Source organism: Acinonyx jubatus, chromosome B3 (genome assembly GCF_027475565.1).
Source record: "Acinonyx jubatus isolate Ajub_Pintada_27869175 chromosome B3, VMU_Ajub_asm_v1.0, whole genome shotgun sequence".
Lineage (NCBI taxonomy): Eukaryota > Metazoa > Chordata > Mammalia > Carnivora > Felidae > Acinonyx > Acinonyx jubatus.
Window position 1 is genome coordinate 72,196,422 of NC_069386.1, and position 1,068,683 is coordinate 73,265,104.

A 1,068,683-nucleotide genomic window follows, 5' to 3' on the forward strand; every position below is an offset into this window, starting at 1 on the left:
GCCCAGGTCCCCACTAGCAGCTCCCTGACTCCAGGGGCTCCCAAGGCACTTTTCAGCAAAATGAATCTCCTTAGGCACCAGTCATTTGTTTTCCAAACTCCCTTCTCCAATCTCACTAATTCCCAATTTCCCTGCATTTGACAAATGCAATTAACAAGCCTCGATCAGTTCCTGGCTGACAGCCCTCATCAATCAATATGCGACTGCATGAGGCTGAGGGGGAAGGGAAGGTACAAGAAGGGAAGGTATCCGCAGTCCAGGCAGAGGAGGCCTTACCCCCTCTATTGCTCAAACCCCTCTGCCTCAAAATGGGACGCTGGGTTGTCACCCTCACCAACCACTTTCCCCTTCCTGCTAACTATAAAAACAAAGCAGTATTGTTTTATACCCTCCTCTCCCATCTTTTAAAGGTTTTTCCCATCAACCTCCTCTATCTCCCCTATGCTTATGTCTTCTCTTTAACAGAAGGCCTTGCCATCTGCTGCCACCATAGCTTGGGAAGCCCCTCAGTGCTGGGTGTGATAAATCAGCCATTTTTCTGCTCTCAGAAGGGCCTCTTCTCCACCCACACGTCCCAATGACAATTTTGTGCTGCTTCCTGTCCAGAAGGCTCTAAGCCCACCACCAACCGCTCTGTCCCCCACACCTACACACACTGGAGCGCCAAAAGGACAAGGATCACCAACCTTGGGGTCACTACCGCTTTCACACTCACCTCTGTGTCCTCTTTTCCCAGGGTCCAAAACTTCCCTTCCCAATTGGTTCAAGATGCAAGATTCACCCTCTTCACCTTTCTGCTCTGCATGTAGCACTAGCCTCCCCTCCCCCACCACAAAGTGAAAGCTTTTTCCTCCGCAGCTCTGGCTCATACAGCCCTATGCATCTTTCCACCTCATCAACTTTTCATCTCTTTGCAAACAGAATCGGGAAGTCTCTCCCTCCTCCCTTGCCTCTCTCTCCTTCTCCTTTGTTATTAGCTTCATGAGTGGGGATGCTAATGTATTCACTAGACAATGTCTTCACACCACTGTTTCCTGTAATTACAGTCAGTGCCCTCCCACTGTCCTGGCTTATTTGGCTGTAAAGTGCTTGGAGGAGGGACAGTGTGGACAAAAGACACAACACAGACTGTGGTCAAGTAGTGTAATGTTAACATCCAAGAAAGTAAAACGATCACCTCTGCAGCAGCAGGTCATTAACAACTGGTAACATAGAGAGGTCAACGGCACCAGAGCTTAAAAAAATTATCAATACAATTGAGGACCACTCCACTATAGGATGGGGAGCTGTATCCACATTACCAACAATAGTCACCCCAAGAAATGCAAGCAGCCACATCTGCCCTCTTTCAGGGGGTAGATCCACTATATTTGTCATGTAGATCAGCTACATTGTCACTGGAGACTCGGATCCAGCCATCCTCTCGGACATGGTAGAGGTTGACTGCACCTCCTGAGTAGGCATCTCTATAGGTGGCTTGGTAGATGGCTCGACGGGCCAGGTCATAGGCCTGTTCCACCTCTAGGTCATAGGAGTAACCCCGATCCATGACCCCATAAGCATACACAGAGCCAGAACCTACAGAGAAGGTGGCCCCTGAGATCCGGTTTCCTTCACTGTCCACATAGTAGAGGCCTGGAAAGAGAGGTGAGGTTGTTAGCAGGACAAAAAGAAAAAAAAAATGACCACCCCTTCTGACATCTAATTCATTTTCCAAGAACAGTTCTTTAGCTCTTTTGAAACCCAGGGGAGACCAACAGATATATGTAAGAAAATAGCACTTTGGGGTGCCTTGATGGCTCAGTCAGTTAAGCATCTGACTCTTGGCTCAGGTCATGATCTCATGGTTCATGGGTGTGAGCCCCACGTCAGGCTCAGCACTGACAGCACGGAGACTGCTTAGGATTCTCGCTCTCAAAATAAATAAAGACTCCAGGATCCTACAATATACCATCTCATCTAACCTCACATTACAGTAACTCCTTTCTTGTCCTTGCTGTATAAGCAAAAAGTATAATCCAAATGACTTAGGTTTCAAACACAGAACTTCAGGCACTGTGGGAGATGTTTAACACGATTCTAGCCCTCAAACTTCAGACTATCTGAAGGACAAGACATACATCATACAGTAGGAGAAAGCCTGGAGTTTTGAATCATATTGCAAAGACCTGCACTGTCCAGTATGGGAGCCACTAGACACGTGACTACTGAGCATTTGAAATGAAGCTGGTACCACATGCTGACATGATAACACTTTGGATCCATTTGGATCCACGAAATAAAATATATTATTAAAATTAATTTCCATTAATTTTTTTTTAACGTTTATTCATTGAGAGACAGAGTGTGAGCAGGGGAGGGGCAGAGGGAGAGGGAGACACAGAATCTGAAGCAGGTTCCAGCTGTCAGCACAGGGCCCGACGCGGGGCTCAAACTCACAAACCACAAAATCATGACCTGAGCCAAAGTCGGACACTTAACTGACTGAGCCACCCAATGGCCCCAAATTAATTTCCATTTTTAATTTTTAGGATGTAGCTATTACAAAATTTAAAAATACACATGTATTACTCACATTTTATTTCTATTGGACAGTGCTGCCTGTTTTTGTAAACAAAGTTTTACTGCAACACTGCCATACCCATTTGTGTACATAGGGTCTATGACTGCTTTTGTGCTAAAACAGGAGAGTTAAGCAGTTGAGACAAAGACCAGATGGCCTGCAATCCTAAGTTATTTACTATTTGGCCCTTTATGAAGAAGTTAGCTGATTTTTAGTATATATGAAAATTTAGACAAAGATTTTAATAAAATTTTTATCAATCCCAAATGCCTGCTGGACCTTTCCAACAGAATGCCCTTCTCATCAAGTTCAGATTCAAACTTCCTATCTTCAAATACTTTCAGTGGCCCTCCATTACCAACCAAACTCATGTCTCATGTGCTGCACCAGCCCGCATTGCCAATGGCATCGTTAATCTTTTTCCTACTTCAGTGGTTCCCATCTCTCACTATGTATCAGAATCCTCTAAGGAAGCTTTTTAAAAAGATGCCCAGGACCTACCCCAGGTATTCTTTTTCAATTGGTCTGGGGTGGGGAGTAAGTATGGAGCTTGTGTTTTGAGTTCTTCAGGTGATTCTAAAGCAAGCCAGTAGAGAACCACAACTCATCTCAGCTTTTGGGTTCGAAGGATTCCAATGTCTACCCCCAACTAGCCCCTTCCGGGTCCCACAGCCACCGCCTTGCCTAGCTGGCTCACTAGGTGGTTCCAGATTACCTCTCTGGCTTTATGGATCCCTAACTCCTCTTCATACAACCTTAGTTGCAATTAAAGTGGGCTTTCAGTTACTCCCCCCAAAACGCATGCTTGTTTCCTCCCTTCCTTTGTTCACTAGCCTTCCCCTCTCTGATATGTACATCTTGGACAAATGCCACCTACCCATGAAGTCTTTCCAAGTTCCTCCCATCAGAAGTAATCCCCTCCTTCTCAAAATTCCCTCAGCATCATATTGGTTCTTTTAAAAACAGCACTCATCTCATTTAGCCTTGTACTAAGTAATCTGTGATCCTTTCTCAATCTTTTTTGAAAAAAATTTTTTTTTTAAGTTTGAGAGAGACAGAGATAGTGCGAGTGGGGGAGGGGCAGAAGAGAAGGAGAGAGAATCCCAAGTAGGCTCTGCACTGTCAGCATGGAGCCCGACTCGGGGCTCAAACTCTTGAAACCCTGAGATCATGATGTGAGCTGAAACCAAGAGTCAGATGCTGAACCGACTGAGCCACCCAGGTGCCCCTCTCAGTCTCTGCTTCTTGGAGAAAGGGGCTGACTCATCCTGAATGGGACAGGTTGTCAGGAAGGCTTTTTTTTTTTTTTTTTTTTTTTTTTTTTTTTAAGGTAGGCTCCATGCCTTGTGTGGAGCCCAATGCAGGGCTTAAACTCATGACCCTGAGATCAAGACCTGAGCTGAGATCAAGAGTTGGATGCATGCGGCACTTGCATGGCTCAGTCGGTTAAGCAACTGACTCTTGATTTTGGCTCAGGTTATGATATCATGGGTTCGTGAGTTCGAGCCCCACACTGGGCTCTATGGTGACAGTGCAGAGTCTGCTTGGGATTCTCTTTCCCTCTCTCTCTCTCTCTCTCTCCTGGGTATCCTACAGTTGTTTGATAGAGGAAAACTAGGCACTCAGTAAGCAGGCGAACGAATGAAGCAAAAAAAGGAAGAGGAAAGAATAAACTATCTTCAAGCATTGAGGGGGAAAATGACACAGAAAGTGACTGGCTGTATTCCAGCTTGACTAAAGAAACAGACATTCAAATCTGGTTAAAAAACTGGGTTCCTCGCTGGCTCAGTCAGAGGAGCATGTAACTCCTGATCTTGGGGTCATGGGTTTGAACCCCATGTTGGGTGCAGAGATTACTCAAATACATAAAACTTCAAAACAAACAAACAAACAAACAACTGGTTGAAAAGGAAGAGACATTAGATACAAGGTTAAACTTCCTGGCAAGGTCTCTATATACTAGAAAGAGAAAAAAGGCTAAGGAATTTATTTTCAGAGATGACAGAACAGGACCTAGGATCCTAGGGTATTATATCAAGCAAGGAGAGGGTGAGTCCCAAAAGCCCCTTCTAGGTCAAAGACTCTCTAAAGGGAAAAAGGGAAGAGAAATAACTAAGTTTACAGTAGCTACTTGTATAGTAGAATTTCACTGTCCAACACAGTGGTCACCAGCAACATATGGCTATTGAACACTTGAAAGGGGGCTAACACACATGCAAAAATGTTACTATTTTAGGTATTTTGTATTAAATAAATGGTTAAAATTAATTTCCCAATCTTTTTGCTTTTTAAATATATCCATTAGACAATCTTTAAAAATTTTAATTATTATTAAAAAATTTTTTTTAATGTTTATTTATTTTTGAGAGAGAGAAAGAGAGAGAGAGACAGAGCATGAGCAAGGGAGGGGCAGAGAGAGAGAGGGAGACATAGAATCTAAAGCAGGGTCCAGGCTCCAAGCTGTCAGCACAGAGCCTGACGCAGTGTTCGAACTCACAAATAGTGAGATCATGACCTGAGCCGAAGCCGGATGCTTAACCAACTGCACCACCCAGGCACCCCAGTTATTATTTTTTAAGTAAGCTCTAAACCCAACATAGGGCTTGAACTCATGACCCTGAGAACAGGAATTGCATTCTCTGTTGACTAAGCCAGCCAGGTGCCCCTCCGTTAGACAATTTTATTAAAAAAAAAAAAAAATTTTTTTTTAATGTTTATTTTTGAGACAGAGAGAGACAGAGCATGAACGGGGGAGGTTCAGAGAGAGGGAGACACAGAATCTGAAGCAGGCTACAGGCTCTGAGCTGTCAACACAGAGCCCAACGTGGGGCTCGAACTCATGGACTGTGAGATCATGACCTGAGGTGAAGTCGGATGCTTAACTGACTAAGCCACCTAGGCGCCCCTAGACAATTTTAAATGACATATGCAGCTCACATCATATTTTTATTAGAAAGCACTGACTGGTTTTTAATGTCTATTATCCAATTTCACTCTCAAATACACTCTTCATAGGTATTATTATTATTATTATTATTATTATTATTATTTTAAAGTTTATTTATTTTGAGAGAGAGAGAAAAAGTGCGAGAGCAGGGGAGGGGCAGAGAGAGAGGAGAGAGAGAATCCCAAGCAGGATCCATGCCATCAGGGCAGGGCCCGAAGCAGGGCTTGATCCCTTGAACTTTGAGATCATGACCTAACCTGAAACCAAGAGTCAGATGCTCAGCCCAATGAGCCACGCAGGTGCCCCTGTAGATCTTATTATTTTACAGGAGAGAGAACAGAAGGAAAAACATTATGTGCCAAACACTACATGCTTTACGTGTATTACTTCATTTAACCACTGCAACAGATGATGAAACTAACTGGGAAAATGAGTGACCTGTGTAAGGTCACATGGGTAGTCAATGACACAGCTAATCTAAGCTCCATGCCCTCTCCTACACTGTAGTGCCTTCCTTGAACATAGAGAAGAGCCAAAACCTAATAAACACATCCTCAGCACTGACACAAAGCCCTTTCATTCACCTGTTCATCCAACCCCTCCTCTCTGTAGTGTCAGCCCAAGAATCATGTGGTTGCAGCTTAACTCACCAGGGCCTCTCTTATCCCAGCCACAGATCATGGTGCCCATGGACAGCCCCATGCCTTTATACTGATACACCATGTTGGCAAGCAGCTTGGAGGCAGCTGCTACAGAGATGCGTTCCTTGTTTCGAAGCTCATAGATTCGACATTGACGAGCCAACAGGCGCTCCCAGAAGCTGCAATCCGCTGCGCCCCCAGCCATGGTGCCCAGCAGGTAGGGATTGATTTCTATCACCTTCTTTACTGTCTGGGAGGCTATATAGGCACCCGCTGTGGCGCGAGAGTCCGCTGCAACAATGACTCCATGTTGAAACTGTTAAGATCAGAGGAAAACACAAAGCAGGCCACATCAGACCACAGAAACATCTTGACATTTCTTTTTGCATCAATGGAAACCCAGAACATCTTTTTCTCTATCGTTTTACACTTCACAATATGCTTTCCACATATTACTATCAACTAAACTTCCCATCAATCCCTCGATGGGATATAACCGGTATTAACTTCCAATTTCATTTTATAGATCAGGAAACAGGTTCAATGAGATCGAATGACTTGCCCAAGATCCTAGAGCTAGTTATTGCAAAGCTGGATCAGGAATCCCAATTGTCTGGCTCCCACTACAGTGCTCCCTCCCACCAACCTTCCCTCTCAAAAGACGCAGCTTTTCGGTTACCCTCGCCTAGCGGGGACCCAGTTTCCAAAACCTTTGGTTAATGGTTACAATACCCCACCCCCTGTCAGTGTTCATTGCTGCTGCGGCCTCCCCTTTCCTGGCCACCTGGGGTTGCCTAGGAATCAACCCAAGCAGCCTCGGTTTCTTCTTCCACTTAACCCCGGCCACACGGTCCTGCGGCGCGAGAATCAAGGTCTCCCGGGGCAATGAGACAGCGAAACCATCGGGACCGGGACGAGAGGACCGAGGCTCCCACTAGGCTTCGTGGTCGCGGCCCCCGCGAGCTCCGGTCCAGCTGAGAGGCTAGGAAGGGCGCGGGCGCGCGGGACTAAGCCCGGCGCGGCGGCTGGGTCCGCACCTTGAAGGCCAGGGTGGTGGTTCCATGAAGCATTTCGATTCTCGGCTCCTCTGGGACACCCCGGTGGGGTGCGGCCAGGCTCAGCCCATCGCTGGGACTCCCTGGACCCAGATCCAGCAGATCCGCACGACCCCCGAGTCCGAAAAACCCGAGCCCGTTCACCGGTAGCGGCCTCTCCAACACGCTGGCCAGCGCCATGTCTAGTAAGGGCACAAGGAACGCCCGGCGAGAACGCCTACCAGAGAGCAGTAGGGCAACGCTTCGCCGTCACAGCTTCACTTCCTATTAAAGCTATCCCAGGGAGGAACCATTTTAACTCCTGGCAACCACGCCTCCCAAAACAAGATCCAGACACGAGGGACTATATTAACGGAAGGGTAAAAAAATAAATGGATTAATTTATTCTAAATTTAAAGGGACGCTGTTGTCATCTTGACTTTAGTCATGCAAGCAGTACTGGATTGAGTTACCCTACAATTCACAGGAAATTGTCCATGTTGCGTGAGGGAAGTGAGGCCGGCCATCTTTGAGACGGGCGTGACTAGTTGAAAATCCTTTCCGAACCCTTAACGCTAAGTCGTCCCCGCCCTGCCGGGTGTCTGAGCGATACTTTACATCTTTGCGGCTTTAGCATCCTATTAATTCGACTGACGTTGCCATTTTGTTTAAGGGCACCCTCTAATACTAGGTAAAATAATGATCTACTCTGAAGCCATTTTCTTGTGAAGTTAGTTAAACCACAGTACTTTGTGGTAAAAATCGCAACAAAATAAAAGTGCTATACCTCTTGTTGTCTGGTAACATTAATCACCACACTACCCACATTCTGTAACCAATTTTTAAGATTTAATATTCTCTTTACTCCCACCCTGTGGTGGAAATGCTAATAAGTAATGTATCGCCAAAGATGAAAAATAAAGAAGGAAAAGTACGGGACTCAGTTAATCCACAAACTAGATTCTCAATTCAGCTGCGAATAACTGAGTCAATAGTCATTTACCATTTTAGAGCCTGGAGGAGGGTTGACGCTCTATAAAGATGTTCCAAGAGATTCTCTAACTTAAGCTTGCTAAGACGAGCTCTTTATTAATACAGGAATGTGGTATTTATCATTGTCTCTCCTTCTCTCCACCCACCTCCATTTTTCAACCCTTTTGGGACCCATAACAAACAAGGAAGTGGGCAAAGGTATGAAATGTTGCCTCCTGCTTTATGGTTCTATGAAGTCAGTGTCTGGCCTTTCTTGTTGGATTCCAGCAGCAACATCCATCAATATCTAAATTCCACTTTCCTCTGATGCCCAACTCAGCCCCTCCTCTTCCCCAGTAGACTCTGCATATGTTGTATTTTTAATGCTGAAATTTGGCAACCCTTTCCAAGCCCAACCATCAGAATGTAATGAAGCAGAAGATCTTTATCTGCGTCTCACACTTGGATGGTGTCGAAAATGCGGAGTGCCTCTGTTTATAGATCAGGTATTATTTTGCGGTCCCCCCTGCAATGTAACTAGTCCTCTTTCTGACTTTTCCCTGTGGTTCCTTCACACTGCCACTAATGGCATTTGTTCGTCTCTGAAGACACTTTTGCAGTTTACCTGGCTGTTAAGTGTACATTTATCTCCTAATTGATTGTGAGTTTCTAAAGACAGGTATTTCTGCACTATTCATCTCAGCGCCCACTGTATGCTTAGGTAATGCTTGCCAAATGAATACATGAGAGCATGACAACAATGTTCTTCCAGTCACAGAGGCTTGAAGCCCCGGCTCATCTCTGACAACTCCTCTTCCTTTCCTCCACATTCAGTAAGTTGTCAAATCCTGTTGATTTTTCCTCTACGATGCTTCTCATGTCCTTTTTCATTGCAACTGATATCACCTTATTTGCTCGCCTCTGATTACTGAAATAGTCTCCCACCTGATTTTCGGGGCCCAAACTGTACTCTCTAATTCATTTTGCACAGCATCAGATTGATTTTCCTAAAATATTCTCTTAATCTTTTTTTTTCCTATTTTTTTTTTTTTTTTAGTTTATTTATTTATTTTGAGAGAGAGGGCACATGGGGTAGGGGCAGAGAGAGAGGGAGACAGACCTCCAAGCAGGCTCCACACTGACACACTGCAGAGCCTCATGTGCGGCTCAAACTCACAAACCATGAGATCATGAGCCAAAATCAAGAGTCAGACCCTTAACCAACTAAGCCACCCAGGTGCCTCATTCTCTTAATCTTATCACTTGCCTGCTTAAATATGTTCTGTAAAATTCAACAGCTCAGCATGGCATTCAAGGCCTTCTGTAATCTGTTTCCAGCTTACCTTATATTGGTTCAATAGATAGATAGATGGATAGATAGACAGACATAGATATATGTATATCATCTGTCTCTATATCTATCTGTATCTATATATAGAGAGATATATGTCACACAGAGAAAGACAAACACTGTATGATCTCACTTATATGATGAATTTAACAAAGCCAAACTCATAGAAACAGAGAATAGATTGGTGGTTATGGGGGGTTGTATGGTAGGGGAAATGGGGAGATGTTGGTCAAAGGGTACACACGTCCAGTTATGAGAAGATTAAGTTCTGGGAATCAAATGTACAGCATTGTGACTATAGTTAACGATGCTGCACTGCATTATATACTTATAAGTTGCTAAGAGAGTAGATTTTTTTTAATGTTTATTTATTATTATTTTTTTGAGAGAGAGAGAGAGAGTGTGTGAATGGGGTAGGTGCAGAGAGAGAGGGGGACACAGAATCCAAAACAGGCTCCAGGCTCCGAGCTGTCAGCACAGAGCCCAACGCGGGGCTGGAACAAACCATGAGATTGTGACCTGAGCCGAGGTCAGATGCTTAACCGACTGAGCCACCCAGGCAACCTTAAGAGAGTAGATTTTAAATGTTCTTCCCACCACCACAAAAATGGTTAATTATGTGAAGTGAAGGATGTGTTAACTAACTTTATTGTGGTAAACATTTTGCAGTATATACATGTATCAAATCATTACACTGTACTCCTTACACTTACACAATGTGATATGTCAATTTTATCTCAATAGAGTGGACTTGGGGGAAAAATGATAACTATTGTGGTTCGGAGGTGAGAGAGGAGATTAATACAGTTTGGGTTGAGGTTGGGAGACCAAGAAGGCTTTGCTAAGGAGGTGTGGATTCGTTTCCCTAAACACCACTTGGGTCCCATTGTTCCTCAAACCAACAGCCTCTCCTTTCTCAGACCAGAAGGATTTTCAGAGTAGATGATACTTAAGCCAGGCTTTTAAGGATAGGATTCATATTGATAGATGGGAGGGGCACCTGACTGGCCCATTCGATACAGCGTTCAAATCTTGATCTCGAGGCTATAAGTTTGAACCCCACATTGGGTGTAGAGATTCCTTAAAAGTAAATAGTAAAGGGGCGCTTGGATGGCTCAGTTGCTTAGGCATCTGACTCTTGATTTCGACTCAGGTCATGATCTCACAATTCATGAGATCGAGCCCCATGTTGGGCTCTGCGCTGACAGCACGGAGCCTGCTTTGGATTCTCTCTCTCCCTCTCTTTCTGCCCCTCTCCCACTTGCATTCTCTCCCTTCCTCCCCTCTCTCTCAAAATAAATAAACAAACATTAAAAAAATAGATGAAAAAGGTAGATAAAGGGGGAGTGTGAGATGTGTTAGGAATAGCATGAAAAGAGGTTGTGGTGGATGGATCAGGGTTGCACCATAGTGGGTCTTAAATGCTAGCCTGGGGAGGAGAAGGTGGTTTGGGTTTGATCTTGTAGCCCTTCAAGGTTTCTTAGTAGGGAAGACACAAGATTTGAGTGATATTTTAGGAAAACATGTCAGTGTGGAGGATAAGATTAGAGGGGAGACTGGAGGATGGCCAATTAGAAGGCCATTCAACTGTCCAGATCTGACTTGAGAATGGCTTGACCTAAGGAGGTGACAATCCATTCATATACGAAACATCTAAGGCTTAGTCTTTAAAATCAGTAGACATTCTGGGGAACCTGGGTGGCTCAGTCAGTTAAGCGTCTGACTCTTGGTTTTGGCTCAGGTCATGATCTCGTGGTTTGTGGGTTCGAGCCCCGTGTCGAGCTCTGTGCCGACAGCTCAGAGCCTGGAGCCTGCTTCGGATTCTGTGTCTCCCTCTCTCTCTGCCCCTCCGCAGCTCACACTGTCTCTGTCTCAAAAATAAACGTTTAAAAAAATTAAAACAAAACAAAACAGGAGACATTCTTATCTGTCTAGTAAGAGAGGGAGAAAGACTGGTTGGACTTTACTGTGACATCCTGGTTTCTCTGGTCTTCCCATGACATGTTTGCACTTGCCATTATAGCGACTCCACGGCCCTGTCATCATGGTATCTGGAGGGCCTGGGATCTTTCTCTTGTGTGTGTGTCTGTTTCTTTGACTAAACCCATTTCCACAGCACCCCTTTGAGCTGCAGTGTTTGGTAAAATATAGTCCAGATGGTGCTGGAAGAAGTTGCAGCTTGCTGCTCTGTCCCAATCTACTTTGTCTTTCTGAAGGGCCAGCTGTCAGGGTCTACTAACCCCACCCCTTGACCACCCCTGGTTGGTCTAAGACTTAGACTCAGCGTTATGGGGACAAGGTCAGTTGTTTCTCTTGCCTTGGAACTACAAATATCTCTCTTGCTATTGTTAACTATTGGGCAGAAGGGGGCGGGGAGAGGGAAGGCCATTAGATGCTTTCAGCTACATCCTCAGAACTTTTACATAATCAGAGAAGCTAGACTGCCAGAGAACTGTCAGGAACTCTCTCTCTGTCTTTATGCAGATGGAAGTTCATATTCACCTCCAAAGCAGAGTTGAACGAGAGCTCCACATTCTAGGTTCCCTTTACCCTGGCCCCTCCATACCTTGCCTTTGTGGAAGGTATTTGAGCTCCCCTCCTCCTCACATAAGACTTTCTGGAGGTGCCTGGGTGACTCAGTGGGTTAAGAGGCCGACTCTTGATCTCAGCTCAGGTTATGATCTCATAGTTTCTGAATTTGAGCTGGGTTCTGTGGTGATGGCTCAGAACCTGCTAGGGATTTTGTCTCCTTCCCTCTGCCCCTCCCCTACTCTCATGCTTGCGTGTGCACTCTCTCTCTCTCAAAATAAATAAAAAAATAAACTAAAAAAAAAAAAAACTTTTCTCTTGGTCTAGGTCCATTTCTTTTTCTCCACCTGACTGGAAAGTGAAGGTGTGAGCTGAGCTTTAGAGTTCCCTGGGCCCAGACCCCTGAAGAGAGAACTCAACATCAAAGACTCCTGCCTTGGTGGGCCCACAGCACTCTATTCTTTTCTTTTAAGTAAGCTCTATATCAAACATGGGGCTCACAACCCTGATATCAAGAGTCACATGCTCTACCAACGGAGCCAGCCAGGTGCTCCTCACAGCATTCTATTCTGATTCCATCAGAGATCCACTTGTCTTTACCTCCTCCTAGGCTGGGAGCTCTTTCCAGACAGGGACAGAGCTTTATCTGTCTCTGCAAGCCCAATGCGCCCCACAGGAAAAATAAGAGGGACCCAGATGTGCTCCTTACACTCTTGCCTCCCTTCCTTTGAGGTTACCCCCGACCCCACTCCGCTCCAAGTGCTTGGAGGATGATGGACAGGGGACTCCTTGGGTGACGCTCGGATGTGTCACGAGCAGCATCTTCCCAACAGTGGAGACTTCACCGGCCTCGTCCTGTCTCCCCTTAGCAATCCTCTGAGAAGGAGGAGGCTGCTTCTCAGCCAGTCCCAAAGCCTGATTTGGGGTTAGGGAGAAGCGAAGCCACAGATCACATGCCTCTCTCACCAGTTCTGGCCGCAGCCCAGCTTCTCTTTAGCGTCTCTTTCCCCACTTGACTCCAGCCCACAAATCCCTGCCTTGTTCCTTCCAACCATCACTCAGCCCCAGGGATGGCCCTGCAGGATGTGTGCAAGTGGCAGGCCCCCAACACCCAGGGACCATCACCTCACCTGCCTCAGCCTGGGGCCTGGGCTGTGCCCCCAGGCTTCGATCCTCAAACCTTCTTGCAGATCCATGGCCCCAGGCTGGCCCATGGCACCACCACCTTGGCCTTCCTCTTCCGGCATGGAGTCATCGCTGCTGCTGACACACGTTCCTCCTGCGGCAACTATGTGGAGTGTCCAACCTCACGCAAGATCATCCCTGTACACCAGCACCTCCTGGGCACCACCTCTGGCACCTCGGCCGACTGTGCCGTATGGTACCGCGTGCTACGACGGGAGCTGCGGCTTCGGGCACTGAGGGAGGGTCAGCTGCCCAGCGTGGCCGGTGCTGCCAAGCTCTTGTCGACCATGATGTCCTGCTACCGGGGCCTGGATCTGTGTGTGGCCACGGCCCTGTGTGGCTGGGACCGCTCTGGCCCTGCCCTCTTCTATGTCTACAGTGACGGCACCCGCCTGCAAGGGAACATCTTCTCTGTGGGTTCTGGATCTCCCTATGCCTATGGCGTGCTAGACCGCGGCTACCGCTATGACATGACCCCCCAGGAAGCCTATGCCCTGGCTCGCTGTGCCGTGGCCCACGCCACCCACCGCGATGCCTACTCCGGGGGTTCTGTAGACCTTTTCCACGTGCGGGAGAGTGGATGGGAGTATGTGTCACGCAACGATGCCTGTGTGCTGTACTCGGAACTGCAGAAGCTTCCGGAGCCAGACAAGGAAGAGGAGGAGGCCAGCCGGGACCATCCGGAGCCCGCCAGCCGGCACCAGAGACTCTAGGATGCCCGCAGAGACTGAGATTCTCTGAGAAGCGGCAGGACTTGGAGGGGGCTCAGCCCAGGGAGGGGGGGGGGGATGGGCCACCAGAGGAGCAGCCTCACAGCATCTGACTCCCTCCTGTACGGGTTGCCAGCTCCATTTGTTCCAAGTCTCCATCCCTTTCTGCCTCCCAGTGCTATGGATGGCTCTGTCCAGCATGTTCTTATGGATGCCGGATGGATTGGTCCGGCGTCCTTCCCACCACCAAGTTCTCCTCTCAGCAAATACTCCTGTCGTGTGCCTGCTGCACGCCAGACACGGGGCTGGGGGCTAAACCCTCTTTCTCACCACCCTCTTTGCTGCTTTTTCCCACCAGATCCCTGCTCTCTTTTCTTCCCGTTCCTGTGCTCATCTCGGTTTCAGAGTTTATCACTGTCACCTTGTGAGGGGGGTGGCTGGAAGAGGAATAAGGTGGGGAGAGTCACCCAGAGCACCCAGGCTAGGGGTAGGGCGGGGCAAAGTGGAGCCTGCGGTGGTAAGGAGGGTTTCTCCCAGCTGCTTCCCCTTTGCCCCCTCCCTGCTGCACGGAACTCTAATGACTACAGTTGCTGCTTCTTATTAAATGCCCTTCTCATGATAACTTGGAGGTAATAATTATCCTCACCTTACAGAAGAGGAAGCAGGTTCAAAGGGTTATGTGACTTGCTGGGGTCACACAGTAAGTGGCAGAGAGGAGGCTTGGATCCAGGCCTTCTGCTCCAGAGCCGAGATCCTTCGGCACAGCGTGTCCTCCCAGGTCCTCTTTCTTGCCTTCTCTCTCTGTCCAAGGCCTTGCAGGCCTCCGGGAATGAAGAGAAAGGGAGAGAGCAGCTGGGCCAAGCCCCTGCCTGGGGTGAATGAACCCAGAGGAGCCTGAGGGCCTGGAGGCCAGCCACCCCCATGACATACCGGGGCCTAGAGCCTTGGCCACCGTTTGCTCTGGTCTTTTGGCCTGTCTCTGTTGCTGCCAGACTTCTCTCCTCTTTCCCCTTTCTTCTTTCTTCCCTCTGCCTTCTTTCCATCCTCTCCTTCCTGTCACTCTCTCTGGGGAATGAAGAAAAGAGCAAGGTGGCTGTGCCAGTGGGAAACGTTGGGTTAGCACACCTCCTCCTGCCCTTCCTGCCCCTCCCCCAGCTCCCCTGTAAGCCCTGACTTGGCGGGTGCAGGCAGCCGGTCCAGGAAGGATGCTGTCCCTGCCCTGCCCCTCCCCAAGCAAAGTTGAAGGGGGGGTGGGTGGGAAGCACAGTCAACCAAGAGATGGGACTGCCTGGAGGGAAGGTTGCTGAACCTTCTTTCTCTCTCATCCCACTCCCACAGAGCGTCCAGTCTCAAGATTAACAGCCTCCATTTAGTCCCCCTGGATGCCTCTCCTCTCAGCCTCCAGCCCAGCCCTGAGCTCCAAGCCCCAAGCCCCAACCCTGAACTTCCTGCTAAGAATTCCTCCCGGGCTGGAGCTGCCCAGAGGGAGGAGACCTCCAGGCTCTGGCCTTCAGGGCATGAGTAGGGAGGAGGAGGGAGGAAAGGCCAGAGAGTCTCAGGAAGGAAAGCAGTGGAGGCAGAGGGAGGAAAAGGTGGTGGTGGGGACCTTTGATTCAAGCATTTGATTGACTCGGGCCTAAGAGGGTGCATCTCCAAGTACAGAGATTTATGTGGACATGTGTCCTGGTGTGAGTGACCCAGTAGAAGTGTGTGCACCTGCGTGTGGTAGGTGATGCATGTGCTGTCCTGTGTCCGGAGCCAGGAAACAGACTGGAAGAGAAACACTGACACGTGGATAGGGAGAGCGGGCCCTCCTCAGAGAGAAAGCCAGGCCTTGCCATTTATTTTGGAAAAATGGTCCAAAGCAGAGAGGAAGTGGGGGCAGAGCTCACCCCACTAGTTCACCACCTCTGCATCTTCACAGCCCTATCCTAAAGCCCTAGGAATGAGAAAAAGTGTATATGTCTGTGTGGGTGGCTAGCAGCTGGGGTGGGGGGGGTGGGGCCGCCCGAGCCCAGCCAAGGCTCAAAAACTGCCTGCGTCTCACTCCCCTGGGATGCTCTGCGCCCCTCCCCTCCGCATAAACTGGGGAAGGACTGAACCCAGCTAGAGAGGGCAGAATAGGAGGGGAGCCCCTTCTTCTGGTGTCTCCTTCTCCCATCACCTTGCCCCTTCTCTCCCTTCTTTCCTTCCACGGTCCTGCCCCTCTTCACTCCCTTTGATAAGTTCTATCCTTCGAGATGATGAGGTATTTGAGACCAGAGATGCACCCAGAGGTCTTGCTGACAGGCCTGCTTCCCTGTGCCCTGTTTTTTCTTCTAAGTTTAATGGAATCGGGGTGGACCAGGAGAGCAGGTAAAGGCCCGTGTCCCACCTCAGTGCACCCTTTACCACCAAGGAACGGCCCACAAGTCTGTCCTTCTTTTTCTCCACTTATTCCTGAAGGCTTGATGCAGATGTCAGGGTGAGACCAAAGGGACAGAGAGCTTGCCCATCCTGCCCTGAACTGGAAAACCCTGTCCCTCCGACACCGTGCTTGGGGTGCTGCCTCTTAATCGTCTCCTTCAGAGACAGCCAGCCGGCTCTGGCACAGACCTTTGGCCAGTCAGGGGTCCGGGTCCACCCTTCAGCGCAGCAAATGACAAATCCAGCCCCGGGGGCAGGGGTCCTGTTCTCTAACCACCTAGTTGCCCTAACCAAGCAGCATGAGAGGTGTTGAGGGGCACCTGGGTGACTCAGTCGGTTAAGCGTCTGACTCTTGATTTCAACTCAAGTCATGATCTCACAGTTCGTAGTTTGAACCCCGAGTAGGGCTCTGTGCTGACAGCGTGGAGCTTGGTTGGGATTCTCTCTCTCTCCCTCTGCCCTCCCCTGCTCATGCTCTCTCTCCCTCTAAAAATAAATGAATAAACTTAAAAAAAAAAAAAGTGAGAGAAGGCATCTTCATTGGAGTAGTTTCCTCCGATGGCCAGCAGCCTACACTTGGAGAGGAGGGTCACAAGGACCTGTCCTGACCCATCTACTCGAATCTCCAGGAGCCCTGACTGGAGCTAGGAACTCCCTTGTCTGCTCAGGGAGTGCACAGTGAGAAATGATGGCCCTCTGCTTAGCTCCCACCCCAAATGACTTTGATTTGGTCAGTTGGCCCCTCAATAGCTCACTTCCCTGGTCCCTCTTCCTCCTCCTTTGTGTTCCATGGAGAGTAAGATGAGGACCAGGGAGAATTGAAGTTGGGGCCGGGCCCAGAATCAATGTGACCGGCGGTCTCACCCCAGCCACCCTCTCCTGACGGGCACCACAGGCCACAGGAGGACTGGCTTGCCCCCCTCTGCTGCCCCCCAGCCACATTTTTTCCCTGGTTTGAAAACCACTCTTTCCCTCCTTTCATCTCTCCTCTATTCTTCCCAATAGCTCTCACCCCCCCTTCTCCTTTCCACTCTCCCCTCTGGCCAATCCCTCTTAGTTCCCTTGGACATTTTGAGACCAACAGGAAACAGGGGAGTTGGCAGTGGGAGTGGGGGTGCTTACTTCCTGAATGGAATCAACTCAAACCCTCCTCAGGCTAGAGGGGCTTGAAGTGGACTGCCCCCCAAAGGAGAGAGGAGAGTGAGCCAGAGGGGATGGGCTAGGCCTCTCCTCCCACCCTATGGCACAGTGAAGCTCTGCACAGAAACCTGCATGTGGAACTGAAAACAGGGCTCCAGCTTTAGAAAATAAAGTGTTTGTTTATTATGAAATTAGAGATGGAGGCCTCTCCCCTTCCTCCCTTTTTCCCCTTCCCCAGCTGCCTCCCTCTTTCCTTTCCTTCCCTCCCCTCCCCCTGGGGCCTGGGAAGCACACAAGACAATGCCCAGAGCTGGGATGCCCAAGGCAGGCCAACAGCTGGGCAGAGCTCCAGGGAGGCGGCCATGGCGGGAGTGGGGTGTGCTGGAGCTCTCGCCCTGGGAGGTGGGCTGGCACCCTCTCTCTGCTGGAGGCCAGTGGAGCCAGGATGAGGCCATGAGTGATGGATGGAACCATGCGGGCAGGTCTGTAAAGACAGGAGAGCCCGGGGTCGAGGTGGTGAGTGGAGGAGGGCTTCAGGCCATCCCTGTGCCCCCAGGCCCATCATCTAGGGACACTGACCTGGGGCCGAACATCCCCTGCAGGAGGGTGGGCAGCAGTGGCTGGAAGTTTCTCTTGCTTTTGGGACGGTCAACAGAAAAAACCAAAAAGCCAGTCACAGGGACCCAGAGAGAATGCAGGCAGATGTGGGCAGGAGACAGACACAGAGCATGTATGTGGGCAAGGGAGACAGAGAGAGGGTGTGAGAGAGATTTAGAATCCGGGAGACAAAAACAGAGTCACAGAGAGAGTGGAATCACAGTGAAAGAACAGATTCAGAGTGGAGCCACACAATCCAGACCCAGACAGGAGAGCGTTACAGAAAGAGACAGAGATCCCTGGAGGGAGACACACAGACTCAGGAGGAGGGAGGTAAGAAGGAGGTTGCCCTGGGGAAGCTGGGAGGAGGGACACAGGGAGGAAAGGAGGCCTGGTGGCCCCTGGGCTGCTGCCGCCTGCCTGGACCCCGGGGGAGCTCACTCAGAGGGCCTGCGCGGGCTGCCCCACCGCGGCGGGCAGGGCCAGGGCCGGCTCTCAGGGGGCCGGGGGCTCCTTGGCCCCGTACAGCTCAGCCAGGGTGCGGAAGAGCGGCCCCCAGTCGTCCAGTGGTTCGGTGGGGCCGGAGGCGCCCCCCGCTTCGCTGCCGGAGCCCAGGGAGCTGAGGGAGCCGCAGGAGGAGCCCCGGCCCTCGTAGCCGTACACCTGCACCGAATCGTAGGGCGGCACGCTGGGGTCATCGTCCGCCTCGCGGAGCCGCAGCGCCAGGAGCTGGGCCACGTCAGAGGGGCCGGGGGGCCTGGGCTGGCGTGGCGCCCGGGCCCGGGGCAGCACGTCGCGGCGCGCTGGAGGGCCCGGGTTCGGTGGGCCCGCCCCGTCGGGGTTCTGCAGTGCGCTGATGTCGAAGGCCTCGGTGTCCTCTTCGCCGCCGCCCTCGTCATCGTAGGTGATGATGTTCTCGCGGACGTCCTCCTCCTCCAGCACCATCAGCGCTTCCTGCTTTTGCCGCCGCAGGGCCACAAAGAGCACCACCAGCGCTGGGGGAGAGGCGCACACAGGGCGCTGAGCCCGCAGGGCCCGGAACAGGGCACCTGGTTCCGTTCTGAACCGCAGGCAGGTTGGGAGACAGAGGAGACAGTGTGGCCTAGGGGTGGCAAGACCTTGGTCTGACATCTGGCAAACCTCGTTTGAGTCCTGACTTCACCCCTTACTAGCTGTGTGACTGTGGGAAGTTGCTTGGCTTCTGTGAACCTCTGTGACCCTTTAGAGGGTTTATGTGGAAAACAGGGAAAAGAAATTTACCTCTTAGAGCTGTTCAAAGGATGAAAGGAAATAGCATGAGTGATGTGCTGGGCACCACACGTGGTCCTGAGTCAGGGTTCAATAAACAGTTTTTATGGCTTGTTGCTGTCATTGTGGATGGGTATGTCAGGGAAATGAGGCCAGAGCTTTTCTCTTGGACATATGAGGCAGTGGGAAAATCCAGGCATGATGCTTCCTTCATGCCCTAGGGTGGATTTCCCTGTGTCCAGGGATCTGGCTCCTCTCTATACCCCCTGCAGCCTTGGACCCCACATCTATGTCCCATGGTGGCCTGACTCACCAAGCAAGGTGCCCATGCAGGTGATGATGGCAAGCAGGGCCCCAGTGCTGAGCCCAGCAGGGGAGAGCTGCGCCTCGGGCCGGCAGGACGCCACAGAGCCATCAGGACGGCAGCGGCACACGCTGACAGTCACTGTGGCAGTGCTGCTCATAGCTGGCTGTCCCCAGTCCCACAGCTCTATGGGAACCAGATAGGGTGCCTGGCGGGGCGGAGCAGGACGAGAGGGCAGCAGCAGGCTGGCAGAGCCATCTGTGGGAGAGGGAAGGTGTTGGCTATCTCCGGGGACACCTCCCCTGTAGGGTGGGTGCGACCCACGGAGACAGCTTCCGATGGGGAAGGTTTGCAAAGAGCAAAAACGTGCAAATCCCCATCCACTTTCTGTTGAGTGGAGGGCCCAGATATGTGGGTCAGGAGTCAGGCTGACTGGGCTAGGGGGTGGCCGAGGAAGAGAAGAGCAGGGAGACAGGCACAGGCACAGTGGTAGAAGGCTACCCACCTCGGTTGTCTCGGACAGTGAAGTTGGCATCAGGGCCCAGAGGCCCTTGAAGGGAGACACGGCTACTGTTGCCAACTTCATCTCTGTCCAGAGCCCGGATGACCTGAATCAGCTGGGAGGAAGAAGAGAGGCCTTGTATGGAGTGGGCAGCTGGAGGTCTTGAGGTCCCAACCCTGCTGCCTCAGCATCTCACCTGGCCAGGGGCTGCAGAATCACACACAAAGGTGTCGTAGGGCTCGGCCAGCTGGGGGGCGTTGTCATTCTCATCCAAGGTCTGGATGGCCACTTGCACGCGGGAGGCCTGTGCGGAGCTGTCTGAAGCCAGAACACGAACACATACACCCCACACACGCACACACGCCACAGTTTACACACAGCACACAGGGTGCACGGGCATGGATGCCACATGCAGCACACAGCATGCACGTGCAACACACAAGAAATGCACGCAATATGCGAGTGAGAAATAGCGTTGTGAAATGAAAGGAGCAACACAATGTGCACACAACATTCCCGTGGTAGCCAAGATATGTGCAATGCAGCACACACATTCGGCAGGAGGGAAGCACCCACAATACATACATACAATAACCCACATGCAGGGCACATGAACCGTGAATGAAAGGTAGACACAAAGTGCATACAAGATGCACACATACAATAGTCATGAAATAAACACATTCATACCATATATTCGATGTACACTCAGCATTTAAAGCAAATACAACACACACGAAGTGGATGTTGGATATATACAGTGAATACAGTGTCACCAGCCCCCCGGGTCGAGAGAATGCATTTTCATACACAGCGTGCGTGGGACAGAGACAGACACACGTGCGCGCGTGCGCGCGCACACACACACACACACACACACACACACACACACCATCAGAGGTCCGGGAGGCCATGGTATAGCAATGAGTATCACTTAGAGCTGGCCTTGGGGAGCCAGGCCAGCCTGGGTACCAGAGCTAGACACAGGCCCCCTTCTTCATGCATCCCTTTATCAGGTGGCTTCATCATTGCCCTGCCTTGCTCCTCACTGCCAATGCCATCCAAGAGAGAATGGAAAACAGGTACCCCTGCCCACCCTGGTGCTCACCTCTCCTGGTTGAGCCTCCCACATTCTTTAGTCCTTCTCCAGGTGGGGAGAGAGCTGGCTAGCCCTGGTGAAGGGGCTAAGGTCCCAGCCTGGGCAAGGGAGGCTGAGTGGGCTCCCCAGCCAAGGGTTTGGGGCTCCATTCCTTCTCTGCAGTCAAGACCCGGGGCCTGCTACTTGATATTGGGGTTCGTTGCAGAGCAGGATTTGGTGGGAGGGTGAGAAGGCAGGGAGGGGAGCATGCGCGTGCACACACGCGCGCGCGCGCACACACACACACACACACTCACACGGCTACGTATACACAGGCAACTACAAATACACTATGTAAACACGCAGGGGCATTCCCATGGACAGATACACAAGCACTTCTATGTAACACACAGCGACATGGGCATAAACATAAGCCCATACACAGAAAATTCTACACTGAGAGGAGATAACTGCTCTGATTCTGCAGCCTGACTGGGTCTGATGGCTCTTCCACTTAACGTCTGTGTGACCTTGGGAAGTTACTTAACTTCTCTCTGCCTGAGTTTCCTTATTTTCAAATGGGGAACTAATCATACCTCCCACATAAAGTTGTAGTGGTGATTACATTAATTCATTCACATTTGGTACTTAGAACAGTGCCTGATACACAATAAGTAATAAATTACCTGTCCGCAAACACTCACACATGCAAAACGATATATATAAATGGCCACTTGTACCCTATTATCATATACATCAAATTACACATATGCACAAATATTCTATACTCAACTACATATACACACAAATACGTGTATGTATTTTCACACACACAGAATTATACACACATGTAAGTACACACTCACACGTACACATACTATATAGTTCTTCACTGACACGTACAAACATCTGTGCACACAGTTACAACTCCCACAGACAGGACACAGAGAGAAAATGTAGGAGACCCTGGGGCGTGAACAGGGGTGAGATGGGGGGGTTCACAAAGGGGAAGGAAGTCTTCCTATCTCCGGTGGCCATGGCTGCCCAGAGGTAGTCAACCCATGCTGCTGGTGACTGGTAGCTGACAGGGGCAGGAGCTGGGCCCTCTCTTCTACCTTGAAGGCTCTCTGTGGGGCTTCCCTGAGAGGGGCTTCTGGGGCCCCCCCCAGTCAGCCCCCAGAGGAGGGACCCAGCCCTTCCCTGAACCCTGGCTTCAGCCTGCAGCAGACAGTGGGAAGGGCAGGGTCTGCCAAGGTGCAGGTTGGGGTTTGTTAGGGGTTGGAAGCTATCTGAGGTTAGGTTTGTTTCCCAGTTGGGGAAAGTCAGGCATGGGAGTGAATTTAAAGTCAGGGGAATGTGCAGGCAGACCCACTGTGCCCAGGCCAGCCCAGCCTCAGAGACCAGAAGGCCTGCCTGGTGGTGATGATCCAGGCTGGGGACCCGGCGCTGCACACAGTGAGGAGTGGTGGCAGTGACTGCCCCTCCCTCCCCCCCCAACTCCCCCTGCTCAGGGACAGCTCCTCTGCCAGGAGGCTGCTGCTTTCCCCTCTCCTGGGGGCCCAGGGCTCCTCACCGAGCTCTGTGGCCAACACTGTGAGGTTGTGCCAGACACGAGTCTCGCGGTCCAGGGGCACCACCGTGCGGATGGTGCCGTCTTCAGGCTCGATAGAGAAGCAGCGCTCTGGATCCGAGTGGGGGAGGATGGAGTATCTGGGGAAGATGGAGTGGAGCTGGGGGCTGATCTGGGGCAGGGCCGGAGCTGGCTGCTACCCCTCCCTCCCTTCTGTTTGCCTTGCTGGGACTCTTGGCTCTTCTGGGCAGAGGGCCCGAGCTCGTCTGGGCTGAGCCTGCCCCGTGTACCCAGAGCCATGATTCACATTAGGGTCCCCTTAAAAAACAAATCATTTGGGGAAGTCATAAACATTAAACACCTGTCCTAAGACTCAGGGGGACTGGGTTTCATGGGGTTGGGAGAGGAAGAGGTGGAAAAGGGGTAGATATGATCTGTCTGTCAGACTCTTGGGCTCTGTTTTGGGGACCCAGGGACCTGTGTTTCAGCTTTGCTTTGCCTGAGACCAGCTGTGTGACCTTGGGTGAATCGTTCAACCTCTCCTTACTTAACCACAAAATGGCAATGACGCCAGCACCTCCCTCATTCCTGTGACAGGGATGCCCAGAGGTGGGAAGAGTGGCTCTTCTCAAGGCAGACAAATCCAGATTTGGATCCCAACTCTGGCGATGTAACCTTGGGCAAGTAACTTAAGTTCTCGGGGCCTTGTCTCTAAAACAACGGGTGATGATCATGCCTACTTCATGGGGCTGTCGTGAGAATTGAATGTGGTCAAGCGTTTGGTAAAATGTGAAGCAATAGTGGTAGCCATCACCCACCCACCAAGCTCCTCCCAAGAGATTGCATTTGCTTGCACCGCCACTGGCACCGCCATTGGAGAGCGGTAATTAGCCAGGTCCTCCAGCCCTCCCCTGGCCCCCAGTCCCGCAGAGTGGGCTCCTGCAGCCAGAAGGTGAGTGTGATTTTTCCATGAAGGGGACCCATCCTCAGTGGGAATAGCCTGCTGCTGAGCTCCTTCCCTGAGTCCCGGCCCTTCCCCTGCCCACACCCCAGCTCACCTGATTGGGCTGGCTGGGGAATCCAGGTCAGAGGCTGAGACCTGGCCCACCAGCGTCCCGGGAGCTTTGTTCTCAGGCACTGCCAGGTGATAGGCAGCCTGGGCGAAGGCAGGGGGCTCTGGGGCATCCTGCACAGCCACGCGTACCGAGGCCACGTCCTTGAAGGGCCCTCGCCGCAGGTAAGCTGGGTCGATGAGGGTGTTGGTGGCCTCCACACGGAAGGAATAGGAGCGCCGGGTCTCAAAGTCTAGGGGCTATGGGGAGGGGACGGGGAGTGACTGAGGCACGTGGAAACCAGGGCAGGCCCAAGCTCCCGGGAGATAAGAGAGATGTTCCCTCTCCATGCAACCAGTGCTCAGCCCACCTGACAGGAGAGGTGGGCACCTGAGAGGCAGTGGCCTCGGTGGTCAGAGTGAGGCAGATGACTTAGTCCGTAACTCTAGGTGTGGCTCCAGCTTCACCACAGACTGGCTACATAAAAAGTCCTGAGCCAGTCATTCCCCCTTGCTGGGCCCCAGTCCCTCATCTGAAAGAGGACTAGATGACCATGATCCCTAAGCTCCAACGGTGGTCCCGAGTCTGTTGTAGACCAGTTAGAGGGGTGCCTCATGGGGCAGGAGGCATGCATGAGTGAGTCTGCAAGTGTTAGCAGACAGGAGACTAACCTTGCGGACGGTGAGAAGCCCATCTCGACCCTGGGAGTCTGTGCTGATGCTGAAGGCCTCGGACCCCTCTCCGTCCAGGATGCTGTATGCCATGAGGGCGTTGTCCCCCAGGTCTGGGTCCTGGGCCCGCAGACGGCCCACTAGGGTGCCTGGCCCAGCAGTCTCCACCACAGAGAACTGGTACAGGCCTTGGGTGTGGATGGAGAGGAAACATTCTTAGAGGGGTCCCAGCCCTCCTCCCTCCCCCAGCACTTCCTTCTCCTGGGGGCTGGCTAAGGGAGGGGCGGGAGAGAAGACTTCTCCAGAGGCCGTAGGGGGTGGGGCGGTCAAAGGATGGGTCAGGTGGCAGCACTGGCCCCTTACTTTGAGGGAACTTGGGGGGGTTGTCGTTGACATCGCTGAGGGTGACTGTCACTGTAGTGCTGCCCGACAGCCCCCCCATGTGGCCGCCCATGTCCTTGGCCTGAATCACCACCAAGAACTCCTCCTGTGTCTCCCGGTCCATGTTGGGTATGGCGGTCCGCACCACTCCTGGGGAGAGACGAGGGGTCAGGGGGTGCCTGTTCCCATGGCTGCCCCCCCAGGTTCCTGAGCCCTATTCTCACCAGTCTGGGGGTCGACAGAGAAGAAAGGCAGTCCATCCAGCACGGTGTACACCAGCTTGGCGCTGTTCCCGTAGCTGGGGTCATCAGCATCGTGAGCCGTCACCTGGATCACTGACGTCCCTGTGGGGTGTCCCGGCACCCCCACTCAGCAGGGGCAGGGCCAGGTGGGAAGGAACAGCAGATGAGGGGGACCCAGACATGACGGCAATGAGGGAAGGAGAGGTGAGGGACGGCAATGTGGGAAGGAGAGGTGAGGGTGCTCTAGGAGACGGACCCCGGGATGGTCAGAGTTGGGGTACTCACCGACATTGGACATCTCGGGCACTGTGGCGTGGTAGGGACCGAGGGGAAAGATAGGTGGATTGTCGTTGATGTCTTGCACCTTGATGATAAACTCTGAAGGGGGCTCCAGAGGCCGGTTTGAGGCTCGGTCCACGGCTTGTGCAAGCAGCACATACTGTGCCTTCTCCTCTCGGTCCAGGCTCTTGGTGACATGGATATTGCCTGTGGCCTCATCAATCACAAATACAGTGCCTGCCCCCTCCCCGGTCAGCAGGTACTTGGTGCGGCCCTCGCCCCTGTCCACATCCGAGTGCAGCTGTAGGGGTCAGGGAAAAATGGCAGCGGGTTCCAAGCATAGGGACAGAAGGTTAAAGAGTCTAAGTCTATGACTGGGTGGAGCGTTGGGAGTCCTGAGGGACCAAGGTCATTGTAGAAGTGGTGAAGTTGCAGGGCAGGGCCTAAGGGCCTCAAGAGTCAAGGTAGACATGGGAAGGGCTGATCCTTACCTTACCAATAAGGACGGGCTCTGGACCGGCATATTCCTCAATGACAAAGAACTGGTTCCACACCCAGCTCCTTCGGTTCCGTAGCAGTACTGGTCCTGGGCCCCCCCGGGACCCTGCCCAGGCCTGGGCTGGGGCTGCCAGGCGCCCCATGCAGCCCCAGCCACCCAGCCAGGCCAGGAGGAGCCTTACCAGACCCCACATGTTTGGGCTCCAGCCGGGGCTCTGTTCACTGTCCCTGGGTACTGAGGCATGAGCTGGCCGGGGCAGAGGGGCAGATGCGTTGGAGCTACCCCATGGATCCACACCTGTAGGACAGGTAGTTGTTCAGGGTCAAAGAAACCCTTCTCTCCCCACCCCCCAACCAAAGTTAGATGCTGAAGATCAGACCTCCAAGGAACCAGACATCCCACTGCCCAGAACCCAGACTGAGACAGAGCAGACAGTTTGATCCTTCTCTCCACCCAGGCTCTGCCTGTATTCACCTCCAGCCCTACAAGCTGATAAATCTCTGGCCAGTCAACTCTGAGTCGAGAAGCTGGGGAAGAAAACAGGAGAGGGGATGCCAGAAGGGTTTAGAACCCTAAATGTGGCTCCTGTTCTCCCAGGTTGGGCATGCAGCCAGGGGGTTGGAGGAGATGGGGACTACCAGAGAAAGGGCTTAAAATCCAGAGGCTGGGACTCATGAAGGTGTGGTGTCAGGGTGTCTAGGGTCAGGCTGAGCAATGACAAGGAGTGCAGCCGAAGACAGGGTTGCGAGCCTGTGAAAGTCCCTCTTTCACGGAGAACCCCACCTCTCCAGAACCTGCCCCCAGCTCATACTGCCAGCTGAAGTCCTTGAAGGGGGACTCCAGAGTGGAGGGCCAGCCCTGAAAGAAGAGGGGGTAGAGTTGGGGGCCAGGGCCAGGAGGCTGGGAAGGGAGAGCAGAGAGTACAGATACAACGTTACTGAGGGTGAGACCCAGACTCAGGCACTGTCCGGCACAGACTGAGACAGAATGGCAGCAAGAGACACAAGGAAAGAGATCAAAGGAGGCAGCCTGGATGTGTGATAGGCAGAGAGGAGTCATAGGTAACAGGCTTGGGAATGGTTGGGAGGGGGGCAGAGGGGCTTTCTGTGTGTGATGGGCAGACAGGGGCAGCCCTCAGCTATGGGGGGTTAGGCCAGGCCTGGAGAACTTCAATCTGGGAGAGGGGGGTGGCCAGGAGGGGCTTCGGGAAGGGAGCTGGAGAGAGGACCCTTCCCACTGCTGTCTCCTCCCTCTCCTCCTGGGGGGCATCCCTCAGGTAGCTGTGGCTGCCACCCCTCCTTCCCCAGAGCAGAAACACACCTGCCAGTCCTTTGCCCCCCCGAGGGAAGAGGGAAGCCGGAGGGAAGCCGGAGGGAAGCCGGGGGACCAGAGCGGGAGGCGGGACGAGGAGAAGGGAAGGGCTGGAGGAGTGGGAAACAGGATAGCGGGAAGGGAAGAGGAGGCGAAAGGGAAGGGACGGGGAAAGGAAAGGAGAGCGGGAAAAGGCAAAGAGAAAGGAAAGGAAAGGTAGGGGAAGGAAAAGGCAAAGAGGAAGAGGAGATGGAGAAAGACAGGGCAAGAGGGAGAGGGAAGAGGCGGAGGAGGCAAACAGGCAGAGAGAAGGCAGGATGAAGAGAAATCAAGGGAGAGGAAAATGGGGAAAGGAGGGAGAGTAGGTGCGAGGGAAGAAGGGAAAGAGGTAGAGCGCGGGAGACGGGAGCGGGCAGTGGGCTCCCAGCCGCGGAGCGCACCGCTCTGAAGACACCCGCAGGCTGCGGGCCCCCTGCTGCCCCTCCGCGGGTTGTCGACCCCGGGCTCCGGGGCAGGCGCCCTTACCTGGCAGTGCCGAGGGGCCCAGGCCGGCGGGGAGCGTCCCCGCCCGCCCCCGTCGCCGGGTCCCGGGGGCGCAGCCCCGAGCGTATCGGAACGGGCGCCGCGGCTCCGCTGCAGGTCTGAGCGGCCCCGGCGAGAACAAGGGAGCGAGACGGAGGGGGCGGGGGAAGGAGGCTCCGCCTGCGGAGGAGCGAGGCGGCTCCGCGGCGCGCGGGAGAGAGCCCAGCCTCCGACCCTCCCCGGCCAGCCCGGGCCCGCGCGGCGGGGGCGGGGGCGGCGCTGCCGGGCCGCCGGGCGCATACAGATGCAGCGCCCCTCCCGGGCCGGGCCCGCAGCGCCCGGCGGGCCACTTGGGCGGGAGGACGTCCAGGCCCCGGCGCCAGGCCGTCTTTCAACGGCTGGCGAAGAGGGTGAAGCCGGGAGCGCCGAGCGGCCCCCGCACACCGCCCGCAGCGGGGCGAAGGGCGAGCGTGTGGTGAGGCGGGGAATTAGGAGCTCGCTGCGGAGAGGCCCGGCTCCAGCTCCCGGGGCGGCCTCCGGGGCGGCTGTAAACCCCGGCCACAAGGCGGCGGCATTTGGGGGGCCGGTGCGGAGCACCAGAGCGGGCCGACTGGGGCAGCGCTTAAGCCCGGCAGAAGGGTCCAGGGACACCGCGGGCTGAGCCCAGGGAACAGGTCAGGGCCCGAGGCACGCCAGCAGCGGGAGGGGACGGAGGTGGGGAGTGGAACCTTTTTGGGAAGCTCCTTTACAGGTTCCCATTGAGCTAGTGGCTGCCGCCCCCTGGCGGCAGCCGTGGGAGGCGCCTTGAAGGAGGCGAGCAGGTGACCAAAAGCCTACACCACAGGAAGGACTGGGAACCTCCTCAACCCTCCAACCAACACTCCTCTTGGCAGGGGTCTTCCCCTCTCTGCCCTCCAGTGAGTTAGATCCTCTGTGGCGACGTGGTTACAGCCAAGGCAGAGATGGAGGGCGGGAATTCCCTGCTCCAGGAAGCAGCAGGCTTCCTGAACAAGTGTAGGGAGTGCAAACAGTGGTGCTTCCATGCTACCAGTCCTCTTCAACTCAATTTGGCTCTCCCCCACGCCCTGCCCAAGGAAGGCCAGTAACACACACTAGTTAAAACTAAGTCAGATTTTTATTATTTTCCATAGACCACATCATTTAATAATAAAAAAAATAAAAATAAAAATTGAACAAAAGGAAAAGGTGGATATAAAGTGGAACCGGTGGGCAAGAGGCAAGGACTGCAGGACAGAAGAGACTGGGAACTGCAGGGGCCCTGGGACTCAGGAGGAGATGCTGATTCAGCTCATAGGTGACCCAGTCCTGGCCCCGGCTGTTCCCAAGAGGGGGGTGTGAGTACCCAAAGGAGGTGGTGAGCAGGATGGAGGAAAAATGAAAGAGGTGTGGGGCTCCTGGCTGTTCCCCGCCTCTGGGCCAACCACCTTCCTCCCTAACCTAGCTCTTCCCTCTCAGATTTATCATGGGAAATGAGAGGGAGAAGAGGGCGAACTCCCAAGAGATAGGTTATGGGGGTGGGGCTTTGGGGGGGAAAGATGGCCACTACTCCATTTGGTATGTGGGGACAGGTGGCAGCCATACTTCAGCACTGGGTAAAAGATGTGAAAGACCCCTGGTTATAGGGTGGTAGAGATTGTACCTATCCCTCTGTGGCCTCGAACCCCCCAGGGCAGGGTGGCTGATGCCTGCAGCTCTCCCTCTCAAGTTTTCCCAGCTAGCGGCGCCCGCCCCGGTCCCGCACAGGTGTGCTCCGACTCCGGCTCCTGCTGTGGCGCTTGGTGTCTCTGCGGTCCCTCTCCCTGCCTCGCTCCCGGTCCCTCTCCCTATCCCGATCTCTATCACCCCTGTCACGCTCCCTTTCCCTCTCTCTTTCCCTGTCCCTCTCTCTGCTGTGCTCTCGACGCTTCTCCCGCTCCAGCTGTCGGTTCCTTTCCCGCTCTGCTTCCTTCTCCCGCTCCTTTTGCTCTTCCTCCTCTTGCTCCTTTCGCCGCTTCTCCCGCTCCTTGGCCCGTTCAGCCCGCTCTGCCTCCTTCTGAACAATCTGCAGCAGGCAGCAAATGTAGAGAATAGGCATCTTGGCCCTGCTCATGCCAGTCCCGCTTTGTCTATCTGCATCTGGACCCTGCCCTCCTAGCTCAGGGTCACTGTCAGCTCTGCTGTTAAGCAAGAAGTGTCAGCAATCACATCTGTCTTGGGGTCTTAATTCAAGTTTTTACCTTTTATACCCACAACAGGTAGTGGCACCAGTCATGCCTGGCCTCTGGTATTTCCCTAGCTACCTAGATGTGAACAAACTACTTTTCTGTTTAGTTGAGTAATATCAGCCTCAAATTCCCAAAAGGCCCATCACTAAGAAACTTAAATTTAAAAAGCAAAAAATCCAAGTAAACAAACAAACAAGTAAAAAGCAAAAAATCCTAGTGGTGCTTGGCTGGTTCAGTCAGAAGAGCATGCAATTCTTGATCCTGGGGTTGTGAGATTGAGCCCCACACGGGGTGTAGGGATCACTTAAATAGATAATTAAAAAAAAAAATGTTCTTAATTTTTTTATTTTTGAGAGAGAGAGAGAGAGAGAGAGCGAGCATGCGCACAAGCAGGGCAGGGGTGGGGGCGGAGGGGGACAGAGGATCCAAAGTGGGCTGTGCGCTGACAGCAGCGAGCCCAATGTGGGGGCTTGAAACTCTTGAACTGTGACATCATGACCTGAGCTCAAGTCAGACATGGAACCAACCGAGCCACCCAGGTGACCAAAATAAATAAATAATAATAAAAAAAAAAGTCCTAGAAATAAAAAAGCAGAGAAGTGGATGAATCTAGAAAATGGATTTCTTGGGGCGCCTGGGTGGCTCGGTCGGTTAAGCGTCCGACTTCGGCTCAGGTCATGATCTCACAGTCTGTGAGTTTGAGCCCCGCGTCAAGCTCTGTGCTGACAGCTCGGAGCCTGGAGCCTGTTTCAGATTCTGTGTCTCCCTCTCTCTCCGCCCCTCCGCTGTTCATGCTCTCTCTCTGTCTCAAAAATAAATGAATGTTAAAAAAAAAATTTTTTTTTAAAAGAAAATGGATTTCTTGGCTAACAGAAATCAATTTCCAAGAGGCATGGCTGACACAACTATATAAACCCAGTTCCTGTCTTCGTGTCAACCTTTACCCTCTTGGGTTTGGCTTCTCTGTGGCATACTTGGCACGTGGTTCTTAAAACTACCTCTTTCTGTGATGCTTAGTTTCTCCCCTTACTATCCTAAGCCAACACCTGGGCCTACTCAACCCTCTAGTCACGTGACTCTCTCTGCAGACTGCCGGCAAGACTGGGTGCTACTCTGAGTGGAGCAGGAAGGTGAGCACTCACCTGGCTGTCAGTCAGAGGGAGCCAATAGATGCAGGGAGCTGCCTTGGTTTTACGGAAAAGGTCATCCAGCAGCTTGGCAGGTGGTTCCTCCTGAGCTTTCTCTGAAGTGGAAGAAAGCAAGTCAGACTTTATGCCTCTGACCCTGTGTCCCATCCCATTTGGACCCCTGCTAACGGGTGTGTATGCCCCCACCACTAAGTACCTTTCTTCTCACTCTTCTTTTCTTTAGACTTCGCACGTTCCTTGCGGCGGCGGTCACGGGACCGTGATCGGGAGCGGGGCCCTTCTCGAACTTTGTCCCGATCCCATTCACGCTCTGATCGAGTTCGCTCCCGCCGCTCCATTTCCCGTTCCCGCTCTGCCCACTGTTCCCGCACCGCCCTCTCCTGCTCCCGCTGTTCTGCCCGGGGATGCTGTGGTGGCTGGGCTGGGGGTGGGGGCGGGGGGTGCAGGGGCCGTGGTACCCCCTGCTCCTCTGTCTTAGTTTCAGAGGGACGGTCCACCAAGAGGCCCCGGTGATAATCCAGCTGTGGGTAGAGGAGGGACAAGGACAGTCAGGATGGAGATGATATCACTCCCACTGAAGGAGCCCAGGTACCAGGGCATACAGATTTTGGAGCCCCATGGTTCAACCAAAGGAACCAAGGGGGAGGGAGAAGAGGGAGAAGGAATCTCAATGACTGCAGGTTTGGCCAGGATCTCAGCTGGTTTCTAGCAGATAATGGCCTCCCCTGCCCCTCCTTCCTTTCTCTAGGTTTCTTACCTCCTCTTGCTCAGCATAGTCAGCACAAAGGAATTTGGGGTTGGACTGGGGCCACTTGACCCCATGTAGAGCTGTGCGGGTGGCAACTGCTTCCTCTACTGTTGAGTACTGGTGGAGGAAGGGAGAAGGTGGAGGGTCACAACAGGCCTCAATCCCTCCCACTTGCCACAGGGCCCTCAATTCCACCCACATTAGTCACAGAAGGAAATCTATGCCACAACCTAGAGGATCAGCATCCTTTCCTCACCGTTACAAAGCAGTGAGATTTGATCTTGTCAATCCAGAAGGCCTCTTCCACCAGAGTTCCTGTCCGTCCCAACAATTCCTTTAGTTGGCCTAAAGTAAAGGGACGCACCTGCCAGCGAAAACGGAGTTTCAGAGTCTTAAAGAAAGCAAGAACAACACTGTAACTAGTATTCAGATTCCCCAAATCTCTGGCACAGGAGGACAGCTTCAAAGTCTGGGTGAGGGCAAAGGGGTCAGGAACTCTCTTGCATGGGAAGCGAGAAGAGTGGTAACAGAGGTACTATGTGCCAGGCCCTCCACAAATCCTCCAGACAAACCTTACAGGCTGATACTTTGTCCCTATTTTTCAGGTGAGGAAACTGGTTGTGAGAGATTAAGTTCAGTTGCTCAGTGAATAACTGACAGATCTAGGAGCTGAAGCTAAGAAACAGGAACCCAAAGCTCAAACTCTTAACCACTGAACAATGTGCTGTGGGGAAACAACGCCGACTCACCAAATTGGAGATGTGGACGATGTTACTGATCTTGCCCCGGGGCGGGGAGGGCACCTGAGCAGTTCGGACTGGGTCATCAATTGTAATGGAAACTCCAGACTTTTGCTGGCTAATGGAACGTCGAGTTAAGGTATCTCCTAAAGTCACTATCAAAAAGAGCACACAAACGGTTTTCAGCAGGGAGCAATGCTGGCTCTTTCACCTCTGATACGCCTTTCTTTTCTCTTATTCTCCACCACGTAGTCCTCTTCCACCTAATGTGCTGAACACCTATAATGTGCAAAGTGAAGCTCCATATTATGGAGATTGAAAGATTCTAACCTAGCTCTCATGCAGCTTAGTAACAAGGAGGCAGAAGTAAAACAGATATGCAAAATACTAAAATAAAAGGCAGAAAACATTAAATGCTTTAAAAGAGGTCCAAATAAAGTGCTCTGGGAATTCAGAACTGCATGCTTCACCTACCTTTCTTTACTTCATGCTCCACAGGAGGGGGCAAGGCCACCTCTACTGAAACCTGGGGAGGTATAGGCGGTTCTGCTTCGGGCTCCTTCTCTTCTTCCTCTTCTTCCCTCTGCCCATTCTCTTGGCCTTCGGCAGGTACTACCTGTAAGTATCAGACAATGGAGGAATTCTTAAACACCAAACTGGCACATTCTTTTCAGCCTCTTGTTCCTAAGAGGGGTGGTACGTTTAACCTAGCATGCTCTCTCAACTAGGAGAAAGATTAAGTTCTCTTCCACCAGATCCTGGGATTATTAATGGTTCAACTGTCATGAGGAAAACTAAGACAGGAATGGGCAAATTTTTTCTGTATATGGCAAGATAATATTTTTAGGCCTTGTGAGTAATACAGTTTCTGTTGCAACTATTCAACGCTGATGTTCTAGCACTTAAGCAGCCAGAGAGATAAGAATAAATTGGTTGGCATAGCCTTGTTCCAATATGACTTTATTACAGACAACAGGTTAGATTTGGTAGTCTGTTGATCCAAAAGGGCAATTAACCCAACCCTCTGCACAGAGGGCAGATTTCCCTTCTAAGACTCCACCTTAGTTGCTTGCTCTGAGTCCACTGCCCCCTCCCGACACTGGGGTGCAGAAGCCTTACCTGGGTGACAGTCCGGCATATTTTCAGCCCCTTGTCATGTGTCCCATCGTCACCATTACGCTCTGTCTCATCCTCAGAGATTCGGGAGTCATCAGCATGAAGATCCACAATAGCCTCCTGCCCCGCCAGGGGTTTGATGTCGGGGATGAGGCTCTGGGACACAGATACCCCCCACCCCGTTACACTGGGCCCGTGTCTACTCCCACCTCAAAGTGTCTCGTCCTCCCTTCCCCGGCTCCTCCCACCTCACCTTGAGTGATTCAGTGGTGATACTGATGGAGGGCTTCTTCTGTGTGGTGGCTGTGCTGGCTCCCCAACGCCGCTTCCGACCAGGCTGGCCCCCCTCTGTGTCACTGTTTCCAGCTGGCACCCCCTTGGTAGCTGCTGTCCCCAAGAAACAGGACCCAACAGTTAGATGGTCTCAGGTCCTCTGCTGGTTCACACCATAACACATACAGATAGCCTTCGACTGGAATTTCAGTAAAAGGTTAACTTAAGGAAATTTTATTTGGGGACTGGGAAACATTGCTTCAGAGTGAACAATAAAAGGACTGGAGCTACTTCCTGACAGATAAAAACTACTAATCTCTAAAGGCAATGAGGGATGGGTAACTAGGGTGGTGTGAAGTTTAAACTTTTAGTGGCAAAAACAGCTAACATACTGGAGAAGGCAGACTGAGAAGGACATATGAATACAAGAAAACACGGCTATGTGATACCAATATCTAAGTAAAGGTAAGACTGTGACATATCTAATCATGCTTCGCATTCATTTTCACACTACGATCTCATATTTAAGTTACAAAGATTTATTACGCTTTTATGGATTTAGAACTTCTTGGTGGGAAAATGTTAAAAATGTTACTGTTTGAGGTGTGAGCACTCTTAAGACTCTCTCTCAGAAGAAAACATAAACTGATAAGCATTATATGGGAATCCCTCAAACCTACTCCTGGTTCTGAGGGTTCAGATACCGGGACAAGGAAATGCATGTAGGGCTAAACAGGAAATGGTGAGACACCTTGCAGTGTGTCTCATTAGTTAAGAAAGAAATGTGACCTAGGAAAAATGACAGGGATTGTCTGAAGTTTTGAATTACAAAATGGCCAAGATGGAAATCTGCTGGGTACAGGGAGTGGGATGGGAAGAGGTGACCCAAGAATGCCATGGAGAAAGAATGGGAACCGATTTCTCTATAAACTCATTTTTATGGTTACTTTTGACCTTTATCAGGGATTTGGGGCTAGACTTACAGACAACGGAGATCTTCCTCTTGAATGATTTGGGCAGCGAGCTCTGTATAGAGAAGAAAAGGGGGAAAAAAAAAGAGAAAGAGACACACCCCACAGAGAGGGGGGAAGGAGGTTAGATGGGGCAGTCTTAGCATAGGCTCCAAAGACACAGAGAGAGAAAGACACAGAGACAGACAGAGACCAAAACAGAAGCGGCAAACGGCAAAAACGAAGCAGAATCAATGCAAGTTAGAGAAAAAAAAAAAATCAAACATCACAGCAGGGAAAAGTCATCTAGTCCATACCACACCTGTGTATTAGCTTAACCAGAAATAAGCTGGAAGAGGAATTGAGGAGCCTCCCAGCCCTTTAAAGGCATTGGTCATGCCCTCTTCCATGGTCTCTAGGGGTCAAGAGGACACCAAGCCCAATAAGGTATGCCCAGAACTGGGTCATCTAGTCCTCTCAGAAAACATGAGGAAACAAGGAAAACCACCTTTGGAATAACTGTCCAGCCTGACACCCACTGACACTGGCAGTGAGTCACTTGGACAGCAGACTGTTAAGACTGTCCGCACCCCTACAGGGCAGCACCAGACCCACTGGAGATGAGGCTCCCTGGTCAACTGCCAGCAGAAAGAATTTAAAGGTGCCTTTGGTACAGAAAGGTTTTTATGATGGGCAGATTGTCCCCAGGGAGCCTCAGACTTTCTAACCACTGTACAGAGCTCTAGCAGAGCCTTCCTGGTTCCTTTCAACCGGGGCTTAAGGCTTAGGGGCTCTGCCAAGGACTAGAAACTCCCAAACCTGCTTTGGAGCAAATTTCTACCCCAAACAGTGGGAAAAAGACTATGGACAGAGCAAAAAGAGGAAGAGAGAGAAAAGGGGATTAGAGCATTTTGAGATTTCAGTGCTTATTTCTGGAAAAACTAAGACCTACCACCCTTCTAAAGGGTAGGGCAGGACCCTCTTGATGAAATCCCCTTTCCCCATCCACCCCCCAGCCCCGTTTGTGTCGTCTAACCAAGTCTCCTTGGTCTCCGTTAAGGGCCAGCCTGACCCCTAGCCGGGCCGCTCTCGATGGGTAAGTTAGTGAGAGGAAAAAAAAAAAAAAAAAAAAAAAAAAGAGGTCTTAATTAAAACAGGAAAAACATGAACCAAATAAATAAATCCAATAAAGAAATCAGAAAAATAAAGAAAAAGAAAATAATTAAAATAAAATATTAAATAAAAAGAAGAAGAAAATAAAGAAGAAAATAACTAGGAATATGACAAATGTTCCAGGTACCATCTCACACCTGGGATCTTCAGTTCAGCCAATCGCACCTCACTGTGTACTGTATCTAGTCAACCGCCGGTCCAATCAGAATGAGCCCTCCCTGCTAGGCGCTGTGCAATTGGTGGGGGGTTGGGTTGGCAAAAAAGGTGGGCGCACGGCGTGGTGGTCAGCACGGCACTGCCAGAGTCCTCCCAGGGGCGCAGGGGGGGCGGGAGGAAAACGTGTGGGGGGACGCTGCCCAGTTTCCATGATGTCAAGACAGTTCACTGGTGGTGGCCAGGCTCAGCGAGGGGTACGGGGGGAAAGGGGGCAGAGACATCAGTCCCAGCCCTGTAGGGGCATCATCTTGCAGTCCCTGATGAGATGGCCTGTGAGTAGCAGGAATAGTCCTGGCCTTTTATCGTGACAGGCAGGCAGGACCCTATGTCCACCAGTGGCAAGATGCAGCAATACCACCACCCAATACTTGGAATCCAGGTGATGACTCCAGAGTCCCTTTCTCCTCTGCCTGTAAATGGGGAGGGGGTCCTCTCACCGAGTGGGATCATGGAGCCTCTGATGAAGGCAGGCTGGGGGTAGTAGGTGGACAGCCCCAGGACCTGGCACACATTCAGCAGCAAGGTCAGAATACTTTTCTTCTGAGAGTTGTGTGTGGCATCTCCTCAGGGACTCCAGCTGAGACAGTGGTTCCAGTCAGGTGGATGGATGAGGCCCTGCCTCCAGGGATGGAGGAGAAGCCGGAGCAACCAACATGCTGCCCTTCACCATGGACAACAGGGACCAAAGGAAAGTCCTTCTGATGAGCAAGTGGTGATACATGGCTGGGCTGTCATCAGCATTAAATCCCTGGGCTCAAACCCTAGACTTCTCTGCAGGGTTCCTAGTCGTCACAGCTTAAGCCGAGAGCCTCCACTTGGAATTTTACAGCATGGCACTGTGATCACAAACATTGACTCTTTAGGAGGTCTTGGTGCCCTAGATGGGGATCCCAACAGTCTGCAGCAAACAAGGCAACCCACAGTCCTCAAAAGGGTTAAGGGCATGTGGGCAGGCGCCCCAGCACTGACACAAGCTCTTCTTGGGGTGTCCCAAATAGGGAGATGATGCAAGTCCACCCCTTTCCAAATGTTTTTTGCTTTCTCAATACAAGTCTCTCCAGAACAGTGCTCTTCTTGGCCCCCTGATGTAAGCAAAGCAGGGAGGCAAAAGGGGGCCCATCACAGGATCCCATATACATGCCCCCCTCTGGCCAAGACACCTGGATAGCAGACTCGGCTCTGATTGGGCAGCTCAGTAGCAGCGGGTGGGTCCAGAGGAAGAGGCGGCATCAGCGATTGGCCAGTTGGGCAGGGTTTTATTTTACGGGCGGATTACCGTACATGAGGTACTTGGACAAAGTTTTACGGGGAAGAAGGACCTTGTAATAAATAATATTCTGCACATCAAATCACTTTCACCGGCCCCCACCCCCGCAACACACACCAAAGAAAGGCTACACACACGACAGTCCCTCCCATCCTGTTAACCCACTCCCAAACCCAGCTAACTCCTTCTCTATTACTTTAAGAGCCAAGAAGACTTCGCTGGCTCCGATGGGGGGAACCCCCTGAATTGGGTGCAGGACACAAGATAATATATATGCCAAAAAAAGGAAGCAGAGGGGTCAGAGAAATGGAGAAGGGGCCTCCGGGCTCACCCAAGTGCTGGCTTAAGTAGCTATATCTCTGCAATATGACCACTAGAGGGCAGAGGAGGAACAAAAATTCCTCAGCATGGCTGGTCAGCTGAGAACCACCACAGCCCACTAGATGGCGTTGAACTCCCACAGGCTTTTAAAAAGGAGGGAAAGCTAACAGTTACTACAGGGAGAAGCTAGAGAGGGTAGCAGGAAAAGCTGGGCCTGGGTCTTAGATAAAGGGCCATTAATTGACGTTTCCTTTCGTTACAAACTTCCAACAGTCTGCACTACACTACTTCCCCAACAGGAAAAGGGGAACCAATGAGCCCTGTCCCCATCACAAGGGGTCTCCCTTGCTAAACCAGCGAATTCTCCCTTGGCCCTTATCCTGATCCAAGTCTGTCTAGTCCCTTCTTTTTAAAGCTATCCCACTGTGTAAGAGGGATCATCAAAGTGGTCTACTCTCTCCCCTAGGCCCGTTCCTGCCCGCCCACCCCAACAGGTGGCTTGGAAATTTACCTCTTTCTTCTCCTCATCTTCGGCACTGCCCTCTGGGCGGTCATCATTGCTGACTTGGTCTGCAATAGGCACGGGGGGTTCTGGAACCTCATTTTCAGGTCTGTTTTCACTTGTGTCCATGGTCACTTCCTCCTTCTCCTCACTGACAGTATGGGGAGAGGTACGGAGGGAAGGGCAGGAAAGAACCAAGGGGAAGAGAGAGCAAGACGTTAGGTTTTGGGTCAGGAAACCCCCATGCCTCATCACTTGGGTGGGGTTGGGAGGGCTGCTTTTCAGATCAGACTAGAGACCATGCCCCCACAGGAAAAGTGAGAAACTGTTTTCTTTGGGAAAAGAGCACAGATTGTAGCATCCACATCCACTCACTGCTCAGATAGGATAAAGGTGTGATGAGTGAGGTCAGGACTCCCAACTGTTTTTAGGTAATTCACCAGAGTACTCTTATATGGAAAGGAGTAACATCCCTCTCTGAAACAGTCCCTCAAAAGTCATTGTGATTTGCCCACAATCCTGTGGCCTCCCTATCCCCTGGCCACAGGCATCTTTAACAAAATTGCATGAGAAATTAAAGGAAGCTTGACTGCTTAAAAACACGAGAAAGAATGTCCGTGGCTGTGGCAAATGATTCCAACCTTGTGTTTATTATAATCAACTGCTTAATAAAACCTACTGACCCACAGGATCTGGAAACATCAGGAATGGAGAAATTGTGGGGGAGGGGGCTGCAGGGAAAGCAGGGCTGATGAAGGTTCAAGCTTCAACAAGGACCCTCTGTCATCCAAAAAGAAAAAGCTACAATTGCTGGAGTTTGAAAGCTCAGAGAAGAATCAGGCCACTTTTACCTGCTCAGAGGTGTAGGAATTGTTCTTATATTCGGCTTTCGCCCAGTTTCTCCCACTCCCTCATTCCAACTTCCAAGAGATAAAGAGAGCAGGCCTCCTAGTCAAGACACACCCTCCCCCCACACCATGTATCGCCCCCCCAATATTGAATCCCCCTACGCCCACTCTGAATCACACAAGTTAGCTCCCATTTCAGGCAATGAATCCCAGAGATTCACTTCAGATAAACTATCTTTCTATCCCCTTTTTCTGTTTTCATCCCTAACTTCTATCTCTAACCTCACCCTCACTACCACCAAACACTGGGGTTCCCAGTGTTTGGGTTCCCCCAAATTAAGATGAGCAGGAGCCTAAGACTCAGGAGAGGGCAAACCAAGCCCCCCACCGATAACCACCACCAGAAAATTCAGCATTCCCAACGGGCTGACTGACACTCAGAGGTCAGAACAGCCTCCCCAGAGCAGGCAGGGAGGGATGCATGGGAAGGGGGAGGGGAAAATCGGAACTGTGCCCCCAGCTAACCGGCCCCCACAGAAACACGCGATTCAACTGCCTAAATCTAAAGAAAAGACTTATCCCAAAAATACCTATTTCCCACACGGAGAGGGCAAGTTGGGCCAATTAGAAATCAGGCAGGAAGGACAAAGAGGGAAAGCAGAGTGATTGAAAACAAACCAAAACGAAAGACGGAATGAAAGCCATGGGGAAGAGAAGGAAGATGAGGTGGGCTAAAGTGGTGGGGTAAAGGGATACATGGAAATGTGAGGCTCTCACCCTTCTTTGCTTTCTGATAACATGATTTTTTTTCTCCCCCTGGAAGTGCTGTTTATCCCTTTCTGGAATGGAAGAAATAACAAAAACCAAAGAAAAAAAATCCTAAAAAATTATAAAAAAAAAAAAAAACAACCAAAAAACCACAACACCTTCCTTGTCCCAAGAGCCCACCACCTCCTCCCCAGCCACCCGATCCAGAGAGAGAAAATCGAGATGCAGCAACTGGGGATCCAAAAAATGGTAAATGGAAGGGGAGGTGGTGGTGGTGGTGAGGGGAGGCTAAAATAGATCTGGCTTTTAAGAGATAAGCGTTAAGTCCTCACGGCAAACCCCGAGTTCGGCTGGATTGGTCTCTCTGGAGAAGGAGGAGGAAGAGGGCCAGGCTGCTGGTAGTGGCTGGCTCTATTGTATTGGCGGAGCGGCGGCGATCAGCCGGAGACATGCAGGGGAGCCATCTTGCCACTTACCCAGCAGCCCGTGTGTGCGGATGGGGGAGGGCCCTGCTGCAGCAGGGGAGGGGAAAGAAAAAAAGGGAGGGCGCTGAGTGAGCAAGGTTCTTATCCTCTGGCAGGCCACAGGGAGCTCACTGCTGGCTCAATAGGCCTGGCCTTTTTCCTTCTTTTCTCAGGTTACAACAGCTATCCAGGCCTATCCCCACAGGGAGAGGGTGCGCTCTCCTTGTCTTCCCAGGGGGAGGAGGAGGGGGCTGGGTGGAGAGGGCATACAAAGTTACAGCGGCTTGCTTGGAAGATTCCAGAGAATAGATGGAAGGGAAACAGCAGAGCTGGGAGTGAAAAATGATTAAAGGAAGACAACAAAGCCAAAGTTGAAAGAGACACAGAATGGAGGGTCCTGAGCAATTTTTTATGTGTCTCCCTCCCCCCCCCCCATCCTAGAAGCCAGTCAGCTGTTCATGGCAGGGAGGTGGGATGAGAACTGGCACTATCCAATCACTATAGCAGCTAGCTAGCTGCTCACCCCAAGCAATGACCACGTGTTATTACTCCAACCTGTCCTTTCTCTAGGGATGGTGGGAGGAGTGGATAGCAGAGATAGTTCCTTTTTGAGTTACCAGTAGAGAGGGGGAGAGGTGTCTCTAAAGAGATGACAGACAACTTTGTTTCAAAGAGTCTTTAATAAGGTCACCCTTCCCCGGGGTCCACTGGAGCCAGAAAGGAAAAGGATAAACAGGGCAAGGGGGACCTTGGGTAGCTGTAGCACGAAGGCCACATTTTGGAGCAAGGACTCCAAGGTGAAGGCTTGAAGTAGATGAGAAACTGAAGACAGCAGTTACCTGGGGCAGGGGTGGGGGGATATCTGTTGGGTCGAAAGCGTTTAGGAACTAAACAGAAACTATTAATCATGGGCATCTTCACCAGACTACATGTGAAATAGGAAGCTGACTCTAACCATTCAAAGAAAGCACTCAGGAGATGTTCAAAAACACTGCTTTGTTGAATGCAAAGGTGCTCCTTTTGTGTCCTAGTGGCAGCAGAGGTTTAACACTAAGACAAGCTCCTGGGTACTTAACCAAAAGCTTGGTATTATCTCATCTGTAATACCAGAGCTTTTAGCTAGGAATAAAACTTACTCCCCAATGCTTAAAATCTCATACATGCCAACCACATGCTAAAGTGGTCATGTTTACACATTACACATTTCCTTTCACTTAGTGGTCCTTGTCTGCCCAGTAAGACTGAGAGCTCTGCAGTCAAACTGGCTAGGGCCTAGTCATGGCCTGCCCCAGCTCCCATAAAAGTTCTGTGATTTTGGGCAAATCTCTGATTCTGTGTATCTCTTTCTTAATCTGTAAAGTGGGGATAACAATAATACCTATCTCATGGAAGTGTGATGAGTTCGCCCTTAAGAGTCTGGCTTGGATGACTTTTGACTCCAAGTCAAGGTAAAGATATACATAAACACATGTACATTTAATAGGTCATTATCTCATTTGATGCCACCTATGGAACTTTTTCTGAGTTTTCTCAAAGAGTAGACTGCTTTTTCTCTGACGTGAAGGTATTCGGTAGTTGGTCTGACAGGTTTTCAGCAAACACCTCATCACTCTGTATAATAACCGCTGGTTGACTTGCCCCTCACCTCCACCTTGCAGGGTTCCTCAAGGTCAGGGGCTACATCCCTAGCCCAGGGCCTAACACAAAGAAATGCTCCATAAATATTTAAGACTGTCACTGGGGGTACTAGGAGGACATTTTAATAATTGCTTGCTGAGTGGCACCTGGGTGGCTCAGTCAGTTAAGCATCTAACTCCTGATTTCGGCTCAGGTCATGATATCACGGTTCAGAGTTCGAGCCCCATGTTGGGCTCTGCGCTAGCAGCAAGGACAACTGCTTGGGATTCTTTCTCTCTCTGCCCCTCCCCCACCCCCCAAATAAGTAAATAAACATTAAAAAAAAAAATCATTGCTTGCTGAACTAAAAGTTTTCTTCCTCTTTTTTTTAAAGCTCTATGCCCAATGTGGGGCTCAAACTCTTGACTCCAGATCAAGAGTCACACCCTCTACTGACTGAGCCAGACAAGCACCCCTAAGTTTTCTTCTTAAAAATTACTGTAGATGGAATTCCTACAGAAAACGTTACCTCACGAAGAATGTTAGCTTCCAACATCCTCAGATAAATGTTCCCTGTCCATCAAATGTCCTAAAATAGTTTGGACTGCCAATATGCCTCTCCAGAAGTGGCTTCCTTGGAGGAAGAATATTTCTTTCTTGGAAATTCTATCTCATTTTTTCAAGAATAAGAATTTTACCATGTTATCCTTGGCTTTCTTAAGACACAGTGAGTTTGTGCCATCTATTTCCCCACAAAAAATTCTGTGGGATCCAAGATTCCCAAGACTTTATTTTCATAAGAAAAAGATGAATCCTTCGAATTGCCCCCCAAAGGGGCTCAATCTACTTGCGGGCCCAGTCCCAAAACCTTGTTAGCTACTTGTCAGAGCCCCATGCAGCTTTTCTTTGTAGCTCCTTTTAGACAAAAAGCATCCAGGCATCTCCCTTCCCACATCAAGTTCTTGCACAAATATTTCTGAGATCTTTGAAAAATCTGTGAAATTGCATGGGGGCTGGGGGTCGGAGATATCTATCTATAATTAAAGAGCACACAAAGCATTTGTAGGCCAGAAGAACCGAACTACTTGGAGACTAGTAACATATTATATAGTTCATATCAAGAGTCAGAGAAACTGATGGGAAAGGAAATTTCTATAGGCATACATGTCTCAATTTTAGTTACTGTAGAACATTCATGAGCTGAAGACCTGATATGAAACTTACTAAGAAATAACGGGATGTGACTACTCCCAGGCAGTGAAACTTAAATACATAATCCTGTAGGAGCATACTAGTTCCAAGATAACCAAGAACAGAATGATTTGGGGAGTTATGTCTTTAGATCCTCATTTCTCAGTGAGCGAACGCTATTGAGAATAATACATTTTACTTTTTAAAATTATGCATCATTTGCATACTGGCACTGTAGGTCCCCTGGAGAGTAACCATTACGCTGTCATACTGGCTTAAAGGACCATTTCCTTCCTTCATACTCAGGCAAGCCAAAAGTCCAAAACTGCTATTGCCTGCAAGGGTTGTGTCCTCAGGAAGGTTGTATTCAGAAAAATTCAAGTTTGAATTAACTACTGCTGGATGATACAGCTGCCCACACGAAAGTTCTTATTTCTCCTCTATTTTTTTAATGTAAAAGAGAGTAGCATTATTTTCTGCTGTCTGAGGACATTTTTGTTATATCCATAGCAGGCAAAGATTGGATTTTGGAACATAGCCCAAACGAAATAGGACTGAGGGCTCACAAATTACTATTCCAAGCAATGACAAGATACCTTACCTCATAAATTTAGAATTCCTCAGGACACAATCAGAATGGATTTAACAAAGCACGGAAAAAGTTACGCAATTTCTTCCAGGTGCTGAGAGGTCCATGAAGTCTTTTTTTTTTTTTTTTTAACATTTTACTGAATCAACAGGCCCTAGCTCTCTTGTTGAGACACACTGGAAAACCAAGGTTAAGCCACAAATAGTCTTTTCCATTTAGCACTGCTGATCCCACTTTTAAAATTGGCCAGGGGCCCCAGTGGTCACCAGGCTGAACACTAGGACTCTAGAGGGGTGAAGGACTAGGAGGAGTGTTGTGATTCGGTTGAGCCTCCAGAAATGTAGGCAAACTTTTCTCAAAGATTCATTTATCAAATCCAATGCCAGAATAGCCTACAGGTTTTGGCCGTTGGGCATATCTTTTTATTAGGCTGCTGAACAGACCGTCTGGAAGACAGGCAGAGGGAAAGTAAGTAAAGGGGATGTGTGTGTGAGTTACTCCTGAGGCCAGATTGCATTTCTAATCTATAGGCTGCTCCACTGAAGCTTGCCTAGGCAACAATGGACAATGTCAGTATTTGCCCAAGGTGCCACTTGCCTATCACCTTGTTGGAATCAATGTAACTAGATTGCTTGCCTCAGTTGTAAAATGAAAGATCAAAGCCACCTTTATGTGGGGAGAAAAACTCTATATGACTCCAAGCTTCACTTGTCCCAGGCTTACATGCAAAAGTACAGAAATAAAGATGTTTCAAAATGGCATGAAGTGCCGTTTTGTAGCCAGGATCTCACAGACCAACTGAATATTAGGGCAAACAAAACCTTTTCAGAAAATTACTTGCCTCTCAAGGTGCATAGGAGGCAGTTCCTCAGGCCCAATTAGTAGCAAGTTGTCAACACCTACTTTGAAACTGCCATTACACAAAGGACATGCTGTACCCCCCCATGGGATGGGGTAGAGGAGGGCAGGTATTATCTCTGCTTGATGGATATGGAAGGGAAGCTGTCACCCCATTTCCTCATCGATGGTGTAGCTGGGGAATCCTGAACACCTTCCAGAATCCGCTGGGTTTTCACTTTATGGTCCTAGAAGAAAAACCCCTCTCCAAAGGATAACGTACCCATCCCCAAAGGGAAAAACAAAAACTTTTCAAAGTCGAGTGAACTTTTGACATTCAAACCAAAAAATGGCCACAAGATGGCAGCAGAGGCAAGACCATTAGACTGAACAGCAGCAAGGGTATATCCCAAGGCAAAAACTATACAGATAAAGAGTACGAAACTAGTATTAAAGTCATAAGGAAATGAGGTAATCAATCGCCTGCCCACCACCCTCCAAAATCTGAGGCAAGATAGTCCGAAACTCTCATAAGAGAGTAAATTATTAGACTTTTCCATAAAAGGGAAAATCATACTGATAGTATTAGTGTTAAAACGACATAAAACCAACATGGAACAACTTTAGGTCAACTGTCTACACAGGATGTTCACTAAAGCAGTACAGGATTCTTGATGTCCAAAAGCTAAGCAATCTTATTTCCACAATGCTTTGCTTTTCATTTCCCATGGGACTCTGAAGCCAGGAATTTGGGTTCAAATGCTTCTTAATTTATAGTACCTAGCTCAGAATACTGAATGATATACCTGTTCTTACCTGTATTTTTCTAAAAATAAATACAAGGAATAAAAAGTTCAAATTATATAAATGGTAAAAATCAATCCAAGGGTCTTAAGGGGCCCCCAAATAAACTTCTGACTTCCTTCATGTACACTTCATATTTTGCTGTATCGTATCCAGTAAAAACTACGATGGATTATGCTTAATAAAAAGACAGCTAACAACCAGGGAAAACAGCGAAAACTCAAAAGCAACCCCCCTGTGCCTTTCTCAGTAGACTTTTGATATCCTTTATTAAACTGTGTTCCCAGGCTCAGATGTAGCTGGAAAATGTGAATTAAAGATTGAGTTAAGCTGACCTGAGTCAACTCCCTCACTGTCTTGAGTTTGGAAACCAAAGTCCCTACCGCCTGTTCCTTAAAGGACCTAACTATTTTGGTCAGAGGATCCCAGAAATGGGTTTCCTTATGCTCTAACCACCACTTTTCAGACTACCTTAAGAATTCTGGTGGCAGCTCTTAATGTAACAACTGAAACCTAGACTTTGTCCAGATAAAGCTCTGCCTTCTGTTTTAAAAGGAAACTAGGACTGCGTAGTCGAAGAACCCCAGGGAGTGAAGAACTACCCCTCACTCCCAGTTCCTTGTTATACCCCAGACAAGATCGATTACTTACACAGTGTGATGAATCCTTTCTGATTCTGGTAGGTGAGAAGTCTGGGTCTCTGAGGTTTGGGGCTGTGTGGCAGCTGGTGGCTCTGCCTCTTCAGCTTCACACTTCTTTGGGCTCCCCTGTCAGGACAAACATAGCAAAACAACATAGCAACGTACTTAAATCTGCTTGGTTCCTTTTCTTTAACCTGGAGCTGGTAAAAGGCAGAGCAGGACTTACACAGTAGCAGCTCCACACTTAGCCCTATATATCTTCATTATTTTAGTTTAGAAAGTGGAATGGAATGCCACTTCAAGAATTTCTATGCCAGCAATCATTTTATTAGAATTTTTTTGAGAGAACTGAGAAAAGGCTTCCTTTGGGGCAGAAAAAAAGGAGACATTCTACAGAAGTGACTCTGGGAGCCCTAGAGATGAGAACCTTGCTGCTTAGCCTCACATAGAGCTTTCATGAACCAGGGAGCCGGAACGGAGTTCAGTGGAATCTTCCATGTATCCCCAAATATCAACGTTTCTATCGAACCTTATCCAGACCGACCTTTCAGTTTTACAGCTAACACAAAAGGGAAAATCATGCCTAATCCTCCATCTCCCACTAGGGAGGGGGCATAACAGCCTACCCGCTCAGGTTGTAACCTCTGGGTCACATGCTTTTCGGCTGGCTCAGGTTGGCTTAAACGCCTCATTCGAATAGAGGATGAGGTGGAAGTCCTCTCCTTTGGCTCAAGGACCTGCAGTTGTGGCACTGGTGGAGTTGCAACCTCCTGACCAGAAGAGGGATCTTTGGTTTCAGTGTAGCTGGTGCTGCTGTCTCTGGAGACTCCAGGGCTCAGAGACTAAAGAAATGAAGCACATAAAGCAAATTATTTTATATGATTATGTATTTAGTACATCACTGAGTTTTCCAATTTCTGCTGACTCAGTTTAATACTTTAGACCCTTCTGTCTCTTATGTTTATTCCTGTTTGAGTTAGTGATCTCTTGAACTTCCTAGCGTATTTGCCAAATTATTTATTAAGTCCCAACTAAGGTGCTGAGATGCTGGGATACTAGAATACACACGTAAAAAGGCATGTCCATGTCCTCAAGTTTACAGTCTAGTGAAGAAGACGGGTAAATGATTCAACTTCAGAATCAAAGGGACTCAAAAAATGAAAAAGAACTTAGGGATCAATGGGTTGAAAATCAGACTCAGAGATGATAGGAAAGTGACCTGGGGAGTAAAAGTAGTTTTTCCCATTCCTGCCAGGAATTATAATAGGTTCTCCTGGGGTTGAAAAACACTGGAGTACAAGATAAAAAAACATCAATGCACCCAAGATTCTCCCACACTTACTTTTCTGCTGTTGCTTGACGCTGAACGGGAACGGGAACGTGACCTGGACTCTGACGTTGATCTGGAGTCCATCTCAGATCTACCACGAGGGTTGGTGTGAGTACGTGCCCGAGATCCATCTCTCTGCTTGGATCTTGGAGATGAGTGAGATTGAGAGCCTGAGCTGTCAGGAGAGCGGGATCTTGATCTAGAACTGGAGGATGAAGAGGAGGACCGGCTTGAGGATGAGTCAGCTGACTGTTTCAATCTGTGGCTTGGGAGAAGAGTATGAGAAGCCCTTCTGCCTTCCTTCTGTTCCAAAGACAGCTGTTTCAGAGACTCCTCAGTGATCCCTTTGGCCGGTGCTAATTCCTCAATTTTTAGAGGGAGTGGTTGAACAGATTTTTCTGACTCAGTTTCAAGACCCTTCTGGGTTGAGCATTCAGCTAGTGTGCTTTTCTGAACTAGAGGCAGGACACTCTCCTCTGGCACTTTCTCTGCTAGAGATTCTGCTTTGGTGTCTGCAAGACTGGACAAAGGAGACAGGCCTCCCACCAACTGGACAGTATGCTGAGATATTAATAGCTCCCTGGCCTCAGCATCTGTATTATGAGGAGATAGCTGAATGAGGACAGGGGGAGCTGGGCCTTCCATTGGCTCTATTTCTTCTTCACTCTGGAGTTGTGTATTAGATGGTGGAGAAGATGCTTCCTTGGTAAGTAAAGGTGGGGGAGTTTCCTCCTCACTGGCATTTTGCTCTGGTTGTAGCACAAGAGGGGCCTTCTCCAGATCTTCAGTCAGTCGCGGAGGGGAAGGGGATTTCGATTTTTCCTCGAAGCCTTTTAAAATTTTTACTTCCTTTTCTTCCTCCTCAAGAGAAGAAACTGTTTTCATCTCTTTCTCCTGCTGATGTCTGGCCATATGACTTCTTCTGGCCTCCTCCTGGGACCTTGTAACTCTCCCTCCTCTCTCTAACCCCTCCTGTTCCTGGGATCTTATGGTTTGGGATCTCTCATCTATCACCTCCTCTGGTTTTGCTCTGGGTATCTCTTCCCTCTCTTCTGTTTCCTCAAACTGTTTCAGGACTGGTACATCCCTAGATTTTTGTCCCTCATCATCTTCTTCCTCTTCCTCATCTTCCTCCTCTTCCTCCTCCTCTTCTTCTTCCTCCTCTGTTTTCAAATTTCGATCTGCTCTGACCCGCAGATTTCTGGAAGGTGCCTCTTGGTCCTCTTCCTCTTCAGCAGCCTGGCTGCACTCAGAGAGTTTAGCTGCTCTTGCCTGAAAAAAAAAAAAAAAAAAAAAAAAGTTATTTGTTTATTTATTTAAAGTAGGCTCCATGGCTAACGTGGGGCTCAAACTCACAACCCTGAGATTAAGAGTCACATGCTCTACCCACTAAGCCAACCAGGTGTCCCGGAAAGGAAAGATATACAATAGTTCCAAGTATATTTGCTCACTATCAACAGAGGAGAAAAAGTATCTCACAAGATACACATAGGAAGGAGAAACTCAAAGACATGTGTTTTCAGCAACATAAACAAGTGTCTCAGTAAACAAGCATGACTTATCGAGCTGTTACAGGAATCAAAATAGTGACCAAAAGGAATACAATAATGAAACTGCTACTAGTTTTTAGTTTCAAGCTTTAAAAATAAACTGAACGTCTTTGGACGCCTGGGTGGCTCAGCTGCTTAAGTGTTGGACTTCAGCTTAGGTCATGATCTCACGGTCTGTGAGTTTGAGCCCCGCGTCCGGATGTGTTGACAGCTCAGAGCCTGGAGCCTGCTTCAGGTTCTGTGATTCCCTCTCTCTCTGCCCCTCCCCTGCTCGCACTGTCTCTCTCTCAAAAATAAACAAACATTAAAAATAAATAAATAAAAATAAACTGAACATCTAGAAAGTAGCAGGGCAGGTGGGGGAACTGACGTAACATCACTTAATGTAATTATTCTTATCGTTTTGGTATATTTAATTTTTTCCCCACTTTTTTTTTTCCATACTCATAATTATACCACAAATATCCTTTTGTATTCTGCTCACTTAATACTGTATCATATGGCTTTAAAATTTTTTTGTTTGTTTTAAAGATTTTAAGTAATCGCTACACCCAACATGGGGCTTGAACTCACAACCCCGAGATCAAGAGTCATATACTCTACCGATGAAGACAGCCAGGTGCCCCTGGCTTTAAAGTTTTAATTAAATAACTGTATCTTTTCTAATAATGTATTTTAGAAATACAGACCAGCCTGTTAATTTTCACAATTAAATTTTAATTTTTATATATTTGCTTAATTTTATATATTTGCTTCTATGCAGATTTGCTTAGAAATCTGAACATCAGAGCAGATCTAAATTAAAAAAAGCAGGGTGGCTCACTTGGTTAAGCGTCCGACTTCAGCTCAGGCCATGATCTCGCGGTCCGTGAGTTCAAGCCCCGCATCAGGCTCTGAGCTGACCGCTCAGAGCCTGGAGCCTGTTTCGGATTCTGTGTCTCCCTCTCTCTCTGACCCTCCCCCGTTCATGCTCTGTCTCTCTCTGTCTCAAAAATAAATAAATGTTAAAAAAAATTTTTTTTTAAAATTAAATTAAAAAAAACCAAAGCAAAAAAAAAAAAAAAAAAAGATAAGAGACGAGAAAGAAGATAACTACAGAAATCTAAAGAGACACCAACTCTGAAAAAGTCTGAGGAAGAGAAGGAGAAGATAGCCAAAGCAATACCCGAAGAGGTGATAGATGTTTTAAGAGATATTTGAATTACCTGTCTGACCCTGGATGATCGTCTTTCTCCTTTCCTTGGTTTATCATCATCAGATTCACCTTTCTCTTCAGAAATAGAGGAGCTTTTTCCTATCAAATGAAAGAAAATCAAGTCAGACTCAAGCATAAACACTCGTTCAAGGCTGCTTTCTAAAATTCAATCAATCATAGCATATGAGTGGGGCGCCTGGGGGCTCAGTTGGTTGAGCGTACAACTTCGGTTTAGGTCATGATCTCACGGTTCATGAGCGTCAGGGTCTGTGCTGACAGCTCAGAGCCTGGAGGCTGCTTCACATTCTGTGTCTCTCCCACTTCTCTCTGGCCCTCCCCTGCTCACACTCTGTCTCTCAAAAATAAATAAACATTAAAAAAAAATTTTTTTTTAAATCATAGCGTACGAGCTAGCCAATATATATCTGTATCAATTTCTTTGACTTCTAAGCAGAAGACCATATCAAGTTCTAAGACTCAAGGTCTTATTGATAATTCCTGCTATGCATGTCTGGAATATTTTCAGTATCTCAAAGCCGATTCACAGATTACAAATAACTCAAATAAATATATGTAAAATAACTACCAGGGGCTTCAAACTGTTTAGCAGGGATGTACAAATACAAAGTATACTTATTTCTATAAAATGTTTTGTCACCATTTTTCTGGATTGCCTGACAAACCAGTTTGTGAGACAACAATCTCATGAAATAAGTACTTAAATGAATTGTTTTCAGGCCCTAAGTTTCTAGAAATTACTTCAAGCCCTGCACAGGGCTTTAGAAATGGGCTATAAAGAGCTCAAGGTAAGATTTCTTTTTGGAAGGAAAAATAAGTTCAAGAAAACTTGAAAACCACTAGTCTAGGTCATTTCAAAAGAACTCCATGTAAAGCTGGAAAAAATTTCATTCATATTCCACAAAGGAAGGTAATGGTACATAAATCATTTAAACAATCTGAGTCTCAATGTCTTAACTAAGAAAAAGGCAGAGATGGATCAAAAGATTTCTAAGTTCCCTACCAGGATTAAAATATTACACAGAATACAATGCAAATATCGATGAGAACCACCTTAGAAAGCAGCCTAAACATTATTCCAGATACTTAGGTAGATTGGGCTCAATTTTAATATAGTACAAAACCTAAATGATCCATAAAACCATCTCCTACACTAAAAGTATTTAAATTGGTGCCAATAAAGCAGATGGTGTGAGGTCTAATTCAGTCTTCTTATTTCTATATCCCAACAATTTGGGGCACCTGGCTGACTCAGTTGGTAGAAAATGTGACTCTTGATCTCAGGGTCATGAGTTCAAACCCCGCATTAGATGCGGAGCTACTTAAAAAAAATAAAATAAATATATACCAAAGAACTAAAATGAACTAGTCTTTGCTTCTGTAACTGTAAGAAGAAACAGGGGCACCTGGGTGGTTCCTCTGGTTACACATCCAACCTGCTCAGGTCATGATCTCATAGTTTGTGGGTTCGAGCCCCTAATTGGGCTCTCTGCTGTCAGTACAGAGCCCACTTCTGATCCTGTCACCCTTTCTTTCTGCCCCTTCCCTGCTTGCACTTTCAGGCTCTTTCAAAAATAAACATTAAAAAAAATAAACATAAAATGAACTAGAAGACTGCACATATTTTGTAAAACTTTACTCCATCATCACTTGACTAATAAGATCTCTGAATATATACCATTTTACATCTGGGTTAGTGAATAAACACCTGCATTATGGGTATGTGGTTAGGATATATAATGACAGGCCAGACTCTCTAGCAAACATCTGAAGGATAATCTGTAGGAAATTAATAAATAATGTGATTATAATAATCAAAAGGAATTTAGTAATTAAGTGGCCTGAAATAGGTTAAATTACAATTTGAATAAACCAAAAAAAGATTGTTTTCCATTAATTTCAGATAAAGCTCCTTTACAAAAGTTTAAAAGAAAGAAGTTATTTTTGTAGTTTAACAAAAAAAAAAAAAAAAAAAAAAAAAAGGCAGAGGCTGGGGGCGGGAGGGCTGAACAGGCAGAGCACAGAGAACTTTTACAACAGTGAAAATACTCTATATGATACTGGAGTGATGGGTACATATTATACATCAATCCAAACCCACAAAATGTACAACTTAAGAGTGAACTCTAAGGTAAACTATGGATCTTGGGTGATTATGACTTGTCAATGTAGGTTCATCAATTTTAAGAAATGTACCACAATGATGGGGGATGTGGGTAACAGGAGAGACTACGCATGGGTGGGAACAGAAGGCATACAGGAAATCTCTATACCATCCTCTTAATTTTGCCCTGAACCTAAAATTGCTCTAAAAAAAAATAATGTCTTGGGGCATCTGGGTAGTTTAGTTAAAGCATCCGAATCTTGATCTCAGCTCAGGTCTTGATCTCAGGGTTGTGGGTTCAAACTCCACGTTGGGCTCCAACCCCATGTTGGGTTCCACGCACAGCATGAAGCCTACTTAAAAAATAAAAAATAATTCAAAAATAATGTCTTAGGAGGCACCTGGCTTGCTCAGTTGGTAAAGCATGCAACTCTTAATCTTAGGGTTTTGAGTTTGAGCCCCTTGTTCAGTGTAGAGATTATTTAAAAATAAAAATCTCAGGGGCACTTGGGTGGTGGCTCTGTCAGTTAAGTGTCTGACTCTTGATTTCAGCTCAGGTCATGATCTCACAGTTCTTGAGATCAAGCCCCATGCTGGACTCTACACTGACAGCAAGAAGCCTGCTTGGGATTCCCTCTCTCCTTCTTTCTCTCTCTGTCCCTCGCCCACTCTCTCACTCTCTCAGAATAAATAAGTAAGCTTAAAAAAAATCATGCAGGGGCACCTGGGTGGCTCAGTTGGTTAAGTGTCTGACTTTGGCTCAGGTCATGAGCTCCTGCCCATGCTCTGTCTCTCTCAAAGGTGAATAAACACTTAGAAAAAAAATCATCCAGATGCTCAAAAAAAAGAAAAAAAAAACAGTTAACCAGGTCAGAGGTAATGTAAAGATTTGAATTTTGTAGACATTTTAAGCTTATACACAGACAAAGAAAAGATGGGGAAAATTATACATCAAAATATCAGCTGAGGTTTTTTTAGTGTGTAGGACTATGGATGATTTAAAAACTTGTTTTCTCGGGGCGCCTGGGTGACTCAGTCGGTTAAGCATCCGACTTCGGCTCGGGTCATGATCTCACGGTTCGTGGGTTCAAGCCCTGTGCTGGGCTCAGTGCTGACAGCTCAGAGGCTGGAGCCTGCTTCAGATTCTGTGTCTTCCTCTCTCTCTGCCCCTCCCTTGCTCATGCTCTCTCTCCTTCTCTCTCCCAAAAATAAAAAACATAAAAAAAAAAAAAAACTTGTTTTCTCTAGTTTTTCCAAATTTTCTTTAATAAATACATACTTTTGTAATAAAACAATAAATATTATTATAACTTTTTTTTTTTTAATGTTTATTTATTTTTGAGAGAGAGAGTCACAGTGTAAGCAGGGGAGGGACAGAAACAGAGGGAGACACAGAATCTGAAGTAGGATCCAGGCTCTGAGCTGTTAGCACAGAGCCCGATGGAGGGCTCGAACTCATGAACCATGAAATCATGACCTGAGCCGAAACTGGACGCTTAACTGACTGAGCCACCCAGGTGCCCTGACAATAAATATTATTAAAAAGATAAAATCCTATCCTCTGGAAGAAAAAAAATACTCCTCAAATCCTATAAATAGCTAAAATTCATAGGCCTCGCCATCCCAAGTATTCGTTTTTATCACTGCAAGTTCTGAGAACCATTCTCTGTTTTCTTTTCAATTCATAAACAGAAATTATATGCACATATTTAAAGCCATACTAAAATGCTTTGTGGTGAAAAACAGGCTTTCAGTAAACACACATATGCTCTGAATAAACAAATGTGATTTTAATGGGTGGGAAAAAGACATGTTTTATAAAGCTGGCCAGATTAATGTGTTATACAGGTCAAAGAGTTCTAGAGTTGTGATTTTAAAATTTATGAACAAGCAAAGAGCCTTTTTCTCTACCTATTGAAAGTTGAGTGCTATTTATAACTTGGATCATAATGTTGTCCGGATGCTGTAAAACTACAGTGATAGGATTCTAAATGTTAACCCTCTGGAAGCACTTGATTCATCAAAGAGACGTGGGCCATTCAGAAAGTTTTGGTCATGACTGTTTAGCAAAAGAAGTGACAACTTGGAGGGGACCCTCAGACATAAAATAGGAACTCAACAGGCAATACAAAATATAAAGAAAAAAATAAAGAAAGAAATCAGGAATCACTTTCTAGCTCTTAGTAAGGAGCTGATCTGATGCAGACAAGCTTCTGGGAAAGGGGACATCTTCTATGATGGGCACAAGATGTCTTAACGTAAGTGTCTTAAGCCAGATGTTAACAGTATATGTAGAAACTGAGTACCTTTAGCAAAGGATGGAGCCAATGTATTTTAGGAGTTGAAAAGCAAGTCAGAGTAAATGTAAGATTTCTAAGATTCCAAAGCCAGAAGCCTTCAGGACAAAGTGTAAGGTGGCTGTTAGACAGTGGAGAAGTGAAGAACGTTTAAGGTCCACATAGGAAAGCAGTATCTTCATTCTAGAAGATAAATCCATGGGCAGGACTGGCAGGACCCAAGTAAGGTAGTTAGAGATCACATCAAAGCCTGTGTACAAAGGGTATCCTTGGGTATGAATGAGAAGCAGGAATTAAGAGAAGAGAACTGGCAATGATGCCAAACCTAAATCTGACTCATGGCAGCTGAGTAAGTAACTTAACTAGCGTTTCTCTAGAATCTCAGCTTTCAGATTTAATACAAGAAAAAGGAACGAGGACTGTATGCCCTATAAGCAAAAGGCTAGTTAAGATTTCCTAAAGCTATACCTTTGTTAAAGAACCTGTATTCTGATATCCACTTTTAAATGTTTTTGTATTTTCCTAGATTGGACTCTTTTTGAAATAACTAATGGCGGCAGTAAGAATTTCTGTATACCCAATCACGACCTAGAGGTGAGTCCAGACAACTTCTGACTATGGACTCCCCACACCTCAGAAAAATCTGAAGAAAGTGGTAGAAAGAGAAGTCAAGAAGGAAAGCCAGGGAGGATTTTATATACCAATTCTTCCCTATTTGGGAGATTGCTGGAATATAAGCCAAAGATCCTCATCAAATATAATATTGAAAAATTATTCTTTCAGTTAGTCATTCACAAATTGAGTTGATTAACAAAACTACCAGGGGACTTTTAAAAACATGTAGAATCCCAGACTCCCATTCCCTGAGACTCTTGGGGTAAGGCCCAGGAAGCCACATTCTTAAAAAAAGTAATACAAAAAAAAAAAAAAAAAATCAGATCATCAGGTGCCACTACCGATTAGCAAAATATGTCACTAGAAACCTAAAATCAAAATCTTAAAAAAAAATTTTTTTTTAACGTTTATTTATTTTTGAGACAGAGAGAGACACAGCATGAACGGGGGAGGGGCAGAAAGAGAAGGAGACACAGAATCAGAAGCAAGCTCCAGGCTCTGAGCCATCAGCCCAGAGCCTGACGCGGGGCTCGAACTCGCGGACCGCGAGATCGTGACCTGAGCTGAAGTCGGACGCTTAACCGACTGAGCCACCCAGGCGCCCCTCAAAATCTTAATTAAAGAGAGGATTCCCAAAACATCCAAATAAGCTGGTATCTCAATAGTTTCCTGGCGTATGGCAGATTAACACAGCGAACCTTGAAAGAATCTAATTTTCTGGGTAAACTCCAGGCATTACCACTGCTCCAAATACACACTACTAGAACTCCAAACTACCACTTCGTTGAGGATCTTGCCCAAATTTTGTACGACATCTATGAGATCCATATTCTAACCAAGATCAGAGGTAGGAAGTTTATGGTAGACAGTACAATGAAGAGCACAAATGGCAATTGTTAGCTGCGCTCTACAATTTACTTCAGTTATCTCTTCTAATTTATTTGCTTTTGAAACCTTATTTGTTTCAGGATCCATTTCTTATTTTCATTTCAAATTACATTCAGAACTGAGACTCTTTTATTTAAAGAGAGTTCTTCATCAAATCATGCTCCTATTAAGAATTTTCAGTGGTTTCTCCTTACTTTAGAATAAAAAACCTCATATTCATTGAATTAACATTCAAAGACCTTTGCACTATTATCCCAATCTACCTTACAAGTTGTTTCTCTGTTCTTTTTTTAATGTTTATTTCTGAGAGAGAGAGAGAAAGAGCACAAACAGGGGAGGGACAGAGACAGAGAGGGAGACACAGAACCCAAAACAGGCTCCAGGCTCTGAGCTGTCAGCACAGAGCCTGACGTGGGGCTCGAACTCAGGACAGTGAGATCATGACCTGAGCCGAAGTCGGATGCTTAACCGACTGAGCCACCCAGCCCTTCTGACTATTTTTGAATATGTAAGACCACTTCACTCTGGCTGCACTAATTCATTACTTCTCCTTTAAAAATATCATATCCAGGGGCACCTGGTGGCTGTTGGTTGAGCATCCGACTTTGGCTCAGATCATGATCTCCTGGATCTCATGAGTCTGAGCCTCATATAGGTAAAAACAAACAAACAAACAAACAACAACAACAAAAAAAACCCCAGAAAACAATCCACAAGCCCTGCACCAGCCTTGCTACCATCAGCCCAGAACCTGCTTTGGATCCTCTGTCCCTCTCTCTCTGCCCCTCCACCTCGACCCCCTCAAAGATAAATAAACATACAAAAATAAAAATACCACATTCATTATTTCTATGCATTTGTTCCTTCCTAAAAATATTCTCTTGTTTCCTCTGAGCCAATTCAAATCCTACTTATTTCTAGGGCTCAGTTCAAATCCTACACCTTTTTCATGAAGCTCTCTCTCATCACTGTAATCCTCAGGGAACTTTTATTTTGTATTCTTATGGTCCATGTGTTTGTACTATTTATATATCACTTTAAAGCACACCACCTTCTCTTGATGGCTGTATGTGCAATTTTCCTCTCCCAAAAAGACTTTATAATGTGTTAACGCCCCCTATACTCACAGCAGAAACTTAATACTTTCTTGACTGACTTCTGAAAACACTGACAACTAATCTAGAAGAGTTTTCCCCCTTCCTTCTGGCTTTACAATCATGGGGAAAAGAGTGTTAGGAGCAAAATGGATCAACTGAGACTCTGCTACTTTTGTACTTGAGAAGAAAAGAGATCTCTAAAATAACTTATTTTTCTCTTACCGTTAAATATCTGCTAAAAAAAAAAAAATCTATGTTCAGAAAGGAATTCTATATTCATCAGAAGAGGTAGTAACTTCTACATGTCCTAAAAATATTAAATATGGAGTGATCACCTTCCCCATGACCACTAACATTAAAAATGATTCACAATCCTTTTAATTACAAATGGTTTTAATATATTTATTGTCCACATCCTATATACATGTTCCCCTAAAAGTATACTGTCTTAGGTAGTTTAGAAAACAAAGGCTGTGTTTACAGGCATTTGCTTGAGATACTATGCGAAACTGGGTGCTTAATTTTTATGTGAAAAACTAATCTTGCCTGAACCCACTCTACACAGTGAGTTAGAGCTCCCTGTAATATGCTCACATGATATTCTGCACTGCCTCTGAGAGCACAGAGCACAACAGTAATAATTATGCAATAACCTGACTAATGTCTATCTCTTCACTAAACTATACATTTCATTAGGGCAGAGACTTGTCCTTGCTCTCCTATATTCCTGGTGCCCAGCATGTGCCTAGCATACAAAAGGCACTTAATGAAAATTTGTTGAATGAATTAATAAACTACAGCAGATGTCCATTGGTGGGGGACACTGGATGGGCAACACGTAACCCATACAACTGGTGAAAAGATGACAAAGTTGTGACTCCTGTAAATTCAGAAGTAGAGGAGGTTAAAGAGGTACAGATGCGAAGAAAAATCATACTGCCTTTAAAACACTCTGAGAGGTTGTCACAACACAGAGGTGAAAGCAGACTTCAAAAAGGACATAATTCCCATGACAAACAGATGTGAAGTATCAATGTCACAGAACTGCCCTGGGACTTTAACGGAGGCTTAGCATGAAAGGAGGCGTAACTACCTCCCCCCACCAACTACGCAGGATTGACAAAACAGCGCAGTGGGGAGGGAGATACGTACTGGGTGAATGTCTGCTGAGCTCCAGCTCTGGTCTCTCCAGGCTGCTCTGAAAGTCAGGAGGCAGCAGGGAAGCCACTCCCTCAGGATGGATCATCTCGTCCTCCGACTCAGCTGAAGCTTCTGCAAAGCACAGATTGGGTCGGGGCAGGGAGGGAGTGAAGGGCTCAGCATGTGGGAATATGTAGAGGAGCGAAGGAGATCAGGCAAAGTCACGGGACACAAGAGTACATACTAAAGAGAGCACTGTACATAGAGAAAAAACTCCCTGGGATTAAGATCTACCTCATTTAAAGGGCAGCTTAATTTACTTATAATTCTTCCTGTTGGCAGGAATCCTTTTCTAACAGTCAAATTAAGTGTCTTCTTCCCTGACAAAAAGTAAATAACAACTCACTTGGCTTAACTACCAAAGCAAGTAAGTAGCAGTTTCAGCCTGACTTACTCCTGAAATTGCCTACTTAAACAGGCCTATCTATTCAGTGACAGGAATAAGAATGAAGAACTCCTTGAAAGAAGTGACAGTCTGGGCTTACCTTCAAGTTCTGCAGCTTCTCGGGCTTCACGTTCCAGACGCTGCCTAAGTAGCTCCTGCTGCTTTTCCAGATACTGCTTTATGAAACTGTTCTGGCTCATTTCCTCGCCAATCTGTGTAGAAGACATGGAAAAAGAAAGTCGAGGAAAGCAAACCAGGAAAACACAAGGAAGAAAATTCCATGGAGCAAAAGTCTACTCCTTATATTTGAACCCAAGAAAGATAATCAAAATGTTGGAAGGCCCTTTTCTAATTATGGTGAGGACCAAAATAAATAACCCTATGATTCAGAAAAGATGGCAAAAAGAGGAACTGCACATAATTTCTTATCTTGAATATTTAGTTCCCAACCAAAGAGTGATGCCCAAATTAAAATAAAAATTCCTGCAAAATTATGTTTTAATCCAAATTTTAATCTAAAATGTTATTTAAAGATAATCTAAATTTTCTTTTTAGTAATATCAAGAACTGAAAGGAAAAAATACAAGTTCCTACTAGGTCATTTTTTTGTTGATAAAAAAAGGTAAATCTCCACCTATCCAGGGATCATTTTGTTAAACAACTCCAAAATTTACATACGGCACTTAAACTATGTAAGAGATTAAGAAAAGGGATGTCTATTCATTATTTAAACAGAGTTTTAACTTCCTTTTTCTTTGGGTGGGGATAAATTCTTGGTAACAACATTAAAATCCAGGAGCTTAATCCCTTTTCCCATTTTTTCCTGTAACACAGAGTCCCACATCACTCTTCTGTCACAAGTCCTTCCCAGAACCTTCTTGCTTAGCAAGTCCTACTAGAACGCCAAAAAAGGGAAAAAATCTGAAGATTGTTTGTTTTTAGTCATCTTTCCTAAGCATGGTAAATGTTTACTCTCACTTAAAGTAGAGATGCATCTCTTGGTACTCAATGAACATTGATAAAGTGTGGGTTGCATTTATTAGAGAACGTACAGATTTACTGCAAAAATCCTATGTTAATAAAGCAAAGCTTCAAAGACTAAAATGCAATGAATAAATGGAATATAATCATAAACTGATTAACTCATGTAGTTTCTTACACTTATACTTAACTAAACTTCCATAAACAGACTAGATTATGACATAGCTTAATGAAGTGGTAACAAGGGACTAGGAAGGCTCTCTTGTTTTTCCATAGTATCTTGGGACTTCACCTAGTACTGGAGCTGCACAACACTGCACTAACAAAGACCTAGATTTTTCCTTTAAGTACATAACATACTATAATGAGGGGATTTTAAAAGCTGAAAGAATCTTATGAAATTGCAGTCTAAGAATTTTATTTTTTTAAACTGTGGAATTGTTTCTTCTAAAAAAAATCTTACACTGAAACTCAATATGTAAGACAGATAAAAGAAGATCGAATTTAGTTAGGTGGGGAATATGAGCACCTGCCCACTTGGGAAGAAGGTTATCTTCCCCAGAAATCCCCCAAAAGCAGGTCTACAAAACTAAAGTAGAGCAGTTATAAAACTATGGATATAGTCCAACCTTTTCTAATATTATACATAGAAATTGTGGAATCCAAGGCGTCCAAAGGTTAAGTTTCTTGCCCTAAGTAACAGAGTAATTAATGATATTTACAAGTAAGTGCACAGTTAGCATTAACACTAGTAATGGTGGATGATTTCCAAAGGACTGAATTCTTGGAAAATCTATGTCAACACAAGAATTCTTCTTGATCAGCAAGTATCATCCTACACTGCCCTATTGATTGTCTACTTCATGTCTCCATTCAAAGACATCAACTACTTTTTCCAAATCAATGGCAAATGAATGGCTCCAGATTCTTGTACTACACTTAATCAACAATTGGAACCACATCTTTTTGTACACATCATTGCAAGTATCAGAAATTAACTAATAGCTCTTCTAATTCTGTTTCTGAATTTTTTTATTAGAATTCAACTGATCTGGTATGAGGACTTTTCCAACTCAGGGAATTCAGAAAAATACTGGTGAGGAATTAACCATCAAATATACATCATTACGTCCTTCCATATGTCTGTGCATCCAAAGAGCCCACCCTATCTAATAAATCTTTTTCCTTACCTGGGAATTTGGCTGGAATGCAGCATGGGGTGTTGAGTGTTTCTGCAAATTTTCTAGCATTAGAGCCTGGTATAGAGAATGGCAAAAGTCAGAAACTTGGGGGAAAAAACCCACCACTCCCCAATCTCTTCATTGAATGCAATGACTAACCATACACACTTAAACTGTACTCCTTTTCCAGGAACCTAAAAGCCCTTTACTAATACTGTTCTTACTCATCTTCAGAAGACCCTTGAAAGTAGCCATGGTTACTGCTCCCAAATGTACAAATGTAAAATGCAGGCACATGAAGAAAATGAGCGACCTGGCTATGTAATAAAATCAGTGACAGTGACAGAACCAGTACTACAATCTCTATTATCTTCTGCACTTCTGACTAATGTCCCTTCTAAATCTGGCCATGCAGGTAAAATGACTTCAAATACTCAAGTCAGCTTCAAATACAGGAAACCAACATGGGGCTGCTGGTTTTGGCTTGACTGAATTACTTGGTCCGTTACCCAGGGCTAGATCTACTTGAGGGAATTTGTATTGTTTCCAACAGAGTGGCACCTAGATTTATCAAGTCTATAAAAATTTCAAAAAGGAGGCTATAGAACAAAAAGACCACAGACTCTAAACTGTGGCTGACCCAATCCACACACACGAAACCGTCAGCTCTGTACAGGCAGGCAACGGTCTGTCAATTTAACCCTTGAGCCAACTCAGCCCTAATGGGTACTACACACCATGTATCCTAACTAACCCCAATTAAAACCATGACATCCTCACACTGCTTCCATTTACACCAAATCTATACACACAAATCCATCCACCTCATGACGATCCCACCCTAAACTACTCAAATCGATTCAAAACCCCCAACATATAACAACCTGCCCCACCTCTCTCACCAATATTCACCAAACTCTTATCCACCCAAATTGCTTCTGGATAAATCATACACCCCTCTACAACCGAGTCCCTTCAAGTCAAGGTCTCTCTTCATCTCACCTCCTAATCAGGTAGGCATTTTACCCTATCCCAATCCTATTCCTCCGGATACCGACACCAGCCCCATTAACCCCTCCGCCCAACTATACCCCTAACTCTGACCCAGCCCAATTCGCCCCCCTCAGGCCAGCAACGCCGGTGGTAGTGGTGGGATTTAACTCCTTCTGCAGCGCATGCGCCGAAACCACAGACACAAACAAGGAGGGGGTGGGGGAAGGAGGAAGGAGCTTAAGACACTCCGGGAGAGTAGCGCGCACCCTCCCATTTTGGGCTCGCGCCGCTGCCGTTAAGGCGGGAACCGGCGCTGTCTCTATTCCAGCGCGAGCCTCACCAACCACCGTGCGCGCGGTTCCGGAGGCTCGCGCTGGCGGCCTGAGCGAGCTCGCGCGGAGCCCGGACACTGCGCCTGCGCCGCGGCAGAGACTCGTCTCTACCGGGTCCGCTCCCCTCCGACACCCCGGCAACGCCGTCTTCTCACCCCTTTGAGCCGCTTGACCAGGGCACTCTTCTGCCCGCTCTTGGCTAGGCCTCGCTGCTCCAGTGCGGCCTTCAGGTCGGTCACCCGCAGCGCCTGAAGAGGCTTCCCGTCCAGAGTCACCTCCTCCAGCTCCGCCATCTTGCGTGAGGTACTCGGGTCCGTCCCGACGGCTTCGGGCATCTTCGGTAATTTCCGCCAACGCCCTTCGAACGTACCGAGCTGACCCCGCCCACTGCCATAGTCAACCCCTCGATTACCACTCAGAACTCCTCGGGTTCCTCCGGAATTGCTCGGGTATTTCCGTCTCCACATCGGCACCAATCAGTTCTTCCCATCCTCCCAGCCTCTCCGCCTTCCTCACGCTGCCTTCAGAACTCGGTTATCTTCGTCTTACCGAGGCTTTGAATCGAATGTACTCGGAAGCCCTCGACTCTGGCCTAACCAAAATCGGAGTTAGTCGGCTATCTCCGAACGTAAGACTGAGGCGCTGAGGCGCTTGGGTTTTTGGGGCTGCTCCGGGACCGGAAGTGCGTGGGCTGCCGGGCTGGCCCTGCTTATGGTTTTCAGGAAACATGGAAGCGGCGGCGACAGTTGGGGTTTAAGCACTTTGTGACGGTCTCCAGGTGCCCTGTGAGAGGAAAGGGGAGGTAAGCGGGGTAGAAGCCCCTCCCTGGGCCGGGTCAGACTCGGTGTTTGCGGGCTACCCTAGTAGGGCACACTTCCCGCTCTCCTACCGGTACAGCTGCCGCCTCCCGATATCTGAATCCCCGCCACTCCCATCTAAGGCTACGTTGCTCTTTGGGATCTTAGAATGCCAGGCTCCGTGGCCTCCAGAGTGGGCAAGTGGCGGCACCGTGTTTTTGGGCCCAGACTGTGAACTAATTCAAAATTATTGAACTTGAGTTTGCTGTGGAGGCCATGTCGCAAGACTAGGCAAAAGTTTCTCCTTTCCCCGAGTAAGAATAAAGTTCCTTTAGGAGGGATTGCTTCTTGGAGGAGCTCTGTGAAAAAGGCAACCTCCCTGTACTGTTTGGGTACTGAACTGATGTTACTTGCTTACGGATTCTTCTCTTTGTCACTACAAATACTCCAACCTGCAGCAGAAGAAACACAAACAGTAAAATGGGTCATAGACAAGTAGTTTAAAGTTTTCATTGTTAGACATTCAAACTGTGGAACTCAAACTATTCAAGTCGACTGACCTTCCATTTGCATTGCTGATGCAAATCAATGACAAGGCATCAATAGGTATTATATATTAAACCTTAAGGAAAATGTTCAAAGACATAAATTGTCATACATCTCCAGCAGTATAATACTTGTTGCACTCCTAAGTCATCAAACCAACTAGACTTTTTTCAGTCTTGAATAAACACGTGGCTTCTTCTATTTTTTCCTCTCTGTGTTATCTTATTTTGGGTGAGGCACGCTCACTTACTTTGGTCTTTAATTTTTCCTGGTGCTTTAACAGGAAATATAAGGAAGTAATGGATGTTATGAAGCTCTTGGCATATCTCAGAGGCTATGTACACATTACAAAGAAGACTTATCATATATGATTTTCACCATTGATAGCTCTGTGATTATTAGCAGCTAGGCCCTCACCAGCTGCATGTACTAGATTAAAAAAATATGTACTTTTTTTCATTTTAAGGAAGATGAGGTGGACCAACATTATCATTTTTCTTTACTCAACCTGGAACATAGAAGTAGGCCAGAGAGAGTGAACAAGAAATGTGTTGGTTATTTTTAGATTCTTTATAAGAATAATGGAGAGAAGCAGTGGTTGGGGAGGCTAATGGGTTTGAAAGGGAGGGAGGTTGGCAAATATGAAGTTATTTTGGGGTGACTTCTCTAAGGTAGTTGGAGAATAACCTATGTGAAGTACCCTATTGTTTTCTTGTAAATTGAATTGGTGAAAAATAACTTTATCCGTAGATGGTGATTTTTGGTAAGATTCTTTGTTGGGAAGTTGTATTTTGGTTGCCCTATCTAGAGAGTATATAACAGTGCTTTTATGTTTCAGGATGCCACTGGAATCATCTTCCTCTTCGATGCCACTATCCTTCCCTACTCCCTTACCCTCAGTACTAGACAGTATTACTAACTCTTCCCCACCCCCAATGTCTTACATCACTTCCCAGGAGATGAAGTGTATTCTTCACTGGTTTGCCAGTTGGTCAGGTCCCCAGCGTGAACGTTTCCTACAGGACCTGGTAGCTAAGGCAGTGCCGGGAAAATTACAGCCACTGCTGGAAGGTCTGGAGCAGCTTAGTGTGTCTGGAGCAAACCGACCGCCTTGTATCTTTGAGTGTCAGCTACGTCTTTGGGATCAGTGGTTTCGAGGTTGGGCTGAGCAGGAGCGCAACGAATTTGTCAGGCAGCTGGAGGTCAGTGAGCCAGACTTCGTGGCAAAGTTTTACCAAGCCGTGGCTGCTACAGCTGGTAAAGATTGATGGGCTTTAAAATCAAAGAAGATAATCATATCTGATGGAGCTGCAACTTTACAGTGAGAACTTCAAATATGTCACTTAACAGTCTAGGGATGGTATCCTGATCAACTGACTGACCTTGTTGACCAGGACAGGCTTGGTTATTTCAACTTTAATAGCCTATCAACTGGACTCCCAGCAGAAATGTTTTCCATCTAAGTAAATTCAGATCAGTCAGCCTCCTAGCTTGCTCCTTTCTACATGTCAAACCCTCAAGAACTCAATGGCTTCTTTTGCGAGTATAACCAAAAGGAACCTACATATTATATAACTCAAGCCTATTGCTGGCCCATGAGGCTATAAAGTAGAGCCTTCCTGCTCCAGAAACAGGAGAGAAGGACGATAAAAGGTCACGTTTTTATAGTTTAACTGGATTCAGATGGCTGATTTCACCACTCTTACCAGATTCTGGCATAATTGTGTGACATCCCATCTAAGCTTCCCTAGTGATGATTTTGTAAAAGTATGTAAAAGTCAGGAGAGGGAGATAATTGTTACTCCTTCCATGCTGACGTTTGTTTGAATCCAAATAGCAATGGCTTTTTCTAAAGCATATTGTGATATCCTTGGAGCTGGTAACAAATACCTGTTCTGTAAGTTTGCTCTCCAATATGAAAACAAGTGACACTCTTTATAGGTTGAAGTGTTTATTTTTTGTATCAAAATAAAGAATCTTCAGAACCATAAGTCTCTGGAATTTTTTCATTACAAGGCTAGAATAGAGTTGATACCTAGAGAAAGAGGCATTCTGAGAAAAGTATAGACTTTCTATCCAGTTGTCTTCCAAGAAATAATCTGCCCTATCTATCCTGTCATGTCACATCTCTCTTATTCCTTCAACTGGGCCCCTTGTTTCTTGGAGCTCTGGTGAATGGTGAGGGGCAGCTGGTGCCACCTGGAGAATAGCTCTTCTCTGATAGGCCATGGTTCCCAGTGCACCCACCAGGATAAGCAGTGTTAGGCAGAGTCCCATGGACAGCCCTAGATGAGTCATGGAGGAATTATGGTCCAAGGTAACCAGTGACCTAGGAACATAGAGGTAATATTTGGCTTGAAATAATGCTCAGGCTTAGGAGGTGAAGGGCTTCACTTTTATCATAATATACAGAGCTCATGAAACTGCTTCATCCAATCAAGCTACACAGGAAATCAGGAATATAGATCCTGAAAGTAGGAAAAAGGCCAAGATCCAAGTCTCCTAGCAACTTAAATTGTTGGAAGGAGACCTAACCTGGCAGTGAGGTGTTGGCAGTTAGACTATGGTGTTTAGGTAACTAGACATAGTAGCCTGTTAGTACTTTAGGGAGGAAGAGGACTAGGATCCCTATGTCCTACGGATGGGGAACTCCATCATTGTGGAGGGAAAGTTGTCCCATAGTGCTAGGTCTGAGGTGATCACACTCGTTTTCCAAAATAAGCCTAGGACACACATGAGTGCTTCCTGCAATTTCAAACATCTGGACTCCAGGACTTTGAAAGAAAGCTACTTGGAATATTGTCTTACTTGATGTGTTCTGTGGTAAAGCTGGCTCCTCCATAATATACTTCCAGGGGCTTCTTCTGGAGACTCAGGGTCAGGGCCCTGTGCAGCATACCAACCGAAGGCCCGTGGCAGCCAGAGGACTTCCACATGTACACAGTGAACACCAGTCCAGTGCTGGTGGAGGGGCTGTGGAAATAGCACCTACAGGGACATTTGGATCGCTTAAGGGAGATAGAGTCCCTGGAAGAGTATATCTCCTGAAACAGGTGCAGGCTTCGGAATGGCACAAAGTTTTCAGAGGAGAGTGGTGAAGTAACCAACTTAGGCAGTCTCCCTGGCCCACTGTGTACATCCTCAGTCTGAACTGTCCCTTTACCTGCCAGTGTGGCCTCTGCTCACCAGAGCCTGTAGTACTGCTTCAGTCAGCTCTTCTAGCGTTTCTTTCCCCACAGAGTGGCCTGGGGGCCCAGCTAATTGTAAAGACAGATGGAATAACGGGTCTTGGGTGGCAAGACTCACAGGTGGGGAAGTAACAGCATTGGTACCTTCATTTGTTTGACACAGCCGACCCCGGGGACAGAAGAGAAGACCATGGTACCCAGGTATCTGCAAGGAAATACATAGTAGGGTATAGTTATGACCTCAATTGTTTGCTCAAGCCTTTCTAAGGAAATTGTACAATCTAGATCAGAGTCACAAACTCGGTGGGTACTTAGAGAAAAATGAATGAACATCTAAATGTACTAACTCCCATACAAGCATTGTCAAACTTCCTTTTGCCAAGGGCTCTGTAGCTTTTCACTTATGATACCCACCTGAATAGCCTTTCCAGGAAGGCATGAGGCCCAGGGTGACCCCTCTACCTGCACATTGTATGCTCCCCTTTCTGTGCATTGATGTAAGTAGCAGCGGCCAGTGAGCTCTGCTTCCTTCAGGTGTGGGATCTGAGAGGGACGCCTGGTCTCGTCCCCACGGAGCAGTTGTGAAGTGAGGTTGGCAAGGAAGCAACGACTCTGGGAATGGTAAATTTCCCCGTGGGGGTTGTCTGCCCCAGGTGGGAATCCATTTTCCTTCTTCCAGCATTCACTCTGAAAGGTGGGACAGGAGGCAGAATAGTGTTTGCCTAGATGCCTTAGACGTTGACTCCTCTCCAGGCCCACTCACTTCCATTCTGTCTTCTCCGGTTGTCTCACCCCATTGGCCAGGGGCTTGTACATGCGGCAGCCTTCCAGCATGGGGTCTGAGGAACAGCTCCCCTTGTCCAGGTGCAGGTAGTGGCAGCCCAGTCCGCTGTGTGGAAGGGATGGCAGCTGACACCAGGGTCCCCGACAGCTGTACAGCCCCTCAACCACTCAGCACACACACCTGCCAGTACAGAAGAAGTCTGAGGAGCCAGCCCCACATGTGGTCACCAGGCCAAATTCCAGGCCAGATCCTGCTTGAGAGGTGGGAAGAGAAAGAGCCCTCAGAACAAGTGAAGCCCCCAACACCCCTCAGCGCTGGCTGTGCTTATGCTTCAGCTACACGTCTGCAGCAGATAACCCCTTCCAACCTCTCTCGCTGCCCCCAAGCTGACTCAGGTGGTGAGGGCCCCTATGCGATTTTCCTTTGTTCTCACCCCGGCCCCACAACAGCTCCTCTGCAGCACTGTGGTTGACTTGGTACCAGCCTGAATCTTTGAAGGCAGCAAGAGTGACGGGATCAAGTCGAGTGCGCCGGGCACCATTGAAGGTAGCGGTCATTACAGAACCCTGGAGCAGTCGGGCCTCCCAGTGTGAAGACAAAGCGCCCTAGGGAGGAGGTAGCCTGTTGCCACCTGATGACCCCCTCTTCCTTCCAGCACCCCGAGGTGTTCTCAGTCTCACCTCTTCTTCCAAGGGAACACCCAGTGAAGCCCCCAGCACTCCCAAGTGTTTGGCCAGGCTGTGGCTAACAGCTGGGGTAGTGAGAAGCAGCTGTCCCCACTCATCACGCCTTGTGACTTGTGGCCTTGTAGAACAGTTCTCTGGAACTGAGCACAGAAAGTGAAGGAGGCAATATGAGGAGAGGAAAACTCAGAAAGGGTGGAGCAGAAATGGAGGGAAGGAGTTGGTAGGATGGTAGTGATCCCCTCTCTTTGACATTGTGGGAAGGCTGGCTCTCACTCCTCTCATTTACCACCGGGTCCTGAGGGGCAATCCCGCCACTTCTTGAAGAGCTGTCCAGAGAAACCCAGAGCATGGAGCAATTCATGTAGTGTGGCCTAAGGACAAATGACCGCACGGTGAGGGGGACTGGGTGTGGAATAGATTGACCAGCCATTCCATAGCCCCTCTGCCCAATCAGCTCTTCTTAGAGTCTGAGGCACCTTCTCCTCCAACCTTAATAGATTCTTCCACTTCATGGGAAGCTGAGTGACCTGTCCCCTATCCCCAACCTGTTTGCATCTTCCTATTCATCATGCAGCAGTTACCGTGATGATGTCACTATGGCTGAGGCTGGGGCTGGCAAGATGTTGGGCACAGTAGACAATGGTACCAGCAAGGGGCCTGTCTTCTGAGTCCAGCTGGCAGCAGGCAGCATAGGCTATGATAGAAGGCTGTGGATGGGCCAGGACAAGGTAGCGGTGGAAAGCAGGGATGTGGGGGAACACAGAAGAAATCTTTCTGAAAATAGACACCCACGGAACTCAGCAGGGATGGTCCCAAGGGATTACTTGAAGGGGTTTAGCTCCCACCCAAACTTCATCAACACGACCCAAGTTACCTCAAATGAGCACAACTTTTAATAAAAATTGCTTTTATGCTCCCTCCCCCTCCCCAGGATATTTAAGACTAGGAGAGACAGAACACGGAAAAGGACTTGATTTGGGCCTCACCTCTCCATGGCACTTGGAAGTGTGGGCAATCCGCACATACAGGAGAAAATCAGTGTTTTGGACCCCAGGCCCATCTGGCTGGACCAGTTGTGGGGGACCCTGCTCTGGCCACAGTGCGTAACCACGGAGATGGGCATCAGGGATCTGGCAGGGAGTGGAATGTAGCATCTAGTTTAGCAGATGGGGACAATAGGAAACTGGGTACTAGGAGTGAGGAGTGGACAGTCTCTGTCTTTAGTCTGCCTTAGTGTCATGTAGGCAGCTGGTCAGAATAGGGACTCCTGCCACCTTCCCTCCCCATCTCTGATTTTATAAATTACCAGGGTGAGAAGGGGCTCAGGAATCTGCATTTATTAGGAAGGATATTAAACAATTTTGGTGCTAATAATGGTCTTGGGGAAGTCTAGGCAGGCTAGAGATCTTCAGATCCCCAAATCTCACCTTTACTCCCAGGCAACTCTCTCCTTTGTACCCTGGGTTCAAGAGGCTGCACCTGCCAAGAATGAATACCTGTAGGTGAGCTGGAGACATTTCTGGGTACCGCCGAAGAGGCACCGTGTACATTCTCAATGACGTGAACTCACCTGTGGTAGTTTGGGGTGTCTGGGTCTCCCCAGACAGCATGGCAGTACTGTGCAGGGTCTCGACTCAGAAGCAGGGGTCCTTGCACTGGAGGGACTTAAAAAGACAAGAAGTCGATTTCACCTCAACATCTTTAGAGTTCCTTTTCGCTGGTTGTCTTCCTCCATAGCCCTCTGACCCTCAGCCCTCCCTGACTCCCTTTGGTTTCCCTACTTACCTGCGAGGACACCCTGGAGTCGCCTAGCGGCCTGTCTGGCAGCCACCAGGGCATGAGGTACTCCTCTCCTTCCGGCTCCCTCAGTATCCCAAGCCCCATCTGATACAGGATCTCTGATATAGCAGGTTCGGATTCTCAGGGGCTGAGGATCACGAGAGCCAGGGTGGGTGAAGGAAGCAGAACGGAAGTCTGGGGCAAGTTGGGAGAGAGGGGGCCTGAGCAGGCTCACAGACTTCTGTGTCTCATCGTGTAGGCATCTGCTTGCAGCAATCCCCAGGAACAGCAGCAGCAACATCTCACAAGTGGTCCTCCCTAACGTGCCCTGGATCCTGTCTTCTGCTCCTCTCTTCCTTGCCTCACTTACTTCTGGCTGCCCTCTCTTTACTATCTCTCTCCATACCCTCTCCACCACTCTTGCTTATTTTTTTTTTAAGATTGGAGTCTTGTTGACTAAATCTATAGTTACCCCCAGGAGGTCGGATGTGAAGCGCAAGGATCAAAGCTGCGCCCCCCCCCCCACCCCCCATGCCAGAGTGGAGAGCTGGGGGGCAGGGCAGTGTTATTCCTAAAGCCTCAACTGATCTTTCCAAACAGGAGCCTGTGCCATCTGGGAAACCCTCCTAACCCTCTTTCATCTCTCATCCTAATTCCCCTGCCTTTCTGAGTGGACAACCTTGGAACCTTCCTAGAACTAAAAAGTTGGTGTTAATATAAGGGTGTGTGTGTGTGGTGGGGGGGGGGTACTCTGTGCTTCACAGATGCCTACTTACTTCATTGGAGATGGGCAAACAAGGCTTCTGCATGGCACTACCCCCGGTATCAGAACTGGGTGGACTCTAACCAGACTGCAAGACTTTTAGGCATCATCCCCATCTGTATAGGGCACTTAGTAGGTGCTCAACAAACACATGTTGGTTGACTGACACCTCCTAGGAGAGGCTGTTGTGTTAGCTCTGTGAGGCTTCACAGATAGGCATGCTGCAGGGGAAAGTCAACTCTTACAGTGGACATTAAGAGAAGATGTTCAAAGATGTTCTCACCCAGCTCTTGGAAGTCCCTCTGTTTTCTTTGCTCACACTGTGTTTTCACATCCTCCCCCCCCCCCCTTTCCTGCCTGCCTGGCTAATTCCTACCTCCCCTATAATTACTTCGGGAAGCTTTTCTTACTTAACACCTCCTGCCCAAATTCCACTCTCGCTCTGGGGAGGGGAGGAGGCCCACTTCACAGAAGGCCTCCCCTTCCCTTCCTTCTATAATTTGTTGGCTTAGAGGCACTCCCTCCACATCCTGCACTCCTTCAAGGTAAGCCTGCTTCCTGGCTGGCTTTGTAGTCACAGCACTCGGCACAGTCCCGAGGGCCTAGTCATCCGTCTGTGTTGTGGATGAAGGAACAGAACCTAACCCCATTGTTTAACTTTTGAAGAAACAGGTCAGGGGTGAAATGACATAAAGCAACACTGCTAATTCCTGACAGGATGAGAGTTTCCAGAAGGGCTGCTGACTTCCTAGGGAGGCTGGATTTGAGACTTTGACACGCCACAGCTGTGGCTGGAAAGGTGATTACAAGGGAGGCAGCCAAAGGCTGGAGCCAAACCAACTCTGCCACTTTCTGCCTATGCAGCTTTGGCCCAGTGCCTCCGTGTTCCCATCTGCAAAAGGGGGGTGATTATACTTACCTGACAAGGCTACTCTGAGGAGAAAGCAAAGATTTGTAAAGTGCTGAGAACAGTGTCCATGCTCATGGTAAATACCAAGTCACGTCAACAGTACATATTCCACAGACACTTCCAACTCGGTGGAGAGCTGTTCTGTTCTTATCAACATGTGTACAAATCTTTAGGGGACTCTTGTTCTTTTTCCAAGACAAACCCTATTCTGCACGTTATCAGACTCCCTCTTTTTCCTGGCAGGGCAGCCTATTTGGGGAAAACCCTTGTGGTGAGGCTTGGGGCAAGGGAGTCCAGGTCTGTGTGGCTTTCCGTTTTCCGGCCCCTCCGCAGCCGCTCCTGATGCTTTGCTGCCCCCTTATGGCCGCGCAGAGGAGGGGCACCCCCACCAGGGCCGGGGGTCAGGCTAACTTCTTCACACACGCATGCAGAACTTCGTACCTTCCAGCAGAAACAGCACAAGAAACACCTCATGTTTCTTCTGCTGGAATACCTCTGTCCTGCCTTTGCCTGGCAAATTCCTCCCCATCCTCCTAGAGCCAGCTCAGAGGGTATCCGCCTGCTGAGTTTTTTCTTTACTCCCCCAGGCAGAGGTGGTTTGCAGAGCCCCTGTTCTCCAATAGCAGCTCTTGCGCATCTAGCACTTATTATATTCTCTTGACATTTATTTCTGTGCTTGTTCCCCTGCTAGACTGTGGGCAGGGGCTGAGTCTGATTTCGCCTGTGCCTCTTTGAAGAGGTGTGAAGTCGGCACAGAGGGATAATGGAGGTGGGAAGGTGGCTGGGAGGAAAGAGAGGAGGAAAGGAGAGAGGGTGAGAATAACAGTCATTGGAGCATTCCCTTTGTGCCCAGACATCTTCCAAGTAATTTAGACTCACATATTCCTTTTGGCAACCTTCCAGGGTACGTATTATTATAAATACCCCAATTTTACAACCGAGGCACGGCAAAATTAGGCAAAGTGAGTAGGTGGTGAGTGTGGGGTTTAACCCAAAATGCAATAGTGTTCTCAAGGGCATAGCATGATCGTGATCGATTGGAGGGGCAGGATGAGAAAGAGGGGGCAAGGAGAATAGGTGGAGATTGGAGGGAAGCAGCATAAGAAGAGGATGAGGCATGGGAGAGGGTGGGGCAGATCCCAGAGGGGAAGAGGTGAGAAGAGGGTGCAGAGGGAGGAAATTAGAGACTGGGAGGGATGTGCTGAGGAGGAAGGGGAGGAAGGGAAAGCCAGCTAGGACGAGGGCGGGGTGTGGGAGAGGATGGGACTGAACAGAGGATGTCTTGGTGGTGGTGGTGCCTGTGTGGATGCTCTGTCCAGCACACTGACCTCTCAGTTCCTTCACTCTCCCATCTCTAACATTCTCCATTCCACCCTCACAAGCCACTCCCGGGAGCCTTATCATCACCAGAAACTGCAGCACCTATGAAATAACTGAATCAAACATCGTGCTGTCTGATATGATCTCCTTTCCTTACGGTTTGTTTGCTCAAGTAGGCTTACTGCAGCTGTTCTAGGGGCTCATGGAAGGACCGCTGGCCCTTCCTGTCTTTTCATCTTCGGCCTTGGGTTCCATGCTCATCACTAAATCCCTCCTTCGAAGTACCCCCCCCTTCACTGTCTATCCTGTCCATCCTGCCTCCCAACATTTGACTTCTCTACCCTGGCCCCCAGAAGCTAAGGACCACAGAGGGAAATCACCCAGGAGAACAGTCTGTTGTCACTCCATTGTCATCATTGACTTCAGCAGAGGCATGCTCTCCAGTCAGAAATCTCAGTCCTCTTTCCTCTCATCACCTGAGGTCTTACACCTTGAAGCCTGCTTCTCAGAGCCTCCTGCTTCATCGCTGACACTCACCTCTTTTCATGGTGAAAACAGACAGAACTGGCCACAGCCTGCTACATCCTACCTGTGCCTGTATCTGTGTCTGCTGCTGTCCGGCTGTCCCTTCTTTCTCCTTGGAGGAGAGGAAATGTCCACCTCCCTTGGGAGGTGGTTCCTGCCTCTGATGCTCTGGATCCCATCAGAGGGAGATCTGGTCTCAGCCCCTCTCTGACTTGGTCTGTCCCCCAGCCACTGTCAGTGACCAGGAAGGGCCTGCCTGGGGCCTTGGCATACATTTCTCCATCTGCTGGGAACCCCTGCTCTTTGCCAGACCAACTACTCACCTTTTAGAGATATCTGTATATTACTTCCTTGAAGAAGCCTTGCCTGACCTTCACCTTTAAGTCAGGTGCCCTTGGTAACATCCATCCCAGTTGCCCCTTTACTTTTGCCACATAGCAGTGCCCATTTAGAATTATCAATTTATTTGTGGTGTTATGTCTGGCCCCCTCATGAATCTGTAAGCTCCATGAGGGCAGGGACTATTCTCTTTGTGTATCCTGTAGCTTCTAGAACAAGCAAAGTGCCCAGCCTGGAGTAGGTGTTATAACTATTCTTTGAGCAAATGAATACATGAATGGGTGTGATGAGGAGACAGGAGGGATGTGAGGGGGAAGGAAGGATGGGGATGGGAGGTGAAGAGAGCAGATGGCCAGTGCAGGGAGAGGGTGGTAGTGACAACGCGCAGAGGTGAGGCTGGGGATGGAGGGGAAAGGTAGGGAGGGGAGGACCAGGCAGAAGGCATCTCTGTGCTGGTGCTGGGCCTGAGTGAGGCTTCCCAGGAGCTCTGTCTCTTGGCCATGCTGCCTGAGAAGTTTGAAGGCAGAGCCAGTGGGCGGGGCTAGACTTTATCTTAGGGCGCAGTCCTAACCTCAGATGGTGACAGAGCGGGAGCTAGCAGGGGTTTTGCAAACCGTCCCGATTGCAGCAGGCCAGCAGTCTCGCTCTGGAGGGCGGGTGGGGCCTGGGCTTATCTCCCAAGTACAGTCCTAACCTCAGATGGTGACAAAGCGGGAGCTAGCAGGCGTTTTGCAAACCGTCCCGATTGCAGCAGGGCTGGATGGCCTGGCCAGGGGCAACAGTGCTAGGCGTGGGGGGCAACAGAGGGTTGGACAGTTTGGGGCCTTGGGTTGAAGTTTGGCTTTTGGGGTCTGGGGGATCCATTCTACCTATGGCTTGCCTTCACCTACCTTAGATCTCTGTTTCTACAACCACAGGGGGAGGCTATGGCTCTGTAGGTGGGGTTCTCCCTGTTAGGAAGCCTGGCTTTTCCCAAGTCCTAGGACCCTTCTGCTACTTCCAGAAGTCAGAATTGATGGCCAGTTGCAGCCATTTTCCCACAATGTCTCCAGCAGGGTTGCCTCAGGGAATTTCTCATGAGTCAAGGAAGTTTCTCTGGGGCTGGGCCTGCTTATAGGAGCAGCTGACAAAGTCCAGTCAGGAGTCCTGCCCAAGTATAACCATTCCCACTTAGGAACAGCGCAGGCTGAGAGGAGAGGTCTGCTTGCCAGGGGCCAGCGAGGGTGACAGGAAGTGACTGGCCTGTCAGAGAGGAGGTGCACAGGCCCTCAGCCAGCCCTGGCTATTGTTGCCTCAGCATCTCCTATACAGCCCCCTGCATCCCAGAGCCCCCTCCCTGGCTGGCACAGGGTAGGGGTGGAGGTGAAGAGGCCCCTTTCCACCCCCACTACCCCAACCGGGATCTTGCAACACTGGGATGGGGGCCCTGGGGGCCCAGGCGTGTGGCAATCCATGGGGGGTGGGGTGGGGAGGTGTGCACTGAGCAGGGGAGCAGCTTTCACAAGCAGCCACTGCAGGACTGACCTTGGCTGCCTCACCTTGGGCAGCTTCCTCTCTCTTCCCGGTATCACCAAGTAGCGTTCCTTCTCCTCAGCCGTTTCCCAGGGGCCTGAGGTCCTGTCTCTCAGCTCAGCACTCTCATCCCGGTCCCCAGTTCAGCTCATGAAGGAAAAGCGGGCCTGAGCCCACTGTGGAGGCTAAAGCAATGGGACGCATGTGTGTGCTGTTTGGACCTTGATTTGCTGGTTTCTTAAAGTCACCGCAGCCCAAGGATGAGCACTTCTTTCTGCCTCTTCTTTCTCTGAGGCAGCTCTGCTTTGGGGGGTGAGGGTGGGTTGGAGAAGGGGTTTGGGTGCTGGATGCTTGCTGTCTGTGACACCTCAGTTTCTTAGGGACTGTCCTGTCCCACAGAGGGAATGGGAATGGGAGAGAGAGTCCTTTGCAATTCCATTCTAGACAGAGGGAGGTGCTTTCTTGTTTACCCTTTTCCTTCTTCTTTCCATTCAGCCAGCCTCACTTGGCTTGCTTTCTTCTTCTTGATCACCCAGATTTTAGAGCCTTCACCTTTTGCTCTCCCCTCTGCTCACCCTTCCACCCCAATTTGGCACATCTGCCTCCTCCTTGAAATGTTTTAGGTTTCAACTCCAGTCACTTTCTCAGAGAAGCCTTCCTTGACCACCCCAGCTAAAATAACCTCCCTCCTAGGGCGCCTGGGTGGCTCAGTCGGTTAAGTGTCTGACTTTGACTCAGGTCATGATCTTGCGGTCTGTGAGTTCGAGCCCTGCATCGGGCTTTGTGCTGACAGCTCGTGCTGACAGCTCGGAGCCTGCTTCAGATTCTGTGTCTCCCTCTCTCTCTGCCCCTCCCCCACTTGTGCTCTGTCTCTCAAAAATGAATACATGCAAACAAAAAGTTTTTTTTTTAAATAAATAAAATAACCTCCCTCCCTGTTTATCCATTTGGTTTCCCCAAATGGAGGTATTAATAGATTGACTGAAGGGATTAAGGGAAAGTTGCAAGGAGAGATGAAGAAACTGGCTAGCTGCAGTGAGGGTCCATTACAGCCCCCAGGGCCATAAGGGCAGGGAGCCTGTGAAAGAGAGCCTTGGGCAGCACCTGTCCCCTACCGCAGAGAGGGTGCCCTCCTGCTGCTCTCCAACGTCCAGTCATGCCTGGAACACAGCAGGATGACTAAGGGTAGGGGGCACCTAGAAAGGCAAAGGAAGATAGTGCACTCGCTTGTTGTCCTTTTCTTCCTACTCCTTCAGTGAAGAGCTGGGTCTGTCTGGGTCACTACCGTGTTCTCAACACCTTGCAAGAGCCTGGCACAGGGACAGATGCTCAACAAATACTTGTTGAATAAGTTACTTTGGCCCAAACCAGAGGAGATCAGGTTAGAAGCCTCATTCAGAAAGTGTGACCCCTGGCTATGTGTCATCCCCCTGGGATGTGATCTGCCAGAGCACTGGGGCATGCTCAACACTCCTTGTCACGCAGGCACCAGGTGTGTTCTTTTCTCACAGCGGCTCTGGGACCCTTCTCCAGCCCTGGTGCCAAGCACCTGCCCAGAGGATGGTGGACGGCTGGGCGGAGACCCATTTCAGAGCTGTGGGAAAGAAGCACGGAGTTGGTGCTGAACAACCCAGGTCCCATCACCCAGAACCTTGAAAATAAGTCAAGGGGCAGTGGTCTTGAGCTGAGAGGAGGAAATCCGGAGGTTGAGTCACTTACCATGTTCTGTACAAACCCCCCTTATGCAACCCCATCCCCCTGGGCTAAAAGGAAGGTGCGGGATTCTCCCGGACATCCACAGAGACTGGCGCCTCCCCCTTACAAACTCAGAAGGCCCCACGGCTGAGGAACAAACCAGCTATTGACATTCAGATCTGTCTGTGCAGACCAGATCTGTGGCAGTGGGATCCAAGGAGAGATGTAGGACAGGATGCCTGAGGGACACAGAGGCAAAGGCAGGAAAAGGGACCGAGTCCTGGGTGAGGCTGGTGTGCTGCCCACGGATGCCCAAGATGTAGGAAGTCTCTGCCCCTGGGGATGTGGAGATGAGGGGAAGGGAGAGAGAGGGAGAGACTGGGAAGATTCAGTCTTTCCACCTGTCAGAAAGTTATTCCTTAGTGTCTAACTTGGGCTTTCTCAGCAGTGGCCTACAAGTCACTGGCTGCCCAGGAGAGACTCTAGCCCCTATTGTGTCTTATGTCTCTCATGTGCCCATAATTCCTGGTTACTTATTGAAGGGACTCTCAGGCCCACCCTATGTGCCTCTGTGGGGAGGGTGTGAGCAAGGAGTAGAGACAAGTGCCATGTAATGACACAGCAAAGGGACTGAGAGAGCCTCAGGAGAACGTCTCTTATCCCCTCTGGCTTTATCTGTAAGATGTGGCTCGCACTATCTTGCTTGTCTGAGGCCAAAGCCCACCAGCCGATCTCTTGAGGTCTCTTCCAGCACCTCTTGAGATCTGTGATTTTTGTGGAGCTGTTTTTGATTCTGCCTCTAAGCAATCCTGTGACTCTGGCTAAGTCCCTTTCTCTTCCTGAGGCCTCAGTTTCCTCACCTACAAAATGAGAAGTTTAGATGAGATCCTGAGGTCCTTCCGGTTCTAGTAAAGTGGAATAATAACAACTACTCATCTCACCATATGCCAGGCCCTGTTTATCTATGAACATAACAACACTGTGAGATGGGTATTAATCCTACTCCCATGGTACAGATGAGGAAATTGAGGCATAGAGGGAAGTCACTGGTTCAGGTCACACAGCTTGGAAGAACCGGAGGGAGATTCAACTGGAGCCTCTTAAGAGGGCTAGAGTTCTAGCAAGAAAGAATACTTTGCACAAAGGATTTCACTGGTAGAGGTGCCTGGGTGGCTCAGTCGGTTGAGTGTCCAACTTCAGCTCAGTCACTATCTCACGGCTTGCAAGTCTGAGCCTGGTGTCAGGCTCTGTGCTGACAGTTTGGAACCTGGAGCCTGTTTCACATTCTGTGTCTCCATCTTTCTCTGCCCCTCCCCTGCTCATGCGCATGCTTTGTTTCTCTCTCAAAAATAAATCAACATTAAACAACAACAACAACAACAACAACAACAACAAAACCAAGGGGTTTACTGACAGAGGTGATCTTGTCATTATCAACTTTCTTTCATACACACAGGTCTCAGGCCTTTCCCAACGGAGTCCTCCCCCAGGCACTCAGATTCTAGGGCTTTGGAGAACTCAAGCCCCAGGGAATGAGGGGCAAAGAGGGAGTGGGTGGATAGGAGCCATGTGTGGGGGGGCTGTCAGCCTGGTGGGCTCAAGCTGTGGAACTGGAGAGAAAAAGTTGAGTCCTGGATTAAGAGCTAGGGGACCATAAATGTGGCAGAGCCATCTGGAAGCTGACAGGAGCTCCCAGACCTATATATCAAGGTGCTGGGGTCAGCAGGCCTAGACACAGGGACTGGGAGGTGCTGGGATCCCCCCACAAAACACAGAACTCTGTTAGGGAAACATCCAGAGGCTGTTCCAGTCCTGTGGGATTGCAGGGGTGGTGTGCCTTCATCATTCAGAAGGATAGAGTGGGTTGGGCTAGGGGCAGGGGGAGAGCGGAGCAGAGTGACAGACACGCAGCTTGGCCGTGTGGCGTGTCAGGGGAGAGCTGTGGGCAGTGTATCTGTATTCTTGGATATTCATTTGTGCATGGAACCGAGAGGTATACAGACCCAGCCATATGCATTCCCTGCCCTTGAGGCCCCCATGCCACACATGCAACACCCCCCCCCCCCACCCCCGGCACTGGAGAAGGCCAAGGCCCAGTGTGCAGGCCCATTACTGAGTCATAGTGCAATTTTATTCAGCCATAGAATCATCATGCTGGGGTCTGCCCTCTTCCCTTGCCACCCGCTGCCATTTGTCCACGGTCTATGTCTCAGGCTCAACCTGTGAGGGCTCTAGGGCCCCAGCAGGGTCAGGCCGGGGGCTGGTGTCACAGTCTGCCAGCTGGGCTCAGCTGCAGCCCCCCACGCCCTTGATGAGGTTGGCAGCCTCGGGGATCTGGCGGAAGAGGTTTCGGAGGGTGTCCAGCTCCTGGGTCAGCTGCTCCACGCGGCTGCGGAGGCGCTCGTTCTCTGCCATGTACTCCAGCACCTTCTGTTGCGTCTCCAGGATGCGCCTCTTGGCCTTGTCCCTGCTCTTGCGCACAGCAATGTTGTTCCGCTCCCGCCGAAGCCGGTACTCCAGGCTGTCCTTGTTCACCGCCTTCTTGCCTTTGTGTGAGGGGCCAGCTGGGGATGGCGCCTTGAGGAGGGGGCTGCAGGGGGGTGCGGCGGCGGCCACAGGGGCCTGGAAGGGACACAGAAGGACCAGAGGTGAGGCTCTGGCCAGGAAGCAGAGTGGAGGCAGGGCAGGAATCCCAGCAGCACAGGCACACTTGGGCGTCAAAGAGATACGGGATCCAGAGCCAGCTTTTGGCTCTCAGTGAGAACAGCCACTGCCCTGCCGCATGCAGAGGGTCCCCCGCTCTGACCAAAACTTCCTTTCATGTTCCCACAGGGTCTGAGGACACTTTCCTTCAGTCTCTCTCGAGTCTCTAGTCCTACGACCAGTAGGTGTTTTCTCTTCTAGAAGCAGGTGGCAGAGAAACAAGAGGAAAGGGCTGATGGGCAGCAGAGAAGCTGGTGGGACCTGAGGTCAGGGCAGGTCGGCTGGCCACAGGGGCTGCAGGACACACTGGGTTCCAACCATACGGTAGGGTCTAGGATAAGCGTGAATTCACAGAGAAGCAAAGAGGGGTCCTGGTCGGGGGGGAGGGCGTAGTGGTGAGCACAGAGGGCTTTGGGCTGGGTCAGTTCCACACAGCAACATCAAACATAGACTGGTTAGTGTAAGCGGGGAGTTCAGAGTCCTGCACCAGCACGGGCCTCTCTCCAGCTCCTGGGTGCCAGGGACGGGATTTGACCTGCTCTTACCTTGAGGACGCGCAGGGGCTGGCTGGGCGCTGCCAGGGCTGGGGGCAGGTGCATGGCCGTCTGCCCACAGTGTGCTACTTGGTACTGCAGAGGATTGTAGCCACCACGGCTGGCCCCTCGGCTGCCCTCTGGTCCCCGGGGCTCCTCCTTCACGGCCACAGCCCTGGGGTCGTAGCTCCCTGGGCTGCTGTAGATGCCAGGCCCCAGTGCCTTCCTGTCAGGGCCGAAGGTATGTGGCGGGTAGGCGAAGGGCCGTGGGTCGGGCGGCAGGTAGTGGGGGAAGGCAGGGGTTCCAGGTCCCTTAAGCCCTCTGGCCTCAGGTGCTGGCTTCACAGTGAAGAGGTCAGAGAGGAGCTGTTCCTCCCCAGACTCGATGTAGGCGGAGAGGTCGATGGAGGCCTCATGCTCACACATGTCCCCCAGCTCTCCAGGCCCCGCTCTGCCCCCTGAGAACTCGAGTGGCTGCTGGCCAGCCCGGGGCTCACACTCGTAGTAGGTCCCGTGGGACATGGCCGGCCCGCCCCCTCAGCTCCCCGCCCCTGCAGCCCTGCTCTTGGGGCACCCTCTGGGATGCTCGACCTGCCCTCTCCCTATCTCCCCCTGCCCTAGATCTGCCCTAGATCTGCCCTCTCCGGACTCCTCTGTCACCCACTCTTGTGTGGCCTCTCTCCTCCCTCCTCTGCTGTTTCCTTTTCCTTCCTCAGTAGTCAATGCCTCTTTTCTCTTCCCTTTTTTCCTCCTCTCTCCTTGGGGTGACTCAGGGAGGGGCAGGGCGCACCCCGGAGGAAGGGATGCAGGGCTTAGAGAAAGGGGGCCCCTGGCCTATTTAGCAGTTGGGAGCACTCTTTGGTCAGGGTCCAAGCCAGGGTTCTCAGACGCCTGGGAGCTGATGCTTCTGGGAATGCCTCCCCCCTCCCTGTTGAGTCCAGGGGATTCCAGAGTCCTCCCTGAGGGTAACACCTCACTCTGAGTGTCCTCCTCCCTCCGACTTCTAAAAAGTTCTGTGCAGATGAGGTGCCAAGTCAGAATGAACAGAGAAAACCCTCTGCCAGTGCCGACCCCAGCCGGATCTGAGCTCCTCCCTTGACACGCCTCCCTCTCTGCCCCCCGCCCCCCCAACCCAGCGCTGGGCTCCACCTACCCCCAGGGGGAGTCAGTTCCTTTTGTAGCCCCACCTCCCAGGGCATTTTCTTGGGTACAGGCCAGGGGGTGTTGTTTGAGGGGTTTACGAAGTAGTGACAGGTTCTGGGACCAAGCCTGCACTGTGGTGCAGAGCATTTGCTAAGTTTTTGTGCAATAGCCCGAACCCCCTTATGTTTCCAGCCCTGGGTAGCCCTTGCAGCCTGGCACTATCCCTGACTGCCAAGGCTTGGCTGAGGCACCTGCTCAGGACTTGGGCCCCGTGCCCCAGAATCAGGCAGGCTGCTGACCCAGGAGCCGACAGCTGCACTCCTCCAGTGACTCCAGTGCTCTCTCTTCCAGCTGCCCTGCACTGCTAGAGCCTCAGGCTGGCACTGTGCCCCCACCCCCCCATCTGATCCTGGGGCTCTGCCCTGTTTCCTGTGCCTTGTGCCGCAGGGCTCAGGCACTCACTGCAGCTCGGTTTGCTGTCTTTCCTTCTGCATAGCCGTTCTCTGACCTCGATGCGTGTCTCTTGGGTCCACTTCCTCTTGCAAGTCTTGAGAAGACTTCTCTTTTTGTCATCACCTCTTCCTGGGACTCTGTTGCAGGGTTTCCAGGAGAAGCCCAACCTCGGCACGTTTTGTCTCATGCTGAGCCCCCTCTCCCTTCCCTTTTCTTTTTGCTCTGGGAACTCCCCACTCTCTCCTGTTAGAGGTATTGCAGTTGCTCTGTGTTTACCTATTGAATTTCTCCTACAAAAGGGACTATAGGTCCAGAAAAGGAAAGGACACAGAAATGTGTCACCAACTCTTTTATCACCAGCAGATGCTGTGAGTACCCTGTGGAGGCCAGAAGGTTTGATAAGTAGGGTACATGAAGGGCCAGGGCAAATGCAGAGGGGATATGTGTGGCATTGAACATTAAAGTAAAGTATGCAAATGTAGACATGGCTGCCTACCCGTCAGGCTAGTTAGCATCTTCCTTCCTCCCTCCCATCTCCAAGGGCACAGCTTAAGGTACTTCCTCTGAAAGCCCTGTCCTGGCATGGGGAGATCTGCGTGTATCCTGGAGACAGATCTCAGGGACCAGATGGGGAGATTTCTATCTGATCTCCTTTTCAAAGGACCTTGGGTCAAACAGGTACCAGAGCTGAAGTACTTCAGTTTGGCAGGAGTGCCTCTGTTGACCACCAGGTGGCAATGTTGGTCCAGAATTCAGGACTTGGGTTGCTGTGGTCAGGCATCTGGGGGCCGACAGAGGGCAGCCTCCCACAGCCATGACAAGGGCAAGCCGCTGCTGGGCCCCCAGAAGGAGGAAGAAGAATCACCGCGGGGTGGGGGCTTGCAGTGTAGTTACCAGGAGGGTGGGTAGGCTGAGAGGACTGGGGCCAGGGCCTTGTCTTAATGAGGAGAAATTCTAGCCCTCTCCGACTTTGGAATAGTGATGATGGCTAAGGCCTGGCATTTTCTGGGGTTACGCTTTTTTGATCATTGAAACATTTACTTTTCCATGCTGACCATTTCCCTGTGAGTTAAGGGGGAAGGTAAGCAAGACAGAGGGTATTTTTATCTCTGCCTTATAAAAGAGGAAAACAAGGCTGAAAGGCCAAACCTCCCAAGGTCACACAAGGATGCAGTATTGGTCCTGGGGGATAGGGCTGTAGGCTAGTTCTTGAAACCCCCAGGCAAGAAGGGGTGTGGAAATGGGGAGCTGTGTGACTCAGAGAGCCATGTTTGCCCTCAGTCAGCCCTCCTGAGGGGAGCGAGAGACCGTGTCAGTAGCCAGTAGCCAGTGAAGGGGGGGCGGGGGAGGGGGCGCTGGAGGAAGCAGGGAAGTGTGCAAATAGAGCTGGCAGGAAATGAGAAAGGCTGGGGCCAGTAGGAGATAAGTGATCTCGGTCTCTCACCTCCCAGGCTGGTGGCTGACGTTGCTGGAGTACTGACATCAGTGTTTCCCAGTAACCGAGGGGCTTGGTGGGGGTGGGGCAGGTTGCATTCTGGATGTCCCTGCAGGGGAGGAGTGGGTACTGGACAGGAACAGGAGGGGAGGGCAGTGCCAGCTAAGAGCAGGGGGCTTCTTGGATTCCATGGAGTTACTCAGGAGTGGAAAGAAGCCTCCTTGGCCAGCAGGATCATTTCCTCCTGTGCTGCTTCAGTTGCTACCTGTTTGCATTAACTGAAACAATGCATGATATATTATCTTAGTGACTTTGTAACAGGCCTCAGTTCAAAAGTCACCTCCTTCACCAGGTCCTTCCAACAGGGAGGCAGCCAAACATGGCAGTCAAGTGTGAGAGAGAACTGGGCTTACATCCTGCCTCTGTCACTTCCCAGCTGGGGGGCCTCAGGCAAGTTACTTAATCTTACTTGTAAAATGGCAGTAGTAAAGTCTACTTTGCTGGATTGTTTAATTACTTTGAATAAGATAATGTATAGAGAGCAACTTATCAGTAAATGTTCAGTCTTCTTCTGCCCTTCCTCTGACCACCTCTTGTGGTTTATCTGTGTCTCCTAAGTAGACAAACTATCTGTAGCCTCATCCGATGCCTTAACTTGACAGGTATTTTGGGGCATGTAGGCACCAGGCACCATACAGATTCTGGGGATCTGGCGGACTCAGCTTGAAGTCCACCTGGTGTGGGCAATCAGCCATGCCCGAAAGTGCACATGTACATGTCATGTGCCTTCTTTCCATCATAGACTATTTGCTCCTTGAGGGTAAGGTCAGATCCACTTTTTGGACTTCTTCAGCTGACCATATTGCCTGAATTATAATTAGTAGAGGTGGATTGTCAAGTATGAATATTTTCATGGAGTCAACGGGACTAAGTATTTGAAATCTGTGCTGATTTGGAAAATTCAGGAGTAAGTTTGCTATTCTCATAGCATATAACAAACCCCTTGGACACGATGGTTCTAAGATATGTTGTGCGACTAACAAATGAATGCTAAAGCAGCTATGATTTCAGTGACCTCCAAAGTCCCTAAGGTCAGAGCATCTGAATTCCTACCATTAGACTAACAGGGTTAAGACAGGGTAAAAGCCCAGGTTAAAAATAAATGCATGTTGCCCAGGAGGAGACTACATTTTCCCATTTGACCAGGTTAAAAAGGTCAGCAAATGTCACCTTAGGGGGATGGTGGCAGTGGATAGGAACAAGTGTCTCCACAGGGTGAGAGGGGACTGGGAAGGGCCAGACTTGCTGGAATGAGGCAACATGGAGAATATACTGGCAGCCATGGGAAGGAAAAGTATGTGCATTGGGGCAGAGGGGGTTCAAAAGGGTGGATTTGAGTCCTGGAGAGAAGCCTCTTGCACAAGACTGGCCTCTGCCCAGTTTTGCCCTTGCTCTCTGGGGACAACCTTGGGCTGGGAGATTGAAGGACTCTTTGAGAATAGGTTTAATCCTTTTTTTTTTTTTTTCTTTTCCTTTTCTCTAAAAGTGCTATATAGGTTAAGTGACTTGCCCAAGGACACAAGCTGTTTAGTGGCTGCTGACCTGGGACTCAGAGCCAAGCATCTGTACCCCTGTGACTGGCACACCTCCAGTCTGAGTCTAGAAGAAATGCCAGCCATAAATGAGGAGTGTTGGGGCCAGGCCAGGACTGGGAGTGGAGGCATTTTGCCTGCCTGTGTCCTCACGTGTCCTAGATGGTAGAGGGTGATGTCTTAATAACCCCCTCCCCTGCCCGTGTCTGCCAGAAGTACTGGCTCTGGAGTAATGCAGCCCCAGGACAGGCAGCTGGGAGGCTGCCCACAAAGGAGGCACTGCAAGCAAGGACTGGGCCTAATCCCATCAACTTCCTCCAGCAATTAACCCAAAGCACGAGGCGAACTTGTTCCTACTGTACCTGCTCCCTCCTTTGTCCTCACTCAGCAGCCTTCCTAGTCTTCTAACTAGACACGGTCCTCTCAGTCTGCTCTGTGCAACTGAGGGGGACTGTGTCTCACCTCCTAGTCCCTCCTGTCAAACCCCTTGTATCTGGCTGGGTGTTTTCCTAAGTCTCCCTGGCATCTCTCCACAAGCTCAGCCTGTCCCTTCCTTTCCCACCTGGTGCCAGCTGTCCTGGTGCCAGAAGCCTTTGCTGATCCGGCCTTGGGGAACCACTCTGCCTTTGCCTCCCTCCACTCAACTTAGTGCTGTCTGTCATCCATGTCCCCAACTGGGCAGTGAGGAGGTTCTTCTTCCCAGCTAGTTTGTGGGCTCTCGGTAAAGTAGGAACTTTAACACTTTCTGATTTTACTGAAGCAATGAGAAAGTTTTTGGTTCAAAACGAGAGGGAGTTAAAACAACAACAACAACAACAACAACAACAACAACAACAACAAACCCAAAGAGGTGGTATTTGTACTGGCACTGAGTCCCTGGAACAGAGCAAGGGCCATTCTGGGGTGAAGCTGGCAACCAAAGCATCCTCATGAGATAGGAAACACCTGGGGACTTTGTTTCAGAAGATCACTGAGTTATTACCACCAACAACTTCATTTCCATTTAAAATTTTATTACATCAAAAGAAAAAACAAAAACAAAAAACAAAAAACCCTCCACAAACCGAACTCTAACCCTCAACCAACTCAACGACAGAAGATTATTATTCAGGTATAACTAAGGCCCTCCCCCCACCCCAAACAACCTTACATTAAAAAATCCAAAAGAAATAGAAATACCAGCTTCAAAAATATTTATCCAAAAAAGTAAGGCATTCACTTTATGAAACAAACAAACAAATCAACCCCAACAATTGAAGGAGGGATGGAGGTTGGAGGAATGAGAACAGAGAACAGGAGGACGGTTCCCTGACCCTTGAGGGGCCAGCCCTATCCTGCCCTCCACTTGGAAGGGACCAGAACTCAAACCAAACCTGGCAGCTCACCAATGGGGGGTCAGGCAGGCCAGGTGGGGAGTTGGTGGAGCCAAGCAAGCCAGGAGCACTCCCCACGTGTTCTAGTCTAAGCAGATGGTACAGGGAGGTAGGAAAGAGGGGATCCTGCTTTGTGATGAAAAGATCCTAGTCCTTAGCACAGCAAGTGTGGCAGGAAGGGCAAACATGGTGGCCTTCCTCTGGAGTGCAGGGAAAGGCAGCCTCTGCCCACAGGATGGCCAGAAGTCCACATACCATAGAGAATGTGTCTCCAAAATGGGTACCTTCTGCCACTGCCCTTTCATCCTGTCTTGGAGGCTGTCTAAAGACAGGCAGTGGTGGGACTAAAAATGGGGGGTATCTGAGTAGGGGAGGAGGGATGAACTAGCCTTCAGAAGACACTCTCTCCCCAAATAGTCTTCCAGCTTATGGGATGGGCACTTCTGGGGGGTGGGTGGGAAAGCACCCTCCATTCCAGGAAGGCTTTTCATACCAGGTCTGTCCTGAGGGTTAGAAATCAGGGAGTATTTTTAGGTCCAGTTCTTGGATGGGAGGTGACTTAAGGCTGATTTGGCTTGGGTTTCAGGCCTGAAGGGCTTGGGGAGCCTTCACATTGGTTGGTCCCAGAGCCAAGCCAGAGAGGAGGAAAAGGACATGATGGGGGTGCCAGCAGGGGGCATGTTGGGGGCATGGCTGCAGGGATAATGGAGTGACTGCTTCTTCTCGTGGGAGTAGGGAGGGAAGAGGAGCTGAGCAGCTTTGCCATCAGGAGAAAAATGTCCACTACACTGAAAACAAGACTTTCTGGCTTCAGGAAGCTTTGGCACCGAATGGCGGTCAGGATGCAGGAGACAGGGGCAGGGCTGGGTTTCTGCAATTTGAGCCTTTCCCAATCTCTTCCACAGGCCTGGCTTGGGGTTAGGAGGAGGGGGCAGTTCTCCTGCTCATTGGTCCTTAGCTCAGTAGGAAGGTGGTGTCCCAACAGGAACCTTGCTCTAGCCAGGGAGCCCAAGCTGGGGTGGGGGGAGGTACACGGGGAGGGGGAGAGGAGAGAACTGAGGGAAGCATCTCTCTGATTTCTTGGGTCCCTAGTGAAGGGAGAGGGATATGGGTCTCTCCAGTTGACCTTTAAAGATGACAGATTTGCTTGAGTCTGTCCCGCCCCAAAAGACTCACTGTTGCTTCCAATTCTCTGAGCAGAGGCCTCCCTTGGGCTCAGGAATGGGGAGGGAAGGCAGTACTGAATTGGGCTCCTGAGGAGGCAAGTGAGGGTTTGAGCCCACAGGGTGGTACAGGAAGGCCCTGTAGGATACCCCCAGCAGCTCCACTCTCCTCCCACTGCTTGAAGCAAACCCTCACAAGGGTTTTGGACATAGGCCCTGGTGGTAAGAAGCTGGTTCTTTGGGTACAAATGTCAGTGTCTTTGTTTATAGTTTTTTACACCCACATCCAGGTCCTGCCCCTGCTTGACAGAAGCAGAGGGGTGTGTGTGTGTGTGTGTGTGTGTGTATGTGTGTGTGTGTGTGTGTGTGTGTGTGTGTTGGGGTGGGACCTAGCCCGGGAAGGAGGGCAAAAAGGGGGTATAGGAAGAAGAAGCCAGTTGAGAGGGGATGGTGGTCCTCAGGGCTGGGGCTGCTCCGAGTCCTTGTCCTTGCAGGCAGTGGGTTGGTAGATGGGCTGCCGCTGTTCTTCTGTGTCCTCATTTAGCTCCTCTGTCCCTGAGCCCCCCTCCACCTCGGGGTACACAACCACACACATCTTCTGGCTCACCAGGGTTAGCAGCTCTATGGGAGGTTACACAGAACAGGTCAGTGCTGAGCATCCCACCAACACAGCCAACCAGGCTATGGCCCTGCCCAGATCTCCTGCCCCAGATGTAGACTCAGCAGAGCTGCCAACACCTTCAGGAGACTTCCATTCCAGGAGACAGCCACCTTACCACCTCCTCTGTCTCTGGGAAGCCTGTTTGTTGGCTGCCCATTCCCATAAAAGCCTTAGTCCTGCACCTTCCCTACACTTGCTGACCACCAGTTCCAGGGTCTTCCCTGGCCTCTACCTCAGGCAGCTCCTGCAGGATGGCTGTCAAGTTGCCTATTTTCTTATAGTTCTAAGGTCTGTGTGCAAACCTCAGTTGTTCTCCCCTCCTCAGAGGTTTCTGGGAAGGCACCCACCCTTTCTCATCCTGTCTTCTACTACGGAGCTCTGTGGACCAACCTAGGACTCCTGACCAGGAGACCCAGTCCAGACCAGAAGGCCCTCTATCCATCCAGTGCCCTCAACAACTCACCAATGAAGTTATTGAAACACTTGGGCTTGTGTTGCCAGTAAACACCCAGGAAATAGACGGGCACTCCTGTCAGCATGATGGCCAGGCCAGTGCCACACACCACAGGCTCCGACAACAGGCTAAAGATCAGCAGGAAGGCCCAGAACAACAAGTAGATGATGGGGAACAGCAGGTTGATCTGTGGAGCAGAGGTGCTGTTAGCTGTGTGGACCCCAGGGGCCCCAGGATCAGGGAATCCTCCTTCTTCTCAACCTACAAGGGAGGCATCTTTGAGGGCAAAGGGTAGACTTCACTCAGCTCTGTGGCTTCCACACCCTTAGGCCTGACAGATCAAGTGCTATGTCAACAAATGTTGGTGAACTTGGGTAGTGGGACAGGAATAGAAGAGAGGAACTAGGGAAGGAATGATTTTCACTGGATCTTCTCTTCAGGGAAGGATGCAACAACACCTTGTCATCCATGCCATGTGTTTGTGGCAATAATAGAAGCCCATGGGGATCGATAAGCTTGCTGGTATATTGGTATATATTTGCTGAGGTCCTAGGGTGGAGGAGAAGTGGAGGAATGAGGGAGAGGAAAGAAGGAACTGGCCTGGATCTGTCAGGTTCCTTACCCTTGCCCGGTTCTAGGCAGGGCCCTCATCTGGGCACCATGTGGGCAAATGTCCATCCCTCTCAATGTGAAAGATCTAATCCCAGGATCAGTCTCAATGTGTCTCTCTCAAGCAATTTGAGAAGATAAATCTGCCAAGGTCCAAGAAATCAGGAAACCTACCATAGTATAAGACAGTCAGGGGCCTCAGTTTTTTCAAAAAGAAGCATCAGCTCTATGGGCTTCATCCCATCTGGTTGGCCACAGGTGGGAGTTCCCAGTAGAGTCTTCTTCAAGACTCTAGATTCAGCTGCCTTTCTCTTCCCTGTCATCTCTTCTCAGAGGGTATGCAAGGGTTGGGGGAGGGATGGGTTATTCTACGTTGTCATTCTAGCAGGCTTTCTAAGAGTGGTAGGAAAGTGGTGGTGGAAAACAGATGTGGAGAGCTGGAATTCCTCAGCTGGAAGAATCTTCTGGAAGGATCTAGTCTTCTCTGTTTCTAGAATAGGATTGTTCAAATAGCTCAGGGATATACTCTATTCTTCCAATTTGCAGGAGAACCCAGAGTGCTCTCACATATTTTTTTCTGAGCAACCCCATTCATTCCCACCACACAATTATCTCGTGTAGCCATCAATAGGTTCACCAAGCACCCTACTACCTATAGGGCCCTAGTAGTTTAACAAGAGAGGCACATGGAGGGTTGGGGTGGACTGGGAAGCTTCAGGGAAGAGGAGGAACTTGAGGCCTATGTGGAAAATGGTTAGGATTTGGATAGGCAGATGGGAGAAGGAAACTCATTCTGGGATGGAGACATAGCTCAAGTAAACTCAGCTATCTGGAGGGATAAGGAGGAGACTGGACAGACCAGCAGATTCAGGGAAATGTCGGAGAGATAAGGGAGTCTGGAAAAATCAACTGGAGTTTATAAGAGTCATAGGAAACAAAGAAATGACCTGATGAAAGTACATTTAATCTAACTTATTCTTCCAGCTGCAATTTGTTCTGGTCCTGTCTCCAGTGGAAAATGGAAATGGCTGCCCCATTTATACATAACCCTTGCTTCCCAGAGGGTCTGCTACCATCATAGAAATTATGATCTGTGGTCAGCAGCTGATAACAAGGTGATTTAAAAATCTGGGCTGCAGCTAGAACCAGTAGAGGAGATGGAGGGGGTCCCAAGGGCAGCACCTTGATAGGGCGGGGGATGTCAGGCTTCTTCCAGCGAAGAACTATCTGTCCAGCAATTGTGACTCCATAGAAGAGGTAGTTGATGAAGCCCACGTAGTTGATGAGTGTGTACATATCGCTGGTGACCAGCATCAGCAGGGTTGAGATGCACTGTAGAGAATGCGAGAAACTCATCAGTAATCAGAAAGATATTTGGACACTGGAGGAGCTATTTACAGGTCAGGGGACTGTTCTGCCTCTAGGAAGACAACACCATTTTATGATGAATGTCTCAAAATTGAGACTTTACAGCATCCCCTAGTCACCCTGGCCATTGCTAACACCTTCGTTGCCAGTAAGTTCTTTCTTATTGCAGGAGTGATAAGAAAAATATTTAAGCACTGGTATGGCATGGGCACTAACCAATCAGAACAGATACTGGCTGTAAACAACTGGATTGGCCACACTGGCAACAGTGGCTCTATGTCTGCCCTGGTCTCATTTATATTTCTTCCTTGGTTGTAGCTCAAGCTGGTTTTTTTTTGTTTTGTTTTGTTTTGTTTTTAGTCCCTTAGGGAAGATTGTTAACTGCAGATTAAAGCTTTATTCTTACCCTCAATCTCTTCTCCTCAGTCATTTTCCTCCCTCCCCCCCTCCCCGCTTTTTTAAATATCACAGTTTTTTATAACAATCCCAGCCAAAAAAAAAAACAAAAAAAAAAAAACCTGTTTATAACAGTTATAAAGCACTTACTAGGTGCCGAGCCCTGTTCTTAATGTTCTACAAATATTAACCCATCTAATTCTCATAACAGCCCCATGAGGTTTTCTCGACAGAGTCCACTTTCCAACTTCAAAATCATCTCAGTGGCTCTCTCAGAACCATGTTCTGCCCCTTTGTTAATTTGTTAAGGCCAAGAGAAGGTTCAGTTCTCTTGTAAGATCTGATGGTGAAAATAATCTAGAAGATTTTAACAGGCAAATAAGCCAGATTCTGACTATACTTGCCTTGCAGTCACAGGACTTCACCAATGGCTCAAACTGGAAACAAGTCTGTGGGTCACTGGGAGCACTAGGTGGTCTCTAGGCACCTTTCACAGCTAACCAATCAGATGGCCTTCATCCTGTATCTGAACATTCTGAAACTCCCCTCATGTTGTACAATGTTTCCACTTGACTCCTGAGAACTCTATTATCCTGGTCTAACTGCTTCTCTGATGGAACAAAATCATTTTTAATACTGTATTCAGGATACAGAAAGGAAAAAAAAAATAACTCAAAAGACTCAGTGGGGACAAGTCTTTGCTCTTTCTTTTTACCCCTCCAAATGAGTCTACTCGGGGCCATTTTGCCCTCATTTCTTCCCTGTCCCAAGTTTCCTTTTCTTCATTTTCAGTTACTAGTCTTCTTTTCTTTATGATTTTCTTATTTGGTGTACCTACGCATAACACTGAATTTGTTTCAGTCATGTTTTCCAAGAGGTAGGCAGAGCCTCCTGGGGTAAGAAGACTGAGGGGAGTGCTGGGAGTGTGCAGCAATTGGTCAGGAGCAGGGGCCCAAAGCTGCAACTCCGTGAGCAGCAGGTGTAGGGGAAAGCCAAGAAAGGAGAAGTTTCTTTATGAGGCTGTAGAGTCATGAGACAGTCCCTTCAGTCTGACCCAAAAGGATGGGAGAATAGAAATGAGCCAGGGTGAGAGCCTGAAGGTGTTTCATGACTCAGGGTTTTTCCTTGTTCTTTCTCTTGATATTCACAAAACCCACTCATGCCATTTGCCAGATTATCTAAGACCCAGTGAAACCTAGGAGCAGGCCAGAGGGGGACAGGGGTGTGTGGGGGAAGTGTGAACTCCCAGCTCAGATCGAGTGCAAAGAGAAAGGGTGTATATAGGACTGGCAGAAGGAGGGGCCCTTACTGTGAAGAGCAAGGCTGGGATTGGAGTGCAGCGCTTCACATGGATCATGGCCAACACACTGGGAAGGTGGCCTTCCCTGGCTCCAGCAAAGAATAGCCTGGTAGAAAGAAAAGGAAGTCAGCCTGGGATGGCCCATGGACCACCTAAAGAAGGTCCCTCCCCAGCCCAGTCTCCCTCATCCATGCCTACCTTCTGCTCACACAGGAGCATCTTCCCCACCCCAACCAGGTACCCACCTTCCCATGCACACTCCAGCCCACTTGTCACAGGACCCACGTTCACAAGTGCAGGTGCAGGCAGACCAGAGGCAGCCAGTGGATAATGGATGGATTCTGGGTGCACGGAGACCCCGAGTATGGTCTGAGTGGTTTGGGGTTACTGATGATTGTGCCTTCACTTTGCGGGTCTCACAATGCTTTAATCCCTCTAAAAATGTGCTTCCCCCATTCTCAAGGGATACAGGTTCTCTGATACATGGGGACTGAACTGTCTGTCCATGGAAAGCCTTAAAAACACTGATATCCTAGTCAAGAAGTAGTTGCTACTTTGGGGGTGGAGAATGGGTGGTACACCAGAAAGGGAAACTTGGGTGATACATGGAAATATTTTATATCTCATTTTGGGTGGTGCTTACATGGCTGTATACATCTTTCAAAACTCATCAATCTGAACACTTACATCTGTGTATTTTATTGTATTGTACGTATTGTATTTTATTATACCTAAAAATTTATATATCCTTAAGCTACTTTTTCTATTCCCCAAAAAGCCATCCTAAGGAAATGAATAGTGAGTTAGTAAAAGGTATGTATACAAAGATAGTCTAATGATAAAAAAGATTGGAAATATCCTAAATGCCCAAAAGTAAGAGATTGATTACATAAATTATGGTGTATATATAATATGGAATATTTTACAGTCATAATAATGTTAAAAAAATTGATCACATGAGAACATGCTCACAATACAATGTCAAACGGTAAAAGCAAGATAGAAAACTGTATGGTTCCATACAGTATGGTTCCAATTAATTTAGAAATTATGGACATGTAAAAACATACCAACTGATTATCTCTGGGTGATAGGATTATGAGTAATTTTAATTATCTTCCTTAGACTTTATTAAAAAATTAATTTCTAAAATAGACAAGGAATTTATAATTGGAATAAAAACTATTTTTTAAACTTTTTAAAAATTAAACTTTTTTGGGGAGAGAATTGTAGATTCACAGTCAGTTGGAATAAATAATACAGAGAGATCCTAGGTATCCACCCTGTTTCTACTGGTAACATACTGCCAAACTATAGTACAATATCATGGTCAGGCTACTGATGTCTAAAAATTAATTAAAGTTTGTTTAATGTTTATTTAATTTTTGAGAGAGAGAGAGAGAGAGAGAATGAGCAGGGGAGGGGCAGAGAGAGAGGGAGACACAGAATCCAAAGCAGGCTCCAAGATCTCAGCACAGAGCCCAATACGGGGCTCGAACCCACAAACTGTGAGCCAAAGTCAGACACTTAACCGAATGATCGACCCAGGTGCCCCTAAAAGTTAATTTAAAAAAATGTTTATTTATTAAAATTTTTTTTAATGTTTATTTTTGAGAGAGAGAGATATAGCATGAGTGGGGGAGGGACAAAGACAGTGGGGAACACAGGATCTGAAGCAGACTCTGTGCTGAGAGCAGAGAGCCCAATGTGGGGCTTAAATTCATGAACTGTGAGATCATGACCTGAGCTGAAGTCGGACTCAACCGACTGAGCTACCCAGGTGCACTAAAAGTTAATTTTTAAAAAGAGAAGTTTTAACATAAGGGAACGCTTCTTCTCTGTCCCTTTTCTGAGAGAAAAGAATACAAGAAGCTGTTGGGAGTCATTTACATATTAGTGTGGATTAGCTTTTTCTTTTCTCTAGAATTTTGTAGGGAGAAAGAAACACCTAGAGGTAGGAGGAAGGGGATGGTGTAATGGGGACAGAAAGGACAGAATCAGCATGCTAGGTGTTCTGAAAAAAACTGTCACTTACATTGTAATTTGTGTGTGAGGGGGATGGAGCTAACAGCAGCAGTTTGGTAGAAGTGTGGGAGTCCATTATGGCCCCAAGTACCCATGTGCATCACCATCAGCTGCCATCATCAACCTCCTAGGCCACTGTCACTAGTTTCATGCAGCCACACAATATCGCCCCTCTATGGTGCAGCCTCATGCACCCAACTGAGCCACAGGTGCTCTGTGGGCCTCATCATGCACATAGCCAGGGCTTTGCATTCACATCCCTCCTCCACATGCAGCCAGGACCATGTGTAACTGTCCAGGTCCAACAGCATTTGCAAGTGTCAAGTTCACAAGAGACAATTCTTGCCCAGCTAGCTGACAACGGAAGAGACGATGACATTAAGCATGACACATGCCACACACACTCCTATTCCTCAGGAAGGATCATCCTCTCCATACACCAAACATAAAAGAATAAGAGAGAGGAGGGAAGGAGGGGGAAGGAAGGAAGGAACTGGAAAGATGAGCAGAGGAGGCCTGGTGGGTGAGCTGTGCCTCTGAATCAGAGGTCTCACATACCAGGGCCACTGTGTCCTGCATGCATACACAGCTATACCACATGCATGCAGACCACTGCTTGGCCTGCCTGAGGGACAAACCCCACTCTATAGTGACTATAGCCAGTCACTCTCCTTCCAATAGTTCTCAGAGAGCCTCATGGGTCACTGCTCTTCCACTGCTCGCCCTCGGTTGAGGCCTCCAGGTGGCCACTGCTCCTGTGTAATACGCACACGAGGTTGCTGTGGGTGAGTCTCATAGGGTCCTGGGGTAAAGAGGATACCTACACTCCCTCTTCCCTGCCCTGGATCCTGAAAACATGGCACTCCCTTGACATTTCATGAGAACTCCTCCCTGATGGGATAGGTGGCTTTGGAAGCAGCTAAACCCAGGGACACCACTTTTACTGTATCTTTTCAGTAGAACTGTGCCCTGGGGGCAGGGAACTTTCTAAGAAAACTGGGAGAACCCCTTGAACCACACCAATGGAAACTATCCAGTGTCTGCCGGCCTCAATAGCCCATTCCGGAGATAGTAAGAAGAGACACTGAGGAGGGGCCAGATTCCTAGAGGTGTGGAGGCAGGAGCTAAGGATTCCTGGACCCACTTGAGCTTCTGGCTTCCCTGAGAATTTGGGAGTTTGGGGCATGGCTTTGGACAAATGCTTTCTTTTAGCTCTTCCACATTTCTCTTACTTCACACACTCTGCCCTAGTCTCCTGAGCGACCATGAGAAGGCTGCCCACAGCCACATGTCTGTTGAGCAGGGAGAAGCTGCAGGGCACTCAGAGATGATCCATCCCACCTATGGGCTGGTCCCAGAACTTCCATGAGACACCAGCCCAGAAGCCCCAGGCCCATGCTCCTCCTGGTCCCTTGTAGAGTGGGGTTCCTTTCTAGCCAGCATAGCCTGTTTCTAGTCAAGTAGCAAAGGGGCTCTGAGGCTGCAGCTGAGACACTGTCCTGCTGCCAATCACAGTGCTCAGACCTAGGACTGCATCAGGTGGCCTGGGACGTCCTCAGCCCTGGGCTCCTACTGAAATGAGGTGGGATGGGGCTTCTCGCCACTACATGTGAAGCCACACACATCGCAGGTAACCACGTGAGCAGCACACACCCCTCTGCATCCAAGCTGACACACATCTGCCCTTATGTGAGCAATCACCCCCTACCAGGTCACCACCCAGGTGCCCACACAGACCCTTGCTGATGGAGACAAATACCCCACATATACACAGAGCAATAAGCACAGCAGAATGGCCCCTGGTCCAGGAAAGGCCTGGACAACACTCACCGGGAAGAGGTGAAGAGAGACCCATTTACTCCTCCAAATGTGGACAGGGCAACAGAAATGGGCATGATCCAGGCCATGACCCCTAGGAGCTTCTCTCCAAAAGTCTGGGAGAGAAAACAAGGGGGTGAGCAGAAAAGGAGAGGTTACAACCCTCCACTTGTACATCATTCTTGGGAATGTTCCCTCCCATCTCTACCCTTGCTGAGTCTCTCTGACTAGGGTCCTGAGGGGAGGGTTGCAGGCCCCAGGCCCCTCCTGCACCATACTGCCACTTCCCTTCCCATGTTGATCACCACACAGTGGGCATTTAATCAGTGTTTTGGGCTATTAACTGAAGGAGACAGTGCATGGTGGTAATAATAATACTAATAATAACAACAACAACAACAATGACAATGATGTGGTAACATTTGTTTTCCTTGTCTTATGGATGAGAAAACTAAGGCACAAACTGAGATCACAAACCCAGAAAGTGGAGGGCCAGGACTAGAAGCCAGCTGTGTGAGTCTGGGCCTCATGTGCATTATACACGAGTGAGACAGGCAGGCCCAACAGTTTGGAGCTCTGAGACCCTGAACAAGGTCCTTAATTTTTGAGCCTCAGTTTTCCCATCTGTAAAACAGAAATGGATCCTAATTCATAGAATGAGAATTTCTAAATTTATAGAAATAATATGCTAAGAAGGGAAAAATGATAACAAGCCACTACATAGGCTGAGAAAGAAAAGACAGTGAAGCTATAGACTAGTTTTCATATATTGAAGGAATATAAAATGTCAGGGGACTAGCCTTTTCTATGTTTTCGGAGCCAAGTACACATTCAATTTCTAGCACGTTATGGGGGAGGGGTTGTTTAGAGTAGATGTCCTGCTGGGTTAGGCTGGTTGGTGGTCATGGAAACAGGCTACCACTGAAGGACCTCTTTCTTTACAGTCCTCTGAGATAAGCCATGTGATGACAGCTTGGCAGGGTGGCATCCAGGCCCAGGTGAAGCCAGGTGAGGGAACGGCATGGCTCCCAGGTCTTTCCTGGATATCAAAGACCCCAGTGCCTTGGATCTACATGATCTCTTTCCCCAAAAAGCACAAACCATTCCTACTTTCTCACTATTTACTGGCACACACTTTTCCCTGATGAGGGAAGGAATCAGGCTGCATGATTTCCCGAGGAAGAAATGAAGGCAGAGAGAAATGGTGTTGTCTTCTGCTAGATTATATCTTTCTGAGGAGGAGCCTGCCTCCTTTATATAATCATCACATTTAGAGTTTAAAGTGCCCCAGATCAGGAGTTAGCAAACTTTTTCTGTAAAGGGTCAGATAGTAAGTAATTTGGCTTTGCAGGCCATACAGTGTTTGTGGCAACTAGACAGCTCTGCCGTTTTTGCTGTTGTAGGTACAACACGGCTGTCAGTTTGCTCCTTGGCACTTGAAGATATGGTTTCTGCCCTGAGTACTTGGGTTGACTTCCAATTCCACAAATCCATGGATCAGGGAAAAGTGAGTGGGGCTAATCAGGCAAGTCTATGTCAACATTCCTGGTTTGAAGGACTGTGAGTTTGATTTCTTACCACAGCGACTGCGTTTGATGCCAGCAGCTCCTGAGGGGACATTGCAGTGACATAAGCGACATTGGCAAAGACATACACAAATGTGACCAGTGGGATGGAGATGAAGATGGCTCTGGGAAGGTTCCTGTAGAGGGAGAGGAGGTGAGAGGGGGAAGGCCTGGCACCTGGGACCACCTGCTTGTGATGGGATCTGGGGAGTGCCTTTTGTCTTTCTGCACACAGCTGACTTTGCAGGGCAGCTGACTTTACACTTTCCTGTGATGCTCCCTCTCCCTGGGGGGGGGGGGGTGGATTTGTCTCAATATGGGCAGGACAATTTAAAGGAAATGAAACAGCGTAGGCTGGGAATATGCTCCATACTGTTGCTCCCTTCCTGACTGGAATCTCCATGACGTACCTCTCTCTCCTGCCTCAAGACACAAAGACCCTCCTGTCCCAAGACAGGTAAATAAGATGTCTGGAGGCCTCTCAGGGCACATTTCATCCTCTAAGGCAGTGGTGTTTCCTCAGCCCTGTTTCAACTTTTTAATCTGCTCTGGGACTGTCATGGCATCATTTTTCTCCTCCTGGCAGGGTGTATGGCAAATGGTTAAAGTTCCTGGGAAATAACTCTTTCTTTAGAATAGACCAGGTCATGGTCAGATGGGGCTGGAGGTGGAGAAGTGGCCAGGGGACACCTGGCTCCCTTTTCCTAGTAGCAGGTGCCATGGCCTTTTGAGGGATTTGGGAAGAGCTGGGCTATTTCAACTCACTTGTAGGGATCAACAAGTTCCTCAGTCACGTAATTAAGAAAGTTCCAGCCTCCGTAGGCAAAGGAGCCCTGAAGGAAAGCCAGTGCGATGAGGCCGATGTTGGGTTCTTGGAAATTCTCAAATGCGTTCTTTGGCTCCAGCCAGAAATACTCTCCTGTGGACGCAAGGGGCAGGAGGCTGCTCAGAGAGATAAGCCAGAGGCCTGGCGGCCCTTAGCCTGCCTAGTCCCGTCTTGGCCCCTCCCTGCAGTGATGGTCCAGCTCTTTGTCTTGTTTCCAGTGAACCCCACACATCGGAGAAGTGGGACCAAAAGGAGCAGGGAAATAGAGATCTAAGACTTCCCCAGAACCTGTTAACCAGGAGTCCAAATGGGGATTCAGGTTCAAAGCACAGTGCTCAATGTTCTTTTAAAAGGCAAATTTACTTGGAAAGAAAGGCCAGGGGTGGTCACTGGTTAGGGCAGGGTAAATCTGGGGCAGGTGGGGAGGTGGGGGGCTGGCTTGTTGAGATTTGGAGATACAGGATTAGGGTCATTGGCAGTCTCCTGACCACCTTCCTTTGTATCTAAGATATACCTATATCTACTTTTTTTACGAATGTAAACAGTTTTATTTAGAAACAGATAGGTACCTGTTTGTATTGTAGAATATAAAACTTGATTTACACTCTATAAAAAATGACCAGTATCCAAATTCAAGAGAGCTAGCATTCACAGAACATACAATGTGGGTGTGTAGCTACTGCTCACCAGCCTCAGTCTTGACTTAAACCAAAAAGATAATCCAGGGGGATTATTAGAGATTAGAGTACAATGCTTGCTGCTGAGCACCCAGCATCCAGAAGTTGCCGTTTTAGCATATGAAGGTTTGCTTTCTAAGTGCATGACTTTAATAAGGTCTAGGTGCTCTGTACCTAGTGAGCTGTGAGGCTCTCCTGCCACACAGTTTTCACAAAGCATGAAGAACAACAAACACTCACACATAAACTCCTATAATGCCATTATTAGTTCATGCTTGCTCTTTCTTTGTCAATATCCTCCTATCTCTTTCTAAGGTGTGTGTCTGGTCTCCCTCTTCATGGTATAGATTCCCTGAGGACAAGGTCCTTCAGCAAAGAGATTTTCTACTGCCTTCCCAACCCTTAGCACAGGGTCCTGTACACAGCGGGCCCTCAAGAAAGGTTGCTGATGACACTGTAATGAGACATGGATTAACTGCCCATATTTTATTTATTCATCTGTAATCCAGCATTTGGACAGGAAATAAGATTACAGTGATCAGGAGAAAGCACTGGGACCAGAATAGGAGGAACTTACTATCTCTGAAAAGATAGCACAGTGATTTCTTTCTTTCTTTCTTTTAGGGGAAAGCATGAGCATAGTCCCCACTACCACAAATTATGTAATCATGTTTCTCACATTTGGAGAAATCGCAGGGGTCAACACATCCGGAGTACAATGGATAAGACTCGCCCTGGGAATACCACCTTCATGATCATGGTATCTCCCCTGCCAGGTAAGTACATACAACAATTTCTTTAAACAATATAACCTGCTAAAGAACTTAACATAACTGGTTGAAATAACAGCAAACTTTAATTAGTTTCCTGGAGTAAATATCCAGGCACCCCACAAGGCCTTTAGAGCTTGTAGGCAGATGGGAGGTCTCTCTGTTTGTCATCTGACCTTCTCCAGGAGGCAGTGACACTGGGCAGAGCCTAGTGGTTCCCATGGAAGCCAAATACAGACTCGGGCTTGGAAAGGACCAAATCCAGTGGGGAATGTTGGCAGGGGCCCCAGGAATGTCGAGCTCTCTCTTGTAGAGATTATGAGTAATTTTGAAATGTGTAAAAATCTCCTCCATTCCTCATTTTAAGATACGGACAACATACAATATAAGATGCAGGGAGCTTTCCTGGGGCTGGGGCAAGAGGGCAACAGGAGTCCAGAGATCTGGGGTCTTTACCTAGCTATGCTAGAGCCATGAGGTCAGCATGGGAGAACTAAATTCTGCAACCCAGGTGGGGCATGCTCAACTTCCAACCACCCCAGGAATAATGGTTTCTTTTTCCCTTTGTCAAGCAAGTGAAGAAGAAAAATCATTCAAGGCCAGAACTAGGAAATCTCAGGGTGTGCACATGTTCAAAGACAGTGTGAAGGGGTATGTACTTGCAAGGGGTGGAGAATTGGGTAGGGCCCTGATGTTCAGGTGATACTCACCTTTGCAGATCTGTACAACTCCCATGATGATGATCAGGGCCAGGGCCAGGAGCTTCCCAGCTGTGAAAATGTCTTGAACCCGGGTGGCCCAGCGAACACTGGAACAGTTGACCCATGTGAGGAGCACTGAAATGACAGATCCCCAAACATACCCTCAGGGATATAATGAGGCCCTCTGCACAGAAACAGAAATGCTCCTTGCTCCTGATGATGGGATTGTAACGGGCAAGCCAAATTTCCCTAAAGCTCAGCCCAGTGTCCAGAAACCTTGGCTAGGTTAATGGGTTACAAATGGGGATTATGTGCCACAAATTAGAGCTTGGTCAGAGCATGCCCTGCCCAGGGCTGAAAGCCAGAAGCAGGCATGTAAGTGTGGGCACTGGCTTTGGGGAAAATCAGCATCTGACCAGGGTGCAAGTGTGGGCTTTGTTTTCAGGTCACTATGCTCAGGAGGAGCCCTGAGCAGCTGGTAGATCCTGAATGTCATCTTCCTCAGCCTGAATTTGGGGCAATGGAGGTTAGGGGAATCTTTTGTTACCTGAGGTATAATTTACATAGAGTGAAATTCATTTTTCTAAGTGTACAGTTTGATGAGATTCAACAAACATGTTTCATTATTTAATCACTTCCACATTCTTTGATGTGTATTTACTTACGAGAGAGATGGAGCACGAGCGGGGTAGGGGCAGAGAGAGGGAGGCACAAAATCTGAAACAGACTCCAGGCTCAGAGCAGTCAGCACAGCACCTGATGTGGGGCTCAAACCCCAAACTGCGAGATCATGACCTGAGCTGAAGTTGGACGCTTAACTGACTGAGTCGCCCAGGTGCCCCACTTCCTCACTCTTTATATGGAACATTTCCAACACCCTAAAAAGTGCTCTCTCTTGTACACTGTGCTCCTTTGAGGTCAGTCCCCTTCCCCTACCTCTGGTAACCATTAATTTGGCTTCTGTCACTAAAGTTTTGCGTTTTCTAGCATGTCACATGAACAGAATCATATAATATGTAGCCTTTTGTGTCTGGCTTCTTTCACTTTATGTGATGCTTTTGAGATCCATTCATGTATGGCTGTGTATGTCAATAGTCTGGGCCTTTTATTGTCAAGTAGTAGTCTATTTTATGTATCAGTTTTCTATTCACTGGCTGATGGACATCTGGGTTGCTCCCAGTTTGGGGCTATGATGAATAAAGCTGCTATAAACACTTGCACAGAAGTCTTTAAGTGGATTGTAGATATCTTTGAGAAGGGTTTTCATTGCTCTTGAGTAAATACCCAGGAGTGAGATTTTGAGTCATAAGGTAAATTATTATTATTTTTAAAGTTTATTTATTTATTTTGAGAGGGGGGCAAGGGAGAGGAGAGAAAGAATCCCAAGCAGGCTCTGCACTGTCAGCGTGGAGTCCAACATAATGCTCGAACCCACGAACCATGAGATCATGACCTGAAGTCAAGAGTTGGATGCTTAACTGACTGAGCCACCCAGATGCCCCTAACTTTATTATTTTTTAAAGGTTTTATTATTAAATAAACTTAAAAAAAATTTTTTTAATTGAGAGAGACAAAGATAGCATGAGCAGGGGAGGGGCAGAGAGAGAGGGAGATATATAGAGAGAATCCCAAGCAGGCTCTGTATGACAGTGCAGAGCCAGATGCGGGGCTCGATCTCATGAACCTGTGAGATCATGACCTGAGCAGAAACCAAGAGTGGGACGCTTAACTGACTGAGCCACCCAGACGCTCCAAAGATTTAATTTTTTTAAAAGTAATTTCTACATCCAGTGTGGGGCTCAAGCTCACAATCCTGAGACCAAGAGTCATATGCTCTACTGACTGCGTGACCCAGACGCCCTCTGAATGTATGTTTAACTTTATAAGAAACAGTCACACTGCTTTCCAGAGTGGCTATATCAGTTAGTATTCCCACCAGTGACAACAGGTAGTTGTGGCTATATCAGGTGGTATTCCCACCAGTGACAACAGGACGAGTTCCTGTTGCTCTGCATCCTTTCAGCATTTGGTATTGTCAGCTCCAAAAGTTGGGCTATTCTAGTGGGTATGTAGTGGTATCTCATTGTGGTTTCCATTTGCATTTCCCTAGTGAGTAATGATGTTGAGTATGTTTTCATGTGCTTATTTGCCACTATCCCTATATCTTCTTTGGTGGCATGAGGGCTTTTAACTCTGTTTTATTTCCTAGGAGTCACAGGGCTCTCACAGAGATCCCAACAACCTAGAGCCTCCAAGGGCTGGAAGAGAGTTGAGAGGCTGAATCCTACCACCACACTCACCAAGCAACCTGGGGGAGCCTGTGCCATAGGAACAGGACTCATACATGCTTAGGAAGAGCTTGAGAACAAAGGGAAGTTAAAATCCTCTTATTTCTCCCCCTAGTCCTCTAAAGGTAAAAGTCATACATGTAAAAGCACCAGATCTCATTTGCAACTACATGAATGGAACTAGAGGGTACTATGCTAAGTGAAATTAGTCAGTCAGAGAAAGCCAAATACCATATGACTTCACTCATATGAGGAATTTAAGATACAAAACAGATGAACATAAGGAAAGGGAAGTAAAAATAATATAAAAACAGGGAGGGGGACAAAACATAAGAGACTTTTAAATACAGAGAACAAATTGAGAGTAGCTGGAGGGGTTGTGGGAGGGGGGGATGGGCTAAATGGTTAAGGGGCATTAAGGAATCTACTCCTGAAATCATTGTTGCACTATATGCTAACTAAATAAATAAATTATTAAAAAACAAAAACAAAAAACACCAGATCTCTTCTCAAGCTCTGGCCAGGCCTCTGACTTCACTTGAACAGCTAATCAAGTTATATCAATACTTGATCCTTAAACTGCCCTTTTACTTTTCAAGAGTTTTCCAACCTTACTTGATTCTGAGAGCGTTTCAGTAAGGGGTTCAAATGTTATTATCTGCCTGTAACCTTTCTCCCTGCACCTCTTCTACCTGGCAAGCTCCTTCTCATCTTTCAAGATCCAGCTCAAATGTCACCTGTTCGTGAGTCTTTATTATTTTACTTATTCCTGACAATGTGACTGCAAGGTAAGATACACCAGCTGCATTTTATAGACAAGGAACAAAGTTTGACCCTCCTCTCTACCCCCAGACCACTTTCTTTATATTTAGTTTTGGCATCTAGTTCTTTGTATTATAATGATTTGTTCCTTTTTCTCTGTCTTCATGTAGGCCAGGAAGGCGGGGACTGTGTCTTTTCAAGCTTTTAATCCCAGGGCATCATTAGTGCCTGCAAATAGCAGGTGCTCAACAAATATTTAATACTTGGATAAAGAAAATGTCCCATATCATTAGACCTGTAATCTCATTTTAGTCTACACATTCTACAATGCACAGAATCTCCCCTGTTCCCCAGGAATCTCATCAAAAGAAGACACAATCCCAAGATGGTTGTACAGAGCCAAAAGGGCAACAGGAAACTTGACTTCAAGAGTAGAAACTCTTGACTCCTCATGGAGGAGCTGTTATCCAAGATGGTGTCATATAAGGAGAACCAAAACATGTTGTCAGAGGAAGGATTTTAAGTGCTTGAACAGGGAGAACATCTTGTAAATACTCGAATGTTCCAGATGGACTGAGACATCCTGATAAACACACATTTGGTTTATCTTACTCAATTCAAAAAGGATTTCAGGATCACATGCCTGGTGACAATCCAACCCAAGTCACTCTAAGCACCGGGGCCTGTGATCTGCTTCTCCTCAGGGCCCTGAGGCTTGCTAAATACAAGGCTGGGCCCCCGGGGCCCTAGGAATTCAGGCAGACACAAGCAATGACTTAAGGATAAAAGAGACTGATACATGAAAAGAAGATTAGGACACAATACCCATGAGGCTCAGGGATAGGTAAGGATTACAGATTAAGGAACCAGATTGTGATCACAGAGAAGAAAATTATCCTCTACCAAAGGGGAGGAGAGGGCATGGTGGAGAGGAGACAGCAAAGTACTTGGAGGGAAATAAGAGATGAGCAGGACAACTCACAGAAACTCCTCTCCCCCAGCAGGTGGGGGGTGGGGGGGGGGATGTGGCCACCTCCTGGTAGGCTGGGATAAAAAACACAAAATCATCTCCTTAGGAGGGGACTTTGTTAAGGCAACCAGAAAGATAACTTCAGTCAGCTCCACAGTAGTGCTGGGGGATGGGAGATGTTTGAAGGAAGGGATAATTTGTCAAATAAACTTGCTGTGGGTGTCTTCTGTCCCACCTGAGCTTATCTCCACAATTTCACAAGAACCCAGCCCTTGACTAATATTTAACCTTTTACCTTTACAGGGATCTTTCAGAAATAAAAAGAGAAATCCTGAGAATGAGGTGGAGAGACAGGCTGCCTGTGACACTAATCTCCTTAGAACAATGGCTGCAGGCCCTATATCTGACCCTTTACCCTGAAGTTGGGTGATCACAGCATGTGACTGAGGGGAAAGAGGGCACTGTGAGTCTCCTGCTACACAGGACACCTTTCCTCACAGCAGGCTGAAACCCGAGCCTCCAACCAGAGAGGAAAGGTCAGTGACTGGAGGCAACACAGTCGGGTGCTTGCCAAGTCCCTGCCCTGCTCAGGCCTTCTGTCTCTGCCTGTCTGCTACCCAGAACCCCTTTCTGTTGTTGATGACCGTGTCCCCTCTCTCTTCTCAGCCAGACCCTGCATTATGCATGTTTGAGAGACAGTGACCTCAGAGAAGCCACATGTAGATGGGGACTAGCGGCCAACTACAGCTTGAAATGTGAGGAGTTTCTTCCATCCATCTATCCGTTCATTCATTCATCCATCCATCCATCCATCCATCCATCCAAACATCATCTATAAAGGGCCTACATATTCTAAGCACTCTGGTAGAGTGCCTAGGGGAGTTATAAGTAAGACACAAGTTCCTGCCCACAGGGAGTTGACAGCCTAAGGGGGGATGTTGGATGAGCTAAAAGATAATCATGCAACAATGATCATGCCACAATGTGGTGGCAGCAGAGCTCTTCATGGAAGCCAGTGGGCTAATTCAGCCCAGGGGAATCAGATGCTTCCTATAGGAGGGAGAGACCCTAACAGAAAGAAGAATTTTATAATTTTGGCCCAGCTGGATAAAATAAATAAGAAGGCATAAGACTCTTGTTCTTGTCCATTGTAATCTGGCTGTGAGGTGGTTGCTGCTTCTCTAGAGGCCTCCATGGAATCTTAGACTTATCTGTATTTCTTGGGCATTTTCTCCTCTCTCTTTTGTTTCCTTTCTGTTTGCTGGGTTAAAAAAAAAAAGGCTATCAAGAAGACGATACTTCAAGAAGATGCTGAAGTCAGGAGTTGGTTACTTAATCTGCCAAGTTGGAAAAGGTGACAAGGTGACACCTTAATGTCAAGGAACAGGAGGGGTACAAAAAACAAGACAGGCAGGAGTAGGGAATTTAGAACCCAGCAATCTTTTTTTTTCTTTTAAGTTTACTTACTTATTTTGAGAGAGAGAGTGTGTGAGCAGGGAAGGGGCAGAGAGAGAGGTAGAGAGAGAATCCCAAGCACACTCTACACTATCAGAGTGGAGCCCAATGCAGGGCTCAATCCCATGAACTGTGAGATTATGGCCTGAGCCAAAATCAAGAGTCAGATGTTTGACTGACTGAGCCACCTAGGTGCCCCCCAGCAATCTTGTGCCCTGCTCAGAGCACAGGGCCTCTCAACTGCCAGATAGGAGAGGTGGGCTCAGTACTTCCTGTCCATGGGAAAACTGTAAGACTGAAAGAGAGATGCAGAGTCCTCGGGTCGATGACAATGCAGATCCTGTCACCGACCTGGACAATGTCCACTGTGGAGAGGGTTGGCAAGCTCCTGTTTCCTGCAGAGAAGACTGAGTCCCCTCCCAGCCCTGATCCTCAGACTCTGATCCCTTGGGGACTCACAGAAATTTCTCCTTCACTTCCTCCCTCTGATGATGACATCAGAACTCATGGGGCCAGTGGTAGGCAGAGAAATGACCATCCCAGAGATGTCAACATTCTAATCTTGTTAGCAGGTTACTTTATATGGCAAAAGAAAATTTGCAAATGTGAGTAAATTAAGAAACTTCAGATGGGGAGATTATTGAGGATTATCTGAATGAGTGCAATGTAGTCACAAGAGTTCTTATAAGAGGAAGGCAGGGAGGGTCAGAGTTAGGAAAAGAGACATGATGTCAGAAACAGAAGTCAGAGAGGGAGAAAGAAAGATCTGAAGAAGCCATGCTGCTGGCTTTGAAGATGGAAGAAGGGGCCATGAATCAAAAAATGTTAGGGAGTCTCCAGAAGCTGGAAAACACATGGAAACAACTGTTCCCAGAGCCTCTAGAAAGAACACAGCTTTGCTGACACCTTGAGTTTAGGACTTCTGACCTTTAGAAGTATAAGACACCAAATCTGTGTAGTTTTAAGTCACTAAGTTTGTGATAATTTGTTGTAGCAGCAATAGGAAGCTAATACAGGGCCAGGTACCATACAGAAAGACCAGAAGGCAGGTGGCACACCTTGAAAGAGCAAACCTTTTAAAGAGTAACCAGACAGCATATCCAAGACCCCAAAGGAGTGCCTGTCCACAGACCTTGCAGAACACCTGTGGAGGAAAGAGGTGGGGCCCTCTAGAAGTGGTCAGTAAAAGTGAAGTCATGTATGTGCTGACCTAGCTGGCAAATTTCCACACCAAATGACAGCATCCCAACTCTTCCACACCCCCAGGATCCTATAGCTAAAGTGTTACTGCCTCCTGTTCCTTCCCTTTGTAATTCTATACAGTAGTAAACAGGCTCACCCTCCAATAACTCTAGCTGTAATTTTCTTTTCTTTTTAGTTTTTTAATGTATTTATTTTTGAGAGAGAGAGTGCAAGCTGGGGAGAGGCAGAGAGAGATGGAGACACAGAGTCCGAAGCAGGGTCTAGGCTCTGAGCTGTCAGCACAGAGCACGACATGGGGCTCAAACTCACGAACCATGAGATCATGACCTGAGCCGAAGTCAGACACCTAATTGACTGAGCCACCCAGGCACCCCTAGCTGTGATTTTCTTCTCACAAAAATTTGGGGCAAAAAAACACTCCTAGTATCCCTCCTTCATGCAACCCCGGGTTCTCATCCAGTTTCCTCTATATTTCATGAAACTTCAGGCCCACACACACAACCCAGATATACATACAAATGGAAGCCCAAGAGTCTTAAACTTCTTACAAGGTGGGTATAGCCCTGGGATGCTCACAAACATGGCTCCTTTGTTCTCTGCCCCCATGGTTTTATTGGTCTCCTAATTTTACTGACCAGAGGCTATAATCACAGACATAGAGGAAGTCAAGATGAAAAGCTAAGAGATGGGCTCAAGTGTCCTGAGACTGGGTTCCTTCCTCAAGTCAAAGGATAGAGTGGCCACAATGTGCACTATCTTGCAGTGGACAACACTGAAAGCGCCCTGGCAGAGCCCGTTCTGGGACTTTCCCAGGTTGAGTCAACCCAACCCAACCCCCAGGAAGGGAGGCGAGGTTAAAGGATTAACAAATTTTAGAAGGGAAGAACATGAACAACATGTTTTGGGAACCTTTACCTTAGATGGATATATTATAGATTATAGGTAAAAGAGACAATTTAAAATTAATCTCTCTAGTCCATCTTTAAACAGAACATCAGTGACTTGCAAGCATAAAATAACTAAAATCTCCATTTAGAAAATGGGTTAGGGAATGGTGGGGCTGGTTTTAAGTGTCTGCAACCAGCACAGGCCAGGTTTTGTCTTCAGGTACTCCCTTGCTTCTGGACACAGGACTCTGGCCTCTTGCTGAGCTGGGCTGGCAAAGGGTCATTTTATGTCTTCATCAGAGGCCAAGTGAAGACCTTCCCACATGGAACCCCAATCTCATTCCTTTTGCTAAGCCAGCTCTGCTCCATGTACCATGTCGTTCGGGTGTGATGAGGTGAAAGCCAGGATGGGGCCATTTGGATAGGGGGCTGGTTAAAAAATTTTTTTCTAAATGTTTATTTATTTTTGAGAGAGAGAGAGAGACAGAGTGTGAGCAGGGGAGGAGAAGAGTGAGAGGGAGACACAGAATCTGAAGCAGGCTCCAGGCTCTGAGCTGTCAGCACAGAGCCCGATGCAGGGCTTGAACTCATGAACTGTGAGATCATGACCTGAGCCAAAGTCGGATGCTTAACTGACTGAGCCACTCAGGTGTCCTCCCCCACAAAAAATTTTTTACATTTATTTATTTTTGAGAGAGAGAGAGAGAGAGAGAGAGAGAGACAGTGGGGTAGGAGCGGTGGGGGAGAGGGGTACAGAGGATCCAAAGCAGGCTCTGTGCTGAGAGCAGAGAGCATGATGTGGGGCTTGAACCCACGAACTGTGAGATCATGACCTGAGCTAGAGTCTGACGCTTAACCAACTGAGCCACCCAGGTGCCCCTGTAACAGTGATCAGGGAGCGTGTGGGTAGTTCAGTTGGTTGAGCTTCCAACTCTTGATTTTGGCTCAGGTCATGATCCCAGGGTCATGGGATCAAGCCTCGTGTCTGGCTCCACACTGAGCATGGAGCCTGCTTAAGATTCTCTCTTTCTCTCCCTTTGTCCCTCTTCTCCACTCACACTTTCTCTCTAAAAAAAAAAAAAAAAGAAAGAAAAAAGAAAAAGAACTGTGCTCAGAAGAATGAACTAGTTGGGGCTCTCCTTGTAGAAAGCCCCCAAACTAGGGGGAAATGTTTGAGGCTTTTGCCCTACTATCCAGAGGCACATTTCTAGCCTTATGGGCAATCAGAGCCAGGAACTGACCTGAGAGACTCAGAACATCATTTTATACAGAGTGGAGTAAGACCCCAACTAATGTCCTCCTGGCCCCCAGTTTCTCAGTTGCTTATTCTCCCACTACATCAGCCTTTATTTTATCATATACACATTGCCCTGCATTCCCTTTGCCCATTCCTACATTCTCTTTCTCCTGCTCCTGTCAGTGGTACTCAAGATCATTGCTGAAGTGCCACTCTGAGTCAGTCACCTGAAGATACTAGTTAGTCTGCTTTCAGGCTAGCAGGAAATGAGATGCCAATGTGGCAAAGGGGAAGACTAAGATGGCTACCCCTCAGAAACCAAAAGAGTCGCCTCCGTTGCTCCTAGAGCTTTAGAAAATTATTTCCCACTGGCAGTCTTGGTTCTCTGCCTTTGTATCCCCTTCTCTGGCCCCTTGTCAATGTCACCATCACTTGTTCTCTTGAACTCTGGGAACTTCTTTAGGATTTCTTGGTCTTGCTGTCTCATACCTTTCTCAGGAATGAGCTGGAGGCAGCTTGGAACAACTTGTTTTTGTTTAGCACTTCCAGAACTAGGCCTCTCTGTCTTTTCAGATAAGAGAAAACAGGCAGTAGAAAGTGGGGGGAAATGCCCAGACTTGCCAAAGTCCCTAAAGACAGGTGATGAAGAAGAGAGGGAAAGAGAGAGCCTGAGAAACAACAGTGGGGAGGAAGGAAGAGGAGGGACAGTACACATCGATATGAGTAAGGGAGAAAGAGCCTGAGAGATGCAGCACAAAGAAGGCCAGGACAGAAAAAAGATATAATGCACTAAGCAAACAGCTGCTGAAAGGGGAAGCTGTGACGCCACTTTGTAGAAATCAGAACACCCTGTTCCTCTCCAGAGCTTCAAAATAAGCACCTTTCCGGGATGGAGCTCCCAGACCTCTGAAGCAGCCATAAATTTCACCTGGGTCATAGGCATTGGTTTCTTAGTCTCACCTTTTGCTGGGGCACACACTTCTCCTTCTTCCGCCTTCTGCCATGCTCTGCCAGCTCCCCCTAACTCCCTCCCTCCAGACCTGGAGCAAAAGGGGCAAGGTGACGCCCCTTAGACCAGCCCTCCGGTGCCCAGGCTGGAGCAGCATGCCTGTGAGCACTCAGCCCGCAGGAGGGGGTGTGGTGACACTGAGCTCTGTGATAGGCTAGACAGGGCTCCTTGGCTACGTCTCCCGTCCTGCTCTTGGAAGGATCTGGGCACGTGTTTCTAATTGTGGAGAGGCTGCTTGGGCTTGGCTTGCCTAACCTCAGCCATTTCCAGAACTAGGAGGTTACCAGTGCCGGCTGCCAAAAGACACTGATACGCAAAGAAAACAGAGAGCCCTGTTTGAGTTCTAACAAACACAACCCAAGGCTCTGATAAGGTTCCAGGTTTGCCCACACGGGCCAGACTGAGCTATCTTTCCTTCTATGAGTCCTCAGAGAGAACTGGGGGGAAAGGGGTGTGAGTGGAAAGACACAGCCAGCTTCCTAGAATCCTTCCCTGTTCACCCAGGGTGAGACATTTTTCACACGGGGTGAGGAGCTGTATTATAAAGTCTCAAGTTGTTGCCTATCTAAAACAAAGGCTGGTATTATGGGAAGTATAAATAACTTGACTGATGAAAGACAAAAACATCAAAACAAAGCAACAGCAATAACACCAAAATCAATCAAAGCAGCCCTTTCCTATAAACTAAGCCTGATCCCAGCTTCTGTAAGGTCCACAATGGGGCTGTGAAACAGATCTTGCACCATGCTACAGTAACATTTTGTTCTTCTCCAGCCCTTTACATCTGGAAGCATTCTTCCAGCTAAGTTCCCACCCATGCTGCCCTACCCCCCTCCCTGGCTCTCTCTTCCCCTTCCTTCTTATCCTGACCCCTCTGTGCCAGTTGCTAGACCTGGAGTTTCTGCTGAATCACCATCTGGTACTTAGTTTAGCCAAGAAGCCCAAACTCCCAGCTCAGCATTTTCCAAGAGCTGAGTAGTTCTCTCTTCAGCATGAACTAAACATGGCTTCTGAGCTAGGGTAGGGATGGGGTGGGGTGGGGGGAGAGAAAAATGGAAAGCAGCTGGAAAGCAGGGGAGACAGACCTAGTGCACCATGCCACCTCTGAGAGTTACATTTTAATCCTACTCATTATTGTCTCAGCACTGGCCTCAAAAATTCCTGTTATCTCATCCCCCCAATTCTCAGGGCAGATGCCTCCCAGACAAAATGGGAAAGGGAATGGGGCAGGTTCTGTGGGGTCTGCACAGAACTCAAGAGGGCTAGCCTCACTTTTCATCACCCTCAGCCTTGGAGGAAAGGGTGTGAGTCTTGGGAGGTCTGGTTGGTTCTTGGACTAGAACACTTGTGGGCTCTGTTGGTGTCACTGAAGCTTATAAGCATGGACCCAGGCTGCAAAATTCCCAGGATTGGTTCAGTTATAACCCTATTCCAATGGCAGGTAGTACTTATACTTGCTAAACTCTCAAAAGCAAATCTTCCCTCTCATCTTTACCCCAAAATTCCCTGTAACATTAGGCCCCACTCCCAGCAGTCTTCTAGTTTTATATTCTTGGGTATGTGAAATAAATGTGAGCTTCATAAACCACAGGCTCTGGCTCCTCTTGGTAAAACAAAGTCAGCAACAAAAGGCCAGAAGAGAATTTAATCTGCAAGTCTCGTTTGAGAAAGTTAGCAAGCTGTTTCCATCCTAGTGGAAGCTGAACTACTAGAAAACTCCCTGTTTTAGGAAGCCTCAATCCCATTTATTACTCTCTCAAGTAGGGCTGGACACATTCCCAGGAACAAGTTCCTCATTCCCCAATTTCCAGGACTTTGGCTGTTTGGGCCCTTTGAACAGCAAACTCCAGTCTAAGAGTGAAAGCTGGAGACTAGAAGAGACACTATGGGAATCCAGGAAAGAAGAGGTGATCGGGACCAGGAATTGAAGCATATTGAAACTAAAAAGAAGACAAAGAAACTGATCTGAGAACAGAACTAGATTTAGACTAATGGATGGAAGTGTCCAACAACCAATGGATCTCTAGATCCAAACTCTAGAATTTGCTGTGATATTTATAATTGCTTACTATGATATATAAACTATAGAGCACTTATTGGTAGTTGTTCTTATTAGAGCTCAAGATTGGATCGCTCTTAAGAAATGTTAAGATGAGGGTAATAGGCACAAAAGATACTCCAGAGGTCTTATAGGGCAGGGAGGAGGTGAAATGGCACTGAAGAGCAGGTGTTTACTCTGCCATTATAGGCATGAATTCTAAAAGCATATGGAATGCCTTCCTCAAGTCCCAGCAACAGATCATGAGTATTGGAGAGTGAATGGGAAGGGTGAATGGGAAGGGAAGTAAATCGTGAGTATTGGAGAGACAGATGGACCAACTCAACACAGTATGAACCACACCAATGACAAGGCATTAAAATATAATCTAGTGTTATCCTCAATTTATTTCACTTGCATTCCAATGAGAATGTGCCATCCTTGACTCCCCAATCATCATAATCACCAGGTCCTATAAATTCTACCTTGTAAATGCCAAATACATCTATTTCTGTATACCCCCACAGCTCCATCCCTAATTCATATCACTGTCATCCCTATCCTGGATTCCTGTAACCACATTATAACTGGTCTTCTTGCCTCTGATCTTATTCCCCTCTCCAATTCATCCTTTACTCTGGCAGCCATGAGTTTTCTAAAATGTAAATATAATCATATCAATTTTCTGAAACCCTTTAATGCTGTCCCACTGCTCCTAGAGTAAAGCCCAATCTCTCTGGCATGGCCCAGAAGGCCCTTTCATGGCTGAGTCTTCACTTCTATCTACATTTCCTACCTCTTAGTCTATGCTGTGGCTATACTGAATCACCTGAGGTTCCCCTAAGGGGGAATGTTTTTTCCTGTTCCTAGATCTTGGCACATGCTAATCCTCCCTGCTATAACATTCTCCCTGTCCCATCCCATTCCACTTTTCTCTCCATGCTGAATGTTGCCCTATCTCCAACTGGTCTTTCCTCAACTTATATGTAATTTTCTCCAAGATTTTCCTCAACCACAGTCCCTACTCCCATTTCTTTTTTTTTTTTTTAATTTTTTTAATGTTTATTTATTTTTGAGAGAGAGGCAGAATGTGAGTGGGGGAGGGGCAGAGACAGAGGGAAACACAGAATCTGAAGCAGACTCCAAGCTCTGAGCTGTAAGCACAGAGCCCAATGTGGGGCTCGAACTCACGAACCACAAGATCATGACCTGAGCTGAAGTCGATGCTTAACCGATTGAGCCACCCAGGTGCCTCTACTCCCATTTCTGTTATATCTAGCTCTGCTTGGATGTTGTCCTCTTGGGGAATTTACGAGTTAAAACTGAAATTCCTTGTGTCTTTGTCAGAATCATCCATTGGACTGTGGGTTCCTTGGTACAGGAACGAAGTATCCTCATGTCTAACACAGTCCCTGAAGCAGAACAGACACTCAGTTATTCGAGAATAATTGAATGATTCTGTATCCCCTCTGGTACCTGGAAGACACACATGTGGACTCAGTAAATGTTTATTAAGTCTTAATTTCCTGCTGCTGCCACCGCAAATGAGAATGAGGTTTTTTGGTTTACTGTTGTATCTCCTGTGTCTCAAACAGTATCTAGCACATCATGGGCACTTGATAAATCTTTGTTAAATGAACAAAGTGTTGAGATTCTCGTTTATATAATGCTTCCCAAGAGTCCCAACTCCTTTCTAGGTTGTATTGCTCTACAGCAGACTTTTGAGCAACAACCTGGGGTAGCCACCCTGAGGAAGGCTTCCAGCCAAAGACCTGCTCAGTGCTCCCCAGGGCTTTGCGGAGGTGATGGAAGGCAGAAATAGAGAACACATTGTGAATGCTCATCACAAACACTAGACAGTTGAAACATTTCATTTTGATTCGTCCTAGATAAACTACATTGCTCCCTCTTAGTAGTCCATCACCATGTCCAGCTGATTCTACTCCTAAATCTTTCTGGTTTTTGTCACCTTGTAACTTCATTTTTATTTCAGGCCAGGATTTCACTGGCCTGGACAAATGTTTAGCCTGCTAACTCGTCTTCCTGCTTCAAGTGTCACAGTCTTCACTCAGATGTGAGCCTAATCATGTTACTCATCTGCTCAATATCCTTCAGTGGTTCCCCATGCCTTGGATGAAGCCTGCTCTCTCCTGTATGATATATAAGATTCTTCGAGATCTGGCCCCTTCTCACCCGTTCAACCTCATCTCCTATCACTCTCCTGGGCTCCATCCACACAAAAGTACTTGCTTTTCTCCAACATGTCATTTCTCTCTTGACACAAAGTCTTTCCTGTGCCCATCCCTCTACCTGGCTGTTCTATTTCATGCCTATCTGGAGCCCACCTACTTACCTTTTTAGATGTGGCTCAATCTGGGAGCCTTACCTAGCATTCCTCTCGCAACTTTGAAGGACATTTCTTTGTGTTGCACACACTTTTGTCATCACATTGTATTGTAATTATTTGTTTGTACACCAATGTCTTCATTAGCCTTTAACCTCTTCCCAGACTCCATAAATAATGCCTTATATCGCCCCTCAGTGTTGGAGCTCAATATGGTGATTAACTGATAGATTTGCAGTTTCTTTCTTTTTTGAAAAGCCACTTACAAAATAATTTTAGTCTCTATGAATCATAAAAATGAAAAACGAGATTTTAGTCAAATTGACAACTGAGTAAAAAATTAAGAGATTTTCAATATGCAGGTGACCCTTGAACGATATGAGTTGGAGCGTCACAGGCCCGCTAAAATGTGGATTTGTTACAGCACAGCACTGTAAATGTATTTTCTCTTCCTTATGATTTTCTTAACGTTTTTAGCTTACTTTATTGTAAGAATACAGTATATATAATCCAAACAACGTACACAATATGTGTTAATTGGCTGTTTATGTTACTGGTAAAGCTTCTAGTCAATAGTAGGCTAAGTGTAGTTAAGTTTTTGGGAAGTCAAAGTTATATGTGGATTTTCAATTGTTCAGGGAGTCAGCATCCCTAACCCCTCCATTGTTCAAGGGTCAACTGTATTTAGATCTTATTTATTTATTTTTTAATAAAAATTTTTTTAACGTTTATTCACTTTTGAGAGAGAGAGAGAGAGAGAGAGAAACAAAGTGTGAGCGGGGGAGGGGCAGAGAGAGAGGAAGACACAGCATCTGAAGCAGGCTCTGGACTCTGAGCTGTCAACACAGAGCCTGACACAGGGCTCGAACCCATGAACCATGAGACCATGACCCGAGCCAAAGTCAGACTGAACCACCCAGGAACGCCCGTATGCTAGACGATGTATGGGGAAAGAAGACAACCTGGATATACATGGATTAAATCTGGGCAGTCTGTTTGTCTGGATTCATACATATAAGGATTATGAGACATCCAGAGAACTCCGGGAATTAGGGAGGGCAAGAAAGCAATGCTGTCCAGGCATCTGAGGCAACAGGTTTAGTAAATGGAGATAAATTTGGGGTTAGAGAATGTGAAAGAAACCTCAAAGGAAAATGAACCAAGACTAAGGGATTTAGAAATTAGGAAAGACTAGAACCCTCTGATGTCAAGGTATTAATTTGCAAGAGACTTGCAAAACAATACACACGTTTATCTATCATAGCATCCTGCATCAAGGACCTGGAAGCTTTCCACAGAGGAATTGCAGAGCAAATCAGAGTTAAAAGTTACACAAATAGTAAAGTTCTTTCTCTTCCAAGCTGCTCAAGGAAGAAGAAAAAGAAGGAAAAAGAGAAAAAGAAGAAAAAAAAGGAGGAGGAGAAGGAGGGAAAGGAGAAAAGCAGAAGCAGGAGGAGGAGGAGAAATCTGAAGCCCTAAAAGACTAGCCTCTTAGGAATCTCAGTAGAAAGATAGAAAATAAGATAAGAAGCATTTTTTACTTGTGAAATGCATGCAGCGCACTCTTGTCCCCTCAGGGTGAGAAAGGAGAAGGAGCTTTTTTAGGACAGGCATTCAGGGGGGAAAGGGTACTTGAATGAGAAGAAAAAATTCTACTTCAGCTTCTGGACATGACCCTAGCTCCCAAAGCCAGGAAGGAGACCAAGAGCTGCTTGAGTGAAAGGTGGCCCAGTCCCAAGGAAAGGGAGACAGATCCCAAAGGAAAACCCAGTGTTAGGAAGCAAGAAGCACAAATGGGGGACCCCAGAACACCTGAAGCTCCTTCAGTGTCAATGGGACCTCTTTGTTTATAACTAGAAACTCAGGCAATAGCCAAAAGATATAACTAAATGATAAAAGAGCAAGCTGCAGAAATAACCTGTCAATATGTTTGTCTATATGTCCAGACACATACATGGAGCGATGTATTTTATTTAGAATTAGAAAGATACCTATCAACTGTTAGCACGGCCACTGGGCAGGGGAAGACTGTGACACTAAGGGGAAGTTTTCACAGTCGACCAACTTTATATAACTACTTGAATCTTTTACCTAGAGAATATAGTCATTTATAAATTAGTAAAAAGACAAAGAAAGAAGAGAGAAACACTCAAGGAAATCACAGAAGGCATCAAAGCCAAGTTTCAACACCTCCTGTTCCCTCTCTTTCTTAAGTCCTTCCTCCCACTCTAGAGAAGGGAGAAAGGCTTTTCATTTCATTAGAATGTAAAATACATTCTTTTTTCCTTACTGCCTGGTGGCAAGGGATATTCTGCTTACTCAGCAGTGAATAATCAGCTTTGACCTACATAATAGAATAACTCAAAGTGGCAGCTGCAGTTGCATAAGCAGATCCAGCTCTGCAGTTCCTTCTCCCTCCCCACCCCCCACCCCCAACCTGCCAGGCTCCTAGCAGGCAAGCCAGTTACAGCAGGTTCTCTCCACCTCCAACTGGCTGTCCCACCGCCATTTCTCAACTGATCTATTTTGGCCCCAACACAGAACCAGACTTGACCTCATCTCTTCCCTCCCACGGCCAACTCCAGCCAGGGGCCCATGGGGTCTCCCTGCCAGGCTGCCCACCCAGTCTTCCTGCTCCCTCCATGATATACCTCTTCACAGAGGGTGGCCTTAAAAATTCTCATCCTACAGTGGGTTAGGCCTGTCATCAGTATACCAAAATGACACAGCAGAAAGCAGAACTTTTAATTTCAGTACATTCAGACCATCCCAAACTTTCTACTGATTCTCTCAAAAACCTGACTAGACTGGGCCACTCTTGGCTCTACTGCCAAAGAACACTGGGCCTATTTTTACACAGCTGGCTTGCCTGGCACCTGCAAAGAGGACAGGGTGCTGGAATAAAAGATAATAGCATTTAAGGAAAGTAGCATCCATCAAGCCTTTTGGACAGTTGGTTCCTTTTTCACTGAATACCTTAAGAGATGATTAGAGGGCCTATAGAAGTGGATTCCAAAAACAGAAGAAAAAAAAAGTATTCAACAAACCAGAAAACAGAACTTTCTTTGCACAGACTCAAAGCAGCTGGTAGCATCTGGTGAGAAAATGTGAGTGTGTGGCTATGTCTGCACGTACACCCCTGCCGGGAGAGGGGTCATGGGCTCCACATGGCCTTCACATTTGGGAAGAAGTGGGTAGCACAAGGGGTTAGGTAAGGAGCTATTTTCCATTTCTGCCAAAAGAAATAAGGAGAAATAAGTTTGGGTTTTAGATTTTTCTGCTTATGAAGGTGAAAAAGTACTTGAATACCTAGCTCAAGGACAATGAAAAATTCCTGTCTCTGGAGAACAAGATTGACCAATGTTAAGTTGGAGATAATCTCCCTGCAGTTCTACTTAGGAGGCAGAGGACAGGTCAGATAAGCTTTATTGAACCTTTAATGGCAGGAATTAGGAGAGGAGAGGACTTTGTCATTTTGTCATCAGAGTTTCTAAATTCCTCCTTGGCTTGGTGCTAGCAGCGTCCAGTTGAGGAGTGGGCTGTGGAGGGGACAATGCACAACTGTGTTTCCAGAGCTGGGCTATAGGCAGGAGATAACCTGAGGGGGTATCTATGGGGCTATACAACTGCAGAGGGTCTTGGCACAAGGGATCAGCTACCCTTGGCAGTTTGGGGGAAGGCAAAGGAGGCTGTGGGGTCAGCTGCCAAGGCAACTCCACTGTGTGGCCTGGTTTTTCTCTGCGGGGACAGAGTGACCAGTCTCATGGTTGTCAATTTCTTGTTGGAGAGTAAGGGTGGCCTCCTGTCTGAGATACTTTAGCAGTATCAGCAGGAAAAAGGAAGCCGAGGCTGTGCGCACGAGACACTGAAATAGCAGTGGCCAGCACTTATGTGGTCCTCCTTCCTACCTCCATTAACCTGTCTGATAGCAGAAATAGCAACTCTTCCTGCATTCCCACGCCACCTTCCCCCTCCCCACACTTCTCCCAGCTCTGGATTCAGCTAGCAAGCAAGGACTGAATGACCACCCTCAGTGACTACGTGACCCTGTGCTAAGAACATTTATTATCTCATGCAATCCTTACAACCATGACCTCCTGTGCAGGCAGGATTACAACCTCCATCTCACAGCAGGGTGGGGTGGGGAACTTTGCCAAGCACTTGCCACAATTAGAAAGTGGTGCAGAGATGCAGCCTCAGGCAACCTGGTTCTGGAGTCCACATTCCTTTGCCTCTAGGGCCATGAGCAGGCCTGACCAAGCACAGGGAATATACCCCAAATAAGTATCTTGGCCCCATAGTACCACCTGCTTGGATGGTAGGGGTCTCTCCTAGAGCTGTATACCACTGCCAAAGAGGGCATGCTTGCCAAGGAGACTACCCCTGTGAGAGGCCTCGGGGTGGGCAAGTGACCCCTCCTCTTCTTTTCCACCAGCCTGACAGAGGGAAAACATCAAGATCTGGGAAAAAGTGTGGCCCAGATGGTCACTGCCCTCAGCTAAGTGTATGTGTGTTGAAAGGTACGAGAAGGCAGGGATCATGTTAATTCCAAAAAGTGGAGCCTGGAAAAAATCCAAATATTTTCTTTAAAAATTAGTTTTTGGTTAAAATATATAAAATATCTCAATCTATTGAGATCCCTGAGACTTCCTAAAAATATGAGTTGCAGAATTTCTCTACACAAATCTCTAACCTATTCCAGCTCACAAACATCTTTCCTTCTTCTCTGAATTTTTAAAAAAATGTTTATTTTTGAGAGAGAGATAGAGAGAACAGGGTGGGGGCAGAGAGAAAGGAAGACAGAGGATCTGAAGCAAACTCTGGGGCTTGAACTCACGAACTCATGAACCATGAGATCATGACCTGAGCAGCAGTCAGACACTTAATGGACTGAGCCACCCAGGCACCCCTGCCCCTTCTCTGAAATTTTACTGAAATTGAATCCTTACTACAGAACCTGTTTCTGTGGCTCTTCTCCCCAGTTAGGTAGAAAGCATATTAAGGGTAGAGACCATAGACAATGCACTTATTTTCTCCCAACTCACAGCTTTACACTCTCCTCCCAAAGAGTTTTAAGCTGTGAACTGGCAGATTGAGGTAGAGATGGATGAAGCCAGAAAAAAAATCTTCCTACAAGCATCAGGGAGCCTCCACAGTGTATGTGCTGGAAAGAGAAGGAATTAGGAGATCTGGGCTCCACTCAGGGCCTGCCACCTTGAGTATTCATTTGCCTCGCTCTTGTACTTACCTGCTCTAGGAAAGTGATAATATTGGCCCCGCTTACCTCATGGATTTGTCATGAGGCTCAGATTAGATAATATAGGTGAAAGTGCTGTGTATGATGTAAAGAACCTTGCTGGTGAAAATTACTGTGCCCCTGAGCAGCTATTTACGTTTCTCCTTCTTCTTCTTTTTTTTTTTTTTTTTTGAAAATTTTTTAATGTGAGAGACACACACACACACAGAGAACGTGAGTAAGGGAGGGGCAGAGAGAGATGAAGACACAGAATCTGAAGCAGGCTCCAGGCTTTGAGCTGTCAGCACAGCCCGACGCAGGGCTCGAACTCACGAGCTATGAGATCATGACCTGAGCCGGTTAGATGCTCAACTGACTGAGCCACCCCAGGCATCCTAGTTTCTTCTTTTTTAACACCAGATAATTATATGCATAATCAATTCATCCAAGGCACACATGTTGGAAAAGTAATGGTGGGGGGGGGGGCGTGGAAATAAAGGAGGGAAGGAAAGAAAGAGGGAGAAGAAGGAGAATCAGAGACAAGCGGACCACCAGGAAGGCCAAAAGAGGCCGTCCTAGGAGCAAGGCCCAGATGGCACTTACATAAGCAGATGGCAGCCAGGAGTCGAAGGCCAGACTCTGGGGGGAAGCAGGTGGGGAAGAGAGGCTGCAGCACATAGTTGGAGAAGGTGAGGGCGATGACAGCCTGGTTGGTGGGATAGATCACCAGCACCGCAATCCAAAGCCTCAGGAACCTGAAGGGGGAACAGGACAGAACTTGACCCAAGACAGCCACAGAGACTCCCACCCCAATGACATGCATGGCAGGGATTCAGGAGTCATCAAAAGAAACCTGGGCAAGTCACTGGGCAGTAGAGGTGGGTGGGCTAAAGGGGTATGTTTCCTTTTCATTTTCAGGGATGCTGAGGACCCCAACCCCTGCTCAATGAGACAGTTGGTCCTCTGCAATGACAATAAAGTGGTTTGACGACGAGGAGCTAAGTGTCTGCTAGTGCGAACACATGTCTCGGCATTCTTCTCTCTCCCCTCTCCTTTTATCATCTCTTCTCTGAGCCCTGGCTCCTAGAATCCAGTGGTGGAAAATAAAATAGGCAACCTGAGAATTCTGACAGCCAGGACATGCTTAGGGTGTGGCCACTTTAAGCAACTGCCAGGGGCGGCACTGAGTGGGGGCATGAGGGGAAAGTGCCCTCCACATTCTTGGCCCCCTGGTAAGGGTTCAGCTCCTCAGTAGCAGGGCTGCAGAAGCTGAGGAAATTCAAGACCAGGGGCTGACTCTGCTGGGAGGCCTCATCCTTGATAGTGTGAGAAGAGGGTACCCCATTTCTTAGGTGGTCACTCTAATTTGTAAAACAAAAGGGCTTTGTTTTGTGATGTGCTTTCTCTGTGAGTCTATGGTCAGAGTTGTCATAAAGCCCAATTTGTTACCACTCATAGAATCTTGCCCACTGAAATCAACAAAGAGGTAAAAATACAACCTGGTTCTTCTGCCATCCTCAGAAGAATCAAGGGGACACACAGCTACATTAGTGACCATGACAGGGAAGCAAAAGAGGAATCCTATTCTTTAGCTCTCCTAGGCACACTGGAAACCACTGGCCTTGGCTTCTAGACAACACAGGCCTTTGTGGGTCCTCTTACCCAGCCAGTCCTCCAAAGATGTCCTTGACATAGGAGTAGTCACCTCCAGATTTGGGGATGGTGACACCAAGCTCAGCATAGCACAGGGCTCCCACAGCTGTGATGAGACCAGTCACAATCCAGACAATGAGAGCAAGGCCCACAGAGCCGGCGTTCTCCAGCACACCTTTTGGCGAGACGAAGATCCCAGAGCCAATGATGTTCCCTGCAGGAGGCACCAAGGTTGTCAGGGAAGACAGTGGAGTCAGCACAATTGGCAAGACTGGCATTTGCAGCAGTGGTCTCATCTCTGGTTTGATCCTAAAATGCCTTTGGAACACACCTTCAGGCAGGTGTGTCTAGTAATGATTTACATGTCTCCTTTGGTCCTCAGGATACCCCTATGGAGTCAGATATAATTTTATCCATTTTACAGAGGAGGAAACTGAGTCTCAGAGATATCAAGTGCATTGTCCAAGTCTACATGGTAGCAAGTAGTGGCTCAGGTATTGAACTTTAAGACCCTCTTACTGGGCTACTCGAGGCAACAGAAATCTTAAGACTAACTGGAAACGGCAGGACTGGAAAAGCAATCTATTCCCAGAGACAATCTGCAGGGTAGAAAGCTTCAAAAATGAGCCTAAGGGCCATAAATTTTGTATAGATTGTGGTCATACCCCATGCCTGGGGTTTTTTAAGACCCAGGAGCATCGATAGCACTTCTAGAGGCTGGCTTTTACCCCAGACGTTACAGCCCCACCCTTGGTAAGAAATATGAAATAACCCTATAAAAACAGTCCTAGTAGCTTGGAAGTGGTTTGTAGGAGTGCAATACGTGCAAAGGTTCAGCACTATATTCTTCCAAAGGTCATTCCCCTCCATTGTTTCTTGCGACCCTCACAAAAACCTTACGAAATTCAGGAAGAAGAGGAAGAATAGGTATTTCTCTCTTTATTTTACAAAAAGGCTAAGACATCGAGGGGTTAAGTGACTTTTTCCAAATTCCACGGCTACTGATGGGTAAAATTGGATCTAGAAGTCAGTCTCCTGATGCTTAATCCAGTGCATTTTCCACTAATCTATTTCTGCTTCTGTGTGCAGAAAGGCCAGCTTTCTCCTGAGAGGTGAGACGGGTAGCAAGGACTGAATAGTTGGCTACTGGGATGTGTATATTGGGCAGGGGAGGAACAGATGGGTGGGGGGAGCTCCTGACATGCTCCATCCCAAGCTTTCCTCTACTTCTTGTGATTCAAGGTGATCAGGGTGCACTGCACAGGTTCTTTGAAAGAAAGCTCTTTGAGGGCTGAGGGAAGAATCAGAGACTAAGTGAATGCAGGTAGAAAATCAGAACTGGAGTATTATGAGGCCAGCTTGGTTTGACAATGTTCTGAGGACATCTGAAACTCCCAACACCTCTCTTAGGGGGTTTGGAACCATATCTGGGCTGAACAAGATGCAGAGTATGAGATTTTACACTCAACTTTCAAAAACGACTTTCAGATCTCAACCACAACTCAACCTCAGTCCAGTCCTGGAACTTTCACATCTAAACCAAAATTCATGCATCTGGTTATTTCAGTGAAAGGGAACATTCTATTCCAGTGAATAGTCACATTCTAAAAATAATACATCTTTGGGGCCCCTGGGTGGCTCAGTCGGTTGAGCGTCTGACTTCAGCTCAGGTCATGATCTCACAGTTCATGAGTTCGAGCCCCACATCAGGTTCTGTGCTGACAGCTCAGAGCCTGGAGCCTGCTTCGGATTCTGTGTCTCGCTCTCTCTCTCTGCCCTCCCCCATTCATGCTCTCTGTCTCGAAAATAAATAAACATTAAAAAAAATTGTTTTAAATAATACATCTTATTCCTCTTGGATAAAGAATGCTTTTCACACTAAAAAATTGCAGCTTCAGATGACTAATGGGAGAGGAAAGGGGTCTAGGCAGGTATGACAGCAGCAACCGTGAGACTGACATACAGCGTCTGCAGCTAGATTCAGATGGTAAGGAAACACATTTGTCTCAAACTTGCCTTGCTTCTGTGCAGATAGTCTATCCCAACAGAACCAGGCTAAATACACAGATGAAGCTAAAAGAAGGAACAATCCCTTATGTTCAGCTTTGTGATCTAAACATCAGGCAAAGAGAGATAGAAAAATGAGATTCTGGGCCCCATTAGTTCTTAAAGACTTTTCCTTTTCTTGTACATTTACTTAAAGTCCTACGGGGCGCCTGGGTGGCGCAGTCGGTTAAGCGTCCGACTTCAGCCAGGTCACGATCTCGCGGTCCGGGAGTTCGAGCCACGCGTCAGGCTCTGGGCTGATGGCTCAGAGACTGGAGCCTGTTTCTGATTCTGTGTCTCCCTCTCTCTCTGACCCTCCCCCGTTCATGCTCTGTCTCTCTCTGTCCCAAAAATAAATAAACGTTGAAAAAAAAATTAAAAAAAAAAAAGTCCTATATGATAGGAACAGCCTCCCTCTCTCCTCCACCAGTCTCCATATGTGTTTTGCATGAAGGTTAGGCTAGTGGAGACTAGAAGGCCTTCTGGTAGTGTGCTAAGACTCAGGACACAGTTACCCTAGCAAGTGACCCTTAACTTGCCAAACGTAACGTGCTCCTATCCTCTGAAAGACACCAAGTGCCGGGAGTTGAGAACAAGGGATGGGGTTGCTAACAATGCTGAAAAGTGATAGTAAACTCCTTGCCTAGCAGGAATTTATCAGAAAAGTAATTTGTAGGGCATTTCAAAGCCAGCCAAGAGGAGAGTAATACAGCTAGAGTTATAAAACTAGTTCAAGGGGTTAGAAAAATAATCAATACAGGAGAAAAACAAGGTTTGACTTTGGTCTTTAAGGTGCTGGAAAGGGAGGTGGTGGAGGAATGGGTAGGTGTTTCTCAGAGCTAGGAATGGCTGTCACAAGGAGGAAGTGGGAGTGAACGTTATCAAAGAGATTCCGTCTTCTCAGGAATTAAGTGTCAATGTTCCACCAAGGATTCTTGGAAAACAAATACTGCAGTGGGGATCTGTAAGCATTTCTGTTCTCCAGCCTTTGTTCTGGCATTTCCAGAGTGTGTGCTCCTTTTCTCATTCCAGAGGCAGGCAGCTGCTGGAAAATGGGATGTGCAACACCAACAGCCCTTTGCGAGTCTGATCACTTAACTGTGTCTCCTTATTCTTGGATAACGTGTTCTTCTGTGGAGCTGCTGAGGTGATGGTGAGGGTCATAATGGGTTGACATTGGGACAAGAGTCTTTACTTTATAAAAATTTGACTCTACCCCCTGCCCTGAAATCTTAACTTTGACCAAACTAAAATTACAAAGATATAAGCTTAAAAAAAAAAAATTATGCTAGCCAAAACAGAGTGCTAGAGAACAGGAAGAAGAGGAATGTCTCTCTGATACTAGGAAGCCGCTACCTAGAAAACCAGAATCAGATAACTTTTCCTCCACCTTAGTGGCCTCTGGAGCTTCTGCAGGGGAAGGAATGTTACACAGAGCTGTGTTCTGAAGCTGAAAGAACATTCACATTACATTTAGTCAAGAGTAATGCCTACTATTTACTGCATCCTCTCACTTGTAAAGTGTCACACAGTAGACACTCCATAAATGTTTACTGAATGAATGATGTCAGACATCCATCTAGAACCTATGTCCACAGAACAATTTAATGTACACGTTTCTTTGGAAACTCCAAATCCTGTAAAGTAGGTCAATTGTGTTTTTTAGGCAAATGAGTAAAGCAACCCACTTCTTTCACTGCTGAAGAGAGTGATCTGGCTATTATTACTGTCTCCAATTTATAGGGGAAGAAAATAGGGCAACTATTACTCCCATTTTCCAAATGGGAAAAAATGAGAGAGGTATTACTATCCTTATTTTATGGATGAAGAAACTGAGACCCAGAGAGGTAGTTATTTGCCTAAATCACAGAGTAGGTTAGTAGTAACTGGATTAGAACCTAAATCTTCTGTCACACAGCCTCAAGCTTTTCCCAGGAAATAGTCAGCTTTACTAAGATGATACTTATTAAGATAAGATGCTTATTAAGGAATTACAACACAGATCTGATTCCTTCTTTCTACTGTACCACCTTCGATGGTGATTTACAAAGTGTTCACATTCATTACTTTATTTGATTCTCAGAACTACTTTCTTAGGTGCACAGGGCAGGTACTATCATTTATATTTACCTTTGCTAAGACTGAGTTTTAGAGAGGCGAGGAGACTTGACCAAAGTCACATATTGCATAGGCAGCAAGGACTGCACAAGCAGTCCAAGTCCTTGGACTCCCAGCCTGGGTTTTCTCCACTATTCTACAGGGCCTCTCCTCTAGAAATTGCACAATAGAGACTTTAACTGGAGGGCTTTTACACTTGTACCCTGTCCAAATGTGTTTTTTCTGGAGTGGCTTTGAAAAAGGAGAAGTGGAGGGGCGCCTGGGTGGCTCAGTTGGTTGAGCGTCCGACTTCAGCTCAGGTCACGATCTCGCGGTCCGTGGGTTCAAGCCCCGCGTCGGGCTCTGAGCTGATGGCTCGGAGCCTGGAGCTTGCTTCCGATTCTGTGTCTCCCTCTCTCTCTCTGCCCCTCCCCTGTTCATGCTCTGTCTCTCTCTGTCTCAAAAATAAATAAACGTAAAAAAAAAAATTTAAAAAAAGAAAAAGGAGAAGTGAGAAAGGTCTTTTCTATCTTGACTATGGACCTTTCTTGATGAGAGGTTGAAAGAAAGTTGATTACTGTAGGGTTGCTTTTCTCCATTGTTTTACTCTTAGACTCATTGTCTATAAAACCATTTAAGAATGAGATGCCCATTCATCTGGTATAGCCAAGGTTTCAATCTTTCCTTTCATCCATCCCAATTAGTAATATAATCACCTTATCATATAGATCTTCTTTGGTAAAAAATGAGTCCTAGGATGCCTGGACAATGAGGCCCAACTTGGCTTCTTCTGTCAAAGAAAAGCCAAGCAAACCACTCCAGGTTATATTAGTGGGCAAGTCTTCACCAGAAAAAAATTTGGAATTAAGAAAATCCACATTTGCCATGTATAACTTGATTTCCCCACTTGTGGGCCAATGTTCATGTGACTCTTATTAAGGCCTTACTCATATCCAGGCCTGTCCACACTAGAATGCTGTAGGCATCAAAGAATTTCCTACGGCATGGAATTACAGACTTCTAATGCCCAACAGACCCTCTAATCCAAAAGCTTTTGGCCTTCCTTAATAGCTCATGCTAGTCTTAGAGTCTAATCAGAGATCCTCTTAGGGCTTAGAGGTTCTGTCCATTTCTATAATGTTTAGAGAAAGCCAGGTGAACTTTCTTTATGCTTCTTCCTTAAACTGGCTGAGAAGATCTCAGGATTTTCAGGACTGGGGGAAGTGTGGAAGCAGGATCTGGTATATTGGGGGCCTTGATCCTCATGGCAGGAAGCTCACCATGTTTCCTACCCTGTATAGACTTTCCCATTAGGACCATACAAATAGTTACATCAGGGTGACAACAGGTCAAGACTGACATGTGCCCTGCAGAGTTGCTATCTCTGGCAGAATAAACATGTGGAAGGTGCTGCAGGACTCTGCTGTTTTGGATTCCTTACTGAAAAATGAAAAGGGCGGAAGGCTCAGAATTGGGGGAGCCATTGATTCCTTGCTTTGCCACTCACAAGTTGTGTGACCTGAATTTTTCTGACAGCCCTTTCCTTTGCCTGCTGAATGGGAATAATTGTTCCTGCCCTGACTACCTCACAAGGTTGTTATGGGAATCAAGGGAGGTCACATATGAAAAAAAAAAGGAGGGTGGAGGTCATGTATGTGTGGGAGCACTTTATAGTCTGTAAAATGCTAGCAAATATAAGGAATTGCTAGGATTTATAGCAGTAGAGATAGAGTCTATATCTAGAAGAATCCAATGGGCTTGCTTTGGAAGCTTGGCTCCAAAACAGCGCTGTAGAGCCAGGACCATGAAGCATTCTCTGAGTCATTTGTCTGCCTGTCTAGGTATAATTTTTAGATGCTGTAAGTGGGCAGCCAGCAGGTAATTGCATCTCAAAAAGTATTTATTGAGCACCCACTCTGTACATGCTTGCTTTAAAAGGTAATTGGGAAGCACTTGTTCACACATGGACTTTTAATGACAAGACGGAGCCAACCACCACCCACCAGCCCCTGAAAAGCATAGCATCCTGGCTTGAAGGGCTACAAGTGCTGCATCCTCACATATGCCCACTAACATTCACATCTAACCTCCAGCATCTCCCTGTCTTGTTGGGGAAGAAGGCACTAGCAGAGACAGGTTTTTTCTACAACAGTGGTTCTCATCCAGGGGCAATTTTGCACCATGTCCCCCAGCCCCAGGGGACAGTTGGCAATGACTGGAGACACTCTTGATTGTTACAACTGGGGGAGGGGGTGCTATGGCATCTACTGAGTAGAGGCCATGGCTGATGTTAAGCATTCATCCTTCAATACATGTGACAGCCCCCCACAACCAAAAAGTGTCTGGCCCAGAAGGTAACAGTGCTGACATTGAGAAACACTGTTCTAACTTCAAGCCTCATTGTCATTATCTGGCTAATCCCTAAAATCCCTTTTAGATTGGAACTTGGATGATTTTTTTTTATGCCAAGCACAAACATTTACTGTTCATGGGAATAACCCAATTTTAAGCTAAAGAATATTTTGTTGTAGTAAAAGACATATAACATTATATTTACCATCTTAACCATTTTTAAATGTACAGTTCAGGGGTGCCTGGGTGGCTCAGTCGGTTAAGTGTCAGACTTTGGCTCAGGTCATGATCTCGCAGTCCGTGAGTTCAAGCCCCGTGAGTTGGGCTCTGTGCTGACTGTTCACAGCCTGGAGCCTGCTTCAGATTCTGTGTCTCCCTCTCTCTCTGACCCTCCCCCATTCATGCTCTGTCTCTCTCTGTCTCAAAAATAAATAAATGTTAAAAAAAAAAAAAGAATCTGAAGATGGTACCTTCTTGATAAAAAAAAAAAAGTGCAGTTCAGTAGCATTAAGTATATTTACATTGTTGGGAAATATCTCCAGTGGATGATTTGTTTTTAACTGGCTGCTATTATTCAACAAATACTTTCTAAGCATTTGCCATGTGCCAGGCTGAATACTCAGGGATGTGAAAATGAGTAACGCTGAGTCTTTACCCTCAAGGAAGTGTATGAAGTGAGGGCATGTAAGTGGACATGGAGCTGACAACAACTGTGCTGTATGACAGGATACCAAGGATGGAAAGGCCCACCGGCGTGGGCCACACACAACAAGCTTCCTGGAAGAGGGGAAGTACAAGATGGATGCTGATGAGTAAGAAGACTCAAATCAGCAGAGAGGAAGGGGAAAGCGTTGGCTGGTTGATAAGCAGGTCAGGTTTGAACTGAGTTGGCCAGTTCTTCTCTTGCCTGATCAGTCCAATTTAAATTTCTTTCTTTCTTTTTTCATTTGGGGGGGGGAGGGAGGGAGGGAGAGAAAGCAAGCGGGCACTGGAGGAGTGGCAGAAGGAGAGAGAGAGAGAGAGAGAGATTGAGAGAGAGAGTGAATCCCAAGCAGGCTCCATGGTGAATGTGGAGCCTGACTCAGGGCTTGATCCCATGACCCTGGGATCATGACCTGAGCCGAAATCAAGAGTTGGAGAGTTGGATACTCAACTAAATGAGCCACCCAGGCACCTCCCAACCTAAATTTCTGAACCAGAATTAATGAGTGCGTGTCAGGGGACTGGAGGTGGGAGGGGAAGTAAGGGTAGTGGTGGAGGAGGAGGAGCTCAAGGAGAGAAAGAAACTAATATTTATTGAATATATATCATAGGATACCAGCTTTGTTTTAATACTTCACAAAAAACTTCTGTTCTACAGGTAAGTAAACTGATAATTAACTTGTTGCAGGTTATGAAGCTTATAAATAGGCAAGCATCTTGCAAACCTAAGACTCTCTTCAAAGCCCCTCCCCTTCTGCTACATCATTTATGCTTCTTCCCTTTCAACAACACTCTGATACAAATCATGGACAAATTCATTATACCTCTTCTACTACAGCATCAGGATCTACTTAACAAATGATTCCTTATCTCTAAGGCAACATGACCTGTGTGTATTAGCTGCTTTCTAAATACTCTATGCAGAATTGTACTCTAAAGAAGCAGCTAAAGCATTTATGCATTTCATAGATATACAAACAGGTACCTTTAAAATCTACATATAGATGAAAAAAGTATACTGATAATTCTGCAGCAAGGGTACTCTCTCTGGATAATCCACCTTCACACATGAAGCGTGGTGTGAGGTTGCCTGGAACATCTTCTGGCATATTGTGAAACCATCTCCCCAGAAGTGACGTCAGTGCTAATGCTGAGGATATTTAAGGTAGGGAGCAAACCAATGGGAATACTTGTGACTGTGACAAAGAATGAGGGATGAGATGTAATCAACAAAGCTTCTTAGCTCAAACTTCATTCATTCTATAAATAAAATAGCTTAAAATAAACCTGAAGCATAATTTTGCTTCTTAGAAATAAAATTGACCAGTGCTCAGCACATGATCCAGCATATAATATGCTCGGTGAGTGCTGAATGTTAAAATATGGACGAGTCTCAAATCCTATAACCAGCAGCTCCCATTTCTGTCCCCAGCAGCAACCTGCAGTTTATCATTTCCAGATCTCCAGAGAGAAGCAACTCAGGGTGCCTCATCCGTAGGTGTGTTCTGGGAGGGGAGCAAGCATAGTCTTTCTTGCTCTATATGCTCAGCCAAGAGTTAAAGATTGCAAAGGAACAATTCCTAGTTCCCTGGGCTCTACATCGTTGTTATTTTGGGGGTTCAGAATATATTCTTGGGATTATTTGCTCATGCCTGCTTTTTTGACACTCCCTTATCACCCCAAACATTAACAACAAAACAAGAGCAACAAAAGAATCTCCTGAGGCATTTCTTTATAGGCAGCTGTGATGCTGGATTAACCCTCAGAAGAAAGCCAAAAACCCTGGTAACCAGGCAATTTGAGAAACACCAATCTGTATGCCCCTTACCTCCACACCACTTTAATAAGCTGTTTTAATTCAGAAAAGATATATATATGGTGCCAGCCTGTCCCAGAAGGTCATTTGATCTGGGTACAGGGTATTTTTGATGTTGTTGTTTTTCTAAATAAGATGAGCTATTTGGTTTTGTTTCTTGGACATACTTTTTTTACCTTCTGGGTTCCTATTTTCTTCTCCCGATCCCAAGAGTCTCTTGCTAGTCACTCAATCTGCATAACTCTGCTCTTTGGGAGAACATATTATAGTCCTGCCAGTAGCAGCCTCAACCAGATTGCTCCTTGAGCTCCGTGTTTCCTGGAGGCAGGAAGCATGCAACAGGATCCCTGTCCCCAGCTGCCCCATGTTACATGCTGTGGAGAGCTTTGGTTAAGCCCAATGGCTTCAGAGTTCAATGACATGGGGGGAATCCTGGGTCTGTCATTGCCCACTTATTCACTCAAACCCTTCCTTTTTATGACAGTACTAATTACAAGGTATTAGAAGAGTATATTCATTTAAAACAATTTTTTTAATGTTTATTTATTATTGAGAGACAGAGAGAGACAGAGCATGAGCATGGGAGAGGCAGAGACAGGGGGAGACACAGAATCTGAAGCAGGCTCCAGGCTCTGAGCTGCCAGCACAGAGCCCAACGTGGGGCTTGAACTCACAAACCGCGAGACCATGACCTGAGCTGAAGTTGGATGCCCAACCAACTGAGCCACCCAGGCGCCCCTAGAAGAGTATATTCATAAAGCACTGACCAAGATACTACTATCAGTGCATAGTAGTGCTCAGTAAATGGTAGCTACTTACTATTATTATTATTATTATTATTTAAATATTTATTTAGTTTTGAGAGACAGAGTGAGACAAAGTGAGACTGGGGGAGGGGCAGAGAGAGAGGGAGACACAGGATTGGAAACAGGCTCCAGGCTCTGAGCTGTCAGCACAGAGCCTGACGCGGGGCTCGAACCCACAGACTGTGAGACCATGACCTGAGCCGAAGTCGGACGCTCAACTGACTGAGCCACCCAGGCGCCCCGCTACTTACTATTATGATTACACTGCTGGGTAAGCCTTTCTCTACTAACCAAGATGTGTTTCTTTTGACAAGCCTCCTACTTGGCTTCTGTCTCAGTGTTTTCTCTGAGAACAATGAGTTTTAAACATGTTTGCATCCTGAATGAATCAAATTTTAATCCCTCCATGTTTTTTAAAAAAGTTGTAGTGCAAACTCAAGAAGAAATTTTCACACTCCAAGCCTCTGTTTAACATCCAATAGACATTTGGGGGATTAGAAAGCTAATACATCATACTAGAGACTAAAATATAAAATCTTCTAAAGTGGTATAAAACACATGGGTCTGAAAATCTTTTGGACTTGAAAATTTTCCAAATCAGCCTAGTGCCATTTTGATACGGTTATACAGATAGCCACACTTTTTTGTTGACAAATAGCCTTAAAAAAAAAAAAATGTTTTCCCCCAGCCTTTTCAGTACCAGACATCCATGGTCTTTACTGGCTCTGATGCTCTGATGTCATAGTTATGGTCTTCCGTGGCCCACTCCCCCACCACACAATACACACTGGCCTTACTCCTTTTTCTCTCTGTTACTGATTAGAAATAAAGAATAGCTAAAAGCTTTGGCCCTGGAGTCAGACCATCTCAGTAATCAGTTGTGTGACCACTGGCAAATTACCTACCAGTTCTGTGACTCAATTCCACATGTTTAAAAATAGAGGGGCGCCTGGGTGGCTCAGTGGGTTAAACATCCCACTTTAGCTCAGGTCATGATCTCTTGGTTCATGGGTTTGAGCCCCACATTGGGCTCTGTGCTGACAGCTCAGAGCCTGGAGCCTGCTTCAGATTCTGTGTCTCCCTGTCTTTCTGCCCCTCTCCCACTCGACACTGTCTATATTTCTCTCAAATATAAATTAACATTAACAAATTTTTTTTAATTAAAAAAATTGAGATAGTCATAATATCTACTTCCACGGGATTATGGTCAGGATTAAATAAGGTAATATGCATAAAAACTCATAGCAGAGGAACTGTGGGCATTTAGTAAGAGCTCAATAAATAGTACTCTTTTATCTTTACTCTTTCAAAGATTTTATTTTTAAGTAATCTCTACACCCAATGTGGGGTTTGAACCCACAATCCAAGATCAAGAGTTGCATGCTCCACCAACTGAGCAAGCCAGGAACCCCAATAAATACTATTTTAAAAAAATATCTCAGGGGTGCCTGGGTGGCTTAGTCCATGGAGCATCTGATTCTTGATTTCAGTTCAGGTCATGACCTCATGGTTGTGAGATCAAGCCCCAGGGCGGGCTCCAGGCTGGGTGTGGAGCCTGATTAAGATTCTCTCTCTTTCCCTCTGCCCCTCCTCCATGTGTGCGTGCACTCTCTCTCTCTCAAAAAGAAAGAAAGAAAGAAGAAAGAAAAAGAAAGAAAGAGAAAAAGAAAAAGAAAAAAACCCTATATATATATATATATATATATATATATATATATATATATACACTCACTTTGTTTATATATATATAAACAAAGAGGGACCTCTGCCCAGGGTCTAAAGGAAAACACTCCTTTAGAACATAAAAGTAGAAATAGTAGAGAATAATGCTTAAAAGTTCAATTCAGAATTGGGACAAGCTCTAGGTTTGAATCTCGCCTTCAATACTTTTTAGCTATGTGATCTTCAACAAGTTGCTTATCCATCTGAGCCTCCATTTCCTTATCTGGAGAAAGAGATAAGTGCCTACCATGCCAGGTATGGTGAGGGATAAATAGGATAATGATGTTGGGTAACTGCACAAGTGTCTGGCGTATATTAAGTGCTTAATAATGATAGCTCTTGGGGATTCAGTCAGTGGAATGTGCGACTCTTGATTTTGAGGTTGTAGGTTTGAGCCCCATGTTGGATGGAGATAATTGCTTAAAAAGTAAAATCTAAAAAAAAAAAAAAGATAGCTCTTAACAGTAACTTCGGTATCATTAGATGAATTTTGCTGCTGTGTCACACTCTCTTTAGATTTGGGGGGGAACTACACATTCATAGTGAAATCTAAATTCATCTGTTGTCACCAGATTTCCTTAGCCAAGTACATGGAGAACAATAGACTGGTTAGATTAAGGTAAAGGTGATATTAAAAATTAAAATGGCCTGGGATGCCTGGCTGGCTCAGCCAGTGGAACATGCAATTCTTAATCTCAGGTTTGTGAGTTCAAGCCCCATGTTGAGTGTAGAGCTTACTTAAAAAAAAAAATTTTTTTTAATGGCCCAACCTAATTGTCTATGTTGATGAAATTATTCCTTGCTTAAAGATTTTCAAGCCAGGTTCCCAACAGTCCTTCAGATAAACACTTCTTATTACTACTATATGCAGACCTTTCCCAAGAGCCAATAAAGTCCAACAATCATTTGAGTTATTGTTCCATATAGGGCTAAACACTAAAGATTCAGAGATGTAGAAGATACATTTTTTTTTGTTTGTTTTTGCTCAAGGGAATAACAGTTTAGTTGTTAACATTTTAAAGTTTCTTTTTTTTTAATGTTTATTTATTTTTGAGACAGAGAGAGACAGAGCATGAACGGAGGAGGGTCAGAGAGAGAGGGAGACACAGAATCTGAAGCAGGCTCCAGGCTCTGAGCTGTCAGCACAGATCCTGACGCGGGGCTCGAACTCATGGACCGTGAGATCATGACTTGAGCCGAAGTCGGACGCTTAACCGAATGAGCCACCCAGCTGCCCCTAGTTGTCAACGTTTTACCTATGAAATCTCCTAGAATCATCTTCTCTATTCCATCTTTTCCAACATCCTCAAGATGTTTCTTAATCTAGTGCTGGATGAGACTTCTCTCCTTGTGCTTCCTACCATTCACCTAACTTTGACCTTATTCAGCTCTTACACAACTCAACTATTTCATTAATTTCATTATTTGTTTAATGTATATGAATGTCATCTCTCCAGTCAGATTATAAGTAACTCTAGGGCATGGGTTTCTATTAGTTCAGTCTACATTCTTGTAACACCTACCATTCTATTATTCCTACTTTAGATCATCAATGATGCTTGTTAATAAAATTTTATGAGCTTGTATGAAACATATAGTTTAACTTATCCCTCTAAGTCAATTGGGTATGAGATAGTTGGATTTGGGGCAGATGTTACTTTCCCATACCATATCACCGGACTCACTTAGGAAATTTCTTTCCTCTTTTTGCCTTCTAATTTTCTTTCTTCCACAGTCTTGATGTTGAACACCAGATCACTGAATTCTGCATGGAAAATGCCATTTCTATTTTTGCATTTGGTCTTGAAAAAACTTGAATCACTATAATCCACTCAGAAACCCCTCTAGAAGAGAATGGGGCTGCTGTTCAGCATATCTGCAATTCAACAGCCATGCAGGAGGGGAAGCAAGAAGAATTTTTTTCCTGGAAGCAGATGTCCTTCTGACAAAAGCAGAAAAAATTTTGCCCCCATATAATCCTAGAGAAAAATCTGTGTCTCACCCTAGTTTAAATGGAGCTAGAATAGTGCCTATTAACTCTACAAAGATTCTCACACTTTGGAAAAATATCCTGATTTCTCTGAAATCACCTATTTGGGATCTCCCTTTACCTTAGAGTTATTATTCTTGTCACTGTAATGTCAATGGGAATATTGGGACTATTTTCACACTGAAGCTCAATCTATGAGATTGTGGGTAAAGCAGTAGTAATATTTACCCAACTAAGATTGTATTTCTTCAACATTTAGAAACCTGTTGAAGAAAGAGACAAGAACAACCTCAGGATATAGAGAAATGTCCTCCACCCTTGAATACCTGCACATATACAGAGGTGGGTGAGCAAGGCTGAGGCAGGAAAGGTTTGATTGTACTTGTGTGCATGTAGGTGTACACATCTGCATATGAATAAGAGAAGGAAAATGCTTAATCCTATCAGTCAAACTGGTGAAAGAGGTAACAGGCTCTGGGCTATTTATAGACCATAAATTGGCATGTGCTGTACGTATTGAGTACTTTGCTGATCTCATTTTTTGAGCAATTGAGATAAAGGAGAAGCAAAGAAAAGGTAATGAGAGATTCAGATCATGATTGTAATTTTCTAAAATAACATTACATTTCTTTTAACTGTAAATGTCTGGAAAACCTCCCAGAGTCAAGAGAATTAGATAGAATGGGATTCCATTTTGAAAACAGAGTGGAGATAACATGATCACCAAAGTCTGGGTGTAGAGGTGAAGAGGATTATCTGAATACTATACTGATTTTATTTGATTTCAAGGGCGTTCTCCAATGTCATTATTGCTCGGGTGCCAAAATGCCTCTGTGCATGTAATATGGGCTCATCCAGAGACACTGATTCATGGGCAGTAGGACAATAGGGCAATAGGGCAATAGAAAAAAGTTCAAAAGGAACTTTGGAGAGAGGACACAAACATGTCTGGCCTGACCATCCCTCACCCCATTCTCTGGGAAGTCTGTAAAACCTTCGACCAAAAACAGAAGAAATGCTCACTCTCTGAAGTAATGAGCCATTGCCCATCCATCTCCAGGGCCTCTCTGGAAAGAGGAAGATGTGTTGTCTAGAGACAGAACCATATTTGGGACCCTCTGCCAAGCAGTGTGTGGTTAGGGGGTTGGAGTGGCCTATACTGGCACTCTCAGGAACACTCAGGCCGCCCAGCCTCAAAGTCAAAGTCTTCCAGCTGGGACCCATTTTAACCATCGGTTCCTCCTTGACTCCACGTTCTAGTCATTCTTTGAGAGCCTCATAAGGTCTTCCATGAATGTTAGGAGGTGGGCAGACTCACAAGCAACTAGAGAAACTGCAAACTGTCTGTTTACAGAGAGGCACAATCTGTCTCTTCCTTTCTCCATAATTTATTTCCTCATCTGTGAAATGGGAATAACAGCCCCATCACATCTACTTTACAAAGTGAAAGTGCTGCATAAGATGAAAAAAGCTATAGGAAGGCAAGGTATTATTAGCGCCGTTGTAGCCATTTTTATTATCCATTCCCTAGGCCCCCTATGTTTCATAGGACATAAAACAACCAAACATCTACTAAATGTCTCAAGACAGTCCCCAACCTACTAAAGAGATGGCTGCATGAAACCCTGTTAAAAATTCAGGTTCCCTAGCCCCACTTTAAGCCAACTGGATCAGAACCTTCAAGTGTGGAGCCAGAAGACTTGTATTTTCAACAAGCTCCCAGGCAATGCTGACCATCAGCCAGGTGTGTGAACCCTCTTTGCTCCATTCTATGAACACTGGACAGAACTGCTCAGCCTGCTTTGAAGGAAGAGATGCAAGACATACACAGCTTCCTAGACCCATCAAATATGACCGCTGGGGATGGGTTACAGCACAGGTGAATGACAATCCTTTTCTAAGGGAGTAGGAAGCAAAAATAGCACTTTAGAGGGGGCATAGGTTCCACAAGAGGACCACCAGAGAAGGGGAGGAGTGGTGGATGGGAAAGGAAATTGGACTCACCTACAATGATACCACAAGCACTGACCAATCCAATCTCTTTCTTCAGGGCTACTCCGCCCCCTCCAGAACCAGACTCCGGGGTGGTATCCGATTTGCTCCCACCTGGGTGGTTCTTTTCAGTGTTGTTTCGGTGCCTGGCTCCTTTTTCCATCTTTACCATTGGATTTCAACCTCCGAAAGGTATCTCTCTTTCTAAATATGTGTGGGTGTAAATATATTTTAAGAGATTGTCTTTCAAATTGAAATGTCCTTTTCTGAAATAAGGACCACTCCTACCCTCTTAAAAAAGACTCAGGCAGATAAAAGAAAAAACTGAAAATCTTCCTATTCTGTATTGACACTTTCTTGTCACTCGTGCTTACAAACAAGGAAAGGGTTGTTAAAAGTGGGGGGGAAAGAGACATAGATATTTAAATATAAAAATAGAACTGTGCCAGCTACTCCAGCTGGAATTTTCCTGAAGGGGATGTAGATCTTCAGAGACCAGAATGGTTCTGCAATGTGTACCAGGCAGTGGCTTATTTTAGCCGCTTCAAAGAGCTAATCTGGGTTTCATTCAGCTCTGCCCCCAAGAAAACAAAGATTGTCTTTACCTCCCCTTAGCCTTTTCTTTTATGATGAAGATAAGAGTTTTCATTAACTGAAGGAAAAAAAGGCAGTCCTCCGGTACTTTTTTCTCTTCCAGAAAAACAACTGTGGACCAGACCGGTTTGCTCTAGATCTTGTTTCCACCTGCTGTGGGTTTGTTTTCCCCTCCCTGTCTTCTGCCTTCCGCTTTCTCCAGATGTCCTCTTATGTCTCGTTTGTTTTCCTGTCCTTGTTTTCTTTCTTCCAAGCTCCGTCCTCACGGCACAGACTGCCCCATCTCTCTAGGTTACGGGAGAGTGACCCTGGCACACACGAATGTGCTTCCCTTTTAGCATGGGGTTTTATAGGCTGAGCTAGCTCCGCCCCCATCTCCTCGGCTTCTCTCCATCCTCAGTCCGTCTCCTCCCTCCTCTTCAATTTAAATATTAGCACACAGCCCCCAAAGATCACCGAGAAGATGGATTAAGATATTCTGCTTTGTAATCGTCTCTCATTCTCCATCTTTCTCCTTGTGAGAAGTGGAAGTAAAATCCTTCCATGTCAACTGTTCTGGGAGAGATCATTAGCTGGTATAGCATTACAGGTCATACAGCATTTGTGAGCTTTATAAATAAGGGACCGGTTGTGCAGACACTTCCTCAGAAATACACAGGCGACTGTGCTAAAATATTTATATCTGGATCATTTGAGGATACAGGAGAGAAGGTTGTAGGGACCTTGTCTTCAAGTTTCTGAAAGTAGAAGGAAATGCGCGGCTGGGGGAGGGGAATGGAAAGAATTAAGAATAATGGAAAAGAGGTTCATTTAGTAGAATTGTGAGCTGTGAAGAGCATAGGTGAAACAGAATCACCAGGAAGAGGTAGTAGCCTTACTGTTCACAGCTCTATTCTGTGTTAGCTAAGGCAGGATGAAAATGACTCCCGCTCTGGACCCAGGAAAGAATGACACAAAATCTGGTAGGATGGAGCCTTTCACAGCTTCTAGTATTTTTTGCATGCATAAATTATCTGAAAGACAGCTTGGGGAAGGAGTGAAGAGCTATCAAGACCTCTCTGATCACAAAACAGAGTGTTGATGTTAAGAAATGACCAACTGGGGCCCCTGGGTGGCTCAGTCGGTTGAGCGACTGACTTTGGCTCAGGTCATGAACTCACAGTTTGTGAGTTCAAGCCCCAGTCGTGCTCTGTGCTGATTACTCAGAGTCTGGAGTCTGCTTCAGATTCTGTGTCTCCCTCTCTCTCTCCTCCTCCCCCTGCTCACGCTCTGTCTCTCTCTCACTCTCAAAACTAAATAAATGTTAAAAAAAAAAAAACTTTAGAAAAAAGAAAAAAAGAAATTACCAACTTATCATGTTGATATTGTGTCTTGGCTTCCATGAAGAATTTCACCCAGGAACTGCTGCCTTATGGTGAGAGCAATGATACCTATTTATAATTGTAAAGTACTTTGAAAAAAACAGCAAGAAGCAATATAGCAGACCACACTATAAATCTAAACTAAAATTATTTCTTTAAAAAAAATTTTTTTTAATGTTTTTTAATTTATTTTTGAGACAGAGAGACACAGAGCATGAGCAGGGAAGGGGCAGAGAGAGAGGGAGACACAGAATCCGAATCAGGCTCCAGGCTCTGAGCTGTCAGCACAGAGCCCAACACAGGGCTCGAACTCACAAACCAAGAGATCATGACCTGAGCCGAAGTCAGACGCTTAACCGACTGAGCCACCCAGGCACCCATAAGCTAAAATCATTTCGAATCCATATTAAATATATTATGCAAAAGTACTTGATTTTAAAGTGGGTCTAAAAAACAAAGGTCCCCAAGCTGACTGCTAAATACAGAAATTCAGTTTTTGGAAAATGTTCCAAAAGACTCTGCATTTTAAGAAAAATAAATACTTAATTCCTTTTAATAAGGATGGTTGAGCTATTGTAGCAAAGACTTTCCAAATAAGATAAAGTCCAATCCACAATATTTTCACTTTGCCCTTAAGCACTCAGCAAGTACTAAGAAGTTTCAAAGGTTCGGAGTTCAACCTCTTCTCCTTTTGCCACTTCAAGATACAGCAAATTGAAAGCCTCAGCTAAATACATACATACATACATAAATAGCATTTTCAATCAAAAGAACAGAGAAGTAAGGAATATATAGCACAAAACTCCACGGTAGGGCATGAGTCATGGCAATTTTGAGTTGCTTCTGGCCTTTCCTGAAGGACAAAGCATTGAGGAAAAATTTGATGGATTCATTTTTAAACAGTATGATTTGAAGACTTCTGCCCAAATTTCAACATTGAGGTATAAAACAAATAATCTTTCTCCTTCCCAAACATGAGTTCTTTCAGTTACATTTATATTTCTAATTTAAATGTGTCAATTTAATATGAGATAAAACATGAATGTGATGAATTTGAGTTCTCTTGCCGAAATCAGTGCAAACCGACCACAAAATGGCAGGCTTTAGCCAGCTGAATTTATGATTAAAGAAGTTAAGGAGGGTAGGGGCGCCTGGCTCAGGTGGTTAAGTGTCGGACTCTTGATTTCAGCTCAGGTCATGATTTCATGATTTTGAGCCCCTGCCAGTGCAGAGCCTGCTTGGAATTCTCTCTCTCTCCCTCTCTCTCTGCCCTTCTCCCACTTTCTCTCTCTCTCTCTCTCTCTCAAAAAAACCAAACTTTTAAAAAAATTTTTAAAAAAGAAGTTAAGGAGGATTGTGGGATCAAATCCATTCTTGGGATATAGTGGTACTAAGCACACCACTAAAGTACTTAGTACTTAGGACTATTCCCTCTTTTAACAGAACCTTTTATTCATATTACATGGCTCTCTTGATGTTGGATTCTTTTTGTGAAATAAACCCTAGGTGTGTCAAAATTCCACATGACTAACATTGAACACAAAAGAGTAAAAACAGTCTTGGTGTAACATGCTGAAAAAATCTATAGAAATTATTAACTGACGTTTCTTAAATTTTGAGCACTGAATTATTTTTATTCATAACTATTCTACATTTGCCTTTGTATCTTTTGTTCTACTTTCTGCATTTCAACAGTGCTTTACAGTCTACAAACTGTTTTATGCACAACATCTGGGTTTTTTCTCCTCCTTATTAAATACTTTGGATAGAGAAGCCACTTACTTTTTCCTCTTACAAAGATTAGGAAGCTGAGGCTCAGAGAAGTGTCTTGCCTGAGGTCAAAGACAAGACAATCTACTTCTGGGCAAGTGGGATGTCAATATTTTACACATGCAGAGCTTTTCCCAGGACACTATAGCTACTTAAAGACTTTGATCAGGGCCATGTCCACATCTTCTTAAATTGGTGTCATAACTGTGCCTTTTAGAGAGCCACCTTGATGTTAACATCTGTTCAGTGACTCACAGAACTTCTGCCCTCTCCTCAATATTTGTCACCTCCTTCACATAGTCCTCAGTTTGGCCATTTTCCAACTGCATTAGCACAACTCTGTTTCCAGTATCTGGGTGACTGTTTATTATTGATTTGCATGCTTAGGATGGGAAGAAGGTGATCCTTTTAACCTGGGAAAGGGTGGGTAAGAGGGTCATTTTCTTATGAACAAGGACTTAGCAAGAGAAAGTCTGTGTGAGGCTGACACCTACTGCACAAAGGAAGGTATGGCACGGAAATATGCTACTTGTACATAGTGAACAAAAAGTTCTGTTGCCATATTCCCTTTAGCAACAACAGCTAAGGAGTATCTGTTTTTTCTTTTTAATTTTTTAATGTTTATTTTTGAGAGAGAGAGAGAGAGAGAAACAAGGCATGAGCAGGGGAGGGACAGAGAGAGAGGGAGACACAGAATCTGAAGCAGGATCCAGGCTCTGAGCTGTCAGCACAGAGCCCAAGGCGGGGCTCAAACCCAGGGACCGTGAGATCATGACCTGAGCCAAAGTTGGACGCTTAACCGACTAAGCCACCCAGGTGCCCCAAGAAGTATCTGTTAATGCAGAGGAATACAGCACAAAGCTCATTTACTCCATTTTTTTTTTCTGGGCCCAGTAGACATGCACATTATTTATTCATTGTAACAAAGCTGTGAACTCTGAGATCAAAAGAGAGGACCCAAATCTCTTCTTGGAGGAAACTCATAGTCCAAATTCACACTCCTCTCTTCTTCTTGCACCTAAATGCCCAGAGTCAGAGGAAACCCTGCTTTCAATTAAAGCCAGCTTTCTTCCTGAAGTTGCAGTGACCACTGCCTATGGTCAAACATGGCTTCCTGAGCTAGCATTCTAGGACCTTTTATTTCATTAAAGTAAAGAGCAGATGAAAATTAGTGAGCAAAGAGGAAAGAAATAAAAAAGAAAAAGACAAAACAGGTCAGAAAGAAAGGAAGATAAAATGAGAAGATGTAGTTAGTTAATAAACTCTTTTTAGTGTATGCTGTTTGCCTTTTGGACATATTTATGAGTTCAAAGGAAGTTGTATCTTCTAGGGTTTATGTAGTCCTGAGAATTTGGATGGGGCAGATCCTGTTTTGTTATGATGGTCAATGAATTCATGCTCTTCTGGAGATAATGATGAATCCTTGCTCTGACAATAAAGACAAAAATTCCAGCAGATTACTCTTCTGTCTGCTGCACTTGGATGGATTCCAGAGGGCTAGCCCAGCACTAGTGGGAAAGAAATAAAGGTGCATTCCCTGAGGCAGCTGCATGTGCTTAACTCCTTTGCTGGGCCCAATCTGTCTCAGGGCTTTGGTATTCTTTCTAAGCCTTTAGGCGAATCAAGTTCTGAGTACTTAAATGTGGAAACTTCCAGTTTCTAATTGGTTTTTGCTGAGGATTTATGTTTACCAAAGATGAAAGCTCATATATTTTAGGATATGGAAAATAAGTTCCCTGAAATTAGACATTTGTTTTATTCTCTGTTGTAACCCCAGTACCTAAAATGGTGCCTAGAACTCAAAAAATATGATTGAATGAATGAATGAATGGTAATGTACATTAATTCATAATAAATAAATTAAATAATAGATGATGGACTGATGTGTGGATTAATTGTAGTAAGATGCAGTCAAGTCCTCAGTGCTTGGAGAGGAGCTGAACTCTAGACGGAGGAGAAAAACACAATTAAAGGTTTGACTTTGAAGATCATTTCATATGGAACACAGATCTCAAGGAGGCCCCCAACACTGCCTGGCATTCCAACACTGCGGGCAACTGACTCTTCCATTCACTGTCATTCTCCTCTCTGCAAATACCATCCCTCAAATCCGCACTTTCAGTTGATGTCCTTGCCTATTATTTCATGGAGAAAACAGAATGGCAGAAGGAACTTCCACATCCTCCAACCACTAACTCTGTCAATATGCCATAAGCTGCACCCACATACTCTGCCTTCTCTCCCATAGAAATGGATGTGCTGTACTTGCTCCTGTGTATCTCCCTGACTTGTACACCAGCTTCCCTGACCTAGCTCACCTACCCAGGGACTTTGCTCCTGCAATTATTCCTCTCTCCTGCATCATCAGCTTTTCACGCTCTAGGGGATTATTCCTATCAGTATACTAACATGCTATAATGGCTTCCATAAAAAACAAAAACAAACAAACAAAACCCCAACCCTAACAACTTCCCTTGACTTTATATTCCTTTTCAGCTGCCACCCAACTTCTTTGATCCCTTTTTACTTCTTCAACCCTTATGCATCCACTACATTTAAGCTTTTATCCCCATCACTCCACTGAATCTATTCTTGTCAAGTTCACCAATAGCCACCACAGAGTCCAATCTTGTGACCATTTCTCAGTCTTCATCTTACTGATCTCACAGAAGCATGGCTCTTGGACATCCCCTCTCCTGGGGAAGGGCTTTCCCCTTCCTCACTGGCCTCTTCTCAGGCTCCTTGACTGGATCTTTTTTTTTTTTTTTTTTTTTTTGAGAGAGAGAGAGCACACAAGAATGCAGAGAGAGAGAACATGAGATCATTACCTGAGCTGAAATCAAGAGTCAGATGCTTAACTGATGCTTAACCCAGGCACCCCAGCTGGATCTGTTTTCTTCCCAACCTCTCCTCTTCTCTATCCTCCCTAACTGGGTGATTTCATCCAGCCCTATGACTTTTAGAAAGTCATAGGACTTTCAGCCCTAGGACATCTCAGATATTTCTCAAATGTTTAGATCCAGCCCTCATCTCGCTCATAAACTCTAGATCTAGTCATCTAATTGATATCTCTGTTTGGATGTTTAATAGGCACCTCAAACTTAATATATCTTGTGCCTGCAAGTCCCTCTAAACCTGTTCTTCTTCCAGTATTCCCCACTTTAGGAAATGGCACTAGTTGGTCAGGCCAAATATTCTGAAGTCAACTTTGACTTGGGTTTCTCTCACATGCCCTACATTTTTTGTCTTGTCAGCCAATCCTGTTAGCTGTAGATTTACTCTTATCTAGAAATAAATAACTTCTTATTATATCATCTCCACCGCTACTGCCCAAGTTTATCACCACTTTACCATCGGCAATCCCCTGGACTACTGCAGTAGCTTTCTTTTTTTTTTAATTTTTAAAAAAAATGTTTATTGTAGACCGAGACAGAGTGCAAGTGGGGGAGGGGCAGAGAGAGAGGGAGACACAGGATCCAAAGCAGGTTCTAGGCTCTGAGCTGTCAACACAGAGCCCTACACGGGGCTCAAACCCATGAACCGTAAGATCATGACCAGAGCCAAAGTCGGACACTTAACTGACTGTGCCACCCAGGCGCCCCTGCAGTAGCTTTCTAATCAGTCTCCCCGTTTCTATATTTGTTCTGTGACAAATGTCCTCCTCTACACTGTTCTCGACACAGCAGCCAGAATGATCCTTTATAATCATAAATCAGGTCATGTCACTCCCCTGCTCAAAACCTTCCAGTGGCTGTCCATCATACATAATAAGAATCAGATCTGAAGTCATCTTTATCATGGCCCCAGTGGCCACTCCAAATTTATATCCTTCTTTTCTTCTTTCCACTTAGCCCTACCAGGCTCATAGGCCTTCTTACTATTCTTTGAACACTGAGCTCTGCCTCAGGCCTTTGCACTAGCTGGAGCCTCTCAGGAACACTTCCTCCAGACAGTCACATGCCTTGCTCCCTCATGTTATACATGTTCCTCAGTAAATGTTGCCTCCTTAACAGAGGGTTGCTCTGACCACCAAATGGACCTTATTTTTATCATCACTGCTTAATATCATTTGGTTTTTTGCTTGTTTGTTCCTTGTTTGTGTCTCCTATTAGAATGTAAGCTCCAGATTATTAAACTGATAAGAACAGATACTACACTTGATCTTAGCCAAAAGGCCAAGAAGCAATGTAAGCTCCAGATTATTGAATTTGTTGTTGTTTTTTTAATGTTTATCTACTTTTGAGAGAGAGATAGAGTGTGAGCGGGGAAGGAGCAGAGAGAGAGGGAGACACAGAATCCAGAGCAGGCTCCAGGCTCCGAGATGTCAGCACAGAGCCCAACACAGGGCTCGAACTCAGAACTCATGAACCACGAGACCGTGACCTGAGCTGAAGTTGTATGCTGAACCGACTGAGCCACCCAGGTGCCCCGAATTTGTTGTTTTTAGGTGGGTTATGGTTATGGTTAAAGAGTACTTCTCTTTTAGAGATATATGCCAATATATTTATGGATGAAACAATATGACATCTTCAATTTGCTTCAAAATAATATAGGGGGAGGGATAGAGAGGTAGGTTAGTAATGAAAGAAGGTCAACTATGAGTTGATATTATTTAAGATGGATGGTGTGTAGATCGAAGTCACTTTGTATATGTTTACATTTGTATACGTTTACATTTTTTCATACAAACAAACATAAAACTTGGCTTGTTTCTTCACCATTATATCCCTAATGCCTAGAGCAGTGCTTGGCATATAGGAGGAATTTGTTAAAGAAAAAAAAGAGACAACAGGTTCAAAATGGAGTCACTTGTGCTAAGTCCCATGTCAGCAAACCAAGGATTTATATCTAATCTAATTGCAGTTTCAGCCTCTCCCAGAAATGTGACCTTTAACCAGTCAATCTGGTATTACTTAATCAGCACTAGTGAGGTAATCTTCTTGATAGACCCCCTGCCCTTCCCTCAAAGGAAGGTGACCTTGCCTGAAATAATCCACTGTTGGTTAGAAAATTCTTTTTTCTGCCTCCATCCACCTATAAAAGACTTTCATTATGTACAGCTCCATGGAGCTCCTCTTCCCCTTTCTAGATGGCATGCTGCTTGATTCATGAATTGCTGAATAAAGCCAATTTGATCTTCATATTCAGTTAAATTTTGCTTTTTCACAAATTCATAAATATATATTCATTCAACAGTCATTGCATGTTGAATCAGTTAGAAGAGTAAAGGTATATTTCCAAAATAAATTTTAATCATTTACTGCCAATTGTTATAAAGGTATATTTTCAAAATAAATTTTAATCACAATGCCAATTGTTGAAAATCTAAATTTTAAGTTCCAAAGGAGGATTTTACAAAGACTACCCGATTCCAGGCACTGAGTTCAAGAATGTCCTAATTGTGGGAATGCCAGAACTATAGTGGCTAATTTGGTGATAGCTATGCCTTTAATTTTTCTCCTCAAGACCACTTTTAAAAAATATACCTTTATTTCTTCTTTATTCTTTCTCACCAAATCATGATTATTAGCTGTGATCTCCTATGCTAGAAATGCGTAGCAAAGTTGGAAAGAAAATACAAAAGTCTAGGTAGGTGAAAATTTATGGATCCAATCACTTGCAACTTTTGCCAGCCTATGGTGTGGAAATCACTGATGCAGAATATAAAATCCCAAGAAGAAAATGTGGTCTTTTAGGAAATTTCCAATACTACACAATTCATTAGGCTAATAGAGAAAAAAATTCTAGTAGAAACTGGATTATATGTAACTGGGTGTACTCAATTTCATTAACATATTCAGCCAATCCGATCAACTGTTTACTGTGCTAGATACTGGGAATATAATGGTGAGCAAAGACCTTCTGCCTTCAAAGACCTCAAGCACTGTGATGACTAATGTTATGTGTCAATTTGACTGTCCACAGGGTGCCCAGATTAAAGATTACTTCTGGGTGTGTTTTTGAGTGTTTCTGGATGAGATTAGCATCTGAATCAGCAAACTCTGTAAACTGCTCTCCCCAATGTGACTAGGCATCAGCCACTCTGTTAAGGGCTTGAATAGAACAAAAGGCAGAAAACAGAGCAATTTGCCCTTTTTTGCCTGTTTTAAATCTGCCTGCTGGAGTTGGGTCGTCTCATCATCTCATCTCTAGCCTTCAGATTGGGATTTTAACCATTGCCTCCCATGATTCTCAGGCCCTTGGACTAACTGAATTACACTACCAGCTTGCCTGGTCTCCAGTTTGCAGACAGCAGATTGTGGGATTTCTCAGCCTTCATAATTGCATGAGCCAATTTATCATAATAAACCTCCATCTCTGTCTCTGTTTCTGTCCTATTTCTATCTCTGTCTCTATCTAGACGTCTACCACTACCTATATCCTTACAGGCATACTTTGGAGATATCATGGGTTTGGTTCCAGTAAAGCAAATATTGCGAGTCAAATGAATTTTTTGATTTCCCAGTGCATCTAAAAGCTAACATTTACACTACATTGCAATCTATTACATGTGACAGCATTATATATTTAAAAAGCAATGTATATGTCTTAATTATAAAATGCTTTATTGCTAAAATATGCTAACCATCATCTGAGCTTTCATCAAGTTATACTCTTTTTGTTGAGGGAGGGTCTTGCCTTGATGTTGACGGTTGCTGACTGATCACTGTGGTGGTTGCTGAAGGCTGAAGGTGGCTGTGTCAATTTCTTAAAATAAGACAACAATGAAGTTTGTTACATTGATTGATTCATCTTTTTACAAAAGATTTTTCTATAGCATATGATGCTCTCTAGCTATGAAAGTCCTACATGGTGGGCCGCCTGGGTGGCTCAGCTGGTTAAGCATCTGACTTCAGCTCAGGTCATGATCTCACAGTTCATTAGTTGGAGCCCCACATCAGGCTCTGTGCTAACAGCTCAGGATTTGGAGCTTGCTTCCGATTCTCTGTCTCCCTCTCTCTCTGCCCCTCCCCTGCTTGCTCTCTGTCTGTTTCTCTCTCAGAAATAACTAAACATTAAGAAAAAAAAAGAGAAAGTCCTAGATGACATCTTCTTCCAATATAAGGCTGTTTTACCTACATTGAAAATCTGTTTTTTAGTATAGCCAGTTTTAAATTTTAAATTTAAGTTAAAGGCACTTCTTTAATTAGCTAGATCTTCTGGATAACTTGCTGCAGCTTCCACATCAGCACCTGCTGCTTCACCTTGTACTTCTATGTTATCGAGACAGCTTCTTTCTTTAAACCTCATTAACCAACCTCTTCTAGCTGTGAACTTTTCTTCTGCAGCTTCCTCAGCTCTCTCTCTGTCTTCAAAGAACTGAGAGGTAGGGGTTTGCTCTGGATTAGACTCTGGCTTGAGGGAATGTTGTGACTGGTTTGATCGATCCAGACCACTAAAACTTTTTCCATATAAACAACAAGTCTATTTTGCTTTCTTATCATTTGTGTCCACTGGAGTAGCACTTTTAATTTCAAGAACTCTTCTTTGAATTCACAACTTGACTAAGTGTTTGGAATAAGACACCTAGCTTTCAGCCTATCTTGGCTTTTGACATGTGTTCCTCACTAAACGTCATCATTTCTAGCTTTTGATTTAAAGCGAGCGATGTGCAACTCTTGCTTCCACTCGAACATTTACAGATCATTGTAAGGTTACTAATTGGCCTTATTTCAATATTATTGTGTCTCAAGCAATAGAAAGGTCCAGGGAGAGGTTAAAGAGATAAAGGAATGGCTAGTCAGTAGAGTAGTCAGAACACACACAACATTTAACAATTAAGTTTGCTATTTTATTTGAGGGCTGTTCATGATGCCCCCAAAACAATTATAATAGTAATATCAAAGATCAATGATCACAGATCACATAACAAATATAATCATAATGAAAAATTTGGAGTATTGTGTGAATTACCGAAATATGACACAGAGACACCAAGTGAACAAATGCTGTTGGAAAAAATGACGCTAGCATTGCCACAAACCTTCAATTTGTAAAAAATGCAGTACCTATGAAGTACAATAAAGCAAAGTGCAATACAACTAGGTATGCCTCTATCTCCATCCATCCATCCATCCATCCATCCATCCATCGTTCCCTACTGGTTCTGTTTCCTTGCAGAACACTCCATAATACAAGGGCCTTAGATACAGACACTTTAGGTGTTTCTCTTTCCTCCTTTCTGGACTCCCAAGAACCAAGTTACATGGACTCCCCAACAAAGGATCCTTGAGCATTTGAGGAAAGCCCTATCATGAAAGCCACAGACAATAAAAAACATAGATGATGCAAGGAGCAGAAGAAAGCTTCCAAAAAGTTACAATTCATATACTCAAAAAAGGTGCTTAGAGTGAGAATAGAGGACCCAGCTATGAGCCCTAATTTTAGCCCCAACAGGTCATACCAGTCATTGATTTCAAAACCACACTCCTCTAAGTTCCCCCAGACAAAGTTGTTCTTCTCTCTTGTGTTCCCACTTACAGCCATGGCCATAACATCTTGCTATCATAGCATCATGGTTTTAATAATTTAGGCCTAAGACCTTCATCTTTTTCCCTCCCTTTCCCTCCATAGCCCCATATCCAATTGGTAACCAAGTCCTGTTGGTTCTGCCTCTGAAAATTGCCTCACAACTGTCTTCTTATTCTATAGTTGCTGCCCTATTCCAGAACTTCTCTTTTTCTAGTCCCGCTGCTATAGGCTACCAACTAATCTCCCTTCCTGTGACCGTCCATCCCTTCATTCTGTCCTTAGAATTACAAAATATGGGATTAATCATGTTTCTCTCCTGCTCAAAGCCTCTGATGGTTCTCTACTGTATAAAGCAGGGGTTCCTACGGCTGGCTAAGTGAGCACCACAATCACTTGAGGAAATATATACTTGGCATAGGGGAAGTGCTCAATAATTTCTCAGGTAGACCTTCTCCTATGGTACCCTCTGGTGGCAACTTCGTGCAATGGCGTATCTTCATTTCACCCACCAAATTCAATTCAATGGATCTAATTCTAATTTAATGGATCTGCTTATTGCTCAAGGGAACCACTAGCTTAGAAAATAAAGTTTAGGGGCGCTTGGATGCCTCAGTCGGTTAAACGTCCGACTTTGGCCCAGATCGTGATCTCGGGGTTCATGGGTTCGAGCCCCGCATATGGCTCTGTGCTAACAGCTGGAGCCTAGAGCATGCTTTGGATTCTGTCTCCCTCTCTCTCTGCCCCTTCCCCACTCCCCAAAATAAAAAATAAACATTAAAAAAAAGAAAATATAGTCTAAAGTCTTTAGTGGCTTCAATTCATCTCTCCAGCTTTTCCTCATAACATCTTTGTCTCACCATCCCTCTTTATGTCCCATTTCACTCTTCCCTTCAATCACACTGGACTACCCTGTACTTTCCCATATTGACATCCTTACTGATGCTTTCCCTTTGATTGGAATTACCCCCCTCCTGCTGTAGGATGAAACTTTCACATTGTTTTAGGCTCATTCATATATCTATTCATCTGGAAACCTGTCTGAATTAACCTGACCTCTCCTTTCTCTGTGTTCCCACAGCACTCCACACTTCCTCAAGGAAGCCTTCCTGAATTATATGCTTTCATAGTTCCTGGGGTTTTGTCTTTTATGACTATAGTTAATGTATTTAATGGTTATATATTTATTTGTGAGATTTAAAAAAATACATGTCTTTTTCTCCTATTATACTGTGCCTTGAAAGCAAGAGCATATCTGTTACCATAGCCAGTTGGTACATAATATACAAACTCAATTATTTTTTGACTGGGTAAATTAATGTTTTGGAAATGATCAATATTCTGCTTTGTAGTATATATACATTTGGATTCCCTTGTTAGGTCTCAGGCTTTTTAAAGGGACAGATAATATCTCTTATGTCTTTGTTACCTTTCCCCTATCCCCATGTAGCTTTCTGCTTGGGATACAGTAGGAGCTTAGATACAACTGCCCCACTAGAACTCCAGTGGAATGCAAACTCCATGAGAACCAGGACTTTATCTTTTTTCCTTGCTATATCCCCAGGGGCTAGAATAGTGCTTGCCCTGTAGCATTTGCTCAGGAAATATCTATTGAATGAATAATTCAGTTGCCAGACAGAGCCTTTTCCTGCAAATGGTGGCAACTTTATATAATCACCAATGTTCTCATTTTACCCCTAAATTTCTCTTTTCCCATTGAGTTGTATATCCTGTTTGAGTATGCTAAAGTGAGTCTGGAAGCAAGATAACACCTGATAATTTCTTTTCATATTCGATCACTTATCAAGTATTTAATAAATACCTACTACTTATATTAGATACTGTAGAAGGGCTGGTAATCCCAAAGTGAATATATATATAGTCCCAGTCTGGTTGGAGAGAGAGAGAAGTGAACAATTATAGCACAGTGAGACAAGGGCCATGATAGAGATATGCACAGGATGCTCTGGGAGTTCCACTCTGTGGGCAGGCCAGAGTAGGAATCTGGAGAAAGTGATTTTTGAGCTAAGTCTGAAAGGATGAATAAAAGTTAATGAGGAAGATATGCCAAGCAAAGGAAACAGTTTGCACAAACTGTTGAATTAAATTCAGTGTGATTGAAATGCAGGGTGACCAAACATTGAGGGATGCAAAAAGAAATGTAGATCGTGAAGAGCTTGAGTGCCATGCTCTGTATATGATCTTGAAAATGTTGGGCAATTTTAAGCAGAAGAGTGATTGGATCTGGCAGCAGCCATAGGATGGAATGGAGTTGGGAAAATCCAGAGGCAGGGAGCAGTTAGGAGGCAATTAATCAAAACAAGGAATAAAGGGAGACTAAAAGAAAGCAAGAGTGGTAAAAATGGAAAGATGCTGGATTCAAGATATATTTATAAAATGTATACAAAAGGGGTGCCTGGGTGGCTCAGTTGGTTAAGTGTCTGACTTCAGCTCAGGTGGTGATCTTATGGTTCGTGGGTTCAAGCCCTGCGTTGGGCTCTGTGCTGACAGTTAAGAGCCTGGAACCTGCTTAGGGTTCTGTGTCTCCCTCTCTCTCTGCCCCTCCCTAACTCTCTCTCTCTCTCTCTCAGAAAATGAATAAACATTAAAAAAAATTTTAAGAATGATATATAAAAAAATGAAATATTAACTAAAAACAAATTGTAGGTATTATGTATAATTTCATATTTTTGTTTAAAGATATATAACATATACGTGTGGTCTGTGTTGGTATATGTATTGAAAGAAATTCTGGAAGGATTTATATAAAGGTTGTCAAACATGTTTGTCTTTGGGGAATAGGATCAAGGGCAATAGGTTTTCACTTTCCAATTTATAAACTTGTGTTTTAATTTTTTTTAACGGACAACTAATTTTTTTAATGCAACATATGATTCTGAATAGAAAAACAATTTTTCTCTCTTTCTATAAAGGACATTTATGGGACAATTGGTGAAATTTGAGTAAGGTTTCTAGATTAGATAATAGTACCATATCAATGTTAATTTCTTGATTTTGATAATGGTACTGTGTTTATGGAAGATAATGCCCTTGTTTATGGGAAACATACACTGAAATATTTAGGAGTAATGAGGCATTATGCCTGCAAATTATTCTCGAATGGAACAGAAAAAAATAAAAATAGAGAATAACAAAGCAAATGTGGTCAATGCTAACATTTGGAGAATCAGAACTAAAGTAAACAGAAATTCTATGAACTTTTCCATAAGTCTGAAATTATAAAAAGTTTAAAAAAGGTATAGAATAGGATATAAAGTATGCTACTATTTGTGTGTGTGTGAAAATGGAATATATACATATTTTTGCAAATATAGAAATCATCTGTGAAAAGATACACAAGAACCAACACTATTAATACCTTTGGAAGTCAGAATTTGGTGGCTGGGAACAAGGGGAAAAGGAAGACTAATTTTCATGTTATATCTTCTGATAACTTTTGAATTTTCACTAAGTAAATAATTTGCCTACCAAAAATAAATATAATTTACAGTAATAAAACATTTTGTAAAATGAAGAACTTCAAACATACTCAAAAGCAGAAAGAAGAGTACAGTGAACTCCCATATCCCAGGATCATTACCCATATTCTACAATTATCAAGATTTTGCCAATTGCTTTATCCATACTTTCCTCCTTTATTTCTTTTGTTCTCCTTTGCTGAAATATTTTAAAGAAAATTCCAAATATCATTCCATCCCTACATATCTTATGAAGCAAATCTTAAAAATATGGAAATTTTCTTATATAACCACAAGTCATTATCATACCTAAAAAATTAACAATAATTCTTTAGTATCAACTAACACCAGTCCATAATCAAACTTCAAGTATCAAAAAAGGCCCACATACTATATATAAACACTGCACTCTAGCTGGTAAATTTATTTCTCAAGGTTCTCACTGTCAGAAAAGAAAGAAGGGAAGAAAGTAAGCAAGAAGGGAAGAAAGTAAGCCTAGAATGAATTGTGGTAATGAATTAGAATTGGAGACATCAGTATGAACTTGTGTTTAACTTCATATACATAGATTAAAAGACAGAAACAGGAGCACCTGGGTGGCTCAGTCCCTTGAGCCTCTGACTTCTGCTCGCATCATGATCTTGAGTTAGTTAGAGCCCCGCATAGGGCTTGCTGCTATCAGCGCAGAGCTTGCTTCAGATCTTCTATCCCCCTCTCTTTTTGCCCCTCCCCCCGACTCACGCGCTCTCTCTCTCTCTCAAAAATGAATAAACATTAAAAAAAAGACAGAAACAATGAAAGAAATGTGTGCATACATCAATTAGTATACATACATATATTACCTAGGCCTGTCCACTGAGAGGGCCTAGAAGCACTGGCATTCCTACAGGAATGGTCACACCTTGTGCTCAGATTTTGGTTTCAAAATGCCATTCTCCAATAAAAGAAACCAAGGATCCCTGGAGAAATGTCTGATTTTAAAGATTTTTTTTTAATTTATGTTTATTTTTGAGAGAGAGAGTGAGTGGGAGAGGGGCAGAGAGAAAGTGAGAGAAAGAGAATCCCAAGCAAGCTCCACACTGCCAGCGTAGAACCCAACACGGGGCTCAAACCCACAAACCATAAGAGCATGACCTGAGCAGAGATCAAGAATTGGATACTTAACCAGCTGAGCCACCCAGGCACCCCAAAAATGTCTGATTTTAGAGCTGGTACAAGGAAAACACAAAAGTCTGGAGCATCTTGTGATACCAGAAAGGAAAGGAGTTTCAGAGGATTGAAGGAATCAACCTGAAAGAGCTCCCCAATATCCAAATGGAATAATTTGAACAATAAATAGTGTAGTATTTGCTATAATCCAAAAAGTGTAAAATAAACATAGATATGTCTATATTAATATAAATAAATGACTGAAAACATAACTGAATGGTGGAGGAGAAATACATTTTCTTTATAGAAGAATTCCAAATAATGTATGTAGATATTCTTCCTTACAGGAGGTGGTGCTTAACCACGTCTCCCCGACTTTATGGAATATAGAAAGGGGATAATATTTGAACTTTGAAGGCAGAAGTCTGGTAAACACTACCTTAACTAAGTCAACAAAATTAACATCACCAGTTTGTTGTGGATATCGTTAACTTCCTGATGTGATGAGAAGAGCACTGCATCTATGTGGTATTCTTTTTAAAGTTGTGTCATCACAGCATTGTGCAACAATTACCTCTAGTTCCAAATTTTTTTACCATCTCAAACTCTACTCATTAAACAGTAACTGCCCATTGTCTCTTCCCGCTCCATGTCAACCTCTAATCTACTTTCTCTATAAATTTGACTATTCTAGATATGTCATATAAGTGAAATTATACAATATTTGTCCTTTTATGTCTGGCTTATTTCACTTAGCATGTTCCCAACTTTCCTTCATGTTGTGTCATGTATCAGAACTTCATTCCTTTTTATGGCTGAATAATATTCCATTGTATGGATATAGCACATTGTTTATCCATTCATCTGTTGATGGACACTTGTGTTGTTTCCACCTTTTGGCTATTGTGAATAATGCTGCATTAATACTGTGAACATTGATGTACAAGTATCTGGTTGAGTCCCTGTTTTCAATACTTTGGGGCATATACCTAGGAGTGGAATTGTTGCATCATATGGTAGGGTACCTATACGTTTAATTTTTTGAGAAACCACCAGATTGTTTTCCAGCAAAGGCATCTTGTACATTCTCACCAATAATATACTGGGGTTTTGATTTCTCCATATCCTCCCCAACACTGTTTTCCTCTTGAAAAAAAAAATAGTCATCCTAATAGAAGTGAAATGTTATCTGATTGTGGTTTTGATTTTCATTTCCCTAATGAGTAATGATATTGAGCATCTTTTTATGTGTTTATTGGCTGTCTGTATCTCTCCTTTTAGAAATGTCTATTCAAATCATTTGCTCTGTTTTTAACAGAGTTGCCTTTTTGTTGTTGAGTTGTAGAAGTTCTTTATACATTCTGGATATTAAACCTTTATCGATTATATGATTTTCAAATATTTTCTCTCATTCTGTGGATTGCCTTTTTGCTCTCTTGGTAGTGTTCTTTGATACACAAAAGTTTAAATTTTTTTTAATCTTTTTTTAATGTTTACTTATTATTGAGAGATAGAGAGAAATAGGGCATGAACGGGGGAGGGTCAGAGAGAGAGGGAGACACAGAATCTGAAGCAGGCTCCAGGCTCCAAGCTGTCAGCACAGAGCCCCATGCGGGGCTCAAACCGCGAGCCGTGAGATCATGACTGGAACTGAAGTCAGACCATTTAACTGACTGAGTCACCCAGGCGCCCCCAAAAGTTTTCAATTTTAATTTTTCAATTTAAGTTTTTAATTTTTAATTTTAATAGAGTCCCACATCCATTTCTTCTTTTGTTGCTTGTGCTTTTGTCGTATTTAAAAACCATCGCCAAATCCAAGGCCATGAAGATTTGCCCTTACGTTTAGATGTTTGTTTGATTTTTAGTTAATTTTTGTATATATCATAAGGTAAGGGTCCAACTTTATTCTTTTTAAAATATTTTTTTAATGTTTATTTTTGAGAGAGAGAGAGACAGCGTGAGTTGGGGAGGGGCAGAAAGAGAGGGAGACACAGAATCAGAAGCAGGCTCCAGGCTCTGAGCTGTCAGCACAGAGCCTGATTTGGGACTTGAACTCACAAACTATGAGATCATGACCTAAGCTGAAGTCGGACACTTAACCAAATAAGCCACCCAGGCATCCCATAAGTATTTTATTCCTTTTGATTCTATCGTAAATGGAATTGTTTTCTATGGACAGCTAATTTTTTCAAGTTTATTTTCATTTATTTTGATAGAGATGTAGAGAGCAACTGGGGGAGGGGCAGAGAGAGGGACACAGAATACCAAGCAGACTCTGCACTGTCAGCACAGAGCCTGATGCAGGGCTTGAACTCACTAACCATGAGATCATGACCTGCACCGAAATCAAGAGTCAGATGCTTAACTGACTGAGCTACCCAGGTGCCCCCAGGCAACTAATTTTTTTTTTGACAATTTTGTTGAGGAAAGATAATCCTTTCTTTTCGTTTCTTTTTTTTGAAAAGATAATCTTTTCAACAAATGGTGCTGGAACAATTGGATACATATGCAGAAAACAAAATCAAAACAACACACTCATGCACATGAAAGAATTTTAATCCATAGCTCATACCATATAGAAAAATCAACTCGAGGGGTGCCTGGGTGGTTCAGTCGGTTGAGCATATGATTTTGGGCCAGGTCATGATCTCATGGTTCTTGGTTTCAAGCCTCATGTCGGGCTTTGCGCTGATAGTGCGGAGCATGCTTAGGATTTTCTGTCTCTGTCTCTGTCTCTGCCCCTCCCCTGCTCGCTTGCTCTCTCTCTAAAATAAATAAACATTAAAAAAATTAACTTGAAGTGAATCATATTCCTGATTACAAATTCAAAAGTATATAGTCCAGATTTCTAGAGTTTCTAGAAGAAAACATGGGAAAATCTTTGTGAGCTTGGGTTAGGCAAAGATATCTTAGATATGACACCAAAAAGTGCTCCATAAAAGAACAAATTGATAAGTTGGACTTTATCAAAAGTAAAACCTTCTGCTCTTCAAAAACCACTATTCTGAGACTGAAAACACAAGTCACAAACTGGGCATATATTTGATAAAAGAGTTTCTTCTGAATATATGAAGAATTCTCAAAACCAGTAATAAGAAAATAAACAACCCAATTAAAAATGGGCAAAAGAATCAGACACTTCACCAAAAATATATACATAGATGGCCAATAAGCACATGAAAAGATGTTCCTCATCATTAGTCATGAGGAAAACACAAATTAAATCACAATAAGGACCTATTACATACCTACTAGAATCTTTAAAATTAAAAAGACTAGGGGCTTGAGTATCTGACTTTCAATTTCGATTTCAATTTTGGCTCAGGTCATTATTCCAGGGTCATGGGATCAACCCTCATACTGGACTCTGTGCTGAGCACGGAGCCTGCTTGGGATTCTCTCCCCACCCTTCCTCCTCTGCCTCTTTCCCCCATGCTCTCTCTTGTTCTCTCTCTTAAAAAGAAAGAAAGAAAGAAAGAAAGAAAGAAAGAAAGAAAGAAAGAAAGAAAGAAAGGAAGGAAGGAAGGAAGGAAGGAAGGAAGAAAGAAAGAAAGAAAGAAAGAAAGAAAGAAAGAAAGAAAGAAAGAAAGAGAAGACTGAACATATTAAGCACTGGCAATAACGTGGAGAACTTGAAACTCTGATACATTGCTGGTGGGAATGTAAAACAGTACATCCTCTGTGGATAAGTCTGGCAGTTTCTTCAAAAATTAAACATATACTTACCACACCTACTATATGATCTAGCCATTCAGCTTCTAGCTAATTACCCAAGAGAAAAAGAGCATAGATCCAAAGATTTGTGCATGAACATTTATAGCAGCTTTATTTGCTATAATAGCTCTCAACTGGAAACAACTCAAATGTTCATCAACAGATGAATGGATAAACAAACTGGTATATACATACTGCTCTATATAAAACGAAACGTGAAATGAAGTAAAGTGAAATACTAGTCAGCAACAAAAATAAAAGAACTATCAATACATGCAGCAACATGGATGGGTTTCAAAATAGGTAAGCTGAATGTAAGAAACCAGACCAAAAAAGAGTACATACTATTCTATGTAGATAAAACTCTAGACAATGAAAACTGATTTGTGGTGATAGAAAGTACCCTGGTTACCTGAGGAGTGAAGTGTGGGGAGGGTTCAGAGGAATGGTTTACAAAGGAGCATGGAGATCCTTTTGGGGATGATGGATATCACTTCATTATCTTTATTGTTGTGATAGTTTCAAGGGTATATATGTGACAAAACTTATCAAACTGTGCATTTTAAATATAGACAGTTGATTGTATGCCAATTCTATCTCAATAAACTTGTTTAAAAAGTTACCAATTTGATGTACAGTTAAAGTCATTTGTTTCAGTCCCCATCCCCCCCCCCCAATTTTTAGGAATTGCTTTTAAATTATTTTTTTGAATATGTAAACCAATTATATTTTCAAAGATGAAATCATGTAATGAATTAAATTCAGAAATTCTAATCTCAGAAACACTAGAAGATAAAACAAATTACTAAAAAAGGTTATTTAGAGAAGCAGGGAGGGAACATTATAGAGGTGATGATACAGAATTATTTGTTAACTTAATTTTAATTAAATTCTTTTTGGGGTGCCTGGGTGGCTCAGTCGGTTAAGCAGCCGACTTCGGCTCAGGTCATGATCTCGCGGTCCGTGAGTTCGAGCCCCACGTCGGGCTCTGTGCTGACAGCTCAGAGCCTGTTTCAATTCTGTGTCTCCTTCTCTCTGACCCTCCCCCATTCATGCTCTGTCTCTTTCTGTCTCAAAAATAAATAAACGTTAAAAAAATTTTTTTTAAATAAATTTTTTTAACTTTTTAATTTTTTTAAACATTCTTTTTGAAGTTTATTTATGTTGAGGTGGGGGAGGGGCAGAGGGAGAGAGGGAGAGAGAAAGAATCCCAAACAGGGTCCATGCTGCTAATACAGAGCCCAATGAGGGGTTCAAACCCATGAACCGTGAGATCATGACATGAGCCGAAATCAGGAGTCAGACACTTAACCAACTGAGACACCCAGGGGCTCCTGAGCAATAGCTACTTAATATCACCTTTAATTAGAATTTAATGAGAATTCAGGGTGCCAAATTCTGCCTGGGATTCTATCTCTCCCTCTCTCTGCCTCTCCCTTGTTCTCTCTCTCTCAAAATAAATAAATAAATTTTAACAAAAAATACCTTTGCTCAAATTTCTATTAAGTCATTGGCTTTCTTTTTAAAAAAGATCTTTGTATATTAAAGCTGTATATTAAGGCTTTGTATATTAGTCCTTTGTGAGTTAAGTAGAAGATATTATTTCCCAATTTGTCACTCAGTTTTTGACTTTATGGTGAGTTTGGCCATGCAAATGCAAAAGCTCTTCTTTTAGTCAGAATTATCATTCTTTTCCATTATTGTTTCTAGATTTTTGAATTTTTAAAAAATGTTTATTTATTTTTGAGAAACAGAGAGAGACAGAGTGTGAGCGGGAGAGAGGCAGAGAGAGGGAGACAGAATTCGAAGCAGATTCCAGGCTCTGTGCTGACAGCCCAACACGGGGCTCAAACTCACAAACTATGAGATCATGACCTGAGCCAAAGTCAGATGCTTAACCGACTGAGCCACCCAGGTGCCCTGTTTCTAGATTTTTGAATCATAGGAAGGTTTACCCACTTCATGGTTATAAGTTTTCATCTGATGTCCTCTTCTTGTACTTGTACATTTCATTTCTATATTTAGATTTCTGAGCCATTTGATACTTAGTCTGATTAATGATGTAAAATAGAGACCTAATTTTATTTTTTTCCAAATGGCTATCCAGTTGTCCCAATTCTATTTATTAAAAAACTCAGCTCCCCTCCCAATTGAATTCCCCACATTTAGCATACCTTTTCCAAAGGTACATGGTTCTATTTCTGGACTTTCTAGTCTACTAAATTGGTCTGGATGTTCATCCATGCACCAATATCATACTTTTTAAATTATAATGCCTTCATAATACATTTTAATATTGGATGCAGCTAGCTATCCATGACATAGGACACTGAAAATTTTCAGGGTTTTCCTGAATATTCTTGTTTGTTTTAGTCATTTTTTTTTATGTGAACTTTATGATCAATTTGTTTAATTCCAGAAAACAGCCTGCTGGTGTTCGTTACTGTGATCATGTTACATTTATAAATTAACTTAGAAAGAACTGACATCATTAGGATGTTGACTCTTCCTATCTAAAAACAAGACTTACTTGGGGCGCCTGGGTGACTCAGTCAGTTAGGCATCTGATTTTGGCTGGATTGGTGGGTTCGGGCCCCGCGTCGGGCTCTGTGCTGACAAGCTCAGAGCCTGGAGCCTGCTTCAGATTCTGTGACTCTCTCTGTGTCCCTCCTCTGCTTGGGGCTCTCTGTCTCTCTCTCAAAATAAATAAATAATAATTAAAAATAAAGAAATAAAAATAAAAAATAAAAACAAGACTTACTTTTCCATTTATGTTTTTTGTCTCTTTCAGTAATGTTTTAAAGTTTTCTTCATATACATTTGCATATTTCTGTTGAGTTATTGCCTAACCATTTTACCTGCTTTGCTGCAGGTAAAGACTCTATTTTAAATAGAGTCTTCTTTCCTATTATGTCTTCTGATTATTATTTGAATATGGAAAGGTTACTGTATTTCTTTTTATTAATTTTATAACGTTATTCTTTACTAAATTTTCTTTTTATTTACATTTTCCTATTGATTCTTTTCGATCTTTCAGATATACATCATATAATCAGCTAAAAAGATATTTTTATCTTATCTTAAGTGACAGTGGCATTCTTGTCTTATTCCTAACTAGCAAGAAAGAATGTCTTAAGTGTTTCCTCATTTCAAAACATGCTAGCTTTTGTGCACATGTGCATATACACACACACACTTTCTAATCATGTTAAGGAAATATCCACTGATTTCTACTTCAATGAGATTTTAAATCAGAAATGCTTTACTGGCAACTGTGGAGATCATCATGGTATTTCTTCTTAGAAATATCACTATAATAAATAACATTAATGGATTTTGTAATTTTGAACCATCATTTCATTCCTGTAATGAACATCACTTGGTTGTAATGTATACTTTTTACAATGTGTTGTTGGATTCTATTTGCTAATATCTAATTTAAATTGTGGGGTGCCCAGCTCTTGATTTCAGCTCTGGTCAGATCTCATTGTTCATGGGATCGAGTTCAGCATTGAACCCCATGTCGAGCTCCATGCTGACAGCATGGAGCCCGATTGGGATTCTCTCTCCCCCTCTCTTTCTGCCCCTTCCCCACTGGTACATGTGCACTCTCTCTTCCTCTCTCTCTCTCAAAATAAGTAAACTTAAAAAGAATATTTTTGCATCAATAGTCTCAAGTGAGACTGTTCTGTTGTTTTATTCATGTATATAATCTTTATCATTTTTTGCTATCAATGTTAATTTAAGTTTGTTTCATAAAAATTTTTAAAAGTCTCCTTTTTCTATGATCCAGAATATTTAAGTAGAATTAAGACGATATTTAGAAAAAAACATTTATGTGATGGTTTGAGTTGTGAGCTGAACTAACTTATTTTATGGAACATCATTTTTACTTGAAAGAACAACTAACAAACTATGGTTATTCCAACTTGGGTATTTGGTAGAAATTTTCTCAAAAATAAACCAAATGAACTTCTCACTTCAAGGAAAACAGTGACAGTATTTGTTGACAATAATAAAATTCAAGCTTTCAGACAAATACTAGAATTTTGGAAAACTTGTATCTGCAACTGTAAGCCTGAGAGCATCCCAGTATTCAAAGACTTTTCTGACGAAATAAGTAGTGATATATTACAAAGTGATTTGGGGGGCACTTGGGTGGCTCAGTCGGGTAAGCTTTCGACTTTGGCTTAGGTCATGATCTCATGGTTCTTGGGTTTGAGCCCCACGTCGAGCTCTGTGCTGACAGCTCAGAGCCAGGAGTCTGCTTCAGACTCTGTGTCTCCCTTGCTCTCTCTGCTCCTCCCCCACTCATGTTCTGTCTCTCTCAAAAAAATGAATAAACGCTAAAAAAAATTTAAGTTATTTTTAAGTCTTACATAATAAAATGTGTCGATACTTAATATTGTATGTCAATCTGCATAACTCAGTGAACCAGTATTTTCCAAATGACCAGTTTGGTCCAAATGTAGGATGTTACATGTTCATTGCATGGTGTTAGACCACACATTGCAACTAGCTTTTAACAAGCTCCCACTTCTTGCATTTTGGTGGAATAGGAAAGACAAATATTCACAATTATCTGAATAGGCTATTAAAATGGTACTGCCTTTTCCAACTACATATTTGGGAGAGTTTCAGATCTTCTTCACACACTTCAACCAAAACAGCATATACTGCAACAGCGTGAATGTAGAAGCTAAGTTCTTGTGCCAATTCTGCTTTGTGTAAATTCGGATAGTAAGAGATTATAAAACTAAAACACCACCAATCTTCTCACTAAATTGTTTTTATTTTGGAAGATATATTAATTTTTCATAATTTATATTAATATTTAATTGACTTATTGTTTTCAAATGAACTAATAAATATTTTTAAATTTCTTGGTTTTAAATGCTAATACTGTAAATATTGATAGATACAATCCACATAAATAAAAGTTTTTTGGCAAGAGGGCCTTCAATATTTTTTTTAATGTTTCTTTTTGAAAGAGAGGGAGAGAGCGTGTGAGCAGCAGAGGGGCAGAGAGAGGAGAACAGAGGATCTGAAGCAGGCTCTGTGCCGACAGCAGACAACCCGATGGGGGACTCGAACTCATGAATCATAAGATCATGACCTGAGCCCAAGCTGGACGCTTACCCAACTGAGCCACCCAGGCATTCCAATAATTTTCAAAATGTAAAGGAGTTCTGAGGCCAAAAAGTTTGAGAACCACTAGTGGATTCCTCAGGAAAAGCTCACATTCATTTTTTGTCAGCAGCCTTTATACCTGAACACAACGTAAGGAGAAAAATGTAAGGAGAAAGTTCTTGGGTCATATTTTCTTTTTGAAAATCTTGAAAATGCTATTTCACTGTTTGTAGCATAAAATGCTACTGTAGAGAAGTCTGATGACAGTCTATTTTTCTTTCCCTTATAAGTGACTTGTACTTTTTTGTCTGGATGTTCAAAGGGGTTTTCCTTACTTTTAAGACCAATCGTTTTATTAGAAAATGTTTTGGTTTTGACTGTTCTGGGTCAGTTTTCTCCTATACACAGTATGTATGTAGAATTAAGTCTTATTTTATTTCAGGAAAACTTGTTCCAAGTTTTGTTTTAAACATTTGTTCTGATACATTGCACTCTGGTTTTCTTTGGGGGAATAAATGTACGTGAGTTTGTGTGTAAAATCTCTTTTGCTTGTTTTCTATATCCATCACTTTCTCTTAAAACCTTGTATTTTTTAAAAGAAAAACTATTCTCCTTTCAGCCCTTACTTGTGCTTTTTTCCTCATTTTTTTATTTCAGAAAAAAAGTTATAATTTTTTTTCCTGATATGTTACTTCTTATTTAAAAATGTTTTTAATGTTTATTTTTCAGAGAGAGAAAGAGACAGGCAGAGTGTGACTGGGAGTGGGTCAGAAAGAAGAGGGAGACACAGAATCTGAAGCAGGTTCCAGGCTCCGAGCTGTCAGCACAGAGCACTGCGCAGGGCTCGAACTCATGAACCATAGCCAACCCGAGTGAGCCGCCCAGGCGCCCATTGTTAGTTCTTATTTAATGTCTGTTCTCTATCCATATCACTTTGTAACTTTTCTATTTCGGATTTATACTATTCTTTCAAACACCCATTATTTTCTTTCATTAAAAAATACTGGTTGAAGCTTTCATCTGCTTTGTGACCAAATTTTTTCTAGTGTGTTATTATCTATAGGAACATTATTAAGTTTATTCTTACCCCGTTTCCACAGTAACCTGAATGGGATTAGGCCATATTCTTCTTGTTCCCATTCTCAAACGAAGAAAAATTTCCTCGGCTACTAAGAAGAGGCAAGTGCTCTTGCCTCTTGCCGGCTACCAAGAGCCCAACTTTTGCGCCCAGTACGCAGTCGGGACCTCTGCCCACGCCTCGCGCCCGCACCAGGCCACGCCCACTCACTTAGCACACCGCCCGGGGCCCCGCCCAGGGCTCTCGCACGCTGCCGCGGGCCACGCCCACCCTCTTGCCTCTCGCAGGTGCCAGGCTTGCTGTGTATTTTCCCGCCCTTTCCAGCTCTTCGTGAGGAGAACTGGATGATTTAGGTGAGATACCAGGGCTTTTAAGATCATGGCGGCCAAGCGGGTAGGGAATGTAGTTAGAAAAGAACTACTGGTCTTGAGACTGCTAAGTCCCCCTACCCCCTTGAAAACCGGCAAGCGTTGTCCTCACAAACGCTTAACTGCCCTTCTTATAAGGGCCAACCTATTTGATTAACATTGTTGTTGCTGCCCTTGTACAAAGCCGGATATAGATAGTGGGGCCTTTTCAGCAATACTTCAGACTCCCCTCCTGATAGAAGTTAGTATATTGTGAGCAATAAATGGAAACCTAAAGTGCATGGCTCTGTATAATGCCCTTGCACTGAACCGATTATTCAGCAAGATTTTATCGTGAATCTTGCTAAAAATGTTAAAGGGTGGTGCAAACGAGCCATCATTCTTGTAGCAAACCTTTCCATAAACTACTTAAAAACTTTTTTAAAGAAAATACTTAGGTGGGGAAAAAAAGTTACCTTCTGTTTTATTTTCCTAATGTAATTTTAAAGGAAATCAAACTAATGTTATATTCTTAAATAACATATTCTTGGAATTAAACATGTGAATTCATTATACGTATGAACTAATTGCAGCTCAGTGTGTATCAGCTCAATTATGTACTTTTAATATGTCAATTTCTTCATTTAAAATCTTACAAAGTCACATTAATGTAATTATGTATTTCACCAATTATATGGAATTAGTATTGGCAGAAAATATAGGATGTATGGGTGCCATGTCTAACACCAAGGTGTACTTGATGTGGTAGCAAGAACTTGACACAGGGAGTAAGAAGATTCAGGTTCTAATCCTAGAGTTGACATTAACTAAAGATGGAACTTTGGACAAGTCGTTAAATTTCAGTGAACATCAGGTATATCTTTTGAAAAATTATGGTATTGGATAAAATGTGAAATGATTTTTGAAGTCCCTCCCAGATCTATGATTCTGAGTGTCTTAGAGTAGAAGGGAAAGTGTATAAGCTGAGACAACATTATCATTCACAAACCATGTTTCCCTTATATAAAATATGTCCCAAGTGGCTCATATGAGATCTTCTATTATTTGGTCCAGTACTTCCTCCGTGTTCCATCTTACTGTGTCACAGGGAATTATTAGGAAAGAAATTTTTTTTTTTAATTTATTTTGAGAGAGAGAGAGAGAGAGAGAGAGTACAAGCAGGGGGTGGGGAGGCAGAAAGAGATAGAATCCCAGGCAGGTTCCTCACCATCAGCACAGAGCCTGATGTGGGGCTAAAACTCACAAACTGTAAGATCATGACCTTAGCCAAGATCAAGAGTCAGATGCTTAACTGACTGTGCCACAAGAGGTGCCCTGACAGACCGTTCTTTTTTTTTTTTTTAAGATTTTTTTTCTGATTACAAATTGGTACATGAATTAATCTAGGAAATTTGGGGGGAAAAAGTGTAAAGGCGACACACACACAAATACCCATGATCTCACCATTAAAAAAAAAAAAAATCTCATTGTCCCATTACTTTTCTAAATACATATGTATATACTTTTTCTAAATATATATATTTTTTCTTTTTTAAAACTGTATAGCAGAGTTTGTAGTCTGCTTTTTTCACTTCAGTGATATATGTACTTCCTTATAACCAACAGGAATACCCACAGTAATAGTGCCTACGTCTCCAAAAGATAACAGAAGCTAAGCAAACATTGTTACATAGATTTTGGAACAGCTATAATTATATAATGCTCCAGGTTATTTTTAATCTTTCTCTTTATCTGTTCCAGAATGGATTGGTTTCACTGTAACTGGTGTTTTCGAAAAGATGGAGACAATTTCTTTGTCACCAGCTGTGGCCATATTTTTTGTAAAAAGTGTGTGACTCTGGGTGAGTGACTTAACTGTTTTCAAATTCAGGCAAAAAATATTTTTAACCTAGTAATAATTATTAGCCATTTCTCTGTGTGACTTGGGATAAAAATCACATATTGGGCCAAAGGTTGTATAGACACAGTAGGAAACTCTTGATTATGGAAATTTTAGGCACCCATTGATAAAGAATGATTTAGCAAATGGAATATCTATTACTTGAACACCAAAAGGTACTTGCCAGTGTTTTGACAAGTGGCAGGGAAAGCCAAGGTTATCAGACTAATTAGAGAAAAGAGAAAAAAAAAATAACAGTAATGAATAGGAATTGGGGAAAGTTTGGTTGATAACAAGAGTAATTCTAATGGGAAATGGTCTAGCCTGTGAAATCAATTTGATTAGAAATGATGATGATGATGAAGATGATAATAGTGGTGATAGTGATACATTTGCAGTTTAAAAAATATTTTCCACATGTACAAATTTTATATATCCTTACCACAATTCCAAGAGGTAATTATTAGTAGACCCATTTTACAAATAAGGAACTGGTTCAGATAGGATAAGTGATTTGACCAAGTTCCTGCAGTGATTAAGTCTAGAAATTAGACCTGAATTTGAGGGTTTTTTTTTTTAATGCCAAAATGCTTGATTAGGGAAGATTTCATAGAAGAGCTGTTGCTTCAGTAGAGTTTTGAATAATAAACTGGAGTTGCCAAGTAGATAAAGCAGGGAAGATCATTATAGTTTAAGAGAACATCGTGTGTAAGGGCATACATACCACACTATAAAACCATACTGCAGGGGATTGGTAGAGCATAGAGAATAAAGAAAGAAGTGGGTAAGAGATGAGGCTGGAGAGGTAGGCAATGGCCAGGTGATGGGAGGGTATTATATACAAAACTGAAGAGCTTGAACTTTATCCTGCAGGTGATGGAGAGCTGGGGAAATTTCTTTGTTTTGTGTTTTTCTTAAACAGAAGAATGATTCCTACTTGCTAGCTCACTCTGGCAATAATATGGAGGGAAGGCTGGGAAAAACCTTTAGTCCTCAAGGAAAGAAGGGTGAGGTTACTAGCCTCTGAAGATGTTTTTCTCTTGTTGGATCTCATGACCCTTTTAAGTTATCTGCTAATGTAACAAAACCATTTTATGGTAACAGCAGCTCACCTTGAAGAGGTTTGTCTCGGTAAAGCATTTGCCATGTGATATTTTCTCTTGACATGGCATTTATCTTAACAATAACCAACACCACTAAAATTTCAACTTAAAGATTTAAGAATTTTAATTTTTATTCTTTCAGATTCGATTAATTAGAGAATGAGAGCAGGAGAGCTTCAAAGCAAGTTCCAAGCAAATTAGCAAAGTGAGAACAGGGCAGGAATAATTCGGTTTCTTATAGTATCTACAGTGTGCCCACTGTCAGGTAGGTGGGGGGAAAAAGAGCAACTTACACCCGAAACCATTAGTACTCTTGTGTTCTTCCTAGTACTACTTGCTGGGGGGTTAGAACTGCCCTTCATCTGCAGAAGAAAATTGGGAATGTATAAAGAGGAAATGGGTAGAGGTACAGTGTGAAAGCCTTATTTGTCAAAAACATACAAGTTTGCAAATATTGATTTTGAGAACAGAGCTCAAGGTGTCCTTTTGTAGCACAAAGATACTCTAAGTTTAGTAAGAGCCTGTTTCTTGCTAGCCTACTTGGCTATTACCATGTATTTTAGGAAGAACATACCTCTTGACCGTAAAAACTGAACATTTTTTTCCCTTCCCCCCTTAGAAAAATGTGCTGTTTGTGGAACTGCCTGCAAGCATCTGGCTCTTTCTGATAATGTAAGTTTTTCTTCTCCAACCACAAACCATTTTATCCCATTCCTGGCCTATAAGAAGTATACAAAAAGTACAGTTGATGAGTGACTAAGCACTGAAATTTTTAAGAAAGAAAGAAGGAAGGAAGGAAGGAAGGAAGGAAAGAAAGAAAGAAAGAAAGAAAGAAAGAAAGAAAGAAAGAAAGAGAAAGAAAGAGAAAGGAAGAAAAGAAAAGAAAAACTTGCAGATAGCAGTTGTTATATATTTTTTAAAAAGGGCAAACAACAGAAGAATTGTTTGTGGCTGTTGCTATCGAAGCACGAGGTAAGGAGGATTAAAACATATAGTCTACATCTCCTAGGGCAGTGGTGAGCATCCTCATATTTAGGATAGTGAAATAATAACTCATGCTTTAGGAAGTCGTGGTACATCCTTTGCCATATTTGCTGGTATTTTATTTCATTCTGTTGTGGATATGTTCAATATTTGTCTTACTGTCTTTATAGCTGAAACCTCAGGAGAAGATATACTTCAAAAGCCCTGTGGAGACAGCTTTGCAGTATTTTAGTCACATCTCTCAGGTATGAGAAACAAAAGTGAAGAAAACCAGATTCTCCAGGCAAATTCTTTTTTTTCTTTTTTTTTTTTTAACGTTTATTCATTTTTGACAGACACAGAGGGACAGAGTGCAAACAGGGGTGGGGCAGAGAGAGAGGGAGACACAGAATCCAAAGCAGGCTCCCGGTTCTGAGCTTTCAGCACAGAGCCCAGTGCAGGGCTCGAACTCATGAACCGTGAGAGCATCATCTGAGCCGTAGTCAGATGCTTAACCAACTGAACTACCCAGGCGCCCCCCACTCTCCAGTTCTCCACTGAGATTATTTCATAGCCTAATGGGATTTCTATCTTGGCATGTTTCTTGAGATTTTATCACTGTTTTTCTTCTCCACTCCTGTGAGTGTATTCCTTTCCTAAACATAAACATGATCCTTTGTCATATTCTGGCTGAAGATAGTGGATTTAATTTTTCTTTGCTGTCTCAGCACTCAATCCTAACCCTGGTAATAGAAGAAGGGGAATTAGGCTTTCACTACATTCTGCTTTTAGCTGCTTGGGTGAGCCATCATATTTGAGATACTATTTAACATTATGGGGAGATAAAATCTAGCTGAGACTCAGGGAGAAATGAAAACAAGGTCACATGAACCAGAGAAGGAGCAGACCTTTGGTTAATAACTAAACCCAGGATTAGTTAATGATCAGTAGAGAAATTATATGTAGTCTAAATTCTAACCTGCCTAATCAAGGGACCAATTACACATGGTCAAAAAATCAAGATAAAATAAATGGAAAGGGTGAGTTAATCATCACTTTAGTGAAGGGACAGTTTGGTAAAGTCAGCAATGTCTGAAAATGTGTTTTCCTGTCTGTGAAGTTGAACAACTGATCCAAGTAATATCTAGATTGTTTCATTCAGGCCTCTGCTCAAATTTTTCTTCCTCAGTCAGACTTTTACTGACTCTCATATCTCAAATGGTAGCCCCAGCACTGTCTACTTCTTACCCTGCTTTATTTTTCATCGTAGCTCTTACCTCTAACATTATATACTTGTTTAATGTCTGAATCCTGCACTGAAATGTAGGGCCCATAAATTCAGATATTTGGTAGGTTTTTTTATTGTTATATAACCAGCTCTTTGGATAAATTTTAACATATAGTGGACACTCAAAAAATTATTATATGAATGAATGGCACGTTGATCTAAATATCCACTTGTGTTTTAATCATCCCAGATCGCTCGAGTGACCTGCCAAGGGCTTTTTTCTGCTGTCCTACTCCATGACCAATAGTTAATCACACTGCCCTAGCCTGTGAGCTTTCTTCTAATCCTGGGTCATAGACTACACCCTTATCCATAACTAGCCATCTTTCAAATGCATACCACTAATTGTTCCTTCTTTGGTAAAGCCTTCCCTGATTCCTGTAGGCAAATTTTTGCGCAGACTTTTGTAATCCTATCCCACCTGCTCTTAACTCTGTGAAAGTGTTTTATTTGTTCTTTGTTTCTCTCACTAAACCAAAACCTTTGAAAGACAGGTATCAGCTTCGTATTGCCTAATGGCTAATGAGGTACCTGGTACAAATTAAGTAAATAAGAAATGTTTGTTAAATGAATGCATGCACCTTGGGGTGTGTCCGACTTCGGCTCAGGTCATGATCTCGTGGTCTGTGAGTTTGAGCCCCGCGTTGGGCTCTGGGCTGACAGTTCAGAGCCTGGAGTCTGCTACGGATTCTGTGTCTCCCTCTCTCTCTGCCCCTCCCCCGCTCATGCTCTGTCTCTCTCTCTCTCTCTCTGTCAAAAATAAATAAACATAAAAAATAAAAATAAATGAATGAATGCACCTTAAGGCTGGGGGGGGTTGGGGGGAATGATTCAAGTCAAGGTCAGAGAAAGAGGCTTGAACATATAGGAACTTGTAGGTCATGGTAAGGGTTTTAAGCACAGAAATGGTGTTATCTGATATAAATTTTATTTTATTTTTATTTATTTTTATTTTATTTTATTTTTTAAATAGATATTTATTTTTGAGAGAGAGGGGGGAAGAAAGAGAGGGAGACACAGAATCCAAAGCAGGCTCCAGGCTTTAAGCTGTCAGCACAGAGCCTGACGTGGGGCTTGAACTCATGAACCTGTGAGATCATGACCTCAGCTGAAGTCAGACACTTAATTGACTGAGCCACCCAGGCGCCCCATCTGATATGTAATTTTAAAAGAGAATCTGGCTGCTGAGTGGAGAATGGATCATAGAGAAGTTAAGAGTAGAAGCAAAGAGACTACTTAAGAGGCTATAGGAGAAATCTAAGCAAGACTTCTTGAGCTAAAATGGTAGCAGTAGAAATGGAGAAGGGTAGTCAAATCTGAGATATTTTCTAGGAAGAAACGTTGTTGATTTGGATGTGGAAGATGAGAAAAAGAGAGGAATCAAAGAAGATGTCTGGGTTTTTGTCTTGAACAGCTGAGTGGGATGATTGTACTCTTTACCAAGGCTGAGAAGACCATTTGAGGGAAAATACCATTTTGGATATTAGGTTATAGATGCTTGTTAGAACTCCTGTAGGATAAATCACAAAGGCAGATAAATTTATCATTCTGAAGCTCAGGACATAGGTCAAGGATAGAGATATAAGTATGGAGCTCATTAGGATGAGTTTTTAAAGCCTTGGGACTTGATGAGATCGCCCAGAGAAGGATCCCCTTCAAAATCTAGTGATTAGGTGTGGAGTTAACAAAGAGAAGCAATGAATGAGTGAAAGCAAGGAGAGTGTGATATCACAGGAAACTAAGAAAGGGAAATGTTCCAAAAAGAAAGAAATAATCAGTGTCCCCCCCCCCCCCGCCCCGGCCGCCCCGCTTCAGACATATATCCATTTGCTGCCTTGATATCTTCACTAATCTTCCATATGTCCCAAACTGAACTCAGTATTCTTAACACCCTCCACCCTGCTCACCCTCCAATACACACAGGAAAATAGGCTACTTACTCTTCCTGTTTCTATATAAATGATAACCATTATCCACATAACAATCAAACCAAAAATCTAGGAGTCATTCTTGATTCCTTTTTCTCTTTGCATATCCAATCCATTATTAAATCATGTCAGTTCTGTCTCTCTAAAATACTTGAATACTCTCTATCTCCAGCCTTCTAGTTTAATCTATCATTGTTTCTTTCCTAAATTACTATAGTAGCTTCCTAACTGTTCTTTTGACATCCAGTCCCTCCTTTTCCTATCAATTCTCCATATTGAGGCCAAGAAACCGTTCAAAATATAGGTATGATTAGTTCATTTCCCTATTTAAAACTATTCAATACAACCATTGCTTTGAGAATAAAGTCCAATGTTCAACATGGTCCATAGGGCCAGGTCTGCTTTGGTCCCTGCTTATCCCTTTAGTCTCACCTCTTTTCATCTCCCCCTATCCCACTATATACAGACATATTGAATCTATTTTAACTGTTTATATAAATATTTTCTCTCTTGTTTCTGGACCTTTGTATGTGCTGTTTCATCTGTCTAGAACATTATATCCTCAAACATATATAGGGATAAGTACACACAGTACCTACAATATAATACCATATTGCCATATCGTATTATAATTTTTTGTTTGCTCATGTTGTCCTATGAGGATAGGGGCAGTATTAATCTTACTCATCTTCTATATAACTTCCTAACATAGTACCAGGAACACAGCAGGATTCAGTAAGTATTTTTTGAAAGAATCAATAGAATAATCTTTCCTATTGAGGTTTTCCTTTAATATAGTATATGAAGTATGGTAAAGGGATAATACTGGGAAAACTATTGAAGTAGAAATATTGAGACCAAATCTGCCTGCTAGCTTGCAACCATTTCTTTGAACCATTCATATTCCTTCACATGTAATGTGAAATAATAATACTCATCTTAGTTCTTATAAAGATCAAGTGAAATAATGTTATGAAAATATTCTTAAAGTTGTAAAGTACTGTATTAGTTTAAAGAATAATGTGGAGGGGCACCTGGGTGGCCCAGTTGGTTAAGCATCCAACTCTTGATTTCAGCTCAGGTCATGATCTCATGGTTCATGGGTTCAAACCCCACATTGGGCTCTGCACTGACAATGTGGAGCCTCCTTGGGATTCTCTCTCTCTCTCTCTCTCTCTCCCTCTCTCTGTTCCTCTCCTACTTGTGCTCTCTCTCTCTCTCAAAATAAATAAATAAACTTAAAAAATTAAAACAGAATAATGTGGAGAACTCATAGTAGATTATGGAAGGTCACAAACCTGCAGGAAAATAATTAAAGACCATATAAGTAAAAAAAAGTTTGGATTTTTAAATTATTTTCAAAGTATAAAATACATGTCTACTTTTTAAATACCAACTTTATAGACATGTACCTTATGTACCAAATTTGCCCCTTTGAAGTTTTCATTTTAGTGTTTTTAGTATATTCACATAATTGTGCAATCACTACTACCTAATTTTAGAGTATTTTTATTACTCCTGGAAGAAACCCTATATCTATTAGCAGGCACTTCCCAAATCCTCTCCACCCTCCCCAACCCTAGGCAATCACTAATTTACTTTCTATCCCTATAGGTTTGCCTATTCTGGACATTTCATAAATATGGAATTAATGTGTGATCTGTTGTGACTGACTTCCTTCACTAAATATGATGTTTCTAGGATCATCCACGTTGTAACATATATTAAGACTTCAGTAGCACTTCACTCTTTTTATAACCAAATAATATTCCATTATATAAACGGGTATATGTTTCATGTATCCATTCATCAGTTGAGAGATATTTGGGTTGTTTCTACTTTTCGGCTATTATGAGTAATTCTGCTATTAACATTTGTGTGTAAGTTTCTGTGGGGGCATATATTTTCATTTCTCTTGGATGTATATGTAGAAGTTGAATTACTGAGTCAAATGGTAACTATGTTTAACTTTTCGAGGAAATGTCAGACTGTTTTCTCCAGTACTGACACTATTTTACATTCTAATCTGCAGTGTTTGAGGGTTTTGATTTCTCCATATCTTCACTAACTCTTATAAACTCTTAACTGTCTTTGATTATAACTATCCTAGTGGAGTGAAGTGGTATCTCATTGTGGTTTTGATTTGGGATTCCTCTCTTGACAAATGATGTTGAGCATCTTTTCCTGTGCTCACTGGCCATTTGTATATCTTCTTTAAAGTTCTGTTCAGAGGCACCTGGGTGGCTTAGTTGGGTAAGCATCCAACTTCAGCTCAGGTCATGATCTTGCAGTTCATAGATTTGAGCCCCGCATCAGGTACTGTGCTGACAGCTCAGAGCCTGGAGCCTGCTTCAGATTCTATGTTTCCCTCTCCCTCTGCCCCTCCCCAGCTTGTGCTCTGTCGCTTTCTCTCTCTCAAAAATAAATTTAAAAATTTTTTAAATAATAATTCCTTAATCTTATCCAATTCTGCAGCTGTTATAATTATTTTAAAACTTTGTTTAAATTGGGTTTATATAAGGTCTATATAGTTCAGTTGGTTGTTAATGTCTCAAGTTTCTATTTAACTATAAGTTTCCTTTCGTTTCTTTTTTTATTAGTACTGAAGAAAATGTTCTTTTGTCTTATAGAGTTTTCTCCAGTGTGGATTTTGTTCATTGTATCCCCGTGGAATCATTTAACAATGCTTGTTTGTGCTCTGTATTTCCTTAATCAGAATCATTTGATTGGGGGTGAGTGGGAGGCAAGACTACTTTACAGCAGTGTTGTGTTCCACCAAGAGGTACATAAGGGTCTTCTGTCTCTTGTTTTGTGTGATGGTAGCCAATGATGAACTTTACATTGATCCATTAAGTAATTAGGAGTTGCAAAATGCTGGGGTCCCTGGATGGCTCAGTCAGTTGGGTGTCCGACTTTGGCTCAGGTCAAGGTCTTGCGGTCTATGAGTTCGAGCCCTGCATTGGGCTCTGTGCTGAGAGGGATCAGGGCCTGGACCCTGCTTTGGATTCTGTGTCCCCCTCTCTCTCTGTACTCTCCTGCTCTCTGTCTCTCTGTCTTTCTCTCTCAAAAATAAATAAACATTGAAAAAAAATTTTTTTAAGGAAGTACAAAATGCTAATATTTAATTCTGTCATTTCTATCTCATGTTTTTTAGGTGGAATATGTCTATAAAAAGAAACTTCCTTTTCTCAACAGTATGATTACCTTGAGATATAATTTAAAATACTAAGACTTTTAGGGGAACCTGGGTGGCTCAGTTGGTTAAGCGTCCGACTTTGGCTCAGGTCATGATCTCACAATTCCTGGGTTCGAGCCCCTCATCAAGCTCTCTGCTGTCAGCACAGAGCCATTTTGGATCTCTTTCACCTTCTCTTTCTGCCCCTCCTCCACTCATTTTCTCTCTCTCTCTCTTTCTTTCTCTCAAAATAAATAAACTTAAAAAACTTACTAAGACCTTTAGATACAATGGAACGAGGGAGTCAGTTTCATAAAAGATAGATAAGACAAACCAATAGGTTATGAGAGTCAAAGGTAGATAATGAGTTTACCAATGCCTTTGAAGTAAATTTCTAAAACTTAGCAACATCTTTACAAATATTCAAAACATTAAAATTGTATCAGAATATAAATATTCAACTAAAAACTCTGACATTTAAAAATAAGACTTAGGAAATCAATTCTTAGTACAAAAAAGTTGGTCAAGCTAATATTCATTTCCACGGTATATATCGATTTTTATAAACAAACAAATATCTTTTTTTAAAAATCATCAGGCAGCAAAATGCATACCCCACATTGGACCAAAATATCTTGTGTCCTATCATAATAAACTACTGAGCTTCCCCTTTCCTTCCATTGTGATTCCTCTTCCGGTATCTTTTAGTGGTTTCTCCCTTGCTTTCTCCAGGCCCTTGTCATTAACTGGACCTATTTCAGAACTGAAGTTTTAGAATACTGTCTTCAGCAAATGAAGTAAAAATTATGTTCCATGTTACCAATTCTAAAAAGAGAATCCTGAGCCTGAAGACCAGGATACCCTTACCTGGTCCTAGTATGGAGACACAGGAAAGGAATCTGGGTCTAGAAATAAGTAGTTTCATACATTGTTCCAATAAAATAAACAGTATTTAATACTTTGGCATCATCTAGACAGCATTTATGTTATCAACAGAACTACTTTTATTACTGTCTGCTCTATGTTATATTAACGAAATAATCCCAATTTAGAAAAGAAGTCACCAAAATTTGTCCTTCTTCAGGAAAAAAAAGAAGCCAAACTCTTTTTTTTAATGAGGCTGAAGAATTTGAATGAGACAGAATAATGAGTTTGCTAATGATCAAGATTTCTTAAATACTGAAATTCATTTCTGAGTTAGATTTTAGAGTCTATTTTGATGGATGTATTCGAAATAGGCTAAACATTTGTATTCCAACATCAGGCAAAAGCGTGTGTTCCTCTCCTATAACACTTCTTGCTAGTGGTTGTTTTCTGGATTTGTCTTTCCTCTTCTTGGAATGGTCAAATCTAGGATTTGGGTTTGAGTTTTTGGGTAAGTAGTCCTGCTCAGGCCTAGGCAAAAGGCCCTTCAGTAGTCTATTCTAGACTCCTGGAGTTGCAGAGGGGGATCTATTTCCTGTGCACAGAGTGGGGGAGGTGGGCAAGTCTGGGAAGGCAAAAGAAGTTCTCAGACAAAAGAAAAAACGGAGAAGCTTGGGTAGATCAGTCGATTGAGTATTTAACTCTTGATTTCGGCTCAGGTCATGATCCCAAGGGTTATGGGGTATAAGGCTCACTTCACTGAGTATGGAGCCTGCTTAGGATTCTCTCTCTCTCCCTCTCTCTGCCTCTCTCCCCCTGCTCATGTGTGTGCATGGTCTCTTTCTCTCTCTCTCAAAAAAATTTTTTTAAATAAATAAATAAAAGAAAAAACAGACCAAAATTCTTTTAGCTCAGAAAAAAACATGTGGTGGTGGAGTTGGAAGTGTGGGGGAAATTTGGAAATTAGACAAATTTGCTATTGATTTGAATTAAAATAAAAATTAAGGTTGGATAAATTCTTCCTCCTGAAGAATCTAGAAAGACAAGGCAGTAACATGTACTCATGGGTGATTATTAGGAGGGGAGTAGTTTAAATCAGTTTATTTAGATGGGAAAGAGAGGAACTTAAAAGGGGAATTCTTTTTCTCTTAAGTTTTATTTCCTTTTAAACAGCCATCTGTCATGTGTTCTATCTAGTTTGAGAGGAGATTGCCAATTGCTCCCTATCTTTTTCTTATCCTTTTTGAGGACTTAGCTCAGTAAGTTAAAATGATTAACTTTTTATGAGACAAATGGGACCTTTGATGATCTCTAGAGGAAGAATAACTGGTCTAGGGCAGGATTTGGGTTTTCTTGGCCCAAGGTTGATCCTAACTTAATTTTGCTGCAAACTAATTGCAAGAATGGATTAAGATGTTTGGGATACTGTCTCTCGGCTAAACATTACACTTATCTTAAAATCTATTGCTCCCCAACCCCTCGCCACTTTAGGTAACTCCTGGGATTCTGAGCGCCTTTTCCTGCATCTGCACTGCTCAAATTTTAAAAAGTTAACATGTTTTATTTTTGTGAAAACAACCACTTAAAAAAAACAACTAAAGAAGACTATAATGAAATCTTACCTAACTAGAATTAGTTCAGTTTGTTTGTGAGTAGAAAGGAAACAGGGTAGAAGCTATATAAACTGTTTTTTAAGTTTATTTATTTATTTTGAGAGAGAGAATGAGCACAAGCAGAGGAGGAACAGAGAGAGAGGGAGAGGGAGAGAATCCTAAGCAGGCTCTGCACTGTTAGCACAGAGCCCAGTTCGGGGTTCAAACTCCAGAACCGTGAGATCATGACCTGAGCCAAAGTCAAGAGTCGGATGCCCAACTGACTGAGTCACCCAGGCACCCCTATAAACTTTTAAGTTCAATTCTGTAGTAGGGTGGTAAAAGCAACTCACAAATTAGGTGAAAAACAAAAAGTTTATGACAAAAATACCAAGATTTAGGGAAGGACCTTAGAGAAAAGGTTTATAGTCTGAATAGGGAGGAAGCAGATGAGACATAAACACTGCTGTGTGTTCAGAAGTAGAGCCTGACAAAGCTAAAACACTTTCTAAATATTAACTTTTGCTCTGAGTCAGTAATCCTCTGATAGGCACATCAGTATATCAAATGGTAAAGCAAAACAAAAGATAAAATTATTTGCCCATGCCCAGAAATAAAATTCAGGAATAGATAATCTCCTCCTGTGCTTCTTTGCCCTTTACTGTAGCAGCATAAACAGGCTGCAAGTGCCCCTGTGGGTGTCTCAGGGAAAGTAAATTGGTTACCAGTGCTCTGTAATAGCTAGGAATGTGGAAGCTGAGGCCAAACTAATAGTAGACAAGTTAGATCAGAACCAACTCTAAGCCTAAAAAAGTTTTTTGAGTATCACTCTTCTTGTGCAAGATGAAAGATTATATTTTTAAAGGGCCATTCTACCATGCCAGAATATTCTCATAAAGATTTTAAGAAGTGGGGCACCTGGGTGGCTCAGTCAGTTAAGCGTCCAAATTGGCTCAGGTCGTGATCTCATGGTTCTTGGGTTCCAGCCTGCATCAGGCTCTATGCTGACAGTTCAGAGCCAGGAGCCTGCTTCAGATTCTGTCTCTCTCTCTCTCTCTCTCTCCCTCTCTCTCTCCCTCCCTCTCTCTCTCTCTCTCTCTGTCTCTTTCTCCGCCCCTCCCCCACTCATCCTCTGTCTCTCTCAAAAATAAATAAACACTAAAAAAAATTTTTTTTAAGATATTAAGAAGCCATTTTCCTGGAAATGAGAAGCTTTGGCTTTCTCTAGTGCCAAATCGTCTACTTTGGGGGAGACATGAATTAGGCCAGATGCTCCAGAAGAAAATGATCATTAAAGGATGAATTGGTAGATTTCTCTTTGTTGCCAGAAGTAAGGGGAAAGGAGTTATGGGGGTGTGTGTCAAAGACCTGTTTTTCCCTAGTAGGTGTGGAGTTTCCAGAAGAAACAAACAGATCTCCTCATCGCCTTTTATAAGCATAGAATTACAAAGTTAGAAGCAGCCATGCAGGAGGCACAGCAGACGGTGACCAGCCAGGAAAAGTAAGTGACAAATCAAATCACCAGAGAGCATTTTTTCTTTTAGAGAAGCTGTAGCCCTTATTTCCTTATGGTTGCAAAGCCTCGAAATTGCTCTATGTGTGTTTGTGTTTGTCTTGGGTAAATCAGGTACCAAATTTTTGGTCCCCTCAATCTCCATTTTGTTTTTCTCTTTCTTCCCTCAAGGGGCCCTGCTAACCTTATAGTTTCCTCTTGTACTTCCTTGTCAAAAATTGCTTCTTTGGGGAGATGAGGCATAGCTTTTCAATATAAAGACGAGAGACAACATTTCAGATGTTACCTCCAGGAGGGCATATTTGGAAATCTTAAGCTAAAAGATGGAATCCTTGATGGAAGTTTTCAGACAGCAGCAGGCCAGGGGTATGTGTGGAAGGGAAATGGAACTGTGTGTAAACTCCTCTGAAATCATACCAAGTGACTGCTTATTTTGTCCACCTGATTCTTCTAGCCGTCAAACTCAGCTCCTATCTCCTGAATCCCTAGATCTCTGATAGAAATACCTTGTACAGTGGCAGGCATCTCTCTGTATTAACTAGATATTAACGATAAAAATCAGGGTTTTTTTTATCCCATTGACCTGATGGAGATGATTATTTCCATCTTTTGCCTAGAGAGCTGTCAGTCTTAAAGAAGGAGAATGGAGAACTGAAGAAATTTCTTGCCATCCTAAAGGTGAATGAAACAGATTTTCCTTACTATTATTTTCTCTCCTACTTTTCCCGTATATCCAATTGACATGTAGAATAGTGTTTCCTAACCTTTTTCACATCCTGGGATAAATAACTGATAATATTTGTACAAGTACACTCTGGTAAATGGTCGAGGCCCCAGAACACCTTGGACTGAAAGGATCAACATGTAACACTGGTAACCCATTCTCGAACATCAGTGAGTCAGGACATACCATTTGGGAAACTCTCTTATAGAAGAGACATCTATTATAACTTAAAATTTCTCTTTAAGAATCCCAAGGCACCTTGGGGCGCCTGGGTGGCTTGGTCGGTTAAGCGTCCGACTTGGGCTCAGGTCATGATCTCACAGTCCGTGAGTTCCAGCCCTGCGTGGGCTCTGTGCTGACAGCTCAGAGCCTGGAGCCTGTTTCAGATTCTGTGTCTCCCTCTCTCTCTGCTCCTCCCCTGTTCATGCTCTGTCTCTCTCTGTCTCAAAAATAAATAAACGTTAAAAAAAAAAAAGAATCCCAAGGCACCAAAAAAAAAAAAAAAAAAGAATCCCAAGACACCTCAGGACCTTTCCTCTTCCTCCAATCCACCTCTATTTCCTAGACGTTTCTTTCTTCCTAAGAATGTTCTTTGTATTTATATAATTTTCCTATTGATCCTACTCCTGAAACTATTCTAGCACATTTATCCTGCCATTTTCCCTTCCCTCCCCCATAGACTCTCCATATTTTCCCAGGTAAATCAGTCTTCAGGATTCCCAATGTGTTTTTATGAAGAGTAACTAAATGTTTATCCTGCCAAAGCTAATAATTTCCTAGGGAAGCATTGCTGCTTCCCTCTAGCATAACAGCTAGAGGACATTGCAGCTTAGTTATCTAGCAAGTAACATTCATTCGTTAGGACCTTTGAGCTGCAGCTTCCTTCACTCCCATTTTTTTCACTTACAGGAATCTCCAAATTGGTACCAAGGAAGCAGGTCAGTTTTATCAGGTCCCATACTAGCCCTGTTTGAAAATTGCTGTTCTTTCTTAACTCTAGGCTGCAACACACCTGTGTGGGCTGTAAGGTGGAGGAAATGGTTGATGAAGTTATCTTTCACTTCTCCAGTTACTCACAGAAAAGTGCTCAAGTAAAGTCTTGAATGTAATGTTCACTCTTATGAAATCCTACTCATCCTTCAAAATTCAACTCATATGTCACTTCCTGTGTCAAGACTTCACTAGGCAGAGTTCAATATTTTATTAATCATTTATTCAATAAATACTAATTGCCTATTGTTTATCAGGTGCCATATTAGGTGCTGTGTGTACATCACCAGTTAGTCTCATTGGTAATGTCCGTACCCTACCAACTATTAAATTATTTTTTTTTAATCTCAGCCCTGTTTTGGTGTGTTAAGAGACATGGTTCCTGCACCCACAGAAGTGACAGTCTAGTGTTCTTTCATGCTTCTGTACTTCTGATACACCAATTATAATACTTAAACATTGCTTTTATTTATCTTTTTATCTCTCCAACCTCTCAAATATAGGAACCTATTCTAGTTACATTTGTAATCTCAGGATCTAGGATGTATAAGCACTAAATAAATGCTTGTTGAAGAGATGGATGAGGGGATGGAAGGAGTGAGGGAATGATGGATTTATGCATGGATGAACAGGTGGATAGATACGTGTAAAACTGAGAGTACTTTGTAGGCCTTGAGGGAAAGAAGAAAGGAGAACTTCAAAATTTCTCCTATTACAGGCAGTAGAGAAGGTTTCACTTAGGAAATTAGAGAGCCAAGGAGTCTCATATGGAAACTTTGCCTCCATATTTTGCAGTGATACCTGTAATACATGATAGTAAGCAATCTGTGTGCTCAGAGAGTAAGCTGTTACTTCTATAAACAATGATCTGATCGATCCTCTTAGGGGGTACTTAACTTCTGCTGCTGCTTTTTTTTTTTTTTCCTTTCAGGTCAGCCACACCTCGACCAGTAGGCATTACTTCTCCATCACAGTCAGGTAGTGAACATTTTTTGCCCAAATACCTGTGTGAGGTGAATAAATATCCTTTTCCCATATGGAAGATAGTTCCCTCTCAGAGACTGTAATGTGATTTTCTAATCTTGTGTATGGTATGAAAAGATCATATAACCAGATACCCACTTGTGACAGATTGGGTAGGCAAGGCAGCGGGCACACCATTGATGGCTACTTTTCATACTTCACTTTATTCTCTTTCAGTTACTCCACGACCCAGTTCTCAGCACAGCAGCCAAGTGGTCAGGTGAGTAGACAGCCTACACAGCCATATTAAAACTGTTGGCAAGAGTTGGAATATGAAAGAAATACCTAGATATGGCAGAGATAGGGACTAAAGAGACTTTAGGTCTATGTAGAGTTTAACACCAGGTTTGTTTGTTTTCTTTCTGTCTCACCTTATACAGTCGATCCTCCTCAGTGGAGTCTGTCCCTTACAGAATGTCTGGATTTACTAGCTTGGGACAAGTAAGTGATACTTTACTTTCTCTTCCCAGAATGAGATTTCTAATGCTAATTGAAAGCAAAGATTTCTGGCAAAAATATTAACCTTATATTGGTTTTGGTATAAATTATCTGATGCCATGCCTGACTTTCTTTTCTTTTGGCAATGCAGCCCTGATGTTAGAAGCTAACACAGAGAATAAGTGGGGTGAAAGTAGTGGAAATGTTTAAAGACTGAGTTGATAGTAATAGTTCATTTTGGAAGTAATAAAGTGTGGATCCTCCTTGGACTACCATGCCCATTCTGGGAGAACAATATATGCTTCAATGTGCAGATATAGAGAAATAGCAAAGAATATGGAAGCCAGAGAATGGGGATGTATTTATTAATTGATGTTTATTGTTTGTCCATCAGGGAGTCAGAGGCCTACAAGGAAAAAGTACTCCCAGAGACTCATATATTGGTGAGAGGGGGGCTGGGAAAGGATCAGAAACCAACATATATTCAGTACAGATACCAGAAGATTTCTGGTTTACTCTGCATGTATAATGCTATTATGCATTTTCTGTGCATAATATAAGGCAATTAATTTTTTTCCAGACACTGACTGATTCCAGGTATCCAGAGATATATTACTGATTTTCAAAGAATGATATTTCTGTTCTCAAACTGATAAGGAGAAACTTTTTTTGAGCAATGGAAAGTCATTGAAAGCCTCTGGTCAAGAGATAGGGGAGATAGTCTCTGGTCAAGAGACACCCAGGTGTATCAGTCAGTTAAGGTCACAATCTCACAGCTTTGTGCTGAAAGCTCAGAGCCTGCTCAGGATTCTCTCTCTTCCTCTCTCTCTGCGCCTCCCCTGCTTGTGATCTGTCTGTCTCTCTCTCTCAAAGTAAGTAAATAAAGAGAGAGATGGGATAACTTGAGTAAAATAGATTTGGATTTTTAAAATTGCCACAAGATGGCAGTAGAAGTTAGGTCTAAAAGATGCCCGTTGTGTTAGCCTGAAGGGGAATCCAGCTTCTTCACTATGTATTAAAAATTCCAGTGAAGGATACCCACTTAATTTCTTGTCTCTTTCCTCTTAGAACTATTATTGTTATTACTATTTTCAAGGGCATTATCCAGTCCATAGAGAATACTTATCAGAGAGGATTTCCCTTTCTTTCACAAGAGGCAGGGGTGAAATTTGCACATTTCTTTCTGTATAATCATTTTTTAAAATCACCAAAATAGTTTCCCTCCAATTCTTTCATATTCACCCTTTAAAAAATGTAGAAGTCCTAGAAAATTTATTTCTGTCAGGTTAATAGTAATATTTTTTATTTTGTTCCTGATTTTAGTTATTTGAAGCTTTCTACTCTTTTCTTGTAGAAAAAAGTTGGCTGAAGACTAGCCAATCTAGTTGAACATTTCAAAGAACCTACTTTTGGTTTTATTGATTTTCTCTGTTTTTCTATTCTCTATTTCATTTATTTCTGCTCTAAGCTTTATATCTTTCCTTCTGCTTATTTTGAGTTTAGTTCTTTTTTTAGTTTCGTAAGATAAAAGGTTGGATTATTGATTTGAGATGTGCTTTTTAAATGTAGACATTTTTAGTTATAAATTTCACACTAAGCACTGCTTTCATTGCATCCTAAAAGGTTTAGTATTTTCTGGTTTTGTTTTCACTCATCTCAAAGTATTTGCTAGTTTCTTTTGTGATTTTTTTTTCTTTGAACCATTGTTTTTTTTGGCAGTGTGTTGTTTAATGTTAACATATTTTGAATTTCACAAATTCCTCCTGTTACTGATTTTTAGTTTCATTTCATTGTGGTTGGATGAAATACTTTGTGTGATTTAAAATATATGGCCTAACAGATGGTTTATCTTGGGGAATGTTCCATGTACACTTTAGAAGAATGTGTATTCTGCTGTTATTGGGTGGAGTGTTTGTTCTAAAGAAGTCTTTAGATTTAGTTGGTATATAATGTTGTTCAAATCTTCTATTCCATTGCTGATCTTCTGTCTAGTTGTTCTATTCATTATTGAAAGTGGAATATTGAAGATTCCAATAGTTTCTCTCCAGTTCTCTTCAATTCTGTCAGTTTTTGTTTCTTGTATTTTAGAACTCTGTTGTTAGATGAATATATGTTTATAAGTGTTGTATCTTCTTGATGGGCTGACCCTTTTACCATTGACCTTTGTCTCAAAGTGCATTTGTCTGATATAAGCCACTCTGCCCTCTTTTGTTTACAGTTTGCATGGAATATTTTTTCCATATTTTTACTTTCAACCTACATGTGTCTTTGAATTTAAGATGAGTGTTGTATAGATAGTGTATAGTTGGATCTTTTTTGTTCGTCATTCTGCTCCATTTCATTGTGCTGTTATCATAAATTACATCTGTATAAGTTGTATACTCATCAACACAAAGTTACAGTTTTATACAATTGTCTTTATAATCATATAGGAGAGGGGAACCTGGGTGGCTTAGTCGGTTGAGTGTCCGACTTCAGCTCACGTCGTGATCTCACGGTTTTGTGAGTTTGAGCCCCTCATTGGGTTCTCTGCTGTCAGCCCAGAACCCACTTCAGATCTTCTGTCCCCCTCTCTCTCTGCCCCTCCCCTGCTCATGCTCTCTCTCTCTCGCTCACTCGCTCTCAAAAATGAATACATATTTAAAAAATCAGATAGGAGAAAAAAGTTACAAACAAAAATACACATATACTTTTGTATTTACCAATGTAATTGCCTTTGCCAGTGCTCTTTATTATTTCTTCATGAAGATCTGAGTTACTGTCCAGTGTCCTTTCAGGTAAGCCTGAAGGACTCCCTTTAGTGTTTCTTGTAAGGCAGATTTGATAGTGATGAATTCTCTCAGTTTTTGTTCACCTGGGAACGTCCTAATTTCTCCATCTTTGATGTTTATTTATTTTTGAGACAGAGAGTGTGAGTGCAAGGGGGGTGGGGTGGGTGGGAAGAGGATCCAAAGCAGACTCTGTGGTGAAGCAGAAAGCCCCATGTGGGGCTCAAACTCACAAACTGTGAGATCATGACCTGAGCTGAAGTTGGACACTCAACTGACTGAGCCACTCAGGCACCCCTTTCTCCATCTTTGAAGAATAGTTTTGCTGGATTTAAAATTTTTGGTTGACAGTCTTTCTTTTAGTATTCTGAATATGTTATCTGCCAGTGTTCTTGCCTCCCTGGTTTCTGAGGAGAAATCAATGCTAATTTTATTGAGAATCCCTTGCATGTTATAAGTGACTTCTTTCAAGTTTCTTTTTTTTTTTTTTTTTGGTCTTTGACTTTCAGTAGTTTATGATATGTCTAGATGTGGATCTCTTTAACTGGAGTTAGTTGAGTTTCTTGGATGTGTAGATCAATTTTTTTTCATCTAATTTGGGAAGTTATCAGCCATTATTTCTTCAAATATTCTTTCTGTCCTGTTCCTCTTTTCTTCTTCTAGAACTCCCATTATGCATATGTTGATATACTTGATGGTATTTCACCAAGGTCTCTGAGGCTGTCTGTTCATTTTTCTTTATTATTTTTTCTTTCTCTTCCTCACATTATATAACCGCAATTGGCTTCAAATTTGCGGATTTTTTTCTTTTGTCCATTTGTATGTACTGATGGGCCCCTCCAGTGAAATTTTCATTTTAGCTATTATACTTTCAATTCCAGAATTTATATTTGGTTCTTTTAAATATATTTTGTCTTTGGGGCGCCTGGGTGGCTTGGTCGGTTGAGCGTCCGACTTCAGCTCAGGTCATGATCTCACGGTCCGTGAGTTCGAGCCCCGCGTCGGGCTCTGTGCTGACAGCTCAGAGCCTGGAGCCTGTTTCGGATTCTGTGTCTCCCTCTCTCTCTGCTCCTCCCCTGTTCATGCTCTGTCTCTCTCTGTCTCAAAAATAAATAAACGTTAAAAAAATTTAAATATATTTTGTCTTTATTAGTATTCTCTATTTGTTGAGACACCATTCTCATACTTTAGTGCTTTAGACATGGTTTCCTAAGATATTTGAACATATTTAAAATACCAGATTTAAATGTTTGTCTAAAAAAAGTCTAGTCTGGGCTTAGTCCAATGTCTGGGCTTCCTCAAGGACAGTTTCTATTGATTGCTTTATTTCTTTATATGGGTCATACTTTCCTATTTGTTTGCATACCTCATAATTTTCTGTTGGAAACTGGACATTTAAAATAATGTAACAGGGCAACTATAGGAATCAGATTATTCCTCCTCCCCAGGGTTTTTTGATGTTGCTGTTTATAGTTAGTTAGTGACTCTTTAAAACTAAGTCTGTAAAATCTGTATTGTCAGGGCACCTGGCTGGCTCAGTCAGGTAAGCATCTGACTCTTGATTTCGGCTTGGATCATGATCTAATGGTTTGTGAGTTTGAGTACCACATTGGGCTCTGCACTGATGTTACAGAGCCTGCTTGGAATTCTCTCTCCCTCTCTCTGCCCCTCCCCTGCTCGTGCTCTGTCTCTCAAAATAAATAAATCAATTAAAAAAAAAATCTGTATTGTCATGGAATGCCACCAAGTCTCTATTCAGTTAGCTTAGTGGTAAGCTAATGATTGGACAGAGATTTCCCTTAAACACCTGGAACCAGTAAGTCTCTCAGTCTTTGCTGAAGGGTTGTGTGTGTGTGTGTGTGTGTGTGTGTGTGTGTGTGTTGGGGTTCACTTTCAGCACTTAGCCAGACAATTGAGAACTGTGCCTTAGCTTTCATCCTGCTTATATGACCTCAAGGTAAGAGATTAAGGCCTTTTCAGGTCTCTTCTGAGCATGCACATAGTCCTGCACATGCATATGGTCTAGATCCCAAGAACGTGTTGTTTTCAGAGTTCTTACCAACTCATTCCCCATCTCTTCCATCTATGCTTTTTGGTTAGCCTATTGTTTGCCCCAATTAATATTCACATCCTCAGGCAACCTAAAGAAGTGCTTTTAATTGTTTACAACAAACACTTCTGGGGAAAAGGCTTTTCACACATCGTAAACTCTAAGCTCTAAGTCATGATGAGTTTGTGCTACAAGTCAAGTCACATAAAGGCAGTCTTGCAAGTAGAGTCTTCCGGCAAACCACTGGACAGGTCAAGTGATTATTCTCTGGGAATGAGACTGTAAGAGTCCCAACCCCATTCCATCCCCACAGTGACTGCCAGAATGTTGGTTTTCAAGGCTACCATGGAGCTGGAGGAGAAATGGGAATGGGGCAAGTTAAAATGCCCTCTTCTTAGCTTCATTTGGCTATTTTTTCTGGAATAAACATTCCCCAGACTGTTGCAAGGCTTTTGTTAATTTCTGGAGTTCTGAAAAAATTGGTTCTGACAATTTTTGCTAGTTTTCTCTTTCCTCTTATGGAGAGAATTTTTGGAGGTCCTTATGCCACCGTTTTTGCTGTCACTCCCAACCAATTTAATGACCCTTTGTCTTTAGCCATTCTTCCTAGTAATCCCCATCTTAGAGGGGAAACCAAGACACAGATACATTAGAACACATCAAGGCAGTACTGGGTCCTGGCCCACAAATCCATGAGAGGGAGGAAAGCAACTTTCACTGCTAGGTGATTTGTGAGGTTTTTTTACTTGTTGTTAGTCCCTAAGCCTAACATATACACTAAAAATCTTTGGTCCCCAATTTCTTTCCCTGGCCCCAAGTATACCTGAATAAATCTCTTCTCCAGCTCATGGGTTATCTCACAGGCTGACTTTTATGTTTTCCAGAAACCCCTTCACCAGCTTCCACTCACAGCCTATCTTATAGGTAAGTAGCACTGTGCTTCCTTTCACTTGGGATCTGTTCACACTGACACTCTGCTAGCAGCCCTGGGGTTACTTCTACTAGCCTATACCCCTGACATTTATAAATCTACCTTGTAAACAAGAGAGCATTGAATAGTACTGTGTCTAATATACATCAGAATTATTTTATTTTTAGTTGCAAGCAGGGGATTTATTTCCTGTCTTGTCTAAATATATAGGCTGTCCCTTTAAATATACTTTTTACCTTTACCTTCGTTTTCTTTGCTGATGCTTTTATTTCCCCTCCTTAGGCCTTCACCTGCCTCTTCTGGACAGGGGATTTTTTCTTTCAGACCATCCCTAAATGGTGGGGATTCAGGCCACAGAAGAGCCCTTACCCCCAGTAATTCAGGTATGTTAAATGTCATTCCCAAAGGAATGGAACTTCAATCATTGACATGTATACTAAAATGAGGATTTTCAAGGTGAAAGAAGTTAGGAAAAGAATGACTTTATAGCATGCCTCTTAAATTGCTTAGCTAAGTCTTTTTCCCTTCTGAGTGGTGTTCTACAGATTAAGACCTACCTATTTACCCTGACCCATAAGTAACATTGCCAAAGAACTGCCCAAGGAAGTTATCTTTCACCATTCCAATTCTGTCCTTCAGGTCAGAGGGAAAGCAGAACCCCACTAGAGAGTCTTCCTGGTTTCCAGCTACCAGTCCAGCAGGTGAGCCCTGGCTAGTCTAACTTGCCTGTGTATGAAAAACTTACATGGTTGGGCCTGTGCACAACATACCCTTTTGGTCTCCTCTTAAGGTGGTAAAATGTAACCAGTGGAGAATGATACGGGTTTCAAGTGTGGTAACCAAATGTTCACAATTTTCCAGAATGGTTTCAATTTCAAAGATTCTTTCCTACTATCAGATTAGCTTCCTGTTTTGGGGTTTAAAAATTAGGTCACATGGTAGCGAATGCCTTTAAACTGAGAGGTCTGGGCCAGTGTGAACTAAGTGCGTAGACACAACTGACATTCCCAGAAGCTCCACAAAAAAGTATTTCAATGGAATATATCTTTTGGATAGAGGTACTACTTGAACTAGGAAAAATCACATGTACTTCTCTAGAGATGGTTAGAATAAGGCTTTATAAATTTATGGGACTATGATATGTCAGCAACAAGAGGAAGAAGGGATGGGAATAAGGAGAGAGGTTTGTAAGGAGCTCTACATGCCAAGTCCAGTCTTGCCTTTTAAGTTAACTTTTATGGCCCAGGTTTTGAGGATATTTAGGCTCTTTTCCATGCCAAGCTCCTGGTGAGCCCAAGGACATACTAAGGTGGGTAAATATTTTGCTCTCATATTCCAAATGCCCTTTATTTTCATTGGCAAGGAATTAGGGTCTAAGCCGCAAGAGGCAACACTGGGGAAATAACATCCCTGAGATCCTTACAAATGGAGGGATTAACCTACAGATGAAAAAAGACTTAAGGGACATATAAACCAGCTGCAAACATATGGCCCCTATTGGAGCCTGATTAAAACTGTATAACACACACACACACACACACACACACACACACACACACACATTTATGAGAAAGTTGAAAACTGAATACCTGTTGGACATTTGATATTTTCTTTTTTTTAATGTTTATTTTTTATTTTTTGAGAGAGAAAGAGCACACATATGTGTGCAGTAAGGGAGGGGCAGAGAGATGGGGACAGAGCATCTGAAGCAGGCTCTGAGCTGACAGCAGGGGCTTGATCTAACTCACAAACCGTGAGATCTTTACCTGAAGTCAGACGCTTAACTGACTGAGTCACACAGGCACCCCAATATTAAGGAATTCTTAGTTTTTGTGTGTGGGCATACTACTATTGTGGTTGTTTTTAAAAATAGTCTATCTTTTGGAGATCCATACTAGCGTATTTAGAAATAGGAAGTTAAGGGATTGTCTGGGTTTTGCTTTAGTATATAATCTAGTGGACATGGGGCAGAGAGAGTAGAAATGAAAAAAATTGGCCATAAGCTATTTGTTGAAGTTGGGTGATGGATACTCATCAGTCCATTATACTACTTTACTTTTGTATTTTTTGAAAATTTCAGTAAGATTAAAAAAAAAAAAAAAGCTATTGAAGTTAAGTGCCACCTCCCCAGGGCATAAGAATCCTGCCTCCCTGGTAAGCACATTTCAGCATAGTAGTCATAGGTTCCAGGTCTTCCAAAGTAGTTCTTTAAATACTCTGCCTTATTATCACCATAAGCCACTCAGATGTTGTAGAGTTTCATAATTAGCAACAAAGGCTTTGTCACAGATGTATCAAATCTTAGTACAAATCTTGGAACAGTTATCATGCAATGGAGAAAACTATGGGGAAGCACAGTGGTGGTTTGCTGTCTTAATAAACTTCATAAAGTGGTTTAAGAGGGCCCTATTTGCCCTTTTTGTTATAAATGCCCATATCTGCCTTCCTGTCCTCTGCTGCAGACTCTGTACGAACAGAGACAGATGGGATTAGCCAGGGCAAGAGAAGCATGGACTACTTCCAGATAGATCGTCTTCAAGGTCCAATCCATATATATTGTTTAAGGAAGGCATATAGCATCCCATACTCATTAAGTGTGATGGTTTTGGAAAATGTTTCCCTGCTTTCCACATTTCACTGTGTACCCTTATCTGCTTTGTTCTTTACCATATACACCCTATATTACCTCCTAGGAAAACGACCAGCATTATATAAGGCTAGTTCTTCAGGAAGATGTTTAGATCTCTCCCACACTCATATGTAGCTCTCTCATTTCCTACAACTTAAAACAAATAATGTAAAAAAATTCTTGGCTCACTGGAGGTGCGAAATCATACACTTGTTAAGTAAGTTTTATTTCTAGATTTCATTTTTTAAGCTTTGGATGTATTCACCTATTGCCAAAGCTAATAAACAACTCTGTTCCTTGTCCTAATTTATTATACTACTTCTGTTTGCCTATTGTTTCCTCTATGCCTAGTTAACTATGTTGATTTTCCTTTCTGTCTGATAACAGCTGGAGACCCAAACTTTCAGCTTACTAAAGTACACAGATAAAATAAAGATGTCCTTTTATTGTTATTGCAGCTCTATTGGTACTATATTACAAGCTCTAGAATGGTGGAATGGGCAAAGAACACCACCAGTGAGATGGAACATGTATTCTTCTTTGGGTATTAAAGAGTAGAAATGAGGAATTAAATGGGTTGGCCAGTGGCAGGCAGGCCATAAGCAAAAATTTTGAAAAAAAATATAAAGATAGCAAACATCTGCCAGAAATAAATGGAGTCCTGGGAATGACCATGAGGCTGAACTAGCATTCCCTACCCTTTCTGGAACTCTTGAGTTTATTTTTAAAGGTATTTCTAGACATCTTTTCTGGGAAGAGCCTGTCCTATAGCAGTATAGGAAACAAATCTTCCCAGTGATAAGATACTGATGTATTGCCTTTTAAAGTTTTATTCTTTTAACCTACTTCAATATATCCTGATTCTTAAAAAAAAAAAAAAAGTATACTAAGTCAGAATGTTAATAGATTTGGCTCCATTAATTTCTAAACCATAGAAGTGGCAAAGTGGAGGAGAAACAATTTTATTTTTGGCCTTTTATTATTCTAGCAATTTGGGGCTTCCACTCTTATTTCTAGATGGTTAACCCATTGATATCTTTATATCGGACTCCAACTGATGAAAACCATTCTAAAACATCAATAATCAATTCAGTTAAGACCAGGGTCCCTCTGTCCCCAAGACAGATCCTACAAAGAGGGGAAAAAGTCTCTATTATAGACACACATTGAGCCAACACCAAAAAGATGAAAAATTAGTCTTTGTCAAGCTAGGCAGGAGGAAGTTTCAGATTTGTAAAACCAAACCTGCAACCTACCTGCACCCACCTTCTGAACAGTAGAAATCATCCCTCTCTTCTATCCCTCTGTAACCTAATTCTACTTTTTAAAAGGACATTTCCCCCCCAGTTCCCACATCCAATAAATATCCAGTCTAAATTATTCTCCACCCAATTATTAAACTTTTTCACAAGCTCCATGGGGAAGATTTACCCTGAGACAAATAGCGAACAGAATGAGGGATTTTGGAAAAAGATTAAAAAGTACAAGGCAAAATGGTCCCAGTATCAGAAGTGAAAACATTCTGCTACCTGTGCAACTCAGTAATGAAGCAGGGAAAACCCAGCGTCAAGTTGGTGTGCATGAAGGAAACACCTGTAGTGAGACTGGGACACACTAAGACTCTCAGCTGTATTATGCACGGACTCGTGCTCAGAGAAGAAAGGGGTGTGAGGCAGCCTTATATTCCAGGGAAAATGGTGAGACTGGGGGATGCACTAGAATCATCAAATGAATCAAAATTCTTTACTCCTCCTTTCCAGTACTAAAGACGTGGGGCCAATGTCTGGCCTCTCCTTAGTACAATAAGGGGAAAGAACAGACATGAAGAGAGCAAGAACTGTTTCCCAGCCCATGGTTTGGACCAGATCCTTAGCACTCTCTTCACCGAGACTAAAGGCCTGATTTCTGCCCAACCAATCCTCACCTCTCTTTGGGTCCTATGGTCATCCTCCCTGGTCCACCCTCACTACATCCCCCATCCCCCAACCTCAAGAACACAAAGCTTTTTAGTTCTTTGCCACAAGGTAATTAAAAAAATGTGGTTTCTTTGTTTAAACAGTTACTAAGTTGGTTCATCTTTTAGTAACAGACCTCCCCTCCCCTCCCCCACCCCTCAGTCTTGTATGATCACATCATCATCCTCGTCATCATCTTCCTCCTCCTCCTCCTCTTCATCCTCATCATCTTCTGGCAGTTCCTCCTCCTCCTCCTCCTCTTCTTCATCTAGACAAACCACCACCTCAGCTGGCTCAGGTAAACGAGAGTCAAACCAATCCAGTACCTGCTGGGTGCTAAGCCTTGATGCCTGACTCAGTTGAGGGATATCACTTTCCCGAAGCTGTTGGTGGGCTGCCCAGTACCTCTCCAAGGGTCGTATATCCGGTGGGGGTGGGGGGTTTGGCAAAGGTGGTGTCTCAGCCCATTCATTCAAGGAGCGGGTTGAAGGTGGGGGTGTGGGAATTGCTGGGTCCTGGAAACTAGGGGCACCAGGTACTGCGTTGTCCCGAAACCATTTTAGTTGCCCATGCTTCAAAGCATAGCGTGTGTCACCAAACCACTGAATAATCTCAGGCCGAGGTAAGCCAGTGATCTGTTCTAATTTATGGTAATCCTCACGCCGTGCCCATTGGCACTGTAAAAAGAAAGATTTGAGGATAGCCAGCTGCTCTTTGGTTTTGCGCTTGGTCTTTCGCTGGCGTTGCATATCTGGGGAAAGGTACTCTGCAGGGCCAACCCTACCTGGTACTGAGTTATGTCTTAGCCCCTGGGGCCAGGCTGGCTCCAGATGTGGGGGCAGTGCCTGTTCATTGGGTGACAGTGGCTGTGAGATACAGCCCAATGACTGGAGGGGTTTAGAGGTGGCAGTAGCTCCATTAGCCAGTACCTGGAAAGTGGAAGAGGTAGAGGAAGAAGAAGGAGTCATAATAGACGCTGACTCCTGCTTACAACTACTGGCAAGTAATGAGATTGGTGGGGGCTTATCCCGAGCACGTGGCTGGTGGACAGCTGTGGAGTGGTTCCAGGAAGCAGAACCTAGGCCATGTGACTGATTGGGACCCTTGCCTGCCTGCTCCTTAGAGAGGCCACTGCTTTGAAGATCCTGCCAAAAATCTGATTGGTGGGAGAATGTCCCACTGCCAGGTGCCATCAGGGGTTCCTTTGCTTTCTGGTGACTCAGCAGCTCTGAGGACTCCTCAGGCTCTACCTTCAATCCTTTCATCTGGGTAGGCTCGCTAAGAGTCAAGGGCACTATTCCAAGACCCATTTGTTCTGGAGGTGGCACAGGAGAAGGAGGCACCTCCTCAGGGGGCCGCCCTGCGTGATGAGTAAAAGAGAGAAGGGATTTGAAATGGAGCTGGTCCCGATGGTAGACCACTCGGGCTCGAGTCTCTTCTATTTCTTCAGATGACCAACTAATGCCGCAGCGGAGGCGCTGGGCCATGAACCAAGTCTTGACTTTTTCCATCTGCAGCCCATAGCGTAAGCAGAGAAGAGCAATGTCTGCTAGACTGGGATAGGGAAAGTAGCTGAAGGTTTGTAGCAAGTGTTCATTGCCATCCAGCTCACTGGTCTGGGCTGCCTGGGTCCACACAAGCTGTAGCTCCTCGGAGATTGGAGGGAGGCAGATGAGCCCCGCGGGGGAGCTATTAAGACTGCTGGCCTCTTTATTAGGAGGCATGGTGCTTTCTGACTTGTGCCCTTCAGAGATAGCTGTAATAAGAAGAGAAACAGCTCAATCACTGGGGCTCCTCTTTCAGCCCATTGCTCATTTTCTGCCAAACAAAATGTTGGACTCCAATACAATCAACTGTCTATTGTGTACTGTTTTGGATTGCTTTTAAAGTGCTTTAAAAAAATTTCTCATTTAGTTTTCATAACCTTAGGAGCCTGTTATAATTCCTATCATATGTATGGAAAAAAACAAAGTCCATAGAAGTTCATTACCCCAAGTCACGTGACTAGTGAAATCTGTCTTTAGAGGTTAAGGAGGAACACGCATCCTTATATTGCCTTTATTCTTCTGATGCAAACTCACTTCACCCTCTAAGATCATGGAACAGGAGTCACAAAATGGAAACTCAACCACAAAAACATGAAGTGCAGTAATCTCAGAACTGATGCAAATGCTTTAGCTCCTGACAATTTATGATTACCTTTAGAATGTGGAGACAGATGGGGAATCCAAGAGAGGAATTTCTAGAAGGCAGGACAGATAGGACTGTCCTTCTGCCTAGCCCCCGCCCCCATTCCTTTTCTCTTCTTGGTGGTGAAGTCCTGCAGGCAGAGGAATGATAGTACCTTCAAGCCCTAAACCCAAATCTGCTAAGCTTTATTTTCTCTCTGTAGGATAATTGATAGATAGGGTATCTGGGATAAATGGGGTTACTCCCCCTGGGTCTTTGGGGGTAGAGAGAGGGAACTGTTTCCACCTCCAAGTCCTCCACGGAACAAAGGTTAGCCCCTCCCTCCCTCCCCCCCTCCCCCCCCCCCCCCCCAGCCTTTGTCTCTTCAACAGCTCAGTGTCTCTCCGGGGGAGTTGGGAAGAGCTCCTTCAGACTGTAACAGCTCCTCCACACAGGGCAGAGGGCCTGCAGCTCTTATCTCTGCAGCCCAGCTTTCTTCCCAGGGCCAGGTAGGCAGATTCATTAGGAATTGCAGCCAGGTCCTGCAAGCTCCCCAGCAGCACCACTGCTCCCAGGTCTGTGGATATGGGGGCTGCAGGGAGAGGCCCTGACTCTGGCCTTCCTGAAACACCTGCTTGGGTTATTTCCCAGAAAGTTCTGTTGACCAAATTTTAACTCAGCTCCCTGTCTGGGCATTAGAAATAGAAACTCTTTAACACATCTGTTACCCTTTCCACTTAGAGGAATCCCACCCGGGTTTATAAATATTTACCTCTGATATGTTAAGGATGGGACAGGATTCCTATGTATATGCTACATGATGAACTGAGAAGAATCTCAAGCCCAGGAAGTTACAGTGCAGTGTGGTATCAAAGGATTTTATATGACGATTAGAAAAATTTGGTAGCATTTTGATGTGTCACCATTTCCTTTTAAAAAGCAGATTTAATGAACCGAAGGCCATGCAGATCCTAAAGGCTATACAGCTTGAAGAGAACGTTAAGAGGGTAAACAGAGACAGCATAGCAGAGTGGATAGAAATATGATCCTTGAGTAAAGCCAACCTGCAGTTTGAATCCCAGTTCCGCCACTTACCAGCTATGTGATTTTGGACAAGTTGCTAAATGAGCTTTAGTTTCTTCATGTGTAAAAAATGCATACAGGGCCAAGTGTATGTAAAGTTATATATTTTTACCAAGCACCTACTATGCACTAGGTGTCCTGCGTAGGCAAGGCCTAAAGCAGCTGTTGGGGTGGAGGCCTGAGGTGAGGCAGTTTTGAGATTAATTGCAGCTCCACCAATTCCCAGAATGCTGCTGTCCTTGGACAAATTATTTAACTTCACTAAGCCTCAGTTTCCCATCAGAAAAAAAGGAGGTCAGAACAGCACCTTCCTTGCAAGTTTATGACTAAATTAAAAAAACGCAGTTGACATGATGCCTACAACAAAGTAAAGGCTCAACAAATAGCTTTCCTCATGACTTCAACCTCACAGGGTGATTCTGATATATGGTAATGCTCCTTTTCTAGACACAAGGAGGGAAATGCAGCCAAGGCTGAATTCTTTAAAATCCTTGTTTTCTATCTGTTTTTGCAGGGTCCTAATTCTAATGAGCAGTGGAAGAAACTAGGGTATATATGATTTTATGCTTTCTGTATTTTGGGAGTTGGATAGAATTCCCGAATGGATTTTGTTGTTTAAAAAAAAAAAAAAAAAAAAAAGGATGAAAACAACAGCTTTAGGAGAATTGAATCCATAATTTGGATATAAATCCTTTTTGATTTCCAGATGAATTGCCAATTTAGTAGTAGCTCTACCTTCACCCTGTAGGTTCATCCCAGACACAGCTACATGGCCTATGAACAAATGCTTGCACAGCTAGGTGCTAAACTACCATTTAGACATTGTGGCCCACCAGGAACACCACCAATTTTAAGCTGGACAATACTTAATGACTGCAACACTTGACATCTACTAACCTTATTTGTGTCTTGTTTTTTAAGGACACAATAACATTTTAGATATGAGAAAAATGTAGCATAAGGAAGAAAGCAGTCCAGTGTAAGGATGAAGACTGCCAGACAGGAAATAAGGCAGGCACAGCTATAAGCCTTACAAGGAAGCATTTTGCTTTCATTCATGTGGGTTGCTATCCTCCAGATTCTCATGACATCAGTTTGATGTTTCAATATAACATGTAGTAATACAAATACCATATTTGGTGTACTATATACATCCAGTTTTCCAATTACACAAAACACAAATTGTGGAAGACTTCCTGATATAGAATGGTGGCTTAAATTAAGGCACAGCTGTATAGCTACCTGGTGCCTTCCTGGAAGAATCTGCTTTGGCATAGGAAGAAGCTACAATCAGAGAGTGGCTCATGAGAGATATTAACAAAGAGAGTAGGCCCCACAGTAATCAAAACCACCATGAAGGCACTATGAGGTCTTGTGTTCTTGTGCCTCCATTTGGAGAGGTCAGAAAAAGAAGGGAAATCAAAACTGGAGAAAAAAGGACTCCTGTGGGCAGAGATGGTAGTAATGGTGGGATTATCAATTCTGAATAATTACTAAATTTGATCCTTATTGAATATGTTGGATTTGCCCTATTGCTACTTTAAGTAGCTAATAAAAAATATAATCAGAAAAACATAGAGAGAGGATATCACCCCTCTTTCCCTTTGGGCTTTCCATGCCCGTGGACAGATGGCAGAAAAGAATGGACTGCCTTAAACTTCATGTAGGTGTCCATACAATCCTAGGAAAAAGGTGTTCACAACTTTAGGCTTGATCTAATTAGGCTTATGGTTAAAGCAGGAGACAGTTGAAATGAGAGACTAGATATGATCCTGCGTAAATTCCCTAAATCTTTATTCACAGAACTGCAGTGCTGCCTGAAATGTGTTTTGGTGATAGTTTTAAGGGCCTTAAAGAATTTTTAGTGGTATTCAACTTACATGTTTCTCAACTTTTTGGGTCATGAACTTCTTTGGGAATCAGATAAAGGTATGGACCCTCAGAAAGTTATGACTACCCGCCCCCCCCAATAAACATCCAAACATATATATATAATCTCAGAGGGCTCACTGCCCAGAAGCCCAGGTTACGAACCTCTGCCTTATGTCCTCCCAACTGAAAAGGCAGCGGTGGTAATTGCTTAAAGAGTAACATACATCTTGATGTGAATGAATGGAAAGAGTGGATGGAAAGACTCAACAGAATTTAAATAGGTCTAGAAGGGACTGGGTATTGGTGATACTAGTTGGAGATAGTGGAAGGGAGGGGTGTTCAGCTGGGCCAGGAGCCTGGCCTAAGTGACCCACTGGATTATATGACCAATACCCACAGTGTGCTACATCCTAGAGCCTGGTAGGCTACTCTCTAGTGTGCCAAAATCATCTGCTTCTTTCAGCTGCCCTGTGTGCTTGGGCCAAGTTGTATATGATTCCAAACCTGTTTATGCCTGTTTGTATTTTTTATTTATATAATAACATAATTAAATATCACATAAACCTATGAAAAACTAGTGCATTAAAGATTGTTTCTACGAAAACAAAGTCAAATGCTTTGGAAAGACATAACACAACGAGTGTACAATTGTTGAGTTGGGAATAGTAGGCAACTGTAAAACATTGGAGGGGCAGGGGACTTAAAAATCTCAAAAGTATTCTACATTCAGATTGCTTCAAAAGTGTTTAAATTCTCACTCCATTTTAAATAAACCAAACCTGGAAATCATAGATGATGAGAGGCAGTGGCACATTAGAATTACCTGGGAAATTTAAACCAGGGAACCTTCCTCCTCATTCTGACTTAATTAGTCTGGACTGGGGCTCAGGCATCAGTACTTTTAAAAGTTCTCAGGGTGCAGCCAGATTTGAGATTTGCTTGTGTAGTTTATACCAGAAAGGCAGTTGGGAACTCCAGTCAGCAGACTTATAAAGAAAACGCCTGGATATTACCCCAAAAGATTGGTGAAATGAATATACTTTTAATGACAATGCTTAAGAGATGTATGCATCATTTAAAAAATTCCCAAGTTTAACTGGCTTTTTTTTTTTTTTTCCCAATCATTGCCATCTACCTGTCCTAATCATATAATATAAAAGGGCTTCAAATGTATGGTGAGAAGGAGGTTTGTATGTAAAAGATCTCCTGATCTGGGCCCACATTACCAAACAGGTCTCAGCTTGAGTCTTCTTTCAGTTTAGAAGTCTCATATTAGGACGCAAAACCAGGAACCTATGAGGATTTGGGTTCTTTTACCTGGTTTGTTTTCTGAGTATGGCTGGGTAGGGGGGTCAGGGGCAGTTTCTCCCAAACCTTTCATTCCCAAAGACCACTGCTCCCCAGAAGTAAGGCCAGATTTCTGTGCGTGTGCTGAGGTCGCCAGGAGGTAGTCGTGGGGGGGAGGTGGAGGCCTGGGAAGGAAACGTTTCTCCTATCCTCCATTTCGCAGGCAGTCTACAAGGCTCCAAACTGGGTCAGAGAACAAAAAGTTGCTGCACTTGGGGCGATGAGCCCCAGGGAGCAGGCGAATCTCAATCCTCCCCTCGCCGAGACCGTCCCAATCCAGCCTTCCCCTCCTCCCTACACACCCACTCACCCTCCCCCAGTTACAACAGGGAACCGAAAAGTCCAGAGGAGAAAGAACCAGGCGACTTCGAGCCTAGAATCCTCCTCCCCCCAGCGCGGGGATGGGGCTCCGGAGGTCGGAGATCGTATAGGGGCTAGGAGGGGAAGTCGAAGGGGCTGGGGATCACTCACCGCGGTCCGGCCCGGGCGGCGGCTCCCAGCCTCGCACCATGGGCCGGGGGGAAAGGGGGAGAAAGGGCAGGGGGCCTCCGGGGTGGGAGTGGGGTTCCCGCCCGGTGCGGCCTGCTCCAAGCCCACCCGCGCGGAGGGCCGGGACCGGGACTGCCCCCCCTGTCCCCGAGAGCGCGCCCGTCTAAGCCCAACCCTGCTCGAGCGAGTTGGGGGCGGGGCGGATGGGTGGGGGGTGCTCCAGGGGCGGTGCCAAGGTGGCCCGAGTCCGGATTGGTAGACGCAGGCAGGCGGACACTGGCGGAACGCACTGGGCCGACCATTGGCTGCGTGAGTCTCGGCTGAAGTCGGCTATTGGCTGCGTCGGCTTCAGCCGGGGTGGCTATTGGCTGCGTGGGGCAGGGAAGATGTCCCCCGGGGCCAGGGTGCTGTGAATGGTACCTCCCCCCGCCTTCGACCTTTCCGCGCCGGACCTTCGGAGCACTGCTAGCCCTGGTCGTCCCGAAATTCCCCTGGGAATTCACAGCAGTTTGTTGAATTGCCTTACAATTATTCCCTATTTGTTCCTCCTGAAGGAAGACTTTTTTCAGCACCCCCTTGTCAGACTTACGCACGAGCTGAGCCGCGCCCGCCCAGCCGAGGGCCCAACCGCCGTCAGCAGCGTCGTTGTAAATGTAGCGCCTAGAGCAACCGGGAACTTGTTCTACAGATGGATCAAATGTCTTGCCACCTGAAAGACGAGGATCCTAGCTGTCCGGCGCCTTCGGAACACTGCACAGGTGTTCCCAAAGACGAAGTGTCAGAAGGGGGCACTTGTTTGGGACCTACCAGATCCCCAGGTCCCCTTTCTGTCCCAGTGAAGAGGACCTGGAACTCCACCTCATATCTGGGGACCTTGGTTTTCTCTTGTCTAGAAAGGGATGGCAATGAAATGGACTTTTCACCAAAGTGGTAGTCCACACCCCGAAGTTCTGGGCCAAAAGTTTGTATATTTAGGATTCTCCGTCTTCGACTAAAACTTGGGAATGGTACTTTCTGAAGTGATTCTTTTGTTCTCACGCTGGTCTTTGAAACTGTCTTCTTGCCTATTTAGGTCACTTAATAGCTTATATAGCCACAGTAATTTATAAAAAAATTTCAGACTTTGCCCTGTATTCCGCAGATAGACCTCACCCCTCTCTATATACTCCCCCAAAACACCACTACTCATTATTACTCCAATTTAAGGTCTAGAGCTCTTTCAAGGTTGTCAGACATCAGAAATTTATTTCCTAGGAAAGAAAGAAAGAAAGAAAGAAAGAAAGAAAGAAAGAAAGAAAGAAAGAAAGAAAGAAAGAAAGAAAGAGAGAAAGAGAGAAAGAGAGAGAGAGAGAGAGAGAGAGAGAGAGAGAGAGAGAGAGAAAGAAAGAAAGAAAGAAAGAAAGAAAGAAAGAAAGAAATTTATTTCCTCTTCAGCATTGAGCCCTATTTTATGTTACTATCCCTGTGTTTACCCCTGCCTGCCCCCAGCCCCATTACATTTAATAAAACTAAACTTCTAAGAGCCAGCCCTACATCCTTCAAACTAGTATCCGGCAAAAACATCATAGGAGTAAAAAAAGCAAAGATATATATACTCAGCTTTAGAGTTAGAAACTTCTGATCCCTCAGGGTTTAAGCCAGGGCTGGTGGTATATACAAAGTTTGTCCTAAATCATGACTACTACAATGCCCCGATGGTTTGTAAGTGATGAAAGGAAAAGTGAAACATTGTAGGCAGCAGCAGCCCTCAGTTTTCAGTGGAGAGGTTGTTCTTTCATAATCTAAAAAAATAAGACTGGGTTGTCTGGTTGACATGCTTATCTGGCTGGAAAGTCAGGCAGGCAACGTCTGTGGGAACATAGTGCCAGTCCCTAGAGGATTCAATTAGGCATTCTGGGCATCACTGATCATGGGCTTGGAAATATGAAAGGTGGGCAAATGTGCTACCTTTCAATTCTCAGAAACACGCTCCTGAGACAGAAGTAGGGAGCAGAATTGAAGACAGGTTTAGGAGAAGGAAAATCCAAGGACAGAAGAAACTCCTCTGCCCTAGTTTTGGAGTACAGGCTGAAGCCTCCCTCTTTGATGTGGATTTCACCCTAAAGCTTTAGAAGATGGAGTGTCCTGTGGTGGGGATTGGAAGAGAGGAAGAGATCCAGGCTGACAATATCAGAGAAAGGAGGGCCTCACCTTTAGCAAGACACTAACCCTCCCAGCTCTTCCTGGGACTAGTGCAGAAGAGTGGGGACTCATGTTATCCTCAATGTAGAGATGTTAATCCCCCATCTTTGGTGAAAATTCTGTTTCTGTTTGCATGGTTCAGATACTAGCATGACTGACAAGAGACACATTTGCCCTATAGGTAAAGAAACTGAACTTTTAGGACCATCCCTTGCACAGACCTCTTCTAAAGCACTGGAGGTGCACTAGAGCCCCAGCAATGTGATAATGTGGTCATGGCTTTTTGTAAAATATTTTGAACAAAATATTTAAACTGCAATTGGTTAAGATTGAGGTCCCTTTTCTTTCTGACTTCCCCTCCATTACACTTCTTCTTTTGTCAGGTGGCAGTGGAAATGCCATGGATATTTGGGGATTGGCTAGGGAAGTTAATTTGAGGATACGTTTAGTTTGGGGTTAGTAGTTTATTAGTAAGTAGTTTAATATTAAGCATAGTGTTATAGGCTGAATGGTGTTGTCCCCCCCCCCCCATTCATATAGTAAAGTCCTAATTCCTAGTACTTTAGAATGTAAGTGTATTTGGAAATAAGGTCTATAAAGAGGTAATTAAGTTAAAACGAAGTCTTCAGGGTGAGTCCTAACCCAATATGACTGGTGTCTTTACAATAGGAAATTTGGACACAGACATGAACATAGGAAAGACCATGAGAAGCTAGGGAGAAGATGTCTGTCTATAAGCCAAGGAGGGGAACCTCAGAATCAAGTCAACTCTGCCAATGCCTTGATCTCAGACTTCTATCCTCTACACTGTGGGAGAATTTCTGTTGTTTAAGCTACCCAGTCTGTTGTATTTTGTATGGCAACTCCAGCAGACTAATACATATAACTTCTAGGCATAATCCTAATGTCAACAATTCAGAGTATATGGCATTAATCATTACAAATTTGAAGTGCTCTGAAATTTTACACCACAAATATCAAAGAAATTTGAGTGTTTTCTTCAAGTTTGACAAAAATCCTAAAAATTATGACATTACCACTTATAAAGTGCGAAGGTGAACATTTTCTAAATCACTAAGAATTTTTAAAAAGTGATCATGTAGAAGACTGAATTACCTTTCTATACTCCTTATAGAAAACATTATATATATAAGCATCATATGAAAAAATATTAAAGAGTATGCAGCCAAAAACAAAATTGTAAAAAAATATGTTAAGTAGACACTTAAAAAATTGTGTTATTTTTCTTGATTTTATGTTATATTTGTCAGCTCTTTAAAAATTATAATTTAGGGGCACCTGAGTGGCTCAGTCGGTTAAGCGTCCGACTTCAGCTCAGGTCATGATCTCACAGTTTGTGAGTCTGAGCCCTGCGTCAGGCTCTGGAGCCTGCTTCAGATTCCGTGTCTCCCTTTCTCTCTGCCCCTCCCCTGCTCACACTCTGTCTGTCTGTCTCTCTCTCTCTCTCAAAAAATAAACAGTAAAAAAATTTAAAGAAATAAAAATTATAATTTATATTTTCTCATTCTAAAGCACTTTCATTGTTGGGCCTAATGCATTTATTTTTCTTTTCAAAAGGCTCTGAAAGTTGTATGTTTCAAGCACCCAAAAACTTCGATCTACCTCTGGGACTACCCAAATGGATATGGTGAGTTTCTGCCTCATTTAGGGGAACCATCCTCCACTGTTCTGTGCCTTGTCTCCTGAGAAATACAAAAGCTGAGTGCTAACCAATCAGAACTGCAAGTCTTGAGGAACTTGGGATATCAAAAGCTGCAGTGAAGGAGTTTGTGAAAGGATTTCAGAAAGACCTACCACTAAACTAAGATGTGAGACGTCTGGAAAGACATTAGGGCCACAGAGGGACCTTAGGCAATAAGCCATGGAGAAAACTCCTGCAACGCCCCCACTTACCTCTCCTTGGGTGTCTGCTCCTCATGCTGACTCTACCCTTTAGCCTATCTGGTTTCACAATATAAGTATGGGTGCTCTGCAGTGACATCACAACTTGGCCATTATGATGTAACGCAGAGGCCTCTGATTCTTCTCAGGCTAGGGCTTCCCTATTAGAAATGTCCTCTCGTTACTTTGTGGGTAATTGAATTTTCTCATCGTTCAGGTGATATGGAAATCAATTTTATGTTAGAACTTAATTTTTTCAAGGATACCTCACTTTAATCTATTGTTCCATTCTGGATTAGACAGAGGTCCTTGCTTTCCCTCTCCATCATATTTCTCATCTTTTGCCTTAGGGTTGCCCTTGATAGAGAAAAGGGCTTTCCTCTTCCCTCCAGTGCTTAAGGAGAAATGTAACTTAGATTGCCTCCTTAAGGAAGAATAGCCACCCCACCCCACCCAAGGGGAAATTTAGGGCTTCTACCCAAGCAGTACCTTTTAACTGCACCAGGAATTGGCACTGGGTGCCAGGGAACTAAAGCTGGACCCTCGTAACTTTCCCACCACTACCCAAAATGGTGGCAGGATTATACCGGGGTGTGTCATACCAGGGCTGTCCAACTCCTCCATATCTTCTGCCCATCCAACTTTTGCATAGCAATAGGACACCAGCAAGTAGAGAAATGAGATGACCAAGAAATGGGGGTTGGGAGAGAGGAATCTTGCCTCTGGGTTTCTTGCCACCCTCCACCCCAAACAAACAATTTCTCAATATTATATGATATACTTTCATATTTTGACTTTATTTCACATATGAGGTCTTTTATCCAGAAAGAAGGGTAGTTGCATGTGGAAGCTGAAGTGAGGCACAGAACTAGTGGGTTTGGGGCCCAGTGAACATGGCTACACTGTGAACGGTATGAGGATGCTCTGGGAGGGCCTGATGAGAACAGTGGTTTGGGGGAATTCACAAAGCAAACTTTAATTTCCTCTCCAGGTTAGTCAATGGGTGGATTATACCATGTTTTTAGCAACTTCACTGTTCCTCAGCAATATCACCCAAAGAAGTGCCAAGGCTGGGAAAACAAAGAAAACTACAAGTGCCTTTTGTTTCTTTTCATGCCTGGATGGGGAAGGGAATGGAAACTAGCAGGAGAAAATGAAACATTTCTGATAGTATCCCTTGCCATGAAAAATCACAGATCTAACTATGTAGAGGCCTGTTTTATAGCCCAGGAATGGCATGTGTGCAGAAGGGTTGAGGGTAAGACCCATCTTGAGCTGCACTAACAAATTCTCTGACCCTGCTGAAGTCACTTCTCATCTCTGGACCTGTGTCCTCATCTGTAGTGGAGCATGGACCCAGTAATCTCTAAAGACAAGTTTTTCCTGGTCTCTGATTCTATGACCTTTGGATTGCAAGGATCCAGAGAAACTCCAGAGAAACACAGGTGTTAGAAGCAAGAAAATGTGGGAGTTAGATTGGAGAGTTCAGAAGTTATGACTTATTGTGACAATAAATGATGCGCTACATTCATAAAGAGAAACAAAAGAACAAGGAAGGCTATCAGACAGCTAAGTGTAGGAAGATATCTAAGATCTGGATAGGAGAAACAGGCAAAGTGGTCCAGCTGTGTTGCTTCAAGGACCCAAGCCCCTGACCAGCGTAATGTTTTTTCTTATATAACACTTCCTCATCTATGGCTGACATGTTATACACCAAATTGCTCCTGTTCATATAGTCATCAGCCTTTAGGGGAAAGTCCCTATCCCAATGCCTAACACATACCTTCCTAAAGATTCCACCAAACTCCTAGTGTTTCCCATATCAGATTAGACTGTCAGTTTACTCCCAGGCCCTGGGGCAGCTCTATATGGGAAAACTAGAAGATTCATGTGTTGGCTCCATAAAGCTGAGAATGGGGGGTGGGTGAGCCATGGTGCTTCTTACTGAGAAAGCTCAGGGAAAAATGGATTATTCTTCATTCCATCTCCAACCAGTTTACATTTATCTACTCAGTAATACCAGGGCTTGCAGAGAGGGTCCAAGCACAGATCATTCAGCAACTGTCCTAGTCAGGGATACTTTCTAGTGGAAACTTTAGGGATTGGTCAGTTCAAAACTATTCGGGGGAGTGGAAAGGGGCATAACACACCAACACGTGTAGAGAGTTGGTTAGGGCCAGGAGAGAATCCCAATGTATGGAAAAGCTGGAGTTCAGGTGGGCTCCCAAGTTCTCTAGCAGGCAGGCAGGATGGTCCCTTGCTGATTCTGCAGAGCTGGGACACTGGTACAGGAGACAGCAGCAAGCTCCTGGATGGAACTTGGGACCCCTCAGTGCTTTGCCTTCTCTATGCCAGTTCAGGAGACTGGGAGGATAGGAAGGCAGAGCAGTTAGAAACTGTGGTCTTTTCCTAATAAGAGACTATATATGGCAAAGTTGTCAGTTTTGTTTTTAAAGGAAGAACTATAATCAAATGGTTATGCACAGAACCTCTGGAGATATCTTGAGTTCACAATCCCAGCTATGCCATTTACTAGCTATGTGATCTTGAACAAATTACTGAGCTTTTGTGAGCTGTTTCCTAAGCTCTAAAATAGGGATATTACTCAACTGATAGGGTTGTTTTGAGGGTTGTATTGCATGCAAGACACCAGATTTTAGCAGATAAGTAAATGTGAGCTATTATGATTGTTGATACAACATAATAATAATGCATACACATTAGGCAAGAGATTATTATACACTGAGCCTCAACCCAGTCTCCCTCTCCATCAACCTCCCTTGGGCTCTTCACTGATGACTAAAAAGCGCATTGCTTTGTGGCTTCTAGCAGTTTCTTTCTTCACTCTGCTGGTACTTTGACCTGAAGGTGTTCCACAAGATGCATGAAATTCTTTGTTTTCTTCATTAGATAAGGATGATGTTTAAGCCAGCATTTCTTTGAGAAGTGACTTGGAGTTCCTCTCTTTCAGCCATCTTCCTTCAAAGGACTAAGGCTTTGGACAGGAGGGGCAGGGTAACTAGCCCCCATACTGTGTTCTAAATGCATGTATGGGCTTTTGTGCATGCACTCTCTTAGTAATAAGGAGGAGAGGGATTCAGAAATTTTTGAGAAATTAGTTAACAGATAGAAAAGGGTGCAGGGAGCTGGTTACCTGGGAGCAGTTGTTCATGTGCATCAGGAACTGCTTCTTTTCCCTCTTCTCCTTTCTAGAAGACTGTCAAGAAGGAGCCTGAGGGAGGAAGGTGGCTCAACCATGGTCTTGGAGAAAAGGAAGTGGGTTCTCCACCCCTTCTGGAGGGAGAAGGAACAGCAGAGATCAACAAGAATGAAGAGGGAGACAAATGGAAAAGAGAAAACGAAGGTAAATACCCTATATGCTAAAAGAGTGAAAGTGATGAGAGAGAGAAACAAACAAACAAAAAGGCAAAGAGCTTAGGAATAGGGTAACAGGAAAGGAAAAACTACCAGTAGAGGTTAACCAGGAGGGGAAACCTAAGGCATGACTGTGAATGGGTAGAAGAGTCCTGCTTTCCCATTTTACTTGCTCAGGGTATAGAACACACTGCCATCTTCTGGTGCCACTTAATTATTCAGTAGCTTTGTTTTTTTATTTGAAATGTTCTCCATTTCTTATATCCATAATTCTTTATCCTCAAGAGAGCCTCAACATTGTTTCCTTTCATCTCTGGGGCTCCCAAACATCATTTTCCCCAACAGAGATGCACCTACTCAAAGTTGTCTCAGAGCACCTAGACTGGGAGTCTGTGGGGGCAAGAGCAAAAGGCAAGGGGCAGAGGATGAGCTGCAGTTTGAAAAAGGTGTTGGAATACCATAAGGCTGCAAGCTGGTTATGGGGTGCTTATTGGCCTCTGGAGTATCTGTGTCAAAACTGGAGGACCCATCCTTGGCCTCAATCCAATGCTGGGATGCTTTGTGTTCTGACCTGTGGTACTCCAACTGTAGGTTGGAGAATGTGGCTTCTCATCCACACTCTGCCACTCAGTAGATCATAAAATGTCAGAGCAAGAATCGGCTGTATGAGATCACTTAATCAAAATCTAATTTCCCAAGTTGGAGACTGGGGCCCAGAGAGGTGAAGTAACATTGCCCAAAGTAATACAGCTAGTCAGTGACTCTTTCCTTCTGAGGCAGAATTAGAGTGATTCTTGTGACTCACTGTTCCTTGACAAATGCATTCCATAAAGTGCTTAGGGGTCATTAAAAGGCACCCCAGAAAGGTAAGGCTGGCATTTTTCTGGAAGCCCCTGAGTGTACCAACTCCTCAGGCACGACATTATTTGGCTACAAGGACAGGCCTGGAGTTGGTTTTGCCTTCATTTTAATCCCCAGGACTGCCTGGGGGTGGCGGGGGTCTGCCACCACTCCCCAGCCAGTCAGGGAAGAATGAAGCCTGGGATCTTTGGGAATAACAGGGGACTTATCCTGGGACTTAAGCAAGGCAATTATGGCTGAGTTAAAGCTTAGGATGGGCAGGGCTAGGGACTTGAGGTGGCAAAGGCGGGTAAGAGAGGGAATGAGCTGGCACTCCAAATGACTTCAGTAGGGTGGGCTCATATTTCAAACATAATACCTCCTCAATCCCAAAGAGATAACCTTAACCTTCAACTTCCCAGGCCTGACGAACCCACTTACTTTCTCCCAGTGCCAGCTCACGGAATAGGACATCATCATCAACCCCCATCTTGGCTTTTTTTTTCCTAATCCCCCCAGAGCCTTTTCTGGTTTTCGTTCCTATATGCGTTGGGTTACTATCACTCACATCCAACTAATGTTTTCCACCACCTCCCGACCTTCCTCGATTCCGCCCACTCCCACACCCCTTTGAATTCTCCCGTCCTCCTCGCCCTCCCCACTTGATTCTCTTGGACAGCTCCCAGCCAATTTCGGTTTCTTTCTTTCTTCCCAGCCAAATCTTCGTGCTCCCCCGGCCCCTGGGTGCCTTTGCGTTTTGCGCCGTCGGCCGCAGGAGTCTCAGATAAAGTGGATCCAGCCCTGGGGCTCCGGGGCTCCGCCACTCCCGGGGTGCTCGGGCCCCCGTAGAGCATAGTCACGGCCGCCGTTGTTGTCCCAGAACTCGTGGCCGGTCACGCGGTATCGCAAGGCGAAAAGCAGGGCGCCCCCAATGGGTGGCGCCGGAAGACGGAAGGCGAAGCGATCCGCGCGCGGCGGGGGCGGGGCCGGACCGGCGTAGGAGGCGGGGGCCTCGCGTTGGCTCCGCCAGCCGTCGGCGCTCCAGCGCACACTCACGCGCTTCTCGTAGGCAAGGTCCAGCACACGCGCGCTCCCGGCCACGCCCAGCGGGCCCGCCTCGGCGCGTTCCAGGCAGATGCGCTGCGCCTGCAAGCGGGCGGCGAAGCCGGGCTCGCTGGCCGGCTCTAGGGCGGCGCGCGCCTCCTGAGGGGGTGGGGAGGAGAGGAGAGACAGGGGGCGGGGTCAGGGTGAGGCACTGGACCAATCCGAAGCGGACCCCGGCGTCCAGCAGTCGGAGTGGAGCCCAGCTGGGAGAGTGGCACCAAAAGGGATGAGCGAGAACAAGCCTAGGGTTGGGGATGGAGATGGGTGTTCCTTGATAAATCGGCCGCCTGCTGCGGCCGGGTAGGGGAGGTGCCGGGGAAGGGGCGTGCCGATGCCGCCCGCCTACCTGGAGGCCGCGGGCGCGAGGCTGGCACGGCGCGAAGTGGCGGAGGGCGTCTCTCTGCAGCTGAACTTGCACGTGGCGGGGCACCCGGGGCAACTCTCCGGGGCGGAAGCGGCGCACCGCGGCCAGCTCCAGCCCAAGCGCGTCGGCGAAACGCACTCTCTTGCGGGTGTCGGGGCTGCGGCTGCGAGGCACCCGAACTCCGCCGCCTCCGGCTGGCGCAGAGAGGGCCCGGCGACCCCGACTCGGAGCGTGAGCTCGGGACCGGGCCCCGAGGCGCGTCCCGCCCTCGCCTGGCTCCACCTCTGGCTCCTCCTCGAGGCTGGGCCGCTGGCTGCGGTAGTAGGCACGCTCCGTCAGCGCGGCTATGAAGCTCAGGTTGCGCGGGATGTCGGTGCGGGGGGGCCGCTCTCGAGACATGGCACCCCCCCGCCCTGGCGGAGCCCGCCCGCAGCGCCGCGGCGCTGCCCTGCCTTCTCTCGCCCGACCGCCCGGCGTCCTCGCTGGAGCTGCCCCTCGCGGTTGCGTACTCTCCTTGCTGTCACCTCCAGGATCCCCCACCTCCTGTAGCTCTGCCTCCCTTCCGTGACTACCTTTCCTCTCGCTCTGGCCGTCAGCTCCCAGGGTTTTAGACCATCATCTCTTGCCTCCTGCGAACTGTCTGCTCTGAGCGTGCGCTCAGCGGCGCTCACCCTCTGGTCCCGCGGCCCTCTCGGTCCCGGCCCCCGCCCACAGTCCTCTGACAGGTGGCTCCCCATCTGTCTTCGCTGCTTTACCAGGGGGCGGGGATCTACCCTTTCGGTCCTGAGTGAGACCACTCAGGTTTTTTGTTTTTAAACGGCCTCAACCTCTCCGGCACAGGAAGAGTTAATGCTGGGAGACCAGAGTAACCTTTCCTTTTCTTGCAGAGGATGGTTCAAAATACCCAGTGTGTGACTTTCTCTTCAGGGCTCACCGTTTTCTTTTCTAAATCCTAGGCTCCAGGTTTGGGAGCGAGGGTGACAGTGGGTGCACAGAAGGGAGGGTCATGAAAACTAGGTAGTATCTCAAATAGTAGCTGAGATGTGACCCTCAAAAGGGTGGGGTGGTCAATTGGAAAAGAGTTCTGAACTGAGTTGTGGGAAAACGCTCTGGTCTCACCTCTGATGATATTTTGCTGTGTGACCTTGAGCAAGGCATAACTTCTCTGGACCTCAGTTTTCTCATCTGTGAAAAAGTAGATTAGAGTTCTGATCTCTAACCCCACTGCAAGGCCTTTGAGGGCAGAGGGTGTGTCTGATTCCTGGTCAGTTACAGCACATACTAGGCTCTTAAATTATTGAATGAATGGACACACAACTCTTTTGGAGCTACAACTGTGGGGTTCTAGTTCCAGTGGGAGCTTCCAACAGGGGCACAGAGCTGGCTTTTTTTCTCCTTCGTTTTGTTCTACATTAGTGAAAAAAGATGTGAAGTATCTTGTATAGTTTTTTTTTCCCTAAATTCCCTGATTTTTTTTTTTTTAGGTTTATTTAGTTATTTTGAGAGAGAGAGTGCAAGCAGGGGAGGGGCAGAGAGAAAATCCCAAATATTCATCGAATCCCCTAAATTCCCTACTGATTTTGTATAACACTTACAATGTACTAGGTACAGTTTTAAGAGTTTTACAAATATTAACCCATATAAACAGCCATCAAAATAGCAGGGAGTATTATTATGCCTACTTGACAGATGAGAAAATTGAGGGAGAGAGGAGATAGGACTCTTGTCCTGGGTCATGTACATAATAATTGAGGAGCTGGGATTAGAACATCAGCAGTCCAGCTCTAGAGCCCACTCTCGTACCCACTTGGTTCTATAAAACATTTAGTAGTAGTAGTAGTTAACATCTTCAGAGTACTGTAATGAGGAATCTTAGAGTATAAATGGAATTTCTTTTTTTTTTTTTAATGTTTATTTATTTTTGAGAGAGAGAGAGACATCAAGTGGGGAAGGGCAGAGAGAGAGAGAGAGAGAGAGAGAGAGAGAGAGAGAGAGAGAGGGAGACAGTATCTGAAGCAGGCTCCAGAAACCTTGAGAGCCTGACCTGAACCAAAGCCGGATGCTTAACTGAGTGAGCCACCCAGGTGCCCTAGAAATGGAATTTCTAAATTTAAAGCAGCAGGATAGTTTAACTGTAAAATCCCAAGTGACTGAGTTGGAAATAAACAGTGAGACACATACTATCTTATACAATTCATTCCTGTTCGCATTTTAACTCCACTATTAACCTTAGCAAAGCCAGGAGGGCTATTGAATTTTATTTTCCTATTTTATACATACATATACACACACACACACACACACACACACACATATATGTATATATGTGTGTATATATACATATATATGTATATACTTTTCCTATTTTAGACATTATACTAATTTGTGTTAGTCAATCATTTTAATTATATTTTATTTTTTTATTTTTTATTTGTTTAAATAGAGATCTAGAGAGCAAATGGGGGAGAGGGAGAGGGAGACAGAATACCAAGCAGGCTCTGCTGCTGTGAGCGCAGAGCCTGATGTGGGCTCAAACTCATGAGATCATGACCTGAACCAAAATCCAGAGTTGGCCACTTAACTGACTGAGCCACCTATACTCCCCTACAGTCAAGCATTTTGTAAAACTCTTCCACATAACTATGTAAGGAGCAATAAATTAAATTAAATGTTGTAAAATAAAAACTGTCTTCCTTGCTCTTGTAAAATGTATCATTGAAGGAATAGATAAGGTTCAAAGTGGGCCTATATGGCCTGAGGTTTTCTATTAAAACACTTTGCTTTGTCTATAGTTTGAATTGCCATTCCCTGGCTACATAATATTGGTCTGGGAAGATTCTTGAGATACACAGCTTTGGACTAGGTATAATTTGTGTTGGTCCAGCTGCTATGTTCTGGCTGCTCAGACCGACACTGAACCTCTATTCCAAATCAATCTTTGTTTCTTTCTTTTTTCTTGTCTTCCTCTTTACAGTTCAGTCTTTGTTTCTTAAATAGCCACTATGGTTATCTTTAAGCATCAGTGTTGGCCTACTCAATAACTGGCCAGAGGCATTGAATGATTTGTTCAATAAACATTTACTGAGGGCTTATTAGGCCAGAAGGACATAAAAGTGAATAAAATTCTGTTCCTGCTCTCACAGAGCTTATAAATAAATGGGCAGGCATATAGAAATATATTTGGATCCTGAGACTTAAAAATGTTTTTATTTCAAGTAAGTGTCTTAGAAGAAATTAGTATTGCACAGGAAGGACTGGACTAGGTTATTCTCTAAAGAAGAAGGCAGCCTTGCTGGTGGCAGCTGGAATGATCAGCCTAAGAGCAAAGAAGAAAGGATGGTTGAAAGGATACAGTCATAAAGGTGTGGAATCTGCTGTACATTCAGAATGGAAGGGATAACTGAGTTTAGCCTTGTAAATGGTGTTAAAACAACATTGATTACCTGAAGCAGAAGAGATGACATTATAGCAATATAGGTAAGGTTAAGACAAACTTGAAAGTGAGACAAAATTGAGGGGCACCTAGGTGGCTCAATTGATTAAGTGTCTGACTTCAGCTCAGGTCATAATCTCGTGGTTTGTGGGTTCGAGCGTTGTGTCCAACTCTACGCTGACAGCTGGATCCTGGAGCCTGCTTGGGATTCCGTGTTTCCCTTTGTCTCTGCCCCTCTCCTGCTCGTGCTCTCTCTCTCTCTCTCACACACACACACACAAAAATAAATAAACATTAAAGTCAGACAAAATTGAGTACAATTTCTAAGTATATGGCTTTGGGTAAATTAACCTCTCCAAGCCTCACTTTCTTCACCCACAGAATGGGGATAAAACAGCATAGGGATTGGCGTAAGGATAAAATATCATGCACAAAAAGAAAGTACCTAATTAGCTATTAGCTATTAGCTATATTAGCACCTAATAAGTCCTCAAAATGTATTAGTTGTTACGATCATTGTTATAGATATGACCTTTCTTCTCCAGTGACTGTAGGGGCAGGTAGGAATATCAAGACTTGAACTGGAGGTAGAAGCAAAGGGAACCAGCAGGAAAGGAGAACTGGGTTGCCTCTTTCTAGCCTCTGGCTAGAGATCCCTCTAAATGGAGCCTAAGGAAATGCCAGCTGCAAGAGCCAGCGGGGCCCAGGGGCCCAGTCAGAATGCTCAAGGGCCCTCCTGAGGATCACCTGTGGTCAGACTGCTTCATATCCTGTGAACTGTTTTGTATAAATATATTGCCATGTATAAATAATAGGTCTATCTATTATCTATCTATCTATCTATCTATCTATCTATCTATCTATCTATCTATCTATCTGAAAGGGTAAACAGCAACCTTGACATTGGTAACCTCCAGGAAGGGAGGTGGATTTGTGCAAAGGGTAGAAGGAGGGAGATTGAGGACTCGTATTTTTTTCCCCTTATACCTTTATATTGTTTGAACTTGTCATAATGAGAATAAGTTCACGTGTTGAGTAAAGAGAAGTAAAAAGAAAACCAATCTGATTACAAAAAAAAAGAAAAGAAAAGAAAAAAGGTGAAGAAAAGTTACCTGCAGAAACTACTTGCGATCCAAGTCTTGATGCCTGGTTAAAGCCCCAGCCTCTGAAGCGACTACTGGGTTAAAGTTCCTGGAGAAAAGAGGAAGTGAAGTGTCCGGTGTCTATTGTCATGTCTGCCAGTACCACAGGGCGAGGCACCTGGCAGGCAGCTCCCAGTGGAATGAACTGCTCCTCTAATTCAGGCATCCACTGTAAGGCTGGAAAAATTCAACAAGTGCGTGTAACATCAGAGACCTTCTGGAAATGCTGAATTTGCTCTGAGGTTTCCTGAGGCCTAGCCGGCTTCTCTGGGCAGTCTTCAGGCTCAGGAGCCCAACCTGGCCCTCTGTCTCCTGTCCACCCTGCTCCTCTTGGCCTCCAGCAGCCCTCTCTCTTCCGGAGTTGTGGCCTTCCCAAGCTTGCTTCCCAGCTCCGCCCCTCTCTCTGGACGCATCTCTGGGCCCCATCATCACCCGGCGCCGGGCCCTCCCTCCCACCCCCCTTTCTCCTCCCTCCTTCCTTCCCTCCCTTCCTCCGTCTCTCCCTCCCTCCCAGCTCCTGCACCAGGAAACAGCCCGGATCCTGGCAGCGGCCTGACCCGTGAGATCCCTAACCTGGCAGGCAGGAGGGGTTGGAGACTTGCTGAGGGTGGGGGTAAAGGAGGAGCTGGGCTGTTGGACTGCACTGGGGGGAGCCGGGAGTAGATACGGTGTCGGCAGGAAGCCCTTGGCCCTGGGTTTCCTGGGAGGACAGTCATTAAACATGGATTCGGCCACACAGCTGGTAGAACGTTGGGGGCAGGGGCCGGTCCCGGGAGCTGCACCCCCAGTCTTCTCTGTCCAGACTGTGATCCATGGCCTTCCCCGCCTAGCTCTGCTCTCCCCCTCCCCTTCCCAGGGCTCCACGCAGGCCAGGAGGATGAAAGGCCCCAGCTGGGGGCTCCTTGCCACCAGCGCTGGGTCCTAAAAGCTGCCATCCAGGCTGGGTGAGTGTCCCCTTCCTTCTCTGTCCCTGGCAGCCCTTTGCTTCTCCCACCTTTTCCTTCAGCTCCTGTCTCCTCCCCCATCTTGTGCCTCTGCCAGCATCTTCACATCTTCCCTCTGGGGAGGTACTAAGACCCTAAGCTAAAATGGTGTGTATTGTGGAAAGGGGGTTTGTAGGGGGGTTATAGAGTTGGTGTTTTTTTATTATGGAAAGAATCTAAAGTATTTTAAAAATAAAATTTATTTGTTTTACATTTAATTTAACACATTACAAATTAATGGTCAGCCCCTCATGCTCTGGCCTCTCACCTTGACTTAATTCCCACATTCTTGCCCCTCCCTGCTCAGTGGTCTCTGAGCATTTCCTCCCACCTCTCACTGGGTTGGCTAAGCCTGAAGTGCCCCTTCTGGCTCTCTGACCATATATTCATGCCAGTCTTTCATCCTTGACTCTTACAGCTGCCCGGATGGCGACCCCAGCCTCAGCCCCAGACACACGGGCTCTAGTGGCAGACTTTGTAGGCTATAAGCTGAGGCAGAAGGGTTATGTTTGTGGAGCAGGCCCTGGGGAGGGCCCAGCAGCTGACCCACTGCACCAAGCCATGCGTGCAGCTGGAGATGAGTTTGAGACCCGCTTCCGGCGCACCTTCTCTGATTTGGCAGCCCAGTTGCATGTGACCCCTGGGTCAGCCCAGCAACGCTTCACCCAGGTCTCTGATGAACTCTTCCAAGGGGGCCCCAACTGGGGCCGCCTTGTGGCCTTCTTTGTCTTTGGAGCCGCACTGTGTGCTGAGAGTGTCAACAAGGAGATGGAGCCACTTGTGGGACAAGTGCAAGAGTGGATGGTGGCCTACCTGGAGACACGGCTGGCCGACTGGATTCACAGCAGTGGGGGCTGGGTAAGAAGCTTCTCAATTGCTGCTCTGCACACCCCTCTGCAAAGATGGTCTCCAGAGGGAAGACAGGGGTTCTGGCTGGAGGCTGGGGTCTGAGTCTCCCTATTTGGGTGGAATCAGATGCTCTCACCATGGGTGTCACGCACTCCAGGGCTGCCATGCAGTCATCACTGGATGGGCTCATGGTCCAAAGCAGAGGACAGAATACACAGTGCCTGCAGGGAAATGGCATCCAGCCATCAGGAGCTTTTTACACCAGACTATGTGGCATGGGTTGGGGGGGTGTCAGAGGGTCAGGAAAGCCTTGGCAAAGGATGCCAGTTCTGAGCAAAATGTTTGGCCAGGGAAAGGCTGGGATTCACTTGAGGCAGAAAGGGCAAATGAGCCAGGCGCTCATGGGGGATGATCGGGGCTTGCAGCCAGTAGAGCTTTGGCTGGAGAGGAGCTGGGTATGGGGTAGTGCTTGTAGTGGATGGAACTGGAACTCTTCCTCTCCTCTTTCCTCCACTCTTTCCTCTCCTGATATCCCTTTCTCCTTTCTCTCCTACTTCCCTTCTCTCCCACAGGCGGAGTTCACAGCTCTATACGGGGACGGGGCCCTGGAGGAGGCGCGGCGTCTGCGGGAGGGGAACTGGGCCTCAGTGAGGACAGTGCTGACAGGGGCCGTGGCACTGGGGGCCCTGGTAACTGTAGGGGCCTTTTTTGCTAGCAAGTGAGAAAGTCCAGGGCCAGGTGGGGCTAGGTGTAGTTGGGGGACAAGAGAGCAGGAACAGAACAAGAGAAATGCCCTTGGAAGAAGTGGGTGAATGGATGGGTATGGAATGGGGATGGGAAGGGGCAGGGTACTGTGGGAAGGAGCTGTGTGTGCCAGGCAGGCAGTCGGAAGGATGAGCTGGAGACATTAGGGGATGTGTTTGGAAAGCAAGCAGGCCAGGAGATGGAGGCATTCCAGGGTTGGGAGGAGGTGGGAGAGATCATGCCTATAGGTATAGGCACACAAAACTATAACTAGAGCTTATTTTGTAGCCCTAAAGAAGGAGGATTTGCATAAGGGGTTGTGTCTCCATTGGATGAGTGAGATTTGGGGAAAAACACCGAAGGCACATCCCTTTGGAATGGAAGCTTGGAGTTCTCAGGTGATAGGGAGAGGTGGCTGTGATGTTGGGCTGCTTGGACATGTGTATGCATGTGCACGCGTGCTTGTGTGCATGCTAGGCTGCTTGTCTAACATGGTGGTGGCCGTATTCACAGAGAAAACATTCCCTGTTGAAGTGGCAAGAACAAGGGGCAGCTCTCTGCCCCTCCTCCCAACTCCCTTCTCCCCCTCTCTTTGTCCTGATGCCTCAAGGCTATGGGAAAAACACTGTATCCAGAAGAGGGCTTTGGGCACTTTTCCACAGAAAATCATTTGCAGGGCTTTGGAGATAAGTTCTGTAGCTGGCCCTGTTGCTTCACCGTCCCTATTCCTTGTGCATCATGCACTTGCTGCTGCCTCCTGGGCTCTGACAGAAAACAGGGCCGTGGAGCCTGCAGTGGGGGTGGGTGGGGAGCTGGACCTACCTGCCGCCCTCCTCTCCCACTGGGGCACACTGGTGCCTAAAGTGTTCCCTGTCTCTGGGACTTTCTGCACCCAAACTCAAACTCTAAATTGGGACTCTAATTTTCCTTGTGAGTGTGTGGAGGTAAATGCTGATCTAGAGTACAGTCTGGGTCTTGCACTGTGTCTCAGTGAGACTGCTGATGCCTTGAGAGGAACATTCCAGCTCTGAACCCCATAGGTGTGAGGGTGACCTATACTCCGTGACTGGCCTATTCTGTGTAGTGGGCTTTGGTGCTGCTTTATCAAGGGCCAGATATATGGGTTCTAGAGTACCTACCATGACCTAGAAGCATTTATATTTTCTTTGAAGCCACGCTGTTTGCATGGGTGTTACTTGTCTGTACCTCTGAGTCTGAGGACGTTAGAGCTCATAGTCCTCTAGAACAGATTCCACTTATAGCTTTTTCTTTTGAGAAAGAAATGATTTCACTCCAGATGCATGCCCTGAGCCAGACCTCACTGCTGCACTTCCCAAGGTGCTAAAATTGCTGCTCTCCAATGCTGACTTCAGACACAGTGCTCTAGAACCCTGCCCTTGATCCTGAGCACTGATCAGCTTAGCTAGACCATGGTTGACTCTTCTTGGGATTTTCATTTGGTCCCAAAATGTGGCAACATAGTTGTACTCACAAGAATGTGGGACCAAAATTGGCCTCAGGTGTTTAGCCCAGACTTTTGCTTTTGAGAGAGGGCTGCACTTTTTAATGGTATTTATAGGGGAGGCAGAAGACTGCATGTGCCACTTGGTCCATCGTGAGTATGCTGATACCAGAAACTCAGAGCTGGTCTGTGGCAGGCAGTTGGGGTGGGGTGGGGGGTCTCTGACTTGCTCAGGACAAACTAGACCAGTGGTTTTCAGGCTGCTTGGCAGAGCCCTGAGGTTTCCTAGGGGTTGCCTCAGGAGGCCTTGGGGAGGTGAAGGGAGGGGGTGCTGAGCAGGCTGGGCTACTTGTCCTTAAACAGAATAGCTCCCCTTGTAGCTGTCTTACATATCGGGGTTCAGGGTAAGATTTTATTTGCATTAAGGGGTTTGCTGCTGAAAAAAAAAGTTGGAAAACCACTGACTAGACCATCAGCTCCAAATTGGAGCCTGTGCTCCCCCAGGTTTGGGGCAGACTCCAGCCTCCCCTCTACCACAAGACCACCTATCCCTGTTAACTCTCCTGGGGACCTTTAGCAAACAGGAGCAGCAGGGACCGTGGTCAGGTAACTGAAATGCCCTGCTCTGAGGCCTTCACACCTTGGTAGAAGGAGAAGTTGTTTTCTGAAAGGGTAAAGGGCTTGGATTCCCAGAAGCATAGCTTGAATGGGACCGTAGTGGGCAGTTTTGATCTGTCCTGTCCTTGAGGGGCAATGGAAACCCCAGAGACTCTTCTGTCAGGGAAAACTAGAGACTCTTCTAGAGCCATATAGTTCCTTGGGATTAGCTCTTGGCCAGGAAGGCTGAGTATGGCTCCCAATTTTTAAATCTATTTCATTTTTTAAAAAATAAGGGAAATAAATCTAATTGCCATTTTTCAGAGATTAAATAGGTAGAGAGGGTGTTTCTTGCTCTCCAGAGTTCAAAGGGACATATAGGGATTTTGCTTAGGCCAAGGAAGGAGCAGAAGTAGGGCAACTAGGTCCTGCGATTATTAATCCTACTCCCCACTTATTCTAGGGTATATACTATTTTACTTTTTTAAATCATAAAATTGCGAGAGAACAGATTTGGTTAGTTTAGAAGAAAAGAAAAAGCTCTATAAATATAAATATATATTCCTGTATTTTTATTTAATAATTTATAAATATCAAGTTCATTTGACTTTTATTTTTGTGTAATATGTAATGGTCGTATTAAAAAAAAATAAAGCCCAGAAGTTTAATGAGAAGGACTGAGCAGGGTTTGTGACTTCTACACTCTATAGCCTGGTGTCAGGACATTTCTTGATCTAATCATCTCTTCATGACCTTGTTAATGGCAAGAATTAGAGTAACAAGGACTTGGGAAAGTGTTGAGACCATAAAGAAAAGAAAATCAGAGTTGTTCCCCATCTCCTAACCCCTGCCAAATGCCCAAAGCCAAGAGCTCCATCTATGTCAACCCAAATCTTTTTTTAATTTTATTTATTTAAAAACAGGCTTTTTAAAGTTTATTTTTGCGAGAGAAAGACAGAGTGCTAGTGGGGGAGGAGCAGAGAGAGGAGAAGAGAGAGAGACGCAGAATCTGAAGCAGGTTCCAAGTTCTAACTGACTGAGCCACCCAGGTGCCCCTATGCCAACCCAAATCTTAAGAGGGTGGGTATATACAGTACTTTGGGATGGCTATAAACCAGAAACAAACCAAAACAAGGAAAACTTACCCCAAATCTTTGTGTGATGGTGACCAAGTCCTCACTTGTGGTTCGGCCTCTAATGACAATGAGCATTTCTCCCCAGTACTCACTTCACTTCTGATATTCATTAACATAACATTTCATGTTATGAAGTGATAAATGCTATAAAGAAAAATAATTCATTAGCATGGAATTAGGAAAGTGTAACTATAAATTTCAATGTTAAATAGAATAGTCAGGGAAAACCCTCATTTCTAAGGTGACTTTTGAGGAAAGTCATGAAAAATGAAATTGGAAAAATATTTTTATTGATACGGAAAGATGTTTCTATCTTGGTAAAAAAGAAAATAGAAAACAATATATACAGTATGATCCCATTTTGCTAAAATAAATATGTAAATATGTGTGTGTGTACATGCCTCTGTATGTATTTATGTACTGAAAATTTCAGGAAGGATATATGCCAAAATATCATTAGTGATCATCTGTGGGTGTTGGATTTTACTGGTGTTTTATTTTGTTCTTTTTACTGTCAGTATTTTCTGATTTTTTTTTTTTATAAAGAACACATATTTCTGGTACAGCATATTAAAATAAGTTTAAGTTTTTAAAAAGTTAACGAAGCAGAATAGAAAATAAGCAGCCCAAAGGAGGTTCTTTCTCATTTAAGTGCACACCTCACTTCCCTGCAAGGACAGACCTAAGGAATTAAGGTAGGCGAGGCTAGACTTTGCATTAGAAAATAATTGAGAGTTGGCTCCACGATAGAGGTAAGTCTATGATAAAGGTTTCAAGGTTCTGTATCAGCACTGTCCAACAGAAATATAACGCAAGCCATACATGTAGTTTTACATTTTCTAGTAGTCTCAGTAAAACAAAAAGGAACAAGGGCGCCTGGGTGGCTCAGTCAGTTGAGCGGCCGACTTCGGCTCAGGTCACGATCTCGCGGTCCGTGAATTCGAGCCCCCTTCGGGCTCTGTGCTGACAGCTCAGAGCCTGGAGCCTGTTTCGGACTCTGTGTCTCCCTCTCTCTGACCCTCCCCCGTTCATGCTCTGTCTCTCCCTGTCTCAAAAATAAATAAACGTTAAAAAAAATTAAAACAAAAAAAAACCCAAAAAGGAACAGTTATAAAACTAATTTTCACAATGTTTTACTTAGTCCAGTGTAAAAATTATTATAGTTTCAACCTATAATTAATATTAAGTAATTATTAATTTATTTTACAGTCTTTTGTTCATACAGAGTCTTGCAATTCCGTGTATATTTGATACTTTCAGTACATCTCCAGTCAGACTACTCATGTTCCAAGTGCTCAAACCATTTGTGACTAATAGGTACCATATTAAATAACGTAGTTCTAGATTATAGAGAATTATTGCAGCATGCAAAAAAAGCAAGAGTTACAAGGAATGAAACTACCAAAAAGCCAAGTATTTATGTTGTTTAGTGAGAAAACTTTTCCCTTTTGTACAGAACTGGAGTTGCCCTCATCCCTTTTTAGTGATTTAATTCTTTTTTTTTTTTTTTAAGTTTATTTGAGAGAGAGAGAGAGAAAGAGAACGCACACATGGTGCATGGGAGGGGCAGAGAGAGACGGAGAGAGAGAATCCTAAGCAGGCTCCGCACCGTCACCATGGTGCCCGATGCGGGTTTTACACTCACAAACCATGAGATCCTCTGACCTGAGCTGAAAACAAGAGACAGACACTTAACCGACTGAGCTACCCAGGCACCCCTAATTCTCCTTTTTTTCCACTATCCATTCACTTCTATTAGCACATTTTTCCTTCTTCTGGCACACAGCATCAATGAGTTTCCATTTTCCCAAAATTCCATGGCCCTCTATTGAGAGGTTACTAATGAAGGAAAATTATACTCATAATGGGTAGATTTCACATCATTGCATAATAATTTTTTACAAATTCATTCTTAGAAACTTATCTCTTTGATGTTCTCTATGCATCAACAACAGGTAAGATATTAAAATTATTACGGAAGATCATTAATTCAGTTACCATTTATTGAATACAGAGTGATGGGCAATGAGAATACAAATATACTTACAATGATGTCCCTGCCTTTTACAGTTTACAGTCTAATAGGGAAGTATCTTACTTTACAAGTCACCATTCAAATATCTTTTTAAATGTGTTTGTAAAAGTAATCATGCTTATTAATTTGGGAGTTGGAAGGTTTTTTAATTTTAAACAAAAATAATATATGATATTGTGGAAAAAAATCATAGAACATAGAAAATTATGAGTCAGTTATAATCCTACTACTCAGAAATTACTACTATTAATATTTTGGCGTATTTCTTTCCCATCTTCTGTCCGTGCTTATATTTTATGATCATACTGTATATACAATTTTCTATACTATAATTCTGCTTACCATTATATTGTAGTTTTTCCTTGTTACTAAAAATGTTTTGAAGGCATAATGACCATATAAAATTACATCTATGTGTATTATAATAATTTTCCTGAGTATGTCACTTGGACATTCAAGTTACTTACATTTTTTTCACTCTGATGAATGTCTTTATTCTCAAATGTTTATCCAGTTTTTAGATTATTTCTTTAGAGCAGATCATAAGAAATACAATTACTGGTTTAAGAATCTCAACATTTTGAAAGCTTTTAGTACATATTACCAAAGGAAACATCGAACTGATTCTTGCTCCTTTTTTTCCCCTGAAGTCCAAGTTATTTTTTCAGTCCAAATTATTTTTTTATTTTAATTTTCTTAAATGTTTATTTATTTTTGAGAGAGAGAGAGAGAGAGAGAGAGAGAGAATGAGCGTGGAGAGGCAGAGAGAGTGAGAGACACAGAATCCAAAGCAGGGTCCAGGCTCTGAACTGGCAGCACAGAGCCCAACACGGGGCTCAAACTCACAAACTGCAAGATAATGACCTGAGCCGAAGTTGGAAGCTTAACGGACTGAGCCACCCAGGTGCCCCAGTCCAAATTATTTTTTCAAAAAATAAGACATCATAATGATACTTTAATCATACTTTATATACAATTTTATATTTACTTCTTTGGCCTAACATAATACTTTTGCATGTTATTACACACTATGTGTAAACCTTTTAATAGGTGCATAATAATCTTTGGATATAATAACAACTTGCCTAAACATTTGTCTATTGTGGGAATTTAGTCTTTTTCCGAATTTCAACATCATACATAATGTAATTTTTGTGTATTAAAGCAGACCTTGTAACAATTTTGATCTAAGTTTCGAAAGTTGGCTCTGAATTCCCTGCTCATTTTTTTCTTTTTTTAAAAAATTAAAAAAAAATTTTTTTTATGTTTATTTATTTTTGAGAAACAGTGAGACAAAGCGTGAGCGGGGGAGGGGCAGAGAGAGGAGACAGAATTTGAAGCAGGCTCCAGGCTCTGAGCAAGCGGTCAGCACAGAGCCTCATGTGGAGCTTGAACCCACAAACTGTGAGATCATGACCTGAGCAGAAGTCGGACGCTCAACCGACTGGGCCACTCAGGCACCTCCAAAATTTTTTAAAATGTTTATTTATTTTTGAGAGAGAGAAAAAGAGCGAGAGATAAGCAGGGGAAGGGCAGAGAGAGGGAGACACAGAATCTGAAGCAGGCTCCAGGCTCTGAGCTATCAGCACAGAGCCTGACACAGGGCTCTAACTCCTGAATGGGGAGGTCATGACCTGAGCTGATCAGATGTCCCACCACTTTTTACCACCTACTCACTGCTAATTAGTTCCATGACTTGGGTGTTACTTCACTCTTTCTTCATGCCTAAAACAAGTTATAGTTTTGGAAATATTTGCTTCATAGAGTTGTTGTTAAGGATTCAATGAGATATAATAAGGAATCTAGGATTGTAACTATTACAAAATCAAGTGCTCAACAAAATTAGGATTTGAAGCATTATTTAAAAAAATCACATTTCCCTTGATTTGCCTGATTAGCTTAAATCAGGCACCAATAAAACATCAACATCTTGATTAGGTTAAGATTAGTAGAAAACCTTTTTCTTCCAGCGACTTCACAATCTTTTAGGGTTTGTCTTCGGTGCTCACGTTAGTTCTCCCAGACCACTGGAGCTGCGATGGCTGCTGAAGTAATTTTCAGTGAAATTTTAAGAACTATGACTGCTCAGAATTCCCCTGTTCCTGAGGTAAGGATTTTTGAGAAGTGAGGGTGAGGGGAAGAATGGGGTATATTGAAAAGCTTTTGACTTTTTGGTTTGATCTCCTCTTGTCCAAATCCCTGCCCCAGCCATACACATCCTATTGGGGTTGTCTGATTTAACTAATTTGAATGGCCTCATTTGAATCCGGCTGTCAAACCGTAGCTTGGTCTGGCCACAAATAACCCTTTTGCAAACTTAACACCGTCATTCCTTACTTTTTAAAAAATGCGTAGTAACACTGCTACAATAGGGCAACCCTGCTTTCCAGGACTAGGTCTCATTGGTTATCTCAGAGTACAAACGTGTGTTGGGAACCTGCGAGGAGGAATTCCTCTGCGGACTGAAGGAAGGTTTGGGGGCTGGGAAAGCGTTGAAAAATGAGGGTGGCACCCAGATCCCCAATAAATGCAAACATTTATTGGACATCTATTAGGTACAAAGCATACTGCCCCACAGTGGGGTTGCAAATATAAGTAGGATCCAGCCACTCATTCCCAAACTCACAATGCAGGACAAAATGAGCGCACATTGGGAGTAGGCCTGCTTGTCATGGGAAAGGAGAGGGTAGTGAAAGGTTCTTCAGTAGAGGTGATGCTGGGGCTTGCAGTGTACATGGGTACACTGCGTGTAGAGGTACAGACCTGTGTGCAGGTACACCCCCCTGGAACGAGAAGAGTGGAAATAACATTTGCGAAGTAGGCTGGTCCTGAGATCTCTTAAGGCCACGGTAAAGTTTTATTTTTACCGGGCCAGCAAAAGGGAGCCGGCTCTAAGTAGCGGCGAGGCTTGGAAAGATGACTGGAAGCTGAGAGACCTATTAGGGAGCTGTAGCAAACAGTCCAAGAAAAAGGCTAAAACTGGGGTATGAACAGGGGTTTGTAAAGTATGCCTGTCCAAGGAAGACAGATTAGACAGGGCTAGTAGCTCTGGAGTGAGGATTCCTCCCAGCTTTTTGGTTTGGGAGAATTGGTTGGTGGATGTTGGTACCAATAACCTGGATGGGAAAAGTAGGCTTACTGGAGAGCGCCATTCAGAACCTCCATTTCCAGCAATATCCCATCTACTGGTTCTTTCCTGGTCAGCAAACCAGATTCCAGAAACCGCCTCAATGTTTCCGGCCTCTGCCTTCCAACAGCTCTCTAGTTGGCAACCAGTAGTGTCAAAATGGCGGCCTCCCTAAGGACTAGTCATGTGACCTCGGGTTTCCCTTGATGGAAGCCTGGCCGTCCGTTGCGGGGCAAGGTTCACCTGTCACGAAACGGGTGTTAGCCCTTCAAATCCCGCGAGCCAATCGGCATCTGAGACGGCCGGTGCGGCAAGGCGATCGGAAGACTGGTTCTTTCCCCTCACCCAGCCAGCAGCCAATCCCCGAACGTCATATACTTCGCGGATCCGCCTGGAGGCGGGGCGGGAAGCAGGAATGTCGTCACAGCTCTGGCGGTATTGTTACCTAAGGACTTGAGTGGAGGTGGGACATATGTTGATTGACAGACCAATTCCCCTACCGGGATTTGAGAATTTGGTGCAATATCCCGCCTTAAGGGTGGGATCTTATTTGATTGTCAAGTAATATTCCCCAATGGAGTCCTAGCTGGTGGTGACGGGCAGGCCTCTAGACTAATGAATCCTCGGCGTGCCCGGCGCAGTTCTCCAATCGCCGGGCGGCGGGCCCCAGTCTGAGCGGCGATGGCGGCGGCGGCGGCGGCGGCAGCAGCAGCGGGGGCTGCGGGCGGTCGGGGCTCCGGGCCGGGGCGGCGGCGCCATCTTGTGCCCGGGGCCGGTGGGGAGGCCGGGGAGGGGGCCCCGGGGGGCGCAGGGGACTACGGGAACGGCCTGGAGTCTGAGGAACTGGAGCCTGAGGAGCTGCTGCTGGAGCCCGAGCCGGAGCCCGAGCCCGAAGAGGAGCCGCCCCGGCCCCGCGCCCCCCCGGGAGCTCCGGGCCCTGGGCCTGGCTCGGGAGCCCCCGGCAGCCAGGAGGAGGAGGAGGAGCCGGGACTGGTCGAGGGTGACCCGGGGGACGGCGCCATTGAGGACCCGGTGAGGGAAGGAGGGCGAACGAGCAGGGCCGTCCGTGTCACGGGAGGCCCAGAGCTTGGGCGAGCGGGAGGCAGGCGGGAGGCAGGCGGGGGGTGGGGGTGGGCGGGGAATAACGTGGCTGGGGCAGGGCCGGGGACGGATCCTCGACCGCCAGAAGGGGCCTAGCCGGGTTGATTCGGGCGTTATGGGTGCTTAGTGTTGTTTTAGAGAAGGTAGCTTGCTTTTCTTTTCGTCGTGACCCGCGTGTGGGGCGAGGGAAATGGCCGAGCATGAGGCCGCGCTCGGACGGAGAGCTGGGCGCAGCCCTTGCGTTGGTTCCTGTTAAGCTCTTCTCCATACCCTCTCCACTCATTGTAGGAGCTGGAAGCGATCAAAGCTCGAGTCAGGGAGATGGAGGAAGAAGCCGAGAAGCTAAAGGAGCTACAGAACGAGGTAGAGAAACAGATGAATATGAGTCCACCTCCAGGCAATGGTGAGTAACTGGCGGTTGCACGCGGAACCCGGGTCCTCGGAAGGGTTATGCGAACACGGGTTGTATGGGATTAGATGCTCGGGACTTTGAGGCTGCTTGTCTGAGCAATTACTGGGCAGGTGCTGTGGTCATTGTCCATTGTGTGTTCCTCTGACCTTAGTGAGGCAAAAACCTGTTTTGATGATGGTAATCTTGTGCCTTTCTTTGTCCTTTTTACATGTGTGTTGCTCTTTGTTCTTTATTCTACCTCTACTCTTTGTGGAGGTTTCCAATTGGCATTTGACCTTCAAGGCTCATGGTTCTTTTAGTTTGAGACCTTTTAAGAGTCCTAAGAAATTGCTCCACTACGGGGGCTTTCCCTTTAATCCAGAAATGTTGAGTTTGGGTTCCCTTGATTTTGTTCACTTTTCAAATGATTTCACTCAAAGTTATTCAATAAACAGGGACTTGGTTTGGGGGAAGGAGGGAATTCCTGTACTGTTCTCTCTGGTTTTTAGGACTGTGTTAATCTGTTGCTGATTTGTCAGATGTTCACTGAGTACCTATTGTGTGTTAGATGGTGTTCTTGATAATGGGTACAGCAGGGAACAGAGCAGACCTAAATCTTTGCCTTCACTGTAGCACTGGTGGTGGGAGGGGTACACTTATTGGTCAAATAGAAAACTAGCTTTGTTTTCCCCTCCGATTTCTTTTTTCTTCAAAGCTGGCCCAGTGATCATGTCCATTGAAGAGAAGATGGAGGCTGATGCCCGTTCCATTTATGTTGGCAATGTATGTATTAGGGCCCTGATTGGTGTTGGGGGAAGCTCTTGTTTTGGGAGTTGCTTAGTAGGAGTATTGAAAGGAACATCTCAAGGATAGGTGGTGGATTTGGGGAATATTGGGAGGGTTTGGAGGAGGTAAAAGGTACTGGTGATCAGCAGAGGCTTTAGGGTTGGGAAGAGAAAAGGATTAATTTCTTAAAGAATCAGATTTGACGTGCCTTGGTGTATATGGTGGCCCAGCCCAGAGGCTCGGCAGAGATACCTGTTGAGATGGGAGCTTGTTTGCCCAGTACCTGTGAAACATAACCCCTTTATCCCTACAGGTGGACTATGGTGCAACAGCAGAAGAGCTGGAAGCACACTTTCATGGCTGTGGTTCAGTCAACCGTGTTACCATACTTTGTGACAAATTTAGTGGCCATCCTAAAGGGTAAGTAGGGAAGTAAGTTGAGGTTATTTTAATCACATTTTAAAAGTAGACAAAATGTTTTATATTGAACAGTGAGTTAACTTGCTGTTAAAGTAAGTGGTGTTCATCTTACGAGGAATTAATGTTGATATATATCAGGGGTTGCACGTAAATGCTTTCAGAGGCCTTTAGATAAAGATGAAGGTTAGTGTGGGTGTATTCGTGGGCTAGAAGAGAGAGGGACAGCTTCTGCTTAGCCCTAACTGGTTCTGCTATATGGAAATCCAGGCCCTGTGGATACTGTTTTATAATTTTCCAAGAGTAGCTAGAAATTTGGATTGAAATCTTGCATTTAAGAATTTTTTGAAAAGTAATAAAAAATGTGGATGTGTTATTGCTTGAGTAAAGCATGCCTAAAAATTGGATTTGACACGTAAGCTGCTTTTTTAAACTTCAGATAGATAAAATGACTATTATTCTTTTCAGGTTTGCATATATAGAGTTCTCAGACAAAGAGTCAGTGAGGACTTCCTTGGCCTTAGATGAGTCCCTATTTAGAGGAAGACAAATCAAGGTAAGCCCCATGCCCATTGCTGTTCTGGTTCTGTGTAAACTCTCCAGGCTTATTTTGAGGCTTTTTGTTGTACATCCGTCGCTGTCAGGTGATCCCAAAACGAACCAACAGACCAGGCATCAGCACGACAGACCGGGGTTTCCCACGAGCCCGATACCGTGCCCGGACCACCAACTACAACAGTTCCCGCTCTCGATTCTACAGTGGTTTTAACAGCAGGCCCCGGGGTCGCGTCTACAGGTCAGGATAGATGGGCTGCTCCTCTCCCCCCGCCTCCCATGAGCCCTGTATGTTTCCTTCTCTCCTGATCTGAGGAATCTCCCTCACTTACCCTCCCCTTGGTCTCCAGGGACTTGGTCTCCTGCCTGTGCAGGGTGAGGAAGGTAGTTGCAGGCCAGGCCAGGAGGCCAGTCTCATCATCGTTTTCTGGAGCAAGAGTTGGTGATAAGGGCTGGATCTCTCCACTTTGTTCTGAGAGATGGTTCTTCCCCCAGCCTTTTTTCCCTTGAGAGTTGGTGGCAGTGAAGGTGTTTACAAAACAGGCCAGGAAGAATGGCCTCAGAGTAGTGAAGGCACTGCTTGGACATTTGCTACTTTTCCCAGAGTTAAGGAGGAGTTGAAGATTGAACCTCCCTTGGAAGAATACCAGAGGCTAGTTGATCCTTTTCAACAGCCATGTGGGAGGATAATGAGATACTTACTCTTTAACTGAGCCAGTGTTTTACAAGGTTAACTTTTTCTCTGGGCCTAGTGTGATGCCCATGTTGTTGCTTTATTATCATCTCTCTGCCTTTAAATAGACAGGATAAGCATATAGACCTTGGCTTTTCATAAGATTTACTTATCTACTCCCAGGAATTAGGGAGGATCTGATGGTGAAGGCCTGGGGTTTAGAGCTGTGGAGAACTGACTGAAAAGTGGATAAACAATAAGCCCGTTTTCTTGCCCCTATTATTTCAGATATGCTTTTTTGCCAATGGCAAGGTGTTCTGTTAAATTGTCCCCTCCCATTTGCCAGGTGTGTCACTATTTCTGGGATAATGGGGTCAGTTTTAGGATACTTGGAAACTTCTTTCCCCCCATTCCCTGCACTATAACTGGGGCAAGGGCCCATGGGGAGGGGCTTGTGCTGACTCTTAAGTGATTATGTTAACACCTAACTCTCCTTCTTTCTTCCAGGGGCCGGGCTAGAGCGACATCATGGTATTCCCCTTACTAAAAAAAGTGTGTATTAGGAGGAGAGAGAGGAAAAAAAGAGGAAAGAAGGAAAAAAAAAAAAGAATTAAAAAAAAAAAAAAGAAAAACAGAAGATGACCTTGATGGAAAAAAAAATATTTTTTAAAAAAAGATATACTGTGGAAAGGGGGGAGAATCCCATAACTAACTGCTGAGGAGGGACCTGCTTTGGGGAGTAGGGGAAGGCCCAGGGAGTGGGGCAGGGGGCTGCTCATTCACTCTGGGGATTCGCCATGGACACGTCTCAACTGCGCAAGCTGCTCCCCTTGTTTCCCTGTCCCACTTCACCACCTTGGGGGCTGCTCAAGGGTAGGTGGGCATGGGTGGTAGGAGGGGTTTTTTTACCCAGGGCTCTGGAAGGACACCAAACTGTTCTGCTTGTTACCTTCCCTCCATCTTCTCCCTAACTTTCACAGTCCCCTCCTGCCTGCTCCTGTCCTGCCAGGTCTACCACCCATCCCACCCCTCTTTTCCGGCTCCCTGCCCCTCCAGATTGCCTGGTGATCTATTTTGTTTCCTTTTGTGTTTCTTTTTCTGTTTTGAGTGTCTTTCTTTGCAGGTTTCTGTAGCCGGAAGATCTCCGTTCCGCTCCCAGCGGCTCCAGTGTAAATTCCCCTACCCCTTGGGGAAATGCACTACCTTGTTTTGGGGGGTTTTGGGGCGTTTTTTTGTTTTTCAGTTTTTTGTTTTGTTTTGTTTTCCTTTGCCTTTTTTTCCCTTTTATTTGGAGGGAATGGGAGGAAGTGGGAACAGGGAGGTGGGAGGTGGATTTTCTTTATTTTTTTAGCTCATTTCCAGGGGGTGGGAGTTTTTTTTTTAATATGTGTCATGAATAAAGTTGTTTTTGAAAATAAAAATTGTTTGGCCTTTTGGGTGTAAGGGTTATTTATCTATTTTCCTATTTTCTCTTAGATCCCAGATGGCTGTTAATTCTCCTTTGTGGAAGTGCTGGTGTTGTGGAGGGGAAGTTCTCATTTACGAATTAAGGAGTAGGAGTTAAAATTACAACTAACAGGAACATTGTGTATTTAGTTGAGGATGATGAGTTTTCTGGGTAGCATGTAGCCCTGATTGGCATTTGAGGTAAATCAAATGAGCCTGGGAATGTAAAAGAACGGCCAGAAGAGAGTAATCTGATGGCACTTCAGTGTGTACTCCTGAGTAAATTTAACATGCAAGTGAATTATCCACACCAGCAGCACTAGATTCTTAGGGGTATCTGGGTAGCTTTTCTTGTCTTTACCCCAAAGTCAGCTCAAAAAATGAGGGAAAAAGTAGTTAACTAACAAAGACCATGGCAATATCTTTTCTAGCCATGAAGTGACCACTTACTCTGTTCAGCTAACTCATTTTGAATCATTCCATTAATTAGGACTTAACTAACTGGCTTTTACTGATTTAATATCCTTAAGTTTAGTAGTTGGTCACATTAACACCAAATTTCTCTATTTTGTATTATGTCAAATCGGTATCCAGATTCCTTGGGTACTACTACATTGTGTTCCTGCCCCTCTGGCCCTGCTCAAGTCTTCTCCATTACTTAGAGGATTTCTAAATTTAAACCTTTATATATTCTGTTGCACCATTAACCTCTGTTCCCAGAATATTTTGTGATTGCCTCTGACCTAGGTATTCTCTTCAGTAATCTTAGGTTAAAGAAATGAGTGTCCTATATATCTCTGAGCCTTAACCCACTTCTCCAATGGCTTTGTATTCTGAATTCTCAGGTCAGTATTGACCACTTAAGTATTTGCTCATTTATTGTACTGTTCCTGTTGTGTCATTTGTTAAGCATTCTGCAGCGGGGGGGATATCTGTCTGCTCTAACAACATTCAGCTAGAATAGTGTGGAGATTGCTGCAGAGGCTGATTAGTAGGAGTCTGGTAGTGATGGTTTCAATATTTGCTAGAATGTGAGAGGTCTGAAGTAGCTTGATGATGTTAATGTTGGGAAGGTCTCTATCCACCAGGGGGCGTTAAGTGGCTATCTGCAAACCCCTTCCAAATTGCTGGATCTTGGACAGGCGATTGTCATTTTTTGGACCCTTCTTTGTTTTTAATTTTATATGTCCAGTCAGTTCTGCATATCCTGCCCATTCTTTCTATGCTATTTTAATTGCTTGAGCAACTCCCCATCTTAAAGTGGGCTCCTGGTAGATGTCTGACTCCACAAACTTAATGTTGCCAGAAACGCCCCTGTTCTACCACCAGTCATTGTAAACGCAGATGTGGAATGAAGTCCTTTCCCAATTTAATTCTGATTAGATTTCCCTGTCACATCTTGTTCTACATGTGATGCCCTGTGCATTGCAGTTAATTTTATTATATTTCATTTATTGCTCATGCTGTGCCCATTCCATCTGCTCTTTCAGAATCGTAATGTGTAAAGCCAGGCACTACAGCCAGAAACCTTTCTTCGTTCCCTAGTCATTATGAATCACTCCTGCACTCAGGGCAAATTGCTTCTATCTCTGTTTAGTACTTCATAGCTTTATAATTAAAACAATTACATCCCTGTTTCCCCACTAGACTGCAAACTCCTTGAGGGTGTGGATTGTGCCTTTGTATAACTTAGGTGCTCAGAAGGTGTTAATTCACCTTGGGGGTTCCCTTTATCTTGGACCTGCTAGTTCTTATCCTCACAAGCATCAGATTTCTTTCCTTACTTGGTCTTTTCATTTTTCCTGCATCATCCTCAGTGATTTTAGAGGAAGTAGCATGAAAGGAAAGTTGCTTTCCTTGGGAAAGATTGCTTGTTTTTTGGTCAGTCACTCCTGATGAGCTCCCTCTTATCTGAGGGATTGGAATGAACCTAGTCTCACAGAGCTCTTTCAGACGGGATTTGCCCAACCTGACATCAGCAATAAAGAAAAGTGGTTGCTGTTTTTTTCCGATAACAGCCTTCCTTTTATGTATGGTTGAAATGAGTGGCCTTTCTTAAATCAAGACCTGATTTTAAAACATCTTTCAATTCTGCTAATCTCAAATGCCTTTTTCCCTTTCTTTATGCTTGTGGTAATCATTGATTCAACAAACATTTACTGAGTACCCAGCAAGTGCTGTTCTAGGTGCTAGCATTTGTTAAAGAGAAATCATTTAGTAAGAGAACTTTAATTTTATTCGCTGTAGAAAAGTGTCAGTTTGCCATACCTCTGGCATATCCCACTGAAAAGCTATATGGGTTTTGTTGTTAGATATAATTCACATACCATAAAGAATTACCTTTTAAGTGTACGATTCAATGGTATTTAGTGCAATATATATTAACCATCATCACTACCTAATTTTATTAACTATTTTCATAACCCCCCAAAGAACCCTATACCCATTAGCAAGCCCCCCTAATTTTCCCTCCCTCTAGCCCCTAGCAACTATTAATTTCTGTCTCTATGACTTTACCTGTTCTGGATATTTCATATAAATAGAATCATACAATATGTGGCATTTTGTGTCTGGCTTCCTTCACTTAGCATAGTGTTTTCAAGATTCATGTTGTAGCATGTATCAGCACTTCATTCCTTTTCATAGCTGAATAATAATTCCTTGTATGGATTGGCCACATTTTGACTATCCATGAGTTGATGGACATTTGCATTATTTCCTTTTTTTTTCTTTTTTTTACTATTAGGAACAGTGCTGCTACAAGCTACATGTTTTTTTGTGAGCATACATTTTCGTTTCTCTTAAATACATACCTAGGAGTGGAGTTGCTAGATTATAAAGTAACTAACTATGTTTAACCTTTTGAGGAACTACAGGGCTGTTCAAAAGCAGCTGCATCATTTTACATTTCTGCCAGCAGTGTATGAGGGTCAGTTTCTCCAGATTCTCACCTAACTTGTTACTGTCCATCTTTTTTATTATAGCCATCTTAGTGGGTATAAAGTGGTATCTCATGTTTTTTATTTGCATTTCTCTAATGACTAATGATGTTGAGCATCTTTTCATGTGCTTCCTGGCCATTTGTATATCTTCTTTAAAGAAAAATGCTCAAATTATTTGCCCACTTTTTAATTGGCTTGTCTGTCTTTTTATTATGAATTGTAAGAGTTCTTTATATATTCTGAGTATTAGACCTTTATCATATATTTGATTTGCAAATATTTTCTCCCATTTTGTTGGGTTTTGTTTTGTTTTTTTCCACTTGATAATATCCTTTGAAACAGAAAGGTCCTGGAGATTTATGCCTGTGTTTTCTCCTAAGAGTTTTATAGTTTAACTCTTACATTTAGGTCTTTGATCCATTTTAAATGAACTTTTGTGTATGGTGTGAGGGAGGGGCCACTTCATCTTCTGCATGCAGATGATGCATTTGTCTCAGCACCATTTGTTTAAAAAGCTACTCTTTCCCCCATTGAATGGTGTTGGTACCCTTGTTGAAAATGAATTAACCAAGAATGTGCAGGCTTATTTCTAGAGTCTGAAATCTATTCCATTGATCTATATGGATGTCCTATGCCATTACTACACTGTGTTCATTACTGTACCTTTGTAATAAGTTCTAGAAGTGGGAAGTATGAGACCTCCAATTTTGTTCTTTTTCAAGATTGTTTAGCTACTCTGGGTCTTTTACATTTCATATGAATTTCAGAATCAGCCTGTCAGTTTCTGCAAAAAAGAAAGCCAGAATGTTCATAGTGATTACATTGAATCTGTAGAACAATTTGGGGAGGATTGCCATTGTAACAATACTAAGTCTTCCAAACTATGAACACAGTATGTCTATTTATTTAAGTCTTTGATTTCTTTTAACAATGTTTTGTAGTTTCCAGTGTATAAGTCTTAGACTTCTTTTATTACATTTATTCTTAAGTATTGTTTTTTGCTATATTAAATGGAACTTTCTGCATTTTGCTTTCAGAATGTTCATTGCTATTGTATAGAAATACAATTGATTTTGTACATTGATCTTGTACAAGTTTAACTAAGTTTAGTAGCCTTACTGAACTTGTTTGTTTAGTTCTAACAGGTGTGTTTGTGTATTTCTTAGGATTCTCTATATACAAGATCATGTCATCTGCAAATATAGAGTTTTACATTGTCCTTTACATTCCAGATGTCTTGTTTTTCATTTTCTTGCCTCATTTCCCTAGCCAGAACCTCCAGTACAATGTTGAATAGAAGTGGTGAGAGCAGACATCCTTGTCTTGCTCCTGATCTTCGGGAAAAGCTTTCAGTCAGTCATGATAAATAAGGTGTTAGCTGTGGGTTTTTCATAGATTACTTTTATATCATGGATGTTTAAACACTTGACTCCACACCATCCATGTTCTGTTATACCTCTGGACTTGGCACTGTTTCAGTCCAAATATCCAAGAAGCTTTCCTTGACTGTCTCCAAAAGAGCAGATCCTTCCTCCTCAGAGCCAATGAAGCGCTTTTACATCTCCACATTTTCCACGTAGGATTGTAATGATTTGTCTCACAGTCTTCAGAGCCCTTGCAGGGAAGGACCATGCTCCCTCCCCCAGAGCTGAGGCAGCACCAAACAGTGGGTAATCAGCAAAAAATGGTTATGTGTTGGCCAGGCTAGGTTGACTGAATGAGAGGAATGAGAGTGGCCTTCATGTCACTTAATGTAACTTAAGCTTAGAAATGTACCCTGTATATACTTTTAATTTTCCTCTGAATAACCCATTATGGCTCGTAGTTGCGAATCCAATGAAAACGTTTCTACAGTGTTTCATGTTCGTGAAAGTAGTCACTTCCTTATTTTCCTAAAAACGATCTCCAAGTTCCTGGGTTGTCTTCTAAACTGACTACAGGAGAATTAATATTTTCGTGGTGTTTAGAAATATTTTCTATCTGGTGTACAGGAAGAAGGTTGCAGGCTCTCAGTTCTCAAAATCTGGCTACTCTACTTACTTAAGAGTCACATAACCTTGAATAAGTTACCTTTTCAAACCTCAGTCTCCCCATTTGTAAAACCCTAAACCATGAGAACTGTTTCTCATGGGGTTATTGATCAGGCAGGGTCCAGTGAGATTATGTGGTTGGTGAATTTTAGAGCAAGATGCCAGTTGTGTTAGTTATACATGCTGACCCTTTTCACCTAGATTATGAATTTCTTAGGGGTGAAGGACTATGTTTTCCCCTGTGCTTCACTGATACTTCTTGAATGCTTTCATTTTCGTTGTCTCTACCTTTTTGGTTGGAGTCCGAGAATCTGGTTCTCTTTCAACTACGCTCCTACAGGAGTTGCTCTAACTTACTGAGTGTTTTTTACTTTTTTTCCCCTGCCCTTCTTCCAGCAGTGTACAAAGACTGGATTTGCTGGAATGCCCCGTTGATACCATTCCTCACAATATGTACCGGACGATGTCATTAGTGTACGAATAACTCCTTGTACTTCCAAAAAGTACAGAACTTTCTTACCTACCGTCAGGTTGGTTTTCACCGAATCGCTGGAGACAGTAGTATGATCTCTCATTTATCATTGGGGCTACCCAGAACTAAAAAGTGAACATTGGAATCAGTTACATTGTTCACAGACATTGTTCTACAGAATGTGGGGTACACAGTACATAACTGTGAAGGAACTAGTGGAGTTGAAAGAGCAGCCAGAAGGCCGGGTTTTGAGTCCTGGCTCTGCCATCTAATGGCAGATCCTTCCATTTCTCTCATTTCCATGTCCTCAGTAGTTAAATAGGATAAAAATAACAAAACCAATTTCAGAGGGCTGTGAAGATTAAATGAGAAGGGTTCTTACGAGTTCTCCACTAATGCAATTAGTATGGAGACCCCAGCAGCATGGCTTAGTTCACAGAGCTTTGGGCCTTAGATTTGGATTGGCAGAGAGGAAGGAGATAGGACCCTGGGTGCTGCAGGAATCTGTGGAGAACAGGTCTCCCTTCTCTGGAAGAGACTGGCCTCAACACTTCAGTTTCCCCAAGAATCTTTTCCAGGACTGCCTCACCCATTTCCTACCTCCAGGCCTTTGCTGTCCCTATATCCTTTGGGTCGAAAGCACTGTACTTTTCTCCTAAGCCTTTGCGTGAGGGTTTCCTGACTCTGAGTGAAGTCTCACCTGCTTCAGGATGCAGCTGTTTAGTGCCCCAAACCACTGGTCTCTCTCCTCATTACTATTCCTAGTATTAGATGGATCTTAAGGTCCCTGAAGGATGGCCTATGCCCTAAATATCCAGGATGGTAACTGGTTCGTAAGTTGGGCACAGGAAACATTTGCTGAAAGAATGAACAAACAATAACTTTTTCAATGTCTATCATGTGTCAGGCTTTTGTGTTTTTAAATTGAGAAAGAGTTCTTGCCCTCAAGGAGCTTACCATCTAGTGGTAAATCAGTTTAAGAGACATATATAAATACATTATCTTGTTTAATCTCCCAGCAACCCTTGAAGGAAGCTGGATGTTAAGAGATTTGCCCAAAGTGGTCAAGCCAGGCCAGGGCTAGTCTGAGAGGCAGGTCCTGGCACTGATGTGGAAGACCTAGTCACCTACTGCCAACTCCTGGGGTGCCTTGAGACTCCTCGCTTCCAAGGGTAATGCCTAAAGATTGGAAGGGGTTAGAAAGGTGGCCATAGTGTGCATCAGTGAAGAGCTCCAGCTCCAGGATCTAATTATGTCCCAGCTCTGTCACTCATTAGCTTTGTAACCTTGAGCAGGTTACTGAGTCTCTCTGAGCATCAGTTTTCTTATCTGTAAAAGAAGAAGAATACTATAGTGGGCATCCATTGTTTTTACCTGCGCAACATCCTGTCCTACTTCTGCTAACAACACACGGTTGCTGCCTTCTGTCTCCCCAGTTGTCAGTAATATGGATGGGGGTGCAGCCATGTTAACTCAAGTTAGCCAGTCATTTGCTCTCTGGAAATGACTCTTAAGTGGAATGACCCAAAGATGGAACCCCAGTGGAGGTCATTCATCCAGATGAAGTCATACTTCCCAGACTAGGGAGCCTGTCTGGTTCCTGACCTTTCATGACTAGTTCCGCCTCTTCTGTGAGCTCCCTACTACAACCTGCCCCACCAAATCCCTCTAATAAATTCCCATTTTCGTTTAAGTTTATTATGGTCAGTTTTCATTGCTTGCAACAACAACAAAAACTTTTAATTGACCCAACACCTACCTTGCAGTGTTGGAAGGGACTAAATGATTAAGTGAAGTTTGTAAAGTGCCTAGCCCAGTCTTTAGCTGCATAGCAAGCCATCAGTAAAGGGTGGTGGCTGTCTGTAAAGTAACATGGGGTGGGGGGAGGGGGGAAGGCCCAGGGGAAGGGGGAAGGGAGATTGTTGCTGATTTTGGTTCCACTAAGAGAAACCTTCCCCGAAGAGACAGTACAACAGAAGGGAGGGAAGTCCAGGCTATGATATGCTCATTTATTCAAAATGTCTTTATTGAAACAGAATGATAGAGCAAGAAAGAACGAGGTCTGGGAGGATGTCTTTGGGCACAGGATGGAGCCCAGACCTAGTGGTTACACTGTGGAGCTCGCTCCCTGTCCCCTGACTCTTGCCAAGGAAGTGAACACAAAGCAGCAGGGAGGAGATGGGGGTGGGGACAGCCCTCTGAGCTCTCCTCGATGGCTGGCATGAGGTGCCTCTGAGCCTTCTGGACAGCCCTGCCTTCCTCACTCAGTCCTCCCAATCGGTTCGCCAGGGCCTTATACCACCTTTCCGTACAAGCCAGCCTCCTGCCAGGGTGCTCAGAGGCCACTCAGAGGGCAGGGTTGGGGGTGGCAAGCAGTGGGACATGGTCACAGCGGTTAGGGGGTGGCTGCCGCAGCAGGGAAGGCCGGCGGCACAGCTCCCCATCCCGCAGCACTTCGGGCAGAAGTTTGCGCTTGGTCTCCGGCAGAAGCATGATGCTGAGGATGCAGAGGAGGGCACAGGCCGCCAGCACCACATGCTGCAGGAAGGCTCCGTGGCCCATGTGGAGGCGCTGGGCTGGGCCACTCAGCCCTCCAAGAGCTCCCAGTGCCATGATCAGGCCCAGGCCTCGGCCCCTGGGAGAGATGGAGGAGGCACTCAGCCTCTAACCATGGGCCTAACCCCAACCCTTCTCCAGCACTTTCCCCTCCCTCCCTCAGGCCCTTCCTCAGCCCCAGCAACACTGCGCTCACCGGACAGTGGTAGGGATGACTTCAGCAGCGAGGAGGGTGCTGAGGATGCCAGCAGCTTGGGAGGAGAAGAGGCCAAGGACAGAGAAAGTGGTGATGGCAGCCTCATTCAGATCTGGAGGGCCAAGAGGGAGGATGTGAATGGAAGTGAGGAGATCACGTGTGGCCTAGTCCCTGGCTTCATCCCCTTGGTTCTCTGATCCCATGGCTCTAGCCAGGTGGGCTCTCTGGGCATCCACTAATTGACTAGGGAGAACAGACAGGGTTGTGTGGTCTGGTGGGGAGGATTGTGGAAGATCTGGGCAGGGTCTGGTCTGGACTTGGGAGGTAGTGGCTGAGCCTGCCTGAGGCACCTCTGCTGGGGTTCCTTTGCTCAGCCCACACTGTGGGGAAGGGAAGATGCTCACAATCCCACAGGCCCAGCAGGACCAGGGACGCAATGCCAGTGAGGGTCATTGAGAGTAGCAGGATGCCCCGGCGGCCAAATCGGTCCACGGTAACCCCCAGGAAGACGCAAGCCAGGGCTGCTGTGCCACTGGCCAGCAGAGAGCACAGGTAGAAGTCCGATGGGCTCCCTCCTCCTCCCACAGGCTGGTAGCAGTGGCGAATGGCATGGGCAATAAAGCTGTGAGAAGGGGGACAAAGCAAACAGCAGTGTCTGAATCCCCATCCACAGCCTTCCACCACCCTGGCTGCCCTTGGCAGGGGTCCTCAGGCCTTCCCCACCCAGCCAGCCCCCATTCCAGCTACTGGCCTGGCCCTTGGCTCAGACACCCAGGCTCACTTGGTGAAGCCCAGGATAAGCAGATTTTTCCAGATGTTGCGGTAGTTGAGGAGGGAGGCGAAGGAAAAGGAGGATGTTGCAGGGAGAGGGCAGGTGTTCTCCAGGTCTTTGGGAAAGAGAGAGGAGCTGTCTGTTAGAAGAAACAGCTGAACCCAGGGTCCTCCACATGGGTGGTGGGGACCCTGAGAGGTGGCACAGCTGTAACCGTGGAGAGGGCACTGTCATGTGTACATGTGAAGCATCACCTGTAGGGACCCCTGTCTCTTACCCTGCAGGGCCTCCTGGGCCTCCTCTCCCAGCATCTGCCCATGGGGCCGGTTCCGCTCAGCCAGGATCCTCAGCACGGATTGTGCCTCCTCAATCTGTCGCTTCACTATTAGCCACCTCGCAGACTCCAGAAACAAACCAGGCCAGCTAGGGGTGGGGGTGGGGGTGCACTCTGAGGTCTCCTGATCCAGGGGTGGGAAACTCCCACCTCTGAAGGGCTAGGGCTGGGGCAGGCCTGGACAAAGGGCAGTGGAGAAGAGGAAAGGTCTCCAGGCTAGAGCCAGGCTGGAGATAGAGGTGGAAATGGCCAAACAGGTGGAGGATGATACTAACCCATAAAACAGGAAGAGGATGCAGGGAGCGGTGATCATTCGCTGCAGAAATCGCCAGTCCTTAGAGACAAGGGCCAGGCCCAGGAACAGGAAGTGCCCCCCCACCCCCACCAACTCCCCTGCCAGGGCCACCCGAAGCCTCTGGGTTGGGTCGCACAGTTCCAGGCCTAGAGATACAGCAGGGACAGGGAGGAGATGCCAGGGAGGAAGGAGGCATGGGAGAGAGGAGAAGAAAGGGAGGGAGGACAGAGAGCAAAGTCAGACCCAGAGTGGAGGCTGTAGTCATCACCTCCCACAGACTAACCTCTGAGTGGCAAAGAGTGGAGAGACTGTTCAGTCCTCTCTCCTCTCCTCAAACTTGGGAGGGCTCAAGGGTCAGAGTCCCTGGTGGGTTCAGCATTCCCAGTTTACAGGGCCTTTCACATCAGGCCTCTTATTTGACCTTCATATCAACCCTTGTTCAAGGACATACAGCTAGTCAGGATTTCATTTTTAAATAAAGCTCCATTCCCTGACAGCAGTAAGTCAAGGGCAAGGAAGGCCTTAAAGATTGGAGGGCTGGCAGGGAGGGGTGTGGAGAAAAGCAAAGTCCCTGGATCCTTCAAAGGCTGGGGCAGAAAGGCAGCTGAGATCCTGGACAGCTGAAATTGGGGACTGAAAAGGGACTGAGGGGATCCTAGGGGGCAGTGGGAACAGCCTGGGAATGCAGACAGGCAGGCATGAGCCCCAAGGGAAGGACATCTGGGAAGTTGCCACTCACGCATTAGGTAGACACCAAGGTCAACTCCGGCAAGCAGAAAGCCCAGGAGGAATCGGAGGGCCATGACACCTGTGGAGGAGCCTGCGGCAGCCCCTCCCACTCCGCAGGGGCCCACCAACCCCAAGGTCAGCAGCACAATCCCTCGACGGCCAAACCTGGAAAGTGGGGAGGGCCTCTGGTCACCCAGACTCCCTGGGAGAGGAGTTGCTGGGTGGAGCCCAGCTGCCCCCTTCAAACTTGGAGGTATGAGGACTGGGGTAAAAAGTTGGACTGAGGCTAGAGAAGATGGGAAGGGAAGGGGACCATGGATAAGTGATGTCTGGCCACTGACCACTGGGATGTAGTTATGGTTCTGCAGGGGTGGGACCATGGACTCTTGTGGATGGGGCTATTGGTCAGAGATGAGAGCATGGAAGCGAGACCAACCATTAGAGGGACAGGATATTGTTTAGGAGACTTAGAACCATTGATTTCTGGGGATAGATTGGTTAGTGGGGATAGAGCTTGTCTTGCTCATACTGGTCAGGTCAGTGGGGATAAAGCTTGTGCTCATACTTGTCAGAGGAGATGAAGTCACTGATATACGGGGTTGGGACTATAGATCTCTGAAGGTGGGGCCATTGGCTACTTATGCATGGGGATAGTATTAGTGAAATGTAGCTATTGATCTTAGGGGACTGATTGATTTGGGGGGATATGGCCATTGTTCTATGGGCTGTTTCATGGGTCAATTAACCCATAATGATGGTCAGTGGGGATAGGGTCCTTTGCCAGAAGATCCACTGATCCATGGGAATGGAACTATTTATTAATACATGGGGTAAAAGTATTGATCAATGGGGATGGGGTGGGAACATTAGTCCTTGGGTGGATGGGGCTATTGGTCAGTGGGGATGAACCTATGGGGATATGAATTCATGGGGATAATCCGTAAGTAGGGGGGGGTCACAGACCAGAGAAGCTGAGACTATTGGTCAGTGGTGATGGTCACTGAGTATGAGTCAGTGGAGGACAGGACTACTGATCCTTGACAGGCTGGGCTATTGATCTTTGGGGATAAGACCACTGATCTATGGGGATGAAGATAGGGGTCACTGATCATTGGGAAGGGGGACTGATCTCTGAGAGTGAAACTACTGACCCACACAATGGGGCCATTTTTCCATGGGGGTGAGCTTATTGGTTAATGAGGCTAAGGGTACCGAACTTAGGAAACTGAATTATTGGAATTTGGGGATGAGGGTATTATTCTATAGGAATGATGCTATTGGTCTATGGGAATGAGGCCACTGATGCATGAGAATGGGCTGTTGACCTGTGGGTATGTGACTATTAGGCAGTGAGGATAGGTATTGATTTTAGGGATTATTGACTGTTGGGTTGTCTTTGATCCGTGGAAGTTGAGCTATTAACCCATTTGGATGGGACTGTATATGGGTGGAGATGAGTCTAATAATCTATGAGGATGATCAGTGGAGATGCAATACTTGGTCAGTGGTGATGGTGTCAAGAATTAGAAGAATTGGGAGTTTTGATCCCTGGGAAAAGCTATTGGTTGGTGGGGATAGGCTGTTGACTTTTGAGATAAGGCCATTGATTCATGCAAATTGGGCTTTTGATCTGAGAGGATCTAAGAGCACTGAAGACCCATGAGGATGGGACTATTAATCTCTGGGGGAGGGGGTGCTATTGTGGTCATTGATCTATGGGGTTTGGACAACTGACCCATAAGGGTGGAGTCATTTGTTTGTAGAATTGAACTATACAGGTCAGTGGGATTGTGGCTGTTGATACTTAGGAATTAATGTAATGATCTATAGGAATAAGGCCCTCGAGATGGAATCCATCATGTGGACGGGGCTATTAGTGGGGATGGGTCTGTGAAGATGGAGAGGGAGGTGGTTAGTGATGACAGGCACAATAGAGGAGGAGCTAGGACTTTTGATCTGTGGAGATAGTTTTTGATCAGTGGGGATGGGGCTATTGTCTTTGGAGATTAGCCACTGATCCAAGGATATGGGGATGGGGAATATGTGGTAGTGTCCCCTTGTGCAGAAGAGGTATGGAAGGAGTATTTCTTGATGGGGAGTGAAGTTGAGACAGGGATGGGCTGCATATCATTGAACAGAAGTCCAGAAGACTGTAGAGTCCAGCGGATCCTCTTCGACCTCTTGGAAAGGCCACTTGCCTGGGCTAGCCACCCTAGCACCCCCTCCTCTCTACTTGCCCCATCCCCACGGCAGCCCTCACCTGTCCGCCGGGTAGCCCAGGAACAGGTAGCCAGAGGCAAAGCCCAAGATGAAGAGGATCTGCTCCAGGATCACCTGCCAGCCCAGGTCACACACTAGATCCCACTGGGGATGTGAGAGGGATACAGGGGGCTTGAGGCCCTTTGCTCCGCGCTCTCGGCCCGCCCCCAGACCCGCGGCCCAGCAGGCTGCCTCACCTGGCCAATGGCGTTGGTGGTGAGCACCGGCAGACCGTTATAGTCCCAGTCCTTGAGACAATGGTTGAAGTCCGGCGGGGCAAAGCCGCTGCACGAGGGGTCCGTACTGGTGGCGACGCGGCTGGCGGCGCTGGCTGCTAGGGCCGCGCTGGCGACGCTGACGCCGCTGGCGTTAGGGGGCTGCTCCCAGCCGGAGGCGTTGGGGGCGAAGCCTCCGTAGTGGCAGTGCAGTGGGGGCGCCAGGGTGAAGATGGGGTCCGAGGCCATGCCCAGCGCCACGAAGAGCACGGGCAGGCAGCAGAGGCCGAGCTGCAGCTGCTGGCCGCCGCCCAGCGCCCCCACCTGGGCGAGCAGCGCTTCAAAGCTGAGGGGGCCGGGGGGCACGGCCAGCGACAGGCTGCTGCCCATTCCGTCGCCGCCCGCGTCGCCCTCCCCCTCCCGCTCCCTTTCGCGCTCCCGCTCACCCTGCAGCTGCTCCGTGGGCACCGCATCTCCGAGGGTCCCGACCTGCTGGGGGGTGGGGGGTGAAGGGTGAAGCGGAGAAAGCCGCAGAGCAAGGGAGGAGAGCCGGCGCGAGGAAGGCGGTCAGGGGCCGGGAGTGCGCGGGAGGAAAATGCCAGGCTTTCGGCGCGGGTGCGGGGGGATGATGGCGTAGCCCCGGGGGCGCGGGCACTTACTCCGTTGGGGCTGGGAGTGATCTCTACAGTGCTGTCGATTTTGCTGCCGCCCCCGCCATTGGGCTCGGGGGTCCCGGTGGCCACCCGGGGAGCCAGCTTGCCGACCGCGGAGGCCTTGTCGACCCGCACCAAAAGGATGCGCTGTCCTTTGGCCCAGTGGGGGCACCGATGCCCGGATACAGAGGCTGGAGAGACCCCGCTCTGCAGCTCTGCAGCCGCGGGCGCCTCCTTCGTCTCTGCGATCTCTGAGCTGCTTTCCCCTCCCCTTCCTCCAGACTCTCCTCCCCTTCCCACGTCAGCAGAACCTTCGGTCCAGACTCTTCGTCAGAGAGAGGAAGGGGGGCCAGGGCCCAGGGGCTCTGTCTCCGTTCTCTGGGTCTGCGGGCCATTGCGGTAAAAGGAAAGAAAGCTGAAGGATAGTAGCTAGTCCAGGCAGTTGCCAGAGATACCTCATTTGCTTCCAATTCTTCCTCCTCATTCATCCAACCATCCATCCATCGTTCCATGCATCCACTCATTCATCAGTAAAATTTATTAAGCATCTATTACGTGCCTGGCCTTGTGCTAGGCTTTGGGACATAACAGGATGGACAAGACCCACCCTGGAGTAGCTTACTGGGGAGACAGCCATTTATACTGGCGACTACAGTACAGGGGATGAACATGGAGGGCTGGGCTGGGCTCTGTACTCAGCCCTGGCTGCAGTCCTCTACAAGACCACATCTCTGGGTTTCAGCACCCGCACCCTGGCAGAGTCTTCCTCATCCTCAGCATCATTTGGCACTGTTGACCACCCCTTCCTCTAAACACTTTCTTTTTTGGCTGCTAAGTCTCACACTCTCCTGGTTTTCTTTCTCTTGCTCCTTTTTTCTCCATGGCAGGCTCCTCCTCCACCTCTTCACCATCATTCAGTGTCTTCAAACCTGAGGCTTGGTCCTGGGCCCTCCTCTCATTTCATTGTTCTTTCCACCTTGGGATCTCACCCATGCTCACAGCCTCGGCCTCATTCACCCCCAATGTAAACAATACAAACCTAATCCCTGGATTTACACCTCTAGCTCACACCTCTCTTTTGAGCCCCAGACCTATGTAGTCACCTCTTATTCATCTTCTTAACCTTGGGTGACTCACAAGGACCTCAAACTCAATACATCCAAGACCAAACTCACGCTCTTCCCCTGTAACGTCTTCTAGTGCTTCTTTGCCTTGTGAATGGTACCCTCACCATTCAACTGTGACCATATGTTCAAGGTGACAGCCCTTACAAGGACTCCTCCTTACCCCCATATCAAATCGTTTACAAAACCCTGTCCATTTTCCTTCCTGCATAGTTCTCAGATACTCTGCTTTTCTACCATTAGTCAAGCTACCTGTTGCACAGACTACTTGGGCCTCCTAACTGGTGTTCTGCATCCACTGTTTCTGCCCTGTTCCCTTATCTGTATTTATAGTGCAGATGGAGTGTTTGGTTTTTTTCATAATGCAGATCTGTTCATGTCCCTTTCCTGCTTAACAGCCTTCAGTGGCTTCTCCTCACCGACAAGGTATAAATAAATACTAATGTTCCAGGAGCCTCATACATGCTCCTGCAGGCCTGGTCCCATGCTCCCTGGTGCTCCACCTCGCTTCTTTCCCCAAACTGCACTCATCACACTGCACTTCTTTCAGGTTTTTTTTCAAAGTCACAGGGCCCTTGGACAAGTTAATCTTTATGGCTTGAAGGCTTGTCCTCTCCTAGTCAGTTCTCCTCATCCTTCAGCATATTTGCACATTTGTCTCAGAGAAGCCTTCCTTAACCCCTAGAATTACTACTCAAAAGTGTGACTTACAGACTAGAGCTCCCAGGTCATCCAGGAGCTTGTCAGAAATGCAGAATCCAAGCCTTTGAATCATAATCTCCATTTTAACCAGATCCCCATGAATAGGTACATTCAAGTTAGAGGTACACTTCTCTAAGAGATTTGATACCTAACAGATACTTGATTCTTCATCTAAGGTAAGGGCTATAGAGGAGTGTCCTGTTAGTCTCAGCCAGGAAATCCATTGCTTCTTCTCTCCACTGGACCGCACTTCCAATTTGCCTCCTCTGTTCAGAAAATTCCCAGATATGAGAAGCCAATACATTAAGCAGCTTCCCACTGCTCCCCTCCGCGCCCCCCCCCCCCCCCGGCTCATTTCAGTATCTCTTTAGGATTTACTTTGGTGCTGTCACAGTCAGCATTCCTTGGGGATTCATTTGTCTGTGCCCTTATGTCTGCCCTGGAATTATAATCCCTTAACTTTATGTGGCTCTGGGCCCTTCACATGTATTATCTTGTATGGCCTCTCAACAACCCTGTGAGACCATTATGATCATCCTCATATTAAAGATAAGCTCAGGACTCAGAGGGACTCACAGGATTTACCCACAGACACATGGGTACATGGCAGATCTGGGACTTGCACTGAAACCTCTGACTTGATTTCCAGGTTGATTTACATTCTTCCTGGGAGATGGAGGACAGCCCTGTTATAAGTCTTCAATACATAGTGTGCATTTTGGTGACCCCAGAATCTGGAAGTGAGTTTTCTTTAAGGGTGATATGAGAAAGAAGGAACCCAAAATGGAGAAGGCAAATGCATAGAGGGTGCCAAGAGACCTGAACTGTGACTGAAGCTTGGGGTGCCTCTAATCCAGTCACTGTGCTAAAATGTCATTTGGGAAAAAGCACAAATGAAGCAATGCATCTGTGGCTTGGATTTCTTCCCTGTGGTAAATGGCTGGAGCGATCCCCCATCTAAGCCATGGCTCATCAATTTCACCAAAGCATGAGGACTATGGACTAATTGCATTCACCTGCCCCTCGGCTCCTCTAAAAGAAGGTGTGTCTAGAAAGGCAGTGAGCAGGAGGACTGGGAAGGAAGGTTTAAGGGGCCAGACCTTCTTGGGTTAATCTAAGGCGGAGGGTGCCCAGGCCAGCCAGCAGCACTTTCCAGTTGGCCAGAGCGGTCCTGTGGTGCCAAGCTGAGAACAGGCCTTCACCGGGATGATGTCTTCAGCATGGCACCTTTCAAGGCTCTTGTGAGGCCAACCTCTCCACAAGTGCAACTCTCTAATGACATCATATGATAATGAAGTCTTGGTGGAAAAGCCCCCATCACTAACAGTGTCTGCCTTCTGGGAATGCTAGTTCTCAGACTCTTCTCAGTTCTCTCATCCCTGGGGCCTCAGCTCAGCTATTACTCTCAACCATCCCATCTAAAGTCTCCTTCAACAGCCTCTCCTTCATCCAGTTAGTCCCTCACATCACCCTGTTCATTTCCATTACCAGCAACTGTCAAATCTGTGGCAGGTATTCTTTTTTATTTACTTATTTTAACTGACTCAGTTATATCCATCCCACCCCCACAATGTACCTTCAGAACTGTGCTTGGCACATCATGGGAGGTGAAACCCACCGAATGAATAGTTTTTGGAAAAAAACAGCAAAATCTTCCCCCCAAACCTAAAGATATCCTGCCCACAGTGTGTATTCCATAGGTTTGGCCTAGGGGTGCCAGGCCTGGCCCCTCCCCCAGGTGCCCAAGAAGCAGAGTCAGAGAACCAGACAGCAGGGCTTATTGAGGCCCAGTTCTGTCCTGCCTGCTGTGGGGAGGAGCCCTTAGGCCTCTCCCAGACCTCCACATTCTGGGTGGTCAAAATCATGCCGTCACTTTCAGCTAACAGTAAGGTGCTGATGTCCTAGAGCCAAGAACCAGGACAAAAAAAGGGATCTGGATGGCTCCAGGTTTCAGCCACCCGAATCTCTGGGGGGCCAAGCTTTCAGAGGTGGGTGGCAGTGCAGTGACCAAGAACTTCCACCCCAGGCTGAGGGAAAGAGTCCAGTTCCTCCCTGCCCCAAGGGGCCTGGCACCTGCCCCTGACAAAGCAGGGAATAATATTAAATATAAATAATTTATACAAAATGGCTCGTACAAAAAGCTGTGGGGGGAGGGGGGAGGGACATCTCTGTGAGAGGCTGAGATGACTGGAAGGGGAGAGATGTCCCCACCTCTCCTGGTCCCTAAAAACAGAGCCCTCCTGCCACCCAAGGCCCAAAAGGGGGCTCTGGCAGGCAGGAGAGGGACAGAGCAGGACCCTCAGGGGGCCAGGCTGGAGAGCAGAGTGGTGAACTGCAGGGCCTGCCCTGCCAGCTCTGCCACACGCTGTGTCATCTCTTGGGCCGCAAGGTGGGACGGGTAGCCCAGGGCGGCCCCCTTGACAGCCAGCACAGTGGCTCGCAATGCCTGGCCCAGTGCTGTACCTGCAGCCCCGACCTGTGCTCGCAGAGGGGCGGAGGCTGCCAGCCGGCCCAGGGTGTCCCCAACAAACACCAGGCGGTGAGCGGCCACCACCACCCGCTTGCCATGGGGCACGAAGAGGGGTGGGGGCTGGTTGGCCTGGGTGCTGGACATCAGGGCTGCCACGGCTGCCTGCAGTGCTGAGTAGTGGCTCTGGCACTGCCCGGCGTAGAAATGCAAGAGCTGTAGATCTCCGGTGGGCAGATCCAGCGGCTCCCCTGCAGACAGGGCCTCCTGAGGGCAAGAGGAGTGGTTGGCGGGATGCTCTCAGTAGTGCCACTTTTGCAATCGTTTTCTCCCTCCTTCCCTCCCTCTGTTCCTCATTCTATCCTTTCTACCTGAGCTCTTCCCTCTGCTCATTAGAAAATTTAAATTCTCACAGCCAGTGGCAGGAAAGTGCCCAGAGGTGATGTCAGATAAATCTAGATTCAAACTGAACTTGTTTCCTTATAATCTAAAATGGAGAATCTGATACCATGCTGTCCAGGATCAACATAATGTAAACCACATGTGTAATTAAATTTTTTCTAGTAGCCATGTTAAGAAAAAGAAACAAACTGGAATGTTTTAACTCCAGATATAAAAATTGTAATTTCAACCTATAATCAACATATAAATTACTTAGATTTCTTCTCATACTAAGCCTGCAAAACCTGGTGTGCGTTTTATAGTTACAGCACTTTTCTGCCTCCCAAGGCTGTGGTGCAGTTAATGATGCAGCATATAGAAAGAGCTTAGAACAGAACACTGTACATTGTGAGCACCATATGAGTACTAACTATGGCTGTGATTAGTGTTGACACATGCGATGTGCTTATTAGCACAGGGTCCGTAGTTGGTAAATACCCGATAAACAGTAGCTACTACGCTCAGGACCGGTCCACACAGTTGAGGAGGCCACCTCACTTTCCTGAGGCCCAGAGAGATTATCTGGTGGCTTCAGGGCCCCTGGCTGCTTACTGGTGGAGCCGGGATTAGAAGCCAGGTCTCTTAGGAACCCAGGAATTCACAGTTGGAAGGAGCCTCAGAAGTTACCTGGCCTAGCTCTGACCCACATCCCAGAACTCTCTCTGCTTCCCTGGCTGCTCGGTTTTCTGATTCCTCTCCAACACATTCTTTCCCCTCTTTCTGAATTCCTAATACTCTTTTTCAGGTCCCAGCTCCTTCATGCTGACGCCTCTGTACTCCAGCTCTGGCTCACCGAGCTCTTACCCCCATCCTAATCTCTCTCCCTTGATGGTTCCTCTTCCTGGTCCCCCTTCTCTAGCACTGACCCACAGGGTTACCTGCTGCTCCAGTGGCCCCCTCTCCAGCAGTTCAGGATCCCCTGGGAAGGCTTTATCCAGGGGCCTAGATCCCTGAGCTTTATCCATGCCCTGCAGGAGGGATCAGGGTCTCAGTGCAGTGGTGGGGGAGCAGGGAAGGTGGCCTCCCCATGTTCCTGCCCCTTCCCCCTCCGCCTTCCTTCCTGAGGTTTCTTCCGCCATCAGAGATTCCAGTCCCTTGACTCCAGGTCTGGGAGAAGCCCTGGTGGCAGGTCAGATGACTTGGGGACCCTAGGCTGGGTTTAGAAGGAATGTGGCACCAGTACAAGTGGTGGGACCAAGTACTGGTGACCCAGGCCATAAGGTGCAGGGCCAGTGAAGAAAGGGAGGGTCCCTCTGGGTCCCAGACCTTCTCACTCCTCCCCTTGGCTCTCTTGGGGGCATTTCCGTTGGGGGTGTTGGGAGGTGAGCTCACCTTCAGGTGGACATAGTCATATTCCTCGGCCATCGGGATGCCCTCATACTCATTGTGGTGTCCTGCTGGATCATCCTCTACCTCCCCACCTTCTGGATCCCCCTCAACCTTGGGGCCCCCATAGCCAGGCAGGCGAGGTGGGGGTGGGGGCAGAGGCCGGTCCTGGATGCTGCCCTTTCGGCCTGGAGCAGGAGAGGGAGCTGGGGAAGGGTTGGGGGCCTCAGGAACAGGCAGGGCAGGCAGAGGGCGGCGGGACAGGCTCTCAGCTGAGGGCAAACGGGGCCTGTGTGGGAGTGGGGGGCTTCTGGCCAGAAGCAGGGCCAAGGTGTCCAGGTCATTGGAGGCAGAGGCTCCTGGGGGCTCTGGAGAAGGGGGTGCCTCCGGCCCGAGCAGGGGCACATCGTAGATGCCCTCATCAGTGCCTCCACCTTCCCCATCTGCTAGCAGTTCCTCTGGTGCTTCATACAGATTGAGCAGGGCTGATGCCCGTTTCAGGTTGGAGGGGGCAGCGTAGAGGGGAGGCTCTGGTTCCCGGCCTCCCTCCCACTCCAGATCTGGCTCCAGTTCTGACGGTGGCTTTGGGGCCAAAGGCACATCATAGGGAGCTTCATCCTCTTCAGGAGCCTGTGAGGCAACCCGGGCTACAGGGCGGGTAAAGGAGGCAGGGGAGTCGTAGGGGCCACTGGAGGGAACTCGGAGGGCAGTGGGGGGCACATCATAGACCTGGAGAGGGAGCAGAGCCACCAGTTACCCTCAGCCTCAGCAGTGGACCCCACTGAGAGCCCTCTGTTCCCTGACCAACATACACAGACCTCTGGTCCTCACCTCCAAGGCATCTCCAGGGGCAGCTGATTGGGTCCCACTCCCTCTGGGGACCTTGTAGATGGGATCAGGGGAGGGCAGGCAGGGTCCAGGTGAAGGTCCTAAGGTAGGACAGGGCCGAGCTGGGGGTGGTACCACATATACCTGGGGGATCAAGACAGATGCGTGGGTCAGGACCAGGAAGAAGATAATGTATGCCTTACAGGAGCTTAGATCCCTTCTAGCCCCCACCCCGTACCAATGGGGAAACAGAGCCGAGGAAGGGTTGGCAGGCAGGTTTCACATAGTACAGGATCAGTGAAGAGCTGTGGTCTCAGGGATTGCCCTGCCCCACCTCGCCGCAGGCACCAGTGAAGGGGAACTAGGCTCTTCTGGTTTGGGGATGGGAGGGCTCTAGCTCTCACCTCCTGGTCCTCATTGCTGTGCTCTGGGGCTGGATGTGGTGAGCCATGCTGGGCTGGGAGCACCTGGGTGAGGCTGGACTGGGGTGCCGGGCCAGGAGGAAGGAGCTTCACTCTGTTGGCGGGCACAATGCCCTGCTGGCCATGCAGGGAACAGAGGCACCAGCCGTCCAGCCCACCAGCGCCCTCCCTCTGCAGTACCCGTAGAACATCCCCTCGGCGGAAGGACAGCTCCTGGGGGGACTCAGCGGTGTTGTCGTAGAGTGCCCGAGCCAACTGGGCCTGGTGGGTGAGGTGGGAATGGGGAGATGGGTCTCACACATATATATCAGGTCATGACATTCCTTGCTCAAACATTATGGAGCTCCCCATTTCCCACAAGCTAAAAATGTGACCTCCTGACTCCGCTCTTCCTGACTGGTCCTGCCTGGTCTCCAGCTGCATCCCCTGCATTCCTCCTCTTCCTTTCTATTCCTTGAACTAAAGAAATTCTCACCTCAGGGCCTTTGCACTTGTGGTTTCCTTGACCCAGAATGCTCTTGCCCTGACTCGTCATCTGACTGGCCCTTTTTTTATCCTTAAGTTCTCCTTAAGTGACTCCTTCTCGAAGAGGTCTTTTCTTCACTCTTCTCCCCACCCCATTCTGTGTCATCTCCACTATTGTTCCCTTCATAATACTTTACACTACTTGCCTATTTCATTTCTTATCTATTTATTCCCCTGCCCTATAAGCTCTGGGGAGCAGGGACTAATGTATTCCTAGCCCCTGCAATAGGGCTCCACCTGGAATCAGTGCTCAGTGAACATATATTGAATGAATTTCCTCCAAAGCTTTGTGTACATGAGAAAGCCCTAATAATGTCTCCCATAGAATCTTCTTCACCCTTCCTGTTTCCCAGTCAGCATCCCCCACAAGCAGAAGGTTAGATTAAGTGGCAGCAGACACCCATCAATCTGAGGGAGACTGGGAAAAATGCAGCCCAGACAGTGCCTAGGCATAAAAAGGAAGAAAACAGAAACTGAAGCAATGCTTTTGTTCTCAGTCTGAGCAAATAAGGTTCTATCAGAGGAAGTTGAGGTTACCATGGAGAGGAGAAAAGTGTATACACTCCAGTGTGTGTGTGTGTGTGTGTGTGTGTGTGTGTGTGTGTGTGTGTGTGTGTTGCGGGACTAGCAGACCAACCAAGAGCAAGCATTTACCGTCCTGTTTCCAGTCCTGTCTGGTCGGGACATCTAAGTTTTTTTCCTCCAAGAGTCACATGCTAAGGTGGTAAGTCACAGATATTAAGTGCAAATTATGTCTCCAGACACTGTGCAAGTCATTACACTAATCATCTCATCTCATTTAATCCTTAAAACAACCTTATAAGTGGGGCGCCTGGGTGGCTCAGTCAGTCAAGCATCCAACTCTTAATTTTGGCTCAGGTCAAGATCTCATGGCTCAAGAGATCGAGCCCTGCATCGGGCTCTATGCTAACAATGTGGAGCCTGCTTGGGATTCTTTCTCTCTCCCTCTCTCTCTGCTCCTCCCCCACTCTCTTGCTCTCTGAAAATAAATAAATAAACTTTAAAACAACAACAACAAAAACAAGCTTATGGTGCTCCTGGGTGGCTCAGTCAGTTAAGCGGCTGGCTTTGGCTTAGGTCATGATCTCATGGTTTGTGAGCTCGAGCCCTGCATCAGGCTCTGAGCTGACAGCTCAGAGCCAGGAGCCTGCTTTGGATTGTGTATCTCCCTCTCTCTCTGTCCCTCTCACTCTCTCAAAAATAAAAATAAACATTAAAAAAAATTAAAAGATAAATAAAAAATTTTTAAAAACAAGCTTATGAGGAAGGAGCCTTCATTATCCCCATTTGGAAAGGAGACTGGGACAGAGAGAGTAGGACTTTGCCTACAACACATGAACCCCAGGCTGTTTGACTCCAGAGTCTGCGTTCTCAATCACCCCCTATTACCTCTCTACAATCACAAACGTAAGGTTCTACTTTTCTTCTTCATATGTTAGTAACTTAACCTCTTGGTTAAGTAGAGTCCATGACTCAAACATGACTCAAATACATTATGAAATCTTCATTATTCCCAATTTCCCTTTGGTAGCCACCCCTCACAGGGCTCTGGTTCCATGTTGTTCTTTGGTAGAATCAAGCTTACACCACTCACAATATCAAAATATATTCTGGTTTGGTTATGTTTGCTAAATGACTGCGCCTGCTGGCAGGATCCCAGGCAGTGGTGGTGGAGAGCAGATAGTTAGTAGTTAGACATAACTACCTAATAGGTAATTCATGTGGGCTAATTCAGTAAAACATCTCAAGCTAAAGATCTCTGGCAGACTGCATTTGGCCACCCTGGAGAAGGAGGCCCTGCTCAACCAGCATGAGTGCATGTTCCTCTTGACTGACATTTCCCTTGGGTGGAGAGGTTGTCCAGCCCTTCATGGCTTGGTGATTTTAACAACAAACTGACTTTTTTCCTCTTGCCTCATTCCAAACTCCTCAAACTATTTTCTGATTATATTTTGGCTTCTAAATGATATTGTTTGGGGCGCCTGGGTGGCTCAGTCAGTTAAGCATCCGACTTAACTCAGGTCATGGTCTCGCAGTTCGTGGGTTCAAGCCCTGTGTCGGGCTCTCTGCCATCAGCGCAGAGCCTGCTTCAGATCCTGTGTCCCCCTCTTTCTGCCCTTTCCTGGCTTGTGTGCACATCTGCTCTCTCAAAAATAAATAAACTTAAAAAAAAAAAAGGATATTGTCCCACAGAAAGAAAACATGCCAACCAGATGACACAAACTCCTGGTTAGGTCCACACTTTTCTAAGTGTAAATTAGAAATTAGTACTTTGGATTAGACAGTGGGTTAAAAGCACAGTTCTGAAGCAGACAGACTTGCGTTTAAGTCCTGGCCCTATCCTTTTCTAGCTGGGTGACTCTGGGTAGGTTGTTTAACTTTCCCAAGCTTCAGTTTCCTCCTTTGTGCCATTTTATATCCATATCCAAATATCCATTTTCAGGGCACACAGGTGGCTCAGTTGGTTAAGCATCTGACTCTTGATTTCTGCTCAGGTCATGATCTCACAACTCATGGGATGGAACTCTGAGTTGGGCTCTGCACTGACAGCATGGAGACTGCTTGGGATTCTTTCTCTCTCTATCTCTCTTTCTCTCTCTGCCCCTCCCCTGTTCACATGTGTGTGTGTGCTCTCTCTCTCTCAAAATAAATAAACTAGGGCCAGTAAATACTCGATAGATATTAACTGTTATTAGGATCCTGTGAGTTTGATTGGCACAAATGCCACCTCCCACCTCTAGGTAAAAAGAAAAATCTACCTCCTGGGACCACAAAGCTGACAAGCTGACCAGCTTCTGTGCCAGCATCTTTATGTCAGAATACCCCCACCATTTTCAGGCTCTGAGCTAATCTTACCATAACACAGATTGAGGAGCTAAAAGGAGTTTGGTCTGAGAGTGATAATCGAACTCCTTGAGGGGTATGGGAGAATGTCAGGAGCCATGCTTCCAGCCTCATAAATCTCCTTCTCAGAGCACCCATTCAGAGGGGGCCAGAAGGCACACAGCAGACTAGCTTTCCCTGGGGAATCACAGCGTCTAGGGAACGGTGGAAAGGGGACAGAGTTGTTTGAAATCAGACTATAAGGTGCACTGGACAGAAAGCAGAGGTGGGGCTGTGGAGAGCTCCTCTTTGTGCTCAGGTCTGAATTCCATCCAATGGGGCCAGACCTCTGGGCCTTACAATTTCGGGAACCCAGGCCAGAGTTGCTGATAGACTGACTGATGATGGGTGTGGCCACCTCTGCTCTATCCCCTCCTCAGGGGCCCAGCTGACTTGTGAGGGAGTGGCTGCCTTAACTGGGGATGGGGGTGGGGTGGGCGGGTAGAGTGGCAGTGGGCCACACACTCTCTAGGAGGCCTCCCACTGTCCCATCATGCCAGCTGTCTCCTCCCTTTGTCCCCAGTCCCCGGAAAGTGGCCAGAAGCTGGCTGACATCACCTCTCCTCCTCCCTCTATTTTTTCTGTCTCCCTAACAGATCTCCTTCTTTGGCTCAATTTCCCCCCTTTCCTCCATACTTCCTCTAGAGAAGGGCCTCTTTGGCCTCTCCTCCTTTCCTGGAGCCACCTCCATTCAGCCCCCTCCCAACCTTTTACTTGCCTCCCAATCACAAGCCCCTGCGACCACCGGTGGCCATCTGTTCCCGCCCGTAAAACAGCAGATAGGACTCGGGCTAGACTTGCCCCCTCCCCTCCATCCAGAGGCAGCCACCAGAAAGAAAAGAGGAGAATGGGGAGGAGGAGGGGAGATGGGGGAACCTAGACCCAGAAGGAGCTGGGGATGAGGAGTGAGAGGGAGAAAGGGAAACAAAAGTGGGTTGGGGGGGGGCGGGGGGGGGGAGACACAGCCTCCCGGAGGAGAAAGGGCCCAGGGAGAGAGACAAAGAGAAAGCAGAAATAAAAGTGACAGGAGTGCAGGGCAGACCGTGGAGGCCAATAGCCCGCATCCTCCTTTCCCTGGTGGACTCACCGACGTGGCTATGGCCATGGCCTTGGCCTCCTGTGTGGCCTTCTCCAGGCCAGGCTCGGTTTCGCTGAGTTCAGCAGCGGCCGACCCGCACCATGGAGGCGGCTCCCAGCTGCGGCGCCTGAGTCGTGGCCTCCGCGGAGGTTGGAGGAGGAGAAAATAAGCCCACAAAACTCCCCAAATGGGAGGCAGCTTGGCCGGGCAGGAGGAGGAGCGGGGCGGGCCGGGGCGTCGCTGCGGGACCTCATCCAAGGGCGCGCGCTCCGTGCTGTCCCGGGGGCCACGGGGTTGGCCAGGCCCCCGGAGCTGCCTGCCCTAGGCCGCGGAGGGACCCCGGGTCTGCATGGCCCGAAAGCTCCCACCCAGAGCTGGGGCAGGCGAGGAGGCGGGAGCTGGGGCCGCGCTCGACGACTCGCCAGGCCGCTCAGGACGGCCCCGAGGGCTGGGAGAAGCCGCAGAAGCGGTTGGGCTGGACGAGCGAGTTCAGAGGCCAACCCTCCCCACCCGGGGGCCGCGGCGGAGAGCGGTGCTCCCAGGGCTGTGGTCGGGGCGGCCCGGGGCCCTGCGGCGGCCCGGCTGCGAGGGGGTGGGGCGAGCGAGCGCTGAGACGTTCGCCCCTCTTCAAACTCGCCCAAGTTGGCGAAAGAAGGCCAGGCTGGCGCCGAAGGCCTCCGAGAGCGTGGCCGTTGGGCTGCGTTGCCCGAGTGGTTGCGTTCGGCCCAGACACTCGCACCCCCCGCGGCGAGGCGGCTTCACACTCACGCACACTCTCCCTCAGGACGCCAGGGGCTGGGGGGGCGCCGCGACGGAACCTCGCTCTCCGCACGCGGGCTCGGCCCGAAGGGGCGGGACGGCCTTCCTCGCGCCGTCTCGGGGCCCACCCGCGCGCCGCCACACCTCAGCCCGCTCACGCGCACCCCCGGCAGGGCCCCTCGGCGCGCCGCGGAGCTCTGGGCAGCTCTCAGGTGTCTCTGGGGACGGAGAGGAAAGCCACAAAGCAAAGGAAGCAGCAAAGAGAAGGCGAAGGAGGAGCAGGGGCCAGGGTCCTGTGGACTCGCCTGGAGTGGGTAGGGGGAACACTGAAGGGGCTGCGAAGGCTCCGGGGGGTCGCGCGTGGCCTTCGGGCTCAGCCCCCACGCGCAGTTCCCCTTCCCTCCCCTTCCCGGGCTCCTGGCTCCCTCTCAGGGCAGTTTCTTCCTCCTCCCCTCGGGCCCTCTCAGCTCCGGCGCGGGACTCAGTCCTGGGGATTAAAAGAAAGGAGGGAGGGGAAAAGGGAGGGGAAGGGAAGGGGCGGAGGAGAAAGGAGGACGAGCCCTCCAAAGGCGGGTGTTGAGTTTCAGCTCGGGACCCTCGGGCCAAACTGCACGCCCCCTCCCGGGCCCTGTACGCGGCGCCTCTTCCTCTCTCCGTCGCGGAGGACCTCCCTGTCGTGTGGTCTGCTTTCTCCCGGGAGCTTCCCTCACCCCGCCACGCCCCCGCTCTGCCCGGCCAGCCCCGCGCCGCTGTCTGCCTCCCTTTCGTGAGCCCCACATCTGTCTTTCCCTTGGGAGGGAGCGCGCTCCTTCTCCTTTCTGGGGTCCTCAGCGGAGCGTCTCTTCTCTCTTGGCGTTACCACCGCAGGGGTGGCAGGGGTGACCGGCCGTTCTTGCGGGGGACAAGGACGGGGAGCTGCGGCTGGACATGGATTCTGGCCCTGGCGAGAGAACATGAGCCTGGTCCCAGAGCTGCAGGCTGGCGGGTTATGCCGCTCTTACACTTCTCTGCCAGTCTGGGCCTGTCCCCCGCCCTCACTCTGTCTGCTACCACGCGGAGCAGGAGTGCGAACTGCGGGAACAAAAGGGCAGACCTCTTTCAGAGGAGCTGGGATCAGCTGCAAGAACAGGGTTCTTGGGTTCCCACACCTCTCCTGACCTATTACTACTCCTTAGTGTGTGCTGTTCCCTCCAGCTACCCCTACCTCCTGCTTCTTCCTATTGAGACACACATCAAGGCCTCTTAGGCTGAAGGGAGCCTTCCTTCTTCCATTTTTGAGATTCCTAGTATTTAAAAAAAATTAGATGCTAAACAGGATTAAAAAGCTGTAGTAGATTTTCAGTGTTTACAGTTAACAAATTAACACTTCAAATACATGAAACAGACAATGACTCTAGGTATAACTTCATTTGTAGATAACATCAGAAGTCTAATTTAAGGCCCTTTGTGAACCCGAGGCTCCCTCCTTCTCTCCTCACATTCCACAGGCCCACACATCCAGACATTTCCTAGGAGGGGAGGGGGATACCTGGCCTGGCTCCCCCTCCCTGTCACCTGGGCACCTGTGAAGAGCCCTGGGGGACCTATGGGGTGGGTTAGGAAGAGATTCTGTTCTGGTCTTGGCTCAGAATTGGGTGCAGACCTATGGGTGGGCCTGGGAACTCCAAACAGACTTAGATGCCCTTAGGGCAGTAGAGGAACTTACAAATTTCCAGATGCATCTGAAGGGAGAGCTCCTCATCCCAGCTCCAGCCCCATCCAATCTCCTCCAGACCCCAGCCCTGGGGGTCCTGGCTGCCTGGAACACAGACATTCAGCTGCTGGGGAGTGACTTGGTATGCTCTGTCCGGAGGACTGTCAAGGCAAATGGGGGCCCAAGATGGAAGTGGGCAGAAAATCCAATTCCCAAAGATGAATGCTCAGACAGGCACAAGGAGAAATAGATGGAGGTCAGAAGACTAGGCAGAAGAGAAGTGCTAGGACCAGGCAGAATGGCGGTTTGGGAGGCAGGCATTGGGGCTCACTGCCTGTAGTTCAGTGCCTGGGGAAATAAATGTAGATGAGGGGGAAGCAGAGTACAAACCTGCAGGAAAATAAGAATATGCTTCTGGAGTGCTCAGGCATGGAATGTAGCTTGTGAGACTCAAGAATGAATCCTGTTTTATTAGCTATGTGATTTTGGCCAAGTTATATAACATCTCTGAGTCTCAGGTCCTCATCTGTAACAGTGTCTTTTGGTGAAGAGCAAATATATGTAAAATGCCTGGGGCAAAGATCTCCCTCCATGACTTTTCTTCATCTTGCTGCCCCCCCACCCCCCACTTTACTTTCATGAAAATTGGAAGTGTTTCTTTGTTGAGGCCAGGAAGAGCCTTTCTCTGTCCTTATCTCATCTTTGCCTTCTCCTTTGCAGAGGTTTAAGGCGATTCTACCTTCTTCAGGGAGAGCTCTGGGCTCCAGGTAAGGTTGGAGAAAACCCAGGCTGGCAGTTAGACCCTGGTTGGGCAACAGCCTCAGGCCGCTGGGCCCTCAGCTTCAGGGCTTACCCTGGTCATATTCAAGGGGCAGAAAGGAAGGAACCCCTTCATCTGGCTTTCTGGGCCCCAGCTTCTCTCCCCTTCCCAGCAGGGCCAACTGCTAGTCTCTTCCATCCCACACCATGACTTCCTTGACCTGTTTTTACTCCTCTTGCTGCTCAAAACTCAGGCGCTCAAGAATTCTTCCAGTTCTCCTCTCTTTGGACCCCACAGCACCCAGATTGCCTGGATTCTACTCCTGGTTTCAACACTAGTTAGTGACCTTGGCATGGAGCCAAGGCTCTTGGAGCCTCTGGTTCCCTGTCTATAAAGTGGGGATAATAATGGAACCAATAGCATCAGGCTTGTTGTGAGGTTAAGAAATTCCTTAAAAAAGGGCACCTGGACGGCTCAGTTTGTTAAGCATCCAACTCTTGATTTCAGCTCAGGTCATGATCTCAGAGTTCATGGGGTCCAGCCCCACATCGGGCTCTGTGTTGGCAGCATGGAGTCTACTTGGCATTCTCTGTCTCCCTCCCCCCCTCTCTCTGCCTCTTTCTTCTTCTCAAAAATAAAAATAAATAAACATTAAAAAAAATGAAAAGAAATTCCTGAGAACAGTACCTGGCCCATGTTGTGTAAATGTTGGGTAAAAGCAACTATTATTATTGTTATTTGATGGCAGTCCTATGGGGGCAGCAGAAGGTCAAGGAAACCGTGCGTGCCCTTGAGAAACTTACCTCACATAGATCATACTCGAATCCAGTCAGTACCTTCCCCCTTACCTTGGAATAAAGTCCAAATGCTCTACCACAACCTGGAAGACCTTGTGTGATCTGGCCCCTGCCTACCTCTTTACCTTATCTCATCCCACCCTCCCCCTTATCCTTCGTTTTCTATCCACACTGTCCTTTCTGTTTCTCAAATATGCCAAGCTCTTTCCCACTTCTAGGACTCTGCATGTCCTGCTGCCTCTGCCTAGACCACTCTTCCCCCACATGCTTTCCATCATCATGTCAAATTCTGCATTCTCAGAATGGCTTTCCCTGGCTTTCGAAGTTAAAGCAGCCCCCTTCTTCCATTCCCCTCAGCCCTCTAGCTCATAACACTGTTTCATTTTCTTCGTAGCACTAATTATCCGAAATTATCTTGTTTCCTTGTTTATCATCCGTCTCCTCCTAAAACGTAAGCTTCATGAGGCAGAGAACTTATCTGGCTTGTCCTCCTCTGCATTCCTGTTAGCATTTAGAATAGCGGCTGGCATATAGTAGGTGCTCAATAAATAGCTAGTGAGTGGATGAATGAACAGGGCAGCCACGACTGTAGAACAAATCTGAGTAAGCCCAGGGCCCTCCATGGGCAGGCACCAGTGCTGGGCTGGGGGAGGGACTTGCTGGGTCCAGCTCACTCTGATTCTCCACGTGTCGCCCAGGCCAGATGAGGTTCTCTTTGAAGGCAGGCTCCTAAGCCTAAACATTTTTGTACTTAAAGGGATAGTATAAATAGGTAGCAACCATACCATTATCACTTACTAATCAGGACACGGGAGCAGTATTCTGGAGACCCCCATCTGGACCAGGCATTCAGTTGCTGGATCACAGGCAGGTTGTGATATAGAATGCACCCCCACCCCTGGGCTGAGGACAGCATGCATTTACCAGCAGGGGCAGAAGCATTTCAGCATTTTAACGACCAATGCCCCTACCTCACATCAGATGTGAGCAGATGAGCCTCAGCAGACTCTGCTGAGTCCTGTGGTTTCAGCATTATTTCAGGAGCTGGGGTCCAGAGCAGCTGAGCTGGTTGGCGCTTTTGTGTTCAACCAGGTTACCCCCTCAAAAACAAAAAACAAAAACCCTTCTACAAATGAGCAGAATGGTCCAGAGAGGGCCTAAAATCAAGATATGACCAGAGGCAGTGTCAGGACTTCAAGGCAGCAGGTGAGGACTGGGATGTCTTTTTGCGAAAGGGCAGAACAGTCCCATTCTAGCTTTCTGAAAGCCCCCAGAGCTTTTCTTGGCCAAAGGTGGGGATATGTTCCATTACATCTCCCCTGCCCTTTCCTTCTGGGTGCCGATCCCTCTTCCCAGGGACTCAGCCAACCCCTCCTGGCTGCCAGTTGGGCCCAGGCAGGTGAGGACAGGTGTGTGGTGAACTTACCTTTGTTTCCGCCTCCAGCATTCTTCCCATTGCCACCCCTTTCTCCCCACACCCTCAAGGATTCCCTGGAAGCTGAAGTGACTCAGGGATTCCAAAACTAGTTACCCCAGGAGGAAAACCCTCTGGAAAATGTTTCTCATGGCAGGGGATCACCCTAAGGAGTCTCACAGAGCTGCTACTGAGATAAGGGCAGAGGCTGAGCAAACCGGAGGGGTGGGGTGTGTGTGACTCAGAGCACAGGTTCTCAGGTCAGAACTGATCATCATAGTGGGGGAAAGGCCAACCTGAGGAGCGACTGTGTGCTTGGAGGGGGCCCCCTCTGCCTTTTAGGGGTTTCCTCAGAGGACATCCTAGTACAGAGGTAGGGGAACACCCCAAAGGCTTCTCCTGAAGGGCAATGGGGGTCTTTTGCAGCATCAATAAGTGAAACAAGTAGCTGGGATCACTTCCAGCTCTTCCGAGCACCCCTTCCTGGACAGGGCCAAGATGGGAAGATCTGGGCCAATGTCAGGTCTGTGGCTGTGATTGGTTTGGGGAACACCCAGAGGAATCCAGCTCTTGTGGGAGGGTAGTGCACCCTCAGAGCCTTTTCTGGGGTTGGGGGTTTCTCAGGAACACCAAAAGCCACCCTGGTGGCCATGTGCCAGACCAAATTCTGAGGAATAAGGAGCTAGAGCAGTGGATCCCAGCCAGCAGGGCTGAGTGCCTGAGTGGGCAGGAACATCCCATGGCCTCTGGCAGGTTCAAGTGAGACCTGTCCTGGCCCAAGCCTTGGTAAGTAGGAAAGCACATACTGCTGCGGGGGCTTCTCATCCATTTGCAGCTTACTGGGTGTCAGCACAGTGTGTCATCTCCATGCCAGGAGATTAGGTTTGGAGTTGCTCAGGGCTGGAGTGGAAAGCCAGCTCTGCCGCTCCCTAACTGCAAGCTTAGGTAGATTACTAAATTTCTTTGAGTCTTAGCTTTCTCATCTGTAATATGGGGATTATAGTTTCCACCTCATGGTCTTATTGTAAGGATAAAATGAGCTGGTGCATGTACAAAGCTTGGCACCATCCTGGCACGTGACACACAGGAGCTGAGGCCAGTGGCATGCAGAAATGAGAGGGTGTCAGGGAGCATAGCGCAGACAGTGGGTCAATGGGAGTGGGGTGATGTGTTCCCGGCCTCAGTGCTTTTCCTAAGAGCTCCTGCTCTCCCAGCCACCACCTATTTCCCCTAAGTTCCCACCTCACCCCTAATTCCAGGCTTCCCCCAAACCACCAGAACAGCTTCTCCCAATTTTCCAGACTGCCCCCTGTCCTTATCACTCCTCTGCTTTGGGGCTGCTCTGCCCTACAACATTTGAAGGATTCCTCCTCATTCTGCAGTTTAAGTTCTTCCTGGTTCCCTTTGTTTATTTTCTGAGTCCCTGGTTACTAGAGGAGTATTTTCTAAGGGAAAGTACATGCAAATCAGAAAACATCATTCTAGAGACCATGTCTGTGTATGAGTGTGTTGGGGTTGGGGGGGTTGTGGGTGTGGGGGATGAGGGGGGTCGATGGGCAAGGATGGAAGGAAAAGACCCGGAGGGAAGTAGGTGGCCTGCTCTCAATGCAGTGTATCCCAGGAGGGGTGACCCCTGGCTGACCCATGTCTTTGCGATCAGGTCTAGTTAAAGCATTTCTGAGCACACATGCTCCCCCAGTGGCCCAGGGAGCTGGGGGTGGGCTGAGGCTGGGTGGGCTTGCCCCATTGCCTGAGAGGGGCAGCTAACCTTGCTATGGCCTTTGTCCCCAATGCCCTGTGAGTGGGGGTAGGGGCAGATCTGTTCTGGAGGTGGGACCTCACGTTGGGTCTTAGTGAGGCTGTTAATTACCGAGGCCTTTCTCTTCCTGGCCTCACCTTCTCATTTATGCAATGGAAGCAACCACCTACATCTTCTTCCATCAGACCCTGAGCATCCAGTCAACAAACTGATGGGGTCAGGGTATTCCTGGCAGTCCTGTGGGGTTAGACCTGTATCCCTGGCCCAGAGAAGTTCAGGGAAGGGTGGGATGGGGGGGGGGGGGGTGGGGCAGCTACTGGAGAGGGCGAGGGGAAGTTAGGGAGTGGGTAATGGACAACAAGGAAGAAATCTTAGATGATGAGGGTCCTAGAAGTTGGGGTCATTGAAGGTGAGGAAGGTCACTGAAGGTCAGAGAACAGAAGGGTTGAGGGTCAACAGAGAGAGAGGGAAAGGTTCACTGAAGTGAGCGATCAGGAGGCTGTCTGAGAAGAAAGGGAATGGTGAAGACAAGGCCCTGGGTGGGAGCATGGAAATGAGGCTTCCTGAAGACAAACCAGATGATGTTCCCTAATTTGGAGTACCAAGCCAGCCAGGGAAATTCCCATAATGCCAATTCTCAATGCCCCGAATAGCAGAATACCATTAGTTTGACCCCATGCCAGGAAAGGTGCAAAGAACAAAGTGTCCCAAATAGGCTATCAAGGTGTGATGTGAATTATAACTTCCATGCAGATGGCATTTGAGCAGCTTTTGAAAACACTTTCAGGGTTTTTTGATTTTGTTTTGTTTTTTAATGTCAGGTCACTCCCTGCAAAAGGTTGTGGAAATAAATTTGAATAAACAAAACAGGTTTGCTGAAAATAAAACCAGGACGCCCAAGCTGCTCCAGTCAGCCTTCTTCCACAAGGCCCCACCTGTCAGCCAGTGCAGAACCTTGGCTGAGCGAGCAGCATCCATCATGAACCAGGTGAGTGCAAGGGGGCCTGGCAGGTGCTGAGATGTTGCTGTGGGCGGAGAGAGGCCAGGCTCTGGGTTTGGGGCTGGGGATCAGGTGGAGCTGGAAACCAGGATCTCAACTGGGAACAGCTGGGGAAGGAGTACCCAGATTAGTTGAGAGCAGGTCTCTTACTGGCCTTTTCCTATAGGTGATCGTGTTCTTGGTAATGGCCATGGGAACCCACACCCTCAGTATTCGGATCAAGAAGGACTGCATCCACTGGTCCAGCTGCTGCCCCAGCAAAGGGCAGAACCCCACTCATGAATGGCTGACGCAGAACACTGTGCTCATGACCCCGCCAGAGAGCGCTAGCCTCATCCACTCCCTAGAATCCTGCAGGGCCAGTGAAGATGGACCCCTCAACAGCAGGTCTATCTCCCCCTGGAGATATGAGTGAGTCTGCAGCCCCCTCCCAAATTCTTGCATGTGTTCCTATCAGAGTATATGCGAGGGTCTGGGGAGTTCCACACAATTCCAGCCTGCCTGCCCCTTTTTATCTGAGACTCCATAAAGATTTGAGTGTTTCACAAGGCCTAGTCTGGGTAGCTCTGACTCTTACTGGGTGATAGCCAATTACCCAAGATTTCAAAGCTCAGCTTTTTCTTTTTTCTTTTCTTTTCTTTTCTTTTCTTTTCTTTTCTTTTCTTTTCTTTTCTTTTCTTTTCGAGAGCGCACACATAAGGGAGAGGAGCAGAGGGAGAGACAGAGACAGAGAGAGCGAGAGGGAAAGAGTCTTAAGCAGCCTCCATACTGAGTGCAGAGCCCTACTCAGGACTTGATCCCACAACCCTGGGATCATGACCTGAGCCGGAATCAAAAGCCAGATGTGCAACTGCCTGAGCTACTCAGTCAGTTGAACCTTTGATTATGGGCAGTCTTACTCTTTCATTTGGTGTGCTACACATATATTAAAATTTTCTATTTGTGCCATGATGTAAAAAAATATTAGGAAGCACTGAAATCAGGACAACAAAACAATATATTAAAAATTAGGGCTTAAGGGATCTCTATCCTGTGTCTTCTTGGGGTGTCTGTGTTCCCATTCCCCATAAATGTAACTCTGGGATGGGTGGACAAGTTCAGGGGGAAGGGAGAAGGTCAGCTTTGATTGAGACCAGATCCAGGGAGGAGACTGCAGGTCACCATGCTTTGAAGTGGTCTTAGAAGTCTGGCTTGGTCCTGGGCTAAATCCAAAAGAGGTGGGAGCCCCTTTGGGGAGGCTGGGTGCCTGATGGCTGACTTGGCTGGGGTCCAGACCCCTTGTTTGGAGGCCATGACCCCCTGAAGACTACGTGGCTGATCTTCCCCAAAGTGTTCTTTGTGATACTTGTCCCACATTAATCAGAAATTAATGATGACAGTTAAGTGTGGGAAAAGCTGCTTGAGCCCTCACCCCTCAGAGATTCATAATGTGCTCAGAGCGTTAAAGGTTGCAAGAAGTCTGTGGAAAAGAAGACATAAATTCAGTATTTCCCAAACTCATTTGGCCACAGGCCTCTTTTCTTGCAGGGTAGTTATGAGGGAACCTACTCTGGGAAATGCTGTGCCAGCTGAGCCCCAGCTCAGGAGGGCTTGTCTGTAGGAGAATGGCCTTACAACCGAGCGACTGTTTCCTGCTAGCCTTTGGGAGTCTCAGACCTTTGGAGCATCTGCTTTTAAAGTCTTGTTTTGGCCACAGAATCCTTTCAGAATGAGTAAATAAGTGTTACCATGCACGCTTATGTGTGTTTATAATACATGCATGAAAAGTGTCTGGAAGGATGTGCAGTAAATAGTTGACAGTGGCTCCCTCTGGGGAGTGGGACTGGTAGGGAGACAGTGAACTTTACAGTTTTTTTAATACTTGGACGTAAGAGCAGTTTTTACTTTATAAAAGAATACTGAAAGTGTAATGACAATTACAAAAAGAAACCTCATGCCTGAGCCCAGCATGACTATCAGATGGAAGGAGAGCCTGTTTGGTGGAGGCTGCTAGCCTTCCCCTGCCTCTGCAAGGACTCCCAGGCCCAGAAAACCACTCTTCTTTCCCCGATCCTCACTTACAGGAGGTGAAACAAATCCCAGAGAGGAGGGGGTGACTTGCTTAAAGTCACTCAGCAAGTGGGTGCAAGAGCTGAGACAAACAGCCAGGCCTGCCTCACTACATTTCCATGTTGGGCCCTCCCTGCTTCCAGCCCATCCCCTTGTCTGTCCAGCCAGTCTCCCTCCAGAGTCTGATGAGTGCCACCCCCACAGGTTGGACAGGGACTTGAACCGGCTCCCTCAGGACCTGTACCACGCCCGTTGCCTGTGTCCACACTGTGTCAGCCTACAGACTGGCTCCCACATGGACCCCCTGGGCAACTCGGAGTTGCTCTACCACAACCAGACTGTCTTCTACCGGCGGCCATGCCCTGGGGAGCAGGGTACCCGTGACGGCTACTGCTTGGAACAAAGGCTCTACCGCGTCTCCTTGGCTTGTGTGTGTGTGCGGCCCCGAGTGATGGCCTAGTCATGTGCCCATAGCTGGTTCCCGGGTGGAACACTGGAACTGGGTGCATGACCACCTGCCATGGTGAGCCAGGAACCCGAATGCTCAACCCTTACAAAACACTACAGGAGCAGCAGGATTGTGGGACAGGGTGGAGGACTTTGGGAGGATCCGCACGTTTCACCATTTGGAGTGGATGGGAAATGCAGGGTGAAGCAATGGAGCTGTTTATGCCCGCTAAAAGAGAGCATCCTGCATTTCCTCTTGGGAAAGGTCATAAAGGCCCTCCTCGTTTCTGGAGGCCGCCACCCCCATCTCTTCCTTTTCTCCCATCCCCAGCTGCCATGGCACAGCACAAGCACTTTCTTGCTACTTTCCTTGTTGTCAGTGGAGAGGCCCTCATTTCATTTGTTTGTTCATCTGTCCATCCATGCCTCCATGCCTCCATGCCTCCATGCATCCATCCATCCATCCAACACTCAGTGAGCATCTCCTTTGCACATACCTTGGTTCAGTTACTAGGCTCTGAGGAAGAGGCTGCTATTGAGCGTGGAGACATTTATCCAAATAAATAATCTGTATTTAAAACGGCCTAAATTGTCTTGGCGTCCCTGGTGCCTGAACACCAAGCTCCCCAGCCTGGTTCCTTCTCTTCCCCACCTTCAGTCCTTACCTACTGCCCTGTTCTTCTGCCTTCCAGAGTTTCTGCTGTGGCCTCCCATCCCTCCCCTTCTCTGGCTCCCTGGCCTACCCCTGAACACTGGGGTGGGGGTCAGGCTGCCCTCCTGGCATGCTGGAAAGACAGAGGCCCATTGAGGCACTGCAGCAGGCACACAGCGCCCCCTTGTCCCCCCAACAATCTGCCTTTGTCCTCAGTCTTGGCTGCTACAGCCTGGTCCTGGGGGGTGCTGCCTGGGCCGGGCTCCAGCTCCCACCATCCCTAAAAGGAAAAGGGAGAAAGGACAGCCAGGAAGAGAGGAGTTAGGGGAGGGGGATGCAAACTTCTTCAGGCCCGGGTCCTTGGGGGGCTCCTAGTCTAGCCTATTTCTCGGCTACCACCTGGCTCCTCCCGGTTTCTTTGTGGACCTCCTCCTTTTCCCCCCCTCCTCCCTCTCCCCTTCTCTGGGCGGGGTTGGTCTCCAGTAAGGGGAGGGCTGACCACTCCTCCCTGCCCCGCCCCACCCCTTCCCATGTGCTTCCTGGGGGGCTGTTGCAGGCCCCAGCAGGGGCACTCTGGGCAGCTGGGAGAAGACCCATCTGGGCAAGCCTCCCTGCGGCCCCACAGCCAGCCTGCCTACTTCTCTTTCAGGTTTCTCCAAGTGCCTCCCTGCTCCTGTTTGCTTCCCCATCTCTCCAGGTTTCCGTCTTCCCAGTTCCCTTCCTGGGCTGGTGGCAGTGGGGGCTGTGCCTGGTGGGCCCCACAGAGATGCTCAGTGCTCGGGATCGCCGGGACCGGCCCCCCGAAGAGGGGGCAGCTGCAGTGCTCCAGGGCTTCGCCGTGGACAAGACCTTCCTCTCCTCCCTCAAAGGCATCTTGCTGGAAACTGAGCTGGTAACAGCCACCTCCCCAACCTGGCGCCTCTATCTCTCCCAGTGTTATCCCACTCCTCCCTCTCCCCATCCCAGGGCCCCCACTGGGCTCACTCCTCAGCCGCCTCCTTTCCCAGGCTTTCTGGACACCCCTGCTCTCCCCAGCTGCCCTGCCCTCACCTCCTACCCTGCCTTCTTGCTGCCTCTCCATCTGAAGGCAGTTATAGCAGGTTTAGGTGCAGCAGGAAGAACTGAAGTTAGACCGGACATAAAAGGGCAGATTTCCTGCAGTCCCACTGTATCTGTTGTCTGCTCCCCATGAACATCTATTCTCAGGAAAGGATCTTCCCTTGTCACTTAGCAAGACCTTAGTGTAAACTGAAGTCCATTGCATATATGTCATCCTACATTGCCAGAGCCCAGGGACCCTTAAAGTCCATCTGCCTTCTAAACCTTGTCTCTGGGTGTAGAACCAAAGGCCTTGTTTTGGTCCTTGTTTAGAGGAGTTTCTGATATCTGGGAGTGGGGAAAGTATTATGGCATAGGGGGTCCCTCTGGGGGTGCAGGACTGCTGTGGGCATGACTCCAGAGGCTGGAGTTCACCCTGTACCCTGTGCTTCAGCAGGACACCTCTTTTGTGGTTTCCATAGAATGGTGTTCCCTGGGGCAGTGCAGCTGGGCCACACTGCTGGGGTTGCTGGGATCCAGGGCAGAGGGAAGTGGGAAGCTGGAGACTTCCCTCAATGGGCAAACGCCCTGGAGTATGGCTCCCGGTACCAGAGATGGGGAGGCCTCCAAGGATGGGTGGTGGGGGCCAGCCTGGGGGAGTTCCTCAGGAGGGGAAGGCAAAAATCTGGCCATGCCTATGTCCCCTTCCTGGCAAGCTTCACATATTTGGTCCCACAGGCCCTGACCTTCATCATCTTCATCTGCTTCACGGCCTCCATCTCTGCCTACATGGCTGCAGCACTACTTGAGTTCTTCATCACACTCGCTTTCCTCTTCCTCTACGCCACCCAGTACTATCAGCGCTTCGATCGGCTGAACTGGCCCTGTCTGGTGAGGGACCCTGCCTCCCCTACCATATTCTGGTCCCTTTCTTCTCTGAATCCTAAGTTTTCCTTTTCCCTCCCAGCCTCTCTCCTTTTCCTGGGTCAGTAAGGGGCCCAGCCCTGACCCTGATTTCACTGTTGTCACTGACAACAAGGATGCAGATCACTTAGAGTTGCTCTTCCACTCACCAAAGGTCAAGGTCCAGGTCCAGGTCCAGCCCTGCCCTGGCCCTCCTGGCTGGCATGCCCCAGCCCTGTGCCACCCAGGGCCTGGCTTCTTGTCCTGGTCTCTTTGCATTCACCTGTATCCCTTCCCTGGTTAGCAGTGGGGTCTCTGTCTCTCTCTCTCTTTCTCTCAAGTGCTTTATATTGTGTCCAGGGGTATCTCCATGCAGGGATTCATAGTGTCTGAGGGTCAAGCTGCTGACCAGCCTGGAAAACCTCAGGGTGATGTTCCCTTGCCCTCTGACTTCCCTTTGACCCTGCACCCCCGACCCCCCAGGACTTCCTCCGCTGTGTCAGTGCCATCATCATCTTCCTGGTGGTCTCCTTTGCTGCTGTGACCTCCCGGGATGGAGCTGCCATTGCTGCTTTTGTGAGTCCAGCCCCACAGAGCTCCCCAGGCCCTAAGGACCTCTGGCTGGTGTTTGCACACTCTCTGTGCCTCCCCACAAGCCCAAGCCAGTGCCCAGGCCTCTGGCTCACACCTTGCCCCATACCACCCATCTCCTTCTGCCTAATAGATGGTGGCCAATGGCCTTTATTGTGCCATCCCTGATTCTACTCCCACAGGTTTTTGGCATCATCCTGGTTTCCGTCTTTGCCTATGATGCCTTCAAGATCTACCGGACTGAGATGGCACCCAGGACCACCCAGGGTGAGTGTCCGTGCTCTGGGGAGAGAAGATGCCCCCTCTATCCTTTGCTCCAGCTACCCCATCCTGATATGCCCTTCCCTGCCTGCCTCCATATTCACAGATGACCAGCAGTGACCCTGAGCTACCTGGCTCCCAGGCCCAGCCAGACAAAGGCAACAGTGCACATTTCCTTTGGTTTCACTAGCCCACAGCCTACTACCTCCCAGCCAGGCCTACAGAGATGGATTCTGGCCTGAGAAGTCACCAGATACTTGTCTGTGGGGCTCAGTGCTCTGATGAAGCTCCAACAGGAAGGAGGTGTTTTGGGGAGGGAGGGCAGGAGGAAGCTGGTCATTCCCAAATTAAAAGATTCAAATCCTACTGGTGAGTCTTTTTCTTCCCCAGAAATCAGGCAGATTAGGAAAGCCAGGGAGTATTCATAGAAATGCTGCCTGGAGCGGGTCATGGTCCCTCTTCTGCAACCAGGTCTGAGCAGTGAGGAAGGGCAGCTGCACTGAAGGTGCTGAAAAGTTCCTTAAACACAAAACTTCCTCTCCACATTCTCTGTGTGCCAGGCCTTTGCGGAGTGCCTGGTGGCTGGGTTCCCAGAGTCCTGTGTCTGAGAAGGCACAAGCCTTCCCCATGTAAGTGCCCACCTGCCATACCTGCACACCCAGGTTCGTTGGTGGGTTTGGGACCAGGTGCTTGCCTGGGGTGTGTGTAGAGCTCCCCCTTGTGGTGTGGGGAGGACTTGGCCCACAGGCCACAGGAGCGAGGTCAGCCTGCGGCACCAGATGAGGGCAGAACTTCCCAAAATGCTGGCTCTGGAAGAGCCCTTAGACATCAGCTGGTCCGATGACTTCATTTCACAAAAGAGAAAACAAGCCTAGTCACAGGGAGCGACCTCTTTACTTGTGACAGAGCTGGGACTAGAACCCAGCTTGCCTAACACCTATCTGTAAGGGTGATCTGGATACTGTACTAAACTCCTATAGTTCAGGAAAAAAATGGCCCAGCCTCATCTCCAGCTCCCTCCACCAGTGGGTCCAGTCTTCCAGCTTACCAGCGCCTCATCAAATATTTCCTGAGCATCTCCTGTATGCAGGCCCTGTGCTGGGCCCCAGGGATTCAGGAGTGACAGGTGGGCCTGTCCTTGAGCTCTCACAGACTGGGAAGGAGACAGGCTAGTCATGACTGCCCACATAAATGCTGTGGGAGAGTTTGGCTAAGGGGGTTTGGAGAACAGGCACTGCCACAGCCCAGGAATCAGCTCTGCCTGGCCCATGATAGTCCAGCACAGCTGGGATGTCCCTGCATAGCCCTATAGAGCCCACATGACCTAGCTCAGTGGCTTGCTCTACCTCTAACGCTGGTTTGCTCCCACCCTGAAATAACTTCCTTTTCTCTGGGGTGCTCCTTCCAGATGCAGCCCCCAACCCCAACCCCTGCCTGAACCTTGGAATTCTGGAAGAGCTGCTCTGCTCCCTTTGGTGATAATCATGGGTCTCTCTTGGTCTGACTGCTCCGATTTTCCTGTCCTCATGTCCTCCCTGGCTTCTCACCAGTACTGGCAGCCTCTCCAGAGCTAGAACCAGTCAGATTTTGTATTTTTCTGGTTTCTCCACATTCTCAGGGCTCCATGCACAGTCCATTCTCCACCCTTGGGGGAGTTGGGATCAAGGCTTCAGAGGAGGCATAGGAGGGGCTTAGCCAGGTCAGTTCAGGAGATGGGGCGCCAGGCGAAGGGATGAGAAGATGGTCAGGAGAACCTGAGCGCATAAAGCCCAGCAGGGGGCAGGCATTTGCTTGGAGCAGAATGGGAGAGGGGCCAGCCCTGCCTGTCCCCTGGGCAGTTGTATGACCTGGGCCAGAGTGTCCCTGGTGGGAGCTCGGAGAGAGTGGGAGTGTAATCTGTGGTGCGCACCTGCACATACACCTGTGCTCATCTGTGCCCGTTTGGAAGGCCAAACTAAAACGAGCAATGCCCAGCTTTGTTCCACAGTGCCTGTTGATTCAGGGTCAGCGGCAGCTGGCTCCAGTGTCTCGGGATCCCCTCATGATGAGGGGCTGACCATAGAGGCTGAGGTCAGACCTGGGCCCCAGCTGACTATGCCTGAGGATGATAGGGAGGGGGGGGCACCCTGTGGGTTACTCATAAGGGGCCTGTGTCAACCCTTTTATGAACTTCCATCCCCAGCGAGCCCTGAGCCTCTCTAGTGTCAGTGGGAAATTCATTTAGGAGGGAATGGGTATCTCAGGACACCTGTAACCCCTGCAGCCTCAGAGCTGGGGTAGGTGGAGGGTAGCTTCAGCTTTGACACTAAAATTCTGTCTCCCAGCACATAGAATTAGCTCACCCCTCCGGTGCCTTTGTTTTCTCTCCTGACATTTCTCCTTCTCCTCCCTTGTATGGTTGACTGAGCAGAACTGGGACTCAGGGAGGACACCTCACTTCTCTGGGCCTTGGCTTCCTCCTCTGTAGATGTGGAATGCTTTGGTTCCCACAGCTCTGACACAGGGACAGGGACTCCCTCTTCTCAGGAGCTTTAAGAGCTCCAGGCTGGCGGTGGAAAGGACAGGGAGCAGGCAGAGTCTGGCACTCATCTTTATTACAGGTTGGCAAGAATGAAGTTCCAGAGGCAGTGTCACTCCTCATCATGCAGTTTTTGCTGAGAAAGGAATAAAAGGTGTGAGGGGGCAGCTGGCAAGAGGGAGGAAGGGTGTGGGGAAGAATCTCCAGGGCTCCAGGCCTAAAGGGGATGCTTTTAGGGGGAGAGGTTCTGGCCTCAGGGATCTTGGTTCTCATTTGCAGGTCTTTGTAGTTTAGGGGGTGGAACTGGGCTTTCTTCAGAGGTGCCAGTCTGTACGGGCCACTCTGAGTAAGAAGGGGATTCTTAGGCATGGGAGCTGTGGGACCCCCAGGTCTGTCACACTATAGGGTAAGGAGTGCCCACTCTGAGGGGCACTGATATTGGCGGGTGTGTTGACATGGGGTGACTAGTGGGGCCCAGAGGAGTGACCCACCTTGGCGCCGATGTCGCGGCTCTTGGCCCGCAGCTTGTTGACCTGGGACTCGGCGATGTCCGCCCGCTCCTCTGCCTCATCCAGCTCGTGCTGCACCTTGCGGAACTTGGACAGGTTGGTATTGGCCTGCTCCTCCTGCAGGGGCGGGGGTTAGGGCGGGGGAGGATGAAGTGAGAGGCAGCGGGGGTTGGAAATACTGAGCATCCCAATCTGAGGGACTCCCTGTCCCCGAGCTAGGGGCTTGGTGTTCTCACCCCCAACTATGTTCCCCTACCAGCTTTGCCAAGGATATCCTGCTCCTGGCTTGGCATCCTCCTCAACTTGCCCAGAATTCAGAATCCTTCATGGCCACCCACTGCCCAAGATGCATTAGATACTGTCTGGTCTGGTTTCTTTCAGAACCCAGCCTCACTGCACCTGCTCAACCAGAACTCTGATAGATGCTCCCAACTGCAGGGTTCCTGCACACATGTGAGCATTAACACCTTATTTGCACACTTTGCAGCCCACCCGGAGTCCTCCCCACTGCTCTATGGTCAGGTCCTTCTCTGGGCCCAATTCCATAGCCACCTTCCAGCCTTCAGCACTGTCTGGCCCCCTGGCCTGCTTAGCAGTGGCACTGCTTTCTCTTGGGTCTACTGGTGTATGGATTATAAGCAGTTTGTAGGCAGGTCCTGGGTCTATTTGACCCAAAAGCATTGCTTTTGTTTGCTCAGGGTGCCTGACATAGCTCTGAGCACCCAGAGCACGTGGAACGTCCAGTCCCCATGCTGAGGCAGACACCTGCCAATTCTCACACATGAGAGGTATGTTGACAGAGAATGGAGAAAACCATGAACTCACTGCCTCCTCTGCCTGGCGCTTGTAGGCCTTGACCTTCAGTTGCAGCTTGTCCACCAGGTCCTGCAGCCGCAGCAGGTTCTTCTTGTCCTCCTCCGTCTGGGGGTGGATGGATGGGAGAAGCCAATTGAGAGGAGGAGCAAGTAGAATCATTGTTCCCTCCCTCAATATATCACTTTCCTCCCTAGGCCTTAGTTGCCTCTCCCTCCCATGGGCCAGGTCAATGAGGGGGTGGGGGATTCTACCTCTGTTGCTACTTATAGGTCAAAGGACCACAGCAAGGTCCTCAGTCCAGATCTAAAAGGCAAAGAGGGCTGTAGCGCTAAAGTTGGAAGTGGGGGAAGGGGCCCAGAACCAAACAGAATTCTTTCATCTGATAACATGGAGACATCGGGGCTGTGTCAGTTCCAACCTGGAGCACTGTAGATGCTCCTGGCCAGTGGTTTTAGAGTGAGCTGAGAGGACTAATGAGGAACCCCGAACAAAGGGTATTATCATAGTCCAGACCATTCTGACCTATCATATATATATTGTACTGGGTCAGATTTGGGCACTGTACAGGATCACTGTCACCTGATCATTCCTATCTCCACATCATTGCATGTGCTAGGATACCACTTGCCCTTAGGATTGCAGTACATCTGCAGTTCTATAGCTGTGTCTCCTTCTTGTGCCTCTCATATCCAACTGTCAAATGAATCAATACCCCCTTTCTCTGTCCTTCCTTCCCAGGCACACTGTGAAAACAACAGGTCAAGGGCAAAAGCTCTGAGCTATGCAGATGCAGGTCTTAGAACATTTGGGATCTTCTTTATCTAAGGCCTTCTATCTGTTGTTCCAGAAACCCCTTGGAAGATGAGTCTTTTCCCATCTCTGACTTTTATCCCTAAAGTGCTACACTATGTCCCCCCCTTTCAGGCCAGTAGAAGCGTTCCTTGGACTGTGCTAAAGCCTTAATGGTAGCACTTTAGGTTATTAAAAAAAATCCTGAGGAAATTGCTGGTTAAAAGATTTTCAGGAAGTAGAGGGAGGTTCTGCATTCACTAGGAAAAATCATGGACTCAAGACAAATTGACTCCAGGGAATGTGAAAGAAAATTAATCTAAAGATAGCTTCTTAAGACATGGGTTCCAGGGGGGTCGGGTGGCATTCCTGGAAAGTGCATGTGCGTGGGGCCTGTGTGGGTTGGGAGGTGGGACTAGAGAAGCACTTTCACATTCGCTCTCAACTGCCCCCTAGAGCAGCTCCCACGCCCACACCTGGTAGGTCAGCTCCTTGATGCGGCGCTCACTCTTCCTCATGCCCTTGACCGACTCCGCGTTGCGCTTCTGCTCGGCCTCCAGCTCATTCTCCAGCTCCCGCACCCGGGCCTCCAGCTTCTGCAGCTGCTTCTTGCCGCCCTTGAGGGCGATCTGCTCGGCCTCATCCAGCCTGTGCTGCAGGTCCTTGATGGTCTGCTCCATGTTCTTCTTCATGCGCTCCAGGTGGGCGCTGGTGTCCTGCTCCTTCTTCAGCTCCTCTGCCATCATGGCAGCCTGGGGACGGGAGACGCGTGTAAAAGAACAGAGGCCCGGGGCCTCTTGTCCCTTGAGGATCACCTTTTTCCCATCGTGGCGTTTGTTTCCCGAGGCCCTCAGACTCACGCAGCTACAGAGTCAACTTGCCACGGCACAGTGGCCTGGCCTGGACCCAGGGCCCCATGTCTTTAGCGGGGGCAGGAAGGGGAGCAGTCACTCACATCCGTGATGGCCTTCTTGGCCTTCTCCTCGGCGTTCCTGCACTCCTGCACGGCCTCCTCCACTTCAGTCTGAAGCTGGGACAGGTCTGACTCCATCTTTTTCTTTTGGTTGATGAGGCTGGTGTTCTAGATACACGTAGAGAAAACTATCAAGTAGATACTTTGTTATTTGATTCTACACCTGTATCCACAGAAAATTAAAACCAGTCATTTTTTTAAAGTCTTGTTTTTATTTATTCCTTGTATCCTTTGTTATTGTGTATTCCATGTTTTGTATCAGCTTTCCCTTTTCTTATGAAAACGGATATGTTCTTGAGGTTTACCTAAAATTACTCAGCTCTGAAGAAAGACTTCAAGCAGCGAAAGGTCTGCAATTCTTCTCCTGACATCTTTGGTAATGTGTCTATTCAGGAGCATGAAAATATTGCAGGGAAAATGGGAACAACTTTTTACCAGGACAATATCCTGGAAATGATTACAGTTGCAGAAAGAATATAGTAGAGTAATGAAGAGGGGGTGGAGTCAGTGGATGATATCATTCCCACACATACTAGATTACAGCAAAAAGGCCCACAGGACCCTGCAGTAAGATGGACACGAAAACTCATTGCAGAGAAGAGCTGACGTCACTGTGTATGGGACTGCAGAAAAATGGTGTTCCGTTGAGAATATGGCTTACAAGTAGATGCACTTGTACTTCGTTAAATGCCCCACATCTCCCTCTACAGAGCAATCTGGGGGCTGTCCTCTAGATCAGGGATGCCAGATGACAGCACGCATTTCACCACTCCCAGATTTGTGACTTTGGTGGATCTCGCCAACCAATCACGACCCCATTAGCTTTTAAGTGTAGGCCCTCTTCTCAAGGTAGTGATTCCGACAGCCATGACTGACAGATGAGAGATGGCCCAACAGATGAAGCAATTTGCCATTCTGGTTGGACATACTCACTCAGAGCATCTGGTTCAGAAGCTTCAGTGGTGTCCCGGCCTCTGCCACTCAGCAGGTTTGTCCACACGGCCCCTGACCTCCTCACCTGGGAGTGCAGCAGCTGCACCCGCTCGCTGGTCTCGATCAGCTCCTGCTCCGCCAGCTTCCGAGACCGTTCCGTCTGCTCCACCACGGCCCGCAGCTCCTCCAGCTCAGCCTGCAGCAGGTTGTTACGCCGCTCCACGATGGCGATGTTCTCCTTCAGGTCGTCGTTGGCACGGACTGCGTCGTCCAGCTGGATCTGGGTGTCCTGCGGGGGAAAGCATGTGAGAGACCTGCACCCATCCCATCAAGGCTTCCTATTTGGGGTCTGACACACCCTATGCCATGTTCAAACCCTCGGTCCAGTAGAGGGCAAAGGGGCACATCCCCTCATCTATTCTCTAAGCCTGGAAGCTGGACTGGTCCAGGACATGCTTAGGATCTGGTCGCTTTTCTTTCCTCAAGCCTCCAAGTCCAGGAGGTGGGTGGCTCCCACTTTCTCATTTGTGTCAGCCCAAGGCCCTCATCATACCTGTGGGCAGCTCCCTTCTGAGCGTCCCAACCTCTTTTACCTTCAGATGGGCCTGGGCAATCTTCAGGTGCTTCTGGGCCTCTGAGGCTGTCCTGTTGGCCTGGCTCAGCTGGATCTCCATCTCATTGAGGTCGCCCTCCATCTTCTTCTTCACCCGCAGGGCCTCGTTGCGGCTGCGTGTCTCTGCATCCAGGGAGGTCTGCAGCGAGTCCACCACCCGCAGGTGGTTGCGCTTGGCCTGCTCCATCTCCTCGTCCTTCTCTGCCAGCTTCCGCTCGATCTCTGCCTTGATCTGGTTGAACTCCAGCTGGGCCCGGAGGATCTTGCCCTCCTCATGCTCCAGGGAGGCCTGGGAGAGGGTGGGGAGAGAGGGTCCAAGGCAGACAGTCAGGGCACAGGGCAAGGTGGGGAGGGAGGCCAAAAGTATGCAGGGTATCAGCCAGGACTACGGCCTCTGGAGAGGAAGGCCTGGGAAAAGATGCAGGAGGTGAGACCTGCATCCCAGACCACCAGGGTGCCCTGGCAGAGAAAGTGCAGGATGCTCTGGGTTTCCTCTGTCAAGGAAAGGGTTTGAACCTCACAATTGCCAAAACACTCTAGCACTGCGTAATCCTGACCCTCTAAACATCATAGAAAAGTGGAAGATTTTTCGGGGCCCCTGGGTGGCTCAGTCGGTTAAGTGTCCGACTTCAGCTCAGGTCATGATCTCACGGTTTGTGGGTTCGAGCCCCGGGTCAGGCTCTGTGCAGACAGCTCAGAGCCTGGAGCCTGCTTCTGATTCTGTCTCTCTCTGTCTGTCTCTCTGCCCCTCCCTTGCTCACGCTCTGTCTCTCTCTGTCTCTCAAAAATAAATAAATGTAAAAAGAAAAGTGGGAGATTTTTATGACCACATATTCCAAACTTTATCTTTGTTTCTGGCTCACTTACCCTTTAGTGAAAAATGTTAGAAACCCCCTAACTCAGGACTTTCCCTAGGTTCTTAGAAATGAACAGTAATAATAGCAAATATATATTAAGTGCTTAAGTTTGTTACCTCATTTAATCTTAGTAATAACGCATAAAATCTTATTAGGTATGTACAATTAATTCCATTAGAGATAAGTAAAAGAAGGTACAGAGAGGTTAAGAAACTGGCCCAATGACACAGTGGAGGTTCTGAAGCCAAATTTCACATTCAGATCTGTTTGACTCTGAAGCCCACTTAATGTCTGAGGGGTTATTATGATAACCACTTTATAAACATGATAGGAAACATAACCTTATGACTTATAATCAGACTGGGATGATTTTCTGGGTGCAGACCTTGGCTTTGGAGGTAGTCATGGGTACCAGATAGTAGGTAGACTAAAAAAGGAGCTAATAAATTTTGTCTTGGGGTCAGCACCACCCCCAGGTGAAGGAGAGTGGGGAGTCAGAAACAAGACAGGGTAGGTAGGAGAGGGTATGAGGTAGGGGTGTGGGCAGAAACAGCCTCTCACTTCTGCCTCCTCCAGGGCCGATTGCAGCTCCAACTTCTCCACTTCTAGCTGCTTGCGGACCTTCTCCAGCTCATGTGCATTCTTCCCTCCTTCTCCCAGCTGCTCAGTCAGGTCAGAGATCTCCTCTGGGGGTCAGAGGGCCAGAAAGCCCAAAGCCTGAGTTTTCCCTGCCCAGTGTGGCCCTCCCCGTCCCCCCCTCCCCCGCCCCTCCCTGGTCTCTCAGGCCTCAGCGCACCCTGAAGGTTTTTGTTCTCCCGCTTGAAGGTCTCCAGGTGCTCCAGGGACTCCTCGTAGGCATTCTTGAGCTTGAAGAGCTCTGTGCTGAGGGAGCGCGCCTCCTTCTGCGAGGACTCCAGCTCTGACTGCGACTCCTCATACTTCTGCTTCCACTCGGCCAGGATCTGCGGGGACCTGGCTCACTGCGTGGCCCCCAGCCCCGCCCCAGCCCCGCTCCAGGGCCTGCCCAGGTCCCTGGGCTGGGCTCAGCCTCCTCCCCTGCCCTCAAGGAGGAGGTCCCAGTCTTCACGGTGACGTTGGCCTCCCTGCTCCGCCCCTGGCTGCTCCGCCCCTGGCTGCGGCCTCCAGCTCGGGCCCACCTTGTCGAAATTCCTCTGCTTCTTGTCCAGGGCTGCGGCGGCTGCATTGGAGCGCTCCACATCCACCATCAGGTCCTCGATCTCATTCTGCAGTCGGTGCTTGGTCTTCTCCAGGGATGAGCACTTGGCGTTGACGGCCTCCACGGCCTCCTCGGCGTCCTGCAGCCGCTGGGCCAGCTTCTTCCTGCCCGGGGCAGTTAGTGTGTGTGTGTGTGTGTGTGTGTGTGATTCTACCTGGGAACAGTGGGACCTTGGAACCACCTCCTCCCCAGACCAGGTTGACCCAATCCTCCTCCCCACAATACCTTGGGACCCTGAACAGCCCTTTAGGCCCTGCGTCCCTAGCCTCGAGCAACCTAAGCCTGCGAGTGCCTAGGACAGAATGTCTTCCCTACGTGCAGTGACCTCTGGGTGACAACCCCCACCCCTCCCCATACCAGGCTGATCGATGGAAGCTCCTCTGACCAACAAGCTTTTTGCTCGTCTTATACGTGAGCATCAGGTATAACCCGAGCCAAAAGCTCATGCGTCACAGGAAGTGAGTCAGGGCCAGCCAGGTTCACTCAGAACACAAGATCCAGGCTCCCTTTCAATCATCTCTGTTAGCCCCCATGCTTCTTCCACCCTCCTCAGATCTCCTTCCCATGCCCACTCTGCCTGTCTTGCTCCTTCCTCTCTTAGAATTGGGTGGGGGACTGCCCTGAACTTACTTGGCCTCTTCGAGCTCTTCAGTCCTCTGGATGGCATCTGTCTCGTACTTGGTCCTCCACTGGGCCACCTCTGAGTTGGCCTTGGACAGGACGCGCTGCAACTCAGCCTTGGCCTCTGTCTCCTCCTCGTACTGCTCCCGCAGCAGGTCACAGTCATGTCGGGCTGACTGCAGTGCATGGGCCAGGGCGTTCTTTGCCTGGGGAGGGGTGGGCACTGACAGACAGGCTCATTTCCGAGGAAGGGAGGAGGGAATGCCCCACCACCATCATTCTCTAGATCCTTTTCATATCCATGGACTTCAAACAAGCCCAGCCTCAATTAGAGTGAGGGCTGGTGTGGAATCTCAGCATCTTGGAGTAGCCTCCCAGTTTGCCCACCCCACCCCCTTACAAATAAGGAAAGAGGCATTCGATGATGTTGAGGTGTGGCTTAGCTGGAGTGTAGAGGAAGCTAGATTGGGGCTCTTTCCACCACAGAGGATTCTCTCCAGTCTCTAGGCCCCTATTCCTGGTCTTGATGTTAATTGTCCAGCACTGCCATCAAGCCTGTCCCACTGTCCCTAGCTGCGCCTCACCTTGCCCTCCTCCTCCAGCTGCCTCTTGAGGTCCTCCAGCTGCTGGGTGTAGGAGAGCTTGCCTCGGGTCAGCTGGGATATCAGTGCCTCCTTCTCATCCAGCTGCCGAGACAGCTCCCCTGGAGGTGGGAACAAGAGGGAGGAATTTGTGGGCTACGGAAGGGGGCAACTAGTACCTGACCCTCAGGAAGGCGCAGGGCTGGTGAGGGGCACCCACCGTTTTCAGTCTGCAGCTTAGCTCGCTGGGTGGTGAGGTCATTGAGGGAGCGTTGGGTCTCTTCCAGCTTTGCACGGTACTCATTGGCCTGGTCCTCCAGTGTCCGGGACACCTTCTCCAGGTTTGCCTTCAGGCAGTAAGGGACAACTTGTCATGGAAAGGGACTGGGTGGACCAGAGAAAGGATGGGAAGGCCAAGGTGGGGAGAGCACAGGGATCAGGGGGGTGAAAAAGAGAGGTGCTGACAGGAACAGTCTGAAAGGGGTACATGAACTAAAGGAGAGATGGTGAAGAGCTGTGGGCAGAAGGAGGGAGGGTGAGGGAGAGAGCAAGACAGAGACCAAGAGGTGATGAAGGGGTGACGATGAGAAGACAGGGCAGAGACAGTGGAAGGAAAGCCACCGAGACAGAGAAGGGGGCAAGAAGGGTGAGAGGGCAGCCCACCTTGGCCTTGATGATCTGCTCCATGTTGGAGGTGACATCATCCAGCTCCAGCTTGAACTCGCTCTTCTCCTTCTCCAGCTTCTGCTTCACACGCTGCAGGTTGTCGATCTGCTCGCCCAGCTCGGCCACGCTGTCGGCGTGCTTCTTGCGCAGGGCCGCCGCCGTGGCCTCGTGCTGCAGCGTGGCCTCCTCCAGGTCCCGCCTCATCTTCTGGAACTCGGCCTCGCGTTTCTTGTTCATCTCGATCTGCACGGACGTGGCCCCGCCGGCCTCTTCCAGCCGCTCGCTGATCTCCTCCAGCTCCCGGGACAGGTCTGAGCGCAGCTTCTCCACCTTGGCCCTGGCGGTGCGCTCAGCCTCCAGCTCCTCCTCCAGCTCCTCGATGCGAGCCTGGGCCGGGACACAGAAAGCTCAGACCCACCGCCTGCAGACCCCACCCCAGGGCTCTAGAACACGCAGGTCTCTCCAGAGCAATGGTTCTCAACTAGGGAAAGTTTTGTGCCATGGGGGATAGTTGGCAATGTGTGTAGACATTTTTGCTTGTCATGACTTGCCATCTAGTGGGTAGAGGCCAGGGGTGCTGCTAGACATTCTGTGATGCACAGACCATCAATATCAATTTGGTTGAAGCTGAATCCTCAAAGCACTTCCTAGAGACATTTAGACTCAGTCTGAGAATCTGCAGCCCTGAATCCAGAGAATCTGTGTTCAGATGGGGATTTGGAGCTCCTGTGAGATCCTGAATCTCAAAGATTCCACAGATTCACTAGACTCTGCTCTGCTAAACATAAGGCAGGAAAGCTGGTGCTTGTATCTTACAAACAGTTGCAATAATATGCCTGAAAACAATCAAAATGTTTATAATCCGGGCTCCCGGGTGGCTCAGTCAGTTGAGCATCTGACCTCAGCTCAGGTCATGATCTCACGGTTCGTGAGTTAAAGCCCCACATCGGACTCTGGGCTGACAGCTCTGGAGCCTGGAGCCTGCTTCCGATTCTGTGTTTCCCTCTCTCTCTGCCTTTCTCCCACTTACGCTCTTTCTCTCTCTCTCTCTCTCTCTCTCTCTCTCTCAAAAATAAACATTAAAAAAAATTTTTTTAATGCTTGTAATCTTCCAGGTTCACCACGAAGTCCAGTCAACCATACTCCTCACTCTCCAGGGGTTGCCTTATTTATGTCTAGGGTGGGTTCTACTTTTGTTGTTCCCTTCCAGGCCAGGTGAGTGCTAGAAAGTTGGCCTTTTCATCATCATGCCCCTACCTCATTTTTCTGGCCTTTTCCTTGGCCTTGACTAAATTGGGAGAATGTCCCATCTTTCATTTTGATCTGTTCCCTGACCAGCCAGGAGCAAAAGGGAGTATCAATCAGTGGAATCCCTGAATCTGTGGTTGAGGACAGTGTTAATGGAATGTGTGTGGGTGGGCCCTGGGAGCAGGAGAGAGAGGGCCACCATGCCTCTGCTCTCAAGATGAGGAAGGTAGGACTATGTGCAAGAGCTTGGGCAGGAAGAAGGAGGGCCTCAGCCTACGGCCAAGACCTGGTGAGGATAATAGCACTGTTGTTCTGGGTCTAAGGGCCAAAGAGTTTGCCTAGACCCAAATAGAAGAACCTGGAGAATGTCCTAATATTCTGACTATAACTGAGAGGGGCACCCAAGAAAATGGAAGGGTAAATTATCACTGAAGGCAGGCTAGCCCCTGAGCAGCTCCCCAAATGAGTGGAATTGTGTTCATGAATCACTTGTAGCCTGGACCATGGGCCCCGAATGCTGAAGAGAGATCAATGCTCTCCAATAGCCACAGTGTGACCAGAAAATCAGAGGATAAGGCCTTGCCTGTAATAGTTGAGTACCTGCTGTCTTTGTGGCCACTATGTCCAGACCTGGCCATGCAGCTTCTGTAGCTATAAAATGGGATCTCAGTACCTGTCTGCCTTGCTTCCAGGGCTCTTCTGACAAACACAGGGCTCTTCTGACTAAAAGCACGTTAAAATTCAGGGTGCACTAAAAGTAAGGGTGGCTATGGCTGTTAATTTAATCTCCTCCTGAAGAGGGATGAGAAGGCCATGGAGAAAATAAAAGAACACCTTCTAGCTAGTGGCAGGCTGACTGCTAGCTGTCTAAGTGGTTTTATAAACATTATCTCCTCTGGCCTTCTGTAAGGCGGGTGCTATCATCTCATTTCACAGGTGAGAAGAGAATCTGAGACTCAGCAAGGGGAAGTGAATTGCTCAGGGTTGTAGGAGTTGACTGAATACCATAGGGTCAGTACCTGGGAAGAGTATGATCAGAGCACTCCATAGGAAGGTGCTCCATGAAGGCCCTCCTCACCTCCATGTAGAGGGGAAAACGTACCAGAAGAAGAGCAAGAGGAGACTTGAACCCTGTCATTTGTGCTGGAGGAAAAAAACCCATGAGACAGGGCACAGCTCATCAAGAGAGCCCTTTTAGTAGACTTGTTTGCCTCCCAAAATAGCCCTGCTGAAATAAGACTCATTGCTCTAATGGGGGAAGGCTGGTGTTCCCAAGTGCCAAGTCAGGGGGCATGGTGTCTCCAAGGCCGCCTGGAGTTGTAGATGCTGTCTGGAACCCTACAGAGCTCTTGCAGCCTCAGCTGCCTCACCACTGAGCTCCCCATTTGGCTGCACCAGGAAGAACTTCACCTGGTTTTCCTTCAGTTTCTTCTGCAGCTGAAGGGCCAGTGCCTGCTCATCCTCAATCTTACTGTTCTGCTGATTAATGTCAAACTCCTTCCTGGAAGAGAAGGGAGGGGTGACAGGTGGTCTTCCGTCCTCTGTGCCCATTCTCTTCTCTTGCCTGGCATGCTAGGACAAGTCCCCTCCCCACTGGTGCAGAGGGTGAATGAGGGAGGGCTGTTTGACTTCCTCATTCACACTGTGCCCGGGACAGTCATGGCCAGTGGGGTTGTGGCATCCTGTGCTCTAACCCTCAGGCCAGACATCTCCATTTGCCCCTCTGGGACACCCCAGGCTCCTACTTCTTGAGTTTTTCTTCAAGCTGCTGCTTGTCATTCTCCAGGTCCATGATGCTTTCCTGGGTCAGCTTCAGGTCACCCTCCAGCTTCCGCTTTGCTCGCTCCAGGTCCATACGAACCTTCTTCTCCTGCTCCAGGGATCCCTCCAGCTGGTGGAGAGAAGAAAATAAACAAGGTATAGAAAACATGAGATCCACAGTACATGATCTTCTGCTCTCTTCTAAAGTCAAAGTCCAGCGGGATTGGAGGTCAAACTAGCAGAGAAATCCCTGCAAGCACAAAAAATTCTGAGTCCTAGTCTAGTGAGGAATTGCAGAGGGCAAAGAGGCTTCAGGGGTCATAGAGGTTAGCTCTAAGTACTGGGAACTCCTTGGCCATTGATGTTGCCTGCAAAATCCTGACCTGAGAGAGACAGAGCATGGCTCTTACTACTCACATCATCCACCTGCTGCTCCAGTTTGACCTTAGACTTAGTCAGTGTGTTGGCCTTGTCCTCCTCAGCCTGAAGGTCATCTAGGGCTTGCTGGTGGGCCTCCTGCAGAGCCTTCTTTTCCTTGGTCAGCTTGGCGATGATTTCATCTAGTCCAGCCATCTCCTCTGTCAGGTTCTTCACCTGCCAACCAAGAACCCCATCCCACTCAGGGTCAGAGGTCACCAGCCTGGAGATGTCTATGGGTATGTCCAATGCCAAGGACCAGGACCACCTTGTGGTTTGGGAATTCTGAGGAGACCTGGGCTGGAGCCAGAAGGAGCTGCCCTCACCTTGTTCTCTGTTGCATGCTTCTCCTTCTCCACCTTGGCCAGTGTCAGCTCCAGGTCATCAATGTCCTTCTTGAGCTCAGAGCACTCATCTTCCAGCTTGCGCTTCTTGGCAGTGAGCTCTGCATTCATCTCCTCCTCGTCCTCCAGCCTCTCTGTCATCTCCTTCACCTTGGCCTCCAGCTGGATCTTGTTCTTGATCAGCTGGTCACAGCGCTCCTCTGCATCATTGAGGTTATCTTGTTCCTGGGAGATGAGGAAGGAGAGCAGAACTGGTGATTAAAGAGAGAAGAGACACAGGACCTTAGTCCCTGGGGATGAGATGGGCTATAATCCAGGGGAGTAAAGGGGGAGGCATGAAGAGATAATTGTGTGGCTTTACTGCCTGCACTTGGAGCTGGAGGTCATTCTTCTCCTGCAGCAGGGACACCATCTTCTCCTCCAGCTCCTTGCGGCGAGCCTCTGACTTCTCCAGCGCCTCTTTGATGCGCCCAAACTCCTCCTTCATGGTGGCCATCTCCTTCTCTGTCTCTGCGCTCTTCAGCAGCGGCTTGATCTTGAAGTAGAGCTTCATCCAGGGCCAGTTCTTAACCCCCATGAAGGCCCGAATGTTCCACTGGATTACCAATAGGGCATCCCTGGGAAGGAAACATGGAGGTAGGAAAGAGCATTCAGAAAGAGCACTTCCCAAACATGGGACCGACTGCAGTTGGCTCCCAGCCCATCTAAGCAAGTTCGCAGGCACCAGAGGGCTGGAGCCCTGTCTTGTGCCTTGATATACACCCCCACTCCAACATTACCTCACTGATCATGGAGCTACTCAATAAATATTTATTAATTGAACAATTCAACCAGAGGACAGTTTATATCTTCCCTGCTGGGGCACTAGTACTAATGAAAGTTACGCCACTCAGAATGCCTACTAAGTTCAGTGTTTTTAATCCCATAAGAACTGCAAATGTGTTAAAACTTGTATTTCACAGGTAAGAATATCTATAGCATATATGTAAATTATGAAGCATGAAATAAAATCACGAACCATGAACCTATCAATTGTTCAAACAACAACTAGAGCCATTATCAGTGTTGATTCAACCTGTGTGCTTCTCTCCATCCTCTTTCCTGGTCCCCCCACCAGAAGTAGCCACTATCCTGAATCTTGTGTTTTTCATTTCCTTACTTTCTCAAAACATACTTTAACTCAATGCGTATGTGTCTTTAAACAATATGTCACTGTTTTTTGTTATCTCTGAGTTTTATAAAAATTGCATTACACTGTATGTATCCTTCTGTAACTTGCTTTTGTTCACTCAACAGTATGCTTTTGAGGCTCATACACATTGTACCATGTAGTTGTAAGTCCCTCCTTTCATTGCTTTATAATATTCCACTGAACAACTATTCTACTATTTACCCATTCCCCCGGGGATGAAAATTGGAGTTGTTTCCAAATCTTTGCTGCTCGTCAACGATGCTATATTCTTTTTTTGTCTCATGTTGTACATGTGCAGGAGTTTCTGCGGGAATGCACTTAGAAGTGGAATTGGAAGGTATGCAATAGTCCATCTTTTTTTTCTTTTTAAGTGATGCTATGCCCAACACAGGACTCAAACTCACAACCCCGAGATCAAGAGCCGCATGCTCTACCAACTGAGCCAGCCATGTGCCCCTACAATTGTCCATCTTTATATTTGTTTTTTTAATATTTTTAAACGTTTATTTATTTATTTTGAGAGAGACAGAGAGAGTGTGAGCAGGGGGTGGGGGAGAAGGGCAGAGAGAGAGGGAGAATCCCAGGCAGACTCTGCGTGGTCAGCGCAGAGCATGATGTGGGGCTTGAACCCATGAAACTGAGATCATAACCTGAGCTGAAATCAACAGCCAGACACTTAACCAACTGAGCCACCCAGGTGCCCCACAATAGTCCATCTTTTTTTTTTTTAACATTTATTTATTTTTGAGAGAGAGAGAGAGACAGAGCATGAACAGGGGAGGGTCAGAGAGAGAGACACACAGAATCTGAAGTAGGCTCCAGGCTCTGAGCTGTCAGCACAGAGCCTGACGCGGGGCTCGAACTCACGGACAGCGAGATCATGACCTGAGCCAAAGTCGGCCGCTTAACCGACTGAGCCACCCAGGCACCCCATACAATAGTCCATCTTTAAGAGATAATACATTGTTTTTTCAGGGAGGTTGCACTAATTTACAGACTTCTTGATTTTTGTCAATCTAGTGTTTTTAAATGGTATCTCATTGAAGCTCAATTTGCATATGCTTATGAAGAATTTTCTTTTTTTCTTTTTCAAAGAATTCAAAATGAGACCCAGAGTGGTAAAGTCACTTGCTCAAGCCAGCTAGTGAGTGGTGAAGCCAGGATTTGAACTCAGGTCATCTGACCCACACCAGTTAGCACTGCTTGTTTGCCTCTTATATATCTGGGAGAGCCTTTCCTTTTCCTTCACCTCACCTGCGTTCCACGATCTTCTTGAACTCAATGCGCATGAGCTGGCCCCGGGCTTGTGCTTGGATGCGGGTGATGATGCGGCTCAGCCTCTCGTCCCGCATCTCCTCCAGCAGACCCAGCAGCCCCGCCTTGAAGAACACCTGTGGGCAAGAGAGCCACAGCCTCAGAGAAGGGTAGCTAGGGTGGAGGAAGTGGGTGGGAGGTGCTGACTGAGCTCCTAGGGAATCCATCACCCATATATCCTAGACCTCAGAGTGAAATATGAAAAAGAAGACAGAAAGGAAGCCTGGGTTCCAGCCCTTGGGTTGATTCAGGAAGCCAGGATTCAGAGGCCTGCCTTCTAAACTCCTAGCTGCTCCGCTTAACATGGCTGGGCGTCCTGCAACTCCATGCTGTGGGGCTTTAGACCCACCTTGGTGTGGCCGAACTTGTACTGGTTGTGGTCAATGTCCAGGGAACCCAGCAGCTTCTCTGCCCCTTTCCTGCTGTCAATGAATTGGCCCTCAGGGATGGCCGTTGGGTTCAGGATGCGATACCTGGAGAGGGAGGTGCCCCAAGTCACCCACGTTCTGTGCTGACCTGCTCTGCCCACAGCATTCAGGGCCACCTGTGGACTCCCCTCCCCACCAGGTCTTCCCAGTTTCCCCCTGTTTCCTCAGCTCCAGGGCACCCTGTATGCACCTCTGCCGGAAATCTCCATAGAGGATGCGGTTGGGGAAGCCCTTCCTGCAGATGCGGATGCCCTCCAGCACACCATTACAGCGCAGCTGGTGCATGACCAGGGGGTTGTCCATCACCCCTGCAGCAGGAAAAGAGGAGAAAGGGTCAACCTCAAGGCAAGTGGATACCAAGTACCCTCTCTAGATTAGACCCTTACACATTGCTCACCCGGAGCCTTCCTTTCATTGGGGATGATGCAGCGCACAAAGTGAGGGTGGGTGGTCCTCAGGTTGGTCATAAGCTTATTCAGATTCTCCTGGGGGTGGATGAGAGTGGGGACTCAGAAGCCACAAGAACCATCTTTTTGGTTCCTGAGCCCCTGACAGCCTGTCTCCAGAACTCTCCAAGGGACAGAGAGTTGACATATAATTTATGATGTGAATTCAGGCTTGTGTACAACTCCCATGCCCAAAATGACCACATAACTCTAACTTCTTTCATTCCCAAACTCAGAGCATCAGGTTAGGGTGACAGCCAAAGGACTGGGCCTGCCCACCATGGGCCTCTTGGCATCTCTGTGTCCTTCTTACCCGGTGGAGGGCTGACACTGTCTGAAAGGATGAGCCTTTTTTCTTCCCTCCTTTGCCTTTACTGCTGTCCCCTAATAACAAGAAAAGAGATGAGAAGCCAGAGCCTGAAAGTGGAGGAACCCTTTGGCAGGGGCAGGGTTCTGCCCCTCACTAGCCATGTGACTTCACAAAGTGATTCTCCATGTCTTAGGTTTTCCAGGAGGAGAATGGTAACTGCCTCTAATAGATGTGATGAAGATTAGATAAGTTGGCTTGCTACATGGTATATGCTGAAATAATACCAGTGCTTTTCTCCCACCTTCTAACTCCGCCCTTCATGCTTACATCTTTCCATGGTCTACCTTCCTTCTCATAGTTCATCCTCCTCATTCCAATCCACACCCTCTCTTTTCCTTCTCTGAACGGGACACTCACTTGTTCTACCAGATGTTCAGTGATCCTCCTACAAGCATGACTATGCTGGGCCTGGTGCAGTGATGCATGACACCCTCACTGACCTCCAGTTGCTCACAGTCTTGAGGAGACACACGACATGTACACCAATATCCATAGCACAAAGTGGAAAATGGCACTTTCAGAGATCAGGTACAGATGGATGCCTGTGGTATCTCCTGACCCCCATCCTGTGACTGGAAAGCAGGCTCCCTTCTGCCTCTATGGTCACATGGTTTGAAGCAGTGAGACCCTGGCCCCTCACAACTTAAGAATTGCTCTGGCCCAATACAGGGGCTGCCCTCTTACCAACATCAGCAGAAGCATATGAGGAGAAGAGTGTGGCCATGAGCTTGAGGGAGGACTTCTGGTACAAGCCCACCACTGTCTCATTGAGTGGGTCTTTGTTCTTCTCCAGCCAGCCCAGGATGTTGTAGTCCACGGTGCCAGCATAGTGGATCAGGGAGAAGTGAGCTTCCTGCTTCCCCTTGACATTGCGTGGCTTCTGGAAATTGTTGGACTTGCCCAGGTGGTTGTCATACAGCTTGGCCTTGAAGGTCATGTCAGTGGCCTTGGGGAACATGCACTCCTCCTCCAGGATAGACATGATGCCCATGGGCTGAGAGCAAGGGGAGGAAGCAGAGAGAGCATCATTGCATGCACTCCCAGGATTCCAGAGTCCCACACCCTACCAGAGGAAAGACTACAGCCCAGTATAGCGGGCAGGCTACAGAAACTCTGTGCCTAGCACCTTCTGTCACAGTATAGGAACCTAATATTCTTGGAATCAACCTAAATCCAATTCTATTCTGGCCTACATAACCTCTTTTTGCCCCAGTGGACCTAACAAAGAGCCCTGTGCTCCCAGTTGTCCTGCAAGGTCCCAAGGCCTTGCAGCAAGTCCCTTCGTCTTGTAAGACTCCTTGCCCCAGGGCAAGGAGTATGTATGTGTCAGAGGTGCCAGACTAAGGGACAGGCCAGAACCCTGTCTATGTGATGGGTAACAGTTCTTCAAGGGATTGTTAGAGGGATCCAGGTTCTGTACAACATCCTGCTCTTCAGAAAGGATGGTAATTCTTGACTTTTCTTGGGGCAGGAATTGTAATGAGAATTTGATTAAGCTAAAGATGTCTCCCTGGAAAAAGGCATGTTCATTCTCTCTCTCTCTCTCTCTCTCTCTCTCTCTCTCTCTCTCTCTGTTTCTCTTTCCCATATAATTTCAGGCAATTCTGAGGCTTCTGGAAGAGCAGCACCCTGGATAACCACCCAAAGCTTCTGGTAAGCTCGCATTTTCTGAAGGGCAATGGCTGGCTGGGTGAGGGTAGTTATTCCAAGCTCTGGTCTGTATCAACAAAGTGCAAAGGCACACTGAGAACAAGCCAGCACTGGGAGCCTCACACCTCACATCCTGTCTCTTCTGAGTCTATAGACAAGAGGGGCTGAAACAGGCTTATTCTCTGCTATCAGGAAGAGGAGGGAAAACCAAATGTCTCCAGTTTCAGCCTAGGATCTTTCCATGAATGATGCTTCTCATGGAAGTCAGAGGGACCAAGAGTCCTCTCCTCACTAAATCTCTTTCTTAGGACTCTGGGAGGTGACCACCGTGCAGGACAAGTTCTTAGGTCCTGGGGAGAGAAGAAAAGGGCTCATCCTCTGTATGCCCATGACTTTACAGTGGGTAGAAGCTGGGTCTGAGAGAGGCTTGGGATTCTGGGGACTCCAGTATCCTGGTTGTAGAAGGGACAGTACTGCCACTCTGTCTGGGATGACAGGGGAAGGTGACACACACAGGTGGCAAGATGGAGGCAGCACCTTCTCGATGAGGTCGATGCAGGCCTGCAGGTCCATGCCAAAGTCGATGAACTCCCACTCGATGCCTTCCTTCTTGTACTCCTCCTGCTCCAGCACGAACATGTGGTGGTTGAAGAACTGCTGCAGCTTCTCGTTGGTGAAGTTGATGCACAGCTGCTCAAAGCTGTTGAACTGCGGGGGGCAGGGGTGGAGCGGGTCAGGCAGGCAGGGGTCTGAGAGGACAGTGGGGTCAGCCCAGGCCTGTGCCCCAGCCCAGTTAGGAGTGTGGCCGGACCCCTCCTCTGTCAGGCCAGGGAGAGGGAGCCCCCACTGGAAGACAGGATGATGTGTTTATCACCGCTGAGCCCCACCGCCTTTCCCACTCCTGGCCATGATGGTCACAGGTGCGAATGAGTGAGTTACTGTTCCCCCCACACCCAGGCTCCCCCAACTCACATCGAAGATCTCGAAGCCGGCGATGTCCAGGACCCCTATGAAGTATTGGCGTGGCTGCTTGGTCTCCAGGGTGGCATTGATCCGTGTCACCATCCAGTTGAACATCTTCTCGTACACTGCCTTGGCCAGCGCCCCAATGGAATAGTACACCTGCTGGACGCTCTGCCCCTTGGTGACGTACTCATTGCCCACTTTCACCCGAGGGTGGCACAGCCCCTTGAGCAGGTCAGCTGAGTTCAGCCCCATGAGGTAGGCAGACTTGTCGGCATCTGGTGGGGAAGGAAATAACTAAGCAAGCACTTTCCACAGACCTCCTTTGCCTGCCCCAGAGCTTTTCTGAAGCATTGAGTCTGACCCCTGTCACTAAAGAATTGCAAATCCAGGCCTGGAAGGGCACAAGTCTTGCCAGGGGCACCCAGCCCAGGCCTCTCCATCTGTCCAGAACTTCCCACCACCCAGCAATTCCTCTTGCCTCTGTCTTTGCATCTACTGGGCATCCCTGGGCGAGGCCCTTCACCAGCACAGCTGTGAGCTCATCCTTGCCCTCACTGTCCCTTCATGTCTCCAGGGCAGACACTGTGGTTGACAGAAGAGACATGTGCTGCTCCCTGCCTCCTTTCTTCCCTCCCAGGATCTGGCCCAGGATTGGGCCCATTCTACTCTTAATCCATGTGGGGTTTTTTGGGTTTGTTTTTGTTTTTGTTTTGTTTTGTTTTTAATATGTATGTATGTATGTATGTATTCTTGAGAGGGGGTGTGAGTGAGCGATAGGCAGAGAGAGAGGGAGAGAGAGAGAATCCTGAGAGGGGCAGAGAGAGGGGAAGGAGGAGAGAGAGAATCCCACGAAAGCTCTGCACTGTCAGCATGGAACATGAAGTACCTTGAGCTGGAGCTCACCCCATGCAAGACTCAAACTCACAAACCGTGAGATGATGATCTGAGCCAAAGTCAGATGCCTAACCAACTGAGCCACCCAGGTGCCCCAATCCATGTGTTGACCAACTTGACCAGCTGGGAAATCAAGGTTTCTAACAACGTGTTACATCCCCCCCAACATACAATCTCTGTTTAGAGGAAATTTATTTGATTTAATTTCAAGAATTTTATGGTAGCTTGTAACATGCTGTCATGAAACCCAGGCTTGGCATTTTGATATGGATAGACACAGATAAGTGGTCCTTGAAGATAGGCTAAGAGGAACGTTCTTAGGCATTTGTCTAGCCCTGTACACCTCATATCTCCTTCTCCATGAAATGTTACCATAGTCCTGGAGTGAGCTAGGAGGGACTGTTGTTCCATTTCACTAAGGAGGAAACTGAGGTCCAGTGAAATGTGTGACATGTCGATGTCAAGCTGTATTTTGACCCCTGGCCTTTGCCTCCCAAACAGGACATGGCACAGAGTCCGAACAGGGCTCACCCAAGGATTGGGGACCCTTTGCATACATACCGCATTAATGATCAGGATGCACAGAGCTCAGAGTCCGCTTTCCTGAGCTTGGGTGAGTCTTGGGCCCAGGAGGAAGCATCCCCAACTCATAGTTGGGATTGAAGAGTTGGCAAGATTGTGGGGGACCTCCCTGTCTGCCCACCTCCCCCATGTCCCCGCCCCTCCCTGGCTCTCACCCCATCCATCTACCCTACAAGCCTCAGGTCCCTAGGGAGCAGGCCTGTCTGGGGAGAGTGGGTGGCCTCTGGCTAGGCTCTAACAAGGAGAAAGCCTGTTGGTAGGGGTGGATGGGGTGAGGGTGAGGGCAGAGCCTCCTTCTGGAAAAAAGTGCTGCCCTCTAACCATGTACTTCTCGTACTTCTGGTTTCCTCTAACTTTCTCTATTTTATGGTCCTAATAGTCTTAATAAATTAGGTTGTCAGCTCTTGAAGAATTTTTGAAAGATACCACTTTTGGATGCAGCTTGGGAGACCCTGCTCCCAGTGGACTATCTCCTCATGACAAGTGAACGCCCAGCACCTCAGGCCTTTACAGCACCTGCCTTCCCTGCCCCACCTTCAGTGCCATCTGGCTCGGCCTGCTCCTCCCGCTGCTTCTGCTTGAACTTCATGTTGCCGTAGTGCATGATGGCACCCGTAAGCTTGTAGACGCCGGCTTTCTCCTCAGGAGTGAAGCCCAACACATCAAAGGCACTCTGGGAAAGAGCAAGAGAGGCAAAGAGGGTGGTTGGATTGGGTGGTACAGGAGCCCTCAGGAGCTTTCACTCTGCCTCCTTACTCACATCCGTGGCCACGAGCTCCTCGGAGTCATCGATGGAGGCCACGGACACCTCTCCCTGAGACACGAAGGCGTAGTCGTAGGGGTTGTTGGTGACCAGCAGCATATCTGTCCAGGCAAGGAGCAGGGCAGGGGACAAGGGGATGGAAGAGGATAGAGACAGACAGAGAGGGGTTGGGAGAGGGACACCGTGGGGGTGGGGCAGGGATAATAGAGGAGAGGACCGGGAGCAGGGAGAGAGGAGGAGAGTCAGCAAGGACCATGCAGAGAATCAAAAAGACATGAAAAGGTAGACAGGAGACCCAGGGAGGGAGGACAGTGGGAGAATGATACCTGGGAGTAGGGCAGGCACAAAGAGGAGAAGGAAGAAACCAACCAGGAGGAGGAGAAGAAATATGACAAAGAAAAAGTAGGAAAGGAAGCAAGAGGAGACTCAGGCAGGTCTGAGATGGGGGAGGAAGAGAAAGCCACTGAGCAGACCAAAGGAGGAGGGAGGTGAGCAGGAGCAAGTAAGGAGAAGGAGGGTACCCGCCCTGTAGGGGAGGGCAGTGTGGGCATTGAGGCATCAGGTGGCCTCACCCAGCATCTCTGGCTTCTTGTTGGACAGGATCTGGTAGAAGATGTGGTAGTTTCTTTCAGCCTTCAGCTGGAAGATCACCCGAGACTTCTCCAGGAGATCTGAAGTGCGGAGATGGGGGGAAGGCAGGTAAGAACAGAGAGAGTCAATCCAACAAAATGATGGAGATTAGGGAAGAAAGGCTCTTATAACAAAATGGAGAAAGCAGGGGAAGAGGCAAGGAGATGCAGAGGGAATGTTAAGATAGGGTCGCCCAGCTAGCTGGGAAAGAAGGCAGAGATAGAGGACACAGAGAGGTGGGCAGGGCTCCCTGTCATACTCACAGGTCTCTATGTCTGCAGAAGCCAACTTTCCAGTGGCTCCAAAGTGGATCCTGATGAATTTCCCCTGGGGGCGGATGGGACAAACAGTGAGGGATCTGACCAGAAGGGACAGAATGGAGATCTTGGACTTCAACACAACCCAAAAAGCCCTGAATAGTTCTGGAAATGTTAATGACTTATTTGGTGTCCCAATTTACTATCAGGAAAACAGAGAAAAGGATGCCTATTCCCCTATTACCAAATATCTCTGAGCAGAAACAACAACATGGGAATGAAGGTAAATATTACTACCTTTGTTTCCTTTTTAAAAAATATTTATTTTTGAGAGAGATGGGGGAGGGGCAAAAGAGGGGGAACAGAGGATCCCAAGTGGGTTCTGTGCTCACAGCAGAGAGTCCAATGTGGGGCTCAAAATCATGAACCTTGAGATCATGATCTGAGCCAAAGTCGTACACTCAACTGACTGAGCCACCCAGGTGCCCCACTACCTCTGTTTAGAGGTAGGGAGTTTAGATAAGGGAGCTGGGACTTAAGCATGGAGACTTTCTGGGTAGGTGGAAAACTCGGAAATCAGCTCCAGCACCTATACTCTCTTCCCCCTTCCCATGTGGAAGAGCTTTGTAAACAGTCATTAGGAAAATCTAGAATGTGACAAAAATCAGCTCCATTACTTGGCTATGAAACAGCCATGGTGACTCTGGGTCTTTTTTCTTGAGTTCTCAGAGCTCAGGGAGGCAGACTGAGTGGGGAGGGTTTGGGATGTGTGTGTGTGTGTGTGTGTGTGTGCGCGCGTGCACACACACACACACACACACACACTTGCTGGTAACCAAAAGCCAAACACAGGATGATCAATTGGGTGTAGTGACTGTTAGGAAAACAGTGCCCCCCTTTTCTTGTCAAGGCCAGATGAGGCCAGTTGGCAGTCATCAAGGGCACTCACGAAGCGGGAGGAGTTGTCATTCCGAACTGTCTTGGCGTTGCCAAAGGCCTCCAGGGCGGGGTTGGCCTGGATGATCTGGTCTTCCAGGGTGCCCTGCAAAAGCAGCAAAACCTCGAGGGTTTATCTTCTGTCCACCTCCAGCAGTGGAGAGGGCAGGAGGCTGCTCTGGTCCCGGGAAATAGAGGTGGGCCTGTGGCTCCAAAGGGCCATATTTGGACATCAGAGTGTGTGTCTCCTGCCAGGAAGATCTTGAGCATTGGGCTTAGTGGTGCTGTCCCCACTGTTCCCCAGGGCAAGGCTGGGGGTCCCCTGGGTCAGCCTGCCCACAGGCCCCCTCTGCTGAGCCTGTGGCCCACTCCATACCTTGTTGGCATTGGCATTGTCCTTCTTGCCACGGTCACCTATGGCCGCAATGCTGGCAAAGTACTGGATGACACGTTTTGTGTTCACAGTCTTCCCTGCACCGGATTCTCCACTGGAGGCAACAGGGACCCATCAGAACCCAAGATCCCCTCTGTGCTCCATCCAGAGTTCAGCATTGCACCCTCCTCCCTCAGAATCCCGGTCATCTAACCTCCTCCACTGGGGTCTTGCAGAGTTTGCATATCATTGTAGGTCACTCCGGCACCCCTCTGGAAACCCAGCTCCCCACACTCCTGACAGTCACACCCTCTGTACCCCCAGGAATCAGCCTGGATCCTCCCCAAGTCCCTGTGTGGGTAGATGGCATTTGCTCACGTGATGAGGATGGACTGGTTCTCCCTATCTGGAAGAGGAAAGAAGAGAGGCAACAGAGTCAGGTCCATGGGGTACTGGGCTGAGGGGGCACAGGTCAGGGCTGCTAGACTCACCTGTCAGCATGTACTGGTAGGCATTGTCAGAGATGGAGAAGATGTGGGGTGGTGCCTCACTCCTCTTCTTGCCCCGGTAGGCAGCCACCACCTCTGCATTGTACACAGGCAGCCACTTGTAGGGATTGACGGTGACACAGAAGAGGCCAGAGTAGGTCTGGAATAGGAGAGAGGGCAGACATGAGGGGCTAAAGTGGTAAGCCTGGGGCAGATGGTGACAGGCAGGGGAGTCTCTTGCTTATCCCAGCTGGCTCCTCTCTTCCTGCAGCTACCAGGGGTAGGAAGGGGGCAAAGGGGAGCTTGGCCCCATGGGCGAGTTCTGACCCCTATCCTTGAGAGAGTTGCCCTGGCCTCCTTTGGCCTCTATCCAAGGCTGGCATCCTGTCATGTATACTCACGTAGATCATCCAGGCTGCATAGCGCTCCTTGAGATTGAAGAGTACAGCGGGCTCGTGCAGGAAGGTCAGCATGGCCATGTCCTCGATCTTGTCAAACTTGGGTGGGTTCTGCTGCAATACCTGGTCCTCCTTCACGGTCACCGTCTGGGGAAGGTGCATGGACAGGGATGACCACACTCCTACCAGAACCCTTGCTATTGTGTACTCGCCAGCCTCACCCACTTACCTCCTCCCAGGACACGGCACAACCTGGCCTCGATCTCCCAGCTCTTCTCTGACCAGTGCCCATAGCTCCCCCACAACTCTTTCCCCACATAACTTACTGCTCACTCTCCCTCCCATCCTAGGTACTGTCCTAGAGTCCCTGTGTCTTGCCAGGACCCCAGAGCTTGTGCCCTTGAGCAGCACTTTTCCATCCCTGCTTCAACCGTCTAGGGGCAAACTTGGCGGGGCTGGCAGCTCTCCTGTCTGTGCACACACCTTACCTGACTCCTGGGGGCAGTGCTTGAGGGTGTCAGTTGCTTAGGGTCAACCTTGCCCTGCTGGAAAACATCTCACCCACCTTTCCTACACCTCCTTGCTCTGCATTGGTCACTATCAGTGTGGTTTGATTGGCACCAGTTTGCATGCCCTAATGTCATTAGATCCCACAGGTAGGCATTCTAGCATTGTTTTCTTTCTTTTTCTTTTTTTTTTTTTACAGTGGAGGAAGCTGTGAATAGAATAATTAAATGGTTTACTGGCAGGGTGGATAGCCAGTGGCAAGGCTGGGATCAGAGTCAAAGCTCCCAGCAGGCTGTGGGCTGTCATAGCACACCTTGTTGGGACACAACATTCAGTCACCATGTCTCAAGGCAAATGGTTCTGAGCTGCTGCTAGTGACCAGTGGCGATTCTCATGGCTGGCCTGAGGAAGCAGGGACTATGGACATCTGAGTGCTAGTCCCCAGCTCTGGGACTGAGCGTTCAGCTCAAGAGTTCCTGCTTTTTTGATGAACCACGGGAATCTACTCCCAAAACCAAGAGCACACCGTACACACTGTATGTTAGCCAATTTGACAATAAATTATATCGATCTATCAATAAACATTAAAAAATAAAGAGTTCCCACTTTTTGTGTTCCTCTGGGCCTAAGACTTTGCTCTTGGTTTGGGTGAGGTTGTGGTTTGGGGGAGTTGGTCCGTGGAGGAAACTGAGGCACAGAGGGGAGGGATACACATTCAAGAGGGAGCTTTACTTGATGCTGTGTCTGTGTCTTCTTTATCTACAGGACCCCTCTGAGGCCAAAACCAGTGGAGGTCCCCCCATCCCCGCCCCAGCATCCTCTCTGGCAAAGGATTTGCATCCCTGGGATGGTGCCCTGTTACATCTGCTCAGGTCCATCTGAGAAAGGTCAGAGTTCTCACTCAAATGTTGGGCTCCTCTGGGGGTGGCGTGTCCTACACCCTTGCTGGCTTTGGGTCTCCTACAGAGCCCCTCAGCTCCCATTGCAAGTGGCCCCACTCTTTATACACCCCCCACCAAACCTTCTCTCCCTTTCCCTGGTGCTCTGCCCCACACACCTTGCCATTTTCTGTCTCAGCAGTGACCTTGCCCCCTTCCCGGGACAGGATCTTGGCCTTCACAAACTCCTCCTTGTCGTCGGGCACAAAGCACTCAGTGCGGATATCGAAGGGCCGGGTCTGGGCCTCCAGACGCTCCTTCTCTGATTTGCGGAGGTACTGGGCTGCTGCCCCAAAATCAGCCATCTGGGCATCAGTCATTTTGGTGCTCCTTTGTGCCTGAGACCAGAAGACCCAAGCCTCAGTGAGTGGCACTGCCCTCCACACCCTCACTCCCTGCCACACTTCCTTATCACCTGGGTCCTATTGCTCTCCCCCACCGCTGAGAGGATCCTCGCCTGGGTCCCTTGCCCTGTGACATGATGCTGGAGGAGAATCTCTAAGGAGTTTGCTAAGGGGAGGTGCTGAGCTGCTTGGAGAAAGGACGGGGGCCCTGGTCCAGCAACCTGGCTCCCAAGAGATAATTGGGAGGCTCTCACCTAGTTATCTCTTCACTGAGAATCCTGAAGACTCTGAACCATGTGTGGAGCCACAGAGGCACAGCCAGGCAGAGGGAAGACCAGACAAAGAGAGTGAAAAATAATGGAGGCAGGTCAACAGGAGGAAGTGAGCCAGGAGGCTCGACCCAAAGAGCCAAAGAGCAGGACAGACCGAAGTGGGGAGTTAGGGAGATAGAAGAGGCAGCGAGGCAGGAAAGAAAGGACACAGTGTTAGTGAAAGTGCCAGGGGTGGAGGATGAATCAGACTTGGAAACAAAGAGAGATAAGGAGATGAGAACGCACAGACAGGAAGAAAAGACAAAGGGGACAGACAAAGAAGGACCATAGTGACAAGTATTGACAAAGAGGAAGGACAAAATAAAAGCCATCCAAGGAGGGATCAGGATGAAGACAGAGCATGGAGAATATGGAAAGTAGATAACAGAAGCAGGGAAAGAAATGCAGGTCAGAGGGGAAAAGAGGTTTTGGGCTTTTCCCTTGGAACCTCCCCTCAGTCCGTGGGAACTCCCAGGGGTTGGAGTGAGGCAGTTCTAGCAGAACCCTTGGGCCTCTGACCAACCTGCTCCCCACTCCCTGAGGAGGCAGAGTCCCTCAAGGCTGGGGGGATATCTGAGGGTTGACCACGAAGGCCCCCAAAGAGCCTCTTACCTGGTTCAGAGGAGTAGGTCTGTCTGTCCTCGGGAGCCATCTCCTTTATATCCCACTGCCCCCACCCCTTGCCTAAATTTGGAGTCCTTCCGGAGGAACCCTCCCTCCCACCTCTCTCGCCTTCCAGCTCCTCCTCTCTTGATCCCTTGGCTCTGGAGGTGACAGGAGGACAGCAGGGCCTCTAGATTTGCCCATGAAAGGTCTGTCGCCCTAGCCCCTCTGGCTCCAGGGCCTTTTTTTAGTCCTTGGGCACATTCCTTCCCTCCAAAGAACTGATGGGCAGATAGCAGGAAGACAGGACTTTCTCACACAACCGCCCCTGCCCGCCAGGCCCTTACCTTGGTTATTTTTAACCTGAAGAGTGAGTTGAGCACACTGGGCAAGAGTCACCTTCTCCTGCAGGCCAGATGCTTGTCCCCTGCCCCCCAGACATGGGCTCCCCTCCCTCCTACCCATTTCCACCCTGGCCTGTCCTCACACAGCCCCGGGCTAGGAGCATCTCCCCACCCTCTCTGACCTACAGTCCCACAGTGCCAGGGGCTGGGAGCTGGAGCCATGATGCCCAAGAAAAGGAATCTGCTGCCCAGCTCCACGACTCAGTTTCCTTTTATCAGGAAACAAACGTCTGTGCTGCTCTTTCTCTGCACAAATGCAGTACCTGGTTTCCTTCTGTTCCTCAAGTCTCCAGGCAGGTGTCCTCCTGGAGACTTGAGGCTGTACTGCTTTGGGGATACATCTGAAGCTGTCCAGCCCCTCCCCTGAGGCTTCTGATATGGTGGCCACCAGCTATCCTCTCAAAGAAGAAGGAATTTTCCCACGCCACCATAGCAGATTTGCACTCAGATCTACAGTCCAGTACCCTCACACATTCACTTGACCACCACACACCCATGTGCATTCTAAGCCACACACATGCAGATTTTTCACATTTTACATGCTTATGATCGCAGGTTTTCCTACTTGCTCTTGTGCACACCAACACACACATTTGCACACCCACATCCACACCCAGAAGTTTTACCCTCCACTGCCACCCTCTGGTCCTGGTGTGGGGCAGGGAGGGGGTGGGGAGAGACAGGAGGCATTAATCCCAGCGCCTGAGGGAGGAGGGGTGGGGGTGGGGGGCTGCTCCCTTCCGCCTTTCTGGGCTGCCAGAGGGTGCAGGTGCTGCTGAGGCTGGCTGGGGCGCCTGGCAGGCCCAGGGATTTACACCAGCTGGGCCCCAGGCTCTACATTCCAGGGGGTGGGGGTGGCAGTGGTGGGAGGCCGGGGGGGGGGGGGGGGGGGAGGGGCTCTGTAGTCTGTCCTCCTCCCCAGGGAGAATTCTGGTGTCGCCTCCCAACTGTCCCGGGGCTCATACTCACAATACCCTTCTTTGTGGGCATCCCAAATCCCAGGCCCTCAAGGGCCCCCACCCTGTCCTCCAGTGATGCCCCCTCTCAGAGGCAGTAGGTGTCAGGTCTTCAGCAGGCCGTGCCTGTTATGATTAAGTGGACATTGTGTTCAGGAAACAAAGCCAGACTCCCCTGCTCTGGCTTTCCCCCACACCCTCAAACGCAGGAACATTCTCCCAACTCCCCCCTCCCACCCCATCCACTGTCACCTCTCAATATAGCTCTAGAGTGTGGAGGTGGGTAGGACAGACAAGGGTCAGTTTCTCCGGGTAGGAGAGGTGTCCATTGAATATTTGGTTTCTCCTGCGAGATCCACAACTCCCTAGGACCCTCCACTGCCCCCATTATTAGACTCAGGGATACACACCCATCTCCATAGGACTTATACCCTATACCTAGTGTCCTTGGGAGTGACCTAAGTCAACTCCACATCCACATCTCCTGCAGGTACATACACCAAAATGTTACCCCCAAGGGACGCAGGCCACCTGTTCCCAGCTCTAGGTCACTTGAGGCCCCAGTGTGCAAGCTGGGGGGTTAGCCCAATGCGTCACTGCCTGGTTCCCACTGCCCTGGGGATGTGATAAGGGACTAAGAACACCAGGTCAGGCTGGGTCAGGTCCAGCTGACAAAGACTAGGCTTTGTCCTCAGGGAACCCTGTGTCCTGAGCAGGCCAGACTCAGTAGAGGTGACAGGTGAAGGGTAGGCTGACAGCGCCCACTGTCTCCAATGGAAGGAGGAAGAGGGAAGAGGTTAAGTTGATTCCAGGGCTCTGCCCCCCTGTCTGGTCCATTTGCCCTCCTCTTCCTTCCTGATAGGTCCCCACCTAGCTCCAGGCTCTCACATCCATCCCTGTGCTCCATCCTCCCTCATCTGCCTCCTACAGAGCTCTTCATTGTGCTGGAAGTCCTGGAGCACAAGGGCATGTGATGGAGGCTCCTGCCACAGGTGAGGGACACCGGGTCACCTCCCTGTGCCTGGCTCCTTGGATCTCCGTCTGTCTCTGTCTGACCTCCCTTTCCCTCTGCCTGGTTTCCTGTCTCAAAGTTGGACCTGGCCTCCGATTCTCCCTGGCGCCAGGTTTCTGCCCAACTTGGAGTCTGCCAGGCCTGCATTTCCAAGAGTCTCTGCTTTCTCTCAGCTCGACCTCCGCTCACCCTCTGCCTGTCTCTTCTCTGCTTCCACGTCTCACTCCGAGGTCTTTGTCCACCCCTCTCTAATGTCACTATTCCTGGCCTTGCTGATTTACCTCACATCTGAAGGTGACCCAGATTTCTTCCCTTGCTCAGTGTCACCTCCCTCAGCTCTTGCAGCATCTGTCTTCAAGGCCCACCCTGCCCTTCTGCTCTCCCACCCATCAGCCCCCTCCTCCTCTCTCTCCTCCTACTGCTGGCTGCCAGGCTCTGCTGCTGTCTGCCATGTGGTCTCCACTGTGTCTCCAGCCTCTCTTCTCTGCTCTGGGAGCTTATGTCCTCAGGGTATCCCTGCATCTCCCTTTTCTCTACCAATCTCCTCCTTGTTCCCAGGTGGTCCTAGGGCAGGTGAATGGAGGGGGCCTCAAGGAGAAGGGTGGGAACCCGTGAAGGCCTCCTCACTACTTGTATTTTTTCTTTGTTGGTTCCCCTGGTCCTCTGCCCCCTCGATTTCTTGGGTCTCCCCACTCTCTCTGATGTCTGTCACCCTCCTCAGTTCTTTCCTTTTTCCTTCCCTATCCCCTTTCTCCCTGCTTCCCTGTCCTCCTATTCTCTGATTCTTCCTGGGGTAGGCCTTCTTTCTGGCTGCTCAGAGTAAGGGTGACCAGGAGCCTGGCTGGGATGGCTGTGTGGTAAGGTGCAGGAGATTCAGTCCAGGGCTAGCCAGGCCTTCTGGGGTTCCCAGTGGGTGGCTGACTGCCCCATTCCTTGCAAGATGCTGTGACCCATAGGCCCAGGCCTTCTCTAAGCAGCCCAGGTGTGGCAGTGACTCCAGGGGGCCAGGCTTGTTTAGTTGGGGAGAGACTTGCTCCTTTCTCCACTCCCGAGCCCTCTGGCCGCCCACCCTCCCCTCCCCAGAGTCCTGCTCACTTGGGACTCTCCTCTCCACAGTCCCTTATCTGTCTGCCTCCCCTCCATATGGCTGGCCATAAATGGGCCAAAGATCCTCCATCTTCCAGCAAGCAAGGTGAAGAGGATCTTGGGAAAGGAAGATACAGCAAGAAGAAGTGAAGGAGAAGAAAGAAGTGCTGTGGAGAGAGGGGGATAGGAGGAAGATAAGAGGAGGAGAGGAGGAGAGGAGGGTGGGCCCAGGGTACAGTTCTGACTGTGATGAGGAAGGCACCCTGGCCTTAGGTTGCTTAGAGACAGAGGTGGCTGCATCTGTAAGGATGATGGGCTACAGCCATGAGTCCGTGTGCCCTCTCAGAGACCTGCTGTAGACTGGGACTTAGAAGTCACTACCCCACACATCAGAGGGTACCCCTACACACTAAACCTCCTCCTGGAGGCTCAGGCCTGGTGCTGTTAGGGGTGGTGGGGGGTAGTGTCAATCAGCTGGGATATAAGTCCATAGCTGATGGGCTCTGCCTGCTCTAGGCAAGACTTAAAGGTTTTCCTAAATTTCCCTTAACCCTGAGGGTCTCTGGGCCAGGGAGAGGACTGGGAGGAGAGGTGTCACCTGCTGAGAAGGAGGCGTCTGGGTCAGTCCTGCACCAAGGATGCTCAGAGACTCAGTTTTCCAGGAAGGCCTCCTTGGGCTGTGTATAAAGCCGCCCCTCCTCTCCTGGATTCCCACCCCCCATCCCCCTGACCCTGTTCATGTCCCCATGGCTGGAAGGCTTTGAAGAAGAGTCTGAAGGCAAGATATTGGCTTCAAAGAAAATAGCTTTATTCTGCTTCATCCAAAGGGGCTGCTATATAGACTCTGGAACTGGGGGCTTCGTCAGCACCCTCGGGACTCGGCAGATCAAGAAGATGTGGCAAAGCTATTCCTCATTCAAGCCCTTGTGAAAGGAAACAAAGTCCAAATTAGCTATGGGGAGGTGGGGGTTGGGCAGGGATGGGCACAGAAAACAAAGGGGAGACGGGGCACCTGATGGAGTGGAGGACTGCTGTGGGCCTGAGGGAGGCCCCCATGTGAGGGATGTGTCCTAAGGGCTGGTGTGGAGGAGTGAGGGCTGGAGGGCAGTGCTCTGAGAGGCCAGAGGGAATAAGCCTGGGCAAGGACAAAAGGGTCCTCTGGGATGTCCATTTTAGGACTGAGTTATAAGGCTGTAGGCCTAAACTAGGTGGAAAACAAGAGGAGGCCAGCAGTTGAATTGAGACATAGACACAGTGGGTATATACAAATTGGCACCTACTAGGGTTGCTGACCACCTTAGGGCTGGGATTCACAAAATCATTGAAAGTTGGAGTTGGAAGAATCTTAGAAATCACAGAGGATGGCATTACCTCACCCTCTGTGGCTTCATGGTTCAATTGTGGGGAATGAATGAAAAGGAAGCATCCCTGATGTGAGGGGGCTCTGTCTGGGGGACGCTGATGTTGGCAGGTGTGCTGACATGCGGTGACTAGTGGGGCCCAGAGGAGGGACCCACCTTGGTGCCGATGTCGCGGCTCTTGGCCCGCAGCTTGTTGACCTGGGACTCGGCGATGTCCGCCCGCTCCTCTGCCTCATCCAGCTCGTGCTGCACCTTGCGGAACTTGGACAGGTTGGTGTTGGCCTGTTCCTCCTGCAGGGGAGTTTGAAGGGGGGGAGGATGAGGTGAGGGGAGGCCAGAGATTCTTTCAGCCTCCCAGCCTGGAGGACTGGCTCAGCAATGTTCCTCAGGCCCCTAGCAGAGCTACTCACCGCCTCCTCGGCCTGGCGCTTGTAGGCCTTGACCTTCAGCTGCAACTTGTCCACCAGGTCCTGTAGCCTCAGGAGGTTCTTCCTGTCCTCCTCCGTCTGGGGGTCGGGGCGGGGGCAGGGTTAGGAGTGACGAGGGCACACTCATTGGAGGCAGCGCACCCCTCCCCCGCCGTGGTCGTTACCCTGAATGTAGCATCCTCACCCGATTCTACATTCTGATCCCCAACAAACACTTGCACTCTCCTTATAATTTTTATGGTAAAAAATTATTTAATTTAATAATTAAATTTAAAAAGTAACTAATTAAATTAAAATATTAAATAAATTAAATTAAATTAATTAAATTATTTTTAAAATAATTTTTTCACCATAAAAATTATAATTTTTTAATGGTTTGTGCCAGGAGAGCGTCTAGGGAGCTGCTGGGACTCCTGAAATTGTGCACAAGCTCATGTGTGTGCACTGTTCTGAGGAGCAGGTCCTTAGGGGTCCTGGGGCCCCGGGGAGAAAAATTCTCCTGCTCTAGAACCCAGCATGACGTGTGTATAGAGAGATGGTAACTTTTTGGATTAGAGCAAAAACAAAATCTAATTAGGAGTCTGATTCTAGAAAACATAATGGAAAGGTAAAGTCTATATCTCTATAGGTAAACAAAAAATTCTGAGGTTTGTTGAATGACTTTGGTGTATTTTTGGTGTATTTTGGTGGTCATGGCACCCAACCAGAATTTGGCAACATATTTGCTTTCTGGTAATCTGCATTGGGTGAGCTCTGTCTGGAGCTTTCAGTGTTGTCCCCAGGGGACAGGGGGAGGGTGAAGGTTGGAGGTAGAGCTCCTAGGCCAGGGGGCTCAGAGGCTGAACTCTAGCCGGGGGACAGTTCGGGTAGAAGACAGCTAGGCAGGGTGGAAATGGGGCAGCCAGGGGCTGCATTCCCACTCCTTGTCCTGGAGGAGGCTACGAGAGAGCGCTTCATCCCTCGTGGTGGTGTGTCCCTGGCTTCAGGTCACGGTGCAGAGGGTCCAGCCGCAGAGCAGCCCCCACGCCCGCACCTGGTAGGTCAGCTCCTTGATGCGGCGCTCACTCTTCCTCATGCCCTTGACCGACTCCGCGTTGCGCTTCTGCTCGGCCTCCAGCTCATTCTCCAGCTCCCGCACCCGGGCCTCCAGCTTCTGCAGCTGCTTCTTGCCGCCCTTGAGGGCGATCTGCTCGGCCTCATCCAGCCTGTGCTGCAGGTCCTTGATGGTCTGCTCCATGTTCTTCTTCATGCGCTCCAGGTGGGCGCTGGTGTCCTGCTCCTTCTTCAGCTCCTCTGCCATCATGGCAGCCTGGGGACGGGAGACGCGTGTAAAAGAACAGAGGCCCGGGGCCTCTTGTCCCTTGAGGATCACCTTTTTCCCATCGTGGCGTTTGTTTCCCGAGGCCCTCAGACTCACGCAGCTACAGAGTCAACTTGCCACAGCACAGTGGCCTGGCCTGGACCCAGGGCCCCATGTCTTTAGCGGGGGCAGGAAGGGGAGCAGTCACTCACATCCGTGATGGCCTTCTTGGCCTTCTCCTCGGCGTTCCTGCACTCCTGCACGGCCTCCTCCACTTCAGTCTGAAGCTGGGACAGGTCTGCATCCATCTTCTTCTTCTGGTTGATGAGGCTGGTGTTCTGAGGACCAAGGTGGGCAGAGCATGAAAAGTACTGAGCATTCATGGGTGGCTTCCAAACCTCACGTGCTGAGTCCGGCCAGCCCGTGCTTCCCTCCAGGAATGCCCAGGGGAGTTGCTCACCTGGGAGTGCAGCAGCTGCACCCGCTCGCTGGTCTCGATCAGCTCCTGCTCCGCCAGCTTCCGAGACCGCTCAGTCTGCTCCACCACGGCCCGCAGCTCCTCCAGCTCAGCCTGCAGCAGGTTGTTACGCCGCTCCACGATGGCAATGTTCTCCTTCAGGTCGTCGTTGGCACGGACCGCGTCGTCCAGCTGGATCTGGGTGTCCTGCAGATCAGGAGGGTAGGCATGAGAGAGCGGCTGGCCTCTGGGCCCATTGGAAGGCTGTTACACTAGGATGGATGCCGGTGCGGAGCCCAATGTGGTGGGTCAGGAGGGCCTGTGAGATGTCTCTGCAGTGGCCAGGGGACATCACCACCAACTTGGCCACATGGAGGCCAGTCTGTCTCTGAGTAAGGTGACTTCCTGCATCAGGAGTCTCCATGTACCTTCAGCAAGCTCTGGAGACCCTTGACTTGCTTCTGGGCCTCAGCGGCCATGCGATTGGCATGGCTCAGCTGGATCTCCATCTCATTGAGGTCGCCCTCCATCTTCTTCTTCACCCGCAGGGCCTCGTTGCGGCTGCGTGTCTCTGCATCCAGGGAGGTCTGCAGCGAGTCCACCACCCGCAGGTGGTTGCGCTTGGCCTGCTCCATCTCCTCGTCCTTCTCTGCCAGCTTCCGCTCGATCTCTGCCTTGATCTGGTTGAACTCCAGCTGGGCCCGGAGGATCTTGCCCTCCTCATGCTCCAGGGAGGCCTGGGAGAGGGTGGGGAGAGAGGGTCCAAGGCAGACAGTCAGGGCACAGGGCCATAGGCAGGGGTCTGTCCATGAATCATGGATACAAAGTGAGTTCAAGAGTGGTATTAAGTGGTTAAGGCAAAGAAGCAGAAGGAGGGAGAAGAAAAGCGAATTTAAAAGAAAAAAAAACAGGCCTAAGAGAAGGTGATTCAGACCCTCACAGAGAAGAGCGAGCTGTGAAGACAAAGAGGAAAATGAAAGGAAAGGTGTTGCCAAGGAAACCAACCGCAATCAGGCTCAGAATGTAAAAAAATGCTGAAGTGGAAGGCAGAGGCGGAAAGGAGAGGGGAGTGGAAATGGGAAATCTTGACTAAGACGTAATGGGTAAAATGTTTGTGTGAAGGAACAGAGTGACCTGTCCATTCACTCATTCATTCATTCATTCATTCCACAATGTTTGTTGAGTGGCTGTTATGTACCAGGCACTGTTCTAGGCTCTAAGGATGGAACGGTGAACAAAACAGACAATAGGGAGATGAGAACAGTGACCACAGCCTAGGGCTCGGCTCCCCCCCCCCGCCCCCAACCCCGTGCCACCTGGCACACACACACACCTCAGCCTCTTCCAGGGCTGACTGCAGCTCTAGCTTCTCAGCTTCCAGCTGCTTGCGGACTTTCTCCAGCTCATGGATGGTTTTTCCACTGGAACCCAGCTGCTCAGTGAGGTCGGAGATCTCCTCTGTGGAAGGAACGGGGCCACTCAGCTGGGGGCTGCTGTGGTCCAAAATGTGGAGCACACATCTTGGAGCCCCTGGGTGGCACCACATGTGGACACTACCCCCCGCCCCTCCGTGGTCTCTCAGGCCCTAGCGCACCCTGAAGGTTCTTGTTCTCCCGCTTGAAGGTCTCCAGGTGCTCCAGGGACTCCTCGTAGGCATTCTTGAGCTTGAAGAGCTCTGTGCTGAGGGAGCGCGCCTCCTTCTGCGAGGACTCCAGCTCTGACTGCGACTCCTCATACTTCTGCTTCCACTCGGCCAGGATCTGCGGGGACCTGGCTCACTGCGTGGCCCCCAGCCCCGCCCCAGCCCCGCTCCAGGGCCTGCCCAGGTCCCTGGGCTGGGCTCAGCCTCCTCCCCTGCCCTCAAGGAGGAGGTCCCAGTCTTCACGGTGACGTTGGCCTCCCTGCTCCGCCCCTGGCTGCTCCGCCCCTGGCTGCGGCCTCCAGCTCGGGCCCACCTTGTCGAAATTCCTCTGCTTCTTGTCCAGGGCTGCGGCGGCTGCATTGGAGCGCTCCACATCCACCATCAGGTCCTCGATCTCATTCTGCAGTCGGTGCTTGGTCTTCTCCAGGGATGAGCACTTGGCGTTGACGGCCTCCACGGCCTCCTCGGCGTCCTGCAGCCGCTGGGCCAGCTTCTTCCTGCCCGGGGCAGTGGGGGTGTGGCAGATGGGAGAGGGTGGGGAAGATGGAGGGTATAGATTTGGACAAGGGGAAACAACGTGAGTGTTCTAGAAAACAATCCTTGAAAATTCAGAAGCATTGTTGGAAAAGCTGAGGACAGGCCCCAGGAGGCTGAGAGGCGGGCAGGCAGAGGGTCTTGGTGGCAGGTTGTGAAGACCCACAGAACCCAAGAGGGCCTTCCAGATGGTCTCCCCTGACCCTGGGCCAGCCTCTATGCTGCAGACATGGAGGACGCATGGGCTACTACAACACCCCCCCCCCCCGCATCCCCCATCCCACCACAGCACCCTGCCCCAGGTGGGAGCACTCTGCCCTCAGACAAACCTTTTGTTCGTCTTATATTCGGATGAGAAACATAACGCGAGCAAAAAGCTTCCCTGAGAGGAGAAAGAAGTGGGGGGCCCCCAGACAGAGTTCTCCTGTGTTGTCAAAACCTGGCCAAACGTCTATCCCAAGGTGCAGAATCTTCCCAGGTCTGGGCAGGGTTGTGTCCTGCCTGCAGAGGGGCCTCAGTGAGAGGCAGGCCACCAGGGACTCACTTGGCTTCTTCAAGTTCCTCTGTCCTCTGGATGGCATCTGTCTCGTACTTGGTCCTCCACTGGGCCACCTCCGAGTTGGCCTTGGACAGGACGCGCTGCAACTCAGCCTTGGCCTCCGTCTCCTCCTCGTACTGCTCCCGCAGCAGGTCACAGTCGTGTCGGGCTGACTGCAGTGCGTGGGCCAGGGCGTTCTTCGCCTGGGGAGGGGTGGGCACCGGAAGGTGGGCTCAGCTTTCTCCAAAGTACAACCCCAGACAGCGCCCACATGCTCACCCTAGTTTCTCCATCCTCCCCGGGACCTCACCTATTTCTAAATCCCCCATGGGCCCGGAAAAGTCTACTGAGGACTAATAACAAAGCGTGTCCATATAGTATTGTACAGTTCACACAATGTGTCATGCCCACCACTCCTTGCTCTTCACTGCAGCAGGCATTATTGACCTCGTCCTCTTTTACGGGGGCTCAAAGAGGTTAGGTGGTTCCCCCAAGATTACCAAGCTCTAAGGGACAGGTCACGATGGAAGCCCTGGCCTTTTTAAAAAAGTCATATTCTCCCCCACCCCTTTTCTTTAAATTTTTAAAAAATGTTTATTTTTGAGAGAGAGACAGAGCTGGAGAGGGGCAGAGAGAGAGGGAGACACAGAATCTGAAGTAGGTTCTAGGCTCTGAGCTGTCAGCACAGAGACTGACATGGGGCTCAAACCCACAAACCACAAGGTTGTGACCTGAGCTGAAGTCAGGCACTTAACCAACTGAGCCACCCAGGTGCCCCTAGTTTCTTTCTCTAGTTTTCAGATTGCCCTCCTAATCCCAAGACCTATTTGTACTGTTCCTTCATCCCATACTTGTGCCCAGCCAAGACAATCATTCCTCCCTAGTTTATTTCCTCTTCTCTGCCTCACTTTCCCCAACCCAGGCATCCTTATCCCATGCCCCTCTTCCTCCAGGGATGGCAACAGAAAGGCAGAGGGCCTCGGCCTGGGCAATAGATTTAGGAAGCATGTGGTAGGCTCTGGGCTATTATTCCTTTTGGAAAATGGGAGAACAGTGAAAAACAGCAAGCCTCATTCTTGGGACCTGCTTGCTCCCTGCCTGGACCTAGTGGCCTGAGTCTCGGCCTCACCTTAACTTCTTCCTCCAGCTGCCTCTTGAGGTCCTCCAGCTGCTGGGTGTAGGTGAGCTTGCCTCGGGTCAGCTGGGAGATCAGTGCCTCCTTCTCATCCAGCTGCCGAGACAGCTCACCTGGAGAAGAACCCAGGCACACTCAACTCCGGAAGGTCAGTCACCTCTCTCCCCAACCCTTCCCTTAACTGTTAGGCCCCACTCTTTGGAGGTGTGTGTGTGTGTGTGTGTGTGTGTGTGTGTACACGTATGTGAGTGTCTCCCTAAGGCTGGGTGGCTTAGAAATGGGGGAGGTGGAGGGTGACTTACCATTCTCAGTCTGTAGCTTGGCCCGCTGGCTGGTGAGGTCGTTGACAGAACGCTGGGTCTCCTCGGCCTTGCTTCGGTGCTCATTCATCTGGTCTTCCAGGGTCCGGCACATCTTCTCCAGGTTAGCCTGATGGAGGAAGGGGAGTGGATACGGTGGATGAAGGGTTGTAAGGGGTGTATGTACAGAAGTGAAGAGGAGAGGCATGGTAGGGAGAGGATGGGAGAACAGGGTGGAAGAAGAGAGGTGGGAAACTGGACCATCAGAGAAGAGAGGAGACATGCACAGAAAGTGAAGGTGGGTGGAGGGAATTGGGTGCAAGGAGGGTGAGCGGGCAGCCCACCTTGGCCTTGATGATCTGCTCCATGTTGGAGGTGACATCATCCAGCTCCAGCTTGAACTCGCTCTTCTCTTTCTCCAGCTTCTGCTTCACACGCTGCAGGTTGTCGATCTGCTCGCCCAGCTCGGCCACGCTGTCGGCGTGCTTCTTGCGCAGGGCCGCCGCCGTGGCCTCGTGCTGCAGCGTGGCCTCCTCCAGGTCCCGCCTCATCTTCTGGAACTCGGCCTCGCGTTTCTTGTTCATCTCGATCTGCACGGACGTGGCCCCGCCGGCCTCTTCCAGCCGCTCGCTGATCTCCTCCAGCTCCCGGGACAGGTCTGAGCGCAGCTTCTCCACCTTGGCCCTGGCGGTGCGCTCAGCCTCCAGCTCCTCCTCCAGCTCCTCGATGCGAGCCTGGGCCGGGACACAGAAAGCTCAGACCCACTGCCTGCAGACCCCACCCCAGGGCTCCAGAACATTCCTGGCCTGTCTGGAATAGCAAGTCAGTTCAGTTTTATCAGCAGAGAGGTGGAAATAAAAGATTTAGGGAAGATGTTTTGGCTGCTGAGCTAGCCCTCCTTCAGTCCCAAACATTATACATTGTCTGTTGGAAGGACAGGGGGTTGAAGCTCACACTTTAAGAGGGACAAAGAGACTTATGTTCTAGGGATATTTTAAGCAGTTTAGGAGCAAAACTATCAAAAGTTTAGAATGAGAGAGCCATGTTTATCTAAAGACCTAACATGGTGTCTTCTTTAGGGTAAGAATAGAAGTCAAAGATTGTCAGGGCTAAAGGGACTTAAAAGCCATTGGTAACAGGGGAGACACAGAGACTCAGAGATCTGGAGTGGGCTCCCTGCGGTCACCAGCTAAGCCAGAGTTGAGACAGGAAGCCAGGATTTCTGCCTCCTACACCTGTGACCTTTTCAAGGTCTCTTCCTATGTCATCCCAGCCCCTCCAAGGGGTGCTTCATGGGTGTGCTGGAGTAGCTCAGCGTCTCTCCTCATGGACACATAGCAAGTGCCTGTAATGCTGGGGAGGACGTCCTGGAGGAGGGGGTCGAGGACGCCGACAGCCAGCCCAGGGACCCCAGCCTAGGCATCCCACACCTCACCTGAAGCTCTTTGAGCTTCTTCTGCAACTGGCTGCCGAGGGCCTGCTCATCCTCAATCCTGGCATTGAGGGCATTCAGTTCAAAGTCCTTCCTGTAGAGAAGCGGGGAGGGTAAGGTGAGGAAGGTTGGTTGGGCACCTGGAGGGCCCACCAGTGGTTGGAAATGGTAATACAAAAAATGAAGAGCAGGATTTCACTAGAAAAATAGCATCTGGGGCTGATGTAGAGTCCCTGAAAATGTAACACATGCCGAAAGGCTGAAGTCCAACAAGAAATGTAATTGGCAGAGCACCGCAGGTGGAGTGACAAGACCTGGGCTCTGTGGGACTTCCTCTCTGTGGTTCTGTAGAATGAGGCATTGGATAAGATGGTTTCAAAGGCCCCTTTTTGCTCTGATGGCCTTTAATTCTGTTACTGTTACTTTAGACCCTTTGGTTAACCTTTCTGAACCTTCATTTCTGCTTTGGTAAAGTGGGCCTCAAAATACCACTCTTAGAAGGTGGTTTGAGGGTCCATGGCATGATATAGTCATTAGTTCATTCAACAAATGCTGCGTCTGGAGAAGTGTAAAGATTGCTGAACAGAAGCAAGCCCAATGAGGATATAATCATGATAACTCTCAGAGCCTTTCGAAATCCTGACCCTAAAGCACCATAAGATCCTTGATTGTCCAAATACATCCTGCAGGTTCAGTTTCCCAAGTGTGGAAAGTGGATCTATACATTTTGGTAGAATTTGCAATAAGGATTAGATCCACAAGTTCATAGGACCCTGCACTGCTCAAGTGTGGCAGCTGACCCGTTTCTCTGTGGTCCTCCAGGTTCTCTGTGAAGGACCTGAAAAGCCTTTCCTGAGAGGCTTTTGTGTGGAACCTTCCTCAGTGTTAAGCAACTGGTCTCCAAAGAGACTTGTGTCAAAAAGGAGGTGAGCTGTTATTTTCCATCTCTTCACTCCCCAACAGGAAGAAAAGGTTTGAGGGATCCAAGTTCAAGTTTTTGCCAGGGAGGACTGCGGGGCCTGGCTACACGTGTCTGGGGGAGGAAGGCCCTCTTCCTGGAGGCCTCTGCCCACAGTTTTGTAGCCACTGATGGAGCCTGCGTGGGGTTCTGAGGGTGGGTGTCTTGGGGCAGCATGTACTGTCATGGGCAGAACAGTCCGCTGAGCTGAGGGGGAGGAAGGGCACCAGGGAGGGGAGCACGCTACTTTTTCAGCCGCTCGTCCAGCTGCTGCTTGTCGTTCTCCAGGTCCATGATGCTCTCCTGGGTCAGCTTCAGGTCGCCCTCCAGCTTCCGCTTTGCTCGCTCCAGGTCCATGCGCACCTTCTTCTCCTGCTCCAGGGACCCCTCCAGCTGGTGGAAAGAAGGACCAGTGTGCCCCGTAAGACCAATCGTCCTGATTTGGTGATTTGGAAGCTCAGTCACTCCAGGGTTAGGGAATCCTAAGAAATGTCCAGGACTCAGAAAAGCTTCCCCAGAGTGGGCGAGAGGACTGGGAGAGTGCCTGGTATAGAGGGATGCTCAGTAACCATTTGATAAATGATTTAATGAATGGCTGTGTGCTGAAACCCCAAAGCTGCCTTCATTCATTCAGCATCCCGTGAGCTTCTGCAGACCTGTGCTAGGCACTTTAGACACAACCCTGAATAAATCCAAGTTCTACCTAAAGGCAGCTTTTGGTCTTAGGGCTGAGACAGATACTTCAGTAATGATAACATGGGGTGATAAGTGATCCCATGGACATATGCACAGAGAACTATCTGCAAAACAATGATCACTGAGGACTAGATCCTGCCTAAAATATTAGAGGTCCAAAGATCCTCCTTGAGGAGTCTCACAAATTTCCCAAAGAAATGTATCACGTTTTTATGTGATATCTCTCTAATCCTATGGTTGAAGGTAGAGATATAAAGGCCTGACCCTAAATCGAGAAAAGGAAGCCCATCTCTACTGTTGATCATATCAGTAGGATGAAATGGATAACTCATAATTGATCACCCTTCCCCTTTGCTATTCCCCAGCTCCTTTTTAGAAAGTTATCAGGGGAGGGAATACTCTCCAATCCCATCCTTCTAAACATATACACACAAATACACATGGACATGGACATGGTATATCTAGGCCCTGTGACAATCTACTTACATCGTCCACCTGCTGCTCCAGCTTGACTTTGGCCTTGGTCAGGGTGTTGACCTTGTCCTCCTCGGCCTGAAGGTCATCTAGGGCTTGCTGGTGGGCCTCCTGCAGAGCCTTCTTTTCCTTGGTCAGCTTGGCGATGATCTCATCTAGCCCAGCCATTTCCTCTGTCAGGTTCTTCACCTGCCAACCAAGACCCCCATCCCCTTTAGGGTCACAGGTCACCAGCCTGGAGATGTCTATGGGGATGTCCAGTGCCAAGGACCAGGACCACCCTGTGGTTTGGGAATCCTGAGGAGACCTGGGCTGGAGCCAGAAGAAGCTGCCCTCACCTTGTTCTCTGTTGCATGCTTCTCCTTCTCCACCTTGGCCAGTGTCAGCTCCAGGTCATCAATGTCCCTTTTGAGCTCAGAGCACTCATCTTCCAGCTTGCGCTTCTTGGCAGTGAGCTCTGCATTCATCTCCTCCTCGTCCTCCAGCCTCTCTGTCATCTCCTTCACCTTGGCCTCCAGTTGGATCTTGTTCTTGATCAGCTGGTCACAGCGTTCCTCTGCATCAGCCAGGTTGTCTTGTTCCTGAGGACAAGGCACAGAGGGGAGGCTGATCAGTGGGTGGGGTGGCTGCCCTAACAGATGCAGGGAGGGAGAGGCTCAGCCTTCACTGTAGGAGGGGAGCTCCAGGATATCCCAGCTGAGAGAAACCTCAGAAGAATGAGGAAGGGAAGAATTTCAGGACAATATGATGGGAACATTGGGGGATGGAAGTAGAGAGGAAGGGAATCAGAAGTCTCTTTAGTTGGCCTTCTTCCTCTGGTCTACTCCACTGAAGGGAAGACACTACATTTGCTGATGCCAGCACTTCACATATTTACAACCTAGTGAGATGGGCAGCTTTATCCTCCGTCCAGAGATGAGGTCATTGAGACTCAAAGATAACATGTGGTTTGCTCAGGGCCAAAAAATTATTAAGCTGTGGATCCAGGCTGAATCCAGGTGGAAAGTCTGTTTTTAAAAGGTAGTTCTTTTCCCCTTCCCATTCATTCTCTGGAGGGACCTCCTTAGAGGTGTTTGAAGTATTGACCCTAGAATCCTGTGCCTATGAAAGGAGAAGGTGAGCCCCAGGCGGGAAAGTACAGGGTGTGTGGAAGATGTTGGCTGAGCAGGGCAGGCAAGCTAGCAAAGGCCCAGGAGCCTCACCGCCTGCACTTGGAGCTGGAGGTCATTCTTCTCCTGCAGCAGGGACACCATCTTCTCCTCCAGCTCCTTGCGGCGAGCCTCTGACTTCTCCAGCGCCTCTTTGATGCGTGCAAACTCCTCCTTCATGGTGGCCATCTCCTTCTCTGTCTCTGCGCTCTTCAGCAGCGGCTTGATCTTGAAGTAGAGCTTCATCCAGGGCCAGTTCTTAACCCCCATGAAGGCCCGAATGTTCCACTGGATTATCAGCAGGGAGTCTCTGCAGGGGCCCAGCAAGGGGTGGTGAGAGAGTCCCCTCTCTCCTTCCTGTCCTAAGGCCCTGACTCCTAAGTAATGGCCCTTCCTTCCTCTATGCCGCTCTGGCTGTGAAGCCCACCCTGGGTCTGTAGGAGCCCCTCCTGCTGGTCTGCTTGCTTGAAATTTCAGTGAGCTTTCTCCTGACACTGCCCCTGAACCAGCCTGGCCTTAGATGGTCAGGAGCCTCCTTCTGAAGCTCTCACCTGCGTTCCAGCAGCTTCTTGTACTCCATTCTGGAGAGCACACCCCGGGACTGGGCCTGGATGCGGGTGATGATGCGGCTCAGCCTCTCGTCACGCATCTCCTCCAGCAGCCCCAGTAGCCCAGCCTTGAAGAACACCTGTGGGCGAGGGGTGGGTGGGCCAGGAGGGGAAAGAAGAGAGGGTTCTTTTAAGGAGTGTGACACCCTAGGAAAGAACTGGAGGGAAGAGGTCAATGGCAGCTAGAGCTGGGATGGGGGTGGTGCTGGAGGGTTCACAGGGAAGGAAGCATGCCATTCAGAGATGGTCCTAAGATGATTGGTCAAAGGGAAGGAGGTACGAGGTGAGAAGCCAAAGGACGAGAGAAGTCTTTCTGTAACCAGCTTGTCTCCTCCCTTCCCTTACCTTGGTATGGCCGAACTTGTACTGATTGTGGTCAATGTCTAGGGAGCCCAGCAGCTTCTCTGCCCCTTTCCTGCTGTCAATGAATTGGCCCTCGGGGATGGCCGCTGGATTCAGGATGCGATACCTGGAGAGGGAGGTACCCAGAGTCACCCACATTCTGTGCTGACCTGCTCTGCCCACAGTATTCAGGGCCACCTGTGGACTCCCCTCCCCACCAGGTCTGCCCAGGCTCCCCCTGTTTCCTGAGCTCCGGGAGACCCTGTACCCACCTCTGCCTGAAATCCCCGTAAAGGATGCGGTTGGGGAAGCCCTTCCTGCAGATGCGGATGCCCTCCAGCACACCGTTACAGCGCAGCTGGTGCATGACCAGGGGGTTGTCTATCACTCCTGCAGCAGGAGATGGGGGGAGGAAGGTGTAGGGAGAGTACTGGACCAAACCAGAAGTTCTGGGCTCTGATCCTTGCTCTGTCACTCACTAGTCCGTAACCTTAGCAAGTCATTTAATAATGGAAAGTGGTCCTTTTTTTTTTCATTTTGTTCATAGCTATGCTCTTTTATTAACAAATTTTTTTTAATGTTTTGTTTATTTTTGAGAGAGAGAGAGAAAGACAGAGTGTAAGCAGGAGAGGGGCAGAGAGAGAGGGAGACACAGAATCTGAAGCAGGCTCCAGGCTCTGAGCTGTCAGCACAGAGCCTGATGTGGGGCTCCAACTCACAGACCGCAAGATCATGACCTGAGCCGAAGTCAGATGCTTAGCCGACTGCTTAACCAGGCGCCCCTTCCTAGCTATACTCTTAAGAGTAACCAAAAGACTTTCACATTCTGTATTTTATATTGTGTTTATTATCATAGGTGGTAGCCAGGGCAAATATATCCCATTTTCTAGAGAAGAAATTAATCCCAGAGGAGTTAAGCCCAGAGAGTTTAAGGGACTTCACCAAGGTCACTAAGCTGACCAGAGCAGAGTTAGCCAAGCCTTGAATCCAGGCCCCTGAGACTCCAACTCCTAATCAGTCAAAAAAGGGTAAGCAATCTCTAAATGTCTCACTGGGGGGCTGCATGACATGAGGCGATGCCCATTTAAGTGCACTACATGGCCCCCGAATCACACAGCAAATGCAAGGAAATGGGGGTGGATGAGAGTAGTCTACTATCTCATAGGGGATGGGAGGAGAGTGTCATTTGGAAACCACCATTGTGGGGGATTAGGAGATGGCTTAGGAGGCCCTGTCCCCAGGGCCTGGGGCATGTGGCCAGCAGTGGCAAGTTCTGGGGCTCACCTGGAGACTTTGTCTCATTGGGAATGATGCAACGCACGAAGTGGGGATGTGTAGAGCGCAAGTTGGTCATCAGCTTGTTCAGATTTTCCTGTGGCCCAAAGTGCAGGAGGGAAAAGTAATGCAAGTGAAGGAGAGGGATGTAGGGAAGGGAGAGGAGAGGAGGGAAGGGAAAGAAAGACGGAGAGAATGAAGAAATGTTGGGGAGGACATGGAGGAGGGGACAGCCCGAGACCAGAGGGAAAGGGAGATATTGAGATGGGAGAAGAGGAGAGGAGAGGGCAGCCCACAAAGGGGGAGAGAATGGAGAGAAAGAAAGACAAAGAAGGAAAGGGGTCACAAGGGAAGGAGGAGACAGGGGAGTCAGGGATGGAAAGGCAGGAAGGAGCAGGGCTGGTGGGTGCTGGGGAGCCTAGCTGGGTGGGGGCTGGGCTCACAGACTCACCCTGTGCAGAGCTGACACAGTCTGAAAGGATGAGCCTTTCTTGGCTTTGCCTTTGCCTTTATCAATAGCTGTGGAGGGAGAGTCAAAGAAAGGGGCCTGAGTGGGCATGTGGGAGGCCAGAGTTGGGGGGTGGACAATCACAGGCTCTCTTTATGTCTTTGCAAGCATTTGGCCACAAGGTGAGGGTCTTCACTATGGGGGCCTCTGCCTCTCCACCCCCATTCTATCTCACTGATCCTGTACCCCTTGGGGGCAAACCTGACACAAAAGTGGTGGAATGTGCAATGAACCTGTCTCAGAACCAGGTCAGAAACGCTGCTTTGTAGTCCCCAGAGTCCCTGTCTCTACTTACGTGCATCAGCGCCCGCATAGTTGGCAAACAGGTTACTGAGCATCTTGAGGGAGGACTTCTGGTACAAGGCCACCACCGTCTCGTTGAGTGGGTCTTTGTTCTTCTGCAGCCAGCCCAGGATGTTGTAGTCCACGGTGCCGGCGTAATGGATCAGGGAGAAGTGGGCTTCCGGCTTCCCCTTAATGTTGCGTGGCTTCTGGAAGTTGTTGGACTTGCCCAGGTGGTTGTCATACAGCTTGGCCTTGAAGGTCATATCAGTGGCCTTGGGGAACATGCATTCCTCCTCCAGGATGGACATGATGCCCATGGGCTGAGGGTCGAGGAGAAAACATCGTTGAGCATGCTTCATGCAGATGCAGATGGATCCTACTCTAAGGTCAATATTTGTTTATGGTGATGCCTCTTTTGGGTGTTAAGGTATCAGGTTCAGCTTTCAGTACAGTTATTTACAAACTTGCACCTGTTCAAGCTTTCCCAAGGTGGAAGACTTTGTGTGATTTCAGAGGGACTTTTGTGAAAGTCTGGGAATGTGGATACTCTAGGTGCTTTACACACCACTGCATTGCCCAGATCCCTAAGATGTTGGGGTTGAAAACAGATACATTGTTTTTCCCTGCCCCGGGCTCAAACCAGGTTAAACCAGGGCTTTTAAACATACTGATATGAGAGGGTTTCCTGGAGCTGCCTGTCCTCCCTGTGTCCATTCTCAAGCCCCTGGGACCTTGGCTCTCCTGTGCCATCCTGTCCTGGGTGGTCAGGACAACACAGGACTCTGGAAACTAGGGCTTGGGATCGAGATCATGTTCCCCAGCAGAGAGAGGGGCTGCCATTTTGTCTGGGGCATTCATGTAGGGCGTGAGTGGGTAGTTTAGGCAGCAGGTGGAGGCAGCACCTTCTCGATGAGGTCGATGCAGGCCTGCAGGTCCATGCCAAAGTCGATGAACTCCCACTCGATGCCTTCCTTCTTGTACTCCTCCTGCTCCAGCACGAACATGTGGTGGTTGAAGAACTGCTGCAGCTTCTCGTTGGTGAAGTTGATGCACAGCTGCTCAAAGCTGTTGAACTGCGGGGGGCAGGGGTGGAGCGGGTCAGGCAGGCAGGGGTCTGAGAGGACAGTGGGGTCAGCCCAGGCCTGTGCCCCAGCCCAGTTAGGAGTGTGGCCGGACCCCTCCTCTGTCAGGCCAGGGAGAGGGAGCCCCCACTGGAAGACAGGATGATGTGTTTATCACCGCTGAGCCCCACCGCCTTTCCCACTCCTGGCCATGATGGTCACAGGTGCGAATGAGTGAGTTACTGTTCCCCCCACACCCAGGCTCCCCCAACTCACATCGAAGATCTCGAAGCCGGCGATGTCCAGGACCCCTATGAAGTATTGGCGTGGCTGCTTGGTCTCCAGGGTGGCATTGATCCGTGTCACCATCCAGTTGAACATCTTCTCGTACACTGCCTTGGCCAGTGCCCCGGTGGCATATGCCACCTGGGAGGTAAGGGAGGGACCCAGATGAGCAGAGTTAGTGGGGACAGTGAATTCCAAAGCCCCCAGTGCAGCATGCCAGCACCCTCCTCATTTATCTCCTAAAGATGACCCACCTGCTGGACATTCTGCCCCTTGGTGACATATTCATTGCCCACTTTCACTCGAGGGTGGCACAGCCCCTTGAGCAGGTCAGCTGAGTTGAGCCCCATGAGGTAGGCAGATTTGTCAGCCTCTGAAAGGAGAGGGCAGGCAGCCAAGTTGGTAAAGGGTTGACTCCTCTACAGATGTAGCCCTCAGTGACTCCACAGCTGCCCTCCAGCATCCAGACTCCTACCTTCAGTGCCGTCTGGCTCAGCCTGCTCCTCTCGCTGCTTCTGTTTGAACTTCATGTTTCCAAAGTGCATGATGGCACCCGTCAGCTTGTACATGGAGTTCTTCTCCTCTGAAGTGAAGCCCAGCACATCAAAGGCATTCTGTAGGCAAATCCCATATTGGTGGACCCCGGAGTAGGAAGTATGGTACATAAATGAGATCCCGCTTCAGTTGGAGACAGAACTTCTTTCCTGAATCCTTGTGGCTTCTGATACTCCCATACCCGGTAGGAAACTCCAACACCAAGATGGGCAGTACAAGAGCAAGATGGTGTGCATACTGCCCCAGATCTGGCATCTGTGGTCACAACTGTCCTCTGGGGTTGCCTTGTTTACCCACTCATGATTTCTACTTTTGTCCTTCATCTGGGCCCTATACTTGCTTCCCTGCTGGAACCATTTATACCTATCTCTGGTCTTCACCTAACAGCCTGCCCCAGCCCCATGGTGACTGCATGACCTACCCCTCTTCCCTGGGTGATGCCTTGCTTCTTGTCTTGTCTGCTTCTCTGTCTCATGGTGTTCAGCCCTTTTTTGCTTGAACATCAAATACTGGCCACCACTGTCTCATCACACCTATTTCCCAACACATAGTGGTCATAATGCTTGTTCTGCCCCATGGGGAGGGCCATACCACTTTGAATAAGAGATAGACAGTGTCTAAGCTCTCCTACTGAGCCATTGAACTGGCCTCATTTACCCCTCACTGCCTGTCCCCTCACCTCTCAACCAGGTTCTCACACACTTACATCAGTGGCCATGAGCTCTTCAGCGTCATCAATGGAGGCCACCGTGGTCTCTCCTTGGGAGATGAATGCATAATCATAGGGGTTGTTGGTGATCAGCAGCATGTCTGGGAAGAAAAGATGTGGTTAGGATGAGGCACAACTCCCTGGCTCTCGCTGGGGCTGCCTACCACAGCACAGGACTCGCAGGAAAGCACATGACAAGGCTTAATGTGGTCCCACATCCCACAGAACTGAATCCAGCAGTGCCATAAACCCAGGACATGCTAGCAAGCAGCCTCAAGCAGAGGGGACAAGGTTGCCATGGAGATAGTTGGTCTCAGTTGGTAGCTCTGACTCACCCAGCAGCTCGGGCTTTTTGTTAGACAGGATTTGGTAGAAAATGTGATAGTCTCTCTCCGCTTTCAACTGGAAAATAACTCTGGATTTTTCCAGAAGGTCTGTGAACAGTAATGGGAGAAAAAAGAGAAATGTTGGGATTTAGGTGCAAGGAAATAGAGGGGAATGAATGATAAGCATAGCAAGCAAAAGGCAGAGGGAAAGGGAGAGACAAAGAGAGAGGTTCCCATACAGACATGCAGAGACAGAGGTGGAGAAAGACCAGAGGGAGTCTCAGAGAGAGACAAATATATAGACCTAGAAACACAAAAGAGACAGAGACAGAAAGGCAGACAGACAGAGAGAGAAGAGAGACAGGTTGGGATCATGATGACTTAGAATGAGGGTGAGCTCAAGTTGAGTCCTAGCAGATTCATGGCACTCACAGGTCTCTATGTCTGCAGACGCCAACTTTCCGGTCGCCCCAAAATGGATTCGAATGAATTTCCCCTAGAGAGATGGAGGAGAGTGGTGATGAGTGGAGGCCAGGCTCATGTTTGACACCATCCCTTCACCAGCCCAAGTCCCAAACCCAAGGTCAGGGACCACTCACAAAGCGGGAGGAGTTGTCATTCCGGACTGTCTTGGCATTGCCAAAGGCCTCCAGGGCAGGATTGGCCTGGATGATCTGGTCCTCCAGAGTGCCCTGCAGAGGTCAGGAAGGATGGCTGGTAAGAGGTCTCCCCTTCCCTTTTTGCAGTGCAGGCCCGTGGAGGATAACAGGCCTACCTTCCCTGGGGTCTGCTCCTTCTTGCGATCCCCAATGGCGGCAATAACAGCGAAGTACTGGATGACCCTCTTGGTGTTGACAGTCTTTCCTGCCCCAGATTCCCCACTGTCGGGAGAGGCAGGGGCTCATTAGGCAATGAACAGATACCGCTTGAGACAAACAGGCCTCAAATCAGGAGAGAATGTCTGGTCCTACTCGACAGTGGGAGCCCTGAAGCAGGAGCTTCCGGGTAACGTGCATCCTAAGCACACAGCTGTACTCCGACACGCATGGTGTCAGGGAGAGCACCAGGAAGGATGACAGGAAAATGCCGGGTTTGCTGGTCTCAGATAGCCAAGGTCAACATGAGGCAATGGGCCTGGGCCATTTTGGAAAAGAATGGGGGGCGGTGGGCGTGGCAGAATGGGGAAAGATGAAAGAAAGTGTGGAGGGGAAGAAGATATGGTGACGCTGGGCTTATGGATAAGAGAGCCATGAGTTGGAGGAGAGAGAGTGAAGGGAAGGAGAGAGGAAAACTGCCACAGGAGTGGGAAGCAGAAAGGAAGCAGGGGAGCAAAGGCAAAGGTAAAAGTCACTGGAGAAAGAAGAGCTGGCATGAAGGTAGAGGGAAAAGAGAATGGCGGGTCCTTGATGGGATCTGGGGTCCCTGATGGGGGCTGGGGTCAGGGAGGTTCTGGAAGGGACCAGGGTAGGAGGTACACTCACGTGATCAGGATGGACTGGTTTTCTCTGTCTGTTGGAAGAAAGTGGGGAGGAAAAATCAGGAGACACACAGGATGCTTTTGCCTGGCATCCACCCACCCTACCACCCCACCTCCCTGCCTCTCTCCAGGCATCTCCCAGTGGCCCAAACCAATAGGCCCATTCCCTCCCATGGGGTTCCCCAGAAAACCCTCCAGTCAAGGCCTGCCACCTGTCAGCATGTACTGATAGGCGTTGTCAGAGATGGAGAAGATGTGGGGCGGTGCCTCGCTCCTCTTCTTGCCCCGGTAGGCAGCCACCACCTCTGCATTGTATACCGGCAGCCACTTGTAGGGATTGACGGTGACACAGAAGAGGCCTGAGTAGGTCTAGGGTAGAAAAGGAGGCTTGAGTTTTTGGCAATGAAGAGGGGAGGATGGCAGATTTCAGAGTTAGAGAACCATTCCAGGAGGGGAAGAGGAGAAAGGAAAATCTATGAAAGCACTAAATCTGAGTAATCCCAGCCTGGGGGGGGTATTAGAACTGAACCAGGGAGGCAGGGGCCCAGATAGAGTGCTGTAATGGCTGCACACAAAGAACAGAAACCTGGGGTTCCAGGAGGCAGGCCTGTGCAGACCAGGAAGCTACTAGATTCAGAGGATGTCCTGGAGGGCGCACTCACGTAGATCATCCAAGAGGCATAGCGCTCCTTGAGGTTGTAGAGCACGGCAGGTTCGTGCAGGAAGGTCAGCATGGCCATGTCCTCGATCTTGTCAAACTTGGGTGGGTTCTGCTGCATCACCTGGTCCTCCTTCACGGTCACCGTCTGCAACAGTCCACATGCAGGCCGTACGGTCAGCCCTCCCTCCTCCCAGAAAGGAGTCAGGTGAGTTCTAGGACAGTGGTGTTCAAGAGAGAACCACCGGTGATCATAGAGAAGACAGACAGGATGTTGGGAAGGAGAAGGGCTATTTGGCAGGTGTGGATCCCTGCCAGAGGAAGGGGAAATCGGACTGTCCTCAGGTTTGCATGGGGTGGGTCCTGGTGGCAACCCTCTCTGTGTACCCCAGCTATGGGAGGAGTCCAGGAGGGCCACTCATACCAGCCCTGCTGCCCACCTTGCCATGCTCAGTCTCAGCAGTGACTTTGCCACCCTCTCGAGACAAAATTTTGGCCTTGACGAACTCCTCTTTGTCATCAGGCACGAAGACATCCTTCTTGAGGTCAAAAGGTCGGGTCTGGGCTTCCAGCCGCTCCTTCTCTGACTTTCGCAGGAAGGGGGCGGCGGCCCCAAAGGCGGCCATCTCCGCATCCACCATGGCTGTGCCTGCAGTGGGTGGGAGCTGGAGAAGATGCTGGCTGCCCTCCTGTCCGCCCACCCTCCACTCCCTTCCCTGGGTTATCTGTTTCAGTGGGAGCCCCAGAGCCTAGCACCGTACTCATGAGTCAGGGGGGTCACTGTGAGTCCCTGGTTCCCTGAGCTTATCCCTCAACCACGTAATAGCCTAGCAAACCTGTCAGGCAGAAAGGGAGGCTAACTTTTGTTCAGCTTGGGGCACTCCTAGAGGAGGGAGGAGCGTTCTGGGCTTCTCATGGGAGCAGAAAGTTAACTCCATCCATCTCTTATCCTTATTCCTCCTTGGCACCTCCTCTCTAGTCACAGGCAAGGAGCTCTTGGTTACCAAGACATACTCCCCAAGGCAAGGCAGAAACAGAGTCCCATGCCTGGCTTTGGGGCTGTCATGGCCAATCTTCCCAGATTCCCCCACACTCCATCTTCCGCTTTCCTTACCTTGGTTTCTCGAATGTGTGTACTAGATGAAAGGGGCTCAAGCCTGCAGGGGACCTGGAAAGAGGGAAGGCTGTGTCAGGGCCATCTCCCTGCTGCTCTCTGGCTCTGCCCCTCAGCACCTGCCCCTCCCCTAGGTCTGAAAACAGGTGGGGAGTGGTGGCCAGCTTCTCTGGTCCTGTCCTCTGTCTGGCTTTCCAAACACTGTTGCCCTTTCTCCTGGGCAATAGATCTGACAGTTTCCTGATGTCCATTCATCTTCCTCCCACCTGGAGATGGTCTTTCCCTTGCCTATACTCATCTAGTGAAACTTGCCTTCTTTGAGCCACCTGAGAAACAACTAATGCTCACATCTGTTCAGTCCTTTACAGTCTACAAAGCATTTTTATGCACACTCTCTTACTCAGTCTTCACCCTGTTCTACAGATGAAGAAAGCAAGGTTAAGGGGCTTTCTTGTCAAAGAACACACAACTATTTAGTGGTGGAGCCAGGCCTTTAGCCCCATGTCTCATGACTAAATCTAGTTCTCTTCCATTCTGTTCCCATTTGATTGTCAGTCTTGGTAGACCCTCTCAGAGAGGAGACCCTTGTGGGCATCCTCTCATAGGCACACCCATCACACAGCCAAATGCTCTCCATATGTCCTCTGATGAACACATATGCCCGCTGCTCACACACATGCCTCATACAGACACGCTTCCTTCCTCTACCTCGGCACATACTTCCCTCCCACTGTGCCATCATGCCTGGGCAACAGACACACATGTTAAATATCCAGTATAAATAAGCCCATATCACTGTACATTCTCAAGTATACAAACACTTGGGTCAGGCACACCACACGCCTGTGAGCTCCTTTTGCAGGGTGTACACATGCTGTAGCAGTCTCGACTTCTGAATGTGCACACAAGCACCTCCATGTGCATGGATATAGGTAGTCACTCATTACGGACCCCGTAGAACTAGCTTTGAAGCATATGTGCTTCCTCAGTAATTCTTCTCTGCCATCCTCTTCTCCCTCCCCTCAAATGGACCAGCTATCCTCAGGTGTGATCATAAACATGTCTCCCACTTGACATTTTTGTATCTTAATTAGGCAGTAAGGTACATACCCTCCCTCACCATGCATTGAGACTGCATGCTTGTACACAAAACACACACGCACGCACACACACACACACGCGCGCGCGCACACACCTCTAATGCATAATGCATTCTGGTCCCATATGTTCAGATATAGACATCCACACACACTCCCAACACATGAGCCCTCCCACTCCCAAGGCACCTACACTCATGTTTAGACCTGCACATGTGTGCTCAATGATCAGACCTGTACTCTGCATGAAGCCCTGCATGCAGCTTGCTGTTCCTAGAGGAGCCCCTTCCTGAAACTGGGGCCCCCTTATCCCAGAGGAAGGCCTCCTGCTTGGCGCTCCTACCTGAGAGCAGCAAGGAAAGACAGAGCACAGGGGAGAGCCGTGGAGCTTGACCTGGTCAGGGGCTGTATATATCAGGCAGCAGGCACCCCCACCCCCACCTGCACCCAGTCCCTAGCCGGATTTAGAAAGGGCTGTTGTCACTAGAAGCATTTCCCCCAGGCTCCCCCCCTTTCCCCAAAGTGCTCTCCCCACCCCCACCCCCCCAGCTAGGAAACAATTGGAAGTGGTCGTCATTGTTATGGCATGGAGTGTACAGGGTCTGAGTTCCAGGGGGCGGGGACGGCTCAAAGTGCAGCCAAAATATCTCCCAGGCCAGGCTTCACATTCCATAGCTGGCAGGAGAGGGGACTGGTCAGACCACCATGACCTCAGGCAGGCAGGGCCCTGGCCCTCCCCCAGGGCTCTCCTGGCCTCTGACACTGCTGCCCCTCCTGCTCTACCTCCTCCGCTGGCCCAGCCCCACTTGCATAGTGTCCTCTCTGCTTCCAGGCCTGGGTCCTGCATCCAACAGTGAGACGGGAGGGGACTGAGTGTCAATAGCAGAGGGGTATGGCAGAGTTGGGGGCATGGCCCTTGGGAGGGGGCTAGACTGGGGCAGCTGGCAGAAGGTTTCCAAGCCAAGTGGAATGACCAAGGGAGCTTAGAGATGGGGACGCTGGGTTGGGCACTGATTTCCCTGGACCAGCCAGGCAATGTGTTGAGGTCACTGAACCTCAGAGCCAAGCAGGCCATTCGTTAGTCCTTCATTTTATGGAGACGGGAAGTGCCTTCTTTAAGGTCATGCAGCTAGTCGGGGCAGTAAGACTCAAGGGGGTGGAGGGAGCTGAGCAGATGGGGGATGGAGGCGAGCCCGTGGAGGGAGGGCTAGAAGTCCAACCAGGCAAGGACCCACTGTGCTCAGAGGGCTGACCTGGCTGCTGCCTGATGGTCCTCGTGGAGCCCCCTGCCTGACTCATTTTCCTAGCTCAGCCTTCAGCTGAACGCTCTAGCCCAGAGTCAGACACTCTTGGTGCCAGAGATAATACAGCTTCTCTCAGCTAGGAGACCCCTGACCAAGACAGCTGCTGTGTGGCCCACCTATCCTCTTGTGTTCTGTGGAGTGATCTATCTCCAGAGCCGGTGAGACTGGTGTTCTGGCAAGTGGGGCAGAAGGACAGGAAAAATGTCCCCCTTTTCCTGCAGGCCTCAGAAGCAGCCACAAAGTAGGTGAGGAAAGAGGACTGGAGCTCAGCCCATGAGCACAGAACATAGTTAATGCCACCCTCTTCTAGCCACCGCGTGTGCAAGCTTCACTGGCTCCGTGTCCAGGCAACCACTGTGTGGTTTGCTTTGAAATGCATCCCCCCCACCCTCCTTTCCCAAGCACAGCTCTTCAGCGCATGCGGATTAATCTATCTGATTAGCTGTCAGCCTGGGAGGAGAGCAGCAGGCCTGGGGGACGGCGGGGGGGGGGGGGGGGGGGGGGGGGGGGGGAGGGGGGGAGTGGGGGAGCACAGTGCAGAACAGGTACATTTTGAAGGTGGAGTAGGCACAGCAGGGAAGGGCAAACCCAGGTGGGGGCCCCCGTGGGGGCTGCTTGGTAACCAAGGCACAGTCTGTGGGCATTGAACAGCCGTGGGGTGGAGGAGGGTGCGGGCAAGGGGAGGTACATCACGAAAGCAGCAGGGACTGCGGCGATGCCGTGCAGCTGCGCAGTGCCGAAGTCTACAGCTGCTGCGGCGGCCCACGCAGGCTCTGCTGCTAACAGACCTGGAGGAATAAACTCTGTGGGTCTGGACCAGGCCCTCCCAGGTGCCGAGGAATTAGGCCCGCTGCTAGAAACCTCAGGGTTTGGTGACAAAGGGCAAGATCTCTTTTTATCCTCCCCTTCCGGCTTCCCAAGTTCAAAGCTGCAGATGCAGGCAACGGAGCACACATGCAGGCAACTGAGATGCCCAAAGGATGGCGAGCCATTTCAAAGTCGGTGTCTTCACTGTGGGCCAACCGTCTTGGCTGTGGAGTTGGGAAACCTTTTCTACGTATAGTAAATTAAACTTTGTTTCCCCCTTTGGGCCTTGGGAAGGCACTGACCTACTGGTGTTACAGCATTACTGTGTTCGAGCACTCCATTGCAGACTGGAACTTATCTCTCTGCTGCTAGGCAGAGGCTCTGCCTCATGTCCCCACGATCGGGAGACAGATTGGAGGGTCTGATGTCTTTAAAGACCCCCCCACTCACTCCCCAGCCCTCCAGCACCTGCCCTTAGCTCTATTATGATTCTCTGCCTTCCACTAGCTACTGTCTGAAGACTGAGCAGCAGCTTTGCTAATTCCTTCACTCAGCAAGTATTTACTGAGCGCCTAATGTGGCATTGTTCTCATCAATAAGGATCTAAGGGGTGACCAAAACAAAGACCCTTCCTCTTGGCAGCTCTATTCAACTGTTTGTAGAAGTGGAATCTGGGCCTCAGCTCCTAGCCAGCGCCTTTGCTCACATGCACATTCCTGGTGGGGAGAGTGAGGGGCCGGGGCCCCACCATGTGGGGGTGGGTGGGGAGAGTTCAGAGTGTACTACAGAGTGAGAGCAGACAAGACAAAGGCGAGCAGAGCAAAATGCTATAAATAAAGAGGGGCTAGAGGGAGGGCGGCTTCACCAAGGTAGACCAAATAAGGCCTGGAGAGAAAGGAAGGTGATCTGTCTCCCCTGCCCTGCCCTGCCCTGCCCTCCCCTCCCCTCCCCTCCCCTCCCCGGCATGGTGCCTGCTTTGTCTGAGCTCTGTCACCACCCTGATCAAGTGTCAGGCCCAAACAGGGGCCATTTGCTGTGACATGCCAGCAGGAGTTCAGAGGAAAAGTTGCTAAAATTACTCCAGGAATGGGGAAGGAGGGAGTGCACTAGGGCAGGTTAGAGTGGACCTCAGTATGGAAAGAGGGAAATTAGAAAGGAGGCCCCAACCCCAAAGATGGGAGCAGAGGGGGATAGGAAGAGGCAGGGGGCTTGGCCCAGGGAGAGGAATGAGGCACCAGTTGTTTGAGTGCCTGGGAGAAGGGACCCACCCCAGAGTGGGGCCAAGTGCTCCTATCTGCCCACCCCTAGAATCTCTGACCTTGGGGGCCCCCTACCCTGGCTCCACGAGAGCCTGGAATTAGGGCCTGAGCTTTGTGCCTGTCTCAGGTTTCCCTTTACAAACAGCTGTTCCTTCTTGTCATTCTTTTGTCTTCTTGCTAGCTCCAAAATCTTTTGTACCCCTCTGCACCCTGCCCCCACTCTCTACTCGAGAGTCTCCACTTTCTGATAGACAGTGGACAACTGGAAAGAGAAGTGGGGAGAAGGCAGTGACTGGGTCTAGCCCTATTTAGTTTGGGGTACTTGAGAAGGTGGGTCTTGCCTTCAGAGAGTGTTTGTAGCCTCACCAAAAGGGAGGCTTTGTGGGGCATGGCCAGTTTAGATGCAAGGCTGGAGGCCTCAGAGGGCATGCAAGGAGCAGCCTGGTGACCTTTGGGGTCAGTCACAAAGATCCACTTTGAAACCCAATGGAAGAGTTGGAAAATGGAAAATGGAAAAGTGCCATTTTCCAGCTGTGTGTTCAATGTCAGTCACAGAACCTCTCTGAGTCAGTTTTATTATCTGTACCATGGGAAATGTGACCATCCCTTCCAGGAATATTAAGTTCTAATATAGGGTTTGCATAGGTAAAGGGCCCAGCATAGCTCAGATACATAGTAGACCCTCGTGAAGTGGCAGTTTTTACTGTTAGGAACATAGACCTGGCTGCCAGGTGGTAGGACTGGTTACCTTGCCATAGGTTCTTTGCCCCACATCTCTCTTAGCCCCACTAAGTCAATTTGGTGTGAGGGATGGTCCAGGCCAGGGTGGATCAAAGATCCAGCAATCCTGTGGTCTCTTCTACCCAAATCATAGCTGCCACACCATGATCAGGGAACATTGTGACCAGGAGGCCCAAGTGTTCAAGCTGTCCTAGGCTCAGTCTAGGCCTATAGTCCAGCCTTGGGGCCAGGAGAGGCAGCAGTGCCTGACTGCTTCTCATGGACTTGCCCTCATGGCAGGCCAACATGCTGAACTGAGGCCCACCAGGAGTCACCCATCTAAGTGGTGGTATTGACCAGGGACACTTGATGGGAACGGAGGCCCCCCCAGGTGGAGGCTGCTTGGCCATTCCAGACAATTGTCATCTAGATTGTTCTGTGTACGCCCTGGCTGAAGATCTTAGAGATCCCACTACCTGGTGGAGCTGGGCTGGCTCTAGGATCTGGGAACTGGGTTGTGGGAAGGAGGCAGATTAAACTGAGGCCCTCAGAGATGGGGCTGACCTGGGTTCCTTCAGCAATCCCAATCACCCCTTAGCTAGAGCCAGACTTAGGATACAGAGGGGCTAGAAACTCATGGAAAGCGAATGGCCAAGGTATTGTGATGTGAAATAATTAGGCAAACCAAGAAACAGCATCCCGGAGTTGCCTGCTGGACGGACACTTTGGTGTCTAGACCTGGAGCCCTACACGGGTCTCTTTATGTTGGGCCCCAGCTGGGGACCCAGCACAGGCCCCAGCTCCACCCAAGGACCTGTGCTCTGGTCACAGTTATCCTGTAGCTTCCAGGCCTGAATCAGCCCAAGATACGGACAGACCATGCAATTTACTACGAGCAGATGGTAATTGCTCAGAGAGGAGCCAACAGGCTGAGTAATTAGCTGCCCCCCTTCCCAAGGGGAGAAGGGGTTCTCTACTTCATTCTCTCTGTCAGAGGCCCTACTTCCCTAAGCAGGCTTCCCTGGGCCCATCATCTATCTTTCTACCTCTACCCACCACTGTACATGCAGATGAGTGCACACAAACACACATGCCTGGACACATACACACACACATATGTGTGTGCGTATATGCACGCACACACCTATGACAGGGTCTGAACTACTTTCTACAGCCAGTCTGAAGACAAAGCACTGGTATTTGTGAAATTGCCAGGAGTGCCTCCCTCCCAGCTTTCAGCCTATTTCATCCTTCCTTCCCTCCAGCTGGTTCCCAGTCAGTCATTTCATCAGATGCCTTGCTGACCCTGCTGAATACCCAGCTTTGTGGGTACTACAGAAGGATACATGGCCTCTGACTCACAGGTGTTCCCATCAGCTCAGGAAGCCACAGGTAACATACCAGAAACCAAGGGAGAATGGTTCAGGGCTACACAGTGTGGCCCGGATCCAGAACAACCCAAGGGCAGAGAAGCTCTTGATCAGTAAGGGTTGACACTGTCAAAGATTTCTAGGTGGTGGCCTGAAACTGGGGCTTGAAGGAAGGGTAGGGCTTTGAGAAGCATTGGGAGTGGGGATGTGGTATAGGTGGTGGTGAGAATCACAGCATGACAGAAAGCATGGCAGACAAATGGCATGGTGAAGTCATGAAGACTCAGAGAACATATGCCTTGTTGGACTATGGGGAAGGGGTCTTGAGATTCGGGGGGGGGCACACTGTACAAGAGGGGAAATGGCTGTTTGTTTGTGGAATGCCAACCTGTGCCAAGCACAATGCACTGTGTTTTATACGTATTACACTTGCCTGCCAATTAAATTGAATTTTATGGTTGAGCAACAAGGTTCAGAGAGGCCAAGATATTTGCTGAAGGTTAAGGCCAAGATGTCTGCCGAAGGTCAACAGTAAGTATGGCACTGGGATTCAAACCCAGGTCTCTCTTGCTCTGAGGTTCTTTCTACTGACACTGCCATGTTTCCCAAACCAGCAAAATGGACAATATCCTGGAGGCAATGAAAAATAATTAAAGCCCTGAACCAGGGGCAGTCACTGTGACATCATGACAGCAGAACTAGAGGAACTGAGCAGGATATTATTGGGTGCTTTAAGGGAGAAGAGGCTGAAGGCAGGGAAACCCAGAGTAGGACAGAGTAACAGTCAAGGCTGGGAGGAAGGCAGAGCCAGAAGACATGAAGAGGAAGGGGCAAGGCTGGAAAGGGTTTCTAAGGAAGAAATAAAATGCCTTGCTGGGAGACTGGACACAGGAAACAAGGAAGGAAGACTCATGACTGCACAATGTTGGCAAGGATGGGAGTGGCAGCAATGGGGATGAGCTCTTCAGCAGATGGGAGAAAGGACAAAAATGTTTGGTGTGGGGGCGTCAGAGGTGACCATGGGGCAGCTGTTGGAGGATGGAGGACGTTTTGCATCCTTGTAGGAAGTTGAAATGATGGGATGGGCTGACAGGGCTGGTGCCTGAGATCCACTGCCTCAGGGGGCCCAGGGAAGAAGCCATGAGGTTGCAGGCAAGAGGGAAAGCCCCAGGAAATACTCCCAGTGCAAATATGGGAGAAGGAAGAGAAGCTCACAGAGAAGGGAGAAGGTGACCCAAGGAGAGCCAAGGAGCACAGAAAAAAAGAGAAGTTTCCTAGAAGCCAGAAGATGTGTTTCAAGAGGAGCAGGTGGCCACAGTGTCAGATGCCAAAGAAAGACTGAGTGACAGGGAGACAGAGGAGGAACTTGGGTGACTTTGGAGCAAGGACCTTAAGCAGAGTCACAGGGCAGAGCAAGCTGCAGAGAAGTATCAGGAAAAAGATGAGTGGCCAGGCTGTAAAGGCAGTGGGTGGGCACCGTGCATTTGAGGAGCTTGGCAGTGAAGTAAAAGAGATTAGACAGCAACCAGAAGGGAAGAGAGTCAAATAACATGGTTTGCTGTGTTTTTAAGATCGGGCAATCCCAAACTCATGAAGAGGGGGTAATAAGAGATGCCCTTATTTTGTCTCCCATTCCCTTTTGCATTTTCTGGTTCTGTTTTCCTATTCCTGCCTCTGTCTCTCTGGAAGACTGAGCGGTGGTTTGGGAATATCTGGAGAGTTGGGGTGCCTCCTGCCATAAGCAAAAGGCTCAGCCAGTTCCCCCGCATCTCCAGATGTGCTTGTAGGGAGCTCAGAGCAGAGCCTGGGGCAGCCACGCCATCATCCTCTGGCCCTCACCAACTTGCCTGAGAAAGTTCTTGGGTCTTGGCCTCCAGTGTTCCAGGGTATGAGGACAAAGTAGGGCTGGAGGGCAGCGAGTAACCCTTGAGAGTGTTCTGGAAACACAAGTGGCACCTGTGAATTGGATTCTTCTGCTTGCTAATGCCTCCGAATTTTTATTTTACCTGGAAAGATGATGTTGCTGCTTTGACCATGCAGGTGCCTCTATGTACCCCAGCCCCACAAACTGGCCAGGGGATAGCTGCTGGTCTCTTGGAGCACAGCTCTTGCTGGGGTTCCAAGAGAATGCAAGGTGGAAGGCTGACCTCCTGTGCAGCATTCCTGCCGCTGAGTGTGTGAGCAGGGGTTTAATTCCAGTCCTTTGCTGCACATGCCTCAAAGTCCATACAGCTATTAGAAACTGATTAAGAGAGGCACCTCAGTCAGTTAGGCATCTGACTTCAGCTCAGGTCATGATCTCACAGTTCGTGGGTTCGAGCCCTATGTTGGGCTCTGAGCAGAGCCTGCTTCGGATTCTCTCTCTCCCTCTCTCTCTGCTCCTCCCTGACTTGCACTCTTTCTCACAAAAATAAATAAACATTTAAAAAATGTATTTTTTTTTAAAAAAGAAAGAAACTGATTAAGAACACAAAGAGATACACACTTTTCGCCTTCCAGCCCTGGGGGCGGGTGGTAAGGACCTCCCTGTGTCTGATTTGGAACGGAGGAGGAGCCCAGAGAGCTGGCTGCTGTTTTCTCCCAAGGGAGCTTTTCAGGGGCAGCAGGCAACCTGACTGCCAGATCACCTCTGGACCAGAGATGAGACTAAAGACTGAGAGCTGGTCAGGCTTCTCCACCCTGAAGGGACCAAATCTGGGGGCTTAGCTTCCCCACCTGCAGCAAGGAAGGAAGGACCTTTATCAAAGGGCTTTGGATTTACTAAATCAAAACAGCCTGAACCATTCTGAGCAAGAAGAGGGGGAGGAAGCAAGATGGTGAAGTAGTTGGTTTGTTTGGAGTGGGGAAGAGCCAGTGAAGGGTCCTTTGGGAGCTGGAGAGAGAGGGGCGGGCCAGGAGGTGCAGTGGAGGAGTAGGGGGTGGGGCCGGCAGATCGGAGGGTCAGCTGTGGAGTGAATAGGCCAAGAATGCAGAAAGAGTGGCAGAGAGAGTGGCAGAGCAGTGTGGCTGTGTGTCTGTGTGTTGTGGGGGGAGATGACCTTGCCCCAAGGGCAGAGTCTCATGGCTCTGAGAAGCCAGGGCAGGGGGCACAGGCTCCAGCCTGGCTTCCCCGTGCCTGGGCCCCCTGTCTCTGAGATTACAGCTTGGCTGCCAAGAGCAGTTCCATGGGGGTGGTGTGAAACAAAGCAAAAGGCCTTTTTGTGGTACTGGGTTCCTAAAAATAGCTGTGGCTGGCCTCAAGGAGGTGTCTCCTGTGGCCTGCATGTCCCAGGTCTTGTTCTCAGAGGTGTCCCAATGCCTGGTGTCTGGTGGGGAATGGAGGCTATCAGTCTACTTCAATCTCTGTTACCTATACTTGTCCAGCTCAGCTTTGAGGGAGGGCAGAGCAAGGGGACACAGGCAGGAGAGGGAGAAACTGGCTCAAATGTGTTGGGAAAGGGGAGACAAAGGCCACCAGCTTGGAAAGCAAGTCTGGTGCCTGAAGCTGAAGACAGTGGGGAACCTGGGAGGAGGAGAGGGGGTGCGGCGGTGGGGGCCAAGAGGGAGACAGAAGTGGGCAGGAAGGCTATGTAGGAAGGACTTTGTGGGAAGCAGTGGAAGGAAGCAGATCAAGGCAGAGAAGTCAGGAAAATCAGTGCAGGAGACAGAAAAGGGGTGAGGAATGAGGACGGGCTGGAGAGGCCCTGCGGCTGGGCAGACAGGGTAGGGAGAGATCGGTTGGGGGTTAACAGAGAAGAGCAGATGGAAAGAGGGGAGAATGAAGTGGTGAAAGGCGGTGAGCACTCCTTCAGAGACACAGGGCAGAGGAGGGGGTGGTGCCGCTCTTGGAAGAGCTTGGAAAAAGGCTCTCAAAGGCCATTCCTGTGAGATAACAATGCAGTTCAAATCCCTCCCTAATCTCCCCTCCTATTATTAGCCCTGTGCCCTCTCAAAGAAGAGGCCACAGGTCCCTGGGCTCTGTCCTTTCCCCCATGCCCTTGGCTAGAATTAGACAGCCGTGCCTGCATGGTCATCTGCTAACCGTGGTCCCTGTGACTTCTGGCAGTGTCACTGGAGAAGAGCATGGAGAGGTGGTGGGAAGGGGACAGGAAGGTCACTGCATACTCTTTGTGGACCAGGCAGCACCTAGACACTGAAAGGGGTCAAGAGAGAGGTCAGAGGCCTCCTTGTCCTCAAAGAATTTTCAGATCGATGAACACATGGCCAACATGATCACAGGTCCAGAGTGACAACAGTTGACAAATGCAAAATAACTGAAAAATTGAGGACATAACTACAGGAATGAAGGAATGCCATCATTGAGGGCAGAGCAGCAGGGCAAAGGGCAATTAAGGGAGGCTTCCGTGGAAGGTGAGCTCGAGATGGATCCTGAACAGAGTTGTGTCTTAAGCAACGACATCCACAGCCACTGGCCCACGCTGTGGGCATTCTGGAGGAAAAAGGGAGACAAGGGCTTCTAGGTTTACCTTTCTGGCCCAACCTTTAGGGAACCAGGTATCACAGCTTAAGCAAGGAGTAGTGGCCTCCTGGGGTTTTTAAGCAGACTGGTATGTGTTGCTATTTATTCCAACCTGTTGTTTCTTTCTTGCTCTGTATGTTCTTCTTATGTTTTCCCCTTCTCCCACCTCTTTACCTCTAGTCTCCCTAAATGTAGTTCATTGATTCAATATTTATTTTTATTTACTTATTGTATTTATTTTAATTTTTTATTTTAATTTTTATTTATCTATATTTATGTATTTACTTACTCCTTCTTACTTATTTTTAAAGGCCTTATTTTTTAAAGTAATTTCTACACCCATTGTAGAAATGTAGGCTCCAACCTACAACCCCAAGATCAAGAGTTGCATACTCTACCCTACCAACTGAATAAGCCAGGCGCCCCCCATTTTGATATTTTAAATGACCAAAAGTTATTATGTATATTTTTATCTTGAGCTCTTTCAACTCTGACAAATTGAAATCAAATAAATACATGATGAATAATGTACCAAAGAAGGTGGACAGCTGCTGTTCTCTGTTCCTATGAGGGCTCCAATTGCTCCTGGAGGATGAGGGACATAGAAGAGATTCCCTGGATCTTATTCAGGGAGAGGGTGGAGGGAGCTCCTCTTCCTTCCTTCTCTTTCTTTCTTTCTTTCTTTCTTTCTTTCTTTCTTTCTTTCTTTCTTTCTCTCTTTCTCTGTCTCCCCTTCTTTGTATTTTTGCCTTTCTGTATTTTCTTCTCTCTTCCACATTTCTGTCTCCTTCTTTCCTCCCTCCTTTCCCCTTCTTCCTTCTCTCCTTTGTCCCCAGTTGTAAAAGTAATGCTCATGACTTTGAACATTCAAACAATGAATCTTCTATAACACAAAAGAAGTGAAGCCCCTTCCACTATTCATGGTCCCATTCCACAAAGATAACCGTGGTTAGTAGAGGGTATCCATTCAGACCCTTTTGTGTATGTGTATAAAATATACATTGAGATTTTTTTTTTAACTGGGACACTTAAATTTAAATGTTGGTAGTTTTTGGAGGCTTATCAAGCCATGAATGATTCTAGGGGGTCTCTCTTCAAGTAACTTGCATTTGAATGATTAACAGAGTCTCCAGGGGCTAACCGATAATCAGCTCTCAAAAATGAACCAAAATGAAATTTAAAATAACTCAAGGAAAAGAATGAAATATGCCTTTTGTAGCAATATGTATGGAACTGGAGAGTGTTATGCCTAATGAAATAAGTCATACAGAGAAAGGCAGATACCGTATGTTTTCACTCTTATGTGGATCCTGAGAAACTTAACAGAAGACCATGGGGGAGGGGAAGGAAAAAAAAAGTTAGGGAGGGAGGGAACCAAACCATAAGAGGCTCTTAAAAACTGAGGATAAACTGAGGGAAAGTGGGTGATGGGCATTGAGGAGGGCACCTGTTGGGATGAGCACTGGGTGTTGTATGGAAACCAATTTGACAATAAATTTCATATTTAATTAATTAATTAATTAATAACTCAAGGAGGCCAAAAAAGGATATCTAAGAGGAGAGGGGACTGGCTGGCTCAGTTGGTGGAGCATGTGACTCTTGATCTCGGGGTTGTAAGTTTGAGCCCCATGTTGGGTGTAGAGATTACTTAAAAATAAAATGTTTTTAAAAAAGTATATCTAAGAGGATGCTGACAAACAGTGTCTTTCTGCCTTGGCTCTTCTTTGCCCCTTGGACATCATCCTCTTGGGAGAAGGGGTCACTTGGACAGAGAGACCCTGCTTGTGGGCAGAAGTGACAGTAAGCACATGGTGGGTTCTCAGGTCATGGGAAATTATCCTAGTATAGCAGAGGCTATAATATCTGTATCTGCATAAAAGACTTTTTTCACAACGCTGATATTGACATGATAGTGTCTGAGCATTCTTTAGCAAAGCCAAATGTCCTTGGCTGAAATGTCTCATTTTTCATGCTCAAAAATTTATCTGGTCATTTTTTTCTGTTTGGGGCTTTGTAACTAATCCTTTAGGTCACATTTGTACCTGTCCTTTGTTGTGGAAGTTCTGAAGTGGCCTTTAGCCAAAAGTCAATCAAAAGTTCTGTCCAAGATCCTAATATAGCTGATGACTCTGATGCAGCTCTTGAGCTGACAGCTGGTGCAGCGTGGATAGCTGCTTTCCTGACACAAAAGCATAAGCCCAGAGGCATCTAAAATACTCCACTCTATTCTCACCCTTCTCTGTGCTGCTCCCATGGGTCCCCCATGCCCCACTGCAGACCCCAAACTGAGTCAATACTAGTGTCTCTGTTTTCTGCCACTTCCCAAACACCCACCCTATGCCCTGGCCAATCAAAGGGAGCATGTCAGGATGGAAAAAAAAAGGAAAGAAAAAGCAAAGGCAGTTATTATGGGTCCTGACAGAACAAGGTCAATAAGATAAGGGCCTGAAACATGGAACCATCCTGTCATACAAACAGGGAGTGTGCACATGGAGGACTGTGGTGGGAGGAAGGCTTGGAATCAAGAGAATGGAAGGTGAGCAAGGAGAGTGCAGGGAATGGATTCTATAGCTCCCAAGGATATGGGTGAGCCCTAGGAAGGCCTAGCCTCTCTGGGGAGTGCCAAGGATCCTGGGGAGCAAGGTATGAAGGATAGCCTGGCTCCCAACCCTCTGTCCATTTTCTCCTCTGCTATGCCTTGTTGCACGTGCAGGGGCAGTCCTATCCCTGATTAGGTCCCATGCAAGAGGGATAGAACGAGCTCTGGCCTAACTTGGAGTCTCAGCATCCAGTTATCCTTGCCCCCATGCAATAGTTCCAGAAACTTAGCTTCTGTCTTGTTCCTAAGACTTGGGCCCCACCCTGTGCCCCAGTGTGGTAACTGACCCTGGTCATGTTACCTCTGTCAGAAGCCCTGTTTTGATAACTCTTTTAGTTTTTCTGGCTCCCATCTACTCAGAGATTAGATGTTTCCCTCAAGCCCCAGACTGGAAGCTGGTGGCCCTGTCTCCTGATAATAAGAGGAGATAACACATCTTAATATCTAAGAGCATAGGTTTTGTAGTCAAATAGACCTGTGTTCAAAAACTCTGGCTCTGCTAAGGACCAGCTGCGTGACTTGGGTGATTTACTTCACCTCTCTGAGAAAAAAAGTATCATTCAAAGTCTTGTGACTCAGTGTCATCCATGGACTGATGAATTTGTATCCATGGGAGGTTGTTGGAACTGCAGAATCTCAGGCCCCAACCTAGGCCTATTGAAACATAATCTGCATTTTAACAAGACTGTCTCAGGTGATTTAATGCACATAAAAGTTTGACAAGAACTATTCTCAAGAGCACAGGCTTTGGAACCAGGAAGATTTGGCTTTGAACCCCAGCATTAAACCTCAGCTTTATCTGTAAAATGTGGATGGTAGGGGTGCCTGGGTGGCTCAGTTGGTTGAGCGTCCCACTCTTGATTTTGGCTCAGGTCATGATCTCCCAGTTTGTGAGGCTGAGCCCTGCGTTGGCCTCTGTGCTGACAGCAGAGAGTTGGCTTGGGATTCTCTCGCTCCCTCTCTCTCTGTTCCTCCCCCTGCTCACTCGTGCATTCTCTTTCTGTCTTAAACAAATAAACAAATATTTTTAAAACTTATCTCTCTCCCCCTCTGCCCCTCTCTCCCACTCATGCTCTCTCTAAAATAAATAAATAAATAAATAAATAAATAAATAAATAAAATTATTTACAAAATGTGTATGGTAATATCTAGCCCATTTGCTTGGCTTAAGGATTATGTATATGGAGTTATTTTAAAAAATTGGTTACAGCCATTATGGAAAATAGTATGGAGGCTCCTCAAAAAGTTAAAAATAGAACTATCACATGACCCAGTGTTCCCACTTTTGAGTATATATCGAAAGGGAATGAAATCACCATCTCAAAGAGATATCTGCACCCCCATGCTCATTATAGCATTATTTATGATAGTCAATCCATGGAAAAAACCTAAGTGTTAGTCAAAGGATGAATGGATAAAGAAAATCTAAAAAAAAAAAAAAAAAAAAGAAGAAGAAGAAAAGAAAAAAGAAAATCTGATTCCACACACAAGGAATATTACTCAGTCTTTAAAAAGAAGGAAACCTTGTTATTGTGATGACATGAATGAAACTGGAGGACATTGCGATAAGTGCAATAAGTCACAAAAAGACAAATACTATATGATTTCACTTATAAAATAAGTGGAAAATAAAAGGCCAAACTCTGAGAAACAGGGAGTAGAATGGTGGGTACCAACAGCTAAAGGGTAGGGGAAATGTTCAGAGGACAAAATTCCAGGTATGAAAGATGAATGGGTTCTGTTGATCTGATGTACATCAGAGTGTCTATAGTTAACCATACTGTATTGTGTACTGGAAATTTGCTAAGAGTAGATCTTAATTGTTCTCATCACTAGACCCACCCCCCCCCCAAAGAAAGAAAAAAAAAGGTAACTATATGAGGTAATAGATTGGTTAATTAGCTTGATTGTGGTAATCATTTCACAATGTAATCATATATTTACACATCACATAGTACATCTTAAATACATACGATTTTTATTTGTCAACTATACCAGAAGAAAGCTAGGGGAAAAAAAAGAAGTTACAAGCATAGCTCCCAACAAACAGTGAGTGCTCAGTGAGTGGTATCTATTGTTACCACTAGCCTGCTAGGCTTTCCAAACCTGTCCTAGTGCCGTCTTGTTACAACATGCTCCTGACTCTGACTGTTTAATGGACTAATTCCTTTTATAAGCTTCCAGGCTGGTCTGGACTTCCTTCCAGCATCTGCAATGACAATGTTCTCCAGAACTTGCCCCATCTCAGTGGGCCCCATCTAGTAATTCTCAGCTCCTTGCAGTCTACCTGTTCAGCTAGGCCCCTTTTCATACCTGGATAATTGCAACAGCACCTTGACTAGTCTTCCAGCTGCTCATTTCACCAAATGACTGGCAGACTCAATTTTCTAAAGTATCACTTCTTACATATCTTACATATCTGTCATGAATAGAAGCCTCCAGGGCCTATGTTGTATCTGAGACAAAGCCTAGGCCCCCCCTGGCTGGCATTTAAATTGGTCACAGCTTATACCATCTTATCCTTTCACAGCCTCCCACCTCCAGGTCTGACTAGTCTACCAATACTCCCCCACCCCAGGCTGGGCTTTCCCACCTTCCTGACTTGATTGGGACTCTCCCTGTCTTTCCCTAGCTAAATATGGCCGTTGAGGACTTGGAATGTATTAAGAAACACTGAGAAACTGAATTTTAATTTAATTAAAATTTAAAACTAAACTAGAGCAATTGATTTTCAACAAAAATCCCAAAGCAATTGGGTGAAAATGTCTTTTCAACAAGTGATGCTGAATATCCACATGCAAAAAGATAAATGTAGAACCTTACCTCACACCATACACAAAAATAATTTAAAATGGGCCATACACCTAATTTTAAGATCCAAAGCTATAAAACTTTTAGAATAAAACATAGGGAAAGTCTTTGGTTAGACACAAATTCTTACATATGATACTAAAAGCTCAATCCATAAAAGAAAATATTGATAAATTATACTTCATAAAAATTAAAAACTTTTGTACCTAAAAGATACTATTAAGAAAATTAAAATTAAAGTTTAAGTCTCAGACTTGGAGAAAATATTTGGAAGTCATATTTCTGATAAAGGACTTCTGCTAAGAATATACAGAGAACCTTTACAACTCAAGAAGACAGTTGAGTTTTAAAATGGTCAAAATATTGCAGCACCTTGGTGGCTCAGTTGGTTGAGCATCTGACTTTTTTTTAATGTTTATTTTTGAGAGGCAAGAACGTGAGTAGGGAAGGTGCAGAGAGAGGGAGACACAGAACCTGAAGCAGGCTCCAGGCTCTGAGCTGTCAGCACAGAGCCCGACATGGGGCTTGAACTCACGAGCTGTGAGATCATGACCTGAGCTTGAAGTTAGATGCTCAACTGCCTGAGCCACCCAGGCTCCCCAGCATCTGATTCTCGATTTCCACTCAGGTCAATGATCTCACACTCAAAAACTCAGAATCATTATGCTTAGTGAAAATAGACAGATGAAAAAGACTACATACTATATGATTCCATTTACGTGCAATGTATAGTAAAGGAATACCTATAAAGACAGAAAGTAGTGATTGCCTAAGGCTAGATAGAAATGAGAATGATGATAAACTGCAAATGGGCATGAGGGATGGTGGTAATGTTCTAAATTGTTTTCTGGTGATGGTTGTATAACTCTGTAAATTTTCTTTAAACATTATTGAGTTATACATTTAAAACACGTGAATTTTATGGTATATAAATTATACCTCAATAAAACTCTTTTTTAAAAAACTAAGTCAGTGTAGATAACTTTTCTGTAAAATACAACTTTATTCTTTTTTTTTAATTAGTTTATTTTGGGAGGGGGCAGAGAGAGAGGGAGAGAGAGAGTCCTAAGCAGGCCCCAAGCCCAGCACAAGCCTAAAGTGGAGCTGAATATCACAACCATGAGATCATGATCTGACTCGAAATCAAGAGTCAGACACGTAACCGACTGAGCTACCCAGATGCCCCTAGCTTTATTATTTTTTTCATTGTTTTTATTGAAATTCCAGTTAGTTAACCTACAATGTAATATTAGTTTCAGGTGTACAATACAGTGATTCAGCACTTCCATAAAACACCTGGTGCTCATCACAAGAAGTTCACTCCTTAATCCCCATCACCTATTTAATCCCTCTCCCACCCACGTCCCCCCTGCTAACAGTCAGCTTGTTCTCTATAGTTAAGAGTCTATTTCTTGGTTTGCCTCTCTCTTTTTCCCTTTTCATTGTTTCTGTTATTTCTTAAATTCTACATATGAGTGAAATCATATGGTATTGTCTTTCTCTGACTGACTTATTTTGTTTAGAATAATACTTTTTAGATCCATCCACGTCCTTGTAAATGGAAAGATTTCATTCTTTTTTATGGCTGAGTAATATTCCAGTGTGTGTGTGTGTGTGTGTGTGTGTGTGTATGTGTGTGTGTGTGTGTACCACATATACACATATGTATGTATACCACATCTTCTTTATCCCCTCATCAGTTGATGGACACTTGGGCTATTTCCATAATTTGGAACTAATCTTTAGGGCACCTGGGTGGCTTAGTCGGTTGAGCATCTCTTGATTTCGGCTCAGGTCAAGATCTCACTGTGCGTTCAAGCGCCATGTTGGGCTCCGTGCTGACAGTAGGGAGCTTGCTTGGGATTCTCTCTTTCCCTCTATCTGCCCCTTCCCCATTTGCATTCCCTCTCTCTCTCTCTCTCTCTCTCTCTCTCTCTCTCTTAAAATAAATAAATAAACTTAAAAAAATTAAAAAAGAAAACGCTGAGCAGGATGGATACCAAAAAAACAAAAACCTAAAACCAAAAAAACCCCATACATAGGCATACCATGTTGAAACTGCAAAAGCCAAAGACAGAAAAATCCTGAAAGAAATCAGAGAGAAAAAAAATCTTATATCTAGAGGAATGGACAGGAAGTACAGTACATGCAAATGTTATTAATGACTAACAGTTTATGGAATTGTTGGAATAGAAAACAATAAATTTAATAATCTTGTGTTCTCTGCCAATACTTGTTGGTTGAATCCTGGAAGAATTTTACAAAGACTTAGTGTACTGTTAACTCCAAGATTTTCTTGTAACGAAAAGAATGATTAATAAGTATTTAATAATCAAAACCAAAACAAAGTAGTGTAATTTGTTCTTTGCTGACATCATAATGCATGGGAACAGATTAATTTCAAGTCCCAAAGAAAAGAAAAGCTTCCTTGTAACCTAACAAGACAAGTACGAGAATTTATGTTGAGATGGAAATTTTTCATAATACAGATCCTGACAAACGGTACAAAAATTATTGGTTAGGGGAGCCTGGGTGGCTCAGTCAGTTAAGCCACCAACTTCATTGCTTGTCAGGATCTCACGAGTTCCAGACCCACTTGAGGCTCTGGGCTGACAGCTCAGAGCTTGGAGCCTGCTTCAGATTCTGTGTCTCCCTCTCTCTCTCTCTCTCTCTCTGCCCTTCCCCACTTGTGCTCTGTCTCTCTCTCTCTCAAAAATAAATAAACATTAAAAACTTTTTTTTAAATTATTGGTTAATTGAATGAATAGGCTGTCAAGGCACCCTGAGCTTCCATGGTGGGCCTGAAGCAGCAAAACAATGTTAAGAGATATGGTGATTGGATACAACCCCTACCTATTCTTCCTGGGTCCAACAAAAGATTTAGAAACCAGGATTTTCCCACCCTGGGTGCAGAGATACAGGGGTTATTCCTTCCTTAGTTCCAGAAGACAGTTCCAAGTCAGGAGATCTGATTTCTAGTCCTAGGTCAGCTTGGACAAATTCAAGACCATTATTAACCTTTTGCAGTGCTTATTTCTTAAGGCAGGTGATGGAAGCAAGTAATACCCACGCAAATTACTTTATCAGCTTGTGAGAAGCAGGAGTTGACATATTTTAAAGTATTGAGAAAAGATGAGGCAGGGCATAATGAAATACGGGGTGGGTTTGGGCCAAATTCGGCTGCGAAATTGTGTGACAGGGGGCAAGTCACATAAATCTCAACTGGCTTCCTCATGTGTAAAACGTGCTCCCTTTTAAGTCCCCAAATAGATAGGGATGAGGAGTGTTGGGGCTGCATCTGGGGGGGGGGGGGGTTCTTTCCGCAGTGTCCCCAGTAAACACGATGAGGGACATGAGCGCCAAGTGTCGGTGTGTCCGTTTCTAAACGCTGGCTCTGGGCTTCTCTGGCTCAACTGTCTTATTTACAGATGAAAAAAATGTCAGAGACCGAGTGACTTCTCCAGGGTCACACAAGAGTGTATCACAAAGTCTATGCAAGGGCCTTGAAGCCGGTGGGGAACCTCGCGTGGTCCGCGTTGGAACAACAGACAGCTTTGGCGGATCCGCAACACTGCCGTCTCAGAGCAAAGCCAAGGACTGCCACCTAGCGGTAGATTGTGGCCACGCAAGGGCAGCGTAGTGAAAAAGACTGGGTCCTGCGGCATCCGGGGAGCCAATACGCTATCAGTTTGCTCAGCAAACTCCTTTTTTCCATAGGGTCTTTCTAACTGTCGATCAATCGCTTGCCCCGTTTTTATTGGTTTAGCTTCCATCATTCTCCTCAATATACTAATCACGCGCCCCTTTCCACGAGTAATTTTACGTCATTGGATCTTCCCCTAAGTCTGACGAATTTAGTCAGTTCTTCCATTCTATTGGCTGGGCGTGGCTTCTCCTCCCCACATCCTGTTCGGGGCGGAAGTGAGAGGCCCTTATTTCTATTGGCTTAGATTTGCAAGCGGGAGTTGTCTATCAAGTCTATCAGATAAGGTTGGTTCTCCGAAAGTACCGCCCCGGAACAGGCGGGGTTTGTGAAGATGGCGGCGCCTGGGAATCTTGTGCGTTTGCTTCGTTGTGTAGGCATTTCCTTACTTCAGCGGCTCTGGGCAAATAATTGGCGCGAGGGAAAGGAGGTGACGAAAGTAGCTTCAGAGAAGCAACTTCCCTGATACAGCAGGATAAAAGCAGCAGTAGGGTGAGGGGGCTGAAGTTACCGCTTCTCCTAGAAACCTGGAGGGCTGGCCGACTGTGAAACGAGTCTGCGAAAAGTCGGGAATGTGGGGTGTCTGAAGGGGAAGAGGGTTTTCCTCCCCATACGTCCAGTCTTCTAATAATCCTGAGGAAATAAGTGCTTTTCTTTAATTCTCTCTCCCTCTCATAGGCGGTGCTGGAGTCAGACCTGCAAAGTGCCGTGACACTTTTGAAAAACCTTCAGGATCAGGTGAGTCATGTCACCCCCTTGGGGATGGGTCACTGACGGATTGGCTTTCGTTTTGTGTGCTTCACCTCCAAACTTTGGTCGTTTGAGGGACATATATTTGAATGATACCAAATTCCTTAAGAGCCAAGTGACTTAATGAAAAAACCTTTTCGGGCTAGAATTCAAAGTAATTTATTTCTGCATCTAAAGCAATACAGAAAACTCCAAAAAGAAGTTATCTGAATGTATTTCCTTTATTCTCATAGTTAAAGAAACCAATGCTGGGAAAGGTGATAGGATTTGCCCTTTGGGTAGCCAGCTGTATTGGTTGATTCAGCCAGTACAGATAAGGTACAGTCTCCCCACATCACCACTGACCCAGTTCCCATCCCTTCCCCATGGTTTGATAAAATGATTTCTTTAGCTTTAAGAAGTGGAAATTTTTTTGTACTTTATGAAAAAGTATCAGAAACCATCTTTCCTATACTGTCTGAGAAGAAAGGTAGTAACAATATTTTAGGCTTTGTTTCAGGTGATTTGTTTAGTTTTTGCCCTTCCATGCTCAGAGATGACTAGGTGTATTCTCGTCAGCGATTTTATTTGGACTAATTTCAGGTGATGGCTGTAACTGCACAAGTACAAGCTCTGACAAAAAAAGTTCAAGCTAGAGCCTATCCTACAGAGAAGGTAAGACGTATTTGAAGAGTCAGCATTCCCTGACTTCTTCTCAACAGCTGTTTCATCATAAATTTATTGTGTTGTATTGGAATTTCAAAGATGAATAAGATCCAGTTTCTGTGCTGAAGTCTAGGAGAGGAGACAGATCAAAACAATAGGTATAAGCAACAGCAGAATTGCTGATGAGTCATAATGAGTACTGTGCAAGCCCAGGAGAGAGATTAAATAATTGCCAGAGGAACAGAGGAAGTCAGGGAAGGCTTCTCACAGGTGGTAACAGGATTGTGCGGAATAAATAGGACTCCAGGGAACAGAAAGAAACAGCATGTACAAAGGGAGAGAGTCCTGAAAGCATGGCGATATACTGGGAAAGGAGGTCATTTAGTGTGGTTGGATGTACAGTGTGGGGGAGTAGGAAGTAAGACTAGGAAAGTAGTCACTCTGTGAAGAGCCTTGTAGGCCAACTGAGGAGTTACTATTGTATTTCATCCAATCTAATGCTGTTAATTTGGGACCTGCCACTTATTTTGTATACAAAAAAAAATTCGACCTGTTAACATATGACATAACATTAAGGTACCATTGATTAAAAGATACATCCTGACTTTAGAGATGTGAAAATATGAAAACGATATGCATGTTAAAATTGAAATATGGTGGTTTTTAATTTAAGGTCTTGTAGAACCTTCTTAGGGATCATTGAATATGGAGCAGTATAGAAGGAGGGCTTTGGAATCCTTCTTGAAGGATCCTTGAAGTGGAAAACTCTTGTTTTATATGTGGAGTTTTTGTTCTAAGATATTACTTAATATACTCCATAGGTCAACAAAAGTATGAAAATCATTGTGGTAACTTAATAAGAGTCACTGAAAGATTTTTAAATATGGGATTTACAGAAGATTTATGCTTTAGAAAGATAGCTAATAGAATTTTTTTTTTAATGATTTTATTTTGGGAGGCACCTGGCGGGCTCCATTGGTAGAGTATGTGACTCATGATCTTAGGGTCATGAGTTCAAGCCTCACGATGGGTGTGGAGCCTACTTAAAAAAAAAAAAAAAAAAGATTTTATTTTTTAAGTAATCTCTACACCCAGTGTGGGGTTCAAACTTCCAACCTAGGGATCAAGAGTAACGTGCTTCACTGACTGAGCCAGCCAACGCGCCCCTAGAGCTAATAGAGTTTCTAATATGTTCTCTTTGCCTTTTCTATCTCATTATTCAGTTTTGTTCTCACCTATTTTTATTTTTATCTTTGTGTTTTCTTCTTTTTGATTTTTTTCTCATATGCTTATAACTCTATTTGAACTTGACAGAGTCCAAGCTAGTCAGGAAGAACCTACTTCTCAAATTCTTGGCTGGTTCTGGGCTGCCAGTATATATGTTAGATCACTATATATTTGTTTATTCATTGAACAGAATTTAGTAACTTATCTTTCAGGACCGAAAATTACTAAGTGCTTTACAGACTATAGAGTTCTTTCATATTATCTTTTTTAAGCTCGTACTTACTCTTCGGGGCAGAAAGGAAATATATGTTTCCTTTATATATGTTTTCCTGTATATGCTATAGATGAGGAGACTGGGGTCATGAGATTGAGTTACCCATTATTTGACTACCAAATGCCTAATTCAGAGGTTAAACTCAGTTTGTCTTTAAATTCTTTGCGCCTCCACCTGTTACCACACTAGTGCTGATCTCCAGCAGCTTCCCATGATTGTTTAAAAATACCCAGGGCTTTGGAGTTGGAGTCAGACTGAGTTTGAATCCCATACTCCTCTAATACATGTGTAATTTTAGGCAGAGTATTTAACCTGTCTGAAATAAAATAGGTCTTCCAAGGGCTGTTAACTTTTTCAGTTTCATTTTATGTAGTCACAAAGACTTTTTTTTTTTAATGTTTATTTATTTTTGAAAGAGAGAGAGAGAGCACAAGCAGGGAGGGGCAGAGAGTAAGGGAGAGACAGAATCTGAAGCAGGCTGCAGGCTCCAGATATCAGCACAGAGCCCAACGTGGGGCTCAAACCCACAAACCATGAGATCATGACCTGAGTTGAAGTTGGATGCTTTACCAACTGAGCCACCCAGGCACCCCAACTTCTTTAACAACTGTAACTTAAGTGCCCTCCTGTGTTACTCATATGATATTTGCTTGATTATCTGACTGTAAATGTAATGTGATTTTAATTTTAGAAAGTTTGGAAGATGCATAGAAGCATAAAGAAGAAAATTTAAAACCAATATAATCACCATTCTGAGATAACCACTGGGGTATATTTTTGGGAAATGTATTTTATTGTAAAAGTAATGTATGCCTGATGAAAAATACTTTCACAATACAAATGCTCCATTTCTTCCTTTTCCTCATTTTGATCCCCATGGAGAGCAGTTGTTACTAGTGTGTTGTCTTCCAAAGATTTTTCTCTGTGTATAAAATGTGTGCGTCAGGGGCACCTGAGTGTCTCGGTCAGTTAAGCGTCTGACTTCAGCTCAGGTCACGATCTCATGGTTTGTGAGTTCCAGCCCTGCGTCTGATTCTGTGCTGACAGCTCAGAGCCTGGAGCCTGCTTCGGATTTGGTGTCTCCCTCTCTGTTCCTCCCCTGCTCGCACTCTCTCTCTCAAAAATAAATAAAGATTAAAAAAAAATTGAAATAGGCTGATGGGGGGTGGGAGGGAGAGGAGAGTGGGTGATGGGTATAGAGGAGGGCACCTTTTGGGATGAGCACTGGGTGTTGTATGGAAACCAATTTGACAATAAATTTCATAAATAAATAAATAGAAAGAGACCCCTTAAAAAAATAAATAAAAATTAAAAAAAATTGAAATAAATAAAATGTGTGCATTATACTCTCCCTGCCTTAACTGAAACCATACTGTAGTGTAGAAAGTGCTGACATAGAATTAAGTCCATGTCAGTATGTATAGATCATTGTTTTTAACTGTGTCACATAATTGTATGGGGATAAAAACCAATAATTGTTTTGATTAAAGATTGAACATCATATGGTGACAAAATTTGTCAAAATTTGGAACGGCCTTAAAGGTAGAAGCCAAGGATACTGTTTTCCACACAGACTCCACAATAAACAATTGCCCATTCCCATATGTTAATGGCCCTGAGATTGAGAAACCCTACCATAGTAGTTTTGGGGACATTTTATTGATTTTTGTGCTCTTACTGTCTTGCAGTAATTCTCAGAGCTTTGCTTCTCTCATAATTTTCTTAGTGGCCATTTTAGGTACAGTCACGTCCTTGAGACTACTCCAGATACCTTGTATAAACTGATGAGGGGAAAACTGAACTTGGAAAAAATTACCCTGTTTACCCTAGGCTCTCCTCCTGTTTCTTTGGCTAAAACTGAATTGGCATCTCTTACTCTTTTGTTCTCAGGGTCTCAGCCTCTTGGAAGTGAAGGACCAGCTACTGCTCATGTACCTTATGGATTTAACCCATCTCATCCTGGACAAAGCCTCAGGAGGGTCTCTTCAGGGACATGCTGCAGTTCTGAGACTGGTAGAGATCCGCACGGTATGAAGCATTTCGCATCTTAGCGTTCTGGGTTTCCACAGCCTGAACCCTAGGACTGTCACACAATAGCTCTCATTTAAGTGGGTGTTCTCATGATTAAGTGAGGAAACCAAATGAAAAAAGTATTTTTTTTTCACTTGCTCTACTTTGTTTATATTTTAGATGCTTTATCTGGCAAGTTAATATAGAGGCTTTGACATGTTTAATTTGGGGAAGGGAACGTAACCCTATTTAACCACATTATAGGTTTTGGAAAAGCTTCGTCCCTTGGACCAAAAACTGAAGTATCAGATTGACAAGCTAGTCAAGACTGCAGTGACAGGCAGCCTCAGTAAGTGGCAGAAGCTGTAAGATTATGTGGGGACTATCATAAATTTCCAAACCTTGTAAAATCCCTTGTTTGTGCCCCCTCCCCCCCCCCCCAGGTGAGAATGACCCTCTCCGTTTTAAGCCTCATCCCAGCAATATGATGAGCAAGGTAAGGGATTGCATTCACCTGATTTTCCTGAGGGCTCAAAGCCTGAATGAGCCTCATGGTGATCCTGGATCTCCTGGGATTCTCTTATTACTGTTGACTCCTGTCTTGTGCTTTAGAATGTAGAGTATGAGATTTTCCTTTCTCCCCTTTGTTTATATTCCCAACTCCCCAGGGTACTCTAGCTTTGGTTTTACTTAGTGTCTAACACTTGCTGAGTTTATGGATTTTGCATTCCTTTTGTAGTTGAGCTCTGAGGACGAGGAGGAAGATGAAGCAGAAGGCCAGTCTGAAGCTTCAGGAAAGAAATCTGTAAAAGGAACAGTTAAGAAATACGTTCCACCACGCTTGGTTCCAGTACATTATGGTATGAACTGTGTCTACTGCTTCCTCGGCATAAATTGTGTCTCTTTTATCTTTTTCTCTGTTCTGGGATAACCCTCGCTGATTTTTATCATATAGATGAAACAGAAGCTGAGAGGGAAAAGAAACGCCTAGAACAGGCCAGAAAACGGGCATTGAGCAGCTCTGTCATTCGTGAACTTAAGGAGCAGTACTCAGATGCTCCAGAGGAAATCCGTGATGCTCGGCATCCTCATGTCACCCGTCAGAGTCAGGAGGATCAACACAGGTCTGAATCCTTGCAATTGGAAATTGTTTTCTGCCCCATGGAGACCTGTCCTTATGCTTTGGATGGATATGATTAAGTCTGGTACCAAGAGAATTCACATTATAGAGAAAGTAGAATGGAAAATGGGCTGATAGTTTCTAAGAATTAGGGTTGGTAAGTACAGAATAGGAGCTCGGGAAAAAATATCTTCCCAAGTGTTTAGGCTGAGCAGATGCTATACGAAGAGGAATATGTGCAGTTCTGCCTAGTGGGACTTTAAAAATTCCGTATTTCACTGTCACAACTCTCACTTCTGTGCAGAAGCGAATAAAGTCAAGTTTTTATAGTGGCATCAAGAATGCTAGACAGGTTCAGGAAAGAAAAGCAGGAAAGTGACTGTAACGTGAATACAGACTCATCAACTTTGCCTGGGCGGCAGTCTCCACCGTTGATAGATTTGAGTGAAGGGGCTCATGTAGGAATTCTGTTCCTGAAGGTGCAAGTTTTTTGGTATAATAGTTTAAATATTCTTATGGATGGGCTATGAGTTCATCTCTAGGGAGGAGGGAATTTCTAGCATAAAGAACATTTCATTGAGGAAGCTCAATATGTGCATTGATTGTTCTTAAATATTGACTTGCTGTGAAATTTCTTGAGAACTATTTCAAGAAGGGGTGAAGATTTTTAGCTGCAGCTTTCTGTGTGTAGATTGAACATGTTGTAAACTGTGTTTCTGTGGCAGGATTAACTATGAGGAGAGCATGATGGTGCGTTTAAGTGTCAGTAAGCGCGAGAAAGGACGACGAAAACGAGCAAGTGTTATGAATTCACAACTTCATTCCCTCACACACTTTAGTGACATCAGTGCTTTGACAGGAGGAACACCTCATCTTGATGAGGTAAGGCTGCGATACAGTGGTGGGAAAGCAGCCTCCTTGATTTCAGCCAGGTGCATGTGGGGCTCATTACCATGAGGAACATGGAAAGGGGTGCTGACACCTGGAAGCACCTGCCATTCCTTCACTTTTCCATCTGTCTCCAGGACCAGAATCCTATTAAGAAGCGTAAGAAGATACCTAAGAAAAGTCGAAAGAAGAAAGGTCAGTGAATGGCTACGACTTGGATGGTTAAGTGCAGAGTAGGGAGTACGAATTGGGATGTCAGCTGTCTGGATTTGCCATCTTAGGTCTCAGACCAACCCCTGTAGTTACCTCTTCCAGACTGAGCATTGATTTTTTAGAAGTGGGCTTTCTCTTTTTTGCCAAGCTGAAAATCAGCATCATTCACAAAAAAAAAAAGATTTCTGGGTTCTGTTTCTAAGGTCCCACAGTTGGTGTGCAGGCTTCCTTAAGTAGGACTATGAAAATGTCACTTGAAGGAACTGTTTTCCAAGTTTAGTCTCATTCCTACTTCTAGTCCTTTGTCCTGGGAGGATGTACAGAGTACTGTCTAGGGGGACCCAACCTTCTTGAGCCCTTTTCTCTAGGTTTCTTTTTTTCTGTCCCCTCAGCTTTTCCAACTGTCCTTTGCCTTATTCTTGGTTTCCCTTCCTTTCAGGTTTTCGGAGGCGGCGGTGATGATGGGTGTACATATTTGTATATCTGTTGTTATCCAGGGATACTTCTAATTTCACTGTATGTAGGTTTTGTTTTTTTTTTTCCTTGAAATTCATTAATTGTTTGCTCTGGATATGTGGAAAGATCTTTATGAATAAAATTGATTTTACTTACGAAATGAATCTGCTTTTGCATATGTATTGTATGACTGGAATCACTGGGTGTGGGGTTTTTCTGGTGAGATGGTAATAAAAGGATAAAGGGAAAGATGAAATTTTGCAGGGGGAGTGAGAGAAGGTTGGCTTTATAGTTTGTTTTGGTAGTTTACTTTTCTCAGAAGCTATAAATTGGTTCCTTAGCAAAAAATATTGAGAGATTAGAGTAGTGTAATCAACTCTTCTGGCCCACGTGGCCATAAGTTCGTGTATGATTTATTGTAATAGAGTGCAAGTCATCATAAGATATGTGGGTTTTGTTAATGTAACTTGCTGGCCACCAGATGGGGTCAGTGATTCAGGAAACCTTTGGTTCATGACTAGCAAAAGCTGTATTGTAGAACCTTTTCTCATTGTTAAGTTACTCATATCTCCACTTCTGAATGTTTTTCTTTTCTTCCTAAAATAAACATAGGGCTGATCTTTGGTCAGTTATAGGGAGAGAGTTTATCCAGAGAGAACAGAGTGAATGAGCAGACTAGAGTATGAAGAATCAGTATAGTCTTGTGTTTTGCAGCCTCTTTGACCTTCCTTTAACTAAGGTCTTAGTTCACCAGTCAGTTAAAGGCCAGTCCTTTTATAAATGCTTGCAAAGGAGTGCCAAAAAAATAGGCAGATTGAAAATTCCTAGCTTGAAGATCAAAAGAATGAAAATGTCACCAAAATATCTGCCCAAGTCAAGAGACTGGTAGGAGTTACATATCTGAGATCTTGTATTCTGTCCAGAGAACGACCTCTGTTGGTGGGAGAGCCTTTAGGCTTGGATAATACAGAAGGTGAAAAGGGGAACCGGAAAGGACAGAAGTTGAAGAATCTGTTGAATAAATTTACTACAGTTTTTTTAAGTGCTTAGGATTTCATGAAGACCTAATTTTGTGTCTGTATTCCTGGGCAGTGTCATGGAGAGAAGTAGAATTGGGTTATTGCATCACTAAATCCTTGGTTCTGAGTCCTGTAAATTTGGACTTCTACTAGTCTGCCTGATCAGGGCAGGGTGTGTTTTTAGTTGGCTGTAGCCTGATAGAAAGTAGGAGTCAACCTAGTATTGTCTCCTGTTAACTTGAGCAGATCACTTAACATTCCTGGCCTTTGATTTTCCTTAGCTGAAAAATGAAGGTGTTAGACTGAATCTCTGAGATTTCTTCCAGAATGGGCTTATTTCTAGGGCCTTGAACTTTTAGTCCGTTGTAGTCTGAGTGAGCCTGACCTGCCTAGGGCCCTAATACTTCTGTTTCTTCAAGTGAATCTAAACAAAGAGCCACGGAACAGGTTTAGAGATTCTTTTCCCTTTCTGGCTGAACTAAGTGGACAGGAGGTTCAGTTCAAAAATACTTAGTTAGGACCACCTCATTTGCTTCTTAGGACTGACTCTTGCATTGGCTTCTCATTTATTAAGATTTTTGGGTTACAGGAACTGCCAAGGAAAAGGAAGTGGTGGTGGTTTTTTTCTCCTAAGATCTTACTTTGTGTTACATACTGAGCTAAGAGCTTTATACATAATCCTTACAAATTATAGATCATCTCTATTTTACCAGTAAGGAAACTGAGACACTTAGGCAGTCTGCCCAAGGTTACATTGCTAATAAATGAAGAGAACCAGTACTTGAAGAACACAATTGTGTGGAGGCCCTCAAGTATCCTGGGGTTCATGAAAGTCTTCAGGTTGTTTTTCCTTTTTAAAAATACTGGTAGGTAGGTTATAGAGTTTAGCTCCCTCTTCCCTACTGCCCCACTCCTGTTCAAAGTCTTGTCTTCAAAGAAACCACAAGTTCCAGATACTGTTTTGCCCTCTTGGTGTTATACCAGTGATTTGAACAAACAAAAACCTGTACCTTTGTGGATCTTCTATTAATTCAATCCAGTCTTTATTCCCAGGATATCTTGTTATCCCTGGTTTCTAGATGATAGGCACTATTTGAAAAAGGTTTTCAACAAAATGTTGAATAATTTCTGAGAATATCTGCCCCAGAGTCATCAAATACTGTTTAGAGTATGCTGCTGACAAAATTTTATTTGGATTCTCAAAATGGGAAAGAGGCATAAGTGAAGTTACTTTAGTTAAAGTGAGGATGAAGAAGCCTAGAGCTCTATGTTCTCATAGCCTGCTTTTCCCAAGATTTCTGAATAGCTGCAAGCAACCTTTAAAACTCCATAGAATGGGGTACCTGGGTGAGTTAGTCATTAATCATCTGACACTTAGTGAGCTTGAGTCCCACTTTGGGTGTGCTCAAGCCCCATTTCAGAAAAGCTTGTGCCCTGCTTTGGATGAGCACGAGTCCCGCTTCCAGTGGACATGAGCCCCACTTCTCTCACTCTCTTTGTCTCTCTCTCTCTGCCCCTCGCGCTCACTTGTGCCCTCTCTCTCAAAAAAAAATACAAAAAAAAAAAACACATAGGATATAGTTTGATAACCACTGTTAACAGTAGTAGAGCAAGGGAATGAAGCATTCAAATCTTAGGGTTTCTTTATGGCTGATGTTTGCTTCTCTTGTATCCTGTATTCCTGCTCAGAGATTCACTCCTCTGATTGTTGAGACCAAATGAATGTCCTATTTCGTCAATGCACTGCTAACAACAGATAATTTCCAGTGTTCACTAAGTGATATCTGTCACTAGTTCACATGAGCATCTTGTGATAGTAAAGAAAGTCTTGGCCTTGTTCTAGTCAAATAATGTAGTGTTTCTGCCTTAGTTTTTTCATCTGAGGAGGGGGGAAGAGGGTTTGACCAAGACCTGTTTTTCCTTATTAGCTTTGTTTTGTTATGATTTTATGAAGAATTGGGGAGATGTCTGTCAGGAGTTCACAGCAGTCTTCATGGATGTATTTTTTTCATTAGAAAAATATTTTTTGGTTATAAGGAAGGGATGACCTGATTGTGTTCATTTTCAGTACCATGGAGAGTTCAGGCTTTCCTGTCTCATTCCTTTCCTTGGGTTGGCGGAAGGTACATAGCTAAACCAATCCATAGAGCTGCATGGTATAGATCTGCCACTTTGCAGAGCCCAGTTTATCTATCCAGTCTCCAGTTCTGATTGGTAGCAGATTGAGTGAGAGTCAACAACAGTCCTGAGTATCCCCATCCTCCCTGGGAGCTATTAGATGTGTAAAGCTCAGATCCTTGTTTAGACTTATCCAAACATGGAGGCGTGTGAGTGAACTCCTGCCTTCTGCTTTGTTGGTAACATCATTCATATTGTGATGCGCAAGATTTTTAACAGCGCTTGAGAAGAACTCTGTCCCCTATTCTTTGCTTACAGACCCTTGAGGAGACTTAAACTTGCTGTTTCATTTCTTGGCCTCAGCTTCTCTTTATGCCTCTGCATGGAGAAAGGCATCACTGCTCTGGCTCTCTGCCCAGTCTTGCTTTTGTATTTCTTTGATCTCATTGTTGAGAGGGTCTCAGAGAAGCCCCAAGAGTCGTGCCTTCGCATGTTTAAGCTATTGATGCTCTTGAAATAACAGAGCGTCGCTGTGTAAGAAGTATATTAAAGGTCTGTCCTGAACAAATTTGGGTCAATAGGTGGCAGTAGTCACCTAGTCCCGAGGCCCTGACACCCCCTGAACACAAGCACATTTGATGGCCATTATATTTAAGGTTTTGAGAAAGGAGGTCACATTGAAATAAAAATGGGGGGAAAACAGCCCTTTTTGGTGGGATCCAGGGAATGCTGAAACGTACTGGATTAGTTCTGTGGGGGTGTTGTACGGGGGAGATTGCCGTCAGCTTGAAGAGCCCTGGTAGGAAAGCAGGGCCTCAGGATTGGGGGAGGACTCCGTGGGTACTAAGGTTTCTGAGAGCTGGAGAAAGACCATGTTAAACGAGGACCAGTGCTGAAAAGAGAGTCTAGGGTTGGGGGGGGGTTGGCAAGTAGAGACAGAGAGAGTGGTGGAGGAGGGAGGAGCAGAGCTGTGTGAAGGGACCAGGGAAAGGGTGGGCTGTGATGGGGAGGACTGCGGTTAGAGGGGGAGGGGGAGGCTGCTGCAATACTGAGCCTATCTAATGGGGGAGGGGAGAAGAGGGGAGGGGGATATTGGTCTGTGCTGCAGCTGCATTGGCTCCCCTCCCCCACACTTCCCAAGGAGCTGGAGCAGTGCTGGCAAATCTGTCTTCATGTATTTATTATTATTAAAAATGTGACGGATCCTTCCTCCCTGGAAGTACAACAAATACCACTGATCACATTTCTCTCTCTCCTCCCTCTGAAGAGCTTTTGCATTCTCCCTTTCATTCTTTCCACCCTGTCCCCCTCCCAGGTCTGTTTGACTGGTGGGGGTGGACCCTTCCTTTTCCTTTTCTGAGCTTGGTGGCTCCCTGGGGGTTTCTAATGATGGTTGGGAGTTTCAAGGCAATACTGGGAGGAAGCAGCTGAGTGAGGGGCATCCATGGCCCCAGGGAGGGAGCTGTACTCCAACATCCAGTGGGGAAAGGAAATCACTTGGAAATAGAGATCAAATCCTTTCTCCAGCTAATGAAAGAAGCAGGCACACTCGTCCTTTACAGTACCTGGCATTCCTTCCTTTTCATACCCTTTTCTCCTGCCTGAATTCTGAGGGGAAAACCCCCTTGGAATGGAAAAAGCCAGGAGTTACGTGGCCTCCCTCCCTTTCCTTGTTAAGACCTTCTTTTCCCAGGAGAGCCATCTAGAATTTATTCTTCTAGCCTGCGTGTTGGTTACTGAGAGGTTTGAAGGGCAGAAGCCATGGCTTTCTCCCTTCCCATCCGCACCCCAGACTTCCATGCCCAGGTGGGGGCCTCTTTTGTTGCTGTCTGTAACCCTTCATCATGCCCATAGGTGGTGCTGCTGTTGCTCTGCATGCTAGGCCCTCCTCCCCAACACCATTCCTCCCACCCCCTGGCGCCCTCCCTCTTTCCCCAGCCCTCTACTGCCTGATTGTTATTCCACCGACGTCTCCTCTACTGTTCCCTTCCTCAAATTAATTTTGTGGCGCTCTTTTTTCCGCAGTGCCATCTTCCCCTCCCCCCCGCTCCAGCTCTCTTGCTTTCTCTATTTCTCTCTCTCTCTCCTCCTCTCTGTCTGAAGGGTTTCTGTCTCCTACCCCTATATAAAATCTGCACTCTTCCTTACTCCCTTTCTTTTTCTTTATCTCTTCTACTGTTGGCGTCTTACAGATGAGTCTCCTAATGAAAAGGGGCTATGAATGAGTGGGTGAGAAGAGAGCAGGGGATCTAAGGGGTCAGTGTCGAGGTCTAGGTCAGGAGAATGACAAGTTCTGTGAGGGAAGTGAATGCAGGTGTGAAGTAAAGGTATCCTTTGCTGTCCAAATCTATTCATTTCCTGGATTTGGATAATTAGAACTCAGCTGGCAAGGGAATACTCTGCTATCTGAATTCACAGAATTTGATTCCATGTGCTGGGAAAATGCGAGATGGGGGGATCACAAGAATTCAGATAATAAGGGCTTCATCCAGAAACTTCTGGTTTCGATTGCTAAGGATAGCTGTGGTTTTGTTACCCTGTTTTTGAAGACTCTGGAAGAAAACCATGCTCTAAAACCTGTTCTCTGGTCCCTCAGGAGATGCCCTGTTACTGACCTTTTGAGTCCTGAGAAGGTGCTTTCCAGGACAGCTGTGATGCCTACTTGAGGGGCATCCTGGCTGTAGGACCTCAGTGTGCTCCTGTAGCCTGCTTCCTCCTTCTGTCATTCCATGTCTCCTTTATCTCAGCCAAGTTGATATGGTCGCCTTACTCAGCCATAGCTGCCTTTATTGTTTATTGTTTCCAGAATATAGCCCAAATTGATCAGACTACTATCCCAGCTCTTGCCCCACCTTGCTTCTTAACTTTGTCTGGAGACTGCTCATTGTGTGACCAGTACAGTCCCTCAGCTAACTCAGCAGTGTTGTTGATTGTAAGGTTATCCAATTTCTAGGATGGCTAACTTCCCTCTTATTGAATTATTTTTATGGATTACTAGCATCCTAGCAACTCTCTGGACAATAGTGCTGAGTCTTTGCCTTGTGTGTGCCCTAGGAATTATGGACGGACATGTGGCCTCCTTCCTTCATTTTCTGGTGGCAGGAGATCTTCCTTAGCATAAGTGGCATCCCCAGAGTCACTAGCTCCCACTTCCCTAGCATGTGTGGGTCAAGGCTGCCTCCTAGACTATGGAGAGAGGCAGAGTTGCCTGCCCGGCAGAGTGCAGGAAAGATCCTCTGTGAAAACGGGAGCTAAAACACTACACCCTTCACTTTATTATCTGAGCCTTGCAGGTAGGTGCCTGTGAAAACCTCTCTTTTGCCTGCCTCCTGCTTTCCTAAGGTGTGTGTATTGACAGAGGCGGATAGGCCAGTGGACTCTTTGTTTCCACAGTTGTGTTTCTACTGCCCTTTTTCAGAATTCTAGTTAGAGTCATGGACTCATGTTAATATAGCAGTGATCCCTCTCTTGAAAGCACAAGGCTCAATATTTGTTGTACTGAATGGTAGGAACTTTTCAGCTTTAGTACCCTTCTAAAAGAGTTATAAATTAAGTTTTAACTATTTCTGGGGCCCCTGAGTGGCTCAGTCGGTTAAGTGTCCGACTGCGACTCAGGTCATGATCTTACAGTTCGTGAGTTCGAGCCCCGCATCTGGCGCTGTGCTGACAGCTCAGAGCCTGGATCCTGCGTCAGATTCTGTGCCTCCCTTTCTCACTCCCCCTCCCCTCCTCACACTCTGTGCCTCTTTCAAAAATAGATAAAAACATTACACAAAAAAATTTTTAACTATTTCTTCCCCTGGTGCTATAGCTAAAATTGGTCGATTTTTGTTTTCTTTCACTCAAGCCTTATAGAGGGAAGTGATTTGTCCAAAGCTGTATAAATAAATCATTGACAGAGCTGGCATTAGAGCCTATATCTTCTCCAACAGCTAGGTCTGACTTTGTTGACTACCTCTTGGAAACCAATGTTCCAATTTCATCCCCAGAGTCACAGACAGCCTTGAAGCCAGCAGCCCGGTCAGATTTTATGTCTAGGTTAAGCCAGCCTTGGTTGCCCTGCTGAGGGAGAACATCAGCAGTGGGAGAGCTGGGGTATGTGGGCTGGATGAGGGAGCTGGCCAGCACTCTTCTTGTGCATTTCATAGCCCAGCCTAGCGGAGGGGCCTCAACAGTGCCAAGGTAGGGGATTTCCAAAGCCCTGGCTTCTATTTGCCTTTCCAGATTTAATTTGACCTTAATGCTAACTAATATGCCCCATTCCCCTAAGATTTCTCCCTCTCAAAAATATCTTGGAGCTAGATAGCTCCAGCTTTTGCTGGTGGATGCTGGAAACTCTGATCTCTGCTCTTTCCTTGCTGCTCGTTTGCAACTAACTCTTCAGTTCCAGGACCACTACAATTACAAAAAGCTCTGTGGACCACCTGCTTCCTCATACTAGTGCCTGTGATCCTAAGTCTAGTGTAAAACCGTCACTGTGGCTATATTAATAAATGTCCTTATAATTTTTATTGTTAATTAAAACCTAGACTAGAAAGTAGGCTCAGAAAGCATTCATGTGTTTGCATTCTGACTCAGCCTGTAGCAACTTACTCTGAGAACTGCTTTGTCTCATCTGCCAGCTTTGGGTTTAGCCCCACGGTTGAACTCTGAAGAATAAAGAGCCCCTGAGTTTCTACTTCCTCTCTCCCAATTGTGATTCACTCACTGCTAGCTGTTGCAGGAAGCCCTAGGTGGTAAAGAGATCAAATCAGAATTCCTAGCCAGGAAAACCCTGTCTCTTAGCTACAATGACCCCTGTCTGCCATTGCATTCAGCTCTATGGCAGTTAACACCAGAAAAGCTTCATCTGGCTTCACACCCTCCTTCTGTTTCGTTCAGTCAAGCCTTATGTAATCTATCACTGATGGCAGACTTCCTTCTTGCCCTCCTTTATTCCCTCCAAGGCTTTAAGCTCCAAAGCTTCCTAGATGCCTCCCACCAACGGGGTGCTTTCTGAAGCCCAGCCTTTTCTGTCTTTATCATCCCTCAAATCCTCAAATCAACCCCCTAATGGATGTATTTCCCTCCGTATCAGATGACACTCTTAGAGAGCCAGCTGGGTGGTGCTAAAAATCCCATTCCTCACCCATCTCCCCGCTGGAGCTCCTGGAATCGGGTTCTGCAGCCTCCTGTCATCCTAGCCTCCTTTTCTGTTCATTTGGAAGCTTTTCTCCATTGCTTTTGATAAATTCCTGGTTTGGCAGCAATATCCAGTATTTAGGAAAGTCCTGCAGGATGAGTTCCCTGTCTCCGACATCTTAGTTGATCCTCAGAAGGATCTGCTCCTGCCCCTCCCTGCCTTGATGCCATTCCCTGTCTGCCTGGCCTAGGCTGGACGAAATCAGTATGTGGAAGTCCTCTGCTCAGATACTCCATCCCTCTTTATCCATCGTGACAAACAAAGCATGGCTCTGCCCCTCACTTCCTCCTCCAATATTTATTTCTTCTCCTTTACCTTCTCCCACTTCTCCCTTCCCTCCTCATGTACACTCTTCATTCCTCTTCCTTTAAATCTCCTTCTTGTTCACTTACTCCCTGTCATCCATCTGTGCCTACTACCTCCACCCTTCCCCCTCCCCCTCGCCACCATCTTTCATTTTCATCTATCTTCCTCATTGCCTGTACATGCTGAGGAAACAGCCTGGTATGGGAAGAAGGGCTGCAGAGTGGGTCCCTGGTTGTCAGAGTAAGCTGTCCCTTGTTCTCCAGAGAATTAGTGGCTATCTTTTCCCATCTTGTCCTCAGTGGTCCTTAGGGGCCAGGGAACCCCAAGATGCTGGCTCTGAACAATCTCTCCTCTTTGCTTCATCCTTTGTTGAAGAGGAGAGGAGTCATTGGATCCGATGCCCTCTTCTTTTGCTCTTCCCGAGTACAGGTCTGACCGTGTTTCTCCCCTCTTTTCTTGTTTTCTCCCTCTTTCTGTCTCTCCCCATCACAAAGCAGCGGCAGGACTGAATGAGTCTGTCTAGAGGCTCTGCCAGTCTGTGCCCCTCACTCTTGCCCCTCCCCCATCTCTGTGCGTGCTATGAGGGGGGGAGGGGGGGCTGGAGGGCGGTGGCATGGTGCCAGCCAACCCAGAACCATCTCCGGTGCCTTCTGCACTGAGGCGGGCTCTGTTTCTCCCGCCCTCCTCCTCTCCCACTCTTCCTCTCCCATTTTTAATTAGCTACTGAATTAATTAAATCCCACATGCTAATTAACATTCCTACAGGGAAGAATGCCAGGTCAGAAAAGCAGGGGGTGGTAAAGCAAGACTTGTACCCATCTAGGATAAGAGATTTGTGGGTGGGAGGTAGGGGGAAAGGGGATAAAGGGTAGATGAGGAAAGAATCTATGAGTGCAAAGAAACCTGAGAGAGATAGGAAGAGACAGAGAAAGGAAATCATGGAGAGTGGAACCTATTGAAAAGGAAAATAATTAGAGTAATTAACATGGGGGAAATGAAAGTGTCTTGAAGTCTCTGAAGGTTAGAAGGTAGAACTGAGGGTCTCAAACATTAGCATGCATAAATAACCTGAGAAATAATGATACAAAGGATGCTGACTTGCTGCCTTGAATGTCTTCCAGAGAAATAAATCTCAATTTTAATAGGAATATTTTAGATTACAAACGAAGGAGAACTTCCAGGGGCACCTGGGTGGCTCAGTCAGTTAAGTGTCCGACGTCAGCTCAGGTCATGATATCACAGTTTGTGAGTTCGAGCCCCACATCAGGCTCTGCTGACAGCTCAGAGCCTGGAGCCTGCTTCAGATTCTATGTCTCCCTCTCTCTCTGACCCTCCCCCACTCACACTCTGTCTCTGTCTCTCAAGAATAAATAAACATTAAAAAAAAAATTTTTTTTAAAGAAACAAAAGAGAACTTCCTCCTTGCAACGCAGTGGCATACTCTGCAGAAGAAACTCTTTGGGAGATAAATGATCTGTCTAGAATGGTTAAAGTTTGCCCAAAACCAGAGGAGATGATGAACTTCGAAGGTTTTTTCTAGATACATAGATGTTAATCCCTAAGTGTGTATCTGTTCTGGAGAAACAAGAAAATCCAGGATGGGAAAATTCGGGATTCATTCTCAATTCCCTTTCCTTATTGCATTCCAGGTGAACTTTGAGTTTGCTCTCTGTGGTCTGGTTAGCTTTTTAGGGGTGAGCCTTCTCTTCAAATCAGAAATTGCTTCGCTGGGAGGCTTAGAGCAGTAATTCTTAGCGAGTACTTCAGAAAGATGAGTGCCTTATGGCTAGCATGGCTTCTGTCCTTGACCAAGGGGTAGAGAGGAGAATGGCTAGAGTTACATAGAGGGCAGAAAAGGAAGGTTGGTGTGGATTGACAAGGGTGTGTCTGGCACCAGGGATTTCATTAAGGTCACTACTGTGGCCCAACCTGAAAAAAAATAGGGACAGCTTGCTTGTCATTGCTTTTGTCCTCTGGAGAGTAAAGAAAACTATATTCAGTACAGATCTAAACTCACCCCCTCTTTAGCCCCCTACCAAGAACTGAAGTCTGGGAGGAGTCCAGCAGGTTAGAAGAATATTTCCCAACCATTTTGAGTCTGAAATATGTCAGGAGCAAGTGCTGTGTTGTCTACACCCCTAACCGTGGTTCAGTTAGATGGCATTCCTCACCAGTATACTGCAGTAATTGATTCATTCAAAAATATTTGCATACGAGCTGTGCAGGGCATAGAGTATCATTAATTTAAAAGACATTTATTAAGCACCTACTGTCTGCCAGACACACTAGGCATTAGGTTTAGATAAAACTATTACATCTAAGGAATTTATATTTTGGTTCAGGGAAAAAAGATGTATTACAGTAAAGTGCAGTAACTCACTCTGTGTATATGTGTAAATATGTGTGTGCTCCTATAGCACCTGGTACCTGTGCTGCTTTTGTGTCCTCTTATGTGGTTACTTATTCCTTCTTATATCTGTGTCTTATCTGTCCACAGAGATGATAGCTCCTTGAGAAACCAGGTCTGTAGGTGGAGTACACGTAGCACTACCCTGAAGCCTTATGTGTTAACATACAGCCATGTATGCAGGTTTAAGAGTTGCTTTAGAGTGTGTGACATTCCTAATTGTGGCAAATATTTTCCTCTGAAGGGACCTCTTATTTTTTAAAGTTACAAAAATTGTGACGGTGAGTAAGATAATTATGTGACAAGTAAGGTAAGTGACTTGACAGGGTAAAAGTGCTTATGCTCCTCGATGGGATTTGAAGCCAGTTCCTAAAGAGGGGCCGGCCTGAGGAGAGGCAGTGGAGTGTGGAGAACAGGGCACAGGCTTGGTTTTTTTGAGGGGGCACAGGGGTGCGGGGGAGGAGAGCAATAGGCTTGTGTACTGTGTACTGTGTTTCCTTTTACTTTTTTGTAGACGTCTCCCATCATCTTCCCACTCCCCAAATTATGATTAGGCCATTTGTACACATTTACATCCTATTTTGTCCTCTTAATGTTGTGTCATATTCTCCTACGCTATTAAAAAAAACAGGTGAAAATATACTTCACGAACATGTAATATTCTATCATGGATATGCCATAATTTGTAAAACCATTTCTTATTGTTGTACATTTAGGGTGTTTCCAGGTTTGTTATTGTTTTTTCCTTCTGTAGTGGACATCCACATCTTTATATGTAAATCTTACAACTTTCTGAAATGGAATTTCTGGGGCAAAGAATAAAGACCTCCATTCTGGTTTGTGGGTTGACTGCATTTGATTCACCTAGGGAAGCTTATTATTATTTAATTTTTAAAAGTGATTTATTTTTGATTAGGTAAAAAATTCAGACCCTACATAAGGGAACATAGTGCAATTTTCTCCCACCTTTCTCCCTCATTTCCCTCCCCAGAGGTATTCTGTGCATGTATATGTATATGTATAGATATGGAAGGTTTGTAAAAAATAGAACTCATTCAGTCCCACCTCCCAGAAATTCTAATCTCATCTGAGGAGGAGCCTTGGAATGTGTGTCCTCATTTATTTCCCCTCCCCTGCCCCCTACTCGCTAATAGCTTTCTAGCTAATTCTGCTGTGCAGCCTTATATGGGAACCACCAAGTCAGATGAACTCTTGGGATCCTTTCCAGCTCTAAAATTTAATGACTGAAACTCAGAGAATTAGTAATTTAAAAAATAATAATGATTAATGTTAAGGCTAAATCATAATCAAGTGTCATAAAGATTCTCTTTGAAATGATCTCAGGGATCCAATTTTTGTTACTGAATTTATTATTATTAATACAAATAATGGCTACCATTTATGGAGTGCTTGTCTGTGCCAGGCTTTTAGAAAGTACTTTAAACATTCTCACTTAAACCTTATAGCACCCCATGAGCTAGCTATTTCTTAAACCAAGGCTTTGGAAAGATTAAGTAGTGAGCCTATGATCAAGAGACCATTAAGTGGCAGAATGAAGATTTGAACTGAGGCCTTTACCTCTGGTGTTCGTTCACTTCCACCCTACCCCCACCCCGTCATGAAATTATACTCTGCCTGGTATTTGGTAACTTGCTTTTTTCACTAAAACATATCTTGGATATCTTTTGTTTCAAATATAAAGGTGGTATTTGTATTTTGTTTTTAGGTGCTTTTTCTTTTTTTTTTCTTTTTTTTTTTTTTCATTCACTACACATAAATACATTTCTAAAACGAAAAATTCAGGAAGTACAGATGAGGGAAACTCCCTTGATCCTCACTCTCCCAATTCTTGTAACCTCTGTTGCCAGATTCATGGGTATCTGGGCCTTTTTCCATGCATTTATGTATGTACAAAAAATGTATGTTGTTTTGAGTTTTGTAGTTATTTTTTCATAAATGGGAGTACACTATACATAGGGTTTTGTAAGGTACTTTTTTATTCAATATATCTTGAAAATCTTTCCAGGTCTTTGAACATCTTCCTCACTTATTTAATTGCTATATAATGTCTATAGTTTATGTAGCCATTTTGCTAATGATGGGAATTATCATAAACACTGCTATTGTGAAGAATATGAAGTTATTTTTCTCATAGCTGCCTAGAAGTAGAAATGCTGGCTAGAAGTTTTAAATGTTAATGGAGACTGAAGTTGCCCTCCAGAAAGGCTAAACGAGTTTCTGCTTCTACCAGCAGTGTATGAGAGTGGTATTTCCCTTGCCAGTACCGGACACACTGCAGCTCTTCCCCTGAATTTGCTTTATGTTAATTGCTTCTTCTGGATGGTCTCTTGCAGAACAAGCCAAATATTGACAGATCTCTTTTGATTAAACTCTAGGGTAACTTTTCGCCTATTATTTCTGACCTCTGTACTGGGCCTGTTCTCTGAGACACATAGACTTTTTTTTTTTTTTTAAGAATCTAATTGTCTAAATCTGTGTCTCTTCTGGAATGTCCTCATGCCTGTCTGCATCTCCCTTTTGCAGTTGTTAATATGCCTGGAATGGTTTAGGCATAACCCTGCTCACGGCCAGAATGCTTCTTTCAATTACCTATTGGCACAAGAAGAAGCAAGTCAAAGAATTACATAACACTTTGTTTTAACACATTGTTTATGCTCTGTTTTAACACTTTCTTTGTTTTATAGCTATTATTATTCTTCCTGTTGGTAATCTTTTTAGAATGTGTGAGTCCAGGTATCTTGAGTGGAAGCACTAAAGGGTGGGATCATTATCAGTTCATCAGGAGGCCTCTTGATTATAAGGCAGTGTTGTCTAGTGCCTAGAGTGAAAGGGCCTGCCCTAATGAGAAGGAGCACAGGCAGCTTCAAGCCTTACTGACTTTTGGATCACAAACAGGAATAAACAACGAAGAAAAACAAACAATACTAAAATTAAATGGGAAGAAATAAACGTTGCTGCATACAAGTTCAGTTGCCTTAATAGTTCTTAGAGGAAAAATAAAGGAGGTGGGCAAACGTAAGAAGCGTTCTTTCTATTCCTTAAGACCTTCCTTGATTCTTCACCTGTGTGAGTAATGGAAGGGCAAATATGTGGAAGGCTAAGAGGTCTCTTCCAGCCCTGAGGGTCTAGGATCCTTGGATAATTTGGAGTGTTTGCCTCCGTGGCTACAGAAAGTGGCAGTTGGGCAGTTTAGCTTCCAGATCTTGACGCTGTCAACTGATGAAGGAAAGAACCTGACAGTGACAGAAGGGATAATCTAAGAAATTTCAGATAATGCTGAAAGGGAGTTTGGAGGTTGTTTAATAATGGCATATGTTTTTAGTGGGTTTTGGGATCTGAAAAAAACTGACCTTGAAATTCAACCACTTCCTCAGTTACTTTGTTTGCAAAATAAAGAAAAGAGCTACTTTGTAGGATTTTTATGAGGAATAGAAACAAATATAAAGCCCTCCTTGTAGTGACTTGCATGTGGAAGGTACTTAGTGCATGTGGCTATCATACGGCTCATTTTCATGAGGAAATGGGCTCCGGGAAGTGAGATGGACAGCCCAAAGTCACAGAACTTCTGAGTAGCAGAGCCAGGCCCTGGATTTAGACTTTTAGACTTTTGGCCCAGTTTCCTTTTTAACACCCCACAATGCAGTCTTTGTTCATTCTTTTCTTTATTAAACGAAAAAGCATGCTGCTCCCCCCTTCTTCTTTGTCCTTCTTCATTTGTAGAGAGATAATCGGGACAGGGACTCTACAGAGGTGCAGGATAGGAGGACGTATTCTGTTGGAGAAACTTAACTGACCTGCTTATCAAAATGTCTTAGCAAGCTGATGGAAAACCGGTTGATCCTGGATCCAGCTCTGGCTGTAAGCAGTGAGAAATGTACTTTGAGCTCCTCCACTCCCTCCCCCCTTATTTCCTACTGTGCCCTCAGGCTCTGGTTGGCCAAGACTTGTGAGTGGACGAGGCTGATTTGAGCCAGGATCCTATTGGCCAGCTCTGTTTCCTCCTAACTGGGAGCTGCCGAGAGGAAAATGGCTGGTTGGCCTTTGGGATGTTTCTGTAATCTGCAGAGGGAAGAAGGGAAGAGGAGGTGAAACTGGAAGGTCCAAGGCCGAGAGTCTGATGTCAGCAAAAAAATGCAAGTGTGTGGGAATCCTTGGCTCTCCTGTTGCTGAATTCTGTGCAGAGATTGCCCTGGATGGATACAGTTGGCAGCACTTAACCCACTCTCCTTCCTGAGTCTCCGTCAAGGACTGCTGTATCCTGTGCTGACCAGGATGGCTGCCAGATCCCTCTTCACCGTGACACCCTGTGCCCTGGACCTTTACCTGCCTTTCTCAATAGTATTTTATATTTTCCTACTCCCATTCCCAGAAGGCTTTATTTCTGTTAGGAGACAGTAAATAAATGAAACCAGCTGATCTTTGCTAACTAGTTTGATTTCTCATTATATCCTTCTCAGGTGACATAATGCCTGAACATAGGTAAGAGAAGCATGTCTATGTGCAGAAGGCTCTACGTGACTCCGGGCATGGGCAGTTTGGGCAGCGTGGTACCTATAACAGGTAGCATTTGCTAGGCACACACTGACTCTCTCTGACCTCTGCTTTTTCTAGTAGGCACTGTGCTAGGTGCTGGCATAATACACAAACTCTGGCTTATGGAAGAATTCAGTTTGGAAGGGAGTCGGGCGTATTCGAATAGTCATTATGATATTGGGTGTGCTCTGGAGCAGACCATTTGTGTAGGGTCCTATGTAAGGTCAGCTGGGCAGATCCATTAGACATGTTGGGGAGATTGCAGAGCCTCAGTCCAGACCTGCATGGTAGCAGTGGGGGGGCCTGCCCTTTAGTTGTCTGTAGAATCAGAATCATGTGGAAAGCGGATACTGTGGTGGAAGCAGAACTCTTCAGGGGAGTTTATGTTGGAACAAGCATAACCTGTGTCTAAGAGGAATTTTTTTTGGTGGAGCAGAAGCCTTGATAGCATTGTTGAGTCACATCCAGGGGTGGGGACGATCTTCACATGCTTTCACCCAGTTCTGGTGTGGCATAGTGGCAAGAACTCTGGGGAATAATATGACGTAGGTTGAAGTCTTCAGTTTTCTTACCTAGAGCTAGAACAATTATAACTTTACTGAGCACCTACCATGTGCAAGGAGGGTATGGGAATCAGGCGTATAGACTCCTTTCCTGATCCCAAAAGCCCATAGTCAAGATTCGGGGCAAAGGCTGCATGGCCTAAAGAGGAGGAAGGATAAGCAATTCAGTAATTACTATTAAAACAACTTAATGGCAGGAACCAAGTTACCTGTAATTACTTTTTTAAAATAGGTATTCTATAGCTCTTTGCTTGGAGCTAGATACTTAGCAAAGCCCTTGGTAAATAGTAGTTGACTAAGATTTGTCATTGAAAGGAAATCCGCTTCCAAGGGTCTTGGTGAAGTGCGTTGCATCATTTGAGAACAGAAACTCCCTCAGCTCTTATATGTGTCTGTAGTGCTTTAGGATCCTTGGAGGGAAATGGTGAACTAAATGCAGATGCCATCATTAGTCCGGCCATGCCATTGGGAAACCTTTGTCCCATCATGAGATGTGACATGCCTATGACTTCAGTCTAGGCCACTTTGGGGTAGAGGTGAGTATCTTGAACCATGAGTCAGAAGGCCTGGCTTCCAGTCCCACTTCTGCCTTTGCCAGCTGGGTGAATCTGGGGGAGTTGGCCTTGCAGTTGCTGCGTAAAGGGAATTACATCTACCCTACATTAATATAGTAGTACCCCTTTATCCACAGTTTCATTTTCTGAGGTTTCAGTTACACGCAGTCACCTACAGTCCAGAAGCAAGATGATCCTTCTTTTGATGTACCATCAGGTCAGTACTGGCCTAGTGCCGCATCACAAGGTCTGTGTCATTCACCTCACTGTTTCATCTCATCAATAGGCGTCTTATCATCTCACATCATGGCAAGAAGAAGAAAGGTAAGAGAGACCACATTCATGTAACTTTGAGTATAGTCTATTGTTATAATTGTTCTATATTATTATCAGTTATTATTGTTCATCTCTTATTGTGCCTAATTGATAAACTTTGTCATAGGTGTGTATGTATAGGAAAAAACATGGTATGTGTAGGGTTTGCTACTGTCTGTAGCTTCAGGCATCCACCGGGAGTCATGCCAATATATCCCCTATGGATAAGGGGGGGCATATGGAACAGAAAATCTCCAAAGCAGAGCTTAAAGGATAATGTGTTCCTATCCACAAAGGTACCCTACTCAGAAGCATTCACCCTCTAAAGTATCCCTGCTCTATAGATGAAGTAATGAGGTCTAGAAATGCTAAATGACTTGCAGATTATGTTTTGAGCTGATCATATCTTTGTTTCAGAGAAAGAGATCTTTGCTCAAATGTCACCTTCTCTGTGTTTAAAATTGCCTCTTGCTCCTCCCTCTGTACACACCCCAGCTCCCTTTCCTGCCTTATTTTTCTCCCTAATGTCACCACAAATTAACACTGGGAGAAAAATAAGGCACATACTTCATATATATATATATTATATATCAATGTAACGAATCATGTATACAGAGATGGCTTGCCTGCTGGACATTGCCTGAGGGGGCATTTCAGAAGGAGAGGAAAGAGGTGTGGTGTAGTGATTAAAGTTGGCCCTAGACATTTGAGCCATCAGCTCTGTCTTCTGGCTGAGGAGGGATTCTGCCAAATAAATGGATCTTGGAAGCTTGCTTAGCTGGTTTCAGCTTCTAGGTCAAGAGTAAAGCTAGTAGTAGGTAATGTTTGGAAAAAGAGATCTGAAAAATAGGGCTCTTGGGTTCTTTTGCTTTTACACTTGGTCCTGGGTTCTGTCATACTGGTGGTGGCCAAGAGGATCCTGGGGACTCAGCTTCCTTGGAGTGAATTTTCCTATAGGCTTGTCCAGTTAGGAACAAGGCTACTGTATTAAAACTTCAGGTTTATGCAAGATGTAATGATTAATGAAAGAGGGATTATTTACTTATAAAAGGATTCTGGACATTTGTGTGCTGTGGATGACAAAACCCTGGACTGAGCCTTAGCAGCCCTAGGTTCCAGTCTCGGCTTTGCAGCTAATTTTCTGGGTGATCTTTGGTCAGGCACTATACTTCCTTAAAGCTCTAGGTTTTAAGAATCGTGTAAGATTGCAGCTTTAAGTCTTGAAAGCCTATAAAGGAAGGAAGGAAATTACTGTTAGCATTTATTAGGTGACTCCTAAGAGCCAGCTACAGTGGAAGATGTTTTCATCAGGAAAATCAGCTCATTTAGCCTTCACAACCATTGGAACCATTTTACGACCATTTTATAGATGAGGGAATGAGGCTCAGGGATTTGTCTTCATAGGGTCGGTAATGTTTTCAGGGTTCTGGGTCTACTGCATGGGCTCCTACCTTAGATGTGGGTCTTTGCCCTCAAGAGACTTCCAGGTAACCCCACCCTGGCTCCTCGTTGGTTCAGTGCTGCTTGTCCTAGCATGATTCTCTACTGAACTTTAAGGTGAATAAGTAAATTGTTTTTGTTATTCAGTGGTATTAAAAGGGGGATCATGAAACACAGCAGTCCCAAGCAGTGTTTTCTGTGTCAGCAGCCTGCAAGGCATAGATTAGAGTGGTCCCAAGATCTTAGCTTTGTCCAAACACAGCGGGTCTCAACATTTGACCTGTCGACCTCTTCTTCTTGAAACTCTTCTCTCTTGGCTTCTATGACACACTCTCCCATGTGTCTTTGTATCACTCTGTTCCTTCTTGGTCTCTTTTGGCACAGGCACCTCTTCCACCCCTTATATGTTAAGATATCTTACGAGTCTGCCTCTTCTTTACTTCTCACTCAGCATTTTCTCCCTGGGTGATAGCATTCATTCCCAAGGTTTCAACTCCACCAATTGCCTGTTAATTCCTGCATCTCTATCTTTGGCTCAGATTTCTCCCTTGACCTTCCAGCTCCTCTATTCAAACTATGCTTGATGGAGCACCTGGCTGGCTCAGTTCTGGTAGAGCCCACAACTCTTGGTCTCGGGGTTGTGAGTTCAAGCCCCACATTGAGTGTGGAGATTAATTAAAAATAAATCTTAAAAAAATTCTACTTGATGGGTGTGTCCACCTGGATGATCTAAACAAACTTTAGCTAGACTTCTAGCTTCAGACTTGTACTTTTAGCTTAATTTGTAAAGTCACCTCCATTTTTTCCTCATCAAATCTACTTTTATTCACTCTCCCTAGTAACTATATCCACTCTCTTCTTGATTGCCAAGCATGGGACCTGAGCATCTTTCTCGGGATTTTTTTTCTTCACTCACCCCTACATACCACCAGTTAAGGAAAGCCGATATTAACTCTCCTATTACCACTGTTTCTGTTCAGTTTCTAGTCATCTCTGACCTCAACTAGCTACAGCCTCCTGTTATCCCTGCCTCTGGTTTCGTCCCCATTCGAATCTGGCCTCCAGTGACCCTCCACAGTAATCTCTCTGAAGCACATATCTTACCCTCATCTCCTGCTTAAATCCTTCCATTGCTGTCAATAGCCTTCAGGGTAACATTTGCATCTGCAGATGTGGTATATGTACATGAAGGTGCTTTCTCCTCTGCCTTCTGCATATCTTTGCCTTCTCCTTTATGCTGTGTAACAGCAGTCTGCTCATAGTTCCTTGTGTTCATTAGCTAAATGATAGTGAAATAGCAAATGTGAGACCCACTGGACTAGAAGTATCCCAGACTCAAAACTTCTAGAATAGGATATCAGGGAATGAACTTAGCTAGGGAGACTTAAAGTTTCTCTGAGGGTATGTGTAACCCCAGTGACTTTTCTGCTCTTGATTCCGAGTCCCAGCACTGTCCTGAGATTCAAGACACTTAGACCTAGTCTTGAATCTGTCATTTAGGGCAACTCCCACCCCATTTCTAGTCCAGAATCAGTAGGTGAGCAAGGCAGTTAGGAGAATGGGCTCTGGAGCCCAGGCTGCCTGATTGGAAAGGACTCCAGCAGCTGGCTCAGTTCTGACTCAGCTCCTTTTCAGTCCTTAGTGGTGGGATTCAATTATGACTGAATAACTCAGTCTTCCCTGTCTATGGAATGGGCAGGAATAATGCTTGCCTCCAGCAAGTTTCCAAAGAGTGGAAGATCCAAAGAAGAAAGAGAAAGAACAGAGGTGAAAGAAGACCTAATGGGTATTCCCCATCCCATTTTGCCTCCTCCACCTAGATGCTTTTACACATAGCATCCCAGAGCCCTCGTCTTGTTCCTAGGACCCTGGGACAACCATGCTATCCCTTCTTGCTGCTGACTTGTTTCCATTGTCCCAAGTTCTGTCTTGAGGATCCAAGAACCTCTGTGCTGAGGTTTGATTGATGGTGATGATGTCACCCCTTTGGGAACATCTGCTTGACTGTCACTGTTCCTGGACAGAGTTGCCCTAAGAAGTAATGCCCTTGGTGGCGGAACATTGAGTCCTCTTCAGTTCTGATCATGAGAGCCTGTCTTGGGCAATAGTCCGGCACTTGGAAGCACTCCAGCTGAGTTGAGTCCCCGGCCACTCGCCTGGTTCGTGCTAGATTTCCCCACATAAAATAGACAGAGGGAGATACTTCCATCATTCTAGACATGCTCATTTTCATCTGTTTACTTGCTAAGAGGAGATATTTAAACTTAGCACCTAATTTCTGAAGAAGCTATCAAAAATAGAAGGTTCAGAGTTAGGACATTCTGGGACATGGCTTCACATTAGCTCCACGCTGCTGCCATCCTCTACTTCCTCGGTTTTTTCCATATTTCTCTAAGTGCTGTTTTAAATTTTTGTAGCTCTATGGAAAGAAATTGGCAAGCCTTACAGATCCATTTCTTTTGGTCCTAATCCTAGGCAGAGCCCTATCCTGGAGTTAGGTAGAATCAGAGCAGAGACAGCATTAAGGCTCACTTAATAAGTTCCCTCGCTCTCTGTCTGCACTGAAGTTCCTCACAGTGTGGCCCAAATAACACCTGTCATGATAGTCATCTTGAGGGTTGGGGAAAGTTGTTAAAAATGCTTCCCTGTTTTATTGAATCAGTCTCTGGAAGGTAGTCTAGCAGTAAGTGTTACAAGCTTATCTGGTGATTCTTATGTTTACCCAAGTTGGAGTATCATGGTGTTAGAAGTTGGACTTTTAGTCTGGGATGGCCTGGAATGGGGTCCTGAAGTATGGACCAGAGGTGACCTGACTGAGTGCAAGTCAGGAAGGTGCTTGGGTTCAGCAGTAAACATCTCACTTAAATATCAGGTTTTCCTGAGTGGCATGTTCTTTAAGGCTATGATGAGAATGGAGGAGGATATGGGGGCATCCACCAGCCATCCTGCTTAGAAGGTAGAGAGCACTGAAATGGCAACCCATCTCTCCCTGCTCCCATCCCCAAATGTGAGGTTAGTCAGATAGGTCTGATCAAAACATACACCATTCTAACCTTAGCTTCATTTTTTCAACAAATATTTATTGAGCACCTTCTATGCGTCAGGCGCTGTTATTGGTGCTTGGGATACATTCACGAATAAAGCAAATATCCTGACCCTTGTGGAGTTTACATGCCAGAAGTAAGAAATAGAAAATAAACAATATACATAATAAAGTCAATTATATGTTAGAAGGTAATAGACGCAAGAGAAGAAAATAAAGAGTAGAGCAGGGTCAAGGGGCTGGGTGGGGGAAGTGTCTGTACTAAATAGGGTGATCAGGTAGGCCTCCTGGGCAAAGAGCACCTGTCTAGGGAAATGCACACCAGCACAGAGAACAGATAGTACAAAGGCCCTGGTGTGGAGAGCAGATCTAGGGCTCAAGGTCTTAAACCGTTTTCCTAGAAAACTTAGTCCTATGACCCTGTTTCCATTTGGGTGTCAGGCCCTAAAAGAAATGTGCTCTTTTAAATTTTTTTTTTTAACATTTATTTATTTTTGAGAGACAGAGCAAGACAGAGCATGAGTCCGGGAGGGGCAGAGAGAGGGGGATACACAGAATCCAAAGCAGGCCCCAGGCTCTGAGCTGTCAGCACAGAGCCTGACGCAGGGCACAAACTAATGGACTGCAAAATCATGACCTGAGCCAAAGTGGCTGCTTAACCGACTGAGCCACCTAGGTGTCCCAGAAATGTGCTTGCTCTCTTAGAAGATGTGCTAAACAGTTGAATTAGAGAAGGTTAATGCTGGACTGAAGTTTAGGTACATTCCCTTCTCTTTAATGCAAATACTGGGAAGTTAAGTGCCATTGAAAGCCTGGCAGAGATGGGACTAGAGTATAGGCCCCTTTCCTGTTCGCCATTGTTAGACTTTTCTAGACAGCTTTGTTTAAGACTAACCCTCCAGAAGAACAAGTCAGGACAGAGCCTGAGGAGTCAAAGTAGGCTGGTTCATGTTGGGGGCTGTAGAAGGGGTGGGCTCTGAGGACTTCATCTACCCCAAAGTTTCTGGGCCCCTTTGTTTTTCCCTCTGCCTAGTTTCCCTGCCCCCCAGGGCCATCACTAACCATATCTCCCTCTTCTTTGCCACTAATGGTGGAAAGCTTAAGAGAGTAGCTGTCAAGCAGAGTGATGGTTCTAGAAGACAATATACAGTTTATCAATATTGAATTTTGTAGCTTGCCTCTGCCACTACCATTGTAGGGAGCCGGCCGGGCTTGGCAATGTTATTTGATAATAGAATAATCATCATTTATATCGCAGCTCTGGAGAGCTTCTGCTACTGACAGTGGCTTGGTGCCTGGGTGTTAAAGAGGTAAAACAGGCTCCAGAAGGGAAAGTGAACCGGGTTGAAATCCTTGACACTGGAAAGCTAGACTTTGGCCTCTGTCACTGACCACTGAGAGGGGGTAATTTAACAAAGATGGCACCCAATAAAAGCAGCCCCAAAATGCTTTCTTTAAAAATGTGTCCTATGAGAACATCTAAGTTTACCTCTGGCTGTCTAGTTGGGTAATTGACTCTACTTTGTCCTCCCTTTATTAGATGGTCCCTCAGCTGGAGGTGTAGCTAGCAGGTGGACAGTGGGTCACACTCAAGTGGCTCTGTCAGCCCAGGGCCAAAGGGTTATCCTGTCAGAAACATGGGAAGAAAGGAGGAGATGGGGTTAGCGGGTGTGTTCATAGACTTTTAGAGCTCCAAAGGAAGGACCTTATCATTCCTGGATATTTTTTTTTAATGTTTATTCATTTATTTTGAGAGAGAGAGAGAGAGAGTATGTGCATGTGCCACCCAGGTGCCCCATTCTCAGATATTTGGATGTAAATCTTTTTTGGCAAATCAAACTTGTATTTCACAGCTATTCTCTCTTTAAAATGGGGGTGGTGAGTATCTTGTGAAGAGAGTCATCAGTCTTGTGAAGTTGTTGGGGCCGGGGTGGGTGTGAAGTGGGATGGATTTCACATATAGGACCCAGAAAGCAAAAGCAATTCAGTAATGTTCTTCGACATTTGAAATAAGCTGGACTCCACCTTTCTCCATTGTTTCCAGTTCCCTGAAGGGCCTTGCAAGAAAAGAGGGGCTCACACTGTAGCAGGAGGGTGGATGTTCAGAAGCTCAAGGAGGCTGTGGGTCCTGGAAGGTCTCTGAAGCTGGCTCCAGGGTCTCCTCACTAGTGAGTCATGTATCCCTGCAACTTGAAGACAGCCTGCCCTCTCAAAGACTCTGATGGAGAAGTTAAGTGACCTCAGGGACTCCATATGCCAAAGTGAGAAGGAGAGGCAAAGGGAACGTTGCTAAGAATACAGTAGGAAATGTCCCAGGAGGCATTTGGGGTTTCTTGACCAGAATAAGGTTAAGGTCATGAGAGAGTAGAATCTTTGGGTTGAAAGCAATAGTATATGGGGGTAGGGGGGAGCAGGGACAGGGCACCCTAGAAGACAAGTTCTGAATCCAGGGTATCAGGAGCACTTGGGAGCTTTTGTAAAACACAAACTCCTGCCCCCATCCCCACTTCCACAGAAAGATAGGTTAGACTCTCCAGAGGCAGGGAAATGCTGCAGGGTTCCAAAGGTGGGGGTGAAGAGAGGGGGCAACGGGGGGAAAAGACTAGGCCTGGGCCTTAGTCAACAGAGAGAAGGAGTCTGGGTGAAGCTCTTTAAGAGTATATGTAACTGATAAATCCTATGTCGGGCTGGTCCTAGAGTTTTAAGTCCTCTCCTATTCTAAAGGTCAGGAAATTCTGGTCCTAATGTCAGTGTTGTCATCTAGTGGCTCTGTGATCTTAACCAAATCACTTCACCTTTCTGAGTCTCAGTTGCTTCTGTTGTAAAATTAAGGAATGGTTGCTAAGGTCTCTTTCCAGCTCTGAAAGTGTAAGTCTATGGTGCTAAAGATTGTTATGGCTTCTCCATCATGAGCTGGATCATGAGCTCCATCATGAGCATCACATTCAGAAGACTAGAGCCTAGGTGCTCTTCCTTTCTTTGTGGACTGTTGGGATTCAGCTGACCTGGGACCAGCTAGTCTGTCTGCCAGCTTCCAGGCCAGAGCCATGCCTAATTACTTGATAGAGCTTTCCCCAAAGTGGAGCACTGCTTCTGTGTGAATAGAATTAATTAAATTAGAAAATATAAAATGAGGGTTCCATGGCCCAATGAATTTGAGTATCTGGGTTAAACACATTTAACATTTTCTTTTTTCTCAGGACTTCTCAGAGCATCAACGAACCAATATGCATTTTGAATTTCTTAAAGGGGGAATAAACAGAATTTCCCAAACAAATTTGATCGTGGGATCCACTTTTCTAAGGAGCAACAACCCTTAAAAACAGCAACAACTCCAAGTTAGATGGTCCTTACTCCCTTTTTCCACAAATTCTTGACCTTCAAGATGGGAAGGAGTGTTTCCACTCTTCCTCCTCTGGAATCCCAAAGGCAGTCAGTCTTTTGTCACAGTCTCCCTAGCGCAGCCTTGCAGGCAGTGCCAATGATTTTTGCTAATTGCTATTGAATTCCCATTGAATTGACACCCCTCACAGTTCCCCATGTCAGTCCCCCATGCCTCCCTGCAGCAGATGCTCACAGATTGCCCCCTTTACCTCAATATCTGAGAGGTAGAGACAGACAAGTCAACATGGGCTCCTCTGAGCCCAGAGCTTCCTCTTGGTGGCTTGGTCTGAGGATCACTGTGGCTGGATTGACAGGTAGTAGCTGTTGATTCTCTGGTTTGGGGTTAATTTTCTATAAGAGACAGGAAGAAAGCTGCCAGAGTCCCTCACCTTAGGAATATATACGTCCTGGGACGGAAAGGTAAGCTTGGTGAGAAGAATTGGCTCTGTCTTATTTGGGCAGGAAAGGTGGGTTGCTCTCCTTTGGACTCCGTTTTTACACCCCATTTTCCGTGTTCATGTCTCATCACTCTGCCCTCTTTCTCCTCCATCCTTCTTGGGTTCTTTTCATCTTCCCCCTGCTCTTCTAAGCAGACTGGCTCTCCTTCCTCTTCCCCCATCCCAATCTCCCAATCCCCTCTTCACACCCCCGCTGCCCTCCCAGCCTGGCAGCGTGCCCTGTAGGAATGTTAATTAGCATTCACGATTTAATTAATTCAGTAGCTAATTAATGACGGGGTGGGGTGGAGAGCTGGGGTGCTGGGGAGCTGGGGGCTGGAGGGGACAAGGAGAAAGCGGAGGCTGCAGAAGGCATCGCAGATGGCTGTGTGGTGGCTGGCACAGTGCCCACCGCCATGGATGCAAACACTCACACGCACGCACACGTACGTACACACACATACACACACACACACACACGCACGCACACCAAAAAAAGGAAAGGGTGATCAAGGAATAAAATCAAAAGCAGGGAGAGAAGGGCACAGGGGCCCTGGGAACTGGGGGTGGGGAAGGCTCTAGATCTATTTGAATCTGCTCCGGAAGTGGAAGAGGAGAAAAAAAAAAGAAACCACCACAGGCGCAGAGAGAAGAGAGCTCTCCCGATACCCCACCCCACCCCCACCCCACCCCAGCCACCCCTCCTCCCTGGCATGGGATTCATGGGCACCAGCTGAGGACAGGGTCCCCTCCCTCTGCTTGCCATAAATATTGGCACCGAGGACCCAGACTCAGAAGGACAGGACATTCCCAAAGAAAAAAAATTTTTTTAAGTTGCTTTTTAAAATATACATGTATATATATTTTTAAAACATTGCACCCGTTTTGGTATGAGGGCGAAGGCGAGTGAAAGAAGGTGGCTGAGCCAGGAGGAGAGAGCACAGATGGCTTGGTGGTGGTATGGTGTGGTGAGTTGTGGGGAGGAGAGGGGGTCTGGCAGAGGTTGGGGGTGGGCGGAATGAGGACCCTGTTTTCTTCTTTTCGGTTTGCTGTGGATGAAGGAGGGAGAGAGAAAGAGAAAGGGGGTGGGGAGAGAAGCGAGACAGATGGCAGAGTGGAGAGGCGGCAGCCAGTGCCGGCACTGCCCAGCCTGGGCGGACCCAGCTCCCCCCCCTGCCAGCTTTCCAAATGCCACCCTTCCCCCATCCTCCCCTCACCCCATCCCCCCAGCTTGGCACTGATCTCCGAGAGAGAGGGAGAGAGGCTGGGCAAAGAGCATCTGTTCCCTCCATTTTCCCAGCTCTATCGGCTGCCAACCTAGGGCCATCGCCTGCCTCCATCACCCCTCCGCCCGCCTGCCCGCCCGCCTACCCACCCAATCCCAAACGGGTGCTGGATCAGGTGCCGAATCTGGCTGCCTCCTCGGGTATACCCGTCACTGTGCATTGCTGTGTGTCTGCCACCGCTGCCTGGCACTCATGGGGCCGTGTGTATGTGTGTGTGTGTGTGCGCATGTACATGTACGCATAAACGCGTGCTGTATGTGAGCCTCCTGGGCATGGGTGGGGGTTGGCACTGCGGTTGCCAATCTAGTGTCCAACCAGAAGGACAGGGGGATGGAGTGGAAGGAGGGGAGAGGGTTGAGGCCTGGGAGGGCAGAAGAGGGTGCATGAGTTGCTTCATGCTGCCTGCTTACACGCATTGGCACTGCAGCTGCCACCCTTGTGCCCGCGGAGATGGGAGGAAGCGAATGGGGAGGGGGACAGCCGCAGGAGTCCTGGTGGTCTGAGAGGGAGACTCGGTACCTGGGAGCCATTGGCATCACACCCGTCAGGCTGGTGCCCCGAGCTGGGGCAGTGGGAACAGGGGCCCCAGGAGGCAGAGAGGAGGGGCAGAGATGTGTTAATGATGTTTCTGTCTCTCTGGAGCTCAGCTCTGAGAAACAGTTGGACTATGAGGTAGTTAGCCTTCTTCTAGTCTGGGAAAGTGAAGTGGTGGAAAGAGTAGCCAGGGAAGTGCCAAGAAAGTGTCTAAGAGCAGGAGAAGGGATCGTGCCACTGCTCCCTGGGGGAGCTCCTCAGGGCTGGCCTTTGTGAAAAGCACGGGGATGTGGGCGTGAAGCAATGGGTGCTGGCACTGCCCACGGAGCCTGGCAGAGGCTCTGGCATTGTGTGGAATGGAGGAGGGTAGAAGTGCCTCTTGCCAATCTGGTTGAGAAGATTGCTGTGTGCCAGGAATGAGAAGGGAGGTGAGATGGTGTGTGTGTGTGTGTGTGTGTGTGTGTGTGTGTGAGAGAGAGAGAGAGAGAGAGAGAGAGAGAGAGAGAGAGAGAGAGTTGTTTGGGAGAACAGACTTGTTTTCTGCCAGGACCTCCTTCCTGTTCCCTCTTAGGCATGGGGAGCGGAGCGACAGACGGAGAGAGGCTTGAGGACACAAAGGAGGAAGCGTGCCATTGCCAAGACCCCAAGGAAGAAGGACAGAGAGCGCTGGCAGTCCTGTCTGGCCCCCAGCCAGTTTCCTGCTGAAGATGGCCAAATCCTCTTGCCTGGTCTGTGTATGTCACCGTGCGAGCATGGTGGGAGCGGGGGGGTGGCTTGCTTGCTGAGCTGGGATCTAGAATGGGAAGGGCACCTTTCTGTGGATCTCGTTTGGACTTTCCACTCTAACAAGTGAGGTATCTGATTTTCTCCCTGGTGCCTTCCTCTCCTCCCCCTCCCTCCACTCCACCCCTCTTTCATCTCTCTATCACCATCTGGGTCCTACTGCTTGGCACCCAACCAACTAGATGCCGCCACGCTTGGTAGTGCTGCACTGGCACGTGAACAGTGTCTCAGATCCTGGCACTGCGGCAAACCCAAAGCCGCCAAACAATGCTCACGACCGCCACTTGGCGGCAGAGGGAGAGGGGGCAGCGCACATGGGCACTCCGGGCATCAGGCGGAGCTCTGCTGGGGAGTGGCATGAGATGGCACCCTCAACAGCTTGCTGCATCAGTACTTGCCAGCCAACCTCAAGTAGACACCCACCTCCCTCCTACCTAACTGCCTCCAAGAAAGGGATTTAACTGCTACCACAGTCAGTGTTGGAGTAGCTATTTCAAGGGAACCTGGAGAACAGAGGGACAAGGGCATAGGCAAGAAACCAAATCCAAGGCTCCAGGCCAGTGGCCTGTATGCCTCTCTGGGCAGTGAAGACAGAGAAAATGCTAGCAGGGCAAATGAAAGCTGTAGAGAGGACAGCCAGCTATGTTGTCACAAAGCTGGTGCCAGAAGAGATTAGAAGAGAAGTAGGAAGGAGGGACCCTCAGGCCTTGCTGTTGGTTGTGGGGTGGTTTATGCCTGTATATATTTTGTCTGCCCTATATCTTGTGATTGGCTGAGCTGTGGTTGAGATGAACCAGTTCTTCCTCCCTCATTAAAAGGCCCATATTCAGTAACAGTCCCAGGAAAATGAAGAGGTGCTCTAGGCCTACAGAGGTAGATAAGTATAAGGAAAACAAAGGCACCTGGGACTTGTCCTTCCAGAAAGAGTGTTTGCGGAGATTTAGGAATTTCTCAATGGCACCGCAGTTAGGTAGAATTGGATAAATGTCCATGTCTTTGAAATTCACCCCTGAAAGGGAATCCACAGATCAGCAATGAACCCTCATAGAGAGGAAGGCTCCTAGAAGGAGAGTCCCCAGCATCTGTGGTGACACAGACCAGCCCTATGCCTTCAGAGGCAGTGCCTTTGGCAGAGCCATAAAACTGCACCTTGGGCCTCAATCTGGAAGAAATTCCAGTAGGTTGGGCTTTCCTTGCTTTCTGAGTAGCCAGAGGCTGTGGATTAGTAACTAGGAAGATCTTCAAGTAGAAGATTTGGCTCTGGGTAATGTTGGGGGAGGCTGGGTGGGTCCGATGGAGGAGAAGACCTGCCCAGAAGGAAATCAAACCATTACTATGTTACTGAGCTGCTTAGGGTTGGGGGGAGTTCTGGTTTCAGCATCTCTGGAAGTGGATGCGAGCTTCAGAAGAAGGGAGGTGGTTTCCACAGCAGAGGAAAAAGCAGGGAGACACTCAGCCGAATGGGTGAGTGGATGATGTTTCTTGTCTCCTGTTCAAGAACAGCCTGTTGGCAGAAGACACAGATTTCCCAGATGTTGGAGGTGGGGGTGATGGCAGGGTAATGAAGCAAACAATTCCGAGGTGATGCTAGGCGCCTGGTGGGAGCCCCTGGTGTAGCAGGATAGGGCCCTGAGTGCTGGAAAGTTCCAGGCAGGTCACAGACGTATATGGGCTGAGCAGCCCAAATCAGGGGTTCTTAAACTAATCTGAAATGTGTTTCAGGAATGTGCATTTTAAGCCAGCACAGGTGACCACGATGCGGGTGAACAGAACTTTGAGAAACTGTTTTAAGAGACAGCAGTCACCTTGTAGAACAGTTACTCTAGATTGGATTTCTCTAGGCTTTTTGCATCTTTCTTCTTCCTCCCCAACCACAGGCCTGTCTTTATGCTGCCATGCATGTGGGGTGTGTGTAAATGTGTTTTGGGTAGGAGCAGCAGGAGGAATAGGATGGATTGTGAGGTCAAATCACGCAGGTTTAGCTTGTCAGAACGGTGCTTCTCCCTGGCAGTAGTTATCACAAAAGAATCCCTTAGGGAACACTTTCAAATTCTGATGGTAGGCCGCCCTTTGTTTCTGAAACTTTACCACTGAGAACCACCAGGTTAGGAGCATGGCCAGAAGATGGCTCTCTGTGGTCCAGCAAGATTTGTGTGGATTCTATGCTTGGTACAGGATGAATCCTAATTACTCTTCTTCTTGGAGACAGATCTGGGTCCTGGGTAGTGGAAGGAGGGGTCAGCAGAGTACAGGGCCTAGCCGACTGTGGATACTTAGCAAGATGCAGACGATACTGTTGTTTGAGCACTCGGTGGGAATGAGCACAGTGTGGGTCATTCTTCAAGTCCAGGTGAAAAGACATGGTACAAGGCTGAGTATCAGGGAAGGACTGTGGATGTGGGGCATGCTGAGCTCCTACAGATTACCCATTTCAGTGTTTTAGCCATTGTTTGTGTAAAAGTGCGTGTTTGCTTGGATAGGATTAAGAGTTAACCCCAGGAGGGCGCCTGTGTGGCTCAGTTGGTAGAGCATCTGACTCTTTTTTTTTTTTTTAAGTTTATTTATTTTGAGAGGGAGAGGGAGAGAGAACATAAGCTGGGGGAGGAAGAGAGAGAGGGAGAGACAGAATCCCCAGCAGGCTTCGTGCCATCAGTGTAAAGCCCGACATGGGGCTCAAACTCACAGTGAGATCATGACATGAGCCAAGATCCAGAGTCAGAGGTTAACTGACTGAGCCAGCCAGGCACTCCACATCTGACTCTTGAACTTGGGGCCATGAGTTAGAGCTTCATGTTGGGTGTAGAGGTTACTTAAAAAAAAAAAAAAAAAAAAAAAAGAGTCAATCCCAGGGCACCTTTCCCCATTACCTTCCTTCTGGTCCACGTAAGCAGGTCCAGCCTGCTTCCCCATGAGTTTCTAGCCAGACAATTCTCTGGCTGGAGAGCTGCAGGAAACACCAGGTTCAGACTACTGACAGGGAATAATGCCACTTACCCCTTTGTGTGGAAGGTTGTCTGAGACCTCTGTATCATGGAGAATGACAGAGTAGGACCTCACCCAATTTTATGTTCTTCCTGTATAGTCTTGCCTGGGAATCACTTCCCATCGCTCCCCAAACTTGACGAGTTACGGTCTAGGTCTTCTATGGATGTCCTCTATCTCGCTTTTCCTTCATCTGCCCTTTTCACAATGTATATAAGCTATAATCCTGCAGACTGGGTCTGTAGCCCTTCTTGTTGTAGCAAAGGTTTCCTTGGTATTTGGGGCATTTCTTCCTTAGTCCTAAATGACATCCTCACGGCTCACAAGTTTCTCACTAGTTGCTCCCAGATGGTGGTTTGAGCTTTGCACCACAGCCTAGAGAGAAAGGTTCCTCAGTGCCTACCCTTCCTATAACACAGGGTCCCAAACCAGTTTATTTCTGTGTTTCATGAGTTTTCCCTAAAGTTTCCTCCTGATTTCTCTTCTACCTCTCCCCTCCCTAGTGTCACAGTGCAGAGAAATTGAAAGTCCTTTCCCCATGGATTATAACACTTGGTCACCCTTTCTGATACTGGTTACATTTCCCCCTGACTGTTCATAAGCTTTTCAAACCCACTGTTTTTATGTGAAGAAAATGAGTATGTCCTGGAGGGTGGTTCTACTTATGTGAAGTGTAGGTGATAGGTCTAAAGGCATGTCCTTTGTGCCTTTGTGCCCATGGGGCCCTTCCTTAGGGCATGTATGTATCCCTGTAGCTCTCTCCATGGTTCTGCTGCAGTTGCTGACAGTGTGTGTGCTTGTTCCATTGGTGCAGTTATACAGACAGAGTTCTGTATTTCAGGTGCAAGTTCCTATATATATTTCTATTGGATGGAAAAATGCATCTTAAAACAGGTTGGTGGAGGTTTGGGGGATTGGTGATCTGATTGTTAAGCCCTGAAAGTGACTAAGGAACAAATAGAAGGAATTAAGTAGATGGGTGCTACCATGGCTGGAATACTTGGCTTTCTTGGTTCTTGTGCATGCTTCTGTAAGTACACTCCAGGGGCTAGAGAGCTGGAGAAAGAACGGGTTTCTTTTAGTGGTCCTATTGCACATTCTACCCCATTTGGCTGCTGCAGCTTCAGATTTTGCCATATTCTTGCAGAAGACTTGGAGTTCTGTTCCTAGTTGAGAATGGGGTACCTTAAAGCCATCCCATAATGATTCTGGTTTAGAGCAAAAACAGCCAAGCTCATTGCCACCTCCTGTCTCCTGGTACTGATCCTAGCGGTAAGTAGGGTAGACCAGAATTTGGATGCCTTAGGACCCATGTGTGTCAGACCCTAGACCTTTGCCCCAGGCCGTGGAAGACCAATCATAGGAGCCATGGATTGAAGCTCACTTTAGGGTTGTTGGGGTGGAGCCTATACTACAATATAGCTGTTGATGTGCCAGGTGCTTGAGTTGGGTCTACTGCTCCCCAGGAGAAGCAGCACGACCTGGTGCTCACCTCTAGCATTCTGCATAGGGCCTACTGACTTCTGTCTACTAGAGTGGCCCACTGCGCATTTCTGAAGCAGGAGCACTGCTCCTGTGGACTTCTGGTCTGAGAATGGGGTTAGGGAGGAATGCTTCCGGGCACTGGGAACATGGAATGGGAAACCTAACTCCACAGTCAGCCCTGCTCTTTTGTCTCAAACTGCAGGGTTCCTGGTTAGGACAGTTGCTTAGAGTCAGTTGCTGTCTACTGCTATGCATGTACATGGTGTCTCCAGACCAGGGTATCCAGGTGTAAGGGAACACGTTTGAGGGCAAGAGGAGGAGGAGGGATATCTGGCTCTCTTAACTCCCACTAAAAATATACACAGTTCGAACTTAAGCCAACCTGTCCTGGTTGTGAACTCGTAAAATGCATGACACCACACCCCTAATCATCCCATACCAGGTGTTTGCCATGGTTTTCTTTAAAATGTTTATCTTTTTTTTTTTTTTTTTTTTTTTTTTTTGGTTTTCAACTTTTATACACAAGTCATATTCCCTGAAAGCACACAGTGAAAAAGCTTCTTTTCTCACACATGTTGCTAAGAAAGTAGTTTTATACACAGAATCTCAACAGGAGAAAGTAAAGGATAGGGAAGGAGGGAGGGCGGGGTGTAAAAGAGATGCTGAGTGGTGGGAAGGTTGGCAGCAAGATTGAGACCACAGTAGGGCCTGCATTTATACCTGACATCATCAGAATGATTGGCTCTGCCCCACCCCAGTTGGCTAGAGTAGGAGCTTTTAATTTTAGAAATGGACCAGAAGTGCGATTCGCAGAACCTGTGGGCACTAGGGACTCAGCTGACTTTTCCCTCCCCCACTCTCCCCTCCCATCTTCTGGGCACATAAGCCACCGCTTTGGTATTAACCAGTTCACAGGGTGGAGTGACGGGCCAGGAAGTCAAAATCCTAGGGCTGACTGAATTTGTGTGTCTGCATATTAAATGGATGATGGTAGTGGAAGAAGCCTGAAGGGAGAAAGTTTGCAAAGAGACTCCCTTGAGAGGGGAAGTCTGGGGCAAGGGGAGTAGCAGAAATTACCTGGAGGACTAGGAGCTTTTGCAAGCTTTTCTTTGTTGAAATAAAGCACCTGCTTTTCTACCCTGTGCCAATTTAGCTGGGCTTTGGGGTGGCCAGTTACCACCTGATCCTGGCAGGAACAATGAGGTTAGAGGTGGGGGACTCTCTTCTAGCTCATTCCTCTTTCGTTGGTCCCCTTGGTGACAGCACCCTATCAGACATTCTTCACCTTGTGCTTCAGTCACCTCCTTGCCCACCCACCCCCTCATCTGTCATGAGCTCCAGAGCCGTGTGGGCCTCCTGGACAGCCTGACTCCTTTGGTGGCACCTCCAGCAGCTGCTGCTTGCTGGTGGGAAAAAAGGCAAGGGCAGAGGATGAGGGAAGAACACATATGGAGAGCAAGGGACCCCACAAAGGCAAGGAGTCCAAGAAGTGACCAGAAATGGGAAGGGAGATAGAAGGGTTTTGTGAAAGAAGCAAAAGGAAGTGGTGGTTAGCTGCACAAAAGAGAGGCTTACCCAACTGCCCTGTCCACCCCTTTCTTCCTTGGAATATCCCCTTTCTTCCGGGATACATCTGGTGGTACTGACTTTTCTAACTAGCAGCTAGGAATGAGGGGATGTTACCTGTCCTGATAAATACTCAGTTCAGGGGCAAGGGTAGGTCTCCCCCGTGTCTGAGCCCGTCTCCCCATTACCAGCCCCCACCTGAGGCTGGGCATGACCAAGGCCAGGCTGCATGGCTTTCCATCTTGAGGATCACCAAACCCACACAAGGACTTAAAGCCATTAGATCTTCCAAAGACCAGTGGTTTAAAGAAACCCTCAACATGGAGGGGAAGGTAACACAAACAGGAAAAAAACACTTGTTTGATGGGAGACTTTTCAGTTTTTTTTTTTTTCTGTATTTTCCAAGTTTGTGTTTTACTTTAGTTCATTCCTCTGTCTCCATCTCTCTCCCGTGCACATGTGCGCGCGTGGTCTCTCTCGCTGTTTTTTTTTTTTTTTTGGTCGTGTCTGTGTTTCAGTTTTTTGTTTTTTTTTTTTTTTTTTAAATAAAAGAACTTTGGATTTGCCGTTGGTGGGCAGCGCCGGTCCCGGAGGCTGGACCCCCACGTGGCAGGGATGGGACAAGGGGCAGGCCCACGGCTGCTGAGAGGATCTCTGTGTTTAAAGCCTTTGAGAATATGCTACTGCAGTTCCCAGGGTGCAGGGTGGGGGCTGGCAGAGGGGTTCCTGGCGGCGGCTTCCCCTAGAGTCCAGGCCGCAGGGGCTCCCCTGTCAGGCGAGGAGAGGGTTAGGAGGGAGGGGTGTGGGGAGAGTGAGCTGCAAGCACTTCTCCCCCTGCCGGCCTCCAGTTTGGTTCGAGTTTTGTGGGCTCCCTGCCCGTCCCAGGCTCCAACCTTGGGAGCCAACTGGGTATTTGGAAAGTTTGTGAGCTGTGTGACGCTCTAGACAAGGGGGTAAGGAGAAGGGGGAGTAGCAATGTTTGTTTTCCTTACCCCTTCTTTGCCTTGGGTTTTCTTTTTTATTTTCTTCCTTTTTTTTTTTTTTTTTTTTTGGTGTTTTCTCAGTCAGAACAGCATGGGATAACATGTACTTGTGTGTTCGCGGGGGTTGACTGTGTTTTGTTGGGGTGACTGGGAATTCAGTGGGGAAAAGGTTGTAGGAAGATGGACTCAAGGATAGATCTTGTGTGTGGCGGGCAGGGCAGAGATGAGTGGACCATCAGGAGGACAAAGTGGGTGTCTGTGAAGATGGGGCAATGAGCCGCAGAGGATCAGTGTGTGTCTGGGGGCAGGGGAGGAGGCAGGACTCTGCTGGAGGTGGGGTGTGTGAAGCCCACTGAGGGTGGGAATTTAAATATTCCTGTGAGGTGGGCGGAGCTGAGGGTTGGGGTGAGGGATTTGAGCTCCCACCGAACACCCCTTGGAGTAAGGGAGGGAGCCCTGAGGCCTTCCCCTCTCCCCCCATCTTGGTTTATCTGTTTATAAAGCTAGAAGTGTAGAGGTAGTAGTAGTTTTTGGGTTGGAGTCCGTGTGAGGTAATCTTGCTTCCTCTTTGGCAAAAGCCACGGCAGCCGTGGCGGCAGTGGCGGCGTTGGTGACGGTGATGGGTGGGCCCCCTGGGGGTGGGGCCGCCTTGCGCCTGTGGGCCGAGGAGCGCAGGTGGGAGGCCAGGGCTTCGTGCCCACTCAGCAGCACCTCACATGCCAGGCAATGGTAGGTGCAGATGGGCACCCGCAGCGGGGGGGGCACAGAACCCCCTGAGCCCCGCCCAAAGAAGCAGAAGGATCTCTGATGAGCCGTGGCCGGGGCCTCCCCATCAAATGCCATCTTGCACTGGCGGCACAGATAGCGGTGGGTCACATCCACGGTGGAGATGCCGGTACTGCCTGACAGCAGCTCATCCGCCTCCCCGGCCTCCCCCTCCCCTGGAGCAGGCAGTTCGGGCGGCTTTGGAGGTGCTGTGGCTGTGGGCTCAGGGGGCTGGGGTGGTGGCTGGAGGAGGGCGTTGGGGAGCAGTCCGATGAGGGTCTGAGGTATCACGGGGTTCATGGGAAATAGCCCCTTCTTCATCCCATAGAGCTGTTGGAAGTAGGCCCCCTGTAACTGGGGGCCAAAGACAGCTGGTGGTGTTGCCCCCCCTGCGGGGGGCAATGGGAAGGGCAGAAATTGGCCCCCCAACAGGGCTGGGACTGTAGCCTTCAGTGCTTTGAGGTTCTTGAGGGCGTCAGTGGAGGAGTTGGTGGGCGCTGCAACTGGCTTGCGCTCACCAGAGACCTTGTCCCCGGAGGGCTCAGTAGGGGGGCCTGGGGCAGGGTCAGTGGTGCCTGCTGTGGAGTTGTTAGTTTGTTCGGGCACAGGTCTCTGAGGTAAGGGGCAGCCTGGGCCAGCAGTCTGGACCACTGTGGTAGCAGGCAGGACTGAAGTGGCGAGGCCCAGGAGGCCCGAGGAGGCTGCAGGGCCTAGGAAGACGAAAGGAGGGATGAAGGGTTAGCCACCTACTGGCCTGGTGTCCATCCTGCCACCTCCAGCCACACCCTCGCCCATTCCCACCACCTAGCTGCCTTGCTCCCTTCCCTCCCTTCTCTCCCCCAAGAGCTTGAAACTAAGGAGGCAACAGGAGATTGGAGGTGGAAGAGTCCAGGAGAAAAAAGAGGGGCATGTCATTAGAGAGAGATGCTTTCTGAAGTCCAACCCCTCCCAACTGCCCACTCACCTGAATTGAAAGGAGCTAGGCTGCCCAGCGGGGGTTGGGCCAGAGCTGGACCAGACAAGAGGACCGGGGCCAGGCGAGGCAGGGCCGGGCCAGCTCCAAGGGGCACAGAGGCAGGTGTGGTGGCCGGTGGGGCCTTGGGAGCTGGGGGCGCCTCAGGTGCTGGGGCCAACTCGTAGCACTTGCTTTCACTCTTCAGCTGGGCTCGGACTGCCTCTTTGAGCTTGGCCAGGTGCTGGCGGGAAAAGAGATGGCCTCGGCAGGAGACATAGAAATCATACTTGATGTCACAGTAGGGGCAGTCGGTGCGCTGGGCTCCCAAGGGGCCCTCACCGTTGCCCCCAGCCCCACCAACTGCTGCCCCCTGCAGTTTGGCCTTCTTTTCCTTGGCACGAGCATTCTGGAACCAGACCTGGATGACTCTCTTGGGCAGCCCAATCTCCTCCCCCAGCACCTCGCACTCCTGCATGGTTGGGGTACGGTAGGCTTCATAACAGGCTTTCATGATCTTCAACTGCAGGCTGCTCATCTGGGTCCTGTAGCGCCGCTGCCCCATTCCATCTGGAACCCCGACCCCACTTCCTGTCCCTCCACTGCTTCCCCCAGCCCCAGGAGACTCTGGTTCGGCCAGACTGGAAGCAGACGAATCGCTGAGATCCCCTGCAGATGGACTGCAAGCCTCGCTCTCTGGTGAAGCTTTAGAAGGTTCCTCTGTAGCCTCTTCCTCACTGGGTGGAGGGGGAGGTGGGAGAGGTAGAGGTGGCTCTGGTGTTGGGGTGGTGGCCTCCTTCCCAGGTGGTAGGAAAGCCAGGGGCCCGGCAGCAGGAGTAACTGGTGGGTAGGGAAAAGCAGGTGCTTCCCGCTTTGGGGCTTCCCTCCCAGATCCATCATCTACCTTGCCCAACAAGAGGTTGAACTTGGGGAAGGCTGCAGGGGCAGGAGTGATGGGGGGCTTGACTGCTGGATTGGGCACCCCACCCGGGGTGCTTCGAAACTGGCCTTTCCTCTCCCGGGCCCTGGTGTTCTGGAACCAGACCTGCACCACCCGCTTTTTGAGTCCCACCTCCTCGGAGATGCAGTCGAGCATCTTGCGCGTTGGGTTAGAGTCTTGCATGTACCAACGGTACAGGATCTCCAGCTGCTCGGGCAGGATGGTGGTACGTAGGCGCTTGTCCCTGGGGGGCTCGCCCTCCCCTCCACCCCCTGCCTCACTGCCCGTTGGGGACAGGCTGCCCTCCTCATGCTTCCGTTTCAGCAGTGGCCCTGGGGCCTGTGGAGCACCTGCCACCAGGGGGCTTCGCTCCCCAAACACCAGCAATGGCAGATCTAGGAGGTGGGGTGCAGCACCGGGCTGCAGGGATGGCATGAAGTGTAGCCGGCGGTGACTGGTCAGGAGGTCTTGGCTGGGGAAAGACATGGTGCACTGGTCACAAGCGTGGACTGGGGAAGGCGAGGGAGGGGCCCTCCCTTCAGGCTCTTTGCCTCCTGGGTTTGTTGCCTCTGCTTGGCTCAGCTCTTCCCTGTCTGCAGGTTCAGGTGATGGGCCCCCGGGGCGTGCGGGGGGTTCCAGGCTCTGTTCCTCCTCTGCATCCTCCTCCTCTACCTCTTCTTCTTCTTCCCCCCTCTCTGCCTCTTCCTCCTCCTCTTCAGGGGGCTGGTCATCATAGCATTTCTTGAGGTGCCGCACCAACTCAAAAACACAAGAGAAGGTGGCATGGCAGCGCCTGCAGCCAGAGGCTCCCCCGCTGCCCCCTCCGGTCGGCACAGGCCCCCCCTCGATGGCATTTTTGCGTGCTTTCTGGCGGGCATTCTGGAACCACACTACCACCACACGGGTAGCCAGGCCCAAGAGACTTGCAAGCCGCTCCACTTCTCCGTCCTTGGGGTAGGCACTGGTCTCGAAGAAAGACTGCAGGGCTTGGGTCTGGAACTCTGTGAACTTGGTTCTGGAGAACCGGCGGCCTGCAGGCAGTAGGGGAGGCAGATTCCCTCTGGAGCTTTCTTCCTCCTCTGGTGGCCAGCGTCCTCCTGCCCGGCTTCGCTCCTCAGAGGGACGGGCCCCCCCTGCCTCAGACTCTGGGACCAGGAAGGGAGGGCCCAGTTGGGGAGCTGGTGAATCCAGGGACCCATCAGGAGGTTTGGGGGGCTCTGCAGGGGGTGGGTATAGGCTATCGTAGCTCTTTCGAAACTGAGCAGCATAACGGCTCAGGGCCTCAAAGGGCAGAAATCGGCGGTGGACATGCTCCTCATGTGTCTTGAGGATAAGCATATTGGAGAAGAGTTTCCCACAGGCCCCACAGGCCAGCTTCTCTCCACCCCCCAGGGCCTCTGGTGGGGGTGGGGTCGGGGGAGGGGGCACAGCCTGCTTCCCCTCGTTGTACTGGATCACCAGCTCAAAGCCAAAGTTTTCTAGAAGGGCTTTGGCTGCAGTGCGGGCTGCTTCATTGGGCGTGGAGTTGGGGGGCGAGGCGGGCCCTGCCTCATTCCCCTCTTCCACCATGGGGGGCCGCTCCCACTCCCGCTCAGCCAGCTCAGCCTTAGAGGGCGGGGGAGGAGGAGTGGCAGCTGGCAGAGACAGCAGGGGTGCGGGCCCAGCCAATGCCAGCTTGGGCCCCACCTTGAGGTCATGGAGGTAGAAGGGCAGGAGCAGCTGTTGCTGCTGGAGCTTAAGCAATGATTCCGGCACCAGAGGGAAGGGGGGCAAGACTGGTGGGGTGAAGAGGGGTGCTGGGAATCGGTGTAGGTCCAAGGGGGGTGGGGGAGGCGACAGGAAGGGCAACCCAGATACGAAGCCACCAGGGTCAGGGCCCTTCTTCTCTGTGCCAGTCTCCCCCTCAGTCTCACCCTCCTTGGGCTCTTCTTGGCCACGCTCTGGCCCCTCGGCCTTGGCGTCAGTCTTGGTCCCCCGAGAGCGAGTCTGGTGCAGAACTGAGCGCATATGGATCTCTAGGGTGGAGCTCTGGTTGTAGGAGACTCGGCAGACAGTGCACTTAAAGGGCTTGTCTGTGGCAGCAGCAGTGGGAGGCGCAGCACCTGCCTCTCCTCGGGCAGGGCCGGACGGGTCAATGGCAGCCTTCTTCATCTTGTGCAGGTGGGAGACAGAGTTGTAATGGACCAGAAGGATATTCTTCTGTGTGAAGGACTCCTTACACACAGTGCACTTATAGGGCCTGGCAGGGTCAAGAAACTTGTCCAGGGCAAAGTTGGTGGTCTTCCGATAGGTCAGAGGGTGGCGAGAGTCAGATGGAGCTGGCTCTGCAGGGCGGGGCTCCCCCACACGTCCCTCTTCCTCCTCAGCCATGGTGGGTGGAGGGGCCAATTCTTCCGCCAGGACATCAGGCCGAGAGGCTGGCGATGGGGCTGGAGAAGGGGGTTGATCAGGGCTTCCTGGGGGCTTGTCTGGGGCCTCAGCTAAGGGTGGGGGAGGCTCAGGAAGAGGATCAGGACTGGCTTCTGGGGTCAGCTGAGGGCCTTCTGAAGGAAAGAGAAGGGTGCCATGAGAAGGTAACTGTCTGAAGTCAGACCCCACCCACCCCATATCAAGGACAACTGATCCCTGCCTCAGTTGTCTTCAGACCCTCTTGGTCCATGAAGCTCACGTCCCCTTTCTTACCTGCTCCTTGTTCTCTGCTGGGTTCAGGCTCTGGCCCCGGAGCAGGGGGCTCTGGGGCATCCCCCAGTGGGCATAGAGTGGGCCCAGGCAGCACTTTGGTCGTAAAGGTCATCTCTACAGTTGTTGCCTGCAATGGAACAAAGCCCAGTGACTCCCCTGTGCTGACCCACCCTGCTACTCCTCACGCCCTGCTGTGCACCTGGGCTTGTGCCCAGCTCCTGTCCAGGGCTCCAGTCTCCTCCTGGAAACACTCCCAGAACTTTGGCTTTTCCCCAGAGGGGAGGGCCTGGGCTGCTGCCTCTCCTGCACCAAAGCCCATGCCTCCCGTTGAACAGCTCTTATCAGGACCTAATGGAAATGAAGGAAATGCTTGGCTTCCTCACCAACATTGTCCCCGCTAAACCCATACTTGCCTGGACGCCCCTGCCTCTTCTTCCCCTCCTGGCCCAAACAGGGCCTTCTGGATGGGTCCTCACCCAGCCAGTACTCACCACAAGCAGCAGCTTCTCAACGCACTCGGGCACCACATTGTGAAGGTGGCTAAGGTGGAAGTGCAAGGCAGGTCGGCCCACCAGCTGCTCCTGGCACAGCGGACACCTGTACTTGGGCTGCACTGCATGCTGGGAGAGGGTGTGAGCCCTCACCTGTTCGGGCTCAGGGTTCAGGAAGCTGCAGTATGGACAGCAGAATACCTGGGGGCACATGGGTTGGGGAGGAGGTGTCAGAGAAGGATGGGGCCCACCATCACCCAGCCCTTTGTGTTCTTGGACACAGCGTGATCCCCCACTCCCAATTTAGGAGTGAGCCGCATTCAGAGGCATCAAGGCATCACCACGGACCCAGCCAGAAGCAAGAAGCTGGCTCCTCCCTCATTTCCCTTCCACTGGGACAAAGGCCTAGGCTAGACTTTCCCCTTGCCTGCCGCCTTTGTCCGGCCCTCTCCCTCCATCCTGACCTGTCTTTCCTTGGTCTTTGCCTCTCTCTGCTACCTTGCCTAGTACTCCAGCTACAGTATGACCCTGTACCTATCTCCCCAGGATTTAGTTTTCTTACCCACCCACACCCTGCCCGTGTCTTCCCCGTGAGATGGCGCCCCTGCCCTCTGGCACATCTGGACCCAGAGGTTGCTTTATCCCTGCCCACTCTGCCTCCCCAAGGTCCCTAACCTGAGTGTCTCCTGAAGAGGGGCCCTCCCTACCTGTCTGTTCAGAAGCCGGCTCATCTCCCAGCGGCTCAGCAGCTCCCACTTTCTTTTCCTTTTCCCCTTCTTAATGTAAACAAACGCCACAGCTCCCCCAGCGGCCCAGGAAAATTCTGTCCTGCTCTGCAGGCACATTCTCGCCCACACCTCTAGAGGGGTGGAGCCAAGGGAAGGCCCTGTCTCCACCTTCGTCACCTGACTGCCTGACCTCCAGCCTATCTTCATCTCCCTGGCTCAGTTCCTCTCCTGCCCCCTGTGCCACTGGTCCAGGCCTGCATACTGGGACAGGATGGCCATAAAGGAAGGGCATCCAGATGCTCATTTTAATGCACTTGGCCCTCGGAACAGACATCTGGAATCGGTCTGCAGGAGAAAACAGGAGTGAGGAGGGTCTGGCCAGCACTGCTTCAGTCTGTGGGAATGTAGTAATCCTGCCTGTTGAGGTCCCATTTGGAGAGCTGTGCGGGAGGGGCAGCATGGAGCCTCAGGGACCCAGTCTGGGAGTCCCCTCGGAATCCACACTCTCAGGCCACAAAGCTAAAACACACAGGTCCTGCCTAGGCCAGGCAGAGGCCCAAGGCTGGGAAACTTGGAGAGCTTCAGGGTTTGCTATTTGGGTCAGTCATCTGGGCTGGGGCCTCTACCCTCAGGAAGGAGGTGCCCAGATGGTTCCATGCAAGCTTAGGGCCTTCTGCAGGAGATGACCATCCGTGTCTAGTTGTCTTTCTGCTCCTGACAGGAATAGAGAGCTGGGCAGCAGGCTAGCCTTTTGGTTTGGGCTTTCTCTTTTCATTTCTTCACTTTTGTCTTCCCTCCTCCCCTCCTTCCTCCACCTGCTTCCAGCTTTTCCTACCTTGGGACAGCTTCTGTCTTCACTTTTCCCTCAACTCCTGCCCTCCCTTCTTGTCTTCTCCCTCTGTGCTCCACCCCTGGGGCCAGCTCTGCTCCCTGTATGGTGCTAAACATATAACTGGCCCTAGGTGGCATCTCTTAATGTGTTTTGAGACAAGTCACAAGCATGACAAAACTAGGTCTGCCATTAGTCTGAAATCTGGCTGTAAAGCTCTACTGATAAGAATTTCAGGCTTTAGAATATGAACAAATTTCAGTAAAACCAGGCCCTGCCCTACCCCCGCCCAGCTATTCCCAATTACCCCAGTTCTGACCGTGGTCTGGTTGGCACTGTCTCCTCGAGAGCCAGACTTGTTCTCGACCTCTTCAGAAGCTGAAAGGAGAAGAGATTAAGAGACTCTGACAGCCTTCCCTCTTTCTTTCCAGACCCCCAGCCCTTAAGATTACCTGACTTGTAGCAAAGAGCCTCCAGGGTAGGGGGCTGGGCTGGGGGGAAAGGGCAGGAAGGCACAAAGCTGTACACAGTACAGGGAAAGGAGGCCCAGCAGGGCTGATCCCAGGTTAGCGGGATGGCCAGATTTAAGCCTTTTGTGGCTCCCCCCTCCTTTCCCTCTGATGAGCCCTTTCTTGTATCAGTTTGGCTCCATGCACCTAGAAGGCCTCGCTGGGCAGCTGGATTACTGCAGAATCCCATGTACACCTCAGAATGTATGAGGATGGGGCGGAGGGTGGGGGACAAGGGGCAGGGATAGAGGGAAAATGGACCAGATGAGCAACTCACCCAATTGCTCTGTCTTGTTCTGAGCGTCTTTTTCAGGGGTGGGCAGCTCAGCTAAGGGGGTGACAGGAGGCTTCCCTGTGTGGGATGAGGGGAGAGCCAACTTAAAAGAGTGAAGCATCAGGAAAGGGAGGACATAGGGCAGAGGAAGCAGGACACGCAGCCAGGAGAAGGAGAAAATGGATGGATGAGTCAAAAAGCTGCCAAAAAGAAACGGATGACGAAGAAGTGACAGGGTTGGAGCTGGGAGAGCCTAAGAGATTAAGTACCCAGCCCCCATCATTTAAAGATGAGGAAACAAGTCTGGCCATAGACAGCAGAGACAGGCCAACTGGGCTCCCTGCCTACTGGTCCCAGAAACAGGGAGCCCAGAGACATAAAGGGAGGGGCACTGAAGAAGGAAAGTGAAGTTGAGTGGAGGCAGGTGCGGCAAGCAGGAGGCGGCAGGTCTAGCTGGGAGAGGAGATTACCACTCAAGTAAGAATTGACAGATGTGTAGGAATTTATTTTCGGTGGCAGCCTAATTAAAGTGTTAAAGTTCCTTAACTCCATTCAGCCCTGCGCCAGGATCATTAGCTATTGATCTGGGCCCCTCCGGCACTTAACTCCAGCCAGCATATTGGCAATTCAATTAGCACCAGTCAATGCTGCCTGTTCCTGGTTCCTGCTGCCCGTACCCTCACCCTCGCCCACCGCCAGCCCCTACAAAGCCCCGATGCCCATGCCCACCTCTGACAGCCCCTTCCAGGCTCTTCTCCTGCACCCTCTGGATCAATGACGCCTGGCGGGCTGTTCCTGGTCTCTGCTGGTACAACCTCAGCTGCCTAAGGGGGACCCTAAGCCCAGCCTTCGGGCTGAAGACCTCCTAGGAGACAGGAAGAGGCTGGGGAACTTGTCAAGGGCTTCCTATCCCTGCAACCTTCGGGCCAGGCCCACAGCTCCCATCTTCTTCTGACATACCCTGACCCAGCACGAAGTGGATTCCATTCTTCTGCTTTTCTAGTTCTCTCCTTCCTGACCAGCTCCTGCCGCTCCCCACACCCAGTGTTGCTGGGACGCTGGTCACGATTCGGAATCAGCGGGTGATTCCTCCTCATCTGCTTTCCTGTTCTCTGCTTTCCACCCAGCAAAGCCCTTGCCCTTCACTGCCTCCTCCCTCCAGCAGCCTCTTGCTCCTTGCTTCACTGGGCAGCCTCACTCTTCCCCAAGTCCGGTTTTATCTCCCTTCACAGCTGGCCCCTTCCCACTTGCTCTTGACTGCCCACAGACCCGTTTCTCCTCACTGGTATCACCTCACCACCCCCAGCTCCCACACCTGCTGCCCGCCCTGCCCCGTCCCCTCTTCCTCACCGGGAGTCCGGAGCTGCCCATGGCTGAAGCTCAGGATGCTCTGAAGAGCCGAGAGCCCTTCCTCGGCTGCGGGGCCACTCTGCAGCAGCTGCAGACGCCGCTGGGCCTGGGCGTCGCGGTGGGCTGGTGCACGTAGGTGCTGCAGCACAGCCAGGCGGGAGGGGGTCTCCCATGCACACAGCAGGCAGCGGAACAGCCCCAGCTCAGCCCCTGCCGCGGCCCCCTCCATCTCCAGCAAAAACTGGAAGCACAGAAAGAGGATGCTCAGGCCCAGAAGGGACAGACACCTTGAGATCTCACCTCCCCCAAGGGAGCCTGACCAGCAGCAGCCCCTCCCTACCCATCCCTTCCGCCCTCTTCAGCCCCCTCCCCTTTCCCTCCTGTGGCCACCTGAATATTACTGCCTTTTCTCCCCTGTCTCCTTCTCTTCCTCCTACCAATCCTGGACTCCACCCTAGTAGGTGAATGGAATCTGGTTCCAACCTCTTGAACAGATGACAAGATGGCCTGAGCAGACACTCCCCTCCAGTCCCGAACATCAGAAAAGCCGAATAAAGTACTGGATTCATTTTATCAGAGTCCACCATCCTTTGGCCTCCCCTCCACGACTATCTCCAAAAAGTTGATTATCCCAGTACATACTTGCCACTGTATCCAGTCCTGGGTCTTCCCATCGCTCTCCCACTCGGCATCTCTTTGATCCGTCCCCATGCCCTTCTCTTCTCTCCCCCCAGAGGCTCTGTGCTGCTCCCCTCAAGTCCCAGAGGCTCCCTGCCCCACTCTCACCTTATAGATCTGGCTATTTTCTTCATGGGCTGCGCCCCGGGCATGTAGCTGCATCTTCTCCTTGCTGTTGGACTCAAAGTCACAGATGTTGCAGCGCAGGTGCAAGGGGGGAACGGAGCCATAAGGAGCCCCATCTCCCAGGGGCACTGGGGAGGGGGTGCCCACGGCCCCACCCCCCTCCCTCAGGTGGGCTGCCAGCTGGTACTTTTGAGCATGTTTGTCAGTCTTGAGGTGGAGTTGAAAGTTGGCCTTGAGCTGAGTGCCATAGCAGCAGAGCTTGCAGCGGTGGGTGTCACCGGCCACCTCCTTCCATTCAGCCTCCGGGAGGCTTCGGCCCACGCTGCAGTGGTAGAGCAGCAGCTCCAGGTTGTCTGTGCTGAAGGCCTGGCACACTAGGCAGCGGAACACCTTCAGGGATGGGCTGTCATCTGGGGGTGGTGAGGTGGGCAGGCTGTCAGACAAGGAGCCCAGGAGCTGACTTGGAGGCAGGTGGGTGTCCGGGGAGAGGCTGCCAGGGGCTGGGGGACAGAAGCAGGTTAGAGGCCCAAGGAAGGAATGGGGCAGTTGGGTAAATGGGGATAGCACCAAGGGAGCTGGGGTTACCCAGTGGGGGGCTGGCCCTTAGGAGGGAGCAGAGGCTCGAGTCTGGCCCTGGGGAAGGGAGAAGGGGAAACAGGTGCAGACCCCAGGCTGCTTACCTGGTGGGGGGAACTTGCGAGCAGGCGCTCCGAGGTGGTGGAAGCCGTTGAGAAGCAGCTGGGCTTCCAGGGGCTTGTCTGGCCTCAGCCCAGGGCCAGGCAAGGGAGCCTGAGGCTGCCCCAGGGCCTGCGGTCCGAAGTACTGGAAGAGCTCAGGGGGGGTGGCAGGGGCAGCTCCTGCCGGGGGAGGGGGCCCCGGCCCTACCAGTCCAGGCGGCAGGCCCAGCGGCAGCCCCTGGTGCAGCATGAGGACATTCTGCATGTGCTTCTCAGAGGTCATGTGGATGCGCAGGTTGCGGGAGATGTTGGTCTCGTAGCTGCACACCTTGCACTGCCAGGATGATTTGGTCTTGGGCTCCTTGTCCCCGGCAGAGGATGGGAGTGGCGCCTCCGGGGGGCTGCCCTGCCCACCGGGGCCTGCCTGGAAGCCCTGCAGGTTGGCCAGGTGCTTGTCAGACTGCATGTGGATGCTGAGGTTGCCCTTGGTGGTGGTGGAGTAGTTGCAGACATCGCAGCGGTAGGGCTTGTAGCCACAGTTGTAGCTCTCTCCACGGGCGAGGCGGGGGTGGGCGCCCCCGGCGCTGCAGTAGCTGCAGTGGCTATTGCTCTCAGGGTGCTTTTCCCGCATGTGTACGTCCAGGGTCTGCTGGTACTTGTAGTGCCAGTTGCACTTGGGACACTTGAGCGTCTTGCAGGAGTTGCGAGAGTGTAACAGAGACATGTGGCTGGACAGGCTGAGGCCCTGGAAGGCCGCAGGGGCTGGGGTGTAGTCTTCAGCTAGGCGGTAGGGCTGGGGTGGGTCGCTGGGGTCTTCAGGGGAGCCGACTGGGGCAGAGAGAGTGCCCCCCTCCTTAGAGGCAGGTGAGCTTTGGTTCAGTGGGGGGCAGAGCCCTCCCTCCTCTTCTTGCCCCTCCGGGAACCAATCTGGCCCTGCCTCGCCAGCTGCCATTGGCGATTCTTTGGCTTGGGTTGGGCTGGGGTCCCAGGTGGCGGGAGTTGTTGCGGGGGAGGGTGGGCTAAGTGCCCTGACTTCTTCCGCAGGCAGGACAGGAGCTTCTGCCTCAGGGGGACCATCCTCAGTCTGGGCTACATTGGCCTCTGTGTTCACCATGCTGCTATTATCAAGGGGCATTTCTAAAGGGGGGCGAGCAGGTGGTTTTGGTTCCAGAAAGCTTAGGAGGGCCATGCGGCCCTCATCTCCCACCTGAAGCACAGCTGCATTACTGGGCAGGCCCAGATGTTGAGCAGGGGTTAGCTTCACCCCATGAGACTGTGTGTGACCCATAAAGGCCTGGGCCCTGCTGAAACCCAGGCGGCACAGGAGGCAGAGCCAGAAGAGTGCCCTGTGGTCTCCTCCCCTGCTCCCCATAGGGCCATCTTTGGGATCTCCGGGTGGGTTTGGAGCCAGCTGGTAGCTCCAGAAGGCTCCATCCCTTCCCTCACAGGTGGCCGGAGATGGCGCTGAGGTATCATGGGACAGAATTTGGTCAGAAGAGCTAAAGCCTTGGATTGGGTCAAAGCCATGTTGGATGTGAAGGGCAGTGAGGTGTGCAGAGGGTAGGTGGGCAAGGAGGGGCAAGCTGGGCTCCTCCTTGATTCCCACCTCGCCCCAGGGGAAGCCCTTTGGTAACAGGAGTTCACTGCCACCTGACAGGGACAGCTTGGCTACTAGGTAGGCCTCACCACCAGCTGTGAAGAATAAATGGTTGCTTAGGTCCACGGGAGGGAGCCCTCCTCCTTCCTCCTCCTGCTCCTTGTCCTCTTGCACTCCTAGGTCCTTTGGTGAGAAGCCACCACAGCCAGCCTCTTCTCGGGGCTCCCCAGTCTCCTTTGGTGGGACGAGGCCACAGCCCGACTCCAGGGCCTGTCCTCCTGGCTCTGAGGGCCTCATGCTCTCAGAGGTGGAGGGGGCAGCAGGGGGATCTTTGGTGACAGGATCAGCGGGGGTGCCAGGGGGGGAGGTGTCCGGAGGCGGAGACGGGGCATTGTGTCCAGGGGTGGGGGTGGTGCCAGTGGTAGAGGATGAGTTAAGGGTGGCCATGGCAGACGGAGGAGTGCCGGGGGTTCATTTCAGCGTGACGGCAAGTACCCTGGGGGGAAACATGGAGAGAGCAGGGCTGTGAGGTGGCAGGAGACACCCAGACAGGCCCTTGACTCTCCAGGTACTCCAGCCCCATTCTCTTCCCTGAGCACCAGACTCAGCTACCCACCTGCCAACCTGAAGCTTCACCTTAGTGCTAACACACTTCAAACATAACATGTCCAAAATCAGAACTCTCTATTTCTCCTCCCGAACTCGTTCTTCCCATCTTCTCTATCTCAAAACTTGGGACCACCATTTATCTGGTTGCTAGGCTAAAAACCTAGAAGCTTCCTCTTGCCCGCTCCCCACATACAACAGGACAGCAACCTCTCAGACAGGCGTCCTATCCCTCCGCTAGCATCGTCTCCAGTAGCATCAGCGTCGCCCCAGCCATGGTCTTTCCTGAACCAGTGTGCCGAGCTCCACGGCGGCTTCCGTTTCCACTGCTGCCCCTACAGCCCAGTCTCCTTCCATCCAGCCGCCAGAATGACCTTTCATTTAATTCTCAATTATGAAAAATGCCAGACCTATATAAAAGTAGACCAAATAACATAAGGTACCCTTTTGTACTCATGACTCAGTTTCAACAGCCACCAACACATGGCCGATCTTGGTTCATCCATATCTTTACCCACTTTCCCTTTTCCTGTATTGTTTTAAAGCAAATTTCAGGTATCTTAAACATCTTTTAAAAGGTAAATTGTGGGGCGCCTGGGTGGCTCAGTCGCTTAAGCGTCCGTGACTCAGGTCATGATCTCACAGTCCGTGAGTTTGAGCCCCGCATCGGGCTCTGTGCTGACAGCTCAGAGCCTGGAGCCTGCTTTGGGCTCTGTGTCTCCTTCTCTCTCTGCCTCTCATGCTCTCTCTCTGTCTCTTTCAAAAATAAACAAACATTAAAAAAATTCTTTAAAAAAAAAGGTAAACTGTAGGGTGCCTGGGTGACTTAGTCGTTTAGGTGTCTGACTCTTGATTTCAGCTCAGATCATGATTTCGTGGTTTGTGAGATCAAGCCCCACATCAGGCTCTGTGCTGACATTGCGGAGCCTGCTTGGGATTCTCTCTCTATCCCTCCCCTCGCTCTCTCATAAATAAATAAACCAAAAAAAAAAAAAATGTCAATTGTCCTATATCCTTAAGAACCCATCCGTGATTTCTCACTGTACAATGAATAAGATCCAAAAGGATTCTGATCTACAAAAGGATCTATCTGATCTGATGCCGGCCTACTTCTGACACATCTTAATACTCTCCACCCTGCCTGGCTGGCTGCCTCCAGCCCACTGGCCGCCTTTTCTTCAAACACACCAAGTCCATTCCCACCTTAGGGCCTTGCCTAAGCTAAACAGCTTACTCCGTCAGCCAGGAAGACTCTTCCCCAGACCTCTGCATGGCAAATTCTCATTCAGGTGTCTGCTTAAATATCACCTTTTGCAACAGGCTTTCCCTTCCTATGGAAGCTAACATGCTCCGGGAGGTTACTTTCTTCAGAGATTTCTCACCACCTGATATTTCCTGGTTTACTTACTTCTCCCTTCTAGACGGTAAGTTCCATGAGAGTAGGAACCCTACTTTCTCTATCATTAGCACCAAGAAAAATGCCCGCCACACAGTCAGTACATGTGTGTTGAATGAATGAACTCTAGGAAAGACCCTCAGATTTTCCACTCACTGAGGGGGTAGTTTCCCTAAGTCAAGGTCCTCGAGCCAGAGAGGCCACAGTGAATTTCTGCTGGCCTGCAGGCCCGGTGCTGCTCTCACAGATGCCCTCCAGGGCCATCTCTGGTCACAAGCATGTGAAATAGGCGGAGGCTTCCCTGGCCAGTTGGAAGACAACCGATTCTATGTGATTAGCTTCCTCCCCCACAAAGAGATTAAAAAAAATAATAACAGTAATATTACTAAAAGCTATTAAGGTACATATGCCATGGTCCTGGCACTGTGCTAAATGCTTTCATCAATTATTTCATTTAATCTTATTTTGCAGATGAGGCGGCCAAGAAACAGGTTGAGTGAGCTGCTAACTGTCGCACAACTCCAAGGAGGGGAAACCAGAGGACTGGCGGGGCACAGAGACCTGGGCCCTCCATCTACCTGGATCGTCCCTCAGACCCAGGAAAGGCCAAATGAGCCTCCAGAGGTCTAGCAGTCAGAATTCCGGGGCTCCCTCCAGCTACTAGAAACGCCAGGCCTCCCACGCTGTTCCCAGCCTTTTTACCTTGATTACCACACCTTCCTCCCCCTCCGCAACCCCCCCCACCCCGCTTCCCGTCCCCACCAAACTCACCAGTTCCCCATGCTTCACCATTCCATACTTTTCCCAATGTCCCAAGTGGTTTGCATCCACTCCAGGTCTTAATTATCAGCCAATCTCTAATGATTAAACCTTTAGCGTTCAAGCCCATGCTTCCAGAAGGGATGTGGTCTCTCCTTCCTTCCTTGGGCCACCTCTAACGCTCACCTTCAGATTCTTTGATTAGGAATGGGTCTTCGGCCTGGCCCCACCCAGCCTGCAGGCCCCCTTTCCCACTTCCCCCCCTCCTCCTAGGGGGCTAGCCAGGCGTGAAGTCAGAGCCATTAAGTAGCTCCGCGTGGGGCTGGATCAGCATGCTAATGAAATGCAAATCAGCACCTGGGCAAGGGGTGGAGGGCTGGGGGGTGGGGGGAGGTAGCTGGAGAACCGGGAGGAAAGTAAAGGTATTAGATGGAGGGGTTATCCTAGATAACCAGAAAGCAGAAGCCCGAAACTGGGAGAAAGGTGTCTCTCCTACGGAATCCTTGGGGGTAGGGGGTAAAAGCGCTGGATCACGAGGGTCTGACAGTCCACTGTTAGCCCTCACAGTGGGGGCCCACCACCCTTTTGCTGCCCCACCTGGTGGGAAGAAGTGAGGCTGGGCAAGCCGGGCTTCTCCCGGGCCCTGCCACCGAGGCCTGACCCGGGTGGTGCTTCATCCCCGCTGGGCCACCGCGCCTACATCACATCGATCAGCTGCTTCCTCCTGGCTCCTGATTCACAACTCCAGATCTAACTTCAGAGGAGGTGCTAGAACGACCTAAGCCCCAAATCCTCTCTCCAAAGCTTCTACTTCCCAGGACTGGAAAAAGACCCAGCTGATTCTTAGTTAGAAACCAAAGGAGTTTAGCTCTGGGCTAGCTCGTGGGCGAGACCCAGACCGCCAAGGGTAGGTCGGCAGCTGTTTAAAATTGCAAATCTCTTCCCCACCTCCCTCCTCCTCCTCTACAGGAAAGAATTTCAATTGCAAATTTATCTCTGCCTCAGTGCACCCCCCCAGCTCCCCCCCTTTTCTTCTCCACGCTTCTCCCATCACCCTCTATTTATTACAAACCTTTAACTGCAGCAATGATTTTTTTTTTCACCTTTTCTTTCCTCCTTCCATTTCCCTCCTCCTCAATCTTTTCCTCCTTCCCTCTCTGAATCTCTGTGTCCCTCTCTTTGCCCTTCCTACCTTGAACTCAGTTTTCAGCTCTTTCTGGAGATGATGCAGAGCCGGATGACAGACCAAGTCACCCTCCACCTACCACCTCCAGGCCAAGAGTCCTGTTCACCCTCAGACCACTGCCATTCCTCCTGTAGTTCCGGGCTTTCCTTAAGGGCGTCTCCTCTCCCTTGGGGCACATCTCAGAGGTGGGGAAGGGGAGAAGGCCACCCTCAAGGGCCCTGGCACTCCCGCCTCTGGGGAAGGGAGGGAGGAAGAGGGCGGTCCAGGTGTAGGGTGGACGTGGAGGGACAGTCAAAGGAGAGGTGGCTGCAAGGGCTGGGGCCCAGGAGGAGAGGGGTTAGGGGAGACAGCAGGCAGTGGCGGCGGTGTGATTAGAGCGGAGATTGATGTGAAGGGGCGCCACAGACGGCAGAGAGAGTCAATAAAACGAGAGGATCACATTAGAGGCGACAGAGAGAGCTTTAAATTACAAGGCTGCTGCCACCGAGGGGGATGGGAGGAGGCAGGCCTGGAGCCAAGGGAGGGTGGAGAGTTCTGAGGGTGTAGTCATCCCCTGAGATGAATCTTCCAGCTCCAAAATGGCTCAGTCTCCAGAGCTCCCCTGCTGCCCCTTCATTCCATTTCCATCCCTAATGTTTCCTTCCCTCACAGGGGGAGGAGAGGAGTAAGGGGAAGATGGAGAGAAAGCTATGGAGGAATAGAAGTGTGTGTGTGTGTGTGTGTTGTTTTGTTTTACTATTGCCCTCTTCCTCTTTCCAGAGCCGGGTCCATGGTTATTGCTCAGGATGAGAAGGGAAGGCTGGAAGTGCTACTTTCAAAGCTCAGCTAGGGAGGAGTTGCCCCCCAAACATAATCACTGAACTGCAAACATTGTTCCATGGGAGGTGTGCAGAAATGCACCCAGTAAATAGCTGGACAAGAATTCCTCCTTCTTGACAAATGCTCCCTATTCGGGGGGCAGATCCACCGTGCTTAAAACAGGAAGAAGCCGGGGAGCTGGGAGGCTCCAAGACGGACAGTAGACCCAGAAAGCTACCGAGAGAGAGAAAGATGTTAAGAGATGGACTGAAAGGCTTGGATATGAAATTACGGACGTCTGAAAAGGTGGGCTCTGAGACCGCACAAGGCAGGGAGAACACAGTGAGGCACAAGAGCCAAAGGAGCAAGGGCAAAGGAAGGACCGAAGAAACGCGGCCGGAGGACAGAGAGACTCTATCCCTCCCCGAGGAGGAACCTGGGCACGGGTGCAGCAAATGGAGGCAAAGCCAGCGACGGGAGCTCCCGTCTGGAGCCCGGCAAGACCAGGGCTACCCTTGGATGGCGCCCCCTTCCGCCCCAAGCAGGCCACCGAGAGGAGAAGAAACACTACTGCTCCCTAGTGGTTATGGGAGGAACATCACCAAGGAGAAAACATGCCAGGCCGGGCGAACAGATTGCCTTTCTCTTCCCCACTCCCCGCCTTAAACCAGAATCCCACTTAAAGCAAAATCCCACTCCCTTCTTTTCTCCAGACGCAAGGACATGGCAAAGACCTTCCCAGAAAGTCTACCAGATGCCACCAGCACATTTGCTTAAAATTTGCATACAATGATTTCCACATCAGAGCCTTCCAAACAGTTTTGCCTTTCACTTTTCCAACTGTTGGACCTATCCCCTCTCCCTTACTGAAGAGTCCATTTTTAGGACCTTTCCTTTTCTTTTTCCTCTCTCTGAAATTCTTGCCTAGGGCACTGCCCTCTTCCACACTCATTTTGCCTCTTGCCCCTTTTTGTCTCAACCTGTTGCTTTTAAGAGGCAGAAGCCTTGGAGAAGAGGGGAAAAGAAAAAGGAAATATAGAGTGCCCTGCCTAACAGGGATTGTTTGGTATAGACAATAAACTCTAACTTGATGAGCTTGATTTTTAAAGCAGTGTAAGAACATGGCTATGGATTCATGCAGCCCCAGGTTCAGTGCTGGGCTGCTTCCCCCACTCACCAGCTATGCAACCTTGGTAAGTTACTTGCAACCTGGGAAAATGGGAAGAATGATCCCTTCCTTCCTGGCCTTCTGGGTGATCAGTCAGGCTGGTTCTTTTCCTTCTCTCTTGGCTAGCTCCTCCCACAGAGTGAGGTGTTCCCAGGTGGGTGACAACTTTCCTTCTGCTTCGCTCCTTCTTGACCAGGACTCATCCTCTAATTTCTGCCCTTTTCAAAAACGGAGGGGAGAGTCTTCAGTGGCCAGGATTTAAAGCTAAGTCTGCCCAGCAGCAGAGTTCATTTCTCACTTGGCCCTCTCGATTGCCAGGCCTCGAGACACCCCATCATCTGAGAGCAGAGAATGGAAGCCTTGCCCAGGCTCACAGTTGGACTGGGTGCAAAAGCGGTTAATACCTGGATCAAAACTATATGGCCACTCCCTTCATTTAAAACTATCATTTTCTCAGGGCGCCTAGATGGTTCAGTCGATTAAATGTCCAACTCTTGAGTTTGTGGGTTCCTTGCTGACAGTGTGATGCCTGCTTGGGATTCTCTCTCTCTGCCCCCTCCCCTGCTCTCTCTCGCTCTCTCAAAATAAACAAACTTTCATTTTCCCCCTCACACTCCCCCCCCCCAAAAAAACGAAAAACACTATCATTTTCTATCTCTAAATCTTCCCTTCCTATTCAAAAGGAAACAAGAGGTACACCTATTCCTCCATTCTTTTTTTTCATATTTCAAGTTTTTATTTAAATTCTAGTAAATAACAGAGGCGCCTGGGTGGCTCCATCGGTTGGGCGTCCGATCAGCTCAGGTCATGATCCCACAGTTTGTGGGTTCAAGCCTCATGTCAGGCTCTGTGCTGACAGCTCAGAGCCTGGAGCCTGCTTCGGATTCTGTCTGTCTCTCTCTCTCTCTCTGCTCTTCCCCCACTCATGCTCTGTCTCTCTCAAAAATAAAAAAATAAACATAAAAAATTTTAAAAAAATAAATTCTAGTAAATAACATATTGTAATATTAGTTTCAGCAGTACCTATTCCACCATTTCAATCCTACCTACCTCTCCTAGACCTCTCCATCTCCCCCCACCCCAAATATTTGGGAGTGTTTACTTTGTGAAATATGTCCAAAAGACAGAAAATGAGAGTTGGCAGGGAATGAAGCACTTAGGCAGGAGAAGGTGTGTCATAGAGGGTAAAGAAAGAGACAGCTAAGGTAGAGAGGAAGAGGGAAGAAGAAGGGAGGGAAAGGGAGAGGCAGGGAAGTTGGGGGACGGGGCCAAATCTTGATCCACAAGTGTGATTATTGAATCTCATGGAGGCCTCCCGGCTTTGGCATCAGATTGGGCAGGTGGCCTGTCCCCAGTGAGAGGGATGGAGCCCGGGAACTGTGTCTTACACCTTGCAAGATGCTTCAGGTGGGCATAATGGAACTAGGTGAGATGTGAGGAGAAAGCAGAGGCAGAGAGGAGGAAGATGGGGATAGGCTGGGAGCAGACGGGTCAAAGGGAAGCCGTGGACTAAAACCACAACCAGCTAGTGGAACATCCATCCACATTTGCATGACTTTGTTGAGTGGGCTGCAGGGTGTCTGCTGCTGGAGGGGTGGAAGTGCTGGAGAGGAGTGGATCCTCTTGCCCAAGCATCTCCTTTAATGACACCACAAGGATTAGGACAGCCGTGTGGAGCTGTGTGATCTTGTAGGTGCCCCTGGGAGACTCAGGCTCGGACAACTCCACAAGGCCAGCTCTGAACCCTTTTATATGAGGGCAGGGAGTAGTGTTCTTGAGTTCAGATTCAGGAACCTATCTGCTCCTGGCATAGAGGACCTCTGTAGAAGGTCCCTGCACTTGAAAGGAATTACACACAATTCTTTAGAATTAATAGAAAGAATACCATTGTAATATAAATAAAACCTTCTGATTCTTGGAGTCTACGTGAACCTTGTCATAGTAATGGCTCCATTTAAATAGTGTTACAACAAGACAACTAATAATAATAGTATCCTTAAATGTTTACCACGTGCCAGCACTGTGCCAAGCCCTGGAAATTGCATCCCCTAATTCTCCACTACAATCTGATGAAATAGATACAGCCATTCATCCCCATTTTACAAACATGGAAACAGACATTGATGGGGAAAGGAATTTTCAAGGTCTCACACCTGGAAAGATGTGGAGTCTAGACTGGACTCCCGTAGCCTGACCCCAGCACTCGGCTCTTGGGTTAATTTGTTAGCTTCTGAACTCTAGCTGCTGTGCATTTTGAATAAGGTCTTTGAGGTTTTTGTGTGTTACTCTGTCCTATGTGTGTCCCCTTGAGCATATAAGCTGTCAGGCTCCTCTTTGAGCTTGAAGGTGTTAGATGGCTGCTCTCAGTTTCTTAGTAAAAGATGAGCCAGAACAGGACCACTGCTTTGTGCAACTCCAGGGGGTGCTATTCACATTGCAGTCAATGAGGGGCTCTGGCCATTCCTTTTGTGTGTTTGTGTTTGGGGGGTGGCTGGAGATAGAAATCAAAAGGTAGGGGATATGCGTATTAATTTGTGATAATGTCTCTTAAAGCTGGAGGTCTACACATATGCATCCATAATAACATATGAGCTTCAAGACAAGCAGCAGAGCATTCTTGTAGAACTTGGCCTTTAGGGTCAGACAGACCCGGAATCAAATTTTAGTTGTCTGCATTATGTAAATGACCTCAGGTGGGTTGCTTAAAAACTGTTTCTTCGTATACAGAATGGGGAATAGCTCCTCATGGAGTGGTGTCCGTTGAGATGATCATTATCCAGGCCAGCACTTTGGGATCAATAAATAGAAATGATAATTATTCACTCACGTGCCTTATTTCCTGAGTTGGGGTGTACGTGTGTGTTCACTGCTTTCTGATTGCGTGCGTGGCTGAGGGCGTACGTGTCTGTCCCGGCACATCTTCGGGGTTCGTGAAGGCGCTAGCTGTCAGACCTCCAGCTGGGGCTGGGTCTCCCCAGGCCCTAGTTCTTGCCCGCGTGGGCCCGGGGCTGCTCGCTGGGCCGCGGGCGGCGGGGCTGCCCGGTGCGGGTGTGTTGCCGCGTGCCTGTTTGTGCTCGGCGGCCCGGCTGGCGCGGGCGTGTTTGGGGTGGTGGTAATTACTGGGATGGCCCAGCCCTAATGAGTATGATCCCGTTACACTCTCGCCGCCTCTAATGGAGCTAACCTCATTTCACAGCCATTAGAGATGGAGATGAGGCCCCGCCCACTGGCCCCGCCAGCTGCAGCTCCCGCAGCCCCGGCCACGTTCTTTCCCTCCGGCTCGCCATTTCCCGGTGCCAGCTCTCCTTCTCCCGCCCGGTCTTCTGCTCCTCCTTCCAGGCTTCCCTGCCCTGTTCTCCATTGTTCTTTTCCCTCCCATCTTGCCGCCGCTCTCTCCTCTCCCCTACTCTTGGCGCGTCCCCTTCCCTCGGCCTCCTCCCTGCCTGAGTTCCTCCTCCTCGCTCGGGTCCGCTCGGCCCCCGCGTCTCCACTTCCCGGTCCTCTCCTCCGCGCCCCTCCCCCGCCCTTCCCCGCCGATGGCCCTCCCCTCCCCCACGTTGCCCCGTCTGGCCAGAGGACAAATCTCAAGGGGAAACCAGCAAAGACAAACAAGGAGCAGTGACTTCATTATCGTCGTTAATTTGCCACTTCAGTTCCTCCCACAAGGGTCAAAGCCAGCACGGCTTGAACTCAGGACTGCCACAGAGGCTGAGCCAGAGCTGCCTTTTCCGCCTGAAGCCTCTCCCCAGCCACTCTCCCTCCCTCCTCCTCCCCACAGCCTTCGTTTCCCGGCAGGGGGTCAGGCTCCCGGTTTTGCTCTTCCCATTTCTTTACCCGGCCGCGCAGTCTACCGCCCTCCTTTCTTTTTCATTTAAATTGTGGCCTTCACGTCGGCTCCAAGTCACATGGTTTTTACCTCGGACTCCCTTCCTCGGTCATACTCAGCCTGCCCCCGCTTCTCCCACTCCTGCCTGCCCTTATCCGTCCCACACTCCTTTCTTGGCCTGCCCCGGTCTCTCTTCCTAACCTCAAGTGCACTCCTCTCCCGGAAGCACCAGGATTTACCTCTGGGTTTTGAAAATCGGGTAGCTGGGAGAAACAAGATGGAAGAAGGCATTCCGGCCCAAGTAGGCCAGTGGTCCAGAACCTGGAAGTGGCTGGACAGAAAGGAAGACAGTTGCCAGGGGGGCAGACAGGCCCATGAGTCAGAGGAGGTAGCAGAATCTAGATTCAGACACCCCACACCCAAGACACACTGGGCCTCAGAGAAACAACCTCCCAGAGACCAGAGAGAAAAAGGAGGACAGAGCCATAAGACTGAGCTGGGGGGGTGGTCACTAGCAAAACAAGGACTGAAAATTTTGAGGATAGAAAGGGCATGTATCCCATTCGTTCCTCAGGGAAACCCCATCTAACACTTCTGTCCCACCCTCTGCCTTCCTTCACTGAGAAGCCAAATGACTGGCAATTGACTCTTAACCTTTTGTCCAATCCCAGCCCCAGGGGGAGAGGCTGAGGGTAGCTGGCTGTGACTGGAGGAGGCACTAGGGAAATGTCCACACATGAAGTAAAAATTTCTGACCCACACCCATCCTGCCCCACTGCCTGCAGGTCAACACACTACACTGAACTAGACACTGCATACATTTACCTTCTTCTCTGAGAAGAGAGCTCTTGCTACTATGTCCTCCTAATTGCACAGGCGCCTGTGCAAGCACCGTTCCAGTGGATGGCCCTGATGTGACTCCAAGGCTAGAAGCTTAGCTTTAATGTAATCCCTTATTCCTGTCCAAACACAGAGGCCGCTCCTGTTCTCTCACTTGACTTTGAAAGAAAAATTTTAAGGGATACAAAGCTGTGTCAGGACGAATTAGAAAAAGATGTCTCCTTCCAGGGACATGCAGCCTGCACTTCAGTGGTATAGCTTGGTGACAGAACAGGTGGATCTTAGCCCTGTCCCCTCTTAACTGGGCATCCTGAACGACCTAACAGAGGCCCTGGTCTCTGGACTAGTTCCTACAAGAGGGGGCTACTGAGAACCAATGGGATTACCTCGGTGGTGGGGGGGGGAGGGGGGAGGGGGGGTGCTAGAAGCCCCTCTAAATCTTTAACCCCTGTCACATGAGCCTGGGGTGGAGGAGGGGTGGGCAGGCAGTCCCCTGGGGCATTCCCCAGAGAGGCAAGGGGCTCTGGGAAAGTGAGTGGTGGGATGACTGAGAAGCCAGAGAAGAAAGATGGAAAAATCAATGAAATGAGTTTCTAACTGTGAGGTAAAGGACCGCCGTGTCGACAGCCTGTCGCCTGCTGCAAAATATGAGCTGCCCAAGTCCATGGTGGCGGCTGACAGTGCACCCAGCCGCCACTGCCCTCCCTTCGGGGTGCCCCCCTCCCCAGGACTCTCCAGTCACCCTGGCCTTTCTTATTATAGCCAGATTCTCTCCCCCAGGGCTCCCAGGTTGCTTGCTCCCTTCCAGGTCTTCTTTCCTAGAGTCCCAATCCATTCAGAGTCCTTCGGACTCTTCACCACAGAAACGGGACAGGTTATAATCCCTGACTAGTGCATCTTTCTCTAAACCTTCTGTGTATTGAGACCTCTCTGCAGATTTCATTCAGAGTTGTGGTGAGCTCTGCATCACTTGCCTCCCTCCCCACCTTCCAGATACCTCTGGACTCTTTCAACAGTGAGCAATCAGGCATCAAGGCCATCCCTCACCGGGTTCTTACATCCAGGTCTGTGCCTCCTGCTTGTTGGCCTACTTGGCCAATGCTGACTTCCTTGGAGTTGCCTGGATTGGGACAAGGTGTTTAGGATGGCCCTGGTGTTGCTTTATGAACTCTTTGTCACATGGCGGGAAGGGCAGGGGTATGATGGGTTCAATTGTGGTTTCATCATTGGGAATGCAGTCGGCCCGGGATGCCACTTCCAATTCAAATCCACCCACTCTGTCTTTGGAAACAGCTCCCAACCTTTTCTGGAAACCACCCCCTTTCTCCACCCTCCTCCACATCTTCCTCTTGGGCTCCTAAGATTGTTCATTCATGTTTTCTTCCTATTATCTCTACAAAGATTCCCCGGATCAGACCCTGGAGTCAACCCTCCAAGTGTGGCTGCCCTGAGCTGACTCCGGGTGTGCCCCTGACCTAGTCTCTCCTCCCTCTACCTGAGATCTCAGTGTTGATCAGAAAACTCCCCTCCAGACCTTTCCTTCAGTTTCTACTTTCCCGACTTGCCCACTTATGCAGACTTAGGCCTGAAGGTTGGGGTAAGAGGGAGGTGGGAAACTCTTTTCCCTAGCTTTTCCCTATTATTCAACATTCGATCAACAGATATGAAGCATCTTCTATGTGACAGACGCTGGGCGAGGTGCTGGGAAAACAGTCGGAAAGTAGATGGACAAGGCCCCTGCTCATAAGACCATCATGACTCACCCTGGGTCTCTCACCCAACAGCTTCATCTCTCCAACTTAAAGCAGCCCCAGCCAAATTCCACTGTGCCCGCTGCCATTTCAGAACCCTCCTCTTTATCCCTGCATCAGGTTACATTCACACAGCTCTGATCTCTTCTCTTTGCATTTACAGCTTCAGTCTCCACTCCTAAACCCAGAGCTAGGTTCATCTTACATTTTCAATAACTCTCCTCCCTGCTCATAACGCCCGTCTCATGTTCTGTAACTGCCATTTCCAGTTTTCTTCCTTTTTTGCCTGTCTTTCAGTCCTACCACCCAGTCTTCAATGCCCCCTGTCTCCCAAGTTCCCGTCTCTTGCTCCTGCAGGATCTAGTGAACCTTGGGCAATCAAATACAAGATCTCACTCTGAGCTAAGACCCAGGAATCCTACACATCAGACTCGGGCCCCGGCCCCATACGTGTACAGCTCCAGCAAAGCAGCAAGTTCTTCCTCTATGTGTTTCAAGGTAACACCAGCTGCTCTGACATCATGGAGGGAGGAACCCTGTCAGGTTGCCAAGGCAACACCAGCAATTTATGACATCAGAGGCTTGAGATCTTTGGTTCTCAGGGGGCTAGAAAGATTCAAGTTCCTGTCAGGTAAAGTAAATGGGATTTCTACTTTTTTCATCTCTTTGCTTGGGTCCCCCTGGCTTGGGAATGAAATGCAAAGGCCTCTGGTGGGGTAGTGAGGGATGTGCCCAATGGAATGAATGCTCAGAAGCTTCTCTTTCTGTCTCTCTTCACCAGTATCTCTGAGGGTTCTCTGCCTCTCCTTTGGCATCTCTCTCTTGTGGGGCTTCACCCAATGGTATTTCTGCTATGCCTTTTTCCAAATCACTCCTCCTGCGGCGCTCTCTTTGCACCGGTCACGCTGTGTCCCCCTCACACCAGAGGCATTTGTTTCCTTTGATACCTCATCCTCTCCTTTTTTCCCCCTACCAAGCTCTGTGCAGCTCTGATCTGCTTCAGCACTCCTCCGCTTGCCTTCCATTTACCTTCTTTGTACCATACTCTTTTTCCACCTCATATTATTCTTCAGTTCCTCCCTTCCCCCACTTTACAATTGTATTCATTGCATATTGCCTTTTCTGTTGACCTCCTCTTGAGGAATACTCTATCATTTCTCTCCATCTTCTCTATCGCTATCAAGTCATGTTTTATTTCATTCTCCCAATCACCCCTCGGTTCCTTCCCTGCCCCCATTCCGCATGGATTTTCTTCCCTTCCTTTTGCACATCCCTCACGTCATGCATTTCTCTACCCCATACATTTATTGCACCCAGCCTCTCCTTCCTTTCTGGAACACTGTTCACCTCGGAAATCTTCCATCTTCTGCCCCTATCTACCTCCTCCTTTTACCCTTGCAAGCTCCAAGGGCTGGAAAACAATGATGGGCTTAACACAAGGTAAACTCCCCAGACTCTTTATCCACCTTTCCCATTCTTTAGGCTGAATGAACCTGGCCTCTTGCACAAGATAGCTTCTGTCATATGAATGAAAACGGCCACATAAAGGATCGTGCTGAATCCAAATATGATAATAACAGGGGGGCCAGGAAGAAGATGAACTAGAAAGTGAAGAAAAAGCCACTGATATCTAGAATGACCTGAAGGATGAGAGGCAACCAAGCAGGGTGGAGTTCAGAGTCCTAGAGAATGCCCCCTTACAAAATCAAAGTTGACAGTTAATGGACATAATGGCCCTGACTGATGAAGGGGTTATATGCCCCTGGAAGCCCATTAAATTGATTTCTTGGCCTGTTTATGTGCCTTCACAAACCATACTCCCTACCTCTCCCAGCCCCTTCCTCTCTGGTACCTTTTGCTGCTGAGGTTAAAATGCTCAGTGAGAGGATAAGGGATAAGAGGGAATTAGGGTGATCAAGGAGAAAAGGTAGGCAGAGGGCAGGTTATGGGAACAAAGGTAAGGAATAGGCAAGGGAGACCACGGGAGATAGGAATGCAAAAAAAGGGGTGAAACAAAATGGGGAAATGAAAAAATATACAATGGCCAAGTGAGGGAAGGGAGGAAATCAAGTCAGCAAGGAAGAGGTTTGCGGTGGGAAGCTCCTGGAGAGGCAGATGACACACAGGAGACCAAAGGTCCTGGTGGGTGAGACAGGCACATGGCAAAGGAGACAGTCAACAATGCTAGAAGTTCCAAAGCTTCCCGGGTGAAGGTGGAAGAGGAGTCGGTCTTGGCTGTGCTGAAAGGGTACCTGAGTCCTTGGGAGAAATACATCTGCTCCATCCCTCAGACTCTTTGCAGGCCCCTGACCAGTGACTACCACAACCATAAGCATGAAAAAAGTAGCCTGAGAAGGCCAGCGATATCATAAGGACCCCAAAAGAGAGGGCATGGAGTCCTAGATGGTCCTAGACAGACAAGTCAGGGAGCCAAGGCATGACAGTGACAGGGACACACAGCAAGAGGATCACTCGGATAGGAAGTCACATGCGGAGACAGTGACACACAGACCCAGGGATGGATGGGTGGGGAGAATGAATGAGGTGAAAAAATGACAAAATCAAGAGGCAGGGACACATGGACAGAGATCAGCCGGGCTACAGGCACATCGAGAGCACGCGTGGTCCAGCGCTCAAAAATGATAGGGTTACTCTGAGAGGGGGGCAGACAAGAGCGCATGGAGAGTTGGGGGGCCAGGAGAGACACACTTCACCTTGAATGGAGCAGTGGCCTCCCCTCACCTACTCGCACCTTTCCAAAAAAAAAGGCAAACAAACAAACAAACAAAAAACCCCAGCTCAACTTCAGGCAAAAACGAAGATCGAAGATTAAGAGTATCCATATCCCCTCCCACCCACCCCCACCCCCACGCCCACCCCCACCCCCAGCACGCTAGCCCATCCATCAGCCCGTCCGCCTGCCGCGGTTCCCGATCCCGCAGCCGGCGGGGGGCGGCCGAGACCCAGGCCCCTCCGGGCTGACAGTTCCGAGCCGTCACTCACCCGGCCTCCCCTTCCCTCCGGGACCCCCGCTACCCGCACACCTCGGCGCGGTCCGTCTAGGCTCTCGTTACCCTCCGTCTGTCCGGCTGGCTCCTGGACCAGCCTCGATGCCTTTCCCTTCGCCGTCTCTCCCTCCACCCCTGCATCTCTATCACCCACCCACCACCATCCTCGCTCGCACGCCCCCTCCCCCCTACCCGTGCCCCTCCTCCTCAGGCTCTCGGTCTGTCTGTCCGTCCGTCCGTGTCCCCTCCCCCAGCCCCTTCCCGTCCCTCTCCGTGCCCTCCAGCGGCAGTCTCCGAGTGCCTCCTCTCCCCTCCGTCTTCAGCTTCCAAAGAGCAAGGAAAGGAAGAAGAGAGAGAGGGAGAGGAGAAAAAAACCAACCCAGCAGCATCGGAAATCGATGCACTTACACCTCAGCTGGAAGCAGGGACGGGAGTCGAACCGCGGCCGCCGAGCAGCGCGAGGCGGGGAGGGGAGGGGGCGGCTCTTGGAAGGGACTTCTCCGATGTGTTGATTCCTTTTTTTTTCCCCTCCTCCTCCCTCCCTCCAGCGCTCACTCCGGGGCGTCGGGGACGGAGATGGAAAAAAATAAATAAATAAATTCACGGCGGTGAGGGAAGTGAAGGAAAATAATCAATGCTATTTGGCTGCGGCTGAAGTGTTTTCCCGGCTTCGTGAGGGGGTTTCCATTGATTCACCCTGGGCACTCGCTCGCTCCCTGCCTCCTCCTCCTCCTCGCCCTCCTCCTCCTCGCCCTCCTCCTCCTCCTCGCCCTCCTCCTCCTCCTCCTCCTCCTCCTCCTCCTCGCCCTCACTCCTCCGCCTCATTCACTGGCTGGAGCCGAGGCGTCCCACACAATGGAATAATCAATACCCAGGCGCCCGGGGCGGCCCCACTGAGCAGGTGCAGCGGCCCGCCCGCCGCAGTGAATGCCGGTAGTTGTAGTCCATCCGTCCCCGCTCCCACCCAGCGGCCAGCGAGCGCTGAGTGCCTGCGCTGGACCTGATACCCCAGGGCAGGCCAGCCAGCGGGCGGGGCCACTTTGCAAGATTGTGGCGCCAGGTCCAAGCCAGTGCTTGCAAAGGGGGCCGGAGCCTTTAAACTCTTTCTGGTGTTTTTCTCTTTTTTTTTTATCCTGCCTACAGAAACCATACATGTGTTTTGTTGTTTTGTTTTAAATCAGCTCTAGAGCAAGCCCCGGCTTTTACCAACCTCCCAAAGCCACCCCAGGCCTATCTCTCTCTTTTTTTTTTTCCACTCCCTTCTTCCTGCCTTATTAGTCCCCCTCCTTTCCAGTTGGGTATTAGAAACTTCTCTTCCACAGCAGTTACTCTTAAGTCTTTGAGAGCTTGTCTCCACAGAGAGTTGGATGGGGGAAGGGGAGGTTCTGGCTCCTGGTCCTCATCTTCAGTTTATAAGCTCTTTTATATTGTAATAATAATAACTGCTAAGGTTTATTGAGTGCACAGAAACAGTTTCCAAGACCTTTTATGTATATTAACTTACTTAATCCTCACAACTAGTCCCATTTTACGGTTGAGGAAACCAGGACACAAACAAATTAATTAGGTGGCCCAAGGTCACATGGCCATTAAGTGACGGCTCCAGGATTCAAACCTCAAAAGTCTGACTCTAGAGCTCACAATTGCTGCTATAAGCTACTCCTCTTAAAAATAAAAAAATAAAAAGAACAGGAAGGAAGGAAAGAAAGGAGAGAAGGGAAAAGAGAAAGAACCCTTGAGTTCACAGGAAAAAGGAAGTAGAAAGAAAGTAACATTTTTAATCTCTAGGTTGTGACAGTTTATCATTGGATCCTCACACATAACTGTGGCAGTTCACATTCTACCATGGAGAAATGAGACGTTTAGGGAGGTGGAGTAGCTTGCCCAAGACAAAACACCTGGAAATCCAAGCTGGGAGTCAACCTCAGGTCTGTCTGGTTCCTGAGTCTGGTCTTTCAGTTAAACTGCTGCCTCTGCCCGACTGGACTGGACATTGTAACCCATAACCTTATAATTCAGGGGAAGAGGTCTTTTTCCCCAGGGAAGAAAACTGCAAAGCAAAGGATGCATGAAAAGTAGGCCAATGATTGGAGCGAGGGGCTGGAGGCCCTCCCCTCCTTGGTGCCTGTTATGGGGTGGAGGAGGGATGCATCCATCACATCCCATGTTCAAGATGTCATGTCTGTGAATCAGTGCCTTCCCCATAGTACTTCCCACAGGTCATTTGTTTCCAAAAAGATACTGGGAAGATGTCCAATATTGAGAACCTGGCACTTCTCACCCATCGTAGGAGTTGACAAGAGCCACTGTTCCTCAGCAAGCTACCTGACCCAGAGTATCAGACACACAGTGACATCTCCAGGTTATCACAGTCCTCAGAGGGAGTAAGGAGAAGGAGCCTTCTCTATTTTGTCTCCCAAAGCAGTCAAAGGGTCACCCCAATGTCTTCCTGTATTTTAAGCGAACATGAGTATATTTCTCCCACTCCAGACCAAGCCTGCTCAGGGGCCACTGGCAACTCAGTGACAAATTCCTCAGTCTGGCTGGCACTCGAGGCCATTTCCAACGTACTCTTCAACTGTATTTCTAGCCTCATGTCCTTCGCCTTACACACTGGCCAGGTGCTCTCCAGCTTCTTGGTCTTTGCTCTTGCTGTTCCTGTCTCCATCCATGTCTCTAACTGTTGAAATCCCACAGTGTCTTTAGTTCCTATCCAAAATACCAGTTCCTCCTCTGACAGAACGTTTTCCACCCTTACCCTAAACTTTCATTCTAGGGTGTATTATCCCCTCTAAACCTCCAGAGTAGTTAAACTGGCCTGAGTTATCCCCTTTTTCAACCCATTGCCACTGGCCTGTACTTGTGGGCCGCCATAATAGTCAATAAAATATCTGTTGGGACAGCAGCGTCTGAGTGAGTTACCTGGATTTCAGGCCCATCTGCCTAGGGAGTGAGGGGGAGGGACACAGGACTTGGTCTCAGCTCCTTCCATCCGACTGTCCATACCGCCCCTTCTCAACTTTAGACAGTGTTGGGGCACTAATCACAGCTTTCCTGTCACCATAGCGACGAATGAGGCGAGAAAGCAAAATCTCCCTTTGGAACTACACCTCCCATCATGCACCTGGACCCCCCGGGGTGCCGGGCTCAGCCTGAGGCCTGAGACCCGGGCCGACCCACGGGAGCCGGGAGGGGTCGGACACGAGTAGCAGAGCGCGGGGAGAACCTCTGCGCTCCCAGCCCACCGCCGAGGTCGCGGCACCCCTATCACGTACCTAGCCTCTCAGGCCCCGGCCTGTCCTCGGTACCGCCACATCACGCCTAATATGGCCGCTTGTGCTGGGACCGGCCCGGTGCACAGAGAGCCGGGCCGAGGTCCGAGGCCAGGTACTGCTCCCGGCATTCCTCGCTGGCGTGGTGTGGGGTCCCCTCTCCATCTCCAGGTCCCCGGGGAGGGAGGCCCTCGGGGTTTGAGGTGAGACCCGGGGCTCCGCTACCCGGTGCTGTGGCGAAGGGCGGGGTTGTTCCGGGAAGTGAGCCACCGGCCACCCGGGCTAGCAAGGTATAGAAGACAAGTACTGAAAGGAGGACACCCACTACAGTTCTCTAGGAAGCCCTTTGAATTGACATCATGAACGGTGTAAGGGATTACCTGGAGATCTGTCACTGTTGCAGGGCTTTAGAACATCAGAGACAGAGGGGACCATCCATCACTAGGCAGGGAGAAAGGGCTGTAGCCCCAACAGAGAGCCCTGTGACAGTGTGTCCCTCGTAAGTTCTTCCCCGGGGTTGGGGGGGGGGGTGGTTACTGAATTGTCCCCCTGCAAGGCCAAGCATCCTTGGGAGCTCAGCAAATTGTCATTGACTGATTGCAGGTATCATGGCCCACGCCTTGATTGAGGTGGAGCGAAAGTTCATTCCTGGGCCTGGCACAGAGAAGCAGCTGCAGGAGTTGGGGGGCATCTTAGAGCACCAGGTCACCTTCTGGGACAGATACTATGACACGCCTGAGCTGAGCCTCATGCGGGCTGACTACTGGCTGCGGCAGCGAGAGGGTAGTGGATGGGAGCTCAAATGTCCTGGAACAGCAGGTGTCTCAGGACCCCACCAGGAGTATGTGGAACTCACAGTTGAGCCTGCAGTTGTGGCCCAGCTCTGTGAGGTGCTGGGGATTGAGGTCCTGGGGGCAGGAGGTGTGGCAGCTGTGCTGGGCCCACTGGGGCTGCAGGAAGTAGCTAGTTTTGTGACTAAGCGTAGTGCCTGGAAGTTGGTGCTCTCTGGAACTGATGAAGAGGAGCCTCCGCTCAGGGTGGACCTGGATACAGCGGACTTTGGCTACACCGTGGGTGAGGTAGAGGCCCTGGTGCACGAGGAGGCTGAAGTCCCAGTTGCCGTGGAGAAGATCCACAGTGTCTGCAGCATGCTTGGTGAGGGAGACAGGCCCTTGTGTGCGTTCTTTGCCTTCATTATCTGTCTTCTGGGTGTACCCACTGAATGGGTTCATGGGGAGGGTCTTGGGGTTATTTCTGTACTGGGGATTGTTTGAGCAGTTTTTTGGAAGACCCAGTTTGCTCTTATAGTAGCTGCCTAACCTGAGTCAAGTCCTTCCAGGTCTCTAATCTCTCTCAGTCCTTGCCTCATTTAGTTCACACACCTCCAGCCACTCCAAGTTTGCATCAGTTCTCTGCTTTAATCCATCCGCCCATCCTTCTCTCCCCCAAATCCCGTCCTCTTATTTTTACAACTACCTGGAGCCCTCATTTAATTTGTCCTGTTGACTTTGACTAAAAGGCGAGAACAGTGTATTTATGTGACAGGCAGCAAGACAAGTGTTGGCTGATTTCTTTTTCTGTAGACAGTTCATCCACAGAAGTATGAGTTTGTGCATCCCATGAAGCCTTAAAGCTGTGGAATGCTGTTCTCGCTATCTCAACAAACATACGCTGAGTTCACCACTATATGCCCAGCATGCTGCCAGGCACTAACAATAAGATACTGACTTATTATGGTTCCATACCACCATTCTAGATGCTAGAATTCTATGTGAGTCCCACCCCACAGCTATAGCTACTTCTGTCATTTCTTCTATATCCCTTGGGTTCTCTGTGTGTACCTCTGCATGTGCTTCATTACCAACCCAATGAGCTTTGGCCTGCCTAGACGGGCTTTAATCTCAATTGAGGGATGGAGCAATAACTGAAATGAGTGGATATTGAGGCACCCTCTTGTCTTCATGGCACCTGAACGCCTCCTCACCATTTCTCCTTGCTGGAGGAGAGGCTCACGCTTGGCTTCCCAGCCCCACTCCTACCTGAAGTGGTCCTTGTAGGCCCCACTTCCACAGGCCAGTCAGGGTGAGGGCTGGTGGGTTATAGAAGCTGGTCGGGTGGCATTCAGAATCCCAGTGCTGCCTTGGAAAGAACTCTGGGGTCTGGCTATCTGGACAGGGAGCAGAGTCAATGCATTTGAAGCTCTGTCTGGTTCTCTCCTCCTTCCCCTTTTGCCTGTAGGTGTGCCCGTACAGGAGACAGCACCTGCCAAGCTGATGGTATACCTACAGCGTTTCCAGCCTCAGGACTATCAGCGCCTGCTACAAGTACACAGACTCAGAGAGAAGCCACAGGGGACTAAGGATCCTGAAGGCAACTTGGGCTAGGGTGTCACTTCCTCAACAGGGAAGAGTCTGAGTCTAACAGGGTTCCCTCCTGGGCTCACTATGCCTCTTCCCCTGGCCTCCTTCTCACACTGACTCCCCTCTCTCCAGCCCTTCCTGTTCTTTCACCTTACCCTCAGCTATCCTTCCTTGAGCCCTCCCTGGCTGCCTCCTTTCCCTCATCCGTCAGATGCAATCTGTGGGCCGCCCCTCTCCCCTGGCCGCTAAGCAGCCTCCATTGATTTCCGCTCGTGTTTATAGGATTTCCACTTAGCTGTGATCAGTAGTTAAGCACAGGAAAATCCCTTGCCACCCCCCTCCCTTGGTCGATGCCATTGATTCTGCCAGCGGCTCCTAAACCGCCTTACAGCTGAGTTAGAGATGAGGGGAGGGATTTCCCTGCCTTGGGGTGTGGGAAATAGCAGCAGGTTGGGGAAGTGGGTGAGAATCTGTCAGAAATCTAGAAGTTCTGGTTTTACTTTTCGCTCCTGCGCCCTACTCTGGCCCAGATGGTAGAGTGTCTCCTATGGAGGTTTAGAGGCAAATTTGCTCCCCATCCTGGAAGGGGTAGAAAGAAAAGTCCTCAATTGTTCAAACAGGTTCCTAAGGCTCAAAGGAAGATACATACTTTAGTTTTTGGATAAGAAAACTCTTCCCTTCTATGATTCATAAACACTTTCTATCTCAAATATACCCAAATATGGCTTTTGCCCCTCAGGCTTTATTGGGCTTTCATTATTGGGAAGGCAGGCCCCCACAGTTTTTGCAGAGGCAAGCACAGGCCCAGAGCACCACCTGCTGGTAGCCAATCACCAGGCTCCAAGTGGCTGGGACCCTGGGGGGGTTCAGGACACAGGAGGATTTCAGACCGTGAGTGGAGGTTGAGTTACTGCCATGTCTCCACAGGCAAGTTGTTCACCTCAAAGATCTCCTGCACCGACTGGCCAAAGTGGTTGTAGGTAAGGCGCAGCTTTAGCCTCAAGGGGGCCTAGGAGTATGAGAGTGGAGACCAAGGTTAGCACCTGTGATTTGTACTGTCCCTGGGCCTTATCAACAGGAAGGGGTTGTGGGTGGGTGCTCTTGAGCTCACCTTGTTAGGATTGAGGATTCTGAGGAGCTGGGTCACTGGAAGGCCACCCTGAGCTGGAAGTGTGTCCCCACTGGGGGCCTGTAGCTGCAGCTGGAAACTCTGAACACAGGAGATTGGGCAGAGCACAGTAAGGCAGCTAGCTGGGCTCAGGCAACCCCTCCACACCCGAGAGTCTCAAACCCTCTTCCCATAACTTCCCAAGTGCTTGTCCCTGCATTGTCATTTCCTTCTCGTTCTTCCTCCCACCCACCCCCTCTACTTAGCCTTTTCTCCTCAAGTGCCCAGGCCACCTCAAATCCTGGTCTTCCACAAACCTTGGGCACAGCAGCCTGGCAGATGAAGTGGGTGACATCAGCTCCTGAGGTGTTGGTAGCAGTGACCATGATTAAGAGCAAAGTAGGAGTTCCAGAGGGTCGAACAAAAGACAGATTCAGCTGTAGTCCTTCCCGCTCAAACACTCTGAGATTTGGGATGGAAGCTGGAATATGGAGAGAGAAGCAGCTCAGTGTATGGGCGAAGATAACAAGCTCATTCATTCATTCAACAGAAATGAAGTGAACACCCACTGGGTGCAGGGCAGTGCTTGAGATGCTAGTGACAAAGTGGACAAGAAGATGGAACTCATAGTCCAGTGGGCAGAAAAAAACAATAAACAAGAAAACAACCAAGATAATCACAGACCAATTTGTGCTGTAAAGAAAATAAACGATGTCAGAATAACTGGGGAGAACTAACTTAAATAGGAGTGGTGGGGGAAGGCATCTGACATTGTAGCTGAGGCCTGAGAAATGAGAATGAGCCAGTCGTTTGGTGTGCTGGGCAAGAACATTCATGTAAAAGGAACACGAACTGCCAAGGGCTTCAGATGAGAGGGTCTGAGATGCTGACGGGCCAGTGGAGGGGGTAGCGGGGAAAGAAGATGAGATGCGCTGGGAGGAAGCCGGGCCCCACAGGTGAGGGTAAGAAGTCTGGAACAAAGGGAAGGCATTGAGGGGTATCTGAGAGGGAACAGGCACAAGCTAATGAACACTTACCTATCAAGAGGGGATGTGATTTTGGCAAAGAAGGAGAACCAGCACATTTCCACCCCTCCTTTTCTTAAGTCGTCTCCCATCTCCCCCTGCTTTCTTTTTTTAAAGTTTATGTATTTATTTTGAGAGAGAGCGTGTGTGCGTGCATGTGCAGGAGGGGTAGAGAGAGAGAGAATCCCAAGCAGACTCCACTGTCAGAGCCTGACATGGGACTCCATCCTGTGAACCTCGAGATCATGACCTGAGCCGAAATCAGGAGTTGGACGCTTGGGGCACCGGGTGGCTCAATCAGTTAAGCAACCAACTCTTGATTTCCACTCGGGTCATGATCTCACAGTTCATGGGATGGAGCCCTACGTGAGCCCCGCATCGGGCTCTGTGCTGACAGTGCAGAGACTGCTTGGGGATTCTGTCTCTCTCTCTCTCTCAAAATAAATACATAAACACTTTTAAAAAAGAGTCGGACGCTTAACTGACCGAGCCACCCAGGTGCCCCTCCCATCTCCCCTTTGCTGAGGCTTACGTGGGGGTAGAGGTGCACCAGGAAGGTCGAGGAGGTGTACTAAAGCGCCTCCTGGGGAGGGATCCAGAGGGGGTGGGGGCTGGGCATCCCCAGAAGTGCCATCCAGGAGATCTAACAGATCCAAGAGCTTGGAAGCCTAGGGGAAAGGGCAGAAGGAGCAGGGCTGGGTGTGGAAGCCCGACCAAGTCCTCATCCCCCTGCGGCTTCCGGCCTCCTCACCTGGGGCTCTGTGGACACAAGGGCTGTTTCCGAAAGCTGGGCTTCTTTGCTTTCCTTTGCTTCCCCATCAACCTGAGACCCACCTCTCTCCACAAGAGGCATCTTTTCCAGGATGGCGGCCCTGAGAGAATGGAATACAGGTGTGTCCCTCTGAGTGGACCCTGGGCTTTTCATAACAAGCATGGGGGAGGGAAGGGTGAGACCATGCAGAACCCTGGGCACATGGTGGGTCAGAGTGCCTTTCTGATTTCCTAAGAGGGCACACGGTTGCCAGTTTTCAGATGAGCAAGGAGGGTTGGAAGCCAACTTAGCTTCAGTGAACTACAGGCAGGAGGCTCTGACTGTGAAGGAGTAAGGACGCAGGTGAGGATGAGACCCTTGTGCCCAAAGAGGGGCACTGGGGAGAGGACAGGTGAGGAGGGGGCAGGGGTGTGGGTCCTACGCCAATCGCACCTCATGTGGTCATACTTCTGGAAGAGCGTGTTGTACTCCACAGCCCGCTGCTGCAGCTCCACGTCCAGGCAGCTCCCGTAGATGGACACCACCTGGCGGATGCGGCTGGGCCACAGGGTGGTGTGTGAGTGGGGATGCAACCTGCCCCGCCCTTCAACTCCAGGATATGGCAGGGAAGGGAAAGGCCCCACGGAGCAGGGGGATGCCCACAATACTTGGCTCAAAAAGAAGAACCTAAGGATTGTGGGAACTGGGATGTGTGTATGGAGAGAAACTCAGAAGCCGGTGGGCACAGTGAAGGGACATCTGTCCCTGGAGACACCAAGAAGAAGGTCTCTGGAGGGGCTGGGACCCTTTCTTACTTGCTGTCTCCACGGAGCCGGGTGCTGAGCTTCATGAGGGCTGTCAGGGCATATCCTCGGGTGGCTGGCTGGGACACATGGGACTGCAGCACCTTTTCCAGCAGTGCCAACACCTCCTCTTCCTCCACCTTCAGCAGGGACAAAGGTAGTAGCCCTGGGGCATCTTGCCTCTCCTGCTGAGTCCCTCCTTGGTGTACTCCCAATGGAGGTTTTACCTGAAGGGGCTCTGTTTCCTCACAGCTCCCTTCCAGCAGGAGGTCCCCGTATTCTCCAATGCACCAAGCTGCCACTTGCACCAGTGGTTGCTGCATGGGATAAGAAACATGGTAGGCCAGGTTCTGGGTCCCCTCCTCAGCTTCCAACACCTGTGACCTCCCTTTATGCAGCACAGAGGTAATGGGGTTTGGAGGGGTGGGGAAAGGGAAAAGTCTTGCCCTGGAACAGTTATGTAAGTTTGTTTCCCCGCTGGCTCTGTCCTGGCTCTTGGACAACTTCTGCCCTCTGGTGGCCACGCATGAGAACTACATGGCTTCATCAAAACGGGCTCAGCGAGAGGGAAGCAAGAGGGTCCTTCCCTCGAAGGGGTACCATGGTTTCTGCCCATTCTATTTGGATAATATGGAGAAATGACTACAGATAGTGGCTAGCTTCTGTTAATCCACTCGGAATTCAAGATAATAAAGCCTGATACATGAAGAAAGAACTCTATCTCATTTGACACTCAAGACTGCTCTGGGAGGTACACAGCTGAGTACACTGAGCATAAGGAGACTTAAATAAGTCATCTGTAGTTACACAGCCAGTAGATACCAGAGCCAGTTCAAAAGTCTAGGTGCTCTAACTAAAAACAGGGCTGTGTCCTTGAGTGTCTCTGCGAAGTAGGTAGCTGTGACTTCCAGGGAGAAACAGTTAGGACTCCGGTTGGGGGAGTAGGTGGCCCAGGAAGGGCTAAGAGGGTTGGGCGGCCCTGGGTCTGGGTGGTGGGAACAGTACTTGGGAGATGTCCTCTGCTAGGGCGCTGTACAGGCGGCGCACAGAATAGGCATGTAGCTCCTGGGCCTCCCCAATCAGCTGGGTCAGGTTGGCCACTGCATCATCCCGTACATAGATGCCTGCCTGGAAGAGGTGAATGGGGCCAATGGGGCCAAGTCAGGGTGGTGAGCCCTGCCCACTCCCTCCCAGCTCTCTTAGTCCAGTCCCTGCCTCACCGTTGTCAGCACGCGCAGGATGGTATCTATGTGCCACCGCTTGGTTGGGGCAAACCTAGGGGACACATGGCTCTTCAGCCCTGGTGCTGACCCTCCCCAGATTCTACCATCTTTGCCTCCTGGTCTTTGCCTACTGGGCACCTGTCACCTCACCTCTCTGCTGCCAGCAGGATGCCTGAGGCACAGTCGGCCCGTAGATCTGGGGGGCAGGATTCCAGAAAGCTCTGCAGCTCTTGTGTCATAGCTCGCACGTTGGAGCTATTCACCAGAGCCAGGCTCAGTTCCAGGGCCCGCCTATCAAGAGAAAGAGGTCTGTCTATACGGAGTAGCCAGGTCACCCCAAGACATATCTCAGGCCCTCCCTTCTCCAGGCACTGGAGTGGCACCTGTCTCCTTAATCCCCCTACTTCAGCTGTCTGATCCCATCCAGGTCTTGGCTACCACGTGCTGGGCCCTCTGCCCCGTCTTCTCTTTCGTCTGTCCCACTCACCGGCTGAGGGAGGCATCAGGTTCCCGCAGACATTCGACCACAGTGGGCCGGTGCCGCTGCACAGCGCTGTGATCAGACTGCACCATACGCAGCAATGACGTCAGGGCTACATACCTGGCCAGAGTGGGAGAGGCCCTATCACACCATGGCCATCAGCCCCCTCCCTGCCCCATCCTGCCCTGAGTATTGGAATAAGAGGTAGGTGAATCAGGAGGCCCTGGAAGAAGCAGGGGCGAGGGCCAGGTGCTCAGTGGCACAGCCCAGCCAGACACCTGGGACTATCACCTAATGTTCTTGTCATTGTTGAGCAGGAAGCGGCCAAGAATGTTGACAGCTAGAACCTATGGGAGGCAAAGGTTGAGGACAGTCAGGGAAGGAGCAACTGTCCTTGTTAAGGAGTGGGGAACTTTGTGGCACAGGATGATGGGTGGGGAGGAGAAACCGGTGAATAGGACCCATCTGCCTGGCTGGGGCTGGTGAGTGGGGCCCCAGTGGGAGAGGCATATGGGAGGATACCCGAAGGCCAGGTGCAGAGCGGATGTCCATGATGGTCAGCACTGTCTCAAACAGGACTGCACTGCCCGCATTTCGGCTGGTATCTGTGTTAGTGGCCACCTGAGTGGGTGGGAGAGAAGGTGCAGCTAGAAGGGGCTCTGTCCTCTCCTCCGGTCTCTGGAGGGTATCCACCGTGTCATCCCTCCATCATCTAACGAAGTTCCCTGAGCCCCCACGATGTGTCAGGGACTACCACACTGAGACAGACTGTGTCCCTGTCCTCATGGAGATCCCAGTCTAGAGGGAAATGGAGATGTGACTATACGGCCACCACAGAATGGGTGGTCACGTGAGGGATGCCTGGGGCTGGTGGGATCTCAGAGCCACACACCTAACCGGTGCCCCACTCCAGCCCCAACCTGAGCCAGCAAGTCATTCATGGTCTCACTGCTCTCTTCGTGGTTCCGGCCCAGAATCCGAAGGAGACGAAGTATCCGGACCTGAAGTTGGGTTAAAGGTTGAAAGGTGGAGGGGTTCAGAGGGTGAGAAGTCGGGCTGAGAAAAATCCAACACTGAAGAAAGTATCATGAGGGGTCTGGCTGGTTTCCTAGAGCTTCCCTGCCCCTGCGTCCCTTGGGTCCTGGGAGATCAGACGTGTGTGAGGCTCAGGGATTTGGAGACAGGCTTTTTTGTTGTCATTGTTACCAAACTGGATTTTCTGACCTTTAGGTATCCCCATTCCAGCACTGGTCTCGGGATGACCTGTGCAATCCTGTGTCTGCCATCTTCCTGCCTAAGACACTGACTGACCCAAAGGGTTCTCTGGGAGGTGACCGATAGCCATGGGCTTACTGCTAAGCTCTCTGTTCCAGGGATACAGCAGGAAAGGATCAGCCCACCTGCAGGAAGGGGTCGCTGACTCCAGATATACTGTGTTCTGTGGAATATCCCGTTGTCACCAGAGTCCGGAGGATCTTCACCAGCTGGGGCACCACCTGGAGGGAGGGCACAGCCTTACTGGGCATTCTTCCTCAGCCTTTCAACCTTCAGCCCCATTCCAACCCCATTGCCCCTCTTTTCCTGGACCAGGGCCTGCCCCTTTCACCAGCCCACCTTTCGAAAATGCTTGAGGGCTGCAGGGCTTCGTTCACAGAGCTCCGTGATCAGCGTGATGGTGCCCAGCAGGATGCCTGGTGTGGGGGTAGGGAGTGAATGGTGGGCCAGGGGCACAGGAGAGCCTACTGCGCGTGTGTGTTTGTGTGCACATGCTACCCCTTCTCCTATGGGCTGGTGTTCCTGTCCCATTTTTCACTTCTGTCCATAGCCAGAGGTAAGGCAGGGGACAGGGAGCCCTGTGGCCTTACCATGGTGGCGTTCATGAAGCAGTTGGGCACAGGGTGGGAGGAAGATGTTGGAGAGCTCAGGGACCTTCCGGATCATGTGCACTGCAGTCAGAACAGCCTGCAGAGATCAGGGGACTCAGAAGAGGGCAGGGGTCTGCCAGGATGGACCTCCCACCTTTAACACATGGCCAACAGGACAGTTTCTGGTGGGGCAAGGGCCTGCAGTCCTGCCATCTCACCTTCTTGCGCACATAGGAGCTAGGCTGCAGGAGCAGTTTCTCCACCTCAGTGGCCAGGTCCCGGCACATTTCAGCAGAGCCCATAGTGCTCAGAGTGCACAGGGCCAGGCCTTGTACTGCCTGAATCCCCTGGCTCAGGTCACTGCAGAGTTGGGGAGGGTGGTCAGTCAAGCTCTGAGAAATCTACCCTGCCCAGTACCTACATTAGGCAGCCCCCTGGGATTTCCCAGTTCCCCACTCTTCCCATCTCCCTGATTCCAAGTGGTTCCCAGAACCCTCTCACTTCTTGATGCTGTTGGTAATGAGCAGGTGGGCATCCTGCCTCTCATCCAGTAGAAGCATGGCCCCCAGGTAGCCCACCCTCTTGTCTGTGAATCTGGGGGAGGCAATCAGTTTCAGGCACTCCATCTACAGGGAAGGAGGCAGAACAGGAAGGGGCAGGGGTGAAACTGGGAGGCACTAACATCCCTTTTCTATCTTCTTTACCACTAGATTAACTTATGGTAGCACCATTTCCCATCACCCTCCCTTCAACAAGAGGAAAGGCTTAGGAAATTCAGAGTTCGCGGGTAGTTTTGAGGAACCAGGAGTCAAGGAGGATGGGAGAAGGAGGTGACTTGAATGGGGCTGACCAGAGAATGGAAGTGTTCAGTACAGCTTATGACCCATAGGGGTTGTAATAAGGACAGGGGTCAGCAGTGCATGCTGTGAGGGAGGGCTCAGAATCTTTGTAGAATTAAAAAAACAAAAAGCAAAAAACCCCACAACAACCAGGGCACAACTAGGTGAGGGTGTCCAAGACCCTGCTCTATTAGTCTTCTTCATCAAACTCAGAAGGGAGGAGGGCCTGCCCAATACCTGTCCAAAGTGGGCGGGGTAGCCCAACATGTGGACGTAGAGCAGTTTGGCCAGCTGGCGGTGCCTGTGCAGAGGGTCCCCATCGCGGAAGGAGGCGCGGATGTGGGCGCACTCCTTTTGGATCACCTCCCGCTCCTGTGCCTGGGTCTTGGCCCCACGTATCTCCTCGATTAGATCTTGAAGCTTCAGTGAAGGCACCACCATCCTGAAGGGGCAGAGCCCGGAAATGGAGAGGGCTTTAAACCCCTCGGGCCGAATACCTGGCCTTCTAGTCCAGGCTTGCCCTGTGCCATCCTGAGGGACCGGGCCCCGAAGCTACCCTAAAACCGAGCCCATATTTACCTTTGCCCACGTGGGTCTCCACATCCCACCCCTTCCACACTGCGGGAGGAGATTCCACACCACGCATGCGTGCCCGCCCCACCTCTGCTCCCGTTCGTACTGAGCATGTGCCAGAGCCCCGCCTATTTCCCACCCTACCCCCCCCCACCCAGCCTCCAGCCCCACCTGGTTTCCCATCCCTAGCTCGGCCATTCATTTCCTTTCAGGGCCTCGAGCTACCTCTTTCGTGGTATTCTTCCCCAGGGTCACACCTCAGGCGGCCTCAGCTTCACACCAGGGCGCCAGCCCTAAAGACAGCCTCACCTGCCTGGTCTCAACTCCGCTCCTTTCCCCCCAGCGCTTCCGGGTACAGGGCCCGACAGGGGTTGGTCCTTCGACTGGTCCTTCCCTCTTCCCGCCCTCTTCACGGGACCCCGCCCCTCCCGGGCAGCCCCACTGAGCCGTCTAGAGTATACAGTACTCTGACCTCAGGCCTCAGGCTTTGGAGTGGGGGGAAGGAGCTCTTCTGGCAGCAAGACTGCATGGTAGGCCTGGGGTTCCCCAAGAGGGCTCTTTGTACATTCTCATCACCCAGAGAGCCTCAGAGAGCTTGGATTTGAAGCCATCGCACCCCAAAGGAGATGACAGTCCCCCCCCTTTTTTGAACTTTTTTATTAATATATTTTTTGTTAAATTTCTTTGTATTTTTTTCCTGCAAGACTTGGTGTTGGCGGCACTGTTGTAGTTTAACTTCAATCCCAAATTCCATGAAATAGAAATCAGAAGTAAAGGTTTAGAGGGGAGGGAGGGAGGCAGGCCAAGGAGTAAACAGAGTTTGACTAGAAAAAAAGAAGAGGGTATGTATGGTGGGCATTCCCAGGCAAGGCCATTCCTTGAGGGGAGGGGGTTGGCAGGCAGCTTGCGTCTGCCTCATGCAGGGGAGGGAGGAAAGATCCCCTGGGGACCCTACAGAGGGGTCCCCCTCTTCCTAGGGCTTCCTGCCCCCAGGGGAAAGCTATTAACAGGGATCAGCCACAATCTCAAACAGGGCTCTCCACCCACCTCTCACCCTGGTTTGACTGCCACCTCTGCCCTGCCTGGAAAGTGTGTGAGAGATTGGCTTCCTTTGATCCCTCTTTCTGTTGTTTTCCCATTTCACAAGATCCTGATGTGATGGGGGGAAGGGATATAACCCATTTAGACTACTAAACTTGTCACAGCTTCTGCTGCTCTGTGAGTTCCTCTTATCTAGGCTGGTTGTGTTCCCCAAAATGCCTCCCTGCAACCCGCACACCACAACTGCCAGAGTTGGGGAGTGGGGTCCTAGCTCAAGTGCCTCTAACCCTCGGCAATAGAAATGTCTTCTTCAGGCCCCTTAGAAGTCTAATCAAAGGCCACAAGTGAGTCCAGACCAACCAAATAAATTTTAGGGGGGGAGAAGAGGGTGGGAGAGGTCAGTGGGTAGACGTGACTGCGTTAGACATTTTCTTTCCTTTACACATTGCTCTTGACAAGGCATGCCACCCTAGGGGGGTTGGACGAGAGGCTGGCTGTTGAGGAAAGGAAGAGGGAGATCCTAGGGAGTCATTCTACTTTTCATCTCCCCTATCTCCTTCAGGGAAGGATGGAGTTAGGCAAGAACCTAGTTCAGTGCTTGGAGGTGAGATCGGATCCTCCAGGGTCAGAGATGGAGGCCATACCTCCTCCAGCTCTTCCACTAGGCCTCAGAGGGACACCAGGCCCCTTGGGTCAGGGAGCCACAGCAGCTCAGCCAGTGCCTTGCCCAGTATACAGTCATCCCTTCTCCATTTTCTTCTTCCTTCCCACTCAGCTTCCAGGAGACCCCTCAGGATACCAAACCCCCACCCTCACCGAAGTTCAGGTCTAAAGAAAAGGCGGGGAGGACATGGGGCAATGGTCTGACTTAGATTTGTGTGTCTCAGAGAAGAGAGCAACTCTGAGCGAGAAAAGCCCTTCATATGTAAACAATCTAGAGAGAGAGGTGGGGCAGGGTGGGGAGGAGAGTGAGGAAGACAGAGACAGATCCAGAATAAATGAGAGAATCTGAAAGGACAGCTGGAAAGAAAAAGCAAAAGACAAAAACAAAGGGGGAACAGAAAAGAATGGGAAGGGAGAAGAGAAAGAAAGAGAGGAGAAAAAAACAACCAGGAGGAGGAAAAGAGAAAAAGGCAGGTCAAAGAAGTGAAGAGGCAGCAACCGAAGCCAGAACTAGGCTGGGCAGGAGCCTCAGGTGAGGAGCTGGGAGAACAGGAACGCCAGGCTGAGGTCCAGGAGGGCCACGGCTCCCACCACCAGGGGGTTGGCAGCTCCCTAGAGAGATAAGGGGAAGGAAATGCAGTCTCAGTCCCTAAGGACCGTGTCCAGCGACAGGTCCCAACTTCCTGCCCTGGCAAGTGGCAAAGCTGAAGGGTCCCAGGCACCTCTCCTCAGAGGTCAGAGCAGGGGCGTGTCCAACCTTTGTTTTAGATTGCAGAAACACCTCTCTTCTCCCAGGCAGGGCCCCGCCTTCTCTCAGGCTCCCTCAAGTCGGGAACAGCCCTTCCTCCCTCCTCCCTCCACTCCCCTCCCACTAGCAGCATGTCACGTGGCCCAGGCAGAAGGTGCCTGGCCTTAGTAGCAGACGCTGGCAGCAGCAGCCAGTACTGCAGTAAAGCAGAGAGGGATGAAGGGGTAAGGATGTAGTTGCTAGGAAACAGGAGAGGCCTGGCATCCAATCAGAGTAGAGGGTTCTGGGGAAACTCCACCCCTCCCAGTTTTCTGCCTCCTTTCCCATTTCCCTTCTTCCCAGGAGAGGGAGGGAGACTCAGGGTAGGGAGGGAACAAGCTTTTCCTTTTTTATTTCTGGGCACCAAAGAGAGAAACTGTGGAGGTGGGGGTGGGGGTGGAGTAGGAAACGAGGAGCTGGAAATGATATGGAAGGAGAACAGGGAAAGATGTTTTGGCTCTACCATTACTTATTGGTAACCTTCGGCAAATTACTTTAAGTGCTCTGGGCCTCAGTTTCCCCATCTGTCAAACGAGGGAGCTGGAGATGAAGGTTTCTAAGGTTGCTTGCAGTTCACAAGTTCCCTTTTTTTTTTTTTTTTTTTTAAGGTGGGATATGGTCCAAGACTGGGCAGGCAGAAAGGAATCTGAGTCCAAATCGGAGCCCCTAAAGGGATCAGAGAGATGTCTGGAAAGGATGAGAGGCAAGGCTTTGAGGAGAAAAGGGGCCACAAAGCGGGGATGGAGGGCATCTCACCGGCTGGACGGGCCTCTCCGTTGCAGCAGGCTCCTCAAACTCTTCCATCAGGCACCCGGCTTCAGGACCCCTTGAGAATGGGCCCCTCAGGACTGGCGTGGCCATGGGCTCAGGCTCCAAGCGCCCTGGGGTTCTCAGCTGGGGCAAGGGCTCTTCGTCTTCCCCTTCCTCCTCTCGAAGACTTCCAGAGCTGTCACTGCAGCCTCCGAGGAGTGGGGAACCGTCTCTGGGCCCTGGGCCCTGCATCCCAGCCTCATCCTCGGCCTCATAGCCAGCTAGTTCCTCTGCCTGCTCACCTGGCCCCCCCCACTCCTCAGGCCAAGCTTTGGGGCTGGAGAAGGGACCCCGGTCCCCTCCAGGAGGCAGTGGGCTCCGGCGGGCAGGGGGTCGCCAGGGTTGGCGGGAGGAGGCAGGACTGCTGGGCAGTTCAGGGGAGCCCTCTGAGGGGGTCAGTCCATTCTCGTATACCCCAGGGCTGTCCTCATCCAAGGGTTCTGTGTCGGAACCTTCTGAGTCTTGCCGGGGTCTGCGGCCTGCAGCAGGGATAGCTGAGAATCAGAGGGGCCTAACTGGCCTTGGGAAGCAAGAGCTATAGCTTTATCCCTCTCTCTGGGCACCCCCCAGGACTTTGCATCCCCAGGCTTACAGCCTCTCATAGCCAGACCCCAAGCCCCTAGTCCTTATTACTAAATTTCATAAGTTCCCGGTTGCACTCTCCAAACAACTGGGTGTCGCCCCCCTCTTCATCCCCTTGGACCCTCATACCTTGGCTTTTTCATCCCCAGTCCTCTGTAGGGACTTCCTTCCCTTTCCCCACACCTGAGCCCCTCCAGCTCCCCAGGCTGCCCACGCCTCACCTGGGGCCTCTAACATGGGTTGCAGGTCCTGGGCTATCAGTTTGGCCATTCGAGCTGCCTCCACAGCCTTCTCAGCGACGCTGCTGGCTGCCACTGCCTTTAGAAGGGCATCTGCCGCCCTGTCGGGTTCCAGGGGCAGGGACTTAGCAGACCTGCTCCGATGCTCCAGCCCCCTGGCCCATGTCCCTGCCACATCATGTCCTCTGGATTTGAGCTCACCTCTGGAGTCCTCACTCTTGCTCACGCACTGCTGGCTGCTCCCTTCCCTGGCCTGGCAGGGCAGCTGGCTTCTGGTTTCCTCTCCTAGACCTGGGCTGTGACTGCTCTCATCACACTTTCTTGCTCCTTTCATACCTGCCACCATCATGTCCTGTAGTAACACCTTCCTTCTTCCAGCAACAGGGGCCAGGCCCTCCCTGGCTGCCCTCAACTCTGTTATCCCAGCCCCATCCTGCTCCCTTCCCAGGGACAGAGGAGACCTCATGCTCTTAGCACATCTCTCTGTAGTTGCACCTGCTTGGTACTTCCCAGCAGCTTTCCCTGCATTGCCCCTTGTTCTGGGCCATCTGCTCCCTGTGCTAGGAGCCTTTGCCTCCTTTCCCCTTACTGCTACTAACCCTGCCTCTTCATTGCAGACTTCCTAACATGAGAATTTCACAGGTTGCTTTTCTTCAGCCTCTTCTGTTATCACACTGTTCTTGCCTCTTGGTCATTGCCTCTGTCTCCCTGCACCATCACCTCCTTTCTGAGTTCTGGAACTGGGATAAGCATGGGTCTCCCCTTTCTGTTTTTCCTACTTCTTCTCCCAGCTACCATGCATGCTTTCTCACTATGGTGTTTACATCTTCTGAGGAAGCTCTTAGTTTCCTTCCCTTTCACATGTCTCTCCCATTGTGCCCTGCTCTGTGGGTACAGGCCACCATGAAGCATTATCAGTCCTTTCCCCATGGTTGTTTTCCAGTTCTCCCTCTGATGTCAGATGCTTCCTCAATTTACCTTCCCTTTCAACTTCTGCTGTTAATCACAGATGCCCTGTGATCATTAAATTAGTTCTGTAATCCTGACTGAAGGTGGGGCACAAAGGAACAGAGATAAAGGTAATCAGATATACTTGGGCTTAAATGGATCAAGACCCCTCTGGTCCCAGGCTTGTTTCATCTGGCTTAGGAAGGCAGACTGGGTATGGGGGTAGGGAGAAGTGTGGTGGTGTTCCTTGTAGTCTTAAGTCTATCCCCTCTTGATGTACCTCAGGAGATATGGTCAGCCTCCTCCCCTCAAATCTGCTGGGTTAAGGACTTTTAGAGCCTGTTTGGAGGGACCTCAGATAACCATGTTCTTCTGTCTTTGCACTGTTAGACTCTATATGGCTAGTCCCTTCCTGAAAGTAAGCTGGTCTCAGGGTTTAGGGCAGGGGATGATGATCACAGTCTTGGGTTGCATGGAATTCTATCGGCGGCCAAAAAACTGCAACACTGACAACTCGAGCCTTTTTCTGAGTTTGGAGGGTGTCGATGAGCAAGTCCTAGGCAGCAGAATCAGTCATCAGGCTACCTGGCAGAGGCACCTGCTGCTGAGGCTCTGCTGTTTCCATGGTAGCTGGTAACCAATCAGGTTTGCCAGGCCTGTTGCTGGGGAGAATAACCAGCCTCCTCCCACTGACTGATCTCTCAGCTCCTGGGATCAGTTTTTCCTGCCCATGCCTGTTCCTCATCTAGGCTAAAGTGCTCCCTGGTGCCCTGCCCTCCCCCTTCCCTGGCTTAAGGCTCTGGACTCTAACCACCCAGACACTGAGATGTATCTACAGATGGACATCTCTGGCTCAGGCATCTACTTTGGAAATGACACGTTCCTACACATAACTTGATCACCCATTATACAAACTCACTGAAGCATATTTGGACATATCTTGGCCTCTGATCCTCTGAAACAGTCTCAAATTTAAACAAAATCCTTCAACTGTACACTCCCCTTTAAAGAAAATCCAACATATGAAAATTTACATGTATGAGTTATATAAATTAGGGGCCTGTGAATCGCATTACAAATGGGTTTTTGGCTTTCTTTAGATCTGTGCTATCGAATCCAGCATTTAAAATGTAGCTAGTCTGATTTGAAATTATGTGCTATACATAGAAAATATATATACTAGATTTCAAAGGCTTAGTAAAAAAAGTAATGTAAAATCCCTCATTAGTAATTTTATGTTGATTATATGTTGAAATCATCAAAATTTGGCTATACTGGTTTAAATAAAAATGTACTATTTAGGGGGCACCTGGCTGGCTCACTCCGCAGAATGTGCGATTCTTGATCTCAGGGTCATTTGGGTTCAAGCCCCGTGTTGGGCCTAAGACTTACTTAAAAAAAAAAAGTACTATTTAAATTCAATTTACCTGTTTCTTTTTATCTTTTCACATGGCTACTAGAAGATTTAAAATTATATATTTGGCTTACATTATATTCCTACTGCACAGTGCTGCTTTAGATAATAAGGTCCTCTATATGCATGGAAATGTAATCTGAATTACAGAAAGAAAATTTCATTTACAGGCAAGCCTTCTCCCCTCAAACCTTTATCAGTTGGGTAAAGGAAGGCAGAGGAGGCAAAGCTGACAGGAACTATCTTTTCATGTGGATAGATCAGCTGTACAAACTAGATCTCCTCAAGGCCCAAGGCTGGAATTCTATCAGTCTGGTGGGCACGCTAGGGGGTGGCTAGGAATGCACACTCCGTCTCCCTGCCCCAGGCTGCTGCCCCCAGCTGCAAGAGGAAGACTAGGGACATGTCTGACTTCCAAGAGGTTTCTGAGCCTGTATAAGCCAGCGCTCATTGCTACTCCCACACACAACAATGACACACATCCCCACAAAAGACACTAAGACACACTTATAGTCTAACACGGCTTCCCTCAAATACCCAGCCACCCACAATTACACCCACATCCACCTGTAGCCTCAGATATAAACACTCCCGGTACCCAGGGCTACAACTGCTTGGCCCTAGGCCTGTTCTTCCCCACCAAGCCCTAGGCCTTTGGTCATGGCCCTCCTTTAGGCACTAACTACCCATCCCCCACCCAACTGTCCCCAGGGTACCTTCTCCACTTAGCCCAGCTTTGGCCTCTGCAGCGGATGCCCACCTGGCAGCAGCGATCTCCTGACGCTGGCGGGCAGCGCTCACGGCTCGACGGGCGCCTTCGACAGCCCTGTCCACCTTCTCCTTGACTTTGCCCCGCCGAAGGGCCAGAGGCAGGAGGCTGCGCACGCGCCCCCCGTGCACCAGCCGGTTGCGCTTGTACTTGCCCTCCTCGCGGGAGCCGTCCGGGCGGGTGGTTCGTCCGTAGCCGTGCCGCCGGTTGCCCAGCCACTCGCCCTCGTAGCGCAGCCCGTTGGAGCGCTGGCTCACACCATAGCCGCTGCGCCGGTCGGCGCGCCATTCGCCCGCATACACCTCAGTGGCAGAGCCCTCGATGAGGGCGGGCGGAGCTGGGGCCGGGGGCCCGCTGGCTTCGGAGCCCGGGGGTCCTGTGCTGCCCACCTCACTGCTCACCTCGCTGCGCAGGGAGCCCCGCTTGCTGCCCAAGGAGCTGCGGCGCCCGCCAGCCCGGAGCCCGCTGAGCAGCAGCGAGCGGCGGAAGAACCCGCCGGCCGCGGGAGTGCGCTTGCGGGTGGACGCGCCTTCGGCGTCCCCCGGCCCGGCCAGCACGAAGCCGCCCCGGGAGCCTGAGGCCGGGCTGCCTCCCTCGTCGCCCGGCAGGGGCAGGGGTGGGGGCGGTGTCGGGGGGTCGCTGTGGCCGGAGTCCAGGGAGGTGCGGCGGGGCGAGCGCAGCAGCGCCGCCTGATGGTAGGGCACACTCTGGCGCACCCCGTAGCCGTGGCGCTTCCCGGCCTGCCACTGGCCCTGGTAGGTGCCTGTGGGCGGGGTAGGACGGGGAGAAAGGGTCAGGACCCGCTGCTTCCTGCACCTTAGGCCCCAAGCGCCCCCGAAGGCCCAAGTGTAGGGAGGGAGTGGTGGGGACAGCTAGCGTGGAGGTCGGGGAAAAGCACTAGGAGCTGGGACAGGCCAGGTTGGGTCAGAAGGTGTGGGAGAACACGGTGAAGACCGACAGGTAGTAGGAGATCTGTGGATTTGGGGCGTGCAGGTAGACAAGGGAAAGGGGTAGGGGATGGGCAGGCTGCGGTGTATGAAGGACAGATAGTCCAGAGGGTGTGAGGGACAGGCTGACGGGGTGTTTAAGATAGTCATGTGACAGGCAGACAGGACTATGAGGAGCAAGCTGACTGAGGAAATGTGAGGGGACAGGCGGAGCAGAGGTGTTATGGACAGGCAGGTGGAGAGGGGAGGTGTGGGACAGGCAGCAGGGGTGGAAGGGGCAAGCAGATGGAGGGTGTGAGAGTCAGGTAGATGGGGGGGGGATGTGAGGGACAGGCAGACAGGGAAGAGGTGAGGGCAGGCAGACTGCAGACTGGGTAGAGGGAGAAGCAGGCAGGGGCCAGACAAATGAGAGAGACGTGTGCGATGGGAGGAGAGGGCAACAAGATGGGAGCACGGGGCGCATATGAATGGGGAAGGCATACAGGAGGACAGCGGGGCACGGGTGCAGATGGTGGGGAAGGCGTACGCGGGACAGGCCGACGGGAAGGCGCACGCGGACGAGCAGACAGACAGTAGTGGGCCGGGCCCCGCACCTCCGTCGGAGTAGGTCTCGGTGCCGTAGCCGTCCTGGAAGCCGTCCTTCCAGAGCCCGGCGTAGCGCAGGCCCGACACGCTCTCCCACACGCCGCTGCGCCCCTTCAGCCCGCCCAGCCACTCGCCGCGGTACGTCCAGCGGCTCTTGCGCTCCACGCCCAGCCCTTCGCGCTTGCCCTGCTGCCAGTGGCCCTGGTAGCTGTGTCCGCCGGGCCCCGTGAAGACGCCCAGTGACTCGAAGCCGTGCGCCCAGCAGCCGCTGTACTCGCCCTGGGCGCCGGGCCCCGTGCACACGCCGTAGCCATGTGCCCGCCCCGCCTCCCAGCCCCCCACGTAGCAGCCCCCGTCGTCAAAGTCGAACTTGCCCCCGGGGGACATGCATGTAGTTGGCGCGGCCTCAGCCCCCCGGCGGCTCAGCGCATCCTGGGGCTGGAGAGCCGGCTGGGGGCCTGCGAGCGGGGCGAGGCCTGGGGGCGGGGGCAGTTAGACCGGGGCCGGGCGGGGGGGCCCCAGCGCGGGCTGGCAGGGCCGGACCCTCATCCTGAGTGGCTGCGGAGAAAGAGGGGGGAAGTGGCGAGCGAGGCCCCTCCTCTTTGCCCGCCGCTCCCTGGCCCAGAGGCTCTGGGGCATCAGCACCGCCCCCCAACCCCCCACCCTTCGGCAGCATCTTCCAGCAGCTCTTAAGCTTTGGGGGCATGGGGGCTCCCCCACCCCTCCCTCCTATTGAGAGCCCCTCCCAGGACTTGGGGCCCCAACCCCAAGCAGGAGTCCTGTTTCTCCAGCCTGGAATCCCAAAGTGTCGGGTGTGGATGGCAGTTGCTGGGGCGGGCGGGGGGTGGGGGTGGGGGTCCTGAGAGGGGGTTGGGCAGAGTCGTAGGCCGTCCGCTCCTCTGGCTGCTGTCAGGACCCTTCTGCCCCGATTCTCTGGCTTCCCAGGCAAGGGGTGGAGGATGAAAATGTAGGGGGGGGTAGATCGGACCAAGGTGGGCAGTGGGTTTGGTGGGGGGAAAGATGGGGATGGAGGAGGCTCCGCAGGGAAAAGACGAGGGTGGGGATGGGCAGACAGGCGGAAGGGAGGGGGCAGGTTACTCACCATGTGGGCTGGGGCTCAGGCTGCCTCCCAGGCACAGCATCCATGGCAGGATACCTCCACTCCCACCTCGTCCCGGCAAGTCAAAGCCCCCTCCCCTTCCGGAGAGACTGCTCCTACCCAGAGAGCGAAGGTGGGGGAGCCGCAAGAGAGTCCCCTCTCTCCCCAGCTGGAGGAGCAGGCGATGGGGGTGGGGGGCGAGGTAGTGGCAGGGGTGGGGGGGGGGGATGAGAATAGTGGAGGGGAAAAATTTTGCCTTGGATGGAGATAGGGAAGAGGAGCTGGGAACTGGATGGGAAAGGAGAGGGGGCTATCAAAAGGAGGTGTTTTTTATTATTTTTTTCCCTTCTTATGGTTGGGAAAGGAAAAAAAAATCAAAATTCCGATTCCATCCCAGCACAAATCAATGTTTGCTCCATCCCAGCATCACGGGGGAGGCTGGGCCAGGCAGATTTAAAGGGGCAGGGAGAAGAGAGAAGAGGAGAGGGTGGGGAGAGAAGGAGAGGAAGAAGACACAGTGGCGATGTTAGCAGTGTGTGTGGGGGACCCAGGCAGGAAAGGATGGGTGCTGGCTAAATCTGAGGTGAAAGTAGAGGCAGGTAGAGAGGAGAATGAGGGGCACAGAGACCCCCCCTAGGGTGGAAAGAAACCCAGGGATGCCGGCGGCGGGGAGTGGGGTGAGACCGAGGGTTGGGGGAGAGGGGGAGGGGAGCACAGCGAGAGGGAGGAGACTGAGCTGAAGATGGGGAGGCTGGGGGAGGCTGAAGGCAGGCGGGGGAGGAGAGATACAGGCGAGGCCGGGAGAGGGCGAAAGGAATACAAAGAAAGGTGCAGGGGTGAGAGCTAAGGAGGGGGAGATGCTGTGGGGGAGGGAGGGAGGACCCATTCTGGGACTGCTGAGGGTTGGCAAGGAGGAGAGAAGCAGGGGAGGAGGAGGAGGGAGAAAGAAATAGATAGGGAGAGTGCGAGTGAATAAGGGTTGTAAGGGAGAGCGAGAAAGCTCTGCACAGGGAAGGCCTGGCATGGGCATAGAAATCCAGGCAGCTAGAGCCCAAGCAGAGACAGGAGGGCCGGAAGTGGTGTTCGTGGGGCTCTAGGGAGAAGGATGAACCTGCCAGCCGCTTGGACTGAAGCCAGGAAGCCTTTGGGCATGGATGCCTGTGTCCACCAAACCCACTGTCCTCCAGAAGTAACTGCTGCAGGGGGCCAGAAAGCTCCCCTGCTTGCACTTTCTGGGGAAGCCTGAGATGGGGCCCTGCAGGAAGCCTGGCTTCACCAGTGCTTTTCCAGGTCTCACCATCTTCCACCTCTGCTGACTATTTCTCCCTGGGTTGTCTCTCCGAAGGGGGAAGGGTGGTATGAGGGGTGTATTGTTTTTGAATGGTGAACAAGCGTTCGTCCTTGGTAGTGCCATGAAGACTCTGGGGCTTTGGAGCCTTTTGTAAACCTAGGGGCTAAGACACATAGACATGTTTGGGTGGGTCCTTATTGTGGTAAGCCCCCCTTTGGTCGACCACCACTCCAACCACTCACTAGAGGGGCAGCACATCCTGGGCCTTCCTTTTTACAGACTGAAATAGGCACATGCTGTCTTCCTGCCCCCCAGCTTACTGATGCATCTATCCTGCACCTAAGCATTTAGGAGGGAAGATACTGTCCAATTACACACAATGGGGTAAATAGTCAGATATACCCAACTGCTTTTATTTTCATACAAAATCAGGCCCATCCATTTTACAAAGAGAACTGAGGCCCAGAGGGGAAAGTCATTCACTGGAGGTTACACAGCTGAGGTGGCAGAGCTAGGATTAGAACGCTAGACTTCAGACCTCTGAGCCCTATAATTCTTCCCAGGATTCCATGTACTTGGGAACCTCCCTCAGACTCAGGAGCTCCGTTTTGAGTACTTTAGTAAAATAAAGAACATGAGGTTTGGAATAAACAGGAATTACCCTTGCAATGTATTTTCCCAAAGATGGATACAAAGTTGGAGAAATGTGTATATTTTAAGTCTCCAGGGCAGGGATCGCATCTTCTAAGTGCTTTGCACAGAACAGGGCAGCTGTGAGTCTACTTGGGCCAAGACTACCAAGTCTACTTGGTAGAGAGGACTTTCCTCCCTCCCTCCCTGCCTCCCTCTCTTCTTTCCTTCCTCCCTCCCTCCCTTCCTTCCTCCCTTCCTCCCTCCCTCCCTTCCTGCCTCCCTCTCTTATTTCCTCCCTCCCTCCCTTCCTCCCTCCCTCCCTCCCTCCCTCTCTTCCTTCCTTCCTTCTTTCCTCCCTCCATTTTGCCATTTAGCAGACATTTACATAGTTTACTGTGTACCAGGCACATTGCTAGGTGCTAGAGATCGAGTATCGTCCTCATGGAGCTTACTAGCAAAAAACTAAGCAACTCACTAGTAAACTAACAAGTAACTCTAGTGTAGTTAGTGCTATAACAGTTTCGAGGGGTAGAAGTAGAGTAGAGATGGAAACTAAGTTAGGCTGGCTCCCTAGGGAAAGAGGTATCTTAAAGGATGAATCCAGAAAGGATTCTGGAGCAGCCCAACCACCCTCACATTCCTCACCCTCAGATATTCAGGACTTCCTTCTCCACACAGGGCCTCTTTCTACTCAGCCCCTAAGATTTTCCTGTTCTCCAAGAAAAGGGAAGAATAAGAAATCTACAGGACTGGTGAGACCTGTGCCCTGTTCTTTAGGGAGAAAGGGTGGGAGGGGTAAGTGGAAGGTAGGAATTGATGCCTGCTCGGTGAAGTGACTCTGGACGGAATTCCAGGCTGCAAAGCAATGTGTAGAGCTGATGAAGCCCTGAAGAAGTCACTGGCAGAACTACCCTGGAATTTGGCACACTGTCCCAGCCCCCATATCTCCCTGAGTGAGGCAGTCTTCCAGCCCCAGTCTGGTTTGTCCCTGCAGATCCTATAATCCCTTCTTTTAAATCAGAGATGCTTTTTTTTGGAGGGTGCACTGGTTTGTTTTGCCACAATGTACCATTATGCTGAGGTCATAGAAAAGGGAACCAACCAGTAGAGCAGCTCTGTGCTTGGAGCCGGGCACTGTGTGTGGCACTTTACCTGCATTCAGTCCAATGGAAATGTAACTGTAGGGGCGCCTGGGTGGCTCAGTTGGTTGGGCATCCGACTTCGGTTCAGGTCATGATCCTGTGGTCCGTGAATTTGAGCCCCGAGTTGGGCTCTGTGCTGACGGCTCAAAGCCTGGAGCCTGCTTCAGATTCTATGTCTCCCTCTTTCTCTGCCCCTCCCATGCTCATGCTCTGTCTGTCTGTCAAAAATAAATATATATAAAAAAGAAAGAAAGCAAAAAGAACTGTAACCATAAGCAGACCAGGCTGAAGAGTCTGAGAACAGGGCTTTCAAAGATGGTCAGATCTATGTCTGAATCCCACCTGTACTGTTTATTAGATGGGTAAAACTGAGCACATTCCCTAATTTTCCTGAGCCACAGTTCGTGTAGTTCTTAAGATGGCAGTGCCCTAATCTACTCCAGAGCTTATTGTAAGGATTGAAATGACCATGTATGAATGGTGTGTGTGATTGTATATGCAGAACCCCCCCCCCCCCCCAAGCAGACTGCCTAGGACATAGTGAAGACCCAGTAAATGGTGCTTGAAAAATAGGTTGGTGTTATGCCAGTTTTATAGGTGAGAAATCTGGGACCCAGATGTGAATTTCTCAATGTTGCACGGCTAATACATGGCAGTCCTTGGAGCTGAATGTATCTCAGACCCCCAAGTTGGTATACTTCCACAAAGGCAATTTGGGGACCTATTTATAAAAGACATGCTTATTGTAGAATTAAGAAAATAAGGGACAATATCAAGAATAAAAATGATCCCTAGTCTCACTGTATAACAAACATGTTAGTGTATTTTCATACAGTTTCCTTCTATGCACTTTTTATTTTTTTTATTTTTTTAGAGAGAGAGCCAGCATGAGTGGGGAGGGGCAGAAGCAGAGGCAGAGAGAATCTTAAGCATTCTCCACCCTGCCACATGCCTTGATGTCACAATTTTGGGATCATGACCTCAGCCAAAACCAAGAGTCAGACAACCAACTGAGACACCCAGGCACCCCTATGCACTTTTCATTTAACATACTCAGTTAAATTCTACATATGCAATTTTGATTCCTACTTATTTGCTTTGCATCACGTAAGCATTTTTCCACATCATGAAAACACTCTTGCATTTTTAACGGCTGCATAATATCCCACTATTTGGATGCAGCATAATTTGTTTAACCATCCCAGCATAGCACTTTTTTTTGCCATTTGCAGTTTTTGCTATTAAAAATTAACATCTTTTATACAAATCTTTGCATCTCTTATGCTTTCTTCTAAAAATATCATGGCAAATTCACAGCATATAGCAAAGCAGACAAAAACAAAACAAAACAAAACAGAATAAAGAACTGTCATGTAATCATCATCCAGCCTCAGTGATGATCACGCTTGGCTTATCTTGTTTTTTCCTCTCCCATTTATTTCAAATTTTGGGTTTCATGTTATTTGAATATTGATTTTTTTGAAGCTGGATTCCTAACAGAATTACTGGGTCAGAGGATAGAATGCTTAGTAAGATTTTGGATTTATTTTGCTCAGATCACTTGCAGAAGGGTTATACAAATTTGTACTCTCAAGAATTGTGCATGAGAGTGCTGGTCTTATTGCACCCCAGCCTGCATTAACTTTTAGTTATAACACACACACACACATTCACACAGACACACACCTCTTTTTTAACACACCTTTTGCCAACTTAGCAGATGAAAGGGCTTTCTTTATATACATTTGTTTAATTGGTCTCTGGACTTACATTGAGAAGGCACCTGGTGACCACAGTGGAGTAAACCCTCCTGAAAAACCCCTAGGAAACACACTTGTACTTCCTGGGGACCCTAGCCAGGACCTGTGGGGTGGGGGATTCATTTTTCCTGCTATGCTGGGACCAGGGCAGGGAGGAGCTTGGGAAGAATGTTCACCTCATCCCACGGGCAGCCACCAGGGGTCAGGATGGGGCCAGAGATCCTGATGGTGGGAGCGAGGGTAAGAATGGCCAGCAGCCAGACCCTGCATTTCCTCTGTCTGACCACGGCTGGCTGCACACACAGCTCCCCTCTGCTCCTCAGATGGTGATTCCAGAATGTTCTGGATGGCTGTCCCCTGCCTGATCGCTCCTGCCTCTGGCTGCTCCAAGGTTTGGCTTGCTAAAAAGAGAAAGGATGTTTGAGAATTCTGTTTCTCTCTCTACACACTGTGAGACCAAGTTCACCAGGAGCAGGGCTTTTTAACCGGAGGGCCATAGACTAAGGGACTCAAATAAAATGGGCAAGTGGGGCATGAATATCCATTCCCCACTCCTCCCTTGGGGAGAGGACAATATTTGTTTTGTGAGATTCTGAGAGGGGGATCCATGCCCCTCTAAGTCCAGCATTTTCTGGTACCCCCACATGCCTCCTAAGCCCATTTGCTTCCTGTGGGTGCTGTGAAGGGAGCAGGTTAGTGTTGAAAACAGGGGTGGTCTTGGAGGTTATGCTAAGGGGTTGAACCTTCTGTATTATGCAGTGGAGCTGAGAGATAAGAGTCTGGGGGAGCCTGGGTGGCTCAGTCAATTGAGCGTCAAACTCTTTTTTTTTTGAAAGAGAGAGCAAGAGAGTGAGAGCCGGAGAGGGGCAGAGAGAGAGAGAATCCTAAGTAGGCTTTGCACTGTCAGTGCGGAGAGCAATGTGGGGCTCAAACTAATGAACTGCAAGATCATGACCCAAGCTGAAATCAAGAGTCAGATGCTTAACCAACTGAGCCACCGAGGTGCCCCAAGCATTCGACTCTTGATTTTGGCTCAGGTCATGATCCCAGGGTCGTGGGATTGAGCCCCACATCAGGACCCACATTGAGCATGAAGCCTGCTTGAGATTCTTGATCTCTCTCTCTTTCTCTCTCCCCATCTGCCCACCCCTCTCTTTCAAAATGGGGAGGGGGGAGCTGAATTTTTCCTAGGGTGGGGTGGGGTGGGAGAAGGGAGGTGGACACTCTAACCATCTGAGCAGTCAACGGGGCTGCATTAGATTTGGGTACACACCGACGTACCCTGCCTCACACTGTGTTTATGTGTGTTAAATGACTGGCATGGTGAGCAGAGGATCAGGGGAAGGAAGGCTGATCCCAGGCCAGTGGTGGCCAGTGGATCTTGGAATCTGTACCTCTGAGCCATGGGTGGCAACAGGGACAAGATGTCCAAGGGGGAGATAAACCAGTCAGGTTACTATCTGCCAGGGCACTGCTCTGAGCCTTACCTCAGCACTGCTGGCTCTCACAGCCCCTGCACCTGTGCGTCTGCAAGGTGGGGTTAGGGCCCCCTGGGATTCTCAGACCGATGCTGGCTGGCCCCATGGGTGCAGCTGGGGTCTTGGAGAGGCTGAGAGTCAAGGCCAGAGTTATCCAGCACATCAGATATGAAGGAAAATTCATGAGCATTCCTAAATCCCACATTAGTACTCCATTTTACTTCATAATAATGGTTTCAATTTGTATGTAAAGATAACCTGAAGATACAGCAAATTGTGATTATTACCCACATCCCTGTTTGGCAGCCATGGGAAGGGAAGGAGGCAACCATTTAAACTACAATGATCATACTTATGTGCATACAGGACATTTGGCTTCAGGCTTCCTGGTGTCTGGTCTTCATTCTGGACTTAGCAGTTCACCCGTCTTATTTTCCAGGGCAGAATTTCACCTCTCGAGGCTGCAACTGCTTCTTCTCACAGAACTTCCTTATTAAATGGGGAACGAGCACATGTGAAAGGCACATTCACATCTAGTTGACTCTTTCTCTATGATGAAAATAGAGAAATTGAAAAAATATTTTAAAAGTGACATCTTCGAAGTAAACTGGGAACAACTGTTCAAAATGCTGTGTGCCAAGAATAAGTGTGGGGAGATTTCCACACCTGGGAAATTTGTTTTCAGGTAAAGAAGTTCATCCTTCTGGCCTGGGGAGCCTGCAGGGGCCCCACCCTTTCCTCCCTTGCCCTTGTGTGAGGCCTCCTTCCAGACATGGCAGCAGCAGACCCGGTTCCTGCTGTTTACACTCCAGGTTCTCCGTGGCAAGGCTGCTCTTGGTAACCATAGAGACCAGGAGGTGCCCCTGCACTGAGTGTTAGGTGGAAGAGAACAAGGGCTTTCACACCAGGAGGTCACCCCCCCTCCCACATACCTCCCTAATGAATCTCTGTTTACACAAGCACATTTACCTGTCCCATCTGTTGTTTGATTCATAGCTTTCCAACCACCCTGGAATAGGTCAAGATGGTGCAGGCCGATCATCATGTGAGGCACGGAGAAGCTGAAGGCGATTTCATCCTTCAGTGCGGACTAAGCAGCCAGCATGTCCCTGTTCGTGGTGTGGATCGCTCGCCAAGCAAAACATGGGGCTGTATGCCTAGGTCAGCTCTAGAGTTTCTTATGTGGTATTATTTGTGGTTGTGCTGCCCTCCACCCCCTACCCCTTGGCTCTGGAGGGCAGGGGCCCCAATTCAGTGCTAAGCAAGGCCTGAGGAGCAATAAGAAGCCAAAGGCAGTCACATGACCTCCGGTGTTGTTAGCCTCTTCCCAGGTCCCCCTGGGCTACTGGGTTCTCTGGATTTGTTCTAAAATTCAAAGCTCAAGCTACTCCAGCCAAATCCCCATGCTGGTGAGGAGGAGGCAGTCAGGGAGAGGGGAGATGAGGTGTGGGGGCGCAGCAAAGCTGTGACGAGCTGGGGACTGTTCCTTATGCTAGGCTCCAATGGCGTGGGAATCTGCTGCAGAAAGGAGAGGGAATGTTGGTGGGAGGCAGACAAAGAAGCCCAAAGCACTAAAGGTTGGGACAAACCTCTAGCAGCTGTGGTAGCTACGACTGGGCTGGACCCCCCTCCCTTTGGAATGCATTCGTACTAGTAAAACCCATTATCCGATGGGTTTGGGATGTGGCCAGCTTAGGGTGAGAAGGGCAGAAGGGTGGGGGTACCTGTAGGAGACAGGAGTGGAGTGAGGGTAAGGGGTGAAGTCACTTGACATTCAACTGTCCAGTAACTCCTCATGATAGACACGACTTGGATGTTAGGCGTGAGCTTGACCACAGACTCCACACAGGTAGCTGGGGCCCTTGACAAGGCTGCAGGGGCCTCTTCCCAGCAGCCTCGGTGTCTGAACAGGCTCTGGAGTCTGTAGATCGTGTGTTTTGGGGAAAGTTGTGTGACCTGAGACTCAGATTTATTATCTATTAAGTTGGACATAGTCCTGCCTCACGAGTGTGAAGAGAGTTAAGCTGCACGGCCCAGGGAAGAGCGTGGCAGAGTGGTTGCCACAAGCCTGGTCCAGCAGTCCTTGCTCCGGACCTCCCCTTCCTTCCTGGACTCTTGCTCCTGCCACTTAGAGGCCATGCAGCTAATACACAGCTCTCTGCCACAGCTTCTGGGCCAGGAGCTTCGTCCCCAGCCCCTGTGGTCTCCCAGAGCCTTTGGCTGGTTGTGTCTAGTCTCCAGGACTCTGCCTGGGGCTCTGGAGCAGGAGGCTGGACACAGAGCCACAGACCTTTGGGAATCCGCAAGGCTGGCATCTCCAAGCTCTGGAGAAGGAACCTTTCCCTGCCTCTTGGCAGGGTAGAAACTAGCTCCAGTCTCTGGTCCAAATAAGCCACTTCAAGGTTTCATTCTCATTGGACCCAAGGCTAGACTGGGCCTTTCTTCTCTGTTACCTAAGAGGGAAGGAGATAGGGATTGGCTGTGACCCTGGCCCTGCTCTGACCATGTAGGACCTGAGCTTGCCAGGAAAAAAGGCCCCGTTTGGAGGTGGAACGGGGAGAAGTTAAAGAGTCCTCGACTCCTTGCACCATTCTGCCAACCCTGGCCCTGTTTTTCTTCACCTGAGACTGAGACTAGGTTGCCAGTCCCGACCCAAACTGAAGCCAGTGATTTTGGGCTGTAGAGAAGTCCTTTGTCTGGCAGGGCAGACATTCCAAGAGTGCATCTGTGAGAGGTGGAGAAAAAGCCCTCAGTTAGAGGGCAAACCAGAAGGGGCTAACAAGAGAGATTTGTGCCAACAGCAGACAGAGCTCTCTAGGCGCAATTAACAAAAGATTCAAGCTCCAAGTCCTTATCAGAGACTCTCCTGTGGCGTTCTTCATTAAGTTTTACACATGGTAGTTGCTGAATGAATGACAGCATTAGAGGCACAGCCAGAAGAGAAGGGAAAACAGTGGGAGAAAACACTTATGGAGAGAACAGGCCTGTGTGCAGCCTGGGCCGTGGGACAGGTGGGAAGCATTGTAAGCATAAGGCAGCTGTGTGCTAGGGGGCCCTGTGTAGGCCAAATGTGGCACAGAGTCAGTGTCCTAGTCTTCATGGGTCAGATGTCACATATTGCAGGATTGCCTGGTTTACCACACTACTGTCTCAACTCTGACCTATAGCTTTTCTTCTATTATTCTTGGTACCCAGCCAGTTGAGCACCAGCCTGTATTTGTGGGGTTTGACTTTTATTCCTATCTATAGTAATATTGTTCTAAGAATGGAGGGATCATCTCAACCCCCTATAGTGTCTTTTCCACACACTAGTCACTGTCAACCTTTTACAGTGAATATCAGATACATCACTTCTCTGCTCAAACCCTATTCTTATCCTCCCCTTCAGTCCATCCACTCTAGCTACACTGGCTTCCTTGCTGTTTCGTGAATGATACCACACACCTGACTCTGCCTTAGTGTTTCCTGCTGTCCAGAACATTCTGTACTCTCCCACTTCCTTCAGGCCTTTGCTCACTTACTGCTTTATCATCTTTTGCCCGACCTGGCCTGATATGAAACACCCCATCCCACATTCCCCAGCCTCCTCACCTTGTTTTGTTTTGTTTTCCAGAGCACTTGTCAGCATCTGCCCTTTTGTGTTTCTTTCTTGATTACCTGTCTCCCTCCACAGGAATGTAAGCTCCTCCTTGAAGGAATAGACTTTTTAGTTTAGTTTTTATTTTTTTTATTTTTTAAAAGTTTATTTATTTATTTATTTATTTTGAGAGAGAGGAAAAGAGAAAGAATCTCAAGCAGGCTCCACACTGTCAGCATGGAGCCTGACAGAGGGCTTGGTCCCACAAACCATGAGAGCATGACCTGAGCCGAAATCAAGAGTCGGACGCTTAACCGACTGAGCCACCCCTAATTTAATTTTTAAAAAGATTTTATTTTTAAGTAATCTTTGCACCCAGTGTGGTGCTCAAACTTACAACCCAGAGATCAAGAGTTGTACATTCTACTGACTGAGCCAGCCAGGTGCCCAGAGGAATAAGCTTTTAAAAACTCACTGTTGTGGGTGCCTGGGTGGCTTAGTCGTTTGAGCATCAGACTCTTGGTTTCCGGTCAGGTCATGATCTTATGGTTTGTCAGTTCCAGCTCTGCATCTGGCTCTGCACTGACAGTGCAGAGCCTGCTTGGGATTCTCTCTCCCCTCCCCCCGCCCCCCAGCCCCCTCTCTGCCCCTCCCCCACACCTGCTCGCTTTCTCTTTCTCTCAAAAATAAGATAAACATTAAAAAGAAATAACTCACTACTATATCCTTAGCACCTAGAGTAGCACTTGGCACATAAGAGGTGCTGAATAAACATTTGCTGAATTAATAAGTCATGAAGACTTTGAAAACACCCCTCTTGCAGGGTGTTCCTGGCTGCCATACTATGGTTAGTCCTCTGCAGGGGCTGAGAGGTGGCCATTGGCAATCTGCCTGTGTTTGCCTATCCATAAGGGTGTTACCGGACAAGGGGCCATTGCCCAATGCCCAGTAAGCCAAACACCCACATGGATTTTGTGGCACCACATCAGACACTTCCCTCAAGCTGCCTGCTCTTCACAGTCTCCCAAGAGGAGACCGAGTCTTTCTCTAGCTTGTTCCTACCCCCGCCATCCCCAGGGGCTGCTTCTGGAAGGTCTGGCCATTCTTCCTCTCCTCTAATCATCAGCCTCTTCTCATGCTTCCTCCTCTCTCAGGGTCAGTGACTCCTGCTCACCATTCCCAAACATTTTTTCCCTTTCATTCCTTTTTTTTAATGTGTATTTATTTTTGAGAGAAAGAGAGTGCACATGAGAGGGGGAGTATCAGAAAGAGGGAGACAGAGAATCTGAAGTGGGCTCCACACTGTCAGTTCAGAGCCCCGAACACACCAACCGTGAGATCACCACCTGAGCCACTCAGTCGCCTCTTCCCTTCAGTTTCGAGACACACTTACTTTGCCTCTTGCCTCTCTGGCTCCTTTTCAGCTTTCTTTTCCTCTTCCCACCCCTAAAACAGAAGGATTTTTGTGTCAGTCTGGACCCATCCAGGAAAATGAGCCCACACAAGGCACTCCATATAGGCTGTGTGTGCAGGGAATGGCTAGTCCAGTGTTGGAGGGCTGGAAGAGCAAAGGGAGGCACTGTGGTGACCAGATGTGGTGACTACAGGAAGCACTATTACCCCGGGCTGGAGGAACAGAGAGAAGAGGTGGTGTCACCAGAACCCCTGGGCCCAGAGGAGCAGCCTCCCAAACCACAGAACAAGGAGGCGCTGTGACTCCTGTATGGGTCTTTGGTGGCATGCACTTGGTGACCGTGCTGATGTCTCTAAGGAGGTGCCCTTCAGTGGCTGTTAACGCCTAAATTGGGAGCCAGAGCAGGGCGAGCTACAACTCCTAGGCCAAGTCCGGCTGCCACCTATTTCTCTATGACCCATGAGAATCTTTTTACATTTTTATTAAAAAAATTTTTTTTAAATTAAGCTCTATACCCAACATGGGGCTTGAACTCAGGACCCCAAGATCCAGAGTCACATGCTCTACAGACAGAGCCAGGTGCCCCAAGACTGAGTCTTTATAAGATCTGTGATCATTTTCCTCCTCTTTCCTTTCCCAGAACCATCATCTGGGGTTGAGCCATCATTACCTTTTGCCTAGGCTACAAATATGGCCTAATTACGGACACTACTCCACGTGAGTTTCAGTCTAGTTCACCCCCTCGTAGTCACCAAGTTCATCTTTTGAATCATCATGTTCAAAGGTCCTCCCAGCTTCCTTTCATATGGGTTGGCCAGGCATTTACAGCTTTCCATATAGTCCAAATGACTACAATTTGGTTTCCCAACTTTGTTTTCTATTTCTTCCTTTCCTATACTTTGATATACACCTCCCCCCCCCCCCACCCCAGGTTCTGTGCCCTTTACACTCTCCCCTCTGTGGGAATGGATTTGGTACCCATGAAAATTAGTTCAGCTATGAGTGACCGAAAACCGAGTGTAAGGGGCCTGTTGAGATTGTACTGGATCCCCTTGGACCTGTTTATCATTTCCCACAGTTTCTGCATATGCAGAGGGCCTGGGAGCAACCTTTAGCTTGAACTAGTGAGGAAGGACAAAAGCCCAGTCCCTTGTCTCAAATTAAGACAAACTCTGAGGTGTAATTTGTGCTCCGGAGCTCCCTTTCAGGATCAGCCTGAGGCTGGCACTTTGCTTGAAAGCACACCCTTGTTTTCCCCTTTCCTGTCTTGCTTCCCACACTCCCTTACTTGTTCCTCCTGGGAACATTTAATAGTTCACTTGCAAGTGAAGCCTGGTCTCAGGATCTATTTCAGGCAGCCCACCCTAAGACATAAACACAACAGCAGCTTAAACAAGACCATGGTAGGTCTCATATGGTCTTTATGATTTTCATGGACCTGGACTGATTCAACCCTATAGTGCAGCATTCTCAATGTGTAGCTTCCTCTTAGGTCAAAGGTAGCTGCTCCAGCTCATTATTAAGTTCACATTCTAGCCAGCAGGAGGGAGAGAAAGAAAGGAAGAGCATGCCCCCTGCTTTGAAGAATACTTCCTAGAAATTGAATACCTCACTTCTGCTATATCCTTTTATCCAGAATTTGGTCATGTGGCCATGCCTGGCTGAAAGGGAGGCTGGGAAATGTAACCTTTATTCTGGGTGTCCAGTTGCACAGCTAAAATTTTGGGGGCATGACTACTGATGGAACAGATATTAGGGGACAACAAATCATCTCAGTTATCCCCTCCTTATCTCTGCCTGTCCAGATTGTTCAAAAGTCAGTACAAATGCCATTTTCTTCATGGATTCTTCTGTTAAGAAACAAAATTCAACTGAGTAAATTTGAAGATCGAATTGGCTTATTGAAGGATTCATGAATCAGGCAGCATCTCATCTAGCAAGTAGAGGAGAGCTCCACTGAGCTAAACAAAAGAAGGATTTTCAAAGGCATAAGAAAAAAAAGAAGAAAGGAATTTATTAGCAAGGAGTGCATTGTTTAGGCAATGTTGCCCTCCTAAAGGGAGGGGAAGGGAGCCATCAGGAAATTTTCTAGTATTGGCCAGGAAATTCTTTGTTGATTGGTTAAACATTACATTCCTGGAGGGTTAAAAGTGCAGTTAGGTTAGGCTTTAAGTCTTGGCTTACTGACTTGGGGCCTTAACCTGATTGATGCCGTTTGGGTCCTGTGTTTTGTTTTGTTTTTTAATGTTTATTTTTGAGAGAGAGAGAGGAAGAGAGAGTGCAAGCAGGGGAGGGGCAGAGAGAGGGAGACAGAGAATCCCAAGCAGGCTTCACACTGCCCAACGTGGGGCTGGAACTCAGTAACCATGAGATCATGACCTGAGTTGAAGTTGGACGCTTAACCAACTGAACCACCCAGGTGCCCCTGTGGTTTTCTTTTTAACGTAGCCCTACTTGAGGATAAAATTACTCTTTTTTCCCTCAACAAAAGTGCATCTCTGGGGGGTGGCTGGCTGGCTCAGTTGATAGAGCATGTGACTCTTAATCTCAGGATTGTGAGTTCAAGCCCCATGTAGGGCATGGAGGCTACTTAAAAAAAAAAGTGCATCTGTCATACCTTGTCTTAATGAAAAGATATTTTATTTTCCCAGGAAGTAGAGATGCTTATCTTACTTTTAGTAGCTTTTATTACATACCTTAATTAGAATTCTTAACCCTTAGAAACCTTAATTTCTAAGTGAAAACTAATAAGTAAGTGGGACACCTGGCTGGCTCAGTCGGTAGAACATGAGACTCTTGATCTCAGGGTTGTGCACGCTGGGCATGGAGCCTACTTAAAACAAACAAACAAACAAACAAATAAATAATAACAACGACCACTAAAGAAGTAAGTAATTGTGAACTGCCTGTTATACTGATGAGGTTTTGGGGTGATGGTGGGGTTTGGAGCTATTGACCAAGAAAAAATTCTTAATGTCTTTGGTGCAAAGATTTTATTGAAGTGGGGATGGGGGGAGTGGGAGGGGAACAAGAGTTGCCCTGGGGTTGTGGAGAGTGGCTCATTATACACTATGGGGCTGGGGGAGGTAAAGACAAGAGGAAGTTTCCAAAGAAACTTTCATATGCTAAAGACTCACAGATTATTGGAGGCCTAGCTATTGTCAAGCTAAGGTTATTTTTCCCTCTAGCAAAGCATTAAGACAGTAGGGAGTTCCTGGAGAAATGTTTTACTCTGCCTGCCTCAAGTATTTGTCAATGGGCTGCAGGTTATAAGGAAATTTAATTTTATCTGCCATTTCCTTCTTGCCTCTGTTCCCCACATCACTGTGGAGGGGAGGGTGATGTTGGGGTTCCAGGAAACTGAGTCTATAGGTTTCTGGAGATTAGGCTATTGATAAGATTGCCTTTTTCTTGTAATTTACCAAGACATTTGTAGACTGATGGAGACTGTCAGTTTAACCATTTGTTTTCTTTCTTTTCCTTTGTTTTGGGCAGCCAGGAGTGCCTGAGGAATACCATACATATTCTACCTGGGGGGAGAGAGAGTGGTGTGCTAGCTTGTACTTTGTCCTCAGCCCGCCTTATGCTCCCTCACCAATACCAGCATTCTTTAAATTTGCAAATGTATAAATACCTTTCATAATTTTTAGAAGCATTTGTCTTTTAAAAATTTCCTAATATAGCACTAACACATCCCAATATCTTTTAGTTTCCCTGTAATAAGAAGTCAAAAGTAGATAGCCTATGTTCAGTAATTATGATGAAGTTTTGGTGTGATGGAGGGGCGGGGCGGGGGGGGGGGGTGGTTTCATGGGTCCAGAGCTGATGGTCAAGAAAGAATTCTTGAAGACATCTTTGGTGCAAAAATGGTGATTTTATTAAACCATGGAGACAGGACCCATGGGCAGGAAGAGCTGCACTGGGGTCGTGAAGGGTACCTCATTATATACCCTCAGGTTGGGAGGGGTCAGGGATTAAGTAAATCTCTAAGGTATTTTGGAAGCAAGGTTTCCTGGACCTTGAGGGGCTAGCTGTTGCTAGGGAAACACCATTTATCACCATTTAATAAAACCCCAGTCATGAGACCCCTCAGATGCATATGGGGGGCATGGGGCATAAACTTGGAGCTTGATTGCCAGCATATATCCTGGGGCAGTTGAGATAAAGGAAGTAGATTTACAGGATTCTCAAGGTTGGAACAATATTAAGCCAAAATTCTCTTTTGCCCCTAGCAAAGTGTCATCTTTGAGACAGCAGAGCTCCTAGAGGGAGGTCAGTCACTCTGTTGGTCTCAAGGACTTGTCAATGGACTATAGGCAGTAAGGGAATTTAATTTTTCATTTGCCTTAGTTTCCCACATCACCATGGCTAGCACTTAAACCCCTTTCCTTTGTTCTTGGGGAGCTAGGAGTGTCAGAGGAATATCACACGGATTCCACCTGGGGGTGGGGGGATGGGGTGCCAGCCTGTATTTTGCCCTCAGCTTGCCTCATGCTCCTACATCAATTAATGATTTATTATTTTATCTTCTTGGGAAATGGTCCTAAGATGGGGATATTCAATGATGTTAAATGAACTCACCACTTAACTTTTAAGTTTTAGGTTAGCAAAGACTTTAGGTTACTAAAAAGATTTGGGGGAACTATTTAAGTAGACAAATATTGCTGAAAAGTTCATTGATAAACTTTTATGTTGCTCACATCTATTTAATTCACTTGTTTTTAAGAATTGTTTAGGTTACTGTGGTGCCTGGGTGGCTCAGTCGGCTAAGCGTCTGATGCTTGATTTTGGCTCAGGTCATGATCTCATGGTTGTGGTATTGGGCCCCCCACACTCCCAGTCAGGGTCTGCTCTGACAACTGTGGAGCCTGCTTAGGATTCTCTCTCTCTCTCTCTCTCTCTCTCTCTCTTTTTCTGTCTCTCCCCTACATGCACACACATGCCTATCTCTTTCTCTCAAAATAAACACACATAAAAAAAAAAAAAAAAAAAAAGAATTGTTTAGGGCACCTGGGTGGCTCAGTTGGTTGAACATCCAACTTCAGCTCAGGTCATGATCTTGCAGTTCACGAGTTCAAGCCACACATCGGGCTCGCTGCTGTCCCCCTCTTTCTGCCCCTGCCCTGCTTGCACTCTCTCGCTCTCAAAAATAAATAAACATTGAAAAAAAGAGAATTGTTTAGATTACACACAAAAGCTTTATTAGACAAAATCAGTCATTATCCCAAGCTATTTTTTTGGCAGATCTTGTAAGAGATAACATGAACTTATTTGGCTAGTAAACTCAAGTGGAAAAGAAGTTTTATATTTGATGTTAACTCTAAAGACATGCCTGTTTATGGGGCGCCTGGGTGGCTCAGTCGGTTAGGTGGCCGACTTCGGCTCAGGTCATGATCTCGCAGTCCGTGAGTTCGAGCCCCGCGTCGGGCTCTGTGCTGACAACTCAGAGCCTGGAGCCTGTTTCGGATTCTGTGTCTCCCTCTCGCTGACCCTCCCCTGTTCATGCTCTGTCTCTCTCTGTCTCAAAAATAAATAAAATGCTAAAAAAAAAAAATAAATAAAGACATGTCTGTTTTAATTAAACCAATGAGTTTAAACTTTAATTTACTGAAGATTATCCTAGATCGCATTGTTATGCCCAGAATTCGTGATCCCCAAAGACCACTAGGGGAGCCGAGTCCTATGCAAAAGCAAAAGAGTCTTTATTCGAGCTAGCTCAAGCTCAATCCCCTACCTGCACCGACACAGTGGTGAGATACCGGAGAGAGAGAGCGAGTTTCAAAAGCACAAAGGTTTTATAGGGGTCTAGGGGCAGTTGGTGAGGTAAAGGCTGTGGCCTCAGCTGATTGGCTGGGGAAGGGTCGGAGTCCTCTTACGCAGGTCACTGGCGTGTTTTGATCAGGAAGTTTGAACGGGTGAGTGGGAGGTTACTCAAGGGGAGGAGGCGTGGTCTAGGTGAAGGACACAGAACAAGATGGAGTGGCTGGCATAGGCCCGTCCTTTCAACGTGAACTTGAAAGACATTTGGATTAGTTTCTATCTTTTTGAGAATTTTATTTTATGTTTAAAAATTTTTTTTAACATTCATTTAATTTTGAGAGACAGAGCACAGGTGGGGGAGGAGCAGAGAGACACAGAATCCGAAGCAGGCTCCAGGCTCTGAACCATCAGCACAGAGCCTGGCGTGGGGCTTGAACTCATGAACCACGAGATCATGACCTGAATCGAAGTTGGATGCTCAACTAACTGAGCCACCCAGGTGCCCCTTTTTGAGAATTTTAGAACCTTCAAGTCTTACAAGTGCTTACTTTCAAACCAACTAGAGCTCTTTAGAAATTAATTTTAGTAATGCTATCCGGAGGTAGAACAAGACCTCACATGTACAACATATGTATATAGACAAACACACAGACAGATATAAAGACCTTATAGTTACTAATATTTGTGGATAAGACTTTTGAAGATTTGTATGTGTCTTTGGACAATGAATCTTAAGGAGGCTGTGCTAGCATTTGCAGACCACAGCCCTTTTAGAAGTTTGTGTTTTAAAAAGGCCTTTTCTCTCTTTTCTCCTTCAGTCTCAGGTGATTGTGGGCTGTGTTTACATATCCTTTTTTTTTTAAAACATTTTTAAAAAATGTTTATTTATTTTTGAGAGAGACAGAGACAGAATACGAGTGGGTTAACAATGCGAGTGGGTTAGGGGCAGAGAGAGAGGGAGACACAGAATCTGAAGTAGGCTCCAGGCTCCGAGCTGCCAGCACAGAGCCTGACACGGGGCTAAAACTCACGAACTGTGAGATCACGACCTGAGCCAAAGTCGGACGCTCAACTGACTGAGCCACCCAGGCGCCCTTGTGTTTACATTTCAAAGACGTGATAATGGATAGAGAAAGAATAGAAGTTCTTCAAGAATGACTTTGGTTTGCTAAGGCCAATGATTTCCAAGTCTTTTGCATTCAACAAGGTAAGTTTTGGGATTTGTAAAGAAGTAGGTGAATTTTGAATTGCCTCCTAGAGCTGATTTTTGTTTTGTCAAAGATTTGTTGCTCTCACATACTCAAAGAATCGGGTTGTAATTTAAATGCTATCATATCCAATGACATTATCTTCAATTTGCTTCTTTCCCTCTGGGTACCTAATTTTAATTTTAAATATTTCAGGCAATATTGAATAACCCTGCTTGGATCCAAAAAGACGGTGCAAAGGATATTAACTTGTCAAAACTCGGAGTCATTTCCAAGGATAGCCAAAAGAAAGAACCAACAATCTGCAAATTCCAAGCCAGCAGAAAACCAAGTCCAGTTATGCAAACAAGAAGGCAATAACTATTGTTGGGAGAGAAAGAATAAATAATGGGTCTGGATTTGCAAAGGGAGGGATGTGACATTTTATTTTCCTCTCTGGACTGGGTGCTCCAGACAGAAATTTAGAAGAATTGATTCTGGTAAGCATTTTTACCTTTGGCTGTCCTTTGCCAGTTTTTCCAGGATCCCCTCTGCAAGATCTGGTATCTACCAGCATTTCCCCTTGGCTGTTTAAAGGAATAATATAGCAGTTTACCAGGAAATCCTTCAGTTTGGACAACACTAGAAGGGGTTCAAATGAGGCCTCCCTTGAAGGTAGATATGGGGGTGTCTGTAAAGCCATGAACTTGGCAGATTTTTGTTTATGGTTGTGTAGTCTTTTCAGAGTGGAAAAACAAATCAGACAATGAATACTTGAAGGAAGGAAGAGGGGAGCAGTCTTTTCCCTTATGTGCCTTTTATATCTTTACTTTTTTTTTAGCCTTTTGCAGTGAATCTTTCAATAAAACTGCTTTGGAATTTTGAAGTCTTTGGAGGAGTGTGCTTGCCAATTTAAATGGGTATTCCATTCTGTTTAATTTGGGAACCCTTGCTTTCAAGTGCGTGTCTTAAATGATGGAATTGAAACGTTCCCCATAAAGGCCATTATAATTCCATGTTATTTTTAGTAAAAATTTCCATCTTGCTAGACATCCACAGATTCTAAAATGCTGGTCCTTAAACACAAAATAAGCAGGTGTGCCAGATAGGAGCTGGCCGTGGAGGGGCGTTGGGATTTGTGGGGTGTTTATAGTGTGCCTCATTACATGGAAACTTTCTTGAGATTGGCAGATGACATAGTGTCAATCTAACCCATTTAATCAGCTTATCCTAACATGGGAGTCTGAGTTAGGTGACAAGCGTTCTAATAGCTCTTAAATGCCCAACCTGAGCCCACCAAATTTTGCAGCTTTTGGCCTCTGAGACCCCCACTAGCGGTGGCTTTTATTTACACAAGAGAAGCAAACATGTGCAAACAAATCTTAACTCACCTCAGTCACCAAAACATGTCGTTCAGACTGTCCAAGAGAAGACCATGCAATTGTGAACATAGACTAACCCAGCTGACTCCATTATGAAGACTACAGACAGGAAATGGGGAAAGGGCTAATGCAGCAAACCCCAGTAAAGGGTAACTCTGGGCTGGAACTAGGACAGGGTTCCAACGTGGAATTATGGACTGAACCAAGGGTTAAGGAATGACACTCTGTTAGAGGCTCCTGTCAGTCTACACTGACCCGTTAATCCTGGGCTGGAAAGCCAATGAGATCGGTAGCCCAAACACAACAAGAGGATTTGAAACCCAGAGGACTTACCAACGGCCTCATGGGGAGAAAGACTGAACTCAAAATGTTTCCTGGGGCACCACCCCTGTGTTTCTCATTGTCCTCAAATGCTGTCACAAGTTTGCATTAGATCTCAATGCTGCCGCCAATCTGTTAAAATACAAAATTCAGGGGTGCCTGGGTGGCTCAGTCGGTTGAATGTCCGACTTAGGCTCAGGTCATGATCTCATGACTTGTGAGTTCTAGCCCCTCATCAGGCTCTGTGCTGGCAGCTCAGAGCCTAGAGCCTGCTTCGGATTCTGTCTCTCTCTCTCTCTCTCTGCACCCCCCCCCCACCCGCTCTCTCTTGCTCAAAAATAAACATTAAAAATAAATAAAATAAAATATAAAATTCAGCTGAGTGAATTTGAAGACCTTATTAGCTTTATTAGATGATTCACAAATGGACAGCATCCCATCTAGCACGTAGAGGGGGCTCTGAGGACAAGTACAAAATGGAAGGTTTTTATAGGAAGGGGGGGGGTGCAAGAATGTTGCTAGCAAAATAAAAGAATTGTTTCAGGCCTGATAGCCTCCCCATAGGGGGACCAGCAGGGGGTCTTATCATGCAGATTACCTCAGTTTGGTAGGGGGCAGAGAAGGAGAGAGCCCACGAGGCAGATTCACTGATACTGATCAGAAAATCCCTGACTGATCTGTTAAGACTACATTTCTGGAAGAGGTTAAAACTCCAGTTAGGTCAGGTATTAAGCCCTGGTTTGGGGACTCTGCCCAAGTGATGCCATTTGGGACCTGAGGTTTTCTTTCTAACAGTTCCCTGAACTTCAGTGAAAAGTTATCAACTCCTGAGCAGAACCTCATGGCACTTTGAGTGTCCCTCACTTGTGGTGCTTATATTTTGCTACTTTGCTTCTTTGTTATTTGCATATGCATTTCCCAGGAGATTGTAAACATCTTTAGGGGAGACGGCAAATTTCAATGAATTTCTGGTTTGAACCTAGTAATTCTCCAGTTCCTATACTCTGGAAATGAGGGTTTGGAGTCCAGACCACTCTGGCTCAAAAGCAGGCTTGTTTTGCAGCATTCATTTGTGTATCCTAGGGAGATTAATTGGTGCTTTTTCTCTGCCAGGCTCTGTTAAAGCTGCTATAGACATGGCAGAGGACAATACAAATAAGGGCCCCACTCTCTTGACGGTCATAAAGCAGGAGGGTTAAAAGCACACACTTCACAGCCAGATTACTTGGGCTTGTATCTTAGCTTCACTGCTTACAAGCTGTGTAACCCCTGGGCAAGTTACTTTGCCTCTCTGTACCTGAGATTCATCCTCTGAAACATGAAAATGTTCATAGTGCAGCTATTCAGGATTACGGTGAGGATTAAGTGAATGTACATGTGTAAAGAGCTTACAACAGTGCCTGGTGCAAAAATAATTGCTACATAAGCATTACTTATTATTACGAGTTTTGCAGAGCTTGTGTCCTAGTAGGGGAGGTAATAAAGAAGAAGAAATATTAGGCAGTGATGAGTGCTATGAAGAAAATAAAAGATTTGCAAGGACGTGGAGAAAAGGAATCCTCATGTGCTGTTGGTGGGAAAGAAAATTGGTGCAGCCACTGTGGAAAACCGTGTGAGGTTTCTTAAAAAATTAAAAATAGAAATACCATATGATCTAGTAATTCCACTACTGGGTATTTCCCCAAAGAAAACGAAAACACTAATTCAAAAAGATATATACACCCTTATTTTATGGCAGCATTATTTACAGTAGCCAAGATATGGAAGGAGCCCAAGTGTCCACCAACAGATGAATGGATAAAGATGTGGTATATATACACAATAGGATATTACTCAGCCATAAAAAGAATGAAATCTTGCCATTTGCAATGATGTGGCTGGAGCTAGAGAGTATTAATACGAAGTGAAACAAGTCAGTCAGAAAAAGACAAATACCATATGATTTCACTTATGTGGAATTGAAGAAACCAAACAAATGAACAACCAAAGGAAAAAAAAGAGACAAACAAAAAAACAGACTTAAATACAGAGGACAAACCGGTGAGTGCCAGAGGGAAGGTGGGTGGAGGGTGGAATAGGTGAAGGGGATTAAGAGAACACTCAATTATCACCAGGAACATTATACACCAGTAATGTATAGAATTATTGAGTATTACATTGTACACCTGAAACTAATATAACACTGGATGTTAATTATACCTTAAAAAAAAAAAGAAAAGAAAAGAAAAGAAAAGGAAAGAAGAAAAGAAAGGAAAAGAAAAGTGGAGAGCCTGGGTGTCTCAGTCAGTTAAGTATCCGACTTCAGGTCATGATCTCATGGTTCGTGAGTTTGAACCCAACATCAGGTCTGTTATGACAGCTCAGAGCCTGGAGCCTGCTTCGGATTCTCTCTCTGCCCCTTCCCCTGCTCTCACTCTGTCTCTCTCTCTCTCTTAAAAATAAATAAACATTTAGAAATACTAAAAAAAGAAAGAAAGAAAAGAGAATGGTAGAAGTGCTTCTGAGGGTCTGCCTTGTGCCGGATGATCAGGGAAAGTCTCTACAAGGAGGTGACATTTAGGGACCATGAAATGTAGGTGGTGAGAGTTTTCAGGAAATAGCAAATGCAGAAGCTATGAAGGCAGGCCTGAGCTGTCAGGTCTGGGGTAGAAAAAAAGCCTGTGGGCCAGAGCATGCTGACCAAGGGGAGAGCAGAAGAGATGGTCTCAGAGATACTTGGGAACCAGATTCTTCAGGGCTTTGCAAGATGGGAAAAAATTTAAGTTTTGGTTCTAAGTGCAGTGGGAAGACATTGGAGAGTTTTAAACAGAAGAGAGTGTTATGCCCAGAATTCGTGATCCCCAAAGACCACTAGGGAGCCGAGTCCGATGCAAAAGCAAAGAGCCTTTATTTGAGCTAGCTCGAGCTCAATCCCCTACCTGCACCGACTCAGCGGTGAGATACCAGGGAAAGAGAGCGAGTTTCAAAAGGACAAAGGTTTTATTGGGGCCTGGGGGCAGTTGGTGAGGTAATGGCTATGGCCTCAGCCGATTGGCTGGGGAAGGGTCGAGTCCTGTTAGGCAGGTGAGGGGGGGGGGGTTACTCAAGGGGAGGAGGTGTGGTCAAGGTGAAGGACACAGAACAAGACGGAGTCGGCTGGCGTAGGCCCGCCCTTCAGAGAGTTCTTTTCAAAAAGATAATTTTAGCTGCTCCTGCAATGGTAGTATGGATGATAGAGAACAGAGAGGATTTGACACATGTTTTGGGGGCGAAATCAACAGGAGTTGCTGATGTATTAAATGTGGGACTTAAGGTGAAGAGAAAACTCAAAGGCAATTCTCAAAGTTTTGATTGGAACACCTTCCTGGGATAGGAACATGTGGAAAGACAGATTTTAGGGTGGATGGGAATCAAGACTTCTACTTTAGCTGCATTCAGTTGGGCAAATCACTTAAACTGTCTGTTATTTAGAGTATGAAAAGAATACTAATGTCCCCATAGAGAAGGGTATTGTGGTTAAAAGAACAGATACCTGGGGTGAAATCCTGAGCCTGCCATTTATTAGCTCTGTGGCCTTATGTAAGTTATTTTATCATTTGTAAAATAGGGATAATCAATAGATAGCACTTACTTCAAATAATGGTTGTATAAGGATGAAAAGAATTAATGTTTACAAAGTGCTTAGAATAGTTTCTGACACATAGTAAAAGCAATACCAGTATTATGGAAATAAAAAAAAAAAATAGGGCAGAATCGAGCCTTGTATTAGAAAAGTGGCTTGCCTCCTCAAGATAATCATTAACTATGTGGAAGGAAGGAAGGAAGGAAGGAAGGAAGGAAGGAAGGAAGGAGAGAAGGAAGGAATGAAGGGAAGGAGAGGGACAGATGGACCTGTTCCTCTGAAGCATGGTATATAAATTCAACCAGTTCGACATAATCTCTTGTAGAAATAGAAAAGGAGGGGAAAGTTCTCCAACTTATTTTATGAAGCTAGTATGATCTTGATACTAAAATCAGAAAAAGACAATATTAAAAAAAGGAAAAAGAAAACTACAGCCCAATATCCCTGAATATACACACAAAAACCCTTAACCAAATATTACCAAATAGAATTCAGCAATATATAAAAATTATTATACATCATAACCAACCAGGGATGCAAGGGTTCTTTCAATATTCAAAATAAAACCCATGTAATTTACTGTATTAATAGGCTAAGGAAGATTCTTCTATGTTTTCTTCTAAAAGTTTTATAGTTTTATGTTTTACCTTTAAATCTGTGCTCCATTTTCAGTGAACTTTTGTGTATATATGAGATTTTGGAGGAGGCTGACTTATTAGATGTACCTGGAGCTGGGAACCCAGGAGGGGTGGGGAGCACCAAAGGTGAGCAGAGTCCCAGGACATTCCATATATTACATTGTAAATTAAACACTTCACTGATTCCTAGAGAATAATTTATGACTCCGCAACAATTTGTTGAGTCAATACCTAGAATTAACAGGGAGATTATATCCTCAGGAAAAAGGAGGGTGGAGATAAAATCTCCTAAAGGTCTTTGGTATTTAGGACATGTCCTCAGTCATTTCCCTAGTGACCTGTAATCTCCAGGAGCCTGGCCTGTATTCAACTGGGAAAGGTCCTGGGGTAAATAGGCTTTGATAGACCTTCAGTTAGGGTAGAGTCTCCTAGAGGAGGAAGTTGGACCTTCTTGCCTGTGGGGGTTGGTAGGAACGGGTAGATGTGTGGGGAGCCTGTTCTCTCAGTAATTTCCCTTATACAGGACCTGGGTGGTCAGGATCTGTGGAGAGTTCTTGTCAAGGGGCCTTACTCCTCTGCCCCTCAGGTGGCAGAGTGGACCTCTCAGATCTGAGAGACAGGGTGGGAAGGCTGGCGGGGGCATGGCTTCAGGAAGTTTCAGGCGGGTACAGGCTGGCAAATAGGATAAAACCTGAGTGAAAATGGAGACCCCCAAATAGGCCTCAGGAAGTTTGGGGTAATGGCACCAGATTCCCTTGTCAGATCTTTTGTAAGGCAAGAGACTGCATCTTCCTGTCATTGCTACTCCCCTGCAGGGAGTTGGGGACTGGGACTTCTCTGTGCTCCAGCATTAGGTGTCCCAAAGTATTGAGGCAGGCCACACAATGAAGGGGAAAGCAGGGGAAAGGGAATTGCCACCTGATCAATGCCTGGGATGCCTGCAAGCATGCTGCTTGGCACTTCGCAGATATTACCTGACGAACTCACTGCAGTAGTCCTAGATGACATCTTCACCTCCATTTGCAAGAAATCGATGTGCTAAGAGTGTGAACATGTTCATTTTATCAGCAGTGTGTTCTGTTTCCCTTTGCCAACATCACTGCGTCTGATTCTGCAAGCCTTGTCGGAGTGGGTCCAGCATAGCCTTTCTGACCACGCTTTCTATTGATGGTGACAATCCCAGGGAGTTCCTGATTTATCCACATCCACCATCCAAAGGGCACTGTTACCCTGGCCTTTCACTCTTACCCACGAATCAGAAAGACCTATGATAACCACTAATTACTTTGATTTAGAATGCTTTTCTTGATTAAAAAGATTTTCTTGTATTGTATACAAAGAGATATGTACAAAGATGCTTATTACAGAACTGCTTGTAGGAAAATAAGGGAATAAACAAAATGCCCATCAATAGGGGAATAGTTATATAAACTAGGGTAAGCAGCATTCTCAAACTTTTCTGTCTCAGGGTCCCTACATGTTCTTTTCTTTTTCTTTTTTTTTTTAAGTTTTATTTATGTATGTATGTATGTATGTATGTATGTATGTATGTATGTATTTATTTGAGGAAGGGTGAGAGCAGGGGAGGGGGGCAGAGGGAGAGAGAGAGACAGAGAGAGAGAGAGTCTTAAGCAAGCTCCAAGGTCAGCATTGAGCCCAACATGAGGTTTGATCCCATGATCTGGAGGTCATGACCTGAGCTGAAATCAAGTGAGAAGCTCAACCGACTGAGTCAGCCAGGCACCCCAGATCCCCTATGGTCTTAAAAATTATTGAGGACTCTGAAGAGCTTTTGTTTATGTGAGTTATATCTGTCAATATTTACTATAATAGAAATTAAAACTAAGAAATTTAAAAATATGTATTATTTATTAAAAACAATAAACCAAGGGGCACCTGGGTGGCTCAGTTGGTTAAGCGTCCGACTTTGGCTCAGGTCATGATCTCGCAGTTTGTGAGTTCAAGCCCTGTGTCAGGCTCTGTGCTGACAGCTTGCTCAGAGCCTGGAGGCTGCTCCGGATTCTGTCTCCCTTTCTCTCTGCCCCTCCCCTCCTCACACTCTGTCTCTGTCTCTCTCAAAAATATATACACATTAAAATAATAATAATAATAATAAACCCATTGTATGGTCACATAAATAACATTTTCCAGCTTTACTGAGGTATAATTGACAAATAAAATTGTAAGATATTTAAGGTGTGCAGCATGGTGATTTGATACATGTATACACTATGAGAGTTATGTATACATTATGAGAGGGCTTGTCCCATCGAGTTAATTAACACACCTATCACTTCACATAGTTTTCTTTTTTTGTGTGTGAGAATATTTAGGTTCTACTCTTTTAGTAGATTTCAATTATACAATACAGTGTTATCAGCTATAGTCATCATGTTGTATCTTAGATCCTCAAAACTTACTCATCTTATAACTGAAAGCGATACCTTTTTAGCAACTTCTCTCTATTTCCCCCACCCCAGCCGCTGGAAACCACTTTTTTACTCTCTGTTTCTTTGAGTTTGGCTTTTTTTTTAGGTTCCACATATAAGTGCTACCATTTAGCATTTGTCTTTCTGTCTGGCTTATTTCATTTCATGTTGTTGCAAATGACAATATTTCCTTCATTTTTAAGGCTGAAATATCATGTGTATTGCCCCATTCATCCACAGATAGACACTTAGGTTGTTTCCATCCCTTGACTATAGTGATCATATACTGCGATGAACACAGAAGTATAGGCATCTCTTCAAGATAATGGTTTTATTTCCTTTGGATATTTATCCAGATGTGGGAGTGCTGGATCATGTGGTACTTCTATTTTTAATTTTTTGAGGAACTTCCATGCTGTTTTCCATGATGGCTGTATCAGTTTACATTCCTGCATAAACATTATTTTAAATGAAAAATGGCCATATTTTCTAAAATATGAAAATATGAAAATAAAATAAGAAAAATTAATGAGAAGAGTGGCATTGTTGTACATCGAAAAAATATCTTTGATGTCTGGTTTAATAGAAAACAGCTGGAATCTCATAGTTGCTTCTACATTTAATGTTACGATGTGTCTATTTTTAAAATCTTTAATGTTTTATTTTTTATTTTTTGAGAGACAGAGAGAGATAGAGTGTGAGCAGGGGAGGGGCAAAGAGAGGGAGTTACAGAATCCGAAGCAGGCTCCAGGCTCTGAGCTGTCAGCACAGAGCCCAACGTGGGGCTCAAACCCACAAACCATGAGATCATGACCTGAGCTAAAGTCGGGTGCTTAACCGACTGAGCCAGCCAGAGGCCCCTGTGTTTATTTTTTTAAATTACATCCAAGTTAGTTAGCATATAGTGCAATAATGATTTCAGGAGTAGATTCCAGTGATTCATTCCCTATGTATAACACCCAGTGCCCATCCCAGCAAGTGCCCTCCTTAATGCCCCTTGCCCATTTAGCCCATCCCCCCTACCCACAACCCCTCCAGCAACCCTCAGTTTGTTCTCTGTATTTAAGAGTGTCTTGGAGTGCCTGGGTGGCTCAGTCGGGTAAGCATCCGTCTTCGGCTCAGGTCATGATCTTACGGCTCGTGAGTTTAAGCCCCGTGTTGGGCTCTGTGCTGATAGCTCAGAGCCTGGAGCCTGCTTCATGTTCTATGTCTCCCTCTCTCTCTACCCCTCCCCTGCTCATGCTGTCTCTCTCTGTCTCTCAAAAATAAATAAACATTAAAAAAAAAAAGTCTCTTATGTTTTGTCCCCCTCCTTGTTTTTATATTATTTTTGCTTCCCTTCCCTTATATTCATCTGTTTTGTTTCTTAAATTCCTCACGTGAGTGAAGTCGTATGATATTTGTCTTTTTCTGACTAATTTTGCTTAGCATAATACCTTCTAGTTCCAGCCACGTAGTTGCAAATGGCAAGATTTCATTCTTTTTGATTGCTGGGTAATACTCCATTGTATATATATACCACATCTTCTTTATCCATTCATCTGTCGATGGACAGTTGGGCTCTTTCCAAACTTTGACTATTGTTGATAGTGCTGCTATAAACATGGGGGTGCATGTGCCCCTTTAAAACAGCACACCTGTATCCCTTGGATAAATACCTAGTAGTGCAATTACTGGGTTATAGGGTAGTTCTATTTTTAACTTTTTGAGGAAACTCCATACTGTTTTCCAGAGTGGCTACACCAGTTTGCATTCCCAACCTACTTCTATTTTAGCATGTAGCACTCTGCACTACATTTGTTTAACTTCTCCATTAGACTGTAAGCTTCTCAAGGTGGACTGTTCCTTCATTATTTTGGTGTTCACAGTACTTAATGCAGTGCCTGGCAGGAAGTAGGTGCTCATTCAAATATTTGCGCCTAGGTGACAGCCTGGGGTGGTGGGTGGACACCTGAATACAAAAGTACATCTAGAACTCTACAGCCATCTGTCCTGTATAGTGCCTGGGGCCTGATCCCCGATCTGGCTTTGGGGCTGAGGCCTGCAGTCTCTTCTCTGTGCTTGTAGAAATATCTTCGTGGCTTTGTACCCAGTGCTGCCTCCCCAGCCAGCTAAGCCTGTAGGCCCCACAGGTTGGGGTCTGTCTGCTTCTATTGTGTGAGTGTCTGGGGACAGGTGGACTGATAGGACTGGCTTCCTGGTGAATGGCGTGAGGGGCATTCAAGTCCTGCATTTTCCCCCAAGCCACCCCCGAGGAGCTTCCTTGCCAGCTGTGGGGGAGGACTTTTCTCATCACCGCCTTTCATAATTCTAGGAAGGTAGATTCCAAGAATCCTTGAGTTTATCAGATGGAGTAACAGTGCCTGAAACTCAGCCTGTTGTTTCCTCACATCTTCACACTCAGTCAGCTGCAGGCTCCACAGCCGAAGGGTTCCTGACCTGCACTCAGGAACGACGACGAGAGCATCGCCAGGTAAGACCAGAGCAGGGACAATGTGGCCCAATGTAAGGCTGGCTGGGCTGGGGTCCCTGTCACTACTACTGCCCACCTTCACCCTTTTTTTTATTTTTTGTGCTGATGCTTCCTTCTCCCTGGCTCTGTCTGCAGCTGTCTTTATTTCTTCTTTGATTCTCATAATAAAGCTCTTGGGGGCTATCAGAGCCCTTAGGGCCACCCAACTCAGCACCTCATCTTACCCAGGTGCAGATGGAGCCAGAGTGGGGAACAGACTTGCCCAAATCATGCACCTTCTGTTGAAATCTCCCTCATCTCTCTCTTTCCTGATTGTCAATGTTTCTAACTACTAGCTCTCCCCTAATCTTTTCTTTGCTTTTCCCTTTCCTTTTCTCTTTGGTGAGGGCCATCCATCTCCAAGATGGGACTAAGTTGAGGGTGTGTCCACTTGGCTTCCCCACCTCCACTTCTGGGCAACTGAACTGATCAGCATGGTAAGGGGCATCAGAGTGGGCAGTGCCAGGCTCAGAGACCACTCTAAGCTCCCAGGACCTGTGGTTGACTCTGGCCTAGCTGGCCCAACTGACTGCTCCAGAGGAAAGCAGAAGTGGGGATGAGGGCAGAGTGAGTGGGAGCCTGGACCCTTGGAAGCTGCTCAGTCTCAGGGAAAGAAGGACCTGGAATGGGAAGGGGAACCAAGACAGACAGATGGGGCCTGATCAGTTTCTCCATGCTCTACCTGCAATAGGCCACAGCTGCTTTTCCCTACAAGTAGGGAAGCTTTCCTGCAAACCATCTCGTGGCAAGTTTAGAAAGGAGCAGGGCTTGGTAAGGACTGTTGTAGAACAGAGGGGACAGCCACGGACTTGCTGGTATGGGAACAGCATCTCAGATGTGCCATAACTCTGGTCTTCCAGCAGGGGGCGGCCCGTCCTGACAAAATTCGAGTCCCTCTTTTTCCTGCTGCCCTCCCAGCCAAGGAGACCAATTCCCTTGACACTTGGTGGGGTTAATCTGTGCTCACAGCTGGGGGTAGAGAAGTCCCCCAGGGGTCATAACAGTGTTTAGAATCTGGTGTCCTGTTTAGGAAAAGTAGAATAATCAGAAGCTGAAACCCCTCATCCTCTGGAATGGAAAGGCTATAGGTATGACCTTGCAGAAAAGAGAGAGCATGTGAGAGAGAAGAGAATGACAGCAGCCAGGACAAAAAGGAGAGGAGGTCAAGGACCTGCAAAGGGTGTCTTTGGAAATACGGTATCCGAAGAGACATAAATTTGAAACCAAGGCTGTCTCTCTTAAAGCAGAGCATTTGGTTACCTTCATTATGGCACTCATACAGACTGATATTTAATCTGAAATTTCTCCCTAATTCCTGAGCAGCACCCATTCATTTGTTATTATAGATAAGGACCCCTAACTGGAGGGAACTGGGTTATGTAAAGGTTGGTTGCTAAGAAACAAGGGAGATGCAGTAGGTATGGCAGGGGTTGCTTAGTAACAAGGAGTCCCTTGGTGTTAGAGTGGCCAAGGCAGGTCTGGAACAGATGAGGGTCTGCAGACGGTCAGCCCACACCAGAATCTCCTGAAAGTGCGTGTCTGATGGCCCCTGCAGTCCAAGCTGCCAGAAACTGCATCTCTTCAGCTTCCTGGCACTATCTTACATGAAAAGTACATCCCGAGTCGCTGTGTATCCTCAGTGACCCTTTTCTCCAACCATTCCTTCCCTCCCACCTCCGCAGGAAACAGATCACACTCCTAGATTCGGGACCCCACAGGGCTCCTGGGCAGGCAAATGGGAATCTCACACTGGGGGGAGGCAGGAGCCTCTGGGCTCACATTGATGTGGAGCTGGGAAATTTGGGGTCTTGGCGAAAGAGGATCCCCTACACAAGCATCTCTCCTGTATTTCCAGTTCATAGACAGTGTCTGCATATGTGAGTCTCCCACGCCAGGTCCTCACCCTGCCTTCACACTTGTGCAGACCTACCCCTACCCACACTTGCGAAAGCCTACCCCTTTCCTTCCTGAGGGTGTCCTGAGGGCATGGGTCTGCACCCTGCAGCCTGGTGTGGGGCTGCCTTGTCTGTCTCAGGCTCCTCACAGCCTCTATGCAATTAGCTTCACTTCAGCACAGCCTGGTGAGGACGTTATGCAGGCGCTCAGAACCTTGGTCTACTTTCTCTGGCATGTTGCAAGTGCTCAGTGCTTGGTCGTGGAATGAATGGGAAGATAACCCTGTCTGCTGAATGGTGGGTCTCACACTCTAATTTGCCTGTTTTATAAATAGAGAATTTTCACAGAGTTTGCCTGACCTGAGGCTCACGTGTTTGAAATTCACCCTGACTAGCTCGACTCTCTCTGGCTCTCTGCTGCTGGCCTTGTCTGTCTGAAGGAGCTGGAGGTAGATTGCCATCACGCTCACTAATGGCATCAGTGATAGTTGAAGTTGATTCTCTCCTCCAGGGCCAAGTTCAGCAGGAAGCAGAGACAGGAACTGGCCTCCATGCTCCCAACAGTGGCCTGCATCCACAGAGGCTTGTTCCGTTCCTGTGCTGGACTCTCTGTGCGCATGATCAGCAGGGGGATAGGCCAAAAGGGCATCCTGGCCAATCGGGTGGCCGTGGTCACGGGGTCCACTGATGGGTAAGTGCCCTGATTGCCCTATGGGTCTTGACCCCTCACAAGGATTTTCGCTTCCACAGAGAGACCTCAGGGTTGTAGATTAGGACACAGCCTTATTGGCTTCCGTGGGTCGAGGGACCACGGTGGCAAGAGGCTGAGGCTGTCTTGTTCCCTCCATTTCTGCCACAGGATCGGCTTTGCCATCGCCAGGCGCCTGGCCCGGGACGGGGCCCAAGTGGTGGTCAGCAGCCGGAAGCAGCAGAAAGTAGACCGGGCAGTGGCGGCGCTGCAGGGGGAGGGGCTGAGCGTGGTGGGCACCGTGTGCCACGTGGGGAAGGCCGAGGACCGGGAGTGACTGGTGGCCACGGTGAGGGGCCACAGGGGTGGAAGGACATAGGGAGGAGAGTGCACAGAGCCTTTCCCACTTTGCTCAGCCCTGGGTGGGGCAGACACCCGGATCGGGGTTGGGAGGCCCTGCAACAGTCTTGAAACCAGGATTGTTCATGGTCTAAGCGGGTAGACCTCATTGTTCACGCTGGCTTTCTGGAAAGTGGCTCGTTCGTGAAAGGACCCTCACCCCCACCCCCACCTGGAGAACTGCGGTTGAGGAGGAATCTAAAGGGATTCCCCATCCCGGGTATATAGACGGATTCCTGGAGAAGACAGACCTTCCTCTCCTGAGGCCCTCAGCTCTGCAGAGCCTGTCCTTGGGCCTACCTAGGGCATTGCCTTCACCAGTGTTTGGTTCTCACACTGGCTTTGTGACCATTCCTGGTTGAGACAGTATCTAATTAGCAAGTGTTGTCTCAATGCCCTGTGCACCTGGCAGCAGTGCTGGGCGGGTGAGGCCTCCTCGGGCCATCTCCACACTTATGCCCTTCATGTCACTCTTTCTCCCAGGTCGTGGAGCACTGTGGGGGTCTCGACTTCCTGGTGTGCAGTGCAGGTGTCAACCTGCTGGTGGGAAGCACTCTGGGGGCCAGTGAGCAGGTGTGGGACAAGGTGAGAGGCCGCTGGGGGGAGCTGGCAGAGGGTCTGAAGCGCTCCCCGGTTGAGCCCCCCCTCCCAAAGTTACTGTAAAAACAGGCACTGACCACTTGTCCCCTGGAGTGTGCTGCGGTGCTCCTTTCCAATTTGTGTGTTTTTAAAGTGGCTTCCTACATTCCTTCTGCCATCTTTTCTCTTCCCATCCTTTTTGCATTTATTCGTTTAGCAAATATTTACTGAGGGTTTGCTATGTGCCAGGCACGGTTCCAGGCTCTAGCTTTACAGCTGTGGGGGTAGGTCTCTGCTTTTGGTAAGAGTCAAGAATAGTAAGGTCTCTGCTCTTTGTCAACAGCAGATATATTTTCCTTTTTTTTTTTTTTTTGGTGATTTTGCTCCTTTTTGGTGACCTGTACCTGCCACTGAGATTCTTTCTTCACCCTTCCTAGATGAGGCTTCCTTACTGTCCCTCAGATGAACCTGCTACACCTGTCAGGCCTGGGCCTGGCCACTGGCTTCCTATGAGCTCAGACATTCCAACCCACCTCGTCCACCTAATGATCCTGCCACCTGAGCCACAGGGTCCAGAAGAGGCCTTGCAAAATGTCTTGAGGTCCATTTTGGGCCTTGTTATCCTATGACTTCTGTTCCATTCACTCCTGTCTTTGGTTCCTGAGTCTGTCAGACAAGACGGACTGCAATGAAATCACCTTGTTACCACCCCCCTCCCTACCAAGCACTGGCCAGAGCATTCCCTTCTGCCTTCCCCAGCAATCCGCGCTCTGTAGACATCGTTCTCGAGCCACCTCTCCTGTGCATCTGCCCTTGGCGGCTTGCCCTTTCCTCCATCCTCAGAGATGGCCTGAAATCTGAGCTCCCTGCAGCCGCTGCTAGCAGCCTCCCCAGGCTCCTCAGATTCCTGATGCTGCCGAACGACCATTTGTGATTAGGTGGCTGGGACTGCATGGCTGACCATCTCCTAACCCCCCTGAGTCATACTTCCTTATAGTGTCTTAGGTCATGGGATCATGACTCTCTTTTTCTCAGAACCCGTTTCAAATCTTCTCTCCTGAAGCCGAGCGCGCTTGCCCACGGTCCAGCCTTACTTTCTCTGCCGCTACCCTGTTTTCCAAGGTCTTGCTAGTCCACAAGCCGTCTGCCCCACTGGGCAGGAGTCATCTCCAGTCACATTCGCCACCACCTCAGAGGTGAAATGGTTACAAAACGAGTGTGACATTGACCTGCTGCTCTATCTGCATGCGGTTTTCAGCAGGTGTCCTGGGAGTTCCTTCTTGTTCACCTTATCCCTGGGCTGGCTTGAGCGCCTCCCCAGGCAGACCCCCGTTTTCTCCAGCTGGTTGGGAAATCTCCCATCTCCCATTCCACCGCCTCTCCTCCACCCTTCTCCTGCCTGAGGACTCTCCAGCACCCATTCTTCTCAGGCCCACAGTCTATACTCAGGACTTCGTGGCACTCAGAGATACTCTACCCGATTTTCTAAGAGGGCAGTCCTCTTCAGCCCGGGAGGGGCTGTAACTTTTCCTTGGCTCATGTTTGGTTGCCAAGTCTAGGAGTGGCCTTGTCTGAGCCCATCACCCAGCCCGACATACATGGAGCTTAGGGCAGACATTGGTGGGGTGGCAGGGGTCTGTTTCGAACAGAGAATGACCAGGAATACCCTTAGTCTAACCCTCAATTCCTTCTTATTGGGGATCTCATGCTGGTCCCCCCTTTAGACATCTGAGCCACTTCTTACAGTCTTGGGGGTCATCCCCAACACTGGCAACTTGTCATCACACTGGCCTCAGCCGCTCTCCATTGAAGCATTTCCCCTGCCCACATCCAATGGGGTGGTTGGGTGTGGGATGAAAACGTGGGAAGGCATTGCAGATGTGCAGCCTCACTCCCTAGAGACATAGACACACTGACCTCACTCGAGGTGGTGCCCCACAGGAGGGATCCTGCTCCCATGTTAGTCCCAACTGGTACTCTGGCCTAGCCCCCAGCCCAGTTTCTGCATCTTTCTCTGTCGGCTCCTCTCATACTTTTCCTCTGTCCCCAGTGCCACCAGACAGAGTTCCCAGACAGAGGGTCAGGGACCCTTAAGTCTGAGCCCAGATCCAGGTTTTAGCTGCAGGCAGGCCCAGCGTGGGCACCCACCTCCCAGAATGGCAATTCTCTGTTGTGTCTCCCTCTTTGTGGTGGCCGTAGGAAAGCTTGGAGCCAAGTTTGCAATAAACTGGCATGCATGTAGGCCCTCACAGCTTGCATTTTTGTGAACGAATAATAGACTAATATTCAGTCCTTACCACATGCTGTGAACTGTGGGCACCAACCTTACTCTTGCTTTTTCTTATTTTTCTACACTTATTTTTTACTGTTCTCCATTTCTTCACACATAATACCTATTTGATTTGTTTTATGCTGTTGCATTGTGAGTACGCCTTTAATTCTATTGGGACAAGACAAGGACATAAACAAGTAAAAACACAGACAAAGACAACTCTTCCAGAAATCTCCTTTGCTCCCAGCACCTACATTCCCTCCATCTGTTCTACTTTCAGTCTTTTTCCAGTGGCCTCTGCTTATAGCTTCTGTCTGCACAACCAGAACATAGTCCAGTTTCTTTAAAAGGCCTGAACATTGCCTTCCTTCACCCCAATCCTGCACAATTCACATTTTCAGGGCTCTGTTCACAGGCCTGTCACTTAGCCTGCCTGCCTGTTAAACCATTAGCAAGTGGGAAGCACCTCTTGTCCTGATCAGAAGGGGAACTGATCTCAGATCTGCACGTATCTGGGTTTACCGCACAAATTCTAGGACCCCATGTGTCTTATGAGAACAGGTCCTGGGCTGGGGGCTGACTATGTGTCTCTGACCTCCACCATGCCTCTGCTCTGACTTCAGATCCTGGAAGTGAATGTGAAGGCCCCGGCCCTGATGCTGAGCCAGCTGCTGCCCCACATGGAGAAGAGGGGGTAGGTTGCAGGGTGGGGGTGGGGACTGGTGGGGAGCCAGGGCATGAATTGAGTCTAGAGAACATGGGGCCATAGCTGGGAGGGGAGGACAAAAGAGGTGTCCCTGAGGCCTCCACACCCCCCTCCCTCTGTTCTGCCTCACCTTTTGTACAGCTATGGCTTCTAATTCTAGTGGCCGTATGATGAGGGTGATGTCCAGGGGCTCAGGCATGCTCTCGTTGGCCTTGACATCACCATGTTTGGGAAAGGGCTGTGCTTTTAGCTCCTTAGCCTTGGGCAGGTCATTTTCACCCTCACCTACTCTGATTCTCTCGCAGCTGGACAATGCCTTTTCACCAGCTTACAGTCTGGGACAGGGTCTGCCCCTTTGCTCCCGGCAGGGAGAGGTCCATCCCACGCCCCTCCTCACTCCCTGCTTCTCAGTCTCCAGGGAGCCTGCTGTTCTAGGCAGGACCTGTTCTAGGTCTTGCATATCTGACTGCACTCCACACATAGTCTCAGGGGTCTGAGGTTAGGGACTTGGGCCACCACCTCCCTCAGCACGTAGCTACTCCTCCAGTATGTCCTCCATGCAGACATACCCTTCAGGAACTGGCCTGGGGACTGTCTTGGATAGAAGGAAAAACTCCTGACTCATTTCTTGTCTCTTCCCGCCCCATCTACTTGTCAGAGGCCGCCCATTGATAGGCATTCACTGTCACCAAGGCCATTCTGGCCCCTTTCCCAAGCACCTGGCTGTCTGTTCTTCACTACCCCAGGGATAGGCAGAAGAGTGTAATGGTTCAAAGTAGAGACATTGGGTCAGAGAGAGATAGGGTTGGAGTCCCAGCTCTGCCACTTATTGGCTCTGTTGCTAAGCCCTGCTGAGCCTGTTTGCTCAGCTGGGAAATGGGGATAATAACAGGAACTGTATGGCTGTTGTGAGGACCGCATTATTCAATGACTATAATCATTAAAATGTTATAATTATAATTTTTTATCTTTTAAAAATAATAGTGGCACCTAAGCCCGTGGTAAGTTATTGGTTTCCTGTGTCCCCTGTGTCTGTCTGTCTCTCAGGAGGGGGGCGGTCATCCTGGTCTCCTCCATTTCAGCATATGTACCACATGTGGTGAGTTGTTGCTTATGTGCTCCTGGTAGGATTAGGGGAAGGGGTCCCCACAACGCCACAGGGACAACGTTTGGGATAGACCCACACTTTACTCCTGCTGCCCTAGGCTGAGCTGATGCCCATGTGGCTGCTGGGTCCCTAAGATCCAACTTCTGTTCTCAGACCAGGCTGGGGAGAGTGTGTCTGAGTTCTGTGCTTGGGCCAGGGTGGGATCATCTGTAGGAGAGAAATCCAACTGATGTGTTCCTCTGCTTCCCTATATCCTTAAAAAAAATTTTTTTTTAAGTTTATTTATTCATTTTGAGAGAGACAGTGTGGGAGGGAAGAGAGAGAGAATCCCAAGCAGGTTCTGCACTGTCAGCACAGGCCCTGATGTGGGGTTCAAACCCATGAACCATGAGATCATGACCTGAGCCGAAGCCAAGAGTCGGACACTTAACCGACTGAGCCGCCCAGGTGCCCCTGCTTCCCAATATCCTAATCACTGTCTTGATTCCCTTCCCAGGAGCTGGGTCCCTACAACATCAGTAAGACAGCCCTGCTGGGCCTCACCAGGACACTGTCATTGGAGCTGGCCCCCAAGGGCATCCGGGTGAACTGCTTGGTTCCAGGAATAATCAAGACTGACTTCAGCAAAGTGGTGAGGACTGGGGCATGTCCTCCATTTCTCAGCCTGGCTTGGCGAAACCTCCCCAATGACTAAGTGATGAAGGAGTGACTGGAGCTTCAGATCAGCATCCTTAACAGCTGAGGTCCTTGCTGTCCTCTGAATTCAGCCATGACTCAGTCCCTCTCCCCTGAGAAAGGCAAATCTGCTATGGGATCACCTTGGTCCCTGCTCATCTCCTTGTTTTAGCTAGCACTGACTCTTTCATGTTTTCTCTTTGCCCAGGCATACAAGAATGAGGTTTTCTGGAACAACTTCAAGGAAGATCACAAAGTTCAGAGGCAAGTTGGGTTTGGAACCTCGGTAATCTGGGTACAGTTGGGGAAGAGGGGCTGGTCTATCTCACTAGCTGACCCCTCCCTGGGCACTGGTCATTCCTTTAGCTGAAGTCTGGTTTCTGCAGAGCCCTGGAGGATGCAAGTAGCCCTGCCAGGTCCACCCTGTCCCCTCTTGGAGTCCACTCCCACCAGAACAGCAAAACCAGAGTCTGAGATCATTGACATGTGTTCTGTCCTCCTTCTGTCCAGGATTGGGCAGCCTGAGGACTGCACAGGACTTGTGTCCTTCCTGTGCTCTCCAGACGCCAGCTACATCACCGGCGAGAACATCGCGGTGGCCGGCTTCTCCTCTCGTCTCTGATGGAGCTAAGGGGGTCTGGGCCTAGGAGCCTGGGGCTCATGAAGATCTGAAGCTCTGCCAGACAATAAAGCTGGGGGCTTGTTTGTGCCAGGCTCGAGGAAGGACCCCCAGTATTCTCATCTGCGTGACTGTTGTTGATTTAGCTGCTGTGATTCGACCAACATGTGGGTTCTTGGTGTGGGGCTGTGGAGCTGACTGAGTTCATGGGGCTGGCACTTCGGAGGAACCGTAAGGGAAAGGAACAGAGACTCCTCTGGCAGCAGGCCCCTGATGTATGCTGGCTTCTTCTCTCTGCCTCTTGTGCTTTAAACATTTTTTTCCCCAAATAAACTCAAATTTATCCTCGAGCCTGGAAACTCCTGGTAAGGGCAGAGCCAAGGGGAATGAGGCTGAGTACAGGCCTCTCCTGTCTCCTGACTTCTGCCTGAGCGTGTTCACAGACCCATGGTGGTGGTCAGTGAGTGTTCACAGCAGGCTCTGCTCCATTCTCTGAGCAGGCTGGTGGGAGTGGCGGGAGTGGCAGGAGGGAGTGGGAGAATTCTGGAACTCCCGTCGGGATTCTCCAGGCTAGCGGTTCTTAATGTTTTCTGGGCCATACAGGCCTTTGAGACCCAAAGAAAACCACCAAATCTTGCATACGATTCCAGGTTGAGAACTTCTAATTCAGACAAAAGAGAGAAGTCAGTGTGAAGTTCTTCTTAAGGTTGTCTCCTCTTGGCAAAGGTTCTTTTTATTGTCCTGAGTCATGTTCATGGGCACCATCCTACTTTGTGTACATGTCCAAGGCTCAGCGGAGTTGGGGAGGAACAGTGGCACTGAGAACGCCTCTCTTCCTCTCTTGCCATCCATAAGGGGTGCCTAAGCGAGGGCCTGAGACAAGGCTTCCACCCTGCCCACCAGCCTTCACCTCACCGAAGCCCCTCACCACCGCCCCCTCTCTGGACCTCTTGGGCATGGGTCTTTGTCTTGAGACTGATTCTATTAAAAGCTTTATTTATCCCTACCTTGTACATTGGACCACACAACCTGGAGAACATAAATATAAAAAAGACCCAACCTCCCTCAAGTTCCTTCATTATGGTAGGAAAACAGGGGTTTAAAATAAGGCAGAATGTATTCATTCATTCATTCATTCATTCATTCAATGAATTTAGTGCCAAAGCACCACTCCCTACCAGGCACCGTTCTAGGAACTCAGGGGGTGACTGTGAACAAAACAAGGATCATTTCCCTACAGAGCTTACACTCTCGTGGCGGAGGGGTACAATAAGCAACAAACATGTTAAAAAATAAATTATATAGTGTCTTAGTAGGTACAGAAGAAAAAGACTAAGAGTAGGGTAGGGGTACAATTCTGTAGCCAATTCTTTTTTTCTTTTTTAATCCGTGTAAATTTTTGTGCTTTTCGTTATTTTTTTTAGTTTGTTTATTTTATTTACTTTTTGAGAGAGACAGAGACAGTGTAAGTTTGGGAGGGGGAGAGAGAGGAAGAGAGAGACTCCCAAGCAGGTTCTGAGCTGCCAGTGCAGAGCCCAACTTGGGGCTCAAATTCATGAAACTGTGAGATAATGACCTGAGCTGAAACCAAGAGTCGGACGCCTAACCAATCGAGCCACCCAGGTGCCCTTGTACCTAATTCTTTTTTTTTTTTTTAATGTTTATTTATTTTTTTTGAGAGAGAGAGAGAGACAGACAGACAGAGCATGAGTTGGAGAGGAGCAGAGAGAGAGGGAGACACAGAATCTGAAGCACGTTTCAGGCTCTGAGCTGTCAGCACGGAGCCCGACATGGGGCTTGAACTCATGAACTGCGAGATTGTGACCTGAGCCTAAGTCAGCCACTTAACTGACTGAGCCACCCAAGCACCCCCCCTGGTACCTAATTCTAATGTGTGGGCTCTTCTCCCATACCAAGCAGTTCTCTAACACCAGCTGCATGTCTCACAATTCAACTTAATTCTGACACCATCTACCTGGAGATAGGATGAGATCCCATAGGTCAAGGGTTCAGTTCTACAAGACCAGCCCTCACCCCACTAGCCAATCACAAGTCCCTGTTGTCACCTGTGCTCTGACTATAGCTTGGAGATTCCAACAGCCTCCTCCTTGGGTTTGATTAGTTTGCTGGAGTGGCCCACAGGACTCGGAGGAACATTTTTCTTGCTAGATTACCAGTTTATTATAAAAGCTTATCGCTCAGAAACAGCCGGATGGGGGAGTTCCATCCGGCACGGTATGGGGAAAGGTATGGAGCTTCCATGTCTGTTGCCACTCTCCCCAACCCAAAAGCTCTCTGAACCCTGCCCTTTAGGGTTTTATGGAGGCTTCATCAGGCACACTTGGCAACTGATTCAACCTCCAGCCCCTCTCCCCTCCACAGAGGTCAGGGGAGTGGGACTGAAAGTTTCAACCCTCCAATCATATGGTTGGTTTCCCTGGCAACCAGCCCATCCTTAGGTGTTTTCCAAAAGTTACCTCATTAACATAAACTGAGGTATAGTTGCGAGGAGGTTGTTATGAATATTGAGACACCTTTATTACTCTCATCACTTACGAAATTCCAAGGGTTTTAGGAATTCTGTGGCAGAAATGGGGACAGTGAGGTCTCCCTAGGGTTGGCACTTGTCCAGGCCACAGGTGCAGGGCTAAGGTGCCACCAGAAGTGTCCTGAATGAGGCGTCTGAGGTGGGGAATCAGAATACAACAGTAAAGCAAGAGCATAAAGCTCAGGCTGAAGGCCTTGGTTGGGAAGGTGGGGGGTTTGGGCATCAAGGTGTAGTGGGAAGATGCAGACAGGCAGAGCAGGACAGGATTCTACAGGTGAGAAAGCCAGGCCCCAGAGGGGAGACTCTGGAGGTTCCCACAGCTCTAGAATAGCCACGGCAGAGGGCAGAAGCTTGTTATGGGTTCTCCAGCCCCATGACCCCTTCTACACTCTGTGGGGGCAGAGTTAGAGAAAGACAGGGAAGTGGCCAGGCAAGCAGGGACAGTGCCCTTTAGGCTGGCAGGGAGGGCACCCACAGTGGTGCAGAGGATGACAGGGACCCCCAAGGGGAGAGAGCAGCCTGAGGGTGGGGCAGGGGCTGCCGAGCCCTCTCCCTCCCAGGATGAAAGCAGTGGAAGAAGGTGAGGGTATGTTACTGGGAAGGAAGGCCCTAGTTCTGGACCCAGTGCTGGAGGCAGGGCATTGAGGCCGAGGGAGAAGAGAACTTTGCAATGGAGCAGTGCTCAGAGAGGGGATTTGGTGTCCCAGTGATACATGCTGTGTGTTTGTTATAGCGAGTGTGTGTCCCTGGTAGAGTGCGACTGACCTCGGCAAGGAGAAGGGGCTGGGAGAGAGAGCAGGTGAACATATTGGGGAGTGAAAGGATGGTTGGCACTCAGTTTATGGTTCTTGCCCTTCTTCTGTTGAGAAGTGTCTGGAAAAGCCTACTCTGGGCCCACGTTGCCCAGGGCATGCCAGGAATGGGAGGGTGCAAGGATGGAGAGAAGGAGAGGCCCGTTGCTCTGCTCCCATGCTATTCTTGCCTTACAGCCACACAAGTGGATGGGGGCTATGGACTGGGTTGAGTAAGGACCAGGGCCAGACTGAGTCTCCCCCTCCTGTCTCCTCAGGCTGTTTCCAGCCAGGAGACAGCAGGTCACAGACACCCGAACATAAGTTCTTCCTTGGGATAAATAACCTCAGTATTTTACTGGGTTCTCAACAGCCCTTGGGTGGCACTGAGATGCTTTCACCTGGGCTAATAAGTGAAAAACAAAACAACAGCAGCCAAGCTTGGCTCATCAGAGGGTTTCTGCTGGCTTGGAGTACTTGTGTGCTTGAGGGATGGGGAAGGAGGGAGAGGAGGAAATGGAGCCGGGTGAGTGGGGACTTGTAATATCTGACTCTCCACCTGGGAGCATTTTGTCTGTATTTATACATTTCAAGTTAACCCCTTCATCTCTGATTCTTAAGGAAAGATCTGGAGGAAAAAAGTATCAGGGTACTGGGGAATTCTAGGGTATCCAGGGATGGCCATAGGTAAGGATTATGATAAACTGAGTGATGGCAATCCAGTCTGAGGATTCTGTGTCTTATGACTCTCGAGGGTACCCAACCTTGATTGGATGCTGTGGCCCCAGGGGAATAAACAGCTGCAGTCCCTGGCCTGGTTTTTTCTTATTTATTTTCCAGACTACACTGTAGTGGGTCTCTTGTCCCACCACACTGTATATCACTCACTCCTGCAATGAACATCCAGGCTGTGTCTGTCCAGGCCTCACCTGTGGGCTGGGCTCACAGGTGGGAGGGCAGTTTGAAGGGCAATGCCAGGGCAGAGGGTCCTGGTGCTGCATTGGAAAAGAAGGGGTGGTTCCAGAGTGGCCCAAAGCAGTGGAGCTAAGCGGAGGTTTTGTGGAGGCTGGGTTTTGTGGGGTGAGGTGAGGACAAAAAATGGGTGAATGCCCAAGGCTATGCTTGTTCACCGCTGACTCCACCAGTGAAGGTCTTGCATTAGATTTTACCAAGGAGATGAACTCTTTCCATCTAAAGCAAAAAGTCCCCTTGGCCAATTAAACAATGGGGTAAACGTTACCAGAATAAACGAAAGATTGAGAGTAGGATGGAAATGGAGGAAAAGAGCAATCAGATGACACAAGTGCCCTTGGGTTTCCTCACCTGTGGGGCTGGGACCCTGGGAGCAGGGGTGAGGGGGGCACTGAAGTTGCTATGCAAGGCTGGGCTGCTGTGTGTACTCTCAGTGGCTGGACTCAAGTTTACAGTTTCTGTTCCTTTAGCCCTTGAAGGCCCAAAGATGCGTTCCTCCATGTAGGAAGGGTCCTCATGAATCCCAGTCGTAAAATGACTCCATATGCTGATCATTTTAATGGGGACCTTTGACATTTCCTAATGGCTACCTGCTCCAGAGAGGTTAGTTTGTGTAGATATGTGCATCTTGTAGGAAGGCATTGCTGAGATTTGAATCCGAGTCTGTCTCTCAACCACTTTCCATGACAAAATGATGGCCAAGTCTCTGTCAGCCTAATTCTCTCTGGCATATCTGTCTTAGTTTGGTTTCTCTTGTAAGCAGAGCCTAAGACAAGAGCTTTCAGACAGGAGATTTGCGGGAGCAGAAGCATGGGGGTGAGCAGGGAAATAAGGGGTCAGCTAGGGAGGATGCCACTGCATGCCATAAGTTCTCTCGATCTCCCAAGAAGAGCATAGACTCCCTCACAAACATACTTTAGAGTATGTCCACCCTAAAGATGGCAGGTGGAGCATTTATCCATGTGCTCTCACCTCCTATCCACTGAGGGCTGCCTCTGGGGATTATTAACTGGGCCACACTTCCAGTCAAAGAGGAAGGTGCTGTCCAAAGTGCAGTGAGTCAGGCCTACAAGAAATGGCTCACCCCAGCCATGTCAGAAGTCATGCAGGTGACAGCAAGAGGGCCTGAGTCAGGACACCGAAAGTGTCTGATACAAGGTCTTTAGGATGTAAGCACCCCAGGTCTCAAATTTGTTTAAGAACCAAAACTCTCAGGGTGCCTAGGTGGCTCACTCGGCTAAGCATCTGACTTTGGGTCAGGTCAGGATCTCAAGGTTCGTGGGTTTGAGCCCTGTGTCAGGTTCTGTGCTGACAGCTCAGAGCCTGGAGCCTGCTTCGGATTCTGTGTTTCTATCTCTCTCTCTGCCTGCCCCCCGCCCCCCAAAAAATATAAACATTGAAAACAAAACAAAACTCTCAACCCTTTTGCTCTTGTGAAGCCCCAGGGAGAAACAGTCTCTCCTCTTCCCAAAATAACAATTAATCCACTTCCCCCAAGGGACGTCCATCAGAAATTTTCACTGAGGCTTTCAAGCTGCCAGATCTTAAATCTCCAGTTACTGGTTTGAGTGGTGCACGTGACTATTCCGCAGGGTTCCCAGAAGACTGAAGAGAGAGGAAGGCAGGAAAGGAAGATCAGAGAGGAAACTCTTAATAAACTAATCACACACACAAAGAGCTTCGGTCTCTCAACAACTGGATGTTCTACTTGTTAAAAAATGAAAATTTAAAATGTAACACTCAATGTCATTAAATTTACATACCAATTTAAAAACTCTCTTTACTTCTCCCTAAGTAAAAAATCAGGATGGTTTTAGAATGTGAGGTCCTGAGAGGGAAGGAATCCAGGGTCACCTTTGTCCCATTTCTGGCAACCCAGCTTCTGGAGGCAATTGACAAAAGATGCTGGTGGTAAAGATGGGTCCTTGGTGACCTGAAACACCACAGGTGTGGGGATGAGATGTGGGGCCTTGGAGTTTAATGAATGGATAACTCAGTGGCAAGCCCAACCCGAACACCAGGCATTTTGGGTCTTGAATGTCCTGCATCAGATTCTACCAAGAAGATGACGGTCTTTCATCCAAAGCAAGTGGTCCCCTTGGCCAATTAAACAGCTTACAGACAGCACTGTTAGCTCACATCTAGAGAGTGTCTTTCAACTGGCAGAAGGATGGAGTATGGAATGCCAAGCAAAAGAAGCTATTACCCAACCCCCAACTTCAGAATAGCCCACCTCAGATGGAGCCATTTCCAGAATTCTCTTCTACCCCCTTTCTTCTCTTTCCTGTCCTGAAGTTTGTCAGCTAACTAACTCCATGCCAATCCTTTAGGGGACGCTCGTTCTCCTCCTGTCTTGCTTCATTTGCTGGGGGTTAAGAACTGACGCAGGTGTAGGGAGGTGTAGCTCTCTGAGTCCATGAGATCTAAGCCCACTCGCTTGTCATGGAGGCTATGTTTTTCCTGCCAGATATGCTGGCTTCTCTCCAGTGCACCTGGTCTCTTGCTTTTACCAGAAGAGGTTGAAATGGGCTCATCATCTGCCTTTGGAACAGTTGTGCCCCAGAATCACAGAAAAGGTCATACAAATGATCTGGTTTACTTCCCCCTTCCCTCGCCCTGCCATTTTACAGATGAAGAGACTGAAGCCCATGGAGGGGAAGGAGCTTGGCCAAGTGGTGGGCTGGTGGGAAAACTGATCCAGAGACTAGGTTCCCTGATCCTCAGTCTGGGCTTGCCGTGAGAAAGTCCTATGCCTGGTTCACTTGGCCCATTAACTGTCCAACTGATGATCCCCTAAGAAGTTCTCTTTCCCAGGGCAGGAGTTTCTGCATTTGAACAGGGAGTGCTGTGGACTGAAAGTCTATCTACCCCTAAAATTCATATATTGAAATCCTAATCCCTAATATGATGGTATTTGGAGATGGGCCTTTTTTTTTTTAAGTTTATTTTTATTTATTTTGAGACAGAGATAGAGAGTGAGCAGGGGAGGGGCAGATAGAGAGGGAGACCGAATCCCAAGGAGGCGCCACATGACCAGCGCCTTAATACGGGGCTCCAACTCAAGAACCATGAGGTCGTGACCTGAGCTGAAATCAAGAGTTGGAGGCTTCATTGACTGAGCCACCTGGGTGCCCCAGGAGATGAGGCCTTTGTAATTTGGGTTAGATGAGGTCATGAGAGTGTAGCCTTCATGATGGAGTGAGTGCTCTTATAAAAGGGACATGAGGGGCGCCTGGATGGCTCAGTCGGTTAAGTGGCTCACTCTTGATTTTGGGTCAGGTCATGATCTCACGGTTCGTGAGTTTGAGTCCCACATCGGGCTCTGTTCTGACAGCGTGGAGCCTGCTTCGGATCCTGTCTCCTTCTCTCTGCCTGTCTCCTACTTGTGCTTGCACTCTTTCTTTCTCTCTCTCTAAAATAAATGTTAACAACAAATTAAAAAAACGGGGTGGTGGTGGTGGGATATGAGATCTCTCTCTCTCCACCAGGTGAGGATAGAGCAAGAAAATGGCCATTGGAAACCACGAAAAGTGCTCTCACTTAGATCCTGACTAGGGAGGCACCCTGATCTCAGATTCTGAGCCTCCGGAACTGTGAGAAATAAATGTCTGTGTTAAGCCAGCCCATCTATGGTATTTTGTCATAGCAGCCCAAGCTAAGACTGTGGAGCTGACACTAACCCCTGCCCATGTGACTTCGCTATGGTGTTGATGGGTCAGAGAGCCTGGCCATCTGTGCCAGCCACCAGTGGTCCCATTTTCAGGGACCTTCCCCAGCTCAGGCTTTAGAATATACTGTATTAAAGCTTGCGGGGCGCCTGGGTGGCTGGTTGGTTAAGCGTCCGACTTTGGCTCAGGTCATGATCTCACGGTCCGTGAGTTCGAGCCCCGCGTCGGGCTCTGTGCTGACAGCTCAGAGCCTGGAGCCTGTTTCAGATTCTGTGTCTCCCTCTCTCTCTCTGCTCCTCCCCTGTTCATGCTCTGTCTCTCTCTGTCACAAAAATAAATAAACGTTAAAAAAAAAATAAAAAAAAAAAAGCTTGCTGGTATCTCATAAAAAGTTGCTAAAGTGATCCTTACTTAGTGTTGAGTCCATATTTAAAAAAAATTGGCTCAATTTCTATACTACTCAGGCAGTATAGTGAAAACAACTAATTGAATTAATATCTGTACTCTTTAGTTTGAAGGGTGCTTAGAAAGAGAGGAGCAGCCGCTGCTAGCCTGGAGCTGACTTGGCACAATTAGCCAGGCCTTGGTGCTGATGGCCTGGCCTCCCAGCTAGGTGAGGGTGTTCAGTTAGACATAAGCAATTCTGGGGGATACCACCACCAGACAAGCCCACTCTGTTCACTTGATGAATGAAGACAAAAACAAGATCACTCTGTAATCATGTCTGAACACAGAAAAATTATTTTTTTAAGGGAGATTTTTTTTTTACAGTTTACTTATTTATTTTGAGAGAGTGTGTGAGAGAGTTAGCAGGGAAGGGACAGAGAGAGAGAGAGAATCCCAAGCAGGCTCCATACTGTCAGCACAGAGCCTGATGTGGGGCTCAAACTCACAAACTGTTGAGATCACAACCTGAGCCAAAATCAAGTCAGATGCTTAACCGTTTGAGCTACCCAGGAGCCCCTGAACACAGACAAATGATTGTCCAAACTACAAAAATCTGAACATCCATCCTCCATCCTGAATAATGAGTGACAGCTGCTGCTTTGTCAACAGCTCCCATAACTTTTCTCTTTTCTTCTCTCCTTCTATGTACAAATTAAGATACTTATGATTAAGATTCTAGTCATAGAGTTATCCCAGTATCCAACCCAGAGCAAAGACTTGCTTCTTTGAATCCTCCTCAAAATCACCTGAAATAAGCCTGATTTGATTAAGTCCTTTCTAACATTCTGTTAATGAGACACCCCACGTCCCCATAGGGTATGTTCTCCCTCATTTGCTAAGAGTCAATAAACCCAAGTTTATTTGACTACGATTGTATTGGTGGTGGTCTTTGGCTGGAGGGTATTGACAGTACATGCATTTATTTTTAAGAAGTATTTTATTTATTTATTTACTTACTTACTTATTTATTATTATTATTTTTTAATGTTTGTTTATTTTTGAGACAGAGGGAGACAGAGTGCGAGTGGGGGAGGGGCCGTGAGAGAGGGAGACACAGAATCCGAAACAGGCTCCAGGGTCTGAGCTATCAGCACAGAGCCTGATGCGGGGCTTGAACCCACGAACCGTGAGATCATGACCTGAGCTGAAGTTGGACGTTTAACCGACTAAGCCACCCAGGCACACCTTTAAGAAGTATTTTAAATGAACATGGTAACAAATTGAAGTACTTCAAAAGGGTGAGAAGCGGAAGGTGAGTCTCCCTTCCACACTTGAACTCTAGAATCTGCTTCCCTTCCCCGCAGGCCATAGCTGTTCCCAAAGACAGTCTGGGCACGTATAAGCACATATGTGTATTTATCCAGTTTCAGTGCTCATCTCATCTATCGTTATTACCACTGTTTGGCCTTCCTTTCATCCACCTGTCCACCCAATATTTATTGTACCTGGGACTCCACAGCAGTGCTACGAACTTTCTCAGTGGAGTTATAAAGGTGACTCAGGATACTGAGTGGACGATTTTTCAGTAAGCAGAAGAGGAAGAAAGGGCTCATGGCTAGCCGTGTTTTAAGCAGAGGCCCAAACTTTATTGGCAGAGAGGTTTGCTGGTTGCTTTCCATTCTCCCTTCACTTCTAAGATAGTCGGGGATATCATCGTTGATGCAAGAGCTACAGCTTTTACAATGATGAGGGGCTACACAGAGGGGTATGGAGTAAGTCCTGTGGTGAAGATAGCTTTCCATCAGCCTCAGGATGAGAGCCAAATTTCTCTGTGTAGGGAACACCTCCTCAGATCCTGACCTCTGCCTCCTTTGTCACTCTGTTTTTTCATTTTGTTTTGCTTAAAAAAATTTTTTTTAAGTTTATTTATTTATTTTGAGAGAGGGAGAGAGAGCACAGAAGTGAGGGAGGAGCAGAGAGAGGGGCAGAGACAGAATCCCAGGCAGGCTCTGCGCTGACAGTGAGAGCCCCCTGCGAGGCTCGAACTCACAAACTGTGAGATCATGACCTGAGCCAAAATCAAGAGTCAGACACTTGGGGTGCCTGGGTGGCTCAGTCGGTTGAGCATCCAACTTTGGCTCAGGTCATGACCTCATGGTCCATGAGTTCGAGTCCCGTGTCGGGCTCTGTGCTGACAGCTCAGAGCCTGGAGCCTGCTTCAGATTCTGTGTCTCCCTCTCTCTCTGCCCCTCCCCTGCTCATGGTCTGTCTCTCTCTTTCAAAAATAAATAAACATAAAACAAAAAAAGTCAGCCGCCTAACTGACTGAGCCACCCAGGAGCCCATCACTCTGTTTTTTAAACTATCACTTGCCCTCGGGAGCTTTACTCTTTTTGGTGGAAGGATTCACAGTCCCCCATGGGCTGTGCTCTCTCTTGCTTGAGGTCTCCACACACACTGCTGCCTTTGGCAGAACCCATCCTCCAAGGGCAGCCGCTCCTGTGGCACTTACTGTAGTGCGTGGGCATCGTTGTCAGCGTGTTCTGTTTTCTTCTTCAGTTGCCCAGAGATGGTCTTGTATCTCTGAAGCCCCAGCCTCTAGCAGAAAGCTCAGCACCTAGAAACTTTTCAATGCAGGTTTGTTGAATAGTTGACTGGATTGTGAATGAATGAATTCCTCTTCTGGAGGGTGAATCTGGTGTGTCTAGCTCTTCCTGCTTCTGGGAACCCCTTCTTAGACCCTAAATTCCTGGAAATGGCAGAGGCAAACCATATAAGGAAATGGTTCCTTCTAGAAAAAGCAAGATTTTCCTCTCCAGCCACTCTGGAGCTACAACCCTTTCTGCCTCTTGCACTCCAGAAAAAGTTTGTCTTCCATTCCCTTTGGGAAAGGAAGGAAAAACTCTTAAGAGTTTTCTAGACCCAGAACTCAGGCTGCTTCCTCAGGATTCATCTCCCAAATGACTTCCAGTCCTGCCCAATCTGGGTCCTGCCAAAGAGAGGGGGTGGGGTGGGAAACAGACCCCCAGGGCCTTAGTGCAACATAGGTGACCCCCACGGTCCCCAGTCACAGGAAGAGTAGTAGCTGCCACTTACTGAGCCTTATTCTGGATCAAGAACAGTGCTAAGTGCTTCTCAAGAATTCTCTCTTTTAAAGATAGTAACAACTCTGTGAGGCAGGGCAGATCTTAGCCCCATTTTACCTGTGGAGAACCTGAGATTCTAGAAAAATTCAGTAACGTGCCAAAGTGTGGCCACATCCCCTCAGTCCACCTCAGATGTCAGCCACAGCATAGATGGACAGTACTCGCCCCACAACACCTACCATGAATCATCTGCTTTTCTGCCCAGGGGAGTACACAGGGAGTCCTGCATGTCGGTGGTGGCGGGGGGGGGGGGGGGGGGGAGGGGGGTGACTGCCAGGGGCAGGGGCAGCCTCGGCCAGTGGGGAACCCTGTGGGAGGAGGAACAGGAAGGCATCCTACTTTCTCAGTGAGTCTGTGTGGAGTCCATTCCCATGGCCCAGAGGCTGCCCTGTCTCTCTTCCCGCCCCCTCACTTCTGTGCCCCATGACCACATCACAAAGGATTTACTTAGGCTTTGCTTTTGGAAGAATTCAAGTAAAGACAGTCACGTAGTGAAATAAGTGGCACAGCTGGTACCTGAACTGAAGTGTACTTGATGAAGTCCTTTCTGATTTGTTTTCAGGAAGTGAGAAGTCCCAGAAGGAACCCAGGATTACTGAGCAGAGGAGGGGAGGGGAGGTAGGGTGGGGTGCCTTGCCCCCCTGCAGGCTGCTCTGTAGGTGTGGTGGTGGCTATGAGGCTGTGCTCTTGGGTTGCTAACGAGGAAGCAGTGATATCAGGCAGTGAACATAAAGTCCTCTGTGGTGACACCACGCCTAGCTTTAGTGTAGCAGAATTTTATGAAATCACACTCCTTGGCTTAAGAACTAGAAGTTAAAGCAAAACAGACCCTTTATTGTCCAAGGGAGTCAGCAAGTGCAAAGAAACGCTTTGGAAGAAAGAAGATCCACATCACTTCTTTCTTTTTCTAAGAGCAAAGTCCAAACTCTACTCTTATGGCACTTGTCCTTTGAACTGGTGGCTGAAAGTCCACTTAGGAGCTCATTCCTTACAATTTAACTTCTGACCTCCCTGAGAGAATCCGCTTTTATCTGTCATTGCTCACATTCAAGTGTGAATGCATTTGTGATTCCTCTGTGAGAACAAGGATTGATGGGGAGAGGGAAGGGGTCACTGGGTACCTGAGGTAGGTGGGGGAGACAGATTCCTGCCTGGGAGGCTGAGGTAGAAAAGGCCATAGCCCAGCCCAGCCTGATTCCAGTTGTGCAGGTGTCGGGTTAGAAAGGGATTAGGAGCAGGGTGCTTGGGTGGCTCAGTTGGTTAAGTGTCCAACTTCGGCTCAGGTCATGATCTCACAGTTCACCAGTTCGAGCCCTGTGTCAGGCTCTGTGCTAACAGCTCAGAGCCTGGACCCTTCTATGGATTCTGTGTCTCCCTCTCTCTCTGCCCTTCCTCTGCTTGTACTCTGTTTCTCTCCCTCTCAAAAATAAATAAAAACATTTAAAAAATTAAAAAAAATAAAGGGATTAGGAGTTTCAGAGAACCCTAGTGCCCTCCCTGTGGGAACCATGCCAAAGCTGAGATTCGTGGTGTGAAAAGCAGGAGAGAAAGGCACACATGCAGGGCAGAAATGTCTCCCAAGGACTGCAGTGGGCTAGTTGAGATCTGTTGTTCTTATTATGGAAGATCCTATGATAACACACAAGCATCTGGGGGCAGGGGAGGCACTGTTTCATCTGTATCTGCTCACACTTTAGCAAGGAGGAGTGGGCCCAGGGTCCTGTCAGATGGGAGAGAGACTTTGAGGAGAAGCAGAGCGGGCAGGGAAGCTGGCTGTGCGGCACAACCGGGTCAGGCATTCTCTACACCAACCGTGCTGTCCAGACCAGCAGTTTTTATGGGTTCAACCAGGGATCTGGGTTGGGCTTCCTCTATGGCTGGAGGGTAGACAGAGATGGTGGCATCGCTGTTGGAAACCTGAGCTTCCCAAGGCTGCTGGAACGGCTAAAGAACTTCGTCTCCACGAGGGGCATCTCTCCTGACCTCTCAGGAAGAGCTAATTTCCCAGGAGGGTTCTTGTGAGTTCATTTCCAAGGCCAACGTCCTTCCTCCACAGATTCTTTTCATTGCCATGGAGACAGTCTGATGCTCTGTCCAGTGAGGAGTCTGAGCAGTAGACACCATGACAACCTGTGGGGGTTGGAAGGACAGCTCTAAAGCACCTCGCAGACCAGAGCAAGGACAGAGGGCCTGGGACATTATGATTGTCACAGGTGCAGCTGATGAAAGGTGGACAGCTCTATTTTTTTTAATGTTTATTTATTTTTGAGAGAGAGAGAGAGAGAGACAGAGCATGGGTGTGGGAGGGGCAGAGAGAGGGAGACACAGAACATGAAGCAGGCTCCGGGCTCCAAGCTGTCAGCATAGAGCCTGAAGTGGGGCTTGAACTCACGAACCGTGAGATCACGACCTGAGCCGAAGTTGGACGCTTAACTGACTGAGCCACCCAGGCACCCCAGGACAGCTTGATTTTTGACCTCCTTCTTCTCAGTGAGCAGTGAGGGAGGGATGGGTATGGTGGATGGGCCCGGGGCTGGCAGCACTGAGGTCTTGTGCTGCCAAAGGCAGTCAGCTTCATTCTTTTTCTGACTGCATGTTTTGCTTGTCCAGGCCAGGCCAGCAGATTCGTGCCTGGAGACATGCCAAAGCCAGAGAAGGTCAGATCTGTCTAGCCCCGGGTGGGGAGAGGGGCTGGGGAGGACAAAGTAGTACATTCTTAGGAGATGACCCACAGCAAAAGCAGTGCTTTTCTGCAGAAATCACGCCACCCCTCCCAAGCTGGTGGAGGCAAAGGGCTTGCTGTCGAGTTGAAATGAAGCAAATCCCATTCCCATGTTGGGACATCCCAGCTTCTCCAATGGGGGAGGTTTGTTTGTAGTATGAGGCCGGACACCTGCCACACCCTCCCCATTTGTCCCCAGTGTTTGCCTGACTCCTGCTGGAACCTGCCCAACATAGGGGGATCCAGTGACCTCTGTGTTCAGCCCATAGCTGGTTACTTTGCAGAGCCCATCTCCTTCCTTCCTTCTCAGCTGTCTTTCCATCCCGTCTGCCTCAGCCCTGAGCTTCCTGACTCCTAGGTCAGTGCTCTTACTCCCACTATTCCATGGTTGGGTATTCAGAGAAGCGGCTTATATCTCTACTGCAGTCCAGCCCTCACTCTGGAGGGCCAGGGTGGAGAAGCTTGGTGCTGAGATCTGCCCATTCCTAGAGGGGTTTAGGAAAGTCCCAGATATGGCCATCATCCTGCTGGGGGTTATCCTTGTGAAGACCACATCTTAGAGGACAGCAGGTGATCTGTAAAAGCATCCCCTAGGGTTAAATGGATGATCAAATTTTGATAATAGATGCAAGTTACGTGACTTCAATTCTGGAGGGTTAACCTCTCTGTGAGTCAGTTTCTCTTGTATAAAATGGGGTTAAATTTGCAGGGCTGTGAGGGGAATCAAATGAATTAATGCCTGGCGTGGTTATGGTAGATATTAGCTGTTATTATGACGTCTTATTCCCAAGTCCTTATGCAGAGCTTGGAAACATGACTTACTGTTCAGTTATTCCCTGTAGATGCCCCCACCCCTGCCCAGCAAGAGATTTACTTGTTCCCAGCAACTCCAGCACTAAGGAGAAGCTTTTGCCCTCTTCTGCTATGCACACCGATTACTTGGGGATTGGCCATCCCACCCCAGAACTATTTCTCCTCATCTCCCAGGGATCTCCAGCTAGTAGGGCTTACACTTCAACCCATCTGGATAAGAGAGCATTTTCCTCAGATGATCCTTAAACTTGACTAGGTTCCCAGCTCACATTTCTCTCTGTGGCATCCTCTATCTGCTCTCTACCAGACATGGACAGAAGCTTCCACCTGTACACCATAGGCCCTTTATATTCTCATATAACCAAAGGTTGGTTCTGCATTCAGAGCTCTGGTCTGACCCCGGCTGGCCTTGCCTCCTCGGACATTACCCCGCCTAACACTAGAACATGCCTCCATTCCCTCCAGCCCAAGGCCAACCCAATTAGCCTGCATCCACCAATGGCACATCTTCCGAACCAGCCCACAGGGAACGCCTCACATACATCACCCACAGTTTGTCTTCAGAAGCTCCTCCATCCTGGGTCATCCCCATTTAGTTCATCCCATGACCGTAATCATGTGATATCTTTCTCCCCTCCCCAGGTCAGAACGTCATTCAGATGCATGACTTTTAGGACTTAGACACTGAGAGTTAAGACATCCAGGGAGCCACCCTTAATGCGGTAGACTGACTGCATGCTCATAAACACACCTGATGGTGTGCCACAGTGAATGCTGTTGGTCGTCACCATCACCACTGTCACTGGTAATGTTTATAAGCACCAACTATGTGCTGGGTAAGATATTTGGCCATCGTAGAGTATAGTGGCCAACATTTTTACTGAATTTCTACCTCATTTGTAACCAAAATTCCAGAAGGACCAAGGATTTGCATGGAATGTAATATAACTTATGTTGAGATTTGTGGGCAAGCATACACTTTTCAGCCCCATGCATAATAGCAAAAGACAGGAAACCACCTAAATGCCCACCAACAGGGGATGATTAAATAAGGTAGAGTAGATCCATTTATGGAATACTCTAAATCTGTTAAGAAGAATGGTTATAGGTCTGTAACTAGTGATAATGGAACAATCTCCAGGAAATAAATTAAAGGGAAGAAAAGCAAGGTGTAGGACAGTATGTAGAGTATGCTACTGCATGTATAGTGAAAGCAACTCTATAGAAAGGAATATGCACATGGCCTTGAGTGAATCAGTTACCCATTTCCAGTCTCCTCCTCTGCAGGAGGGGAGTAATGGCACCTACCTCTTGGGCTATGGTGAGGATTAAGGGGGATAGTGCCTGTCAAGTTCTCAGCACAGTGCCTGGCCCAAAGCAAACTATCAGTCGTGAGGTGGTTCACATAATTATCTCTAATTATCACTCCAGGTTCAGTGCATTCAACTAAGCTATGTACTGTGCATCAGCACCCAGCAAAATCTGCCGATACAAAAGCAACGGGAGAGTTGGACAGTGGACAACCAACAATAACCATCCAGGAACAAAATGCTATAGGACTTCAGAGGAAAGCATGTCTAACAATGCCAGAGGGATACAGGCTAGGAGTCCAGGAAGTGTTCACTAAAGAAGTAACACCTGAGATCTGATTTCACAGGACGAGAAGGAACAGCTCCAGCAGACAGACCTCACATGAAAAAAGGCACAGGTGGGAAGGCTTGGGGCTCGGGGCGCTCTGTCCCTGCCATTAGAGTGCAGAGGGTGTGGAGGGAGGGGCAGAACCTCAGTGTTGGGGATAGAGGCAAAGGGCATCAGTTCCTCTCAAAAGCAGTACCTTGTTCCCCTTTTGCCTGTGGTCATCTCCTTGAGACCCTAACCTGTTTCATGTTGCTGCAGTGGAATCTAGGGCAAAAGTACTGGGGGCCTTTATGCAAATGTGCTTTGGGGACTTCTTTTCTAGCCACAGCCCCCATCTCACGTTAGCTGGGGAAGTAACCCAGTGACCTGTGTTCTTTAGGGCAGGAGTGTTTCTATCCCACACGCTTCTAATACTGCAGTCAGTGCCCAGAGACATTTTTCTCCCCCAAAAGATTCACACACGGGATTTGTGTGGATGCTCTGTTTTCTCTGTCAATTATGTATCTGTCTATAAAATATAGATATGTTTCTCCCTCTCTGCTTAAGAAGGGAAGGATCACACTTCTGGGAATAGGAAGAGCCAGAACAACCGATGGGCTCTGGTAGTGACCCTACAACAAGAAGAGAGAGACCCGAGAGTGTATTGTCAGATGATGGATGAGCCACGCCTACGGAAGACAGCTGAGTGCGCAGCTCCAGCACTGTCTCCTGGGCAACGAAGCCTCCAGATGACCCCGCCAGCAATAATGAGATGAAAATGAAGAGCACTGCAGTATAATGAGCACGACAAAAATAGAGACATTGCTAAGTAATGGGTCGGCCATGGTTGAGGAGCGGGAGGAGGAAGACAGGACCCTCCCTGTGTGGTCTCCTAGCCAGACTCCGCTGAGTGTGGCTGAGACTCAACCAGGCCAAGGCCAGTTTGGACTCCGCAGTGGCAAGGATGTCAGAGAGGGATTAAAAAGTGGGCCTAGATGAAAAGCACAGCAGACTCTATCCCGCTCCCTGTGGGGGAGGGACGTGTGGCCTGCTGATGGCAGTAGTGAAGTTGTGGCCTTTAGCATGAATCCCTTACCTGCCTGTGAGTATCAGGAAATGGTCTAAGAGTTAATGTGCCAGATTTCTTTCAAAATATTGCGTCTCATGTCTGCAGTGTATAGTGGGAGAAGCTTGTCAGTTATGGTTTTGTTCAATTGGCAGTTTGGTGTATCTGCCAGGAAAGGTGGCCGTGCCCGGGGAAGGAGGGATTTGGGTGCTGCAGGGACAGCTGTCTGGGAAGCCTTCTGGCACGGAGTCCCTCTGCGGTCTTTATTTTTCATTATTTTCTAAAAAATTCAATTAAAAATTATTTTTGAGGAAGGGCGGGGGCAAAATAAAAATTCAAAAAAATGATTTTTGAATAAGCAATACATGCATAAAGTACATAATTCAAAAGGAACAAAAAGGCTAACAGTAAAACTAGATATTCCTTCCTGCTGCTCTCCAACCCCAGCCACCGCTTCCTTCCAAAAGCAACCACTGTGAGCAGCTTCTTGTGCAGTTTCCTAGAGACACTAAGCACACATTAAGTGCATGTGTCCCCCTCCTCAACAGACATACGCTTTTATTATTATGATCTAAAATTTTTTTAAATGTTTATTCATTTTTGAGAGACAGAGCACGAGCGGGGTAGAGACACAGAGAGAGGGAGACGGAATCCGAAGCAGGCTCCAGGCTCTGAGCTGTCAACACAGAGCCCCATGTGGGGCTTGAACCCACAAACCATAACATCATGATCCGAGCCAAAATCCAACGCTTAACCGACTGAGCCACCCAGGCGCCCTTATTATTATTATTATTATTATATTTTTACCTCAGTGCTAATATACCGTATCAGTCAGAGTCCTGACAGAAAACAGATGGCCCACATAAAGTGAGTCATTTGAGTCAAACATAATGAATGGACTGTTTACAGAAGCGTGGGCCAGCCACAGGAAAAGCACAAGAGATAGTGCAATACCCAGGGCCAGCAACAGTGGAGGGAGACAGCACAGTGACTCCTGTGAGCAGCACAGCCAGCAGGGCGTCACAGGGAGGAGGCCAGGGGCATATACCCACTCTTCCTCTCCTCCCTCTGTCTGCCCTCCTGCTGCTGTACTGCAAGGGCTGAACCCAACATGAGCCAGAGAACAAGACAATCTGTTGCTGTCATTTACAGAGGTCACTCTCAGACAGGAGAGAGGGGGTGAGTGAGGAGAGCAAGCGGTGGCATGATACCCACACACGCGCTCAGCACCTTGTTACACATTTCATTGTTTTCCACTTAGCAGTCTGCCTGTGCCTATAGCCTCATTCTTCTGCTGGCCTAGAGCATTCTGCAGTACTTCTGCTGTGGAATACTTGATCACATATATAGTATGTGTAACATTTATATGTATATAATATATAATAATACAAACTGCATATATATGTTCATATATATAGAAAACGAATCCCTCACTGATGGACTTTTATGATTGTTTCCAATCTTCTGCTATTACAAACAGTGCTGCAAGGCATATCCTTTTACTTAGTCATTTCACATGGCCAGGATATGTACAGAATAAATTTCTGGGGAAGAGATGGCTGGATCAAAGAGTGTATGCTTTTAAAATTTTGATAGACACTGCCACATGCCCTGCATTGAGTTGGTACAAATTTACACGTGCATCAGCAACGGATGACATTCCTGTGCAGTGTTTAAACATCTGGGTTATGAAGACATGGGTAAACTTATTAGAGCATCTCTCCAGCAGTGTCTGTCACCTTCACAAAGTATAAATTCCTCTTTTGTGGGGGGGGGGGGGATTATGAAAATCTACATTTCCCCTGTGTTTCTGTCATTTCTTTCAGAATGATTCAACAGGGATAAAATTTCTCCATTCTTGAATGGAGTGCTGCTCACTCTTCGGGAACAGTCTTGTGTCAATTTAAGTTATAAATAACAGCCTCAATTTAAAAGTTAAAAGTTTCCAGTTTATCTTCCTAGGCACAAACACATCAACTGTATTTTTATTTTTATTAAAATGTTTTAAAAAATGTTTATATTTGAGAGAGAGAGAGCGCGCGAGTGCGCCAGTGGGGAAGGGGCAGAGGGAGACCGAGACAGAATACAAAGCAGGCTCCAGGGTCTGAGCTGTCAGCACAGAGCCCGACTCAGGGCTTGAACTAACCGTGAGATCATGACCTAAGCTGAAGTTGGATGGTTAACTGACTGAGCCACCCAGGTGCCCCCATCAACTGTATTTTGTATTTATTTATTTTTAAATTTTAAAAAATGTTTTTATATTATTTTTGAGAGAGAGAAACAGAGCACGAGTGGGGAAGGGGCACAGAGAGAGAGGGAGACACAGATTCCAAAGCAGGCTCCAGGCTCCGAGCTGTTGTCACAGAGCCCGACATGGGGCTTGAACCCAGGAACCATGAGATCATGAACTGAGCCGACGTTGGACGCTCAACCAACTGAGCCACCCAGGCGCACACCCCCCCCCCCACCCCCGCTTCAACTGCATTTAAAAAAATTTTTTTTAATGTTTATTTATTTTTGAGACAGAGAGAGACAGAGCATGAACAGGGGAGGGGCAGAGAGAGAGGGAGACACAGAATCTGAAATGGGCTCCAGGCTCTGAGCTGTCAGCACAGAGCCCGACGCGGGGCTCGAACTCACGTACCGTGAGATCATGACCTGAGCCGAAGTCGGACACTCAACCGACTGAGCCACCCAGGCGCCCCTCAACTGTATTTTTTAAAGAAGACATCTTGGAGACAGCTAAGAAAACCATATATGTCTTGGGCATCAGGGGACTCCAAAAAAATCACCATTAATCCCACTGTGGGCGACGGTGTTGCTGGAGCATACAAGAATATGTTCCTGGGGACGCCTGTGACTTGGTTAGGCGTCCGATTTCAGCTCAGGTCATGATCTCACAGTCTGTGAGTTTGAGCCCCGTGTCAGGCTCTGTGCTGTCAGTTCTGAGCCTGGAGCCTGCTTCAGATTCTGTGTCTCCCTCTCTCTCTGCCCCTCCCGCACTCATGCTCTGTCTCTATCAAAAAATGAATAAACATTTTAAAAAAATTAAAAAAAAAAAGAAAAGAAAATGTTCCTGTTCTCTGAAAAGACGGTGTGGAGTCCCCAGGAATGTGAAATGATAGATGTTCTGCAATTTACCCCAAAAAACCTTTGGAAAAAAAAGATGGAGCAGATACACAAACATTAACTATCATTAAATCTAATGACAGACACCTTCCCACATGCTCAGAAACCCTTGTAACAGAAAAACTTAACAAAATGTCCAACCAAGATAATAATCAGCATTTCACCCTTTATCCAAAGGTAAGACTTCTTGTCCTTCTCCTTTGCTTCTAACCCCTCTTCTCTAGCTTCCGTTCCTCTGGTTGCTGCACCCATGTTGCTCCAGCCCTGTTCTTGTGGTCCACAGCACACCAGCAAACAGACACTATTCATTCTCCACACGGTCTTCTTGTAGGAGAGTATAAAGTGGCTCCAGCCTGGGTTTCCCTCTGCTGAGTGGCAAACACTTGTTGCATGGAAAGGCCTCAACTCTCCAACAAAATGTAGGCTCCGTGCCCTGTCCCACATGCCACAGCTTCAGCTTCCCCATGCCTGAGTTAGGCGGGTGTCAAGGACCACCCCCATCTTCAACTGCAGAGAACACACACTAAGCTTTCAGTGTGCCCTGAGAGCCCCTTCTCAGTATTTGTGGTTTATGTTGGAAAGTAGCTTCCTGTCCTCTCCCTGGAGATGGGGGAGTGAGAAAGTATCAGCGTTCCCCAAAGAAATCATATAAACCCTCCCAATATATCTCTTGGATAAGATAACTTCCCCCACCACAATGTTCCCTCCCCACCCATGATACTGAATATATCTTAGTATAATTAATCTTTTACTTTCTATCACATGTGTTTAGAGATTTGTCCATATTTACATAGTAGGGTTTATGACATTAAACTCCATTTGTTTGTAATTGTGCTATAGAACGTTATTTTATTATCTATTGCTACAGTGGCTTAAAACAACAAACATTTATTATCTCAAACAGCTTCTGAGAATCAGGAATCCAGGACTGGTTTATTTGGGTGTTTCTGGCTCAGGATCTCCCATGAGGTTGCAATCAAGATGTTGGCCAGGACGGTAGTCATCTGAAGGCTTGACTGAGGCTGGAGGATCCACTTCTAAGAGGGCTCACTTACATGGCTGAACCTCAGTTTCTCTCAGCTTATTTGGAGACCTCCATTTCTCACCAAGTAGTCTTCTCCATAGGACTGTTCAAAATATGGCAGCCAGTTTTCCCCTGAGCAAGAGATCTGAGGGAACAAGGGAGAAGGCATGATATCTCTTATGACCTAGCTCCAGAAGTGACATGCCATGCTCCTGCTATTGGTCACATGGATCAACCATGGTGCACGTGGGAGGAGACAAGAATGTGAATACCAGGAGGCAGGGACCACTGGGGCCATCTTGGAGGCTGGTCACCTTGCCTACTGACATCATCCTGCGTGTCCTCAGAGCTGTCAGTGTAAGTTGTGACACATGGATCCATTCCCCACAGAGTTGTATTCCATGGCGGGGGGAAATTCCTACAAGGTTTTGAGTGTGGCACTTGGTCACTGCGTACCAATACCAAGTAAAGTCTGTGTCTCTCAGAGATCATAGTGAAAACAGCACCATCACTCTCTGTGGTGAGTCTGGGCCAGAGGATACATTTTCCAGGCAGATCCTGTTCTGTGCTTCTAATCTCCTGTCATAGTGCCCCGTGCTCTCTTGTGCCCTTACCATCGAATCTCTTATAAAAGAAGGCCCCGGGGTGAGGGGGGGGGGTGGATTGTGCCTGGGGGGCTCAGTCGGTTGAGCATCTGACTTCGGCTCAGGTCATGATCTCAGAGTTTGTGAGTTCAGGCCCCGCGTTGGGTTCTGTGCTGACAGCTCGGAGCCTGGAGCCTGCTTCGGATTCTGTGTCTCCTTCTCTCTCTGCCCATCCGCCACTTGTGCTCTGTCTCTCTCTGTCTCTCAAAAATAAGTAAATAAATGTAAAAATTTTTTTTTAAAAAAAGAAGGCCCTGGGCGGCCCAGCATGCAAACATGACTGAATCCTAGCAGAGATTAGCCTCAAATCAGGGTATTCCTAACTGCTCCCTCCCAACCCTGAAGTACCCTGGGATAAGGAGCCTTATCTGCAGTGATCAGTGTGAGAAATGAGACAAAGCAAGGAGGGGAGCGGCATTCTAGTTGGGGCAGAGGGTGTCTATCTTCCTGTCACAGAAGTGAATCCTAACACAGGAAGTCTTCAGTGGATGAGAAGAGAAGGCACCAAAAGCAAAGGCACAGAGTACACACGATACTCCCTACAGAGTACCTTCAAAGAATCTATGAATTCAGTGGTCCTGCGACATCAGGAGAAGAAAGGGGTAAGAGAAAGGAAACTTTCTTTTTTTTCTTTGTTTTAAAGATTTTATTCTTTAAAAAAAAATTTTTTTTAACGTTTATTTCTTTTTGAGACAGGGAGAGACAGAGCATGAACAGGGGAGGGTCAGCGAGAGGGAGACACAGAATCCGAAACAGGCTCCAGGCTCTGAGCTGTCAGCACAGAGCCTGATGTGGGGCTAGAACTCACGGACCGCAAGATCATGACCTGAGCCGAAGTCGGCTGCCTAACCGACTAAGCCACCCAGGCGCCCCTTAAATATTTTATTCTTAAGTAATCTCTATACCCTACATGGGGCTTGAACCTACATCCCTCAGATCAAGAGTCACACACTCTATTGACTGAGCCAGCCAGGCACCCCAAAGAAAATTTCTTTTTGAGTCTAGAGAGAAACTGTCTGCTTGGCACTTATACTAACTTAAAAAAAAGAAATTACATTTGTGTTTGCATATCAATTTCTTACAGTTTTGGTTTGTGCAAATTCATTTCCCTGGGGGTAAAAATGAGAACTGAGAAGTAGGCCATGGGCTGAGATGGTACTGCCTGTGGAGAGGGGCAGTACTGTGTGATGACGGGTCTTCGTCTTAGTTACCAAAGGCTCGCCATGTCCGGACTGTGGAATCTAGTTTAGCCAGCCCCCAAACTTGGAGAGACAGCATTGCTCTTTTTATTCCATAGGTGAAGAAACAGTCCTGTGGAAGAGAAATAACTTGCTAAGTTGCTCTTAAAACTCGAGAGGAGGTTCGTATCCAGACAAAGCTCCCATGATTTTCACCAGTGTTTTTCACTTTCTTTACAAACCATTATCAATTGTCCCTTCTCAGCAATACCTTTCAAGTTACTATGAAGAAACAGCAATCTGAACTGATGCACCCACTTTGTGGGTCATTCTCATTTCCTGTCCTGACCTCCACTAGCATTGGGCTTACTGCCATTAACTGTTGCTGCAGGTGCTGGCCAAGGTGTAGTTTCCACAGGGGCCATTCCCAGAGAGGTCACAGTGAAGCCAAAAGAATAAATGGTGTGCCTTTTCAAACAGTATTTATTTGGATTAAAAAAAGTCGACCTGAGGCACCCCATTTTTTTAAAAAAATAAGTTTAGTTTGCACATTTTTTTTTTTTTTTTGCAATTCCTGTTGTATGTATTTGGACATATTTCTCCTTTACCAAGGTTTTCCTCCCCATTTCTTTTCTCCTATCTTGCCTTTTGTTGGATTAATGAAGTTTCTTTGGTTCTTTCGTTGGTTATAAGTACTACATGGTATTTCTACATCTATTTTTGGGACTTGGTGAAATTTTTTTAATTGTTTTTATTTATTTTTAAGAGACAGAGAGACAGAGCACAAGCAGGGGAGGGGCAGACAGAGAGAGGGGGAGACACAGAATCCAAAGCAGGCTCCAGGCTCTGAGCTGTCAGCACAGAGCCCGATGTGGGGCTCAAACTAATGAGCTGTGAGATCATGACCTGAGCCGAAGTCAAACACTTAACCAACTGAGCCACCCAGGCACCCTGAAACTTTTTTTTTTAACACCCATACTTAATTCTATTTTTCTATATAAGTCAAAAGTTCATTAAAGGGGTGATCCTGCTCCTCAACTAAAGACATAGAATACCTTACTTTCCCTCTGCAGTTTTTTCTGACTTCCTTATTGTAGGCCTCTGGTATTTTAATACCCCTATGCTTTTAACCTCTCAATAGTTATGATTTACCATCAATCAAGGATTAGATTTGCCAACATGTTTTATCACTCTTGGCCACTACTGCTTCTCACAGCCCATTCTTCCTTTCTGGCTCATTTTCTTTTCTGCTGAAGTAATACTTCTGAAGTTCTTTCAAGTTATTCTTTTTCTTTGATGTTTTGTGATAAAACTCTGATGTCTCCAGCCAAGGTGAGGATTGTCTTTAATTATGTTCCTTAATGTTTGGTGTATTCTGTTAATTCTGGAAACCCTCAGCCATTATTTCTCAACAGGGCAATGTCGTAGAAGTATCAGGAAGTGGAGACAACATGACATGGGATGGTCAAGGAAATGTCTCTGAGGAGGTGATGTGGGAACGGAGATCTAAATGATGAGAAAGAGCCAGCCCTGGTGAGAAGAGTGTTCCAGACAGAAGGAAGAGCAAAGTCAAGGGCTTGGCAGGATTTGGGAATTGAAGGAAGGCCCCTGAGACTGAGGTGGGGGAGTGAGGCGTGTGGTATGTGGCCGGAGGTTAGGTTAGATCAGAGAGGGAGGCAGGAGCCTGCTGTGTAAGGGTTCCTGAGCTCTTTATGGGAGTTTGAGTTGAATGCAACCCAGAGGACCTTGGCAAAGGAACCTGAAGTCCTGTGGATCACATGAGGGAAGGCTTGAATGTTTAGGGTAGTATTAGATTTTACAGACTAATAGTGCCTTGCTGAGACAGAACAGCTTGCTGAGGGGGTAGTGCTCTTCAACACAAGAAGCAATCACGACCCAGAGAAATTAGCTGCTCTGCCCAAAGACACTCAATGGCAAAGATCAGATTATAAACCAGAACTCCCAGTTTCTAGTCCAGGTTCTATTCTGGGGACAGCAGGAAGGGAGATGGGGAGAGTTGGAGGAGAGAGGTGAATGAGTCTGCATTTAGATTCATTGGTCACCTAGGGCTGCGCTCTTCACTGGTGCTTTAGGACACCTCGGCAAGAACTTTAATTAGCTGCGTCTTGAATTCTTTAGACAAGTCTATTCTCCCTCCCCATGGCTGAGGACACTTACATCCCGAAATGATGCTTTGGGCTCTGTATCGGTTTAGAGCCTTAGCAGGAAATGAGTAACAACTCAAACTGGGTAATTGTAAATACTCCTTTTATTAAACTCCCTTCAAAGGTATGGTGGGGTTTAAGAAACCAAGTAGGATGGTGCAGTGCCCTGGGGCCTGTGATGGTGGAAACCATTGTCTCCTGTAAGTCTGAAGGGGTTTATTGATTTCCCATCAGTGCTGTAACAAATTACGACAAATCTGGTAGCTGGAAACAGCACAAATTTATTCTCTTACAGTTCTAGGGGGTCAGAAGTCTAAAATGGGTCTCACTGGATCAAACTCTAGGGCCATGTTTCTTTCTGGAGATTCTAGGGAAGGGTAGTTTCCTTGCCTTTTGTAGCAGCTTCTTCTAGATGCTATCTGTATTCTTTGGTCCATAGCCCCCTTCCATCTTCAAAACCAGCAGTGGCTGGTCAAGTGTTTCTAATGATGTCATCTCTCCACTTCTGACTCTTATGAGTCCTTCCTCCACATTTAAAGGACGCTTGTGATTACATAGGGCCAAACTGGATAATTCAGAATAATTCCCCTTACTTGAAAGTCAAGTGGTTGACAACCTTAATTCCATCTTCAAACTTAATTCTCCCCTTGCCATACAACCTAACATATTCACAGGTTCTGGGAATTAGGATGGGGACATCCTTGGGAGCCATTATTCTGCCAACAATAAAGGGGCAGACATGAAACAGTTACTAGAACCCAGAAGATGTAGCTGTGTGAAGTCCTGCGACTAGAATGTGACCTTTGGTAGAGAAATGGGTCCCCCAAATTAGGAGTGGTAGATATCATCTGGCCAGTTTTCTATCTGGCCACAGTGAACCAGGAAGCAAAGGAAAGACTTATTGCACTGGTTGGGTAATCAATCCTGATTAGCATGAGGAACTAGGGTTATTGCTACACAAGGGGATAGTAAAGAGAATTTCCAGAACTCAGGGCCTTTATTTGGGTGTCTCTTAGTACTTCTATGTCCTGTAATAATCATGGGAATGCAGAAACCACAACCCACCAAAGGCAGGGAAAATAAAGGGCCAAAAGGTCTCAATCAACTTGCACCAGCCTGAATGCTGTCAGGGGAGGAGGGAAATTTAGAATGGGTGTGGAAGAGAGAGATGATGAAAATCAGATACGACCAGGGACCAGCTTACAATAACAAGTACTCTTGTTTCTGAATTTTTCCAGGAGTTTGCAACTAGGAACCACTTTGAGGGACTCTGATTCAGACCCAGACCTCCCTCTAGGGCAAGGAATAGGATATCTTGTACTCACGAGAAATGAAATCCCTACAATAATATAGTATAGGAGTCAATACAATGGAGAATGAGTAGATTGGAGTGGTAGGAGAAGTGGGTTGTATCTGATGCAAATCTATGTTCGTCCTTAGATTTCCTCAGCACTAATAGCCTCCGTGACTCTGTTGACACTACCAGAGGTTGATCATCACTCTCTCTGGGAACACTAAGTCCTTCACCTTGACCTCCATCATGCAGCTAGGCCAAACAGCCATGAACCCAGAGTTTCTGGCTCCTCCCACAACTTCTAGACTTAGGTGAAACGCCACATTGATTCTTGCTACAGAAAAGGCCACTTGGCAACCCGTGGAAGTGCTGGGAAGTTAACTTCCTGTGGACTGAGTCTACTAATGGAAAACAGGAGATGAGAGATTGGCAGATAAATTCCCCGTCCTCCTCCCTCCCGTGGCCTATTCCAAAGTGCCATTTCTCTCTGCAGCCTGTTTGGAGCAGAACCATCTGCCAACCAGACACGCTTGCTGAGTAACCTGCTGTGATCTTGGAGGCTTCTCATGAAGTGTCAGCCAGAATGACAACGTACCATTTCACACTTCCTCATGTCTTTTTTGCTTCACTTCCCCTTTCCTCATCTTTGCTGCCTTCCTTGTACTTCCCAAGTGGAATGGTTAATTTTATGTGTCAATTTGTCTGGGCCATGGTGCCCAGATATGTGGTCACACATTTTTCTGAATGTTTCTGTGAGGGTGATTTTTGGATGAAATGAACATTTGACCGAGTGGACTTTGGGTAAAGCACATCATTCCCCATATGTGGGTGGGTTCTGTCTAAACAACTATAGGCCTGATGAGGACAAAAAGATGACTTCCTCTAAGCAAAAGAAAATTCTATAGCAGATAGCTTTCGAATGTCAAATGTAATATCAAGATGTCCCTGGCCTCCAGCCTGCTGGCCCACCCTGCAGACTTTGGACTTGTTAGCCCCACAATTGCATGAGCCAATTCCTTTTTATTTACTTATGTATTTAGTTAGTTATTTTATTTTTTTTTTAATTTTTTAAATGTTTATTTATTTCTGAGACAGAGAGAGACAGAGTATGAGTGGGGAAGGGGCAGAGAGAGAGGGAGACACAGAATCAGAAGCAGGCTCCAGGCTCTGAGATGTCAGCACAAAGCCCGACGCGGGGCTCAAACTCACAAACCGTGAGATCATGACCTGAGCCGAAGTTGGTCGCTCAACTGACTGAGCCACCCTGGAGCCCCAGTTAGTTTATTTTAGAGAGAGAGAGTGTGAGCAGGGGAGAGGGACACAGGAAGAGAGAGAGAATCTCAAGCGGTCTACATGCTCAGCATGGAGCCTGATGCAGAGCTTGGAATCATGACCCGAGCTGAAATCAAGAGTCAGACGCCCAACTCACTGAGCCACTCAGGCACCCTGCATGAGCCAGTTCCTTAAAATAAGTCACTTCCTATATAAATATACATCCTACTGGTTGTTCTTGGGAGAACCTTGACTAATAACACCAAGTAAGGCTCTAGCTCTTTCATCTTTGCTTTAGCCTATGTTTTAGAGGGAATCAATCCAGCCAAGACAAGGTCCCTACCTTTCATGGACCTGAGACTTCATCTCCATCCCCATGTGAATATTAAAACCCCAGGCCGTAGACCCTAAGGGTCTATCTCCAGGTCTATACTCCACTGACTGCCCTAGTTTCTTCATCTTTCTTACCACACTCGCTTTGGGTTCCTTATTTTTTTCTGGGTCTTGAGAATTTCTTATTATTTTATAATAAAATTTCCTTTTATTATTTCCTTTATTTTATTCCTCAACTAATAATGTTATACACTATTCAGTATCTCTTTGTATTTGTAGCAGGAAGGTAACCCTGTCTCTATATAGCACACTGACTGGATTTCCTCATGCAATTTGTCTTTGTACGTATAAAATTAGTAAACAATCACAAATTCTGTGTGTGTGTGTGTGTGTGTGTGTGTGTGTGTATGTCTCACAATTTCCATTGTATGGGATTCCTTTTTGCTAACTATTTCACTAGTGTTGGATATTTAGATTGATTTTCATTTTTACTATTAAAATTCATTTTCTGCTGAATATATTTATGGTTAAAACTCTTTAGTTATGTGGCATTATGCCCCTAGTATAGATTCCAAAAAGTAGAATCACCACATCAAAGAATATAAACATTTTAAAATCCAAATCGCTCTCATCAATTATGCCTTCATGTGACTTCACTCTAGACATCTTGATTGAAGTTTGGCATTGACTTGTCTCTTCCGACTTTGATCTGTTCCTTAAGGTGAATTCTTTAGATAGCTACTCTCATCCATTAAAGATTTCTTTTCACTGGTTTAAATCTCAGAGGGCAGTCATCTGCAAGTTTTATCTTTTTGGTTGTAAAGACACAGTTATGTTAATGAACAAAATATTCCACATGCTCTTAACATAGCGATTGCTTTGGATTACACCCTACCACCATGATATGTGTGTGGACATTTTACTTTTGCTTGCTAGAAAACACACTTCACAGCAGCATGGTTAAGGGTCTGAGCTCTGAGGTCAGATCTGCCTAGATACAAATCATAGCTCCACTGCTCACTTGTTTTGTCACTTTGGCAAATCATTTACCCTCACTGAGCTTTAGATTTTTTATCTGTCAAATGAGAATAACAACAGTACGTAATTCAAACGGCTGCCATGAGAATTAATTGAGATAACACACCTAAAGCCACATCCCTTAATTGGATACACACAAAAGAAGGACCACAACAAGCCCCCATAAGTGTAGCACTCTTTAAAAGTGTTTATTTACTTATTTTTGAGAGAGAGTGAGTGGAGAAGGGGCAGAGAGAGATGGAGAGAGAGAGAGAATCCCAAGCAGGCTCCATGCTGTCAGTGCAGAGCTCAACACAGGGCTCGATCTCACAACCGTGAGATCAGGACCTGAGCCGAAATCAAGAGTCTGACACTTAACCAACTGGGACATCCAGGCACTCCAGGAGCTGTTATTAACCATCAGACTTCAGCACATGATGAATCTCCCTGTGGCCCCGGAGGTATCCTAGTGGTAGACAGTGGCCGTGGAGAGCCTGACTCACCCCCCAAGGCTCCGTTTGTCATCCCTCTTTTCTGCTTCTGCTTTTTTTTTAAAAATGTTTTTATTATTTATTTTTGAGAAAGACAGAGTGTGAAGGGGAGAGAGAGGGAGACACAGAATCTGAAGCAGGCTCCAGGCTCTGAGCTGTCAGCACAGAGCCCAATGCAGAGCTTGAACCCATATACTGCGAGATCATGACCTGAGATGAAGTTGGACACTCAACCAACTGAGCCACCCAGGCACCCCCCTCTTTTCTGCTTCTAACAGTACTTTACAGATTAACTAAGTGTAACATAATTATTTGTCTTATTCTATTTTCATTTTAGTGTTGTAAATTTTTTTTTTAGTTTTTTAAAAGCTAAGGCATTATAAATACCACTAAAGTCCCTTTTTTTCTTAGGCTTTTAAACATTTTTTTAAATGTTTCTTTATTTTTGAGAGAGAGAGTGAGTGCACAAGAGGGGTGGGTAGAGAGAGAAGAGGACAGAGGATCCGATCATGATGTAAGTCAAAGTCCAATGCTTAACCCACTGAGCCACCCAGGCACCCCTCCAGAACTCCTTTCATCTTGTAAAACTCAAACACTATACCCGTTAAATAACTCCCATACTCCCTACTCTAGCCCTGGCAACCACCATTCTACTTTCTGTCTTTACGAAGTTGACTCCTCTAAGTACCTCATATTAGTGGAATCATACAGTGTTTGTCTTTTTGTGACTGGCTTATTTCACTTAGCATGATGTCCTTAAGGTTCATCCATGTTGTTGTCAATGTCAGAATTTCCTTCCTTTTTAGGCTGGATGATATTCCACTGTACATATTTACCACATTGTGTTTATCCAGCCACACTAAAGCCACTTTGACTACCCTCCTACCCTCCAACCCCTCTCCCTCATACCCAAGTTGATCACACTCATAAACTTAGTTTTTCCTTCCAGACTTAAAAAAAATTTTTTTATTCAACTACTTGTACTTACAGAAAATGCATACAATATGTGTGGTGTTTTGCATAATCAGTATCAGACCCCATATGATATTTTGCATCTTGTACTTTTCACTTAATGGTTTTGAATTTATCCATGCTGATACATATGGATCTAGTTGCTCCATTTTAACACTGCATAATTTTCCATTTTATGTATACACTCCATGCTTTATTTACCCACTGTCCTATTGACCCCTAGGATTTGAGCCCAGTAGTTTTTGATGGCTTTCTGAAACTTTAAAATACATTAAAAATAATTTGTCCAGTTTTTTTAGTCCTCAGAGGAAGAGCTGGTCCTGGCTTTGTTTGTGGCTCTTCACGCTACAAAACAAAGGTTCAAAATGTACGCACAGAATGTTTTACGATGTCAAGCTCCAGACAAATTTTCTGCCAGAGAGAGAGTCAACGACAGTCTCTGACTTCAATTCAGCAAAATGAGAAATGGAAATAAATTTTAAGGAGCACGTCATAAGTACCAGGCACAAATCCAGACTCTAAACATACTAAGCTATCAAATCTCATTCAATTAACAATAAGCCCATGAAGTGGGAAAAGTGTTATCATACACAGATGAGGAAATGGCAGTGAAATGACTTGCCCAAGTCCTCACAGGGTTTTATGGGTGGAGCAAGGATTCAAAACAGAGCAGCTGTCTGATTCCATTGTGCTTAATCATTTCGTTATACTACTATATTGAAAGTAGAATTAGAAAAAAGAAATAATAGTTGCAAATTAAAAGTCAAAGGAGAATAAGTGGATTGGAAGACACTATGGGAAATATTGTAGCACAGAGGGGCTCCTGGCTGGCTCAGTTGATAGAGCATGCAATTCTTTTTTATTTTATTTTTTTAATTTTTTAAAATGCCTGTTTATTTTTTGAGAGAGAGAGAGACAGACAGAGAGACAGAGAACAAGCAGGGGAGGAGCAGAGAGAGAGGGATACACAGAACCTGAAGCAGTCTCCAGGCTCTGAGCTATCAGCACAGAGCCTGAAGTGGGGCTCGAACTCATGAGCTGCAAGATCATGACCTGAGCCGAAGTTGGACGCTTAACCCCCTGAGCCACCCAGGTGCACCTAGAGCATGCAACTCTTGATCTCAGGGTCATGAGTTCAAACCCCACATTGGGCATGGAGCTTACTTAAAATAAAGATTAAGAAAAATTTTTTAAAGAAGATGCTGTAGCATAGAGAGGAAAAAAGAAAAGAAGACAAAAATAGACTAAAAGACTCAAAATACATCTACTGGACAACTGGAAGCCTAACTTACTAAATGAAAGTAAACTAAGAGGGAAGATGTAGGAAGCAAGAAGCAATGGAATTATTGAGTTTTGTAAAACACTTTCATAAATGTAATTCTAAATTGACAGTAAATTTCTTAACATATTTGGTGTGTTATTTTGAAAGTGAAAAGAATCTCCATACAAGTAGTGTCCAAAATAGGGTGCACATGTCCCAGAGGGTTAGCAAGGTAATCTTTTTGTGCTCAGAAAGAAAATATCAGAATTTTTCATCTTTATATATTTATCTATTTTTATCTTTTCATATATATTGTACAATTTACATAATACATTGGAAAGTGACGTGTGTCTATAATTTATAAATAAATGAATGAAGAAGTAAATATTGCAGATGGGTGCTCAAAGTTTATTAATTGGGTATTGAAATTTTTGGACACCATTTCTAGGCAAAATAACAAAAAAGAGGGGTGCCTGGGTGGCTCAGTTAAGCATCGGACTCTTGATTTCAGCTCAGGTCACGATCTAACAGTTCATGAGTTTGAGCCCCACATTGGGCTCTGAGCTGACAGTACAGAGCCTGTGTGGGATTCTCTTTCTCCCTCTCTCTGTCTCTCTCCTCCTCTCGCTCTCTCAAAAATAAATAAAAAATAAACATTTAAAAAATAACAAAAAAGACTGGGTTCAGGTTTATTCAGTGGGAAATAAAAGTATGCTAATTTGGGGGATCCTTTCTGTGAAAGAATGGAAATACCAAAAAACCACAGAATTTATTAGAAAATTTTATGACTAAAAAAATAGTTTAAAAAAAGGGGCACCTCAGTGGCTCAGTCAGTTGAGCATCTGACTCTCAATTTTGGCTCAGGTCATGATCCCAGGGTCATGATCCTAGAGTCGTGGCAATGAGCCCCGAGTCAAGGGCCAGGTTGGGCTTGGAGCCTGCTTAAGATTCTCTCTCTCCCCCTGCCCACCCCCTCTCTCTTTCTCTCTCTCTTTTCTCTCTCTTTCTCATGTGAATGTGCACAGGGCTCTTTCTCACTCAAAAAAAAAAAAAGGTAAAAAAAGTTTTATCACTATATGCATGTTAAAATTTAAGGATACTTACCGAAATTAATGTAAATATCTAATACTTTCTGAACAACTAGAGGTAAAAAGATAAATCTTTATCAATCTGACAGTCAAGGAAAGAGGGGGAATAACAGAAGAATAAGGAATAAAGATGGTGTACAGTGGGTTGAGCCCCTTAAAAATATGTTCATATCCTAATCCCTGGAATTTGTGAATGTGACCTCATTTGGAAAAAAAATCTTTACACATGAAATGAAGCTAAGGATCCCTAGATGAAATCATCAGTTATCTGGGTGGGCCCTAAATCCAAATTAAATGTAGGGAGTGGAATGCTGGTCATATGAAGACAGAGGCAGAGATTGGAGTGATGCACCTGCCAGCCGAGGAATGCCGATAGCCACAGAGGCTGGATGAGGCAAGGGACAGAATCTCCTCCGGAGCTTCAGGAGGGAACTCAGCCCTGCCGACACCTGGATTTCAGACTTCTGGCCTCTAGAACTGTGACAAAAAAATTTCTGTTTTTTTAAGTTCACCCCATTTTGTAGCAATTTGTTCTAGCAACCTTAGGAAATTAATATAGCTGAGAGAAAACACAGTAACATATGGTTGAAATAAGTCCAAATTTATCGATAATCACAAGCAAGTAAACTAATCTATTTAGACTAGCAGATTGGATGAGATAAAGCAATACAAAATCCAGTTGTATGCTGATGACAAGAAGCTGAGTGAAAAAAGTGGTTGCAAAGGTTGTAAATATAAGGACGGAAAAGATATAGTGGTCCATTATTAACCGAAGGAAGCTAGAGTAGCAACATTATATAAGTCAGACCATATAAAATTCAAGGCAATAAAGAATTAATGAGAATAAGAAATGATAGTACATAATTATATAGGGAGGACTCCACCAAGAGGGCTTTATTTATTTGTAAGTAACTTTAAAATACAAATAACAAACTGGAGAAAAGTATTTGCAACTCACAGGATAGGCTAAGGCCTTATTTTCCTAATGCATAAAGAACTACAAATTAATAAGAAAAGACAGAAACTCTTAGAAAAAAAAATGGGGAAGGGATATGAATAGATGTTCACAGAAAATGCTCCATTTCAGCAGTGCGGAAATGTAGTTTCAAACTATGCTGAAATACCATTTCTATTTCATTTATTTATGAAAACATTTTTATTATTGAAGTATAGTTGACATACAACATTTTATTAGTTTCATGTGTACAACAGAGTGACTCCATGATTCTGTACATTATGCAGAGCTCACTATGATGGGTGTGGTTACCATCTGGCACCACATTATGTTATTGGAATGCTATTGACTGTATTCCCTATGCTGTACTTTTCATCCCCGTGATTTATTTTGTAACTGGAAGTTTGAACCTCTTAATCACCTTCACCATTTTTAAATGATCAGATTGGTAAAGATCCAATAAGTTGATTCAACACTGGTTTAGCCAGTGTTTAGGGTGTGATGACACAGTTCCCCTCACACGTGGCAAGCAGCAGGGAAAATCAATACAACATCTGTGGATGACAATTTGGCAATATGGAATAAAATAATATCAGAATATTCCTCTTGACCTATCAATTCCACTTCTCCTAATTTATTCTACAGATAGAAATAAAATGATGTATGAAAAAGGCTATTAATTATACTATTTATAAAAATGAAAGATTGATTACAATTTAGTGAACAGTCATAAAATACAAATACTGTGTGTAACTATTAATAAGAACAAGGGGGCGCCTGGGTGGTTCAGTCAGTTAAGTATCCGACTTAGGCTCAGGTTATGATCTCATGGTTCAGGGGTTCCAGCCCTGTATCGGGCTCTGTACTAACAGCTCGGAGCCTGGAGCCTGCTTCGGATTATGTGTCTCCCTCTCTCTCCACCCCTCCCCTGTTCACACTCTGTCTCTCTCTCCCTCAAAAATAAATAAACATTAAAAAATTTTTTTTAAAGAATGAGGACTGGGGTGCCTGGGTGGCTCAGTCGGTTAAGCATCCAACTTCAGCTCAGGTCATGATCTTGCAGTTTGTGAGTTCGAGCCCCACGTGGGGCTCTGTGCTGACAGCTCAGAGCCTGGAGCCTGCTTCAGATTCTCCCCCTCTCTCTGTCCCTTCCCTTTCCTGTTCATGCTCTGTGTCTCTCTGTCCCTCAATAGTAAATAAATGTTAAAAAAAATTTTATAAAAAAAAAATAATGAGGACCCTCGGTATGTAGTGATTCATAATCATCTCCAGTATGTATCATTAAATGAAGAAAGTAATGGACAGGACAGTGTGCACAATATGCCACTCTTTTATAATAAGGAGTTACAGCTACACAAGTACGATTTATAAATGTCCATAGCTGCTCATACATGCACAAAATCTTGCTGAAATGATAGGTAAAAAACTAACCGGTAACACTGGTTGCCACTGGAGGGAAACCCAGAGGCTGGTGGAGGGGAATGGGAGGGAGACTGAGAACGAACCAACCACCAAACCAAACAACAACTACACCAAACCACCACCATCATCCTCCCATCTCTATAGAATGGAAAAACTGTCGAGGGGCGCCTGGGTGGCTCAGTCTGTTAGGCGTCCGACTTCAGCTCAGGTCATGATCTCATGGTTCGTGAGCTGGAGCCCCGCATCAGGCTCCGTGCTGACAGCTCAGAACCTGGAGCCTGCTTTGGATTCTCTGCCCCACCCCTGGTCATGCTCTCTTTCTCTCTCTCTCTCAAAAAAAAAAGTTAAAAAAAAAATTAAAAAAAAAAAAAGAAAAAAACTGTAGAGATAATTGGCAAAACTGAGAGCTGGTTCTTTTTTTTTTTTTTTTTTTTGGAGAGAGAGAGAGGGAGAACACACATGAGCATGTGAGCAGCAGGGGAAGGGGAAAAGGGCAGAGGGAGAGACAGAATCTCAAGCAGGCTCCACGCTCAGCACAGGAGCCCAACTCAGGGCTCGATCCCACCCTGGGATCACGACCTAAGCCAAAATCAAGGGTCAGACGCTCAGCTCACTGAGCCACCCAGGTGCACCAGGGCTGGTTCTTTGAAAATGACTGATAAAATAGAAAAACCTATGGGGAAAGCTGATCAAGGAAAAGAGAGAATGTGCAAATAGTATTTGGTGAGCTGTGTTCATTGTTGGTCCCCACCTATTGTGTGTCAAGGCTGTGGGTGACTTCCATGTCACCTAGAACAAGTCAAGGCTTTCTTGGTAAAGGGATCACTTCCAAAGCCAAGCTGTCAAGAGAAGGCAGGAGTCCCCTCTTCTTCATCCCACAGAGGCATGCCTCAGTCCCCACAGTGTGCATCTCTTCCCCTTGTAACCTTCCCTTAAAAATGCAAATGTAGGAGCAACCTTATCAGTGAAAGAACAAATGGATCATTCGGCATCAGGAAAACTTGAAAAAATAAAAAATTATTAGAGAAAAGGAATCAATAGTTAATCAAACTCTGTCTTCTGTCCTCTCTCAATAAAAGGAGAGATGGTTTTAGAGATGTGTTTTACAAACTAGAAATGGATCATTTAAAAAAAAATAGAAACTGTTTTAGAGAAGAGATGGAGTCAGAGAGAGAGAGAAAGAGAGAGAGAGAGAACTATGATACTCATTTATATCCCCCCAATTTTGACATATTTGTGTTTTCATTTTCATTCAATTAAAGTTTTTCTAATATTTCTTGTAAATCACTGTTGATGTGTGAGTATTTAGCAGAGCATTGTTTCATTTCAAGATGTTTAGAGATTTTCCAAATATCTTTGTTATTTACTTCTAGCTTAATCCTGTTGAGGAGGCCAGAGGACATGCTTGTAATATTTCAGTCTTGTTAAATGTGTTGGGATTTGTCTTATGGTCCAGGATATGGTCTATCATGATGAATGTTTCATGTGTGCTTGGGGGAAAAAAATGTATATTTTGCTCTTGTTGAGCGGAGTGTTCTATATATGTCAACAAGGTCAAGTTAGTTGATAGTATTGTTCAGGTCTTCCATATCTTCATTGATTTTCTGTTTACTTGCTCTATCAATTACTGAGAGAGGGGTGTTGAGGTCTTCAACTATAAATGCGTATTATCCTATTTCTCCTTCTAATTCTAACAGTTTTTACTTTATGTATTTTGAAGTTCTGTTTTTAGATGCATACACATTTAGGACAGTTACATCTTCTTGCTAATGTGATCCCTTTTTCGTTGTGTAATGTTCCTCTTTATCCCTGGCTTTGTTCTGAAGTCTATTTTTTTTTTAATACTAATATAGCTCCTCCAGCTTTCTTTTGAGCAGTGCTTGCATGATTTTCCTTTTCCACCTTTTTACTTTTAAACCATTTCTTGTTTTTAGAATGAGTTTCTTGTAGACAACATATTTGTTTTGTCAGAGATCTGGCAATCTCTGTTTTTTAATTTAGGGTTCTCTCTGCCACTGTCCTTTACATCAGTACTAGGTGAAGGCCCTTGGAAAAGAGCTTGTGAGACACCCTGTGTCTGGGTGTCTACTGTTCTAAACCAGTGGCTCTCAATCAGGGGCATTTTGCCCCCCAAGGGATATTTGGTAATGTCTGAAGACACTTTTGATTATCACAACTAGGGGAGTGGGTACCACTGGCATCTAGGAGGTAGACGCCAGGAATGCTGCTAAATATTCTACAATGCCTGGGACAACCTTTGACAACAAATAATTATCCTCCCCAAAATATCAATAGTGTTAATGCTGAGAAACCCTGTTCTAAATTGCATGTTAGCCCACACTAGGCCTTAAGGAATTCATTAACATTTTAGCTGCTTTCTTCCTACCCACTTTTATGGCAGCCACCTCTTCCTCCCCTGCTTTAACAAAAGTGAAACAGTTCATGTATCCCATGTTTCTTTCGAGGGTCTTCTCAGTCTTCAGAATTCAGTTTGCATGGTTGTTTCAGCTTTCTGATGGAGTCTAGGAAAGTTATGATTCTGTAGATGATCTATTTTTCATTCCTAGGGTGGCAATTGATGTTTTCTTGTGCCTTTGTGCATTCTAAGTGGAAGCTAAACTTCCATTTGTTTGTTTTGAGAGAGAGATGGCATAAGTGAGCGAGGGGCAGAGAGAGAGAGAGAGAGAGAATCCCACGAGAGGCAGAAAGAGAGAGACAGTGAGAGAGAGGGAGAGAGAGGGAGAGCAAAGTGGGGCTCATGTGAAGCAGGACTCTAACTCATGAGCCATGAGATCATGACCTGAGCTGAAGTCAGATGCTTAACTGACTGAGCCACCCAGCTACTCCCCCGCCATTTGTTTTTTAAATAATCAGTTCTAAACCAGGATAAGGACAATTATCAACCAGTCTCAATGAGGAACATAGATGTAAAAATTCCAAAGTTGTAGTAGCAGTATATAGTATATAGTATATACAAAATAGAGAACAGCAGCTGGAAGTTGATCTCATCCCATGTTCAGAGATAAAAGGGTTAACCATTAATTCCATTATTTTCTGCGGATGAGTCCTTTTTTCATACTGAAATCTGATGGCAATTAAATTCTGATATTTTTCCAAGCTACTGTATGAAGGGGACGCTGAAGGCCATCACTATACAGTATACGGCAACATAAGGACTCTGCTGTTCACCAGTCCCGGTGCAGTAGTATATACAAAATAAATCTTGGCCATGTAGAGTGTATCCCAAGAACACAAGGATGTTCACCAACAGAAAATTTATCACCATAATCCAGTTTCTTAGGAGATCAGAGGAGCAATCCATATGATCATTTCAATAGAAGCAAAAACATTTTTTCTATAGAATTTAGTATCTATTCAGGATAAAAAAAAAAAAGAACCTCTTAGCAGACTAGGACTAGAAGGGAATTTTATTAACCCAATATAGAATCCTAACAAACATCTATAATAAATAGCATTTAAAAATGAATCGTAACTATATTCCCATTGAAGTCAGTAATAAGACAAGGATGCCTGTGGCACCCCTACTATTCAACTATACTGGAGGTTTTAATCAATACAATAAAATAAGTGGAGGTAAGATGTAAGAATTCATAAGGAAGAGAAAAAGTCAATATTTGTCAATGCATAAAATCTATGACAAGATATTAGAATAAGTCAGCAGTTTTCTAGCTGTAAGATCAACATGCAAAATCAGTAATGTCCTACAACACAATAACCACTTAAAAATATTAAAGAGAAAAGGTACCATTCATAAAATCTTTAAGATATCTAAGAATAAAAATAACATAGAATTTTCTCTTTAAAAAATATACATATAGAGAGAGTAAGCATGAGTCGGGAAGAGGGGCAGAGGGAGGAGAGAGAAAAATCTCAATAGTCTCCACACCCAGCGCACAGCCCCAAGTGGGGATTGATCCCACAACCCTGGGATCATGATATGTGCCAACTGGACACTCAACCGACTAAGCCACCTGGGTGCCCCAGAATTTATTCTATCTTTATGGAGAAACATATAAAATCTTTTTGAAGAATAAAACGAAGATCTGAGTAAGAGGGGAGATATGTATGGAAAGGCTTGGTAACATGAAGATGTCCATTTGACCCCATTTTAACTTATGAAGTCAATGTAATTCTGATCAAAATTTCAATAGGTTTTTTTAAGTGGAATTTAAATGGAAGAATGAAACTTCAAGAATAGCAAAAACAATTTTGATGAAGAAAAAAAGATGGGAATACTTGCCTTACTGTATATCAAGACTTACTAAAATGCTGTGGTAAATAAAATAGACAAATAGACCAATAGAACAGCATAAAGAGCCCAGCAACAAACTTTCAGATGGATGAAAATTTGGGAAATGACATGAGTGAGCTTATACAAGTTTATGGAGGAAAGGAAAGACTAGCCAATAAATACCAATGGCATGATTCGTTTTCCACATAAAAACAAATTAGATCCTTATTTCAAATCATATACAAAAATAAAGTTGAATTAAAACTACATTTGAGAATACAAAACTGTAAAACCTTTCTATCTTCCTTCCTTCCTTTCTTTCTTTCTTCCTTTTTTTCTTTTCCTATTTATTATGTTTTAATTTACAGCCAAGTTAGTTAGCATATAGTGCAATAATGATTTCAGGAGAGGAATCCAGTGATTCATCCCCTACATATAGCACCCAATGCTCATCCCAACAAATGTCCTCCTTAATGACCCTTGCCCATTTAGCCCTTCACCCCACCCAAAACCCCTCCAGCAACCCTCAGTTTGTTCTTTGTATTTAAGAGTCTCATACACTTTGTGCCCCTTCCTATTTTTATGTTACTTTTGCTTCCCTTTCCTTATGTTCATGTGTTTTTTATCTTACATTCCACATAATTGAAGTCATATGATATTTTTTTTCTCTAATTTCACTTAGCATAATACACTCTAGTTCCATCCACGTTTTGCAAATGGCAAGATTTCATTCATTTTGATTGCTGAGTAATACTCCATTGTGTTTGTGTGTGTATGTATGTGTGTGTGTGACACACATACATACACATACATACACACACACCACATCTTCTTTATCCATTCATCCATTGATGGACATTTGGGCTCTTTCCATACTTTGGCTATTGTCTATAGTGTTGCTATAAACATTGGGGTGCATGTGCCCCTTCGAAACAGCACACCTGTATCCTTTGGATAAATACCTAGTAGTGCAATTGATGGATTATAGGGTAGTTCTACTTTTTATTTTTTTTAGGAACTTCCATATTGTTTTCCAGAGTGGCTGCACCAGTTTGCGTTTCCACCAGCAGCACAAAAGGGTTCCTCTTTTTTCACATCCTCGCCAACATCTGTTGTTGAATGAATTGTTAATTTTAGCCATTCTGACAGGTGTGAGGTGGTATCTCATTGTGGTTTTGATTTGTATTTCCCTGATGATGAGTGATGTTGAGCATTTTTTCATGTGTCTATTAGCCATCTGGATGTCTTCTTTGGAGAAGTGTCTATTCATGTCTTTTGCCCACTTCTTCACTGGGTTATTTGGTTTTTGGGTGTTGAGTTTGATAAGTTCTTTATAGATTTTGGATACTAACCCTTTATCCAATATGTCATTTGCAAATATCCTCTCCCATTCTGTTGGTTTCCTTTTAGTTTTTCTGATTGTTTCCTTCACTGTGCAGAAGCTTTTTATATGGATGAGGTCCCAATAGTTCATTTTTGCTTTTGTTTCCCTTGCCTCCAGAGACATGTTGAGTAAGAAGTCGCTGCAGCTGAGGTCAAAGAGGTTTCTGCCTGCTTTCTCCTCTAGGATTTTGATGGCTTCCTGTCTTATCTTTAGGTCTTTCATCCATTTTGAGCTTATTTTTGTGTATGGGGTAAGAAAGTGGTTCAGGTTCATTTTTCTTCATGTTGCTGTCCAGTTTTCCCAGCACCATTTGCTGGAGAGACTGTCTTTATTCCATTGGATATTCTTCTTGCTTTGTCAAAGATTAGTTGGCCCTACATTTGTGGGTCCATTTCTGGGTTCTCTTTTCTGTTCCACTGATCTATGTGTCTGTTTTTGTGTCAGTACCATACTGTCTTGATGATCTCAGTTTTGTAATACATCTTGGAGTCTGGAATTGTGATGCCTCCAGGTTTGGTTTTCTTTTTCAGGATTGCTTTGGATATTTGGGGTCTTTTCTGGTTCCATACAAATTTTAGGATTGTTTGTTCTAGCTCTGTGAAGAATGCTGGTGTTATTTTTATAGGGATTGAATTGAATATGCAGATTGCTTTGGGTAGTATCGATATTTTAACAATACTTGCTCTTCCAATCCATGAGCACAGAATATTTTTCCTTTTTTTTTTTTTTTTGCCTTCTTCAATTTCTTTCATAAGCTTTCTATAGTTTCCAGTGTATAGATTTTTTTACTTCTTTGATTAGGTTTATTATGAAGTACTTTATGGTTTTTGTGCAATTGTAAATGGGATCGATTCCTTGATTTCTCTTTCCGCTGCTTCATTATTGGTGTATAGAAATGCAACCTATTTCTGTGCATTGATTTTATATCCTGTGACTTTGCTGAATTCATGGATCAGTTTTAGCATTTTTTTGTTGGAATCTTCTGGGTTTTCCATACAGAGTACCATGTTGTCTGTGAAGAGTGAAAGTCTGACTTCTTCCTTGCCACTTTGGATACCTTTTATTTCTTTGTGTTGTCTGATTGCTGAGGCTAGGACTTCCAAGACTATGTTGAATAACAGTGGTGAGAGTGGACATCCTTGTTGTGTTCCTGACCTTAGCAGGAAAGCTCTCAAAAAACTGTAAGAAAAATAATTTGTCCATTTGTTCATTCATTCAGCAAATATTTATTGAGCTTCTGTTATATACCTAGCCTCGTATTGAAGATATAGCAGTGAATAAAATAAAGTCGATGCTCTTGTGATTGTTTGCATTCCCAACAAACAAATAAATATATGTCAGGTGATGGTAAGTGCCAGGGGAAAAAGAAAGTAGGATAATGGGATAGAGTATAGAGTGGGGCTGCTATTTTATAGGGGTGGCTGGGGAAGGCCATACTGATAAGGTGAGTCTGGCATGTGGGAATCCAAGAAGAAATTTTCAGGCAGAATGCCCAGGCTGAGTGGTAGCTCTGAAGCAGGAGTATACCTGGTCTTGAGGAACAAGAAGGCCAGCGTATCTGGAGGAGGTAGGGGGAAAGAGTGATAGAAAATGAGGTAGAAGAGGAAATAGGGGGACTGGGTATGCAGAATCTTGAAGGCCATTGATAAGGACATCTGAAAAGTGTGGGAAACCACTGGAGGATCTGAGCTAAGGGATGACAAGATACAGCCAACAGTTTATAGGTATTACTCTAGCTACCGTTTGGAGGGTGGACTAGGGAGGGGTAACGGTGGGTTAACGGCGAGTAAGTCATTCTAATAATCCAGGCAAGAGACAATGACTTGCCTCTGGATGATGGTAGTAGAGGTAGTAACAAGTGCATGTGTTCTGATGTAATTTGAAGGTAGAGAAGACAGAATTTGCTGACACAGGGTGGGAGAGAAAGGGAGAAGTCCAAGTGTAGAGACTCCCAGGCCTCAGCAACTGGGTTAACAGTGGTGGTTTTTTTTTTTTTTTTAATGTTTACTTATTTTTGAGACAGAGAGAGACAGAGCATGAACGGGGGAAGGTCAGAGAGAGAGGGAGACACAGAATCTGAAGCAGGGTCCAGGCTCTGAGCTGTCAGCACAGAGCCCAATGTGGGGTTTGAACTCACAGATTGTGATATCATGACCCAAGCCGAAGTCGGACGCTTAACCGACAGCCACCCGGGCACCCCAACAGTGGTGCTTTTTAATAAGATGGTGAACTCTGCAGGAGGAAGAGGCCTGTGGGAGAGAGCATTAAGAACCTGGCTGTAAGAGAGGTTAACCTGGTTGTCAAGTTAGAGATGCTTATCAGACATCAAGTATAAGTATCAAGTAGGCCGCTAAATAGTATGTGAGTCTGGAGTTCAGGCAAGAAGATGAAGCCAGAGATGTCAATCTGAGTGGTCAAATTCACACAAATATGGTGTGTGAAACCGTGGGCTGGATGAGATCCCCTAATGAAATACTGTTCATAGAGGACAGGAGGTCTGAGGCCTGAGCTCCAGGGTACTTTAGTTTTATATTTTTATTTTTGTATAAAGCTTATTTATTTTGAGAGACAGTGCAAGCAGGGTAGGGGCAGACAGAGAGGCAGAGAGAGGGGATCCCAAGCAGACTCTGCACTGGCAGCACAGAGCCTGATGTGGGGCTTGAACCCATGAACTGTGAGATTATGACTTGAGCTGAAACCAAGAGTTGGACACTTAACCGACTGAGCCACCCAGGTGCCCTGGGATACTTTTGTTTTAGACCTGAAAAGGAAGAGAAGGAACCAGTAAAGGAATATTCAATGCGTTTTGAAGAGAACCAAAGTGAAGGAGGCATTTCAAGAAGGAGGGAACAACTATGTCACATGCTGCTGAGAGGCTGAGTAAGATGAGGATGGAGCATTTGTCATTAGATGTGGCAAAGGGGAGGTCACCCACAGCACTGCTGATAGTTGCAGCGAGTAGCAGTAATGAAAGCCCATTGGGACTAGTTTCAAGGAAGGACAGAAGAGCAAGCAGAGAGGATGAGTATAGATGATCTTTTTGAGGAGTTTCCCTTAGAGGGAGGAGGGAAAATGGATGGTAGTTGAGAGAGGACATGTATTAAAGGAATTTGGGGTCTTGTTTTTCATTTTTTAACATAGGAGACATACAGAGTGTATACCAATGGGAATGATCAGTACAGACAGTATCTTTGAGGAAGTGAGAAGGAACAGGACCCAGGGCAAAAGTGTAAGCATTGGCTTTGCATGGGAGCGCTGACAGTTTATCCACTGTAAGAGAAGGGAAAGAAGAGGATTGGGGTTGGTAATACATTTTAGATTGCTTCTATATGCTTCGTACATTCAGAAGCAAGGTCATCAGCTAAAAGTGAGGACGTGGAAGGAGTTGGAAATTTGAGGGAAGGGGAAAAGTTATGAAGTAATTGTCCATGAGGATTCGAGACAGTGAATCAATTAGGGAAGTGGAGCAGGACTGAAGGACAGCACTGAAGACCCTCCTGAGGGAGGTCATGAATTCACTGTGATTGTGTGTTTTTCCCTAGCAAATATCATTTGCTGTTGTGCTATTGGGGAGTGAGTGGAGAGTTATATTTGTTCAGTGTTGGGGGTTTTCCAGAAAAGTTCAAGGGAGAAAAAGAGAAGAAAGGGAACAACCACACAAATAGGGAATGGACTATAATGATGGATGGTGGATTCTAAGCCAGACAAGATCAGAGGTAAGGACTTGAAGGGGTGTGGGATATTAAAAATTGGCACGTCAATGGATACCAGGTTCCATTAGAGTTGAAGAATTATTGAAGCCAGGCTTTTGGAGGCCATGTGCTGAAAAAGGGGGATGCTTGTCATCAAGATAACGGAGGGAATGTGATTATTGATAATTGGCGAGGTCAGGCATGACTGGAAAGGGGTGACTTAGGAAAGGGTGAAGACAGGATCACTGGGAGCGAGGGAATCAGGAACCAAGAACATCCTCATAGGTATTGAAATCCCTAGTAATTGAGTACTGGAAAGAGACAAGGAACCAGGTACTAAAACCTTCAAGGAATAAGGAGTGACAACCTGGAGGTCAGATGACTGCAAAAAGTAGGAGTAAAGTGAGTAGTCTACTAAAACTAGCACTCAGAATGTGCAAATAACCCTTAGAAATGAATGAGAAACAAACAGCCCAATAAACAGTGGACAGGGAATGAACAGCCCATCAATTTACAAAAGAGTTACCCTGAATGGACATCGAACATGTAAAGAGGACCAACTGCATTGGTAATCAGGAAAATGCAAACCAAAATGAGATGCTATTTCACATCTAGGAGAATGATGAAAATGGAAATGTCTGAGAATACAACCATTAAGAATGATGTGGAGGAATAGGTGCTCTCATACAGGTGTAAGTTGGTACAACGGTTTTGGAAAACAAATTGGTAATATACAGTAAAGATCAAGATGTGTGTGCTCTCTGGCCCATCTTCCCCTTCCAATATAAACTCTATGGTGTGGGGGTGCCTGGGTGGCTCAGTGGGTTTGAGCCCTGCATCCAGCCCTGCGCTGACAGCTCAGAGCCTGGAGCCTGCTTCAGATTCTGTGTCTCCCTCTCTCTCTGCCCCTCCTCCACTCGTGCTCTGTCTCTCTCTCTCAAAAATAAATAAACATTAAAAAAAATTTTAAACTCTATGGTGTGTGTGGAGATGTGCGCAGGATGTTGACAGCAGCATTTTATGGAATAGGTAAAAATTAAAGCAATGCCAATGTCCATCAACATGAAAATGGATAATTGTGTCTGTTCATACAATAAGATGCTGTGCTGTATGCAGTGAAAGTGAGTGGACTAGAGATGCGAGTGTTGCGTATGGTACAATTCCAAAAACGTAAAGTTGATAAAAACCAACAAATTGCAGCATGATAGGTACAGTGTGGTAATACTGTTTTTGTTAAAGTGTAAAAACAAGCAAAACAATCCATATGATTTATGAATGTAAGTGTAATAAAAATGTAAAAACGTGGACAAGAAGTATACACACAATTTTAGGATGGCAGCCTCTTCTGGGGAGAGTGGAGGGAGGGGAACAGTATCTTAGAGAAGCACAAAAGGGGATTTCTACTCAATTTGTAATATTTTACTTTTTTTTTTTTTTTTTAAGTAGGCTTGATGCCCAGTGTGGAGCCCAACACAGGGATTAAACTCATAACCCTGAGATCCAGACCTGAGCTGAGATCAAGAGTCAGACACTTCACCAAATGAGCCATCCAGGCACCCCTGTAATGTTTTACTTTTTTAAAAAAATATATGAAATAGGGGAAAATGCTAATATTTGTGAAATATGGGTGTTGGTTGTATTACACTGTTCTTTTCCATTCATTTGAAATATTTTACAATAGAAAAGTCCATGGCATATGTAAGATGACAGCACTTTCAGAGATCAGATAAACATTTTTAAGGCTCATGTAATCCCGCTGTTCAGCAACAATCTGTCAATTTGTAAGGACTTCTGGAGCACCTAAAAATTGCATAATAGTGCTCCTGGTGTCAGGACAGCCACAGAGGATGAGCAGAATTTGCAAACAGATGTCAGGAATATGAACCTGCCACTTGTGGAAACATAGAATTCATCATGACAAATGTACATCAAGAGGAGATGGTACTGGTAGCTTGGTCTAGAATGGGCTGAAATTGACAAAAACCTACTGAAAGATTTCTCTGTGGCCACAGCTCTCCAGTGCTCCAGTCTGTGACTCTCCTTTCCCCTCAGGCTCTCTCTAGGCCATTCACGGGCATTTGGATACTTGCCTCTCCTTTTTCTGTGTGACATATAAATATTTATTTAACAAATAGATACTTTTGGCTTCCTGTCAGTCTTGTGCGTGTGCACACACACAGCCCGTGTACTGTGCACTCCCCTTCCTGGGTCCTCTCCCTATTACTGCAACTATTACCCCATGCCCCCTGTCTGCACTCTCCTGGGAATGTGAACCCCTGTCTTCCTCCAGGACTTTTTGCTACTAGGAATCTAGTTGGAGATGCAGGACCTTGCCTTAGGAGGGGTTATTCAGGGATATTACAGGTGAGACTAAGGATATCACATTTTGATTAGCGTTTTCATGACTCAAAAAAGGGCTAGGGAATGTGGTGGGCAGGGAACAGGGTGAGCTTAAGGGGAGTGTCCCCAAAGGTGAGAGGAAATGGGATGAAGCTCTTTTTTTTTTTTTAATGAAATTTATTGTCAAATTGGTTTCCATACAACACCCAGTGCTCATCCCAACAGGTGCCCTCCTCAATACCCATCACTCACCCACCCCTCCCTCCCACCCCCCATAAACCCTCAGTTTGTTCTCAGTTTTTAGGAGTCTCTTATGTTTTGGCTCCCTCCCTCTCTAACCATTTTTTTTTCTTCTCCTCCCCCATGGTCTTCTGTTAAGTTTCTCAGGATCCACATAGAAGTGAAAACATATGGAATCTGTCCTTCTCTGTATGACTTATTTCACTTAGCATAACACTCTCCAGTTCCATCCACGTTGCTACTAAAGGCCATATTTCATTCTTTCTCATTGCCACGTAGTATTCCATTGTGTATATAAACCACAATTTCTTTATCCATTCATCAGTTGATGGACATTTAGGCTCTTTCCATAATTTAGCTATTGTTGAGAGTGCTGCTATAAACATTGGGGTACAAGTGGCCCTATGCATCAGTACTCCTGTATCCCTTGGGTAAATTCCTAGCAGTGCTACTGCTGGGTCATAGGGTAGGTCTATTTTTAATTTTTTGAGGAACCTCCACACTGTTTTCCAGAGCAACTGCACCAGTTTGCGTTCCCACCAACAGTGCAAGAGGGTTCCCATTTCTCCACATCCTCTCTAGCATCTATAGTCTCCTGTTTTGTTCATTTTAGCCACTCTGACTGGCATGAGGTGATATCTGAGTGTGGTTTTGATTTGTATTTCCCTGATGAGGAGCGATGTTGAGCATCTTTTCATGTGCCTGTTGGCCATCTGGATGTCTTCTTTAGAGAAGTGTCTATTCATGTTTTCTGCTCATTTCTTCACTGGATTATTTGTTTTTCGGGTGTGGAGTTTGGTGAGCTCTTTATAGGTTTTGGATACTAGCCCTTTGTCTGATATGTCATTTGCAAATATCTTTTCCCATTATACTGGTTGCCTTTTAGTTTTGTTGATTGTTTCCTTTGCTGTGCAGAAGCTTTTTATCTTGATGAGGTCCCAATAGTTCATTTTTGCTTTTAATTCCCTTGCCTTTGGGGATGTGTCAAGTAAGAAATTGCTGTGGCTGAGGTCAGAGAGGTTTTTCCCTGCTTTCTCCTCCAGGGTTTTGATGGTTTCCTGTCTCACATTTAGGTCCTTTATCCATTTTGAGTTTCTTTTGTGAATGGTGTGAGAAAGTGGTCTAGTTTCATCCTTCTGCATGTTGCTGTCCAGTTCTCCCAGCACCATTTGTTAAAGAGACTGTCTTTTTTCCATTGATGTTCTTTCTTGCTTTGTCAAAGATGAGTTGGCCATACTTTTGTGGGTCTAGTTCTGGGGTTTCTATTCTATTCCATTGGTCTATGTGTCTGTTTTTGTGCCAATACGATGCTGTCTTGATGATTACAGCTTTGTAGGAGAGGTTAAAGTCTGGGATTGTGATCCTTCCTGCTTTGGTCTTCTTCTTCAAAATTACTTTGGCCATTCGGGGCCTTTTGTGGTTCCATACGAATTTTAGGATTGCTTGTTCTAGCTTCGAGAAGAATGCTGGTGCAATTTTGATTGGGATTGCATTGAATGTGTAGATACCATGCATACTTTCAGACCATAATGCGATGAAGCTTGAAATCAACCACAAGAAAAAGTCTGGAAAACTTCCAAAAGCATGGAGGTTAACACCCTACTACGGAATGAATGGGTCAACCAGGCAATTAGAGAAGAAATTAAGAAATATATGGAAACAAATGAAAATGAAAATACAACAATCCAAACACTTTGGGATGCAGCAAAGGCAGTCCTGAAAGGAAAATACATTGCAATCCAGGCCTATCACCAGAAACAAGAAAAACCCCAAATACAAAATCTAACAGCACACCTAAAGGAAATAGAAGCAGAACAGCAAAGACACCCGAAACCCAGCAGAAGAAGAGAAATAATAAAGATCAGAGCAGAAGTAAACCATATAGAATCTAAAAAAACTATAGAACAGATCAATGAAACCAAGAGTTGTTTTTTTGAAAAAATAAACAAAATTGATAAACTTCTAGCCAGGCTTCTCAAAAAGAAAAGGGAGATGACCCAAATAGATAAAATCATGAATGAAAATTGAATTATTATAACCAATCCCTCAGAAATACAAGCAATTATCAGGGAATACTATGAAAAATTTTATGCCAACAAACTGGACAACCTGGAAGAAATGGACAAATTCCTAAACACCCACACACTTCCAAAACTCAAACAGGAAGAAATAGAAAGCTTTAACAGACCCATAACCAGCAAAGAAATGGAATCAGTTATCAAAAATCTCCCAACAAATAAGAGTCCAGGACCAGATGGCTTCCCAGGGGAATTTTACCAGACATTTAAAGCAGAGATAATACCTATCCTTCTCAAGCTATTCCAAAAAATAGAAAGGGAAGGAAAACTTCCAGACTCATTCCATGAAGCCAGCATTACTTTGATTCCTAAACCAGACAGAGACCCAGTAAAAAAAGAGAACTATAGGCCAATATCCCTGATGAATATGGATGAAAAAATTCTTGATAAGATACTAGCAAATCGAATTCAAAAGCATATAAAAAGAATTATTCACCATGATCAAGTGGGATTCATTCCTGGGCTGCAGGGCTGGTTCAACATTTGCAAATCAATCAATGTTATACATCACATTAATAAAAGAAAAGATAAGAACCATATGATCCTGTCAATCGATGCAGAAAAAGCATTTGACAAAATTCAGCATCCTTTCTTAATAAAAGCCTTCGAGAAAGTCGGGATAGAAGGAACATACTTAAACATCATAAAAGCCATTTATGAAAAGCCCACAGCTAATATCATCCTCAATGGGGAAAAACTGAGAACTTTCTCCCTGAGATCAGGAACACGACAGGGATGTCCATTCTCACTGCTGTTGTTTAACATAGTGTTGGAGGTTCTAGCATCAGCAATCAGACAACAAAAAAATCAGACAACAAAAAGACAACAAAAAAATCAAAGGCATCAACATTGGCAAAGATGGAAGTTAAGCTTTCACTTTTTGCAGATGACATGATATTATACATGGAAAATCTGATAGACTCCACCAAAAGTCTGCTAGAACTGATACATGAATTCAGCAAAGTCGCAGGATACAAAATCAATGTACAGAAATCAGTTGCATTCTTATACACTAATAATGAAGCAACAGAAAGACAAATAAAGAAACTGATCCCATTCGCAGTTGCACCAAGAATCATAAAATACCTAGGAATAAACCTGACCAAAGATGTAAAAGATCTGTATGCTGAAAACTATAGAAAGCTTATGAAGGAAATTGAAGAAGATATAAAGAAATGGAAAAACATTCCATGCTCATGGATTGGAAGAATAAATATTGTTAAAATGTCAATACTACCAAAGCTATCTACACATTGAATGCAATCCCAATCAAAATTGCACCGGGATGAAGCTCTTAAATAGCAGAATACTCAGGGTGATCAGCAGAGTTTCATGACTGCTATAGCCCCAGGCTTCCATTCAAGGATCAGAGAAAGGCACCTGAGTTCATCGGCCCCAGGAGCCTCTATTTCATCCACCAATATCCCTGAAGACAAAGGGCTATAGAGACTGGAGAGGCCAGAACCTCATCTCAGCACAACCCCTGCTTTGAAACGCTTAAGATTGGCTGGGTTGGTGGGTGGGCTGGTGGGCATTGGTCACCACCAGGAGGGCCAGACTCAAGTCCTTATCAGAGGAAGAGCTAACCTCCTTATTTCTAGTGTACCCAGAGATATCAGCTCAAAACCCTACTCCCTGTTGTGGCAGCAAGTATCAGCCATGCCAGAGACACCACAGGGCCAATTGTCCCCATCCTCAGCATGCCAGGAGGGCTCCTGCATGGGAGGAAGGAGAAGGTTCCATCTGAGCCCTTCTGTGAATCCTGCCGCCTTGGAATTATGTCTAGACGTTTCCACGGTGTAACGGGAGCATATTATTTCAGAAAGTTTAGGAACAGTCCAATTTTCATGAAAGTTACCTAGAATCTCTAAATGTACAGCTAATTTAAAGTTGTAAAATTTTAGTAACAGATTTTTACTATTCATAGCTTTAATAATCATTGCCAAATTCTATATTCAAAATCCTCTAAGGTATGTATAGTTGGTAAAAAAAAAGTTTTTTTTAATTAGCTTCTTATTTTGGAATAATTTTAGATTTACGGAAAAGTTGCAAAGCTAGTACACAGAGTTCCTGTACACTCTTCATTTGGCTCCTCTAATGTTAACATTTTATGTAAAACAATGGCACATTCATAAAAATTAAGAAATTCACACTGGTACAGTATCACACTAAACTACCTGCTTTATAGGTAGCTCTCCAATTTTTCCACTAATGTCCTTTAATTATGCCAGGATCGGATCCAGGATGCCACATTGTATTTAATCCTCATGTCTCCTTAGTCCTCTCCTTTCCCAGACATTTCCTCAGTCTTATTTTTCATGACCTTAACAGTTTTGAAGAGTATTGTTCAAGACATTGTAGAATGTACCTCAGTTTGGGTTTGTGTGATGTTTTCCTCATCATTAGGCAGAGATGATGGGCTTGGGGGAAGAATACCCCGAAGGTGAAGTGCCCTTCATATCTCATCATATCAGGGAGTACATGACAGCGCATGACTTACATGATGATGTTAACCTTGATCACTTGGTTAGGGCAGTGTCTGCTGTGTTTCTGCACCATGAATTTAATATTGTTCCTTTTCTACATTTGATTCTTTGGAAGCAAGACTCCAAGTCCAGCCTATCATCAAGCTGGGGGAGGAGGGATTCCTCTCCAGCTCATGCAAAGGAAATATTCTTTAGAATTCCCCTAGATAAGGGTGCCTGGGTGGCTCAGTCGGATGAGCATCTGACTTCGACTCAGGTCATGATCTCATGGTTAGAGAGTTTGAGCCCCACGTCGGGCTCTGTGCTGACAGCTCGGAGCCTGGATCCTGCTTCGGATTCTGTGTCTCCCCTCTCTCTCTGCCCCTCCTCCACTCATAGTCTGTCTCTCTCTCAAAAATAAATCAACATTAAAAAAAATGTTTAAAAAATAATTCCTCTAGATAGAAGTCTTTTTCTTCTTCATCATTTAGTTATTTACTTAGTCATTTTTTGGTATCAATATGGACACATATATATATATTTATTTTATATGTTAGATTAAAATTCAATACATTATTTAAAAAAATTTTTTTAATGTTTATTTATTTTTGAGACAGAGAGAGACAGAGTGTGAGCAGGGGAGGGGCAGAGAGAGAGGGAGACAGAATCCAAAGCAGGCTCCAGGCTCTGAGCTGTCAGTGCAGAGCCCGATGCGGGACTTGAACTCACAAACCGCAAGATCATGACCTGAGCCGAAGTTGGACACTCAACTGATGGAGCCACCCAGGTGCCCCAATACTACATGATTTATTACGTTGCTCATCTGTTTCAGCTTTGGTCACTGGGGGCTCTTTCAATTTGACTCCTTTGCCCTTTGACATCCCTCCAACCTTTTTTTCTTACTTTCCCTTTTTTTTCCCTCTCTTTTTATTTTATTATTATTATTTTTTGCAACTGTTTACTTTCTGACAGAACACAATGCTGCAGGCTCACCTTGTATTTTTCTTGCTCCAGCCCTAGCATCAGCCATTTCTCTAAGAAGGAACTGGGTATTTTATTTTATTATTATTTTTAGTGTTTATATGTATTTTTGAGACAGAGACAGAGATAGAGCACAAGTGAGGGAGGGGCAGAAAGAGAGGGAGACACAGAACCCGAAGCAGGCTCCAGGCTCTGAGCTGTCAGCACAGAGACTGACGTAAGGCTCGAACCCTGAACCGTGAGATCATGACCTGAGCCAAAGTTGGACACTCAACCAATTGAGCCACCCAGGCGCCCTAGAACTGGGCATTTAAAAATAGTCGACTTCTAAATATAAAAGCAATGTATACTTTTTATAAAAAATTCTGGGAAGTAGATAAGAGTAAAAATTCAAGGGGAAAAAAAAATCACAGTCCTACTACCAAAGGAAAACCATCTTTAGAATTTGGTGTATTTCTTTTCCATTCACTTGTTGATTTTCTTTGTTTTCAATTTCATAATTTCTGTTTTTGTTTATTTATTTTTGCTTTTATTTATTTTTTATTCTTGCCACTTTGGGTTTATTGGTGTTTTTCTTTTACTGTCTTCTTGAGTTGAAAGCTCATGCTATTGTTTTCAGCTATCTCCTGTCTGAAAAATTGTACTTTGTCCTCCGACTAATGCTTTGACCATATTCCATAGGGTTTTGTTCTTCTGCAAAGTGCTGATGTTATTGTTCATTTCTAAATAGTGATTTCTGCTTTGATTTCCCCATTTTTTTTTTAAGGAACACATTTTATTGAAGTTTATGGATTATTTTATGGAAGACAAAGATAGGAAGGCCTTTCAAGGGATGGAGCCAGATCCTGGAAAATCCTTTTTTTTTTTTTTTTAATGAATTCTTCTTTACTAGTGTTTTCCTTTTCTTTTTATTTGACTTTTAATTTTATTTTTTATTTTTTAAAATTTACATCCAAATTAGTTAGCATATAGTGCAATAATGATTTCAGGAGTAGATTCCTTAATGCCCCTTACCCATTTAGCCCATTCCCCCTCCCACAACCCCTCCAGTAACCCTCAGTTTGTTCTCCATATTTATGAGTCTCTTCTGTTTTGTCCCCCTCCCTGTTTTTATATTATTTTTGTTTGTCTTCTCTTATGTTCATCTGTTTTGTGTCTGAAAGTCTTCACATGAGTGAAGTCATATGACTTTTGTCTTTCTCTGACTAATTTCACTTAGCATTATACTCTCCAGTTCCATCCACATAGTTGCAAATGGCAAGATTTTATTCTTTTTGATTGCCAAATAATACTCCATTGTATATATACATACCACATCTTCTTTACCCATTCATCCATCGATGGACATTTGGGCTCTTTCCATACTTTGGCTATTGTCGATAGTGCTGCTATAAACATGGGGGAGCATGTCTCCCTTCCAAACAGCACACCTGTATCCCGTGGATAAATGTCTAGTAGTGCAATTGCTGGGTCGTAGGGTAGTTCTATTTTTAGTTTTTTGAGGAACCTCCATGCTGTTTTCCAGAGTGGCTGCACCAGCTTGCATTCCCAGATTTCCTCTTCTGAAAGTCATTTTAAAAGGGGACTTAAAATTGTTATCTATATAATATTTGGGGGGGTGGTTAATTTCTGTATTTATTGCACGTAGTGAATGTGGATGACCCACATGATTTCTGCTCTTAAGGATTTATTAAGATTTCTCTGTCAATTATTATTTAAATTCCTCTATATTTTCTTACTTATATCTTGTCTGTTGAAGTGTGATTTCAGAAATATACATGTTACAGTTACTAACCTTGTGAATTTGCCAATTTTAAACTTACATGTTAAGGACATAAAGGTTAATGACTATTATAATTTTTATTTCTTATATATTTTATTAATATCAATTATTAATCAGTTTCCATCTTAATGCTTTTTGCCTTGAATTATATTTTGTCTAATTATACTATTGTCATACTTGTTTGCCTTTTGATATTTGCCTACTATTCCTTTCTTGTCAATCTTCCTATGCCATGTTCCAGCTGTGTCTCTTGTGAAGTACATTTAGCTGGGTTTCAAAAAGATTTCATATGGGAAATCTCATGGTTTGTGAGTTTGAGCCCTATGTCAGGCTCTCTGATGTCAGTACAGAGCCCACTTCAGATCCTCTGTCTCCCTTTGTCTCTGCTCCCCCCCTCAAGAATAAATAAACATTTAAAAATAAAAAAAAATTAAAAAAAATATCTCATTTGAGAAACGTAACTTTTAAATAGAGGAATTTAACCCATGCTCATTTATTGTAAATATTCACATACATTCAGAATTATTCCTTTTTTTGTTTGTTTTTTTGAGAGAGAGAGAGAGAGAGCACGTGCGAGCATGAGCAGGGAGAGGGGCAGAGGGAAAGAGTGAGAATCCCAAGCTGGTTCCATGCTCAGCACTGAGCCTAATGTAGGGCTTGAACCAACGACCCTGGGATCATGACCTGAGCTGAAATCAAGAGTCAGACACTCAACCCACTGAGCCACCCAGTAGGCCATCCAGGTGCCCCTGGACTTATTCTTAAAATCTTTTTTTTTTTTAATTTATTTATTTTGAGAGAAAGAGAGAGAGCATGAGTCGGGGAGGAGCAGAGAGAGAGGGAGAGAGGGAGAATCCCAAGCAGGCTCCAGCGAGGTCAGTGACTGACAGGGGGCTCCAAACCATGAAACCATGAGATCATGACCTGAGCTGAAATCAAGAATTATAAGCCTAACTGACTGAGCCGCCCAGGTGCCCCTATCTTATTTTGTGCTTTGCATTATGCTTTTTATTTCTTCTTTCATTCCTTTTATTGTGTTAACCAAATTGCTTCTGGCCTTCTTATGATTACCTTCTTAGCATTGATGCTTTTTCTGAAGAGGTGCTTGGCAAAATGGCAGTGATTTGGAGAAGAGATAATGGCCTGGCTTCTCCAAATCCAAGTACCTGTGTTGTGACAGTTGCCCAGGCTCCTCCTCCTCTGTCTGCTGCCTCTGAGCTTGGAGCTCCTACAGCTGCTCCTGCTGTTTACTATTGTCCTCCCTGAAGGCAGGTTGGACTGTGGTTTCACTTGCAAGGTGACCCTATCTATCTTTCAAGAATTCCTCATAATTTTTATAAAGTTTTTTTAAACTGTATTGCTTTGGATTTGTTTTCTTTCTTTCTTAAAAATAACTTTTCATCTAGTGATTTGTGGTGAAGGGGAAGGCGAAGTACATATTTAATCTGTCACTTTTATTCCATCACAGCTTATTTACTTTCAAGCCTTTTTCTATGTAGACATTTATGTTAATATAATTTCAGTCATTCTGTATATAAAAGTTTGTGTCGTGATTTTTCAGCTAGCGTTTTAACCGAAGCATTTCCATATTATTATAAACTACTTATAAACACCATTTTTAATGGCTGCATATATCCCATCAAGTGACATACCATATTCAGCATTTAAATTTTATCTATTTTTCACCTGTTACAAATACGACAATAAATGTTCCTGTTCATAAATCTATTTTTTACATAGAAAATGTTTTGGGTGGATGTCAAGATTTTTGCAGATTCCCAGCAAATCCCAGTTAGGTCATTACAGATCTACTAACAAACAACATGTAAAGACATATCATATATTACACATATTTGTGCATTTATGTACATTACATGTACATAGCATGCATAAAACCTATACACATATTTCTCAGAACATACAAATCTCTGTATGTTATCATGGTTCTTTTGGATTCTATGTCTTTGAAAACTAACGTAGTAAATCAACTCTATACTAGGCAGAATCCAAGAGTGAGAATGAGAAATATTATATCGAATGAATGAACCAGCAACCGCTGGTTATGTCATTCTCTTTGGGAGGGGGAGATGCAGCAATAGTGACCACATTTTCTGGACCAAAAGTAGGGACACATATTTTTATGATCAGTGTCAGAAGATCAGGGATGGAATTTGAAAACACAGATATGTTTGCTTTCTACCACCTCTTGCCATATACCTTTGACATTCTGATCCTATTCTATACTATGGAAGCTCAGTCCATTTTACTTGCATCACCAGAGATACCTTTGCTTTCTTCAAATTTGTGAATCTGAGGCTCACAGTTTCCTTTCTTTCTTTTTTTAAAAAAGTTTATTTATTTATGTTGAGAGAGAGAGGGAGAGGGGCAGCGAGAGTCCAAAGCAGGCTCCACACTCTCAGTGCAGAGCCTGAGTTAGGGCTTGAATCCACAAACCATGAGATCATGACCTGAGCTGAAATCAAGAGTCAGACACTTAACTGACTGAGCCGCCCAGGAGACCTTCCTTTCTATTCTCTATCTCCTGGATTTTTTTTGTTTGTCAGAAACCTGTAGTGTACCTTTTTCATTAAGAGAAAGGTTGAGGGAGATTAACAGGTAACAATGTAAGGTTATTATAATATTAAGGAACATTACTGAGATTTGTTCTTATATTAGTCTCCTAGGGCCGCCATAATGAAAATGCCACAGACGGGGCTTAAACAACAGAAATTTATTTCTCATAGTTATGGAGGCTGGAAATCCAAGATCAAGGTGTTGGCAGATTTGGTTTCTCCTGAGGCCCCTCTCTTTGGCTTGCAGATGGCTGCTTCTCACTGTGTCCTCACATGGCCTTTTCTTTGTGTGTGCACACATCCCTCGTGTCTCTTTTGTGTGTCCAAATGTCCTCTTCTTACAAGGACAGCAGTCAGATTGGATTAAAGCCTATCCCAGTGGCCCCATTTTAACTTAATCACCTCTTTAAAGACCCCATCTCCAAACACAGTCATACTCTGAGGTAATGGAGGTTAGGGCCTCGACATATGAATTTGGGGGTGGGGGTGGGGGGACACAATTCAGTCCATAACACTTCTTGAAATCAAGATTGTACTTGTTTCAAAACCCAGAGATTTAAGGAGAAAGCGCATGGTTGTTTCAAGCTTTTATGTTGAATACAAATGTGACCTTGTCTGTTCTCAGAGTCCTATGATTTTATTCCCTAAGAAGGGTTAGGTTAGCTATCTGCATTAATGCTCCACTTGTGTAGGAGTTTCATGCTGGTAGAAAGTCTGTGACAAACCACTCAGAAAGTGGAATAAGAATTAAGACTAAAGAAGGAGCACCAGAGAAACAAGTATTAGCTATTTCAGCCATATGCCTCCTTGAGTGTGATCACTTATATAAAATCATTTATCGATTTTTAAAACCTCCATGAGCTTTTTTTTTGTCCACCAGAGAAAGCCCCAAATCCCATGGCCTTACCTCAGCATCCCACCTTACCTAGGCCCTCTGCTGTATCTCTGCTGGCTGCCTCTTAATCCCACCTCAGGTCCACTCTAACTAGACTCTTCTTGGAGCATTCTCAGCCCTGGCTACCATGATTAGGTGGCTCATAGCTTCAAGCTCCACCCCATTTCTTTTCACACGTGCTTTCTTACCCCTTCTGGCTCTGGGTGCTCACTCTGAGTCTCACTTCATCTCCTGGAGACCAGGCGCTTGTTTGTATGGTGCTATGTTTCAACAGCCCAGCCTGTGCCTCATTTCCCAGCTCTGTCAAATTGTAAAGACTCATAATTAATGGGGTTCTTCCCCTGTTAAGAGGCAGGGGCTAAATATTGCAGAGTTGATGTCTGCTTTAATAAACTAGTTGCTTTAAAATGATTCTAGAAATATAAAAATAGCCCCGATGGATGAATTTGTATTTTATTCTTCTATAGATCTTAGTTCAGTTGTTTCCTATAAGTCAAAGCCAAGTGCATTTCTTTAGAAGCTTTTAGTTTGAAATAGTTTTAGATTCAGGAGAAGTTGCAAAAATAGTACAGAGAGGTCCTGTGTACCCTTCATCCAAAATTTCCTATTTTCTATCCATCTTCTAAATGATAGTACAGTATTTAAAAAATATTTTTTTTAATGTTGGGGTGCCTGGGTGTCTCAGCTGGTTAAGCGTCCGACTTCAGCCCAGGTCATGATCTCACCATTCGTTTGTGAGTTCAATCCTAGTGTCGGGCTCTGTCCTGACAGCTCGCAGCTCAGAGCCTGGAGCCTGCTTCAGATTCTGTCTCCATCTCTCTGCCCCTCTCCTGCTCGCACTCTCTCTCTCTCTCGCAAATATAAATAAAACATTAAAAAAAAGTTCTGGGGAGATCAAGGAATAATTGTCTTAGGTTGGCCCTGCCAAAAATTTTTAATGTTTTATTTATCTTTGAGGAGGGGAGGGGCAGAGAGAGAGGGAGACACGGAATCCAAAGCACTCTCCAGGCTCCGAGCTGTCACCACAGAGTCCAACACGGAACTCGAACTCATGAAGGGTGAGATCATGACCTGAGCCAAAGTCAGATGCTTGACCGAATGAGCCACCCAGGTGCCTAAATGATAGTACAGTATTAAAACCAGGAAATGGACACTGATACAATCCACAGATCTTATTCAGATTTCACCAGCTTCATGTGCAATCATTTGCATGTGTAACGCTGGCCTATTATCACACGCAGATTTGTGAAGCCACCAGTACAACTGAGATACAGAATTGTTCCAGCAGCACAAAGATCCCTCACGCTACCTCTTTATAGCCATACCCATCTGCCTCATCCTTAACCCCATCCTTAACCTCTGGCAATCACAAATCTCTTCTCCATATGTATAATTTTGTCCTTCGAGAATGCTATATTAATGGGATCATTAATGGAACTGCCTTTTTCACTCAGCATAATTTCCTTGAGCTATATCCAAATTGTTGCTCCTATCAGTAATGTGTTCCTTTTTATTGCTCTGGAGTGTTTTCTCACACCAACCAATTCTGCTGGGTGTCCAATAATCTAATTCAATTGTGACATTAACTAGTTAGTGTCAGATGCCACAGCTTTAAGGGTTTGGTCCCACACAACTGCCTCTAGTTTAGAAACCAACTGCAAGTCCCAAGTCACTCATGCTTCTGACCAACCAGCTATAAATCAGGAATCTCCATAACATCCTTCTCAGGTCTGATGATTTGCTGATATGACCCTGCAAAGCTCAGGAGAACACTTTACTTACTTGTGTTTATTGGTTTATTATAAAGGATACAACTTAGGAACAGTCATATGGAATTTATGTACAGGGCAAGGTACAGGTGAGTGAGCGAGTGTTTAGTTTTAATATCTTTTTCTGGAAGCTCTCTGAATCTCATTATTCAAGAGCTTTTATAGAGCTCCTCCTCCAGCTCCTCTCTCTCTCTTCCTGAGGTGGGTGGGTGGAGGTGCCGTTTCCAACTTTCTCATTGTAGATCTTTCTGGTGACCAGCCCCATCCTAAGGCTATCTAGGACCTCCACCTTAAGTCACCTGACTAGCATGAACTCAGGTTGTGATTGGAAAGGGACTCCTATGAATAACAAAAGATATCCCTATCACTCAAAAAAAAAAAAAAAAAATCCCAAGGGTTTTAGGAACTCTGTCCCAGAACCAAGGATAGAGACCAAATATATTTTCTTTTTTACCATTGGGTAGATGTACCACACTTGGCTCAACCATTCATTGAAGGACTTTTGAGTCATCTCCAGTTTTGGTTAATACAAATAAAGCTTCTATAAATGTTCATGTGCATGATGTTGTGTGGACATATGTTTTCATTTCTCCAGGATAAATGCCCAGGAGTACAATTGTTGGTCATATGGTAAGTATATGTTCATTTTTAAAGTTTGAGGGTAGCCAAGACAAATATATAAATTCTGTGGGCTCAGAACAAGTGGCCCCTCCCATAGAATTTAGATATTAAAATTGCAAACTATATTCAGTAGACTTGGTTTTGAACCTGAGGTTTCTCTTTCTGGTGAGAGATTGAACAATTTATCTCTTTGTTTCTGTTCACAGTTCTGCAACATGTGGAAGATAACTGTCCTTCACTCAAAATGCTATCATGAGTATTAAATTAAAAAAATCATATAAAGTGCATAGCACTATGCTTATGGTGTAATGATCCATAGATGTGACCTATGTAACAGACGCTGTTGGTGCCCTGCTTACGTCCCCTCAGCACTCACCTTGCTGTACATGGAAGCCCAAAGTCCAACAGCAAGCAGCTGTGACTTTTCCTGAAGGTTTCTGAGCACAGGAGGGGCAGGTTGAAAGTGCTATGGGATTAATGCTGCTCAGGAACAGTCCTCAACAAATGACTGACAGGAGTTGGATATAAACTCTCATGAGATTAACCAAATGTCCTGGTTTGACTAGGACTGAGCAGTTCCATGGAATATGGCTCTTTCTGTGCTAAAACTTGCAGTGCTGGGAAACTGGAATGGTTGGTCACCCTAAGTTCCCATCGCCCATGCCTTTTGGGTGGGATAACTGTGAAACTCAAAACTATCGCTCGGAGTTCCTCAGCCCAACTGACTTTCAGATCCCCATCGAGGTAACTCATTTGATAAGGCACCTCTTATGGACAATCTTCCCTTCTGTCTCTCTCCCTCCATTCCCCTAAAATTGCTTCCCCAGGCCATCTGCAGGGCCAACCTAAGACAATTATTCCTTGATCTCCCCAGAAGGGGGTGAAGGATATGGACTGAGCGAAAGTTCTGGGAGAAATGATGTGTTGCTGATGCACTTGCAATGACGTAGGTGTCATGGGATCTTTGGCAGGTGGGCCAGAACTGTAATGGAGGAGGGGTGAGGGTAGAGACTCACAGAAGTTTTGGAACCAGAAGAGAGTGGTTTTATCTACAGTTCGATGAGAGTCATTTGTGATGGGGGGGGGGGGGGAACCAACTTGCCTGTCAAATGCTGACAAGTTTGGTAAACCTGGTGCAGGGGCTAAAGCTGTTGCTTCAGTCGGGAGCTGAGAAAAGAGGAGGTTGGGGCAGATTGGAGAGATGACAAGAGCTTGGGCCATGTGGTTGCAGCAGGCTGGGGAAAGTTGAGAAAAAGTTCAAAGCTGTTTTTTGTGGAAGAATGGATGTGTGGAGGGAAATACAGAGGTGACTCTAAGAAAAATACAGTGATATTCCTTGTTTGGGGGTGTGGAGGAGTTAGGCAAGTATCACTCAGGCGTCTACCAGGATCCCAGCACCATGGCTAGCCACATGTGCTGTGGCGGTGTGATTCACTATGACGAGGAAGCCCATTAGGGGATAAGTAGTGGAAAGGCATGAGATGCTCTACCACCCTGGGAAGTTTGAAGGATAGGTAGACATCTATCAGAGACGTCAGTGGAGCCCTCCTAATGTATTGCACAATGTGATTGTCTTCCCAGGTTTGTCCTTAGTGTGGGTACAGATGGAGAAAGGCCAGTGATCACCATGTTCAGAGAGCTGTGTCGTGGGCCTTCAGGGGTCTTCATCGTTTCTTGGTCCCTCTCCCAGCAAGAACAAGCAGCAATATGGCAGACAGGAGCTGTGCTCCAGCTGAGAAAGTGGCTGTGATCACTGGGTCCACAAAGGGGTGAGCAAATAGGAATCCCTCACTGGTGTACCACCACAAGATGTTAGCATCCCCATCCCAGAGCAAGCTCCAAAGTCAATGGCCTCCTCACACATCCCTGCCTGACACCCCCACAGCACTAGCATTTACAATGAACTCTTCCCTTATCACCAGCTCTCACCTCTGAGACCTTACCCCCTCCTCCTTTCCTTCTCACCCTTCCCAGGGAAATCAGAAATTGAGCAGGATACTTTCTATCTGCCCCTGCTTTATTTTTTACCTTTCAGGTCTCAGATCAAACAGAACCTTCTCTGAGATACTTTCCCTTGATCACCCTATGTAATGTTGCTCCCACTTTCTATGTCACTTTCTATGACATCATCTGCTTTCTTTTCTTCACAGCATTTTTAACTCTTTGACTTTACTTGAATGTTTGCTTGTTTGTTATATACTTTATTCATTCAAATGTAGGTTCCGTAAGACCAGGCATCTTGTCGGTTGTGTTCATAGCAATGAACACTTTGCATAAAAAGATGCTCAATAAATATTTGTTGAATGAATTCACTGCCATCTTCCATTCTGGCTCAGGGTTTCTCCTTCTCGTGTTTCAGATTGAGACTCATCCATCTACTCAAGGTCATCTACTAAAGGTCACCACAAATAGATGAAACACTCATTTCTGGATTGGCCAAGATTTTTCTTTCTCTGATGTCCCACCTTCCAATATAATTTTGACTTCTAATATCATCTGGCGAACTTTCTACATGGTCTTACTCAGGACCATCTCCCTTTCCCTTCAACGTGTATTGAAACAACAGATATTTCTTTTCCCTCACAGTTTTGGAAGTTAAAAGTCTGAGATCAAGGTGTCAGCGGGATTGATTTCTTCGGAGGCCCCTCTCCTTGCCTTGCAAATGGCTGCCTCTTCCCTCTGTCTTCACATAGTCTTTCCTCAGTGCACCTCTGTGTCCTAATCTCTCCTGATAAGGACACTGGTCATCTTGGGTTATGGTCCCCCCCCCCCCAAGACCTCCTTTTACCTTATTTCCCCTTTAAAGACCCTATCTCTGAATATGCTCACACCTAGAGGTGCTAGGGGTTAGGACCTCACCATAGGAATTGGAGGTGGGGACACAGTTTAACCTACAACCTGAATCTCCTCAAGTCCACTGCTGTACCACCCCAACCCCATATGCATAGAGGAGGCAGAAACAATGACTTGGGAACTCCAACTTCTTGTCCCTCCTGCTGTCTTATGAATTTGTCTGTGAAAAGCTCTCTCCCTTCCCCCCTCCCCTCAGTGAAGGGCGCCCTCCCCCATTCTGCCCTAACCCAAGGTGGCTCCCGTCTCTGCTCTAGCTGGTCTTCTCTTCCCATCCCCTTGAGGTGAGTGAGCTGCCAGTTACTCTCTTATGTGTTTCTTCAGGACCTCAACTGGCAAATTTCAGCCAGAGTGCTTGATCTACCGCACCTGGCTCCACAGATCTCTGCACCCATGACGGGCCCTTTTCATGTTATTTTGTGTTTGGGACACTGCTGTGGGCTATGGGCTTCTTGCCTGAAGCAGGTGTTCCATGCAGTTATTTCCCCAGAGTGTCTCAGGAGTGGAAGGAAACTCACCTAATGGCTTTTCCCTTCCAGTGCCTATATTCGCTCTCCCTTTGGGGATGGGGGTAGGTGGGGAGGCCCAGCTGGGCAGTTCAGTAAGTACTAGCTCACTCCTGGTTTGGGGGGCCTCTGGCAGTCACTCTTCTTCCTGAGTCAGGAGGAAGAGCTGTGGGCTCCCAGAACTTTTTGCTCCCTTCTTGGCTTCCTCGTTTCCAGAACCAGCCATACTATCCCCTCCCGTACAAAACCATGTTCATTCCATGTCAGAAAAATCATTTGAAATTTGCAAATAGGCAGAAGAGCTGGCAGGATATTTTCTGTGCACTGCTGGGCTTGACTTACTGTCATCTCTGAGCAAAGGATAACGTGGAGGTTTTTATCAGAGATGAAAATCATTCTATTAGAACAGATGATCCCAAAAGTTACAGTTTATTGTCTTGTTGGACATCAAGCAGTTTTCTGTCTAACCCCAAAATGTTATTCTAACATTCTCTATAAGACCCTAGCTTCTCAAATGTTCTTTGAATTAATCTTAACATTTTATTGGTTCTCCCACTAATTGATGAGGTGAAGAAGATTTTGACACCTGTTCATTTTATATTTGTATGAGAATCATGATATTATTATTTTTTTTTTTGAAAATTACGTTAACACTGTTTTATTGTATTCAGGGATAAACAAAAAGGAGAGGGTTAGACTTTGCAGTATAACCATTTTTATAAATTATGCTGCTGAACTTCTCTCTTCCTATTATTTACTTTTCACATGAAAAATTGTTTAGGGGCGCCTGGGTGGCTCAGTCGGTTAAGCGGCCGACTTCGGCTCAGGTCATGATCTCATGGTCCGTGAGTTCGAGCCCCGCGTCAGGCTCTGGGCTGATGGCTCAGAGCCTGGAGCCTGTTTCCGATTCTGTGTCTCCCTCTCTCTGACCCTCCCCCGTTCATGCTCTGTCTCTCTCTGTCTCAAAAATAAATAAACGTTAAAAAAAAATTAAAAAAAATTGTTTAAATCCTCTTTTCATTTATAAAGAGAAAGCCCCCAGTAATCCTCTACCATTCTGTAGCTGCCATATAATACTCCCTTTGTTCGACAAAGTAGTTTTAAAAAGTTGTGTGAGTTGTTTAAAAAGTTGTCTCAGACCAAAATCTAAGGCAATCCATGAAAAATATCATTGAATATACAAAGTTAGTGGTAGATGGGTGTGAAAATTTTCATGCCTACGTGAGGTAATTACAACGACAAGAAAGGAGTTCTTAATGCTTTCCCACTGACTCTGCGCAAAGTTTTGACCTCAGCTGGACAGTTTCAGGATCTCCACTGACCCTTTACCTCAGTCAGTTTTAACTACCTCTCATAGTAAATGAAAGTTTCCAGTTGCAACACCTCTGCACAGACTTTCTCTTGTATCACCATAGAAACAAGACCCTCACTGTAGAGGAAAAAAGAATCCACATTATAATGAGGAAGATTGCTGTAAGATATGGATTAATGAGCTGAACAGCAAACACAGTGGAAGTTGTAGCAGGAGGGAACCGAGTGACAGCAAGGACGGTTGGAGGAAGGAGACAGGATGTTTTGTTGACCTCGGAAGGGAGAGACAAGATGTAGAGTCTAACTCCTGTTCTGTGCGCCTGAGTTCTCACACATCGCGATACTTACAAGGAGGCTCCCGCTATGGTGATGGACCAGTGATAGCAAGAAGCATACTCATGACCCTGGCTTCACATTATTTTGGGGGATCCGGCAAAACTGATACATGAGATTTAATAAGTGTTATGGACTGAATGTTTGCGTTCCCCCAAAATTACATGTTGAAATCTAATCCCCAGTGTGGTGGTATTTTGGAGGTGGAGGCTTTCAGAGGTAATTTGGTCCTCCTGATGAAGCCCCCACAATGGGCTCAGTGCCCTCTAAGAAGAGGACAGAAGGCTAGCTTGTTCTCTTTCCACCCTGTGAAGGCACAATGAGAAGTCAGCAATCCGTAACTGCAAATAGGGTTTTCACCAGAACCTGACCATGCTGGCACCCTGATCTCAGACCAACAGCCTCCAGAAATGGGAGAAGTAAGTTTCTGTTGTTTGTAAGTGACCCAGTCTATAGCTACTTTCTTATGGCAGCCCAAATGAAGACAATAAGCTTAACAAAGAGAGTGTGCAAATTAACAAGAAAAATAATTTTTAAGCAGACAAGTGGGCAAAATTTATGAAAAATAGTGCATAACGAGGAAATGTAACTGGCCAACAAACATATGAAAAAATTCAACTTAATTAATAATTAAGGAACTATAAGTAAAACTCACAATGCCTTACCATTTTGCCCAACAAATCGACAAAGATTTTCAAAGGATAATATTTAACCGTGACGAGGGATGAGATGAGTACATTCATACATTTTTGGTGGAGATGGAATCTCTGCAACTTTTTGGGAAAGTGATTTAGTATTATAAGTCAAGAACTTCAATCCACTTATTTGTTTGTTTGTTTAAAAGTTTATTTATTTTGAGGGGCACCTGGGTGGCTTAGTCGGTTGAGCATCCAACTTTGGCTCAGGTCATGATCTCTTCGGTTTGTGAGTTTGAGCCCTGCATCGAGCTCTATGCTGATAGCTTGGAGCCTAGAGCCTGCTTAGGATTCTGTGTCTCCTCCTCTCTCTGCCCCTCCCATGCTCATGCTCTGTCTCTGTCTCTCAGTAATAAATAAACGTTAAAAAAAAAAAAAAAGGTTTATTTATTTTGAGAGAGAGAGAGAGTGTGTGTGTGTGTGCATGCACTCGTGCACACATGCAGGGAAGGATAGAGAGAGGGAGAGAGAGACTCCCAAGCAGGCTCCACTGAGCTGCAAGTGCAGAGTCCAATGTGGGGCTCAAACTCACAAGCCATGAGATCATGACCTGAGTTGCAATCGCTTTGGAGACTCAATCGACTGAGCCACCTAGGCGCCCCCAAAACTTCAATCCATTTAATCTAGGATTTCCACTTATGGGTGCCTATACTAGAGAAATAGTTTATGAACTGTTGAGTGTAAAAATTATTTATAAAATCAAAATATTGGTAAAAGCCTGAGCGCTCCCAAATAGGGAAACTGTTCATTGTGTATATTTGCCAGTCTCCCCTTGCTCACTTCACTTCAACCACGTTGCGCCCCAGCTTCTCTGTGAGCAGGACAGGCTTGCTCCAACATTAAGATAATTGCTCTTGCTGTTCGCTTTCCTTGGAATACTCTCCCCCACAGATACCTGCGTGGTTGGCAACCTTTGCTCATCCAGGTCTTCATGCAAATGTCATTTTCTATGTGACACCCTTTTAAAAACTGCACCCCTCTACTATATTCCTTTCCCTGGCTTCATTTTTCTTCCTAGCCTTTATCCCCATCTAACATGCTATGTAGGACTTCGATTACAAGTCAATCTATCTACAAAGTTCATCATTGTCTAGTGGCTTGAAAAGGTTTTAAATTTTAAAGCCCAATTAAATTCTACATTTCATTGCACTGCAAGTTATTGCATGTTTCTAAAAATAAGACAGAAAGATGGACCTTTGAGTCAAATCAAGATTTAAAAGGGCAGAGACTCCAAAATGTGAAATTGGCTGAGTGAGAAGCCATCTTTCCTTGTGATGTGATAGTGACGTAGCTGGTTAAACTATTCCTCGCTGCAGTCCAGGACATTAGAAAATACTGGCTGCGTAGAGGAGGAAAAATAAATTTCCCTCTATCCTCCTAGGTTTTTGGCTGAGATACCCCCCTGGAACAAAAGAGAGATTAACAGGAGAAAAACAAATTTAATTTCATACCTACAGGACCCCAGAGATATGAGGCCCAAAGAAGTGACCAAAGCAGGCAGCTTTTATTTTATGTGTTGACAAGTAAAGGATAAATTTGTGAAGAATGGACAAGACAGAGAAGTTAGAGCTGGGGGTAAATTAGAGAGAAAGTAAAAAGGTTTGTTTACACAGTCTTTTCAGCTCCAAATTCCCTGTCTCTGGTGATAAGGACGTTCCCTTTCCTCCTGGCACAAAGAGGGTACATTTCCCAGGGGAGATTTCTTTTCTGCTTTTAGGGAGACAAAGTACGGTCAGAGTGTCCTTCTTATATGGGCTGTTTCTTACGCAATTCTAATTCAAACTAATCAATATGCACATTTTGGGGTGGCCCGCCCTGAATCCCCTCAGCTGTTTCTTGCCGCTTTTAGAAAGGTCTTACAAAACAGAAACAAGCTTTGATCTGAACTGACCTGGTTGAAAGCAGAAAGGGGACAGCACACAGCTTTGTTAATAGAGACCCCTCTGCCCACGGCAAGATTGCTAAGGTTCAGTTAGTTACTTATGCTTCTTGTGGAACTGCAAAACCCAGACTTTCCTGCCCTGTTCTAAAATTAGCATAAAAGGCAAGCGGTGGGGGGAACACCACAGGGACACCTGAGAGGCCAGAGAAATGAAGGAAGCCAGATTCCTTGGGCCCTTCCCACATACCTTCTTCTTGGAATATGATTTAGGTAATCCTTCCTGCTGTCAGGGTCAGACAGTGGGCTATAGCCTGATCACAGGCACAGATTATTCTGCCTCGGCTATTGTTTCACAATGCCAAGAGAGAAACAGTTGGATTTATAAGAGCTCCTCCCAACTCCCCCTTTCCTCCATAAAAGAGTGTTCCTCTCTTTCGTTCTCCAGACTTGCTGATGGTTTTGCTGTAGCTTGCATGTACCAAATTGCAATTCTCTGTTATTCCCCAATAAACCCATCTTGCTGGTCGAATAACTGTCAGTTTTATTTTGATAAATTTTCATAAATTTTATAAACTTATTATTTTCTAATAAATCCCTTTCTTGGTAAATAAATTTGAGTTGGATTTCTGACTTGTAAGAGAAAGGCTCCTGCCTCATACAGTAACTGACCATCCGATCTTCCATGTACCACAACCTGGCTTTGGTCCCAGGATGTCCACAACTGCTCTTGCCATTCACCATTGACTTTCTGGTTTCTAAATCTGATGAACCCTTTTCGATCTTTAACTCCCTGGATCTATTTATTGAGTTTGATGCTATTTATGACTTTTTTTTCTTCTTTGAAATTCTCCTCCATTGACTTTGAAGAGACATTGGCTTTTTTTTTTTTTTTTGGTGGTTGTTCCTACTTTTTTGTTTCTCCTTAATTTATTTTCCAGACCAGTGCTTTTCTCTAAAATGATTTGCTCCCAGTGTTATGCTCTTGACCTTTTTATTGTCTCATGAGACAAGTTCTCTCTGGGTGACACCGTTCATGTCCAGAGCTTCAGGATCTTTACCTTTTGACTCTTGACTTCTAGACTCATATAGTCCACTGCCAACTGGAGGTCTCCTCTCAACTTGCCTCAGACATCCTCAAAAGTAACATCTCTCAAATCCAATCTCACTGTTTATCAACCCAAATACGCCCTTCTTCTTGCGTTCCAGTCACAGTGACTGGTACCACATTTAAGTATTTGTCTTTGTTAGAAATCTGAGTGTTGTTGCTGGCTCTACCTCTTCTTTAGCCTTTCATCCAATTCTGTCAAATATTTCTCAAATCCGTAGCTGAATCTCTTACTGTTTTTGCCTTAGTTTGGTCCAGGACTATGTAGGCTCTGCATCGCATGACTCCAGGAGCATCAAGGTAACCTCACGGTGAATGGAGTTATGATGGTAATGGCCCTGATTTAGGCCCTCATAATTTCTCACTTGGGCTTCTACTGCTTCTTTCTAATGTTCTCCTCACCTCCAGGCTCATTTCTCTTTAACCCTTTCTCCAGGTGGGGTGAAAGATTTCTTCTAAATGCAAATGGGTGTATATTAATTTTCTGCTACAAATTTCACTGCTTGCCATACTTTTCTACCTTAATCTTCCACCAATTCAACTTTCTTTCGGTGCTTTAGTCTTACCAAGTATTTGGATTTCCCCAAATGTTCCCTGCTTTTTTCTGCTCGATGCATTTGCATGTATGCCCCCAGTGCTTTGAAAATACATCCTTCCATCTTGCTAACTTATTTAACTACCTTCCTGATTCAGTCAAGGATTAGTGTCCCAGACCACCCCAGTTTGAATTGGTGACCTTTCCTATCTATGTCTTACATTTATCTCCATCATGCACACATCACACTGTGTTGAAATATGTAGTTACTTATCAGTCTTGTCCATTAGATGTAGAGGGAAGAGACCTTGTGTTATTTATCTGAGTTATTTATTCTCAGGTCTTGGTATGTCACTTGGTGCATATTAAATGTTCAATAATTTTTAAAAAATAGTAAAAAGTTAACAATTTTTGGCATCTGGCATTCAGCCAGTCCAGTCACATATGTTGTGAATATATGTATGAAATTATCTATATCTATATCTATATATCTATATGACAAAACCCATAAAATTTAAAGATAAAAACATAAACAAAATTAAAATCTAGAGTAATATTTAGGGATAACCTTAAATTGGATGAGATTTTTTTAAAAAAGATTTTATCTTTAAGTAATATCTACACCCAACTTGGGGCTCGAACTCATAACCCCAAGATCAAGAGTCACATGCTTCACTGACTGAGCCAACCAGGCACCTCTGGATGAGATATTCTTAAATATGGCATGAAACCCAGAGCTCATGAATGAGAAAGATAAATGCAAAAGATAAATATATTTGGCTACATAACAGTTCAACATTTTTGCATAGCAAAAGACACCATAAACAAAGACAAATGATAGCCCTGGAGCAAATATGTGCAACACATACAATTGATTATATAACGAGCTCCTATAAATCGATTCCCCCCAGACCCCAAACAGTTCAATAGAATAATGGGGAAAATATGAAATAAAAAATTCACAGAAGCATATAATCAAAATGATCAATAACATGAAAAGATATTAATTTCTAGCAGTAAAGAAAATTCAAATTTAAGTAAATATGCAATACCAGTTTTTTTTGAGATATATATTTTACTTCTTCTCCTTCGTGATAAAAGCATCCTCCTCCTCAGCCTGCTTTGCTTTTTTTATATTGCCCTTTATCTTATTTTTCCTTCCATTCCCCTATGTTCATCTGTTTTGTTTCTTAAATTTCAGAGATGACTGAAATGATATTTATCTTTCTCTGACTGACTTATTTTGCTTAGCATAATACCCTCAAGGTTTCATTCTTTTTGATTATGCAATAACACTATTAATGTATGGCATAATCTTCACCCTCTTTCCTAAATAAAAAGGAATCTGAAACTAAAAGCCTGGTGTCTACCTTTTGCAACTTTCTCTATGTTCAAAAATATATGCAAAGTATGATTACAAATACATAGAGTTTTGTTGCTGATTTTTTTTTTAGTCGTAAGGATTTATTTGGTGTCTCATATTATCTTTTTTATTGAGGTATGGTCTATATACAATATTATATTAGTTTCAGTGTACAACATAGTGATTCAACTTTTTTTGAGAGAGAGAGAGCGAGAAAGAGAGTACGTGCGAGCATGAGAGGGGCAGAGTCAGAGGTAGAGAGAGAATCTCAAGCAGGCTCTAGCCCAGGGTGGAGCCCAACACAGGGCTTGATCTCATAACCATGAGACCATGACCTGAGCCAAAATTAGGAGTCAGGCACTTAACTGACTGAGCCACCCAGGTGCTCCATGATTCAACATTTATATACATTACAAAATGATTCCCATAATAAGGTACATACCATCTGCACCATACAAACTTATTATATTACTATCTTCCTCATGATGTACTTCACATCCTCGTGATTTATTTATTCTATAACCGGAAATTCATATCCTTTAATCACCTTTATCTATTTCACACACCTCCCCACACCCTCACATCTGACAACCACCTGTTTGTCTCTGTATTTATGACTCTGTTTCTGTTTTTTTGTTTTGTTTTTTTTTTGTTCTTTCAATTCCACATGTAAGTGAAGTCATAATGGTATTTGTCTTTCTCTATCAGATATTTGTTTTTGTAAAAATGGTACCCATTTCTCTGCAATTTGCTTTTCTCACTTGATAATATATAAGGAACATCCTTATATATAAGGAAATATATAAAGAAATAATATATGCATGATTCATTATTTTGAAATCCTGCATAATAATCTCTTGAGTGGATATGTTACAATGTATTTAGCTTTTTGTTAATTTATCCACAGAAAGAAGAGTAAGTAGTTTACAAAAAATAAGAATTAGATTGGCATCAGATTTGTCAGCAATAATGGATGCTAGAAGACAATGTGTTTAAGGAAGGATGTTTTCAACAGATAAAATTTTACAGTTCCTGAAGAAGCTGCAACAGTTATGAACGTTTATGCCCCCAATACAATGGCAGCCTAGTGACTTTTGCAAGGCCATGTAACCCAGACATGACCATACTGGGCTTGCATACTCTGAATTTCTGTGCACATCAATACCAAAATAAGCAAAATTTGAATAGCCAGTGTTACAAATAGTAAAGGAAATGGGTCCTGTTTCCTGTTTTCACTGCTGTTAAGGATAAAATGGTACATGGGGCGCCTTGGTGGCTCAGTCGGTTAAGCGTCCGACTTCGGCTCAGGTCATTATCTCACAGTTCCTGGGTTCGAGCCCTGCGTAGGGCTCTGTGCTGACAGCTCAGAGCCTGGAGCCTGTTTCAGATTCTGTGTCTCCCTCTCTGTCTCTGCCCCTCCCCTGATCATGCTCTGTCTCTGTCTCAAAAATAAACATTAAAAAAATTTTTTTAAAGGATAAAATGATACAGGCTTTCTGAAAAGTAGTTGGACAGCTGCTTCAAGACTTTAAACTATTCATACCTGTCTCCTAGAAGTGCTACTTATCTGTCTTTAGCCTAAAGATTTAATTAGGTGGAGAAGCAAAGCTTTATCAACAAAGATGAGCATAGCATATATGTAATAAGGAAAAACTGAAAAAAATGTAAATAATTCAACAATAGGGAAATTGCTAATTGCAGATCATTTATGAGGTGACATATACATCTTCTAAAAACCATACTTTTTAAGACTGTCGAATGCTGGGAAGACTGCTCAGGGTATAATATTAATGGTAAAAACAGCAAAACCAAAGACAAACATGGGTTTCATGGTAAAATATTTTGTACCCTGTAAGTATGTTACTGTAATATCTACTTAATACTTGGTTATAAAATTAAACAAACCATCACAGAACACTAGGACCAACCGCAAACTTAGAAAAACTAGATATTCAAGGAGAAGGTGTTGGAAAATTTCATTGCATATGAAGGTACATTGATTGGTGTTTCTGCAGAGAACAAGAGGGCCCCTTTCACTGAATTGTAGTTTGTTCTGTTAATCTGTTAAGCACCTAGCAGTGCATAACAATGTTCTGAGTGTGGTGCTAACACCACACACAAAAAGCAGTCACTGTCTCAAAGGCATTTAATGTCAAATGTCAGAAATACAGATGAGTATGTTACCAACTGAAATAAGTAGTTATAGTCTTTACAAACATGCACTGAGTGAAATAGAGAATTACGGTTGTGTTGGTGGCTTGAACATGAAATGACACTCCTGATGTGGGACTCAGATTGCTTCTAAAATCTTCCCATCATTACCATTTTCCTCCCCTAACTTTGCACTTATTCCCACTTGGGGCGCTCCCACTATGAATATGAAGCAGGCTCCAAGCTGTCAGCACATAGCCTCACGTGGGGCTTGAACTCATGAACTGCAAGATCATGACCAGAGCCGAAGTCTGACGCTCAACTGACTGAGCCACCCAGGCACCCCACGAGACAGGCTTCAAGCATAGAATACAGACTAGTTTCCAACGCTCAGTATGCAGAATGAATCATTTTTATATTCATTATAGATTTAAATGGTAACATTTTGGATATAATTAAACATTAAATTTCATATGCTTCTTTTGTTTTTTAATGTAGCTGTCAGAAAAGTTTTAATTACATATGTGTTTCCATTTCTGGATCACATTAATCTATAGCCTTTTTAAAATTTGAACTATTAATTTCAGAGATAGGTGTGTTAAATTAATCTGCTAAGATTGGGATTTAACAACTTTGAAGTTACACTGCCAGGTCCCAAAAGATTCGTAACATATTACCTTGGGGGGGGGTGTACCTTTTATTAATATAAAAAACTATCCTTATTTGTCCCTTTTTAGTGCTTCTTGCCTTGAATTCTGTTTTCTCTGATTTTAACATTTCTATTTGCTTTCTTTTCGTTAGCATTTTACATAGTTATCTTTCCCTATTCCTTTTCAAATGTCCTGCATCATTTTGTTCTAGGTATATGTTTTGTAAACTGCGTACAATTATTATTTTTAAATACACTTTGACAGGCTCTTCTTTTCAATCTATTAATTCAATTCATTTGCCTTTATTGTGATTATTAACATATTACAACTGGTTCCTGAACATTTCTTTTGCATTTCTGATTACAGAGACATTGTTCCCTCTTTCCTGACTTCTGATTTATTGGATCAGTGCCCTTCCCTTCTCATTCTTACATTGGAACTGACACCTGTGCTCCTGGCTGCCTGGCAGAAGGGCAGAGACTAGAGAAGAAACATCCTTCCAATACAGCATCTGCACAGTCACCCTGACTACTGGCCTCTCCTGCTGCCTCCCATGTCTGCTGCTTCCTGGCTCAGAGCACCATAACCTTCTCATCTTTTGACAGAGTCCTCTTTTCTGGGACTTGGGACTATGGTTCCATCTTTAAGATGGCTCCTCATTCCTCACAAATTCTAGATCATCAAGAACACCACTTCATATTTATATGTGCTTCTATTGATTTTGTTAACCTTAAAAATAAAACTGCCAGTTATTTTATCAGCAACAGTGGGTTTATTCAGGAATAGTAGAGAATTGCAACTCGGGACATGTAAACTACTACAAAACCACCAGCAAATTCCAGGAACAAGAGAGGAACACTCTTTTATACAGGAAAGGGGGAAGCTGGGAGCAGTTGGAAGTATCATGGCTTCTCATTGGCTGAGTTGTGACTGTCTCTCATTGGCTGCACCATTACTGGGGGAAAAGAAAATCTTCCTTCTGGTGGGGTTGTAAAGTAGCATAGGCTTGCAAGGTAAGTCTCTTCCTGTTGGTGTCTACAATTGTCAGTGAGTGGTAGGGCTGAGAGTTTCCCTTCTGGCCTCCTGACTCCCCTTTAGTGAGGTTTCCTTTTATTAATTTTCCCAATTTTTTCTTTGTTCTCTTAATATTTTTCACAATATCTAGTGATTTCATGTGGAGAGACAAGCAGAAGTATGGTTTAATTTATTGTCATCTCACTATGATATATTTACTTTCTGCTTTTTTCCTGTATCTGTTTTTTGTCTTAATATAATTTTAGTCCAATATTTGCATACATAATTTTGTGTCTTGATTTTCCACTTAGTATTTTAAGTTTTTTCCCCATACTATTATACATATTTTAAAACTTCATTTTAAATGTCTGTATAATAAATACAGGGCACCTGGGTGGCTCAGTCGGTTAGGCATCTGATTCTTGGTTTCAGCTCAGGTCATGATCTCAAGGTTTATGAGATTGAGCCCCACATCAGGCTCTGTGCTGACAGCATGGAGCCTGCTTGGGATTCATTCTCTCCCTCCCTCTCTGCCCCTCCCCAGCTCTCACCCTTTCTCTATCTCTCTCAAAAATAAAAAAATAATAAATGTTTGTCTAATATCTCATTAAGGAAAAATATCCAACATTTCCCTGTTATTAGGAATTAAGGTTATTTGCATTTATCTGCTGTTAAAAATGATAAAGTTACTGGTACATATAGCTATATTGTATATTTTGAATTGCAGTCTTGGGTGGGGTGCTAAGGTTCGTATAATTGCTAGCAAAGAGTTTAGGTCTTTCCAGATTTACTCTAATTTTAACAATTAGACAATATATGTGTGTGCTTAGAGCATGCAGATTTCTCTGTGCTATTGCAGTTCTTTTAGATCACCTGTCACTGAACACCAGGAGACGAGAACAACTCCTCCATAGGCATAGATCTGGATTTGGGATGTAGTATTCAATCTATGTGGATGCCCATGGGTACAGAGTGTTCTCTGTTTCAAAACTCTCAGAAGGGTGAGTTATAGCAACGTTGACCACATTTTTCTGGACCACAACAGGAACACATCTCATATATTGTCCTGGTCTGACAAATGTTCTATATCTGTACTATCCAATAGGATAGTCATTAACCACATGTGCCTAGTGAGTGCTTGAAATGTGGCCAGTATGAGTTCAGAACTGGGGTAAATGTAAACTACATACTGGGTTTCAAGGACTTGGTATGAAAAAAAGTAAATTGTATCATTAATAACTTTTTACATTGATTACATATTGAAATAATAATATGTGGCTCACCTTGTAGTTTCATTGCCAACATTTTTCTATTTCATGCCATTTGGGATCAGGGATGTGTGAAACCATGGATACAGCTGTTTCTTATCTCTTCTTGCCATAACACTTTGTCATTAATTTCCTGAAACTCCCAGTCCACACTGCAGAGGCTCACTCTATCTCACCTGCATCAGGGTCAGCTTCTGCTAGCCCCGCCCCACCCCCACCCCTGCTTTTTTTTGAGAGAGAGAGAAAAGCATGCTCACATGCACACACATGCACTTGGGGGGGGGTGGGCAGAAGAGGGGAGAGGGGAGAGGGGGGAGGGGAGAGGGGAGAGTGGGGAGAGAGAGAGAGAGAGAGAGAGAGAGAGAGAGAGAGAGAGAATCTTAAGCAGGCTCCATGCTCAGTGTGGAGCTTGATGTGGGGCTTGATCCCAAGACCCTTGGGATCATGACCTGAGCCAAAATCAAGAATCAGACACTCAACCAACTGTGCCACGCAGATGCCCCTCTTCTGCTAGCCTTTTAGCTTGAGCATTTGAGAATTTGAGAATCTAAGGATCATGATTTCCCTCCTGCCCTTGACTTCCTAGCATTTCTGCTTGCTGAAGGTCAGTGCAGGAAGTTAGTGGGCCCTAATGTTAGGTGCTGAGAAGCATTCTTAAGTTTTTCTCCCTGAGGTATACAAGTTTGAAATAACTGAAACTGAGAGCTTTAGATTAAAAGTGCACAAATACAGAAAGCTCTTGTATAGGGATATGTAGATTGGCCCATTAATTTATTCATTCACTTATTCATTCAACAAATATTTATTGAATGCATACTCTGTGTCAGTCACTGTTCTAGGCACTTGGGATACATCAGTCAACAAGACAAAGAGCTTACTTTCTAGCAGGAGATATAGACAATAAACAGGAGACATTATAAATAAGTAAATTAAATAGTATGTTGGAAATATAGTGTAGTGGAAAAGAAAAAGTAAAGCGGTTTAAGAGGGATCCAGTGTGCTAGAAGGATAGAGGAATACAGAGTGGCCAGGCTTGGCTTCATTGAGAAGTGACATTTAAGCAAAGACTTGCAGAAGGGGAAGGTGATAAGTGTGAAGATATCTTGGGGAAAGGCATTTCAGGAAGAGGTAACAGTCAATGAAGAAGCCTTAAGGCAGAAGTATGTTTGTCATGTTTGAGGAACACAAGGCCAGTGTGGCTGGGAGGATAGTAGCAATGAAGTCAGAGAAGTAAGGAGACAGCACAGTACATTTAGACCCTTCTAGAACATGGTAAGGATTTGGACTTTGCTATGGTGTGAATGTTTGTGTCTCCTCAAAATTCGTATGTTGAGATGAACCCCAAGTTGATGGTATGAGGAGGTGAGGCATTTGGGATGTCCTCAGGTCATGAGGGTAGAGCCCTCACGTCATGAATGGGACTAGTGCCCTTATGAAAGAAGCCTGAGAAAGCTGTCTATGAACCAGCAGGCTAGCCATTACCAGACACCAAATTTGCCAGCACCTTGATCTTGAACTTCCCAGCATCCAGATGGCAGAAAATGAACGTTTTGTCACTTAGAAGCCACTAGTCAATGGTAATTTTGTTATAGCAGTCCAAGTGGACTAAGACAGACTTCTACCCTGAATGATAAAACTGCAAGTCTTCAAGAAAAGGAATCACCTGGGGGTATCTGGATGGATCATTTGGTTAAGTGTCTGACTCTTGATTTCAGCTCAGGTCATGATCTCACAGTTCATGGATTAGAGCCCCGCTTTGGGCTCTGGGCTGGTGCTGGTGGCATGCAGCCTGCTTGGGATTTGCTCTCTGCCCCACCCCCACTTACACGTACCTTTTCTCTCTCTCTCAGAATAGATAAACATTTAAAAGAAAGAAAGAAAGAAAGAAAGAAAGAAAGAAAGAAAGAAAGAAAGAAAGAAAGAAAGAAAAAAAGAAAGAAAGAAGGGAAGGAGGGAGGGAGGAAAGAAAGAAAAGGAATCATGTGCTCTGGCTGATGTGTTTAAGGATAACTAGACCCCTATGTCGAGGAGGGACTTTAGGCAGGCTAGGATAGAAGGGAGAGAGCTAGCGGTGGCTCCCACCAGCTGGTAGCAGTGCAAGTGGTGACAGTATTACATTTCGATAGAGAGAGAGGGGTAGAATCAATAGGATTTCCTGACAGAGTGGATGTGAGGTATGAGACAGAGAGGCTGTTGACATCCTGACGTCCACCTTATAAGAACACCCAAGCCAGAACCACCAGGTCAGCCACTCCTGAATTCTTGCCCCATGAGACTCTGAGATAATAAATGATTGTTGTCCGAAGTCACCAAATATCAGTGTATTTTGTTATGTGGAAATTGGGTAACTAATACGGTCTCCAGACCAAACTCCTCCTGTTTCCCCCAAATGTGTTCTAGCTGCAGTTTTCTCTACCTCAGATGATGGTGATGTCATTCTTCCAACTGCCCACGCTTCAGACTCTGGAGTCATTCTTGGTCCCTCTCTTTGTAGCTGGCATCTGAAGTGGGGCAGTCTGGTGGGGCCGAGTCCTTACCTCATAGGGTCTGCGCTAACTCCTGTTCATGTCAAAATTGGATGGAATTGTTGGACACACAGTTGGTGTCAGAGAACTGGAGATTGGTGTGGAAGAATGACAAGTGTTTGGTGTTGGAAAAAACCACAAGTTCAGCGTCAGAGAACATCGCACATTTTCCACCGGGGAAGGGGGAGTCTTAGGTCCCAGCTGGCAATTTGTCCAGGCAGCCAAGAGTGGGGTCCCATGACCATTTTCAGACAATGAACTTGTTATATGACAAGTGTAGCTTTCCTCCTGGGCAGGGTTCTTGAGAGCACTGTAAAAGAATAGGACGGACCATCCAGAATGGGGAAGAAAATTAAATGTATAAAAGATGGACTATAGAAGAAGAGTGAGTAGCCACTTCTATTAACTGGGACCTAGAATAAATTTTGAGTATGATGATTTGTCATTTATCACACTGAAGGAGATCAGCGCTTCCCTAACAAGGATCACGCCTTACTTAGTCTGTTCGAGGTGCTATAACAAAATACCATAAGCGGGACTGATTAAAAACAGCAGAAATGTATTTCTCACCATTCTGGGGGCTACAAGTCTTGAGATCAGGGGCTAGTGTGGTCGGGTTCCAGCGAGGGCCTACCTCCCCACTGCAGGGGACTGACGTCTCATATCCTCAGAGAGCAGGGAGAGGAAGCAAGCTCTCCCATGACTCTTACAAGGGCACTGATCCCATTCTTGAGGGTTTCTACCCTATGACCTTGTCTAATCCTATGACCTCCCAAAGGCACTCCATCCTGATCCCATCATGTTGGGGTAGGTTTCAACATATGACTTGTGGGGGGACACAGACATTCAGCCCACAGCACCCACTCCTCTGTCCTAGCTGGTGAACATTCCCACCTCACCATTCTACAAGTGAATGGTGCCCGGAGGGCCCCACAGCCCTCTCCACCAAAATATATCCTGCTCTTTCCTCAAGCCTCTTCCTGCATAGGCCCTTCCTGCCCTCCATCCCTGGGGGATCACACTTGGCCCTTACACTAGACATTTGGACATCTGACTAGTTACTGTCACGTTATTGTTAATCACTTCCCATGGGATCAAATGAGACCATACATGTCCCAAGGGCAGAGAGGAGGCTTTTATGTTGCTTGTCCCCAGGCACCACTTGTTGAATCTCACAGACAAAAGACTGAGCATGAGCCTGGTTTCTTAAGAAGCAGGAGTTGAATGGTACAAAAGAATAGATGCTTCTTCAAACTAAAAAATGGCTTAAATAGATTTTAGAAATATCAGTCAACCCTTTAAATGAAATTTTATAAGGATTTTCTTTGATAGATTTTTTTTTTTTTTTTTTTTACCCACAAGTGTTCTACACGTCAAAAGTAAGTGACTTCTTAGGGTAACAAGGATAGAAAGATCATTTGTAGGTCTTCAGGAAAGGTCGACCCAAGGATTGCACTGCCAGGAGTGAGAGGACGTATTGAACCTGAATTCTGACTGGCCTCTGGCTGAGTCAGTACTCCTCCCCTTATGGCTTTGAGAGCTTGAGCAAGTTAGCAAACTTCTCTGAGCCTCAGTATCCTCATCTTTGAAATGGGAGTGATAATAACAATGTCTACCTCACAGGACCAAGGAGAAGATGACGGAAGAAAATGCATGTGGAATGCTTAGCACGACAGCCCCTCCCAGGGAAAATGCTCAATAGAAGAGAGCCATTATTATCGTTATTACTATTTTCCAATCTTCTCCAGGAGGCAGGGGAAGCTGGAAGGAGAGGGAGCGGAACCAGGGCGGCATTAGGAGGGAGACTTGTTTTGAGACAAGGCTGTGAGAAGGACAGCAAACTCCCAGTGGGATCTTGGAGCAATGGGCCTGAGCTGTTCCAAGGGCATGGCCTGGGGTCAGTGGGGGTGGGGGTAGGGAGGAGAGGCCTGGAGGGCTGCCTGGAGCACCCCTAGGAAAGTCTACAAGCCAAGGGGAGTGGCTGGGCTTTGTCCACAGCTGGATGAGAGCCATCAGAGAGGAGGGGATAACGTGGTCCCTGAGGCCCATAGAGAAGACACGTCTGGGGTCCGGGCTGAGGTGAGGATGGTGGGAAGAGGAAGTTGCCATAACATGAGGAGAAAATGAAGACAGGGGCTGGGGCGATGGCTACACAATGTAGAGGAAGGATAGAAACAAGAGATAAGCAGAACAAGGGATGTGGTCAGGTAATGCGGTGGGGGGGTGGCGGGGGTGGGGGGCAAGGAATGGAGAAGTGAGCTCTGCTCCTTGCATGGGACTTTGGTGACCCTCTAAACAAGAACCACTTGGGTGTGACCATGTTCGCTCTGATGATGGAGTGGTCCACTGAGAAGTGGGAAGCTGGTCTGAGGGCTGGGTTGAGGACCACTCTGCATATTCCCTGTGAGACTGCAGGGAGTTTAGGGGATCCATGGGAGATACCACAGAGACACCACCATAAAGACACAGCTTCCACCATGCCAACTGCCTTCCTGGGGTTGGGTTCAGCAAGAGGGAGGCCTGACAACTGGCCACCATGCCTGGGGCTGCATCACGGACTTTAGGACTCTTCGTTGCTCCTTGGCCTCTCTCTCAGTGAGCATGCACAGCAGCAAGGCAGGCAGGAGTGGTGTGCTGGCTGATAAAGTGGCTGTGGTCACTGGGCCCACAAAGGGGTGAGTAAATGGGAGACCCTGGCTGGCGTGTGCCAAAGGATGCAGTGTCCCCATTACAGGGTGGGCTCTGCCATCAACTCCCTTCTCCCACGTCCCTGTCCAATCCCCCCATTCCATCACCAGCTCTGGTAATCATCATCTTTCCAAGGGTGAGCTCTCTCATTAAACTCTCCTGTATCCCAGGAGCCAAGTAAGAAGGTGGAAAGGGCAGGTGCTTCGGACTCAGACCTGGATTTGAATGGGCTCCACGTTTATTTACCTGAGCAATTTTGACTTTACTTAACCACTTCTGTAAAATATGATAGTAATTGGATAATAATGCCTTTATGGTAGAGTGGATAATAGGATGGTGTTTAGGCCTATAAATGTTAGTTCTTCTTTCCTGCTCAAAAGATTTGGAGGCTGGGACGCAGGAGAATGTATTAAGATCAGGATCCCAGGAGGAGGGTGGGAGGGGTTTTGCACATGGGTTGGGATGGGTCACGTGGTGGTCAGCAGCCGGAAGCAGCAGAACGTGGACCGGGCAGTGGTGGCACTGCAGGGGGAGGGGCTGAGCGTGGTGGGCACCGTGTGCCACGTGGGGAAGGCCAAAGGCTGGGAGCAGCTGATGGCCACGGTGAGGGACCACAGGGGCCTGAGGGTTGAGATGAAAACACATAGATCCAGTCTGGGGGAGGAGGGCTCTAAGTTAAAATGCTCCTCTCCTTAACATATTTTTGAATATTTACTATGTGCCAGGCATATACTAACACCCTGTCACATTAGTATGTGAAGCACTCGATGTTGTTATAACAGCTTTATGGTGGGAAACAGACCTGGAAAGGTTAAGTGGCAGGGATAATTTTGAACCAAGGTCTGCCTGACTCCCAAACCCACATTCCTAACCACCACTGTGGCTCTGCACCTGGGGGACACTGCAGGGAACCGACACTGGAAGCCCAGTGAAGCTGGGACGACGTCTGTGACAGGGGCAGGTCTGTGGGCTGGACCAAGGGAGATGCCAGGTTAGGGAGCCCATCGTGGTCACTGCGGGAGTGGGGATTGTCCAGATATGTTTTCCAGAGAAGAGACTCCAGGTGTATGGGGCTTGGAGAGTGAAGATTTTCAGAAATGAGGGAGAGTTAAGAAGAGCCGTCTGCCTGGAAGGACAGAGGGGGAGAGGAGAGAGCTCAGCAGGGCTGGGAACACGGAGCTCAGGTCAAGTACAGGGTGGTGACTTAGGCACTGTCCATTTTTCTCTCAGAGTTAAGTGTTAGGGTGAGAGAAATCAGCATGAGGCCCCATTGGAGGCTGCAGAAATGCTGCTCAGTGTTCTAGGACCCATCCGACAGGGAGCCTTCTCAGATGACTGTGGAGGGAAGGAGAAGGTTTCTGATCCAGAGTTTCGACTCTTCCTCATCCTCTGTGCTTCCTCTGCCTCGTCCCAGGCCCAGGAGCACTGTGGGGGTGTGTAACACTGAGGTCAACCCCCTGGTGTGGGGGTACCCTGGGGGCCATGGGCAAGTATGGGACAAATTGAGGCCTGGGGAGCATGGAGCTGGGAGGTTTTTCCCTGTCTCCCATCTCTGCTCACACACCTGCAATGTTCCCAGCTGCTACCCGTGTATCTTGGGAGCCCACAGTCCCTAGTTCCATTGGGTGGAGGCACCTGGGTCAGTCTGCCCAGGTGGCCAATGATACCGCAGATCTCTTCCAAGATCTGAAGGGACACACCCTGCTCTGGGCCAGAGCTTCTCTGCTGCCTCAGGGTTCTGAGGCTGTCTCAGTCTGGACTCACCGACACCCACTCTGATCTACCCTGGCTGTCCCAGGGACACCTTACCCATCCACAGACACAGCAGAGAGGAGGGACCCCCATCCACACCTGCCATCCCACTAGAGCCCACCAAGCATTCTAGGGGCTCCTGCTGCTCCTGCTGTCTGAAGGCCCCCTGAAGGGGGGTCTGCACAGTCCTGGCCCACCCCCTCTCCGGACACTGTCAGTAGAGATGGGTCCAATGGTCAGGGTGAGCCATTTCCTCCTCATGGAGTCTTGTTCTTCTGACCAGCCCTGCTGTTCTGTCCTTAGACCCTGACCCATCTTCTCTGTTCAGTTCTCACATTCCCTGGCCTTCCTGGCTTAGCTTCTTGCTCACCCTCCTCAGCCCAGCCTCCAGCTTCTATAGGACACTCAAATTTCAGCACCAGCCTTGAACAGTGCCCCACACAGAACTGTGGGTATTTACACAGTCTGAATTCTCACTCTCCTTATGAAAGCAGACGTTAATACACCAGCTTTCCTAATGTCCTTTCCTGATACTATTTTCACCGATGTGCTTTTCTGGAGAGTGATGTGCCCTGCAGAGAATCTGTGCAGTGAATAACAGTGAGGGGGTTCTTAGGCTAAGAATTCCTGGTGGACAGAGCAGGCCCCTCAGCCCCCTTCTCTTCTTCCACTCTGGGGCCACATGGAGAAGAGCAGTGCACACCCCCAGCTCCCTTCCACAGCCAATCTGGCCTGTGGAACTGCAAGACAGAGAGGCCAGGGTACCTCACAGATCCCCTCTGCCCCCTCCTCTGATTTCAGATCCCAGACATGAAGGTGAAAGCCCAGTCCTGCTGCCGAGCTGGCTGCTGCCATACATGGACAAGAGGAAGTAAGGGTAGGGAGGGTCCATGGAGTTGGGGTGACTGCCTTGATTCCCTCTACGCCAAGGGGACCCTTGGAGAAGGGGCCACTAAGTAGAGTAGCCCAAAGATAGCAGGTCTGGATGCCAGACCCATCTCCTGTCACCTCCTGAACCACATCTTTAGGGTCCCCAGGGGATGTGGCCAACACAGTGAAAGGGAACATTTGGAGGGAACGTGGAGGGAAGATTCCAAACCCACAGAGGAGCCCCTGGTCATCTCTGATGTGCTCTGTCCTTGAGAATGGCAGAGGCAGCTGCAAGAGACAGGGGCCTCATGGTATAACCCAGAGTGCTTAACCCCTCCAAAGAGGCCAGAGGAAGTATTTCCCCTGCTCGCCAACTTTCTCCCTACTTTTGCTCTTCATCTCTTCCTGTGACCATCAGCAACTAGTTCCTGCTCTTGCTCTCAATTCAGACTTGGAACTTGGGTGACTCTATGCATTTCCCCTCCTATGGGAGTGGCCTTCCCTGGGGCTACTCTGACCTTGTACATGGCTGGCTCCATATTCCTGGATCTGTTCTCCAGAGATCTAGCTGCTTATTGATCTCTGCTCACGGGACTGATTCCAGCAAGTCCTGGATTTCCCAGCCAGGGAAACTGTGGCAGCACCCTCCCAGGTCCTACCTCCCCAGAGACCCTGGCACCATCTCCACTCTCCCTTCTTCTCATGCCTCAGTTCTGCCTCCTCAGCACTTGGGAGCCCATTTTCTGGAAGCATTGGGCTTCTCGGTTATGCCTACCTTCTACCTTGTCACACCTGTCTGTCTCCTCACAGGGAAGGCTCTGTGGTGCTGATCACCACTGCTCACCTCAAACAGTGAGTGGGGAGCTTTGGAAAGGGCGGTGTGGTAGATGCCATGGTGTAGGGGAAGTGAATACTAATCCTGTGTTGTAATAAAATTCAAATGAATTGAATGCCATCCTGCCCACATTTAAAATTATGCTCATTGCCCTTATCTCATCCAGTCCCCACAACCCCGGGACGACTACATATGATTATGAGGCTGTTCACCATGCAAGAGAATCAAACCCAGGGACAAGCTGGGGCTGAAATCCAGTCTACGCTCTCCCTGCTGAGCCACGCACTGTGACCGGGCACTACATTTGCCAGAAGAAAGGAGATGCCTCTAACATTTGTATTTACCAAGTCAGGCTTCTGTGGAGCTGTAGTGTACATTAGAGAGTTCTTTTTAAAATTCACACGAGGGGAAAAACAGGAAAAAAAAAAAAAAAAAGGAAAGGAAAGGAAAAGAAATTCACACCAGGGGGCAGTATAGGCTCTCAGTGTCCCTACAAAACACTCTTGTGACTATCTATAGCAGAGCTCACATATTCCATGTGGCAGATGAGGAAATTGAGCCCTAGGTTGGCTGGTTCCTGGTACAGCAGGGATCCGGCCTCAGGGCTTTGCAGCCCAGTTTCCCCGACCCGGCCCGGAAGCTCCTCTCCCTGGGTCAAGGAAACATGGGCAAACATGGCCTCTGCCTGGCTGACTTTTCTTTAAGCCCAGGCTTCACCCAGCTCCTGCTCAGATTTTGTTCCTTGGTACTTCCCAGGGGCAGATTGGGAGAAAGGTCTGAGCAGGGCCTAGAAGTGAGCAGGTTCATCCTCCACAGCCCAGGAGGTCTGGCCGGAGCCTCTCCTCCCACCTATTGTGTATTTGTTCCGATTCATGTTCCTTCCTAGATGTTGGGGGCATGCACTGCCAGCAAAACTGCCCTGCTATTTACCAAGTCCTTGGCTGTGGAGCTGGCACCAAAGGGGATGCCGGTGAACTGCCCATCTCTAGGACTTCAGCCTTGCTGTGAGGATTCAGTAGTTCCCAGGCCAAACACCCTGTGCATTTCCCGGCCTAGCCACGCTCCCCGAGACACATGCTTAGGCTGCTCACTCTGAGACCCAGGCCTGCAGACACTGAGACCGGCCACTTCTCACTTCTCTGTACAGAATCACACTTCTGCCAAGGGCAGTCTCTGTTTTGCCCTTCACAACCTTATCTAGTACTGACCCTCTGAATTTTTTCAGGTTGAAGATAACCTGGCACTGCAAAATTCTTTTAAAGAAAAATCTCTATAGATGTAGTAGGGGGGTGCCTGGGTGGCTCAGTTGGTTAAAGCATCCGATTTTGGCTCAGGGTCATGATCTCGTGGTTTGTGAGTTCAAGTCCTGCATGGGGCTCTGTGCCGACAGCTCAGAGCCTGGAGCCTGCTTTGGATTCTGTGTCTCCCTCTCTCTCTGCCCCTCTCCTGCTCGCACTCTGTGTCTCTCAAAAATAAATAAACATTAAAAAAAAATCTCTATGGATGCAGTGGAAGGTGGTCTCTGCAGAGGAGACAGGACTGTCTGACTGCATGCTTGTTCATGGGCCCTTCCTCTCACAGTATCTGGGGTTGCACAGCCCAGGATCTGGGATCTGGAGGGCAGGAAGGGCCCCACTATATCCCTTGAAATGGGATCCAGGGGTGGAGGGTATGCTGGGCCTCCAGCCAAGTTAGCGGGGCCACAGGTCAGAGTTCATTAGCACAAGAGCCAAGACCTCAGGGCTGTCCTCCTTCCATGGAGGCAGGGCAGCCAGAGGACCATGGGGACTTATGCCCTTCCTGGGCTCTCTAGGCACCAGCTACATCATCTGTAGAACATTGTGGGGGTTGGCTTCTCTTTGAGGCCTTGATGTCCCCCACCAGGACTGGAAGCTCTCACTCTGGGTATAGATACCACATTTTGCCCTGGGAACCAGATGGTGATTGGATAGGAGAACAAAGTCCACCTCGGGGGTGTCCCAGCCCCAGGTGCTAGTTGACAAACAGAATTCTGAGACAGATCTAGTGTAGGGCATGATAGGTTATGGGACAGAATTGCTGCTGAGCAGTTACTGAGGTATAATCTACCTGATCTTTTTTTACTGGCCATTAACTTGTTTTGAAACTCTTAACCTTGTCTTCCTGTGAGGCTGGCAAATACAAGCAGCTGCTTTGCCTACAAATGCTGGCCCTACGTCAGTGTTCCCTTTCCTCCACTGTCCCCATCCTTAGGAAGCCCTTCCTCCACCCTTGTTACCAGCACTTGAGTATCCTGAGAAGTGGGAGAAGAGAGGTTTTTTTGTTTGTTTGTTTTTTGTTTTGTGTGTGTGTGTGTGGTTTTGTGTTTTTGTTTTTTTTTTTGTTTGTTTGTTTTTTGTTTTTTTGGCCTGAGAAGCTGAGGCGTGGATAAGTAAATGTCATGCCCACTGGCCCACCCAGGAGCATGAACAAGAGCTTGTCCCTTGGAAGGCTGGTGGCTCTAAGAAGAGATTCACCCAGTTCTCTCCCTCCCCATGCCCAGCCTGGGAGCCATAGAAATAATCCTGGGTTAGGAAAGGGCCATCTTCTGAGAGCCCCTTCTGCTACCGCCTTTACCTCTCTGGGCCTCAGTGTCCTCAGCTCTCAAATAAGGGGTTGGATTGATAACCTCCATGCCCTCTTCTCTGGCTTTCTGTCAGACTCACTCAGTGTTGCCTGATCCTGTAACCTCTAGGTCATGATAGTCTCAGTTCTGGCTCCCTTTGGCACGTGCCACTTAGTCTTGCCATCATTATGAGGTGATGGCCTCTCTCAGAATCAGGTTTCTGTCAGGGAGCAAAGAAAATGGGGGAAATCTGGGGCCCTCAAAGGGCAGTTGGCTCAGACCCCCAGCCTCACCCCACATAGGGTTGCCCTTCTGGTCCAGTCACTATGAAACTCCAGCCCTTGTCCAGTTCCTCCCGAGCTCTCACCACCGGCCCCACCACTTTGCACTAATGCCTTGCTGTGACCCTTCCCTCACGCCCCTCCCTTGGCTGGCTCAGCCCCTCAGGTCTCTCACTGTTTTCCCCAATGGCCTTTTAAAACTGCCATCGCTTCCCCACAGCTTCACTTCTGTTCACTTTAAGCAATGACCTTGTTGCATACTTCACAGAGAGAACAGTGGCAATAAGATGCTACGTGTCAACTTTCCCCACTCTATTCAAGATATACTGGTGTTTGCTTCTATTCTTCTCTGGAAGGCATCGGTGGGAATAGGTGTATCTTTCCTCTGCAAGGGAACCCTTCCATATCCCCTGGGGATCCTACCCTCTCCACCCCCTCTGCACACCTCATTCCACAAACCATCTTCTCCCTTATCTGCAACTTGATTGATCGATTGATTGGTTTCACTTTAGAGAGAGAGCTCAAGCAGGGGAGGGGCAGAGGGAGAAGAAAAGGGAGAATCCTAAACAGACTCCACGTTCCACAGAGCCCAAGGCAGGGCTCAATCCCATGCATTACCTGAGCTGAAATCAAGAGTTGGACAATCAACCGACTGAGCCGCCCACACGCCACCCCCCCCCCCCACATCTGTAGCTTTAAAGACAAAAGCAACCAACAAACAAAACTCAGACTCTCATCTCTCTATCCTAGAGCTGCTATATTGCTTCCCCCCTTCTTGTAAGTAGTCCCTCTCTCTTGTGCCTCTGTAGGTTTCTTCATTATCAACGCACATGCTGAGGTTCCATTTTCCTGCCTTTGGGGCATTTAGGAATTTAACAAGCAGGTCCTTGCTGCTCTCCACATGCTCAAATACTCAGTAGGGTCTTCAAGGATTCTTCCCCAATTGTAGCCTCCATCTAGCCTCCAAGCCTGTTGCTCTCTTACTTTTTTTTTCTCTTCCATCCCCAAAATTGGTCATTTCTGCACTATGTCTACAGTGTGGCTGCTATCATGGGCTTAACTGCCTGCCCAATCGCCTATTCTATTATTTCAGTCCCACTCCGAGGAAACTTTTCCTAGGTCTCTGGGGAGTGAGGGAGAGGATGTCTGCAAAGGATTTCCTTTGTGGAGACAAGTTAGTGTCCATAAATGTCACTTTCCAGATGAGCTTCCAAGATATACTCCTGATCCTTCTGAAGAGAGTGTAAATCATCCCACCCCTTAGCTCAGTAGGCTCCTCTGCCTGATGTTTCAGGGCCTCAGTGGTCCATCCGTGGGCTCCAACTAGGCAAAGAGGTTTCCCCTACTCTCCCCTGGTTGGCATCTTGAGACTCATGAAAGGGCAGTCTGAATCCTAAGGCCCCAGCGATAAAGCATTTTGTCACCATGATTAGGAGTCATGCCTGAAACTGAGAAGCAGGAAATCTCACAGCCACCTGGGAAGCACCGGAATTTACAATGTTAGAATCCCTTCGGTAGGGCCTCCAAAATATGGACTGGGATTTCGAAGCTATCTAGATGTCTGTGTGTAGAAGAAGGGTCGTAACAAGAGTCACAAATCATTATTTCTTTGGCTCTACCCTATCAGCTCCCAAGATGCTCCACGGGCCTCACAGACTTATACAGGAGGGACCTTTCTCATCTTTTCTACATACTCCTGCTTTTGTTCATAAAAGAGGACACATTGTACAGTAATTCAGCCCTTTCACAAATGTTGGTGAGGAAACATCCACCCTTCACTCCACTGCCTTGTTTATCTCTCCCTGTAGTCTGAAGAATAGCTAAACTGATTGGTCCACTTTACTGGTGGGGGCTTACACAAGCAAGGCAGAGTGCCCTGTCTCCTTCCCTTGGGCCACCTGCACTTAGACGTGGCAGGCTCAAGTAACATTTTGAGTCTCCAGCCAGCAGGGCTTGCTTCTGCTCTATCCATCCAGGTCTCTGCTCTGGGTTAGAGACATTTTACCTAAAACTTGCTGGGTACATCAGGTCAACTCTACTCTGCCAATTACCTTCAATTTAGAGAGGCAGTGGTAGCAAGCTTTGCTCTCCAATTCAGTACTAACGGTGTGAAGGTGACCTTGGCTTTGATTCTGTCTCCTCTTAGCTACTTAGAACCCACTAGGGAAGGAGGTAAGTGACTAGCTCCTTCTATGACTATCCTGTGGTAGGACACATTCCTCTCTGCTCCATTTTGATGTTGTAAGAACTCCTGGCTCTGCCAAGGTTGTCCAAAGATGAAACTCCTGCTGGAGCCACCTCTGCTTGTGGCCACAGGCATTGGCACAAATGTGAGGTATGCATGTCTGAGCTAAGTGTTCTACTTCTCATTTGCTGCCAAAACGTTTCATGCAGTCTCTTATTTTTGCGAAAGCCAAAGGACTTGGCTTCCATTGCCAATGGATACCAGTTCTTGGGAGGGATTGTGTTCTCACACACAGCACCTCAATTTATTTATTTGTTTCTTTATTTGTTATCACATTGCTTCAGAAATTATATAGCTTCGTTTTTGGAATTCCTTGAAGTTTTCAGGAGTGTTTGGACTTAGATTGGAGGAAAGCTAATCAGTGCTGCGCAGGATCAGTGGGAAGTCAAAGTTCTTCTAAGACTACTTGTTCAACTGGGCATAATCATTGCTCTTTAGATGATGAGTCTGCTTCCTTTGGGCTGGCCTGCTTGCTTTTCCAGAATTATATGTTAATCTGAATGTTTTTAACAACAAGGATGTCCCAGCTCCATCTTGATTTTTCTGTCCTGTAAGGCAGCACTTGGAGAAGCTATGATTCTTGCAGTAAAATACAATGAAATGCAATGAGCTGCAGGGATGTTGCAGAGGCACATATGAACACATGGTGCTGAGAAAAATAAGAAGCAGAGTGAAATCTATATCACTGTATCATTTATGTAATAAAAAATATGGATAGAAAGTGACAATACAGATTTTAATAAGAATGTATACAAATCCAGAGCTACAAATCAAGTATATTAGATTAGAATCCTAGGGGTGCCTAGGTGGCTCATTCCTGTTAAGTGTCCTGCTCTTGATTTTAGCTCGGGTCATGATTTTATGGTCAGTCGTGAGATTGAGCCCTGTGACACTTAAGATTCTCTCTCTCCCTCTACCCTCCCTCTGCTTGCACATGCATTCATGCTCTCAAAAGAAAGAAAGAAAGAAAGAAAGAAAGAAAGAAAGAAAGAAAGAAAGAAAGAAAGAAGAAACAGAATGGAATCGTTTGAGGAGAGGGAAATGGGAGTGGAGGTTGGGGATTAAAAAAAAGAAGTAAATAAGTAAAAGAACAGTGGAGCCGTGGACAGACCAGTGGTAAGAATGCACCCCAAAGTCAGGAAAATGAATGATAATCCTCTCTTCCTGTGATTTAAAAAAGTTGGAAAGACAGAATAAACCCTGAGTCCTGGGATTGGACATTACAGCCAAATGAGGTCCCCAAACAGTGGAACCATAGAACTTACAACTCCTCCCCTCAGTCCCTCAGGAAGTAAGGATCCTGTTGCTTGGCTGTGGGGCCACTGCTGTACCATGAGAGTTCTAGCAGAACTGTGAAGTGAGAGGAGACAGACTGTCCCATAAGCAGAAGGCAGGGAGCTACTGCAGAAATAAAAGCAAACAGCCAGACGTTGAGAAAAGTTCGCAGGGAATGGGGAGGGGAGAGAGAGAGAGAGAGAGAGAGAGAGAGAGAGAGAGAGAGAGAGAGAGTTGTATATATGTGAGAGAGAGCCATCAGTTGTACATATGTGAGAAAATACTGATATGTAGAACTTGAAGTTGCTGGGCCCCAGAGAGCAAGGACCCCAGGAGCATTCTGGGAGGAGAGCAGTAAGACCCACATTCCTTCTTGATGGATTTAAAATCAGGTTACCCAAGACAACTTAACCAAAGCCCAATAAAGCTTCTAGCATATAATATAGGAGAATATATTCATGATCTCCTGGTAAGAAAAGATTTCTTTAATGGAATAGAAGAATACCAACCATACAGAAAAGACTAAAACATCTGATTACATTAAAAGTGAGAACTTCTTGGGGCGCCTGGGTGGCGCAGTCGGTTAAGCGTCCGACTTCAGCCAGGTCACGATCTCACGGTCTGTGAGTTCGAGCCCCGCGTCAGGCTCTGGGCTGATGGCTCAGAGCCTGGAGCCTGTTTCCGATTCTGTGTCTCCCTCTCTCTCTGCCCCTCCCCTGTTCATGCTCTGTCTCTCTCTGTCTCAAAAATAAATAAACGTTGAAAAAAAAAAGTGAGAACTTCTTTTCATCGAAAGACAGTAGTAAGATGGTAAAAAAATAAGCCCCTGCATGGGAGAAAACACAACCAAGAAACAACTCAAGGGGCACCTGGGTGGCTCAGTCAGTTAAGCATCCAACGTCAGCTCAGGTCATGATCTCACAGTCTGGTCTGTGGGTTTGAGCCCACATCAGGCTCTGTGCTGACAGCTCAGAGCCTGGAACCTGCTTTGTATTCTGTGTCTGCCTCTCTCTCTGCCCCTCCCCTGCTCATGTTCTGTCCCTGTCTCTCTCAAAAATAAATAAACACTAAGAAACAACTCAAAAGAAAATGGGCAAAAGATTCAAACACTTTACAAATTAGGATTTCCAAATGACCCACAAACATATGGAAAAGTACTCAGCCACATTGGTAATCAGGAAAATTCAAATAAAAAAAACACAATGAGGGGCACCTGGAAGGCTCTGTCGGTTGCACGTCAGACTCTCGACATCAGCTCAGGTCATGATCTCATGGTTGTGAGATGAAGCCCACTGTTAGGCTCCATGCTTGGTATTCTCTCTCCCTCCTCTCTGCCCCTCCCTCCCTCACTGCCTCTTTCTCTCTCAAACTAAATAAATAAACTTAAAAAAAAAAAAAAAAACGCACACAATGAGATGAAAGTTAGAAAAAACCTGACAATTTCAAGTGTTGGTAGAGCAACCAGAATGCAAATACACTTGGGCCAGTTTAAATTGATGCCACCACAGAAAACAATATAGCATTGTCCACCAAAGTTGAACATTCCTTATGGAACAGTGATTCCACTTCTAGGTACATAAACAACAGAAATGTGTGCACCTATGTAGCTTTGTCTGTAATAGGCCTAAACTGAAACAACCCATGCCTATCAAGAGTGGAATGTAGAAATCAATTGTGGTCTAGCCATATAATGGCATACTCCACAGACATGAAATGAAATGAACACGGACTGTTCCTTAACAAGGAAAGAACATATAGTAACATGGACTCTGTATTTTCTCAAATGTAACATTGAGTCGAATTAGTGAGTCACAAAAGAGTACATATTGTATGATTCCATTTATGTGAAGTTAAAAGAAAAAATGCAAAACTAAACCATAGGGTTTAAAGATGCACTGAGGGCTTAGATGGTAGAAATATAAAGAGAAGCAAGTCAGGGCACCTGGGTGGCTCAGTCTGTTAAGCGCCCACCTTCAGCTCAGGTCATGATCTCACATTTCGTGAGTTTGAGCCCCACATTGGGCTCTCTGCTGTCAGCACAGAGCCTGCTTTCGATCCTCTGCTCCCCCTTCTCTCTCTCTGCCCCCGACTCCTGGTACCCTCTCTCTCAGGATAAAACAAATAAATTTAAAAAAAGAGAGAAGCAAGGTAATGACTGCCATAGCCCTCAGAACACTGAGGGAGTTGTTGTGGAAAGAAGGGGTGCAAAGTGCTTAGGAAGGAAGATTCAAGGGCTTTTGGGGTGCTGGCAATTTCTGTTTATTGCCCTGGGTGGTAGTTGTTTGAACTTGATTGTTCATTGTGCTTGCTGTGTATTTTTATCTTGGGCTCTCCTTTTGTATGTGTGCTCTACTTGGCAATTTAAAAGTTAAAAAAATTACTTTACCTTAATAACAAAGGAAATACAGTTGCTTGTAGTGGACCTGCTTACAAAACTCTGGTAGTTGTAGGTTTTTGTTTTTTGTTTTTCTTGCGGGTTGGTAGGAGAAAGTGGTGGCACTTTATTCTTGGGAGCTGCAGTTGGAGTCACTTTTCTCTCCACCATCTTTCTGTTGGGGCTTTTCAGCACCCATTTGTGGCCTGGAAATCTGGCTCTGAGTGAGCATAAAGGACCTGGTTATTCACCTAAAGAAAATGATTCATTCTGACCATGTTCAGAGTATACATCAAGGATTCAAGTTCTCTAGACATGGCATTATACTCCATAAATGCTGCTCCAAAGTGTCTATAAAGAAACCAAAGCCATTCTCCCAGAGCCCAAGAATAGTGTATGGACATGGAAGCTTGTTGCCTTATAGCATGGCTGCAAATGTTGATTCTGTTGGTTTACATTGGGTCTCAGATCTGGCGCTCTGAGACAATAGACTTTGAAATCAAAACTGCTAAAGAAGAAGATGGTAAATCATTCTTAAAGGCTGTACGGTATAGGATTCTTGGAAGTATGGGCTAGCTTTCATGTTTGTCCCGAATGACAAATTGTAGAAAGTAGATATGGAAAGAGAGCAAATTGATTGGGTTTAATACTTACCATACATCATTAGGAACCACTGACCAAAAAGAAATTCCTCTGTGTCTTTATTCCGGTCATATCATGTTTACACAGTGTTTAGGGGAAACTCCATAAGAGAGGACTGTTATCAATTGTTTATACATTTTAACTAATGGCCCGGAATACTTCTTATATTTCACTTTGGGAGAAAGTGATAAATAATAACTGTGACTCCATGGGGGCAGATTAGCTCAGGCAAGTTGATAAGCCATCACATTTATGAGCTATTTTACAAAACCCTAAGATGTACTTATAGATTATTTAAAAATAAAATATCCTATTTGTACTTAAGTGGTATATACAATTTTGTACAGTTCAATTACTAACAGTTCAGTACTATTAGAGATTTTGTTATAAATGTTGAAGTGAGAGCAGGTTAGGAATAGGGTTGGTGGCATGGATTGGCTGTCATGAGTGCTGATGTCGTTCTCATGGACTTCTGCCCATCTCATTTTTTGGTCCTTGATCTCCCTCAGACCAGCCTTTGCTACTAGAAAGAGGCACATGTGCCTTAAATAACTGATGTATTGTCAAAATAAATATAATTGATCTGTACATGCCTAACTTACCACTTCTTTGTTTTTATATCTACCTACCTATGCATATTTCTTTTTTTTTTAATTTTTTAAAATATTTATTTATTTTTGAGACAGAGGGAGACAGAACGCGAGTGGGGGAGGGGCAGAGAGAGAGGGAGACACAGAATCGGAAACAGGCTCCAGGCTCTGAGCGGTCAGCACAGAGCCCAATGCAGAGCTCGAACCCATGAACTGTGAGATCATGACCTGAGCTGAACTCAGATGCTTAACCGACTGAGCCACTCAGGAGCCCCAGCATATTTCTTTTTTAATTTTTTTTTAATTAAAAGAAATTTTTTTTTAAACAGGCCTCAAGCCCAGCATAAGCCCAACACAGGCCTCTGAGATCAGGACCTGAGCTGAGATCAAGAGCTGAATGCTTAACTGACTGAGCGACCCAGGCACTCTTACCCAACAATCATATCTATCTTTTTATCTATTTATCTTCTAGATAAGGGGCAACTTCCTATGGTTCAGCTAAATGTCTATCCTTAATCCATCCTGCTATTTGTTCAGATAAGGACCTGTTCCCTTTAGGACCCACATGCTCCAAACAGCCATCTCATCCGCTCCTAAGAGGGGTTGTGGAGGGGGGTGATAAAGGCCTGTCTGAGTCTGAGCTCCAGAGCCGCTGCACCTGTCCGTCTTACACCCCACCCTGCCAAGCATGTGTTTGGCACTGAGGGTGACAAGTAATCCACCAGAAGTGCCCAGAACAAGTGGGGAGGGATTCACAGGCTGGATGGCTCTGGGAAGAGGAACTGAGGGTATGTGTGAAAGGAAAAGGGGTGGGTGGAAATGTCTCCAAACTTCAATTCTGTTCCTGAATGGCTTACCCTGTGGGGTCCAGGTCCTAATCAGAGGCTCTCTTTGCTTCCTTCTCTTCTGCTCCTGGCTATTCCTGGGGGCAGGCAGTCACATCCCCAACAACAGCCAGATGAACGAACAGGAGCCACTACCCACCCCCCTCCCCAAGTATCCCCTGTCTTCCTAACCTGACCTGGGGCTCCCACCACATGAGCACTGGGAATGCTGTTGTAACATTTGGAGGTGAAGATACCTCAGTCTTAAGCGTCCTCCTATCTTTCTTGCTAAAAGTAAGGTCAAATATTCCATTATGATTTTGGGTAAGAGGCAAAAGACTAGCCCTATTTGTGCCAAATTAGTCAGAATGAGTAGCTGATTGACAATGAGGTTTTTTGTTGTTTTTTGTTTTTTAATGTTTATTTATTTTTGAGAGAGAGAAAGACAAAGCACGAGCAGGGGAGGGGCAGAGAGAGGAGGGTAAGATACAGAATCTGAAGCAGGCTCCAGGCCCTGAGCCATCAGCACAGAGCCCAATGCGGGGCTCGAACTCACGAACCGAATGGTGAGATCATGACCTGAGCCAGTCAGATGCTCAACGGACTGAACCACTCAGGTGCCCCAAGACAAGCCCCAAGTTTAAGGAAGGCATTTTACTCATCTTTACTAATACAACTTCAACAACTGCAGTTAAATCTTACATGTAGTCAAATGGAGATACAAACTTTAAAAATTGTAGGTGCTGTGAAATTTCTAAATGTTTACAATAGTGATACATTTTTGAACGTTTTTAGGTCAGATGCTTGGTTAAATATAAGGCTGCTTATCATGAACCTAACATAGCATTCAGGGCTGAAATTGGATATTTAACAACACTCACATTTTCTTAAACAAAATAGAGACATATGGTTCAAAAACTGTATGCTTATTTGTGGGGAAAATGGAACAAACACTGGAAAGTGGAACTTTTCTGGGAAAACTGGGTCATATAGTTGTGTATTTTTTAGAGGATCCAGGTGCCATCAGCAGAACCCAAATGGTCTAAGAACTGAGCCTTCCCACTTGGCTTTGTGCTGAGCAAGCCCAAGTGCTCCTGCTGCTCTGGGCTAAGGTGCAGCTGATGATAGGTTGGCTTCAAAGGCGAAAGAAATTAACATTCTCTACCCGCTACTAAAAATTCAAATACAATATAAGTTATATGTAGTTCTTTTAAATCAAATATCCATAAATAAGAGTAAAACAACTCTTCTACACATGTAGTTGTTGTTATATTCACTAGGGCTTGGATTCTTAGTAATTCACTGAGCCATTTACCAGTTTCTATTGAGAACCAAATTAAGTGCCAAGTACTGCCATGAGGTTTAGGGATATGGAATACAGACTGGTCCCTGACCCTGGGGTGCACCCAATGTACTAGGTAAACAGATATCTTGGCACATCAGAGTAAGTGCTGCAACTGAGGAGTGTGCTGGGTTTGAAGGACAAGCACGTAGGAGGGAGTACCACCTCCTACTCCAGGTGGGACAAGAAGAGTTGGAAGGTAAAAGGTGCAGGCATTCAGCCAGGGAAACAAGGCAGAGAATGGCACTCCTACAGAGGAAACATCACGTGTGAAATCATGAGGCATTTATGGAACTTGCTTTGGTATACCTGGGGCTCAAACACAATGTAAAAGGGGCAGTGGGAAATAAGGATACAGATGAGAGCAGAGGCCAGAGCAAGAAATCCCTTAATGTCAAGCCAGGGATGTTGGACCCAGTCTTGAGGACAATGAAGAGCCAATGGAGGGTTTCTCTTATCTTTGTTTTATGCATGAGACAACCCTCTGTGGCTCCCAGCTTTATGCAAGGAGCTCAGATTGAGTTCTTGGCCATGCTCAGGCCTGAAACATGATCTTCTGCCCCATAGGGTTGTTAAAGCACTAGCCTCTATGTTTCTAGGCTCTCCATTCATTCATCATTGAGTATCTACTCTGTGCTTGGCATCACACTGGATACTGTTGATACAAGATTAATAAGAAAAGTGAATTGACTAATGTAGTACTCTGCTATAGCATATAAACTCTAAAACTGTAATAGCTTTTTCAAAAAAATGTTTGTATATTTTTCAGAGACAGAGCATGAGTGGGTCAGGAGCAGAGAGACAGGGAGACAGAATTCGAAGCAAGCCCCAGGCTCTGAGCTGTCGGCACAGAGCCCAGCACGGGGCTTAAACCCATGAACTACAAGATCGTGACCTGAGCCAAAGTTGGACACTTAACCGACTGAGCCACCCAGGTACTCTGAACACTGCAGTAGCTTAATACAGGGGTCTGTCTATTTCTATAGATAAAGATTTATGGAACATGGCCATCTATGCTCATGCATTTATGTAATGTCTGTGGTTGTTTTCACATGATGATGGCAGAGTTGAGTAGTTGCAGCTGAGATTGCATAGCTTGCAAAACCTAAATATTTACCATCTGGCCCTTTACAGAAAAAGGTTGCTAACCCTTGCCTTAATATGATCTTAATATGATAGAAGTTTATTTTTCTTTCATGGAAAGTCCAATTGGAGTCAGAGAGTAGTTCTGCTCCACAAAATCACTCAGAGATCAACCGGGCTGATGGGAGCCATTGTCAACATGTCAACATTTCCACGCTAGCACTGACACCAACGTCTGGGAAGCCAAGAAGTGAGAAGGGGAGAGGAGGACAACGTGTGAAGGTTTTATAGGCCCTCCCCTGATAGGTGCTTCTGGGGTGAAGCTGACTCAAGCTGAGAAGGGAAGAAGCGTTCACTTGGAATAGATTCCAGAAGTTTTATTATTATATTGGACTGAAGCAATCAATTACTAAAGTGAGACTATGCTGTGACTGAAGGGGACTGGAGGGCTTTATTAAGAGGCACTCCATCCAGCATCATCAATGCTGTGCCTCTGAAAGCCAGCTGTCTCTGCAGCCATAGTAGCGGCAAAATGAGGAACTTGTGTGTGCTTATTTCATTCACATCTGGATGGAAGTCTTGCACGGGGTCCTCTGATTGGCAGAGCCAATGCCCATGTCCTACTGCAAAGGAGGCAGGGACGTTGTTTTCTGGCTCATTGGTCAGAAATTCTCCAAACATTAGAAGAGTCTTCAAAAGGTGCCAGGCATCCAGAAAGACTTCAGTGGTCCAAGTTTTAATATGAGTTTAAAAAAATAAGTGTTTATCCAGGATATGTTGGACACAGTTGGTATAGTACAAAGATCAGTGACTCTGCACTCAGAAGCAGTTTAATCTATTAAAGGAGAGACTGAGCTAAATAATTTCATCCTATCTTCAGAAGGAAAGAGCTGTATGTGCACTTGTCAAACACTTTTAAGCCAATCAGAACCTGAGGACAGGCTTGTGTCCTCCCACAAGTTTGGAAAGGGGACTTGGGGCCTCATGCAGACATGGGGACAACTTCATCAAAGATGAGTCTAATCTCAGAGAATACGACAGTGAATTATAAGGACTCACCAAATTCTGATTTGCACTTTGAGATGTCACTTAATTTGCATTTGGGCATATCTTTACTGCACTTTTTTTTTTAATTTCTTATTTACTTTTGACATGTGGGGGGGGAGAGAGAGAGAGAGAGAGAGAGAGAGAGAGAGAAAGGGGGTGAGGGGCAGAGAGAGAGAGGGAGACACAGAATCTGAAGCAGAGTCCAGGCTCTAAGCTGTCAGAGTCTGACATGGCACCGAACCCACAAACCGTGAGATCATGACCTGAGCCGAAGTCAGATGCTTAACCAACTGAGTCACCCAGGCGCCCCTGCAGTGTCTCTTCCACTCACTGCTGGTGAAGACGGTGGTGGTGGCTAACCCACTGAAAACAGAATCAGACTGAACCTTGTTGAGCTTGGTTTTCTCCTCCTCCATCCCCACTCCATCTCCCAGTTTCCGTCACCTTCTCCCACTCCCCAGGAGACCTCTGTTCCCTCAGGTAATTTTAGCTGTTGATTGCTAGAAACTCAGAATTATATGACATGTCGCCTTCAAAGATTATCTTAAAGCAGTATAGCAGAATTCCTTAGGAATAGGGGCAAGGGCTCCTATAAACGCCAGTGGTATCCCAGAAAAGGCTGACCTTTAATTTTGTTTTTGTTTTTTAAATAAAATCATGCTGGACTTCCTGGTCCTAGAACAGTTCCCTTAGGTCAACAATGGTGATGCCCATTGGTCTCTGAGTCTTTGGACAGGAGGGTACTGATGTGGCAAATGAGTTTCTGACATGCAGTCCCCATCCTCCCTCATGTACCTTCAATTTCACACTTGAACTATGGGTCTAGAGGAGTAAGTGCATTGAATGTGCAAGGGGAAGGCACAAATGACCAAGACCCACTTTTTATGGTCAGGAGGACATTTAATGTTCTGAGTAAGGATGAGATGTCAAACTAATTTTTACCATCAAATCAGTTGCCCAGCAGTGTGGGAAGCAGCAGAGAAGTAATGTTGGAATATGTAAAAGCCTCTTAGGAAGGTGGAAGTCCATTTTAAAAACGAGTTAATTGGGGGTGCCTGGTGGCTCACTCTGTTGATCATCTGACTTCAGCTCAGGTCATGATCTCATGGGTGAGTTCAAGCCCCACATTGGGCTTGCTGCTGTCAGCATAGAGCTCACTTCATATCCTCTGTCCCCCTCTTTCTCTGCCCCTCCTCTGCTCATGCTCTGTCTCTCAAAAATTAAAAAATAAATAAACAGTGAATTCGAATAACTTAGTGGCAAGTGGGGACCTTAGAATTATAAGACACAGAGATGAATTTAGCAAACCACTTTCCTTGATGAAAGTAACTGTAGTAACTTATGTTCAATGTATTTCGAATGAGTAGAAATCTAGTAATACCGTCTAAGATATCATGTCCACAGGAAAGTCATGGGAACTAGAAATCCAAGACTCCATAGTTAATTGGGCTCAAATTATTTCTACATTTTTTGCACTTCCAATGAAAGGCCTTTAGATAAGAAAGAGGAGCTTAGTGGATTTGGGGTTTGCAAAGAATGGACAAATATATATGCTGGGAGCATTGGTAAATGCAAGGGGTTGTTGGTACTTCCTCTGAAGTCATATTTGTCTTTGAAAGAATTTATCATATGACTCAAACCAATGGCAAGAGATATGTCATTGACAATGTCCTCAAGAAGATTCCTACAAGAAATAGAGTATCTGGTTTCATAACCCCCAGTCTGCTGATTGATCACAGAAGAAAGACCAGATCTGAAGTATAAACATAGAAAAGATATATGCTTATTACAGGTGTTTGTCAAACAATTCTGGTAGGGAGATAAAATAAGTGAAAGGTAGGATAAGTCCTTCCACACTCATAAAACTGGCCGTTGTGCTCCCAATGATTTCTGTTACTCAGCTCTTTCTGGCCGGTCAGGCAATGCTTGTCAGTCCCTGCCCAATCTCAACCATTCCCATCTTCCCTCCCATGTCTCAATCCTGCTGGTCCATGGATGCATGTGGCCAGCTCTCCCACCATCTTTCAACCCTCCAAGTTGGCTCAGCCACCAGCCAGGGCCTCTAGGTTCAGGATCGAAATCTAGGACTTGCCCTGAACCCCACATAGGTAGATAAGATCCTTCTGCCCATGGATAGATAGCCTAGGTCACAATCATGTGACCCATGAAACAATGAAAACAATCAGGATAATCCCTACTGATGACCAACCCCCCCCCCCCCCCCCCCCCGCCCAACTAGAAATGCCACTGCAAGCCCTGGTGTGACTCACATCTTCATTTGCTGTGTTCTTTGCACGCTTTACTTCACACACGGAGCTGAACTTTCAGAGTCCCCTTTGGACAGTTTGGTCATGTCAAGAACTTACCCATCATTGCCTTCTAATTACATCAGATATATTTTGCAGGCTTATGAAAAATTTCTTAAAGACTATGGAGAAGTGAGATCTGCAACAGATTCCACCTGCTCTGTGTTTACCTACAGTTGTTCACCACCTTTAGCAAAGGAGGAACCTGTAAATCCTCTGCCCTGTTTGAGAAATGGATCAATGGCCCAGCTGCCAGCATCATTCCAGATTGAGCCAAACAGGTGTCAGCTGGTAGTCATTAAAATAAGGCCTCCCTGTTTGACAATTGTCATTCTATGTAGCTGCTTTCTATTAAAGAATCCATTTGCCCCCTCTCGTCTTATCCATAATTCCAATATTCAGAATTGAAAAGGAATGGAAAAAGCAAGAAAACAATTCAAGAGAAGCTGTTAAATTTGGAGACTGAATTCTCAAATATAAGGGGTTTCCAACAGTGGGGGGGAAAGGATCAAAATCAATACTCAAAGAAAACAAGAGAAAACATATTATGTTTGAAAAAAATTCAGAGGGTATGTCCAAAGTCCCAGGCAAAATCAATAACAAAAGCAACACTATGACATAGTTTCATAAAAATTTTAAACTATAAGGGGAAAAAAAGAATTCTGCAAGTCTCCAAGCAGAAAAAGTAGGTCATTTTCAAAGAGCAAAATATGAGACTAGCTTTGGCTTTTTCCACTGCACTGAGCAATACCAGATGACAATGCGATGACATCTTCCATGGGAGGGGTAAGCTGCAGCTCAAGAATAATGGGCAACATCAAGCCCCTTGTACAGGGAGGCAACAGAAGGACATTCTCAGACAAGCCCGGTTTCAAAAACTGTGGCAGCTGGGGGCCCTTTTTTGAAAAGATTGCTCAAAGCTACAATACATATAGTATGCAAGGCTAAAATTAGAGAAAGAAATTTGAATGGATAATGGCTAGAAAAATGAACCCATGATAATTATTGATACCAACTATTGTTTAAGAAGTAAGGATAACAGTGGAAGAGTTATTTCTGATACCAGGGCAATCATTTGAAGAAAAGTAAGACACAGAAAGCATGAAAGAAACATGAAAGAGAAAAAAGTGAGAACTATCACATTTAATTATGAATGTGAAATTAGAGTAGGCAGTAAAAAGAGCCGACAAAGAGCAGTGTCCTTTGTCTTCTGTACAGGAAAGCAGAGGAGGCTTTTGATTAGGAAAAGAGACCTAGAATACTTATAGAATGTTTTAAGATATTGAACACATATGGCTTTAAAATGGGGGCTTTTTGGGGGCACCTGGGTGGTTCAGTCGGTTAAGTGTCCAACTTTGGCTTGGGTTGTGATCTACAGTTCGTGGGTTAGAGCCCCGCACTGGGCTCTGTGCTCACAGCTCAGAGCCTGGAGCCTGCTTTGGATTCTGTGTTTCCCTTACTCTCTGCTCCTCCCCCACTCATGCTCTGTTTGTCTCTCTCTGTCTTTCAAAATAAATAAACATTAATTTTTTTTTAATAGGGGCTTTTTGTCCTCCAAAACATATTAAAAGATAAAGGGGAAAATAGAGTCCATATAACTTAAGAGATAATAAAGATACCTATTATACTTCAAAAGGATCAAAGCCAAGTATACCAAATACTAGATTTACTATAAATAATTAAAACCCACCATTAACAGGCTGCTTCTGCCTAAATCATAAGCAAAATTAATACCCCAAAAGGTGATAGCTAGAAAGGTTGGTGCAAGATAGGTCGTTTCAAAACAGTAAAGAAAGTAACAGAGAAAAAAAGAAATTAAAGTTGATAAAAAAATATCAGATAATAGAGCTGAGAACAAAACTGATTAAACACGATGGAAAGTTTCAATAATGAAAGCTACAAATATCCAATTAAATGGAACTGTAAGACAACAAACGTTAGGAATACAAGAAATTTTCCATTGCTATATTCTACCCTATAGTAAACTAAACCAAGCACAGCAAAAGATTGCTTTTTACTTTCATTGGTCTGTTATACACCTCTTTTGTGATTCTATGGGCAGAAACTAATTATATGAACAAGATGTTATTCTTGGCTATTAATATTTCTGCAAACTTGTATGCTAAGCTCAATACAGTTGTGAGGGTCAGGAGGTGGACACACATAAAGACTACAATTGAGTCATGTTGATTAAAGATGGTTAATTTTATAAACTATTAAAAACATCATAGAGTGATGTTCACCAGGCTTTTGGTAAACTTGATAAGTATTTCCATGAACTCTGGTTTAGTTTAGTGTAATGGCCAAAGTGAATATTGAGGTTAGAAATAGATCTTTCTTGTGTATCATTGTATAGGCACTAATTTTCTCATTTGGGTTAATATTAAGGTAACTGGAAAGACAGTATCACTCATTCATAGCTTTTTTGTGTTTTTCTGGGTGGGTGGGGTGGTTGGATAGGAGAATAATATATCCTCACAGGAACAACCCCATTCCATTTACAGAGATTACCAGAAAATAGAGACTCTGCAAAAGAATGACCCTGCTTCTCAAATAAGAAAAACTTTAATTTGAAAGGGTAAATGGTCCTGAAACCCATCACTTATCAAGCCCTGAGGCATGTTCCGAAAGAAGAGGTGTGAACAAAGGGGACCATCCAGGGTTCTATACAACAAAGAGCCAGGTCTGGCTTGGGTCAGGGTGAAGGAGCTAAGGGAAACATTCTGCTTAAGAATCTTCATTTAGGCTGTAAAGTCTTGAGCTATAATGTCTCCTTGGGAGGTGTGTGTGTGTGTGTGTGTGTCCGTGTGTGTGTGTGCGCGCATGCGCGTGCATGCACGTGCGGTCAGTAGTTACCCATGGCATGGTTAGCATTAATGAGAAGATATATAGGCTTCACAATGCAAGAGCCTCCGGGAGGACAGGCTTTGGAGGTGAATCTCACCCAGACATTTCTACTAGACTTCCTGCTACTAGAAGTGCTTGTGATTATTGACACAGCATAGCCAGCCTTTGGAAAGTGGGCTGTGGGGTTATTACTGTGTCTCACTGAAAGGGGGAGAGGGTATTAGGCCATTAGATCCGGCTTTCTAATAAACATTAAAAATCCAGAGGTAGTAAAAAGATACCAAAAAACAAGCAAACCAGGGCTCCCAGGAGAAATGGTTGATTCCAGGACCGGGATAGGGAAAATACACAATGATCCTGTAATATGTTGCTGGGACAGTAAGAAAGTTATTAAATAAAAGAAAGTTGGAAATATTTTGAAAGGACACAGAAGCCCACCTGAAGGGGCTCCCAGTGGCCAAAGCTGGATTAATTTGAACAAGAACATCAATGCTGATAGCATTAGATTACAACCCATAGTATAAAATATATGTCCATGAGTCCATATTGATACCAATGAATGACTGAATAAATAAATTAGGGGGGAGAAACAGGAAAGTGCAATTATTAAATGTAGGAGTGAAGAAATAGAGACTTATCACCAGGCAAACAGCACAGTATAATTGTTGCAGGCATGATCCGTTTACAGATTCTAAAATTAGTGGGGTGCCTGGGTGGCTCAGTCGGTTAAGCGTCCGACTTCGGCTCAGGTCATGATCTCGCGGTCCATGAGTTCGATCCCCGCGTCCGGCTCTGTGTTGACGGCTCAGAGCCTGGAGCCTGTTTCCGATTCTGTGTCTCCCTCTCTCTCTGCCCCTCCCCCGCTCATGCTCTGTCTCTCTCTGTCCCAAAAATAAATAAACGTTGAAAAAAAAATAAAAAAAAAATAAAAAATAAAAACAGCATTAATATATTAAGCACCTATAAATGAGAAGAACAAGAAATTCAAAGATTTATAAAAATCCTTTCTATTTCTTATACTTTAAATATGTAGTTCTTTAAGGAAATTTATCTCCATAAAACTGTAACAAAAAAGAGATTTTAATTGTGAGTTTAATTAAAAGTCTCAGTTACTAAAGAAGTAAATATAAATAACTTTAAAGCTTTAATATCTGCTATATAATTGCACACAAAACATGCAATATTCCTAATTGAGATATCTCTTTGGACAAATTAAACTGATTTACTAATTTTGATTTAAAAGCTATTCTACATCTTCTCCCTGACTTACACCCTGTCAAAATGTTAACACATTCTAGTTTACGAAAGTCCTGGGTTTATTTTCTCATGAAAAGCTTTAGTAATTTGAATTTCCTGAATTTCCTCTACTAATTTTGCTGGTCAAATAAACTAACATCATTTTACATTTATAAAACTGCAAAAGTATGTGTTCAACTCAATTACTTGATAATATGTAATGTCCTTCTAAAAAGAGGTTAATTTTTATGATTCTACAAATGACTTAACACGTCAACTAAAACTGTAGATTCTAAGTTAATTTTCAGTCCTTAAGCCAATGTAAATTTGTGTTAACTAATAAATAATCTTTGGACAACATAATTTTAATAAACCTGTGCTCTTTAATTCTTTATATGGTAGCATCAATCACTAGATTTAAAAGGATGTTAAAATACCTTTGGGTTAAAAACAGATACTTGTTTTTATAATGGGCCTTCTTGGGGCGCCTGGGTGGCTCAGTCGCTTGAGCATCTGACTTTGGCTCAGGCCATGATCTCACGGTTCATGGGTTTGAGTCCCGTGTCGGGCTCTGTGCTGAATGCTTGCTTAGAGCCTGGAGCCTGCTTCGGATTCTGTGTCTCCTTCTCTCTCTGCCCTTCCCCTGCTCATGCTCTGTCTCACTGTATCTCTCAAAAATAAATAAATGTATAATGGACCTTGTTCGTCACCGCGAGTTAGTACCTGAGAATAGATCTGCCCCCACATCTTTCATTCATATTCCTGACTAGAATGTAAAACAGTCTGTATAACTTGAGATTTTTGATGTGTGGAGGCTGGATTTGGGAGGACACACAAGTATTTAAAATAATACATGATATCAGGAAGTTTGTAGTGATTGACTGGAGATATTTGGAAGCAAATTTTGGCTTTTGCTTCATTAGAGTATCAAAGAAGAGTTAAGGCTCCTACTACATGAATACCAAAAGCTTCTCTTCCTGAAAACAGGTGCTACACACCCCAGTGCTGGAGGGAAGGTGGTATAGTGTTTGTAGGGAGTCATTTGGCAATATTTATTCTAACCGGTTTGTTGAATATGCTGGTCTTAGTGGGGTGCAAGCTGCAGGAGAAAAATCATGATATTTATTTATTCACAACACTAACTTTCTTCCATGCTACATTGAATCTCCATTCTGTCCACTCTCCACTCTAATGAAATCTTGGGTAGATCCAATAGCTTTTCCAATCACTTCCAGTTATTAGTTGAAATAGTCTCATTTTCCAGGTGTTAACAGGTTTGGTCCAGTTTCATATCAAAGCTTTAATCTTGTCCAGCTTAAAATTTCTCCTCAAGCTCTGGCTTAGTCCTGACTCAGGCTCAGAAACCTGAAGCCAAAAAAGGGGGTCTTGGTCTGCTTTTCACTCTTTCCCTCTTGTCATTTTCCTCTATTTCTGCCTTACTCACTCTGTGACCTCTGGCTCCCTGAGGGTTGGTGCCTGGGGAGCAGGACAAGCAAAGGGTGGGAAATGTCCTCAGTGACCGGGATAGGCATGGTGTGGCTCTGGTGCCCTTTGGGTGTGGCCAGCGTCCAAATGCTTCTCTTTTATGGGATGATTTTGGGTTCGTTGGAGATGGACATTCACCTGAATGTTCCTGACCCTTCCAACACACCACCCTGTTGACTGTTAATGACTCTCACACTCAAACCTTGGCACTCTGCTCCCCTCCCCACACGAACGCCCCTAGTCTGTTCTTGGTGGGATCCTTGGTGATTCCAGCTCCCTTTCGTAGCACCCACATCAGGTCACAGGAAACACACACCTTGGCCCCATGGTTGGAGGAGATACAGCTGCTCCCACATTGCCCACAGAGGTAGCTTTACCACAGATCATGGCCATAGGGTATTCACACAGCAGTGACTCAGGCACTAGTCCCTACATTCCCCACATTCCACGGGAAACACAACAAGTTCTCTGAGTGGCTCTTATGAACCCCCTCCTTGAGTTTAAACTAAGAGGGCAACAAGCTCTGGAGAGGAGAAAGCACATTCCTGACAGCTCTCCACTGTCTCCTCTCTCCTTCTAACCTTCCGCCCTCCAGGAATTCCTAGCCTTGTCTTAGTTAAGCTGGAGGCAGAGGGGACGCTAAGGGTGGAGGCAGAACTGGTACAGGTACCCCCCGCTTTTTGAAAGTTCACATTACAGTCCCTTACATATATGAAAGATCTACATTAGTATCTGTTTTCACTAAATGACAGAAATAGGTGGTCTGTTAGTTTGGTCTTTGACACCTTTGCTGAAAATCTAAAACAACAGGAAAAGTCACGACTAATATCCTATCACTCTATGAAAATTTAAAATGCGCACTTCCAGGGCACCTGGGTGGCTCAGTCGGTTGAGTGTTGAGTGTCAACTCTTGATTTTGGCTCAGGTCATGATCCCAGGGTCATGGGATTGAGCCCCTCCTCCCTGCCCCTCTCCCCCACTCATGCCCTCTTTCTCTAAAGTAAAAAATAGATTTAAAAAAAAAAAAGAAAAATTAAAATGCACATCCTTGAGTATAACAAGGATAAAATGTTATCCTTGAGTATAACAATTTTACTATGCATTTATATTACAGACACATATGTATATGTATACAAAGACATATGTACAAAGATACTCATTGTAGAGACACCTGGCTGGCTCAGTTGGTAAAACATGTGACTCTTGATCTCAGGGTTGTGAGTTCAAGCCCCACGCTGGGCATAGAGATTACTTAAAAAAAAAAAAAAAGTATATTTACTGTAGCTCTATTTATAAAATCAAGCATTTGGAAACAATGTGAATGTCTATTGATAGAGAATGTATTCAATAAAGAACAATAGAGAATGTTCAATAGAATACTATGTATGCATTAAAAAGAAAGAGGCAGCCTTAGCTTTTGTCTGGGCTGCCCACACGCCATCCAGACTGAGGAAGACCCAGAAACTTCAGGGCCACCAGAGCCACAGCCACATCAGCAAGCGCCAGAAGCATGCAGGAGGCCAGGGTACTGCTGGTAGCATGATCACTACAGGATCACCCAGGTTACTGTGGAAAAGTTGGTATAAGGCATCACCACTCAAACAGAAACCAGAGCTTCTGCTCATCTGTCAACCTTGACAATCAAAACTGTGGACCTTGGTCAGTAAGCAGACATGCGTAAACATTGCTCCTATCACTGATGTGGTGATATCCAGCTACTGCAAAGTTTGGGGTAAGGGAAAGCTCCCCCAACAGCCTGTCATTGTGGAGGCCAAGTTCTTGAGTAGAAGAGCTGAGGAGAGGGGCACCTGGGTGGCTCAGTTGGTTAAGTGTCCGACTTCGGCTCAGGTCATGATCTCATGGTTTGTGAGTTTGAGCTCCACATCAGGATCTGCTCAGCAAAAAGCCTACTTCACTTTGGTTCTTCTGCCCCTCCCCCACTTGTGTGCACACGCACATGCGCACGCTCTCTCTCTCAAAAAAAATTAAAAAAAAAAAAAGAGCTGAGGAGAGGATTAAGAGGGGTGGGGGGCTGTGTCCTGGTAGCCTGAAGCCAGGTGGAGGGAGGTCCATTAAATGCTAACAAGAGAAACAAATGAACAAACAAACAGAAAAGAAAAAAGCAGTTTTAACCTACCAATATAGTATAATCTCCAAGATACATATTTAAGTGGAAAAAGCAAGAGAGTAACAGGAAAACATTTGTGCAACCACCTGTGTATATGAGTGTATGTTGGTAAATACACAGAAAATCATTGAAAAGATAAATAAGAATTTGGTAACAGAGCTTGTCACTGAAAGGGGGAAATAGGGAGGATATAAAAAGGTGATTTATTTTTCACAATGTACAGTTTGTTATGTTTTAAATTTTTTACCATGTACATCTATTACCCTTTTAACATCTAAATTAATGGCTTTCCCTCCTGTCCCTTGCTAAGCTAACCCTTGTAAGGTTCTGCACTCTATTTAGTAGCAGAACTGTTTGCTTATGATTCCTGTTTATTTTCCTACCCTCCTGACCTAAGCCAGGTAATGTAGAAAGAGGCCTCAAAGTCCACTTCTTCCTTCTGTCTAAAAGCCTAGATTCTAGGACAATTATAATCAACCCAGTTGGTGGGTTCCCCTGCTACATTCCAGAGTTCTACAGATCTGTGTACCCCTAAATTGTCCCCTCTCCCCATACTTTATCACTCCAGAAGGCAAAGAGAAGGAAAGAAAGTAGAGAAGGTCCTTATAATCTCTTGCTCCAAGGGTGTCCAACTCTCAACTCTTCAGGCTGTCATTGTCCATTAGTGACTTGCCTGTACGTTCTGGATGCCAGAATAATTCTTTCCTCCTCTCCTTAGGAAGGAAGGAAGGAAGGTAGAGGATGAAGGAATAGACTAGGAAGCCAAGTCTTGGTTCTAGTCCTGGCTCTGTCTTGAGTTAGCGACAAGTCCTCGTTAGTAACAGTAATAATAGCATATTGTCACAGAAACCCACCCGGGCCAAGCAGTACACCAGGTGTCTTATATATATTACTCATTGAATCCTCACATGGACCCCATGAAATAGGCACCATTATTAATTCTGTGTTATAGACAAGTTGATGACTTTGCCCAGGGTTGCAAGGCAGAGGTACTCATCAGACGTCTGAAACTGTTTCCCCACACTCTCTTGTACTGTCATCGTGTTTGTATGATGCCAGCCTTCTGGGCTGAGCAGGAGAGTCCCATATCTAATATTTGGGAGGCCTCCAGTGACAGAGAAGCGAGACAAAGCCTAAGCTCTAGGGGTCTTTGCATTAAGGTCTTGGCATCGTCTAGGCCGGGAAGGGCCAGGGAAAGCCCTAATGGCTCAGCCCAGACTTCATTCCTCTGACACTTCCCTCTGCACTGCTGACTCTCAGTTTAGAACTCCAGCTTGGCTTGTTTGTTAACTGTGTCTCGGTGGCTTTTTCTTCCCTTTCCCACCAGGTCTGCGGCAGATCTCACATCCCCTCAAGCCCCCCAACCCGCCCCACCGCAAGGTCCCCACCCTCTCGTGTATGGGCCCTGGGTGTGTGGAGATGTTTGAGGCAATCCCCTGGGAGGTGCTTCAAGGACCTCCTCCCCTGAACTTATCCATGAATTTTTCTGATTACCCAGGCAGAATTAGGTGTTCCTTCCTCTATGACATTTGGCACGTCTCATTCTGTAAGGAAGACCCTAGAGATCATTCCCTGCATCACAGTGAATTCTGGCTGTTTGTCTTTGTCTTCATCAGATTAAGAGATAATTGAGGGCAGAGACAGGGTCATGTTTACCATCCTATCACAGCAAATTAGCACGGGGCCCCATACACGGCACAGCCTCAACGGTTGTGGCAGGGATTTGTGCAGCATAAAACTCAGTAATAAATGTGTCTTAGAAGGATCATTCTGGCTGCAACGTGGAGAGTGAAATGAGAGGAGATGAGAGACAAGAACAGCCAAAAGGCCATCACCCAGGCCCCACATACCTGGACCTGATTAGGTTACTGAAATGAGGGAGAAGAGTAGAGGGTAGATATAGCAGGATGGAAACATTGACAATTCTTGGAATTAATTTGATTTTGAGGCTGAGGGAGATGGAGCTTTCTACACTGATGCTGTGGTCTCTAGTTTGCGCATTGGATGGATGTGGTTGCCACTAACTGAGATAAGAAAAAGCAAATTTACAAAAAATATCAAGTTCAGTTTTAGTCAGGTTGATTTTGAAGTTACCTTTTCAGTAGAAAATTAGCTATTTGGATTTAAAACAGGAGGGGCACCTGGGTGGCTCAGTCAGTTAAGCATCTGACCCTTAATTTCAGCTCAGGTCATAATTTCAGAGTTCGTGGGATTGAGCCCTGCATTGGGCTCCACACTGACAGTGCAGGACCTCCTTGGGATTCTCTCTCTCTTCCTCTCTCTCTCTGCCTCTCCCCTGTTCATGCTCTCTCTTTCTCAAAATAAATAAACTTTAAAAATAAAACAGGAGAGAGGTTCAGGTTAATATATTTGAAAGTCACCAGTACCTGCAAAAATAATGCTATCAGTAAGAATTTTTAAGGCAGAAGAAAACAAAACCATGAAGTCATGATTGATAGTATTTGATGAAAAAACAAAAAACTAGGCCCTTAGGAAGAGTTTTCTGTTGCCTTATTCCTTTATTGGACAGTCTGCCATTCCTATAAGCTTCTGGCATAAATCATCTAAAACTATGAGAAATGGGTGTCTCTCACCTGAAACAGTTCTTCAGGGACCCAGTCAGATTCCCTTTGCTGGATAGGAGATGTCAGACAGTAACCCAGAGCTCCAGTGAAAAGGCACTTGTCACTAGAGATTCAAAGAATCTCCTTCACAAAAGGAAGGAAGCTAGATTCTGATAAACCAAGTAAGCTTTAATGCTGAAAAGGTTTTTCTGGCTATAAATGTGAAGAAAATGAAAGGATAAATCCTGGCTGACCGTGTGGTTACTTTGCAACGACGACACAATATTGTAGCCAGCGGGTTGTCCCAGACACTTTGTGTACCCCGGACTGTAGCAAGCTTTAAAATGTACTCAAAAAACTTAAATTCCAGTCTTAGCAAATCTGTCTAAAATTAGGCCCATCATTTAGAAGTTGTTGGGACAGACGTCTCCTATCAGTAAGTGGTATCTTGGTTCCAGTACAGAAAAAGTTCAGAGTATTTGACTTTGGCCAGAATGGACCACCACCCCCAACAAAATGCCCATGACATTTCCTTGCATGTATGGGACAGAACACCCACATTTCCAGAATCTGAAGATAGGGAAGTAGATGAGTTGTTAGAAAACAATGCACATAATCTTTTGAATGTCTACACCACTACCCACTTATCTGTCCATCCTCCACAAAGGGAAGTTAAGTCATCAGTTAAGAGGAAGAGGATCCTGACTAGCTAGAAGACTCTTAAAATTGCAGAATTTAGAAGCACAGAGAAATGATGAGATTGTGGGCTCTTTGCCATGAATCATGGATGAACTACTGAAAATTGAATCATCTCTTAGAACTGTTTGTAAAAAAGTTAAGGACAGAGAATTTATTTATTTAAGGAGAATTTATTTAGAAATTTTAAACAGCCAACATGCATGGCCTTAATTTTATTACTATAATGTCAGTAGACAAAGTAGCAAAACTCAAAGAAAGAATTTGATGCACCAACGGATGATTTTGGTGGAAAGCAAGATGTGACAACAAATGTGTATTGTTAAATTATTGTGAGAGGAATTTTCAGAAGCAGATCATTTCACTAGCAGAACATTATAAGCACCAACATCTGAAAAGAAATGGCTAATATGGTGCCAGGCACAAATACTGGAATGGCATTCCAAGTGCAGTTTCTAGAGCTGTTATTTCTTTTAATTTTTTTAATATTTAAATTTTTAAAAATGTTTATTTTTGAGATAGAGAGAGAGAGAGCACAAGCAGGGTAGGGGCAGAGAGAGAGGGAGACACAGAATCGGAAGCAGGCTCTAGGCTCTGAGCTGTCAGCACAGAGCCAGATGCGGGGCTCGAACTCACAAACTGTTAGATCATGACCTGAGCCGAAGCCTGACACTTAACCAACTGAGCCACCCAGGAGCCTCCTGTTATTTCTTTCAAATTACAAGTTTCTCTTATGGTCTCATGTACAACAGTTCACGTATTCTTAGTGCCAGCTGATACCCCTTCCATACAGGGACACACCTAGCTTGAGCTGCCCGTATTTTACTACAAAAGAGGTCTTGCCCTCTATAAGGCTGAAATGACTTTCATCTTGTTACATTCTGTATATACAAAGGATGTTTTCTGGTGTTTCTTCAGCTTTACCCCCCCAACAAATGGATACAAGTAAACATATTGCTTTGCAACTTGATTATGTAGTATCTGGCTACATGGATACCTTAAGTTACTAAAACTTTTATCCATTGTTACATGTTCAGGTTGTTTCTATATTCTGCTATTGTGAAAAAGCTGCCATGAATATCCTCATATATACATCTTTACACACACACACACACACACACACACACACGCATGCACACATGCAAGCACCTGCGTGTGCATTACTGTAGGATAAATTCTGAGATGGGGCGCTTGGGTGGCTCAGTTGGTTAAGCATCTGACTTCAGCTCAGGTCATGATTTCACGGTTTGTGAGTTCCAGCCCTGCATCAGGCCCGGTGCTGACGGCTCAGAGCCTGAAGCCTGCTTCGGATTCTGTGTCTCCCTCTCTCTCTGCCCCTCCCCCGCTTGTGCTCTGTCTCTCTGTCTCTCTGTCTAAAAAATAAATACTTTAAAATAAATAAATAAATTCTGAGAACAGAGATTCTGAGTGACATGTTAGTCATATGCATTTTGACACAAAATAATTGAGTAATATTTGCTTTAAATTCTTTAAGGATTTTGCATTTGAAATATTCTTTGTTTATATAAGGACTTTGCTGCTATAAATACAAGTGGGTTTTTTTTCCACTCACTCCCATGCCCTAGTTTTGACTAATTAAGAATTATACAAACTTTCTAATAGTATGCTCAGAAATATGTAAAACGTATATTTTTCTTTTAAGAAATACTTAAAAAACAAGACTATTAAAACGACAGAGATATGATTTGTCATTTGGTATTAAGCTTATAGCCTATTATGTTTTGTTTTTAAATGTAAAAAAGAAAAATAACAGCTTTAGTTGTAGATGCATTAATTAAATAATTCTCCAATGAGAAGTTGCAATAAATTCTAATAATACCTCCAGATTGAAGGTCTCAAACATTTTTCTCTAACTTCATTTTTCCAAAGCTTACACATTTTACTTGATTTACTTTTACTTGATTTAAAATTAAGTAAATAGGGGGGCCTGGGTGGCTCAGTCAGTTAAGCATCTGACTTTGGCTCAGGTCATGATCTCACAGTTTGTGAGTTCAAACCCCACATCTGGTCCTGTGCTGACAGCTCAGAGCCTGGAGCCTGCTTCAGATTTCATGTCTCCCTCCCACTCTCTCTCTGACTCTCCCCAGCTCACACTCTGTCTCTCTCTCTCTCTCAAAATTAAATAAACATTAAAAAAAATTTTTTTAATAAAACAAGTAAATAAATTCAGGGGAGATACAGGTCCAGAATTACTGGCATTTAGTGTTTAAACAAAAGCTGATACAATACAAATATTGTTGATTGTCTTCATCAACAATAATGAAATTGCTTTCAGTAATTAAAGTATATTATCCTATAATAAATCCAAAAACTACCTCTATTTACATTTATAAAAAGATGACTTTTCTAGTAGTACCCTTGAAAGGAGATGCTGAAGAAATAGTGGTAGCGGGTAGATATGTGAATGTTGCAGTATAAAAATATTCACATGCTTAAATTAATCTTTCATTGCACAGGAAATGCAAAAGTGAAATCATGTTATTTCATACATAAATTTCAATAAGTAAGATTGAGGGGCTAAACTTTTAAATGGAAGAAATCACAGTAAAAGTTTAACTTTTAAAATATTCAAAACTTCTATATATCAAAAACCCATAAATAATAAAACAGTCTGATATTGGTAGAAAAATAGAAAAGTATAACCATCAGAACAATCAAGAAACAGACCCAGGTGGATATGGGAATCTAACAAATGATGAAAGTAGTATTTTAAATCAGTGAGGCAGGAATGAGTTCTTTGGGGAAACTGACCACTGAATGGAAAATCAATGGAGTTAGATCCTTACCTCACATCATTTGTACAAGTAAGTCCAAATAGATTAAATATTTAAATGTAAAAAAATCATAGATGTGCTAGGTAAAAATATAGGAACATGTTTTTATAATCCTCAAATGGGAAAGAAATTTCTAAGTATAAATTCAACCCCCAAAATCAAAAAAATAAAAGATGTATAAGATTTGATTGTAACAAAATTTAAAACTTCTACATATTAGAAAATAAGCAAAATAAAAAGACAAATGACCAACCTGTAACACATGTAAGTGTTAGCTACTATTATAATATAGAAAAGTCATCCTCATTAGTGCTCACAGCAAGTCAAAAGGAGATGAGACATGCAAACTCACTGCAATTTCCATGTACACTTATTTGCTTGGTGTATGCTAAGTGCCAATCATGGTCCAAGGCACTGGTGATACACACCTTGTTAAGACATTGAACTGTATGGTGAGGGCAATAGGGTACCATTAAAGGATTTAAAGGATTCAGCGAGGTTCATGTTTGGATTCGAATTTTAGAACAATTGTGCTGGCTGTGGTGGTTCAGAAGGTGGTTAGGAAAGGAGGTTTGAGGATTGGAAAACCAACTGAGAAGCTGTGACAATAACCTAGGTGGAGATGATGGTGGCTTATATGGGACTAAGTATGGGATGTGGGGGTGGGGAGAGAATGGTGTGAGCTGTTTAGATGGTAAACTAGACAAGACCTTGTGGATTGCATATGGGGGTTGATGTAGACCCAGGAAGAAAATATGATACACAAGTTTCTGGCTTGAGCAACTGGGAGAAAGTGGTGCTGTTTTATTAAGATGAGGAAGCCGGGTGGAGAAGCGTGTAGGGGAAGATAATGAGTTCAATTGCTGTCCTGTTGAGTTTTTGGTCACGTGGAATATCTAAGTAGACAGGTCCCGAGTATCGCTTAGGAGAGAATCTGGGCTGGAGAGTGATATATCCCAAGTGTCTCAGGTTTCAGCATCCAGGGGGAATAGATTTAGTCCCATTATTATTATTTCCCAAGTTTCATGTGTTCTATCATACACATCTATCATCTGTATGCTTATAGGAATTCTAGGCTCCAGTACTAACTATGTCTCCAAGAATCTCCAGGAATTCTCATGGGATGCTTACAAGTGCCCAATAATTGAACCTATATGTGCTTTTCAGAGTTAGAACTATTCTCATTACCCACTCCTACCACACATATAGTTGGCTGATAGGGAATTCACAACACACAATGCTGGAGAAACTGGGAACTCCAAGGGCTACACTGCAACATGGTCCACACTCAGGCTGCGACTGGGTATTTGAGCATGTCTGTTTCAGTGTCCACACTGAATTATTCAGTGTTTCAGTGTCTCTCCTGTAGCACAAGCACTCTGGAAAGGTGATCAGATGAGGAGTTCCAGTGTCACCTGCTATTCTCCTCCCAGACCCAGCCCTTCCCTCTGATCTGAGGCACCAATACTGATCCCACTCCTCTTTGCCTGACTCCATGCTATATACAGTGAATTCTCTTCTGGCTTTCTTGATGTCTGTCCCTGCAACCTACCTCTGAGGCTCCCCTGGCTGTCAGACATTTTTCTATATATCTGAATCAGGGAGCCCTTCAATCCTTATGGAAATAAATGGCTACAAGTAGATAGGGGAAGAACTGTCATTCAATCTACTTCACCTGCAACATCTGAGCTCAGACTGTTGCCAGGACAACATTGTTTTGTAATTAGTATGACAATGCCTTTTTCTAAGAGTCCTGCTTAAAAACTTCGGAGCCTCCAAAAGTTTCATTCAAGAACTTCCACATTCTGGGGGTCCCTGGTGGCCCAGTCGGTTAAGCATCTGATTTGGGCTCAGGTCATGACCTCCCAGTTTGTGAGTTCGATCCCCACATCAGGCTCTCTGCTGTCCGTACAGAGCCAGCTTCAGAGCCTTTGCCTCCCTCTCCCTCTGTCCCTCCCCTGCTCTCTCTCTCACTCTTTCTCAAAAACAAATAAAAACATTAAAAACAAAAAAAGAACTTCCACATTCTGGCAGGGGTCTATGTTTACAACCATCCATCCATTTCACATCCATCTGCTGTCCATCAACCCCAGATCACATCCTTTTCACTAATGTGTCTCAGACTCTTGATGTGTCCGCGGCCATGGACAGCATCATCCTACTGTGTCTGTTCCTCTGACAGCTACATATAGAGCCAAACGCTCTCATTTCATAGGCCTAAAGCACTTAGCTTGAACTTGAGTCACCTTCTCATTTATTCGTGCCACAAATATTCATCAAACAAAATTATTAAAGGCAATTAGTATAGCGGCCAAGAACGCTGTAGTAACATTGTCTGGGTCCACAGCCTGATTTTGCCAATTGCTGGTTATATAAGGTCTGGCAAGTTCTTCATCTCTCTGTGCCTCAGTTTCCTGATATGTAAAAATGGGAATAACAAAACACTTCCCTTTCTGGGTTATTATGAGAATTAAATCAATTCATTCATGCAAAGCACTTACAGTAGTGCCCACACAACTAAGTACTCAGCAAATTTTAGTTGTTGTTATATATTGTATGTTTAAAATACAGCACAGCACCTGCTATACTAAATTGCCCCTTGGTCACTTTCTCTGGGTCAGCATGTAGGACAAATACAAAAGCTTAACATCTGCCTCTGATTGTACTGAACCTGACATGCTTTCTTGAGGAATCCTGTGACACCTTCATTTTTAACAATTTTTACCCTGCAGAGAATTGTCCCAGAATGAGCTGATTTTTTTTTTTTTTTTTGTTCTGACTGCATCAACTTTTTCTGGCTTCAATTCTCATTGAATGATAATTATTTGAAACATGCTACATTCCAGGGCTCTGCCAAGACTAGATATGCCATTATTGCAAAACGTCTGTGATCCTGTCCTCTGTAACACTTAAGGGAGACAAGCATCAAATAAATATAAAAATAATCACACAAATAAATATATAACAAAACTGTAGTGAGCACTTGAAGCAACAGGGTAAGAAGGGAGCAAAAGAAGGAGCAACTAATTTATGTCGGTAGAGGTAGGGGGGTTGGGCTTAGGTCATGATCTCAGGGTTTGTGAGTTCAAGCCCCACTTCGGGCTCTCTGCTGTCAAGCCTGTCAAGTGCAAAGCCCTCCAAATCTTCTGTCTCGTCTCTCTGCCCCTCCCCCACTCGTGCTTTCCAACAAGTAAGTAAGTAAGTAAGTAAGTAAGTAAGTAAATAAATAAATAAATAAGATGTTTAATAAGAAACCTGAAGTTTGAGCAGGAATTGCCAGGTGAGGAACGAAAAGGGGCATCCAGGCATGCGGGAAGTCCATAAGGAAAACAAGAGCTTACTGGGATCAAGGAAATGGATCTCAGCCCAGGGAGTGAGATGAGACCCTAGAGGGAGGTGGGGTCAGATGACATGGGGGCTCTGGGCCATGCCAGGGATTTGTGGTTCTATTCTAAGGGTTTTGGAATGCCTGAAGGGTTTTAGGCAGAGGAGTAACAAATAATTGGGTTTAAATCTTTAGAAATTGCTCTGGCTCTGGTATGGAATATGGATTGGAAAGCAGGGAAAACAGATGAATTACAGCTCCCTGCAACAATGGATATGGCTTCCAAGACATATAGCTAAGAAAAAAAGCAAATCACAAAATGCATTCAGATTGGCCCCATTTATATAAAGAGCAAAAAACAAAAAACCATCAAGGATCTGTATATATATGCTAAAAATTTAAAGAAATGCAAGGAAACAGTTATCTCAAAAATCAGGATAGTGGTCACTTCTGAGAGGACATGGCAGAGTTCCCGATTTGGAAGGGGCATATGGGAAAGTTTAAAGGCATGGAAATATCCTATTTCTTAAGCTGAGTAGAGAGCACAGGAGTATTTGTTCTTTAAAGTGTTCATTCACACTATATATACTCTTCTCTATGAGTGATATATTTCATAATAAACATTTAGGTTACCTAACTCCAAAAATTTGTGTAAAATGTTAAAATACAAAAAAGTTTGGCAATGGACACATGAGTATATGTTATATTACTCTTTATAGTTGTCTGTGGGCTTGAAATTTTCCAAAAATTATAGTAAATAGCAAAGGGAAAATATATACAAGAAGGGAGAGCAGCAGGAGCAGTGTTACTCAACTCCCAGGGCACCTTGTTGTTGTAACCATTGTGCAGGTGGAGGTGTGAGCCTGGAGTGCTGACACAGGCTATACGATGTCAGTGCTGCTCCCCGGGGCTCTGCCAGGCAATGGCTCTTTTCACTAGTGAGGATGCCACTAGTGAAGGCTAGACTAGAAGTCTAGTCTTTAGATAACAATGACTTGGGTTGGAATGGCAGCATAGAGAAAGAGAGCCATAACCCAGTTATATTTAGGAGGTAGAAGAATGGAATTGATAACAAGTTGGATGTCTCACTATATCAAAGGGGCAGGAGACACACCTGCTTTGTGTCACCTGGCTTTGCATAAAATGTTATTCCAAGAGCTGGGAGCTACTAGGTCACGAATGCTTCACAGAGGCTACCTTGGAGGCTTTGAAACTTTGATACAACTCTCCCAGGCTGTGGCTTTTCCAGTCACCCCAAAGACCTGTGAATTCTGTCCTTGGGCCGGATTTCCCAAAAGCAACTGCCAAACAGTTGTGGAGGGAGTGTGAAACAGAGAAGGGACTCCCACAGGACCCCAGAGGCTGGACCGACTTCAAAATACCTATGGAACTCCACCTGCGTGTCCATTCCTGCTAAGCACCATAGTTTATACTCACATACTTACATCATTAGGTTGTAGGCTTCAATCATTCACACAGGCATGTACTGCAATTCCTGCCCCCCGCCCCCCACTCTGCATGTGCACCCCACAGTTGGTTATCACCTAGTCCTGCTTCCAGAGCCCAAGGCAGCCAGCCCTAGCAGCCATTCCATTAAAGTCAAGACAAAGACACTGAAGGGTACTATCACTGCTATTTAAATTGTGCATGTTCACAGGCTGGAAGACTCAGAATGTCATTTCTTCCCAAACTGATCTATAGACTCAATGCAATCCAATAAAAATCCCAACAGCTTTTTTGGTAGAAATTGACAAGCTGACTCTAAAGTCCATATGGAAATGCAAATGACCTGGAAAGCCTAACAACTTTGTAAAAGAACAAAATTGGAGGACTAACACTACCAGATTTCAAGGCTTACATAAAGCTATAGTAATTAATACAGTGTGGAGTCGGTGTAAAGATAAACAAATAGATCAGTGGAGCAGACTAGAGAGTCCAGAAATAGACCCACTTATATGAAGACAACTGCTTTTTGACCAAGATGTAAAGGCAATATAGAGGGAAAAGGGTAGCCTTTTGGCAAATCGTGTTGGAACAAATAGATACCTATATGCAAAAAAAAAAAAAAAAAAAAAAAAAAAAAAGGAAGGAAGGAAGAAAGAAAGAAAAAGAACTCTAAGCCATACTTCACAACATATGCAAACATTAACTCAAAATGGATCACAGACCTAAGTGTAAGGCCTAAAACTATATCATTCTAAAAGAAAATATTCTAAATTCTAAAAGAAAATCCCTGGGACCTTGGGTTAGGCAAAGATTTCTTAGATACATGCCCCAAGTGCTTACAATAATCATCTCTTCTGGGAAGCCCTGACTAATTCCTGGACAGTTTTTTGTTGTTGTTCCATTCTGTTCTTCCTTAGCACTTTATATATGATAGCCATCAAATTATATTGCAAATATCTGTTCATATTTCCCTCCTCCACAGAGCACATGTGGAATAAAGATTATGTCTTAATTATTTTAACGTCTCCAGAGTCCAATAATGCTACCTACATTATGTCCCCAACTCCAAGCTTAATCAGGGAGAAAATCTTTCCTAGAAGCCATCCAGTATAACTCCCTATTGTCCCATTGGCCAAAACCAGGTCATGGGGTTACCTCTAAGCAAATCACTAGTTAATGGAATGACCATGATTTACTTGGAACAATTATGCTTCACCCTTTTGGGATAGGTTTCCTTTCCCCAAGGAGCAATGGCTGTTGGGCAGGCTAGCTGCTTAGAACTCAGCAAAAGTATGGTGATGGTGGAGTCGGTAACACTAACCAGGCTGCTTCACTTTCCATTGTGAAAGTGTAATTCACAAGCAACCTTGCCTTATGTCTAGATTTCGGAAGGAAAAACTGTTAGATATTACTTTATTTAAAAATAAAAAGAACAACATAGCTCCACTACAGTAGGAAGGAGGAAATTATTCATCTGAAACAGCAAAATTTTGCACGGAGCTTTTTATAGCTTTTTAGATAATGCATCTATAGAAAGAAGCAGGGTAAGCTTTACTGCTGAATCATTTACATGAACTCATACCATTTTGAATATTCATTATTTTTCACAATAGCCATTGTCTTAGAACATATGCTATTATATAAACATTCTTCACAAACCTTAAAGCTAATTCAAATAGAAGTATTTTTATTGTAAGTGTCAGCAGCAAAAAAAAAAAAAAAAAAGAAAGAAAGAAAAAAAAAATCTAGCCAGTGTTGTGAGTATGGCAGTTTGTATTTTCTCTGTGAATATAGGAGCTTAGAGAAAACAGAGTGCAAGAAAAAAAAAATGTGTACATGTTGAGAGTTGTTTCTAGCCTCACAAATCTGGCCAGCAAGCATTTCTCTGAGAAAAACTGGTTTCTTAAAGGAAAAATTCTTATTTCTGATTTTATGTGTTTTTGTTAGTTGGTTTTGTTTTGTTAAATAGGATCTTATATTTTTCTTCCACACTCTGAATCTCAGGCATTATCTCAACCAGCTCAGGCTACGGAAGCACCGGAAACAACCTCTCAGACCAGAGAACAGAAAGAACAGTTTTCAAGTCTGGGAACAAGCAAATGCGGGAGAAGAAAAGACTCTGGAGCTCCATTTTCCATCCCCTCATTCTACAATGATTTACATTTTTGTGCCTTGAGAAAAAAATGTAGATAATCTGTATTCAGCTGCTCTTCCTCCAAGACACATGTCAAAGGGAAATCTCCTAGCTCCAAGACTGAACTTCCTGGCTACTTAGTTCTCCTCAGAACCATCTGGAAGCTCGCAGATGGGTTGAAACTGCCATCAGATTCACCCTAGTGGATCCACAAGGTATGACAGGCCCTCCTTGTTTTGACCTGAGCAGCATCAGTAGCCAGGAGTGCTGACCTCACAACAGGTCTATATGCAGCACCACTCTAGAGTGGTCCTCTCGGGAGTAAAGGGTCAGCAGTAAGTAGGATTTGTAGCTTCAGCTGTCTCTGAGGAGTTGGGAGAAGGCACAACCTCAAGTAGGAAGACCATGGAAGACTTTCTAGCTTACTGGCCATTCCTTTTGCTGAAGTTCAGGACAGCATTATCTGAGGCTGGAGTCTAGAGGACAAAAGTGGTACTGCCGAGTACCATGTTTCTCCATGGACCCCAGCCAGTGCCATGAGATATCTGGAGCTGTAGGGCCCCAAAAGTTGAATGTGTGCTAGACAGAGCAGCAGAGCCAGAGGCCAGACCTCATCAGTTATCAGTTTATTCACTGATCATCCAGGATTAGGAAATGGTAGACTGATCATATCATACTCTCCAGATGCTTACAAAGCATCACTGTGGCTGCATTTTTTCAAAGCTCTAAGGCTTTCAGGATATCATACTGTAGGATCCTGGGTTCTGGAGGGAAGATGGACTGGACAATGAATCTGGAAAGCCCTGGACAATGATATCCGGACAGGTGTAATTGGTTGTAATTGTTGTGCAGTTATCTTATATTCCCTACGGTAACCAAAGGCTTGTAAAAATAATTTGCAGTATTTGCATAATCCAGATGTAAGCTGAAATAACTCTGCCATTTCAGAGGAAAATAAAATTATATTGAGGGTCACAGCATAAAAACTTGCCTCATTCCTAAAACTATAGTTCTCAATAAAGGTGACTTAGTCAGTGAAAACAAAAACAAAAACTTCCCTCAAATCCTTGGCTATCTCTAGAACTGTGCATGAACAACGCAAAAATCTAAGAAACTCGATGGAAATCAACCACTTGGGTTTATGGCACAGATTTCAACAGTTGTCTGGTGCTCAGGAGAGGGGTTTTCCATTGACCTTCAGAAAGGCCATGTCTTAAGAATATGCTCAAAGACTAAGGACTTTACTCTAGGACAAAGGGTAAAACTGAAATAGCCTTATCCCAATAAAGTTTAAAACCAAACTTCCATAAGATCAAGGTAATCTTCCAATGACTTAACTGCTACTAGAACAAACCCAGCGCTCTTCAAAAACCATAAGAGAATCCACAGTCTCTTACAATATATCACCCACAATGTAAAATAATATTCAGTCAAAAGTTAGCAGATACGTGAAGAAGCAGAATGTGACCCATAGTGAAAAGAAAAAGTGGAAAAAGTCATTAGAAATGGACCCACAGACAACCCAGATGTTTGGATTAGCAGATAAAAATTTTGAAATGACTATGAAAAGTATGTCAAAGAACTTATGGAAAAAGGTGAATAGAATGGGTGAAAACTGGGAACTCTAAAAAAGAATCAAATAGAACTCTTAGTACTGAAAGATACAATATATAAATTTTAAAAATCATTTCATGGATGAGATTAGCATCAGATTAAACAATGCAGAGGAACAGATTGATAACCTTGAAGATAAATCAATAAAAATCATTCCAATTGAAGTACAGAAAGAAAAAACATTGGAAAAAAAAAAAAAAAAAGAAGACATGTCTCAAAGACCCGTGGAACAATCTTAAGTAGTCATAACTGGACTCTCAGAAGGAGAAGAGAAAATATATTTGAAGAAATAATAGACAAAATTTTACAAATTTGATGAAAAACATCAAGTCATAGATCCAAGAAGTTTGATAAACTCCAAGCACAATAATTACAAAGAAAATGACATCTATGTACATCATAACCAAACTACTAAAAATCAAAGATCAAGAGAAAACCTTGAAAGCAGCCAGAGGAAAAAAACACATTATGTACAAAGAAACAACAATAAGAATTAAAGCTGACTTCTTTTTTTTTTTAATTTTTGAAGTTTATTTATTTTTGAGAGAGAGAGAGCATGAGCGCCAGAGCGTGAGTGGAGAGGGGCAGAGAGAAAAGGGAGACACAGAAACTGCAGCAGGCTCCAGGCTCTGAGCTGTCAGCACAGAGCCCGATGCAGGGCTCAAACCCACAAACTGCACATGACCTGAGCCCAAGTTGGACGCTTAACCGACTGAGCCATCTAGGCACCCCAAAGTTGACTTCTCATCAGAAATAACAGAGGCCAGAAGAACAGCCTCCTCAGAGACCTGAACGAAAAACAACAGCAAAACTATCAACTTAGAAGTAAAAACACCCTTTGAAATGGAGGCAAAAGTAAAGACATCCAGATAGTCAAAAGCTGAGAATTCATCCCTGGAAAACTTGTACTACAAGAAATGCTAAGGAAAATTCTGGCTGAAGGCAAACAGTACCAGATGGAAACTTAGCACTACAGGAAGGAAAGAAGATCACTGGAAATTATAGATATATGGGTAAATATAAAGACTATTTTTTCTTACTTTTGTTCAATTCTTTATGAAGTAGTTGAGCTCTCGAAGGAAAAAAAAAACAATAACCTGAGGTTTATGATTTATGTAGAAGTAAAATATACGATCACAATTGCACAGAGGATGGAAGGATAAGTTAAATAAATTATAAATAAAATTATACAGTAAAGTGGAATAATATAAAATTAAGCTACACTATAATAAGTTAATACAGAGTATAATCACTATAGCAATCACTAAAAACATAATACAAAAAAAATTTTTTTCTGGTAGGTTCTACACTCAATATGGGACCTGAACTCACAACCCTTAGATCAAGAGCTGCATGCTCTACTGACTGAGCCAGCCAGGCATCTCCCCTTACCCCCCTGCCAAAAATTTTTTTTTGTTTAAAAGCTAATAGAAGAAATAGAATTGAATAGTTTAAAAAAATACTTGACTAACCCAAGATATGGGGGAAGGAGGAAAGTAGGCAGGAACAGAAAGGACAAATAGAAATCAAACAGTGAGTTGGCAGACTTGACTCCAGTCATTTCTATATCTATGTTAAATGTATAGGAATTAGTCACACCATTTAAAAAGCAGAGATGGTCAGATAAGTAAAACAAAAAACAAAAAACAAAAAAACAAAAAAACCCACAAGACCCAATTATACATTTATAAAAGACACAAATACAAAGGCAAAATTACATTGAAAGCAAAAGGATAGCAAAAGATATATCTTTAAAATACTAAGCCTAAGAAAGCTGGTGTGGCAATGTTAATGTCATACAAAGTAGACTTCAAATAAAGAGTATTATAAGAAATAAAAGGATTATTTCACAGTGATAAAAGGATCCATTTATTCAGTAAATATAACAACCCTAAATTATATGAACCTAAAAACAGCTTCACAATACATGGAAATAAAAGCCATAAAGCTACTTGAATTAATAACTAAAAAGTAAGTCAATGTTTATGGAATCTCTAGATGGTAAAGCCTTTTAAACAAACAAGCACAGACAGACACTCCATAAAGGAAGATCTGACCTCAAATATTTAAACTCTGATAATAAAAAATAACCATAAACAACAGAAGAAAAATTACGAATTAGGTGGGAAAACTGTAACATCTATAAATGGCAAAAGATCTATGAGCAAAGTCTAGGGATATTGCCAAATGTAGGCTTTTGTCATTTTAGGAAAAATAAATTTCAAAGTGAAGATCTGCACCTGATTCCATCTTAGGCATGTAATGTCATTACTTCTTTAGTGGTGACAGTACTCACTTGACCACCTAAGAATCATCACAAAAATTTTATCAGTTAGCTACTGCCATGTAACAGACCATCCCAAAACTTAGTCACTTAAAACAACAATCATTTATTATTTCTCAGGAATATACAGCATGAATGAGTGATTCTGCAAGTCTGGGCTGGTGTGACTGATCTTACCGAGGCTCATTCACATGTCTGTAGTCATTTGGCAGGTCAGTTGTGAGCCATCCTGGATCATTGAGCCCCAGCCAAATCAGCAGAGACTGGAATGGCCAATCCAGCCAACACACAAAATTGTGAGATAAATCATAAATGTTTATTGGCTAAAGCCACTTAGTTTTGAGATGGTGTGTTATGCAGCAACAGTTAACTAATACACCCTGTCAGAAAAAGCTTTTTGACTATCCACAAGTTATATGATGAACAGGATGATGATACATGAGAGAAAATAAGCATGTCCCTTCTTTAAAGACCCTTACAACATTCCAGGAGACATAAGAATTAACATGTAGTTAGCTGAGATATTTTATTAGAGTCTTTACAAAAGTACATTCTAGAGATAGAAGTGAGCCAGAAATTCTCTTGATTACTTGGAGTATGGGTTAGACTTTATAGAACCATCCATAGGCCGCTAATATATTTCATGCTGGGCTCCCCGCAACCTCACTTGAAGCCCTGCAAACTTCTTTTAGAATAGGAAGAGCTAAGTAAACTCAGGAGAGACTTAAAATCATCCATTAGAATGCAGAGAAAACTATAACTCCTTTTTTACATTTATTTTTATTGCATCTCTTTAAAATTTATGTTTTTGCTTAAATTTCATTATATACAAAATGTATCAGTACAGTACTATAAACATAAAATGTAAAAATTTATAAATGCTCAAAATAACTTTAATTGATAGCATTATAGACATCCAGAGACCCCTAATATAGACACATCCCTAAATTTTTATATTCCAGACATCCCAGCACATAGAATATATAGCTTGCTGTAATCTATCTTCAAGAAAATGCTCTTCAGTTACTATAGTCATCACATACCGCCCTCCTGTGCACCTTCTTCTTCTCATGGGTCTTAGAGCTTTTCCTTTATCAGTAATTAACTGAACACATGTTATGTGCCAGGCATTGGGTAATGGTGAGTAAGAGTCACAGCCTCTACCCTATTGGAACTTATAAGCTGTTTAGCCTGTTTGGGCTACTATAACAGAATACGGCAGAAAGAGTGGCTTATAAACAACAGAAAATTATTGATCACAGTTCTGGAGGTGGGGAAGTCCAAGATCAAGTCTCCAGAAGATTCAGTATCTGGTGAGGTTCTGCTTCCTGGTTCATAGACAACTGTCTTCTCACTGTGTCCTCACATGACAGGAGGGCAAAGAAGAAGAAAGCATTCTTGTGGCCTTTATAAAGGGTACACATTCATCCATGAGGGCCCCACCCTAATGACCTCATTCAATCTTAATCACTTCCCAAAGGCACCACCTCCTAATACCATCATATTGGAGGTAGGGTTTCAATATAGGACTTCGGGAGGGACATGAGAATTCAGACTGTCTCTGATCACAGAACCCCATGTCTCTTCCTGGGAAAGGCAATATATCCATCTTCGTGATGCAGAATTGTGCCTTCTGATCTCTGATCCTGAGAGGGAAGAACACCACATGGTTTCTGTGGAAAATTCAGATCAATTTTGATGCTCTAATGAACCAGCAAACAGGATGCAGAGAGAAAACATAAAGGAAAACTGCCTGAAGGAAGAGAGCAAATAAAACACTCTCACTGTCTGACACTGTCTCACTGTATACCTGGAAGCAGGCTTTCCCTGGTTGCTGTGGACAGGCAGGGGGCAGGGGAATGTTAGGGTTGTCAGAGGACAAGCAAAGATGCTAGCTCCCCCACTCCCATCTCTTTCTGCTCTCATGGGAGGGTGATGCCAGAGGAGCTCACTGAGCACCTGAGTATACCCACAAGCTGAATACCCGATGGTGAAAGATAACTCATACGTGCACATAACTGAGTAGAAGAAAGGAAAGATATGAACGTGGTACCATGAAAGAAGGAGAAAAGTGTTTCCCTTTTTGATGGCGTCAATTTTACTGTCTCTTTTTGAAGGTCAAATGGCTTCTGAACCACTCAATCACTTCTTCCCTCTCTTCCTTGTCTTTTACCTGTTACTTTCCTTTCTTCTGTATTGTCCCCCAAACCCAAAGCTATACAGGAATGGAAGAAGGAAAACATGGGTTTTATAGGATGCATTTAATGAACATTGGTAGGAAAAAAGACAAATCATTTTGTTTCATTTTCTTCCCACATGCCAAGGGGAGTAAACAACAGAGCAGAGGTGACTTTATATAATAGTATTTAAGTACTGTTAACTTTACATCATGGTGTTTGATTTACAGAGTATCAAAGAGAAGAGTAAACATCAGCCAGGGACTTTGCATCCTCTTCTGGGTAAACAATTAGTTGTGTTTTTGATTATACACAGGATAGTTGTGTCATGTCAGGTGGAAGTATGACCTTGTCATTGTCTTTATTTAGAGATTAAGTATGGTTAAAGGAGACCTGTATGGGGTACCAAGTTAACAAAAGACAGGCTTGTGATTATTAATTGTATGTGTCATCTTGGTTGGGCCATGGTGTCCAGATATTTGGTCAAATATCATTCTGGATGTTTCTGTGAAGGTGTCTTTTGGATGAAATTAACAGTTAAATTGGTGGACTTTAAGTAAGGCGTATTACTCTCCATAATATGGGTGGGCCTTGTCCAATCAGTTGAAGGTCTTGATAGAACAAAGCAACAAGGGATTCTGCCAGCAGACAACATTTGAACTTAAACAGCAATTCTTCCCTGGGTCTCTAGCCTGCTTGCCTACCTCATCAAATTTTAACTTTCCAAGCTCCACAATCATGTGAGTATATTCCATAAAATAAATCTCCTTTTGACATACTTGGCAAGATGCATAAAGAATTTCTGAAAACCCCACACTTGTGTGAACTGCCCTCCCAGTCTGCACTGGGTTGCAGGTGCCCACCTGTCTTCACCAAAGGAGAGGTAAGCCTTGGGGTCTGCATGGAAAGAAGACAGGATAGGTCAATTCTCAACCCCTTCTAATTTCTTGTCTTGCCAGTCAAATATCAACAAATGATTCTTAAAATAAAGCTTCTTGCTTATCCATTACAAATCTGCCAAGTTTCACCATTTCCTAACCATTTCAGAATTTTTTAAGAAATTAATAAAGGATACAAAAATATTTTGGGAGATGTTGTCAACATAGAAATACAACAAAAAGGGGCACCTGAGTGATTTAGTCAGTTAAGCATCTGACTCTTGACCTTGGCTCAGGTCATGGACTCACAATTTGTGATATCAAGTCCCACGTTGGGTTCTGCACTGACAGCGCAGAGCCTGCTTGCAATTGTCTCTCTTTCCCTCTCTGCCCCTTCCCTGCTTGCACTCTGTCTCTCAAAATAAATAAACTTAAAAAAAAAACAACAAAAAGATGAATCATCAATCAGCAGAAGCTTGCAAAAAGATAACACAGGAACAAAAGAAGTAGAACTTCCTTAAATAAAAAAAAGAAAAACTCCAGAATTGCAAAAAAGAGATCACAGACTGAAAATCATACTAACAGAGTCTCTGGAAAAGTTAACATCACAAGAAACGCTAAGACATAATTTGTTCAACATTTTAAACTTCAAGGAAAGATAAACTGACATTTCCAGGCAGGAAAATAGGGGTCATGTTCAAAGGAGCAAGCCCTCAGGCTTAGCTGTGGATTTCCCACCTCTCACAGCAATGCCAGAAGATGGTGGGTGATATCTTCCACTCAGGACTGAGTGCCAAGGTGTGACCCACTATACCTAGTTTACATTTTTGTTGGAAGGCAACAGAGAGAGTCTTCATACTGTCTTAACAGAACCTTGGTTGCCTAGCAGCCTTATGCCAAGGGTGCTCAAAGAAGCACGATAAGATACTTAAGTTTGTAATTAGTTAGATAACATACCTTGGCATAGTTATTTTTACTGAAAAGAATGTGTAGGGGAGCCTGGCTGGTTCAGTCAGTGGAGCATGCAACTCTTGATCTCCGGGTTGTGGGTTCGAGCCCCACACTGGATGTAGAGATTGCTTAAAAAAATAATATCTTTTAAAAAAAATAAAGGAAAGAATGTGTGATAACTTCCAAATACCATCAGAAAAGGAATTGATTTTTGCTTTAAATGTTGAAATCAGTAAAGGTGAAAGCAAATAAACCAATTTAAAGAAGGGGCGCCTGGCTGATTCAGCTGGAAGAGTGCCGGACTCTTGATCTCAGGGTCTTGAGCTCAAGCTCCACGTGGGGTGTAGAAATTACTTAAATAAATAAAACTTAAAAAAAAAGGCAACCTAAAGGAGAAAAAAAAAGGGAGATGAGGAGATACTCAGGTTCTTTTTAAATTTTTTTTTTTTTTTGAGAGAGAGACAGAATGCGAATGGGGGAGGGGCAGAGAGAGGGAGACAGAATCTGAAGCAGCCTCCAGGTTCTGAGCATCAGCACAGAAACCAACCAGGGGCTCCATCTCATGAACCGTGAGATCATGACCTGAGCGGAAATCAAGAGTCAGACGCTTAACCAACTAAGCCACCCAGGCACCCCAATACTCAGGTTCTTAAATTATAAAGAGGAAAGTGAAAAGAAGTGACAAAGTGTTGACCAAATGGGCAATGTTGCTTGTATTCCTAAAAAGAAGTGCCCCAGATTGCAACTAATTCAGTAGCTATAAAATTAAGAATGATTATGAAATATTTTAAGATATTAATCAGAATTTGGAGGATTTTTTTCTTCAAATGCTTCATAAGGCTAAAGGGAACAGCCAGTCAATGCCCAGCCTAAGAGTCCAAAAGTGAGCAGGAGGGTGGCCTCAAAGCCACTGCTGGTAGCTTCACTTTACACAGACAAGAAACATCGCCAGATTTGCATTTTAAAATGTCATGAGTGTGCAGAAGAATGAAACTGGACCACTTTCTTACACCATACACAAAAATAAACTCAAAATGGATGAAAGATCTAAATGTGAGACAGGAAACCATCAAAACCCTAGGAGGAGAAAATAGGCAACAACCTCTTTGACCTCAGCCATAGCAATTTCTTGCTCGACATGTCTTCAAACAAGGGAAATAAAAGCTTTTAATGAACTACTGGGACCTCATCAAGATAAAAAGCTTCTGCACTGCAAAGAAAACAATCAAAAGAACTAAAAGGCAACCAATGGAATAGGAAAAGATATTTGCAAATGACATATCGCATAAAGATTTAGTATCCAAAATCTCTAAAGAACTTACCAAACCCACCACTCAAAAAACAAATAATCCAGTGAAGAAATGGGCAGAAGACACGAATAGACATTTTTCCAAAGGAGACATCCAGATGGCCAAGACACATGAAAACATGCTCAATGTCACTCATCATCAGAGAAATACAAATGAAAACCACACTGAGGTACCACCTCACACTGGTCAGAGTGGCTAAAATTAATAATTCAGGAAACAACAGATGCTGGTGAGGATGTAGAGAAATGGAAACCCTCTTGCACTGTTGGTGGGAATGCAGACTGGTGCAGCCACTCTGGAAAAGTGTGGAGTTTCCTCAAAAAATTAAAAATAGAACTACTTTACAACCCAGCAATAGCACTACTAGCAATTTACCCAAAGGATACAGGAGTGCTGATTCATAGGGGCACACGTACCCCAATGTTAATAGCAGTGCTTTCAACAATAGCCAAATTATGGAAAGAGCCTAAATGTACATCAACTGATGAATGGATAAAGAAAATGTGGTTAATATATACAATGGAATACTACTTTGGCAATGAGAAAGAATGAAATCCTGCCATTTGCAGCAACGTGGATGGAACTGGAGGTTTTTATGCTAAGTGAAATAAGTCAGTCAGAGAAAGATATCATGTTTTCACTCATATGTGGAACTTGAGACACTTAACAGAAGACCTTGGAGGAAGGGAAGGGGAAAAATAGTTTCAGAGAGGGAGGGAGGCAAACCATAAGAGACTCTTAAATGAGAACAAACTGAGGGTTGACGGGGGGGGGGGGGGGGGGAAGGGGGGGGGGGCGGGGAAGAGGGGGAAATGGGTGATGGGCATTGAGGAAGGCACTTGTTGGGATGAGTACTGGGTAGTGTATGTAAGCAATGAATCACGGAATCTACACCCAAAACCAAGAGCACACTGTGTACACTGTATGTTAGCTAACTTGACAATTAATTATACTTTAAAAATAAATAAATAAAATGTCACAAGTGGACACCGATCATTCCTATTGCTTCATTCATGCTCCTGGTCTCTCACTTGAGCTAATATTGAGATAAGCAGGTTTCCTGAATCAGAATATGTATGCATGTTGGCAGCATATCTCTGGGAAAGGTACCCTCTGCCAGTCTGTGGGGCAGCAGTGTCCTTATTGTCACAAAAGATATACAGTAAAACCTCGGATTGCAAGTAACTTGTTCTGCGAGTGTTGTGCAAGACGAGCAAACATTTCTAATAAATTTTAACTTGATAAATGAGCGATATCTTGTAATACGAGTAGTTATATGACACCAAAAGTCACATGATCACAACTGAGCCAACGGTTCTCCTCTCTCTCTCTCTCTCTCTCTCTCTCTCTCTCTCTCTCTCTGAGGAATTGTGGGTGATCATCTACCATGCTCAGATGCTCAGTCTCAGGCTGTGGTGTTTGGCAGAAATCAATGATTTTTCAGAAGGTTGGAAGGTGCCCACAACTGGCACTAGTGTATTTTTTGTCACTTCAAAGCACCTATGGGCTGTCCTTTGCTTTTCCATATAAGAGTGAGCTTAGGAATGCTGCACTTTATTCTAGGTCAGGCTGCCTGCAGATAGAGACCCTTTCGTCTGCTGCCTTATTGCAAGTTACAGTAAATACAGTATGTGACAAGAGTTTATTAATACTGTACTGTAGTCAACATCCCTGCGAGCATATACAATGGCCCCCATGCAGAAAAAGATTCCATTGAGCCAATAGACTGCAATGATTTCATTAGTGATAATGAAAGTTATCTACACAATAACCCTCCTCACTCTTGTCTGCCTCATACCAGCCATGAAGGTTTCCACAGGTAAGTGTAGATTAATTTGTTTTTCTTTATATTTTGTATTTTCTTTATTATTTTGTATTATATTACAGTATTGTGATCATTTTTATATGAGCATTTTTGGGTTGTGGAATGAATCCTCTCAGTTTCCATTATTTCTTATGGGGAAATTCACTTTGATATACAAGTGCTTTAGATGATAAACCTGTTTCCGGAAAGAATTATGCTCACAAACCAAGGTTTTACTGTATTGCCTTTAACAACATTGGCCAGTAAGATCTGATTCCAAGATCACCAAACAACCTTTGGATTATAACTAACTTCCCTTATAGATTTGTCCCTACCAAGATAGTAAACTGATCAATAAGCATTATTTTTCACTGTAAATCAAAACATAGCCTTATGGTTTTATTTTTTTTAAGTGGGCATTTCTATAAATCCCCAATCTTCTGTTTTTCTTTATTATTTTGATACAGGGCTATAATCTCTTATCCACTATTCTGAAATCCAAAAAGAAAGTTGTTTTTTTCATTTGGCAGCAAATCTTGACATGAACAGATGCAAAGCTATTTATAGTCTCTATCCTACTCAATGAGAATACTGGTATATTTTGCTGCAGAAATATAATGTGTTTGATTACAAAGTATCTTTAATCTGTATATACTGAGACATGGCTTTTGTCTTTTTTTCTGCATCTACTGAGATAATGTAGTGTTTGTCCTTTATTATGCTTCATGGTAAATTATGTTGATCGATTTCTTAATGTTTGACTGCACCCTTCCCCAAATTTTTGCCTCTTCTACACCTCTATAGTCCATCAATTGTAGTGAACGTTCTTGAATTAAAGGTACAAATGTGTTTAATGAGACTTCTCACAATACCTGAGTCAGATGCCTTTTCTGTCCAAATCTAGCCTGCTTCTAATGGGGGCTGCATCAAGGAACAGGATGTGGCTATGATTCAGGAAGACTAGGGATGCGCCTGAGCATCTCTATACAAAGCTCTACAGGCATTGCTGACATGCTCCTCCAGCTGAGAACCACTGCTCCAGAGAACTCTGTATCTGCTTCTCCCTGTGTCTCTGCTCCAGGCCCCTCACTATCAATCAGACATTCCCACATTCCATCTAGCAAAGGACATTCCATCTAGCAAAGTGGGCAAAAGACTCACCATCCAAGAACCACCTTGGTTCTGGGGTAAATCCCACATTGGGTGAAAGTGTCCTTTGCAATCAGAAGAGCTTAAGTAACACAACTAGTATGCTGTGATGGCTAATTTTATATGTCAGCTTGGTTAGGCCATGGTACCCAGATATTTGGTCAAACACCAATCTGGATGTTGCTGTAGAGGCATTTGGACATGGGAGTAACATTTGAGTTAACGGTACTGTGGCTACAGGCTCTAATGTATTCCCAGAATAACCGTGTGGGAGACTTGCTGCCTCCAACACTCAGGAACCTGTCCCTAGCTTCTCAGCCTGATGGGGAATGCTGGGGAAGCAAGGAATTCACTGTATGTGTCTGCTTCTCACTGACCTCCCTAGAGCTCCCACTGCAGACGATAGCCCTTCTCACCTCACCCAGTGATTCAGTCATCATGAAGTCCAGTCTACCTGCATGAAACACTTTGTCAAAAGGGCAAGGAAGACAAAACTCTCCATTTTTTATTTCCGCTTGAACAGGATCATAAACATTCCAACTTCTAGCCTTCCTACTTAAGTGCAGTGAGTTAGTGTTCTGATGATCTAGACAGAAGCTCATTTGTACCTAAATCAAGTCAGTGACATACATCCAGCACCTTCACCATCACACTTTTAAAACGAAAACCTGGCCTTTCTATGACCTCAACTATCTTGATGCAGTAGCAAGAAAATTGCGACTCACACTAAAAGCTACCTTCACATACATCAGATATGTTTACCTTCACCCATTCCTGCCACAATGAGGCTTTGGGAGTTGAGTTGTGGTCCTGTGATATCTAATGCATACATGACCTGGAAATTTAAAACAAAGTCCTTTGAGGAAGGGATTGCATGATAGGTTTGGAAAGCCAAGGCTTTAAGGGAAAGCAGTGCTTGCTTAAATTACAAAAAAAAAAAAAAAAAAAAAGATGAAGAACCTCCTTCCTCTTCCTAAGATTCAGGGTGGGTTGGGTATTAACAGTAAGGGATCATCTCTTTTAAAGAAACATCTTCACGAATCTCGTCGGAAATGGAGTATTTGCTTCCCCATACTCTGATCCCTTTTTTATGTCCTCAAACTCGGAGAAAGCTTTTTAAAGTCACAGAACAGGTTTTTGATTAAACATTTTTAAAAAAATATTTGCATATGGTGACCTGGCTTTGGAATTTCTCATCTGCATTATCCTGGTGCCTTGATCAAAATCCCAATTTTAATATCCTGTTAGATAGATAGATAGATAGATAGATATAAACAGATACAGATATATAGAACCTATCTATAAATAAAGGCAAATCCATAAACATAGGAGGAGATCTTAACACATTTTTTGGAAACTGACATCAAGTAGACAACATCAATAAATATATATAAAATATTTAGAAATAAACAACAAAATATGCACAAAATCTTTATAGGAACAAATAAAAAACCTTATCAAAAGATACAGAACAAAAGGTGAGTGTAAACAGATGTTTCTGGATGAGAAAACTTAACATTGTAAAGATATCAATTATCCCTCACGTTAGTCTATTAATTCAATGCATTATCAGTTGAAACCTCAGCAGGATTTTTAGGGAACTTAATTAGACTGTTCTAAAATGGCAGTGGGAGGGAAAAGGCACACTAATAGTTTAGACAACATTAAAAGAGAAGAACACAGGTATGTGTGTGGGAGGGAGGTCTGCGTGCCCCATCACACCAGACATATTGAAGGCTCTAGAATTTAAAACAGAGCAGTATCATCATGAGAGAAGAGAAATAGTTTAGTGGAACAAAATAGCCTGATGTGGGGCTCAAACTCACAAACTGTGAGATCATGACCCAAGCCAAAGTCGGAAGCTTAACTGACAGAGCCACCCAGGTGCCCCTAGAATGACCAAAATTTAAAAGATTGCTACTACAAATGCTGGCAAAGATATGGCAGTTATGGGCTACAAATTAATACAATATTTTTGGAAAACAATTTGACACCACTTAAAACTTTAAATGTTTTTACCCTTCAATAGAAGGAACCATCCATTCTATGAACATCTAGTTAATTCCTTGTCCAAACCAGGACACCCTTGAAGGCCTGCTGACTCTCTTCTTTCAATTTCTGTGACTCAACCTAGACCAGTGGAACTTGGTACCTTTCCTTACCTGTCCTGGCCCTGGCCCAGGGCCTTGGAAAGTATAGAACTGTGTCTGGCCTTCACTTGCCCGAAATGCAAAGCACCATTTGTCTGTATGATTCCAGGCCTGATAGCCACAAAGGTGTCTTCCTGTTGATCAAAAGTATGACCTAGTTCTCTATTCTCAGATCCTAAGCATTAAGGGGAATGTTATCAGGTAATTGGTTTACCTCTCTCTAGACTAGGCAGGGACAGGGTGTTTACATCACCCCCATTCTTCCTCTCTACTCCAAATTCTTCTCTTACACCTGCTCATGGGAGTTTTCTAGCCTATTCTATTGGCTTGCATCTTTTTTGATCTTTTCTTGGTCTAAGACCAGGATGATCAGCCAGAGTCTAAAAATGTGGTGCTTTATTCACTGAACCTTCCTAATTTCTACTTCCTCACTAGGTGCTGTTTCAAAATATGTTCATAGTTTCATTGACACACCTTCCCTCAAATGGTAGAGCAGAATTCCCAACCCTTCAAGTGTGGGCTGGGCTTAGTAACTTGCTCCTAATGAATGGAATAAAGTGGAAGACAATGTGCAAACTGGGAGAGCAGTTCACAAAAAGTAGAGCCACTTTCTGCTCACTCTCCTTTGAATAACTTATTCTGCAGCCAGCCAACTGCCGTATTGTGAAGTCATTCATTCAAGCAGCCTATGGCAAAGGCCATGTGGTGAGAACTGAGGCCTCCTCCCAATAGCCATGAGAGTGAGCCATCTTGGAGCACATTACTTTAACTCCTTTTAGTCCCAGTGGTCATCCTGATCGCAACAACACAAGAGATTATGAGGCAGACTACACAGATAAATTGACCTACAGAAACAGTGAGCTAATAAATATTCTTTTAATCCACTAAATTTGGGAGTAATTTGTTATGCAACAATATATAACTAATAACACTGGGAAAACTGGCAACATCTTGTCTCATGGCCAGAATGGAGGTAATCAAAAGGAGAAGAGAACCCAGACTGATATTTTTTATGAGCTGGATTGCATTCTCCCTCCAAATTCATAGTTTGAAGTTCTAAACCCCAGTACCTTAGACTGTGACTACATTTGGAGATAGGGTCTCTAAACAGGTAATTAAAGTTAAATGAGGTCTTTGAGGTGAGTCATAATCCAGTGTGACTTATAAGTGTCACTTATAGTGTCCTTATAAGGAGAGATTAGGACACAGATACACACAGAGGAAAGACCATGTGAAGACACAGGGAGAAGACCGCCATTTCCAAGCCAAGAGAGAGACCTCTGAATGAAACTAAACCTGCTGGCGCCTTGATCTTGGACTTCCAAGCTTCCAGAACTGTGAGGAAATAAATTTCTGTTAAGACACCCAGCGCATGGTATTTTATTATGGCAGCTCTAGAAAACTGATGGAATATTTCAAATTGTTATTATATCATATTCTTCTGTTGGTAAATTTTTGCCTCACAATGTAAAGAACACTTATTCTCATACAGAAAGTTCTAAACTACCTTCCAAACAGTTAAAAATTAAGTCTTTGTCTAAAACTGTACTGTCTAATAGATTAGCCACTAACCACATGACTACTGAGAACCTGAACTGTGCTCAGTTTAACTGAGAAACTAAATTTTTAATTTTAATTGATTTTAATTTTAACTTATAACTGAAAGTTGTTATTGGAAAACTTTTAGGTGTGTTTGGAACAGCTTGGGTATGTGAATCTACTTTTTCAACAATAGATTTTATTAAATCTAAACACATGCCAAGTATTCCCGGTGAAATTTAGCATCTGAATTGAGATGTACTGTAAGTATAAAATATATCCTAGATTTCAAAAAATTAAGATGAAAAAAATAAATGTGAAGTACCCCATTAAAATTCTTATATTGATTACATGTTGAAATAATATTTTAGATAAATTAAGTGAAACAACATGTATTCTTTTATTTTATTTTGTATTCCTTTAATTCTATAAATTATCATGTTTCTTTTTAATTTTTTTAATATGACCACTAGAAAATTGTAAATTATATATGCAGTTTATGTTATATTTACATTTTTCTCATTGGTTAAATATTGCCCCACAGGGCATAATCTCCCTCCACCTCTTACTAGTAATTGTGTCACTTGGCTCCTCTGGGCAGTGGCACAGCAATACAGCACTTTATCTGGGTCCAGAAGTGATGAGTAAAGCCAGGGCCGTGTTTAGTCATAACCCAGAAATCTCTTGGCACAAGCAGAGCATCAGGAGGCAGAAACGAGAAGCTGGAATTAGAGTTCAACCCAGAGAATCTTCTGGCCATAGACTAGAACACAGGCAGAACTGTGGACCCTGGTGCAGGTCAAGTTGCAGCTGCTCATCAGACTGGGTGTAGGAGGTGTGGTGCATCTGCCCAAATTTGCTACCCACCTGCTGCTTGAGAAGCCACTGCCCAGCCACAGCCCTCACGCACTGGCAGTACCCTCCATGCAGCTGACGGGTATTCACCCAACTTGGTGTGGGATGAGATGAGGAGGACAGTATTTCATTTAGCAGAGGCCTAGGTCTGCAGACAGTGAGACTGAATGAGTCCAGGAGGGGGGTGCCTAACTGGCTGTAGTACGTCCTATGACACATCAATTCCATTTAGAGGCATATACTCTAAAGAATTCTTCATACATATGCATGAAATAGTATGTTAATTACAATATTACCATAATAAAGGGAAGCTGGAAACATTTATCTTTGTCCATCAATAGATAAATGCATAAACAAATTGTGTGTATTCATACAATGAACACTATACAGCAGCTCAAATAAGCAAATTAACCAAATGGAAATTTTAGAACCAAAAAATCAATAACTGGAGACTAAAAACTCATTTTGATGGACTCAATAGCAGAATGGTGATAACAGAGGAAAGAATCAAGGAAGTTGAAGACAGTCCTGGAAGGAAAAGACAAAGAGATCAGTGCCAGGAAAAAAAAAAAAAATGTTTAAAGAAATAATGGCTAAAAATTTCCCAGATTTGACCAGAGACATAAATCCACAGATTCAGGAAGATGAGAGAATCCACCAATAGGAAATCAGCAAACAACAAACAAGGAAATCTACACTCAGGCACATCATAATCCAACTGATGTAAACTAGACAAAGAAACAAATTCTGAAAGCAGCCAGAAGAAAACAATGTATTTATTACCTAGAGGGGACAACAACTCAAATAACCATAGATTTCTCATCAGAAACCATGGAGCCAAAGGAAGTGAAACAGCATTTTTAAAGTGCTGAAGAGTGTAACCATCAACCCAGAATTCTGTTTTCAGTGAAAACATCTTTCAGGAACAAAGGTGAAATAAAGATATTCTCAGATGAAGAAAAACTAAGAATTCACAGCCTGCAGATTGGCTCTAAGAGAATTTTGAAAGAAGTTCTTCAGACAGAAGATAAATTATGTAAGAAGGAAACCTGCAACATCAGGAATGAAGTAAGAGCAACAGGAAAGATACTGTGTAAATATATTAGACTATTCTTCTTTTAAATTCTGCAAAATATGTTTGGGGTGCCTGGGTGTCTCAGTTGGTTGAGCATCTGACTTCAGCTCAGGTCATGATCTCACAGTTTGTGAGTTATAACCCCACGTCAGGCTTTGTGCTGACAGCATGGAGCTTCAGATTCTCTGTCTCGCTCTCTCTCTCTGCCTCTCCCCACCCCCCCACTCTCTCTCTCTCTCACTCAAGAGTAAATAAACATTTTAAAAATTCTGCAAAATATGTTTGATGGCTGAAAGCATAAATCATAACATTGTTTCGTGGGATTTTTCATGTATATACAAGTAATACATAAGGCAACTATAGCATAAAGTAAGGAGGGCAGGGGTCTTGTAAGGTAGTAAGTTTTCTACATTCCAATTAATGTGGTAAAATAATGATTTTAAGTAGAACAAAAGAAGTTATGTATTTTGTAATCCTTAGAGCAACCAAAAAAAAAAAAAAATAGAAGGAGATATAATCAAAATCATGATAGAGGAACTGAAATAGAATATTTAAAAGATATTCAAATAACTCAAAAGAAGATAAATATAAGAAAACTAGTTTCTTCCACATGCAGACCATTCTGACAAAATGTATGATGTTTTGTCTCCAATCAGTTTTCCAATTCTCTGGGAATGCCAACTGGGCATCCTACAATTTAATTCAATTCAGACATTAACTACCCCAAATAAGTAAGTGCAGACCCTACAGGTTAAAGACTTGGTCCTACAAACTGCCTCACTTGGGATGCAGACCACAAGTTGAGCCCTCCCATACTTCTGACCGACTGGCTATAAGTCAGGGGTTCCCATATTCCTCTCCCAAGTTTCAGAAATTTGCTGTAAGAGTTCATAGAACTCAGGGGAAAACTTTACAATTACTGGTTTATTATAAAGGAGACAACTCAGGAATAGCCAAATGGGAGGGCAAGGTATGTGGGAAGGAGCATGGAGCTTCCATGCCCTCTCAGGGCATGCCACCGTCCTAGCACCTTCATGGATTCACCAACCAGGAAGTTCTCTGAACCCTTTTGGTTAGGGTTTTTATGAAAGTCCCATTATGTAGGCACAATCAATTAAATCATTGGCCACTGGTGATTAAGTCAACTTCCTCCAATTCCCTTCCAGGTGTGGGGTGGGACTGAAAGTTCCAATCCTCTAATCACTAGGTTGTTCCACTGGCAACCAGTCCCCAGCCTCCAAGGGTGATCTCATTAGCACACAAAAAGACACTTATCACCATGGAGATCCCCAAGAGTTTTAGGAGCTCTGAGCCAAGAACTGGGGAAGATGATCAACTTTGTATTTCTTACATCACAACATCACAGCAAAGAGGGGGAGACAGAACAAGCAAAAACACATTTATAAAATGATATACCTAAGCCCAAACATATCAATAATTACATTAAAAAGAGTGACATATGTCTATATGCACTAATGCAGAAAAATCTCTATGACATATAATGTAAAAAACTAGTTACAAAACAAAATGTTATAATAACAAATTTTTAACATATTCCTATATATTCATGTACATGTATATTTTCAGCACAACACAAATGTATTTGAAAAGGTCTGGAAGTAGGGCATCTGGGTGGCTCAGTCAGTTAACTTCGGGCTTTGTGATGATCTCTTCGGCCCAGGTCATGATCTCACAGTTTGTGTTTGAGCCCCACGTCAGGCTCTGTGCTGACAGCTTGGAGCCTGGAGCCTGCTTCGGATTTTGTGTCTGCCTCTCTCTCTGCCCTCCCCAGCTCATGCTCGCACTCTGTCTCTGTCAAAAATAAACTTAAAAAAAAAAAAAATTTTTTTTTAAAGAAAAGGTCTGGAAGTATCTTCAAATTGAAATCATTCTTGAAAAGTCAGTGTGATTGGAGAGAAACAGTATCAAGAGGAACTTTTTTCTGTATAATTTTAATTTTTAGGACAAGAATGTATTTATGTATTACTTTGTCAATGAAAATAAATGAAATTGAATTAGATTTAAAAGAACATATTGTTTCACAGTGTGCTGGTGATACCATCTGGGAATCAGACATTTTTAGGTCCCCTGACTCAGGAATGTACCCAACTGTTATCAGCAGAATTTGTGAAATGGAGTTATCAGTGTTTCAATCTATGTCCTGTCTGTGCCATTTATCTTCTATTCCCATTCTTATTCCCCTTCCCAGATTTAAACCCTACAACCCAAGGGTGATGGGTTTGATCTTTCTTTCCTTCACCCACCCCAACATCATTACACTTTTCTAGAATTTAATATATTCAAAATTTTAAATATTCCTAGGTATGGCATTTATATTAAATATATTAAGCAGTCTTCCACTAACATTTTTAAAGTAACTTTAGAACAGTGTTTTTCAAATTGTAGGTCTTGATCAGTAGTGGGTCATAAAACTAATGTAGTAGGTCTCAATTCACATTTATTTCCAAGAAATGAAATAGAATAGAAAATATCCAAGTTAACTGAAACTGTAGTGAAGCTGAAAATTGTTTTGTGAAATGTTTGTTTCCTTGGTGTAGGTGTGTGTGGTTGTGTGTGTGAGGGGGGTTGGGGGGTGTGGAGGATGAGGGTAGGGCTGGGGGGGTGAGGGGTGGGGGTAGGGGTGTGTGTGAGGTGGCTGTAGAGGAGGGGATATGTGTGGGGTGGGGGTGTGTAGGGGTGGGGGGTAGGGATGGGGAGCGTGGATGTGTGTGTGGGGTGGGTTGCAGTAGAAAATGTACTTCTTTCTCTGGGTTGAGGTAAAGGAGGAAGCAGAAGGAAAAAGGTGAAAAAAACACTGTTTCAGTGAAAACATTTTATTTATTTATTTATTTATTTATTTATTTATTTATTTAAGAGGGGGAGAGAGAGAGTGAGTGAGAGTGATAGAGACAGAAAACATACTGTTAGTGCAGAGCCCCATGGGGGGCTTGATCCCAATGAACCATGAGATCCTGACCTGAGCCAAAATCAAGAGTCCGACATTTAACCCACTGAGTCAGTGAGGCAACCGTTAGTGAAAACATTTAAAAGGTACTTGATGCGGGTTGCCTGGGTGGCTCAGTCATTTAAGTATCAGACTCTTGATTTTGGCTCAGGTCAGGATCTCAAAGTCATGGGACTGAGCCTCACATAAGGCTCTGCACTGGGTGTGGAGCCTGCTTGGGATTCTCTCTCTGTCTCCCTCTGCCCCTCCCCCGCTCATGCTCTTCTGTTCTCTCTCTCTCTCTCAATAAATAAAAATTAAAAAAAAAAGAAATAAACTTGATGCAATTTACCTTTCCTTCTGATACTGGCACAATTGTAGATACTCAAACATTAAAGAAATGACTAGCCAAAAGATTCTTCTTTGTGGGGGCCTACAGATGTTAAGCAACTGAAATTTTTATGAACAATGCCATTTAGTCATTCTTTCATTCAACATTTATTTAGCATCTATTATGTGATAGGCCTCAGTGAAAGAATCTTTGGAAATTTCAGGGGGAGAAAACAAATCTCCTGCATAGAATAATGAACAAAAATAAATAAGGAGTTTGCATAGGGATTTATGCTGGTTTTGTTTTGGTTTTTTGTAAATGGATGTTTTTAGGATGTAGTCTAATTCTTTTTTTTTTTTTATGTTTATTTATTTATTTTTGAGAGAGCGAGCACAAGCTGAAGAGGGGCAGAGAGAGGGTGACACAAAATCCGAAGTGGGCTCCGGACTGTCATCACAAAGCCCAATGTGGGACTCAAAGTCACAAACTGTGAGATCATGACCTGAGCCAAAGTTGATGCTTAACTGACTGAGCCACTCAGGTGCCCCATAAGCTAGTTTTGTAATACAGATGTAGCACAGTGAGCAGAGGCATGACCCCTGAGAGAAAAAAGGAGCAATCAAGCATTCATACCCAGACTCCCTGTCTCTGCATGGAACAGGTGGGTGGCCAGAAAGGACTGTGGGAGAAGAATGGGTGCCATGGTGGAACCGCAGCTCCATGCAGCATAGACCCCCTGGGCCAGGATGTGGATCTGCTGGAGCCAGAAAAGATTCTCTTCACCAGGACAGCTGTGGCTCTTGCTTACAAGGCTGACTCAAAAGGGTGAGAAACCATGATGATTGGGACCATCATTTGGAGAGGTGAGTTTTGAAAATAAAGGAAAGGTGAGGGTAGTGAAGAAAGGGAGACAAACCCACAAGGGAGGTAATGTTGTAGGGATGTGGAAAAGAATTACTCCTGAGAATGGCCTGTGTCATGCCACCATTGTTCTCCCATGGTGACCCAAGGTGAGTCATTATGAGGTTGGCAAAATATGCCAGTTCGTAGCTGAGTTGAAAGATATAGAAAAGGGACGGTCTTGGAATGACTTCAGTGTGGGAAGACGAAAGAGTTCTGGAGACGGACGGGGGTGATGGTTGCACAGCAATGTGAATATACTTCATGCCCTTCTGAACCAAACACCTAAGAATCATGCTACAACAGCAACCATAAAAAAACAATGAGATCTTGCCATTTGTGAGAGCATGGTTCGACCTAGAGGGGATTATGCTAAGTGAAATAAGTCAGACTGAGAAAGACAAATACCATATAAATTCACTCATATGTGGACTCTAAAAAACAAAACAAACAAACAAACAAACAGAAAGCAGAATCAGACCTATAAATACAGAGAACCAATGGTTGCCAGAAGGAAGTGGGAGGATGGACAAAATGGAGAAGGGGAGTGGGAGACACAAGCTCCCAGTCATGTAATGAACAAGCCATGGGAATGAAAGGCACAGCATAGGGAAGAGACTCAATGATTTTTTAATAACTTTGCATGGTGACAGATGGCAGCTACACCATATGTGAGTACAACATAACAGAGACTTGTCTGATCACTGCGTTGTACATCTGAAACGAATGTAACACTGTATGTCAACTATACTGAAATTTTAAAAAACTTAATCATTACTATAGTAAATTTTATGTTCTATGTATCTTGCTACAACAACAAAAAAATAATAAGCTGAGGCTTGAAAGATGAAAGTGTAAGGCAGACAAGGAAGGGGGACACAAAGAGACTTTTAGGCAGGGGAATGGAATATGCAGCCTTGCGTGAAGTCTTTCGATTATGAGAAGAAGAAAAAAAAAAAAGGTCAGTGCCACTGGAGGGTGGTGTTGGCAGAAGGCAGGGGATAGGATGACAAATGAGGCTGGGAGGTAGTTACTCTTGGAACCAATCAGTCACTAAACCTCACAGACCAAACCAGAGAAATATACCCTGGATCCCTGCTGCCCCTGCTTTAATGGGGACCCTAAACAGTTTTTGGTGGTAGAAATAAAACCATCTCTTAACTGGGCCCCTCCTGCCTTCCAGTCTCCCCTCACTTGGCTACCAGTGGATGTGACCGCAGGCTCTGGAGGCAGATGGCTGGGCTCGAATCCTGGATTTACCACTTGCTAACTATGACCTTGGGCAAATCACTTGGCATTCTTAAATGGCCATGGGTAAGAGTGGCAAATATTAGTTCCTGTGCCATAGTGGTCTTGTGAAGACTCAAAAGCCAATACAAACATATATAAAACTCAGGCAACAAATTCAGGTCTACAAAAAATGCAACTTTATTCTCCTGTCATCAAACTTCTTATCTTAAGCAATCATTCTAATAGTTGCCAGAAAGTTAAGTTGTCAATACAAGGCATCCCCGAGGCTTTCATTTCAGAGACTTCCCAGAGCCATAGCATTGGTCTGGCAGAAGCCATCTGATCACACTCTTGAGAGCAGGACTGAGGGAGAGAGGTGACTTCCCTGAAGAACCGACAAGTGAGGGTGATGTGGGTCACGGAAAGGAAGAAAGACAGGGTGCCCCAATGAGCAAGTAACTGCTTTGGGCTCCTGGTAGGTTTTGCCAGATAAAATACAGAACTCTCAGTTAAATTTGAATTTTGGATAAACCATAAACAAGTTTTTAGTATGTGCGTGTTCCAAATATTGCAAGGGACATAATTTTACAAAAAAGATATTTATCATTTATCTGAAATTAAAATTTAACTGGATGTCCTGTATTTTTATCTGCTAAATCTGGCAACCTTAGCTACTGGGGCTCAGTCCCCATAAGAACCTCTCATGGGGTATGCTGCAGAGATGGAATATGACCCAGAGTTGTCCTCAGTGAAAGGTAAAGCAGATGGGAGTATTTATCCCCCCAGCCCCATTCACCCTTGTTTGAAGACTCCCCCAGCATTTCTGGCCTCCCTTGCTCCCAAGCTGAACATCCTCTGGTTGGCCAAAGCTGTCAGGTGTCGTCACCAGTGCTTGCCTTAGACTGCTGTCTGAGAATGCTGGGTGCTGCCACAATGGTCCTTACAATGTGACAAGGCACTGAGTCATTGCATCCCTATGTTTTCCTTTGGCCCCCAAGGCCAACTTACCCATATGTTTGTGCTAAAATATATATATAAATAAAAAAATATTTAGAAAGGAATTGTGGGCCCATGATAATGGACAAGAGTTCTTGCATGACACATACATTCACACCTGTTCTCTCGAGGAAGCAGTCCCCATCCCACCCAGACACTAGCAGTGGCCGTCTGTCCCTTTCCTTCGGTATCATCCACTGCAGTAATCTTAGACTACAGACAGCCACATCACGCATCAGCCAATCAGCCCATCTTAAGTAGAGGGCCTCAGTCAGGCTGGGATCCAGCAAAACAAAGAAGGCTATGAGAGGAGAGGCAGTAGGAACTGACTCTAGTTGCCTTGTTCCATTAGAAGTGACTGTCATTGTACAAGAAGGACCTCTGGTCACAGAGCTGGAGGAATTATCCAGAAGCTGCCTGGCCTGCTATATTAATCAATCTGTCAGGAGTGAGGGTTGCCCTCTACCACCCTGGGACCACCCTCTCGGAAGGCAAGGGGGCACTGCAGCATTGGTCATTAGTCAGGGCTCTCGGCAGAGGAGAAGCACCTCTGTATCCCAAGGAGAAAGGTCTTAGAAGCTTGCACAATGGTTGGAAGGTGTGGGGAAGCAATATGGAGACTGTGGCTGGTTCATGAAATCAGGAAGGGGGTTAGCCTAGGGAAGCTGCTGACAGTAATCCAGCTGTCTACACCAAAGCAGGTGCTTCTTAGGAGGTAGCTGGAGGCTACAGCAAATCATATGTCTACCATATGTCCAAGCATCTGTTCACAATGGCCAACAGAGACACTGACTTGTCTCCTGCCTTCCAAATGTCCTGTGTGTACCTTTGATCGGCAGACTGTAACTCAGAGGCATATAGGAAAGTGATAGGGGAGAACGGAGCTCCAGACTTCCCTACAGTGCCGAAGACAACGGGGAAAGGGACAGGGATGACACCAAGTTGACCAAGAAAACTTGGTGCAAATAAATTAAACCCATATACCCATATCAAGGGTGGAATGCACTCAGGATGCCATCAAAGCCCATGGCTCCTCATGTATTAGGGCAGAATCCCTAGAGCAAATTAAGCCCAGGCCAATGTGCTGGCTTTGTAATTCTGCCAGCTTCTATTTCCCTCTCAAATGTCAAACTGCCTGAAAGTCTCAGATATGGATCTACCACACACATAATTCCCATGTGGCACAGGCCTTCTTTCCCTCGGCCTGGTAGTGATCTCAAGTATGACTAGACTCTTCAAAGCCCGGGCCCAAGAGACCAAGGTCCAGAAAGAGAAAGGAGTTTTCTTCTCCCCCACCTAAGTACTCCCTAGGGCATCCCTTTGCAGGGCCCAGAGCCTCCCTGATAATTGACGTAAATACCCAAAGCCATCTGCTCTCGGTGACACCAGAGGGGTATGGCCTGAACCCATGGCTGCACAGGACAGCCACGTCATTGTGCAAACACATAACAAGTCACCATAGAAGACATAAGCATACACAGTAGCAGGGAGTTTATTTTGTTACTCTCTCAGAGGTCTCACAGGAAAGATGGTGGAAAATGAGCCCAAGAGAGGAAGGAGATTCAGAGGAGGAAGGTGAATTCAGGGGGCATGCTGAGATACAGCTGTCTGCAGAAGAGCCAGGCAGGTATTAGCGGCAATAGCTTTCTGGAGCCAGGATTCTGGGCATTCTTCTTGCTGAGAATGCACAGTAAGCTCACTCACCATCCTGCAAGTTCCTTAGTGTTCCAGATTCCCTCTTGTTCCTCCAGGAGTTTCCCACCCTAGGGGAGTCCCTGCGGATCTGTCTCATCTCTACCACCCCTTCCCCCATCTCCCCTGCCTTAACAATAGCCATTCACGGATGCACTGAGCATGTGCTAGGCCTAGGGTACTGAGTATGATAACTTGGTCATCAAAGACCAGCCACTTAATAAATATTAGTTGATTGAATTGAACTGATGGGAAAGGCTCAAGTTGATTAAATTATTTTTATTTAAAAAAAAAAATTTTTTAAAGAAATTTATTGTCAAATTGGTTTCCATACAACACTCAGTGCTCATACCAACAGGTGCCCTCCTCAATGCCCATCACCTACTTTCCCCTCTCTCCCACCCCCCAACAACCCTCAGTTTATTCTCAGTTATTAAGAGTCTCTTATGGTTTGGCTCCCTCCCTAACTTTTTTTTTTCCTTCCCCTCCCCCATGGTCTTCTGTTCAGTTTCTCAGGATCCACATAAGAGTGGATTTGGTATCTGTTCACACATATGGTATCTGTTCAAGTTGTTTAAATTATTATACCTTATGCTGTTTCCAGTCAGGGTCAGACTGAACCAAAAGCAGGAAGAGACCAGTTATGCCTGGGATGTAGGCCCTGTACTCTCAAAGTTCCCGTTTGTGCTGCCACATCCAAATCTACCAGCTAGCTGGTCCTAATCCACCAGCTAACTGCTGTGATGTCAAGAGAAGAATGACATCAGGTGACACCAAGGACTGTGGTCATTTCTAGAGGCATGAAGTTCTGGCTCGGGAGGAAGCAAGTCACTCCTCCCCCTCCCCTGCCATACACACTGGCCTGGTTATGCTTTCTCCATGCCTGAGACAAAATGTGGTTAGTAATCTTGGTCCTCTGCCTCCCTTTTAACTTGATTAGAAGGCCATCTCTGTGGTTCTGGTCTGGCTTTTCCTCCCTGAATATAATCAAGAGAAAAGATCCTTACTGGTCTCCACTGTAGGAAGGCAAACCCTAGAGGCCTGAGCTAGACTGAGACTGGCTAGGTTGAGCTCCCACTGTGAGCCTGGCCCTTGGAGGTACAGAAGCACTGACCATCTAGTACCTCTCTGCCTTTTTGGGCATCTGAAACTCACAGGACAGAACTGAGCAGGACAGAACTTGAAGGCTGTGATTGTGCTTTGTCATTATGTTGAGAATCCAAATCCCAGCCAATACCTGTTATCCCACTATGTCTTGATGGGAGCCTTAGAAATTGGAACTCAAGGCAAAGCTTACATGCTAACACTTTATTGAATGGCAAGGCAGAGAAAGTGAAGGACAAAGGGCAGTGAACGGGGGACGGAGGGCAAGCAAACTCAAGACGGTGTGTTGCAGAACTGTCCACAGCCTCACAGAGAACACTGACAGTTGCTCAGTCATGCACGACAATTGGGAGAGGCTGCAGAGAATCACAATGCTTCAGAACCATCTGTCTGGGACAGAAAGGACACAACTTTATCTGTCAGCTCCTGTCTCTTACTGGTCCAAGTTCACCCCAAGAGGTATGAACTCTCCTCTATTTCCTGGTTTGTTAGCAGCTTCTGGGGAAGCCAGAGCACTCCCCCCCCAGGTCTGATAGAATCAGGTTGATTTTCTAGAATTCTTGTGGTCATATAATATGGGACAAAGAACGACATAGTCTTGCTTCCCTTTGCTTTCACCATATTTTTTTAACTGAGCATAATATGGGGTGTGCTTGTGATGATATAAGAGTCTCCTCCAATAGATCCTTGGTCTAAAGTGTCTGGAGTTATTTCTCAAGTACTTGAAAGTACTTAAATTTTAAGTAACAGGAGAAAAATATTAAAGAATCTATTATTTTATAGTACATTTAGGTATTTTTAAATAATACGTATTAAAGAAAAAATTTTTTTAAGTACAAAGATGGGGCACCTGGGTGGCTCAGTCGGTTAAGCATCTGACTTCAGCTCAGGTCACGATCTCATGGGTCGTGAGCCCCACATCAGGCTTTGTGTTGACAGCTTGGAGCCTGGAGCTGCTTCAGATTCTGGGTCTCCCTCTCTCTCTGCCCCTCCCCCACTCATGCTCTGTCTCCATCTCAAAAATAAATAAATGTTAAAAAAAATTTTTTTTAAGTATAAAGATAACCACAAAGTGCCAGAGAGCTGGACACAAGCTCTTAACTCCCCTTTATTCTTTCCGTTGCTGCAGGAATAAGTGTCACGCAGGTGTAAACTGACACCACCTCCCTCAGCTGCACCACATCCCTCTTGCTCTCTTCCCAGTGTGTTCCTAATGCTATGGCATGGGACTCATGGGTAGTCTGAAACTGCAAGGAGGTTAACAAGCCCTGGGACAACCCTTAATCCATGGGGAAGGGAGCTGGTGGATAACTGATCCTGCTCCCAGCTTTTGAGTGGAGATTCAGTGGATCCCAGTGGCTCAAGCCCCAGCCTCCCACAGTATAATCTGGGAGACTATGTATAAGTGGCTCTTGAGGGTGTTGGACCAAGAGGAGAAAGACAACGTTGGACAGGGGGCAGTTTATGGATTTGGGAGCACTCTTCCATAACTCAAATTTAACATCCTAGCAAGGTCACCTAGTGCTGATTCTATACATTGCTGGGATGGCTCCTTGAAGCTTGGACATGACAATTAGCCTACAATAAGTGTGGTGAAGATGCTGGAACTGCTTGGCCAGTACTGAGAAAGGAGTCAGAGGCTCTGATAGGTGGGAATTTGAGAACAGAGTATTACATGAGGCCAGAGAACTACCACCTAGCGTCCCAAGCCAAAGTGTGAGTCACTAACGGGGCTTGACTGAGAGTTCTGCATCAATAGCTAATAGCTATAGTGTCCTGTGGTCAATAGAGATAAACATCCAAGTAGAGTGTTATTTGTCCTGTATAATTCAGCAGGGAGTGTGGGGTGGGGTGGAGGAAGGAAGAGGGAAGAACTGTTGAGCAATCACCACAGCGAAAAATCACAATCACTTATTAGTTTCTAGACCCAAAGCCCATTGATTGAAGGGATGACCCATTGTGGAAAGACATGCCATAGCATGCAAACATACATAAGTATTTCCTAAATTCTTCCCCAGTAGGAAATGCAACCATTTACAAAAAGAAAAAAAAAAGGCACTGACAAAAAGGGAATACCCACAACTTTTGAGAGCTATTGAATTCAAGCGGTGAGCTGACACTGAACCAGGGAATCCAAAATACCATCACGGTACTCCTGTTAGAGGGGGAGAACATCTGCTGTAGAGAAGCATTATGGAGGCCAGGTGATATATTGGTGACCACCACCTCACTGTGTCGCCCTTCAGGACAGTGGTGAGGGATGTTCTCCCAGCGGACAGTTCTTCAAACAATACTCTTGGATGTCAATTTGATATAGACAGAGAAGTGTCATGAGGTAAGATTCTTGGATGATGAATGGCCTGCCTAGTTGGTCAGGGACCTGGAGGTCCCTGTTCATTGTTCTTTGTTCAGCCCTTCCAGAGCAAACTGTCTCAACAACTCTCCTTTTCTTCCTTCACTGAAGATATTTTAATCAATGATCTCAAGACTAAAATATCTAATCTTCCAAGCCACGAAAGACTGGCCAATTTGTGAAAAAATGTAGAATTTCTAGTTGGTAATGACAAAACAAACTGAGACAGAGTATTCAAAACGCGGACAATAAAAGGAGTAATTTCTTCAACGTATGGAAGTGAGGCAAGTGGAAAGCATTAACAGCAATGTAGTAATGTACTATGAACTGAAGTACCACATTGTGGTTTAAGGGGCCATTCTACATGTCACAAAGTGGCAAATCTAAGTACAACCCAAATTTTTATATACAAACTTGAAAAATTATAACAAGTTATGAAGTATTGAAAGACATGGTTGATAGTGGGAAAAATGCAAAAGATTCTCAAGCATTCTGTAAGGAGGAAGACAACAGAAACATGTGGCCCCCATGGAAAATCTCTTACTTGAAATGGATGACAAACTGGCATTCAATTTGAACAAAATGTCTCCTAAAATAATCCAATCCCATATAGTAAGTTCATATTTCCCAAACAAATTTCTGATGAGAATTAGGTTCTCAGGGGTAAAAGGCTCTGACTTGGCTGACATGACATCATCAACCCTTTAGTTGGTAAATTTACGGGAGCAAAATATCCTGCCACAAATCCATTTCAGTAAATTTATAAGCTGGGGCATTTGCCAATGGTCCGAACATCATGAGTAAGAGGACAGTGAGGACCTGGGCCTGCTAAGCTAAAGACTTCAGACTGGTAGTAATCCTACTAAGGTAAGATGTTTCAGGAATCCCAGCGCCAAGCAGAGCAGGTGGTCCCACGTGCTCATGACTTCTCCCTTGGAGATATTTTAGTTCATTCTGTTGCTGTTATGAAAGAAGGCAGGAAGTCCAGGCTCTCTTTCCAGCCACATGCCTTTCCCATCAGATGGAAGTACAGCTTCTTCACATAGGGGAATGGCCAGTGAGGCTTTGCAGAGGTAAGAAAGGTGACAGGAGTAAGCACTGACGATAGTGAAAAGGGACAGGAAGAGGATAACCACTCTGAACCTCTTCTTTGTATTTGTTTTATGGGCCACATTCATATAAACCAAAATACATTTTCAGGTGATTCTGAAAGATGAAATGGTAATCCCAAGGGCTTTCAGGTACAATGACCAAGTACGTGTCACAATATCTGAAGGAGTAACTGTAACAGTGCCAAAGTCTCCGTGGACTATGAGAAAGGAGTATCTCTGTATATTGGGTGTGTATGGACATAAGGATTGGGGCCAGTAGAGTTCTTCTCTAGGGGAGACACTAGAAGACATTTGTATTAGTTGCCCTGAGACAAGTTCTAGGACATTTGACCACTACAGTGGATTATTATCTAATATAAATTCAAATATTTGAAAGTACAAGATGTCAAGAACATGATTCATGCCATCAACTCCAAACATCCTTGCAGTAGAAAACAAATATTCATACCCTCTGTGCCTGAGACTGAGCAGTGGAAGACAGGAAGTTTTCCCAATACTACCTATTTACAAGCTATAACAGAAGAACACAGATTCTCTTCCTTCCTCTAAAACTAGATCTGTGTCCCCCTCTGACACACTCTCTTAGTACACGGGCACCTCCTTTCTCCTCCTCCCCTTTCCCTTCCTCAAACAGACCCCTAGACTGGCAGTATGTCAATGAGATGTGTTTTGCAGACCCAAACAATTGTTTTTAAAGTTGAATTGGTTGTCAACATTTTAGAAAGCACATAAACCCCCACAAAACTCTAGATTTCCAGCCCATTTTATTTTTTAGAATACCTGCCTGACCCCTCTGAAATATTAAAGTTTGAAATCTCTACCCCTGTGGCCGTGTTTGCCTCACCCAAAAGACAAAGTCTGCCTTGTTGTTTTGTTTTGGTTTTTTTTCCTACTTACTGTTAGCATCATAGACCATTGGGATGGGACAAGACTCCAGAATATTTGTCATCACTCTTTACTTCTTTTAACAGATGAGGAAATTGATGGGTAGGAGATCAGAGAACATGGTCAAGGTTATACACTGATTGGGAGTAAAAGCAGGGGAGAGTTTAGAACCTTGTTTTCTGAGTCCATAGCATGTTCCTTAATGTACCCATCATGTTTCAGAGGTGGGAAGTAAGGAAACATTTTTCATATCTCTCTTCATCTGTTATATCCATTTGACATCTGCTGTGCCCCAACCCAAAGCTACCTTTGCTGCCAAATTTAGGCACCAATAATCTACCAGCATATGGCCCACTATTGGGTAATTAAGCAATTATTTTTAGATGTAACCCAGATATTCCTACCTTCTCTAGCTACCAGGGATCATGCTTCCCTTGGTATGAGAACCCTGAATCCCCATCCTGCTTACTTATAGAAAAATCCCATCTTTTACCAGGTTTCCAAAACCTTCCTAAATATTTCTGATTATGCCCGAAGAATGCTTAAAGATGCCACAAATCCATCCCAATTGTCCCTTGTCCCCCTTGCCTGTGTCTGGACTCCTGCCCATCTCTGCCACAGGTCCGTCTTTTCATATTATCACTAGCTTGTCCACATAGATAATTCTCCCCTCAAATCACTTTCTTCCAAGTCTGTGTCTCTGTCCACTATTACATTCCTCAGATATAACACAAAATTATTCCTCAGGTATAATTTCACAAAACTATGCTTTTTATGAAAACAAGATCCAGTAACACTGCAGAAAAGAAAATGTAAACTAGTAACTAGTTGCATCTTCTCTAGATTCCCTAGGTTAACCATTCAGAGGAGATTACCCATTGACCAGTGCTCTTCTTTGCACCCCCACCCCCCACCCCGCCCACCTGCAGTACAGTTGCAGGGGCCAATGATTTCTCTGCCTGGGAACTAGACCTTCTAGCTCCTCCGAGCCCAGTGAAAAAGAAAATCTAAGTTTAAGGCCAGCTTTCCACCAAATATGGTCATCTGCAGTAAGAAGTCTACCCACAAGGAAAACAAACTGCAGAGTTACTTGCTTAAGTTTGTTTCTTTGCTCTCTTGTACCTCTCCACTCCAGAATGGTATTTTAGCCTGGCTTCGCAGAATCAAAAAGCCCACTGAAATTTTTTCACAATATCAAACAAGCAAGCCCTCTGCTTCCCAAAGATGAATTCTAACTTGCACCTTTAACAGAACAGAAAAATTGCTGGCATTTTAAAATATTTTCCTTTATACTTCTAGCCAATTAGTTCTGTTGTTGTTGTTGCTTTTCAATTTAGGGTTTGAACCTTAACTAGAAGAACCAAGAAAAAAACGTCTTATACAATTTCCTGGGAAGCGAAAGTTTATATTTTTAATATTTCAAGGTCAACATGGTTTGTGGGGAGTGAGTGATCCCTGAAAGAAATAATCAATAAGGTGGACTTAGTTAAAATAAAAAATTTCTGCTCCACAAAACACAATATCAAGAGAATTAGAAGACAAGGCACCCACTGGGAGAAAATATTTGCAAAAGCACATCTGATAGAGGACTGTTATCCAAAATATACAAAGAACTCTTAAAATTCAACAGTAAGAAAACAAACAACCCAATTAAAAATGGGCCAGGGAGGAGCCAAGATGGCAGAACAGCATGGAAGTTTTTTGTGTGTCTCGCGTGCATGAAATACAGCCAGATCAACATTAAACCATCCTGCACACCTAGAAAACTGATGTGAGGATTAACACAATAATCTGCACAACCTGAACCACAGAACTCACCAGGTACACGGTGCGGAGAGGTGAACCGGGGGAGAGAGAAGCCATGGAAGACAGGGGCAGTTTTTGCACGTGGAGAAAGGACTGAGCCGGTGGGGAGAATATGGGAAAAGCACCTCCCCCCCCCCCCACAAAAGCAGTTGGAGAGAAAGTGGAAAAGCTGAAACAGCCGCAGGGACTGAACTAAAAAAGGAGAAAGGAAAGGGTTTAAGTTCCATTAAGACTCTATAAACGGGGAGCGCAAAGCCTGAAACTCCACAGCTCAATACCTGGTGGTGCTCTGGTGGGAAGGGCGAATCCCCAGGAGCCGAGTGAAGTCTGGTGGTCTTCAGGCCACGTGGGGACAGGTGATTTTCCTGCTGGGAGCACATCTGGTAGAGGCTGTGTGGCCCCCACAGGAAAAGGCCCCAGTGAACCCGGGAGAACAACCACATTTGCTGGCGCTGGAACAAAGTCATTGGGGGTGAAGCCTGATGCCAGATGCATGCTGTGATTTGCCATAATCCCTGAAACACTGCTGCTATACTATCTCACAAACTTTTTCTGGGGTGGGCTGGTACCCGGCCATAGTCTCTGGGCACCAGCAGCAGCCCGGTCCCGCAAATATTCCTGGGTGCAGCTGGCAGACGGCCATTTCTCGGTGAGACCCTCCCGCAGGAGGGCAGAACGGGTCAAAACCGCAGTCCCTCACAAGTAAGGGGCCGGGGGAAAACAGCTGCACCGGAGACAAAAATAAGGAGGGAGGTGCTGCCTGGGGCTTGGTCAGGGACAGTGTAAAAGCGCGGAGTGGACGGAAGACAAAGGATGGGTGCGCTATTGCTGGGGCGGGGAGAGCACAGTTCCAATACTAGAGAACGGGTAGCTGGGCGGCGCCATGTTCATCGGTCCCGCGCATGCGCATACGCACCTACAAGCGCCACAAGAATCTACCCCAGTAAGCTAAGCAGCGCCATCTACTGGAGAACAAAGTTGTTACACTAAGCCCCGCCCAACTAGGCCAACCTCTCTCTTCAGGAACAAAAGTTTCTCCGCCTGCTTAGTTTATGGACTATAAAGCATTTCATAGTTTGACTTCTAGGGGAAAACGAAGTAATTTCAGTAGTATTTCAGTCTGTTCGCCGGTCCATCTACACAACTTTGTTTCTCTTCTTTTTTTTCTTTTTATTTCTCTTTTGTATTTCTTTTCTTTTTCCTGAATACAGAAAGAGAAAAAATTCATTTTTATTTCCAGTTTTTATTAAAAATATTTTTCTTTAATTTTTTTCCACTATATTTTTTACTTTTGTGTAAATTTTTTCAAATTCTATTTTACTCCCATCATCTCATTTTAGTCTACTTCAGTGTATTCAATTTTCAAATTCTCAAACGATTTCCTTTTTTTCTCCCCTCCTTTTTTTTCCTCTAATCTCTTAAACCACTTTCAACACCCAGACCAAAACACACCTAGGATCTACCATCATTTATTTGATTTGTGTGTGTGTGTGTTTTTAATTTTTTAATTTTAATATTTTTAAAATTTTAATTGTTTTTAATTTTAGGTTTTTTTTACCTCATTATTTCCTTTTCTCCCTTCAAAATGACGAAATGAAGTAATTCACCCCAAAAGAAAGAGCAGGAAGAAACGACAGCCAGGGACTTAACTAACACAGACACAAGCAACATGTCTGAACCAGAATTTAGAATCATGATAATAAGAATACTAGCAGGAGTCGAAAATAGATTAGAATCCTTTTCTGTGTAGATAAAAGAAGTAAAATCTAGTCAGAATGAAATAAAAAATGCTATAACTGAGCTGCAATCTCAGTTGCCACGGCGGCAAGGATGGATGAGGCAGAGAATCTGTGACATAGAGGACAAACTTATGGAGAATAATGAAGCAGAAAAAAAGAGGGAGACTAAGGCAAAAAAGCACGATTTAAGAATTAGAGAAATCAGTGACTCATTAAAAAGGAGCAACATCAGAATCATAGGGGTCTCAGAAGATGAAGAGAGATAAAAGGGGTAGAAGGGTTATGAAAGCAAATCATAGCAGAAAACTTTCCTAATCTGGGGAAAGACACAGACATCAAAATCCAGGAAGCACAGAGGACCCCCATTAGATTCAACAAAAACCGATCATCAACAAGGCATATCACAGTCAACTTCACAAAATACTCAGGCAAGAAAGAATCATGAAAGCAGCAAGAGAAAAAAAGTCCTTAACCTGCAAGGGAAGACAGATCAGGCTTTCAGCAGACCTGTCCACGGAAACTTGGCAGGCCAGAAAGGAGTGGCAGGATATATTCAATGTGCTGAATCAGAAATATATGCAGCCAAGAATTCTTTATCCAGCAAGGCTGTCATTCAAAATAGGAGAGATTAAAAGTTTCCCAGACAAACAAAAATTAAAGGAGTTTCTGACCACTAAACCAACCCTGCAAGAAATTTTAAGGGGGACTCTCTGAGGGGAGAAAAGATGAAAATAAATAAGTAAATAAATGAATAAATGAATGAATAAATAAATAAATAAATAAATACCAAAAGCAACAAAGACTAGAAACGACCAGAGAACACCACCAGAAACTCCAACTCTACAAGCAACATAATGGCAATAAATTCATATCTTTCAGGACTCACTCTAAAGTCAGTGGACTAAATGCTCCAATCAAAAGACATAGGGTAACAGAATGGATAAGAAAACAAGATCCATCTATATGCTGTTTACAAGAGATCCACCTTAGACCTAAAGACACCTTCAGATTGAAAGTAAGGGGAAGGAGAACCATCTATCATGCTAATGGTTGACAAAAGAAAGCCAGAGTAGCCATGCTTATATCACAAAATCTAGACCTTAAAATAAAGACTGTTACAAGAGATGAAGAAGGGCATTATATCATAATTAAGGGGTCTATCCACCAAGAAGACCTAACAATTGTAAACATTTATGTGCCAAATGTGGCAGCACGCAAATATATAAGTCAATTAATCACAAACATAAAGAAACTCATTGATAATAATACCGTAATAGTACGGGACTTCAACACTCCACTTATAGCAATGCACAGATCATCTAGTCAGAAAATCAACAAGGAAACAATGGCTTTGAATGACACACTGGACCAGATAGATTTAACAGATATATTCAGAACATTTCATCCTAAAGCAGCAGAATATACATTCTTCTCCAGTGCAATGGAATATTCTCCAGAATAGACAACATACTGGGACACATCAGGCCTCAACAAGTACAAAAAGATGGAGATGATACCGTGCATATTTTTAGACCACAATGCTATGAAGCTCAAAATCAACCACAAGAAAAAATTTGGAAAAGTAACAAATACTTGGAGACAAGAACATCATCCTACTAGAGAATGAATGGGCTAACCAACAAGTTAAAGAGGAAATTAAAAAGTACATGGAAACCAATGAAAATGATAACACCACAACCCAAAACCTCCGGGACACAGCAAAGGCAGTCATAAGAGGAAAGTATATAGCAATCCAGGCCTTCGTAAAGAAGGAAGAAAGGTCTCAGGTACACAACCTAAACTTACACCTTAAAAAGCTGGAAAAAGAACAGCAAATAAAACCCAAAACCAGCAGAAGACAAGAAATAATAAAGATTACAGCAGAAATTAATGCTATCAAAATGAAAAAAAGAAAAAAAAAAACAGTAGAACAGATCAATGAAACCAGAAGCTGGTTCTTTGAAAGAATTAACAAAATTGATATACCACTAGCCAGTCTGATCAAAAAGAAAAAGGAAAGGACCCAAATAAGTAAAATCAAGAATGAAAGAGTAGAAATCACAACCAACACAGCAGAAATAAAAACAATAATAAGAGAATATTATGATAAATTATACACCAATAAAATGGGCAATCTGGAAGAAATGGACAAATTCCTAGAAACATATACATTACCAAAACTGAAACAGGAAGAAATAGAAAATTTGAATAGACCCATAACCAGTAAGGAAATCAAATTAGTAATAAAAAAATCTCCCAAGAAACAAGAGTCCAAGGCCAGATGGCTTTCCGGGGGAATTCTACCAAACATTTAAGGAAGAGTTAACATCTATTCTCTTGAAGCTATTCCAAAAATAGAAATGGAAGGAAAACTTCCAAACTCTTTCTATGAAGGCAGCATTACCTTGATTTCAAAACCAGACAAAGACCACACTAAAAAGGAGAAATTTCCCTGATGAACATGGATGCAAAAATCCTCAATAAGATATTAGCCAACCGGCACCAACAATACATTAAAAAAATTATTCACCATGACCAAGTGGGATTTATACCTGGGATGCAGGGCTGGTTCAATATCTGCAAAACAATCAATGTGATTCATCACATCAATAAAAGAAAGGACAAGAACCACATGATCCTCTCAATAGATGCAGAGAAAGCATTTGACAAAATACAACATCCTTTCTTTAAAAACCTTCAAGAAAGTAGGGATAGAAGGATCATACCCCAAGATCATAAAAGCCATATATGAAAGACCCAATGCTAATATCATCCTCAATGGGGAAAAGCTGAGAGGTTTCCCCCTAAGGTCAGGAACAAGACAGGGATGTCCACTGTCACCACTGTTATTCAACATAGTATTGGAAGTCTTAACCTCTGCAATCAGACAACACAAAGAAATAAAAGGCATCCAAATCGGCCAGGAGGAGGTCAAACTTTCACACTTTGCAGATGACAGGATACTGTATATGGAAAACCCAAAATATTCTACCAAAAAACTGTTTGAACTGATTCATGAATTCAGCAAAGTTGCAGGATATAAAATCAATGCACAAAAAAATTGGTTGCCTTCCTGTACACCAACAATGAAACAACAGAAAGAGAAATCAAGGAATCCATCCTATTTACAATTGCACCAAAAACCATAAAGTACCCAGGAATAAATCTAACCAAAGAGGTGAAAAATCTATACACTGAAAACTATAGAAAGCTTATGAAAGAAATTGAAGAAGACACACAAAAAAATGGAAAAATATTCCAGGCTCCTGGATAAAAAGGACAAATATTGTTAAAATGTCAATACTATCCAAAGCAATCTATATATTCAATACAATCCCTATCAAATTAACACCAGCATTCTTCACAAAGCTAGAACAAGCAATCCTAAAATTTGTATGGAACCAGAAAAGACCCCAAATAGCCAAAGCAATCTTGAAAAAGAAAACCAAAGCAAGAGGCATCACAACCCCAGAGTTCAAGCTGTATTACAAAGCTATAATTATCAAGACAGTATGGTACTGGCACAAAAACAGACATTCAGATCAATGGAACAGAATAGAGAACCCAGAAATGGACCCACAAACATATGGGCAACTAATCTTTGACAAAGTAGGAAAGAATATCCAATGGAATAAAGACAGTCTCTCCAGCAAGTGGTGCTGGGAAAACTGGACAGCGACATGCAGAAAAATGAACCTGGACCACTTTCTTACACCAGACACAAAAATAAACTCAAAATGGATGAAAGACCTAAATGTAAGATAGGAAGCATCAAAATCCTCGAGGAGAAAGCAGGCAAAAACCTCTTTGATCTTGGCCGCAGCAACTTCTTACTCAACACGTCTCCAGAGGCAAGGGAAACAAAAGCAAAAATGAACTATTGGGACCTGATCAAAATAAAAAGCTTCTGCACAGCAAAGGAAACAATCAGCAAAACTAAAAGGCAACCAACAGAATAGGAGAAGATATTTGCAAACAACATATCAGACAAAGGGTTACTATCCAAAATCTATAAAGAACTTATCAAACTCAACACCCAAAAAACAAATAATCCAGTGAAGAAATGGGCAAAAGACATGAATAGACACTTCTCCAAAGAAGGCATCCAGATGGCCAACCGACACATGAAAAAATGCTCAACATCACTCATCATCAGGGAAATACAAATCAAAACCACAGTGAGATACCACCTCACACCTGTCAGAATGGCTAACATTAACAACTCAGGCAACAATAGATGTTGGCGAGGATGCAGAGAAAGGATCTCTTTTGGACTGCTGGTGGGAATGCAAACTGGTGCAGCCACTCTGGAAAACAGTATGGAGGTTCCTCAAAAAATTAAAAATAGAACTACCCTACAACCCAGCAATTGTACTACTAGGTATTTATCCACGAGATACAGGTATGCTATTTCCAAGATACACATGCACCCCCATATTTATAGCAGCACTATCAACAATAGCCAAAGTATGGAAAGAGCCCAAATGTCCACTGATGGATGAATGGATAAAGAAGATGTGGTATATATATATATATATACACACACACACACACACACACACACACACACACACACACACAATGGAGTATTACTCGGCAATCAAAAAGAATGAAATCTTGCCATTTGCAACTACATGGATGGAACTAGAGGTTATTATGCTAAGTGAAATTAGTCAGAGAAAGACAAATATCACATGACTTCACTCATATGAGGACTTTTAAGACACAGAACAGATGAACACAAGGGAAGGGAAGCAAAAGTAATGTAAAAACAGGGAGGGGGACAAAACATAAGAGACTCTTAAGTATGGAGAACAGAGGGTTACTGGAGGGGTTGTGGGAGGGGGGAGGGGCTAAATGGGTAAGGGGCATTAAGGAATCTACCCCTGAAATCATTATTGCACTATATGTTAACTAACTGGTATGTAATTTTTTTTTAATTTATATTAAATTTTTAAAAAACATTAAAAAAAATAAAGTTGAAAAATCTAAAAAAGAAAAAAAAACAAAATGGACCAAAGATCTTAACAGACCCCTCACCAAAGAAGATATACAGAAGGCAAATAAGCAAATGAAAAGATGCTCCACATCGTGTATCATCAGGGAAATGCAAATTAAAACAATGAGACACCACTATACACCTTTTAAAATGGCCAAAATCTGGAACACTGACAATAGCAAATGCTGGAAGGATATGGGATAACAGGAACTCTCATTGCTGGAAGACCGCAAAATGGAACAGCCACTTTGGAAGACAGTTTGGCAGTCGCTTGCAAAACTAAACATACTCTTACGATATGATCCAGCAACTGTACTCCTTGATATTTACCCAGAGGAGCTGAAAAGTTATGTCCACACAAAAACTTGACCATAGGTGTTTAAAGCAGTTTATTTATTATTGCCAAAACTTGGAAGCAACCAAGATGTTCTTCTGTAGGTGAATGGATAAATAAACAGTGGCATATCCAGACAATGGAATATTAGCCAGTGTTAAAAAGAAATGAGCTATCAATTTATAAAAAGGCAGGAAGGATCCTTAGAGGAATATTACTAAAGGAAAGAAGCCAATTTGAAAAGGCTACATACTGTATAATTCCAATAATAGGACATTCTGGGGGCGCCTGGGTGGCTCAGTCGGTTAAGCGTTGGACTTCGGCTCAGGTCATGATCTCACAGTTTGTGAGTTTGAGCCCCACATCAGGTTCCATGCTGATAGCTCAGAGCCTGGAGCCTACTTTGGGTTCTGTCTCCCTCTCTCTCTGCCCCTCCCCCATTCATGCTCTGTCTCTCTATCTCCCTCAAAATTAAATAAACAGTAAGAAAAAAATTTTTTTTTAAATAGGACATTCTGGAAAAGGCAAAACTATGGAGATAATAAAAAGATCAGTAGTTGTCAGGGCTTAAGGGTTGGGAGAGATATGAACAGGCAGAGCACAGAGAATTTTTAGGGCAATGAAAATACTCTATATGACATTATAATGATGGATACATATCATATTTTTGTCCAAATCCGTTAAATGTACAACACCAAGAGTTAACTCTAAGGTAAACCACGGACTTTGGGTGCTTAGAATGTGTCAAGGTAGGTTCATCTTTGGATGAAAAAAAAAAGTAACATTATGATAAGTGAGGCTGATAATTGGAGAGGCCATGCAAGTGTGGGGTCAGAAGCTATATACAAAATCTCTGATTCTTCCTCTCAACCTCATTGTAAACCTAAAACTGCTCTAAAAAAATAAAATCTTTTTTTAAAAAAACCAACCAATATAATTCACCATATGATTCAAGGAGAAAAATCACACTATAAAAATTAATGTAGAAAAATCATTTGCTAGAATTCAACATTTATTCATGACAAATAGCAAACTAAGAATAAAACTTCCTTAACCTCATAAATAGTACCTACAAAAAAAAAAAAAGAAAAACAACACACAGATAATGAAGCCATTTGAAAGCTTTCCATTTGAAGTCAGAATAAGATAGATACCTGATATTATCACTTCTATTTGAAATTATAATAGAAAAAGTAGAAGGCAAAAATAGATAAATATGAAATATGATATGGTCAAATGTATCAACCGTTCCTTTTATGGCTTCAGTTATTGAGTCATGCTTAGGAAAGTGTCACACATTAAGAATATTTTTCAAAATATGTTTTTTCTTATGTTTTCCTCTAGTACTTTTATAGTTTCATTTTTATGCCAACTTGACTTAGGCGTAATTAATTTTGCTACAAAAAAATGAAGTAGTGATCCAGCTTTCTTGTTTTTTCTAATCTCTAGCCTCTGGAAGAACTGAAAACATAAGGGGGCTAGAGATTTTATTTTTCTTTCTTTTAAAAAAAATTTTTTTTTAATGTCTATTTTTGAAGGAGAAAGAGACAGAGCGTGAGCAGGGGAGGGGCAGAGAGAGAGGGAGACAGAATCCAAAGCAGGCTCCAAGTTCTGAGCTGTCCGCACAGAGCCTGATGTGGGCTCAAACTCATGAGAGCATGGCCTGAGCCAAAGTCCGACCCTTAACCAACTGAGACACCCAGGTGCCCCGAGATTTTACTTTTCATTTGATATTTTTCTGGATTATTTCATTTTTTATTTAAAAAAAAATTTTTTTTTTTAAGTAGGCTCCATTCCCAGCGTGGAGCCCAACACAGGGCCTGAACTCATGACACTGAGATCAGGACCTGAGCTGAGATCAAGAATCTGACGCTTAACTGACTATGACACCCAGGTGCCCCATGGGCTATTTCATTTTTAAAACTGGATATATATATCTTTTATAATTTTTAAACCCAATTTTTAAAAACGATTCCCATGCTTTTCATATTCTTTACTTGAATGTGGCTAATCTAAGATTTTACATCCCCTGTGACAGTTTTAAAAAGTTTTTTCCATACCTCCTCTCACATGATGGATCTACTAGTTCCCCTGACTCCTTTCATTAGCCCTCCTACTAATGTGAATGCTGAGAACATGTAGATGAGAGAGATCCGGATGGAAGTCAGGTGGAGGAGAATGAGTCAGGTAGAGGTAGGGGGCCAGAATGCAGACACCATGTCCTAAATCAGGAGTGGGAGGTGCATGCTATTTCCATGGACATGAAACAAAGGCAGAGCTAGGACCTTTCCCCAGATTTTTTCTGCAGGGAGCCCAGAAGGCCAACTTCAGCATGGTTGACATGCTCAAAGGTTGTGCTAACTCAGGAAGAAAGATGCATCCAGAAGAACTGAGAAAATTTTCCATGAGACACATAAATTCACCTCCTCTTGATGAAGCAAGCAGTTGCATAGGACTAAGAGTCATGGGAACAGGCCCCTGCAACTGCATGCAGTAACATTCATTCTAGTTAAACAGCAGAAAACCCTAAATCCCAAGGTAGTGGAGTGGTTTGAAACATGTGAAGCACTTGAGTCAGCTGGAGCTTCAGTGCAGAGAAGAGGATGTTTGTGACAGAGGATTAAAGCATTTAGCTCTATTGTCTTATTCTTCTCAGAAGCTGGTTTTGGTACAATGTGGTCTCAGGTCACAGAGCTGAAAAAATGAATCATCAAGAAAGTGCCCCAGTTGTGGTGGCACTAGATGTGGCCTCAGCACCCATAACAACACTGGTGAATTTGTGGACCTGTACATTCAGCAGAAATGGTCAGCCAGCAACCACATCATCGGCACGAAGGGCCATGTGTCCATCCTGATGAATTAGGCCAAGGTTGACAAGCTGATGGGCAGGTTCCAAAGCCAGATTAAACCCTATGCTATCTGTGGGGCCATTCACAGGATGAATGCGTCAGATGACTTCATTCTCCAACTACCCAAGGCCAACAGCTCTCATTCTGACTGGAGAGGATCACAGATGTGGAATATTTGTCAATAAATAAATAGTGAGACACCCTCCGCCAACAAAAGACAAGAAACTGCTCAGTTCATCACACTAACAAATATTCCAGGAATAATGAGAGACACCCTTCCCCAGACTACAACCATTAGCAGCAGACAGGAGGAGGTGAGTGAATAGTACACAGAAGCAAAGGCCACACCAAGGAGAGGTAAACAGGAACTCATCAAGTCCCAGGGTTTTACATTTATTGGTAAAGCTCCTTATTGACAATAATGGTAAAGAAGCAGGAAGCACAGGAATAGCAGGAAGCAGGAGCAGGAATATCAGATGTGTTGATAATTCAGGCAGCCACTAAATGGTTTATAACTCAGCACCTATTGGGGTCAGATTTATGCTTGGACCCCAGCCTGGCCAGGCTCAGGCTACCTCAGGCCTCAGATACCCACCCTCTCTCTGCAGTGACGATGATCAGCAAGGATCTGTTTGGTTGATCCAGAGAAGCAAGGCCAGGTCAACACACACAGAGACAAACAGAATCAAACAGGGGGCTGAGGACTGCTGTAATTAACCCTGGGTTGGCTCAAACACAGGGAATCATCACCAGGCCCATGTGCAAGGCTGGCAAGGGAAAAAGTTGCCACCTTTAAGCCAGAACTCCATGCTTCTATAGTTGACCACAGTTCTTCATGTTCTGTGGACTCACTGTACCACAGCCAGATTCCAAAGGATAAGGATTTCTGGTGGCATCTCTGGGCACAGGCAGAACTGAAAGTCTCTTCTTGCCTTTAGCTCAGTCTGACCCCTGAGACTGGCTTTTCTTCAAATCTGATGTGGAGACACCTAAATCCAAACATCCTTAGCCTTCTCCATTAATTCAATTAAATATTATGGAACAACAACTATGTGGTGGCCATGTTGAGACCTCAGATCTCAATTGTTTATGTGCCACTAGTAAACCAGTACCATCAAGGTTTGAAAACATCAAGAAAGCTGGTAGACTGTGATGGGGAGAGAGAGAGAGAGAGAGAGCTGCATGAGTGCCTGAAAAACTGGAAGCAGTTACAGTAACCATGGGGGGTAAAGCCCTATGTGAACACGACAAAGACTGGATCTGCACTCACCAATCCCATTTCTCCTCCTGCAAAGGTACAAAGGATAGAGCTCCAGCCTTCGGAGCAATTCTGTTGAAGCTATAACAATTTCTGCCTGTGCCTGACCTCTAAAATTTCCTACAAAAACCTTGGCTCATCTTCTCCCTCCTATTAGTGTGGTTGGAAGTGAAGGATTCTGAAATGATTAAGTTGCAAGATGGAAGCAGCCAGAGTCCTTGAGTTGGTATTTGAAGAAAAGCTGCCTGGGAGTGCCACAGAGCCTGCACTGACACAGGCAATCAATTCTTATTGAGTTAAGTCACTAAGATTTGGGGATTGTTGATTACCCAGCACAGCCTGGCCTGCCCTTTTACCATGGACAAGTGTAGAGCAGGGAGGGTCAGGCAGCCACTTTCCCCCGCCAGTGGTAGTGACTTCAAGAATAAATAGACTCCTTGAAGCCCAGAAAAAGGAAGGAATTAGATTCCCAAGGCAGGTCTTAGAGGGCAGGCACCTCTGCATGGCCATTGCCATGAGCCTCCATGGTCATTGTCACTGGGATGGTCATGGCTTCTCCTCCTGTTTATAGGGTTATGGACTCCTTAATGGCCCTCACTGAGATATGGCAGCACCACCTGCCACCAACTGCAGGAGAAAGAACAGCTTTAGGGGAGAAGCAAATTCAGAGACTCAAATGTTGTGCTACTACAATAGACAGCTATCCACCAGAACACTGTAGCTAGGAGGCTATTTCCAGAGGTCATCCGAGGCATAAATTAAGTAGATTTCTTTATCCCACCTGTTTAGAACTTTCCCTGATCCTCCCAGCTCCATCCTAACTATCCTGTGACTTCATGCCCTGTAGGCATTGGAGCTATAAACAGATTCTCAGGTACACTCTGATGCCCCTGGACACCTGCCTGGTTTTTTTCACTGTTTACCAATAGCATATATACTTTCTAAGCTTAAGGCAGTGTGGGATCATTTGACCATCATAGAGTTGCCAATCCTGTTAAGTTAATATGGACAACTGAGAGAACATGAGTTAGAGGCACACCCTTAGTACCTTCAAATCAAATCTGAAGAGGAGTCACTGGCCATACTAATCCCAAGGCAGAAAGAGAATAGCCCAGACCCACAATAGGACCAGGGGTACCATGGTCAACTGCAGAGTCATGAAGTTCTGGGTTAGAAGGAAGAAAATGCTCTTCCTTTCCCCAGCCCCTTACACAGTCCTCTTGTGTTTTCTGTGTCTGAACCAAAATGCTGGAGATGTAGCATCATTAATACCCTGTGCTCCTGAAAAATTGGCACTTTCTGAGAAGACAGGAATTTTCCAGGGAGAGTAAGAGAGACAGAACCCAAAGGCACTGCCCAAACCTGGTAATTTTGTGAGGAACCAATCCCGGTTACCAGGAACGTAACAAGATTTGACAGTGGAGCGATCCATCCCTTTGTGAGTTATTTGCATAGCAGTAGAAGGGTATTAAACTGAATGGGGGCTTGGGTTCAGACTCTATAGACAAATGGAGTTGCATCAGCCCTCCCCAGATGTACCAAATGGAATATGACATATGGTTCCTGAACGCTACCCAGAATCCAAACAAACCCAAACATAACTCTCTTTGCTCTCATACATTTACATGGAAACAGAGCTCCTAAGAGGAGAGAACCAGAGTCCCTCTGACAGCCAAAGTCACTACAGCATGCCTGAGCAGGTGGAGTATCCCTGACTGAGACCAGCTGGCAGGACCACTATTGAGACCATGAGAGAGAATCCAGAGTGGAAAACAAGGAGGAGGAGCCACTGGGGAGCTCAGTCGGTTAAGCGGTTAAGCGTTCAACTTCGGCTCAGGGCATGATCTCGCAGTTCACAGGTTCCAGCCCCACGCCGGGCTCTGTGCTGACTGCTCAGAGCTTGGATCCTGCTTTGGATTCTGTGTCTCCCTCTCTCTCTCTGTTCCTCCCCCACTCACACTCTGTCTCTCTGTCTGAAAAATAAATAAAGAATAAAAAAATTAAAAAAAGAAAGAAAGAAAGAAAGAAAGAAAGAAAGAAAGAAAGAAAGAAAGAAAGAAGAAAGAAAGAAAACAAGGAGGAAGTCATGGTGATTCTGACAGCCCGAAATCAGGCTTATTCCTGAGGCTCAGGGCTGCTCTGAGTGGTAATATGGGAAGACTGTGCCCATTGTTATATGCTACTCCTTTGGCCAGGTATATTCCAGGACACACACACACACATAACTATACATAACCCAGTAAGAAGTGGCTCCTCTTACTGGGAATGCGGAGGTGGTGAGGTAAGGGATTAAGGAGTTTCCGGGCAATGACACGTAAATGGATTCTTCACTAGGCTGCTTTTTCTGAAGTCCTACAATGTAATTCACAAATGATTTGAAGCCCAAAAGCGGGGAGAAAATATTAACCTACTCTCCACTTCTTTTCCTGATTTCTGGATGTTAAGTAGCATGCAATAATTTGTAAGACAAAAATTGGAAAGAATAAAATTTTAATGGCCTACCACTTCTCAGACATTTGCTATTATGTATAAGTGAAAGCAATAAAATACATGGATATGGTTAGATAAGTCAAATATTACAGAAAGATATAAAAAAAATTTTTTTAACCCGCCAATTTCACTCCCTAAAGGCAACCACTACTTTTAAAAAACGTTTATGTATCACTCGGAAAAATACTGTGTGTGCCTATATCAGCATGCATATTTATATTTTTTTCTTTATATCAAAAGATTTATGTAGACTACTCTGCACATTACTTTTTGCACTTACTAAATATGTCTTGGGAGATGAACACACAGAGATCTACTTCATTCTGTTAATAGATGCATATGATCCATAATAAGAGTAGATATAATCTACTTAACTAACTCCCTATTAATTAGTATTAGTTATTCTGTTTTGTTCTGAGTCTTGCAATATAAATAATTCTAACATATAAAAGAATGTATATATAAGGTAAATTTCTGTAACAAATAGAGTAAGGTTTGTATTTGAAGAGATTTCCCATTGCCTCTCAATGTGATCCTTCCCACTCCCACTGTGTAACAGTAGCTCTGTCTTGCCTAATGATCAGGATCAGTTAGTCCTGTCAGGATGGTGAATCCTCTATTTGCCTGCTGTTCCTTGTCACAAGTAGCCCAAAGTTTGCAGATGGCAGCCATAACTTACAGTTCAATAGAATGTTTGCCTTTTCCCAAATCGAAGAATTTCCTCCTTGGGAATGCTTTATATTCACAGAAGCCAGAGGTGTAGGAGTGGGAAAGAGATTGTCCCCAAGTTGGTCACCAAGAGTGATGGCAAAAAGGGCCACTCCTGCTTCTACCCATTGGTTCCCAGGGAAAAATGAGGATTCATAATTCTGGGCTATCACCTCTGACAGCCTATCTCATGTAGAGAGTCCCATTCTTTCCCATCAAAGGTCTGTCCTTGGCATAGCAGACTTTCCTCAGTTGGGAGTCAAACCGTCTTTGGAGCTCCTCTACTCTTGTGGTTAAGCTCCAAGCCTGATTCTCAGCTTTCTCTGCCCTCTCACTGCAGGAGATAAGAGCCTCTTTACGTGCCTCCAAAGAGGTCCTCCAGGTCTGACACTTAGCTTTTAATAACAACTGACTGATTACCCTCAGCTTTTGTATCCTTCTCCAGAGCATCAATATAGTTGCTATTTTCCCTATGTGTGTCAAATGGCTTGCAACAGCTGACGCATTCCCTTCCACCAGCACACGATCACAGTTCATAACCAGAGGACGATTGCACTGCCACCTTCTATCAGTGCTCTGTCTACCACACGTGACACCAGCTGGGTGCCAGTCATCCAACTCTAAAACCTCACCTCATCCTCATCTGCTTTCTTAGAATATTCCATCCCTGCTTGGGTTTCCCAGGAAGCAGACTCTAAGATTGAGACTAACATGCAGGAGGTTTATTAGCAAGTCCTTCCAGTACCAATACCTGTTAAAGGGATGAGTGGGGAGGCAGAGTGGGCAGAGGATGGAGTCTAGCTGCAATGCAGTCTTAGCGGAATGCCTCAGGCAATCCTGCAGGGGAATCTGAAGATGGTATACCCTGCAGAGCTCTCCTGAGCTGGGGAGAGAGGGCTGGGCTCCATACCACTCATTCATCAATCATCAGATGTGGGCTGTGAGAAGGGGTCAAGACCTTGGGCATGCTGTCTCCTTCAGCTAAAGAAATCCTGAAGGGTTTGACTGTTGAGGGTTTTCTGCCAGTAGCACTCCCAGCAACTGAAGTAATAAATCCTCTCCTCCTGGAGGATAGTACTAGCAGCAAGTATCAGAAACCACCACATAACCCGAGCTCTGGAAGTAGATATGCCTATTATATAAACCCTTAGGGACTCTTTATCAATAGAAAAGCACACCTGGGGAATATGTGCTCTTATTTCCAAGAGAGGGAAACCCTGAGGAGCACAGTGCCTGACATCAGAGAGCCTGTACCCTCAGAGGTGGTAGAATCTATTAGAGTCATTTCTTAATGGCTCAATCATATGGCCATTGGCAGGAGGCCTCAGTTCCCCACCACACGGGCCTCTCATTAGGTCCACTGGAGTGTCCTCACAACAGAACAGCTGGCTTGCCCCAGAGCAGGTGGTCCAAGAGAGTGACAAAGAGAAAGACCTAATAACACTCAAGTCCTAATCTCAGACATCACAAACCATCATTTCCACCATATTTCATGCTTTAAAAGCAAGTCACTAAGTACATCCTCCACTTAAGGTGAGGGGAATTAGGCTCCACCATTTGAAGGAAGTAGGATCAAATATTGTGGACATATTTTCAAACCACCACATATACAGAGAAGGATATTTCCCAAACCAACAATAATAGATTCTCCCTTCTTAGGAAGGGGTAGACTGGAGGAGTCAAGTAAACTAGGTTTTTGTTCTTTCCTCTGTTTTTTTTTTTTTAATAATAACTGTGTATTCTTGTCATACTTTTGTAATTAAACAACAGAAACATTATTGACAATTGAAAATATGGCAACCAGTGAGACTGGAAAAGAAGCCAGATGCTCATCAAAGGGTCAGACTGTGATGAGCTGCCCATCTCTGTCAAGGTCTCTTCTGCCTGTCCCCACTCAAATAGACACAGACAACAAGGAACAAAACAATCATTGCTAAGAGCCTCTCAGAGAAGTCATCATTTCCTAGCACACAAACAAGGAGTCAGATGACTGTACTTTATTGAGTAGTGAAAGTTGAGGAAAAAGCATTAGAACCATTAATCTGTTTCCTGCATCCCCATTCTTCATCCACAATTTCATTTTATGCGGAAATCATCCTATTAGCTTTGATGGCTTGATTACAGGCTCTGGCTAGGACATGGACATCCCAGGGGAAGTATCCAAGAGGGCAGAGCTGGGGGATTCTACACCGACGTGGCTCTCCTCAGTCAGGGGCCTTGGGCCCACCGCCTTTCCCGTATCCCACACAGACTCCCATTCTCCAACATCCAAGGCCTGCCCCATTATCTCCAGGCAGTTAGGGGAACACTGTGGGAGGATCTGTCTATGTGTAAGCAGAAAAACTAATAACACAGCAGCTCAGTAGGGACTGTCTCCTGGACCTGATGGCCTATTAGGAATGGTCTCTCCTGGGAGTCAAGATGTCTCTACCCTTCCTGGGCCTTTGCTGACCCCTTCAGGCAAGGGAAGGAACTTCAGCTGTGTCCACACTAGGATAACATTTTCATCTCCCTTACCTGACCCTTTGCATAGGAGAGACCACCAGAATCCCCAGGCTACATGCTGCATGGAGGAAATCCAGCATGTTAGGGCAGCAAAAGGAACAAACAGGACCATCTCCCCTGCTTTAGGAGAGTATTTTGTAGATGGAAGCTACCCCTCTCATTTTACAGCCTGAGAACCATCCTCTGGGCCCCAAAGGCATTGCTAGAGGCACCCAAGTTTCAACCACAAACTTCCTAGTCTAGATTCAAGTCTTGCCATTTGTCTGCCTTTTGGAGGCAATCGTACATTGGAGAACTCCCAGTTTGGAGATATTTTTTGATTGAGTAGATTTGGGCCTCCTGTGGGTGTAGGCCAGAGTGCAGATCTGAGGCAGCCACTCCAGAGGCTGTGAGCAGCAAGCAACAGCATCTCTCTGATTCCATCCGCTGCCCCGTGGGAGGTGGGGGAGGCAGGGCGGGGGAGGGGCTTCTTAAAAGGCAAAGTCTCTTCCTGACCTCATTCCCTAGCACACCAAACCCTATCCACAGCCTCTCCACTCCTCTGGGCTAGGGTTGAGGGTCAGCAAAGCCCAAGGGTCCATCCTTTTTTAGGAATGACAGCTCCATCTCAGCAGCTTCTCTAGAAGCATCTCTACAAATGGGCCCTGATGTCTGCTTCCTACAGAGAGTGAGGTGGTGAGCATTTTCCTAGCACCTCACCAGTCAGACTGGAAAAGATAGTATGTTAAAGAGGGGGTATGATTAGAGACGAGTTACCAAAGGGCAGATAGGAGCCTGTAAAATAGGGAATAGCTTTGGGCAGAATGGCAACATTTGTCTAAAGGATCATCCTTCCCCTAGCCATCCGAGCCCCTCTCTGCAACAATGCATGGCCCACGCAAGAATGGGTTTGAGAGGTTTAGGCTGCTACACTGGGGATGCCTAGTATTGTGCACAGAAGTAACACAGTTAGTGATTCCTGCCCAGTGAGATTTTCAGGGAGTATCCAACCTGGAAATTATCCTCTTCAAGAGCCAGGGCTACTTATAAATACTTCAGTGCAAAACAGAAAGAGAGAAGCTATTCCCAGACACTAAGCAACATGAATTTTTGCAGAGCAAACAGTACACCATCTGAGGCAGGCTTAGTAATGGTCCCCAAAGATATGGATGTCCTAATCCCCAGAACCTGTAAATGTTTCCTTATATGGCAAAGATCACATTGCAGTTGTGATTAAGAATCTTGAGATGAGGAAGCGCCTGGGTGGCTCAGTTGGTTAAGCATCCAACTCTTGATTCCAGCTTAGGTCATGATCTCATAGTTCATGAGATTGAGCCCCACATGGGGCTCTGTGCTCTGTACTGACAGTGTGGAGCCTGCTTGGGATTATCTCTCTCCCTCTCTCTCCACCCCTTTTCCACTCATGTACGTGCACATGCACTCTCTCTCACACAAAATAAGTAAATAAATAAATTTTTTAAAAAAAGATCTTGGGCACCTGGGTGGCTCAGTCTGTTAAGCATCTGACTCTTGATTTTTGCTCAGGTCATGATCTCACAGTTTGTGAGTTCCAGCCCCACACTGGACTCTGTGCTGACAGTGCAGAGCCTGCTTGGTATTTTCTCTCTCCCCACTGTTCACGTTCTCTCTCTCTCTCTCTCTCTCTCTCTCTTTCTCTCTCAATGAATAAATAAACTTAAAAAAATTTTTTAAAGGATCTTGAGAAAGGGAGATTATCCTGAGTTATCGGGATGGGCCCTAAATGTGATCACAAGTGTACTTATAAGAGGGAGGCAGAGGGAGCTCTTACTACAGAGGAGAAGGTGATGTGATGATGATAGCAGAGATTGGAGTGATGCCCTTTGATGGTGGAGGAAGGGGCCACAAGTCAAGAGACACAGATGACCATTAGAAGCTGAAAAACACAAGGAAATGGATTCTCCTCTGAAAACCTCCAAAAGGAACCAACTATCTGAAACCACCAGAACTATCAGAGAGTAAATTTATACTATTTTAAACCACTACATCTATGGTAATTGGTTAATAATAGACCATCTTTAAGCCCATCACTGTGTGTTATTTTTAACAGCTTTATTGAGGTATAACCGCACATATTTAAAGTGCACAATTTGATAAGTTTTGACATGTATACATTTGTGAAACCATCATAACAAGTTGGTGAACATATTCATTACTTCCAAAAGTTAACCCATGCACCTCTATAATCCCTCTCTCCTGGCCTCTCTCAGCCCCCTGCCACCTTCAGGCAACCACCAATCTGTTTTCTGTCACTTAGTTCATTTTATATAGATTAAATCCTACAGGATGCACCTTTTTTGTCTGGTTTCTTTCACTCCACCTAGTTATTTCTAAAATTTTTTTAAAATGTTTATTTATTTTTGAGAGAGAGACACACACACACACACACACACACACACACACAGAGCGCAAGTGGGGAGGGGCAGACAGAGAAGAAGACACAGAATCCAAAGCAGGCTCCAGGCTCTGAACTGTCAGCACAGAGCCTAATGCGGCACTCGAACCCACGATCATGACCTGAGCCAAAGCTGGACGCTCAACCGACTGAGCCACCCAGGCGCCCCTCAACCTAGTTACTTCAAGACTCATCCGTGTTGTGTATATCTCAATGGTTCATTCCCTTTGGCTGCTAAGTAGTATTCCATTGCATAGATATCCTACAATTTGTTATACACTCACCTACTGGCAGATATTTGAGTTGTTTCCATTTTTGGCTATTATAAGTAAAAATGCTATGGATACTCATGTAAAATCCTTTGTATGCTTTCAATTTGGTGTGAGGGTGGCAAATAATTATCAATGGAATGGCTAGATCATATTATAAATGAGTGTTTTACTTTTCAGGAAACTGCCAGACTGCTTCTCAAAGTGGTTATACCATTTTACATACCCGGTAGCAAGAACAGCTTGCTTTTACATTTTTCAAAACTATTTAAGATTTTCATTAAGTGAAACTCATCTCCACCCCCCGAAATAAGGTAAATAATGCAGTATTACTGTAATGAAAAGCATGAATATAAGTGTCAGAGAGAAAAAGAGAAAATGAAGATCAGGGAAAAGAGATATACATAGAAATTAAGAATGGTAGTCAGAGGGAGGAAATTAGGGAAGAGGAAAGGGTCAAAGGTGAATGAGAGACAGCAAAAAGAGAGAGAGAGGAACACAAAGAATGGTATCAGACCCATCTAGAAACAGATGGCTCATGCAAACCAGGCTAGTTGAGATTTTGATAAAGGGACTATTTACAGAGGCTTAGGCAGGGCTTATGAAACCAACAATGGAAACTTCCTACCTTGGTTACCACCTTCTAGGCCTGAAGGGTCTCAGGAAAGGGAGATTCTGAGTACCCTCAGAGCACAGCTACAGGGAAAGGGCCACTCATTGGAAGCAGGATGCAGCCATCCCTCTTGAACTAGAAGGAAGCAAGCCTCTGGAATACACCTCCACCTCTTTTGCACCCATCATCTCTGTCTCCTGATGATGGCTTCCTTTAGCCAAACCCACCCAGAGCCAGAAGGCATCAGAGCATGTTGATGACATCCGTATGGACCAGCCTCCCTGGTTGGGAATGGATAGGTCTGGAGGGGCAAAAAGAAGACCCCCGGTATAGGAGCCAACAGAAGAAAGGGACAAGGAGCTAAGCTGCTTTTCCATCTTCCTCTATTAATGACACGCACAAACTGAGAACACCATCTATAACTATTTAGAAATATGGCAAGGGAAGACAGCGCCTTGTGATGTGCAGGGCTGTGCACCAGAATTTTGAGTACAATTGGTCCATTCTGTTTTGAGATCTATTTTGAAGGGGCTATTAACTTGGGCTTTAAAAACAAAACAAACAAAATGATTAATTCTAAAACTGCTGCTGTTGCTGATCTTATTTTGATTGGATCCTTGTTAAAAAGGGAAAAACTCTTCTAAATCATGAAACACAGTACCTGTGGATTTGTGTGAATATGAACAAAGGAAGCAGGTATCTCCGGCATGAAGGCTTGAGTCTGAAGACTCTGGAGAGGCTTCATGAGAAAGACACAAATGTCTTTAAACCTTAGAGGAGATGCAGAAGGTTTAGTAGGACAGGTCCTCTTGGCAGATGGTTATTCCTCCTCTTTGTCAGATGACCTGCCTATTTCTGAGTTAATCATCTCCATTCTATTCGTTTCAACATGAGGACTGCTGGCTAAAGAACAAGATAATCAAGGGAAGAACTCAAGCATCCATCAGATTGACTGGAAGAGCTGGAGGCTTTCTGTGCATCCTTATTTTTTAATCTCATACAACTTGGAACTACATCTCCCTTAAATTATATCCACATCCCATCTTTTATGGAATCTTTTGGGTGTCCATAAGCAAGTAATTTAAAATAAGATGTTTTTAGAACACTCTCTTTTCTCAGAAGGGAAAACTGAGGTCTTCTTTCTCACTCATTTTTAAAATAGAAGGTATAAACATCAGCGCCTGGTATGGATGAATTCACCAGCCACTTTTTACAAAGTGGACACTGAAGAGAAACCTCTGGATAATTGGTAGCAGTTTTGTTATCTGGATATGCAGTCAAGTTCCCTTAATTGGCACTTTTGGGTGATCTGGATCCTTTGCTGTCTTTGCTCAGAACCTCTAAAGGGGAACATTAAGAAAAATCGAGCTTATTGCTATTAAGTTCTTCTTCTGTTTCTTGCAGTTCCCAGAATCTAATGAGGTGACACTAACAGGACAAGTAGTTTGCTTTGGTTCCACACATTTTGAGAGAGGTGGGAAGACTGTCAACAAAATGTTTCTGTTCATTTAACTCACAAATGTGAGACAGTTCACGGGTAGAGTGGAAAGCAGAGTTAAACATGAGGTAAGAGCTTGATATTCAAATTTCACTTATTTTACCAACTAGCTATATGTGCTCAGGTAGAATTTACCTAATTCCTCTGCATCTGTTTCCTTTAGCTTCCCAACAGAATGATTATACTTGACAAGACTAATCCACCTGACAGTTGACATAAGACCATTTAATGAAAGCAGCCCCGGGGCGGCTCCAGACAGGACAGATTTAATGGGATGAACAAGAAGTCTCACAAAATGCAGGTAAGAAATAGCCTCAGATAGCACAGCCGTTAAAAAAAAAAAAAAAGGATAGAATTGAGCACAGAAGGGTCAATGCAGAATAGCAGCATGGGCAGAGTCCTCACACCTACAAAGAGTCAGAAACCATCCCCACGCTGACAAATTAGCAGGAGGCATCTTGTAGAACATCTTAGAGTCTCCTCAGGAATACAACTGGCAAAGACTCTAGAAAAGCAAACTCTGAGGAAGTGCATAAGCAAAGGCACTGTATTAGTCTGCTAAGGCTGCCATAACAAAATATCACAGACTGGGTCCTTAAATAACAGAAATTGTATTTCTCACAGTTCCAGAGGCTGGAAGTCCAAGATCAGGGTATTAGAAGGTCTGGTTTTCCCTGACACCTCTCTCCTTGGCTTGCAGATGGCCCTCTTCTTGCTGGGTCATCATATGGACTTTTCTCTGTGTGCTGGCTACAGTTTAGAAGACCTATCGGAACCCTCTGTATATCATTTATAGTTCATTACACAGAAACATGCCCATATCACCTGTCTTGTCATGCTATAACAGAGTTTGTCTGGTCTTTGTCCCAGGTTCCTGACACAGAGCTTCTACAATCCTGGGAATTTCCCAAGTAATAGAAGTGTACTTGTTAGTCATGAGCCCCTGGATCACACCTGAGTTTATGCTAATAAGATGACGAGCTGGGGGGGTGGGGCGGGGGCAGCTTGTGGATAGCTTCAGGATGAAGGTTAGTCACTAGAAAGACCAACCACCTCATTAGAAGGTTGGGACTTTGAATAACAGCCCTACCTCCAGGGTGAGGAGGAGGGCTGCAGATCACATTCAATCACTTGGTCAATGATTTAATCAATCACACCTATGTAATAAAATCCCAATAAAAGCTGTACACTGAAGCTCAGGAGGGCTTCCTGGCTGATGAGCACATGGCTGGGCCAGGAGGGTGACAGCTTCTGATTCTCCCAGAGAAGGCAGGGAAACTGCATTCAGGACCCTCTAGACCTTGCACCACATGTCTCCTCATTTGGCTGGTCTTGTTCTGTATCCTTTTATAATAAATGTGTAGTCCTTAATTATAGTGCTTTGGGCAAATTATCAAGCCTGAGGGGGCTGTGGGAACCTCCCAAATTTGTAACCAGTTGGTCAATAGTGCGGGTGGCCTGGGAACCCCAAAGTGTGCCTGGTGTCTGAAGTGGGAGCACCCTTATGGAGGATCGAGCCCTCAACTCATGGAGTCTGCACTAATTCTGGGTGGCGGGTGCCAGAACTGGATGACAGTACACCAGGTGGGGTCAGACTAATAGGGGATGAAACAGAATCCAGGCCATATTTTGTTTTAGTTATCCTTAACTTCAAATCAAAGAACTTCTTGTCAAAGGGAGTAAAACATCTTGTCCCAAAACTAAGATATAGGCAGATATGTCCACATTTGAGAAAAACCACTGGCTTTGGGCAGCTCAAAATTCAGATCTTGTTACCTGGTGGCCAGGTAGACTCCATGTAGCCCCCAGAGACTTAGTGCCATTCATGCTTTCTGCATTGGCCCTAACACCACTTGAGGGTGAAGCCTTGATATTCCCACTCCTCGGCACAGTGCAGCCACTGGTCATGTGTGTCTGGGAAGCATCGCCTTCCCTGACCTCAACGTCAGCACATCTGTCACCTCATAATATCCTGCCACAAACTTCCTCCTCAACAACCAATGTGCGCTCGATGTTTAGTGACTTCTGAAATGAAACCACAGCCTTTTATACTTTTCCAAAACCAGCTGATGACAGAAGCAGCATTCACCAACACAAACCCCTCCTTTCACACCCCTTCTGGATCAGCACACTCCGTAGCTTCCCTGAAAACAAACTAGCAAACGTTGAGTTGCACTTGAGATTGGTTCATCTAAGAAATTTTGTTGAGTATATTTTAGGATTGATTACAGTAAAACTTCAAGTCAGGGGTGCCTGACTGGCTCAGTCAGTGAAACGTGTGACTCTTGATCTCAGAGTTGTGGTTTCAAGCCCCACATTGGGTGTAGAGATTACTTAAATTTTTTTTAAAAATCTAAAAAACAGACAAACAAAAACTTCAAAGCAGTAGTGAGCAGGGGGAAACCTCCCTTTCCAAAATGCTGTCTTAATAAGGCCTATTTGAGTCCAGATGGATCATAGTTTACATATTCAATATTGCCCAAGCGAGGCACATGAATTAGAAAGATCTGGTATTCATGAATACATCATTTACCAAATTCTGCCATTAACACTCTTTAGGCCTTTTTAATCATTTGTATTGTGAATTTGGTTATCAAATTTTTTATAACCAGAAGTAAAATCCTATTACAAATGACTCTTAATAATGCTTCTCTTTCAAGCCATCCACAAGTGGCAATGCTTTGGATCCCACTGGTAGTCTGTGTAATAGTAATTGTCCAGGAGGAAAATCCCCAATTGTGTATTCTCTTTATCATAGATACAGCTGGAAGAACTCAACCAGCCATGCACAGAGCAATTCAATTTTTCTCCCATCGCTTTGTAGCAAATGCTTTCTTAACCACTTTCCTCTGTCCCTGACCACGTCAGGCATCCCAACCATTCCTCCAAGAAAAACACATAAAAACCAAATGTGTTTCAATGTTCAGAAGTTGGAGAAAGAAAAGACATGGTGTGGCTAGCACTTTCCTCCTTGTTGTACTGGGTGCTGAGCTCCTGATCATGCACTTCAGGGTCTGAAGCCTCGTCCTGATTCAGCCCCAGGTTCTATAACCCTGTCACCGCTGTCTTCTGCCTGAGCTAGTTTTATAAGAACCACATAAAACCACAGGGTACAGAAAGAGCTAGTAGACCCTCCCCGAGCTTCTCGAAATCTCTCCTTTATTTTGTATAAAGATGAAGTTTATCTACAGGTTCCCATTCTTGGTTGACCTTATCAAGATGTCTAGGGCTCTTTAAAAATCCATCATTACTAATTGTGTTCCTGAGTATATAAGATTAATATTCTCTATTGCAGAGTGGATGGTAGAAAATATATGGCATATATAATTTACACACACACACACACACACACACAATCTTATTTACATATTTTGCCTCTGTTTTATTTCTATGAGATTTGGGATTATGCACCTTCTCATATAACTTTCCACTTTTTTCAAAACATTTTCCCTTAACATAGTATTCAGAGATATTTTTAGGTAGCAGTTGCCAGAAAAGAAGGAAGTCAAAGTGCTTTAATAAGCATTTACAGTTTTCATCAAAATGAGTGTTTTTATATACAACTGGTCCTTCTAAGTATATAAATGTAGTCATACTATACCTGAAAATGCCATTGATGAGATTTTTTTATCCCCCAATAATTGGACCCACTACGAAGCCAACTAAGATTGTTAAGCATAATTTTTTATTCTCAAAGAAAAAAGAATTTTTTTTAAAAGATAAAAACCTCTTGGTCACAGCAAGAACCCAAAGGACTACTCTACCTGCCTCTTTGCATGTATTTTCCCTCAAACACACACATACAGAAACCTACTTCAAACAAACCACTACCATTAACTCAAACCTGATCAATAAAGTCAGCAGAAGAGGGCCTCTGTCCATGCCATTAGAGAGAAAATACACCACCATTATTTGGGAGGCCTGGGGAGAAAAAGATCTAAAAAATCCTCCCCCCCCGGAAATAGTTAGAAAAGTAAATACCAGTCTCTTAGATTCTGGGAATGGGGCAATGTGGGGTGGAACTTATTATACAGGATCTTCATAAAATCCTTGTGCTACTTTAAATTTAACGTTAGAGTTTTGTTAAATCTGGTGGTAGAAAGAGCTAAAACACATGCATTGTGAGATGAAACAGTAAATTTTGCTCTGCTCGCTGCAGTGGACTTCAGAGCTGTCGGCCACAGGCCAATTTGTCTTTTCATCTACAGAAAGCACTTGTTATTTCTTCAGGAGCTGGAATAAGACAACATAGCAGTTCTGTAAAGGGCTCAGGATGGACACCAACCAGCATCATTCAATGCAGGTGGAACAGGGGGTGGAGTCAGCAGGGCCAGCGGCCTGCCCTGCCAGCCCCCTGTTGGAGCAATGTGTGTTGTCGCCAGACGAATGGAATGTGCTGTGGAGATGTCCAGCACAGTGCCCACCCCTTGTTCTCCGCCATTTTAGGAGAGGTGTATAAAAGTGGCGGCATGTGGGGAAATAAACATTTTTTTTCTGAGAGAGAAAGAGAGAGAGAGAGAGAGAGACAGAAACAGAGCAAAGCAGGGGGGGCGCAGAAAGAGAGGGAGACACAGAATCCGAAGCAAGCTCCAGGCTCTGAGCCATCAGCACAGAGCCCAATGTGGGGCTCTAACTCAGGAAGCGCAAGATCATAACCTGAACCGAAGTCAGACGCTTAACCCACTGAGTCACCCAGGCAACCCAGAATAAATACTTTAGATATGCACACCAAACAGTTTTCATCTTAAGTGCCTACTGTTTAGGGGGATTCTCTAATATGCCTCAGCTTCCTTCGAAAACTTGAGAGCCCTCAGTCCTGTGGACAGTGAGTCTGAGAGTTGGCTCATTGCCACACAACTTAGAGATTCCAGAGGCAGGATCCCACCCTAGATGGTCCTGTTTGTCTCCACTGCAGATAGCTGTACACAGTTGTATATGCATATAATCACAATGTATACTAGTATACACTTGTATCGAGTTTTTTTTAACTAACAGATTTTATATTTTAGAGTAATTTTAGATTCACGAGTTATAACAAATGTGCTACTCTGGTGGCTGATGTTGACAGTGGGAGAGGTTGTGGCAGGGGGGACGGGGTGGGGAAGTAGAGGGTATAAGGGAAATCTCCGGACATTCCATTCAGTTGTGTATTCGTAATGTTCATAGTTCAATAGTTAAACACATATGCTTATACTTGCCCCTTCCAGAGATGTCCCATCATACACATGACCTAAAATAATACAGGTGATCATTGCAACGTGATTTCTTTAATCCTACCTTGAAACTGAAACTCTGGGTCCCCTCAAAGACTCAGAAGAGTTGATCAGCAGCATTAACGATGACAGCCTTGTTTTCAGGCAAAATTCTGAGAGAAGAAAAATTCATTTATGCCCACTGAGCACTTCATACTGTGGTGGTGTCCTAGATGTTAGCATATTGGTTCTTCCCCCTTGTTTCTTTCAATTTTTAATAGCTTTGCCATCACCCTAGCTAGAAATCATAAAGCCATCTTTGCTTTGTCTTCATTCATCAGTGCCCCCACCACAGCCAGTCACCTAAAGGTCTAATTTTACAAGTCTCAAATGTGGTCACCTCCTCCCAAGCCCCAATGCTCCCCTTGCTCACACGCTCAGCGCCCCCACCTGGCCTCCTTAGTGGTCTCCCTCAGACCCATCTATCCTCCATAGCCACCACTGCTGTCTTTCATTCATTTACCAAATGTGGATTTCTTACCATGAATAAAATTGTACGTCTCTTACTAAAGACACAAGGGTAGATAAGACACTTCCTCTGCTCTCAAGACACCTGGGTGGTTCAGTTGGTTGAGTGGCCAACTCTTGATTTCAGTTCAGGTGATGATCTTAGGGTCACAGGATCGAGGCACACATTGGGCTCCGCACTGGCCATGGAGCCTCCTTGGGATTCTCTCCCTCTACCTCTGTCTCTCACTTTCTCTTTCTCAAAAAGAAAAAAAAAAAAAAAAACCACCTCTCAGACTCTCAAGGATCTCACATCTAAAATGCAAATTCCTGGGGCGCCTGGGTGGCTCAGTCAGTTAAGTGTCCAACTTCTGCTCAGGTCATGATCTCACATGACCATGAAGCCTGCTTTGGATTCTGTGTTTCCCTTTCTCTCTCTCTGCCCCTCCCCTGTTCACACTCTGTCTCTCTCAAAAATAACTAAACATTTAAAAAACTAACTAAATAAATAAAATGCAAATTCCTTTTTGTCACTCACCTGCCTGAAATTCTCCAGGGGATCCCCATTGCCTGTAGGATGAAATCAAAACCTATTAGCACAGCACAATTTGTCATTGTTCATACTCATGGGATCTGGCCCCCATCAGATGGTTCTGCCTCATCTCCCAGCATTCTGCCACACACACCCAGGCTGCAGCCACCTCAGCTCCCTGTAGCCTATTCACCCCTCCAAGACTCACGAAAACCACCTCCTCCATCTGGAAGCTCCTCCCTCTAGGAAACTCCTGGAATTTTCTTCAAAACAAACAAAATCTCCCCCCTGCCTCCCTCCTCTGATACAATAGAGTCCTCTTTCCTCTTCATATGTGGCTGTACAATTTCCGCACATGTCTGTCTCCCTGGGGACTGCCAGCCCCGGAAGAAGGGATGAGCAGGCAATTTCATTCATTCATTTATCATGTATCATTTATGCCTGCTGTCTGCAAGGGCTTACAGACATCCCGTCCAGCCCTGTCAACAGTCCCGAGTGGCATTAAGATGTGGAAGAAAGGAAAGAACGCAGGAGGCAAGCATGGGCAGCCCTCTGGGTCACTGCCTAAGGTCCCCACAAGGCATTACTTTGGAGAAGTCACCATGGCTGAATGTCTTCCTCAGACTTATAGGCTCAGAAACCTGATTCTACCAGCACAGAGAGAATGGGACAGCCTCTCAGGGGTGCCAGCATCTTCGAGACTCTAAGCTCCCAGAGTGCAATGTGGATAAACAAGAGTGCCAAGTCAGTCATTTCCCACATGTACCACAGCATGTGCACAGCACCTACTATGCGCCACGCGCTGAGTACTCTTACATGATTTACCACACTATTCCTCACAAGTAGGAGCCAAGTACTATTAACATCTCCATTTTATAGATGAGAAAACTGAGGCACAGGAAGGTCCAGTCACCTGTCCAAGGTCACCAGCTAGGAAGAAGCAGAGCCAGAACTTTTTTCCTTAACACTTCTGCTTCTTACTGAACAGGCTACAGAAGAAGTTTAGTCAGACAGACCAAAGCACACGTCCTCCTCAGACTCCTCAGCTTCTTCTTCTTTGCTTCCACTCCCTCCTCAACTGAGACGGCAGCAGTGCAGGGCACAGGTCCACCAGCCCTGAACTACATAGATGGGGCTCCCGATGTTGACATCATCCAGGGCCTTTGCAGACAAGCCTGGCCAAAAAGGTTGAAACCTTTACACCCACTGCTTCAATAAGGGCACTGATCCTCTCCTCCATGACTGTCACCTCATTGTCGTGCAGGATGAGGGCCAAGTACATTCAGGGGAGCTCCCAGATGAAGGCCTTGGTGCAGGCGTGCTAGGCCAGTGTACCTGGCACAGTGCTAGTCACGGAATGAGGCAACGCCCTCACCCAACGCAGCCTTAGTTTAACTTCCTCACAAAGACCAAGCACCTTGGTGGCAGCTGAAGAAAGCAGCGAGTAGAGCTAGAACTTGAACGTGGTCCCGAAGTTGCTGTTTTTAACTATTTTAGTGAACAATGAGAAACAACTTTCAAAGGGACAGGGTATTTTCCTCCTCTAATGGAAAGGCTTATGCCTGTGGGGCAGGCTATGTGGGAAGCCAAACAGTGCCACACAGAGGGTCACAAGAGGGTTACCTGCCGAGCAGGTTACCGTGACTCAAGGATTTGAGGGGGTCAGAGAAGCCTAATGCATCCCTGTCAGCAAAAAAAAAAACACTACACCTCTCCCTCACCCGAGCAGTGCTTAGCCAGTGTAGACACCTGCCACTCTTCAGGGCTCTGCGGTTCCTCAAATCCTGTTCTAACAAGTTAAGGTCTTTATTCAGGCTTCAATCCATCTCAAGTGGCCTTTCTGCCTCCTTCATGTGACATGGCACTTCTCTGCTTCGAGCTGTTTTGTGCTGATTGTAGGTACAGCTCAGAGAGCACGTAGCTCCCCATTCCCCAGCTCACTGTTGTCCCCTCATTCTGCCTCCAGGTAATATGACCCATATTTGAGGATGACAGAACAGTGATCAAGGTCACAGAGCTGGTCCCCAAAGCAAGACCTGAACCTAGGCCTTCTGAATGCTAATCCTACTGTTTCTCCCTTGCCAGCTATGTAAGAGAAGAAACTGTTAAGATCTGCAGCTACCCTAGCACCACTGGCCCCGGATCCTTGGACCCAGTCAGGTGCATCTGTTTCCTCCCACCTCGCCCTGGCCTCAGCAGCCCACCCCAGTAGGCTCCCCTTGTTCCGAGCCTCTGTGGTGTCCCCCACCTCATACCCCCAGAGGCTCTGGCTCCACTCCATGCCCTACCCTTGGTTTCCATCTGCACCATACCTCATGGGGTAGTCTTGCCTCCCTTGCCACTCGGCCCACACCTCCCTCACCTCCCTCTCCTGCCATCTGCAACACAAGCATTTTGTCAGTGGCTCTGCTCACCTTCAACCTCCACACTGCAGCTCTCTGTTCCTTGGCCTTCAACCCTGAGATTCCCAGATCTCCGCCACTTCAACTGGACTCCCAGGCAGGCCCACCCCCTACCTGTTGCCCTCTGTCTACCTTCAGGATGGCTTCAACTGCTCACCCTTCCAATTATTTGGCACACTGACTGAATGCTCTGGATTTTCCAAGGCCACCCTGATTTTAACTATTCTGTCCCATCATCCGACCATTTGGCGCAATTCTGGAATCAGAAACATAGTCAATGGAGATTTGTCACACCTGGATATCATTTTCAAAATTGGTACCACATGCATAGGATACAAAATTCAAAAGGCATCAAAGAAGATAGAGGACGGGGTGCCTGGGTGGCCCAGACAGTTAAGCATCCAACTTCGGCTCAGGTCATGATCTTGAGGTTCGTGAGTTCAAGTCCCGCATTGGGCTCTGCTATCAGAGCAGAGCCTGCTTTGGATCCCCTCTCTCCCTCTCTCTCTTTGCTCCTCCCCTGCTCGTGTGCACATGCTCTCTCTCTCTGAAAAATAAACAAACATTTAAAAATATTTTAAAAAAGAAGAAGAAGACGATGACGATGACGACGGAGGGTAAATTAGGTCTCTTCTCAGCCCTGGTCCCCAGGCCCATGGGCCTCAGCTCTCCTACTCAGACACCATGCCTATGAGCACTTTCTCACCCTTCCAAAGAGGCCACAAATCTCTGACCTGGATGGGACTGGCCATGTTTCAGCAACAGCATTGGTCATTTCTTAATCATTTATAAATTAAAAAATTATTTAAAGAATGAAATTAGAAAGCTCAGCTTCAATCCCACTCCCTAAATGAATTCATGTCGTTTCCCTGAATGGCATTCCACTTTTTATCTATGTGCACACGGTTTTCGTTGTTTAATCAGGGTAATGTGAAAAGTTTAGTTCTACTCCCATCGCTAATTTCATACACACATTTAATTTTCATTATTTTTTAATAGCTTACATAATATTCATGTGGGCTAAAACCCAATTACTGGTTTTTATTTCAAGTTTTAACAACTATAAATAATTTCAGTATAGCCACCTATATAACTTTTTCTTCTTTGCATTATTGCTTTAGGATAAGTTCCCAGACTGGTAGTATTGAGTGTAGGGGACAGTTCCTGTCATATTTAGCCAAATAATTCTTAGAAAGTTGACAGCAGTTTGTAATGCCTCATACAGGAATGAGGATACATCTTACTCTCATTCCATCAAATACAATAATCGTACTTTATCAACAAAAAAATGCTTTCTCATACTGTTCTCATTTACATGTTTTTGTAATAGATAATGTAAAAGATAAGAATAGATAATTCAGGTCAATGCCACCTATTTAGGTTTCTGTGTTTAATGCAGACTTCTGTTAGAAGCAGTCCTCAGAACTAATTGGAAAAAGATGACTGGTTGGGTTTCTAGGACCTTGAAGAGGTCTTTGTGGCATCTCACATGGAGGGCAGTTTGGCAAGGTTATGAATGAATGGACACAATCTCTCTCACTCTGTCTCTCTCTCTCTCTCCACCCACCCCCATCCTTGGTGATATCTTTCCATATTCACCACGCTATTTTTATGTTACTAGAAAGGGCAATAGTCTTTCCAATTTGCATTCTTTTAAAAGTGATCTTTTCCAGCGGTGCCTGGGTGGCTCAGTCAGTTGAGCATCTGACTTCAGCTCAGGTCATGATCTCACAGTTCGAGAGCTCAACACCCACACTGGGCCCTGCGCTGACAGCTCCGAGCCTGGAGCCTGTGGCCTGCTTCAGAGTCTGTGTTTGCCTCTCTCTCTCTGCCCCTCCCCTGCTCATGCTCTGTCTCTCTCTCTCTCTCTCAAAAATAACTAAACATTTTTAAAAACATTTTTAAGTGATCTTTTCTTTTTGCATGTTATTGTAGATGTTTTTTCCTTAGTATGCAAAATGTACATAAGATCCTCCCACTTTGGAGAGCAAAACTTGGACTCTTCACTCACTAGTTATATCCCTTGGACAAACCACTCAGCCTCTCAGAGGCTAATTTCTGTCAGCAAAATGAGGGAATAATATTATCTGTCTACCTCATATAGTTGTTGTGAAGGGCAAATGAGAACACGCACGAGTGTGAGAGCTATCTCGTAAATCACAAGTCGCTCTTGAAATGTTGTAAGGACTCTGAGACCATAGGTTCTTCATAGATTTCAAATCTACCCTCTTATTGGTTCTGGGGAATATATTACTGCATCTTTAATTATTGATTTAGTCCCTTTTATTTTGTCTACTTATCCGGAAAATCTAACTATGAAGAAATTGCAATGCTGAGCTCTATTCCCCAGAATGGCCCTCCTGAACTGTTTAATTTCTTAGTTCAGTTTCTTGAAATTCTGGATATGTCGCTGAAAGTTTTTTTAGTGTTTTTTAAACTGATTTAAATGCAATTTCTTCTTTGTACAGCTTAAACAACAACCTCAGTTTGTCTTTTGCAATGATTGTTACCTTCATTCTTTTTAATTCTGACCTTCTCTCACTTGAGAGGATATCGTTATCCGTTATCCGTTTCTTTGAAAAGGGGCTCCAACTGTTTTCTGAATTCTTTGTGTGGTTCCCTGTGGTTGCTCTTTTTCAGGATTAATTAAAATAAAGTTTTTTGTACCTCCTTTTTTATTTTTTGAGTGATGACACTTTTTCAGGAAGACCACATTAATTTTTCCAGTTTAATGCATTCTCCCTTAAGTTACCTTAGTGACTGATCTCTGTGGTACTGCTGAAATTTCTTTAGTAAAATTTCTGATTGATTTTAATACAATTTGTGATGAGGAGTTTGGCTGGGTTTCTACTCACTCCACCATCTTCCTGGATAATTTTCCTACAATGTCGGGTCTTTCTATCCTCTGGTTCGATCTTTCTTTCCAGAAAGAACACGAAGACCAAAGATGGGATTAGAAACAGAAAGCCAAACATTTTCAACAGAAAACTGGAAAATGTCTTTTTGTGCTTTGTTGCTGCTGTCTTAACAGTTCAGGTGGAACCTAAGAAAAGGGGAGCAAGCATGGAATACTGAAAATCTTACCACAAACCCCTTAATAACTCGACGTATTAACTACATTCCTAAAATTTCTGAACCTTCCAGGCATCTTGCAAGCAGCAAAGTCTCTGTTGGTTTCTCCAGCTATAAATGAGGGAGGTGCTAAATTATTTCCAAGGTCTTTTTCCAGCTCTGAATTTCTTCAACATTAAATAATATTTAAGCTGTAGGTTTAGGCATTGATTGATGTGACCACAATTATCCCCACTTCCTGCTACCTCACCTTCAAAATAGCCACATGTGGGGGCTCAGTCCATTGGGCAACTGACTTCTGCTCAGGTCATGATCTCACGGTTGGTGGGTTCGAGCCCTGTGTCGGACTCTGCGCCGACAGCCTGGAGCCTGCTTCGGATTCTCTGTCTCCCTCTCTCTCTGCTCCTCCTCCACTGGCACTCTGTCTCTGTCTCTTGAAAATAAATAAATGATTTAAAAAAATTCAAAATAGCCACATGTATTTATGAACATGCACAGGAGTGTACACACACACACACACACACACACTTCCTACTTTGATTTCTTCATTTGTAAATGTTTTAAATCAACTGTTATTAAATGTAAAATGAACCAGCAAAAGGGACAGTAAGGAAACTGAATAGGAAATTCCTATCTCTGAATCATGGCAGCTCTGCTACTCCAGATCAGCTCCAACACATGAGGTGCCTAAGTCTAGACCCCACATAGCAGCGCCCCCATGGAATATGGGTGAGGTACCAAGTCTCCGCCCAGTCTGGACTCTGAGGGGAGGCCCTGTGGCCCTCTAGTGGAAACACTGTAGAATTGCAGCCTTCCATGTCTCCAAAAGGGTACATACAGGAGCCCAACTGAGAAGAAAGCCTCTCAGCCCCATTGACCTGAAACCCTAACCACGCACCTACCTGTAAGGGACAGGCTAGGTCTTTGCCTCAGAAATGGTGACCTGTGTCATTTTGAGGCAGCTATCCCTGTAGCTGCTAGATTTGAGGCTCAAGAAAAGTCGGCTGGATTTCAAACTGGGTAATGTTAAATAGCCTACATCTTTACTAGTATTTTGGGTAATCCCTGCAGAAGAACATTTTTTTAATTCAGGCAATTCAGAATGAACTAGAGCTCTTGGCTATCCTTTGAACTTCAGTTACCCTTAGCTTACACTGTCCAAACTTGCGGCTCAAGAAGACATCTGTAGCAGCTAGTGGCAGAAAAGTGAGGGGTGGGATAGTTTTGACAGGTTGTGAATGGGAGGGTGTGGCTCCCTTAAATATTGATCAGCCAATACTTAATGCATGTCTCTTTGCCTATTCATTCATTTTTTCTATTAAAAATTTTTTTATTTGTTTTTGAGACAGAGAGAGACGGAGCACAAGCAGGGGAGGGGCAGAGAGAGAAGAACACACTGAACCTGAAGCAGGCTCCAGGCCCTGAGCTGTCAGCACAGAGCCTGATACGGGACTCCAACTCACAAACCACAAGATCATGACCTGAACCAAAGTCAGACGCTCAACCGACTGAGCCACCCAGGCACCCATGCCTATTCATTCATGTAAGCAACGAGTATTTGTTACTTCATATTGTGCCAGTCATTGCCTATTTGCTCTCAGATCTCTTCCCTGCCCTTCTCCTGCAAATCCTGTTCCCTCTTTACCCTCTCCAATTGCCTTCCAGTTAGAATGGCCCATGGAAGGCAACAGTAACAGGTTGGACATTGGGAAGCAAGAGAAGCCAGGTTATTTTTCCCATCCCTCTGTACCTTGAGTATCATTTTCCTGCAATGGACCCAGCTCCTCACCACACAGCTCCTCCCATCAGGGTCCTTGGCAGTCCTCACCATGGCACAGCCTCAGTTTCTGATTCTAGTGACACCATCCCTCTCCTGTGTCCTTCGAGTCTCCATGGTAGCAGCAGCTTTCTGCTGGCACTAATACCTGATTATTTTTCCAGCCCATTCAGCTTCTCACCTCTGTCCATTACATGTAATCAACTCCCTGGTTTGTTTTGTTTTGTTTTTTTTAATGTTTGTTTACTTATTTTGAGAGAGAGCAGGGGAGAGGCAGAAAGAGGGGGACAGAGAACCCCAAGCAGGCCCCATGTGGTCAGCACAGAGCCCAACACAGGGCTCGAACTCATGAACTGTGAAATCATGAGCTGAGCCAAAGTGGACTGAGCCACCCAGGCACCCCTCAATTCCATTTTAAGTCCCCTCTTTGAAGTGTCCAGGAGGAATCTGTTGTACTTGGTAATAGGGATACAGCAGTGAGCAAGATAGGCTCAGTTCCTGATCTCATGCTGCTCATAGTCTACAGCAGAAAATCAGTTTAAATAAACAATCTTAGTGTAAGTATTTCAAAAGGGAAGTACATAAGAACATACAGCAAAGAGACCTGATCTAAAATAAGGATACATTTTGTAGCTCCACACTAGAAACTCTAAGTGAATCTTTACACAGAGATGCAGTCCTACAAGCTACGGTTGCAGCATGGCAAGTTTGAATGCTACTTCTCAGCCTCCCCGGATCCAGCCAGGAAGAAAGGAAGGGTCTCTAGCCAAAGAGGGAAGCTGGGGGTTTCAAGCAGGAATGCAGTTATTCTCACAGCCTGCAGGGGCCCAAGAAAACTAGGCTCTGCCTGGTCCATTAAGGGTAGAAACCAGAATCTCAAAGGAATGTATTGTCCCCTGGCAACCTCCAAAACACGGGAGTCAGACAATGTACAGGCCAAGCCTGCATCAGAGAAAATGCTTTCCCGAACATTTAAACTCCAGCATGATAGTATTTCCTAGGCATCCTCCCAACCCAGCCCTGCATGGTGAGAGTGAGGACAGGAGAACCAGTGGCTCCTGTGTTCTTCTGTACCGACAGGTCCCTATGCTTATCTTGTTGAGCTCAAGGCACCCTTACCTTCTCTCTCTACCCCATCAATTCTGACACATTCCAGACTCACTCAATACCTTGACTCCCCTTGCCAAATCAGAAGATCTCTTGTATATCAGATGGGGCAGACATACTTCCTTCACCTTTGTTATTTAAATCACTGTTTATAAGATCTAAAGTATGCTTTTTCTTGCAATGGAGGTTTTCCAATTCCATACTACAGAGAAGAGTCATTACTCAAATGTACGGCCATTCCAAGCCACCCTGCCTTGCAGAGCTCCCTGATACAGAAGGAGGGAGAGAGCATGTTTGAAGAGTCTTCTCTTTCCAAGCTCACTGCCTAATCTAGGTTCATACTAGACCTTAGTATAGCTAATAACATTATAACTCAACATAATACTACCCACAGGGCTCTGGTCTCACCTTTGAACTCCAATTATTTATGGTCTACATCGTCAAAACTCATGACTCAAGAAGTCATTATGGGTCACTTATGGTAACAGAGTCAGGCCAAGAAAAGGAAGGAGCTCAGGTGTTGCTTGAGACCCTGGTCTCCATGAGAAACCTAAGTCCTAATGCCCTAGGGCAACGATTGTATGTAATAAATTAACTTGTATCTCTTTTGCTTCTAGACTGGTACTAGCTATATACCATCCTTGAGAGAACTGAGAAAATAATCCTTCAAATACTATGCTACAGGCCTCGATTCTCTTCTGGAGCCCCTGTTGAGAAAGGCCAGCACAATAGCAGAAGCTGGTTCCAGTAATACTTCTGTCACTCTCTTGAACCTGCCTTGTTCAAAGGACCACACCCAAATGATGACACTCACAGCATTAGCACTAGTCTGGGAGGAATGTTTATTTTAAGAATATGGGTATAAAGACAGAGTGTCAGAACCTGGAAAAGCAACCAAAGAAGCCCCCAAGACGTCCACACCCTGATCTCCTGATGGCCTTTTATCTTCTTTCGGCATGTGTGAGACTTCACAGATGCTCATCAATTTAATAAGGTATGCCTGACCCGTCCAACGAACCAAACTCATTCAATTTTAACAGAAAATGATAAAAAACATGAGACCTATTTTTGTCCGACCCATTCACCTTTGCAGGGTCCATTTTCTGGAGATCTCTCCATACGAACCCCTACTCCCAGCCACCCCCACAGAGCCTTATGGGAAGGGAGGGGACAAAGACGGGTGGACTGAGGAGCGGGTGGGGCACAAGAGGAAGGCTTGTGTTATGTGCCTAGAGCCTCCAGAGTCCCACCCCCTGGGGCAGGGGAGAGCTTCCCTGTGGGGAGACTCAATGGAAGGGTAGGAAGAGGTGCAGATAAATAACACTTAGTTTAGCTCTTTTTTTCGGCGGTTGTTTTCTGGATGTTTCATTGACCTGTCATAGCTCCTCAGTTAGATTGTAAATTCCTTGAGTGCAAGAACTAAGTTCGTGCTGTTAATCTTTAATATCCTACAGCATTTAGCACAATGCTTCTCCTGCAGATGCTTAATCAGCATACTGTTGATTAATTAGAATCTGCTTTGGGGAAAAAATTGTGTATCTTTGCAACAATTACGGTAGGAGGTTTATGTGAAAGTACTGTATGAATATTATAAAGCTTAAAATACTTAATACTTGTGCACTATGAGCCAAGGAGCCCCCCACATCCCGCCCCACCATGCCTCATAGGAGCCACCCCACCCCACCCTGAATGTCAGACAGAGATAGAACCCCTGAGCTAGGGAGCCTGTCGTCACCACTGGAATTGAGCACAGCTTCCCCTGGAGACAGAGCCCAAAAGCTTCTTTCTCACTTAATTTTCCAGAAACAGTGGTCAAGACAAAAACTGAAGACCAAACTGACCCTCGCCCAACACACCTCCAATTCCACCCCTGCTCAGCTCCCTCGAGCCAAAGCTCTCTCTCACCCCACCTGCCATGTGAATGTCCTCTTATGGCTGAATTCTAGAGTCTTACCAACAGTCAGGAACCAGCTTGTAATGCCTGCCCCCAGGTTTTCAGGTCATCTGGGCAGGGGTCTGATGCTCTTCTATGGTCTGGGAACCTATGAGATCTGACTGCACATTTCAGGCTGGGACTCTCAGGATCCTGACCCCTGGTGTGGCTCTCAGACCAATCAGCCTGGAACTTGGATAGTCAACATCTTAGTTCTTTTCTAAAACTTGTGGGGGAATATGATACTGACTCTCACAACTCAAACTCACATGAAATTGATTTAGTCTCAAAAGCCAATGGACTAGGTTTCGGTGGGGAACATTACCTCCCAGTAATGAGAAAAGGTATCATCTATGATCCACACCTCCTACCTGGAGTAAGAATCAGAAAGCAATGGAATGAATATGTAATCAGCTGGAAGGGAGTTGGCTGGTAGTGAAGGATCCTTCAACCAGACCTTGATGGCGCTAATAAGCACCCACCTCCCACACTGCAGCGCACCTTTGCGGTGACCAGAATGGCCACATCTACCAGAAAGCATGGCTCTTCCCTGGGACAATAACCAGAGACCCTATAAATTCTTAACTCATGGCCATCTTCATCCAAAACTTGATAAGCTGAGATCTCTTTCCTTTTTTCTTAATCATTCCATTGAATTTTCAACACATGTTAGTTCTCTTCTAAATATGGAACCAATCTTATATCATGTACTAACAAATAAAGGTCTTCAATTGACACCATCATGGCAGGGCTCCTGAGGCTTTTCTGGGAAGGTGGGTCTCTTGCTCTTTTTTTGCACTGCCTTCCAGATTTCATGTCTGCTATACTTTGGGAGTTGGTGCTTCCTTCTCTCCACTCATGGCCTCCCTCCAGTGGATTCTGGAAGCCACGTCTACCCTGGGATCGCTACTGATAAGACCAACAGAAACTTGCCTGATCTCTTTGCTAGGTCTCATTGGCTGTTAGTGAGTACTGTGATATGTTATCTTCCTTTCCTTTAACTGCACTGCCTTGGGGGGTAAATGCAGAGCAATTTTGTACACCCCACCTCTCTCCACCAAAGCCAGGCTTAGGGCCAGAGCTCTGGGCTGACTATCCCACCGTATGGTCAGGTATACTGTCTGGCTCTGTTACAAGGCAAACTTGGTCTTCCTATTCCTGCTAGCAGAAAATTAACAATCAAACATCATGACCTTTATACCACATTTATCAACCTTAGCAAAGGGAAACCTGGACTTTGAAAGCTGTTCGGCAGGCTTGATGGCCCAAAGAAGTTCAAAGAAGAGCCTAGTCAATTGTGTCAAAGTTGATGGTGTTCTCTAGACCCATGACTAATACATTTTTATTCAATGTATTTTAAGTCACTGTACTCAAATAGGCAGTAAGACCTGGAAAATTACCTGCAGTTGTGATTGGAGCACCCAGGAAACTGTCCAGTTCAGTGAATTCTACACAAATAGAGACAGTTTAATGTGGTATAGGACAGTGGCTTTCAAGCTTTTTGCCTCCCTCCCCAGTAAGAAATGCAAGTTAAATGGCAACCCAATACACAGACACACAGACACACACAGACACACACACACACACACACACACACACACACACACACACACACAAAGACACACACACACACACCTCTATATCACTAAAAGTTTTCTTGGAACAATACTGCCTTGGAGAAAGATACATGTGAAAAAGATTTATTAAGAAATATTTCCAGGGCGGGGTGCCTGGGTGGCTCAGTCAGTTAAGCACCCGACTCTTGATTTCATCTCAGGTCATGATCTCCAGGTCATGATCTCATGTTTATCAGGCTCTGTGCTGACAGCGTGCAGCCTGCTTGGGACTCTCTGTCTCCCCCCTCTCTCTGCCCCTCTCCTTCTCATCCTCTCTCCATTTCAAAAACAAATAAATGAACATTAAAAAAAAGAAGAAGAAAAGAAGTATTTTCAGGAAAAGGTTAGAATAAATGAGGAAGTTGGGCTACATAAGGTGCAATATCAAGCCAAGTCACACAGAGGGTAATTTACACTCATTCCCACAGAGGGCTTGGGGGGCACTGTGGGTCACACCTCAAAAGCATCCCAGAGAGAGGACAAGATCTAGAGTATGTGTATCTCATCCCCATCAGTCATTGGTTAAGGGCTGTGGAGGGAGGGAAGGGACACAAATTCTTAGGCCCCTCTGGCGCTCCTGTACCTTCCAATAATATGCTGGCTTTGGGGAATGAGCTCACACTGGAATTCACCTGCTGTGCACAGAAGCAAAGGGATCCCAGGTGATGTGGGCAGAGCTATATTTTCTATTCTAGTTTCTCGTAGGTGTGACTGGTTTTTTATTTGCTGGCTATGGATTTGAATCTCAGTGCAGCCATTTATGATCTGTTATTTAACCTGAGTGAGGCTTTTCCTCATTGCTAAAAGAGAATAATAATAACAATCTTGCTTATCGTGGTGAGAATCAGAATTAACACAGATATTCCTAGCAAATAGTAGGTGCTCAACTTGTAGCTATTATGGTTAATAAACATATCCTCAAAATGATTTAAATAAGTAGTACAAAAATTTATTTATGCTCTTGACTGTATTCAAGACATGCATGCATAAACTCCCAAGTGGTGGAGTATGGGCTCCTTTGCAGAGATACAACAGGCATCGGCACAAATATTCACCACCTCCTCCCTCCAAGTCTTTGTTTTTTTATTTCCTTTGACTAAAGAAGCTCATTTAACCTCCGTCTTAAATGTCTCTCTTTCATAAAGCTTTTCCAGACCACCCGAACTAAAAATACCTTCTCCCTCCTCTGAACTGCCATGCCATTCTACTTGAAATTATTTGATGGTACTTTTTCCACTTTCTTTTTTCCTCTCTGCAATAGCTATTAAAATCCCGACTTGAGAGCAGATAGACAAATCAATGGAATGAAACAGAATCCAGAAATAGGCTCAAAAACATATGGGAATAATAAAGAAATCAAGGCATGGGGGAATATCTCCAACAATGCTGAGATAACTGGCTAACCATTGGGGAAAACTTTTTTCCACAAAGTTAACCTGGACGTCCATCTCATTTCTCATACAAGAGCAAATATCATATGGCCCAAAGATTTAAATTTTTTTACTGATGTTTATTTATTTTTGAGAGAGAGACAGAGACAGAGACAGAGACAGACAGAGACAGAGTGCGGGCAGGGAAGGGGCAGAGAGTAAGGGAGACACAGAATTTGAAACAGGCTTCAGGCTCTGAGCTGTCACAGCACAGAGCCCAATGCAGGGCTCCAACCCATAAGCTGCAAGATCATGACCTGAGCTGAAGTCAGACGCTTAACCGACTGAGCCACCCAGGCGCCCCCATATGGCCCAAATACACACACGAGCGTGCACACACACAAATACTGAATAACTACATGAAAACATGAGTGAATTTTTAATACTGTTAGAGTAAGAAAGGCCTTTCTAAGAACGACATAAAACTCAGAAGCCATCAGAGAAAATATAGAGTTGATTCCATAAAAATTTAAAACATCTAAATGACATTAAAAAGACATAAATTCATTAGGGCACCTGGGTGGCTCAGTCGGTTAAGCGTCCAACTTTGGCTCAGAGCATGATGTCAAGGTTCGTGGGTTTGAGCCCCGCATTGGGCTCTGTGCTGACAGCTCAGAGCCGGGAGCCTGCTTTGTATTCTGTGTTTCCCTCTGCCTCTGCCCCTCCCCTGCTTGCACCCTCTCTGTCTCTCTCTCTCTCTGTCTCTCTCTCAAAAATATAAACATTTTTTTAAAAAGACATAAATTCAGGGGCGCCTGGGTGGCTCAGTCGGTTAAGCGTCCGACTTCAGCTCAGGTCACAATCTCGCGGTCTGTGAGTTCGAGCCCCGCGTTGGGCTCTGAGCTGATGGCTCAGAGCCTGGAGCCTGCTTCCGATTCTGTGTCTCCCTCTCTCTCTGCCCCTCCCCCGTTCATGCTCTGTCTCTCTCTGTCTCAAAAATAAATAAACGTTAAAAAAAAAATTTAAAAAAAAGACATAAATTCAAAAGTCAAACTGAGAAAAATATTTGCAACACATCACAGTCAAATGGTTAACTTCCTTTCATAAAGAATTTATAAGAATAAATAAAAAAACAAAGTAAACAACCTAATAAAAGTGGACAAAGGACATGAATAAGCTGTTTATGAAACAAGAAATACAAATACCTGTAAACATATGAAAATATACTCAATCATCTTAATAAAGAAATGTAAATTTAAAAAAAAATTTATTTTCACCCAGACTGGCAAAAATTAAAATGTTTGGTGAAACTATGTGCCGTGAGGTTGTGATGAAATGGACACCTGCACAATGAATTGCCCTTTTGGAAGGTTCCCTGAGACCGGAGAAAGGCAAGCTTTTCTGGAGGTCAACTGCCAATTTCTATCAAATGTCAAAGGCACATACCCTTTGCTTTATGACTTAACTATTTACCTGGGCTTAGTACAAGTTCTTCTAGTTATGTGGACAAAGACACTATTGCATCATCAGCTGTATTAGAGAAAAGCCAAAAACAAGTAAAGCAGACGTCAATAGGGGACCGACAAATGACAGTTCATCCAGATAATAAAAGAAGGAACAAGAATGAAATAAATCTATACTGCTCACTAGTCAAAGATCTCCAAAATACACCAAGTTAAGGAGCATGTGCACACACTAACACACACACTGACACACGCAAAAATGAGTGCACATAAAAAATGAACACTGTATAGGATCTTTGCCCTAGTTAGCAGTATTGTATCAATGTCAATGTCCTGGTCTTGATATTGTATTACAGATGTCACCTCTGTAAGGTGTCATCATTGGGGGAAGTTGAAGGAAGTGTACACGGAGACACTGTGTACTACTTTTGAGTCTATAATTGCTTCAAAACAAAAGGTTTAAAAAAAAAAAAAAAAAAAACAAGGTCCAGAACATGTGTAGTGTATGATTCTTGGGGTTTTTTTATGAAACATCAAAAGGTAAGAACAGTCCCTATGTCCTGACATTCAAAATGAGTGGGTAGAGCACATGTACCTGGAAGGACAAAAACACCCATCCCCTTCATTCCCAAGGGTTTGCTTGAGGTGGAAGGACAATAAATTCTTAAACTACCCCCATTTCCTTTGCAGAGATTAAAAGAAGTACAGTTGTGCTCAAGAATTTGATCTGGCCCAATAAGGAGAAAGCCCTCAGAAGTACACTGCTCCGTCCCTTGGCAAGGCTTGTGACAGGGCTTATTCATGTCATACCATGGGCCTCTCACACAGTTCAAAAAGCAGGGCAAAAGGACTGAAACTGCTTTTGCATAATAATGTCCCATGTAATCTCCAGAGGGCAAGCTGGCACCTCTAGGGACAGAGTCCTCTTTCTAAATGTAGCTCGGACTGCATTATCCCTAAGAATTGCTGTTGGTTCTTGGAAGCTCTGTGTGTGTGTGTGTGTGTGTGTGTGTGTGTGTGTGTGTGTGTGTGTGTGTTCAGTTCCTCACAGGAAAATGGAGTATCTCAGGAGAGGCAAGAAAACACATGGAGCTCCAGAACAGGACTTGCACTATTGTACTGGCTTGAGACAGTCAAAGCCCACCCTGCAAGTTTCTACTAATGCCCCCCATCAGAAAAGTCAAACTGGCAGGAATTACTAGCTTCAGGAAACTTGCTTCAGAGTGCCCTGATGCTCTGATTCTAGGGCAAGGACAGATCCTCTGGGAGAACAACTGTTGTTGCATTGGAAAGATTCTGAAGACAATGTAACTATGCTTTCAGCAGCCCTAAAGGCTATCTATCTTTAACCCATTGACCTGTGCCCTCTAGTTTATAGCTTGACTAATTGTAGCTTCTTAGAGATTTCAACAGAACACTCACTCTAAGGAAATAAGGAACCAGATGTTCTAAGATCAAGTTTGACCACACTAGAAATTAGCCTTCCCTGATGCTAGCCAGTCTGCTTGAGATCATATCAAGAATAATTAACTGCTGTACCATTGCTTGTGGACTCTCACCACTTCCCGGAGCTTTCCCCTTAAAAAAACCGCCCTTTGGAGATGGTCTTTGGACATTAGTCTGCCATCTTCTCAGGTTACCCGCTTCCTAAATAAAGCAACCTTTCCTTTCCAACCAACACTTGTCTCTAGAATATGGGCTTTCAAATGCCAAGCAGCCAAACTTGGGTTTTGGTAACAAAAGAGACTGCCAGTGAGACCTCAGCAAAGCAAAGCAAAGCAAAGCCTGGTTGGAGTCAGGAGTCAGAAGGGTTGAGTTGGAGTAATACATGTGAAAGGAGAAGGGGAGGAGAAGGAGCTGCTAGACCTCATGCAGATCTGACAGCAATGCCAGCCCAACAGGAAGCTCTAAAGCAAAGATGGCCTGTTAGAGGAGCCCCGTGTTAGGCAGAAATGGGAAGATCTTTTTCTGGACCCCAGAATTGTCTGGGGCCAGCCTAAGAAGGTGTTAACTGTCAGCTGAAGGCTGACAGCTAATCAAGCTCCCAAGAGCCAGCACGAGTGCTTTCTAGAAAGAGGATCTGAGCTGTTTTCCGCATCTCTGTGTCTGCCACAGGGACTGTCTCTGTGGGAGGAGAGGGGGAAACAACAATTTCGAAAACAGGGCTAGGAATTTGATTGTGCCCATAAGGGACCCAAGAGGAAATCATATTAGGCATGCCTTTTGCAGGATCTGTCCCTTTTTTTATATTGTAATTTGCACTACCCACAATTCCCCAGTGAATTTCTTGGTACAAAGGAATCATGACGAATGAAGGATAAGACATCTGGGGAAGTGCAGCATTCCCCATCTTGTCCCTGTCCCAAAGCCAGCATCTCAGCACCTACATGGAAACCACAGGAAAGCTATAATCCTGGAGTTCCCAGAAGTGACCAGCTGCAGAGAGCCCTGAAGCCCAGGATAGAACCAACTGCTACTTGCTGATAAGACTGGGGACCACCACCACCACCTGTTGCCAAACACAGCAGCAGAAAGCAATCCTGGGCATGAGGGAAAAATGAAGCCAATGCCTGTCTTACAAGAACCTTTTGCCCACTGCTGCAGAGTCCCTGAAAAGGATCTGTACAGTGACTGCATGAATGAAACTAAAAGGCGTTCATGAACAATTGCCTAAATACAGAGCCATCAGGGACAAAAACTGAAAAACCAGAAATTGAATAAGCTATACAATAGAGTTATGAGATTCTAGATAAATCAATTATCTCACAAAATGAATAAGCCATTGCATGTATACTTTTTTTTTTAGTTTTTTTCTTTAATGTAAGCTCTACATCCAACATGGGGCTTGAACTTACAACCTTGAAATCAAGAGTCATATGCTCTACCAACTGAACCAGCCAGGTACCCCAAGACATTGCTTTTAAACAGGCACAGACCAAGTCAGTCTCTGGCACAGACAGATACATTCATTGCTTTAGTTTGGGGGTTTTTGTTTTGTTTTACCTTTAAAAAAAAAAAAAAGTAAATTAGTTGCCAACATTCAAAAATCAAACAGTTCATATTAAAATCCAGATTTCTACCTTCTGTTTAAAAAATCCTAAGATCTGGCAACACTGGCTGGCATCTTTAGTGGCAAATATGGACGGAACTGAGTATGCCTCAGGTCTGCAAGTCACAGGTCAGAAGTGCTACAGGATTTTTTTACCTCAATATCCGGGATTCATTGTCTCACTACTTCAAAAAATGAAGAGGTGGACACAAAATAAGCAGTAGGCAAAAGTTTATTAGAGAAATATTAGAAAGGAAGAATAGTAGGAAAGCTCTCTTTACAGAGAGGAGACATTCGAAAGCGAATGCCTGAGGACTCCAGGTGAGGGTTCTTATTTTATAAGGTTCTGGTTGCCCACCGCCCCCCCCCCCCCTTGCCCCCTTGTTCCTTCTCAGGTTCTATCTACCCTTACTGACTGGATAACTCTAGGTGCTTGGTTGGCTCGACTCCATTGTATGAAGGGTGGTCTATGGCCATACAGTTCCTTGTGGGTCATAGGCTTTACTCCTACTTAGTATTAAGCAGGTCTTTTGTCAAAGCCCTGATGGGAACATGAGGGGGAGTAAGTGGGACCTGTTACATTCTTAAGAGGAACCTTAAGCCTGAGGGGGTTTGCTGTTCAGACACTCCCAGCATTGTTCCAAAATATGTGTTTTTCCCCACCCAGGGACCTCAAGTCCTAGTGTTTCCCTCTCTGCCTACTGAATTCTACCTTTTACTATCACAGCAGGACCCACCAATCTCTATGGGCTCCCAGCCACTTAGGCCAGGGTCTATTGCCATAATTACTGAGTTTTATGCCATCAACCAAGGTTTAAACCATTCTATATACTATGTGCAAGAGGGTAAGACAACAGGCAAACTCACTTTAGAAAAACAAATCCATCAGATCTGGTCAAACCATTTTTAAGGTAATTTGACCTTGGCCATCAATTTAAAACATTTGACCCAGGGTAAAAACGCATTTGCACCAAACACAAAAAATACAGACACCCAAGGTTGTATATTATTTGAAACAGCACACGACTGAAAGTGACTTAAATGTTCATCAGTAGGAGGCTGGCTAAATAAATTATGGAATATCCACATAATGGAATACTGTACAGCTATTTTTAAAAGGGAGAGAGAGAATAAAGTAGATCTATTGTGTACCACTCAGAACATTTTCTAAGAATGTATTTTAAGAAATGAAAGAAAGGTAGAAAAAGGGAGAAAGGAAAGAAGCAAGCAATTTGAAGGACAGCATATACAGTGTTATTCCATTCATGGGAAACATTTTTAAGGGAAAAATATACGTAACTGCATAGAAACTTCTAGAAGGATACACAAGACCAGGAGCTATATGGGGAGCAGGCAGAAGCATAGGGAAGAGTCACTTGTTTACTTTTCACTTTAAAACCTGTCTCTTTTTAAAATCATGAACATGTGTTATTTTTATAATTTAAAGACTAGATATTTAATGATTAAAACAACAGTGCACTGGTGCTGACAGTAAAATTCCAACTCAGAGGAAATTAATTTCTATGAAATCTGTCATTCCCCAACAAAGTCAGAAAAATGAAGCATAGCTATTCAACATACACAGCAGGTTGGCTTGTCATGACTCACTCTGATTTCACAAATGGAGATAAAAATGCCTACCTTACCAGATTAGAAATGGTCTACAAAATGTATAAAAAGCACCAAACACTTGCCACACTTAGTAAGTGTTCAGTAAAGGTGGTTGTTATCCCACAGCCCTCCCCTGCTGCCCAGTCCTGACTAGTGTCAATGACCAATCGAGGATGATTATTGCAAAATGGAAGATTTAAATTCCATCCCAGGTGGGGGCACCTGGGTGGCTTAGTCTGTTAAGCATCCGACTTCGGCTCAGGTCATGATCTCATGGTTCGTGAGTTTGAGCCCCGCATCAGGCTCTGTGCTGACAGCTCAGAACCTGGAGCCTGCTTTGGATTCTGTGTCTCCTCCTCTCTCTCTCTGCCCCACCTCCACCCCCACTTGCGCTCTTTCTCTCTCCCAAAAATAAATAAACATTAAAAAATATGTCAAAAAAAATTGCATCCCAAGTGAATGTCAGCCCTCGAGGAAGATCAGAATATACTCCTCAATAATGAAGGCATTTCCTCAGGATCTGCACATGGTATTGATGGGGTTTTGGAGTGACTGGGGATTGGAGCCGCCAGCCAAGAAAGAATTCTTGAGCTGTCTTTGGTATCAAAAAGGTGATTTTATGAAAGCACGGGAACAGGACCCGTGAGCAGAAAGAGCCTCACTGGGGTTGTGAAGAGTGACTGGCTATATACATACTATGGAGTTTGGGGAGGTAAAGGCAAAAGTGAGGTCTCCAGAAGGACTTTCATATGCTAAAGAAGACTCCTGAAATACCACAGGCCTAGCTATTGTCAAGCTAAGGTTGTTTTCCCTCTATCAAGGCATTAACATTATGACTGTAGGGGGTGCCTGGAGAAATGCTGTACCCCATATTGGCCTCAAAGTAATTGTCAATGGGCTGCAGGTTAAAAGGAAATTTAGTTTTATGTGCCATTTCCTTTTGCCTTTGTTCCCCACATCACTACTGGGGCTCCAGGAAACTGAGTCCATATTGATGAGGGAGCATAAGGCAGGCTGAGGGCAGAGTACAAGCTAGCATCCCCCCCTCCCCAGTACCTCCAGGTGGGATATGTGTGACAATTCCTCAGGCACTCCTGGCTACCCAAGAACAAAGCAAAGGACAGAAAACAGATGGTTAAACTATTAAGAGTCTCCATCAGTTTACAAATATTTTAGGACAATGACAAAAATAAGGGGGGGCAATCTTATCAATAGCCTAAAGTCCACAAACTCCCTACTGTCTTAATATGAAGGCTCTGCCAGAGGGAAAAACAACCTTAGCTTGACAACAGCTAGGCCTCCAGTAATCTGTGAGTCTTTAGCATATGAAAATCTCTTTGGAAACTTCCCTTTGGACTTTACCTCCCCCAAGTCCATAGTATATAACCAGTCATTCTTCACAACCCCAATGCAGCTCTTTCTGCCCACGGGTCCTGTTCCCATGCTTTAATAAAATCACTTTTGTACCAAAGACGTCTTCAAGAATTCTTTGTTGGCCATCAGCTCCAAACCCCCACCATCACTCCAAAGACCCATCAATAGGTCTTGGAGATTAGCCTATTGATAAGATTGCTTTTTTTCTTATAATTTACTAAGATATTTGTAAGCTGATGGAGACTCCTGTCCTGCATGACTGTGATCTCTATCAGTTAACCGTTTGTTTTCTCCTTTCCTTTGTTCTCGGGCAGCCAGGAGTGCCTGAGGAAATGTCATAGGTATCCCACCTGGGGGGGGGGGGGGTAGCTCTGCTTTGCCCTCAGCTTGCCTTATCCTCCCTCATCAGTACCACCTCCATACATACAAAAGCAATTCCATTGCCTATTAAAGTTCCCCATTTAAAGAGACTCCTACACACCCATGTTTTTCCCCCAAAGATTTCCTGTCCCCATCTCCAACAAATCAGCTTGATGAAGAGTAGCAGCTAGAGACTCCCACACTCCTTGCCTTCCCTCTACCCTTTTCAGTTCACGGATCCTCTCGCTAATGTCCCAAAAGAAATGGTGCCAGAGGTCATATATCAACCCTGCCCAGACAAGGAGGGGTCATGTGATGTTCACCAAGTTTCCTGACCAGAATTCTCTTTTCAAGACCCTTTGCTCTTTGAAGTATGGTCTCCCTCACTCTCTACCCAACCTCAGCCCCTCTGAGCAAGAGGTGAAGAGAGATCAGATATGCCCTGAAGGCCTGTCCCTTTGAATCCAAAGCCCTGAGAACCCTTCTCCAGTCCTACATACCCTCCCCACAGGCCCACAGGTGGAGAGCACTGGGAAGGGTTCCCACAGTGCATTAGCTCTGAACAGGGGAGGAGGAAGAGGAGTGTCACGCTATCCAGCCTCTGTCATCAATAATTCATGAGGTTCAGACACAGGGGCACCAGTCAGAGAGTCAGTTTTCCCCGGGCATGGGGAAAATTAGACGTAAGCTCTCTTATCTCATCAGGATATGCTGAGTACCAAAGCTGAGTAAAGCAGCTGTAGCTTCTGGTTGAGGAATATACTATAAATCCAGTGCGTGCCTGATAGATCACTCGCTACCCATACATCCCCTTCTGAATGTTGAAATCCTTTATTAGCTGCTCTGCAGAACTATACATATACTAAGTGAATCTCTAGCAAGCATGAATTCTATTAAACAGCGATCCCCAGAATTTCACAGACGAGGATTCTCTCTCTTCTAACTGTATGGACTGACACAGAGTTGCCAAACTGGTGATTTCACCAGATAACGATACATTTTTCAACTTACCCATCTGCTTTCATCATCTTTTCTTAACAAAAAGATGAACCCCCCCCCCAAAAAAGGAGCAAAATAAAGAACTATTAAATTAAATAATATTAGCTTTATGAAACTCACTATATTATCTTTATTTGTCTCAATTTGCCTTGAACGAGTGAAAACTTTGCCATGGATCAGCACATCTCAGCCTGGCATTTTGGAGGCCACTGGGTTAAACCAATTCAGACACTAACACTTGGATCTGTTGGGGCCTTTGTACAGCATCCCACAAGCCATCCAGATTTATTAATTCTCCCAGACACCCAGAAGGGAGATCATTTCAGCCTGCTCCACAAAAGGGTAGGGTGAAGTCTTGGAACAGAATTTACAGCTAGAGAGGACTTTATTCATCATCTCCTCCAGCATCCTCTGTTTACAGATGAAGAGCCTGGCCTGTAGCAACAATAATAATTATTCTATGGTGGCAATAATCACTATGTGTTTAGTAGTTTCCAGTTTTTAAAGTGCTTTTATATTCAATAAATATTTATTGAACTAGGATGGAGGCTAAGACCAGGGGACATGGTGATTATGGAGAATTGAGTACTCCTGAGTTTGTATTTCCACCACTGGCTGGGAGATCCTCTCACCTCTTGCTACCACTTAGGCCCTGTACAATGGGGCAGTCCTCTTACGGTAGAGGGTATGAAAAGTCCTGTCCAGTCAGGATCTTTTTCCCTGCATGCTGGTTACCACAGTGATCAGAGTCAGCCCTCCAGGACTGTGAGCATGGAGGAGACCCTGAGCCAGTGTGAAGTGCTAGACCCAGCCCAGCTACTCCTCCCCATCACATCTGTCTCCCAGGCTCTTCCACCCTTATCTGAGACCCTCACCTGGTGACTCTGCGAGGACCACAGGCTTCACTTCCATGGGCAATCTCAAAGCATTTGCCCTCTTGTGAGCTATCACACACGTAGACCCATACTTTCTTGGAGAAGGAGGTCCATCTTGAAGTTCTGGGAAAGAAAAGCAATCAATGCAAAGCTCTCTCCGCCACCCCGACAAATAATAGGGTCAAGCAGATGGGGGTGGAGAGCGTTGCCAAGGGTGGGGAAGTCTGTGCGGAAGTCTGAACGGGCCCCTGGAGGAAACCCTGGCAGACAGCACTGTTCCACAGCCGCCGAGGACGGCGGGGCGCGGCGGCCGTGCGCCAGCAGGGGGAGCCCACGGCCACAACCGGCTCCGGGTGTGAAGGGCCCACGCTGAGCGGGACTTGCCGGGCGGGGGGCGGAGAGCGGGGCGGGGAGCGGGGCGGGCAGTCACCTATCCTGAGAGGCGCAGAGCCTTTTAAGGTCCGGCGGCCATGCAGCAGGCGAGACTGCTGCTGAACTGCTGCGCGCCGGCGTGGGAGTCTGTGCGGAAGGCCAGCTCAAGGATGGCACGCCGGGGCCCGCTCGCCAATAAGGTGGCCCTAGTAACGGCCTCCACAGACGGGTGAGTGCCCGGGCCGGAGTCTCTGAGACCCCCACTATCTGGAAACAGGTACTATCCCCTTGACCTTTGCTTCCCGGCCCAAGTCCTCAAGCGTCACTCCCGGGAAGAGTCTGACCCCAGAAGAAAAGAACCACGTGGTCGGCCTGCAGCCTGATCGAATTCTCTTGCCTTGACTCCACTTCTGCCAGTCTCCTCCCACTGTTGCCTCTGGCTCAACTGCGCCACCTCAGTACTGCCTGCATAAATCCAGTCTCCCAGTAACTCCGGGCTGCCCCAATCAAACGGCCCCCCCTAGAGTCTGGGAAGACCAAACACCAGAAATCCAAGACAGTCCAGATTTCAAAAATCCGGTCCCTCTGCCTCCATCAACTATGGAAATGTTCCAGACTCCCCATTTGGAGCCCTTCGCCTAGATGGGACACAAGACCCATGCGTCCAGGTTTTTGTTTAGCTCAGTACATTTTGCCCTTGCCCAGCCTGTTTCTCACCCACCGTTCTTGTCTATCCCTGTTTCTCATCCCCACAGGACTTTGCTAGATGCCAGCAAATCTAAAATGCAATGTATGCGAAATGCTAATAGCCAACAGTTGCAAAATGTGTAACCCTTACTCCCAGGAGAGTATTGTAAAAAATTTACATTTTTTTACTAGAGACCCACCCTTTCACATACACCCCAAAACATAATTAACAACAGAATTTTAAGATGATGTAGACTAGTAAGGAAGGTATCTGGGGGGCAGGGGCTCTTTCGAGTGAGACCCTCTAATCATTGAAGTGGCTGTTGCTACACCCCTAGCTCATTTCTCTCCCTTCAGTCCCTACAGGGCATGGGGACTGTCACTGTGAAGGTGCCTGTGGAAGGTAATGTCAGTGCCTGGGAATGTAGCCTGACAGCCAAAACCATAGGAAAAACAAGTAAATGAGTGTTAAAAACATGTGAAGCATGTCCATCTGTATGGTAATGGCTATGCCATTAGCCCTCTTACACGTAAGGTAGACACCAGGTCATACAGATGGAGAGCTGGAATTCAAGCTCGGGCATTCTGACTCCAGGGCCCATCTCTCAACCATTTCCCCCATACTGGCATTGACTCTCTCTCTGCCCATAGGATCGGCTTTGCCATCGCCGGGCGCCTGGCCCGGGACGGGGCCCACGTGGTGGTCAGCAGCCGGAAGCAGCAGAACGTAGACCGGGCAGTGGCGGTGCTGCAGGGGGAGGGGCTGAGCGTGGTGGGCACCGTGTGCCACGTGGGGAAGGCCGAGGACCGGGAGCGACTGGTGGCCACGGTGAGCGGCAAGGGTATGGGCAGAGAGCCAGGAGGTGGCAGAAGGGAGCCAGTCTAAGCTTACTTCCCTGCTTTCCTAGACAACACTGGTGTGATCCAAGCCCGCATTTATTAACTAAAACATAACCATGCGTTATGCACCAATCCACCAGCACATTTTTGTGTGCCTTTCTATTATGTCTCTGAGAATCATCCCATCCCAGTCAGAGAATCAAAAACCACTCTAATGTTTCAACTCTGCATCATCCCTTGGGTCCCCCAGAAAACCAGCTGGTCCTGGGTCTCCAGTAGTTTCCAATCTAATTGGGCAGACGAGAAAAGTAAATACAATCACAAAATAGATGTTCCCACCCTTGGGCTAATAATCAATCCCATGGTCTTTAGTTTATAGATTCGAGTGCCTTCTCTAGGAGGAACCCCACCATGTTTCAACCACCTACTGTGTGCCATTCACTTTGTTCAGAGCCTTCATGGGTTATCTCTAAACCTGACAACAACCCAAGCAAGGCAAGGACTATTCTCCCTGTTTTGGAACATTCAGAACATTCTGCTCTGAAAGCTGGAGCGACATCCCAAGTTCCCACAGCCAGTTAGGAAGAGCTGTAAGTCAACCCAGACCAGCCAAGCTGACTACAGACCACCAGGCATTTCTCCATTAGCATCGGGTCAGGCCTTTGGTGCACAGTTGGACTTTAGTCTCAGAGAAAGTGTCTAAGGGGTACCTGGGTGGCTCAGTCAGTTGAGCATAAGACTCTTGGTATTGGCTTAGGTCATGATCTCAGGGATCATGAGTTTGAGCCCCACCTCAGGCTCCTCGCTGACAGCACAGAGCCTGCTTAGGATTCTCTCACTCTCCTTCCCTCTCTGCCCCTCACCTGCTCGCATGTGCTCTCTCTCAAAATAAATAAATAAACTTGGAAAAAAAGAAAAAGAGTCTAAGCCAGTGTCAGAATTGGTATTTGGCACCAACCTTCCAGCTACCCAAGAAAATAGGAATATCTGGCAAAGGAGGCCACTCTTCCGTCAGGCTCAGGGCACATGCTTTATTCCCTAGAGTAGAAGGGAGAATCTACCCTAGATGGAAAGTAAGGGATTGTGTGAACAGATAGGAAGGCTGGAAGAAATAATTTGGTAATCTTAGAAGAGGGATACCTTAAACAATGGTAAACCGTGATATAATAGACCATATAAAGTCATTCCATTTTTAAGGAACCATCTGGCAGATACTCGAATGAGCATTGGAGAGAGCCAAATGTGTGTCCAAGAAAGTCACCTTTCCTGGAATAGGCTGCTGGACAGTGTCTGAGATTAGGACCTTGATCCCAAGGGTGAAGGAAGCCATCTAGAATCCTGGGCCAATTGCTGACTGGCCATATGAAATGTGCATAGCAATTTAATGTCCAAATCCTGTCAGGGAAACAACCTCTCACCCTGACCAGCTCCACTTAACCAGTCCTACAGCCCTGGCTCAGAAGTGGGGTTTGAGCTAGACCTCGAGGAGGGTGTGAGACTGGATAGATGGAGTTGGGACAGGATTTCAAATGACCCCGCAAAATGAGCAGCCAACCAAGGAGGGACTGAAGGGTAGAGGGAGCCCTGTGAATTCACAACAGAGAGCATAGGCTCAGGAGTGCTGGTGGGAAGGGCAAGCGACAGGGGCCTCCAGAGCTTGCCAAAGGTGCTTGGATGTTCTTGGAGGAAATAAGAAGCCACATGAGGTTAGAGCAAGATGAAAATGGTTACATTTTAAAAAGATAATCTGGCACTGGTAAGAGGATATATTAGAGTAGAAAAGACTCTGAGCCAAGGATGTTAGCAAGGAAGCTGTTTCTGTCATTCAGGTCTGGAGCAGCAGCAGTGGGACCAGAATGGATATGCCCAAGAGACCTCTAGTGGGAACCAACCAAGATTTTTTTTCTTCCTAACCCGGTGTCAAGAAATGGGAAATAGGAAGGATGAGTCAAAAACAACTCTTCGGTGGAGAACAGGATAGGGTACTTGTTAGCAATCTGAGATGGGTTCTGCCTGTTAAGAACTGTTAGCCTGCATTGGGAAAAGCTCCTCCCTTAAGGATGGTTACTATCCAGCAGCTTCTAAATCTGCACAGCGAAGCTTCTCAAAGGTGTGGGGAGCAGAAACTAGATCGGCTGCTTCTCCACTTGATGGTATTTTTTCTAAAAAATATATCTATCAGAAAACAGCACCCAACTCCTAATCACTTTTGTGTAGTGATCACACAATTTAGAACAGGCTTAAGAGACACCTGGGTAGTCATAATGCCTTTCTCATTAATCTTCTATGGTTCTCTGTTTGGGCAAAACCTAGACTTCTCCCCTCTCCAAGCTGCTAGGCTTCCCACCCCCAACATCCCTTTCTAGCTTATTCTGCAGTTCGCTTGTCCAAAATCCATTGGCGAAACTTACACAGAGCCAAAGCAGGTGGCTGGGGCCTTGTGCCGGGACACCAAAAGTTACAGAGCACCAGATAGTATTCATACTGATTTTAAAAGCTTAGGTGGTTTTAAATTTTGTTAAATTTACATGTTGACAGCCCAAGCATTCCTTCAGCAGTGTAGAAGCAACTGAGCTTAGCACCTAGTTAGCAAGAATAATTAGTTAAAACGGGAGCTAGCAGATGGTACACATTGTTAATAACACCCCTCTGTGCGCCAAATCATGAAGCACAAAGTTGATTGAGGGCCCGTTTAGTGCTGCTCGCCCAAGGCATCAGAATTGCCCATTCTGGGCAAATGCATCGTCTGGTTTCAGAGTCACGTATTGTTGGCAAATTCTGTTTGGCCACTCATTACTCTGGCACATGCCTTCGCCATCTACTTACAATTTATTAGCGAGGTGAAATGTTCCCTTTCTTGGCTTTCCCTGTTTAAATCTCAGTTTCTGCCTTGAATCTTCCATGCCTGTAAGCCAAAAGTGGGGGGGGGGGGGGAGAGAAAATGACATCATAACCAAGTGTGAAACCGCTTTAAACCCAAGCTGGTGCCTTCCCCAGCGTGGCTCCTGGGTAGTCAGTTTCATAGAGAGCTCAACTCACTTTCAGAGGACTCTTATGTATTACCTCTGTGGTAGAAGGGATGCTGACCTCAGATCTGCCCCCACTAACTAGCTTTGTGCCCTGAGCAGACCACTTGCCCTCTCCCAAAGTCCCAGGGAGCAGGCCTCCTGTTCCTGGCCAGCCCTCTTACATCATTACTGAGAAATTCACTTCCCTAGACTACAGTTTGTTACCTTCACCATGAGGACACTGGGCTGGGTGGTCTAAAGGCCCTTCCAGGGGTGACTTTCTGTTGGCCTATTTAAAACCATTTCTCCATTCAAGTAGGTGTGGACAGGTTGAGTTTGAGATAACGGTAACTCAGTCAAGGAGAACTGGACAGTAAACTGGAGAAATGGGGCTGGGACTGGGTGTGAAACGAGAAAGCGTCTAGAAATGGATTTTGAGGTGGGACTGAAGAAGCCATGAGCATCGAGGAGCTCCCCAAAGGGAAAGTGTGAAGAGTAAAAGGTCAGCAGCAGCCCTAGAAGTGGGGGCAGGAAGAAAGAAACTAGACAACCTGAAACATTTAGCAGCAGAGCTTAGGGTAGCTTGGGAGAGAAATGTTTCATGAAAAAGAGACATCATTTTGACATCATTTCATTCCTAAGAAGGAATTCTTCATCAAGATTGATAAGTGCACCTCCCTTACTGACCTGCAGTCCTAATTCAGACCTTACTCCTCCTTCTAGGCTGTGAACCTGCATGGTGGCATTGACATCCTAGTCTCCAATGCCGCCGTCAACCCTTTCTTTGGAAACATAATGGATGCCACCGAGGAGATGTGGGACAAGGTGAGAGGGGATTAAAGGAGCAGGGGACAGGCCTCAGAAAACGGCCAGAACAAACTCAGTCTGCTTTTAGAATTCATTTGTCAAGTTCACTGTAAATGTGAGGAATCCTTGTGATTTGCACACACCTGGAGTGCACCTGGTAAAGGGCAAGTGGGGGGTGGCTTCTTCTATCCTTGCCCTTCTTTCATTTCTGCTTCTCCCCAGTTTTGTTCTTCCATTTGCTCCTTGCTAGCCTTCTTGTGATTCATTCCCCAGCTCTCTCCCCCTACATGCTTATCCAGGCTCTTCCTGGTTTATTTCCAGCAGAGACATGGCAACTATATGCCAATAGCTAATACACCTAAACTTATCCACACCCCATCCCCTTTCCAGCTTCTAAAAAAGAACTATTTCTCATTAGCTGGAAAATGTTAATAGCTGCTAGTTAAGTGAAATATCAATTCTGGTGAAATGACCTAAGTTACCGCTTTATAACTTATAATCTTGGCAAAAGACCTGTGCCCTTTTCTTCTTAACTGCAGTGTCAAGAAAATCTGAGATCCAGATGTCTAAATTCAAGTGTGGAATATTGGTTTTAATGTGAGCGTGTATAATTATATTTGTGATCTATTTCACACACTACAGTTTTTAATTATAAAGCCTTAATTAAAATATTTGTCTTTGTTTACTAAGGTTAATATTCGCACATGATTTGGAAATGCTAAATTTTTTATGATCTCCCATGGTTTTGCTTTTTACTCTGATGTCATCAATAATTTCTCAACACTGAAGTTTAAGGATACTAAAATATTATAGTTTGTTTATCAGTGTTTCACAGACATAAAGACCAAAGTGCCAAATGCTCTTCAGTGACTCAGTTCCTGATTGATATTCTTTAAAGTAGAGAAACATCTTTCATGAGCAGTCTGAATAAAGACCACATGAAAATCAGTTTTAAACCAAGTAATTTTTCTTTTTAATTTGCATTTTTTAAAATGTCACAGTACATCAAATATAAATTCAGTGGTTGATCCTTGATTAAACTCTGGATTTTTTAAATAAGGACATTTGGGGAGACAACTGGGGAAATTTTATTATGGACAGCATATTAGGTAAAATCATTATTACAAATGTTAAATTTCTTGGTGTGATAATGGATGGTAGTGTGTAAGAATGTCCTTATTCTTTGGGAAAAAATGCTAAAGTTTTTACTGATAGAGCATTGTGATGACTGTAACTTATCTTCAGTGGTTCAGGGGGAAAAAACTATATAGATACACAGATAGGACAAATCGGGCAAAATGTGAACAATTGGTGAATCTAAAGTGTACCTTCTGGATATTCATTGTTTTTCTATTTCAACTTTTCTGTAAGATTAAAATTTTCAAAATAAGAAGTCAGCATGGGGGCACGGGAGGGGAATATCCCAGCAGTGCCTAGAACTACATAAATGAGGGTTATGCATTTGTTTCAAATTATGGATGCAGGGTTTTGACTGTAGCTTGTGCTCCAGCTCCTGCAAAAGTGCCCCCGTCATGATCCCACTTTCCAATAAATATCCAGCCAGACAGTCCATCCTGGAGGGCCAAAAACATCTCACTCCTTAAGCTCAGAAGCCAGGGAAATGCTAAAACAATCCCGAGTGCCCAAGGTCAGGCCACATTTTCCCTGAGCAGCATGGCCCACTCTGGGGCAGGTCCAGTAAGCCAACCCAATTCCGAGTTCTCCCTAGTTGGAAGGAACACAGAAAATCCAGCTCAAGTCCAAAGCAGCCCTGTTAATATAGGTCAAATCATACTTGGCTGGTTAGGAGACAAGAAGAACCAGGTTCCTTTCCTTCTCACCCGAACCTAATGCATCATTCTCTATCTGAATAAGCCAGTGAGAGGTGCTTTTCCCCAGGCCTTGGCCTCTGTACTTGTATGGTCCAAGTAAACCATCTGAGATCTGCACCAGGCCCAACAAACATCCCAGGAACCCTGCTATAAGTCCTCCTCACCCTGCCTTCTCCAGCTCTTCCCTCATGCTCTTTCTCCTTCTCTCTCTGTTTCAGATTCTGAACATTAACGTGAAGGCCACAGCCCTCATGACAAAGGCAGTGGTGCCAGAGATGGAGAAACGAGGGTACAGACAGTGAGAGGGAGCGTGGATGTGATGGACCTCATATGGGCTGAGGGCCAGGGTTCCCATTGGGAAGAGGTTCATTCTCTTCTTTTTCCAGAGGCGGCTCAGTGGTGATTGTGGCCTCCATAGCAGCCTACACCCCATTTCCTGTAAGACCCCCCCTTCTTTGCTACTTCCATCCCTCCCCAGTCCTGCATTTTTCCACTCCCCTAGTGATCCTAATTAGTATGTGTCCCCTTTTGGAGTCACACCACCAAGCCCCCTCCCACAAAATAGATGCCTTGCCCCCACAAATCCTAACCTAGGGGCAGGTTAGCCACAAGACAGTTTTCTAGCTGGGGACCCTCCCTTATAGGAGATGCCCTATTATCTACTGCACTTGGTCCTGTCTTACTATAAGAACCAAGAATGAACTGTAAACAAAGACACTAATGCATTGTCTCCTTTCCCCAGGGCCTGGGCCCCTACAATGTTAGTAAAACAGCCTTGCTAGGCCTCACCAAGAACCTGGCCAAAGAGCTGGTCCAAAGGAACATCAGGGTAAACTGCCTGGCACCAGGACTCATCAAGACTAGCTTCAGCCGTGTGGTGAGGACCCCTGGGACCCCTAGGGGCATCTTCCCAGATGGGGAAGCCCAGTACCTTCCGCCCTGATCCCTGCACTTTTTTTGACATTCCCCCCCACCATACCAGCCACTGGTCCAGATCAGACCCCACATGCGCTTTTCTTGAGGTGTGCACTAGAGACAGGAATTCAGCCTCTGCTCATGCGGTTTCATTTTTCCTTAAGTGGATGAGAACTGGGGACACCCAGCAACAACCTCACTAGCACCTGAAAAGAATGGAACAGAGGAGGGAAACAACTGGGAACTGAGGAGGACTAAGAAGTAAAAGGGTGTCCTCTCCAGCCTTCCTCTCAGCTGACATAAGGGTGGCACTTTCTCCTCTCCCTGTCCTCCTCTTCTGCCACATAAAGAGATGTCCCTTTTTCCTGCAGTTGTGGATGGACAAGGAAAGGGAGGAGAGCATAAAAGAAACCATGCAGATAACAAGGTAAGACTGTCACAGGGGAGGGTTAGGAAGGACAAAGACAAAAGTTCCAGTCCCTCAGACAGCCCACAGCTTGCTGTCTTTTGGTCCCACAGACAACATGAGCACACACAGACTTCCCAAGTCCATGAACACTGTGTCACTATGGTGGCATGTGCTAGGGATCCACCTGCATTGCAAAAACCAAACACAGGCATCTGGGTTTCAGCAGAGCACCATTCTGAGGAAAACCCTGACTCCTCTCTCCACCTGGGTGTTCCCTCCATCTCTGGGCATCCCTAGCACCCAGGGAACAAGACCAAGACCAAAACCCCACTTTTTTAGTTCCCCTTGAATAAAAAGCCATGTTTCCAGAGCTCAGGTTGATGATCGTACAATCCAAATAAAAGGAATGAAGAGCTTTACTAAGTCCCAAAACTCCCCTTGCTAAGAAAACTCGCCTCTTCCCCATAGGGCTAGCCAAACTGTTCAGGTATCTTTGTCTGGTTCCTTTTCCTCTAACTTCCCTTCCTCTCTCCAGCTTGTGGCTTCTGGAAACTCTCTTCTCTTTAGCTTCTCCATCTTGTTCTCTCAAGAACACATGCCAGCAAGGCCTACTCTTTGCTGGTCCAAACATTCCAGATCCCCTCAGGTGCACCCAAAGCTGTTCTGATGTCAGGCATGAGCTGCACACCTACTTCACAACTCACTAACAAGTAAGGGCATTGTCATCCTGGAGCCTCAGTGAATGTCTACACCCATGCTTCTTGATCTTGGATGTGCGTTAGAATCAGCTGGGCACTTGTGAAACTACAAATGCTCAGGCTCCACTCCCAGAGATTCTTTTTTAATTGGTCCAATATAGAACCTAGGTTTTTTTTTCCCCCCCTTTGCGAGGTGAGAGGCCAGGGTGGGGAGGAAGTTAAGCCTCCAAGATGATTATAGTGTGCAGCTATGATGAAGAACCACTAATCCAGGCCTTCTAAGTTTGAGGTACCTACTCTACCCCCACCTCTAGAGCATTCTTTGGTTAGGTTACAGTGTTCCCTAACTATGCAATCACTGATACAAACACCGAGAATTAGCACATTCTCACAAAATGAACCTAACTTTAAGGGACAAAAACAGATTCCTGAAAAAGTTGTCTGTGAATTGAAGCAATATAAATGGAATCATTTTAAACAAACCATTTACTGTCTTACAGACTACCTGACACTTGAATAGTATACACACGTGTGAAACAAAATAGCTGCTCACCAGATTATCTGTATGACTTTGGATTGTGGTGTCCTGATTCTCTAAAACACAGAGTGTCTCTGTATTATTTGAATATAATGTGTGGTGGTTTTTACAGTGTGCAGTATTTAGGCAGTATTTATTATGACAGCTTATCTTCATGGTAACCCTTTTTGATTGACAAGAAGCTTATACACTGGTCCTGATAAATCATCTGATACTTTTTGAATAAGCACATTCATGCCCTGAGGGCCAGGTCAGGGGGTCTGGCCTGTTTGATATTTACTCCGTTCCTTGTTTCTCTTATTCCTCAGGATAGGCAAACCAGATGAGTGTGCAGGCATCGTGTCTTTCCTGTGCTCTGAAGACGCCAGCTACATCACTGGGGAAACAGTGGTAGTGGGTGGAGGGACCCCATCCCGTCTCTGAGGACCTGGAGAGAACTCACCAGGGCAGAGATTGGGCTCTAACTCCTGAGTACTGTTCCAACACTTATCAGTCTTTCCCACCTCTGCCTAATATACTGCTCACCTTACACCCTACCTCACCCCAAAATCAATTCTGCCCTCTGAAAAGATCCAGCCTTCCTTCTGGTCAGGGTGTGGTCTTATGAGGATTCACCCTGTTGCTGTAGCTTTAGATAAAGACTTCCCCTGAGAACATAGGACAGGCCTGCTGAGAAAGCTGAGTCTACCTTGGCAAAAACTAATATTTTTTTTTCCTGGGCATGGGGGAATTTGAGGGAGATGGGATTGAAGGAACCCAGGTGGAAAGAGCAGTTGGAAAATCAACAACTTGCAAAGGGAGGTGCAAATAAAATGCAGATGACTGTATTGCTTTGAGTAGGTGTGTTCATTTGTCATTGCAGGGTACATAGATGTGGTAGCCAAGCAGAGATTGAGTGAGCTACAACCCTGGATCCCCTTAATCCTCCTCCCTGTCTCCAGGACCTAAGCGTGATGCTCAGGGGTGGATGTGTCTACAGAACTGCCAGCTGGAAGGAGGTGGCACGGGAACTCCCGGGTGATACTCTCGGCCTCACACCCGTGGGGATGGTGCCAAAGACGCTGCAGGGATCCCCGAGGCTGGGCAAGCTAGAGGAAGGACGAACACCCCCAGATGTAGCCAGGACCTCTCCTGGCATCGCCCTCGGCCCTGAGTTTCCTCGCCAGTCAGCAAGTAGGAGCTGGACGCTTCCCAAGCAGTACGGCAAAAGGGAGGGGCATTGCAAGGATGACCCGGGGAGGGGTACCCAGGCCCACAAACAAAAGAAATGGGTTCTGCTCACGGTGCCCGAGGAGTGGGTGGCACGGAAAGTGGACGCTAGTCCCGCCCGGGAGATGGCCCAGGATCCAGGCGACACGCACAGGGCGTCGCACGCGGGAGCCGGCGGGAGGGGTGGGCGCGAGCGCGCGCGGGGTCTCACGCGGAAGGGAGGCGCGGCGCGCATGCTCAATCCCACACCTCACCGGGCGGGGCGGGAGACCCGGGCTCCTAGGCGGGGGGAGGAGCGCTCGCGCAGCCGCCCCTGACAGGAGCGGGCTCGGCGGCTGCTGCAGCGCTCAGCGCCGGGGCCCTGCCGGAGCCGGGTCTAGCATGTGCCGCGGCTCCCCGGCGGCGGCGGCTCCTCTGCAGCAACGGCAGCAGCAGCGGCCGCCATGGCCAAGCCCAGCGCGGAGCTCACCCGCGAGCTGCAAGGTACGAGGCTGCGGTGGTCTCCGGGACGCCCCGTCCGGGAGCATCCCAGACCCAGTGCGTTCCTCCCCGCGGTACACCCCAGCCCCGCTGCCTCCTGCCCTCCCCGCGCCCCATGCATTCCGGCTCCAAGGCGGTCCCCTGCCCCTGCATCCTAGCTAGGGGCATCGCTATCCCCCGAGCATCCTCCGCTGCCCGCCTCGCCTCACCCTGTCAGGACCTTCCAGTCCCAGAGCCGCCCGTCCCGATCTTCGGTGACAGGTGCAGTCCCCTGGCGCTCCGTGGGGCTGACTCTCATTGATCCTAGCCCATCCCTCGGCGAGACGTCCAGTCTCCCCTCCAGAGAGTCCCCGTTTCCCCGCCGGGCGGGGCCCGGTCCGCCCCGCCGGGCCATGGGAGCTGCCCCTGGTCCTGACCGCCTCTTGGCTCAGCACCCTCCCTCCTCCCGGCCCCGCCCCGGAACTGGCCCTGAAAGCCCCTCTGGCAGCCTGGCAGCTCCCAGGCCAGTGGGGCAAAGAAGGGAGTCAGGGAAGAGGGCCCGGATTGGAGCTACAACCAAGAGCAGTGTCTCTGCAGCTCGCCTCCCACAGCCCCCGTCTTAGCCTGCCCCTTCTCCCTACTCACACTCACACCTCAAGGTCTCTCCTGTTTGCATGGTTCTCAGACTCAGCCCAAACCAAGGCCTGACACCACACCCCCCACCCAGCACTACCACAACCCTCACTGGCCCCCCGCCCCAGGCAGGAGCACAGGCTAGCCCAAGCAGAGACCAGGACGTTCAAGGATACTCAGAGGCATGCTGCACCATGGCAATTTCCCATACCTACACACACACATAAATACAATCATCAGATATGTGTACACACATCTTTACAGAAAATGCACCCCCACCACACACACACATACACATATACACCCTGGGATATCCGGATGGGTTCTGCTAGGAAGTGGGTATTGGGCTCATTTAAACACTAACTCTTTCTCACCCCCCACTTCCCACCCCCACCCCCACACCAGGGCTGTCTTTCACAACTACAAGCACAGCATACTCATTCACCTACCCAGTCCTACCAATGCCACACACAGGCTCCCTGGCATCTTCAGAAGGCGTGCACACATGCATAGTAAAAGGCAGACACTCACACCCAGACCACCTAGAATATAGTCAGAGGGACACCCCCACGCCCCCACACACTGACTCACTATGTATATGTCGATGGCTGCTGGAGTGCATGGGTTGAAAAAATCCTTCACACCCTCAGAAGTGTAAGACACACCCTCCCACAGACAGTGTCACTCAGCAACTGTCCCCTGACTCAGGGACATCAGGAGCCAGAGTTTTCTCCACACCCCCCTCCCTCTCTAATAGGAAGAGAAAAGCCACCCAAGAAGGAAAGCTCTCTCTGTGCTTATTTCTCCTCTCATCTGACCCCACCCCTGGAAAGCCCTGGGGAGGTAGGGGTGGCCAGGGTAAGGGGAGCTCTGAGCAGGCCCCCCACCCACCTGCAGACAGCATCAGAAGGTGCTTAAGCCAAGGGGCTGTGCTCCAACAACATCGGGTGAAGCTGGAGACGAAGCCCAAGAAGTTTGAGGATCGAGTTCTGGTGAGGGTACTGGGCTTCAGCGAGTGGAGGGAGGGGGAGCAGCTGAGGGGGTGTCATCAAGAGCAGCTGGGCTGCTGAGAGCAAGGAGCCTGGGAGGCAGGGGAGACTGGGGATGGGGGTGGGGGGAGAGCTGAGGAGACCAAGCCTGGGGAAGGGGCAGGCTAGACTGAGTGGATGTCCAGGAGCCCAGGGTGGGGCATGAGAGAGAAGGAGGATACCGGGAGCAGAGGGCCACTGCTGACAGGGCTTGCACACAGGCTGAGGGGGGTGAAGGAGGGCAGGCGGCCTAGGGCCCAGGAGCGGCCATTTGCTGCTGATGTTCTTTTCCTCTCTCTGAAGGCCCTGACCTCCTGGCGCCTCCACCTCTTCCCCCTTAAAGTCCCAGCCAAGGTGAGTTGGGCTGAGGAGCAGAAGTACACCTGGCATACTCCCTCCGGAGCCAGGCAGCCAGGCTCTTACCTTAAGATGAGCACCCCCATGCCCCTCCCACAGGTGGAGAGCTCCTTCAATGTCCTAGAAATCCGCGCCTTCAATACGCTCAGTCAGAACCAGGTGAGGACCCCAACTTGGGCCCTACTATAGGGTCAGCAGGAGGACGGACTTGATGTCTAAGGCCCTGATGCTCCCTTTCCTCTAGATCCTAGTGGAGACAGAGCGTGGCCTGGTGAGCATGCGGCTCCCATCGGCTGAGAGTGTGGACCAGGTGACACGACATGTGAGCTCTGCCCTCTCCAAGGTCTGCCCTGGCCCTGGGTGAGTGGCAAAGGAGGAGTCTCTCAAAGGGTTAGACAACAAAGAGACTTCTTCCTCCTTCCCTCCTTCCCCTGGACCTGGGCTCCTGGAACACCGAGAGCAAGAGCCCTTATGTCCCCACTGCTGCTTCTTCCTAGGGGCCCAGAAGCTATAACAGGGGAAGAATGGAGAGTTTCTTTACACCCCTCTCTGAGATGGATTTGGTCATTTTCCAGGTGTCTAATCCGTCGTGGAAATGCTGACACCCCAGAAGGGCCCCGAGACACGTCCCCTAACTCTGAGACTTCCACATCGACCACTCACAGTGTCTGTGGTGAGCAGGGGCAAACTTGGCGGAAGTGGGGCCTAAACTACCCTGCCCTTGTCCAGAGTCCTTTGTGCATGGGGCTGTGTCTGCCCTGAGGACTCCATAGCTCCTAGACCTCAGAGGTTCATGGTATAGTAGGAACCCAGGACACGGGCCACATAAAATGACCTTGACCTTTCCTTGAACTCCAAGCCTATTCTCCACACCCTTACTCCTCATGGAACCAGCTCACATCCTGCCCCACAGGTGGCTTCTCCGAGACCTATGCTGCCCTGTGTGACTACAATGGACTGCACTGCCGTGAGGAGGTGCAATGGGTACGTTGGGCAGGGACCCAGCAGGCGGGCAGGTGGGACCCAGAGGGAGGGGGCGGGGGAGGAGGGGAGCAGGTGTGAGCCAGTTCCACCTCTCCAAGGATGTGGACACCATCTATCATGCCGAGGATAACCGGGAGTTCAATCTTTTGGATTTCAGCCACTTGGAAAGCCGGTAAGCAGATGGAGCAGAGACTCAATCCCCCCATTCCAGCCTCAGCCTCCAGGCTCCCTCTTCTGATCCTACCTACAGCCCCAACTCTATCTCCCCAACCCCACCCCCCTTTGCCTTCTACCCATCTAGACTTTCCCCAGTCCATCACCCCATCCTTAAACTCTTCTTTCCTGCCCCAACCACCGGCTCACCACTTTCCTGGCCCTTCAATCTCCCCACAGAGACTTGGCCCTAATGGTGGCAGCCCTGGCCTACAACCAGTGGTTCACCAAACTCTACTGCAAGGATCTGCGGCTGGTAGGGACTACGAGGGGTGGGAGGAGGGGCTGGAGAGTAGTGCCCTCTCTGGCTCCTGATCACAAAACCTCCTCTGTCCTCAGGGCTCTGAAGTGTTAGAACAGGTGCTACATACCCTGAGCAAGTCGGGGAGCCTCGAAGAGCTGGTGCTGGACAATGCCGGGCTTAAGACGTGAGGCCAGCCTCCTCCCTGGGCAGTGGTGCCCCAGTGATGTAGTCTTAGGGTCCCAGAACATCAGAGCATGATACGGATCCCCAAGCTATCTCCTCCAGCTCTTTACTTTACAGAAAAAAAAGACTAAGGCCCAACAAGGGCACAAAGCAGGTCAATGGTCAAGCTGGGACTCAGACCTAAGTCTCCTAGCCCCCCAGCTCCATGGCCTCTCCCAGTATGCTCCATGCCCTATCCTCTTCCATCAACTACCCAATGGGGTGGACTGCTCTAATCTCAGGGACCCAAAGCTAGGCTTTGTTTCGGCACAACTTCCCAGGTACTTCATAGTGATGACAAGCTTCCTGGCAGGCCCCAAGCTCATCCCCACCTATGGAGGCCTCTGACCTTTGCAGCCCCAACCAGGCAGGCAGGTGGAGGAAGAGGGGAAGTCCAGGGCTGGGACAAACAAATCCTTCCTCCCCTTCCCTGAAGGGACTTTGTCCAGAAGCTGGCCGGGGTGTTTGGGGAGAACGGGAGCTGTGTGCTGCATGCCCTCACTCTGTCCCACAACCCCATCGAGGACAAGGGTGAGCCCCAGCCCTGAATCCTACCCCCACCACAATATAGACCCCTGCCCTAGCCCAGAGCCCAACTGGGGCCGAACAGGGACTCTCCAGCCTGATGCCAGCCCTTGCCCCAATACTGCTGTCCTTGACCCCGGGCCTGTACCTCCTTCAAGCCCCCCTCTGACTCTGCACCACCTATGCCCACTGCCCAGCCTCTCACTGGGCCCATTTCTCTCTCTACTCCCAGGTTTCCTCAGTCTGAGTCAACAGCTCCTCTGCTTCCCCACTGGCCTCACCAAACTGTGCCTGGCCAAGACTGCCATTTCCCCTCGAGGTACTTGCACCAGGACCCCTGACCTCTGACCTCTAACCTCCTCCAGCACCCTCTGGATCCTCGAGTCCCAGAGGTGTACCTACCCATTCACACAGCATCCTGGGATTCTGAGGAAGGGAAAGGAGACACACTTGGGGGCTGGGGGGAAGAGTTGTGTGGAAGGGGAAGAGGTGGGGATGGGGGCCAACCCAGCCCAGTGCCCGCTGTGCTCAGGGCTCCAGGCACTGGGCCAGACCTTCGGGGCCAACCCAGCCTTTGCCAGCTCCCTTCGATACCTGGACCTGAGCAAGAACCCTGGGCTGCTCGCCACAGATGAGGCCAATGTGAGTCCGTGGAACCTAGCTCAAACCCCACAGAAGCACACTCAGGTTTCAGGACCAGGGAGTCTCTGCCCTATAGCTTGGGGGTGGTGGGGCTCTATCACCTCTTCCCTGGCAGCCCCTCTGTCCTTATTCCCAGGCCCTCTACAGTTTCCTGGCCCAGCCTAATGCTCTGGTGCACCTGGACCTGGCAGGAACCGACTGCGCCATTGACTTGGTGAGGGGTCGGTGATGGGAGAACCAGCCTGAAGTGATTTAGGGAGGCCAGGGTGGCCCCTGTCTCATCGCCCCTGCCTTGAGTGGACAGAGCTGGCAGGATGACTCCAAGTTCAGCTGAATTATAAAGCAAAGCCACCGCTCACACCTGTGGGGCACGCTATCCCGGTCACTGCCCAAGGTTGTGCTGGCTGTCCCTAAAAGCCAGCCCTCCCTCCATTCCCCAGCTGTGCTCCTGGCTGAATCCACCAAGAGGAAAGGATTCTTCCCCTGACTTGAACAAGGCACCTTATGAGCCCCTAATGGCTCGCTCTGGCTTTACACATTCACTGCCTGTGAGCCGCTCCGCCACCCCTGGGGGTCAAGCAGGGAGTAGACCCACTTTCCACAGAGTGGAAACTGAGGCATTAAGAGGCGAAGTGGGCATTCATAGAAGGGATCACACTGACTGCCAAGGGTGAAGAGCCAGGACTTTGATGGGGAGGGAGGAGTCCTTGCCAGCCCCTCCCAGCCCATGTGAGACCCACCATGTCTTTCCCCACAGCTTCTGGGAGCCCTGCTCCATGGCTGCTGTTCCCACCTAACCTACCTCAACCTGGCACGCAACAGCTGCTCCCACAGGTGTGAGCACAAAGGGCACAAGGAGGGATGGGGTGAGCCATGGGCATCCCCCTCCCTTGCTGACCCCGGGAGTCTCTGCAGGAAGGGCCGAGAGGCCCCGCCGGCCTTCAAGCAGTTCTTCAGCAGCGCCTACACACTGAGCCACGTCAACCTGTCGGCCACGAGGCTGCCCCTGGAGGCCCTCAGGTCGGGTGGGTGCAGGGTTGGGGGGCGTCCAAGAGGGAACCATGAGAGAAGAGGGTGAGGGGTAGAGGTGGGCCTGCTGACCTTCCTCCCACAGGGCACTGCTCCAGGGCCTCTCCCTCAACAGTCACCTCAGTGATCTGCACCTGGACCTCAGCAGCTGTGAGGTGAGCCCTTGGTCACCTAACGCCCACTGCCGGTCCCCCACCCAGTCGCCTCACTGTTCATTTCTCCAATGGCTCCATCTTACCTCTGTGCTGTGCCTCTGTGACCCCCAGACCCGACCAAACCTCCACTTTCCCTTCTCAGTGTGTCATCTGTGTCCCTCTTTTCCAGAGGTCATTTTCAGCCTCCAGTATGCCCCCTGAAAGCTTTGGGGTGGGAGATACCAGACTTTCCCACCAGAGGGCAGGAGCGAGCTATCTCCGGAGCAGCAGTCTGGAGATATTTCTGGCTAAAGGGAGGAAGGGAGAGAGCCCTAGGAAAGGATCTGGTGGAGAAAGGACCTCCTGATTTTACACCTGAGACCTAGCATGGCCATGAGTCCTGGTGTGACTAATCTCTAAGCATTAAAGGTGCCCCCACCCCTGCCTTCCCCACCCCACCCTCACCGTGTCCCTGCAGCTCCGCTCAGCAGGAGCCCAGGCTTTGCAGGAGCAGCTGGGGGCTGTCACCTGTGTGGGCAGCCTGGATCTGTCAGACAATGGTAAGTAGGGACACTTCCATTCCTGAGGACCAATGGGGCCAGGGGCCTGGGGCACGGCCCCCTCACCCCCTGCTGCCCTCAGGCCTCAAAGCCAGACCTCTCCCATCTATTGGCCAGGGTTCGACTCGGACCTCCTGACACTGGTGCCCGCACTTGGCAAGAACAAGTCCCTCAAGCACCTGTTCCTGGGCAAGAACTTCAATGTCAAGGCCAAGTGAGGTCCCCTCCCCATACCCACAGACCTCACTCCATCATCCACCTATCCTTTTGGCTCACTGTGTTACCTCTGGCCCCTCCCTGCTCAAATCACCTCCTGCTCCTCCAGTAGCATGACCCCAACCCCTCCCTTCCTGCTCTGAGCCCTGACTCCCCACAGGACCCTGGAGGAGATCCTCCACAAGCTGGTGCAACTGATCCAAGAAGAGGACTGTGTGAGTGACTGGGCTTGGGAAGGGATCCACAGTGGCAGGGGCTGCGGGGACTGGGCTCAACCCCACTCTTGCCCACATAGTCCCTGCAGTCACTGTCAGTGGCAGACTCAAGGCTGAAGCTCCGCACCAGCATCCTCATCAATGCCCTGGGCAGCAACACCTGCCTGGCTAAGGTGGATCTGAGTGGCAATGGCATGGAGGACATCGGGGCCAAGATGCTGTCTAAGGCCCTGCAGATAAACTCCTCCCTCAGGTACGGTGCACACCTTGATCTCTGAACTGGAGTCCCAGTACCCCCTCCACACACACACACGCACGCACACGCACGCACGCACGCGCGCGTCCTGCTTGCTGTGTTGCTCTGTAGCCCAGCTTCCAGAACACCTTCAGGCCCAGAACCATCTTGGAGTCAGCCTCATTACCCAGGAAAGGAGGGAGGACTCCAGAAGGGGGTGCGTGCCTACCCCTAAAAAGGACCCAGAGGGAGGGGTAACCAGCTACTGTTCACTGTCTCCCTAGAACCATCCTATGGGATCGAAACAACACATCTGCCCTGGGCTTTCTGGACATCGCAAGGGCCCTGGAGAGGTGAGTGGACCAGAGCTCTGCCCTGACCCGAGCCCCAGCCTCCCTGGGTCTGGACCAAGCCTGCTACATTAGCCCCACCCTGGTTCACTCAACTTGTTTGCAGAGATATGTTAGGAAAGGCCCAGGTGACGGAAATGGTTAGCAAGGAGAGTATGGAGAGCAAGGGCCTCTCCCCACCTTTCCCTAACCCAGCTGTGTCACTGTACCTTATAGCAACCACACACTGCGCTTCATGTCCTTCCCCGTGAGTGACATCTCCCAAGCCTACCGCAGCGCCCCGGAGCGCACCGAGGATGTCTGGCAGAAGGTAGAGGCCTCGGCAGGGTGGAACAGAAAGGGGCAGGGGCCAGCCCATATCCCAGGCCCTGACCCCTCCCACCCCATCATCTCCAGATCCAGTGGTGCTTGGTGAGGAACAACCACTCCCAGACATGCCCTCAGGAGCAGGCCTTCAGGCTGCAGCAGGGCCTGGTGACCAGCAGCGCCGAGCAAGTAAACGTTTCCCTCTGGGACACGTGGGGCATGCATGGGGCACACAGGGCTCAGGTGTGATGTGATAGAGGGTGCACACACAAGGGTGGGGGCATGAAAGAGGCATTTTGTGGTGTCCCCAACTGGACTGAATGCATGGGAGAGCAAAAGACGGGACATTCAGAGTATGGCTTAAACATGAGAGAACGTGTGGGGTGCCCCAGACCAGGAGTCCCTGGGACCACAGGAACTCCCCTGAGCATTCAAGGGCATCCCAAGAAGAGAGAACAGGCCATCCAGAGACACCACTACTACCCCATCAGTGCCAGCACCAGGAGCACTGCCCAAGGGGACCCAGAAATGGGATGCCTGGGGTCCCACCTGGGAAGATGAGGGTGCGAGGATCCCCCCCGCTGACACTTCTGCCGACTGTGCTCCAGATGCTGCAGCGGCTGTGTGGCCGGGTGCAGGAGGAGGTTCGGGCCCTGAGGCTGTGCCCCCTGGAGCCTGTGCAGGATGAGCTGCTTTATGCTCGGGACCTGATCAAGGACGCCAAAAACTCACGGGCGGTGAGCCCTCTGCAGCCCCACCCTCCTTCGCAGTCCGAGAGCCCAGGAAGGCCGGCCACACTACCCCAGGAGTATCCGCGCCCTGACCCATGCATCTGTCCTCCCAGCCCAGGGCCCCCAAGGACCTGGTCAGGCCCGATTCTGACCTTCTGATGATAGCCCTTTCCTTCTGCAGCTGTTTCCCAGCCTCTATGAGCTGGGCCATGTGCTGGCCAATGACGGGCCTGTACGGCAGAGGCTGGAGTCAGTTGCCAGTGAGGTGTCCAAGGCTGTGGACAAGGAACTGCAGGCAAGTCCTGAGGGAAGAAGCCCAGTGTTGACCAAGGCTCAAAGCTGAGGGCTGAGGTCAGCATGGGGAAATTACTGGGGACAGGAAGGAAAGGCAGAGTTGAAGCCATCCACACTCCCAATGTTTCTGGCTTTGCTAGAAAACAGGGCTTGGATTTTTTCTGCTAGCTTCCACGTTGACCCCTGAACTCTGACCTCTCCCCTGTCCATATGGCAGGATGGAAGGAACACTTACCAGGATGTGGGGAAGCCTGAATGTCCCAGGCTCTGCTGGTAACCAGCCCCAGAACGTTGGTGGGCCCCTTAGTCTCACCATGGGGGGCTGGAATAGACAGGCTAGAGTCTCTTCCAGTGTGGTGCCAGCCCTGACCCTGCGCCCCCCCCCCCCCCCCGGGGCTCTGGCCTCCCCTCCCCCCATACTAGGTGATCCTGGAGTCGATGGTCAGCCTTACACAGGAGTTATGTCCTGTGGCCATGCGAGTGGCTGAGGGACACAACAAGATGCTGAGCAATGTGGCTGAGCGCGTCACTGTGCCCCGGAACTTCATCCGAGGGGCGCTGCTGGAGCAGGCAGGACAGGACATTCAGAACAAGCTGGAGTGAGAAGTGGAGGGGGTTGGCACTGGGAAGGGGCTGGATTTGTCCCAGAGCACTTAGGAACCTGGGGCCCAGCTACAGCAATGAATAATGAATGGCATAATCTCCATTACAAGGGATAAATCTTTAACTAACTGCAACCTTGCTATTTAGGGTCTAACTGGTCTTTGCCCTAGAAATCTAAGTGCTGAGCCTGGGTTTAGGAGCCTGGCAGTGCACATGTAGGTGTACACACACACTCAGCCACACACATCCACCAAGAATGGCCTCCCAGAAACAAAGCACAGCCTCCTCGGAGGCATGGACAAAATCGATGTGAGTAGGGGTGCCTGGACTATGCTCTGCCCTCACTCAGTTCTCGTGTTCCCCTCCAGTGTTCTCTCATCCTAGGTGCCACTGCTCACCAAAGCAAAGGAATATTATCACTCATATCCATGAAGTGGCCAGCTCAAGAAGAGCCAGTTTCTGGGCTTCCAGCAGAGACCAGCAGGGTTCACTCAGCACCCCAATTTACCCAGCTCTGTTCCACTGGAACTCCAGGAGCCTGGCCCAGAGCCCCTTTGCTCTTTCTCCTCAATTCCTCTTTGCCCACCCTCCCGATCTACACACACCTATGCGGGGTGTCAGTGGGTGGGACAGAGCATGCCTTTATGGAGACACAAGGGAGACCTAAGGTGCCTCCATGGATGTCCAGGCCAGCTGCCCACTCCCTTAGGCACCTGGGGAAAGGCTTAGGGGCCAGGGAGCAGGATGACTGAGTAGTCCCACCTGTGCCCACAGTGAAGTAAAGCTCTCAGTCGTCACCTACTTGACCAACTCCATAGTGGACGAGATCCTGCAGGAGCTGTACCACTCCCACAAGAGCCTGGTAAGGCTTCTGAACCCCAGCCAGGCTCAGGCACACTCTCCACCCCACATCATCCCATCTCCCCCAACCAACCATCCCCCAAAGCCCCTGAAGGTGAGCAGCTTCCTTGGGAACCTGTTCACATCTGTCCTTCCCCAGGCCCGGCACCTGGCCCAGCTAAAGACACTATCAGATCCACCATCGGGGCCAGGCCAAGGGCAGGATCCGTCCTCCCGGGGCCGAGGCCGGAACCATGACCATGAGGAGACCACAGATGATGAACTTGGGACCAACATCGTGAGTGCCCCAACACCCACTCCCCACCTTAAACTAGGTCCTGACCCTGAACCTGCAAAACACTGTCCCCATCCATTTCTCTGGACTCCACTTTCCCCTGACACTGGGCCTGGTCTCATCCCCCAGCCCCAATCCAGCCCAGCCTCTTCCCTTGTCCCAATACCTCAGCCACCCAAAGAAAGTGAGGCAGGAAGGGCTCTAAAGAGAAGGCTTTATGAGGAATAAGAGGCTTCAGATGAGGCTCCTGGGACTTTCAACTTGGCTCCACCATTGGTTTCCATTTCTGCAGGACACCATGGCCATCAAAAAGCAGAAACGCTGCCGCAAGATCCGGCCAGTGTCCGCCTTCATTAGTGAGTCCCCAGCCTCAATTCTAATGTCCTCCAGGTCCCTACACCCTTCCCAAGCCCTGGCCCCTTTCTTTTTAATTGTCTTTCCAGCCTGCTTTCTCCCTGTGCCTCTTGCTACTCCCTCTAATGCTGCTGTGCCCACAGGTGGGAGCCCTCAGGACATGGAAAGCCAGCTGGGGAGCCTGGGGATCCCCCCTGGCTGGTTCTCAGGACTCGGAAGCAGCCAGCCCACAGGCAGTGGCTCCTGGGAGGGTCTATCCGAGCTGCCCACTCATGGCTATAAACTAAGGCATCAAACACAAGGCAGGCCTCGGCCCCCCAGGACCATACCTCCAGGACCTGGTCGGCCCAGTGTGAGTCCATAAGTCCTTGCAAAAGGACCAACACCACTTAGCAATGCCAGAGCCAGGGGTTCTAGCCTTAGGACCAAAATGCCAGAAACATCAGCCTTGGGGGATCAGGCAGGGGCCCAGGCAGGCCACTGAAAAGAGGATGGGATTAGCAAGTTTTCCCAGATAGGAAATCTGTCTGCCAGTCAGTGGCAATTCCCATTTGGGTGAGGGATACAGCCAAGAGCCACCATGCCTAGGAAATGCCCAGGCAGACTGAAGTCTAAATTTTCATGGGGCCAACAAGAGGCAAGTCCAAGTCCAAGGGGGAAGGCCCTGAGTGAATGGAGGGAGTAGGGAGGACTTCCTGTTCCAGATGAGATACCCTACAGGACTTTCCTCCCAGCAGGTGCCAATAACTGGGACCCGACAGGAGAATGGGATGGCCACCCGCCTGGATGAGGGGCTGGAGGATTTTTTCAGCCGAAGGGTCATGGATGAAAGCTCCAGGTGTGGCACCTAGGCACAGTCCCATTTTCTGCAGGCCCAGAGGCCCTGAAGGGCTCCTTCCCAGCAGTCATGGAGGCCTCTCCAATGGCAGTGTCCCAAAGCCAGTCTCTCTGAAACATTTCCCCCACGTTCTTGTCCTTCCCCACTCAGCCCTTAACTCCCATGTTCTCTGACTTTCCTCAGGACAGCTGGGAAGCATGGGGCCAGGGTGAACCACCACGATGGGATGGGGGGGGGGTCGCAACAGGCACTGGGATGGGATGACAGTGGTAAGAGCCCTGGAGGGTATATTCTCTGTCACAGTCCTGCAGACTCCCCAGCACCTGTCCAGAAGAAACGGAGTCACTGGGAGAAGCTGAGAGAAGGATGGGGGGATGGGGGTGCCTGGGAGGAAGGAGTTGCTGGGGAGACAGAGGGAAGGAGGCTGCTGGAGGATGACGGAGAAGGTGAGGAAGCCATGTCTCCTGAGACCTAAGTGGAAAGGGTTACGGGGCAGCAGGAGAGACTGGATGAAAGGAAAGTTGGAGGCTTATTAGACCCAGGGCTAGACTAACACTAGCACCAGCCTGGGCCCTGAGTGACCTCCACATCTGGCATTTTGCACCTGCCTGCGACTTTGTCAGTAACTCACCCCAACTCTGCTCAGCTACCCCCGGACTCTGCGGACCCTGCGGCCAGGCCTCTCAGAGCCACCACTGCCTCCACTCCAGAAGAAGAGACGCAGAGGCCTGTTTCACTTTCGCCGGCCCCGGAGCTTCAAGGGGGATAGGGGACCAGGGTCCCCCACCACTGGGCTCCTCCTCCCTCCTCCCCCACCCCCACCCCCAACTCAGGAGAGCCCCCCAAGCCCAGATCCCCCCAGCCTTGGCAATAATTCCTCCCCCTGTTGGAGCCCAGAGGAGGAGAGCGGCCCCCTCCCTGGATTTGGGGGGAGCCGGGGGCCTTCCTTCCGCAGGAAGATGGTAAGTGATGTGAGGTGCTGTATCCTCGCTGGTTGCTGTTCCACACATAGCCCACCCACTTACCCTGTCCCAGGCAGTTAATGGGAAAATGACAGGACTCGAGGTTCTGGGGAACTTTGGTCTTCCCAATGGCCCCACTCCTTGAGTGATCTAAGCCTGGTGACCCAGAGCATGCTGGGAGTGCTGCATGCAAAGAAGGACAGAGGAAGGACTCCTCAGAGGAGGGGTGGAGGGTCAGAGGGTTGCGGCAGGGCAGTCCCAGGGCTGGGGTCTCAGAGGGGTAGGGGCCCTCCCTCACTCCCTTGCAGCCTATGGAGCCCCTTCTCCATCAGGAACTGCTTATAAACCCACGGCCTTGTTCCAGGGCACTGAGGGGGCAGAGCCAGGGGAGGGGGGCCTGGCCCCTGGGACGGCACAGCAGCCAAGGGTCCATGGTGTTGCCCTTCCTGGGTTGGGAAGAGCCAAGGGTTGGAGCTTCGACGGGAAACGAGAGGTGAGGGGAGCCCAGGCACCCAAGTGTTTCTATGGATCCCTGTCTGCCTCCCTTCTGTGCCCTGTTCCTGCTTGGGCCAGTGGAGAGAGTGATTCTCTGGTGTTAGAAAGTGTTAGCTGCAAGTCTGCTCATTCCACACACTCACCTGCCGTGAAAGGCTGAGGAGGTCATTTAGCCTCCCGGAGCCTCTACCTCCCTGGAAAATGGGCAGTTGTAAAAATACTTACCTCTAGAGTTCTGTTTCTGAAAGTTTGGTGACTAGATTATCACCTTTATGACTGATTTTCCCCTTCCCCACATACCACCTGGATTATTATTCACATATTTTTATTTAAATCAACTCACCCTTTTAACTTAGTCTTGTCCTAAGCATTATCATTTTTTAAATCATGGACTTATTGTACTAGTCATGTTTTTTTTTCTACCACACATAAAATAAACACATAACTGCTAAAATGACAGTATGCTCATTCATGTAAGCCGTTTCTTACACCCCCTAGGGTGGTAGGGGTGTGACTTTTGAGGGATAAGGGTACAAGTGTCCAGGGACTAATGCCATGAGAATGGCATGAGATGCTAGAGCAGAAGCCCCTTGTTAACTGCAGTCTCCATGTAGAGGGGACTTTCTTATGACCTGACTCAGCTATCCTTTCAGGGTACAGGCCCAGACCTGGAGGGCAGTGTCCAGGCTTGGCAGAAACGGCGCTCTTCAGACGATGCAGGTGAGACAGTCCCCCTCACTTCCTTCCCTTGACCCCTCTCTCAGGGGCCCCTTCTAATTCGCCTTTCCCCTTCCCCCCTTTCTCATCTCCTCCCTGCACCCCAGGGCCGGGAGCCTGGAAGCCCCCACCACCACCCCAAAGCACCAAGCCAAGCTTCAGCGCCATGCGCCGAGCAGAAGCCACATGGCACATAGGTATGGAACGCCTCTTCTCAGGCAGCAGCACTGAAGGCCCAGGGTGTGTCCAAAGAACCAGAAGCCACAGCCCCCATGTTGGGGAATTTACAGCCAAGGTGGGGCAGTCAGGAAGTCACCACAGTAAAAATGTTTTGAGGATATTTACAAAGCCTCATTCAAAGGAAAGGAACAACCCAATGCAAAGAAAGATCTTACAGAACAAAAGTGGCTTTGCCAGGATTAGCAGAAAGGAAGAACACTTTGTGGATGGTTCCAGGGAATTCGGTAGAGCAGGGGCCACCTCTGGCCACCGTCAGCAGAGTGGCACCTCTATAAAGAGGGTCTCTCTCTGCACCTCAGCTAGGAAAGAGGGTGAGCAAGTACCAGCCATGCCAGACCCACCTCGAACATTCCAGTCTCCTCCGAAAGTAGCTCGCCAAGCCATCCACAGTTCACTCAGAAATGTGCCACAAGAAAAGGGCAAGAGCCATGCCTTGGGGGTCAGAAACCCTGGGTGTTGGTCCCGGTTCAACCACCACCAACAGTGTTGACCTTAAGCAAGTCATTTACCTTCTGGCTTCAGAACTCTGGAGGAGTAAATGAATTGTGGTAGGATGCTTTCTTTCTGCTGGGATCAGAGCACTTAAGGAGCCTCTAAAGGAAAGCTGGTCAGCTCGGCATCAACTCACTTGCCCACAGGCCTGGAACACAACCCTCCGACAACACTGACGTGGACAAATCTCCCCATAGAGGCAGACACTTACTCACCCGCCCTCTCCCATCCCAAGGCTGGGGCACAAGGGCATGGTGCAGAGTCCGTGCCCCTGGCCAATCCTCCAAGGCCATCCCAGCACTGAAGGCATCTTTGCTGATCATCCCATCCCACTCACAGACTAGTTAAAACACCTAAAGCGAGGCTCCATCCTTCATTTAGGAAAGCACAATAGTCAGATGCTCCACTGGGCACACACCTACCACTAGCACCCTCCAGGTCCCTCTTACTCACACCTCACAGATACACACACAGACAACACCTTCCAGGTAGTGCACCCTCAGGCTCAGATTGCATGAAGCCACAGAGGCAGCGGTGAGAGGGTGCCAGGGCATCTCTCCCCAAGGCTCTCACCATCTAAATCAGACTGGCAGAGTCCTGGGAATGCCAGGCTGCAGCCTTGGCAAGGCCTTGGGGCACTGCGGCCTTGGATGGGCAGCCATGCCTGTGGACCCAGCAGTCCCTGTACCCTGGCTCTGCCCCAGCAGGCATGGGCTCAAGCACTGCCCTTCAAGAGGAACAGCCACACCAGGGCCCCCTCCAAAGGTGATGGGCTCAGGACAATCCTGGAGACCATACCAAGGAGACAGAAACACTTAGAGCAGAAGGGGACATCCAGGGCAGAGGCAGAGGAGCAAATGGGCTTGGAGGGGAGAAGTCCTGGCCTCCAGGGCTTCATAAGGAAGAAGGTCAGGGAGAGCTATGCAAGAATGCCTTTTCCTACAGCTTCTCCTCTCTTCCCATCCCCCAGCTGAGGAGAGTGCCCCCAACCACAGCTGCCAGAGCCCCAGCCCAGCCTCTCAGGACGGGGAGGAGGAAAAGGAGGGGGCCCAATTCCCAGAGAGGACCGTTCCCACTAGGAATGCCAAGGTGAGGGCCAGCAAGGCAGAGGGGAAGGGCCCTTGGATGAGGTGAAGGGACTAACTGACCCAGTCTTTTCCTTCTTTTGCCAGCTGCAGGACCCCCCTTTAGCTTCACGGGCCCCCAAGCCAGTGGCTGTGCCCCGGGGCCGCCGGCCCCCCCAGGAGCCAGGGGGCAGGGAGGAGGCTGAGGCTGGGGGTGCAGTCCTAGGAATGAACAAGCCCCGGCTGAGGCTGGGCTCACAGCAGGATCAAGAGGAGACCGAGGTCCAAGGTCTACCACCTGGCTCGGGGCGGGGTGCTTGGGGCGCCTCTGGGACCTCATTGCCCACCTCAGGACCCCTCCCGGGCTTGGAATGAGTCACAGCTTGGATGAGCACCCAGCCTATGAGCCCTACTCATGTGCCAGGCCCACCTTGACTGTCATTTCAGGGCCCCCAGATCCAGGCCGCCGGACTGCCCCCCTGAAGCCCAAGAGGACGCGGCGGGCACAGTCCTGTGACAAGCTGGAGCCTGACAGAAGGCAGCCCCCTGACCCCACAGGTGCCAGTGGGTTGGGCAAAAGGGCAGTCCCCCTCTGCCAGATATGGTATAGCCCACACCGAGAGGCTGGCTCTCCCTGCCTAGGAAACAGGACTCCCTGGATTTGTCCCCAGCAGGAACCAGTGAGCCAGGAACAGACTGACAGCCGCTACAGCACCCTGCCCAGCCCTCCTCTCAACATGTGCCTCACAAGGACTCAGACCCCCACCCACCCCCCACACCTCCAGGCCCCTCTGCCAGCCCATCCCCCAGGGGCAGGATGGCAGGATGAGGCCTGGGGACAGGAGGTGGGGGACAGGATGGGAGGGAGCAACCTGGAGAGAGGGAGGCAGAGCTTGGGGCAGGGCCGTCTCCTCGCCTGGAAGGGCAGATCTGTCCCTCTATCCCCAGGGACTCTCTCCCTCCTTGTATAGAATAAAAAAAACAAAATCACTGCCTGCTTTGTCTCTGCTGTCTTCCCCATTCACTGCCACCACCCCCCACCATCTGCTCCCCCTCAGTGTTCAGTGCTTGGCCACAGTGGGGAAAAGTAGGGAATACTCCACAGGGATGAGAATGGAGCTCTGACAGGAGAGAGATGGGCCCAAGACGTGCTAAGTGGGAGGGGACTGAAAAGTCCCTAGGTGGGGGGTGGGGGAGTGTATGTGCAGGATCTGGGCCTAGCTGGCTGAAGGAGAGACCAAAATGACACAAATCAGCACCAGTGTGTGTCCAGCTCTGGGGCATGTGGTGGGATTGGAAGGTCCCGGTGTTCAAGAGAAGGTTGAGGGGCAGCGTGCTGTGTGGTGTGTGTGCAAGTTTCCACACAGGCAGGCTCACTAATGGCGGAATTAAATGATGTTGCATTATCTTAGGGGTACCATCAATAGGCAGAATCTCAACGGTAGATGGCCCGAGGGAACAGAAGTGTCCACAGTGAGGGATGATTAAATCAATTGTTTCCCATTGGTGTACTAACAAATACTACCTCAGCATTCAAGGCTCCATTCAGGAACCTCTTCCTCTGGGAAGCCCTTCCGATTGCCTTCTCCTGACTCATCAAAATTAAACCCTCCCTCTCTGTGATCCATCGCATCCTGAATAAGTCTGGAACATTGCACCTGTCACATTTCATTGTGTATTTGTGTATTAGCTCATCATCTCTCTGTCTGTGGGTCTGTCTGTTCTTTCTACATGCACCTCCCCAGGGGCAGGACCTATGTCTCAAACACCTGTGCCGGGTGATTGCCTGTTCAGCCCCAGCCCCTGGCACGCAGATGTTCAACAAATGGCCGTTAACTTAGAGCAGCTTAGAGAATGGAGGGTCAAGATGTTCCGGTGAACCCTCTCGTGTACTCATCCCAGGTCACCATGTACCCAAATGTCCTCATGTGTGGATGCAGCTCCCCAGGGAATTGCCTAGTTTCCCGGGTGTCACTGGGGAAGGACTAACGTCTTGTTTCCTCAAGATCTGTGTGTGACATGGCCCCTCCCACAAGGATGTGACCACACGGGTTGAATCTTGGGGGGTGAGGGGCGAATTGTGAGCACCAGAAAATGCTTCGGGAATCAGTCCTTTACCGCATGTCCCTAGTGGCAGCCCTGCCTCAGGATGGGAGACTGTGTGTGTCCTTAAGCAATTGTGTGCATCTCCTTGTGTGTCCCTGTTGAAAAGCAGCGAGGGAACTGGACCTCATTCTCAAAGCTATGAGATTTAGCGTGGTACGGGGTGGTTTTTAAGGAGCACGTGAAGATCTCCATTCTGTTGTATTTGGGTTGGTGTGAATGAGTGTATGTGTGTGTGACAAGTATAGCCCAGTGTTCTTTTATGAGTTACTGTGAATATCCTTCACAAGCGCGATGTGGAGAGTGCTGAGACTGGGTGTGTTTCCTTCTGTGTATCTGTAGGGCTGTAACTGTCGTGGTGTCACAGTGAGTTTATGGTGCTGGCGCCTGTGTGTGTCAGGATACGTGTGAGCCCACGAGCCGTGGGTGCGTGTGTCTCCATCGTCTCCTGGTGTGAATGTGTGTGCGTGCACACACTGCCACAATGTGTGCATGGGTGTGGTGTGAAGGGGAAGATGTGTGTCACTGTGTCTGTGGGGGTCCTGCCTCTGAGCCACCCCCGGCCCGCCCTCCTCCCCCGGCTCTGTGGCTCCCTCCCAGGCAGTGGCCCTGCCCCTCCCCTCTTCTCCCTCCCAACCAGTCTGTGCGGGGGGGAGCTGGTGCTGCGGCCCCCCCACCCCTCCCCATCCAGGCCCCATAAATAGCAGCAGAGCCGGAGCTGGAGCCGGCGCCAGCGGCTGGAGAAGCAAGGGAGTCAGGGCCAGGGCCAGAGAGCCGGAGAGAGGAGCCCCCCGACTAGAGCCCAGGTGAGCCTCCCCTTCCTCCCTAGCCCAGCCCCAGCCTGGCCCAGCCTGGCCCAGTCTCCATAACAACATCTCCCCCCAGCCCCCAGAGAGGTCTCCAGTCCTGCCCGATCCCCTCACCACCACATGCACCTGCCCATCTCAGGGGCCCTGCGAGAACTGGGAGACTTGTGGCAGGAAGGCAGAGACCCCCACCCGCCCACCCAGACCCTCCCTCACATATCCAGAAAGGCACGCGCTATGGGGAGGGGGGGAACCCAGCCAGAGAAGGGTCCCGGTTCTGAGGGAGGTACGGGAACTGGCACACCCTCCTGGATACAGACACACGACTAGGGCACAGACACACAGGGTGGGGGCATTCAGACACACCAACGCACACTCGCTTGGGGGAAGCACGACATGGGATCAGACAGCCTCACCCTGAGATGTGGACAGACACAGATAGATGGACTGACCAGCCGTGAACTCGGGCCAGCATACCCCTGCCTGCTGCTGCCCGAGGCTTGATACCACTGCTGGGGGAGGGTGGCGTGCGTGCATCCCACGGGCAGCATGGAGGGGGTTGTGGCTCCCCAAAAATCCTGTCGCTAAGAGACAGTGCCAGTGCTGCCAAGAAGTGTGAGAACAGGGGAGGTGGGGAGGGAAGCGGGAGTTGTCATAGTGGGAGCCCCTGCCAGGAACCTGGAGGAGCTCTCAGCGGGGACGGGGCTCTGTCTCTAACTCCCCAAGCCCACCACCCCTCCCTTGCCGTAAGTCACCCAGGAGATGAGTAGGGGGAGGTGGATAAGGACAGCCCCGCAGGGCATCTTACAACCTGCCTCCTCCTGCCCACCGCAGACTCCATTCTTGTAGCCCATCCCCTTCAGACTTCCAGGGGCTCCTCCACCCATGTCCCCACCCCCTTGCCCCAGTTCAGCTCCCTCGTGCCAAGACTGAGTGCAGTGCTGGCTCAAACATCAGTCGGGAAATAGCAGAAGGTGCTGAGGTAGCAGAAAGCATGGATCAATCGATGGCCTAGGAGCCAAGACTGCCAGGAACCCCCCACACCCCCAGCCCTCTCCAACCCCATCCATGCATAGTAGGTCAGCAGGGGTGACAGAGGCATAGGGCTGTGGAAGAGTGGGAAGCTCAGGTCCTCCGCCCTCCTTGTCCACAGCTCCAGCCAAGGAAGCTAAGCTGAGGGCAGGGGTGGGGGTGGGTAGGGGGGAAGCAGGAGATCCATAAGATCCCAGGGCCTCAGGAAGCAGGACAAGGTGGGGCATGGGGCCCAGGTTCCCAGAAGACAGACCCCTCCCCTGGCAGATGTTCCCTTTCCAGTGTCCAGGCCATCTGCTCTGTCCCCACAGTGACATGTCGGACCCTGAGATGGGATGGGTGCCTGAGCCCCCAGCCATGACGCTGGGGGCCTCACGGGTGGAGCTGCGGGTGTCCTGCCATGGCCTCTTGGACCGAGACACACTCACCAAGCCCCACCCCTGCGTGCTGCTCAAGCTCTACTCTGATGAGCAATGGGTGGAGGTGAGAATGGGCTGGGTCTTATCTGAACTAACCTCCTAGCCTGGGAAGGAGGAGGGGCTGGGAAGGGGCAAGGAAAGCCTCACAGGAGAATGTAAGGACTCTGAGGGGCCTATTCTAGGCTGTGGGGGTAACCTTGGAGACACAAACCATTTTAGAGCCACAGAGTACTATAGGGTCCTGGGATCGGCCCAGGCTGTGGCACAGCTCCCAAAGGCCTTATCAGAGCCTCAAAGGACTGACGGTCCAGTGGGCTGGCAGCAGCCTGAGCTCGGGGGTCAGCCTAACAAGGGAAGAGCTAGTCCCTGGGGATACAGGAGCCTGAGGAAACCTGGCATGAGCAGGGTGGTCCAGGGCAGAGAAAAGTAGCCTGGGTTCCCAGAGGGCCCTTGCCCCCTGCCGCAGGTGGAGCACACAGAGGTGCTACGCTCCTGCTCCAGCCCTGTCTTCTCTCGGGTGCTGGCCCTCGAGTACTTTTTTGAGGAGAAGCAGCCCCTGCAGTTCCATGTGTTTGACGCTGAGGATGGAGCCACTAGCCCCCGCAATGACACCTTCCTCGGCTCTACAGAATGCACCTTGGGCCAGGTTTGCCTTCTCATCCACCCTACCCCCTTCGGCTTCTGCCTCTGAAAGCCAAAATAACAGAGAATAAGCTCTGGAGCTAGTTCATTCTGGGCTTGGACCCCATTCCACCATTCACTGGCTGTGCAGCCTTGGGCAAGATGTTTAACCTCTCTGAGTCTTAGTTTCCTCATCTAAACAATGGGGGTCGTATGCCTACCTCTTAATGTTGCTGTGGAAATTACATCCAACCCTAGCCCAAGTATAGCCCCTGTGAGCACTCTAAGGATATTTTTACCCTGTCCCTTGTTCCTTGGCCAAAGCAGGTGGGGGGGGGGGGGCGGGTCACAGCTGGATTTCCCTCTACCTTCATCTCCAGATTGTGTCACAAACCAAGGTCACTAAGCCATTGCTGCTGAAGAATGGGAAGACTGCGGGCAAGTCCACCATCACGGTAGGCAAGGTCACCTATACTGACCCTTGGGCACGGCATTCAATGCCCCTGCATGGACATCCATGGTAACATCATGCCCAGGACTGGCTTCCACCTAAGGGAAAGGGCATAAGGTGGCCCTTTGTGTGGTAGGGGGGAATCCTGCACTTGTTTCCCCTTTGCAGATTGTGGCTGAGGAGGTATCTGGCACCAATGACTATGTGCAACTCACCTTCAGAGCCCACAAGCTGGACAACAAGGTTGGAAACCCAGGGTCCAGGCCCCCATCTTCCCTGTTAGAGAGCCGAGGCCCCCACTCAAGATAAATCAGTGCTGCTCCCTACTCAGTGTTAGCTGCCTCCCCTTGCAGACCTCATCAGGCCCATGGGTCCTTTCCTCTGTTCAGGATCTGTTCAGCAAATCTGACCCTTTCATGGAGATCTATAAGACCAATGGGGACCAGAGTGACCAGCTCGTCTGGAGGACGGAGGTTGGTGCCTGGAGCTGTGGGGAAGGAGGGAGGAAGAGCAGAGCAGGGAAACCTAGAGAGGAGGTGACCAGCTCTCGGGTGCCTCTCCAAGGTGGTGAAGAACAACCTGAATCCCAGCTGGGAGCCATTCCGCCTGTCCCTGCACTCCCTATGCAGCTGTGATGTCCACCGGCCTCTCAAGGTGAGGCTCCCCGCCAAGCAAGGGCAGCCTACTGGAGCATCTAGCCTCTGTCTGAGACATTCCTCCTGAGCGTGTCAAGCCCCTTCCCCTCCCTCATGTGATAAGCCCTTCCCACTGTGGGGTAAAGACCCAGTCACAGTTCAGTGTTCCTACAATGTGTGCCTTTTATCAAGGCCAAAGTCCCCGCCAGACTGAGCCAAAGAATAAAGTTCAGCAGGTAGCCTCTTTAGGCAGCTTAAGGACATCTGTTTGGGCCTAGGGACTATTAGCCCCCTACCTCCCTAAGTCCATCCCCTGCCCCCAGGAACCACTGCAAAGCAACCCTGACCCTCTTGCCTCCCCTCCTTGCCTTCTCAGTTCCTGGTGTATGACTATGACTCGAGTGGGAAGCATGACTTCATCGGCGAGTTCACCAGCACATTCCAGGAGATGCAGGAAGGAACAGCAAACCCTGGGCAGGAGGTGCCACAAAGACCCTAGCTCCCAGAATCCCACCCAGATCCCTGGGAGAATTCTAAGGGTGCTGAAGAGCCCATTACATGCAATAGGACGAGGGGGTGGAAAGTTCCCAGGCTCGGTCTAAGGACTGAACCATGGGGGTCTTACTCTGGGAGGCTCTTCTGGAAGGGAGACCAGGGGTTGCCTGATGGAATTGTGACTGTAGACTTGTGGGGTGTGTGGGATCTAGATGCAGTGGGACTGTATCAACCCCAAGTACCGGGACAAGAAGAAGAACTACAAGAGCTCGGGGACCGTGGTACTGGCCCAGTGCACGGTAAATTCCGGTGCCTGCCTCAAGCTGGCTGCTCAGATTCAATCCTTTTTTCAAAGACCAGTGTCTCCTCCTCTGGGAACTGAGAAGGCTTGCCCTATCCCACTGGGAACTTCAACCTCACACACTTTTGTCCCTTCCACTTTCCCCACAGAAGCCCGCCCCCCTCAGCTCCCTCCTCAAAAGACCATCCTGCTACTTTACCTCTTCCCTCTCCTGCTAGGTGGAGAAGGTGCACACCTTCCTGGATTATATCATGGGCGGCTGCCAGATCAGCTTCACGGTAAAGACCCAGGGGACGGGGGACACAGGCAAGAGGAAGGGGCTAAGCACATCATGAACAGAAGGAGCCCCAAATCCCCACTGCCCCTGCTGGGGCCGCTCATGAGCCTTAGCATTGTCATCCTGTACTCCTCACCCCACTCCATGATGAAGCTACTTGTGGGCTTGACTGGACTTACCTGGGTCCTCCCCTACAGACCTTAGCTCTGGGCTAGCCTCTGTTAGCTCTCATAGATGCACTGAGACCCTTTTCCACCTCCACTAGGTGGCCATCGACTTCACGGCCTCCAATGGGGACCCAAGGAGCAGTCAGTCCCTACACTGCCTCAGCCCCCGCCAGCCCAACCACTACCTGCAAGCCCTGCGTGCAGTGGGAGGCATCTGCCAAGACTACGACAGGTAGGAGGCGGGGGGAGGTAGGGGAGGGGGGTGATGGGCACAGAGGCCTTGCCCAATGCCCCCCCTCGGCTTTTCTTCTCCCCAGTGATAAACGGTTTCCAGCATTTGGCTTTGGGGCTCGAATCCCCCCCAACTTCGAGGTAGGCTGGGTTTGAGAGGAAGGGAGGATTTGGTGGGAGAGTCAGGAAGGAAAGGACATCTTCTCGCTGCCCTCACCTTACCCTCACAGGTGTCCCATGACTTTGCTATCAACTTTGACCCGGAAAATCCTGAATGTGAAGGTAAAGAGGGGAGATTTTCACCAGCCCCGCCTCCCCCCATACACCGTACGCAGCTGATACACCCCATGCAGGGGGATAGATTCCATCCTCATGGGCCGACCCCCTGCCCTTTGGCCCACTCAGCTCCTGTCTTCATTTGGGACTCCCAGCTCCTGACCCAGCATCTGCCCACCCTCCTCTCCCAGAGCCTGGACCATCCAACTCTCCTGCTTAGTGAGGAACTTAAGGGGTCAGGCAGTCCTGAGATAGGGAAGGACCTCCTTTGTTGGAAGGGGTGTCAAGAAGGGCTCCCTGTTAATTTCTGCTGGCCTCACCTCCTGGCCTACAGAGATCTCGGGGGTCATCGCCTCCTACCGACGGTGCCTACCCCAGATCCAGCTCTATGGCCCCACCAACGTGGCCCCCATCATCAACCGGGTGGCGGAGCCAGCTCAGCGAGAGCAGAGCACCGGCCAAGCCACGGTGAGGAGACGAAGCAGGCAACCGGGCACTGCCCCACTGGGTGTCCTCTGGTGGGCCTGGGCCTGGGGCCAGGGCCAGGGCCGGGCTTGGGGTGGGTGCGAAAGCCCTTACACACAGAATCTACCCTTCCTCCCTTCTGTCTGCTTTCAGAAGTACTCGGTGCTGCTGGTGCTCACAGACGGCGTGGTGAGTGACATGGCCGAGACACGCACAGCTATCGTGCGCGCCTCCCGCCTGCCCATGTCCATCATCATCGTGGGTGTGGGCAATGCGGACTTCTCAGACATGCGGCTGCTGGATGGCGACGACGGTACCTTGCGCTGCCCCCGAGGGGTGCCCGCGGCCCGCGACATCGTCCAGTTCGTGCCCTTCCGGGACTTCAAGGATGTGAGTGCCTGGTGCCCCCCACTGGCCAAAGGACTCCCCAGCTCCTCAGGCCCTCCAATCAGACCAGCCTCTCCCAAACCGGGTTGAAGGCTTGTGAGGGAGGCTGGATGGAGCCCATCTGGCCACCCCGAAACCCCGCCCCCTTGCCTGGCCTCTCCCCCCCCCCCCCCCCGCAGTCTTCACCCCCCCCCCCAACCACGTCCCCGCCCCTACTCCCAGGCCGCACCCTCTGCGCTTGCTAAGTGTGTCCTGGCTGAGGTGCCCAGGCAGGTGGTGGAGTACTACGCCAGCCAGGGCATCAGCCCAGGGGCTCCCAGGCCTTGCACACCAGCCACGACCCCCAGCCCTAGCCCATGACTGCCTCCTACCGGACCGACACTCCCTCAGCCTCTCAGTGAGTCCTGGGGGCCCAAAGGGGTGGACAGGGGTGCAAGGTGGTGTTTGGTGGAGCCCATCTGGGCTCAATGTTGTGTAGAGGAAGGTGCTTATAACTATCCCCCCCTGTCCCAGGTGCCTGTCCTGACCCTTGTGATTCGAGTGATCAGTGCCTCTCCCTCTTGGACCGGCTGTGCCCCCTAGGTCCTGGAAGTGCGTGGTGAGCCCTGCTCTATCTCTCCAGGCCCCATACCCCTCAGCCTTGTGACTTTCTTCAGTGATCCTGACTTTCTGGCCATTAATAAAGGGAACCACTCCTAGCACCTCAGCCTCTATCCATCATGTCTCAGATGCCCAACACCCACCCAACCATACATGCCATTAAGAAATGAGGACCAGCACCTTTCAAAATCTGAGCCAGAGCTCCCCAGCAGCTTGGTATCTCAGCAGTTTCACCCCAACTGTGTGCCAGTGGGATCTGATGAGCCCTTACCCTCACCTCCCAACCCCAGGGGGCCCAGCACCATGAAGGTTAATTACCAGAGATGGGGGGATGGGTAATAAGGGGCTGTCAAAGGGGCAGGTTGATGCCCTCTTACAGCTGCCTCCAGAGAAGCCCAGCTGAGTCCCCCATGAGCTGAACTCCAGCCCCCACGCAGCTGTGGGGCGGGCCGAGAAGGGGTGTTGGGCGGGGACTGAAGGAGGGCAGCAGGTCTGTTAATGAATTATGAATATAAAGGGAGCATCTAAGGTCTGTGCAGCCTGGTTTTCCTGGGTGTGCGAATGTGTGTGCTCATGCACTGCACATCCCTGCCTGTCCATGAGTGTGGTCTTAATGTAATGGTTCAGGAAGTCAGGCTGGGTACTCTTAATAACATTAACAACAGCAGTAAAACGTTATTGTTTGGTATGTGCTAAACTTTGTGCTACGTGCTTTAAATGTACCCACTCTCACAAATCAAGTGACGTTCCATTTAAATTCACCCATCATCAAAGAACTGGTGGGCCTGGAACTTGAGCCCAAACCCATCTGTGCCCACACTCTTAATCACTAGTGTGCAGCTTCTGTGAGGTGTATCCATGTGAGCCTCATCTTGAGATTCAGGTGTATGCTTATGTGGGCTGATTGCATGTATGGGGGTAGGTGCCTGTGAATGGCATTTCTGCCCATGTGTGTGCTATGCAGGAACCCAGCCAGTTAAGGAAGGTGTGCAAGAGCGGTGTTGGGTCTGGACTGCAGCTCCAGAGAGCAGGCGAGGACACAGGTGATATCCAGAGCAAGAGAAGAAGAGATGGGACCCTGGAGGGACCCTCCCTGCCCCAGCCTCTTTCTTCAATGATGCATATGGAAGGAGATGAAGGAGGAGAGGCTCTGTGAGCCACTCAGATAGAGGAGCCAGAGCCAGAGAGGGTGGCCGGTGGCCAGTGGTAGAGAAGGAGAGGAGAAGAGAAAGAAATCCTGGGGGAGATGGAGGAGATGCCTCCCATTGCAGGCTCCTGAGTGGAAGAGGGATGAGCTGGGCTAGAGGAGGGGGAGGAGAGAACAAGAACTGTGATGGGAAGAGACAGCTGGGGAGGGGGTGGATAGAGGGGGCAGAAAGGAAGAGAGACATATGGGAGCCTCTTCCCCACCCTCGACTGCTTCTCCCTATTTATTATGTCCCTTAGAGGACCTACGACAGTGGCTGGTGAGGTAGCTGCTCCCAGCTCAATGCCTCTGCTCTGCCCAGAGCCCCCGCCTACTCTCTCTGTAGGCAGATGAACCAAAGGGCTGGGTAACCATGGCAACTGTGGGACCTCAGGATAGCCATAGGCAGGCCTGGCCCAGTCACTGATGCTCCTCGGCTTCTGTGCAGTGGTGGTGGGAGGAGGAGGCTCCATCTGGCCCAATCCCCACGCTTCCACCCCATTTTCATTGGGCCTCCAGAACTGAGACACAGTGCGCGCACGTGTGTGTGTGTGCGCGCGCGCACACACACACACACACACACACACACACACAGGAACCAGGAGCCAGGCTAAAGAATGAACACTTCTTAAATTGCAAGAACATTTAGCCAATAGTGTAAAGTTCTGCCTGAACTTCAAGTTTAATTCACAAAAACCACACTCTTTCAGCATCTTGTCATGCTGGGCAAAGGCTCACCTCAGCCCTCAGCAAGGCAGGAGGTAGCAAGGGTACCCTATGCAGGTCTGGAGGCCAAGGCAGCTTGGAGAGAGCAGCAGAGGAGCAGCGCATGGGCTCATCCACCGCCCAGGCTGCAATCAGGAAGCAGGAGCAGGACAGGAAGTCCCTTTGGTGAGGTTGTCTTGGGGGGTTCTTGGGAAGACTCTTGGGGCTCCTACACCAAGGAGATGCCAGAACTGGAAAGGTGTCAGAAGTCATCCAATCCAGGATTAGATGAGGTAACCAAAACCCAGGGAGCAAGTGATTTTCTCAAGGTGACAGAGGTATCCTGTGGCAGAGCTGGGCCTAGCACCCAGGTCTCCAGACTCCTGCCCAGAATTCTCTCCCAGTCGGCACCAACCACCCCTACAGTTCCTCAGGCCTTTGCTGTTCTGGGCCCTGGAGGCCACTGGTTTGGATAGGATGAAAGCCTCATGGATAGAGTTCCTAGTCTGTCTTGTTGGTGATTGAAATCTTGAAAAATGCAGTAGTCTTAAAATGGGGTGTTTACAAGCCTCAGAATGAAAATACTGCTTCATTGCTAATTACCACCTTAATGCACTACAGACTGAAAACCTTGAATTAAAATCTAAACTGAGGGGGAAGTCACACCACTCCCTCTCCTCCCATTCACTGTCACCCAGCTATCATCCGCGCCTCTTCTTACCCGCCCCCCACCACAACAGTCAGGGCACCGGCTCCTCCAGATCTCAGTGTCCTGGTCAAGTGGGGCGGAACAGGAGGTGGAGGGCTGTGTATGCTGCCTGCCTGCGAAGACCTCTCTCCCAGAAAATGACCAGCCTCTAACGTCGGAGCATGCCTTGAGGGTCCAGGAAGTTCGGGCATATTTATGTAGTCATACAACAGAGTGTCTGGCACCAGAAGGCGCTAGTAACCATCTAGTGAATGGCAAAGTGGCCTTCTAGGTGGTGTCCCCCACCCACCTACTACACCACTCGGCGGCCCCTAGCAACTCAGAGGAAGAAGTGGGCGTGGTCCCCGGCCCCGGGGCCGCTCGAGGTCAGCCGGTCACAGCGGGCCTTGTAGAGGTCGCGCTCCCTGGCCAAACGGGCCACCTCGGCCCGCAGCGCGTCCAGCTGGGCGGCCAGGCGGGCGCGCTCAGCCTCTAGCCCCCGCCGCTGCTGCAGCCGCTTGGAGCGGCAGGCCTGCGCGTAACCGCGGTTTTTCAGCGTGCGGCGCCTCTGCTTCAGCCGCAGCGCCTCGTCGCGCCCGCAGCCCCGCAGCTGCCGGTTTAGCTCCCGCACAGACATCGACACCAGCGCCGCGTCCGAAAACCGCTCCGCCAGCTGCAGAGGGAGAGGGCAGAGAGCGGGTCAGTGCTGGGTCCCTCCCCGCTCTACACTTAGGTCGCGAGCCGGACTACCCCGCCCTCGGGAAGGCTCCGCCCCCGGCCCCCACCTTTACCAGATGCTCGCCCTTCCTCAGAATCTACCCCGCAGTCCAGACCCCGCCCCAGATCCCAACAAGCCCCTCCTTCCCGAGGGGCGCGCTCCCCCTTTGGGTCCGCCCCGCACTGCAGGCCCCGCCTCCTATGGTCTGGCTAGCGGGTCGTGCGCCTGAAATCCGCGCCGCTGCAGCGAGGTCCTTAGCGTCCTGCTCCAGGCTCACCGGGTGTCCGGCGGACACGGCCCAGACGGAACCCGCCCCGCCAATGCACCTCGCTCCCCTGTCCTGAAGGCCGCAACCCTGTGACCCTCAACGGATTTGGATTACATCCTAATGCCCTCAACACCCCCATCTGTGTCTATAATTAATAGGATGAGTCCCAATCCTTCCTGAGAAGGTTGGGGGCTGGGGAAGCACGATGTCTTGAAAAGGCCAACCTCATTCCCGTGCCCGCTGTCTCAACTCCACTCAATTCCAAGCGCAACTCTTTCCCTGGTTTCCACAGACGGAGTATATTTGCCTCCCGTAATCAACGGCTCTCCTTTAATTCTCAACTCTCCCCTTTTGGTCCTCTTTTAATCTTTTCTCCCTCTTCCTCCTGGTTTAGACTACTCATTTCTCTCCATTTGGGGAAAAGGGAGGGGGCAGAAGATAGTTTTCTCTCTCTGATTTTTTTCAAGGGCCCTTGTCTTCTCCTGCCCTCTGTCTCTTGTCCAATCCATAACCCTCTCCAGGAATTCTCCTTCCTCTCTTGGGCTGTCCTCCCTCACCCTGCCTCCCCTCAAACCAACTCACTGATCACTCACCTGGGCATGCTGGGCTCCTGTCTCCTCCGGGCTTCCTGGGTAGTAGCTGTGGGGCCCCTCAACAGGGACTGGCCCCTGACCCTGCAGCAGCTCAACAGCCTCTTCAGGACTCAGGCCCAGTGCCTCCCCAGCCCCCAGCTGCTGCTGCAAGGTGGCCAGCCAGTACAGCTCCTCCAGGCCTGGCCGGGGGGCCTCAGTGGCCCCCACCATGCCTGGATCACTGAAGGTGGGTGAAGGAGGCACTGAGCTGTAGGGTGTGGAGCCCAGTGAGGCTGTTGGGGGGCCAGATCGCCCCTCAGAGGGTTCCCGCTTTACCTCAAATTTCATCAAGTCAAAGTCATTGACGTATTCCATAGCCAGGGGGCTGGGAGGCAGTGCCATTCTGGGGCTGGATTGGGAGGGGTGCACCTGCAAAAAAAGAAGAGAGATTTGGAGCACCTGGAGGCTGCCTGCCAGCCTCCTTATGGGAACCTCCTTCTTCCAAAGTCCAAGTGTTCTGGAGAGCCACAGTTCTGGAAAGCAGGGGCGATGGTGCAACCCTGTTCCCTAAATAGTCACCTCTGGACTGAGGCAACTTTTCAGGTTGGCAGGGGCTCCAGCAAGCAGCTTAAAGGCCTGATTGAAGAAGATGAAAGCATGGAGTCTGGTCCCACTGTTGCCTCTGGGAGCTTTGAAAAACAAGAGGAATATGGCAGTACTCCCAACTCTAGTGCTGGGACAGACTGAGAGGCTCTGTCATCTCAAGAGACATCATTCCATTTCCAAGCAATCAAAAATTTTTGCTTAATTAACTGTAACAGAGTAGATGTCTATTTTAGGACAATGGGAAGGTATGTATGAGGTGAATTTTAATATATAGGGATAACGTTGTTATATCTCTCTCTCAGAACACCTAGGCCAATGCCTTGCACTAGAAGATCCTCAATGCACATCTATTCTGTGGGTTAATCAATCAATTAATCCCTTTCATAGGAGCATGAGACTTTCCAAGGGAAAAAGAAAGATCCTAGAGTCAGTTCTAGCAAGATCAGGACTGAGTGGTGACCATCTTTCCCCAAGCCAATCTCTCCAAAGAGAACCAACCAAGATTGGTTTTCCTCCTTCTATTCAGAACCTGCTATGTTGTATGAACTTGGATGGATCACCTGACCCCAGTTTCCCCTTCTGTTCAATAAAGGCAATTAGACCTTCACATTTCCCAAAGAGTGTTCCAGGAAACACCAAGTGTGAGAAATACCCAAGAAGAAGTCGATGCTCAGATAAATTTGAGAAATGCTACCTCCTATCCCCACGTTTTGCAGATTCACAAAGCACAGCAACATATTAATCTATGAAGTCCTTCAGTAAACCATCTGTTCAACCTCAACCCAGAGCATCCCAAACTTATGTCACCCAGGAGCTCTCCTCCCTGTTATCATGCAGAATGTGTGCTCACCTGAGGAACCTCAGGCTAGATGACCTCAGGAATCCTTCCTGAGCCAGAAGTCTCACACTCTAGCCCAGCTTCCAGTTCCAATAGCCCCACTGCCAGCCCCCGAAGGGGCAAGACAGGGAGTGCTTATCCCCAGTGCTTGGCATCTGGTCCCATCTTGATACCCCAAGCCTACGTAGCTCTCTCTCTAGACATCTCATATGCTCAGGCTCTGCCCAGAGAGGTGAGAGTAAGGACAAGTCCTTGTGTCTTCCTGTCCCAGGGAAGGGTTGTTGCCCTATCTACTGAACCCCTCACCCTTGAGAGGACAGGGGTGGTAGGAACAAAGACACAGATTGAAGGAATGATCCTTGGCAGGGAGGCTATGGTGAAACAGTGAGAGAGGTGTCCAGAGAGAACTGAACGAAGAGATAAGTGAGGAGGGCTATTTATCTTTCTGATGTGATAGCAGTAAGGGACATAAAGCCAGCCAGGGTGGGAGTGGGGCAGGGGAAAGAAGTGTGAGGATTCTTGACAATAGACAGCAGAGAGCAGACAGCAGGTGACAGAGGCGGAGGCTATAGGTGAGAGGCCTGGCACCCAGGTAGGCCCCAAATATACTCACTTGGGGGATGGTAAAGATGATGTGGTCAGTGTCAGAGCCAGGCAGGCACAGTTTCCTCAGAGACTGGAGACCCCATTGATCAGGGCCTGGTGCCTCTGTGCTCAGAACAAGGCGCTGTGGGCACTGAGCCCACAGGGCACTCTTAAAGGGCCAGCTCTCTGAGGTCATCTGTGGTCCTCAGGCCTGCAGCCAATGAGGTAAGGGGATCATTTGCATATCTCATTGGCCTGGGGGGTTGAGGGGGGAATGAGAAGAGGGAAGATGATGAGTATGCCTGTTCTCAAGGAAGGAAAGGGGGCATTTTCCCCAATAAAGTTCCTCATTGATGGTCCATCTCACAGGTGCTCAGTTCCCTGGTACAGAGAGCTGCATTGGCCCAGTCAGCCACCCTCATGTGAATACCACCCGCAGCCCTCAGTGATTGAGAACCTGGGACTGGAAAAGAGGCCCAGAGAAGCTCCCGGCGCCCTCACCCTCCAATGCTCTACAGTGCCTTGGCAGTTGTTTTGGGGAATACAAACAGTCTGAACCCACTTTCACCTAGCCAGTTGGGTCAGTGCTTCTGCTTTCAGGAATCTTCACATTTCTGGCCCCCTGCCTCACTCCCACTGTGACTGGCCACACACTCCTCACAGCTATCCTATTAGAAGGACAGGCAACTGTCCCCACGGTGAATCGCTAGGACTTGGCTACCCAATCCGCAGCCTCTCCCACTCTTGATGACCAGTCCCAGGACAGGCAGGCCAGCGGGAAGGAGCAGGAGAAGGGAGAGTGGGGATCTCTGCTCCTTCTTTCCGGGCCACCTCGGGACACTGAAATCTAATCACCACCAATCCATCTGACTTCTGTAACTGCCCTCACACGCCCTCTGCTTCCTCTCGCCTTTTCCCTGCGTGTGTCTCCGTCCCTCTCTCTTCCTCTCTCACTCATCCTGGTTCCCAGATGGCTAGGGGGTGACCTACATTTTCAGCCTAATCCCCTAACACCTCTTAGAGCTCTTATCCCTGAGTAGAAGTTGGAACAGGATACTAGGAATTAGCTAAGGAGGTGTTTAAACCTGTCTGAAGCTGTTTAAAACAAGGTGTGTACTAGAATAGAACTTTATTCCCTACCTGGTGAGGATACCCAAATGTTCCTGTGGGGTTCACAAGTCCTCTGTCCCAAGTCAGAGATCTGGGTGTCCATCAGCCCTAAAGATCATCAGTTATAAAAATTAACACGGTCCCAGTCTTAGGTGTTGGGTGAAAAGCTGATAGGTTCAGATGGCCTAAAACAATGGTTCTCAAAGTGTGGGCCCCAACGAGCAGCATTACCTGGGAACTTGCTAGAAATGCATATTCTCTGGCCTCACCTCAAACCTACTGAATCAGAAACTCTGGGCTTGGGACCCCCCCCCCCCGCCCTCAAAAATCTGTGTGTTAATAAGCCTTTAGGCAACTTTGATGAACACTGAAGTTTGAGAACCACTGGTCTACAGAATACCTACAGTCAATTCAGCTTCCCTGTGTGTGTGCATGGTCTCTCCCATCATGTTCTGTACGCACATATAAGAAGATCTAGATCAGATGACATCATTCTTTTCCCACATGTGTTCTGCATTTCGTGGAGCAGAGACCACGGTCGTTATTCAAGTAGTAAGGCTTCTCAGTGTGATTGCCTGGATCCAGTTGTTTTTCCAGAAGAACAGAGCCTAGGAACAAGGCCACTTAATGGGAATGGGGATCATAGAGACCAGGGAATCTCGCGTACATGTCCATGGAATGTGGCTTTGAGGCACATAGCCAGGAAAGAGACCCCAGAACTTCCTGTGCTGCAGAAAGAATAGGAAGTGTTGAGTGCAGCCCCTTTCTCATGCCTGGTCTGTCCAGACACTTGCCCCCGAGCAGCTGTCAGGTCTGTGCTGATCTTCTTGTTTACTGGAGGGCTCAAAGGAAAGGTTTGGGGGAGGGGGTGGCTAAGCTGCTAATGGGCTAAAAGAGTCAGACTAAACAAGCTCAGGCAAGCTGAGCCGCTCAGGGCTCAGACCAGGTGCCACTGACTAGGGAAAGGAGTCCGGGAAGTAAGGGCTAGGCCAGAGGAAATGGGCAAGGGCACAGAGACGAGAGGCCGCGGCAGCCAGTGGGGACCCAAGAGGTAGTTAATGGGCCCCCTTGGTGGGGGTGGAACCAGGGCCTGGGAGATGCATACTGAGACTGACTGGCTCGAGGACATCTGGGGACCGGGAAATGAGAGTGAAAAAGATGAAGGCAGGTGGACTTCAGAAATGACAGAACAGAGAAAGGGAGGCAAGAAGGCTTAGCTGAGGGGGCAGTAGGTATAGACCTGGGATGGAAGGCAGAACAAGTCGGTGGCTCCCCACAGATTTGTACGAAAGGAGTTGGAGGGATGTAGGCACATGGAAGAGGTGGGCAAAGGGCCATGACAAACTAAAAGAGAGAGGAGGTCTTCTGGAGAGCACCAAGAAGGGAGTAGGGGTAAAAAGAGAGGTGGTAGGAACAAGGGACCAGAAGAACAAAGGCAGTAGAAGGAAGGGACAGAGGAAAGTAAGACTGGGGCCCAAGAATTAGAAACAGATGCAGAGGTGGGGCGCCTGGGTGGCTCAGTCGGTTAAGTGGCTGACTTTGGCTCAGGTCATGATCTCGCGGTCCATGAGTTCGAGCCCTGCATTGGGCTCTGTGCTGACAGCTCAGAGCCTGAAGCCTGTTTCAGATTCTGTGTCTCCCTCTCTCTGACCCTCCCCCGTTCATGCTCTGTCTCTCTCCGTCTCAAAAATAAATAAACGTTAAAAAAAAATTTTTTTTTAATAAAAAAAAAAGAAAGAAAGAAACAGATGCAGAGGAACAGACAGATAGATGGTCAGGCCATAGAGGAAACACAGCGGGCTGTGGGATGTTGGACAATGGGGGAGAAGGGCCAGGCAGATAAAGGGCCGGGAGAATGGGGATATAAAATGAGAGGGAAGGGAGGAGACGGAGTCAGTAATTCAGGGTGCCATCACTATCTCCTCTGTCCTGCACTCCCATATTTGTCCCATATTTGGAGCCCATAATTCCCTGTAAGCCCTAGAAGTTCTGGCCTTTGGTGTCCAGATCTTCGGTAATGGATCCAAATCTTCAAACCTCTTCCTGGCCTGCCTGGTATGTTCATTTGACAAGTGTTTATTAAGCACCAGGCACTGTGCTAGGCTTTAGCGATAACTTGGTACATCAGACTGACACCAGCCCTGCCTTCATGGAGCATACAGACTGATGAAACAGAGAAGCATCAATTTATTGCCCTTAGGCCCAGGCAAGAGTAGCCCCTGCCCTAAGCCCTGTGCTTTTGGAAGACTCCATTCTGGCTCTCCTCTGGCTGTGTCCCACCCCATGGGGTGAGCAGTTCAGGCCTCCTCTGCCCACACCCAACCCCATTCTGGACCACACTCCAGATACCCAGGAATTCCCTGTCCAAAGGGCTCCAAGCCCACTTCTAGGCCCACATGGACCTCTACCCCAGGTAGGCCCTTCCAGAAGTGGACCACACTACAGTACACACATCCCTAGACCCAAAAGCCGGCTAAGGGTGACTATTTATAGGAGGTCATGGACAGAATTGGGATGTGTAGACAGGGAGGTCCACGGGTATGCATGTGAGGCCCCTCACAGGACAAGACAGTGTCAGGGGTGGGAAGAGAAGAGGGCCCAAAGGCCAGTGGCCCAGTGCATCCTCTCCCCATACCACCCACCACATTCTGCTGCAGAATCCCAAGGACTCCAAATAAAATCCAAATCTGCATTCAATTTTGAACCAAATTCCAGGCCATCGTGTACATATTATCAAGGGATAAGAATAGAACATATTTTATTTAATAGTTTGTTAGCATGAGTTCTACATTTTAAATATTTAAAACACAAGGTTTGTTACCCTCTGTTTGTACTCTTGCCCCAGGCCCCACATATGTTAGGCAGGAGCCTATGTGAAAATAAACTATTATAACTGAGGTGAGTCCTATGAAGGAGAAGGGCAGGCACTATGAAATTGTATTTCATGAAGACCTAATCTAATGAGGGGCAGCAGTGAGGGGACAGCTTGCCTAAGGAAGACACATTAAACTGAGACCAGCCAGGTGAGTAAGAAGTGACCATGTCTGGGGGTATGGAGAAGGTGGGGATTCCAAGCTACAAGAACAATATATGTAAAGGCTCAGGCAGGAATGAGACATGAGTACAAAACAAACAGACAAAAAGACCAATATAGCCAGAGAGTAGAAGAAACCAAGGAAGTGGGAAGAATGGTGGTAGGTGACGGTGGCAATGTCAGCAGGGGCCAGATCCAGCACAGCCTCATGGTCCAAGGTTAGGATTTGGTCTTTATTCAAAGAACAGTGAGAAGTTACTAAAGAATTTTTGGCAGGGCCATGATGAGATCAGACTTTGTTTGGAAAGATCACTTTGGATCTAGAAGGCAAAATGGAATCAGAGTGGGATTAGGGGGCTAATGCAGTATCCACGTTGAGTTTGGGGGATATCTTAAGCTGGAAACAAACTCTGAGATGGAAACCTGTATACAGGTGGTTCACCAAGGAGGATTTTCAAAAGGAGTGAGAAAAGCAGGATTGGGCAGGAGGAAAAGTGGAAATACACTGCATTAGAACAGAGACTTCAGCCAATCCCACAGGAGCTCTGGAGCTCAGATGGACCAAATTGAGGAAAGGGGATCAGGCTTTGTACCCTTGCGTCAATCAGTCACTGGATACACGCTGCCCCAGGAAAGGGGTATTGTGTTTGGTGACACCACTCCCTTCAGCCACAGGTAGGTCTCAGGGAAGTATTCAGCTGTGAGTCATTAGCAGCCACCACTCCGAGGCTGGGACAAGGAAAACCTGGATCCTGAAGCAGGGATCTAGGCAACACACCATAGCATCCACTACAGGAGCTCGGGAAGGTGTCCAAGGGCCAGACCCAGAGGGCCTTGGGAAGAAAATGCAGACCAGGTCAAGGCTGGTCACACCCTGCCCCCTGGTGGTGTGCTTCGAACACTGGGCCAGCTGGTAGACCTGGGAGGCTGGGAGGAGGGCCAGGGAACTGAATAAAAGTGTAGCAAATAAATGAATAAAGGGAATCGACACTACGAGGAAATCCTCATGGGAGCCCCTTAAGCTAAGAAAGGACACAATGGGGGAGAAGTGTTCAGAAACATGAGACTTGTTTATTCTTCATTCAAACAGCACTTATTAGCTGACCAAATAAGGCCAAATTAAGATAAAATAACAACAAGACTAAAATTTGGGCCCTCCTTTCAAGGAGCTAACACTTAAGTGAGGATTATAAAGATACAAAAACAACTATAATAAAGTGTGATAAGTTCAAAAATATAGGTATGTAGGGGCGTCTGAGAGGCTCAGTCGATTGAGCATCCACCTTTGGCTCAGGTCATGATCTCATGGTTCGTGGGTTCAAGCCCGTATTGGGTTCTGTGCTGACAGCTCAGAGCCTGGAGCCTGCTTCAGACTCTGTGTCTCCCTCTCTTTCTGCCCCTCCCCCACTCGTCCTCTGTCTCTCAAAAATAAATAAAAACATTTATATATATATATATACATATATATATATTACACATTTATATATATACATATATATATATTACACATATATATATACATATATATATATGTGTAATATATATATATATTACACAGTATAAAACCAACACGGATGAGATAGATGTTAATTCTAAGAATCAAACGGACTTCACAAAGGAGGTGATGTTTAATTTAAGTCTGAAGAGCAGAAAAGGTTCACAGAAGTGCTCTGGAAACTGCAGTTTGGTGTATAGGAGAGAAGGTGGCAGGGATAAAGTTTGGATAAATAGGAGTCAGATTATAAAGGACATCAGTTGCCATGTGGTAGGGAGCCTTGAGGGATTTTAAGTCTGAGTGATATGATCTCATTTTCTTTTAATGATAAATCAAGGGAACAGTATAGGATTGGAGGGGGGAAATAACTTGGTAATTAGAGTCAGAAAGGTTTGGATTCAGATTTCATTTCTCCTGCTGACCAGCTATATAACTTTGAGCAAATGACTTAACCTCTCTAAGCCTCAGTGTCCACATCTGTAAAATAGGATGGTTGTGAATCTGAATGAAATAATGCATGTAAAGCTGCTGGCACAGAGCCCAGCCTAGTGTCCACACAATAAAAATTACCCCTCTCTCTCTTAACTCATCAAAGTGAACTTCTGTGAAGAGTTGGAGGGTAGCTTGGTGGGAGGGAGAAGGAGTGGCATTTGGAATGGTGGCAGCCCAAGAGGTGGCTTGGAAGATATCACTTGAAGCCAGGTGAGAGGTAAGTCCTGAACTAAGGCAGTGGCTATGGGGATAGACACAGATTTGAGAGCTAATTATGAAGTACAAATCCAAAGGTCCTAGCATCTGATTGGCTATGGAAGAGAAGAAAGGAATAGCCTAGACTGATTCAGGTTCCTCTGGAGCAGCTGCCTAGATGCTGGTGCTATTCACTGAGATAGGGAACCATGAGAGCAGGTGCAGCATTAGGGAAGAGATGATGACCTTCAGTAGATCCATGCTGCGACCAGCATGCACACCTTTAGGCCCAAAGGGTTGCCAAAGAGGCAGTTGTCTGAAGTGGAATAGGTGTGGACGGAGTTTGAATGTAGGAACTGGAGGAAAGAATCCAAACACGTACACATAAGGTTGAGTCCAGGATGGAGCCTGGGTGGAAGAGATAGCCAATAGCAAGCCCAAGGCTTGAGGCCAGCCCTCCTTTTCCCGCTATGTTTTAGCACAGAACTTTGAGAAACCTGAGAATCAGCATTGTTTCTGTTGCAAATGGCAGAAATCCACTTAAAATTAGCTTGAGCGAGAGAAGAAATTAAGAAATTTGTTGAGTCCTATAATCAAAATCAGGAATCTGTAGCTCTCCATCCCTCTGCTGCTTCCTTTGGGCTGGCTTTCATTGAGGGCAGGTTCTTGCTTTGCAGTGCCAAGCTGATACCCTGCCGCTCTATGCTTATATCACACCAGCTCAGCAAACCCAGCAGAAAGAGCTCATTTTGAAAGTCTACAGAAAAAGCTCCAGAGAGGGATCTCATGCCCATCCCTAAACATTCCCAATTGCTCTGGCCAAAGTGAGGAAGACACAAATTGGTCAAACTGAGAGCCTACCCACAGGAGACCTATATGATTTCCTCCATGGACTGAGGAGGTAGTTCCATAAAGGAACATCAGGGTGATATTACCAGAAAGGGGGAGTGGATGCTGGGCAGGTGCCTAATACAGGCATGTTGAGTCTCGGGTACTATGGCATTTGGGGTGGTACCCAATGGTATCAAGTTGAAGAGAGATGTCTGGATGGAGACATAACTTGACAAATTACCTGAGGACTTTATGGTGGTGGTTGGGTGGGACAGACTAGTTCTTCAGGGGAATGTGGAGAGAATAGCCAGGGCAGAGGCCCAAAGAAGAGACTCGGGGGTAGAGAGACGCCATCATTTTATGGGAAGGCAGAAGGGAACCCTCATCAGGGGGAGAAGAAACAGGTATTTAGGAGTTGGGGACCAAGAAAACGTTAGCTTTGGGACCCTGGAAAACAGAAAAACATGGGTCTTACGGTGTCCAGTCCCCAGGAGGAGAGAAAAGACAATGCCCAACCCTCGATTTCTGGACTCCCAGCCTCCGTGGGCCCTCGCCCTGGCCTCCCCCCTCGTTCCTAGCTTGTTTGCCACCCCGTTGTCTCCCAGTCGCTATCTCTCGGGAGCAAGAGTCCTCAAAGTTACATCATGTGCAGGGGGCGAGGCGGAGCGGGGGGCGGAGCCTCGCGGAGGCGGGGAGCCGAGTAGGGGGGCCCAGCTGTCCAATGAGAGAGATGGGTGTGGGGGCTAGGATGCTGGGGGAGGGGAGGCGTCTGGTCCGGTCGGGGCCTGGTGCCCTGGGGGAGCGGCTGTACCGCTAGGGCGTAGAGAGGGTCGCGCGGGCCCAGCGAGGTTCCGCCCCTGCGCCCTCCCGCCCGCCTCCTTTTTAAGCGCCTCCCGCCCAGCCTTCGCTCCCGCTCGCTTAACAGCGCACCCTCTTTCCCCGCCTTCCTTATCTCCCCGGCTCCGCTCGGTTCTCGTGGCCACCCCGCAGCCCCAGGTGCCATGGCCGCTGTGTACCGCCCCGGCCTGCGGTGAGTGAGCCCTAGCCCGGGGCCGACCCGCACCTTCCGCCGCGCTCGCCCCCTCGGGGCTGCCAATGGCGCTCTCCTGCCCGCTAGCCTCCGCCGGCTTTCTCAGCAGAGGAGGAGGCGGGCCCGGGGCGAGTGTGTCTCCATCCCCAGCCTCTCCGGCCCGTGTCTCGCGGGAGATCTGGGGCGGCCGCCGCCGCTCCGAGTCTCTCCGCTTCCGTCCCCTCCTCCCCCGTCCCTGCTTTGCTGATCTCTGACCGCGCCGTCTCGATCTGCCACTCACAACTTCCTCCCCTCCTCGCTCGCCCCCACAGAGCCCTGTCTCCTCGTCTCCTCCTTTTCTTTAAGATGTAACTCTTGTGCCCCAGTTGCGATTAGAAGCGCGGTAGGACCCTGGGGTCAAGGGTGCATGAACCCCTGGGGGATTGAGCTCAGAACTCCCCAAAGAAGGCACAAGGTAAACCTCCATTTCCGACCTCCCGCGAACTGGAACCTGGAGGGAAGCCTGGCGCAGCCAAGGACCTGCGGCCAGGGGAAAAGAGGGAAACAAGGTGGAGGAGGGGGACAAGTTGCCTTCAATTCTAATAGGTTGGCTTCGTCCTCTGTCTGGGACGGAAGCTCCTAGGCCCTGCTCCCTTTTCACAGCTTCCTGTCGTTCCTCTGTGGCCTCCCTTCTCCCCAGCATGTGTCCCAAAGTCTGAGCTAACCCCCAAGTCTCTCCCACAGCTGGTTCCTCTTGGCCAGCCCATGTGGGTAGCCTCTGGAGCAGAGGAAAAGGAGAGGGTCCCACTGGTAGAGAGTCAGAGAGGATCACCAGAGACTTCCTGAGCCAGGCCCCCTGCGGGGAGAGGGACCTGCCAGGTCCCAGGAGTCCTCTTCCTCTGCCCCTGAGGCCACACTGGGTTTGAATCCTGCCAGCCCAGGTCCACTCTAGCCAGGTTCCAACTCCCATATCCATGGTCCGAGCTGTCTCCCTTCCCCAGGCTTACAGCCTAAGTTTAACTGAGCTTTCTGCAGTCTGATGTTACCACCTACCACCAACACCCAAAACTCTCTAGGCATTTGACCTCTAAGGGGAGGAACAGGGGCATGCAGTCTGATGTGTGGAGCAGTTTCTGGTGGGCGAGGCCCTGGCATCAGAGAAGGGCAACTTCCCTCTCTTGGCCTTTGCTCTCTCTGGGTCACTCCACCCTGGGTCCGGGCCAATCAGAGCAGACCCTGCTTCTCCCTCTCCCAGGGGTGTGAAGGGACAGAGAACAGGGACCCTGCCCTCATGGGAATGGGCATGTACCCCAGCCACTGACATTCCCCAACAGTCAGCCTTCCACCCAGCTCAAAGATACCTACCCAATAGCAATATCTTATGCAACCCTTGTTGGCCCAGGTGGGCAGCCCTAGCTCTGATGCCTGGAACCCCAATACCCAGTTACCAACTCTCTGTGCAAGAGCCCTAATTTGGAAACCTGGGACAGTACCATCTCAAAGACTGGGTCCTTTGCTGAGGCTTTCACAGTCTTATACACACCAGAAGAAAAAAGTAAAAGCAGCTGCTTTTTTAACTTATAAAAACTATACTTAAGAATGGAAAGAACAGGGATGAGGGCTTTAACTACCAGACCCATGAAGCTGTCACCAGGGCACAGTTTATCGACACTGGGTCATAGGGCACCTCCTCATTTCCAACCTTGACCAGACAGAGTTAAACGTGGGCATGGGTTAAGACTGCAATAACCTCAGCATGCCGACATATACCCTCCACGCCACCAAGCATGTGCCTTTATGCTCCTTTGGCAATATTCGTCCCTTGCTGACAAGAAAACACCCTCACTGGGACTCATGGAGGCCATAAGGTACATGTGGCCTGAACCTATCCCACACACCTACTCTCACCTGCTCTTCAAGGTGCCTGCGCCAAGACCTGTTTTAGCATGCTCCATGGCAGCCCAAGCTTTCTGTCCCCTTGACTTGCCCATCTTCCATGAGAACACCCAGCCCATTACCTATTTCTTGTCGTAGGCTTAGCCGGCCTGGGCTGAGCCCTTGGGGCTGGTCATCATGGCGCAGCATCCAGACCCTACGAGTACTCAGTGGAGATCTGGGCCAGCTGCCCGCTGGAGTTCGAGACTTTGTGGAGCGCAGTGCCCGCCTGTGCCAACCAGAGGGCATCCACATCTGTGATGGCACCGAGGCTGAGAACACTGCCACACTGGCCCTGCTGGAAAAGCAGGGACTTATCCGAAAGCTCCCCAAGTACAACAACTGGTAAGCCCTGAGCCCTGTGACCCATGGGATGGGAACAGCTTATTGGACAGAGGCCACGTTGGGTTTACCAAGACAAACATCAAATTTAACTAGACCATCCCAATGGAATGAGCAAGAATGGGAGCTCTGGGGAAAACAGAATCAGGAATTAGTGAGATTGGTCTATATTTTTTATGTTAAGGAAAGAAGCTAATACAAATAAAAACCTTTGCTTTCCCCCCCCCCCCCCCTTCCAAGTTCAGAGTTTTTGCCGAGGGCAGAGGCCTTTAGAAGGCTGGGCCAAAGGAACTACCCCTTAGATGGGACAAAATCTGGAGCAAGCAACTGAGGTGCAAATGGATGGGCAAAAATAAGACCCACAAAAGACGTAGAGTCAAAGTTGGACTTGAAAGATTGGGTCTGGGGATGAGGGAGATCATCTGGCCACGTCTTCCTGATAATCCTTTCTCCCCCAGCTGGCTGGCCCGCACAGACCCCAAGGATGTGGCACGAGTAGAGAGCAAGACAGTGATTGTAACTCCTTCTCAACGGGACACAGTGCCCCTCCCGGCTGGTGGGGCCCGTGGGCAGCTAGGCAACTGGATGTCCCCAGCTGAGTTCCAGCAAGCTGTGGATGAGAGGTTTCCAGGCTGCATGCAGGGTAACCGGGGCAGGGACACAGAAGCAGGGGCACTGAAGATATTAACAGGTTAGAACCCTTCATCCTGGTGATATTTTTCCTCCATAGGCCGAACCATGTATGTGCTTCCATTCAGCATGGGTCCCGTGGGCTCCCCACTGTCCCGAATCGGAGTGCAGCTCACTGATTCGGCCTACGTGGTGGCAAGCATGCGCATCATGACCCGACTGGGGACGCCTGTGCTTCAGGCCCTGGGAGATGGCAACTTTGTCAAGTGTCTGCACTCTGTGGGCCAGCCCCTGACTGGGCAAGGTGAGCGCCTACCCTGCCTAGGGGAGGCCACAGAGACCTGCTTGCATTCAGAGAAAACCCTCAATCCTACCCATCTGAATTAGTGAAACACCTCATTCCCAAAATCTAAAGCAGCAGTCTGGGCTGGGGCAATGCTGTGTTGGCAGAGCAATTTGCACAAGATTGAGAAAAGTCACTTATCCATGTCCTGTCCCAGAACAGGGACGTAGGAGCTGATAGATACTGGGGGTGTGGGGGGGGTGTTAAGCTACTCATTGGCACCACCACCGCTCCTCAGTGTCTCTCCTGCCAATCCCAATACCCTCCAGCTCCTAATGCCCCAGTTCCTCATGCCCCTACCAACAGCCGGCCCCATGACCCCATAACCCATTGTCCCCAGGGGAGCCGGTGAGCCATTGGCCATGCAACCCAGAGAAAACCCTGATTGGCCACGTGCCTGACCAGAGAGAGATCGTCTCCTTCGGCAGCGGCTATGGCGGCAACTCCTTGCTGGGCAAGAAGTGCTTTGCCCTTCGCATCGCCTCTCGGCTGGCCCGGGATGAGGGCTGGCTGGCGGAGCACATGCTGGTGAGGGCCTGGTGAGGACCTAGGCAGCTGCAGGGAGCAGGGCAGGAGTGGGGCCTGGCTGGTCAGCCTCACCTCCCCACCGCCAGGTGCCGGGCCGGTTGGGAGGGACTCTGCCCAAATGACCAAAGCTTTGGCCCCAGGCTGCTGAACATTGAGGGGGCTTCAACTTGCTGCCACACCAGCCCTGTGGCAAGGTGGTGCACCTGTTTAGGCAATAATTATTTGTCCTCCCCGTTAACGCCTGGCTGTCCTTTCTGTGCAGACCATAACTGACCTCCTCTTTGTTCCCTCCCTCCTCGACACGCAGATCCTGGGTATCACCAACCCCGCAGGGAAGAAGCGCTACGTGGCAGCCGCCTTCCCCAGCGCCTGCGGCAAGACTAACCTGGCCATGATGCGGCCAGCACTGCCAGGCTGGAAAGTGGAATGTGTGGGGGATGACATTGCCTGGATGAGGTTTGACAGTGACGGTGAGAGGCCCATGGATCATACTCAGTTCTGGCTCATACCAGAGCATAGGAGTCTCCCCTTCACTGCTCATGGTGGACCCTGCCCTATACCTCCTGGCAGTCTACCCACCCTAGAGACAGAAGGGCTTTCTCCATAAGATCTGGGGGCCAGCTCAGGGCAAGAGGGAACAGAATAGGACCTTCCATGGACGCACCTCTCAACTCTTACTGGTTGATCCTTCCTTTCCTTCACTTCTGCTCCTGACAGGTCGACTCCGGGCCATCAACCCTGAGAATGGCTTCTTCGGCGTGGCCCCTGGCACCTCTGCCACCACTAATCCCAATGCCATGGCCACAATCCAGAGTAACACTCTTTTCACCAATGTGGCTGAGACCAGTGATGGTGGAGTGTACTGGGAGGGCATTGACCAGCCTCTTCCACCTGGTGTCACTGTGACCTCCTGGCTGGGAAAACCCTGGAAACCTGGTATGTATGATGGGGGAGTTGTGATACAGCCCCTAGGGCTCAGCACCTTGATGACGTAAAAGGCTTCTCCACAACCTGTGGCTGTCCTCCAGGACCTCTGGGAGTCACAGGAAATTATAAATATTCCCGGTTTCTAACCCCAGGTGAGATCTCAGGTCAAGTCCCAACTCCAGGTATTGGCTTTGGGACCTGGCTAAGCTGCTTACCCTCATGAACTTCAATTGCCCCATCAGCTAAATGGAGGCAGTTACCAAAGTACCTATCTTGGCTGTTGGAGAGTTAAATTAAATAACGCATGCAGGAGTGCCGTTGGTTAAGCGTCCGTGTCTTGATTTCGGCTCAGGTCATGATCTCACAGATCGTGAGTTTGAGCCCCTGCTTGGGATTCTCTCTCCTCCCTCTCTCTCTGCCCCTTTCCCCCTCAAACTAAATAAATAAACCTTAAGAAATAATAATGCATGCAAAGTGTTCAGCATAGTGCTGAATACATAGCAAATTTTCGGTAAAAATAAGCTGGAGCTTTTTTTTTTTTTAAGTTTATTTGAGAGAGAGAGAGAGAGAACAAGTGGGGAAACACTGAAGCACAGACCCCAAAGCAGGGCTCGAACTCACAAACCCTGAGATCATGACCTGAGCTGAAATCAAGAGTCAGACACTTAACTGAACCACCCAGGTGCCCTTGGAATTTTTTTAAAAAGGAAAGGGAAGGACTGTTTTGAAAATTTTTACACAAGGACTTGGGCTCAAAGCATAGTCCACAAAGTTTGACCCATTAGGGAGGAAGAAGCCTGCCCCTCCCCCTGCCACTTGGCTCCCACCATCCCTTGTATAATAATTATTGTCTAAAGGTCAGCGTTGTTACCCTCACCCTTCTCTATCCCTCTAACACGCACACCCAAATCCTTCCAGGCGAAATCAGACCAGCTCTTTAGCCTCTTCTAACAGCTAGTTTCTCAACCCTGTCATCGCCCCTGGTGCCTAGCAGCCCTGCCCCTCCCCCAACCCTGCACTCTGGACCTTCTGCAGTTAGCCCAGAGACCTAAGAATGGAAAGAAGGGCATGCTGGGGAGGGTGGCCTTGTGGTCACTGAAGCCTACATTCACGTCTTCCAGACTGACCAAGCATTCTCCCTCCTTATCTAATCACCCCTTGCTTTCTCCACCACCATCATTAAGCCCTCCTTGGCCTTCCCACCCAACTGAGAAACCGAAGAAACTTTCATACTTCCCCGAAGGCTAGTTCCCCAACCCTTTCATCATCTCTAGATTCACGGGTATAACTAGGGCATGTTGTGCCCAGCTGCTATTCCCAGAATAATACCCTGTGCCAGGGTCCTAAATTGGGGGCTGCTGGAAGTGCAAGAGGCTCTTATATGCAAGTGGAAGCAGGAGCTGGGCAGGTTGGCGGGGGGGGGGGGGGGGGCGCGGCAGGGAGAGATGGGCTGGCTGTAGAACTCCCTTGCCCCCCTTCCCAGGTCTAACCAGCAACCTCCAGCAGAGAAGCTTCTGTGTGCATTTAGGACCCCCATGGTGGTGTTTTATACACATGCCACCGACTTGGTCCCATTCTCTCCCTAGGGACCAAATGTCCTATGCTCCTCAGGTTTCACCTGCCCAGGTTATATGTGAGGTCTTCAAGACATATTGTTCCCTCTGGGTCTAAGGAGACCCAGGGAAATCACCAAAATTCTTCTAGCTTCAAAATCAATTGCTGTTTACATTTTGAAAGCTCAGAAGACCCCATCTTCCTCTATTTGCTGATGGAAAGTCAATTGTCTGAAGTACTCATTGACAGCCTCAGTTTTTGCTTTAGGTTTGAATGTTTGTTTAAATAATAATCCCACAGTGGGGCACCTGGGTGGTTCAGTTGGTTGGGTGACCAACTTCAGCTCAGGTCATGATCTCACAGTTCGTGGGTTTGAACCTCGCATCAGACTCTGTGCTGACAGCTCAGAGTCTGGAGCCTGCTTCAGAGTCTGTGTCTCCCCCTCTCTCTGCCCCTCCCCTGCTCACGCTCTGTGTCTCTGTCTCTCAATAATAAATAAACATTAAAAAAAATTTTTTTTAATCCCATATATAAATCATTTCTGGGATAAAATTTCTGCAAAAACCTTATGCCAAGATCTAAGCCCATTCTCTTGAGCACTGGCCAATGCCAAGTAGCTACAGCTTGGCATAGACAGTAGTGTCCTGCTAAACCCCAATTCCTTGCCCATTCTTTCTCACATAGCACAGCTGGTAGCACCATTATGGATAAATAACCTGATCTTTTGGGAAAGATGTCCTGGCTCCCTTCTCCCTGCTCCTTACCACACAAGGTTGCAGGGAGTTGATGATGCAAACAGAAATTTTGCAAGAGTGCATGCAAATATATGTGTGTGTTGGGGGTGGAAAAGCCCTTGGAACTGAAAGTATTTGTATTTCCCCTGCCAGGAGACAAGGAGCCCTGTGCACATCCCAACTCTCGCTTTTGTGCTCCGGCTCGCCAGTGCCCCATCATGGACCCAGCCTGGGAGGCCCCCGAGGGTGTCCCCATTGATGCCATCATCTTTGGAGGCCGCAGACCCAAAGGTAAGCATTGTGTGGGCTCCATGCCTTCTTGGTAAAAGGTCTGTCTCCATCTCAGGGCCTACCTCCCTCTTATACTTAAAGCTCAGCCTAGATTGCCAACTGTAGCTGTCTGTCTCTAGAACTATCCCCTGGAGAATGCAAAATATGGGGAGGCATGGGGTTTGAAAATGGGAAAGCAGAGATACTAGGAGAGAGAGAACAGGAATCAAGATCACCAGGAGGGAGGGGGTGAGGGCCCACAGACAAAAGCTGCCTGTGACCCTGTTCACTGGTGTTCTAGGAGTACCCTTGGTATATGAGGCCTTCAACTGGCGCCACGGGGTATTTGTGGGCAGTGCTATGCGCTCTGAGTCCACTGCTGCGGCTGAACACAAAGGTGAGTGCCATCCCTATACATCCACATGGCTGCTTCTCTCCCTTTCTGAGCCAGACCTTCCTCCCTTCCTCCTGCCTGCCCTTTCCACGGGTCTCTTTTCCCAATCCCTTCTCTTCACCCTACTCTTGAGGATCTTCTGGAGCCACCAACATTTCCCAACTTCCTCCAGCTGGATGCAGGGTGCCCTTCTCTTCTCCAGTTAGGAGGAAGATTCCTTACCCATCCTGCTCCCCTCCCCAGGGAAGGTCATCATGCACGACCCATTTGCCATGCGGCCCTTTTTTGGCTACAACTTTGGGCGCTACCTAGAACACTGGCTGAGCATGGAGGAGCGCAAGGGGGCCCGGCTACCCCGCATCTTCCACGTCAACTGGTTCCGGCGGGATGAGGCGGGCCACTTCCTGTGGCCAGGCTTTGGAGAGAATGCTCGGGTGCTAGACTGGATCTGCCGGCGGCTAGAGGGGGAGGACAGTGCCCGAGAGACGCCCATCGGGCTGGTGCCAAAGGAAGGTGCCTTGGATCTCAGTGGTCTGGGAGCGATAGATACCACACAGCTATTCTCACTCCCCAAAGACTTCTGGGAACAGGAGGTGCGTGACATTCGGAGCTACCTGACAGAGCAAGTCAATCAGGATCTGCCCAAGGAGGTGTTGGCTGAACTGGAGGCCCTGGAGGGACGTGTGCGTAGAATGTGACCTGAGGCTCCAGGCTAGCAGGAGAACACAGCACCCCCCCATCTGTCCCAGCCGCCATCTAGGGATAGGAGAGCCACCAGGCTTGCAGAAAGTATGAGCAATTGGATAGAACTAACATCTGGGTGCCATGAGACCAGGCCACAGGCCTTCTCCAACATGCTAATAATAAGAGATGCTCATTTATTTTACACAACTTTTGTGCTGTTTCATTCCTGCCTGTCTTCACAGGCTTCACTCTAACACCAATTTCATAGACTTCTTGCAGCTCTCCAAGCAGCCAGCACCCTGGTGCAGCCTGGCCTGGCGCAGCCCGGTGATATCCAGGACCTCTCTCACAGGCAGCGCTACCACTGGGCCATATAAGTGGGAATTTCTGGGAGAAGGCACATCTGCTGTGTGTCCCCAGTTCTTAAAAAGACAGGGGCCTCTACCAGCTACTCCGTATAGCCTCCAGGCCTTAAATTTCTGACCTCCCACTTGGAGACCAGAAGCCTCCCATCCCCAGTGAAGCAGTTCCATTGTCAGTCGTCAAACCTATTCTTCTTCCTGCTTGACCTGACACTGGGACTCCAAAGCATTCATGAAAGCTCATTCAATATTAAGAGAGCTAACACTTATAGTACCTTCTGTGCGCCAGGTACTGTTCTGAGCACGTTACAAAACAACCCTTTGAAGCAAGTACCACATTACAGATGAAGAAACAAAGGCATACAGAGGTCAAGTAATTGCCCAAGCCCACACAGCAAACAGGAGAACCAAGGATAAACAATAATGGCATAGACATCTCTCATAGCAGCATAGACTGGAGAACTATAAAGATTTTAGATGTCCCCTATTCCATGCTTCTCAGACTTAAAAGTGCATATGAATCACCTGGGGATCTTGATAAAATGCTCATTCAGCAGGTCTGGAGTGGCCAGGAGATTATTTTTCTTACAAGCTCCTAATTGATGTTGATGCTGCTGGTCCAGGGACCATAGTTTAAGTAGCAAGGCTTTGGCCTAAATCCTCAGAAATCAGCTTTATAGGAAGACCACAAAGGGAGCGATGATCCTCCATAAATCAGGGGCACTGGCTGAGGGATAACTTCACCTCTGATCTGAATCAGGCTGAGGGCATGTATAAACAGACTGGTAGGATGGAAGTCCACACCCAGAAAATGAGAATAAACTCCAACAAATAAAATGGAGTTTCTGGGAATTGCTGCAAAAGAAAAAACTGGAGGAGGAAACACCAAGTGTTTCATAGAGAACAGCCAATAACCAGCTATCGTGTAAGCAGAGAAGAAGCTAAGGTCAGAGTGGATCACGTGTTAATGTATAGTTAGTAATGGAGTCTATTATACTTAAAAATATACAGCCAAATCTTCAGCTTCATGAATGGCATGCAATACCTGAGAAAATGATCAGAGGCGGCACAACAGAGATGTTAGGCACACGGTAGAGTCAGGTGCCTCTGGGTTTCTTCATCTGTAAAACCGGGATGTGCCTGCACCTCGGTGTTGTTAGAAGGATTAAAGGTCAGTGGAGCCAGCACTCAGAACTGTTCCTGGCATGGAGTAACCACTGACTGTATGTTAGCTGCTCTCACCTTTCCACTCTATATTGATTAGAGTGTGTCCTGTAAGCCTATGTCATATATTGCTGACGCTACAGTTTAAGAGGAGAGTGAGCAATGCAAATAAAATTTAGAAGAGAAAGAAAATTGGTTTGGAAATAAGTCCCTCCAGGAAAGAGGCAGGGAACTGGGGTTCCAGAGCCCTCCAGGTATCTAAATGCCCAGTGATTTAAAGGTATTAGCCTTAAAAATTATTTTGACAATTAGAATAAAATTAGGCTACATGCCCTGCAGAGAAATGATAAAATGTAGTTAACACACTATTAATTTTTTTTAAGTTTGTTTATTTTGAGAGAGGGAGAGACGGGCAGAGAAGAAAAGGGAGAGAGAATCCCAAGCCAGCTCAACATTAAGCACAGAGACCAATGCCAGGGCTCCATCTCACTGAACTGTGAGGTTATGACCTGAGCCAAAATCAAGAGTTCGACGCTTAACCGACTGAGCCACTAAGGTGTCCCTAACACATTTTAGTTAATCTTTTTATTTTACTTTAAGTTTTTTATTTATTTAAGTAATGTGTACAGCCACCATGGCGCTTGAATTCACAACCCCAAGATCGAGTCGCATGCTCTTATGACTGAGCCAGCCAGGCATCCCTCATCTTTTTATTTTACGTTAAAACACAGATACAGAAAACCATGAAAAACAAAGGTATAGCTTAATAAACTAACAGAAAGTGAACACTTGTAAACCATCATCCAGAGAAAAAAATAGAACTTTGCAGACACCCAAAGCCCAGCCACCCCCTCCCTACATTCTTCACCTTCATCATAGCCCCTCCTTCCTGGCATAGATGGATATTGTGATGCATGATAATTATGTCCTTTAAGTTTATTTTTGTAGTTTTATCACCCAAGTGTGGATCTGTAGACATTATGGCTCAGCTTTGCCCATTTTTAAGAATTTCATATGCCTTTTAAGTCTCAATCTATAAGTTCCCCCTCCATTCCTTTCTTTTCCCTTAATTTAATCATTGAAGCATCCAGATCTAGATGCTTAATGCCTAGATTCATTAATTTACCAGGGATTTCAAGACAGCTATATTCAAACTGTCATAATTGTTGGAAGCTTTACAAAAGGACACTCCCTTTATATTCTATTTCATTACCTCGAGGTATAGTTTATAGAGAAGCAACAAAGTAACTGATTCTTTTCCTTTATTTACCATCTCCAATATGATTTAATTTTCTATCATCCTGCAAAAGGGCAAACAATTAGTTACTTACACACACACATACACCATTATGAACTCATGGATTTAAACATACTTAATGTTTATGAAGTTACCCTTTTATTTTTTTTTTTAAGCTTTATTTATTTTTGAGGGAGAGAGAGAGAGAGAAAGAGCGTGAGCGGGGGAGGAACAGAGTGAGAGGGAGAGACAGAATTTGAAGCAGGCTCTAGGCTCTGAGCTGTCAGCACAGAGCCCGACACAGGGCTCAAACTCATGAACCGCAAGATCATGACCTGAGCCAAAGGTGGACACTTAACCGACTGAGCCACCCAGGCGCCCCAATGAAGTTACCCTTTTAGTGCTCAAATTATCCCATCTTTGGCCATGAGAACTTGGCTCCTGAGTCCTTTTTTTTTTTTTTTTAAGTTTATTTATTTTTGAGAGAGAGCAAGTGGGGGATGGGCAGAGAGAAGAGGCCAACACAGGGCTCAAATCCATGAACCGTGAAATCATGACCTGAGCCAAAATCAAGAGTTGAATGCTTAACCGACCAAGCCACTGAGTCCTTTTGACATTACCCTGATAGTGTTTGCTGGCTTCTTGCTATCTGGTAAGATAAGCTGTTCCGTGTTTGTCTCGTACATTTTCTGCCCCAGACCTGGAATCAGCCATTTCTCTAAGCTCTGGTGGCTTTCCATGGGAAATGGCATTTTAAGATCTACTACTGGTGGGGTGCCTGGGTGGCTCAGTCGGTTGAGCATCCAACTTCGGCTCAGGTCATGATCTCAGGGTTTGTGGGTTCAAGCCCCGCCTCAGGCTCTGTGCTGGCAGCTCGGAGCCTGGAGCCCGCTTTGGATTCTGTGTCTCCCTCTCTCTCTCTGCCCCTCCCCCACTCATTCTCTCTCACTCAAAAATAAATAAAATATTAAAAAAAAAAAAAAAAAGAAGATCTACTACTCGATTGGTCATTGTTTCTAGATCTTTTCAACAGATATAGTAAGATAAAACACTTCATGAGTTCATACTGATAGTTCCTATTCAAATTCCTGGCTAAAGAAAGGGTTTTTAGCTTCTGTATCACATCTGTACCTCCTCTCTGCCACACAAAAATTTCTGATTCTCAAGGTCACAGGACATGAGAGTATTAGAAATCCCATAATTACTCAATTGCTTTTTGGTCAACAGAATTTAAATCCTAGGTAAATTAACATACTTCCCCTTTCCTTCTACACAGAATGCTACAAGAAGATAATGTAATCAGTCGCTTCGGAAGACAACTTTCCCTTGTGTAACCCAGAGCTGAACACGTGTCCGAGAAACTCTGCAGTTGCCAGCCTGCAAGGTGGGGGAGAGGGAGGCCAGGGTTAGCCAGAAAAGAAAAATCTGCTCCCCTTGTCTCCTCTCTAGCCCAGCCTGCCCTCTAGTGGGGATGCTAATGAACAGGAAATAGCACAAGGCAGGTCACAAAGAAAGTCAATTAGCTGACATTTAGTTAGCAATCACTAGAACAAGTCCTAGAATGGGTGCTGAAGGTAGAAAAGTTCTCTGTGGCATTAAGCGGCTTCAAGTGTGGCTGGGAAAACACGAAGCTGCCCAATGAAGTGCCCAAGCACTTCACAAAATGTCACCAAGCAACATACCAAATTTCAAAATCATGAGAGGGAAAGCCAATAGTTTCTCAAAATGACTTAATTATTTTAAAAGAAATGGTATATTTCTTTCAATGGAACACATAGCATATCCTAAGACATAAATGTCCATATGCATTTAAAAAGTATTATAAAGGGCGCCTGGGTGGCTCAGTCAGTTGAGCCTCCAACTCTTTGATTTTGGTTCAGGTCATGATCACAGGGTCATAGGGTAGAGCCTTGAGTCCAGCTCCCACTGAGCGTGGTGCCTGCCTAAGATTCTCTCTTTCCCTCTGCCCCTCTCCCCCACTCGCACGCTCTAAAATAAAAAATAAAGGTATTGTAAGTCACAAGTGACAATTACATTCAAAAGCTTAATATTTACATACAAAAATCAATCAATCGGGGCACCTGGGTGGCTCAGTTGGTTATGGTTTTGGCTCAGGTCATGATCTCACGGTTTGTGAATTCCAGCCTTCCAGCCGTGTCAAGCTCTGTGCTGACAGCGCCAAGTCTTCTCAAGATTCTGTCTCCCTCTCTCTGCCCCTCCCCCACTCAGGCGCCCGCACGAGCTCTCTCTCTCCAAATAAACTAAAAAAAGTCTATCAGTGGATCCAGAGATAAAATCCTATATCCTTTAGTACTTGACTTAATTTTTTTAATGTTTGTTTATTTTTGAGAGAGAGACAGAGCACAAGCTGGGGAGGGGCAGAGAGAGGGGGGAGACACAGAATTTGAAGCAGGCTCCAGGCTCTGAGCTGTCAGTACACAGCCAGATGCAGGGCTCGAACTCAGGAACTGTGGCATCATGATCTGAGCCAAAATCAGACACTTAACCGACTGAGCCACCCAGGCGCACCTTGACTTTTTTAAAGATTTATTTATTTTATTTATGTAACCTCTACACCCAATGTGGGGTTTGAACTCACAACCTCAAGATCAAGACTCACATGCTCTTCTGACTGAGCCAGCCAGGCACCTCTGACTTAACATTAAGACTCAGTTTGGTCACAGAATCTCAGATTTTTTTAAATGTTTATTTATTAAAAAAATTTTTTTATATTGTTTATTTATCTTCAAGAGAGAGCGAGAGACAGAGCTCAAGCAGGGGAGGGGCAGAGAGGGAGGGAGACAAAGAATCTGAAGCAGGCTCCATGCTCCGAGCTGTCAACACAGAGCCCAACGTGGGGCTTGAACTCAAGAACCGCGAGATTATGACCTGAGCTGAAGTTGGATGCTCAACCGACTGAGCCACCCAGGCACCCCTATTTATTTTTGAGAGAGAAAGAAAGCACAGGGAGGGGCAGAGAAAAAAGGAGATAGAGGATCCAAAGCAGGCTCTGTGCTGACAGCAGAGCCCAATGAAGAGCTCAAACTCGGGAGCCACAAGGTCATGACCTGAGCTGAAGTCAGCCACTTAACCAACTGAGCTACCCAGGCACCCCTCAAATTTTTTTTTTAATATTTAACATGACTTTTAATGCTTTGTTCAATAATGTGCAAGTTCTGTATTAAAAAAAATTTTTTAATGTTTATTTTTGAGACAGAGACAAAGTGCCCCACAGTTAGGTTTTTTTTAAAAGATGGTATTCCAAGGCACCTGGGTGGCTCAGTTGGTGAAGCATCAACTTTGACTCTGGTAATGACCTCTGAGTCCATGGGTTCCAGCCCTGATTTGGGCTCTGTGCTGATAGCTCAGGGCCTGGAGCCTACTTTGGATTCTTTGTCTCCCTCTCTCTCTGCCCCTCCCTCCCTCTAAAAAATAAACATTAAAAAAAAAAACAAAAAACACAAACCTGGGGCACCTGAGTGGCTCGAGCATCTGACTTTGGCTCAGGTCATGATCTCATGGTTGGCGGGTTCGAGCCCCACATCATCAGCCTGTCAGCACAGAGCCCACTTTTGGATCCTCTGTCCTCCTTTCTCTGCCCCTCCCCACTTGCACTTTGCCAAAAAAAAAAAAAAAAAAAAAAAAAAAAAAAAAAAAAAAATTAAAAAACACTTAACAATATAACTTGCACAATTTCCCATAGCAAAAAAAAAAAGACTACATCATTTTAATGACTACCTGATATTTCTGTGTCTACCACATGGAGCATAATTTGCTTAACCAATGTACTCCCATATTACAGTATATTTAGACTATTTTGTTTCCAGTGTTTTACTATTATCATTAATTGATGTGTTGAACATATCCTTTTTTAAATTAATTTATTTTTGAGAGAGAGCAAGCAAGCAGGGGAGGAGCAGAGAGAGGGAGAGAGAGAATCCCAAGCAGGGTCCATGTCAGCACAGAGCCCAAAGTGGGGAGCCGAAATCAAGAGTACAGACTCAGAGCGCCTGGGTGGCTCAGTCAGTTAAGCATCTGGCTTCGGCTCAGGTCATGATCTCACAGTTTGTGGGTTTGAGCCCTGCATGGGGCTCTGTGCTGGTTCTGTGTCTCCCGCTCTCTCTGCCCCTCCCCTGCTCATGCTCTGTCTCTGTCTTTCAAAAGTAAATAAATGTTTAAAAATATTTTTTAAAAGAGTACGGACTCTTTTTTTTTTTTTAATGTTTATTTTTGAGAGAGACAGAGTGTGAGCGGGCGAGGGGCAGAGAGAGACAGAATCAGAAGAAGCCTCCGGGCTCTGAACTGTCAGCACAGAGCCAGATGCAAGGCTCAAACCTACGGATGGGAGATCATGACCTGAGCCAGAAGTCCTTTGCTTAACCAACTGAGCCACCCAAGCGCCCCAAGAGTATGGACTTAACTGATTGAGCCACCCAGGCAGCCCAAACATACATCTTAAGGCTAGATTTAGCATATAGGTCCCAGCTAGATTCCTGTAAGTGGTACCATTGGGTCAGGAGGAAGGGAGTCTACAAAGTTTCCCCCAGGTAAGAAATTCTCCTGGGAAGGTGCAAAGGTGGAAACAGCACAGAATTTATGGGCATATTGCTTGGCAGAAGTTACAGTAAAAAGGCCGATAAAAAAATAAGACAACCAGATTTGGAAGTTTGTATCTGAAACAATAAACAAAAGTGAACCATTTGTAGGTTCTTTAGAACTAAATGCTATCAGAGAAAAACACTTCCAGCAGATCAAATAGGAGAGGCATGAAGTAATGAAATTTTGATTTTGGGTGGTTACGGTGAAAACAACTTCAACTAATCTTTAAGACTTGAAGAACTGTATTAAAAGGGCAAACAGAAAATAAATTCTTCTTTTAATGATTTCAGATTTTCCAGGCTGGACAGCCCAGAAACGACAGAATCCTAAGGTCTCAATAAACGTTACAGGGAAACTGTTAGTAAGCTACCTGACAATCAGAGATGGGGGACCGGCAGAATCTACTACATAATTAGTACAGCCCACAGCAAGATTAAAGTGCGAGGTGCTTGTTCAAAAAGCAGGCATTTCAGTTGGCGAGAGCAGACCATTAAACCAAGAGTAGGGTCCAGTACAGATCGCACGCCCGTTAAGATGACGGCTCTAGCGACCAGAAACGACAAGCTTTCATCTAGCGGTCTAGAGACCTAGAGGCGTCCTCGGGTCTGACCACACCCATTCCTGACCTCAGGGGCCCAGGGAGAGTTAACACTTATAAAAGAGCGCGGACTAGAGGCGCTGAAGTGCAGCTTGGACCCCGGACCTTTGCACTTGGCGCGGCGAGGACACTCGACTTCCAGCCTGGGAGAAGATCCCGAGACGTAGCACGTCCTGGCCTTGGACTCAGCCGCTTATTCATAAACCCGGAGGAAGGATAGGAGGCGGCGCTCGTGCACTCGCCGGACTCCCAGAGCGGAGGCGGCACGCCGGGGACCTAGGGTCTAGGGAAGGTCTGCAAATCCCGGAGAGCCGAGAGGCTTCCAAGGGGAACAGACGGAACCGGAAAGGCCCCTAGAAACCCACGGGTGTGTTAGGGAGCGTCTGCAAAGACCGCGAAGGGAAGCCAGGAGTCATCTGAAAAGTTGCCAAAGCAACTAAAGGGTGGTCTAGAAAAGGTAGTCCCCACAAAACAAGGCTTCCGGAAGCTAAACCCGGAAGCGAGGGTGTGGAGGCCTAGATCCCCTTGTGTGACGTGATCACACCCCAAAGGCACCGGTCACCCCTTAGGGCCGGGCTGACTGAAGCTACAGCCAGCAAAATAAGGCTGGAGCCGGGTCGGGAGGAAGGCGAAAGGGAGGCCCTTAGAGATCGTCTGAAAATTGCGAAGGCAAAAGAACTTTAGGGGCCGACGGCAAATTATCCCTCGGTAAGACACCTCTAGGTAGCGAATTTATTGCAAGCCCCGCCCCTCACCCATCAAGCCTAGTTCCGTTGTCTCCGAATCAGGAAGTAGCCGGTTCCCCACTACTCCTCCCAAGGAAGAGCGAACGCCCCACCTCTGTCGCGCGCTTTTCCTCCCCTCCCACCCTTCACGCACTTTCTCCCGCCCACCTGTCAATCACTGTGCTCAGCTGTCCAGTTGGCGGGCCAAGGGGGCGGGGCCGTCAGGGGCAACGCGTGACGTCGGCAGTCCTCCGGCCGGGAAGCCAGGAGATGCATGACGGAGGAGGCGCGTGACGGAGGAGCAGTTGGCCAACGCTGCGGCCGCAGTCGGTGTAAACAAGGCCTCGCGCTGCTGCGGGTCCTGCGACCGCTCCTGGCTGGTGGGTGGTTTCGCGCGCGGCAGTAACCGCCGGCTTCAGTGGGAGGGGCTTCTCGGCTTCTCCCTGCCTCCCCCACTTGGCGTACACACCCCCAGCACACCACGTGGGCGTGAGGCGAGGAAGGAAGGGGTGTTAGGCTGAATTCTAACTTCATTGGTTGTCGCTGCTGCCCGCTTTCGCAAAGAAGCGCTCTGATTGGTCGGTAAGGGGGGCGTCGGGGGGTCTCAGAGCCTTAAGGCTTCTGATTGGTTACATGAGATAAGCTAATGAGGCGCTTTCTTCCGCGAGGGGTTTTGATTGGTCAGCCAGAGAGATTACCTGGGAATTCACCCACCTACTCCCCCCAGGGACTTTGATAGGTGAGTTTGAGGTAGAAAACTGAGAAATTCCTCTTCAAAGGATTCTCATTGGTGAGCTAGGGTAGCTCCTTAGACTTCACTCTCTGATTTTTTTTTTTTTTTTTTTTTTTTTTTTTTTTTGCTTCACAGGATTGGGGAAGGTTTGTGGTCCTGAAGCCTTGGGAGTTGTCACAGGCTAAAGAGAAGGGGTCTCAGTCCCTAGGAAGGGTCGCCCTCCTAGAGATAGCTACCTCTCTATCTCAGGAGACACTGGTGTTTCTAGAGCAGGCTTTGCTTTCATCAAACCCAAGGAGGTGACACGAGGAGTCCCTGCACAGGACCTAATGATGCTGTGATCAGAAGATGGGATCACGGAACAGCAGTAGCGCAGGAACTGGGTCCGGAGACCCCTCCGAGGGCTTGCCCCGAAGAGGGGCTAGCCTGCGTCGGAGTGAGGAAGAGGAAGAGGAGGATGAAGATGTGGATCTGGCCCAGGTACTGGCCTATCTCCTCCGCAGGTAACTTACCCTCTGATGTGTCCCCACCAGGGACCACCACAGTCCCTTGATCCCAACTCCAGGCAGTGAAGTTGAAGAGGATAGGGAATGGGATTAGCCCAGACCAGCTGTTCTGTTTGAGCTTCCCTTCTGGACATTCATGGCACTCATCTCAATACACAACAAGAGTAGTTCTTAATTAGGGAGGGTCACGAAGACAAACTCACTTCTGTGTTTGAGGGAACTGTTCAGGGGAGCCTCTCTAGCTGTTTCTACACAAATGTAAGCTATTTTCCAAGTAAGTAAAAAATAAAATGAAAATGGGGCCCTGATGGAAGAGGAGTGATGTGAGGGGTAAAGAGAAGAGCTGGGGAGGTGGGTGTTCAACTTCTGTGAAGTTATTGACATGTGATATGAGGCCATGTGGACTTACTTGAAAAACAAGTTTAAATTAACCTAACTCTAACCCTGTTCTTGAGGAAAGAATGCTTTGAGGAAATTGACCACCAGCACTTAACCAAAAAGGTTTGCCACTGGCTTTGTTGTTTAGCTGTAGCTCCTTGGCAAGAAGACAAGCCTGGGGATCCCTTTAGTTCTATTCTGGACTCCTCAGGCAAGAGGCTCAGAAGGAAATGCTCTTAAAACTTTTAGCTCCCTAGGAAGTCAGTTTAGTAGGTTTGTCAACATCCACGGAATGTTGCGGTTCTCCGCTCCTGCTGTAAGCATGAAGATTCGTTTCCTACTGTATCTTATAGGAGACTGAATATTACAGCCAAGGTCCAGTCAGCCTCAAACTTCAAAACAGGGACAGTGTAGGGTTTGAGTAGTAGGTGGATAGCCACTGACTCTGAATTTGGTTGGTTTGGGGAAGGGATCCTCCCTTTTATCATGGGCATCTCTCCATAGAGGCCAAGTGAGGTTGGTGCAGGGAGGAGGTGCAGCAAATTTACAACTCATCCAGGCCCTCTCAGACTCGGAGGAAGAGCATGACAGTGCCTGGGATGGCCGTCTTGGGGACCGATACAACCCACCTGGTAAGAGGAAAGGCAGACTGAAACCCTAACATTGGAAGACTTTCATTAGAAAATCCTTTTTCTTTTCTTTTGATTTTTTTTTTGTAAGAACATATGTTAAACTGAAATAAGATGAGATAACTCAGGGAATGAGGGAGCCTTCACAGCTGTAGTATATTCGGCCACATTGAGTGGGCTGGAGCACAGTTCTGCGGCTGCAAAGCCTAGGATGAAACTTCTCCTTGATACTCACAGTGGACGCAACTCCTGACACCCGGGAGCTGGAATGCAATGAGATCAAGACACAAGTGGAATTGGCCACAGGGCGGCTGGGGCTTAGACGGGCAGCCCGGGAGCACAGCTTTCCTCAAATGCTGCACCAGGTAGGCCTCTCAGCCTCCACCCAGCCTGGCAGCAGGCCTCCTGAGGTAGCCAGAAACTCTGTCTGCCCCAGAGAAGAGGGAAATAAACTTTCCAAGGAAGCCTCAAGTGCTGGAGCTGGAGACTTCTTAGCCAGTCTACGTCGGAGTTTGGTGGGACACACTAGTGTGTGTGGTGTCTATTTCTGTAGCGAGAGCAATCTCTTTGGAGGAGGGGGCTTGGTGTGGCTGCAGTGGCCCTCTGTTTGTGCTAGCAATATTCCCCAATCCCTTCCTTTAGAGAGAACGGGGCCTCTGCCACCGGGGAAGCTTCTCCCTTGGAGAACGGTCTCGAATGATGTCTCAGTGAGTATGGGGCTTGGTGGAGAGACTCTAAGGGCCAGATAGGTTTTATCCCCTAAACTTTGAAGGGACAGGTATAAAAGGATGGTCAGGGATATTAAAGTTAAATGGGGTCAAAGTTTGAGAGTAAACAAACTGGAAAAGCATAGGAACTGAGAAGACAAACAAATGATTGTAAGAACAGGGATTATACCCCAGGCCAAAAGGGAAGTTCGCCCTCGTACTCACACCCAGCTCTATTAGGATTCTGCTAACCGGGATAATCCTCATCCTCAGCAACCTTTACCTTCACTTTCCCTCTCCCTCCCCAGCTTCTTGCCCAACGATCTGGGTTTCACTGATACCTACTCTCAGAAAGCTTTCTGCGGCATCTACAGCAAAGATGGTCAGATCTTCATGTCTGCCTGCCAAGGTACCAGTCCCTGGTCCTACGAACTACCCTGAAACAAGGAATATACCCCCTGACTGAGGCTAGAAAGCCTCAGACTGAGGGAACGCTGACCCTGGGTTAGGATGCTTAGCCAGAACACATTCCCCATGATCAAGGGAAGATTCCACAGATGTACAGAGAAGGAGAGGTCAGATCTAGAGAGGATGCAAGAAGAGGGTTCCCTAATTCTGCCTGATCCCCACTTACCCAGACCAGACAATCCGACTGTATGACTGCCGGTATGGCCGCTTTCATAAATTCAAGAGCATCAAGGCCCGGGATGTAGGCTGGAGCGTACTGGACGTGGCCTTCACCCCTGATGGGAACCACTTCCTATATTCCAGCTGGTCTGATTACAGTGAGTATGCCCCAGACTTCTACTGGCTCTCCAGCCCAGGACCCAAGGTCTCCCGAATGCCCACGTCCATTGTGCCAGGACTTTATCCCTTCTCCTGGGAGGATCACTCCCAGGGTCTGACATCCTTGCCCTTTGTTCCATCTCCTGCCCAGCTTCACTTCCACCCTCCTTCCCCCAGCTCTGAAAGATTCTTGTCTCTCTTGCCTTTCTTAGTTCATATCTGCAACATCTACGGGGAGGGAGACACACACACTGCCCTGGATCTAAGGTACTGGCTTCCCTCCTTGGGCAGACTCATCAGAAACTTCTCAAGAGGAAGGCTCTCCAGGAGCAAACCTCCTGAACTGGAACTCCTGCTTAGAGGGAGAAAGTACACTGGTTGCAAGTGTCTCTGTGCGGATTCCTGGGAGGGAAGCGCCCATCCTTTTCAGCCAGAGAACCAGGGTAAAACAGATGGTTGCGGGATTATTTCCGCGTCCTCACTGAGGTGATCCACATTCTGGCACGCATTAGCCGGACTTCCTTTTCCCCTTAGAAGTGTGCCTTACAATCCTCATCAGATTCTGTGCAGATCAACAAAGGCTGAGGGGAGTCCACTTAACCCAGTTCCTTCTATGCTCTTTTCAGGCCAGATGAGCGTCGCTTTGCTGTCTTTTCCATCGCTGTCTCCTCAGATGGACGGGAAGTGTTAGGAGGGTGAGTATTTGTAGGGGATGCACTCCTCAATTAATGAGGTAGGAGTTCTCCCAGAGACTGTACTGGACCCCACTATGGAGAAACAACCAGCCCTTCTCCAAGGTCAGGGTTTACGAGTTGCTTCACCTCTTGCTCACTGTTTCCCCAGCGTGAGATGGGACGTCTCAAACCTGCTTGCAAAAACACAGCTAACTTTTTTCCCACCTCCTGTGTAAGAAGAGACCAGGGCTTGCCCCTCAGCAGGACTTTGCAACAGGGACTCTCTAGAGCATACACAGCATAAGTCCTCTCAGTTCTGGCTCCAGGACCCTCTTTATCCCTTCCCTTTCAGGGCCAATGATGGCTGCCTATACGTCTTTGATCGAGAACAGAACCGGCGCACCCTTCAGGTAATGTCCTTGAAACTTAGAGCCTCTGCTTCCTGGTCTTTGGCCTATTAGAAGACCTAGAAAGAGGTCCTAGGTGTTCTGGCTTCCTTCTTCGCTAGATTGAGTCCCATGAGGATGATGTGAATGCAGTGGCCTTTGCTGACATAAGCTCCCAAATCCTGTTCTCTGGGGGTGATGATGCCATCTGCAAAGTGTGGGATCGACGCACCATGCGGGAGGATGACCCTAAGCCCGTGGGTGCACTGGCTGGACACCAGGACGGCATCACCTTCATTGACAGCAAGGTGGGCAGGGAAGCAGAACCGCACAGCCAGGTTATAGTTGTCAAAGTGGACTGGCATGGAAACTCACCAAGCTCCTTATTAGCTAAGGTTTGCAAGAGCTGGAGTTTAGGGAAGGGGCTTAAGCCGAGAAACATGAGCTCCATCTGTATTCACCAGTCCTCAAGGAGCAAGGCAGGGCTTTCTGTGGAAGGAAAGAAGACAATTAATCCAGGATAGAATAGGAGGCCCAGCCAGTCCCTGGGCAAAGAAGGGGAAAGCTAGCCAGGGGGTGGGATCTGTGGTAGAATACCAATGGTGAGCTCACCTGGATGAAGAAAGAGGCAAGCTAAGTCAAAGGACTGACATTCTTCCCCCTCACCTGGAGAAGCAGAGCTGGACTGACAGACCCCGATATTTGCAAACTCTGACACCTTGTTCCCCATCTGGGGATTCACAGGGTGATGCCCGGTATCTCATCTCCAACTCCAAAGACCAGACCATCAAGCTCTGGGATATCCGACGCTTTTCTAGTCGGGAAGGTATGGAAGCCTCACGGCAGGCTGCCACACAGCAAAACTGGGACTACCGCTGGCAGCAGGTACCCAAAAAAGGTGAGAGTGGAAGGTAGAACCTGAGATCTGGAGAATAAAGAGTCAGGGGTGGTAGTTAAAATAATTAACCCCTGGTAAGGCCTGGCATAGGCGCAGTGGATGTGACCGTAGCCTGGGTCCCTCTCCCCAACTCCCTCTTGCTAGACATGAAGTCTTTGCTGAACTCTGGGGAGAGTTGGGGTTCCCGGGGCTGGGGCTCACTCAGAAACAACCAATACAAAAAGTATTTCAGTATCTTCACAACCAGCATGCTGAGCCATATTGGTGAACATTAGGTGGGGAAGGAGCCACCAGTCGGAGACTGGAAAGGCAGTTATCTGTAAGCATCAGTCTTTGCTGAGGACTGATGATACAGGAGAATCCAGACTCCCTAACCTAGGGCTCTCCATGCATCCCTACCCAGCCTGGCGGAAACTGAAACTTCCAGGAGACAGCTCCTTGATGACCTACCGGGGCCATGGGGTGCTGCATACCCTTATCCGTTGCCGATTCTCCCCCACCCATAGCACCGGCCAGCAGTTCATCTACAGTGGCTGCTCTACTGGCAAAGTTGTCGGTAAGGATTGTGTCAGAAGAGGGGGCCTTGGGAAAGGCAGGAATATTTCTCTGGCATTTCACCTGTTACCAGTAACCACCTTAAATGTCTTGATGGTGACTATAAGTGAGATTTAATTCAGTTTGGAGCAGGTTAGGCTTAGGGAAGTAGAAAACATTGTATTCACTAGCACTTTTTTTTTTTTTTTAAGAGAGAGTACAAGTGTGGAAGGGGCAGAGGGAGAGGGAGAAAGAGAATCTCCAGCAGGCTCCACGCCCAGCGTGAGCCAGACGCAGGCTCAATCCCATGACCCTGGAATCATGACGTGAGCCGAAATCAAAAGTCAGACGCTTAACCGACTGAGCCACCCAGACACCCTAACATGTTAAATTAGGAAAAGGAACATAGGGGCACCTGAGTGGCTTAGTCAGTTAAGCGTCTGACTTTCGATTTCGGCTCAGGTCATGATCTCATGGTTCGTGAGTTCGAGCCCCACGTCAGGCTCTGTGCTGACAGCTCGGAGCCTCGAGCCTGCTTCAGCTTCTGTGTCTCCCTCTCTCTCTACCCCTGCCCACTCACCTTCTGTTTCTCTCAAAACAAATAAACATTAAAAGAAGGAACATAGGCTTCTATTTAGTAAATATAATAATAGATTGCCAAAAATATACTTAGTTCTATTTTTTTAGCCTGTCAAGGAAAGAAAGAGATTGCAGATGAAAAGCCGGCGGGGGGGGGGGGGGGGCGCGGAAATGGAGGGCAGGGACAAATAGGATGACACAAGAAGACAAGCTCATAGTAAAGGACATGCAGTCATTAAAGCAGAAAGTGTGCAGAAAGACACAAATACATGTACAGCTATGAGGAGCCTAAGACAGTGCCATACCTAGGGAGGCACTCAGGGGCCCACTCAGAAAGGAAGATGCACCCCTGTCCAGAAGACTCCAAAAGACTCGGGTGTCTGTGCAGATAGCCCATTGTTCACTTTTGTTGTGCCTTCCATATCTTATGGGTTTCATAGAAAATTGTTGTAAAGAGCTTTAAAGCCACATTACATTTTCTTAACTTTTGACCCTGTGAAGTTTAGGTAAGGGCCAGGGAGAGGTATCCAAGCTCTGCCAGACCACACACTCAAGCCGAGGTAGGGAAAAGAAAGAGAAATTACATCATCCTCTGGTGTGGGCTTTGCTCCTTGTGAAAGTGGGGAAATTGCCCTAGAGGTAAGCAGTACTGTTCAGGAACTGTGAGGGGTATTTAGAAGGTACTCTGGCAGCCCCGTCTCCACTCTGACCTTCCCTGGACAGTGTACGACCTCCTCAGCGGCCACATCGTGAAGAAGCTGACCAACCACAAGGCCTGCGTGCGTGACGTCAGCTGGCACCCCTTTGAGGAAAAGATTGTCAGCAGTTCGGTGAGGTGGCAGGGGTTGGGGGGGCCAGTGCATGTCTGGGACTTGGACCTAGGCAGGGCAGCACCCCCTGACTACTTGCCACCTTCTGCCCTGCAGTGGGATGGGAACCTGCGTCTCTGGCAGTACCGCCAGGCCGAGTATTTCCAGGACGACATGCCAGAATCTGAGGAGCCCCTCAGCGCCCCTGCCCCAGTGCCCCACCCCTCTGCAGCCTTTTCCTCACCCCAGTAGACCTGATCTCCAGCCCCATACACCGGTGAGCCTCTTACAAGCTCTCTGCCTCCTCCCTTCCGGGAGATCTGTGGGGGAATCCCTAGCATTGGATGGGGAGGAGCACAAGCCCAGGCTTTGGGGCCCTAGCTGAGCCCTAGAAGGGCCTCCCCAAGGGGCAGAGTAACTCTGTCTCCTCATGTGCTCACACCCAGTGGCTTGGGTGTCTATCTCTGGCCAGGGTTTGGCAGGACTGCCATTATCTGGGGTGTGGCCTTTGTCAGCAGGAGAACTGTCCTGAGTGTTTTTAATCATGTTTGGATGTTAAGTGTTAGCTCCTAGAATAGATGCCCGGGGCCAGGTCTGAACTGAGCTGTCAGCCAGACCCTTCCCTGGCCTTCATGTTGAGGATTAGACTGGCCAATCCGAGGGCCAGGCATCCTGGCCCTTCTTCCAGAGGTCCTGAAGGCTAGAGCTCTAGCCGTTTAGGGGAGGGTGGGATGAGTAAGGCATATCGTTAGCACCCTCCTGGGTGGGAATTAGATCTTCTCTCTCTATGTCTGGGTCTTTGGGGTGGGACAGGTTGTGGTGTGAGAGGCTCCATGTGGCCCCACACAGGGCAGGCCCTCCCTTCCCAGACTTCCATCATGCTGGAGGCCAGCAGCTTCCAGGAGGGATGTTGAAGTAGGACTCCTTCGTCCTCTCACTGGCTTTGGCTCCCTCAATAAATTCTCTGTGGGAACCTGGCTCAGTGTCTGTCTCTGTCTCATTCTTTTTCCTGTCTAAGGCCTTTTATCCTCTCACTTCAAGAAAGTAGTATCCACAAAGCCTTCAGATATGCTTCTCTGTGGGAGAAAACACCCCTTTGATGCCCCCAAGATGAAGAGAAATGCCAAAATCATTTGTTAACTGTGCTCTGCAACAGGCAACTCCCTCACTGAACTCAGAAACTTCCAGCAAGTAGAAATTGAGATAGCAGGAAGTAAGTGCATTTTAGATTAGAACCTGGAACACCCACATCAGCTTTGTTCTGGGGCTGGCCTTGGAGCTGGTGCGGTCTATGAGAAGTAGCTCAGAGCCAGAGAGAACTGGATGGGCACTGATGCCAGGCCCCATCTGGGTGCTTCACACTGAGGACCTCATCCACCCTCACAGCCACCCTTTGTACAGGTGAGGAAATGGCAATGTGAAGAGGTCAGGCAACATGCCCCAGATATAATAGATTGCCAAAAATATCTTTGGGGTGGGACAGAGCAAACCCATGGTTTATGGTCAGAAGGAGAGTTGGTTAGGGTCCACACCCAGCTCTGATCTACCTTTCTTTGTGATATTTCATTATCCCTAATGCAATTTGCAAACCAGCATACACACCTCCAAGTGTTCTCAAAGACACAGCAAGGGGTAAAAGGGATTCGTCTTTCACAGCAAAACAGGTAGTTTTAAAAGAGTAGATTCTCCAGCTGCTCGGCCCACATGTGATCTCTTTCCTCTGACTGATCTGCCTAATGTGAAACTATCATGCCTGTCTCCCTTCCTACTGGGCCTCCTCATTCCCCTTCTGTCACTTCACCCCAGAGATGCCACCCATCTCACACAGAACCTGTATTACCTCCAGAAGCAAATTACAATTTTTAATATCCTCAAAGGCTCCTTTAATCAAGGCCTCAAGGACCATCCATTCTTCATATCAAGAGATGAATTTCCAGGGCGCCTGGGTGGCTCAGTCAGTTAAGCATCTGACTTCGGCTCAGGTCATGATCTCATGGTTCATGGGTTTGAGCCCTGTGTCAGGCTCTGTGCTGACAGCTCAGAGCCTGGAACCTGCTTCAGATTCTGTGTCTCCCTCTCTCTCTGCCACTCTCCTACTTGTGCTCCATCCACCTCTCTCTCTTTCTCCCCCTCTCTCTCTCTCTCAAAAATAAACATTAAAATTTTTTTAAAAAAAGAGATGAATTTCCAATACAATTTTAGCTTATTAATTATCAGGAATATGTGAAATCTGACTGATGATTGGATAAAGAAGAGGTATACATATATATACAATGGAATATTACTTGGCGATCAGAAAGAATGAAATCTTGCCATTTGTAATGATGTGGATGGAACTAGAGTGTATTACGCTAAGTGAAATAAATTGGTCAGAGAAACCACATGGTTTCACTCATGTGGAATTTAAGAAACAAAACATGAACATAGGGGAAGGGGTGGGGAGAGAAGAGAGGGAAACCACAAGAGGCTCTTAATGATAGAGAACAAACTATGGATTGATGGAGGTGGGTGGGAGATGGGCTAGATGGGTAATGGGTACTAAGGAGGGCACTTGTTGGGATGAGGACTGGGTGTTGCATGGAAGTGACGACTCACCAAATTCTCCGGAAACCAATATTGCACTGTATGTTAACTAACTAAAAAAAATTTAAAAAAAAAATTTTTTTTAACGTTTATTTATTTTTGAGACAGAGAGAGACAGAGCATGAACAGGGGAGGGGCAGAGAGAGAGGGAGACACAATCCGAGGCAGGCTCCAGGCTCTGAGCTGTCAGCACAGAGCTCGACGTGGGGCTCGAATTCACGGACCATGAGATCATGACCTGAGCTGAAGTCGGACGCTTAACCGACCAAGCCACCCAGGCGCCCCTAAAAAAAATTTTTTTAACTAAAGTTTAAATTTAAAAAAAACCAAAGCTACAAAAAAAAAAGTGAAATCTTTGCTGTACTAATTATACATTTTATATTATTAACAATTATTATGAAAACTTTATCCAGAAGAAAAACGTTTTAATTTGCATTGGCAATTTAATTTGCATTGGCAGCACAGAGGCTGCTTGGGACTTACTCTCTCTCTCTCAAAATAACTTTAAAAAAATTAAAATTAAGCTTCAAGTTACAGACTTTTTTTGGCAGAGACGTGATCAATAAAAGACTTTCAGAGGGCGACTGGATGACTGAGTCGGATGAGCATCTGACCTTGGCTCAGGTCATGATCTCACAGCTCGTGAGTTCAAGCCCCGTGTCCGACTCTGTGCTGACAGCTTGGAGCCTGGAGCCTGCTTTGGATTCTGTGTCTCCCTCTCTCTCAGTGTGAAACTATCTCGCATTCTGTCTCTCTCTCTCTCTCTCTCTCTCTCTCTCTCAAAAATAAACATTACAAAAATTAATAAAAAATAAAGAACTTTCAGGCACAAAAACATTAGGATAAATTCTGTAGGGGAAGTCTAATAGAAATATAATTTCTGACTATTAAGATCTTGTCATGTGTTTTTTAAGTGGATAATGGTAAGATATATAGTCACTGTAGGGTTTCGATTCCATTGGGTATATTTAAAAGAGTGATCTATAGAAAATGTGTTGGAAATTATGTTCTGTGCAACTATTTAAAATTACAATGGGGGCGCCTGGGTGGCTCAGTCGGTTAAGCGTCCGACTTCGACTCAGGTCATGATCTCACGGTCCATGAGTTCAAGCCCCGCGTTGGGCTCTGTGCTGACAGCTCGGAGCCTGGAGCCTGCTTCAGATTCTGTGTCTCCCTCTCTCTCTGACCCTCCCCCGTTCATGCTCTGTCTCTGTCTCAAAAATAAATAAAACATTAAAAAAAAATTTTTTTTAATTACAATGAAAAATTTTTTGTCAACTTAAAAATGTGTGAGAGGTTCTATAGGTCTTCATGTTGGGGTCCATAAACAGGAACTATGTCGAGGTATGGCTTTAGGATCTGGAAGGAATCAGATTGATTAGTCAATGTTGATCAGTTTATGAATGAGGGCATGGAGGACCAAGGAAGGTTAGTTGATTTTCCCAAAGTCACACAGTTCAGAACCCAGGGGTACTTGCTTGCTCATTCTTTTCACTACTTCATGGGCCTCCACTGTGCTCTGAAAACCCACCACAGTTTTGTGGAATGAGGAAGGCAGACAAAAAAAGTATCCCAGAACACTTACTGAATAAGAGGGATGTCCCTTGGTTAGGTTGCTCTCCTCCTTGTGGTTCTAGCCCCAGGGGTCAGGCTGGGAGGCCAGTTGTGGGGCTTAGGACCCAGGGTAACTGGTAGGTGGACACAACCTAAGGTTTTGATGGACTCCAAGCTGGGGATTTTTGTAGGGTCTCCACTTTCACCCCCATCACATGGTACTAAGCCTAATCTTTGGGGTTCTGAAAGTCCAACCGGGGCTGCCACCATCTCTCATACAGTACGCCTTTCATCAGACATTTCGATTTCATGTGTTGGCCATCATAATAAACACCAAGGAATGGGGGGTGCCTGGGTGGCTCAGTCCATCAAGTGCCAGACTCTTGGTTTTGGCTCAGGTCATCATCTCTCAGCTTCATGGGTCTGAGCCCTGCATCCAGCTCTGCACTGGCAGTGCAGAAACTGCATGGGATTCTCCCTCTCCTTCTCTCTGCCCCCCCCCCCCCACACTCATGCTGTCTCTCTCTCTCTCAAAATAAATAAACTTCAAGATTCTCTCTCCCTCTGCCCCTCTCCCCCCGCTCACAGTCTCTGTAAAATTAAAAAAAAAAAATCTGGGTCTGTTTCATCAGTGGGATCTAGCCCCTCTCCTGAATCAGGATGCATGAGATGTCTGTGCACGGCACGGTGTCCAACTCAGGCAGAGGAGGCACATCAGCAGGGGTATCCACTTAGGTGCACCGTGACCCGAGGGGCTTGACCCAGACCCAGCCCCTGTCTGGTGTGAGGAGCTCTGAGGGGCTAGTTTGGCCCTACATAAACCATGGTGGTTATGCAATGCACCAGACATCAGATCTAAGGTGAGACCATTCTTTGTGGGGGGTTTTTTGTTTGTTTTTTAGTTTAAAAAAAAAAAACTTTATCATTTGGAGAGAGAGAGAGATCATGCAAGCTAAGCCAGAGCTAGATGGAGGGCTTGATCCCACAACCCTGGGATCATGACTGAACCACAATCAGGAGTCAGACGCTCAACCGACTGAGCCACTGGGGTGCCCCCCGACACAGATATTTTTAATGATTTCCAAAATTTAGTTAATCTGAATCTTCATGACCCCTGATTTCCCTGTGGAGCAAACAAAGTAAGTTTGGGGTGGGGTGGGGGTGACTGGCTGATCAAACAAAGACAAGCAGACCCAGGCAGACTGTGGACAAAGACAACACTGAACAGTAGACCTTACCCTCCAACAAGAACTAGAACAGGGTTGGAGCTGGGGACACAGACCTAGAGAGTCAAGGGGACACAGGGCTAACAGGAAAGGACACAGGCCACTGTCAGGACACACATCTAAGGCTAGGACCCTGCTGACGTGGCAGCCCTCCGCCCTGGCCCCTTGCTGCCCCCCGCCCCTCTCCCCCGCCTGCCAGCTGCCAACAGGGCTCTGCCCTGTGTCTGCCACACCTGTCACTGCCTGTCCTTGTCCAGGGGGGGCCCCATCAGCCCCTCCTCAGCTGCCCAGCAGAGCAAGCAGTTAGTGGGGAGGGGAGGGAACATGGAGCGGGGGCCGGTGGTGGGGGCAGGGCTGGGGGCCGGGGCCCGAATCCGGGCACTGCTGGGCTGCCTGGTCAAGGTGCTGCTCTGGGTGGCCTCTGCCTTGCTGTACTTTGGAAGTGAACAGGCTGCCCGGCTCCTGGGCAGCCCCTGCTTACGGCGCCTTTACCACGCCTGGTTGGCAGCAGTGGTCATCTTTGGGCCCCTTCTGCAGTTCCATGTCAACCCTCGGACTATCTTCGCCAGCCACGGCAACTTCTTCAACATGTGAGTCCACTTGAGGCTGTGGGCTCCGGCTCCCTGTGCTCTGGGATCCCAGCTCCCTCCTCCAGGCTTCTGTCCTCCTGCCAGTCTGGACACTAAAAATAGGCTAGGAGGTTGAGGAGAAATTGGGAGGAGGGGGAGGGGAACAGAGTTGTGGGGTACAGGGGAAATCAGGAGCAGGGCTGAAGAGGAAATATGGGTCCTAGAAGGCTGAATGGGCCCCTAAGGAGATGGCAAAGTTTAAGTGAATGGGGGTGGGTAGGGGGAGGAAATGGAACCAGAGATGATATGCAAGGACTGGGAACAGCAGTGATGGGAACACAGATGGGGTGGGAGATGGGGCTTGAGGGGTCCCAATAGCCTCCCTTCTCCTGTGCCCACAGAAAGTTTGTGAATTCGGCATGGGGCTGGACGTGCACCTTCCTGGGGGGCTTCGTGTTGCTGGTGGTGTTCCTGGCTACCCGGCGCGTGGCAGTGACTGCCCGGCACCTGAGCCGGCTGGTGGTGGGGGCCGCAGTGTGGCGGGGGGCTGGCAGGGCCTTCCTGCTCATCGAGGACCTGACTGGTTCCTGCTTCGAGCCTCTGCCCCAGGGCCTGCTGCTGCACGAGCTTCCCGACCGCCGCAGCTGCCTGGCAGCCGGCCACCAGTGGCGGGGCTACACGGTCTCCTCCCACACCTTCCTGCTCACCTTCTGCTGTCTGCTCATGGCTGAGGAAGCCGCTGTGTTCGCCAAGTACCTGGCCCATGGGCTGCCAGCCGGGGCGCCCCTACGCCTAGTCTTCCTGCTCAACGTGCTGCTGCTGGGCCTCTGGAACTTCTTGCTGCTCTGTACCGTCATCTATTTCCACCAGTATACTCACAAGGTGGTGGGTGCTGCAGTGGGGACCTTTGCCTGGTACCTCACCTATGGCAGCTGGTATCATCAGCCCTGGTCTCCAGGGAGCCCGGGCCATGGGCTCTTCCCTCGGCCCCACTCCAGCCGCAAGCATAACTGAAAGAAATAAAGGCAAATCAGGCCTAGGTCTGGCTCTTCTCATCATTTGGTTGGGGGGACTCAGAAACGGTGGGAAGGATAAGAAAAGAATCAGACAGTCTCGCGTTCCTCAACCATTCCTTGCTGTTATGGACTTTGAATATCCTTCCTTATCTTATGCTTGATCTCCATCCCTCCTGCTGTCCTTTTAGTCTCCCAGTCCTTGCAGACTTCAAGCTACATGGAGGGTTTTGCTGTCAAGGAATGGTGATGTTAGAGCAGGTAAAAGTGCCCTTAGGTATGGGCAGCACTCCTGCTGGGCAGGTGCTTCATCTCTAGCCTGGCTGATTTGTTTTTCCTGCCTCCTGCACTGAATCCCACCCTCCGCCTTCCTCAGGGGCCTGTCTATCTGGGCACATTTATTTAACAGGTATTTATTGACCCAAGCAGAGTTCCATGCCTTATGAATGAGACAAGGTTTCTGGAGGACCTGGGTGGCTTGGTCAGTTAAGCATCCTACTTGACTTCAGCTCGGGTCATGATCTCACAGTTTGTGAGATGGAGCCCTGAGTCGGGCTCTGCACTGACAACACAGAGCCTGCTTGGGATTCTCTCTCTCTCCCTCTCTCTGCCCCTCCCCTGCTCACATTCTCTCTCTCTCAAAATAAATAGACATTTAAAAATAATAATTATAAATCAAAAGCAAAAAAAAAAAAAAAGACAAGGTTTCTGCTCTTTGGAGGCTTATGGGTTAAGGGGGGAGGCAGATGATAAACTCACAAATAATAGCAAATGCTTCTATTGTGCTTACTATGTGCCAGGCACAGTTCTAAGTGTTTCTAAGTTCTTCATATAAATTAAGACATTTAGCCCTCATAACAACACCAACACTATCAGGTAGGTTTGGTGGTATTCCTACTGTACAGTTGTGAAAACTGAGATACAGAGGTTAAGTAACTTGTTCACAGCTAGTAAATATCAAAGTCAGGATTATAAACCCACACGATGTGGGTCCATTGTCTGTGCTCTAAACTGAGGACCAGCAACTACAGCCCTCCTGTGGCCAGTTTTTGTATGGCCTGAGAGTTAAGAAAAGTTTTTACATTAAAAAAAATTTTTATTTAGTTTATTTTTGAGAGAGAGAGATTGAACACAAGCGAGGAAGGGGTGGAGATAGAGGAGACACAGAATCCAAAGCAGGCTCCAGGCTCTGAGCTGTCAGCACAGAGCCCGACGTGGGGCTCAAACCCACAAACCCTGAGATATGACCTGAGCTGAAGTCTGACGCTTAACCAGCTGAGCCACCCACGCGCCCAGATTTTTAAGTTTTTAATGATTGAAAAAAAGAATATTCCATGATATGAGAAAACTACACAGAATTTAAAGCCCATTGTCCATAGATAGTTTTATTGGAACCTAGACATACTAATTCATTTAGGTATTCATTCATTCATACCTGCTGCAATGGCAGAGTTGTTACTACAGACACCATTGACCCACAAAGCCTAAATTATTTACTATCTGGCTTTTTACAGAAAAAGTTTGCCAACTCCTGGTCTAAACCACACTATCCATGGAGCACCTGGGTGGCTGAGTCAGTTAAACATCCAACTTCGACTCAGGTCACGATCTCACCGTTGGTCGGTTAGAGTCCTGTGTCAGGCTCTGTGCTGACAACTCAGAGCCTGAGCCTGCTTCAGATTCTGTGTTTCCCTCTCTCTCTGCCCCTCCCCTGCTTGCTCTCTTTCTCTCTCTCTCTTTCAAAAATAAACATTAAAAAAAAAAATCTCTTAAACCACCACTATCCTCAAAAAAAATAAATAAACTGGCTAATATCAGAGAGCTAAGTGCTATGAATGTACTAAAACAGGCTGGTTTGTAATAAAGACTTACTGGAGAGAGTTCCCTCTGGAGAGGTGACATTTGAACTGAGAACCTAAGGCAGGGAAAGGGTGTGTCAAGCAAAGGGATTATAGTAAGGGCAAAGGCCCTGAGGTAGGAATGAACACCAGACAGATTTAAGCAACAATGGAAGGCCCAGGTATTTGCAAGTGTAATGAAAGGGGAAAGCAGTGGAAAGTGAAGTTGAAAAACAGGTGACTGGCAGGCCAGGCAAGCCTTATGAGCCAGGAAAGCCCTTTAGATTTCATTCTAAGGTCAACAGGAAGCTGAGAAAGGGCTTTAAGCCAAGAGAGGGGTCTCATGCCACCGCTGTGCGGAGAGTATCGAGGGGTGTAGTCCACAACAACGGCCAGGAGAGAGTTGACCGGGGCCTGGGTTGGAGTGGTGACAGTGTCTTATGTCACCGCATGGGCCAGCAGATGCCCATGGAGCCAGGGCTATGTAGGGAGGCCAGAAAAGACGAAAGAGCGCCAGATAAGGCTTATCACGGTCCCAGCAGAGCAGGAGCAGAAGAGAACCAGCGGAACGCGGAGGCAGGGAGATGGGAGGCGGGCACTGGCCTTGGCCGGCCTATGGGCTCCGGGAGGCGGGGAGGCGGGCCCCCGGTACGTGGGGACAGGAGAAGTTGAAAAAAAGCGGGGGGCGGGGCGGTGACAGTAGGCTTCGAGTCCAAAGGCGGGAAGGTAGGCGGCGGGGTGGGAGTGGCTGAGCGTTGGGGGGCAGAGTTGCGAGGTGGAGGCGGTCGCCCCGCGGAGGTGGCGGTGGCAGTGCTCCTCTCGGCCTCCAGGGGGAGCCCCGCCGCGGCTGCAGCCCTCCCCCGCTCCGCCCTCTCCTCTCCCCGTCTGGCCCCGCCCCCTCCAGTACCTCCACTCCCCGATACCGAGGAAGGCAGTGGTGGGGGCGAGCGTTTGCTTTCGCTTTTCCTTCCCTGTGCGCACTCCGGTTCTCGTGCGGCGCTAGGCCCCCCGCCCCGGCAATGGCCACGCTCAGGGTCCAGCCTGAAGCCCAAGCGAAGGTGAGCGCTGCGGGTTTGAGGAAGGGCCCATTAGGGAGGCGTGGCTCTGAAAGGCTGCAGGCGTCCATGACCCACCCCCCAACCCCCGTCGCGAGTCCAGTCGAGGTCGAATGGAGCCCACGCGAGCCTCTGTGCCAGGAGCATCTGTGCCGGAGGGAGACGGGCGAGGTCCACCTGCCGGGATAAGCTAGGCGGCTGAGGTTCAGTGGGGTGCGGTGAAGTGGAGAGCTGGCGTGGAGGGGAAGTCCGCTGGCGCGGGCCTGGGACCACATACAGACAGGATGCTGGAGCTGCTCTGCCACCTCATGACCTTTCCCACCGGAGGGCCCCGGGCCCACTCCACAGAGCATGCCGTGCCTGTGCCAGTCGCAGAGGCTCTTAGACCCCTCCTTGTACAGCCCAGGAGACCTGGGCTCTGAGTCTGAGGGATCTGTTCTCACCTGGACCACCTGCCATTCACGGCCAGGAATGTTCTCATCCCCCGCATCCAGCCTCAAGGGAATCCACTTCACCCTCCCCAACCCAACCCCCTTCCCCATGTCAGGCCCTATACAACCCTAAGGGAACGGTCCTCAAATGAACTGGCCGTAAAGCCAGGTGTGTGAAGGGCTGCCTGTGTCCCACAGGTGGATGTGTTCCGTGAAGACCTGTGTACCAAGGTAGGTAACCTGGCCCATCAGCACCCCACCCCTACCTAACTCCCACCACTCAGCCCTTCCTTGCTGGGCAGTGTCAACGCTGCTTCACTGCCAGAAGAACATTTTATTCTGACCTCCATCTTCCCCCACCCCCACTTCACACAGACAGAAAACCTGCTGGGGAGCTACTTCCCCAAGAAGATTTCTGAGTTGGATGCATTTTTAAAGGTACTGGGGGCAGCAGGAAGCTAGAGAGTAAGGATCGAGGGGAGAGTCTGGGGGGCCATCAGAGTGAGGTGAGAGGGATGCCCTTGCCTCCAGCCCTCCTCCCACCCTGCACCAGGAGCCAGCTCTCAATGAAGCCAACCTGAGCAATCTGAAGGCCCCATTGGACATCCCAGTGCCTGATCCAGTCAAGGAGAAAGAGAAAGAGGAGCGGAAGAAGCAGCAGGAGGCAAGCCAGGAAGAGCTGGGTGGAGGGACCCAACCATGGGGAAAATCAGCCTTAGGCCTGACTCCCAAGAGCCCCTATCTCCCTGCAGAAGGAAGACAAAAATGGAAAGAAGAAAGAGGAAGATGAAGACAAAGGTACCACTATGAAGGGACTTGAGTCTCACATCCCAGGAACTCCTCTGTAGGGATTCCTCTTTCCTGCTCCTCACACAGTTCCAGCCTGGTGACTGACCCATTGCCCACTGCGTAGGTCCTCCCTGTGGCCCAGTGAACTGCAATGAGAAGATTGTAGTCCTCCTTCAGCGTCTAAAGCCTGAGATCAAGGATGTCATTGAGCAGCTCAACCTGGTGAGCCCTCCCACTCCCACCCCCAGGCTTCAGATCTAACCCTTTGTCCTCTTTGGTCTGGGCCAGGTAGCACTTGGCACCTGCCACGTCTTAGCAGGAGAGGGCACAGCAAGTGAAGCCAGAATTTTAGGCCTTGGGGCTCAGGACAGACTTGGCATGCCTTCCCTCGCCATGGGCAGGGAAGCAAAGGACAGAGAGTTAGGTTGGGAGCTGATGTGGCTTTGATACCATTTCCTCCTTCCAGGTCACCACCTGGTTACAGCTTCAGATACCTCGAATTGAAGATGGGAACAATTTTGGAGTGGCTGTACAGGTGAGAGCACTACCCCACTCCTCTGCCCTCCTTACTGCTTCAGTCTGCACTGTTTTCCACTTTTCCCCTTGCATTCTTTCCCCAGGAGAAGGTGTTTGAGCTGATGACTGCCCTTCACACGAAGCTGGAAGGCTTCCACACGCAAATCTCCAAGTGAGTGACTGCCCACTTGCACCTGCATGCATACCCTGCCTTTTCCTTGGACAGAGGCTTGGGCTCCCTCTCTTCCTTCTGCTCCCAACCCTTCTGCTTCCTACAGGTATTTCTCTGAGCGGGGCGATGCTGTGACCAAAGCAGCCAAGCAGCCCCATGTGGTAGGTGAGGCCCAAGTCAGGGTGCATGGTGGGGGAAGGACACATCTGAAGTCAGACCTGATCCAAGTCTCCCACAGGGTGATTATCGACAGCTGGTGCATGAGCTGGATGAGGCAGAGTACCGGGACATCAGGTTGATGGTCATGGAGATCCGCAATGCTTATGTGAGGAAGCAGGGGCAGGGGTGGGCAGAGGCAGCTTTCCCAGGCCACCTACTCCCTGACCCTATAGGCTGGGGGTGAAGGGTGACAGAGCTTAGCCTCTCCACAAGACTAGAAATGGGGTATAGGAGCCACCAGGGGCCTGTGGCTACCCACACTCCTCTCTGGCCCCATAGGCTGTGTTATATGACATCATCCTGAAGAACTTCGAGAAGCTCAAGAAGCCGAGGGGAGAAACAAAAGGAATGATTTATTGAGAGCCTCTTCTCATCCTGTAATGGGTCCAGCAGAGACCTTCCTATCTTTTACACAGGACTCCAGACTTTCCCCACCTTCAGCCTGTTGAGGTTTCTCCCTCCCCTGCCTCCCAGGCCCAATAAATAGTCATACCATTGCCCTTCAGCCCAAGTATCTTTATTGGATCCTGACCCTTTGCCTCCCACCTCCCAGCCCTGACTCAGGTATTTCCATTGGTGGGACCAACCCATTGGGTGATTTGGGTGTTGAGCTGTTGGTTGGTCCAGTCCTGCCGGATGTCGTCAAGGTGGCAGTCAAAGTCCACAAGGTGCTGGTGGGCCCGGCCCTCCAATAGTGCTCCCACCATCTGCCGTGACTCTTCCCAGTCCCTCCACATCACTCTGAAATAATAACCCCCAAACTCAGTAGGCAGTGGGGCCAGATACTTGGCAGAGGTTAGGGTCTAGAGAAGGACCCTTGGGGCAAGATCAAGGACAAAGGAGGCCCAGGAGCTGTGGGTTTCCAAGAAGAGGTGGTGGGAGTGGGGCACTCACAAGTTCTTGTCCTTGGGGACCCAGCGGAGACCATGGTTTTCCAGGACGATGACTGGGGGCACATGAGGCTGAGGCACCAGTTTCTGATTATCCAACTGTATGGACAAGGAATGGCTGGTGAGGGTTTCAAGGACCCCACTTCCTATTTTCTCACCAAGTCCCCACCCTGAAACCCAAGCCTCACCATAATAAGTACTGCATCAGGGAAGAATTCTGCAATCCGCCCAGCGATTTTCAAGGCCAAGGGCCCAGGGCTGTGTAGAGGGAAGATCAGAGGAGTGAGGAGGTGACTAGAGATAGACCCTGTCCATCTGAGCTGGGCCTCACAGGTCTCCTAGATGAAGACACAGTGGTGGGCTTTCCCTGTAACTGGTCTGAGGGGTCAGGCCTGCTTGAAGCTTCATACACGACTGCTTAATGCTTGGGTGCTGTGGAAAACAGGTGCTCAGACTGCTGGTCAAGGTGAAAATCAAAGGTGGTCTTTTGGTAGGGTAATTTCGCATAACCACCCAGATTTAAGCAGTATACTATACATATGCTGACCCAGAAATTCCACTTAAGAGAATTTACTGTAATAATTGGACAGTGTGTATTAACAAAAAAATGGAAACAACCTCAATGTTTAAGGCATGAAATAAATCATGGTATATCCATCCATACTCCTACTATATAGCTGCCAGGCTAAGGTAAATCTTTAGAGATGGAAAGATGGCACATATTTACTAAGTGAGGAGGGAAAAGCAAATCACAAAACTGTGTATAATTTGATCCAGATAGGGGATTCATATGTAAGTATATAACTTTTTCTATATATAAGGAATTTTCTTCCCCCCCCCCCCCCGAAATTGCTGGTTGGGCTTCCTCTGGGTTCTGCCAGCGCTTGGCGGGGAGGGGGGTGCACCTCAGTTAAAGCCAGGTGTCAGCTTGTTACTTATACACAGCTATCCCCCCGAACCCCCACTACAGCTCCTCCAGGGATCGCCTTCATATTTCTTTATATGCCTTCACTCCAGTACTCAGCCTAGTGCCTGGTGTATATAGTACCTGCTCCTAAGCATTCGACGAAGGATAGATGGGAGGAACGACCAAGAAGGGTTCTCTTGATCCCTCATCCCATAACCCTTAGCCTTCTGCCTCTGGCTACTCCACTCACCTCTGATCGTCCAGAGCTGCATTGGCATGGTAGTACCCAGCCACTACCAGACCGGCCTGCGCGCTCCACACATCCACCTGCCGTGGGAAAGGGGCCATCAGAAACCCAATCGTGCCGCCCGCCCTGTAGGTGCGCACTGCTGCCCAGAGACCGGGGATGGGCTTGGGCTAGGGGTGTTAGGGGGTTTCCCGGTGGTCAGTGGGAGTCCAGCGACGGCACCTGGTTGAGGGCGACCTCCAGCATGACGGACAGGGCTAGGTGGCTGTGGAACAGGGGCACACAGTCGGTGAGACACAGGCATTCTCCTGACCGCGGCGCGGGCGCCAGCAAGAGCCCGTTGACGGCGGCGTGCGGGTACCGGGCGGCGTGGAGACACATCTTCACGTAGGCCCGAGCCGAAATCTCCACCTCCCCCATGGCGAGCGGGGTCCCAGCTCTCGTCCGCGAAGCTCTCTCCAGTGCCCCGAAGCCTTCCTTGTCCCTTCCCTCTGCCCCCTCACTTAGATTCGGCCGTGACGCTGACTCGGCTCGAAGGCAGCCAGCCGGCTCTGGGGGACTTGGGTCCCAGCGCCCGGTCCCCACCTGGCCTGGGGCGCAGGCGGTGGGAATTGCACGCTGCAAAGCCGAGCTCCGCCTCCGCCCGCCCGCATCGGGAGGCCGCAGATCCCCGCCAGTCTGGGGGCTCAGAGCCTGCTGCAGAGAGCAGTACCAGCTTCTGGAGTCCCGCCCACGTGGTGCCCTTTGATAGGCTTAGAGGTTCTCATTTTGCCCAATCATCGGCCGCGTCCACACTTTGCCCCACCTTGGTCGCCCGAGCGCTGGAAAGAACCCACACCTGAAAACTGAAGAGACCTGCTCGCTCACTGATTGGTTAGGCTACACGACTTCGGCCCAGAATTGCAGGATGGCTGGGTGTGATACCTGTGCTTCTTCCCCCACAGACCCCGCGAAGCCAGAGGGGGTGGAGCGCGCGCCCGGCGACGGGTGTCTCCGAGCGCTGGATCTCCGAACGTGGGCACGAAGCGGACTGCCTTGCTCCTACTATGGAATGAATGGATTTGTACTCTAGACCAGCTCCTTCACCAAAGACCCGTGTTACCTTTGCCACTACAGGATATATGCCCCTTGGTTTCCTTAATGTATTCTCTGCAGAAATAAAGACGGCAATCGGCTGAAGGAAGGGGGAAGAGAACAAAAAGGAAAATTTACCGACCCATCCTTCCCTTAATGAATGTCCTGCAGTATAATTTCCTTCAACATAATGCCTTGGGAACGTTTTTCTCCGTCATCCCTTGAGGAGTCCCACCATTCACCCCTAATTCTCCCAGTGAAACTCACCCCCTCTTCAGGCTTGCTCTGAGCTAATGACAAGTGTTGTTCCTTCCTTCATTCTCAGATCTCAGCCAGAGCTTTCTACTTGTCTGTTCAAAGCCTGATTATCCCTATAAGGGGTCTTCGCAAAAGCCATTTTTTCCAGTAGGCACTCATGAGCCCCCTAGATGGAAATAATCTTGTGAAATCCCCAAATACGGGCTATCTGTGTAGCTGTCATGACATGTCACAATTTCCACTCTGTTCTTTAGGATGACTTCTTAAGAACAGGATGGGCTTCCCATTCATCTTTGCCATTATGACATCCCCTGTCTTTCCCACCACCACATTCACATCCAGTGGCTGCATAGGTGGCACTCAATAAATGCTTTTTGAATGAATGACACACACCAGAGATAATCCACACAAAGCATAGATCATTTATTTCCCTTCTGGCCCTGGGCTCAGTACATAGATGGCTTCTCTTCACCCTTTGGGTTGATAATTTTCTCTAGGTTGCTGCTGATGATATGATAAAGCTCAGCCTGGAAGAAGGTCAGAAGGGTGGCAGTCAGGTTCTTGGCCTTTCCCCTATCCCCTTCAACCTTCTCCCCTAGGGGCTTACTCCACACTCACGTAGAAGGCCCTCAGGTCCAGCACCATGGCCCTGAGCTCCCCATAGGCTGCCTCATCTCGCTCATGTACCAGGGCCCGGTAATCCATCTGGGATGTGGGAGGCAAAGCTGAGTCAGCCCCATGGGAGATTGGGACATTAATCTGGTTTCCCCATATAGGGAATAGGTAACTTGAGGATGAGTCCCTTCTCAGCACCAAGAAATGGAATCCCACAGGATAAAGCAGAGAAAAGGGTCAAGGTTTTGAAGCCAAATCAGTTTTTCTAGCCAATTCTCTTGGTTTAATATTCTCTACATTGGGAAGATCAGAAAACAGACAAGGAAGACCTCTATCCCCTCTTCCTTGCCCCACCTCAGCTAAAAGACTGGTGGACTATCCACTCACTACATGAGTCTCCTTAGAGGCCTTGGCCACAGCATCCCCACGTTCTGAGAAGTACCTGTCAAAAGCAAGGGGATAATGACAAGAATGGGTAATGAGAGAGAGAGATACCCTCAGAACCTTCCCAAAGCCCTCCATCATCCTGATGGAACCGCCCAGCTTTGGCAATCCCAAAGAAATGTTCCTTTAGCCCCTCTTCTGACCCTCCAGCTGCCCTCACTTGGAAATGGTTGTTTGGAAGGCTTCCACTTTAGTCTTGACTGCATTCACCCTCTCCAGCACCTTCTCCTATGGCAACAAAAGAGATGGGAGGCAAGAAAAACACTTCATTTCCTCTGTCCTTCACTCACCATCTTCCTCCTCCTCCTAGTTCATGTCTAGCTCCTATCCCTCACTCCCCAAGTCTCTCCCTGCTCTCAATGTCCTCACACACAGTTTTCTTACCTGGATTGCCACCCCAAAGTCATTTCCATCCTCAATCTTGGGGATCAGGTGCTGGATCCATGTGATCACCTATATTAATGATCATGTAGGAATCATTCAACAAACGTACTGGGTTCTTACTTTTACCACCACTTCCTAATAACAGCTATATTTAATTGAACACTTATTATATGCCAGCTACTGTGATATATATATATATATATATATATATATATATATATATATATATATGTAATTTAATCTTCACAGCAGTCTTAGGATGCCTGGGTGGTTCAGTTAAGCATCCGACTTTGGCTCAGGTCATGATCTCACAGTTGGTGAGTTTGGGCCCTTTATTGGGCTCTCTGCTGTCAGAGTGGAGCCTGCTTCAGATCCCCTCTCCCCTTCTCTCTCTGCCCCTCCCCCACTCTCTCTATATCTCAAAAATAAATAAACATTAAAAAATATTCAGGGGTGCCTGGGTGGCTCAGTCAGTTGAGCGTCCAACTTCGGCTCAGGTCACCATCTCACAGTTCATGGGTTCAAGCCTTGCGTCAGACTCTGTGCTGACAGCTTGGAGGCTGTTTGGGATTCTTTGTCTCCTCTCTCTCTGCCCTTCCCCCACTCATGCTGTGTCTCTCTCATTCCCTCCCCAAAATAAATAAACATTAAAAAGTTAAAAAAAAATCTTCACAGCAGTCTTCCAAAATATTCTTATTGTACCCGCTTAGCCGATGAAAAAGCTGAGTTGCAAAATGTCCAAGGAACTTATTTAAGGTCACCAGCTAGGTAAGTGATAGAGTCAGGCTTTGAACCCAAGCAGTCTCCCTCGAGGGCCCAAGCCCCCAACTCACTATGGCATAGCACCTGCATGGTGTACCTGGTACAGAGGTGGGTTCTGACACTATGGAGGTGGGTACCGCACAGTCTCTGATTACAGAGACACCACTGTGGTATCAGAGGTCTAGCAGAATGAGAACACAAAGTATCTAACCCCAAGGCACAGAGGAAGTTTCCTATTTCAGCAAGAGGAAGGTTGAAGGACTGGTTGAAGGACTTGTATCTCTGAAGACTAGGGTCTAGCCTGGCTTTTCTTCCCTTTCTCTTTCCCCCAGTTCCCAGGCTTACCAGAATGCATTTTTCTTTGAGAGTCCACACTTCTGGCTTAACCAGGGCAAGTAGGACGAGAACCTTCTCATTTCCAGGGAGAAAGCCACACTTAGGGACTGTGAAAAAGAGGGCATTCAGGCCCCTTCTCACCCAACAGTCAATGTGCCATTTCCTCTTCCCTAGCCACCCCTTCCTCTCTTACCTTCTTTTTTCTCCTGCTTATCTGTTTCCATCTAAGGTAAAAAGGGGGACAGCAGCTTTAGAAATGTCTTGGAGGTTGCAGGGTTATCCTCCCCACCTGGATTATAGTTTGACCCCTGCACACTGAGTGCCTCACCTCATCATCCTTGGGTGGGGGGTCTGGGATGGGGATGTCTAGTGGGGCCCGGAGAGAGGTCAGGTCAGCCACATTGAGGGAGTCCTCCTGCACAGAGCTCAGCGTCAGCAGCTGCCCAGCCTATTCCCCTCATTCTGAGTCACAATCTTCCCTCCACACAGCCCACCCACCCACTGTCTAGGCTCAGGCCTCACCCCATCCTACCATTTCCAGTCCACTACTCATAACTGTTCTCTGCAGGCTGAGCCCAGTTGTTCGCTGGAGGGGTTGGGTGGAGAGGAGAGAGGCCTTGGGATGGAGTGAGAAGGGCCCACACTACTCACTTGCAAGAGTTGATTCAGGTATATGATTTTCTGTGGTAAGAATCTGTAGAGGAATTCCTCTGCCTGTGGGTTACATTGCAAGGGTGGGGAATCTCAGAAGATGCTCAAGAGATGTCTGAGAAGTAGGACTGGAAGGGCTCTTGTAAATCATTGACTCCAATAATTACAAATAAGGAAACTGAAGCCATAAGAAGTGAAGGGACTTGCCCAAGCTGGGAAGTAGCAGAGCCAAGGTTAGGGCTTTGGGGCCACAGATTTTCCCTTCTCACCAAAAGAGGGGAGAGGAAGTGGCAGAAGTGGAGAGAACATTAAGAGGGGTCAAATTAAAGGGGGAGATGAATAATTAGCCTTAGGTAAAGGTTTGAGAAGGGAAGGAAGGAGGGCCCAGGGGGGGTCTGGGGGTCAGTCTGAGAGGTTGCGGCCCTCAAGTACTGGTCTAAGATTCCGAGTCAAACCGCTTGAATCTAGAAGACTTACCTCCTGAAAAAGATTTTGCCTGAAGATATCCACCTGCACAGAGAGCAGTACCCGGATGTTGGTTAAGGGTCTCAGTTGTCAAGAGTAAGATCCCACCCACAAAGGGATGCCCTCCAACTTGGCTCAGGCCTTTCCTACCACAAGCCAGATTTCCCTGGAAGCTCATGCTCAGTGCAGAGACTGGTCAGAGGACAGGAATCTGGGAATCCCCCGGCAGAAGTGAAAGCACTAAGAAAAGGTTGGGGGAGTTCTCTGGCACGGCCTTGGTCCCCTGGAGCACCCAGACTGGCCTCCAGCCAGGAGGGCTCCCCGACCCTTTCCTGGCTTCCCGATCCCCCATTACCTGTTTGCGGGCTTCCCCGCTCAGGCGCACCCCACAAGGCTTGGCCATGCTGCTCCAGTTGCAAGATCTCCGGTCTCCCGGCTCTCTGCCCGGCCTTTCGCTTTCACTCCGCACGTCCAGGCCCGCCCCCCTCGGCCCCGCCCCCTTCCTTCTTTTCCCCCTCCCTCTTTGCCCTCCCTGGCAGTCTGCAAACTGTAGGGAGCCCCTCAGTCATTCTCAGCCTGCTGCGAGTAGTAAAGGCGGTACGGACTCGGTCACAAGCCCAGGGGCTGTCCGAGGGAGGGGTTAGTATAAAAGTGGGACCGCGGAGACAGTACCGGGGCTGTCCCCGGGAGAAAGGGAGGGGCTTGCAGGGAAGGGCAAGGGCGGTCCGGGGAAAATCCAGGGTTGAGGTGGGATGGGTAGGAGAGTGGGGAAAAGGGGGTGTTCAGTGGTGGGGCTCCCTCTAGAAGGCTCAACTGCAAGGAGGGCCCAGAGAGGGATCAGGATGGGAGAAGTGGGAGGGCGGGCCTGGGGCTGAAAAGGGATAGCAGGATATGGAAGGGAGCAGTCTCGGGGGATTCCTCCGGGAGGGTTCCCTGCCTTGAAGGGCGGCTGGAGAAAGGGCAGGACTCGCTTGAGTGGGGCCCAGACCGGCCAGAGTGGAGTCCCTACAGAGTGGGGCTTCCCCGGTGGGGACCAGAGCAAAGCCGACTGGTCTAAATAGAGAAGGCTTTGAGGGAAATAAGGTAACCCCTCGCCTAGGGCTACCCGGAAAGGGGCGGAACCAGCCTAGAGGAAGGCGGGGAGGGGCGCTAGTTTGGAATTTAAGGCCGAGATGCTCTGGGGGCGGAGTCAGGGACCATTTGCCCTTTTCATTGGCTGGGACCTGACTTCCCTCCTGCCCACGCCCCCTGATTTCCTGACCCCAGCCTGTCCTAAACTTAAACCCCTCCCCTTCCCCTGAAACCAGGTTGCAATCCCGCCCTCTTTGCTAGTACTTCCTGTTCCCGACTAACACTGGCGCGGGGCCCGGGGCTGGAGAGTGACCGTGGCCTGAGTGACCTGGGGTGGCTTCGTCGACCTAGTCAGGCCACGAAGCCCGACACCGGGCGGGAGGGGCAGCGCTCAGGCAGTGCACAGCCTGCGCCAGGTCCTGGCGGGCGGCGGGGCTGGGGCTGACTCCTGTCTCAGGATGCCGGGGGAGGAGGAGGAGAGGGCCTTCCTGGCGGCCCGCGAGGAGCTGGCGAGCGCCCTGAGGAAGGATTCCGGGCAGGTGTTTTCCCTGGAGCAACTCCAGCCGCTACTGGTCACGTCTTTACCGCCAGCAGCCCGTTACCTGCAGCTGGACGCCGCACGCCTGGTCCGCTGCAATGCTCATGGGGAGGTGAGGCCCGGCCCCCGCTCGGGAGGGGGACGTAGGACTTGAGGCCTGGGCGGGGCTCACAGCTCTCCGCTCTCTGACTGCTCCCAGCCCCGAAACTACCTCAACACCCTGTCCACGGCCCTGAACATCCTGGAGAAATACGGCCGCAACCTCCTCAGCCCTCAGCGGCCCCGGTACTGGCGCGGGGTCAAGTTTAATAACCCTGTCTTTCGCAGTACGGTGGATGCTGTTCAGGTGAAGCCCCTGGGCCCCTTATGGGAGAAAGGGACTTGGCCTGGGCTGGGGGGTTGGTAAGAAAGGGCCTGACGCTGTGCTTAATGGGGAGGGCTCCAGCCCTAGTGGGAAGGGGGCCTGCCTGGTGGTGACTGGTTTGAATGTGTGGTAGGGGGGCCGGGATGTTCTGCGATTATACGGCTACACTGAGGAGCAGCCAGATGGGTTGAGTTTCCCTGAGGGGCAGAAGGAGCCAGATGAGCATCAAGTTGCTACAGTCACACTGGAAGTACTGCTGCTTCGGACAGAGCTCAGCCTGTTGTTACAGGTGAGATGTTGAGGTGTCTCTAGTCCTGAGGACTTAAACACCAGGCCTGGGGAGCCCAGCCTAACTCCACAAGCAGTCTTGCGGACCCTCATGCTGCTGAACCATGGGCATAGTCCACATAGCAACCTGGAAACTCCCCATACTCTTCTTCCTGTGGATGTTGGGAGACCAGGGCTTTGAGGGAGGACCTTGTCCTAGGGCTCTAGGTGGGAACTCTTCTTACCTTGTTTGCAGAATACTCACCCAAGACAACAAGCACTGGAGCAGCTGCTGGAAGAAAAGGTTGAAGATGATGTAAAAAAGGTAGGGATGGGGCTCTTAAGACCTGATGAACAAAGGGGATGGGGTTGTGGGACTGTGTGTCCCCAAACTCTTGCCCATTCCCTGCCCTTTATTTCTCAGATACTGAAGCTCTCCGAGTTTGCCCCCTTGCTGAGAGAGATTGCTCCTGGCCCCCTCAACACGCCCTCTGCCCCAGGTATTATTCATCCTGTAATGGGAGGTGGGGGGCAGTTTTTAGTAGACCATATTGATGGAAATTTGGGGCCCTCCTCTGTTTATCCTTTTTGCCTTTAAAAAGAGATTAAAATTGTTTTCTTGGGTCTGGATATGTTGAATAGTAGTCTGTAATTTGTTCCCTTCAGCAAATTCAGATTAACTTGGTCTCTTTCAAAAGGATGTTCAGTTTTTCCTCTCCTGTTCTCCAGGCTCCACTCCTGGTCCCTGCTTCCTTTGTGGCTCTGCGCCAGGCACACTGCACTGTTCAACTTGTAAACAGGCCTTGTGCCCGGCTTGTGATCGTCTATTCCATGGACACCCATCCCGTGCCCATCACCTCCGCCAGACCCTGCCTGGGGCCCCACAGACCACCTGCCTGACCCCCAGGTAAGAGATCTTCTCTTCTGAGTGGGAATGAAGTTAAGAGAACTTAGAATTACTTATGTACTATGTGTCAGTTTCTCTGCTAAAAGCTGCTTCATAGAAGGCGGTTAGTTACTGCTTTGCAAGAGGTCACAGACATATGAAGCAAGTAGCAGTCACAGCCAGATGTTGTGCAAATAGGTAGGAAGAGGAGGAACCTAGCCTAAAGGATCAGCTCAATCAGTAGGATTTTAAGCACCTAGTGTGGGTTAGGCCCTATGTTAGGGGGATAGCTATCACAAGATATGAACTTTAAGATATAATTTTTTTTAAGTTTATTTATTTTGAGAGAGCACAAACAGGTGAGGGACAGAGAGAGAGGGAGAGAAAGAGACAATCTCAAGCAGGCTCCATGCTGTCAACACAGAGCCCAACATGGTGCTCAAACTCACAGACTGAGCCAAAATCAAGAGTCCGAGGCTCAACCAACTGAGCCACCCAGGTGCCCCTAAGATATAATTAAATGTTGAACAGTCTATGGGTATGGAGCATTCCAGACAGAGAACAACATGCACAAAGGACAGGGCTTGTATTGTCACACAGAGAATGAGGGATGCCTGGGAATAAGGGACCCAGGCACCAGGGCCCCCTCAGCAGACCATCTCTGCTTTTTCGTTACAGCTTACCTGCCTCAGCATCACCACGGCCTCAGTCAGCCTCCTTGCTGGCCCTGGGAGACAGCTCTCTCGTGCTTCCCCTGAAAGCTTCCTCTGATCCTGCAAATGCCCGTCTGCCCTGGCACTGTGCTGCCTGTGCCATGCTAAATGAATCTTGGGCAGTGCTCTGTGTGGCCTGTGATCGGCCCCGAGGCTGTAAGGGGTTGGGGCTGACAATGGAGGGTTCCCAAGGAGCTGGGGGCCTAGAATCTGAACTTGCACGGGGTCGGTGGGCCTGCCAAAGCTGCACCTTTGAGAATGAGGCGGCAGCTGTGCTGTGTGCCATATGTGAGCGACCTCGGCTGGCTCAGCCTCCTAGCTTGGTGGTGGATTCTCGGGATACTGGCATTTGCCTGCAGCCCCTTCAGGTAACCTGTTCCTGGCCTTCCCAGCCGTCCCCGTTCTTTATTTGCACCTGTTACCACAGGCCATTCTCGACCTCTTCATCTCCTGTTTTCCTTCAGTTCTTCTGAATCTTCCACCCTCCCCCCTCCCAAACCTGTCTGTATTTCCATCTTGAGCCTCAGCCAGCTTTCAGTTGGATAATTCTTTTTGCCTTCCCAGCAGGGGGATACTTTGCTCTCCTCTGCCCAGAGTCCAGTCTGGTACTGTATCCACTGTACCTTCTGCAACTCTGGCCCTGGCTGGGTGTGTGCTATGTGCAATCGGACCAGCAGCCCCATCCCAGTACCTCACGCCCCCCAGCCCCAGGCCAGCTCTTTGGAAGAGCAACTCCCTGAGCCAGGGCCTCCACGACGCCTCAGTGCCCCCCTGCCCAGTTCCTGTGGGGACCCTGAGAAGCAGCGTCAAGACAAGATGCGTGAGGAAGGTCTCCAACTAGTGATCAAGATCCGGGTGAGGATTTGGGCCTGGGATGAGGTAGGGTTGAACTAATGGGGGAAAGAAGGGGCTGCAGTTGATTAATACAAGTTCTTGTAAACCTAGTCATTAGCAGCAGCTGCCTCTTATTGAACACCGCCCGTATGCTGTGCGGTGCTCACGTGATCCATATGTCTGAACTCAACCACTGTCAGCATTTTGGTTTGGGCTGAGGGTGGGTGGAAGGTGCCCTTCCTGATGGGCCATCTGTCTGGGTGGGACTGTGCCTTAGGAAGGGGAAGCTGCAGGTGCCTGTCCAGAGGAGGTTTTCTCGGCTCTACAGTACTCAGGCACTGAGGTGCCCCTGCAGTGGTTGCGCTCAGAGCTGCCCTACGTGCTGGAGATGGTGGCCGAGCTGGCTGCACAGCAGGACCCGGGCCTGGGTGCCTTTTCCTGTCAGGAAGCCCGGAAAGCCTGGTTGGATCGTCATGGCAATCTTGATGAAGCTGTGGAAGAGTGTGTGAGGGCCCGGCGCAGGAAGGTACCGGCTGTGCTGATAGGGCAGGCAGGGTTGTGGGTCTCGGAGCCTCTCACACTCTCTTGCTTGCCATTTCCCTCTTCACTCCTTCTCTCTACCCCCAACTTTCAGGTGCAGGAGCTCCGGTCCCTGGGCTTTGAGCCTGAAGAGGGGTCTCTTCAAGCATTGTTCCAACATGGTGGTGATGTGGCACGGGCCCTGACTGAGCTACAGCGCCAGCGCCTAGAGCCCTTCCATCAGCGTCTCTGGGACAAGGGCCCTGATCCCACCCCTTCCTGGGATGGGCCAGACAAGCAGGTGCTGGGAGGAGATGAAGAATCCACTTAGAGGAGCCGGGGAAAGGCCCAGGGGTAGGACTCCTGGGGCCTGACAACCACTTCTTCCCTCTCCACCTGAATCACCTTGCAGAGTCTGGTCAGACGGCTTTTGGCAGTCTATGCGCTCCCCAGCTGGGGTCGGGCAGAATTGGCACTGTCACTGCTGCAGGAGACACCCAGGAACTATGAGCTGGGCGATGTGGTGGAAGCTGTGAGGCACAGCCAGGACCGGGCCTTCCTGCGCCGCTTGCTGGCCCAGGAGTGTGCTGTGTGTGGCTGGACCCTGCCTCGCAACCGGGTAAGCCTCTTCCCTCTGGGACGGCCTTAGAATGACTCTTCCCTTTGGGCCCTGCTCCACTTCTCTTGTCTCCCCTGTCTCTTGTCCTGTCTTTTGCTGTGCAGTTGCCCATGTGCTCCCAGCAGTTTCTAGGAAGGGGAGGGCAGGAATAGGCTACCTCCTGCCCCCCTCCCACTTTTTTTTTTTTTTTTTTTACTGTTCCACTATAGGAAGTTTCATACGTAGAATAGTATATTTCTTCTCCGTGCCCACCCCCCCCCACCCCCATGTATCATTACTAAGATTCTGCAATTATCAGTGTATGGCCAGTCTTTATTCCACTTACACAGAAGATTATTTTGAAACAACTCTTACAGTCTATTTATAAATACTTCAGTATATATTTCTGAAAGGTAAAAGTCTTTGAAAACATACCCACAAATACCATTGGCACACCAAAAAAAATTACCAATAATTTTTTTAATTACCAATTTATTTATGCTGGCTGTGTGTGTTTTTTGTTATCGTTTTACTCTTTATTTTTTCTTTCTTAAAAAAATTTTGTTTTTAAAGTTTACTAATGAATCTTGAGAGAAAGGCAGGGGGTGCCAAGAGAGGAGAGAGAGAATCCCATTGTCAGTGCAGAGCCCGATGCAGGGTGAAGTCAAGGATGATGAGCTGAAGTCAAGAGTTGGATACTTTGGGGCACCTGGGTGGCTCAGTCGGTTAAGCATCTGACTTTGGCTCAGGTCATGATCTCACAGTTCATGAGTTTGAGCCGCGCATCGGGCTCTGTGCTGACAGCTCGAAGCCTGGAGCCTACTTCGGATTCTGTGTCTCCCTCTCTCTGACCCTCCCCCGTTCATGCTCTGTCTCTGTCCCAAAAATAAATAAACTATAAATAAATAAAATAAAAAATTAAAAAAAAAAAAGAGTTGGATACTTAATCAAATGAGCCACCCAGGCACCCCTTTACTCTTTATTTTAAAATAATTGTAGAGGTGCCTGGGCTGGCTCAGTTGGTTAGGCGTCCGACTTTGGCTCAGGTCATGATCTTGTGGTTGGTGTGTGTCAGGTTGGTGGGTGCTGACAGCTTGGAGCCTGGAGCCTGCTTTGGATCTGTGTCTCCTTCTCTCTCTGCCCCTCCCCTGCTCATGCTCTGTCTCTCTCAGAAATAAATATTAAAAACAATAATAAAATAAAATAATTGTAGATTCACAGGAAGTTGTGAAAATAGTAGAGTCCTGTGTGTGTGTGTTTTAATAATTTATTTTTTAATTTATATCCAAGGTAGCATATAGCGCAATGATTTCAGGAATAGATTCCTTAATGCCCCTTACCCATTTAGCCCATCCCCCCTCCCCACAACCCCTCCAGGAACCCTCAATTTGTTCTCCATATTTAAGAGTCTCTTATGTTTTGTCCCTCTACCTGTTTTTATATTATTTTTGCTTCCCTTCCCTTATGCTCATCTGTTCTGTGTCTTAAAGTCCTCATATGAGTGAAGTCATATGATATTTGCCTTTGTCTTTCTCTAATTTCACTTAGCATAATGCCCTCTCGTTCCCTCCAATAGTTGCAAATGGCAAGATTTCATTCTTTTTGATTCCCGAGTAATACTCCATTGTATATATATACCACATCTTCTTTATCCATTCATTCATTGACGGACATCTGGGCTCTTTCCATACCTTGGCTGTTGTTGATGGTGCTGCTATAAACATTGGAGTGCATGTGCCCCTTTGAAACAGCATACCTGTATCCCTTGAATAAATACCTAGTAGTGCAATTGCTGGGTCGTAGGGTAGTTCTACTTTTAATTTTTTGAGGAAACTTCATACTGTTTTCCAGAGTGGCTGCACCAGTCTGCATTCCCACCAGCAGTGCAAAGAGATCCTCTTTCTCTGCATCCTCTCTAACATCTGTTATTGCCTGAGTTGTTAATGTTAGCCATTCTGGTAGGTTGAGGTGGTATCTTATTGTGGTTTTGATTTGTATTTCCCTGATGATGAGTGATATTGAGCATTTTTTCATGTGTTGGTGGCCATCTGGATGTCTTTGGAGAAGTGTCTATTCATGTCTTTTGCCCATTTCTTCACCAAGTGTTGAGTTTGATAAGTTCTTTATAGATTTTGGATACTAACCCTTTATCTGAATTGTCATTTGCATATATCTTCTCCCATTCCATCGGTTGCCTTTAAGTTTTGCTGATTGTTTCCTTCACTGTGCAAAAACTTTTCATTTTGATGAGGTCCCAATAGTTCATTATTTCCCAAGTCCTGTGTGTTCTTTACCCACCTTCCCCCAATGATGACATCTTATATAATTATATAATATATATATATAAATAAATAAATATAAATATATAATCTTATATAATTATTGTACTGTATCAAGACCAGGAAATAAACATTGGCACAATGTTAGCAAGATTGCAGATCTTGTTCATTTTTCACATGGATGTGTGAGTGTGGCTCTGCAGTTTTATTCCACTTACAGGTTCATGTAACCACTGAGACACAGATTGTTCCATCACCACAAAGGAACTCCCTCATGCAACCTCTTTATAGTTGTAACTTTCTTCCCTTTCTCCTATCACCTGACAATATCTAGCCTGTTCTCCATCTGTATGGTTTTGTCAGTTCAGAAATGTTATTTGTTTGTTTCCTTTTAATTGAATGTGAATGCCTTTGGAGGGCAGTCTTCCATTTATTTAGGCCTCACCGTTCTCTTTTCTTCCAACTAATGACAGTCTTTAGACATTTGGATTGCCTGCCAGGCACTTGTTGGCATTAAGGGTTGCTACCTTGCCCGGTTGTTAATTAGACCCTGGTTTCTCAGTGGACACCTGGCTAATGCCTCTTCCCCAGGCTGGCGGCTATGGCTTCAGACCCCCTCCTCTCCCTGCCTCACCCTATAGATGCAGGCCCTGACTTCCTGTGAGTGCACCATCTGTCCTGACTGCTTTCGCCAGCACTTCACCATCGCCTTGAAGGAGAAGCACATCACAGACATGGTGTGCCCTGCCTGTGGCCGCCCTGACCTCACCGATGACACACAGTTGCTCAGTTACTTCTCTACCCTTGACATTCAGGTACTTCAGTCCCTAGGACTTGGGGTGCCCTGGGCTTTGAACAGGAACCCTGCCCATCCACCACTTCTTCATCCTGTCCTCAGCTTCGGGAGAGCCTGGAGCCAGATGCCTATGCACTATTTCACAAGAAGCTGACTGAGGGTGTGCTGATGCGAGACCCCAAGTTCTTGTGGTGTGCCCAAGTAAGTGGCCTACCCAGGGCAGCTGACTGGAGGGATGGAGGTGCCAGGTCAGGCCTGAGATAGCTTTATGTTCTTGCACCCACAGTGCTCCTTTGGCTTCATATATGAACGAGAGCAGCTGGAGGCGACATGTCCCCAGTGTCACCAGACCTTCTGTGTGCGCTGTAAGCGCCAGGTGAGGCACATTCATCCTTTCAGAAATAACTTGCTAAAGCTGCTGGCAGGTCCTATGTCAGACTTGGGGTGCGCTGAAGCACAGAACAGACATGAACTCCGGGCTCAAAGAGCTTACAGACTCCAGGAAAGGAGGGAGGGAGGCTGAGGAGGAGGGGCAGTGAAAGAAAGGTAAGGTAAAGGAGGAAGGAAGGGAGAGAGCATAAGTACACGTGGCATTAAATTCTACAAAGAAAACACAGGACTCTGAGATTAGGAATAACAGAATGGACCTACTTAGGATGGAGAGGTCAGACAAGTCTTCTCTCAAATGGTTTAATTTAAGCTCAGGCCTGAAAGTTAAGAAGAAGCCAATTATGCAAAGGATATTCAGGACAAAAAGAGCAACACATGGAAAGGCCAAAGTCAGAAAAAGTGGTGTGTGGTTGGAGCCCCAAGATCAAGGGTGAGAGTGGTGGGTGGTCAGAGAGGAGCTAGCTGCCAGATCAGGAGAGGCCATGGGGCCAAGTGAGGAAGCTATTTGCCTTTTATTCTAAGACGAAGCTAGGGGTGATACTCTTTCATTTACCTGTTAAAAAGTTTAATATCTGAAAAAAGTTTAATATTTGAGTGCTCACTTTGGCAGCACATATTCTAAAAAGTTTAATGTTTGATACCAAAAAGTTCTCTCTATTACAAAACACGTTAATAAAATGAATACCTGAGACCCTACCACTAGACCTCAAGACTAGAACACTCCAAAAAAACCCCAAACAAACCACACACACAACTAGAACACTCCCAGTACTGCTGAAGCTGCCTGCCTTACACTCTGAAAGACATTTTGGCTGCAGGGTGGAGCATGCACCATAGGGGAGCAGGAATGGAGGAAGAGAGACCACTAATTGAGGCAACACCTGACCTGGCCTGGAGTAGAATGGCCAGAGGAGGGATGAAGAAAAAGGGGACAGGGTTGAGATAGGCCTGGGTGGTGGGAATAAGACCTGCCGGTGAACATGTGCTGGTATGAGGAGGCCAAAGAACCAAGGCTGGCCCCTCAGTTTGAGATTGGAGCAAATGGTGAATGGCAGTGCCATAAACGAAACCAGGGACCTCTAGATCTGAGAGGAGGGGTGGCCCTTAAGAAGGGCCCGGGGTGGGGTTTTCATGTGAAGCTTGCTTTCCCTCCCGCAGTGGGAGGAGCAGCACCGAGGCCGGAGCTGTGAGGATTTCCAGAACTGGAAACGCACCAACGACCCAGAGTACCAGGCCCAGGGCCTGGCCATGTATCTTCAGGAGAACGGCATTGGTAAGGTTGTCCTGTTAGGCCTGTGTGCCCACTCATATGTCACTGCCAGTGGCTCTCTTCCTGAGGACCTTGTGGAGCAGTGACAGCCCCAGCCCTGACCTGCTGTACCTTACAGATTGCCCCAAGTGCAAGTTCTCGTACGCTCTGGCCCGAGGAGGCTGCATGCACTTTCACTGCACCCAGTGCCGCCACCAGTTCTGCAGTGGCTGCTACAATGCCTTTTACGCCAAGAATGTGAGCCCAGAGAATGGGGGTGGAAGGGATAGAAGGGTGGGAGGCTGCTACTGGGTGTGAGGGGCAAAGACATTGAGGAGTCGCCTAGGGGAAGAGAAGAGGAAGCCAGTGGGGTGTAAAGCACCTCTCTCTGTCCCCTCTCCCCTTTCGCTTGCTCCAGACCCTCCAATGTCTCCATCTTCCCCCATCCCTACACCCCTCATGCAGGGGTTCTGAGAAGCCAGGACCCCAACAGTCTCCAACTTCCTCTCTCCCATCTGGGTTTCCGCCAGAAATGTCCAGACCCTAACTGCAGGGTGAAAAAGTCCCTACATGGCCACCACCCACGAGACTGCCTCTTCTACCTGCGGGACTGGACTGCTCTCCGGCTCCAGAAGCTGCTACAGGTCAGGGGTGGCCAGCCTGGCTGGGTTTGTGAGTTGCCCAGGTTAGGAGGCAGGGCTCAGAGTGGCAAGAAAGGAAGGGTTCTGTGCTGGGAAATTCAGTGGGCTGGCATCAAGGGGATCCTAATGCCCATCCATCTGCCCCTCCTCAGGACAATAATGTCATGTTCAACACAGAGCCCCCAGCAGGAGCCCGGGCAGTTCCTGGTGGTGAGTGTCAGGACAAGCCTTGGAGAAGGGGTGAGGGTGGGCTGGGCTTCCACTGTATGGTGGGTAAAGGGGACAGTTGGGTCTGTGGTCAGAGTCCATCCTGTGCTTACTTGTGGGCTTCTTAGCAAGTTAACCTCTCTGGACCTTGTTTCTTCCTCTGTGACATGGGAGTAATATCTCCTTTGCAGGTAAGCTGTTTTACCTGAGGGCCTAGCAGTTAATACTAATTTTCTTCTCCCATTCCCAAAGGATGATGATTCATTAGTTAAGCAGTATTTAATGAGACTTGCTAGTTGCACTGTTTTAGGTTCCATGAGGGTGACAGAAAGATGTTACATATGGTTCTAACCTACCCCACCTCTTATTTCCATGAAGTAAGACCTTCACAGACTAAGTTAACTGGGCAAGAGCTAAATCGCAACCAGAAGAGTTGTCCCAAGAGAGTATGTGATAATAAAAAAAGAGAGAGAGTATGTGATTATGGACCCAAAGCAAGCCTAGATAAAAGCAGGGCCAGCAAGGCCCCTGCTTCTGTTATCAGACTTGGTCTGTTGCGATGGTATCTCTAAGTGCATCCCTCCCCACCACTACCACTGTTAAAGCAGTCCCTTCCCTGGAGGCTGCCTCCCATGCCTCCATTGATACCCCAGTTCTCCCGGGGCTTTGTGGTCAGCGACCTCCTCCCAACAAAAGGGTCCCTTCCTTCCCTTACCCTTAGGTGGCTGCCGAGTGATGGAGCAGAAGGAGGTTCCTAATGGGTTCCGGGATGAAGCCTGTGGCAAGGAGACTCCAGCTGGCCATGCTGGCCTCTGCCAGTGAGTATCAGCAGGAGCATAGTGTTGGGCGGGGCGGTGGGGGGGGGGGGGCGGTGCGGGACGTGCAGGAGGGCTGAGGATACACATGGGTAGTAAAGGAGGTCTCTGGGAGTAGTAGGTCCTGCCGGGAAAGTGAGGGAAGGGCTCTCTGGGCAAGGGCATGGCTAGGTAATAGCAGGCAGTGTGCACAGGGGGACAGTGCCTACAAGTGCAACTGGGAAGAGTTGTCAGTCTTGTTCATCTGAGTATGCCAGTGCCCAGCAAGGTGTTGGGCACACTCAGTTAATACTAGCCAAATGGAAGAACAAATATTCCACCCTGTCATCTCCCCAGGGCACACTACAAAGAGTATCTTGTGAGTCTCATCAATGCCCACTCACTGGACCCAGCCACCCTGTATGAGGTGGAGGAGCTGGAGACGGCTGCTGAGCGCTACCTGCATGTGCGCCCTCAGCCAGCAGCTGGGGAAGATGCCCCTGCCTACCACGCCCGCCTGTTACAGGTAAGGCTTCCCTCCAGCCTCGCCTCTGACCCCACACTCTAGAAAGAAGTCCCCTGTCCAGCTTGTGTCTGAGTTTTAAACTTCCAGTATCATCTCTCTCCTTCTGCAGAAGCTGATGGAAGAAGTGCCCTTGGGACAAAGTATCCCTCGCAGGAGGAAGTAGCTGAGGGCAAGGATCCTCATGAAGGTCTCATGGCCCAGCCTCCTCAGGAACAGCTCCAGCACCAATAAAGAGGCATCTCCTTGCCCAGGCTTCTTGGTGGTCCTTCTTCCTGGCCCCACCATCTGGGGCACCAGGGAAAGAGGGGGGTGAACACAGCTTTGCCGAAAGGGTCACCTGCAGCCTACCGCCTGACCATTCTTGGACTCAGGGCTAAGAAGGAATTGACACCATGGATGGCCAAGGAGCCCATCTCCCCAGCCAGCCCCTTGGCCTGGGCGTTCTCCTCCCCTGCCTCCTTTGTTCTTTCATGGAATTCAGTTGATATTTGAGGTCACCTAATAGACACCAAGCAGGCACGATGGGGGAACACAGATGCACCGGTGGTACAGGGCTAGCCAGAGGCCTCAGGCCAGACTCCAGGACACTGGCCTCCCTGGGAAGCAGTAGTGTTAACAGAGATCAAAGAGCATCTAAGGGAGTAGGGGACTGAGCCTGAGCGGGAAGGGGGCCCTCTTGTGTCCGACAGCGGGATTCCAACAGTGAGGTTCTCAGATGCTGCTTCCCCCTGGCGGCAAGCCGTTGCCCTGCAGCTCAAGCCACGTGATTTCTGAGAAAAGGCCCTTCCTGGAGGAGAACTGAAACTTAGGGTGGGGACTGTAGAAAGGGGTGGAGAGATCAGGAAGCTGCCTAGACGGCTACCGAGCTGAGGTCAGCTGGGTCCTGGGACAGCCAGCAAGCCGCTCAGGTAAGATCAGCGGACATCCGGATGTCAGCGTGGGTCTAGAGCTAGAAGGCCCCGCCGGATTGGAGGTGGGGGGGCGGGGGCTCCTGGGGCCCCTCTGCCAAACAGGAATATACAGACCGCCTGTGAGCCAGGACACAGGGGGTTTGGCCTGAGTGAGAGAGTGACTGGGGACCACTGTCCCCGGCCCTATAGGCAAAGAACAGGAGGTCCCTGCTGTGGGTTGTTCAGGGAAGTCAGCCCCGGCTCCAGCTGACCCTGTTTGTTTTCTTGCTTTCTGGCCCTGCCCACTTCCGCTGGAGCTCTGCCCCACCTACCCCAGAGGCAAGAGGAGGGGACAGATGGGGGTCAAAGGATAGGTTGTGGGGGTGGTGGGTGAGGGATCTATGAAGCATCTTGCAAAAAGATACTGCCTTCGCAGATCCTTGGGGCAGAGACCGGGCCTCTCCCCAGGAACCACACCAAAGGAGTTCTCTTCCAGACAACAGATTCCTGAAAAGTCAGTTTTAAGACCAGCGCCTAGGGTTTCCTTCCAGTTGTCGGAGCTTGGGATGTTAGGGTGTGTTTTTTGGTTACTAGTGATGGCAGAAAGAAACGGTTTGGCCTCAGGGAATTGTGAGAAATGTCCACAGGCAAAAGGTGGATGGGGTCTCTGGGGGCCCTTGCCAGAATCCAACCCCAGTGGGCAGGATCTCTGCAGATGTTCCCTCCTGAAGTATCAGTTCCACTGATGCTGCCTGCTGCTCTTGTCCCCAGGATGGCATCGGGCCGGGCACGCTGCACCCGAAAGCTGCGGAACTGGGTGGTGGAGCAAGTGGAGAGCGGGCAGTTCCCGGGGGTGTGCTGGGACGATGCAGCTAAGACCATGTTCCGGATTCCTTGGAAGCATGCAGGCAAGCAGGACTTCCGGGAGGACCAGGATGCCGCTTTCTTCAAGGTGAATGGGCCTGGAAACCAGCCCCTCCGAGGGAGGGGTGGAGTAGACACAATCTCTCACCCTCAAGAGGTCTGCCTGGGTTTCAGATAAAGGGGAGATGGGAGGGTAGGGCCAGCCGCATTGTCGTCACAGCCCAAGACAAAATGAAAATTCAAAAATTGTTGAGGATTTCAAGACAGCAGCAGCAGAGCGGGGACCTGAGCACTGGGCCTTCTGTGCAGGTGCTCAGGCCGCAGGTGCCCGCAGCCGGCTGTAGGAGAGGGTCAGCTGGGCAGGGTAACATGCTGTCTCCTCTTTACTTCCTGTGTTTCTCAGGCATGGGCGATATTTAAGGGGAAGTACAAGGAGGGAGACACAGAAGGCCCTGCTATCTGGAAGACTCGTCTGCGCTGTGCTCTCAACAAGAGCCCCGAATTTGAGGAGGTTCCTGAAAATGGCCATAGGGATGGAGCTGAGCCCTACAAGGTGTATCGGTTGCTGCCATCGGGGACCCTCCCTGGTGGGTGTCCCCTTGCCCAGCCGCTCCTAGAATCAGCAGACGTGGACAGGGGGAGGATGGAGATAGGAGGTTTCTGGGAGGGTGGTGGGCCTCCCTCCAGGCCCCTCAGTCAGAGTTCTGCCCTGTCCCTGGGGTACTCCTACCCACGTTCCCCTGCCTGGTCCTGCATATTCTTTCACTGTCTCCTCTCTCCCTTACCCTCTGTTCCCACTTAAGGCTCTGACCTTTCTCCCCTTCCACAATATTCCACAGCCCAGCCAGGGACCCAGAAATCACCATCAAAGCGACATTACAGTTCTGTGTCCTCTGAGAGGGAAGAGGATGAGGGTACCACAAAGAACTGCATACTCAGTCCCTCTTTGATTGAGGACCCCCTCAAAAACGTAAGAGCTGGGGAGGGAACGGAGTGGGCCTGAGGGCAGGAGAGTAAACTAGGGGAGAGGTCAGCCAACGAATAGACACTGTGTCTGCAGGAGGAGGTGGGGGCCAGTGGGGAAGCAGGCCATTCAGAATTTGGGAGCAGCAGCAGCAGCAACAGCCCTGAGCCTCAGGAAGGTACCACCTCCCCTGCCTCTGTGTTGTTCCCCTACAGCCACTCCCTCTGGCCCTTGGATTCCCCAGTCCCCATCTGAATGACATGCCTCTGCTTCCCTTATAGGTACAGACACAACAGAAGCCCCTTTCCAAGGAGATCAGGTGTCATTGGAGAGTCTGCCTCCTCCAGACTCAGGTGTGTGGTGTTTCTGACTCCTCTCTGCTCTCTGTCCCCCCAGGTTGTCTCCCTGTAGCTACACATGCATTATCAAGGATGTCGGGGCTTGCAGGAAACAGGGCCCACCTTATCCAGACAGAGGCATTGCTTTCCAGGCGGGACACCTGGGCAGACTCCAACCTCCCAACAGCTCACTTCTCAAAAATACTCCTCATGTTCTCTCTCTCTCCCTCCCTCCCCCCCCTCTTTTTTCTCAAAATGAATAAATAAACTTAAAAAAGGGGGGGGATGGGTGAAGGGAGCGCTTGGGTGGCTCGGTTGGTTAAGCGTCCCACTCTTGGTTTTGGCTCAGGTCATGATCTCACGGTTTGTGGGATTGAGCCTGGCGTTGGGCTCTGAGTTGAGAGCGTCTAGCCTGCTTGGGATTCTCTCTCTGCAGCCCCCCTCAAAATGAATAAATAAACTTTTTAAAAAGTATCCCCTATGCACTCTGTTCCCTGGAAATTCACTTTGAGACATTCATTTCTGTGGGTCAAGTGGAGACCTGGTCTTCGGGACCTTCTTATAAACCATAAGACCCTGGGCATTAAGCCTTGAGGCCTCAGTGGGCATCAGCTACCCTTGTGAGTGATGGCAAAGCCTCACAGGATGCCCCCTGGCTGGTAGGGTTGGTGAGAGGGCAGATGGGGAGGGAAGTGCCTTCTCTAACCACAGAAGGTCAGACTGCTACCCCTGCCCTTGCTTGTGTTCCCTCTGGGCCTCACGTTTCTCACCAGCAAAATGAGGATGTGGGGTTTGCCAGTGGCCCCTCCTCATTCCCCAGGACCTGGTGCTGGCCGGGTGGACCCCTGGGGTGAAGCACTGGTGCAGCTGGCCATTCTCTGTTCGCAGACTACTCGCTGCTGCTTACCTTCATCTACGGTGGGCGCGTGGTGGGCGAAGCCCAGGTGCAGAGCCTGGACTGCCGCCTTGTGGCTGAGCCCTCAGGCTCCCAGTATGGGATGGAGCAGGTGGTGTTTCCCAAGCCTGACCCACGAGAGCCCACCCAGCGCCTGCTGAGTCAGATCGAGAGAGGTGTCCTAGTGGCCAGCAACTCCAGAGGCCTCTTTGTGCAGCGTCTCTGCCCCATCCCCATCTCCTGGAACGCGCCCCAGGCGCCACCCGGTCCAGGCCCGCATCTGCTGCCCAGCAATGAGTGCGTGGAGCTCTTCAGAACCACCTACTTCTGCAGAGGTGAGCCTGTTCCAGTTGAGCTGAGCCCCTGCCCCCATCTCTTAGGACCCCCTGGGACCTTGCAGGCTCTGCCACCACCCTGTGTTCCTTCCAGTAGATCCTTCGTTACAGCCCAGGCATGGCACCCTGCACTTGAGCGGTGCACACACATCCTGTGGGGCCCTGTGCTCAGCCCTGGCAGCTGTCTGGCAGCCAGCCTTCCCCAGTCAAGGTCTCGGAAGATGAGGCTCGGATGCAGCTCAGCACACGAGTCACATGTTGGGGACTGCCACCACATGGCAGCATGCAGTAACGGGAAGGTGCACCTCGCGGCCCTCTCCTGCATACGCACTTGCATGGGCCGACCCCATATTTGGGAGAGCTCGCACACCTCCCACACACCAGCCCTGCTGCACCCCGGGCAGCTCCTCGGGTTGTCCTTCTCCCGTCCACCCCTGCCTTGGATTCCACCTCCTGCCTCCATTCACCTCTAAATCTCACCTTGGGAGTGGAGGCCAGGAGTACAGGGGACGCAGAGTGGGAGTGTTGCAGGGCCACGCATGCCCTCGGCAGGGAGGGTGCGAGCAGACAATAGAGGTGGGGACACTTCTGTGTTAGCAGCCCAGGCTGCTGCCTTGAGGACTCTAAGCTCTTCCAGCAGAGAGCTTTGAGGGTGTATAAAAATCGGTTACCTCTAAATACTTCTTACTTGAAAAAGGGGCACCTTTTCCTACTTGCACATGGGTGAGTAGCAGCTTAGTTGCTGGCATCCCTCCTGGTATGAGGCAACAGCCATGACCCTGCAGCTCCCGCTCTGGCCTTGGTCTCCAATTGGCCCCACACCCACCCCTCTTTCCCCATGATGGGTCCCTCTCTATTCCCTCCCTGCCTGTGGCCTCTGCCTTCTTTCTTCCAACCCATGATCCTTTCTCTTTCATCAGACCTGGCCAGGTACTTCCAGGGCCTGGGCCCCCCACCCAAGTTCCAGGTGACTCTGAACTTCTGGGAGGAGAGCCCTGGCCCCAGCCACACCCCGAAGAGTCTTATCACAGTGCAGGTGAGTTCAGGGCAAGGGAAGACTAGCCTGCCTGTGTGAGTGGGGTGTAGGGGGTTCCAGGTGGAGAAGGGCCTTTGGTTGGCAGGGAGGAGCTCCTGGGGGTATGTGTGCCCCAGCTGTGCTCATGATACTCTCCCCCACCTTTCCTGGCACAGATGGAGCAGGCCTTTGCCCGACGTTTACTGGAGGAGACTCCTGAGGAGCAGGCAGCCGCTCTCTCCCTGCTGCAGAGCCTGGGAGACCCGCCTTCCTCCTCTTCGCTCTGTTCCTCCTATCTCCTTTGAAAGAAACTCATTCTCCACACTGTTGACCTGGCTCCCTTGGTGATCATTCCTGGTGGTTGTCTGTGATGGTTGTGTCCTTGAACTGCTCGTGTACCTGGCTGGTGGAGAACTGAAGGATGATTTTTATCCTTTTTTTAAGTTTGAGATATACCCTCTTTCATTTCTGAGAAACTGAATTGGGAAAAGTCCAAATGGTGTGAACTCAGAGGACCTTTCCTGCTTCCCCCAACCCTAAAGCCAAGCACTTTATATTTTCTTCTTAGATGTTCACTGGGGATTTAAAATAAAACTTTATTGAAAGAGGAGTCATTATCTGCTTTGTTGGATGAAAAGGTAGGTAGCAGGAGTCACAGGGAAGTGATAGAGATGTAATTTCAGAGCGGTGTACTTGGGTTTTCTTCCTGCTGACCTCTCCAGGCCCCTTTCCCCTCCTCCACCTGCAGCTTCTGGCTAGGAAGCTGTCTGGCCTCTGTGGGTTCTGAGTTTGGGGAGAGGATTGAGGTTAGCCACCCAGAAGAGCACAGCCTACAGCTGCTGTAGCCACCAACTTCACATGGAAAAATCTGGGCCCCACGGTTCTTGGCTAGAGGCCTCTGATTCGGGCCTTACAAGCGGCTTAGGGTTGGACTCTGGCTGGAGGTCTAAATGAACAGGAGAACTTGAAGTTGACTTCAAACTATGGACTAGAGGTGCTGGGGTCTGGGAGGGGAGGGGAAATCAGAGGGAAGAAAGAGCTTCTGTGCCTCCTGTGCCGAGGGCAGACCAGGCTCTGGTATCTCTTCTCCCAGTATATGGGGCACTGTCGCCCTAACATAAGGGGACTCCCAAACTGGTTTCCTCGCTCTACCTAGACCCCACCAAAGACCATGTGGCCTAGACTGCCATGTCACCAACACTCTGTTCGCTGAGATGTGAGGGCCCTAAAGCAACTGACACTTCTTTCCCATACCCCCTGTGTTTATTTTGCCACCAAACTGGAAGTTCTTCCTTTACAGGCAACTTGTCATCTTACCTCTCCATTCACATCCAGCAGATTAGTTCAGACGTAAGTCCCCACTTAACCAACTGCCACAGCATCCAGCTTCCCCCCTCCTATATGTGACACCAGCTTGGAGGAAGAGGAGCCTCCCAGACCAGACTTTCCTGTCCTTTCACTCTTATAAGCCTTCCCTGGCTCACCTATGTGATCAAGCCTAGATGCCTGGATCCTCGAGGATCTTCTTGCTGTCTCACTTGACAAACTTCAGTGTTGCTTTTGAGCCTTTCTGCCTCCTTGGACCTTCGTTCTCTTCAGTCTTGCCCATCATCCTCCCGAGAAGCCAAGAGTCCAAACAGGAATCTGCATTAGCAGGGAAGAAAGCAGGTACTGGGTGCACAGGTACGCAAGGCCTATTGTGCCCTTGATTTTCTAAGATTCCTCCTGGCCTTTCTTCTTTGCACTTGCTGTCTCCTTGACTTCCATTTTATTTCTTTTCTTTATAATTTTAATTCCAGTCTAGTTAACATACAGTGTTAAATTAGTTTCAGGGGTACAATGTAGTGATTCAACAGTGCTATACATTGCTCAGTGCTCATTGTGATAAGTGTACTTTTTTTTTTAAATTTTTTATTTGATGTTTATTTTTGAAGGAGAGAGGCAGAGCATGAGTGGGGGAAGTGCAGAGAGAGAGGGAGACACAGAATCCAAAGCAGACTGCAGGCTCTGAGCTGTCAACACAGAGCCCGACCTGGGGCTCGAACCCACAAACTGTGAGATCATGACCTGAGCCGAAGTCGGATGCTTAACCGACTGAGCCACCCAGGCACCCACCCTGTGATAAGTGTACTCTTAATCTCCACCTAGTTCACCCATCCCCCCACCCACCTCCCCTCTGGGAACCATCTGTTCTCTATAGTTAAGAGTCTGTTTTTTGGTTTGTCTTTTTTTCCCCCTTTGTTCATTTGTTTCTCAAAATTGCACATATGAGTGAAATCAAATGATATTTGTCTTTCTCTGACTCACTTATTTCATTTAGCATATATTCTAGATCCATGTGTGTTGTTGGAAATGGCAAGATTTCATTGTTTTTTCTGGATGAATAATATACCAATGTATAGGTATACCACTTCTTTATCCATTCATCTATCGATGGACACCTAGTCTGCTCCGTATCTTGGCTATTGTAAATAATGCTACAATAAACATAGGGGTGCACACATCCTTTTGAATTAGTACTTTCGTATTCTTTGTAGTAGTGGAATTACTGGATTATATAGTAGTTCTATTTTTAATTTTTTAAGGAACTTCCATACTGCTTTCCACAGTGGCTGCATGAGTTTGCATTCTCACCAACAGGGACGGTGGGTTCCTTTTCCTCTACGTCCTTTCCTTGTTTCTTGTGTTTTTGACTTTAGCAATACTGACAGGTGTGAGGTGAGATCTCATTGTGGTTTTGATATGCATTTTCCTGATGATGAGTGATGCTGAGCATCTTTTTATGTATTTGTTGACCATCTGGATGTCTTTGGAGAAATGTCTGCTCATGTCTTCTATTTTTTTAACTAGATTATTTTTTTGGTGTTGTATCAGTTCTTTATATTTCATTTTCATTGTCTCCATGTATTTTTTTAATTTCCTCTTTGATTTCTTGGTTGACCCATTCATTGTTTAATAGCATGTTATTTAACCTCCATGTATTTGTGGTCTTTCCAGATTTTTTCTTGTGGTTGGTTTCTAGTTTCATAGTGTTATTGTTAGAAAAGATACTAAAAAGACTTTGATGTTTTCGAATTTGTTGAGACTTGTTTTGTGGCCTAATATGTGATCTGTTCTGGAGAATGTTCCATGTGCACTTGAAAAGAATGTATTCTGCTGTTTTAGGACGGAATGTCCTGACTATACCTGTTAAATCCATCTGGCCCAATGTGTCATTCAAAGCCACTGTTTTCGTATTGATTTTTTGTTTAGATGATCTGTCCATTGGTGTGAGGGTTAAAGTCCCCTACTATTATTGTATTACTATTGATCACTTCATTTATGTTTGTTATTAACTGCTTTATGTACTTGGGTCCTCGCATGCCAGGTGCATCAATATTTATAATTGTTACATTTTCTGGTTGGATTATCCCATTTATGATTATATCATGTCCTCTTACATTTTCTGTCATAACCCACATCCAGGCCATCAGCAAATCCTGTCATTTTTCCTTTAGAATCTATCCAGAATCTGACCACTTTTCTCTGTTTCTACCACTAACACTTTTTTTTTTTTAATGTTTTCTTATTTATTTTTGAGATAGTGAGAGTGCAGAGGAGGGACAGAGAGGGAGAGAGAATCCCAAGTAGGCTCTGTGCTATCAGCACAGAGCCCAAATTAGGGCTTGAACTCACAAACTGTGAGATCATGACCTGAGCCGAAATCAAGAGTCAGACGATGGGGTGCTAGAGTGGCTCAGTTGGTTAAACATCTGACTTCGGCTCAGGTCATGATTTCACAGTTCATGAGTTTGAGCCCCACATCGGGTTCTGTGCTGACAGCTCAGAGCCTGGAGCCTGCTTCGGGTTCTGTATCTCCCTTTCTGCCCCTCCCCTACCCATGCTCTGTCTCTCTCAAAAATAAACATGTAAAAAAATTTTTTTAAAGAGTCAGATGCTTAACCTACTGAGCCACCCAGATGCCCCTACCACTAACACTTTGGAACAAGCTACTATCATCTCTCACACCTCTTTCTGCTTCCTTCCACATCTTCTTTTCTTCCTCCACTCTTGTCCACCTTCAGCCTATTTCCAACACAATAGAGATCCCCTTAACACATAAATCTCATCATGTCAGTCAAAACCCTCCATTGGCTCTTAACTCATTCAGAGTTAAAGCCCAGATCCTTAAAGTGGCCTCCAAGGTCCTTGTGCTGTGGCCCCTATCCTCCTCTCTAACCTCACCGCTTGCCATTCTTGTTCCAGGCTTCTTGAACCCACCACATTTCTGCCTCAGGACCTTTGCACTTGCTGGTTCTTTTGTCTAAAATATTCTTCCTTTAGGTAGGTGCATGTTGTCTCCTCTCTTCAGAGGTGGCTTCCCTAAGCACTCTACCTAAATAGCAGCCCTCACTACTCTCTATTCTCCTATGCGGCCTCATTCTCATAGCACTGATCACCATTTCACATATTTCTGTTTGTCTCCTTGCTTATCATCTCTCTTTCCCTAATGCGATAGAACAGGGACTTGTTTTGTTCACTGCTCTATCTCCAGTGCCTCTATAGAGGAGTGTGTGGCATGTAGTAGGCATCTCATAAATGCTTGTTGAATGGAGGGATGGATGAACAAATTACTCAGTCTATTGCTTATTTCCTAAACTAGGTTCTAAGTACCTTAAGGGTAGATGCCCCCACCTTATCATCTCTGCGCTTTAATGTGAACTTATAAACACTGACAACATATGTACAGTGACTGAAACAATTTGTATTAGGCAGAAACCATCTGAAACAAGCACAAGTTGACTAGGTACTGGAAATGCTGGAATTCGAGAGAGCAGAGTTCCCAGCCAGGCTGTCATTAAAGAGCTGTGTGGTCTGGGAAAACCTGTCTTATATGGGCCTCTGTTTCTCATCTGAAAGGCAAGTCTTAGACTAGATTTTGAAATTCCAGTCAGCCTTGAATTTTTGTGGTTGTAAATTTAGGGTAATTGCATATTCACTTGACAAATGTTTTTGGTTTTTTTAAATATTTATTTTTGAGAGAGAGACAGAATGCAGGCAGGGAAGGGGCAGAGAGAGAGGGAGACACAGAATGCAAAGCAGGCTCAAGGCTCTGAACAGTCAGCACAGAGCCTGACTCAGGGCTCGAACTCATGAACCACAAGATCAGGACCTGAGCTGAAGTCAAATGTTTAACCAACTGCGTCACCCAGGCGCCCCAACCACTTGACAAATGTTTACTGAGCTGGGTTCCAGGAACTAGTTGGGGGTAAAAAAAAAAAAAAAAGTCTCAATCTCAAGAGCTCCCAGACTGAAGGAACAAAGCAAAATAGGGTCAGCTCAGCTACAATAATTGAGTGTTAAAGAGGCAGAGAAGCATGCCCTGGGGAAGGGCATTCTAAACCAAAGAAATGGCTGTACAAAGGCAGGAGGCATGGAGACAAAGAATTGTTGGAGCCAAATGGCTTTTGTATGCAGAGAGGTATGCCCTGCATCCCACAAAGCTGAAATCTATTCCAGCCAGGGGAACATTCACAACTGGAAAATAGCCAGATGGGGCAGGCCCAGAGTCTAAACTGTTCAAATTTAGGAAAGGACCTAGCAAGTTCTCTCAGGGCTTCCTGTGAGATCTGACTTTTTCCTCACCGGTCTGTGGCGCCTCCAAGGCCACCCACACCGTTTTCACCTCCCCAGCTCACGACAGGCCCAAGTCTGGGCACAAAAGGCAGACCAATTTTTGGTATTTTGTTGGTACCTGGTTGGATTTGGGGGAAAGGGCAAGTTCTAACTGATCGGGCGCCCAGAGTGGGGTAGGGCAGTTGCCCCCGGCATGACCCGACCTAGTCTAGTAGTTGAAGTGCCCTTGTTACCAAGCTTGCTGAGGGGGAGCGAGACTGGGACTTGCTCCACTCTCATTGGTCAGCAGAGAAGTGCCACCGAGGAACCCTTGTTGCCAGAGGCAAGAACGAGAGCCCATTGGTCAGGACACCTCACAATGGCCCCAGCAGCGCACAGGATTCTTCCGATTGGTTCGCTGTCTGCCTCGGTAGACCCCTGTTGCCTGGACGCCCAGCCGGTTCCTTGGCGCCCTGGAAAGAGCGCTTCCCAAGCCCACCCCCGTTCCCCATTGGCTGTCGTGGGGGCCGCCGCCATCTAATGACGGAGGCGCAAAGCACCCGTGGGCGCGCTCCCTGCGGCAGGATCTAGTCCCGCGGGAGGGCGACCCTGCCGGGACTACAGGTGCCGAAGCTGAGTGCAAGACTCAGGCGCCCGGCACTCTGCGGAGGACCCCCGTTCTCCCTCGGGACCTGATCTGGAGCCCAGCCCGGACCTGCCCTCGGGGAGCTCTGCACCTCCAACCTGGAACCCAACCCGAAAGGCCCCAGTAAGTTCGAAGCACCCACGCGGCGTGTGAACCCGCTCAGGGCAGACGGAGAGGGGAATCCCAACTGTTGTGTGTGCGGTCCGTGCCTCCATTTGCTTCTCGCCTTAATCCTTTATCCACCGATTACTGGCTCCTTTTATTTGGCATTCGGGGTCCACCTCGGTGCCACCTCTCCAAACCCTTCGTTCCAACGGTGTTGGGAAGTCCCTCGCCGCAAAGAATTCCGATTGAGATCCGAACGGAGGAGTGGCGGAGACGGGGGTGAAACCCCTGTGGGACAATGTTCTACTACCCCAACGTGCTTCAGCGCCACACCGGCTGCTTCGCCACCATCTGGTAAGGGCAGGGCCCCGCGCGCCGGGAGGGGCACCCAGGGATCCCAGCCTGACACCCCCTCCCCACTGTCCATTCACACCCCCGACCCCTCCAGGCTGGCAGCGACGCGTGGCAGCCGGCTGGTGAAGCGTGAGTACTTGAAGGTGAACGTGGTGAAGACCTGGTAAGGCCCAGGAAGGGGAGGAGCGGCCGGGCCTGTGCGGGCAGGGTGGCAGGGCAACTGGATGGATCCGGTTGGCCAGGCTATGGGGTTGGTCCTTGGCACAGGGGTGAGTAGGGCGTTTTTACCCCCAGCGAGGAAATCCTCGATTACGTGCTGGTACGAGTGCAGCCCCCGCTGCCCGGTCTACCGCGGCCCCGCTTCTCCTTGTATCTCTCAGCCCAGCTGCAGATTGGCGTGATCCGGGTCTACTCCCAGCAATGCCAGTACCTCGTAGGTAAGTCCGGGAAGGCTCGGAGATGGGGCAGAGCTGAGTGGCCCTCGGCGAGGCGGGCTCTCTACTTTGCCCTCCCTGCCCACAGAGGACATCCAGCACATTCTGGAGCGCCTGCACCGTGCCCAGCTGCAGATCCGCATTGATATGGTAGAGACTGACCTGTGAGTGCCCCCCTGGGACCGGCCCGTTAAGCTTTTTTTTTTTTCTTAAATTTTTAAAATATTTTTTGAGAGAGAGAACATGTGAGCAGGGGACAGGCAGAGAGAGACACACACACAGAATCTGAAGCAGGCTCCAGGCTCTGAGCTGTCAGCACAGAGGCCAACACGGGGTTCAAACTCACCAGCTGTGAGATCATGACCTGAGCCGAAAGTCAGAGGCTTAACTGACTGAGCCACCCGACACCCCCCACCCCTGCCCTTTAGCCTTTAGAGGGCAACCTTAGCCCTCTGGCTCAGTACCTGACAGCCCACACTCTCTCTCAGACCCAGCCTGCTGCTTCCTAACCGCCTGGCCATGATGGAGACCCTGGAAGATGCTCCAGACCCCTTTTTTGGAATGATGTCTGTGGATCCCACACTTCCCAGCCCCTTCAGTATCCCTCAGGTAGGGCTCCCCAGAGACAGCTCAGGGGGACTGTCGTGGTGGACCCACCCAGACAAAACCCATTCCACTTGTCTGTTCAAGGCCAACTTAGAAGCAGCTCTTATCCGAACTTATTTCCACACAGTTCCCACTGCCAAGGCTCTAATCCAGGCCCTCATTGTTTCTCAGCCCTGGGTTTCCCTATCTATGTCCTCCTCTATCCACATTCTAACACCTCTACAGCTTAATACAATGCTACTTCCTTCCTTCAGACACCTCCTGTGGCTCCCCACTGCAGATAGAGTACTAGCATTAGAGCTCTCCATGCCCAGGTCTAGAACTAGCTACTGTCTCTTAGCATATCCCTTAAGCATCTTTGGCTCCCAGACACTGGTCTGGCCCCCATGTCCCAAAGATGCCATGTTCACTTCTTTGCTTGTGCTTTTTCCCTAGTCCATAAGGGTCATCCTCATTTTCTACTAGTTAAGTCTTACACATCCTTAACAGACCTGGCTCAAATACTATCCTTTTCTATGAGACTTTATCACTGGCCAGAACCAAATGTTTTGGAACTCAGCGCATCACTAAGGGGCTTGTTTCACCCTTTGTGTTGACTCTTGCCCAGGTCCTATACAAACCTGTCATCATGTTGGACCATAAGCTCCTTAAGACCAGGAATCTTTTCTGTTCCTCTGTCCCCAACAACACTTGACATAAGGGTGCAGTGCTTCGTGTACAGACAGATGGACAAAGAGTAGATAATGGCAGGAATGGGAGGAAAGGCGTGCATATGGTGAGTGAGTTCACCGCATACAACTGTCAGTGCCACAGGGCTTAGGCATGAAGGAATATTTTCGTCCCTTGTCTGAATAAGGCTGTGGAAGTGAGAAAACAGCAGCTAAAGATGAACCCTTCCTTTTTGTCCCCAATCCTCCCCAAAGATTCGACACCTTCTTGAGGCTGCAACCCCAGAGAGACTTCTTGAGGAGATCCCTCCTGAAGTCCCTATGGAGCCAACGAAGCCAGGTGAGCAGAGAGGGTTCTTTCCGGGGAGAGGCATAGGAAGGCCCCAAAACTGAAGAAATGACCATCATTGAGCTTCTCTTAAGGGCCATGCCCTTTGTGTAACCTCATCTCTGCTTCACAGGAGTCCTATGAGATCAGAATCTTACCCCTTTTTACAGAGGTGGAAAGTGAGGCCCCTAGTGGTTAAGCAGCATAGTCAGGTTCAGATTGGCAGTGACTGGCCTGGGCCTGACCAGAACCCAGGTTGACTTGATTGTAGAGTCCATGTTTTTGCCTCACCACATGGGGTGGGAACCTGGAAAGAAGTAGAGGGGCTGGGGTGACTTTCCTGCCTCTCCAGACAGGATCCCGGTGACTGTGCTGTCCCCAGAGGCCATCACCCTCCAAGAGGCAGAGCCCATACGCATGCTGCAGATTGAGGTGAGTTGTACCCCTACAGTGGGGCCTGAGGCCTGCCTCTGGCGGCCCAGCCCACCTTGCATTTATCCACTCCTGTCTGCCCCGAGTCCTGCCTTCTTGTTTCCATTTCACCACTCCCTGCCCCTGTTCCTTGAGCGCCCAGTGGGCCTCCTGCTGCCTGTCTTTCAGACCCAGTCTCCTAGATCCACTTGCCTTTTTCAGAAATGGAACTGTGTCCTCTTTCCCCTCTCCTTACTCTCCCTCTTTGGACAGGGTGAACGGGACCTTCCGGAGGTCAGCCGGCGAGACTTGGAGCTGCTGATTGCCGAGGAAGAAGAAGCTATCTTATTAGAGGAACGTGAAGGTAGGCCTATCTGGCTGCCTATGGCCCGTGCGGCACTGGATGGTCAGAGCCCTGACATGGGCAGTCTGGGCCTGGGCAGTGCTCCCATCTCCTCTCTTCTGTGCTCTGAGACCTGATCTTCTCTCTGCAGAGTACAAGGAGGAGCCCCGGGCCCTGGAGGGAGACACCATATTACCCTCGCTTTCACCTCCAGCTCTTGCACAGTAAGGGCAGGACCCTCTGGGCCAGGTAGGGGGTCAGTGCTGGGAGAGGTGTCTTCATTTTTCACCCATTTTCCCTCAGGGTGGAAGGGGCAGCAGAGCCACTTCCGGTCCCAGTCCCCGAGGAACCGAAGCCAGCAGGCTGGGAGCCTGAGGCCCTACTTACTGGTGAGTGCCCATCGTGCCTGTACAGCTACTGCACACAAGGGCCCTGGATTCCAACTTGCTGAAGGGAGGCCTTCTAGCTGGTGGCTGGGTGACTGTAAGGGCAAAGGCTGTGTGGCAGAGCCAGGACCTAGAGTGTTTTTGCAGAGGTGACCCCTCCACCAGAGCTGCGTCTGCCAGCCCCTCCCAGCCCAGAGGTGAGTAGTGCCCCTTCCAAGTCTCTTCCCCTCCCAGAGCTGCTCATCTGTATTCGGCTTCCCCAAGCCCTGGGCCACTGCTAGCCTGCCTGGGCCTTTGGGCAAATGGGTAAAAGGTACCCCTGCTCACACTCCATTTATCTAGACTGCCCTTCTCAGCTGGGCCCCTCACATGAGGTTGGAACTGCATGTACTCAGAGGCCGTGTCCAGCTCTTTCTCGGGGCACCTCTGGGGTGGGGATATGGGGCTTGTACCACTAAGGTGGTGGGAAAGGGAATCATGGGCAGCCTTGCCCCCGCTTCCCCTCCGACTCAGGAGAGGAGGCCCCCAGTTGCCCCATATCCTGTGAGCCCACCTGCTCGTCGCCGTCGCCGCCGCCAGTTACTGTTCTGGGACAAGGAGACTCAGATTTCCCGGGAGAAATTCCGGGAACAACTGCAAACCAGAGCCCACTGCTGGGAGTGTGTGAGTGCAGCCTAGGCTCTGCTGGGGATGGAGGGAGGCAGGGCGGGCCTGGGGCAACGCATGCTGGGCCTTCTAAACTCTGGGGGGATGGGGGGGGTTACACAGGGAACAATCCCCAAAGTGCACGTGTTCCGGGGGTTTGAACATACACAGCTCTGTGTTCCTTGAGTGACCCCACCTAGCATATCCACAGGCCCCAGTTAGTAGTGAGTGGGGCAAGCAGGGGCATGAACCTGAGAGTTGGAAGGTCAGAGGCCTTGGAACAAAGTATTGCAAAGAAGTGGAGGAGGGGCGGGGAGAGTGGCTCTCTCCTAACTGGGCTTCTGGCCCTCCCTGCCGTGCAGCCAAAGGTGCAGCCTCCTGAGAGGACCATCAGAAGCCCCACGGAGCTATTCCAAACCCCAACTCACTGTAAGGAGCGGTGGGAGTTGGCATGTGGGATCTTCTGAACCCACATTCCTCACTTGGTGTTCCTCACACCTCAGACCCCATCCCCACTGCCCACCCCCTCCCCAGCTGGCTGGTTACCCCCAGAACTGCTGTCTTTCTGGACCCGCTGTGCCCAGCCACCCCCAGAAGCACTCAGGCGAAGGCCACCCCTGGAGCCTGAAGAGGAGGCTGAGGAGGAAAGGAGGAGGACTGAAGCTCTGAGCGATATTGAGGTAACTGTACCCTTCCTCCTTCGTCAAGAGGCTGCCTTCTCCGCCGCACCCCCATGGGAGCCATTGGTGCTGGGTCCATCCCCTAGTGCAGGCCAGGTCAGGGCTGGGACTGCTTCACCCTACCCCAGATGTTTCTGACACTCGGGGTCTTAGTTCTCGCTCTCCCACCCCCAGGTCCTGAGAGAGGCCCAGGAGCCCAGCGGGCCCCTCATGCTGTCTTCAGGTAGGTACCTGGAGAAGGGAGAGGACCACCACCCCAGCCCCGGTCCCGGAGAACTGGTACCCCGATGCTCTTATTAGAAGGGAGTGATTAACATGAGGGAGCATAGATCTCTTCAGCTCTCCCACTGGGCACTTTTAATAAGTCACTGCACAGCCACGGCTCCTGGGTCAACCAGGTGGCCTCAAGGTCCCGCCTGCTCAGATCTAAGCAGATCCACTCACGACCTCTCCCTCCCCCTCCCCCAACAGAACTCTCTCTAGAAGCGGCCGAGGAGGAGAAGACCCGCATCAGCCTCATCCCTTCAGAAGAACGGTGGTAAGCCACCAGCCCTGGCGAACTCAAATATTCCCCTTGTTGCTGTCACAGCTGCCACCTTCCCTGTTCCACCTGACTCCCATGTTCTCCCAGGGCCTGGGCCGAGGCAGAGCAGCCAGAGGCCCCTGCACTGCCTGTGGTACCCGAACTCCCTGAAGTGCCTATGGAGTTGCCTTTGGAGCTGCCCCTGGAGCCTGAGCTGCTGTCGCTGGAGGCTGTGTATAGGTATCAGGGAGACAGACGGTGTCTCGGTGGGGCGGGCCCAGGCTGAGACTTCAGCTGACAGTCCTTGATCCCTACAGGGCAGTGGCACAGGAGCTGCAGGCCAACAGGGAGCCCGATTTCAGCAGCCTGGTGTCCCCTCTCAGCCCTCGCAGGGTGGCTGCCCGGGCCTTCTATCTGCTGCTAGGTGAGTGTGGGCACGAGGTGCAATGTGGGGGACGAGGACACACAGGCCTGACGCGGACTCCCCCTGACTGGCCCTGTCTTCTCCCCTTGAGCAGTGCTTGCAGCACAACAGATCCTTCGCGTGGAACAAGAGAAGCCGTACGGGCGCCTCCTGATGCAGCCGGGGCCCCGATTCCACTGCGGTTAGAACTAATTCACAAGCTGCCAGGATACTGGTTACATTAAATATGTCTTGCCTGCCTCATTTCTGAACATCTATCTCCGTGCTTTCTGCTGTCAGAGCTACTGTTTTTCAAGCAGAAATTGAACTGCCTTTATTTAGGGTAGGATGTCAAGGCTCCATTCGTGTTGTTCCACAGCAGAACACATCCAGAGACGCCTCTGCAGGGCAGCGGGCAGGGCTGAGATTCCAAATGGCCACGAGGCCCAGAATCTTTGGTAAGGCGTGAGCTGCACTGGGCTGAGAGGTGCTCTCGGGGTCTGGGCAGGCTCTGTTCTCTCTGGCCCGGCTGCAACTCAGTCTAGGTGAGGCCCAGGACGGCCTGGAGCTCCTGAGCTTTGTCACCAGGCAACAAGCCCAGTGCTGAGTGGAAGCTGTCGGTGTGCTGTCTGGCCAAGAATGTCAGGAGCAGCAGCAATGCGGCCTTGGTATCTGGGTGGAAAGTGCAGAGGGAGAGATCCCGCACGGACTGGCCCTCCCCCACCCCCAGCTGCCCCAGGCCCTGTGACCCCTGGCCCTGCCCACTACTGCCACCCTCACCTGGTGGGATCTTATTGTCGGCCAGAATGAGGCTGCAGATGCGCAGGAGCTCAGGAGCCACATCTACAACCTGTGAGAAAAGAAAGGCTGACTTAGGGGTGGCAGCACCCTTGGGCCTGGGTCCAGGGGGGCAGTGGTAGAGACCAAAGAGAGGGAGAATCTCCCACCAGGGATACTTTGAGTGTGATACCAATTCACATCCAAGGACCCAAGAAACATGGTAGTAGTAATTGTTGTTTTTGAAGGAGACAGGATTGTGACCAAAGAGGAATGAAGTTAAGAACACAAGAATCCCCTGGTTGCTCTTCAGATCTATTAAGTCTTTCACCTTTTATTTTAAAGAAAGACCAAAAGAATCCCAGACACCTGGGAGCCCCACCAACAGAACAGTCTCTACAGCAGCACTGGAACAGGAGTCCAAACCTAGCTGGTCAGTTCAGATGAATTCAGGAAGCAGGGCTGCTCTAATTGGAAGGGATGGTGGGGCAGCCCAGGGATACCCACGCCCCATGAGCATCCTGAAGGAGCCCTGGTATAGGAAGTTAGCCTAGGGAAGCTGTGATTTCTAGCTCCCCCCAGAGTGTGCAAATGGCCAGGCACGATGGAGCCTCCCTAGGAAAAAGCACTAAGGAGCGTCACAGGACAGTTTAAACTGTTACTCTGCGTCAGCTACAAGCGAGGCCAATTCTGCCTGTGACGAGCAGCAAGCTCCCCTGAGGGCCGCCAGCATCAGCATTACCTGGTCAGGGCTGCTCTGGTACAGGAAGCTGAAGAGGTGCCCTATGGTGACCCATTCCTCCAAGTCCTCCTTCAGTGGCAGGGCATGCAGCAGGGCAGCCAGCACCTGGACACAGAGATGCCTCAGGCCCCTTGTTCCGCACCCTCCTCAGCTTCCTGGCTGTGCCTGATGCCCCTGGGTCTCACCTGGGGCTCCGGTTTCCTTGTGGGACTGGCCATCAGCAGGCGGGCAAGTGCCCCACAGATGTTGTCACGGACGCGATCATGGCGCTCCCGTGCCAGGAGGGGCAACAGAAGCCCCAGCAGCTTGGGGAAGTGTCTGGTTCCACAGTCAAGGAACAGGCACGCGGGCAGACCTCTCCCGTCCTCGAGTTCCAGGGATGCTCCCAACCCCACCCAGGCCCGTTCTGCAAACTAAGGATACTCCTGAGCGGGGCGGCCCCCATGTTCTGCCAGCACCCCCAGCCCAAAGATGGCATTGCTCCGCACCTCAGGGTCTGCCTCCCGGGCGGTGCTCAACAGCACAGGGAGCAGCCGAGACACAAACTGGGCTGAGGCGCCACCCAGGCCCTGAATAGACTCCGCCAGGGTCCCCACTGCAAAAGACTTCTCTGCCACTGTGCAGCCTTGCTTCTGGTGGGGGGAGGAGTGAAGTCAGCAGGGACAGAGTGAGGGGCTGGACACAGGGTGCACGGATAGAACGGGGTTCGAAGCCAGAGCACAGAGCACTCACCATCTTGCACAGCAGCAGTGGCAAGAAGCCAGCAAAGAAGGGGGCGAAGGCATCTCCCCCGGCTGCAGCTGCCAGGGCTGGGATGGCCTCTCCCGCGTGCTCCAGCAACATGGCATCATACTCAGCCTGCGGAACCAGGTCAGGGGCTAGAGCACCAGAGCTAGTTCTGTAGCCGTGGGTGCCTCCCACAATGCCCCTTCCAAGCTGGCCATGTTTGAAACACAGCTTTTTCTCCTGGTACACCTACTCTTAGCTATCGATCCAAGCCCACCCCAATCCCCACCTGCCAGCAGCCTTTCCTGAACCTCCAATGCCTTAGTGGGAGCAGGGCTGCATCATTTGGAGCCATTACCAGCCTTTTAGTGCCCCTGGCCTCCCTAGGCCAAGCCCAGGTGCACTGTCCATCTCTGCCCTGTGCAGACTACCCGGACAGCCTGGTCCCACAGTTTGCATCCATGGCCCTTACCTGGTCCTCCTCTTCTTCCTCCTCGTCGGTGTCCTGACAAGCTACCTGCAGGAACAGAGTTCAGCTCAGCCTGGATCTCCTGCCCCTTCCCCTTTCCATGGAGGGGAGATAGGAAAACCTGGACCTGTAGTACCCTCAGACTATCCCCACTTAGGGCTGAGCCATCTCCTCAGCCCACAGTCCACCCATCCTGCTCACCTTCCTTTGCAGCACCGCCTTGAGCATGTTGCAGAGCTCAGCAAGACGCCCAGGGGGCTGCAATGCGAGGGGCCCGCAGCCGCGCAGCACCCCCGTCAGCGCCTCCAACACGGCCATCACCACCTGGCGCTCCCGCTCCACATTCACTGCCTGCATGTAGGACGGCACCACCCGGGCGAGGGCAGTCTGCAGAGCTGGGGACATTATTAGCTGAGGCCCCGATCAGACCCTGTCCCTCCCTCCAATCGCCCCCTGCTTCCAGGGGCCCTAGCCTCCCCTGCTCACCTGCAGTGTTGGGTTCTGAGGGGCAGCTCTGACAGGCCTTGTGCAGTGCGCAGCAGAACTGACCCAGGGCCTCGTGGGCTGCCTTCCGCACGTTCAGGTGAGGGCACTGCAGGGTGAGGAGGGGCAGGATGTGCCTGCTGTGTTCATGGCCAACGCTGGGCCCTGAGCCCTTGGATCCCACCCACTCTACCAGCCCTCTCACCTCTAGCAGCTTGAATACTTCTTCAAAGACAGTCTCCATGTAGGGAAGGAAGGCCACACTGTGGACAAACAAACATATGGCCATTGGGGAAGGAACTCCCAGGCAGGGTTCCCAGTGCTGGAGAAGGCCGAGGCTCACCTGGTGTTCACGGAGATCTCCCCCAGAGCAGCACAGGTGTCTTCCTTCTCATCGAAAAAGGCATTTTCCACGCTGTACCTAGGGTCAGGTGGGGAGGCAGCAGCCATCAGGCACCAGGAGGGGCAGATCTGGCACGGGGCCCTTGCATAGCCAGGATTCCTCTGACCAGAATGACAGCCCTCCGCACCCTGAGATCTCTGAGTCCTCCTCCTCTTCCTCATCCTTGTCCATGAGCTCCTCCTCTTCCTCCCCATCGCTCTCGTCAAACAAAAGGAAGGAGGCGCTTCCATCGTACTGAGGCTGGACAGAGGAGGCACAGCAGGGACTCGAGCTTAGCTGAGCCTGGGAGGCAAATGCCAGTCCTGGGCTGCCCTTCCCCAACTGGCCCAGCCCACCCGTTCTCTGCTCACCACAATGCCTTCAGTGGAACGCAGTGACAACAGCATAAGTGTGGTGATTTGTGGCAGGTGTGGCGCCAGGCCCTCACCCATGAGCCCTGATAAGGCTGCAAACAGGCTGTACCTGGGGGAGGCAGGCAGAAGCTGTACAGGCAGAATGGGGAAGCCCAGGAAAACCCCTGATCCAGAAACAGAGAGGACAGGGTTCTCAGGTCAGGGCTGTGGATCCAGTGGGTGGGCAGGAGACATGGGACAGGGGTGGGGTGAGGGCTCACTCACGTGCAGCGCCGCAAGTCAGGGTCGTCTACTTGGTCACACAGGCCCAGCCCTAGCTGGCAGCATTCCTCAGCCAGGGGCCTCATGGGCTCCCCCACTGCTCGAGCCAGCACCCCCAGTGTCTCTGTGGGGACAAGGACTTGGTTAACACTAGGATGTGAAGATGGGTCAGAGGTGTGCGAGGCCAAGACCTGGGGGACCATAGATGGCAGCTGGGGGGTGATTCAGGAATCCCACTTGTGTTTCTAGGCACAGTGGGAAGGGTGCTTCCTTCGATGAAAAGGAAAAAACCTGTGTTGCCCGGGGGGGAGATCTCTGTGAACACCTTGGCCCTTCCCCTGCACTGGGAACCTTGCCTGAGAGCCCCTTACTCACCCAGGCTCTGTATCTGCACAGGCTGAAGGTCCTCATGGCCAGTTAACAGGAATTCCCGCAGGTGCTCCATAATGGTGGGGAAGTAGGGCAGCAGGGAGGCCTGGGCAGCTGTGGCTGGGGAATGGAAGGCCAGTATCAGAGCTGGAGTGAGGACTACCGGTCCATCTGTCACGGACACCCTAGGGAAACCCTGTGCCCTGCCTCCTGCCTCCTTGTCCTCACCAATGGCCCCCAGGGCGCTCACAGCCAGCTCCTTGGCCCGGGAGCTGCTGGGATTCCTCAGAGGCTGCAGCACACATTCCATCAGCTCCGGAAGGTAGGGCTGCACTTTAGGCCCTGTAGGAAAAAGCATTCCTCTAACACCCAGGCCAGGTCTCCTACATTCTGGGGGCCCACTTCCCTCCAGGCTGACCTCTAACATCTAGCCCAGACCTCTTTGGGTGCCTACCACACCCCTTTCTCTGCCCCAGACAGTGGTTCAGGGAGTTGCACATCCCGTTGCCTTCATCCAAAGCTACAGCTCCGTCCCCTCCCTCACATACCCGATTGCCATCACCTACCCAGGTTCTCCACGAAATTCTCCAGGGCATAACAGGCCTTGGCTAGGTGGTTTGTGTGCCCAGAAGGCACCGATTTCAGGTAGGCGAGGAGCAGTGGCATCACCTCCCCTGAATAGCTGCTGATATGGGGCTGAAAGAAGGGGAAAGGAGACCCCGAGTCAGCTCAACCGCGGGTATGCCCTCAAAGCACACACCTAAGTGCCAATGGCAGCAGGGATGCCTGAGGAGGGGAAGCTGGCCCCTGGGAGGGGTGGGGACTCTGAAACGCTGACTGCCCATTCAGCCTTGCTGACCTGTAGGTTCTCTGAGAACTGGCCCAGGGCAAACAATGCAGCATTGCGCACAACTTGTGTTGGGTCCTCCAGGCCCTTGCACACGATCTGCAGCAGTGGAGACAGCAGTCTGGGTGGGGCAGAACAAGAGAATGTAGTCTGAGGGGCAACACCAGAAAGCCCTAGGCTGGGCCATTCTCATTTCCCCTGGGAAAAAGGCTTTCTCTGTCAACAGACAGTAGGCGCCACCCCTGGTCCCTATAGCTGGGGAAGCCATTTAAATTATTTTCCAAATCAGGACGCCTTTTAGAGTGGCAGAAAGCACTACTGATAATTAAACTCCAACAATGAGCACAGACCAGGACTGCCATGCGCTGTGTGGTGGTTCTCTCCACTGCCCAGCCTCCCTCTAGGAAAAACGAATAGACACCTACCTCTGTCTGATGTGGTCACCAGCTCCATCGGACAGTACGGCCAGCACCAGGAGCCCAGCCTTGCGCTGGTACGGTCTCTCACTCCGCAAGGCCTCTTCCAGCATGGGCATCTAAGGGAGCAGATGGTACTCTCCAGAAACCCTGGCATAAGCCTGCCATTCCTCCGGCAACTGGCCCTCCACACCTACTAGGACCCAAACATCTTCAGCAATGGGAGACTAGGCACACCTGGGGGTAGGGGCGCCAGAAGGGCAGAGCCACACTTACCAGCAAGGGACAGAGCTTCTCAGGGGGCAAATGTAGTGCCAGCATGTCCACGACCTGAAAATGGACAGGAAGACTTTGCTGGACTCCATCTCTGCCCCACAGCTACCTAACACCCTGTTACTACCCCTGTAGCATATCTCACCTGTACAGCAAAGTGCTTGGGAGTCTCCCCCACCAGCCCAATCTCCACCTCTTCCTCTTCTGAATCCTGGTCTTCAGGATCCAGCTGGCCCAGTGGGGGCTCGGCAGCCATAATGGGGAAAAGGGTGTGTAGTAAGGGTGGAAGAAGACGATTCTTCAACAAAGCCTTGAAAGGAAGGTGGAATGGTGTCCCTGAGAATCTGCTCTCAAGATGGACTCACATTAAAAATTCTAGCCTTCTAGGCCATAAAGGGTCTAACAGAAGATTCCCAAACTCCCAGCTAGGAGCTGGGGTGAGGCCAGATCAATTTTAAATATCTAAAGATACCCGGAGATAGACAGAAAGCCCCAGCAGTGAGGTAAGGGATGGAAATGGGGGTGCACTAATGTGCGTCACAGAGTACTCACCTTGCTCTTGACTTTAACCAAGAAAGTGAGGCAGCAGAGAATACGAACACGTATTGCATCACCCAGAGCCACGTTTTTAGCCACCTGCCCAGAGACTAACTTGAATCAGAGACAGGCAAAGAAACTCCCAGCAATATAAGCAGCAGAGGCTGTGCCTGTCCCCAGCTCACCTCCAGGCAAAATGTGAGGACCTCAGAGAGGTGGGAGGTGATGATGGGCACCTCTGACTCTAGCAATTCATCCAGGGCCTCCACAGCCTCACAGGCCTTTGCCTGCCAGACAAACAAGACATAGGGTTACCATGCTCTTCTTCAGTGGACCAGGCTGGGTGCTCCTACACTCTCCTTCCAATAGACCTCTTGCCCACATGTCCTCACCTCATCTACAGGGATCAGAGTCTGCATGGCCACAATGAGCTTGGGCACCAACATCCGCGCAAGAGGCTAGAGGACAGAAAGCATAATACGGGTTCATCTCAGGCCCCGGAAGCTGGCAGCTTCCTCAAAGCCTGGGCACAACATGAGCCCAGGTACAGCCACCCACAGTATCCCCTCTCAAGTGTTAGGAAGCACAAATGGCAGAGAATCTGAAGTAGTTCTGCATCCTGCAAGAATGAGAATATGAAGACCCAAGAATAGGGAACCAAGAAAGGTGAGGACCCACATCTTACCACGTCATCAGTGCCCAGGTAAGGGGCCATGGTGGTCAGCGTGCGCAGGGAGTAAAAGAGGAGCCCAGGAGAGCCCACCTCACCGAGGGTCTCATTCAGAAGCCGAAGAAGCTCCCGGTGGTGGGGCTGGAAGGCCTCAGGCCGGGAGGTCACCACCACACTTAGCAGCAAAAGCCCCATCTGTTCAGCAGTAGGGGACGAGAGGAAAGCTTACATGGTCTATCCAGCTTCTCGGTCCCTCCATCCCTCCCTCCCACCGACAATGTGCTAATACCTCTCTCTCTGGTATGTGAGGGCTGTGGGTACTGTGCTGAAGAAGTTGCATGAGCTGAGGCCAGGCCTCCAGGCCTTCCTTTCGAAAAATGGTGGCTGAGAGCTGGGCCAGGCTAAGGCTCACAGAGTGCCTGCAAACAAGAGAGATTCCCCCGCCACCCCCAATCATCCTCCAGTACCCTCCCCAGCACACGCTGGGCCTGCCTCAATGGGCTGGCCAGGAAAGAAACCTTCAAGTGTGGGCAGAGTGTTTGCCAAGTTGGGAAACATAAGACCACTAGTGGCTAACAGGGAGACCAGCAGCATGGTGGGTATGTGATCTGGTGAGCCTGGTTTCATGCAGACTGAATTTCAGTTCTGTTCTTCTGAATAGGATATGGCAGACCGTCACAGCCCATTCTTATGAAGTTTAGTCTTCAACACGGCCTTAGCACCCTTGCTCCACCCTTGGTCTAGAACTGAAATCTTCCTTTCTCCCTGCCCCAGGCCCTGCCTGGAGCTGAAAGACAAGGCAGAAACCCAAACAGGGTCTCAGTAGGGGGTCAGTCAGGATCCCAAGAAGAGGCAGGTAGGCACTTACTGGGTCTCCCTCTGGAAGGCCGACAGGATCAGGGACTTGAGGCTGAAACACAGGTGGCAGGTGTTGGCACTTGGCCGGCCCAGGAGCCGCCTCCGCCTGGCCCCGCCCCGCCCCTGGCCCTGCCCACCTCTCCCGATGCTCAGCTGTCAGCCGTCGCCAGTGGGTGCTCAGTCGTCTGCGGGTCAACACTGCCGCGAACTGGCGGATCTGGGACGAGGAAGCACGCACGTGAGGGTTTGGGCAGGAAGGTGCTGAACGGGCCGCAGGGGGCAAGCTGGGGGCGTGACCAGTGGCGTACTATGAGACGCTCAGCGGGAAGGGGCAGGAGCCTCACCTGAGGATCGGCCGCGGAGGCCAGCAGGTCGCAGAGCGCGGGCAGGGCGGCCGGGTCCCGAAGAACGGTCTGGAGCTGCTCAGTGGCCTGGCGGATAGTTTGGGGGTCAGAGTAGGGCTTTTCCCGCAACCTCCCGCTCGCCCCGGCCGGGTCTACCCTGTCCGTACCCGGCGGATACGCTCGGTGTCCGGCAGCAGCAGCTCCCGCAGGATCTGCTCCAGGCCGGCGGGCTCCATGGCAGCAGCCGAGGAGCCACTACTGGGTCGGGACGGGGGAGGGACAGCACGTGGAGGCCCCGAAACCCATTTCCGGCGGAAAGGGCGTTGCTCCGAGCCCCTCCCGTCACCAGGGTGATTCAACTTGCTTCCCACCCGGAGCTCCGGCTTTGCCACTTCCGTTGGCCTCAGCGCCGGCTGAGCCGCGGAAACATGCCCTGGCAGTGAAGGTTCCCCCAGTCGAGAGTTCCCAAGCTCCGCGTAAAACTCGAGTTCCGTGCGTGCCGGGCCGACCCGGTTTTCTAAAGGGACACTACCCTTAACCGCAGGGCTCGAGTTCCTATATCCAGACCAAACCCTCCAACTACAGGATCCTTTTTCTTAATAAATTTTATTTTGATAATTGTAAAAAGAAAAATCAGGACCAAAACTAAAGGCAACATAAAAAGTTCAAATATATACTCCTTATATAATAGAGATTTGTAATTTCCAGGCCCTCCGGGGGGAAGAGGGGCCCAAAGGGCAAAGGGGAAGTAGATAATGCCATCACACAATTCAGTCAATCAGAAGAGACGTTGGTAAGAGATCAGTGGGCCTCTGGACGTGAAGAATGGGAGAAAAGATCAATAGTTTTGCCACCCAAAACTTAGTCCATCTTGAGGTTAACATAGATATAACGGATGAACTTTAGGGAAGAAAAAAAGGAGATGGTGCCTAGCATGAGGAAGAAGACATAACCAGTGAGTAAGGAGTAGCCAAAAAACTCTACTGTCTGTACTGCCCCTGACATGTTGGAGCGCCGAGCATAGTAGAAAACCGAGTAGAGGAAGATGAAGAGCCCAGTGGAGCCAACACTCAGCACAGATCGCCACCACCAGCGGTAATCCTCCCCAGACAACTGGAAGTAGGTGAGCGCAATGGAGATGCAAGCCCCCACACTCAGCAGGATGGCAAAGACAAAGAAGAGGATGCCATACAAAGTGTACTGTTCCCGACCCCATACTGTGGCAAAGATGTAGTACAGCTCCACAGAGATGGCACTGTGAAGAGAAGAGAGGATACACAGCATTAAAGGGCTGTGCACTGCCAGCACAGTGGCCAGGTCAAAATCCAGCCACCCCCTCCATGTTACCGGGTCACTGTGGAAAGTGGGTCCACTCCACTCCCTGCCCTACAGTTCCTGGCTCCGTGGGGACTCTTTTACCCATGACTAGCTGTGCTCATTTCAAGAACAGCTTCCCTGATAGGTTGAGAGCAAGGATCCTGTCTGTTTTATTTTCTGCTCTATATTATCTGCCTGGCACTAGAGGTACTCAAAAAATTGGACAGGCAATCACATGGGCTTTAAGCCCCAGCTGGTGCCTGTGGACACTAAAGTCAGAAACCAGGAAGGCAGTGAACGGAGCAATGTCTTTGGAGAGCTTTATAAGTGAGCCACCCTCATCTTTGAGTTGATTTAAGCCGAGTCCTGCTTGGATACAGGGGGAACTATTTAATGATCTCTTAATTGTGCACCTGAACCAGGGATCATCACTCTTGTTGGGTCAGGGTACTGAGAAAGGCAGTTAAAGTTGGGAACCTGAGAGTGATGGCCAGAGCATAAAGGGAGGATACCTGAAAGGCAGGAAGCCTCCAACCGTCATGTGGATGAGCGTAGACTTGTACCAGGGCTGGGGCGGGATTTCCCGGGCGATGTTCTTGGTGCGACAAGGTGCATCAAAGGAGCTAGCGTTGTTCTTCCCGAAGATGCCTCCAATGACAGTAAGGGGGAAGCCCACCAGCAGCCAAACCGTCAGAAGCAGCAGGATGGTGGTGGCTGGCAGAGCCTGTGTCGAACCATTAGCCCAGTGCACTGAGTTCACCACACTCCACGTCAGGAAGAAAGGCACTGCAGGGATGGGCCCCCAGAAGGAGGGTCAGCTGTAGGAACATCCCTGGGGCCACCCACTCTGACTAGACCTAACAGGGAGAGAGATGAAGCATCCTGCTCCCAGGCTGACCTCCCCTTTTCACATCCCATAGTTCTCAGTTCCTTATCTTACCAACATCCCTTCCCCCATCCATTATCATTAAGGGTCAAGGCAGCTGTTACATAATGATCAAAGAGAAACACAATCCACCTGCCTCCCAGGGCTTGTTCTGCTGTAGCATTGGTGATTCCTAGCATGACCCATTCCTTTGGCTTAAGGCCCTATTTTCAGAAAATCCTCTTCAAACATAAATGTGACGGAGTATAAATCAGACACTCAAGATTGGGAACACGAAAGGTTCAAAATGCATACTACTACTGCTGCCTTTGAAAGGACAAGCTGGCTTGTAAGGCTAGAGTGGGGTAGCCGCCTGCAAATAAAAAAAAACAAACTTATTTTGGCGGGGACACCTGGGTGACTCAGTCAGTTAAGCGTCCGACTTTGGCTCAGGTCATGATCTCATGCTTTGTGGGTTCAAGCCCCATATCAGGCTCTCTACTCAGTGCAAAGCCCACTTCAGATCCTCTGTCCTCCTCTCTCTACCCCTCCCCCACTGATGCGTGCACATGTTCTCTCTCAAAAATAAACGTTAAAAAAAAAATTTTTTTTTTTAAGTAGGCTCTAAGCCCAGCACAGAGCCCAATGTGGGGCTTGAACTCACAACCCTGAGATCATGACCTGAACCAAGATCAAGAGGGGGACACCTAACCGACTGAGCCATCCAGGTGCCCCCAAAAAACCTTTTAAAAAGGGACTATCAAGAAATATGTTCAAGAAAGAGTGTTATTTCACTCTTAACATAATGGTTAAGAATACAGGCTCTAGAGTCAGACTGCCTGCATCTGAAACCTGGTTTGCTTCCTCTTAGGAGTGTAATTTCAGGCAAATTGCTTAACCAGCCTTCAATTTCCTCATCTGTAAAAATGGGGACAATATTAACTCCTGCATAGGGCTATTGTGGAGATTAAATGCGATGAAGGCATGCAGAGTGCTTACCATGCTGCCTAGAATATTTTAAGGACTTAATTTTTAAACTATGCAAAAGAAATGCAGTCTTGTCTTTTGAATGGTTTTCTTGTTTCTTTTGCCCATTTTCATTCCCTTAAGGCCTTACTCTAATTCTATCCCAGGTTCCATGATGTGTTGTAAGTTCCTAAACCCTCAGTCGCCAGGCCAGCCCACCAGGGAAAGGGCAATCCTCACCAGAGAAGAGGCTGGTGGTGAGAATGATGTTCCACACCCAACGCTCGCCTCCAATCTGCCGGTAGAAGTGGCTGGACACGTAGCCAGAGATGCAGCAGGTCAGGGCATACAACAAGATGGCTGCCGAGTTAATGGCCCCATGACGGTGCACATTGAACATGCCCAGCAGCGCCATGACAATAATGCCTGTAGGGTAGTAGTGGAAAGCCTGTGTCAGGTCTCCCCTGTCCCTTTTCTGACAACTTCAGAGGAATCATCCCCCTTTCTCCCAGACCCAAGGAAAACAATATCCCCTAATTCTGTTGTTCAGCAAACCCACAACTGAATATACACATGCTTGTTAAAGCCACCCACCCCTTAGGTTTGCCTCTCACCTTGGAAAGAAGAGAAGATCTGCAGATCTTTCCAGAACAAACCACCAACTTAGTTCTACCCCTTGAGAGAAATCCCTGATTAATTTTTATCACCTCACCAGTGCCAAGGGCCAGGAACTGGGCACCCACACCAAGCACAGCACAGAGCAGACCACGGTATGGAGGGAAGCGGAAGACATCTGTATGGATAATTTTCCAGCCATTGTCACCTTGATCAAAGTCATCACCAGAACCTGCAGAGGTAGTCTCCTCATCCAAGTTGTATCGAGCCAGGTCGTTTCGAAGCACACGCATGAGAATGACAGCCACAAAACCCACCAGTAAAAACACAAGCACCATGGAATTGATGATGGACAACCAATGGATTTCCAGTGTTCGGGGAAAGAAACCACTGTCATCACCACGGCGCCTGTCACTCCGACGTTCCACTGAAGTCTCAGACCAGCGCACGCTGTAGGTGTGGGTGAGGCCTAAGAACTCATCAGGTCGTAACCCATCTAAGCTGTGGGGCTTGACGTCCCGCACAGAGACATTGGCAAATATAATTCGGTCTCCGTGGAATTCTAGGTGGAAGTCCAGATGGGTCCAAAGCCCTATCTTGTGGCTGTGAGGCAGGAAGCCACTCTCCTCCATGTAGCCCACAAAGCCACGGATTGGCAAATCATCCACTACAAATTCAAAGTAATACAGTTCCTCAATGGCCTGGCGCAGTTGCTCCACCTACAAAGAGCAAGTCAGGAGTCAGATATGGCCTCCCCAGGCATAGTGTTAGAGCAAGGTTCCACAGCCTGGACACTTCTGACATTCTGGGCTGGATAAGTTTTATTGTGGGGAGCTGTCCTGTGCACTGTAATATGTACCATCCCTGGCTTCTTCCCACTAGGTGTCAGTAGCACCCCCCCCCCCAACCCCCTCCCGGCAATGACAACCAAAATTATCTCCGGACATTGCCAAATATCCCTTGGGAGACAAAATTGCCCCCTGCTGAGAACCACTAGGTTAGAACCTAGTATGCTGGGATTCTCCAAAACGAGCAATGTGACTTGACAGGGTTAAGGTGTAGAAAAAGGAGAAAGGCAAGGTGTCAGAAGGTCTGGAGTAGACTAAAGAAAAGTGCCCTAAGATAGGATTTGCTAAAGAAAAAAAAGCATCACAGGAAACATTAGAGTGTAAAGGAGCCAGTTAAGAAAGCCAAGAGGTAAGTATGGAAGGAAACAACTATATAGGAGTGATAGTTGGGACCTTATTACCAACAGAGCAGCCTGGAGTCCGGAGCCCTGGGCTCTAATATCACCTCTGCAATTCAGTATCCATGTGGTCTTGGAAAGTCACTTTTGAGCAAGTATGTTTCTTCCTCAACTGAATGCAAATAATACCACCTGTCCTGACTACCTGGTGGGATTGTAGTTAGAGTTAAGTCAGATCATTTCCATAAAGGTGCTATAAGACCATAAATTGTAAGACACTGTTTAGTCCCTGGGAGGGAGGGCTGACTTCTAGCCAATGTGGAGAGGCTGACCTGTGCAGAACTGAGCTGCATGTGGCACAGGATTCTCTTCTCCACATTCTCCCGAAAACGTATCTCGTACAAAGACTCAGCCATTCGGTCCCCATCCAACACTTCACCCAGGCTAAGGCTTTTGTGTCGTATCTTCTCAGGGCAGCAGACCGGAAGCTGATAGTAGTGGTAAGTCTCCTGAGGGTTGTGGTAGGGTCCCACTTTGTTGACATATAGAATGACGGGGTCACCGGCCTTGTAGTGTGTCACACCTTCCACCCCAGGCTCATGGCCTGTGCCCAGCAGCAGCATCAGAAGTGACAACCACTGGTAGCTCCAACTCCGCGGGTGCCCTAGGACTGTCATCCTTAAGGCAGCAGAACCTGTTTGGGGGAGTCCTGCAGTTATGGAAACCAACTCCTGACGCCCCAGGTCAAGTCGTTCGAACCGCTCCAATTCCTCCCCTTGGGTTCTCCAAGGCCTCCTTCGGGAGGCCGCCTCCCGACCCCCAGACAACACTGTCACACTGTCCTCCTTTGCTCTCCTGTTCTCTCAGTCTGGGGCCCCCCTCCCGCAGCCCGCCTGCCCGGGACCTCCCCGCGCCCCAGCCCGTTTCCATGGCAACGCCACGCGGCCTCGCACCTCAGGCACCTTCCCGCGGCCCCCGCGGGGTCCTCACCGCACGGGAAGGGCTGGCCGAGGCGGCGCCGCGGCCTCTGCGGCCCCGTAGCTGCCCTTGGGTTCCTGCCGGGGTCTCCCCCCTGAGCGGCGCGCTAGCGGCGGCCCGGGAAGGACCTGACGACCGACCTCCACGAGGTTGGCCGCCGCGGTGCCTGATCGCAGCGGCTGTTGCCACACCATACGGTAGACCGCACTGAGTTCAGTTAAGTGTTCGCCGACTAGCTTTCTCCAGTCGGGAGCCCGGCCCAGCTCTGGAGAGCCCGCAAGGCCCGGCTGGCCCGTCCCCCGGCGGTGGGCCCTCCCGGCGATCTGGAGAGCAGCCCGGGACACGTCAGTCTTACCACTTCCGCCTCACCCGCGGGGACCTCAGCCGGGCGGAAAGCTCCTTTTCTGGAGCCTAGTGGGGACCACGCCCCCGGAGCTGCGGCCGGTGCGCTGCTCCGCCGACGGTCTTTCGGGCAGGGACTGAGGCTGAGGCCTGGCTGTGGGGACGCGGACGCCACTTTGGGGTAAGAGTCGCTGCCGGGCCGCTCGCCCGTCCCAGGGAAGACTTGGGGGCACCTGCCGGCAGAGGCCGGAGAGCCGTGCCCGCCGCACGCGCCCAGTAACTGTCCAGGAAACGGAGCCCGGTTGGTGGCTGGGCCTACACCTAGTGGACGCCCAGGAGCATTTGCCGGCTGAACCGGTGGGTCTCGCCACCGAATGCAGGGGGCGAGCTCAGAGAGGCGGTTGATGGCCCCCATCCCGGGCGGAGGTGAGACTTTGGGCGTCGCTGTGCTGGGACATCGAGGGCACAGTACGTGCAAGTGTCCTGGAATCTGCATCTCATCTCACTGCTCCTCTTCCAACCCGTCACGAGTGGCCTCTCGCCAAAAAATAAATACAGAAGTAAAAATGTCTTCCCGAGGCTGTGCTGGAGGCCTCCCCGGCCAAATAATGACAGTCCCATGTTCGAAGACAGGCAAGCCTGAGGCAGGTCTGGTGCGGAGACACGCAAAGAGACAGGGTGTCAGCCCTTTTATCGGGTGAGTTGGGCAGCCTGGCAGGGTTATTGTTAAGCTGCAGGCAAAGAATCTTGGCATACGTTCGACTCTTTCGGTGTTCTTGTTATTTACGTGTGTGTGTGTGTGTGTGTGTGTGTGTGTGTGTGTGTGTGTGTGTGTGTACGCGCGCGCGCATGCGTTTGGGCTTCTCAGTTTTATATTGCAGATTACTCTGGAAAAGTTTACCCTTGCCTGTCTTGGCTATTTTAAGGGTATCTGCCATTGGGAGAGTTTTGAAGCTCAGACCCAGGGGCAGTGACTTCCGTTTGGCCACTTGGGGGCAACATGTAAGGATGCAGATTTAAGGTTCTCTTTCCCTGGGTAAAGAAATAGTGCCTCACCTCCCTGTAGGAGGAGGTGAGGTTCCAGGAAGTAGGGGATTGAGTTTTTTAGATAATCAGTGGATTTTGTAATTAGAAAAGTAATTTAGAGAAGCCAGAAACCTGGGACTCTCTCACTCCCCTGTCCCCAGGGGACATCCTCTTCAGATCAGTGCCACCAAGCCCCCCCTGCTTATTTCCTGAATATTTTCCAATACTTGCCCTCGTTGCAGCTGCCTTGGTTCAGGTCCCACCCTCTCTCACCTAAATTACCATGATAGCCATCTTGCTAGTGTCCTGGTCACCTCCCAACTTGGATCCATTTTCCATACTGCTGCTATAAAGATTTTTTTTAAAATGTGTCCTATTTCCAGCAACAGTGGTTCTGAAATCTTGGTGCTCATCAGATTGAACCAAAAGCTTATTTAAAACATAGAGACCTGGGTCCCACCAAATCAGGATCTTAGAGGAGGGGGTGACTGGTCATTATTTTTTAACAGGCTTTGATTTTGACTAAAATTTGACCATGAGTACATAGGATAAATTCTTAAAAGCTTGGCATATGAGACCTGTCAGACCTGGATCTTTACTTCTCCAGGTACATTACCCTTTTGGAACCCTGTCCTGTGTTCAAACTGGAATCTTGAATGTCATGTTCTCTCAAGTCTACAAGCTTATGTAGCTCCTTTTGCCTAGACTGCCCAGTCTACCATTCCCTTCTTACCTGCCTGGAGACTTCTAACAGTGCAAATGCTTCCCCTATAAAGCCTGCTTTTACATCTTCCAGTCTTTGATTATAGCACTTTACCTCACTGGACTGTTATTTTACTTATGTGTCTGTCTTCCTTGTTAATTGCTAACTACTCACAGGAAGACTAAGTTATACATCTTGATATCCTTAGCAGTGCTTTTGTATAAAGTCAGCAGCTTAATACATGTTTTTCAAATGAACTGGTTTACCCCCTGCACAATGATAACACAGCTGCCACCAGGCTGCCCAGCCAACTATCCAGAGGGTGGGGCTGTGTGGCTCTCCTTACCATGGTGTGCCCTGGACAACTCATCTTGGTAGATCGAGGATGTAGATTAGGCTTCCAACAAACTTTGGAACCATCCTGCCAGCAGGATCAGCAGGCTGTCAGTAAATAGGAATTTACCAGTAGTCTATGGCATAATCTTTTGTTGGGAGTTGTTTTGCTTTGGAAGATAGAAATGTGATTCTTCCCTTGTTCTTTCCTGAGTGCCACTCCCCACCCCACCCCCCCCCGGTCTTAAATCCAGGTTAACCCTTCAATGACCACAATCTCTGTCATTCCCTGCAACCTGCATTTTTCTAGCTTGTCTTCCTTACCCATGCAGCTTAGATTTGGCATTCCATCATTTCAGCCACATTCTTGACTGTGTTCTTGATGCCTCTCTTCCATTATTGTTTCATTCCAGCTGCCAAGTGAAACCTTAATCTTGGGTTCATATTCAAGAACTGTCAGTATTCAAGCACCTATACCCAAGATGAATCTTAACATTGTGTTAAAATCGTGTGTCTATAAATTGTGTTTTTAACCTCAGTTGGACCCCCAGTGCTGCTCAGTGATCCTGTTCATTTTCCAGATCAGCTCTCTTATTCTGCACAACCCATTCTTCTCAAACCTCTGACTTCATCTCCCTCTTCTTGCCAGTTGACCTCCCTGACAGCCTAGTGGGAGATGCAAGCAGAAAAAAAACACAGGCACTGTGACAGAGAAAGTATTGGGGCTCTGGGAGCACCCAGGAGGGAGGAACATCCAATTTGCTCTTGAGCAGTTGGTAAAAGTGTCCTTAAAACAGCTTATGAGCTAAGTCCTGAAGGGAGAGTAGGGGTTTGCCAGACAGAGAAAGCAATGAAGGAAAAGTAATTCTGTTTGACTGTAGCATTGCATGTAGGTTAAAAGATAAAATTGGAGAAGTAAGCAGGGTCAGATATATAAATATGTAAATATAAATATTTAAATATATAAATAAATATATATATATATGTGTATGTATATAAATTTGGACTTGATCCTGAGGAGAATGGGGAGACACTGAATTGTTTTAAGTGGGCATAAAATGAGATTTACACCTTGGAGTTGAGGGTGAAGACTGGAGGGGAGCAGAAAGCTTGCCAGAGCGATCAGTTGAGAACTGAAAGAGGCTTCAGCTAAGGCAGTGACAGCTGCTCCGGGAGCCTGAAACATACTGTTAAAAATACTTAGGAGGTAGAAGAGACAGAATTTGGTGACAGATTAGATGTAGGGGCCGAGGTAGAGGGAAGGGTCCAGGTGACATTTGGGTGTGTGAACTGAAAACAACTAGTATAGAACTTACAGAAAGAGGAAACCTAGGGCAAGAACATACAGACTTCAGTTTTGGACATGGCACGTTGAAGATACAAACATGTCCATGTGAATCCAGCAAGCAGTTGGATGCTGGATCTGGAACTCCAGAGACATCTGAGATAGACAAGATTAGGAGCAGTCAGAATGGATGTAATAAATAAGGTGTTGGGAATGGGGGAGATCCTAAAGGATGAGGACATAAGACCTATGGTAGAAACTTTGCGGTATGATTAAGGGACAGAGAAGATAAGGCTCCAGTGAAGTGTGAGGAGTGGCCAGAGGGATAGGAGGAATCCTACAGAATTTAAGGTCATGGAAAGCAAGATAAGAATGCATTTCAAGGTTCAGAGGTAGAATCAGGTGGAATCTATTCCACCCTTTCAATCCGAGTGATCCTTGTAATCTTGTAACTGTCTTTACTGGTGTAAAGCTATGGAAGTGATGCTTTGTGGTTTTGGAGCCTAGGTTTCAATTGATCATACAATTTCTGATTTTTTTTTTTCTCTTGAAATTCAGTGCTACTGTGTGAAGGAACTCTGGCTAGTCTGCTGGATAGTGAGACCATATGCAGCAGAAACAAACGATCCCAGCAAAGATGAGACCGCTGGAAGAACCACCCAACTGAGCCCAGCTCAACTTGCAAAAAAAAAAAAAAAAGGTGGTTGTTTTAAGCCAGAAAAACATTTTAAGGTTAAGATTCCTTAGAGTATGTTTCTACAACACCTTATAATGCTCTGTAATATTCTCACACGTGGGTTTCTCATGCTGGATAATAAAACTCTAGGAGCATAGGGTCTCTATTGGTCTTATTATTTTATCCCAGTACTCAGCCTGGTACATAGTGGGTGCTCAATAAACATGAATGGTTGAAGGGATTAGATCTATGGCGGGGGCAGGCAGGGTGCGGGGAGTCTCACCAAATTGCAGAAGTTGCCTCTAGGAATATGTTCCAAAGTGCACTTCATTCTCAAGTCTTATGGCCAGTGGTGGAAAGAAGGTGAATTGTGATGTATGTGGAACATGGGACCTTGAGGAGTTCCGTAACCAGGAGGAGAAAGAAGTAACAACAGCTAGTGGAGACAAAAAGAACTGCTTCTCCCTTCTTTCCCCTCCACGTTTCTAGTGAGAGTTGAGCCCAGCATCCCAGACTTGTGTGACTATATAGGCAAGCTTTCAAAGACTAACTTTACTTTGGTACCCTAGCCCTCATGGCTTTCTGAGCAGATAATAGGCTTTTAAGTAGCAAAGCTCCCTGCTCTCAGAAAGCCCAACACCATGCGGAAGGGAGACACCCTGGAGGTAGCACCACCCACCTCAGCCTACCGCTCTGTCATGGAGGAGTATGGTTACGAGGTGGGCAAGGTCATTGGCAATGGCTCCTATGGGACGGTTTATGAGGCTTACTACACAAAGCAGAAGATCATGGTGGCTGTCAAGATCATCTCAAAGAAGAAGGCCTCTGAGGACTACCTTAACAAGTTCCTGCCCCGTGAGATACAGGTTGGAAAGGGGGCTAGAAGAGGGAACTGGTACCAAGCTCATTAAGACTTCTGGGCATGGTCTGGAGGGGATAGAGCCAGAACGCCACCCCCAACCCCAAATCGGTGAATGTCTTACTATGCAGCAGGAAGATGACTTGATACAAATTCAACCTCTTTCCACCCACCCACTCACCTCCAGCGCCTCACAAAGTAAAAGTACAAAGCATAGGGTCTGCCCACAAACCACCAGCCCTCTGGGGTTTAATCCTGCTGCAAAGTTCTAAGTAGGCTAGCAGCAGGACAGTAGGAGGGCTGGGAGCACAGCCAGGGTTCTCCCTTCCCAGGTTTGATGGGTCCCTCTTCTGGGGCCAGGTAATGAAGGTCCTGCGGCACAAGTACCTCATCAACTTCTATCAGGCCATCGAAACCACATCCCGAGTATACATCATTCTGGAGCTGGCTCAGGGTGGTGACGTCCTTGAATGGATCCAGCACTATGGGGCTTGCTCTGAGCCCCATGCTGGCAAGTGGTTCTCCCAGATGACCCTGGGCATCGCCTACCTGCACAGCAAGGGCATCGTGCACCGGTGAGGGCACTGCCACCCAGGCTGGGGCCTTTGGGCTCTCAAGGGGGTTTTATGCATATTTTCCATTTTCTGCCCTCTTTTTCCCTCCCTTGGCCTTCCTCAGTTATCTAGGCCCATCCATCCCCTCTATTTTAATTGTCTGGTCAAGAACATATATGTAGTACCCACCGTGAACACAGCACTCTGTGAACTACAATGATGAGCCCTCGCTGGTCCCCAGGTACCATCCTCTCTCACCTTTGGGCTCTGCTCATTAACTCCATGGTTCCGTCCTCTCAACCTTGTGTCCTCATAACGGCACCTGTCTCCCACTTTGCCTTTTCCATCTCTGGCCTCTGACCCCTGCCCTTCAGCTCCTGGTCTAATACTAAGCCCTCTCCCCAGCCTGACCCCCAGCCTTTCTGCTGCTGGTAGGGACTTAAAGTTGGAGAACCTGTTGCTGGACAAGTGGGAGAACGTGAAGATATCGGACTTTGGCTTCGCCAAGATGGTGCCTTCTAACCAGACTGTGCGTGGTAGCTCTTCTTACCGCCATATGAACTGCTTTACCCACCTCAGCCGGACCTACTGTGGCAGCTTTGCTTATGCCTGCCCGGAGATCTTGCTGGGCTTGCCCTACAACCCTTTTCTGTCTGACACCTGGAGCATGGGCGTCATCCTCTACACTCTAGTGGTGGCCCGGCTGCCCTTTGATGACACCAATCTCTTAAAGCTGCTGAAAGAGACTCAAAAGGAGGTCACTTTTCCACCTAACTACTCCATCTCCCAGGAGTGCAAGGTGCTGGCTCCCCCAGGAGGGCTGAGGCCTCAGGGATGACCCACAGGGAGGGAATACCTAATGTAGGCCTCCCCACCCTGGGGGAGGCTCTTCCCCACCGTCACTGTCTCACACTGTAGCCCCTGCCCCAGAGTAGTTGGTGGGGAGGGAGCTTAAAGGGCCATTCCTGGGCTCCACACCTTAGATGTGAGTGATGAGCTGGTTTCAGCAGGATAAGGCAAGGATTTCCCCCCTTCCCTTCTGCTCCAGGGAGTTACATGCCAGGCTCATCAGGATAAAATCAGAGCCACACCCCCTTTTACCAGAGTGGTGTGATGGGCTATCCTGCTTCTCTCTCAGGTCCAACTGCTCATTGCCTGTGTGGCACAATGGGAGGCAAGCTCAGCCAAGACCTCTCTCTCCCCTGCCCTAGAACCTGGTCTTCCAGACGCTATGCCAAGCCACCAAGCGTGCCACCATCCTGGACATCATCAAGGATCCTTGGGTGCTCAAGTTCCAGCCTGAGCAACCCACCCATGAGATCAGGCTGCTTGAGGCCATGTGCCAACCCCCCAGCACCACTAATCGGCACCAGTCCTTGGAAATCAATACCTAAAAGTGGTTAAGGGAGGGAGTTGAGAGAGGAGCAAAGCAGGAGGGTCTGGGGCTAACGATCTTTTCTACCAAAAATAAATCTATACCTGATTTAGTTTCATCAGCTGGAGTCAAAGACACTCTTTCCTCAAGGGAACTAGCAGGGAACACTACTGAGTCCAAGAGGTGGATTTCTAACCAGTCTGTAACTGGTCATCTTGACACCTATTAAAGTCAACACTGTAATTCAGTATATAGCTCACATGTGGCTCAGGGGGAGAGGGTGCTCAGATGAACATCCCTTTCGGGAAGTTTCATTATTCTAAGTAAATGCTTATTATTACACATCTCTGTGCATTCTAAATGTTCAAGCAGTGGGGCAGAGGCCCTGGTTGCTGTTTGGCCATGGCTCTCCCTGTTTATAACCAAAGGGATGGCATTATTTGCTCTTAGAAATGGGTATCAGGATGTGTGAAATGCCTTGGTTTCTTCTCCTTCCTTCAAATGCCACCTTAACCACGACTGAAACGATCCGAGTGAATCATGCACACTATTGCTCTTAGAAACAGAAATGACAGTTCAAACCAAGCCTGTTAGCTATGGGTTCTGAATAATGGAAAGCTCCTTGCTCCTTTATCCCTGTATTCTCCCTCCCTGCCCTTGAAAATGGGCTTTGCAAAGGGAAAATGAGTAGTAAGTCATGGGGCTGTCTTGGCAGAGGCCTGACTGGGGGAAAGAAATGAGAGAAGACTCAGAGACAGCTCCACATGGTCCCAAGATAAATAATAGGTGGCAGTTTAACCTTAACCTCAGCACCAGGCAACTCTAGGACAAACCAATGTGAAAGATGAAACAGTACATGCCTGGAACATAGTAGGTCAAGATATTGTCAGTGCCCACTTTCTCTATGTTCCAATGCCCCTTCTTACTCCCACTATGATTCGTCGCTTGAAACAAAGCTCCAAAGACCAGGGAAGAGTTTCAGGTGTAGATGAGGCAGTATAAACACTAGGGTTCCATCTGCCTGATTTTATTGGGAACAAGGGCACTGTAACTGTTATCAAAGAGAAGGAAGCCAAGGGGCTCCTCTTGCACCAACATTCTCTTTCAGAGTTGAGCCAGGGAGGGGAGGGCAACAACCCTTTTTCAGGCAGGGTCACTATCACCCTCAGCAGGACCCCCCCAAAAGGCTACATTCCTTTGCTTAGCACTTGGCACTTAAGGAAAAGAGACCAATGAAGTCAGCGCCAGGAAAACAAGCCCAGACACATCAGGACACCCACTCAGCCAACTGCTTTAGTTCTTCTTCATCTTCATCCGCTTTGGGAGCTTGGGGGACAAGGATACCCAGAGAAAGAAAGAAGTATTAGGGCTTTGGCAACGTCAATAATCCCCTGCTGTGACACTGAGAGTCTGCTGAAACATCTCTCCCTCAGCAAAGAACGTAAAGGTGTGGTCCTTCTGCTTGCTGGGCTGCTGCAAATTCCCAGAGCAGCTCTGTACAAATTGGGAAGATGTGCTTCTTTCTCCCAGCACTTGCAGCCCCACACCAGGGTACACAGCTTGCTGAGTGAGGCAGAGGCTGGACTTAGTCTTCATTCCCCCTCAGCCAGGTACCCTTATGCGGTCAACAACCTGTGCAACTGTAGCAGCAGCCCTCTCTGCCTGGCTCCTTTGAGGCAGGATGTAAGAAGAATATAATCTTTCCCCATATCTATCCCACCCTCTCAAGTCCTTGAGACAAGAGAATAACCCTGAGTACCTGGCTCTTCAGGTAGATGTGTGGAAGGTACACCGGGCAGTTTGATGGGGGGTTCTTCCTCCTTGTCGCCTACATGTAACAACTCCCGGGCCAATTCCTCCTGCTCCAGCTTCTCTAGCTCCTCCAACAGTTCATCCTGGACATGGGACAAGAAGACTGTTAAAAATGAAGAAAGGAAATGTCTACTTCCAAAAACATACCATTTTTGAATCCCCCTCCCAAATTTGCCCCACGATTCTCTTGGGCATTCCTTCCGGCTAGTCTCATGCTTTCTCCAATATTCCCTGACCCCTTGCTCCAATCACCTCATCCACATCAAAGCCCACAGGCCGAGAAATGGCATCTGAGATCTGCTGGGCCACCTCCTGTTGTTCTGTAATGTCGGCCATCAGTTCATCCACCTTGTCAATGTCCCTGAGAACAAGATACATAGCTATGAAATCAGGCAACAACGCTCCTGACTTTCCCATCTTGCATGGATGAAAACCCTCTGTGGCCTCAGACTGATAAATCCATGGCTATCAGAAGTGATCCCTGGGAAATTATGTGGAAGCAAGTCTGGGCTGAGAATTGGCAAGAAGCCACTTTGGGGAGAATAGGCTGTACTCCTCTTCCTGAAGGATCTTTAAAAATTAGGAAAATCCCTCCTTCTCTGTCTGCCCCTCTCCAACTCACACTCTTACTTTCTCTCAAAAATAAATAAACATTAAAAAAAAAATTAAAAAAAAAAAAAAGGAGCACCTGGATGGCTCAGTCAGTTGAGTGTCTGACTTCAGCTCAGGTCATGATCTTACTGCTTTTGAGTTTGAGCCCTGCGTCGGGCTCTGTGCTGACAGCTCGGAGCCTGGAGCCTGCTTCCGATTCTGTGTCTCCTTCTCTCTCTGCCCCTCTCCCACTCACACTGTTTCTTTCTCTCAAAAATAAATAAACATTAAAAAAAAATTGTTTTTAATTAGGAAAATCCTCTTTCCTCCCTAGAATGCTTCAGCCAGCAAAGAGATCTTCCAAGAAGCAAGGAGACTGACAGAGGTCTAGCTGTCACAGACATCTATAAATTTACATTCTAAGAGGTTTTAAGATTCAAGAGAACATACCAAGCTACTTTCCCCAGTGCCTGGGCCCCCTGCTTCCCTCCCCCCGTACCCACATGTCCTGGTAGGCCTTCTTCATGCCTTGGGCAGCAAGCTCCATGGTCCGAAGCACTTCTGCATTGGTGGTGGCATTCTCAATGGCCTCACGCTGAAACTCCAGGGTAGATAATGTCCCATCGGTTTGTGCCAGCTGCTGTTCGAATCTTTTCTTCCTCCGCAAAGCCTGTAGGGCAGCTGACCCAGCCCACACCCTGAGCATCAGAGCCAGAAGCCCTTATGCTTCCCACCTGGGCCCGCCCAGTTGGCACCTCTCCCCCATTACCTCTCTTATTCTTGGTCCCATGCTTCTTGGCCATTTGTAGCTCCTGTTGAATCTTCTGCTCCAGAAACTCTTGTTTCTTGATCAATATCTTCTCTGTCTCCTTCAGTTTCTGTATTGCCTCTTCAGGGGTTGGCCCCTTCTCCTTCTTCCCTGGAGTGCAATCAAGCAGGCCCATATTGTATGGAGGAAATATATTAGCCACCAATCACTGAGCGCAGAGTGTGTGCTAGGCACCTGTCTTACTCTTAATCCCAAAATGACTATAATGAATATACTATCTTCACTTTACAAATGTGAAAAACAGGCATATATGTGTTAAATAATCATTTGTTTAAAATCACAGCTAGATAGAATTGAGCAGGAATTGAAATGTGGCAGTATGACTTCCAAATCCAGTATTCTTTGCTATTTCAAATTGCCTTTCGGGGCGCCTGGGTGGCTTAGTCCGTTAAGAGGCCGACTTCAGCTCAGGTCATGATCTCGCGGTCCGTGAGTTCAAGTCCCACGTCAGGCTCTGTGCTGACAGCTCAGAGCCTGGAGCCTGTTTCAGATTCTGTGTCTCCCTCTCTCTGACCCTCCCCCATTCATGCTCTGTCTCTCTCTGTCTCAAAAATAAATAAACGTTAAAAAAAATTAAAAAAACAAAAAACAAAACAAAAAACAAAAAACAAATTGCCTTTCAAGTCATTCCCAGGTTTCCCCCCCAACCCCCGCCCCCGAGAAGTTTTAGGTTCACAGCAAATCTGAGTGGAAGATACAAAGTTCCCATATACCCCCTGCTGCCACATATGCATGGCCCTCCTATGAGCACATCCCCACTGGAGTTTGGTCACTTTTTATAATCGCTGTTCCACTTGCTGTCCTAGGAGATGCCCAAGGTCCTAACTCCACACCCTCAAACTGAATGAAGTACAGGGGGTAGAGAAAAAAAAAAAAAATCTGATCTCCATTTTCCCCTTCATCTTCTGCACTTCTGACAGTAATTAAAATTAATAAGGCAGGCCCTTGCCTGCTTAAAATCCTTTCACACTCTCCATTGCCTGCAAGATAAAATCTAAAACTTTAATGAGACATACAAGGCCCTTCTTAACCTGGCCCTTGTTCACCTCTCCATCCACACTTCTACTTTCCTTTTCTTCAGCTGGCGTGGGCATGTGCGCGCGCGCGCACGCCCACGCACACGCACACACACACCCACCAGCCAGAACTCCTCTTTCCCCTAAGTATTACTACCATACTCGTTCCTGCCTGTTTTGCACACAGTTACCTCTCCCCTGGAGTACCTCAATTCTCCACCTGGCATACCTTACCCTCTGGATCACAACCCCTCACGCCTCTTCTGTGCTCCCCCTCGTTTTTAGGAACATCTCCATCATGGAGTTCCCACACTATTACCAGTTTTTGCTGGTCTCCCCCCACCAGATGGGAGTTTTAAGTAGACAGTCTTTTTTCATCACCTCGGATTCCCCCCTCGGGGGGAGCACCAGTGTTTTGGAAAGGACTAGATGATGACAGTCGGAAACTCAACTCCCCAGCCTAAACAGTGGGGACCCTCCATTCACTTTCTGGCCCGACCCCGAGCTCTTCTCCCTGGGGCGGGGGAAGGAAGACAGCCAGAGCCAGACAGCCCGACAAGGCGGGGCCTCCTGGCACGTGAGGAGGCCTGGGCCCTGGACGGGGTCTTCGCGACAGCCGGGGGCCATGGCCTTCCCCACACCCCCTTGGCCAGCACCACCAGCCCACCGGGCTCACCCGGGCTCACCCCTCCCGAAGAGTCTGCCGAGACCACTCATCTCCACCACCCTTGCCTCTCCTGCCTCCTCTCCGCGGCTTCTTGCAACTTCCGCCTGGCTCCCGGGAGGGTGCGGTCTCATCGCTCAGAGACCGGCCTGGGCCAATCCCTCCAAGGGGCACCGCGGCGACATCATCAACAAGAGCCAACGAGGCCACTTCTGCCACGTGACCCGAGCCACCAGCCCCCAACCCATTCGCTCCTCTTAAAGCGGCCGCTCCGTTTTTGATTCTTTAAAAAGGCCGCCCCACCCCCACCCCCCCAAAAAGCACAGTATTTGTTTTCCTGAAAGGGAATGTGCAGGGTCTTACATCCCACTTCTTGGGGCCAGTGGAAGAGTTCTCCCGGCCCTTGACAGAGTTCAGGAATTGGGGCGCGGATGGTGTGAGCACAAGGGGGCCACAGTCGGGTGTGCCACAAGTTTCTTTGGCAGAGCCGGATGAAGTCTAATTCCACTCGCTCTGGTCTTGGCACCTCCGAAAGGCCAATGCCGGCTACAAAGCTAGAAAAACAAAAACCAGCCAGAAGATTTCTGTCACACACAAACATACTTTAATAATTTACAAATACACCTGAAAATGCCTTCATGATTTCCTTTCAGTTTTATGCTTCAAATGAGGCTCATCCACAGGACTGGACCTCAGGGCCCAGCTTGGGCCTTTGCAAATGTCTCCAGTCCCTGACTTAGGGTTTGAAGATTCATTCCATTCTGGACATGAATGCAGGTAACTCCTAGAAAGAAAAGAAGCCACATTTCATCAGGCCTGTTGTTACTCTCACCTTTTTTGGGTGCACCCAAAAATTGCATGCAAGCTACCCATCCTGGACCTATCTATCTAACCGCTCCTAGGAACTTTCTCCTCATTCCCCAAAAGGCTAATCTCACCACTCTGTACCCAGTTTGCTGACGTCTAGGATATTCCGCTTCTCGTCATCAAAGAAGATCATCTGGGAGAAGACAACTCCTGTCTTCTGCTGCAACCTGTGCAAGGCGGGGCAGGGGGTGACCACACTGGCTTCTTAGCTCCTGCAGCCTCTCTGGCCTCCCAGCTTCTACCTTATCTCTGCATACCTCTCAAAGTGGGTGACCTTGCTGCCTGGGTAGATTTCCCGATGAACAAAGTATCTGTCAAGGTCAAAGAGCTCCAGTAGCTGGTTGGCCCCTTCAATCTCCCCTGTTCTGCAAAAAGGTGTAATAATAGATGGGATCAGCAGGGCCAGGGGCTGCAAGCCAAGTTATGTTTAACCAAGGGGAAATCAACTTGCTGTTTTTCCAGGATAAGTAGGCACCCTCGGTCTTTATTCGATTCCCTAGGCTTCCCGTCTGACACAGGCGGCGCTAAGCCAGTCAAGGTTTAATAAATAAAAGGCACAGGAAAGGGTACAATTAGAAAAATATGCAAATACGTGCAAATCTGCACCGCCAAAGTTTTTGTAGCCAAGGGGTTACACGAGACGCCTCCTCATGCATGCGTCTCTCAGCATGAGACCGACAGCTTTTTTTCAGTCGCTCTCCTTACCGTGAAGCGGCCGCGACGGGTACCTCAAGGCCCTGCAACCTTTCCAGGACGTCACGCACCTCTGGATACAGTCGGACCGTCTGGCCCCGCCTATCCCGGACGGCCCCGTCGCTGGAGGGCGAGAGCGCGCTCAGCGGAGGCCGGCCCCGCCTGGACCCGGCCTCCCCGGCGCCGCCTCACCTGCCCTTGTGGAACGGGGGGTCTACGTGCGTATCCACCCAGAACGGCCAGAGCGTGTAATCTGCGGGAGGACGGAGGAAGGGCTCAGGCTCGGAGCGCGCAGGGCCCCGAGAACTGCAGCGGGGCTTTGGGAAAGGAGAGCACGCCGCAAATCTCCCCGGGCCGGTTCCTCACCCAGATCGAAAACCACCAGCTTTGGGAGCCGCGTCATGACCGACGCTGGCAGGCTGCGCGATGCGAGGCGAGGCCTTGCGGCTGCAAACCGCTCCTCCTGCCTTAGAGAAACAGCGACTAGAGCGTCGCCGTGCGGAGCTGCGGCCGTGGGTCTGGAGGCCGCGCAAGAGCGCCTCCTGACGGCGGAGCGGGGGAAGGACTGTAGCTAAGTGCCCACGCCACCCCCCACGGGACCGCAGTGGTCCATCTCTCCGAGACACCTTCTTCCCTTTCTTCTCCACCCAGCGTGGCGGGAATCGGCTAGAGACGCCAGGGAAGGGAGCCCTTTTATCCGACACCGCTCTCATTTTATCTTCCCAGCTGAGACCTAAGTTATGCGTAGCTTTGTCACTCACTCTTCACTCAACCTTTCTCCGAATCCGCCTCTCTCCAGAATCCAGAGCCCTCCCCCGCATTCCAGCCATAAACATCGTAGTGTCTGTGAAGCCCTTGAGGCTTCTTGAATCGGGCCCAAATGGCCAGTAGGGGTACAATGGGAGAGAATTCACTCTCCTGGTTTCTACTACCTACATCAGTAGTACACTGGTAAATGTGTAACAACCAGTTTGGGGGGAGGGGCTGATTTGTATTGTTTGGCTTCTGTAAATATTCCTATCATGGCCAATTTCAAGCTACAAGCACGAAACCAATTATGGGGTTGGGAAGAGATGACAATAATTAGATCTCCTGAGCTGATAAGAACTGGCTCCACACCACTTAGAGCTGACTTTCCTACAGTCTGATAATCCCCCTAAGGGCACATTCCCTTCCGTCGTCCTTCAGAAATGTAAAAGAGTATATACTGTGATGTGCACATTTGTGCAATACAAGAAAGATTCCAGGAGGTCAGGAAATATTTTATTGGCAACTAGGGACATAGCCATAAGAGAGGGAAGCACACAGGACTGCAAACTAAAACCCAATGGTCACCAAGGGCCCTTTGGGTCAGGAACACCGCATCCTGGGGTCCTCACGGTCTTCTGCCAAACAAGACTGGGCATCCAGGAGAGGGGGCAGTGGCTCTGGTGTCCCACAGAGTGAGAGGACATATGATGCCTCATTAGGAGCGACAGGGTAAGGAGGTAAAATGGAGGGAGGGTCCATCACTGCCTAAGGCCACCTCCTCCTCTCAGAGCCAACACCAGGTGGAGGACTGAACCACCTAGGATCTTGTAATCAGCTGCTGTCTTCTCATCATTCCTGCAGGAAAAGGCGGCAAAGAAAAAAGGGGGGGGGATTAAAAATACCATCTAGAACAAGATTCTTATGCTTAGTTTTTTGAGTCTTTCTGGGGGGGGGTCTATGAATGCAGAAAGAATTTACATCTTTATTTTTACTAACCCCTTAAATGAAATTTGATAAATTTTTTTTTAATGTTTATTTATTTTTGAGACAATGTGGGAAATAGAGTGCAAGCGGCGGAGGGGCAGACAGAGGGAGACACAGAATCTGAGCTGTCAGCACAGAGCCTGATGCAGGGCTCGAACTCACAAACCGTGAGATCATGACCTGAGCTGAAGTTGGAAGCTTAACCGACTGAGCCACTCCGGCACCCCTATATTTCTTTTAATTTTGAACACAGACAAAAAACCCACAGTGGTATTAGCAACATGGGTGACCTGTGGACAGAAATTTCATAACATAACTGTTTGCAAGTATTTTGAAAATATATCAAAATCATGGTAATTATTCCTACCATTAGATCTTAATGTATTAATAAACCACATATATTATTTTTTCACAAATTTGTTTTTAGTGTCTTGAGAACCGTATCTCATTATCATTAGTTTCCTTTGTAAATCTATGTATTTTATTTTATGTGTGCAAAAATCTTATCCGAGAAGGAGTTCATAGGATTCACCAAATCACCAAAGGATCTCAGGCTCCTCCTCCAGTATTTGCTCCCTCAACCTCACAACTATGTCCAACTTACATCTGTTTTCCACTGTAGATGAGCCGCTGCTGCTGTGGGGGAATTCCCTCTTTCTCCTCCACACGCTCCTTGATTCGCTCCACCTTTAGGGGTACAAGTAGTCAGGGGCTGCTAAGGGGTAGAACCATGGAAGTGGAAAGAACAAGAGCTATGCAGATAGCATGAGAGTGAAAGGACTAAGTTCATCAGCACATCCAAACAAATGTGCATGTAGGGAGACAGGCATGAAAAAGTATTGGCCATACATTACCTTGTCTGTGGGTTCAATGTCAATCTCAATCTCCTTTCCGGTCAGCGTCTGCAACAGGCAAGGGTTTCATGAGTCCTACAGCCTAATATACAACTGGTTTTCTAGGTAAAACACCCTGTCTTAATCTCTGGGGAATCTACATCTTCTGAAAGAAGCACATTGTCAGCAAAGCTGCTTTGAAGAATCAGAAGGCTTTGACCATATCCTTATTTATCAAACACTTTTAGGCAGTAGACAGCTTTGAGAGGGCATCTGACCATTTGACCCTCTTAATCCCACACGTCATTTTACCCATCTTCCCACACCCACCCCATTAGAATCCATGAGAATACTGGCATTCCCTTGGATGAGATAGCAATAAGAGATGTCCTAAGGAAAGCATGCCTTTGTTCCCTGTATCAAAGTTAGAAATTAACATTCAGATAATTCAAAGAATTCTCAAGGACCCCAGAGACCACTTATGACCAGTTTTTTCAATTAACACTAAAATTCAACATTCTATTCTGTAACTTCTCCAGACTTCTACCTAAATACTAAATTTCAGCTGTAGCTTCTTGACCTCTTCCACAGGCTAAGGGCTGCTAATACCCATAATAATTACACTGATCATACACTTACAAATGTGCTTCATCCCATCGAGAATGAGAATGAGAGAGAGAGAGAAGTGGAGCTCACCCGAAGGGGGACTCAAACTCATGAACTGTGAGATCATAGAGCCGAAGTCAAATCCTTAACCAACTGAGCCACCCAGGTGCCCTGTCATAGCCAACGTTAAAAAAAATTTTTTTTTTTAACGTTTATTCATTTTTGAGAGACAGAGAGACATACAGCATAAGCGGGGAAGGGGCAGAGAGAGGGAGACACAGAATCGGAGGTAGGCTCCAGGCTCTGAGCCATCAGCACAGAGCCTGACATGGGGCTCGAACTCACAGACTGCAAGATCATGACCTGAGCCGAAGTCGGTCGCTCAACTGACTGAGCCACCCAGGCGCCCCAATCATAGCCAACGTTTAACACTTTCCAACAGTCAGAAACTACACTGAGTGCACCAACACATTTAATCATTGCAACTAAGTTAGGAGATATATGTACTATTGCTATCACCATTTTATAGATGAGGAAAATGGGGTTTGGATAGGTTAAAAAGCATATCTATGAAGTCAAAAGGAGAGTGTGGACCCAAACACAGACTCTCTGGCCCCAGAGCCTGAGGTTTTGTTTGTTTCTTTTCCAGCTCTGTACTCAGTACCGCCTAAGTGTCTCTGGTCTGATATTAAAACCCAATGTATAGGATTGTAATAGGTTCACAAAACAACAAATGGTCTCTACTTATGGTATTCACATAGACCAGAATGATGACAGTACTTAGGACCTAATGTCTCAACTACGAGAATCAGTTCAGTACTAAGAATATTTAAAAAAATTTAAGAGTAATTCTTTTAGAGTTACCTCTTTGGGTGCAAAAGAATAAATCACAACAGTGATTCCCAAGTTTCTACCCCAATCCAAGCTGGCCTGTGAAAATTTATGGTAAAATGGAAAAAATAATGACAAGAGTGAGATTTTCATAAAACTAAATATATTCAGCTGTTAAAATATCCTTTCATGAAGGGGTGCCTGGCTGGCTTAGCTGGTGGAGCATGTGACTCTTAATCTTGGAATTTTGAGTTTGAGCCCCATGTTGAGTGTAGAGGCTACTTAAGAAAATTTTTTAAAAATTGTTTTTGGGGCGCCTGGGTGGCGCAGTCAGTTAAGCGTCCGACTTCAGCCAGGTCACGATCTCGCGGTCCGTGAGTTCGAGCCCCGCGTCAGGCTCTGGGCTGATGGCTCAGAGCCTGGAGCCTGTTTCCGATTCTGTGTCTCCCTCTCTCTCTGCCCCTCCCCCATTCATGCTCAGTCTCTCTCTGTCCCAAAAAATAAATAAACGTTGAAAAAAAAATTTTTTTTTAAAAATAAAAAAAAAATTGTTTTTATTTATTTTTGAAGGAGAGAGACAGAGAATGAGTAGGGGAGGAGCAGAGAGAGCGGGAGACATAGAATCCGAAGCAGGCTCCAGGCTGTCAGCATAGAGCCCGACGCGGGGCTCGAACTCACAAACCATGAGATCATGATCTGAGCCAAAGTCGGACGCTCAACCGACTGAGCCACCCAGGCGTCCCAAGAAAATTTTTTAAAATGTCCTTTTATGAAATGACAAAAACAATATATGGTGCCTTTTTAAAGCCCTTTCCTGACAAAATGAAAAGTTAGCAATTCTGTGTCATCCATAAATTATTTCACTTTACTGATCTTAATACTTTAAATGCAAAGATTCTTCAAGCAGATAATCTATTTCTAGGTTAACTAACTTGGAGGAAAAACTTGAAACCTGAGCGATGTATTCAAAGAGAAACATGTGTTTACTCAACAGAACAGGTTTACTGTAAAACACTAGGAAAAGCTTAATGCCTGTTAATAAGAAAACTATTAAAACTATGGTATATCGATAGACTGATACCCTTACCATGCAACAATTTATACACTAATGTGGAAAGATCTAAAGAATGTAGAATTATATATCATTTTCCATATATAGCAATACACGAATGTATATGTATAGAAAAAATGATTAAAAGCATACATATCTCCTATAGTAGTGATTATCTTTGAGAAGGAGAATAGGACTAAGGGAAGGGTTTATCAAGGGTAACTCTCCCTTTATCTGCACTATTAAAGTTTCTAATAAAAATATACCCCTTCATCACATGAATAATAATAAAACAAATATTCATTCTGATTTAATAAAAAATTTTTAAGAGTAAAAAAGACCCTTAGAGAAGGCCTAGAACTGCTCCCCCAAGGGTAAGGTGCTTGGATCTAATGACAGTAAAAAAAAAAAAATTACTGGCTTGTAAAATTTAAAACTCTAAGACTGGCCCTTTGTTTCTGACTGTAGAAGCCCATGAATGTATCCAGAGAACAATCTGGTAAAGCGGTGTCCCAGCAGCATCACTTCTGGGAAGATAATCATGACTACGCTAAAAAATATACCTATGATAATGGTCATTACAGTCTTTTGACACTCAAAAACTACAAGCAATCTAAGTATTAAATAGTGGGTTAAATAAATTATGACACAAACATAGAAGAAAAATTACGTAGCCCTCAAATAATCTGTGGAATAATGGTATAATTCCAGTTTTGTTAAAAAAAAAAAACAAAAAAACAACACCACAAAACACATACGTGTATTTATACGCTTTCAAACAAGTGTAGAAGGGTATATACGTGAATGTTTTTGAGTTGTGACATTATGGATGCTTTTAATTACATTATTTATTTATGCTTTCTGTATTTTCCATTTTTTATACCATGAATACACTGTAATGAGAAAAACATTATTTTTAAAATAATGTTCTTGATGGGAGTATAAGGAAATGATTCTGTAAAGCAGCACTGTCCAAAAGATATAAATGTAATGCAAACCACATATACAATTTAAAATATACTAGCAGCCACATATTTTAAAAGTGAAATTAATTTTAACACTCTTAAACCCAATATATTCAAAATATTATTACTTCAATGTATAATCAATATAAAAATTAGTATTTTACATTCCTTTGTTCTAACCAAATGTTCAAAATCTTGTGTGCATTTCATACTTATAGCACATCTCAATTCAGATGGTAGATTTCCATCTGAAGTACTGTATTTATACTGTGTTTAAATTTCATAACTTACAGTTGAAAAAGTAGACTTACATACCTAAATTGTTCCAAGCAGACTTAACAGTTTTCCCGATAACTGAATAAAGTCTCAGGCTTTATATTTAAATTAAGTAAAATTAAACACAAATAGATAATTCATAAACTTAATTCCTCAGTCTTATTAGCCACATGTCAAGTGTTCAATAGCTCACGTGGCTAATAGCTACTGTTGGAGCGTTCCAGCTAATATATCAAGCAAAAATAAAATTAGATATACCCATTTTGTAACCTCCAATGAAATAATAGATCTAGGCAATAATAGGTCTCTAACATCATAGAAAGCAAAAAAGGTGGCAGAATTACATACCATACACCATCTATGACTTATTCTCACAAGTACACATACAAAAGACTAATCAAGCCTCTAGATCTTATATACCAATCGACACGAAATACGGGGAAACATGGGAATATAATCAGCAAAATCCAAACTGTGGGAGACTCCACTGGAAAAACCACCTAGTTTATTCAACATGAAAAAGGGGAAAAAGGGGGAATTACAGGTTTTTTAAAGAGGCTTAAAATCCGTATCAACCAACTGCAATGTATGGCTCTTAGTTGGACTCACATTCAAACTGTGTAAAACAAAAGAGAGAATGGGAAAAATTTGATGACAGTGATAAATCACTGTTAATTTTTTAGATGTGATAATTAGTTCCATTAGGAAAAAAAGAATCGTTTTTTACAGATATATACTGAAACACATACAAATAACATATGCTATCTGGGATTTGCTTCTTAAAACATAAGGTAACGAGAGTTGGTGAATATAAGTAAGATTGGCCATGAGGTGACAGCACTTGAAGCTGGATATGGGGTGCATTATATCCTTCTCTCTCCTGTTGTGTATGTTTGAAACAGTTCATAATTAAAATTCAAAGTCCCGTAAAATAAGCGTCAACCTTTCAAACTGGAAATATCAATCCCATTTTTTCATTCTTATAACACAATGTATCAATTGGCAGTGTAGGTGATGGACCCCATTGTTTTATTCTTTATTGGTTGTCATGAATGAAGTGGCTTGAAATGGAGAAAAGTGCTTGTAAACACTGAAATGCTATTCAAATAAAAAATATGTTTGGGTTTAAAAAAAATCAGAGTAACTGAACAATTTTAAAAGATATTCTTGATATTTCATATTGTGTTTCTTCCTCCAAATCTGGTCATTGTCACCTGGGAATACATTCAATGATGTTTGACAAGTCAATGATGAACCTAAACTCAACATACTGCTTGCTTTAGGCACTTGAGGGGATATAAAAAGAAATTAAGGGATCCAGCCTTTGCCAACAATGTTTTTCAAGTCAAGATTTACTACCAAGAAACGACGAGACATATAATTAATAGAACTAATATAAAAGGAAATGTCATATTGAATATTACTATCCAAACACAAGGTATGACGACAAAGTGCTATGGTGGGTGAAAATCAACATCAATTTAAACCTGAATGAAATTAACATTTCACACCCATTATAATAGCTAAAATAAAAATGACTGATAGGACTAAAAGTTAGCTAGGGTACAGAACAGCTGGACTGCTTATTCACTGCAACTGGGAATGTAAAATGGTACAACCCCTTGGAAAACTGGCAGCTTCTTTTAAACTTGCATACATTTACTACATGATCCCAGTAATTTTGTTGCTAGATTTATAACCAAAGGAAATGAAAACATAGGTCTACAAAAAGACTTGTATAACAATGTTCATGGAAGCCTTATTTATAATAGCCAGAAATTGAAACAATCCAAAAGTCCATCAACAGGAGAACGGATAAACAAACTGATATAGTCATTCAATTAAATATTACACAGTAATAAGAAGGAACTACACAGATATAACAGACACAATGCTAAGTGAAAGAAGCCAGACACAAAATTATATATTCTTTAACTCCCTCTATATGAAATTCTAAAACAAGCAAAACTAACGTATGGAAATTTCATAGGGAAGGGGTGAAAATGTTCTAGATCTTGTTACATGGATGTATAACTGTTGTTAAAAACTCATTCAACTGAACCCTTAAGAACTCTGTTGGTTTAAAGTTAAAAATACAAATGTGTTTAAAAAAACAAACCAACCATGAATGAGAAAACTGGGGCTTAGATAGTAAAGAAGACACTAATGCAGAATCTAGGGTTAGGGAGTACTATAATGAGAAAGAACTATAAAGAAAACCTGTACACTATGATTTTTTTTGTACGCCATGTCATGGCTTAGACTCTAAACTTTAGAGGGGGTATGTGGTAGGAAAATCTGGTTAGAAGTATTACAGAGAAATAAAGACATAAATTAATGAGACCTCAGACCAGGATAAGGATAATGGGAATGGAAAGAAAATCAGGCAAAAAAGAGGTTATCGAAGGAAAAATTTGGTTCTATAAGCAAACAATGATTCTAAAGAATTACATTCCAGATACCTGCTAGATTGATGGGATTGATACATGAGATGAGTACTGGGAAGATGACCTAAAGCAGAAAATGATGTATTTAATTTTAGAAAGACAGAGACGAGGCATCAAGACAAGATTTAAATCAGGAGGCATTCACTGTAAAGGACTGCAAAAAGAGATATGGAAAAAGTCAGTTACGGGGAGAAGACAGTTGAATTCGCAAAGGAACCCTGCTAAATAAAACCTACCATTTGTATACTAAGAGCTAATTGCTTTTGTATATACTTAATATATTAAAAAATGCAGCTAACAAAAAAGAAAGAGAAAGATGAAAGGCATAGGAACCTGTTTGTGGAGGCACAAAGAAAAGCATTTCAGGAAAAGAGACTAACAATTTTAGAGAAACACTAAACAAAAATGGATTCAAAGAGAAAATCTAGAACCCTGCTACTCCGGGTAGTCCCTGACAAGCAGCATCAGCATCACCCAGGAGTATGCTGGAAATACAGAATCTCAGGTCTCATCCCAGACCCACTGAATTAGAATCCGCATAACAAGACCCCCAGGTGATTCTCATGCACTTTTAAATTGAGAAGCCCAACCAGAACACAGTATTTTCTTAAACTGCAGGTCTCAACCCATTGGTGGGTTACGAAATCAACACAGAACAAAACTGGAAATATCAAAGCATATCACACATGGTAAGTTTTTTGTGTTTCTAAGGCACGTGAGGTAAACATTTTTAGAGTAGGTTGAGATTTTTTAAGAAGTTTACAAAACATTGTACAAAGTAACCTCTTCTTTGACTAAGAGGATGTGAGAATTCGTATCCAAAAAGCATTTTAGTGTGTCTCAGACTTTGACAGTGACTCACAATACATATGTACTAGTAACACATACATGTGTTTAACATACATATAAAACGAAAACCAAAATTCGTGAAATACTCTTATCCAGCAGTATACCCTGATATTTCTATGTTAACATTGTTTGCGACCCATTAAATGGATTTTATAATTAGTGACTCTTGTAGCCACTACTAAAGGTTTGAAAAACAAAGATTTTCAACAAGCTGGCCTCAATCCTCAGCCAAGAAGTGGTTTGGAAAGAATGAAGAGATTAACAATGGCTGGTAAACACGGTAAATTCACTAAAAAGCTGATGAAAGAACAGACTTACTCAGCAGGAAAAGGCCAAACTAACGTTGCACTGCGTCAGTTTTTAGTTTCTGTCTCTCTGTCTGAAGGTACGAAAGAAGCAATAGCAGATAGGACTAATGAGTGTTGGCAACTGGTATAAAAACCACGGGAGAGACAGGGATGAAGGAAAACACCACCAGTACCAAGAACTAGGGCAATGATAACTAACCTGCCTCAGTCACAGAAGTGAGGCTGGTCCAGGAGGCCCGGCTCAGCAAGGCAGGTGCTGACTGAACACACTCCCAGCTTTGGTTCCTGAAGGCCGGCTGTCACACTGGCGACAACCAGCAAAGGCTTACAGTCTAGCTCCTAGGAGGCCCTCGGTTCCCCAAGCTAACGTTTTTGTACTGTGCTTGGAGAAGCAGGTAAGCTGGGCAGTGCAAAATGGAGATCACAGCTTATTCCAAGAATCCGAGAAGGGGAGCCAAGCTGCTGCTAGGCCTTCTCTATGACCGCGGGGGTTCGCATACAGCGATACCCCGGACAAAGGCGGCTTCCTTCTGAGTCACGGCACAGTCCTGGCCGAGAAACCAAGACAAGCAGAGACCCTGGGGTGATCTGGCGGGGCCAGTCCCCAGCTCTCAAACCCCTCTTGGGGCCCCCCACTTCCCGTCACCCCTCGCGCGGAGCCCTGAGGCTGTCAGCACCCTCCAGGCTAGGGAAAGGCGTGGTTTTCCTTCCCCGCTTCTCCCGTAAGGCACAACGGCCAGCGCAGTACCACAGCGTCTTGGCAAGGCCGGAGGTGCTCCCACCTTCACTTTAATTAGCATCTTCTTCCCAGTTTGGAGCTGCACACAGATAACTTGATGCTTCTACCACTGCGGTCGCCGCTGCCGCTCCCCAGCAATCGCCTCTGGGAGTCACTTCTGCTTCCGGGTCACTGCCTGGCTTCACCCCGCCTCCTTCCTTTCATCGGGTTGCCGAAAGGCTCAAGAATGCTCCTGCGTTTCGTTTTGGTGGTGTCGTAAATAAAAAGAAGGCGGTGGTTTCGTTACGGCAGAGATGATACCTCCGCGATACAGAGTCCCTAGCGAGCCAGGGCTTGGAAAACCGTGGGCGCAACGAACTACTCCCATCATGCCGGGGGACAGCTCCGCGCGTCCCATCCTGGGAATCGTAGTCTCCCGCCCCTAGGGTCCAACGGCAACCTCGGTGTGTGAACTCTGTTACCCAGAAGGCCTCGCACGGCCACCGCCGAAAATAGAATGCCTCAGTTAATCCTTTTCGCCGGCAATTAGCGGAACCTGTTGGCGTGGCCCACAAAGCTCAGCGGGGCTTCACGAGCCTAGTTGCTAAGCAAGGGCGACTTTGGTCAACTGCCACCTGTGCCACGGCGACAGGAAGTGAGTACCCCTATTCCGGAAACTAGTTGTGGGAACCCCCTATTTCTTCTCACCCCCAAATCAGCCTCTTACCCCAAATTGCTCTTTGCAAGGGTGGGAGAAGGAAGAGTAGTGGGGGGAGGGAATACACATTTTTAGGGTCTCTCAAGACTCCATCCCAATTCTTCTCCCCCACAACTGGTACCTGGGATGGAGATACCGGGTAATTGTAACCATGACACAGATGAGATGACAGTCAATGAGCTTCAGCCAGTGCCCTGACCTTCCACAATTTAAGCAAGGAGAGAGATGAGTTATGCAGTTAGCTCTAAGAGGGCATTAAGGCCTATGGGGAAATTGGTTCAGCTCCCCTCTCCTGACTTTCCCTACCTTCCAGCTCTCAGATTGGTCGCTATCCCGAGGTCCCTGCCATGCCTCACATCGATAACGACGTCAAACTGGACTTCAAGGATGTCTTGTTGAGGCCCAAACGCAGTACCCTTAAGTCTCGAAGTGAGGTGAGACTGCTTTCCTAGTTGCACTTGACCCCAAGCTCCTGATGGGCCAGTACTGAGAAAGAGTCCTAGTTCTTGTCCTCCTGCAGTACTCATTTACCTGATGAATAAAATGCTCGGTTTCCTGTTCATATCTGCAGGTGGATCTCACAAGATCCTTTTCATTTCGGAACTCAAAGCAGATGTATACTGGGATCCCCATCATTGCTGCTAATATGGATACTGTGGGCACCTTTGAGATGGCCAAGGTTCTCTGTAAGGTAGGACTTCCCTCATGCAGGTTCCTCACTGGTGTCCAGTTATATGGGCTGACTGCAGAGGTACCTGCATCCCCACCCCCACCCCAAGTCAGCTCTCTGGCAAGTAACAGGATGTTTCAACTTACTATTTTATCCATTTTCTCCAATACTAATGCTCTGTATATGATAAGTTCAAAGGCATGCCTGAAATAGTAAGATTCAAAGCTAAGTTTCCCCCCATTTTTCTGATAGATAACTTTCACTTTTGTTCTGACCAGCAGTTTATATACACCCTGGCAACTTTTTCCACCACCCAGGTCACCCCCTCCAAATCACATTCATCCTTCCAGTTTACACCATCGTTCAGGACACTAAATATTCACTGTTTTAGTCCAGAAACTAAATACAGTGTGAGCATTCAAAAATTCCTAGCTAGAAGATCCTAGAGAAGCAGCTTACTAATTTTCTTTCTTTTATATATGCTATCCTTTTTTAATTTTTATTTTTTAATCTTCCTCTTCTTTGAATCCTAGGTTCCTGGGAATTCCTGTGCTCAAAATGGAATGTGTTTTGTTTTTTTTTTAATGTGTTTTTCTTACACACAGGTTATTGTTCACTTTGAAAATAGAAGATGCTGCTCCCATCAGTAATATTACCTGCCTCTATACTTGTAGCTGAAAAGGTAGATAGTTATTCTGGGCACTCAAGGAACATATGCATTCTTCTGGTTAATCTATGTAGCCCTGATTGATGGATTCTGCTGCTGCTTGTGGCTCTGTTAGCCTTAAGGACTTCATCTCCCTTTCTCTATTTTTGATTGCTGTAAGTCTTTGTGGAATGTCTGTTGTCACTTCTCTGAAGTTGATAGTTATACAGTTTTAGTACTTTTTTGCTGTTGTCATTCACTAACTGCTTAGGAATCTTCTTGTCCATTGTCCGCCTGCTCTGCCCAGTAGAGTTGAGGAATAGTGACTCTGACTTCAGCATTAACAGACATGCTATAATACATGGACTTTATGGGGACTGTTTTAATGCTTTATGTTGAGACTGGCTTTTCAGTACTGCTGATGAGTGCTAAAGAAATCAGGTTTTAGCGACAGAGACAAGTTTCACAGTAATCATAAAGCTGGATATAAGCGTCTTTCTTCTAGATCTCTAGCTCGGTACATAATTGGATGTGCTCATCATGTCACACTATATCAGTATATCTCCAAGGTCTACTGACCTTCTAGGGTGATTTTTCTTTATGTATCAGCATGTGGATAGCAGAGTGTTGCTGAGAAAGTGGAATTCAATACCAGCTTTAGCGAGGTAGTGTTGATGAGTTAAGTATAGCAATAAGATGTCCTTACTGCTGGCTGATACATGACTTCCTTGGATTTCTTATCAGTTGCAAGATTTGGGTTGTCTCTGTCAGCTGCTCTCTTGTCTATTTGCATGTCTGGACTTTTAAAGCACAAGTACCAGTATTCACAGCTGTCTTTGAATGCCTTTCTCAAAGCATTGGGATATTGTTTGCAATTTGATGACCTAGGGAATACAAGTCTGAGGAGTTAATTGTATCCTTAAACTTGGTTGACCGAAATGGATGGAATGAAATAGACTTTTTAGGTTGGTCCATGTCTCCAGAAAATTTGTCCTTTACTCCAGTGGAGATGGAGAAAGAATGGGGTAGCACTTTACTGGCTCCATTAAGGTCTGACCTCTTGTGAACATTTAGACTCACTGAATTATTGGACCAGAAGATACCAAAAACTAGGTTAATTCAGTACTGGGTTACCATAGGAGGAGGGGCTGAGTCTGTGCAGGCAGACACTGGCTCCGTCCACCCTCTTCATGGTTATGTTCTTGTCTGCTGCTTGTTCCACTGCAGCAACAGCTCGTCTCTGTCACCTTTTAAGTCAGAAGCCCCTGTATCTTCTGACAGGTGAAATCCAGTCCAGATGACTTAGTACTTGGGTCAGGGTGTCGGACAAGCACTAGCTTATGACAAAATGCCCTACTGGTTATTTATAGGGAGAATAAGGGCTAAACTAAACCCAGCTCAACCAGTGGCTTCTTCAAGTTGCTTTCCAAAGTTCATTTTCTTCCTCAGAAAGAATACTTACTATAAAGGTCTATGTCTAGAAAAAGAGTTGCTAGTTCTCTCCTTTTTGATGACTCTTTCTTTTCCCCAGTTCTCCCTCTTCACAGCTGTCCATAAACACTACAGCCTCGAGCAGTGGAAAGACTTTGCTAGCCAGAATCCTGACTGTCTTCAGGTAATCTTAGTCTTTTCCTGGTCCCTTCTTCATCCCAGTTTTCCAGGAATCTTCTGTTTGTTTGTGTGTTTGTTTGAGAGAGAGAGCACATGGGTGTGCATGAGTCGGGGAGGGACACAGAGAGAGAGAGAGAGAGAGAGAGAGAGAGAATCCCAAGCAGGCTCCACGCTGTCAATGCAGGGCCCAACGTGGGGCTTGATCTCACAAACCGTGAGATCATGACCCGAGCCAAAATCAAGAGTTGGACATTTAACCGACTGAGCCACCGAGGAGCCCTTCTAGGAATCTCTGTTTGGCTTTCTGAGGACTAACCCTCACCTTCCCAGCCTGCCGGCTCCTCACTGGGTCTTTTGTGACATGCCACAGACTGTCTCATGCCTCCCATGCCAATGGCTCTGTTTCTCTCACAGCATTTGGCTGCCAGCTCAGGTATGGGCTCTTCTGACTTTGAGCAACTGGAACAGATCCTGGAAGCTGTTCCCCAAGTGAAATATATATGCCTGGACGTGGCAAATGGCTACTCTGAGCACTTTGTGGAGTTTGTAAAGGATGTACGGAAGCGCTTCCCCAAACACACTATTATGGTATGTTTCTATTACTCTGTAGTTGGTATGTTCCTCTTCCTCCCACTCTTTCCTGACACTCCCATTTTGTTACATCATTTCTCCTCCGTTGCATTTTGATTTTCCTAGACCGCTTAATCATGGCTCTGGGTGATCATCCATGGTCCCACACTTAAAATGTATAGATTGGTTAGTGCAGTTATCTCTGTCCCTTTTCATATGCCTTGTGCCCACCTATGGTGTCCACTGAAGTGGACACGTACTAGAATCGTATTAAAGGAGTCGCATGAAAATAAGTTTTATTTATTTATTTTTTTACAAGCTTTGGGGAGTGATAAGGCCTTATTTTCTCCACAGCATCAAGGGGTCTCTCTGTACCGTCCACCAAAAATAAATAGAGCTGTGCAAATGGGTATTTAGCTTATATTACCACGTTTTCCCCTTTGCCTGAAGCCAGAGATTTTATGATGTAACAGATGAAGGACAGGATGTGTTTGGGTCTCTTGGCAGGGACGGGGAGATAAATTACTGTAAATCAGCTTTGGCCTTGGTCCAGTTGTACCCCAACTTCACCCTAGTGCAACAGCGCCACTGGCCACTCACCTCCTTACCTCAGCTTGGGAAGCAGAGTTCGTTCCCAGTAGAGGGACCCTAGGTACCCTCTTTGTAATTCTGTTGGAAGGTCATGGTCCAGGCATACCGTATATGAAAGCGCGCAGCCTCCTCTCGTTTCCAACCCCAAGAGTGCTCTGTTTTGATTGCTCTGTCTCAGGCAGGGAATGTGGTAACAGGAGAGATGGTGGAAGAGCTGATCCTCTCTGGGGCTGACATCATCAAAGTAGGAATAGGACCAGGTAAGTTGGTTTACGGGGGGCCACTGGCTACCTCTCCAGTGGCGAACGCCTGTGGAGCACGCTACTCTTTTCATTATGTTCTTCTCAGGTTCCGTGTGCACCACTCGGAAGAAAACTGGAGTGGGGTATCCACAGCTCAGTGCAGTGATGGAGTGTGCAGATGCTGCTCATGGCCTCAAAGGCCACATCATTTCAGTAAGGCCAAGGGCAGGGGAGGGAATGAGGCTGCCAGACAGCTGAGTGTTCTGGGTGTGGAGGCTGTGGTAGCGGTGGATCAGAACTCCCGGGTTCCCGTCAGCTTTGAGGTGGGCCATGGGGACATCGCTCCTAGTACTTGGGAAATCCACGTTATCTCTTCACAGTGCTCTTCACTTTGCAGGATGGAGGCTGCAGCTGTCCAGGGGATGTGGCCAAGGCTTTCGGTAAGGGTGCTGGGAGAGTGTGGACGGAGGGTCCTGTAGAAGAGGATAAGTCACCTCTGAGGGCCAAGGATCAGGCTTGGAAAGGCTGAGAAAGCCGTTCAGATTTTTTGACAATATGAACTAATGACCCTGAAGCCCGTGGTGTCACCTGGGGCAAGCCAGCAGGGGAAACCCTGAGACTCTGATACAGACTGCACAGCATGCCAGCTCCATCTGTAGCATCCCTCAGACTGTTGGACTAAAGTTAGAGACCTTTGCCCCTAGGACACTTGGAGTCTCTTGTTTAGCTGCACATAGTACAAAGAAATGACCAGATGGTAAAAGCAGCAAAAAAAAAAAAAAAGCAAAACCCAGGCAAGGAATCTCCAGAGGCTCTTTTTAAATTCTTGGGGAAATCAGGCTCACTGAGGAGTAGAGGCCAGAGCAGAGCAGGCCTGTGTGAGTTGTGGGTCAGCTAGGGAAACAAAACCAGGAAGATGTTAGAATCATTGTCAGGACTGAGAATTTGGCATGAGTTGCTTCCAGGGGTGGGCATATGGGCGCGTGGGCCAGATTCAATTCTCTTTTCCCCTTGTTGATGCTGGCAGGGGCAGGAGCTGACTTTGTGATGCTGGGTGGCATGCTGGCTGGGCACAATGAGTCAGGTGGTGAGCTCATCGAGAGGGATGGCAAGAAGTACAAGCTCTTCTATGGGATGAGTTCTGAAATGGCCATGAAGAAGTATGCTGGGGGCGTGGCTGAATACAGGTATGTGCAGAGGTCCAGGAGCTGAGGGTTCCTGGAAATTGTGACTAAGCAGGGTGGTGGCAGAACTCTGGCTGCTGGGAAATGCTTGGTACATTCTTGGAGGAAAAGTGGTGAACTGGGGCTCAATGCTAGAGACTGGGGAGGTGCTGTCGGGCTTAAGAAATCCAAAAAGAAAAGGTTAGAAAGATTTTCCTCCTCTAAGGGCCTCAGAGGGAAAGACAGTGGAGGTGCCCTTTAAAGGGGATGTCGACCATACCATCCGAGACATCCTTGGAGGCATCCGTTCCACATGTACCTACGTGGGAGCAGCTAAACTGAAGGAGTTGAGCCGGAGAACCACCTTTATCCGAGTCACCCAGCAGGTGAATCCAATCTTCAGTGATGACAGCTAGACCTGAGCAGCTGTGCCCTCTCAAAGCACTAGCAGCCTAGCACAGGGCCTCCCAATGGGCTCCTCACACACGCCAGCTACTATGGCTATTTATCACTCGGTTATTTCCTGTTGCCTTACTCCTGAGGGCTTCTGCAATAAATCTGTACTCTGTACGCACAAAATGCCCAGGGTACTCACTGGGGAGGAAGCAAGGAAAGCAGGCTGAGAAAATGAAGTAAGGTAATCAAATGCAAATCTGGGGACGCAGCATCTGGAAGATTATGGAAAGGAAAAGATAATGACTCCTGCCTAAGTGTTTAATATGGCCTTGGTCTGGATGAGTTACTCTCCTGATATCATGTTTTGTTAATGAACTTCATTAAATAGTATCTTTGAACACCTAAAAAGCTCAGAAATGTTGATGTATTTTAAGTATCTCAATAAAGAGATCCCAATGACTATAAGAGATTCTGTATCTTTCTGCACAAGGCTGGCATCTGGGTGCTGCTCCGGGACAAGTGGAAGTGGAGTTGGCACTGACCCAGTAGAGTCAAAGACAGTATTTTTCCATGAAGTATCTCCATTTCAGTGCCACCACCCCCACCACCTGGCAGCATGAGAATTTACAAAGTACATTCTGGTATCAGGGCACATAGATATTTTTAAAATAGCAAAGGGAAATTTCTCTTCCAGGCTATCAACCCTTCTTGGCACATCTGAACAACATTTTCCATCGGAAATAAAAAGGCAAAGGAATTCCTCCAGCCCTGGAGAAGCCAGTTCTAAGGAATGACCTACACTGACTTTATAGAAGCCTTAATTCCCCTTTCTCACACCAAGACAGTATTTTAATAAATCCAAATCTTAATTAACAAGTATTACAAAGTAATTTTAGCAAGGCAGTCAGGGAACCCAAACCTGGGCTTCCACTTTATTTCCACTAAACTGTGTGTAGAGCTCAGGGAGACAGGTGGAGTGCAGAGAGAATTCCAGTCCTATCATAAGTGTCTAGACCTGTCTGCATGGTCATGGAAGGGACAGACACAGCACTGGGGCCAGAAGTAGGGAGGTATTCATAGAAGGTGGGGATCAAGGTGTCAAACTTTGTCTTCTGATAGTTTTCCAGAGACTCCTGCAGAGAAGGGAGCAGGGAGATCCTATCATCATCTTATTCCCTGAGCCCTCCATATTCTGGAGCATGTGGGGTTTCTGTCTTGTTCTGCTCATCCTCTTCCCCAGCTTTCTGTTCCTTCCTACTCACCCTTCCTTCCCTCTGGTCATTTTCTTCTTCATCAGAGTCCAAAACCAAGTCCCCTATGGTAATGACAGAGCTGCACAGAGATGGGGGACACACTGCAAGAAGGAAACCAGAGTCAAAGTACCCTTCTAGGTGAACAGGCCCTGAAGAATCCCCAGGAGAGGAGGCTGGCTCCTGACCCAAGACACTTACCTGGCTTCCTAGCCTTAGGAGGTGATAATGACAGTCTCAGGGGGTCCATGGGGCAAACCAAGCAATTCCTGAAGTGGGAGCAAGCAAAGAAGATAAGGTAACGGGAAAACAGGCAAAGAATGGGCTGTTTGCAGGGAGAAGCAACTGTTCCACTCACTCTTCTTTCTCTGAAGCAAACAAGTCAACTGGGTTCTCCTTCAGAGCTCTTCCCCCCAGGGTCTGGGATGGACTCTTAGACTTTCCAGTGGAAGCTGCTCTCATGCCCGCAGCACCTGCCAGATCTGCCGTGTGTGTTTCACGTTCTTCCCTGCTCTCAGGCTCAGATATGATCTGGCTTGGTGAACCCAGATTCCTAAAGGGGAACAGCATGACTGTAGGGCGCTCCTTATGGTCTCCCTTAGTGGATGCCCATCGGGACTGGATTCTTCGCCGGCCTAGAGGAGCCAGATTGAAGTGGTGGCCAGCCAAAGGTTCTGGGTTCTTCCTTGAGGCTAGTCCCCGAGAAAGGTATGAGCTAGGCCTGGCTTTTGGCGATGGATCATGAAGTACTAGCTTTGGTTGCTGAGGAGGACTCTGCTCCATGGGCTCTGTCACGCTCACTGAATCAGTAACCAAGCGCTCTGAAAAAGAAAATGAAGCTCCTTATAAATAAGAGATACTAACACAGCTCCATCTGGTTTCTTATGCCTCAGGCCCATGTAACCCTTCAAATAGCCCATCTCAAAAGGTCTCCGGCCAAACAGTCTACCCCCAAGTTCCTAGTTCTCCCAGATGGTCCTAGTACCTGGAAGTGGCCACCCCATGTCCACACCATATTGGCTCAAGGCAAAAGAAGAAGTGATAGAAACTCCAGGCTGCATCCAGCTCAGCACATCTTGAAGCTGTGGGCAGAGGGTGAGAGGCATGGAGACCACAGTCCTCGATACAACCATCCCACACTCTGCCCTTATTTGGCCCCAACAAAACCTGCTGTGCCTGCAATGCAGGCAGTGCTTTTTCCAGCTGACACAGGTATTCAAAAAACAGCTTTTCCATGGCAGCCAAAAAGGGTTCCCCATACTCTTGTTCAAGTTCCTGCAGTGAGGAGAGAAGCAAGTCAGAAGAGGGCTAGGGAAATTAGCCACATAACAGCTTCCAAACCAGCCAGTCTCACCTGCAGCTTGGAAGCCAAGTCCACTGGGGTCTCTGCTAGTTGCTTCACCTGTTGGCAAAAGGTTTTCTGTGCCTCTGAGATCTTCCTCAGATCCTGCTTTGTCTGTTGAGGATAAGGAAAAGCAGAAAACTTAGGGTCACCAGGATCCAGTGGCCGGGAGAAGCCACTTTGTGGCACCGTGTTAACGGGAAAGGGCTCGTACCAGGGATTACTCACAGCTTTCGGGTCCCGCACTACAGGTCCAGACTCTGGGAAGTGGTGATGTAGGGCATTCAGAACTTGGGCCCACGGCCGGCCCTGCAAGATCAGCTCCACTACTACCTGTGAAGGGTACTAAACTCAGAATCTCAGGGCAAGCTGCCCTTTTCCAACCAGTCCCAACGCCAAGCAGTCGGCCCTGTCTGGTCCCCTCGCATCCCGCCCCTTTCCCGTCTTCCAGTTCCTAATGGCTCCAATACCTTGGCCTTTAGGCCCATACACAGGCGTTCATGGTGGCGGTAGCGAACCAAGCCAGGGGCAGCAGCGCGCAGTGATCGCAAAAACTCTAATACCCGGGGGAAATGCTCCACGCGGCGTCCCCGCACCACTTGCCAGGTGGCCGCGGCTGCGAAGCGCAGAGCCGCGGGACCGGCCCCCGGGGGCGTGGTCATGGTCGGCGGGCTCCGCCCCGGGGGCAGTCCCTATGGGTTCCTTCTTCCAAGGCGAGCCTTCTTCACTCCTCCTAGAGGCGAAGCTTCCGGTGCCTCTCAGCGGCTAGGCTATTTGGATCTGCGCCGGATAATTCACGATCCGATCCCTTCCATAGGTCACCAGAATCCTGGAGGTCTTCAACTCGGGATGGAGCCTGAATGGAGAAGCTGGCCAGCTACAATAGCACCAGATTCGCTGTTTTCCACACCGCCGCCCCTGCAGCCGAGGGCTACCCCACTTCCGGCCCCTGCGGCCAGTCTATCGGCCCCGGAAAAGGGCGGTAATGGAGAACCAATAGGACATCAGACAGGGAGACGTGACATCGCGTCATAAGGCCACGCCCCAACAGATAGGGCGTCCCTTCCGCCCCCGCTATCTCCGTCCGGTGTCACAGCTGATCGTGGCTCTCCGGACCTCCGCCTTTCTTCGCGGAGCGTACAAAGTCACGTCCTTCGCTAAGGCGTGGCTTGGTTGTGTGGAAAGCGAGGATCATGCCTTGCCCTTCCCCGTCGTCTTCTCCATTGAAATACGATTCTTCAAATCCTGGCCTCAAAGCAGCGCCAGCAAAGCCTTCCCGGCGACGAGCCACCTCCAGTAAAAATTCGACTGTTTCTTTCACAAAACAGGAGAGGGCGCCCGTCTTTAAAAAATAAAGTACTGAACAAAGTTTGAAAAGATACATCAGGTTGTTAACTTGGTTTTCTCTGGATGGTCAGACTGTGCTTTTCTGTGTTTGATATCTTTTTTTTTTTTTTTTGTACCCTGTAATTTTAAAATAAATGAAAAATTAGTTTTCCTTTTTCGGATTTCTGTTGTTGGCTTACTCCAGTCAGCCCCTCAATGTGATCGACTTACTTGTCTGTCTCCTTGTCACTCTTCCTGGTGCCTCTCCTTTATTTTCATCACCAAGTACAGAACCTGGCACACAGGTTGTATTCTTTAAATGTTGGTTGAATGAGATGCACCTGGGTGGCTCATTCCGTTAAGCGTCTGACTTCTGCTCAGGTCATAATCTCACAGTTTGTGAGTTCCAGCCCCATATTGGGCTCTCTGCTGTCAGCACGGAGCCTGCTTGGGATCTGTCTCTCTCTCTCTGCCCCTTCCCCGTCACACTCTCTGTCTCTCAAAAATAAATAAACATTAACATTTTTTCTTAAAAAAAAAAAAAAAGTTGGTTGAATGAATTACCTTCCCTGACTACATTGTAAGGATTTAGTGGAACTACCCTTGTCTTGGACCATCTCCTCTCTTAGAGGTAGTACCTGCAGGATCCCTCCTTGAGCCACCCAAGGTCATTCTGCTGAGGTGATCCACAGAGATTTCTGGACAGAACACTGGACATTATCTTCCCTTTTAAATTCTGCTCTTCCTCCTGGGCTTTATATTTCTGTGCAGGGCACCTCTCCTCACCTGTGGGTTAGAAACCCAGACCATAGCCCTTAACTCATTCCTCCCTCCTCTCCACATCCAATCCATCATCAAGTGTAATCAGTTCTACTTCCTATGGAAACTTCCAACCCACCTCCATTTTCATTCTCACTCTCTCTTTCCTATTTCAAGTTTTTCTCTCACCAACCTCTCATCTTCAGTCCAACTCCTTTCTAATTTCTTTTCCACGTTGCTCTCATCATGAATCTTGTGAAATGCAAAACTGATCGTATCATTCCTAACTGAAAGCCCTCTCTTACATTCAAAAGAAAGCCCAAGCTCTGAAATAGGGCAAAAGGATTTTTAATGATCTGGCCAAATTTCTCTTCATCCATACTCCTTGCCACTTTGCCCTTATGCACCTATATGCCAGACTTCATCAAATTGTTTTCATTTTCCAAATATACCGTGTTGTCTTACATTTCTGTGCATGGTGCATACTGGATGATTCCTCTGTCCTCCATGCCTCTTGGACTTCACTTTTTCTCATCTTTTGTGGTTCATCCACCTCCATGAAGCCCATCATAGTTCTCTTCTTGGGATCCTCAATACATCTTTTTATCACCACCATTGTCACACAGAACCTATCTTGGAAGGTTGTTGTAAAGATTAAATAAATTAGTAAATATAAAGCACTCGAAACAGTTCCTTGGGGCGCCTGGGTGGATCAGTCAGTTGAGCGCCCGGCTTCAGCTCAGGTCATGATCTCTCTGTGGGTTTGAGCCCCACATCAGGCTCTGTGCTGACAACTCGGAGTCTGGAGCCTGCTTCGGGTTCTGTGTTTCCCTCTCTCTCTGCCTTTCCCCCACTCACACTGTCTCTCTCTGTCTCTCAAAAATAAATAAACGTTAAACAAAAAAACAATTAAAAAAGAAAAGAAAAGAAAAAAGAAAAGAAAAGAAAAGAAAAGAAAAGAAAAGAAAAGAAAAGAAAAGAAAGGAAACAGTGCCCGGCTCATAGTAAGTACTACATGTGCATTGTATTCTGAATGTTTACATGTCCGTCACTCCCACTGGGTGGGAGCCTCTTGAGGGAAGACCTTGTTTCTTTCTTGTACATACAGCACCTTGTTTGTATGTTTACAGCTAATACAAACAGCTCCTTTTTTAGCCTTCTCTTTTACTGCCTTAGAAAACCCCTTGTCTTACAAGTCTTCTTAAATTCGAAGGTTCAAGAAGACAAGTGGTCAGAACTGAGAACTTTGGGCACATAGTCTCATGGCTACTGCTGGCCCCAGAAGGGTGTGGGCAGGGAGAACAGTACAGCAGAGAAGAAAAAGAGAAGGTGATTGTTCTCAGTCCTTACCGTGCATAGGAGTCAACCTCTTAGTGATCTTGTTAAAATACAGACTTCTTGGCCTCTGCTCCAGGGATTCGGGTTCATGAGGTTTATGCTGGCACCCAGAAATCTGAATTCTTGATTAATGTCTCAGTTGATTCTAATATAAGTGGTCTAGAGACTATGCTCAAAGAACCCCGGGGTAAGGGAACAGTTTCATTCAAACCAAAACCAAATCTTCCAAGTCACCTGAAGGAAAATTTCCAGGTAGAAGAGAGCTATACAAAGGGTATTGACTCTGTATCTCCGAACCTCAACTTCCCCTGCAGTTTCCTGTCTCTGATGAGGGACACCTGTCCCTGTATCAGTGGATGGCACTCAGTTGGTCCTCTTCCACAAACCTGAAACCCGGGGGTTTTCTTATTACTGCTCCTCTCCACCCTCCACGCAGCTACATCCCATCCTTCCCCAAGTCGTGTAAATTCGATCTCCTAGGGACTCCTGCAAGCTTTCCACTCTGTCTCCAGCACCACTACGCTGGCCCAAACTACCATCTCTAGCATAAACAACTAGAGTTGCCTTCCAGTCTGTGTCTCTGCTTCCACACTAACCCTGCTCCAATCTATTCTTGACACTACAAGCAGAGTAATCTGTTCAAAACACAATCTGGCCATGTCATCTCCAATTCCTTAAAGCTTTCAAAGGTTTCTTACTGCTCTAGGGAAGACAAAGATCCTGAATCTGACCTATGAGGCGCCTTGTGTGGCCCCGCACCCCTCAACTCCTCAACTCCACCTCCTCCACTCTGCCCTTTGCTCCTCTGCCTTGGCCACATTATCCTTCTTTGAGTCTTGCTTACTCTTCCAGATTCCCTCCCACCACAGGATCTTTGCAGAGGCTATTCCTTTTGTCTGTAGTGATCTCCCTTCCCTTTCTGCCTAAATATGGTCCAGGGTCACCTATTTAGGGAAAGCTTTCCTAACCACCACAAGCAAGCTAGGTCACGTGCCTTTGCTATAAACTTCAGAGCTACTTACTTTGTCTCATGCAGTTATTCAGTTAATCTGTTTCTTTCTCAGACTGCAAGCTCCACAGGGCAAGAACTAGGGTTGTCCTGTGCACCACCACTTAGTTAATTGCTTGACACACATCATTAAATGTTTGTTTAATAAGTGAAGGAATGGGTCCATTAGCCACCACCATGGCTGGACCCTGCCAGTCAATGTCGCCTGTAAAACTCGGGTCCAAATGTGGACAAACATTCCCTTTCCAGGGTAGACCTTAGAACAGTTGAAAGTAGCCATTATTTTAAAAAATTAACTTTATTTTAAATAAAGTTCAGGGGTGTCTGGGTGGCTCACAGTCAGTTAAGTGACTCTTGGTTTTGGCTCAGGTCATGATCTCACAGTTTGTGAGTTCGAGCCCCCAAGTCGGGCTCTGAACTGACAGCCACAGAGCCTGCTTGGGATTCTCTGTCTCCCTCCCCTGCTTGCTCTCTATCTCTCTTTCTCAAAATAAATAAATAAACATTTAAAAATAAAATAAAAGTGCAGGGGCAACTGGGTGGCTCAGTCAGTTAAAGCCTCTCTTGATTTCAGCTCAGGTCATGATCTCACGGTTTGTGAGATTCAAACCCCGTGTCAGGCTTGTGCTGACAGCAGGGAGCCTGCTTGGGATTCTCTCTCTCTCTCCCTCTCTCTCAAAATAAATAAATAAGCTTTAACAAAAAAGAAAGAAAAAGGTAGGAAGGGAGGGAGGGAGGGAAGAAGAGCAACCATTATGGTCTTATCCATAAATCTGGGAAACATTTATAAGTCACATCTTGTAAATTTTTGCTTTTGTATTTGTAATTAGCTCCACCTGGCTTACTATCCAGAAAAGAAAATCTTCCTTTTGGTGTTTTTACTTCTTTTAGAATTTTCCAAGCACTCCGTCCAAAAGGCCCAGCCTTCTAGCCTCCATGTTTATCTGGGGAGAGCCCTGCTGTCCACAGGGTCTGCCATACTTCTATCTCCTCAATGGCCTCTTACAAAATCAAGTAGAGAGGTTGGTACATGTACTCTCAGGCTTCAACACCGAGGTCCGGACTTTGCTCCCTGGGCCAGGGGGCTGTAGGAGCTTCTAGCATTAGCCATCAGCCTTGCCAAATCAAACCCACTCAGCTGGGATTCAGGGACCCTGATACCAAGCCTGGTTCTCCAAGCCTGGGATGGTCCCCTCCCCTGCTTTTAGACCTCTGTTGAAGCTACCACAGTCCACATTAATGTTTCCAGCTGTAAATGTTAGGGCAGAAGGAATTAAAGAGAATACTGGTTCTTTACACTAGGTTACTGATGCAAAGAATCCACCTCCTCCCTAGTGATCAACTTTGTATACCAGGTGTCCCAGGAGAATCAAAACAGGTCACAAAGACTCCGAGACAATGACCTGCCTCATCGGTGCTGGGGCACCAACTAAGAGGGCAACTCTAGTGGATTTTGTAAAACCAAGACTCATAACACCTTCTTGTTATTTAAAAACAAAACAAGACACTCTGTAATACAGAGGATGATGTCAAGGAAATAATCATATAAACGAATATAAACTAGCAGGAAACAGGGTTCCCTAGTACAATTTTCTGAGGTACAGTCTCAGTAGGAGTCTGTACTGATGGTTATTACTCAGCTCCCCAGGTGCCCACTGATCTTGCTTTTCTAGAGCTGGTCCAGTCATGCACCATGCATTCTTCCGACAAATGCTCCAAAACACAATCCTCCACTGCTCCCCCAAGCCCTCAGACTCCCCATCACCGTCAAATTTAGTTCATCCTCCATTCGACAGATATTTATGGAGCACCTGCCGCATGTCACAGACTGTGTGAATCTCCCGTAAGAGAGAGGTGGTCCCTGTCCTCAGGGACTTACATTCCAGTGGAGGAGAGCTAAAGGGACAGGGCCAGAGCACAGTAAGCCAAGACGCTAGGGATTCTAATGCCTAACTCCACAGAATTAAAGGAGATGCCCCTATCAAGCACCCAATTTGAACTTAACTCACAGTAGGACCTCGGTATGTATGTATTCGCTTCCTTCCCCCAAGTGTTTGGAGAACAGCTGGCCCTCCCCCTTTTTTTGTGTTTGTGTTTTCCTTTTTGAGGACTTCAAGTATGTTTCAGCTCTAACAAACCACAGGGGACCAGGGTAAAATGAACAAATGTGAAGCAAGTTACAAAATTGTTAGAAATCTTAAGCTGGCCAGGTGTTCAATAAAAAGAGATACTATTGTGTTGCTGTTCTTTCTGGAAACCAATTAACAAAATGTTTTGACCACCTTACAGATGCTCAATCCTTTTCCCCCAATAACTCTCACTTTAAGAAGTTATTTTAGGGAAATAAAAAATGAGCACAAAGATACATGCACTTGTACAAGGATATTTATCCCAGCTCTGCATGTAAGAGCAGAACATTGGGAAGACTGAAATTTCCAGCAAGGAGGGATTAATCAAATAAATCATGGCACTCTATGGTAGACAGTGTTTGTTCATTTGTTATTAAAAATGTAGGGATACCACTGGAGTTTGCTCCATAAATTCAAGGAACAATTAAAGATCACATCTTGCAAGTTGTTACTTTAAAAAAAAATTTTTTTTTGGAGGGGGGTGGTGCCTGGGTGTCTCAGTGGGTTAAGCATCCAACTTCAGCTCACATCATGATGTTCTGGTTTGTGGGTTGGAGTCCTGCATTGGGGTCTGTGCTGACAGCTCAGAGCCTACAGCCTGCTTTGGATTCTGTGTCTCCCTCTCTCTCTGCTCCTCCCCTTGCTCACACACACATACTCTCTCTTTCTCTCAAAAATAAACAAACATAAAAAACATTTTTTTTAATGTTTATTTTTGAGAGACAGAGCGCAAGCTGGAGGGGAACAGAGACAGAGAGGGAGACACAGAATCCAAAGCAGGTTCCAGGCTCTGACCTTGTCAGCACAGAGCCCAATGTGGGGCTCAAAGTCATGAACTGTGAGATCACGACCTGAACTGAAGTCAGATGCTCAACAGACTGAGCCACCCAGGCGCCCCCTTTTATTATTATTATTATTATTATTATTATTATTATTAATGGCAAGTTGTTGCTTTTAAATGGCAAGGAGCAAATATCTCTTGTGCAGTCCTGTGATTGGCCCTGTTATAAGTCCTGGGACAGGGGTGTGAACCAGACAGATAAAGTCTCAGTTCTTACTAAACTCACATTTCAGAGAAAAGAGACAATTTAATAAATAAACAAACATGCTAATGCCAAGAAGTGCTTGGCAGGACATGAAATCAAATTGGGTGATATGCTAAAGAGACCAGGGGGCAGGAAAACAAATTAGATTGAAGGTCAGGGAAGAGCTCCCTGAGGAGATGGACCTGTGAGCTGAGGCCTGAATAACAGGAGGGGACTGGGCTTGCAATCTGGGGGCAGTGTTCTTCCAGAAGGAAAGTCAGGGGCCAGGCCCGTAGAAGGTTGTTGGGTTTTGTTTGTTTTTAAAGTTTATTTATCTTGAGAGAGAGTGCCAGTGCGGGAGAGGGGCAGAGAGAGGGAGATAGAATTCCAAGCAGGCTCTACGCTGTTAGCACAGAGCCCAACACGGGGATGGGTCTCACAAACCTTGAGATCATGACCTGAGCTGAAATCAAGAGTCAGACGCTTAACTGACTGAGCTACCCAGGTTCCACCCCCCACCCCCGCAAAGGTTTTGAGCAGAGGACTGACACGATTGGATTCACCCACCCATTCTGCACAGCAGAGTATCAGAGGGCACAAACGGAAGTGGGGGAAATGATTAGGAGACTGGGGCAACAATCCAGGTGAGAGATGAAGGGAGTTCTGGGAGCTGAAGAGGTGATGGGTGGTCAGACTCTGGACATCTGTATATGGGAGACAGACCGTCAAGACTTGCTGGGAGCGGCGCCTGGGTGGCTCAGTCAGTCAAGTGTCCGGCTTCAGCTCAGGTCACGATCTCACGGTTGGTGAGTTCGAGCCCCACATCGGGCTCTGTGCTGACAGCTCAGAGCCTGGAGCCTGCTTTGGATTCTGTGTCTCCCTCTCTCTGCCCCTCCTCTGCTCGTGCTCTCTTTCTCTCAAATATAAGTAAACATTAAAAAAAAAAAGGAGAGAGACAGAGAGAATAACATTAAAAGACTGGCTGATAGACCAGAAGTGGGATATGAGAGAAGGAAAGAAGCCAAGAGTGACTTCATGCTTTGGGGCCCATGAAACTTGGAAAGATGGAGTTGCCATTTACTGATATGGGGAGGCCGTGGGATATGCTCGAGGAGGTCAGGAGTTTGATCTCAGACAGTACATGGGGGGCATCTGTGAGTCTCCAGCAGACGCGCTAAGAAGACAATAGATAAGGCAGTTTAAAGTTCAAGGAAAACAGATGCAATTTGGGGAGCCAGTGGTCCTTAAGACCACGTGACTGGCAGGACTCACCTAGGCAGAGTGTAGCTGGTTGGGGGAGCGCCTGGCTGGAGGCCTGAGTCACTCTGACACCCCAAGGCTGAGCAGGGGCTTCAGGAGGACCAGGAGGATGGCCTGGAAGTCAAGACTACTGCCCAGTCTGTAAACATGATGGTTTCAAAGATTATTTAATGCTGTGAGAAAATGCTCACCACAGGTTACACCGTGTGGGGGGTGAGGGGGGATCGGCATATGAAACACAATGTTTACGGCTGTCTGTTTTCTGTAGCTGGTGGTAGTTGAAGCTTATTGTTCTTTTCTCCTTTACAGTTTTCCGTGTCTTCTGAATTCTCAACATTGAACATGTGTTGCTTTTATAAATATTCTTAGCCAAACACATTTGAAAACAAATATTGGAAAGTGGTTTTTGCTGCTCAGAAAGGACTCCAGCCTAGTTCTACCTCAAATGTGTGCCTACAAGAGGACACTTCGATCCTTCTCACCCACCGTGGGTGCCATGGAAGGGAGGCAGGCCCGCCTCACTCCGGGGGCCTTCAGAAGGGTTTTTGGTCAGTTAGAAGCATCCTGGAGTGGGGAAAGACCAGTCAAATGTTCAAGGTCGTCCTGACGCCAAGCAGGCCCTATCTCAAGAGCTGCTGCGCTGGCAGCAGGGACAGACGAACTGGTAGATGGACAGAACGGTTTCATTAAAAACGGTTCATTAAAAAACAGTTTATTAGCATCTGTGCTGCCCAGTGCAACTGAAGAGCGGCCCCCTTCCCAGGTGCCCCGGCCTCCCCACCTGAACCTACGGAGAGCAGCTCTGCGCTGGGTCCCTGCGAGGCAATGTCCTTGCTCCTCTGACTCCAGTCCCATTGCTCCTGGCCAGGGGTTAAGCTCCACCTCGAGATGCCATAGGGATGGTCTCCCCTGAGTGACTGTCGCCTCCAGCATCTGAGAAGAAGCCTCCGCTCCCAGGGGCCGGAGCCACGTCCACCTGGATAACACCATGCACCTGGGAGAGCTGGGGGCTGTCCAAGCTGGCGATGAGCTGGCGGGGGCCTGGTCGCACAGGCACAAACTTCTGGTGCAGCGTCACTGTCTCGTTGCCCCCAATGTCCCTATGGGCAAAGATAGAGTCATGGACCTGGGTGACTGGGGGTGGAGTGGGGAGGAAGGACTGATGGGGCTGCCAGGAAGGAAGGAGCAGAAGGTGGAGCCCTTTGGGCATTTCTGGACTCAGCTGGAATCTCCACACCAGCGGCCAGGACGAAGCCGGAGCCCCCAAGGCCTCCTTGCCCTCGCCTCTGCATAGCCAGGTCAGTGGCCACCCACCGAGCTGCCTGAGCTGGAAATCTTCCCATCATCTGTCATCCAGGGATCCATCCCTTCCCCACCCCCACAAACACCTGGACAAAGGCTGCATGTTGTGTCCCCCACCTCTCCATCGCCAATGCTCCTGCCCTAACCAGACCAGCCACCCCATCTCATCTGGGGGTTCCAGGACCAAGGAAACTTTAAAATGAGACTTCGGGGCTCAACGCAGTGTTGCCAAATAATTTCAGTTTTGCCGAGAAAGAAAGTGGAAGATAATTAATCAGCCTCTGCAATATAATCATCTTACCAAAGAGGAAGGAGCATCTTTAATACCTCCAAACACTGGAAAGATGTTATCTCAGAGAAAAAGGAAAGTCCTTCCCAAGAATAGACAATTGGCATCTTTAAAGGGACAACTGTGTGTGTGTGTGTGTGTGTGTGTGTGTGTGAGAGAGAGAGAGAGAGAGATACATGTGTACATGTGCACACATACATACTATGGTGTCTTCATTTCCCCCCTTCTCCATGGACCTCTGGAAATTTAGTCCCAGACCCTCCCTCTGGGAATCACAATTTCACTAGCCTTCCAACTGGCCTCCTTGCCTCCTAATGTCCTATCTTATTTTCCCACTCTAGTTTCTAGTCACTTGGAGGTGAACTGAATCCGTCAAGGGTTTGGCTTCCTCGGTGCTTCTGGGATGAGACGGCAGCTCCCTAACCCGACACACAGGCTCACTCTGACTCAGCCCCGCCTGCAAGGCCTCATCATCCCCCACCATTCCTCCTGCCCACCAGCCCCAACAATGAGCTCCTTCCCCTCCCCGAACTCACCTCTGTTTTCATGCTTTGCTCCTGGGCTGGCTCCAGGCCCAGCTCACACCACCCCTTGAGCACCTCCTGCCCTCAGGGAAGTGAACATTGTCCTGCTCTGAGCTCCTGCAGTAATCGGCCTGTGCACTGTATACACTGAACACGATTGCATTTCTATCACACCTGCTTGTGCCTGTTAGCATCTGTCCTTTCCTGCCTCTGCCTGAACCCTTGCCTCTGGCCCCCTCTTCAATCCAAGCCTGCCTTGGGGGATCCACTCTGGAGCCGGACTTTGTGCAGACATCTCAGTCTTCTAAGGGAAAGAGCCAACACCCCAACTTCAAAGATGGGCTCTCCTTGGGGCAAAACATTTAGCTTGGAGCCTGCTTCCAAAGGGCTGCCCTGGACCACATTGGACTCTTTCTTCTACCGCTGTTAGCTGTGTGGTTTAGGACAAATTATTAAACTTCTGACTCTCACTTTTTGGTCTGTAAAATGGGAATGAATATAAAATGAGGGGGTGGAATCAGATGGCCTTGAAGGTGACTCTAAGCTCCACAAAGGAGGGAATAAGTGGAAGGCAGGGAGATATAGATGGTCTCCCCATTAAGTTACAGACCTAATTTCTAGACTTATTATAATATATAACTAGACATTAAGTCTATAACTTAACAGGTAGGCTATACTGTGGCCGGTTACAAATTCGCATTTTTAACTCATGCCCATTTTTCCAGAGATACAAACTTCAAGCTGTTTAGGCTCAGGTCAGCCTTCAACACTGTACTTAATTCATACTAGAATTGAACTGTACTAGATTGGAATACAGCCTTTACTTGTAAACGTTATTTCTAAGAGAAATTGCTTTTCAGCTTCCAGCTAGGAATGTCAAGATCTCTCCCAGCCCCGGCCTCAGTGTCAGGCAAGACCTGACACACCCAGGTCTGCTGGTTGAAGTTGAGCGCATCAGCTGCTACAGCTGGAATGGGCCTGAAACAGTGCAGGTAATGAAACCGGCTCTCTGACAAGGACACCAGAAATTAGACATCCAAATGAGCATCGTGCTTCACTTATGGATTGGTTCAATCACGTTATCAAGCCTTGAAACGAATTTAAAAACTCCTCTCAGATTTGTCTTCAGAGCCACGGAAAACCACACGTACACCACATCTGTCTCTCTCTCCCTCTCCCTGACACGCGCCGGGTGCATCCTGTTCCTCCCTCACAGCCGAACCTCATTTCTGATGGAAAAGGGCACACTACCCACCTTTTCCACCTACCTTTTTAATTAGTCTTAGCTTTGAATGGCTTCAGGCTGTTTCTCCAAAGTCAAGTCTACCCCAGAAGGCCACCCTTAAGGACATTCTAGAGAATATGATTCAGGCTGTGGAGCAAATTCCCCAGAAGGGTTTGGAATAGACTTCAGTCTCCCCTGGTGACTGGCTTGGCGGTGAGTGACAACAGCCATCTGGAGGAGTAAGTTTGTAATGTTTATTAAGTGGCCAGTCACCCCACTGGGTGGCACACCTATGCTTAATGGGGTTTCCATACCACAGCCTTTGATGTGCAAACGAGAGCAAAGTAGTATCTGTCTTGGAATCTAATATATCTGAACCAACAGCCCAGGGACTTCCCCCTTCTCAATTGCTCTGTAGACCCCCGCCTGGGCTTGCAGCAGAGAAGAGCCACAGAATGTCTAAGGAGGACCTCCCTTGAGAAACCATCATCCAACCTTCTCATTTACTGGAGAGAAGACTAAGGCCTTTAAGGTGGGGGGTGGGGGGTTGGGTGTCACACAAGCCTCACAGCTACAGGGCGGGGCTGGATCTCCCCACGCTCAGCACAGGGGTCCTCTTTTTACTCCCAGGCAGGGGCAAGAATCAAAGATGTGGTGAGTTGCTGAGGACAGTCCAGCTCTGGGGAGCCCTCTGAACAGGGGAAACCCTCGTCATCTGCAGGTGAGAGATGGCCACAGAGTGAGCTCACTGGGAGCCCCAAGGTGCACAGTCTAAGCTGCTGGACACTCTTGCAAGGTGAAATGGGGAAGGCACTCCTTTGTGGCATATCACGTCATGCAGGGTCAAGGTGGGGCAAGGCTCAGGATAGCAACCTTTCAGCTTTGACCTATTGGCAAAAGCGGGGGCCACCACCGGGCGGAGCCTGCTATATGTCCGGGGAAGGAAGAGGCAGGGCGGGCAGGGACCCTCTGCTTCCCCCACCCAACCCCTCCACAGGGGCCATCCCTTTCCCTCAGGCACTCTTTGTCAAAAGAGGAAAACACCTGCCCCCGTCACCAGAAGTCTGATCTTACAGGTCAGCCAGCCTCTGGCCTTCTCTGCTTTCCCTCTGTGCTATTCCAGGGAGGGTCACAGCAGCATGTGTGGCTCTGTGTCAGAGATGACAGCCCAGGCCTAGGCACACAAGCACTGGGTGTGCCCTCCCTGGGTGCAGAGCCTCTCTGAGCCTGGGGTGAGGCCCAGGTGGGCTGGCAGAGGACCTATGGGACAGGGCCCTCTCCTTGGGAACCGCTGCTCAAGCCCTCCTGGCACAAACGAAGCCACAGGCTTGAGAGCCTGCGTGTTGGGTGGGCCATGGTGGGAAGAGCAGAGTCTGCCCCTTACGGGCTGGGAGACCTCATGAGACACGGCCACCAGCTTCCCTGTCATAAAGTGGAGGTGACGGTAGCAATAATCAAAGTAAGAACTACCAACAGAGGCTCACGTTGTGCCAAGCCCAACACCAGATGCTTTATGTGCATAGCTCACCGAATTCTCACAACCACCCTTGGAGCCAGGGACGGTTGCTATCCCCACTTTCCAGCTGAGAAAACAGGCTTAAAGGAGATAAGTCACTTGCCCAAGGGCACATAGCTAGTGAATGTTGGAGCTGAGACTTGAGCCTAAGTTTTCAGGATCCCAAAGCTTTGCTTTTAATCATACGATGCTCTCTAATGTACTTTAAAGGGTTTTTTGTGGTCTGCAAATTGGATAATAATCCTGAAGTGCCTGGTCAATTCCTGAGTGGCGGGCGCATGTTAGTGATGAGCTGCTACAGATTCCTAGGTGAAGTGTTGGTTCCGCAGCGGGACAGTGAGGAAGGACAGGCCCCGCACTAGGCACATGGCGGGTCTCAAATGCTGCTCCCACTGAACTAAGTTAGAAGGCCTTGCTGGCTGGCTCCAGGCTGCTGTGTTGGGTCCTGACCGACTACTGTCCTGACCCAAGACAGGAAGCAATGTGGGACCCCTGGCAGTCTGGGAGAGCAGAAAAGGGCAGGGGTGGGGGCGGGGAGAGGCCAGACTCACCCCACATTGAGGATCTTGGGTCTCTGTAGCCCGGAGCCCTCAAGCCGGAAGACGACATTGGTGAGGGTTATAGGCAGCGGGTTCTTGAAGACAATCTGTACTTCGCACTCCTGACCAACCACGGCTGCCCCCAACAACTAAGAGAAAAAGAGACACCCCCTCCGCATCAGAGACCCTGGCCAAATACAAGGGAATCATACACTCCACCAGAGAGGGGAAAATTCCAGAATCAAAACCTCCCCCCAAGTCCCACATGGGCACCCCGGAGAAGAATGGGGCTCCGCGGATGCCAGAGAAGAAACTCCCACCCACTCCCCCACTGAAGCATCTGCAGGATCGGGAATAGGAGATCTGATTTTACAGGGGAGGACATTGGGGCCCAAGAGCCCACAGCCAGTCCCTGACCTTCTCCGGAACTGGTGGCCAGGCTTAGCGTCCTCTCCCCTACCCCTCCGACTTCCCTTAGCCCCAGGGCATCCCTCGTGCCCAGCCCAGCAGGCTGCACTCACGGTGAGGGAAAGGTCAGGGGTGCGCAGACGGAAGGTGTGCTGCTTGGCCAGCACCTGCCCGTTCTCCTTGACGTGGCCCGAGACGTTGAGCAGCATGGACCCCTGATCTACCAGGTGGGGCCGGTATTCCTTGTAGGCCACAGGCATGGACACGCGGTCCGCTGGGGGAAGAGGCAAGGTGTCACCTAGGCCCGCTCGCCCAGACATGGCCTCCTGGGGCCTCCATGTCCACAGCCCGGGGTGCCTAGCCATCAGCGGGGCAGGGTGGGAAAGGAGCACTCACAGGCCCCTGGCGCCAGCACCACTTCTTTCTTGCTCTCCTTGAAGACAGACCCGGTGACACCGGTGTAGAAGGTGACCGAGAGGTAGAGGTGCAGCTTCACGGTGCGGCGGCTGCTGCTGCGATTGGTCAGCACCACGCAGACGGTCAGGTCCTGCCCCATCACCGCGTCCTGTGCCTCCACCTGCATCGCCACATCCTCTGCTGAGTCACGCGTGGAGTACACGTTGGGTTTGCTGCCGTGGGCGGCTGCTGTCTCCACTGCCTTCCGCTCTGCTTCTGAGCCTGGGGGTTGAGGGTAAGGGTGAGGTTACAGCCACTGCTGGAGCGGGCAAGTGCTCAGTGGGAACCCTTGGTGTGGGCCAGAGCTGGCCAGGTTCAGGGAACGGTACCTTCTGGGTGTTTATAAATGTGGGTGACATCATCTCGCATGTTGGATCCAATGGCCTTTGTTATGATGAGCGTACCAATGGCCTTCTCTTCCACATACACGATCTTAAAGCTACCATCATCCTGTCGCTGCCAGTAAACTTTGTCACTGTTGACCTGTTGGGGGATTGTGGGGGGTGTGAGCCAAGAATGAGATAACCAGAGGGTCTGAGGCTGGGCCTGACCCCCTGCTCCCCCCTCCCCCCACCACTCCCCCCACCCACCCACCCACTGCCTTCCCCTGAACCTAGGAGCTGCAGGGAGGGCTGGATCCAAGGGTTAGGAACTTCCTGGCACAGCCAACCTGGGAGACTTTCCAAGCTGAGCCAGATGAGGCCAGAGAGAAGGGAAGAAGTTGGGAGGCTCCTTGCAGTGCATTTTGGCATTAATAACAGTAATCCCTTATGCTCATTCACGGACTTTATGACTTATAAAGCAGATTCATACCCATTATTTCTTTTGATCCTGAGTACAGGAAGCACAGCGGCCATTATTATCACCCTTTTACAGATGAGGAAACCTAGACTCTAAATGAGTGACTTTCCCAAGGTCACACAGCTACTCGGTCAGCGGTGAAGTCAAGACCAGAGAACCGAGGCCTGACACTTGTGCTCTGGTCTCTCCAGACCACCCAGGAAGGCACCTGGAACACAGTCCTCACCTCAGCAAAAATGAAGGGCGTGTCGTATTTCATGTATACCAGGCCATTCTTGATGGACTCCACAGAGCAGGGGCCGCAGCAGAAGATGCCTAGGGGACCAGGACAGAGGTGAGAGATCCCAGGAGGCTGAGGGGATCCTCTGATCCTAGGGAGAGGCCCACCCACCCAGACCCTGGTGCCTTAGGTCAGCTGCCACCTGGTCCAACCCAGGGAAGGAACACAAAGAAAAATACAGTTCCATTTGGCTTCAGTCAACAAGGGTGAGGTCAAAGGTGGGACAAGTCGGCCTTGATAACCAAGTTATCAACACATCTTTCCTCTACTGGGCGAAGCTGGATATCAACTGTGACCCCTAGAAGTCAGGAAACCCATCCTGCATCAAGACAAACCCAGACCCCAGGGTGACTCTGTTTACTGGCTGGGAAAGCAGCCACCATTCCAGAAAGATCCAGAACAAACCCTCAGCTCTACAGCCTGCAGTGTGTCTTCTCTGTGGGGAGGTGAGAGGGGAGCTGGTGGGAAATAGATTCGTCTCTTGGCATGCTTGGAGGGTTTTCTGGAGGAGATGGGCTGACAAGGAAAAGGCTTGACAAGAGAGGGCACAAAACAGGAAGTGAGGGCCACCCAACAGGAAAGATTCTTAGAAAACACCTAACTATGGTTTCCTTTTACAGATAGGGACATAGGCTCAGGGAAGCCAAATAGATGTCAAGATCTGCAAGACAGTCAGACAAAGAAAGAATGGAAGAAGCTACTATTTACTGAAGAGCTACTGTTCCAGGCATGCTGCTATCCTCTCTGATATATGATGATCTCACTTAATTCCCCCAACAACCCCATCTGGTATATATTATCCCCATATTATAGAGAAGTGATCAAGCTAGAATCAGACCTGGGTCTGGCTGGCCTCAGAACCCCTGCCTGCTGCCCACCCCGTTACTTCCCAGAGTGGGGACAGGAGCTCAGATCCCCCAGTATCCCAGGCCAGGCTGTTCCAGCATCATGGGCAGTGCCTGGCTGCACAAGGCAGGGGGCACTGTTCACAGAGATGATTGAGAGGGAGGAATGCAGGTTAGGCAAGGGCTATCTGGCGTGGGGTGAGGAAGGGAGAGGTGGAGAGGAAGGCAGCAGGAGGGGCAGGCCCAGCTGCCTGGTGCTGGAATGTAAAGGTGGAAGCAGACGGCTGTTTGAGAACAGCGCGTACAGCAGGTCTGGTGTTTGAGGAAATGTGTGTGCTGTGGAAAAGACATCAGCAGGTCATGCCATCAGTGATGATCTCTTAGGGCTCGGTTATGGGGCCTAGTTTCTCCGACCTATCCGAACTCTGGCATTTTCCATCCTGTACACACAACTCATAACGAGCAACAGAACAGACAAGAGAAGAACTTGGTGAAAGTCAGAATGCATAAAGGGAGTCAAGGCCTGGTGAGACTCTGCTGTTGACCTGATGCCCCTTGCCCTGGAGAAAGTCACTCCACCTCTCTGGGCCACCCCTTCTCATGTGTCCCACAAGGGCCTGCAGTGGTCCTAAACCCAGCTCATCTTCAGTGTCACCAAGGGAGCTTTCAAAAATGTAGATCTAGGGGCGCCTGGGTGTGGCTCACTCGGTTAAGTGCCCAACTCTTGAGTTTGGCACAGGTCGTAATCTTCCGGTTCATGAGTTCAAGCCCTGCATTGAGTTCTGTGCTGACAGTGTGGAGCCTGCTTGGGATTCTCTCTCTCTCTCTCTCTCTCTCTCTCTCTCTGCCCTTCCCCTGCTCATACTCTCTAAATAAATAAATAAATAAATATGTACATCTATCCCTGGAATGTCTGAAATGTCAGGTCTGGGGTGGGACCTAGACATTTACTCAAACAAAACAAAAACGGGGACGTCTAGGTGGCTCAATCAATTAAGTGTCTGACTCTTGATTTCAGCTCAGGTCATGATCTCACTGTTCGTGAGTTTTGAGCCTTGTGTCAGGCTCTGTGCTGATAGAGCAGAGCCTGCTTGGGACTCTCTCTTCCTCTCTCCCTGCCCCTCCCTGCTTATCTCTCTCTCTCTCTCTCAAAAATAAATAAGCATTTAGGGGCATCTGGGTGGCTTAGTCAGTTATGCATCCAATTTCAGCTCAGGTCATTCATGATCCCCCAATTTGTGGGTTCGAGCCCCAGGTTGGGCTCTGTGCTGACAGCTCAGAGCCTGGAGCCTGCTTTGGATTCTGTGTCCCCTCTCTCTTGTCCCTCCCCCACTCACACTCTCTCTCTCCCCCCAAAATAAACATATAAATAAATAAATAGATATTTTAAAAAAGAAAGAAATAAAACCAGAAACATCCTGAGAGAGAATAGGGAAATTTTATATTTTATCTTATTCAATTCTGTACTTCCCCCCAACTTCCAAACATGTACTACTTATGATAATGACCTTTTTTAACTTAAAAAAGATAGATAAATAAAATGGTCCTTCGATTAATTACCCCCAGGATGTGTAAGTAAAAGAGCAAAGGAGAAGAGCAGGTGTGCTAGGGAGGAAAAGCTCTTACCAAATTTTCCTACATCTTTTGCCTTTTGAGCCATCTGAATATATTAGTCATTGTAAATAAAGAAGATTTAGGCAAATAGAGAGTTATGCGGAAAGGTAAAAATAGTGAAAGGCTGGACAGTGATCCCATCAGTGAGCCTGTTTAAAGAAACACTGGGGTCTATAATAAACTTCAAGAAAATAAACTGAATGTGTAACATCTCTAAAAAAAAAAAAAAAAAGAAAAGAAACATGGGGGTTAAAGGGCCAGGTTCTATCGCCCAGATGGTGCTGACACTTGGGGCTTGTTACCCAGGTTGGGAGATGGGGATGGGGCTAAGGGGGGCACAGGAGCCAGGTGGGGCCCATCTCACCGCTGCTGGTTTCCTGGGGTGTGGCATCCACCACCTGCCACCCACCAAAGCCAGAGGGCAGATCTGGCCTCTTCATCCAGCAGTCGTTCCACACGTGGAAGTTCCTGGATGGACACAGAGGGAGGGCTGGGTCTGAGCAGCCTGCCCAGGGCCTCCCTGTGCCCTCAGTGTCCAAGTCTTGGTCACCATCCTTGGTCACCAAGGATGGGCAGCCCAGCCCTGGCCCCAGCCTTACCAAACAGAATCATGGTTCAGGTGCTCGAGAGGCTTCATATTCTCGTCAAAGTAGATGTCCATGGTGAGGGATGTGTCTGTGTCATGTGCCGAGTTGAAATTGGTGACAGTGCGGGTAGCCAGGCCCAAGCAACGCAGCACTATGGAGGAGGAGCCAGGGTTAGAGGTCAGGGCCCCGGCAGGAGTGGGGTGGTGGGCAGGTGAGGTATCAGGTGAGGAATAGCAGGGGGACAAGGGCTACTGGGTTGCCAAGCTGGGTCAGGGCTCAGGAGGCCTTTGGGCCAGGGAGCGTTGGGGGTTAGGGGAAGCCAGGCCACCTGCCTGGCCTTGTCCCTGCCCAGTGCTTCTCCCTCCTCTCCCCTAGGCATCCCTAGGTAGTTAACACTAATTAATGATAATTAAGGTCAGCCTACCATCCACCCCCCACCTGTCCCTGCACTGTAGCCACTGCTGGGTGGGGTTCTGGTTTCCTTCCCTCTTCCTTGTAGGGCCCAGGCAGCTCCTGTCCCAGTCCCTCCACTACCTGTTGTGGTCACACCGGCGAAGACCCAGCACTGGCCATAGGGGACGGAATAGCCGGTGCGTAGGTAGCTGAGTAGGATCTCCACACTGCCCACCCAAGCTGATGGGTTGGTGCCTCGGGAGTAATCACCAGACCAGTTTCCAATCAGGACCCCATTGTCATCCAAGGAGTTCACCTGCCCAGGACAGGATGGAGTTGGGTGGAGTTGAGGGAGAGGCTCAGGGCCTTCCATGTAGTCCCCAGCCCTGCCCCTGCCACCACCCTTTACCCCTAAATGCCTCAGAATCTAGCCAACCTGAGCCCCGCCCAGGCCTCCCAAAGACATCTGCCCCCCCCTCCACTCCCTACCCCCCCACTGCCGGATCTGACACAGTAATGTGAATCCTGGGTGTGCCAAGTTTTGGGTTTGGCCCTACATTCCACAAGAGCTGGGACAGAAGCCAGAAAGGGTAGGGTGGGGCCAGGCAAGGAGAAGAGAGGGAGTGAGACCCCTCCTACAATACCCTTTGCAAGGGCAGGACAGGGCTGAGTTCCTGGAGAAATCAGAAAGGGCAGGAGCAGGGGGCAGGGAAGGTGGGAGGCAGGAGGCAGACACGTCATAGCACTCAGAGACGTGTGGGTGCTCACCATGGCAGAGATGACCCGGGAGACACTGACCGGGTCCCCGCGGCCTCCATATGGCATGCCCCGCCTGTCTAGGATGTACAGGCAGGCATCCAGCACTCCATGGTCAAACTGGAGGGAGGGAGGGCAGAGGTGACCCTTAGGTCAGCACACACTTCCTCACCCCACCCCACCTGCCTCTTACTTCCCCAAGTGCACGTGGCCCTGGCCAGCCATACCTGCCCATAGTTCCAGGTCCGCTCGCCAATCTGTGCTTCAGTCCCATAGTAAATTCTCCCGGATTCATTAAGCACGTACTCCTGTCGCCAATCCTCATGCTCCACGTACACGATGTCCTCTGTGTCCCCAAAACACATATGCCTGGTCCCCTCTAGACCTCTCCCTGGGCCCCACCTGCCCCTGGGCCAACTCTAGAGGACTCCTGTACACAGATCAGGAGTGGGGACACCCCTAGCCCGACAGCACTTCTCCCTGGAAGGTCAGAGGGAGCATGACAGAAATGGTGGGAGGAAGGTGGCTGTAACCAGGGCCCTGGAGAGGTGAGGCCACGTGACCTTGGGCGGCCACCATTCTACACCGGAGCTAGGTCCCCTCACCTGAACAATAGAAGGCCGGTTTCTACTAGGCACATAGGCACCTAGCCAGATTCGAGGAAGGGGAGCTCTGAGCCCCCCTCCTTCCTGTCCACGCCCTGCTCCTGACTCCAGCAGGCTCACCTGGACACCATGGATTGAAGAGGATGTAGATCTCGTTGTGGGGGTCAAAAGGCAACAGGAACTCGCCAGCCTCTGAACGTGTGCGGACCGTGAATTGAAACTTGCCGATGATGGCGTTGGGGGAGGTGTGGACACGTAGGTCCAGATTCTGCCCACTGGCCTTGGTCACCTGGGCTTTCCAGCCTCCGCTGCCCCCCTTCCCCACTGGGATGATCACGTGCGTGCCCTTCCCCACCTCGGGGCTGTTTCCTGGAGCAGGAGAAGCAGCAATTAGCTGGTGAGGCTTCTCTGAGGGGAGATAGAGCCTTGGACTTCTCCCAGCCCAACCCAGAATGTGTATGACACACATCGGTGTGTGTGTGTCCCTGAGTTGGGCCATCACCTTAGTCTGTGACAGACTCTGAAAGCAGCTCTGTCCCCACCCGATGCTTGCCCACATGCCAGGGCAGAGCAGTCCAACATCCCAAACCTGTTCCCCTGACCCTGAACTCAGAGGTGGGTAGAAGAGACAAGGCCACTGTCACCGTCTGCCTGCCTGCCTGTCCCAGGGCCTGGGCTGGAGGGGCAGAGCTGCCCTGGCTGGGTCCGGATGCCCCTACCCCTGGTGAAAGGGCAGCCCAGATCCTGAAGGCCAACCCTGCCTACCCCCTGGGGCTGAAGCTTCCAGAGCCTTCAACATCCCTGGTGGCAGTGGTGGGGGTACCTGGGAAATTAGAGGCTGGGGTGGGCACGGCTAGGCCTTAATCAAAGGGTATGAGGAGTCGCCCGCCCCCGGCAGCAGCATAATCACCAGCCTGGGCAGTCAACGGCCACTAGGCAACGCGGTGAGAAAGGCACCTGCCCTGGGTCATGGGGACAGAGAGACAGAGTTGGACAGAGAGGAGAGAGCCAGCCACACCCTGGGGAAGGAGAACAGACCCAGAAAGAAAGACACACAGAGGCAGCAGCAATGAAGGAGTAGCTGAAGCAAGCACCTGAAGAGAAAGTATTTTGAGACAGACGCCTCAGGAGCCCTGAAGAGGGTGAGCTTAGGAACATGGGACACCAAGACCCTCCCTGAGACACACTCCTGTGCTTGCACCTGTCTTGTCTGGCAGAGGTGAGAAGTGGGGTGAGGGTAGGAGCTTAAAGATGTCCCTCTGATCCTAATACCAGGGCTGGAAGCCCTGCTAGCCAGCACTCCCCAATTCTTGGGCTTTCACCCTCCCCACTGCAGGCCCCACTGACCGATAAGCAGCTCCAGGGCAACATGATCAGAGGACTCATAGGGCCGAGAGAGGTGGAGGACCATGTCGAAAGGCTGCCCACGGCGTAAAATCAGCTCGTCGTACTCAAACTCATCTGTGTGGTGCTCTCGGCGATTCTGGTCCGAGCGTGAACTCAGCAGATCCACACCGGTCACCACCAGCATGCCCTCTGCAAGGCCACAGCTCTGGGTCAGCGAGGCCCCATGGGAAGCCCAGGCCCCCAGAGATGTCAGGATGAGTCTCAGGCGCCATTAAGGCCTTTCAGCTCTCAGATAAGTTGGCTAGGAGAGCCTCACCTCTGATGGTGCCGTCTCCAGCTGCGTTCACACCACTGGCCCGGGAGCCAGGCCGGCGGGAATCTGAGCCCCGGGAGTCTGGTCTTCGACCCCCAGAGCTGGACCCTCGACCCCTGCCAGACCCTCGGTCTCCATGGGGCTCAGGTCCCCAGTCAGCATCTGTTTCATTTCGGCATGAGCAGCAGCCGCAGCAGCGAGCCCAGAAGGAACGGCCTCCTCGACGAGATCGTCTCTCCGGCTCCGGCTCCGGCTCTGGCTCTGGGGAAGGTGTGGTGGGGGGCTGCCAAGGGTTCCCGCCCCAGCGGCCCACATCTGAACGAGGACCGTCCATCATGCCTGTGTGGAAGAGGTAGGGAGGCTCTTATCACCCACTCAGACTTCCTGTACTCAGAACGCCCCAGCTGGCCCACCCAGAAGCCCTCCATCTGGAGAGCTGGTTGGAGAGCCCAACCAGATGACTGAGATGATCTGATCTTGCCCCAGAGATTCCCCCAGACCCATCCAGGGACCCTCCCCAAAGACTCCCTTCAAACTCACCTAGAGAAACTTCCCACACTGCAGAGAAATCTTTCCCCTCTTACCCCCACAGCCACATCCACCAAACTAGATGACCCACTGAGAAACCTGCTCTTAAGGGCCCATCCCAGAAATGAGTAGACACTTGTCACAGCCTCGGGACCCAGGGCACAGACCATCCCCGAAACCTGCTCCCTCCCACCTGCCAGCTACTCTGCCTAGAGGTCCACGAAGCTGCCTGCCTCTAGAACCCATTCTTGGCAGAGATCCCCCACCCAAGGCTCCTTGTAGGAGATGGGCAGGTGATATGCAGGATTTGGGGTCCTTGGCATTCCCACGTTAGGTCAAACACCCACGCGGAGTGGCGGGGGCTGCGGGTTCGGGAGCCCGACGTCCCTGGGGTGCAGAGCCTGGGCGTCAGGGGCAGCCTGACCGGGGCTGGCAGGCTCCGGCTGGCCCACACCCCACCTTGCCGGGGCCTGCCAGAGCCTCACCTGGCGGCGGTGGTGGCGACAGCAGGGCTGAGTCCGGCAGCCGGGCTGGGACAGGTTGGGACTGCTGGGACCCAGGACGGTCGAGGAGGCACGAGTGGAAGGTGTGGGACGGGCAGGTAAGTGGTTTATGAGGGGGGAGGGCGGAGCCAAGCTGCAGGGAAGGGGAAGCCTGATTGCTTCATCCCCTCACTCTGCGGAAGAGGCCCGGCCTCTGGGGGCTGTCTCCAGAGGTAGGGGCGGGAAAGGAGACCTGGCCGCATCCCCTTTCCCCTTTCGAGGAACTGTGGAAATGAGCCAAAGCGGGGCGGGGCCGGGGTCTGTCAGGATTCAAAGCTGTGGTGAAAGTGGAAGGCCTTGTGAGACTGCCCCCACGGACAGACCCCACTCCAGGCTGGTTCCTGCCAGACCGGTGCACAAGGGGCCCCCTCTCCTGGGTGAGAAGACCCCACAGCTGTGGGGCAGAATGTCCCTTCACCCAAGCCCCTAGGCAGCGGGCCCCCTGTTCCCAAGCTCACATTGCCTGCCTCTGCTCCCATAAGACCCCAGGTCCCTCTGCCTCTGCCAGGGTCTGGTACAGCCTGGGCCAGGCTCAGCCCTGTGAAACTGCCCATGGGCCTGGTCCTGCCCAGGGAGGTCCTGGGATCCGAAGCTGCAGACTGGTGACATCAGCAGCCAGGCCCTCAGACTGGCTCCACCAGCCAGCCCCTGACCTGCCGGCTCTACCAGATCCTCTGATCCCCCCCACCCATCTGTCCTTCCTTCTTCCTCCAGCTGCTTCACAACCCTTGGCATGAATGAACTGCCCCCAGCTTCCTGTGTCCCTACAATTTTGGGATTGGCAGGGGTGGGGGGATGGGGTGGGGAGTGAGGGTCAGAGTAGGAGCAATTTCTTGTTTTCTGCCCCCAGCCTGGGAGCTTGGGGAATGTTTGGGCCCTCGCTCTGAGGCTCAGGTGGGAAGTGAGGCCCTCTCCCCAGGCTGCAGACTACCCCTTTTCTCTCAGAGAGGGGTGGCTGGTCAGCTGGAGTCCAGGATTCTCCAACTTGGAATTCTTCCCAGAAATCCTGACCGACCGGCTCCAGGCATCTGCCCTGTGTGTATCCCAACTCCACCCTGGCACTGGAGGAACACCAGGGATGCCACTGAGGGAACCCTAAGGCAAAGAGGAGGTCAGACATCTCTGGGAGGCTCTCCTGAAAGTTCTTTAGGAAGGTTGGGGCCATTTCTTGGGGTCTCTTCCCTCCATCCTGCTGTTGTCCTTGCTCTGCCCATAGGCCACTGAAGAGAAGACAGTGAAAACAGGGTTGGCAAGAAGACACATGGAAACCGACTAGAGGAGAGGCTGAACTTGGTGATGCATCAGGCAGGGAATGGGGACTGAGACTCCAGGACCTGGCAGGGAGCTCTCCACACCCACAGTGACCTTTCCCTGTCTAGCTCCAAACCCCTGACCTGGCAGAGGGTCTGTCCCCACCTCTAACACCCGCAAAGGACACACAAGTAAAAATCAAAATCCCAGGCAGGCAGGTCAGCCAAAGGGCTTTGTTGAGGGGCTGTATGTATCACCATGAACATGGGAAGGGGCAGGGCCCTAAGGGACCGGATGTGTGTGAACATTTCCCAGGGAACCAGAAAAGTACCTTGTCACTCTCTCTTTTGTTTTGGTCTTCTTCCCCACCTAGCCAGATTTGACTCAGTGCCCTAACCCGTGAGCCGCTCCCCTCTCCTCCCTCTAGGAGGCTCAAGTGCCTTGGGGCTCTAAAGTCAGGACAAGGGGTGTGTATAGCAGGGCACCATGGGAACAGATACCCAGTTCGGTACCTCGGGAGCTGAGGCCAGTCTTGACCTATCATCCCATATCAATACAGAAGAACGGACACAAGCAGAATCCCAGACCAAGGTGCAGAGATGGCTTTGGTGCAGTTTCCTCATCAGTACAATGGGCCTCACCATCTCATCCCTAAGCACTTGTGAGGGTCAGCTGAGATATAGTACTTTCGAGTGCTGTTCAACAGCAGAATGCTACTCATGAGGATCGATACTATAGTTACCAGAGGGCGGAGCAAAGGCACCCTGACCAGCTCCTCGTGGGAACAGCCCTCTCAGCTGTAGTGAATGAGCCGGGGCACAGAGGGCATCTGGAAGGGGCAGGAGTCATGGGAGAAACTTTTATGAGTCCTTCTAGTTGGCGACTTACGGCTGCTTTGTAGCCCAGCCCCAACCAGAACCTGGACCCAAACTCGATTGCAGCCCCAGCCCCAACCAGAAGGTAAACTCTAATACAGCCCTTGCATTTAAGGCATCTGGGGCAAATTCTGCCCCAGAACAGAGACTCTGGTTCCCCATGGGAGGAAACAGCAGGACCGAGCATGAAATGAAAGGGCGAGGATGAGGTGACACACCCTAACTCTCTCCTTTCCTCTTCCAAAATAGGTGGCAGTAGTAATGGTGGTGGTGGTGGTGGCGGTGGCGGCAGCATAGCAGCCTGGGGGGCCTCTCCATTGTTTATTCAGTCCCAATAAGTTAAAGAACAGGGGTGGGGAAGGATCTCCTAGGTGAGGATGCTGTTAACTGAAGGCAACAGCTCGGCCAGGTGCTCAGAGATGCCCGCTGCTTGGCACAGGGGGTTGCCCTGCAGGTCAAGGAGGACCAGCCTGGGGCAGGAGGCAAGAGGCTGGAGCGCTGTGGGCTGCTGGAGGCCTTGGGCAGAAGAGTCAAGGAAAATGAGGCATGTTCCCCCAGATCCACGAGCTCCCATGTATCTATTCCTGTTCTCCCTCAAGACCAGGGGCTGCTGCCTGGCGGTCTGGCTGGCAGGCATCTTGCACACTTCCCTGGAGGGAATAAGACTATAGACTGCAAACACCTGCCCATGGGGCCAGGCCGGAAGCCCAAGAGGCAGGCCAGATGTGGTACGAGAAGGAGCGGTGTATGGCCAACAAGAAAGCTAGCTCTGGCTCCAGGGACATCCATGACTCAACAACGGCCAAGGGTTGCTGAGTGGAAATGCAGGCCAAGGGTTGCTTTAACTTCCAATTTTTTTAAAAGTAGGCTCCACACCCAACATGGGGCTTGAACTCATGACCCCAAGATCAAGTGTCTCGTGCTCTACCAACTGAGCCAGCCAGGTGCCCCTAACTTCCAGTTTTTAAGTAGAATCAGAATTCTCAAGTTTTTAAATATGAAGCTTCCTGATTTTTAAAGTACCATGGGGTACCCAAGAACATCTGGAGGCTGCTGATTTATGAACTTTGGCTTGAGGAAGTCACTTCTACCCTGCAAAACGACCAGTGCAAGTCAATGATGGCCCACACAGCCCCAAGCTATCCTCTCTCCTTAGCTTAGACCACCAGTGGCCCCTCTCCCACCCACCCTGCTTGCTGTCTGTCCCTTCCCAGCCCAGCAGCTCATCCTACCCGCTGTCTGAAAGGCACCCAGAAAGAAGGATACGGTTGTTGCACAGTGAGAGCTCCTGTAGTCGGGGCAGGTTGGTGACACCGTCCAGGGACTCTATGGCATTATCATTGGCCTGAAGGACCTGGGGAGCAGGGAGGGCAGGGAAGACGAGGCCAGGCAGGCAGCCGTCAGCCTGGGACTGGTACAAGCAAGTAGGGAGCCTGGGGTGATCAGCTTACAGTGCAAGGAAAGGCTCCTGGGGAAGTCTAGGTGACCGAGGCAGAGAAGGCACAGGGTCACTTGCAGGGGCTGGGAGGATCTGGACACCTCTTTGTAGGGTGGGCAGACTTCTGAGGTGGAGAAAAGGGAAGAGGGCCACCCAGGACAGTGGTGATGGAGTGCTTTACCTCAAGGCAGCGCAGGGCAGCCAGGGCAGGGGGCAGGGCTCGGAGACGATTGTGTGACAGGTCAAGATGAGTGACCAAGAGCAGCTGTTCCAGATGGCAGAGTACTGTCAGATCCTGAGGAGGGGAATGAGATACCCGATGAGGCTTGGGGGAGGGGCCTCAGCCATCGGTCACGAGGCACTGACCCTCTGTGCTCCACACAGGCCCCTGGCGAGGAGAGGACGGGTAAGCTTACCTTACAACCACCCCCCCCCACCCCGACAGTATACACTCCCCATCAAGCACATGGGACAGACAGGGGTGCAGGGGTGGGGTGGCCAGTGAGTGGATGGGGAGGAGGCAGCCTCTGGCAGGGACAGGAAATGCAGGAGGGCGCTGGGGTGGGCACAGACACTGGCAGGAGCGGGAATGCTGCGGCTGGGGGATCAGTCTGGTGGCAGGGGAGGCGGGCTGCGAGGACATGCTGAAGCCGCTGTGTTGGGAATACTGGCTGGGAAAGACCCCAAGGAGAGGAAACACAGAGTCTGGGAAGTTTGTCAAACATCTCCAGAAACTACTCAGGCTTTAGGCGCCGCGGCCTGCTCCAGGGAGGGAAGCATCGGAGTGAGTGGGGGTGAGTGAGGGCTCGCTCTGAGGGAAGAAGGAAGATGTGACCGGTCCCGAAGAAGGGACGGCACGAAGAGGCCCTGATGACTCAGGATTTGAAACTGCATAACAAGAATGATGGGGCAAGTGACGGAAAACAAGGCCAGGAAGAACAGGCTTGAAGGAAGAGGAGTTCAATCTCGGCTAAGAAAAAAGTCCAGAAAGGCACCTGAGACTGGGGCCAAAGCCATGGGTTTGGTGAGACCAGACTGAGGGCCTCAGCTGAGCCCATGGAGAAGACACAAGAGCTGGCCAGGGGATGAGGAGGAAGGGAGGGCCAGCAGGGCGAGGGCCCGGGGAAGGTGTGCACAGCAGTCCCTACCTTGTGACCCAGGTGCAGCACGCGCACCTCAGCATACTCCATCTTGAGCACACTGTTCTCCAGCAAGAACTTGCTGCGTAGGTCATCCAAGTACGCTGCCCGCATCGGGTCCACGGCCTGGCGGGGACGGGGAAGGCGAGCAAGGCCCGTCAGTTGTCTTCCTGCGGCCCACCAGGCCTCCCCCTTACCTGTTCCTCCAGGTCCAACTTGCCTTGAGGGTCTGGAAGTACTGGAGCGTCTCTTTCTCATACAGCAGAGGATCCAGTGCCCGCATCAGCAGGATGATAGTGAGCAGGCACCCTGAGGAAGGGAGGGGGGAGGACTGTCTCTTCTAGGTCCCCTGCTCCCATCTCTTGAGACCCTTCCTGCTCTCCCCAAGAGGCCTTCCTGGAAAGGGGCCTCCTTAGAGGAGCAGGACCTTGGGGGAATGGGGCCTCACACTTATTCTCCGGCTCCAGCTCCTGCAGCTCCTTACAGGATTCAAGTTCGGACTGTAGCACCGTGGACTTCTCCACCGACAGCTCACACCTGAGGATGAGCAAGGCGGGGGATGGGATGGCGTCCACTCAGGGTGCTAGTCACCCCCAGTATCCAGTCTGAGACCATATGCCCGAGCCTCCAGCCTCCCGCCCCAGAGTCCAGACCCCCTCTCCTTGTCTGTGTGCTTCCCTGTCATCACCTGAAGAGCTGCTCATCCGTGGCCGAGTCCCGGCACCAGCCCTCCTGGCGGCCTGAGAGAAGGAATGGGTGGTAGAAGGGGGCAACCATGAGAGGAGGAGAGGGACAGGGATACTGCTGCGAGGGGATAAAACCGTAGAGCTTGTGTCACCTTTTAAAAGCACACACTCCTTGTGGGCATCGCCTTCTGTCCAAATGACACGAAATGTATGCTGGGGCAATTGGTCATTGAGGGAGGCAGCAGGCAAGTCACAGAGCTGGGAGCACCAGGTTAAGGAAATGCTCGAGCTTCACCACTTTTCTGACTGTCCCACTCCAGCCCCACCCCAGTCCCCCACTCTGCCCCATCAATCCTGGGATACCCAGACGTGGCTAGGCCGGTTCCTGCCATCTGGGGTCCTCCACTCCACAGCCAGGGGTGACTCATCAACCAAGAGCAGCAAGGTCTCTGTCCTGGACCCCACCTGGCCCAGGAGACAAAGAGAGACCCGTCAGCCCCAACAGCACCGGGCCCACATCCATGATGCTCTCCGGCAAAAGCTGCAGGACTCACTAGGAGGGGCCGAGAGAAGGAGACAGTCAGACAGGCCTCATCCCGGCTCACGTGCAGGCAGCGCAGGGCATCCTGGGGGTCAGCTGGGGGGGAGACACAACCTCAGGTCTCCTTAAATTCTTCCATTCCTTCCAAGCCCTAAACACCCAGCCTCTTTCCCCACTGCTCACCTCGTCCCAGGAGCCAGCGGTGATAGAACCAGGCACTCTGATCATTGGGGTCGGTGAAAAAGGCATTCTGTACCAGCTCCAGCTCTGCAGGGGCCAAGGAGGCACAGGATTCTGGTGGGCTCCTGGCCGCCCCAACATCCCACCCTCACCCAGGAGTACCTCCAGCCCTCAGTTTCAACTATCTGTGGGCCTTGCATAGCGGCTACATATATCAGCTGTATCTTTCCCACTGCAGAGGGATTGACTCTTATGTACCCCCAAAGCCAGGCACAAAGTAGGTGCTCAGTAAGCCCAAGTAGCAGGTTCAGGAACAGGGTTAGGCATCAAGGCTGGAAAGGAATCACTGCAGAGTCCTCCCCAGCACCCTCTGACCCTCCTTACCTTTGAGTAGCACATCCTCAGGGAGGCGTCCCTGTGGTCCAGAGTCCGGCGGGGGGTGCAGCTGGGGCAAGAGACAGGAGCGGTAATGCCAAGAGGAGTAGTTGGAAAAGTTTCGGGTGATGAGACTGTCAGTGAAGGCTAGCTCCTCTGCAGGGGGTACGGCTGCCTGTGCAGCCACAAACCGCCGGTAGTCCCAGCAGTGAACTAGGAAGAAGGGTGACAGCACATCTCAGAAGTCGGGCAAGAGGAGCTTCATAGCTAGAATCCCCAGAGTTCCCTTGGAGGCCCTTAAAAACACCTCTGTGTGTTCTACAGAGCACGCATTTGTCTCCAGCATCCCTTCTGCCATCAGCTCAGTGGACCTGTCCTGGTCATCCCTCCCAACTCTGGGCTTTACTGAGGCCCCAGGACCACGAGGTGGGACACAATCAGTAGGCACGTACAGTTCCGCTCATCGACCTCAAGGAAGCGGGCACATAACTCCAGCTCCCGGGCCCAGTTGGGCTCTGGCAGGCGGCCCAGCAGCCAGCAGCGGTGGTGCCAGGTACCATAGGACTTGGGGTTCACCCGCAGGCAACTCTCCAGGAAGCCCAGTTCTGTTTTCACCAGAGAAGCCAACTCCTCAGGGGACCTGCACTCAAAGGGAAATGGGGCTCAGGGCCCTACAACACCCAATCTCAGTTCACTCCTGGCTTTCTGCACTCAGCCCTCCACTCCCCTCTGCCTATGCTCCTGGCTGTCCCATTCTTCCTCCATCACTGGACCTGGGCAGGAGAGGGCTAATGCCATCTTCCTGGGGCCCTTAACTCCTACGCACTTTTGGGCCTCCAGCTGCTGAAGCACCTCTCGTCGACAGTTCCAGAGGGTGGCAAAGTCAGGATTGGCTCCCAGAATCTGGCTTGTCAGTTCCAGGACAGACTCATCCAGCTCACCAGCCTGGCGCTTAGAAGGCAGGCAGCAGGGTCAGAGGTCATAGGCAAATAACAAATAGAACTACTGAATATTCTCGGAATGCCTTTCTATACAATAGGTAGCATGCAGAACGCTTTATGGGTTTACGTGTATTCTCTCATTGAATTTTCACAACAACCTTATGCAGTAAGCCCCATTTTACAGATGAACAAACTGAAACTTAAAGAAATTCAGTAACCTGCCCAAGATCACATAGCTTGTAAGTGACAGAACCCACATATGCAGCCAGGCAGTCCAACTCTAAGGCCCAGCTCTTGGCCTCTGTGCTATCCTAAGAGGGCCACCTGGTAAAGGGGCTACCTCTGAGGGCCCCACCTTCTGGAAGACAGTCTGGGTGGCTGACTGGTATAGCTTCAGCTTCTGCTCCCGCTCTAGCCTTTTGGCTTCCGCCTGCTCTTCCGATGTCTTCACCTTCAGGCGCCCGTGCTACAGGGATGAACGGGTTGGAAGGGCGCAGGCTGCCTTGCAGGGGCTGACCCACCGAAACCCCCAATGCGGAACCCCAGGTTTATACAGGGCAATGGAGGCAACGCCACGCGGGGCACGGGCATGGGGAGGTGAGGGGCTTTGCTCACAGTTCTCACCATGGTGCCGGCTCAGGGTTCAGGACCGGGGAGGGGTCCCTTGGAAGCCTGAGAAACCTGGGAAAAAAGTGTCAATCATGGGAGCCCCGCCCCCGCTAGCCCCGCCCCTAGCTATTCCCCGGAAGCCGCACTGGAGCCTCGGAGAAGACCCCTGCGGTGTGAAAGGGTCGGGGAAGAGCGGCGCCCGTCCTGGAGAAGCGCTCACCCACACTGGGATTCGTACCCGTGCCGCCCTGCCCACAGCCCGATCTTCCGGGACCGGACCCGATCCAGGGAACTGAAGCAATAGGGACGACATGCGCCTAGAGACTGCCGCTACCCGCCCACCCCACAGATCCCAGACACTCCCGCCCCGCGCGGGCCGACCCACCTGCGCCGAGGGGAGGCGTGGGGGACGCTAAGCTGCCGCGCCTGCCACGGAGTCCGGGCGCAGGCTAGAGCGGCGCCACGCCCGGTCTCTTCAAGGCGCAGCGCCCTCTGCAGGCGTGGAGAGGGGCCGGCGGCTGAGTAGGCGGGCTCGGTAGACGCGTGCGCCGGTACTCTCTAGAAAGGCTAAATCCCTGTTTTACTTCTTGTGTTTACGAGTGCGCGTGCGCAATGGCGCACGCAAGCAGTAGGGGCTGCAATTTCAGTCAGCTGGTAGAACTGCAGTCTAGTTGCATAAGTTTTTTCTACAGCCGGGAACTCACGCACTAGCCATCCTGCTGACCTCATTCTGGCCACTGGCCATCTAGTTGCCACATCTAACTGGTGGAGTTTCCTGTCCTTATCTCCACTGATCCCTGAAGCTTTCATGTAGCCGACTTCCTTACACTTGACACCCTTTCCTGGCTTCTCCTGCGCCTCTGCCCCAATCTTCTCATCTGTTCACCTTCTTCTCCCCTAAATGTTGGTGATGTCCAGGGCCCTTTCACCACCGTCTTTAACATCACACATTGTTCCTCGGAGAACATTTACAAATCCAAGCCTTCTCCTGCTTGGAGTTGGAGCTCCCCAGAGCTCTGTCCTGGGCCCACAGATTTTCCGGCCCCGCACTTTCTCTGGGTGAAGTCATACACACTCATAGTTTTAATTACCACCTGGGAGTTGATAACACTCAAACTTGTGTCTCCAGCCCAGATGTCTCGTGAGCTGTAATAATAAATATATATATGTGCACACCTATTCAAAAGCCTATTGGATATCACCTGGGTGTTCCAGAGACACCTCAAACTCCGAAAGTAAAAAGGTATCGTCTCCCATTCATTCTTTTCTAAAAATTTAATTAATTAATTATTTTTCAAAATTTATATCCAAGTTAGCATATAGTGCAACAATCATTTCAGGGGTAGATTCCTTGATGCCCCTTACCCATTGACTCATCCCCCCTCCCACAACCCCTCCAGTAACCCTCTGTTCTCCATATTTAAAAGTGTCTTACGTTTTGTCCCTCTCCCTGGTTTTATATTATTTTTGCTTCCCTTCCCTATGTTCATCTGTTCTGTGTCTTAAAGCCCTCATATGAATGAAGTCATATGGTATTTGTCTGTCTTTGACTAATTTCGCTTCACATAATACGCTCTAGTTTCATCCATGTAGTTGTAAATGGCAAGATTTCATTCTTTGGATTACCAAGTAATACTCCATTGTATATATATATATCACCTTTTCTTCATCCATTCATCCATCAATGGACATTTGGGCTCTTTCCATACTTTGGCTATTGTTGAGAGTGCTGCTATAAACATGGGGGTGCATGTGCCCCTTCGAAATAGCACACCTGTATCCCGTGGATAAATGCCTAGTAGTGCAATTGCTGGGTCGTAGGGTATGTCTCCCATTCATTCTTAAACTTTGGCCTTTATGTTTTCCTATTGTAGTGAATGACACTACTCCCTCCCCATTTTTCCTTAGTATCTCTTAAATACTCTTTCCACTCCCACTGCACTAGAATTTAAGCTCATTTCTTCCCAGATTGTTGAAAGTCTTTTCAATGTCCCCCGTCTCCACTCTGTCCTCTCCATTATGAGTTCATTCTCTGTGTTGTTGGATCAACTTTCCTAGAATGCAGGTTTGATTATATCACATCTCTGCCTAAAAGCCTTCTGTGGCTCCTGGGCCAGCTCAGAAAGGTTTCCTGGAGAGCCTTCATGGGGTTCAAGGTGGCCAGTGAGTGCATATGCATGAGTGAGCACATGTGATGTATTTGTGAGAAGTGTGTGTCCATGTGGCATGTGTTCATAGCTCATATTTAAGAATGCATGGCTTTAAATTCTTTATATTTCTTCCACATTTTTCTCAGGTCCTGGAAATGTATACAAACTGCCCACTATATAGTCTGTCCTTTCCTGGGCTCTGTAACAAATGACAGAGGAGAAGAGACACTTTTACTGGCCTCGTGTACTTGTGGTCCCAGTGAGGAAAGAGTCCCACCACTTCTTGGTTGTCTTTGTGCAGGAGTTTTGCATGCACAAAGGATCACATGTGGAGGCAGTAAGCAGAGTGCTTATAAACATGGACTGTTGGGTGCCTGGGTGCAGATCCTGGTTTGGCCACTTACTAGCTGTGTGATCTGGGAAAGGTACTTAACCCTCTGTGTTGAGTTTCCCTCGTGTCTCCGTTTCTTCAGTAGTAACATAGAAAAAATATCACTACCGGTGACAGTTCAAGTGAAGATTAGATAAAAGGACCTAATGTGAATGCTTAGCTTAGAACAGTGTCTTTACCGAGTAAGGGCTCAGTAAATAGTAATAGTAGTAATATTATTATTATTATTTCTAATTTTTATGATAAATATTCAGGACATTGAGGCTCAGAAAGACTAAGTAACTTGCTAAGGGCCATCCATGTCGTAAGTGGCCAAATGGGACCTGTGTCTGGTCTGGTCCAGCTCTCCCACCTCACTAGCCCTTTGTTTGCTTCTGTACACACTCACATGTGCAACCAGACAGCTGGGAACACAGATGCCCACAGACGCAGACTTGCCAGTCTTATATCCTAGTCACCAAGGGAGGAGGAAAGGGGATGGTTGAAAGCCGAAGTAGGCATGAAATACTTCTTAGTGATTAGCAATCTTGAAACTGGGAAGGTTGAATCAAGTAGGCTTAAGAGAGGAAGTGAGTCTCATGACAGAATCTGCTTCTGAGAAGGTAGGGCCTGGTTTAGGAAAGAGAGGGCAGGAAGGGCATTTCAGGCATGCACTGTGACGTGAAGGAGGGGGAGAACAGACTTGGCCGGCTGGCAGATAGCAGTAGAGCCAGGTGCCTTTGGAGATAAGAGCAATGGAATGAATGACAGGCCTCTTGCTTTAAGGCAAAGGGAGCTGTCAGGAGTTATATTTGGTCTCCTGTGTGTGATAAGTGGGAACCACACAGGTGCCTGAGGGTTATGATCTGAATGATATTTAAGGAAGAGATTTTACTGCCCTCTATGTAGAAAAAGGAATAAGCAATAATTGAATACCAACTGAACCCTTAGACATCTTATTTAATGTAATCACTACCTATATGAAGTTGGTATTAGTATCCATATTTTATAACGAGAAAAGAATGCATACAGTGGTTTCACAGAGGTTAAGAGGCTTGCCCAAGGTCATACAGCTGGGAGGAAACAGAGCCAGAATTCAACCCAAAGCCTGGGTGGCTGCTCCCACTTATGTAGTGGGCATTACCAGAAGCTCAAATTTCAGCTTCTTGAGGCCTGGAAGCCTGGTTGTCTTCATGCTGACCACCTCTTCCCCTGCCGATTATTTCTCTGCAACCACTCCCCAATGCGCGCGCACACACACACACACACATTTACAATGTCCCTAGAACCCTGAGCCAGTCATGGACCAGAGATGGTTTGGAGGGAGGAAGCAGACCATGAGCCCTGGGTCGGGGCCCCATTTAAATCTTGGCTAGGAGCTAGACTTAGTGCAGTGCTGGGCTAGACTAGACAACTTTCTGCTGTGTTGAAACGTTCAATGTCTGTGCCATCCAGTATGGTCACCACTAGCCCTCTGTAGCTAGTGAGCCCTTGAAATGTGGCTAGTGCAACTGTGGAAACACATTTTTAATCTAATTCAATTTTAATTTATTTCCATTTAAACAGCCACATGGGGCTAGTGGCTAGTACTGGACAGAACAGTTCTCATGGGTGAGACAGACATGCCAGTATGTAAGCTAAAGTAGGATAGGGGCCCAGGGGCCCACAGAAGGGACATTGACTCAGATTGAGGTCAAGGGGAGTTTGTTCTAGATCTGGTGATATATAACGTTTTACAATTTCTTTTCTTAAACTCCCAATGTTTCTTTTTTCTTCTTGTAAAACTTGTCAATGAAGCACAACATATATACTAAAAGCGTACAGCTTTGATCTTCCTACTTTAAACTCTCCAGCCACAGGTACGGGGAAGGAGGTTATCATCTCCTAGAAATACAGGGAGTAGAGAGGACTGTGAGGAGGAGTGGGGGGGGGGGTCAATGAGTGGATATAGACTCGTTATAAGGAAGGACTTTCTAATAATTAAAGCTTTCCAAAAATGGAGTGAGTGAGTTGTGAGCTTACCATCATGGGAGATAATCAAGCATATGTTGTTCAACCACTTTTTGACAATGTGGTAGAGGGCATTCAAGGACCCGCCCCAAAGTTCTGAAAGGTTCTGACCCTTGGGAGGGAGCAGGGATCAGATGATTCAAAACCCAAGAAGATCCTCTATACTGCCCATTCCCCCAGAGTCCTGGGTTTCCTTGGGCACTTGGTCTGAGCGATTGGATTTTTTTCTCTTTTCCCTCTTCCCCAGTTGCTTCTGCCAGGCTGGGAGAATTCCTCAATGGCCAGCAGTGCCACCATATGCCCATAGCATACTTCTGGGCTGGGGGAAAGGGGGGAACCAGCTAGCTGATGAGAAGGGAGAGCAGGCCCAAGAGACAGAATGGCCTCAAAGGGAAAGTCCCTATGATAGAGCCAGGGCACAGTGGATGCTGACTCATGCTGGTGTTTTATGGGGGAAGAGATGCAGGGAAAGCAACCAGGAAGTGGGGCTGAAAAGCTGGAAAAACTCCCTGAGCCAGAACTGGAGCCTTTCTTTCTTACAGGAGCCAGGCACTGCACAGGTTTGGTGAAGAGGACAGCATTGTCTTAAAATTGCTCAGAGTGAGATAGGGAAGCTGAAAGGACTCCACTTTAGAAAGGCTCCATTTCTGCTGTTTCTGTGCTAGACCCCACTTACTCATGCTCTATATTTCCCCTTGCATTTGAGTAAACCAAAGAAGCTGTGCTCCCTTTCCAAGAGGGAGGCTAGAAAGTTAATCATTCTTTGACTTTCATCCTAGACCCCTGCACACCTGATAACATCTGAAAAGAACCAGATCCTAAACATGTTCCAGGACATTAGCTTCAAACAAACTTCCACGGACACTGGCGTCAATACTTGCTACCTTCTGTGGTTTATGGAATAACGCCTGACACTTGCCTTTGATGGGCCCCTACCCTGGATGCCCGAAAGAACATGTCCCTTGGACCCCTTTCCAATATAAACCCCTAAGCCCAGGTGATGGAGAGACTCACTTCTTCTTTTCTGAGTCTCACAGATACCCCATCTGCTATACTCTATCACTTACACTGTTCAGTAAACTCTGCTCTTACCTCCTCCAGGCTCAACTTTGAATTCAATCCTATGTGAGGCCAAGGACCCTCTTAGCTGGTCCTGTGGAACCCCCTCTGGGTCCTGGGACCCGGCATGCCTATGTCAAGAGCATGGGTGGAGTTGGGAATATGGCCAAGAAGCTTGCAAGTGGCAACCATCACTGCACAACTCCAGGGGGTGCTTTGGGTGTAGGGCATAGGAAATGTGAGTAGTGCCAGGAGGCAGCAGCCCTGAGGTTCTATGCCCATGTGAGAAACAGAAGCCTTGACTGTGAGTGTCTGGACCAAGAAGGGGTGATTGGTAAATGAATACAGAGGGTGAACAAGTAGTCCCAGAAAGAAGGTGGTGGGCGGACCTTGGCGTAGATCCAACCCTTACTCCTTCCCTGTCCCATTCATTCATTCAACAGATAGCAACTGAGTGCCCTCTGTGCTGGACACAATGATAGGCATGGGGGCCGTGGCGGTGAGGCAAACATAGGCCCAGCCCCTACCCTCATGGAGTTAATGGCCCAGAGTAGGGCTGTCCAGCAAAACTTTCTGGATGATGGAAATGGTGTAGAGAGGCAGTCACGTAACTGTATAAACAAGTGTAAGGCTACAGTTATGCCCTTAAAGAGAGGGATGTAGTGCTGGGTATGTCCCATGGGTGGGGGAACCTGCCCTATCCAGGGAAGGGGGTAAGATTTCCCAGGGGAGTGAGCTTAGAGCTGGGGCTGTTGGTGTGGGGCAGGAGCCCTGGCTTGGGGCTGGCGGCACACTTCCTCTATGCTTCTCCAGCAGTGGGGCCTGTGGTGCCTGCATTCTAGCTCATTCTGTAGGGTGGAACAACCCCATTTCTACGCTCACTGTGAACTACCCAAGGAGGATAGTTGGACTGCATGTCCCCTCACCTAGCCTGGTGCCACAGTGGTTGCTCAACATTTACATAATCCAGCCAATCATGAAGCAATAATCACGGAGCCTCAGAACAACTTACCCCATAGCAGTGACGAAGACTGCCAAGGCCCCTGCTCTCATTGAGCTTATACTTGAATCTGGGAGACAAACCCTGTAGAGGCAAATACATACAAGAGATGATTTTAACCAGTCATAAGTGCCCCAAGGAGAATTAAACAAGCTATTGACCTAGAGTTGGTGGTGGTGATGGGAATCCTGGGAGAGAATGAATGACTGAATGAATGAATGGTGAGCAGTGAAGGTCAGATTAAGCACACTGAACCCCACTGGGCTGGGACAGGGATTAGGAGAGGAGCCAAGACTCTTAGATCCCAGGGTGGGGGAGCTTAGGGCAAGGTGGTAGGGAGGGGTGGTCAGGGATGGCTGCACTTCAGGCCTCATGGGCAGGTCTGAGTGACAGGGCAGGAAATGGACAGGGAGTGCTGTGGAACCTCAGAATTTCAAGCAAGGAAAGAGAATACGTGGAATTGCTGACAGGAGCAGTATTGTGTGCCAGTCCCCTTGTGCACTCAATCATGACTCAGGTTTGAGTTCAGTGGGGGGCGGGGGGGGGGTGCGGAGGGCAGGGAGGTCCTGGAGTAGAGGTTTCGGGAACTTGTCTTGGGTTGGCCAGCCTCCAAGGGGTCTTCCCCCGCAGAGGTCCCCAGGACCCCCACAGCTGGCAGCCCTGAGCACAGGGCATGGAGGCTGAGGTGTGTGTTGTGAGTGGGACGAGGCCAAGTGCTGAGGAATACTAGAGAGCAGCAGTCTGGGGAGGGTCGGTCCTGGGCACATAGGCTGGCCGAGTCCACCTGACTCCAGGTAGGGAAGTGGGGCCCTCACCTGTGGCTCCCATCAGGCTTGTGAGCTCAGCCACACACTGGGTGGTGTGGACACTCCAGGCACTGTTCTGTTCTGTCTGCAGGGTTCAAACATTCTGTGAATGTGTGTGTGTGTGTGTGTGTAGGAGGTGTGAAGTATCTAAGACCCAACCCCTGACCTGGGGGGCTGTCAGCCTTATCTAGGCAATTGTATGAGGACATCTATGGCTCTGACACTAGTCAAGAGGCAAGTTATTGTCATAGGTCCCCCAGAAAAGGTCAGGAGCAATGGAAGAGGGTAGAAGTTTCTAGGAGGTTGAGACGAGCCTTGTGAGAAAAAATTCTGGCAGGTAGAAATGGGGCTGGGGTTGGGGGGAGGAGACACCTCAGGGACCAGAACAGCTGGAGCAGAGGCATGGAAGGAAATATAGTCAAAATGAGAGAAGAGCAACTCTAAATTTGGCCAGGACACCTTTGGGTTGAGTGAACTTGGGAACGCTTTCACCATTCTGCCCAATCTCCAACCCTCTTTGCCAAAAAGAAAAGGTCCTCCAAAACCAAAATGAAACCAACTCCCAAAAAAATGAAGCAGCAGAGACAGGGGAATGTGGGGGAAAGACCTTGCCCTCTAGAGTCATACGTTGAAGCCAGACTCTTTTCCTATAAAGACTTGCAACCCAAGGTGCCTGGGTGGCTCAGTCGGCTATCTCTGTCTCTCTCTCTCTCTCTCTCTCTCTCTCTCTCTCTCTCTTTAAAAAAATTTTTTTAATGTTTATGTTTGAGACAGAGAGAGACAAAGCATGAATGGGGGAGGGTCATGGAGAGATGGAGACACAGAATCCAAAGCAGGCTCCAGGCTCTGAGCTGTTAGCACAGAGCCCAATGCAGGGCTTGAACTCACGGACCGTAATATCATGACCTGAGCCGGTCAGACGCTTAACCGACTGAGCCACCCAGGCGCCCCTCTCTCTCTTATAAAGAAAGTTTACTTATTTGCAAGAGATAGCATGAGCGGAGGAGGGGCAGAGAGAGAGAGGGAGAGAGAGAATTCCAAGCAGGCTCCACACTGTCAGCATGGAGCCTGATGTGGGGCTTGAACTCACGAACTGTGAGATCATGACCTGAGTTGAAATCAAGAGTTGGACGCCTAACCAGCTGAGCCACCCAGGGGCCCCAAAGTGTCTGACTCTTGACTTCGGCTCAGGTCATGGGTTTGAGCCCCATGTTAAACTCCACCCTGACAGTGAGGACCCTGCTTGGGATTCTCTCTCTCCCTCTCTCTCTCTGCCCCTCTCCTGCCTTCTCTCTCTCTTGAAATAAATAATCTTAAAAAAAAAAAAAAAAAAAAACCTTGTAATCTGGACAAGTACCTCAACTTTTCTGAGCCTCAGTTTCTAAAGCTGTAAGAGAATACTTACCTCATATGGCAGATGTGGAAAGATTAAGTAAGACTTAGGCAGAGCAGTTAGCTGGTGCTCAACAAACACGAATTCTCTCACCCCAACAATAACACAAGTCTCTGGCTGTCTCAGCTGTGTTAAAGGGACAGTGAAGGTCCAGAGCTGAGTCACCTTTGCTCCCTCCTACACGAGCCCCTCTGGGGATGCCGGGCGCTGTTTGTTTATGGAGTTCTGGCTTTGCTTGTTTCTTCTGGAACCACCTCTTCAAGAAGGGGGGAGCCAAGATCTGCTCACTGGAGTACAGGTGCATACATGTCTGTAGTTGCTAACAGCAACTGCACCAAGCTGACCCTACTTCCTCCCTCTGCCTCTTACCCAACATTTCTCACAGGCTCCTCCATGTCCAAGGGTCTTAAAAGGGGCCCTTTTCATGCCTAGATTCTCCCATTATCAAGGTAAGCACAAGCAGCTTCCAGTTCCTCTGCTCTTCTGGCACACAAGTCGAGGCAGACTCTGGACCCCTTGACCTTACTCCAAGCAAGCTGGCCTACTTCTAAGCACCCTGGGGCACCTTGGTACAAGGCCAGTGGGACTCACCCAGAGAAGGGCCAGCCTGTTCCTATCCTTAGGCCCCGCTCAGGGCAGATTCTGTCTCTGCAGCTCAACATGAGCTTAACATGGGCCAGGTCAGCCTGGTCAAACAGTAAGCCCCAAGGCTCTGTGAAGGTCCCTGGGCAGGGGCACCCGGGATTGCGTGTGGCGTGGGCGGCTGGCTGAGGCATACGTCAGGAAGGGATCAGGGCTGAGATGAGCAATGGTGCCCCTGGATACCTGGTGGCAGGAACTGAGACAGAGATGAGATTTTGCAGGGAAAGGCAGGGATGACAATGTTGTAATACTCCCCAGAAGGTGAAACCTGAAAGGAATTGGAGTTGGGTGTGGCCTCGCGGGGGCAGCCGGCTATGCTGACCCCTCCTGCTTCGAGTCCCCACTCTGGGGCTCCCCGTGGTTGTCTGATTGTCTCCTGATGATAACCAAAAGCACTTTGAGAGCCAGACCTGTGTGTTACAGGCCTGCCTGTACCCATCTGCCCTTCCCTGCCCAGGGCAGGGCACGGAGGAGGCTGCAACCGACACCAGCTGCCTGGGAGATGGAAGGGTAGGGAGAAGACTCAGCACAGGGCCCAGGGAGAGGGCCGGGGAGGATGGGCCGGAGGGGCAGCAGGAGCAGTGGAAGGATGGGGTGGGGGGCTGAGAGGGCATAGGCAGAGGGACCCAGGAGAGGGGCTTTGTGGAGGGGTAGACCAGCCAAGGGGACAAGGACCAGGAACCAGACGGGATGGGGGGCAGGCTGCAATGAAGCAATTTCTGAGCTCACTGTGGGGGCTCTGCCCAGGGATGGGGGGGCCAGGGAGCTGAACGGCCTCAGGAAATGTCTCAGAGAGAGTGTCAAGGCCTCTGGTTAGGACAGGGTGGGTAGGAACCAGGATGAGGAAGGAAAAAGGGCAGGCCTGGGCCCAACCACCTCATCTTGATTTGTCCACTGAGCTTGGGCTCCTGTGGGGCCCTCATGTGGGCTTTTCTTTCACCTTGCCTGGATCCCCACCCCACTCTCACGTCACCCAAAGGGGCCTTTAAGGGTTGATGGGAACTCTTCCTCAGTGACTTGTCCTGAAAGCTGGAACCCACCCCTTGGTCCAGCCCTTGCTGGAGGAAGTCTCTGGCCAATTTCACTTCCTTCCAGTTCTCCAGTTGCTTCTTCCTGTATTTTCGGGGTACTCTGTGTAAACTTGGCTATAGCACTGTTCTCACAGACTTAAATAGTCTTCCCTGGTGCCTGGCATGGTGCTGGGAAGAGGATGGGCATTAAATAAACTTTTTTTTTGAATGAACATCGATCCCCCCTCAATGTCCTGAGCCTCTCTACTATTGAGTTTCTTAGATCTTCTCTTCTACCTCCAATCAAAACTCACTGTCCACGTTTCATTCCCTCAGAGCTCTGTACTCTTGCTTATGTTTCCAAGCTTGTTGGAGAGAAGCAGGGTGGTGTTCTGGAGAGAACACTGTACCCTCTGTTTTCTGGGGATACCAGGACTGAGGTCTAACTCCACACAGTGTGGACCCTTGGGGCCTCAGTTCACTCACTTCCTCCCATCAGTGGAAGGTCTAGATGACTTCTAAGGTCTTCCAGGGCTGAAGTGGAAGTCCTTTGTGGGCCAGGACCTGGTTTGTCTTATGCTCTGTGCCCCCAGAGCCAAGAATGGTGACTAGTGCAGAGCACGCTCTTAAATATTTGTTGTGAGAAGGAACTGACAACTTCGATGGCTACCTAGTGCCTGGCGTTTTATACATGTTATTTCATTTCATTCCCAGAGTGATGGAGTTAAAATTTGTATATACATTTGCATGACTCTGAAGCCCATACTCTTCCCATAATACTTTGCGGCCTTTAGGAGACGATGCCACTGCACAAGGATTTGTTCTAATGATGGCTGTGAAAGGCTGCAGGAGATCTGGAGACCCTTATTCTTATCATAGCATATAGGCAATGCCTCTGCCCCTCGCAGACCTTAGGAGATAATAGGAACTTAGGGTGGTAAGTGGAAGAGGGTGAGAGGGTGGTGAGGCTATCTGATCACTGTCATCTAAATGGGGTGCTTGCGGGGTGTCTGGATGGCTGTCAGTTGAGCAACCGACTTCGGCACGGGTTGTGATCTCGTAGTTGGGGGGTTCAAGCCCCACATCAGGCTCACTGCTGTCAGCGTGGAGCCTGCTTTGGAGCGTCTGCCCGCCCCCACCCCCTGCATCTCCCCCACTCACACTTTCTCTCAAAAATAAATAAGCATTGAAAAAAATAATAGATGGGTGTTTGGTTAGTTCCAGTCACCTGCTAAGCCAGCTCTCTCTAAAAAACAAAACAAAACAAAAAGCCCTAATTAGTAGCTTTTGTTGGTTTCTACGGCATATACACTCTCACTGTGGCTAAATTCAAGCAACAAATATGAAGTCACCACTGACTGCAGAGCTGGAAGAGAAGCACATAGTCAGCTCTTTTGCAAGCCAGTGAGCTGCCCTTCGCACACAACTGGAACAGTAAGCAGCGCTGTCCCCAGAAAGCTACAGGAAGGTCATGGCTTCTGCACATGTTATGGGCAGCTTTGGGAAATGTCAGCTCTCACTTTGCCTTTTTCAAAGATTAGAAAGACTAGACTGACAGCAGCTGTCCCATTACGTGGATGGCCCTCTAGGCTGCTGCCAGGAAGGCTCCCTCAGAACGGTCCTGGGCTCCCCTTTGGAACACACCCCCTGTTGCCTTGCCTCAGGCTGGGACAGCCCCTGGAGCAGGCAAGGCTATTCCTTGCAGTCAATTCCTCAGGGAGCACTTCAGGTGGAACCATCCTGCAAGGAAGGATGGGTGTGTCGGTGCCATCGGCCTCTGCCTCTCACTTGGATTCGGCCAGTACTTTCCTCCCAAATCCCAGGAAATCATAAATACCAAGGAATCTGCCCTTGCTGTGCCAAAAGCAGGCCCAGCTGGAAGGCAGCAGGCATCCCTAAAGAGATGGTGGAATGAGGGGGTGGAAAAGTACTGAGAGATAGGGGTGTGCCAGCTTCTGGTTGGGGAGGGACCCTGCTCCCCAGCTGAGGTGTGGAAATGGGCCTCGCAGCTGAAGAGCAGGTGCCCTTGAGCTGGGCAGCTCTAGAGGGAAGAGTAGGAACAGATGTGGAGGAAAGGGGCCTTGTCCTAGCAAGCTCCTTAAGGACCTAAACAGCTTGCATGTATGTCTTGGAGTCTTTCTCTCAAGTACTTAACACTGGCTAAGCACAGACAGAACCAGCAGTCAAAAATTTGTTGAAAGAGAAATGAGACTTTTATTAGCCTGCAGGATGTTTTTCAATACTAAGGCAAAAAGTAAAATGTAGGGGCAAGTAAAATTAAGGCATAAAGAAGTATCTAAGGGCCCCGAGGGCTCACCCAGGACATACAGTGGAGGTCTTCTCTTCATATCAAGGGTATGAGGTAGGCAGGAGAGGCTGACTTGTTTCACGGAGTCAGGCCCTACCACATAGCCCAAGGGAGAACAGTTGTGAGGCCAGGCCAGGAGGGTTAGAATTTGCTAGTGTAGAGGGTCATAATCCACTTGGGCATACGGAGGAAGCCAGGCAAGTAGGAGGCCAGCCAGCCCATGGTGGAGACATGAGAGAGAACTGAGCTCAAAGACAAATAGTCTTGGATGGGGCGGCCTGTGGACCACAGGAAGAAGAGAAGGGTTACACTGTCTTTTCCCACTCCTCAGACACCTCCGCCTAGGCTAAAGAGCCTGAGTGGGATGTGAGGGAGGAATGGGGAGAAAGTGTGGGAGAAGGTGAAGTGAGCAGGGAACGGAGGAAGGGAGGTCCAGGCTGGCTGCTGGGCCAGAGCTCTTACCATCCACATCCCGAAGGCCATAGCGTCGAGCAAGGTCACAAGATGGCAGCACCTTCCCACTCAGGCTCAGGATATTGGGGTCTGTGGGCACAAGTACAGCTGAGAAGGCATGGCAGTGATGCAGTGTGACAAGGTTTGGGCCCAGTGGGACAGGGCACCACTGAAACAGGCTTCGGTGCCCAGAATTCTTTCTTTCTATTCCTAGGCCTCTGACTCCTGGCTATACTTCCTGCGGCTCCCAAACCTCAAACTGGGCCCACATAGGGTCTCCAGAAGCCGGAGAAAAGAAGGGCATATTCCTCAACCACCTCCTGAGCCAGGACCCAGAACTGGCTACCACCACCCTGCAGATTCTCCATGCCCTTTCTTGTTACCACCTGCCCCCAACTGCTTTACCTGTTGCCAAAGCCACCACACATTTGCCACTCATTTCTGTGGTCTCTGCAGAGCTGAAATCAGATCTGAACTGAAACACAGGGGCAGAGAAGTGCAGGGTTAATTTCCAAGAGAACTGCCCGAATTTCTTTCCCACTTTTAGCTTCTATTCCAAGAGAGACAGGCCCTCATCACTGCACCTGCAGGACCCAGAATCTTAGAAGATGCTTGAGCCACTCTTCCCTACATCCAGGTACATCCTGTACCCTGGCACCAGGACCCACTGCCTTTCCTAAGTGGAAGGATCTTGGGATGTCAACTATGTCTGGACCTTCTAGGTTAGTTCAGGGCAGGGGTCAACAGCATGGGCTTCGGGGAAGGAAGCTTTTCCATTTATGGCATACATGACCTTGAGCAAGTTTCTAATCTTTCCAGGTTTCAGAATTGCCATCTGCAAAATGGAGATAATATCTCCTTTGCTGGATGAAAGGACATAATGTATGTATGCTGCTCGGCCCTGATCCTGCCACAGTAGGCACCTGGGTATTTCCTCTTTGTTACTGTCTTGTCATTGAGGATGGAGAGGCTGATTCCTTTGTGTTCCCTGCCTCCCTCGCCCTCCCCCTGCCAACCTGCTTCAACAGGGGATCATCAGCATTGCTGTTTTTCATCACAACCTCCTTCAGTAGTTCTGTCTGCACCAACCCTGGCCACAGAGACACATAGCTGACCCCGTGGCGCCGCAGCTCCTGGGCACAGTCAGCAGCCAGCCTGTCGCACTGTAGAAGGACAGAAGGCAGGGGAGAGCCAGGGTGCCGGGCCACATCACCTTCCTCCCCTGCCTTCCTTGCTTCTGCTGAGGATGCCCCAGCCCTTCTCAGGAGCCCTGTCTCAGCTGTCCACCTTCCCCAGTGTGCTGCCTACCCTGGCCACCCAAGGGGAGCCCAGGCAAAGGAACTGTTTATGAAGGGGCAGAGGGAGAGGTGGGGGCCAGTGGGCCTTACTACTCTGATCATTGGGGATCAGATCTCCTGAGCTATGGGTACCATCACTGTCTGATGCCTCCCTAACCCCTGTGCTCCTGGGTCCTCACCGCAGCTTTGCCAACACCATAGGGGACATTGAAGAGATACTGCAGCCCCCCAATGGAGGAGATGACCACGATGAGTCCCCGGCCAGCTGGTACCATGAGCCGTGCTCCATACACTGAGCACAAGTAGTGACCTCTAGAAGGTGGGGCAAGGAAGAAGGAATACATGACGTTCACTGCTGGCCTGGCTGCTGTAGCCCTGGCAGCTTCCTCTGCCCTCTAGGGCTAGAGGCCACTTCCTGAGAGCAACAGTGGTAAAAGGAACCACCAATGGATGCGTGTAAAGGAAAAACTCAGTTTTCCATTCTCCTATGTAGGGAAAACCCAGCACACATATACTCGGTAACCAGAAAAACATTTCATTTGCATGGGAAACAGGATCCTCCGAGTGAAAACAGGTAGAGAGAATTATAGTTTCAAAAGGAAAGCCCAATCTAAGGTAATGCAAAGGAAAGGCACAGTAAATGTGTACGTGAGTGGGGGAGGAGGTGAGGACATGTTGGCGGGCTTCCCAGAGGCTCACAAAATGGCCTTTATCTTGGAAAATTCATCATGGCTCAGGGACCGAGGCCTGGGCCTCTGCCCAGGCTCAAAACTCTGACTTGCAAGAGATGAGGGAGTGGAAGGCCTCTCTTTGGAAGGCTAAGCATGTGGGCCATAATTGCCAATTATCAGCATTTTAGGTTTTCTTTTCTTGCCTCTTGGCTGACCATCCCTCTCTGTCCTCATAATCTTTCTTCTGCCTTGGAAATCACAACTGGATTCTAATCCTGCTTCCTTGGTATTTCCACAAGAAGCTGTGGGTGTTCTTAAAATGCTTTAGGCACAGATTTTCAGATAATCTCTTAGTTACTCCCACAGGTGGCTGATCACACCCCCATGGAATGCAGTTTCTGAGAGGGCACTACCATTCCAACAATAAAAAAGAGACACAAGTGGTGTGTCATGCTAGGTGAACTCTTCGTGCTGTGTTTCATCTCACTCCCATGCAGATGTATGTGTAACTCTGATGTGGGAGTGCCCTTGCCTGTGGATCTGGAGTGAGGATGTGGAGGCTAACATGGCTGGCACTCACACTCACTGACCTTCTCTTGATCTAAGACAAAAGAATTTCTTTTTTTTGTTAATATCAACTACAGGTGGTGTGCATTATTCAAAGAGGGAGGCTTCCTTCTGATCACGCACTTGGATGTGCAGAGTGAGGCCGGAGAGAGGCCAAGAGCAAGTGCAGTTGTGTCAGTTCTGACAGAAACAAGGTAAAAGTCAATGTTCCCAGGTACAGATCCACCTGGATGGAAATTTTCCAGAGGTGTGAGACAAACGGGACAAAAAGGAGAAGAAAGAGATGGGGAGGTCAGAGAACAAGGGCGGGCATATAAGGAATGGTCCAGGCCCTCAGCTGAGTGAATGAGGGGAACCCAGACCCTGGGACAAAGGGAACACTTACCTGAGTCCAACATCGTTGATATCATCCCAGATGGAGGCAGGGCTTTCCCAGAATGCCTTCTTAGTGTTCTTTATAATTGCCTGGAAGGCAAAGGGAGTGTTGTAAATTGGATGATCTAAAGGCAGGCAGGTATGAGGGGCTGGATAATGAAAGGGACATGAGTGGGGATAAGGACTCAGGACTCAGGGGTCAGAGGGGGAGGTTAGGGATGTGGAGCTGGAATCAAAGTGTAAAGGGTACCAGGACCCCAGCGTAGGCGTTGTTGACCAGCACATCCAGACGCCCCTGCTGTTCCCGATCCACTTGCTCAAACAGGCTTTGCACTTCACTCTCCTGGCTTGAATCACATACCACAGGCACACACTGGCCCCCTCGAGACTGTGCCTGGAGAGACAGAGGGGATATGAGCTTATAGTTGCACGTGAGTGTGAGACATAAGGCAACCCTCTTCAACTCCCAGCTTGGGAGGAGCTGAGAAGGGGAGGGGGCACTGAGAAGGCAAAAGTAGGAATCAAAGCCAGCAGCTGAGGGAATATGGTGAGCAATACCGCCCTCTGGTGTCTGTTTGAGGAGTTTCAGGAATGCTAGGTCCTTTCTCTATAGAGGGAAACAGATTGGGATCTCAAGCTTAAAATCTACATTTACAGAGGCCTACCAGGTGCAAGTAGTGGTATACTCTTAGTGGAAGGCAAGGGACAAATAGGGAAGGGGGGATGCTCCTGGGAAAGGAATATCTCTCTTCTTCCTCATCCTTGGTCATTTCCAACGTTCACACCATAAGCTCCCACTCTTCACCGCTCACGTGTAACCTCTCCTCTGTCCTGGCCCTCTTACCCTCACATCACCAATGCTCCTGCCTAGTTACTGAAAAATCAAAAACTCTCAGGCATGAACTATTTCTACTTTCCGTTCTACCTCACCCTTCACAAATGAGTCCCCATCCTCTAACTTCAAAGGAAGAAGAAATACCTTATTCAGGACCAATCCTCCTATTCTCCAGATCCATGCTCTAGTTCCCACCCTCTTACCTTCTTGCCTCCTAACTGCTCCCCCGTGCTCCCAGAGCATTCTGTGTCTGCCTCTGATTTCCTGCTGGGTCCTATCTTTCCAAAGCAGAAGTGACATCTTATTTATCTTGGTAACCCCAGTGCTTCACCCAGTGCCTAGCAAACCAAATATATTTTTTCAAACTGAAATCCAGTAAAAAAAAAAAAAAAAAAAAAAAAGTCACCTGAAAGTGTACAGCTCAATAAAGTCTTCCCTAAAATAAAGGAAAGCACAGGTCCACAACCCTTCAGCTGCAATTCCAAAATCCCTGGAGGTTTCAAAGAGAAGGTTTTTTTTCCATAAAACTCACTTATTGGCAAAATTTGACCTGATCTGAAGTCATTTATGGGCTTCATTTATTCCAGTCTGAATAAATATTCACATTTCGTGGAGGAATATAATGGTTTCAGGTAAGGGATTAGTGGAAGGAGTGGTTAATGGGAAGGGCTACCTCAGGTGGTGTGTGTCCCACTTGTTCCAGAGGAAGCACCCACCTCCTCAGCAGTGGCCCGCAGCGTGTCCATATGGCGGCCAGTGATGTAAACTGTGGCACCTGCCTGGCAGAGTTGCAAGGCGATGCCGCGGCCAATACCTCTGGAAGCACCGGTCACCACGCACACTTGGCCCTTCATGGGAGCTGCCATGACTCACATGCAAAGGGGGTAAAATCTGTGGAAGCAAAGACTTGCTCTGAGGGAAGCCTGCATCTTGTGTATGTGTGGAAGGGGGACCCGGATAGCGGGAGGGAGGAGGAGCCAAGGTTGGGATCCTCTGAGAAGAGAGAAGTTTCAGAGCGGGACAACGGTGCAAACCCCAGGGCAAGGCTGTTCGTCCTTTTTGGCAGGCCAAGAAGTAAATAAGGGGGCTCGGTGGGACTGTCCAGGGCTACCCACCTATAAGGACTCTCTGAAAGGGGTTGACCGGGTGGGGAGCGCTCAGCGCGGCAGCCCCTCAACGGCGGGTCCACGCAGCGTCCTGGGCTATCCAGAGCTCTGGCCTCTGGCGTGGCCCAGTCGGGCTGAGCCCGGAGGGGCGGCTTCCGGGTCGGGGGTGAGAGCGGGGACCGGGCACGCAGGAGGGAGCTCGCGCCCTTTACCTGCCCTCCTGCAGTCCCGGCGCCGTCTAGCCGGCGAAGTCCTTGGACTCTAGGACTTCGATTCTGGCTGTGGGGGCGGGACCAGGTGACTGCAACTGGATCAGAGTGTGAGGCTGGGGTGCCAGCCCGCGTTCCCGTCCGGGATCAGCGGAGGGCTTGGAGGAGAGGGTCAGAGAGCACGGGAGGTGGTGCTGGGGCCAGGATGGCGACTGGAGGCGGGGCGACCTGGGGACACACACAGCCACCCTGCTACGGGCTGTCGCCAATACCGTGACGTATATGCTGCGCGCCGAGCACGCCGGCCTTCCTAAACTCCGTCCGGACCCGGCACGCTCCTACGTGCGTGACGTTCCTCTGCGACTGGAGACGCTTTCGCGGACGGACACGGTCTTGAGCACTCATGGGACTGGGTCCGCGCTCCCTCCACAAGGCTGGCCGCCGGTTTCCAGCTGGTGACAAACGGGGGCGCGGGGCCAAGGGGTCGGGGCGCCCCCCACCAGGCCGCCAGCGGCCTCCGGACAGGAGCTCGGAGCCAGCCCCAGACGCGCACCCTCACCTGAGCCCCGAAGCTCTGGGGTATTTCCGCCAGGCGCTGTCAGCCCTGAAAGAGGCTCCTGAGACCGGAGAAGAGCGAGGTGGGGAGACTTCAGGGTGAGACTAAGAGAGGGATTCGCTGGACATAAGTTCTGGGATAGGCAGGAGAATTTTCATGGGTCCCCAGGGCATAGGGACTTAGTCTATGTCTCCCATATCCTCTTCATTGCTCCCCTCTCCCTCCTTTAGTTAACTAATGGAACATAACCATCCTCCTCTTAGTCTCTAAAATATTTCTTTTCTTGTCTGTTCAGAACTGATGGTGCACAATGTTTTGAAGGAAGTGGAAGCTGAGGCCCTAGCCTTGGCCACAAACAGGACTGGCAGTGAGATTATGCAGGAACTGCTGGGATTTAGTCCCCTGAAACCGCTGTGTCGAGTATGGGCTACTTTGCGCTCCAACTTCCGCTTTGTGGCCTGTCATCGATGCGGGGTGCATGTATTGCAAAGTGCTTTGCTGCAGCTGCCTCGATTGCTGGGGAGCCCTGCAGAGAAAGAGGAGGAGGACGTGGAAGAGGAGGAAGATGGCAAGGATGGTCCCTTGGAGACTCTGGAGGAGCTGGTTTTGGGACTAGCCTCCGAGGTGTGTGATGATTTTCTTTTCTACTGTGGAGACACACATGGCAGCTTCGTGGTCAGAACTCTGCTACAGGTGTTGGGAGGGACTCTTCTGGAGTCTGAGAGAGCCAGGCACCGTGGCTCTCAGTCACCTGGTAAGTATTACAAGAGGGAAGTGGACGTAGAGGAGAGGAGAGTTTAGGAAGTCCAGTAGAAGAGAGTAAGCAGAAGAGTAATTCTTGCTGACCTTAAAGAATTAGCAGAGAAATTAGGACAAGACTTAACAGGCCAAAGATTAGTGCACACAGAGGCCCAGACGTGAGGATGCATAGGTGTGTTTGGGGGACAGCTAGTAGAATAGGCCAGGGGTAAGAGGTGATTCATGAGGAATGGGTGTCAAATTTTTTTTAAACCACAACTCACAGATTTTTTTTTTGTTTTAAACATCACTGAACATGCGTCTGTGTATGTATACATATATTGGACTCAAGCAGAACTTTGAGAAGTTAATATATATACAACCCATTCTGATATTTTCTTTTCTGTTCTATTCTATTGAAAAGTTGCTGGTTAAGATCCACTAAAGTGATTTTATGATGCATTTGTAGGCAGCGACCTACAGTTTGAAAAACTCTGGGAAATAAGGTTAGAGAGTTTAGATGAGGCCTTGAAGTCCTGAGAGTTTGGCCTATCTTCTACGGACCACTGGGGAGCTGTTGAAATTTCTTAGAAAAATTAAAACAGAAACGTAGTCTCTGTTTAGTCATCCAGATGAGAAGAGGTATTCATATGTGTTCTGCATCTCCAAGCTGAATCCTTGCTCATCTATGGGATTATTCTCCCTCCTGGATGGTAGTTTGTGATCCCAGCACTGCACGTGTTCTTGGTCTTCTTTCAGAAGCACAAAGGGCCCCAGCTCGGGAAGGTAAGCCATCTGATTTTGAGGTCCCTGAAACCTTCTTGAATCGCCTTCAGGACCTGAGCTCCTGCTTTCTGAAGGACATTGCTGGTAAGGAGGGAAAAAGGAGGAGGGTCTAGGACCTGCTTTTCTGGAGGTGAACTGTCATCATCTGAGGCCCTTACTTCGATCAGTCTTATTCCTTTTCAAATCTGATCGGGTTTGATATTGCAAAGACTCTGTATAGAGCTTTTACGTCCAAAGTCCCTGATATCTTTTGCTTGAGGTTTGAGGTTGTACAGGTTGTCTGGATTTTGGAAGAGCTGCTTTTATTATTTCTGCCCTCTCCCTCAGTATTTATCACTGACAAGATCTCCAGCTTCTGCCTTCAAGTGGCCTTACAAATCTTGCACCGCAAACTGCCCCAGTTTTGTGCTCAGCTCTGCAGTGCTGTGATTGGCTATCTGAGTAGCCGCAATTCCTCAGCAGATGGCAGGTATGGTCTAGGCCTCAGAGTCCACCAAAGTTGATGAGGCTGTGTGAAGTGAATGAAGTGATATGGATATTTTAGATGCAGTAAAGGCTGCTTGATCACCTTCTCCTTGTCCCTAGCCCCCTACTGCTATTTCTGCGGGATCAGACGAGCTCCAGACTCCTGGAGCGAGTGCTGCTGGTGCTGGAGCCCCCGAGGCTCCAGAGCCTCTTTGAGGATCACTTCCAAGGGCAGCTGCAGACCCTGGCCACACACCCCATTGCCAACTTCCCTTTGCAGCGTTTACTGGATGCTGTTACTACCCCTGAGCTGGTGAGTTGAGAGTGGGACCGGATCTGTTTCTGTGCTCTGTTATTTCTGCTAGTTTTTGTTCATTGTGCCTTATTTTATTGTGTGCCTGCCTCTGCATCTCTGAGTGTGTGCTGGCCATTCCCCTTGAAGTTATTCCTGGGGGTTACTCAGAGCTTATGACGAAAGTGCCTTCTCAGAAAAGATTTGTTTTGGCTTCTCGGGTTCCAATACCAGCAGGTGACTGGCTTAATCCAAATATGCAGCTTGAGGTTCCATGACCCGTGTTTGTGGTCAACTATCTGTAGCAATACAGAGTTGGAAGTTGGGGTAGAAGGGTAGATTTTTTTTTTTTTTAAGATTTTATTTTTAAGTAATCTCTACACCAAATGTGGGGCTTGAACTCACAACCCAAGATCAAGAGCTGTGTGCTCTGCTGACGGAGATAGCTAGGTGCCCCTAGAAGGGCAGATTTAATTCCAGTATCCCCTTATCTTGAGAGTGTGGCCATTTAAAGTATTGCTGCTTCCCTCATGTGAGGCAGCACCTCTAAGACTGCCCCTTGTCCTAGACTTTATCTGGCCAAACCCAAATCCTGATATTGGCCATGCTTATCTAGCACTTCTAGTTGTTTTGAGCAGGAAGATTTCTCTGAATAACTCAGTCCACTGTTACAGAATGCCAAAGATTCCTCATTCTGTGTCTCCCCTCAGCTGTCCCCCGTGTTTGAGGAGCTGAGCCCTGCCCTGGAAGCTGTGCTGGCTCAAGGTCACCCGGGGGTGGTCATTGCCCTGGTGGGGGCCTGCCGCAGAGTTGGGGCCCACCAAGCCCGGGTCCTGCAGCTGTTGTTGGAGGTGAGTAGGTGTTGCCCCCAACTTGTTTATGCCCTCAGTTCAAATTCCACCTGTTAGGACCTCTCTAATCTTCAGTGGTTGTATCTCTGGACTCAAGAGGCCTAATGTCCAGGGAGTTCACAGATCCAGAGAGAAATGAGGCCAAACCCATCTTATAGCCCTGGAATGAAAATTGTCTCCCAGAACTAAGAGAGCAGTTTATTTAAGGAATAAATGTTTATTCAACCCCTGTTATGTGTATAGGGGCTGGGGATACAGCAAGGCAGATGAGATCCTGCCCTTATGCAGCTTACATTCTCATATCTCCTGAATGCTTTCCTCTGTCTAGATAGTCGGGGTGAGGGATGAGGTAGCTCTCCGATTCATCATGTTTTGTCTTCTCCTCTAGGCATTCCACTGTGCGGAGCCCCCTTCCCGGCAAGTGGCTTGTGTGCCTCTCTTTGCCACTTTGACGGCTTATGAGGTATACTATAGACTGGCAGAGGAGGAAGGGGCAGTGCCCGCAGAGCACCAGGTGAGGTAGGAGAGGAGCGAAGTCAGTGACTAATTGGGGCCAGGGTTTAAAAAGTCCTTCACCCTTGTGGTGAGGGTGTGGGGATCTCTGGCTTCATCCAGGTGGGGGTGGCACTTTGGTGGCTGCCTCCTAAATCCCTGTTTCTGTCCTACCAGGTGGAAATGGCCACGGCCAGGGCTCTGGGGGAAGTGACAGTCCTTGGGTCTCTTCTGCTTCAGCATCTGCTGCACTTCTCTAGCCCTGGTATCGTACTTCGAAGTCTGGGTGCCTTGACGGGACCACAACTTCTGACTCTCGCCCAGAACCCTGCTGGCTCCCACGTGCTTGATGCCGTCCTGACCAGCCCCTCCGTGACGCGCAAGCAGCGTCGCCGTGTGCTGAAGACCCTAAAGGTTCTGGTTTCTGCTTTGATTCCCCCACCAACATCCATTTAAGAGAACATGAGCTTGCCCTGAGACTGTCCTTCAGAATCAGAGAGGATATATCGTTCCCAGACTCTTTCGACTCAGCCCATAAACTTCTGAAACTTCACTTCCCCGTTGCCCTCCCCAGTGCACTTTTGTGGAATGCCCTAGGGGGACCTACCTTGCTTGTTTCACTGCAGGGACAATACGTGGCTCTGGCCTGTAGTCGTCATGGCAGCCGAGTGCTAGATGCCATCTGGAGTGGAGCAGCCTTGGGGGCCCGGAAGGAAATTGCTGCCGAGCTGGGTGAGTACCTGCACCTCTCTCTAACCTTTCCAAACTTCCCTCACTCCAGATGGCTGAGTGGCTGGGAGGGGACTTAAATACAGCAGAGACTTCAGTTCAAAAGGGTGGTGTTGGCCATGGGTTCTTAGCAGTCTGCCCTCCTTTCCTCTGCTGATTATGCAGCCCTGTGCTCCCGCCCTCTCCTGGCTTCCGTTCTTTGGAGACTGAGGTATTATCCCTGAGGCCAACCCAGGGCCCAGGGAAAATGGAGGGACCTTCACCCAGGGAGTGTCGCTTTGAGCACGGGGTGGTGACTGTATGATGATACTGAACATGAGTGATTCCCTTTGCAGGGGAGCGGAACCAGGAGCTGATAAGAGACCCTTTTGGCCACCATGTGGCTCGAAATGTGGCCCTGACTACTTTCCTGAAGCGCCGAGAGGCTTGGGAACAGCAGCAGGGGGCAGTGGCCAAGCGGAGGAGGGCTTTGAACTCAATACTTGAAGACTGAGGCCTTTGGACCTGGGACTGGGTGATGGGGAGGGTAGCGGGAGTATCTGTCCTGTCCCCTTCTTAGTTTAAGTTGGAATCAAAAGTCTTATTAATAAACATTTTTATATTTTTATTGGAAATTTTTTTGTTATTTTGGGGAAAAGGGTATAAAGAAATAGAGATCTCAAGGTAAAATCAGAAAGGGCTGAATTCAGTGCACTAGGAAGCTTAGGGACAGGAGGAGTTGCAAGGAATCTAGATGTAGCAATGATCAGGGTGGGGTCAAGATACTTGGGGACAGGCTTGTGGCCTTTCCGGGTAAGTGGGATGCTGGAAAGATGGCTAGGAAGGGACAGCATTCTTCAGGAAAGGGTATAGGCTAGGGGTGTAAGGCGTTATGCTGATGGGGCCTGTCACAATGGGGTCAGAAGGCATTGGGGAAATCAGGTGAGTTACCTAATCTGCACTGTCTTCAGATCTCCAAAGCTGATGCTGTCACAATCCTCACAGTGTGTCTCTTGGAATGAATCTAGGGGCAGAAAGCAGCTTGGAGCCCCTTCTCAGTAGGGATGAAGGCGACCCTGCCGCTGCCAATGCCATTGTTCGGCCCCTTCTATTAAATGGCGAAGGCTGGAGGAAATTCCCAGCAACATATGGCCCAGCCCTTGCAGCAGTGCAGAGGTCCAACGGAGGAGCTCCCTGAAGGGCAGAGACAAGATGAAGTCGGATAGGTGGGGGAACGTGGGAGGAGGCTATAGAGGGGGTTTTCCACAAGGGAGAGATTATGAATAGGGGAGTATAGAAGAAGGAATTAAGGGCGCTGCAACTGTAAGGGGATGAGGAAATACGATATGTTGGTCTCTGACCTGAGTACTTTCTTTGGGCCGAGTCCTTGAAAGTCACAACTCATGGAGTAGAGCCCATAGAATGTGGCTTTGATATTGAGGCTGCCAAAGAGGTCTCGAGGGTTTTGCTTGTATACATCAAAGGTGATACGGGCGATGTCCTTGCTGTGCTTGGGCTTCTCCCGGCCCAGGCCGTATGACAGCACCCCACTCTGTAGGGTACACTCATCAGTGCCACGCACCCTCACACCCTGACACCCACGGTGTGCACTGGACACACAGTTCCCCACCAGCACTGGGTCAGACCCACCCTTGCCTGGCCTCTTTGTCCCCTGTATGGTGTCCTTGGCAACCCCTTACCTCTCCCAGTGTCTCTGCCCCCAAGATCACGGTTGGGCTAGAGAAGCTTGGGAGAGATATAAAGGATTGGTGGCCTACAGCAAGCCCCACTATGGGCCTCTCACCCTGCTGGGGGTCCAGCTCTGCCCATACTCCAGCACCATCAGGCACGTGTCATCCTCCAAAAGCTGGAAGAAGTCCTCACTCTCCACGGCGGTCCCATCCTCCTCCAGCACCAGTGTTAGCATTCCACTCAGCAGCAGGGCCTCCAGTGCCTGCCCAGCCACAGGAAGCAGGAGGGAAGGGGCAGGGCTTATCCATGCCCCTCCCCCTCCAGCTGCCCCACATCCACTGGTTGGCTCTGGATGCTGGTTGACACCCCAACTCTACTTCCTGGGAAACTGCCATTCTTCAAATGGCTCCAGCTCTTGGTGCTTAGTTGCCGGGGGACCCTCGCTAAGGGCTGACTTTTTTTAACCTAGTTGCTCCTCTGTCATTGTCCTCTTTCCCTGTTACCCTCTGAGCCAATCCTAGTGGTCTGGAATTGAAAAACTAGTCAGGTTCTCTTGAGGTCCATCCTTCTGTCTTCTCTCCAGTGTCTTACCTCACTGTCCCCCACTCTTAGAGAACTGTTTTCAGTAACAATGACCCTTAGCCTTTTTGAGTCTTCACTAGTGCCAGGTATCTATGTAGACTTTACATACATGTCCTCTTTGACTCCTTTCCACAACCCTAGGAGAAAGGTGTAACATTATTCCCTTTTTGTAGATCAAGAAACTAAAGTTTTGATAGGTTGAACAACTTCCTACAGTGTGACACTAGCAAGTGGTAGAATCTGGACTTGAACTTGACTTGTCATATGAATCACCATTCCATACTGACTTCTGAATGCCATTCCCCCAACCCTCCCTAGCTATTCCTCCTCCTACCCCCTGGAAAAGAAATAACCTAAATACAGCATTGGTCATTGGGCTGAACTGCGCCGCACCCCCCCCCCCCCCTTTAGCCCTCAGAGGGAGGAGCAGCCATGTAACTAACCTCAGCCTTTCTGCTCACTCACTGTAAGTTCTCACTCTTCTCTAGCCCCTGCAGTAGGAACTTAGGGATTTGGCTCACTTACCTTGTCTAGCAGTTCCTGGCGGGTGGCAGCTGTCAGACCTTTCCGGGTGGTTCGCTTGTGATCACAGACACGGAAAGGTCGCTGGGGTGGTGGAGCTGAAGTCCAGACTTTCCTGCCAAACTCAGAGCTCATACTGGATACTGACCTGGTAGTTGGGAAGAAAGGTCAAGAAGTGAGAAGTTTGGTGAATGCAGTAGGGATGATGGGGTGGGGTGCCTGGGGAGTTAGGGAGGGATCTAGGTTTGCAGATCAGAGTAGCCTAGGCAGAGACCATGGAGTGGGGGTGGTGAGTGGTGGTTCCATAGCTGGACAAGCCCGTTGTGGAAAGTGGGGGCAGGGAAGAGAAGGGGTGAGTATCAGAGTCTCCTGGGGGCCGAATGGAATTTTGTTGCCATGCCCTGTCCTCAGAGTTGGAGGGTAGAAAGGAGGGTTAAAAATCACCTGAGCAGGCCGCTGGGGTTCAGGGCTGAGAGGTACTCCATGGTGGAGGGAAGGAGCAGGGGAGTTGCCTCTCCCACTGAGTTCTGGGCTGTGTGGTTCTCTGCTGTGCTGGGGCTGAAATGGTGGTGTTTTCAGCTACACAGCTGGGATCTCAGCTCCAGTGAGGTGGGAGATGAGTCAACCCGGACTCTGGTCCCCCCTGCCTGGCCAGTAAGAAGGGCAAAGTCCAAGGGGAGGGAGAGAAGGAGGGGCCTAGATGGGATAGTGGAGGAGAGATTGAGGCCCAGAGTTGCCCACAAAAGTCATGAGGCTTTTGTGCGTGCGTGCATGTGTGTGTGTGTGTGTGTGTGTGTGTGTCTGTCTGTCTGTCTGTCTGATGGCAGTGTGTGCTGAGGATAAATGGGAACTATGTAAGGATGGAATGTGGTCTCTGGTGTTTTTCTTTCTATGGAGAGAATTTCTAGGAATAGTTCCTGGCTCCCAACCCTAGAGAAGCTGCGTTATACATGATTTGCACTGTACTTGCTGCCACCTACTGTGAAAGCCATAAACTGCACCATTAGGAAAGGGGAAGCCAGGCTGCAGGTGGGATCATGGGCAGAGCTTGGAGGAAATGAAGGGTGAGACAGTGTGCCAGGGTGGCGTGTGAGGAGAGGATGGATCCTGTTCCCTGGATCCAGGATCACCAGGATCCTGTCTGGGACCCTGGCCTTCCTGCTTTCCTGCTTCTTCCTCCGTCTAGGGGAGGGGCCGGCTCAACATTTCTCTGGCTTCAATCTCCAGAACTGCTCACTGCAGCTACACTGCATTAGTCACTTTCTCTCTCACCTTTCTCTTTTGGCCACTGAATCGGCGTGAAGGAGATGTGAAGGGGAAGGGGGTTGTCTTTTGATGGCATCAAGACTGGCTTTGGGTGCCCTGAGTCCCATCTCTGATTTCAGCTATAGTTGTGGATAGTTGTATGGCAGCTCAGACTCTCACTAAGACTGAACCCCTCACATGAGTGTAAATCTCTGCTTTCCTGCCTAGGTGTTTGAGGCTGCGGCAGCCCACTCAGCCTCCTGACACGTATAGGCTGCAAGTGTGTATAATGCCTCTAGGACAGCCCTCAAACAGTGAAGAAGGCAAGCTGGGCATCAGTGCCCCAGTCTTCCGTCTTTCTGGAAGGCATTCTGTGTAATTCTGAGAGCTTCCTAATCCTTACTGAAGAGACTCAATAACACACTTATTTGGCTCTCTTTTTCCCTCTCCTCCCCTGCTCCCTCACTTCTACTTCCTGAGCTGACTTCCCAGATGCAGAATTACCTGTACCCATGCTAATTCAGGCTGTGCTTTGGAAGTAACCCAAACTGAGACAATACTGGTGTCCTGGCTCCCAAGGAGTGCCCAGTTCTAGCTGGTAACTGGGCAGGGGTCTTTCCCCTTAGCTCAACTTAAGTGTACTAGGTCCCCCTCAAATTTCTTCATTTCCAGGCTTTGCCTGATCTCTTCACCCAGAGAAGGCTTCTTTTCAGTATGTTTCTACCAATGCATCCTTTCCTACCTTCTTATCTCGTAGCTCCGTAGGATGGTCTCTTTGTGGTTGTGTGTTATGATTCCTCAAAGAGCTGATAAGTCCCTTGTACCTCCAATGCATCCCCCAGAACTCAGCACTGTGACTGAAAGCTGTCATTGGTAGCCCTTTGAGAGCCCTGGGAGTAGAAAGAATGGAGCAGGGCATAAGGTAAGAGATGAGAGTGATGTGGGTGCATAAGGCAAGCTAAAGGCAGAGCACAAACTAACAACTCCCCTGCCCCCAGGTGGGATATGTGTGATATTCCTCAGGCACTCCTAGCTGTGCAAGAACAAAGATAAGAACAGAAAACAATGGTTAAACTGATAGAGATCACAGGACCTGAGTCTCCATCAGTTTACAAATATCTTAGTAAATTACAAGAAAAGGGCAATCTCATCAATAGTCCAATCTCCAGGAACCCCCTACTGTCTTAATGATAATACTTTGCTAGAGGGCAAAACAGCCTTAGCTTGGCAATAGCTAGGCCCCCAACAATCTGTAACTCCTCTTTAGCATATGGAAATCCCTTCAAGAAACTTCCTCTTGACTTTATCTCCTTCAGCTCCACAGTATATAAAGGATCACCCCCTCACACTTATAAACTGCTCTTCCTGCCCACAGGTTCTGTCCCCATGCTTTAATAAAGTCACCTTTTTGCACCAAGGACATCTTCAAGAATTCTTTCTTGGCCGTCGGCTCTGGACATCACCCCCATAACCTCAAAACCTCATCAAGAGGAGTAGGTAGCAGGCTGAAGAAAAAGAGGGCTCAGCAGGATCAGAAGTCAGGAAATAGGTCAAAATAGAGCAGTTGGGGGAACGAGTAGTTTGGGTCACCTTCTCTGCTGAGTGTAGGCCAGGGAAGCTTCAGCACGTGGTGACAACTGTCCCAACAACTGGGGCCAGAACTGCCCGAGGGATGAGGGCAGATGCAGGACCCAGGATTTTGTAGTGTCCCTACTCACCTACACGATCAGGGAACCTTATCTGTATACCTGCAGATAGTCCTGTTTCCTAGGGAAGCAGCCTGTCACATGCCTGGACCTGTTAGTGATGGGAAAGGGTAGAGTGCGGGAGGAGCCCCAGGAAAGGCCTGAGAAGAACTCCACCTCGTCCCTCCCTATTCCTAGTCTCACACTGCAAATCTAACTGGCAGAGGACAGGAGTAGGCACCTCACTCACTGCTGCTGTGCCTTTCAGCTTCTCCAGCCCCCTCGTGGGCCTGATCCTACTAGCTCCCAGGTGGGTAAGTAGATCTGCGCATGCACCTTTACTTCCCACCACTCATTTTGCCCTAAGGTATAAGGAATGGGGCTGGACAGAGAAGAAGCCCAGCTAAAGGGGTAGAGGTGGAGGTAGTGGCAGCCTGGGAGTCAGGACTGGGGAGGTCGGCTGACTGACAGCAGGGGATTTGGGTTCCAAGAAGTAGTGATTGAGTAGGGGCCAGGGTAGGTCAGGAAGTCAGTCAAGGCTCTTAGAAGAGAGGAAAGTGGGAGGAAACGCAGTCCCTTCTCACCTGGCATGAGGGGTACCCCGGGCTTTTGCCCCACCCCCTAAATGCCCTCCATGGCCTTTTCCATCTCCCGGTAGGCACAGAATGCTGGCCTGTTACCGACCCCCGGGGAACGAGACGCTGCTGAGCTGGAAGGCCTCGCGGGTCACAGGCACGGCCTTCCTGCTGCTGGCGGCGCTGCTGGGACTGCCGGGCAATGGCTTCGTAGTGTGGAGCTTGGCGGGTTGGCGGCCCGCAAGGGGGCGACCGCTGGCGGCCACGCTGGTGCTGCACCTGGCGCTGGCCGACGGCGCGGTGCTGCTGCTCACGCCTCTCTTCGCGACCTTCCTGGCGGGGCAGGCGTGGCCGCTGGGCCAGGCGGGCTGCAAGGCGGTGTACTACGTGTGCGCGCTCAGCATGTACGCCAGCGTCCTGCTCACCAGCCTGCTCAGCCTGCAGCGCTGCCTCGCCGTCACCCGCCCTTTCCTGGCGCCCCGGCTGCGCAGTCCGGCCCTGGCCCGCCGCTTGCTGCTGGCCGTCTGGCTGGCCGCTCTGCTGCTCGCAGCCCCGGCCGCCGTCTACCGCCACCTGTGGGGAGACCGCGTGTGCCAGCTGTGCCACCCGTCGCCGGCCCACGCCGCGGCCCACCTGAGCCTGGAGACGCTGACCGCCTTCGTGCTTCCTTTCGGGCTGGTGCTCGGCTGCTACGGCGTGACGCTGGCGCGGCTGCGGGGCGCCCGCTGGGGCGCCGGGCGGCGCAGGACGCGGGTGGGCCGGCTGGTGAGCGCCATCGTGCTCGCCTTCGGCTTGCTCTGGGCGCCCTACCACGTGGTCAACATTCTGCAGGTGGTCGCCGCGCTGGCTCCGCCGGAAGGGGCCTTGGCCAGGCTGGGCGGGGCGGGCCAGGCAGCGAGAGCTGGAACTACAGCTTTGGCCTTCTTCAGCTCCAGCGTCAACCCGGTGCTCTACGTCTTCACCGCAGGGGATCTGCTGCCCCGGGCAGGTCCCCGCTTCCTTACAAGACTCTTTGAGGGCTCTGGAGAGGCCCGAGGCGGGGGCCGCTCTAGGGAGGGGACCATGGAGCTCCGAACTACCCCTCGGCTCAAAGTGGTGGGGCAGGGCCGGGGCGATGGAGACCCTGGGGGCGGGGTGGAGAAGGACAGTCAGGGATGGGACCCTTGACACCAAACCCTACCAACCCGGCCTGCTCTTCCCTATCCCCTTCCGTCGTCCCTCCCCCAGAACTCAGGGAACAACTGGAGCGTTTGGGGAGCCTTCTCTGGCCACAGTTTGGATCTTTCTGGGCAGGCCCAGGTTCCTCCAAACTGAGGGATTGCAAGTGGTGGTGGTCCTTGTTAGTGAATATTGTGTGCCTGCAGGTAGGCATGGGCCTACATGCCAGAACTGCTTACTTGTTGCCAATAGCTACTGTGAAATACACTGAGGAGGGGGGCATTACATGATGGGTTAAGCATGCCCACACTGGTAGTTCATTATGCCTGAGTTGTACTGAAGCCACCTGGTTCTCTGCTGGGTCAGTCCAAGGCTGGGCACTGCCAGCCTTCAGTGGCATCTTGACTTGTCCTCCCGAGTCTGGGTGGCCTGGTTCCCTCCAGCCAAGCCATAGACCGCTCCGGAAATAAAGGGAGAAAGAGGAAGGAAAGGTATGGGGGCTTGAATGAGAAAATGGGGATGGGAGCCACTTTCTGCAGTCTGAAAGAGTTGAGTGGAGAAAACGCCAGCTCTGGAAGGGGAAAGACAATGTGTGGGGTTAGAAAGGAAAGTTTTCCTGTCTTGTGGTTGGTGCAGTGTGGGGAGGGAGGCTGGGAGCCCTGTCTTCCTCTCTGAATCCAACTCTTCCCCCCGAAGGTCACCTGACTCAAAAAGGAGCCCAGGAGTAGGCACAGGCTCACCCAGGGGACATTTGGGGCTTGGGGTGAGGGGTACCGGGATTGTGTGGATGACTGGAGGACAGGAAGTTCTCAGGGAGGTGACATCTCTCCTTGGTCTCCTTTTTTCTCTGCCAAGTCTTGACTCCTCCCAAGACTGCTAGCTGTTGCTCACTGCCCCCCATACCCCTTGGCCCCCATCTTTTGGAATCTCTCTATCGCTAGGTCCCCAAACTGTTCTGAATCCTGACGCTTTTGAGTTTGAGGATGTAGGATGGAGTTCAGAGGACGTCCACATGCACACACATGTGGTCGCTAGGGTGACTAACATCCCCGTTTGCCCAAGACTTTCCCAGTTTCACCACCAACAGTTTCTTGTCCCAATCCTCAGTCCCTGGCAAAACTAGATGGCTGGTGACCTGAGTGCTCACCCGGACCACCATCCCAGGTTCTGCTTTAGTGACTGTTCACATCACTCAGACAGAGGCCAAGAAAGAGTAAAGGAAATTCAGTCTGCAGGGTCACGCCAGGGGCACCCAAACTGGGGCAGGGTGGAGCTCTGCATCTGGGGGGCAGGAAGTATGCTTAGAGTATCTAGCCTGGGGTGGAGGAAGAAAGGCTGTTGAGAGACATGGAAGTGGGGAGCAGTTTGGGAGAGGAGGCGAAGACAACCCAGTTTCTGTCAGGAGGGGCCTCTGGTTGACCCCTGAGCTCTGGGCCAGAACTTGCATCCTCTGACACTGACAGCGGGAACTTCTTCCTGTTCTCATGTGTCAGGGCAGAAGCTCCCTAACTTCCTCCCTTCCATAGTCCCTGTCTTACAACCTCTGTGGTCAGAAAGCCCTTCCTCAACTCTGCCTTCCTGCTGTGGTTTCAGCCCATTTCTTTGCATCACATCCTCTGTCTCACAGCTACTGGGTCAGCTCTGCACTGGCCCTTCTCAAAGCAGAGAGGGTAAAGGACCTCAGTGACCACCAAAGATGGACCAAAGTGCATCTTTCCTGGGAAGTGACAGAGTTGGAAAGGAAGCAGAAAGGCTCATGGTCAGATTGAAGGAAAGACTTTTCAGTTCTCAGTCCCTGCAAAAGAGGTCAAAGGGAGAGACTGCACTCCTTCCAGGAAGGGAGAAGAGTGACCATTCTTTTTTTTTATTAAAAATATTTTTGTTAACGTTTATTCATTTTTGAGAGACAGAGAGAGACAGAGCATGAGCAGGGAAGGGGCAGAGAGAGAGGGAGACACGGAATCCGAAGCAGGCTCCAGGCTCCAAGCCGTCAGCACAGAGCCCGATGCGGGGCTCGAACCCACGAACTGCGAGATCATGACCTTAGCCGAAGTCGGACGCTCAACCAACTGAGCCACCCAGGCGCCCCGAAGAGTGACCATTCTTGGGGCTGTTCCTCCCTGTACATTCCTGGTTTCCCCTCCTGGCAGGGCAAGCATAACGCATCACTGCCCCTACTTCCTCTCCCTATGCTCAGCCTCCACTTTCTCTGTGTGTCTGAGGTGGGACTGGACAGCCAACTATGAGAAGGTAGGAAAGAGGTGATGCTGACCTCCTTGCCCAGCGCCCAGATCTTCAATCCAAATTCATGTGGCAGGGTAGCCACACGTCCAAGCACAAGGGAGGTGGTTGGGGAAGGGGAAGAAATTGGCATTCTGTGTAATACAAAGGAGGTCCTTTGGACTTTGGCTTCTGCCAAGAAGAAGAATTGAACCAATCTTTTTACATGAGGGAAGGGATGGGGGGTTCTGGAAGAGCCCGACCCCCCAACTCTGCTCATGGCTTGAACCCAAGCCAAGGACAGAGTGCTGTCCTCTTCAAGTCCTGATGTTACCTAAACCCAAAGCCATAACCTAGCCACATCTTCCTGGAGGACAGGAAGTTCCCAGGGAGGTGGCATCTCTCCTTTGTCTCTCTGCCAAGTCTTGATGCCTCCCAAGACTGTTAGTTGTTGCTCACTTCCTATTAATCTAAAAATTATTACATGATATTATTTACATGACATGTAAAGATATCCAACATTCTGGCCTCTCAATCTGAGCCCATTTCCCTTCTCCAGCTTCCTTCCCTCCTTCTCCTGTTTGACCCAGTGCAGTTCTCCAGTCTAGACCTGCATCTGAGGCCACACCCCAGCCTACTCACTCCCCTCACCCCTCTTTCCTCTCCCTGCACCTTCTTGGGCTCTTCTCATCTGGTCCCACCCCTGAGGAGTCCTCCTCCCTGCTAGGCTCTTCTGGAACACAAAGACCATCCCTCCCCCCTCCCCAGTGAAGGGAGGGCTAGGAGTTTCAGCCCCACCCTCAGGAAGATGTGTCTTCCCCCTCCTCTGCTTCTTGGTACTTCCTCTCTGGCCAACGTAGCTGACAGCACCCAGACCTGGGGCCAGGACCCTGCAACTGGGACAGATCTGGTAATAGGCTACGCCACTCTGCCCTGGCCTTGGGATTGGCACCAGCTTCCAACCAGTACGCGGCAAAGTCTGTAAGTAAGTACCCTGGGAGTAGGGAGGTAGTGGTGGGGCAGGTTACAGCCATGATCGAAAGGGCAAAGGAATTTCCAAAGAAAGCCTGGCTGGGGAGGATTTGTTCCTGTCTCCTATCCACAAACTCCTCCCCATCCCTGTTATTCCTGGTGGGCCCTGGGCACCTCTGGAGAGAGTGAGGTGATTGGTGGAAATCATTGGAACTGAGGGGGCTCGGGGCCTGGCAGGTGACTGAGAAGCTAGCCTTTTGAAGGGTGTGTCCTTGTTAAGGAAAGCATCCCCCCACCCTGCCCCTGCCATTTGGTTCTGGGTTTCAGAAGGGAAGGAGGCAGAAAGGGTCTGCTGTTGTTGCTCTGTATTTTGCAAATGGGTCTGTGGGCAGGAAGGAGCCCCGGGGCCTAGTTAGGAAATCAGTGTTTCTACTCAGCCAGATACCCTTAAGACAGGTCTGTTGACAATGGTGAGGACAGTATATTGCAGAGGTGCAACTGATGCTGCTGATTTGGAGACGGCTACAGCCATCAGGCTAGGTGTGTCCAGGGTGTCGGGAAACCTTGGTTCCCCACCCTCATGCCTGTGTTCACCCTCACCTTCCAGGTCCTTGCAGTGGCCCCGGACGCTACATCTTCTGCAGCACCTCCTCACTAGGTGTCATGTTCATTGCTCTGCTGACGATCATCCTCCTGTCAGTGGCACTGGTTGTGGGGCTTCCCGGCAACAGCTTTGTGGTGTGGAGCATCCTGGTAAAGATGCAGAAGCGCTCTGTCACTGCCTTGTTGGTGCTGAACTTGGCCCTGGCCGACTTGGCTGTATTGCTTACTGCCCCCTTTTTCCTCCACAACGTGGCCCAACGCACCTGGGTGTTCGGACTGGCTGGCTGCCGCCTGTTTCACTATGTCTGCGGAGTCAGCATGTACGCCAGCGTCCTGCTGATCACGACCATGAGTCTGGACCGCTCGCTGGCGGTGGCCCTCCCCTTTGTGTCCCAGAAGGTTCGTACCAAGGCCGTTGCCTGGTGGGTGCTGGCAGGCATCTGGGTGATGTCCCTTCTGCTGGCCACGCCCGTCGTCGTGTACCGCACGGTGACCTTGGCACCGAACAACTGGAGCCTGGTGTGCTTCCTGAAGTACCCCAGCGAACGACTCAACGCCTTCCATCTACTCTTCGAGGCCCTCACCGGCTTCCTGCTGCCCTTCCTGGTGGTGGTGGCCAGCTACTCCGACATCGGCCGCAGGCTGCAGGCCCGGCGCTTCCGCCGCAGCCGCCGCACGGGCCGCCTGGTGGCGCTCATCATCCTGACCTTCGCCGCCTTCTGGCTTCCCTACCACGTGGTGAACTTGGCCGAGGCGGGACGGTTGCTGGCCGGCGGAGAGGCGGGGCCGTTGCGGAACCGGCTGCTCCTGGCGCGCTACGTGTTCATCGCGCTGGCCTTCCTGAGCAGTAGCGTGAACCCCGTGCTGTACGCGTGCGCCGGCGGTGGCCTGCTGCGCTCGGCCGGCGTGGGCTTCGTCGCCAAGCTGTTGGAGGCCACCGGCTCCGAGGCGTCCAGCACCCGCCGCGGGGGCACCCTGGCCCAGACGGTGAGGGGCGCCCCCGCCACTCCCGAGAATGGCACCACCGAGAGCCTCACCGTCTCCAACCCTCTCCAGTGAAGCGAACTGAACTAGGTCTGGGTGGTGGTGGTGGTGGTGCTGCCGCTGTTGGTGGAAGGTCGGCTTTCCTCCTGGCGGAATGCCCCCACGTTGGCCTGGCCCAGTGCTGTACCCCTAGGAGGAGAACGCCAGTGGGGTGGAGCAGAAGAGGAGGGAGGGGCGGGGCAGGTAAGGGCCCAGTGAAAGCCTGGGGCAGCTTTGCTATTAAAACTGAAGCCTCAAATTGGGTCAACCCTGTGTGTGGGGCGTGTGTGTATAATGGGGAATTAGGGTTGCTGCTGGGCGCTCTTCTGGGGATCCTTCTCAACAGTTGAGAGGCACATCACATCCTGTGCTTTTCAGTTTTGGAAGGGACACAAAGATACAGAGAAACCAGAATCCCCTCTCCTCCCCCATTCTGAGGCAGGTGCCCTGCCCATCATACTTAGAGCACAGGTCTTACAGACTCCTGAAGGAGCAGATGGAAGAAGGCCACCCATGTGGGCTTATCATGCCAGACTCCCTGAATCAGCAGATAAGCTGAGAAAACAGCACAGCTCTGGGACCTTTACCCTGAAGCTTACGATAGGTATCGCTGTTACCATGACTCCAACTTCCTGTCACTCAGCTTTGTCCTTTCGGTGGGCAATGTTCTAGGGCACTGCCTTCCCTCCCCTCATCTCCCAAGGAGGCCTCACTTAAGAACCAAGTCATCAGATCTTAGCCCCTGGAATTCTGGACATTAACATTCTGCCAGCCCCTAAAATACACTCAGAAGCAGGTTGAGGCTGAGGGCCCTCTGTGCCAGTCATCATTCTTAGGAAATTAAGATTCCTGTAAGTGAGAGGGATGAGTCATTCTTTCCTAGGGATGACTGTTTGAGAGAGCCTTGGACTGGCTCTGTCCTGACAGCATTTTAGGAAGATGGTAGCAGAAATGGCAGCGGAGTACTTTTTGAATCTCTCCCATAAACAAAGACCAACTAGGAGAAAGACCAAAAATCCAAAATGTGCAGTATCTGTAACAAACCTAGGGTGTCAAGATACCTCCCACAGACTGCTAAAAATGTGTGGGGAATAAGCTTAGGAATTCCCTGAGCTTGCACCTATGGGTTAACAAAGTCACAGGAAGAAAGCATCCAAGATTAGGTAAACAGGGCAAAAGCGCCCCCAGTATAGAACAAAGACATAGAGGAATAGGAAGCCACAGGATGAAAGCATCCAACATTAGGCAATCAGGGCGGAAGTGCCCCAAAATAGTGCAATAGCAGAAAGCTGTTTTCACAGGAGGGAAGGACCAGAATAGGTAAGCAAGTAAACAAGGTTATAGACCTCAGCAGGGCGAAGTTGCCTGGAGCGGAGCTAATTAGCAAAAGAAAGGAGCCTTGTTGACCCTGAGGTAGCCTGCTCTGTCTTATCCCCCAGGCAAGCTAAGATAAACAGACACATTGCCTTGTGCCTGCCATAAACAACCATCTGCCCGGCTCTGGGATTTTGTTTTGTATTGACCCAAACCCTAACACCGCATATCCTCAAAAACCCCTTTTCTCTCACACATATGAATTAATGTTCACGGTTTCATTGTCTCTTTGTGCACGTCCATCACGTTTGTAAGCCTTCTGATCCTAATAAAAACGGAGCAAGGATCTTTACTTAGGGCTCTTGTCTCCTCCCCAACATTAGCCTCTCTCACATTTTAATTCTGCATCCTCTCTCTTGCTGAACAAGAGAGAACTCCAGACCCAGAGTCTACGACAAATAGGAGGTAGGCGTGAACCTTGGATGCTTCAAGATCTACATAGTATCAGCATCTGCACAGAAGGATGCAGAAGCAAGCAAGAGGGCATTTGAGGGATCTGTGAACAAGAGAATCCCAAAACCGTCTACAGGTCTTGGCTGGAAAGTATGCTCCAACTTGACAACAGCAGCTGAAACAGGGAGGGACCTGATAGATCGTCTCCTAAGCCTTTCATCCATGCTGTATAGTAAGCACATAATAGGTGCTTATTTAGTATATAGAGAATGAATAAAGGTCAAATGACATTCTCAGCTATTCCTTTCCAATATTTGTGGGTGGGGAGCAGGAAAAGACAAATCCCTATTTTGAGCCATGTGGCTAAATTTCTTTATGCTTCCAAGGTGTACAAAATACTGGAATCAGGCAGGGAGGCTGAGGCAGTCCTCTTCTTGAGCTTGTGAAAAAGAATCACTCCTCTCCAGCACACTCATGATCACCCTTGCATATACACAAACACTCACTTTAGCTTGGGAAGAAGCAAGTTTAGCTTGCTGAGAGGCAAGGAGAAGGTGATCTGCAGCTATACCAGAAGCTTCTGACACCAATTGGCTCCCATCATACCAGAGTCTTTTTATTGAGGATCTTAGGATGATGGGGGTCTCAGCCTAGGGTGGCCGAGGGAGGTCCAGTTCGTGCCAAATCTGTGTTCAGAAAGTAGGTGCAGAGCTGCCCTTTGCCTTTGACCTTGATGATACCCCGGCTGTAGCAGGTGTAGCCTAAGGACTGCAGCACCCGGGCCGTCTCTTCAGTCACCTGGGATTGAAAGGGTGTGAGTCAGAAGTGTGGGGGAGGCCCTATCCTTATCCCCCCACCCCCTGCCTCCAATGCAGCCTCCTCACCTGGATCTTGCCCAGGACTCCTGTACTCTCCATGCGGCTGGCCACGTTCACTGTGTTGCCCCAGATGTCATACTGCGGCTTCTGGGCCCCGATCACTCCAGCCACTACAGGTCCGTGGTTCAACCCTGACAAGAGGTATGATAGAGAGGAGCCCTGGGTGGGTGGATTTGAGGAGGGAGAGGGGAAGAGGACACTCCAGGAATTAGGGTGAAGGGCCTGGAGGCCTTAGAGGAAAGGGCCTGGAGGGGTGTGGCTTAGGGAAGGGGTGGCTGAGCCTCAGTGCTCCAGGCCCAGCAGCTTCATGCTCCATCCCCAGGGATGAGGCTGGAGGGGGTCCAGGGTGAGCTGGGGAGTAGCTAACAAAGAGCCTAAGGGAGCCAGAGCTTGGGAAGGTGAGGAGGTTCCAGACTGCCCTAGCGAGGGAGGGTCCTCACCCACACGCAAGCGGAAGTTGTTGAAAGAGTGCTTATTGATGACGTCCAGCTTTGATCCAAGAGCCACCGCAAACTCCACCATGGTGCCAAGATGGCTGCAGCTGCGCTCAGCGTCCTAGCAACGGGGCCAGCCCACCAGGATGGGTCAATGAGGACCCCCCAGTGAGAGCCCAGACGAAGGTTGGTAGGTAAAGAAGGGATTCTGTACCTGCTGTGCGTCCTGTCCGGAGGTGGCATTTAAGCCTGTAGCTGCCATGTAGGTGCTACCGATGGTTTTGATCTTCTCCACCCCGCTAAACTTGGGCTTTGAGAGCAGCTGTATAGAGAGGAAGCTGTGTCCCCAGTCTTTCTTGCTCTCTCCTGCCTCCCTCTCAGAGGCCCAGCCCCAGGCCTTTGGAGACTAAAGGACCAGGTTGTGAGGACAGGGATGGTGGCAGGAGGGAGAGTGGATAGTGAGCAGAGTTTCCAGAGAGCTAGGGGATTGGAGGAGTGGCAGGGCCGGGGAGAGGGGGATGGACCCCTGGCTGGAGACTAAATTGGCAGGAGGGACTGGTGGGAAATTCTAGCATCCAGGACAAAGGGTCCAGGGGAAGCTTGGAGTTGTCACCTCATCAAAATCAGCAATTATCTCATTGAGCAGCCGCAGACACTCTAGACCCTCGTGGTTTATGTTGGACTCAGAGTAAAACTCCTTGAAGTCTGGAACTGAGGCGAACAGGACACAGACACACTCATAGGACTGGTGGTAGAGGTCCTGGAGGGTGGGATGCTGGGTTGAGGGAGCAAGTCATGGTCTTCCCCCTTCTGAGCCTGCATGGACCCTCCTCCCTGTGTCCATACTCCTACCCCTCTATTTAAGAAGGATCAGAAAGGAGGGAGAGGGGTAGGGCCAGGTTACCCCAGGGATGTGTGACTCGGGAGTCAAAGATTGGGTCTCATTACGATTCCAGGAGAGACAGGGGTTTGGAGTCAGGATCACCTCATAGCCACGTGAAGGGAGTCTCTTCAAGAGCTGGGATCCTGTCAGCGGGAATCAACTTTCTATCATATCTCATTGCCGAAAGGTGTTAAGTCAACTAAGTCAGCTTACAAAGATAGCTACAACTTGGAAGATAAAGTAATAGGGAAAAGGGGCCAAAAGGAAAATAAAGGTAAGATAAGGTAAGAAAAGGTAAGAAAATAAAGGTAAGATTTGAAGTTGGTTCACAAAATGGGTGCCATAAAGTCCCTGTGAGTCCTAGATTCTGGCTCTGAGCTTTCTAGTAGCCAATGTGAAGCTAGAAACAGGAGCAGTGACAAGATTCCCAGTGTCTGTAAGAGAAGGAGGCAGGAGATGTAGACCTACTGCTGATCTTGAGAGCAGAGAGCAAGCGGTGGGGGCAGGAAGCTGTGAAGTAGCCCCTGGCCTGTTTCTTTTAACATTCCTCAAGATGGACCAAGAGCATTTCCACAGCAGACACGGTGAAGTAGTGGTGGCAAAAATAAAATGGTGCAACTATGTGGGTGACCTTCTGATGGTCTATGGCAAGATGTTTAAGGATATAGATTAGCATCTTCCAATGGGAAACCCTGTGGTGATGGAAAGTTCTACATATGGGATGCCCAATACGGCATCTACTAGCCATAGGCAGCTGTTAGATCCTTGAAATGTGGCCAGTGAGACAGAGGAATTGAATTTTCCATTTTAATTCATTTAAATTTAAAGGGCCACACATGGCTAATGGCTACCATCCCGGATAGTGCAGGTCCAGAGAGATGGATGGACTGTGTCCTCCACACAACTCCCATCAACACTTGAAGAAGCTTCTGGAAGGCGTGGAGTGGTCATGAGTTGGAGAGGACGCTCCTTCTAAGTAAGAACTTGGAACACAGAGGCTCTGTGCTCAGCAGACAAAGACTAAGAGCTTATGAAAACGTCAGGCACCTATGTGACAGGGACAGAGACTTGGGTGACCACTTAACTACTGTGGGGGAGTCCAAAGAGGATGGGCCAAGGGCCAAGGTTTTCATCCAAAATTGGTCCCTATGGCATCTGAGGCTGAGGAGTCAGGGGTGGGGAGTCACCTCGTTGCGCCGGTTCTGGCCAATGAACTGGGGGGCCACATGTGCAGGGAGCACATTCTCCAACAGCAGCCGAGTCAGGTTCTCCATGGTCTCTGTCTCCTCCTGCTCCTGCCGCAGCTTCTTCTTCCACAGGAAGTCCAGCCGGCAGTAATACTCATTCTGGCAGGGTCAGCAGGGGCCCAAGGGGAGACACAGTGCACGGGAAACCTCAGCTCCTGTGTGCTCACCCTTCCCCCCATTCCTTGATGCTTAAACCACACCCCCTCCCCCCAGTCTAGAGAGAAGCCTCAAGGTGCAACTATCCCTGGGGAGGCTACCTTGAAAATAGATTCAAACTAGGGTAGACAGAATTGGCAGCAGATTCTTTCTTATAGGTGGGTTTTCCTAGGTTGGGGTGGGAGGGATGAGGGAGGGAGAATTTGAAGGCACCTCCCTTGGTGGGGGAGGTGAAGGAGAAAGAAACGGAGCAGGAAGGTTCACTTAGAAGCTTCCAATGGGCACACTATTTCGGCTCAACCCTGAAGGCATAAGATTTGAAGGAAAGAGTGAGAGAGAGACCAAGTCACAAATATGGGGACCCCGCCTCACCTTTCAAAGGGAGGCCCTGGAGGGCTGAGATGGGTGACTTACCTGCCGAGCCAGGACCAGGAGGGTGAAGAAGAAGATGAAGAAGGAGATAGCTCCCATCAGTTTGGGCTCCTTCAGCACCCCTGGCCTGAGGAGGCCACGGATCAGGATTGCCCCTGCCCTGCACCTTCCCGATGGCCTCCTCCCTACCCTCAGTGCCCATGTAGCCCACAGCCACCCTCCGCCTTTGCCCTGTGGGTGGATGGTTCAGGTCAGGGAGGTAAGGACAGCTCTGCTCCGCTCCCAGGGGGCCTGAGCACCTCTATCCAGTGGCCGTGCACACCTGGAGTCCGAGGGATCCGGATAGAGGCGGGCGATGAGGCAGTCAGACAGCCAGGCGTGGGAGTGCAGGAAGAGGGAGCAGGAGGCCCCCAGCCATAGCAGGAGCAGCAGCAACTTCAGCTCGAAGCTCATGTGCAAAAAGAGGGAGCAGGACAGGAACCCCAGCACGCAGCAGTGCATAGAGTACTGTGGGGCCAAGTAGGGTGGTCAAGAGGCGAGGCATATCCCACAGGTAGGGGTGGGAGAATATCCCGGGGCTCCTGGCCTGCCCCTCCCCGGGCCCACGACCTATCTGGGGAGTAGGCGGTGTCATACACACAAACACACACCGAGTGTAATTTACGTCTGTCCCAATCCACAGGATGGAACGTTCAACCAAGGAGGTGGGGGAGGGGCCAAGGAAGGCTCTGGAGAGAGAGTTTCAGGGCTGTGAGGAATACTCACAGGGACGCTGATGAGAGGCAGGGACCCAGGGAGCTCCCAGGAGATGTTGAAAGCCATGGAGGACACATTGAGAGCCCCAAAAGGGCAGTTTGATGCTGCCGGTAAGAAGAACTGCAGAAGGAAGTGAAGAGCTGAGGTGGGCAGGCAGCTCCCTGGGCATGATGGTGGCTTGTGCTGCGGTTCAGCTGACTTAGGGATGGGTCAGAGCCAGACCCCTCCAAAGAGGGGGATTATGGTATTCCTGGCTGCTGAGGGAGGCTTAGCGCAGGGGTCCTCGCTGGGGGGTCAGGGATGGGAGGAGCAGGTGTCCTGAGCACGAGTCTGCCACGGATCCACTGTGTGATCTCTTGCCAGCCACTTAGCCTCTCTGGGCCTCAGCTTCCTCTTCTGTTACTTGGCTGGCGGGGGGGGGGGGGGGGGGGCGGTGATTCCTAAGGTGTCTTTCAGGGATAGAATTCTAGGAATGACTATAAATTCTGAAACCTCAGGGGCGCCTGGGTGGCTCAGTCAGTTAAGTGTCTGACTTCAGCTCAGGTAATGATCTCGCGGTTCGTGGGATCGAGTCCTGCGTCAGGCTCTGAGCTGTCAGCACAGCTCGGATTCTGCCTCCCTTTCTCGCTCTCTGCCCCTCCCCCACCCATACTCTGTCTCTCAAAAATAATAAACATTCAAAATAATCAAAACAAAACAAATTCTGAAAACTCAGCCAAACTCAGCTACAAGATCATAATGAGCGAGCTAAACAGTGAAGATCTGCCTCCACAGAATAGATATGCTCAGGTGGCAGATTAATTTTTTTCTTTTATACTTGTCCAACATTGCCAGAATGTTGGCCTTACTCCGGCTGTCCTCCCAAATCCCAGGGGTCCCCTTTCAGCTTCTGACAGCTCGAACAGGCCCTGATCGGGTACATAGGGCCCCCCACTGCCCTCACCAGGCTGGGAATGGCCATCACAAAAACCAGGAGGATGGTAGCTGTGCCCAGGGCAACTCGCAGTCCGGGCCGTGTGGCCACCAAGCCAGACAGTGCCGGCAGCCAGTGCAGCATCTTGGGGCCTTTCAAGACACACCTCTGCAGAAGGAGCACGGGAATCTTAGCCGTGGGGCTGGGACACCCAGGTCACAGTGAGGGCCCAGCTCACCACTTCCACCCCCCAGCCCACCTCACCGTCAGGTGCTCTGAGAAGCAGACGAAGAGGAGGAGGAGGAAGAGGAGGAAGGTGATGCTATAGGTGATGGCCAGAGCTGGGGGCCTAAAGGGAGATAAGAGTGAGGCCTTGAAAGTCAGAATCGGCTCTGTGTGCTGGGAGGGTGCTGTGCCACCCAGTTGGGAGATGTGGGGAGGAGGAGTCCTGGGGATCTGAACTGGCTACCAGTGGGGACTGTGCTGATGAAAGGCATTGCCTGCTGAAGCTCTGGGAAAGTTGAGGGGTCTAGGGCAGTGGTGGGGTAGGGCAGGAACTATAAGGTGGGGACAATACTGGAAGGGGGCAGGAGGCTCACAAAGGGGTCAAGGCCACATCAGGCCAGTCTCTGGGCCTTCAGGCCAAAGCTCTTCTTCTACCTGGCTGAGTTCTGGACAAGTCCCTGCAGCCCCTCCTAGCCATGGACTAAAAACAAGGACCTACTTTCTAAGCTCATTTCCTGTGAGATTTGGGCTTCTCAATGAAAATAGAACCTGCTTCATTGAAAAGTTGTTTGAATTGAGAGACAGGCTTGTGAAAGTGCTTGGGTTATGTAGAAAGCCCACGAGATGTACGATAGTAAAATGAGGGCTATGATTATCACTGTTTCCCCAGAACACATGTTTCCTCTGTGGGTCAGTGTCCGAAACTAAGGGAAAGTCGGTAAAGAAGAAAATGTGGGTCAAGGATCAAAAAATTTATACATGGGAATCAGGGCCCCTCTTGCCTGGGGCTCTCACCTGTTTGTCACCAGCATCTGGATGATGAAATTGGAAAGGAAAACCAGGAAGGTGCAGGCTGCATAGTATTTGAAGGCGGGGAGGGCAGAGAGTCGGTACTGGAAGGGAAGGGGGGGGTCAGTGTGGAGACAGGGGCCACTAGGGCTGCCCATCATCTCGGAGGTGTCAATTCCAGGCAAGAACAGGTGTCTCAGCCTCCCCACCCACCCTCCAGTTCAGTCTCAGGTAGCCCCTACTGGTTCTCCAAGGAACTGCCCTCCTCCCTCCCATCCCCACCTAGAAAATCAATCTATAGGGTGACAGCCATTTGGAGAGAGGTACAAGCCCCTCAGCCCAGGATCACAAATTGAGCAGACCTTGGAGGTGAGGTGGGACTACAGGGCTTGCCCCCTTCCCAAGGCCAAGGCACTAAGGTTGGAAAATTCTCTAACCTTGTGTCACCCCCCACCCACCCCAGCCCACCTCTTTCTCCAGTTCCTTCTTTCTGAAGTACAGTGTCAGTGGGTTGAAGTCCTTTGACTGCCTCCACTGTCTGGTAGGAGGTGGGGGGCCATGAGCCCCGGAGAGGAAAGGGCAGGGCAGGGTGGGTGGAGGGGTGGTCAGGTGCATGTTTCCCTGGAGTAGAGTAGGGAAGCCCCCCCACTTCCCTCTGGGTCATTAGGGGAGCACATCCCTCCTGTACCACAGAAGCCCAGCTCCCAACCCCTCCCAGTCCTTTTCTGTTCTCCATACTTCTGAGAGTTGAGCTGTTCGATGACCTGGAAGAACTTGGCATCCCCAGTGTCCAGGTCATCATCTAGCCCCCGGGGGGTACGGCTCCTGCAGAGTGACAGCCCAGCCTGTCACCACAGGAGGCCCTCAACATATCTGGGTGAAGCAGGTACAGCCCCCCCACCCCCAGGAAGGATGGGGGCAGGTCACCCCAGGGACTCCTCACCGGTCCAGGCTCCACTGGGGGCTGAAGGAAGCCAGGGCCTTCTCCTGTTGGGAGAACACAGCAAAGAGGGGGATGAGGCGATGCTGAGCATCCCTGAAGCCTCTCTGCAGTGAGGGGTTCCATATCTACACATGTCCTTGGCCTTGAGCATTTGGCATGAGTGTTTTCCCTGCCTCTGATGACTTCCTCTCTCCATCAAATCCCATCTGCCCTTAAGGGAAGGATCAAACCACATTTATTCTTTAAATTTCTTGTGGACTTGGGGCGCCTGGGTGGCTCAGTCATTTAAGAGTCTGACTTCAGCTCAGGTCATGATCTCACAGTTCGTGGATTCGAGCCCCGCATCGGGCTCTGTGCTGTCAGTGTGGAGTCTGCTTTGGATTCTCCATCCCCCTCTCTCTCTGCCCCTCCCTGCCTGCACTTCTCTCTGTCTCTCTCAAAATAAATAAATAAATAAACTTTAAAAAACAGTTTCTTCTGGACTCTTTAGACACCCAGGGTCTTTATACTTTTATTTCCTCAGTCTCTACCCCCTGTGAGGTAACCCTGTATTTTCTGTAAGCTTGAGTGGCTGTCATCTTCCCTAAGGACTGAACAAATCCCAAAAGTCCTTGGTTTAAACTGAAGTGACAGTGAGAAAGTTCTGACTCGCTTGTGGTCAGGCTGAGCTGGGAAGTGGTGGGGGCAGAAGACAAAAAGTCTAGAAGAAAGGGAAAGAGAAAGGAAGAGAGACAAACCTGGTCACAGTCATTCTTTCCTGCACCAAAACAAATGCGCACCGTGAGCAAACATATGAAAATAAGCAGGCAAGTAAAGCAGGTGAGAAAAGCCCCAAAGAAGAGAACGAAGCCAACGGCCACTGCCCAGGGCCAGGAGTCTGTGACTGTTCTTTTCTGCTCCCCTGGCTCATGTGGAGGAAGCAGGGTCACAGGGGGCCACATCATCCCCCCAAATCAAAACCTGGTGTATGGCGGGGGAAGGAGATTAAGGGGTGTGTTCTAGGTATGAGCCCATCTATCATCCAGGACTGAGCCTAACGTTCTTCAAACTACCTACCTGCCTCTCCACCTTGCTCAATGACTGTTTTTTTAAAACAGGGAAAACAATTTATTCATTTCTGTCTTCTCTAGAACTAGCCTAGTATCTGCCACATTGTAGGTGCTTTAAAAGTGTAGAAGGAACAGGGTGCCTGGGTGGCTCAGTCAGTTGAACGACCGACTTCAGCTCAGGTCATGATCTAGTGGTTCGTGGGTTCTACCCACGTGGGGGTGGATGGATGGATGGATGGATGGATGGATGGATGGATGTTATATACTAGCACCAACACTGCCCCACCACCCCAAGGTTCCCCATTGTTTAAATGTAAGCTGATGTGATTCTCAGGATTTCTAACATTTGACTGAGGGCCTGGTACTTCACGGGCTTGGAAGTGAATTTCTGGGCTGGTGAGGTCCTGCCTTGGGAGCTACCCTCGAACCAGGAGTTCCTACTTCTTCACCCTGACACTTCCTAGCCTGCACACGAGTGGGGTTTCAGGGAGGTCTGGCATGGGTTCTAGGGGGCCTCTCACCATGGGGATTGCACTTGCACCTAACATTGTCTCACAATTCCTGGGCTCCCAGCAAAGCCCACCCTCTACTCTGCCTCCATGCTGGAGACTCTATCCTGCAATAGTCAGCAGAGTCTTGGATTCTTTCTTCTTCTCCCTCCTGTCCGCTTAACCCTTTTGACGTCTCCCCTACCCCGTGTTAAGGATTGGAATTAGGTACTCTCCTAAACCACTGCTGCCAATGTCCCCCCCATACCACAGTGTTTCACGGATCTCTGGCCTGCTTTCCTCCTGGGTGGGTTGGGAGGGGAGATGGAACACAGAAAGGGTGCTCTGAAGTCATCCCATATATCCAACTGGGTCTGGCAGAGAAGATTCAGAGAGAAAGATCTGCAGAAAGGTGGCTGGGAAAGTTTGGAGAAGATCAGATAAAATGGAGAAGAGCAGGCTGAGGACCCTAATCTTGTGGCAAGCCTTTGGGGACACAGCCTCAGTAACTGTATGCGTGGGTGTTCTGGCTGCTTGTCACCAAGCACCAACACGAAGAGCCAGCTGGTGGGAGAGATCCAGGCTCCTCCACCAGCTAGTGGGTCATGATTACCGGAAGGTGCTATGCACAAGGTCAGCCAACCAAGCCCTGGTTACCTCTCTTCCCTCCCTCCTCAATCCCTGCCTGCTCAGAGTGACTTCTTTCAAGACCACATGCGATTTTCACTGTCACCTCATTTAATCCTTGTATAAACGCTGAGAGTAGGGGCAACAACTGATTTGCCCCCACCTTCCCAATTCTAGTGGGGATTAAAAAAGAGAATGTGCAGTTTCAGGAAGGGAATTCAACAGAGACATTTCCTGGTGGGACTGGGTGTGAGCGGTGGCTTCAGAGCCAAGAGGAAGTATGGTCTATACCTTTGGGGTACTGAGGGAAGGCTTCCTGAGTGGAGTTTGGGGAACAGTGAACATGGTGCCTATAGGATTTTGCATCTCAAGTGAGCTCAGAGGGCAGTGACCTTTGCCCTTTCTCTGGAAAGAAGGGTAAGGAAAAGCCTGAACCAGTGACTGGGGCAACCAGACAGTTCAGGACCTTAGGATGTCATCAAGTGACTCACTGGATGGGTGGGGGGAGGTTGGGAGAGGCAGTGGGGTGGGGTTATGTAAGTGCTAGGGCTCGCAGTGGAGTGCACTTACCGGGAGAGGGGTAGAGGTGGATACAGGGCTCTCTAGGTGGCTCAGATGGGCAAAAGGCTTGGCGGCGCCCCAGGACTCCAGGTAGCGGGTCATCAGCAGCGACGGACGCATCTTGGGGCCCTCGAGAGAGGACAGCAACCCTCCTGCAGTGCCCTTCTCATCCTCCTCCTCAGCCTGGGGCATAGGAGGGCTGAAAGTCAATTTCACAAATGCTTTCCACATTCTCCCCACACCTCTTGGAAGGTTGTGTCACCTCCCCCTTGACGCACACACTGGGACCCAGGAATTCAGTCTCTGGTGTAGGAAAAGAGATCAGGCCTGTTGGCTGTGGGTGGTTAGGATGGGCCAGCCCATGGGGTCCAGGCTGGGCTTTTACCCGGGGATCGATGACTAGGTAGGTAGGCTCCCCTAGCTCCCGAAGGTATGGGTCCCGGTGTTCCATGGCTGCATCCTCCACAGCATAAGCCCCTGCCAGCAGGGCCAGGGTAGCCCCTGTAATATGCACTCGTCTGGAAGGAGGGGGCAGTGGAAGTCAGGACGGAGGGCTTGCAAACCTCTCCTTTCTTTCAAGGAGCCTTCCTGGAGGTCTGACTTTAAGCAAGGCCCTGTGCTACCAGAGGTGTCTCCCGACCCCACTCCCTGCACGCCAGGATCTCCCTAAGCCCCACGTGGGATTGTGCTCATTTTAGGAAACTATGAACAGGATGACAGCATGTGGGAGGCCCGGTTGGTTTCCTCCTGTGGCCTCCTGCAGCCCCACATCTCACCCTGGCACGCCACCCGCCTCCATGTGGTTGGCCAGTGTGACATCATGGGACCAGACATCATACTGCCACTTCTGCAGCCCAATGACTCCGCAGAGCACACTGCCCGAATGCACGCCCACACGCATGTTGATGTCCACGCCAGTGGCTGCCCGGAGCTTCCTGAGCAGGGTATGTAGGGGACAATCTGAATGCTGCCTTCATCCCTACCCATGCCACACCCCTCCCTCCCTCTAAGAGGACTTCCACTACCCTGTCTGCTCCTCCCCAATATCCATCCCTTGTTACCCCTCCTGCCCATCCACCTGAGCTGACCTGATGGCCCGGCACATGTCCAGCCCCATGCGCACGCAGTTGATGGCGTGGTCTGGCAGGGAGAGCGGTAGCCCAGAGACACAGTAGTAACAGTCTCCCAGGATCTTGATCCGCATGCATTCATGCTCCTGGGAGTGTGTGTGTGTGTGCAGGGGAAGGGGGGCACCTGGTTAGAGGCCAGAGGTACGAGGGAGCTGGGAGGAGTGGGAGCAAATGTGGTATTCCTGAAGAACCTCTGAGGCCGGAAGTCTCTGGGTCAGATCTAGGGACTCTCTCAACTTGCTATGGGACTGGCTGAGGTCTGTGGCTCTCCCCCAGCTCTGGCATGTGGAGGGTGTATTCAGATTTAAGCATATGAAAGTAGCCTCAAGACAGAGGTTTTCTGGGTGACACCCAAGATTAGGTTTGTTGGGGGCATCCCTGGGGGTCTGAACAGGTGGCTGGACTGGGCTGAGGTTACACAGGGCAGACATTTCCCTTGGAAGGGCTCCCTAAGGTTAGAACATCTGAACATCCCCCTAGATTTGGCTGTGGTATCCAGAGACACCTACGTCGGGGCTCTGAGCATATCTGGGGGTGTTGTGGTTGGGACATTTGTGGAGTTGTTGACAAGTCTCTTCCAGGTTTGAGGTGTGTGGTGAGCAGCTCCAGAGCTGGGGTTGTTTGAGAGGGTTTCCTACTTCCATTGGAATATCTTCCATTGGAATACATGGGCTCTGAAGTGGGACTGGGATCTGAGGAGGCAGGTGTTTCCCTTGGAAGGGGCTCTCCAGGGTGGGGCACTTGAAGATCCCTGGGTGGGGAGGGAGGCCCCCTCTGACCTTGGCGATCTGGTCGAACTTGCCAAAGAGCTCGTTGAGCATGAGCACCAACTCCTTAGGAGAGCACTCACTGGCCAGCCGGGTGAAGCCCACGATGTCAGCATACAGCACACTGGGCAGGGCAGACTGTGTCGGTGGGGCCAGGATCTCAGCCCACAGCCCCCTTCCCTGGGGCCATCCTTTCTCATACCTGACTCCCTGGTGCCTCTTGACATAGAGGCTGTGGAAGTTGTTGGTGCTTTCTGGCCGTGACCCCTGTCCAGCCTGCAGTCGTGCCATGATCTCTGCCTTCATCTCTCGGGCCAAGTAGGCAGGAAGGATGGACAAGAGAAGGTGTTCCTGGAGGAGGTCACAATGAACACCAACCCTCCTGCAACCTACAGCCAGAAGTCCCAGCCTCCCAACGAACTAGGAACCCAGCACTTCCCCAGTCCCACTAGCTGTTCCCCAAAGTACTCCCCCAAGATCCTTCCCATCACATAGAGCTGGGGCTCCAACATCCCACCCTGCACTAATCACCTTTGGGGACTGAACTCCCAGAACCAGTGCCAGAATTAAGAGTTCTTTGTTTACTATCATAAAAGTGCTTTCATAGGCTTCAGTTTGTTCGAGACTTAACACAACTTTCCAAGGTGGGCGGTAGCCACATTTTACAAAGGAGGAAAGAGAAGGGTAAGTGATCTGCCGAAAGTCATTCGCCTTGCAAAGGGGCCCGGCTGAATGATACAAACAACCCCTTTTCACACCACAGTCTGGCCCAGCCTCCCAGGCCCAGCAAACCTGGTGCTTCTTCTCGGTGTCCAGCCGCCGGCGCGAGTGCAGGGAGCTAAGTGCCTCGCGGAACGTGGCGCGCAGCGCGCGCTCCATCAGCGTCTTGTGATACGCTCCCGCCACGTTCCCGCACAGGAACAACACCGCGTTCGCTGCCAGCTGTGGGTGAGGGTCAGCCTCAGAGGATGCTGGCCATGGGTGGCGGTGGGGGTGATTAAGTGCATACCTGGAGTTGGTCTCCAAGATGCTTGAGGAGGACTCCACAGTTAGAGACCCAAGAATTTCCAGGCAATCTGTGCTACACTGTGGGGTCCGTAGGGGGCGCTTCTCCCCCCCCAATACCCCTGCTCTAGACTTGGCTGTGCACCAACATGGCCTCTTAGGTCTAGAAATCGTTCACTTATGTTTCCTCTGCCTGGAATACTACTCCAGTATTTACCCTCCGCCCCCCCCCCCTCCCGCCCCTCGCAGCGCAAAACCACTCAATCTCCGACTTTTACATTCTCTGTGAAGGTTCCATCATCCGCATCTGTCCCCACTACTCTGGTCCCCAGGTGAGCTCACTTGCCCATGGACCCAGAGGCCTCTTCTGGTTTCTGCAGGCATCGGGCTGCCCTGGTGTACCAGCCCCATGAGCGCACTGTCTGGGTGTGTATGTGTTTGTCCTCTGTGCTTAGCGGGCGCCTCACCCTGGAATCCCAGCTCAGCAAGAAGTTGGTGGACGCTCAGAGGAACTAACGGCGCGCGCGCGCAGCGGGGCCGCCCCCGCCCTCCTCCCCCCGCTGCGCAGCAGGTACTATGGGTGTGCTCACCTGTGGCAGCAGCGCCGGCTTTGAGTCCGGCTGAGGCCCAAGGTACAGCCCAAGGACCAGCAAGTGGGAGAGCGATGAGGCAAGGCCCGCAGCAGCGGCATCCCGCATGCCCAAGGGCAACATGGCGTACACGGTGAAGATGACAAAGAGGAAAAAGGACACCTGGGGGCGGGAGGGCACAGGAAGCTGCTGGCTTCGGCCAGCCCAGCAGCTGGGCTGCTCCCTCCTCTTGGCCTGGCTGTCCTGCTGCCCCTTGCTCCACCTGCCGCTCCTCTTACCTGGTCCCAGGCGCTCACCAGGCCCCCAGTGAACAGGAAGCCGTGGCCTAGCCCGAGTAGCGCTGCCCATACGAGGCCCGACAGGGGACGTGTCCAGCGCTGCAGTCGTTGCTCCCGGGAAGCCAAGCCCAGGAGCAGCGAGAAGCCACCCAGCGCGCACAGCACAGTGGTCAGGAAGCCTGGGTCTGAAGCTATCTCCTGCGAGGAGAGGGTGCTTGCAGCAAGACTGGAGTGTGGAGTATGGGGGAACGCCTCCAAGCTGAAGAAGAACAGGCAGCCCCCCCAGGCCACTTCTGAAATGTGTCTCAAACTCAAGTAGCAAAAGGAGACAGGGCACCTCGACTTGCCATTCGTAGTAGGTTGAACCATAGGAAGTCACCAATAATCTGTTTTTAATCTACAGAGCCTGGGGTCTCATAGGGTTCAACCTAATATCTCACTTGCATGCTGCAGGGGTGGTTGAGCCTTAGGCCATCTATCCAGAGTCCCTGGCTCAGAACCCATACTGCCCATTTGTGAATCCATGACCTTTCTGAACTTCAGCTTTCTAGTCTGTCAAATAGGAATTCCAGCACCAGCCAGGGGTCCTGAAGCAACCAAAGAATCCTACCTTACAGAAGGCACTTAGGAATGAACCAGTTTGCTCAAGGAGATTCCCTGCCCTGGGGACAAGTCTGGGAGTTGATCCCCATCCACCCACCCAAGAAGTGCTCCAGCAGCAGGGGGCACCTGAAACCTCCCTCCTGTCAGGCTAGGGGGGAGCACTACACTTTTGCCACCCACCTCTGGGTGTAGGCCTCCCACCGCTGTCCCTGCCCTGTGTCCCCACCTCTTCCTGGACTTCGAGGACCAGCAAGAATTGGTCTGTTTATTGGCTTTCCCAACTTGCCTCCAAAAAATGAAAAGAAAACTTGGAGCAGGATATTTCCAGAAATGGAATTGAATTGAAGACCCCCTTTCTCAAAAAAAAAAAAAAAAAAAAAAAAAAAAAAAAAAAAAAGATAAAGAAAGAAGGAAAAAGAAAAAGAAAGAAAGAAAAAGAAACTGGAAATGGGTTTATTTTGGGACTAAATGTGAGCGGGAGGGAGGGTGCCTTCTGGGAGACTATGGGTACAACTGCCCCACAACCCCTATGAAAGAAAGAAAACCAGGAAACGGATTCCCAAAGGGCCCAGTGTAATTTCCCCTCTGGAAAATTGGAAAATCCGGTGTTGCATTTACTCTAGAACCAGTAGATCACAGAAGCTCAGAAGGCCTGTCAGTACCCTGAGAGAAATTAGAAGCACCCCCAGGGCTCAGCCTTCTCCCAGCAGCCCAGCGAATGTGGCCCCAGAGGTGGAGTGACTTGTCCAGGGTCACTACATTTCCTAGTAAGGCTTTCCTGGGTTCCAGCAAAGAAGGCATATGGAAAAGCAGGCCCCTCCCGAGCCCTAACTCCGAAAACGCCCCCTAGGCAGTGACCCTCCCACCACCCTCCGGAAGGCGCCCCTCACCAGAGCCGCCCCCCTCCCCGCTCACCCGGCCGCTGGCGGAGGCGACAGCCAGCAGCGCCAGGAGCGCGCAGAGCACGATCACCAGCAGCAGTAGAAGCAGCGGGTACTGCTGGCTCAGGCTGTAGTAGGTTTCGTAGAAGAGGTCTTCGCTGGGGGGCGGCCGGGGGCTGAAGAGGCGGGCCATGGTCTTCCCTGCCCCCCGCCTCGTCGCCCGGGTGGAGGGCGGGCCCCGGGGCTGGGGAGGGCCAGGGGCCGCGTTACCGCCTGCGGCCCCAGCCGGCCCCAACTGTGCCCCTCTCACTGTGTCCAAGCCACTTCCATCCCGTTTCCCCAACCTCGCGGCAATCCCACCTTCCAGGCACTCCCTGTGGCCTCTCAGCCTTTTCCCAGTTGGCGGTGAGGGGACTGCCCCATCCCTCGCTCCTCCTCCCTCGAACCCAGACTGCCTGAGGTGCCCTAGCAAAAGCCTCATGGCCGGGTGGGACGGGATTTGCGGTTGAAGCAAAGGAGCCTCGGGTTCCCCCTTTCCCCAAACTCACTGCCCGCGATGCTGCCGCAGCTGAATGGGTTACGCCCGAGGAGGGAGCTCGGGCAGCTGGTCGCGGAGTCCCGATCCCCGAGAAGCTAGTGGCTCAGAGCCCCGGGCGGCAGGCGCTTCCCTCCCGGCGCCTGGGGACCCCTCCCACTTCCCCCGATGGGACTGCCCGGCCCCTTCCCGTGCCGAGTCGAGTCGGACTCCTCAGGCCTCCTCCCTCCCTCATTGTCTCCCCTAACACCGTCACCTTCCCCCTTCTGCCGTCTCAAGAAGGGAATGCAGACCGTGGGAGATGCGAAGGGGTGGCGTAGGCCGGGCTGAGAAGCAAGTGTGGAAATCGGAGTGGAACCCTTGGACGTGGGGAGAATGCAGGACAGCTGGAGTGAAAGCTGGCAAGAATGTAAGGAAGAATGTGGGGGCGAATGGGGGGTAGGATTCACGTCAGGATGGAAGGGTGTTCCCATTCTCCTCTCCTCCTGCCTGTATGAGCTGCTGTGGTGGAGTCTGAACTGTCCATGCTCCCATGGAGTCCAGCTCCATGGGAGGAGGCACGTCTGTGTGTAGCTTTGTGGAGTCGGAGTCGTGGCTTTCTACTCCTGACACCAGCTGGGAGTCCAAGGGCTCGGAAGCAAGGAGCAGGTGAGTGTAGGTGGTGAGTAATTGTGGTGGAGGCAAATAAGTACGGTGGCTGACCTCCAAGAGGCTGGGGGGTTTCTTGCAGGGCAAGAGATGTGCCTGGGTCTGCGGATGCCCGTAGAGAGCCCTCTTCCCAAGACCCCACTGCGGAGTCTCCATAGCCCAGAAGAAAAGTAGGCAGGGAGACTATCACCAGAATTTTGGTTTAGGGTGGGCTCTTGCCTGATGTAGAGGAAGTGCTCCACCCAGAGATTAGAGCAGCCCCAGGAGCCAGGCGACCGGGATTCCTTCCTGCCACCAGCTGGGCCCTGACCTTGTGTGCCATGACACTGCCCACCCCCAGCCCTGAGCATCCCGCTTCCGGCCTCTGCTAGACAGCAGTGCCTTGGGTTCCCTCTCTGTCAGCTCCCGGATCTCCCAGCCACATTTCAGCTGCCAGGGCCTGGCCTAAGCATTAGCCTCCCAAGTATGACGCTTTGGTTAAAAATCCACCATGCGTGGGGGTGCCTGGCTGGTTCAGTTGGTTAAGCTTCTGATTCTTGATTGCTGCTCAGGTCATGACCTTGTGAGATGGAGCCCCCCCCTCAGCGCGGACAGCACAGAGCCTGCTTGGGATTCTCTCTCTCCTTCTGTCTCTGCCCCTCCCCTCCTCATGTGTTCTCTCTCTTAAAATAAATAAACTTAAAAAAAATTCACCACGTTTATTGACTCTTCTTTGCACAAAGTCAGTTTGGCTGCAGGCCAGATGGCCCTTAAAGAAAGTCTCAGTTAATTGCTTCAAGTCCAAGAGGTAGCTCAGAACCTGCTTTGTACTGGCCCTGCAGCCCACTCCAGGCTTCTTGGTTCTTGTGGCCCTTCTTCCCCACCTACTTGTGGGGGGCACGCTGCCAGCCTCTACCCATGCCCCAAGGTGCCTGGCCCTGTGTGGATAAGGCAGTTCCTCCTTGTATAATCAAGTAGTTGTTGTCTCCCACCTGTACCGCATGGCTGTCACTTATGATAACAGATGGCGGCCCTTTAAGAGAAATTTGCAGGGTTAAGTGGAAGGGTTAAGTAGTGAGGACCTCAAAATTAGGAGGAGCAGCAGGGTGGAGGGGCAGCGGCACCTTGTGTCCATCCTGGGGAATTGCAAGTATGGGGTCTCTAGGCTGGCCTGTGGCTGGGTCAAGGCATGCCTTGGCCTTCCCCTTCCTGCTGCCCCTTCAGAACCCATTTGCAGAAGTTCAAAAGGAGTGGCAACTAATGTCTGAGACACTGATATTTGGGTCTTTTCTTCCAGGAGCCCCTCTGGACCAGTATAGCAACAACGGAAGTTAGGGGTTCACAGAGCTGGTGCTGGGGAAAGTCAGGAAGCTCAGGGCAAATCCAGGCTTTGCTGTGTGACCTCAGTGGGATCTAGTCCCAGTGGGTGTCAGTTTCTTCATTTTATGAAACGAGAAGTTTGGGGTAGTTGGCCACTAGCCCTTTCTCTCCCCTGCTACCCAAGGTACCCTGGATCTATATATGGTCTTGAGGAAGAAGCCAGGGGAAGAATTAAGCAGGAGAAAGGAAGGAGTGGGGAGTGGGTACCTGGTATTGGATTTAGCCCTGGTGCCCTGGTTGGCCGGTTGGTGCCATGTCTCTTAGCCCCCTGCGAACAACACAGCTCTCTTAGGCTCCCTGCCCTGGGGCCTATTCCCCTGCTGCATCCCCTTCAGCCCCAAATTTTCCCTGGCGAGGGGGACAGGATTCACAGGATTCCTAGTGCATCCTCTAGTTCTGCCAGGGTCTCACCTGATTCCCTTTGGGCCCAGGACCTGGGGTCCAAGCCAACTCGGGGCTGGGGGTATGATTTCTGAAAGGTGATGTCTCTGGAGTTTGGGGAGATGGGGCTGTTGAGGCTGAAGGTATCCCTGCTCTCCGGGAAGGCTGAACCTTGTCTCCCTGTGTCCTGATCCTCTCAGGAAGATTTGTACATTTCTTAGGAACACAGCCGGGGGCCTCCTTCAGATTTAGTTTGTTCAACATTTCAGAGGCTATAGAATCATGGCTTCCTGTGGTTCCCCTAGGCTCATCCGTTTCTGTCCCTCCTGGGCCTGGCTTGGGGGCAGACAACATCCTGTTGCTACCCCTGTGCTCAGACAGGAACTTCTTCACCTGCAAGGATAAAAGGAGCGTTCTGGGCATGGAAGTGGGAGAGCCAGTGTAAACCCAAGGAAAGAATCTCTTGGTCCATAATCCATTACCTGGGAACTCAGTGGTGAGGTGGGGAGAGTGGGGCCAAAGATTAAGGCATGCATAAAGAACAGTGGTCAGTGGGGAGTCATTGGGTGGCCAAGAGAGCCATGTTGTGCCATCCTTGCTCCGCTCTGGGGTTGGGGATGGCATTGGACACTCACCATGGAGACTGCGGCATCCATCTCCTTGTTTACCAGATTGAGGGTTTCCTCGGTATTTGGTCGGCATTCTGGAAACAAGCAGAGTGGGGTGGCAGATGAGCCAAACCTTCCTAGGGAGAAGCCCCCTGCTGACAAATCCAGGCCTACCCTGGCTGACAGCTAAATGGCCAGTTCACCTTGGAAGGAGGGCCTGTCCTTGGGCTCATGGCTCCAGCAGTGCTGCATTAACCTCTTCAGTCCTTCCAAACCAGGAGTCTCTGGGCCAGGCTGAGGCAGCTTGGTCAATGGGGGCCGGATCTGCCTCTCACACACTGCTTCCTGTACTGCTGATTTCTGGGCCACTACTGGAGTGGGGGTGGAGGATGTGAAGAAAAGACATTCAGGGTATAAGGGGCCACTTGCTCCACCATGGGAAGGGGAAAGGAGTGTAGTCCAAGGCAAGGTGAGGAGAAAGTCAGGCAGTCTGAGCAGGTAAGCTGGAAGAAGAGGGTTTGGAGGCTTGCAGGAGGAGGGCACCTGGAGTTAAGGATCCCAGTGTGTGCCTAGAGTCTTACTCTCAGCTTCTCTTCCAGCTAGAACTGCCCACATTAGGATCCCGAAGCTGCAGGAGACACAAAGCTGAGACCTGAGCAAACTGCTGGCAAGACTACTTTCCCATATACCAGCCCCTAGAAGGGTCCAGAGAGGTATAGAAATTTGGAATGTGTGTTTAGAGTGGGTACCTTACCTGTAGACATCGCTAGCCATGGAGGCTCTCCGGTTTACATCAGCCAACAGTTCTGGGGCCAAGTAGGCTAGGGCTAACTCCTCAGATCTTGCCAGTGACGTTGAGCCTCCTTGAAATGTGAATAGGCCCAAATCTGCCAGCTGGAAAGGGAGGGAGGAAGGAGAAGGTTGGGGATGGACAGGTAAGGCAACTTTCAGAATTCCCTCTCCCACCACAAGGTGCAGGTCCAGCCTTGTAAAGGGGGTTTTGAGGGTTAGGGGAATGGGAGGACCAGTAGGGCCCTTGGGTTGGAGGTCTGGGTACCCTCTCATGGGGCTGGGTCAAAGTCTGAGTCTCCTCAGCTAGGTCAGCCATGAGGTTTTTGATGGACTGGTGGGTGGGCCTGTGGAACTGACCGTGTTGGTCAGGGTCTCAAACACATGGTATGGTAGGGGCCATGGCTCCTGGGTGGGCTTTGACACCTGTGTCCCAAGGGAAATGCTGAGAGTATGCAGCAGACAGAGCTGAAGCAGTTTCTGTGTCTAGTGGGTGGGGCTAGAACAGTTCTGAGACAGGACTGTGTCCAGAGGCTGGGCTGGGCTATGGGTGGGCTGACCTTGGCGTGCAGGTCTGAGTCCAGCAGGACGTTGGAGGGCTTGAGGTTCCGGTGCAGAAGCACTGGATTCTGGCTATGCAGGTAACACATCCCCAGCACCAACTCCTGCAGCAGGCGACAGAGGAACGGCCAGGGCCGAGGACAGTGGGGCTGCAGCAGCCCGACCAGGGAACCGTTTTCCATGAACTGAGTCACCAGAGCCGGCCCACGCACATGTTCCCATTCTAGCTTCCCGGTGACCCCCAGCAGGTGCAGTACATGCTGGCCCCGCAGACTTGCCATGGCCTTCACCTCCCTGGATATCGTCTCCCTACATTCCAGGAAAGAGTTGGAGTGGGGTTCTGCTCTTGGAAGATCCCTCTTTTACCCAATTAGGCCCACAGCACAGCGGCCCCTCCTTCTGGGCCAGACCCCAGGAAGCCCCAGCCCTGCTGCTCAGGTCACTCACCTGTTCATGATCTTGACTGCCACATCTAAATCCCACGTCCTGTGTCGCGCCCAGAACACCACCCCGAACCCACCTTCACCGATGAACTTCAGGTTCTCCAATTCCTCGAGGGGAACCAGGGAGGCTGGGGTACCGCTGGGCCTGAAAGAGGGGGCATGGTCTTCCAGACCGCACCCCCTCCCCTGCCCCGTGACACCGGTGACTCTGCACGTTCACTTCAAATCCCAGCTCCCACCCCTGCCCACCCCCAGGGTCCCACTGTGCTCCGGCCTCAGTAAGGGGCTCAATGGCATTCCCGGAGCTAGTCTGCGGAGGGGAGGGGAGGGGAGGGGAGAGGAGGGCTGCGTGGCTGCGTATGTCAGGCTGCATATCCGTATCCGTATCCTGCTCTCCACTGACCATAACTTGACGCCAACATCAGACATCAGGCTGGAAGGTGCGAGTCCACACGGATGGAGTGACTTCTGGGAGCGGGGGGGTTTGTGGCAGAGAGAGACAGGGGGTCGCGAGAGGGGTCACTGCAAGGATTCCACTTCCCGGTTTGCTCCTCCTCTACCCGGAGTGACTAAACCACTTCCTTCATTCGCTGGTACATCTAGGGTCCCGCCCCAGGGGCGCGTGTCTAGGGTGCCGCCCCAAGGAGGCAGGGAGGCAGAACCGAAAGTTAGTCTTTTTCCTTCCTAACTCATATTTCCTGAGCACCTGCGGCGTGTCACAACCAGATTAGGTGTCACTGAGAACTTGGGTGCCACACAAGTAATCCTCATCTTTCAGGGACCCACAATCCACTCCTGCAGCCTGTGTCTCTCCCTTCTCCCACAGGATTTCCGTCTCCACCACCTACCAGGCCTGCTGTAGGGAGGGGATGAGGCTGAGGAGGATTTTATGGTCCAAGCATTTAGCCCTCCCCCAAATGCCCTACGATCACCGCTAACAATTCTGTAAAGCTCGAATGTGCCAGGTACATGTATTAGCTTATTTAATTCTCACATCCACCCTCGGGGGATTGGTACTACTTTTATTACTTCTTTGTGGATGAGGAAACAGGCACAGGTAGCTTAAATACCTTGCCCAAGCCAGTATGGAGCTGACTTAGGCCTAGCTCAGAACCATCAGGTTTGACGGACTGACTGAACCATCAGTCTGTACCTCTTAACTGGTTGTGAATGTGGCTAAAGAAGGTGTGAAGCATCTAATAGCGTAGTGAAGGGTCCCAGTCTGTATTTCTACCCAGTCCCTGACAGCTGCTCTTGCTGAGGCAAGCCCTTGGCATTGGTAGTGATTTGACTCTCAGGGCGTGGTGGTCAGCTAGATGAATTGGCCCAGCCAAGGGCAACTGACATTGTGGCGGACATTGGAGGGGAAACACATCCTTGCCCTCTCCCCGCCACACCAATACCTCCACACAAATTCCCTGGTTAACACATGTGCCCAGCAAGCATGTATTCTGGACGAGGGCCTTTGGAAATGCAGGAATTTGTGGAGCCTTAAGGATTTAGGGTAGACAAAAGGTGTCTATGAAGACATACCCACTCCTTACTCTCCACTCTTGAGCTGGATACCGAAGGCCTCACCGTGGCTGGAGGCTGTGGAAACTATATGTGGCCAGTCCTAGCACTCAGTCCTTTATGCGGAGACCTGACTCTCACTGGAAGGTGCTCACCTTGGTATGCACTTTCCATTCTGTCCAGTGGTCCATGCACTCTGCTGGATGGAACAAACATGGCCAGCAGTTAACTGTGATTTTTATTTATTTCTTTTTTTTTTTTTAATTTTTTTTTTTTTTTTTAGCATTTATTTATTTTTGAGACAGAGAGAGACAGAGCATGAACGGGGGAGGGTCAGAGAGAGAGGGAGACACAGAATCTGAAACAGGCTCCAGGCTCTGAGCTGTCAGCACAGAGCCCGATGCGGGGCTCGAACTCATGGACTGCGAGATTGTGACCTGAGCTGAAGTCGGCCGCTTAACCGACTGAGCCACCCAGGTGCCCCAACTGTGATTTTTAGATCCATACCATGAATTCTGGTAGAGTCAGTTTGTGCTTTTTTTGAGCTATTTAGGGAATTCTAGGACTGTAGTCTCTTTATTTTTTTTTCAAGTTTATTCATTTTGAGAGACAGAGAGAGAGAGAGAGAGAGAGAGAGAGTGTGTGTGCGCGTGTGTGTGTGTGTGTGTGTGTGTGTGCTCTGATGTGGTGCACACATGCAAGTGGGGAAGGAGCAGAGAGAGGGAGAGAGAGAATCCCAAACAGGCTCCATGCTGTCAGTGCAGAGCCCAATAAGAGGCTTAAACTCATGAACCGTGAGATCATGACCTGAGCTGAAATCAAGAGTCAGATGCTTGGGGTGCCTGGGTGGCTCAGTTGACTTCGGCTCAGGTCATGATCTCATGGTTCATGAGTTCAAGCCCCGCATCGGGCTCTGTGCTGACAGCTCAGAGCCTGGAGCCTGCTTCAGATTCTGTCTGTCTGTCTGTCTGTCTCTCTCTCTCTCTTTCTGCGCCCCTCCCCCACTCACCCTCCATCTCTCAAAAATAAATAAACATTAGAAAAAAAAAAAAGAGTCAGATGCTTAAAAGACAGAGCCACCCAGGTGCCCCTGTAGTCTCTTTAAAAACCAGTACATGGTAGGCACCCAGTAAATATTTGTTGAATTGAATTAAGTGAACAACAAAGACTTTTGGGGATTCCTTACAACTTTGATCACTCCTGCTGGAGCTCCAAACTCATTGGGAGGAAAAAAGGAGGTTGCACTTTGTTAAGGTTTGGGGGCTCCCACCTGCACCTTCATGGCTGACAGAACCCACATGAAATCGACTTTATTGTTGAGACAGGATGGCATTTCACAGAATATAAAGGCAAGTGCAGCAGGTCCTCAAAAAAGTCTAGTCAGGAGTGAAGAGCCACCAGAGAGGGCAGCCATCTTGTTCATGAGTCTTTTGGGAGAAGACCCCAAGCAAGGGGAAGCAGGCAGAAAGGCATTAGAAGGGTGCTTAAAGACCTTTTTATGGCCGAATATGTTTAGATTGGGCTAAGGCCCTGAGACTCAGGGGTAAGCCACTATAAAGTGTGGATTTGGGGATAGTGTCATAGCCTGTACTACTTTTTGACTCAAAACAAACCAAACCCCTTTAAAAGAAGGAGGAGCAGGAAGAGGAGCCTGGAGTGAGTGCCTGAGAAGACCCTCTGCTTCTAGGTGGGGGGACCTGGCAAAACAGAGCTGATCCCTAGATTTTGGAGCTGTGGCCTTTCCTGAGGCCTAGTGCTGCTGACCCCTAACAGAGCCTCTGCCCCTGTCCCAGGCTTTTGGAGAATTTGGGTGTTTCTCATCTCTTCACTTTTTTGCTCCTGATGGTCTTTGGTCACCTTCAGCACATTCCTAGTACCTGCTCTGGTTCCCTATCCTTAGTTGTGGGGGTGGGAGGGCAGAGGGTGTGGTTTCTCTTCTTACATATTCTAGCCAGAACTAATTCTGATCTGTTGTTTGATGAAGAGATTCCAGTTATAGATCAAATGGTATTAATTGAGGGGATAGTAAAAAGGATTATGGAGAATTTTCATTTTCCTTAGTGTTTGAACAATTTATGTTAGCATATATTACTTTTATAAACAGTTAAAGAAGGAAGAAGATCATGTGTATGCAATAACTCAGCTGTAAGGATATTCACTGAAGTGTTGTCTGACATAGTGATGAAAACAGAACCCTAAATATCCCATAACACGAAAAGGTTATACATAAATAAATATATATTACAAAGATTATAAATAAATTATGCAGTGGATGACTATGTAGCCATTAAAATGGTGCTCTAGACCTATATTTATTATCATGGCAGGTGTCTATCATATATCAAGTGGGAAAAAAAGCAGCTTATAAGGCAATAGGTACCATACAATCACATTTTTGTTTGATTGTTTTGGAAATTCTATCTACTCTAGTAGTGTGACAGAGTTCCCATAACAGGATAGCTAAATGCTATGTAAAGCATAACGAACACATTTTTTTCTTTTAAAATGTTTATTTATTTTTGAGAGAAAGAGAGAGATAGAGAGAGAGAAAGAGAGAGGCAGAGCATGAGCGTGGGTGGGACGGAGACAGAGGGAGACATAGAATCTAAAGCAGGCTCCAGGCTCCGAGATGTCAGCACAGAGTCTGATGCTCTGGGAACTCACGGACCTTGAGATCATGACCTGGGCTGAAGTCAGACCCTTAACCCACTGAGCCACCCAGGTGCCCCATAACGAACACATTTTAAAAATTCCTTAGTGAGCTCCCAAGAAAAGAAAGGTAACCTCCCAATGGCTTCCCCCGAGACTAATAAAATAAAACAATACAAATCAAAAAGTAAATAGTAAGTAAACAGAGAGTCAACTAACTTGAAGCCTAGAGTTTTGGGGACTGGGAAGGGGGTATGGAAGGTTGGGAGAGAACCACAGAGTGAGCCCTAAGGCCTAGGAAGATGAAAGCTAAAATGTGAGACACCCCTATTCCCCACAAAGCTAGGACCCTCAACTAGGCTACATTCTCAGTGGAAAGGAAAAAATATTATCTGCTTACAGAGGGATCTTACAGGGAAAATTGTCTAGGCTGCAGATGTTAAAATTAATAAAAATGTTAGTTTCCATGTGAGATCTGCTCTAACAAGGATCTATGGTTGGAATTTTTACTTTCCCTTTGATCAATAAACCATAAGCTGAAAATTTTAACTGCCCCCAGATTATTTTTAAAAATTTTTTTTCAACGTTTATTTATTTTTGGGACAGAGAGAGACAGAGCATGAACGGGGGAGGGGCAGAGAGAGAGGGAGACACAGAATCGGAAACAGGCTCCAGGCTCTGAGCCATCAGCCCAGAGCCTGACGCGGGGCTCGAACTCACGGACCGCGAGATCGTGACCTGGCTGAAGCTGGACGCTTAACCGACTGCGCCACCCAGGCGCCCCATGCCCCCAGATTATTAATGCCCTCTGGAATCCAACAGAAGGAAACTGAATCCTCCTTAGAGGAAAGCATCATCCACCCAAGCTTCTAGATTAAATTCTGCCAAATATAGACTTACACAAAAATAATTTTATTTTAATTTTTTTTAAATTTTTATTTATTTTTGAGAAACAGAGAGAGCACGAGCAGGGGAGGGGCAGAGAGAGAGGGAGACACAGAATCCGAAGCAGGCTCCAGGCTCTGAGCTGGCAGCACAGAGCCCGAAGTGGGGCTCCAGCCCACAAACTGTGAGATCATGACCTAAGCCAAAGTCAGATGCCTAACCGACTAAGCTACCCAGGCACCCCTATTTTATTTTTTAGTGTTTATTTATTTTTGACAGAGAGACAGAGTGTGAGCAGAAGAGCGAGAATCTGAAGCAGGCTGCAGGCTCTGAGCTGTCAGCACAGAGCCTGACGCAGGGCTCGAATTCATGGACCTCAAAATCATGACCTGAGCCAAAGTTGAAGTCGCATGCTCAACCAACTGAGCCACCCAGGCACCCCACAAAAAGAATTTTAAATATGTAAGGATTCAAAGCACCATGAGAGAGAATCAGCAAGAACAAAAATCAACAGGTTTGTTGATTTTTTTTTAAGGACTTCAGAGTTTGGAATAATCATATGAAGGATCTAAAGGTGCTTCTGTGAACTGTTTAAAGAAATAAAAGATGGAATAGAAAAAAGTAAGCAAGGAATAAGTGATTATAAAAAATGCCCAGATAGATTTAGAAAAAAAAAAAATAGAATATCAAGAGAAAAAAAAAGTATGTAACGTTTAAGTTGAAATTGCAACGCTTGGTTAAATAGAAAATACAGCTGAGGGGCTCCTGGGTGTCTCAGTCCATCGAGCATCTGACTCTCAATGTGGGTTCAGGTCATGATCTCATGGTTTGATTGAGTGTAAGATCCAGCCCTGCATCAGGCTCTGTGCTGACAGCATGGAGCCTGCTTGGGATTCTCTGTAGGGTGGGGAGGGAAGGGGGAGTTACCATTTAATGAGTACAGAGTTTTAGCTTGGAAAGATGAAAAAGTTCTGGAGACGGTGATGGTGGCACAGCAATGTGAATATACTTAATGCCATTGAACTGTACACTTGAAAATTATTAAAGTGGCAGATTTTATGTTATGTGTGTTTTACCACAACAAAGACCTGCTAAGATTATGATTCCATGTTTTAGATAGAGAGATGTGAAGGTTTATGTTAATAAACATTTAGTTATTTGATTTGAACATTAAATTTTACTGGGGAAAAAGAAAAATAAATATTTATATATAATATATATTTAGAGGGGCTCCTGGGTGGCTCAGTTTGTTAAGTGTCTGACTTCAGCTCAGGTCATGATCTCACAGTTTGAGAGTTCAAGCCCCTAGTGTTCAAGTCCACTTCTTATCCTCTGTCCCCCTTTCTCCCTGCCCTTCCCCTTCTTGCGCTCTCCCTCTCTCTCTCAAAAATAAATAAACACTAAAAAATATTTAATGTAGGGGTGCCTGGTTGGCTCAGTGGGCTAGGCATCTGACTTCTGCTCAGGTCGTGACCTCACAGTTCGTGGGTTCGAGCCCCGTGTTGGGCTCTGTGTTAACAGTTCAGAGCTTGGAGCCTGCTTCAGATTCTGTGTCTCCCTCTCTCTCTGGCCCTCCCCTGGTCACACTCTGTCTCTCTCTTTCTCTCTCAGAAATGGATAAAAATTTTTTTAAATTAAAAAAATATTTAATGTATATTTAGAAAAATGAAATATGTATACATTTTATATATTATAATATATAATACATATTTAGAAAAATACCTAAATGGACAAATAAAAAATTAATTTAAGTTATGGCTGGTAAGTTTACAGATGATTTTTATCTTATGTCTTATATTTGTATTTTTGGGGGGCACCTGGGTGGCTGAGTCGGTTAGGCATCTGACTTTGGCTCAGGTCATAATCTCACAGTTTGTGGGTTCGAGCCCCATTCAGGCTCTGTGCTCTCAGAGCAGCCTGCTTCGGATCCTCTGTCTCTCTCTCTCTGCCCCTCCTTCGTTCACGCACTTTTTCTCTCCCCAAAATAAACATTTATATTTGTGTTATTTATCTGTATTTCCTAATTTTCCTAAAATGAATTCCCAGATACTACATTTCGGTCTCTTTTCCCCTCAGGACATCAACCAGAGGTGCGGAGACTTCCCTCTGCCACCTGCCTCCTACCCTAACCCGGAAATCTACTCAGCGAGCAGCTCGCTCTTGGTTTCTTGAAGCTATTTTTTTTTTAATATCTTTCTTTTTTTTTAAATTTTTTTAATGTTTATTCATTTTTTTGAGAGACAGAGCCCGAGCGGGGCAGGGGCAAAGAGAGAAGGAGACACAGAATCTGAAGCAGGCTCCAGGCTCTGAGCTGTCAGCACAGAGCACCATGCAGGGCTCCAACTCACGGACCAGATTGTGAGCTCATGACCTGAGCCGAAGTCGGACACTTAACCGACTGAGCCACCCAAGCGCCCCTCTTGAATCTTGGATAGCTGGTTGAAGTTAGCCCTTGGCAGTCCAATGATGAGCAGGATTTTGACAGACGTAAACCTGGGGAGAGCGGATTCCAGTCAGAGAGGATGTTGTGAGCAAAGGTGCAAAGTCATCAATGATGATAAAAGCTGATCTTTTTTACACATGATAGTACACAAAGCACTCACTGAAAGTCACTGCAATTCTGTGAGGTTCAACGTATTGTCAAGCTCTGCAGATGAAAGAAATTAAAAGGCTTCCTTTTTTGTCTGAATGTGAAAAACAAACATAAAGGGATCAGAAACCTTTTTACAGTGACAGTGCAGACCAGTCTCCCAGACACAAAGCTGCTCCAGCTCCTGGTTGGGGGGAGGGGACCCTTATCTCGGCTCCCAGCTGCTGAAAAACAAACCTTTACGGCAGGGTAAGCGTGAACTATGGGCAACTGAACTTTTGGGGACTGGGCTGCACTCAGCTTGGAAAGGTCACAAGCAAACCCCAGGGTTTGAGCAGAGTTACGGGGAAAGTGTTCCACTTGGAAAGGGTCGTGATATTGTGATTTACAATAAGAAATATATTAAAATACATTCGACCCCATTCCTGGAACAGAGCTCCTAAAACCTTGGAATTTCCTGTGAGGAAAGCGGAAAATGTGCCTTTTGTTATGTTAATGAGGTGACCTTCGGAAAGCGCTGAGATAACCTAAGGAGGGGAGCTAGTTGCCAACCTGTAATTGAAGGATTGATTGAAATTTCCAGTCCCGCCCCTGACCTCTGTGGGAGGGGAGATGAGCTGGAGGTTGAATCAATTACCAGCTCCTGTTTAATTCAGTCATGACTCTGTAATGAAGCCCCATAAAACCTAAAAGGTTGGAGTTTGGAGAGCTTCTGCGTTGGGGAACAGGAGGTGCTGGGATAGTGGTGCTCTCACAGCACACGGAGGTTCTGTGCCCTTTTCCACATAACCTGCCCTATGTATCTCTTCTATCTGGCTGTTCTTGAGTTATATCCTTTATAATAAACCAGTAATCTAGGGGCGCCTGGGTGGCTCAGTCAGTTGACCATCTGACTCTGGATTTCAGCTCAAGTCATAATCCCAGGGTTGTGGAATCGAGCCCCATGTCGGGCTCTGCGCAGAGCATGGAGCCTGCTTAAAATTCTCTCTCCTTCTTCCCCTCTCCCCTGTTCGAGTGTGTGTACTCTTGAGTGGTCTCTCTCTTTAAAAAAACAAACAACAAAATAAACACGGTAATCTAGTAAATAACCTGCTTCTCCATGCTCTGTGAACTGCTCAAGCAAATTAATTGAACCCAAGGTAGGGTGCACGGGAACCTCCAATCTATAGCTAGTCAGAAACACAAATGACAACCTGGATTTGTAATTGGTGTCTTGAAGGGTGTGTGTTGTGTGTCAGTCTTGTGGGACTGAGCCCGTAACCTGTGAGATCTGATACTGTCTCCAGGTAGATAGTGTCAGAATTGGGTTGAGTTGTAAGACACACTGTTGGTGTCCAAGAATTTCTTGGTGGTGTGAGAACCTCGTCTTGCTACACGCATGGTGGAAATGCGTCCAGAACTTTAGGATCCCACCTGCTGTGGCCCCAGCTTCCCTCTACCCTTGGGGTTCTTGTTTTGGGAGCCCCTTCCAGTGCCCAGGATGCGCTCTTCTTCTCTTTTAGCATTCCAAGCAGGTCAAAAGCCCCTTGTAACTTGTTTTTCCTTAGCAAAGCTGAAAGAATGATGATTTCACAAACAGCCATGCTGCCCCTAGGGCCATCTGCCCCAGCAAAATGGAATACCTGCTCATTTGTCATCTGTTTCTACTAGAGGGCATGGAATGGTGTCCCCTTGGCAGAATGTAAGTTGCTGTTCTGCACCCTCAAGGCAGGGCAACTTCTTTTTATTCTTTCTATCTTAGTGAGATGGGGTGAAAAAGATTTTGAGCAGCCATCAATGATAAGTATCCGCCCACATGCAACAATCATAACGCACCCCGATCAGTGTGGAGTCCTTCTTTGCTTACCGTGTCTAGTTAATGCTTAAGATCTAATTTTGATACTCTCCCAGCCCCCCTCATCCCAGGCAGGGCAGGGGGGCAGGCCACTGCTTCAAATTGCTTCTCTAGCTGGATGTTCTCCTTGTTTGTTCGTTTGTTTATTATGGGGAAATTGAGTATAGCCTAATGGTCAACAGTACAGGCTCTGAGGTCAGACTATGTGGGATTGAATTCTGGCTCTGAAAGTTACTGTTTGACATTCAGTGAGTTGCTCAATGTCTCTGAGCTTCAGTTAATTATAGTACTTACTGGATAGGATTGGCTGTGAGGATGAAGTGAAATAGGCATGAGAGAACACCACACATTTCCAAGCACATTATTATGTGCTTCATTAGTGATAGGCATTAGTGCAATAAACATTATTGTGTTTCCAACCTGAGGAACATTTCCAGTTCACAAGGTATTTGTAGAGCAGAGAAAAAAACGATTTAACTCATGCTCAGTGAAATAACTTTTCCTTCTTCGGGTAAATTCCCAGCCCCACCCTTTCCTCCCAGGGCCCCTTTAATGACTGACTCACCCTTCAGGTATTCTCTCTTCTGCCCAGACAAATGTCCTGAGGGAGTAATTGAGGAAGTCAGTTGTGTCCAGGCCTGTAGTCTTGGGGAGAGAGGACTTTAATCCTGGGTTTCTAGTTTCTGGTACTTGAGTTGTCTGCCTGGCACAGAGGTGCTCAACGAGGTTGAAAATCTCACATTGTTGACCTGAGGATGGGCTTTGGGCCTGAGGCAGCTACTTTTGGTGCCCCATGCCACATGTCTTCAGGCCACCTTTGATTTGAGCTAAGGTTGTATGGATAGTTCCATGACCCTGCCAGTGCCTCAAGCAAGAGGTACTCTCTGTTTGCCTCCCTCAGTTGACAGAAGTCAAGGAGAGGAGAGGGGAGGAACTAGGAGAGGAACTAATGCTGAGGGCAGAGGTCATGCAGTAGAGGACATGGGCCAGTGCCCCAGCCTCCTGTCCTTGGGAGGGTCAATCCTGAGGTGCGTGTGTTCTACAGTTCTGCAGAGGGTCTCTGGCTGGACTGAGCTACATATCAGTAGCTAGAACAATATGTACCTTTCTCCTCTGACTCACATTTTCTGCTCCTTCCCTCCTGATCCCTGGGACCACCCTCCAGGAAGTCTCCGGTTCTGTCCTCAGGCATTGTTTTCAAGAGAACACAATCCAAGCCCTCTGCCCTGTTTCCTCCCCATTGTTTCTCTTCTGATTGTCTTTGAGACTAGGATCCCTCCCTGTCTGTAAGGAAAGAGGAAAGAAGGGGAAAGAAAGGGAACAGAAGGAATCTATTTACCTCAGAGATAAGGCCTAATTGTATTCTGGCATCTGGGATGTGCTAGGGATTCTCTGTCATCTCCCTCAGATTTAGGCAACAACCTGTGAGGCAGATTATTATTAGACCCATTTTATGGATGAAGAAGCTGAGGAGGCTGTGAGAATTTAAATAACCATCCTAAGGTCATACAACAACTTTATGGCTGTTAAACCCAGATTTGTGCTCTTTTAGCTACTTGCCTTATTGAGGGAGGTCCTTTGATAGAATCTGGAAGCAGAACTTTGAATCAAGTGAGACTATTAGTATATATATATATATATATATACACACACACACACACACACACATATATGTACATATATATGTACATATGTATATTATGTGTATATATACACATATATATGTGTATATATACATATATGTGTATATGTATATATATGTATATATGTATGTATATATATGTATGTGTATATATATGTATATATGTACACATATATGTATATGTATATACATATATACACACATATACATATATATGTATATATATGTATATATACATATGTGTATATATATACATATATACATATATATGTGTGTCTATATGTGTCTATATATATATATATATATATATACACTTTTTTTTTTTTTAGTAGCAGAGCTTGAACTCAAAATCCGAGTTCAAGACCTGAGCTGAGATCAAGAGTTGGATGCTTAACCGACTGAGCCACCCAGGTGCCCAGAGACTATTAGTGTTTTTAAATTAAATATTTTAACAGCTTTATCAATGTAGAATTGACATTCAATAAACTGTACTTATTTAAGGTGTACAATGTGATGAATTTTGACATATGTATATGCCCGTGAATCCATCCCCATAATTAGGATGGTGAACGTATTTATCACACCACAAAGTTCCTTTTCAATTTTTTCATTCCACTCTTCTATGCCATTCCCTATTTCCTGGCAACCACTCATCTCCTTTCTGTCACATTAGTTTGGTGTGCATTTTCTATCTATCTATCTATCTGTCTATCTATCTATCTATCTATCTATCCAAGCTCTATGCCCAACATGGGTCTTGAACTCACAACCCCAAGATCAAGAGCTGCATGCTCTACCTACTGAGCCAGCAAGTCACCCTGCATTTTCTATTTTATATAAGTGGATCACATAATTTGCATTCATTTTTGTCTGGCTTTTCACTCAATGTGATTATTTTGAGATTCACCCATATTGTTGGGTGTACCAGTGGTTCATTCTTTTTTATTGCTTTGTAGTATTCCATTGTACCACAATTTCTTCATCCATCCACCTGTTCCTGGAGAAAATTTCTGGCTATTACAAATAAAACCTCTATGAATATTAATGTAACAAGTCTTTGTATGGGTATATACTTTCACTTCTCTTGGATAAATACCCAGGAGTGGAATGACTCAGTCATATGGTAGTATACATTTAACTTCTGAAGAAATTGATAAATGGTTTTCCAGAGTGGTTGTACTGTTTTACATTCCCACTAGCAATGTGAGAGCTCCAGTTCTTCTGTATCTTTTCCAGCATTTGGTATATTGAAGTCTTTTTTGTTTCTTTCTCTTTTTTTTTTTTTTAAGTAGGTCACGCCCAGTGAGGAGCCCAATGCTGGGCTTGAACTAACAACCTTGAGATCAAGATCTGAGCTGAGATCAAGAGTCAGATGCCTAACCGACTGAGCTAACCAGCCATTTGGCTATATTGAAGCATTAAAACATTTTTTTAATGTTTATTTATTTATTTATTTATTTTTAATTAAAAAAAAATTTTTTTAATGTTTATTTATTTTTGAGAGACAGAGAGAAACAGAGCACAAGAGGGGCAGGGGCAGAGAGAAAGAGACGCAGGCACAGAATCCAAAGCAGGCTCCAGGCTCTGAGCTGTCAGCACAGAGCCTGACAAGGGGCTCGAACCCACGAACCGCAAGATCATGACCTGAGCCATAGTCGGACGCTTATCTGACTGAGCCACCCAGGTGCCCCTTAAAATTTTTTTTAATGTTTATTTATTATTATTATTATTTATTTTTTTAATTAAAAATTTTCTTAATGTTTTTATTTATTTTTGAAGGAGAGAGAGAGAGAGAGACAGCATGAGCAGGGGAGGAACAGAGACAGAGGGAGACACAGAATTCGAAGCAGACTCCAGGCAGTAAGCTGTCAGCACAGAGCCTGACACAGGGCTTAAACTCACGAACTGCAAGCTCCTGACCTGAGCCGAAGTCGGACACTTAACTGACTGAGCCACCCAGGCGCCCCGTTTAAAAAAAAATTTTTTTTAATGTTTTTATTATTTTTGAGAGAGAGAGACATACACACAGAATGTGAGCAGGGGAGGGGCAGAGAGAGAGGGAGACACAGAATCCGAAGCAGGCTCCAGGCCCTGAGCTGTCAGCACAAAGCCCGCTACAAGTCTCAAACCCACAGCTGTGAGATCGTGACCAGAGCCAAAGTGGGACACTTAACTAACTGAACCACCCAGGTGCTCCTGAAGTATTTTTAATACTAGCTATTCTGATGGTATCACAAAGCACAATGGATTTTAATTTCCATTTCCCTAATGAGTAATGATATTGAGCCTCTTTTCATGTACTTACTTGCCATTTGTAAATCTTCTTAGAGGAAGTATCTGTTAAAGTTTTTGTCTACCTCTTATTGGGTTGTTTGTTTTCTTATTATTGAGTTTTGAAATTTATGTATTCTGCTTTTTTGTTTCTCTAGTTGATTGTGCTTTTGGTGTCATCAATAAGAAATCTTTGCCTAATCCAAGGTCACAATGATTTTTCTCTTGTTTTCTTCTACAAGTTTTATAATTCAGGTTTTACATTTATATCTGTTACTTTTGTTTTGTTCTGTTTTGTTTTAAAATAGATCTATTAATTTAAAAAAGTTCAGGGGTGCCTGTTTGGCTCAGTTGGTTAAGCATTGGACACTTTTTTTTTTCCTTTAATTTTTTTTTTTTTTAAGTTCATTTATTTTGAGACACAGACATCACAAGTTGGGGAAGGGCAGAGAGAAAGGGAGAGAGAGAATCCCAAGCAGGCTGCACATGGTCAGCACAGAGCTCAACCCAGGGTCTTGAACCCACAAAACCATGAGATCACGACCTGAGCTGAAACCAAGAATAGAAGGCTTAACTGACTGAGCCACCCAGGCGTCCCATTTGTTGGACTCTTGGTTGCCCAGGTCATGATTTCAAGGTTCATGAGTTCAAGCCCTGCATTGGGCTCTGAACTGACAGTGCGGAGCCTGCTTGGGATTCTCTCTGTGCCTCTCTCTAACACCTCCCCTGCTCATGCGCTCTCTCTCTCTCTCTCTCTTTCTCTGTCTCTCTCCTCTCTAGAAATAAATGAATAAACTTAAAAAAAATAATAAAATAAATAAAATAAAAAAGTTCAGACATCCCTGATTTGAGTTTGTGTGTGTGTTTCTTTTCTTTGACCTTTTCACTTATTTCTAAGGAAATTCATTTAAAAAGTGTTAAGTTCAGGGCACCTGGGTGGCTCAGTCAGTTAAGTGTCTGACTCTTGGTTTCAGCTCAGGTTGTGATCTCACAGTTCATGGGATGTAGCCCTGCCATGGGCTCCATGCTGACAGCACACAGCCTGCTTGGGATTCTCTAAGACCAGTGGCTGCTTGGGGCATAGGTTGAACTGGGAAGGCCTGGAGGCAGAGAAAACAGGAGATCACAGAGCAATTTAAGAGGTAGATGATGAGGACCTGAATGGAGATAATGCCAGTAGGGATGGAGAGGAGGGAAACCAGTCTGCAGATATTTTCTGAAGTATTAGTAGAAGGATCTGGGAGATGAGAGAAGGGATATTTGAAGTTTCTATTCTGGGACATTGAGAGAATTGTAATGCCATGAACTGAGATATGGAACATAAAAAGGACACAAATTGAGTGGGCATGGATTATGTTCAGCTGTGGGCACATTTGGGTGAAGGCCCTGTGCTTCAGACTCAGGGGATCCCCAGCAGGCAGGAGAAAACATGAGACTGAAGCAGGGAAGGTGGAAAGTACTAGGCTGAAATGGAAGGCATCAACTAGGAGAGTCGATGGAGGAAGAAAGAAAGAAGGCAAAGGACAGCGAACCCTGCATAGTCAAGGTCAGGCCAACAGAAGAGAAATGGGTCAGAGAGGCAGAAGCAGAATCAGGAGAGAATCCGAATCCACTGCTTATTGAGAAGGCATCTAAATTTGGGGTTCCCCAGAAGAAGCCCCTGAGCATGGTTTTAGGTGCAGGTAGATTTTTGAGGAGGGATCATAGGAAGCAGGAGTGAGGGAACAGAGAGTGAGACAGGAAGGGAAGAAAAGCCAACTGAAGGGTGTTTTATTGAGATTGCAGTTGAAGGTTGGGGCTCCTGGGTGGCTCAGTCAGTTGAGCATCCAACTTCAACTCAGGTCATGATCTCGCGGTTTGTGGGTTCGAGCCCCATGTCAGGCTCTGTGCTGACAGCTTGAGCCCAGATCCTGCTTCAGATTCTGTGTTTCCCTCTCTTTCTCTGTCCCCCTCCCACTTGTGCACTCATGCTCTCTCCCTCTCTATCTCAAAAGTAAGTAAATATTAAACATTAAAAACAAAACAAACAAACAAACAAACAAACAAACAAAGACAGTGCAGTCGAAGGCCACGGAAGGTGAATTTCAGTAGAACCTGCAAATTTAGAGAATGCCTCTAGGATTGTCCACAGGAAAGATGGGAGGCTGGAATATTCATCCACCAAGATCTATAGCCATTGGTTGAAGATTGCACCTGGGGGCACTAATTACCTTGCATTTCCTGGCTGTGTTTGCATCAGAGTGTGCAAAGAGAGGGGTGATGAGAAAGCGCCCAGCCCATTGTGTGGAAAAATGACCAGTGATGGTTAATTTTATGTGTCAACTTGGAGGGTGTTTTGGATGAGATTAACATTGAAGTCAGTGAATTTTGAGTAAGGCAGCCTTCATGATGTGGGTAGGTGTCATCTTATCAGTTGAAGCAATTACCCAACAGCAGGAATTCATCAGCACTCCTGGGTCTTCAGTCTGTTGGTCTTTGGGCTGAACTGGGATCTCAGCTCTCCTGGATCTTTACCTATTGGCCTCTGGACTGGCTCACACTGCAGATTCCGGACTTGGCAGTCTCCATAATTGTGTGAGCCACTTCCTTGTAATAAATCTCTAATAAAACCTATATTTACATACATACACACATGCACACACACCCTATTGGCTCTGTTTCTCTGGAGAACCATGACTAATATGGCCCTGAAGCAGAACGTAAGTCAGGGTTCAGACTCGAGATAGGATGCTGGCAGCGCAAGGTGAGTCTGGCCTCACATATGACTGTCCACCATAGCTGTGGCTGAACTCAGAGATGTGATGAGCACAACCAGGGGCATCTGCTGGAAATGATAAACAAGGTGAAGACAGCCTGCGGGTTTGGTAGCAAAGAGGACTTTGGTGATCTTTGTGAGGGGAGTTTTAGGTTTCATTTTGAGTGAGTTAATGAGTGAAGGATCTGAGGAAGTAGAAGCAGAGAGCAGACATGACTGTTGAGAAGTTTGGTAGCGAAGGAAGGAAAAGAGGAGAAGATGTTAGATTAAGCAAGCAGAGTATCAAGGGATTCTTTTCTCTGTTTCAAGGCGGGGAGGACTTTGGGCTGTGGAGAAGAGAGAATGGCAGTAGGGAGGGAAGAGTCACAGGCCTAAGAGAGGGAACAAGGACCCTGAGTTGGGACTAAGTATGGATTTCAGGGGCTCAGGTAGAAGGATTAGGTTCACACAGGGATACAGATGTAATTTTATAAAAAGGAGAAATACCAAATAGGAATTAGGTAAAGATATTACATTGTGTTGAAGAGATAGAAAGGAAAGTAATTTCTATCTGCTCAGATAAGTAGGGAGGAGAGACATAGTGTAGAGTAGTAGGTAGAACACGGATTTGGAGTCAGACTGGTAGATCTGGGCTGGGATTTAAGCTTCACCGTTTCCGAGTTGTTTGTCTTTGGGAAAACTCCTTAATCTGTATCAATTTCCTTATGTATAAAATGGGGAAACTAGTATTTACCTAGGTGAATAGGTGGATAGAAGTATATGATGCAAATGTTACTGTACTGACACATAATAGGCATTCAAAGATAATCATTGTTAAGTAAAGCAATTTTCTAAATGGGAAAAATTAAATGGGACTTGGTCATGGATCAGTTCCTGTGGGAAGTGAGAATAAAGGTGATCATTTATTGGATTTTTTCAGTTCTAGATTTTACATTTGGCTAATAGATTTCATTTCTCTGCTGAAAATTTCCATCCTAGCATCTATTTTCTCAAACTTATTGGTTGCAATTATTTCAAAATCCATGTCTTATAATTCTAATGTCTTGTTCAGCTGTGGGTCTGTTTCTGTTGAGATTTTTTTTTTTCCTCTTTGTTTCCAGCCATTTGGTGATATCTTCTGGTATGCTTTGTTAAGTTTCGATTGAATGACAGGTATTTGTACGAAAAATTGTAGAGACAGTTTGTCTCCCGGGATAGTTCTTGTATTTCTGACAGGCAATTAGAATAGAGGAAAATCTCTTTCATCCAATGTAGGCTGTAGCTAGCTGATTTGAAACTGTGTTTCAGTCTTCCTCTGGGCTCTTCTATTTCTAAATTATCCTTTGTGCCAATGATCAATGAACTCTCAGCTCCAAACCCACGCTTCACTTCCTGTTTTGCAATATTGGAGCTAGATTTTGTAAATGTTTCTTTTGCCAGCTGGCACAGTGTTAAGCATTGTCAGTAGAGGGTGCTGGAGGAACACTGGAGGAGGAGGAAGTCTCTTCCTAGTTTTGGTATTCCTTTGGCAAGGCTCTAGTGGCATGTACAACTTCTCCAGTGCAGGCTCCTGCAAAGTAAGGCAATCAGCGGTGCCCAGTGGCCAACAGCCTCGCCTGGCACCTTCTTGGGTGGCTTCTCGGTGAATTGCAGGTGATGAGGCACTTTCCCCTAAACGACTTCCCTTGGTGCCTCCTTGGACAGTTTTGCAGTGATTTCTGAGGTGCAGTATCTCAGTGACTCCTCCACCAGCCAGTGAGTCACAGGTCTCTTAAATTCGGTCAGAATCTCAGCTCTGGGAGTTTGAGACAGGGTAGGTGGTCTTCCCTGACATTTTATTTTATTTATTTATTTTTTAAAGTTTATTTATTTGGGGGGGGGAGGGGATAGAGAGAGAGAGAGAGAGAGAGAGAGAGAGAGAGAGAGAGAAAGAGAGAGAGAGAGAGAGAGAGAGAAGAGAAGAGAGAGAGAATCCCAAGCAGGCTCCATGCAGTCGGCATAGAGCCCAGTGTGGGGCTCAAACTCATGAAACATGAGATCATGACCTGAGGTGAAATTAAGAGTCGCTTAACCGACTGAGCCACCCAGGTGCCCCTCTTCCTTGGTGTTTTATTTTAGCCTTGAGGTAGTGGTTTTTCTCATATCTATTATTCCTGTCTTCTTTAGAGTTCTCTTTTTTTCTTGCAAGCCAATCTCTCAGTACTGTAATACCCCATTATAGTTGATATTTTATATTCAAGTTTCCTGGTTCAAATTCTTGTGTGATTTCTGTCTCTTGTGTGAACCCTTATTGATTACAGCTTTAGTCTGAGAGTATAGTTCTTCAGGGGCCCTAACTGAAATCCAGGAGTGTTAATCAGGGCCCTCCTTCTCAACAGGTCTTGAACTCCAACATTTGTTTTCTTGGTACCATGAGACTGGTGAAATTTCTTCTCAGACCCTTACCTAATAATTGGGGACCATCACTCTGCCTACAACATCTTGTTTCTCAAAACCATCTATTCTGGTATTGGATGAACAATACCATATATTAGCCACCAGGTCAAAGTACAAAGAGCTCTTAACTTCAGTATGGTATCTCAGTAGTGGCAAATGAGATGATTATTCAATAAGTCTTTTCATTAATCTATAGGTAGGACTGTATGCAGAGAATATGTGGGACATATGGAATTGGATATAGAGTAAAGACGGAGCAAAAGGAAATGAGGCTCCTTCCATATGCTATAGCAAAGCAAGCTAGATATGATTCTAAGGGGCCAGGTAGCAGTTCCTATAGAACAAGTTAAAGGTAATGAGAACAAGTTAAAGGTAAATGGTAATGAGGAATCCAATTTTAGGGTTGGATTTTGCTTCCTATGGTAGCTAAAGGGGGGATAGCTAAAGGTTGAAGAATAAAAATCTCAGAATACAGAATATTCCATCTCAAAGCCCAGAAGAAAATACAGCACAGCTGTATGCATCTTTCCCTGTAGATGTCAGATGTAAACTGAATTCTGAAGCTGATCTTGCACGTTGTTGAACTGCAGATAAGTTTACAACCTCATCAAGATTATGCAGTGAAAGTAAGAATAATGATCCGGAAAAAGATCAAGATCTTGACAATCCAAATATGGCCATAAGAAAAGAACTAGGGGTCTTGGGAAAAACCCAATCCCACAGACTCCTTTGAAACAGTTTTTCATTGTGTCCCTCTGACAGAGGGGAGAGTGCTTTACTATTTCCTACCCCACGCCTCATGTCCTTATACTCGTCCTGTGACCAGGATAAACCAGAGCATGAGAAGCAATAACATACCAGAGTAAATAGGAATGATACTCATAAGAAGCTGCAGGAAATTTCTGGGGCAAAATCTGGGGGATTCCGTGTGATTATAAAATTTAATGCGTGTGATCACGAATTTGTGAAAGACGACAGGGGGCACCTGGGTGGCTCAGTCGGTTAAGTGACTGACTCTTGGTTTCGGCTCAGGTCATGATCACAAGGTTCATGAGTCCCAGCCCTGCATCGGGCTCCGTGCTAACAGTGTGGAGCCTGCTTGGGATTCTCTCTCTGCCCCTCCCCAGCTTGCTCTCTCTGTCTCTCAAAAATAAAAATAAATAAATTTTTAAAAAATTAAAAAAAAGAAAAATGGCAGAAGATAATTTTAGATTGGACCAAATTAATTGAAGTAATGATCTACAATGTATATTGTGAGTGCTTAGCAGCCCACAAAAAGCTCAGCATCTGCCATTTTTTTCTTATTTTAAATGTTTTGTTTATTTTTGAGAGAGCACAAGTGGGGGAGGGGCAGAGAGGAAGGGACAAAGGATCTGAAGCAGGCTCTGTGATGTGGGGCTTGAACTCATGCACCAGGAGATCATGACCTGAGCCAAAGTCAAGATGCTCAACCAACTGAGCCACCCAGGTGCCCCAGGATTGGCCATTTTAAATGTCTCTATGGTTTTGCCTTTTGCATGATGATTCAGGAGAAGCATAGTTGTTGTTGAGACTTGAGAGAACAGTGTCCCTGGTTGTAGAATGAGGGCTCTGTTGCTGTAAACAACATCATGGATAGCATCCCTAAAATAGGATAACCAGAAATCTCATAAAGTTGTTTCTTCTTAACTATAAAATGAACTTTATTTGTTCTGTATAATGCTTAATGAGGATAATTATGTGGTAAGTCAAGAAAATATCCTATATTATTTAAAAAATTTTTTTAATATTTATTTATTTTTGAGAGAGACAGAGTGTGAGCTGGGGGAGGGGCAGAGAGAGAGGGAGACACAGAATCTGAAGCAGGCTTCAGGCTCTGAGCTGTCAGTACAGAGCCTGATGTGGGGCTTGAATTCACAAGCTGTGAGATCATGACCTGAGCCGAAGTCAGATGCTTAACTGACTGAGCCACCCAGGCACCCCCAAAATATCTTATATTAGGGGAAAGAGACAACATGTGTAACTGGAATTTCTGGATAATCCCCGAATCCGTTTCTCTAGTTTGCAGAGGCTGCTAATTGGCCCCAGTAGTCTTTCTCCCTATCTTTCTTAGTAACAGAATATGACATTTTTAGCTAGACTTATGTCCACTTGGAATAAATACATTTCCCAGCCTCCCTCACAGCTGTATGTGGCCATATGACTAAATTCTGGCCAATTGGAATATATATGATGTGGGTAGGGAGAGGGTATGTATTCTTTGGCTTTTCTTTTTTCTTGTTTGTTTAAATATGGACATGATGGTTGGATCTTGAGCTGGATCCTTTATGGATCTTCTGTGAAGTGGAATGCTAGGGATGGTGAAACAGGAAGACAGAAGGAGCTTGGAAGCCAGATAGCTGTGGAGCTGCCATACTGAGACTTTGCATGCCTACCTGTAGAGCTTTTATATGAGAGAAAAATAAACCCCCATCTCATTTAAGCCACCATTATGTCAGGTTTTTATGTCATATACGGCCCATGCCTAATTCTAATGGATGCACCTAGTTATCTAAACACCATCTCTTACCAAGTCTTCAATTGGTCAACAACTATCTCCTATGAATCTATGTATCCTAGAGCTTAGCATGGTTTCTGACACATAATAGATGTTTGATAAAGGCTCCTATCTATCTGCTCCACAGTGTCTGGTGGGGGACTTGAAGGCTGGGAGCTAGAATCCTCACATGTGTAGCAGTTGATATTGACTGTTGGCTGAGACTTTAGCTAGGGCAACTGGCTGTACCACATACATGTGACTTCTCCATGTGTCTCGGGCTTCCTGGAAATATGGCAAGCATTGAGAAAGAGAGACAGAGAGAGAGAGAGAGAGAGAGAGAGAGAGAGGAAGAGAGCACACTCCAGACAGAATGTATATTCTTTTTATGACCTAGCCTCAAAAGTTATTGTATGCCATTGGTTAAGGCAGTCACAAGCCCCTGGTTACAATCAAGGGGGAGAACACAGACCTCCCATCTCTGGGTGGCAGGACTAGCAGTTACACTGTAAGAAGGGCATGTTGAATGGGATGAATACCTACATCTTTAGAAGATAAAGTCTATCACAGTCTGCCTACTGGTCATAGCAATTCACATCCCTCCCACACTCATCCCCTGCCCTTAAAATCTTCAAGTCTCATCCCATCATGGCACAAAGCTCAAGTGCAAGGGTCCAGATCTCATCCTAGCTCCTGGACCTCAAGCCTGAGCAAATGTTACATAACAAATCATCCCAAAACTTAGTAGCTCCTTCTGGGTATATATTATCTAATTGGGAGATAAGATGTAAACATGTGAAAAGTTATATACTAATAAAAGGGTTTAACAATAACCAATGAAATAATGTTTTTTCTAGCTATTGATATATCTGTTGCTTTGTGTGAAGAAAAATTTCAAAATTAAAATTGACATTTAGCCATAAAAAAGAACAGGTCTTTTTAATGATATCTACAACATGGATGAACCTTGAAAACATTATGCTAAGAAAAGAAGACAGGCACAAAAGTTGACGTATTATGTTATTCCATTTATATGAAATGTCCAGAATAGGCAATCTATGGAGACAGGAAGTTGATTAGTGGTTTCCAGCAATTATGGGAACGGGGGAATAGAGAATGGCTACTAACCACCCTTTTGGGGTGTTGGAAATAGCCTGGAATTAGATATATATGGTGAAGGCTGCACGACTCTGTGAATATACTAAAATCTACCGAGTTGTGTGCTTTCAAAGAGTGAATTTTGTGGTAAGTGAATTATGTTTCAAAAACATGTAAAATTATTAAAAATTTTTCTTTGATCAATCATGAATGAAATAGAAGAACAAATTTGGCTCTATTGTCTATATGGGAAGATCAATTTTTACAAAGTCATTGACAAATTTGTAAAAATTAAGACCTGGAACAGAAATTGTCATGTCATAATTCATTCCTATGGCAGATCAATATGTAAATATGTTTTTCCTTTTTATTTAAGATAAAAAATATATGTATATAATTATAATTATTAACCCATTGCTTTTTCTTTTCTTGTTCTGTAACATACATATGTTACTGGCATTATTATGAACATATTAGGTCAGTAAAAGAAAATTTGTACTCTGTATTTCTTTTCTGGTCATGATTATGTTTCATATCATCATTAATACTGAAAATAATCTTTTGTTACAGAAGAGATGGGCTTTGAAAATCATATACTTCAGTTGTCAAATATGTAAGGTATTTGTTGTTACTGACAGTCTCAGTCAGGAAAAATCAGTCAGGAAAAAATCAAGGTCTAAACCGGGGTAGCAATGAAGGGAATAAAAAGGAGGTAGATACTACATGAATAAAACATACCTTTCTATGGGGTACCTGAGTGGCTTGGTTGGTTGGGTGTCTGACTTCAGCACAGGTCATGATCTCACCATCTCATGGTTCATGGGTTTGAGCCCCGCATCAGGCTCTGTGCTGACAGAGTCTGGAGCCTGCTTCAGATTCTGTGTCTCCTTCTCTCTCTGCCTCTCCCCTGCTCACACTCTGTCTCTCAAAAATGAATAAACGTTAAAAAAATTAAAAAACAAAAACATACTTTTCTACGGTTATTGGAGCAAAGAAGAGAGAGATGTCAAGTACGAAATATATTTCCAGCTTGACAATAACTGGAAATCTTGGGGGCTTGGTTTATAAGTATAGGTACCCAATGCCTAGAACTGCCTCTGAACATAAAGGTACTTACTTCAATACATATTTTTTGTTTGAATGAATGATCTTGTACAGGCACATCTTAGCTGCCTCATATACTCTCCACCCATCTTTTTACTGTAGCTATTACTGCGGCAACTAACTGCTTGCAGGCATCACCTGACAGTATCTGCTCCCAACTACAGCACCTAGCTTTTGCCTTTTCCCTGGGGAATTCTTCACTGCAGCCTTGTGGGACACCTATCATTTCTGACACTTGTGTAAACTTGGAAGGGTGAGGGAATTAACAATTCAAGGGGCAACTTTTGACCATTGGGGGTAAGAGTCAGTGGGTAAATATTCCTCTCTTTGTCTCTTGACTCATATTCTATGTGGCTCCACAGAAAGTCCCAGTGGGATAATGTTCCAGTTGCTCAGAGCAGTGACCAGCTTAGTACCACATCCTTGGACCTGCTTTCCCTCGTTCCCACTTTCCCTCTTCCCATTCCTCACTTGCCTTTTCCCTTGTGATTGCTTTCCACAATAAACTACCTGCATGTCATTCTTGTCTCAGCCTCAGCTTTTGGGGGGGGTTCAGCCTAACACGGATTCCTATGTAAAATATGGCATGGGCCATATTAGCACTGGTAAAGGACCCACAGACCTAGCTGTGTCACTAACCTCACATTAAGAGATGGACACTTTTGTCACCATTTTCAGATGCACGTGTACCGACAGGAAAAGATCTCCAAGCCATTTGTTAAAATGAGGGGGGAAAAAAAAGAGCAAGTCATGAAAAATGCTTGCAGCATGGTCTCATGTTCCTGAAAAGAGCAGGTGTGTGTACATGTTAGGAAATGTACACAAAACGGTGGACTGTCACGGTTTTTACTATATAGTTTTCTACGGCTTGAGTCATTTACAAGGAGAATGTATCTGTGATTAAAAAAAATAATAACGTCCACCTCCAAGGCCGTTCAATCAAGGTTGTGAAAGTGCAGAGCACTAGGCAAAGCGTTCCACTAACACAAGGTGAAAGAGAGCCGAACGGCGCTCAGGTTTGCCCGCTAGGGGGCAGCGGAGCGAGGACAAAGGTTAGGCGCGCGAGAAACCTGGGACTGCCGGAGCAAGGGAGGCGGGGTCTTTATGGGCGCCGGGGAGCAGAAGTGTACAGCAACCTAAACCTACAAATACTCGCTCTTCCCCAGGCGGGACGTTGCAGAAGTCATAAACTCCATCCCTCTGCTGTAGCCCAGGCAGATCGGAGGGTTTTCAGAATCTAGGGGATGCCCCGCTCCACTCCCCCCAGAGAAGCTTGGCACTCTGAACAGTCTTCAGGCTCGCTCGTACTACTTCTGCTCTCAACAACTCTCCCCTCTGTTCCCCGCCCCCGCCCCCCCTCCCCGCCCGACACCCGCAGAGGGGAAATTGAGTCACTGGAAGGCGAGGCCAGAGTCGCGGGGGGAATGTGCGCCGACGCCAGCCTCGTGGGCCTTCCAGATGCTTGGAGGAGGGGAAGAGTTCTCCAGGAAAATATACAAAGGGGGGTGAGAGGGGGAGGTGGCTGGCTGGGCAGGAGCTGAGCCAGACACATGGAGAAACGCTGCCCAGGATCAAAGGAAATATGACATTTGAAAAGAATGTGCGCGTCTGCGTGTGTAGCAGAGGGGTGGGGGGCGCGGGGGCGACGTGTGGGGAAGCAGGGGCTGGGTTGGGGTCTCTTCCCCTGCCCTTCTAGCCTCCGCTTCCCTCCTCTCTCTGCAGCCCCCTCGGGTGGAAGCTGGTCGCGCGAGTCTCAGGGTGTTCCTCGCTCTCCCTCCCTGTAGGTCTCTCCTTCCTTTATTTCCGAGATGAAGCTGGAAGGGAAATGTAATTTGAGGAGACCAACCAAAGGGGGAGAAAAAAAAAAAAAAAAAGAAAAAGAAAAATCAAACCAGGCCGCCTCCCTGCTCGGCCTCGGAACATTCTTCTCTCCCCGCCGGCCCAGCCTCTTATCCCCGCCCCTCCAGCGTCGCGGTCCTGGGCTCGGAGCCGGAGCAGCTCCGCACGTCACTGGGGTCCCCGGGGGCTGGAGGGGGTGGGTCCCCAGGGCGGGCCAGCGGGAGGACGGGAGGGAAGGGAGGGGAGCCGCCTGCGCCGCTGCGGAGCTCCGGCCCGCCGGGCCAGCCCTCCCCTTTTCCCCAGCCCCGCAGAGCCTGTTTCTCATTAGAGTAACGGGCGCGGTCCCCGCCCGGCTCCCGAGTGTTTGTAAACGTCTGACCCGAGGGGCGTCGCTTAACCCTTTAGGTGCGGGGCTGGGGCGCCGCTGAGGGCGCAGCCCTGAGCTGGAGGGATTTAGATGAAAAATCGCTGCGGCCTGTTAGAGAACTTTGAAGTACACATTCTTGCTTGGGGGTCGGGGGCGGGGATGGTACCCCGGCCGCCTTCTGAATCAAGAATCTCTGATCTAACTCCCTCTCACCCAACCAGGCCCCACCATACCTGCCCTTCCTTGAAAATCCAGTCCGAGTCTTCCTTCCTCTCCCCCCCCCCCCCCGCCCAGGTGACAGGTGTCCAACCCCGGGGCCCACAAGGTCGCCCGGCTCTGGGCTCCTAGAAAATCTGGCCAGGATTTTCAGGCGAGCCGGAGCGGTATGCCATCGGATCCGAGATTCATTCCAGACTGCATTTCTAGGGAGGAGGGAGCCGACTTCCCGCGGAGGCTAATTAATGGCCCCTCTGGGTGGCTGGGACAAGGGCAGCGGTAAAGTCCGGCCTGGATCGCCGCCCGTCAGAGGCTGTGGACCTTTGAACAGTTCCCCAAGACGGCTAAAAGTTCTTCACCTTTGAGGGTTGGGCAGAGACGGTAGCTGGAAGGGCTGATTCTGCAGGGCAAAGGCTTCCAGGCACGGCGGCCTCAGACGATGGAAGACCTTTTCCTTTTCAGAGCAGGCTGTAGCCGCTCTGCACCCCAGAGCCCGCTGGGCCCGAAGGCTTGGAGGCGAAGGAGAGAGGGTGTCCTTGCTTGAGAGTTGCTGGCTGCACAACTCTTCAGAACTTAAGAAAGGGTCTGCCTGGGCTCTCTACACGGTGGACCCAGGATATGGCCCCTTTAAGGCTCTCGGACCCGGAGCCCCAACTTAGACTAACAAGAGGGTGGTGGTGGTGGTGGAAATGCTCCCGGAGGGATATGATTGTCTCCAATGCGGGCCTATAGGCTTCAGTGAGGTCGCACCAAGCCTGAGGGGCCGTTTTCCAATTAAGTTTTGTTCCTTTTTTTTTTTTTTTGAGGGGGAGGGACTGGAGAGAGAACAGAGGGAGGGAGGGTGGGGGAGGACGAGGGGCGCGTGGTTTTCTCATCTCATCCCTGGAGGAGGGGCTGGAGCATCCCGGGCAGCCAATCAGGGACAGGCTGGGGGGGCGCTTTGAAGAAGTTTGGGGGAAAAAAGTTTGGAAAAGTTTCTATAATAACGAGGGGGCGTCCGGAGGGAGGAGGCAGCGGCGGAGGAGGGGGCGTCACGGAGAAGGGGAGGGAGGGAGCCACGGGTGAAGATACGGCAGCCTCCTGAGCTTCCCCCCCTCCCACCCAGACCGGGACCTGGGGGCTCTGGCCGGCTCCATGGGGGCAGCGAGCTGCGAGGATGAGGAGCTGGAATTTAAGCTGGTGTTCGGGGAGGAAAAGGAGACCCCCCCGCTGGGCGCGGGGGGGTCGGGGGAAGGTTAGTGCGGGGCTGGGAAGTGGTCTTGGGGTCAAGAAAGGAAGGGCCCGGAGATCCCGAGATTGGGGATTTTAGGGCAGCGAGCCTGGGGTGGAGGATAAGGGGCTCAGAGGTGGGGGGAAGTCGCAGAGGCTGAGGGGTCTGCGGAGGTGAGGCTGGGGGCCGGGCACCACTTTCTCCTTTTTAGGTCGTGACTGGGGTGGGGGTGGGGGTGCCGTTGGCCGCGCGCCGCCTCTCGGCTGGGCCGTCTGTCACCGGCCTGGGGGGCGGGCGGGAACAGCGGCCCCGGGAGCCCCGGGCGCTGCCAGGGGAAGGGGAAGGGGCCCCGGAGCGTGTCCCTCGTGGTCCCGGCCCTGGGCCGGCGGACCCGACGCCCGGGGCTGGGGGAGCTCTCCCGGCCCGCCAGGGCGCCCCTCCCCTCCCCCTCCCCCGCCGGCCGCAATGAGAGGCAGATGGCGGGGACTGAGCCGGGGGCGGCGGCCGCCGCTCTCACGGAATTCGCGCTGCCCGCGGCCCCCTCCCCCGGGCCGGGCCCGGCACGCAGCATCCCCTCGGCTGTACCCCCGCCCCCAGATGGGGGGAGCGAGGGAGGAGCCACCTCCCCTCGTTGCCACAGCCCTGGAGCCCCCCTCCCTTGGCCACTGTTGCGATGGCAACTGGGGCTCCTGCCAGCACCGTTTGGGGGTTTGGGAGCCGCTGCTAATTGGGTTCATGTGTGAGTCGCCCCCAGCCCAGCCCTGCGCTTCCCTAAACACGCCTCCAGGCCCAAATCCAGCTCCTCTCGAGTCGCCTTCCTCACCTTAAGACCCGCCCCGTCTGGTACCCCTCGTTCCAGGGCCAGGGGCTCAGGTTATCCCAGTGGGAAAAGGCCTGGGACGTCCGGATCTGTGCACTCCACCTTCTGAGGTCCAACTTTGCCTTTGTCTTCGTGGCTCTGAAGGGCATCTCAGGACCCAGCCCCCTTATACTGAGGAGGGGGTGGCATAATGGGCGTGGAGGGCTGGCCACTCGAGGAACCCAGACATCTCACCTGCTTCTCTTTGTCCCCATCTCCTGTGGCATCCCTCTCTCTGTTCCCCTCCCTTCCCATTTCGACAGAACTGGACTCAGAGGACGCCCCGCCATGCTGCCGTCTGGCCCTGGGGGAGCCCCCTCCCTATGGCGCTGCCCCTATTGGCATTCCTCGGCCTCCACCCCCTCGGCCTGGCATGCATTCGCCACCACCCCGCCCGGCCCCCTCACCTGGCACTTGGGAGAGCCAGCCCGCCCGGTCAGTGAGGCTGGGGGGGCCGGGAGGGGCTTCCGGGGGGGTTGGGGGAGGCCGTGTTCTTGAGTGCCCTAGCATCCGCATCACCTCCATCTCTCCCACGCCCGACCCGCCGGCCACGCTGGAGGACAACCCTGATGCCTGGGGGGACGGCTCCCCCAGGGATTACCCACCACCAGAAGGCTTTGGGGGCTACCGAGAGACCGGGGGCCAGGGCGGGGGCCCCTTCTTCAGCCCCAGCCCTGGCAGCAGCAGCCTGTCCTCGTGGAGCTTCTTCTCCGACGCTTCAGACGAGGCAGCCCTGTATGCGGCCTGCGACGAGGTGGAGTCTGAGCTAAATGAGGCGGCCTCCCGCTTTGGCCTGGGCTCCCCCCTGCCCTCGCCTAGGGCCTCCCCTAGGCCGTGGACCCCCGACGATCCCTGGAACCTGTATGGTCCGAGCCCCGGAGGTCGGGGGCCAGAGGATAGCTGGCTACTCCTCAGCGCTCCTGGGCCCACCCCAGCCTCCCCGAGGCCCGCCTCTCCCTGTGGCAAGCGGCGCTATTCCAGCTCTGGGACCCCGTCTTCGGCCTCCCCAGCTCTGTCCCGCCGCGGCAGCCTGGGGGAGGAGGGGCCCGAGCCACCTCCACCACCCCCATTGCCTCTGGCCCGTGACCCTGGCTCCCCTGGCCCTTTTGACTACGTGGGAGCCCCACCGGCGGAGAGCATCCCGCAGAAGACCCGGCGGACCTCCAGCGAGCAGGCAGTGGCTCTGCCTCGGCCTGAGGAGTCTGCCCCGTGCAATGGAAAGCTGCAGTCAGGAGCAGAGGAGGCTGTGGCTCCTCCCGGGGGTCCTCGGAAGGAGGTGGCGGGCATGGACTACCTGGCAGTGCCCTCCCCACTGGCTTGGTCCAAGGCCCGGATTGGGGGACACAGCCCCATCTTCAGGTGAGGATTGTGCCTAGCACCGCCTGTGTCTCCAGCCATCTCACTTAGAGCAGGAGGGTGACGGGATGGGTTTGAAGAAAGGTCCTAGTTCTGTGTCCTTGGCATTTCAGAAGAGAATCTGCAACCAGCTTGGCTGCTGCCATCTACCCAGTTTTGGAGAGCATTAAAAAACAAAACAAAATAAAACAAAACAAAACAAAACAAAAACCCCACCCCCTCCAGACAGATAATTTACAAAAGGACAATCACTCCCTGGGGACCAATAAGGAAAAACCTCTCCCCCACCCCCACCAAGAGAACCACTTAGGTAAAGAAGGAGCATCTCTAGGGTGTTCCCCACCCTTAGCTCTATGCTGGCACAGGCTGGGAATGGAACCTGGCTGGATTTCTGCCCTACACCCGGTAGCAGGGAGTCTCCCTTCTCTTAATTTCTAGGGCCCTGACTTACTGATTAAAAGTGTAGCTGCTAATTTGAATAAAATAGCTTGCAAGTCAAGGAATTCATACTGAAACAAGCAGTTCTTGAAGTTCTTCCACCCCTTTCACTCAAGAACCCTGCACATTTCAGTAATCCTAAATCTTGGGATGTCAGGTTGAGTTGGCTCTACGCAGAAAAGTTTCCTGGGGAAAGAAACCTTTACACCTGCTCTCATGGGTTCCTGCAGGGCAGGGTTTCACTTCCGCAGCATGGTTGATATTTTGAGCAGGATGATGGTTGTATGGGGCTGTGGTGGGCGCTGTAGGATAGTTTAGCAACATCCCTGGCCTCTACTTTCTGGATGGTAGCCTCTCCCCTAGTTTCGACTACTCAGAGTGTCTCCAGACGATGCCAGCCACCACCTGGGGGGGGGGGGGTATCTTTGAGTTCAGGACAGGAAAGTTGCCCATCTGTAACCCCCAGCTTTCTGGAACTGACCTGTCCAGCCCCAACTAGTAGAGAGGGTGCTGGCTTGGAAACAATCCTGGCTTCTGTCAGTCACTGGCTTGCTTGGCTTGCTGGATTCTACTCCCTGGGCCTCAGTTTCTTTATCTGAAAAACAAAGGGGTAACCTCTGAGGACTTTTCTGGCCTGAAGAATTTCTTTATTTGACTCTTCCCATCCAGGTCTGGGGATTAGGATTAGGTCTGGGTTCACCTCTGCCTCCCCATGAAGGAACCCTTGCCACCCCAAACCCTGTGCTCAGAACTGGAAAGAAAAGAGTCTCAGGCCTTGTGTCATCTTCCACACCCTCATCTCAAGGGGCTCTGAGAGGACTATCTCCTATCTCCCTTGCTTTGGGGCTGGTGGACTGTTTTATTTCTGCTGTGACTTCCTTTCTCCCACACTCACACCCCCTCCTCCCTCACATCCCAGGGAGCTGGGCCCAGCGCTGCTCCGACTGAGGTCTGAGACTGCATATGATCAGTGCTTTTCTCTCCTACCCAGGACCTCTGCCTTACCCCCGCTGGACTGGCCTCTGCCCAGCCAGTATGAGCAGCTGGAGCTGAGGATTGAGGTGCAGCCTAGAGCCCACCACCGGGCCCATTACGAGACCGAGGGCAGCCGAGGGGCTGTCAAAGCTGCCCCTGGTGGTCACCCTGTAGTCAAGGTAAGGGGCAGAGGGCAGTCCTGATAGCCTTTCTCTTCTCCAGTCCCAGATCCCTGCAGATGGGCTCCAGCTGTGCAGACCCATGGCACTGCCCTTTCCCACACTCCCTCTCAGCAATGACCCTGCAGGCAGCCTGGGGGAGGGGCTGGAGTTAAGGGAGGAAGGGTGCACTTCCAGGACCCGGATATACTCTCTCCTTCTCTGTCCCTCCACCCCCGCTCCGCTCTTCCCATGGGACACCCGCCTCATGTCTACTCTGGAAAATGGTAGCCTGCCAGATATGGGGGAGGGGTTAGGCTGAGGCCAAAGTTCACTGGGAGTTAGGTTGTCTGTTGAGTTGGGCCAGTCTCTCCTGGAAGATTTCCCCCTTTGCCCAGCTTAGTTTGGGCCTTATTCCAAGAGTAACACTGTAAACTCCAGGCCACGTTTTCTCCACAGCTGGTGCCCAATTCCCCCTGGGAATCCCTTTCAGGATATCCTTTATCTTTCACCATCCTCATCCCCTGGCGGACTGAAAGCCCAGGGATGGATGAAGGATGAGACAGTGGGGGTTTCAGTTGGGTGGCCTCTCTTTCCGTCTGCCAGCTCCTAGGCTACAGTGAGAAGCCACTGACCCTACAGATGTTCATTGGCACTGCAGATGAAAGGAACCTGCGGCCTCATGCCTTCTATCAGGTGCACCGTATCACAGGCAAGATGGTGGCCACAGCTAGCTATGAAGCTGTAGTCAGTGGTACCAAAGTGTTGGAGATGACCCTGCTTCCTGAGAACAACATGGCAGCCAAGTAGGTCCCCACTTCACTTCCCCTCAGTCTTCAGGCTTTAGGACCAGCCTTTTCCATGAGGTCTAAGCTAGGCCCACTCTTCCTCTTCCCAGAAGAGCTAGCTGGACATCACCTCTAGGAACAGGTTCCAGGCCTTCTCATGATCTAGAAGAGGACTTGGGGCCTAGGGAGCACCTTGGAGAGACCACCTGTGATTAGAAAATACCCCCCCTAGGTTCCCAGAGAAAGTCATTCAGGGCTTTGGATGAAGCGTGGGGGCTTCCTCCTTACAGGGGCCTCGCCATTTGGCTTCAGCTGGGTGGGGGCTTGCCTTCCATTCTCTGCCTTCAGCATTGACTGTGCTGGAATCCTGAAGCTCCGGAACTCAGACATTGAGCTGCGGAAGGGGGAGACAGACATTGGGCGCAAGAACACACGTGTGCGGCTCGTCTTCCGGGTGCACGTGCCCCAGGGCAGCGGGAAGGTCGTCTCAGTGCAGACAGCATCAGTGCCCATTGAGTGCTGTGAGCAAAGAGGCCCTGTGCCATCTCTATGTCTCTTGCCACTCCCTGTTTGCGTGTATGTCTGGCTTCCCATCTCTTCTGCATAGTGTCTTGTGTCCTGTCCTAGGTAGCCCTATAAAGGACTCAGCGCTTATTTCTATTATGGAGGGGTTGGGGGCAGTGTTCTAATTTGTCCCTGCCACAGACTCTGTCTCTGGGCTGGACTGTCTCTGGCCTGTCCTCCATCTGTCTCTGGGTGGCCCTGTGTACTTGTTTGGGTAGCTCTGCCCTTAGGTGACGCTGTTCATCTCTGTCTCTGCCCAAGCTCCTCACCTGGTGTGTGTGACCCCAGGGATACTGTTGATTTACTTGTATGTCTGCTACCGAGGAGGACTCCTCCAGGGTCCTGTGGCAGTTATTCCAAGAAGGGTGGGGTCCTCTTGGACTCAGCCCAGCCAGCCTCCTTCCTGCACTGCTCTGCAGCCCAGCGCTCGGCCCAGGAGCTGCCCCAGGTAGAGGCCTACAGCCCCAGTGCCTGTTCTGTGAGAGGAGGAGAGGAACTAGTGCTCACTGGCTCCAACTTCCTGCCAGACTCCAAGGTGGTGTTCATCGAGAGGGGCCCTGGTGAGCACTCATGGGGGCGGGGGGCAGGCAGGAGGAGTTTGGAACGGGCAAGTGAGAGATCTCTGGCACTGTCATTAAACTAGCAAGTTGAACCTCAGTTTCCTTATCTGTGAAAGGGAACAGATGGACTGCCCTTCCTATTGTCCTGTCTGCTTCCCATGGGGAGATGGGTGTGACAGCAATCTGAAATGCTCAAGATGATGAACAGATGTGAGAAATTACATTCATTTTATCAAAGAGGAGTCAGCTTTGACACAGTTTACTCCCATGTAGATAGTCCATAGAGGAGAGAGGAAGAGGGGACTTACATCCTCCCAGACCCCAAGCCCCTCCTGAATTATGGACCTGGTAGCACAACTGTGATTACAAAGCCTGTGAGGGGCCTCGGGTCAGTTGCGGGGCTGGAGAAGGGGACATTTAGGGGTCCAAGTAAACCCACCAACCTGAGCCCTTTGCCCTCCCCCCACCCCTGCCCACCAAGAACCCCAGCACCTACACTCAAATGGAGCACCCTGGGACCATGTCAGAGAAGGTTCAGAGATTCTGGATCTTGAGATCAGGGTCTCATTGCCTTCCTTCAAGCTAGGACCTTTCTTACTCTTGAACTTCCTCCCAGCACTGTCATGGCAGGGGATGTTTGGAACTGAATGGGAGGGTTCCAGAGTCACCTCTGTCATGAACTCTCTCTGGTTCCCTGAGCTGGCCCTGCCACTTCTCTTGTTTCACTTTGCTGCCTCTTCCATCCAATTGAGTAAACACGCAATGGGCTCCCCTGTGAGCCAGGCCTTGTAGGGGCCTTCTGAGTGTGGCCCTGACTCTAGCAGGAGGGGAAGTGGCAGGGGACTGGGCAAGGGGCATGGGCCCTGGAATTGGGCTGGAGCTCTCTGTTCCTCCTGCACAGATGGAAAGCTGCAGTGGGAGGAGGAGGCCACAGTGAACCGGTTGCAGAGCAATGAGGTACCAGTGTCACCTAGGGCACCCACCCTGGGCGGGTGGTGGGAGAAGTCAGGAAATTCACAGCTATGTCCCTTGCCCATGGGAATGGACTCCAGAAGCTACCTCTTCTTTTCTGGAGGAGGCAGTCTGGTCACTCTGGGAGCAGGTTCATCTCTAGGAAATGAAGTTTGCTGTCTAGCAAATGGAAAAAGCCAGGAGGTGGAGTTTGGGTCCTTGAAAGGGCTATGCCGAGCCAGATCCCTGAGGGCTCCCTGCCTCATCCTGTGTTCTTCCCCAGGTGACGCTGACCCTGACTGTCCCTGAGTACAGCAACAAGCGGGTGTCCCGGCCAGTCCAGGTCTACTTTTATGTCTCCAATGGGCGGAGGAAGCGCAGTCCTACCCAGAGTTTCAAGTTCCTGCCTGGTACGTTCTGGGACAGCCCACGGTGGGGGTGTGGGGATACGGGGAGCTGAGGCAGGGGCAGAGGGATGCGGTGCCCCATCGTGAGGATCCAAGGGACGGATGGAGCCTGGGGACAGAGAAGTGGGCAGAGGCTGTGCAGTGGGGAGACTGCCAGCCCTCTCACCAGTGTGTCCTGCTTTCTCATCTACCCAGTGATCTTCAAGGAGGAGCCTTTACCGGACTCCTCTCTCCGCGGCTTCCCTTCAGCACCTGGCCCCCCCTTTGGCACTGACATGGACTTCTCACCACCCAGGCCCCCATACCCCTCCTATCCCCACGAAGACCCTGCTTACGAAGCTCCTTACCTGTCAGAAGGCTTCAGCTATGGCACACCCCCTCTGTACCCCCAGACGGGGCCCCCACCATCCTACAGAGCTGGCCTACGGATGTTCCCTGAGACTGGGGGTACCGCAGGTTGTGCCCGCCCGCCTCCAGTCTCCTTCCTTCCCCAGCCCTTTCCTAGTGACCCCTATGGAGGACGGGGCTCCCCATTTCCCTTGGGGCTGCCATTCCCTCCTCCAGCCCCCTTTCGACCTCCACTGCCTTCATCCCCACCGCTCGAAGGCCCCTTCCCTCCCCAGAGTGGTGTTCATCCCCCACCTGCTGAGGGATACAATGAGGTAGGGCCGAGCTATGGCCCTGGGGAGGGGGCTCCGGAGCAGGAGAAATCCAGGGGTGGCTACAGCAGCGGCTTCCGAGACAGTGTCCCTATCCAGGGTATCACGCTGGAGGAAGGTGGGTGTGGGGCTGGGGGTTGTGAGTGTGAGTGTGTGCAAGAGATTGCTCTGCATGTTTGCTGAGGGCTGGAGTTTGGCTTCCCAGAGATGGGGCATCCTCGGGCCCTCAGGGCCAATTGGAGGGTCTCAGGAGGCAAGTGTTTGGTGCATGTGGCCACCTAAATCTGGTTAAACTCAGTTCTGAAGGGTGCAGAGAGTTCCTGCCCCAGCCCTTCTCCTGCCTCTGCCCTCTGTCCCAGATCACAGAATTTCCGGGCTAGAAGTACTTTGAAGACCATTCAGCCCAGCTCCCTCAATTGTCAGAGTCACGCACTGAATTTCAGAGTGGGGCAGGGGCTTGCTGAGGTCCCAGTCAGGCACATTTTCCCTTGCCTCAGCGTCCCCCCACACATGGTGACTGTGGTCAAGTTTGGTGATGAGGAGCCTTTGTATTTTGCATCTCCTTCCTCCCACTGGCTGCACCCACCTCTGGCCCCGATGACAGTGACTGCCCAAACACCCCTTTCCAGCAGGAAAGGGCTAAGATGGGGGCCTGGGAGCCCACATGGATGGAATTGAGTGAGATTTGATTGGGGACAGGTATCAAGACACATTGGGGAAACTGAGGCCCTGTGGAAGAGAAGCCAGTGGAGGAGGAGCCTAGAAGCATCCTAGACTGAGGCCTGCCTGGAATGGATTGGGAATTTCTGGAAAAGGTGGGGACCAGTCCCTAGCCCAATCTTTCAACTGCACCTCCTTTACAGTGAGTGAGATCATTGGCCGAGACCTGAGTGGCTTCCCTGCACCTCCTGGAGAAGAGCCTCCTGCCTGAAGCATCACCTGGCAACCCCAGCCCCCCTGCCCAAGCCCTGCCCACTTTCCCTTCATCTTGGGGTGGCGGTTCCAGAAGCTTGGGGCCAATCTGGATCCTCTTTCTCCAGCTTTTGCCTCCTCTCCCCTGCCCTTAGCTGAGGTGTGGCCCCTGGGCCTGGTGCTGCCTTGGAGGGGCTAAGATGGGGGTGGGGACCAAGGCTGGGTATGAGGAAAGACTGGAGTGAAAGCTGTGTCTAGTTGTGTACAGGCCACGGTGCTGGGAGGCTGGGGACAGCTTGATGGATAATAAACTGCTCACTGACTAGTGCTTCAGGCTCCAGAAGTCTTTGGACAGAGAGATGGGGCAGCTTACTCTAGCCCTGTATCCCTAAGAGTTTCTCAGTGGAGGGGTGCTGGGGAGGGTTTGAAGGGACTCCAGAGGCTCCCCAGCTGGAGTGAGGTTGGGGGCTTGAGTAGGCCTCTCCTCCCTGGGGATTCAGATTCCTTTAGGAGCTTTGGGATGGGGCCTAGGAATCTGTGTATTTTCAAGTTTCTTTCTCTTACTGCCACTCAGATGATTTGGATTCATAGCCAAGGTCACGAAAACCAGTCTGATCCCTTTTCCCCATTTATAAAGGAGAAATCCCAGGCTCAGAGAGGGAAAAGGGCTTGTCCAAGGTCACACAGCTAATCAACTAACAGGTTGAATGCCAGCCACACTCCTGGCCTCCTGCCCAGCCCACCCTCCCCAACCCACTCTCAGATACCTTTGGGCTCGGGTCTGAGGCTTATCTCCCTCAAGTATGGTTAGGGGTGAGGAAGGGCTGGCATGGACCCATCCACACCGGATTCTCCCACCTTTGAGGACTGTGAAGACGTTCTGGAAACATCTGTGCTTCAGAGGTAGACTATAGGAAACCATCCACACCAGATTCTCCCACCTTTGAGGACTGTGAAGACGTTCTGGAAACATCTGTGCTTCAGAGGTAGACTATAGGAAACCAAGCAGCTTCCCACAGCTCTGGTCACCACTTGCCTGGGTTCAGGGCATTGTATGATCTCCTGGTCTATCCTGCAGGTACACCCACATGTCCTCACTGACAGGCCGGGGTTGGAAACCTGGTTTGCCCCAGTTAACAGGCCATGGGAGGGACCAAGTCTCCACTGGGCTGGGGAAAGTCAGACCTTACCTGCCCTGCTCACCTGGGGCCTGGTACACAGTAGGCACTGGGTACCGCCAAGCTGAGTTGGAGAGGCCTGGCTGCAGGTGGCCATACTCAAAAGATATTCAGGGAATTTGTACTTGGGAAACTTGCCTCACCTAAGGCTGGTGGGGCCTCTCTATGCCCAGTGGGTCCAGACAGGCCTGGCAAGTACCTGTGTGTTCCAGGGCAGGTGTGACAGAAGCTGGCTCTAGATTGGGGGCCCAGGAAATGGGGATAATACCTTCCCCCACCCACCCCTCTCCGTCTGGTTGCTGCTCTGCAATGAATTTCCTTTGTCTTCCTGAATTCACATTTTTGTGAACCAAACTGACCTCAAGTGATCAGATCACTGGGCTTTGGCTGCTCTTTTAAAGATACCCTCAGGGTGCCTGGCTAGCTCAGTTGGTAGAGCTTGCAACTCTTGATCTTGGGGTTGTAACTTTGAGCTCCACATTGGGTGTAGAGATTACTTAAAAATAAAATCTTAAAAAAAAAAAAAAGTATCCTCCAGCAGGGGCCAGAGTCATTGCCCTGTAATCTCAATGTCAGGAGGGACCCTGGGGCACATGAGTCACAGGGAGCATTCTTTGGCTCCATCCCCAAGATCTCTCTCTGACAAGGGGTAGGTCAGCCTCTGTGAATGGAAAGCTGCAGATGGTGGGCACTCACTGCCTCCCAAGGCACACCATTTCATTTTCTGTCAGGGCACTGCTATTCATTCATTGCCACACATTTCTTGAGCAGCTATAACTGCCAGCCAGTGGGTCCTGGAGGACTTCTTAGCCTCAGGGCAACAGTAAGGAAAGAGCTCACTATAAAAATTCAAACAGTTCAACTCCGTAAATATTTCTTATACAGACAGTATGTTGGATCTTGTGGGAGAGGGCGGTGAGTAGTTTTAATATGGGGTGTAGAAGGAGCAGAGATCAGGGGCATGTCATCCAGTTGTGGGGGTGAGAGGGAACTAACTTCAGGGTGACAGAATTGCCCAGGCTGATTAGGGGAAGGGCAGGTTAGGCAGAGCTACCAGCATGGGAGAGAGACCCTGGAGAGAGGCAAACAAGGAAGGCTAACAGATGGAAGGCTTGGCATTCTTGGAGGAGCAGGAGAGGTTCTGTTTGGTGGGGATGGGGTACAGGTTAAATTCTGGAAGTAGGGGGCTGTGAGGAGGGTTTGGAGAAGGCAGCAGTGGCTAAGTTCTGAGGGCCCTTGTAGCTGTGCCGGGGAATTTAGTTATTCGAGGATTGTGGGAGCTTTCCTACTAGATGGTAGGCCTTAAGCCTGGGGTGATACAATCGATCTGCCATGAAGGTCTTCCTGGGGTTGAGCTGACATCTGCCTCCCTGTGACTTGCTCTGCCAGGGCCTGTTCCGCCTTTTGGGCCCATTCTTTGTACGCCTAACCCCTCTTCCTACTGGAATCCTGTTGTGAGTCAGCCTCCCAGGGTCACTGTCTCTTCCCAGGATCCCTACAGACATCTAGGTCCCTGAGGCTGGGGTTGAGAGAGAGAGAGAGAGAGAGGGGAGGAGGCCAGATCTTCAGCTGGTGCCAGAAAAGACTTTCTTGGCCAGGGTTTCTCCAAGTGTGGTCTGAGGATTTCTTGTATTTGAATCACTGGGGAGAGTTTTTTTGTTTTGTTTTGTTTAAAGGTTTTATTTTTAAGTAATCTCTACATCCAATGTGGGCTTCAAACCCACAACCCTGAGATACAGTTGCAAGCTCTGACTTAGCCAGCCAGGTCCCCCTGTTTTGGTTTTTAATGTAGATTCCTAGGCAACCCTTGACCTACTCAATTATATTCTCTGGGGCCAGGGCCTAGTATCTGCATTTTAAGGAGTGCCCTAGGTGATTATTCAGCACAAGAATGCTTGAGATCTAGAGTCATTTGTCAATTAAGTGTCACTCCTTCCCACTCCAGACTCTAAAATAGCTCCCTTCTCCCAGATCTTGCCTGGGCTGTCCTGGGTGGAGCCTCACCTGGAAAAGTGTTCTTAAGGGGAGGGGAAGGGCACACACATTCATGACATTGCAACTCATCTCTCTCTATACCTGGCTCCATCTTGCTGTGCAGATAATCTCAGTTGTCTTGAAGGTTGCAAAACAAACAAACAAACAAACAAAAAAACTGCAACGCAGGGCACTTACTCGAAGTTCCAGATGTAGGAAGTGCAAAGGGGTTTGGCTGCTTTTTTTGGGAGCTGGTTTTACTGGCCTCAGTGTCTGGTTGCTCACTTAGCCAACGGTCCACAAAGTCCTCCAGGGCCCCTGCTCTGTGCTGAGTTCTGTGCTAGGCACATAGGATATGGGAATCACACCGGGGCCTTGCTGTGGAGGAGCTGACAATCCAGGCACTAGAAGCGGACACTTTCCTGCCTGGAGACGGGGTGAGGTGATTTTATCTGAGCTGTCCAAGAGGCAGAAATGGTACGTTGCTATGGAAACACAGGACCAGAGCTTGAGAGGGAGGGTCAAAGAACATTTTATAGAGGTGGGTGATTTTGAGCTAGGTCTTCAAGGAGACCTGGGAGTTTTCTGGATAAACAAGATAAGCATGCGAGAGGGGGTCATGCCTGAGAGTTAAAACATATGAGGTCAAGACCACACTGGGGGGAAGGAATCAGACTTTCGATGCTTTAATAGGTCATGCGAAGGAGTGTGGATAATAGGCAGTCTTTTACTCATTTGGTCAGAGGGTCTACAGGCATGAGTGTGGGTGTGTGAGCACATGTGATTTAGGATTTAGAAACTGTTTCGAGAACTAGTGGCAGGGAGACCAGAATGGGTTTTGCAGTAGTTGAGGCAAGAGAAGTCTGGGCTCTATCTACTGCTTAGCTTAGCTAAACAGGCTCAGCTAGGGTGGGGGGTCAGGGAAAAGAAAAGGTCCTGGCCTGGGGTCCTAACTCAGCCATCAACTCTCCGTGTAATCTCTAGCACGTCCCTGGCCTAACTGGGCTCTAGCTGCCTCATCTGTACATGTTTACTGACGTCCTTCTCTGTAGCAGCCTCTGTGATAGCTCGTGGGGATAGAATAATGAGTGAGACAAACACAGTTCCTTCTCTCACAGAACTCAAAGTTTATGATAAGCAGTTGCAGAACAAAGTGTAATGGTGGAGAAGTACTGGGGGCTATGGGATCTTTCAGAAAGGTCACTGAACCTGTCCTCTCCCACTGTTTGCATATCTCTTAGAGTAATGATGGACAACTATATTTTGAGAGCATCTATTGAATCTGTCCCTTTTGGGGGGGGAACAAGACATTCCCTGAAAGGAATGGATATTCAGTGATTGCACCCTGGGTCAGGAAATGTGGATTTGTCACTCAGGCCTTGGGTAGAGTGAGAAGGAGCATCTCTTTATGCTTTTCTCTCTTAGACCTCAACTCTGAGAGACCTAGTTAGAGCAGAGTGTGTCCCAGTCGTCTCTACCACAGTGAGGCAGGATCCTGGCAGGGCAGGAAGTCAGGGGCCAAGGTTGGGCAAGGTGGAACCTCTGTGGTAGGTAGTACTACGTTTTATCTTCCTGAGTAATTCCTTTTGGCCCCCTCACCTTTTCTCAAGTTTATTTTGCTTTCTTTCTTCTAACAAATATATATATATATATATATATATATATATATATATATATATATACATATATATATATATATATTTTAAAAATATTTATTTTTGGGGCGCCTGGGTGGCTCAGTCAGTTAGGCGTCCGACTTCAGCTCAGGTCACGATCTCAAGGTCAGTGAGTTCGAGCCCGGCGTGGGGCTCTGGGCTGACGGCTCAGAGCCTGGAGCCTGCTTCCGGTTCTGTGTCTCCCTCTCTCTCTGCCCCTCCCCCGTTCATGCTCTGTCTCTCTCTGTCTCAAAAATAAATAAACGTTAAAAAAAAAAATTATTTTTGAGAGAGACAGAGTGCGAGTGGGGGAGGGGCAGAGAGAGAGAGGGAGACACAGAATCCGAAGCAGCCTCCAGGCAGACAGCTCCAGGCAGCTCTGAGCTGTCAGCACAGGGCCCGACACGGGGCTCGAACTCACAAACCAGAAGATCATGACCTAAGCTGAAGTCGGATGCTTAACTGACTTAGCCATCCAGGAGTCCCTTCCTTCCTTCCTTCTCTTTCTTTTTATTTATTTATTTAAAATTTTTTTAAACATTTATTTATTTTTGAGACCGAGAGAGACAGAGCATGAACGGGGGAGGGTCAGAGAGAGAGGGAGACACAGAATCGGAAACAGGCTCCAGGCTCTGAGCAGTCAGCACAGAGCCCAAGGCGGGGCTCGAACCCACGGACAGTGAGATCGTGACCTAAAGCGAGGTCAGACGCTTAACCGACTGAGCCACCCAGGCGCCCCATCTTTCTTTTTAAAGATGTATTTGTTTATTTAAGTAAATCTGTACACCCAACATTGGGCTCGAACTCACGACCCTGAGGTCAAGAGTCACACACTCTTCCTACTGAGCCAGTCAGTTGCCCCTCCTTTTAGGTCTTTTTTAATGTATCAGTTTCCTAAGGGTTGTCATAACAAAGCACCACTAACTAGGTGGCTTAAAACAATAGAAACTTCTCTCATAATTCAAGAGGCCAGAAGTCTGAAATCAAGTTGTTAGCAGAGTTGGTTCCTTCTGGAAGCTCTGAGGGAGAATCTATTCTAGTCTTTTCTCCTAGTTTCTCATGGTTGCTGGCAATCTTTGGTGTTCCTTAACTTGTAGAAACATCATTCCAGTCTCTGTCTCTATCATTACATGGAATTCTTCCCCGTGTCTCCTCTGTGTCTCTGTGTCCAAATTTCTCTTATAAAGATACCAGGCATTGAATTTAGGTCCCACCCTAATCCAGTATGACCATATCTGCAAAGACCCTATTTCCAAATAAGATCACATTCAAAGTGCCAGAGGTTAGGACAGCATATCTCTTTTGGTGACCCAGTCCAATCTACTACACTGAATTTCATGTAAAGTTTTGTCAATCATTCTGATCTCAGTTGTGTTATGGCAAGTTAAGCAAAAATGTCCACTTTGGGCCCCAGCAGTGCAAGGGAGAGCGGTGTCCTTTGATGCCAGCTTGGTGGAGGCAGCCATGAAGTGTGGGAGTCCCAAAGGAAAGGTGATTTTGAAGTAGCTTCTTGACGTAGTGAAGAGCAGGCATTTTAAGGCCAACTCCCTCAATCCTCAGGAGATTCTCCTTTTCCTGCTGTTCTTGGACAATCTCCATTTTACTTGGGATGCTGAGAGATTATGTGGATTTACTTACAACTACGCTTCCAAACTGGAAAGGGTTAACAAAATGAACAAAGAGTAACCAGCTAAATGAGAATGGAAATTCTCAATGAGCTTTTAGCATATTAAAAGCTCTGAAGATTCCTCCTGTATATGAATTCTTTTAACTGTATAATCCAATGTTTCCTAAATGCAGTTGATCATGAAGATCTTTTTTAAAAAATATTTATTTATTTTTGAGAGAGAGACGCACACAGTGAGAGTGGGGGAGGGGCATAGAGCCGGAGACATGGAATCCAAAGCAGACTCCAGGTTCCCAGCCTCAGAGCCTGACACGAGGCTCTAACTCACAAACTGTGAGATCATGACTTGAGCTGAAGTTGGACGCTCAACCAACTGAGCCACCCAGGCACCCTGATCATGAAGCTCTTTTATTCAGGACAATACTATATTAGTTACCTGTTCCTGTGTAACATATTATTCCAAAACTTTGTGGCTTAACAAATAAAAAGTTCTCTTTCACAGTTTCCAAGGGTCAGAGATTTGGGAGTGGCTTGCCTGAGCAGTTTTGGCTTGGAGTTTTTCCTGAAGCTGCAGTCATGTGAAGGCTTTGTTGGAACTAGTGGAAGATCTCAGTTCCACATTTCATGGGCCTCCCCACTGGGCTGCTTGAGTGTTCTCATGACATGGCAGCTGGCCTTCCCCAGCATCAGCAACCCAAGAAGCCAAGGTGGAAACTTATAACCTAGCTTTGGAAGTCTCACACTGTCATCTCCATCATACTCTATTGGTTACACAAACCAGCTGATTTACCGTGGGAAGAGCAGGAGGTGAGGGTCATATGGGCCATCTGGGAGGCTGGTACCACAAATATGAATATTCATTTATTCATTCATTCAGCAAATATTTACTGGTGCCTGCTATATGCCAGACACTGCTCTAGACACCAAAAAATACAACCTCAAACACAACAGACACATCCCTATCCTCATGGAGCTCACATTCTAGTGACACCTCACTCAACATCTGCTTGAGAAATTTGGGAAATATTGCTTCACAGGGACACAGAAGAGTGAGAAGTGTGAATACAGAATATTTAATGCCAAGGTAGGGGGAAACTCATAACACCATGGAAACTGGGGCTCCTGACCTCGGTTTGACATTCTGGAAAAGGCAAAATGATAGGGACAGAAAACAGATCAGTGGTTGCCAGGGGAAATAATTGGAGAACAAGGAGTGGTTGACTATAAAGGGGCAGCACACAGGAATTTTTAGCGTGGTGGAACCGTTCTGTATGGTATGGTGGTCAATATATGACTATGCCATTGTCAAAGTCCATAGGACTCTACAAAGACCAAACTTAATTGTATACAAATAAAAAAACCCATATGTAACATATGAATTTAACTGTATTACAAATATATATGAAAAAGGTAGTGCGGGTGGGGGTGGGGGTGGGGGGAAAGCTAAAATAAGTAAATTTGGAAAACAATGTTTTGACTGGATGCTATAAGGCTATAGACAAAAGGAACCATAGGTTAAAAAAAAAAGAAACAATAGATCAATATTACAGTTGGTAAATTTGTTATAGTTTAACAATTCTGAGACTATTTAACATATATTAGTTTTGAACAAATAAGTAAATGGAACATAAGTTAGATGAATTGTAGCTATGGGATAGAAGTTTCTTATTGTCAGAGAAAGTGGGGAGAAAAGCTAAACAGAATAAACACTGTAGTGCTGGATTTGAATTGGGGGTACCAGTATGAACTCATGCTTGTTTTCTATACATATTTACATGGTATTATAGAATATATATAATAGATCTATATATGTAGATATCATTCTATATAGAGCCATAAGCTACAGATATCTGTATAATATACATATGTATGTATGTGTATAGACATACAAATAATACAGAGATAAATATAAAGTGTGTATATGTGAGCTAATACACATACATGTATTTGCTAGTTTTGCCTGCTAAGAATCCCGAAAGAAGGGGGCACCACATTAGCAATGAGCACACCTAACAACCAGATGTTAGGTTTCTAAATACCATTCTTCAATAAAAGGAACCAGGGTTCCTTGGAAAAATGACAAATTCTAGGGCTGGGGAAGGCATAACGCAAGACAATCCTGGAGCAAATTGCATTTCTAGAAAGTTAGGGCAAAAAAAAAAAAAAAAAAAAAAGGAGGGGATATCAAAAGGATGCAGGAGCCAAATCAAAAATGTCCCAATGGCCAGGGTGCCTGGGTGACTCAGTCAATTAAGTGTCTGACTTCAGGTCATGATCTCACAGTTCATGAGTTCGAGCCCTTTGTTGGGCTCTGTGCTAACAGGTCAGAGCCTGGAGCCTGCTTCACGTTCGTCTTCCGATCTCTCTCTGCCCCTCCCCCACTCATGCTCTGTCTCTCATTCTCAAAAATGAATAAATGTCAAAAAAACCATTAAAAAATGTCCTAATGGCCAAAGTTGAAACAATTTGAGCAAATTAATAAATAAGAATATTAGATTATAACACAAGGAATAAAATAGGAGCACCTGGGTGGCTCAGACAGTTAAGCATCCAACTCCTGATTTTGGCTCAGGTCATGATCTCACAGTTGTGAGACTGAGCCCAGCATCAAGCTCTATGCTGAGCATGAAGCCCCCTTGAAATTCTCTCTCTCTTCCTCTCTCTCTCAAAAACAAAACAAAACACAACACACACACACACACACACACCTCTGTAATGGTTGAATAAGTAACTCACTGGAGGAGAAGGGACAAGTTTCCTTTAAAGAGAATTTCAATTAATAAATGTATAAGGAGGGGTGCCTGACTGGCTCAGTGGGTAGAGCATGCAACTCCTGATCACGGGGTTGTAAGTACAAGCCCCATGTTGGGTGCAGAGTTTACTAGGGGCACCTGGTGGCTCAGTCAGTTGGGCATCTGACTCTTGATTTTGGCTCAGGTCATGATCTTGCAGTTCATGGGATCGGGTTCTGTGCTGATGGCCAGAGTCTGCTTGGGATCTCTCTTTCTGCCACTCCTGCACCCATGCTCTCTCTCTCTCAAAATAAAGAAACATTTAAAATAAATAAAAAAGTCTTTAAAAAAGTAAATGTAGATGGACTAAGTTGTAATAGAAAATCACCATTAGACCATCACAGTAATAATTGCTACAGGCAAGATCCATTGATGAATGCTAAAATCAACAGGTAAAACTTCAAGGAAGGACAAGATATTTGCAGGCCTCAAAGTATCTGTTCCAAAATGTACTAATTACTGTGAGAGTTTTAAAATACAGTCTGGGGCGCCTGGGTGACTCAGTCGGTTAAGCTTCCAACTTCGGCTCAGGTCACAATCTCACAGTTTGTGAGTTCTAGCCCCGTGTCGGGCTCTGTGTTGACAGCTCAGAGCCTACTTTGGATTCTGTGTCTCCCATTCTCTCTCTGCCCCTCCCCCACTTGTGCTCCCATGTGCGCTCTCTCTCTGTCTCCCTCAAAAATAAGTAAATAAACATTAAGAAAAATACAGTCCCAAATTCTTTGATACCCCTTGCTCTAGGAAATAGAGCTGATTTAATTCCTCTGAGCTGAGAGGAATTAAAAAAATGTTTATTTATTTATTTTGAGAGAATGAGAGAGTGGTAACGGGGAAGGGACAGAGAGAGAGGGAGAGAGAGAGAATCCCAGGTAGGCTCTGCACTGTCAGCGTAGAGCCAGACATGGGGCTTGATCCCATGAACTGTGAGATTATGACTTGAGCCAAAATCAAGAGTCAGACGCTTAACCGGCTAAGCCACTCAGGGGCCCCAGCTTGTATTCTGGACTTAGCAACTTGTTCTAACAAATAGAGTATGGAAAGGGAAAAATAGCCACTTAATGGTAGAGAAACCAAGCAAACACCACTGTAACCGAGCAATCAAGGTTAACATCATGGGCAATAATTTATGTTGATATCTGAGGCCCCTGATATGATACATTGAGAAGCACACATTACCTTTGTGATATTCTTTCCCAAGGCCCATAACCTTAGTCTAACCTAAACTGTGCGACATTGTACGAAAGACCTAATCACAAATCTTGAAAGGGGTTGAGGTGTCAGGTTTCGTTTTGGGGAAAAACACATGCATATTTACATATTGGTGCCAGCAAGGGCAGGGAGGGGCAGTGCCTTTTAAAGTTTTGTGATTCTGTAACTTGTGGAGATGCAGCCCACGTACGTGCAATGCTCAGACCCTGAATCCATTCAAATGTGTCACAGGCATTCCACTGTCCACTGGACAGTAATCCTTGTTTTTTCCCTTGCCTCCACCTCCGCAGTTGCTGTTTGTGTCCTGGTCCAGGCTGGAGAATCTGAAGAAGAGACCTCCTTTCTTCCCAGTGGGACCCGGCTGAGCTTCAAGTCCTTTCCGGCTGTGCCCTGGGTGGGTGTCTGCCTCCTCTTCCAGACTGCCCCAGAGGTGAACAGTGTCCAGATTGCCACGCAGGATTTCTGGGAAGGCGACTGACACCAGGGGGCAGCAGTAACAAAGTGGAAGGTGGGGTGGGCAGGAGGGAGGAGGAAAAAGCTTAGAAAAACAGGGCCCCTGTTCCTTTGTGAACTTCACATCTGATTCTCTTGTACATTTATTTATTTTTTTTTTATTTTTTTAATGTTTATTTTTGAGAGAGAGAGAGAGAGAGAGAGAGAGAGACAGAGTGTGAGCAGGGGAGGGGCAGAGAAAGAGGGAGACACAGAATCGGAAGCAGGCTCTAGGCTCCAAGCTGTCAGCACATAGCCGGACGCCAGGCTCAAACCCGTGGACTGCGAGATCATGACCTGAGCTGAAGTGAGACACTAACCAACTGAGCCACCCAGGTGCCCCTCTTGTGCATTTTCTCAGACCACCGTTCACCAATTGGCTCCCACTTCTCAGAATCGTCAGTCATTTGGCCCTTAGTAATCATAGATTTGCCTTGTTAACTGTATTTTTAGGGTGCTTTCCCTGTTTCCCCTGCCAGATTGTAAGGTCCTGAAGAGCAGATTCCGTGTTTGTATTTATAACTCTTCGTGCCTCCTTGTCCAGTGAATAATAAGAGCTGCAATTTTGTGATGCTTATTAGGGGAGTGCTTTATGTGTTTTAACTCCAAGTTTGCTGCAATCCCAACCAAGGCTCAGAGATGTTCACTGAGGATAGCAGCGACAGAAATAGATAACAGGGGTGTTCACTCTGTTCTGAGCACCTCGTCAAGCAAGCCCTTCACATAGCTCATCTCATTTAATCTTCTCCCAACAGTCCTGGCAAGTTGTTCCTATTATTATCCCTATTTCATAGATGAGGAAACTGAGGCACAGAGAGTTTACGTAATGTCTACAGTCACAGCCTCCCAGGGACAACATGGGGATTGTCCTGGGGGGGACCCACCTCTAGGTCCAGTGACCTTTCCCACCATACTACAGCCAATTCCCTATCACATGGGTGAAATCAGATAAAAAATAAACATCCAGGTGGGGTGCCTGGGTGACTCAATTGATTAAGTGTCTGACTCTTGATCTCAGCTCAGGTCTTGATATCAGGGTTGTGAGAGTTCAGTCCCTGTGTTGGTCTCCCTGCTGGGCATGAAGCCTACTAAAAAAAAAAAAAAAAAAAAGCTGTGGTTTGGGGCATCTGGGTGGCTCAGTCAGTTAAGCATCTGACTTTGGCCCAGGTCATGATCTCACAGTTCGTGAGTTCGAGCCCTGTGTCAGGCTCTGAACTGTCAGCACAGAGCCGGGAGCCTGCCTTGGATTCTGTGTCTTCCTCTCTCTCTGCCCCTCCCTAGCTCATGCTCGCACTCTCTTTCTCTCTGTCAAAATAAACAAACTTAAAAAAAAAAAAGTAAATATCCAGGGCTCCCTTTGAATGAGGCAGCCAGACAGTCCAGAGATTGAACTTCAGACTTTTAATCAAAGGCCTTGGGATTCATGCTCCCTTTTGGATGTCATTCACTTCTTCTTCCTCCTCCTCTTTTTTTTCTTCTCCTCCTCCTCCTCCTTCTTCTTTTTTAATATTTATTTATTTTTGAGAGAGACAGAGTGAGCGGGGCAGGGGCAGAGAGAGAGGGAGACACAGAATCCAAGGCAGGATCCAGGCTCCAAGCTGTCAGCACAGAGCCCAACACGGAGCTCAAACTCACAGATGGTGAGATCATGACCTGAGCTGAAGTCGGACACTTAACTGACCGAGCCACCCAGGCACCCTGGATATTGGTCACTTTGTAAGTAGTAAAATGCAGGAGTTGGACTGGTCCAAGCAGTGCCTGAAACCTCTTCTGATTCTAACACTCCAGGAGTTTATGTTGCAAATGGCAGTGTGCGGAGGGGAGCCTGCAGAAGGAGACCACTCACTTAGGGTTGTTGAATAAATGACCAGACTTCCTTGCTCCTCTGAAGGGGTGGGGAGGGGAAGGGGTATACAGGCTGGTGTATGTAGAGATGAGACACAGAATTTGTTCTGAGCCCCCCATTGAGCCCTTTCCCCTCCATTCTTTAAGTCCTTTTAGGATGTTGCTCGGCCTCAGGGAGAGGTCTTCTTCATTCTTTGTCCCCCTGGTGGCAAAGGGCAGAGGAAGAAAGCTGCCAATGCCTTTGCCTGCGTGGGTGTCTGACCAGCCCCACACCCTGGCTGTGGTGACAAAGCCGTGGTACTTAGATTCAACCAGGTGTTGGCATGCTTTATGACCTCTAGCATGAGTGATGCTATAGAGCATAAAAGGTTTTTCTAAGGCAAAGAAAGTTAAGTTTCTATTCCATTTTGGATTATTTTTGTATTATTTTCACCATCCTGAAAATCCCAGCTCCTCCTAACTTAGCACCCCATTGGCAGCTGACCATAACCTTGCCTAGTTTTGGGGTCTCCCGGTTTTGGGTGGCCCTGGCTCCACTCTGTTTCCTGCCTCCGTCAAGACTCCCCATGATTTCTTTGAGGTTGTGGTTGGTCAGGGACCTTCTCTTGCTCTCCCAAGATATAACACACTATCACCAAAATGCTTGTTGGTTTAACTGTTCCTTAGCCACCCAAAATTCCATCCTAAGTATGCAGTTTACACTACTAATCCATCATCTAGCAAACATTGTTTTTACAAGGAATATAGAACTGAGGCAGAAGTGTTGGTCTCTGTAGGGATTTAAAAGGCATATGTAAGGGCGCCTGGGTGGCTCAATCAGTTAAGCGTCCAACTCTTGATTTTTGCTCAGGTCATGATCTCATAGTTTGTGAGATAAGAGCCCTGAGTTGGGCCGCACAATGACTGCGTGGAGCCTGCTTAGGATTCTGTGTCTCCCTCCCTCTCTGTCCCTCCCCCTGCTTGAGGTCTCTCTCTCTCTCAAAATGAATAAATAAACATTAAAAAAAACTAAAGACAGAGGCTACCAAGATATTTTGCATTTATTTTTAATTTTTGATACAAAACATAGAAAATTCAAACTAAACTACACATTTTAAAAAGCTGACAAATAACCACAAACACTCCAAAACCCAGAAAAATAGCACCGTATTAAATAAATCATTAACTGCTTAACGTACAGTCTGTATGACTTATAGCTTTGTGTGGCTATCCCAGGTGAGGTAAAAGGAAAATTTTTGAAAGCCCTTTCGGCACAGGGATAGCAAACAATAACTCAATTCGGTGTGGAAGTTACCGCAAGCCACATAAATCTATCACAATTAATGTATCTCCAACCCACCTTCCCTTTTGCTAGACCCCAAAACTGCCCTTAGGCAGTCATCTGCCACAACGTCACCAATGTCACCTGCCACAAGTGGAAGGGTGACAGAGGGAAGTCTGAAGGAAAAGACACAGTAGTCTTACACACTGGGGTTAAAATATCTTTTGCACATTTCTCAAAAACCTAAGACTGTCTGAATACACGACAGGGGTCTGTGCTCTGGAGCGCCTCCTCCAGCCTCAGCTCCCTTAGACACACAGCACATGTGCCTCTGGTGGGTGCTGGCTGGTGCGCAGGGGCAATCAGCAACTGGATGGTTCACCCCAGCCCTCCCTCTCTTGCACTAGGCTTTATAAAGTTCCCTTTTATATGTCTTGGACCTAGTTCCATATTAGGAAAATTCTATCCCCTACTTCTTTTGAATGATAGCATTCTACTGCATGAATGAACATCCACATTTAGATGATTTCTAATGTGCCGTGACAAATGATGCTGCAAAGAATACTCATGCTCCTATTTTTTTATGCGCATATGAGAATATATTTGTAAAACAGATTCTTAGAGTGTGATTGCTGGGCTCCAGAGCATATCCAATCACAATTTAATGGACACTGCTAATTGCTGTCCTTGGAGGTTGTGAGGATATGCCAGCAGGGTCCAAGCATGGCCAACACTGTGTGTTAGCAAACATTGCTAATTCTTGCCACTCTGTAGGTGAAAAATCTTGCTATAGTTTTAATTTGCATTTCTCTTATTAAGAATGAAAGGGAGGGGCGCCTGGGTGGCTCAGTCAGTTGAGTAGCAGACTTCAGCTCTGTCATGATCTCCCAGTCTGTGAGTTTGAGCCCCACATTGGGCTCTCTGCTGTCAGCACAGAGCCTGCTTAGGATCCTCTACCCCTTCTATGCCCCTCCCTGCTTACATGCTCTCTCTCTCTCTCTCTCTCTCTCTCTCTAAATAAAACATCAAAAAAAAAAAAATGAAAGGGAGCATCTTTTCATGTATTTGAGAACCATTTATATTTCTTCTTTTGTGAATTGTTTATATCTTTGTCCATTTTTCGGTTGAGTCGATCTTTTTCTTATTGGTTTAAAAGAGCTGTTTGAATATGAAGGAAATCAGGGGCGTCTGGGTGGCTCAGTTGGTTAAGCAACTTCAGCTCAGGTCATGATCTCATGGTTCATAAGTTTGAGCCCCACATGGGGCTCTGCTGACAGCTCGGAGCCAGGAACCTGCTTGGATTCTGTGTCTCTATCTCTCTCTGCCTCTCCCCCACTCGTGTGTGTGTGTGTGTGTGTGTGTGTGTGTGTGTGTGTTCTCTCTCTCTCTCTCTCTCTCTCTTTCTCTAAAAATAAATAAACCTTAAGAAAGAAATTTAAAAAAATACGGGTGCCTGGGTGGCTCAGTTGGTTGAGTGTCTGACTTCAGCTTAGGTCATGATCCCAAGGTTTGTGGGTTCGAGCCCCACATTGGGCTTACTGCTGTGAGCGCAGAGCCTGCTTCTGATCATCTGACCCCTTCCCCTCTCTGGCCTTCCCCTGTTTCTGCTCTCTCTCTCTCTCAAAAATAAATAAAATGTTTTTAAAAATTAAAAAAAAAAACTATGAAGGAAATCAGTTCTTGGTTTGAGATGATTGGCAAATCAATTTTCTCAGCTTTTCATTTGTCTATTGACTCTGCTTATGGGGTTTACATTCCAATGGAAAAAAATTCTGTATTTATGCAACTGAATATATATATATATATATATATATATATATATATATATATATATATATGATTTTCTTTTTAAGTAATCTCTACATCCAACTTGGGACTTGAACTCACAAACCTGAGTTCAAGAGCTGTACGCTCCACCAACTAAGCTGGCCAGGCATCCCTATGTGACTGAATGTATTAAGCAAGTTTTTTTTTTTTTTAATGTTTATTTATTTATTTTTTTTATTTTTAAAAAAAAATTTTTTTTCAACGTTTTTATTTATTTTTGGGACAGAGAGAGAGATGGAGCATGAACGGGGGAGGGGCAGAGAGAGAGGGAGACACAGAATCGGAAACAGGCTCCAGGCTCTGAGCCATCCGCCCAGAGCCCGACGCGGGGCTTGAACTCACGGACCGTGACCTGGCTGAAGTCGGACGCTTAACCGACTGCGCCACCCAGGTGCCCCAATGTTTATTTATTTTTGAGAGAGAGAGAAACAGACTGTGAGCAGGGGAGGGGCAGAGAGAGAGGGAGACACCAATTCTGAAGCAGGCTCCAGGCTCTAAGCTGTCAGCACAGAGCCCAATATGGGACTCCAACTCACAAAGCATGAGATCATGACCTGAGCCAAAGTTGGATGCTTAACCAATTGAGCCACCCAGATGCCCCTAAACAAGTTTTTAATGACTTCTGATCTGGTGTCATTCTTAGAAAGGCCTGCTTCTTCCAAATACAATATTTAAAAAATTCTCCCATGGTTATGATATTTTTATGATTTCATTTTTAATATTTAAATATTTGATTTTTCAGGAATTTATTTTGCTGTATGAGGTGAGGTGTGGATATTTTATTTTATCTCAGAAGGCTACCCCATTGTCCCAAGACCTTTATTGAAAAATACATCCTAGGGGTGCCTGGGTAGCTCAGCTGGTTAAGTGTTTGACTCTAGATTTCAGCTCAAGTCATGATCTTGTGGTCATGGAATCGAACCCCCGGTTGGGCTCTGAGTTGACAGTGTGAGCCCTGCTTGGGATTCTCTCTCTCCCTCTCCCTGTCCTTCTCCTGCTTGTGCAAAGGAGCTCTCTCTCCTTCAAAATAAATAAATAAACAAACATTAAAAAAAAGAGAGAAACATACATCTTATCTTCACTGAAAAGCTATCTTTGTCATATACTAAATTTCTGTATGTAGTTGCTCTTCTTTTCTACATTTTTGGTCTGTTCCACTCAACAGTTTGTCTATTCATGTGCCAAGTTGCTAATAGTAGCTTTATATGTTTTGATTTCAGACTTCTAGTTTCCGGAACTGTGAAAGAATACACGTCCGTTGTTTTAAGCCACTCCCTGGCTCCATTCCCTGCTCCCCCCATTGGTGGCAACTTGCTGATACAGTGACAGAGCTGGGATTTGAAGGAGAGTCTAAGTGTATGCCTGAGCCTGAGTGCTGTGTTCTGAATGGGAGTGCACAGGTATTCAGCCCTGTTCCTGTGAGAGTGTGTGAGGGGAAAAGTAGGGGAAATTAGTGAATCCCCAATTTCCTTGGGCCTTATCAGCCTGTGGGTATAGGTATGGGATGAAGGGGCATGCTGGCCATTCTGTGTCCCTTCCAGTTCTCCTCTTTGCTCTCCAGTACCCTGCTCTGTGTCCAGGAGGCTGACCTCAATGCCCTGCCTCAACCCTACTTCCCTGCCCTTTGGCTTCTGATTGGGTGTGGCCAATGCCAGGCACTGGCAGCAGGTTGGAAGTCTGCTCCCTCCGTCCTGGGTCGCAGCTTGTCAGTGGCTGTGTATCTTCATCTGGGGCCACAGCTCCTTCTGGTGGCCCTCTACAGCTCCAGCTCTGGTCCATTAGTTGGTTCCAGTAATCACATCTTTCCCTTTCCCTTTCAGGCCTCTGGTGGTAATGGCTTTCCCCACACTAGCCCTAGAGTCTCTTACTGGTTTTCCTTAACCCTGCCCACATCCCATAAAGATCCATTCTTTAGACGTCCTTCAGCCATCCCTTTTGAAAGGACCACGTGCTTCCTACTGAGATCCTGACCAATATGGGGAGCCATCACTCTCTCCCGGAGTAACTCCAGTTTCTTTGGCTCCTGCCTCTACTTGCTTGTTTGGAACAGGCCCCACCATTCTTGGTGCCTCTGGGAAGCCACTTCTATTCCAATGGGAGCCCACCAGGACAAGCTGCTCTGGATTCTGGCAAAGTCAGGGAGGTGCCTGTCTCCCCACTGGGTTATTCCCACAAGCAGATCCCAAGCAGGCTGCCTGGGTCCCAGGGCTCCCCACCCCCCATCTCCAGAAACTGGAATAGGCCTGTCTGTCAAGCTTACAGGGCAGGCCCCTCCTTTAATCTCCAAGAGCTTTCTCTGGAGGCTTCTCATTCTTTATGCAAACAGACTCCAGGCTCCAGGGTCCCCTGTTGCCAGACATGCCGAGACATATCGCATTCTCCTTAGACTTGAGCTGGGATCCTTCCATACAAGGTTGGGAAGGTAAGTTTGGGCCAGGGCAAGGAAAGCCTCCAACACAACTGAACAAATTTTATCCTAATGTTACAGGCAAGGAATCACCAAACATATTCATGCTGGGAGAGGCTTGGATCAAAAATTAAGAACTTTGCACATTGCCATCCCCATGCTCTTCCTGTTCTCCCTCTAGCTGAAATATCACCTTGCCAGAGAGTCCCCATCAAGGCACTCTACATCACCACACCTTGCTTTATTTCCAGTACAATATTTGTCATTCCCTGAAATCACAGCTGTTTTCTTCTTTCTTCACCCATTCCGTGAGGGCCAGGAGTCATGTTAGTCAATGCTATACTGCCAAGGCCTGGCTTATAGTAAACACTTAATAAATGTGTGTGGAATTTGTTGAATGAATGAATGAATTTGGCCAAGTGAATGAATTTAGATGAGGAAGCCCAGAGAGGTCAAGGACTTAGCTACCTGCTTAATCATGCACAACTCATCACTGGCAAAGTCGGGACTAGAGCCAGGCTATTTAACTAAATCCGTTACATCCAGGAGGAGAGGGGGGAGGAGGAGGGCACTGGTTAGCAGAGAGGGTGAGGAGAGCCTGGTCTAGGAGCCAGGCTGGTGGCAATGGGAAAGAGGGCGTCTCTGGGAAGGTATGGTGACATATTGGCCAGAGGTGATGTGGGGACGAGAGACAAGATCTAGGAAGGGAAAATTAAAATGTATAGGGTATCTCTTCTGTGCCAGAACATGTGCTAGGCATGGTACCTGTATCTGTGCATCTGTGTGGTCTGATTTACAACCTGTGCGGTCTGATTTACGACCTGTGCTGTAGGTATTATCAGCCCCGTTTTTATGAGCTGAAGAAATGGAGGCACAAGAGTTTAAATAAATTACCCTCTTTTATCCATTTATCAAGTACCTGACTCTTCCTCCCTCTTTCCATCCTCCTTTGAATTTAGGATTAAACCAGAGAGTTTTCCTTGAAGATGCCACTGTGTGTGGGGTCCACAGTCCCTTAGAAAAGGGCAACAAGAGTTATGTATTTATTCAGGGAAGAGCAGGAAACAGGGGTAGTGGTTCTCACCTTGCTTCAGAGGAGAAACTGAAACACAAGAAGGCAGGAGCCTCTTCTGATACCGGGAGAGCAGACAGAGGTGGCAAGAGGGGAGAGGACCTGAAGTTTGCCCTGAGGGTCTTTTGCTTCAAGGTACTATAAAGAGTCAGGACCGGGACACAGATGGGGCAGAGCAGAAGATTGTGGAGCCAGAGATGACACAGATCACCTTTTCCTTTTCTGGATTCCAGTCTAGGGAGAAACAGGGGTGGGACAGGATGGGCTGGATTCCAGTCTAGGAATAGTATGAGGATACTGGGAGTAGTATGAGAGTATGAGCCCCCTCCTCTCCCCAGTTGGGCCTCTTCCTTGCAGTGGGGTGCTCTTGGCCCCTTGCCTGCCTGGACACAAACACACCATGGCCCGACAGCCCAGATGTTCCTGGGCAGGCTTAAATTACAGTCCACTGCCCTTTGTCCCCGTAGGTACTACACTTGTGCCTGTCAGAATGTGGGGCTCATTTTGGGTTTGTAAAATAAAGGGCACTGGAGCCCAGGACCCAGACTGTGCCCTCTATAGAGCCAGGTTCTGTTCAGGCCCCAGGGCTGCATAAGGTGTTCTTTGTGCTGGGGATGCCTCCGGGGCCGGGTGTTGGAAGCGGGCCCCCAGCCCAGAGCTAGTCCCTGACCACTGATGCCAAGCGGTTGGCTGTGGATCAAGGGTTGAGGGAACCCTCAAAGCCTGCGTTACGGACCAGACCCTCACTCCCATCCTGAAGCCCCGCCGACCCCCCCCCCCCCCCCCCCCCCCGGCATTACTCAAACTTGCTAAAAGGGGCTTTCATTAACCACGCCAGTCTGAAAATTCAGGCGGCTCTCCCCGCCCCTCCAGCCCTGGGGGCTTCAGGAGGGTCTGGGCTGCCTGCCAGCTCCGGCAGTCCCCAGACTTGGGGGTGGGGTGGGGAGGCGGTGCTGTTACCCTCTGCTTCCTGCTAGGTTTCCAGCCCGGAGTTTCCTCAGGCCCCGGCCTCCCCCGCTCCCCACCCTGCTCTTCCTTAACCCTTTCCTCCGGGAAGAAGTGGCACAGGTCCGGTTCTCTGCCTCTTCGGGGAGGGCTGGGAGGGGCGCGGTGGGAGGAGCTGGGAGAAAGTCCCCGAAACCGAGCCCCCTCTCCCCCACCGGAACGCCCCTCCTTCCCCTTCCTCTTCCTTCCACCCAGGAAAGGGGAACGTGGAAGGAAATTAACTTTGACCCCTGACTCTGGCTTCGGGCCTAAAACTTGGGTGGAAGGCGGAGGTTTCCAGGACCCTCTCGCGCCCTCCCCCCCGCCCTGTCGCCCCCTCCTTCGGCCCTCCGCGCCCCTTCAAGCCACCAGGCAGACGGAGAAAGGGTTCATCCTGCAGGGGCTGGCGCAGTGGTGGAGGGGGAAGGCTGGGGGCGGAGGGAAGGGCGGCGGGAGCCCGAGTGGTCCCACCCCCAGCTGCAGCCCCTGGCAGGAAGAGATTGTCGCGGGAGCCGCCGCCAAAAGCGACGGAACTCGGGCGGACGGGCGCCGTGGCCGTGGCTGGTGGGTCCGTAAGCCGAGAGGACCAGGCTGAGGCGGGGGGCGCGCCGCTCGGCGGAGGGGGCGTGGCCTGGACTCCTCCCGCACCCTGCTGGGGCGCCTCCCGCGCTGGGACCCGGTTGACACCGTCGGCGCCCTTCTTCCAGGGGCGCCGGGGCAGCCATGCTCCTGTCCGGGGGCGACCCTCCGGCGCAGGAATGGTTCATGGTGCAGACCAAATCGAAGCCCCGGGTGCAGCGGCAGCGGCTGCAAGTGCAGCGCATCTTCAGGGTCAAGCTGAACGCCTTCCAGAGCCGCCCAGACACCCCCTACTTCTGGCTGCAGCTGGAGGGGCCCAAGGAGAACATGAGCAAAGCCAAGGTAAACAGCTTGTCCCCACCCCCACCCGCCCCTTCCAGCCAGAGCCCTCTCGCTCTCCCCTGCCCGGGGGAGACAGGGGTCCCCAGAGATCCCTCGACCTGGATTCGGCACTATGGCGGGCAGGTAGTGGGCCAACGTCCTGCCTTTCCAGATCTGCAGGCTTGACTCCTTCCCTCTGGTTCCTTTTTTCTTTTCTGCCTCACCCCTCTTTGGCGTGTCACTTCTGTCCCTCAAGTGCGCTGCGAGACCCTCCATGGTACGTGTTCCCTCATAAGCCTTCCAGCATCCACAGCCTGCTCCTCCATTTGGGGAACAGCTTAAGGTCCTTCTATGGCCTCTGCAACACCTCTTTGTTCTCCACCAAGACACTGGAAGGCCCAGGTCCTTCTGTCTCTTTTTACGTCTCTTTAAATCCTGGGTTGCCCCTTGGAGGCTCTCAGAGTGCTGGACTGGAGGGGCCCTTAGAGATGCTTCTAGAGCAATGCAGGCATTTTACAAATCAGGCATTGGGGATTGGAGAGGGTAAGAGGCTTGCCTGAGCACACAGTGTCAGGTAGGCAGGAGGGTGGCAGGTGCTGGGACCAGAACCCAGGGCTCTGGGCTCTCTGCCCCACACTCTTGATGCCCTAGGTAGCCTCTTGCAGGGGCTGGTGCTGGCGCGCGCGTGTGTGTGCGCGCCCGCGTCCATGCACAGCTGCTCTGGAAGGCAGCCGTCCCTGGGGATGGGTGGGAATCTTGGAGGAGGGTTGTGGGCTTTCAGATGAAAGGGCCTGCTGTGTGGGGCTGGGCACTGGACAGTCCAGGTCACAGTGTACCTCTCTTGCATACTCCCTGGCTTCTCTTAACAAGGTTCTCTCTGGCCTCCAGTCATGGCCAAGGTCTCCCTCTTCCCCCAGATTCCCTTATCTTTTCCTAGTAGGAATGCTACAGTTTCTTCCCTGGGCCCCAGGCCATTCGCTTCCTGTGTGTCTCTCACCCCTGCACCCTGCCCAACACACACCCCTTCCCCAGCTGGGTCTATACCAATATCCTAATTGGTCAAGGCCATGGGTGGGGGAGCCCAGAGTACACTGGCGAGTGGCAGGCAGGCAGGCAGGCAGGCTGGAAAGTTCCTCCCTCAGCCCCTCCACTGAGTTGCTTGGTCAGCAGTTTTTCCAGTTCTGACAGAGGTGCTGGGGGGAGGGGTGCCTACCCAAAGAATGGATTGGCAGGCACCCCTCAGATTCAGACTTTTCAGTAGCTGGAATAGGGTTGGTTAACAACAGCAACCTTTGGGGGTGTTTTGGGTTCTTAATCTTTTTATTAATTTGAAACACAACAACACGCTTTTATGGGATTTGCACTTTCAGAGGTGCCCAGCTCCCCTGCCCCCTGCTTAGATCCCAGATCAGATTCTCTAGGCCTGTCTGCTCCTGCTCCTACTGCTGCCTCAGGGTTCCTTGGGCCACTGATCGCTCCCTTACACTTCAGGCCCTGCTAAGGTAACCAGTGGTTCCTTCAATTCCCCCACCCTGTCACCTCAATCGTCTTTGTCTTCCTTTGGGGAAAGGCCCTGTTTAAGATGGAGACAAGGTGAGGGGCTTCTGGGTAACTCCCTCTCTTGGAGTTGGAGGTTTGGAGCAGGGGAGCAGGGTAGGTGGGAAGATAAGGCTCTGTCCCAGGAGTCAGGAGATCCGGGCTTAACCTGCTGTCACCAAGCTATGTCTGGGACAGAGGGGTGTGGCAGAGAGAGTTTGAGATTGAGGTTTGCTACTCTCTTAACTGGGTGACCTGGGGCAAATAATTTACTCTCTCTTGAGCTTATTTCCTCATCTATAAAATAATATAACACCCACATCACAGAGGGATTGTGAGTCAGCTGAAATAATGCATGCTTAAGCACGTTTGCAGATGTGGAGAGCTATGGGGGATAGATGTCAGTTATTATTGTATAACTTTGAACGAGTGCTTTTGTTTCTGATTCTGGGTCTCCTTGTTTGTAAAGTGAAAAGCTTAAATTAGAGTAAGAAGATTAAATGATCTCTAAATTCCAGCAATCTGATATGTGACAATTTCTCAAGTATAAGGATGTCTTGTGGCTTCCATGGGGAGATGCTGTGACTGACCCCAATCCCAGCTGCAGGGACATAGAATCCTGCACTTTGATAATGTCGTACTATACACAGGCCACCTGGCAGAGAAGACCTAGCGAGATCGGAGACTGAAGGATGGGAAAGGGGTGAGCATGGGGATGGCTGGCTTGTGAGGGGAGGGGAGGTGAAGGACACAGGCTTATGTGGAGAAGGAACTGGGTATGTTTCTAAATTATATGCACTGGTTTTTCAGGAAAATCTCTGTAGAACTCAAGTGCTTTTATTTATTTATTTAAAAAAATTTTTAATGTTTTTTTTTTAATGTTTATTTTTGTGAGAGAGACAGAGAGACAGAGCGTAAGCAGGGGAGGGGCAGAGAGAGAGGGAGACACAGAATCTAAAGCAGACTCCAGGCTCTGAGCTGTCAGCACAGAACCTGATGCGGGGCTCAAACTCATAAGCTGTGAGATCATGACCTGAGACGAAGTTGGACACTTAGCCGACTGAACCACCCAAGCGCCCCTCAAGAGTGCTTTTAATTGTTATCTTGTAGTGGGATTTAAGAAATAATGAGGACAGGGGCACTTGGGGGTGGCTCGGTTGGTTAAGTGTTCGACTCTTGATTTCAGCTGAGGTCATGATCTCATGGCTTGGTTCTTGAGAACGAGCACCACATTGGGCTCTGTGCTGACAGTGCAGATCCTGCTTGGGATTCTCTGTCTCTGTCTTTCTCTGTCTCTGCCCCTCCCCTGCTTGCATTCTCTCTCCCTCTCTCAAAATAAATAAATAAACATTAAAAAAAGAAATAATAAAGACACTGCTGGAAATCACCTTCCCAGGCAGCAAAAACAAACACTGGGGTAGCCTCACCTCTCTAAGGTGAAATCAACAAATAGAAAGGAGGGTTTTAATAGTGACAGAGTTGCCCAGGGACAAGCCCTGCTCAGCGCTCTGTTCTTGGCAACAATGTGAGGAAGGGTTGAGCACAGAGAGGAGAGGTGACATTTCACTTTTCCCTTTTCACTTTTTGGAGATGATGGAGGGAGATGAGGGGGAGCCAGAGACTGGGTTCAGGGAGCTGTGGGACAGGGCGTGATTTGCTGACTTTTGGTTTGGCTTGTCAGATGGAAGCCGATCTGTCCCTGCTCCACACTGAGCAGTAACATGTAAGTTGGTGGCCAGGGGCATGCTGGAGCTGGCTGCTACTTAACCCACTGTTAAAATTTCAGGAAGTTTGGAAGCCAGTGGAGTCCCACTGGTAATTTGAAATTAGCCTTGGTGGGAATATTTATGCCACAGAAACTGTCAAATGCTACAAATCATGTCTATCCCCCTACCTGGCTGATTGCTAAACACTTCCCGGCACATCTAATTGTGTTTTGGGCAACGGATCCTTCTCCCTTTTAAATTTTTATTTAAAAAAGTTTTTGTTTAAAAATGTGTTTGAGAGAGAGAGAGAGAGAGCACTCGAGCAGGGGAAAGGGGCAGAGGGAGAGGGAGAGAGGATCTTAAGCAGGCTCCATGCTCAGTGCAGAGCCCAACTCGAGGCGTGATTCCACGACTATGGGATCATGACCTGAGCTGAAATCAAGAATCGGATGCTCAACCGACTGAGCCACCCAGGCACCCCTTCTCCTTTTTTTAAAACTTAATTTTTTCTTTTATCAAAGTAATGCACAGTGTAAAAGTCTCATAGTTTTTAAAAAGCTCACACTAGGACACCATGATTGCCTGCCTTGTCCCTCCCAACTCCCTCTTTGGTGCTCTTCCTTGTAGGCAGTATTTCCTTTGGCATTTCCTCATCTCCACATTCCTAAAAACATATATAGGTACTGTTATATTTTGACTAATCAATTTTAGACATCTTTTTTAAAAAGCTTGTATTTATGATTGATTGATTGATTTATATTTTTATGTTTTACTTTTGTTTTTATTATTTTAAATGTTTATTTATTTATTTTGGAGAGAGAGAGAGAGAGAGAAGGAGAAATTTAATCTCAAGCAGGCTCTGCATGGTCATCACAGAGCCTGACTCTGTGCTGGATTCCATGAACCGTGAGGTCATGACCTGAGCCAAAATCAAGAGTTGGTTGCTCAACCGGACTGAGCTACCCAGGAGCCCCTTATTTTTTATTTAGAGAGAGAGAGAGAGAGAGAGAGACTGAGAATTAGGGTGGAGGAGGGGGCAGAGGGAGAGAGGGAGGGAAGCTGACACAGCCTCCATGTTCCGCGTTAAGATTTTATTTTGATATAATCTCTACATCCAACATGGGGCTTGAACTCACAACCCTGAGATCAAGAGTCACATGTTCTACCGACTGAGCCAGCCAGGTGCCCCAGTTTTAGATACCTTTTGACATACCATTATTGTAGGTGAGCCTTTAGTCCCTTATATCACCATCCCTTCTTTTTTTCTCAGTATAGTTCTATTTCAGTTTTCTCTCAAACCTGTATTAACTGTTTGCGTCATTATGCCTGTGCAAGCATCACATGTATTTGAGCACTGCCATGTGCCCTGCTTATGTTTTCTTACTTTTATTTCAGTGACGTTAATAACTCCTTGTTTTTTTAATGTACTTGTTTTTCTTAGTACCTGTAGCCAATTCTAACAACTTCAGTGGCTTCTCACTACAGTTTTCTAGGAGGTCAGTCTATGGCTTCAGGATGTCCTTGCAGTTCTAGATGTTTTCCTGGAGACATCCTTCTTTCTGTCTAGTCAGGACTGCACAGTTGTCTTCCTAGACTTCAATTTGCTGTCATTCTTGGCAGCCCTTTGCGTTTTTTCTTTGTTAAATGCCTTATTTCCTGGACCGAATGCCTTTCTCTTTCTTGGGTTGGTGGAGCACGTCCACCAGTTGAGTCGTAAGTTAAAAAGATGGTGCAGTGCATGGGGCTCCTGGGTGGCTCAGTTGATTGAGCCTCCAACTCTTGGATCTCAGCTCAGGTCTTGATCTGAGGGTTGTGAGTTCAAGCCCCACGTTGGCTCCATGCTGGGTGTGGAGCCTATTTAAAAAAAAAAGAAAAATAAGTAAAAGATGGTGCAGTGCTGAAGAATATACTAGTAACATGCTTGCCTCTTGAGTCTTACCCTCCAGTCTGAACTAGTTGTCCCCCATGCCTGACGATGCTTTTGGTCCTAAAACAGTGCCTAGCAAATAGTGGGTGCTCAATGATGATTTGCTGAATGATGAATACATTCTGAGATTTCTCTTCACTGTTATCCTGGAGATTGTCTTTGTTTTCTTCCTCTATCGGATCTCCTTTCTTAGTTTCCATTGTTGATTAGCTGGAGAATGCTCTCCAGCAGCTTCCTGAGAAAGGGTTTACAGGAGGTAAAATGTTGGAGGAGGTAAAATGATATGCATATTTGCATATCTACATTGCATAGCTGAAGGTCGTTCGATTGACAGTTTGGTTGGTATTGAATCATAAATGGAAAATTATTGGTGAGATTGGGCCCTGTTTCGGGTGAGCACGAGCCTTGCATTGAGTGAACATGAGCCCCACTTTGGGTGAACTCTGTTTCTCTTTCTCTCTCTCTGTCTGCCCCTCACTCACTTGCACCTTCTCTCTGTCTCAAATAAATAAATAAATAAATGGAAAATTATTTTCCTTCAGAAGTGTGGAGGCATTATGCCATTGATTTCTTGCTTTAGGACTTTGGAAGCTCTTTAGGTCCCAGGTCCTTTGTGTGTGAAGTGTTTTCTCTCTGGAAGTATGTTGTTTTCCCCACTGTTTTGAGGTTTCTCAGTGAGACTCCTCTGTGTGGGTCTGTCTTCATCCATCATTGCTTATTATTGCTATATTCTGGGGGCCCGTCTATCTGGACACTCGTGTTCTTCCGATCTAGACAATTTTCTAGATTGGTGACTAGATTGACTAGATTGGTGACTAGATTGGTGATTGGAAAGTTGGTGACTGGAAAGTTGGTGACTTTCCTCCTTGTGTTTTCTCTGTTCTCCTTTTCTGGAACTCCTTTTTAGACATTAATGTCCCAATGTACTGGCCCAATGTACTTTTGCTTATTTTTTCTCCTGTTCTCCAATTCTGACTTTTTGCTCTGTTTTCTGGAGAATTCCTGAAGTTTATGGTCCAAACTTTTTATTGGGTCTTCCATTTCTGCCGTTTTATATATATGTGTGTGTGTGTATATATATATAATATATGTATAATGTATATATAATATATATACACATATATATTATATATACATTATATATATTATAAATATATATTTATAATATACATATATATTAATGTTTATTTATTTTTGAGAGAGAGAGTGTGCACTCGCGCTCGGCTAGTAGGGGAGGGGCAGAGAGAGAGGGAGACAGGATCCAAAGCGGGCTCTGCTGGGCTCTGCGATGACAGCAGACAGCCCCAATGCAGGGCTCAAACCCACAAGCCGCTAGATCATTACCCAAGCCGAAGTTGGACACCTAACTGATTGAGCCACCCAGGCGCCCCTGCCATCATATTTCTAATATCTAAAGTCATTTGTGGGGGTACCTGGCTGACTCATTCGGTGGAGCATGTGACTTATTCTCGGGGTTGTGGGTTCAAGCCCACATTTGGATATAGGGATTACTTAAGAATAAAGTCTTTTTTATTTTTTATTTTTTAAAAAAATTTTTTAATGTTTATTTTCGAGAGAGAGAGAGAGAGAGTGGGGGAAGGACAGAGAAAGATGGAGACACAGAATCCAAAGCAGGCTCCAGGCTCTGAGCGTCAGCACAGAGCCTGATGTGGGGCTAGAACTCAGGAAATGTGGGATCATGACCTGAGCTGAAGTCAGTCGCTTAACTGACTGAGCCACCCAGGTGCCTCAAGAATAAAGTATTTTTGTAAAAAACCACTTATGTTTTTTGAATTCTCTTTTCAAAAATAACACCGTATTCTTGTTTAATGTGTGCAATGTTCTCTATCATCTCACTGAGACAGCAATGGTAGTAAACTTTTTTTTTTTTTTTAAAGTAGATGCCATGTCCAGCATGGAGCTCAAGGCAGAGCTTGAATTGATGTCCCTGAGATCAAGACCTAAGCTGAGATCAAGAGTAGGAGGCTTAACTGACTGAGCCACCCAGGCGCCCCAATAGTAAACTTTTTAAAGTTTTCTTCTCCCTCCCGAGTTTCTCTTCCTTCAAATTGTTCCCCACCCGTTTCTGTATGTTTTCTGTATATTTATTTCACATTAGAAGTTTTCCTTATCTATCATGATAATCCTTGCTTGAGGCTGACACTTGTTGATTTAGAGCTTGGTTGTACAGAGATCTGATGGCGCTGTCTGTTAGGAAACTTGTTTGGTGATCTTTAGGTCTTGGCTCTCCAGCTGGCCAGATTTCCAGAATGTATTTCTCTTATTCTCTGTCCTGGCTGCTAAATCGCTGAATGGGAAGAATGAGTTTCTTGGCATTCAGCTTTCATTGTAGACTTCATTATTCATCTCTCCTCCCTTCCTTCATGTTTTTTGTATGATACCCACACCCTCAAGTATGGTGATCCACCTCTAATCCTGGGACCTTGTTTCCCGCCCTCTAGAGAACAAACCTCACAGCCTTTGTGTAGGGGGGCAGTTGGTCGCCCGTCTCGAGCTGCTCTTCAAACAACTTGACCTCAGTCTGCCTTTTTATTTATTTATTTTAGTTTAATTATTATTATTATTATTTTAGATCTTATTTTTAAGTAATCTACACCCAACGTGGGGCTCAAACTCACAATCCCAAGATCAAGAGTTGCATGCTCTACCGACAGAGCCAGCCAGGAGTCCCTCGGTCTGCCTTTTTAAAGGTTTCCCATCACTCTCAATTCCAGAGTTTCTTGGTGCTGCCATTTTCTGAGCCTTTTGACTATTCTGCAGGGTAATTTGGGGGTGGTTCTGGAAAGCAGACAATGAATGGTAACTGCCTTAGGAAAAAGGAGATTTCTAAGTCAGGTGTTAAATGCTAGAACACCTTGATCAAGTATAGACCAATATTAAACTGTTTTGTGTTACTGTTTTTATTTAACTTACTAATTGACAGAGGACCTGTGGACACTGCACAATGTATTTTGACAAATACACAACTCTTTTTCTGTGCTTATTTTGTTCCTGCCTCTTTTCTCCTTTTTTCCTTCTGGAGGAAAAAGATTGGGGTGGGCTTTAAGCAGGCAGATTGCTCCAGAATTTTCTGGATGTCATTGCCTGTTGTTTCTTTACATTTTCTTGCTGTAAGGTACAGACGGCACTATGGTTAAGACCCCAGACTTTGGAGTCAGAGTGCCTGAGTATCCCAGCCGACAATCTGTTTAACCTTGGACATGTGCCCTTCCTTGCTCGTCTAAAATGGGGATGATAGCAAATTCCTTATAGGACTGAGAGACGAATAAATGAGATCATGTGTCTAAAGAGCCTGACACAATAAGTATTCAATAAATATTAGTTCACACTTATTTGGAAAATGATTTTAGTTTTTATATACCTGTTAAAAATTATTGAACAGTGAATGGCACAATAAATATTTTCAGCTCTTTGCACAAAGAGAAAGAAACCACCAACAATCTTCTTCCTCAGCACCTCTCTTCATTTCTACATGTTGCTTTCAAGTAATCGGAATATAGGGTGCTGGGGTGGGGATTTGTTAAGGTCTATGACAGTTATCCTGTGCCCGGTCAGATTCACCCTCGCCAGACAATGGACCAGATGAGGTTCTTGGTGGGAGGGGTTGGCTTGGGGTGTCTGTCAGGTTTTGAGCTGGTTTTGGACTGATCGAAAAGGGGTTAGACCTGGGCCTAAGCCTAGGTGTATTTTAGACCCTTTGGGGAAGGGGCTGGAGGTCTGTGGCCTGGTCCTGGTGGAAGAGGTAAACATAGGCCTGAATAGGATGGCCAGGGTACCGAGCAGAGGGGCTGGAGCTGTCTTCAGGATGGCTTTTGGTGATCTAAGAGGGAGCCTTTGTTCCCTGTTAGGGGGAAACAGGGAGAGGGGTGACCTTCAGAGACACGGGGATGTGAAGGGACAGGAGGGACATGAGGGCAAATACAATCGACATGGGTTGACTGATTAAGAGGGAGCGCCCCCGCTCCCTTGGAGCTCACAGGGGTCATGCTGGTGCAACTCAGCCATATTGGGGAGAAACCCAACCTCTTCCATCCCAGTGACTGCCAAAGACTGAGTGGTTGAGCCCTGTAAACATGAGGACTTGGTCTGCCCAGAGAGCCAGAGGCCTTCCTTTTGGTTCAGCCACTGTGCATGTCTGCGGGGTTCTCCTGGATGCTGGCCCAGTGACTTACCTCCTCCTCTGTTCCCTCTGGGCAACAGAGTTACCATGGTTACAGGTACAGGTTGTGCTAGAGACCTTCTGGAGGGGGATTAAGCCAGAATCCCACAGGATTACCCTATAGTCACTCTGCAGTCTGACGAGGTAGAAAGAACTCTGGTTTCGGAGTCAGACACATGTGGGCTGTGGTCCTGGCCCATCGCCCTCTAGCTGTGTACCCTTGGGGACACAGCCCTCTAGCTGTGTGCCCTTGGGAATAGGATGGGCAGACGTCAGGCTAAGCGCTTCCTTCTTATTAACTCATTGAAGCTTCATAATAGCCTGATGAGGTGGGAAACTGTTGTCCCCATTTTACAGATGAGGAATCCAGACACAAGGAAGGGTAAATAACTTGCCCCCTGGTCACATAAGTTCCTGGCACATGGAGGATTCTCAGTAGTATGCAATTCCCCTCCTCTAGCTGTCTCACAGTTCTAGAATGTCAGGGTAGGACTGGACCCTAGGGGTATGTCACTGTCACTTAACCTGCCATCTTACAGGGGAAAAGACAGAGGCCCTGAGAAGAAGGTAAATTTCCCACAGTTGACCTAACCTGTTGCAGTCAAGTTGGAACCAGAATCAGGTCCCTCGACTCCAAGCCTAGGTGCTTCCCCCTTCCCCCCCAGGCCTCCCTCATTCAGTCAGAGAGCTCCCTGAAAAGAAATGCGTGTGTGAGGAGGCAGGCCTAGAGAGAGGGGCTGGCTGTGTGTGTGTGTGTGTGTGTGTGTGTGTGTGTGTGTGGGCGGGGGGAGGGTGCAAGCCAGTGGCAGGCCCATAAAGGAATGACTTCCTTTGTGTTCTCCCTACTGTGACTTCAGGAGTATCTGAAGGGCCTGTGTAGCCCGGAGCTGTGGAAGGAGGTTCGCTACCCGCAGGCCCTGCACTGCGCCTTCCTTGGGGCCCAGGGCCTCTTCCTCGACTGCCTCTGCTGGAGCACCCTGGCCTACCTGGTGCCTGGTCCCCCCGGCTCCCTGATGGTGGGGGGACTGACCGAGTCTTTCATCATGACCCAGAACTGGCTGGAGGAGCTGGTGGGGCGGCTGCGCTGGGGCCCTGCTGCTCTGCTCACCCCCCGGGGAATCTGGGAGGCTGAGGTGACCAGGGCTTTTGGGGCCCTGGTCTGGATCCGTGGTGACCAGTATGCAGGGGATCTGCTGCAGCTGCCCCCAGCGGTCCAAGAGCTGCTGCTGAGCCTGGTGCGGGACGCTGCAGGCAAGGAAGACATCATCGAGTGGCTCGGCCGCATCGGCACCTCTGAGTCCTGCCCTGACCCCGAGGTGCTGATCTGCCCTCCCCACCAGCAGAAGGAAGGCCCGGCCATGGTGTCTGTGGGAGACAGTCCTGGGCCCTTCCTGGAGGTGGGGACTCTCCAGAACAGGAGCCCAGAACATTCAAAGAGATTAACCAACCTGGGAGCCACCAGGGCCCTGGTCTCGGGCACCCCAGGCCAGAACACACAGCAGGAAACAACCAGCCAGCTGGTAAGGTAAGTTCTGAAGAATCAGTTTGGTTTCTCTAGACCCTGTCCCTGTTCCCCCCGCCCCACGGAAATGGTTTGGGATTTACCTGGCCTAACCACCTTTCCAACAAACTTGGATTTCCTCCAGGGTCGATTCCAACAGCCAAGGTAGTACCGACAGTGCTCGAGAGGAAGGGCCCGTGCAAGCCACCAGCAGCCAGGACTCTGCAAACCACACACAAGCCCCGTCACAGCAAAGGCAGGTCCAGAGAGTGGAAGATAAACGCCCCATCCAGCCTCCCGTGTCAGCCCTGAGCATGTGCCCGCCCTGGAAGGCCTGGACCCCAGGGCCAGCGTTTGGGCCCTTGTGGCCAGGGGCTATCGCCGCAACCTTCTGGAGGATCAATGAACTGCACTCTCTCCACCTGGCCTGGCTCCTGTCCCAGGCGTGCTTCAGTTTTCCTTTCTGGCAGAGGCCCCTGGGCCCCATTCAGTTCAAGCTACCAGGGCAGAATCCTTTGCCTTTAAATCTAGAGTGGAAGCAGAAGGAGCTGGTTCCTTTGCCCAGCATGGAAAGCCCAGACTGCAGACCAGATGGGGGACCAGGAGGAGATGCAACCCTACAGAATTGCCCGAGGCCAGAGACCCCCCAAAAAGTCATGAGTTTATTGGTGGTCTCAGGGGGCTCGGGTGTAAAGGACAAGACTAGCCCAGGACTTCCACAGATAGGGCCCCCCTTGACCTCTGCGCCCCAACTGCAAGCTGGAAGCGAGTCAGGGGATCAAGGAAGTGTGCAGTGGGATTGTAAGGGGCCAGAAGAGGGCCCTTCTGTGCTGCCAACAGGGCAAGGCGTGCCTACAGCTCAGGGGGGGTCCGTGGCTCAAGAGGGGCTGACAGGTCAGTCAGCACCCGATGCTCAAACAGTGCCTGAAACTCTCGAAGTGCCCGTGGCTGCGGCAGTGCCCACAGCTCAAACCCCACCCACAGATCAGGGGCTGCCTGCAGTCCCCAAAGTGCCTACAGCGGAGATGATGCTGGCAGTCCCCACAGAACCTGCAGCTCTTAAAGTGCCTTCGGTTCCGACAAAGCCAGCAGCTCAAGGGGGGCCTGCAGCTCAGAAGGCAGCCGTGGGTCAACCGGCATCAGCAGCTCAAATCGTACCTGCGACTCCCAAAACTGCCACAGCTCAGAAAACGCCTGCAGCAAAAACGTCACCTGCAGCAAAAACACCCAAAGCTCAAACTGGGCCTGCAGCTAAAACAGGGTCTATGGCCCCCAAGGGACCTGTGGCCCCCAAAGCACCTGCAGCTTCCAAAGCCTCCAGAGGCCCCAAAACACCTGCAGCTCAGAAGACGCCCACAGATCCAGGGCCAAGCCTGGATGCCGCCAAACTCCTGAGCGAGGTGCAGCCTTCGTCAAGGGGCAATGTCTCCTTGCCAAAGGGCCATGGGGAGTCCAGAAGGCAGGGTCCTCAGTCCAGCAGCACCTTGACTTCCGGTAGTCAGCACCAACCTCAGATGGAGGGGCTCCTGGGGGCTTGGGAGGGGGCCCCGAGGCAGCCGCCTCGTCACCCACAGGCAAACAGCACAGTGACCAGCTTCCAGAGGTACCACGAGGCCCTGAATACACCCTTCGAGCTGAACCTGTCGGGGGAACCCGGGAACCAGGGGTTACGGCGAGTGGTCATTGATGGCAGCAGTGTGGCCATGGTGTGAGTAGCTACAGGCATGGCATGGGCTGGGAAGTCTGGGGAGCTGGGGCAGGGCATCCCCGGGGGGGACAGAGCGTGGGCATCCCCTCAGTATGTGGGTGACATGGGTTCAAATGGGGAAACGATAGGATGGAAGTGGCAATGGTGGGTGACTGGGGCATGGTAGGAATGTGCACGGAATCATGCAGACAGTCCTGCCAAGGGACGTTTCTTTCTCTCTCTTTGATAGAAACAGAAACAGGCTCACAGAGGTAAGGCATCTGGCCCAAGATTCCAGAGCCTCGTAAGGGACCTGGCTGGCCTTTGAGTTCAGATCTGCCCGCGGCCAAGGCCCGTGCTCTTCCCACCACAGCCCGCCTGTCTCACATAGCACAGCGTCTGTCAACCCCAGGCCAGCTACCAATGTTTAGCCTGAACCTTAAGGCCCAGCCCAGGTGTCCTTTATGGAGCTTTTCCCGAGTGTGCCAATCAATCCTTAGAGACTGTCCTCCTGCATTGCGCTTACTGCTCTACACATGCTAGCATAAATGTGCGCAAGACCACTGAATTTGTCCCCACGGGACAGTAGTTATCTGTGCTGAGCACACTCCTGGCCCACAGTAGGTGGAATGAATGTTTGTTTGCTTCTAGCCCTGACTTAAGTTCTTTGGGTGCAGAGGTTGCCGCCTTTTTCCTGTTGCCCTGGAGTTTCCCGCACACACACACGCACACACGCATTCACCCCACACATGTGCACACAGCTGATCACGTGCATATAGCCCCCCGACATGTGTGCACACACATGCACACGCAGAGTAGGTGAGTGAGCCCAGTAGGTGCTTACAGAATGTTCGATGATGGAGGAGAGGGAGAAGGGCATTGCCGGTTGCTGACGCAGGCGTGTGGCATTGTCTGAGGGAGGAGCAGAAAGGCAGGGCCACTCGTCAGGAGGAGGCTGCTCCCTCATTTCCCACCACCCCCCACAGGCACGGCCTCCAGCACTTCTTCTCCTGCCGTGGCATTGCCATGGCGGTGCAGTATTTCTGGAACCGGGGACACCGAGAGGTCACTGTGTTTGTACCCACCTGGCAGCTGAAGAAGAACCGGAGGGTGAGAGGTGAGCTGTCCACTGCCCACCCCCTCCGCCAGCCCCTGCAGCATCACCAAGCTTTGCCTTTCCCTGCCTCTCTGTCCCTGCCGTGGCCTCTTCCACTTCGCCCTTCCTCTGAGCATCTCTGTCTTCTCTTTCACCTCCAGAGAGCCACTTCCTGACGAAGCTGCACTCCCTCAAGATGCTTTCAATCACCCCCTCCCAGCTTGAGAACGGCAAGAAGATCACCACCTACGATTATAGGTGTGCCAGTCCCAGGCCTTTCTGGAGGGTTCCAGGGGCTGGGCTGGTGTGTCGGGTGGAGTCCAGCCTCACCTGCTCTGGGGAGGTGGAGGCCACCATGTCAGAGGGTCATGTCAGAGAGGATGGCGTGGTGCACAGGCCCTCTGTAGGCAGAGGGAGGCACACAGTGAGGAGAGGGCTCCAGGATCGGCTCTACCCAAGGCTAAGGGGGATTCCTGACTTTGGGACTCTCCAGCTCCATTCCCTCAGTCTACAGGCTTTCTGACCTATGGGCTGGAACCCACTACTTTGGATAGGACCCGCCCAGGTGACTCCTGGTGTTTCCAGTGAGCTGCTTGCCCAAGTGACTGATTTGGGGCCTTGGTTTGGGCTAAAGTTCAAGTCTCCAGGAACTGCTTCAGTTTTTTTCCTCCCCCCCAGCCCTGACACTGGGAGGAGGTATGTGTATGGCTGTATGTGGTTGGACCCCTGGCAGGGCTCTGAAAATGGAGTTAGACTGGCCTTGTCTCCTCGCTAAAGCCCCAGTGCCTCCCTACTTCCCTACGTGTCAATCCTAAGCACCTAGTCCCCAACATGGCTGCAGGACCAATATGCACAGGGGGAGCCTGTGATGCTGCCTCTGTTGGGGCAGGGAAGGCCCTGCCATAGTCACTGGTCCCAGGCTGGAGTCTGTGCCCGGTCTCGGCTGCACTTAGGCACCTCCTATGCTGGCCAATGAGAAGTTCTGTTCTTCCCCACTTTTCTCAAGACCTGGCATCCATTCAGCTGGAAGGGCCAGGCATGGCAGCTCAGGCATCCCTCTTTCAAGAGCTAGGCCCCCTGGTCTTTAAATGCCTCTAAAATTTCGGGTCTGGGTTTGAGGGAAGATGGTTGTTCTGCAAAGGTCCCCTGCTGGGCACTTGTGGAATAGCATGCTTGGGGCCGCCGGAATGGCAACCTTTCCGGGAATGCCGAGAAGTAGGTGGCCTTTGCTTTCTTTCCTGGTCACAGCCCTCTTTCAAGGAGAGGTGATCCTTGGAAAAGTGGATTTGTTTATTCAGGTATGTGATTTTTATATATGTTTTATATGTATATACATACATACATTACATACATATCGGTGTATGTATGTAGTGTGTATATGTACATATGGATGTATGTATGTATGTCTTGGCATGTATGGGAATGTGGTGCATTGGTGAAGAATAGTAATGGAACATGTGTGTGCATGCTGTGTGGCAGGCACCGAGGTAGGCACTTCAATGTACTGTTTGTCTCATTCCGTTTAATCCTCACAGCAATATAGGGTAGGTATTTTATGTCCATTTTACAGATGTGGAAACTGAGCTAGTAAAAATGCATGTGTGAATGTGGGCGAGTGTGCAGGTTTCAGCGTGTGTGTCTGTGCATGTGTATGTGAATGCCTGTGTGCTAGATAGGGGCGTGTGTTTGTATCTGTAGATGGGGGTGTGCATTCAAGTTCACCCTCCCGGGGGCTAGTGGTGATCCCGGATGGCTGCACAGACGGACGAGGAGATGGGCTCCTGAGCCCTGGCTCCCCGACCACCAAGGGCAGCATTTTTGTTCAGCACATCTCCACGTGAAACTGCAAGTTCATTTTCCCCAAAGACCTGGGAAGTAAGGGTTTCTGGGTGGCTAGCAGCAACCCCTCTCCCTGCAGGTTCATGGTAAAGCTGGCAGAGGAGACAGACGGCATCATTGTCACCAATGAGCAGCTCCACATCCTGATGAATAATTCCAAGAAACTGATGGTCAAAGATCGGTGAGGTGATCCCAGGAACTTGAGCTGTTCCTTCCCTGTGGATGGATGTCAGCCAGCCCCTGGCAGGGGGTGCTGGCTTGGGAGAGGGCCCTTAGAGCTGTGCTCACCAGACGTTGGTCTCAATTCCTGTTCAGACATCCAGGGGTTAATGGGCTGTATGAATCAAGGGCTCCTCTATGACCATATCTCCTCTCTCCCGGGTCCAGCCTACTGCCCTTCACCTTTGCGGGGAATCTCTTCATGGTGCCGGATGACCCCCTGGGCCGTGATGGCCCCACCCTGGACGAATTTCTGAAGAAGCCAAACAGGTAATGGGCCAAGCCTCTGCTGCCTCCCAGTTCCTCTCGGGACTGACCAGAAACTTCCCCTCGGCGCTAACCAACATTTGTCTAGTGCTTAACCATGAGCAGAGTGATTCGATTTTTCAGGTTTATGCTTTTACGACATATTTTAAAAAAATATTTATTGATTTTTGAGAGAGAGAGAATGCACGTGAGTGGGGGAGGCAGAGCAAGAGGGAGAGAGAATCTTAAGCAGGCTCTGCGCAGAGCCTGACGCGGGGCTGGAGCCCATGAACCGCGAGCTCGTGACCTGAGCCAAAACCAAGAGTCAGACACTCAGCTGACTGCGCCACCTAGGCGCCCTGACCTCTACCACATATCGATGCATCCATAAGCCACTTACAGTATGGTTTTGCAGCTTTACAGTTTTGCACATGTGCATCTTTCCACAGTTGGCATTTGTACTCAGCATTTTATGGCTCCCCCCCCTGCCCCGCCCAGATACATGCCATGTTAATTCATGTGGCTCACTTTAATGGCTGTGCGGTATTCCATTCTAGAAGTACCCAGGGGATTTATCGAATCTCTTGTCAAGGGCTGTTTGACATTTTCCATATTATGCTGTTGGCAGCAGTGCTCCAGGGGACAGCCTCATTCTTGCTGCTGTGGGAATAAAGGGAGCTGGGCTAGGGGACGTACTGCTGAATTTTTTCCATATTTATTGTCTCCTTGGATTCTCACAACCTGGGTTAGACATACATGACTTCTGTCCTGGACCAGGTTTGCAGCAACTCAGATGCTCTGGCCTCCTCCCGCTCTGAGCTGCCTTACTGCCCCCCTCTTCCTAGTTCCCAGCGGAGGATGGTGGCAAGGACCTTATGGACAGGGCATTGCTTTCTGGACCGGGTCCCTCAGTTTCATTTCCCTGGTTTGAGAAAAAGTGCTGTGGAGGTTTGTCTGCTGTGCCCTCTCTCAAGTGCCTTGTCAGGCCGCCTTCCTTCTTGACCTCCCCCTGGCTTGCTCGTCCTAGGGACAGGTTGGAAGTGCCAGTCATCTAACTCGTACCAAGTCATTGGCTTAGAAGTGGTTGAAAATGTTGCTTGGTCAACAAGGGTTTGATTGGGTGAGGCTTCACATATGGATGAATCTCCAATATAGGGGCCTGGCACGTGCTGGAGATAGAGGAGGTACCTGCGGGCAGGGTCCTGGTGGAGGCTCTGGTGCTTGGCCCAGCCTTAGGGGGACTTAGCAGTGGGGTGAGGCTCCGCAGATGTGGTTTCCCCCTTGGGTGCCCCTCCCTCCTCCAGCAGGCCCCTGAGCCCCTCCGCTCTGCTCTTCTGGGGTAGGCTAGACACCGACATCGGCAACTTCCTGAAGGTGTGGAAGATGCTTCCTCCCAGCTCGGCCAGCGCCTCTGAGCCAAGTGATGGTGCTGACCCTGCACCTCCGGAGGGTCTGCGGAATATGGAAGAAGTCCGGGAGGAGAAGGAGGAGAGGCAGGACGATGAGCAGAGGGAGGGGAAAGGGGTGCAGGAGCCGCCTGAGGAAGATGCCCTGGACTCCTCACTGGCATCAGTGTTCAGGGCCGAGTGCCCTTCCCTTTCAGAGGAAATCCTCCGGTGCCTCAGCCTCCAGGATCCCCCTGACGGTGCCCTAGACATCGATCTCCTGCCGGCGCCGGCGTCTCCCTACCTGGGCATCCCCTGGGACGAGAAGGCTCCCTGCCAACAGGTTCTTGCCCACCTGGCCCAGCTGACCATCCCCAGCAACTTCACTGCACTCTCCTTCTTCGTGGGGTTCATGGACTCTCACCAGGATGTCATCCCTGACTATGAAGCCCTTGTGGGCCCCCTGCACAGCCTCCTCAAGCAGAAGCCGGACTGGCAGTGGGACTGGGAGCATGAGAAGGCCTTCTTGGCTCTGAAGCGAGCCCTGGTGTCTGCCCTCTGCCTGACGGCCCCCAACACCCAGCTGCCCTTCCGCCTGGAGGTGACAGTGAGCCAAGTGGCCCTCACGGCCGTTGTCTATCAGGAGCACTCGGGGAGGAAGCACCCCGTAGCCTATACCTCGAAGCCCCTCCTTCCCGATGAGGAGAGCGAGGGCCCCCAGTCAGGGGGAGACAGCCCCTATGCGGTGGCCTGGGCCCTCAAACATTTTTCCCGCTGCATTGGAGACACCCCAGTGGTCCTGGACCTTTCCTATGCCTCCCGGGCCACTGTGGACCCCGAGGCGCCAGAAGGCCGCAGACTTTCCAAAGCATGGTTGATCCGATGGTCCCTCTTGGTACAGGACAAAGGCAAGAGGGCCCTGGAATTGACCCTTCTCCAGGGCCTGCTGGGAGAAAACCGACTGCTGACGCCCGCGTCCTCGATGCCTCGCTTTTTCCAGGTTCTGCCTCCTTTTTCCGACCTGTCCACTTTTGTCTGCATCCACATGTCGGGCTATTGCTTTTACCGTGAGGACGAGTGGTGTGCTGGCTTTGGTCTCTATGTCCTGTCTCCCACCAGCGCCCCTGTCTCCCTTTCCTTCTCTTGCTCCCCGTACACACCAACCTATGCCCACCTGGCGGCCGTGGCCTGTGGCCTGGAGCGCTTCGGCCAGTCCCACCTCCCTGTGGTTTTCCTCACGCATTGCAACTGGATCTTCAGCCTCCTCTGGGAGCTCCTGCCCCTGTGGAGGGCTCGAGGCTTCCTCTCCTCGGACGGGGCCCCGCTACCTCACCCGAGCCTGCTGTCCTACATCATCTCGCTCACCTCTGACCTCTCGTCCCTTCCATTCATCTACCGAACCTCCTACCGGGGCTCCCTGTTTGCTGTCACAGTGGACACCCTGGCCAAGCAGGGAGCACAGGGGGGCGGGGAGTGGTGGAACTTGCCAAAGGACGTGCCAATCCCTGTAGTATCTCCTCACACCATGGGCAAGAGGCCCGACTTGCTGGCATTACAGCTGAGCGACAGCACTCTGGCCGATATCATCGGCAAGCTGCAGGCCGGGCAGAAATTGTCTGGCTCCTCACCCTTCAGTTCTGTCTTTAACTCACTCAGCCTCGACAAAGAGAGCGGCCTGCTTATGTTCAAGGGGGATAAGAGGCCCAAGGTTTGGGTAGTCCCGAGGCAACTCCGGAGGGACCTGATTTTCTCCGTGCATGACCTTCCCCTGGGCGCCCACCAGAGGCCCGAGGAGACCTACAAGAAGTTGCGTTTGCTGGGGTGGTGGCCCGGGATGCAGGAGCATGTGAGGGATTACTGCCGAAGCTGCCTGTTCTGCATCCCCCGAAATCTCATAGGCAGTGAGCTGAAGGTTATCGAGTCCGTGTGGCCCCTCAGGTCTACCGCCCCCTGGTCCAACCTGCAGATTGAGGTGGTGGGCCCAGTCACCATAAGCGAGGAGGGCCACAAGCACGTGCTGATTGTGGCCGACCCCAACACCAGATGGGTGGAGGCGTTCCCCCTGAAACCCTACACGCACACGGCAGTGGCCCAGGTGCTGCTCCAGCATGTGTTTGCCAGGTGGGGCGTTCCCGTGAGGCTGGAGGCTGCCCAGGGCCCCCAGTTTGCTCGGCATGTCCTGGTGAGCTGTGGGCTGGCCCTGGGAGCCCAGGCAGCCTCCCTGAGCAGGGACCTCCAGTTCCCCTGCCTGACCAGCTCAGACGCCTACTGGGAATTCAAGAGGGCCCTCAAGGAGTTCATCTTCCTGCACGGCAAGAAGTGGGCGGCTTCCCTGCCCCTGCTGCACCTGGCCTTCAGGGCCTCCTCTACCCAGGCCACGCCGGTCCAGATCCTGACGGGGGATGAAGTGAGGCTGAGCGAGCCGCTGTGGTGGGAGATGAGCACTGCCAATATCGAAGGGCTCAAGATGGATGTCTTCTTGTTGCAGCTCATTGGGGAGCTGTTGGAGCTACACTGGCGGGTGACCGACAAGGCTAGCGAAAAGGCGGAGAATAGGCGCTTCAAGCGGGAGAGTCAGGAGAAGGAGTGGAATGTGGGCGACCAGGTCCTCTTGCTGTCGCTCCCCAGGAACGGCAGCAGTGCCAAATGGGTGGGCCCCTTCTATATCGGGGACCGGCTGAGCCTGTCTCTCTACAGGGTCTGGGGCTTCCCGACTCCAGAGAAGCTTGGGTGCATCTATCCCAGCAGCCTGATGAAGGCCTTTGCCAAGAGCGGCACACCCCTGTCCTTCAAGGTCTTAGAGCAATGACCGGGGTGCCGGGAAAGCCCCCACTCCAGGGTCCTGGGCTTTTGCTGCTGGGCCTCCCCCGGCCTCGAGAAGTGGTCTCATAGCCCCCTGGGGGCCTCGGTTGTGCCTTTTGCGGAGAAGCCAATTCACAAAGCTTTGCTGAATTGCCTTGAACTGGGGATCAGCGTCCCTATGGAAGCATCCCCAGTTTGGGATATCGGGAGAGTCTGTCAAAGGCTGTGAGATATGGGCCTCTGGCAGTTTTACCCTGGGGGGCAGAAAGTCCCCTTTTTAAGGTAGGCCAGGCTCATTGTCTTTCCCCGGGTATCCCTATCGTCCTGTCACACGTGTGCAGGTACATACACACGTCCCCCCAGAATGTTACTCCTGCCTGTCCTAACGGTCAAACGGTGTTGGCTCTGGGCCTCAAAATCGGAACCACATTCCCTTATCAAACAGAAATCTCGAATATGGACTCTTCCCCTGAACTGTCCACCTGGGGACCCTTTGCTCTTCTCGCTGTCACAGCTGACCCAAGTCCATGAGGGCTGTGGAGAGGCAGCCCATTCCCAGTCTCACAGCCACCTTCCTCAGGCCAGCCTAGGCCTGTCCAGTTGTCGAGGAGGGACTGGCAGTTCTGGGCCCAAGGCTCAGAGCTGGGGTAGAAGTACGGCCAGCCACATAGAGCATCCCGATTGTCAGCAGGGGAAGGGCAAGGAGAGACAGCCTACCTCAACTGGCTCTAGCCAACGAAGACAACCCGTCCCCTGCTTCAGCGGCGTCAACCAGAACAGGAATCAAGGATCTCGATGCCGGGTGTGGCATCTCTACCTGACAAGCTACTTCAACTAGACCGAGGGGCCCAGGCCTCTGTTTGAAGGGGGCAGGGCGTCTGAAATGAGCAGTGCGGCACGCGGTGAGGTACTGGCACGGCTCTACTTTCCAACCCTGCCCCAAAGCCCACAGCCCTCTCTTCCCATGTCTACTGTACCCCGTATCCCCAGACCCCGCACAATGTGTGACTGCTTTGGTTGGATCGTCCCCTTCCCCTGCACCTGCCTTCTGCGTAGAGCAAAACCCAGCTCCCTCGCAGCCACTTCCTGCAAAGATCAACTTGTAGGGACAGTGAATTCCTCATAGGTGTGTGCACTTACACTCGTCCTCTGAGTGGCTGCTGCTTCTGCTGACTGTAGTTTCCTGGTGAAGGCTAGCACTGTGTCACTCTCCTCTAAGTAGTTTTATTTTTCCAAAGCTGAGCCAGACTCCTGGCCCAGCTCAGGTTGCCAAAGCGCTTGGCATTGCTAGAGCCAGAGTAGGACCCACCATCGAGTCCAGTTTGCTTGTTTCACAGCCAAGGTGAGAGGCCCGGAGGGGAAGTGACGTGCCCAAAGTCACACAGCTGGTTCGCTGGTGGCTGAGTTGGGACCAAGACTAAGCTTCCTAGCTCTCAGTTCACCCTAAACAGGTTTCTGGCGACAGGTTCAAGGGAGAGACTCCCTCAGAACCCTATCCCATCCCCCATCTCCCAGTTCTTGTAGACAAACTGCTTCGTTGTTGCCCTTAAATCATTTCCAGCTGTTAATCCTGTCCAGGAGAGAATGGTTGGGTGACAGCTGAAAAACTTCTCCCCCTCTTCTCTGCTTCTCCCTTTAGTGGTATGCCCAGCCTCCTCCCTCCCCATGCGGTACCCACATCCCAACTGCCCTCCTCCGCCTGCTCCACGTGTTAACCACATTTATGGTCTTATATCCTTTTATATGATTGTTTTTCATTCGATTTGTCAATAAACGGATCCGAATGGAACCAAGGTCTAGTTCTCTTTAGCTGCAGGCTCACTTATGGGTGGGGAGGGTGGGGGGCAGTTGTGGGGTGCTGCTGCTGCATGTTTCCCAGGCTGAGTTGAAGATTTGAAGGCCTGGGTAGTACCCTTTCAAGCTCACCTGACGCATGGTCTCATTTTATAGATGAGGAGACTGGCACCCAGGTAGTGAGATACATAAGGCCCACGGCTGGTTTGTGGCAGGGCTGGGAGGGGAGCCCAGGCTATGGGCTCCCACGCAGCTGCTCTTTCCAGTCCCTGTCATGGAAGAACTGGGTGAATGAAGCCTGGCGTGAGAGAATGGCATCAGCGCTGACCCAGCTTAGTTGTATTGGAAACATGCCAGAATTGGGGTGCTGGGTGGCTCAGTTGGTTAGGCAACACACTTCGGCTCAGGTCATGATCTCACAGTTTGTGGGTTCAAGCCCCACATCGGGCTCTGTGCTGACTGCTCAGAGCCTGGAGCCTGCTTTGGATTCTGTGTCTCCCCCTCTCTCTACCCCACCCCTGCTCATGCTCTGTGTCTGTCTCTCAATAATAAATAAACGTTAAAAAAATTAAAAAAAAAAAGAAACATGACAGAATTAGGTTTGGATATTTACTCTATATCTGCTACCTGTGTGGCTTGTTTCTCGAGGCCTCGGTTTCCCCATCTGTGAGATGCAGGGTGATGACTCCCAAGTTACGGGATGGCACAAGGATTACATGAAATAATCTGTGCAAAGAGGCTACTGTGGTGCTGAGTATGGTGTGAGCTTTCATCTCTGCCATGGACTGTATGTTTGTGTCCCCACCAAATTCATATGCTAAAATCTTAAACCCCAGGAGGATGCTATTAGGAGGTATTAGGAAGGCCCTTGGGAGATAATCAGGTTTAGATGAGGTCATCAGGGTGGAGCCTCCATGGTGGGATGAATGTCTTTTAAGGGAAAGGGGCCACTCCTTGCTCTGTCTCCACCATGTGGGGTACAATGAAAAGATGGCCGTCTGCAAGCCAGGAAGTGGGCTCTCACCAGACACTGGATCTGTCAGCACCTTGATCTTGAATGTTCAGCTCCAGAATTATGAGAAATAGGTGACTGTTGTTTAAGCCTCGCCCCGCCCCAGTCTATGGCATTTTGTTTATAGCAGCCCGAGCTGCCTGAGACAATCACATACTAGCTAACATTTCTCTTCTTCCTGCCCCTGGAACTCTTGCCGTTTTTGATCCTCAGGTTCAGAGACCTTCCTAATGTTGGCCCAGCTTCCCGACTCTGGGCCTCTGCTTCTTGGTGCCTTCCTCACCTGCCCAAACTTCTGTTCAGCACTGGCAGGGGTATGGAGCAGCAGGAAGGAAACTTCTTTCCTGAGAACTCCCCAGTGTGTGTCATTCATTATTCATGGATTATTCAATCCATTATTCATGGATTCAACGCTGTCATTCATTATTCATGGAGCACCTACTATGTGCCAGGCCCTGTCTAGGTGTGGGCTGGGTAGCAGGTCATGTGAGTCATAAGGTCTCTGCCCCTTGGAATCCTCAGTTAGGTGAAGGAGACAATTCAACAAGCAAATGCAGTGCAGGGGAGTAAGAGAGAGAGAGAGAGAGAGAGCATGGTACATGAGCTTGGGGCTCAGGCTGGGATCTCAGCTCACATGCCATTCAGACAGGTCATGGTCTTCCCTGACCCCCTTCACCAGGAATAATGCACATGCCCTTAGTACAAGGCAGCAAGGGAAAGGCTCAGAACTCCTAAGTGGAAAGCCAAGCAGAACGCTGGCTCAGCAAAACCTCTTTAGTTTTTACTCAGGATGACTTTAAGCAATAATCAGATTTTACCCACATTGGCTTCTGAGCGCTGGGATGGTGAGATTTTTCTTCTTCACTGTTGAACAATTCTGAGCAGGATTTGAGATTCCTCCTACCTTTAGGGGAGGGCATAGTAAAAGTTTTGTCTAGAGTTGACCATTATGGGCATCACAGCCTACCAGTCACTGCTTCTCTCATTTATGCCCATCACGATTTTCCCTTCTCATATGGGGCACTGGAAGGTGGGCTTTCCCCAGAGAAATTACAAAGCAGCCAGTATGCAGATAGTTCTGTGACGTAACACAAGTCATAAAGACAAAGCATGTTCCACACTGTATCCTGTTCTCACGTTAAAACTTAACATAAACTAGCTGGTGAGATTAAGACCCATAAGCTTTGTGACACCACGCTTTCCCAGCAACCATTTACTAAGTTCTTGCATTCACAGGTAAAAGTGAACACATTTGAATGAAAGGAGTATTGTAACAGGTAAATGACCACTATAAAACCAAATAAAAATCCTACATGCCTTTTAGTTTTTAATTTTTATAAGCTTATTTATTTAATTTGGCAGAGACAGAGACAGTGTAAGTGGGCAAGGGGCAGAGAGAAAGAGAGAGTCCCAAGCAGGCTGCTAGCACAGAGTCTGTTGCAGGGCTCGAATTCATGAAACTGTGAGATCATGACCTGAGCCAAAACTAAGAGTCAAATGCTTAACTGACTGAGCCACCCAGGTGCCCCCCTACATGCTTTAAAATTATTTTTCAGTTAATTTATTTATTTTGAGAGACAGACAGGGAACAAGAGAGAGAGAGAGAGTAGTACAAGCAGGGGAGGGGCAGAGAGAAGGAGAGACGTGTGCCAGTGCAGCCCCTGATGCGGGCTCGAAGTCACACACCGAGATCATGACCCGAGCTGAGCTCAAGAGTCAGATGTTTAACCAACAGCGCCACCCAGACGTCCCACCACCCCCTATATGCTTTTTAAAGATTGCCAGAGAATCCTTGGGACATGCACCCTTTTTAATTTATTTACCAATCCAAACAGTAAGAGTAACTTACACATATTGAGTACTTGCTTTGTGCCAGGCACTGTTCTAAGTGTTTTCCAACCCTGTGGGGTAGATACAATTGTTTTCTCCATTTTATAGAGGAAGAAGATGGAGCACAGAGAGGTTCAGTCATGGAAGGTCATGTGCAGCCACTAAGTGAGAGGCTCCTGTGCCACCGTCTTAACCACTATGCTCACTGCTTCTCCTGTGAGCATATTCACTTCGTTGCTACGGTTACTCTGCCTTGCCCCCCTTCAATCTATGGCCTGTCTTTCCTTAACGTGTTACACTGTGTCGGTTAAGATTTCTCCATTTCAGGTTGGTCTGGATCAGACTGCTGTACAAACTAAAACCTGTCCCGATTTACCTTAGGTGGGTCCAAGAACGATTCCCTTGGCCTTGATAAATTTTGACTTGAAGGCCAGGCCTTCTTTTCTCTGAGGTGTGATGAGAAAACAATGATTTTGAGTTGCTGCCTGGGTATTTCACAGTATGATAACCCCCGCTCATGCCCAGAGGCTGGATGGTTTTCAAGGACCAGAGCTTAGGATACTCACCCCAAATTCCCACTTTGCTTTTCCTGGGGGCACCATTTAAAATAACCACTTGAGAGCTGAGCACACAAAATTTTAGTGACCTCTGTGCCAACCACCTTATGAATAGTAGGTGCTCGTTACCCTGCTCTCTACGTCCTGTTCATTCACTCGTGACCGGGGACAAATGCCTGCCCTTCCCTTGGTTCATTGTGTGCACCCCCACCCCTGTTTCTGGGATCTGTAATAAATCTTGTGTCACTACTTCCTTTGTGTGCATGTACCGAAACTGCACCTTTAATGAAAACGGCCCTGGGGTTTTCACTTTCCTGAGGTGAGAGCTCGGTGGAGAGCGGGCTACCTGCATACAGTGCCCTGTGTGAGTGGCTTGTGCCTCCTCATTATGACCTCCTCAGCAGGTCATGAGCCGCATATTCTTTTTTTTTTTTAATGTTTATTTATTTTTGAGAGACAGAAGGACAGAGTATGAGCAGGGAAGGGGCAGAGAAAGAGGGAGACACAGAATCCAAAGCAGGCTCCAGGCTCTGAGCTGTCAGCACAAAGCCCAACATGGGGCTCAAACTCATGAAGTGTGAGGTCATGAGCTGAACCTAAATCGGATGCTTAACCGACCGAGCCACCCAGATGCCCCATAAACTGCATATTCTTGACTTAATACACCAGCTCTGGGTCCCCCAACACAGGATGGTGTCACTTTCCCTCATCTAGTACCTGGTGCTACTTTTACGCTTCCACATTCTTGTAGATGGTCAACATGAAGCAGGAACTTGAAGTGGCTGGATTGCCAAGGATCTCAAAACCACACTAGGTAATGTCTCATTCTGAGACTCACCGATCCCCTAAAGGGCTATGCAAGGAAGTTCACTTATATAGATCAGTATGGCAGCCCCAGTGTGGAGAATGGACTGAGGGAGGCAAAACTGGAGGCCAAGGGGTCAGTTAGAAAGCTTCTGGAGAACTCTATCTAGGAGACTGGTAGTTTGAGTCAGGGGGTGGAACACAATAGACAGGGCTCCTGGTTGTGATTGGCTATGGGGTATAAGGGAGAGGGAAGAACTGAGGACAACGGCTAGTGTTGGGTTGGGGAAACAGGGAGGTTTCATTCACGGAGGACAGAGACACACAGAGAGAGAACAGATGTAGGGAGGAAAGAGTATAGTTGACTATAAGGTGGGGCGTCCAATGTATGCATCAGGGATAGAGATAACAAGTGTGGAAGCTGTCAGCACATGGATGGAAATTCAAGCTTTTGAGAATGTATCAGTCCAGAAGGAATCCTGGGGCAGAACCTTGAGGAAAAACATTTAAGACTTGAACAAAGGGGTAGAGGAGCCCGAAAAAGAAACTGAAGCCTGGGCAGAGAGTGGAGGGCAAGCCCAGAAGGTGCACAGTCAGGGAAATTGGCACAGAGAGTTCTGGTAGGAAGATGTGGCCAACAGGGTCAAATGTTAGGGAGGAATTGAGTAACAGAAGGACTGGAAATGTGCGTTGACTTTAGTGACACCAAAGTTGGGAGTGACCCGGCTGAGAGCAGTTTAGGTGGAGCAGTGGAGGCCACAGTTGACTTAGGAGGTGAGAAACTGGCGAACATAAATATTTGACTCTAAAGAGGAGGAGAGATGACGTGAACATAGAGCCGGGGACATATAGAGCTCTGTATCTACAACTATTTCCACACCTATCATTTTCTTTTTCAGAGTCAAGAGTCTTGAGTCTATTTAACTACTAAAGGGAAGGAGTAGAGAGGGAGAGGTTGAACCTTAAGAGAGAAGTGAGACTAAGGAAAGGGGATGTTTGGAGGAAGTGAGATCCGTGACTGGTGGATGCAGGTAGCTGCCTTGACAAGAAGAGGGACACGTCTTCTACTGAACCAGACAGGAGGGAGCAGAGATGAGAATGGTGAGTTTCCAGATGTGGTGGTGGGAAGGGTTCCTACCTGGTGTTTCTGCTTCTTCAGTCAGGTTGAGGGTGAGCCCGTTTGCTGCTGATGACAGGGGCAGACCTGGCGGTGTAAAAGGTTTAAGGAAAGAACAGAAAGCTTCAGTTGGATGCTGGGGAGGATGAAGAAAAAAGCTGGCAGAGGAAACCACAAAAGATTTGCACAGAGGATTGGGGACAGGGGTGACTGGACACCACGGGTTTAAAAAAAATTTTTTTTAATGTTTATTTATTTCTGAGAGAGAGAGAGAGAGACAGAGTGTGAGCGAGGGAGGGGCAGAGAGAGAGGGAGACGCAGAATCCAAAGCAGAGTCCAAGCTCTGAGCTGTCAGCACAGAACCCGACGAGGGGCTCAAACCCACGAGTTGTGAGATCATGACCTGAGTCAAAGTTGGATACTTAACTGACTGAGCCGCCCAGGTGCCCCTGGACACCAATGGGTTTAGATCCACAGTGCATCCTTCAGTAGCGGGACTTTCTCTGCTGAGATTGGCTGCCAGGGTGTGGGCACAGGGAGGCAGGACAGCTGCATTCTTTTTTTTTTTTGTTGTTCTTTTTAATGTTTCTTTTTGACACTGAGAGAGACAGAGCATGAGCGGGGAGGGGCAGACAGAGAGGGAGACACAGAATCCGAAGCAGGCTCCAGGCTCTGAGCTGTCAGCACAGAGCCTGATGCGGGGCTCGAACTCACGACCGCGAGATCATGACCTGAGCCGGAGTCGGATGCTCAGCTGACTGAGCCACCCAGGCGCCCCAGGACAGCTGCATTCTAGTCTTAGGATTCTTAAAGTCTGAGGAGCTTATTGTACCTGGAGAGGAACACTAACCACCATTGGTGTTTATTTATCGTTTAATCTATTTACCTCATAAACCTACTTAAGCAAAATTGTTTAAACATTTAAACACGGTTTGTATACCCAATAAATCAAAACCTACCTATTTTACAAATCAAATTATTTAAACATTTCCTGTAAACTTAAAACCTCCTACATATTTTGATAGGATCACCAGTAATATATTAATTTCTCTAAAAGCATGATTTTGGTAAACCACACACATCTTACAAGGACCATGAAATTTATTACACCTATACTATGTGTATACACATATTATAAAAATGGGTTTGTAGACCCAAGAGATGGACACTATCTCAGTTCAGACCAATTTCTGAATTTAGATAATCCCAAAGAACATTATCTCAGGGCAGATGAAGTTTTATATGATTAATCAATGAATGATTGGCTGGGACCTGGGAACTGGAGCATCTTCTGAAATGACTAAAATTTGGGGCGCCTGGGTGGCTCAGTCGGTTGAGCGTCCGTCCAACTTTGGCTCAGGTCATGATCTCACGGTTCATGAGTTTGAGCCCTGCATGGGGCTCTGTGCTGACAGCTCAGAGCCTGGAGCCTACTTTGGGTTCTGTGTCTCCCTCTCTCTCTCTGACCCTCCCCCACTCTCACTCTGTGTCTGTCTCTCTCTCTCTCAAAAATAAACATTAAAAAAAAATTTTTTTAATTAAATAAAATGACTAAAATCTGAGCCAGTGTTTACCTTGTATACCATGGGAATTTCTTAAACCCATGCTTTTTCCATGTGATTTGTGTGTTGTAACTGGATGCCTTTATTTTATTTTTAAATTAAATTAAATTAAATTAAATTATTTTATAATACATTAAAAAAATCTTTTTTTAACATTTATTTATTTTGAGAGAGAGACAGAGTGCGAGTGGGGAAGGGGCAGAGAGAGAGGGAGACACAGAATGTGAAGCAGGCTGCAGGCTCTGAGCTGTCAGCACAGAGCTTGACATAGGCTCGGACTCACAAACCACGAGATTATGACCTGAGCCGAAATCGTGCGCTTAACCGACTGAGCCACTCAGGCGCCCCAATACACTTAGATGTTTATTTATCTTTGAGAGAGAGAGAGAGAGAGAGAGAGAGCGCAGAGGAGGGGCGGAGAGAGAGGGAGGCAGGAGACAGAGAATCCCAAGCAGGCTCTGTGATGTCAGTGCAGAGCCCAACACTGGGCTTGAACTCACAAATCTCCAAGTCATGACCTGAGCCGAAACCAAAAGTTGGCTGCTTAATCAATCGAACCACGCAGATGCCCCAGGATGCCTTTTCTTTAGATGATGCCATCTTTTTTTTTTTTTTTAATTTTTTCAACATTTATTTATTTTTGAGAGACAGAGACAGAGCATGAGCAGGGGAGGGGCAGAGAGAGAGGGAGTCACAGAAGCTGATGCAGGTTCCAGTCTCTGAGCTGTCAGCACAGAGCCTGATGTGGGGCTTGAACCCACAAACCGTGAGATCATGACCCGGGCCGAAGTCAGACACTTAACTGACTGAGCCACCCAGGCGCCCCTAGATGATGCCATCTTAAAACTTAATGACTAGGATATTTCAAAAATGTCCATGATCCCTGCAGATGTTCCAAAAATGTCCATGCCCTGATCCCTGGAGCCTCTGAATTATGTTTCATAGCAAAAGGGACATTTTCATATGTAATTAAGGTTATTTATTTATTTATACTTTGAGAGAGAGAGAGTGAGCAAATGAGGGAGAGGGGCAGAGAGAGAATCTTTTTCTAAATTAAAAAAAATTTTTTTAATTTTAGAGAGAGAGTGAGCAAGTGAGTGGGGAAGGGGCAGAGAAAGAGAGAGAGAGAGAGAGAGAGAGAGAATCTGCACTCAGCGCAGAGCCTGAGGCACAGGGCTTGATGCACAGGGCTCCAACCCAGGACCATGAGATCATGACCATGCGATCTTGACCTGAACTGAAATCAAGAGTCGGATGCTTAACTGACTGAGCCACCCAGATGTCTCATGTAATTAAGGTCAAAAGAGGAAGATTAGCCTGGATTATCTGGGCAGGCCCAATCGAATCACATGAGCACTTAAAATCAGAGAAATTTCTCCACTGAAGTCAGAGACTTCTGACTCTCAGAAGGATAGGTCAGAGAGATTCAAAGTGTGAGAAGGACTTGGCCTGACATTGCTGGCCTAAAGATGGTGGGTGCCAGGGATCTCAGTCCTACAGCCATAAGGAACTGAATTCTAAATGCTCTTGAAAGTGGATTCTTCCCCTTCAGCAGGGAAGGCAGCCCTTGCTTTCACCCTTATGAAACCCCCAGTAGAGAAGCCAGTCATGTTCTGCTGGACTCTGACCTACAGAAAACTGTGAGATAATAAATAGGTGTTGTGTCAAGCTGCTGAAGTTGTTATATAGCAATAGAAAACCAACACAGTAACTTCCCTGCCATTATTTACGAATTTATGTAGCCCATTTGCACGTTCAAAAACATCTAGTTGTTTTTCCTCAATATCCAGTCTCCTCTTTTTCCACATTATAAAACTCATGATGTTTAGCTCAGCATGGCTGTCTGGAATAAAGACTCGATTTCCTAGCCTCTCTCCTTGGCCTGGTGTGGCCAGGTGTGCCTAAATTCTAGCCAATGAGATGTAATCAGCATGTTGGGGGCAACTTTCAGAAGGCTTCTATAAAGGAAGGTGGTGTGCTCTTTCTTCCTTCCTGCTTCGTGGGGGGCTGTAAGGCTAATGTAATGGCTGGCGTGCAAGGAGCCATCTTGGGCCATGATATGGCATGCTAACGATGGTAGAACAGCACGAAGGGAAACTTGGCTGCAATCATCATAAAACTGTGATCCAGCCCTACTCTTTATTTGTGAATTCTTCTATGTGAGACAGAAATAATCTTCTTTGTTGGTTAACCCGTTATTATTTTGGGTTTGCTGTTACTGCAATCTCATTGAAATTAGTTTGGTGACATAGAGGCTCCCTTTCCCAAGAAATGAAGGATCAAATTTGAGCTGTGAGCAGTTATCTTTTGGACATTTGACTAATTCATCATCTTGCAACACACTGTTGGGCTCCCTTTCTTCCTGGTTGTGATATATGACCAGATGGTGCCAATCAGTCTCCTCCATTCTTGATACAGTTCCAACTTTTTCTGGAATCACTCACAGCTCTATGTGTCCACCCTTCCCTACTTATACAGATAAACAAAAATAAGTATACTTTACGAAGAGATAAAATACTCACTATATTTACACTCTTCTACTTATCAGAATTAGCTAAATATATATGATTATATTTGTTCTTCTTCACTTGATAAATTAACTATCTTTTTGCACATTTTATAGTGACTTTTTCCCTTTTAAATATCACTACAGAGTCATGGATTTTAAAAATTCACCTTGTTCCAATTAACTGTATTATTTTCCTTTCGATGATCAAATGGTCACAGCATGTCAAGGGGTGGGAGAATTTGAAAATGGATTCCTTTGCCTTTTCGGCTCTACCCGATACAGTTTAAAAAGTATCCTTGCTTTTTGTCATTAACAACATGTTCCAGGCATAGAGTTATTTAAGAGATGGAGTTCTGTTCTTTTTATTTTATTTATTTATTTATTTATTTATTTATTTATTTATTTATGACTTTTATTTTTAAGTAATCTCTACACCCAATGTGGGGCTCTAAACTGCAACCCCTAGATCAAGGGTCACACGTTCTACCAACTGAGCAAGCCAGGCGCCCCGCCCCAAGTTCTTTTAAAGGTGAATCGTATTTGAGGCAAAGATCCAGGTGCTCAGAATGCATATCAGATTTTTTCTAATATTGTTTCTAGGCTACTTTAGTGACAAATTTTGAAAAAGTTACTTCTTTTGAAAACCACACATCCGCGTTGGTGTTTCCTGTGTAATTTAAGCATTACTAATTTCCTTTTGTATTTGACTCAAATATACAATTTTACATTTCTCTTCTCTAAACATACCTGCTTGTATCCTGTAACCCCTGATCCAAATTGTAAATGGCATCTTGTCTCTTCAGGGCTCCTGTGGTTTCTCATTGACCGTCATTCTCTAGTTGCTTTACTGATAGGTTTATCCATGCTGGGAGAATGGGACAGCGTGCGGTAAGACATAGAGATTTTATAACACTGGCAGGAGAGTGGCTGAAGGGATGAATCATAGCATCTAAGACAATAGGAAGTTTAAGAAGGAGGACAAAGCAGCACAAATCAGGAGAAAGAAGAGAGGCTAGGACTAGTTTGGGACAGGTACAGTGAAGGTAGCTGAGAGAGCTGGGAGGGTGGCGGTGGCGGTCAGAATGTGGAGTCGTTGAAGTTCAGATCACAAAGGTTCTAGGAGGTGGCCGCGTCATTGACGTGTGTCATGCTTGGAGGTCAATACTTGCCCATGTGTGACTGTCTACCCCTACCTCCAGCTGTCCAAGGAAGCTCAGTACACCCACTCTTGGCTGCAGCAAACACACACACCCCACGTCTTAGGTGGGGAGGTGAGGGCCAGAGTCCATCGGGGACCTTGCACAGATGGATGCCCAGATTCACTGTCTGCTGGCTGCCCCAGTGTACATGAAAAGTGTGTACCATGTTCAGTCTGGGCACATGGCCTTCCTGCCCCACCAGCCACAGGCTCTGGGCTGTCCTGTGGTCCTCCCCACACTTCTGCTGGTCGCTAAGCCTCCTGCCCTAGCCCACACTGTGCTGGCTCGGCTTCTGACTCTGCTGGCCAAGATCCGTGATGCTGGCACACCTCATAGGAAGGAGCCTGCAGGGTACACTGAGGCTGGTCCATCTGGGTCCCTGTGGGGGGGCCTGTCAGGCTCACCTGTGCCACCTGTCCCCAAATAGCACTGAGCAGAAGGCTGGGGGTGGAGGAACAGGAAGAACAGAGTCTGTAAAGTAGCACAGGCCTTGCCACCTGCCGTACCTTGCAGGCACAAAGAGACGCAGTGGGAGGATGGGGGTGGGAGGGTAGGTGAGGGGGGCCAAGTCCCCAGACACCACAGCTCTACTCTTCACCTTGGGTGTTAGGCACAGGGTTCCATGCAAGAAGGTGGAATACAGGCAGCCACAGGGAGCCTCTCTCCTACTCCAAAGATGCTGCTTCTGGGGCAGGAGAGGGCAGAGGGCAGAGGGCAGAAGGCAGGGGTTAGATTCCAGTCCTTGAAAGGCCTGAACCCTTAGAGTGGGAAAATGAGGAAGCCTGAGAAGCTTGAGTATTTCCAGCCCCCTAGTAGGTTCCCCCGACGCAGGCGCAGGGACACTCGGTCCCCAGGGTCCAGGGGCAGTAACACAGAGCTGGTGGCTGCCTCTCGGGTCACATCAGGGTCGTTGGCAAAGGCTGAGATGACGGGCCACGCGTTCAGCATCAGGCTCACCTGGTGAGATGAGCCCAGTTAGCACTTCTCCCTTTATCCCAAGATCCCCTACTTGCCCGAGGGCTTCTTCTTTTCTCCAGCTCCCAAGGGATACTCTGCAATCCTGGGAACTTGGGGCTCAGCACACGCTCAGTGGGGGGCTGAGGGATGGCCAGGGTTGGACTCAGTACCTCCTCCACACTCTCTGCTAGACAGGTCCTTTCCTCTCTTCCTCCTGCCAGCCGCACCCCCCCCACCCCCCACCCCCACCCAAGGACACCGTCAAGGGAGGGACTGCCTAGGAGTCAGCAGGACTCTACTTATTCCCTCTCCCTTCCCTCCCCTCCTGAGCCAGGACAGGGCCCCAGTACACAGGTCACCTGGACAGTCTGGCGGTTGTACACCTTCACCACATGGAACCGGAAGCTATAGACACCACGAACAGGGGCCACAAAAGAGCCCGAGGCCCGGTCAAAGCCACCACCCTCATTCACCAGGACCTGTGGGAAGCAGACTCTGCTGAGTGGGGACTGAGGGAAACTACTGGCTTATGGGACAGGGCAGTGAGTAAGGAAAAGAAGGGGTGGCAGGTAGATAAGAATAGGAGGAATGCACAGATTCACAAGAAATGATGAGAACGGGCAAGGAGGAGTGTGGGTAGGGGTGTAGGGAAGGGAGACAGGCAGCAGGGCAGAGGAGCGGAGGAGCACCTAGTCACAGTAGGGGGATTTTCCTTAAGAGCCAAGTGGGTTTGAATAGTTGATTTCAGGTCATTACACGTCCCCTGGACAAGGGTAGGGGGATTACCTGGTCAAAGTAGATGGCCCCACTGGTGCCATTGCTGATCTCCCCTGCTGGCTCGTGGTGGTGGCTTCGGACTGCAGCAAATGCCACTCTTCCTGGGGGGGCCTCTCCCAGGGCTGCTCCCCCAGGCCCCCCTGCAGCAGCTCGGCCAGGCTCACAGACCACCAGGCATTCCCCCTCCAGGAGGACAGGCTCTGCCCCCTCTTGGGCCCACCCATTCCCTAGGGTCAGAAGTATCAGGGCCAAGGGCAGCCTGGGGCTGGGTGGGAGTCTTGGTCGCCAGTGTCGCTTTGCTCCTGGCATGGCTGAGTTGTTCTGTGACCCACAAGTCTTCCTGTCTTGTCCCCTCTTGCCGCTCCTTTCAGTTCCTGCTTCCCCCGGGGCTCTCACCACCCCTCACCCTGCTCCTCAGCCCCCTCTCTGGGTCTCGCTGTTAACCTGGTCTCAGCATCTCCCTCTCCATACCTCTCTGTACCCCACGACTCTGTCCTGCCTCTCTCTCCTGCTGTCACTGCAGTTCCCTCCTCCTTGGCAGGGCACGAGGTGACAGCAGTTGGGCGCTAGGAGGCAGAGGAGGGATGAAGCAGAGAGACAGAAGGGCTACAGCCAGAACCCAGGGCAGCCCCTCTGGAGAGCACTGAAGGCTGGATCTGGGACCATAGAGAACTTGGTGTGTAAAAGTGTACATGTACCTGTGAGAATGTGTGAGAGCCTGTAGGTGTATGCCGGTGAGCGTGCATCTATGCGCCAGACAGCTCGTACAGCCCCTCCTTTTCCTCATTCCTCTCCTCTTAAAATCCCTCACTAGTCAACAGCCCTCTCAGTGGCCCCTTTCCGCCATTAGATGAAAGCGGGTGACCTTGTCTTTCCCCTACGATCGTGGTGGAAAGTGCTTGGGCCAACCGTGTCAGTATCTTGTGACCGTGGGCCAGTCTCTTTCTCTCCTTGATCTTCCACATCTTCATCCGAAGGGATCCTCTTCACCTCCAGCTCTCAATGAGTGGTTCCTCTCTCCCGAGAAACAACTGCGCAGAACGAGCGAGAACCCAGATTTACCGGGGGAGGTGAACCCATCAGGCAGGCTTGGAAGCTGAGGACAAGCGAACCCCGGGCGAGTGGGCGGGGCCGGGAGGCGGGCCGGGGGCGGGTCAGGGAGGGTCCCGGCGGCAGGCGCGCGCTAGGGCCCGGAGCCCGCCCTGCGCCGGGTGGGGCCTGGCTGACTCCGCCCCGGGCCAGGAAGTGACTCAAAAAACTGTTCGAGATGTGGCGAAGACAGGTCCCCGTTGGGTGAGGACTTCGGGAAGGCCCGCCCAGTTTCGGGCTCCCAGCCCTTCTCCGCTGGGCCTGGGGCGCGGGTGAAGCTGGGGCCTGCAGGCACCGAGAGGCGCCCGCTGTACTGAGGCCGAAGCAGGCGGCCAAGGCGGGTAGGCGCGCTCTGCCCCGTGCCCCGGCGGCGGGAGCCGAGCCGGAGGCCCCTGTGCTGAGCGCGGCCGGGGGAAGGGCGCCGGGGGCGGTGGCAGCTGGCGGCTGTGGGCGGGACCCGGCTTGACCCCTGGGCCCCGGGTGGGGCCTTGGCGCTACCTAGAAGAGCGGCGGACGGCGGAGGGAGGGGGAGAGGTGGGAGGGGCTAGAACCTTGGAAATGGCAGACCAGGGACTCCAGAGGACATCCCAGTTCAAGCCCTGGTGCGGATTCATCTTTAAGAGGCCGTCTTGGACGCGGAGACTGCAGAGATCCTGAGGAGAGGGACTCTTTTGTCATCTATCCACTTCTGGCCTCCAGACCGAGCTGGAGCCCCCACTCTTCCTGCTTAGGGCTGTGGTCAGCCTTTTCCAAAGGCCAGATGCCCATCCCCAGTAGGCAGCCTTGTTTGCCCATGACTTCCTCTCCGGAGAGAAGACCTGGTTCCGGATAATCTGACATTCTCTTCCTACCCCCAGGATGGACCCAGGTTGTTTACTAGATCGGTATCGCGACCTGTTGATAGCTGGTGTAGGGTGGGAGACCCAAGATTTGGGTTAAGGGGACAAGGAGGCTCTGAGCTGCCTTCCCTCCTTCCAGGGCTGGGTGGCCAAGCAGCCATGCCCACCTGGGGGGCTGGCTCCCCGTCCCCTGACCGCTTTGCCGTGTCTGCGGAGGCTGAGGACAAGGTGCGGGAGCAGCAACCCTACGTGGAGCGCATCTTCAGCGTGGGGATGAGTGTCCTCCCAAAGGACTGTCCTGAAAACCCTCACATCTGGCTGCAGCTGGAGGGCCCCAAGGAGAACGCCAGCAGAGCCAAGGTGAACACCCCTCCTTGACCCTTTGGGGAACAATGTCTCCCTCCCCTACAGGGAGGCAGAGCAGAGGAGGGGCCGCTGGGGAGGAGCTCCACTCACTCCTTGGTTGTCTTACTGGCAACCTCAGTGACTGTCATCTTTTGAGGGACTTTGCAAATCTGTATTTATCTGGAGTTTTGGTTTCATTTGAGCTATGTTGAGCCAGGTTCTGCCAGGACTTAGAGACAGGTGATTCCACTCAAATCAGTTGTGCTGTTTTTGAAGACTAGAGATAATCCGGTTGGGCAAGCAGGCCCCACCAAGGAATTCACTGGGGGATGGGAAGCCAGGCCCCATTGCTTCCTGCCGTCAGAGGTTCTAGTACAGCTCCACTTACCTCATGGGGTGGCCTCATGACCGAGTCTCCCTTTCCTCATCTATGAAATGTGAATAATAGCAGTATCCACTTCATTGGACTTATTGTGAATGAGATAAAGCATGAGTCCAGCAAAAGTTAGCAAATGACAGTCCTTGTGATGGAAATCTACAACACACATACGCACGCATACATATTTAGCACGAATACATATTTAGAGAGATGGCCTTGTGATCAGTTTATTATAATAATATCTTAAGTTGAGTCAGGTTCTAAGTGGAAATATTAGCCGTAGCCCTATCAGCTGAAAAGGGAAAAGAAGTGAGATTCTTGATCCCTTTTTAACCCTCACCTTTGTCAGGCTCTGTGGGGCTCCATTGCTCTGCCCAGGCATCCTGGAACTCAGGGATGGGGTGGTGGTGGTGTGCAATGGGCCTGAAGAGGCTACTGGGCCATGTAGAATTCCAGAAGTCTCCTTTTTTCCTTTCCCCTATCCCTATTCCTCCCCCAGGAGTTCCTGAAGGGTCTCTGCAGCCCAGAGTTGCAGAATGAAATCCACTACCCACCCAAACTGCACTGCATCTTCCTGGGAGCCCAGGGCTTCTTCCTTGATTGTCTGGTCTGGAGCACATCAGCCCACCTGGTGCCTGGGCTGCCCGGCTCGCTAATGGTCAGTGGCCTGACTGAGGCCTTCGTCATGGCTCAGAGCAGAGTGGAGGAGCTGGTGGAGCGGCTGAGCTGGGACTTTCAGCCAGGGCGATCCCCCAGAGTCTCTCAGTGTGCTGGAGTGCTGCGAGACTTCTCTGCCCTGCTGCAGCCCTATGGGGATGCCCACAGAGAGGCCCTGCTACAGCTGCCCCTGGCTGTCCAGGAGGAACTGTTGAGTCTGGTGCAGGAGGCATCCAGAGGGCAGGGGCCCCATGCAATACCCCCCTGGGTGGGGGGGAGCCCGGGCCCACTGGGTGCTCAGTACCAGGGAGTCAGAGCTCTCTCGAGTGAAGGCAGGGAGTCCCTGCACACTGGACCTACAAGGTGGCAAGAGTCAAGGGGAGAGAGACATGTTATGGAGAAGGAGGGAGGGAAGCAGGGTGGTCCCAGGGAGATGGATTTGGGGTGGAAGGAGCTGTCTGGGCAAGAGGCCTGGGAGAAAGAAGGGGCCTTCAGATCACAGCCAGGAGGAGGAGAGGCAGGGCAGGTAGGGCCCCTGACAGGAAAGGGTCTGGGGAAGGAGGGGGTGCCTCAGGACAGAGGACGGTTCTGTGTCCAGAGTGAGCCTCCTGGTGCCCAGGGTTCCTATCTGAGGGCAGCTCAGCCCCGGGGAGCCTCCCTCCTCCAGCGGTTACACAATGGGAAGGCCTCACCTCCAAGGGTGCCTAGCCCTCCACCTGCACCCGAACCCCCGTGGCACTGCGGAGACCGAGGAGACAGGGGAGACAAGCAGCAGGTCGTGGCTCGAGGCCGTGGGTCTCCGTGGAAACGAGGTACCCGCGGGGGCAACTTGGTGACTGGCACGCAGCGTTTCCAGGAGGCCCTGCAGGACCCTTTCACCCTGTGCCTTGCCAATGTGCCTGGCCAGCCAGACCTCCGTCACATTGTCATTGATGGCAGCAATGTGGCCATGGTGTGAGTACCTGGTGGGCCTGAGGATCCCAGGGAGGGGGATGATATGAACAGTTTTATGGACCTTGGGGACACATGCTGAGAGGCCTCGTCTCTGGGGCCCTAGAGCGCTGACCCCTTCCCACTGCAGGCATGGCCTCCAACACTACTTCTCCAGCCGGGGCATTGCCATTGCTGTGCAGTACTTCTGGGACCGGGGCCACCGTGACATAACTGTCTTTGTGCCTCAGTGGCGCTTCAGTAAGGATGCCAAGGTCAGAGGTGAGTTGGGCACGATGTTTTGTAACCCGGGATAGGCCCCGCTTCAACTTGAGGATAACCCCATTGTGCTCCTCTGTTTCTCTAGAGGGCCACTTCCTGCAAAAGCTATACTCCCTCAGCCTGCTCTCTCTCACTCCCTCCCGAGTCATGGATGGCAAGAGGATCTCCTCCTACGATGATAGGTACTTGCTTCTCTCCTGGCCCCAGTATTGAGATTCAAGAAGCACAGTGGGGGCAGCCGAGGCGGGGATGGAAGCCCCTGACCCTTTGTGCGGTCTCTAAGTCTGGGCAGCGGGAAAATGGCCAGTTATTCCTCCGCGTACCTGAATGAATCCAGGCCAGAGGAGACAGAAGGTAGACAACTGTGTTTGCCCATTCATTCATTTTTGATTCATCAGACTAAATGATGCCTTGTATTTATATAGTGCCTTACTGTCTAGAACATACTAGTTTAATGGGAAGCTGGGAAAGCTGGTGGCATAAATAACTTCTTACAGCCCAAATTTCCAAACATGTAGAGAAATCCCCCTGGAAGTACCGGTGTAGCTGTTCAAAATAACAAAGGCAAAGGAAGAAACACAATGCGGCCATACTAAGATGATACAAAACGTGTTACAATAGGAACATCACTGGACTTAGAAGTTGAAGATCTGAATTTGAGCCCCAAGTTGTACCTACTCCTTGACTCTGACTACAGACCAGTCTCTTAACGGGTTAACCTCTTTGTCCCAGGGTGCTCTTCTATCTGTTCACCCTCCTTGTGAATATCAAAAGAAGCTAAGGTATGTGCTTGCCTCACTCAAGGTGCCAGGCAAGTGTACAGTGATAGTCCTTGACTTGTCAGGGACCCCCTCAACTATGGCAGTAGGTCTCATGTCTGTCACACAGAAATGCAGACATAGGGTAAGAGTGGTTACCTTTTTAAAAAATTTTTATATTTTGTTTTTGAGAGACAGAGACTGAGCGTGAGTGGGGGAGGTGCAGAGGGAGGGAGACACAGAATCCAAAGCAGGCGCCAGGCTCCGAGCTGTCGGTGCAGAGCCCAATGTGGGGCTTGAACTCATGAGCTGTGAGATCACGACCTAAGCTGAAGTCAGATGCTTAACCGACTGAACCACCCAGGCGCCCCAAGAGTGGTGGTTAACTCTTAACAAACAAAGGCTATACTACATGGCAAAGGCAAAGTGAGAAGTTAAAGCTGTCAAATTGGGTAAATAAAAAATCCAGGGCACATTCCCTCCCCAGGGTACACACATAGAGGGGGAAATGGGCAGATTTTAAAAGCCAATTATTTGCAATTACAAGTTCTTTATTCCCTAGGATTTTCAGTCTTAAAGAAAAAAATGAGTTTCCAAGCCACAGTGATTATATATTTTGTCTTTTCAAATACTTTTTTTCCCTAACGAACAAATGGTATTCTGCAAAAAGGCAGTTCACTTTCTCCTAGTGCTCTTCTGTTTTATGTATTATCCAAGACATGGAACCTTTCCACACCAGCAATGACACAGAATTGAAACTGAAGAGCGAGTCAGTTGTAATGAATGTTAAAGGCACGTGTCTGTTATGTAGGTCCCGGTAGGCGGACAGCACAGTATGAGTTTGGAATTTTGTCTAGTTACAGTGAGTAGCAGAGTGGTGCATAGCATAGGCCTACTGAATGAATACTGCTGAGCAACAAAAGAAGTAACATGACAGTTAAATACCCTTAACCTGCAAATACCTTTTCTATTATCATATGATACCATGTACATTTGTATGTCGTCTCCTTCATGTGTTTCCCAGACAGAAACTCAGAACCAGTCATGTTACACCTAATGCTTATCACTCGTTCGCTGTTCACCACACTGTCTTTCAAATACTGCCTGCCCACTTAGCACCTAGCAGTAGGCACATGGCCTGTAGAAGGTGGGGGTGCTGGGAATTAGGGAAGGCCTGATTATTGATTTCAGAGCCCAAACAAACCATAAACCAAACACTATGGCATCTCGGAGGAAAGGGAGCCCCCTTGTGGTGGGGATTTTGTGGGAAGGGAGAGATTAGCAAGTTTTTTTGTTGATTGAGGATGTGGGCTGGGCTGGGCCCCAGCTTTTTGGTTTCTAAACCTGTTATAAAAGACCCCCACCCATTGCCTCAAGAGTCCTATCTCATCTTGTGGAATCAGAATTACTAAAGTGAGGCCCAGGCATCTCTTTTTTAAAAGTTCCCTGGTGATCCTGTTCATCCAGTGAGGTTTGGGAAGCACCTCCAGATGGAGGGAATCGTCTGAGAAGCATGGTGGCAGTCAGACAGCACAGGGCATGTTTGGAGAACAGGGTGTTATCTGATCATTGATTTTGCCAGAGTTGAGAGTACATTAGAGAATACCAGAAGAGATACGGCTGTACAGGTAGATTGAGCTGGGTTCTAGAAGGCCGTAGCTGCCAGCCCTGTGGACTTTATTCAGTAGATAAATGGCAAGGAGGGAAGAGTTTTGTTTGGGGGAAACGCGTGTTCTTTTAGGGGAGGGCAGGAGAGACTTGAGGGTGGTAAATGGCTGGGGTCAGGGCACCCCTTATCAGGAGGCTATGCAGTATCTCAGGTGCAATGTTCAAATAGTGAAGGGTAATGGTAGGACTGGAAAGGAAGGAGGCAGAGTGGAAGGCTCTTCAGAGGAAGAGCATGATGGATTTGTGACTGATGGGGAACGATGGAAGGAGACAGAGCTGGAGCCAGATCTCACGGTCTTTCATGAATGAGGCACAAAGTGTTGGGTGGAGGGTTGTGGTGGATAGAGGGGATGCTCTCGGGAGACCATGTAGATTTGTCTCTGTTTCCTCTCTTAACTATGGCACCTGAATCTGGCAGTCACCTAGTGACTGGGTCAAGGTGAGGTGGGGGGGTCAGATCTCCATGCCCAGGGGTGGGTCATGGAAGTCGATGATACTCTGGGGTTGGGGCCTTGGAGTATCCCAGAACGGCTGCCGTGGTTTTTGAGACAGGTTCATGGTGAAGCTGGCTGAAGAGACCGACGGGGTCATTGTCTCCAATGACCAGTTCCGGGACCTGGCGGAGGAGTCTGAGAAGTGGATGGCGATCATCAGGGAGCGGTGAGGGAACCCTCCCCTGAGAACAGGGCGCATACTCGGACCTTTCTCTAAACCAGTTCTGTTCTGCCATCGGGTGAAGACTCTGGGAAGGGGCTTGATATTGCCTTGAAGGATACGGTGGCCAGTAATTTTCTGGTGGTGCTGATCTCAGCTGTCTGGGAGGTTCTTAAGGGTTCCTCTGTGACCATACATTCTCTGTCCCCATCCAGCCTACTGCCCTTCACCTTTGTGGGAAACCTCTTCATGGTTCCTGATGATCCATTGGGGCGAAACGGCCCCACGCTGGATGAGTTCCTGAAGAAGCCAGTCAGGTAACGCCCCAGCTTCTCCTAGACAGCTCCCAGCCCTGGGCCTCTGTCTGAAGGGCTTTGGGGACTTGGAGACTTGGGGGGAAGTGTGACCTCAATCTGGGCCAGCTTAATTCTTCAGCGGTTCAGGTTGCGGTGGGCTTGGCCGTATTTAACTGCTTTTCAGGGAATCCTGACATAGACCCTCCAGGCTGGGAGGGAAGCTTCCCCTGATCCATGTTTGGTGGATTATTTGGAACATGGTTGCTTTTACTTATAGCCAGTTGTATTTAGCCCATCTGTGCCGAACCATGAAGTAGGTGGTCAATGTATTAGACTAAAACTAGATCATACCAGTGGCAGGGTTCATCTTCGTGGCTCCAAAGGAAATTCCTCCCCTTCAGAAGTGGGTTGATACTGCCGCTCAGTGGTCATCTTGTGGAACTTCAGGACCATTCCCCACCTCCCCCCTCCCTCCAAGCCAGGAATAGGCCAGGCAGTTAACTGGGATGCCCCCTGGGCTCTAACTTCCCTCCGTGATGCTCATCAGCTTTTTTTGTTCTGTTTCTTCCCAGGGCTCAGGGGTCTTCTAAGGCTCAGCATCCTTCCAGGGCTTTCACAGAACACGGTCATCAGCAGCAGGGGAGAGAAGAGGAGGAAAAAGGCGGTGGTGGCATTCGGAAGACTCGGGAGACAGAGCGGCTCCGGCGCCAGCTGCTGGAGGTGTTTTGGGGCCAGGATCACAAGGTGGACTTCATCCTGCAGCGGGAGCCATACTGCCGGGACATCAACCAGCTCTCGGAGGCCCTACTGAGCCTCAACTTTTGAGTCTCACCTGTCCGAGTGGCTGCTATACCATCAGCTCCAGCCTCACCCAGCTCAGCATTTTCTGTGAGGGTCCTTGTGCTGCTCAGATCCTGACCTAGACTCACTCTGAGTTGGTGCGACTTGATCTCATCTGGAGTCAGGACCTCAAATAGCTCTCAGGAGGTTCTGCTCAGCCTTAACTTCTCAACCTTGCCATAGCACAGGGTTTCTGTAGGGAGTGGGGGCTGCTGGGAAGAGTAGGTCCTGGAGATTGGGACTGCTAGCTCCTCCTTCAAATTGAGTTGGGGATGGAGACGGGGGTGGGGAACGAAGAGCAGGTGGCAAGAAAGCTAAGCCTTTCCTTGCCCTGGCTTTGGCAGGTCAGAGGACAGGTTGCTTCCTAGGCCTGGCTGGGAAGGGGGATGCTGGGCCCTGGGGAGGCTAGTGTTATGGGGTCTGGGTCACAGTGGGGCAGCAGGGAGCTGGTGAAGGCAGAGGGAGACTTGGCTTCCGGTCTCAGCTATGCCTGTCTGTGACCTTGATTGAGCTGCTTGGCCTTTACTTCTGTGTATAAATCAGGAGCAAAAATGCCAGCTGGGAAGAGAAATGAGAATGTGGGGGAAAGCTCCTTGGAGGAAAGGTACTTGCATCAAGTCTCAGGTGTGTCTGTCTGTGGCTGCACAGGCTTCCTAACCAAAACCTCACTGTCAGAGAGCTGAGGATCCTCAGTCCCCAGGGCCCGTGCCCTAGATTTTAACACTGCGTCCTCAGTATAATGTGCCCTATCATGGCTGCGTCCCTTTTGGGCAACCCCCCCAAATCCACATTTATAAAACAGTTAATTAGGGGTGGCTGTTTGCATTACCAAAATACTCTCAGGGTTCCTATAAATGGCAGCTCTCCTGTTGCATTCAAGTGTTTGTTTACAGATTAACGAATGTGTCAGAAAGTCCCCGTTGAGATGCACTTGCTGAAGTGTTGAGTGTTCGCCAAACTGATGAAGCCATGCTCTGTCTGCAGTGACAATGTTAATGTGATCTGACCCCAGCATTTTCTCTACAGAACACATTTACTGCATAAAGTGAGGCCCCCTTCTGCTCTGTGTGCATGTGTATGGGGATGGAAGGGTTTATAGAGGTGGTATTGAGATGAACCAATTATCTGGAAAATGAAAACCAAAGGGTCCAAGTCAGAAGGCACCTGACTGGCCACCAGATCGACCACTGTCATCCTGATTCCTACATCCTGTCCTTTATCTGCTTCAAGTCCTCCTGTGCCAGAAAATTGACTACTCCAAGGTTGCACATTTCATCTGTGGACAGTATTGGTTGCAGCCCCCAAATATGCTTTTCTGTTACATCTACCTTTGGGTGGGTCATTCTCTCAGGAACAATACAGAGCCCGTCAACTTCCTGAAGAGTCCAAGACCAGATAAAGAAGTAGGACAAGTGCCCCTGGATTCTGTGCTGTCCGGGCTCTGCAGCAAGTCCCTGGACATGGTTCTTTTACGGCTGTGGACATCTCCCTGAGTGGCACACAGCGAGTTAAATACTGCCATCTCCGTTCTTCATTCCAGCAATTAGTGTTGGGGAGCTGGATGATAGAGAGTGTCTTCAGCTCTTCTCCCATTAGGGCTTTATAGCACTAGCCTGTATGGACCTGACCTAGGGGCAGGTGTGTGGCAAAGAGGCTAGTTGTGGGGTAACTGACTCATAGACAACTCCTAGTCCTCTGGGAAGAAAGGAGATTGGGTAATCTGGCCCCAAACTGGGGGCTAGGGGGAACTACTTCTGGTCAAGGCGTGGCACACAATCAGGACAGTAGGCCAGAGGGACCCAACTGTCCTTTCGTGCTAGGGACTCTGGTTGCTTGAAGTCAGCCCAATCAGATGAGAGGCAAGTCCCAAGCTTCTTACAGGTGGGGATGCTGGCTTTGTCCTGCAGCTTCATGAACTAGGGCCAGCGGGATTGCTTTATTAATTCACTGCTGTTCAGTGACAGACTGAAGGCTGTCCTAGACTGAAGCCTTGTCTCTTCCTCTGCTGGCACCCTAACGGCACTGTGTGAACAAGTACACAGGGTGACCATAGAACCCACTGGAAATGGATGATCACTGCGCTCGTTTTCTGGTCTCTATAATAACCTCATGCCCCAAATTTGTTACTGGCTCTTGGCAAGGGAGGGACCAAGAAGAGGGATGCCCAGTATAACTTTCAAAACCCCAACGTAGGGAAAAGAATCATCTGGCATTTCCTTAGAAATAAATTCCAGAAGAATCTAGGCCAAAGAGATGAACGAAGCCTGTGAGATAATTTATCTTTATTGCCTCAATCACAGAGAATTCTCTACACAACATAAAGGGTAACTGGGACAGTAATGGGACACACAGGGAAACCAATCTGGAAATTCTTTTCCAAGGAGTTGAAGAGTTTAAGGATCCAACTTGATGAGACTGCAACCTTGAGACACTGGACAGTCTCTCAGTTAAATCAGGTGGAGCAAAGGAACCATGAGGAGGGCAGGGAGAGGAATCTCTAGGACTAGATGGTTTCAGGTCTCAGTACCTGAGCCTACTACCTGAGTCTCCAACCAGGAAGCCTCTGTTGAGGGACAGGACTCCGGCCCTGCCAGAGGCCTCCCCGCTTAGGCTACGACTTCCTTCAAGGCAGCCTCTAGCTCCGGGAAGGAATACTGGTAGCCTGTGGCCAGTGTCCGCCGTGGGACCACCTTCTGGCCCTCCAGCAGCATGATGGCACGCTCTTGCCCAAAGACAGCTTGCACCACCATGCTGGGGAGAGGGATGAAGGCTGGGCGGCCTAGGGCAGCGCCCAAAGCCTTGGCAAACTCAGCATTTGTAGTAGTGGGGGCTGGAGCCACTCCATTCAGGACCCCCTGCACGTGGCTTGCTTCAAGGGCATGGGCCAGGATTCCTGTCAGGTCTCTGATGTGAATCCAGGGGAAGAACTGGTGGCCCGAGCCGATGGGGCCCCCCAGGCCCAGGCGGAAGGGCAGCAGCATCTGACCAATGGCACCGCCCCCACGACCCAGCACGACCCCTAGAGCAGGCAAGAGATATGGTCAGATATGGTCGGGGAGGCTCTTCAGCCTCCAGCAGTTCCATAGTTCCTCCTGGTTTCCTCTTCCTCCCTTTTCCCAGGCCAGCTTAGCTCTGTAGTAGCTCAGAGGTATGGCTCTCTCTGGGACTTCCTGTCCTCCCATCCACAGCTTGGCCACAAATCTGCCACTCCCCGAGCCCAGGAAGACATTCCAAACCTGTCTGATACCCAGGCCCCTGGTTCTCACCGGAACGCACCACCACCTGGCGTGTAGACTCTCCAGGAAGCCTGGCTGCAGTTTCCCATTTGGTTACCAGGTTGGAGAAAAAGTCAAAATCCCCTCCTGGGCTGTCCTCATCGTACTCTGCAGTCAGGCTGGGCTGGTAGTAAGCTGCCGGTGGAATAGCACTGGTTTGCCCCAACATCCTTGGTCCTGCCTGGCCCTTTGCACCTGATGTTTCCCTTGGTCTTGCCCTCCTAGGTCTTTGGGATCTTCCCATTGAAGACAGAGCCCTAGTTTTCCTTTGAACTACTCCACGAGTTGACCTGTTCCTGCCCTAGAGTAACTTATCTTTAGTTGTAGCTAAGCTGAGTGACTGCTAGAGTGTAGTGCTTAAGAGCAAAGACTTCGGTGCCAGGCTGCCTGAGATTTATTCTTAGCCCCACCATTTATTAACCCTGTGAGTTCAGGCAAGTTATATAACCTCTCTCTGCAGAATGTTTGCATCTTTACAACAGGAATAACAATAATACCTATCTCTCATAGGGTGCTTGTGAGGGTTAAATGCTGTAATATGTATAAAACACTTAGACTAGTGGCAGATATATGTTCTATAACCGTTCGCAGTTCTTTGGTCCCAATGGTGAAATACAAGAATCAAATTCTGTTCCCAAAGAACTGTGCTGTGAGAAGCAAGGGACTTGGGAGTAGATGAGGCTTTTTCTGGCACTGAGAGCAGTGCCACTATCCCCTCTTCCTCTGAGAATCCCGGTTTCTCAGAGAAAGTACGCAAAGGTCAGGAGAAATATGCATGGACTGAGGGCCTAGGAAGTTGTTGTGCTTGGAAAAGATCAGTACTCGGGTGTGTATAGCTAGAAGGGCCTGAGCTAACCCCTCGCTGTGCAACCTCTCTTCTTCTGGCTAATATAAGGGGCTGGTGATTTGGGACATACCTACACCAGTGACTAAGACCCAGGCCTTGGGGGGTTGTGGGGCCTTGGTGATGGCTTTAGCCAGTATCTGGGTGGTCTCCAAGCGGCTGCTGAGAACCTCCTTCTGGAAGGTTTCATTCCACCTGCAGGAGGCAAAAAAAAAAAAAAAAGGGGAAGTAAGTCACTAAATACATACACGCATATCCCTTCCTCTTTCCCTGGGGCTCATCCATACCCACTTCTAGTAAACCCCTGCACTGTGGTTTAGAGGAATGGCCCATCTCTCCTGTAGGAAAAAAAAAGGCATGTATCTTGGGTATCTTGAGTTATGAGTGAGGACTAAAGTCAATGGCTGACGCAGGCAGAAGGGCAGGTGGGTGTGGAGGGAGGAGTGGGGCGGGATGAGTAGTTTGGGATAGGAGTTTAGTTCTCAATCGGACATTTCCATTCGCCACAGCTCACAGGTTCTCCTAATCAGGGTCACACCCGTCCTCCCTCTGCTCTGAAGGACATCAGCTTCGGGGCCCTAGCTGACCTTCGGAGAGGGTTGAGGATGTTCTCTCCGGCCAGGTTGACAGCCGCATCACAGGGCGGCAGCCCCGACGTAGCGAGCTCATCCTGTTGAAGAAAACAATGAGGCAGGTACGGGTGGTGGCTTGCCCTGCGCCGCCAAACCAGACCTTCTCCCATAGCTTCCAGAGGATGGACATACCCAGGTGATCCGACCGGGCCCGGGCTTTCGGGAGACCAACGTCACTTCGTGGTCCCTGGCTTTCAACAGCTGGGTTAGGGCTGTCCCAATGAAGCCCGTCCCGCCACCTGACCAGAAATTACGAGCTATTTATCCTCTCGGGGGGGTCACCTTCCGTCCCCGCATGTGGCCCCCTCCTCTGGTGCCATCCCATCTGACTCCAGACTTCTCCCCCCTCCCCCCTCCCGCGATGCAAAAGTGACACAGGTCACAGGGACTGGGGGAGATTCGGCTTCCTGAGATAGGAAGCCAAGGCTGGTGCACGACTGCCAGTGCACGATTCATTGCCCTCCCTCAAAAACGGTCTCCCACCTCCCAGTCTTTTGTTTCAACCTTTCCATAAGCCCGCCCCCGATTCTCCTTTTCTGCCCTCCCTCACCCACAAGCACCCGCATAGCGACCAGGACCTAACGCGCCCGCGCAAGATTTAGGGGGGAGTTCCCAATCTGGAAACGACCGCCCAATCCTGGAAGCGACATTTGTGCGCATGTGTCTCTCGAGAAGCGCGCTCCAATAGGGGGGCGGGCAGGATTGAGACTGGGCGTGGTCCTCCTTGGCGACCCGGAATTGTTCATAGAGAAGGCTGTATATTTCAGCGCGAGGAGTGGCTGGGAAGGGGCCGGGGTGGGATGTGGTAGGCTTAGACCCAGTGGGCGGGCAAAGAAGGTACGAAGGCAGAGCACGGAAGGTTTTAGAGTGGGGAGCACACAGTCAGCCACCCACCCATGACGGAAAGCTCGTAGAGATTTGAATGCCCTTTCAGCCTGGCGGATTGGTAGTAACGCAAGAGAATTTCTCTATCTGTACTATGGATTTCTTTCGGCCTGGCCTCTTCATCCTTTCTTCTCCCTGTTCTGCTTCCTTTCTATCTTCATTTGAAATTTTTTAAGTTACTCTCCTCTTAACCCTTCTCCAGCCTATTTCTTCGGATGCTAATGCCCTCTGTCTTCACCTGCATAGCCAAACTTCTCCAAGGAGTGGTGTCCATTTTTACTTCCCAATTCGCTCCCGTCCTTTGCCTTTTTTTATTGACTCTGTCGTCAAGAGCAGTAATTTCCTATGTGTCACCAAAACAAATGCCTAGTTTCCAGTTATTTTTCTTGACCTCGGTTTCACTGGACACTTGTCGACTTCTCCCTCCCTTTGGAAATCGTCATGTCTCAGCGTTCGTGAAAGCCACAGCTCTCTTCTGGGTGTTTCTCCAAACTTTTCAGTTTCTGTTGCTTGCTCTGCTTCGAAGGTGTTAAAATGTTGGTATTTACTCAAAGCTGGGACCTAGGACCTTCCTCTGTTCGCTCTGCACTTTCTCCCAAGTGTATGTGGGTGAATTTGAGGCTGGACACCTAGTTCCTGGACCTGCTTTGAAAGCGTAAGCAGCACTATAGCTGTGTTAGTTGCATTAGTAACTTAGGCCCACCTTCTGTTTTGTTCTCTACTTAATTATGTTTTAGTACCGCTTATCATTAACTTTGCCCTTTTCGCCCCTACTCCCTGTTTACCCACTGATTGTAAAAAACTAATGAGGACCAGACGGTAACATCTGTCTTCAAAATTATCTGACGTGCCTGATATACCAAGTCCTGCTCGGCCCCTCATTTTCCGGAAACATAACACACCTCCATCCCCCTTTCAGGATTTCAGGAACCCCCTCACCCACCTCTCATGTATTCACCTCCTTCCCCAAACATTTATAAGCTGTCCCTTCACTCAACAGAGCAAGGCAGCTTTATGAATGATCCTCTTCCTTCTCGTTGGGCTGCTCTGCTAATAAAACTTATTTGCTTCAAAACTGGTGTCTCAGACATTGGCTTACTGAACATCCGGTGCACCGAAGAGTGTGAGTTCAGTAACAAATAACAGTTACCAGTTTTTCAGAGGCTTCCCAACATCCTATGCAACTTGAATTTCTCCTTTGACCTTTTGACTCTATAAAAACTTGTCACTAGACACTTCTTGGATTTCTGAAAACTTGTTGATTTTATTTACCAAGTATCTCCCACATCCATCTGTTTGTCTCTGCCACCACCACTCTCTTTTAAGTTATTATACTCTTTTGTGTAAATTTCTGCAGCAGGCTCCTAGTAGGTCTCCCTGCTTCTGCGTCTTTCTCCTCTCCAACCTGTTCAACACATTGCAAACTGAATGATTTAAAAAGCTGCGCGGAGAACACTATGGTGACATACAACTCCTGAAAACAAAAGCAAAGACAAAAAACAAAAAACCCCAACCCCCCCAAAACCTCCCATTGTAAGTTTCCTGGATGTGCTGGGTAAAATGTAACACATCTCCATTTAAATACGTTGTTAAGGCAACTAGAAAATAAAGGAAATCCTCAGAGACCAAAAAACAAGTCTTGGAACTGAGGCTACCTTGTGGTTGTTTGTCAGAGTAACCTAGGGGTGTGGGTGACAGCAGAGAATGCCTCAGACTCCTGCATAAAGCTCTTGGTGGGCTATGTTCTTAGGGGAAAAAATGAGTTTAAAAAAGCCTAGTGCCTGGTTGGCTCAGTCAGAAGAGTGTATGAGTCTTGATTTTCAGGTTGTGAGTTTCAGGGCGGCGTGGGGGGGTGGGGGCTGGGTGGGGGAGCAGAGATTACTTAAGTAAATAAAACTTAAAAAACAAACGCCCACTTAGTATCAAAGAACATGACCAGGAAACTTGTTTCTGCAGGCTTGGCTCTCCCCTAGGATTGGTTGTAAAAAAATTTCCTTCCCTGAGAAGTTGTATCTATTGTCTGGCCCTCCTGCAGATTTGGAGTTTGAATTAATTGTTGCCTGCTTGGACTAGAAAGCCCTGAGCCAAAAATTTAAGTGTTCCAGATATGAATAGAAATAAATTTCCCTTGGTTTCACAGGATTCCAACTGATAAAATCCTGCCAATCACACAATCCAGAACACACGAAAAAATCCAAGCTACTCTGGGGAGGGGTCAGCTGAAATAATACATAGCTGAATTAGACCAAAAAGGATTTCAGATATTAGAATTATGAGATATAGAATATGAAACTACCAAATCCAAAATGTTTCAAGAGGAGACATTAAAAACATGACAAAGAGAAGATACTATTTTAAAAATTCCAGCAGAATTGATAAACCAATTAGAATTTCTAAAAATTAAAAACATAATAACTGAAATTCAAAAACTCTTTGAATGAGTTTAACATCAGGGAATAGATTTAGCATTGGTTAAGAGATGATTAACTAGATATGAAGACATTACCCAGCATACAGCACAGAGAGACAAAGAGGTAGAAAATACAAAACAGAGGGTAAGAGACAAGGAAGATAAAGTGAGAGATTCAAATTCTATCTGGAGTCTTGGTAGAGAGGAAACAGAGGAAGGGACAGAGAAAATGTTTAAAGAGATAATAGCTGATTATTTTTCCAAATTAATGAAAGGTATGAATACTCAGATTCAATAAGCAAAATGAATCTCAAGTAGAATAAATAAAAAGAAGAGAAATCCATACCTAGTCCCATCATTGTAAAAGTATAAAAACCAAGAAGAGATATTAAAAGAGGGCAGAAAGACAGATTATCTATAAAAAAAAATAACAATTAGACGGACAACAGACACCTTAGCTACAATACAAGCCAGTGGAGTAATACATTAAAACCTTCAAAGGCGAAGAGAAAATAATGGCCAACCTACAACTGTTTACAAGCTGGCATTCAAGAATGAAGGTAAACGATGGTATGTTTAGACAAGCCAAAGAAGGGAGCATTTGTTATCATCAGACTTACAAACTTTGTCAGGAAAAAAGAAAAGGGTCTCAAAAGGAAGGTGTGAGATGCAGGAGAATAATGAGCAAAAAGCTGGTAAACAAATGGGGAAATATAAACAAATATTGGTTATATAGAGCAACACAATGATATATAATTTGTGGGTAAAAACTGAAGCAGAACTAAAATGTTAGTCACCGATAATGGAGCTGGAGCTGAGTTGTTGGGGAAGGGTAACAGTCCTGAATAATACTAAACTTTGTTAAATATCCATTTAACAAATGAAGGGCAACTATTATATATTAGAAACAAAATGTGCACTTATAAATCAGTAGAGACAACAAAACAATCTAATCAATAAAAAAGTCATTGAGAAACAATAAAAAAAGAAAGTTTAGACAAAATTAGAAGATTCAAAGTAAGATAATAGGAATAATCAGTATCTATAATACATTTAGACTAAGAAATTGAATTAATTACATGCACTGGAATTCTAGATTTCAACGTGGATGAATCTTACAACTGTAATGTTGAGCAGAAAGGAAGTTGGAGGAAAGTATTTATGGTATGATACTATTTGTTTAAAGAGTAGAAATTGGCCAAATAATGCACTCTTAATTGGGGAGGTAGATTTAAAGTAACAAGAAAGGCATGAAAAATCCTCAGGATAGCATTTACCTGTGGGAGTGAGTGGGAAGGCAGTCAGGGAGGGGGACTCAAGGGACCCTGACTTCTTACTTCTTAGGCTAGTTGGTGGGTACATGAACCTTCGTTTTGTTTTTCTTTGTAACTTTTAGTTGTCTGAAGTATAAGAAATAAAAATTTGTGGTGGATTTAAAATTTATAGTCCTGTCTCAGATGTGCAGAAACAGAACTTTAGTTTTTAAAACCGAACCCCACTTGCTCATGAACGTTTTTCTTTGGCAGTGGAATAAACTCAAACTCACCCAACCAAAGTAACTTCCTCATTTCTAGTTTAAAGTTCTCATCTCACTCAGTTTTCCAGGAGTAAATTCAGTTTTCCAGGAGTAAATTCGCAGTCTTTCAGAGTGCCTCTTCTCCCTTCCATCTTCCCGCTGGACACCAGGGTGTAGGAGGCCCATGGTCCAGGCACTGCCATCCAGTTCTCAGAGATTTGAGAAGGCCAAATCTCTTCTCATTTGGCCTTTTCATGTTGCCTGCTGTGGGCTGAGACACGGCTGGTTAGGCTGGGCCTCTGGGCATAGTTGTTTGATACAAACTCCCATGCTTCTGGGTATTATATCTTCTGCCTGTAATACCCGTGGTCCTGGCCGAGATCCCAGTGTTCTAAGAATGTCTGCTAGGAGATTGAGGAACAGTAGGCTTGTCTTCTGACCAATAGCATAGAACGTGTGGGGCTTGGTAAGTCTCCCCGTAGGCCCCCTCCTGATTTTCTACTACAGTCTTTACTGCCTAGGCACCGCGCTGCGGTCTAGCACTGTTAGTTATATACTGCTGTTAACAAATGATCTCAAAACTTAGTGGTTTGATGGGTGCCTGTCTGGCTCAGTCGGTAAAGTATATGACTCTTGATTGATCTTGGGGTTGTAAGTTTGAGTCCCATATTGGATGTAGAGATTACTTAAAAGAAAATCTTAAAAAATGATACTTAGTGGCTTGAAACAACAATAATAATATTTATTATCTCATACAGTTTCTGTGGGTTAGGGATATGGGAGCAGCTTAGCTAGGTGGTTGTGGCTTAGGGTCAGTCATTAAGTTATGGCCAAGATAACAAGGCCGCAATCATCTAAAGACCCGGAGGGCCCTTCCCCAAGGTGGCTCACTCCCTTGGCTGCTGGCAAGAGGCCTTGTGTCTTGCCGGTTGTTGGTAGAAAACTTCAATTTCTTGCCACGTGGATGTCTCCATAGGGCTTCTTGAGTACCCTTATGACACAGCAGCATGTTTGCCTGGATCTAGAGATCTAAGAGAGAAAGAATGAAGAGGAAGCCTCAATGCCCTTAACGACCCACTTAGACTTGGAAGTTGCTTTTATCATAATCTGTTTCTTTTCTTAAAAAATTTACTTATTTATTTATTTTGAGAGAGAGAGAGAGAGAGGGAGAGAGAGAATGAGCAAAGGAGGGGCAGAGAGAGAGAGGGAGACAGAGGATCTGAAGCAGGCTCTGCACCAGCAGCAGTGAGCCTGATGTGGGGTTCGATCTCACAAACCACGAGATCATGACCTGAGCTGAAGTTGAATGCTTAACCAACTGAGCCACTCAGGCAACCCCCATAATCTGTTTCTTAGAAGTGAGTTACCAAGTTCAAGTAGAGGGGAATTTGGCTCCAACTTTGGAAGGCAGGAGTGTCAAAGAATTTGTGGACATATTTTATGTTTTATTTTATTATTTATTTAAGTTTATTTATTTTTGAGAGATTCAGAGACAGTGTGAATGAGGGAGGGGCAGAGAGAGAGGGAGAGAGAGAATCCCAAGCAGGCTCTCCACCATCAGCACAGAGCCTGATGCGGGCTTGAACACATGAAACCATGAGATCATGATCTGAGCTGAAACAGAGTTGGATATTTAACCGACTGAGCCACCCAGGTGCCCCTTGTGGACATATTTTGAAAGCATCACAAGCTCTGTGCTGCAATTGGGGCTTCTGGGAGAGCCTTGCAAGCTCTCAGCTATGCTTGGGGATTGCAGCACAGTCCTGCAGTTTTCAGATATGCCCTCTACCTCTCTGGGTTGGGTGTCTCTCCCTGCCACTCTAGTTGAGTTCCTTTTCAGAGAAGCCAGGCAGCATTTATAATCTAGTTTTGACCTTTCCAAGCCTCCTTGACCTCCTATTCCCAGCCCAGGAAAAGCTATGTGATGGACAATAGCTCTGATACCATATCCTTTTTCTTTTCTATGATTTACAGAACAAATTCTTTGCTCCATCTTCTAAGATCTAGTTTGTTGGAACACTTAAGTATTTTCTTCTCTAAAAACTTTGCTCTTGCAAGTGAATCTCCTACTTTCCAGGCTATTCCAGGCTCATCTCTATTGTAATTTGGCTTTATTTTCAGGAAGATTTATCCCCTTGATCACAAGGATGGATTCTTGGCTTCTAATCCTAGAAAAAAAATCTCTCATTGGACTGAATTTGTTCATGTGTCCATCTCCAAACCGAAAATTGTGGCTAAGTATGGAGTGTTCTGATTGGCCAGGCCTGGGACATGTGTCTATTGCTGGACCAGGGTGGCGGGGAGTCCCTACTCATCGTCCTCAGCCAGGTTTCTGAGGTATCAAGGGACTCCTCCTCTCTTCAACCACACTCTAGTTATTGACCAACCCTTCTCTCTCTCCTGACTCTCTTTTCTTACAGTGAGTTGGGGAGGGGACTGGGCAGAGGGAAAGGAGGTTCTGCTAAATCAGATGCCCTAAGACCATGGATTCAGGGGGGTGGAGTTTCATCAATATCCTCATGGAGGTGAGGCAGGAGTTCCTTCCAGAGCTGTGTGTCCTTTGTGGGAGGGAATATACATAGGGACAGTGCTAGCTCCCAGCAACCACTTCTCTCCCAGTAGGCTGATGGGAAACAGGTCCTGTCTGAGTGTACTCAATTTCTCCTCAAACTCCTTAAAGTCTTTCTTCTTCTGCGTCCTGGGGGTGAGTGGGTTGACTTCTCCTTCTTTTTTAGCCTCTCCTTTTACAACTGAACTAAAGTTAAGCTGTTTTCAGCGCTCACAGTACATCTGACACTTCAGCTGTGAAAACATTCAAATCGGAGCCAGACAACAAGACATGAGAAATTTCTGTCTGCATCTGGGTATTGGTGCAAATGCAGCTGGTTTGCCTTTCAGGAAGACAAGGGTCTCTTCTGAGTCTGTAGCAATCACAAGGATTTCATTCATTGAAATGGGACTGTTTCCCCCACAGCTGCTTTCTGAAATAGCAAAAGAAGCTGAGCACAGTCCCTCTGGGTGGTCAGGCCATCACCACAGGGTGCGACAGGAAGCCAAAACTTGGGGGGGGGTATCCTGGCTGCTCCCCTCAACTTGGGCAGGGGCAGAGTGGGTTGGGGGTTTGCTGGTGACAAGCACTTCTTCCTTTCTCCCATGCCACCTCTAATTGTGTGAATGTCCCTCTGCTTCATTTTCTTTGGGCAGATTTTTGCAACTTCTCTCAGGCTCTGGAATGTTGCTTGCTAAATGCGATTCACATCATCATGTCACATGGTTTCTTATTAAAATATGATACAACCATCCAACCAACCATCCAACCAAAATCTTAATACTGGAGACACAGCAGACTAAGGAACCTAGAATCTCCTCCCTCCCTTTAAAAATAGTCTTCTCTGGGGGTGCCTGGGTGGCTTAGTTGGTTAAGCGTCCGACTCTTGATTTTGGCTCAGGTCATGATCTCACGGTTCATGAGTTCAAGCCTTGCATCTGGTTCCATGCTGACAGCACGGAGCCTACTTGGGATTCTTTCTTCCTCTCTCTTTGCCCCTTCCCTGCACTCTCTCTCTCTCTCAAAATAAATAAATAAACTGAAAAAAAAAATGAAGATAGTTTCCTCTGACCCCAGGGTTTGTGGTGATAGAAGCAGTGTTCTGATAGAAGCAGAGTCTCGCCATTTGTGGAAAGGCCAGGTTTTCTCCTAGGGCTCCATCTTCTCTTCTCTCTCCTCCATGAAGAGTTCTAGATGCCACTCCCTCTAGTCAGACCCCTATCCAAACATCTGTTCCCAGTGGGGCCTTACTCAGGAGTTAATACCTTTTCACCTCCCACATTAGCCCCATCTCCTTCTGTTCTTGTTCTGCTGTGAAGACCATGTGCCCCTGAGATCTCTCTGAGTCTTGTTTCCAGAGCAGTGAGTGAGAAATGAGTTAAGGTTTGCCTTCCTGTGTGCTCTGCCAGTGCTGGCTGGAGTGTGTGTGTGTGTGTGTGTGTGTGAGAGAGAGAGGAAGGGAGAGGTACACACATAGAGAAACACACACAGAGATTAACTAGCCTTTTGTCAGGCTGAAGGGAAATGTTCATCATGAGCAACAGCTCTTGCACCACCAGAGGCCTCACTAGCCCAGAACCAGAAGTCCTGTTTCCTCTCCTCTCAAAGGGAGGGCCACCGTCTGCAGACTGTCATCAGTGTTCCAGTCCTGGACTGTAAAATGGCCATCAGGAGGCTTTTCCTGGGTTTGCTTTTCCCCCTGGCCAACAGTGTAGCAAATAGATACAAGCAGGAAAAGCCACACCAAGTCAGGTGACAAAATGGTCCTCCTATCTCATGGCCGGGTCATGGCTTACTAAACAGGAGATCTGAAACCCTTAATGGTGTATGAAGAACTTATGAAGGCTTATCTGATCAGCAGGGACTGAACGGGAAGATGATTAATGGGACATACTTCCAGAGAAAAAGAAGGAGACGGATGGGCAGATGAGAGTTGAAGTGGCCCTGTATGTGAGGAAGACATGAACAATCTTAAAGCAAAAGCTTATATATGGTCTCTGGGAGAAGATCACATTCTCACGGGATTCTCAAAATCACATTCACACATAATAAAATGTTTGCCGATTTTATGACACGGCACATTCTTGCGGTTGCTGTAGAAGGCAGATCACCGCCAGATGAACACAGATTATTTATTCACTGGCCTGCTAGAACTATTTGGCACCCTTTTGGGGAACTCTTGAGTGAGTGGGTGAGGGGGTGAGAAGCAAAGCATGTTTTTATTGTTCAAGATGTACTGGATGAAACAGTCAAGGGTGAATGGAAAACAGCAGAGCTCTGTCCACTGTGGATCACCTGACCAGTTCGAAGAGTAAAGAGAGAGGCTGGAGCAGCTGTCAGTTTATTTTCATTTTTTAAAATGTTTTACTTATTTTTGAGAGAGAGAGAGAGAGAGAGAGACAGAGCATGAGTGGGGGAGGGGCAGAGAGAGAAGGAGACACAAAATCCAAAGCAGGCTCCATCCAGGCTTTGAGCTGTCAGCACAGAGCCCGACATGGGGCTCGAACCCACAAACCCTGAGATTGTGACCTGAGTTGAAGTCGGATGTTTAACCGACTGAGCCACCCAGGTGCCCCTGGAGCAGCTGTTAGTTTAATACGGACTGTACTGCTTGAGGAAAGGCTGGAACATGGTTTGTTAGGGTGGAATTGGAGGTGATGTCTTTACCTTGGGTGTGGAACTAGACTGCGGTATAAGCCAGGCCAGGTGTGAGCCATACTTTCTTTAGTAATAGTGTTTGTGCCCAATTAAGTCCAACATTTTTGTGGGAGAACAGAGATCACACATAAAACAGGAAAGTTAGTTAATGAATAATTGCAAGGTAAAATATTAAAAGGCAACAACCCTGTAAGTTAAGAAATAAGATGTCTGGATTAATGTTTCCAGGCATTAAAAAAAAAAAAAATCCTCATTGGTGGTTAACCAGCATCGTAAAAGAGGCTTCTATGGGTAAAAATCTGCCTTTAAAACATATGGTCAAATTGGCTGGGTGAGGAGAAAGGGAGCTCACTGAATAGCAAGAGTTTTATCTATCTATCTATCTATAGATATATATAGAGTGGGTATATATATAAATATATATAAAATGGAAATATATTAAATATATATTTAAATAGAAATATATATATTTAAATATGTATTTAAGTTCATTTATTTATTTTTGAGAGAGAGCAGAGAGACAGGGAGAGGGAGAATCCTAATCAGGGGCCGCGCTGTCAGCACGGAGCTCAATCTCAGGATCCATGAGATCAACCTGAACCAAAATCAAAAGTCCGATGCTTAGCCAACTGAGCCACCCAGGTGCCCCAGCAAGAGTTAGATATTAACTAGTAATAAGGTAACCGAAACACTGAGAGGGACTAAGAACCAACTTAACAACAACAAAAAAAATTCAAACTTTTAATTGCAGTGGGTAACACTACTGTAACTCAGTGAGTTATCACAGAGTGAGCGCGTCTCTGTAACCACTACCCCAGTCAGGAATAGAACATTACCAGATCTCCAGAAGGCCCTCATTCCCCAACCACGTGCCTTTTCCTAATTCTTTTTTTTTTTTATAATTTAACTTTATTTTTTATTTTTTTAAATTTACATCCCAATTAGTTAGTTTATAGTGAAGCAATGATTTCAGAAGTAGATTCCTTAATGCCCCTTACCCATTTAGCCCATCCCCCCTCCCACAACCCCTCCAGCAACCCTCAGCTTGTTCTCCATATTTATGAGTCTCTTTTGTTTTGTCCCCCTCCCTGTTTTTATATTATTTTTGTTTCCCTTCCCTTATGTTCATCTGTTTTGTCTCTTAAAGTCCTCATATGAGTGAAATCATATGATTTTTGTCTTTCTCTGACTAATTTCACTTAGCCTAACACCCTCCAGTTCCAACCACATAGTTGCAAATGGCAAGATTTCATTCTTTTTGATTGCCGAGTAATACTCCATTGTATATGTATATACCACATCTTCTTTATCCATTCATCCATCGATGGACATTTGGGCTCTTTGCATACTTTGGCTATTGTTGAGAGTACTGCTATAAAAATGGGGGTGCATGTGTCCCTTTGAAACAGCACACCTGTATCCCTTGGATAAATGCCTAGTAGTGCAATTGCTGAGTCATAAAAAACTGAGTCATAGTCATAAAAAAAACCCCTATTTTTAGTTTTTTGATGAACCTCCATACTGTTTCCAGAGTGGCTGCACCAGCTTGCATTCCCACCAAAAATGCCAAAGAGATCCTCTTTCTCCGCATCCTCGCCAACATCTGCTGTTGCCTGAGTTGTTAATGTTAGCCATTCTGACAGGGTAAGGTGGTATCTCATTGTGGTTTTGATTTGTATTTCCCTGATGATGAGTGATGTGGAGAATTTTTTCATGTGTCAGTTGGTCATCTGGATGTCTTCTTTGGAGAAGTGTCTATTCATGTCTTTTGCTCATTTCTTCACTGGATTATTTGTTTTTTGGGTGCTGAGTTTGGTAAGTTCTTTGGAGATTTTGGATACTAACCCTTTATCTGATGTGTCATTTGCAAATATCTTCTCCCATTCTGTCAGTTGCCTTTTAGTTTTGCTGATTGTTTCCTTTGCTGTGCAGAAGTTTTTTTATTTTGATGAGGTCCCAGTAGTTCATTTTTGCTTTTGTTTCCCTTGCCTCCAGAGAAGTGTTGAGTAAGAAGTTGCTGCAGCCAAGATCAAAGAGGTTTTTGCCTGCTTTCTCCTCGAGGATTTTGATGGCTTCCTGTCTTACATTGAGGTCTTTCAGCCACTTTGAGTTCATTTTTGTGTCTGGTGTAAGAAAGTGGTCCAGGTTGATTCTTCTGCATGTTGCTGTCCAGTTTTCCCAGCACCAGTTGCTGAAGAGCTTGTCTTTATTCCTTTGGATACTCTTTCCTGCTTTGTCAAAGATGAGTTGGCCATACGTTTGTGGGTCCATTTCCGGGTTCTCTGTTGCATTGATGTGAGTGTTTGTTCTTGTGCCAGTACCATACTGTCTTGATGATTACATCTTTGTAGTATAGCTTGAAGTCTGGGATTGTAATTCCTCTAGCTTTGGCTTTCTTGTTCAAGATTGTTTTGGCTATTTGGGGTCTTTTCTGGTTCCATACAAATTTTAGGATTATTTGTTCTAGCTCTGTGAAGAATGCTGGTGTTACTTTGGTAGGGATTGCATTGAATATGTAGATTGCTTTGGGTAGTATCGACATTTTAACAATATTTGTTCTTCCTATCCAGGAGCATGGAATCTTTTTCCATTTATTGGTGTCGTCTTCAATTTCTTTCATCAGCTTTCTATAGTTTTCAGTGTATAGATTTCCACCTCTTTGGTTAGATTTATTCCTAGGTATTTTATGTTTTTTTTTGTGCAGCTGTAAATGGGATGGATTCCTTGATTTCTCTTTCTGTTGTTTCATTGTTGGTGTATAGGAATGCAACCGATTTCTGTGCGTTGATTTTATATCCTGCGACTTTGCTGAATTCATGGATCAGTTCTAGCAGTTTTTTGGTGGAATCTTTAGGGTTTTCCATATAGAGTATCATGTCATCTGCAAAGAATGAAGGTTTGACCTCTTCCTGGCTGATTTGGATGCCTTTTATTTCTTTGTGTTGTCTGATTGCAGAGGCTAAGACTTCCAATACTATGTTGAATAACAGTGGTGAGAGTGGACATCCCTGTCTTGTTCCTGACCTTAGGGGGAAAGCTGTCAGGTTTTCCCCATTGAGGATGATATTAGCTTTGGGTCGCTCGTATATGGCTTTTATCATCTCGAGGTATGCTCCTTCTATCCCTACTTTCTTGAGGGTTTTTATCAAGAGAGGATGCTGTATTTTGTCAAATGCTTTCTCTGCATCTATTGAGAGGATCATATGGTTCTTGTCCTTTCTTTTATTGATGTGATGAATCACGTTAATTGTTTTGAGGATATTGAACCAGCCCTGCATCCCAGGTATAAATCCCACTTGGTCGTGGTGAATATTTTTTTAAATGTATTGTTGGATCCGATTGGCTAATATCTTGTTGAGGATTTTTGCATCCATGTTCATCAGGGAAATTGGTCTATAGTTCTCCTTTTTAGTGGGGTCTCTGTCTGGTTTTGGAATCAAGGTAATGCTGGCTTCATAGAAAGAGTTTGGAAGTTTTCCTTCCATTTCTATTTTTTTGGAACAGTTTCAAGAGAATAGGGGTTAACTCTTCCTTAAATGTTTGGTAGAATTCCCCTGGAAAGCCATCTGGCCTGAACTCTTGTTTTTTGGGAGATTTTTGATTACTAATTTGATTTCCTTACTGGCTACGGGTCTGTTCAAATTTTCTATTTCTTCCTGTTTCAGTTTTGGTAGTGTGTATGTTTCTAGGAATTTGTCCATTTCTTCCAGGTTGCCCATTTTATTGGCATATAATTGCTCATAATATTCTCTATTATTGTTTTTATTTCTGCTGTGTTGGTTGTGACCTCTCCTCTTTCATTCTTGATTTTGCTTATTTGGGTCCTTTCCTTTTTCTTTTTGATCAGACTGGCTAGTGGTTTATCAATTTTGTTAATTCTTTCAAAGAACCAGCTTCTGGTTTTATTGATCTGTTCTACTGGTTTTTTGGGTTTTTTTTTGTTTTTTTTTGTTTCAATAGCATTAATTTCTGCTGTAATCTTTACTATTTCCTGTGTTCTGCTGGTTTTGGGTTTTATTTTCTGTTCTTTTTCCAGCTCCTTAAGGTGTAAGGTTAGGTTGTGTATCTGAGATCTTCTTCCTTCTTTAGGAAGGCTTGAATTGCTGTATACTTTCCTCTTATGACCACCTTTGCTGTGTCCAAGAGGTTTTGGGTTGTGGTGTTATCATTTTCACTGGCTTCCACATACGTTTTAATTTCTTCTTTAACTTCTTGGTTAGCCCATTCATTCTTTAGTAGGTTGTTCTTCAGTCTCCAAGTATTTGTTACCTTTCCAAATTTTTTCTTGTGGTTCATTTTGAGTTTCATACCGTTGGGGTCTGAAAATATGCACGTATGATCTTGATCTTTTTGTACTTACTTAGGGCTGATTTGTGTCCCAGTATATGGTCTATTCTGGAGAACGTTCCATGTGCACTGGAGAAGAATGTATATTCTGCTGCTTTAGGATGAAATGTTCTGAATATATCTGTTAAGTCTATCTGGTCCAGGGTGTCATTCAAAGCCATTGTTCCTTGTTGATTTTTTGATTAGATGATCTGTCCATTGCTGTGAGTGGGGTGTTGAAGTCTCCTACTATTATGGTATTACTATTGATGAGTTTCTTTATGTTTGTGATTAATTGATTTATATATTTGGGTGCTGTCACATTTGGCACATAAATGTTTACAATTGTTAGGTCTTCTTAGTCTATAGACCCCTTGATTATGATATAATGCCTTTCTGCATCTCTTGATACAGTCTTTATTTTAAAGTCTAGATTGTCTGATATAAGTATGGCTACTCTGGATTTCTTTTGTTGGGCATTAGCATGATAGATGGTTCTCCATCCCTTTATTTTCAATCTGTAGGTGTCTTTAGGTCTAAAGTGGGTCTCTTTTAAACAGCATATAGATGGGTCTTGTTTTCTTATCCATTCTGTTATCCTATATCTTTTGATTGGAGCATTGAGTCCATTGATGTTTAAAGTGAGTACTGAAAGATATGAATTTATTGTCATTATGATGCCTGTAGAGTTGGAGTTTCTGGTGGTGTTCTCTGGTCCTTTCTAATCTTTTTTTGCTTTTGGTTTTTTATATATATATATATATATATATATATATATATATATATATATAATTTTCATCTTTTCTCCCCTCAGAGAGTCCCCCTTAAAATCTTGTGTGTCTGGTTTAGTGGTCACAAACTTCTTTAATTTTTGTTTGTCTGGGAAACTTTTTATCTCTCCTTCTATTTTGCATGACAGCCTTGCTGGAGAAAGAATTCTTGGCTGCCTATTTTCCTGATTCAGCACACTGAATATATACTGCCACTCCTTTCTGGCCTGCCAAGTTTCTGTGGATAGGTCTGCTGCAAACCTGATCTGTCTTCCCTTGTAGGTTAGGGACTTTTTTTCCTTTGCTGTTTTCATGATTCTCTCCTTGCCTGAGTATTTTGTGAATTTGACTATGATATGCCTTGTTAATGGTCGGTTTTTGTTGAATCTAATGGGAGTCCTCTGTGCTTCCTCGATTTTGATGTCTGTGTTTTTCCCCAGGTTAGGAAAGTTTTCTGCTATGATTTGCTTTCATAACCCTTCTATCCCTATTTCTCTCTCTTCCTCCTCTGGGACCCCTATGATTCTGATGTTGTTCATTTTTAATGAGTCACGATTTCTCTAATTTGCAAATTGTGCTCTTTTGCCTTCATCTCCCTCTTTTTTTCTGCTTCATTATTCTCTATAAGTTTGTCCTCTATATCGCTGATTCTCTGTTCTGCCTCGTCCATCCTTGCACCGCTGCATCCATCCATGATTGCAGTTCAGTTATAGCATTTTTAATTTCATTCTGGCTATTTTTTACTTCTTTTATCTCTGCAGCAAGGGATTCTAATCTATTTTTGACTCAAGCTAGTATTCTTATCATTGTGATTCTAAATTCTGTTTCTGACATCTTGCTTGTGTCTGTGTTGGTTAGATCCCTGGCTGTCGTTTCTTCGTGCCCTTTCTTTTGGGACAAATTCTGTCATTTTGTCATCTTGAAGGTAGAAAAGGAATTAATGAGGTAAAAAATTGAAATTAAAAAAATTAAAGTTAAAAAATACTAAAATTAAAAATTAAAAACACACACCCACACAAATCGAATAGATGATGCTAGATTCTAGGTGTGTTTTGGTCTGTGTGTAGAAAGTGGTTTGACAGATTAGAGAAACAAACAAACAACAACAAAAAAACAAAAATAAAAAACAAAAAAGGGGGGAGAGAAAAAAAGGAAATCATTTGAGAATTTGAAAAAATGAATACACTAAAGTAGACTAAAATACACAAAAGTAGAGAATATAGTAGAAAAAAATTATAGAAAAGTATTTTTAATAAAAATTAAAAACAAATATGAATTTTTTTCACTTTCCATGTTTAAGAAAAAAGAAAAGAAATGAAAAAGAGAAAAAATATAAAAAAAAGAAAAAAGAAAAGACAAAAAAAGAAATTGTTTGAAAATTTGAAAAAGTGAATACACTGTAGTAGACTGAAATAAAATGATGGGAGTGAGATAGAATTTGAAAAAATTTACATAAAATAAAAAAATATAGTAATAAAAATTAAATAAAAATATTATAAAAATAAGTTGAAAGTAAAAATGAAGTTTTTCTCTTTCTGCATTCAAGAAAAAGAAAAGAAATGAAAAAGAGAAAAAAGAAAAAGAAAGAAAAAAGGAAATTGTTTGAAAGTTTGAAAAGGTGAGTACACTGAAGTAGACTAAAATAAAATGATGGGAGTAAAGTAGAAGTTGAAAAAATTTACACAAAAGTAAAAAAATATAGTAATAAAAATTAAAGACAGATATTTTTAATACAAATTGAAAATAAAAATGAGTTTTTCTCTTTCTGTATTCAAGAAAAAGAAAAGAATTGTAAAAGAGAAAAAGGAAAAAGAGAGACAAAAAAAACTGAATAGATGAACCTGCTAACAGATTGAAGTAGGACTGAAATTGCTTCGTTTTCCCCTAGAGGTCAGTCCATGTAGCTCTTTATAGTCCATAAATTACGCCAGCGGTGAGGTTTGTGTTCTAGAAGTGTGAAGTTAGCCCAGTTGGGCAGGGCTCGGTGTAACAGCTCTGCTCCCCTGTAGATGGCGCTGCTAGCCTACTGGGGTGGATTGTTGCGGTGCTCATCGGTGTGCATGCGCATGCGTGGGAGCGTGAAAAATGGCACCACCCAGCCACCCTGTCTGTTCTCCCGAATCAGCAATCACACACCGGTCCTCCATCTTCAGCTCTCATCCACTCCCCACTTTTCCACTTTCCGTGACCAGGCCCCAGGCAGTACTTCTCTCCCAAGTTTTGTCTTAGATGCAGCTGTTTTCCCTGGCCCCTTACTTCCGAAGGACTGCGGTTTTGACCCGCTCTGCCCCTCTGTGGGAGGGTCTCACCGAGCAATGGCTGAATGAGCAGTGGCCGAATGTCGACTGCACCCAGGAACGCCCACTGGACCCTGCTGTTGCTGGTGCCCCTAGACTGCGGCCAGGTGCCAGCCCACCCCCCAAAAAGATCGTGAGACAGTGTAGCCTCACCATTTCAGGGACCATGGAAAATCGCAACACACATCTGGCATCAGGCTTCACCTTAACGACCTTGTTCCAGCACCAGCGAATGTGGCCGTTTTCTGGGGTCTGCTGGGACCAGGTGGCTCCAACCGTCTCTACCAAATGTCCTTCCATCAGTGGAACCGCTTTTCCCCGTGTGGCCTGCGAGAACTTCCCGGACCCCACTCTGTTCCTGGGGATTCGCCCTTCCCACCAGAGCACCACCAGGTATGGAGATGCGGAGTTGCAGCCTTTGCGCTCCCCTTGTTTACAGTCTTAATGGAATTTAAACCCTTTCCTTTCTCCTTTCTCCCTTTTTAATTTAGTTTCTGTGGCTGTTTCCAATTTTCCACGTTCTCTCCACCTGTTTTGGGGGATGGGTGCTTTTCCCGTATGCTCCTCTGCTCCCCAGTCTCCGTCCTCTCTCGCCCACAAAAGGGGTTACCTACCTTTTGGGGCTTCTTGCTCCCAAGTTCAGCTCTTCGTATCGCATACCTGCTGAATTCTGTGGTTCAGGTTGTGCAGATTGTTGTGTTAATCTTCCAATCGGTTTTCTAGGTGTGTAGGATGGTTTAGTGTCGGTCTGGCTGTATTTCATGGACACGAGACACAAAAAGCTTCCATGCTGTTTCGCCATCTTGACCTCCTTTACCTAATTCTTGTACCTCCATCCTCACCAAAGGTAACTGCTATCTCGACTTTTAACACATATATTGGTTTTGTTTCTGAACTTTATATAAATAGGCTAACACAATGGGTCTTCTTTTAAGGTCTGTTTTTTTTTTTTTTTTCCTCCTTCTCAATATTATGTTTGTGAGATT

The 1,068,683-nt window shown here is 47.8% G+C and overlaps 59 protein-coding genes, 6 long non-coding RNA genes, 1 other non-coding gene and 1 pseudogene across 204 annotated transcripts; 31 read left to right on the forward strand and 36 right to left on the reverse strand.

Annotated features, from left to right (window-relative positions):
- Nucleotides 1-1,129: 1,129 nt before the first annotated feature.
- PSMB5 (proteasome 20S subunit beta 5) lies at nt 1,130-7,417 on the reverse strand. The gene is made up of 3 exons (XM_015086684.3): nt 7,189-7,417; nt 6,161-6,467; nt 1,130-1,635 (listed from the first exon to the last, which is right to left on the reverse strand). Exons 1-3 carry the CDS (start codon nt 7,384-7,386, stop codon nt 1,349-1,351), a joined length of 792 nt encoding a protein of 263 aa, XP_014942170.1. The 5' UTR covers nt 7,387-7,417; the 3' UTR covers nt 1,130-1,348.
- Nucleotides 7,418-12,451: 5,034 nt separating this feature from the next.
- PSMB11 (proteasome subunit beta 11) lies at nt 12,452-13,968 on the forward strand. Its single transcript, XM_027066844.2, has one exon. The coding sequence runs from the start codon at nt 13,108-13,110 to the stop codon at nt 13,933-13,935; it is 828 nt and encodes a 275-aa protein (XP_026922645.1). The 5' UTR covers nt 12,452-13,107; the 3' UTR covers nt 13,936-13,968.
- Nucleotides 13,969-17,637: 3,669 nt separating this feature from the next.
- On the reverse strand, nt 17,638-28,433 carry CDH24 (cadherin 24). 5 transcript variants are annotated; one of them, XM_027065414.2, is made up of 14 exons: nt 27,738-27,958; nt 26,685-26,759; nt 25,894-26,198; nt 25,409-25,703; nt 25,106-25,225; nt 24,864-25,031; nt 24,501-24,688; nt 23,836-24,089; nt 22,781-22,917; nt 20,326-20,447; nt 20,133-20,244; nt 19,637-19,885; nt 18,058-19,070; nt 17,638-17,962 (listed from the first exon to the last, which is right to left on the reverse strand). In XM_027065414.2, exons 3-13 carry the CDS (start codon nt 26,092-26,094, stop codon nt 18,571-18,573), a joined length of 2,346 nt encoding a protein of 781 aa, XP_026921215.1. In that variant the 5' UTR covers nt 26,095-26,198; nt 26,685-26,759; nt 27,738-27,958; the 3' UTR covers nt 17,638-17,962; nt 18,058-18,570. The 5 variants fall into 5 exon arrangements, with proteins under 5 accessions (XP_026921215.1, XP_026921216.1, XP_026921214.1 ...); XM_027065415.2 differs by lacking the exon at nt 26,685-26,759 and having other exon boundaries at nt 25,409-25,589; XM_027065413.2 differs by lacking the exon at nt 26,685-26,759 and having other exon boundaries at nt 27,738-27,957.
- Nucleotides 28,434-28,850: 417 nt separating this feature from the next.
- ACIN1 (apoptotic chromatin condensation inducer 1) lies at nt 28,851-62,820 on the reverse strand. 11 transcript variants are annotated; one of them, XM_027065409.2, is made up of 19 exons: nt 62,494-62,820; nt 61,023-61,088; nt 58,952-59,063; nt 58,419-58,538; nt 50,258-50,346; nt 47,515-48,774; nt 46,799-47,014; nt 46,183-46,298; nt 38,423-38,564; nt 34,968-35,010; nt 33,965-34,095; nt 33,715-33,831; nt 33,070-33,211; nt 32,605-32,750; nt 32,112-32,219; nt 31,865-31,972; nt 31,304-31,628; nt 31,102-31,202; nt 28,851-29,796 (listed from the first exon to the last, which is right to left on the reverse strand). In XM_027065409.2, exons 1-19 carry the CDS (start codon nt 62,803-62,805, stop codon nt 29,470-29,472), a joined length of 3,981 nt encoding a protein of 1,326 aa, XP_026921210.1. In that variant the 5' UTR covers nt 62,806-62,820; the 3' UTR covers nt 28,851-29,469. The 11 variants fall into 11 exon arrangements, with proteins under 11 accessions (XP_026921210.1, XP_026921209.1, XP_053080248.1 ...); XM_027065408.2 differs by having other exon boundaries at nt 33,715-33,867; nt 33,965-34,098; XM_053224273.1 differs by having other exon boundaries at nt 33,965-34,098; nt 62,494-62,671.
- Nucleotides 62,821-62,891: 71 nt separating this feature from the next.
- Nucleotides 62,892-65,672, forward strand: CB3H14orf119 (chromosome B3 C14orf119 homolog). The gene is made up of 2 exons (XM_015086663.3): nt 62,892-63,140; nt 64,520-65,672. The coding sequence occupies exon 2, from the start codon at nt 64,521-64,523 to the stop codon at nt 64,947-64,949; it is 429 nt and encodes a 142-aa protein (XP_014942149.1). The 5' UTR covers nt 62,892-63,140; nt 64,520; the 3' UTR covers nt 64,950-65,672.
- Nucleotides 65,631-70,586, reverse strand: CIROP (ciliated left-right organizer metallopeptidase). The gene is made up of 14 exons (XM_053224281.1): nt 70,125-70,586; nt 69,910-70,003; nt 69,767-69,818; nt 69,326-69,469; nt 68,921-69,046; nt 68,626-68,710; nt 68,334-68,479; nt 68,087-68,258; nt 67,834-67,903; nt 67,662-67,758; nt 67,284-67,556; nt 66,845-67,074; nt 66,490-66,669; nt 65,631-66,010 (listed from the first exon to the last, which is right to left on the reverse strand). The coding sequence occupies exons 1-14, from the start codon at nt 70,417-70,419 to the stop codon at nt 65,803-65,805; spliced, it is 2,172 nt and encodes a 723-aa protein (XP_053080256.1). The 5' UTR covers nt 70,420-70,586; the 3' UTR covers nt 65,631-65,802.
- An 8,714-nt stretch (nt 70,587-79,300) lies between these two features.
- Nucleotides 79,301-81,518, reverse strand: CEBPE (CCAAT enhancer binding protein epsilon). Its single transcript, XM_015086645.3, has 2 exons — nt 80,431-81,518; nt 79,301-79,804 (listed from the first exon to the last, which is right to left on the reverse strand). The coding sequence occupies exons 1-2, from the start codon at nt 80,938-80,940 to the stop codon at nt 79,469-79,471; spliced, it is 846 nt and encodes a 281-aa protein (XP_014942131.2). The 5' UTR covers nt 80,941-81,518; the 3' UTR covers nt 79,301-79,468.
- Nucleotides 81,519-86,217: 4,699 nt separating this feature from the next.
- SLC7A8 (solute carrier family 7 member 8) lies at nt 86,218-138,285 on the reverse strand. 4 transcript variants are annotated; one of them, XM_015086680.3, is made up of 12 exons: nt 137,958-138,285; nt 137,365-137,556; nt 121,839-122,043; nt 120,780-120,931; nt 100,757-100,882; nt 98,539-98,692; nt 97,787-97,910; nt 96,221-96,324; nt 92,375-92,471; nt 90,484-90,633; nt 88,702-88,879; nt 86,218-88,198 (listed from the first exon to the last, which is right to left on the reverse strand). In XM_015086680.3, exons 2-12 carry the CDS (start codon nt 137,522-137,524, stop codon nt 88,035-88,037), a joined length of 1,614 nt encoding a protein of 537 aa, XP_014942166.2. In that variant the 5' UTR covers nt 137,525-137,556; nt 137,958-138,285; the 3' UTR covers nt 86,218-88,034. The 4 variants fall into 4 exon arrangements, with proteins under 4 accessions (XP_014942166.2, XP_053080260.1, XP_026921219.1 ...); XM_053224285.1 differs by lacking the exons at nt 120,780-120,931; nt 121,839-122,043; nt 137,365-137,556; nt 137,958-138,285 and adding an exon at nt 110,510-111,347 and having other exon boundaries at nt 100,757-100,854; XM_027065418.2 differs by lacking the exons at nt 120,780-120,931; nt 121,839-122,043; nt 137,365-137,556; nt 137,958-138,285 and adding an exon at nt 110,510-111,346.
- Nucleotides 99,899-100,060, reverse strand: LOC113601633 (U1 spliceosomal RNA). Its single transcript, XR_003422925.2, has one exon. It is a non-coding gene; the product is annotated as a U1 spliceosomal RNA (small nuclear RNA).
- A 5,615-nt stretch (nt 138,286-143,900) lies between the features above and the next one.
- Nucleotides 143,901-200,247, forward strand: RNF212B (ring finger protein 212B). 3 transcript variants are annotated; one of them, XM_053224287.1, is made up of 16 exons: nt 143,901-145,524; nt 163,748-163,912; nt 166,205-166,305; nt 168,066-168,118; nt 168,601-168,675; nt 178,642-178,757; nt 179,387-179,447; nt 180,403-180,431; nt 181,415-181,461; nt 181,684-181,726; nt 181,887-181,947; nt 182,339-182,387; nt 187,647-187,686; nt 187,976-188,076; nt 188,333-188,394; nt 199,792-200,247. In XM_053224287.1, exons 3-16 carry the CDS (start codon nt 166,206-166,208, stop codon nt 199,948-199,950), a joined length of 996 nt encoding a protein of 331 aa, XP_053080262.1. In that variant the 5' UTR covers nt 143,901-145,524; nt 163,748-163,912; nt 166,205; the 3' UTR covers nt 199,951-200,247. The 3 variants fall into 3 exon arrangements, with proteins under 3 accessions (XP_053080262.1, XP_053080261.1, XP_014942138.1); XM_053224286.1 differs by lacking the exons at nt 143,901-145,524; nt 163,748-163,912 and adding an exon at nt 164,129-164,449; XM_015086652.3 differs by lacking the exons at nt 143,901-145,524; nt 163,748-163,912; nt 199,792-200,247 and adding exons at nt 164,137-164,449; nt 190,156-190,774.
- Nucleotides 145,145-145,264, reverse strand: LOC113601666 (uncharacterized; annotated as a pseudogene).
- Nucleotides 191,269-213,975, reverse strand: HOMEZ (homeobox and leucine zipper encoding). 3 transcript variants are annotated; one of them, XM_053224284.1, is made up of 2 exons: nt 213,549-213,975; nt 191,269-194,033 (listed from the first exon to the last, which is right to left on the reverse strand). In XM_053224284.1, exon 2 carries the CDS (start codon nt 193,999-194,001, stop codon nt 192,436-192,438), a length of 1,566 nt encoding a protein of 521 aa, XP_053080259.1. In that variant the 5' UTR covers nt 194,002-194,033; nt 213,549-213,975; the 3' UTR covers nt 191,269-192,435. The 3 variants fall into 3 exon arrangements, with proteins under 3 accessions (XP_053080259.1, XP_014942133.2, XP_026921221.1); XM_015086647.3 differs by lacking the exon at nt 213,549-213,975 and adding an exon at nt 203,333-203,418; XM_027065420.2 differs by lacking the exon at nt 213,549-213,975 and adding an exon at nt 199,220-199,706.
- PPP1R3E (protein phosphatase 1 regulatory subunit 3E) lies at nt 204,099-210,908 on the reverse strand. Of its 5 annotated transcripts, none has more exons than XR_008299289.1 (4): nt 208,986-210,908; nt 208,198-208,738; nt 206,475-206,552; nt 204,099-205,666 (listed from the first exon to the last, which is right to left on the reverse strand). XR_008299289.1 is itself a non-coding variant. In XM_053224289.1 (2 exons), the coding sequence occupies exons 1-2, from the start codon at nt 209,400-209,402 to the stop codon at nt 208,316-208,318; spliced, it is 840 nt and encodes a 279-aa protein (XP_053080264.1). In that variant the 5' UTR covers nt 209,403-210,907; the 3' UTR covers nt 204,099-208,315. The 5 variants fall into 5 exon arrangements, 1 of the variants encoding a protein (XP_053080264.1); XR_008299288.1 differs by having other exon boundaries at nt 204,099-206,315; XR_008299287.1 differs by having other exon boundaries at nt 206,475-208,738; nt 208,986-210,907.
- A 1,012-nt stretch (nt 213,976-214,987) lies between the features above and the next one.
- On the forward strand, nt 214,988-229,855 carry PABPN1 (poly(A) binding protein nuclear 1). Of its 4 annotated transcripts, XM_053224288.1 has the most exons (8): nt 214,988-215,419; nt 223,399-223,491; nt 225,901-226,015; nt 226,719-226,786; nt 227,103-227,209; nt 227,675-227,762; nt 227,851-228,002; nt 228,942-229,855. In XM_053224288.1, exons 1-8 carry the CDS (start codon nt 214,988-214,990, stop codon nt 228,979-228,981), a joined length of 1,095 nt encoding a protein of 364 aa, XP_053080263.1. In that variant the 3' UTR covers nt 228,982-229,855. The 4 variants fall into 4 exon arrangements, with proteins under 4 accessions (XP_053080263.1, XP_014942139.1, XP_026921226.1 ...); XM_027065425.2 differs by lacking the exons at nt 214,988-215,419; nt 223,399-223,491 and adding an exon at nt 225,037-225,543; XM_027065426.2 differs by lacking the exons at nt 214,988-215,419; nt 223,399-223,491 and adding an exon at nt 225,658-225,755.
- On the reverse strand, nt 215,414-224,968 carry LOC113601254 (uncharacterized). The gene is made up of 3 exons (XR_003422391.2): nt 223,342-224,968; nt 219,359-219,493; nt 215,414-215,631 (listed from the first exon to the last, which is right to left on the reverse strand). It is a non-coding gene; the product is annotated as an uncharacterized LOC113601254 (long non-coding RNA).
- Nucleotides 229,856-237,329: 7,474 nt separating the features above from the next.
- On the reverse strand, nt 237,330-244,104 carry SLC22A17 (solute carrier family 22 member 17). The gene is made up of 11 exons (XM_053225096.1): nt 244,085-244,104; nt 243,340-243,658; nt 242,663-243,172; nt 242,467-242,570; nt 240,217-240,371; nt 239,458-239,623; nt 239,126-239,271; nt 238,858-238,963; nt 238,481-238,698; nt 238,077-238,188; nt 237,330-237,959 (listed from the first exon to the last, which is right to left on the reverse strand). Exons 1-11 carry the CDS (start codon nt 244,102-244,104, stop codon nt 237,671-237,673), a joined length of 2,145 nt encoding a protein of 714 aa, XP_053081071.1. The 3' UTR covers nt 237,330-237,670.
- Nucleotides 244,105-246,661: 2,557 nt separating this feature from the next.
- EFS (embryonal Fyn-associated substrate) lies at nt 246,662-255,293 on the reverse strand. 2 transcript variants are annotated; one of them, XM_053224283.1, is made up of 7 exons: nt 255,160-255,218; nt 250,824-250,904; nt 250,626-250,737; nt 250,225-250,365; nt 249,400-250,122; nt 248,946-249,035; nt 246,662-247,893 (listed from the first exon to the last, which is right to left on the reverse strand). In XM_053224283.1, the coding sequence occupies exons 2-7, from the start codon at nt 250,832-250,834 to the stop codon at nt 247,459-247,461; spliced, it is 1,512 nt and encodes a 503-aa protein (XP_053080258.1). In that variant the 5' UTR covers nt 250,835-250,904; nt 255,160-255,218; the 3' UTR covers nt 246,662-247,458. The 2 variants fall into 2 exon arrangements, with proteins under 2 accessions (XP_053080258.1, XP_014942155.2); XM_015086669.3 differs by having other exon boundaries at nt 250,626-250,904; nt 255,160-255,293.
- A 7,443-nt stretch (nt 255,294-262,736) lies between these two features.
- Nucleotides 262,737-266,524, forward strand: IL25 (interleukin 25). Its single transcript, XM_015086674.3, has 3 exons — nt 262,737-263,320; nt 263,499-263,743; nt 265,586-266,524. The coding sequence occupies exons 1-3, from the start codon at nt 263,147-263,149 to the stop codon at nt 265,839-265,841; spliced, it is 675 nt and encodes a 224-aa protein (XP_014942160.2). The 5' UTR covers nt 262,737-263,146; the 3' UTR covers nt 265,842-266,524.
- Nucleotides 266,525-266,814: 290 nt separating this feature from the next.
- On the forward strand, nt 266,815-276,102 carry CMTM5 (CKLF like MARVEL transmembrane domain containing 5). Of its 5 annotated transcripts, none has more exons than XR_008299284.1 (7): nt 266,815-267,372; nt 268,257-268,409; nt 268,905-268,997; nt 269,195-269,279; nt 271,874-271,945; nt 272,316-272,396; nt 272,999-276,102. XR_008299284.1 is itself a non-coding variant. In XM_015086671.3 (5 exons), exons 1-5 carry the CDS (start codon nt 266,815-266,817, stop codon nt 269,391-269,393), a joined length of 903 nt encoding a protein of 300 aa, XP_014942157.1. In that variant the 3' UTR covers nt 269,394-269,639. The 5 variants fall into 5 exon arrangements, 2 of the variants coding, with proteins under 2 accessions (XP_014942157.1, XP_026921231.1); XR_008299283.1 differs by lacking the exon at nt 272,999-276,102 and adding an exon at nt 272,682-272,976; XR_008299285.1 differs by lacking the exons at nt 268,905-268,997; nt 272,999-276,102 and adding an exon at nt 272,682-272,979.
- On the reverse strand, nt 271,889-297,623 carry LOC106979458 (myosin-6). The gene is made up of 37 exons (XM_053224290.1): nt 297,408-297,623; nt 295,847-295,990; nt 295,449-295,605; nt 295,336-295,363; nt 294,961-295,072; nt 294,598-294,690; nt 293,655-293,718; nt 293,334-293,432; nt 292,759-292,862; nt 292,533-292,671; nt 290,529-290,797; nt 290,094-290,264; nt 288,591-288,900; nt 287,850-287,920; nt 287,488-287,575; nt 287,281-287,398; nt 287,012-287,135; nt 286,603-286,739; nt 284,518-284,773; nt 284,139-284,381; nt 283,813-283,989; nt 283,380-283,525; nt 283,045-283,135; nt 280,384-280,773; nt 279,941-280,067; nt 279,724-279,842; nt 279,149-279,345; nt 278,439-278,622; nt 278,078-278,243; nt 277,843-277,967; nt 276,405-276,713; nt 275,897-276,100; nt 274,861-274,986; nt 274,382-274,657; nt 273,126-273,221; nt 272,283-272,417; nt 271,889-271,927 (listed from the first exon to the last, which is right to left on the reverse strand). The coding sequence occupies exons 1-37, from the start codon at nt 297,606-297,608 to the stop codon at nt 271,904-271,906; spliced, it is 5,820 nt and encodes a 1,939-aa protein (XP_053080265.1). The 5' UTR covers nt 297,609-297,623; the 3' UTR covers nt 271,889-271,903.
- Nucleotides 278,060-287,496, forward strand: LOC128316002 (uncharacterized). The gene is made up of 3 exons (XR_008299292.1): nt 278,060-283,551; nt 285,647-285,685; nt 287,259-287,496. It is a non-coding gene; the product is annotated as an uncharacterized LOC128316002 (long non-coding RNA).
- LOC113598073 (uncharacterized) lies at nt 293,310-304,407 on the forward strand. 3 transcript variants are annotated; one of them, XR_003418711.2, is made up of 7 exons: nt 293,310-293,460; nt 293,858-293,931; nt 295,050-295,208; nt 295,282-295,397; nt 297,116-297,237; nt 297,428-297,651; nt 300,837-304,407. It is a non-coding gene; the product is annotated as an uncharacterized LOC113598073 (long non-coding RNA). The 3 variants fall into 3 exon arrangements; XR_008299290.1 differs by lacking the exon at nt 297,428-297,651 and having other exon boundaries at nt 293,312-293,460; XR_008299291.1 differs by lacking the exons at nt 295,050-295,208; nt 297,428-297,651 and having other exon boundaries at nt 293,316-293,460.
- Nucleotides 302,791-325,152, reverse strand: LOC106979468 (myosin-7). Its single transcript, XM_053224282.1, has 40 exons — nt 325,050-325,152; nt 323,610-323,663; nt 322,936-323,144; nt 322,500-322,643; nt 322,050-322,206; nt 321,842-321,869; nt 321,136-321,241; nt 320,960-321,052; nt 320,793-320,856; nt 320,370-320,468; nt 320,032-320,135; nt 319,246-319,384; nt 319,025-319,143; nt 318,762-318,911; nt 318,327-318,497; nt 317,435-317,744; nt 317,083-317,150; nt 316,641-316,728; nt 315,629-315,746; nt 315,360-315,483; nt 314,958-315,094; nt 314,461-314,716; nt 313,597-313,839; nt 313,271-313,447; nt 312,336-312,481; nt 311,134-311,224; nt 310,043-310,432; nt 309,702-309,828; nt 309,394-309,512; nt 308,271-308,467; nt 307,506-307,689; nt 307,145-307,310; nt 306,884-307,008; nt 305,979-306,287; nt 305,554-305,757; nt 305,306-305,431; nt 304,827-305,102; nt 303,776-303,871; nt 303,522-303,656; nt 302,791-302,927 (listed from the first exon to the last, which is right to left on the reverse strand). Exons 3-40 carry the CDS (start codon nt 323,134-323,136, stop codon nt 302,910-302,912), a joined length of 5,805 nt encoding a protein of 1,934 aa, XP_053080257.1. The 5' UTR covers nt 323,137-323,144; nt 323,610-323,663; nt 325,050-325,152; the 3' UTR covers nt 302,791-302,909.
- An 18,849-nt stretch (nt 325,153-344,001) lies between these two features.
- NGDN (neuroguidin) lies at nt 344,002-351,481 on the forward strand. Of its 2 annotated transcripts, XM_015077349.3 has the most exons (11): nt 344,002-344,093; nt 344,417-344,476; nt 345,071-345,142; nt 348,525-348,662; nt 348,909-348,993; nt 349,088-349,140; nt 349,384-349,504; nt 349,600-349,768; nt 350,490-350,646; nt 350,790-350,847; nt 351,305-351,481. In XM_015077349.3, exons 1-11 carry the CDS (start codon nt 344,073-344,075, stop codon nt 351,322-351,324), a joined length of 954 nt encoding a protein of 317 aa, XP_014932835.2. In that variant the 5' UTR covers nt 344,002-344,072; the 3' UTR covers nt 351,325-351,481. The 2 variants fall into 2 exon arrangements, with proteins under 2 accessions (XP_014932835.2, XP_014932836.2); XM_015077350.3 differs by lacking the exon at nt 345,071-345,142 and having other exon boundaries at nt 344,013-344,093.
- A 26,136-nt stretch (nt 351,482-377,617) lies between these two features.
- LOC113601257 (uncharacterized) lies at nt 377,618-404,713 on the forward strand. Of its 7 annotated transcripts, XR_008299306.1 has the most exons (6): nt 377,618-379,197; nt 388,509-388,678; nt 389,023-389,145; nt 400,787-400,890; nt 401,334-402,992; nt 403,567-404,713. It is a non-coding gene; the product is annotated as an uncharacterized LOC113601257 (long non-coding RNA). The 7 variants fall into 7 exon arrangements; XR_008299305.1 differs by having other exon boundaries at nt 388,509-389,145; XR_003422397.2 differs by lacking the exon at nt 389,023-389,145 and having other exon boundaries at nt 388,509-388,693.
- On the reverse strand, nt 384,169-417,321 carry ZFHX2 (zinc finger homeobox 2). 9 transcript variants are annotated; one of them, XM_027065434.2, is made up of 10 exons: nt 417,121-417,321; nt 397,267-399,356; nt 396,569-397,086; nt 395,783-396,023; nt 394,436-394,510; nt 393,957-394,027; nt 392,093-392,293; nt 391,602-391,728; nt 387,992-391,462; nt 384,169-387,737 (listed from the first exon to the last, which is right to left on the reverse strand). In XM_027065434.2, the coding sequence occupies exons 2-10, from the start codon at nt 399,305-399,307 to the stop codon at nt 386,758-386,760; spliced, it is 7,725 nt and encodes a 2,574-aa protein (XP_026921235.1). In that variant the 5' UTR covers nt 399,308-399,356; nt 417,121-417,321; the 3' UTR covers nt 384,169-386,757. The 9 variants fall into 9 exon arrangements, with proteins under 9 accessions (XP_026921235.1, XP_026921233.1, XP_026921234.1 ...); XM_027065432.2 differs by lacking the exon at nt 417,121-417,321 and adding an exon at nt 414,607-414,949; XM_027065433.2 differs by lacking the exon at nt 417,121-417,321 and adding an exon at nt 411,587-414,020.
- An 18-nt stretch (nt 417,322-417,339) lies between these two features.
- THTPA (thiamine triphosphatase) lies at nt 417,340-421,210 on the forward strand. 2 transcript variants are annotated; one of them, XM_027065446.2, is made up of 3 exons: nt 417,340-417,585; nt 418,074-418,625; nt 419,709-421,210. In XM_027065446.2, the coding sequence occupies exons 1-3, from the start codon at nt 417,525-417,527 to the stop codon at nt 419,852-419,854; spliced, it is 759 nt and encodes a 252-aa protein (XP_026921247.1). In that variant the 5' UTR covers nt 417,340-417,524; the 3' UTR covers nt 419,855-421,210. The 2 variants fall into 2 exon arrangements, with proteins under 2 accessions (XP_026921247.1, XP_014932829.1); XM_015077343.3 differs by having other exon boundaries at nt 417,536-417,673.
- Nucleotides 420,553-428,999, reverse strand: AP1G2 (adaptor related protein complex 1 subunit gamma 2). 3 transcript variants are annotated; one of them, XM_053224295.1, is made up of 22 exons: nt 428,808-428,999; nt 428,163-428,367; nt 427,588-427,712; nt 427,305-427,446; nt 427,087-427,183; nt 426,836-426,912; nt 426,622-426,717; nt 426,142-426,222; nt 425,744-425,842; nt 425,513-425,568; nt 425,228-425,341; nt 424,891-425,031; nt 424,738-424,792; nt 424,523-424,645; nt 423,745-423,834; nt 423,530-423,657; nt 423,168-423,272; nt 422,715-422,835; nt 422,496-422,631; nt 421,256-421,419; nt 420,942-421,040; nt 420,553-420,839 (listed from the first exon to the last, which is right to left on the reverse strand). In XM_053224295.1, exons 2-22 carry the CDS (start codon nt 428,364-428,366, stop codon nt 420,738-420,740), a joined length of 2,355 nt encoding a protein of 784 aa, XP_053080270.1. In that variant the 5' UTR covers nt 428,367; nt 428,808-428,999; the 3' UTR covers nt 420,553-420,737. The 3 variants fall into 3 exon arrangements, with proteins under 3 accessions (XP_053080270.1, XP_026921244.1, XP_026921245.1); XM_027065443.2 differs by lacking the exon at nt 428,808-428,999 and adding an exon at nt 428,505-428,597; XM_027065444.2 differs by lacking the exons at nt 426,836-426,912; nt 427,588-427,712; nt 428,163-428,367; nt 428,808-428,999 and having other exon boundaries at nt 427,305-427,444.
- Nucleotides 429,000-429,138: 139 nt separating this feature from the next.
- JPH4 (junctophilin 4) lies at nt 429,139-447,833 on the reverse strand. 2 transcript variants are annotated; one of them, XR_008299293.1, is made up of 10 exons: nt 445,656-447,833; nt 445,353-445,554; nt 445,051-445,235; nt 443,385-443,609; nt 441,459-441,666; nt 438,386-439,836; nt 437,292-437,841; nt 435,699-436,514; nt 432,603-432,721; nt 432,141-432,278 (listed from the first exon to the last, which is right to left on the reverse strand). XR_008299293.1 is itself a non-coding variant. In XM_027065445.2 (6 exons), exons 2-6 carry the CDS (start codon nt 437,668-437,670, stop codon nt 430,731-430,733), a joined length of 1,887 nt encoding a protein of 628 aa, XP_026921246.1. In that variant the 5' UTR covers nt 437,671-437,841; nt 438,386-439,815; the 3' UTR covers nt 429,139-430,730. The 2 variants fall into 2 exon arrangements, 1 of the variants encoding a protein (XP_026921246.1); XM_027065445.2 differs by lacking the exons at nt 441,459-441,666; nt 443,385-443,609; nt 445,051-445,235; nt 445,353-445,554; nt 445,656-447,833 and adding an exon at nt 429,139-430,814 and having other exon boundaries at nt 431,746-432,278; nt 435,743-436,514; nt 438,386-439,815.
- Nucleotides 440,637-457,510, forward strand: LOC106979464 (uncharacterized). The gene is made up of 4 exons (XR_001430946.3): nt 440,637-441,058; nt 445,126-445,371; nt 445,683-445,847; nt 456,841-457,510. It is a non-coding gene; the product is annotated as an uncharacterized LOC106979464 (long non-coding RNA).
- LOC106979463 (uncharacterized) lies at nt 447,844-704,113 on the reverse strand. 12 transcript variants are annotated; one of them, XR_008299299.1, is made up of 8 exons: nt 683,132-683,503; nt 665,848-666,030; nt 662,820-663,072; nt 660,130-660,161; nt 659,170-659,257; nt 454,688-454,819; nt 449,657-449,709; nt 447,844-448,374 (listed from the first exon to the last, which is right to left on the reverse strand). It is a non-coding gene; the product is annotated as an uncharacterized LOC106979463 (long non-coding RNA). The 12 variants fall into 12 exon arrangements; XR_008299297.1 differs by lacking the exons at nt 447,844-448,374; nt 449,657-449,709; nt 454,688-454,819 and adding exons at nt 498,137-498,476; nt 500,058-500,286; nt 632,496-633,418 and having other exon boundaries at nt 683,132-683,518; XR_008299300.1 differs by lacking the exon at nt 449,657-449,709 and having other exon boundaries at nt 683,132-683,499.
- On the forward strand, nt 468,674-477,389 carry DHRS2 (dehydrogenase/reductase 2). Its single transcript, XM_053224307.1, is given in 9 exon segments — nt 468,674-469,699; nt 469,914-470,093; nt 470,262-470,439; nt 470,973-471,074; nt 473,964-474,034; nt 475,094-475,145; nt 475,651-475,785; nt 476,038-476,093; nt 476,340-477,389. Coding segments are annotated over 9 exon segments (918 nt in total). The 5' UTR covers nt 468,674-469,667; the 3' UTR covers nt 476,452-477,389.
- On the forward strand, nt 683,599-694,064 carry LOC106979461 (dehydrogenase/reductase SDR family member 4). Of its 2 annotated transcripts, none has more exons than XM_015077339.3 (8): nt 683,599-683,732; nt 684,842-685,019; nt 688,762-688,863; nt 690,896-690,966; nt 691,064-691,115; nt 691,420-691,554; nt 691,964-692,019; nt 693,546-694,064. In XM_015077339.3, exons 1-8 carry the CDS (start codon nt 683,602-683,604, stop codon nt 693,658-693,660), a joined length of 840 nt encoding a protein of 279 aa, XP_014932825.2. In that variant the 5' UTR covers nt 683,599-683,601; the 3' UTR covers nt 693,661-694,064. The 2 variants fall into 2 exon arrangements, with proteins under 2 accessions (XP_014932825.2, XP_053080273.1); XM_053224298.1 differs by lacking the exon at nt 693,546-694,064 and adding an exon at nt 692,537-692,765.
- Nucleotides 694,201-711,714, forward strand: CARMIL3 (capping protein regulator and myosin 1 linker 3). 3 transcript variants are annotated; one of them, XM_053224293.1, is made up of 40 exons: nt 694,201-694,929; nt 696,436-696,530; nt 696,870-696,920; nt 697,023-697,082; nt 697,168-697,283; nt 697,499-697,596; nt 697,837-697,907; nt 698,006-698,079; nt 698,301-698,376; nt 698,460-698,548; nt 699,023-699,117; nt 699,344-699,430; nt 699,644-699,753; nt 699,890-699,967; nt 700,194-700,301; nt 700,511-700,773; nt 700,868-700,937; nt 701,395-701,476; nt 701,594-701,690; nt 701,853-701,907; nt 701,988-702,160; nt 702,427-702,495; nt 702,709-702,802; nt 702,889-702,987; nt 703,407-703,535; nt 703,711-703,824; nt 704,247-704,422; nt 705,201-705,288; nt 705,427-705,564; nt 705,854-705,917; nt 706,059-706,267; nt 706,650-706,753; nt 707,400-707,715; nt 708,080-708,208; nt 708,864-708,930; nt 709,035-709,124; nt 710,630-710,748; nt 710,832-711,012; nt 711,171-711,281; nt 711,395-711,714. In XM_053224293.1, exons 1-40 carry the CDS (start codon nt 694,890-694,892, stop codon nt 711,421-711,423), a joined length of 4,314 nt encoding a protein of 1,437 aa, XP_053080268.1. In that variant the 5' UTR covers nt 694,201-694,889; the 3' UTR covers nt 711,424-711,714. The 3 variants fall into 3 exon arrangements, with proteins under 3 accessions (XP_053080268.1, XP_053080269.1, XP_026921248.2); XM_053224294.1 differs by having other exon boundaries at nt 711,398-711,714; XM_027065447.2 differs by lacking the exon at nt 700,194-700,301 and having other exon boundaries at nt 700,511-700,587; nt 700,669-700,773; nt 706,653-706,753; nt 711,398-711,714.
- A 1,750-nt stretch (nt 711,715-713,464) lies between these two features.
- On the forward strand, nt 713,465-720,095 carry CPNE6 (copine 6). Its single transcript, XM_027065452.2, has 17 exons — nt 713,465-713,632; nt 714,976-715,147; nt 715,550-715,729; nt 716,085-716,159; nt 716,324-716,398; nt 716,545-716,628; nt 716,720-716,809; nt 717,167-717,271; nt 717,498-717,584; nt 717,805-717,864; nt 718,129-718,262; nt 718,348-718,402; nt 718,492-718,543; nt 718,872-719,005; nt 719,156-719,392; nt 719,612-719,786; nt 719,903-720,095. The coding sequence occupies exons 2-16, from the start codon at nt 714,980-714,982 to the stop codon at nt 719,747-719,749; spliced, it is 1,674 nt and encodes a 557-aa protein (XP_026921253.1). The 5' UTR covers nt 713,465-713,632; nt 714,976-714,979; the 3' UTR covers nt 719,750-719,786; nt 719,903-720,095.
- A 1,738-nt stretch (nt 720,096-721,833) lies between these two features.
- NRL (neural retina leucine zipper) lies at nt 721,834-751,653 on the reverse strand. 9 transcript variants are annotated; one of them, XM_053224306.1, is made up of 4 exons: nt 751,516-751,652; nt 727,296-727,373; nt 724,463-724,555; nt 721,834-723,241 (listed from the first exon to the last, which is right to left on the reverse strand). In XM_053224306.1, the coding sequence occupies exons 3-4, from the start codon at nt 724,526-724,528 to the stop codon at nt 722,909-722,911; spliced, it is 399 nt and encodes a 132-aa protein (XP_053080281.1). In that variant the 5' UTR covers nt 724,529-724,555; nt 727,296-727,373; nt 751,516-751,652; the 3' UTR covers nt 721,834-722,908. The 9 variants fall into 9 exon arrangements, with proteins under 9 accessions (XP_053080281.1, XP_053080275.1, XP_053080277.1 ...); XM_053224300.1 differs by having other exon boundaries at nt 724,148-724,555; XM_053224302.1 differs by lacking the exon at nt 751,516-751,652 and adding an exon at nt 736,340-736,456 and having other exon boundaries at nt 724,148-724,555.
- PCK2 (phosphoenolpyruvate carboxykinase 2, mitochondrial) lies at nt 734,117-742,869 on the forward strand. Its single transcript, XM_027065448.2, has 10 exons — nt 734,117-734,342; nt 736,356-736,601; nt 737,057-737,241; nt 737,329-737,532; nt 737,912-738,099; nt 738,407-738,569; nt 738,817-739,035; nt 741,468-741,605; nt 741,886-741,981; nt 742,222-742,869. Exons 1-10 carry the CDS (start codon nt 734,314-734,316, stop codon nt 742,674-742,676), a joined length of 1,923 nt encoding a protein of 640 aa, XP_026921249.1. The 5' UTR covers nt 734,117-734,313; the 3' UTR covers nt 742,677-742,869.
- DCAF11 (DDB1 and CUL4 associated factor 11) lies at nt 751,587-759,943 on the forward strand. Of its 7 annotated transcripts, none has more exons than XM_015077333.3 (15): nt 751,587-751,727; nt 752,216-752,583; nt 753,469-753,596; nt 753,831-753,958; nt 754,236-754,300; nt 754,609-754,709; nt 754,939-755,085; nt 755,299-755,353; nt 755,713-755,781; nt 756,113-756,170; nt 756,269-756,454; nt 756,891-757,044; nt 757,448-757,600; nt 758,881-758,987; nt 759,084-759,943. In XM_015077333.3, exons 2-15 carry the CDS (start codon nt 752,429-752,431, stop codon nt 759,216-759,218), a joined length of 1,641 nt encoding a protein of 546 aa, XP_014932819.1. In that variant the 5' UTR covers nt 751,587-751,727; nt 752,216-752,428; the 3' UTR covers nt 759,219-759,943. The 7 variants fall into 7 exon arrangements, 6 of the variants coding, with proteins under 6 accessions (XP_014932819.1, XP_014932822.1, XP_014932817.1 ...); XM_015077336.3 differs by having other exon boundaries at nt 752,377-752,583; XM_015077331.3 differs by having other exon boundaries at nt 751,597-751,727; nt 752,377-752,560.
- A 4,077-nt stretch (nt 759,944-764,020) lies between these two features.
- On the forward strand, nt 764,021-765,937 carry FITM1 (fat storage inducing transmembrane protein 1). The gene is made up of 2 exons (XM_027065462.2): nt 764,021-764,919; nt 765,300-765,937. The coding sequence occupies exons 1-2, from the start codon at nt 764,654-764,656 to the stop codon at nt 765,910-765,912; spliced, it is 879 nt and encodes a 292-aa protein (XP_026921263.1). The 5' UTR covers nt 764,021-764,653; the 3' UTR covers nt 765,913-765,937.
- A 2,685-nt stretch (nt 765,938-768,622) lies between these two features.
- PSME1 (proteasome activator subunit 1) lies at nt 768,623-771,436 on the forward strand. The gene is made up of 11 exons (XM_015077347.3): nt 768,623-768,807; nt 769,434-769,466; nt 769,611-769,673; nt 769,789-769,899; nt 769,988-770,033; nt 770,149-770,246; nt 770,491-770,559; nt 770,645-770,712; nt 770,819-770,873; nt 770,951-771,037; nt 771,211-771,436. Exons 1-11 carry the CDS (start codon nt 768,769-768,771, stop codon nt 771,289-771,291), a joined length of 750 nt encoding a protein of 249 aa, XP_014932833.1. The 5' UTR covers nt 768,623-768,768; the 3' UTR covers nt 771,292-771,436.
- EMC9 (ER membrane protein complex subunit 9) lies at nt 771,416-774,433 on the reverse strand. The gene is made up of 6 exons (XM_027065464.2): nt 774,317-774,433; nt 773,198-774,149; nt 772,979-773,055; nt 772,010-772,079; nt 771,826-771,920; nt 771,416-771,672 (listed from the first exon to the last, which is right to left on the reverse strand). The coding sequence occupies exons 2-6, from the start codon at nt 773,393-773,395 to the stop codon at nt 771,492-771,494; spliced, it is 621 nt and encodes a 206-aa protein (XP_026921265.1). The 5' UTR covers nt 773,396-774,149; nt 774,317-774,433; the 3' UTR covers nt 771,416-771,491.
- A 273-nt stretch (nt 774,434-774,706) lies between these two features.
- PSME2 (proteasome activator subunit 2) lies at nt 774,707-778,481 on the reverse strand. Of its 2 annotated transcripts, XM_027065463.2 has the most exons (11): nt 778,320-778,477; nt 777,977-778,009; nt 777,500-777,562; nt 777,177-777,263; nt 777,042-777,072; nt 776,858-776,955; nt 775,751-775,819; nt 775,527-775,594; nt 775,310-775,364; nt 774,926-775,012; nt 774,707-774,834 (listed from the first exon to the last, which is right to left on the reverse strand). In XM_027065463.2, exons 1-11 carry the CDS (start codon nt 778,365-778,367, stop codon nt 774,754-774,756), a joined length of 720 nt encoding a protein of 239 aa, XP_026921264.1. In that variant the 5' UTR covers nt 778,368-778,477; the 3' UTR covers nt 774,707-774,753. The 2 variants fall into 2 exon arrangements, with proteins under 2 accessions (XP_026921264.1, XP_053080293.1); XM_053224318.1 differs by lacking the exon at nt 777,500-777,562 and having other exon boundaries at nt 778,320-778,481.
- Nucleotides 778,482-778,496: 15 nt separating this feature from the next.
- Nucleotides 778,497-790,889, forward strand: RNF31 (ring finger protein 31). Of its 3 annotated transcripts, none has more exons than XM_027065458.2 (22): nt 778,497-778,603; nt 779,272-779,685; nt 779,773-779,919; nt 780,071-780,226; nt 780,461-780,529; nt 780,629-780,704; nt 780,934-781,111; nt 781,769-782,171; nt 782,368-782,658; nt 782,915-783,163; nt 783,272-783,457; nt 783,569-783,775; nt 786,675-786,848; nt 786,932-787,030; nt 787,116-787,205; nt 788,378-788,492; nt 788,608-788,726; nt 788,999-789,112; nt 789,262-789,319; nt 790,038-790,134; nt 790,468-790,636; nt 790,746-790,889. In XM_027065458.2, exons 2-22 carry the CDS (start codon nt 779,494-779,496, stop codon nt 790,797-790,799), a joined length of 3,243 nt encoding a protein of 1,080 aa, XP_026921259.1. In that variant the 5' UTR covers nt 778,497-778,603; nt 779,272-779,493; the 3' UTR covers nt 790,800-790,889. The 3 variants fall into 3 exon arrangements, 2 of the variants coding, with proteins under 2 accessions (XP_026921259.1, XP_026921260.1); XM_027065459.2 differs by having other exon boundaries at nt 782,371-782,658; XR_003422423.2 differs by lacking the exons at nt 790,038-790,134; nt 790,468-790,636; nt 790,746-790,889 and having other exon boundaries at nt 788,887-789,112.
- Nucleotides 790,890-791,576: 687 nt separating this feature from the next.
- Nucleotides 791,577-796,547, forward strand: IRF9 (interferon regulatory factor 9). 4 transcript variants are annotated; one of them, XM_027065461.2, is made up of 9 exons: nt 791,577-792,040; nt 792,298-792,478; nt 792,794-792,977; nt 793,230-793,360; nt 793,451-793,532; nt 793,636-793,707; nt 794,581-794,922; nt 795,843-795,958; nt 796,114-796,547. In XM_027065461.2, exons 1-9 carry the CDS (start codon nt 791,928-791,930, stop codon nt 796,240-796,242), a joined length of 1,350 nt encoding a protein of 449 aa, XP_026921262.1. In that variant the 5' UTR covers nt 791,577-791,927; the 3' UTR covers nt 796,243-796,547. The 4 variants fall into 4 exon arrangements, with proteins under 4 accessions (XP_026921262.1, XP_053080287.1, XP_053080288.1 ...); XM_053224311.1 differs by lacking the exon at nt 791,577-792,040 and having other exon boundaries at nt 792,056-792,478; XM_053224312.1 differs by lacking the exons at nt 791,577-792,040; nt 795,843-795,958; nt 796,114-796,547 and adding an exon at nt 795,017-795,836 and having other exon boundaries at nt 792,052-792,478.
- A 135-nt stretch (nt 796,548-796,682) lies between these two features.
- On the forward strand, nt 796,683-808,328 carry REC8 (REC8 meiotic recombination protein). Of its 3 annotated transcripts, XM_015086168.3 has the most exons (19): nt 796,683-802,637; nt 802,732-802,800; nt 802,932-803,074; nt 803,160-803,235; nt 803,560-803,680; nt 804,601-804,685; nt 805,026-805,105; nt 805,358-805,448; nt 805,579-805,651; nt 805,731-805,816; nt 805,961-806,010; nt 806,330-806,476; nt 806,821-806,887; nt 806,993-807,138; nt 807,313-807,361; nt 807,610-807,676; nt 807,770-807,901; nt 807,979-808,085; nt 808,180-808,328. In XM_015086168.3, the coding sequence occupies exons 1-19, from the start codon at nt 802,582-802,584 to the stop codon at nt 808,269-808,271; spliced, it is 1,737 nt and encodes a 578-aa protein (XP_014941654.1). In that variant the 5' UTR covers nt 796,683-802,581; the 3' UTR covers nt 808,272-808,328. The 3 variants fall into 3 exon arrangements, with proteins under 3 accessions (XP_014941654.1, XP_053080284.1, XP_053080285.1); XM_053224309.1 differs by lacking the exon at nt 803,160-803,235 and having other exon boundaries at nt 802,732-803,074; XM_053224310.1 differs by lacking the exons at nt 796,683-802,637; nt 803,160-803,235.
- IPO4 (importin 4) lies at nt 803,307-817,101 on the reverse strand. 2 transcript variants are annotated; one of them, XR_008299308.1, is made up of 31 exons: nt 816,760-817,101; nt 816,593-816,679; nt 816,386-816,465; nt 816,259-816,300; nt 815,680-815,809; nt 815,406-815,585; nt 815,113-815,178; nt 814,906-815,007; nt 814,736-814,819; nt 814,329-814,493; nt 814,187-814,240; nt 813,920-814,029; nt 813,507-813,615; nt 813,214-813,343; nt 812,876-812,989; nt 812,654-812,767; nt 812,282-812,402; nt 812,015-812,126; nt 811,792-811,904; nt 811,605-811,682; nt 811,467-811,524; nt 811,265-811,370; nt 810,980-811,173; nt 810,782-810,826; nt 810,316-810,441; nt 810,007-810,215; nt 809,769-809,901; nt 809,584-809,688; nt 808,845-808,914; nt 804,832-808,736; nt 803,307-804,534 (listed from the first exon to the last, which is right to left on the reverse strand). XR_008299308.1 is itself a non-coding variant. In XM_015086159.3 (30 exons), exons 1-30 carry the CDS (start codon nt 816,826-816,828, stop codon nt 808,606-808,608), a joined length of 3,237 nt encoding a protein of 1,078 aa, XP_014941645.3. In that variant the 5' UTR covers nt 816,829-817,101; the 3' UTR covers nt 803,307-808,605. The 2 variants fall into 2 exon arrangements, 1 of the variants encoding a protein (XP_014941645.3); XM_015086159.3 differs by having other exon boundaries at nt 803,307-808,736.
- A 78-nt stretch (nt 817,102-817,179) lies between these two features.
- On the reverse strand, nt 817,180-822,801 carry TM9SF1 (transmembrane 9 superfamily member 1). 3 transcript variants are annotated; one of them, XM_027065465.2, is made up of 6 exons: nt 822,660-822,801; nt 821,874-822,235; nt 820,453-821,074; nt 819,981-820,166; nt 818,422-818,695; nt 817,180-817,847 (listed from the first exon to the last, which is right to left on the reverse strand). In XM_027065465.2, exons 2-6 carry the CDS (start codon nt 822,216-822,218, stop codon nt 817,454-817,456), a joined length of 1,821 nt encoding a protein of 606 aa, XP_026921266.1. In that variant the 5' UTR covers nt 822,219-822,235; nt 822,660-822,801; the 3' UTR covers nt 817,180-817,453. The 3 variants fall into 3 exon arrangements, with proteins under 3 accessions (XP_026921266.1, XP_014941653.2, XP_014941652.2); XM_015086167.3 differs by having other exon boundaries at nt 822,532-822,666; XM_015086166.3 differs by lacking the exon at nt 822,660-822,801 and adding an exon at nt 822,495-822,645.
- Nucleotides 822,802-822,885: 84 nt separating this feature from the next.
- TSSK4 (testis specific serine kinase 4) lies at nt 822,886-829,790 on the forward strand. 5 transcript variants are annotated; one of them, XM_027065469.2, is made up of 5 exons: nt 822,886-823,042; nt 826,767-827,750; nt 828,104-828,318; nt 828,703-829,096; nt 829,509-829,790. In XM_027065469.2, the coding sequence occupies exons 2-5, from the start codon at nt 827,526-827,528 to the stop codon at nt 829,689-829,691; spliced, it is 1,017 nt and encodes a 338-aa protein (XP_026921270.1). In that variant the 5' UTR covers nt 822,886-823,042; nt 826,767-827,525; the 3' UTR covers nt 829,692-829,790. The 5 variants fall into 5 exon arrangements, with proteins under 5 accessions (XP_026921270.1, XP_014941700.1, XP_014941698.1 ...); XM_015086214.3 differs by having other exon boundaries at nt 822,900-823,558; nt 828,733-829,096; XM_015086212.3 differs by having other exon boundaries at nt 822,908-823,558.
- An 858-nt stretch (nt 829,791-830,648) lies between these two features.
- Nucleotides 830,649-835,185, reverse strand: CHMP4A (charged multivesicular body protein 4A). Of its 4 annotated transcripts, XM_053224316.1 has the most exons (7): nt 834,948-835,088; nt 834,607-834,745; nt 832,845-832,994; nt 832,579-832,756; nt 831,737-831,845; nt 831,432-831,567; nt 830,953-831,235 (listed from the first exon to the last, which is right to left on the reverse strand). In XM_053224316.1, exons 2-7 carry the CDS (start codon nt 834,716-834,718, stop codon nt 831,102-831,104), a joined length of 819 nt encoding a protein of 272 aa, XP_053080291.1. In that variant the 5' UTR covers nt 834,719-834,745; nt 834,948-835,088; the 3' UTR covers nt 830,953-831,101. The 4 variants fall into 4 exon arrangements, with proteins under 4 accessions (XP_014941670.1, XP_053080292.1, XP_053080291.1 ...); XM_015086184.3 differs by lacking the exon at nt 834,607-834,745 and having other exon boundaries at nt 830,649-830,998; nt 834,948-835,185; XM_053224317.1 differs by lacking the exon at nt 834,948-835,088 and having other exon boundaries at nt 830,649-830,998; nt 834,607-834,832.
- MDP1 (magnesium dependent phosphatase 1) lies at nt 835,166-837,245 on the reverse strand. 2 transcript variants are annotated; one of them, XM_027065473.2, is made up of 6 exons: nt 836,511-837,245; nt 836,337-836,397; nt 836,157-836,267; nt 835,709-835,816; nt 835,533-835,618; nt 835,166-835,368 (listed from the first exon to the last, which is right to left on the reverse strand). In XM_027065473.2, exons 1-6 carry the CDS (start codon nt 836,545-836,547, stop codon nt 835,277-835,279), a joined length of 495 nt encoding a protein of 164 aa, XP_026921274.1. In that variant the 5' UTR covers nt 836,548-837,245; the 3' UTR covers nt 835,166-835,276. The 2 variants fall into 2 exon arrangements, with proteins under 2 accessions (XP_026921274.1, XP_026921272.1); XM_027065471.2 differs by having other exon boundaries at nt 835,523-835,618.
- Nucleotides 837,246-837,385: 140 nt separating this feature from the next.
- NEDD8 (NEDD8 ubiquitin like modifier) lies at nt 837,386-846,985 on the reverse strand. The gene is made up of 4 exons (XM_015086191.3): nt 846,827-846,985; nt 838,733-838,780; nt 838,483-838,565; nt 837,386-837,749 (listed from the first exon to the last, which is right to left on the reverse strand). The coding sequence occupies exons 1-4, from the start codon at nt 846,842-846,844 to the stop codon at nt 837,653-837,655; spliced, it is 246 nt and encodes an 81-aa protein (XP_014941677.1). The 5' UTR covers nt 846,845-846,985; the 3' UTR covers nt 837,386-837,652.
- Nucleotides 846,986-847,197: 212 nt separating this feature from the next.
- GMPR2 (guanosine monophosphate reductase 2) lies at nt 847,198-853,834 on the forward strand. 4 transcript variants are annotated; one of them, XM_015086181.3, is made up of 10 exons: nt 847,198-847,417; nt 847,794-847,914; nt 848,052-848,171; nt 850,328-850,411; nt 850,822-850,995; nt 851,747-851,828; nt 851,917-852,023; nt 852,208-852,250; nt 852,838-852,997; nt 853,200-853,834. In XM_015086181.3, the coding sequence occupies exons 2-10, from the start codon at nt 847,828-847,830 to the stop codon at nt 853,387-853,389; spliced, it is 1,047 nt and encodes a 348-aa protein (XP_014941667.2). In that variant the 5' UTR covers nt 847,198-847,417; nt 847,794-847,827; the 3' UTR covers nt 853,390-853,834. The 4 variants fall into 4 exon arrangements, with proteins under 4 accessions (XP_014941667.2, XP_053080289.1, XP_014941669.2 ...); XM_053224314.1 differs by lacking the exon at nt 847,198-847,417 and adding an exon at nt 847,465-847,619; XM_015086183.3 differs by lacking the exons at nt 847,198-847,417; nt 847,794-847,914 and adding an exon at nt 848,756-848,832.
- On the reverse strand, nt 851,268-857,045 carry TINF2 (TERF1 interacting nuclear factor 2). Of its 3 annotated transcripts, none has more exons than XM_015086178.3 (9): nt 856,432-856,951; nt 856,190-856,294; nt 855,974-856,075; nt 855,787-855,894; nt 855,605-855,701; nt 854,978-855,440; nt 854,821-854,888; nt 854,632-854,723; nt 851,268-852,283 (listed from the first exon to the last, which is right to left on the reverse strand). In XM_015086178.3, exons 1-9 carry the CDS (start codon nt 856,621-856,623, stop codon nt 852,197-852,199), a joined length of 1,314 nt encoding a protein of 437 aa, XP_014941664.1. In that variant the 5' UTR covers nt 856,624-856,951; the 3' UTR covers nt 851,268-852,196. The 3 variants fall into 3 exon arrangements, with proteins under 3 accessions (XP_014941664.1, XP_014941666.1, XP_014941663.1); XM_015086177.3 differs by lacking the exon at nt 851,268-852,283 and adding an exon at nt 854,274-854,502 and having other exon boundaries at nt 856,432-857,045; XM_015086180.3 differs by lacking the exon at nt 854,632-854,723 and having other exon boundaries at nt 856,432-856,982.
- Nucleotides 857,046-865,503: 8,458 nt separating this feature from the next.
- Nucleotides 865,504-882,107, reverse strand: TGM1 (transglutaminase 1). 4 transcript variants are annotated; one of them, XM_053224319.1, is made up of 15 exons: nt 882,022-882,107; nt 878,611-878,946; nt 878,295-878,483; nt 877,068-877,316; nt 876,570-876,688; nt 876,355-876,462; nt 875,728-875,902; nt 875,206-875,344; nt 874,971-875,074; nt 872,094-872,182; nt 871,396-871,549; nt 871,007-871,288; nt 870,724-870,884; nt 870,215-870,351; nt 865,504-865,907 (listed from the first exon to the last, which is right to left on the reverse strand). In XM_053224319.1, the coding sequence occupies exons 2-15, from the start codon at nt 878,942-878,944 to the stop codon at nt 865,679-865,681; spliced, it is 2,469 nt and encodes an 822-aa protein (XP_053080294.1). In that variant the 5' UTR covers nt 878,945-878,946; nt 882,022-882,107; the 3' UTR covers nt 865,504-865,678. The 4 variants fall into 4 exon arrangements, with proteins under 4 accessions (XP_053080294.1, XP_026921281.1, XP_014941690.1 ...); XM_027065480.2 differs by lacking the exon at nt 882,022-882,107 and adding an exon at nt 879,560-882,004; XM_015086204.3 differs by lacking the exon at nt 882,022-882,107 and adding an exon at nt 879,621-882,003.
- Nucleotides 882,105-888,282, reverse strand: RABGGTA (Rab geranylgeranyltransferase subunit alpha). Of its 4 annotated transcripts, none has more exons than XM_027065482.2 (17): nt 888,098-888,282; nt 887,719-887,784; nt 887,459-887,569; nt 886,989-887,113; nt 886,615-886,802; nt 886,172-886,375; nt 885,791-885,874; nt 885,621-885,703; nt 885,430-885,531; nt 885,219-885,324; nt 885,069-885,120; nt 884,829-884,917; nt 884,601-884,689; nt 884,390-884,506; nt 883,423-883,536; nt 883,070-883,157; nt 882,105-882,319 (listed from the first exon to the last, which is right to left on the reverse strand). In XM_027065482.2, the coding sequence occupies exons 2-17, from the start codon at nt 887,728-887,730 to the stop codon at nt 882,171-882,173; spliced, it is 1,713 nt and encodes a 570-aa protein (XP_026921283.1). In that variant the 5' UTR covers nt 887,731-887,784; nt 888,098-888,282; the 3' UTR covers nt 882,105-882,170. The 4 variants fall into 4 exon arrangements, with proteins under 4 accessions (XP_026921283.1, XP_026921284.1, XP_026921282.1 ...); XM_027065483.2 differs by having other exon boundaries at nt 887,728-887,784; nt 888,098-888,281; XM_027065481.2 differs by lacking the exon at nt 888,098-888,282 and adding an exon at nt 887,951-888,086.
- Nucleotides 888,283-900,342: 12,060 nt separating this feature from the next.
- DHRS1 (dehydrogenase/reductase 1) lies at nt 900,343-906,213 on the reverse strand. 2 transcript variants are annotated; one of them, XM_015086199.3, is made up of 9 exons: nt 905,978-906,213; nt 905,376-905,550; nt 904,075-904,218; nt 903,835-903,914; nt 902,391-902,523; nt 901,930-902,076; nt 901,319-901,388; nt 900,923-901,003; nt 900,343-900,738 (listed from the first exon to the last, which is right to left on the reverse strand). In XM_015086199.3, the coding sequence occupies exons 2-9, from the start codon at nt 905,523-905,525 to the stop codon at nt 900,602-900,604; spliced, it is 942 nt and encodes a 313-aa protein (XP_014941685.2). In that variant the 5' UTR covers nt 905,526-905,550; nt 905,978-906,213; the 3' UTR covers nt 900,343-900,601. The 2 variants fall into 2 exon arrangements, with proteins under 2 accessions (XP_014941685.2, XP_014941684.2); XM_015086198.3 differs by having other exon boundaries at nt 905,775-906,159.
- Nucleotides 906,214-906,228: 15 nt separating this feature from the next.
- On the forward strand, nt 906,229-911,497 carry NOP9 (NOP9 nucleolar protein). 2 transcript variants are annotated; one of them, XM_015086195.3, is made up of 10 exons: nt 906,229-906,612; nt 906,826-907,284; nt 908,028-908,138; nt 908,382-908,523; nt 908,640-908,832; nt 909,522-909,662; nt 910,051-910,176; nt 910,332-910,568; nt 910,781-910,886; nt 911,219-911,497. In XM_015086195.3, the coding sequence occupies exons 1-10, from the start codon at nt 906,378-906,380 to the stop codon at nt 911,374-911,376; spliced, it is 1,908 nt and encodes a 635-aa protein (XP_014941681.2). In that variant the 5' UTR covers nt 906,229-906,377; the 3' UTR covers nt 911,377-911,497. The 2 variants fall into 2 exon arrangements, with proteins under 2 accessions (XP_014941681.2, XP_014941682.1); XM_015086196.3 differs by having other exon boundaries at nt 906,490-906,628.
- Nucleotides 911,464-915,793, reverse strand: CIDEB (cell death inducing DFFA like effector b). 2 transcript variants are annotated; one of them, XM_027065492.2, is made up of 5 exons: nt 915,646-915,793; nt 913,662-913,806; nt 912,667-912,816; nt 912,224-912,414; nt 911,464-912,056 (listed from the first exon to the last, which is right to left on the reverse strand). In XM_027065492.2, the coding sequence occupies exons 2-5, from the start codon at nt 913,791-913,793 to the stop codon at nt 911,918-911,920; spliced, it is 612 nt and encodes a 203-aa protein (XP_026921293.1). In that variant the 5' UTR covers nt 913,794-913,806; nt 915,646-915,793; the 3' UTR covers nt 911,464-911,917. The 2 variants fall into 2 exon arrangements, with proteins under 2 accessions (XP_026921293.1, XP_014941686.1); XM_015086200.3 differs by lacking the exon at nt 915,646-915,793 and adding an exon at nt 914,103-914,303.
- A 988-nt stretch (nt 915,794-916,781) lies between these two features.
- Nucleotides 916,782-924,870, forward strand: LTB4R (leukotriene B4 receptor). Of its 4 annotated transcripts, none has more exons than XM_027065491.2 (2): nt 916,782-916,898; nt 922,121-924,869. In XM_027065491.2, the coding sequence occupies exon 2, from the start codon at nt 922,177-922,179 to the stop codon at nt 923,173-923,175; it is 999 nt and encodes a 332-aa protein (XP_026921292.1). In that variant the 5' UTR covers nt 916,782-916,898; nt 922,121-922,176; the 3' UTR covers nt 923,176-924,869. The 4 variants fall into 4 exon arrangements, with proteins under 4 accessions (XP_026921292.1, XP_026921291.1, XP_026921290.1 ...); XM_027065490.2 differs by having other exon boundaries at nt 916,825-916,902; nt 922,121-924,870; XM_027065489.2 differs by lacking the exon at nt 916,782-916,898 and adding an exon at nt 921,389-921,526 and having other exon boundaries at nt 922,121-924,868.
- On the forward strand, nt 916,783-918,338 carry LTB4R2 (leukotriene B4 receptor 2). Of its 2 annotated transcripts, none has more exons than XM_027065486.2 (2): nt 916,783-916,902; nt 917,247-918,338. In XM_027065486.2, the coding sequence occupies exon 2, from the start codon at nt 917,254-917,256 to the stop codon at nt 918,328-918,330; it is 1,077 nt and encodes a 358-aa protein (XP_026921287.1). In that variant the 5' UTR covers nt 916,783-916,902; nt 917,247-917,253; the 3' UTR covers nt 918,331-918,338. The 2 variants fall into 2 exon arrangements, with proteins under 2 accessions (XP_026921287.1, XP_026921288.1); XM_027065487.2 differs by having other exon boundaries at nt 916,785-916,898.
- A 631-nt stretch (nt 924,871-925,501) lies between the features above and the next one.
- On the reverse strand, nt 925,502-941,175 carry ADCY4 (adenylate cyclase 4). Of its 14 annotated transcripts, XM_027065474.2 has the most exons (26): nt 941,030-941,175; nt 940,516-940,725; nt 938,998-939,195; nt 938,720-938,881; nt 937,917-938,066; nt 937,327-937,475; nt 937,137-937,248; nt 936,316-936,443; nt 936,004-936,162; nt 935,613-935,745; nt 935,237-935,410; nt 932,503-932,546; nt 932,298-932,384; nt 932,028-932,097; nt 931,566-931,663; nt 930,810-930,894; nt 930,576-930,713; nt 929,642-929,752; nt 929,199-929,383; nt 928,919-929,003; nt 928,289-928,447; nt 926,832-926,978; nt 926,433-926,540; nt 926,225-926,339; nt 925,791-925,915; nt 925,502-925,704 (listed from the first exon to the last, which is right to left on the reverse strand). In XM_027065474.2, the coding sequence occupies exons 2-26, from the start codon at nt 940,672-940,674 to the stop codon at nt 925,552-925,554; spliced, it is 3,234 nt and encodes a 1,077-aa protein (XP_026921275.1). In that variant the 5' UTR covers nt 940,675-940,725; nt 941,030-941,175; the 3' UTR covers nt 925,502-925,551. The 14 variants fall into 14 exon arrangements, 8 of the variants coding, with proteins under 8 accessions (XP_026921275.1, XP_053080296.1, XP_053080298.1 ...); XM_053224321.1 differs by lacking the exon at nt 941,030-941,175 and having other exon boundaries at nt 940,516-941,023; XM_053224323.1 differs by lacking the exons at nt 938,998-939,195; nt 941,030-941,175 and having other exon boundaries at nt 940,516-941,023.
- Nucleotides 941,176-942,347: 1,172 nt separating this feature from the next.
- RIPK3 (receptor interacting serine/threonine kinase 3) lies at nt 942,348-946,585 on the reverse strand. Of its 2 annotated transcripts, none has more exons than XM_015086216.3 (10): nt 946,209-946,585; nt 945,810-945,950; nt 945,362-945,671; nt 944,767-944,906; nt 944,594-944,640; nt 944,216-944,383; nt 944,040-944,107; nt 943,435-943,797; nt 943,231-943,291; nt 942,348-942,676 (listed from the first exon to the last, which is right to left on the reverse strand). In XM_015086216.3, exons 1-10 carry the CDS (start codon nt 946,232-946,234, stop codon nt 942,528-942,530), a joined length of 1,473 nt encoding a protein of 490 aa, XP_014941702.1. In that variant the 5' UTR covers nt 946,235-946,585; the 3' UTR covers nt 942,348-942,527. The 2 variants fall into 2 exon arrangements, with proteins under 2 accessions (XP_014941702.1, XP_014941703.1); XM_015086217.3 differs by having other exon boundaries at nt 943,576-943,797; nt 946,209-946,575.
- Nucleotides 946,586-972,440: 25,855 nt separating this feature from the next.
- NFATC4 (nuclear factor of activated T cells 4) lies at nt 972,441-981,662 on the forward strand. Its single transcript, XM_027065494.2, has 10 exons — nt 972,441-972,731; nt 973,830-974,925; nt 976,352-976,514; nt 977,100-977,299; nt 977,630-977,802; nt 978,265-978,405; nt 979,307-979,362; nt 979,640-979,766; nt 979,959-980,540; nt 981,286-981,662. The coding sequence occupies exons 1-10, from the start codon at nt 972,632-972,634 to the stop codon at nt 981,351-981,353; spliced, it is 2,706 nt and encodes a 901-aa protein (XP_026921295.1). The 5' UTR covers nt 972,441-972,631; the 3' UTR covers nt 981,354-981,662.
- A 20,063-nt stretch (nt 981,663-1,001,725) lies between these two features.
- On the forward strand, nt 1,001,726-1,024,284 carry NYNRIN (NYN domain and retroviral integrase containing). Its single transcript, XM_053224325.1, has 9 exons — nt 1,001,726-1,002,221; nt 1,002,365-1,002,578; nt 1,012,764-1,013,431; nt 1,013,553-1,015,115; nt 1,016,081-1,016,211; nt 1,016,352-1,016,448; nt 1,018,109-1,018,210; nt 1,018,417-1,018,518; nt 1,019,838-1,024,284. The coding sequence occupies exons 2-9, from the start codon at nt 1,002,381-1,002,383 to the stop codon at nt 1,022,686-1,022,688; spliced, it is 5,712 nt and encodes a 1,903-aa protein (XP_053080300.1). The 5' UTR covers nt 1,001,726-1,002,221; nt 1,002,365-1,002,380; the 3' UTR covers nt 1,022,689-1,024,284.
- Nucleotides 1,024,285-1,034,225: 9,941 nt separating this feature from the next.
- On the reverse strand, nt 1,034,226-1,037,929 carry CBLN3 (cerebellin 3 precursor). Its single transcript, XM_015086223.3, has 3 exons — nt 1,036,809-1,037,929; nt 1,036,382-1,036,501; nt 1,034,226-1,036,022 (listed from the first exon to the last, which is right to left on the reverse strand). Exons 1-3 carry the CDS (start codon nt 1,037,106-1,037,108, stop codon nt 1,035,825-1,035,827), a joined length of 618 nt encoding a protein of 205 aa, XP_014941709.1. The 5' UTR covers nt 1,037,109-1,037,929; the 3' UTR covers nt 1,034,226-1,035,824.
- Nucleotides 1,037,930-1,037,967: 38 nt separating this feature from the next.
- Nucleotides 1,037,968-1,046,597, forward strand: KHNYN (KH and NYN domain containing). Of its 4 annotated transcripts, none has more exons than XM_027065497.2 (8): nt 1,037,968-1,038,092; nt 1,038,867-1,039,087; nt 1,039,951-1,041,062; nt 1,041,190-1,041,320; nt 1,041,406-1,041,502; nt 1,044,299-1,044,406; nt 1,044,616-1,044,717; nt 1,045,269-1,046,597. In XM_027065497.2, the coding sequence occupies exons 2-8, from the start codon at nt 1,038,887-1,038,889 to the stop codon at nt 1,045,519-1,045,521; spliced, it is 2,004 nt and encodes a 667-aa protein (XP_026921298.1). In that variant the 5' UTR covers nt 1,037,968-1,038,092; nt 1,038,867-1,038,886; the 3' UTR covers nt 1,045,522-1,046,597. The 4 variants fall into 4 exon arrangements, with proteins under 4 accessions (XP_026921298.1, XP_026921297.1, XP_026921299.1 ...); XM_027065496.2 differs by having other exon boundaries at nt 1,038,040-1,038,756; XM_027065498.2 differs by having other exon boundaries at nt 1,038,040-1,038,229.
- Nucleotides 1,046,598-1,047,798: 1,201 nt separating this feature from the next.
- Nucleotides 1,047,799-1,050,962, reverse strand: SDR39U1 (short chain dehydrogenase/reductase family 39U member 1). Of its 3 annotated transcripts, none has more exons than XM_053224327.1 (6): nt 1,050,866-1,050,962; nt 1,050,420-1,050,526; nt 1,050,243-1,050,325; nt 1,049,729-1,049,850; nt 1,048,803-1,048,946; nt 1,047,799-1,048,555 (listed from the first exon to the last, which is right to left on the reverse strand). In XM_053224327.1, exons 1-6 carry the CDS (start codon nt 1,050,945-1,050,947, stop codon nt 1,048,143-1,048,145), a joined length of 951 nt encoding a protein of 316 aa, XP_053080302.1. In that variant the 5' UTR covers nt 1,050,948-1,050,962; the 3' UTR covers nt 1,047,799-1,048,142. The 3 variants fall into 3 exon arrangements, with proteins under 3 accessions (XP_053080302.1, XP_026921300.2, XP_026921302.1); XM_027065499.2 differs by having other exon boundaries at nt 1,050,838-1,050,936; XM_027065501.2 differs by lacking the exons at nt 1,049,729-1,049,850; nt 1,050,420-1,050,526; nt 1,050,866-1,050,962.
- Between the last annotated feature and the right edge of the window lie 17,721 nt (nt 1,050,963-1,068,683).

What these genes read in the sequence shown, in the direction of transcription:
- LTB4R2 (XM_027065486.2), top strand. Translation starts at nt 917,254, where the DNA reads ATGCTGGCCTGTTACCGACCCCCGGGGAACGAGACGCTGCTGAGCTGG.
- PCK2 (XM_027065448.2), top strand. Translation starts at nt 734,314, where the DNA reads ATGGCCGCTGTGTACCGCCCCGGCCTGCG. An exon ending in CTCCCCAAGTACAACAACTG is followed by an intron (nt 736,602 to 737,056) that starts GTAAGCCCTGAG and finishes TTTCTCCCCCAG; the next exon opens with CTGGCTGGCCCGCACAGACC. An exon ending in GTTTCCAGGCTGCATGCAGG is followed by an intron (nt 737,242 to 737,328) that starts GTAACCGGGGCA and finishes TTTCCTCCATAG; the next exon opens with GCCGAACCATGTATGTGCTT.
- CEBPE (XM_015086645.3), bottom strand. Translation starts at nt 80,940, where the DNA reads ATGTCCCACGGGACCTACTACGAGTGTGAGCCCCGGGCTGGCCAGCAG. An exon ending in AGCCCCTGCGCGTCCTCAAG is followed by an intron (nt 79,805 to 80,430) that starts GTAAGAGCAGGT and finishes TGTCCCTTCCAG; the next exon opens with GCCCCTGTGGCCGCCGCCGC.
- CIROP (XM_053224281.1), bottom strand. Translation starts at nt 70,419, where the DNA reads ATGTTGCTGCTGCTGTTCCTGGGGATTGCTGCAAGCAGATGCCTACAC. An exon ending in GACACCCCAAACTACCACAG is followed by an intron (nt 69,819 to 69,909) that starts GTGAGTTCACGT and finishes CATTCTTGGCAG; the next exon opens with GTGCAGCCTCTTGAACCCAG. An exon ending in CTTCCAAGTGCCATGGAGAG is followed by an intron (nt 69,047 to 69,325) that starts GTGAGGCCCAAA and finishes GCCCATCCACAG; the next exon opens with CCTTCTATCATAGCCTATGC.
- IPO4 (XM_015086159.3), bottom strand. Translation starts at nt 816,828, where the DNA reads ATGGAGCCCGCCGGCCTGGAGCAGATCCTGCGGGAGCTGCTGCTGCCG. An exon ending in GAATTTCGTGGAGAACCTGG is followed by an intron (nt 812,990 to 813,213) that starts GTAGGTGATGGC and finishes TTTTTCCTACAG; the next exon opens with GGCCTAAAGTGCAGCCCTAC. An exon ending in AGGCGGTGCTGCAAAGGAAG is followed by an intron (nt 810,827 to 810,979) that starts GTGAGCAGGATG and finishes CTGTTCCTGCAG; the next exon opens with GTAGCTTGTCAGGACACCGA.
- RIPK3 (XM_015086216.3), bottom strand. Translation starts at nt 946,234, where the DNA reads ATGTCTGATGTTGGCGTCAAGTTATG. An exon ending in GATGTTGGCGTCAAGTTATG is followed by an intron (nt 945,951 to 946,208) that starts GTCAGTGGAGAG and finishes CCCCTCTTTCAG; the next exon opens with GCCCAGCGGTACCCCAGCCT. An exon ending in AGCTGGAAGAGAAGCTGAGA is followed by an intron (nt 944,384 to 944,593) that starts GTAAGACTCTAG and finishes CCCCCACTCCAG; the next exon opens with TAGTGGCCCAGAAATCAGCA.
- HOMEZ (XM_027065420.2), bottom strand. Translation starts at nt 199,259, where the DNA reads ATGGTGCGAGGCTGGGAGCCGCCGCCCGGGCCGGACCGCG. An exon ending in GCCGCCCGGGCCGGACCGCG is followed by an intron (nt 194,034 to 199,219) that starts GTGAGTGATCCC and finishes TTCTTATTACAG; the next exon opens with CTATCTCTGAAGGGCACAAG.
- CIDEB (XM_015086200.3), bottom strand. Translation starts at nt 914,143, where the DNA reads ATGGAGTACCTCTCAGCCCTGAACCCCAGCGGCCTGCTCAG. An exon ending in GCCAGGAACTGCTAGACAAG is followed by an intron (nt 912,817 to 913,661) that starts GTAAGTGAGCCA and finishes GTGGCTGGGCAG; the next exon opens with GCACTGGAGGCCCTGCTGCT. An exon ending in AGAGCTGGACCCCCAGCAGG is followed by an intron (nt 912,415 to 912,666) that starts GTGAGAGGCCCA and finishes TGTACCCTACAG; the next exon opens with AGTGGGGTGCTGTCATACGG.
- NYNRIN (XM_053224325.1), top strand. Translation starts at nt 1,002,381, where the DNA reads ATGCTCCTGTCCGGGGGCGACCCTCCGGCGCAGGAATGGTTCATGGTG. An exon ending in GAAGAACCGGAGGGTGAGAG is followed by an intron (nt 1,016,212 to 1,016,351) that starts GTGAGCTGTCCA and finishes TTTCACCTCCAG; the next exon opens with AGAGCCACTTCCTGACGAAG. An exon ending in TTTCTGAAGAAGCCAAACAG is followed by an intron (nt 1,018,519 to 1,019,837) that starts GTAATGGGCCAA and finishes CTTCTGGGGTAG; the next exon opens with GCTAGACACCGACATCGGCA.
- IL25 (XM_015086674.3), top strand. Translation starts at nt 263,147, where the DNA reads ATGTCAGGTCACTCCCTGCAAAAGGTTGTGGAAATAAATTTGAATAAA. An exon ending in CAGCATCCATCATGAACCAG is followed by an intron (nt 263,321 to 263,498) that starts GTGAGTGCAAGG and finishes CTTTTCCTATAG; the next exon opens with GTGATCGTGTTCTTGGTAAT. An exon ending in ATCTCCCCCTGGAGATATGA is followed by an intron (nt 263,744 to 265,585) that starts GTGAGTCTGCAG and finishes CCACCCCCACAG; the next exon opens with GTTGGACAGGGACTTGAACC.
- CBLN3 (XM_015086223.3), bottom strand. Translation starts at nt 1,037,108, where the DNA reads ATGCCAGGAGCAAAGCGACACTGGCGACCAAGACTCCCACCCAGCCCC. An exon ending in GGGCCATCTACTTTGACCAG is followed by an intron (nt 1,036,502 to 1,036,808) that starts GTAATCCCCCTA and finishes TGCTTCCCACAG; the next exon opens with GTCCTGGTGAATGAGGGTGG. An exon ending in ACAACCGCCAGACTGTCCAG is followed by an intron (nt 1,036,023 to 1,036,381) that starts GTGACCTGTGTA and finishes TCATCTCACCAG; the next exon opens with GTGAGCCTGATGCTGAACGC.
- GMPR2 (XM_015086181.3), top strand. Translation starts at nt 847,828, where the DNA reads ATGCCTCACATCGATAACGACGTCAAACTGGACTTCAAGGATGTCTTG. An exon ending in AGAATCCTGACTGTCTTCAG is followed by an intron (nt 850,412 to 850,821) that starts GTAATCTTAGTC and finishes TTTCTCTCACAG; the next exon opens with CATTTGGCTGCCAGCTCAGG. An exon ending in CAAAGTAGGAATAGGACCAG is followed by an intron (nt 851,829 to 851,916) that starts GTAAGTTGGTTT and finishes TGTTCTTCTCAG; the next exon opens with GTTCCGTGTGCACCACTCGG.
- DCAF11 (XM_015077331.3), top strand. Translation starts at nt 751,622, where the DNA reads ATGACGGAGGAGGCGCGTGACGGAGGAGCAGTTGGCCAACGCTGCGGC. An exon ending in CCTGCGACCGCTCCTGGCTG is followed by an intron (nt 751,728 to 752,376) that starts GTGGGTGGTTTC and finishes ATCAAACCCAAG; the next exon opens with GAGGTGACACGAGGAGTCCC. An exon ending in AAGATGTGGATCTGGCCCAG is followed by an intron (nt 752,561 to 753,468) that starts GTACTGGCCTAT and finishes ATCTCTCCATAG; the next exon opens with AGGCCAAGTGAGGTTGGTGC.
- SDR39U1 (XM_053224327.1), bottom strand. Translation starts at nt 1,050,947, where the DNA reads ATGCGCACAAATGTCGCTTCCAGGATTGGGCGGTCGTTTCCAGATTGG. An exon ending in ATCTTGCGCGGGCGCGTTAG is followed by an intron (nt 1,050,527 to 1,050,865) that starts GTCCTGGTCGCT and finishes ATTTCTGGTCAG; the next exon opens with GTGGCGGGACGGGCTTCATT. An exon ending in ATCCTCAACCCTCTCCGAAG is followed by an intron (nt 1,049,851 to 1,050,242) that starts GTCAGCTAGGGC and finishes TGCCTCCTGCAG; the next exon opens with GTGGAATGAAACCTTCCAGA.
- LOC106979468 (XM_053224282.1), bottom strand. Translation starts at nt 323,136, where the DNA reads ATGGTGGATGCGGAGATGGCCGCCTTTGGGGCCGCCGCCCCCTTCCTG. An exon ending in CTGAGACTGAGCATGGCAAG is followed by an intron (nt 322,644 to 322,935) that starts GTGGGCAGCAGG and finishes GGACTGTTGCAG; the next exon opens with ACGGTGACCGTGAAGGAGGA. An exon ending in AGCTGGAGGAAGAAGTTAAG is followed by an intron (nt 308,468 to 309,393) that starts GTGAGGCCGAGA and finishes ACCCCTCCCCAG; the next exon opens with GCGAAGAACGCCCTGGCCCA.
- PSME2 (XM_027065463.2), bottom strand. Translation starts at nt 778,367, where the DNA reads ATGGCCAAGCCTTGTGGGGTGCGCCTGAGCGGGGAAGCCCGCAAACAG. An exon ending in TCAAAGAAAAATGCATTCTG is followed by an intron (nt 775,820 to 776,857) that starts GTAAGCCTGGGA and finishes TCATTAATATAG; the next exon opens with GTGATCACATGGATCCAGCA. An exon ending in CCTCTAAGGAGACTCATGTA is followed by an intron (nt 775,013 to 775,309) that starts GTGAGTGGATAG and finishes CCCACATCCCAG; the next exon opens with ATGGATTACCGGGCCCTGGT.
- EMC9 (XM_027065464.2), bottom strand. Translation starts at nt 773,395, where the DNA reads ATGGGGGAGGTGGAGATTTCGGCTCGGGCCTACGTGAAGATGTGTCTC. An exon ending in TGGAGGTCGCCCTCAACCAG is followed by an intron (nt 773,056 to 773,197) that starts GTGCCGTCGCTG and finishes TTCCCACGGCAG; the next exon opens with GTGGATGTGTGGAGCGCGCA. An exon ending in GTCCCCAAGGACAAGAACTT is followed by an intron (nt 771,673 to 771,825) that starts GTGAGTGCCCCA and finishes TTATTATTTCAG; the next exon opens with AGTGATGTGGAGGGACTGGG.
- SLC7A8 (XM_015086680.3), bottom strand. Translation starts at nt 137,524, where the DNA reads ATGGTAAAGATGGAAAAAGGAGCCAGGCACCGAAACAACACTGAAAAG. An exon ending in CATCAAACGCAGTCGCTGTG is followed by an intron (nt 96,325 to 97,786) that starts GTAAGAAATCAA and finishes TTTCTCTCCCAG; the next exon opens with ACTTTTGGAGAGAAGCTCCT. An exon ending in TCTCTCTTCACCTCTTCCCG is followed by an intron (nt 92,472 to 96,220) that starts GTGAGTGTTGTC and finishes TCTTTCTACCAG; the next exon opens with GCTATTCTTTGCTGGAGCCA.
- MDP1 (XM_027065471.2), bottom strand. Translation starts at nt 836,547, where the DNA reads ATGACGCGGCTCCCAAAGCTGGTGGTTTTCGATCTGG. An exon ending in GCTGGTGGTTTTCGATCTGG is followed by an intron (nt 836,398 to 836,510) that starts GTGAGGAACCGG and finishes GTCCTCCCGCAG; the next exon opens with ATTACACGCTCTGGCCGTTC. An exon ending in AAGGTCACCCACTTTGAGAG is followed by an intron (nt 835,619 to 835,708) that starts GTATGCAGAGAT and finishes CGCCTTGCACAG; the next exon opens with GTTGCAGCAGAAGACAGGAG.
- RABGGTA (XM_027065482.2), bottom strand. An exon ending in TGAGGATGTGCTACTCAAAG is followed by an intron (nt 885,875 to 886,171) that starts GTAAGGAGGGTC and finishes TGGCCCCTGCAG; the next exon opens with AGCTGGAGCTGGTACAGAAT. An exon ending in AGTACTTCCAGACCCTCAAG is followed by an intron (nt 884,507 to 884,600) that starts GCAAGTTGGACC and finishes CGTCCCCGCCAG; the next exon opens with GCCGTGGACCCGATGCGGGC.
- NGDN (XM_015077349.3), top strand. Translation starts at nt 344,073, where the DNA reads ATGGCGGCGCCTGGGAATCTT. An exon ending in AGTCAGGAGGATCAACACAG is followed by an intron (nt 349,769 to 350,489) that starts GTCTGAATCCTT and finishes TTTCTGTGGCAG; the next exon opens with GATTAACTATGAGGAGAGCA. An exon ending in GAACACCTCATCTTGATGAG is followed by an intron (nt 350,647 to 350,789) that starts GTAAGGCTGCGA and finishes ATCTGTCTCCAG; the next exon opens with GACCAGAATCCTATTAAGAA.
- NOP9 (XM_015086195.3), top strand. Translation starts at nt 906,378, where the DNA reads ATGGGACTGGGTCCGCGCTCCCTCCACAAGGCTGGCCGCCGGTTTCCA. An exon ending in AATTCCTCAGCAGATGGCAG is followed by an intron (nt 908,524 to 908,639) that starts GTATGGTCTAGG and finishes CCTTGTCCCTAG; the next exon opens with CCCCCTACTGCTATTTCTGC. An exon ending in TCCTGCAGCTGTTGTTGGAG is followed by an intron (nt 909,663 to 910,050) that starts GTGAGTAGGTGT and finishes CTTCTCCTCTAG; the next exon opens with GCATTCCACTGTGCGGAGCC.
- IRF9 (XM_053224311.1), top strand. Translation starts at nt 792,164, where the DNA reads ATGTCCACAGGCAAAAGGTGGATGGGGTCTCTGGGGGCCCTTGCCAGA. An exon ending in TCTGCCTCCTCCAGACTCAG is followed by an intron (nt 793,708 to 794,580) that starts GTGTGTGGTGTT and finishes CTCTGTTCGCAG; the next exon opens with ACTACTCGCTGCTGCTTACC. An exon ending in AACCACCTACTTCTGCAGAG is followed by an intron (nt 794,923 to 795,842) that starts GTGAGCCTGTTC and finishes CTCTTTCATCAG; the next exon opens with ACCTGGCCAGGTACTTCCAG.
- AP1G2 (XM_053224295.1), bottom strand. Translation starts at nt 428,366, where the DNA reads ATGGTGGTGCCTTCACTGAAGCTTCAAGATCTAATCGAGGAGATACGT. An exon ending in TCAGCGACCCCTTCCTGCAG is followed by an intron (nt 426,223 to 426,621) that starts GTGGGCTGATCC and finishes ACCCAACTTCAG; the next exon opens with GTCCGGATACTTCGTCTCCT. An exon ending in GCCAGGCTGCTGTGCCCAAG is followed by an intron (nt 421,041 to 421,255) that starts GTTTGTGGAAGA and finishes TCCTGTGTTCAG; the next exon opens with AGTTTCCAGCTGCAGCTACA.
- PSMB5 (XM_015086684.3), bottom strand. Translation starts at nt 7,386, where the DNA reads ATGGCGCTGGCCAGCGTGTTGGAGAGGCCGCTACCGGTGAACGGGCTC. An exon ending in CCACCACCCTGGCCTTCAAG is followed by an intron (nt 6,468 to 7,188) that starts GTGCGGACCCAG and finishes TGATCTTAACAG; the next exon opens with TTTCAACATGGAGTCATTGT. An exon ending in CTGGGATAAGAGAGGCCCTG is followed by an intron (nt 1,636 to 6,160) that starts GTGAGTTAAGCT and finishes CTCTCTTTCCAG; the next exon opens with GCCTCTACTATGTGGACAGT.
- RNF31 (XM_027065458.2), top strand. Translation starts at nt 779,494, where the DNA reads ATGCCGGGGGAGGAGGAGGAGAGGGCCTTCCTGGCGGCCCGCGAGGAG. An exon ending in AACTAGTGATCAAGATCCGG is followed by an intron (nt 782,659 to 782,914) that starts GTGAGGATTTGG and finishes ACTGTGCCTTAG; the next exon opens with GAAGGGGAAGCTGCAGGTGC. An exon ending in GGCTCCAGAAGCTGCTACAG is followed by an intron (nt 789,113 to 789,261) that starts GTCAGGGGTGGC and finishes GCCCCTCCTCAG; the next exon opens with GACAATAATGTCATGTTCAA.
- NRL (XM_027065454.2), bottom strand. Translation starts at nt 724,528, where the DNA reads ATGGCACTGCCTCCCAGCCCCCTGGCTATGGAATACGTCAATGACTTT. An exon ending in CAGGAGCCCAGCATGCCCAG is followed by an intron (nt 723,242 to 724,147) that starts GTGAGTGATCAG and finishes CTCCCTCTGCAG; the next exon opens with CTGGCGGAGCGGTTTTCGGA.
- LTB4R (XM_027065491.2), top strand. Translation starts at nt 922,177, where the DNA reads ATGTTCATTGCTCTGCTGACGATCATCCTCCTGTCAGTGGCACTGGTT.
- CDH24 (XM_027065414.2), bottom strand. Translation starts at nt 26,094, where the DNA reads ATGTGGGGTCTGGTAAGGCTCCTCCTGGCCTGGCTGGGTGGCTGGGGC. An exon ending in AGCCCGTCCTTATTGGTAAG is followed by an intron (nt 25,704 to 25,893) that starts GTAAGGATCAGC and finishes TGACCCCTACAG; the next exon opens with CTGCACTCGGATGTGGACAG. An exon ending in AGTGTTGGCCACAGAGCTCG is followed by an intron (nt 20,448 to 22,780) that starts GTGAGGAGCCCT and finishes TTCTGGCTTCAG; the next exon opens with ACAGCTCCGCACAGGCCTCC.
- TINF2 (XM_015086177.3), bottom strand. Translation starts at nt 856,623, where the DNA reads ATGACCACGCCCCCGGGGGCCGGTCCCGCGGCTCTGCGCTTCGCAGCC. An exon ending in GTATGGGCCTAAAGGCCAAG is followed by an intron (nt 856,295 to 856,431) that starts GTATTGGAGCCA and finishes TACCCTTCACAG; the next exon opens with GTAGTAGTGGAGCTGATCTT. An exon ending in TCCTAAGGCTAGGAAGCCAG is followed by an intron (nt 854,724 to 854,820) that starts GTAAGTGTCTTG and finishes TCCTTCTTGCAG; the next exon opens with TGTGTCCCCCATCTCTGTGC.
- KHNYN (XM_027065496.2), top strand. An exon ending in GGCAGCAATGTGGCCATGGT is followed by an intron (nt 1,041,063 to 1,041,189) that starts GTGAGTACCTGG and finishes TTCCCACTGCAG; the next exon opens with GCATGGCCTCCAACACTACT. An exon ending in ATGGCGATCATCAGGGAGCG is followed by an intron (nt 1,044,407 to 1,044,615) that starts GTGAGGGAACCC and finishes GTCCCCATCCAG; the next exon opens with CCTACTGCCCTTCACCTTTG.
- JPH4 (XM_027065445.2), bottom strand. Translation starts at nt 437,670, where the DNA reads ATGTCCCCCGGGGGCAAGTTCGACTTTGACGACGGGGGCTGCTACGTG. An exon ending in CGAGACCTACTCCGACGGAG is followed by an intron (nt 436,515 to 437,291) that starts GTGCGGGGCCCG and finishes CCCCGCCCACAG; the next exon opens with GCACCTACCAGGGCCAGTGG. An exon ending in CAGGAGATCGCTGCTGCCAG is followed by an intron (nt 432,722 to 435,742) that starts GTGGGCATCCGC and finishes GGAACCCGACAG; the next exon opens with GGCGGCAGATGCCCTTCTAA.
- SLC22A17 (XM_053225096.1), bottom strand. Translation starts at nt 244,104, where the DNA reads ATGAGGAAGACTCTGCCAGG. An exon ending in ATGAGGAAGACTCTGCCAGG is followed by an intron (nt 243,659 to 244,084) that starts GTGCGGGTGCTG and finishes TCTCTGACGAAG; the next exon opens with AGTCTGGACCGAAGGTTCTG. An exon ending in TCACTCCCAGCCCCAACGGA is followed by an intron (nt 243,173 to 243,339) that starts GTAAGTGCCCGC and finishes CCCACCCCCCAG; the next exon opens with CAGGTCGGGACCCTCGGAGA.
- FITM1 (XM_027065462.2), top strand. Translation starts at nt 764,654, where the DNA reads ATGGAGCGGGGGCCGGTGGTGGGGGCAGGGCTGGGGGCCGGGGCCCGA. An exon ending in CACGGCAACTTCTTCAACAT is followed by an intron (nt 764,920 to 765,299) that starts GTGAGTCCACTT and finishes CTGTGCCCACAG; the next exon opens with AAAGTTTGTGAATTCGGCAT.
- PABPN1 (XM_053224288.1), top strand. Translation starts at nt 214,988, where the DNA reads ATGGCGACCCCAGCCTCAGCCCCAGACACACGGGCTCTAGTGGCAGAC. An exon ending in TTAGAGGAAGACAAATCAAG is followed by an intron (nt 227,763 to 227,850) that starts GTAAGCCCCATG and finishes CGTCGCTGTCAG; the next exon opens with GTGATCCCAAAACGAACCAA. An exon ending in CCCCGGGGTCGCGTCTACAG is followed by an intron (nt 228,003 to 228,941) that starts GTCAGGATAGAT and finishes TCTTTCTTCCAG; the next exon opens with GGGCCGGGCTAGAGCGACAT.
- TSSK4 (XM_027065469.2), top strand. Translation starts at nt 827,526, where the DNA reads ATGCGGAAGGGAGACACCCTGGAGGTAGCACCACCCACCTCAGCCTAC. An exon ending in TCCTGCCCCGTGAGATACAG is followed by an intron (nt 827,751 to 828,103) that starts GTTGGAAAGGGG and finishes TTCTGGGGCCAG; the next exon opens with GTAATGAAGGTCCTGCGGCA. An exon ending in CCATCTCCCAGGAGTGCAAG is followed by an intron (nt 829,097 to 829,508) that starts GTGCTGGCTCCC and finishes CCCCTGCCCTAG; the next exon opens with AACCTGGTCTTCCAGACGCT.
- CARMIL3 (XM_053224293.1), top strand. Translation starts at nt 694,890, where the DNA reads ATGGCCAAGCCCAGCGCGGAGCTCACCCGCGAGCTGCAAG. An exon ending in GCTCACCCGCGAGCTGCAAG is followed by an intron (nt 694,930 to 696,435) that starts GTACGAGGCTGC and finishes ACCCACCTGCAG; the next exon opens with ACAGCATCAGAAGGTGCTTA. An exon ending in GACCACTCACAGTGTCTGTG is followed by an intron (nt 697,597 to 697,836) that starts GTGAGCAGGGGC and finishes CCTGCCCCACAG; the next exon opens with GTGGCTTCTCCGAGACCTAT.
- CPNE6 (XM_027065452.2), top strand. Translation starts at nt 714,980, where the DNA reads ATGTCGGACCCTGAGATGGGATGGGTGCCTGAGCCCCCAGCCATGACG. An exon ending in CAGAATGCACCTTGGGCCAG is followed by an intron (nt 715,730 to 716,084) that starts GTTTGCCTTCTC and finishes CTTCATCTCCAG; the next exon opens with ATTGTGTCACAAACCAAGGT. An exon ending in CCTTCCGGGACTTCAAGGAT is followed by an intron (nt 719,393 to 719,611) that starts GTGAGTGCCTGG and finishes CCCTACTCCCAG; the next exon opens with GCCGCACCCTCTGCGCTTGC.
- ADCY4 (XM_053224321.1), bottom strand. Translation starts at nt 940,962, where the DNA reads ATGAGGCTTTTGCTAGGGCACCTCAGGCAGTCTGGGTTCGAGGGAGGA. An exon ending in GAACAGCTCAACTCTCAGAA is followed by an intron (nt 932,098 to 932,297) that starts GTATGGAGAACA and finishes ACCTCCTACCAG; the next exon opens with ACAGTGGAGGCAGTCAAAGG. An exon ending in CCGGATCCCTCGGACTCCAG is followed by an intron (nt 929,004 to 929,198) that starts GTGTGCACGGCC and finishes TGGCCTCCTCAG; the next exon opens with GCCAGGGGTGCTGAAGGAGC.
- RNF212B (XM_053224287.1), top strand. Translation starts at nt 166,206, where the DNA reads ATGGATTGGTTTCACTGTAACTGGTGTTTTCGAAAAGATGGAGACAAT. An exon ending in ATCTGGCTCTTTCTGATAAT is followed by an intron (nt 168,119 to 168,600) that starts GTAAGTTTTTCT and finishes CTGTCTTTATAG; the next exon opens with CTGAAACCTCAGGAGAAGAT. An exon ending in AATTGGTACCAAGGAAGCAG is followed by an intron (nt 180,432 to 181,414) that starts GTCAGTTTTATC and finishes TTTTCCTTTCAG; the next exon opens with GTCAGCCACACCTCGACCAG.
- CHMP4A (XM_053224315.1), bottom strand. Translation starts at nt 835,185, where the DNA reads ATGTTTGTGTGTGACAGAAATCTTCTGGCTGGTTTTTGTTTTTCTAGC. An exon ending in TGGGCTTTGATGTGGATGAG is followed by an intron (nt 831,568 to 831,736) that starts GTGATTGGAGCA and finishes TCCCATGTCCAG; the next exon opens with GATGAACTGTTGGAGGAGCT. An exon ending in ACATCTACCTGAAGAGCCAG is followed by an intron (nt 831,236 to 831,431) that starts GTACTCAGGGTT and finishes TGCCTCACTCAG; the next exon opens with CAAGCTGTGTACCCTGGTGT.
- CMTM5 (XM_015086671.3), top strand. Translation starts at nt 266,815, where the DNA reads ATGCAAACTTCTTCAGGCCCGGGTCCTTGGGGGGCTCCTAGTCTAGCC. An exon ending in TCTTGCTGGAAACTGAGCTG is followed by an intron (nt 267,373 to 268,256) that starts GTAACAGCCACC and finishes TTGGTCCCACAG; the next exon opens with GCCCTGACCTTCATCATCTT. An exon ending in GGCTGAACTGGCCCTGTCTG is followed by an intron (nt 268,410 to 268,904) that starts GTGAGGGACCCT and finishes CCGACCCCCCAG; the next exon opens with GACTTCCTCCGCTGTGTCAG.
- PSMB11 (XM_027066844.2), top strand. Translation starts at nt 13,108, where the DNA reads ATGGCCCTGCAGGATGTGTGCAAGTGGCAGGCCCCCAACACCCAGGGA.
- LOC106979461 (XM_053224298.1), top strand. Translation starts at nt 683,602, where the DNA reads ATGCAGCAGGCGAGACTGCTGCTGAACTGCTGCGCGCCGGCGTGGGAG. An exon ending in CCGAGGAGATGTGGGACAAG is followed by an intron (nt 688,864 to 690,895) that starts GTGAGAGGGGAT and finishes TCTCTGTTTCAG; the next exon opens with ATTCTGAACATTAACGTGAA. An exon ending in CAGCCTACACCCCATTTCCT is followed by an intron (nt 691,116 to 691,419) that starts GTAAGACCCCCC and finishes TCCTTTCCCCAG; the next exon opens with GGCCTGGGCCCCTACAATGT.
- PPP1R3E (XM_053224289.1), bottom strand. Translation starts at nt 209,402, where the DNA reads ATGTCTCGAGAGCGGCCCCCCCGCACCGACATCCCGCGCAACCTGAGC. An exon ending in CTCGCGCCCGCGGCCTCCAG is followed by an intron (nt 208,739 to 208,985) that starts GTAGGCGGGCGG and finishes CCACCCCCTCAG; the next exon opens with GAGGCGCGCGCCGCCCTAGA.
- TM9SF1 (XM_027065465.2), bottom strand. Translation starts at nt 822,218, where the DNA reads ATGACAGTCCTAGGGCACCCGCGGAGTTGGAGCTACCAGTGGTTGTCA. An exon ending in TGCAGCTCAGTTCTGCACAG is followed by an intron (nt 821,075 to 821,873) that starts GTCAGCCTCTCC and finishes TGCTCTTTGTAG; the next exon opens with GTGGAGCAACTGCGCCAGGC. An exon ending in CACCACCAGCCTCTTCTCTG is followed by an intron (nt 818,696 to 819,980) that starts GTGAGGATTGCC and finishes CCATCCCTGCAG; the next exon opens with TGCCTTTCTTCCTGACGTGG.
- CB3H14orf119 (XM_015086663.3), top strand. Translation starts at nt 64,521, where the DNA reads ATGCCACTGGAATCATCTTCCTCTTCGATGCCACTATCCTTCCCTACT.
- LOC106979458 (XM_053224290.1), bottom strand. Translation starts at nt 297,608, where the DNA reads ATGACTGATGCCCAGATGGCTGATTTTGGGGCAGCAGCCCAGTACCTC. An exon ending in TGGAGCAGCAGGTGGATGAT is followed by an intron (nt 283,526 to 283,812) that starts GTGAGTAGTAAG and finishes TCTCTCCACCAG; the next exon opens with CTGGAGGGATCCCTGGAGCA. An exon ending in CGGCCCTGGAGGAGGCAGAA is followed by an intron (nt 276,714 to 277,842) that starts GTGAGAGGCTGT and finishes ACCCTCTCCCAG; the next exon opens with GCCTCCCTGGAGCATGAGGA.
- NEDD8 (XM_015086191.3), bottom strand. An exon ending in ACATTGAACCCACAGACAAG is followed by an intron (nt 838,566 to 838,732) that starts GTAATGTATGGC and finishes GTACCCCTAAAG; the next exon opens with GTGGAGCGAATCAAGGAGCG. An exon ending in ATCTACAGTGGAAAACAGAT is followed by an intron (nt 837,750 to 838,482) that starts GTAAGTTGGACA and finishes CTTTTCCTGCAG; the next exon opens with GAATGATGAGAAGACAGCAG.
- ACIN1 (XM_027065408.2), bottom strand. Translation starts at nt 62,805, where the DNA reads ATGTGGAGACGGAAATACCCGAGCAATTCCGGAGGAACCCGAGGAGTT. An exon ending in TCACCACTGAATCACTCAAG is followed by an intron (nt 33,868 to 33,964) that starts GTGAGGTGGGAG and finishes TCTGTGTCCCAG; the next exon opens with AGCCTCATCCCCGACATCAA. An exon ending in AATCTCACTGCTTTGTAACG is followed by an intron (nt 31,973 to 32,111) that starts GTGAGGAAAGGA and finishes TTCCTCCACCAG; the next exon opens with TACTCAACAGTAGAGGAAGC.
- NFATC4 (XM_027065494.2), top strand. Translation starts at nt 972,632, where the DNA reads ATGGGGGCAGCGAGCTGCGAGGATGAGGAGCTGGAATTTAAGCTGGTG. An exon ending in CGCGGGGGGGTCGGGGGAAG is followed by an intron (nt 972,732 to 973,829) that starts GTTAGTGCGGGG and finishes CCATTTCGACAG; the next exon opens with AACTGGACTCAGAGGACGCC. An exon ending in GGGTATCACGCTGGAGGAAG is followed by an intron (nt 980,541 to 981,285) that starts GTGGGTGTGGGG and finishes CCTCCTTTACAG; the next exon opens with TGAGTGAGATCATTGGCCGA.
- REC8 (XM_015086168.3), top strand. Translation starts at nt 802,582, where the DNA reads ATGTTCTACTACCCCAACGTGCTTCAGCGCCACACCGGCTGCTTCGCC. An exon ending in TCACCTCCAGCTCTTGCACA is followed by an intron (nt 805,652 to 805,730) that starts GTAAGGGCAGGA and finishes ATTTTCCCTCAG; the next exon opens with GGTGGAAGGGGCAGCAGAGC. An exon ending in GAGCCCACTGCTGGGAGTGT is followed by an intron (nt 806,477 to 806,820) that starts GTGAGTGCAGCC and finishes CCTGCCGTGCAG; the next exon opens with CCAAAGGTGCAGCCTCCTGA.
- PSME1 (XM_015077347.3), top strand. Translation starts at nt 768,769, where the DNA reads ATGGCCACGCTCAGGGTCCAGCCTGAAGCCCAAGCGAAG. An exon ending in CAGCCAAGCAGCCCCATGTG is followed by an intron (nt 770,874 to 770,950) that starts GTAGGTGAGGCC and finishes AGTCTCCCACAG; the next exon opens with GGTGATTATCGACAGCTGGT. An exon ending in TGGAGATCCGCAATGCTTAT is followed by an intron (nt 771,038 to 771,210) that starts GTGAGGAAGCAG and finishes CTGGCCCCATAG; the next exon opens with GCTGTGTTATATGACATCAT.
- ZFHX2 (XM_027065434.2), bottom strand. Translation starts at nt 399,307, where the DNA reads ATGGCCACCCTTAACTCATCCTCTACCACTGGCACCACCCCCACCCCT. An exon ending in GAACAAGACAGAGCAATTGG is followed by an intron (nt 394,028 to 394,435) that starts GTGAGTTGCTCA and finishes TTCTCCTTTCAG; the next exon opens with CTTCTGAAGAGGTCGAGAAC. An exon ending in TTGAGAAGCTGCTGCTTGTG is followed by an intron (nt 391,729 to 392,092) that starts GTGAGTACTGGC and finishes GTTCCATTGCAG; the next exon opens with GCAACAACTGTAGAGATGAC.
- EFS (XM_015086669.3), bottom strand. An exon ending in ACAGCAATGAGGACCAGGAG is followed by an intron (nt 250,366 to 250,625) that starts GTGAGAGCTAGA and finishes TTGATCCCCCAG; the next exon opens with GTATATGTGGTACCACCCCC. An exon ending in CCCCTGGAGATGCCTTGGAG is followed by an intron (nt 250,123 to 250,224) that starts GTGAGGACCAGA and finishes CTCCCTCTCCAG; the next exon opens with GTCTATGATGTGCCCCCCAC.
- THTPA (XM_027065446.2), top strand. Translation starts at nt 417,525, where the DNA reads ATGGCCGCTTGTGCTGGGACCGGCCCGGTGCACAGAGAGCCGGGCCGA. An exon ending in GGGCCGAGGTCCGAGGCCAG is followed by an intron (nt 417,586 to 418,073) that starts GTACTGCTCCCG and finishes GACTGATTGCAG; the next exon opens with GTATCATGGCCCACGCCTTG. An exon ending in CAGTGTCTGCAGCATGCTTG is followed by an intron (nt 418,626 to 419,708) that starts GTGAGGGAGACA and finishes TTTTGCCTGTAG; the next exon opens with GTGTGCCCGTACAGGAGACA.
- DHRS1 (XM_015086199.3), bottom strand. Translation starts at nt 905,525, where the DNA reads ATGGCAGCTCCCATGAAGGGCCAAGTGTGCGTGGTGACCGGTGCTTCC. An exon ending in ACGCCTACGCTGGGGTCCTG is followed by an intron (nt 903,915 to 904,074) that starts GTACCCTTTACA and finishes TTTGCCTTCCAG; the next exon opens with GCAATTATAAAGAACACTAA. An exon ending in ATGATCCCCTGTTGAAGCAG is followed by an intron (nt 901,389 to 901,929) that starts GTTGGCAGGGGG and finishes CCTGTGTTTCAG; the next exon opens with TTCAGATCTGATTTCAGCTC.
- TGM1 (XM_053224319.1), bottom strand. Translation starts at nt 878,944, where the DNA reads ATGATGGACGGTCCTCGTTCAGATGTGGGCCGCTGGGGCGGGAACCCT. An exon ending in GGACCTGGAACTATGGGCAG is followed by an intron (nt 876,463 to 876,569) that starts GTATGGCTGGCC and finishes CCCTCCCTCCAG; the next exon opens with TTTGACCATGGAGTGCTGGA. An exon ending in CCCGGGTCATCTCTGCCATG is followed by an intron (nt 875,903 to 876,354) that starts GTGAGCACCCAC and finishes TGTCCTGGGCAG; the next exon opens with GTGAACTCCTTGGATGACAA.